Genomic DNA, 997,721 nt, shown 5'->3' with positions numbered 1-997,721 from the left:
CGTGAAAAGTATTGTGTATGACAACTTGGTTAAAATCATCAATGAACTTAAAGATCTTATCTGTCACTTTTGCAGCTGTTTGGCAGTATCCAGATAGAATTGAGTAAGTTTGCTGGTGTGGTATATGTCCTGTAACGCAGCTGCATGGGACACTGTAACAACACTTTGTGTCTTATGTTCATATAAACATTTTGGCTTGTGTTGATTCGAGGAATCACCATCATCATCTCCCCTCCTAATATTTTTATTTTCATTTATTTATTATTCTTTTACAAATTAAATTATTACATTTAAATATGAATAAATTACTTCATTTGAACAGTTGTTGAGAAAAGTTGTGTTTCCTCAAAACAGACTGTTTTGACCCAGAACTTCTGCCAAAACCAATTACTGTAAAATACTGGAATTGTGTTTCACAAAATAGAAATACAAAAGTTTCTCCCTTTTGTAGTTCTTTTGGAGGGGGGGGGGGGGGGGGGGGGGGGGGTTAGAATTAAACATAACTAAAAAGCAAAAAGATGTGAATAACCTCAACACCTATAAACATGACAATTTCCCAGTTGAATTGTACAGGGTGATTAAATTAAAGTTAAACTTTCAAAATGCTGTTGAAATAACACCACAGGTCAGAATGACGTTAGATTGCAACAGAATATTATCGGGGAAGGGGGAAAAGTATGGCAGAAGAAAAAAAAATAGTGTGAAAATTGATCAATAGATGGTGCTGTATGTGTCAGAACACGTAGATGAAAATACCTGTCGTGCACATGACCCATTGAAGTTGGTACAAACGTGCCAGATACACTTGTTTTCCTCCTTTCGCATCTGCGACGTTAACTATGAATGTCTCAATGCAGGATCGCGCTCTGCTTGCAAAGCTATATTACAAGAATGATGACTGTGCACACATCCTCTGCGGAAGTTCTGGAAAAAGGGTTTAAAAAAAGGTGTTGGTCCGATGACTGAAGTGGGTCTGGAGAAAATGATAAATGATTCGAAAAGACAGGTTCTTTTGGTGTGCAACCTGGTAGAGGGAGGAAAGGATTTGACGTCAGTGGAAGCAGTGGCCACAGCAATGCAGGAGAAGATGAGAGGTGGTGTGCAAATGTTCAGTGCATGGAGAATTGCCCGAAAATTGGACATACCATGAGTAAGGTGCATAAAATCCTGCAAAACATCCGTCTTTGCCATCCATTCAAAATTACCCATGTGCACGAATTGCTTCCTGTTGACCTGCCAGCAAGAGAGACCTTTGCTTTAGAATTTCTTACTCGCATGGAAGTGGACGACGATTGTCCATAGAAGATTTTTTAGACAGACGAAGCCCACTTCCATCTGACAGGATATGTCAATACACAGAATTGTCGAATATGGGAAATGGAAAATCCATACGCAAACCAACCAGTATCACTTCATCCTGAAAAGGTCACTGTGTGGTGCAGGTTTATGGCATCATTTATCATAGGGCCATATTTTTTCGAAGAGACTCATGCTTCTGGTCCTGTTACCCGTACCATCACTGATAGGCGCTATGAGTGTCTTTTGCAGAACCACCTCATTCCAGCTCTCCAACAGTGTGGATGAGATCATTTTTATGCAAGATGGAGCACCTCCACACATTGCAAATCCAGTTAAGCAGCTGCTGAAGCGCCGTTTCAGAAATGCTAGAATTATCAGCTGCCATTTCCCTACAGCCTGGCCATCCCGGTCACCTGATCTTAATCTGTGTGACTTCTGGCTGTGGGGCTATCTGAAAAATGTTGTGTTTAGTGTTCCAATTGCAAACTGCCTTGAAGGCATGCATTGTGCAACACATTCTCAACGTGACCCCAGAAACACTTTCATCAGTTGTGGAACATGCTGTTTCTCAATTTCAACGTGTTGCAGAAAATGGTGGACACCATATTGAACACGTTTTGCGCCAGTCACATGGAAATTAATAATCCGATTGGATTTTGATTGATGCTTTTTATGTGGTATTTGGAGGAACAATTAAAAACCAATGTGAGCGATGCTTTTTATACTGTTTTTGGCCTCAGGACAATTAAAAACTGATTTTTCCCATCTGACGTGATATGCCATTTCCATGGTGCATGGTCCTACGTAACTGATAGTATCACACCTGTACACTCATGCACACTGAGTAGTACAGTTTGTTTAATGACAATATTCCTTTGGAATTTGATGTCATTCTGACCAGCAGGTTTTAAAGTTTAAATTTGATTATAATCACCCTGTATATTGACTATGCTATTGGGCACCCTTCTAGCCTGTAAGCTTACTGTAAGTCATTGGACCAGTGACGTGTTTTATATGATTGAAAGTGTGTACATCACTGCAGTTTGTAAGAAGTATAAACAGACTGGTGCATAAAATTTCAGATCTATATTACTGAACATATTTTATGCTGAAATGTAACAATACTCCATGAGACCAGACAAATTCTTGTTCGAAATTGGCTTGAATTTTAGAAGCAGTTAACCAAGAAGGCTATTTATTGTAGTATCAGATACCTTGTCTCCAATATTTGAAAATCTCTTGATATAATTCTGCACTTCTTTAAGTACTGTAGGTTCTAACTGAATAATTAACCATATATGTTACGCAACAGAGTATTTTTCTGGAAGGTGAGTCATAAACACAGAAAATTACAATTATCAGACATTCACTAGAAAGAGTAATAAGACTGCTGCTTTTCACATCTTACGTAATTGATTTAAGTTTTATAACCACCATGCCTTTACGAAATATGTTTATTTTGCAAAAATGTGTCTTTGATTTTGTACTTAACCCAAAACTTATTATGTTCTTCTTACATAAATCCTGAAAATGAAGCTATTCTAATGTCATTATTTGAGTTCCCTTTTTTTTATCTTGTACATGAAGATTTGTTACTCATTTTTGTCAAACTGCTGTTAAGTTTGGAACATTCCATGGATCATTTTGCGTGATAGATTGTAATGATGTGGAATGAGTCATACATCCACATCACGAATTAATTTGTATGTATGGTCGGTCACCTTCTGAACATTTCTTCTTCTCCTTCTTTTAGAAAAAGAAAAAAAGATAAATAGATGTGATATCAATCATCTTTTGCACGTTACGATAATAGGAATTCTTCTATAGAATAGGAGATATCAACTTTCTCAGTTTGTTATCAAATTTTACTTAGCGGTCTGTCAGACATTTTATATCACTGGGTAAATGATCAAAAATTTTTGTTGCAGCACCCTTTTTGTGCTACAGACAACGTTAATTTGGAGTAATGAATGTCATTTTTCCTTCTGGTATTGTAATTATTTATGTCATTGTTTCTCTTGAACTGTAGTGTATTATTTACAACAAACTTCGTAAGGGAATAAATATGCTGTGAAGCAGTAGTCAGAATGCCCAACCCTATAAACAGATGTCTAAAAGATGATTGTGGGTGTGCACCACATATTATTCTCACAGCACAACTTTGCACAATGAACACTTTCTTTCTTAAAGGTGAGTTATCCCAGAAAATTATTCCATATGATATTACTGAATGAAAATACACATAATATGTCAACTTACTGGTTTGTCCCTCCCCAAGATTTGCACTGATTCTAAGTGCAAATGTGGCTGAACTGTGTTGTCTGCTTGTATTTCAGACATGTGCTGGTGTCTTTAAGTTTATCAAAGTCTGCCTGTATTTGTGTGAGGAATGGGTGCCTTGAGTTCTGATTTGTTTCTTTTGTTTCACTGCATCCTGCTCATTCCTGGGGAGAAAACTGAACCTCCATGCAAAGAGCTGTGGATCCAGTATCTTCTTAAGCAGAAGCCTTTTTATAAAGTAATTCTTATCTGATCAATTTTTATAGAGGGCTTTTGCTATTTTTGTTTTCTCCTCATGTTTGTTGGTTTGTAGTCCATGTTCATAAGATGTTCGGCAAATTTTTTGTGTCATCTGTCTTTTTATAGTGCCCTCCAATACTCTATATACTGCATGTTAAAACTACTTCTTGTCAGCTCATCTTAATTGTCTTGAAGTTTTGGCATGTAAGCTGGTAAATACTAAATGTGTTTTATAGCCATTATGGGGAAAGAAATGTGCATCTCATGGCAGGTTACTCACATAATTTTGAGAACCCATCTTCAGAGGAAATTCTAAGAGGATATTACTTCTCCCTTCCATACAGGATATAATCAGATAAAAATGTAATGTGACAAATAGGTATGATATAAAACATGCTGAGACCAGATACGTGCTGTGATAATTCTACAGTTGATCTGTTAAATATAAATGTACATCTGTATGAGGCACTTAATACTCCAGTCCGGTGTCATTGCCATTTTGGTGTAAACACATATGACTCAACAAAGTTAGAGGTATGAAGAAACTGGTACCTTTCATTCCACTGTAACATACGTATTGCAAGCTTTGTAGCCATGTGTCATTTATACAGTAAAAATAAAGTCTTTCTCTCCACATAGGTCCAGCACTCTTGTAAAATTATGTCATTAAGCCAGGTTCAAGTTGAGTAAGTTCTTGATTCGTTGAGGGCAGTTAGTCATAACTAATTAATGGAATGGAACAGGTATGTGATTGATAGACACAAGCATAGGACTTGTTAAGACCCTACACCTACATACATACTCTACAAGGCACCGTATGATTTGACAGTTTATGAGTTATAAACCTTATTTATGTTACACTTATCTCAGTTAACATGATAACTTTGTAAATTGTGTTTATTATTCAGCTCTTGTGACACATCATTTCTGTTATCTCTCTAGTAATTGTAATTTTCTACATATAAAGCTTATTTTAACTTCACATATTGACATGTAAAAACTGTATTAGGGCATCTAATTCTATACACAATGTGTTTTTAAACCATTTTTTAAATTATCTGGTTCTGAGTAGTGAATTGTTCTCTGATGTAGTTGTATCTCAAACTGATGAGATCAATAAAAATACATTAATAGAAATGGAAAATGTTGAACCGTGAACACTGTGATCAAAAATTACCAAACTGATAATCCAGTATCTCCGTGCCTGCAGGATATGTTGTGTAAAATTTCACCCTTATATGACCTAACTTTCAGTACTGAAAAAAGTCATACTGGCAGACAAAGAATGATGTGAGTACGTGATAACGGTTACTAGGTGTTTCTAACATTAATGCAACTTCTTATGTGAAGATTGTAGCAAAATATGCCGACAGGATGTGTGTGGCCAGCTTATTGCAATCTTTTGGACTTTGAGAAAATTTGAATCATTGGCATGAGGGACATGGGACCTTCATACTGACAGATCATACAGTTTGGTTGGCTGTAGTAAATTGGCTACAGAAAGATGATGAGTGTCACAGAAAGAGTAGGCACTGGTCCCTCTAGAACAGGGCTTTACAGACAGTGTGTTCTGCAAGCAGACAGCAAATGCAGGGTCTGCAAGCAGCAAGTACTGTACCCTCAATCTCCATCATCACAGCACAATGGGAAACCATGTGGAGACTTGAGAGGGGACACTGGATGTGCCTCCAGCTAATTAATTTTGCAGCAAAAAAAAAAATAAAATAAAGAAGGAAAAAACCATTTAAGTCACTGTAAATGACATTACACTGCCATAACCTGCTCACATAAACTAAAAAGTCAGTACTAAACAATATTACAATATTATGAAAAGGATAGATTGCTACTCACTATATAGCGGAGTGGCTGAGTTGCAGATAGGCGCAACAGAAAGACTGCTAAACACACACAATTTTGGCCAGATGGCCTTCTTCTGAAACAGACTACATATATAGACACACACACACAATGAGAGAGAGAGAGAGAGATATTCATGCAAAAACAGCTCACATACACATGACCACTGTCTCTGGCTGCCAAGGCTAGACTGTAAGGAACTGGGTGGTGGGAGTAAGGAGGAGGCTGAGAGAGGGAGGAATAGCAGGGTATTGGTGGGGTATGGTAAAGTGCTGCTTGTAGGACCATACAGGAGCAAGGTGGAGAGAGGGTAGGGCAGCTAGGTGCAATCAGGAGGTGGGGGAGGATGGCAGAAGTGAGAAGTAAAAAGTCTGTGGGTGCACTTGTGGTATAGAAGGCTGTGTAGTGCTGGAGTGGCAACAGGTAATGAGATAGGTGGGTGAAGGACAATGACTAATGAAGGTTGAGGCCAGGAGGGTTGTGGAAACGTAGAATATATCACAGGGAGAGTTCCCATGTGTTCAATTCAGAAAAGCTAGTGTTGGTATAAAGGATGCAGAAGGAACATGCTGTGAAAAAATCATTAAAATGAAGAACATTGTGTTGGGTGGCATGCTCAACAACTGGGTCGTCCAGCTGTTTCTGGACCACAGTTTGTCAGTGACATTCATGTGGACAGATAGCTTATTGGCTGTCATGTATATTTAAAATGAAACACAGTGGCTGCAGCTTAGCCAGTCAATCATATGACTGATTTCATGAGTAACCCTGCCTTCGATAGGTAGGTCATGCTTGTGCCCACACTGAAATGGTGGTGGTGGTAGGATGTATGGGACAGGCATTGCATCTAGGTCTGTTACAGGGATATGAGCAATGAGGCAAGGGGTTGGGAGCAGGCATTGTGTGGAGATGGACGAGGATATTGTGTAGCTTCGCTGGACGGCGGAATACCAAATTGGGAAGGGGGGAGGATAGTGGGTAGGACATTCCAAATTTCAGAGAGGTAGTCGAAACCCTGGTGGAGAATGTGATTCAGTTGTTGCAGTCCTGGGTGTTACTGAATCACAAGGGGAATGCTCCTCTGTGACCAGATGGAAGGACTTAGGGAGGTGGTGGGTGACTGGAGAGAGAAAGCACAGGAGATCTAATTCTATATAAAGTTGGGAAGCTAATTACAGCCTGTGAAGACATTAGTGAGACACTTGGTATATTTTGAGAGGGATTGCTCATCACTAAAGATGCAACAGCCACCAGTGGCTAGGCTGTATGGAAGTGAATTCTTGGTAATAAATGGGTGGCAGCCATCAAAGTGGAGGTATTACTGGTAGTTGGTAGGTTTGATATGGACAGAGGTACTGATGTAGCCAATGTCGAGGAAGGTGGCTTGTTGGATTGAGGAGGACTAGGAGAAGCGAATGAGGCAGAAGGTGTAGAGGTTCCGCAGGAATGTGGATAGGGTGTCTTCCCTCTCAATCCAGAGCGTGAGGATGTCATCAATGAAACTGAACCAAATGAGGTGTTTGGGATTGTGGGGTGGTTAGGAAAGATTCCTCTAGATAGCTCATGGATAGGTTGGCATAGAATGGTGCCATGGGGTTGCCCATTGCTGTACCCCAGATTTGTTTGTAGGTGATGTCTTCAAAGGAGAAGTAATTGTGGTGAGCATGTAATTGTCCATTGTGACCAGGAAGGAGGCTGTTCATTTCGAATCCATCAGGCACTGGGATACCTAGTGTTCAATAATGGCTAGGCCATGAACATTAGGGAAGTTAGTGCAAAGGGAGGTGAGGTGGCATCAATAGTGATGAGCAAGGGACCATATGGTAAAGGAACAGGAACTGTGGAGAGTTGGTGGAGGATGTGGTTGGTATCTTTTATATAGTAGGGTAAGTTGGAGCTAATAGGCTGATGGTGTTGGTCTACGAGAACAGAGAATCTCTCAGTGAGCACACAGTAACCAGTCACAATGGGGCACTCTGCATGGTTTCATTCATGAACAGAGAGGGGGGCGAGAGAGAGAGAGAGAGCCCCGGGAGAGATTCTAGGATGTGCCTAAGACTTGAGGAGAGATTGGAGATCCTGCTGGATTTCTGGAATGGAGACACTGTTGCAGGGTTTGGAGGTTGGCGAATCTGACAGCTGGAAGAGTCCTTCTGCCACTTAATCCTTGTAGTTCAAAACAACCATGGTGGAGACTTTGTCAGCAGGTAAAATAACAAGGTTGGGATCAGTTTTAGGTGGTCGATTGCAGTTCTTTCTGCAGATGTAAAATTAGGTTGCATGTTGAGGGATTTGGGGAATGTTGGTGAGGCAAGATTTGAGGTTAACAAATTCTTGAACGTTAATAGGGGGTGATGTGGGGGCACTGGGGATGGATCACAGTTGGAAGGAAAAGCGAACTGAGTCAGGCAGGGTTCAGTCTTAGGTTAAGACTGATTGGCGAAAAAGTGTTTCCACTATAGGGACAGGAAGAAGGAGAGAAGGCCTTTAACAATTTTGGAGTGGGGCGAAAGGTAAGGCTTTCAGAAAAGACTGATACTTGTGTTGGGCTAATGGTTTTGGAGTGTACAGGATGGCAGCCAGTCAAGGAATATTTTAGAGAATTGGTTTAAGAAATTTATTTCAAAGGCCCAGTGGAATCTTGACAAGTTTTCTCCAAGAGTAATTCACGCCGTGTCTACGTGACACAAGTCGCTTATCTTACAAAACCGAGGCAGTTCTGTCCAGTTATAGCTGCTGACAGGAGACGCCCTGGGCCCTCTGCTGAAACTGCTAGCGAATTAACTCCATTGATTTTTGCCAATAGCATGCGCGGGATACCGATCACGTGTGTGGACGGCGGAGCGTCCTGCAGTGCAGAACACACATGCTTCTCTCTCTTGTAATCCAGACCTCGAGCAGAACAGACGACTTTTTGGAAGGCAGAGCCTCTGCCTCTGCTTTTCACGGCCGTCCACCAACGTAAGTTAACATGAGCAGCTTCCCCTTCCGCTCCCCATTTTAATTAGTTGTTCGACCTCGTAGACTGGCCTAAACCCGCTAACTTCCGACCCTAGGCGCGCCTTTTGTATTCCGTATATTGAAATATATCTTCTTTATTGTACTTAATTCCCTGTTTTGTCATTTAACGGCAGCCCTGGATGACCACTATCAAATCCTGACCGCTCGACCTGCTGCACACTGCCGCCACGAGGCATATTTAACAACCTTCTTATTCCTCCGTGCCATTTTATACATTAAATTTTCTCTCCCCATCCCCATATCACGTACTCTTTTACATTTGGTGTCAGGAGTGGGATGTAACAATTATATGCCCCCTTCCCGGCATGAGCTCTTTTACAATTGGTGACCAGAAGCGGGACGTTAGCGTCCGCATAACTTTACATTGGTTGCAGAAGTCCCTAACTGTACAGGAGGGAAGACTCTTGACTGTGTTTCGAGTCTGTTTAGATTCTGGACTATGTATGGTGGTGGGAGGAAGTTTTTGAGGGTAGGGTAAATGTAGTATGTCTGTTGGGCAGGATTTGTCAGCTAAGAGGGGATGTGGTGGAGGTCTGGAGGGTGGAATAGGTGGGAGTGGAAGTGAACAGAGTGGAGAGTTTTTTGAGGTGGCGTTGTGCACGGTGCCCCTGTTCCTGGAGGGCAAGAGTTTCAGTATGCGAGATGAAATCCAGGATTTTGCGATTACACAGCAGGGGAGTTGTACAGATAGAGAACAGGTACTGGAAGGGGGTTTGGGCCTAATCGACATGGTTTTGTGGGACAATGTTGGTGAAGGTTAAGGACTGGCAGAATATGAACAAATGGACATCATTGAGAAAGGTGGGGCTGCAGCTGGAGATGGGTAATTTGATGGTAAGGCCATCTGGGGTTATTCAATGAGCCAAAAAACAATGCAAGAATAATATGTGGGTCAGGGTTCTGGCTAGGGATAAGAAAAATTTTCTTTATTGATGTATGCGGAAGGAACAAGGATCCACGGTTGAGGATTAAAACGCTCAAAAATACATAACTAACGTAGAAATATGTGCAAAAAATTCTCAAAAATACACCAAAAGAAATGTGGGAAAAATCACAAAGATGATGGAGTGGATGAAGTATGGGCAAAGAAGATGAAACCTGAGGGAGGTCTGAAATCGTCGTGAAAACACAATGAGATCAAAGATAAAAATAAATAATAAGATTGCCATGTTGGTTGCAGGCCTGCGAGCGGATATGTATGTAAAAATGGGACAGCAGATGTGTGTAGATCAGGTGATATTAGTATGTGTGAACTGGAACAAGAGAGGAGAAAGAGAGTGGGTATTGGAGAGGAGTTGGTAGGAAGAGGCATAAGTTCATGTGACACAGGAAGGTATGGAAAATATATGAGTGATGCAGGAGAGTGATCAGCTTAAAGTTCGAGGGTTAATAATATCTACAGGAGTAATGTGGTACATGAGATGCTGCACCAACAATCAGCATGGTCTTGTAATCATGTGTTGGATGTGGACAAGACAGTTGATAGACTGTGGCTCATAAGTAAGAGGGTGCAGTGTGGTTTGGAAAGCAACCTGTAGAACCCAGGAAATAAGAGAGAGAAAAGGATGGACACTGAGTATAGTAGCATTAAAAAATAGTAACAAAGGAAAACAGTCATACCAAGAAGTCCCATGCATACAGCCTAACCACCTGTGGCTGTCACATCTGTAGTGACATTCAGTCCCCCTCAAAATATATCAAGGGTCTCACAGAGGCCTTCAAAGAGCTTAATTACCCTCTCAACCTTGTACAGAAAGAGATCTCCCATGCCTTATCTCCCCAGTCACCCACCATCTCCCTAAGTCCCATCATCTGACCACAGAGGAGCAGTCCACCCAGGACTGGTGCAACTGAATCGCGTTCTTCGCCAGGATTTCGACTACCTCTCTGAAATGAGGACTGTCCTACCCATTATCCTTCCCAACCCCCTCCCCCCCCCCCCCCCCCCCATGGTTGTATTCTGCCACCAAGCGAACTTACACTATATCCTTGTTCATCCTTACACAACCCCTTCTCCCAACCTCTTGCCTCATGGCTCATATCCCTATAATAGACCTAGATGCAAGACCTGTCCCATACACCCTCCCACTACCATCCTACTCCAGTCTAGTCACAAGCATCATATATCCCATCAAAGGCAGGTCTATCTGTGAAACCAGTCATGTAACCTACAAGCTAAGCTGCAACCACTATGCTTCATTCTATGTGGGTATGGCAACCAAAAAGCTATTTGTCCGCATGAATGGCCACCGATAAACTGTGGCCATGAAACAACAGGACCATCCAGTTGCTGTGCACGCTGCCCAACACAACGTTCTTCATTTTTATGACTGTTTCACAGCCTGTTCTAGTCTGGTCCTTCCTACCAAACCCAGCTTTTCTGAATCGTGCAGACGGTAATTCAGCCTGTGATGTATCCCACATTCCTGTAACCCTCTTGGCCTCAACTTTCATTAGTCATTGTCCTTCATCCAACGTTCCCATTACCCGTTGCCAGTCCAGCACTACATACCTTTCCACTCCAAAAATGCACCTACAGCCTTTTTACTTCTTTTCTGCTCCTCCACCCCCCACCCCGTGCACTGTGTCTAACCTCCTGACTGCACCCAGCTTCCCTACCCTCTCCCCACCTCGTCCCTATATACTCCTACAAGCTGCATTTTACCATACCTCTCGACTGCTACGGTCGCAGGTTCGAATCCTGCCTCGGGCATGGATGTGTGTGATGTCCTTAGGTTAGTTAGGTTTAAGTAGTTCTAAGTTCTAGGGGACTGATGACCACAGATGTTAAGTCCCATAGTGCTCAGAACCATTTGACCATTTACCATACCTCACCCCTACTGTGCTATCCCCTCCCCTCCTCTTCCTTATCCCACCACCCAGACTGCTTCTCCCAGCATGTGCAGTTGCCTGCAGTCTGGCCTTGGCAGCCAGAGATAGTGGTCATTTTCATGTGAGCTGCATTTGTGTGTGTGTGTGCGTGTGTGTGTGTGTGTGTGTGTGTGTGTGTGTGTGTGTGTGTGTTTGCACGCGTTTCCTCTGTTTCAGAAGAAGCCCTTCTGGCCTAAAGCTTATGTGTTTAGTAGTCTTTTCGTTGTGCCTGTCTGCGACTCAATATATCCGCAATGTGGTAAGTAGCAATCTATCCTTTTCATATTATTGTCACAAATGTAATACTTTCACATTATTTGATTATTAAGTAGATAGGTATTTCTCATTTTCTTAATCAGGCATTACACTTGTAATGATTTTTATCAACCCTTGCACAATCGATCTTTGAGCTCTTTTTCCCATTTACAAGAGCATGGAAGTACCTTCGTATATGGAACTTTCTAGAAGTGTTTAATGCCTTGTGGCACACTAAACATTTCGTAAACCCACCTTTTTTGTAAAAATGTGAGAGTCCTCCTACTGCAAATTGTAGCGTGAAGACATTGTCAGTGTCACACATCTCTGGCTCGCCCTTCCTCCTATTTTACAGCACTGCATTTCACAATTTGGAGTTAGTCAGACGTCAGCTTGTACCAGGCTGCAGCTTGTGCCAGGCTGTCCTCTCACATTTTTATTCCTATTTAAATGATGTTTTGCATACATCTTGCCCACCACCGTCGTTTTCTCTTTCGATTTAGGTGATATATGCTTTCCTTGATCAATTTGTTGTCGCATTTAACTGCATAAGTTGTCAGGGGCAACAGTGCACCATATTTCAGTTCAGTTCTGATGCAGGGGAAACCTGTCGTTACCCGAGTTTACAATACTTTCTGTATCTTATTGCCTTCGGCTGTCGGGAAGACAGCCTTCCCTCAGAGCAGGCACAATAGTGGTGATTCAGAAACAGTTTTCTGTTCCAGCGGGAGTTGTTGTGTTGGCAGAAGAGCCAACACCGTGTTACTAGAGGAGGCCGAAATGCACGCGGCTGATTTAAAGGCTACCACCTAGCAAATGTGGTGTCTGGTGGTGACACCACAGGAGTAAACATAAGTATGGCCCAGCCAACCTAACCAAGGGTTCTGGTAGGACAAAAGGAAAAGAGTTTGCTAGAAGAGCGACCTCAGTGTCCTGTTCACGTAATTCAGAATATAAAGCTACAGAATATGGAGAGGTGGAAACCTCTTGAGTTCTTAACCTGCTACAGGGGGTCTGGGTGACCACTTGCTGAAACTTCTGTTTCGTCTGGTTCCTGGACAACATTCCAAAATGCTGATATATTGTCGCAGCTGACCCTGAGAAAATTTCCACTTGGTGTTCCATAGGAAAAACAATCTAAAAATACCTAAATTCATAGAAAACACAGAATACTTGCCTTGCTGTGAGAATGTAGTTATGGTCCTTTCCAAGCTGCATAAGCACATTTCAGATTGGCTTTCTGGTATGTTGATAGGAGACAGTGGGCTCGATTCTGGTCACCTCATTGCAGGAACAGTTAGGTCTTCTCGGGGACTGGCGCTTCAAAGTGCACCGATCGGAGTCACGAATGGTTGAAGGGAAGCGAGGAATGTTTTTCTGAATGGACAGATTGCTGGAGACTCCGCGCAGCGTGCTACTCTCGGGACCACTGTGACTTCGGTCTTATGCCAAGTCACCGAAGTTTGATTTAGCAGTTCGTGGGACTTAGATAAATTTCTCATGATTGCATATCAGAAGATGGCTGCATCCCACAACCACAACACCCTGCCTTACACCAGCCAGCACTAACGCTCGCAGCAGCAAAGCATACAGATTCATTGCAGCCATGGTAAGCCCGCACTGCAATGCAATTGATCGATCACAAGAATTTCAGCTGTTTGAGGGGAGAGCGTTTCATGTCTATTATATAACTTAAGCCAATCACTTACTGTAATCTATGCTTCATGGAACTTTTTATGTACTGCTTTCTTTTTCTGACACGTAAAACTCGGGGGAAAACTTAGCACCACACATGTATCACCTTTGAAATAATGAGTAATTTCTTTGAGATCGTGGTGACATATCCTTCTTCTTATTTCCATAGTGATGTCATGTATTCAAGAGAAACTCTGGTTGAATTAAACTGCTAGGTCTGACAGTAATGGAATGTTTCTAGTGTCCAGCAATACGCTGGTGGCGACTCCAATTTGTCTTCCTGAATAATTTGGCTCAAATGGCTCTGAGCACTATGAGACTTATGGGACTTAACTTCTGAGGCCATCAGCCCCCTACAACTTAGAACTACTTAAAGCTAACTAACCTAAGGACATCACACACATCCATGCCCGAGGCAGGATTCGAATCTGCGACCGTAGCGGTCGCAAGGTTCCAGACTGTAGCGCCTAGAACCGCTCGGCCACCTCGGCCGGCCTGAATAATTTGGTCTTTTGTCAAGTCAATGTCTAAAATAATATTTGTTATACATTATTCTTGGATTTACAAATGTATACTGTTAGCACATCAAATTTTATGATTCAAGGGTTTATACTACCATACAATTAAACTGCCAATGCCCTCCAACCATAAACACTTAAGTGCAGCCCCATAATGAAATCGGCATTTAAGTTAACGTTTCCTGGAAGCGTCGCAGTTATTTTGATAGTCATTCTTATTGTTTTATGGTTATATGTTACCCCGTTCTGACCTGCAATGGTAGTACTGGTAACTGAATTTATTTGCCTACCCACGGAGGTTTGTAGCAAGTTGCCAGCTGTATTTCTGAATAACCCCACTTATATTTCTGAATACACCCCACTTCTGGCATATTTGGCGTCCCTGCCATTCCTTTCCTATCGCGGTAAGAGATGCGAACTTATTTTCTTTGATTAGCGGCCAGCTAAATTTCTTTTCCACAGAATAGTGAACTGAAGTACACAACTGATCAGCTATAGTGCACTGATTTAAATTTCCTTGCAACTTGTGGATCTTGTCCACAGGTACATTACTTGTTGCTTGTATGATTTTGTGTGCTACTAGTAAACAGGACAAGAGTGTATTCAGCACACGGAACGTCATAGTGCCAGGCGAGTTGAATGTGTGGTGTTAATGAGAATTAGGAGCCAATACGAGGCGGGTGGAAGAAAGGGATGCAGTATCGTTGGTGCATGCAGAGGCAGAAGGGGCCATTGAGGAAAGCGAAATGCATTTGGAAATGAAAATTTCAGGGGGAAGAGAATGAATCAATACAAGATACCCTATTGGATACACCAGCAGAGCAATTAGCCCCAGCAGACGTAAATCAGCAGGAAATGGCTGATGAGACTGACAGACCGCAAAGAATGCGACAGCGCAAGTCCATCAGCCAGCAAAGGTGCCCACACCGGTGGTAGGTGCAACGTTTGGCTTAGAGAAAATAATGAGTATGCTATACAATCACTCATGGATAGAGCTGAAGAAAGAGAGGGAAAGAAGGAAGAGGGGGAAAAGGCGATTAAGAAAATGGAGGAGAAATACAAGGCCATAGCCAGGGTCGGATTATCAGTTAGGCAGCGTAGGCAACTTCCTGTTCTTTTATATGACATCGTCATATTTCAGTAAATTTCAGAACGCATTTCAAATTATTATCGAATAACAACAAATTTTATAGTGGTGAGCTTAACCAGAGGATGGCACGTCAAGAGCAGCTTTTTTAATGCAATGTGCTTCAGAAACTCTGCATTGTGAGTGCACACTTACTGGTACAGGTATTAATTTATTCTATGGCCACGTCACTTTCATAAGGTTGGCGGAATTAGTTCATATAACAAAGAGCATTGGGGGAGTCCCCAATTCGTTGGATTCATATTTTGTGTCAGAAACAAAAGTTTCAAAACGCGTTCAGCACGCTGCAACTGTGATTTGCAAGTTTTGCGAGTGTCAATTAGATTTCAAAAGTTTTACTGTAGCTTGTGTTTACAGACTTATGAATTAGGATAAGAGCGCTAGGTTTTTATAAGGACTGCAAGTGTTTCGAGAAAATTGGGCCCGCGGTTAGAACTGCCGTAGAGGGAAGGTGATAAGCACCAGTCCAGACACATGCATGGCGCATTTATTTTTAGCCAGGAGGGAAGAAATAGACTGTCCAAGGGACATTGTGGAGCCAAAATTGAGCTCGCAATGGGTCAGGATGCATTGGATCTTCTCCACCTACGAAAAATTAATAGTAGTAGCAAGTTGTTTTGAGCAGGGAGTATTTGCCAAAGCGAAACGTATAGAGCTCGAGGGGAGCGGAATTTTAATCAGTGGAATCAAGTGTAACATAATAGTACTAACCTTCCATCTGCCAGCATCAATTCCAGGAGACAAGCAATTGAATGTTACACAGCCACAGCTGTACTGGCCAGAAGCAACTGAAGAGTTTTGCGAAGGCAGAATCTGACCTTGTTAAATCAAACTCGGGAGTCAGGCCTGTTGAGATTCGTAAACCAGTCATTTCAGAGCAAGAGGGGCGCATGTCAGCCAAGCAGCTTGTGCAGCATGTCGCTCAATATAGGGAAAAGCAACGACAAGTAACGATTGTTTTCAGCACCTCTGTGCCGAGTGCCATCGCAGCCTTAACCTTGTTGTGTATTGTTTTCATTCTGATCAGGCAGAGACCCAATTCCAAGAGGGAAGACGGGTAGGTAAGGGGTTGAGCGAGCATTAAATGGAGTGGTCATCCAGTAAGGAATATTTACGTTGTGTCTCATGTCACGTGTTTTAAGACGCCTAGACCACATCTAAGTTTTCTCATAGAAGTTGTAAATACTTCATATTTACGTGCTGACCCAAACAAGTTTAAGATTAGAGGTCGACGCCGGGACCGGGTCTTTCTGAAGGGGAGAATAATGTAGCGGCACCACCATTTAAGATGGGAAAAGGTTAGCTTCGGTACAATATTTCGGGGTGCAAAAGTTACAGCCAGGTGTGGTCCTGTTAACAGTAAGTTACGCTACCAGGGGCCGCGAAGTAGAATGGAGGCCACAGGGCCGTAGACCGGCTGAAAAGAGTAAACGCAACGGTGTGCGTGGACCAATTACAGGCAGAAGGGGCCCACTGGCCTACCTAGGTGTTATGAGTACATGACTCGGAGCGGCGCATTAGCAAAGCACAGACGCACAGCCGCATATAAATAGGCACCGGTTCACTAACAAGGCATTCAAGTGTGACAGCTCTCCTGGACGGTGGGGCGTGTCACACCACCGGTTACACGCAGCGGCAGATAAGGCATTAATGTTCCAGTCCCCGGTGGGTCACTGGCTTGACCCTCTGAGGCCAACGCAGCACAGCCAGCCAGCGGCGGGCCGTGCCACGGTTCGCTACTGTGAGCAGTCTTGTTGGCTCCCAGCACACGCTGCAGGCATCTCGAGGCGAGGGCCGCAGATTCAGACGCCTGATCACGACCGCCTGTTGGCGCCGCGACCTTAGCGACGCCAGCAAAGAAGCACACAGCAGGACGCCCTGCGAGCGGCTCTGAGTTAACAGGGACGGAGACTGCTGAGTCGACTGCATACGTATCGTGACCCCGCCACAACTCCGCAGCTGTACAAGGCCGACACACAGCAGGGTGTTGCATGGGTTGCTGAGGCAGCCATTCCATGCCAAGCCGTTTCACAGTCAGCGAAGTTGTGTCCTCAGCATTGTGGGACCCAGTGACGCAGACCGAGAGGAACGAGGCTCTGTAGCTGGAAATAATAAATCACTTGGGAAATTTGGACGAGTTTTAATGTGGCCCATCCTGACAGTTTCCATCCTCGTCCAAACATTCCCTCTACAATATACATGTGTGTGTGTGTATGTGTGTGTGTGTGCGCTATACAAATGATAGTAACTTGACTGCTACAATATTTTAACACAATCGCACTCTAAACATTTCATAAGCTTTGCTTGTACATTTTTTTGTGCAATTGATTGATTGCTGTCTATAATCCTAGTTTATTGTTTATCGGAATCAGTTTTGTTTTTGTAACTTAATTCTGGAACTGTGGTACAGGTAATGTTTAGGTGGAATGGATGTTGGCAGTATCACTGAAGCAGTCTTTTTATGTTTATACTTCTCATCACAACATCTTCAAGAAAGAGTTAATGATGAATTTGTAATTGCATGAATGAGTAATTTTTGCAGTGTCACAACGATTTATCAATCTCTATTCTTTCCCTTTTTGAATATTCTTCTCGTTTTTTTGGTTGCCAGGTTCAGGAAAATTGTTTGAGAAAGGTCTCATCATATTTCTTGGTAAATTGGCAATTCAGAAACAATGTCTGCTGTTTTTGCGAGAGTAAACACGAGTGCGGTCCGGCCAGAGTAATCTTGGGCTCTGGTAGGACAAAAGTGTCTGTTGGACGGGTGCCTCGGCGTCCTGTTCACACAATACAGAACTTATAGCTCCGTAACATGGAGAGCCGGAATCCTCTTGCGTTCCTAACCTGCCACAGGGGTCTAGGCGACCATTTTCCGAAACTACGATTTCGTCCTGTCCTGGACAGCCCTCCAAAATGCTGATATGTTGTCACTGCTGCGCCCGAGAAAATTTCGGCTTCAGTTTCCCTGGGAAGAACAGACCAAATATACCTAAATTCACAGAATGTCAAAATACTTGCCTTGACATGAGATCGTGATTTTGCACCTTACCCTGGTGCAAAAGCACATTTCTCATTGTCTTTCTCGTAGCTAAATTGTTGATGCCTCGATTCCAGTCCCTTCATTGGAGTGACTTTAGGTTTTTTCTGTTATTGTCCAAACAAAGTGTGCCGAACGGAGATACAGAGGCTTGAAGGGAAGCGAGGGGTATTTTTCTGACCGTACAAACTCCTGAAGACTACACTCCGGGCGGTACTCTCAGGACCACTGCGACGATAATAAGCATATTTGGACTTCGGCCTTATGCTAGGTCACTGTAGTTTGATATAGCAGTTTACAGGACTTCGATAAATTTCTCAAGATTGTTTGTGAGAAGATGACTGCATCCTGCAGCCACGGCCACATCATCTTGCCCTTTGCCAGTCAGCACTAGTGCTCGAAGAGGAAAAGCGTATGCTGACATCCCACAGATTCATTGCAGACACTGTGGCGAAACGAGCGCTGTATCATTTGAGAGATACAGAGGCGAGCGAGTGTGCCGGGACTTGGTCACAGTTCGCTGCCAATACCGCCACGTCATCATAACGCGCCTGTTTGTAGCATGCAAGTATTGCACCATAAAATGAAATTAAAAATTAAAGCTGCTTTTCCAAAATTTGTCAAAAATGCTTCAGTATGTTAATGTTTAAATTGTTAAACCTCAGAGTGATCCGATGAATATCTTTCTCTCAATACATTGTTTTAAGAAAAAAAAGAAGCGGTGCTAAATAATAAAGCTAGAAAACTAAAAATTTGTCGGAATGGGCAAATGTATGTCAAAATTACTGTTACAAGTCTCAACTTGACTGGAATAATATTTTAGTCAGAATCTACGTTTTTTACGAAAAATAAGTGGCGCTAAGTAATAAAGCTAGAACGCCAAATATTCGTGTGAAGCCTCGGTTCGATATAAAAACCTCAACTATGAGACCCCATTAAGCTACCTCTCATAGTTTTCAAGTAATTTACGGAAAACTAGATCTGGAACAAAAACGTCCTTATTCGTAGTAGATTGAGTATCATATATATTAGTGATAGAAATTTTTGATTACAGTACCTGATGAAATCCATTAAATAATAGAGCTACAACAAGTTTCAAGACTTTGATGTAAATAACAATGAATACAAGGTCTCTTAAAGTTGTAGTTCAGAGGTCATGTTCGACTGTTAGTTCCGTTCTAAAACTTCTAGATGGCTAAGTTTAAATGCAGGCGAGCTAAATCGTTTTCTGTGATTATAGCCAACTAGGTTCGATTCATACAAAAATTACCGCGCGACCGCTACGGTCGCAGGTTCGAATCCTGCCTCGGGCATGGATGTGTGTGATGTTCAAAAATGGCTCTGAGCACTATGGGACTTAACTTCTGAGGTCGTCAGTCCCCTAGAACTTAGAAATACTTAAACCTAACTAACCTTAGGACATCACACACATCCATGCCCGAGGCAGGACTCGAACCTGCGACCGTAGCGGTCGCGCGGTTCCAGACTGTAGCGCCTAGAACCGCTCGGCCACTCCGGCCGGCTGTGTGATGTCCTTAGGTTAGTTAGGTTTAAGTAGTTCTAAGTTCTAGAGGACTGATGATCTCAGATGATAAGTCCCATAGTACTCACAGCCATTTTGAACCATACAAAAATTATAAAGATTCTAAATTAATACACAACAGTGTTACAAACTGATGTGTGTCCGAGAAAGCGGCCATTTAGATGCTGCTACCTGGGGATAGAGCGGATGACTGCAGGTGTTTCCTTCGGCCGTCCGCTGCGTCCGGCTTCGCTTCACTTCGCACCTGTCTACGATAGGGTTCCGGTCAAACGCCGGCTTATGCGTTACCTTGGGTGACGTCACAGCTGTGCTGCGGCTGAACGTAAGTTTTTGGCGCAAGTAGGAAGTGAACTCGCGAGGATTGTAGAGCATCCTGGATCACCTATATATTCGCGGAAGTAACTGTCTCTGTGCCGCCCGTAATGATACTAAAACCGCGTGGCAAGTGGTGACATTATTTTCCACTTATGTGGCGAGCAATTAACTTATGTTACTAGAGGTTTCAGGTGCGACTGAGCCAGCCGGCCCACTCTCACCTCAGTGTGGGTGGCGGACTGTGTCGAGGTCTCAAGGCGAAGGCTGCATGGGGGACACGGGCTCCTGCCAAATCCCATGCACTTTGCTAATAGATTCAGTGTGCTATCTCATGCTTGCGGGGGTGGGGGGGGGGGGGGGGGGGGAGGCTGAGCTGGATCAGAATGCGTCTTCTGCCAAGGTAGTGGCCGCTCCTTCAGCAAGGTCCAGACAAGCACATGGGGGTAGGGGCTTGTTAGTGATTGGGAGCTCCAATGTTAGGCGGGTCATGGAGCCCCTCAGGAACATAGCGGCTAGGGCTGGGAAGAAGTCCAACGTTCACTCGATGTGCTTGCCAGGGGGCCTTGTCCGGGAAGTGGAAGAGGCTCTTCCAGTGGTTATCGAGTGTGCGGGGTGCAGCCAGTTGCAGATTGTTGCATATGTCGGCACCCACGATGCCTGTCTTCGGGGTTCCGAGGAAATCCTTGGATCCTTCCGACTGCTAGCTAAATTGGTGAAGGCGGCCTCCATCTCTCGAGGACTGGAAGCCAAGCTGACGATCTGCAGCATCGTACCTAGGGTGGACCGGGGTCCTCTGGTTTGGAGTCGAACGGAGAATCTAAACCAGAGGCCATGTCTACTCTGTGACGAAAATGGTTGTAGATTCCTCGACCTACACTATGTGGTGGAAGGTTGTAGGACGGCCCTCGATAGAACAGGTGTGTACTACACACAGGAAGCTGCTACATGGGTAGTACAGTACGTGTGGAGTGCAAATAAGGGTTTTTTAGATTAGGTTCCTCCCCACGGGAAACAAACTGTTGGTCTGAAAAATTAACAGTTCATGACACTCATGTGGGTGTGCCAACTGTAAAAATTGTTTGTACGCCTAAACAGGTCATTCCAAAGGATCTAAATATGCTAAACCGCATGTTAGTAAATTGCCACAGTGTCTGTAGCACGATCCCAGAGTTAGTCTCCGAAATAAACAGTAGCAATGCCAATATTGTATTAGGTACCGAAAGCGGGTTGAAACCAGACATAAATAGCAGTGAAATTTTGAACTCGGATTGGACAATGTTTAGGAACGATAGGACTGATGCTATGAGAGGTAGTGTGTTCATTGCAGTTAAAATCTGTTTAAACACAGTTGAGATCGGACAGTGAAATAGACTGGACAAAGCTGTCAATCAGACAAGGATTGACCATTTTATTAGGATGTTTTTATAGACCACCAGCGTCCGCAACAACCGTCGCAGAACGTTTCAGGGAAAGTCTTGAGTACATAGGAAATAAATATCCAAATTATCCGTTAGTTATAGGTGGAGACCTTAATCTGGCATCCCTTAACTGGGAAAATTACACGTTTATCACAGGGGACAGAAGCAAAGACTCGTTGAAGTTATTCTAGGAGCGCTCTCAACATACAATCTTGAGCAATTGGTTAGAAAACCAACTCGAGATGGGAACATATTAGATATCTTGGCGACAAACAGACCTGAGTTTTTTGAGGAAGTTAACCTAGAAGAAGGTATTGGCGACCATAACGTCGTTGTGGCTTCTATGTCAGTGGAAGGTGCAAAAAAACCAAAGAAACAGCGTAGTTTGGAAGGTAGGAGACGAGATACTGGCAGAAATAAAGCTGTGAGTACCGGGCGTGAGTCGTGCTTCGGTAGCTCAGATGGTAGAGCACTTGCCCGCGAAAGGCAAAGGTCCCGAGTTCGAGTCTCGGTCGGGCACACAGTTTTAATCTGCCAGGAAGTTTCAAACAGCTTAGAGTTTTCTTGTTTGGGAAAACAAATAAAAGTGTCATTAATGAATATCTTCATAGTCAGCTCCAAGCACTCAACGCGGACACAAAGATATTGAGCATCTTTGGTCAGAATTTAAAGTTATTGTCCACCAGGTGTTAGAGAAGTATATGCCCAGCAAAAATATAGGGGAGGGAAAGGATCCACTTTGTTACAACAAGCATATTAGGAAGTTGCTGAGAAAACAGAGAATTTTGCACAGTCGTTTTAAACTTAGTCACTGCCCCGCTGACAAACAGAAATTATGCGATATGAAAGCAGCTGTCAAAAGGTCAATGAGAGATTCTTTTAACGAATTTGAAAGCAATATTTTATCTGCAGATTCTAAAAATAACCTCAAAAAATTTTGGTCGTACGTAAAATCTACGAACGCAACAAATAATTCAATACCTTCCCTTGCTGACAGTACGGGTAATGTAACGGAAGATGATAAACAGAAGGCCGAAATTTTAAACCTAGCTTTCAAAAACTTGTTTATGGTAGAATACTGCAGCACCATTCCACCTTTCAATTATCGAACAAACGCAAGGATGGCTGACATAGTGTTTAGTGTATCTGGGATTGGAAAACAGTTAAGATCCTTAGACGCCAGGAAGGCATTTTGCCAGACGGTATCCCAGTAAGATTATATGTTGACTATCCTACAAACACAGCACCATTCTTATCCATCATCTACCAGAGATCATTGGAACAGCGGAAAGTTCTATGGGACTGGAAGAAGGGCCAGGTCATAGCAATCTATAAAAAGGGTAGAAAATCGGATGCACATAATTACCGGCCAATTTCATTGAAATCGATTTGTTGTAGAATAATGGAAGATATTTTGTGTTCAAACATAATGACCTTTCAAGACTCTGCGAAGCTCATCTGCAGAAACCAGCTCTGTTTTAGGAAATAGTGGTCATGCGAGACACAGCAGGCCCTCTTTGTGTATGATATACAACAGGGTCTAGATACCGGCTCCCAGGTTGATGCTATATTTCTCGATTTTCGAAAGGCTTTCGACTCAGATCCGCACTTTCGCTTGCTCCAAAAAGTGCGCGCTTACGGTCCATCCGATCACATATGCGGTTGAATAGAAAGTTTTCTAACAGACAGAGAGCAGTATGTCGTCCTGAATCGGGTGATTTCAACAGAAACAAGCGTAACTTCAGGTGTGCCCCAGGGCAGCGTAATAGGGCCACTGCTTTTTACGATTTACATAAACGATCTGGTTGATGGTATTGACAGCGGCATTAGACTGTTTGCTGATGATGCTGCAGTCTACAGGAAAGTAGTATCACACGAAAGTTGTGAACGAATCAATGAGGATTTGCAGAAAATACATGCGTGGTGTAATGACTGGCAGTTATCTCTCAATACTTCGTATAACAAGACGAAAATCCCCATTAATGTACGAGTACAAAATAAATGCCCAGTCTTTGGAAGCGGTAACATCCGTCAAGTATCTGGGTGTGACTATTCGAAATGATCTCAAATGGCATGATCAGATTACACAAGTAACGGGCAAGGCGAACTCTAGATTGTGGTTTATTGGTAGAATCCTGAAGCGATGCAGTCCTTCAGCAAAGGAAATTGCTTACAATACGTTAGTTCGTCCAGTATTAGAGTATTGTTCGTCTGTATGAGACCCTTACCAATTGGGTCTGATTCAAGTGATTGAGAAGGTCCAAAGAAGAGTGGCAAGATTCGTGACTCATAGAAAGTTTGAATTGGGACACACTTGCAGATAGACGACGCGCTAAACGGAAGGGGCTGCTCACAAAATTCCGAAATCCGATCTTCGCCGAGGATATAGAACATACATTATTACCACCAACTTTCGAACCGCGCAATGATCACCATACAAAGATAAGGGAAATTAGTGCTCGTACTGGGGCGTTCAGACAATCTTTTTTCCTCCGAACGATCCGCGAGCGGAACAGAGGGGGGGGGGGATATGAATTTGGCGCAAATTGCGCCCTCCGCCACACACCGCTTGGTGGCTAGCGGAGTATATATGTAGATGTAGGTAAGGTCGAAAGACCATTTACCGAAGAGATCGCATCTGAACTGCTAATAGTGCTGTTTATGATAGAGACATTATAATTATAATAATAATAATAATAATTATTATTATTATTATTATTATTACTATGAGGAATATTACTATGATGTGCGTGCGAAAGTTTATCAAATATATCTATCAATTAGAACTCGAAATTTTCATTTATAATCGTAGTTACTGATCCCACTGAGTAAATAGAGAGTAGAAACAGTTCTTTCAGTGGGCAAGACAAGAATGTGGACTTGCGGAGTGGAAACTATGGTCAGTATTTTCTCCATAGCTTTCTGGCTGACCACAAAAATAGTTTTCAGGCTCTCCTAGAAGACGGCGAACAATATTTCTTATTATTACGCCTCCGCCCCACAACACGTTAAATCCATACTCCACTGTGATCGATCGATGACAGGAGTTTCAGCTGTTCGAGGAGGAAGGATTTCATGCCTATATTTAAGCTTCAGCTAATTTTTTACTGTAACTTGCACTTCACACAATTGTTTCTATACTTCTTTCTTTTCCTGTCATATTACACTTGGGGAAACTTAGCTCCACACTGTTATCACCTTTGAAATGATAAATAACTTCTTTGGGATCATGCTGATGTGATTATTCCCTTCTTCTTATTTCCATAATGATGCTGTGTGTTCAGGAGAAACTATGGTTGGACTAAATTGCTAGGTCTGACAGTAATAGAAAATTAATATAGCGAGTATTGTCCAGAAATATGTCGGTGGCCCTAGTGTGCCTTTCTGAATAATTTGGTCTTTGGTTTGCCTTATATTGCAAATGTCTAAAAAATATGCTTGTTATACATGGTGGGGCAAATAAAAGTGCCCTGGAGTTCCAAGGTACAAAGAAACACAGTAGGGGAAAGGAAATACAATACCGGTACTAGTCTGACTATGGCAGATGTTAAAACTGACCACCATTCATCTCTTGACACTTTTGGGCCCTGGTCAGCAAGTTGCTGATGGTAGATAGAAGCTGGACTGCTGCAATCTCACCTGAAACGTTCTGCTGCAGTTCTTGAAGACAGTGAGAGTTGTTGGTAGTCGTTACAGGCAGAGTGTCACCACCAATCACTTGGAACTGGCCTGAAATCTCGAACTGGCTTCCATAGTTTACCACCAAAACCTCGCCACACTATAGACAACAGTCTGGTATAGAGCCAGTGTCAATTGTGACAGTGTGAAGTTTAGTGAACAACATCTTCTGTTCATGGCAATTAGATCAGCACCAACATGTCTGTAGACGCCCTTGTCAAGGGCCACAGGGAGCAGTGATTCCTCAAGTCTTGGAATCATGGTGTGGGGAGCGATTGGATATGACAGTAAGACTAAAGTGGTAGTTGTTGAAGGGAGACTGACAGCTCGATAATAGGTGACAAAATGGTAAATCGTGTTATCACACTTCATATTCGAGCAGAATAATGCAGGGTACATACTACAGTTCACACCACAGACACTTTGTGGAGCAATGTATGGAGTCTTGACTGGGCTGTCCAGTTCAGTGATTTGTCACCCATAGAGCATGTGTATTAATGGGCATATCTATAATTTCATACCAGCCTTCAGCCATAAATCTTCATGGACTGACACAGCATATATTTCAAGCATGTCAAGAAATTCCTCAAGATTACATTTGTATGCTGTTTGCTTCCATACCACAGTGAATACAAGTGTGTTTGTGGGTATCACGACTCATATTGATGTTGATAATGGATACTAGTCTCTCATGGAATGAAAGCCTAATAATTTAATACTTGTTGTATGATGAATGTTTATTGTTGTAGTCGCTTCACGCCCATGCACCAGGAGAAATGGCGTAAATCCTGTGGTGTCTTGTTTGCAGTGTTGTAGGCAAACTTCACGAAAGGTAGTCACTCATTCCAGTTGCTCTACTCAACATTGACGAACATTGATAATATGTCGGCCAAGGTCTTATTAAGGCGTTCAGTAAGCCCATTAGTTTGCGGATGGTAGGCAGTTGTCATGTGATAAGTAATGTTGCATCGACGGTTAATCTCTGTCACAAGTTTCGATTGAAAAACTTTCCCTCGATCCGCAGTTAACGACCTCGGGGCACCATGTTTTAATACAATGTCTTCCACGATGAATTTGGCTACCTCGAATCCTTCGGCTGTTTTCACGGCTTTTGTAATGGCATAGCGTGTCAGATAATCAGTGCAAACAATAATCCATCTATTGCCACTAGCAGACGTTGGAAATCGCCCGAGGAGGTCAATCCCAACACGCTGGACAGGCGTTTCGGGTGGTGGAATTGGTATGGGTCGGCCAGGTGGTTTCTGAGGAACTGCCTTCCTACTCTGTCACTCTCGACATTGCGATACATAGTGATGGATACTCCAAAATACACCTGGCCAGAAAAATCTCTTGCGGATCCTATCATATGTCTTAACAAATCCTAAATGTCCAGCTTCAGGTTAGTCATGGAATTTCTGTAGAACATCTAAGCGCATATGTTTAGGAATCACTGGTAGCCACCTCTTTCCAAACGAGTCAAAGTTTCTCTTGCAAATAATCCATTAACTACCTTAAAACTGTCCTTTCACATCCTGTGACCGATTTAAGACAAGCATAATTTGATACATCTTGGCATCCTTCTTCTGCTCAGCAGAGAGATCCTGGAGTGCAGCGAGACAGTCACTACCTTCATCAAAGTCTTGATGGTCTTGCACAGTGTTTCTTCAGAGACAATCAGCACCTTGGTGTTTTCTTCCACTTCTGTACACTATGGTAATGTCATACTCTTGAAGACGTAGTGCCCACCTGGCGAGTCGTCCTGTTGCATCCTTAAGACCTGTCAACCAACAAAGTGAATGATGGTCTGTAACAACTGTGAATGGCCTTCCATAGAGTTCAAATGGCTCCAAGCACTATGGGACTTAACATCTGAGGTCATCAGTCTCCCAGACTTAGAACTACTTAAACCTAACCAACCTAAGGACATCACACACATCCATGCCCGAGGCAGGATTCGAACCTGTGACCATAGCAGCCGCGTGGTTCCGGACTGAAGCGCCTAGAACCGCTAGACCACAGAGGCCGGCGCCTTTCATAGAGAAAGTGTCGAAATTTGCACATGGCCCAGATCACATCAAGACATTTCTTTCTGTAGTTGAGTAGTTTCTCTTGGCTTTTATGAGTGTCCTAGAAGCATAGGCTATATAACCTTCTCTTTTCCATCCGGAATTTGCATCAGAACAGCACCGATCCCATACTCACTGGTATCTGTGTGTAGTTATGTAGGTGCTCTCTCATCATACACACCAAGTACAGGGTCAGTCGTCAGAGCTTTTCACAGCACACCGAAAGAATCTGGTTGAGCACCACCCCAGATAAATTTAGCATTGGTTTTTAACAACTCTTGGAGTGGCCAGGCTTTGATACAAAAATCTTTGATAAAAAACGGTAATAAGAACACAATCCGAGGAAGCTTGTCACATCTCTAATACTTTTCGGAATAGGATTAGATCAGATTAGTTTTTCGTTCCATATATCCGTTCTGAGGAGATCCTCGTTAATGTGGAACATCTCAATGTTTTTAAGCTGAAATAACAATATAAATAGTATGAATATATACAATACATCATTTGTTTCTATTAAAAAATTCGTCAGTGGAGTAGAAGGCGTTGGCCACTAGTAAGTCTTTCAGGCTCCTTTTAAACTGATCTTTATTTGTAACTAAATTTTTTATGTTTGCTGGCAAATTCTTGAAGATGAGTGTTCCTGAGTAGTGGACCCCTTTTTGAACTAAAGTAAGTGCTTTTAAGTTGGCTCTGAGCACTATGCGACTCAACTGCTGAGGTCATTAGTCGCCTAGAACTTAGAACTAATTAAACCTAACTAACCTAAGGACAGCACACAACACCCAGCCATCACGAGGCAGAGAAAATCCCTGACCCCGCCGGGAATCGAACCCGGGAACCCGGGCGTGGGAAGCGAGAACGCTACCGCACGACCACGAGATGCGGGCTGCTTTTAAGTCCTTGTGCAGATCATTTTTGTTCCTGTATTGTATGTATGAACTGAGCTGTTTGTTGTAAAAAGAGATGTATTATTTGGGACAAATTTCATTAAGGAGTAAATACACTGAGAGGCAGTAGTTAGTATACCCAGTTCTTTGAAGAGGTTTCTACAGGACGTCCGTGAATTTACTCCACAAATTATACATATTACACGCTTTTGGACTCTGAAAACTTCTGTTTGACTTGAAGAGTTACGCCAAAATATTACATCATGTGATATTATGGAATGAAAGTAGGCAAAGTATGCAAGCTTTTTCATTTTTATGTCGCCTATTTCAGCTAACACTCGAATTGCAAATACAGATGTGTTTCTGCAGTTCTGTGGCGTGCTCCTCCCAACTGAATTTGTTATCAAGTTGTAATCCCAGGAATTTAAGACTGTCAACCTCTTCTATCTGCTCTTCTTCATACTTTATGCATATGCTGGGTGGAAACCTCTTACAGGTTCTGAATTGCATATAGTGAGTCTTTTCGAAGTTTAATGTCAGTGAGTTGGCTTTAAACCATTTATTAATATCCATGAAAATATCATTAGCAGATCTTTCTAGAACTACACTCGACATACTATTTATTGCAATACTTGTGTCATCTGCAAACAAAACGAACTCTGCTTCTGGCAGTGTAACTGATGAGAGATCATTAATGTACACAAGAAAAAGCAACGGCCCTAAGATGGATCCTTGTGGGACACCACATGTACTTTCTTTCCATTCTGATGATGAATGATGACTTAATCCACTAGTCTCTTGCACTGACACCCTTTGTTTCCTGTTAGCGAAGTATGACTTGAACCATTTTGCAGCACTGCTCGTGGCACCATAGAATTCTAATTTATTTAAAAGTATGTTGTGGTTCACACAGTCAAATGCCTTTAACAAAGCACAGAAAATACCTGCTGCTTGTAATTTGTTATTTAATGAATTAAGTACATTTTCACTGTAGGTGTAAATAGCCTTCTCGATATCAGAACCCTTCAGAAATCCAAACTGTGTTCTTGATAATATGTTATTTGTGGTCAGATGGTTGAGAAGCTACCTGTACATTATTTTTTCTAAAATTTTTGAGAATGCTGGCAAAAGTGAAATCGTTCTGTAGTTTGATGGTATCTCTTTATCCCCTTTCTTGAATAGAGGCTTAACATCTGAATATTTTAGCCAGTCAGGAAATGTCCCAGTTATAATTGACTGGTTACACAAGTAACTTAGTGTTGTACTAAACTCACAAGAACATGCCTTAATTAACTTTGTTGATATTTCATCATAACCACTAGAATACTTTGTTTGTAAAGATTTTATTATGGAAGTTATTTATTTTGGTGAAGTGAGTGACATATTCATGTACCTGAAGCTATCTGTAAAGGCTAGTTTCAGATATTCAAGGGCATTATTTACTGATCCTGACAATCCCATTCTTTCAGTAACGGATATAAAGTACTTGTTAAATAGATTTGCCACACAATGCCTATCGGTTTGATTGTTAAGATTTACCAAAGCATTCAGGTTTTAGCATTCAGGTCTTTGTTACAAAACTTGTTGATTTCACTTTAACAGTAAATCCTAAACTGTTATAGATATGACCAATATTGTAGTTTTATTGGGATCACCATGAAAATTTATGAAGGATGGTAGATTAAAATTACTGTGGCTTCATTGCCTGAAGTAGTACAGAATTAAATAGTTTTCATAAATGTTTCCCTTTATGGCTGATCTTAGGTCCGCCGTATTTAACATTGATAACTCTCCCTGGCCACAAACAGCTTCTATGGGTCTTCAGGTTTTCGCGGCGCAAAGACTGCTCCATTAAATTTCGGGAATGCAGCCGCATAAATTCTGCTTCTTCTTCTAATATTTCGGCTGCATATCTTTCAGCCATCTTCAGAGAGAGCCGTACGACTGACGCTCCAGCGCTCGCTCCATCCTTTTAAACTCGCGGACCGCGCCACTGCGCGCGCGCCTTCTGTGGCCGCATGCGCAGTGGCGCGGTCCGCGAGTTTAAAAGGATGGAGCGAGCGCTGGAGCGTCAGTCGTACGGCTCTCTCTGAAGATGGCTGAAAGATATGCAGCCGAAATATTAGAAGAAGAAGCAGAATTTATGCGGCTGCATTCCCGAAATTTAATGGAGCAGCTTCTATGGGGTTTCCCTATGACATAGGTTCCATCTGTCTCACTTGCACACAACAGTGCCTAGGCCTCATTCACCACAATAGACGCCTGTGAATTTCCCCATCTCGTGGTGAATCTGTGCTCCTTGTGGCACACGGTCCTGGATGACAGGGTTCATTTCACAATTCCTGAAGACTGTCTCTTTTGACCATATACTTAAATAAGAGCGAAATGCTCATTAACTCACAGGACACACTTTCACATCTTCCAATTGGCCCTAATATAGACTTTGACACCTCTGCTGCATCTTGTTGTCACATTGATGTTCAGGTCTCTGAATTGCTTCAATCCTTTCCTCTGAACTGTAGGAAAATTGCACAGGCCATGGAAGCTGATTCCGATCTGAGCATTTTGCTGAGATACATTCGCACATTTTGTCCTTGCTCATTGCCAGAACTACACTTGTTATAGTAGAAAATGTAAAATACACTGTGCAAAGTATCATCAAGTTGATGCACTTAACCAAAGGTGTATATCACGAGTGATAGTCAGATGTTCAGTTTTGCAAAATGTCTTATGCCCTTTCTGAGGACTCAATAATGACACATTTTCCATGAACATTGATTGTGTGGAACCCAGCTCATTCTGTTCGTTCTTGAGACCCATGTGGCAGATACACCATGGCAGTACTGCTCTATTGATTTTAGATCAACAAAATGAACCTAAAGACAGTTGGATGTTGTCATGCAGAAGACATCACAGTAACTGTGTGTGTGTGTGTGTGTGTGTGTGTGTGTGTGTGTGTGTGTGTGTGTGTGTGAGAGAGAGAGAGAGAGAGAGAGAGAGAGAGAGAGAGAGAGAGAGGGAGATCGTGTTTGTTCAGGATGTTTGTGCAGCATGCTGTTTAAGTTTGGACATAGAACTCTGAGACTTCCAGAGGATTGAAAGGTTAATAACCAGCCAAGTATGTAAACATCATGCACTTGAGAGATGTAGTACTGTTAATCATTTGAAATTGTGTGAACTATACCACACTGTTACAATTGCATACATCATGGTTAGAGTTGAGGCATTCTTTGGCTTTGTAAGGTACAGAAGAAGTGGACAGAAGACTTAGATTTTTTGGGAACATTAACAAGCTGTTATATCACTAGCACCAGTATTCCTCCCAAATGTGTGTGGCGCTCTGGTTCCTAGCTGTTGTGGATTTGGATCTGTAGCAGAAATGAGAATGGCAGTGATTTAGGATCTTTAGCAGACATGGGAATGGTGGACACAACTTAAACTGCTGTTTGATTATTGTTGGTGTTAAATACTGTTCAGAGATGTCATATCATGAGCAAAATATGGGATATTTATGTGAGATTTATGATTTGATGAGTTCCTAGCAAATAGCATGTTGTTCTTAAGAGTGGGTAAACTGACTCTGTTTGTTTAAAATCCTGTATGGAGTAACATTTCGTCTACAACACTATCAAATTTCCACCACACACCAAGGCATACCTACAGCAAAAACTGGCATGTGTGATGAACATGTGAAATTATTGTTTTTTTTCCTAGCTACAGATTTTCACACTCCTTCTGCTAAGCTATAAGCCTTAGAAAAATGACTTCATATGCTCGTAAGCCTTTATGCAGCACATATGGAGTATACTGCTTATCGCAGAAGCTGTGAGTCACCAGCACTTGCAGGTCATGGCAATCCATATGAACAGTGGTGGCTGCTGTGTAAGACAACAAGAGCATGAGAATACCCTAACTTTTGACAGCTTGTGGATTTATTGGTTATTTTTCTTTGAATGCTGTTAAACATGACATAGGTGCAGTAATCTGAAATATACTGCACTTAAATCTACTGCTCTATGCTACAGTGCTACTCCTGTACACTCCATGAAACTTAGCATCAGGGTCATGAGCACATCTTCAGTTTTGCATGTTTTAAGGAGTTTTTGCACCTGTGCAGCTGACATGATGTAATTGCCTTGTGGGTAAAATAAATATAGATACAACGGACAATGTGCACGGCTTGTGGCATGCACTAGCCCCTACCACTCAAGTTTACATTAATGCCACTAGGAGGTTTCACATTGCAGCAGATGTTTCTACATCTATATCTAGATACATACTACATCTACATATACATACATACTCTGCAATCCACCATACGGTGCATGGCAGAGGGTACTTCGTACCACAACTATCATCTTCTCTCCCTGTTCCACTCCCAAACAGAACGAGGGAAATATGAATGCCTATATGCCTCTGTACAAGCCCTAATCTCTCTTATCTTATCTTTGTGGTCTTTCCATGAATGTAAGTTGGCGTCAGTAAAATTGTACTGCAGTCAGCCTCAAATGCTGGTTCCCTAAATTTCCTCAGTAGCGATTCACGAAAAGAATGCCTCCTTTCCTCTAGAGACTCCCACCCAAATTTGTGAAGCATTTCCGTAACACTCGCATGTTGATCAAACCCACCAGTAACAAATCTAGCAGCCCGCCTCTGAATTGCTTCTATGTCCTCCCTCAATCCGACCTGATAGGGATACCAAACGCTCGAGCAGTACTCAAGAATAGGTTGTATTTGTGTTTTATAAGCGGTCTCCTTTACAGATGAAGCACATCTTCCCAAATTCTACCAATGAACCAAAGACGACTATCCACCTTCCCCACAACTGCCATTACATGCTTGTCCCACTTCATATCACTCTGCAATGTTACGCCCAAATATTTAAACGACGTGACTGTGTCAAGCCCTACACTACTAATGGAGTATTCAAACATTATGAGATTCTTTTTCCTATTCATCTGCATTAATTTACATTTATCTATATTTAGAGTTAGCTGCCATTCTTTACACCAATCACAAATCCTGTCCAAGTCATCTTGTATCCTCCTACAGTCACTCAACGACGACACCTTCCGGTACACCACAGCATCATCAGCAAACAGCTGCACATTGCTATCCACCCTATCCAAAAGATCATTTATGTAGTAGAAAACAACAGCGGACCTACCACATTTCCCTGGGGCACTCCAGATGAAACCCTCACCTCCGATGAACACTCACCATCAAGGACAACGTACTGGGTTCTATTACTTAAGAAGTCTTCGAGCCACTCACATACTGGGAACCAATCCCATATGCTCGTACCTTAGTTAGGAGTCTGCTGTGGGGCACTGAGTCAAACACTTTCTGGAAGTCAAGGAATATGGCATCCATCTGATACCCTTCATCCATGGTTCACAAGATATAATGTGAAAAAAGGGCGAGTTGCGTTTTGCAGGAGCAACGCTTTCTAAAGCCGTGCTGATGCATGGACAGCAACTTCTCTGTCTCAAGGAAATTCATTATATTCGAACTGAGAATATGTTCAAGAATCCTGCAACAGACCGATGTTAAGGATATTGGTCTGTAATTTTGAGGATCCATCCTTCTACCCTTCTTATATACAGGTGTCACCTGTACTTTTTTCCAGTCGCTCGGGACTTTACGTTGGGCAAGAGATTCGCGATAAATGCAAGCTAAGTAAGGAGCCAATGCAGTAGAGTACTCTCTGTAAAACTGAATTGGAATCCCATCAGGACCTGGTGATTTATTTATTTTCAACCCATTCAGCTGCTTCACAACCCCAGGGATGTCTAACACTATGACCTCCATACGGGAATCTGTACGAGACTCAAACAGCGGTATGTTTGTATGATCCTCCAGTGTGAAAGATTTCTCAAATGCTAAATTTAAAATTTCAGCTTTCGTTTTGCTGTCTTCCATTGCCAGGCCAGACTGATCAGTGAGTCACTGGATGGAAGCCTTCGACCCGCTTACCGATTTTACGTGAGATCAGAATTTCCTTGGGTTTTGAGCAAGATCTTTTGCTAAGGTATGACAGTGGTAGTGGTCGAATGCTTTGCGCATCGGTCTTTTTACAGCAGCATGAATCTCTACTAACTTTTACCTGTCCTCATTCTCCCGATCTTTCTTGTAACACGAGTGTAACTGCCTTTGCTTCCTGAGAATTTTCCGAATTGTGCTGTTAAACCACGGTGGGTTTTTCCATCCGTAGACCCACTTTTTCGGCACATACTTGTCCAATGTGTGATTTACAATGTGTTTAAAATTTGCCCATAATTCTTCCACGTCCATCATACCAGAAGTAAATGAAGTCAATTCATTTACTAAGTGGGATGCTAACAACTGCTTATCTGCTCTTTCTAGTAAGAATACTCTCTTAGCCTTCTTGACCAACTTTTAACTTTCGTAACCATAGTCATAATGACAACATCATGATCACTAATCCCTGTCTCAACACTGACACCGTCGATGAGGTCTGGTCTGTTCGTGGCTACCATATCTAAAATATTTCCATTACGCGTTGGCTGTTGACTTAGCTGCTCAAGACAGTTTTCGGATAATGTGTTCAAAAGTAATTCACACGACGGCTTGTCTGTACCACCTGTAATGAATCCATAGACATCCCAGTCTATATTAGGTAGGTTGAAGTCGCCTCCGACTAATATAGCATGATCCGGGTACTTCTGCGATACAGAATGTAGACTCCGTTTCAATGATTCTAGAACTGCCACGGTGGAACCAGGTGGCCAGTAATAACGCCCCACAATTAACTTTATTTCCCATAGCACTGTTAAACGTGTCCAGATAACTTTATTCCTGTTTGCTCAGCATAAATCTCATTAGTTGGTAGCACACTCCTTAGATACGCCAATTTGTTCACTATAATATAGTAAAATTAGATAGTATGTCAGTATAGTTATGTTACAGTTATACTGACAGAAAAAAATATATTTTGGGTTTCTGGATGAGTTACAGTATATTACATTCTGGATTTTATCATACAGCAATCCTTTTGTTTTTGTAACAGGAGCACACCCCAGTTTAATGGGTTTCTTTTACCTATAGCCAAGTGGCCACATTGATAGACATTATTACTACTTGAATTTAATCATTTCCATAAATTGCAGGTTTTTTTTAATCTATAGTGAAGTGATGATGTTGAAAGTAATTATTACTACTAGAATTTAATCATTCCCATAAATGGCAGTTTATGTCTAACATTGTTTGTTTACTGTGTGGGTGGCAGTATGAAAACAAAACAATGAATTGGCTTTTGTGTGCTATGTCAACACAAATTCTGTTGAATCTATTTTAAGTGCTAACAGAAAACTTTATTACCAGGGGTAGTTAGCCACAAAGGAAATAAGCCCTCCCATGGCAGATCTGTTGATTAAGAAAGTAACAAATTAAAAATAAGTGTTAATACAAGCAAACATTTAACGAAGTAGTGTACAATAAGCATAAGTGTTTCTGGGGCTGCAAGGTAAGAAATGAACTGTATTGTTTCTCAATGTTTTTCAGCCCAGATGTTAATTTGTGGACATGTGCTAGGGATCTCATACACATGTCCAAAAAAATAGAAAAGCACAAAAAGTCTCACTTACCCAAAAATGTCAAAATTGAACTCTCAGTGTTTTGTAAAGGAACATCAGTACTCAACTTCACAGCATATACAAAGTCTGCAAGGAGGATAAGTGGATAAAATTATGTGGGGTATTTGAGTTAGATTTAGATAATCATGGTGAAGGGAAGATTCAGAAAACACGTGAGTGTTTTGTGTTCTTGTAAATTTAGAAAATGCTATTGATGGCTCAATGAAGGAACACTTAGAAAATGCTTAGAAAATGCAGCTGTCTTTGTAGGTACATTCAAAGCAGTTCAGAATGAGCTTTTGGATTGTATTCTAATTGTATGCTGTAGTGGCACCACTGTTTAGGATGGGGAGAGTTAGTTTTGTGCCATATTCTGAGCACAAGTTACAGCCAGGTGTGGGCCGGATTACAGTGAGTTATGCATACCACCGGTTGCAAAGTAGAATGAAGGCCACAGGGACGTTGAACCACTGAAAAGCGTAAATGCAGCGGTTCGCATGGGGCAAGCTACAGGCAGAAGAGGACCACTGGTGCAACCGGGGTGTGATGAGTACATGACTCGGAGTGGCGTGTAGGCAAAACAGAGGTGCACAACCGAGTGTAAATAGGTGACATTTTCTAATGAGATTCATTCAAGTGTGGCAGCTCTCCTGGACGGTGGGGCGTGTCACACCACCAGCTTCACACAGCAGCAAACGGAGCACCAGCGTTCCAGTCCCAGGCGGGTCACTAGTTTGACCCTCTGAGGCAGATGTGGGATCCGCAGCCAGCCAGCGGTGGGCCACTCCCCGGCTCGCTAGTGTGGGAAATTGTCTCAGCTCCCGACACACGCTGGAGACAACCTGAGGCAAGGGCCACAGATTCGGACGCAGGATCGTTGATGCTTGTTGCCGCCGCGATCTCAGCTATGGCAACGAGGAAGAAGCAGCAGTGGTGCCAGCATACAGCTCCCTGCGGTGCAGCACAGAGGCAACGAGGATGGTGGCCACTGAGTCAGCTGCTGGCGTGGCCATCCTGACATCATTGGAACTTAGTGGGCTGGCCGAGACCGGCATGACACAAAATTGCATTACATGGGCCACTGGGGTGCTTCCTCAGCATTGTGGGGCCATGTGATGCATACCAAGAGGAACGAGGGAGCAGTAGCTAAAAACAATAAATCAGTTGGAAAGTTCTCACTGAGTTTTAATATGACACCTCCTGGCATCACCCACAACATTTGGTGTCAGAATAGCGGACGTCGTCTGTCCAGTATGACATTCGAGCCCACTGCCTGCATTATGGTCACAAGATGTGGTGAGTTTTGACCAGTTTTCTTTTGAGTATTCAACATTTTCTTGCCTTTTTTTGTTTTTTCGAGTATGGCTCCTGGTAAGCCACACTTTAGATGTGTTGCGTGGGCACAGTATTTTTTGTCAGAGTAAGTGTTAGTATGTTTAGGGAGTAACATTGTTTTCATGGCTTTTAATTACTTTTGTATTGGTTTGAGTATGATGTTTTATTTATCTTCTCCTAAAACGTAAGATGAGGTACTGAGTGTGATGATACGGAGCTGTGAGAAGTCAGGTTGTTCTTGTACTCAAATGGTTTGTTTTGGGTCTAACTGGGAACGAAAGCAACACAATGGCAGAGTCAAGGACACGAGGTGTGTCGGAACCAGAAGCAGTATGGATTTTGATGGAAAAGATACACAATTGACAGCAGACAATACACAGTTAAGAAATGAATTAACATCTACAAGTGAGTGGGAAATCGCATCTGATCAGTCATTGTTGCCTAGGGTGCAGGAGATTGATCCAGCTACCATGAGTTTGATTATTCCATTTTCTGGCAAGGCATCTGAGGATGTGCATTCGTTTGTGGAGGACTTGGAAATTTCAGCTGTGATGAATGGTTGGTCTGATGAGCAGTTGTTACATGTAGCCAAGGTTAGGTTAACAAGTGAAGCAAAGACATATGTAAGGTTTTCTGAGGAAGGCAGGACAGTTTAAGCAATTGAAGGAGAGGGTTTTACAAAGGTACAAGAAACAGAATAGCGCTTGGTACTTTAGAGAGAGGTTAAGTACAGTGACAAAGAGACAGGAGGAGACGGTGGAGAAATTTGCGGACAGGATAAGGGAAATTAATGAGTATACTTACAAGTTAGCTCAGAGCGATGGAGCGAATAGTGTTCTGTTGCAGGAGGCCGAGCAAAGGGCACTTGATGTATTTTTGAGAGGGTTACCAGCGTATGTGTCGTGGAATGTGCGTGTAGGGACTTCGAAAGATTTGTATTCAGCCATTCAACTGGCAATTCAATGTGAGGAAATAGACGTGGCAACAGGGGTATGCGAGAGGCAAACAGTGTTTACAGCGGGTATAAAATTTTATAAGTGTGGTCGTATGGGACATGTGCAGAGGCAATATACCCAATCACTGAGGAGTAGAGGAAGGGGTGGAAATCAGCAGCATGGAGGATGGAGAAGTGGAGATAGGAGAGGTGGGCAATCGTTACACGGCAGAGGGGGCCCAAGACCCAGCTAAGGGAGCTCCAGTTTAATTTAAATGCTATGAATACCTATGCAAAGTTGGAATGTTCAGTGGTAGGATCCATAGAAATTAAAAAGTTTAAGATTTTGTTGGACGCAGAGGCACAGGTGTCAGTGGGTACTAAGAATATAATGGGACAAAGGAAGTTAGACCCAACATGTTATAGGTTGCATAGAGTGGGGGATAAGGAGGTCACACCTTTGGGGTTGGTGACAGTTGACTTCCGAATAGAGAAAATCTTATTTGATGCATACATGGAGGTAGTACCATCGGTAAGCGAGGGCTATGACATGATCCTAGGAGTAGATTTCTTGCATCAACAACATGCCAAAATTGACCTTGGACAATGAATTGTGGAACTTGGTGGAATGTTATTTCAGCTAGGGGAAACTGTTGTCAATGCAGAGCTGTCATGAGAGCTGTCAAGACGTATTTGGTCTTTAAATACGTCTGCTTGTGTCTGTATATGTGTGGATGGATATGTGTGTGTGTGCGAGTGTATACCCGTCCTTTTTTCCTTTTTTCCCCCCTAAGGTAAGTCTTTCCGCTCCCGGGATCGGAATGACTCCTTACCCTCTCCCTTAAAACCCACATCCTTTCGTCTTTCCCTCTCCTTCCCTCTTTCCTGATGAGGCAACAGTTTGTTGCGAAAGCTTGAATTTTGTGTGTATGTTTGTGTTTGTTTGTGTGTCTGTCGACCTGCCAGCACTTTCATTTGGTAAGTCACATCATCTTTGTTTTTAGATATATTTTTCCTACGTGGAATGTTTCCCTTTATTATATATGTATATATATCATTGGGTTTGCATAGATTAATTAGGAATTATATTTTCGTACAGGTATTTTCGAGTATTGTGAGCCTACTAGGGGCAGCACTCTTTTTGAAGAGAGAGGAAGGGTGATGGTGATCACTGTCCTCAGGTCACTGAAAAGGGAAGTGCAGCGTCTGACATATGTGGAGTGTTGTTGGAGGAGAAATCAAACGCAATTCTGGAGAAATAAATGCATTGGAGTAAATTTTGCAGCAAAGCCGTAATAAATATGTGTTGAACGATGTCAGAGTCATACGATTTCCTGTTTAAATTTTTATTTATCAAGTTTGCTGGGTCAGGAAATTCGTGTTTATTGCACCAGTTCATATAATGTAAATTTAAGGATGAAAGTAGTCACACAGTCAGTGTTGTTCTGGATCAAAAATAGTGAATGTCAGAGGAAAATCGGTGAAGTTACAAATATGGGACACATGCACAGTGCAGTTACTTTTGGCTAGGGAGAAAAGAATAGACTGTCCAAGGGACATCGTGGAGCCAAAATTGAGCCTGCAATGGGTCGGAATGGATTGGATCGTCTCCACCTACGAGAATTTAGTAGTAGTAGCAACTTGTTTTGAGCGGGGAGTATTTGCAGAAGTGAAACATATAGAGCTCAAGGGAAGCATAATTTTAATCAATGGAACTAAGTAAAAATAATAGGACCAACCTTCTACCTATCAGCGTCAATTTCAGGAGTCATGCAATTGAATGTTATGCAGCCACAGCTGTCCTGGCCAGAAGTCACTTTAGAGGTTTTGCCAGAGCAGAATATGACCTTGTTAAGTCAAACTCTGGAGCCAGATCTGTTGAGATCCATAAACCAGTTCATTTTAGAGCAAGAGGGGTGCATATCAGCTGAACAGCTTGTTCAACATGTCGCTCAGTATTGGGAAAGGCAACGGCAAATAACGATCATTTTATGCACCTCTGTGCCAAGCATTATCGCAGCCTTAATTTTGTTATGTGTTGTTTTCTTTCTCATCAGGTGGAGAGCTAATTCCAAGAGGGAACCAAGGGTAGTCCAAGTCCCAGTGGATTGGATACCAAGGGCATGAGATGAGTAGGTAAGAGGTTGATTGAGCAGTGGTTGTCCAGTAAGGAATTTTTACATTTTGTTTATGTCATGGTTTTAAGGGGCACTAGACCACATTTAAGTTTCCTAGTAGTAAGGAAATATGCCATAGGTGCTGACCCAGACAAGTTAAGAGCTAGTTAAGGGTCAACCCGGGGACCAGGTCTTTCCGAAGAGGGGAATAATGTCGTGGCACCACCGTTTGGGATAGGGAAAGTTAGTTTTGTGTGATATTCTGAGCACAAGATACAGCCAGGTGCAGGCTGGATTGCAGAGAGTTATGCATACGAAGTCGAATGGAGGCCACAGGGTCATCGAACCACTGATAAGCACAAACACAGTGGTTCGCATGGTGCAAGCTACAGGCAGAAGGGGACCACTGGCACAACTGGGGTGTGGTGAGTACGTGACTCGGAGCGGCTTGTTAGCAAAACAGAGGTGCACAGCCGAGTACAAATAGGTGCCATTTTCTGAGAAGATTCATTCAAGTGTTGCAGCTCTCTTGGATGGTGGGGCATGTCACACCTCCAGCTTCACACAGCAGCAGATGGAGTGCCAGCGTTCCAGTCCCCGGCAGGTCACTGGTTCGACCCTCTGAGGCCGATCCGGGGTCTGCAGCCAGCCAGCCAGTGGCGGGCCACTCTATGGCTTGCTACCGTAGGCAATCGTCTCGGCTCCCGACACATGCCAGAGACATCCCGAGGCGAGGGCCACAGATTCGGATGCCGGATCACCGATGCTTGTTGCCGCCGCGATCTCAGCTACGCCAGTGAAGAAGAAGCAGCAGCAGGGCCGGCAAAGCAGCGCAGTGACAACGAGGATGGTGGCCACTGAGTTGGCTGTTGGCACGGCCATCCTGACATCATCGGAACTCAGCGGGCTGACCAACACCGGCACAACACAGCATTGCATTACACGGGCCGCTGAGGTTCTTCCTTAGCTTTGCGGGGACCTAAGATGCAGACCAAGAAGAATGAGGGCATTCTAACTAAAAAACAATAAATCACTTGGAAAGTTCTCGCCAAGTTTTAATATGGCACCTCCTGTCTCCATGCACTACAATGCAGAGGAATAATAATTCAAGATATCTTAAGTGTACATTACTTGATGAAACAACAGATGTACCTACCATGAAACATGTGGTGTCACCGCCAGACTCCACACTTGCTAGGTGGTAGCTTAAATCGGCCGCGGTCCATTTAGTACATGTCGGACCCGCGTGTCGCCATTGTGTGATCGCAGACTGAGTGCCACCACAAGGCAGGTCTCCAGATACGGACTAGCACTCGCCCCAGTTGTACGACGACTTTGCTAACGACTACACTGACGAAGCCTTCTCTCATTTGCCGAGAGACAGTTAGAATAGCCTTCAGCTAAGTCCATGGCTACGACCTAGCAAGGCGCCATTAACCGTATCTGAAGATAGTCTTATTTGTATTATCAAGAGCGATGTACCACAAGGATCGAATAAAGATAAGTATTCGAGGAGCTGCATACTTTTCTTGCTACCATTCACTACTTATCCTGTTCCAGAATTCACGCCCGTCTGCGTTAGATAGCGTGCATTTCGGCCTCCTATATCTACAAGGTGTTGGCACATTTGCCAACACATCATTGGCGGCGAGGGAAACGTGTTCTTTCTAATTGCTTACATTTCCTTGTGTCATGGCTTCGCCAGATGTACTGTCCGAATTTTATCGCTTGCAGAATCAGCAGACGCAGGCGTTATTGGATGCCCTTGGACAGCTTGTCCAGGGTCAACATGGCATTCAAACCGATGCGGCAGCCGCCGCTTCGCCGCTACCGCAGCCACAACATGCAGTTGCACCGCCTTTTAGGCACTACGATCCAGTGCACGAATCAGTGACTGAGTGGTCACGCCAGTTTGGATTCCATCTCGCCGCCTACAGAATTCAAGGTAATGAGCGGCAGCCGTTTTTGCTTTCGTGTGTAGGTGTGTCCACCTACCGTGTGATAGTGAAATTGTTTCCCCGACGCGACGTAGCAACTCTGTCATACGAAGAAATTTTGTCGGCATTGCACGCCTATTTCAAAGAAACAGTTAATGTAGTTGCAAAAAGGTATACTTTCTTTCGTACAAAACGTACGGCCGGTCAAACTAATAGGTAGTGGGTTGCAACTTTGCAAGGCCTTACTAGGGATTGTGCGTTTGAATGTGACTGTGGCCTTCCTTATTCAGATACTATGGTATGCGATGCAATTCAATTCAATTCAATTCAATTTTTATTATCACATAACATGCCTTATACAATCAAAGATTGTGACATAGGTGACTTGTCAGTTTTTACACTATATATAACAATACTAAAAATAGACAATAAACTAATAATATACATGGTGTAACATCTTCAAAGAGGTATTTTAATTACAATTATAATGCATTGTTACCATTCATGAAATCTTCTACACTATAGTAACATTTATCTTTCAGATATTTTTCCAGGTCTCTTTTGGTGCCTTTTATATTTGGGTCATCCATATCTTTCCATATTTTATTTACAAATTTCATGCCCATATAGTATGGGGTTTTTTCATATGATTTTAAACGGTGGGTAGGTAACATGTAGCTCGTTTTATGTCTTGTATCATATTGATGCAAGAAGAAGTTGCCCTCAAAAAGTTGTGGGTTTCTTTTCGTGAAAGTGAGAGTTTCATAGATGTATATGCTTGGAATGCTCATTAGATCCAGTTTTACAAATAAAGGTTTGCAGTGTTGCTTTGGTTTTGCTCCCACCATTGCTCCGATGATTCTTTTTTGTAGTCTAAAAGCTCTAAGTAAATTTGTTTTTTCAGACCCCCAGAAAATTATACTATACCTAATGACTGCAACAAAATATGCATTATATACAGTTTTTCTTACAGCTAAATCAGTAATACTATACAAGATATTCATAATATATACAAGGCTATTCAGTCGACCCAGTATGTTATCCACATGGCGACTCCATAACAGGTTTTTATTGACTAACACGCCAAGGAATTTGACACAGTCTGCAGTCTCTAATTTTTTGTCCATATACCTTATTTCACTTATAGACTGTGCAGATTGTTTTGTGGTAAAATGAACAATTTCTGTTTTCGTAAAATTTAATGTCAAGTTATTGTTTTTGACCCATGCCTCCACTTCCCCAAGTGTTTGCTCAATATGACGAATTAGGTCTACCTCATTTTTACAACAGACTACAGCTGTTGAGTCATCTGCATAGAGGATAGTATCAGACTGGACCTGACATGGCATATCATTAATATAATATAGAAAAAGCAGTGGCCCTAATATTGAGCCTTGTGGAACACCTAATTGAGTGTTTTTCCAGCCAGAGAGAAATTTCTTGCCGTTGATGTTAATAAGTACTCTTTGTTTTCTGTTTGCCAAGTATGATGACATCCAGCTAAGAGATTTGCCTTGAAAACCATAGCGTGCCAATTTTTGGAGAAGCAGGTCATGATTTACTGTGTCGAAGGCTTTGGACAGGTCACAAAAGATGCCTGACACACACATTCTATCATCAAGACATCTGCTGACTTTTGTGACTAATTCATTTATTGCATGGATTGTGCTGCGGCCTTTTCTGAAACCATATTGATTGCCTAAGATAATGCTGTTAGATGAATTGTGATTTTCAATCTGATCACATGCAGCTCTTTCAAATATTTTTGAGAAAATTGGTAACAGTGAGATTGGCCTATAGTTGCCCAATTCATCTTGTTTGCCTTTTTTGTGTATGGGCCGAACTTCTGCATATTTTAATCGATCTGGGAAACATCCCTCATCAAATGATTGGTTGATTATGAAAGAGAGTGGATATGCAATACTGTGACGGACTATTTTTATTATTTCAGTGGGGACCTCATCCCACCCCACAGATTTTGAATTTTTTAGGGACATTATGATTTTGATGACATCTGAGATGGAAACATGAGAAAACTTAAAACATGTGCAATTGCTATCTGTCATATTGGGCTTTGTATTTGGTGGTGAACAGTCACCAAATTTGTTACAATTTATGAAAAAGTCATTGAATGATTCACAAATGGCACTGGGTTCTGTAACAGCTCTACCATTAATCACTATTTTAGAAGGGCATTTTCTCTCTGCCTCACTGCCAACTTCACTTCTTATAACAGACCAAGCAACTTTTGATTTGTTTTTTGCATTTGTAATGAAGTCGTTATTTGCAGTACGTTTTGTTAGTTTAACTATTTTGTCAAATGTTTTTTTGTATGTGCTTACATACTTAAGAAATTGAGGGCTTCGATTTACTTTTGCCTCCATATGCAGTTTCCTCTTAGTAGCACTAGACACTCTAATTCCTTTTGTTACCCAGGATCTACTTTTTTGGGACCTGGTCCTCACTGTTACAAAAGGGAAGCATTCATTGAATACACCCAAGAATTCAGTTAAAAAGTTATTGTAATTGTCACTTGTGGAAGTGTGTTTGCTGACTGTCCACTTGGTTTGGCTTAGTTTTTTGCAAAATACTTCCACATTTTCTTGACTGAAATTCCTACATCTTTTTGTTGTGCAGACTGAATTTTGCTTCGGTAGTGATACAAATAGTGCTTTATGGTCTGATACTCCTAAATCTAGAAGAAATTTTTCTTTTACATAATAATTATAACTACTTACAATATTGTCAATACATGTTGCAGAGCTTGCTGTAATTCTTGTATACTGATCGAAATTGAGATTTAGCCCATTTGTGGCTACCAGGTTCTTTAAGTGTGAAGAAAATTTGTCATCAGTCCTTACATCTATGTTGAAGTCAGCACATATAACCACTTTCTTGTACAGTTTCTCACATTTTAATTTATGTAGCAATGTATCAAACTTATCTAAGAATACAGAGCTTATATGGTACCCAGGGGTGCGATATATGCTGATAATTAGTGTGTTATACTCTTTAAGTTCTATACAACAACTTTCAAATGTGCCTTCTTCATTCAGATGGCTAAAATTCTGTCTGATATCATAGTCTACCGTGGAATGAACTAATATGCAAGAGCCTCCATACCCATTGGTCCTACAAAAGCTGGTAGCCAGTTTATAACCTGTGAGTTTATTTAGGAGACTGATATTTTCAGATTTTAGCCAATGTTCATTAAGGCATATTACTTTCACAGATTGTTTCACACTTTCTAGCAAAATTTCTATATCATAAAGCTTCCTGATCATTCCTTCAGACAGACCTCTTATGTTCAAGTGCATAACGAAATTACTACTGCATATATTATTAGGTAGAGGGTCTTTAAAACTAATTTGACTATAAAGTAACGGAACGTCCACCTGAGTGTTGACTACTTGTTCTGGATTCGTTGTATTGGGCCAAATTTGGATAGAACTGGCCCCCTTCATCAGTTTTCCTGTGTGTGAGCATCTGGATGATGAGTAGGTACAGTTTTCTTGACGATAATTTCAGTCTTTGCTGTATGTTCTGAGGCTGGTTCTGGCACCTTCTCATCTTCTGGACGTGATGTTCCTGTTTGAGCTGGCGCTGTGGCTGCGATTTTGAAATTGTTTTCTCGTTTATCCATTTCCTTGGTCGAAACTGGTTGCGCAGCAATTGGTTTTCTTGCAACGTCGTCGTCTTTTTGTATTAATTTCGCTAGCATTTTGCCAACGTATGACTTGCCAGCGTTATTATAATGTAGTCCATGTTTCGTAAACAAATCTCTTGCATCTGGAAGATCAAGAAATGTTACATTTTGTTGGGACTTGCATATTTTGTAAAATTGTCTGTTTACTTTTGCAAGCTCCAGATTTACGATGGAATTGTCTTGCAGGTCGTATCTGTGAGGCAAACTAGTAACTATGATGTTCGGAACTTTCAGATCAAGTAATGTAGTTTTTAAACACTGGGTCGCATGTTTACTCTCATTTCTGTATACATCATTACTTCCACCCATGATTATGACGGCATCAGTCTTAGACAGCTCATTAAGTGAGTTGCTGCTCTTAATTATCTCAGTCAAAGGTGCACTGGGTTTCGTCATACCTGTTGCCGTGAATAACGTACTGTACTCATTTATTTTTTCGGCAATTTTCTTGGCGTGGCTATCACCAAGTACAACAACTCGTCGTTTGAGGTTTACTGGTTTATTTTTCGTATTAGATGTTTTCTTGGCTGCGCACTCGATTGGAAGTTTCGTCACTGATTTTTGTTCGTCATTGTTCTTTGTCTTATCACAGTCTTCGTCTAGTGTTGCGAATTTATTTGCTAGCGGTATCGCCGGAACTGTACTCACTGTCTGTTTGTTTGTTTTTTTCGGCAAACGCCACGTTTTTTGCGCAGAACGACGGTTAACAACACTGTCTTGTGCTATACGATGATCTCGCTCTATCTCTTTGTATTTCGTTTCCAGTTCTTGATATTTCTGCCGAAGTTCTTCATATTTCGTATTTATAGTCATTAAATCCTCTGTAAGCACACTTATTATTTTTTCTTTTGATTTTATCGTGTCCATTGCCTCGTTTTTCGTGACACTCACAACGCACTGACGGCATGTCCAGTCATGTTCGTCTTTTATATATTTTAGATTCACTTTAACACATTTGTCGTGATACCACGACCTGCACCGGATGCATAGTATACCTCTCTTTACCTTTTTTACGCAGATTTTACACACGTCACTATCACTTTTTAAGGAAACTGAGACATCGTTACAGAACAAAGTTTCATTCGGCGCCATCTTGTGTACAATTGCACAGAACGTTTCTGATGTTCGCATACGGGAACAGATTTTGAAACTAGTTAAGCCCTCCCTTCAACAAGTGATAGACATATTGGATAGACAAGACACACTTGACTGTGCTCAGGAATCTTTTGCAACTTCGCCAGCCGTGTGTAACATTAACCGGCCCGCCGGGCGCGCTGCGCGACCCGCTCAACTGCCCTCGCGCACGTCACCACAGCTGCCGCCACACGCTAAACCAGGTGTGCCGCGCCCGCCTACAAATGCAGTGAAATCATGCCCACGGTGTGCTACTCGACATTCGCGTGACAATTGCCCATCACGCCAAGCTATTTGCTTTTTCTGTAATAAGAAAGGACATGTTCAAAGTGTTTGCCAGAAAAAGCTCAGATCAGACAATCATAATCATTCCAGGCCTTTTGCTTCGCGCCGGAATCGAACCAAGAACTCTCAGGCCCGTGGACCTTCGCCCATGGACATTCATATAGTTAATTCCACTTCGTCCGGCGCCACTGTCTCTACCTGTGACTGTGTTCGTCCCACAAAAAGTGTACGTCGACGTCGCCGGAAATCGCGTCAATTAGCAAGTGATTCTGTACCAGTGTCTGTTCAAATTGCACAAAACAGTCGCTCTTGTCGTCAGCAGGACAATAAACTTTTTGTAGATTTGGACTTTAATGGCAAGGTCATACCATTCCAGCTCAATACGGGAGCTGCAGTTTCATTGCTCAATCACGACACGTACAAACAACTGGGCAAACCACCGTTGCATGCCGCAAATGTTCAGTTAAAAAGTTATTCAGGACAGCAGATCCCTGTGTTAGGACAGTGCACTCTTCTTGCAACATACAAGGGACAAACAAAACTTGTGTCATTTTACGTTCTTCGTTCTTCTACTGCAGTGAACTTGTTTGGTTTAGATTTATTTCAATTGTTTAACATGTCTATAGTAAATCAGGTCCTATCAGTGAATCGGACTGTGCCTTCAGACAGTGTTTCTCGGCTATGTGAAGAATTTGCAGACATTTTTGCACCGGGCTTAGGTTGTGCTAAAAACTATGAAGCACATTTGGAACTGAAAGTCAACGCGCAACCGAAATTTTTCAGAGTGCGCAATGTTCTCCACGCATTGCGTGATGAGGTCGCAAGAACATTAAATGATTTAGCATCACAAGGTGTGAGTGAATGTGTGCAATGCCTCTTCCATTTCAGCTCCGCTTCATCGCTTACGCCGTACAGGTGTTCCGTTCGTCTGGACGACGGAATGCGAACGCGCCTTTCGCCAGTTGAAATCGGCGTTGCTTTCTAATACTTGCCTTACGCCATTCGATCCCCAGAAACCCCTTTTGTTGATGGCAGATGCATCGGAATTCGGGATCGGTGCTGTGCTTGCGCACAAAGTTGGCTCGCATGATCGCCCTATTGCCTTTGCGTCCAAATTGCTCTCGCCTGTGCAAAGAAATTATTCCCAGATAGAGAAAGAAGCTTTGGCTCTCGTGTTTGGTGTTACTAAGTTTCATGATTTCTTGTATGGTCGTCACTTTACCATAATCACAGACCACAAACCTTTGACGTCGCTTTTCCATCCGAACAAGCCTGTGCCTCCGCGTACAGCGCAGAAATTCATTCGCTGGTCTATTTTCCTCTCGCAGTACCGCTACGATATCTTGTATCAGTCCACTGCTAAGCACGGAAACGCCGATGCATTGTCCCGTTTGCCTGTTGCTGAGGATAAAGCATTCGATTCTTCCGAACTTGCTTGCATGTTCATTGATGCGGAAACCGATGAAGTGGTCGAATCGTTTCCTATTGATTTTCGTCGTGTAGCTACAGCCACAGCTGCTGACCCTGTCCTTGCTACGATTTTGCGTTTTGTTGCTACGCAATGGCCCTTGTCAAAGTCACGGATCGAGGATCCGTTGGCTCGCCGATTTTTTGCTCACAAGGAGAGACTTTTTGTACGACGTGGTGTTTTGTTGTTGCGTTCTGATAATGATCAGTCCAGAGTCGTGGTCCCACGTTCGTTACAGTCCTCTGTCTTACGGCTTCTTCACCAAGGACATTGGGGTATAGTGCGAACGAAACAACTTGCTCGTCAGCACTGTACTTGGTTCGGAATCGATGCTGCGATTACGAATATGTGTTCTTCTTGCATGGCGTGTGCAGAATAACAATCCGCACCACCGCAGAAAGTCTTTGCATGGCCAAAAGCCACTTCCCCTTGGCAACGCTTGCACATCGATTTTGCTGGTCCATTCTGGAATGCTCGATGGTTGGTTCTGGTAGATGCCTTCAGTAATTTTCCTTTTGTTGACCGGATGTCTTCCACGACGTCCTCTGCCACCATCCACCCGTTGTCTGCTATCTTTTGCATTGAAGGTCTTCCGCAGACTATTGTTTCCGACAATGGCCCACAATTCATGTCCGCGGAATTTCAGTCATTCTGCAAGGCCAATGGTATTCAACATCTGACATCCGCGCCGTTTTCGCCTCAGTCAAACGGTGCCGCTGAATGATTGGTCCGGACTTTCAAGTCACAGATGTTGAAGTTGAAAGAGTCGCATTCTCGGGAGGACGCCTTGTTGCTCTTTTTGTCTTCGTATCGCTCTCAGCCCCGAGATGGTCGCTCGCCGGCTGAGTTGCTCCACGGTCGTCCTCATCGAACCTTGATGTCTTTGCTGCATCCGCCGCATCAGGTTCCTGTGCAGCGGCAGACTCCTGCTTTTGCTCCAGGCAACGTTGTATTTTATCGCAACTATCGAGGTTCATGGCGTTGGCTCACAGGGCGCATTCTTCGCTGCCTCGGCCGCGCGATGTATTTGGTTTTGGGGGCCTCTGGTGACGTGCGTCGGCATCTCAATCAGCTGCGCCTCTGTCGTCGCACGGGTTCTGCCGCTCCCCGTCTGCTTTCAGCGACGGTGCCGTCCGGTCAGCGCCCTGGGGACCCATCTACTGGCTCGCCTCATCCCCAGGTGTTACCGACGATGCCTTCCATTTTGCCCCATGGCGACGCGCCGCTGCAGCCGCTGCCGCCGCCGCCTGTTCTCCCGCTGGCGCCGCCCGCATTCGACGCTTCGCTGCAGCCGCCAAGCGCCTCCCTGGGTCACACGCCGCCGATCGCTTCCCGTGACCAGCTGTCCTCCGCCATGGAACTCTTGCCCGCTCCGGACCACATGGCGTCTTCGCGCGTCGGCTACCCCGACGCAATGGAGGTCGACCCTTCGGCCCCTCCTGTCTCTTTACGCGTGCATACACCGCATGTTGACGTGCACCCTGGACTAGGTTTTCAGGCGTTTCCTAGCTCCCCTCGGACCGAATGGCCGGGTGCGGGTGGCACAGCGTCGCCTGTTGTTAGGCTCCCCACCTCATCGCATACGTCAACATGGGGTCCTCCCCACGGCGGGCGGAAGCCTTATCACACGACCGTTCGCCGATTTGCGGGGGAGGAATATGGTGTCACCACCAGACACCACACTTGCTAGGTGGTAGCTTAAATCGTCCGCGGTCCATTTAGTACATGTCGGACCCGCGTGTCGCCACTGTGTGATCGCAGACCGAGCGCCACCACAAGGCAGGTCTCCAGATACGGACTAGCACTCGCCCCAGTTGTACGACGACTTTGCTAACGACTACACTGACGAAGCCTTCTCTCATTTGCCGAGAGACAGTTAGAATAGCCTTCAGCTAAGTCCATGGCTACGACCTAGCAAGGCGCCATTAACTGTATCTGAAGATAGTCTTATTTGTATTATCAAGAGCGATGTACCACAAGGATCGAATAAAGATAAGTATTTGAGGAGCTGCATACTTTTCTTGCTACCATTCACTACTTATCCTGTTCCAGAATTCACGCCCGTCTGCGTTAGATAGCGTGCATTTCGGCCTCCTATATCTACAAGGTGTTGGCACATTTGCAACACATCAAAACAGTTGGTGATTGTGTATAGATATGAACTTCTTGGCTCTGTTGTGGAGAGATTTTGGAGCATCTTTAACCCTGACACACATGATTATGAGATGTTATTTAGGGTGATAAATTCTGAATTGCAAAAGCATGTGGATGCAAAGAAGAAGGTGGTGATCACACAGTGCTGTAAAAGTACCGCTATTATGAGTGGAGGCAAGAATTGAACAGGTATATCCTACTGCTTATTATATCCTGTGCTATGCTCATTAATTTAATCTGGTCCTGTGAAAGGCTGCATCTATAAAGAAATGTAATGGAACAATTTTTTCTAGTCCCTCTGACTTTTCAACTTTTTTCTCCAGGTCATCACATAGATCAAGAGTGCTACATTGAGTTGTCCAAGCAAGACTACCACAAATAGCAGCTAAAAGATGGTTGCTTAACATTCCGACAGTCAACACAGTTAAAGGGAAAAAGGGATGTCTGATTGAGTGTTTAGAAGAAATTACCCTCTCTGACTGGGCAGATGACAAAACCAGACAAGAAAGTTGCAGCCTCCTCTCCAATTTAAAAGATGCTGAGCTATTATTTTGGCTAGAATTTTTTCATATGATAATGTCAGATGTAGGCATATTCTTCAGGAAACTACAACAATGGAATCTTGAAGCAACAGCCACTAGAAAATATTTACTGGCATTTGAAGATATAATCAAAAGAATAAGAAATCCTGCCATTGAAAAAATTTTGTCATCTTGTGAAGAAAAAATTCTGAAGAAAAGAAAAACAGAAATGAAAGTAGCAAATGTAAAGGAAGTTTGTGATGCCATAATAAGTCATATGAATAAATATTTTCATTCATGAATCACCTCATGGCATCTAAATTATTAGATGTGAACTCACCTTCTCTAATTTCAACAAATTTTCCTGGAAGAGAACTTGACATTACTGTCAAAACTTACGTTTATTGAAGGCACAACTGAGAACAGAGCTGGAAGCAGACAACACCAGAGAAGACTTTCAATGTGCAGGTGTCGCTGTTGCAGTGCTGCAGCTCTTGCAGCTTTTACTAGACAACAACTTCGATTTCGACACATTTCCACAGTTGAGTGAACTAATCAGTAGCATTATAACAACTCCTCTTACAACAGTTGAACCTGAACCTTGTTTCTCAACAATGAAAAGGTTAAAAACCTTTCTTCACACACAATGATGGTGAGTAGGCTTTTGGCATTGGCAATGCCTGCAATTCGGAAAAAAGTTGTGAATGATACTAAAGATTTCAGTCATGGCATGATTGAGACATTTGTGTGGTTGAAAAACAGATGCATGGCTTTTCTTTGTAAGCAGGCAGTGTAAGTCATGCTGCAGTATAGTTTTCTCTATTTAACACATACCTACAGTGCAGTATAATATATATTAGTATCAACTTTTGTGTGAGCTACATGGAAGGACAGGACATTTCATAAGAAGAGATTATGCCGTTTTCCTGCTTCAGAAAGCATGAGTTGGTGAGCGATAATATCTTAGTACTATTAAAATTTGGCTGATGAAATAGAGAGTAGTGGAAGCTGACACATTATTTTGTTCTTGCATTAAACTCTAAGTAATAAAGTACAAAACAACAAAATACTACAAAAACAATTCTTTATTTCATCAGACAGTTTTTCTCCCGGTTTTATTATTTCATCCCTCCCTTGCCCCATGTAGGTGGGGGAGGAGGGACAACAGTACAACCAACCTCCTCTTCAGCCAGTAGACATCATTTTCTAACTTACACACAAGACAAAAACAAGGAGACAGATTTACAACAAGTTTAAAATTATTGTAAAAGCTGATGTTAATGGGATAATGTAAGAAATAATGCTATCTTTGTGAATAATTAAAACCTGTGATAAAAATGTGGATAGATAGCACAGTTTAAAAACAGTTGAAGTACACTAAACACTTGAAAAACACTGAACATGACGGAGGAGACACTGATTATTAAAAATGGAGCACTGAACACTTCCACTAAATATGGCTGGTGGTTCCGATGGTCATGGCAGTTCACTTTTTCAACTTGATCTGTTGTGTACATGTATGGTTTTGACCAATACTCTCATAGAAAATATCATACTTTCCTGTCATATGTATTTTCCATGTTTTTGGTGGCTACAATTTGATTTGTAAATAAGTATAGGTGTGTTTCATTCACAGATGTTATTGTTACATGTCTGGTACATGTAAGTCCTTGTGTCTGATGACTCTATGGTCATTGGCTATGTTACTGCTGGTAAAATAGCCACTGTCCATTCAAGCTGCAGAAATTTTTGTGGTGAATTGTCACATGCATATTTTTTTGGCTTCAGAGCCGCCATACAATTGTCCACTATCAAAAGGGCAAATGTGCATCTCTTGATTTTTCAATTTCCATGCAGAATGTATGTGTGAGTTATAGATTATTTTCAACTTACCTGAATTTTGACTGCCTGTCATTTGGGTTAAAGTATAAGCATGTCTTCTGCATTTTTCTTGGTTCCTGTCATTTTAACTCAGGCCATGTAGACTGTGGTTGCTGTGCCATCACAAGCGCATACCAGCATTCAATATAGGAGCTTCTATGCTCTATTTCTTGTGTACATTTCATGTCTGGTGCCTGTAGCTTGTGGTGCACCTCCACGGTTGTTCGTTACCAACCCCATACCTCCTGAGGTGACCAGTGCATGCAGAAATATATAAAGCATAAAGATCCAAACTTAGAGGAGAAGTGCCCTTATGAAGTTGTATGACATACATGCTGGCCAAACATAAATAATTCTTAAAGCAAAGGGGAATTGCTTAACTTAGACCCTCAATATGGAGGAGGAAACAAAAATCCCTTGTCCTAGGTGTTAATCTGATGTCATAGTGCCTGTATTCCAGAACATGGATTTTGATGTCATAGAGCCAGGGCCAGTATTCCAGGTTGATGGGGATGGGGCTGGCAGTTGCAGCAGCTGCACTGACAGTGATGTAGGGGAGGCAAGGGCCATTTCTCTCCCTCAGTGTTTGTTAAGTAAATATGCAAATGGGGAGATACAAACTTAGAATTAGAGGAAGCTGTATACAGTGACTATACACCTCTGAGTGAATATTAGCTTGAGGGAAACATGTTAAGTAGGGCATGCTTTGTCTAACAGACAAGCCTGGACCTGCAGGGGGAAGGAAACATCCTTCATCTCAGTGGAGAGGGTAATCTGACATCATAGTGCCAGTATTCCTGGTGTTGGTTTCTAGCATCATAGAGCCTGTGCAGTATTCCAGGTCAGCCAGCATGACAATGCACCTTCTTGGACTTCTGAATTTTTTTTATATATTGAGCAATTTGCCTTTGTTGGAAAAGTGGGGGGAATCCATGACTCATCAACAATGTCATCAATGATGTCATTGGGGACATCATTGTTGACCTTTGGTGCCAGACCTCTCCTTGCCTACCTACTGGTATAGCCCGATGTGTCACTGAATGACTCATTTCCAGTCCTCAAGTATGACTTAGCACTGATTACAGATATGTGTGGTTTGTGAGGAGCTGCTTGACAATTATTGTACCCCATTCTTTTTACTTTCTATACACAGTAGTTGTGCTGGATGGACTCCTGGGCACTTTGGAACTCATGACTGATTCTTTCAACTGATTTCGTGCAATTCTTTAAAGTCATGCTCCTCAATACCAGCAGCTTTAGAAGGGTTAAATGGTCCCTAATGGATTTATTTCTCAGGTGACATCCAATGATTAGTTTACATTTGAAGACACTGTGCTCTCCCGATTGACCCATTCGGCCATTACTGCGCTTCTACTCACAACACGGTGCTACCCACCTTCTTTTTTACTTTATGTGTACCTTTCATGACATTTAGTGGTCAATTACGCATTACATAGGTGTTTCCAGGTGCTTTTGAACAGATCATGTACCTTCAAAATTCAAACCAATGGTTAAATACTGTCAGGCTCTAATTTAAAATAGCATATTATGGTACACTTCTTTTCATTTGCTGATGGAGCATTCATTTGTACTGTTTAGCCATGTACTGCTACTTGTCAGTAGAAGTAGAAAATCATCACCATTGGAGCTACTGCCAGAGTATGCGATCTAATTGTGGGTGGCACTCGTTGAGTTATTGATGTACGACAGCATTCTTTTCATTAATTTCATAATCACTATTGTCAATAAGTACCACATCTGAGGATGAACTTATCTGATACATAAGGTATAAGTGTGTTGTCAGCAGTGATGTAAGCTATCTCTCAGTTTTTCTGTAGGCAGCAATGAGTTATATGTACAGAGGGGGTTCAAAATGGCTCTGAGCACTATGGGACTTAACTACTGTGGTTATCAGTCCCCTAGAACTTTGAACTACTTAAACCTAACTAACCTAAGGACATCACACACATCCATGCCCGAGGCAGGATTCGAACCTGCGACCGTAGCAGTCGCACGGTTCCGGACTGCGCGCCTAGAACCACTAGGCCACCGCGGCCGGCTACAGAGGGGGGCATGAACATGGTTTACTTAGAATATTCTGTGTTGTGAGGTATGTAAGTGTAGTGACTGTAAAAATAATCAATAATCATAAGTTTTTTGCACCTCATAATCAAATAAAAACTGAAAATAAAAAGTTGAGTCAAACTCAAATACTTCTGATAAAAATCTCAGTAACTGTGCTGCTGGAGGAAATATAGACTCAGCCAGTAACTAAGCAGGTTTCATGTGACTTCATGAAGAGGATAGTAGTCTTCTGCTCAGTATTTCCAATTTTAGAAATTACATTGAAAAACTTGAGTTCATGCTTTCCCTAAAGTGTAATATGTTACTGAATCCATGACAACCTGACATCATGGTGCGGGAAGCCATTGGAAATTGCATATACTATCCTTCACTCAGCAACAGGTTCTAATAAAACACAGTGATGTATTTATCCTACAGGTTTTGTGTGAGCATGAACATAATGTAGTTTCCACATGAATCGATTTGAAAATCTATGTTGAGCTTGTGGGAGTGGTTCAAAAGTTCAAAATATGGAAAATGTTGTCCATGCAAAAATTTTAATGGCAGGAAAATAACACAAATGGTGGGAAAACATAAACTCCAGGAATGTAAAACCAGGTTTTACTATAATTATACTGTTGACTGTTTATGTTTATGGCACTGTATTAAAAATGCATTGTAGAAAGCAATAAGACAAAATGATCATCAGATAACAATTTCCTCAAAATTTCTAAACTTAGGAAAATTTTTTGCCCTTACTACAATGGAACCCTGTGGTGTACACTCAATGAAACAACATCTTCAGAATGGGAAATAATTATTTTAAATGTACAGCAGGGATTAATATTTTGACAGATTTTGTTCTTCTTATACATCAATAATGTACTGTTGTTGTTGTGGTCTTCAGTCCTGAGACTGGTTTGATGCAGCTCTTCGTGCTACTCTATCCTGTGCAAGCTTCTTCATCTCCCAATACCTACTGCAACCTACATCCTTCTGAATGTGATTAGTGTATTCATCTCTTGGTCTCCCTCTATGATTTTTACCCTCCACACTGCCCTCCAATACTAAATTGGTGATCTCTTGATGCATCAGAATGTGTCCTACCAACCGATCCCTTCTTCTAGTCAAGTTGTGCCACGAACTCCTCTTCTCCCCAATTCTATTCAATATCTCCTCATTAGTTACGTGATCTACCCATCTAATCTTCAGCATTCTTCTGTAGCACCACATTTCAAAAGCTTCTATTCTCTTCTTGTCCAAACTATTTATCGTCCATGTTTCACTTCCATACATGGCTACACTCCATACAAATACTTTCAGAAACGACTTCCTAACACATAAATCTATACTCAATGTTAACAAATTTCTCTTCTTCAGAGACGCTTCCCTTGCTATTACCAGTCTACATTTTATATCCTCTCTACTTTGACCATCATCAGTTATTTTGCTCCCCAAATAGCAAAATTCATTTACTACTTTAAGTGTCTCATTTCCTAATCTAATTCCCTTGGCATCACCTGACTTAATTTGACTACATTCCATTATCCTCGTTTTGCTTTTGTTGATGTTCATCTTATAGCCTCCTTTCAAGACACTGTCTATTCCGTTCAACTGCTCTTCCAAGTCCTTTGCTGTCTCTGACAGAATTACAATGTCATCGGCGAACAGCAAAGTTTTTATTTCTTCTCCATGAATTTTAATACCTACTCCAAATTTTTCTTTTGTTTCCTTTACTGCTTGCTCAATATACAGATTGAATAACATCGGGGAGAGGCTAAAACCCTGTCTCAACCCCTTCCCAACGACTGCTTCCCTTTCATGTCCCTCGACTCTTATAACTGCCATCTGGTTTCTGTATAAATTGTAAATAGTCTTTCGCTCCCTGTATTTTACCCCTGACACCTTCAGAATTTGAAAGAGAGTATTCCAGTCAACATTGTCAAAAGCTTTCTTTAAGTCTACAAATGCTAGAAACGTCAGTTTGCCTTTCCTTAACTTATCTTCTAAGATAAGTCGTAGGGTCAGTATTGCATCACATGTTCCTATATTTCTATGAAATCCGAACTGAATCTCCCCGAGGTCAGCGTCTACCAATTTTTCCATTCATCTGCAAAGAATTCGTGTTAGTATTTTGCAGCTGTGGCTTATTAAACTGATAGTTTGATAATTTTCACATCTGTCAACACCTGCTTTCTTTGGGATTGGAATTATTATACTCTTCTGGAAGTCTGAGGGTATTTCGCCATCTTGCTCACCAGGTGGTAGAGTTTTGTCAGGACTGGCTCTCCCAAGGCTGTCAGTAGTTCTAGTGGAATGTTGTCTACTCCCGGGGCCTTGTTTTCACTTAGGTCTTTCAGTGCTCTGTCAAACTCTTCACACAGTATCATATCTCCCATTTCACCTTCATCTACATCCTCTTCCATTTCCATAATATTGTCCTCAAGTACATAGCCTTTGTATAGACCCTCTATATACTCTTTCCACCTCTCTGATTTCCCTTCTTTGCTTAGAACTGGGTTTCCATCTGAGACCTTGATATTCATTCAAGTGGTTCTCTTTTCTCCAAAGGTCCCTTTAATTTTCCTGTAGGCAGTATCTATCTTACCCCTGGTGAGATAGGCCACTACATCCTTACATTTGTCCTCTAGCCATCCCTGCTTAGCCATTTTGCACTTACTGTCGATCTCATTTTTGAGATGTTTCTATTCCTTTTTGCCTGCTTCATTTACTGCATTTTTATATTTTCTCCTTTCATCAATTACATTCAATATTGCTTCTGTTACCCAAGGATTTCTACTAGCCCTCGTCTTTTTGCCTACTTGATTCTCTGCTGCCTTCATTACTTCATCCCTCAAAGCTACCCATTCTTCTTCTACTGTATTTCTTTCCCCCATTCCTGTCAATTCTTCCCTTATGCTCTCCCAGAAACTCTGTACAACCTCCGGTTTAGTCAGTTTATCTAGGTCCCATCTCCTTAAATTCCTACCTTTTTGCAGTTTCTTCAGTTTTAATCTACAGTTCATAACCAATAGATTGTGGTCAGAGTCTACATCTGCTCCTGGAAATGTCTTACAATTTAAAACCTGGTTCCTAAATCTCTGTCTTACCATTATATAATCTATCTGACACCTTCTAGTATCTCCAGGCTTCTTCCACGTATACAACCTTCTTTCATGATTCTTGAACCAAGTGTTAGCTATGATTAAGTTATGCTCTGTGCAAAATTCTACCAGGCGGCTTCCTCTTTCATTTCTTACCCCCAATCCATATTCACTTACTATGTTTCCTTATCTTCCTTTTCCTACTGTCAAATTCCAGTCACCCATGACTATTAAATTTTCCATCTCCCTTCACTATCTGAATAATTTCTTTTATTTCATCATACATTTTATCAAGTTCTTCATCATCTGCAGAGCTAGTTGGCATATAAACTTCTACTACTGTAGTAGGTGTGGGCTTCATGTCTATCTTGGCCACAATAATGCGTTCACTATGTTGTTTGAAGTAGCTTACCTGCACTCCTATTTTTTTATTCATTACTAAACCTACTCCTGCATTACCCCTATTCGATTTTGTATTTATAACCCTGTATTCACCTGACCAAAATTCTTGTTCCTCCTGCCACCAAACTTCACTAATTCCCACTATATCTAACTTTAACCTATCCATTTCCCTTTTTAAATTTTCTAACCTACCTGCCAGATTAAGGGATCTGACATTCCACCCTCCGATCCATAGAATACCAGGTTTCTTTCTCCTGATAACGATGTCCTCTTGAGTAGTCCCCAGAGATCCGAGTGGGGGACTATTTTACCTCCAGAATATTTTACCCAAGAGGACGCCATCATCATTTAACCATACAGTAAAGCTGCATGCCCTCAAGAAAAATTACAGCTGTAGTTTCCCCTTGCTTTCAGCCGTTCGCAGTACCAGCACAGCATGGCCGTTTTGGTTAGTGTTACAAGGACAGATCAGTCAATTATCCAGACTGTTGCCCCTGCAACTTCTGAAAAGGCTGCTGTCCATTTTCAGGAACAAAACTTTTGTCTGGCCTCTCTACAGATACCCCTCCGTTGTGGATGCACCTACGGTAAGGCTATGTGTATTGCTGAGGCACACAAGCCTTCCCGCCAACAGCAAGGTCCATGGTTCATGGGGGGGCAATAATGTACTATCATGTATCAAAGAAGAAATATAGTTTCCCTTACTCCCTTACTCATGATGCCAGTACCCTGCCTGACAAAAAATGTGAAGTACTAAGAAGATATGGTTGGATGTCAATGTAACTTTGTACACATAATGCCATTGGTGGTTACATTAATGATTAGAGCTGCAATTCTGTGACAGGTAGAATGGATACCAGAGTGCATAGTGTTGTTTGTGTTCAGTGTCATTAGTCGGCTATGTGTTGGCATCAGATGTTGAACAATCATTACAAAGAACATGGGAGATGATTTAGATTTACATGAGACAGTGTTATGAGCACCTGACAAGAGACTGAAAGGGGCCCCATTGTGGATCCCCATTTGCCAGCTGGTAGTATTATGCAGTATCCGGGTTTGTGGAGCATTTGGATTGACTTCTTGCAACATTTTGTGGTATCTTGCGATACTGGTTGAAGACTGGCAGCAGCTGGACTAGGGAATTACCATCCTATGCACAGGCAGCCATTAACACCAAAAATGGATATGTTCCAAATGATGTCAAGACAAAGAATCATGGAGTGCTGATGAATGGCATTGCATTGTGTTTAGTTATGAACCATGGCTCTGCACTACCCTGGCTCACCATTGTTGGCAAGTATGATAGCAAATTGGAAGGAGGTCTCATTCTTCTAATATTTTGGAGAGGCTCAGAAGTATTAACATGGTATCATGATGTGGAAAGCCATTTGAAATGGTATACACTATCCTTCACTCAGCAACAGTGTCCAATAAAACACAGTTAGGTATTTAACCATAAAAACTTTTGAACATTTCTTAAGTGATGTAAAGAAGTACTAGGTGATAAAATTGACTTCAAACACAAACTGATATCATAATCAACATAGAAGTAACTAATTAAGTAGTTAATAATTTACTGAAAACTGAATTTAATTATTAGAAAGATATGTTATGAAATGTTCTGGTGAGTGAGTGCATTCATCTGTTGCCTCATAGTTGAATAACATCTTTACTCTTTCTGGGTTTCATCTCCTTTACTGATATTTTGATCTTTCTGGATAAAAATAAATCATCTTGTGCAAAACCTTGTGATTATTTGAACTCTGTCACTTCTTTTTTAGTCAGAAGCTATGGTGCAATTCTTTCCAATGGTCTGATACCTTTCAGTTTCATATAACAAATATGGCCCACTAATTAATCTATAAAGTCTGTGAAGAATATTCCATTTGGAGTCTGCTTCATGGATGCCCATTCTCTTCTTCATTGTGAGAATTGACTCAATTTCTTTGTCAAGAGCTACAAGCAGTTCATGTAGAGTATAATATATTTCTACTAGAAAGGTTAACTCTATTCTGAATAGAAAAAATACAAGGAAAATTTATATGAAAATCATTTTATGTCTTCTATTACAGTGAGTAAACTACAGTTCATTTGAAACTGATTTTTATTGTGAGACATAGGTACCATTAAGAAGTGAAAGTGTTGAGAAGTCAGTGTTAGTATTTGAAGACCCTTCAAAAGACACACATACATTGTACTGTTATCTACTTTACGGAATGTTCTTTTGCTTACAGTGCTCTAGAAGAAAATTACATTAACAACAGGGAGTGAAACTATGCTAAATGAGTTAACTCTTTTTCCTTGAGATACATGAAAAATAAGATAGTTTCAAGTGTAAAAAAGGAATCGACATAAGTTATTTATGTGCTTAATTTGAGCTTCTTATCCAGCTGGACAGTAAGGAATACAGTGTTTTATTTAGTAATGTGTATAGCTATTAAAACATATTTATGGTATGAGCAGATCATGTTTATTTGGTTTAAATGCATGATATGACTGTTTGTGAGGTTAAGATTTAAGATGCATATTATAAACCAGTTATAGGCTTGTGCAGTAACCATCTGTGCTGTGTGTGTACAATTTCATACCTGCATATTACTGTCTAGTGCCATCAGCAAATAATACTTTATACTCATTGTGAGGTCATTTGTGTTGATAAACAGCAATAGTAAATCCAGTACCAAATTTTGTGGAGTTTTGTGTTTATCCATTTCTCATTCTGAGATTGGTTTTATGCACATGATACAACCTTTCAATGTGTGTCTTTACTTTTGTCATCATCACTTTTTGAAGCCAAACTGTTACTTTAGTGTTATGTTAATCCTGTGAAGTGTTTTTTTAACTACTTTTTTGTTATTTTTGAGCAGGGCATCACAATCAGCAAAATAGAGTCTTGTAGTATTGGGGATCAATCCTTAGTCTCTATCTTTTATAGTTCTCCGACTTTCTTTGTTGACTGCTTTGCATATTGATAGAATAAACTGAAATTTTTGCAGTAGTATTGATAGAAGAGATATTTCCAACTATGAAGCCAGTCTCATAAACCTCAATCTTCTTTTCAGTATTTCAGTGGCTATAATAGATTGTTGAGTTTCCAGGCAATGAACGTGACTGAAATGATCGCTTACATTACCTGATACAGATGATTTCTCAAAATATTGAAAAGCATAAAAGAATAGTAATCTTGCCACCTTCAGAGTTTCAAAATATTTGCACTTATTCTCAGACATCTTCTTTAGAGCTTTAAGAGTTTATTTATTTATTTATTTATTTATTGATCATCCATTTTATCACGTACAATGATATAGGACTTGTCATAGGTTAACACAAAAAACTTTCATAATAGTGTCTGTATACAACTCATGCAGATAATTAAGTACATAAACAAAAGCAAATCTTATAGATTCATACAGATAACCCAATACATAAACCAAACAAATTCTAAGTTTACATTATATCCACCGTCCCAAGACTGTGTTTAACTTACATCATGGATGTCCTCAAATTCATAAAATTTACGTACTCATTAACACTGTAAAAGATTCCATTTATAAGTATTTTCTTAAGCTCATTTTTAAAAATGTTCAGCTTTGGTATCTTTTTAACTTATAAGGGAAGGGCACTAATAAGAATTTTAGGATGATGTACACACATCAAGAAAAGTTTTGCTTCACCACCATTGTGAGAGTTGACCATCGCTTGTTTTTTGTTATTTGATTTCTCAAGTCTTGGATGAAATTTCAATACATGTACTTCTACTTTCTTTATTTTCTGGATATTTTTGTCACTTCTCAAGTTTTATTTTCAGGCTTGCTTCATCTATCTATGGCTTTCAAGATCTCTTTGTTTTGTTGCTAAGTTTTCAGATTTTTAGATCTGATGTTTACACATCAGTTTTACTTCCCACCCTATTATGTCATGACACATTCACCTCAAACTAGACTCCTAGGTGATTTGCCAAGTTAATCACTGATTTGTCTCTCTGTTCATTATTGATGACAACTGAAATATAAAACTGTTTTCTGTTATAACGTCAAGTTTAACACATATATTTCAGAATGACACAACACATATAAGTCACAGAGTAATTTGACAAGCAAGACATGTGTACACGTTAGCATTCGAATGAGCACTCAGTCTCAGTCTAGTGGCCGCTGCTCGGCTGGCCACTTAGGTGGCGCAGCTGCTGCATGGCTGGCAAACAGCGCCGCACGTAGAGGACACGCGTAATTGCGCGGCGGAGCTTTGAATGATCGGTGAGTCACAACACTTTTCTCCCCTTTGAAATTGTTGCACTGGTCTTGATGGAGGTGTCCTGGAGATGGCTAACGTCCATAGGCGTTGTTTGAGTCGCCGTAAAGTCTCGAGGAGGACGCTTCCCGTACGGACGGAAGTGTCCCCGATGATAACGTGTCGAGATGACAGGAGACGTAGGGGTTGAATCTGCTGGGGCCCCATGCACCAATCTGCCCATTGCGGTAAGTCCAGTTGATATGACAGGAGACATGGGCAATGTGTCGGCGTCCGTTGGAGGAGGAGGCGAGTAGATTTGCTCTGACAGAGGATGGTCATCCGGTTCCTGCATGGGCACGTCTCCTGGTGGCGTCTGTTCTAGTGCTGGCATCGCGATGACGGTGAGAGGGCTGCGTTGTGAGTATTGAGAGATGCCAAGATCCCGAGCGTCAGGTAGAGCCAAAGGTGGTGTAGCGGCATTCGGAACAGGCGTTGCTGGCACACGAGGCCGACGCTGGTCCGAATGACGCACTGCAACACCCGTGTCCGTCTGGATTTCATACAGGCGTCTGCCACGGTGTCTTAAGATGTGGCCCGGGCTCCATTTTGGCCGCCTGCCATATCCCCCTACCCAGACGAGGTCGTCGGCAGTGAACTGGCCAAGTGAAGGCACCAGCGGCCGTGAGGTGGAAGGCCGCAGAAGATGAAGTAGCGTGCGGGGCTGTCGGCCATGTAAGACCTCTGCCGGGCTGTGGTCGCCCATGGGGGTGAAACGGTAAGACACCAGAAACTGGAGAAGCGCATCATCAGCAGCAGAAGAAGTCAGAAGTTTCCGCATCTGAGCCTTAAATGTGTGGACCAGTCGTTCAGCCTCACCGTTGGACTGTGGATGGAACGGCGGGGCCGTGACATGCATAACGCCGTGACGAGCACAAAAATCCACAAATTCGGAAGAGGCAAATTGCAGACCATTATCAGTAACAAGAGTAGAGGGGAGGCCTTCTGAAGAAAAAAATGCAGGCAAGAGCACTGGTGGTTGCCGCGGTGGTAGGCGACGTGCAACGGAGAATGAAAGGAAAGTTAGAGTAGGCGTCAATTATGAGGAGCCAATAAGTACCTAAAAAAGGTCCCGCAAAGTCAGCATGAATGCGCTCCCAGGGCTTCTCAGGCGAAGGCCACGGTGACAAAGATGACTTCGGGGCAGCGGCCTGTGACGCACAAGGGCCGCAGGCAGCGCCCATGTGTGCTATTTCAGAGTCGATGCCAGGCCAGTACACATGACGGCGCGCCAGAGATTTTGTGCAAGACACACCCCAGTGCCCTTGGTGAAGGAGGCGCAAGACCGAAGCACGCAAAGACGCAGGTACCACAACACGCGGCGAAGCACTGTCAGTGGAGAGGAGGATAACACCACCCCTAGCCGTGAGGCGGTAGCGCAAAGTGTAGTAGTTCCGCAACGGATCAGAAGTCTTAGCGGATGGGCGATCTGGCCAACCCTTCTGAATACAGCGTAAAACCTGGGAGAGGGTAGGGTCAGAACCCGCAGCAGCTGCCAACCTGTCCCCAGCGATGGGGAACCCGTCCACAACCCGCTGCTCGGCAACATCCAGGTGGAAACACAGAAGTTCGTCCCTATTGAATGCCTGATCAGGACCCATGGGAAGGCGAGACAGAGCATCAGCATTTGCATCTTGAGCCATTGGCCAGAAATGAATCTCATAATTGAAACGAGACAAGTAAAGAGCCCAACGCTGGAGGCGGTGTGCAGCCTTGTCGGAAAGTGACTTTGATGGATGAAACAAGGAAACAAGTGGTTTGTGATCCGTAACAAGTAGAAATTTTGAGCCATAGAGAAAAACACCAAACTTATGAAGAGCATAAATAATGGCCAAAGCTTCTTTCTCAATTTGAGAATACTTTTGTTGAGCATCTGTGAGCGTTTTGGAGGCATAAGCAATGGGTTGTTCCGAACCATCAGAAAAACGGTGCGCAAGGACTGCACCGACCCCGTATTGAGAGGCGTCTGTGGCAAGAACAAGATGTTGGCCAGGTCGATAAGTAGCCAGGCACGGGGCCTGTTTCAGCATAGTCTTCAATTTCTGGAAAGCCGCATTGCATGACGCGGACCAGTGAAAAGGCATGTTTTTATGCAACAGGCGATGCAACGGCTGAGCCACCGAAGCCACAGACGGTAAAAACTTGTGATAGTATGCTATTTTCCCCAAGAAGGCCTGCAGCTCCTTAAAAGATGTAGGGCGAGGAAGGGCATTGATCGCAGCAACAGTTTGCTGAAGTGGACGAATACCATCCCGAGAGAGTTGAAACCCCAAGTACGTGATAGATGCCTGAAAAAATTGTGATTTCTGAAGATTACATACACTTACGACCGGCAGTCTGTAAGACATGAAAAAGTGTGCAGAGATTTTGAAGATGTTCTTCAGTGGTGGAGCCAGTGACAACAATGTCGTCCATGTAATTAATACACCCAGGGACTGGGAGCAATAATTTTTCCAAGAATCGCTGAAAGAGAGCAGGGGCGCTAGCAACCCTGAATGGCAAGCGTTGGTATTGATAGAGACCGAAAGGCGTGTTAAGGACCAGAAACTGCCGGAAAGCAGCGTCGAGAGGAAGTTGATGATAAGCTTCTAACAGGTCAATTTTAGAAAAATACTGGCCTCCAACAAGTTTAGTGTACAGTTCTTCAGACGGGGCATAGGGTAAGCGTCGATGAGGCTTTGAGCATTTACAGTGGCTTTGAAACTGCCACAGTGACGAATATCACCATTTGGCTTAGCAACGACAATGACAGGAGAGGACCACTCACTGGAAGTGACAGGAAGCAAGACCCCTGAAGTAGTGAGACGATCCAACTCCCGTTTTACCTAATCACGAAGGGCCACAGGAATGGGCCGAGCCCGACAAGGAATCCAGTTGAGCATAAGGAATAGCATCAGAGACAATATTGACAGAGTCATCTATGGAGAACCCAAAAACGTGAAAGGCATCGAAACCAAAAAGATTTTCTGCGTTGCTCTGGTCGACCACAAATATGGGAACAGTGCGAACGACGGATTTGTAAGATACCTCATCATTAAACTGTCCCAAGAGAGAAATCTTCTGTTTATTGTACGTCTGCAATTGCCCAGTGACAGGTGACAGGAGTGGAGAACCTAACTGAAGATACGTCTGAGAGTTAATTATAGTGGCAGCAGAACCGGCATCCACTTGCATGCGAACATCTCAACCAAGGATTTGGACAGTGAGGAATAACTTCCCTGAAAGGGAAGAAGTGCAATTAACAGACAACACAGAATCAGAATCAGTGTCATGTTCATGAACATCATGTATGCGGTTGGATTTGCAAACGGAAGACACACGACCTTTCTTTTTGCAATTGTGTCACACAGCCCAACGTTGGGGACAATCCTCGCGTGAATGTTCGTAAAACACCGCGGACATGAAGGAAGTTGCCGGGGGTTTTGCTGCAGTTTCTTAGCGGGTTGTTTACGGCTAGGCCGAGGCTGCGCGTGGGAGCGCACTGCGGCCACGTCGGCCGGCGGGGACGCGCCGCACGCGTCGTCATCAGCGCACAGAAGTTGTATTTCCCCGACATCACCCCACACCTCTATTTGCGCCCCAGCGGCGCGAAAATTTCAAAAGACTGCGCAATGGAGAGAACTTCATCTAGAGTCGGATTCGCCAACTGAAGGGCACGTTGCCGAACTTCTTTGTCGGGCGCCGACCGGATAATAGCATCCCGTACCACGGAATCGACATAGGATTCTTTGTGAACTTCAGTAACAAATTGACACTTTCGACTGAGGCCGTGAAGTTCAGCAGCCGAAGTGCGATAGGATTGATGTGGCTGTTTTTGACAATGATAAAAGGCAACACGAGAGGCTACCACATGCGTTTGCTTTTGAAAATAGACAGACAGAAGTGAGCACATTTCAGCAAAGGACAAAGACACAAGATCCTTCAAAGGAGCCAATTTCGACAACAACCGATACATTTGAGGTGAAATCCAGGAAAGGAACAGAGACTTACATGGTTGTTTGTCCGTGACATGAAATGCCAAGAAGTGCTGTCGAAGACGTTTTTCATAATCAGACCAGTCTTCTGCCGTCTCGTCATAAGGAGGAAAAGGAGGTATGCCAATGACGAGAAACGCCCCGCATTTGACGCCGTGACGAAATCGCGAATCGCCGCTGTTAGAAGCGTTTGCTGTTCAAGGAGATTTTGCAATAGTTGCTCAACAGTAGCCATGGAACCCTGTGGGTCAACGGTGAAAAGGAAAAATCCACTACCTCGTCGCCAATTGTTATAATGTGAAGTTTAACACATATATTTCAGAACAACACAACACATATAAGTCACAGAGTAATTTGACAAGCAACACATGTGTACACGTTAGCATTCGAATGAGCACTCAGTCCCAGTCTAGCGGCCGCTGCTCGGCTGGCCACTTAGGTGGCGCAGCTGCTGCATGGCTGGCAAACAGCGCCGCACGTAGAGGACACGCGTAATTGCGCGGCGGCGCTTTGAATGATCGGCGAGTCACAACACCCCATTTTCTGTATTTACTGTATTGCTTCAAATTAAGAAAATTGTTTTATGTATCTACTGTATTGCTTCAAATTAAGAATTGCCTTTGCTGCCACAGATTCTGATGTATTTCTTAACGCATTCCAAAAACATGATTTTGCTGCATTTATTATTTTTTCAATGAACTGCTTACATTTCTCATGAATGGCAATTTCATTCTCAAATAAATTTTCACCCCATGATCATATTTTTAAACAGCTCTTACCTTTCGTATATTGCTGCACCACAAATAAGTACAGATGAGGATTTGGAGGAATTCTTATAAATTTTGTGCAGCTATGGCCGGAAGATAGTACTTAAGACACTGATTGGCACATCAGATGGCAGGCTCGTGTAACGTTGATATTTTCCAAATGATTTTGTGAGGCAGGTTTACAACACCGTTCAGGGACGGGAAGCCACAGCCTGATGGGCACTATATACAAGGGTGAAGTAATCAGGACAGCACAGACCACTGACATGCTGTCAAGAACTCATATGTTGCAATTACAACAGCACCTAGTGACCTGTGTCTAGTGACTGAAGCGGACTGAGGAAAGCTGACATTGTAATTATTAAAGAGCACTCCACTTGTCCCCTCTAGAGAAACTACATCAGAGGTGTAGGGAAAATACATATAAATAAGCAAGTCTAGAGGCTCAAATCAGGCAGTCATGTCACCATTCTGTCCATGTCTAGAAGTGAAGAGAATGACGACTGTTTAAGTTGCAGGCCAATCATGATGACCTTTTGGTGATGGATGTCGGTGGGCAACTGGCCTGCTGCAACCACCTCCAATCTCCGCTGCAGGGACACGTCATAGCTATGGCAGGGCATGCCACACCTTGGAGCTGCACCAGTGTGGGAGTGAGAGGGCTACTGGCTTCCACTCCCTGGGTGACATTGTCTGGCAGACTACAAGCTGCCCTCTGAAGGGGCAGGGCTGGGGTGTGAATTCACAGCCTCCTCCATTGCAGAGCTGCACTGCAGTCACTGACTGAGCTGCCCTGGGTGGATAGTCAGAGCTGCTAAGGCTCACTATGACAAGAGTGGTTGGCTGTGTCCCTTCGGCACTTTCCATGGCATCCATGAGTCACACTTGAGGGAGCAGTCAGCCGTGTTCTGGGCTACAAGTGCAGCTAACACACATGGTGGCAAGTTAGCCATGGTGGGAACAGGAGCACTACACTGGCAAGACTGGGCAACCAGATGTTGACACTGCTGATTCTTGGATTGGCACTGGCGCTGACCCACACGTAGCAATGACACCATGTTCAGCAGAAGGCCCACTATGTACCTTTGATGTAATAAAGTCAATGACACATGTGCCAGTGTTTCTCTGCATTCTTCAGTGTGAGTGACCCCTCTCTCCCAAATCATACCTCTTTGTCATTCTGGCATATTACAACGCCCTGAGCTCAAGGTGTTGTAACAATTTGGTGTCAGGAAGTGGTTGTTTCACTTTCCAATGCAATATGTTGTGTCAAAAAGTGTCAGTCCATGTCCAGCACTATGTTTTGGTGAGTGGTGAGTTAGGCAATGTCACTTGACATAGGTTAGCTGGTTAAATCTGGCTCAATGTGGTGCAATGAGTCAGTTTATTTATATTATTTTTGATGTTGCTCTCATTGTCGGGGTTAGTTGTCTGAGCTAGGGTATATGATCATTACAGTTACTTCTGTGAAGCCACAGCAACCTGTGGACTTATCTTTGTTTGGAGGTAATGGTGGATGTGATAATTTAGTGCCAGTAAGGTGTTCATTTTGCAGTTTGTCTGGGCCTGAGTTCCGTGTACCAGAGCTGTAGCGGATGTTTGTTCTATACGTAGACAAACTGGTCATCTGTCTAGAAGTTGGTTTAAATGGGAGATTGTGTTTTGTCTTTAAGAAAAAAATCTGTTGAATTAAGGTGGAAGTAGAGTACGAAAAATGGTGGAAACATACTGCTTTGACTCGGCAAGTGAAAACGTTAACAGAGCAATGTAGTTTCTGTGACTTTCCCAGTAGTTCAGTGTCATCCCTGCACAGACCACCTACAGTACACCTGATTCCACAAGTTAACAGAGCAGTTTGAGAGCATGAAGGTGAGAAATTTCAAACTTGATCATGAGTTAGAGAGGCTTCTTCAGAGAGTGACGATCAGAGTCACGGGAAAGAAAGTCTGGATTGAGGGTGCCTTCTGTTCAGTATGACATGGCAGTGGTCACACTGATTAATCTCTTTTTGCGCAAGGCAGCACATGACATGGCAGTTTTCATTAAGGATGTTAGGGACACTGTGGAAGCATATGGGTGATCAGATGAAGTAGCCCTGGCTGTTGCTAATATGTGTTTGGGGGTGGGGGGTCGCGAAAGCATATGTTGTTGATCATAAAGCACATACATTCCAGGAGTGTGCCACTGGATTGTGCAGAGGTACCAAAAGAAGAACAGTGATTATTTTTTGCAGGGAAATTAAGTACATTGTCGAACAGCACAACGAGTCTGTGGAACTATTCTCAGATAGAATCCATAAGCTAAATGGAAAGACATATGTACAGACCCAGAATGCAGAAGCTAATAGGGTGCTGTTGCAGGAGGGAGAAAATGGAGCAGTGGATGTTTTCTTCCATGGTATACCTGTCAAAATGCCATGGAGGGTATGGATGGAGAACCCAGAGGACTTAGAATCAGCTCTTAGGATTGCAACACTTATAGAGGAGGTGGATGTGGGCACAAAGCAGTGTGTGGACCAACAGGTGTTGGCTTCTGAAGTCCAGTGTTATAAATGTGGTCAGGAGGGGCGGGTAAGGAAGCAGTGTAAGCAACCAGAGTGCTACGCATGTGGCATAGTGGGACACCGAGCATTTGAGTGGTGAGCTAGAAAGGATGGAAAGCACCAGCAAGGGATGCAGCTGTTAACCACAAATGGGATTGCTTCAACTGTCAGAAGCCAGTCCTGATAGAATGTAACATGGCACAAATTAGGGCATAGATGAAGTGTAGCTTAGTGGGCTTTGTGGGTGGCAGAAAACGGAAATTTTTGGTGAACACAGGTGTGAATGTGTCTGTTATCAATCTGAACCTCATGGGAAAGAGGAGACTGGGTTCACCACGGTATAGGTTACGTGGGGTTGGTGATAACAGGGTAGAATCATTGGGTATGACAGTCCTGGAATTTTTAGTCAGGAAAACTAAGTTCAGCAAAGGCACAGAAGTGTTGTGATGCATAGGCAAAGGTTATTCAGTGATTCTTGGGCTAGACTCTCTTGACAAACATCAGGTTAAGATTGATGTTTTGCAATGCATAGTGGTACTCAGTGGGACTTTGTTTCAAGTGGGGGAAGCAGTCACAATGGAGACAATGGCGCAAGGTGCACCTGTCATGGGTATGAGACCAACTAAACTGCATACCTTTTCAGTAAAGATCCGTCAGCAGGGTAAAATATCAGCAGGTATGGGAAAGAGAGTGTGGGTTTCAATGGATACTGATTTGTCAAGGGAAATATTATACACTATGTGATCAAAATTATCACAACATCACCAAAAATACACATTTTTCATATTAGGTGCATTGTGCTGCCACCTACTGCCAGATACTCCATATCAGTGACCTCAGTAGTCATTAGACATCATGAGAGAGCAGAATGGGGCACTCTGCGAAACTCACGGACTTTGAATGTGGTCAGGTGATTGGGTGTCACTTATGCCATACGTCTATACTCAAGATTTCCACACTCCTAAACATCACTGGTCCACTGTTTCTGATGTGATAGTGAAGTGGAAACATGAAGGGACACATACAGCACAAAAGCGTATAGCCGACCTCGTCTGTTGTTTGACAGAGACCGCCAACAGTTGAAGAGGATCATAATGTGTAATAGACAGACATTTATCCAGACCATCACACAGGAATTCCAAACTGCATCAGGATCCACTGCAAGTACTACGACAGTTAGACTGGAGGTGAGAAAACTTGGATTTCATGGTTGAGCGGCTGCTCATAAGCCAAACATCACGGTGGTAAATGCCAAACAATGCCTCATTTGGTGTAAGGAGCGTCAACATTGGACGATTGAACAATGGAAAAACATTGTGTGGAATGATGAATCATGGTACACAATGTGGCAATACCATGGCAGGGTGTGGGTATGGCGAATTCCCAGTGAATGTCATCTGCCAATGTGTGTAGTGCCAACAGTAAAGTTCAGAGGCAGTGGTGTTATGGTGTGGTCGTGTGTTTCATTGAGGGGATTGCATCCCTTGTTGTTTTGCATGGCACTATCACAGCACAGGCCTACATTGATGTTTTAAGCATCTTCTTGCTTCCCTCTGTTGAAGAGCAATTTGGGGATGGCGATTGCATCTTTCAAGATTGAGCACCCATTCATAATGCGTGGCCTGTGGCAGAGTGGTTACATGACAATAACATCCCTGAAATGGTCTGGCCTGACCTGAATCCTATAGAATACCTTTGGGATGTTTTGGAATGCCAAATTTGTATCAGGCCTCACTGACCGATATTGATACCCCTTCTCAGTGCAGCACTCTGTGAAGAATGGGCTGCCACTCACCAAGAAACCTTCCAGCACCTGATAGAATGTAAGCCCATGAGAATGGAAGCTGTCATCAAGGCTAAAGGTAGGCCAACACCATATTGAATTCCAGCATTATCGATGGAGGACGCCACGAACTTGTAAGTCATTTTCAGCTGGTGTCCGGATACTTTTGATCACATTGTGTATGTTACTGAATCGCTCATAAGCAATCAAGAATTGGATAGTTCACATTGTTTCATTCACAACAGTTTAGTGCATGTGAGTGACATTAGTGGGGAACAGATGATTCCGCTTAGTATGGATAACTTTGGTGAAGGGGAGATGACTCTGTCAAAGGGTGCAATAATAGCCACTCTGGAAGTCTTGGAAGATGAGGATTTTGATAGGTAGAGCCTAGAGGAAAGTCACAAGCAAACTGTCAATTTGGAAGTGTTACGAGGGAAAGTAGGTCATTTGAAGTGCAGTGATCGAATGGCTATGGAGAACTTGTTGTTGAAGTTTAGGAAGCCGTACCATATAGCAAAGCAGCTGCAATGATTGATAGAAGAATTTATTGAAAAACAACTATGGGATGGGATCATAGAACTGAGTGATAGTCCCTGGAGCATCAATATTGTCGTCATTCCAAAGAAATTGGTGGATGGTACATGGAAACACAGATTTTGCTATGACTACAAATATCTAAATGCACAAAGCATTTTGGATGCTTATCCAATTGCAAACACCACAGAAACTTTGAATAATCTGGGTCAGTGTCTGTTTTCTACAACTATAGATCTCAGGAGTGGGTATCATCAATTGGAGGTGGTGCCTGAAGTTAGGCTGAAAACAGTGTTTACCATTCCAGCAGGACATTTTCATTACAAACACATGCCATTTGCATTACATAATGCACCAGAATTTTTTCAGTGATTGCTAGATGGGGCATTGAGAGAAGTAAAGCCAAAAACTTGTTTAGTCTCTCTCAATGAGATAACTGTCTATTCAAAGAAATTACTGGAGCATGTGAGACGTTTGGAGGATGTCTTTAGTAGCCTACAATTGGCAGGTCTTGTTAAGTGTGGGAAAGTGCCATTTTGCACAAAATAAGGTAAGCTGTTTGGAGCCGTAATTTGTGATCTGTTCAGGTGTCCAAGTACAGAATAATACGGGGACATGTGAAGTGAGTTTGTTTCTGGGCAAAGTAAATGGGACAAGTTGTGGGAAGGAGCTTCTGCCAGCCTGAACATACTTTCAGAGAGTGGGTACTCATTGGTTACAGTCTGTATTCACGCCAGAAAATGTATTGTTGAATTGCTATGAAGGAGGCAGACCAATAGGGCTGAGAAAACTTGAACTTCGGGAAAGTGGAATGATCATTAATGGCATGACTTGTGAAGTGGTTGGAAAGGATTTTCATGTTCCAGCTACACTTACAGGCTAAATTGTTATGACATTGTCATGGAATTTGTCGTATTTGCCAGAAGGATCTCTGAGGCTATTACCCATTCAAAATTTAACTGACACCCTCAATCCATAGTTTTTGCAGTCCTTGGGCATATTAATAGAGTACCAGCAAGGAGGAATTTCAATTGAGAAAATGTGGCAGCATGTACACTATTTCCAGTAAGAACAGGAGCACAAAATATTAGTGGTGAGCATATCAGCCACCAGTTGTGGCACGTTTCTAGAAGGTTTTTGCATACTGTATTTCTGGGTAAGACACAAGAGAACACAGGCTACAGACATGCCACCACACCAATTACCAGTAGAATGGTTGACGGTCATTGGTCGCGGAAGCAATAAGTTTTAATAGCTTAATTAGAGTATAAGGGTATGACAAGGGGTAGACGGTAGTAATAAAGTGTGATCAGAAGTCCTGAATGGTGAATTCAGGAGATTGTTCTCAATATGTAAATCATTAGAGTTAAGGTAGTTGAGTGGGAGCACCATGAATCTTCTTGGAAGGGAGGAGGTATGCAGTGTCACAAATAAGTACAGGCATGGATCTTGGGGAATTCTTGTAAATTTTCCACAGCTGTGGCTAGAAGGTAGTAGTCAAGGGACCGATTGGCACATAAGATGGCAGGCGCAGGTAATGTTGATATTTTCCAAATCATTCTGTGAGGCACGTTTATGACACTGCTTGCAGATGGGAAGTCACGGCCTGGCAGGCACTATATACAAGAGTGAAGTAATCAGGGCAGCACAGGGCAATGACATGCTGTGAGGAACCCTTATGTTGTAGTTACAAAAGCACCTAGTAACCTTCGTGTCAGGGCCAAAGTGGACTGAGGAAAGCTGGCATTGTAATTATTAAAGAGCACTCCACTTGTCCCCTCCAGAGGAACTATGTCAGAGGTGTGGAGAAAAGATGTATAAATAAGCAAACCCAGAGGCTCAAATCAGGCAGTCATGTCGCCATTCTGTCCATGTCTAGAAATGGTGAGAATCACAGTTGTTTCAGTTGCAGGCCAACCATGACAACCTTTTGGTGATGGACGTCGGTGGCCAACTGGCTCACTGAAGCTACCTCCAACCTCCGCTGCTTGGATGCTCATAGCTGTGGCGGGGCACGCTGCATCTTGGAGCTGCACTGGCACGGGTAATGACAGGGCTACTGGCTTCCACTCTCTGGGTGACATAATCTAGTGCACTGCAAGCTGTTGTCTGCAGGTGTGGGGCCGGGGCATGAACCCGTGGCCTCCCAGATGCAGAACTGTCTGTGGTCACAGACTGAGCTGCTCTGGGTGGATGGTTGGAGCTCCTAAGGTTCGCCATGACAACGGCAGTCAGCTGTGTCCAGCAGAAGGCCCACTGTATACCTTTGATGTAATAAAATCAGTGACACACTTACCTGCATTTCTCTGCATGCTTCGCCATGAGTCACCCTTCTCTCCCAAGTCTGTGAGGTTCTGACATACTACAAACTCTGAGCTCGGGGGGAGGAGGGGTTGTAACAATATTCTACAATTTACCCCCCCCCCCCCCCCCCCCCTTGACAGCCAGATCTTGAACAGAGTTTTCTTGTGACTTGAGTTTTTATTCGATTTTGAACAATTTCAATTTTTTTTAAAGGTAAATCACACTAATGTCTGGGGTGCGACGTGTAGACAACCTCCAAGATGGTGTACCCCAGGCAACGGACTGCTAAGGCAGGATGGTGAAAAGTCTACACTACCGGCAGCCACACTAGATCACTCTCTCATGGCTACTCAAGACAACAGCACAAGAAAATAAACTATAACAAAGGCTCTTCTCAGAGCCAGACAAAGAGTACGAAGAATTTTGGACAAAGTATTAGTATTTTACAAACCAATGTAGAAGGACTGACAAAAGACAAATGTGACTACTTGAGCAAATTGGCCACAGACCAAAGCACTGATATCATAGCCCTCCAGGAACCTCATCTAGACGAAGACAATATAACAAAGAGAGAGGTTGCACGTTACAAAATAATAGGATACTTGCCATCATCTACACATGGCTCTATCATGTACGCCAAAAACAGTGTTTCTGATATTAAAGGAGTCTGCTGCCAGGTGATCAGTGATACAGAAGTGATAACTCTGGAGCTGAGTAGCTTAACTGTCATCTCAGTCTACAAACCACCAAACATCCAGTGGCCCACCCCAGTCTTGCCATCTGCATCCCAGCCGTGCATATATCTGGGTGATTTGAACAGCCACCAAACAACCTGGGGTTATACAAACAGTGACATAAGTGCAGAAAAATTAGTGGAATGGACAGAAGGAGAGAAACTCTATCCCAGCTATGATGCCAAAGAACTGAAAACCTTTTGCTCCGGTAGGTGGCACACTGACACTAATTCTGACCTGTGTTTCCTCTCCACTGATGAAAACACGCTACCCTTGAGTCATGCAAGGAAAGTTCTAAAGGTCTTCCTAAGAAACCAACACTGCCCAACAATAATCAAAACTGGGCTGGAGATACCCATAATAAATTCCTTTAACAAGCCAAGATGGAATTTCAAGAAAGCTAACTGGGATCAGTATGCACGAGAAGTTGACAGCAACCTATGCTGGGTAGCCCCAAAAGCAGAAAACTACAACAGATTTGTGGGAATCATAACTGGTGCAGCCAAACATAATATAACGCAAGGGCTCAGGAAACAATACATCCCTTGCTGGGATGACACAATAGAAAACTTGTACACAGAATACCAACAAACTGAGATCCCTGATACAGGTAAATGAAGCAAGAAAGCAGAAATGGATGGACCTGACATCTAGTTTAAATTTCACTCATTCAAGCAGAAAGGCATGGGGATTATTAAGAAAACTTGTCACTGCAAACAACGTCTGTAATCAGTAACCGAAGAGTACGCCATCAGAACTGGCACTATACGAGTACATAAAATCAAGAACTGAGAAGCTCTTTGTAAACACAACCACGAAAGAAAAAGTAAAGAATGAACTGAATGAAGTCAATAGGCACCTCCATGATACAACCACACTACATCTACATATACATACATACTCTGCAATCCACCATACGGTGCATGGCGGAGGGTACCTCGTACCACAACTAGCATCTTCTCTCCCTGTTCCACTCCCAAACAGAACGAGGGAAAAATGACTGCCTATATGCCTCTGTACAAGCCCTAATCTCTCTTATCTTATTTTTGTGGTCTTTCCATGAAATATAAGTTGTCAGCAGTAAAACTGTACTGCAGTCAGCCTCAAATGCTGGTTCTCTAAATTTCCTCAGTAGCGATTCACGAAAAGAATGCCTCCTTTCCTCTAGAGACTCCCACCCAAGTTCCTGAAGCATTTCCGTAACACTCGCATGATGATCAAACCTACCAGTAACAAATCTAGCAGCCTGCCTCTGAATTGCTTCTACGTCCTCCCTCAATCCGACCTGATAGGGTTCCCAAACGCTCGAGCAGTACTCAAGAATAGGTCGTATTAGTGTTTTATAAGCGGTCCCTTTTGCAGATGAACCACATCTTCCCAAAATTCTACCAATGAACGAAAGACGACTATCCACCTTCCCCACAACTGCCATTACATGCTTGTCCCACTTCATATCACTCTGCAATGTTATGCCCAAATATTAAATCGACGTGACTGTGTCAAGCACTACACTACTAATGGAGTATCCAAACATTACGGGATTCTTTTTCCTATTCATCTGCATTAATTTACATTTATCTATATTTAGAGTTAGCTGCCATTCTTTATACCAATCACAAATCCTGTTCAAGTCATCTTGTATCCTCCTACAGTCACTCAACGACGACACCTTCCCATACAACACAGCGTCATTAGCAAACAGCCGCACATTGCTATCCACCCTATCCAAAAGATCATTTATGTAGATAGAAAACAACAATGGACCTACCACATTTCCCTGGGGCCCTCCAGATGATACCCTCACCTCCGATGAACACTCACCATCGAGGACAACGTACTGGGTTCTATTACTTTAGAAGTCTTTGAGCCACTCACATATTTGTGAACCAATCCCATATGCTCGTACCTTAGTTAGGAGTCTGCAATGTGGCACGGAGTCAAATGCTTTCTGGAAGTCAAGGAATATGGCATCCGCCTGATACCCTCCATCCATGGTTTGCAAGATATCATGTGAAAAAAGGGCGAGTTGTGTTTCGCAGGAGCGATGCTTTCTAAAACCGTGCTGATGCATGGACAGCAACTTCTCTATCTCAAGGAAATTCATTATATTCGAACTGAGAATATGTTTGAGAATCCTGCAACAAACCGATGTTAAGGATATTGGTCTGTAATTTTGAGGATCCATCCTTCTACCCTTCTTATATACAGGTGTCACCTGCGCTTTTTTCCAGTCGCTCGGGACTTTACGTTGGGCAAGAGATTCGCGACAAATGCAAGATAAGTAAGGAGCCAATGCAGTAGAGTACTCTCTGTAAAACCAAATTGGAATCCCATCAGAACCTGGCGATTTATTTATTTTCAACCTATTCAGCTGCATCACAACCCCAGGGATGTCTATCACTATGTCCTCCATACGGGAATCTGTACGAGTCTCAAACAGCGGTATGTTTGTATGATCCTCCTGTGTGAAAGATTTCTCAAATACTAAATTTAAAATTTCAGCTTTCGTTTTGCTGTCTTCCATTGCCAGTCCAGTGAGTGACTGGATGGAATCCTTAATCCCACTTACCGATTTTACGTAAGACCAGAATTTCCTTGGGTTTTCAGCAAGATCTTTTGCTAAGGTATGACGGTGGTAGTGGTTGTATGCTTCGCACATCGCTCTTTTTACAGCAGCACGAATCTCTACTAACTTTTGCCTGTCCTCATTCTCCCAATCTTTCTTGTACCGTGAGTGCAACTGTCTTTGCTTCCTGAGCATTCTCCGAATTGCGCTGTTAAACCACGGTGGGTCTTTTCCATCCGTAACCCACTTTTACGGCACATACTTCTCCAATGCGTGATTTACAATGTGTTTAAAATTTTCCCATAATTCTTCCACGTCCATCGTACCGGAAATGAAATTGATTCATTTACTAAGTGGGATGCTAACAACTGCTTATCTGCTCTTTCTAGTAAGAATACTCTCCTAGCCTTCTTGACCAACATTTTAACTTCTACATCTACATCTATCTACATTTATACTCCGCAAGCCACCCAACAGTGTGTGGCGGAGGGCACTTTACGTGCCACTGTCATTACCTCCCTTTTCTGTTCCAGTCGCGTATGGTTTGGGGGAAGAACAACTGTCTGAAAGACTCCGTGCACGCTCTAATCTCTCTAATTTTACATTCGTGATCTCCTCGGGAGGTATAAGTAGGGGGAAGCAATATATTCAATACCTCATCCACAAACGCACCCTCTCGAAACCTGGACAGCAAGCTACACCGCGATGCAGAGCGCCTCTCTTGCAGAGTCTGCCACTTGAGTTTATTAAACATCTCCGTAACGCTATCACGGTTACCAAATAACCCTGTGACGAAACGCGCCGCTCTTCTTTGGATCTTCTCTATCTCCTCTGTCAGACCGATCTGGTACGGATCCCACACTGATGAGCAATACTCAAGTATAGGTCAAACGAGTGTTTTGTAAGCCACCTCCTTTGTTGATGGACTACATTTTCTAAGCACTCTCCCAATGAATCTCAACCTGGTACCCGCCTTACCAACAATTAATTTTATATGATCATTCCACTTCAAATCGTTGTGCACGCATACTCCCAGATATTTTACAGAAGTAACTGTTACCAGTGTTTGTTCTGCTATCATATAATCATACAATAAACTTTCGTAACCATTGTCATAATGACAACATCATGATCACTAATCCCTGTCTCAACACTGACACCGTCAATGAGGTCTGGTCTGTTCGTGGCTACCAGATCTAAAATATTTCCATTACACGTTGGTTGTCGATTTTGCTGCTCAAGACAGTCTATCAGACCCATTTTCTGAAATAGATATAAATGAGGCCATCAAAACATTGAAAATGAGTAAAACCGCAAGGCTGGATGGCATATTTCCTGAATTAATAAAAAACATAGGAAAACATGGAAGAACTTGGCTGAAGAAGTTCTGAAATGATATACTCAAGACCAGAAGGGTGCCTCAACACTGCTGAGCATATGCTTCAAACTACTGGAACAACTCATCCATAGCAGAATACAAGAAATAATAAACAACATAACCCCAACATATCAGGCTGGGTTCGGAAGCAAGCGGAGCTGCTGTGAGCAGGTCCTAGCCTTGAAATCCTATATTGAGGCTGGATTCCAAAAGAAAATAAAGAAATCAGTGGCCTTTGTTGATCTGTCAGCAGTATATGACACTGTGTGGCTAGATGGACTCCTGCTGAAGTTAAAAAAACATGTCCCAAGTAAGAAACTGACGACACTTGTGGGAAATATGTTAACCAACCACTACTTCAAGGTTAGCATTGCACAAAAACAGAGAAAGTCATTTACCTTGAAAAACTGGCTCCCCCAAGGGTCTGTCCTAGCACCCCTACTTTTCAATCTGTACACCTGTGACATGCCAAACACTGCTAGCGCAAAGTTTTGCTATGCCGACGACTTTGCCATAGCCGTACAAACCAGCACACTTGAGGAAGGAGAAGCTATATTATCTAGAGACTTAGAAATTCTCAAGACATACCAAAAAGCATGGAGACTCCATCCAAATGCAGCAAAGACAGAAGTCTGCGCATTCCATCTAAACAACATAATTGCAAACCAGCAGTTGAATCTCATCTTCTGCCAACAAAAAGTTAGAAATAATTTCCAGTCTAAATACCTTGGTGTCACACTAGATCGGTCTCTGATGTATAAAAAACACTTGGAAAAGCCAATCCAAAAACTAAAGACCCGAAACAGCATCGTAAAGGAACTAGCTGGTAGAGCATGGGGTGCCGACGCATCGACTCTACGTACTACAGTACTTACACTGGTGTACCCAGTTGCCGAATACTGTGCTCCGGTGTGGCAACATAGTGCCCACATGAGGAAGCTGGATGTACACCTGAACAAGTCAATCAGGATTATTACGGACACATTAAAATCCACCCCGATCCCCTGGCTGCACACCATCACCAACATCCCACCACCTGAATTACGATGCCAAGAAGCAGTCGATTGAGAATGGAGGAAACTACATCACCCTGACTACCCACAAGACCTCCCAATTCATACGGTCTTAAACAACCCTCCCACAGAGGTGGAATGCTGCAACAATAGCACATCAAGGTATCCAAGACCCAACTGCCAGCCTACCAGGATTTTGTCTGCAGAGAAGGAAGTGGACAAGGCTGAACAGAATAAGAACTGGCCACGCCAGGTGCATAGCTATGATGCACAAGTGGGGACTCCGAGATTCTCCAGCCTGTGTTGTGGGCCCCAACAACAAATTGTTCAACATATTGTTAGAGACTGTCCTCAGAGGAAGTATCCTGGACCATATAGTGACTTTATTAATGCTACTCCATCTGCTCTTAGTTGGCTTCAATCTTTAGATATTGAATTATGATTAAATGTATCTGCCTTTTTTAACTTGCAATTATATCAGTCAAAGTAGTCAGTAATATTAAGTTAGTAATTTTCACAATTTAAAAATTTGTATACAATTTGTGCCAAAAAGTAAAACTAAAGTACATGTAAATACTTAACTAGATATACATGTAAAATTAAACTTTATGTACTTGTCAATGTTTGCTGTTATTGCCATATGATAAATAAATTAAATAAACACTAATTTTTCTGCTACCTATTGCCATCACTTAGAATTATGTGCATCTGTATCCTTCTGCACTTATTGTACTAGATAGACAGGAATAAAACCATGTGTTTGTCAGAATTCTAAAAGTCAAGACCTTCATTTAATTTTTCTTATTCTCTACCTTTGCCCTCAGCAAATATTGCATTCTAATCTCCTAACTTTATAATACTTTTCCTGGCTACCATCTTTTGACATAAGGACAGAAGCAACTGGTAAGTACGTCATAAATTTGTATTTCTCCATATTGTATAAACCTTGATAAAACAATATGTCTTATATCTGATGTAATTAACATGTTCTTTGTAATATTTTGAATTTTGAAACCCTTTGTAGTCTGGAACCAACTTTTTCTGGTATACAATCAATTGTTCTTTTTGTCACATTATAATTTTCCCTGACATATATAACAATTACATACAAATTTTCCTTGGCTTTTATTTTTCTCTGGCAGTGAGTAATAAATGCCTGTATGGAGACAAAATAAAATGCTGTAGTTTTTTCCTTTTTTGTTTCCAATGTGGACAATGAAATGCAGAGCAAGATCTGTGATTTTGATGCACAGGCAGTAAACGCTTCATGCAGTGCTGGACCAGAGATATTAAACACTAATGGTGGAATCTTTGAAGGAATTGTACAGAGTAAAAGAATTCTAAGAACAGAGGTGTAGATGTGGAGGTAGGGCTGGGTGGAGGGGGGTGGTCCAACTCTCCACCTCAGAACCATGAAGTTCCTTTTTTGCCAAGAGACGAGAAGTGATATTATTTCCATAAGTTGCATTGTTAGGCTAAGCTTTGGCTCTGCATAGACATACACACTGAAGAACCAAAGAAACTGGTACGCCTGCCTAATATCGTGTAGGGGCATCAGATTGTCCTGCTTGAATTGCCCAAGTCTGTTGGAATGCACAATGGACATGAATGGATGAAGGTGATCAGACAGGATGCTTACATACATGTCACCTGTCACAGTTGTATCTAGACATATCAGTGGTCCCATATCACTCCAACTGCACACGCTGTGATGAAGCAAGCTGGGATATTTTTACTTCTCCTCTTGTTTTGCCACCTACCTACTTAAATTCATTTTTTCAGTTTTAATTAATTACCATTAACATACATGAATATAATCTGTATTTCCATAAAAGAGAAAGGTTGGCCCTTAGTCTTAAAGAATATGACACCAGATCTAATTTTGTGCTTAGTTTTATGTATGTAATTAATTTTACAATTTATTTTGACCATTCCTAGTTAGTATGATTTGTTATAGAGTGAAATCAGTAATTGTTTCATAACTTAAATTTTATTGTTGACTTACAAACAAATATAACTTCTGTAATAATTGTAAACATTTGGAAGACGAAATGCTAGTATTCTTAAAGTATCTATTTGGCTCTATTCGAGAACATGTTAGCAAAGCCAGCCCTTAATTAATTTCAAAGTAATTAACAGTTTTGTCAAAAGTATTATTTATGTAATTATATATGTTAATTTCATGATTTAAACAAATAATTCACCCTAAACTTTGTAGTAGAAGAAACTGCTAAAAAGAACCAATTTTTGTTATATATTCAGTTAATTTAATGAGTTAAGTTTTAATTCTAATTTCTGTAAATTTAACTTCAAACAATGTATAGTTTCTGCCACTATTATTGTGACGATACATAAGGGTCCAATTTTTGGTCATGAGGCAGTCAGTCCATGGCCGAGCTTCAGATGAGGAACCTGTGTTGGTTAGAACGACAACAATGCAACAACTTAACAGTGAAATAAGTATTACACCAATAGGCCATGTGTTAATGCAATGATAGTGTCTGTTCCATGCGTACCTGATTATTCCGAAAAAACTGTGAATTATGTGGTTATGCTTTTACTGCTCGTGGATATTCAACAGGAAACTATTGTAGCAGTATGCGGATGTTCGCCATCTACATCTACATCTACATTTATACTCCGTAAGCCACCCAACGGTGTGTGGCGGAGGGCTAAGTATTAATGAGGCTTATGGGAAGTTAGAACAATAGTGGAGTGGCCATATATAACTGTGTATTGTCAGGGGATTGTGAAAAGTGAAAGTAAAAGACTGTGAAATGCAATTGTGCATGTGTCGGCTACATCATTTATAGTGTACATCCACACCCTATTTTTTCAGACAGTACATCGACACCGCAGATCCAAAGATGGTGACATATCTTAACAAAACCAATTATTGAAATAAATGCTTTATTAGCAGTCTTCGCTTTTTGAAGTTTTTCTTCTGCAGACTGCCCCCATTGTGGCACAATAAAAGTAATATACCTTAAAGAGATGATGTGGACATTTCTGAGGTGGAACAGACCAATGAAAATTAAGAAACATAAATGACACAAAACAGAATTAGTAGTGGTTCAACACAGAAACACCTATGCACACAGAATGCAAAAAATAGTTTCGTAACAACAAAACTATATATCACATATGTAATATGTAAACCGAGGCAACTTACACAGATTCTTTCTGTTTTATCACGTAAGATATGACTATGTTTATAAAATAATTCATTTAGTCTCTTATTGTTATGAATCATCAAAATGTCATTAACATGACTGGAATCAATATAGTGATGCTTCTCTTATACAACTAAGCCTCTCTTGCTAAAATTTCTTTCACTTTCAGTGTTACGCGTGGAAATGTGTAGGACTTCTTTCACAACTTTTGGGAGCACTCAGGCACTAGTCTTCCACCAATAAAACATGTTCTTGAAGTCATGATCTGGGACACCTATGCTCAAATATCTCTGAAGTTCGTCTTTACATTTATAAGTTGATGGATGTCAGCTCCAGACTTTCTTTACACATGACGGGATGCAATGATCTTTCTCTTCTTCCACCATTATGCTATCTAACTTCCGATAAACTGTTTGATAAATATGTTCTTTCTTTTATTCACTCAGGACTAGGAGTCCTTGAAAAATAGGTTAAAAGTGAAGCCATGTAGTGAGGATTCTGTAGTTCATTAATTACTTTGTATTTTAGGAAGGTTTCTACATGTGTATACAGCAATTTTAGCGTTGCATTGTCAACTCCACTTCAGCCTGAATCTAGTAAACTTAACACTCAACGGCGTTTCAATGCAGGCTCAGTTTTGTTTCATGTTGCAGGTCATTGCAGTTTCTTTAAAACACTCAAGGGATTTAATTACTGGAATTCATTAAATCAGTCCAAAAAAAGGTATTATTTTTGTCTCATTTTTATCCAGCAGCAATTTCTCCACGTGGTTTTTATGCAAGAGAAATGAATTCAGAATCACATCATGCTATTCCATCTAGTTTCAACACTTCGATGTAATGTTTTTTTCCAATTTAGTCACCAAACCAGTTCATTTCATATAGTCCACCATTCTATGAACTGTCTGGATAGAGTTATGAATGTCAGGAAGCTCTTCTGTAAGAAAATTTTTATCCAATGTGTGCCTTAATGCTGCGTTAATGCAGTACACTGCAGATGGCAGACATTCGTGATGTTGAAGAGTTTACGTTTGGGCCTTGATCCATAGCAAATGTGAGATCCAATACCCACATTACCATGCACTTGTCCCTGACTGCCTTTCTATCACTCTTAAAAACTGTTGTGGATGTGTTGAAACTTCGATATTTTTTTGCATTAATGACTTAATGACAGTGGCACGTAAAGTGCCCTCCGCCACACACCGTTGGGTGGCTTGCGGAGTATAAATGTAGATGTAGATGTGGTGCTTCTCTTGTATATGAGGGACACTTTGCATCTCTGTCTTTGGCACTGAATGTATCACACAGAACTACAAGTATTCCTTTCAGCTACTATCTGAAATTAAAAATAACATTAATAAACATTTGTTCTGTCGAATGCAGCTCCTAACATTATCACCTCTTTAAAATAATGAAGCAAATTTTTCGAAACTACAGAGCAAGAAACACGCAAAGAAGAAAATATTATGATGATTATGCACAGAACTGTGCTAAGTTGAAAATTGTTGGGCAGTTCCTTTGGTAAATATGAAACACTATTTAAATTGTTCAATGAAATAAAAAGAACTCTTTTTCCAAATCTGTTCTCAAATATTACTTTACATTTCATATTCCGTTTTGACATTTTTTAACTGTGACATGTGGCAACATTCTCAAACTTTCATCCGAAATTCAGCTTCTAGCTGTGGATCTGATGTAGCTTGACATAAATAGAACAATGAGGAAAAGAAATTCATCAGATATTACAATTTGAACATGCCACTGTTCAGGAACTAAAATAGGCATGAAAATAAAACTTAGGTACTCTTATTTCAAATGTTTGTAAGAGAAATCCCAGAAAACTTAATAAAATTGCCTTGGGTACCTCGTTCCTGATATGAAATGGTGCATATGCCTAACAAAATTTAATAACTGGTACCCTGAAATTATACTAGCTGAACTTACTCCAGCTTATTCCAGATCTTTCCATAAGAACAAACATCCTGTCTACGTACATTCGTAGAACAGTCTCCTGCGAAGCTTACAGGCGAGTCTGAAGGCCAAGTTGACTGGCTCTGTTTGATGATCTTGAACACTAACTTTGACATTGCACACCTGATAGTGTAACAGATACCTCATTTAATAACACACTAGGCAACGTCATCCTTACCCATAACTGCTTCACTTATCAGCACCACACCCACAAACGAATCATGGAGGGATGACAATTGGAACCAGATGAGCTCCATTCTATGCCAACCTTTTCATGGGACACATGAAGGAGGTATTTCTCAACACCATGAAGCTGTGGCTCCTAGCTTCACACAGATTTATTGACAATATCTTCACAGTAAGGATACACAGTGAATAATTTCTTGACATGTTGCAATGGCAAAGCTCCCTTCCCCAACTCAAATTCAATTGGTCCTTCTCCAAATCGAAACGCATCTTGTAGAATGTTGACATTCCTCTTGTCGAGTCTAACATTCAGACTTCCATTCATAGAAAAGCAACCCATAAGCAAAAGCACCTCCACTTTGACAGCTGCCATCTCTTTCATGACAAAAGTTTCCTTCCCTACAGCTTAGTAATTCATGGTAAATGCCCTAGACTCAATTGGTAAAAAAGTTAAAACTTGAAGGAGACAGGAGGAATGGCCAACACTTACATCCAGGAGGTGAAATTCTGAGAGAAACATTTCATGTCAAAAATACTAATCATAAACTCTGGAGCTTATATGTTTGTGATTTGAGAAGGTAAAAGGAATCGGTTGGAGAGAGCTGAAAAGTGGGCAGAGATGAAGTGACAGAGAAAGTAGGAGGTCAGAGATTGGTACGCACTGTGTCAGCTTCAGTTGAAAGGCATTGTTGAAAAGACAGTGTGAGAAATGAAGATGGACTAAAAGTGGAAGACAAATGAAAACTGGAAAGAATATTGAAGTTGAGAAACAGCAAGAAAGTGAAAGAAACGGGAAAAAATAATTAACAGAGAATTCCGCCATTGTGAAAAACAGAGTTCATAAGGCCAGGACAGTGATGGGATAAGAGAGTATGTCAGAGAACAATTTCCATCTCTGGATTTTAGGGAAATTCGCACTGGCTAGGGTACCCTAACAGCCCGTGTGGTATAGTAGTTAGTCAGGTCTCCTGAGTAACGCTTCAGAGCATGCTCAGCCACTAAGTATCCTCTCAGTGGACAGTTTTCCTATGTCCATTCATGTGTTCATCTAGTTTGGTGGTGATTATATATAATAAGCTTAGGTAATTAGTGGAGAGCATGACTGGTTTCACATGTTGCTGTGCCTTTGATTTGATGTTGCAGAATTTATCAGTGGTATGGTTAAAATAAGGGTCAGTGAGTGTGTGTACAGGGCAGATATCACAACAGGAACAATTGTAGCACTATGCTTGACTACAGAAATCTATTGCAGTCAAGACCTGGGTGGCAATGGGTGACAATGTGGTGTTTTTGACCTGTGGGAGCTGTGTCTGACTGATGCGTATATATGTGCACGAAATTTTCCAATGACTCTACAGCTGCGCTGTTGTGCTGATTGGATATAAAGCTGACAAGTCAAAGATGAAACTGTTGCCTTTCAAACAAATTCTACATGACTGTGAACACTGATCAAGAATACATAATCAATTTAGTACATCTTTCATTCAGCAGCACCCTAGAGATGAACTCGTACATCTTTGAGAATTAGTTCACTCGTGACTGGTCCTTTTGCAGCCCCTTCATTTTTATTTGTTCACCATTCCTCATTTTATTTACTTGTATAAAGCTATATGGATTTAAAAAAAGTAAAAATAGAAAACTAGAAGTACTTTGCCATAAAAGAGTGTACCCAGGATCTGCACTATAGAGGGACTCAGTTTTGCAGTGATCAGCGAAACACAAGATTTCATGATGAATGATTCCTGATACACTTGCTATTTTCTTTATGGCGTGAAAATAGGTGGGGGGAATTGGGGGGGGGGGGGGGAGGAAGGGGGGAAGGAGAAGATGTCACAGTGGGTTACACCAATGTCCTAAAGCCACAGTTTACAATAATGGATAAAAATTATACCAGAATTCTTTTAAAAATAATACTGCTCTGATGTCATTTATACCCCAGAATAAAACAAGTTTTGGAATTGTTTGGATAGATGGGGTACATAAAACTCATGTGAGATCAAAAATTTTCAAAATTGATGACTTCAGTGAACAAACCAGATTAGGCTATACTCCAGCCCAACTGCCCTTTAATCTCTTCAGTGGATTACCATTTGTGTCCCAGGAGCTGGAAAATGATGAAACTGTTTTGATCAATTAATTTGATTTAAATTTAAAATTTTGTACTTAAAACATTCATAGTATAGACACACACACACACACACACACACACACACACACACACACACACACACAAACTTAACAAACATTCTCATTGATAAGTATTATTTGTATAAGCTGAAGTGGAAATTATGGACACTCTGTTTTGTAAAATATGCTCTTTCACAAATGATCCACATGAACAGCATACTAGCATACTGCCATTCAGAATCCTCAATGAAGAGACTGCAAGTTTCAAAGTAGAAAATAATTTATGTCTTAGTAATCCCAAATTAAAAAGCAAAGAACATCAGAGCTGTTGGATGTTGTGAAACCAGAGAGAGAGAGAGAGAGAGAGAGAGAGAGAGAGAATGTCAGTGTACGCCCTTGTAATGAAGTCCTAAAGCTGCACAGTGTGTGGTGGTGTGGCACAGTAACTGAGACAATTAAGACACAGGACTTGCAACCTGAATTCCCTGTCCAGTCATCCAGATTTAGGCTTGCCTAAATTACGGAAAGTAAATCACACGCTGGCTTCCTGAAATATGCTATTGGCAATTTCTTTCTCCAGCCTATAGAACTGAGCTAATAGCATTCTGTCTGTGATCTTATGTCAGTTTAACATTAACTCTTAACTTTCCTTCCTTAGAGCTACTACTGGACTGTTCTTGTTGAGTTCAAAGTACAGTTTGCACATTTCATCCTGTTTACAGGCATGATCTCCTTTGGAAAGAAGGCTAACCATTTGCTAAGTCTGGTGATACAACAGTCCTCATTCAACAGACTGCTGATCACATGATGTTTGCAATAATTTCCAGTTCACAGAGCAATTAATTGCAAATATAACTGTGTGGGGCTGTTACTATTTAATAACCCCTTCACTACAGCACTGCATTCCACACTTTTCCAGTAAATAAGTTTTTCATTGTTGTCACTGACACATGTGCAGAAGTAAGCAAAAATGAAAGTAAGCTGACAACTTTTATGAGTCTCCTAACGTATTCGATGAATTGCTTCGAGTAACATTTGACACAAAAGGAAAATGGCAATACAATATGAATCAAACAACTTATTGAGTAGGCAAAAATTTTTATTTTAAAGTCAGCAATTCCAAAAGCTGTAAAATCAATGGCAGATTGGAGGGGGAATACTGATACATTTCAGTTAATGCATTTAGAGTAACAACATACTGAGCTGCAATTATTCAGCACCCATTTCTTTTACCATTCAATTGTTTCCACAATTATTCCGCAACAAAATATTGCCTACTGTTGAGTTTTAGTATCAGCATATGGTCCAGTATTTCAACAACATCACTGAAATATGTCTGTATTTACGTGGCTTAGTATTACAAGAAACATTTTAAAGTGGTGAATATATGAAATCTAATTTTGTTGAAATTAAATAGCTGTGAAAAATGAAATTCAATAACTTAGCAAGTTTAAAACAAAAAATATGTTAAATTACACAATGATTAGACAAAATTAATGTTTCAGTTATGTGGTTTAGAGGAATTAATAGTTAAACTAGTTACAGTGTATACAACTTGGGCCTAGGAACAAATTTTCCAAAAAATATTTATTTTTTTTATAAACCTATTATATGATGTCTGTCTCACAATTTTATTAGTTTTCATAACATTAAATATAGATTCTTAGGCGACTCATATCATTTGTTACTGAGTAAATATAAATTTTACAATCAAATACCCCAAAGTGAACAACGATCTGATTAAAATTTTGTAAATAAATACATGCATTAAAATCAGTTTCATAACTAACAACTGAAATATTGATACCAATAAAACAAATTATGAAGTGGAATTACTTTCACAACAATTTAGCATACAGACAAAACATGTACTTAATTCATGGAGTTGAAAATTCTTTCTTCACTTAATTTGAAATAGTTAATGTGCCCCTTTTTCATTGCACAAGAAGCAATAATTTTACAATTGTTCAAATACGACTGCTGATACAATTGTGATGTCAAAGTAAAACATATAGCTGCAAAATATCGTCAATGAATTACTTAATATTGCTAAACAGGAAAGTCAAAACCGTCATAATACTGAATGACGGGGAGTGGGAGCGATAGTTTTCTCATATAATGTAAAATTCTGACTGTGTTTTGTAACATTAAATGACTGAGTGCATAATGAACAACTGTGGAAAATACTATGTATGTTGTTTCCATTGTCACCAACATCATTATTATTTATACGACTCAGTTTTGAAAAATTATAATATTAACAACAAATGTGAACTCATCACTCAGAACATATACAACATCCTTGGTTTACAAATTGCACAGTGCTTATGTTCGGCTGACTAGGGAGTAAATATTTTATTACTAAAACTGTTCATGAGTTTTAATATTAAATGATACATCCAAAACAACAACTGCAACATTATAAATTAGATAATACACCAATGATAACTTGAAAATAAAATAAAATGCACACACAGCAGAATTTTGTAAGTAAATAATAACAAAAGTGGAAGCATACTAGTTTTCTGAAGCTATTTTGACTTTACCAGTATACAATAGTTAGATTTACAGACAACAAACCAGGTTTCATTTTAAAATTATTTTCTAATTATACACAAAGCGCATTTTCAGAGTGTCATAGCTTCTTAATTTTGTGCACATTTATATCTGTTTTCCTTTTTAGTACAGATTCAAACATTCACAAGATGTGTTGGTAAAAAATAAAATGTGATGCAGCTGAGTATGATATAGGTCTTCTTCCATAACATGTTGCGCAGTATCACTTCTGTTATTACTATGATTAATATTATCATTAAACAGTAACATCATTATATTAACATGGTTTTTCTCACTCTTAAAGATCACCATCCAGTCTTGAATCAGTCTTATCCAGACACAATTTCTCAATTTATTTACATTACACATTCGTATCTGATGCAGTAAGCAAGGAATTTCTTCATTTGTCACTTCTTGAATTGTGTAGTAGAATGCACTATGATAGCAGGTCTGAAAGATATAAAAATTGAAAATATATTAAAAATTCATAACAAAATATGTAAAAAGGAACATATAACACTGAAAATCAATTAGCTTCCATCTTTATTTGTACAGTCATAGAATTAAATATTGCTCTCCCACCTTCAGCCTCTTTCAAACACCAATTCAGAATTCTTGCAGTTCCAGCTTTGACTTACCAGTTACAGAATTTGTATCCTGTTTCTTGGACAGATTGTCCTGAAAAGCAATAATGGGAGCATTGGGACCATTAGTCATGATATTTGAGTTAACATTATCTTCATTTGCCAGCTTCCCTGTAGCCTGAATGCGGTTTAAATCCAAAATTTGTTCGAACTCTGTTGAATCTATGGCTTGTTGTGTTGTATTGCTTGTGCTGATCTCTAATGTATTACTTTGTTTCCTGCAAAAACAAATATTTCCATTTTGAATAAATCAATTGAATATTTTACAAAAATGGGCAAAACAAAATTTAATTTTAAGTGAAAATATAGAAAAGAACTTCTGGTCTACACAAATGATGGTACCAACACAACAAAAATAAAATAAAGAAGGATAGTTAAATATTGAACTTTGCGAACTAGAGGCCTATCTTTTGTGGAGTAGGGAAAAGAGGAGCCAGCAGAAAAGAGTGTAAAAACTATAATCAAAAAGAATAAAACTTAGAATGTGATGCAACTTAGGACTAAAAAAATTATTAATCCTTAATTTCCATCCCACCTTATTACATTGTTTCTTACTCTTTGTATATATTCGGTGTGAGTCTAACTTTTAAGAAAGAATCTTATGCTCCTTTTCTTTTCTCCTCTTTACACTTTGCTTTTGAAGGAGGAATCATTGGCTCCAAAAGTTTTACATTAAGCTATCTTTATTGTGCTTGTGCTGCAGTGACTACTTTTTATTGTGGTAGATCTTGTACAACTTTAATTGATGTTATAAATACATAAATTAAATTAAAAAAAAGGAAGTGTATTCGTACTTAGCAAACAAAAATTTAAAAACCTGTAATATTAAAATAACATAATAAAAATGTTAAATATTTTATGTCAATGACGCAACAAACTAAGGATATAATAAGTCGATGCATAAGTTTGTGGCATTTTTGTTTTGCTTGTTGGTATTCCAGTTGCTATGGGTTTATTTATTGATTGATCCTTTTTTATTTGTAGTTAACTGTTGCTATTTGAGTTGTCATTTTGTCGTTTAGAGATGGTGAGCAGAGCTGTGGACACTATAAAATGGAGTGAAGTGGAGAAATCGGAACATTTCCATCATATTCTTCTGTTTGAGTTCCATAGAGGGTGACAGAAGCAAAAGCAGCCAGAAACATTTTCACCTTCTATAGGGATAATGCCATCGGACACACCACAGCAAGAAAATGGTTCTCTCAATTTGAGGAGGATCATTTTTACATTAGCGGCTCTTCACATTCGGAAAGACTTTTGGGGTTTGATGAAGATTGTTTAAATGCATTAATCCACAGTGATCCATCTTTCAAATGATGGAGCACAGCAATCAGTTGTCCTTTTCTTTCAGGTTTTATTAGGCAAATCTAGGTTTCAGTTAGTGGCTGGCCATTATCAATGCACTATTTCATAGTATCAATGCATGTCTTAGTACATCAGTCCCCTGTTGTTCAGGCTTTTCTTTAATGAACTGTAACAAAAGCCTGAACGACAGGGGATTGACCTACTCAGATGTGCATTGATACTATGAAATAGTGCATTGTTAATGGCTAGGTACTAGCCAAAATCTAGATTTGCCTAATAAAACCTGGAAGAAAAGGATGCTGATTGCTGTGCTCTATCATTTGAAAGTCATATCACAGTCGTTGAGTGCACCCATATTCCTAATGGAAGATAACTTGACACAATGATCCATGTCAGATACTCGAGAACTGGTAAATGTGATGAATTGTGATGATTCCACTTCATGCCACATTTGCATGCAATGAAGACGGTTCAAAAATTTGGTGTTTGGTACTGTATGCTCTAAGCTAAAATCACAAAAATCAGTGGGTGGCCATATGTACATCTTCACTTGCTCATCATCAACTGGCTCGTGAACAACACTGACCATTTCTATCCTGTATCTTATTGGTTCCAAGAAATGGTGTCTTTATGCTAACATAAGGAAAAGAAAGGAATGGCTGAGCCCAAACAAAGCAGCAACTCCCAATACAAAGACCTGTGTGCAGCCTCAAAAGACAAAGTTATGCATCTGTGGGACAGATATGGTGTGGTACACTACGAATTGCTTCCCCGAGGTGTAACCATCACGGCTGATATTTATTGTCAACAACTGAATTGTCTTGCAAATGCAATCCAAGAACAACAACCAGGAAGACTGCATGAAGTGAAGCTACTCCACAATAACACCCGTCCTCATTCTGCTAGACTGACAAAAAACATGATACAATTGTTGGGTTGGGAAGTCATTCCACACCCATCTTAATTCATCTGATGTTACATACTCAGATTTTCACCTTTTCCACTCTCTATCAAACTACCTTCATGGAACTTCCTTTGTGGATGAAAATGCACTCTGAACATTGGTCGATGAGTTCTTCACTTCAAAACCACACGATTTCTACAGTCGCAGAATTGTAAAATTATCACAGCATTGGCAGACCATAGTAAATACCAAAGGAGAATATATTATTGATGACTGAAACCTCTGTTATGTGTATCTGTTATATTAAAATTTTGGAAAAATAATATGAACTTATGCACCAACCCAATATCTCCCTATATTTAGCTTATTATCAGAATGGACTCAAAACTCATAAAGTTAAGCTACAATAAACATGTGCCCAAGCAGGGCATCAACAAGCAGCAAAAATACATTAAGCAATATAGACGGCTTCATTCAGAAAATATTCTTCTTCTTGGCCTCTTCCACAATTTATTGTCCCTCTTTCCTGATATATGAAATCACTTACATGTAGAAACTGAGTAATTTATTAAATTATTCCTATCAGCATGTCTTTTCGGTGGGTAGAAAGTATTGATTATACAAGGATTCATTTTCCATCTTCTTATTGTATACAAAATAAAGTGTCTTTGAAATTTGCTACTGCAGATTGTGTTACTATGGTTGCTCTCTAGTTATTCCATGTTCTTTTACTGATGGCTTCTTTTAGTCTTATATGAAATGCTTGCAACCATGTTTGCCATCTATGAGTGTTCTATAATCCACTATCTATGATGAATTCTTGCAACAAATAATTACCTATCACAGTATTCAGTGTAATAATTTCTCAGACTAGTGATACATTGTTTAGGTTTTGCTGATTTCCTCGAGAGTGATTTTTTCTTTGTTCTCTTCTATTTTTATACTGGTTGACAAAACCAGCTATACTATTTTATTCATAAAAACTCTGCCTCCTAAATACAAATCTACCAGTGGCACTCGACTCTGAGGTATGCCAGTGCGAATCCTGGTGTTCGAATAACTTTTCATTCTTAATATTTGCCTGGCAAGGGGAGGAGAGTTGGTGATGCAAAGCTCCTGATCACCACACTTTGTGCCAATTTCCTGGATTAAATCCCAAACCCCTCCCCACTATCTCATCGAATGAGGGCATGTTACACCATTGATGATAAGTCTGTCGGATGTGAACATTAAGGCTGATAGCCCCCTCAGTGCTGTTCAAGGGAAGTATGCTATGTGCTGGTACTATTTTCACCCTCTCTCTTCTATCATCATCATGCACACACAAGAAGTGTGAAGGAAACCTGACTGGGCGCAAAGGAAGAAAAACCTTTCCTTATTATGTGAATGAACCTACCCCCGGAGTCTCTTAGACAACTGCGGTATACGAATTTACTTTTACTGCAACACATAGCACACATACCACCAGAGGGGGGGGGGCATGGGAAAGGTGTATGATGAGTACATGGAGTCTGTGGATAGCTGTAAAATGTTCACTATCCCATAGTATTTACAAGTATCCATGATATTCTATTCTTCCCCATGAATACTAACTTGAATTTCCATGAATTATTTGCTAATAATAATTTTCTGTAAGGGCAAGCACCAAATCTTTCTCTCACTTTATTGGCAATAAAATAAAACTAATTAGGAGGTGTGTGAAAAGTAATGCCTCCAAATTATTTATGTGAAACCTCTTTAAGCTTTTTAATTAAAACAAACATTATTTACAATTTTCATATTTACCCTTCATGTCCAAATATTTATTTTTCAACAGTCACCCTGGCGATGAATACATTTCTCCCAATTGAGACCACTTTGTTGATACCGTCACTGTAGAACGTTTGACTGTGTTGACAAAGCCGCAACCTCATCTGTGCTTGCACTGCTTCATCACTATCAAAGTGAAGTCCTCAAAGGCATTCTTTAAGTTTCCGAAACAGATGAAAATCCATGGGGCCAAGTATGGGCTGTATGGAGGATGACTGATTATGCTGAACCCAAGGCACTGTATTGTTGCAGATGTCACAGTGCTCATGTACAGTCTGGCATTGTCATGCTGAAGGGGAGGGTGCTCCATGAGTGGATGAACACTTCCAATATGAAACTTTATTACAGCATGCTATTCCTCACAAAATGGTATACTTACATTACACACTATGATGTTATATGCTACAATGCTGAGCAGTCTAGCAGCATAAGGCTGCAAATATGTACACATAAGGAATAAAAATGTAGAATGTCAATAATGATTATATAAAGCTTTAAGAAAAACCTGGAAGCATTACTTTTCAGCATGTCTTCATATTTTGTCTACCAGATGAAACCTTATCCATTTTCCCACAAAATGACAGATGTATAAGGAACAGAAAATCTATCTCCTCTGCATATTTGTTGATGCTCTCAGATTTCAGAAGTAGTTGACCAGATTTGTAACCAGAGTCATTATATTCAACACAGCCATGGAATAAAACTACAACTACCAATTTGTCCCAAACAATGGGTAATAGGGAAATACAGGCAGGATTTTTTATTTTGTTATCACACATAGTGTCTACACTGAAAACCAATACAATCTTCCAACATGTTTGAAACAAAAAGTACGAAGGTGCCACACTCATGCTACTTATGGATGCTGTAATCCTATTGCTGACAACACTTAACTCTGAACATATAAGTCTGTCAAATGAAACAAGAAAGATGAGAAAATCTGAAGGAAAAATGCAAAATATGAAAGTAAAAAAACCATAACAGCTTGGCGCTAATTTGTAAATTGCAAATTTCATTTAAAAGAAAAAGGAAGGGAAAAAAAGGGGGGGACGGGGGAGCGGGGCCTGACACTGCTCATGAACACGACTTAAAAAAGCTCTACAGAGTGCTGGATACCAAGGATGAAAAATTCTAAAATGGCATTAAAATGTTTTGAGATAGAACACTGGAAAAAAAAACCTAGGAAAAAATTAAAAGCAGTGATAAAAAATCTGGGACAGATAAGCTGCAATTTTTGTCTGTATTACCCATAGCAATGATTTCTCAAAGCCATTAAGTTGTTATTAGCAAAGAGTCCCAAAGGAGAAAGGATAGAGTTGAGCCATTGAGATAATTATAGATCAAGCAGTTGGTTGGACATGGATCGGGAGTAAATATTCATAGCCTGCAAAAGAAATCACATTGACCATCACCTGAAATAATATAGGGAAACCATGTAAACCCGAATATGGATGACTGGATGATTGTGTTAAAAAAAGAATGCCACTTTGGAACATACAGTGTGTCCCAGAAGGCACTTTACCACTTCAACTTCATGTGACTCTGTCAGTCAGTAACCTAGAGAAAAAGTAAAGTCTGTCTGACACATCACCTCAAAAAGTTTTCTGTGTTAAGTAATGAATGAATATTTTGCCTTTCCAAGTGAAAAGAGCAACAAAACTGAACAAAAATTTCTTCTTTGTCACTGAAATGTGGTACGAGCACCATAAATGAATCGAAGGATGATATATGCACAGGAAAAGGCATTATATGTGGCTTGGCTTACTGAAACTAAGCCAAACACCCAAGTTTGAAGTTTGTTCGTAACACATACAAAGAAAACCTGTGAATCCCTTGTACAACAGTGCACTGGGTACTCTGTAAGTGTACAGATTTCAGGAAATCAAACCAGATGAATAACACAACAATGCTTATACATGACGTTACTAATTTGAAAGCAAGAATAATTTAAGCTACTGAGACAGTTGACACTGACACATTAGAAAGGGTTAGGACCGAGTTGGAACACTGAATAGATACTGTGTGTGCCTCAAGGGGGAGAGCATGTAGAACTTGATTAAGGAAGCAGAATAAAACTTTCCAAGTTCGTACAACAGAAAAACTTTACATTTTTCTCTAATTTAATTACAAGTTGAGTTAATATGATACTGAAGTCGTAAAGGGAGTTCAGGACTAAGGAAGAACCTAAGAATGGATAACCTGACTAGACTTGTATGACAACTCTGCATTAAAATAAGAAGCATTTTAACAAGAAATAAAAGAGGCTAGTGCCAGAAAGAAATTCCATACACTGATTCGATAACATGGAGATCATAATGTATGAGGCATAGGCAGGAACAAAACTGAAAAACATAGTAACCATCAGTGTTACTATCTATCTGCACAGTTACTCCAAAAAATTTATACGAACTGATTCGATCCATTTGTATCTCATGAATAAACAGCTATTCACGGTTTTATATTGATCTATTTCCTATACTTATCAATTTTCAATGTCTAGTCTCTGTGTTTACTTTCCCATTATTCATTTCCTGAACTCCTTAACATTTCCTCTATTTCCCTGTAACAATATCCCACTCCTGACTTGACCACAGACCTTTGCTTCATCTACCTAAATTAATTTAGGAAAGCATACCTACACCTTGCCCAAACTCAGTCTCATGTCCTGTCCCTGAAATGGTACTGAACTAATGGAATCTCCCAAAAGCTTGATGATACGAATTTCCTTTTCTGGATGTCGTCCTTCCTTATACAAAGACCTCCAAGGCTTCTGGTTCTGGTCCTGTCCATCGCTACTGCCTACAAACCAATTCCTGCAGAAACTGATTTCCTGGACACAGGCATCATATGACTACTTCGCAGTTTGTGTCACCTTATCCTCCCACTCCAATGACAGCTTTTCTCTGAATTACACAGGTCGCAAATGTCCCTCCAACAGATTCTTCAGCCACACAATCCCTCTGGCTTCTATCTCTATCAATATTTAGCTTACACCTACCTTGTCCCCTTTTTATCTCGGTCTCATTTCCTAAAACCCCCCACACCCAATCAACTTTGTATACCTTAATATTTGTTTCCAGCCACCTCACTATGGTTTAGTTTATAGACATATGAGCTCTTGGTTTCTGATTCATGTTGTTCTCTCAGTGATGTTTCCATCTAGCCTATCCTCTACTTTGTCCTAGGCCCATCACCTGCAACAGACTACTGCCTCTAACAGTACCAGGGCAATCTCTTGCAGATACTGTATTCACATCCCCTCTGTTGCTGTCCCTCCCATTCCCAGTACCTGCCCTACATTTCCATTTGGCCCTCCCTACTGCACATCCATCTCGCCCACTCACCCCAATGGGGCTACAGCTTAAAAAGCTGTGCATATATGTAGGCTCCTGTGCGCACTGAGGGGCACACGTTTTTAAGCTGAGGGTCCACATAACAGTTTTCATTTATGTACTATCTCCAACTCAAAATATCCACCCATTTATTGCTATGCCACAAAATTTAGTAAGGCAGATGTATAAAACTGTATCCTCTTTGTTATCTGTTTCAAACAGTAGTTTGAGTCTGTTGAGAGTAAGGATGGAATGTGCTGGCACATTTCTACACACAAGATGTCCACTCACTACCAAAACCTCTAAAGTGATTCACAAAAAACAACAGGCATTCATACAGCTGGAATCAGTACGACAAAAGTGGTGTATTGAGGTAGGGAGGACATCAATGTGCAGGTCAGTCACTACTGGCAAGGTGGCAGTATTTGCTGAAGTATTTATGATACATCCAGTGTATTATTAAAGATACATCCATAAACACACAGCAATCAAATCAATTTCAGTTTGCAAATACCAGCTGCGATGAATAGCTGACAATGTTTACTATTGCTGAATACAATATAGAGATGTAGAACATCAACGAAATGTTAACACAGCTTAGCTATGAGTTAAGTTAGGCTTTTGTGCCTGCCATTCAATGCCTCTACTATAAAATGAGTGGTTATCTTTACTGTTTCCACTGTTTGTATTCCGCCCAATTCCATAGCACATACACAGTCTTGTCACATTAATGTGACTACCACCTATGTTCAACAGCAACATGCAATAACCAGTTGCAGGTGGCAGCACTAGCAGTGGAGGGTACATAAAGAATGTTGGGGGACACAGAAAACAGTACAGCCCTTGTCAAAATGTAGAACGGGAGCAATTCATCTGACACTAAAAATGGCATTATCACTAGAGTTTAGGACAACCATGGAAGCATTTCAGAAGCAACTAAGTTTGTAAACTGTTCATGTGCCATCATGGTTAAAATATACCATGCATGACAAAATGGTGCTATCCAAAACGGGCACTGAAGCAACTGTGATGCACCACGGGACATAAATGATGAGGATGATCAACAGCTGCAGAGATGAATGCAGGTAGACAGACATGCGACAACTGAGCAACTGACCACCCTGATGAACCAAGGGGCTACCACCAGTGCCTCCTCAATGACTGCTCAGCAAACATTGTTGCATAAGAGCTTCCACAACAGGCGGCTGGTTCATGCACCCATGCTAACTTCTGTTAGATGGCAACAAAGGCTGGAATTTGCATACCAATACCGCAACTGGACATCCGCTGAGTGGCGACAGGTGGACTTTTTGGATGAATCATGTTTTATGCTACATCTTACGAATGGGTATTGGCATCTATGGCATGAAGTGTCTGAAAACACCCTGTGACAATCATCAGAATGGTCCAGGCTGGAAGGCATTCCCTGAGTGATCTTGCCATTCTGGAAGGCACAATGGATCAATGCAAGTATGCATCTACCATTGGGCATCATGTCCGCCCCTACATTCAGATTGTCATTCTTCGGCATGATGGCATCCAGCAACAGGGCGATGCAATGCGTCACACAGCTTGCAGTTTACATGCGTGGCTCACGGAACACGATGATGAGTTCACCGAACTCCCCTGGCCACAAAACTCCCTGGATTTAAATCCTATCAAGAAAGCATAGGGCCACATCAATCAAGCTGTTTGCACCATGGATCCTCAACCAAGAAGCTTATCGCAGCCGGCCACAGCACTGGAGTCTGCATGGCTCCACATCCCTGTCAGTACCTTCCAGAACCCCACTGATTCTCTTCCTGCATATCTTCCAGTGGTTCACATCGCAAAGTGTGGTTATTCAGGCTTTTAACAGGGGTCACATCAATTGCAACAGAACAGTGTATATTCCAATATCATATAAATAACACCACAGAAATGAATTACTCATAGCAAATAATGTTGAAATTATCTTGATACTAACACAGAAGCATACCTCCATTTTGAACATAGTGCCTGTTTTAACTCCACAGGTGAATTCAATAATTTAAGCCCACATAAACATGGAAAAGGCAAAAGAAAATAACATATAACATCAGGTGAGAAAAACATGAAAATAAAACCAGAAAACTTCATGGGGAAACTATGACCGTGCACAGTAAAATGTGGGTAAGAATAAATTGGAGAAAGTAATGCTAGGAAAAGAAACCCAAAAGACTACAAACTGCAACAAATTAAAAAACTGTGCACATAGTCTAAAAGGGTTCAGAAAAAGTTTTAATAATTGATAATTTAATGATAAAAAGGAACTATATTGCTGGGTTACACAATTAATGTTTTCCCAGGAATAAGCACTATTTAACTGACTAACCATTTACAAATGTACTTATATGAATGCATTGTGTTTATTCTTTTGGACATGTCTGGATAGGTGGTGTCTGGTGGGAATGTGGGTCAGCCATGAGGCATGCCAAGATGTTCTACGCAGTTGCAATAACACTGTGCCCCGGATGGTGCAGCGGTTAACGCACCTGCCTAGTAAGCAGGAGACACCGGATTCGAATCCTGGTTCAGTCACATTTTCACTCATTGCTGCTGATTCTGCGTAATGTACCGATGCAGCTGACATCAGTAATCCCTTCTCCTTCCTTTCCTTTCCTTTCTCCCCCCCCCCCCCCCCCCAACCTTCAATCTACATAAAAATGTACTTACTGTATAGGGAAAAAGCTCGGCACCTCGTCTTCATGGGAAGAACTTAGGTCTGATGACAAAAATATCAGAGAAAATTTCAAGTACTCATGAAATAGTTTTGCACAAAAATGACAGTGAAAAAGAGATTATCATTAATTTGATTTTAACTGCTGTACTCCAAAAAGTGAGCCTAGTATCTTACCACTACACCACCTTACTAGGAATACAAGGTGAGAAACTCATGACAACTTTAAGCTCTGAGTTACTTCTATGAGATATGCTTAGATGGTGTGCTAGGTAGCACACTGTCCATGAAAGGCAGGAACATAGATTTGACTCTTGGTCCAGAATACAGTTTTAATGGGTGAGCCATAATCAGTGAATAATATACACCATCTAGAGTAAGAGAAAACATCCTTAATATTAATCTCTGTTATTTTATTGAGCTCAATATCTCACTCATTATGGAGAGATGCTGAATAAGTGTTTAAAACCAACAAATGGAAAATCACAGTCATAGTGGAATTTGTATTGGCCATTATGTCAGTTTAAAATGAGTAAGAATGTGTGCACATTTAATATTAATTCATATCACTGATTAACACAATGAGCTCCTTTAGTCCCACCATGAAGGAGTCTTCTGGGATATGGAATTATGTTAAACAGCTACTGGTAGAAACAGCCACTCTAGGCTACTTCTATACAATTACTACAACAAATTAAGATCAGTGCTAACCTACTAAAAATGATGATTTTGGGTATTACCTCATATATATAAAAATGGCTACTTTGTAAATGCATACTGCTCTTCCTTCCCTTTCTCTCCATAATGACTTGACACTGACAATTTTTAAGACCTAATCTTCCTTCTTTTTTCAAACTGGCGTTAACACGAGCGAAAATGACATATCAGCATAACAGTAGCATGTTGTCAGTTGTAATGACTGTCAGGTTTTCTGCTAGTATTTGTAGAAAAAATCTGCACATTATATCTGCCTACCAAGCATTCTAACAGTGGGTCAGATCACTCCTGCACCGAATGTAAGAGGAGGACCTGTATGGTAACTAGATAGATTATCATAATTTAATTATGAGACAGTATCAGAAATATTCACAGGAAGTTAATCAAAATGAGAGATCACAGGATAAATGTAATTTGTTGTGCAAATATTTCTTGTGAATATGGGGAAATACAGCAACCTGATGTGTCATCAGTTTAATAAGTTGATAGAGACTTATAGAAGAATAGAGAGGCATGTCCTTTGTGAAGCTGACCACTGATCCTTTGAAATCTGCATGTGAATTATCTAAGGCATTGCAGATCTCGCCTCTATTCCCCACTCAACATTTAGTTAAAGGGTTCATATACACTGCTCAAAAAAATGTTTTGTCCCACCATCACAAATTGCATAGATTTCTTTTCAGTCTCTTTCTCAAAACTCTTTTCACATAGTAAATTGTTATATACACTGTAAATCTGCATTTTCAGTGCAGTGCTTCCCATCATGACTGATACAATGAGACTTGAGTACACTGTTTGGTCTGTCAGCATTCCTTGAAGGACCATTTCAAGCATAGCCATGGGTACATTGTGATTTTGTAACAAGAAATTTCATCAGTACTGGACATTACCTACCTAACTGGTGAACATTATACTGATTAAATTCAAACACTCAATTACTACTGTGAGACACAGCACACTGAAGCTCTGCCTCATGATAAACACTTAAAGTGAACACCACCAGCTGATGACAGCTACCTATAAGTTATGGGTCAAAGGTACCCAAGCACAATGCAACAGAATTGTGGGCTGCCTTTTGGAGGCAACAGGGAGAGCTGTATTAAACCAAAGGGTACATAATCATCTCCACATGATCAATTTGGCCCATTGTAAACAACAGTCCACATTCTGGACTCTTTGATGCATAAAGGTGGGGAAGGGAACACCTGAAATGGAACCTGGATCAATAATGTAAGTGTCTCTTCACCGATTAGTGCAGGATTTGTCTAACACCTGATGATTATCAAATATGGATATACTGTCCAGCATTAAAACTAATTTTGCAGTCAGGTCCACAGGACTGCACAATGCTCTACTATGGGCATCATTCGGACGCAGTATTTGAGTGGGGGGGGGGGGGGGGGGGGGCGGTGGCGGCAGAGTCAGTACATCATTCTCCCAGGTGCTGCAGACTTCTTTACAAACATTAGAGCCACTACTTCTCATTCAAGTAGCTCCTCCGTTGGCATCACAAGTCTGAGTGGACTCCATTTCAACTCTCTCACTAATCACAAATCCCTAGCAGTATTAGGGATTGAACCAGGGTCATCTGCAAGACAGTCAGATTCAGTGACCATTAAGCATCAGAGATGGACATTGTCCAGCACAATAGTCAACGATTTGGTGATGAGGTCATCATTAAAGATGGTAACACATGGGCACAGTATGCTCACCACAACGTGGCCATGACTTGGAGAGAGGTCCCATTCTTGCAATGTTTTAGAGAGGCACAGTGGTGTTCAATTCTGTGGGGAGCAGTTATATATGACTTCGGTTCACAGCTGGTAGTTGTTGAGGGAACTCTGGTGGTACAACAGCACATCACTTGACATCCTAGATCCTCATGAGTTCTCTCTTGTGTGACAGTATCATAGTGCCATTATTCAACAGGACAGTGCTGTGTGACATTTGTGACACCCTTCCCAACAAAATTAGTGCAAGCACCCAGGCCAGAGGTGGTGCAACGTAATACTGATAAGTGGGGTCACACTGCCAAGTTCTTTCCAAGTTTGACTCAATTTTGTAATAATTAAAATAACATCACATACCTTCTCAATCTGTGAAGTTTCATTTCATTTTCTACTCCCCCCAACCCCCCCCCCCCCCCCCCCCCCACCCTTTTCACTATTTTGTCAGACAGGGTATATGAAATAGCAGATGCCATGAGCATCTCTTTCTTATGAGTTTGGTAAATTTCACACAGAAAAGTAACTATGAACAAGCTTTATTGAAGACAAATGTCACTTTTGCGGAATGCTGACCAAAAGGAAACAAAAGACTTAATCTCTCAAGGATATGTGGTCCATTCTAGGGTACCAACTGATTCTGCATGACAATTTTTTATTGTGTATAAGACATAGGCGCACCATTTCACACAATTACTGAATCAGCTGTTAAAGTAACGAATGGCTCTGCATACAAAAGATAAGAGTTGAATTCATGTTTCAAAATGGTGATTATTACTGTTTGCCAGATCAGGACTCAAAGCCGGAATCTCACCTTTCATGGGCAGTGCTCTTACTGACTGAGCTATCTGGGTATAACTCACAAACAACCCTGACAGTTTTACTTCTTCCAGTATTACTCTCCCATTTTGATAATTTCACAAAAGCTTTCCTGCAAATCTTGCTGGACTAGCACTCCTTGAAGAAAGGAAAGTCTTAGACACAGCCTAAGGAGTTTTTTCAGAATGAATGTTTCCGTGCTAGAGTGTGTGCTCTTTTCACACTTCCTGGCAGATTAAAACTGTGAGCCATGATGGAACCTCATCTTTCCATGAGCTACAATATTTTGAATGAGCTATCCAGGCACGATTCACAACCCACTCTCATAGCTTCACATTTGCAGCACCTCTTTCCTAATTAACAAACCTTACAGAAATGACACTGTGAGTCATGTTTCCATACCTCAGTCAGTAAGAGTACTGCTTATGAAACACAGGGCTCAAGGTTTGAGTTCCAGTATATGACACTGTTTTAAACTATCAGGAAGTTTCAAAACAGTCATCTGAATGATTATCATTTTCTGGGGTGGAAAAGGTATTATTATTATTATTATTATTATTATTATTATTATTATTATTATTATTGATTACCTCACAAAGAGTAAACCAAAACTTACTAATGCTACTAAAAACTTCTATACTGTCTAAATAAAAAAGAGGTAAGAAGAGTTATGGATTTCAAAAGAAAATAAGTGCTCAACAATGGGAAATTTGAGGGATGTGTTGGCGCAACAACACAGTTCATAAGATTTGCCACCATCAGATGTGCACCTACTATCATATCTAAATAAATGTTTGACTGCAGAGTGCAATATACAGATTACAGTAGTTGCAGATGAGTATTTTTATAAATCACACTTGAAGGGTGGAATTTGCCCACCCGAAAGATGTTTTAACTGCATTGACTTTAAAGGGAAGTATAAACCAGAATAAATGCATTTTTATCAAAAAATAAATATTTCAATGCAACGTGAGAAATTCTCTAACTGGGCTTACAACACTATTTCACACACACAAAACTTTTTGACACAAAGGCATTCTAGGCAAATGTTCATCGTGAATTGTGCAAATATGAATAGGAAGAAATCCTGTTTCAAATGCCCTCCCATAGTAGTAATCCCCATATGTTGGATATGTTGACATTCAGCCTATTTCTCAAAAAAGCAGCAAATGGAAATCACCATTATAAAATTTAAATTTATATTTAGTTTTTTATGTGTACTCTATCCTACCTCCCCCCCCCCCTTTTTGCCATTTTAAGCTCACACCAGTCAGTTCCTCTTTCAAAGAGCATAAGTGATTAAACTATGTCTTAAAATAATAGCTCAACTCTTACCTTCGATTGGTAGTATTATTTTCTAATTTTTATGATCTCACAAATCTGTTTTAATTATGTTCCAATGGCAGTTACATATCAGGGCAGAGTATGTTGTATGTTTAATGGGAGTTCACTAGTGGAGGAGGAGGAGATTAGTGTTTAACGTCCCGTCGACAACGAGGTCATTAGAGACGGAGCGCAAGCTCGGGTTAGGGAAGGACGCGGAAGGAAATCGGCCATGCCCTTTCAAAGGAACCATCCCGGCATTTGCCTGAAAGGATTTAGGGAAATCACGGAAAACCTAAATCAGGATGGCCGGAGACGGGATTGAACCGTCGTCCTCCCGAATGCGAGTAGTTCACTAGTGATGACTTAGCTTATTAAATACTTTAAAAGCCACATCCTTCAGGATAGAAGAGCCTATAAGATGAAGTGACTCATTAAACTCAAGCAGAAGCAACCAGTTTTTGGAATCAACATGCATTATGCAACAATGTTGTGTTTTTTAAAATATTCCAGTATGTAGATAGGAACTTATGTTAATGAATACCTGGCATATTTTTCTCTAGAGTGTAATTCTGCCAAGAAGTACCAAAAACAATTCTCTGGAACTCAAGGGAAAGCGAAAATTCACATTTTACTTCCAATTCTATCCAGGTCTCCACTGTGTAGCAAAAGCTGAAATATCTTCAAGTTAAAGTCTGAAAATGTCTTACCAATTCCACCGGTTTTCATACATTCAGAATACTATATTTACCCGCGGCTTCAGAAGAAAAGGGTTTTAAATACTACCAGCACTGATGTCTAGGCAGTGAAATACTTGAACTATATTTTAAAGGATGGTCCCCACATGAGGCAGACATTTTTCTCTATACAGTGACAACAATACTATGAAAGTACGAAACTCAGGCAGGAATACTACCATTTCTGCATTATGCAACTTACTGTGGAGCCACTTAAAGAAAAAGGACACACTGTGTCAGTATTTTTTTGGGACCATAATTTTTTCCATCTATACGAATATGAAAACAGCATGCTGTACCACAATTTGGGTTCTAAATTAATTGTAGTTGCTCCACACATGGTATGACTTTTCATGGTTCACAGGAAAGCAATAGTCTATTATCTCCAGTAAGATAATAGTTGGTGAAGTGCTCTGTGGAGTAACTGACCTTTCCTGCTCTCTCTCTCTCTCTCTCTCTCTCTCTCTCTCTCTCTCTCTCTCTCTCTCTCTAGGACAGAGTCTATGCCAGAAACTACAGTAAAATCAGAGGAGAGGAGGGTGAGGAGTTATGTGTTTCATCTGCCTTGTACTGGAAGTTTTCATGTATGTATGTACAAACTGTGTATTTCAAACACAACTCTGGAAACAATACATGATTCATATTCATTTGAATGGCTACACCAACCCATCAAATACAGGTCACATTGGGGTAATTGTTTAACACCTGGACCAACTTCAGATCTTGGAAGCAAATGATTCCTCTATTAAATAGTGCAAACAGGTTTGTTTAGGTAACAAAGTTTGCATTTCCTCCCAATCTCATAAAGATTTAAAAGCAACTTAGAATAGCCTTTCCATTTTAAGAAAAATATAGTGTCCTCTTGATCAAAATGTCAAAGATCCAGTTTTCAAACAATGATCTATAAACCATTTGCATGTAGTTTTTGCTGGAGGTGAGGCACATTCTAGGATGTGTAACACTCCATACTGTTACCATAACAATTGAAGTAAATAATGGAAGAGTAAAGGAAACCACTTTACATATAGCTGAGACATCAAACACACACACACACACACACACACACACACACACACACAAAAAACCACACACACAGTGCCAACTAATTACATAGTCCCGATAATGCGGCACGACTGTACTAAGGGGGTAGTTAACTCTGAAGACGATACTGGTCAAAAGCTCAATGACATTTTCAACCTTTATCTACAGTCCTGTAGACTACTCAGAGCTTCAACTATATGGTAAGTGGTTGCCTTTACCATTATTTGTAGCCTACGTAAAACTTTGCAATATCATATGACACAATAGATGTGTGGTTTCAATGGTTAAATTAAAATGGTACATATTGTCAGAAAACATCAGAACATATTTTGAAATATGCTCCAGAGAAATATTTCTTATAGTGATCTTCCTCTACTACTTTCACCATACACATAAGAATATGTTTGCCACTTTACAGGAAAGAAAGACAATTAGGTTTTAATGTCACATAAATGACAAGGTCAACTGAGGAAGAGAACAGTCCTTAATTTGCTAACAAGGAGGCAGCAAATTGTCTGTTGCCTTTTCTTAACATTTGCCTCACGCACTTTATGGAAATCACAGAAAAGATAAATCTAGATGGCTAGACCAGGATGTCAGCCAAACTCCTACTGTATGCAAGTCCAAGATCTTACCAACTTCACTCAATAACGATTTGCCTTTTTGTAACTGAGTAGTAAATATGAGTATATGAGGCAGATCATGGATGATGTAGGCAGTGGAAGTTATGCTGAATGGAGAGCTGTCAATTAATAAGAATCAAATCAATCTCGCAGTTGATGGCTGTAAACAGTAAATACTGCACAATTTAACTATGCTACTAGTAGTGGTTCCCTAAATAACTTAAAGCAAATGCCTGGTTGGATCTTATGAAATGGAAACATCCAATTTCTTTCCCCTTTCTAAGCTTTTGCCCCTTCACAAATGACCTCGCCACTGATGGTACATAAGCTTAATCTTCCTTCTTCCTTTTATGCTACTTCTACCCTTAACACTAAAAACTAAAGTTTTTTTTTCCTTTTTCATGTTATTTCGCAATTCAATTTTGGCTTCAAACTGCAGTGTTCACACCACAATGTGTGTTCTGCAACATGTATGCCTTTATTACTTCTAGTGGTGTTTTGACTTCAGATGTTTTCTTATACTGGGAATTTCGTGTTTCAGGGATGTGTTTTTCTTGATATATATTTTACATGTTACTATTGTGTCAAACACACACACACACACACACACACACACACACACACACACACACAAATATCAACCGTTTTTACTTTGTTTGTGACAAATATTTTGTTGCACAGCACACAAATTTCATAAAAGCAATCACTTTGCAATTCTTCTACACTCTCATTACCTCACTTCCTCTCACCCCCTTCTCTGTCTTTTACACAGCCTGAAAGGAAGATTGTGAGGTCATTAGAGATGGAGCACAAGCTTGGATTTGATACAGACATGGTACGAGATCAGCTGTGCCTTTTCCAAAAGACGCATCTCAGCATTCACCACAACTGATTTAGGGAAGTCTAGTGTCAGGTTGACAAGGGAAGACCACAATAAACAATAACTTTCTGTGTGTGTGTGTGTGTGTGTGCAAAACCACTGTTATGATTAGGGTTGCTGATTAAAAGTATTGGAAATGTGTTACTCAGTTTTTACATTAACTTTCAGTGATGTTTAGATCAGAAAATGCTGAGACTATACATGATGACTCACCACAACACACAAGTTTTAAGACTAGCCATATGCAGTGTAATGGTGCTTATATGTTACAGGGATTAGAGTGAGTGACCAAACCCTGCAGTGTTATATAGTGCCTGTAATGTAAATAGACCAATATGCATACTGCTTCTAGTTGTATTTTCCAGATTACTCATGTGTGTACTGCTTGGGCAGCCTGACTGACTTTTTAAACAATTTTGGACTATTTCTTGCTGTAATATGAACTCTCTCTCTCTCTCTCTCTCTCTCTCTCTCTCTCTCTCTCTCACACACACACACACACACACACACACACACACACACACACACACACACACACAATTATTAGTTTTACTCCACTGATCTGAGCAGCAGATGCCTTTTATCCAGTTTGGTTTCAATGGTTAGCTATCAGGCTTATTTAAAACTAATTATTGTTTGGTGTGACTATGTCTGTAATGGGTTTTATTCCACTACGGAATAGACTGAATGGAGAGGTTATGACAGTGAATGAATGTTGCCAAAGACATGTCCGTCAAGACTGGATACCAAACGTAACAGGAATTAGCCATTCTTAAGTATCAAACAAATGCATTTAAAATTACTTCTTAAATAACTTCATCCATCTAATCAGTAAAATTAACTGGAGGTGATTGCTTCAATTGATATCATTGTGAAACCAATCTCAGGTGTGTTCACTTTAAAACTGTTAACACCTTTTCATCAGGTGCTAAGCAACTAAGATTAATTTGCAGAAGAGGCACAGGGAATGTATTGATTATAATATTTCAGGGAGAAAAGATGCCATTTAATTATGCTGTTTCTAAGTGTTTGCTCCCCTTTTAATACAATTTATTGGAAAAAATAGGAATTCATCTTAATTAATAGGTTCAAATACAGCAGCATATTTTAATATTTGAAACCATTTATGAAACTATGCACTACAGATACATGTGAATTTCAAAAATATGGCTGCATCATTTGAGAAAGAGTATTGGGGGGGGGGGGGGGGTAGATGGAAAAGCCAGATAGATAGAGAGAGACGCGGCAAGAGTTCGGTGATTATGTGGGCAATCATACAGTGGTATTCCAGGGGCCCCCTGGTTACTCTCAAAGGTCACATAACTGCCATGGATTATGTGACCATTTTGGCTGAGCAGGTCTATAACCAACGGAAATTCTTGACATATAATGCTACCACTGTATGCCATAAACAGGTGTAAAATGGGACTAAAGAACATTAATTTTTATGTCATGCTGTACTGCATGGTTTTTATGACATCTCACATGTTACAGTTCTCTGCTCAGAATAAGTTATGAATCATAACCTTCACGCCGACTCATGTGACAGACATACATTTCACTTGTGTAACACACTTCCCACACGGGAGCAGAATGTTTCATGGTCCACAAAGTTGCTTACAAAATAAATAAACATGAGGGTTGGGCAACACTGCTTGAACATAAATGCGGATGCTAGCCAAGCCTGCACGTTGTGCTGCTATATTTGCCCATGAATGGCATCTCTACAGTGTCTTCAATATGACACAAGCATCAATAATGGTCAGAACAGTGTTCTGTGTAGTTGTGAGCGCATTATGTTGGATCTAAGTGAACACAAATGTGGGCAAATTGTTGGTGCTCATATAGTGGGTTCTTCTACAACCAATGGAGCTGACATGTTTGGACTTTCAAGAGGCACCATATCAAAGATTTATATCACATACAGGGAAAGCAGAAAAACACCATCCACCAAGTCGCAATGTGGACGAAAGTATGTGTTCAGTGATTGTGATAGATGGTCACTGAACAGGATTGTGATGAAAAAGAAGAGGACAACAGCTGCAAAAGTTACTGCAGAACTCGCAGACCACGTCAGCACCAAAACAACATGAAGGGAGCCCCATAAGCATGGAATTGACGAGCCAGCTAGAATTTCAAAACCATTCATCAGTGGTGCAAACACTCGTAAGAGGAAAATGCGGCGCCAAAGCCAATAAATCCTTGACTATGGACAGTGGTCGTGCGAGTTCTGTTTCACACTGTTTCAAGCTCCTGGCCATGCATCTGTCCAAAGAATGAAACATGGCAAGAGTAAAGTGATGACTTCGGCAATCACATAGCGGTATTCCACGGGCCCCACGGTTACTCTCGTGGGTCACGTTACTGCCATAGATTATGTGACTATTTTGGTTGAGCAGGTCTATCCCATGGTACAATGTTTGTTCCCCAATAGTGATGCTGCGCTCCAAGATGACAGAGCCCCTTTCCATACAGCTCACATTGACAAAAACTGATTTTGTGAACATGAGGATGAATTCTCTCATCTCTCCTGGACACCACAGTCACCAGATCTCAATACTGTTGAGCCTCTGTGGTATCCACAGAGAAGGGTGTGTGACCACTGTCCACCTCCATTATTACCTGAACTTGCCACTGTTTTTCAGGAAGAATGGTACAAAATTGTCTTGAAAACTGTATGTGAGCTATATTTATCCATTCTGAGCTGATTGGAAGCTGTTTTGAATGCCAATGCATTTCGTACTATGTATTAAGCATGGTAATATGTTTTGTTTTTGGTGTTTCCCCTGTAAATAAATAAATGAAAGTATTATGAGAGAGCTACAAAAGATTCTCAGCCTAGTAGAAAAACGGCACTGATATCAACACAATTTTGTTTCTGCTATACTCACACATATTTCCCAATCATGTAACTTGTGTGTCAAATTGATCTGCTGAATAGATTTTTTGTACGGATTTGTGAAATAATTATGATGGTGTTTTTTATTCAAACAAATGAACTAGAATACCAATGCAGCATAAACTTTCTTGTTTTGGATGTTTGCTCAACAATCCATATTCTTACAAAGTTGGTGAATATTTACAGTTAGCTACTTCATTTCAACAGTTTAGAAATGGGCAGCTCAGTTCAAAGTGGCTGAACTTACTGTGAAGATAGTTCACATGAAGGACCTCCACTAACTAATGCCAGAGACAAAAACATTGAGAAAGTGTGTAATGTGGTATTACACCATTGGTGAATAAGAATATTTCTCATTCAAATAAATGAACTAGAATACCAATCCAGCATAAAGATCCTTGTTTTGGATGGTTTATCAACAGTTTGAGCTAACACCACAGGCATATTGGAAAGAGTACAGCACATTTTACAGGCAGAATTAAGAAAAAGAGCCCATTGCGTAAAGTGGCTGCCTCATTTGTTGAATGATGACTGAAAGTGAAAATAAAAATCCTATTTGTCAGCAATGGTTGAACCTTTTAAATCTGTTTATCTCTGCAGTTACAATCATAATAATCTTGAAGAAAACACACCTAAATAAAATTACCACTGCAGCTGCAATACTGCTGCCTACTTCAATGTTTTTGTGCCTCTTGTTACATTGAAAAATAACTTTGGTCCAGTAATTCACACCATAGACAAACCAGAAATTGGAGCATAGGTTGATAGCAGTGCATCTGCATCATAAAAGGCAGTCTATATCAACTGCTGGAAGGTGTGACCATTGTTTTCTTGGATGTAAAATGGATTCTTCTTATTGATTATAATTCTTTTAATCTCCAAAAAAATAATGTGAACTTCTGTGCTGGCAACTGTTGATTAACAACAGAGTACAATCTGGAATGAAAATTTGTAACAAGTTAATACTGCACATTAACAGGAACTCAAAAAAGAAGTAACTACCTTTCACAGACAGCACTCTAGGAGCTGCAGCTCGGAGCATCAGACTAAAATCTTCAGTGTGCCAATAGTTACTTTCTACAGGTTCCAAACTCCCATAGGCTATCCCAGAATTCTGCAGTGCTAGCATCAGGAGGAGAGAGGATTAAATGGCGAGTTTGACTTAAAAGCTGGTATCTGAATGAGTTCCAGTCTGAAATGTAGTTTTAATTTGTTACAAATGTTCAATCGAGACATGTATCAGCACCAATGTGTTATAAATGTAGGATAGATCAAAAAATGTATATATATACTTCGAAATTTTTCATTTTGAGAGTAGTGAAGGCGTGATCTGTTTTACTTGCTAAAAAAGGTTCAACAGCTTAGATTGCAAAAATATTTCTTGATGTAAGACAACTGAGTTCGACAGATTTTGCTGTCATTTTCAGGACTTAAAAATCTCTTTGTTGTAAAACGTGTTTATTTGACGCTGAACCTCATGGCAAGTTGTCAAGTGGATAATGGGCTGATTGTTATCCACTTGACAACTTGCCACGATGTTCAACATAAAATGCACATATTTTACAACAAAAAGATTTTTAACACCTGAACATGACAGTAAAGTATGTTGAAACCTGTTGTCTTGAATAAAGAAATATTTTTATGTGATCTATGCTGTTGAATGTTTTTATATGCACTGTGATAGTGAAAACCTTATATATTATCATCAGTACTATAGTGACTCAATGTTAAACAATTACAATAATAGTTCAAACTGCAAACCAACTGCCTCAAACACTTCTGAGCATGATGCTGCATACTCAAGGTCACGTCTTCCAAAGCAGCAACAGGAATTGCTTGACAAGCCATTTTAATTTCATTGCGCAGTTCTGCTAGTGTGCGTGGCTTCCTGCTGTATACTACGTTCTTAAGGGTACCAGACAAGTAAAAATCAAGTGAGGTCAAATAAAGGCGAACATGCAGCGTGCTCCATGGCACCCTTTCATCCAATCCAATCAGAGTATGATGATGCAATAGCTCCATACTGAACAGTCATATACCACTGCTTGCTCAACGAAAGATCAGTACCCGAAGACTGGAAAGTTGCACAGGTCACACGTATATTCAAGAAAGGCAACAGGGGTAATCAGCTGAATAAGGCCCTTATCATTAATGTCGACATGGAGCAGGATTTTGGAACACATATTGCAAATGAACATTATAAATTACCTCAAAGAGATTGGTTTATTGACACACAGTCAACATGGGAGTTGGAAAATATTGTTCTTGTGAAACACAACTAGCTCTTTAGTCACAAGTAGTGTTGAGTGCTATTGACAAGGGATTTCAAATTGATTTTGTATTTCTAGATTTCCAGAAGGCTTTCGACATTGTACCTCAACAAGCGGAATGCAATCAAATTACGTACTTACGGAATATTGTATCAGTTACATGACTGGATTCGCGATTTCCTGTCAGGGAGGTCAAAGTTTGTTGTAATTGATGGAAAGTCATCGAGTAAAACAGAAGCGATTTCTGGCGTTCCCCGATGCTGTCGTTTACTGCCTAGTAAAGTCATCAGAAGACCAAAACAAATTGCAAAATGATTTAGACAAGATATCTGTATGGTGCAAAAATTAGCAACTGTCCCTAAATAATGAAAAGAGGGAGGTCATCCACACGAGTGTTAAAAGGAATCCGATAAACTTCGGTTACATGATAAATTAATCAAACCTAAAGGCCATAAATTCAACTAAATACCTAAGAATTACAATTACACACAACTAAAACTGGAAAGTGCACATATAAAATGTTGTGGGGAAGGCGAACCAAAGACTGTGTTTTATTTGAAGATGCAAAGGATCTACTAAAGAGATTGCCTACACTATGCTTGTCCGTCCGCTTCTGGAGCACTGCAGTGCGGTGTGGGATCCTTAGTAGATGGAGTTAACAGAGTACATCGAGAAAATTCACAAAAGGACAGCACATTTTGTATAGTCGAGAAATAGTGGAGAGAGTGTCGTGGAGATGATACAGAATTTGGTGTGGACACCATTAACACAAAGGCGTTTCTTGTTGCGGCGGAACTGTCTCACAGAATTTAAATCGCCAACTTTCTCCTTCGAACGTGAAAATATTTTGTTGATACTGACCTACATAGTGAGAAATGATCATCATAACAAAATAAGGGAAATCAGTTCTTGCAAGGAAATATATAGATGTTCATTTTTCCCACACTCTGTTTGAGAGTGGAATAATAGAGAATTATTGTGAAGGTGGTTAAATGAACCCTCTGCCAGGCACTTACGTGTTATTTGCAGAGTATCCCTGTAGCTGTTGCACTGATATCCAGATAGGTGCACAGATGCCTATGCAAGCATGACGGGGCACCATCTTATTAAAAGAAAAAAGGTTCATCATCAAAGAAAGGACAAATGCACGGTAAAATTAACGCGTCCAGCATCTCTCGCCAGTAATTTTACCTTTTAAAAAGAAATTTCCAGTCAGTCCCCTCGACGATAACCTGCACCAGACATTACGTCCCAGAACACTGACCACTCGATCGACAAACGTACGGATTTTAGGGAGCCCAGTACACACAGTTATGCCTGTTTACCGTGCCATTTAATTTAAACTGTGATTCATCAAACTACACCACACTGAAAACAAAATTAGCGTCACGTTCCATATGCACTAGGAACCGTTCACTCAACTGACTTGTTTTGTTCTCAGTCGCCCTCATTCAATGTAACAACTGCGGAATGTAAACTTTCTGCTTCTTCACTTTGTGGAAAATATGACTTCTGCTCACACTATTTATGCCTGTTTCACGTGCACATTGTTGTGTTGATCTCTGTGGGGAGTATGTGAATGCATCCAACACCTGAGCAGAAGACTCTTCACCTGCTGCTGTGAGTGGCCGGCATGATCTTCACTGATGCATATTCGTGATTGTTCCTGCAGTTTGGAACATACCGTGAAGGTGAGTGATGCTTAAGCGTGTTAGTGGTTCAGTTCCAAATTCCTGCCCCCAATGTCACTGCACTTCACTGATGTTCTCCAAGTTCCAATACCATTTGAGAAAATATTTTCACTGCTCAAATGTCAGTCACGTTTGCACCACGGCTTCAGTTTGTACACTGACATCGGCGTATCGCAACCCTATTGCCATCTTTTGTTCGACCACTGTACTACATGTTCAACCTGTACCCACTGTGACTTCGAAGTGTACGATTAGTACAGCCAGTTTTAAAGTGTATACATTTTCTTGAACTACCTTGTAGTTACATCGAAAAAAATTTGGCTACATACCAAAAAATTTATTTACATGAAAAAAAAAAAGAAAGAAGAAGAAGAACAGCAACCAGTTGCAAATATTAATTAAATTGTTATTTGAAAATCCACCGTGATCAGTTATGACTTCAAAATTCCATCATTACATAGTTGAATTATATTGCAGTCTATTAATTGTGTGATGTCTGAACATGACCATGAAACACAACAGAAAGGTGATAAAACCTAACAAAATTAGTTGCGAACTTTTTAAGACTTCTATTTACCTATTAGCTATGTGCAATATACATGTAAAAACTGTCTGAAATTTTGAAATAATACTAGGTAAATCTCAAATGAATTTTTGAACCAGGCTGCTCCTTTTGAAGTTAATTTTTTTTTTATATATAAGACATGTATTTTTGGGGCACTGCTCTTAGAAAAAGTGTTGTAGTCAATACATGACAAATTGTGCACATGGTGCAGCTGTTGACTGGAGGCTCAGATGCAGGGAATAAACTTTGAGAATACATTACTAACATCCAAACAATAAAAACACCCCTCCACATCTAACACTGAAATTTGGCAGTACAATTTACAGTGGTGCTTCATTTCAAGTCATGAAATATTACCACTCACTGACAACGTGTGTGCAGGGTGGGGGGGAGAGGGGGAGTCAGTTCAAACATACTCATCTCATAGCAACTGCATGATAAAGCAGAACACAAAATGGAGTGAAGTGTTGCAGGTGAGTCAGAGCCAACAAAGACATAATTCTTCGGCTTTTGAAATGTAAATAGTAATTAATTTATGAATAAACCTCCATAATGAAAAACAATAAGTTAAAATCTTTAACAGAAAGGTTAATTCTAGTCCCTCATGTATGTTGAAGCTACAGCTATCAAGTTATTTCACTGTAATTCTGGATTAAACATAATTAAAATATAATTGGAACAACTGGGACTAAGTCTTCTCAGTTATTCAAAGAAAACTATCTGAAAGCATAATTGGAACAACTGGGACTAAGTCTTCTCAGTTATTCAAAGAAAACTATCTGAAAGCTATAGGCTGGTTACTGAAACACATCAGTTACATAGTACAGGATTGTCCATTAAGAAGCAGGTATTTCAGTCAACTGTGGAACCTTCTGCCAAAATGATTCAGTAAAAATAAATTCTGAGTAAGTACTGCTCAAGAAAATGAATAAAATATTACCCTCAACTACTTCTGGGTGGGCTTGACAGCCTTGATAAATTTGAAAGGAAGACTGTTCCACCAGGCTGTATTTTAAAACTGTGCTTTATTGATTATTACTATTCTTTGAGCGTGGCTCATTCTCAGTTGCATTTACAACATAAATCATGGTCTCCAAATAGCAGTCACACACCATGCATAGTTGTGCATAGCACAATCATTAAAGTGCATGATCTTGCAATGTATAGCCACAAAAAACACCTACCAATAGCAAGAGACTTCCATTTGATGAGGATGATATATCCACATCTGTTATATAAGCACTTGAAAATGAACCAAGCTCTAAACTAGTATTGCTTAAAATGTACAATTTTTAAGTACAGCCCAGTGGAATGATGTCTTTCTTTAAATATTAGACTACTTTTCCTAACTAACAAATGACAACAAATAACAACAACAATAACAATTATAATTATTATAATCACAATAATAATAATAGTACACCATACCACTCAAGCTGTAATATTCTACTTGCATAACTTGAAATATCAGAACCAGCATTATCCCACCACCACTTAATACAGCTATGAATTGACATATATTAATACGGGACACGAAGTGTTTGCCCACAGTTTAAACAGTAAACATATCAGATGCCCTTCCTGTGTTATTAGGTGCCTTTCTCTTGCAGTTCTTTAGCTTTTTTAATTTCATTTTTTTTCCTATCAGTAAAGTCAGCCCAAGCAAAAACTGCTCATATTGTGTTTCATATGATCACAACTGTCAACAGGAGTGTTCTTTTGGTTCTCAAACAAAATTACGTCTAAATTGTAATTTTATGTTCCTAAGTGGTACAACTGCCTCAAATGTTTGTTGAGCAAACATATTTATACACTATGCTAAGAAAAGGAAAGTCACTACTCACCATATAGTGGAGATGATGAGTTGCAGATAGCCACAACAAAAAGACCGTCACAAATAAAGCTTTAGGCCAGAAAGGCCTTCATAAAAATTACACACGCACACACACACAACTGCAGTCTCGGGCAACTGAAGCCACACTACAAGCAGCAGCACCAGTACATGATGGGAGTGGTGACTGGGTGGGGGTAAGGAGGAGGATGGGGTGGGGAGGGAGAAGGATAGTAGGGTAGCGGTGACAGACAGTGAAGTGCTGCTGGGGGAGGGGGGTGGCGCACAGGGGTGAGGTGGAGAGATTGTAGGGTAACTATAAGTGCAGCCGGGAGGTTAGACAGAGGACAGGGGAGCAGTGAGGACGGGGGTGGGGGATGGGGTGGGGTGGGGGGGGGGGGGGGGGGGAGTAATGGAAAGAGAGAGAAATAAAAAGACTGGGTGTGATAGTGGAATAAGGGCTGTGTAGTGCTGGAATGGAAACAGGGAAGGGGCTGACTGAGTGAGGACAATGACTAATGAAGGTTGAGGCCAGGAGGGTTACGGGAACATAGGACATATTGCAGGGAAAGTTTCCACCAGCGCACTTCAGAAAAACTGGTGTTTGGCACCGTGCTCAGCAACAGGGTGGTCCACTTGTTTCTTGGTGACAGTTTGTTGGTGGCCATTCATGTTGACAGACAACTTGTTGGTTGTCATGCCCACATAGAATGCAGCACAGTGGTGACAGCTTAACTTGTAGATCACATGACTGGTTTCACAGGTAGCCCTGCCATTGATGGTATAGGTGATGTTTGTGACTGGACTGGAGTGATGGTGGTGGTGGTGGTGGTGGGAGGATGTATGGGACAGGTATTGCATCTCCACTATATGGTGATTAGTAACTTTCCTTTTCATAATATTTTTAAATTCCATCCTATATTTTCCATTGTTTGATTCATATTTATAGACTATAACAGCAAAATACAAAGAATAGTGTTTCTATAAGAAACCAAATATGGCCACTGAGCTGTGCTGTACTGTCTTCACTGTGCCATCGCATAGCTGTATCATGCCATCTTCACAGTCCTATGATGCTACTGTGATGAGTTGCTTGGCACAGAGGCCATATTCAGTCACAACTGGAAATACTTTTCATTTTTGTGTTTTGCTGCCACTGTCAATAAATAATCTTTAACTGAATATTTCACTATGCTAATAAGATTCCTTTATTGAATAGGCACATAAATTACTTTTAATTTTTAGAATGGGAACCCGAACTACTTTCTTCACTGACAACGGAAGTCAAATGAAATGTGTGGGGGACACTTTCACCCTCAAAAACACCACAGACTCTGTGTGGTGAAGGAAGTACAAACTACATGTAAAGTTGGGACAATTTATAAAATCAATAAAACTGAAGTTCTATCATGTACAAAAATCTAACCTGATTATAAACTGATATGTTAAGATCCTGCAAGTTTGTGTATATAATTTATGGAAGGTGAGCAATAAATTATCCAGTATTTATTCTGCAAAACCTCAATTCCTCAGATCAGTTACAGATGAAGGACACATGATGTCTTGTGCACAAATATTGTTTTAATATTTTGAGTTTCATGTAATTTGGTTTTACATCATATGGCACAAATGTACGCTAAATTAAATATAAATGGTATGGATACATAAACATATCGAAGTCAACTGTAAGTTTAATTCTTCACATGAAAGGAAAGAATTTCACTGGTAATCAGAATTGTGCAGAATAGGTACACAGTTTGTGGGCTACATAGTGTAACTGTGTTCTAGAGGTATTTAACTGTAAAGAAAGCTGCAAATTTTCAAAAATAGTGGTAGGTGTTAGCAAGTACAGATAATATTCGCTATGACGATTTTTGACACTAATGTAGTTAAAATGTACTGCAACATGGAAGTCTCTCTCTCTCTCTCTCTCTCTCTCTCTCTCTCTCTCTCCCTCTCCCCCCCCCCCTCACCCCCCCCCCCCCCCCCCCCCCCCCACACACACACACACACACACACACACAGACACAGAGAGAGAGAGAGAGAGAATGTTGCTGGCTGAAGGATGCAGAGGGGGAAAAACAAAACCAATGAAGTGCTGTTCACAATAAAATTCCAGTAACACCTTGATTGCATTTCCAAAATTTATGGTAGAAATCACATATGGAGGTGAACCTTTGTACATGGGAGCATCAGTGATCGTCACAGGAAACTAGAAATAATGGGAATCTATGATCCCCCCCCCCCCCCCAATAAGCTGTACAAACAGGACTGTAGTCTTATAAATGTCCCATACTCACACATTATCTACACTGCCAAAATCCAGTTCCCTGTACTCAGTGCCATTTCGATGCCCATTGCTGTTCTGCAACTGAGTTACAGGCTCAAGATTAGTGTTATTACTATTTACATGGTTGCCACTTATTTCTGCTGTTTTCACATTACTATTCTCAGTTAACAATTGTTCACTAGTAGCAGTTTTCCCATTTTCTACAACACTGCTGGGAACCACATCTGTACCCTTTTCCGTCTCCATAGACTCCTTATTCCCCACATCCATGTGACCATCTCCACTAGGCACAATTTTTCTCTCTTCTGTAGGACTGACATCCTTTCCATCTTCATCACCACCACTTTCACCTTCAAGCTGGCCCTGTAGTAAGAAGAAAATCTAAATTAGAAAACAGAATTGTTTTGAAGAAATATGTAAAACACCAATTGTTCTTAATTTATAGTGATGAACAATTTAAATGTCTCCAGTTGTAAGAATGATTAAAAAAAACTTTTACTAATTTCACCCCAGTGAAAACTTAACTTTGTGTTCTGATTTACGGCAGGTCTTGTCATGGGGGAAGCCTTGTCAGAGGGCCCACCGTATGAGTGTCTAGGGAAGTGATTCCAGTGGTGGTTTCCCGTTGCCTTCCACTGATGATGATGAAATGATAATGAGGACAACACAACACCCAGTCCTTGGGCGGAGAAAATCTCCGACCCAGCCGGGAATCGAACCCAGGCCCCTTGGCATGACTGACCACTGCACTGACCACTCAGCTATCAGGGCGGACACCCCAGTGAGAATAAGGTCAATAACTGGCTGTTATAGCTTAAAAGAACCTTTCCAGAATTTGTATACAATGATTTCTGGAACACACACGTTAGGACAGCTGGGATTCAACTCTTCATAATAAATTTTAATGGTGAATTTCTGCTATAGTATAGTGTAAATAATCATTTTAAACAACTTGAAAATCTGGAACAGGAATAACATGTGTGTCTCATACATCAGCCCTCTCTTCCCGTGTGACAGCCAATTTGCTATTTCTATGAACTATACATATAACCACAGATTTGAGTTTATTAATACATGGAGAATAAACTGTATTATGCCACTTAGTGTTTACAAGCAGAGTGATTCTCTTAGAAACTTGTTTTTTAACTTTTACTTCACGAGTTTACACTTAATTCTATTTTTGTTACTACACTGAAATGCACATTTCCCACTCTGTTGAATACTGCTGACTTTTACAGCATACTTTCTACATACACAACTAAGCTACTGGAAGAACTTGGTGTCTCAATCATGCTGAAGCCAGGAATGGGAACAGAAAATATCACAGAAGATGTAGACTTAGAAGGCGAAATATTGTATGACAGTGATTTTGTCATATGTGTAACCAGTGCAAAGTATGTGGCGCATAGTAACACTGATACCTGCACTGACTATATTACACATTTTCAACGATAAAACAAACTAAGCTTCAGAAAGAAGTCCAAGAAAATCATTGTGCCATTTTGGACTAATGTGGCAGTAGCATGTACTCATAGAGCTGTGCAAGAACTCAAACTGAAATCTTACAAAGTAACAGTAGTGCATCAACTGACCAATTGAGATATTGTTGCTAGATATCAGTACTGCAACTAACTATTGCATGCTGTACAAGATGGAGAGATCGATCCAGAAAGGCTGCCCCCCCCCCCCCCCCCCTCCAATGAAGTACAGATGCATTTATTAGGATACACAAACTTGCAGCACAATCGAGTAGAGGGGTTGGGATTTGCATGGCTGCATGCCTGAAATTTAATAGGTTAGAACAATCAATGTTGAACTATTGTAAATCATTATCAGTTACGTTGAGGACCTCTGCACGATGTGAAAACAGGAGTGTGAGTGCAATTAGTCCAACACAAATTACTGGACTTATTATACAGCAAAATCTTTCAGAAAATTAACAATTAACAATTAACAAAAACATCTACTTTTATGCAGGATTTTTTTTTTTTTTTTTTTTTTTTTTTTTTTTTTGGTGGTTTTAGGGCGCACAACTTCAATGGTCATTAGCACCCTGACTACTCTAAGAATGCACTGCGGGGCACAAGTTGACCACAACAACTAAAAGGGAAAACACGATAAAAGACAGACTGACAGGCATAGGATTAAAAAACAGCATCATCAAATGTCCTTAGCGAGGTTTGTCAAATTGATAAAACGAAGAACACGAGCAGCTGCTCGTGGGTCATCCGCTAAAATGGCATCGAAAGTATTTGGCAGGTTAAGATCGAGGCGCAGTGTGTTAAGATCTGGACAGGACATTAAAATGTGTCTAACCGTCAGCAAGTGCCCACGTGGGCAGAACGGCGCCGGCGCAGCCGTCAGCAGATGGCGATGGCTGAACCGGCAGTGTCCAATTCTTAACCGGGCTAAAACGACCTCCTCCCGCCGAGAAGGGTGTGAGGAGGACGTCCAAGCCACGGGAAGAGGTTTTAAGGCCCGAAGCTTGTTGTCGGTAAGTGCAGCCCAATCGGCATGCCACAGCGATAAGATGCGCCGACAAATGACCCTGCTAAAATCGGACGAAGGGACACAACAAGAAGCTGTCCGAGGCTGGAGGACCGCAGCCTTGGCCGCGGCATCTGCAGCTTCATTCCCAGGGATACCGACATGGCCAGGAACCCACATAAAGCTAACTGGAGAACCGACGTCCACAAGCTGCTGAAGAGAGCGTTGGATCCGGTGTACGAAAGGGTGAACCGGGTACGGATCACTGAGGCTCTGGATGGCGCTCAGGGAATCTGAGCAGATGACATAAGCAGAATGTCGGTGGCGGCAGATGTAAAGAACAGCCTGGTAGAGGGCAAAGAGCTCAGCTGTGAAGACCGAACAATGGCCATGGAGCCGGTATTTGAAACTTTGTGCCTCGACAATAAAGGAACACCCGACCCCGTCATTGGTCTTAGAGCCATCTGTATAAATGAAAGTCATGTTGATGAACTTCGAACGAAGTTCCAAAAAACGGGAGTGGTAGACCGAACCGGGGGTGACCTCTTTTGGGAGCGAGCTGAGGTCAAGGTGAACGCGGACCTGAGCCTGGAGCCAAGGTGGCGTGCGGCTCTCGCCCACTCGAAAGGTTGCAGGGAGTGAAAAATTAAGGCGTTGAAGGAGGCGACGAAAGCGAACTCCAGGGGGTAGCAGGGCAGAGACATACAACCCGTATTGACGGTCAAGAGAGTCGTCAAAAAAGGAACGATAAGACGGATGGTCGGGCATTGACAGTAGCCGACAGGCATACCGACAAAGCAGTATATCGCGCCGGTAGGTGAGTGGCAATTCGCCAGCGTCAGCATGAAGACTCTCTACGGGACTGGTATAAAATGCTCCGATCGCAAGTCGTAAACCCCGATGTTGTATGGAGTTGAGGCGGCGTAAGATGGATGGCCGTGCAGAGGAGTATATGAAGCTCCCATAATCCAGCTTGGAGCGGACGATCGACCGATATAGACGAAGTAGGACGGTTCGATCCGCTCCCCACGACATACCACTGAGAACACGGAGGACATTTAAAGAACGGGTACAACGGGCGGCCAAATATGACACATGTGGAGACCAGCTAAGTTTCCTGTCAAATGTAAGGCCTAAAAATTTGGTTGTCTCCACGATTGGGAGAGCAACGGGACCGAGTCGTAAGGACGGTGGGAGAAACTCTTTGTAGCGCCAGAAGTTAATACAGACCGTCTTCTCGGCAGAAAAACGGAAGCCATTGGCGACACTCCAGGAGTAAAGACGGTCAAGAGAACGCTGAAGACAGCGCTCCAGGACACGTGTACACTGCGCGCTGCAATAGATGGTAAAATCGTCCACGAAAAGGGAGCCTGATACATCAGCTGGGAGGCAATCCATTATTGGATTGATCGCGATGGCGAAGAGAGCGACGCTCAAAACTGAGCCCTGTGGCACCCCATTCTCCTGGCGAAAGGTGTCGGACAGGACAGAACCCACACGTACCCTGAACTGTCGATCCATTAAAAAGGAACGAATAAAAAGAGGGAGGCGACCGCGAAGGCCCCATGTATGCATGGTGCGGAGAATGCCCGCCCTCCAACAGGTGTCGTAAGCCTTCTCCAAATCAAAGAACACAGCCGCGGTCGGGCGCTTCCGCAAGAAGTTATTCATAATGAAGGTTGACAAGGTAACCAGATGGTCAACAGCAGAGCGGCGCCTACGAAATCCACATTGTACATTGGTAAGTAGGCGTCGAGACTCGAGCAGCCAAACCAATTGAGAGTTAACCATTCGCTCCATCACTTTACAGACACAGCTGGTAAGCGAGATAGGTCGATAACTGGAAGGCAAGTGCTTGTCCTTCCCCGGCTTAGGAATCGGGACAACAATAGACTCGCGCCAGCATGCGGGAACATGTCCCTCAATCCAGATGCGATTGTATGTACGAAGAAGAAAACCTTTACCCGCAGGAGAAAGATTCTTCAGCATCTGAATATGAATAGAATCTGGCCCTGGAGCGGAGGACCGTGATCGGCCAAGTGCGTTTTCGAGTTCCCGCATGGTGAATGGGGCATTATAACTTTCACAATTCGAGGAGCGGAAGTTAGGTGGCCTAGCCTCCTCTGCCTGTTTGCGGGGGAGGAAGGCAGGGTGGTAATGAGCGGAGCTCGAAACCTCTGCGAAAAAGCGGCCGAAGGCATTGGAGACAGCCTCAGGGGCCACAAGGACGTCATTCGCGACCTTCAAGCCAGAAACTGGTGAGTGCACCTTAGTGCCAGATAGCCGGCGCAGGCTACCCCAGACAACAGAAGAAGGAGTAAAACTGTTGAAGGTGCTTGTGAAAGCAGCCCAGCTGGCTTTCTTGCTTTCTTTGATAATACGACGACACTGAGCACGTAATCGTTTATAATTGATACAATTCGCCACTGTAGGGTGGCGTTTAAATGTGCGTAAAGCACGTCGACGAGCACGTAAAGCGTCTCTACATGCTGCGGTCCACCAGGGGACCGGTACGCGACGTGGGGAAGAAGGAGGGTGAGGGATGCAATATTCAGCAGCAGCGAGAATGACTTCCGTGAGGTGTGCGACCTGACGATCGCAGCTTGTAAAGGTTTGATCCTGAAAGGTCGCCCTGGAAGAGAAGAGCCCCCAGTCTGCCTTGGAGATGGTCCAATTAGAGAAGCACGGAGAGGGGGTATGCTGCAGGAGATGGATAACACACGGGAAGTGGTCGCTCGAATATGTATCAGAAAGTGCATACCACTCAAACCGGCGTGCAAGTTGGGGAGTACATATAGAGAGGTCTAAATGGGAATAGGTGTGAGATGTGTCCGAAAGAAAAGTAGGGGCGCCAGTATTGAGGCAGACAAGATCGAGCTGGTTGAAAAGGTCTGCTAACAAGGAGCCCCTCGGGCAGGATGCTGGAGAGCCCCAAAGGGGATGGTGGGCATTGAAGTCTCCAGTTAACAAAAATGGTGCAGGTAGCTGAGCAATAAGTTGCATCACGTCTGCCCTGGTAACGGCAGATGACGATGGAGTGTAAACGGTACAAAAGGAAAACGTACAAGTGGGGAGAGTAATGCGGATGGCAACTGCCTGCAGGCCGGTGTGCAACGTGATGGGATCGTAGTAAATATCATCCCGGACCAGCAACATAACCCCTCCATGAGCTGGGATACCTACCACAGGGGGTAGGTCAAAACGCACAGAGGTGTAGTGTGCCAAGGCAATTTGATCGCATGGGCGTAGCTTCGTTTCCTGGAGGGCTACGACGAGCGGACGGTGCAAGCGGAGCAGCAACTTCAAGTCCTCTCGGTTGGAGCGAATGCTGCGAATATTCCAGTGAATAAGTGCCATCGTAAGAAAAGGAAGATGAGAGAAGTGGTCACCTCGAAGGCCGCTTAGGGCCTGGCTTCGAGCGAGCACTGCCGCCGCTATCAGTAGGCGGACAGTCATCGTCCATTGGGTCTATAGGGTCATCGGCCATCTCGGGAGGATGGCCGGGAGGGGGAGCTTCCTCCGCCGGTGAACGGCCAGATGTACAGCTACCAGCGGTGCGGCCAGGCGAAACGGATGACGGCCTGGGGCGGCAACCGCTGGGTGGCGCAGGAGAAGAAATGCGCCGTGGCGGAGAAGGAGAACTGTGCTTCCTATGCGCCTTTTTGGAAGGACGTTGAGTGGAAGTACCGGTCGAAGGCTGGGAGGTCGAGGTACGGAGGAAGTCTGCACGGGATGGTTCCTTCTTGAAGGCCCGTGCATCTGACTTCGATGTCTTCGTCTTAACAGAAGCTGAGGAAGAGGCTGGTGTCTGTGGGGTGATGGGAGGAAGAGGAGACGTCGACCGCGCGATCTTAGCACTGGCTGAACGGACGACCGTGGTGCTGAAGGTCAGATCGCATGTCTGGGTTGCTACCTCCCGGGTAGTCCGAGGAGAGGCGAGGACAGTACTGTATTTCCCCGCTGGGAGCAGCGTGGGCTTCCTACTAGCCAATAGCTTGCGAGCAGCCGAGGTGGACACTTTCTCTTTGACCCGAATTTCTTGGATACAGCGTTCTTCCTTATAGACAGGACAGTCGCGGGAGGATGCGGCATGGTCACCCTGACAGTTCACACAACGAGGAGACGGAGGTGGACAGTCACCCTCATGGGCATCCCTGCCACAAGTGACACATTTAGCCGCATTGGAACAAGACTGTCGAGTGTGATTGAAACGCTGACACTGGTAGCAGCGCGTAGGTGTCGGGACATAGGGGCGAACAGAAATAACCTCGTAGCCCGCCTTGATGCGCGATGGCAGCTTAACACTATCGAAGGTCAAGAAAAGTGTCCGGGTCGGTACAAGGTCATTGTTGACCTTTTTCATGACCCTATGGACAGCCGTCACGCCCTGCTCAGCGAGGAAAGATTGAAGCTCCTCGTCAGTCAATCCGTCGAGGGAGCTAGTATAGACTACACCACGAGACGAATTCAAAGTTCGGTGGGCCTCCACCCGGACAGGGAACGTGTACAGGAGGGTGGCCCGAAGCAGTTTTTGTGCCTGAAAGGCACTCTCAGTTTCTAGTAATAAGGTGCCGTTACGCAACCCGGTACAAGATTTGACAGATCCGACTATGGCATCTACGCCCTTCTGAATAACGAAAGGGTTGACAGAGGAAAAATCCTTTCCGTCCTCAGATCGAGACACTACGAGGAACTGTGGGGCAGGCGGTAGTACTTTTGTCACTGGTGGCTGGTCACGTTTCCGTTTTTGGGTCGAAGTCGAGAGAGATGGAGTAGAATCCATTGCGGAGGAATCCCCCATGATTGCCAGCGTCTCCGATGGCGCGCTCCTTCCTTGTGGGGACCCTCTCAGAGGGCACTCCCGCCTTAGGTGAATGTTTACACCTCAGGTCACACCTCCCAAGAAACAGACGGAGGGACCAATCGGCATGGTCAGAAGGTATCAGCTCAGGCAATCACCCCTCCCCGGGCCTGGCCTTTACCAGGGGGTACGCGCGTGCCTTACATGTCTACCCAGGGCGGGGACTTACGCGTTACCCCGTCACCGGCTACGCGTGCGAACGCGTGGGTCGGCCTTCAGGCACGCACAGGGAGGAAGGAAGAAGAGGAAAAAGAAGAGAGAGAGGGAGAAAGAGGACAGACTGTCTCAAACGCCGAGGCGGAGACCAGAGAAGGCAAGGAGAAGAAGGCAATGAGAAGGCAAGGAGAAAAAGGCAATGAGAAGGCAAGGAGAAAAAGGCAATGAGAAGGCAAGGAGAAAAAGGCAATGAGAAGGCAAGGAGAAAAAGGCAATGAGAAGGCATGGAGAAGTCAAGGGAAAGAGTAAGGAAGACAGTGAGGTGGAGAAGAGCAAAGAAAGGAACCAACAAAAGGAAGGAAGAAACGAGAAGTGAAAAACCAAAAAGACCACGATTATAGGTCGTGGAACCGTCCGTCTCCGGACGCAGGCGCTAACTACCCCCGTGAGGGGGATGGACTCCTTTTAGTCGCCTCTTACGACAGGCAGGAATACCGCGGGCCTATTCTAATCCCCGGACCCGCAGGGGGGACTTTTATGCAGGAAAATGCAAGCTCTCACACCATTGATACATCTATGATAAAAGATTTGTTCGGAATGTAATGTCACAAAGTCCCGATTGCCTTCACTTTGGATATGCTTTTTCTGGCCTTCTTGCAGATGGTGACTGCCAGTTGTGCCATTTGGAGTTCTGTATCTTTGTATCAGTGTCATATTCAAAAACGTACAACTTATCTCCCACTACAACACTTTCCAAAATTTCAACACAATTCCAGAAGTTCTTCACAAATGAGTACTCGGCTGGACTTGTGGCTAATGGTCAAAATTTTTGGTAACAGTTTTGCACACAAATACTTCATTTGCAGTTGTTTGGTTACAGTCTCCTGGACAATGATTTTGCATATACCCAGAGTCTGAGCTATCAGAGGAACAGGTATTCTACAGTCAGTGTTCAAAAGTTCATGCACACACATCATGCTGTCTTCAGCTTTCCATGTTGAAGAGTGTCCAGAGAGAGTTTCATCATGAACGTCATCCTGGACTTCCATGCTGTAGTGACGTAGTGACTCGTCGTGACTTTCAGAAAGCTCTGAGGAAAATGAGGTGGGTTATGTTGGGAGCTAACAAATACTTTCAACTAGCCATGGCAGATACACTTCAGTTCCCTAACAGCAGCATTAGAATAGAATTGGTGACAATGCTTTCCAGACAAACACTGTGGTATTATGAGGTGTTTTTGATGATAGGATAATCCACTCTTCATTTCCCATATCTAAATTCATGTGATTTCTACCTCTGACTTATGTTAAATGGAAAGATGTAGGTAAACAATCCTCATACACTTGAAGAGTTAGAAGACAGTAGTTGGCTTGTGTTTTCAAAAATTCTGATAGCCGAAATTTAACAAATGCTTGATAATGTATTCTTAAGGGTCAAATTGCTCTTGCTGCTCAGATACACAATTCTGGGTATCTGTTGCAAATAAAGGTAAACTTGATTTGGTCACATTCCGTATTAGTTTACGCTCAACTTGGGAAGATGTGCCAAGCAGCTATGCTTCCCGAGGGAGATACCAGTACACATCCTGTGTAAACTGCAGGTGTGCACCAGTCTCATACATGAAACATTCTGTATGTTGTGGATGAACTTGACTGCAAAACTGGAGACACTAGCAGTTTTAAGTTAGGTAAGTATAAAACTTTGAGCTTACATTGTTCAAAAATGCACAAGGATGGAGATGTAGTCGCACGCGTTAGCAATAATGTTCAGTACGAAAAACATAATTTGGCAGTGCAGTTAGCAGAGAAGATGGTCTTTGAGTCAGCAGCACTAAGAATAAAGCCAAGGAAGAACAGCTTAATATGGTGATGCATTTTTCATTCAACTGCAGTTTACTTGATAAATGCTCAACATGTAAGAAGACAGATTACACTAAATGTTAACACAGTCTCTTCAAGAAATAATCCACACTACTTTAGGTAATCTGACAAGTTAATTGTGCTACAACTGAATCCATGTGAATTCATCATAAACACACACAACAGCTGACTCCCAGACATGTATTCACCATTTCCACACAAATTTAAACAAGGAGGAATTAGGGCTTAGAACCGCTGAAAGCCACCTCTCTGATCCCAGAACTTTATCTGTACTACATGGTGACTTAATTATAAAAGAAAATTTTATTATTTTTATGAAATATTAAACCACAGTTTTAATCATCTGAGTGGGTAAAAAGACAATCTCAAGAATATTAAATTAATGCAGTAAATTAACAAATTAAAGGGAGATATGAAAGACCAAACTGCTGGATTTCCAAAGAAAATGCAAAGCCTAGAAAAAAGCATACAGGGAACCTTTAATGGAACTCACAGTACAGTGTTATGCTGATGTGATAAGTGAATCAGTAATGTTAGTAAAAACTCATGGTGTGTAGTAGACAAGAAATGTGGGAAGTGAGAGTATAAAGGCTACATACAGTATGTGAGAAATTCACAGAAGAAATTAATACAGAATTATGATTCAGGATCGGTAGCGAACTTGATCAAAGCTTCAGGAGTGTTGCTAGTGACATCCTGAAGTTATTTTGAAGCTGAAAATACAAATGTCCAGCGGCTGGTTTGACATATTATCTAATTTATTTAAAGAACTCAGAACTGAAAAAATATCACTAAACCATTACCACATTCAGGAAGCACTTCACATGGCCACGGGATTTTTCATATCCTGTTAAGTATCTCCACAATATCAACAGGGTATAAAAAGAAAGCAACCAGAGACTTACAGAAATCCAACTCAGTGTCACTGACCTCAAAACTTGGTAGTGGACTTGAAAGAGTAATTCTTGATCAAATGGATTTTTTTCTTTCGTAAATGTAACCTGCTAAACATTTTGCAAAACGAATTCAGGAAATAATGCAGGAGAAATGACTCTGACTTTCAAACAAACTACTTATTATTCGCACAGTCACAAACTCTAAAATAACAAACAAAACAAAAAAACATAACGCGTGTCTTCTACATGAATATTTAAAAAAAAACTACCCTCCTTTCTCTGGTGCATTGTCTCATTAGCACAAAAAGCATTAAATCTTAAATCCCTTATGTAAATCACATAATAATACTACAATTTTTTCAGTACGTATTGTACAAGATGGGTAAAGTAAACAAAATCAGTGGAATGTCTATAAATTTGACCAGTTCTTTTCATCCTGTGAATCATTCAACACCATTACACAAATTCAAAACCTTATGTATAAGAGAAGTAACACTTGAAAATCCATGATGGAATAATGACAATATTACGAGAAGAATCGATTGCTACTCACCATACAGTGGAGATGTTGAGTCGCAGACAAGCGGGGGAGGAGGTGGCGGGGTGGGGGTGGTGGGTGGGGGGGGGGGTGGGGGGTGGGGGGAAAGGTGAGCTTTTGGACAAATTTATAAGTAGACAAAACACACACACACACACACACACACACACACTTCGTAAGTGTGTGTGTGTTGTGCTTGCATGAATGTGTGTGTGTTGTCTATTTTAGAAGAAGGTCTTTAGGTTGAAAGCTCACTCATTCGGCAGTCTTTCTGTTGTGCCTGTCTGTGACCCAACATCTCCACTATATGGTGAGTAGCAATCTATCCTTTTCATAATATTGTCAGAAGTAACACCGGATTTCTTACATTCTTAGAAGTGAGAAAAAGAAAATGTGACCTTCATACAAAACAAAAGGTTTAATATCTAATATTAACCACTTATTTACCAAAATATAATGCAGATACAGAAAAGCACATTCATTTAAAACTATTTGTATCATAAGAAATTACATTAGGGAACTAATGTGTGCTAATACCAATCACCCACTCAACATCACAGAATGATGGAAACAAGGAAACTACGCTTAGTTTTGTATGAGAGGCACAGTATTCACCTTCTGTTCTGAATACAAGTATGTAAAAATATCAATGTAAGCATCTGTGGTTAGAAGATAGAACAGGTCACACTCATCTAAAAGAAGGGTAGCAGAAGTGGTTCACAGAACTACAGTCCTCTCTCTGTGACATCCATCTGTTGTAGCATTTTAGAACATATTCACATGTCAAACACATTCTGGTATCTTGAGCAGAATGATATTGTCTATGCTAACCAGCACAGATTCCAAAAACACTGGCTGTGCAAAACTAACTCATACACAAATATATATACAGGTCTTGTTAAGATTTCAAAGTAGTTCAAAGACTGGTGATTTGTTTTCGGTGTCCAGAAATATATAGCTGTGCACTTTACACAGTACAGAAAAGTAGTATATTTGACTACAACATCAGTAAGTCACAATTTGAATCTCTCAACTATTAAACACCTGGGCATAAAAATTTGCGGTAACATGTAATTGAATGATCACATAGCCTCAATTGTAGGTAAAGCAGGAGGTAGACTTTGGTTCACTGGTAGGCTACTGGGAAAATACAGTCAGCCCACAAAGGGGCTTCCTTACAAAACTCACATGGAATATATCCTAAAATAATGTTCAAGTGTTTGAACAAGTAGGACGAATGGATGATACTGAACACATACAAAAGTAGGGCCGCACAAATGATCACAGGTTTGATTGGCTCACAGGAAACATCCATAGAAATGCTATAAAACCTTTATTGGCAGATACTTGAAGATAGATATCTATTATCCTGAGAAGGGTTACTTAAATAGTTTCAAAATCCAGTATTATGTGAAGAATCTTTGGGCTCAACCATTATGTTTTTCTTTCTTTGTGGGCTTAGCCCTGCTGACAAAGCTACAGCTCAGGTTCAACAAAAACATGAGGAAGAACTAGCAAGGCTTTTATATGGAATGAGTTTGGAACATTATATTAAATTTAAATCACAAATGGTGGACCAGGATTTGAACCCAGCTCCTTTAAAATATGAGCCAATTACTTTATCACTGGGCCACTTCAATCAAAAGGGTGGATGGATGGATGGATGGACGGATGAAAAGAAATAAGGAAGGAAGGAAGATTAGTTTATAACATAAAAGTGGGAAAGTACTGCTGAACTGGGAAATAATGAGAAAGGAAATACACTTTCATTCAGAGATTTAAATCTTGATGGCTGGACATGGACTCGAGCCCAAACCTTTGCCTCACTCAAATAGCACGTGTAATGTGAAATAATAAGAGTGAAACTATACCAACTGTAGAAGCCTTGCAATCAAACTGAACACAGAGCTACAACAGTGTTATTAATTTGAAATTCCAGGTTATTTAAAAATTGAAGAAGGGACTCTGAGGTTTGCCTCATTGAGGTCATTAAATACGGTGCATTACATAACTGCAGTCTGTTTGCCAAGATTTACTTAGTGGCATGCATCACAATACAATTCATAACCTCAAAAACATTAATTACTCACCTTAACAGGAGTGCTTGTGGGTGTTGCACCTTTCCCTCTAGTGCGTGACATGATTGCTTCCACACGTTTGCGACGGGCAATGCGCTCCTCTTCTTCCTTCTTTAGTCGTTCATCCATCTCTTTACGCAACCTGTGGAAAAAATGGAAGGAATAAATTACAGACAAATTTCTGTAGAAAAAAACTTTTCCCCCTAATTTTTAACAGCACAAACCTTTCTGCTTCCTCTCGGGCTTTTCTCTCTGCTTCTTCTTTTTCTGCTTTGGCCTTCATTTCCTCCTCCCTTTTCTTTCTTTCTTCCCTCTCCCGTCTTTCATTTTCCTTGAAAATAAAATATTTATGCATAAATGTGCATCAAGATATTCTTATCCTTTTAATATCATACGAACTGTCACTACATAGCTAAGCTACAGACCTATCAAACTGTGAATGACAATGAAATTGGGAAAGCACATAACTTGATGACAAGTTTACCCCAAGAATATTAAGAATACATTTATCTAAGATCTTAATGAGGTAACATTTTTCACAATGGTGTTAGAAATCAAACTTAATAACTAAAAATTATTCATATAATACACATCATGGCTATACTACACTGGAACAGAAAAGTATACTTAATGATAAGAATGAACTACTATTTATTTCCTTGTGAGAAACTTTTCCTAGGGGACACAAGAATACACTATCACCATTTTATACACAATCATATAGAATTTAAAATCACTGTTCGGTTCCTGCTTCAAGACTTGGAAGGTTCTCAGCATTGTGCAAGTCTTCTGATGTGAACTATTCAGCTGCTCAAGTGGAATCATCTAAGAATACACATCATTACAAAAAACCTAGAATTGTCCAGAGGTACAACATGATTTAAATCTGCCATGATCAATTACATGGTTTTAAAACATATTTCAAAAAATATATATTACTGAATATTCAATTATTAAACACATATTCACAGGTAGAAAACAATTTTTTAAAGATTTGTTATCTATTTTTGACACTGAACTAATTTGTACTCATGGTGCCATATCAACAATAACATTATCCTCAGAACTACCTGGATAGCTAGCAAGAGTCTTTGCTCCTCAGCTTTTCGTGCTTCCTCCACAAGGCGCAGCTGTTCCTCTTCAAAGCGACGCTGTTCTTCTTCTTCTAACCGTATACGTTCCTCCTCTTTCCGACGCTCTTCTTCCTGTTCTCATGTCAAATTTTTAATTAGATTATAGAAAAATTAATAATAACAGTGATTATGATAAAGAGCAATGGTATGTTATACACACTACCAGAGAAAATAATGTTCCTCAAACATGCACATTTTTTCCATAAAACAGACTCTACAGGATTCAAGTTATTAAATGATTTAAAATAAATGAATGATATCATGTGATTCACAATTTTTCCTCCATGTGTACAAAAGCTTGTCAAAGTAACAGATATGAATCAAAAACACACATTGCTTTATATGTGTAAATAAACTGAGTTCTGTCTTTGTAATAATTTTACGAAAATCTGATTCTTTCCCAGCCAGTCCACAGTGACTTAATATTGCTTAAGTTGTGTAATTAATGTTCACAGAACAGATGTTAAAGTTCTTTCAAGTCCAGATGAACAACTCTACCTGTATGTATTGTTCTGCTGCCAATTTATCTGATAATGGAAAAAATGCTTTTGCTGTGGGATGCATATGGTCACATGAAATACCTCCTGGATATGACATCAACATCATGCATAATGACTGTCTGCAAATAGACGAATTTCTGGGCAAAGAAATTGCTATATCACTAACTATATCACATGATATGAAAGCTATTTAATACCTGACATCAGCACACCATCAGTGCAGTAATGCAATTTGAGGAAGTAAGTCTTATAAACTCTGTCTTTCTTCTGAGAGTGCTTGGGTATTATAGCATAAGAATTATTTTATGCACTTTAATCTGTACTCTTTTAAACATCTGTCATAAGCTTTCTAATTAATGTTCAACTGAAATTATTTATCATTTTTTACTTTTTTCACATCACTGGGAGTCATCTCTCATAGAATCTATACAAGTAGCATTAGCATATCAGTTCTACTGCAAATCTATATTATGTATTTTTGCTTTTCAACATGTTCCACATCCTCAAAGATCTCCTCACTATGGGTACATAATACAAGCAGTGAATTTAATTTAACATTATGCTTCTTAAGATGGATCAGTATCAACAAGTCCTGGAAGGAATGACAGAACAGCATAAAATACCACTGGAGGAACACAAGGTTGGTTGGGCAACACTGGCATGATATCCTACAGGAGGACATCCAACAACTCTATCAATCAATACTAAGCCAAATAACTGTTTGCATGAAGGCCAGAGATGGACCAACATCTTATTCACTTGCTCAATTTGTAAAGTCCTTTCTCTTGAACAAATCATCCAATTTTTCTGAAATTGTAATTATTTGTTTACATGTACATCACACCTACCAATTTTTATCTCATTCGGATAACTTCTTCATGGTGTGTCTTTTTTGTCTTAGAGTGTATTACTGTATTTTAGTTTATTGTAAATTTTAGCCCCACATATTCTGGTGTTTTAGGGTACAGCCTTAAATGCTGTGTTGGAAATTTAAAAATCTCTCTTAGGCAAGTGCTTTAGTTGCACTAGATATGGGAAATTTCAAGTGTATGTTGATTTTTATGTAAGAAATGTTTTAATGTTTTGCAATACTCATTTGTAATTATTTTCATTTACAATCTGGGAGCCTCGTGACACTTGCTGAATTCTCCCACAAGATTATGCTATAACAAATAATTGACAAAGTAACACCCAATCTTCTTTCCAGTGCCACGTTTGTGGCAACTGACAAAATACATCTTAGAAATGTAAAGCTACTCAAATTATTTCTAAACAGTCTGTGTGTTTCACCCAATTTAACTTTTTGTCTAGTTTTTGGGTCTAAGAACTTTACATGGTTTGCTTCTGTAATCTACTGATAGTTGCCAGTTATTTTTATGTCTCTCCATTCCAATGGTTTAGTCTCAAACTGCATCACCTGGATTTTAGTTACATTTAGTTTTAGTCCATTTTGATGGAAGCACAATTCAAATTTTTCTACAGTATCTTTCACATTTTCTGGAATTTTTCAAGAATCTCATTTTCAACTAGAACTGATGTATCATCCACAAAATAAGAGTCAATAAACAACAATAATAACACATTTACATAAAATAGGAGCAGATAGGGAGGCAATATTGAAACTTCTCCTGTACCTCAGGAAACTCTTTTTTCCAAACAGATAAGTAATTGCTTGAATCTGACATTACAATTACTCTGTTGCTATCTTTTAAGTATGAACTGAACTATTGTAAAGCACTGTCCCTCCTTTCACCAACACATCACTAATTTATGAAGAAGTAAGAAGCGATTCACTGAACTAATGATTATGTCAGATGGTAGACTATTCCTGTCACCTATTTACCACTGTATAACAGGAAGCATATCTTTTGAGTAAACTCACTGCTGGCATGGACAGCACTTTTTCTTCTTGGAAACCAAACCAGTTTCTAAAAATTATGTCAGTTATGTAAGACATTTTTTTAATTTATTTTGTTTTCAAATATGAGAGAAGACCGACAGAAGAGAAACACAGCAGTAATTCCTCATGTCTTTTATTGTTCCCTTTTTGGGTAATTGTTTACCCCTGTGTTTTTCAAAACGTGAGAAAGATCACTGCTCAAACAATGGTTTTTAATAATTGGCGTTAGTCAGCCAGTCACTCCGGCAGTAGCAGCCGACTGAGACAGACACAACAACAAGGAAGTAACCACTTTTGTAACATTTACGAGTTCCTAACCAGGAGTGAATTTTATTATATCATCCGTGTGCTTTAATAGTTTAGTTTCTTGAGTTTCTGCGTGTAAATTTAATATCTAATAGCCACTGTTCTCGCATTTTCGTTTGCGTTGGAAAGTAAACCGATTTTGTGACATATTACAAGTTCCTAAACAGGGGCGAATTATTTAGTTTCACCTGAGTGCTTCGGTAGTTAAGTTTTTGAATATCTGCGTATTATTAGACACAGTTCCTACGTTTTCATCAGGGTGTACCGTAGAGTTGTGCAGCATGTGCCGATAGTCCGTTTATCTGCATAGTTTAGTTTTCCACGGTCTTTAGTATGGACAGGGACTGCGACTGTTGTGTGCGGATGCGAGCTGGGTTGGTGACACTTTGTTCTCAGCTCCAGGCTGTATTGGCTTTGGTTAAACAGCTTGAGGCTGCAGTGGATGGGCACCACTGTTGTGGGGATCCAATGGACGTCCAGACGTGAGTCCACCAATCAGTTCTCGCCAGTGGCCAACCAAGTTACTGCTCGCACTGAGGCTGATCCCTCACCTGTGGTCGAGTGGGAGGTCGCCCCAGGACAAAGCAGGCGGCAAAAGACTTTCCAGACGGCTGCACGAAAGGCCTCCCCGGTTTGTCTGACAAAGAAGTTCGAGATGCTGTATGTGGCTGACATTGTCGCTGAGCCAGATACTGTCCCCTGTCCTGTTTCAGAGGAAACCACTCAGCCTGCAAGATCCGGGCAATCACAGAGGGTGGGATTATTGGTAGTTGGGACCTACAACGTTAGGCGGATTATGGGGCCCCTTAGGGACTTGGCTGACAAGGGTACGAAAACCAATGTGCACTCTGTGTGCATACCAGGTGGAGTCATTCCAGATGTGGAAAGGGTTCTCCCGGATGCCATGAAGAGCACAGGGTGCAGCCAACTGCAGGTGGTTGCTCATGTCGGTACCAATGATGTATGTCACTTTTGGAGCAAAAGAGATTCTTTCTGGTTTCGAGCAGCTAACAGAAGTGGCAAATGCTGCCAGTCTTGCTTGCAAGATGAAAGCAGAGCTGACCATTTGCAGAATAATAAACAGGACCGATTGCAGACCTCTGGTACAGAGCCGAGTGGAGAGTCTGAATCAGAGGCTCAGATGGTTCTGCGACCGTGTAGGCTGCAGATTCCTCGACTTGCGCCAAAGGATGGTTGGGTTTCAGGTTCTGCTGAATAGGACAGGTGTCCACTATATGCAGGAGGTGGCTACACAGGTAGCAGGGACTGTGTAGAGTAGACTGGGCAGTTTTTTAGGTCAGAGGGTCTCAGGAAAACAGATGGACTTCAGTCACAAAGGGTGCAGGCCGAACACAGGAAGAACGAAGATACAGGAACCATTGGTATAACAGTTGTAAATTGTCGTAGCTGTGTTGGGAAAGTACCAGAGCTCCAAGCACTAATAGAAAGCACTGATGCTCAAATTGTTATAGGCACTGAAAGCTGGCTAAAGCTGGATATAAGCTCAGCCGAAATTTTTGTGAAGAACCTAACGGTGTTCCGAAAGGATACGCTAAACACAGTTGGCGATGGCGTGTTTGTTGCTGTCAGAAGTAGTTTAACTCGTCAAAATTGAAGTAGATACTTCCTGTGAGATACTATGGGTAGAGGTCATTGTTGGCAACAGGAATAAAATAATAATTGGATCCTTTTACCGAGCTCCCAATGCAGATGATACGGTTGCTGAAAGGTTGAAAGAAAATTTGAGTTTGATTTAAAACACGTACCTCACTCATACGATAATAGTTGGTGGTGACTTTAATTTACCCTCGATACGTTGGCGAAACTACATGTTCAATTCCAGAGGTATGCATAAAATATCATCCGAAACTGTGCTAAACGCATTCGCTGAAAATTATTTTGAGCAGTTAGTTCATGAACCCACACGAATAGTAAACAGTTGGGAAAACACCCTTGACCTCTTAGCAACAAATAATACTGAGTTAATAACGAGCATCAAAACCGATTCAGGAATTAGTGAACACAGGGTTGTCATAGCGAGATTGAATATTGTAATCCCCAAATCCTCGAAAAATAAGCGAAAAATATACTTATTCAAAAAAGCAGATAAAAATTCACTTCATGCTTTCCTGAGAGACAATTTCCTTTCATTCAAAATTAATAATATAAGCATAGACCAGATGTGGCTTGAATTCAAAGAAATAGTATCAGCAGCAATTGAGAGATTTATACCAAATAAATTAAATGATGGAGCTGATCCTCCTTGGTACACAAAACAGGTTAGAACACTGTTGCAGAAACAATGAAACAAACATGCCAAATTTAAACAGACACGAAATCACCAAGATTGGCGATCTTTTACAGAAGCTCGAAATTAAGTGCGGACTTCAATGAGAGATGCTTATAACAGTTTCCACAATGAAACTTTGTCTCGAAACCTGGCAGAAAATCCAAAGAAAAAAAATGGCTCTGAGCACTATGGGACTTAACATCTGAGGTCATCAGTCCCCTAGAACTTAGAACTACTTAAACCTAACTAACCTAAGGACATCACACACATCCATGCCCGAGGCAGGATTTGAACCTGCGACCGTAGCAGTTGCACGGTTCCGGACTGCGCGCCTAGAACCGCTAGACCACCGCGGCCGGCAAATCCAAAGAGATGCTGGTCGTATGTGAAGTATGTTAGCAGCAAGAAACAATCAATGCCTTCTCTGCGCGATAGCAATGGAGATCCTATCGAAGACAGTGCTGCCGAAGCAGAGTTACTGAACACAGCCCTTCAAAATGCCTTCACAAAAGAAGACGAAGTAAATATTCCAGAATTCGAATCAAGAACAGCTGCTAACATGAGTAAATATCCTTGGAGTAGTGAACCAAATCAAATCACTTAATAAAATCAAGTGTTCTGGTCCAGACTGTATACCAATTAGGTTCCTTTCAGAGTATGCTGATGCATTAGCTCCATACGTAACAATCATATACAACTGTTCACTTGACGAAAGATCCGTACCCAAAGACTGGAAAGTTGCACAGGTCACACCAATATTCAAGAAAGGTAGCAGGAGTAATCCACTAAATTACAGGCCCATTTTGTTAACGTCGATAAGCAGCAGGATTTTGGAACATATATTGTGTTCATTATGAATTATGAATTACCTCGACGAAAACGGTCTACTGACACACAGTCAACATGGGTTTAGAAAACATCATTCCTGTGAAACATAACTAGCTCTGTATTCACACGAAGTGTGGAGTGCTATTGACAAGCGATTTCAGATCAATTCTGTATTTCTGGATTTCCGGAAGGCTTTTGACACGATACCACACAAGCAGCTCGTTGTGAAATTACGTGCTTGAAGCAGCTCGTTGTGAAATTGCGAGCTTATGGAATATCGTCTCAGTTATGTAACTGGATTTGTGATTTCCTGTCAGAGAGGTCACAGTTCGTAGTAACTGATGGAAAGTCATCGAATCGAGTAAAACAGAAGTGATTTCTGGCATTCCCCAAGGTAGTGTTATAGGCCCTTTGCTGTTCCTTAGCTATATAAACGATTAGGGAGACAATCTGAGCAGCCGTCTTCGGTTGTTTGCAGAGACGCTGTCATTCATCAACTAATAAAGTCATCAGAAGATCAAAACAAACTGCAAAACGATTTAGAAAAGATAATTGAATGGTGTGAAAAGTGGCAGTTGGCCCTAAATAATGAAAAGTGTGAGGTCATCCATAAGAGTGTTAAAAGGAACTTGTTAAACTTTGGTTACACGATAAATCAGTGTAATCTATAAGCCGTAAATTCAACTAAATACCTAGGTATTACAGTTACAAACAACTTAAATTGAAATGAACACATAGAAAATGTTGTGGAGAAGGCTAACCAAAGACTGTGTTTTATTGGCAGGACACTTAGAAAATGTAACAGACCCACTAAGTAGACTGCCTACACTACACTTGTCTATCCTCTTTTAGAATACTGCTGCGCGGTGTGGGATCCTTACCAGATAGGACTGATGGAGTACATCAAAAAAGTTCAAAGAAAGGCAGCACGTTTTGTATTAACGCGAAATATGGGAGAGAGAGTCACAGAAATGATACAGGATTTGTGCTGGAAATCATTAAATGAAAGGTGTTTTGCGTTGCAATGGAATCTTCTCATGAAATCCCAATTACCAACTTTCTCCTCCGAATGCGAAAATATTTTGTTGACACCAACCTATATAGGGAGGAACGACCATCATGATAAAATAAGGGAAATCAGGGCTCGTTCGGAAAGATATAAGTGTTTATTCTTTCCACGCACTGTACGAGATTGGAACAATAGAGAATTGTGAAGGTGGTTTGATGAACCCTCTGCCAGGCACTTAAATGTGATTTGCAGAGTATCTATGTAGATGTAGATCAGGGCTTAACAACTGGCCGGTTTTGAGCGCGAGTACTCGCGTCTGCTCAGGCACGTGCTCGCGAGCAGGTGCAAGGTCGCGGAGTAGGGAGGGAGGGGCGGGAGGGGAAATGCGCGTGCACGTTTGAATAGGGCCGCAGCGTGCCTATTGAATTCGCGCCGACCGTGTAACGTTTAAAGTACTACGATCAGCTCTAACAGCCACTTCGCTGGTTAAGAATCATGTCAAGTCGCCGTTGTGTAACCCCAACCATGCTTTCGCAGTTCAACCACCATTGAGAGGAATTGTATCTGTTTACAGAAAAAGATGGTGTTGCAAAATGTTTAGCATGTCACAAAACGCTGAATTCTTTTAGGAAATTTAATTTGCAGCGACATTATATGTCGTACCACACGAAAGACTACGGAAGTGGAAAATGTGATGGTCCAGATCGTGCACAGGAAGTTATTAAACTTAAAAGGAAGCTATCCAAAGAAGATCTGGACGATTAAGAAAAATCAACTGAGGTAGCTCTCAGGGTGAGTTACAAAATTGCTTTGCTCTTAGCAAAATCCCTGCGCCCCTTCACTGATGGCGATTTAATAAAAGAATGTTTGGTAGTTGCAGCGGAACATTTGTGTCCATCTCAAGTGGAACAGTTTCAGATTGTGTCATTATCTAACATGACCATTATGCGTCACATACAGGACATGGCAGACGACGTCCAGAGCCAGCTTGCAAATATCTGTAAAGATTTTATGGTGTATTCTCTAGCTCTGGACGAAAGTGTTGATATCACTGGAACAGCGCAGCTTGCCATATTTATTAGAGGTGTTAATAGAGGTCTTCAGGTGAGGGAGGGGCTCCTCGATGTAGTAGCCATGAAGAACACTACAACCAGAGGTGATATTTTAAGTAGTGTTGAAGAAAGTGTTGAAAATATAGGGTTGTTGTGGAATTCTTTAGTTTCAGTGCCTATAGACGGTGCACCAGCGATGACAGGGAAAAAAATGAGGTTTCGTTGCGCTGTTGAAGGAGAAAATGCAAAAACTGACCATGCCGAATGAAATAAGGGGCGTGCACTGTGTGATCCACCAGGAAAACGTATGTGCAAAGAGTATCACTCTAAAAAATGTGATGAGTGTTGTTGTTCGTACAACCAATTACATAAGGAAGCATGGGCTGCAACACAGGCAATTTAAAAGCTTTCTTGAGGATGTAGAACGCCAATATGGTAGCCTGCCTTATTACAGTGAGGTCCGCGGGCTTAGTTGTGGCGAATTATTAAATCGATTTTTTTGCCTATTAGATGAGATAAATATGTTCATGGAAATAAATAACATGTGTGTTCCTGAATTGAAAGAGCCTTCATGGAAATGTGATCTCGCGTTCTTAGCAGATTTAACTAGCCATCTGAATGCTTTGAACATTTCACTACAAGGTAAAGATCTGCTAATTACTCATTTCATAGATCGAATACGAGCTTTCAAAATGAAATTGATACTTTGGGTGAGTCAGCTGGAAACAGGAAATCTAGCTCATTTTCCTAAATTATCATCCATGCAAGATGTTCACAAAGACTGTGAACGTTATTCACATAGTTTAGTTGCCCTTAAGGAAGAATTTGATCAACGCTTTCAAGATCTGACAGCACTAGACAGTGATTTTGATCTGTTCTCCTCTCCATATTCAGCGAATATTGAAGAGATTCGTCCTGAGCTGCAACTAGAAATTATTGACCTGCAGTGTGACAGAGAATACAGAGACAAATTTCAGAACAAGAAAAACATTTTGGAATTCTACAGACACTTCCCCTCAGGATAGATTTCCTCGTTTGCACAAACTGGCGGCTACAATAATATCAATGTTCGGTTCCACGTATGTTTGTGAACAACTGTTCTCTGCAATGAAATGTAACAAGACGCGCCTGAGAAACGCATTGTCTGATCGAAATTTGAACTGCACGCTGCACCTACAATGCACAAGAACAATTACTCCAAACATAGACGCAATTGTAAAGGGCAAAAAGTACAAGATAATCGAGAATCCCACACTTCAGTGACACCTTTTATTGTGTAACAGTTCACAAATTAATACGAATGTAGAGGCATACACTAAGCTGATAAAATTATGTGGCATGTGTACATTCTCCTTTATTTGTTTCATTTGTCGCAGTAATAATTCGTGAGTGATATCCCTGCAGGTGGCCGCGGATTTATATTGGCGGGCAGCTGTTGTGTGCCCCACATGACTCTCCCCACTCTCCGCTCTGGTCCGGTAGTGGGGGTGGCGTGCTCATGCTGCTCCGTGCTCGTGCCTTGCTGCTCACAGCTTGCTCCGCGAGCATGTATGTTGTGAAGCCCTGATATAGATGTAGAATAATAGTGGCTGTGAAGTGATATCATAAACACCCTCAATTACACATCTGCGTATTCCATCCAACAAAGATGTGTTTCTGTTTTTTAAAGACAATATTTTATTTTCCACATAATTTTAGGCTATAGTCGCAAATTTTTAAAAAGCTGTGTTTTGGTTGTTTTACAAGCACATGAAATTTGCCTTGTCACAATAGACTGTCGGATCTACATCTGATCTAATCACAGTTACAAAGAATTCTGAATTTCAAACAGGGTTTACTATTATATCATTTTTTATTATAATTTTCAAAGTCTCTTGGTTTTTGATTGTGGTTCCTAATTCCAAGTGAACAACAGACCACAAACGCTTTTTTCTTATTTCTATGATAGAGGATGAATGTATTACTTACCTGTACAACTTTTCTGAATACAGCTTTATACAGTTTGACATACATAACAAAATTATGGTTTCTATTACATTTTAGCTCATTGTAGAGCTGTCTCTTTTTAGCACCAGAGATTTTTATTCCTGGCATAACATATTTAAGTTTATTATTTACTTTCTTTTGCTAGGTTCTAGGAGGAGAGGATTCACTGAATACATATATAAAACAATCTAATGACTTGTCAAAATTTCTGTTGCTTGAGCTGCAGTGGTCTACTTGCCAGCTTACACTATTAAGTTTGCTGCAGTAAAAATTCATATTACTTTAACTGACATTTATTTTTTATGCATTTCTTGAGGCTTTGGTTCATCTGATAGGGGAGCTCAATAAATAGAGCTGAATGTCTGGAGATACTTAGGTCTAAGCAGTACTTATTTGCATTTTTAAACTGTTAGTCTGTAACATTATCATCAATGCAGGTTACTGATCTGCTGTTCTCTAATAACTTCAGGAAAGTTGAACTTCTCAGATTTCTGAGTAAGTCAAAAAATTTTGTGGTGTAACTGCTTTAAACTACAATATTTATGTTAAAATCTGCTGTGATCACAGATGTTTTCTTATTTTATTTCTGAATTATTTCCACAAGCAGACATTGGAGTTGAGTTAAGGACACTTTTATTACAGCAGTTGCAGGAATTCTAGTGACTGCTAGAGTCATTGTATTCTGATCACTTAAATACACAGAGCAACTCTTAAATGCACTTTCTTCTTTTCAGTAATTAAAATCACTTCTCACTTCATAACTTTCTGAGGCATCCACAAGCATGCAGGAACCTCCATGAGACTTATTTCTATTATCAAATCTGCATGCTACCTTAAAACTATTAGTAATATTTAACACCTATATAGAATTTTCTGTTAATCAGTGTACATATAAGCAAACTGTTCTGATGTTTATGCATTCTGAAAGAATAATTTTAAGTTAATCAATTTTAGTCATTGATATTCTGAAGCATCACTAGAGCATTTTTGTTGTTGACTACGATTTGAAGTATGCCCTTTCTTTGGCATTCATGCCTTTTATTATCACTTTGCACCTTGGATTTATCACCGCTATAAGAATGTATCTGTTTCTCTTGCTTTTAATGATTTTGCACACGTGTACAAAGATGCTACTGAAATTTATGGAGCATAACCTATTGAAGTGTGTGTCATATTTTTGCAGGCATTTATAATTTAAATACTTATTTGGGTCAATGACTACTGCTCCAAGCATGTCACCTGCATTCCTTAATACTATTAATATTGTCATTGTTCCCTAACCTGCTATTTACTCTGTTAACATATGATTTATCTATCTTCTGTGAACAATACCATTAATTACTAGCCTGGAGGTTGTGTACACAGTTTTTAGTGACCTCATTTTACTCTGTTTAACTTTGCATGAAGAGTTTGTGCCCAAGTTAATTAAAACAGTTCTGTAGCTTTCAGCTTTGTTTCCATTTCTGTTCATGTTACTCTTCATGTGTGTTTAAAACATTTGTTTCGCTGATCAGATTCTAGGATGAACATCAATCTGGCATAAGAACATTTATTAACATGAAGTCATCTGTCATCAGGATATCACTTTTGTCACTCCCATTCTTTGTACCATTTTCACACTTGTCCTTTTTGTTACAGGTGACCATTTTTGTTTTTTATTTATCAAAGGTTTCCCACTGAAGAAGTTCTCTGTATTATTTCCAATTACATTGTGTGCACACAAATGTTTTTCACTTTGTTCTATAATTGGCTGTTTTTATTTTATTTTTTTTTTACACATAAAAGGCATTTTCTTTGACTAATCAGTTTTACATTCACTTGCTTTAGTGTTAAAATTTCCATTTTCAGCATTTCAATGTCACTTCGAAGCAATTTAATATTTTCTTCTTTGGACTTCACTGTACTTTGGAGTTAACAAAATAGATGGAGAATCATGTTTTATGAGTTTTAAATTTACTTTTGCACACTTTTCATGTAGCCAGCAATTACACTTTACACACAAGATACAGTTCACTCAAAAGAAAGAAAAAAGTCAAGATACCATAAGTACAACTTAGTTTTAATATTTAGCACATTAAATTGAAAAATGGAAAGTTTACCAATCTTTGCCTCTCAAGCTCTGCTTCCCTCTCTGCTTGTTCCCGAGCTAGACGTCTCCTCTCAGCCAGTGCTGCCTTCGCTTCTTCTTCTGTAGTTATTCGCGTTTTGGCTATCATGGAAGCTGGTCGAAGCAAAAATAATTAGCGAACAACAATCCAACACTTCAGGATACTTCATTATCTTACACTATACATACCTGTCATCTCCGCTTCAGTTTCAGACACCTGAGCAGTGGAAGTTTCTATGCCCTTAACTTCTTGCATTTCTTCACCAGTAACTACTTGTCCTGCCTCAAGTGCATCTGATTTAATATCGCCTGTAATTTGGGGGGCAGATTTTTCTTCTTTCAGTTCTAATGGCTTTTTATTTCCTTCATTCAATTCAGTTACTTCTTTCTTTATCTCACTTGATTCAACTGACTTCTTTATCTCCTCCTGCTGATCACTGGGCTCTACTAGTTCCTTTGGAGATGGCCCCTCTTTTAAATCACTGAGTTCAGATATATCTTTTTCAGTCTCCTTTGATTCAACTGGTTCTTTTACAATTTCATTTGTCTTTTCTGGAAATTCTCCGGGTTCTGTTGTAGGTACAACTGCTACTACATCTGACCCTGTGCTCTCAGTGCCTTCAGCCTTACTGTTTTCTTTTGAAATCATTTTATCCTTCTCTGCCTCCGAAACTTCCTGTCCTTGTGGTAGTAATGGTGTACCTTCAGAGCCTGGAGACTGTAGAGGAGTACCCTTGGGAGTTATTTTTGGTGATGCCTGGAATTAAATACATATTAAATTTTGATTTTTTAGACCTATGACAAGTGTAACTTAACCTATATCACTATGTAAAGTATGCAGTTATTGTGAATACCTTTGATACCTTTGTTATCTTTTCAGTAGGTTTCTTTGGTAAGTTTTCTGGTTTTGTTGGTTTCTTCGTACCATGAACTCTTGGTATTGGAGGCTTAGATACTTCCTTCTCACCACCTGGGCTCTGCAGCTTTGAAGATTTTTGTTCTCCAGAAGCACCTACACAATAGTTTTCAATAAACACAATTTTTCAAAACAAATAACTTTCAAATTTTTGTAAAAAATATTACCCAATAAACATATAAAAATTTCTTGGTGGCAGATATATTTCTTCCAGTTGGCATTAATGCTGTAAAAACATTGTTAGTCTAGATTTCTACTTCATGTATAGATAAAGAAAGAAAATATAACAAGTAATAAAAAAAATCAGAGTCACTTAACCATTAACTACATTAGTCACTCTGTTGTTATCACAGAAAACAGAACAACAACAATTTCTAATCTGTAGCAATATATGTGCTTGAAAGTAGTATGTTAAACACTTTCGAACTATAATACATAGAGTGGAAAGTGGGCAAAATTGAACTGCAAAGCCCTTTAAATAAATTTGGATTTAAAAGAAATTATCAAAGTGTTCTAAAGTAAACATAATAGAAGAAGATGCAAAAGAGAATGGGAATTTGGTCTTGCATATTGTGGTAGGTACATTCTTTTCATCATGTTTCATTTTGGTTTGATATGGTACTACATTTCCTCTACCCTGCACCAACCTCATCTCCATATTCATACTGCATGCAACTGCCTCAACGTTTTGTGTTATATATTCCAACCTGTAACCTGAAGCCATCTACTGATCCCCCTCTTACTAAATTAACTAACACTGGGTATGTTGGGCAACATTCTACCACTGTATTAAATCTTTCTTTCCATGGGTTGTAACATTCTTTTAGAGCATTGCATGTAAAATGCTTCCATGAACATCTGCTTTTCAAGTTTACCCACAGTACATGTTTTACTATTTTACTTACATGTGCTGTAAAATTGTAATTTATGTTCTTTCCTCAATTTCAGATTGGCTTTCGATACACTCTTGTTTCCATCAGATTTTTTAAGTTAAAAATAAGATTTTGTGCTAATCTGACATTTATGTTTTCTTTACTTCCTTAGAAACAAAACTATATTTTAAACAGTCTTCATATGATGAACTGTTTAATTTACACTTTTTTGAGAATAAAGATATACTTTGAATTGTGGCCTTCTTTGAAGGCCATATCTAGCAAATTGGAAAGTTTGCCAATCTCTGGAGAAATTAAATTTTTATTAAGAAACGAGGATGAGGATGATGATGATTTTTATAATAGTGGATAATGATATGATATTAAGACACGAATGACATATAGAAGGCTGTATTCATGGAGCACATAAAGAAACGCCTGACAATATATAATGATTCGGCTAAACACTGTTCCAATGTTTTAATTTCCAATAGCATACTATAGAACCATAGAAGAAATGATTTGTGTAGGAACTGAATTTCACTTTTGCATGATACTGTATAACACAAGTACAAATTCGTCTCTAAGAAACTACTCTTGTTAAGACACACAGAAGCAGCAAAATTGTGTATCACATGATTAGTACGAACTGTGTTTAACCGAATATCAACTAATGGCCTTTGCACATTTGTGAGTTATTCAGTACTTAATGAATAAATGTAAATCAAAAATTTAAACATCCATTTTGAACACTGTGATCAAGAGGGACATTAAAGTATTTATCACAGTGATTGCTGAGCTCCTGAATATAAATGCTCTAATATATGTATTAATTAAAATAACACTGAAGGCCTGTATATCTCACAGGTAGTATCTGCACATTTGTCAGACCTTACAACTACAGCAGTTATAGAATGCCAACACAAAAAGAATGAGCTGTACCATGCTTCTGTGCTGGCTCATGGCTGACACCAGTAACTGCAATACTGAAGGGACGAGGACGGCGTGGGGCAGTTGATGGACGTGTCCGCAGGCTTGTCCCTGATCCTACGCTGTTTACGCTATGTTGGCTCAGGGCACTCACTGGTCTTGATGGAGTTACTTCACCAGAACGCAGTCCTACAGTATGTGCAAGCAGCATGTCAGCAAAGTACACATGAATAAACAACTATTTCTTACCACTGGCACAGGAAAACATGGTAAAAATAAAATAAAATGAAATTGTGAAACAGTGCATGCAAGCTGCATTGCAAAGAATTTATTACAGAACACCAATTTGTCAGACTTCACTTCCCTGCACATCAGGCCTGTAAAAAAATAAAATAATACAAAACCAGAGAAAAGGACATCCCGCAATTCTGAGAAACTGTTCAGGGTCCACTTATTATTTATCCTTTTAACAGTGAATTATTTACTGACTACTGATAAAACTCAGTATACATAACAAAAGTCTCTCTGCATCTGGAAATACTGCACAGTTCATTGTAAAGTAGCTTTTCATTAATGAGCAGTTTTTGCAAGATTCACTCAAGAAGTAGAATACAATAAATTAGAATGCTGGAAGATACTTATAATTTTTCACTGTGTGCTGTGCAGTACTTAATTAAAATTAAATCGATTGGTAAATCACTATAAATGCAAAGTGATTACATTTGACAAGCCAGCTTGCAGGAAGAGTTGCCTTGTTAAATAACTACAACTGAAATGTAAGGGACATTGAGGCTCCTAGGGGTTACACAAGGGACTTAATTAGATAAAGTTTTAACAAGAAACCCATGTCCAAAAAATACTGTTTGGATATAAGATAAGTTGGAAGAATAAAGTTTTAATAAGAAACTCATGTCCAAAAATACTGTTTGGATGTGAAATAAGTTGGAAGATCAGAGTGTTTTCAAATCTCCTGCTTCACGGTTTGCACACAAACTGTGAACATGGGTCCACCATCTGTCTCTATTGTAATTATGACATCACATATCATTTTTGTCTGGTTAAAAAAACGGATGTGAGAAACTTGTATGTTCACAACTTGGAGGTTTGACTGTGGTGCTTCATGGGTATGCCACAATGTCAATTTTGATTTGGACGTCTTTTGTCATACAGAAGAGAATTTGAAAACGACAGCTACTAAAAATATTGCCCATTCCATGGGCTAATGTAGAGTATACATGTCAGAGCCCATCGTCTCCACTGAAACTGATCCAATGTTCAAACTTATTTTATATTCAAATGGTAAACTTTTGGAAATGAGTTCCTCGTTGAAACTTCATTTACTAAGTTCCCTCTACAAACCCTAGATGCATGTATACTTCAAAGTTTATAATGTTAATAGCACTTTAAAGGTTGAAGAAATAAATGGTCTGATTAAACCAGATATAGTCAATGTTATCACTTTTTGCAATTGAGCTATTTATTTTTATGTAATCGACAGTAAGTAACAGATTTCTGAGGGCAATTTTATTATTCTATTTGTTTGCAGTTCTTGTGACAACATGTGCAGGAACATAAAAATAGTAGCCTATGTTAGTTTGCCACTATAAATTTCAGTACAATGCGCATCTCATAAACACGTCATTTGAAAATGTAATGTGTATGTGTGTTAGGAACAAAAGGTTAATGATTTCAATTGTAAGAGACAGTAGGCATGTTTCCCTCCTCTGTTCAATTTGTGGCCTTGATTAACTGGGGCAGACTGTTCCACTATGGGCTGTGGATGGCCCTGGTTAACTCCCAGAACACAGCAACATGCAGAGGCCTACAGCAATGGTAAGTTGCTAAAGAAATACAGCACCAACTGTACACTGATAAATGGAATGCTAATCAAATTCTGATATGTCTGGCATACCCTGGATGTACAGAGCTGTCGAAGAAAATGGATGACCAGTATTGATATAGCATCAACAGTATTTTTCCAACAGCTGGGTTTCACAGCACCAGAAGTTCTCATGTGTAAATCAGTAACGAGTCTGAATTGAATCTTACATATTTGTGTCAAGAAATAAAGATACTTCAGATGGGTTGGAAAACATCACACAGAAATATTTTGAACAATCTTGTAGTAAAGCACCCACCTGTGGAGAAAAGGTTCATGAATGGACTTCAATCTTTACCAGTCTGCAGGACAAATGGGTCATTATCCTCCACAACTACTTGGGTTTGCAACAAACTATCCCATGAATCATTCTTTTTCCTTCTGCTAATACACTTTACACTGGTGAGTTTTACTGCACTCACTATGATGCTTTCAGTTCAAACAAACTGCAGCCTTAGCAGTACACAGTATATGAGACATAAAGAGCAACTTTTGTCACTAAGCGAGTTGGCACTGTCTGTGACAGATGGAGAACAGCATTCTTTCTGTTCACATCAGCAAACAGAAGTAGTGATGGAAGCAACCACGTGAAAATAATCAATTCAGTCAGTTGTCATTTCAAACATTATTTATTCGTTCTTTTCGAGTGATATTAGTCTGTGAAAACAACCAAATGAAAACTCTACACAGACTGATGTAGTTTTGCACATTCACTGAGTTATTCATTCAATCTTTTCAAGTGAAATGAGTCTGTGTAGTGTTTTTGTCCATGGAAGAACATATTCATTTGTTTATTCAACTGAAAACACACTTTAGTGTTTTAGTTGACTGAGCTATCAATTCACTCTTGTAAGTGAACACAGTCTGTAAAACAAAGGCAGTGGTATACCCAGAGGGTAGCTCTACCCTGGGAGTAGGTGAAAACATCTCACGGAGTATGCCAGAATTACAATAAGCATTGTATGTATTTATTTAATTGTGTACTGAACAGACTAATTTTCTTTTCATCATTTAAAACTGATAATATATTGCTGTAGATTAAGTTGTTCCAGATGCAATTAACAAATAACTAATGAAGCTGATAGATGTATCACTGGTTGGGCAGAAAGTCAAGCATAAAAGTTGCCTTAGTGGTATATGAGGAAGAAGACGATGTGATGATGTCCATTAATTAAAAACAGTTTGAATCTTAGTTTCCTCAGATCACATGTGCACCATACATGCTTCACTTCAGCCTCCTTCTGCCACAAGAAGCACAGCCGGTACGGGGAGATGGCCAGCTATAGCAGGGGGCAGGCCTCCACACGGCGCCACTGGTTGGGCCAACTTCTCGCACAGCTGCGCTCCTGGAGGCAGCAGGGGACTGACGTGGAGTGCTTGCTACGTGGCAGGCCCTAAAGGCACTACCTGGACTTTGGAGACAAAAAGGTTGAAAAAACATGTAAGTAAAATCACTCCAGCCCAGTGACTGAGTGAAAACATTCATACAACAGACCTAACTGTCAGACTTTTGTCAGTCAGTTGTCTCATATTAAGCGACACCACTCAAAACTGGAGACTGTGCGATAAACATTCACACAGCTGAAATGGACACAGAGACTAGCTTTATTTGACTGGATGGAAAAGCAACTAATTGGTCAATCAGTTGTTAAAACTGATTGGCTGTCCCACCACTAGACAGAAGTGCCATTAATGTTTGACATCATGTCCCTACTACTGAGAATTATGTGATGGCTATATATCAGGAACTGATGAATAAGCCATGATTAGGCGAGTATCGGGGTCATCTGATCTGACAGGTCTTCATTTCTTTATCTGGAGGGACATGAAAAATGCTGATTATGAAAGAGCTAATTACGAAACAACCATTGAATCAGCAGTGTGTTTCAGAGCAAGGATTGATGTCATTTCTGGCACCATTCAGAACACACAGGAAGTCTGCAAACATACATTACAGCAATGATCTTGTATTTACTACATGCACTGAAGATGGGTAATGCAATTTCAACAACCTCTAGTAAATTCCAACAGTGTTTGTATCATTTTACACGACTTTCCCAGAACATGTCCACAGGTATTCCCTAGCATGAAAACTCAATGTTATTGACCAGGTATTCTCATTTCAGATATGTCTATGTCTGTAGTGTTATTTACCTCTTGAATTTGCAAAATCATGCCCATAGGGATTCCCTAGAGTGACAGGTCATTGTTGTGGACCAGGTACTCTCATTTCAAATATGCTTGTTGTGTTATTCACCTCCTGAATTTGTAAGTTTAATTTCATGAAAAAATAAAACACGTGTAAAAAAATCTGTTTAGTTAATGAAGTGTGGCTATCCTTACAAAGAAATTGGATTTTCCTCTGAAATGATAATACAAACTGTAAGTCAGTTAAATTAGTCACAAATGGGTATCTGTATTTTAATCAGGTAACCCCAGAAAGATTTTGGGTTTTACATTAGCAGTTCAATTTAGTGCCACAAACAAAATATACAGTAAGTGAAATATTGGTATGATACTGAGCGCTTTTTTTTCCTTCAAAACAAGAAAGCAATTTTGAGAAGTTAGAAGCAGCACAGCAAGAAGCATCAGTTATACTAGAACAAAATAATACTTTTTACTCACCACCACCGAAAGTAGAGAATAATCTTTCAGAACCATCATTAGAAACGGAATAAATTTCTGTGTTCTACATTAAAAAGTAAACAGTGCCTTGAACACAAAAAACACAAAAATGTAAATTTTTATGCATATGTTATAGAAATAAACACATTCCTCATCTACTAAAAGATAAAATAATGATTGTCAAGGAAACAGGCTTATGATTAGTTAGCCCTGAAAAGTTACCTTAATGACCACATTTTCAAATGCGTCAAATGATGCCTCCAGTTTGACAGATACTTACAAATTGTGCTGCAGACAGTAGTGTGCCAAAAGCTGAGTTATTTATCAAGTAGCAGAAAAAATACTACAAAACATGCACTAAGTACCAGTTAGAACAACAAACGCATGCCAGGAAGAGGTAGCTTATTCTACTTCCAAGCAGCAGTTAAAAAACAACATGCCAACAGCAATTTATCTTGGTTAATTTCAGCATTTTACAGCCATACTTACATTTCACTTCCACCTCATTAAATGCAAGCAACAGATCATACACATTTACAATGTTAAAAGTACAAAGCTGAGACAAAAATAGGCAACATGCAAAATATAACCATACCCAACATAAAGTCAACAAGAAGTGAACATTTTCACACCCTGGGAACATTTTCACAAGTATTTTAATACTGACATGTTTCCAAAATATTTACTTCACACGCTTATACAACACAATGAAACTTTGAAACAAAAACTCAAATTATGCAAAAAAGTATGAAATAGCTATTGCATACATCCTAAGCACTTGACAACCCAAGTGATAACAGAAACAGAGAATAGGAAATGTCATTAATGCTGAACATACCCAACACAAAGGGATTAAGCAAAGTTATTCATCTCCTTAGCATCTTTTACATTGCCCCCTTGGCTCTATTCCAAAAAATGATAATGTTCTATATGTTTTGACAGTGGTGTTCACTATATTTTTGCCTGCTATTGTGCGAATGACAGCAGTTACATACAATTTCCTTTTACAAGCCACATTCTGATAAAAAGAAGTGCCATCACTAACTCGTCATTAAATTTTGGTGTTTTGTTGCAAAAATATTTGTGTGTGAAAAAGTAACATAAACACTATTTCTTTTTTGTGTGAACCACTTCTTTGTGCTTAATATTCATGTTTCAGCAGAATTGCCTTTAATCTCTAGTACAATAAATTCAACAGAATACAGGACATGCCTTACAGTTTTGTTGAGAAATTTATCATTTCTGCAACAGTATTATGACTTCACAGTATCAGTTCTTTCATTTCAATAGTTTACTAAGTGATAGTAATGCTAGAATTTCATTGCGTACAACAGTACATCCATGAAACAAGCGTTTCCATATGACACCAGCTTGACTAATATGAAGGGATGCAAAAGTGATAAAAGAATGTAATGCATAATTTATCATCATATCACACTCTTCCCCCTACACTCATACTGGGTGTCTGTATGTCTGTAAACAAAACTTCTGTTTTAACATGACTGTCGGTCTACATAAGTAAAACATGTTTTAAATTTTTGTTGTCAAGATATTGGTGTGTATTGTTCTGAACGTGCTACAACAACAATTCCGTCTTAGGGTCTGCAGAAAATGAGAAACAACATATTATTGGTAGAAACATGGTACCTAACTAGATTACAAATTAGTGGCCCCTAATAACCTACAGTGACCCATATATAATTTTATTTTTCTCGCAACAGGCAAATAATCATTCTGACAGTATCAGTACTGGGAGTTTCTTACTGCAAACATGAGATTTATGCATATTTCTATCTAGCATGTAGCCACAGTATCTATTTTTAGCATGCTTTATGTAATTAGCATTAAATTTATACACCAAAACAGTTAGTAGTGTACTAATACACTAAATGTCAATTCTAAAGTAACAAGAAAACGAACTAAGGAAAGCCAAAACTGCAGTCAAAAGCAGCTACAATACCACAATACTATTCTGTTATGCACCATGAGCATTTCTAGCAAGATTACTTTCAGGTGCAGATGGTATGTTCTAGGTTAACTATTCATCAACATATGCGGCTTTGTTGTAAGGTTTGATAAAAGCTTACATGAAAATTATCAGCTATTATCAGCTGCTTAAAAGAAGCCTGTCTAGCAATCCATTACAAATAGCTTATAATGCAGGCAATCAAATAATTAAAAAAACAATTTTGCACTTTTGAAACGGAGAGACAACCCTGCTTTTTTAAAACATATCTAGTGTTTTCACATACACCCCACAAAACAATACACTCACAGAGCACCAACACACTATTCTAGAAATGCACGGAACACTATCCTCAACATAGAAGCATTACTTTCACTGTTAGAGTTCAGCTGTAAGCTGCACTTCTGCACTACAGTTATCATGCTAACACAAAAATATTATAAACTGGGATCAAGGTTCGAAATTATTTATTTCTATTTTTTCAATAAATTGAAGGCAACTGGCTGAAAAAGCATTACTTTATATTATATCATCAATACTGTAAATAAAATTAAATGACAGCCAATTTCTGAATGTAGAATGTTATATGAGGAACAATAGTAGTAACTGTGCTACCAATCTAAACCCTAAAAATTGGTCACTTGCGACATCATCTTTAAATAATTACACTATGATAAGAATATAAATGTGCATGAATTTGCTTGACTTCCAAAACATTTTAATAGCATATGCACAAATACTTTTTTGCAATATTCTGTAACATTTTAGTTCCAGTTACTCTAAGTCCTGGGGATTTTGGTTTAATAGCTACTCAACAGGGAGAACTCATTTTATAGTTTCAAATCAAATGAATATTAATATTTTCACAAACCACTAGCATGACCACATCATCTTCAGACTTTGCTGTACGTGACACATGATATTGTGTAAATTGTTGGTAGAATATTTCCATAAACAGGTATCACTTTTGCTGGAGCCATCTGTGTATATCAGTTTGAATGATTGTTTTCTTTCATGTTTCAATTTTCAGATGAAGAATGGCCTTTCTCATTAATGATGCTCATTCCAGAATATGAGATTAATAAGGATGGAAAATCAATAACAGACAGTAATTATGTCTATGAGGATGAATCAGGGCAGACATAATTGTCTTCTAGTGATTAAGTTGTGGTCAGAAACAATACTGGTGTGTGTGTGTGTGTGTGTGTGTGTGTGTGTGTGTGTGTGTGTGTGTGTTTTAGCGGGTGCGCGCGCACGTACGCACCTGCACCCGCACCCGTTTGCGGGTGCAGGTGCATACGTGCACGTGCGCCTGCACACACACACACACACACACACACACACACACACACACACACACACACACACACAGCCATGAGTGTGTGCACTTGCATACCACTAAATATGTCTGTATTACACTGCCTGACGAAAACTTTAAAAGCTGAGAGGGTATGTGATGTTATTTCAGTGATTACAAAATCATATCAAATTTACAAAGGGAGTAGCACCCATCTTAACAGTATGACATTGCATCCCCTCTGGTCTGGATGCATGCACTGATTCAGTTAGGAAGGATGACATAAAACCAGAGTATTCTCTCCTGATACAAGCTGGTACAAAATTGTTTAACTGGTGCTTGAAATTCTGGATAAGGATTCTGGGGCAGAGTTGAGTTACACATATGTTCTATTGGGGGAAGATCTAGAGATCTTGATGACCATGGGAGTACCTCAACACACAAAGACAGTTCATAGACCCATGTGAAATGTGTGTAGGAGCACTGATCTTTTGAAAAATGGCATCACAATACCAGCATATGAGAGGTAACACATGAAGATGCAGGATGCCCTTGATGTAATGTTAAGGCGGCACAGTTCCCTCAGTCACTACAAACTGTGATCTGTAGTCATACCTGATGCTCTCCACACCAGACACCAGCAGTAATATCCCTGAGCCTCTCCAAAACATTGTAAGAATGGAACCTCCACAGATTGCAGCCATACTTGCTGATGATGCTCTCCTGGGTAATGCAGACCTGTAATTCACTGCTGAACATGATATGATGCAATTCATCAGCAGTCCATACATCACAATCACATTACCACTCCAAACACAGTTGTTTTTGTGTTGTGGTGTTAATGGTAGCCAATGAACGGGTGGTAATTCCCCAGTCCGGCTGCTGCAAGTCTGCAACCAAAGGCGCGGTATGATGCAGATTGTTGCAATGAGTCCATTACTTGTTCACGAGTGACTGGGGCAGATGTGAAGGAGTTACAAGTGCTTGGTACATAATACAGAGATCCTCCCTTGTGGTGGTCAGAGGCTGTCAACTGGAACCTTTATAACTAGTGCACCTGTTCTCACAATCCCATATAATCCAACATTAGACCACTGTCATATCCGAAGGCCCCACAAATCTGGATACTGCACAACTTTACCAGTTGGGCAAATAGAGACCCAGAATGAGGCCCCTTTCCAACTGCATCAGCTGCTGATAATGCTGCCTCACATGAGTATGTGGCATCTCCATATCATTTACAGAGATCATTCAACATCTGACACTGTTCACGCCCCTTATATAGTCTACAAGATCTGATAACTACACTAAATTCAAACTACACTAATGCACTCTGGTGGTCAGTCTATGTGTCACAGATAATTGTAGCTCAGTCATTTACATTCCAACTGATGGGTGTGTATGTATCCGAAGCTACACGTGCGTCCAACTATGTCAGACAGTGTCTTTTTTTTTTAACAATAACGGTCCTTAACATTTCCTTCAGAATACTACCAAAAGTACCCTTAAACCTGCTGATATCATCAAGTGGATTTACGTCTTCCAGGAAGTCTTCAATGTAATCACAAATCTAGGCCAACTCTGTAAGGTCATCTGTTGTTCATTAAATAACAGTGTAGAACTTTACTGAATGTGTTCTGCACATCAAGGAACACAACATCAGTGTGTCATTGTCTACAGTTCTCTGGACTTTACAAACAAATAGGGTGAGCTGTGTTTCGCAATTTCTCTGTGAACAGAACCCATGTCTTTTAAGGAAATATTTTTTTGCAATAAGGTCACAAGCTTAAAGTGCGTTCCATAATCCTACAACAAATTGACTTCGGAGATCTCTTTCTACTATTCATTAGTGTTTTCCCCAATTTTTAGTTGTGATGTCCCCTGTACTTGAATTTTATTTTTATTTAACTTCACAGCCATACACGCTGGCCAGTGTGGCCGTGCGGTTCTAGGCACTTCAGTCTGGAACCGCGTGACCGCTACGGTCGCAGGTTCGAATTCTGCCTCGGGCATGGATGTGTGTGATGTCCTTAGGTTAGTTAGGTTTAAGTAGTTCTAAGTTCTAGGGGACTGATGACCTCAGATGTTAAGTCCCATAGTGCTCAGAGCCATTTGAACCAGCCACACACCCTACCAGTCGCCGCAGTCATCGGGTACGTAAGAGAGTGAAGTCATTTGTGCCACCTGTTTGTGAGGTGTGTAAACTTTATTTTGCATGTGAGTGAATTTTAACTGTTTCCACCTCACATTTTCTGGTATGGAAAGTCAGGAGCAGTCCATTACTTGCCTAAACCAAAATGGGAAACTGCCTAAAAACCACACTTGTGCTAGCCTGTGCACTAGCCACAGTCAATCTGCTGAACAGATTTGATCCTGATCTGGCTCACCTTCCTGTCTTGTACGGTATTGTATTGCACGTTATGCTATACAAACAGGTCAGACTGGCGTCAGAGGTATACTCCTACAATTGTGTGTAGCTGTCCCATGACGAAAACTGAGTGGCATACAGCTTTTTTCAATTGCTGCTCCAATAATACACAGTAAACTATGCTAGAGGGTGAGCAAGTTCCACTCTAGAGTGATTTTAGTTCATCTTCTACTCCACAATTACTTTCCAAAACTTATGGCATTTCAGTGTTCATGTGAACATTTAAAATGAGAAGCTTATTAGAATCTTATGCAGTGAAACCATTTCAGAAGACCTAATTCAGTATTTGTTTTCTCTTTGTCACCTTTAATTTCAGTGCCATTATGGCCATTTGGTGACTGAATAGCTGATTTTGATCCAGTTGCTGACTTCACATAAAATTAAAACTTATTAGGATTTTTTCGTCAAATCGATTGGCAAAATTTTAGTTTGAAATTCCAGAATGCTCCTTGTACTGACTTTGGTTTCATTTAGATTTTGTTTGTAAAACAGGGTTTGACTTTGCTTAAATCTGTGATTAATATCTCTCTGATTTTATAGCAACTTTCTAACATGGCTATTGAATCCAATTGTCTTTCCATCCCCCACAACTCTGCCTGGCACATACATGTTTCATTGATTTCATTAGGGGTCCACATCTTTGTCTACAGAGATAAATACTCAGTGTACACTGCTCAGACACTCCTTACAATACCAGTAGTCATTGACAGTATAACAGCCTTATATTTGAACGTGTGACTGCTTTCAATAGCAAATGCATACTGCCACCACCTATACCTGTAAAATTCTTGACTGGTCTGACAACTGTGGTATTATATTCCAGTCTCACATTTTCTGTCATCCAGTACCATGTCAACCCCTTTCTACAATTTGAAAAAAGAAGAAAGTGTTATATAGACTTCATAAGGTTGATGAGCACGCCCAATTTTTTCATCTGCTATAAACTAATATTTTATCTGCTGTGTTACCTTTTGAGGCTGCATACAAGTTTTCACTCAGAATGGTGGATTTATTAACTGGGTGAATTCTAACATTATCAGCACAAATAACTGAATGTTCTGTATTTTTGTGATGTTTCACTCATAAACTATGGAATTTATTTACAATGTCAGTCTTCAAGCATGGTCTCTAAAAGAGGACCATTTCCTGAATAGTCAATAGAGTGAAGTCATTATATTGGTTAGCCTCTAAGGATTTTAGATATCAACACTATTTTTATACATAAGCTAAGTTTGAAATGAGGATATCACTACAAATTTTATTACAACTCACACACACACACACACACACACACACACACACACACTGCATATTAGAATACATAAGTTTCAGTATGCCGCATATTGCAGCTCTCAAATATTGAAGAAAAGACATTTTAACACTTAAGCTGCTGCTCATTTACTAGCTGACTAGTTTAGGGCTTTGCCCATTTTCACAAGACCCCTATTACAGAGAACACAATTTGTTATGGGTGGATGTGGATAAAAAGGTATCAGTGATAAAATGGTTCACTTTGTATTTACGATATGGCTGGTGCGCACAGTTCTATTTATGTCATCACACTTAAATCAGTATGTATACGATAGCATGCACTACCAATATGTAGGGAAATTCCGCATGTAAAAACAGGATTTTTCTGTGGTGCATACCTCAAATTCTATTGATGATAGAAAGGCAGTGTCAAGTGTTTTTGATAGCCCTTGGGCTAGGGACCATTTGTATACACAACAGAAGGATCATCTTACTGTAACTATCGCACAATACAAGGTCAAAGTTCAAATATTACACACTTCCTCCAGCTTGGGCAAATGGAACAAATCAGTTGGTTATTTCTGCATTAAATGTGGTCTATAGTGAGCTTTGAGGGGTTTGGGCTTATGGAGGCACCATTTAGTTCATGGGGAGTTCCTGAGAAAAACTGAAAAAAAAATTTCACAATTTTTCACAATTTTTTCACTGTCAGCAGGAGATATCTACATAACTAACTGCAACAAATTGCTCAAATTTTAACAGTATATTCTCTAGGCATTTATTTGGAAGTGTTATCTTCCCAGTTTCAAAAATCTTGGTGCCCCACTTTTCAGTCAGAGTCTTTTAAACAGGAGCATTTTCACCTTTCCGTGCTCAATATGAGCATTTTCCCACTGTCTGTATCTCATATCTGTTAAAAAACATTCACAGATCTAGTTACAGCTTACAGTATTACGTTAATGTATTTGCATAATACATATTGCTCTTAATTGCGTTATCTTCATTATCCAGCATGATGTGATCCACATGACAACAATATTGTATACATAATGGAACATTTGATCTTAGTGAATTACACTTTGTGTCACACTGGCTTATTTATCATAGGTGTTGTCATATTTGTTACAGATGTTGATGCAAAAAATTTTGTTATAAGGTTTTATATAATCTATGATATATCCAACTTATTTCATAATATCACTAACTAAGTTCCATGTAGACACAGTGTTCCATCACATGACAGTTGTACAATAACATTCCACTTCCTTTTCAAAAGTATTTAAGAGGAAACATATTGTTTCGCTAATATTTCAGTGGGATCCACATACAATAGTATTGTTGTGCCCTTATAATTTTCAGTGTATAGTTTGTAGTATTGATTTGGTGATTAATGCAGGATGGAGTGCCTTTAATATGCTGATTAAGGTGCTATAGAAATTTTTTATGAATTTTTTGCTGCACAATTCTGTTTGCTCATTTAGCATTTGTTGTGTGTGCTTAGTAGTAAGAATGTACATTTGCATTTCTTTTAAAATGTCCATTAATTGACCTCTGAAGACATTATGTTAAACAGTGAGAGTTGTTTTGATATTTTCAGCATAGCATTCATTCCCTCTGAGGTGTGTGCCGAAAGCTGAAATGTTATTTTTGCTCCAGTTTGCGTGTTCCCTATATCTCATTTTAAATGATCTGCCTGTCTGTCCAATGTAGGGTTTACGACCTTTTGTAAATGCCAGAGTGGTTATATCATCGTGTTTTATCTATTTTATGAGTGATGTTGGCTCTTAATGCAATGACATAAATAGAACTGATCACACCAACCATATCCTAGATACAAATTATATAAGTTACTACACAATGTGATCAAAAGTATCCGGACACCCCAGAAACATACATTTTTCATATTAGGTGCACTGCGCTGCCACCTACTGCCAGGTACTCCATATCAGCAACCTCAGTAGTCATTAGACATCGTGAGAGAGCAGAATGGGGCGCTCCGCAGAACTTGCGGACTTCGAACGTGGTCAGGTGATCGGTTGTTACATGTCTCATACGTCTGTACGCAAGATTTTCACACTCCTAAACATCCCTAGGTCCACTGTTTCCGATGCGATAATGAAGTGGAAACGTGAAGGGACACGGGCAGCACAAAAGCATACAGGCCAACCACATCTGTTGACTGACAGAGACTGCCGACACTTGAAGAGAGTCGTAATGTGCAAAAGGCAGTCTTCTATCCAGACCATCACGCCGGAATTCCAGACTGCACCAGGATCCACTGCAAGTACTATGACAGTTAGGTTGGAGGTGAGAAAACTTGGATTTCATGGTCGAATGGCTGCTCATAAGCCACACATCACACCAGTAAATACCAAATGATGCCTTGCTTGGTGTAAGGAGTATAAACATTGGACAACTGAACAGTGGAAAAACACTGTGTGGAGCAATGAATCATGGTACATATTGTGGCAATCTGATGGCAGGGTGTGGGTATGGCGAATGCCCGGTGAACGTCATCTGCTACCACGTGTAGTGCCAACAGTAAAATTCAGTTCTTGGACACATGTCATTCTGTAGGGCTTCATCCCTATATAGTGTAAAATATGTTGACAAGACATTCACTTGTTGCAACAATTTATGTGTCCAACTTCTTCGGACTTGGAACCATTTGTGCTCAAATATCCATACTCACAGCAGGTGTATGCAGATATGGGGATCAATCCTGTTTTGCATTTTCAACTGACTTTGTAGTATGTTACTTGTCACCAAACCCTGTATACTGCTCTTTGCTCGTATGAAAATGATAGGAAACATCTTTGAAAAAATGTCCCATGTTTCTTTAAACTGGGTGTCAATGAGCAGGCGGGCGCCAATGGGCAGTCTAGTACTCAGGGCCGGTTTTTCATGTGCCACCCTGTACTACTACTACTACTACTACTACTATTATTATTATTATTATTTACTGGTCTGTGTTGTTATTACCAATGACCTTAAGATTTATGAAAATCTGGCTCAAATTATTCTTTAAATTCTATTTTTGTTATTATTATTATTATTATTATTATTATTATTGTTGTTGTTGTTGTTGTTTATATTATTATAATAATTATTATAATTATTTAAGTAAACTGTAATTCAAAGATTTATGTACATGTAAAACCCTGAACTGATGTAACAGAGGGCCGAAATAAATAAAATATTATTGAAATATTTTATTTCTGATAAAGTGTAAATGAAAATACTTAACAAGGAGATATTGGAACCAATATTAGCTTCAATGAAACTGAAAAGGATTTCAGAAAATGTGAGAAACCGAGGTATGAAAAATGATAATAGCATCTGGAAAATGACAGTGCTACTTCTTAATATGCATCTGGTCTGTATAACAACTTGACTCATATACATAAAAAAATGGTGGCTCGTGCATCACAGGGTCAAGAACAACATTATTTGTTTGCAACAAATGTTGGTTATGTTTGTAACAAATGTTGGATCCCTGTAACTTCATAATGCATTTGAAAACGGTACTAGTATGATCAACCTCTCAGGCACCACTTATAATTCCTGGTAACTGCACATAAACTCTCCCATGGCTAAGAAGTCAATAGAAAAGTCAATAATGCTAGTTTTGGCATGAATATTACAAAGAAAAATAATGTCGAACCGTGCTCCCAGTATTTCTCATACCTGCTGCTTGTTGGCGCAACCTTTCTGCCCGTGTTGTACGGGGAGGAGGCACGGGAGGTGCATTTCCACATAAGTGTGACATGCTTCGTGCAGCATCCATGCGCCGTAGCTGACTGTCTGCTCCTACTGCTGCCAGATGGCCTGTGCTACGTGACATGCTTTGGGAGGACCCCAATGCCAGGCGCTGTCGTGGGGCAGGTGTAGGAACAGCCACCTGGCGCCGAGGGAATCGAGGCTGAGACAGCACATCCAGACGAGACATCGACAGCGCCCTACCTGGCGAGCGGCTCGGTGCCCGCCGACTGCTGGAGCTGGGTGTTGTATCACGAGGTGATGGTATCGTTGGCATGAGATCTGTCTTGCGTCGATTAACTCGTACAATGGTCTGCGCTGCATTCTGCTGCTGTCCATCTGCTTCTTCACCTGTGTCAATAGTTCTCATTAGCAACAGTGGTGTGAGATGATGCAATCCTAATCAATTAATTACATATATATTTAAATATTACACCCAGTTTCCCATTATTCACTAGGCACACTTAAATAACAATTCGGAGTTTATCAGCCCACTGCTCAAGATTGACCAATCCCATAATGCAGATATAAATGTGCTTCATGGTAATAAATGTGTTTCATATCAAAATAAGTTACATGATATAACATTACTTCAATTTTACACTCCCCTGTGTTTCGTTTTGTAATAAGGGCAATTTCATCTATCCAACTAAGTAACTGTACTTGCTTTCCTCCATTTTTTGTGATATTGATAACGCAACATTGCTGCAAAATAAATGAATAACACAAATATTTCACAAAACTGAGATATGAAGGTGCTATTTTAATTATGAATGTGTATACATCAAAAGTATATGTTATGGCATTATATGGTTGTGACTATTGTCATATTAATGTTTCTTTTACTGGTAACGATAATTCATTTATACTAATTAAAAATACTGTATTTCTTGTTGTTGATATATGAGAGTTATTACAGATCAAAAGTTGGTGCATGCCACATAGCAAGTTAGCAAAGCCAAAACATTAACCATTCATATAAATTACACACATAAACAAGCAAGATAATTTAGTCATACATCACACTACGCAGGCGTACAAAAAACTGAAAGAAGCGCATAATTCTTCATCAGATGGTATAGTAAAGTTCAAAAAGTTGTTTCCAAAACAAGCTAAAACTTAATTAACACTGGCAGAAAAGAATCATTCACAAAACAACCTATCTACAACAAGAAAAGTGGAGTACAGTCAGATTCTTAAGCAGGTCAATCATTAATCTCATTCCATATTTCTTTTACATGCCATAAAGTTTCTTACACAAGTTAAAAAAAGAAAGAAACGGGGTGAATAAGAAAGACACAAACTATGTCAGCATAAAAGAAATGTAAAATAATTACTTCCAAGCAACAAAACGTAAAGCTCACAACAGGGATTTAAATGTAATTATATTTTGTGGTACATGCCTACTGACTGAACTTATTTTACAGATCATGCAAATTGAATTATTAGGTGGCAGATTTCTGCCTTGCAGGAATAAAACTAGAGGAGTGAGCATCTCTGCACATCTCAACTCACCACCAGCGGAGCCGCTGAAAATACTGGCAATATTAGAGGAGGGTGTTTGGGGGGCACTTGAAAAGCTACTTCCATCTTTTTTCACTGACAAAGTAGAGTCTAAATCAAGTTTTTTCTGGGGAGGAGCCCCTAAATCAGAGCTATAAACACCAGAAATGCTTTGGGCACGATGAGTGGCAGTACCCACAGGTTGAGGAGATTCATTCCAGTGGAAAACTTCGTACATTGAAGTGGACATTTTCATATCTGAAAAAAAGGGTTGAAGATTGGTCCATATTAATAACCATTTTTGTCATTTACAGAGCGGATGATCTGATTTCTGCAACACTGAGTAATGTTCTGAAGTCACAGCAGTAAGATATTCTTGAAAATAGCAATATACCAATGACTACTGAATTCACCAGAATGTAGGTGCTCTGATAGTCTTGATTTAAACGTCTGTAACAGAAAAAGGTTTTTAAGTTAGGTAACTGTAAATCAGAGCACCACTATATTAAGTGTTTTGAATGCACCTTGGTGAAAATAAACCACCCCATACCTTTATCATTCAAATATCAATATATAAATGACCTCAAAATTTCTTTGAGAGTGCTGCACAAGAAATTATGATCACATATACTCTGTCCTTGTCATAAAATGCATGTGTTGAGGCTTACGAAATACTTACACTACAATAAAATGTAGAAGGAGAAATGAGTCATATAACTGACACAGGAGGCAATAACAATGCTGGTAAAATATGCTGTCAATTTATGTAGTTTTGATACGATTTTGCCAAGAATTTCTAAGTTGAATGTAACAGTCAGCATACAGAGTGAGAACAAATGGGTAAGACTATAACAGAACTTCCAGCAACAACAAGAATCAACATCTCGTGACCCACACATAAATATCCTATCTGATGTTATTTTACTACCATGGAGGCAGTGTTTGACGAAGTAGGATACGCCTACTCCCCATTTCATTTATTCATGCTTGCTCATCTCATCATCTCTTGATATCTCATATACACCTCTAAGACAATGCACTTGAAAGAGATAATGCCTGATCTATAATTACATGTTACTACTCTTTTTTGACTAATTGGTCTGCTTAATACAGAATCTCAAATAACTCATTTTTCCACTAAATAAGACACTGTTAACATGTATTTTGTGAAAAATCAAACACAGGGGGGGGGGGGGGGGGGGGGGGGCGGCCGCAGGGGTGAATAGGAGAGTAATGACCTCAGCTGTTTGGTCTCCTTAAACACTTACTCAGTGTCACCATTTGCAAAATGCAACTCTTTGATATCAGCCAGCATCTGTGGTGTAGACTTACACATGCAGCACCTCCAGGATGGAGCACATAAGGGCTCTCTTTGCACACTGTCGTCCATCTCTTGGTTCACTTGAGGATTGAAGAAAGATACACTCCGCACTCCGTCTTCAGGCCACGAGTGGCCTACTGGGACTATCCGACCGCCGTGTCATCCTCTGTGGAGGATGCGGATAGGAGGGGCGTGGGGTCAGCACACCGCTCTCCCAGTCATAAGATGGTATTCTTGACCAAAGCCGCTACTATTCGGTCGAGTAGCTCCTCAATTGGCATCACGAGGCTGAGTGCACCCCGAAAAATGGCAGCAGCGCATGGCGGCCTGGATGGTCACCCATCCAAGTGCCGACCACGCCAGACAGCACTTAACTTCGGTGATCTCAGGGGAACCGGTGTTACCACTGCGGCAAGGCCATTGCCAGAAGGAAGATACACAGCCAAAATAATTGAAAGAGTTGTAATTTGCATGGTTACATGGCCTAAATTTAATAAATTATCCAATATGCTTGTTCAAAACATGCATATACTCTTTTCCCATTTTTCTCACTTCTCTGAAAGCTTGAGGTCCATCACCCGTTATTTGTGTGTGTGGATTTGGCAGTGCTACTTATAGCAGGAAGTTGCCCTTTTATCTATTTTCATTTGGTTTGAAGTTTTAGTACAATGTTTGTAAGCAGTCTACATTGTCAAGAAGAATAACATCTCCACAAACACCTTGTAGTAATATTTTCTTATGCTTATCTCAGTTTTATTACATTCTTCGACACTGCCTTATCCCAAGTGATCAACACTACTTACATCTTCTGACTTAGGTCTGACGACTTCACAGAAAACATAATGCTCTATAACCAGCGTTTCCTAGTAGCTGCTACTTGCATTTAATTACTATATTTACAAATTACTTCTGAAAACTGAAAATAATTCAGTTTCTTTCATCTTAAAGTTTTATATGGGTCTATATATACACATGCTAAAATTGTTCTTTTCATTACTTTTTTTTGGCAGTTTTAACTACTGCAGAAATTTTTAAGAAATTTCACACTTCATACTGGAACAGTTGCTCCTTAACTTGCACCAGAACATGCAAACATGAATGGTGATATAAGCACAAACAAACTGAAAAATAATTCTTGAAATGCTTGTCATAACAATCACAACAAATGTAAAGACAATAATTTAGGCATGTAGGATGGACATTAGGAATACAGCTCATGTTTTTCCTTATGCAGTTGTTTCTACCTTATATGACTCAGAAAGACTCAACTCTACACAATAGCATGAACAGTAAGTGGAACACATTCAGAGTAGTGGCTCATTGAATTTTTTTTTAAAGTACGTTATGACACAGGATTTTTTCCCTTATTCTACTGGTATCACAGCATCTTAACTGGATTTTTTAAATGTAGCATTATATCTGCAACAGGAACATGGCTTCAAAAATGTCTGCCTTCACTTGGCACACAAATATTTTGTTGTTTAACTGTTTCTTGCTCAGATCTGTACTTACATGCACAAATCTACTGCATAATCAGCTTGCATGAACATTACATACAAACTCTTCCACTAGAAGCAGTGACAGCATAATAATAGTTATCTATCTTTTACATGTGATCACCACAATAGAAAATGGTTTATTCATTTATACAGCTTGTCAATTTATTGAAAGATGAAATGAATGTATGAACACAGTTTGTTAACTGCAACATGTGCAACTGACCTTCACCTGGCTTTCGGTCTAGGCCACTGGCAGATGTTGCTCTCTTCTTGCCAGTTCCATCTAATTCTCGCTCAGATGAACGTCGAGTGAGTGGAGTAGCCGTGAACATCATTACATTACTTGTTGAAGTTGCCCTGTTCATTGAAAAAGGTAAAAGTCACAACAAGATAATACAGTAGTGTTACTCATACAGTTTTATTATGACAGCCCATTCAGGCCAAAAGATAATGTTTTATACCATATCGTACCACATATTAAGGTGAGCCTGCATTCCAAACAGCATTCAGTAAACATTAAACTAGCTTAACTGCTATTTTTGCCTATGTTCTTAAATCTGCTGACAGTTTGTGGCCAACTCAGTCATGGTTTTATGTAAGAATCCACAAAATTAAAGCCCACATGGAGTGTTTAAGTTTGTCATGATTATTTTGTGATACTTATGTGACAAATGCTAATTTTGCTTGCACCACTTGAGAATGACCAGGCCAAAACTAGTTATGAAAAAAATTAAATTACAACTGGTTTTATCACAAACAAAAAAGTGAGGAGAGAGAGAATCCACCCCCCACCACCACACACATAGACTAACTGAAAGTAGATTCCAGTTAGTTTCCTTTATGAGTTTAACTAGGTAATGGATTACTTCAAACACTCAACATAAAAAATAAAAAATAAAGGTGTTAAATACACATTCTATTATCACATAGGAAAGTCTTGGCTGGGATGTAAATAATAACTGAGGTCACAGAGCACTAGCTACCTTTTAAATGAAGTGCTGAATGCCAGGCAAGCACATAAAAACTACCCATGAACGTTGACTTTTTTTGTTGAATAGAGTGGTGAGAGTGAGAGAATGAGAGAATGGAGATAAGTAAGGGGCAAACAGAAAGAAAGGGAGGGGATGCAAATTGGCTGAAGGAAGAGTGAATAAAATAAATAATACAAGAAATGATATTATGATTCCTGCTGTGATGGAGGAAGTAGAAATATGGTTAGTTTCTTATCACAGTCAACACGTCAACGTAATTGTAGCAGCAATATCTATTATGTTTCAATTAGTCAACAACTTTCACATTTTGCAGTAATGAGGAAAAATATCAAACAGAATATGAACGCACCTTTTATGTTATTTTACATTTTCCTAACCATTCCAAATCTAATGATCGACAAAATAATGTATATGTCCAACCAAAGATGTACATGAACTTATATCCCATAGTATAATATAACCAAGAAACAGCACTATTACAATTTACTACCTATGATTCGCTTTTGCCTAGTAGTTGGGTCTTTATCAAAGAAACCTCATTGTTTAATATGTGCAATGTTCAGCAACTGACCACCCAGATGAACCAAGGGGGCTACCAACAGTGTCTTCTCAATGACTGTTCAGCAAATGCTGCTGTGTACAGGCTTCTGCAGGAGGTGCCCAGTTCATGCATCCATGCTGGCTGCTGTTCATCAGTGACAAAGGCTGGAATTTCCAAGACAATTGGACATCCACTGAGTGGTGACAGGTGGCCTTTTCAGATGAACCATGTCTTACGCTCCATCGGAAAGATGGCCATTGGTGTGTACGGCATGGAACGTCTGAAAGCAAACACCCTGCAACAATTATCGGAATGTTCCAAGCCAGAGGATGGAATGTTATGGTCTTGGGAAGTTTTTCGTGGCATTCCGTGAGTGATATCATCATTCTGGAAGGCATAATGGATCAACACAAGTATCCATGTAGCCTTGGGGACCATTTTCATCTCTGCATGCAACTGGTTTGGCCACCAAACTCCCCTGATTTAAACTCAATTGAGAATCTGTGGGTCCACCTCGATCGGGCTGTACACATCACGGATCCTCGACTGAGTAACCTAGCACAGCTGGCTATGGCACTGGAGTCAGCATAGCACCACATCCCTGTTGGTACCTTCCAGAATCTCACCGACTGTCTTCCTGCATGTCTTGCAGTGATCTGCACTGCGAGAGGTTGACAGGTGATCACATTAATGTGACTGGACAGTGTATGTACATAGACAGTTAGTGCCACTTCATTTCTGGAGGTTTCTCCACATCTAAATATTAATATTTCTGCTAACAACTAACAAGGGAACCTCCCCATCGCACCCCCCCTCAGATTTAGTTATAAGTTGGCACAGTGGATAGGCCTTGAAAAACTGAACACATATCAATCGAGAAAACAAGAAGAAGTTGTATGGAACTATGAAAAAAATTAGTAAAATATATAAACTGAGTAGTCCATGTGCAAGACAGGCAACATCAAGGAGAATGTAAGCTCAGGAGCGCCGTGGTCCCGTGGTTAGAGTGAGTAACTGCGGTACGAGAGGTCCTTGGTTCAAGTCTTCCCTCAACTGAAAATTTTACTTTCTTTATTTTCGCAAAGATATGATCTGTCCGTTCGTTCATTGACGTCTCTGTTCACTGCAATAAGTTTAGTGCCTGTGTTTTGCGACCGCACTGCAAAACCGTGCGATTAGTAGACGAAAGGACGTGCCTCTCCAGTGGAAACCGAAAACATTTGATCGCAAGGTCATAGGTCAACCGATTCCTCCACAGGAAAACACGTCTGACATATCCTATACGACACTGGTGACGGCATGTGCGTCACATGACAGGAATATGTTGTCGACCCACCTAACTTGTACACTTAGCGAATGGGTAAAAAGATTCTTCTACCTTGCCCGATTTAGGTTTTCTTGTGGATGTGGTAATCACTCCCAAAAAAGTGATGAAAACATAAGAGTTTGACACAAACTGAAAATAAAAAACTAAATTTTTCACTCGAGGGAAGACTTGAACCTAGGATCACTTGTTCAGTAGCTGCTCTCGCTAACCACGGGACCACGGCGCTCCTACACGTTCGTTCGCCTTGATGTTGCATATCTTCGCATGGACTACTCAGTTTGTATATTTTACTAATTTTTTCATAGTTCCACACAACTTCTTTCTGTTTTCTCGATTGATCTGTGTTCAGTTTTTCAAGGCCTATCCACTGTGCCAACTTATAACTAAATCTGAGGGGGGTGCGATGGGGATTTTCCCTTGTAAGAACATGCAAGTATCACAGATGCTGAAGACACTCAAATTACAGGTCTGTGACTTTCACAACTGTCCATGAACCATGTGGAACCATGGAATGTCATGTTGCAATGAAACATCTGCAGGCTACAATTAATATCGTTTTGATTTAATTATAACACAAATATGATTTTTTATGTTTCAGTATAATGCACTGTAACAGGAAGCAGCAGAAATGGTGGCTGGAGGGGCAACTCTCCCACTAGAGTTCTCACCTTACTCCTAAGTCATCAAAGATAACATGAATGATATGCAGAATTGCAACATTAACCATGTTAAAGGCAGAAACTTCATAGTTGTTACTTTTTATGATGCTATCTGGATTATATCTGTAGCATAAATGATGCTGTGGCAACAGAGTGTGCTTGAAATCATGGACCAAGATGGACTAAGCCAAAAGCTTATCAATGGCACTTAGAAAAGGGAAGACTAGGTACGGGAGGACTGGTCTATACCTCACAGCTGCCACTTTTGCTGCTCCGTATTCTATGACAGCATTTTGTTCCATCACGTAGTAATCCAAGAAGACACTTTTCATCCCAATAGAGGGTCAAGCATACTCTCCTCACATAAAATTATAATTCCTCAGTAGTAGACACAGGTTTTGTTACCAATGAACCTTATAAGAAAGACATCACCTTCTTGTTCCACACAATACAGAAGCTGTTCACACTAATCAACACATGATTCTTTCAATTTGGAGGTTACCTGCCAGGAAACCCACCTGGCACACACACTGTAAAATTGGAAAAAAATCATGCACAATGTTGTATGCTGAATCATGACTAACATTTACAGTCACTACAATGTTATCTAATGTCAATAAGCAGTTTACCAACAGAATGACTTGTTAGCAACTTCATGTGCCTGACCTGTATGAGAAGTATCGACCAGTAATATCGCAACACGTATGAACTTGCAACTCCATTTGTAGACTCTCTGCTGTGAAAAACATGTATCACTACACTGGAGATCCAGGCAGCAATGAATTTCAATAGATTTAACTCTCTTACTGCCTAGAACTAAACAGCTGGATGCTTTTGATCTGTGGTGTAAATTGCTAGTAGGGTAGCTATCTTTAAATAGTTTCTCTGCTGGGGTATATGCATCTGCACAATACTGCCCTCTTGGGCACATACAGCATACTCTTAGAAACATGCATACCAACTAAAGGATATAGATATCATTTTTCACTTTTTAATATACATTTACAGATTTAGCTTGACACTCCCTTTTACACAAGACATTCCATCCTGTATTTTACATTAATGTAATGATAACATATGAAAACTTCTTTTCATTTTAGTATGACATTCTTCATTACAGTTTCTAGAGGTGCTAAGGACTGCTGCCATGTTAACAGAGTGGACTAGGGCAACCAGAGGCTATCATCTGGGCTAAGTTGAGAGGTGGTGCCCTTACTTTCACAATGTCCCACGAGAAACTATAAACATTGATTGCCAATTCAAGCATGGATTCATCAAACAATACTAGATGATAAACACAAGCAGGTCCTACCTGGATCATTTAAATGGTCTCGCTTGTGGAGAAAAATGGAGATAAGATAGAAGAATTTGTGCATACAATGAGATAGATTAATGTGTATGTATACAATCTTAGAAGCAATGATTACACTGTGAGTGTCCATGGGGCGAAACAATGTGCCCTAGCTTCATTTCTCAGGTGGTGAATTGCCAGCAGAATGTTCATGTAAGGTCAAGGCTAAGGTTCCAAAAAACATTACAAAAGCAGTGTGTACAGCTTCTGTATTGGAAGAAACTGACCCAACTCTCCATTAGAGCACTGCATCCACATGACAAAACGATGTGAGTAGCGCTTGTTGCCCATTGCATGTGTTGCAGAAGCATGTGCCCAGCAGTTTCCTAACACGGTTTCATTTGGCATCATGCAGTGCTCATTCACTGAATGAGGGGCAACAGGCACATGGCCCTGTCATGTGGAAAAGGAAACATGGACTCCATATAGCTTAGTCACAACATAGTGGCACTAATGAGCCTGTCAAGCAACAGAACGCGTTTAGAATTAGAATTTCTCTTTAGATGCCAGCTTTCCATTTTACTATGCCGAAAGTGAATGCTTTATACCTGAGGTTCATCAAGTATTACCACAGTGACTCAGTATGATTATGTGCAACTGAACATAAAGAGATAATCGAATACTGAATGTTACTGAAGGTCATGGAATTAGCTGTGGAAGTCTACATTTGTGTCAATGAATGTTGATGAAACAATGTTTGCATTCTGTCTGCAGCTAAAACCACACAGACATTAAGACATATTTTGAGCAGAGCAAGTGAAAAAGATTAATTATGGCAAGTGTAACAACTGATTATAAATGCCTATTCTGTTTATAATAAACAAAATAGTTACAATCCAGCTACACTGTAGGTTCTTGCGAGTAAATTGAGTAAATGAACTAATAGGACTCATTCCAGTTAATACTATCAACTGGAATGAACACAGAGAGGAAGAAGGCACAAGGTGCTGTGGTTAGCAGAGATGGGCCTTATTTGATTAAATTTCTATCTGGATAATTATTCAAATAAGAAAATCATTCAAACAAATTTATTCATGAATAAATTATTTGTAACTTACATAATGAATAATGTAAAATGCCACTGTATTTTCTGCATTTACTTCTTCTGTAGATATCTATAACCAGTGTTGGTTCCTTTGGCTCAGTGGAGTTTCTATTTGATAAATAACTTGTTAATGGTTTGTACAGAAATATACCTCAGTGGGTCATGTTTTCTTTTGAGAAAATTTCAAGAGACAATTGAAGACTTTTTTCAGCTTTCTGCACTTACTGCAGCAATGTCTTACACATAATTTAGAGACAAATAGTTAACCTGCATGGCTGCTCATGACCCAGGGAGGATTACAACAAGCTACAGAAATGTCGAAGAAATCAGATCAGGAGTTTCAAATGATCTTATGTAGTAAAAAGAAATTTTTATTTTGAACGTGATGTGGGAAGAGAAGCTAAGGTGGAACTACAGTGGATTATTTGCTAAGGACTACAGCGGAATAGATGGCATCTCAATTTTTGCTGAAGATAGTGGTGATTCGTATTGCTCTCCTGAAATAAAGACAATGTCAGGATACGTCATGTACCAATATCCTTTATACATAATAGATGTGTAGAACATATTTTCTTTAGTATGTCATGAGGGTGAATCTTCGAAAGTAATATAAATTTTTTGATGAGATGTTTGGAAAAAAAGAGTTCTTCTGAAAACTAATTTAAAAGCAGCAGAAAGTAAATTTTCTTAATACATGACAAAACATTAGAGCAATAAATATAATTCAATTTCAAATTTATCTATTGTTTGTAACGTTTTCTATTCACAGATAAGAAATAAATGTTTTATTCATGTAAATGAATAATATTCTGAGTAAATATTTTTATTTGTTATTTGCAAATAATGAATAATCTGTATTCACCACTTTGTCATTTGAATAAAAGTTGCCCAACTCTGATTAGAGAAGCATATTGCACATGCGCACACTGCAGATTCGCAACCTATTTGCAAGTGAGTGCAAGCACGTCATATCTTCGTGGCTGAGGACAAACCCAAGACATTAGCATGACCACTGACAAGCACCCACATGTTTGTGTTATTAGGTGAGGAAGCATCAGCCATTTTCAGTAACTTCTGCCAACATTCATGAGGTGCATCTACATCCATTTCATACTGCTTTGCAACGTTACGCCCAGATATTTAAGCAACCTGGCTGTGTCAAGCAGGACACTAGTAATACTGTATCTGAACATTACAGGTTTGTTCTTCCTACTCATCTGCATTAACTTACATTTTTCCACATTTAGAGCTAGCTGCCATTCATCACACCATTCACAATTTTGTCTAAATTGTCTTGTATCTTCCTACAGTCTCACAACTTCGACCGCTTACCATACACCACAGCAGATTGCTGCCCACACTGTCCACCAAATTATTTATGTATATAGAGGACAACAGTGGTCCTATCACACATCTGTGGGGCACTCTTAACAATACCTTTGTCTCCGATAAACGCTCACTGTCGAGGGCAACATAGTGGGTTCTATTACTTAAGAAGTCTTCAAGCCACTCGCAAATCTGTGAACTTATTCCATATGCCCATACCTTCATTAAAAGCCTGCAATGGGACACCATGTCAAATGCTTTCCAGAAATCTAGAAATATGGAATCTGGTTGGTGCCTTTCATCAATAGTTCACAGTATATCGTGTGAGAAAAGGGCAAGCTGAGTTTTGCACGAGTGATGTTTTCTAAAACCATACTGATCCGTGGACATATGCTTTTCAGTATCAAGAAAGTTTAATATATTAAAACTGAGAATATGTTCAAGGATTCTGTAGCAAACTGAAGTTAGGGACATTGGTCTGAAATATTGTGGATCCATTCTCTTGCTGTTCTATATAATACTGGAGTAACCTGCACTGTTTTCCAGTCACTTGGGACTCTGTGATGTCAGAGATTCATGATACATGCAGGCTACATAAGGGGCTAATGCCATAGAGTACTCTTTGTAAAACCAAATTGGGATTCCATCCGGACCTGGGGCCCTATTCTGTATCGTTCATACCGATCGGTGTAGTAGGTTAGTCTCAGCAGTGGCGTCATTTTTGGTTCTTTATCCAAATATCCTATTCAGTAAGCTTCTGAGTCCTGTTACCGAATGATGCTCCCACTGAATTTACGACAGTTGTACCGAGAGGTTTTGGATTTTGGTTTGGCCCTGTCGATCGGTGAGCTGTGGTTTATGTACACCTATAATTTGTTACTTTAAACATATTTAGCGGTTTTAGCTTTGGATTTAGTGACTGTGTTACTAAACAATCACCATAGGACACATCCGGTTGGAAAGTGAGTTCATAATAGACTAATTTCCTTTGTTAGAAATATGGTTAGGTTAGGTTGTTACTGTGAATGATTACATCCAAAAAAAGAACGTTTTTGGTCAATATTCTCTCAAAATACGTGTTATTTTTATGCAAATAAGAGTTTAAAGATCATTAAATATAAAGACATCGGCTCTGCTTACGTATATTACATGAGTGTGAACTGACGTTACTAGTGACTTTGTGTACTGGTTTAGTTAGTAATTATCGAAACATGTTTACAACTTTCAAGTAACAATGGAAAGCAATTATGTGAAGCCTGATATTGGAAACCTTACAAACTATCACGCATTTATGACTTGTGCAGCACCATTTGGCAATGATATCAGCCTACGTTCCTCTCCACAATAGTATAAGAATTGAGCATTATGTTCCTGTTGTTTGGTGTGGCCAAGTGGTTAGCACGCGGGAATGCGATACGAAAGGACATGGGTTCACACATGGGTGGGTACATAAGTTGTTTTTTTCCTTTTTCTCTTCATATATGCAACACGTTCTGAAACATTGTTATTCGTGTAAGTTAAGATTTTTCTGCAGTATTCGTTATTACTTACATGTAAGAGCGCACTTCCTCAGTAATGATTTCACAATTTCTGTGTGTTTAAAAAATGAAATATGAAATTGCTGGAAATGAAATCGCTGTGAGTGAAACAACCGACAGTGACCTTTATATTTTTTCTTGTCAGAAATAATTCACCATTTTTTTCCGAATATGTAGCAGTTTCTGAGTATGTGGTTAAACAGGAATCTAAGAGCACAACTTAAATTACTGGGAATGTAACGAGCAGCAGTCATCTTCATAATCTTTCTCGTCACAAGTAAAATCTGCGATTGAATCCTCAAAAACAGTAGACAGAAATGAAAGATCTCCATCGTAATATTTTTAGACTGTAGCACCATATACGAAACATTTTCATTCATGAGATGCATGTTATAAACTACGATGAACTGCAGGAGCTCTCGAAAATGTGTTTTTTCAGTTTTGTTTTTAAGGCCCAAATCATTGACATATCATATAGGGAAGTGGGCTACTTAATCATTTGGATCTTTAGGATCGAGTTATAACCACATTCTGTTTATCTTCTTATTCTTTGAAACTGTCAGAATCAATTTTTCGGGTGTTCTTGTAGATATATTAGTACAATGTGGTGCTACACACTATTCCTAACTCATTTTACAAAATGTAAAATCCAAAACATGATGTCAGTGTGAATGAGAATAAGATGACATAATGCGGCATTTACGACAATCTGCAGAATACAGTCAAATATGCTATCGTTATTATGCATGCATGGAAACATGCGGTCAGGGAAACTGTAAAAATTTCTATGCATTTCAGCTGAGAATGATGGAAATGGATATACCTCACCTGATACTGTTAAGGAGGAGGCAAGAGCGATGAAGGCGGGCATGTCAGCTCTATGGAATGCAGCGTCATGCATTATGGCAACATAAACGCAATTTTTGGTACTTCGAAGAATAGTGCGCCTGTGTTGTCTGCTAGCCGCTTTGTGTTCATGGCACTGTGCAAGCTGCAGTGCGCATGTATGGATCTGCGGCTGCTTGGTATTGATTGGCTTGCACGAAGCGATCCGACAACAGCACTTCAGTTCTCTAGACCCAAACGGTATCGCGTCTGAAATGCATACTAAATAATACAGGGGCTCTAATTAGAGTACTAGACCATTTGGTGCTCTCGAGTACCGAAATGATCAGCACAATGGCGGAAAGATACAGAATAGGCACCCTGGTGACTTATTTTCATCTGTGCTCTCTCTTGCACACTACCGCTGCACGCTATCCATGTGGACAGGCCACGTGCTTGCAGGGCTCTACTCTCCAGCACAAAGGAATGAAAATGGAAATTTCATGCTGCATATGCAAATGAACAGAGCATGCATGAATAGAAGCATTTGTGCATGTGTGATGCAGATGAATGATTTGGCTATCGGACGTGTCATGCTGGGAGTAGATCCTCTTAGTGAACATGAAAAGGAATGGTTTGCAAGCAATAGGGCAACATGAAACGAAAATAGAGACACCCTAGCTAGTGGATGGCACTTCCAATAAACACAACTATTGGGGACCAATACATGGATAGAGTGGCAAAAATATGCCTTACCAGAAGGATGGAGGGTGAGGCAAGTTTCTATTGAGCATGGGGTCAAGTTTTGGTGTTCTACTGTGAAATGCATGAGCCTGAGAAGTTAGGCTTGCTGTGATGATAGTTGCAATCGATTTGTAGCAGCACAGCTAAAATAACAGGTTCTGCGCATGTACATTTTGAAATAGATGAAGTAATTTTCTCATGGGACTGGAAATATTGCCCAAGAGAGGCAATGCCACTGTTAGGATGAATTTCATGATGACGGGATGGATTTCATGATGACATACTGAAATTGAATTTGAAGTAATTGGATGGGTGACAATTTCAGTAAGGCCACGCAGCTGAAGAACCCACACCATCACAAGATGCACACAAGGAGCACAGTATCTTCAGACTGAAACTCATGACACCATTCCATAAGGTGCAAGAAGGATACTCTGCCAGTAGACATGCAGTTTTTAGTGGAGTCACAACCAGATAATGGCGGTGTGGATAAAATTCAGTTTCCTAAACCAGAATTTGGCCCTTAACAGGGAAGGAGAGAATGGTCACTTGGTTCCAATCGGTATAAACAACTTTAGTAGCGAGAGACTGAAGCTACTTGCCAAGGCACCTAAGAAATTACAGGCTGCAAAATTCACACTGACCCAAAAAAAGTGTGACTTTGGATTAAACATACTCAAGTATCTGTGACAAACTGTCAGCAATGACAAGATTCATCTGGCTGCAAGAGTAGAAGAGAGAACGTACAAATTCCTTGCGCTGACATCAGTTAAGGAATTGCAGTCATTCCTACTGTTAGCACGCAACAACACAATGGCATTAGTCTCATTCATTTGATCCAATATGTGCATAACTCTTATGTAAAAGACACTGTCACCAGGTTATCAGAAGGTGAATCTTCTCTTCCACTGAGGTAACAATCCTACATATCATGGAAATTGCTGTATATATTCACCATCAGAAACTTTTCATGATTCAGCCTCCTCCCACTTAGATAACTTTACCCATCACTCTGGGCTTCAAAAAACGATAGCACCACAGTACAGTCTTATCAGGAATGAACTTGCACCTGCATCATCCTGATGCAGCTTTCGTATAAATAATACATGTATTACACACTTTTATTGTTACTTGTATCTCAATCACCTGAAAATTTTAGAGAAATGATTTTTTTCTTCTGGGGAGGGAGTGTAACAGCTCAAAACCTGACTGGTCATTGAAATACTCTAATGCCAGACGGCACACTTGGTTTGGAGTTCAAAGCAAATGTGAGCATCTAGTTGTTTCACCACCTCTGCAAAGCTGCAATAAGGCTACCTGGAGATGTGGCAGCAAAACTGTCAATGATCGTAGGTCAGCAGAACTGCTGGCAATGCATGCCAGTCAACAGCCAGTCTTTACCTCATCTAGCCCACAAGATGAGTGGCTGACATTACAGACAGCGCACTTGCATTTACTATTTTGCTAAACAGCAAAACAATTTTAACTAGGAGGCCAATAAATACTATCACCTCTGGCAGCAGAGGAAATTAGGATGGCAGGATTAAGTCATCAGCTCCAGTCGCTAGCCTGGCCTCACCTGAAGAAATGTCAACTGCCACACTGCTGATAAACTTGTCATCTCTGCCACCAGATAGATTGAGCAGCAATCTGCGATTATTTGCTGATGGCGCTATAGCATATGGGAAAGTATTGTCATTAGAGTGATTGCAGAAGGAAATTGGATGACTTAGACAGAATTTCTGTTTGGTGAGATGAATGGCAACTTGCTTTAAGTGTAGAAAAATGTAAGTAAATGCAAATAAGTAAGAAAAGATATCCTGTAATGTTCAAATAGAGTATCAGTTGTGTGCTGCCTGACACAGTCATGAAGATTAAATACCTGGACATAATGTTGCAAAGCGATATGAAATGGTACGAACAAGTCAGGACAGTAATAGGGAAGGTGAATGGTAGACTTTGGTTTATTAGAAGGACTTTAGGAAAGTATAGCTCATTTATAAAGGAGACCACATATATAACGCTATTGTGTCTCATTCTTGAGAACTGCACAAGTGTTCGGGATCTCCACCAGGTAGAATTACAGGAAGAAATCAAAGTAATTCAGAGTTACGCTGTTATGTTTGTTATCAGTAAATCTGATCAACACATGATTACTTCAGGGATGCTTCATGAACTCCAGCTGGAACTCCTGGAGGGATGTTGTTTTTGTGAATCACTACTGAGAAAATTTAGAGAACTGGCATTTACAGCTGAATGCAGAATGACTATCGCCACCAACATGCATTTTGCGTATGGGCCATGAAGATGAGTTAGAGAAATCACACTTTTATGGAGGCGTATAGGCAGTCACTTTTCCCTAACTCCATTTATGAATGGAGCGGGAAGGAAATGACAAGTAGTGGTATAAGGTATCCTTTGCCATGCACCATATGGTGGTTTGCTATGTATGTACAGGTAGATGTAGATCTAGATGTAGAATCCCTTCATTGCCACCTCAATAGGTCCATTACCGTCATTTCCCAGTATTGGGGCTTTTCATATGGAGACTTTTAGTCCACACTATCATTTGGCACTCATATAATAAAGTTCTTGGGAATTTACTCAGTGCCTGGTTACTTAATTGTTTTGCTACTGCCTATCCTGTCTAAAAATTAGTCACCTACTCCTCCGTGGATGCAACCCAAGATCCATCAGCAATCGGATCCTACATTCATATAGTCCCAGCAATGTAGTCATCCTGATTTCAATCTGTCTCATGCTGGATCTGCAAAAGTACTCAATTTCTGCCATCAGTCTATACCAATACGGATCATGATTCATTGAAGCGGGTCATCTTTATTAGCCTGCAGCAATATGTGTAATGATTAATCAAAAAAGGCAATCTTTAATTGTTATTTGATCTTTCAATGGCTGTGCTGCTGTGCATGCCCTGTGAGGTAGTAGTGTCTGTGTGCCCTACAGAAAGAAAGTGATTCTGGTTTTTGCTGTCCAGCACAGAATAGGTAGATTATTTATTGCACTGTTGACTGCCTTCTACTGTTACACCAACAACACATAGATGTCCACAGAGTTTGACACTGGCATCTTGTGACAAACCAAATTCTCACACACACACCAGCAACCCATAAATCAAATGTTCATGGGTGTAATGTGTGCTTACAGAGATATAGCCCTCATTTTCAAGTTGGATATGAACTCTTGCTCACAGAAGTATAACATTAGTCTGTTCCAGAATATTTTAACTTATTCTGTAATGACATGTAATGAGTTTTCTTATGTCTAATTAGCTCCTGTGTCTGAGATAGCATGGATTTCAGAACCAAATGCTATGGGAAAGCCAGTCTGGTCTTTTCATTCACAAGACCCAGAAGGCTATACAAGGATCAGACAAAATAATGGAAACATAGCAAGAAATGTGTGCCTGAACATTAATGAAGCAATGCAGGTTGCACTGCAGTATTTGATCACAAACTGCACCTGTGCAATGTTATCAATACATTACAAGTGTGAATCATGGTCAGAACAGAGTTCTATATAGTTGTGAGTGTATTATGTGAGTGATAAACAAATTTGAAAATGGGCAAGTTGTTGGTGCTCATATGGAGGGTGCATCCATAATTGAGGGAGTCAAAGTATTTGGTATTTCAAGAGGCACCATATCACAGACTTACATCACATACAGGGAAAATGGAAAAACATCACCTGCTAAGTCACAACATGGACACAACTGTGTGTCGTGTGATAGTGATCGGTGGTCATTGAAGAGAATTGTGATAAAAAAGAAGAGGACAACAGCTGCAAACGTCACTACAGACCTGAATAACGCATTCATGAACCCTGTTGGCAACAAAACAACACAATGGGAGCTCCATAACAAGGGATTCACAGGACAAGCTAGAATTCCAAAATGGCACATCAGTGATGCAAATGCCTGTAGCTAGAAAATGTGGTGCCACAGACATAAAGCCTGGACTATGGAGCAATGGAAGGCAGTTAATTGGTCAGATGAATCTCAATGCACACTGTTTCCATCTTCTATGCGAGTTTACATTCCAAGAGTGAAAAATGGCGCGGGGGGGTTTAAATGATGATGTGGACTGCCATATTGTGGTATTTCATGGGCCCCATGGGTACTCTGCAAGGGTGTATTACTACTATTTTGGCTGAACAGGTCCATCTCACAGTTCATATTTGTCCCCTAATGGTGATGCTCTTTTCCAAGACAACAGGGCCCCTGTTCATACAACCTGCATACTACAGGGCTGGTTTTATGAGCATGAGGATCAACTGTCACAGCTCCCCTGGCCACCACAGCCACCAGATCTTAACATTATTGAGCCTTTGTGGTCCACTTTGGAAAGTAGGGCACGTGATCGCTATCCACCTCTATCACCATTACCTGAACTTGCCACTGTTTTGCAGAAAGAATGGTGTAAGATCTCCTTGAAAATAACACACGACTGGAAGCTGTTTGAATGCCAACTGTTTTCTTAAACTGTATTAGGCATGTTAATGTGCTGTGTTTTTGGTGTTTCCATATTTTTGTCCAACCCCATATTTATAGTTCCATAATATCCATTACTCAATACAGTAGGCACTAATGGCATATGTATTTAGATATAAGAACCCCCTAAACAAATGGCTGAACCACGTAAAGGCCAATGACAGAGTGTAACTCACTTGAGGAGTCCTGGGATGGTGTAGCTTCTGCTTACAGGACTTCACTGCACCTCATCAGTAATGAATATTTGTTTAGAATTTGTATCAGGTATGATTAACTGATGAAATTCAAAATGTTCAAAGAGAACACAAAACAGAATGTTCATACAAATATATGGGCACCATTAACAATATTATAATGTAATCTGAAACTACATTTCTTGTTTCATTTTGTAAATTCACTATGTCAAACAAAAAGTACTTCAAAAGAAAAGGAAAAGAGCGAAGGGAAGCCCAAGGGTATGCTAAATAGAAACTGAACACATGAGGGTGGACATCAGATGTGAAAAGAGAACTTAAAAGTACAAAAGATGTAGTATGATGAAAAGAGAATGGAAGATCATGTGCTTTATTACTAGGGCAGAGAAGTAACTGTGATGATAATGATGATGAAAATGAAATGATTGTCATGCAAACAGTAAATTAAATAACATATTTTAAATGCTATTCTCATTAAAATTACCAACGAAATATCCAATACTTTACATTCATTGTGTATCACTGACATCAACCAATAACCTGTTTTAATTTTCCTCAATAATTATGGAACCTAATACTATGTGTTAGACACTCGGAACATATTGAATACCTGAAAATGTAAAATCATTGTAAATGTACACTATCTTAAGCAACTACGTAGATTATTGTACTGTTTCCCCAGCATAGCTTACCTCCTTGTACCCCAAAATGAACCACCGGTGTCGGCTGGTTCCAACATTCGTGGTGTTGAACTACCAAAAGCAAATACTGCAGAACTTCGTTCATTTTTCCTCTTCGAGTCTATGCGAGCTTCACGTTCCTGAAAAGGAAAGTAAACTTATTGATTAGGAAACCATAAATTTAACCAGAGGGGATACAGTTACATTATCAAATAGAAGCTAGTTCCCATAATTTGTATCATTTCAGGCAGGGGGGTTACCTTCATAGTCTCAGATGTTATTGAATTTAGCATATGTTAAAATTCAGGAGTAAGTAAGAAACATATAATTTTTTTTTTTTTCGTTTTCTCCAAAAAAAAAAAAATCCTGCCCCGAGATACAGGCCTCCAAAGATGACACTGCGAACACCATTTTGAAGATGCGAATTTCAGAAAAATTCTTCTCTGTAACAGTTCTAGATATTTTGTTAGAGTATATTTATTTGAAAGATAATTGCTTTATGATTACAATGGTACCCTCCGTTTGGACCTATCTGACAAAGTTCTTTTACTGTCGCCTTTTGAAATTTTTTCAAAAATGCCAATCCAGAGAAGTTAGATTTTTTTTCTGTTGATTAGTACCATGTAGTACAATATTCTCTGTAAAGCAGAGCTTCCACTTGTAAGTTGGACAGGTTTTATTTTTAAACATATTTTTTTTTATCTTTCAAGGGTAATGTAAGTCTTCGTTGAAGTTGTTTCTTACTAATTTCTTTGTTACAATGTTTATTTCTATTGTCTTTGTTGCAGTTCTTTCTTATCACTTTCTTTGCTGCAGTTATTTCTTTTCACTTTCACTGCTGCAGGTATTTCTTGCACTTTGTTGTAGTTTCTTGTCAGTTTCTTTGTTGTGGTTTCTGTATTGTAGTTGTTCAGTGCTAATTTGTTTACTGAAGAGGCTTCTAAGAAATCTGAGACCATCCAGTGAGTTCTGTGTTTTTATGAGGAATTTGCCAGTTGACACAGTTCCAACGTGTTTTGTGAAAAGGACTGTTTGAAATGTCTTCTGACTGGGACCACAGGAGAGTGAAGTGTGCTGACTATTTGCATATCCATAAAAGAGTGATATATAAGACAAACAAAAAAACAGACTTTGTTCAGGTTGGGAATAAGTGTTCTCATTTGACGACTCTGTTTCAAAGTGAAGATGTTTCTAGTGACGACTTTTTGTGTTCTAAATGTTTTGACAGAATAACAACAGTGATAGTATCTGAACAAGGTGAAGCCTCCCATGGTGCAGATGATGCAGATTTTGCATCAGTAGAGGAAGAATTAAATACCCTGAATCAGTCAACTACAGAGGTAGGTGTTAGTCCTGTTAAGAAACTGTGGTCAGTGAAGTTGAGTCATAAGCTCTAAGCATCAAGAAAGCACAGAGAAATTACTAAAGCTATGGATGAATACACTACAGCAAAACTGACCACACTCTTCAAAGTAGAAATTCCATCTTCAGAAGAAAATAAACCAAAGCAATTGTGCATCCTACAGTGAAAAGGTGCAAGTTTTAACTATTATTCCAGAGACATTTTCAAAGGAAACAATTTTCAACCATGTTCCATCAGTATCAAAGTATATGGTAGACAAATCAAGAAATGTAAGGTCTGTAAAAGGAGTCTTTGGAAGACCACATTCCTATTAGGGTCATCCTGTAGAAGCAGCTCAAGTTCAAATAGTGCAGTCATTTTATCTGGAGGATAAATGGGACTGTTCTCACCAGAGCACCAACACAAAAGACACTATAACTGTAAGAGTTGAAGGTCAAAAAGTTGTGAAAGTGAAGAGGTACACGACTTGCAGTATTAAAGAAACTTTAGCAATTTGTAAGAGCAACTATACTACTTCACATATTGGAAGATCAAAATTTTATGCGCTACGACCTAAGTGGATAATTCCACACCCATCTAGAGACGTCTGTTTACATGTGTACTGCGCGAATTTTGAACTGTGTGTGGTAACCTCGAAGAACTCATTGGAGCATGTGACACCTTGGTTTGGAGTGTGAGGTCATTAAGAGTCTGTGACATAAAGCATGATACTCATTTACTTCAAGAATGTGGTGACTGCCCTGGAATGGGAGGACTGTCTTTACAGACACTTGGCCTGGAAGATGTAGCAAATAGCTCTGCAGAAATTACATATGTGACAGGGGAGGAAAATAAACTAATTAAGAAAACTGTTGCCTTCGACAGTTTCACTGATGAACTTGGCAAATGGTCATTGAAAGCAGTAACACGCCAGCATCTGAAGAAATTGCATCAAAAACACATTGCAGAAGTGAATGGATGTGTACAGGCTGAACAACTATGTTTAGTGCTTCACTGTGATTTTGCTGAGTACTGGTCTGTAATTCTCCCACAAGGAGTACAAGGTTATCATTGGAGGATTGACCAGGTTTCAATTTTTACAGGAATGACATATTTTCAAAACAAGACCACAAGGGTTGCAGTTATAAGTGATGACACAAGACATGACTCAGCACATGCTTTGCCAGCAATGCACAAAATTCCTCATCTGAAAACAGGGGCAGTCATTTTAAAAATCGTTACCAGCTGTCTGAATTAAGTCGCTTGTGCCAACTGACTGGGTATACAGTGCTACTGGTCACAGGAAGGAGCCTTGTGATGGTGTAGGAGCCATGCTGAAGCACCATGCTGCAAAACAATCTTTTCAGACCAAATACAGATGTGATTCAGAATGCTAAGGATTTTAAGAGAGTCGTGAAATCTTACACATCCGCAGGCCTCATTCTTTTGTCCAAAGAGGAAATCGAAGAATTCCATGAGCAGAAAAAAGGAGAATGGTCCAAACAAACTACTCCTGTGAAAGGAATTCAGGAGACACATTTTTGGACTGAAAGTGATGGGCGAACTCATATTGCACACACTTTAAAGAGCAAGAAAGAAGAAATTTCGTTCGTTTGGCCAACACTTCAGAAAAAGCAGGATAATATTCAGATTCACAACCAGAGAAGGGGGATGTCTGAGGCGTGTGTGTATGACTGTGACTGGTGGATTGCAGAGATTATAGACACCAGTTATGAGTTAAACGAAATTGTAGTGAACTTTATACTACCACATGGACCAACAGCTGGATATCAGTTTCCAGCTGAAGGACAGCAACAACGCTATCAGTGCTCACTTCCTGTTCACAATGTTTTGAAGACTGTAAGTTCTCCAGTTCATATTGATTGAACAAGAAGGCATCACTCGATATCAAAGGAAGACACTGAAGCAGTGGAACACATTTTTAATTCATTGACTGGCTAATTTCAGCACTAAATAGAGTGCACAGAAGTTGCATAAATTGAAACCTTTAAGTCTTTCGACCTTTCACATACATTTTGGAACCATTTAAAATGCTTGAAAAATGAGCCTCTTACTCATCTTTCAAAACTAAAATAGGCTGGGTTTTGATTTTTATGAGCCTGTTATGTGATGATGTGGTAACAAAACAGGTTTTATGTATAGCAAAAATTTCAATTGTTTATAAAACCTGTTCAATCTAAAAGTGGAAGCTTTCCTTTTCAGGGAATATATAACTATATGGTACTAATTAACAGAAAAAAATCAAAATTTTGTGGATTGGCATTTTTGAAAAAATATATATATATATATATATTTTTTCCATAAATTCCAAAAATGTTCAGAACACTATAGTACAAGAACTTTGACAGATAAGTCCAAATGGAGGATTTCTTTGTAATCATAAAGCAATTATCTTTCAAATAAAAAAACCAACTAAATGTCCAGAACTGTTCCAGAGATACAGCATTTTAAATTTTTTTTCCAAAATTTGCATCTTCTAAGTGGTATGCACAGTGTATTTTTGGAGGGCTGAATCTTGGAGCAGAAAGTTTTTTGGAGAAAACAAAAAAATACGTGTTCCTTACTTAGTCCTTCATTTTAACATATGCTAAATTCAATAACATCTGAGACTATGAAGGTAAGATTTTTTCCTGGGCTGCCTGAATTGATATGAACTATGCCAGTAATAGTTGAGAAAAATTCAGGAGTGAAGCATGAATAGACTTTGTTCTATCACTTGTATATATATATATATATATAAAAAAACAAAGATGAGGTGACTTACCGAACAAAAGCGCTGGCAGGTCGATAGACACACAAACAAACACAAACATACACACAAAATTCAAGCTTTCGCAACAAACTGTTGCCTCATCAGGAAAGAGGGAAGGAGAGGGGAAGACGAAAGGTAAGTCTTTCCGCTCCCGGGATTGGAATGACTCCCTTAAAACCCACTTCCTTTCGTCTTCCCCTCTCCTTCCCTCTTTCCTGATGAGGCAACAGTTTGTTGCGAAAGCTTGAATTTTGTGTGTATGTTTGTGTGTCTATCTACCTGCCAGCGCTTTTGTTCGGTAAGTCACCTCATCTTTGTTTTTATATATAATTTTTCCCACGTGGGATGTTTCCTTCCATTATATATATATATATATATATATATATATATATATATATATATATATATATATATATACTTTTGTAGTGGATGAGTGCATGGGACAAATTTAAGATTGAAAGAAATTACAGGAGTAGAACAATGAGATGGGGAATGGGTAGTGGGAAGTTAGCCCATGGAAGTCAGGTGATATGACAGATACAACAGGCATGATATATATATATATATATATATATATATATATATATGCTACCAGTGTTAAAGACTGCGATGGAGCTCCGTATGCCACGGCAAACTGGCTGACACTGACGGCGGCGGTGCACAAATGCTGCGCAGCTAGCGCCATTCGACGGCCAACACCGCGGTTCCTGGTGTGTCCGCTGTGCCGTGCGTGTGATCATTGCTTGTACAGCCCTCTCGCAGTGTCCGGAGCAAGTATGGTGGGTCTGACACACCGGTGTCAATGTGTTCTTTTTTCCATTTCCAGGAGTGTATATATATATATATTTTTCGTGTGTGTATATATATATATATATATATATATATATATATATATATATATATATATATATATACAAGTGATAGAACAAAGTCTATTCATGCTTCACTCCCGAATTTTTCTCAACTATTACTGGCATAGTCCATATCAATTCAGGCAGCCCAGGAAAAATATATATATATATATATATATATATATATACACTCCTGGAAATGGAAAAAAGAACACATTGACACCGGTGTGTCAGACCCACCATACTTGCTCCGGACACTGCGAGAGGGCTGTACAAGCAATGATCACACGCACGGCACAGCGGACACACCAGGAACCGCGGTGTTGGCCGTCGAATGGCGCTAGCTGCGCAGCATTTGTGCACCGCCGCGGTCAGTGTCAGCCAGTTTGCCGTGGCATACGGAGCTCCATCGCAGCCTTTAACACTGGTAGCATGCCGCGACACCGTGGACGTGAACCGTATGTGCAGTTGACGGACTTTGAGCGAGGGCGTATAGTGGGCATGCGGGAGGCCGGGTGGACGTACCGCCGAATTGCTCAACACGTGGGGCGTGAGGTCTCCACAGTACATCGATGTTGTCGCCAGTGGTCGGCGGAAGGTGCACGTGCCCGTCGACCTGGGACCGGACCGCAGCGACGCACGGATGCACGCCAAGACCGTAGGATCCTACGCAGTGCCGTAGGGGACCGCACCGCCACTTCCCAGCAAATTAGGGATACTGTTGCTCCTGGGGTATCGGCGAGGACCATTCGCAACTGTCTCCATGAAGCTGGGCTACGGTCCCGCACACCGTTAGGCCGTCTTCCGCTCACGCCCCAACATTGTGCAGCCCGCCTCCAGTGGTGTCGCGACAGGCGTGAATGGAGGGACGAATGGAGACGTGTCGTCTTCAGCGATGAGAGTCGCTTCTGCCTTGGTGCCAATGATGGTCGTATGCGTGTTTGGCGCCGTGCAGGTGAGCGCCACAATCAGGACTGCATACGACCGAGGCACACAGGGCCAACACCCGGCATCATGGTGTGGGGAGCGATCTCCTACACTGGCCGTACACCACTGGTGATCGTCGAGGGGACACTGAATTGTGCACGGTACATCCAAACCGTCATCGAACCCATCGTTCTACCATTCCTAGACCGGCAAGGGAACTTGCTGTTCCAACAGGACAATGCACGTCCGCATGTATCCCGTGCCACCCAACGTGCTCTAGAAGGTGTAAGTCAACTACCCTGGCCAGCAAGATCTCCGGATCTGTCCCCCATTGAGCATGTTTGGGACTGGATGAAGTGTCGTCTCACGCGGTCTGCACGCCCAGCACGAACGCTGGTCCAACTGAGGTGCCAGGTGCAAATGGCATGGCAAGCCGTTCCACAGGACTACATCCAGCATCTCTACGATCGTCTCCATGTGAGAATAGCAGCCTGCATTGCTGCGAAAGGTGGATATACACTGTACTAGTGCCGACATTGTACATGCTCTGTTGCCTGTGTCTATGTGCCTGTGGTTCTGTCAGTGTGATCATGTGATGTATCTGACCCCAGGAATGTGTCAATAAAGTTTCCCCTTCCTGGGACAATGAATTCACGGTGTTCTTATTTCAATTTCCAGGAGTGTATATATCATGCCAGTTGTATTTGTCATATCACCTGACTTCCATGGGCTAACGTCCCACTACCCATTCCCCATCTCATTGTTCTACTCCTGTAATTTCTTTCAATCTAAAATTTGTCCCATGCACTCATCCACTACAAGTGAAACCCGTCATGTTATTTATCAATTGATGTGTGTTCACTGCGTGACTTTTAACATTGGAAAGACCACAATTAAGCTGACTCGATGCATGAATCAACACAGCCGCTGCTGAGCATACTACACCGAAAAGGCCATTTGGATCATTCCACCCTCCACAAGAATTCCAGAACTTCAGAGACAGAAAATATTCTCCAACATATCAAATCATCCCAGCACCATCATCGATTTGATCACTGTTAGCGAAACCCCTCATTTGCTTACATAGTAGAATTGCATTACTTACTCAATTACTTGCCCTCTTTCTTTTATTGTCTCCTATCTCTCAACCTCCCCCACCCCCCTCCCCAAATCATCCTCTCTTTTACCAATTATTTATATTTCTCCATCACCTCGTTTCATCCTTTAATCCATCTTCATTCCATTCCTTCTTTCATCTCTGAAATGAATCTGATACGGTACTTACTGATATACCATCTTTGGCCTCCTACTATTTCTCTGGCAACTTTTCCTTCACCTTTGCCTCTCTCCATCTTCATAGGATCTGAGTGACCTGCCAATCCTCTCCCTTTTCCCAACCTTTGAATAGCCAATACCACTTTCCTTCCCTGAAGAAGGAGTGTATAACTTAGGGTTATTATCCTGTTTCTGTTCTTTTTCTCTATTTTATCTGGGTTTATCAGCAGTGTTAGGAACAGTGCCCTCTGAAGTCACAGTCTTTTATATAAAGCCAGACCACCAGCTGGCTGATGCAGAGGCTAAGTCTAAGTAGTACACTTAGGTTTGATTGTATAAACATCCCCGACTGGGGTTCAATTTTGACCTTAGATTAGAAACTGATTTCTATTCAGGATCCTGCTGTATTGTTTAACACTAGACCTCGATCCACTGATGGGTGGTCCAGTGTTGATCTAAGTTAACATGAAACACACTTGGCGTGTTTTCTATAGGCTGTTCGCAGCCATCCCCATTCCTGTGTGCCAAGACAGTCTCCGATGCTATAGGCAGATGCATTGGCCGCCACAACCAATAGATGACCAGGAGAGAGTGGCGTGAGGCAATGGGCAGATTTCAGCACATTTTTTCAATTGGTTAAAAGCTACTTGCACACAGAGGTCTAGTAATAGGGCACACCTCTTTTACACAACTGACTGTGGTTTGGGCTATGTGGGATAAGAAATTGGGACAGTAATTTCTTTTGCCCATAAACACCTGCAATTCAGGTAAGCTTGTCAGGCTTGGTACGGAGTCTATTGTTGTGAAATTCTGATTAGTGGGCTTGATTTCCTCTTTGGTGAGCCAGTACCCCAAATATTCCATGTCCCAAAGGGTCATAAGAATGTGGAGTGCCCCATGTACTAGATTTCACCAGCTCAATAACCCCAGCAGCCTGGAGTTGATTTAGTTCCTGCTTCACAGCAGCATGTAAGGTAACTGGAAATGGTCTAGCGCAGTAAAAACGATGTGTGGCGCCCCATAACATGAGTCTGTTGAAATCTTCATAAATTAACAAGATATTACACACTTGAGCTTGAAGCAGATGGTGTGTATGTGAAGTGTCGTGCCATAATCAAGCAGGATTTCAGGACTTCCATGGAATTATGGAAATCTGGCAGTGGGAGTAGACTAATACAAAAGCCTGATTAGCTAATTATTTAATGTCCCACATTAATCAATCAAACTGTGTATCTATAAATGACCAAAAATTATGTTGGCATAAACAGAAAAATGCCAGTATCAACCAAAGTGTGTAATTTAGTAATTTCATATGTTTTCTTACCATCAAATACAGTGCGTCATAGTAGGAATGGTCAATATTCAGGGATATGACAGGAGCAATAATTCGAAGCAAAAATGTTTAGTAAACACGGCTTCAAATTTGCATACCCTAAGAGCTATGAGTACTACTTCAACTTTGATACTGGAAACAAATCTCTTCTACTGCAAAATCTTTACTTTCCATATTTTGAGGGGTGGTAGTATGGATCAAAAGAAGAAAGAAAAATTTCCAGTTAATATGGGTTCTAAAATGCATACCTTAAGAGCTGTGAGCTATGGGAATTTTTTTCTTGCAGTCCATACTACCTCCTCCCAAAATATGGAAAGCACAGAGATTTGTTCCATGGTATTGAAGACAATGAAGTGCTCATAGCTCTTAACATATGAATTTTAGAGCCCATGTTTACTAGACTTTTTTGCTTCAGTTGATCATTCCTGTCACATACCTGAATACTGACCATTCCTCCTGGGACAACCTGTACACAGACTACTGAAACGAGGTTGCTAGAGAATTTACGATGGAGAAGTTTCCATAAGATTTCATTCCTGATTTAGGATTTAGCTGACTGTAACTTGGTCAAAGAAGAGGTAAAAAGGTGATGAAGTATTCTAGGTCTCCACTGAGACAGGAACAGAAATAAACAATTCTTCACTATACAAAGCAACCAAGTAACCACTGACACAGAACCTCTCAAGTGTGAGGTTTCAAAAGTTCAAGATGTTTACAGCATTCGATGCCCCACATATTGTCTACCATGCAACCACAATATTGGCTGCTAATGGCAACAGGTGGCTGGACTGGAGGCATCCAATGGCGAGTATAGAATGATGCTATAGGGCATAGTTGTGCTGCTTTGCCGATAAGTAACTCACAACAGTGCTAATGCTGTTGATACAAAGCACAGGAATAGCATTATATCTACAACAACGATTGCCAAAGTTGACATTTCATCAGAAAAGAAGCCACAGAATTTCACAGAATGAGAAAAAGGTGGCAGATGAAATATCAGCAGTTCTTCAAGATGAGTTCGTGGAATGTACGGTGTTGTATATGCTTGACTGTGCATACAATGTACATGAAGAGTACAATAACGTCGAATTTTGCTAAATATGTAAAAGTGATACTAAAACAGGTGTTGAGCTATGTAGTTCATCATCCTTGTTGGACAGGGAGCGACAAATCCCATCTCCAGTGAAAAGGACAATCACTGTACAAGGAGTGGGGCTCAACATAATTACGTACATGGACGATCAGCCTCAGTATAAAAAGAAAAAAAAATATATATATATAAACAGATTTTGAATAAGTCTAAAGCAATACAACCGCATAGTGCATAAGAAAAACTACAGACATTCAAGTAAGGACAAGGACCACTTGTTACAAAAACTGGTGTTTGTCTGTTTCAAGCATGCCTGATACAATTTACAGGACACACATGACAGTGACCTATTACATTACATGCATAAAATTGTGCAATTTAAATTACAGTGATTTCAAGGGAAGCAGTGGATGGTTGCATAATTTCAAATAGTGTTACAGTATTTCAAAACTTAAGATAATGAAATTTCTTACAAAGCATCAACTTGACGATGCATAGCAAACTGCGGGATCGGCCCGAAAATTTGTAGAGGAGATAAACAAACTTATCCCATTGTTCAGTAAGGAATTTGTTTTCAACTCTGACCAACTGGGATATGAATAAAAAATGCACATGAAAGGAACCCTAAAAAATAGAGGTACCAACATCAATGCATTAATGCATTCACGTACAATTATGCAGACTGTTAACCTGGATGGAAAGTTTTTTATTGTGGTGCGAGAAGTTGTGGTTGCTCTATTCCCTATGAATTTTTCTCATGTGCCATACAATTCTTTTTGATGCGAGTGATCTTGCAAGGTCAGTAGGGAATATTTACATCAGAGCAAGCAAGAATGGGAAAATGGTTGTAAGTGAACTTCAGCTATGGTGTGAGCACTGCTTTTGGCCAACAGATGGTCAAAATAACTTGCTTTTTCTTGACTCCTAGTTTGTGTATAATCATCATAATCCTTTAGCACAAACCAGATGTCCTGAAAAGTGTATCACATTGTAATTCATATCACCTGGAACCACTGAACAAATTCAGCCTCAGGATGTTTGTTTTCTCCATGCCTATAAAATATATTACTGCACTATCTGCAGCTACACCTTAAAGGATAGCCAGTTTCACAGTAAGCTCCACGATAGACTGTTTCGCATTTGTCGGCTGCATGCCATCACATTCCATCAGTTTTCATCACCCCGTTACACCAGTCTGATTCTATAAATATTCTTTAAGAGTGGATACCTAGCTGAATGTCCTGAATGGTGTGTAACACCCAAGGAGTTCAATTTCGATCTCAATGATATGAAACTTTCTGATCACTGTGGCGCATCATTTTTCATTTGGTGTTCATGGTGCTAGATAACAGTTTGTTTTGAACATTTCTTGAATGTCAACAATGTCCATTTTGTGAAGTGTAATACATACATCCCATGGAAGGTTGATCTCTGTACCTCCCAACACTCATTTTCTGACACCCTTCTGATGCACATGGTGAGTCTTTACAGCTAATATTTTTCCTATCGTAATTGTAAACACAACACTTTCAAATGAGCCTTACTAAAGATGGAACTTGCGACCTCGCACCCAAGGGGATCCTTGTGAGTTAGTGAGCCACTGCTGCATTCATCATTCTCTCGTGGCATAGAGATGACCAAGACAGATAATTTAGAATGTAAAAAATGAGGTTAGTTGTCGCTCTTCTGAGAAACCACCTTTCTGGACACAAAAACTTAAAATTTATTAACTCAATGTCACATCTTACATGAGAATCATTCATAATATTGAATCTATATAAGAAAATGTCAAGTGAATTTAGCACAATAGTTCTGCACCATTCCAGAAAGTAAATCAACAATCACAGAGTTACCACACACATTCTATGATGTTGCCAAGAATCAATTACACTTGTGGCAGGATGGGTAAGTTTCAAAAGACAATCTGTCTCCCAATTGAGGAGCACCACTTTCATTTCAATGATGAAACGCAGGCAGCAGCCGCCTTGACTGAGTACTGAAATACCACAAGAATATGACAATGAGTTTCAGTCCCATTTAGGTAACTATGAGGCCATGCTGCAAAATAATACATCTGAATTTTTTATTCTGTTCTTGATATCAGTTGGGATATTAGTTTTCATGCATATTACTTGGTTGACTTTCCTGCTTCGCTGTGACAAGCTGTAACCCTCTGCTGCTAGAGGCCTCCAAACTGTAGCATGTAACACGGTGATGTGCAACCTAACTATGTTAGTGCGTGTGCTGTAATCAAGTTTGGAATTTGAAGTGTTTGTCCACACATGGAGCACCCTCTCCTTCAGTATGACAATGCCTGACCACATGCAAGTGCTGCGGCACCTGCAACAATCCGACATCTTGGGTTCACTCCCATTGATAATCCTCTATACAGTCCCAACTAGGCTCCATCTGACTTTCACCTGTTTCCAAAACTTAAAGAACTTCACTTTGATAATGATCAAGTGGTGCAAGCAGAAGTGGTGATGGTACTCCATCCACAAAGTCAAACATTATACAGTGATGGTATCAACAAGCTGATTGCTTGTTGGGAGAAATTTATTCATTGCCAGGGTGACTATGTTAAGAAATAAATCTGTAGAAATGAAGAATAAAGATGCAGAATGTTAATACTGTTTGTATTATTTAAAAAGCTGTATGAATTTTCACATAAAAAATTGGAGGCATTACTTTTCAGCACACCCTTGTACGAGTTGGAGCTAAAGGGTAATTACAAATAATATTCATATGCACTCACTGCAACATGAACACCATAAATTTAAGAGCAGAAGAAATTATTCTGGTTTTGGCAGCTGCCATAATCTTTTAATCTTAAGTGAACTGTAAACTGAAAACTTTATTCTTTCACCAGATGGTATTCACTTTTTTCCTTCTTCTTCTTCTTCTTCTAGCATTGCTTAATATAACATAAACATTATATATACAAATATATATTGTTCTTTTAAATATTATACACGTAAAACAGTTTTACCTTGCACAACACAGTAAACAGAGGAACACAAATCACAAGAGAAAAACACAGGACTGATTGCAAAACACACACTTCTGCAGATAGATTTCATGAGCGATGAATGAAGAATAATAAAATTTCAAATCAAGCAAGTGAAATGTGCCAGAAACCTAGCACAATAACTGAAAAATTGGGCTTAACAGTTGAGGGAGGGAGGGGGGGGGGGGGGGGGGGAACCATAATGCCTGCACGGCAAGTTACATCGGACACCTGCTAAAATGAAAAGAGAAACAGCTGTCATTAGAACATGTAAAACAGAACTCAAAATGCTGACAGTGATGTCTAAAATATGTAATCCTTAAGCAAAACTATAGCAATTACAAAGTTACAACATAACCACCACTGATGCTGTGTCAATAAACCACCCAGGACTTTACAGTATTGTATGAATAAAATTTCTTGTTATTTGTGAAGAACATAAAAAAAAATGAACTGACAAGAAAGAGTAAGAGTTTCTAGTTATTTGAAAATTTTGCTTTTAAGATATTAAATTTTCCAAGTAGACTTTGGAAGCCATCATTATTTAAGACTTCATCAGTCACAAACTGCCACCAGAGACATTTTCAAACCATCATTCTATTGAATCTTCATTTGTGAGATCAAAAATGGTGTTTTCTGAAGAAAACTGGATCTGTTCTCTGTCACAGTTTATTTGCTAATCTCTATTTTGTTTATTGTTTAGAAAAGGGTAGTATTAATACTTATAGGAAATGCACTTAGGGCCTTACACTTACTGCAAAAATTCTTGGGATGAGTTCTATCTAGTCAGTCCATGGATTTCAATACTTTGGTCAAGATACACTCAAAACTGGAGCCAGAAATTTAATGAATCCTATCCTCAAAACTGATATCTTATAGCATTTGGCTCATTATATTCACTGCACCTGTATCTATGTGTTTACCAGGTGTACAAGTATGAAATATAGACTTTTTATCTTAAAAAAAGTCAAATTCAGAACAATGATAACTAGGGCTTTATTCAAAGTATGCTCCATTATTTGTTACACATTTTTACCATCTTACAAGCTATTTGTGAATACCACACTAGTAAAAATTTTCCCCTTTGCTGCAAACCATTCATCGAGCCAATTTTTGACACCTTCGTACAAACCAAAGTTCTGCTCAGCAAGTGTGTGACCCATTAATGCAAACAAGTAGTAATCAGAAGGAGCCAAGTCTGGTGAGTAAGCTGCATGGGGTAGAACTTCCCAGCCGAGTCCTTCCAATGAATCAGGAACCAGTTTTGTCATATGTGAAGGAGCACTGTCATGCAGAAAAATGAATTCTTGTAGCCTCTTTCAGTACTGTGGCCTTTTTGCAAGTAGTGAACAGTTCAAACAGGTCAACCGTTGCTAACATTTAGTATTAACTGCTTCCCCAGGTTTTAAAAGTTCATAATAGATCACATTCCTCTGGTCCCACCAAACATAGAGCATTGTCTTTCTGCCAAAGCAATTCAGTCTTTTGGTCGATGTGGATGGTGTGCCTGGGTCCACCCAAGATTTTTTGCACTTGGGATTTTCAAAATAAATCCACTTTTCATCCCCTGTAACAATATATGATGCAAAAATGACTTCCTTTTGTACTGAGTGAGCAAAATATCATATGTGTTTTTGTGCTTTTCTATTTGCCTGTCATTCAAATCATGTGGTACCCATCTACTGGTCTTCTGAATCTTTCCCATCTCTCATAGCTGATTGGAAATAGCTTATTGACTAACAATTCCAATTGGTCGGTGAGTTGTTTCTGTGTTTGTAAATCATCTTCATTCAGCTATGCTTCCAATTCCACATCTTTGTTTTCTTTCTGTTTTCCATGTTCCGCATTTGCAACATCAAAGTCACCATTTTTGAAACGCTGAAACCATCGTTCACACATATCTTGCGCTGGAGCATGTTCACCATAAGCTTCTTGAAGTAATCGGTATGATTCAGCAGCAGTTTTCTTCAAATGAAAACAAAAAATTAATGCTGTCCACGAATGCTCTTTGTTCACTATAAATTTTGATATATTGAACACAACAGCACAACATTATGCACACACTTTTCCAATTTATCACTTGTGCATGTCTGTCACTTGCTGATGACATAACAAAATGGATAGCACAAACTGTGTTGGTGCAACATCTGTTGTCTGAAATCCACATTTCATACTTGTACACCTGGTACTCTTCGTCGTTATTCTTTCAACCATCTTTAAAAATCTACAGCACAGTAATGGTCCGGGACTTGAATCCTATAATGTCACATTTTTTGTTTCATTTTTAATGTTCTTTCAGGTCTTTTTTACTTTATTTTTGTTCATAATACATACGTTTAGATTTTTTGATGACACACTGAAGAAGTAGACAGTACTGTATGTAACACAGGTTCTGTTCTTCAATAAAGTAAACTAAAAGGCAGTGCATAACTGTATCATGCTGGCTGGGAAAATTATAACCAACCCTTCCTGTAGGACTTTAATATTTTAACACAGTAAAACTGAAGAGCTGATTTATATTGGGAAAAGTTTTAAAATCTGCAATATATGACTGAGTTTAGCAAAATGGAACTGCTCTGGCAGTTTAATGTACTAATTTGGTTACATAGCGAAGTAATATGGAAATCAATTAAGAACAAAAGTAATATAAAGGTTTCAAATGCACCAATACATAGTTGCTTGCAGTCACATTCAGATAATAGATCTTTATTAAGTAAATCATAAAATTAGATCTTCATTAAGTAAACCATAAAAATACAGAACACTTAGCAGCTTTTATGAGCCTGTGTGAGGAATAGTGAGACTATAGCAGAAAGCTGTTTAATAGAAAGGGATTCCTAATGAGAACAACTTATTTAGGAGATGTGGCAAAAGATAAACTGTTTACAAGTAATCTAAAATTAAATACATATGACAACAATCTATTCATCAAGTAACAGCATAGATTCCTTCAGTTGGGGGAGAAACGGGTTAGAAAAAAGAAGACTAATCATGAAATAAGTCACAATGGGATCAAGAATATCAGCAAGAAGGGGAGACAGCAAATCTCGATGAGAGGAATTATCAGCACAATACTGATAAAAAACACCATACCACTGAGCATGCAATGAAAGACAAGAGCATTGATATTGCACCCCATTTCACTGTGGTTCCAACTTGGACAAGTACATGCACTAAACTACGTCAATACAATCATACTGGCTCAGCCATTTGTGACAGCAGTTGTTCACTGATGTTTATTTTGAAATAATTCTAGAAATTGACAACAGAAGGCAGCACCAGTCAAGGGATGCATAGTGAGACGTCCGTACATTGTTCTCATACACAATTAGTCCATTTTTCGAGCGATAGATGGCTCACGCCCTGATTAATTAGCTTGCAGTGGTGCTGGTCTGTACTGGTGAGAAGCAATACATACACAGTTCTTTTGGAAAGAAAACGGATAACACAGGAACTAATCAAAAAACTACAGGACTTGATGATACCCCAAATACTTAAACATTTGGTGTTGAACCAATGTAAACTGTCTCTGCAACTGGATCAGAGTATGAACCCGTCAAAGAAGTGGAAATTATCACTGAAAGTTGGACCAGATCAAGACCAAACTTCTAAGAGAATAAAGAGAACAGCAGAGGCAAAAGAATAGCTTTCTAAGAACAAATGGAGTGACTTAGAAGGTCTTGAATCTCGAAGAAAAGACTGTCTTGGCATGAAGGGGGTAAACAGATACCTCCCATTTCCAAGAAAGGAAATTAGAGAACAAGGCAGCAGTCTGATATTCTCACTTACCAGAATAAGCAAATCTAGAAAAAGCTGAGCCACGAAGCGGGACCAATAGTACTGGAGACATAGTTTTTGTGGTGTCACCGCCAGACACCACACTTGCTAGGTGGTAGCCTTTAAATCGGCCGCGGTCCATTAGTATACGACGGACCCGCGTGTCGCCACTGTCAGTGATTGCAGACCGAGCGCCGCCACACGGCAGGTCGAGAGAGACATCCTAGCACTCGCCCCAGTTGTACAGCCGACATTCATAGCAATGGTTCACTGACAAATACGCTCTCATTTGCCGAGACGATAGTTAGCATAGCCTTCAGCTACATCATTTGCTACGACCTAGCAAGGCGCCATTACCAGTGTATATTGAAATGGAACTTATGTACAGTCAAGAGAGTTGTACACCGATTGTGGATTAAAGTTGAGTATTACATCCACTACGTACTTTATTTGCTACTATACATTCCCTTAACTGTTCCAAACCTCACGCCAGTCTGCGTGTAATTAAACGCGTGCATTTCGGCCTCCTCTAGCAACACGGTGTTGGCTCTTCTGCCAACACTTCAGTTTTTAGGGTGGAGATAATCCAATAAGGATATCCACTTGTTAACATCACCTCACAGCAGGAGGAACTAGTTCAAATGGCTCTCTTGGAAAAGACAACAAGTCAAGGTGCCAAATTCAGGAGAGAGTGCTGGAAAAAAGGTGCTCCCCTCTGTCTGTGAGAAGATGGGGACAGTACATTGGTTGAAGGGGATGGGGCCTTTGTAGGAGGAGGTGAATCTGCTAGTTAAGACAGCAGTGGAACTTTTCAAGACCACAAAGATATCAATTTGTATACATAAAAAATTTACTAAAGATTGTATTGTATTGTATCTTAACCAGGGACCTAGAAACGACAGAGAGGCTCTGTCCCCGCCGCAGCCACAGTGGTCCACAACCCCACGACGACTACCGCAGTCCACTTCAGCCCTCCGCCGCCCCACACTGAACTCCGGGTTACTGTGCGGTTTGGCCCCCGGTGGACCCCCCAGGGATCGTCTCACACCAGACGAGTGTAACCTCTATGTTTGCATGGTAGAGTAATGGTGGTGTACGCATACGTGGAGAACTTGTTTGTGCAGCAATTGCCAACATAGTGTAACTGAGGCGAAATAAGGGGAACCAGCCCGCATTTGCTGAGGCAGATGGAAAACTGCCTAAAAACATCCACAGACTGGCCAGTTCACTGGACCTCGACACAAATCCACCGGGCGGATTCGTGCCGGGGACCAGGCGCTCCTTCCTGCTCAGAAAGCCGTGCGTTAGACCGCACGGCCAACCGGGCGAGCTACAAAGGATACTACTCCAAAGACTCTGTTTGAAAAAGTATCGGTTCAGAATTAGAATGTCTCAACAGGCAACTGGAGGATAATTAACTGGAGAGTTGCATCTGATGGCCAAACCCTCGTGGCGGAAGTTGGTGAGATATCACTGAAGGCAATGCTAAAATGGGACCTAAAACTGTACTTAAGAGTTCTCTCAGGTTACTGTCAGCGTGAATATGGATATAAGAAGCAACAACAGTGGCACGCTGGTAACTGCAAGTGTTTCGGATAAACCTACAGTACAGTAAGGGGGCAACTGCCACCTTGAGTCATCTTCCCGGAAGGTAGGAGGTGGACATGACTCTGATCCAAGAACTCTTGTTTATATGAAGGCGGTGTATGGCATGAGAGGAACTGGACATAAGCTGACTTATGCTAGGAATGTAAAAACTCTCATAACATGTTAAAAATTGATTGTGACTCATGTTGGTGGTGAACTCTTTGTTCCAAGGACTTGGTGGTCATCAGGATGAAATAGTGTCAGAAAGGCATCTCAAGGGAATTTGTATTGTCCTCAGCTTACCTGCCTTATGAAGACAACAGCACTCCTTACTCCCAGGAAGTGAGGAGACTGGTAAACACGAGCTTGCAGTTGACTAAACAACTGCTGGTTGGCTGTGATGCCAATGTCAAAAACCTGGTGTGGGGAAGCAGCGAAACCATCACCTACTTTAATATCTACTGGAGATCAATGTACAGACATTGAATAATGATAAGAAACCTACCTTCAAGAATAAAAGAAGGTAAGAAGTACCTGGCTTAACTTCTGGGCTCATCTTAATGTGTAGTAACATCAAACAATGGCATGTGGTGATAGAGCCATCCTTATCTGACCACATGTATAGCGCGTTTAAGGTTGAAATGGGTATTAAACAGTCCGTGGTCTATAGGATTTGTTGGAAAACAGACCAGGACTCGTATAGGAAAGAGTGAAAGTCAAGTTTAAGTGAAGTTAAAATTTCGATAAGAAATCCAGCAGACTTACAGGAAATGGCAGGTAAACTAATGGAAGGGAGAGGTACTTTGTTTCACTTTCTATAATAAAAGGTAAGATTACCTGTCAGTTTAATTGTTGCACACAAAATCCTTGGCCTTTAAACCATACAGTGACAGACTCAAACTCATTTATTTTACAATGATTCCTGGTCCTAACAATAAATGGCATATTGGAAGCGAAATACCACCAACCCATCTCCCCGCAACACACCTCTGCTATTAAAAGCCTCCAGTCCAGCAATGGTTTTCACAGTGTCACTAGGATAGCACACAATTACAGCAGTCACCCAACCACTACCAAGTTGGGCTGTATGTTTCTGCTCCAGTGTAAAGTTGAGAACACATCCGCAAAACATGGATGGCCCTTGCTGAAAAACTTGCGCTCCAACATTACTACTAGTGGTAACATCTATATTATCAATAGCCTTATAGACCATCAGGCGAGAACACTAAATATCCTCCTATAGCGTGGAATCTCTGTTTGCTGTCCAGTGCGTCAGTTATGGTGCAGCTGTGCATGCAATAACACTGGACAACAGGGACACGAGTCAGTCATATTTCACCTCCAATGTGCCATTTGTTGTTAGGACCAGTCTGTTGCAGGACTGTCATCATGACTTTTTACTTAGAAAATTGTCCAATCATGAAGAAGTGCACAAATAGGAATGTACCTTCGTGGAACCACAATATTAAATTGCAAAGAAAGCAGGTAAGAAGACAGTTCAACTTTGAAAGAAGGAAAGGACAATGGGTAAAATATTGGGAGGCGCTTGCAAAATATAATCTTGTTGTTAGGGAAGCAGAACAATAATCCTGGATGGTATTCTGTGAGAAGGTGGAAGATACAACTATTAGGACCAGACTTCACAAAACCCTCACAACAAACAATAACAAACCTGGGAGGCACACTAAGGAGGACAGTGGGATGCAAAGACAGTGCATGAGACACTGGATGTGAACCCCAAGAAACACATCGCTCAGTGTACTCTGGCAGATGATGCAGAGTAAGATTCAGTCCCTCTCAGGTACTGGTTTCAGTTAACCAATGGGAGAACTGGGAATCTTGCAAAAAATGATTTAACTTCAAGAAAATCCAGTGAGTGATATGAAAGTTTCAACCATTCAAGTCACCAGGCCCAAATGGAATTCTTCCAATCTGCTGTAACTAGCAGGAGAGGGACTCTGGGCAGACAGTTCAGTCATTTCTAATGCTTTGAGGACAGTGAAGGTTGTTTTCATTCTAAAGGCAAAGAGCACTGATCATACCAAGGCTAAGGATATGAGACGAATCAGTCTCTTTTAAAGACATTAAAAAAACTGGTTAATGTACGTTAGGGAAGAGAGGTTAACTGTAGTTCCTCTACATGAAGACCAACATGCATATCAACCAGGCAAAACATGCAAAACAGCACCTCAAAAACTCGTTAGGAAGGTAGAACAAGCTAAACACTTTCATGAAATTGCTCTCTGCTTCTTGCTCGGTGTTGAGGGGACTTGCAGCAATACGACCTTCAAATCCATGGTTACAGCTACTGGAGAATTAGGATACTATATGTAGGTGGATTAATATCATCCTGAGCAGATGAAAGGTAAAAGCCACCATGAAGGATGTCTGTTGTGGAACCTAGAGGTGAATGAACTCACTGGAGGCTACTTTTGCAAAGGCTTCACAGACAATGTAGTCATATTAACACTTGAGAAATATGCAAGTGCTACTAGAACATTGCCACTGCGCACTCTAAACACTGTATTGAACTAGCATAAGAAACAAGATCTAAGTGTCAGTCCCTGGGAAACTATTGTAGTACCATTCATGAGGAAGTATATCCAGGACATGGATTGGAAGCTTAAGTCCTTCCAGGTAAGTTCTACCAAAGAGTGGGTAAAGAAGTATCTATGGTGAACACTGAATGTGAAACTAACATGGACCCCTCAAATAAAGAATTTATATATTCCAAGGCAAAGTGCTATGTGTGCCTCAGGAAAAAACAGAGGTCTTAGTCTCAAGAGCATGTACTGGATATACGAGGTGCATTCAAGTTCCAAGGCCTCCGATTTTTTTTTCTCCGGACTGGAAAGAGATAGAAACATGCGCATTGTTTTAAAATGAGGCCGCGTTCATTGTCAATACGTCCCAGAGATCGCAGCACCATACGACAGATGGAATTTTACCGCCAGCGGCGAGAATGAGAACTGTTTTAAATACTTAAAATGGCGACGTTTTCCTTACTTGAACAGCGTGCAATCATTCGTTTTCTGAATTTGCGTGGTGTGAAACCAATTGAAATTCATCGACAGTTGAAGGAGACATGTGGTGATGGAGTTATGGATGTGTCGAAAGTGCGTTCGTGGGTGCGACAGTTTAATGAAGGCAGAACATCGTGTGACAACAAACCGAAACAATCTCTGGCTCGCACAAGCCGGTCTGACGACATGATCGAGAAAGTGGAGAGAATTGTTTTGGGGGATCGCCGAATGACTATTGAACAGATCACCTCAAGAGTTGGCATTTCTGTGGGTTCTGTGCACACAATCCTGCATGACGACCTGAAAATGCGAAAAGTGTCATCCAGGTGGGTGCCACGAATGCTGACGGATGACCACATGGCTGCCCGTGTGGCACGTTGCCAAGCAATGTTGACGCGCAACGACAGCATGAATGGGACTTTCTTTTCGTCGGTTGTGACAATGGATGAGACGTGGATGCCATTTTTCACTCTAGAAACAAAGCGCCAGTCAGCTCAATGGAAGCACACAGATTCACCGCCACCAAAAAAATTTCGGGTAACCGCCAGTGCTGAAAAAATGATGGTGTCCATGTTTTGGGACAGCGAGGGTGTAATCCTTACCCATTGCGTTCCAAAGGGCACTACGGTAACAGGTGCACCCTACAAAAATGTTTTAAAGAACAAATTCCTTCCTGCACTGCAACAAAAACGTCCGGGAAGGGCTGCGCATGTGCTGTTTCACCAAGACAACGCACCCGCACATCGAGCTAACGTTACGCAACAGTTTCTTCGTGATAACAACTTTTAAGTGATTCCTCATGCTCCCTACTCACCTGACCCGGCTCCTAGTGACTTTTGGCTTTTTCCAACAATGAAAGACACTCTCCGTGGCCACACAGTCACCAGCTGTGCTGCTATTGCCTCAGCAATTTTCCAGTGGTCAAAACAGACTCCTAAAGGAGCCTTCGCCGCTGCCATGGAATCATGGCGTCAGCGTTGTGAAAAATGTGTACGTCTGAAGAGCGATTACGTCGAGAAGTAACGCCAGTTTCATCGATTTCGGGTGAGTAGTTAATTAGAAAAAAAATCGGAGGCCTTAGAACTTGAATGCACCTCGTACATCTCTGTAATAAGTCCTACAGTAACTTTTGGGGCTAGTGTATCGTGAATTAAAATAGAACAGAAGGTAGCTGCTAAGGAGCTCAAGAAGGTGCAAAGATTGGCCTGCTGAGCCATGACAGACAGAATTTACAGCACACCCATTGCAGAGATGGAGATCATGTCGGACATGCTCTCATTATGCATCTGAATTACAACGGAGGCAGCAGTAAGGACATACAGATTACAAACAAACAAAAATTAGAGATCTGTAGGATATCCAGAATCCATCAGTACTATCATAAATGTGGTAAATATAAGGATGGCTGGGAAAATGCTGGCTGGCAAAAAACTTCCAGCTGCCTCGACAAACCTTTCAGTATAACAATAGGCAGCAGGGAGCATTAGATGAATGAACCACAATACTATTTAGGTGACAGTCTGGTTTACTGATGGGTCAAAAACATTTGAAGGTGCTGGGGCCAGGGTGTACGGGGCACAGCCTAGATTAGAGAACGCAGTCTCTCTAGGGAAGCTGGCTATGATATTCCAGGTGGAGATATCCACTATCAGTGTGTGTGGAGGAGAATCTATGTAGGTGCTACAAAAATCATAACATCTACATTCATTCAGACAGCCAAGCACCTCTAAAATCTCTGTAAGTCCCTGCAACGAGATCAGAGATTGTCACAGAATGCCATGAATCCCCTGTGAGGCTAGAGGAAAGCAACAGGGTAAACCTGCTGTGGGTTCTTGGAAGCTCAGGTATTACTGGTAATGACCAAGTTGATAGGCTAGCCAGGACAGGGTCAATGACACTTTTAGTTAGACTGGAACCTGTCCTAACTATAATTAAGGTGATGATAAAATCTAAACTATGTAGCTGGATCAGAAGGCGACACTTAGAACTTTGGACTGAGACTCAAAAACAAAAACATGGCAAGCTAGTAATGCCAAGTCCACGTTTAAAGAGAAGCTCTGCAGCTGTGAGGTTGAGCAGGAGACAGACTAAATTCATGATAAGTTAAATGACTGGCCATGGCAACTCAAAAAACTGTACACAATGGGGACAGAGAAAGAAGCCTTAAAGTGTAGATTACTTGATGTGGGGCATGAAACAATCACATTTACTCTTCCAACACAAAACACTGGAGGGTCAAAGACACAAAATATCTGGTTCAGTAATTCCTGAAGAGTTTGTGTCTGGCTGGCTTTACTGGAATGACAGGGAGAGAGAACACATGATAAACTTCGTTTTGGTGAAGGCAACAGGGCTAAGACCACTGTTGTTTTTTCTCTCTTCTTACACGAAATAAAATGAAAATATATGAAATTTCACCTAATTGTTACCAACTAGTGTAAACACAGAAACAGTTATCATGCCTGGCATGGAGGTCATGGCATCCAACTTCTGAGTATAAGAGATGTCTTGATGGTTAGTTTGTATTAAATAGTGGATGTGTTACAAGGAGCACTAGTTACTGCATTTCTCTACTAAGCTAACTGAGTAATGTCACCAAAGAAAAAAATATAAGGAAAATTGAAGGAGGAGATTCGGCTCCATACTAACAAGATACTTAAACAACAGAAACATCAGCTGCAGCCATAGTGCTTGGGATCAAACTTATTCCCTGGTGGACCGGACAAAGCCCTAGCCACTCTACTGTTAACTTCATGTTCTAAATGAAGCTTACGGCAGCAAACAATGCAATATCACTTGAGTGAAAGCTCTGCAAAAACAATTCACTGCAGAAGTTTGTTAATGAAAATTGAATAGCTGCCAAAAGTATCTAAAATCCCATGATGTGATTATATCCCGTGATTATTTCCTGTATACCTTCTCTGCAAGTTTCTGGTGGTGTATTTGTCATTGATAACAATGTGAATTAGCAAAGACTTCTTTATGGATAATTTGAAGCAATATAAAAGTCAAACAATCAAAGTACCTGATTTTTTCGCAATATGGCTTCCCTACGGTCCCGCTCAGCTTCGTATATTTGTCGCTTGCGTTCTTCCACCTGCAGTCGTCGATCATTGTCCCGTTGCCTGAGCTCTTCAATGCGCCGTCGTCGCTCCTCCTCCTTCTGTTCACGAAACTTCTGGGCAGCAAGAGCCTGCTGCTTCAATTCCTCTAACTTCCTTTGCCGTTCTTCATTTTGGCGTTCCTTTAGCAAACGTAGCCGCTCTTCCCTGTCTCGTGTCACAGCATCCTTTCCTGCTGCCATAAAAGAGTGGAAATATATCTACAGACTGAGTCTACTACATATAAAAGAAACAGAAAAACTGAAATTTAACTTTTGTACATAGAGGATTTCATATTAACAGATAATTTTACCAAAGGCTGAACAGTTATGTCACTGAATAGGTAAAAACTGTTGTATGAAATTGAAAAGTTCTCTTGAATTCTTTACTCTCCTTTCAGTGGCAGAAAAATGATACCACTTCCTTATAAAACGGGAAAATTTAATGAGCTATGAAAAATGAAGTAACAGGCACATTTACATAATCAAATCCTACAGCGTACAAGTTTATAAAGCATCATAAAAAATTCACAATAACATTATTCACAAAAAAACTACGGTTATGTTTGGGTACTAAAAAGTCAAAATAGCAGCTTATTGTGACACTACTTCTGCATGGGATGAAGTAAACTGCTTCAGAAATCTACATCAGACCACTATTTATTTGCTAAGGTGAAATGTATTAGTGAAATCACTTCACAGTTAAAAGAACCAGTTTTGGATGGTAGGATGCAAGAACACTCTAGCTAAAATTTCAATCAGGTGAAAACAAGAATGTCATGTAACTCACTTCCAACATTAAAATAAATTCCCTTTATTGTTAAAATGTAAGAGGATTAAGTGATATTAAGTATCACATTGGCTATGTAATGAGAACTATTTCTTACTATCAAACATAATGAAATGTTAGTGTTCTCATAAATAGCAAGTCAGAGTTTCTGTGCAACAGAAATACGAGATATATTCAGGGGGCTCAACAACATCAAAACACAGAAAAATATATCGCGAAATGTAGCAAGATGAGGTTACAAAGAAAACAGCACTACGACGACGAACAGTTGTCAGACCAAATTTAACATCATGAAAGATATTAAAAAGAGGGAAGAATACTCTATCTCTATTGACTATTCGATGGATGATACGTCTGTCTCACTGTCTTTTCATGATGGCCAAAGTAAACGCAGTTTGGAAGATATGACAGGGTTTGTATTTTTCCATGCAATGCAACAGAGAAAGCAACACAAGTGTAGAGGTTGTGGAGATGTTACTAATAGAGCTTGCACTGATGGTGAGAGGCCACCAAGACTTTTCACAGGACTCAGCATTGCAATATTTCATGGTACTAATTGCAGCTACTCTTGGGAAACCAAGACAGTGAAATAATTGGAAAACCTAATAACAAAATCTGTCTACTATCTTTACAGCACTTTTACTGTGTCAATGCACATTCTGAAGTCACAGCTTCATCATTAGGAATTTATAACTTCAGGTGAACATTTTTAGGTGTGCAAATTATCTTAACTGTCTGACTAGGCAGTACACATTTCATGGTAACCCTGATGATAAAGCTGTGACTTCAAAATGAAAATTTGACAGCTTAAAAAGGCTATAAAAACAGTACTCAGATTTATTTATAAAAGTAGTCCAACTATTTTATTCTTTATCTCTTGATCAAGACTGGTATGGGAGCAAGAGTTCATGATCTATGAACTAGTATTTGATAAAAAAATTTCTCTTTCTTTTCTTTTTAAGATATGCTTTCCATCTTACCAGTTGGTAGCTTCAACTCACCTAAAACCTAGAGTAATTACAGTCATTGAGTACATTTGTAAAAGTTGTACTATCGCTCAACATAATGGAAATTTTGGGTTTTCTTGCATTTAACAATGGACATCAATACAATGTATGACATAAACAAAAAATAAACTTTGAGTACTGCAACTTTCTGCTTTCTGTTTTTTGTTAGAAGGCTCCAATTGGCAAATTTTCCCATACTTTTGGACATGTAAGGAGCAATGGTGACTGTATCAAATGTAAAAGGATAAATATAAAGCATAAGCCTGAAAAGATGACATCAGTTTACCTTTACTGCCTACAGTAGTCACACAAGCATGCACTCTGATTTATTCTTTTATCCATGCAACAGTACTGGAAATTTTGGAAGACTTAAAAATCTACACAGCTCATGTAGTCTCTTCCACTCCTCCAAGATGTAGGCAAAGTTGATGAGGATGCAACAAACAATGGTCAACTAATTTCCATAAAATATATGAAACTCGCTGAAGGCTCAACTTTCAAGTTCAAAACTTCATTAGGCTAGAAGATCGTACTGCACGACCACAAACTTTCAAATGCATGGCATAGTAAGAAATACACACTAATGAAAATAAATAAGTTATCAGGAGATCATCAAGTTCCTGATAGGTTTTACACTGAGTATACTGTTGGATAAGCTGCTGCTTCTTAGCAAAAATTTACTATGACTATTGCAAATAAAACAATCTTTGTGACTAGAAAAGAATATTGGTTAGTTCTGTTTCAAAGATATGTAAAAGAAAACATCAGTATCATCTAGGCCTTTGTGTTGCAGAATCTGAAATATTTCCTATACTTATATGAAATATAATGATGTGCCCAGGGGGGGAAAAGACACTGCACTCTCTGAAAATCGTCATGTTGTCTTGCAAATTGCAGAGACTGTAAAATATCTAGATTCTATCTACCTATCGTAAAAGGCATCTGACACTGAGTCACATCCTGGACTTTGAAAGACAAAATTATCCTGGACTTGCAAAGACAGAATTGCATGGGATATCTTTCTGAATATGTGATTGGGTGTATAAATTTCTGACAGAAGCCAGTACATAATTCTGGACAAGTAGTGTTTGTCATAAATAAATGCAGCATTAGTGATAAGATTAAGAAGTAAGATAAGACTGTCAATGTTTTCAATACATAGCCTGTCAGGTTTCATAAGCAGCACTCCCAGCTTTGTTGCTGAACACTCTATTATGAACAGTAGAGGATCAATTTTCAGAGAGTCAAGATAATTTACACAAAATATTAATCTGATGAAGTCAATTGTAATTTGCCTAGTAGATAAATGCAAGACACTGTTCTAGAAAGTGAGGAAATATTTATAATATTTGAGTGACCCATTCATCTTCCATTTTTAATGAAGATATGAAATACATCAAACATATAAAAGCAGCAGTAGAGAGGGTGAACAGAAAATCTTAACCTTAATCTACTAGCAGAAGTCTGGAAAACAGGCCCATCTGCCAAAGAAGACCACATATTATTTCAATACAACTTTATGTTGGGTTTTGTTAAACTGATATCTTCAGCAAGCTAGTCTAAAGACAGAGGTCTAGTGAGATCAGAGGTGTGATGTTGGAGTTGTAATCATGAATCAGATAGTAAAAAAGCATTCTAGAGAATGTCTAGGAACTTGCAGCCAATTCATTGGAAGACGAAGTTGTTTTCATGTATAGCTGGCGGGTAAGTTTATAGAACTCTTATCTACATTCGGTAACTATGAGAAATGGTCTCTTCTTACACAGGATCCATTTACATTACCAGACTTACAGGAGGCACAGGGAAATAAATCTGAATCATCGCAACAATATATGAGTGTAACTTGTCCTGAATACGATTCCAAAATTTCATTATTGTGCCATTCACATTATACAAAAAATTGTGTGGCAAATTTGGCATTTCAAGATAAAAGTCAAAAGTTATAGAGAAAAATGATCAGAGATAAGTACAGACAAAAACGTTACCTACTGAATAGGAATTGCAAAAGATGGCTGAGCAGACTGCTAATTATCCTGTAGTGGGTAAATTTAGGGAATTATGAAACTGCCGCAGCAGTAATGTTACTAAATGTGAACAGAAACTGAGCCACTCAGTTGCACTTCTCATTTGCAGTAATTTATGGCAATCAAAAATAATTTAAATATGTAATCAGGTTCTATGGTTAGCATATCTGGTTATTACAAGTTAACAATATTTCACCCATACGACACATCTACATTGTGGTTCTAGTACTACAGCCATTTAAAAACACACAAAAATAATCAGCAGCAAAATAGATATGGTGTCACACAAGAAAGTGCAACATCTAACAACACAAATGTTAGTATGGAAAAGAGGACCAAATTTGATGAACAGTAAAGTATAACTACCAAAGTTTTACTTCTGCAGTCTCCCAATACAAATGAAATCAACGAAAAACTGCAATGCTTCCTAAACTGAAAAATAAGTTAGTCAGTTAACATGTATTACTTAAAAAATTGCAAAATCCTCCATGACTTTTGATGTAATGAAAACATTCCTGCAGAAGCAATATGAAGAAACCGTGCATAAAATTTTGTTATCTATGAATCTTTTGTGTTCATGATAAGAGAGACTCTAGGGAACAAGAAAACTGACATGTTCTACAGCTTATAAATGAGACCTATGAAAAACTGAATGACTGCTCCCACGTGAATATTGATTCCCCTTGATAAGGGACTGCACCCACTTTTTCTTTTTGGGGCCTAGAGCCATACTTCCTTCTTCAAATCTTTGTGTATCACTGCACAGCAACAGACAGATAGAATACCAGCAGTTTGTGACAGTTTACACACAGCAACTACAAAAATCAAAAACACTTAACTTTACCTCATTTCTACGGGCTCACTGCAGTGCTTTTCCTCACCACTGCTGTATTTAGACTGTAACTGTAAATAAAATCTGGAAAAAGGGCAGCATAAGGCAGTGATGATGAACATTTTATGGATGTTTTCTGCACGTCTTATAAGGCAAATGTTCTGATATTTTTTAAATGTATTACAACATGTGTGACAAGAGCTGTTACAATGTTGTGTAATCATTATATGACATTCAATTTTTTATACAGTTATTGAATAACTTTTACATTTCTCTACCATCATGTCCTTCCATCCCTCTCATATCATTCAGACGATGATCTCAGTACACCAAAGAACAAAATTATTATTCACCCACAGAATGTGAAACTGCTTTTGCTTCTAGCATGTTAAAGAACTGTACTCCACTTCAAACCTACAAAACTGCAGATACGCTAGCATGCACAAAATAATGAGTGCCATAACATGCAAATACAATAATGTTACAATGCAATAAGACAAGCTACATGGCAGTATTCTATACAATACATTCTTCTTGGTAAATGTGCAAATGTTCAATTAATTACTAAACAAAACTTGTAAAATGCTATCCATGCTTAAGACTGCCAAACCACATCTCTATAGTTGGGGAGTAATTATTAATATTACCTTCGCTAACACTTTCATTCTGAAGTAAATCGGGCTCTTGTCCAACGTATGCAAACCAGTGAAGTGTACCAGATTGTCCTAGACAGATGACAAGAACCTTGCATGTCTCTCAACAGAATACAAACACGCTAATGACATAAATGATTTGTCCATGTTGTTATTGTATGAGACATAATTCTGAACTATCTGATACTGTCACCCACAAAATAATTCTGTAACTTCAAAATATACTAAATCAAGTAATCAAGTACATAATAGTAGTAAGAAGAAAATATGGCACGAACAAATGTCATTATAAAAGTATACTTATGTGCTGATGTGACACTAACAATACTTGTTTTCTTTTCCTTTTCCTGGTTCTTTACCCCCATAAATTTTACAATATAAGTGTGCCATATGGTGTCAAACGGCTTTAACACAGCAATATCTTTTTACATGACTACTATTCCAGTACTAAATTACACATGAAGTGATTGTAAAAGTTTTGTATTTGATCAGACTAGCAAAATCTCCATTTCTTGACATAAATACCACAACATGAAGTGACTATGCTTTGAAAAAACTATAGAAGATTTTTAACTTGCTTTTAAGCCAACTGGGTTGTGCATCCTCAGCCACTTGTGTCAATTAGAGACTTACCAAATTACATTTTACTGCAAGTAAAAACCTGAAACACATCTCCATTTAAATAATCACAAGACTCCAAATTTTATGTTGTACCACCAGGAACAGCTTTGTTACTCCAGCTATACCATAAGTAAAAATCTTCTTTTTAAGATGCTATACTCCAGAGGTAAAACAGAGAGATTTTAAATTTAAGTTGTTGCAACATCCACCCTACTCTCAAGATTTCCACCTTTCGGCTTTATCTGCACTTAATGTAAAGAAATTTGTTGCATGTAATGAACAATACAGAATTTCAACCTCAAAGGCCAGGAAAATAGATGTTAAAATAAAAATATTTTTACACAGATAAGGAATTAATATGCCTTACAGAAACTTACTCCCATTCTTTCCAATATCACTTAGTAAACAATGTGACAATAAATCCATTATGCTACCTTGATGTAGGGCATTGGCCTGTCAATCACTCAATCAGTCATCTTCTGTCTAAATCATATGTGCCTTATCAGTCTGAGTGAACCTAACTTCTGTTTTCCAAATAAGACAATGTTCTTGGTGGTATTTGGGATCAAATCTAGCTCCCTTGAGAGGCAGTCAGACATACCAATTGCCCTACCATAGAGGTAAACAAATATCACTGTAATGCATCAAATCACCAAATACTTCTTAACGTTATTCACTAAAGATGACTGCACACTCAAATTGCAGCACTTCAGAAGCATCCATGTGCTACAACAATTTCAATGTATACTGTATTGTAGTAGTAGTAGTAGTAGTAGTAGTAGAAGCAGCAGCAGCAGCAGCAGCAGCAGCAGCAGCAGCTGTAGTAGTAGTAGTAGTAGTAGCATCAGCTGCAGCAGCAGCAGCACTGCAGATGTGTGATTAATTTCGGTATTTAACATTCTTTACATTTTTTATACTTCTAGATATTGTATAATTTGTTTGATCCTTTGAATTATCATAAAATGTTATTTCAGACTAAAGGAACCACCTAATTTTTGTGTCCACCACAAACGGATCATAGAACACTCTAAACTTCTTGCTGAGTTATATGAACTGCAAAATAATCAACATACATTTATGTTACTTTTTTATCAAAGGTTCAAAATGTTGACAGTTTTTCTGTCACTAATAACAGTAATACAAGTACCAGTACTATTAGTAGTAGTGATAGTCACGGTGGTGGTGGCAGCACAAATATGAAAGATATGGCTTTGTGATTCATGAAGATATATTGGATCACTACAGCACTGTGCAAACCACACTGAGACAGTACAACATGGAAACATGTGAGATACATGGCACACCAGTACAAGACTTTCAACAGCCATGTGGACATTTGGTACACAGCATTCAAGTTGAAAGAAAACAAGATGGCACAGCAAACACATTCTGATATTATACACAGCTGATGTATCGGCAGATTGATGACATGAGGTAGACCACAAGTTTAGTGTTATTCCTTGAGTCATTCATGACAGTGAAGAAGGTTCATGAAGAGGGACAACATTTAACTGCAATATGGGTAAGGTTGACCATGCAATAAGTATCCAAAGACATTGAACCAGCACAGCAACTGCCTTGACTAGAGAACTTGCAGTAGGTTCTTGGATACAGATCTTATTCTAGACTGTACTGTCAGGTTTTTGAAAGTTGCTCTGCATACTCAGTGACTTTCCAAATGCATTACTTCACACAAAGGAAGCATGTGGTCATGTAATAGAACCCAGTACGTTGTCGTCGATGGTGAGTGTTCATCGGAGGTGAGGGTATCATCTGGAGTGCCCCAGGGAAGTGTGGTAGGTCCGCTGTTGTTTTCTATCTACATAAATGATCTTTTGGATAGGGTGGACAGCAATGTGCAGCTGTTTGCTGATGACGCTGTGGTGTACGGGAAGATGTCGTCGTTGAGTGACTCTAGGAGGATACAAGATGACTTGGACAGGATTTGTTATTGGTGTAAAGAATGGCAACTAACTCTAAATATATATAAATGTAAATTAATGCAGATGAATAGGAAAAAGAATCTCGTAATGTTTGAATACTCCATTAGTAGTGTAGCGCTTGACACAGTCACGTCGATTAAATATTTGGGCGTAACATTGCAGAGTGATATGAAGTGGGACAAGCATGTAATGGCAGTTGTGGGGAAGGCGGATAGTTGTCTTCGGTCATTGGTAGAAATTTGGGAAGATGTGGTTCATCTGTAAAGGAGACCACTTATAAAACACTAATACGACCTATTCTTGAGTACTGCTCAAGCGTTTGGGATCCCTATCAGGTCGGATAGAGGGAGGACATAGAAGCAATTCAGAGGTGGGCTGCTAGATTTGTTACTGGTAGGTCTGATTATCATGGGAGTGTTACAGAAATGCTTCAGGAACTCAGATGGGAGTCTCTAGAGGAATGGAGGTGTTCTTTTCGTGAATCGCTACTGAGGAAATTTAGAGAACCAGCATTTGAGGCTGACTGCAGTACAATTTTACTGCCGGCAATTTACATTTTGCGGAAAGACCACAAGATACAATAAGAGAGATTAGGGCTCATATGGAGGCATATAGGCAGTCATTTTTCCCTCATTCTGTTTGGGAGTGGAACAGGGTGAGAAGATGCTAGTTGTGGTACGAGGTACCCTCCGCCACACACCGTATGGTGGATTGCGGAGTATGTATGTAGATGTAGATGTAGATGAATGTGGTGATTTTACCACCATGAATGATTCCAGGAACAATGGGATAGTGTCCTGCTCACAAGTGAGTCCTAGTCTAACATTAAAAGTAGTTCTTATTATCAGTTAATTTGTTATGCCCATGTGTCACATTATGACGCTACTAATATTGTGGCAGTGATTTTGTCCTCATCTGAAGAAGCATTAAGAGCACTAAACCACTACATGTGTTTACTACGAATGCTGTAAAGGAAGTGGTCTATAGGGGTGTCCTGCAATAGTATGTGGATAACAATGATTAGGCCTGAAGGATGAGCAGCTGCAATATAAGGACTTCAAATATTGAGGCTGAAAAGTTCAGTTCTCTGACTTACATCAAATTTAAAATGCATCAGACACAATAACCAAAAGGATTGCAGCCCTAAATCCACCACCATGGACCAATGTTGATCTTCAGAGAACAATAGTGTAGCAATGGGGGTTATTTCCACAAGCCATTCAAAACTTACTCATGTGCCTTATAGGAAGCCAGTTAAGTACCCTACATTGTCATCATAGTGCATCACAAACCTTACTGATGTTCTGTATGCCATCAGTGGACACCACACGCTCTGTGTCATCTATGGCCAGTTTTCTGTTATAACCTGTACCCATACCACTGTGTCACAATATTGCTACAGCATCTTTAAGTGCACACATAACTGCCATGATCATGTTGTTACATGGATCCCTAAGATCCCTCAATGTACGTCCACATGAGTATCAGTAGCATCAGTGGTAATACTAGTAATACATGTAATTATTATTATTATTATTATTATTATTAGCCTATACTTCATTCATCATATTCAGCCTAGATCACAGTTGTTTCTTATACCCTTCACAATTTCAATAGCTTCAGAACAAGGCAATAAAAGATTCTATTAAAATAAAACACATTTTAATATGGCACTTGGCAAGTCACAGTACATTCTATTTTTCAATTGTTGGTATGGTGGTAATCAGAACGAAACAGAAAAGGGATGACAGCAAGTGAGATACCTCAAGAGGTGGGCAACAAATACGGAAATTTGTTTCCAATCTACCAATGTTGACAGTAAATCAAATGATACAGAAGCTGTCTTTTTTCCATCCTTAACAAAACTGAAATGTCATGCTTGACGATAGTGTACTGCAAGTTCTTATCTGAAAATTTGAGGCCAGTATTTGTTGCTCCCTATTCTGCCATCTTTTAACTGTTAGTTACAATGGTGAATTGTTGCTGATCTCTGTGGTAAAAGGCATTATCAGAGAACAGCAGCTTAATGTAAGAGGAACCACTGGAAACATGGCGTCCACTCATACCGTAATGTCCGCCCCTGGTAGATGAGTGGTCTGCGTGACGGGTTCGATTCCTGGCTGGGTTGGAGATTTTCTCCACTCAGGGACTAGGTGTTGTGTTATTCCTATCATCATTTCATCCCCATTAACACGTAAGTCGCTGAAGTGGCATCAACCCGAAAGAATTGCACCAGGTGAACGGTCTACTTGACGGGAGGCCCTAGCCACATGGCATTCCATTCCATAATGTAATCGAAAGGTTAGAATAATTTACTTGTGACCAATGTAATCTCCACATGTGCTCTGCTTAAGATGGCAACATTATGCATATTGCTTTGTGCTCTTATGCATTCAGATCATCTGGTAACTTCACCACTGGTGACCTGAGTAACAGATAACTTGAGCTCTAACTTGAAGGAAAATGCTGGGGATGAACAAGTTCAGAGACACAAATGTTGTTCTGCAAGGCAACAAACTATTAAGCTTCAGTCACATTGTGGGTGGCATCAGAACATATGGCTGCATGGATCTTCGTGATGTCCATGGCTGTCTTACTGGCTGAGAATTCATTAAACACAATTTGGTACTGTATGTAACAGCTTCTGCATTAAGTGTTGACTCTGAATTCTGCCTAAAGAACAACTGTGTCACATCAAATGTAGTGGGTATCTCTTAGAGATACCTTGTGAAGGCTGTGAAGTCTCAAATGGTTCTGCCCACCATGAGAAAATAAGGCTGTACCATAAATAGAACTTTTAATGGCAATACTGCTTCCAGGTGGCAACTGCATGATGACTAAAGCAGATAAGGGAAGAAATGTGAATATATCCTGTAATAATGCCTCTATAGTAATACCTTTCACATCAATACTGATACTGAAAAAGGATAAAGTTCCATGGTCCAAAGGAAAAAAAGCAGAGGATCTTTTGGCACCGAGAATTGAGTCATGTTATGCATTACAAAGTAATATAATGAATGTCTATGTTAAAGAAGAGTCCCAAACATATGGAAGACATGGTCTAGGTCTAAATACTGGGAAAAATGAAAGTCAAGAATCACAGGAAAAGCATTTTAAACATATTGTGAAAGATTCAAGAAAAATTTTAGAAATTTGCAAGATTCTCGCAGGCATAAAATCCAATCAGTATATGTTTAGAAAAGGGAAATCAATGGACAATGCTTGAAACAGTTCCATGTGTACCATTAGAGAATCAACAGAGAAGTACATCATAGGAATTTTGATCGTTATTGTTGGGGTGTTCAATAAACTGAAGTGGCCCATCTTATTCATGCAACTGAAGGAAACTGGATATCCAAGAGTTCTCTACAACTGTCTATGGTATTACTTCTGTGGCAGAAAATACAAACTTACTTGACCCAGAAAATAGTTAACAAAAGAACTGACACTTGCTGTCATCAGTCTACTATTCATGACCCAGGACAGAAGCAACGTACCTAATACAACTGCATATAGAGTAAATTCTCAATTCAAGCATGAGAAAGTGTTCTAAATGTTAGTGTAGCTTGTATCCAGAGACAGAAGATAGAAACCAGACCAGTATTAATGTAGTGTGATGTGGGAAATCAGATGGTGGTGGTGGTTAGTGTTTAACGTCCCGTCGACAACGAGGTCATTAGAGACGGAGCTCATGCTCAGGTTAGGGAAGGATTGGGAAGGAAATCGGCCATGCCCTTTCAAAGGAACCATCCCGGCATTTGCCTGAAGCGATTTAGGGAAATCACGGAAAACCTAAATCAGGATGGCTGGAGACGGGATTGAACCGCCGTCCTCCCAAATGCGAGTCCAGTGTGCTAACCACTGCGCCACCTCGCTCGGTGGGAAATCAGATCCAGGCAGGCCTGCACACTGAGCCCTTAACGTTAATCCATTGAGCGGATTCAATCCAGGACTGGCATATCTGCCCAACCTGGAAGTGGTCGTGTTAATGCGTCCAGCTACCTGAGCAGGTATGAAAGAACTAACAAAAGGTTGTCTACAAGGCTAGATTTGCTGTCCCATCTTTTCGGATGTTTCACTTGTGACAGTGCTGGAAAATATGGGAGCTACAAGAAAAGTAAGAGGTTGCATATTATTTGCAGGCAAGTTACTTCAGGTGGTAGCAGGAGATTCAACAGAAAAACTAAGACAACTGTAATCACATGCTAGGTGCTCTCCAAGAATAGTGAACAGAGAATAAACTCTAAATGGCCACATATAATATGGTTTACCTTGTGCTCTAAGAGGAACTCTGAAGAAGCAAACATTTTTAAGTAAAGATAGATCAAGAACAGCTAAAAAGATGTCATCAAGTATATGGAGTTGCTGTTAGACAAGAGAAAAGTCTTCTCTTCCCACAATACCATACAAGTGTGCAAGAAATAATTTTATGTAACAAACAATCTAGCACATATAGGATGGAAATGGTCCTGACTCACAATACACAGTATTAGAATAATCACAAGGCCATTCTGTCATGTTTGCAGGTTATGGAGCTAGTGTTTAGGCTAATATGGTGAAACCAGCACAAACCTTGTTACAAGTAAAATGAAGTGTGAATATGCAGTTTATAGGTACATATACAACTGAACCAGCTTGAGATCTCAGTGTAGCTATAGTTACATGGCCAATAGAACTGCAAATATGGAAGAAGGGCAAAGAATACTGGCCAAAGGTGGGAAAATCAATGGAAAATGTTATAAACAGTGCTTTGTGAATTGTTGGAACATCAGCATGGGTATTTTGATTGGTACTGTGGGAAGGAAAAAGATATCCAGCACTGTAAGATGAAGAAGATGCTGCTGATGCTGAGCAAGTGTTTAAGGTGACCAAACAGCTATGATCTTCAGTCTCCTATTCACCCCCAGAACAGCAGCAGTGCACTTAATCTGTTTGCGTATACAGTTAATTCTGTGTACATGTGCGAGAAAGTGTTCTACATGTTTGCATAGCATGTATCTGAGGCAGAACTTGGGAACTAGCTTGGTATTCACCAACTGGCAAATGGGAAACTGCCCTAAAAGGAGGAGAAGAAGTAAAGGCATAGCTCCTGCAAGAATGGCAGTCTCTTACTAGGAAACACAGCAACAATAAGAAGATGTGCTTAGAATTTTCTCTTGTGCACAAAGATGTGACTTTGTTTAAAATATACAACAGCCCCAAGGTAAATGATTCACTGATAACTGGACACGAACAATCTGAAAAAGATAAACCAAAAACGAGTAACATACATGAGTGAGGCTGCAAAAGAGCTCTGGCTCTTGTGGTATGAAAATGCAATAAACAACCATTAGTGGCATACCAAGATAAGAATTTCTTCGAGAGAAGAAAGGCTATGGCACAAAATTAATGAGATAACAAATGATGTTTCCTTGAAGGAACCAGAAATCTATTAGAAGGAAAGTTGGGCAGGAATGGCACAGACCTAGGCAGTCATCTAACAGCAGCTGGTGAGGATGAAATGAACCAGAGGACAAGAAGAGAAAATTGAAGAGGAAACACCTACAGGCCTGCAATAGGAATAGACAATCACCAGCACAAAGGGAACACTGAATTAGGAGTTCATGGTACATTGCGGTGCTGATTGGCTGCAACAAAGGTCTCTCATTCGGTGTCATTGAGGTGGTATCCAGGTACCTATACAAGCCTCGACAGGTCTTGTCATGGGGCATATCCTAGGAGGAGGAATTTAATGTCTCGCCACAATGAGATTAAAAATTGAGTACCCCTTCACATTGGTGAAGGATAAAGAATGAAACTGGCTCTGTCCTTCCCATAGAAACCACCCTTGCATTTAAAAACCTTACAAAAGAAGTGACCACAATAATCTTGTAAAACATAAGATGAAGGACATTATGAAATCTGTGAATGGCTGGCTGGCTGACTACTGGACTTCACTTTCGTATGCCAGGAATGGATACAATCTGCTGGTTCTAGGTAAGAGAGAAAGAGAGAAAGAGAGAAAGAGAGAGAGAGAGAGAGAGAGAGAGAGAGAGAGAGAGAGAGATATACTGCCCTTCAAGAAAGTTGTTGTGCTAAAATTATTCTTGGAACAGAGAACTTACTTAAACCCGAAGAAGAACGATCTGAAATATTTAGCGAGGAATGGAACATATATCAAGAAGATATCATAGGAGGGGAAGTGTTTATTGCAGTCTACAAAAATATTGTCTATTGAGGCTGAAATTGAGTCTCATTGTGAAGTTATCTAGCTGCAAGTAACACGTCAGGTGAATTCATGTTAATTATCAAGATATTTTTACCAGCCACCCAATTCCCCCGTGACAGTCTTACAACCACACACACAAAGTCTACCACTTAGTAGTGTGGAAATACCCCGATCATGACACATTGGTTAGAGGCAACTTCAACCTACTCAGTATAGACTGTGATGTCTATGGATTCATTCCAGGTATAGATAGGCAGGCAGTCTTGTGAAGTACTTTTGAACACATCTTCCAAAAACTGTCTTGGGCAGTTAATTCCACAATACACATGAAACCGAAATATTTTAGATCTTGTAGCTTCAAACACGCCTGACTTTATCAATGGTATCAACAAAGAGACAGGGATTAGTGATCACATCACAACAATAATGATTACTAAAATTAATAAAGCCAGCAAGAAGCCTAGGAGAGTTTTTATGCTGTAAAGAACAGATAAGCAGTTCTTAGCTTTATACTTAGACAATGAATTAGCATCACTTAGAATATGATGGATGCAGAACTATGGGTAAAGTTTAAACTGATTGTAAATCATGCCCAGGATTAGTACGCACCCAAATAAGTCGATTAATGGTGGAGAAGACCCACCAGGGCTTAATAACAAATTATGGAAGTTGCTAAGGGAGCAGAGACTGTGGCACTCTTGATTAAAAAAGAAACACAAAAAACTTGGTAGAAACTACTGAGTCTGTAAAAAGATCGATGAGCAAAACATACCATTACCACCAATGTATTTTAGCAAACGATCTACTACCTCCACATCTACATAATATATTGCAAGCCACCATATGGTGCAAGGTGGAGAGCACCCTGTACTACTCTTAGTCATTTCCTTTTCTGTTCCACTTGCAAATAGAGCAAGGTCTGTCTGTGTGCCTCCATATGAGTCCTAATCTCTCTAATTTTATCTTCATTGTCCTTACACTAAATGTATATTGGTGCCAGTAGAATCGTTCTGTAGCCAGCCTCAAATGCTGGTTCTCTAAATTTTCTCAATAGTGCTCCTCGAAAAGGATGTCGCCTTCCCTCCAGTGATTCCCATTTGATTTCCCAAAGCAGCTCCGTAATGCCCATGTGTTGTTCAAACCTACAGGTAACAAATCTAACAGTCCGCCTTTGAATTGCTTCAGGGTTTTCCTTTAATCCGATCTGGTGTGGATTCCAAACACTTGAACAGCACTCAATAATGGGTTGCGCTATTGTTCTACATGTGGTCTCCTTTGCCGATGAACCACACTTTCCTAAAATTTTCACAATAAATCAAAGTTGACCCTTCAACTTCCCTGCCACAGTCCTTACATGGTCATTCCATTTCATACTGCTTTGCAATGTTTCACATAGATATTTAATCAATGTGACTGTATCAAGAAACACACTACTAATATTGTACTCAAACATTGTGGTTTGCTTCTCCTATTCACCTGCATTAACTTGCATTTTTCTACCTTTAGAACTAGTTGTTGTTCATCACACAAACTAGAAGTTTTGTCTAAGTCATCAATTGGCAGTGTAGCACCGTGTCAAACGCTTTACAGAAATCTAGGAATACAGAATCCGCTGTCACCCTTCATCCATATTTCACAGGATCTCATGTGAGAAAACGGCAAGTTGAGCTTTGCACAAACGATGCTTTCTAAAACCACACTGATTTGTGGACAGAAACTTTTCTCTCTCAAGGAATTTTACTATATTCAAACTGAGATTATGTTCAAGAATTCTGCATCAAACCGATGTTAAAGATATTGGTCTGTGGCTTTGTGGATTCATTCTTTTATGCTTCTTATAAACACGAGTCACCTGCGCTTTTTTCGGGCAAGAGATTCACGAAAAGTGCAGGCTAAGTAAGGGGCCAGTACTGTAGAGTACTCTGTCTAAAATCAAGATGTGATTCCTTCAGGACCTGGCAACTTATTTGTTTTCATCTCTTTCAGTTGTCTCTCTAAACCAGTGGTGATTATTACTATATCCTCTATATGGAAGCCTGTGTGATGGCCAAATGATGGTATGTTTGTATGTTGGCAATTTTACATAGGATCAGAATTTTCTCAGGTTCTTGGCAAGATCTATTACTAAAGTAGTTATTGTGAACTTCGTGTATCAATCTTTTTACAGAAGCATGAATTTCTATTAACTTTTGACTGTCATCATTTACCCATTTGCTTTTAGACCACGAGTGCAATAGCATTTGCTTCCTCAGTATTTTTCGAATTTTGTTGTTAAATCATGGTGGGTCTTTTCTTTCCTTAATCCACTTACTCAGCAAATACTTCTCCAGAGTATGATTTACACTCCATTTAAACTATGCCCATAATTGCTCTACATCCATCATACTCTAACTACATGATTTCAGTGTACTGTCTAAGTGGGATTCTAACAACTGCCTATCTACTCTTACTGGCGGAAATACTCTCCTAGCCTTTTTGACTGATTTACTAACTTTAGTAATCACAGTTGCTACGATAACATGATGGTCACTAATCCCTGTACCAGGATATTCCAAAGGGTTATGACCCAGGTGGCAAAGAGATGGGAGTTGGTGCGGCATAAGGATGGATGGTAACTATGAGGTCAAAAATATTTCAACTGCATGTGGGCTTTTTTTTTCAGAAAATGTGTTCAAAAGAACCAGAGAAAATTCTGGGTATACATGAAAACACTAAGTAGGTTGAAGGCCCCTACCCACTTACTTGTTGACCAGTTTGGTGTAGCAATAGCAGAGAGCAAAAGGAAAGGCAAAGTTCTAAATATCATGTTTAAGAATTCATTCATGGAGGACAATGGAACAATCATAAAATCACTTGATGTCATACAGACATCTGTATTGATAATATAATAATAGACATCCCTGGCATACAGAAGAAACGGAAAGGATGGAAAACAAATCAGCCAAGAGGTCCAGATGGAATTCCAATACAACTTTACAGAGAGTACTCTACAGCACTGGCTCTTTAGTTAGCTCGCATTTATCAAGAATCTCTCACTCAACGCAAAGTCTCAAGCAACTGGAAAGAAGTGAAGGTGGCTTCTGTATATAAAAAGCACGAAGTACGGACCTGCGGAATTAAAGAAAAATATCTTTAACATTGGCCTGCTGCAGAATTCTTGGAACACATTCAAGGTTCAAATATAATAAATGTCTTGAGAAGTAAGAACTTATGTCCACAAATCAGCATGGATTTAGAAAGCATCAATCATGGGAATCTCAGCTTACCCTTCTCTCACACAATATCCTGCAGACCATGGATGAAGGGCAACAAGTATATTCCATGTTCCTAGATTTCTGGAAAGCATTTGACACTGTGCCCCACTGCAGACTGTTAACAAAAGTAAAAGCTTACAGCACATGTTCCTAAATATGTGAGTGGCTCGAAGACTTCTTAAGTGACAGAACCCAGAACATTGTTCTAGATGGCTGTTCAGAGACAAGGGTAATGTCTGGAGTGCTCCACGGAAATGTGAAAGGAGTGTTCTTATTCTCTATATACATATATGATCTGAAAGACGAAGGGGAGGGGGGGGGGGGGGGGAGAGTAATCTGTAGTTACTTTCTGATGAAGTTGTCATCGTTCAGTGACTGTAGGACTTTGGGTGATACAAGATGACTTGGACAATATTTCTAGTTTGTGTGATGAATGGCAGCTTGCTCTAAATATAGATAAATGTAAGTTAATAAAGATGTGTCAGAAAAATGTTCCATAATATTCCAAGACAGCATTAACAGCGTACTGCTTGACACAGTCACATCAATTACACATCTAGATGTAACATTTCAAAGTGATATGAAATAGAACGAACACCTAAGGACTGTAGTAGGGAAGGTGAATACTCGACTTTGATTTATTGGGTGAATATTAGGAAAGAGTGTTTCACCTGTAAAGAAGACTGCATATAGAATACTAGTGTGGCCTATTCTTGAATACCTGCTCACATGTTTGGGACTCCCACCACGTTGGATTAAAGAAAGACATCAAAACAATTCTTGGCATTATCTCATTAACAATTACACAGTGTGGGAGGCAGGAAAGAGGGGAGGGGGGAGAAGGAAAGGAGAAAACACATAACTCAATTTATGGCTAGTTTACTAAACATCAAAAAACTGAGTGAAGTGGCCGAGTAAGGCATGATTTCTGTGGCTCTGTATGAAAGCAATATTTTACTGATTTTCTCCTACAGATCGGGCATTAGGTGAACAGATTATGTTCTAAACAGCCAAAAGGTTGGGTGGTTGACTTGGGGGAGGGGACCAAACAACGAGGTCATCAGTCCCATCCGATTAGGCAAGGATAGGGAAGGAAGTTGGTCATGCCTTTCAAAGGAACCATCCCGGCATCTGCCTGTAGCAATTTAAGGGAATCACGGAAAACCTAAATCAGGATGGCTGGACACAGGTTTGAACCGTCGTCTTCCTGAATGTGAGTCCAGCCACCTCACTTGGTCAGCCAAAAGACAAATGCAGTGTACACTGATGTAATGGAGAGTCATCTCCTTCTAAGAATTCAATATTGCCTGGTTGTGTCTGACTCTCCAAAGTATGATAACCAGTTCGACATTTTAGTTGAAAAAAGCATGACAGTGACTGATCTGCATCACTGTCTGCTCTCACTAATAGTAGATGGTGACTATTATTCTTGCTCCACTGAATGGTGATGCCTGTTATTTTGGTTTTGGACATTTTGACAGCTTGATAAATACTTTAATCATGGCTGTGAAAGAATTTCAGAATCCCTTGGAAACAGTACGGGTATGCAAACTTTATGTAATTTAGAAGTCATGTACACTGATACTTGAACAGTGAAAATGTTACGGGTATTCTCAATGTAAATTGTTTTCATAAAGAAGGTCTAATATTTAGTAACAAGCAACCGATAGTTTCTTTGCTAAATTGAATCATCTGACGACTTTGTTTAAGTAGAATACAAAGCAGAGGATAAAATATAGCAGAACAATTTAAATTTGTCCAAAACTGGTAATAACAGTTGAATAAAAATATTATCTACACTGTTTTGTTCAAAAAAATATGAAGAAATATACAGAAGATTCTTGACAAACAAATGAGTTACTTTTGGCTATTTTAAAAGTTTAATCAATGATCTAAAAAAGTTATATCAGGTTAAAAATTTCACAGATGTGTAAAAAGCTAAGTACATGGAAACTTCTTGCGTTATTCAGCTGTGCTGTAAACTACAATCTGTAGACTCCAAATAAAATTGCAAGTATAGTGACAAGTGCATTAATACATTACTGTGATGGAATTAAAGATGCCCCCAGAAGCAGCATGGCTGTGCATTAGAATGTAAATTAGAAGTACCGTACATCGATTATTAAACTGTGTCAAGTTGTTTTCTGTGTAAGTGGCCTAGCTGATAACACAAAGATAGCTTGACAATCATTATTCATGTCAAGAATATTGACGATACTGAAAAAAAGTTTGGCTTTCTGAAAAAAAAAAAAAAAATGCAGAGCACTAAGCCTTTTTCCAAATTATCCACTACTTGTATATACCATTTACAGTAGCATTTTTGATACAGATTAATATTTTTATTTTATAGAGCTTCCACAGCTGAAGTCCATGTTGCTAAAATATATATTCTCTACTAGCTAACGGGACTTGGTAACTTTATGTGTATTTTTTTTTATACATACACTTTAATATGCTGTCTAATTAGCCCTCTCTTGGGCACTGTGTGCGCTGTCAATATCAACTCCTCGTTTGTATTACTATGACCATGACACATTCACACAGACTGCTCTACATTAAGAGAACATAAATTGTTGCCTAGGCTTTACTATGAGAGATAGGAAAATTGGTTCCAGATGGCCTGAGGTGTGAAGCAGCTATTAAAATCAAGCATGTTGTGCTTAGCAGTGTATTATGTGTATTCTACCACTGGGTGGTCAGCTATGTTCTTGGACAGTTCAGCAGTGGCCGTTCATTTTAATGGACAGTTGGTTGGTAGTCATAACCACATAATAAGCTGTGCAGAAATTGCACGAGAACTGGTATGTAACACAACTGCTTTCACAGGTGGCACTGCCTCTGACAGTATAGGATAAGACTGTGACGGAACTGGAGTATGGTGTGCTGGGAGGGTGTAACAAACAGGTCTTGTACCAGGATATTCCAAAGGTTTATGACGCAGGCGGCAAAGAGTTGGGAGCTGGTGCAGCATAAGGATGGATGGTAATTGTGCACAGACAGGGTGGGTAGCGGAATGAAATAGGATGTTCATTTCCCGGCTTCAATTACTTATAATTGTTTCCAGAATGAGATTTTCACTCTGCAGCGGAGTGTGCGCTGATATGAAACTTCCTGGCAGATTAAAAGCTCAGTTGGTAGAGCACTTGCCCGCGAAAGGCAAAGGTCCCGAGTTCGAGTCTCGGTCGGGCACACAGTTTTAATCTGCCAGGAAGTTTCGTTTACTTATAATTGTGTCTAGACATGAGGAACATTGTACGTACAAGCTTTCCCATCTCTCCTAAAGTGGTACATCGCTGCCCACCAAATCTACACAATGTCCACATCCAACTTTCTGTTACACCCATTACCAACCCCCTGCCACATGGGCCATAAACCTGTGCAAGCCTGAGGTATGAGTCCTACCCCATACAGCCAGTGGATTTGGAACAAATTCACATGACATGTTAATAAGTAGCATGCAAAAAGCCATGAAAAGGTTTTTTGTAATAAGTATTAATCCTAATGCTCACTGCAAAAATACACTACTGGCCATTAAAATTGCTACACCAAGAAGAAATGCAGATGATAAATGGGTATTCATTGGACAAATGTATCATACTAGAACTGACTTGTGATTACATTTTCACGCAATTTGGGTGCATAGATCCTGAGAAATCAGTACCCAGAACAACCACCTCTGGCTGTAATAACCGCCTGGGCATTAAGTCAAACAGAGCTTGGATGGCGTGTACAGGTACAGCTGCCCATGCAGCTTCAACACGATACCACAGTTCATCAAGAGTAGTGACTGGCGTATTGTGACGAGCCAGTTGCTCAGCCACCATTGACCAGATGTTTTCAATTGGTGAGAGCCCTGGAGAATGTGCTGGCCAGGGCAGTAGTTGAACATTTTCTGTATCCAGAAAGGCCCGTACAGGACCTGCAACGTGCGGTCATACATTATCCTGCTGAAAAGTAGGGTTTTGCAGTGATCGAATGAAGGGTAGAGCCACGGGTCGTAACACATCTGAAATGTAACGTCCGCTGTTCAAAGTGCCGTCAATGCGAACAAGAGGTGACTGAGATGTGTAACCAATGGCACCCCATACCATCATGCCGGGTGATACGCCAGTATGACAATGACGAATACTTGCTTCCAATGTGCGTTCACCGTGATGTCGCCAAACACGGATGCAACCATCATGATGCTGTAATCAGAACCTGGATTCATCCGAAAAAATGAAGTTTTGCCATTCGTGCACCCAGGTTCGTCATTGAGTACATCATCACAGGTGCTCCTGTCTGTGACGCAGCGTCAAGGGTAACTGCAGCCATGGTCTCCGAGCTGATAGCCCATGCTGCTGCAAACGTCGTCGAACTGTTCATGAAGATGGTTGTTGTCCTGCAAACGCTGACTCAGGGATCGAGACGTGGCTGCATGATCCATTACAGGCATGCGGATAAGATGCCTGTCATCTCAACTGCTAGTGATACGAAGCCGTTGGGATCCAGCACGGCGTTCCATATTACCCTCCTGAACCCACCGATTCCATATTCTGCTAACAGTCATTGGATCTCGGCCAACGTGAGCAGCAATGTCGCGATACGATAAACCGCAATCGCGATATGCTACAATCTGACCTTTATCAAAGTCGTAAATGTGATTGTACGCATTTCTCCTCCTTACAAGAGGCATCACAACATCGTTTCACCAGGCAATGCCGGTCCACTGCTGTTTGTGTATGAGAAATCGGTTGGAAACTTCCCTCATGTCAGCATGTTGTAGGTGTGAATGCTCTGAAAAGCTAATCACTTGCATATCACAGCATCTTCTTCCTGTCAGTTAAATTTCACGTCTGTAGCACGTCATCTTTGTGGTGTAGCAATTTTAATGGCCAGTAGTGTATTTTTAACTCTGAAGGTGAACATATGGTTGTTTGAGTTAGGTAGCCCACTAGGCAGTAATGAAACACACTGCTGCTGCAGTCATCAATCTGGAGACTGGCTTAATACTTCCTTCACTAGTCTTTCTTTTGCAACTATGTTTTGTAACTAGAAGGGCTGGATAAAAATATGGTATCACCAACAACGCAACACATTACCATGCCTAATATGATGTAGGAAACTGACTGAAATTCAAACCAGCTTCCAGTCATCTCGGAAAGGATAAATACAGGTCCTATGTGATTTTAAAGGGAATCTTTCACCAATCTTCCTGCAAAATAATACCATGTTCAGGTAGCGATGATGCACGCGGAAAGCAATCGTGCATCCTTCTCTTCAAAGTAGACCACAAATGTTTAGTAATATTGAGATCTAGTGACTGGTGGCCAGATGAGATTTGACAATTCACCCTCATGATCATAAAACATACCAATCCAATGTGAGCTGTGTGAATAGGGGCCCTATAATCTTTAAGCTCAGCATCGCCACAAGGGAGCAAAAATTAACCATGAGATGGACCCATCCAGCGAAAATGTCCACATAATTCTTGGCAGTAATGCAACTTTGGAGAGTATCCATGGAGCCCACAGGATACCACAATATGGTTTCATTACTAAGATGTAAGCTTGGCCAGAATTTGGAAACAGTATGAAACAAGATCTATCTGATGAAATAACTTTCTTTCATTGCTCCATAGCCCAGGTTTTCTGACTTCAGCACCACATTTTCCAGTTATGGCCATTTGAAACCCTGATGTGTGGTTTTGGAATTCCGTCTCACCCTGCGATTCCCTGCTTCTGGCATTTCCTTTGTGTTGTTTTGGTGCCGACAGGTTTCGCAAGTGCGACATTCAATTCTGCAGCTATCGTCCTCTTCTTTTTCATCACAATCCTCTTCAACAACCACCTGTCACATTGGCTCAACACACACAATTTCGTCTGCTTTGTGACTTAGTAGATGATGTTTTCCGCTTTCCCTGATGCTGTATATATCTTCGATATTATGCCTCTTAAAATGCCAAATACTTCAGCTTCCTTGTTTATGAAACCATCCACCATAGGAGCACCAGCAATTTGTTCACATTCAAATTCACTTAGCTCCAACATAATGCACTTAAATCACAAAGGACACTGTCCTGACCATGACGGACACTTGTAACCTATTGAGAAAACTGCACATGTGCCATACATGGGATACCACAGCTGTATAACAGCATAACCTGCAGGCTTGGGTAGATCTGCATTTATGCTTGCATCTGGATTTATGTTCAAGCGTGCATTTCTCATGATGTTTCCATATTTCTGTCCAGTCCTTATATATCACTACACCTATATGCATTTGAATCTGCTTACAACTTTTGGCTATTAACAAATTAATTATTCTTTGATAACTCATATTGTGTCCCATTAACTTATCCCTTCCTTTAGTTAATTAGCAGCAATCAAGTTATTTTCTTCCCAATTTGATTCAGCACTTCTTCGTTAGTTACTTGATCTATAGATCTTATCTTCAGAATTATTTTGTAGAGCTACATTTCAAAAGCTTCTATTATTTTCCTGTAATAACTGTTTCCCACCATGTCTCACTTCCGTATCACCAAAAATATAATTTCAGAAAATCTTCCATCTCAGTAGTGTTTTTCTTGCCATTCCCAGTCCACACCTTACTTATGCCAATGTCAATTATCTTGCTGCCCAGATAACAAAAGATACTTTCAGAATCTCAATTCCTAACCTAATTAACACAGTGTCTTATAACTTAATTTGTCTACACTCCATTACCCCTGTTTTACTTTCATTAATAGTCATCATTGAACCTATTTTTAAGTGCTCTTCCACGTACTTTGCCATTTGTTGCAAAGTACCTCATCATTGGTCAACATTTAAGTTTTTGTTTTTTCTCCCTGAACTTCAGTTTCACTTTCACGGTTCTGCTTGGTTTTCATTAGTGCATGTTCAATGTACATGCTGGAAAGGGTGGGGGGCAGGCTACAACCCTATCTCACTCTTCTTAATTACTGACTATTTGTCATATGCTTCAATTCTTGTAATGCAGTTTATGTACAAGATGAGTAAGTTTTCTCTCGCTGTTTCTGTTTATTTTATTTCAAAGAATGTATTCAAGTATTAAACTAATTTCCAGTAATATTCACACACAGACACTTGCCTTCTTTGGAACTGGAATGATTACATTTCCCTTAAAGTCTGTCATACCATGCACACCAGATGTAACAGATTTGACATGGTTAGTTCACACAAGGATCTTGATGATTCTGAAGGAAAGTTGTCAACTCCATGTGCTGTCAAATTCTTCTTGTAGTACTGCATCACCCATCTCATCTTTTTCCCTTTCCATAATAATGTGGCTTTCCTTTATATTGCCCTTCTATGCATTCATTTTGCCTTCCAGCATTATTGTCTTTGCTTTGGACTACACTGCTGTAATGAAATATTGTATATAGTTTCATCCAGGAAAAGAATCTACATTGTGAATTAGTTACGGCATGGCAGCAGTCTATGGGAACCTCCTCTCTTGAAACCATATGGTCAACTTTCATTCAACATGGAGCCTTGTATTTCATAAACAATGGATAATATACTCAAGCAGTCAGATTGTAAATAAATTAAAAGGTTCAGTCTGGAAATTGCTCACGGGTATTAACAAAGCTTTGCTCTACCTTATCCTTTCTCCTAGGAGTGGACACCCAGAAAGGTAGGCAGGCGAGGTTTTGAAGAGATGGAAAGGAGGAACTAGGTACTAGCAAATTCAGTTTGTTGGGGTGAGGGCTGGAGTGTGACTGGTTAGCTTAATCAATAGGGTATCACCAGAACAAGACTGTTCTAAGCTCAAATTCTGGTTCTGTACAAAGTTTTAATCTTTCAGCAAGTTCTGTAACAGTAAAGACCACACTGCAGAGAGAAAGATTCACTCAGGACCATCTTTCTTACACCAAGATGAAGAAAGAACATTAAAAAAAGTTGCTGATGCTGACTGATACTGCTTTAGATGGCTAGGTGAATAGAAAGAACATAATATAACTTAATTATTAACACAGATTCAATATTATGAAGTGCACGTACAATTGCCGGCAACTGTAGTTTTACCTATTTTATACAACAGCAAAAAAGAGTTAAGGAAAATGAAACACTTGAGTTCAGTACCATGTTGACATTAAAGTCATTAGAGAGAGACCTTTAGCTTAGTTGGAGAACAACATGAGAGGCAATCAGGTCTAACAATGTTCAAGGTAACATCTGAGCATCTACCAGGAATGATGCAAACAAACAATGGAAAAACTAATTCATAATGGCTGGATGAAATATGAACTCAACTCTACTGCTCAAGCATGAGTCCACTGTGCTAACTATCATGCCACTTTGCTCAGTAGAGATTCATGTTATCCAGTCAAATTCCAATATAGTTTCACCAAAATATAGATATTTAACTAAAGTTTTAATTTCCTTACAGACAACCTATTACTACTGTAGTGAATGTAAAGTACTACATGTATTCAGAGACGCACAAACTAAGACAACACTAAAAATATGTGCCATATGGAATAAAATTTTAAGAATAAAATATGAAACACTTAAATATGGATTCACTGTAATCAAGATGGTTGGGTAACAAAAGTAAAACATGCACAACACGTAACACACATTCAAAACTCCTATGTTTAGCAATACATCCCAATCTAGAAATTATTTCTGGCAATAACCCATATTACCAGACACATTTTATTCATAATTGTAATGTGACTTAATGCTCAGTAAAGGTAAACCTTCAATTAACAAAAACATTTAGTAGTCATGTGTATACATGTTCTCATGCAGGTCTTCCTGTACAGTACTAAATGCTGATTCTTTTTAATTCCATTGTCAATACCAGATGTAACTAATAGTCTCAGATAACAAGAATCCATGCTATTTAAAACATTCAGTTAATGCAGTGTACGATACAATAACAAAGCCTCAACCTCAAGTCTTGAACAGTGTAAGCAAGTAATAAAACGGAATTTTGAACCTTATGTATACATATTTCTTTAGTTATAAAACTTCTCTCTACAACACTTGCATACATGTACTGAGATTGAAAACATGTTCATTCTAACTCAATACAAAAGAAACTGAGGATATCATCTCACCCAGACAACAGCATGCATTCTATCAAGCTAAAGTATCTGCATTCGGTTTAAGAGTTCCACAATGTTGAAGCAAAAGTTTTCAGTAGGATAAAAATTTTACTTTTGCAGAATTTAATTATTGTTACCATCAACAAATCATAACAGCTCACAAACTGTGAGTTTGTAAAATGGTTTTCATAACATACTGTTTAACAAGACTGGTCGTCACTGAAAGTATCAGCCTGGCAGAGATCCATTATGAAATACTTTACCTCAATATTATTCACTCAAATTTCTTGTCTATTCCTTAGACTCATGGCACATTTTAATTATCACCATAAAAATGACTATCTTATTACAATTATGTTATTAACATATTTCACTCTTGGTGTTAGTTATGTCCAAAGAAAAGTGTACTATATGGGATTGCCTTATACAAGACATACTGATTTGTATTTTTACTTAAACATGTTTGAAGAATGAAGTTTGCACATAATTCACTGTACGTTTATAAGAAATAAATTTAATTTTCCAAATTACTAATTATGACACAAGCTACTTTTAAAAAAAAAATGAATACCTTTGACTGCAGGTGCGTTTCGGGAAGAGTGTCGCCCCTGCTCACCATCCACTGGTGCAGCACCAGCTGAAACAATAAAAGAACAAATTCAACATTACTCTGTTATCCAGGAAGTGGCATGTAAACATTTGAGAATATGATAATATTTTTGGGAAAGACCATACAACTTAATCCACACACCAAGTAAAACATAGACTAAAACAGACATAATAATAATGCAAAGAAATTTCAAGGACTTGTTTCTTCTACTAAGCTGTAATGCCTGCCTTACACCAATAGTCAGTTCTGACTCCACCACTAAACTGTTGACGTCATGTCACATTGTGAGTAATTCTGGACATCTGGCACAGAACATATTCCGCTTTAGATTACAGAAATTCAGGCTAGCAATAATTTATTCTAAGTGTATTGCACAGTGTAGTAGTGGTGGTGGTGGTGGTGGTGGTGGTGGTGGCAGCGTCAGCGGCAGCAGCAGGATCAGGAAAAGTTGTAATAGCAGCAGAAGCAGCTTTATTCATCTGTGGATCACTTTTACACGGCAGTGACGCTACAGTTTAAGAAGAAAAGATATAATTTATATATAAAAAACATATATGTACAAACAGGTCTAGTTTGTCATGGTTGGGACAGGTATTCCAGCCATGACCTTATATTAGGAGACATCCTGGCATTTGCCCGAAGCAATTACGGGAACCGACGGAAAGCCTAAATCAGGATGGCCAGATAAATATTAAAGGCTTCATTCTCTTGAATAAAAACTCAGTATGTTGTAAACAACACAACTTCATTCAATTAATCCCCAGTGTTCAATATTGTTTTGTTTACACATTATTGCACAGAAATTATTTAATAATGTAAAAAGCTATTGCTACACTTATTATTTCTCAACATAGATCACTGCACCTACACACTATCAGAAAGAGAAGGCTATATTTCCATGAAAAAAAAAAAATTGAAAAAGTGATACAGTAATAACTGAGAGGACTTCAAACTGGAAGCATTAGTTATTTTCCCTTATGTACTTGATACTTCCCTGAATCATTTATGACAAACTACAAGTTGCTTGCTTCTTGCTGACTGTTTCCTCAGTCACTTGTCGAAGCGTAGCAACTGCTGTCAACCCAAAGATCCCCCCTCCTCACAACCCAAAACCAGAATGGGAAAAAAAGGACTCACCAACCACAAAAAACGCTACATACGGAATCTGTTTTATTTAAGTCAAGACATAATCATCACAAACATCCAATGAGAATGTTGACAAACTGATACATCAAACTTAACAGTGAAATTTGTCCGTCAGCAAACTATAGACAACTGAGTTTAATTGGGAACTAACGGATTTATCATTCTTTGATAAATGATTCTAGAAGACTGGTGTCTTGATCTAACTTGCAAGTGGATTTGTGGTCTGTTTGAAATCTGTGGTACATGCAGCATATCAGGACTGAATGGTAAACAACAGATCATTGCTCCATCTGTAGAGGATGACAAAAGATTCATAGCTGGTAATGACACACTTCGGACAGTAGAGCAGGTGACCACCCGGTACACTAGTTGTCAACCTGATTACGTATTTCTCATAAATATCCACTGCATACTAATCACTAAAGCTTTGTTTCAACATGAGTGCTGAATGAACAACCATGTCACATGCAGGTTCATTTGTAGAAACAAATCACACCTAGTGCAAAAAGTGTCACAAGTGAGTGACTGTGAAATGAAAGAAGGTGTATGTATTTGACAATTCCTAGTTTCTATTTGATTGAAAATGACTACTAAGTTTGGTGACTTCTTGAAATTGTATGTGTATTATGTGTTGTTAATAATGTAGGATGGTGGCGGATGTTAGTATGGTTAGGTCCAGGCTTCCATAGCCTGAATTTGGACTTACGATGGTGGTAGAGAAGTGCACAGTTTCCAACTATTCCTGTACGACATGTGAATCTGGCACTGTCTTACATTTTACAAAATAGTGAAGATATATTTTAAGACCACAGGGCACGTAGCATTCCTATGGCAGGCTGGTGTGAAGAACACTATGCAGACTTTCACTATTACTGATGAATCCTGTATCTCTCCGAATCTCATTCCTGTTACGCATTTGTAGGACTTGGTATACGAGAACATGTGGTAACTCACCACTTAGCAAAACCTCTGTACTGATATCCAACACAACATCAAACACACTGTGAATGGTCATACTCTGTGACGACTACTACTGATATTGTTTTAATAACAATATCTCATCAGATTTTTGTTATGCAAAGGCGGAAAATGGATGTACCCAATATTATGCAGGTGGTCATAATTCTTGTACCAGCATTACACATGCAAATTCAAAACTGTGTAACCTCTAACACGAACTATTCTCACAGAAAAATACACGTTATGATCCAATATCAAAAAGTGAAATATACACACCCACAATAATTTTCTGGATATTGTGTAACTAAAGGCAGTGTCTCAGACATCCACATTCGAAGTAAGATTTTAAAATGTATCATCATCGTCCATATTAGTGGCACGCGTTCTGCCACCAGCTCTGGAGGTAAACTTCCGTTACTTATCTTAATTATTTAAATGGATTATTTATTTAGTGCTTACAATTAAACTAAGCACTAAATAAATAATCCATTTAAATAACTAAGATAAGTAACGGAAGTTTACCCCCAGAGTTGGTATTATATAATGGTAAGACAGAGATTTAGGAACCAGGTTTTAAATTGTAAGACATTTCCAGGTGCAGATGTGGATTCTGACCACAATCTATTGGTTATGAACTGCAGATTGAAACTGAAGAAACTGCAAAAAGGTGGGAATTTAAGGAGATGGGACCTGGATAAACTGAAAGAACCAGAGGTTGTAGAGAGTTTCAGGGAGAGCATAAGGGAACAAGTGACAGGAATGGGGGAAAGAAATACAGTAGAAGAAGAATGGGTAGCTCTGAGGGATGAAGTAGTGAAGGCAGCAGAGGATCAAGTAGGTAAAAAGACGAGGGCTGGTAGAAATCCTTGGGTAACAGAAGAAATATTGAATTTAATTGATGAAAGGAGAAAATATAAAAATGCAGTAAATGAAGCAGGCAAAAAGGAATACAAACGTCTCAAAAATGAGATCGACAGTAAGTGCAAAATGGCTAAGCAGGGATGGCTAGAGGACAAATGTAAGGATGTAGAGGCTTGTCTCACTAGGGGTAAGATAGATACTGCCTACAGGAAAATTAAAGAGACCTTTGGAGAGAAGAGAACCACTTGTATGAATATCAAGAGCTCAGATGTCAACCCAGTTCTAAGCAAAGAAGGGAAGGCAGAAAGGTGGAAGGAGTATGTAGAGGGTTTATACAAGGGCGATGTACTTGAGGACAATATTATGGAAATGGAAGAGGATGTAAATGAAGATGAAATGGGAGATAAGATACTGCGTGAAGAGTTTGACAGAGCACTGAAAGACCCGAGTCGAAACAAGGCCCCGGGAGTAGACAACATTCCATTAGAACTACTGATGGCCTTGGGAGAGCCAGTCATGACAAAACTCTACCATCTGGTGAGCAAGATGTATGAGACAGGCGAAATACCCACAGACTTCAAGAAGAATATAATAATTCCAATCCCAAAGAAAGCAGGTGTTGACAGATGTGAAAATTACCGAACTATCAGTTTAATATGTCACAGCTGCAAAATACTAACGCGAATTCTTTACAGACGAATGGAAAAATTGGTAGAAGCGGACCTCGGGGAAGATCAGTTTGGATTCCGTAGAAATGTTGGAACACGTGAGGCAATACTAACCTTACGACTTATCTTAGAAGAAAGATTAAGAAAAGGCAAACCTACGTTTCTAGCATTTGTAGACTTAGAGAAAGCTTTTCACAACGTTAACTGGAATACTCTCTTTCAAATTCTGAAGGTGGCAGGGCTAAAATACAGGGAGCGAAAGGCTATTTACAATTTGTACAGAAACCAGATGGCAGTTATAAGAGTCGAGGGGCATGAAAGGGAAGCAGTGGTTGGGAAAGGAGTGAGACAGGGTTGTAGCCTCTCCCCGATGTTACTCAATCTGTATATTGAGCAAGCAGTAAAGGAAACAAAAGACAAATTCGGAGTAGGTATTAAAATTCATGGAGAAGAAGTAAAAACTTTGAGGTTCACCGATGACATTGTAATTCTGTCAGAGACAGCAAAAGACTTGGAAGAGCAGTTGAACGGAATGGACAGTGTCTTGAAAGGAGGATATAAGATGAACATCAACAAAAGCAAAACGAGGATAATGGAACGTAGTCAAATTAAATCGGGTGATGCTGAGGGGATTAGATTAGGAAATGAGACACTTAAAGTAGTAAAGGAGGAGTTTTGCTATTTAGGGAGCAAAATAACTGATGATGGTCGAAGAAGAGAGGATATAAAATGTATAATGGCAATGGCAAGGAAATCGTTTCTGAAGAAGAGAAATTTGTTAACATCGAGTATAGATTTAAGTGTCAGGAAGTCGTTTCTGAAAGTATTTGTATGGAGTGTAGCCATGTATGGATGTGAAACATGGACGATAACCAGTTTGGACAAGAAGAGAATAGAAGCTTTCGAAATGTGGTGCTACAGAAGAATGCTGAAGATAAGGTGGGTAGATCACGTAACTAATGAGGAGGTACTGAATAGGACTGGGGAGAAGAGAAGTTTGTGGCACAACTTGACTAGAAGAAGGGATCGGTTGGTAGGACATGTTTTGAGGCATCGAGGGATCACAAATTTAGCATTGGAGGGCAGCGTGGAGGGTAAAAATCGTAGAGGGAGACCAAGAGATCAATACACTAAGCAGATTCAGAAGGATGTAGGTAGCAGTAGGTACTGGGAGATGAAGAAGCTTGCACAGGATAGAGTAGCATGGAGAGCTGCATCAAACCAGTCTCAGGACTGAAGACCACAACAACAACAACAATTAAACTAACAATTAATTTCTCCTGTATTTGATGAGGTGTAACTGATATTTAGTCCAGATCTTTTATCTATCCGCCTAAGTAATATTTATTTTGATTATACATTTTAATTAATATTGTAATCCCCTCTTTTTCTCTGTTCTACATCTTTTCCCTTTGATCACATGGTGATGGGTTTCTGACTCAAAATTAGCAAGAATTTCTATTGCAGATCCTCACAGTTGCATGGACAATTAGACTGATAAATTATTATAAACGTCGAGTTCTACGTCAATTCATTTCTTACAACAAACCACTGATGTGTCCGTATATAACTTATATCATGTTTAGTACGAGTACGTGAATATAGCTCAGTGCGTACTAAGGTATGGCCATAAAATGAACTGTAATTCGACATCGCTGCTAAATGTGCTTCTGCCTACATTCCTCAGTTTCTGTCGTCTTAGCTATGGCAAATTCTGCTGCATGTGTAGGAGGATGACATTAGAAAAAAATAAACTAAGCTTTTGAGGAAATACTGTTGGTTGGTTGGTTGCTGTATTTCTGCCACTATTGATAATCAACTCCATTATTGCCGTGTTCGAAACCCGCAGTTATGGATAAAATATATAAACTAGCTTCTTACAATTTCAAATGCACTACGACTGAAGCTGTGCCCGACTGTTCTCCCTCATACTGTCATTAATGGTATGTCTCGTACAGAATGCGGATGCGTCCGTGAAAGTAGGCACATGGGCACATACGTATACAAGAACTATTGTAGCGAACGTAAGCTCAAATCACAGTTGAATCAGCTTTTGTTTGTTACAGCTGAAACTGTACACTCAAATACACACAACAATAAATTACCCCGCCAGCACGGTACATTTCAGCATTTCCAGAGCGGCAGAGTCGAGAACCGCATGCTGTCAAGCAACAATCAAGTAACCGCTGCAGTCGAAAGCGCAATAAACATTTTTGTAGCACCGTGGACATGGATTCACGGAAAATATAGAGGTTGCATATTTCTGATTTATCAGAAGCCATCGTATTTCACTAATAAAAAGATGCCCGACGAGAGCTGGGGCGGTATTCTGAGCCACAAAATGAGACAAATGCACGTGTTTCTGAAGAACTAAACAATATTTGTAACACAAAACCCAACACATGCGTACTGGGAAATTTATGAAACCGGAGAGTCGCACATTTTGCATCCGTTAACGGTTAACTGCAAGAATGTCACGCTATGAAGCCACGTGCAGAGCTGCAAGTCCTCGACGCCGGCCGCTTTAGCTTTACCGCAGGACGAGTCTCGAGTCGGAGCGTTCGGGAGCGGTTCGTTGCGTCCGCTTTTTCTGTGTTACAACACGACGTCTACAGAAACCTGGCGTCGTAAATGATGGAAACAGCATGTGCTCGTCTGACTCTACCTTCGCGGCGCAGTGTGTCCCGGCAGAGCTGTGAGAACATGCCAGCCCCATGGCGGCCGACGCCGCCGACCACACACACTGCGCAAAGCGCTGCGCGCACTGCTGCACCGCACTACACCGCACCGCGACGCGACAACCGACCCACGCCATCGACCCGCTACCGTCGCGCCCAGGAAAGCTCACGGACAACGATTACTCCACGCGTTGCTATTCGTAAAACGACACACGGCTGATGGACTCAATAGCGTAAAAAATTTAATTATTGCGAATTTGGAAAACAAGAGGCGCCTGATTAGAAGAATTCTTTCAAATTGCGCATGCCAACGCTGGTGCTCCCTCTCGCCATTTTCGTCGGCGGCATGCGCGCGCATGCAATAACACACACACACAGATATATATATGCTTTAACACTAGCCCAAAAACGTACATGCGACTCATTTATTGCAATACTGGTGCGCAGCTAACTGGAACTGTGGAACTGGAGGAGGTGATTTACGGAGGCGACCGTTTAATTTTCACTGCAAATTTCTTAAGTCATTCTCTCTCTCTTTTTTTGCATAGTGCCTGGTCCACTGGATAAGGCTTCTGATAGACAGATTGTCGTCGTATCTGCCCTTAATGCAATATAACTAGCATTGCACATTCCAAGAAACTACAATCATACTTAAGAATAACTAAATACGGCATTAGTAAGGCAGTGTGCCGCTTGCATACAATTTTTTAAACTGTAACTCTCGAAGTGGCAGCGAACACTTGTTTCAGGGTATGCTGCATCAAACACTGCCCGCCGGCCACTATATCGTCGTGTGACCAGCTCCTGCTCGTTACCAACTGCGGCGAAAGTTGTGTGAGGTGGTTAGAACAGCGTGCACGCTTGACGGCCGGTGCACGACGAGACGTCGACGTAGTTTAAACTGTGCCGAATATCCACAAAGCATCTCAACTGCTTAGGAGTTCAAATTATACACATGGAAATGGATTCTGAACTGAGAATTTTTGAGACAAGGAACCACAGCCAGAAATAACATTGCGAACGGTATGGTGTCTTGAATGAGCAACGTATATCAGCCATGCGTTTGTAACCCGATTAATGTTGGTGACACTATCTCTGAAAAGTAATGCCTCCGAATTTTTTGTGTGAAATTCTTAAAAGTCTTTTTTTTATTAAAACAAACATTATTAACATTAGAAATCCTTTTTTCTTCGTGCCTACATATTTGGAGGCCTCTGCCGATAGACGGTTCCGACTTATAGCGTGTAACTTGGCAGTGTGTAACGTAACTATGCCAGTCCGTGAGAAACATCGTGCAGTAATCGGGTTTCGAACTCGAAGAGTTCGTCCACACATGGAAGACCTCTCCTTCAACATGACAATGGCAGTCCACACACGAGCGGTGCGTCAACTTCAACAATCCGACGCCTTGGGATCATTGTCATCGATCATCCTCCATACAAACCCGACTTGACCCCATCCGATTTTCATCTGTTTCCAAAACTTAAAGAATACCTTCGATGACTTCACTTTGATAGTGATGAAGCGGTGTACGCAGATGTGAGGTTGTCGCTCCGTCAACCGTCAACAAAGTCAAACATTTAACAGTGACAGTCTCAACAAACTGGTCTCTCATTGGGAGAAATGTGTTCGTCGCAAGGGTGACTGTACTGAGAAATAAATATGTAGACATGAAGAATAAAGCTGTAGAATGTTAATAACATGTCTTTTATTTAAATCTTTAAGGGTTCTCACATCAAAAATTCGTAGGCATTGCTTTTCAGCATGCCCTCGTATGTGTACTCGGTGACTGGACTCCAACCTGACTGAACTATCGTTGACTTCGAGCTACTATCCATAACCGTTTTCGATTCTCGACGCTCACTACGACCTCTGATTTTTTTATTTTTCTTCTTCAGAGCTACTGAAATCCAGGGCTCGCACTAATATTCCGTGAAATGCAAATTCTCTCGCCGACTTCCTGCTTTAGGGGAAGAGGAAGCTGACTAGATTTTAAAAAGCTGAGTGCCAGACCCCAAGAGTTATTTAAACTGAAATTTCCGTCTCTTTGTATCAGGTTTTCTGGCATTTTTCTTTCGACAGACTTCTTAATCATGCTTTCCAAGAAACTTGGCTTTTGCACCACAATACTGGTCTCTCAGTATTTTATTTCATGATTATAATTGAGGCACTGCTTGGCGACAGCTAATTCGCTTGTTTGTTTTAGTTGGGTTGTCACTAATGTTCCTCGCATCTCTTCCCGACTTTTCTGATAGTCTGCCCCATGTAAGACATACAACATTCGAATGGAATACGATACACACCAGGCCTTCGGAGAACCAGATCACAAAGAGTGCTTTTTACCTCACAAGGGCAGACCACAACGTTCGGATCACGGTTTTACTGCAGACTTTGTACACTTTTAGTAGTCCATTAGGACAACATAATGTGCAAGTAGTAAGGCGTGATACTAAGGCGATTTCTAGAAAACTGCACGAGAAGTTTTACTGTGAGTTATGTACCGGCGCGTTGCAGCCCTGAGCGCGAGATGGCGGCGGTCATGTGGTTAACATTTCAAGTACCGTAATCAGTGGATCGCTGGATCGAGTCCCGCTTTTTTAATTTATATTTTTATCAAGACTAGTCATATTATTTCAGACATAGTACATCTGAAAGGTAACATGATGAAAAGGCACGTGTATTTGCATGAACTTTTATTGAATTTCCAGTGTTATTTGGTTGTTTGCTAATTTTGAGTATCACAATACATATTTATAACTATCGGCGAGTAAACGACCAAACGCATGAAGTTCTCCTGAAAATGTATGCCTGTCGTGATTTCCGAAATTCCTTATACCTATAATCGGGTTGAGATGCCGAGAACTGCTTTACATCTGGGCGCAAGGACGAGGGGACAGGCCTCGAAAGTCCAAGTCAAACATTGATAAATAAAGGTGTAAATAACTTCATCAATACTACAATGAGTTACAAATGGTTCAAATGGCTCTGAGCACTATGGGACTCAACTGCTGAGGTCATTAGTCCCCTAGAACTTAGAACTAGTTAAACCTAACTAACCTAAGGACATCACAAACATCCATGCCCGAGGCAGGATTCGAACCTGGGACCGGAGCGGTCTTTCGGTTCCAGACTGCAGCGCCTTTAACCGCACGGCCACTTCGGCCGGCACAATGAGTTACAATGTGCCAGAATACACAGGGGTGACAAAAGTCATGGCCGGCCGAAGTGGCCGTGCGGTTAAAGGCGCTGCAGTCTGGAACCGCAAGACCGCTACGGTCGCAGGTTCGAATCCTGCCTCGGGCATGGATGTTTGTGACGTCTTTAGGTTAGTTAGGTTTAACTAGTTCTAAGTTCTAGGGGACTAATGACCTCAGCAGTTGAGTCCCATAGTGCTCAGAGCCATGGAGTAGTGATATGCACGTATACAGATGGCCGTAATAAGGCGTACACAAGGTGTAAAAGGGCAGTGCATTGGCGGGTCTCTCACTGCAGCTGACTCCTCTGAAACGGTTTCCGACGTGATTATGGCCTCAAGACGGGAATTAACAGACTCTGAATGCGGAATGTTAGTTGGAACGAGACACCATTTCGGAAATCGTTAGGGAATTTAATATTCCAAGACCCACAGCGTCAAGTGTGTGCCGAGAATACCACATTCCAGGCGTTACCTCTCAGCAAGGACAACGCAGTAGCCGACGGGCTTCACTTAACAACCGAGAGCGGCTTTTGCGTAGAGTTGTCAGTGTTAACAGACAAGCAACACTGTTTCACATAATCGTTGAAATCAATGTGGGACATACGACGAACGTATCCGTTAGGACAGTGCTGCAAAATGTGGCGTCAGTGGGCTGTGGCAGCAGATGACCTATGCGAGTGCCTTTGCTAACGGCACATCACCTGCAGTGCCTCTCCTGGGCTCGTGACCATATAGCTTGGACGTGAAGACGAGTGGAAAACCAACCGTGGCCTGGTCAGATAAGTCCCAGTTTCAGTTAGTAAGAGCTGATGGTAGGGTTCGAGCCATGGGCCCAAGATGCCAATAAGGCACTATGCAAGCTGGCGGTGGCTCCATAATGGTGTGGGCTGTGTTTACGTGGAATGGACTGTGTCCTCTGGGCTAAATAGACCGATCACTGACAGGACGTGGTTTTGTTTGGCTACTTGGAGACCATTCATGGACTTCATAAAAATTACATCGTTGTTTTGGAACATGGATGACAATGTGCCATGTCACTGGGCCACAAATGTTCGCGATTGGTTTGTAGAACATTCTGGACAATTCGAGTGAATGATTTGGCCACCCAGATCCACCGACATGAATCCTACTGAAAATATACGGGACGCAATCGAGAGGTTAGTTCGTGCACAAAATCCTGCACCGGCAAAAATTTTCGCAATTATGGACAGTATAGAGGCAACATGGCTTAATATTTCAGCAGGGGCCTTCCAACGACTTGTTGAGTCCATGCCATGTCGAGTTGCTGCACTTCGCCGAGCGAAAGGGGTCCGAGAAAATATTAGAAGATATTCCCTGACTTTCGTTACCTCAGTGTATGAAGGCAATATACGATTCATCGTCGGACGTGCTTCGGATATTACAAGTTGCAGGATGATAATTTTCATGCAGACACGGAAAACATACATTAAAACGGTATCTACTACATCGCATGAATCCAATTTTCCTTTCTTCAGAGTTTCTAAGGAAAAAGAAAGCGCGTTGACATTTAGAACAATTTCTTTCGACAATTTGGATGCAAAGGTTGCGTAACACAATATTTTCGTAAATATCGGGGCCGAAAATTGGCGATGCACGATTGAATGTATTTTAACAGCTAATTGGAAGACATTTATTGCCGCGGATAGAAACTTTCGAGACACTTGGCCGTTCAAGCCTCAGTATGCTGGTCAAGGTTCCTCACACAGAGTTTGAAGATATGTTATTCGATCGTGTGGGAGTAGATTCATCAAAGAGAACCCGTCACTTTTACCGTGAATCGCACCCTTCGACGGATGTAGGCAGTGATTAGCACACTGGACTCGCATTCGGGAGGACGACGGTTGAAATCCGCGTCTGGACATCCTGATTTGGTTTCCCATGATTTCCCTTCAGGCAAATGCCAGGATGGTTCCTTCGAAAGGGCACGGGAGATTTCCTTCCCCACCCTTCCCTAATACGAGCTTGTGCTCCGTCTCTAATGACCTCGTTGTCGACGGGACGTTAAAATCTCTTCCTCCTCGAAGTATGTAGTGAGAATAATACTGGTGGGGCAAGAACTGCATCCCTATTATAAACAACGTATGAAAACAATGGTACCAAATCACTTTGAACCCACAGTAAAATTCTTCCAATGGATTATCCAGCGCATAAATATAGAGTCGAGTTTTCTACGTTTCATATCGTTCACGGAGTACGCTTCTTTCATCTGCGATAGTGTTCTCATCTTTCCATAGTAAGACATGACAGAAGTCATGAAACTAAATACGCCACGCTCGTCTCAGATTATCATTCGAGATTTTCAACCTATCCATGTATTAAGGCTACAGAGCTTGGATTTCAACAGAGAGAAATTTATATTAAAAAACCTGGGAGGAGACCTGCTTTCTGGACTTACCATTTACTAAAAACCCGAAGAAATAAGAGCATGGGGCAGACCATCTGCATCAGTTCACCAGCGCACCTCATGATGGTCACATGGTCGCCTGCCGAAATTTACGCGTCCGTTAGACACAGATCTGGTCGTATTCCCTATCATTATTCTCACGTCATCAACGCCGGAGGCAAAGAAAGTAAATTACCACAGATCATACAACACTATTTAGACATTTTATCTTTATTTCTATTCAACTATGCGGTGTTCGTGGATACACGTAATCCAAATGCCACAACAGAACATTTTTGTGTACAAAATAATATGGAAATAAATTTCTGTAGTGCAAATTAGAGTTACGTTTTCGTAGCCCTTGTGGGATATTCTCATTAGTTGGAAGATATCCATAAAATGTATGTTGAATTCTTACACCATCTCTACTTTGCGTATGTTTATAGAGAATACAACATACTTAACAATGTCTATACAAAAATTAACGTATACATGAAGATGTCTGTGAATTAACCTCAACTTATAACACTACCCCAAACTCACTCAATGTAACGTTTAGCTTGACAAAGATGACGGTTACAACTTTCCTAGACTAATGAACAATCCTGTGCAAATGCGGAAATGGTTTATCAACAGCAAATACAAAAGGCAAGGGAGTTTTGTTTACGTCTGAACTTTGTGTAGCTTCAAGAACATTCATGTTATAGAGAGATACACTAGTCAACTTCTAGCCAAATTTCGCCGACAATACTTCTTTAAACTTTTTGGTAATTTATTTTGGAAATATTCATTTAAGTTCCACACAGCTGAACCAAATCTGGTGTGATGGTGCTCATATACATCATCATACCAATTCCGTCATTACAGAAGAAACGGCACACCATTAAGGGCTCCTACATTAAGCGGTAAAAGTGGTTCTGTCGGAACCAGAAAGATATCACATCGGTATTACAAATTCCATTCATTTATAAACATTGCCACTGCACCAAGTAATACGCACAGCAGCATACAGGGGACACGCAAAATAATGTGAATAGTGGTAATAATGGGATTGTTGTGTTTGACGAACAACAACGCAGGTAAAGCACGTGTCGTGCTTGACTGTCCGTGTTCAGTGCGGATTAGGCATCAGTGCAGATTGTTTATGAGTAGTGCACACTTCGTATTTGCATTTAGAGGCCAAGGTCAACGTGCAATGAAAGACCAAACAGAGTTCCAAAGAGGGTAGATTGTGGGGGCTCGATTAGCTCGAGTATCAGTAACCAAGTCAGCCAACTTATTAAATGTTTCAAGAGCAACTGTTTCAACAGTCATGACACCCTACACAAAACATGGATACGTAAAAGTAATAGTGGGCGCAAATCACAACTAAATGAAAGAGACTGTCGTACGCTAACACGAATTATGTCAAAACAACACAAAACTACGGCGGCTAAAGTGAGCGCTAGATCGAAGCCCTTAGTGACGACAACCTACGCAAAGAAGCGTGAAACATTTTGTCAGGGGCATAAATCCTGGATGGCTTATCAGTGGAGACACGTCATATGGTCCGACGAGTCAACTTTTTTGTTATTTCCAATATGTGACCGGGTTTAAGTCTGGAGAACGCCAAAAGAAGCCTACAATCCTGATTGCTTGATTCCAACGGTTAAGCATGGAGGTGGAAGTGTAATGGTGTGGGCAGCCATATCGTGGTATTCTGCTGGTCCCATCATTACTCTCAAAGGCCGTGTTACAGTCAACGATTATGTGAGCATTTTAGATGATCAGGTGCACTCCATGATTCAAACGTTGTTCCCCAACAATGATGCCATATTTCAGGACGATAGTGCACCCACTCAGACAGACAGTACAACTGCGGTATGAGGAGCATGCAACTGAACTGCAGCGTGTTCCCTGGCCAGCACATTCCCCGGACTTGAACATTATCGATCCCTTGCGGGTGGTATTAGAGCGTCGACTCCGGAGCAGATTTCCGCCACCCTCGTCATTACAGGAGTTAGAAGAGGTTCTGATCGAAGAGTGGCATAACATTCCACTGGAGACTATACAATCATTCTATGCCAGTATTCCAAAAAGAATCGCAGCTGTATTACGTGCAAATGGGGGTCCAACCCCTTATTAATAAACCATTCCCAAGTAAGTACAGGTGTTCACGTTATTTTGCGTATCCCCCGTCTTTTCAAATGGCAGTTATACACAAACCCCACAATAAACTAAAATTATAAACGAGCACACCTAACTAGAAAGTTTCATAAGAAAAAGAAGCCACGTTATAAAATAGGTGGCAAACTTGTCTGTGTGTTTCAAATCTCCTTTGTACAAGCAGCAACTTGAGGCGCAAATGCAGATAGATAAAGACAGATTTTTCTTGTTACCTCTAAGAAAATACTCTTAGCAGTCGAAGTGTCAAAACGAAAGAACATAAATTAGCATTATTATAGAAGGTCAACTGCAGCATAATTTTCCAATACATCTTCTTCCTACGGATACTAAACATACTATATATATCAATCTCCCCAGGCACTATCGCGACACGCTATGCATCTCGGTTATCTTGTGGTCAACAGTATACCAACAGCAAGGCTACTACGGAACACCAAATTCCTCTTCAAGTAATACAAAAGTATTATCGCCGCAAGGCAAGAAACAACTAATGCAGGAGCATTGACGAAACATTAAATCACTGTTTACAAGTTTTGATGAGTCAGATCACTGACATTAAGTAATCTGACATCAATAAATGTGTTCTTGGTATATTAACAAAACTTACATAAATTTCACTAATTATTTCCAATGCATAGCTGCATTGCTACGTCCAGAGACATAATGCAGTCTTCATTTTTCTTTAATATTTTATCAGTTTTTTTCCCAAATATTCTAGTGAAATTGCGAATTCATGCTTGATTCGCAAAGTTCATAGAAAAAATAGCACATAGACAATTCGTGGAGCGGGACTGTAAATAGGACGTACCCAAAAAACTTTTTGTACGACTCCAGAGGCACACATACAGCTGCATTTACCTCAGCTACCTCCATCATGCCACATGCTGACAATGGTGGTTTAAGGATTGTATGAAATGTGTCACTAAAAACCAGCACCTATTTTTTCATGGACTCGATGCTTTACAGTTTTTGCGAGTATCGACAGAAATTTTCGTCCATAAGTCTTAATGGCAAGACCCACTTGACGACCGAGTTCGATGGGCGAGAGGTGAAAGCGTTTTATTTGAAATTTGTGGTCACGGGTCCAAGTCGCCACCTCGGCTTTGACGAAACTTTTTTTCTTTATATAGAATGTAATTTTTTCACAAACTAATCAGCATGTCCACATTATAAACGATTTTGCGAGGTTTAATGTGGAAGGAAAAAGCACTGTTTTTTTTATCGCATTTCGATTTAATTAACAACAAATATTTATTTCGAAAGTACACATTATAATAAATTTGTTTATCATAATTACGCTAAACTACATTCTTCCATCACATTAGCATAACACTTGCTTATACGTTCGGTGCTCCGCAAGCATTTGTGTCCCTTTTGCTGTAAAAACAGCACAAACACTAGGCTGAATCAAGGGCAGATAAAAGCGGCGTGGCGAGGGGGCAGGGGCGCAGCGATGCCCCCCCCCCCCCCCCCAGTTAAAACTAAATTAAAATCAAATGGTAATTTTTGTAATCTGTCACAAAGTTAAGCACGCGAATTTAGAGTCTTGCTCAGTGCATTTAGTCATTTATTCCCCAAGCCACCTTAATTTGTGTCCCCGAGAGAATGTGCTACCTGTACCAGTGACTTGTGCTCCCCATCCAGTTCGGATTGTGGGCGCCAAATATTAGCAGGGCTTCTCGACCTGCCACAGCAGCACGCGCTTCGCGTTTCGCTTAGGACACTATCTACTTTACGCCCATTGTTGTCATTGCTACTAGTGTTGGACTGCTAGCCCAGAAATCAAGAGCATATCCGTACAGTTTGGGCGCCTTCGCGTGACGCCACCAAGAAGTGCTTCTCTGCACCGCCCGAGCCTTAATACAGCGCGGCACTGTGGAAGACGCAAACAAAACACTTCTGCCGAGCTATGCAGTTGAGTGTTTGCAGTTTTGCACTCCACAATTTTTTCCTACAGTTTCATCTTTGATGTTGATTCTTTCTTCTCTTTTTTTTTTGTCAGCCGCAACAGCAGGAACATCTTTCTCGACACTCAAACTCATAAAGAACTGATTGAGAGACCGTTGTGAACAAAACCGCTTAACAGGGCTTGCATGTCCATAGAGACATCACTATTAACAAAGAAAAAATGGACGGAAAGAACAGAAGAGATATGTTTTCTTCACTACAGATAATATTTAATATAATGACATTTGTTCCTCTGTGTTGAAAAAAGATTGAGTAATTAGCATTCACATACTTGGATTATAATTTCATTAAAAAAAACTTAAAAACGTGAGAATCAGATGCTAATATGCATGAAGCATGCCAAATATATACTGTATGTGTAGAGAACTAAAATGAAAAATATAAACACGACTGATTTTGTAAAAAGATCTTTTCCAGGTTTTAATCACTCAGTGTATCAAAGAACACAATATTATATTTAACACTACAGCTTTATGTACCAACAAGTAAGCTCTGAGCTACTGTAACGATGTAATATTATTCTCACTGTTTACACTGTACTTCTTTTGAGGTATTAGTCTCAAGTACATTGTTCTGATACCGTAATTAATACGGGTATTGCATTTTTATTCCCACTAAATTTGTTTAAAAACGAGTAACACTCTGAATTGTATTGAACATAAGAATTAGAAAAAGTATTTTGTGTGTGTGTGTGTGTGTGTGTGTGTGTGTGTGTGTGTGTGTGTGTGTGAACAACTGGCAAAAAAGTAACTGTCAACAAATTAAGAAATGTATATAAGTATTCTGTCTAATTTCAGTTTATTTGATTTTAATTTGCTTATCAACTTTGTGTTAACACAAAGCTTATGAGCTTGTTGCTGTGGTTCAAATGGCTCTGAGCACTATGGGACTTAACTTCTGAGGTCATCAGACCCATAGAACTTAGAACTACTTAAACCTAACTAACCTAAGGACATCACACACATCCATACCCGAGGCAGGATTCGAATCTGCGACCGTAGCGGTCGCGCGGTTCGACCTTGTTGCTGTGTGTTAACAATTGCATAAAAGAAGTTACTCAGTAAAAGGTTGTGAATGTTACACATTTCAAGAATTTTAAAACTTTTGTCTAAAATAAAACACATTTTTGCAATTGTTTGATATTTTTAACTATCAAAACAGCTTAAAACAATGGTTTTCGAAGGTTTTTTCTTTAACTTTCTGGGGTAGGACCCCTGGGTCTTCTTTCTCTTCTAGGCAACTGCCCCCATCCACAAAACGTTAATCCACCCCTGGGCTGAATGAATGAATAAATGAAACTAACCGCAGTGGTACTTCATCAACAGACCTTTACAGTTCCTTCAAACGTCCTTGCAACCTCGCTAGAACAGCTTCGAAATAAAGTCAACCTCCGTCGCCTTTAACAGCCCTCCTCACACGGAGTATGTATCAGTGTAGAGCAAACACAGCGAAATGGAACACTGCCAATTTTATTTCGTTCGTTAGTTTATTTGTTTCCACAGCATTCGAGATGCTATTTGCGCCTGTCAGTGTGATTCTGACAAAGGAGAAAGGTTCCTCACTTTAATGAACTCCAGTAAGATTGCCAGAATTGGAGGTGCTACGTTCCGCCGACTTCGAGGTCATAAGAGACGGAATTGGAGGTGCACGTCATTTCTTGGTATTACGTACACCGACCTTACTTCACTACATTCCGTGTTGTAGCAGCAGTCTCTCTATTGGTGGGGGAGGGGATAATTTTCGCGACGCAAATTATACGCCACACCTCTCTGAACCACGCAAAGATAGTAGAGCGATGAGGACAGTTTTCCGAGCACAGAATATCTTCTTTGACTCTGTCAATGCTCGAGAAAAATTGTACCGCAAAACCACTCACCGGCCTCCTTTCATCCATAGATGTTGCTTGATGCAACTTGTTAACAGAAGCGCCAAAAATCATAACAAGAGCGTGAGTTCCTGGCTGTAGTGTATATATGGACAGGTATGCACGTCACGAATACCGATTTGTTACTTTTCCACACGTAGCATTACACTCTAAACTTCCCCAGCATCCATTTTGAAGAGAACGAGAATGAGCCTCGAAGAATAACACCTTCAAGTCGTGTAACGTGATAAAACAAAGAGGTATTCTTCTATCTCTGAATACTCATGGCACGGCACATACAGCTTCGTGCAGTCTCCAGCGCGAATATCAACTGAAACAGCTGATCTGCACATATCATGTAGGCCCGTTTCTATGACACATGTTCGTGGCTCTCGTCAGAGTACCATACAACGCGAGTCAATATCTCTAGAAAAATCAGAATACACTACTCCGCATGAATTCTGTTCTGTGATGATAGGAAACACAAATGTGCCTATCTCTTTGTCAGTGATATTCACGTCTGCGAGCAGTTGGTTTGTTATTGAGGGCCCGATTGTAACAGAATTGACTGGAATGCATCGACCATCAGTGTCCGTGGTTGGCTTTCGGTCTAATTCGTGGAGACATTTGAGTTAAATGAGGCGTCGTACAATACGCAGACCGTGGAAAGAAACATTCCTAGCAACTTTGACCTATTCAACACACCTTCGATGATGCATATTACCACTCTATATCGTTCATAGCAATGGCTGCGGGATATTTACGCTGGTTTTACTCAGCTATCAAAAGATAAAATTTCTTTCCACCAGAGAGAACTAAACCCAGTTCAACTGCAACGAAGAATTTATATTCAGAAATGTTAGGCATGAAGACCTTCCGTCTTTCCAATCACACTGAAGAAAAATTCTTATTTTTCCAGAGAGATTATTTGGAAGAAGAGTTTTCTTTCATTTTGAAATCATTAAGCTAGAATTACAGCTTGTATCATAATTAATGGCGCACTATAAGCAAAAAAGTCCAGTAAATATGGGCTCTAAAATGCATACCTTAAGAGCTAAGGGCCACTTGTTCAGTTGCGAATTTTGATAAATTAGAGTCGTCTGTAAGAAATACAGGATGTATCATAATTAATGGCGTCAGCGCATACATTTGAAAGTACATGATACTAAAAGCAAAAAATTCTAGTGAACAAGGGCTCTAAAATGCATACCTGGGCAAGGGCATAAAATGCATAAATCTCCTCTACTGCAAACTCTTTGCTATCCATATTGTGAGAGGTGGTAGTACGGTCCAAAACAAGAAGAAAATTCCGGTAAACATGGGCTCTAAAGTGCATACCTTGGGAACTATGAGCATTTGCTCATTTTCGCTACTGTGAAACAACTCTTCTTCTGAACAAGTTCGCAAAGCTCTTAAGGTACACATTTTAGAGTTCATATTTACTAGACTTTTTTACTTCTAAATACGTGTACTTCCAGCAGTATACGTTTATGCCATTAATTATGACACACCATGTACACAACGAGTGATTCTAGCTTAATGACTTCAAGATGAAACAACAGACTTTCTTCAAAACGATCGATACTCCTCCAATTCCTGCGTCAAATATCGCAACTTCAGAATCAGTTCTCTCTCTCTCTCTCTCTCTCTCTCTCTCTCTCTCTCTCACACACACACACACACACACACACACACACACATACACGCCATTACGAACGAAGGAGGGTCATATAATGCGTAGGCTGGTCTACTCTTTACCTTATGACACACTCGTCTCTCGTGGGCATACTAGCGATCAGACGGCGAAAAGTTCCATTAGAATTGGTTGCTCAATCTTCGCGTAGAGCTCTAATGATAAGAAGTATCGACGAGGCACACGAAGTCTGGTAAAATTCGACATTCTAAAATATCTCAAAAAATATAATCAGATTCTAAGTCCGTAATATTAATAAAAGAAACAGAGATGATACCGAGAAGAACAGCATTTCGTCACGGGATTATTTACTACATTAAAGAGCCAAACACACTGGTACGCCTGCCTAAAATCGTGTACGGCCCCCGCGAGCATGCAAAAGTGCCGCAACACGACGTGGCATGGACTCGACTAATGTCTGGAGTAGTGCTGGAGGAAACTGACACTATGTATCCTGCAGGGCTGTCCATAAATCAGTAAGAGTACGAGGGTGTGGGAATTTCTTCTGAACAGCACGTTGCACGGCATCCCAGATATGCTCAATAATGTTCATGTCTGGGGAGTTTGGTGACAAGGGAAGTGTTTCAACTAACAAGAGCTTTCCTGGAGCCGCTCTGTAGCAATTCTGGATGTGTGGGGTGTCGCACTGTCCTGCTGCAATTGCCCAAGTCCGTCGGAAAGCACAATGGACATGAATGGATGCAGGTGATCAGACAGGAATCTTACGTACGTGTCATCTGTCAGAGTCGTACCTAGACGTATCTGGGCTCTAGTATCACTCCAACTGCGCACGACCCACACCATTACAGAGCCTCCACCAGCTTGAACAGTCCCCTGCTGATACCCAGAATCAATGGATTCATGAGGTCGTCTCCCACCCGTACAAGTCCATCCGCTCGACACAATTTGAAACGAGACTCGTCCGGCCAGGCAACATGTTTCCAGTCATCAACAGTCCAATGTCAGTGTTGACGGGGCTAGGCAAGGCATACAGCTTTGTGTCGTGCAGTCATCAAGGGTACATGAGTGGGCCTTCGGTTCCGAAAGCCCCCACCGATGATGTGTCGTTGAATGGTTCGCACACTGACACTTGTCGATGGCCCAGCACTGAAATCTGCAGCAATTAGAGGAAGGGTTGCACTTCTGTCACGCTGAACGATTCTCTTCAGTCGTCGTTGGTCCCGTTCTTGCAGGATCTTCTCCCGGCCGCAGCGATGTCGGAGATTTGATGTTTTATGGGAGTCCTGATATTCACGGTACACTCGTGAAATGGTCGTACACGAAAATTCCCATTTCATCGCTACCTCGGACATGCTGTGTCCCATCGCTCGTGCGCCGACTATAACACCACGTTCAAATGCACTTAAATCTCCAAAACCTGCCACTGTAGCAGCAGTAACCGATCTAACAACTGCGCCAGACACTTGTCTTATATAGGCGTTGCCGACTGCAGAGCCGTATTCTGTCTGTTTACATATCTCTGTAGTTGAATACACAGGCCTATATCAGTTTCATTGGCGCTTCAGTGTATAATACAAATACACTACTGGCCATTAAAATTGCTTCACCACGAAAATGACGTGCTACAGACGCGAAATTTAACCGATAGGAAGAAGATGCTGTGATATGCAAATGATTAGCTTTTCAGAGCATTCACACAAGGTTGGCGCCGGTGGCGACACCTACAACGTGCTGACATGAGGAAAGTTTCCAACCGATTTCTCATACACAAACAGCTGTTGACCGGCGTTTCCTGGTGAAACGTTGTTGTGATGCCTCGTGTAAGGAGGGGAAATGCGTACCATCACGTTTCCGACTTTGATAAAGGTCGGATTGTAGCGTATCGCGATTGCGGTTTATCGTATCGCGACATTGCTGCTCGCGTTGGTCGAGATATCCCTGAGTCAACAGATGGGGACGTTTGCAAGACAACAACCATCTGCACGAACAGTTCGACGACGTTTGCAGCAGCATGGACTATCAGCTCGGAGACCATGGCTGCGGTTACCCTTGACGCTGCATCACAGAGCCGGCCGGGGTGGCCGAGCGGTTCTAGGCGCTACAGTCTGGAACCGCGCGACCGCTACGGTCGCAAGTTCGAATCCTGCCTCAGGCATGGATGTGTGTGATGTCCTTAGGTTAGTTAGGTTTAAGTAGTTCTAAGTTCTAGGCGACTGATGAACTTAGAAGTTAAGTCCCATAGTGCTCAGAGCCATTTGAACCATTTGAACCTGCATCACAGACAGCTTTCTCGTTCTTCAGACCTCAATCCCCTAGACTTTTGGTTATGGGGACATTTGAAGGAATTGGTCTACGGGACGCCAATCAACAGGGTCGCGTCTTCAATGCGTGCCAGAGTGTACAAAAATCACCGTGTGTACTCCAAAGCATGCATCACTCTTTACGCCGCAGGGCAGAGGGATGCACTGTCATGAATGGACGCCACGTTGAACACCTACTGTAAACACGTGTTTATCGCAGAAGGTATGCATTTCCGGATCCATGTTCACTGGACTTATCTCAGAATGTATGCATTTCGGACTTACTTTTCGTTTTTCGATGAGTACTAGCACCTCTCAAAGAATTTGACACAGTTTTCTAGAACACCCCGCGTAATTTGGTATGCCGAAAGGCAAAGGCAAGGGGGTACTTCAATTCGTCACTTACGCGTTTGGATGGCAGCCGTGTAAGAACACGCAGATGCCATCGTCAAGTGGATCACAAGCTGGTAAGCAAGAGCCGATGCATCATTACAGCTACCATCCTGAAGGAAGAGACCCGGTACAGTAGTAGATCTTCGGTAGCCCAGAAGACTAAGGAGCTTGGCCTGCCACTGGGATAAAGAGGCATGTAGTGCTACCACCATTCCTTCTACTGCTTTCAATTAGATAGCAAGCCTTACAACAAAGTCGCTTAAAAGTCATATAGCTGGTCTGCGAAGGATATCGCTTGAAATGTTGCAGGGCTCTTTGGCGATCCTGAACGGCTACTGCAATGTCTTTGGCCCACCATGGCACTGGCTGGCGATGGAAGGAGACTTGTAGAAAGGGAAACAGCAGTTCCAGTAGCTTGGGTGATCGTATCTGTCACATCTTTCACCTCTTCTATGCAATCTGGCAGAGGTGGCGAAGGTAATAGCTCAGACAAAAAAACTGCCAGATGGCTCTTCAAAGCACGCAACGTGGTCATCGGTCTATCTGGCGGTGGCAGGGAAGTGATAGGATTACCGAAAAGTGGTCACTGTAATAAAGGTCATCATGTAGTGACCAATGTAGCACAACCACTGGAATGTGGAAAGAGATTGTTAGGTCGACTGATGAAAAGGTGCCATGACAAGGGCACGAGTACCATCACTGAGGAGACATACGTCATGATCGGTAAAAAGCTGGTCAATTAGAAGGGCCCTATTAGATGAAGTTCTACTCACCGACATGGTGGGGTATGTAAACACTGCAAACGGTGATCACCGCGGTCGTCTGCACTCGCACCGTTATTGCTTCCAACGTGGTATGAACGGGAATCCACTCCTTGATGACATCTGTGCGAACCAGTGTACAGATCCCTGCAGATGCCCTCCTGGGGCCAGCACATCTCTGACACTGCACAATCAGTGAAGATCATTTCATGAAGAACAGCGAAAACTGCAGAAGAGGAGGAATGAAGTGTCGTAGTTCCAGTACGTGACAGTAATATCCATTACAATTCCACTGAATGATTATGCATTCAAGATGAAGTATGAACGGGCCCCAGGATCACTGCCTGTCACCAACGGTGATGAAACCACATCAATGAGCATTTGGTCAGAATCAGCTGCCTCCAGGGTCACTTGGCCCGATTCTTCTTCTTTGCAGTCTTTCATGTCCAGGATTCTTATGGGAGTCTACGTGCGATGACAGTGGGGATGGATGAAGAGAGGACAGCCTCGGGACCCACAGGCTGCCGCTTCTTCAGCCATTGGTTGACACTGGGCTCTGATCTGTGGGTTTCTGTGGAGAGTAGTCCCAATGCGAGCCAGTGTCACTTGTAGGTGCCAGAGGAGGAAGCTGCTTTTCCGGCCGGGTTTGGGAACTGTTTGCCGAAGATGATGCCACAGGAACTACAAGAGGGGGGCAGTGAGACAATTAGGTTAGAAAAACTGATATAGTGGGGATGATGGCTGTGATTTTCACGTAACTGGTCATCGTATCAATAAACTGCAGTATACGTTCATTTCTTTTCGTGCCTCAGTATACGACAGGTGGTAAATAGATTTATATTAGTGTTTTTATCCTGAAGACGGGGCAAACCAGTGAACGTGGAGGATGGTGTTCTGTGCAGCTGTCACACAAAGGTGATTGTTGACAAGGACTATCTTCATGGAGCGATCGTCCGTAATTGCCGAATTTTTGGTCTGCTATGCAGTGGGATGAGTTATGACCAAAACGTGACAATCGGAAGCACCTTATGGGTGGTGGGACGTAATGATACATGTCACACCTGTGCACCGTAACTTCCCTTCAAAGGCTAAGGTTAAAGGCGCCTGTACCAGTTCGATTATCATTGGGACATTTCTGAATCCATCAGGCAAAATGTAAGCCTCACTGCTCGAGATTAGCCAACAGATCCTCACCTGTTTTGAGGCCTAAGGTCTCTGTGGATCATATTCAAAGTTGTGTGTAGGAAAATGGTCACTGGTATCTCACCGACACGATCACATGCCCCAAGAGCTGTAGATTGTGCAGCACAGCACGCTTTAATTCATAGTGATCCAGTGTGCATTTCAAAGACTCACCTTCTCCCAATTTATCTTCAATATACGGTACAAAAAAATCACGGCTTCGTTGCAGTAAAAGTATTACCACCAGTTCGAGTACGTATTAAGTGTTTGATAAATTGTTTCGCTCCCAGATGCCTTGCTTATCGCGCTTCCCATGGGGTATCCCGAGTAGGGAAAGCAGTAAGGTTATAAGAGTCCACAGTGACATGTCTAGACCTGAAACGGCCTGATCGGAATGGCCCCTATTTTGGTGTAATTTGATACGATTCTCGCCCAAAACGTCCACCCCGATGTCAACTCCGATGAAGGGTTCTCCCCACAGGCGCGACATAACAGCAACAAAGGCTATCTAGCACGACGGCCGTTGCCGTTAAGTCCTGATGCTCCAGCAAGAAGGGCATCTACTACTTGGCATGCGTGGGGAGCTAGCAGCTCAGGTATCAACAGTGTGATCGCTGTGTTATCGGGTGGCTCAACCGAAAGGGTGCATGAGAACTCCATCGTGTCAGATTGGCTACTGCTTTGGCTTTCAGGTGCAGATGAGTCTATCTAGGTATTGTGCGCAGAAGATACCACTGCATGCAGTAGCCGCCGCTTAAGGTGTTTTTCCATAGTCGGTCCACACTAGAAAATAAATTTGGAAATCGAAGGTCAAACCCAGAAGGGGACTAAAAATTACTTCAGCCAAAATATGATGTTAAGTAAAAAAATGAATATCCCGAGAAAGGAAAGCAGAACCTAGGGAACAGCTGGGTTGGCATCAAAGGCTGCCATCATGAGAAACAGAGGAAGAGAAGGAAGGACAGTCAAAGATGAGAGATTTCAGCACAGGAATGGAAGTAGGTGCTGCAACAGCTTGGGGCCTCGTGCTCGCTACACAGGTAACCAAAAAAAGAGTCGAGAGCCCCTGATGGACATGGATGAAGGAGACGGAGACTGCTGGTGATATGGAACGTTTTTACAATGCACAAGGGCTTTCTAAGAAACACGTCCTTTCGTAACGAAGATTTTTTCCTCATCATTAAGAATTAAGCGCTACGTCGATTGCTTTAGATGAACAGAAACGAATGGGTACGTCTTGATGGAAATCGTGGATGTAATAATAACTACAGATTACAGTACACAATCTTTTTCGCGCTGGTCGTTTTCATTCACTAATTTCTTTTCCATTTAAGGCACAACCTGACTCTCAAGAACATTTAGTACTTAAATTGTGATAATAAACCCATAACATTCGTGTCCATTTCAAAAACGACATTTCCAAAAGAGGTGATAATAGAAGTCAAAAGGAAGTCACGCCAGGTTCCACGACAAAAAGAACAGAGAACATCTTCGTTTCTTTCACGACTAGCAAACAAAGAGCAATAAACTACTGCTTTTTTACCATATTTAAGGAAGGACCTATGGGTAAATATCAACGAACTTCGAACTTTTTATGATTATGTGCAAATATTGTTTAAGGTGTTCGAACCATAGAGTAGCGTTATTTTCTAAGTGTATGTTGTTTTCATCTACAACCAGTGAACAGTTGTGAATCGCAGTCGGGTGAAGCCTGACGTGGTCTAATTCAGGTATAGTGAAGTGAACGGCTTTAGCATCAAGGTTTTCAGAAACAACTGAGACCAGTCGCCTTTTATGATTGTTCAGTATTCATTAGGCCTATAGGTAACATATTCATCACAGTCGCCGTGTTCCACATCCAGACTACGGGATTATTGTGATTGCTCAGTTTTCGTTATACGCAACACATACATCACAGTCGCAGTGTTCCACATCCCTAACGAATATTTTTGTAGCCCCAACATCGTCGTAAACGAATCAACGAACTTCGAACTTTTTATGATTTTTTCCTGAATGTTACGTATTGTTTTCAGCGAGTTAACTCTATAACAGTGTAAATTTCGGTTTACCTCTTTGAGTTAAAAATTTTTATAAGTAAACGCTGAGAATATATTATCGTGGGCTGTAGGAAAAATTATGGTACTTACAAATAACTACTACTACTACTACTACTGCTACTATAATAACAACAACAATAATAATACCCTGAAGTAAAGGTGATTGTAATTCGTTTTACTCGCCTGTTTTCGGTCTGTGCCACTTACCAGGGAGCAGTATTGTATGGTCTGGCTGGGTTTAATTTTCACTCCGTTGACGAACTGATTACGGAAAAAGGGGCGCCAGTAACTGAAGTGCTGATGGCTTGCGTGTGCGAAGGTTATTCCATATCATTCTCAGTACTGGACATGATGACTTCAGACTCACTGTCCCATTGAAGACTCATTTCAGTATTCATGCCAGTTACAAATAGAAGCCTCAACCACGAACCATGGACCTCGCCGTTGGTGGGGAAGCTTGCGTGCCTCAGCGACACACACAACCGTAACCTAATTGACTGATCTGGATTTGTAACATCAGTCAAAACGGCTTTGTTGTGCTGGTCGTGCGAAGAGCTGAAAGCGGAGGAAACTACAGCTGTCATTTTTGCCGAGGGCGTGCAGCTCTACCGTATGGTTAAATGAAGATGGCACTCTCTTGGATAAAATATTCCGGAGATAAAATAGTTCCCCATTCGGAGCTCCAGGCGGGGACTACTCAGGAGGGCGTCATCCGAAGAAACAAAACTGGCGTTCTACGGATCGGAGCGTGGAATGTTAGATCCCTTAATCGGGCAGGTAAGTTCGAAAATGGAAATGGATAGGGGGAATTAGTGAAGTACGGTGGCAGGTGGAACAAGACTTCTGTTCAGGTGAATACATGATTATAAATATAAAATCAAATAATGGTAATGAAGGAGTAGGTTTAATAATGAATAAGAAAACAGGAATGCGAGTAAGCTACTACGAACAGCATAGAGAACGCATTATTGTTGCCACGATAGACACGAAGCCCATACCCGCCCTAGTAATACAAGTTCATATGCCAACCTGTTCCGCTGATGATGAAGAAATTGAAGAAATGTATGATGAGATATAAGAAATCATTTAGATAGTTAAGGCAGATGAAAATTTAATAGTGATGGGTGACCGGAATTCGATAGTAGGAAAAGGAAGAGAAGGAAAAATGGTAGGTGAATATGGGCTCGGGGGGAAAAATGAAAGAAGAAGCCGCCTGGTAGAATGTCGAACGCAGCACAGTTTAATTATCACTAACACCTGGTTTAACAATCATCAAAGAAGATCGCACACATGGAAGAGACCTGGAGACACCGGGAGATTTCAGGCTGATTATATAATGGTAAGACAGAGATTTCAGACCAGATCTTAAACTGTAAGACATTTCCGGGGGCAGATGTGGACTCTGATCACAAGTTATTGGTTATGAGCTGTAGATTAAAACTGAAGATATTGAAAAAAGGTAGGAAATTAAGGAGATGGAACCTGGATAAGGTGAAAGAACCAGATGTTGTTGAGAATTTCAGAGGGAGCATTAGGCAACGTTTGAAAAGAACAGGGGAAAAGAACACAGAAGAAGATGAATGGATAGTTTTGAGAGATGAAATGATGAAGGAGCAGAGGATCAGCTATGTAAAACGTCAAGGTTAAGTAAAATTCTTCGAGAACACAGAAGATATTCAACTTAATTGATGAACGGAGGAAATATAAAAATGCAGTAAATGAAGCAGGCGAAAGGAATGCAAACGTGTAAAAAATGAGATTCACAGGAAATGCAAAATGGCTCAGCAGGAATGGCTAGAGGACAAGTATGCACAACCTAAGAAAAGATAGATGCTGCCTATAGGAAAAATCTAGAGAGACTTTGAAGAAAAGAGAAGCAGCTGTCTGAACATCAAGAGCTCATATGGAAAACATGTCCTAAGCAAAGAAGGGAAAGCTGAAAGGTGGGAGCAGTATATAGAGGGTCTATACAATGGAGATGAACTTGTGGGCAATATTACAGAAACAGAGGAAGACGTAAATGAAGAAGCGATGGGAGACATCATACTGCGAGAAGAATTTGATAGAACACAAAAAGACCTAATTCGAAACAACGTCCTGGGCATACACAGCGTTATGTCAGAACTACTGAAAAGCCTTGGGAGAGCCAGCAATACAAAACTCTTCCATCTGGTGTGCAAGATGTATGAGAAGGTGAAATACCGTCAGACTTCAAGAAGAGTATACTAATTCCAATTCCAAAGAAAGTAATTGCTGACAAGTGTGAATATTACCGAACAATCAGTTTCATGGTTGCAATATACTAACACGAATTATTTACAGAAAAATCGAAGAACTGGTAGAAGCCGCCCTCGGGGAAGATTCGTTTGGATTCCAGAGAAATGTATTAACATGCGAAGCCATACTGACGGCATGACTTACTTTAGAAGATAGGCTAAGGAAAGGCAAACCTGTGTTTATAGTGTTTGTAGCCTTATGGGCAGCTTTTGACAATGTTGACTCGAATACCCTCTTTGAAATTCTGCAGGGGTAAAACGCAGAGAGCTAAAAGATATTTACAACTTGCACAGAAACCAGACAGCAGTTATAACAGTCGAGGAACGCGAAAGAGAAGCAGTGGCTGAGAAGGGTGTGAGACAGGGTTGTAACATATTACCAGTGTTAGGGTTGTAACCTATTACCGATGTTATTCAATCTTTACACTGAGCAAGAAATAAAGGAAACCAGAGCAAAAAAATTTGAAGTGGGAATTAAAGTCCAGGGAGAAGAAATAAGGACTTTGAAGGTTGCCGATGATATTGAATTCGGCCAGAGAAAGCAAAGGACTTCGAAGAGCAGTTGAACGGAAAGGACAGTGTCTTGAAAGGAGGTTATAAGATGAACATCAACAAAATCAAAACAGGGATAACGCAATGAAGTCTAATTAAAACAAGTGATGCTGAATGAATTACATTCGGAAACAAGACACTTAAAGTAATAGATGACTTTTGCCATTTGGGCAGCAAAATAAATAATGATGGTCGAAGTGGAGAAGATATAAAATGTAGACTGGCACTGACAAGAACAGCGTTTCTGAATAAGAGAAATTTGTTAATATCGAATTAGATTGAAGCGCGAGGAACTCTTTTATTTAAGTATTTGTATGGAGTGTAGCTATGTATGGAAGTGAAACATGAACGATAAACAGTTTAGACAAAAAAAAAAAAAAAAAAAAAAACCAGAAGCTTTTAAAATGTGGTGCTACAGAACAATGCTGAAGATTAGATGTGAAGCTCACGTGACTAATGAGGAAGTACTGAATAGAATTGTGGTTCAAATGGCTCTGAGCACTATGGGACTTAACATCTGAGGTCATCAGTCCCCTAGAACGTAGAACTACTTAAACCTAACTAACCTAAGGGCACCGCACACATCCATGCCCGAGGCAGGATTCGAACCTGCGACCGTAGCGGTCGCGCGGTTCCAGACTGAGGCGCCTAGAACTGCTCGGCCACAGCGGGCGGCCTAGAATTTGGGAAAAACGAAAATTGTGGCACAACCTGGCTAAGAGGAAGGGTAAGTTGATAGGACACATTCTGAGACAAGACGAGATCACCAATTTAGTACTGGAGGGAAGTGTGTCTGTGTGGGGGGGGGGGGGGGGGGCGGGGGGGGGGTTAAAATCGTAGAGGGAGACCAACAGATGAATACAGTAAGCAGACTCAGAAGGATGTAACTTGTACTAGTTATTCGAAGATGAAGAGTCTTGCACAGGATACAGTACCATGAAGAGCTGCATCAGACTAGTTTTAGGACTGAAGACCACAACAACAAACAGACGATATTAGCGACAGTAAACATATGATAAATACACCATATACACTGACGGAAAAAAAGCCAACACCAAGAAGGAGTTTTGCGACATAAACGAAAGTTGGTAGGCGTGTTTCTACATCTGAAAGATGATACATATAACAATTTCACGCCTATGGCATAAGAGTGGCGCTAATATGGCCACTATGAGGATGCAAATAAAGTTTGCTATAAATATTCGCTGTAACGGTCGTGAGCGTTTGTTACCTTTGGCGTTACCTTGGACGTGGTGAGTTGATGTTAATCAAGAATGCATTTAAGGCGACAAAGTCGTCATTATCAACACCTCACTGAGTTTGAAAGAGGTCGTGTAATACAGCTACGAGGAGCTGGATGTTCCTTGTAGAAAGACTCGGCAGGAATGTAGCCACTGTACATGATTGCTAGCAGCAGTGGTCACGGGAATGTACGGAGGAAAGAGACCGGGTTCCGGGCGGCCACGTGGCATTACCGAGAGGGAAGTGCATTGTGTTCGATGTATGGCTCTGGAGCAACGTACTGCACCTGCAGCAGTAATCAGAGCAGCAGTAGCCACCACAGCGACACAACGAACTGTTTGTCACAGATCGCCTGCTTCAAGGATAGCTCCGAGCCAGTTGCCCTGGGGCGCCGTACCACCGCCATTTGCAACTTCTGTGATGTCAAGCGAGAGCTCACGGGAGAACAGGGTGGAGATCTGTTGTGTTTTCTGATGAAAGCTGGTTCTGTCTCGGTACCAGTGATGGTGGTGTGTTGGTTAGGAGGCCAGTTGAGGGCCTGCATCTAACCCGTCAGTGTGCTAGACACACTGGACCTACATCTGGAGTTGGGGTCTGGGGTGCGATTTAGTTATGAGAGCAAGAGAACTCTCGTAGTTATCCCACGTACCCTGCCTACAAATCTGTAGGTCTGTCTGGTCAATCGACCTGTCGTGCTGCCATTCATCATGTACATCATTACAGAGGGTGTTTTCCAACAGGATAACGTTAGCCCACATACCACTGTTGTAACCCAACATGCTCTATAGAGTGCCGACATGTTGCTTTCGCCTGCTCCACCAGCAGATCTGTCTTCAATCGAGTACATATGGTACATCATCGGACGACAACTCCAGCGTCATTCACAACCAGCATTAACAGTCCCCCTACTGAGCGACCTAGTGCATCAGGCATGGAACTTCATTCCACAAACTGACGTCCGGCACCTGCACAAGACAATGCAGGCACGTTTGTATGCTTGCACTCAACGTTTTGGCGGTTACACCTGTTACTAACGTACCAGCATATCACGTTTACAAATGTATCTCGCACTTACAATAACCTGTGATCTTTCAATGTTAATTACTTAAATGTGTTACCTAGAGAAACATATTCCCGAAATTTCATTCCTCTACATTGAATATTTTTTGCTTTTGAGATTTATTTCCGTCAGTGTATAATGCTCGGAAAGCTAACGTTTATCACCAACATTAAAAAAACTTTAGGTACAATCAACAAGGATGTTGGAGTCACTGCAAAACAATACCCATTAACTAACAGCTGTTGGCACGCGCGCGACATCCTGGTCAAATTTAGCGGACTGCAACGGACTCGCACGAAAGCACCCAAATGCGACACAGTGCTGCCAGGAGACGCACAATATTGTCAGCGATCAGACATAAGTCCAAGTTACTGTTATTTTGAACTCTTATTATCGGTTCCGGCATTTACAGACGTTGATGAACTGCCGTAACGACATAGTGCAACGTGTGGGTTACGACTACTTCACTTGTTTCGTGACAACGCGGGTGAAGCTTACGCACCGCAGCTTCACATATCACGTCTAAATGTCCTCTACAGTCAACCGTCATTCGACCACTACCTCTATCTGCAAAAATATAAATCTCAGCATACGCAACGACACCTTCTCATCGGCCGGCCGCGGTGGTCTAGCGGTTCTAGGCGCTCAGTCCGGAACCGCGCGACCGCTACGGTCGCAGGTTCGAATCCTGCTTCGGGCATGGATGTGTGTGATGTCCATAGGTTAGTTAGGTTTAAGTAGTTCTAAGTTCTAGGGGATTTATGACCACAGAGGTTGAGTCCCATAGTGCTCAGAGCCATTTGAACCATTTGAACACCTTCTCATCCCGCCAAATTGCCGCTATACCACGGAAAACTGGGCAAGGCCGTATCGGATGTTAACATGTTTCCAGATTGCAAGTAACACGCCGGCATTTGGCAGTAGTGGTTAAGGAAACCACATAAATAACGCTGGTCTGATGGGATTTTAATCCTGTAGTTCATTTTCACAAGTGCGGTGTATAGACCACCGACCTACTTCGCTCGGTTAAATGACAAGTGTCACAAATCATATTCTAACTCTCGTTCTTCCATCCGGAACAACCCAACATCCGTATCTGATTACATTTACCGGATATTCCGAAATAATTCCATGAGAATGATACGTGGTGCCCCCGAAAATTATCAAGATAACACGGTACATCTTGCTAATTAAAAGCAGTTGTCGGTTTCAACTACATGTTATGAAGCAAGCTATTATACATAGCATGGGATGGATCAAACCAGTAGAATATTTCGAGAGTCTGTCACAAACATCGGTTCTCTGAAGCTGCCCATTAGCTTTACGCGAGTATACCATTATTTTGCATCCCACAATTGTCCCGTTAACTTCCCCAGCACTTCCGTAGCCCTCTTGCACTTAACTGATCTGGTCTGTTACATCATTAACAGCATACTCGTGGCTGCAGTTATTTGTGGATGACACTCCTCTGATCGACTTCGTATACGTGGTATACTTGCTGCTTGGAAGCGAATCCACAGCCGTGAAATTACACTGACCGAGGAGGCGTAGTGATTAAACATTATTTCCCTACATAATCTAAAGTTAATGCTAATGGTTCCTTTTAAAGGGCACATTTTCTCTCTTTATTTTTCGTGAAATTACATTCTGGGACACCACAATAGCATTTTCTATATAGTTATGACGGGCAAGCTTATACATTTAAAGTGGTTATCCATGGCGTCAATGTCAACAAATCGCACTACTGAGGCACTGCACCACATTTCCTATCGTCGAAATGAACACAAATACATACTATCGACCACTCCTGTAGATCCAGTAGTTGACGACTGCTCCACTCATCTCACGTGTCTAGAAGAAATGATATTTTTCGATTAATAACAAAAACAGGGTCAACATCGGTCGCTGATGTAGCAATCTTCATTTCTATTGCAAATTGATTTCAGTCACTGCGAGAACATCATTAGTGCTAGTATGAAAGCCCTGTGGACCCACAAATACAAGCAGTAAAGTTGCAATATCTGCACATATCAATGAAGGGGTACTTGTCAGACGTAACATAAAAATGCAATGCAGTGTAGCTCGTATTTATGAGTCCACAGGGCTTTAACACTAGCGCTGATAATGGTCACGCAGTGATTGAAATCGATTTGCAACATAAATAATGATTTCTACTTCAACGACCAATGCTGACCCTCCTCTATACTGATGTGGTGGTCATGCTGCACGCAATTCCTGATGGAGTCCTCTTAAAAAAAACTCAAGTGCTACTTCTCCAGTGATTGCAGTTAATTTAACTTACGTATCCACAGTAAAACAAACCAACTGTGTGCTCAAAAATATTAATCGAATTTGTGTTAAACAAAGGATAATGAATTAGCTACACTTGTATGAATAACATTCGCACCAATTACTCGAAGAAATACACCAAGCAGTCACTTTTTGGATAGCTGTATTTATGCCAAGATGCGTTTCGGGCTTTCATCTATCTTCAGTTGGAGTAATAAATCGGTGAAAGCCCGAAACGAGTCTAGCATAAAAAAAGCACTCCAAAAAGCGGATGTCTGGGATATTTCTTCAAGTAACAGAGTCCACCACAACCATTAAGATGGACAAATTGACATTCGTGTCAACAAGCACAGTAAGAAGTTAAAGTTCTTCAGCGTCTTTTATCTGACAAAAGGCTGTTTGAATAAATTATTCTGAGGGAAAGATAATTACAAAAAACCGTGCGGCGAGTGGGCGATCCCGTGTATTCAAATGTAACTCATTTATGGAACAGCCGTGCTAGGAGGTCCTCACGCGAGTAATTTAGCGGTAGCGCAGTTGCGTGTCGTTTGGCGACGATCAGCAATATGAAGGCCTGCATTTACATTTAGTGGATGAAGTGGCGGCAGCGCTGGCCAGGTCTGTCTCTCAGCAGCTGCCGCGAACTCACATCCATCGCCTCTCCCAGAAAACATTCTTGAGGCGTGAATGGCTTCTCTATTACAGCAGTCGGCCTCCGTCGGTAGATATATAACTCACAGCTCAACAGAGCCGCAATATAACATTATCTTGACTATAATCCGAACCAACGATGTTAATACTCGCTACACGAGCTTTTATTCGCGCTGAATAGTGAAGTATCATTTCAGCAGTCTTATCCGTGTTAACTGACTATTAGCGGAATCTGAAACAATGATTCCACCGATAAATAACTGCTGGTTCCGCGAAGAACTAATGTTGTTCGACTTACTCTCTGTGAGATTTGAAAACAGAAGACATTTCCGTGCGTGATCTACTGCAATGGATGGAGTAAGCACTTTACGGAACGTCTGATGACCCCTGTCGCGAATGCATCAGTGTCTTTATCGTATTTATGTCGATTCTATCACGCCTTGTTACGGAGACCTCTTGTGCTGTTTACAGGCTTTCACACCGCATTTCACTACTCCCTTTTAATACGAGACCATAATACACAACATTACTGAAAATATGACATCAGTAACAGTTTTTCCCTTAACAAGAATCAACTTCAACCCGTTACAGCAGTGGGTATAGGTATTACTGCTTTCCAGTTTGAGAATCTAAATAGTTTAGTCGCCAACCCGAATCTTTATAATGCAACATTCCTTTCTGGAAGTGCCTATCGTATCCCACCTCACCAACCCATAAAAGTTAATATTTTCTAGAAGTCCCCGAAAGAAGGAATGATGCTTAAAATATTGCCAATATCTATATGGAGCACGAGGTGGGTTGAAAAATCGGCTTGAGCACGACCTGGCAGTTGCTTCTACGAAAGAACTATCATGGCTTGCGCCCGGAGGGCTGTATGCGAACCTTAGAAGTTCAAATCTTGTTCTGCACCATGCACTTTTTCAGTCTCTTGGCACTCGGTCAAAATCAGTGCAAACACGGTGGCCTTAGAGAACTAAAAACATCCCGACATGTCTAACACTCTGTAAGGAAGCGTGGAGCTAATTTTTATCAGCGTTAACTATAGATTGATGTCGACAAAATGTGAGATTTCCGACTATCCACTAATAAAATTATAAGCACGCATCAATAGTAGTACAACGCTGCAGAACAACGACATTTCACTTTTAAGCAAGCAAGAAAAGAAGACAGGTAAGATTTAATGACCCATCTAGCATCACTTAAAAAGACCCTCTTTGAGGACACGAAATCGTAGTTTTAGAAGGAAGGTTAGAGCTGAACCCCCGTCGACAAAGACGTCATTAGAGACAGAGCACAAAATCTTATTGGGAAGGAGGTACCCAGGAGTTCACCTCAAATGTTTTAGGAAACCAAAAGAAACTAAAATATGGATGGCACGATAGGGGTTGAAAGCAAAGTCTATTACGCCACCTGATTTCGTGATGCCAACTGGAATCTAAAATGCTCCTTTCCCATCATTTCACAAGGAACTTGCAAGAGGAGTCACGCAAGGTGGAAAGATTATCGGAAAATCATGATTTTCTTCAATCTTCATTTCCTTAATCAGCAACAAGCACTATTCAACAATGCAAGAAATTACTATATAATAAGTTATCCAGTTCCATACTGAATACTAAAACTCGTGGGCAGCGCGGAAGTCCTACCCCGATTTTTTTTTGGCAAGGTTCTACGACATGGAAGACATTGCCATCATCCGACTTGTCGACAGGCCACGATCTGGGAAGGGGGGGAGTGGCCGCGCAGTTAGAGGCGCCACGAAACGGATCGCGCGGCCTCTCCTACCGAAGGTTCGAGTCCTCCCTTGGGCATGGGTGTGTGTTGTGTGTTGTTCTTAGCATAATTTCGTTTAAATAGTGTCTAAGTCTAGGGACCGATGACCTCAGCAGTTTGGTCCCTTAGGAATTCACACAGATTTGAACATCTGAACACATTCTAAGTTGATTTCTCAACGAATCATGAGTTGATTTTCCAATGCGTGCATAGTGTACGTTATGTCTCTGCCAAGGGAATCCCAATCGCATCTAGAAATACTAAAACTTTCTCGCTAACATAAGGGGACGGGGCTACACGAGCTCATGCGAATGAACCCGAACGGGTGACCAATCGCTGTTTATGTGGTTGACTAGGTGTGCGAATGACCAGCGTTGTTATAATTATTAGCGAAATTCATAGATTCAGACTAAAAAGAGTAAAATAAACGACTAACAGGGTATAACAAGGAAGAAAGATTAAATACAGTATTCTCTGTGTATCCAAGAAAATGAAATTCTGACAAAGTTTTTGCCAGAAGGCTACACTACTAAGGTTAGTTGTACAGTCCTTGGTTATCAGCAGCTTAAATTCTATTCTCGGAATGGCGCGGAAAACGCATTGTACGAACACCTAATAACGCCTAACTGGAGAATAAACGCGGTATAACTGGACCGGTGAATCTGGCAGAGTTACGGAAGTTAACCGGAGAATAAGTTTTGACAATGGCAGAAGTAGTTACAGAATTAGTGATGACAAATTGTTTGTTAGAACGAGGAAGGAGAAGGGAGAGGATTTACACACAAATTATATGGAAGAATATGACGATTCCAAATTTATATAAAAATTTCGTACTACTACTATTCGATCTCATGCTTGAGAAACTGGAGCGTCTGAATAAAATGTGAAACTATTTCCTAACATAAAACTTTTTGCTTGTAGTAGGCCTAATAGGTGTTTGATATTGGTACTTCGTGAATTACATTCTATCGTGTTATTTATGTAAATGAGGTACATAAAACTGACCATTTGTGCCAAAACAGTCTCGCTTATTTGCCTTCCCCCCCCCCCCCCCCCCCCAATTGCTGGAATAGTTGGAAGACCTATTTAGTTTTATCTAGCAGACAATGACAAAACAGACTTAATCAAATCGAGAAACACATCACTCTTGGTTACTACTCGCATTAACAGCTTTTTTCAGTATTAGTCAAAGACATTTTGATTTTTCATGTAGCAAAATGTTTGACGAACTTTGATGAGATTTTTTTTTAAGGGGGAGGTTGGATGTCAAACCAGCCGACTGGGAGCAAGAGAGGCACCACAGGACATTTTAATTTCCACTGTCCTGAACAACCGGCCGGAGTGGCCGAGCGGTTCTAGGCGCTACAGTCTGGAACCGCACGACCGCTACGGTCGCAGGTTCGAATCCTGCCTCGGGCATGGATGTGTGTCATGTCCTTAGGTTAGTTAGGTTTAAGTAGTTCTAAGTTCTAGGGGACTGATGACCTCAGCAGTTAAGTCCCATAGTGCTCAGAGCCATTTGAACCATTTGTCCTGAACATACGTTTGATGTCTTCCATTTCAAAATAGTCACATGTGAATTCCACAGAGCGAAGTACACTGACATACGATGGAAGAATGCTGCGCGAAAAAGCGTGGCACTGCACTTTGGCACACTTAAGACCAAATAAAATGACTTACATTTCCTCGAACATATATGTTTTATAAATCAAACTCCTCAGAAAGATGTGCACTAAAAAGTGAACATATTTTTGAAAATTCGATTTTTTTAATTTTAGCTTGTCAATGAAGTGATTAACGCCCGTGCAGATTACTATCGGCTGTCTGTTGTTATGAATGACTGTGAAATGTAACTAACAGTAAAATCCGGTGCTGGCCATGGACTACGTCTCTGGAGTAACGTCGATGGGGATGTCAAACTTACAGCCCCATCTAACGGACGGTTGGTCATCATAGTGTCACACGTCGTCACTTCAAGCACGTTGTCGCGTGTCTTGAAATGTAGTCCCCTACACTGGCTCACAGTATCAGGAGTCGAATCCCTTAGCACTGTGCCCCTTGTAGCCTAAATTCTGGCGTTGAAAGTATTTTCTGCTACAGGATTATAACCCTCGGATCGGGCTCCACTGCAGCTTCTAGCATTAGTGACCTTGGGTATTGACGAGAGCTGGTGACAAACTAAACTGTGGAAGTTTGATGATGACTGGATCCGCAGCCTTCCTGAAATTTTTAAATGAAATCATTTCGCTTTAGGCTGTTAAAAAAACAGCCTAAAGCGGGATGAGTTCATTTAAAAATTAAACTGTGTCTTAGTTTGAGAAATCAGAGTCGTTTTCAGGTCAGCCTTTCTGGAAGTCCTAGGTGTAAAGCGTTACATTCGTGTGTATGCTGTGCAGCTGGTAGCAGGCACGAAAAATGCTTGTTTTATTAAGTTCCTGTCTTCGAAAGGACAACCTTCAGTTTCAGTCACTCATGAAGACACGAATTATAAGCGACCTTTTACGCGAAAATATTTACAGGCAAACTTTTTATCAGGGCTCCAACAACACATGCGTCCTTGCCCCACAATCATTTCGATGTCCACCAAATGCATCCTGTGATCCTTTCAGGGCTCAGAAGTAAAACGTTACATTTATATCACCATGAACAAGAAAGCTGCCATCGAGGAAAAAGACCATTAACAAGTTACTCAATTGAATTTCTCACCATGTACTCATACTATGTGTATTTTCTCCTGGCAATAACATACTGACTGGTTGCCTTTATGATAGCCAAAAACGATATACATGTGTGGCTTATACCTGATCGAAAATGGCAGGAAAAATTACTGTGTTAGTTATTTAACCCCCAGAGATACTTTTTACTGTGATATTAGACATTCGAACTTAATACAAAGAGAAACATAACTAAAAGTAGAGATTTCACATACGTATATAATAACTTACTGACCTTGCATAAAAAGGGTTTATACATTGCGTACACCTTGTCATATACATACTTATAAACGAGTAAGCTGATCAAGCTAAAATTAATCTATCTAATCTTTACGCCCCCTCCCCCCCCCCCCCCCCCCCCCCCCCCACACACACCTGCATGCGCACGTCTTCGTTTGGTTAAGGAAAGGACCACGACGATACCACTGGCGTTCTATACCGTCCTTCGCGCTTCCTACTTGTGTCTCTATCTTACTCTTATGGCGTGCGATTTATAGTGGAGGCGGCACAAATGTCACAGTCACTTCGTCTTTATTTGCTCTGGGAAAACGTCACCTTTCTCCCATTGATGTTCCCGTAACATCGCACTCTCTCAGAACGCACCCAACAAACCTGTCTGCGAAGTCATCTCTCTTCATAGTAATTGCCCTAGATATGTAAACGATGTGGAAATACTGAGACGTCGTTCTGTATTTTCTTGCGCCCATCCAACGACGATACGTCCCAGAAGACAACACTGCAGTCGGCTATCAATATGTTGGAGCAGCTGACGCTGTCTGACAAGTCGTTCGTGGATGAGAACATCAGGTGTCCTATCACGCTCCCTCGGTTCACAAGCAATGCTACTTTCGTTTCTGTTATACATTCGCCAGCTAGTACAATATACTGGGTTTCATAACTCACGGATTCTTCGAGCCAATCAAATATTTATGAAGAACACCGTGACACTGTGTCCAATGTTGTAATACTGTCCAACTCTTTTACAATTTGTTATGTATTTTCCAATTCAGGATTATTATGTTCACATTAATTAGTACCTCTAGTAGTGAAAAACTGTTGTGACATAACTGATTTATAACTGGTCCATTAACCGATTTTCATATTACTTAAAACAGAGGTAACAGGAATGAGGCAAATATAAATTCTTCACCAATGATGAAGTCTGGGGATGAGTGTCTTGCTACAATAATTAACAGAGTCCATATTTTCATATGTTGTAATTCATCTGACGGGCTTCGCAACGCCGATGAATAGCACACGTTTGACAGAGATGTATAGCTGAAAGTGAAAAGTGCACCTGAACTGCAAAGTGTGGAGTAACATATATACGAAATACACGAGCAGATAATACTAATCCCTACACATACCCTTTCTCGTTTTCAAATATAGTTATAATTTCATTCCTTTTCATTCGTAGGAACCAGTATTGCGTATTTTATAATATACGTCACGGTTAGTAAGTTCTGTCATACGCAATCGTATTTATTATACCGGAAGAGATTTGCAGCTTGCAAATGATCTTCAGTATAAAACGAACGAAAACTTATAACTGAATAAGTGCAATAAAATCGAGGTATAGATCAAATGTCTTTTATTTAAAAAAAAAAAAAATCTTGCGAACTACGGTCGAGGGATAGTAATATATCATTTCAGTGTGGACTAATCCACATAAGACACTGAAAATATATATTTTTGTCCCTTATAGTTTTTTCGGTGTTCATCATACAAATTTTAACCTAGCGCATCATATCATTTGCACTGATATCACAATCACGTAGACATCGCGCTATCCACTGTTCTATGGTGGCACATCTAGCCACGGTTGTTCTTTGTTCTTTATTGTAGTGAGAAATTGTATATACTAATTGATCATCATGATATAGTCTTATACTTGAGCTTTATTTCACCCAGCTTAGTCTTAGAACACCATGTCACGTTATTATATATAGCCGGCCGAAGTGGCCGTGCGGTTAAAGGCGCTGCAGTCTGGAACCGCAAGACCGCTACGGTCGCAGGTTCGAATCCTGCCTCGGGCATGGATGTTTGTGATGTCCTTAGGTTAGTTAGGTTTAACTAGTTCTAAGTTCTCGGGGACTAATGACCTCAGCAGTTGAGTCCCATAGTGCTCAGAGCCATTTGAACCATTTTATTATATATACCGTATGTTGTATTACGCAATATTGTTAGAATACTGTATGACTCCTTTATTTATTATGTGAACGCTATATTGCAGCACATATATCGCGATACTTCTCATTGTCGGTAAGTTTTCTTGTGTAAGCTGCGCTATATACATTCTAGACCTAGACTTCTTCCGGGTTCGATTCCCGGCGGGGTCAGGGATTTTCTCTGCCTCGTGACGACTGGGTGTTGTGTGCTGTCCTTAGGTTAGTTAGGTTTAAGTAGTTCTAAGTTCTAGGGGACTGATGACCATAGCTGTTAAGTCCCATAGTGCTCAGAGCCATTTGAACCAACCTAGACTTCAAGCTACAAAAATTTCTTTATGGTTGTCCTGTAATATCTGAACGGAATCTAAGCTCTGTCACTTGGCATTACACTTGTGCCATTATACTGCAAGTTGTTATATGCAGGATGTCCATAATTAAATTTCCATGTTCAAAATGCCATAGAAAGAGAACTACTGCTCAGTATTATGTCAAATTTGAATAGCATATTATTGACACAGGGGGCGACGTCATGCAACAAAAAAGTAACGAAAATTTGAACAATCCATTGCTCTGTACGCGTCAAAACTCTTTTACAAGAACGGTGACTATGCGCCAGTAGCCCTAAAGAAGTTAAGAAAACTCAAAGGGATGAAAAAAAGGCACTGGTCCGATGTCTGCTAAAGGTCTGGGGAAAATGATTACAAAAGTGGAAACAACAGGTTCTTTTGAAGTGAAATGTGGCTGAGGGAGGACAGCAGTTGATCCAACGTCTGTCGAAAATGTGGCCACAGGACTGCAGCAGGGGTCGAGCAGTGTGTGCAAACATGCATTGCAAGGGGAATTGCCCAAACGTTGGGCACGTCTGCGTGCACGGAGCATAAACTCCTATGAAACATCCTGTATTGCTACCCATACAAAATCACCTATGTTCATGAGTTGCTTCCTCCGGACCTGCCAGCAAGACAAATGTTCGCTCTGGAATTTCTTGCTCGCATGGAAGTGGACAATGGAATGGCCACGGGGCATTCTGTGAACAGACGAAGCCCATTTCCATCTTCAAAAACATGTCAATATACAGAACTGTCAATAAACAGAACTGCAGAATATGGGCAAAGGAAAATCCGCACACACATTAAACTGTACTACTTCATTCTGCAAAGGTGACTGTGTTGTGCGGGTTCACAGCATCGGCATAGGACCATATTTTTTCGAGATGAGTTGAGTTCTTCGGGTCCTGTTACGGAACATGCTGTTTCTCGATTTCAACCTGTGGCGGAAAACGGTGGTCAGCATATTGAACGTGTCTTGCGGCAGCCTCACAACAATTAGAAATCGATGTCATTTTGCGTTTTATGCAGTTTTTGGCCTTACCCGCTTGGTCTCGGGCGTCTTGTCACGGTCCGCATGGCTCCCCCGTCGGAGGTTCGAGTCCTCCATCGGGCATGGGTCCTTGTGTGTCGTCCTTAGAGTAAGTTAGTTTACGTTAGGATAAGTAGTGTGTAAGCTTAGGGACCGATGACCTCAGCAGTTTGGTCCCATAAGCCCTACCACAAATTTTCAAAAATTTTTTTTGCGCTCAGAACAACTAAAAACAAGAGTTTTTCCATCCGCTGTGGTACGACATTGCCGTGGTGGATGGGCTTATCTAATTAACAGTACCACAACTGTGGACAGCCGAACTTATGCAGTCGTGCATATTGAACAGTACGGATGGTGTAATGCGCAACTCAAACCATAGCCGACGTAATGTGATTCACCTATCTACCGCATCTACAACAAGACGCATACAGCGCCACCTACTGGCCAAATTTTTGTTAATTTTTTTTGTTCCATCACATTTCGCCCTGTGCCAATAATACGTATGCTATGCAAATTTGACCTCATTCTGAGCAGTGTTTATCATTCTATAGCGTTTTGAAACTGGAACTTTAACTATCGACGCCCTGTACATTTATGCATCACTTAATCTGGTCTTATAAGAGATGCTTACCGTGCTCAACATAGACCTCGAGCACCATGGTACATTAGTACCTAGAATTTGTACTGGTCTATTCTGGATCTGTGAAACCATTATGTGTACATGGCATCAAGAATGTAATATTTATTGTCTTGTTTTTTACCCTCATATAGTAAGATATGTACGTCTTCGTTGTTTCTGTTGCCATTACTTAAACCTGGAGCGACATACTGCTGTTTATTCCATGGCGATGTTTCACATTGCACTTCCAATATCACTAATTTAACTTGTGTATACAGCAGAATGCATCAGTACCTGAATATAACGTTGTACTACGTATTTTCATCAAAGGAAGAGTTTTCGTTGTTTTAAGGCAATTATAGAGATAACATTTTAATGTATTTGTAGTTACCATAGACTTGGAGCGCTATGTGATGTACTAATGTACACTACATTTGGTTAAAATACTACGTGTTCTTTTGATTGTATTTCATTTGAATTACTGAATGTCTTTGCTATTTGTCCCCTTTATTCCTTACATCTTTTAAAATTCAGTAAAACAATCTTGATCGCAGCAAATGTTTATTTTGGTTGGAAACCGGTTTCGGTCCTTATTTTAGACCATCTTCATGCAGTAGGCACCATGACGGCGGCTGGTGGCTTGCGGCTGTGGACGGAGCAGGATCCGTAAGAACACAGACGTCAACCAATACCATGGATTAAAATAATCATTCTTTACCAGGATAACTAAAAAAGGCAAGTACGAAAATGCTTTTAAATACATTTTTCTGCCACTTAATACCTTAATTAAACCGCCGTAATGTCAGCAAGTGTTCTGTCTTGCTGTCAGCACGCGCGTACGAAATGGACGACCTCCGACGCAAATGAAGCGTCCCGACAAGGGAATTCTACGAACCGAGTCGGCACTGACCATCCTTTTACGAACAGCGCCGTGCGGATATTAAGAGTGTTGAAGCTGTATTTATGTTATGGTGCATTGTGCCTACATTCGTGGGAGCACAGTGGCATCAAGTCAGTGGCGTAAGCATTTCATTTTGGAAGCATATTTTCTCAAAACGGCGGAGTAAAGCAAATGTTACAAATACTTGAAATATGAAATCATCCCTTGGTCTACACTGACAACTACCATTGCGTTTCATTAGCAAAAAATACATTTTCAAATTAAGCTATGAAGCCCTCCCGACTAAGTGAACACCTTGAAAAACTGCATTCTGACAAAATGGATAGGTATATTTAATTTCTTCAGGTTTTAAAACATAAGTGTGAGAAACGCAGCACTGGTGGTAAGTTACTTGAACAAGCTATTCTCACTGTTCATTTGCATATTTGCTTTCAATATTGTCAATAACAATTTCAAATGTGGGGAATCAAATACTTACCATCTGGGGACCATTTGTATCACACACAGATGCAGAAACTGTTAGAACTATGTTGGAGCCAACTAACTAACTAGCATGTGACAGTTCATTTGAATAATGAGACAGTGTTGAGAAGAATCGTAAAAATGACCTTTGATGTGGAAAATATCAAAATTCACGAAAATATGTCTAGTATTATGAATTGTAAAATTTAGTTTAAAAAAGTAAATTTTGAAACACTGAAGTAATTGTGAATGGGTGAAACGGAGAGGGGACGCTGGCCATGCGCTGAGTTGAAAAAGGTTAAGAACCACTGCTGTTGACTACGGAGTGAAAGCACACTGTGGGGACTGATATTTTTGGCGTGTCATAAATGGTAGCTTTCTTCCGTACTTCTAGCACGTAATACAGTGCCGGAAAGAAATTAGTACACCCTTCCAGAGGTTTCCAGTTCAATAAAAATTTATTGTTGCACCGGTACATATGGAGTACATGAAATGATCACATTTACAGATCAATAGCTCAAGCGGTACTAACGTACCAGGGTCGACCTATGTTGAAACACCCATATTAGTAAGAGGTGTAGCCTCCACAGGCGGCAATACAGGCACTGATTCTGGCATCCAGTCGATAGTATTGATGGCGAATACTGTCTTGGGATACGTTATGCCACGTCTGCTCGAACTGTTCACGTAGTTCTGTAAGAGCTGTTGGTTGGCGAGTCGCCCGCGACACTTCTCGTCCCATCATATCCCAACATGTGCTCGACTGGAGACAAATCCGGAGATCGTGCTGGTCAGCAAAGTTGCTGCACGTCTTGCAGATCACGTTGAGTTTCACAGGCAGTGTGTGGGCGAGCATTATCCCTTTGGAACAACACATGGCCTTCCTGTGGCAAGAACGGCAAAAGAATGAGTCTAATAACATTCTGCACCACTGGACTCGCATTCGGGAGGACGACGGTTCAATCCCGCGGCCGGCCACCCTGATTTAGGTTTACCGTGATTTCCCTAAATCACTCCAGGCAAATGCCAGGATGGTTCCTCTGAAAGGGCACGGCCGACTTCCTTCCCTAATCCGATGAGACCGATGACCTCGCTGTCTGGTCTCATTCCCCAAACAACCCAACCCCCAACATTCTGCACGTACCGAGGGCAGTTTAGCGTCCCCTACACAGACACCAAAGGCGAATGAGGGTTGTACCTTATCGCACTCCAGACCATGAGGCTTGGAGCAGGGACAGTGAGTCTTGCATGAATGCACTCTACGAGACAGTGCTCACCATGTCTACGTCGTACGTGAAAACGACCAGCACTTGCATGCAGGCAGAATCTACTTCCATTGCTGAAGAACACGCCGAGCCACTCCATCTTCCAAGTGATCCGATCCTCTCGCGGCACCAGGAGAGTAGTGCGCGTCGATGCTGTAGCGTCAGTGGAAGATGAGCTAGACGTGTGCGTGCCCATAGTCCCACTGCTAGTAACCGGTTCGCAACACTTCATGTTGAGACGTCTGTGCTCTCAAGCCCTCTTATCTGTGCTGTAGTGGTAGCTGTACAACCTGTCACTGCTGCCCTTACAATACAATGACCCTAGCGGGCGTCTGTGGTGCGTGGACGTCCAGATTCTCGTTTACGGGTGCGATGTTCGCGTGACCACTGAAGGCAGAATCGCGTTGCACAACTGACGCAGCACGTTCAACTTGTGTGGCATTTCTCCGAAAGGACCATCCCCCCCCCCCCCCCCCCACTTGGAAGGCTACAATTCGACCCCTTTGAAACACACTCAGCTGAAAGAAGCACGAGTGTGTCTCCATATCATGGCTGCCTCCTTGCTTCACACGTTTGCACCACAATAAGCCTTCTGGCTGTGAGTATTACCTAGTAAAGGTTAGACACAGATGGCGTTCTGGTAGCTATGCCACGACGCTACCTGCTGGCGGACGACGTTGAAACCATCCCCCAGGTGAAGTACGCCGTCATCAAAAGCGACTTCGTCTCTCCAGGTGCACCTTTTTTTCCGACAGTCTAATTCCCTGTGGCTCAACGGCCTGATGTAGGTCTTTCAATTGGATGCCACTTCGGCGGCTAGTGTGTCGCTGAGCTAACCCAGTAACCCTACTGGGGAAGGGGACCAAAGTTTAACATGAAATCAGAACCACGTGCCATTACTGATGAATCTTCACGCCACTGAGAGGTGAAGGATAAGTTAAACTTTGACAGAGAAATTTCCGTTTTTCGACCGGGATTCGATACCGCGACCTCTTAGTTTCCAGTCAAGCGCTTCACCATTAGATCACCAGGCCCAACACTGAGCACAAGGAGAAAATGACGTATATAAAAAAAATACGAATGACTGGCTTCGAAGACTGAATGTATGTATATGTAATGCATGCCTCTTACCACTACCCTGCCCGGTTAGCCGCGACTGTTAACGCCATTGCATCCGGGACGGGGAGGTATGCCGGCCCCGAATCGAATCAGCGAGGCGGATTAACGACGAGTGGTCGGTATACCGGAAGCCTGGACGAGGTTTTTAGGCGTTTTCTCACATCCCACTATGTGTATACCGAGCTGGTTCCCACTTCCGATTCAAATATACGTTACGTCGACATTTAGAACACTTTCTCACACTTGAACACAGAATTTAATCCATAAGCAGACAGCGTACACTGATTCTGTTCTGAGGGGTGAATAGGAGACTGAAGACCTTCGTTGCTTGGTGTTCTTAAACACTTACTCAGCACCAGTATGTAACAACTGCACCACTAGCAGACGCAGATACGGACTTTTTTTATTTATTTATTGATTTATTTTCTTCGTTACAATGACCTGCTGTCTAGTTTACAACAGCAGGTTGTGGAAGTGATTTACAAATATAAAATGTTGTCCACCACCAAATACACCAAAAACAAAACAAATTGATTAGCACGTAACCTACTTCAAAAATTTTAACATAAAATTTAAAGAAATATAATAAACTTTAGTTACCGTACATTACCAATATATACTCCTGAAAACTGGTGGCGGTCTCGGAATGACTCGAGTCTCAGTACTACTAAAGCTAAACTACAAACTACACCGATGAGCCATACGATTTATGGCCAACTGTTTCATAGCGTGTTGTTCCACTTTAAAACACAGTCCACAGAGATTTTGCTTGGCATGGATTCTAGAAGTCCTTGAGAAGAGTCTAGAAGCACGAAATACCAGATGTCCGCGCATATTTCAAGCAATTCAAGCAAATTACGGCATGGTGGTTTGCGGGTACGCAGCTGGCTCCCGATATGTGTTCCAGTGGGTACAGATCAGGCACATTTGCTGGCCAAGATGTCAATGTCAATTCACTATAACGCCCCTCAAACCACTGTAGCACGATTCTGCTGGAAGACATCATACTCGTAGGGGGAGACTTCAAGCATGAAGTGTTGCAAGTGGTCCTCAATACTGTTCACGCGGTTCACTGCTATCATGATGCCTTCCATTATCACCACAGATCCCATGAAAACCAAATTCAATGTACCCCACAGCATAATTCTGCCCACACTGGCCTGCATCTGTGGAGCGGTGCATGTTTTGCGCAGTTCAATACTGTCATGATGCCTTCCATTACCACAACAGATCCCATGGAGGCCCAACTCAATGTACCCCGTAGCATAATTATGACCTCACTGGCTGCATCTGTGATGCGGAGCACGTTTCGTGTAGTCATTCGTCTGGATGACGGCGTTTAAAGACCCACCCATGGACCTGGCGTAACAAGAAATGCGATTCACTGGACTGGTGGCTCGTTTCTCTTGATCCATGGTGAAAACTCATTGATGCTGTGCCCACTGTAATCGTAACTGACAGTGTCGTTAGGTCAGCACAGGAACACATAGGGGTCTTGTGATGCGGAACTCTATGTTCAAGAATGGCCTCCGAACGGTGTGCTCCGATACACTTGTGTCTGCACCAGCATTGTACTCTGTCGTCAGATCTGCCACTGATCGCTGCCTGTCCTGGATAGCACATTGGGGATCCTCCGTTTTGTGATGAGACATGGTCGTCGAATACCATACATCTACATCTACATTGATACTCCGCAAGCCACCCAACGGTGTGTGGCGGAGGGCACTTTACGTGCCACTGTCATTACCTCCCTTTCCTGTTCCAGTCGCGTATGGTTCGCGGGAAGAACGACTGTCTGAAAGCCTCCGTGCGCGCTCTAATCTCTCTAATTTTACATTCGTGATCTCCTCGGGAAGTATAAGTAGGGGGAAGCAATATATTCGATACCTCATCCAGAAACGCACCCTCTCGAAACCTGGACAGCAAGCTACACCGCGATGCAGAGCGCCTCTCTTGCAGAGTCTGCCACTTGAGTTTATTAAACATCTCCGTAACGCTATCACGGTTACCAAATAACCCAGTGACGAAACGCGCCGCTCTTCTTTGGATCTTCTCTATCTCCTCCGTCAACCCGACCTGGTACGGATCCCACACTGATGAGCAATACTCAAGTATAGGTCGATACGGCCTACTCGTTATTTCACCATCCTTCAACCACTTCCCATAGGTGCCACGACAGTAGTACCTCATCAGGCGATCAGTTTCGCCGTTTCAAAGATTCTCGTTTCCAGCCGCAACGCCACAACAATGTCCCCTTTGACGAAACCACGTATATCAGTGGATTTCTGCATTTGCGGCCCGTATCTTCGATATAACGACTGCCCATTCGTCTCTCTTCAGCTTACATTCTTTCCTTACCGCATCACGTGCTCAGAACACCACCAGGAGGCATCCAACCTTACGGTGGGCAGTGGTCATAATGTTTCGGCTCATCAATGTATTCCTAAACGACCATATCAGACCCGCATTATCAAATGTGACTAGATAATACTCAGGACTATTAAAATCCATTGGGTCTGGTACTACTCTACGCACACTATACTACCATTGAAATACTAATTTCTATTACTAAATTTACATAAAAATATAATTGAGCGTGATACTTCCAGGTTTTTGCATTGATAGAATACATCCGGATTACAGGGTTCACAGTAAATACATGTATTAAGTTATCTTCCACACATTTCAGGATTATAAGGTGAGTGTTCTTCACTGTAGTCTTCGTTCTTCTGTACTGTAGGGCTTGCATGTTTTAGAAGGCCTGCAGCCGCAGCTGCGGATGGAGACTACCTCCTTAGTGATACCCAAAGGAAGCGTCGTCAGCTGGGATCTACAAGTTCTCAGGGCCGACGACACAGCGGAATCTGCATTCCTGTGTGTGTGTTTCTTGTGGTGACAGTGCAATGACCGGAACTATCCGGAATTTCTCCCACACGTTCCACACTGCCAAACCCGTTGGGTGAGGTCCCGAAAGTGTCATTTTGCACAAAAAAATGTCTTGCCTCGTTTCGTGCAGTCCAGTTTTCATGGTACCTCCTGAACCCTATCATGGTTTGCTACCTTATCAACTTTATACCACATTCCTTTATCGTAAACTACACTGTTCATATCGTTATTGGTCCCTGTTCCGCCAACATCATAAGTGCGGCACCGTAAGACTGCATGTTGCGGGGTGCGTTGGAAGACCACAGTCACACACCGCAGCAACGGACTGCTCGAGCAACAGAGAACTTAAAATTCTGAAGGTCGTCATGTTTATTGTCACTTTAGCAATTGATTCAGATATCACAGTGGCAGCCACGTTCTTTTTGTCAAAAACTGTAATGGTAATTGCCCAGAATGCATACGACATTGTACTGAACAGAAGACTGTCTTTTCTAGTGGCATAAATGAGAAAACTGGTAGGAACTAGACACTAAGTTGCAGCATCTTCTGCCATAAACCCACCTATGTGGAACGACTCTGATGTGACACTCTGGACTTCTAAAGTATATAGGAAAAATAATTAGTGATGGCCTGAGAACTCTTCACGGTAGTTCCACGCAGCTGCTTAGTAATATAATAATAAGAGTAATAAAACACAAAATGTATTTGTAATAAAATACAATAGGTCACTATTTCAATTGAAATAATTGTTCATTATTAGAAAGTGGAAATTTTGAACTGCATTCTCCCGTACTTTTTTCATCTGTAGATCTAATTTTTGTGGCACATTTATAGAAACTAGGTTCCTTCGCTGTCTTGTATGACTGTGTTACCCGAAGTAGAATGTATTTCTGCAGTAAGTTTCTTATAAAACAACCATCACGTTGGAAATAAGCCTGCACCTGGTGGCAGTATTCTGTTGCGTAAACTGTGTGCCTCGTGCGGCAAGTCGTGTCTGCAAGCATACCATCCGCCAATGACATCACACGGTTTAAGGTCAGATACCTGCACAGTCTCGCTTTGAGTCCAGTCACTTTATTCATAAGCCATGCATAGGTGTCAATAGGCTATTCGTGATCGCGTCACTGCACTTGTGGAGGAATGGAGTTTTACGGCGTAGGAGGCCTGGGGCACGGAATGGCGTTGTTCAGCGCACTACTCACGCTGGATAAGACGATATCGAGATACAGTACTGGATAATCCAGTAGGCGTGACGAACATCGACTCTTACGATTATCGTTTGCCGATGACAATAACAATTGTGATAGGCATACCGTAATATTTTTCCGATGAAACAGTGGTTTACCCTCAACGAATGACGGCCCAGTGCGTGTATATGAGGTACAAGCTGTCCATTTCGGCGGAACACTCGTACGTTCCCCAGTCATCTCGCAATGCCCTTGATCTGTGACAGTTTGGGGTTGGGTGTGTTGAAGTTATCACCAAGTGCGTAATTCATTAACGATATCTAACCCTATATCAGTGAATTACTGTGTCATCAGTTACACCGCGAGAAAACTCAAGAATCACATGACGATAATCCGTTAAATACACTCAGACCTGATTTCCATGAGCAGTGGTGTATATCCTCTAATGTGAATGGTTCCTGTGTAACATGATACATTTACATCATATCTACATGGATATTCTGCGAATCACATTTAAATGCCTGGCAGAGGGTTCATCCCACCTTAACAATGATTTTCTATTCCAATCTCGTACAGCGCGCGGAAAAAACTAACGCCTATATGTTTCGGGGCGAGTTCTTATTTCCTTTATTTTATTATGGTAATCGTTTCTCCCTATGCAGGTCACGGTCAACAAAATATTTTCGCATTCGGAGTGGAAATCTGGTGATTGAAATTTCGTGAGAAAATTCCGCCGCAACGAAAAACGCCTTTGTTTGAATTATATCCACCCCAAATCCTGTATCATTTCAGCGACACTCTCTCCCCTATTTCGCTGTATCCTACCTGGTAAGGATCACACACCGCCCAGCAATATTTTAAAAGAGGACGGACACGCATAGTGTAGGCAGTCTCTTTAGTCGATCTACCACATTTTCTAAGTTAGCCTTCCTCACAACATTTTCTGTGTGTTCCTTCCAATTTAAGATGTTCGTAATTGTAATTCCTAGACGTTTAGTTCAATTTACAGCCTTTATATTTGACTGATTTATCGTATAACCGAAGTTTAAGATTCCTTTTAGCACTTTCCGTTATTTGAGGTCAATTGCCAATTTCCGCGCCATGCAGATATCTTTTCTAAATCGTTTTCAATTTGTTTTGATCTTCTGATGACTTAACTAGTCGATAAACGACAGCGTCATCTGTAAACAACCAAAGACGACTGCTCAAAATGTCTCCTAAATCGTTTATATAGATCACGAACAGTAAAGGGTCTATAACACAACCTTGAGGAACGCCAGAAATCACTTCTGTTTTACTCGATGACTTTCCGTCAATTACTACGAACTGTGACTTCCCTCTGACAGAAAATCACGAATCCAGTCGCATAACTGAGATGATATTCCATAAGCACGCAATTTTACTACAAGCCTTTTGAGTGGTACAGTGTCAAAAGCCTCCTGGAAATCTAGAAATACGGAATCAATTTAAAATCCATTGTCAATAGCACTCAACACTTCGTGTGTCTAAAGAGCTAGTTGTGTTTCACAAGAACCATGTTTTCCAAATCCGTGTTGACTGTGTGTCGACAGACCTTTCCCTTCGAGTTAAGTCATAATGTTCGAACACAATATATGTTCCAAAATCTTGCTGCATATCGACGTTAATGATATGGGCCTGTAATTTAGTGGATTACTCCTACTACCTTTCTTGAATATTGGTGTGATCTGTTCAACTTTCCAGTCTTTGGGTACGGATCTTTCATTGAGCGAACGGTTATATTGTTAAATATGGAGCTATTGTATCAGCATACTCTGAAACGAACCTAACTGGTATACAGTCTGAACCGGAAAACTTACTTTTGTTAAGTGATCTAAGTTCCTTCAAAACTCCGAGGATATCTATTTCTATATTACTGAAGTTGGCAGCTCTTCTTGATTCGAATTCTGCAATATTGACTTTGTCTTCTTTAGTGAAGGAATTTCGGAAGGCTGTGTTTAGTAATTCAGCTTTGACAGCACTGTCGTCGTTTTCCATCGCTATCGTGTAGAGAAGGCATTGACAGTGTCTTGCCGCTAGCATACTTCGCATACGACCAGAATCTCTTTGGATTTTCTGTCAGGTTTCGAAACAAAGTTTCGTTGTGGAAATTATTATAAGAATCTCGCATTGAAGTCCGCGCTAAATTTCGAGCACGTGTAAAAGATCACCAATCTTGGAGATTTTGCGTCCGTTTAAATTTGGCATGTTGTTTTCCATTGTTTCTGCAACAGTGTTCTGATCCGTTTTGTGTACCACGGAAGATCAGCAGGCAGTTCAGATTTCAGTTCCGGTTATTTTTGTGAGGCAACTGTGCAGTCTACCAACTGATCTAACGGCGACTGCGCGTAAATTCAGTCACGACAACTATTAACCAAGTATAAGACAGCGAAATAAAATTTATTCTTTCTTGAGCAATAAACTGGTCGCCGATTCTACATCTATATACATACTTTGGAAGCCACCATACGGTGCATAGAGAGTGCCTTGTACCACTGATAGTCATTCCCTTTCCTTATCCACTCATTAATGGAGTGGGGGGAAAACCAGTGTGAATACAACACCTTAGAGATGTAATTTCTTTTATCTGGTCTTCCCAGTCCTTACGCCAGATGGACGTTAGTGGCAGAAGAATCGTTCAGCAGGCAGTCGCATATGTCGGTTCTTTAAATTTTCTCAACAGTGATTCGCGAAAAGAACGTCGTCTTCCCTCCAGGGATTCCCATTTGAGTTCACGCATAATTTTCGTAATAATTGTTTGTTGATCAAACCTACTGGTAAAAAAATTTTGCAGCACGCCTCTGAATTGCTTCGATGTCTTCCTTTAATTCGACCTACCGGGGATTCCAAACATTCTAGGAGTAATCAAGAATGGGTCGCATAAGTGTCCTGTACGTGGTCTCTACAGATGAGTACATTTTCCTACAATTCTCCCGATAAACCGAAGTCGATCATTCGCTTTCCCTCCTAGCGACTTTAATGCTCCTTCTACTTCATATCACTTGGCAACATTACGCCAAGATATTTAATCTAAGTGACTGTGTGAAGCAGCACACCACTAATATTCTATTCAAACATTACAGTATAATTTTTCCTACTCGTCTGCATCAGATTACATTTTTCTACATTCACAGCAAGCTGTCATTCATCACAGAAAATAAAAATTCTGTCTAAGTCACCTTGTAGTCTCCTACAGCCACTCAACGGTCCCATATACTACAATGTCATCAGGCAACAGTCGCAGATTGCTGTTCACCATGTTTGTCAGATTGTATATGTATACAGAGAACATAAGCGATCTTATCACACGTCCCCGAGACAATCCTGACAATAAACTTGTCTCTGACGAACACTCACCATCTTTCTTATAGGACTAAAATGTTCCACTGAAGGTAAGTGAAAATACGCTCGTAAGTAGTCAAACATAGCTACTTCGCTTTAAGTGAACTAGTCACCAAGCCTGTGGGTGTGAATATGGGGCGCGAGACCTACGATAATTTGGAGCACTATTATGTGGTACTCAACGACAGAGATCTCATCCCTTTAAAGGATACAGAGGCCAAAATCCAGTTAATCCTTTTGAGTAAGGCTGTAAGGAAGAGGCACAACGCTGAGACACACTTACAAAGTGTATTCGAAACTATTCAGACAACCATCTGAAATGAAATCAGCGTATACTAAAGCACCCGCCTCTTATGGAGACCTTCAAAACGGAACTGGTCTTTACTTTGTCTTCATTAAAATCCTTCACTCTTCTATGGATCAACTGGAGAAACTGAGGAAAAGCAGCCCTTACTTATGACAGAGATCCTATGTGGACAATTCACGATTTATCTAATATACGACAGAATTCCTCGGACGAGAGGGAAATGACCCCACTAAACTTTCTAACATGCATGAAGTTGCCCGATTTGTCGATGTATCGACGCGGACTGTCCAACGCGTCTGCACACGATGGTGTACCACTCGCAGCCAAGTAGCGTAACAACACTGCTTGTAAAAGAAATCCTAACAGACAGGGACCAGAGACGACGTCACGTATTGTCAATAAAACTCGATTTCAAACCTAACAGGAACTGCTGCCGTCACTGAACGCAGGTCAGTCTCAACCAGTTTCACAGCGAAGGGAACTGCATGCTACTGACATTTGAAGTGGGGTATCTCGCAAAAGGTCATTGCTCACAGCGGTTCATAAACGTGCACGTCTTCAGTGGATCAAACAACAGAGAACTGGACAGTAGCTGACTGAAAGTGTAATGCGGTCCAAAGAGTTGCGATTTTCAAACGATACATACCGGATAGTGCACAGCCGGCCTAGTGAAGAATTTAACCCAAAGGGCGCGGAAGGTGGAGTTCAGACCAGAGATAGTCTTGTGATGTTCTGAAGTGTTTTCGTACGATGACCTGAGCCCACTCATTCATGTTATCCTGAAAATGGATCTGGATGTTTATTTCAATAATCTTCGTGACCAAGTGTCGCACTTTCTTCCACCTCTTCTTGGTGAGTATTCTGTGGAAACTACCGCCTTCAATGACGACAACAACCGTTTTTACAGCGCAGCACGCATACTTTCTTGGTTTGAGTAACACACACGCGCCCGATCCCACTTCGATGGGTCCACTAAATTATCCGATCTTAACACAACAGAACACGGCTGGGGCTATTTCGAACAGCAAATGAAACGCCAATCAACATTCCCGCAATTTGATAGCTCCACGAGACGTAGTCATCGATGAGTAGCTTCAGATGGATATAACTTGTCCGAAGAGTGTATTCTCCTCCTCCTCGAACTGAGGCCGTTCTCAAGGTCAGGGGCGGTGTTACACGGCATTAACATGACGTCTCCTCAGAGTGACTATTTTTTGGTCCTGTGTGCTGATTTTCTGGTTTTGAAAGCTGCGTCACATAGTAATTTTATTATAAATTCAGGACAGCTTAAATCCTCTAGACTGCACAAGTGGTCAGCATCTCCAGAAACCATTATGTCTGTCAGCTACGCAAAAAAGCAACTTTTGTCCTCGCGTGATGGTATGTTGTGGCTGTGTTTTACATGATCCTACACCGTAGATAAAATTTGGCGATCGCTACGGTCAGAACAATGTAAAAAACTGAGTTTCTTTGCCGTGGAAATGGAGAAGCACTCCTACGCTCAGACTGAACACATCTCCCAGACTAGCTTGCAAGGAAGATCCTGATCCTACGAATCATACAGTATGGAGAAATATTTTGTTCAGCCTGGCACGAGAAGTTTCCAATTTGTTAGCAATAAAAGAGCCTGGTAGATGTAGAAAATGGCAGAACGTAAAGTAAACAATTGCAAATATATTTAATGTATTTCATAACGGCTGTAGTCGCGTCAGTGCCTATTACTTTGCACAGACATGCACATCCATAGGAACTTAGCATCGTACTTCAGAATAACACAGGCACTGCAATATCGTAATGTAAACAATGTCGAGAGATCAAAGTAATGTGCTGGTGCGTTTTATTTTGTTATAAACTGACTGGAGCCAACGGCCTTGTCGCTGTGGTAACAGCGGTTCCCGTCAGATCAGCGAAGTTAAAGCGCTCTCGGGCTGGGTTAGTACTTGGATGGGTGACCGCCGATCGCTGTTGACAAGCGAGATGCACTCAGCCCTTGTGAGGCAAACTGAGGAGCTACTTGATTGAGAACTAGCGGCTCCGGTCTCGGGAAAGTGGTATGCTGACCTCATGTCCCTCCATATCCGCATCCGGTGACGCCCGTGAGCTGAGGATGACACGGCGGCCGGTCGGTACGATTGCGCCTTCATCGCCTGTTCGGAAGGAGTTTAGTTTTTTTAGTTAATAAGCTGACTGGAATAAACACTTGGAATAATCACAAAACACACCAACCCCTCCACACTTCACTGTTGGATTTACATATGATGACAGCCGTTCAGTACAGACTACAGAAATGTGTGATTTACGAGGAAATGCTCGACCACTGTACCCCATTCTTTTTAAGCACCTACGCACGGTCCTTCACGCTTCCAATTCACGATCACATAACACACAGTCGAAAGCGAATGTAACATACATCGCAACTTCGGTAATAGCGCGCTTATGTGGCTAAAGAAATTCAAGATTTTTAGGGCTCACATTCGATCCTACTAGTTCTATCAAAATGGAAACAAATTCAGATATCAATGTGTCATTCATCACTGAAGGGCAAACTAAGGTGATCTGCAGCATTCTGCGCTGTCTCCTGGTTTTATCTCTGCAAACGAAATACACTCCTGGAAATGGAAAAAAGAACACATTGACACCGGTGTGTCAGACCCACCATACTTGCTCCGGACACTGCGAGAGGGCTGTACAAGCAATGATCACACGCACGGCACAGCGGACACACCAGGAACCGCGGTGTTGGCCGTCGAATGGCGCTAGCTGCGCAGCATTTGTGCACCGCCGCCGTCAGTGTCAGCCAGTTTGCCGTGGCATACGGAGCTCCATCGCAGTCTTTAACACTGGTAGCATGCCGCGACAGCGTGGACGTGAACCGTATGTGCAGTTGACGGACTTTGAGCGAGGGCGTATAGTGGGCATGCGGGAGGCCGGGTGGACGTACCGCCGAATTGCTCAACACGTGGGGCGTGAGGTCTCCACAGTACATCGATGTTGTCGCCAGTGGTCTGCGGAAGGTGCACGTGCCCGTCGACCTGGGACCGGACCGCAGCGACGCACGGATGCACGCCAAGACCGTAGGATCCTACGCAGTGCCGTAGGGGACCGCACCGCCACTTCCCAGCAAATTAGGGACACTGTTGCTCCTGGGGTATCGGCGAGGACCATTCGCAACCGTCTCCATGAAGCTGGGCTACGGTCCCGCACACCGTTAGGCCGTCTTCCGCTCACGCCCCAACATCGTGCAGCCCGCCTCCAGTGGTGTCGCGACAGGCGTGAATGGAGGGACGAATGGAGACGTGTCGTCTTCAGCGATGAGAGTCGCTTCTGCCTTGGTGCCAATGATGGTCGTATGCGTCTTTGGCGCCGTGCAGGTGAGCGCCACAATCAGGACTGCATACGACCGAGGCACACAGGGCCAACACCCGGCATCATGGTGTGGGGAGCGATCTCCTACACTGGCCGTATACCATTGGTGATCGTCGAGGGGACACTGAATAGTGCACGGTACATCCAAACCCTCATCGAACCCATCGTTCTACCATTCCTAGACCGGCAAGGGAACTTGCTGTTCCAACAGGACAATGCACGTCCGCATGTATCCCGTGCCACCCAACGTGCTCTAGAAGGTGTAAGTCAACTACCCTGGCCAGCAAGATCTCCGGATCTGTCCCCCATTGAGCATGTTTGGGACTGGATGAAGCGTCGTCTCACGCGGTCTGCACGTCCAGCACGAACGCTGGTCCAACTGAGGCGCCAGGTGGAAATGGCATGGCAAGCCGTTCCACAGGACTACATCCAGCATCTCTACGATCGTCTCCATGGGAGAATAGCAGCCTGCATTGCTGCGAAAGGTGGATATACACTGTACTAGTGCCGACATTGTGCATGCTCTGTTGCCTGTGTCTATGTGCCTGTGGTTCTGTCAGTGTGATCATGTGATGTATCTGACCCCAGGAATGTGTCAATAAAGTTTCCCCTTCCTGGGACAATGAATTCACGGTGTTCTTATTTCAATTTCCAGGAGTGTAGATTTATGTTCAGATATTAATAACAACATTCACCGAGCCCTCGAATCACATAATTGTGAGTGCAATGGACCTAGGGTACAGACAGGAAGCTGTAAGGAGAGAATTTTTTCAGGATAATACGGTTGCTAGTGGTCGTGTTCAAGTAGTTTAACCTGCCTAGTCTCCCGCGTCTGTCGTTTCGTGTATGAATATCTTGAAGTATCCACTGGCTTCGTTAGGATTCGCCTCCGAATGGCGCAAAGGAAAGAAAATTCAGCTCGTTATGAAATTTTCTTGTTCTATTTCAATAGTATACTTCCAACTTCAACTTCCCAAATACGCGTATTGCTCGCGGTTCATACCCAGAACATATTGCATATATCACATCTTACCTACCAGGTAAAGGACCATTCGTCATATACGGCTCAACAAGAGCAACACCCAAGTTCTGTGAGTTGCTACAGAAAAACTCCTATCTATATGTGTTCACAAAATTTTCGACTACCGTACGCTTCACTTTTGTGTTAACGAATTTATTTTCGTAAGCAATTAAATAAAAAAAAGTTTACCCGTGACTAAATCAATTAATTTAAATGGAAATGATCAAATAAATGAAGCATGAGGACACAAAAGGGATTTTGATATCACAAATTAAAATTGAATTTTGCAAATAAATTAGCTATATAAAGATTCAGCTACTACGCAAGGCAATTGCTTCCCTGAAGTATATGAAGTTAATGACACGTCTGAATGAGTGATCAAATATAAACGAGAAGTTCAGAAGTCCTTAATTAAAAAAGTATGCTACGGAGAGTACTAATTTGTTTTCTACAAAAAACTTCAAAAATTTTATCTCATAAATTTCTAACTCCTGTTTCCTACCCGAGCAAGCAGTTCCTCTTCGTCGATAGAAAACTACACGAATTCACCCTAATTTTGATCTAAGGACGACAAATTACCGCTATATGATGGGCGAGGGACGTTTTAACGCCGCCTAATGATGCAATTCTTGGGCATTCTGTGACAGCAACGAGGAATCTACATACGTATTGACACAACACAAGAATGAGGACTAGATTGTTGCTTCTCTTGTGCACTTAAGTTTCCCTATACTTGGCGAGAATGAGTATCTCTGTCGGTGGAGAGTAACCAAGATTTACAACTAAGCAGTAAACACACAATTCATTATGTGGAAAACTAGCATCAAAAACTAATTTCTGGCCGATGTTTTCTGAATACAAAAGCTGTCACTTGTCTTTGGGCGTCGTTATCTTAGCATCGGTCTCGTGATTTTCCACGATTACATTACTTTTTCAATATTGCATAATATCATCAATAATTTCCAAGAATTTTTGAACGGTTCTTCTTCAGTCATAATTGAATGTTCTGAAGTGCAATTTATTGTCCATAAGTCGTTAAAATAAAAATGTGTGTGTGTGTGTGTGTGTGTGTGTGTGTGTGTTTGTGTGTGTGTGTGTGTGTGTGTGTGAGAGAGAGAGAGAGAGAGAGAGAGAGAGAGAGAGATCATATTGGCCCAACAGTACACATGCTCCAGTGACCGACAGTGTTATGTGAAGCTTAGTCACAGTACAGTCGTCATACGCTATGTGATCAGAAGTATCCGGACACCCCCAAAAAGATGCGTTTTTCATATTAGGTGCATTGTGCTGCCACCTACTGCCAGGTACTCCATATCAGCGACCTCAGTAGTCATTAGACTTCGTAAGAGAGCAGAATGGGGGCCCGCGGAGCTCACGGACTTCATGTGGTCAGGTGATCAGGTGTCACTTGCGTCATACGCTTGTACGCGAGATTTCCACACTCCTAAACATCCCTAGCTCCACTGTTTCTGATGTGATCTGGAAACGTGGAGGAACACGTACAGCACAAAAGCGTACAGGCCGATCTTGTCTGTTGAGTGACAGAGACCGCCGACAGTTGAAGAGGGCCGTAATGTGTAATAGGCAGACATCTATCCAGACCATCACACAGGAATTCCAAACTGCATCAGGATCCACTGCAAGTACTATGACAGTAAGGCGGGAGTTGAGGAAACTTGGATTTCATGGTCGAGCTCATAAGCCACACATCATGCCGATAAACGTCAAACGACGCCTCGCTTGGTGTAAGGAGCGCGAACATTGGACGACTGAACAGTGGAAAAACGTTGTGTGGAGTGACGAATCACGGTACACAACGTGGCGATCCGATGCCAGGGTGTGCGTATGGCGAATGTCCGGTAAACGTCATCTGCCAGCATGTGTAGTGCCAACGGTAAAATTCGGAGGCGGTGGTGTTATGGTGTGGTCTTGTTTTTCATGGAGGAGGCTTGCACCCCTTATTGTTTTGCGTGGCACTATAAACAGCACAGGCCTACATTGATGTGTAAAGCACCTTCTTACACCCCACTGTTGAAGAGCAATTCGGGGTCGGCAACTGCATCTTTCAACACGATCGAGCACCAGTTCATAATGTACTGACTGTGGCGGAGTGGTTACACGAGAATAACATCCCTGTAATAGACTGGCCTGTACAGAATCCTGACCTGAATCCTATAGAACACCTTTGGGATGTTTTGGAATGCCGACTTCGTGCCAGGCCTCACTAACCGACATCGATACCTCTCCTCAGTGCAGCACTCTGTGAAGAATATGCTGCCATTCCCCAAGGAACCTTTCAGCACCTGATTGAACGTATCCCTCCGAGAGTGGAAGCTGTCGACAAGGCTAAGAGTGGGCCAACACCATACTGAATTCCATCATTACCGATGGAGAGCGCTACGAACTTTTAAGTCATTTTCGGCCAGGTGTCCGGATACTTTTCATCATATAGTGTACAAAGTGGAAGCGTGATAGCAAACAGTAAAATCGTCAACGTGTAAGAGCACCGTATTAACATGTGCGCGAGTTCGAACGGAATATTATGATCGTTCTATGGAAAATGTGTTCGTTATACCGTGACATGGCGGCTTGTACAGAGCATGTTGCTATGTCTGTGGACAGTAGAGGGTCGTGTACGCAGAGCTGAGCAGCTGCTGGACAACGTAATACAGAGTGCGTTCCATTAGTAATGCGACAAATTTTTTCTGGCCCTACGGTACACCACAGTGTGTTGTAACCGGCTGAGCTAAGTGGAGGGGGGGCGTTAGCTTCAAAACGCTCTTTGTTTCATTCGGCTGCGAGCTGCCGGAGAGTCAGGATGTGCGTTTCCGTCAACCCTGTTTTGAGTTCATGTAACACGGCACAATGGATTATTCTGTAGAGCAACGGTACGCTATCAAATTTTGCGCTAAACTTGAGAAGTCCGCCACCGAAACGTTTCCATTATTTCAGCATGCCTTTGGGACTGATTGTTTGTCTAAATCACAAGTTTTCCAATGGCACAAATGGCTCTGAGCACTATGGGACTCAACTGCTGAGGTCATTAGTCCCCTAGAACTTAGAACTAGTTAAACCTAACTAACCTAAGGACATCACAAACATCCATGCCCGAGGCAGGATTCGAACCTGCGACCGTAGCGGTCTTGCGGTTCCAGACTGCAGCGCCTTTAACCGTACGGCCACTTCGGTCGGCTCCAATAGCACAAGTCGTTCATGAGGGGGCCGAGAGGAGATCACCGACGAACCATCAACCGCATGAGTCGACGAAAATGTGATGCGTGTGCGCGATTGTTTGAACTCTGACAGACGGCTGAGCCTTCAATTGATAGCACAAACTCTAAATATGTCGAAAACAACCGTTTTCCGCATTGTGACCGAAGATTTGAACACGAGAAAGGTGTGTGCCAAACTCGTCCCAAAAGTGTTGACCGACGAACACAAGCACATGTGAGTGCTTCGGTGCCGACAAATGTTGGAAATGCGTGAAAATGATCCTCATTTTTTAAACTCAGTTATCACTGGTGATGAATCGTGGATTTTTGAGTACGACCCTGAGACAAAAAGGCAGAGTTCAGAGTGGCACACCCCATCGTCGCCCTGTCCCAAGAAGGCACGCATGAGCAAGTCCAGGATCAAAACCATGCTCATTGGCTTCTTTGACGTCAGAGGCATTGTCCACCACGAATTCGTATCTACCGGGACTACAGTGAACTCAGCTTTCTACTTGGAAGTGCTCAAAAGACTGAAAAGGAGGGTCTCGCGCTGCCGAAGCGACATCAAGGACACGTGAAAAGTTCACTACGACAACGCGCCGTCACAGCGCCTTCATTGTCAACGACTTCCTGGCCAGGACCAAGACCCCATTGGTTCCCAAGCCTCCCTACAGTCCTGACCTGGCTCCTGCTGACTTTTTGTTTCGTTTCCTCGGTTAAAAAGAGTCATGAAAGGAAAGCATTGGGACGCGATTGAAATCATCCAAGCACATGTTACATCAGCTCTAAAGGACATTCCGGAGAAGGCATTCCATTATGCCTCCCAGGCATGGAAACACCGCCTCTAGAAGTGTATCGACGCAAGAGGGTGCTATTTTGAAAAATTTTGATTATTTGTACGAATATATTCAACAAATGATTTTTTAAGATTTTGGTCGCATTACTTATGGAACGCACCTTGTACACTGATCAGCCAGAACACTATGACCACCTAGCTAACAGCCGGTATGTCCACCTTTGGCACGGATAACAGCGGTGACGCGTCGTGGCATGGAAGCAACGAGGCCCTGGTAGGTCGCTGGAGGGAGTTGGCACACACATCTACACACACAAGTCAACTAATTCCAGTAATATGAAGATGGTATCTGTATGAAGATGGTATCTGTTCTAGTGTTCGATCGCGCTCAGGTCTGGCGAGTTGGTGGCTGGGGAGGATGGGGAAGCACATCAGCTGGAAATCGCCACTGTGTTTCTCGAACAACAGAATCACACTCCTGGTCTTTGCAATGGCGCATTATGTCGTTGAACCAGTGTTTTATACTCCTTGGCCGTTAGGATACCTTGCACGAGCTCCACTGGACCCATGGATACCCACGTGAATATTCTCCAGAGGATAACGTAGCCGCCGCCAGCTTGTCTCCGCCCCAAGTACAGATGTCACGTAGCTGTTCCCCTGGACAACGACGGATTCGGATGGCGTGATGAAGAAGGTATCGGGATTCATAAGACTATGAAACGCTATGCCACACCATCAACATCCAGTGCCGATGGTCACGTGCCCATTTCAGTCGTAGTTGCCGATGATGTTAACATTGGCACATGCATGAGTCGTCGACTGCGGAGGCCCATCGTTAGGATCGTTCAGTGCACTGTGTGTTCAGATACACGTTTACTCCACCCAGCTATAAAGTCTGATGTTAGTTCCGCCACAGTACGCCGCCTGCCCTGTTTCACCAGTCTGTCCAGCCTACGTGGTCCGGCATCTGTAATGAGAGGTGGCCGTCCAACCCCACGACTTCTAGACGTGGTTTCACCTTCGTTTCGCTACGTGTTGAAGACACTCGCCATAGTACTCCTCGTACACCCAACAAGTCGTGCAGTTTCCGAAGTACTCGTGCCGAGCCTCCGGACTATTATAATCTGCCCTCGCTCAGATAAATCGCGCGCCTTCCACGTTCTACATAAGTACAGCAGTCAATGATACCACATGCACCGTGGGTGTGTCGGACTAGCAGCCATTCTTCGTCAGGTAACGCTGCTATCAGCTGGGCGGGTTTTTATCGATAGTACACACAATGTTCTGGCTAATCAGTGTATTATGACAGCAGAAAATGACTGCCTTCTTACCTGCATGACAGTACGGAAAGTACAGTTCGTTCGTAGTGCAGCACGCTTGAGTGTTTTAACTGATGCCTATTTCAGTGTCGAAACTTGGGTGTCACCTGCTGTTAGCTGGAACAGTAGCACGCTTGTAATTACCAATCTCTAATGAACTCGTCTTGACGGTATATTAAATCTATCTTCTTTCATTTCCTTGTCATTTCGTTGACGGGCATTATCCAGAAATCACAAAAGCCTCACATTGAAAAATATAGTGTAGTGGTACTGAGATATACTTCAAGCTGTCCTACAGTTATAGCCACATACGTGTTAGACGCTTGGTGGTCGCAAACTCGTAGCCGCCGCGTTGAGCGGCATAACAGACAAACATACAGTAGATTTTGATGCTTTAGAGCGCCATTGGCATACGACGAGTGACCTCGACTCTCACGACTAAAACAAATCTGTCCCGCAGTTGCTGCCTCATACAGGTTTCTGAGCCCGAGGTACTGCACCTCCTTCAGGCAATCACATATCAGCTTTTGAAAGAAGGAAGTTTAGAGGTTAACGTCCTGCCGACAGCACAAGCTAAAATGGGGAAGGAAATTGGCCACCGCCGCATTTGTCTGGAGACTATTTGGGAAAATCGCAGAAAACCTTAATCTGTATAGGCGGAGGAGGATCTAAACCGTCGCGTCGTCCTCCCGAATGCCAGTCCGTGTGCCACCTACGTCACCTGGCTCGGTCCAGATTTCGATAAGACATGGTTCAGTCATTTGTAAAGGGTAATGTGCCATCATTCTTCGATGAACGACGGGTACCACTGTTTTCCTAGCCTGAACGTTTATCTGAATAGTGGTCCATAGGACATATATGAGTTCTGGTTGTCGGGCACCTGCTCGTCACAGTTCTCCCAGAAATCATTACTGATACTTTGTGGAGTGGCATACATACAATCTGAGAGGAGATTACCCACTAGAACCATACCAAGCTCTGACAGCATATGGGGGATTCGAGACAAATTCAATTACTACATTCCGATATCACGTGCCGTTCTGTAATCCTAAAATGGTTCAAATGGCTCTACGCACTATGGGACTTAACATCTGAGGTCATCAGTCCCCTAGACTTAGAACTACTTAAACCTAACTAACCTAAGGACAACACACACATCCATGCCCGAAACAGGATTCGAACCTGCGACCGTAGCGGTCGTGCGGTTCCAGACCGAAGCACCAAGAACCGCTCGGCCACACCGGGCGGCCTGTAATCCTACTTACGTATTTATGTATTCTAGTCTACTTAATGTTTGGTATGAAGTTTATTTCGGTCGCAAGTATCCTTCTTAGTGCCGCAAATATCATAATTACATACAGGGTGACACAGAAGTCCGTTAACATTTAAAATACACTAATTCGTGAAATAATTTCGACAGAGTGGTAAAACTCGACACATAAGCTTGAAATGACTTGAAGTTTCAATGAAACCAAAAACGGCCGGCCGCTATGGCGGAGCAGTTCTAGGCGCTTCAGTACGGAACCGCGATGCTGCTACGGTCACAGGTTCGAATCCTGCCTCGGGCATGGATGTGTGTGATGTCCTTACGTTGGTTAGGTTTAAGTAGTTCTAAGTCTAGGGGACTGATGACGTCAGATGTTAAGTCCCATAGTGCTTAGAGCCATTTAAAACCAAAAACGAGTCCAAAAACCGACCAACACATGGCGCTAGACAGCAACGCGTCAGTGATGGTGCATGAGGGTGCAAGGTACACCCGATATGTTACAAAGTCGCATCCTCTCTAGCATGACTGATGAACACCTGCTAGAAGGTATGACTTTTATGCAGGATGGCGCTCCACCCCATATTACAACACGTGTGAAAGATCTGCGCACATCGTTTGGTGAGGATTGCGTACTGAGTCGCCTCTGCACTTTCGTCGTGCTTGGCCTCCCAGGTCCCCAGACCTCAATCCGCACCGAGCGAGGTGGCGCTGGTTAGCACAATAAGACTCGCGTTCGGGAGGACGACGGTTAAGACCCGCGCCCGGCCATCCTGATTTTGGTTTTCCGTGATTTCCCTAAATCGCTTCAGGCAAAAGCCGGGATGGTATCTTTGAAGGGGCACGGCCGACTTCTTTCCCCATCCTTCCCTAATCCGATGGAACCGATGACCGTTTGGTGCCTTCCCCCAAACCAACCAATCAACCAACCAACGTCCATGCGCGTAATTATTGGTTGTGGGTTTGCCTGAAATCACAAGTCAATCGTGATCGTCCTATCTCATTAGGGACGCTAAAAGACAACATCGGACGGCAATTTGTCATTATACCTATTGATAAATACTGTGCACAACACTGTACCTAGACTACAGGTATTGTCGACGAATGAAGGCCAACATGCTGATCATTTGTTATAAAGAAAATCGTCTCAGCTACAAATCAACTGTTATGCTAATTATTGATTTTGTATCTTACGACTCACCGTCTGTTGGTCACTCTGTGTAATTTTTTGGTTTCAATAAAACCCCACGTTATTTCAAGCGTGTGTGTCAATTTTTACCCCTCTACTTACATTATTCCGTGAAGTATTGAATTTTCAAATGTTAGCGGATTTTTGGGTCACCCTGTATAAACACAATGAATGAAACAGGAAATGCGCTGCGATGGGAGGAAGGGCCGAAAACTATGATTTAAAGTCCTGTCAATCTTCATTTATTTATTGTGCCTTTGTCCTGCATCGGCGCAGGGTCGGCATGGTTATTAAAGGATTAGGCATGTTTAATTAAAGGGGCGACCGGGTGTCTTTCCTGTCGCCACCCCATTAACCCCCAGGAGGAACATGTGCACAATACTGTCTGGGTGTAGTGTTATTCATGTAAAAGTGAGCAAATTTTTCGAAATGTTTGCGAATCGCGTAACTGAGGCGCAAGTCCGGTATTCACTAAGCGAGAGACCGTCTAAAAATCACATCCAAGCTGGGCGGTACACCAACCCTTGCCGATAATCCGACGGGCGTATTGGCTGTGTCCTTTTCAAAGTATGTATCCCGGAACTGGTCTTTAAGAAATTAAGGGAAACCGTGGAAAACCTAAATCGGGATGGTCACAAGAGGATCTGTGACCATGCTCGCTTTTGAGGGAAGCACCGTGATAATTGCGAATATTGTTCAAAAAAATCGCGATATTTTCCCTGTACAGTAAAAGGGACTTCAAATATTCAAATGGCTCTAAGCACTATTAAGCACTATGGGATTTAACATCTGAGGTCATCAGTCCCCCAGGCTTAGAACTGCTTAAACCTAACTAACCCAAGGACATCACACACATCCATCCCCATTCGAACGTTCGACAGTAGCAGCCGCGTGGTTCCGGACTGAAGCGCCTAGAACCTCTCGGTCACAGGGGCAGGCGCAAAAGGGACTTCAAAGAAACGGTATATACACTGAATAATAGGGACAAATCGCCTACTTCAACATTACACATCAAATACTATACAATTACTTTGAACGCAGTAGAATTATATTATATGAACGTGAACGATACACATGTTGAGCATCAAAAGTGTTTCAAAAACTACTGTAACGATCTAGGTACAACATTAATAATTTTTCGCGAAATTTCAACGCGATCGTAGACTTGGCTATTATTACAAAGGAATTAGTTGCAGTGTGGTACATAGTGACAGAAAGGCGTATTTGGCTGTGTATTTTTTGCAGCCAGCTGTGGCTGAAGTGGCTAAAACATAGCACGCTGCGGTAGCACAACGCACTTTGGTCGGTTATAAATAAATGAAGATGAGTGATGCAATGAAAACGTCCACTACAAAAACGGATAGAAGTATGATAAACATGAAGAGCCTTAGTAGGCATTATAATAAACGACATGCACTGGAATGCAGTCACCAATCACGATACTTTTTACGTTTATTAGATGGTCATGCAAACCGAATTTGTCTAAAAAAAAAATACCATAGGTTTATTCATATTAAGATGGTATTGGCTGAGGATTGCGAATGTCTTATTTACGACAGAAGCAGACAGTATGTTTAATTCTGCAAATTACTTAACGTTTTAGCGTTGTCTTATCTCAGCGCCTCACTTTTCTCTTCCCTACAAAATGTTGACCGGCATGTGTGAATACTGAATATAATGTTCGAAATGAAATTAATGTTCATTTGTCAAGTTCATCGGCGAGGTTAATAAATGATTCAGTCACGAAGAAATGGTTGTCTGACAGTTGATCAACCAATATTTAAGGACGGGCGCAAACCTTAGCTGCTGGAACGAATGTCCCCTTGCAGAAGGGCACTCCGCCGCTGAAGGTAATTGGACTAAATATGGTGACGCGATGGGTGACGTCACCACCGCGGCAACTCCATTCAGGAAATTGCGACACGCGTGACCCTCCACACCCAGGCAGCAAGCGTTGCGGCTCGCGGAGTCCGGCTGTACACATTCCTCACTCAATGCAACACGCTCAGGTGCTTCAAGGCGATCTTGCATGCATATAACACAAAAGCTGTTAACATCAACGTACTGAGGAAAAAATGTTCAATATCACTAAATATTGAGGAGTAAGGGTATATTGCATATTCTTTAAAATATGCCTGTTCAACGAAAACTGCAATAAAATAAAAAAAATTATTTTCACCGTTACGTATTTTTATTTTTTTTTATTTTTATTTTTTTTTTACCATCCATGCCGAAGTTCTGAAGCAAATGCTATTAACTCTGTGTATCCATGTTGCTGCTATTACTATCTCAAACTGCAGCAGAAAAGTAACCGTTCCACGCTAGAAACGCTTCTTCACTGGTCGATTCTCAAGCAAATTGCCTGCAAGAGAACTGTGCGCCACGACACTACACTTCGTTTTTAGCTGAATACCGAAATAAGAATCAAGCTCGACTGCTTACGAGGAACATGTTGTTTAAACTGAAATTCGCGCTAATAAAAGTTACATCGCTTCCCTATTTCCAAACAAATTATTTTATTGCGATTTCGAACAAAATATCTTGACAGTTACTTTATATGTACTACCTATATATTTACAACGTCATGTACAAATCCAGACTGACAACCTGTCTTCTTTTATTGCCGTGCATTGCTAACTATCAATGAAATCGCGAAAACGAATGGTGTTATGGACCGTTTTTCCAAGCTTATTTGCCGGCCACTGTGGCCGAGCGGTTCTAGGCGCTTCAGTCCGGAATCGCGCTGCTGCTACGGTCGCAGGTTCGAATCCTGCCTCGGCCATGGATGTGTGTGATGTCCTTGGGTTAGTTAGGTTTAAGTAGTTTTATGTCTAGGGGACTGATGACCTCAGATGTTAAGTACCATAGTGCTTAGAGCCATTTGAACCACTTAAATCAAACTTATTTACAAATAAATTACACCACTTCTCACTGTGTCTTCCTCTTAATAAGTCGATGTTTCTACAACGGACAATACCATTAATTTTCCTTAGTTCTTAGATCTGGCTTAGAGGTTATGTGACAAAATACAAGATCAAAGGTTTCACGTTCAGTCCTTGGCGGCCTCAGGTCTTTTTTCCTATTGTTACTCAAATCTCTTTCACCTGTGGCAGCTCATTATGCCGTACGTGAAGAATGCCAAGCTGTACCGCGGTTCGGTACGTTCAACCGTTAGTTTCCCTGTGTGATAGTTCACAATTCGGAAGAAAGCAAGGATATATCATCTTCAATAGGACCATGTCAAGTAAAGCAATTTTGCAATCAACCCAACCTACGGATTGAGGACAGTTTTAACGTAGATAAAAATTTCTCTCCCTAGTATGTCGTTTAAGACGAAACACGAGGAAAAATTAACATAAGAATTTAAGATATGGATCAAATTTGGTGTCCAGACCGCAGCAATGCCATTAACCGTTATGGAACTGCAGGATGTTCCACATGAAACCGGTACGCCTCACGCCCGAGATTCGAGTAAGAATTAACTAACTAAAAAAGAATACATAATTATAATTTTAAAAACATGCAGTTACCTGTTTATAAGAGAGGCTGGAAGTGGTGGCCATGGGCATCCAGACATCGCTGAGAGGAAATTTGACTAGAGATGATCAACCAGAACGTGAGCGTACCGGTTTTATGTGGAACACCCTGATTTTCACATATCTGTTCATAGCCAGTATGTAATTTATCTGGAATTCGTTGAATTCATTGAATGAAAAAAAGGTTCACTTCTCGGGAACATGGAAGACGATTTAAGACACTTAAGCCATAAGCTATATTTCTCTGTATGATCTGAAGTTTTTCCAAAGCTTTTTTGAGTTTCTAAAAAATACCGGTATTTTTTATTTTTTCCAAATTTGGGACAGCTCATTCTGTCATACTGCCCGCTAAAACGATAGAGTTCCGAATGCAACCTTCATGTCTGTTCGATAGTAACTGAATACTCTTGAACCTGCACCTCACCAAAAGCTAATTTTTCGCAGTCCTATTTGATGAGTTGCCGTTACATTTGAGTTTGCCGCTTTCAATGTAAAAAAAAGAAAAGACATCCATCTGCTCATTTCTTCTGACGCCACATTATTCTACAAAAACAATTTTCGGACTACGAACTGAGCTGTCATGAGCATCACACTCACGATGAATTTGTTCGTGTAATATGACAGGGGGAGGCACGTAAGGAAAGTCAGATTGTTTGCCTGGAGTCTGTGATATGCTTTATCGACATGCTAGACGTAACACTGTCACGGGCAGCACATCAGTGTGAGATGTTTTACGCATATCAACACAGCACGAAGAATTTTTTCTGCAGATTTCCACGTGACGAGCCTCTTTACGTGTCGTAGTAGAGCCTCTTGTTCTGATTCTCCGTTTAAGCTGTGCCGCTTAAAGTGATACTTATGTTTCCGTTTGATTCCCGTTCAGAAAACAAACGGTTTACTGCTGTACCAAGCTCTCTGTTTCATCCTAGTCGCGAGTGAGTAGCAATGGGTTTGAACCTTGATTAACAGGAGCGAAAAAAACCTACAATAAAGCTAAAACTGGATGAAACTGTTATGATCAAAACTCTCCTTTGAAACATGCCCACGGGTGGCAACAGGATACCTCTACAGAGTATGTATATACTAAAATGGCAGCGGCGGAGAATCTACGCCGCTATTGCCATGACTATTATTTACACAAATTCACTAATAACTTGTATGGAGTGGCATGTCTGGAATATCTGAAAGATAGAACTTGTAAAGAGAGCAATACGGAGTAGGCAGATAATATTTACGTGACGCAAATAGCTTCATCACGAGACAAATGTTTCAACTTTAAATAACACAGGAGATTGCAAGATGAACAGAAGGACCAGAAATAATAGCAGGGATAAATAAATTGATTACGACTGGTTCTGTAGTATAACGGAAACAAAATTAGAAAAAGTAAATTTCAACATAAATACAGAAATTGAATTGCGAGTAATGGTGATCTGATTTATGGATGATACTCCCAACATTTCTTAGAAACAGTAGATATAACAATTACTTAATGCAATGCATCAATTGCTGTTTAATAGACAGCCGGACTTGAACTTAATAAATAAAGGGAAGAACGGTTTGTAGAAGTATATGACCTTCAGAAACAAAATGTTGTTCTCAACGTTATATTCAACAAACTCAAGCGGTGGAAACAGAAAAATATTATTTCGTAGTCCTTTAACACAACACATTAATAAGGCGTCATAAACAGATTAGTATGCGTGCGGTCAAAGAAAATGCTACTAGGGAGAAAACAAACATCCTTCTACTGAAAACGGACCTGGCAAATCAAAGTTAAAATTTTGGGTTTGCAATCGGAATGAACAGGATTTAAATTCCTGCCTGGCCGCCTTGGTCCAGATTTCCGTGATTTGCTTAACAGTTTCATGCGATGGTTCCATCTGTAAGGTCCCGACCGATAGCCCGCCCAAACGTTGTCCCATTTAAACTTCCCCATCATCTTCGCTGACATAGATATCGATGGAACGGTAAAACACTGAGTAAGTTGCGAACTACTTTGGAATAGTTTTATTCAAAACTATTCGCAGAATGAAGGCAGAGTAGGATTTAATAATTCGTCGACGACGAGGTCATTACAAAAAAAAGCACAAGTTCTGGCTTAACAAGGACAGAACAGGATACCACACTTACTTGTTCCAAAGGAACCGTTCCAGCAGTCGTCTTAATTTATTAGGTAAACCAGCGAAAACCTAATAATGGAAGACCGAATGAGTATTTGAACCCTGCCCCTCCAGAATGCGATCACTGCGCCACAGCGCTCGGTTGGTGGACCTCGTGTCAGGAGTCCTTAAACGTAACTCTTTAGGTAGTTGACTGCTATGGGTCCATGCAGTGAGACACTCCACTAGAAAAAACCGCCTTATGGGACAAGCATTACAGAGAAAGGAAAATACGATCCAATAAGAACTATGTAGTAAATACATCATAATGAATGGAGTAGCACAGCGTAGGCGAAATTGAAGATTTGCACATAACTAACGGTAAACGTCAGTACCAAAGCAATAAAATCGTCATGAGATCAGTTTTATTGCCTGCAATTCGCTCGTGAAGGTTATATAACTTACACCAATGACGTTTCAGTGATTAAAGACTAGAGGTCAATTGAAAAGACTGTGTTTAAAATCTCCAAAAATGTTTCATTTTTCGTTTTTAACGGAGTTTAGTTATCTTCTACGTGAAAACGTATGACTGATAAACTTCTACATGAAACCCACATATGGACCGTGAGATGTGATGTCCAGGAGAATGTTTGGAAGTCTAAATACAAGATCGTCGATGAAACTGGTCTAAACCACACATCTCTACAAACGTGAAACTCTATATATATTAAACAAATCTCGTTATTCATTCTCTTATTTCACACTATTTCTCCAAGACTGCTTACGTTACTGCAAAATCTGCTTCACAATGCATTTAGAAGTACCATTACTGACACGATCTTAGGCCAAACATAGTGAAGGCAAACGCTGTAAAATTAAGAAGAAGGCACAGACCACGTATCAGTAAAGTAAGCTGGACAGAGTACGCGCGTCACATGCAAACAGTACAAAGTCTTGCTGAGTTGCAGCAACTGCCGAGGAGAGCAAGGTAAACAGCAATGAGGCACAAGTATTTTCTACACGACTCGACATACTCAGCGTTGCTTTTGCCGCAATACTAAACTGGTTGTGTGCCGAGAAGTCAACTGCTGAACTGGAATAACAGTAGCACTGAAAAAAAATTTCACACACATTTGATTTCGTGTGTGTGTGTGTGAGAGAGAGAGAGAGAGAGAGAGAGAGAGAGAGAGAGAGAGAGAGAGAGAGGGGGGGGGGGGGGGGGGGGGGGAGAGAGAGAGAGAGAGAGAGAGAGGGGGGGGGAGAGAGAGAGAGAGATGGTGGAAGTTAGTCCGAAATATAGTTTCTAAAATGTTCTTCTTTACTTTTATTTGTGTTATCGTTTTCTATAGTAACTATCACTTAAAGAAGCTTCGTTAAGCGATACAGACGAGCCAGCCATATGTTCCACTTTTATTAGTCTATCTATGAGTTCCACGATACAGTTGTGTTAAATATTTTGGACAAAAGCACGAAGTAATGCCAAAGGCTGATACGCTGGACCGAAACTCTGACAAGCTGCACTTTGCAGAGAAACAGAATGACACAGATTTCGAAGGTTTTTAAAGAGGGTATGATCTCACAGATTATATTTATAGACAATCACCGTTCGCTACAATCTAATTAAGAAAGGACAAAAATGGGTGCAAAGGAAGAAGCCATTTCGTATTAAAGCGAGGAGAAGCTGACACTCGACTCATACTATTCACTTGCATCACACACACACACACACTTACACTATTCCAGTATGTAGCAGCTTTCCGTAGCACACTCTTCATTTACCGCTAGGAGTTAATAGAGTGATGTTCACGGACACAAACTTAACACTATCTTCTCGGAACGAACTTCTGTATAATCGTCACAAGAGGCTTCAGCTGGACCATCAAGTCAGTAAAATGAATCAAGTGCCAATCGACCCAACATGACACAGCGTGGACACGGCTTTGATTCGAAATGAAACCGCAAAACTCAAGCATGAGCGCACACAATGTTGTCAAAGTACACGGTTAGCACCTAACATCGGTTAGTCACAGATGACAGCACACGACAGATATTTCAGTGCGGTTACGTAAGGCAGCCGTACCTTTGCCGGCATGGTCCAGAAAGGTGACCCTACGGCGGCGAGAAGAATCGTCCAGATTCTCCCTGGACAATGAGCTGATGAGGATACCCCGCAGCTCCGCGAGAGCTCGTCGCTCGTCACACATCTCCAGCCGACGACTGGTGTGCGAGAGCTTTCCCTCGTTATCTCTCTCTCTCTCTCTCTCTCTCTCTCTCTCTCTCTCTCTCTCCCTACCACCAGGCGTGCTGCCCAGGAATTCAACCTATATGGGCACGGCGGGGAAGAGGAGGGGGCTCTTTGGATCACCTTCAGAAACACGTCACACTTCCCTACGTGCTCGATAATACTAAGCGAACGACCTTGTTAGCGAGACCACGTGACCCGCCGCTGAACGAGTGGCGCACACGGAAGGCGGCAGCGGCGGCGCACGCCCACAAAAATCACGCGTCCCACCTACTGGCGAATTTCACCTCCAGGAATCCGCTTTCGCTTGTCGACACTCTTGAAAAAGCTACTGCACACGATGCGATAAGAAAACACAACAAACTCGCGTAGATGCGCAACGGTGTCTCCGGCACAACTGTTGCAAAAATTGACGTAGAAGGCAGCGTTTTAATTCCCAACACCCAAACGAAACACTCCTTTAAAAACAAACAATGTACTCTCAAGTAGTTTACGGGATGAAACCTAGTTTCAACATCAAGTAATCGTTTTACTTTTCAGCATTTGCTAAAAGTACGAATGTGTCACTTCACTGTGATGAGTGCAGAAATTTCAAATGTGTCAAACTTTAATCTACGGACAATGCTCGCAATCAGCGAATGATTTATTTTTTTTAGCATTATACTGCATAAAAAAATAAGAAAAATTTTCAAGGAGTTAGTAGGCTTATCATTCAAGATAATCTATGAAACTTGTTTAATGTTATTTCAGAGTAATACATTGCGCACTAATGAGGGATTTAATAAGAGATGGCTAATGTGTTGAAGAGAACGATTCTGTAGCCGCACTGAATATTCAAATGGCTCTGAGCACTATGGGACTTAACGTCTGAGGTCATCAGTCCCCTAGAACTTCGAACTACTTAAACCTAACTAACCTAAGGACATCGCACACATCCATGCCCAGAGCAGGATTCGAACCTGCGACCGTAGCGGTCGCGCGGTTCCAGACTGTAGCGCCTAGAACCGCCCGGCCACCCAGGCTGGCCGCACTGAATACAACAGTTCGGCGTGTTACGTGACTTGGATGACGTCAGACCCTGTTCTGGTCTTTGACGCGACGGACGCACGCAGGATGGGCAAGGCGCGCATTTAATCGTGGCCAAATCGTGTATCCGACGCACAGGACACTATCTCCAAGGTAGGGATGGCGGCTATCGCCGAAGCAACGACCGGTTTTCGGTTATATCTTCTTTTTTTTCAACGCCAGTTTAACCAGACTGTTGAAATCGATCAAATAACCGGTTTCTGAAATGAAATAACTGATTTTAGGTATTTAATTCCTATTGTTTCCAGTATTAGACGTAGAAATCGAACAAAGACAAAAATTTTCACTTCTTCAGTTACACGATACATAGAATCAAAATATTAAACAGGCAAATAAAACAAAACTTCGTCCGTCTATCATTCGCTACTTTTCTCGAAAAGTGGTAAGAGGTTGACTACCACAAAAAAACACCAGTGTTCTCCTATTTACTGTAATTTTTTGAAACTCTGCTCAAACATCACATTGTAATTGGGGATCATACCGCCATTTAGACATTACGAATAGTAAGTGATAAAAGGCGAAAACTGAGGTTGAGGTTGAGGGCTAAAAGCAGATAAAGGTATGTTGTGTAGACACAGGCAGCAGTCTATCTGCTTTCCATTTTCATTGCAAGTTTGTTGTGGCTCCTCCCGTTTTTAAGGTTTTAAAGCAAATGGAGTATTTTACATCACTTATACCACACTTCGTGAAATACTTCCATGCTAGGGTTGATGACATTCTGTGATACAGCTGTAATACGACAATGAGAAACTAGCATATACTCTAGCGGTAATTTTGTTTGCGGGCCACTGCGTAGATTTATGATGAAAAATCGAAGACGAACGTTAGGTATACGAATATCTGAACAAATTACACAATTTAAGTAGCAAACGCCACGAGCCGGCGTACTGTAACGCCTAAAGGCGAGAGCGGACGGCCGGACCGCAAACCGCTAACAATGCGAGCCGCGCTCAAAGGCGCCGCCGCGCCACAGGTGCTCGCGGCGGCCAGGCCAGTCCCCCGCAAGTATCAACATTCTTATAGTAGTTCCTGAGAGTAGCCCGTGCGTACAGATACAAGAGAGCAGGGAACTTCAATTTACACATGTAGAGAAGGGAGAAATGCGTATAGCAACTGACAGTCGAATCCAAACATATACGGACAGAAAAACACAACAGGGGACTTTAATGTATAACATATATAGAAGGAGAATTTATGTACATTTGTATAAATTTTGATAATGATAATTTCGTGTGGCTAAATGTCCTGGTGCAACTCTTTCAATTAGACATCACTTCGACGACTTGCGTCTCCCTGTCCAGTTACCCACCTGGGACAAGGTGAGATACACCTGAACGTGGAATCCGAAACATGTTTCGTTTCTGGCGAACCTCCACCATAATCGAGAGGTGTTTGCAAGGTTAAAAAGCACAGACGGAAGTCCGTGGTCCGACCAGGATTCTATTCCGCGACTTTTCAGATGTCAGGCACTCGCTAGACCGCCAGGTACGACTCGAACTGTGCTCACGCTTCGCTGCTGTAATGATTTGGGCGGCGGCTGTACCGGTAGATCGCAACGCCATCGTTTTCACAGCGGCGGCTGAATTTAATTCAAAATAGTTCAGCCAGTTTCCACGAAATATTTATAAATTATATACACCTTCCACGTGAATCAATCGATCGGTCAAAACCTGAGAACATCCCTACAGTAGTTTCTGTGATTAGCTTGCAATCTACGTCCAAGCAGGGATATATAACTTACACTAGCGAACGCAGCAATGCTTCGCAATTACTAAATATGATGGATATAGTATATTCGTGCTAATCTCCTTCTCCCCCTCTAATTATTCCTGTCCTCCACCCCCTCCCCCTATTTTGTCCATCTCTTCCTCCTCTCCTCTATCTCTGTCCACCACCTTACCCCACTCCCTGTACATCTCTTATCTCACACTCTCTTATCAACCTCCTCCTCCCTCATATCTCTGTCCATATCTTCGTCCCCTTCTTTATATCCATTTCCTCCCCCCTTCCCACTGACCTCATTTATTGTTATTGCAAACGGAATCTTGATTCGGAATAGAAGTCAAAATGAGTGGGGAAACCGGTTCGTATCATTAAGGATTGTAGCTGTAGTTATTGTATCGCATGGGTTTCATTTATGAACCGATAGGATTATAAAGTTAGCCACAAACACAACTTTCCTCCTTTCTGTTAAAAATGACAGCGAAAAGGAAAACAAAACCGCACATTTTTCCAGCACAGCTTAGCATATGCCTTCTCGCAGCCGGATCAACAAAAAATGGTTCAAATGGCTCTGAGCACTATGGGACTTCTGAGGTCATCAGTGCCGTAGAACCGAGAACTACTTAAACCTAACTAACCTAAGGAAATCACACACATCCATGCCCGAGGCAGGATTCGAGCCTGCGACCGTAGCGGTCGCGCGGTTCCAGACTGTAGCGCCTAGAACCGCTCGGCCACCTCGGGCGGCCCGGATTAACAGAAAGTGTTTATTGTATAACATGTACATATCTATAATAATTTTGGCTGTGCGTTGTCAGTCTGTTCGTCGAGAAGGGATTCATCCAACGGAATCTTTCCTTTAATTTGTGTGAATTGAAGCAAAACAATTTCAGTAAGTTCATGAATTTATTGAAATTAAATAAATCGAAATTCATTGTTCCGGAGTCATAATGGATCGCGCTTGAGAAACTTACTCGATTTGCTTCCGAACGCTGTGTACGCTCTTCGCCAGTCTCACTAATTCTCATGTAGTTGGCTTGCGTTGCGCGCACACCCACAGATATTTCGACGCCTCACTGATGGCACTTATTTCTAGAGAAATAAGCAACGAACTGAAATCAATTGAACGTTTGCAGCACACCAAATTACAACGAACTGACATCAATTCAGTTTTTGCAACACACTAAAAGATACGATAACCGCCAATAGCACACTGAAATATCGCTTTCAATTGTATTCTTTTTCGCAAAATATCAATATTCAACGCAGAATTTGTTGTTGGAAAAACATGTGACAACAGAACTGAGCTGAACGTCACTGTTTTTAATGAAAACACGTGACAGCGGAACCGTCAAACCGGCCGTCACATTTCTTTCATTGAGCTTTGCATACAAAAATACCATCAAAATTTCCGACTTTCCTGGTATTTTCCAAAAATTTTCGTTCATTCAAACCTTGTCCTAACAATTACGAACGCACACACACACAAAATCAAGTGACAATCTTTCATACATACATACTGGGCAAAATAAAAAAGTATCACTTTTTCGTAACCCCGGAATTGTCTCCCATTCCAACGTATAGATCTGACATACCCTCGGGCTTGGCGACGCTTCAGACATCAAGGTGTCGACACATGCGAAAAAAAGGCCACACCTCAGGAGTTTATGTGACGTGTAAGGTGGGTTACTGATTTCACATTGGCACAAAATTTCACCGCAGTTATGCCCAACGCCGTCGTGGACGTGTCACATGTTGGAATGTCGTCACATTCTCCCTTACCCACTTTTCACCCCTTCCTTGGACGCCTCTGCGATAGAAGTCAGAACCGTGACACCTAGCGTCAACATCGCGTGCTTTTCTTATGAGTGGCAGAGGAAAACATTTCACACATATTGCTGCTCAGAATCGACACGAAAAGCTGAAGGAGGTGGCTTAAAGGGTGTCACTGAAACCACGCCTTCCCTTGGGGCATTGATTCCCACACATTCCGCGGTTGAAAACGAAAGTCTGTAGTGCGATGGGCAACAAGATGATGTTCTGGACAAGTTTCAACACTGCTGACACCCTCCTGACCATTCAACCCTTCTATAAGGACATCGTGGGAGTGCAACCACATTAAACGTTACCTGCCCCCTTTCGAGTGTAGTGCCACCGCAATTTTTCCTTTGATAGACCGCGTGGAACGACTAGGAACCGGTCAAAACCATTCGACGAAATCTGAACGTGATCTGAACCCGCAAAGGATGTTTATGCCCTTTCATCCCTCCCGCTTCGCGCCCTCCTGTGGCATCATCACGTAGGAGAGCAACATTGACATGACATCAATAAAACGGATAATTGTCCCTCTAAAAGCACCCCCCCCCCCCCCTCCTTCGCCAACACCCTCGGCGCCACCCATCCACCTAAGCTGGCACGTTAAAAATGTACCCATCAGAGACTTTGACACCCATTCAGCTGAGTGGTGCCTCACGGCTGCTCTAGCACCTGAGGACAGGCAACCCTGACATCTCTTTCCAAAACTCGTCAGTAAGAAACAAAAATACAGAGACAGTAATATTTTAAGATGTACTTAATTGACGTTTGTGCATCGGACCGTGAGCTATGTAAAGTTGGCCACTTATCTCAGCGACAGAGGGGAAAATAGTTTGGTCATTGCGGGGCTAGGGGATGTGAGGGCGGAAGGAATGTTATATTGTTCGTCTTCCACTACAGATAAGTCACGGGCACGCGCGAGTCCTACCGGTCAGCTGCTATGGTATACATTTTGACACTAATGTAACGTGGATTAGTGAATGCGCATTACAAAAACGGTCATCTTCAAATGCGATTCATGTTCGTAAACATTTATGACTGTGTTTAATGTTGCATACTGCATTTAAATATAAGTACAATTGCTGTTATTAATCAATTAATCATCCGCTCACACAGACAACACCTTGTTTGGTAGTTACAGTGTCACAATTTTGGGGTTGGTAAAGGAGACAGTAATTTCAAACAGAGAACAGTCCAAACCTATGACTCCGTTACTTTTGCTACATCTGCAGCTGCACCGTACTCCGCAAGCCACCTAACGGTGTGTGGCCGGCGTACTTCTGGTACCACTAACTGATCTCCCATTCCCTGTTCCACTCGCGAATGGCGCGTGTGAAGAATGATTGTCTAGCTAGTGTATGTGGCGCTTATAGTATACTAATTTATATATGTTACCTATAAATAATAAGATCGTTACGTATGCGGCCAGAGGTGTCGCAACACACCGTGATTATTGCCTCTTGAGCGAAAAAGTTTGACGTCCACTGATCTAAAAGGTGCAAAACCGCTGGGGAAAATAAAAAAGAAATGTAAATGACAATATTACCCGTTGACTATCGTGGACAGTAACAGCGGATAAAAGGGTCTCTCGTCACGCCGGACAACCTTCAAGCAGTCATTTACTGTCTCAGCAATGTTGTACTAATTCTTATGCCATGTGTTTGTTGCACTGATCACTTTTCCCCATTTTCTGTAATAACGCAATATTTCAAAGCAACGCAAATTTTACGAATGAAAATTACTTATTCTTTAAAAGGGTTTATTTAAAACGAAAAATTTTAGTATTCCTGCTATGGCTAATTGATATTTCGGTTTTTTATCCGGTTATTAGTTGAAATAAAAACACCTGTTGTAACTGAGACCAAAGAAATACCGAATAATATGGGTTATTCAGAACCAAAATATCGATATCGGTTTTAACCTATCGATTTTTCCCACCCCTACTCCGAAGTCATGTAGGCACTCGGATTTCCCTGTGTCACCATGTCAAGGGTTCACAATCGCTGGGGAAAATAAAAAAAATAGTAAATGACAAGGTTACCCGTTGACAATCGTGGACAGTAACAGCGGATAAACGGGTCACTCGACACGCCCAACAACAACCTTTAAGCGGCCATACTATCCAGAATCACTCGCCGCTATGGTATAGAAAAATTGTTCAAATGTGTGTGAAATCTTATGGGACTTAACTGCTAAGGTCATCAGTCCCTAAGCTTACACACTACCTAACCTAAATTATCCTAAGGACAAAAACACCCATGACCGAGGGAGGACTCGAACCTCCGCCGGGACCAGCCGCACAGTCTATGACTGCAGCGCCTAAGACCGCTAGGCTAATCCAGCGCGGCGCTATGGTGTACAAAAGTCAACGCTCCACACATACACCACAACACAGAGCACATAGATCAGCTTGTGAGATGAAACCCGCAAGTGGACGTTCGAAAGCACGTATATAAAATGTTTCTTTAAGTTTCTTGGGATGTTGACTGTAAGTTTCGAGTTTGGCACATTGACAACAGTTAAAGGATCGCAAAAAAATCTGGTATTTTTCAATTTTTTGCTCATAGCTTAGAAATGAGATTTCCGTTGTCCAGAAACGTTATAACGCGATATGCTCCACAATTCTGCAACAGAATGATGTCAGCTATATAGGACTATAATGAGCATATGTCCGATGACCCTTATTCAAAACAAGAATCACCTACCATTTATTTCCCAATGGCTTGGTATCTTTCTGTGTTACAATGATTTATCATTGACTGCTGCTAGAAGGGGAGCAGTTGTTAAACATAATCTCAGTAGAAGTTCACAAAGCTATCTCATCAGGTCCAGCCACTGTGAGCAATTTTAGTTGTTCAACGATTACTTATCGCTTTCGGCGTTCGTGTTATGAGAGAGAACTGAGCATACTACCGTCTTATACAGCGAAACATTTTAGAAGTCCTAAGTCACCAACTATTCCGGCCTTCTCTTTCTCGTATTCCATTTCAGTGCCTGTGGAGTTGTTATGGGGATGTTTCTCATCCGTTACTAACTTTGAGGAAGATTAACCCTCTTTGGGAGTGTAGGTCATATCGGTTTGACAAAATTTTACTCTAGAATTCGTTAACGCTCTTGCTTTTCTCTCCATACGCTCATTTTGACTTCGTTAAGCTTTTAATTGTCAACGAGGCTTTGACTCCGCTCAAAGCTGCAATGACGCTCTTTGCTTTCGTCGCCACTTTCTAACACGGCTAATGAACCACGGTGAACCCATTTCTCACAGCCTTACTCAGCACATACTTATCTAACAAATACTGTAGAGTGCTTTGCAGTTCTATCCATTTGTGCTCCACATTTCCCCCCCAGAGCTGAATATTTGATGTTAACTACTCAGATACTCAGCAATTTGCATCCTGTAACTCTTTCTAGGCAAACAATATTTTCCTGCCTTTCTTAACATTCTTTGTAACACTTGCAGCCATTGATACTACCGTCAGCACTTCGTGGTCTTGCGGTTAGCGTTGATGACTCTAGATCATGGGACCCCGGGTTCGATTCCCAACCGGGTCGGAGATTTTCTCCGCTGGGAACTGTGTGTGTGTGTGTGTGTGTGTGTGTGTGTGTGTGTGTGTTTATCATTGACGCGGAAGTGGTGGAAAAAAAATCCGTCGAGCGCCAGGTGATCGAAAACTCGGAAGGGGACTAACTGATTCGAACACTTTGACTCTGTTACTTACTTGTAGGTCTAAGATGTGGCCTTCAGGAGTTAGTTCTCTATTTATCTGCTCGAAGTAATTTTGAGACCAAGCATTCAGAAAAATATCACACGAATCCCCATCTCTGGCCCCAGTTTAATTCCAAGACTAACCCATTAATCGATTCTGTAGTTGGCAAGTTGAAGTCTTCCCCCTGCCCCCTACATCCCGATAAGGAAACCATCGCCGTATTCTCCAACTTCTCTCTTGGCCGAGCTGCCACTACAGCTCCTAATGCTGGTAGCTTATAAAAGCATCCGATTACCATGTCTAGCCCACATTTGATGCTTAACTTCATACAAATTATTTCACATTCGGAATCTGTAATAGACTTACTAAATGCTCCAGAACTCTTAACGGCAATAGATACACCGTTATCATTGGCGTCGAGCCTATCCTTGCGATATATATTCCAATCTGAAATTAGAATTTCGCTGTTAATCACGTCCAGTTTCAGATAACTTCCTGTTGTTAGAACTATGTGGGCATTATTATCTTTAATAAACGATACTACTTCTGGGACTTTACAACGGATGCTCCTTTAGTTTACTAATACCACATAAACATTTTCTCTTTCCGGTCTTCAAGGACGAAAGTTCTCATGGAGTAATGTGGCTGATATATCTTCCATATCGGCAGAAATTCATCATTAACACTACTGAATGGTTTCTCTAATTTTTTTAAAGAGAGAACAGCTTTGTATCATTCGTAATGCAGTGCGGTACTTAACTTCGTCATTGATGACTGATGAGAACACCTGCAAATGGATTCTAGATTCTAAAGTCCATCACAGATACCGAATAATGTTTAAATCAGCTAATAAGGACCAGGTGGAAATACGCAGAAGTTCATCTTCCTCTTCCAACAAATCACATTCGAGCAGAACTAACAGTGAATTAGCTCAGAGGCATTTTGGATGACAAGGTTCTCGTTTCAATAAGAGCTGTATGTTAGCATCCATTTCATCTCCTAAAATGTCTATATGGCTCTCCGTCTTTGCTCGTCCTTCGAGAATAGCAATCGAATACGTAGAATAAACGCCTCTTGGGATGAACGCCATATATAAACCTGACTTGCTGATGCATACGCGTAAAGTATGACATGCCGGACTATTATTCTCTTTCAATCATCATTGCTGCATGCTGCCTTTTTATGGCTTCATTTCCATCATACAAGCGCTTTATCGACGCTGATCAGAAGTGGCGGTTGACAGCTGCAGGTGTGAGCTCACGTGGACTGTGTTCCAACAGGATTTTTGGGTGGTATTGATCTTGATAAACCTAATACACTATCCAACTTACACCAATTACAGGCCCTACTATTCTCGGCGCGGGAAAGACTGTCGGGATGAGCAATGAGCGTCAGGAGGCATACTGACAGCATCACAAAGTTGCTCTATCGGATTCTGGATGTGTAATCGAACTAGCCAGTCGGCTCACTAAACTGTTTGTTGTTAATATACTCTTCTACGAGACGTAGAGTACGTGGCCGACAGCTGTAGTTTTGTAGGATGCAACCATAACCCACTGCGAGTATGAAGGACGAGATGTCACGTCGACAGAGTAGCGCTTACATAGTGCCGCGTGGAAAGAGGGTCCACCCTACACACAGGGCCGCATCGTTCTTCCCTTTTACATATTGTAATGGGCCATAGCGGTATTCACATTATCGTCAACTCAAGTCACGTTTGGTGTCATTTTGCAAGACAAACAAAGTCTCATTAGTGAAGAAGAGGGATCTAAACTTACATCTGCAATCAAGAGTACACTCTAAATGCTCCCTTTGTGGTTAGTGGTGACTGGCAAGCAAGTGGCTGGTCGCCTCGCGTACATTGCACTTTCGTGAAGCCTTCTTAAGCACGGTGCTCAACCTACCGGTGACCTCAGCCGGTTTAGACCGTAACTGCGGTCACATTCTTTCGAGTGCATATAACCAAATGTGTGTCATATCATTTTGCCTCTTTGTTGACCCTTCTCGGATGTGCAACATATAACTAGAAATCGTTGCTATAGTCTATGAAAAATTAAAGGGTGAATATTTAACCACTTCGCCACTTCCGCGTTAGTTTAATCCACTCTGTCAGTGATGTTTCCTTGCAGTTCGTCTGTAAAATAGTTCCTCGACGACATTCGACTTCGTTGGCTATCCCAGCTGGGTTCTGTCTCACAGGAACAGCAGTCTGCTGCATATAGATAACGCAAACGTATTGCAGCACCATTAAATTGCATGTGCAAGTTTTGTGAAGCGCTAATACGGTAACACAATGCACATATTTCACACCAACTATTTTATTTTGCATCAGCTTATAGCTGTTTATTGGTTTTTCCTTAATTTACGGAAACCAAACCGTGTTTTGGCAAACGATATAAAATATACACAACGTATTCCGGTTCAGAGCGTGATATAACGGAATTGGGGACCAAATTAGATGACTTGGGCTTATTACAAATTATCCCCGATCTATCGTGGAAGAAATGCGGCTTTCGGATGAGAGATTTATTATTCACTACCGACCACGCTCAAGTAGATGCGCTATGAGCTCTATTGTTTGTAACTCTTTTGGCTCAAGCCGCACTGTTTACCGATTTCTTCACTATCTAGGAAGTCACTTCGATTAAAGTCTTACCAGATTCCCTTTAAAGTCACCACGTGGGGTAAACTCTATCGACATTATTTAATTTGGCCTACTCCGCCTCTCCCCTTATTTTGTACCTCCAGGTATTCCTTCATTCTTTGAGCTCTTCTCTAATGGTGGCCGGAAGAAGGATGTGCATGACGAAAAAAAGGCGTCGACATGCTGATGGAGGTCTCATTGTATTCAATGAGGTACGGTCACTGGTAGGCGTAAAATGGTTGACGGGTTAGCTTCAGGTGTTCATCGATGTCACCTGCAAAAGCTATACGTAAAATATGTTCCAAGCGATGTAAGAGTGCCGAAATTTTCTAGGAAATAACTCGAAAGTGAGAGCTTTGCAACAGAGATGAGTTGCTTACTGTTTCTTGTAAAGGCATTGTCACATGCAGATGTAAGGGCAGTGGAATTTATAGTCATGTGCATCCGTTCACATAATACAATTTTTGCGACGACTGAAGAAGTTCACGTATCGACTTTCATCCCTCGTACTCCGCTTAAGTTTAGGCACTGACTGTGCCAAATGAACTAGTTCACGAGCAAATCATAGATCAATGCAGCTTTCATGACAAGGCACAGATTGTTTATCAAACGTAATTTTTAACATTTTTAAAAAATTTCCCATGATGCCTTCTTGTTGTCACAACATTCATTTCAGAAATATTCCTACAGAGCCCCAACGTCCATAACCTTTCTATAAATCAGTCAATATACTTATACGCAGAAAAAATCCCAACGGAGGACCTAGACGTAGCGAGAAAGTACGTTCGTGAAAGGAGACTCAAACGCCACTAAAAAGGAGGTTTTCTGCCTTCACCTAAATAATAACATAGTTTGAAAATGCTACACTCATAATGAAACACCAAAGCACCTTGATAGAATTCTCTCTTTCAGAGCGCGTCTAACAAAAACAGCCAGAAAATTACAAAAAAGAAAGATCATTCAAAAACTAGGTGGCACAACCTGGGACCATCGGCATCCACCCTATGTTCTGCTCTTAGTCTTGTCATCTCAAGTGCCGAATATTGTGTCTCATTTTGGCTAAACATCCCATATGCACAAAACACAGATGTCCAACTGAATAACGCCATTAGAATAATCGCTGAAGTTATCACCTCAACACCTACAGACTAGCTGCCGGTATTAAGTCAATTCCACTCCCTCAACAATGATGCCTATATACTCTCACAAACGAGTAAAAAAAGATCATTCATAACAGAAATCTACCAATCTATCAGGACGTCGATGATGCAAACCATAACCGACTCTGCTCTAGACGACAGCCAACAATAACAGCAAATGTCGTTGTGGAAGATAAGTTCAATTTTTCTAACGCATGGACTCACTAGATAACAAAATAATAATATTAGTATTTGACTTGCTACCCAAAACAGGGTCAATGCTGAATAGAATTAGAACCCAACACGGCAGATGTGCATATTTTTTACACAAATGAGGTAAGCAGCCATCCCCATTTCATGATTACGGAGAACCACAGATCATCGTACCCTCACTATCATACGATGGCAAACCAAGAGACTTCCTTCTGGCGACTCAAAATTCGATATATTAGATAAATGCTTTAGATGTAGACTTCATATCGTAAATATAATGCTCTACACTACGCATTTTTCTTCAATGTGTCAAAAAGCTATAAGATACATAAATAAATAAGACACGAAAAACATTCACATAGAAGACTGACAACTTCTACCATTTCCAAAGTATTAGGTTTTTTTTCAGTGCAAGCTGTCCTCTATGCAATGAGGTGGAAGGCATTATCTTAATTATTATCTGCTAGCAAGAGTGTGGGTCTGTCACCCGCACCGGAATGAAACGACTGTAATTGTTGCATTATAAGAAAGTCTTTATGCTGTGCGACACATGTCGCGAAAGGGAGACACACACACACACACACACACACACACACACACACACACACACACACACACAGAGAGAGAGAGAGAGAGAGAGAGAGAGAGAGAGAGAGAGAGAGAGAGAAAGGAGCCACTTTCTACACCTGTCCAGCATATTTTTCTGAAGTAAGAATGTAGGAAGTGAGATTTTATTATACAGTGTTAAAACATTGACTCCGTCCTCGACGTATCAGTCAAAAGAAGAATTTATTTTATTAATAAACAATCACGCGATAAATATTTTTTAGCTGTCTCTTTGTTAATAGGTACTATAAACATGACTTGAGACTAAAAATGATCAGTAAGTATTTATGTTAACCTATATATAGGATTAATGACGGCGCATGCGGTTTCGCTCAACATCTGATTAGAATCATAGGAAATATCAGATACATATGTGACTTGTTAATGGAGTCCAAGGCAGATCGTGCTAAGAGAAAACAGATTTTGTGTCTGCTTGCGTCTCCTCTTTCTCATTTCATGAGAAAAGGTTGAAGTAAGCGTTCAGTTTGTGTGTGTCAACGAGCCGGCCGGAGTGCCCGATCGGTTATAGGCGCTACAGTCTGGAACCGCGCGACCGCTCCGGTCGCAGGTTCGAATCCTGCTTCGGGCATGGATGTGTGTGATGTCCTTAGGTTAGTTAGGTTTAAGTAGTTCTAAGTTCTAGGGGACTGATGACTACAGCAGTTAAGTCCCAAAGTGCTCAGAGCCATTTGTGTGTCAACGAATTGCTTTCCAGACTTTCGTCTGCTTTTAAGACCAATTTTTAGTCCTTAGGAAGCTTTCCCATAATGAATCTTTCACTCTGTGGCGGAGTGTGCGCTGTTTTTTACACTTCTGGGAAAATTAAAACTGTCTGGCGGACCGAGAATCGAAGCCAGAATCACGCCTTTCGCGGGACACGCTCGTACGGACTGGGTTATCCAGGCGCGACTCTCGAACCACCATAAGTTTTACTTCCGCTGGTAACTATTTGCTACTTTGTAAACTTCACTGAAGTTCTACTGCACATCTTGCAGGACCAGCACTACTGGAAGAAAGGACATTGCGGAAAACGTTCTGTGTTCCGGACCGGCTCACAGTTCTAATCTGCCAACTTTTCCATAGCTTCTGTACGTTAATCTTGCCATTTTCTCTCAATGTAATTTATCCACTCGGTGTTATTCCGCTATTAGGAGACAAAAAGTTACGGGTTGTCCTATTCTACAGCCTAGTATACCTAGCTTTTGTTTCGCTCGCTTCCATGAGAATAGTTATAAATAGAAATGGTGAGGCTAGCAGCGCAAAGACGAATGAGGCTGATAGTGTATTTAGAAAACTATTAATCACGTCGTTGTGAATGCGACAAGAAAAACTCACTTGGTGTCCCATTTCCTGTCGTACTCTATCAGTAAAATAATTCCATACAACTGCCAATGGTTCAATATTTCTAATCTTTATTTCTATATATATGATTTTCCCATACTTACTTTTTTGCAGAGTTGCGGCGGTGTGCCTAGAAGACTTTGCTACTGATGACAATGCAGCTGATCAGATTTACTGTTGTGGCAATCCGAAAAAGAATCTTTCGTTTTTATTGTTCAGAATGAAGTGATAAGTGTAAGTCACTTTAAGTCATGATGGAAAAACCAAAATTCAGCTGTTTATTGATTCTCTGTGAAGTTAACAATGGACGCAGTATCACCGACGATTTGGGGTTCGGTTAAAGATGAGAGCAAGTGTTTATGTATGGCCGAATAAAAATGTGTTTCACGACGCAACAAAACAGCTGCTACGCGCATGTCTAACAAGAAATTTAATTCTTGATAGAATAAAAAATTGTGTGTGCGTGTAAAACTCATTTCTGATCAACTGTACTGCAGCTGCCTTTCAGTGATGTTTCCCAATGGTTTGCCAGTACTCACCTGTAAAACGGAAAACGTATCATTAGAAAGCTGTCATAAACATTTAAAACTTCTATGTTATTCTAATATATGAGAAAATATACGTGTAATATGTAACTAATACAACACTTACTACGGAACGTCATGGCAGAGGACACGGACAACAATAGTTATCAGTCGACTGTCCCCTGATTCTGTGCAATAACACATAATCGTCTTCAGTAAGATATTGTGACACGCTCAGGTCCCTTCAGCTTAAAACGAAAAAGTTCACAACCTTAAAAATTGTTCTTCAACTATACTGGTGTGGACGATATCACAATTAATATATTTGTATTTAAATTTGGCTCTTACGCTAGATAATATCCGAAACAGAGATTGTTTGTGTTACGACTGCTTTAATATAAACAGGAACTGTGTCATAATACGTCAGATTATAGTTCGTGCAGGTTATTTTTGGCGACTAACACTCAAAACGTTGGTTTGCAAGAGAATGTTTCGAATAAATTTCACTTTAAAACATGTGTACTTACATCATTACATGAGTTTTTAGCCATGAAGACATCTGTAATACCTAGGAATGGGAATTTAGATCTGTATAATTATGATTTGAATCGCGAATGTTTTAATTGGACGCCCCATTTGATACGATATTAAAATAGCTATGAGCTGAGCAACTCGTGAAACATATTACAGTTCCCGATCTTCACACTTACTAGTGACACAAGAATTTGACAACTACAACGCCCGACAAAAAAGTGAAGCACCCAGAAGACATGGCTGAATGTCAATGTAGCTTCGTATGCGTACACAACATTGAAATCCAGTGGTCAGCAAGAGCCCCAAATCTGTCCCCGACAGGATATGTGTGGGACCAGATTGGACGTCAATTTCGTCCCAGTGTCAGGACGCATGATATAAAGGACCAGTGACAACAGTTGTCGACCTGATTGCCTACGGAGAGGATATAATGACTTTATGACACTTTTCCCAATCGTTCATGGCCAGAAGGGGGAGCACAGTCATACTGATAAGTGGTCTCATACTGCCAAGTTCTATCTAAATTCGACTGGCTTTTCTAATCACATACCCTCTCAACCCACGAAGTCTTATTTCGTCTCCTTACCCCCCCCCCCCTCTTCTGCGCGCTTCACTATTTTTTGTTAGGCGGCGTTTTTTAATTAAGTACAGCTCCGAGCGTCTAAGTAATGGAATTTGGGGCATGTGGGGGCTTAGGTATAGAGGGGGAGGAACTTGCGTGAATCACCAGTGGCAAGATCTGTTACAATTCAGTGATCACTACATGCCACGAAAAAACTTTCTAAATCCGCCAGCATATGCACCCCTACTTTTCTGTACTTGTCATTTTCGCGTTGTATTATTCCATGGCTACAGTAACAAGCACACAAGCAGCAGTGAGCTACTTTCTACGATCATACTTGATATTAATGACTGCCCAACAGTCATACAGTTAATGAATAGGACACAGCTCACGGCACACAATATACGAGAAGTTCCAAACACGGAATTCACCGAAAAAATATAACAATCACCTTTGGCGTGACCAAGGAAGACACAGAAGAAATGCTAATAATTGATCGCTGGACTGTCCAGAAATTCTTAACAAGTATCGGCCATAAAACTATCCCGAACATGATCAAAGAGACTAACGTTATTTAGAGCGCACAATTAATCAACTGTAAGTGTCACTTTTCCTTTTTCTCTCTGCTTTCTGGTTCTGAACTGAAAGAATTTGGAAATGTTGAGATAAATAGTGTGTTTGTCACGTCTACTATTACAATAACGTAGAGCAACAGTAGCAGCTGTGTCGCTATTTTCAACGCTGTGATTCGCTTGTATTGTCATGGATCAAGCATTCTGTCCGAGACAACGAATGATTTTCTGCTCCATCTCCGATATCACGCAACATAATTCCTTGAAAAAGCCGTCTGAACCTCATAATGAACGTGTTGCGACAAATTAAGATCTGTGCCAAATCAAGATACCAATCAGAATCTACTGCTTATTGTGAGTAGTTGCCTTATCCAATTTCGCCAGGTTCAGTACTAGCGATAATCCTGAGAGACGGGTTCGATTCTGGGTCTGACTGATTTTCTTTTGTGATAACATTTTTATTGCACAGCAGGTTCAGCATTTCTGAACGAATTTCACTCACATAATTTCATATAATCGTATTTCATTATTTCATCCCCAAGAGTAAATGATTTTAATGCCAACTGAATTTTAGCTTTAATAAATCATCTTTTTTACCTCGGTTAGTTTATTACTACCAACATCGACAAAATATAAACGAGCTTTCTCGTGTTACTACGGAAAAATTTACCGTGGCGTGCTAGTGCGAGGCTTTTTTCGGCCTCGAACTGTATCCTTACGCTGTGACTTGTGACAAGTTTCATCAAAATCAGTTAGAGGTTGTAGTCTTGACAACGGGATCCGTTTGAGCGCACATGCGTATGTATTCGTTCCTTCCACTTCAAAAACCATTTCTATATGACGTTTTCCTTATGCTGTACGGGGAAAAGGTGCTCTGTCGTTTTTGCCTTCTGATGGAGCAGTATGTTAAAAATCTAACAGCAAATTCCCATGTTTAGCACTTCTTAAAAACCGCGCAATTAATCTGGAAATGTTCCAACAAATTAAGAAAATAACAAAACGTGACTTAATTAGGACAACTGCAGAATAAAGGTACACAAGGGTCTAAAAGTTGCAGCCCTACATATCAAACACATACATTCCTTCAAAACAAATTGACTAGCTGGATAAAGTACCGATAACTGTCCTGCGCAATCTGTCCAGCCACACTCCGAGATGAACATACGCTACTGCTATAACGAATCACACAGCTGGGGTCTTCGATAACCTAAGGTGGCCTGAAATGTTTTCGCGGATTAGATATCCGGGTTCGAAGGTGCCCTCTCTACTAATCATCTCTTCGCAGTAGAGGCACAGCCGTGGAACAAATCGGGGAGAAATATAAGGTCATACAACATTTTCCTGAGGAATATCCTCCAGTCTCAATCTCTGGACCATTCTTCTGCTGTCTAGGTGTAAGAAGCCCCACCCTGAGGGACATTCTAGAAGGAATTGAGAGGAGGGAGTGACTTGATCTTGTGCAGTCGCAGCACTGGTACACGCGAACCAACCTCAATACTGTGACAAATAAAACTTCAATCATGCCACTAAAATGTACAAATCAGTCGAGGTGGTGCAGTAGTAAAACCCCACGGAACTATTATTCTGAAGAAGTGATATTCAAATGACATCCCATCCAACATGATTTACATTTTGTAAATACGAAAACTGGTCGTGACCGATTGCACGCCCCATCTCTGTCTAACAGAGCTTGATTTCCAGCTCTTACGACTACGATATCGATGGGACGTTAAATTTTATTTTTCCTCCCTTTATTTACAAAAACAGGGCAACGGCCTTGCCGCAGTGGTTACACCGGTTCCCGTGAGATCACCGAAGTTAGGCGCTGTCGGGCGTGGTCGGCACTTGGATGGGTGACCATCCAGGCTGCCATGCGCTGTTGCCATTTTTCGGGGTGCACTCAGCCTCGTGATGCCAATTGAGGAGCTACTCGACCGAATAGTAGCGGCTTCGGTCAAGAATACCATCATAACGACCAGGAGAGCGGTGTGCTGACCACACGCCCCTCCTCTCCGCGTCCTCCACTGAGGATGACGCGGCGGTCGGGTGGTCCCGATGGGTCACTTGTGGCATGTAGGCGGAGTGTTTTTTTTTATTTACAAAAACAAATATTCAGCAACCTATCTCATGAGTACACACATAAAAATAACGTAAGTTAATAGGTACGTACAGGTTCATATTGAGGAAAAATATAACATCTCAATTCACATCAATACCCCGTAACACAGAGCCAGTGTGCCCACGTTCTGCGTCAATAATCTTCGTCCGCCTATTGTGAAAACCAGTCATACAGCTATCTTAACTTTAGCGCACTGTTGTGCAAAACTTAAGGACAAAAATAACTGTCGCATGGTATCATTTGGACCATACAAAGAAAGAACTGACACAGTATAATACAAAGGTAACTGAAAGAAATACGCATTGAGACGAACAGAAATGGCACTTTTAATCAAAGACAATAATTGCACTGAAGTCACAGTGGTTTATGATGGTCCCCTGGGCATTGTAAAGGGCGGGGGATGGTTTTGAATAGAATGTGTAATCACCACAGACAGAAGTGCAAGCTCTGCAACGTGCTCCAATGCTGACCACAACGTTGGGAAGGAGTTCTTGTTGCAGGACGTTCCATTCCTCCAACAGCGGTGCTGACAACTGCTGGATGGTCGTTGGTGCATGTGGAGCTGGATGGTCGTTGGTGCATGTGGCTATGCTGCAATATGTCTCCCCAAAGCATCCCACCAGTGCTCGATGAGATTTAAATCGGGGGAACCGACACGCAAGTCCATTCGCAGACCATCATCTCGCTCAAAGAGCTCCTCCATCTGCGCTGTTCGATGATGTCGCGCACTATCATCCATAAAAACTGGCCAGGTACGAGTAGGACTCGCGCATTGAAGGTTCCGTGCAAACGTCATGATGTATATAGACAGTTCATCCATTCCGGGAATCAAGAATCTCGACAACTTTTGCCTATTGTCAACACTGATACTGGCAAGATATAGGTCCCAGATATTCCAAGATTTCCGAGAACGTTTTAATTTCAATATTATAACTTCGAAAAAGTCATGCAGGAGGTAGGTGACCATTATAATAATAATCCGCAGCTCTCCATGCAGGCTGACTAGGTCACAATAGTAGAAGTCGTGTTTCTCTGTTTAAGAGGGTTAATCTCGCCTTTTTCTAAGTGCAAATTCATTCAGTCTTTAGCGCAACAGTTGCTCACTGAACAGCCAGCTACGTATCTCTTTAACGCATCAGCGTCCGTTGGTGACACATCAGGCGGGTAGCAAGTCGCATATCTAGAATTTTCTGCTTTTATAGTTCACTTCTTCAGTTAGTTTTGCCAGGATGGGTAGGATGTGTGCATGCCGTGTGCGGATGCAGGAGGAGCTGGCCACAGCTCACGAACAGCTGTAGGTGCTGTTGGCTACGGACAGTCACCTTCGGGCTGCTGGCGGAGAACCTGATGCGTCGCATAGGACACCTCAAGTGTCACTTGTTTTGCCCATGGGCTCTGCTTCCGAGGCACCCCCTAGTGCACACAGCGCGGTGGATCCGCCCTCACAGCAGGGTGAGTGGCGGGTGGTAACGCGTTAGCGACGCTCGAGTCGGAGGGCCAATGTGGAGGCTGGCCGCCTGGCCTCGCCCATTCATCTTATGAGTGGACAGGTGGCTACTCCTTCAGCAGGGTCCGAGCACGCACACGGGGGGAGAGGTTTACTGGTTATTGCGAGCTCCAATGTTAGGCGCATTATGGGGCCACTTAGGCAGATAGCGTTCAGGGCTGGAAAAAAGCTAGTGTTCACTCGGTATGTCTGCCGGAGGGCCTCATCGGGGATGTGGAGGGGGCCTTGCCGGTAGCTATCTAGCGTGCAGGGCGCAGTCGTCTGCAAGCTGTGGCTCACGTTGGCACCAACGTCGCCTGTCGCATGGGTTGTGAGGCGATCCTCAGTTCGTACAGGCGGCTGGCGGAGGTGGTGAAGACTGCTGGCCTCGACTGCGGGGTGCAAGCAGAGCTCGCAATTTGCAGTATCGTCCCCAGAGTTGTCTCTGAGCACTATGGGACTTAACTTCTGAGGTCATCAGTGCCCTAGAACTTAGAACTAATTAAACCTAACTAACCTAAGGACATCACACACGTCCATGCCCGAGGCAGGATTCGAACCTGCGACCGTAGCGGTCGCTCAGTTCCAGACTGTAGCGCCTAGAACCGCTCGGCCACTCCGGCCGGCTTCCGCAGTTGGTCGGGGTCCTTTTTTGGAAGCGAATAGAGGGTCTCAACTTCGTCGATTCTGTGACGGTCTTGGCTGCAGATTTCTCGACCTGCGTTATCGTTTGGGGATTTGCAGGACTCCCCTTGACAGATCAGGGGTGCACTACACAAAGGAAGCAGCTACTCGGGTAGCTGAATACTTGTGGAGTGCACAAGAGGGTTTCTTTTAGGTTAGGCGGTAGTTTAAGGTGCTCAGATGAACACTCGCCAGTCAATTCACAGCAAGTCAAACGGCGTTCAGAATAAAGACACTTCGACTGTCACAATTTTATCAGTAAACTGTTGAAGTATTCGTAATAAAGTTCCCGAATTTACTGCCCTCCAGGAAATTTATCGCGCTCAAATTATTCTTGGGACTGAGAGCTCGCTGAAACCCGAAGTGGAAAGCTCTGAGATATTTAGCGAGTCGTGGAACGTATGTCGGAAAGACAGATTAGGGGCCACAGGACGGAGAGCTTTCACTGCAGTTGACAAAAATATTGTCGCTATGGAGGTCGAAATTGAGTGTGACCGAGAAGTCGTCTGGTCGCGTATAACAGGTGTAGGTGAAACTAAGTTAACTGTTGGATGTTTTTTTCGGTCACCCGATTTCGCTGTGGCATTTCTAGAGTCATCCAAAGAAAGTCTACGGTCAACAGCGCGTAAATACTCAAATCATGCAACACTACACTCATGCTCATAAATTAAGGATAATGCTGCTACATGGTGAAACGACGCTCTGGTGGGCGGTTTGCGGGTTTAAATCACCTCGGGGTACGACCATGCGGTGCATTTGGTCTGCGGTCGTCGCACGGTGGCGCTGGCAGCAGTCCATATACGCAGAGGGGTGTTGGTGCACGTCAGAGTACGGTGCAGTGAGTAACTTTGCAGACTTTTTCAGACGTGCTAATGGTGACTGTGTGTTGAAAATGGCTCAAAGAACACACACTGATGACGTTATGAGGGATAAAATACTTGGGCGACTGGAGACTCGTCAAACACAGCAGGTCGTAGCACGGGCCCTCCGTGTGTCACAAAGTGTGATCTCAAGATTATGGCAACGATTCCAGCAGACAGGAAACGTGTCCAGGCGCTACAGTGCGGGAGGTTCACAGTGTACAACACCACAAGAAGACCGATATCTCACCATCAGTGCACCCATACGGCCACGGAGTACTGCAGGTAGCCTTGCCTCGGGACCTTACCTCAGCCATTGCAACAGTTGTCTCCAGACACACAGCCTACAGACGACTGAACAGACATGGTTTATTCGCCCGGACACCAGCAATGTGCATTCCACTGACCCCTGGTCACACGAGAGCCCGTAAAGCCTGGTGTCAAGAACACAGTACTTGGTCATTGGAACAGTGGTCCCAGGTTACGTTCACGGACGAGTTCAGGTATAGTCTGAACAGTCATTCTCGACGAGTTTTCACCTGGCGTGAACCAGGAACCAGATACCAACCCCTTAATGTCCTTGAAAGGGACCTGCATGGAGGTCGTGGTTTGCTGGTGTGGGGTGGGATTATGACTGGTGCACGTACACCCCTGCATGTCTTTGACAGAGGAACTGTAACAGATCAGGTGTATCTGGACGTCATTTTGCACCAGTATGTCCGCCTTTTCTGGGGTGAAGTGGGTCCCAACTTCCTCCTGATGGATGATAACGCACGGCCCCACCGAGTTGCCATCGTGGAGGAGTTCCTTGAAACACAAGATATCAGGCGAATGGAGTGGCCTGCCTCTTCTCCAGACCTTAACTCCATCGAACACGTCTGCGATGCTCTCGGTCGACGTATCGCTGCATGTCTTCAAGCCCCTACGACACTTCAGGAGCTTCGACAGGCACTGGTGCAAGAGTGGGAGCCTATACCCCAGCAGCTGCTCGACCACCTGATCCAGAGTATGCCAACCCGTTGTGAAGCCTGTGTACGTGTGCATGGTGATCATATCCCATACTGATGTCGGGGTACATGCGCAGGAAACAGTGGCGTTTTGTAGCACATGTGTTTCGGGACGGTTTTCTCAACTTATCACCAATACTGTGGACTTATAGATCTGTGTCGCGTGTGTTCCCTACGTGCCAATGCTATTAGCGCCAGTTTTGTGTAATGCCACGTTGTGTGGCAGCACATTCTGCAATTATCCTTACTTTATGAGCATGAGTGTAGTTGGGGTCGATTTTAACCTACAGAGTATAGACTGGGGTGTCTATGAATTCATTGCGGGGGGTACAGACAGTCATACGAAATAATTTTGAACACGTTTTCTGAAAATTGTCTTAAGCAGCTAGCTCGGCAGCCCACATGAAATGGTAATATCTTAGACTTTGTAGCCACAAATAGGCCGGTACTTATCGACAATGTCAGCATAGAAATGGGGATTAGTGATCATGATGTCTCTATAGCAACAGTGGTCCCAAGTTACGTTCACGGACGAGTTCAGGTATAGTCTGGACAGTCATTCTCGATTCAAACATTATGAATCACCTCGAAGGGAACGATCTATTGATACGTAATCAGTATGGTTTCAGAAAACATCGTTCTTGTGCAACGCAGCTAGCTCTTTATTCGCACGAAGTAATGGCCGCTATCGACAGGGGATCTCAGGTTGATTCCGTATTTCTGGATTTCCGGAAAGCTTTTGACCCCGTTCCTCACAAGCGACTTCTAATCAAGCTGCGGGCCTATGGGGTATCGTCTCAGTTGTGCGACTGGATTCGTGATTTCCTGTCAGGAAGGTCGCAGTTCGTAGTAATAGACGGCATATCATCGAGTAAAACTGAAGTGATATCAGGTGTTCCCCAGGGAAGCGTCCTGGGACCTCTGCTGTTCCTGATCTATATAAATGACCTGGGCGACAATCTGAGCAGTTCTCATAGGTTGTTCGCAGATGATGCTGTAATTTACCGTCTAGTAAGGTCATCTGAAGACCAGTATCAGTTGCAAAGCGATTTAGAAAAGATTGCTATATGGTATGGCAGGTGGCAGTTGACGCTAAATAACGAAAAGTGTGAGGTGATCCACATGAGTTCCAAAAGAAATCCGTTGGAATTCGATTATTCGATAAATAGTACAATTATCAAGGCTGTCAATTCAACTATGTACCTGGGTGTTCCGGCCGGTGTGACCGAGCGGTTCTAGGCGCTTGAGTCTGGAACCGCGCAACCGCTACGGTCGCAGGTTCGAATCCTGCCTCGGGCATGGATGTGCGTGAGTCCTTAGGTTAGTTTGGTTTAAGTAGGTCTAAGTTCTAGGGGACTGATGACCTCAGATGTTAAGTCCCATAGTGCTCAGAGCCACTTGAACCATTTTTGAACCTGGGTGTTAAAATCACGAACAACTTCAGTTGGAAAGACCACATAGATAATATTGTGGGGAAGGCGAGCCAAAGGTTGCGTTTCATTGGCAGGACACTTAGAAGATGCAACAAGTCCACTAAAGAGACAGCTTACACTACACTCGTTCGTCCTCTGTTAGAATATTGCTGCGCGGTGTGGGATCCTTACCAGGTGGGATTGACGGAGGACATCGAGAGGGTGCAAAAAAGGGCAGCTCGTTTTGTACTATCACGTAATAGGGGAGAGAGTGTGACAGATATGATACGCGAGTTGGGATGGAAGTCATTAAAGCAAAGACGTTTTTCGTCGCGGCGAGATCTATTTACGAAATTTCAGTCACCAACTTTCTCTTCCGAATGCGAAAATATTTTGTTGAGCCCAACCTACATAGGTAGGAATGATTATCAAGATAAAATAAGAGAAATCAGAGCTCGAACAGAAAGGTTTAGGTGTTCGTTTTTCCCGCGCGCTGTTCGGGAGTGGAATGGTAGAGAGATAGTACGATTGTGGTTCGATGAACCCTCTGCCAAGCGCTTAAATGTGAATTGCAGAGTAGTCATGTAGATGTAGATGATTACGAAAGTTAATAATTCAGTCAAGAAGGCTAGAAGAGTGTTTCTACTAAATACAGGAGATAAGCAGTTATTAGTATCTCACTTAGACAGTGAATTGACATCACTTAGTACCAATAAGATGGATGTAGAGGAATTATGGGCAAAGTTTAAGCAGACTGTAAATCGTGGTATGGAGAGTTACGTGCCTAGTAAGTGGATAAAGGATGGAGGAGACCGACCATGGTTTAATAACGAAATTCGTAAGATACTGAGGAAGCAGAGGCTGTTGCACTCTAGGTTCAAAATGGGACGCAGAAACGACGACAAGTGAAGGTTAGTAGAGATTCGCGCGTTTGTGAAAAGATTTATGCGCGAAGCATACAACTACCACCGTCACACCTTAGCAAAAGATCTGGCAGAGAACCCGAGAAAATTCTGGTCGTATGTAAAATCGCTAAGCGGGTCTAAGGCTTCCATTCAGTCCCTTGTAGACCAGTCTGGTGTGGTAGTTGCAGACGGCAAAACGAAAGCCGAAGTTCGTGAAATTGTTCACGCAGGAGAACATACCGTCATTTGACCATCGGACAGATCCCCGTATGGACGACAGAGAAATAAGCATACGTAGTGCAGAGAAGCAACGTAAAGGTCTCAAAACAAATAAATCACCAGGTCCGGACGGAATCCTAGTTCGATTTACCGATGAGTACTACGGCACTGGCCCCTTACCTAGCTTGCATTTATCGTGGTTCTCTTGCGCAGCACAAAGTCCCAAGCGATTGGAAAAAAGCGCAGGTGACTCCAGTACATAAGGAAGGTAAAAGAACGGGCCCGCAAAATTACAGACCAATATACCTAACGTCTGTTTGCTACAGAATCCTTGCACACATTCTCAGTACGAATATAATAAACTTCCTTGAGGCTAAGCAGCTTATGTCCACGAATCTGCATGGTTTTAGAAAGCATCGCTCGCGCGAAACTCAGCTTGCCCTTGTCTCACATGATATACTGAGACCAACGGATGAAAAGCAACAGGTAGATTCCATATTCGTAGATTTCCGGAAAGCATCTGATACGGTGTCCCACTGCAGGCTGTTAACGAAGGCACGAGGATATGGAAAAAGTTCACAGTTATGCGGGTGGCTCGAAGACTTCTTAAATAATAGAACCCGGTATATTGTCCTGGATGACAAGTGTTCATCAGAGGCAAGGGTACCGCCAGGAGTGCCCCAGGAAAGTGTGACAGGGCTACTGTTTTCTCTATACAGGGTGTTCCAAAAAGGTACGGCCAAACTTTCAGGAAACATTCCTCACACACAAAGAAATAAAATATGTTATGTGGACATGTGTCCAGAAACGCTTTCCTTCCATGTTAGAGCTCATTTTATTGCTTCTCTTCAAATCACATTAATCATGGAATGGAAACACACAGCAACAGAACGTACCAGTGTGACTTCAAACACTTTGTTACAGGAAATGTTCAAAATGTCCTCGGTTAGCGAGGATACATGCATCCACCCTCCGTCGCATGGAATCCCTGATGCGCTGATGCAGCCCTGGAGAATGGCGTATTGTATCACAGCCGTCCACAATACGACCACGAAGAGTCTCTACATTTGGTACCTGGGTTGCGTAGACAAGAGATTTCAAATGCCCCCATAAATGAAAGGCAAGAGGGTTGAGGTCAGGAGAGCGTGGAGGCCATGGAATTGGTCCACCTCTACCAATCCATCGGTCACCGAATCTGTTGTTGAGAAGCGTACGAACATTTCGACTGAAATGTGCAGGAGCTCCATCGTGCATGAACCACATGTTGTGTCGTACTTGTAAAGGCACATGTTCTAGCAGCACAGGTAGAGTATCCCGTATGAAATCATGGCGGTGAATCGAGGAAGTACAGTACATACTGACAAACTAAAATGAGCTCTAACATGGAAATTAAGCGTTTCCGGACACATGTCCACATAACATCTTTTCTTTATTTGTGTGTGAGGAATGTTTCCTGAAAGTTTGGCCGTACCTTTTCGTAACACCCTGTATACATAAATGATTTGGCGGACAGGGTGGGCAGCTACCTGTGGTTGTTTGCTGCTGATGACGTGGTGTACAGTAGTTGTCGAAGTTGAGTGACTGTAGGAAGATACTAGATGACTTAGACAAAATTGCCAGTTGCTGTGATGAATAGCAGCTAGCCCTAAATGTGGAAAAATATAAGTTATCCGGACGAGTAGGAAGATCAAACCTATAATGTTCGGATACAGTATTCTAGTGTCCTGCTTGACACAGTCGTTTAAATATCCGGATGTAACGTTAAAAAGCGACATGAGGTGGAACGAGCACGTGAAAACTATGTCGACTTCGGTTTATTGGGAGAATTTTCGGGAAGAGTGATTCAAATGTAAAGAAGACAGCATATAAGACGCTGGTGCGACCTATTCTCGAGTACTACTCATGTGTTGGGGATCCGTAACAGATCGGACTGAAGGAAGACATCAAGGCAGTTCAGAGGAGAGCTGTTGGGTTTGTTAGCGGTAGGTTCGAATAACATGTAAGTGTTACGGAGATGCTTCGGGAACTCAAATGGGAATCCCTGGAGGGAAGGCGGCATTCTTTTCGGGAAATACTATTGCGAAAATTTAGGGAACCAGCATTTGAATCTGGCTGCTGAACTGTTCTGCTCCCACCAACATACATCGCGCTTAAGGGCCACGAAGATAAGATATGAGAAATTACGGCCCATATGGAGGTGTACAGACAGTCGTTTTGGAACAAGAGGGGCAGTGACTAGTAGTGGTACAGGGTACCCTCCGCCACGAACCTTACGGTGGCTTGCGGAGTATCTCTGTGTATATAGATGTAGATATGAGCCATACACGAGTGTGCGGTAGCGCGATGATATGCAGAAAGCAGCTTGCGGTCCCGCGGCGGGCCATATTCTTCGTTATCCGCGCACTCACTGTTACACAGCGCAAAAACTGAGCATGCCTGACACAGAGCGTGGTGTCGATTCACACGTCTGTTGCCTTTGTGTGCAATGAAAAGGAGCGGTGCGCACTTTCCATGGAAGGTTGAACGCGACCGAGTAAGAAAAGTAACTGTCTAGAAGAGAATACTTTCACAGCGGATGGCACCACACCGAAAAGCTAGTGCAAAAGGAGAAAAGTAATCATTCTATGCATAGCTGCAAAGCTAAGACGTCATAATTTTCGTTCTTAAGGCATTAGATTTTTTTTCTTCTTTGTACAGTCAATGTAACACATAGGACATTACTCCTTATAATTCTCCTCCTGCCACGATTTCTTTCATGGGCTTACTGGTAATTTTCTGTAAACGGTTCATAAAAGCTGTGTCCTCGAACATAAAGTACTTCAGCAAAGCAACATTTTCCTTGAAATAGTTTACGCTTTGGTACTTAATTAGTATTTTAGACTAATGAGTTTGCATCGATAAAGAAGGAAGACTGGTAGGACAATTAGAACAAAAATATAGAGTAGGTGTCCCGAAGTGTGTGTGTGTGTGTGTGTGTGTGTGAGAGAGAGAGAGAGAGAGAGAGAGAGAGAGAGAGAGAGAGAGAGAGAGAGAGAGAACTGTATCAGTTTCACAGCCATGCAGTATTCTTCCAAAAACAATTGATTGAAAATCAATCAACTGCAATTAAGACTGAAATTCATACATCTCGCTTCCACTGGGATCAAACTTGTTGAGAGTGATAAGGAACTCATTAAATAATGTTGTTATTGTTCTATTTCACAAGACAGCGAAAACATAAAGCAAACTACAGACGAATCATATTATTAATATTTGCTACCATTCCTCCTTAGCTGCTACTTAAAAAGTGCTCAAATGTGTGTGAATTCCTAAGAGGCCAAATTGCTGAAGTCATCGGTCCCTAGACTTACGCATTACTTAAAGTAACATATGCTAAGAATAACATAAACACCCACGCCCGCAGGAGGACTCGAACTTCCGGGGGGAGGGGCCGCCCAATCCGTGACATGGCGCCTAAGACCGCGCGGCCACTCCACGCGGCTTCCTACTTAAATGATGACATATATCATGTAGATAAGAACAAATCCGTCTTCTGAAACTGAAACAAAATAAAACTGCCGTTGTAAAAAGTAGAATTTTTCTTATCTGCTTGATAAACAAAAAAAAAATGTAAATGTAAAACTTCCTGGCAGATTAAAACTGTGTGCCCGACCGAGACTCGAACTCGGGACCTTTGCCTTTCACGGGCAAGTGCTCTACCATCTGAGCTACCGAAGCACGACTCACGCCCGGTCCTCACAGCTTTACTTCTGCCAGTATCTCGTCTCCTACCTCAGATGGTAGAGCACTTACCCGCGAAAGGCAAAGGTCCCGAGTTCGAGTCTCGGTCGGGCACACAGTTTTAATCTGCCAGGAAGTTTCATATCAGCGCACACTCCGCTGCAGAGTGAAAATCTCATTCTGGAAACATCCCCCAGGCTGTGGCTAAGCCATGTCTCCACAGTATCCTTTCTTTCAGGAGTTCTAGTTCTGCAAGGTTCGCAGGAGAGCTTCTGTAAAGTTTGGAAGGTAGGAGACGAGATACTGGCAGAAGTAAAGCTGTGAGGACCGGGCGTGAGTCGTGCTTCGGTAGCTCAGATGGTAGAGCACTTGCCCGCGAAAGGCAAAGTTCCCGAGTTCGAGTCTCGGTCGGGCACACAGTTTTAATCTTCCAGGAAGTTTCATATCAGCGCACACTCCGCTGCAGAGTAAAAATCTCATTCTGGAATGTAAATGTAGTATGGCATTTTTGGCTGGGATAACACACAAGGTAGATTCAGCTGTCTGCCGGAACAGGTGTACTTACTTTGTGCACTTTGGGCCTTTCCTTGCAAATATAAGAGAAATGTGTCGTATCTGTAGTGATGGATTGTTGGTGAGTGTAATGGATGCGTATCTAGTGTTTGCGTTGTTGGTTGACGATGCTGAGAGAGGGGAGAGGGTGAAACTCGGCGCAGGCACATAGCGAGCTTCTCTCGTTAGCAGAAGCGGGCCGCGAAGCTCAACGTCCTCATCCGACGGACGGACCACCATCAACAGTGCCACATGCCCTCACTACATGACAAATATTTCAAAGATGTTTGGCATTTAATCTAGGGCATTGGCGCAAATATTGGTAACCAATAACTTCACGCCACCACTTCTTATTCCTCTGACGGCCAAATACCCGCAGTGAAAATCTCATTCGCCACCAGGATTCGAATCGACTTACGTCCGTGTGTTAGCAACCTCGGCTTCGGAGGTGGGTATAAACATAATCGTAGACGAATCCGTATCCACCAAACACACAGAAGGAAAAACTAATGCGTTTTAACCAAGCAAAGGAACAAACTGGATTTAGAAGAGGATAATTTGCAAGTCGCTAACGAAGCTACAAAACGGAGCAATAAGTGAGAATCTAGTTTTTGAAAAAAAAAAAAGCTGTTAATTCAGTTTCTATAAAATATGAACTAAAATCACTTCAGTAACTAGAAATTAATTTAAAATATTTCTTTATACCGAAGAATATATACGACAATGATACAGCTTGCATTAAGACTTCATCAGGAAAGCGAAAAATTCAGTACCGTAAGAGGAGTTAGGCATTGAGATTGTCTATCAGGAAAACTATTCTCAACCGCCACAGAACTAGCTTTTAGATACTTGAACTGCGAAACCGAAGAATGTATACGTGTTAATGGAACACATCTGAATAACTACGTTATGCTGGTGATGATGTACTAGACAGATAAATATCAACCACTAATGGAAGAACCTAATAGAGCTACTCCGAAAGAAGGCATGCACATTAGTTACAGCAAAACTAAAACAATGTTAATCAACACAGCGAAAATAAATGCTACAAATTAACAATGAAGTATTGCATCCAGCTAATACACTTTTGTATTTATGGTAGTTGAAGACAATAGACAGTTAATTAAACAAACACAAGAATAAAACTGGCCTAGGGACCTTTTGGTAAGCTACAGGCAAAGAGTTCGAAACGAAGCTTCAAAGGTATGTGAAATAGGAAGTTTATCATCAGTGTACATCGCCAGCTTTAACTTATGACAGTGAGATATGAAATTATACAGCTAAATCCGTTCTAAAACTGAGAGGCTGTCAACATGAAACTGACAGATGCAAACTGTGAGTCATTAGAAGCACCAATCAAACAAATGGACCGTCGAGCAGAATACTAAGTTTTAATGAATTTCCTCCATAAATACATTACTATGTCAGTTATCGAATGCATTGGAAGTTATTTTTAAAGCTATATTTACTTTAAGGTGCATTAATGGCAAAAATTTTATGCTCGTGACAAACTTCATCACATCCATTCTGTGCTGTGGAGAAGATACACTATGTGCACAAAACGGACTCTCATTTGTGATTTTTCACAACGTAAATTTCCTATTACACAGAAGACGAGTGATTTTTCATATGTGATCCGAAAAAGTGTTTCAAGTGCGGCTATACCGACTTACCAGTAGATACCCTCTGTACATCAGAAATCTCTTCGGATGAACGTCATGATAATTTCTTTAAGGACCACAATTCCGTCCACGTCAACTGTGCTAATGATTTCTGTGTCGTTTGGGCACTAGACCCCGGTAGAAAACCATACCCAAGAACAAATGAAAGTATTTTAAAACTGTGTACTAATTCCTGACTGTAGTCAATTTGTTACTGATATTTTCAACACTACGGGCCATCCAATAACGACGATTAAAACGGACGATGACAGCTACTCCACAGTACACAGACAAGCAATGCAACGTCAATATGGTAAAATAAGTGATTACAGTGGGATAAAATAATACTGCCAATGGGATGGGGGTTGTTCGCGAGCATGTAAACGGTGTCAAAAAGGCTATTAGAAATTTCGTGGCGTGCGACACGAAAATTTAGGTACTGCTAATCAAGATGAGTCTGATACATACGCCCTTCTAATCCTAAACATGCCTACACTAAAAATCTTGTTCCATTTCCACGAAGGTATTTCATTTTCTGCTCATTGCGAATGCTTTTTCAATGGTCAATAAAGAATGTAAACTTTCGTAAGCCTTTTCCAAACCCTGCACTTTGCCCAATGACTAAGTCAACATACGGGAAGTGTCGTACACTTGCCACAAGAGACGTGAAAACAATAAAAAATTAGTGTATTAAAACTCTCGAGACAAAATCAAAACGAAACAAGTTTTGTAGCGTAATGCTCACTAATAAGACACAAAAAGTGTCATGTTTTCATTCAGAGACAGAATAAGAACTTGATTAGTTTTACATAGATAGTTTAAGTAATCTCAGATTCAAGATTATGTGCAAAGGTTTTCGTTCTTTCCGTTTAAAAGAATATATTCCAAAATGCAGTATGATGGCAAATAGACAGGTAAGCGAATGAATGATAGGGTCAAGATTTCTAAACAGCAAAGTAAATGAGCTAGAGTCTCTGGCCGGTGTCAGACGACAAGCATCCATCAAACAGTTTCAAAAAGAGACAATGGATGTTTGCCATCCGAAACTGATCGTCAAGAAATAGTAATCTGGGAGTGAGACCGTATACTACGCACTATATTCTGCCTACTTGCTCGGTGCCAACATGGCAAATATTACTGATGTAACGGTTGGCACAATCTCCCATAATATCTGTGTTACGAACACGTGGGGACCAGCTGCATGGCTGATACCTTCAAAGAAAGAGGAGCCGGTGATGAGGAAGATGCTAGAGCGGCCGGCGACGGCGTTGGCGTTGTCGGCGCTCATGGCGGCGCGGCCTGCCAGACTGACTGACTGAGCTCCGCGCGCCGCCCACACACTGTGACGTTTGCTAACAGACTCGTTTCACGCCCCACGGATCGGCTCGTCGCCGTTTTTCGACTTCAGTGGTCACCAGACAATCAGAACTACATGGGACACAAAGGCACGTCCTACGACGGATTTCACAATGCTTCAAGGTTCATAGCAGAGTTATAGAGCGCATCGGTATTAGGTCACGACCGTCTCGGCCAGAATCTTATATGCGACGCAGATGGTAAATTTCGTCCGCTGAGTTACGAATATCAGCTATGGCTCACTATAAATAATAGCAGGTCTACAACATCTTTATGACAATGATATAGAAATTATACTAGTAATACACTGAAAATCAATAGCTCATAACATACATACATACAGAATATAAGTACGCTTTATAAGGATAGGGTATGATAAAGTTATTATAGTTCAGTGGCCCCGTATCATCTGATCTCAACATCGTTATTTACCCTTAGATGAGAAATGAATCCCGTCTGCGAATCGGATAATGTTTTTCTGTATGTTTTCGTATATAAACCGTGTGTTGCATTTATGAGGAGGAGATGGGGTGCCCGCCCGGAATCTGCCTTGAGAGCTTTGGGAAACTATCTACGAACCAATTTTAGCCTGTTACCAAGGGTCGTTAATTTGGCTCGCTTACTCCATCCAGATATACCCCGCAAACTCGCGCCCTACGTTTCACGCTATGCGTTTAGGCAACATTGTTGTTTTTTTGTTGTGGTCTTCAGTCCAGAGACTGGTTTGATGCAGCTCTCCATGCTACTCTATCCTGTGCAAGGTTCTTCATCTCCCAGTACCTACTGCAACCTACATCCCTCTGAATCTGTTTAGTGTATTCCTCTCTTGGTCTCCCTCTATGATTTTTACCCTCCACGCTGCCCTCCAATACTAAATTGGTGATCCCTTGATGCCTCAGAATATGCACTACTAACCGATGCCTTCTTCTAGTCAAGTTTTAACGTTGTTAAATTCAGGCTCATACGTGTGAAGACTCGGCAACCGTGTGTGGCATGCTAAAATACATTGGAAAATGTCACACGTACGCAATGGCGTTCTGGCCCGACAGATACATAATAGGACTTGCAGCGTCGAAAAGTCGCTGCTCAATATTTTCTTGTGAACAACTGAAATGGAAACAGCTGGCGTGGTGCAGAGACAGTGCTCCTGTTGCCATGGGGAACGTACAGTTCGGTGTGTGAGGCGAGTGGCATGCCGTCACACATTGTAATGGCAGGTGGCATGACAGCTGAGCGCTGGATGGCCAAGACGTGCGATATCTGTGCATTTGTTCCTGGACACTTCCGGGTGCCTGGCACATATGACATTCCGTATTCGAGGCAGTGCAGGCAGCACTGGGCTTTTCCCGTGTCACTGTGTCAAGGGCATACCGTGAGTACCTTAGAATATAACTGCAGCTGCCGCTGCGAATCAAGTATCGTGGGAAACAATGTACTGAAGTAATGAAGGAGTTGTCTATCACGTACTGTAATAACGTATTTCAAGCCATAGTGCGGCATATTACTCTCCAATGAAATTCTGTACAGCAACAGCAATTATGTAGCCACCCCATCCACAACAGCCAGCTCCTCGCCATGAGGTACATGAACGCTCAACGTGTTTACCATTGCTCTCCGCTCGACACAGATTAACATGTGTACACCAATGGACGCTCGTGTCATGGGAAAAAAATCACTCTAGACTGGTGACTTGTAGGGTGTAAGAAGAACACAGGCATATTTAAGCTTTAAATAAAATGCTGTTTACAGAAACATTTAATCATCTTGTATTAGCAACCCCCACTTCTTTTCAATGATTTACTGATATTACACGACATCATTTCCAAACATATTACATAGTTCTTACAAGAAATTTTGACCTTACTTTGAATTTACAAAATTCTTAACAGGGCCTTCAAATCGTAAGAAACGAGGAAATTTGGACAGTTAAATGTTTTTATGTGAGCGATTTTACTAGAAAATAAACAGATTCTACAGAATTCTTTATTGATTATTACCTTCGACTTCTTCTCTATTGGAAAAACGTAAACACTCCTACACTTCCATGATGTAAATATTTCTAACATATTATTACAACTACCGTTTTTAGACGTTTTATGAAAGTAAAAAAAAAATTTGGGTCATGATCTGAGTTAGTTCAGTATGTTTCTCCTTTTTTTGCTATCCGTCATCGAAAATTCGATGTAGTTGCCGATGACACGCGATTACGGCCATCTGGTATGGAGGCTAGCGGAAGGCCTACACAAGCGACTCATTCGAATCCGCGGCGATCTAGGATGTAGATTTCTTGATCTGCGCTATCAAGTAAAGTATTTTACGGCTTCGCTTAATAGGTCAGGAAGCTCCTGGGGCAGGAGAAAACGTGTGGTGTGTACCTCAGGAAGCGCTCTGTACACCGAACAATCAGTTAAGTGTAATACACTACGGAGCCAGTAGCGGTTACTTGTAGTTTTTATGGACGGAAATACGTATCACTGCTGGCCAGGAAAAGCAAATATAATATTAGTAAGCTGCGGAAGTGTTCAGAATAAGATCCTAGAATTATTGCAACTCATCAAAGACAATAACGCCCACGTAATACTTACAACAGGAAGTTGTAAGAAGCCAGAAATAAATAACAGTGAACTATTAAATTCTGAATGGAATATATGGGAGTACTGGTCAGATAAGCTGAGTATCAAAAGTGGCGGCGTATTTACTACTGCAGAAACGCCGCAATGTCGAACGCGATAAATACAGAAACAGAGTGCGAGATAATCTGCGAGATATTTTGCGAGAAAGGGGTGCCCAGAATAGTAATCGGATATTACTATTGTCTAAAAAAATCAAAGTGGCGGAACGCTTCAGAGAAAGACTAGAAAATATCCGCCATGTGTAAACTGAGATACGCACATGTTAGAATATCTCTAAAGCAAAACTTATTTTAAGAGATATCTCTTGAGCAGTTGACCAGGATACCCATTGCGAGATAAACGGTGATCTTCTGACAACAAACGGGTCCAAGTTTTAGATTCAGGAAACAAGAGATAGGAATCAGGGGCCAGAAGGCTACTGCCACATTATTCGTCATTGGTGTTGAACGAAAAGTTAAAGAAGAGTAGATAAATATTTCTGTTTAATCAGTTCGAGAAGAAAATAATTATATACTACCTGAGCAGTCAGGATCAAACATCCAGTTCTGGCGAAGATAGGTAACCCACGCCAGGAGATGAACCGTTTGGGTGGAAAATACATCTGAAACTCGGAACACTTTCAAATCTCCCTCTACACAGCTCACAAACGGCGAAGACAATAAGCTCGGACCTGTGCGCTCGTCGTCGGGTTCCCTTCAAATGTGACGAACTTCGTTCTCTTCAATGACGAGAGTGCGGCGCGTCCGTGGAGCACAACAGTCACCTTCCTAGTTGCAAACATACCAGTTTTTCGCAGCCATCGTTGTGGTCGGACGAAAATGAAATGTGATGTCATAATTAGAACAGGAACTGACGACAGCGTCCTCTTCCCAGTTTGTATGCGTACCCTGAAGCGGGAGATATGAAACTGATCCGATCTTAAAGTTATTTTATATCTGCACGGTACTTTTCTGGAGACTAGTTTCCTATCAAAACTCTACTAAGACTCTGATGTGCTACTAAATCTACTAAGTCCACTCTACAACCGCTTGAAGCATGTAATAGGAATTGTGAAACGTCCTGTATTGTTACTAGGGACAAGCAACCTATTACCCACACACGATTAATGTCGTATCTTTTACGAAATAAGGTCACGAGCGAAATTTTAACAACGCCACCAATAAAGGGATATCAGGTCGCTTAAGTATCAACAGTATTAACGACAATGATGTACAAAGACCGTGTGTCAGCGTTGCTGCTTATACAGAGCCCTGCAGTCATTAATACAATCAACTGCTTGGGGTATCGGACAACAAATGGTTCAAATGGCTCTGAGCACTATGGGACATAACATCTGAGGTCATCAGTCCCCTAGAACTTAGAACTACTTGAACCTAACTAACCTAAGGACATCACACACATCCATGCCCGAGGGAGGATTCGAACCTGCGACCGTAGCGGTCGCGCGGTTCCAGACTGAAGCGCCTAGAACCGTTCTGCCACACCGGCCGGCTATCAGACAACAGAACAGATTTCATAACTAAAATACCACAACCAGAAAGTTATCATATTATGGATGAAGGGGGAACTATGGTAACAGACGAAAGGAAATTTTCAACTTTCCCAATAAGAGTGTTATCCACCACAGGGCGAAAACGTAGGAATGCGTTCCTTACACAGACTTCCTCCAAGATGTGTGGGGGCACATCAAAGTCTTATGAAATAACAGGAAGCATGCCAACATAGGGGAAGACATTGAGCAGATAATAGTGGAAAGTGCCCTACACGACTTTTGTACCCTTTTGGAAAGTATCACAGAAAGTTATTCGTCCCAACGTTTTTCTTTGATTTAACCACGTGTGGTTCAGACTGCACCACTATCGTCCACAACGCACTGAGACAACCATGTGAGACTATGGCAGAGAGTAGGTGACCGAACACATCACTGTTGGCTGCCCACTGCGGTATCATACGACAACCAATTTACTTAGTGCTTTGTCGACAACTACCTGCCAATATGAAGACGCTACTTGCAACAAATGATGTGTACAATTTTTTAGCGACTGGATAAATTACGATCTAATTAAATTAAAATGTTTGTTCCTTAATCTAAGAATCAACTCGATTAGAATTTGAATGTATTATGTGTCTGTTATTTATTAAATCAAGTTTTGCTCATTATAATTTGTATCGGAGGCAGGCTGAGTCGATAAGTTTAGGGGCCGTACGGTACACAAAATTCTCCTTGCTTTTTTCCCCAATTGGGTTTGTCAAGAGTGCAATGTACATTATACCAATTGCCTCTAGGTCTCAGACGCTAAAGGCAACTGAAAGAAATACGCAATGAGACGAACAGGAATGACACTTTTATTGAAAGACAATAATTACACTGAAGTCGCCCGGGCTTAGAAAAGGCGGTACATGGTTCTTACTACCGAGTGTGATCACCAAGGACGACAGTGCATGCTCTGTAACGTGCTTCACTCTGGCCACGAGGTTGGTAAGCAGGTCTTGACGTAGGACGCTATATTCCTCCATCAATGCGGTTGAAACTGCTGGAGGGTCGTTGGCTTACGTGGACGTGCTGCAATACGACTCTCCAACGCATCCCACACGCCTCGGTGGGATTTAAGTTGTGGGAACTGGCAGGCGAGTCCATTCGCCGAACATCATCTCGTTACAAGAGCTCCTCCAACCGCGCTGTTAGATGCGGTCGCGCACTGTCATCCATTAAAATCAACTCATGGCCGAATGCCCTCCTGAAAGACGCACATGGGGAAGGAGTACAATGTTACAATAAAGTTGACCGGTGAGTGCGCAGAGTTCACAGATTTGGGGGTCATGGCTCTGAGCACTATGCGACTTAACTTCTGAGGTCATCAGTCGCCTAGAACTTAGAACTAATTAAACCTAACTAACCAAGGACATAACACACATCCATGCCCGAGGCAGGATTCGAACCTGCGACCGTAGCGGTCGCTCAGTTCCAGACTGTAGCGCCTAGAACCGCACGGCCACTCCGGCGGGCCGATTTGGGGGTAGTACGCCCGTATAACATTATACCTCCCTACCCTAACACCAGGACCACCAACACTATCATGTCCGACAATGTTGCTGGGTGTATTAGGTGTTCCCACTTGTCGCCATAGAAGGGTACGTAATACACGTCGTTTCTGTTCATCTCACTGCTTATTGATTAAGTTTTCTTCCTTACTATATTGCAGCAGTTCTTTCTAATCGGTGATTCATCGAGCTATGTTACTTTGTAGTGACAGATCATGCGAAAGTCAATTTCGTCCTTACGTTTTGCACACTAGTGTACTTGTAACAACGACTTCCACGAAATTCGCGAACTGGCACCTCAGATCGTTCTCGCCATATTCTTTACCGTTAAGGTTTTTTGTGATTTCATCGAGTTTGCGAGCAATATAATGCCACAGGACATATTTTTTTGAAAATATGCACAGAAAACTGGTTTTCTCGTTTAAACGTCAGCGACGAACGCAATTTTTCTTATACTGAAGACAGCAGCACTCCTGTTTCTGCATAAAATCCTGAATGTGATATTTCCAAGAAATCTTTTGATTATCTACAGTCCTATGAAAGTAAAACGATTGACTTTATCGATTATTTGTTCATAAACTTTCTACGCTTTATACAAGAAAACATTTTTACCTACGTTTCATGATTTTTTTATTATACGCCACAAGTTTCAAGTCCATTTTATCTCGTTATTAGTAACACTAGAAAGTGGTTCAAATGGTTCAAATTGCTCTGAGCACTATGGGACTTAACATCTGAGGTCATCAGTCCCCTAGAACTTAGAACTACTTAAACCTAACTAACCTAAGGACATCACACACATCCATGCCCGAGGCAGGATTCGAGACTGCGACCGTAGCGGTCGCGCGGTTCCAGACTGAAGCGCCTAGAACCGCTCGGCCACCACGGCCGGCACTAAAAAGTGGCCTTGTAAAAAAAAGTTGTGAGGTATAGGGAAAATCCTGTGTTTCCTTTTGTTGCAACAACAGTGTTCCACCAAGAAATCACAGTCAACTCAGTTAAAATGATTCTACTTTTTCCTCAGATGCTGCTCGTCGATCGCTGTGTGCACTGTGTTCTCCATTTTAGAAGATAAAATGACGAAATATAAAAAAAATTTGGAACTTTCTGTTGCAGACAACCACACAAACACAAACGTGCGGCCGTGGCCTGTGTGGAAACAGTTTCCCACAGACTGATTTAGTTAAGATGGTGGGATCGTTTCCAGCCATCGGCCCTCACTGCCTACGGGCTAACAGGAAATGTAATCAAACACGCTTCAAATATTTTATCTTAGTCACAATGGCGTGCCTGATAGGAACAGCCGCGCTGAGTGGCCGTGCGGTTTGAGGCGCTATGTCACGGATTGCGCGGTCACTCCCGCCGGAGGTTCGAGTCCTCCCTCGAACATGGGTGTGTGTGTGTGTGTGTGTTGTTCTTAGCGTAAGTTAGTTAAATAGTATGTAAATATAGGGACCGACTTTGGTCCCTTAGGAATTCACACACATTTGAACATTTGATAGGCAAAGAAGTGGATCGCTCTTTCTAAACAGGCAAACCAGCTTTGTCAGGAGCTCTTGTTGATCCATTTCAAGTTTTCAACATGTACTCAGTAGTATATTAAAAGTGTTCTGGGAGACTGCTTCATCATTAAAACTTTGTGTCAATTGCTTCAGCACTTCACAGCTTACTGAAGGCACAAGCAGTCTTCCGCTCTATTATTTTCTGAGAGGAGTATGTCTCAAAAAGTAAATCTACATATATTATCAGCAAGCCACTATACAGAGCATGATGTAGGGTACTACGTACCACCCTTTGACCCATTCAGTTCGAGTGTGGACAACGGAAAAATACCAGACTGTATGCCTCTGTATGCGAATACTTCAGTCTCATAGTCCCTAGGCGAGATATGCAATAAAGGTAAAAACAATAAATAAATAAATAAATAAATATTACAGCATTTCTGTTATACAATCGTATATGATCTACCGATATGTTACGACGCTAGCAACATGTTTCTGTGTTTCTACAATGTCTGTTATGAGGCCTACGACTCCAAATACTAAAGCAGTACTCCAGAGTTGGCAACAATAGCTTCTTTTACAGAAACGCTACACTTGCTCAAACCCTATCAGGAAATCTAAGCCTTTCACTGACTTCCGTACTACTACTACTACTACTACTACATGTTCGTTCTATTTCATATAGCTTAGTGACAGAATCCAAAAGTTTACCACTAATCTTGCGATCGTTGAATCTGGTTCTATCTCTTCGACATGATCTTACATATAGCAATATATCGTACTCCAAGTCCGCAAACAACTACAAATTGTGTCGCTCACACTATCTGATTATTCGTTGATGAATTCGAACATTAGCCAATATATACATTTTCATATATCACGATATATGTTACTACAGTTTCAGTTAAACTTTCACTGTCTACCACTACATACTGCGTTATGTCGGCAGCAAATTCTTTGATTCAGTTACACATTTCTGAAGACACTATGAATGATCCTCTCTTGATAATCAGTAGACAATGAGGTGCCGCTTCGAATTATTTTCGGACGTCTAAGAAGACAGAAGTTACCCGTTCTAATATTTCACCTTCACCTCTGTAGCCTTGAGTTTCATCACCAGACTGATTTACGAAAGACTGGATTTAAGGATCGGGTCAGTTCATTGACGTAAAGAAGTACAGAACTTACTAGGATTATCCCAAAGACCATTCAACAAGTTCTGACTATGGAAATTGCAGTAGATTTCACGCAAAAAATTTGTTACGAATGCAAAAGTTGCCATTAAGCTCTCTTTTTATCAATTTCCTTACATTCTCTTTGGCAGCGGAAATGTGACAACCTGTGCTTTCGCTAAATTCTAAAATAACGCCGTAAAAACCAAGGTGGCTCTTTGCCGCATATTTTTACCTTAGCAGTAACATATTTGTCTAGAGCATGATTTGCGAAGTGTTTGAGGTCTGACCACAACTCCTCCACGTTCATTAGATTTGAACTAAATGTTCATAATTAATCCTTTATGTAACATGTTAGTCGCTGTTTATTGGCTTTAGCTCGCACTTATACAGCATATCTTTGATGATATCGAGGAAAATATTAGTTCTGTTTGTAGACAGAAAGCCTAAAGTATTGACCTCTCTCGTGAACTGTCGAACTAAATGTTCCGAGGCAGTCATCTGATAACGTGCTCCTTGTTACTTTGCAAGACTTCTTGTCTTTACTGCCGGTGTTATATGCGCAGTTTATCCAGTCAATAGTACGCAGATTAAAATCACTACTACTACAAACGGGTATTTCCGTGCTGTTGATTTTAGGGTATCTTCGAAAGATTGTGATCAATGTGTCTCGATACGGTACCTAGAGAAACAGCAGCATAGGCCCAACCAGGAATTTTGGGAGAGGATTTTCCCTTATTCTTTGTGCACAAACGAGGGAAATTATTTTGAATATCCCGAGGCAACACATAATCGACCAATTAACCGGAAAGTACAAGATATGTTTACTGCAACTTAGGTCTAGTTTTTGCGGAAACATCTCGTTTCGAATTACTGGATGCAAGGAGCGGGAAAAATATACTCCCATATCTCCTTAATATATACTTTATGTGGCAAGTGGTCAAACTATACACAGTTTCTCGACAGTGTAGAAGAAAAGAGCCAACAAAAAAATGGCTCTGAGCACTATGGGACTTAACATCTTAGGTCATCAGTCCCCTAGAACTAAGAACTACTTGAACCTAACTAACCTAAGGACATCACACACATCCATGCCCGAGGCAGGATTCGAACCTGCGACCGTAGCAGTCGCGCGGTTCCAGACTGAAGCGCCTAGAACCGCTCCGCTAACGTGGCCGAAAGAACCAACATTTTTAAAATGACGGAAGTGGTGATAGTGGTAGTGGTGGTGGTAATAGTAATGTTGTTATTGCTAGTATCATTAGTTCATAGCCAGTTCGTCATTCCGAATGGCCTTAGATAGAGGGATGGACAAAAATATGGAAACAACAAAACCACAAAACATTAGCATGATTAATACGGTGTAGGAAAACCGCTTGCATTCAATACAACTTCCAGTCAGCTCAGAATGGATAAATAAAACTACTGTATGGTTTTCAAGTGAATCTTACGTCATTCCTCCTATAAAATAGTGTCAAGTTCAAATAACGATGATGGAGGTGGATAGCGATCACGCACCCTTCCTCCCAAAGTAGACCGCAAAGGCTAGATAACACAAGAGATCTAGTGACGGTGGTGGCCAGGTGAGAGGCGAGAATTCATCCTCATGCTCACAAAACTAGCCCTGGATGACGCGAGCAGTATGAACAGGGGCCTGTACTTTGGAACACGGCACCACTATTCGGGAACAAACACTGTACCGTGAGATGGACCTGATCAGGCAAAATGGTCACAATCCTTGGCAGTAACACGACCTTGAAGAGGCCGAACGCCAGCCATGTTTCATTCTTGGCATGACAACTCTGCCAGAAGGTGGAAACAATGTGAAACAAGACTCATTCGACCAAATGACATTCTTCCATTGGTTCACAGTGCAGTTTATATGGGTTCTGCACCACGGTTGCCTGTTACGGGCGTCTGTAATACTGAGGAGTGGTTTTGGACTTCCAGCTCGCCCTGCAATTCGCTGCTCATGGAGCTCCCTTCGTGTTGTTTTTGTTTGACTTTACTTCTAGTCACAATCCTCTTCAATGACCGTCTGTCACGATCCCTCAACACACACTTTTGTCCGCGCCGCGGCTTGGCGGATGACTTTTTCCCGCTTTCGCTCTATGCGATTTAAATCTTCGATAGGTGCCTCTCGAAACACCAAACACTTCGGCTACATTGGTCGGAAGCACCCACCATACGACCACAACGATTTGCTCAAGTTCGAATTCACTTAGCGGCGGCATAATACACTCACAACTACATAGAATACTGTTCTGACCACGACTGACGCCTTCAACGTATTTCGAACATTTCACAGGTGTCGTTCGTGGTCAACTGCAACAGCATAACCTGCAGACTTGGCTAGCATCTGCATTTATGTTCAAGCATACATTTCTCGCGGTGTTTCTATATGTTTGTCTGACACCCTGTACGTGCTGATAATCCTTCAATTTATATTATCCCTAACTGTATCTTTGATTTATAATATAATAATTACCATCATTACTGCATTAGATCCTGGTGCAAGAAGATATGTATATGTCAAATTATGCTCTAATTCACGAGGGTCTGGAGGCCCTAATATAATCAGATTAAATAAATAAATCCAACAGTGTGTTTCTTATTTTGAGAGCATTTATCAAAATTATTCTACTCTAAGAACTTAACAGACTACATATTTTAATTTCTTTACGCTGCTCATAGTATCATCTTCAAAGGAGGCAAACATTGCTGCATTGGTTGTTTAATTTTACTGCTTTTATCATCTTTCGGCGAGGTTAAGAATGGAAGGAAAACTAGGGTTCGTCGATGATGAGGTCGTTAAAGACGAAACACAAACTTTTTTCAATGAGACCTTCCTTGCATATGCTTTAAACGATTTATGGAACCAAGGACAATATATATTTGGGGGATGAGCAGGGATATGAAGCCAGTTCATCCCTAACGTAAGTTCAGTTTGCTAGCCACTGTTTCATCTCGCTCTGGCATCACTCAGGAGAAGCGAGATGGATTGCTACTACAAGAAACACATTAATATTTGTTTCGACATACTTCGCCTTTCTCCTTGGAAGCGCAAAGTGTTTCCTAATTTTATGATCACAAACTTATCTCTTCATACTTCACAATACCTAGCAGTAGCATTTACGGCATTAATGCCAAATGAATGGATTTGCTCTTACCTACAGTGTCTTCATAACTTTTAATAGTATCACAACGCAAAATCACACGGGATATCCGTTCGAATCAAACAGAGCTCGAAACTAAAATGGGCGATCAAAAAGTTTTCATTTGAGGACGTTGCTGCTGAGTATTTGCAACGTAGCGCGACTCCATGCGGATATGCAAGCGTCGACGTGTAGGCAATGGATTAGTGTGGCATTTCCCACGAGCGTGCGGTAAATGTGGATTCAAATGGTTCAAATGGCTCTGAGCACTATGGGACTTAACATCTTAGGTCATCAGTCGCCTAGAACTAAGAACTACTTGAACCTAACTAACCTAAGGACATCACACACATCCATGCCCGAGGCAGGATTCGAACCTGCGACCGTAGCAGTCTCGCGGTTCCGAACTGCAGCGCCTAGAACCGCACGACCACCGCGGCCGGCGGTAAATGTGGAAACAAGAACTATGGCGATGTTATTACCAAATGCGCCCAAACAGGTTCAACGTGCTGTAATTCTTTTCTTGGCTGCCGAAGGACAAACACCGGTAGACATCCATCGAAGAATTTGAATGGGGCAGCTTGTCTGTCATAAACCGCCGTTGTGGAACGGTGCACCAAGTTCCGTGCTGGTCGCGGTTCGACACAAGCGCACGTCTCCATATCGCAAATGTCGTAAAGCAGAAGTTACGTCAACTCAAGTGGGAGATAACCGCCCTAGAGTCACGTCTTCGGTCCCATAAAAAGGCCTTGAAGGGTCGACGATTCCCGTAGGACGAGGAAGTGCAGCAGGCAGTTACGGAATTCTTCACGCAGCAGAACACGGCGTTTTGCCAGTCGGGTTTCTTCAACCTGCTGCGTCGATGGGATGATTGCCTTCATGCTCGCGGCGATTTTGCCTAGTTGGCATACCGATTCTGAAGTGCAAGGCCTTAGAACGGAAACTTTCTGATCGCCCCTTACACCACAGGTAGGGCGAAGTAACTGTACACAGTATTTAACTCGTTTGCAATACAACGAAACTTATTGAACATCTTACATGTTCTGAGAATAAACACCGTGCGACTTTGACTTTTAGATAGTTTATAATTCGTATTTGTAATTTAACGAACAAAACTATTTACAAATTACGTATGGCACGGACAATTTAAGGAAAGGACACCATCTATAATTATTGCCTAAGGATTACGAAGCTTTATGAATATAAGCGACCATTCCACGAATTTGTACTTTCAAATTTCGTATTTCTTTTGCACAGCTGCTAAAGAAGTGTTCTTCGACTGCAGTTTGATGAATCGCTATAAATTCTATTCTGACGTGCTTTTTCCGAAAGTCCGAGATCATAATTTTTGTTAGCACAGTTGAAGAGAAACTATCACACAAACTTATTACATATTACCCAAGTCAGCACAAATAATAGAACTTTTGAGTGATGAGAGAATTTATGCAACAAACAAGATTGATGGAAAGGTTTCGCACACTGCCTATGAAATAAGCAATGCATGGTATTTTCAATACTGTGGGAATGGCCTTCCCAGAAGACAGTGGTCCTCTAAATCGAGAACTGTTTTCAGTTGTGGTACTCTCCATTACAAACATTCACAAAATATTTTTCGTAATTTTTATGGTTTAAAATTCCGTGAGCATGATAAATAATTTTTTTCTTCGCGCGCTTATTCAGGTTACCGTGAACACGAATCAGGATGTTTATTTCAACGTTCTCGATGAAAATACGTCGCCCCTTCCTCTACATCGTCATGATAAGCGTGTTGTCGACACTCTCCCCTTTAAAGATGACAACAGCTGTGTGAACAGGGCTGTACGCGTACAACCCTCTTGTGATGAACATTCAAGCGTAAAATCCTTGCGATCCATCGCACCCTCACGTTAAGCTAAGTGTGCGTGCAACTACTATTTATAGTACACACAATCCCTTAATAATGAAAATAGACGTAGAAAAATGCAGAAATATGTGCGCTTACTAGTGAAAGAGCATTTTCATCAAATTACCGTAAATGACAATTGTTGAATGAACACATTTTAACAAGTAAGCTAGCGTGATAAAATATCAGGAATATAAACATTATACCGGACGTCTAGTGTGGGCTGTAATTATCATAGGGCAGCGAAACTTAGTGGATGTGCCAGCGCGTTAATGCGGAACCTATTTACGCTGGAAAACAATTTAGTTCCAATCGCTACCACCAGGGAGGTGCAAATCTGGCGCTTTACACGGATTGTATAGCGGCATGACAACCACGCTGTCATCTGACAAGTCATACAGTGAGTAAACAATATGGCAATCGATAAGAGAGACCGTGCGCTGTTAGTGAAACACTCTTATGCGAACGATGGTATTTAGGTATTTACAGTGCTGCATTGAGAGAATGTCACCGACTGTAAGGTCTGAGAAGAGCCCCGATGTCGTTAAATGGATTAAAGAAGATGATAATGAAATTACAAAACACGGATGAGCCTGGTGTTGCACATGACGTTACTGTTTCTGTAACTGCCCATGCAGCACGTGCCCCGGATAGTGCTACTGCTCATGCAGTGTCACGGAATTGTCCATTCCATGACCAATAGTACAGAAAGTTTACTGATCTATTTTACACTAGTACCCGTACACGAACCTGACGGCGTACCTGAAACCTCACCGTTCTGAATCTGCTCTTCGTTTTCTGGCACGGATCCAAGTTGATGACATGTGACCAGGCAATATTCTGTGGAGTGACAAGGTACATTCTACACTACAGGGTGCAGTGAATACACAGAGCTGCTGAATTTGGGTACTGTTAACCCACGTGTTGAGCACGAAGAGCCATTACACTCGCCGAATGCGACTGCGTGGTGTGGATTCGCAAGCACCTTTGTCCTCGGTCCGTTCTTCAAAAAATGGCTCTGAGCACAATGGGACTTAACATCTGAGTCCCCTAGAACTTAGGACTACTTAAACCTAACTAACCTAACGACATCACACACATCCATGCCCGAGGTAAGATTCGGACCTGCGACCGCAGCGGTCGCGCGGTTCCAGACTAGAACCCCTCGGCCACACCGGCCGGCGGTCCGCTCTTCTTTGAAGAGAATACACACAGAGGGTCTGTCAGGTGTATCCTGACGTCCGCACGTTATTGAGACCTCTTTGTACAGCCTGTGATTCCTGCTTCGGAAGATCGCTACTGTGTGAAAACGACGGCTTTCATGCAAAATGGGGCAACACCTAATGTCGCTCGTCCAGTGAAAGATCTGCTTGTAACCTTCCAAGAACGTGTTATCTCCAGAGGTTTTCCAAATGCATGGCCTACAAGATCACCTAATCTGAATCCATGTGACTTTTAGCTCTGGGTATATCTGAAAGAACATGTTTACCATGGACACGTTCGGTCTCTGCCGGACCTGGAGGCTGGTATACAGGTACAGGAACACGTCGCTCAGATTCCATCGAAACAGCTGGGAGCAACAGTTGATCACGTCGTTTTACGGATGCAACATCTCGACGACGTCTCCGGTGATCATGTTGAACAAATTGTGTTCGCGGCTCTCAATAACTAAGTCATCATTATGCCTTTCTCACTTGTTCGACTTTTTCTGTCGACGTCCTGTTCCTAATCCATTACATATGGAAAGATATCTATGCGTCTTTCTTGCATTCACAGGGCCAGATTTGCAATTGTTGGTCAAAATTGGAACTAATTTTTTCGCAGCTTAAATCTGTTCCGAATAACGTATTAAAATATCTAGTAAGTTTAGCTGCCACAGGATAATTACAGGTCACACTGGACCTCTGCCAGTGGCTGCACTTTAATTACATCACATGTCATGCAAAAAAGCTCTCGAAAAAACAATAATTTTTGGTAACAATCTTCTGCAAAAATTGGCACTTTCTCTATGAACACTGGCATAAAGCGACTGGTAAGCGAAATCTAAATATTCCACATGTGAAGAAAACTCACACTACAACACTAATAACGTCTACGAAATCAGCTGATGGGCCGAAGCTAATAGAGAGATTGCATTTGAAAACACGGGCTGACAAAGCGCTTTTCATCGAGACAGAGAATTTCAACAGAGGAAACGGGAAGTCGGCAGGATGGAAACGCTCAAATGAAGCGTAGTACAGTCGGTGGCGAAACAAAGAGGTACATACTTTCCCCGAGAACTGGCGCAGAAGGGGGTAACGCAGACCATCAGACCACTGATAGCTAGTTTGCCAGAAGCTGTCACTGAGTCGGCCATTAAAACAAGGAAAACACATTCATATTTCGGTATACTACTGACTGCGAAAGTAGCAACACCCAGACGAATGGCTCACATAAATCCACACTTGGAGCAAATGCGAAATAGTGTGCGAGGATAAGTGATTAGATGGGAAAAATACGGCGTACACTTATGACCAGCAGCGTCCTTTCTTGTGTTATCGGAAAGGCTAGTACTATACCAAACGCACATGAGGATCATCAGATCTGTTAATCGCGGATTTTGATTACTCTTAAACATGTTGTAGAGGGACATGTCCTGAGTACTTGCCCAGTGACTTTTCATGTTACGGCCTCCAGTTTCCGAGAAAATCAATGTTGACGTCTTATGTGTAAATTATATACGAGCAATGCCAAATGTGTTGCGACCGAGCGAGCATAGGGGACAGACTAAGGTTAACAACTACCGCACTGGCGTTACGGGTTAAAACCCTGCCTGTGTACCTTTTCGTTTTTTTTAATTACATCGTACAGAATATCATTAGATAGTATATACCATGCAAAATTATTCAATAATAGTATTTTTCACCGTAGTAACTTCATCAATAAACGAATCATTACAGCATACCTACCTCAAATATGTATTCCGTTTGTGGTTTGTTTTTAAAATTACAAATATTTCGACCGCTCCAAAGAGTTATGAACGATGGACAAAGTATTAACAGCTGCGTAAGGATTCCAGACACAGACGAAAGTACTCGGCCCTAATTTCGACCTCGATTATTTAATTAATATCGACCAAATAAGCTGCCAGTACCCATCGACGACAACAGATCCCCTGCCGTATAAAGAGCGAAAACAGATTTAAACACGATTAGTCATTCTTTCACAGCAAAGTATTGTAACTGCGTATTCAAAGATAGTCCCGTACGTTTTCTTATGTATGCAAGAACCATCCGGTAAATTTGGTTGGATTGTTCAAAAAAAGAGTTGACGACTTAAGTACTAAATTTAAAAAAAAATGTAGTTGTGACCTGCATGAAATACGTGAAGTTCACGAAACTGCTGCATGAAGAGTTTTAGAATCTGTCATTCTTCCGTACGTGGGGCAAGAGAAAGTTCTTGACATTACTGATTCTTGGGGAGGGCAGACTGATCAGACAGCTTCTGATCAAATTTTTAAAGATGAAAGATAAGCGTGCGCCTGCACCGTAAAAAATATCCCCCCCCTCTCCTCCCGCACTTTACCAACCCAGCGATGTTTATATTTTTACAGGCGGGGTAAAATTTTCACGGAAACTATTCAAAATGCTCGTGTCTTGCTAAAGTCTAATAGAGAAATCTCTGAGGGAAGATTCCATAAAAACACATTCTTTAGTTCTGCATCAATTTAATGCACCAGCTTTCAGAGAAATGATGAAATACGAGTGGTTCGCACTGAAATTGATCGAAGAAAGAACAATATCTTTGAATTTTACTGAACTGTGTTTTTTGGTTTCGCTTCTGAAAAATCCATGTGCCTGCAAGGCAGCTGCTTTCATTACATGTGCTTGGTGCTCTACAAATTTGTGTTTCGATTGCTTCTGCAACAAATACCAACGGCATACAGTTCTAGCACAGCAAACGATGTACGCAATGGCCAGTAGAACGATTCTGTAATCTATTCTGCAACAAACGGAATGCACATCTAAAGAAAGTTTGCTACATTAATTTATTGATTTATTAATGAAATTACATAGGCGAAAATGAATAATTTTACATATATTACTTCATGAAATTAATGATATTCCGTATGATGAAATTGAAAAACATATATATATATATATATATATATATATATATATATATATATATAATATGGGCAGGATTTGAACCAGTACCACCAGCGTGGTAGCCCTGAACCTTAGCCCCTGCCCTACGCTTGCTTGGTCGTACCACATTTAACGTTATTGATATAGGAGGTACGCATAAAAATAGCCGTCGCCTGAAAAGTCGAGGGGCAGTTACAAAAGACATGTCCCTCTGCAACATACCTAAGATTCATCAAAATCCGCAATTAACAGGTCTAATGATCCCCTTGTTTGGCAGTGATGGAACGTGAATGCGTAAATGTTAAAGCGAGAGACTGTACTGCGAGTCGACATCAAAGAGCACAATATGCGAATTCGGCTGGTACAAGACATGTTGCTAAGGTTGTGACACGTGGCTCAGAGATGCCAGCAGTGACAAGTAAGTACTGGTCCACACAATGTAATCACTGCACGTGACAGTCGCCATTTTGTCCATATGACCATAGACGACCTTACAACTTCCTCCAGTGTTGGTTTGACGCTAGAGAACTGTAACGTGAATAGGAGTGTCGATGGTTCGCCGCCGTCTGCGGCTGGAATGGTGGTACGGATGCCCTTGAGTTCATTGTTCAAAAACTAACGACGTCTAAAATTGCCATACGCATGTAGTCGCGTCGTCTGGAAGCTGAACAGCAAAATTCTGTGTTTTTGGGCGAAGCGCGCTACCAACTTGTCCTACAATAATGGCAGCATACGTGTTCCGTAATCTGAACAGCAACCGCTGCATTAGGAAGGCTTTAGCGCCAGAGATATTGTTATCCTTTAGGATATTCAAATTGGCATATTTCAGCAGGGCAACTTTCGGCAACATATCGCGAGCAATGTGCAGGCTTTCCTTGAAGGGCAACGGACAACAGTTTTGCTATAACGCAAACTTGGTTGACATAGCGTCTGTCGAATGTCGGCAGTTTTATCATGTTTCTCCAGAAATCGTAATGAATGTTTTCTGGATTCACATGCAGATCTCGTAGAGGGAGATTTCCAGGGAACATATCCATGGTCTCTTTGAATGATCTAATTGTAACTCCTGCGAGCTTCACACTATACTGAATTCTCAGGGTCAGAGATCATGAACAGGTTAAAAATTTCAATAGTCTTGATCGCAATAAAAAATAAAATTATAATTTGCTAATTACCGGTTTCGGTGGACTAACAACCGTCCTCAGATCATATTCACTAATGAATCAGTACCTATGTGCAATATTGGCCACAACACCAAAGTGTAACACAACGGCCGGCCGTGGTGGCCAAGCGGTTAAAGGCGCTACAGTCTGGAACCGCGCGGCCGCTACGTCGCGGGTTCGAATCCTGCCTCGGGCATGGATGTGTGTGATGTCCTTAGGTTAGTTACGTTTAAGTAGTTCTAAGTTCTAGGGGACTGATGACCTTAGAAGTTAAGTCCCATAGTGCTGAGAGCCATTTGAACCATTTTTTGTAACACAACGTTATACTTAGTAACGACGGTGCTGTGGCCATATAGGTACAGATTCTTTAGAAAGCATACTCAGAGTACTGTTGTTAGTCAACCGAAACCGATATTCAGCAAGTAGTAATTTCACCTTTTATTGTGATCAAGATTATTAAAATACACTATTTAACAAATAGTATAGATAACTGTATCTTTTCACTCGACGATGTCAGGTTTGCAGATTGTGCAGAAGTCTGTAATCTTAATCATATGTGTACTGCTATGAACCTAATCTGTTTTACAAAGACTTTTTGGACATAACTATGACGATAAATTTGCGTTCTAGCTGAAAAACTGGTGGCAAAGCCGACTGTGTGAAATAATTAAAGTCTATACTTTCATGAAAGTCATCAATCACAATAAACCAAGTTACGCACAAACCTTCCCCTAGATGAGACGAATACGAGGGATGTCCAGAAAGTAAGTTCCGATCGGTCGCGAAATGGAAACCACTGGGAAAATCCAGTAAAGCTTTGCACAGATGTGTTGGACAGTGTCTCTAGTACGCCCGTCGATCGTGTCGCATCGCTCTTTTCAGTTTTGAGTGAACAGTGAGCACGTACAGATGCGTAGGGAATAGCGTCTGCCGCCAAGTATGATGACCTGGTTAGAGATTTCGCCTGTGTCATGCAGCCCACATAACACAACTGTAGAGCAGTTCCTTCTTCATGCCAATTCTCGGCCGCACACTGCAGGGGCAATGAAGACGCCCCTGCAGCTTTTCCGATGAGAAGTGTTTGATCACTCACAACACAGTCCGTAATTGGCTCCCCCTGAGTCTCCTCTCTGCTCACAAGAACCGCTGGCTATGAAGACAAAAATTTTCCACAGACAAAGAGCTGCAGACCAGTGCAGATGATTGGCCGAAAGCACAGGCGGCTGCTTTCGATGACAAAGATGTTGGAAAGTTGATACAACACTACGACAACACTCGAAGTTGGTGCGGCGACTATGTAAAAAAAGTAGGTGCAAGGTGTTCCACACTGTTGCAAATAAAACGTTTCTGATTTTCACTGTGGTTTCTATTTCGCGACCGATCGTAACTTACTTTCTGGACAACCCTCGTGTCTGTCACTGGAGAATTATTCACCCAAGTACAAAAAAATGGTTCAAATGGCTCTGAGCACTATGGGACTTAACATCTATGATCATCAATCCCCTAGAACTTAGAACTACTTAAACCTAACTAACCTAAGGACAGCACACAACACCCAGTCATCACGCACCCAAGTACAGTCCCACACGAATATACAATACAAGGTGTCTTTTCTAAGAGTCGTCAGGTGCATTTTATCTGGCGTTTCGGCACATATTTGCAATTTACCTTGCACAGCGCTTATTTGCTGCATTTATGTCTTGAAGATGGCAGCGTGTGCTCCGGACAAAAGATCGGCGATCGTCGACGACGTCACCGACTGCATTACCGTACGTTATTTGAACATTTGCAAACAAATACTGCTCATCACGTCTTTCATGCAACGCCCAGTGTCGTCGGAAAGCGTCGGTCTGTCCCTCTTTACATTTATTAAAACGGAATTTTACGTGCCCATTCGGTAGAGCGGTCCCAGATTAGTTTAGTGTGGTATTCGTACACGTATTAACAGGATCAGTAAAACACGTAGAATAACCAGTACATCAGCAGCGACAGCACCGCTTTGGCCCTGGCCCACGCTGGCTGCTACCGTTAAACAGCAGCTGGAGTACTGGTTATTCTTCGCGTTTTACTGTCCCTGTTAATACATACGGATAAAACAAATGTCGCATTAGACTAATTTGAGACTGCTCTATCGAATGAGCACGTAAAACTCCACTTTAAAAATAATTTTGTTACTAGAAACAAAACCATGCTTCCCGTCAGATGAAAGACGTGATGAGCACTATTTGTCTGGACTGAATTCAGCTACACGTGGCAATAATGAAATTTCAAGTATCTGCCTTAACGCCAGAGAAACTGCGGCTGACGACTCTTAGAAGAGACACACGGTATATATAAGATCAGTATTGCTTTCTCCAAAGCGGAAAATATACGGTCAGGCGGATTAGGATGCGAATTTCATCCCGGCGATCTCTCTATTGCCCCTCAAAAGGTTTCTATCAATAGCCACGTCGTTAATTTGTACAGATGATATGTGACTGTGATCTCATCGTAAGTGGACAACCACATCTCATCAAGGCTGGCTGGCTGATTTGCGGGAGGGGACCAAACAGCCACGTCATCGGTCCCATGGCTTTAGGGAAGGATCGGGAAGGAAATCGGCCGTGCCCTTTCAAAGGAACCATCCCGGCATTTGCCTGAGGCAACTTAGGACAATAACGGAAAACCTAAATCAGGATGGTCGGATGCGGGTTTGAACCTTCGTCATCACGAATGCTAGTACAGTGTGCTAACCACTGCGCCACCTCGCTAGGTACTCATAAAGGCAGAGCTGACTTCATCCTCACGGAAACGCTGCATACGATATAATGAACCTAATTATTCCGATAAGTTCACGGTATGGGACAACAGTATCATTGTTGCCGTACAAAACGAAGAAGGAAGCTTACAGTCTAACGTACCGCCTGCGACGACGTCCATTACAAATGATGCATTAACGAGGATGGGGCAGGAAACTGGCCGCCGTCTTTATATAGGAACCGCCCAAGAATCCGCCTGAAGTGACTCAAAAGCACCGGAGGAAACGTGACCAAACGAGCGTTTTAACCCCAGTTCTCGCGAATCTGAGTTTAGCGCACTTAGATCAATTATATATAAAATCAATTGTTCAGTTCAGAAATCACAGCATTTCTGGGAAAAAAATCAACAAAAACACTTGCATATAGTTAGAAAACTAGCCTGCCCGCAGTAGGATATCGCCGTCAGACATGCTACAGCGCAGGCGCAGCAGTGTGTTAAGAATGTTCGGCGACGCCCATCCGAATAGCGTCCTCCAAAGCTTCCTGTGATAAATGCAACCCAATGCCGTGACAACCCCTTGCTACGGAGAAAGAGCAGCGACGATGTGCAGCATACGATTCGGTATTATTGCGGCTGACAACTACTACATGTTGAGAGGCACGCGGCATGTAGATACCCAGGTCAGGCCTCGGTCACCAAAAGGCCGACAGGATATCCGGAGAACGGAACGCGAACGTGACCGCTTTACAATCGCTTCCGTGTCGAAGCCAAAAATGAACTCAATAACTTACCTAGCCGCAAAAATCGCAGGGACATACATTTGCCGTCGTGTTTGGGCACGGGAAACAGTAGCTTTAAACAATACCATCTTAAGTTTCCCTGCTACAACAGGTCGAGTTAACAATTCGTCATTCTTCAGAAAACTGCTGTAATGACTTATTCTAAAACTCGCGAAACTCATAAAAAGCAGAAGGGATGTAATACTTCAAAAAAGCTAAAGTAGGAAACGCTGAGGGCTGTTCAACAGATCAGTTACGGCACTTGCTTATTTCTATGTGGTTTAGAGCTAATGCAAACCTGACACAACTAGTAATGGAAATACAGCGTACAACGCTTAACCGAAAGAAACAGAGAACCACGACAAAAATAATGAAATTGAGAAAAATTAATGATAAAACATAATAAAAACAAGAAAAAAGCAAATCAACAAAACTCACATTACCAGTTATCACTCTGTCCTAAGAAATGGACGCCGGCCGCGGTGGTCTCGCGGCTCTAGGCGCTGAGTCCGGAACCGCGCGACTGCTACGGTCGCAGGTTCGAATCCTGCCTCGGGCATGGATGTGTGTGATGTCCTTAGGTTAGTTAGGTTTAAGTAGTTCTTAGTTCTAGGGGACTGATGACCACAGATGTTAAGTCCCATAGTGCTCAGAGCCATTAAGAAATGGACACAATGGCATAGAAAGAAAATTCAGCATCTAATAACCACAAATACCGGGATGAATAGCCACATTATTAGGAACATGTGTGCAGAGAAGAAAATCAAGTTATAAAGAGGGGCAAAAGCGGTTTACCTGTGAAGTATGAAAGCACAGACAATCGCTCATTACAGTCGACAATTCTGACTAGCACGCATTAACATCTGAATTTAATGTGTTGGTTGCAGGAAAACAGTCTGCAGTAAAATACTAAACAAAGCCAATGAATGAAAGAAATATTTTGTATAAATTGAGAAATTGTATCATACTAGGCTCGAATCGAGATTTCTTGAGCTTCGGGAGCAGTCGTCTTAACTATCAGGCTACCTGAGCACGCCTCCAAGCCTGACTCAAACTTTCATAGTTACTGATGTTTCTACCTTCGATTTGTGGCTCCTTGTTACAGTTGCTGTCACAGCGTGTTTAGGCAGCACTGAATGAGACGCACGTCACAGGACAAAACATAAGACACGAGAAACTTTATTGTATATGTATGCAACCAGCTCACTCACTACAATAGAAAGTTTTAAGATGACGCTTGCTTTGTTTCTATCGAAATTGTAACTTTTAGTACTTGACTGGTGATGCTAGAGAACATGGAGGGTTTACAGAGGGTCTTACGTAAAGCAATTTCTTATTATTTTAAATCTTGGAATACAGTGCCGTTCTGTAGGAAAGAAGGATTTCACGTTCTGCCGAAGTCATTACTGACGGAGTGTCAGTTCAGATGGACGTCGATGGAGGAGATGGACGTCGATGGAGGCGGAAACCAGTTAAGGCATTCTTTAAGCAAGCATATTAGTATTCGTGGCGAATAATTTAGGGAAAGTGTGAAGTGTCTAAGGATGGTTGATCAGGTTTAGGAACCTTGGGACTGCTAAACGTCTGGTGTATTAGCCACCACAGCGAAAATAAATGACGGTGCTCCTTTAAGACAGTAAGGTTTTCTTCAGTAGCGGTACTGATTTCCATCTGCGAAACGCCGGCCGCGGTGGTCTAGCGGTTCTAGGCGCTCAGTCCGAAGCCACGCGACTGCTACGGTCGCAGGTTCGAATCCTGCCTCGGGCATGGATGTGTGTGATGTTCTTAGGTTAGTTAGGTTTAAGTAGTTCTAAGTTCTAGGGGACTGATGACCATAGATGTTAAGTCCCATAGTGCTCAGAGCCATCTGCGAAACACTAAAACTGTTAGCGAGTACGCTCATGTAGACAAAATAAATAAGCCTACGATATATTATAAATTACTGCATACGTTAAAGACACCGCTATTCAACTTCACACCTGCGTGCTCAAAATGAAATTAAAGATTATGACAACTCGAGATCAAATGGTTTAACCAGAAATTTAATTTTCTGCGTTTCTTTGACAATGCTTCAAGTACATTTGGTATTTTCACAAACCCCTTCTCCGGGCGTCAGGTTGTGTCATGTCGTTTAAAAATTACAACTATAAATTTGCCGTCTCGTAGAATTCCTAAACTCTTTTTTTCTTTCCTTTTATGTTTTCATTACATGAGTAGTAAGAGACAGGATTTTTTAAAAAAGATCTACAATGAAGAAATTGTTGAGGCAGGAACGAGAATAACAGCACAAATGACTACAGCCTGTGGGGCCACTAATATAAAGAACGAAACAAAAATCTTGACTCATGCTTTGCGCGCTGCTAGTGTAGGCAAAGGTTGGTGCCTGACACATTGTACTGGCGTGGAATTCAGGTGGCTGGTAGTGGCACGCAAAGAACCCGCAGAAGGAGAAGAAACTGCGGACACAATGCGCGCCGCTGGCGGCAGCGACGGGAGCTGGCCGAGGTCCGTTATCCGTTGCCGGCCGCCAGCGCCGCACTCAAGGACCACGGTACACCGTGCGCTGGCTAACAAAAATTGTGCACAAGTAACTGACTCCCCTTACAGCAGCGGTACACGGGTACTCTCATCAGATACGTTGATTCTGCGGGCCGTAATCGCCAGGAGTCTTGTTCAAATTCCTAGTCAGCCATTCTGATGACTCTTTTTCTTTAATTTTCTTCAAGCACTCCTATGTGAGTGTCAGTACAGTATAGTACAACACAGGCATATTGGGCGGCGGGGAAGGGGCAATTTTTTCTCCATCACTGTTGAAACTGTTAGCTGTCTAACGCCTTTATCGACAACCGGAAACTTAACTCAAGTTTGCATACAATACATGTGATTTTAACTATATCAGGATTCACGCAACATACAACCTTTCCCTGTGTGTGTGTGTGTGTGTGTGTGTGTGTGTGTGTAGACGCGAACTACATGTGATCGTCTCTTTAAAGAGTAACAACTCAAGTCGCACAACGTGATTTCACAGCACGTTGAATAAAATGAGTGTGAGTGAAAAATATCGATCTTAAAATTTTCACTACATCATACTGCAACTACATGGCGGAAACAATCACAGCATTCGTGTGTTCTGTGAGTCTTCATCAGATTATGCATACAAACAACTGTCTCCGTCTCTAACGACATCGTCGTCAGCGAGATAGTGAACCTTCACCTGCCTACCTTCCAAGAAATTGTTACATTAGATTTTACCATAGATCAGTCTATCAGTCTTACTATTTAAAAAACAAGGACACACTTCAGTTTCAGCCGGCCGAGCAGTTCTAGGCGCTACAGTCTGAAACCGCGCGACCGCTACGGTCGAAGGTTAAAATCCTGCCTCGGGCATGGATGTGTGTGATGTCCTTAGGTTAGTTAGGTTTAAGTAGTTATAAGTTCTAGGTGGCCGATGACCTCAGAAGTTAAGTCCCACAGTGCTCAGAGCCATTTGAACCATTTTTGAACTTCAGTTTCAAAGCTAGATACTTCAAGTTTTCACGAAACTGATTCTCATTTCAGGTACCATCGGAAAACGTAGTAAAATACAAATGTGACTTCCCGGTATCCTGGTTCCCTGGTGAGGACCACGTATAGATTTTTACACTGCCACGTTCCATCTCCAGCTACAGCACTGTGAGTATTGTGAAACAACGGCTGCAGCAAGACACATAAGAATACTGCGTGACATTTCTGATAAGTAACAACTGCAGGTTCTTTACCAAACACACACAAAGGACAGTATAGTGAAAACTTTCGGCTTTGTTTCTCATACCCACCGAAACTACACCTTCTGAGAATAAAGCACCGACTCAGAGCGTAATCACTTCGCTTAACGATAGCAGTATGCCGTATAGTGACAACGTTATTTGCTAGTACAAAGAAGTTATCTCTTGCGACCTGGAGAACAAGCGCTAACTGTTCCTTGTGTAGCTAGTGTTAGGTTAATGTGCCCTTCGCTAAACAGTTTGCTTCCTTTCCCGTCCAACAAAGATTTCCCCTATTTTTGCACCAGTAAGGAAAACTATTGCAAAAGAGAAGCTAAAATTTATACAGAGAGAGATCGGTATCCAATATACGAAAAAAGTCCTCTAACCACGTCGAAAAGTATTCGAGCAGTCAAAATGCATATCGAGACGCCGTTACAGAACAGCAGACGGATGCTGTGACAATTTCCTGTTGTGCAACTGTGCGCCGTCACACGCCAGCAGGAGGAGAAATCTTGACAGGCAGTGCCGCGTGAAGGAGGTACCGGCGAAAAGTTGCCTGCAAACCAGCCTGCAGGGGGCGGAGCTAGCCAAGGCCGGTGACCAGCGTTCCCGCACCAGACTTCATTGCATTCGGATGAGTATCTTCGCTGTCCTGTAGGCCAGCCGACTCACCATTTATTCCCTCAAACTGAAGCCCTGTCATTAAAAAGTTGGAGGTTCTCCCCCTTCCGCTGTGAGCAGTAATGTACTTCTGGTCTTCGTTTTCACTTTAGAAGCAGCAGTCAAGGACGATTCCTCTCACTGGAAACATCAGGGAATAGCCGAATAAGGAGATTTAGCGGAACAAAGACTTGGCGGGAGACTGCAAAGTAAGTCTGCAATACTGCCAGCAGGTAGCCCCGATTATTGACGTTATTGGATGGCTTCATGAAGTGAAAATACGAGTGCAGTGATTACTTTTCCAAATTAGCGTCAGCTCAGTGTTTAGCTAGACCAGAATAAAATTTACACGTCTCTAAATCTAAAAGAGTCATTTAGATACACCAATTGAACTCATTTGCAACTATAAAATTATACCAGTCTAAAACCATTTCTATCTACGGAAACTCGTTATAACTTCGAACTCTGGATACTCATTATACGCTTGTACCTTTGTTCTTTCCCCAATCTGGGATCATCACTGGCGTATAAGCGCAGTGACAACTATCCTAAAAAGATTATTTAGAAACTGTTTTTCAATCTCCACCACCAAAAATGTGCCTTAATCGCATCACGCTGTTTAGGTTTCCATTTTTCAAAGGACGACATGCATACCGAAACTGTTTTGGGTTACCGAGAGCGGTGGCGCAGTGGTAAGGATTCGGGAGGACGGCAGATTAAATTTCCCTCCGGTCATCCAGATTTAGGCTTCCCCACATTATTTAAGGGAAGAACCTAGAACGTTCCTTTAGAAAGAACACAGCGAAGTTACTCCCATATATTTCTCCAATCCGAGTTTGAACTGGATCCCGAATTACCTCGTCGTCAACGGGGCGTTAAATCTTCCTCCCTTTGTTGTAGGTTACCACAGTATCAACGTAAGAAGTAAATTATAGTAAAAATGCAAACAAAAATCTCCCAGCGTCCGCCAGGCGCTACGGACAAAGCCGGTCTGTGGTTCCCGTTAAGCGGCGACGACTCACCGCGCAATAATGTCACTACAACGCCCCGGTCCGAGAACCCTGCTGGCGGGCAGCTGACACACAGCACCAATAACCTTGCTTTCTGTACGCAGTTTTCTGGAATAATGAACCATGAGAACATGACAGTTACAAAAGCTCTTGGCAGCCAGTTCGTCGAGGCTATACAAAGCTTTATATCCATATCTCAACTACACCAAACTATTAACACGAAATATTTAGTTACTAAAAACAGACAATTTTTTTATACTCACTACCGGAGTATGATCTGCTTATCGTAATCTCCAAATTTCATCTAGCGACAGCGTAACAAAAAAGAGGGAACGGAACTATGAATGCTGTGTGTGTGTGTGTGTGTGTGTGTGTGTGTACTAACAAATAAAGCAATAGTGAATAGCTTTAGCATCGCCTACTGATGCAAATTAAATTTGAAAAGTCTCGTATTCATGCAAAGGTTCCTGCCTCTAGTTGTTTCTCTCTCTGTTAGCGCACAAGCTAAGCTGCATAAGGATGCAATACGGATTCGGTCGGTGACCCACTGACGAAAGCATTTCGATACAGGTATTACACCGTTCAACCATGGATTGAACGCTGTTCTTTCTGAAAAACATAAAATGTTTCAAGCACAGTGTAATCCTATTCTATTACACTTGTTTCTGGTAAAACCGTTGGACTACTGCTGCTCACATCGATTGTGTATAATATGCAGCTCTGAAAGAAAAAAAACTTTCATTGATACGTTTGCACAATTAACTCCACAGAGAATAAGTCTTTGTAATCTTTCCCCTTGTCTATCTTTAAATACGCATTTTTCAAAGTGAGAAAACGTATGGGGAAAAAGGGTACGAGTCTGGAAAAGCGCTAATAAACGAATCATTTGCTGTTGGGAGGTTAGAAGGACGTAGCTTAAATTCCCTGGTACATATCTGGGATGGTAAATCATTGACATAGGGATACTTGATCGGTGTCAACACTACAATATCGCAAATATCAATGGATAAAGAGAGAGAGATACGATCGTTGAGGTAAACTATTGAAGAATTTTCTGATTTCACTGTGCAACATAACGTCAGTGTTATTATTATTATTATTATTATTATTGAGTACAATGTTAGTTGTCGTTCAATGGATAACTCGAATAAAATTACGCATAGTCCCGCTTTTTAAAAGCAAATATTAAGCTGTGGAAACATCGAAGAACCCAACCATCAGTCGATTAGTACGCTGCCGCTTCTATTTAAGCGTAACTATGTTTCTCTTTTCATCTTTGTTCTCTTTTCTTAACTTCTCAGGACAGTTCGTTTGCCTGCATGAAAAACCTCTGCATAGATATTTGAGATGTTTGATGTTGTCTTATCATACCACTGGCTTGTTAAGTTTTAAACAGTTCCTCTAGATCTGTTCTTTTTCCGATTGTTCCCGAATTTTTCGTCGAAAAAGAAAAAAAAAAATAAACACCTCCGCAAGATGACTAGACGTTTACCGTGGTAGGAATCCAGAATCTGATTTTATGCGGTTCCTTTTATTGCTTCTATTACTGGTGCACTATCGCAAAATACTCCCAAGCATCCGGCATCCCTGTCGAAAGCTAAGGTATAGCAACCATACACTCACACCTTTCCAAATACATATCACGCATGACATACTTAAACTCGTGTGCTATGAAAGTTGACATGTATAGTACTTTTTGCCAAACAGATAAGATATTAATATTCTCTTTTCTTTATTTTGACTGATGCCAATCATCGCTCGAAACTCCATATTTTCCCGTGACAGAAGATAATGACATTTGGTCAACACAGTCATGTTCAGTTCACACAAACATTCTTAAATTATTATATGAATCTTGTTTCTATGTTAGAGGTGTTGGCAAAGACTGGATTTACTGGTTTCATTTCTTTCGCGCACGCGCATAGAAAAAGTCAATTATTATACTACCTCTAACTGCACAATTTTTATAGAATTATATCTGCCAAGGTTACTTGTTCGTTCTGTGAAACACGACTGCTGTTAGTATTGCGAACACTACTGTGCATCTCGGCGACAGTTAGCACTTTCAGTGTCACGCACTACGCATCTGAGCTAAAAAGGAAGTTAAATTACCGCTAATACGGTCATATGCGCATTTGCCAGTCTGCTAAGTTTGTCATTCGTAGCTGGGCATACAAGAAGCGCTTTAGCGTTCGTAACTGCTATGTAAGCATTTACATCCTTGTAAAATAAGTAGATTTTAAATGAGAAATATAACTGTACTAACTGCGTACAGTCACGAGGGTAAAAGAGAAATCCCGAGACGTTTTCACAGCTTAGGAAAACAAAAACTCCTAAATGTACAAATAATAATCGAAGAAGCAATAAACGTCATCCTTCTGCTTTATGGAATTGGCTTCGTCTATAATGCAAGTTTAAACTTTGTTCGTTTTTTTACCGTTACTGATACGTGAAAAGCGCGTAATTATGTGTAACAATTACGTACATATGTATACGCAATAAATCTTACAAGCAGTAATGAAACCGTCACCCGGAGAGCCGCGACGATAAATTGCACAAAGGAGCAGACGACGCACGAAGGTTCGTTATCGCGTGTTAGTCAACAGAGAGAATGTTGGCGCACACTCACAGAGCCAGACGTTACCCTGGGGCGCCGAGTGCAGCACGCGCACGCTGAAGTCGAGCCCCGCCAAGTCCTGTTGCAGACGGCCACTGTCCATGGCGAGCGCCCTCTCTGGCAGGAGGAACAGGTGGTCTATGCCCTCCTGCGGGCCCGGCTTGCGCCTCGCAGCCGCCTTCAGCATGGCGCGAGGGCACTCATTATCGCAGACTGGCCGCTCGCCGCTGCAGCCAGCTCACGGCGGCGTCCAGCCCGGAACCTAGCTCACCGACGCCAGCCGACAGCTACCGACAACAGCCGAACAGGCAGCGCTACTTTTCGAATACAGTGAGAGGTACAGAACGCTGATCCTGCATTCGGTCTCGATGCGGAGCACAATTTCTCTCCAGCGCGCGTCAACGTATAGCACTTGATCCACGTAACGATGACTCACAATTAAATAATAGGATTTGGAGGCGGCTCCGACTGGGACACTAAAGTAAATTAATTAATTGGGTTCATCTAAAAGATTTGAGACGAGATCTGTACTGTTGGCAACAACAAAAATCTAGATCGTGTACAGCTGCGCAATAAATAAATTTAATTCTAAAAATTTGCGAGGGGAAGTCTTGAAATGTTAACTATCACCCTGAAAAATAAAATTACTTTTTTTTTTGTTAGCTTTCCTGGTATACACTGAAATATCCTCGAGACAGCACGGCAACCCGTCACTAGGGGAGCCAAAGCAAAATGGTGAAGACCATCAGCACTTTGCAACTAAAACTTTGTAACTGCCCTTCTTGCATAATTCAGAATAAAGAAGTCTAGATCTTTTTTCTCATTGCAGTCTTACAAGAAGAAACCCCATATAATTCAGAAATGGTGGGTGAAAATCACTCAGTCATTCCTTCAGTCTAGATGAACGGCGCGAATACTGAAACACTTTCAGATTACTACGAGTAGTAGTGTAACACGGAAGGTACAGATATTTAAGACAGAGGTGTGGTACTGGCTTCTCTACATGCTTTGAGATGCAGCTAAGATTTTTTGAAAAGTTGGTGGAAGAAACATAATGAGGATATTTTAAACTTATTGACATGGGAGACCTCAACTTGGACAAATCCAACTCTGATTTTAAGTTTGGCCATCGTGCTCACGTTCTTCCTCGTTTCACACATTCTCTTCGGGATAACTCGTGAACACGTTCTTGAATACAGTTGCCGTCTCTAAAATTTTGTTATCTTCATTCATATTCCAGTGACGTTGGTATCAACATTAATCTCACCGCCAAGGAAATTCGCAACAGAATCTCTTCTAACGTACGCATAAAAGAGCGTGCAACACCATCCCAATACTGACATTAAAATAATAGTATAACTGCGAAGGAGGAAGCAATTTAGTGGGCGGTTTGATATCCGGAAACAGCCCGCGCTGAAAAGGTACCAAACGCCAGAAATATGCTCACTCTGTCCTTTGCCCCTTTCCAGGCAGAAAACAAAAGGAAATACGACTTCATAAGAAGACTCTTTCATTTAAATATTCTCGATAGCATATACGTATTTGGAGGAGTGTTCTGTTGGCTTTCTGCTTTGAAAATTGAACGTAAACTTCACACATTTCGTTGCCAAAGAGAAAAAAAGGAGTAACAATGTGATGAGGAATAATTTGCTCAGACAATAAAAAACCTGTCACTGGTACGACTGAATAAAAACGCATTAGAGGGAAAATTCGTCAACTTGGAGGTAATGAAACAATTATTTAAATCTTCAACTAAATCCTTCAAGTTCTTGAGTCATAAGAAACAATGCTCAGAATATTATTTTCTTCGTCTAAAACAGTACGATGAGACACATTGCGTATCCCTGAAATGCTAGTTGCGTTAGTTAGCGCTAGTTGCGTTAGTTAGCGAAAATGGGATAGCGTTGCAAGGGATAAATTCGCAGTATCCAATATTGCCAGACGTTCTACTAAAGCAGCCACCGTTCGAAGATACGGAAACCAGAGTCCAGGTGGTTTAAATTAGAGTCGCTTAACGTTGCAAAGTGTTCATTGCAAGGCATTTCACGCCAGTGAGTTGTGGGTCGGAGAAAAAGAAAGGAGGTCAATCCCGCTCAGTGGTTTTTGCAAAAGCTAGTAACTATAGACATCTCGTGTGTAGTCTATTAATTTTTGGCCTTGTTAGAACTTCCTTATTCACAAAGAACAAATTGTGATAGAATACAAGGTGATTGGAAATGTATGCATTTTGCTAAAAGTACTTTCCAGTAAGTTATCTCGTGCATGTCGGAGAGAGAATATATCGTCGAAGATTTTACAACACATTTTCATTCAATAGTGGTGTTAGTGACAAGCACTGACAAACATATCGCAAAATTCATTACGCCAGTGACAGAACAGGGGAGTGGCAGGAGCAAACGTAACTGCAGGAACAGTCGTAACGTTCGCCAATTGTTGAAGATACAGCAGAACATGTATGTCACATTTCACGCTACGCCATGCGCCACCTTGAGATAAGCAATGTATACCCTTAAACAAGTCAGCATTATGCAACGTGTCGAGTAAGTACTATCGCTGTAAATTATGCACAATAGTAAAACTTACCGAGAACGAAATCTTAAAAAAGGGTTTCTCGTAAGCCCCGGAAAATCACCATTTCCATTGCGTCCGTAAATTGCATATAACTACTTTAAGCATCTTAAATGCAAACTTTCTTAAATCTGATGCCATAAATTTCTTAAAGACGAAAGTTAATACTATACAGCACTATGCAATGGTCGTATCAGCTCATGCAGGTACAAAAGTAACAGTCCAATGCAGATTGCGATTTTACAGAGGATTATATGACAAATCAAAGTGAAAACAGTTTTGGAATACAAAAGGCGAACGAGGGACGTGAAAATCAGCTTTAGAAAGTCTCCCACAGAGGCAGCGATTTACCGCCATCCAAAGCACTACAAGAAAGTTCGCCGTAACCGTCAGTAATTACTGCAGAGCCAACAAGCCAACACATTACGGTACAGTGACCGCGTTCTGCTCTACTTTTTGGGACGTTTTCATTAATTTCGCGATAGAAAGACCGAGTCATAAGCTTTAATGAGTGCCGTCCGCAGCAGCACCCATGCTGCACAATATACGTTCATTAAGATAAGCACGGTGCGCAGGCGCCGAAGAACAGCACCGACCGTGTCATTAACGTCAAATAAAGACGTTCAGAGCAGGTGCTAGGTACACGGCACAGCAACGCGTATAACACTACATCCTCTTCATACTGTCAACGTTTAATGTCCTCGCCATTGGACGCGAAGCGTTTATGCCGGGCCTCGAAGCTTTTCTTGGTGTGATAAGTGTTAAAATGGCTTTCTCGATACAATTACGACATAAATAATATCATAATAATGTTGTTACCTAGTCGTAGTCGCAACATTTGTATTTAAATATACGACCATATACCAAAATAAATATCTCCTTACGAAAAGTAGCCCCACAAGCAGATATGATTCTAGGGTAAGACATCAATTCCCTGTCCATTTCTATGATTCAGCATGGATTGAATTATGCTCAAATACCGACCTGAGTAATATATTGATCAGTTACAGAATTGAACGAGTACCCTGAGTTAAACACGTCACATTTTCAAATGGCGCTTCGTAATTAGTATATTGTGTAAAGATACATGATTTCTTACACTTATATGACCACAGAACAAAGTGATCTAACAGCTTACTACTAAAGTAGACTTTTTCTTGAGACTCCAATATTTTTATTGTTACGTTAATTCCATCACTTCAGCGTATGTAAAGTAATTCATCAGTTACTATGATATATGTCCTTCAATTAGCACAACATTTCAATGAAACTGCAAAATTTGTTGAGCTTATAACTTTTAATTTCTGAAAATCTAAGTAAGGTTACTGTAGCACATCTTGTACCATATGAAATGTCGGATTTCACAACAGTAACACCACATTAAAATATAACGTGAAGATGAGGAACTGCTAATGATATAAAAGGCTGGGGTACCATTTCACCCCGTACTGTTTCATATAATCTCATAATTAAACCTTACCCCGGCCACAAAATGCAAGTAGTGGTTCAAAAATCTTAGGTGAGTGTCGCAAAACTGAGTTAGTAGGGAACCAAATAGGACAGTCAAATCTGAAAGAGAGCGCCTTGCACTATTAAACTTGCGTTAGTATTGCCATGGGTTTTGGTGAGGCACTGTAACTTCAGTGCCGTTAAATATTTTATGCGGCTTAAACTGAAAGTTAGTCCTTTTACACAATTCATGCAGCAGAGTTTTATAAGCAGTAACCGTCATACTCTGCCAGTACTAACAGCACATTACTTAACCCTTTCCTGCCCGAGCAGACTTAAAAGACCATTCACTCTCTAGAGTCACAAAACAGCATGTAGTTGAATTCACGCAATCAAATCCTGTCTGAACGTTTGTGCACCTCTGTAGGAAACTCTTTGGCTGTGGTAGTCCAGTATCTGTGTCCACAGACGACACAAAACGACAGACTGTCGTACCACTGTGTTATTCATTTCGCCATAAGAAAGTACGGGTCCTGCTGACATGAAAGGACAGTATTGTGTGTTTTGATGTTTATAATCGGATTTCGTATTGTTTTAGTTCATTTAAACTGATATTAACAATGCAATAAGTTAATAGCCCGATCGGATACGATGAATATGTCCTGACGGGACTCAGCATTCCCACTTGTGTACCGTACATAAATTAAAATAAATGTGCGTACTACAATGCACTACTGTTACAATTACTTTGGTAATATTCTCCACAAATATTAGATTCTTTGGTACAGTTTTCGTAGTCTGTTCAGGAAAGGATTAAAATATACTGCTCTTCTACAAGAGGGAAGTGTCTATTTCAGATATTGTAGGACCTCTTGAGCATATGGTCATTGTACACATTGATGGCAATTATAGCATAATATCTACATAATATTTAGGCAAACTGCAATATCAAAACGGAGCACAAACAATGTACATGGCAATAAAGAAACTGTGCTTGAGAATTCAGTATGGCGTGAAGCTTCACAATTCTATATCCAACATGTGTTGCGAAATTTTAAGTCAGGGAGGCAGTGGTACGCGTTGTTCACCGAAGAAAGCTTGCACAGTCCTCGCCACATGTGGCCGCGCAATAAAAAGTCGTGTACAGTTTCCTGGCGGAGCACATTATCTCTGGCTCTAAAACTTCGATGTCGTAGCAGTTGCTGTTCAGATTGCCAACAATACGTACGGGTCTATTCGATGATCGTAACCACTGACGCCTCAAACATCACAAGCTTACTTTTTCCAACTTAGCACTTCAGTGGTGGCAATCACTCACTCACTCACAGCAACCTGAACCGTTGAGGTTGTAGTTTCTGGAAAATGAAAATCGTTACACTGGCCACCAGTGCCATCTTAGACAGCGCCAAACTGTAGACGCAGAGAGATCCGCTCCCTTAGTAGAATTACTGTGTTGTGGAAGAAGCTGTCCATTCTTTTACAATCTTACCGTCATGTGCAAAAGATAGTAATGATTTTGTTCTGTTCTTACATTATGTGTATCAGTACCTGCCCGTTACTGTGTATAGCTCCTTGGTATCAGCTGAGTTCACAGAGACATCAAAGCCGTAGCGTCACGCCTGGCCGGGGCGAAAACTCATGACATGACAAACCCCATGGCCGTTCGCTCACTGACTGGCAAAAGTGAGAGTGCTGATGCGGCTGTATGACTATCTCTCATACAACGCTTATCACTAATTCCTGGTACACCGTGCCCAGTTCTTCGCATCCTCCCAGCCTCGCTTTATTCACGCTATTCCTTTGAGCTGTCGGAATTTTCACAAACATTAGTCTATTTTCGTAATTTGCAACTACCATGTGTTGAGACACTGTGGAGGAGCCTGCTTGAAGGCAAATGCATCACACATTATGAAGTGGGCTGAAGGACATGAATGTAGATGTAACGTTGCGTTTCAGTTTCCCTTGTGTTGCCACATGCCATCTAATATTACTGAGACAGCCGAAGTATGTCCTTTATAATCTGTTAAGATTCGGACTCAACTGACAGTCACAGTGCCGTTATCGATAGATGTTCGCGTGATCACAGTTCGTAGTAATAGACGGAAAGTCATCGAGTAAAACAGAAGTAATATCCGGTGTTCCTCAAGGAAGTGTTATAGGCCCTCTATTGTTCCTGATCAATATTAACACCATAGGAGAAAATCTGAGTAGCCCTCTTACATTATTTGCAGATGATTCTGTCATTTACACCTTGTAAAGTCATCAGATGACCAAAATGAATTGCAAAATGATTTAGATAGGATATCTGTGTGGTACGAAAAGTAGCAATTGACCCTGAATAAATAAAAGCGTCAAGTTATTCATATGAGTACTAAAAGAAATCCGCTAAATTTCGATTACGCGATAAGTCATACAAATCTGAAGGCTGTAAATTCAATTAAATACTTAGGGATTACAATTAAAAGTAACCTAAATTGGAACGATCACATAGATAATGTTATGGGTAGAGCAAACCAAAGACTGCGATTCATTGGCAGAACACTTCGAAGGTGCAACAGGTCTACTACAGAGACTGCATACACCACACTTGTCCGCCCTATTCTGGAGTATTGCTGTGCAGTGTGGGATCCGCATCAGATGGGACTGACGGATGACATCGGAAAAGTACAAAGAAGGGCGGCTCGTTTTGTATTACCGCGGAATAGGGGAGATAGTGTCACAGACATGATATGTGAATTGGAGTGACAATCATTAAAACAAAGGCGTTTTTCGTTACGATGGGATCTTCTCATGAAATTTCAATCACCAGTTTTCGCCTCTGATTGCGAAAAAATTCTGTTGGCACCCACCTACATAGGGAGAAATGATCATAACGATAAAATAAGAGGGCTCGCACAGAAAAATTTAAGTGCTCGTTTTTCTTGCGCCCCGTTCGAGAGAGGAACGGTACGGCGACAGATTGAAGGTGGTTCGCTGAACCCTCTGCCAGGCACGTAATTGTGAATAGCAGGGTAATCACGTAGATGTATATGTAGATGTACATCATAGTTGCAGTTCTAAGGGATGTGAACAGCGTCAGAAGTTGAGTGATCACTGAGAAGGCACGCAGACCCCGAGCAGTTCCATGATACAGCGTTACCAGCAACTTGCCGAGTTTGAAAGGAGCTTCATTATGGGTCTCCGCTTGGTCAGCTCGTCGAATCGTACGATTTCCAGATTTGTGGAGGATCCGGATGGACCCTGGCCTGGTTTTGGACTTCATGGATCGTGAAGGTTCCAGGCGACCACATCTGACCACTACAAGGAAGAATCGTCACAAATCCGGTAACAAATACTTGATTCCCCGCAACATTCTGTGTCATCTCGTACCACTGGTCGGTGACTAACAGCAGCCGGGCCAAGCAATTACTGTCCCCTGCGTAGGCTGCCGTTCGCGTCTTAACACAAACGGCTGCGTTTGGAAAGGTGTGGTGGCCGTGAAGCACGCAGTGCTGACGAGCTGTGTCGCATCGTGTTCAGAAATGACTCGGGGTTCTGCACTATCACGGACGACACGACCATTATCGGCGAGTATGTCGGTGACCTAGAGAGAGATCCCATTCTTCCAATGATTTGGAGAGGCACCGCGGTGTTACTCCAAGCGTCATAGTTTGGGACGGCATTGGGTATGACTGCAGGTCACGGCTCTAAGTGATTGAGGGAACTGCGTCGCCACAACGGTACGTTATATACATCTTGCCTCATGTCTCACTTTTTGTGACAATGTCGTGGTGTCATTTTTCAACAGGACAATACACGTTCACACGTGGCATGTGTCTCTATGAACTGTTTGCGACATGTTGAGATACTCCCATAACCCTACAAGATCCCAGATCTGTTTCCAATACAGCTGCTGTGGGATATAAAGGACCAGTAAAAATCTGTATACCAGCTTGTCCCAGGAGAAGATTCAACGACTTTATAACACCCTTTCCCATCCGAATCAGTGTATGCATACAGACCAGAGAGGTGCAACGTCATAATGATAAGTGGGCTCATGCTGCCAGGTTCTTTGTAAATTTGACTCGATTTTATAATCACTGAAATAACAACCTCTCAATCCGTGATGTTTTATTTCATTTCCTCCTTCCCTTTTGAATGCTTCAACTTTTTTTTGTCAGACAGTGTATTATTAACCCTTTAGGTGGCAAAATGTTTTTTTTTCCAGCATAACACTGAAATACTTCATAGTATGTATTCTTTGGGAATAATAATAAATGCAACCGCTCAAATGGTTCTGAGCACTATGGGACTTAACTGCTGAGGCCATTAGTTCCCTAGAACTTACAACTACTTAAACCTAACTAACCTAAGGACATCACACACATCCATGCCCGAGGCAGGATTCGAACCTGCGACCGTAGCGTTCGCGCGGTTCCAGACTGTAGCGCCTAGAACCGCTCGGCCACCCCGGCCGGCAATACAACCGCTAAATTTATTGTTTATTTGTATGTCCACCATGAAGTATGGCATTGTAAAAATTGACAGTAATGAATCAGGAGGAAAAAAATATACATAGCAGTTCCAGTGGTATATACAGGGTGAATCACCTAAAACGTGCACCGCAAATATTGCAGAAATGGAAGGTGCTACGGATGTGCAGTTTTCACAGAATAGATTGGTAGTCAGGGGCTCGTATTGTTAGTCAATCAACAGATTATACACACATCAAAAAAAGTTTTGCGTCACCCCGGTTCCCAGAACTCCTGAATATAGGCGTTGACTGTGGATACTGCATCACAGACACACTCTCTTTGACTGTTCAGAGATGTCACTAAACCCGCCCAAAGACGTAAACAACCATGCATCAGCAGCGCCTATTAGACGGAGGGGGTCCGACAGCCGATCAGTTCCAGTGATTCCGCCAGGATGGTGGTACACGGCTCGTGTTATCTGTAGTTCAACCATGCCTAGACAGTCAATAACGCGGTTCGATCGCGTCCGCATTGTTACTTTGTGCCAGGAACGGATTTCAAGAAGGAAGATAGAGACAGGAACTGTCGATGATATGCCTCGCTCAGTCCGCCTAAGGGCTACTACTGCAGTGGATGACCGCTACCTACGGTTTATGGCTCGGAGGAACCCCGACAGCAACGCCACCATGTTGAATAATGGTCGTGTTACGACTCAAACTGTGCGCAATAGGCTGCATGAGGCGCAACTTAACTCCCGACGTCCATGGCGAGGTCCATCTTTGCAACCACGACACCATGCAGCGCTGTACAGATGGGCCCAACAACATGCCGAATGGATCGCTCAGGATTGGCATCACCGATGAGTGTCGCATATGCCTTCAAGCAGACAATCGTCGGAGACGTGTCTGGAAGCAACTCGGCCAGGCTGAACGCATTAGACACACTGTCCAGCGAGTGCTGATGTTTTGGGGTGGCATTATATGGGGCCGACGTACGCCGCTGGTGGTCTTGGAAGGCGCCGTAACGGCTGTACGATACATGAATGCCATCCTCCGACCGATAGTGCAACCATATCGGCAGCATATTGGCGAGGTATTCGTCTTCATGGACGACAATTCGCGTCCCCATCGTGCACATCTTGTGAATGACTTCCTTCAGGTTAACGACATCAAATGTTCAAATGGTTCAAATGGCTCTGAGCACTATGGGACTTAACAGCTGAGGTCATCAGTCGCCTAGAACTTAGAACTACTTAAACCTAACTAACTTAAGGACATCACACACATCCATGTCCGAGGCAGGATTCGAACCTGCGACCGCAGCGGTCGCGCGGCTCCAGACTGTAGCGCCTAGAACCGCTCGTCCACACCGGCCGGCGTTAACGACATAGCTCGACTACATTGGTCAGCATGTTCTCCAGACACTAACCCTCTCGAACATGCCTGGGATAGATCGAAAAGGGCTGTTTATGGACGACGTGATCCACCAACTACTTTGAGGGATCTACGCCGAATCGCCGTTGATGAGTGGGACAATCTGGACCAACAGTGCCTTAATGAACTTGTGGATAGTATGCCACGACGAACACAGGCATGCATCAATGCAAGAGGACGTGCTTCTGTATATTAGAGGTACCGGCGTGTACAGCAATCTGGATCACCACCTCTGAAGGTCTCGCTGTATGGTGGTACAACATGCAATGTGTGGTTTTCATGGTCAATAAAAAGGGCGGAAATGATGTTTATGTCGATCTCTATTCCAATTTTCTGTACAGGTTCTGGAACTCTCGGAACCGAGGTGATGCAAAACTTTCTTTCATGTGTGTAATAATACTTAGAAAGCGTATTTTTTATGCAAACTTACGCTTTTTTTAACAAACTAAAAGTAGGGTAAATTAGAATGGCAGCGGTGTTTGTTGCACGATCCCAGTACGAGTCGTTTACGAAATATAGTATTCTTTTACAAATCCCTCATCGACACTTGTACAATACCTGTAGTAGCACATGTTAAAGAACAACACAAGCGCATACGCTAGTTATGTGGATTCTGACTAGTAACGATACATTTGACCATCACAAATTGTGTTAAGATGACCATCAGTAGCGGCAATACACATCCGGGCTGGTATGGAATGACTCTGCACACGTGGTAGCATTTCGACGGAGATGTCCGAGAAAACTGCAGTAACACGTCGTTCCATATCATCTGGTGTAGTTGTTATGTCCCTGTAGACAGCGTCTTTCAGCTTTGCGTACAGAAAAAAGTCTACTGGCGCTAAATCTGGGGAACGGGACGGCCAAGGTATGTGTCTTCTGAGTACGATCCAACGTCTTGGAAACAATTCGCGAAGAGAAGCTGTACTTCGTGCACTATGGACTGGACAGCCATCATGTTGGTACCACGGGTTCCTCCTAGTCTGCAGAGGAACGTCGTCCAATATCTGTGTAAGATGGTCTATTAGGAGACTACCATATCCGTCCGCGTTCAGTGGTCCGTGGGCCTAGGAGCTACTGGTTCACTCCATGGACGCTGACGTTTCGCCAGACGAAGCCAAGAGGGATTGTCAACAGATCAATAGTGCAGACGAAGCCAAGAGGGATTGTCAACAGATCAATAGTGCATGTTTCGGCGGTTTACCTGGCCATGATTAGTAAATGTGGCTTCATCATTAAACAACATACTTGATACATCTGGAGTATCCTACCTTAATATCCATGCACAGAAGTTAACACGATTTTCATAATCGTTTCCATGCTTCTCTTAATGGGGGGAGATGTGATAGGGACTGAACCTACGTCGATGGAGAATGCATAGGACACTTGTCCGACTCATGCCACCTTATCATGCTATTGCGAGGGAGCTAGTATTAATTTCCTCCTCTTCTATCGTCACTTGTTTCCTTATGTTACGACGTCTAGACGTTACACTGACATAGACACGTAACTGGTTGACGAGGTTGATAAACAATTTGCCTAGATGGTTGACGTCTATTGGGATATCTTACCGCACACACAGTACAAGAACGAACAGCATTCTTCCTACAATCTCCATATACCATGAGCATGTCGGCTTCTTCTGTATCGGTAAATCCCATCGTCCACTCATGGCCTACTGGTTGGACTGTCACACACTTAACTGACTAGCAAGTCGCAATGCCCTCGAGGAACACACAAGCACACTGTAAGCCAACATAACATCGTACCTCGCAACTACGCAGGTTGACTGGCACGAACAAGTGTCGGTGTGCAAACTTTTCAAAACACGAAATCTCGGAAACGACTCGCACTATAAGCCTGCAGCATACACTACTGACATTCTAATTTACCCTACTTTTAGTTTGTTGATGTCAATAGGTATTCTGAGTATTCTGATATGAACTATCCATGATCTTTGGTGACCCGTTACAAACTTCCGTTCACTCCCTCCCCTCCCCCTCCCAATTTATCTTTGTATGTGTACTGCACTGAAAATATTCTAACAAGTGCGCAAATGTCTACAGTATACACGGTATGTCTTGTTTGGGAACAAACGTGTTCCATTCATAGATAGCATTTCCTGCTGACAACAACAACGTCTACTTTAATCTTCGTCCTCAAACTCACATTCAGTACTGCTGCTCTGCGCTAAACTGGTGCAATAATCAAAATATTTCTTAAATTGGATTTCATGCCATATACCATTTTATAAGACCCAAAAGTACGAACTGATGAAGCACCTCTGTATGACTGCAAACTCTTTCAAAAGATCGACACGGTAGCTAATGTTTTACGTTGTCAGTCTCGTAGTGAAGTTTCGATGTTAGTTTATTATGAGGTTCGAAAATGCTAATGATCTGAAAATGTTACGTGGGAATGTGGAGAAGTGAAACGTGACATACAAACAATGCCACAACCAAGCAACATAGCATGTGACGAATGGAGAACTGGAGGCTCGACCACTAAGGAACATGAGGGCACATACGCAATACGTCACTACCAAAGTAACACGCCGATAGAGACTCTACGAAAAAAAAGAAAGCACCGCAAAGGAATTATCCGAACGGGACGCAAATCGGAAGATGTGACGAACATGTACACACAAACAATTCATTGCAATTTCAGAAGAATTGGATGATTTATTAAGAGAAAGAGTTTCACAAATTGAGCAAGTGAATAACGCGCTGGTCCATCCCCGGCCCTTATGCAAGTAGCTACTCGGCTTGGCATTTATTGATAGAGCTGTTAGATGTCCTCCTGAAGGATATCGTACCAAATTCTGTCGAATTGGCGAGTTACTGGTACATCTTCAAAATCCCGAGCTGGTAGTAGGGCCCTGCCCATTATGCTTCAAACATTCTTAATAGGAGAGAGATACGGCAAACTGTCTGGCTAAGGCAGGGTTTGGCAAACATGAAGACAAGCAGCAGAAATTCTCACCATGTGCGGGCAAGCATTATCTTGTTAAAATGTGAGCCCAGAATGGCTTGCCATGAAGGACAACAAAACGGAGCGTAGAATATCGTCGACGTACCGCTGTGCTGTAAGGGTGCCGCGGATGACAATCAAAGCGATCCTGCTATGAAATGAAATGCACTCCAGACCATCACTCCTAGTAGTCGGGCCGTATGGTGCACGACATTCATGTTGGTCTCTCAACCTATGTCCGCTGCGTCTCCAGACACGTCTTCGCTGGTCCTCGGGGCTCAGTTCGAAGCGGGACACATCATCACTGAAGACAATTTTACTTCAGTCAATGTGCCCCACACCACTGCACAAGGGTTCGTTGGCGTACAGAGGTCAATGGCAGTCGGCGCAAGATGCGCTCCGAGGTCAGCCGCCTTTCTGCGAGCCGTTTATTAATGGTCTTTATGGTCGCTGAGGCACCCGTTGCACGTCAGACCGATGACTGAAGACGGGGCTCTGAGTGGCCCTCTGACGATTGCTCAGTCCTCACATTCTGTCGGCTCCCTAGGTCGACCGCTTCATTCTTGACACTGTGTTCGGTCATTGTTCACACGTTCCTGCCAACGTCGTCGAATAGTGGCGTCGCTCCTATTCAAATGTTGAGTGATTCGTGGATTACTCCGACCGGCTTCTTTGAGCGCCCAACTACATGTCCTCTCTCAAATGCTGACGTCTGCGTATATTGTTCACGCGCCTGTATGCAAAACACAGTTACTATCCAAATAAGTACACGGAATGAAATTCGCGAAGACATTATGCCCTCGTATCGACATGTCCCCTCTTTACTATACTGCCAGCTGCGCGTTGAAACTGTGCTGAAGCGTCACACATTCATCCGTCGACCGCCCGAGTTTACAATTTTGCAAAATATGGCTCTAACCACTGTGGGACTTAACATCTGAGGTCATCAGTCCCCTAGACGTAGAACTACTAAAACCTAACCAACCTAAGGACATCACACACATCCATGCCCGAGGCAGGATTCGAGCCTGCGACCGTAGCCGCCGCGTCGTTCCGGACTGAAGCGCCTAGAACCGATCGACCACAGCGGCCGGCTACAATTTTGCATTTTCCTTCGATACCCGTATGAAAATCAATTTGTGCAATATCTTTGTGCTGCTCCGTCTGTTTTCCTTTTTTCCATAGAGTGAAAATTCTCATTTTGATATACAGAGGAGACATACTGTCCAAGATTCCAGTCACAGATTCCAGAAATGATGTACGCGACAACTGCAGAAAACAACCTCTATGTTAATTTATCCAATAGCACTGTTGTTGGTAGGAACCGTTTTTAAGTGCTTTGTACGCCTTTTTAATATCTGGAGATAAACAGAGGCATGAAACGTGTAGCTAATTAACAAATGCGAGAAACTCAGATGGACTCATTTCATGACTGATTGCAGAACATTTACACAGCCTTCAAACAGTCTTTACGCTCAATAATATCAGTTCCCTTAAGGTTTAATACGATTATACACCGATAAACGAAAAAATTACAATAACCTGCTCAACAGCTTATAGGTTCACCTTTCGAACGAAATACAGTACCAATTCTACGTGGCATGTGTGCGCCCAGGTCACGCAGTACCCACGGGCCGGTGGTTTGTGGCCACGAAGGTGATGTCCGATAGTGTCCTGGATGTATTACATCGGCTTCAGATCATGCGACGAATTTTGTGATACTCTCCTCAAGCCCATGTAGCACAACGGTGGCCTTGTGACAAGGACAGTTACCCTGTTGGAAGATGCCATCGCTGTCGGAGAAGATCTCAAGCATGAAGGGATGCAGTTGGTTTTCAGTACACCACCGGTCACATACAAGCCCAGGTGAAAGTCCCCCATAGCATAATACTGTGCCCATCGGCCTGCGTCCGTAGTGCGGTGGATGTTTCGACCAAACATTTGCCTGAATGACGGCGAATCCAGACACGGCAATCGACCTGGTATAACAAGAAATGTGATTCATCCGAAACATTTCCACTGCTGCATAGTCAGAACCGGATGACTCAGTGCCCACTACAATGTCACAATTGCAGATATTGTTGGGTCAGCATGGAAACACGTAGGGGGCATCCGCTGCGGTGCCCCATGTTCAACAATATACGCTGAGCCGTTTGTCCCGAAACACTTTTACCTGCACCAGAATTTTACTTTGTCGTGAGATCTTCCACAGATCGCCACATATCTTGCTTTACAGCGGGCAAGCCCTCAGACCTCCACTTCTATGATGAGGCGTGGACGTCCAGTATCTTGTCGCATATTATGGTTTCACCGCCCTTTAATCACTTTCCATGCATTCTCACGACAGTATCATGCGAACAGCCGTCCAACTTCGCTAGTTCGTAGTTGCTCGTTTCCAGGCGCTGAGCCATAATAATCTGCCCTTTGTCAACGTCGCTTACGTCAGTGAATTTCCCCATTTACGGCCTGCATCGTCATCGTCACTAGAATGATTCCCCATTCATCTCTGTTCCGCACATATATATACTTTCCTTGCCACTTCACGTTCCCGCAACGCCAGCAGGCGGCAATCAATCTCTCAGTGGCCAGTGGTTGGGTTGGGTTGATTTGAGAGGAAAAAACCAAACAGCGTGGTCATCGGTCTCATCGGGTTAGAGAAGGAAGTCGGACGTGCATGGTCAAAGGAACCACCCCGGCATTTGCCTGAAGCGATTTAGGGAAATCACGGAAAACCTAAATCAGGATGGTCGGACGCGGGATTGAACCGTCGTCCTCCAGAAAGCGAGTCCAGTGTGCTAACCACTGCGCCACCTCGCTCGGTGACCAGTGGTCGCAATGTTTTCGTTCATCAGTGCATGACGCCGTCACGCTTATTGTGCTACTCCATTTGCTAATGGCATAACTCGTCGCTACTGTTCTCAGGTACTCCTCTTGAGAGACCAGACAGAATGGCTAGTAATACGTGCTACTGCGAGTATTACACGATCCCAGAACGGCTTATAGAGCAAGAGATGGAGCTGCATTCCGAGGGCTGTAGAAGAAGTGTTAATGGACACTTTGTAACCTAAATAAACAGCAAGAAAAAAATTTGAAAATGTTGTGTGCCAATACGTAGTACTGATCTTCAAGAAAAGAAATTTCACATTGACATAACACAAAAGTAAAATGCAACAAAAGAATCTAAAAATTTCTTAATAAGGACAAGAGTGCTAAGTAGTGAACAGCGCGTTTGAAACATTAACACAAAACGTGACAGAACTGCACTGTTTTATGCCAGGTTTGTTAAAGAGATGGCGTACTGCCATTATATAAGGTATAATGTGAAATTAGAAATCAAATGAAAACTGGAAACGTTTTCCCAAGAAATTCTCTAAATCAGGTACATTTCTTGATTCGTCTGCGCTTGTTTTTCGAAATAATAAAACCTGCTCTGATGAATATCAATCAATATGAAGAAAAAAATGTTCAAATGTGTGCGAATTCCTAAGGGACCAAACTGCTGAGGTAATCGGTCAATAGACTTACACACTACTTAAACTAACTTACGCTAAGGACACCACACACGCCCATGCCCGAGGGAGGACTCGAACCTCCGGCGAGAGGGGCCGCGCGATTCATGACACGGCGCCTCTAACTGCGCGGCCACTCCGCGCTGTTTCAATCTGAAGCACCCACGTCTTACGAAAAGAACTAGCGAACACGGAAATGCAACGCAATTGCTAAATACGGGAACTGGATATATACCCTAATTTCCTTCTCCCCCCTTTCTCTGTTCATCATTTCCTCCTCCCTCCCACTTCACCTCTCTTGCCCATCTGCTCTTCCTCCTTCTCTCATGCAATCTCCTCCTCCTCCCACCTCTCTCTGCTCATCTCCTCTTGCCCCCTCTCTCTGTCCACATCCCCCCTCCTCCTCCCTATGTCCGGTTCTCTCCCCCCCCCCTCCCAATTCTGTACATCTCCTCTTCCACAGTTTCACTGATCTTGAGCCCTGTTTATTGCTGTTGCCGACGAAACCTTCAATGGGAATTGAAGTCGCTCAAAATAAATGAATAAAATAGTTGGGATTATTGGTATACGGGATATTAGAGACCTGCCTTGCTGCTAAATCTGTGAGGAAAATAGCTTCAATGACAATATTTCGCATAGTTCTAATCTGTAAACGGGTAGGATTACCAGGTTTCGAATAACTTGGATTCCGTAGTAGTATATTAATCATAAGCAAATACGCCATAAACCAAAACCAACTGGACTATCTAGAAGGCTTTGCACAAACAGGCCTACAACTTTCGTGTTCTCTGTTAAAATCGACAGCGAGCAACAAAACGAAACCACGCATTTTCACATCACAGTAAATCACAGCAGTTTCTTTCTCGCGCCATTTTTAACAGCAAACCTGTAAATTGTTGTTTAGAGAGAAACATGTGCATACGACCGATTATTAGCGTACAGTGTAAAAATCTGAATTAAATATATACGAGGGCAGTTCAATAAGTAATGCAACACATTTTTTTTCTGAAACAGGGGTTGTTTTATTCAGCATTGAAATACACCAGGTTATTCCCCAATCTTTTAGCTACACAACACTATTTTTCAACGTAATCTCCATTCAATGCTGCGGCCTTACGCCACCTTGAAATGAGGGCCTGTATGCCTGCACGGTACCATTCCACTGGTCGATGTCGGAGCCAACATCGTACTGCATCAATAACTTCATCATCATCCGCGTAGTGCCTCCCACGGATTGCGTCCTTCATTGGGCCAAATATATGGAAATCCGACGGTGCGAGATCGGGGCTGTAGGGTGCATGAGGAAGAACAGTCCACTGAAGTTTTGTGAGCTCCTCTCGGGTGCGAAGACTTGTGTGAGGTCTTGCGTTGTCATGAAGAAGGAGAAGTTCGTTAAGATTTTTATGCCTACGAACACGCTGAAGTCGTTTCTTCAATTTCTGAAGAGTAGCACAATACATTTCAGAGTTGATCGTTTGACCAAGGGGAGGACATCGAACAGAATAACCCCTTCAGCGTCCCAGAAGACTGTAACCATGACTTTACCGGCTGAGGGTATGGCTTTAAACTTTTTCTTGGTAGGGGAGTGGGTGTGGCGCCACTCCATTGATTGCCGTTTTGTTTCAGGATCGAAGTGATGAACCCATGTTTCATCGCCTGTAACAATCTTTGACAAGAAATTGTCACCCTCAGCCACATGACGAGCAAGCAATTCCGCACAGATGGTTCTCCTTTGCTCTTTATGGTGTTCGGTTAGACAACGAGGGACCCAGCGGGAACAAACCTTTGAATATCCCAACTGGTGAACAACTGTGACAGCACTACCAACAGAGATGTCAAGTTGAGCACTGAGTTGTTTGATGGTGATCCGTCGATCATCTCGAACGAGTGTATTCGCACGCTCCGCCATTGCAGGAGTCACAGCTGTGCACGGCCGGCCCGCACGCGGGAGATCAGACAGTCTTGCCTGACCTTGCGGCGATGATGACACACGCTTTGCCCAACGACTCACCGTGCTTTTGTCCACTGCCAGATCACCGTAGACATTCTGCAAGCGCCTAGGAATATCTGAGATGCCCTGGTTTTCCGCCAAAAGAAACTCGATCACTGCCCGTTGTTTGCAACGCACATCCGTTACAGACGCCATTTTAACAGCTCCGTACAGCGCTGCCACCTGTCCGAAGTCAATGAAACTATACGAGACGAAGCGGGAATGTTTGAAAATATTCCACAAGAAATTTCCGGTTTTTTCAACCAAAATTGGCCGAGAAAAAAAATGTGTTGCATTACTTATTGAACTGCCCTCGTATATTTCCTTTTTGTAGTAAATCGGTCAAGAACTTTTGGAGATTTTTAGTAACAACGTTTCCCTTTACATAGTGTATATATACATATATATATTTAAAATATAAAGCTTATATCCTTCCGAAGGTTTATTAGCGTATCTGAAGTAAATTAGTTAAAAAGTTTTCGAGATCTTTGCTATCAAGGTTTCGTCTCTCTTTATTACATTTATATATCAATATATTACAAAAGTGTGTAACATATCTCTATCCGAATGTTTATTAGATTATTGCGTAAAAATTTCAAGTAAATTGGTCAAGAACTTTTCGGGGATTTTGGTAACAACGTTTAATTTTTATATATTATACATATATTTATATACCATTTATATTAAAAATATGTAGCTTATGTCCGTCCGAACGTTTGTTAGAGTACTGTGTAAAAATATGAACTAAATCAGTGACGAACTTTTCGAGATTTTTGGTAACAACTTTAAACATCGATTTGTCTTTGCATAGTAGTAATGATATTAAATATATATTTATACACCATATGTGTTCAAAAATATGCAGCCCATGTCCGTCCGAAGGTTTATTAGAGTATAGTGTGAAAATCTGAAGTAAATCAGGCAAGAAATTTATGTGTGTGTGTGTGTCTTGTGGACTTCGTCAGAAGACTGGTATGATGCAGCACTGAATGTTGGTCTACCCTGCGCAACCCTCTTCATCTCTGCATAACAAGCACAACAAACATCCATTTGAAGCTGCTTACTGTATGCAAGCCTTGGTATCATTCTAGAATCCCCCCTCCAAAACTTCCTTTCATTCCCAGAATGAATTTTCACTCTGGAGCGGAATGTGAACTGAAAACTTCCTGGCTGAATAAAAACTATGCGCGGGACTACGAATCGAGCCTGGGACCTTAGCCTTTCAGCGCACACATCACTGAATCGTGACACTTTATTCTGGAAACAATCCCCCAGACTGTGTCTAAGTCATGTCTCCGCAACATCCTTTCTTCCAGGAAACGCTAGTCCCACAAGGTATGCATATGAACTCTTGTGAAGTTCTGACGATAGTAGAAGAGGTACTTCCGGGAGTAAAGCTGTGAGTGCGGGACGTGAGTCGTGCCTGGATAACTCAGTCGGTAAAGCGCTTGTCCGCGAAAGGCGAAGGTCCCAAGTTCGAACCACGGTCAATCACGCAATTTTAATCTGTCAGGAAGTTTCACTATTTTCCACTGCCAAAGCAATAATTCCTTGATGACTCCGGAAGTTTTTTATCAACTGATCTCTCCTCTTAGTCAACCTGTGTCATAAATTTCTTTGCTCCCCAATTCGATTCAGTACCTCCTCATTTTTTATTCGATGTACCCACCTAATCTTTAGCATTCTCCTGTATTACCACATTTCTAAAGCTTCTGTTCTCTACGTGTCTGAACTGCCTATCGATCATGTTTCACTTCCATACAAGACTGTGCTCCAGAGAAACAACTGAAAAGACTTTCTACCATTTAAATTTATATTTATTGTAAAGATAGTCCTCCTTTTCAGAATTTTTTCTTGCTATTGTCAATCTGCATTTTATATCTCCCCTATTTCGGAAATCATAAGTTATTTTGATGCCCAAATAGAAACCTCATCCACTACTTTCAGTCTAATTTAATAAAAAAAAATGTTCAAATGTGTGCGAAATCTTATGGGACTCACCTGCTAAGGTCATCAGTCCCTAAGCTTACACACTACTTAACCTAAATTATCCTAAGGACACACACACACACACACACACACACACACACACACACACCCATGCCCGAGGGAGGACTCGAACCTCCGCCGGTACCAGCCGCACAGTCCATGACTGCAGCGCCCCACACCGCTCGGCTAATCCCGCGCGGCGCTAATTTAATACCCTAAGCATTAATTCGACTATATTCATTTGCTCTTGTTTCACTTTTATTGAAGTTCACCTTGTAATCTCTTCTTAAGATACTATCTGTTCCATTCAACTTGGGTTCCAAGTCCTTAACTGACTTTCACAGAATTACAATCTCACTGACATACTGCAAAGTTTTGTTTTCTTCCTCCTGACCTTAAATTCCCTTTCCAAATTTCTCCTTGCTTTCCTTCACAGTCTCCTCAGTGAACAGATTGAATAACATCGGGGATAGACTACAACCGTATCTCACTTTCTCACTTACTGTTTCTCTTTCGTGTTCTTCGACTCTCTGTAACTGCAGTCTGGTTTCAGTTCTCTGTCAAATTGTTCTCGCAGATCATCTCTCTCATCTCATATTAGCCAATTTCTTTTTCTCTTTCTGTAGCATTTCCTCCAAGTTCATTATCCTTGCATATATTACTTCCACGTTTCAGCTTTCTCTTCTTTCCTTAGTATTGGCTTGCTGTTTGAGCTCTTGATATTCACACAGTTGATTTTCTTTTCTCCAAAGGTCTGCAATTCTCGCTTAGGCGGCATCTATCTTTCCTCTAGTTATGCATGCTTCTACAGCCTTGCATTGGTCGTCTAGACATTTCTCCTTACCCATTTTGCAGTTTCTGTCAATCTCATTCCTTAAACGTGTATGTTTCCTTTCGCCTGTTTCATCTGCTATATTTTTATATTTTCTCCTTTTGTCAATTAAATTCAATATCTGCTCAGTTACCGGGAAAGTTCTCCTAGGCCCTGTCTGTTTATCTATGAGATCCTCCGCTGCCTTCCCTATTTCATCTCTCCCATTCGACTTCTGCTGTATTCTTTTTCTGTGTTTCAGTCCAACATTGCCCAATACTCCCTCTGAAACTCTCACCAACCTCTGGTTAGTTCAATTTATCCTCGTCCAATCTCTTTTTGAGATTTCTTCAGTTTTAGTCTGCAGTTCATAGCCAACAAACTACGGTCAGAGTCCACATCTGTCCTTGGAAACGTCTTACAGTTTAAAATCTGGTTTCGACATCTAGGTGGCTAATCATTATATAATGAATCTGAAAACTTCCAGTGTCCCAAGGTCTCTTCCATGCATACAACCTTTTTTCATGATTCTTAAACCAATTGTACAGATGATTTATTGGTCTGTGAAAAATTCTACAAGGTGGTTTCCTCTTTCATTCTTTTCGTCAGTCTATTTCTCGTGCTATTTTTACTTCTCTTCCTTCACTTACTATCGAATTCCAGTCGCCCATAATGATTAAATTTTCATCTTCTTTCGCTATCTGCACAATTTCCTTTAAATCATCACACATTCTTTCAATCTCTTCACCCTCTGTGGAGCTAGTTCGCCTATAAATTTGTACTACTTTTGTAGGTGCTGGGTTCGTGTCTATTTTGGCTACGATTGTGTGTTCACTATGCCCTTGATAGTAGCCTAGTCACATTCCAGTACGTCATTAAGTCCTCTTCATCCGGCCACCTTCCTTCAATAATACCCACTATATACGTCAACCTACCCATTTCCCTTTTTTAATCTCCAATATTTCACGTGGCTATGGTATCTAACATCCCCAGAAGAAGAAAAAAAAAGAGACACCACGAAGAAATTATCCAAATGGGGCGGAAATCGACAGATGTGATATACATGTACAAACAAACAAATGATTACAACTTCAGAAAAATTAGAAGATTTGTTAAAAAGAAAGAGCTTTATAAATTGTGCACGTCAATAACGAACTGGTCCGATTTCGGCCCTTATGCAAGCAGTTATTGGCTTAGCATTGACTGACAAAGTTACTGGATGTCATCCTGAGAGATATAGTGCCAAATTATGTCCAACTGCCGAGATCGTCAAACCCCAAGCTGGTTGGAGGGCCATGCTCATAATGCTCCACACGATATTAAGTGGGGAAGATCAGGTGACCTAGCTGGCAAGCACGAAGACAAACAGTAGAAACTCTCGCCGTATACTGAAATGTAAGCCCTTAATGGCTCGCCATGAAGGGTAACAAAACGGTGCGTAGAATATCGTCGACGTACCGCTGTGGTGTAAGTGTGCCGCGGATGACAACCAAACGGGTCCCGCTATGAAAGGAAATGGTACCAAGGACCATCAGTCCTAGTTGTCGGGCAGTATGGCGGACGAAAAGTCACGTTCATATCCCACCACCATCCGGGGCGTATCCAGACACGTCTTCGGCCTGTAATCTCATTGACTGGAGTAGAATAGTCTTCAGTGTTGAGTCCCGCTTCGAACTGAGCTCCGACGACCAACGAAGACACCACGGGCAGTGGCAGCGGTACGTCGACGATACCCTACGCATTTCAGCAACATAATGCCCGCCCGCGACAGTTTCTACGTTTTTCGTCGTGCTTGTCAAACTCTACCGTTGGCCAGCAAAATCGCCAGATTTCTCCCTAATCGAGAAAGCTTGGTGCATTACGGGCATGACTCTCCAACCAGCTTGGGAGTTTGACGATCTCACGCGCCAAGTGGACAGAATTTGCCTCAACAAGATAGTGCATTGCCACACTGTGATTATTTGTTCGCCACTTTTGGATGAAACCTTTCCGGACAGATGGATAGGTAAGGCGGTCCAACATCCTGACTACCTCTTTTACCAGACATAAGGCCTCGTTTTTATTTCTTTTGCTGCGTTTATTTTAAAGATAAAGCGTTCAGCCGACCAGTTCCTGAGGTGCAAACTCATACGGCACGAATAAGAGATACTGCTGTAGCTGTAGTCGGGCAGATGTTGGCGAATACATGGAAAGAAATTGCGTATCGTCTAAACGTTCTGTGGGCCACAAACTAAATACATATCGAAATTTAGTCACGAAAATTTTTTGAGTTATGCTACCATTTGCAATAAACAGCAAAGCTGTATCGAGCGTAGTTCCCTAAATGAGGGAAAGCGTTTATGTTTACACTCTATATATATATGATTCTAGAACCTAGAATGCTATTTCACTGTTTATTTTAAATATTTTCCAGTGACTGTCTACGGTCGTATGAGATGGAAACACATCAACAAGATTAAAAAAAAAAAGGTACTTCGCTAAATTATAGAAGTTCCACTGTTCATATTAAAAACTATGTACAAAAGGAGCCATAACGTGAGCGAAGTTTGCGTGGGAGAGGTGTCAAGCAACTAAGTGCCGCATGGCCCACTCAGTGCGACCCCGTGGCGCTTCTGGGTCACAGAAAGCACACCGCAATGCACGGCGCATTCCACTAGCAACTGGCTTCAGTAGTGCTATTGCAACAGTCGCTGTCTTACCCACACCAGCTCGCAGAACCAACTCATCCTGCGTCGGGTCACAGTCTTCCTTAGCCACGTCACACTTCTGCTTATTACGCTTCATTTCATTACTTTCATTGTCGCGGGAGTATCTTCTCTGGTAGTACGCAGATTTAGACCGGTGTCTACGTTCGTCATATTACTGAGGACAACCAATATAAGCTATACTTCTGTTGTGTTTGTAAAATATTTGTTCGTCACTTGCATGTTAGTAATTCGTTTGGTTTTTGGTATCATCATTTAGCAGAATGTATCATGTAACTTCCATCCCTAGATCATCCGAATCAGTCACTTAAACGTGTCACAGACCACTCTATCTAATATTGCTACTTATTGCGTTCAGTTTCCTTTACGTAAACTGTGCAGCCAATGAAAACAAGTTAGCACTGCGTATAATTACAGCTTTCAGGCTTAAATTTAATGAATCTAGGAACAATACCGAATCATCAAACGCCTTTGTTAGCAGGGTCAACTAGATGTTCTGTATGGTTGTCTGTAGGCATGGATTTTAAACGCTGTTGATTTGTAAAGCATCGTGAGATTCATACTACAAAAGGCATTTCAAAGATCAAAGTTATTTCCTCCTGATTCTCACAGTTTTGTGTCCAATACAGTGATTGGTTTGGAAATGAGCCCGCATCTCGTGGTCGTGCGGTGGCGTTCTCGCTTCCCACGCCCGGGTTCCCGGGTTCGATTCCCGGCGGGGTCAGGGATTTTCTCTGCCTCGTGATGGCTGGGTGTTATGTGCTGTCCTTAGGTTAGTTAGGTTTAAGTAGTTCTAAGTTCTAGGGGACTGATGACCATAGCTGTTAAGTCCCATAGTGCTCAGAGCCATTTGAACCATTTTTTTTTTTTTTTTTTTTGGAAATGAACTGTGAGAATTTATGGTTACTAAAAATGACTGAAGCGGTTTCACCAACGTAATATGGCCACATACTCTGAAATAATATTGCGAAACTTTGCAGTGACAGAGTGAAACTCAGCAGTTTTTGTTTACAGATCAAAGTGAGTATATGTGAAGTGTAACTTTAAAGACATGTTACATTCCAGTCTCCCATAGCACGGCGGGAACGTTTCCATTACATATTTACTGTTTTACGCTTCGAAGGAGGTCTTAAGAGAAGCTTAAAATAAAATTCTACGAAAACTGCTCATCATCTCTCATATTTTTATTAATGGTTTAATACTTGAATAGTTCGTGTATCTGCGGACCAACGGAGACCACCACGTTGCTTTATTGAAGGGGCAGAAGTTTTTATGTATATTCAGAATTATTCCTCAGTGTCATCCAGGTTCTTCAAAATGGTTCAAATGGCTCTGAGCACTATGGGACTTAACTTCTGAGGTCATCAGTCCCCTAGAACTTAGAACTACTTAAACCTAACTAACCTAAGGACATCACAGACATCCATGCCCGAGGCAGGATTCGAACCTGCGACCGTAGCGGTCGCGCGGTTCCAGACTGTAGCGCCTAGAACCGCTCGGCCACGCCGGCCGGCCCAGGTTCTTCACAAAATTGTTGTAATGCGCGGTTTCATGTGATGGGCAAGAAGTAGAACGCTGGATTGTCTTAGCGTTTCGTTAAGAACGCTGTCTGTTCCATGCTGAAGTGATGGGCCATTCTTTTTTGCTTGGACTGAGATGCCTTCGGCATTGCTGTTCGACAGTCAGAATAAGCAACAGAATTTGGTGTAACCGTGTTGTAAGCCAAATAATATGCCAATGAGTTTAGATAATCGGAATTCACTCAGTTAATGAATGATTTGTATGTATATACACAGATAGAGCTGCTTTTTATATTTTACTCTCCGGACCGGTACCGAGCAACATGCCCAACCGAAGCGATCCTACAGAAGATACACAATACGTAATACTATATGTTATGGGCAGTTTTCGTAATTTTACATTACGTTGCTCAGTACTTATGTATAATTTATTACTGTGCTCTCACGGAATTTCTGTAGCCTTTTTTGAAATTTTATTTTAATATAAACTGGTGTTCCGCACGTTCTCGTTGTGTTACAAATGAGGTAGCGTGTTTTACGTTACCAGCGATGTGTTTTGACGTCAAAGACAGTGGTATAGCAGGTGTTTGCTGGGTTGGGTTGGGTTGTTTTGGGGAAGGAGACCAGACAGCGAGGTCATCGGTCTCATCGGATTAGGGAAGGATGGGGAAGGAAGTCGGCCGTGCCCTTTCAAAGGAACCATCCCGGCATTTGCCTGGAGCGATTTAGGGAAATCACGGAAAACCTAAATCAGGATGGCCGGACGCGGGATTGAACCGTCGTCCTCCCGAATGCGAGTCTAGTGTCTAACCACTGCGCCACCTCGCTCAGTGCAGGTTCTTGCGATTGTTTTCTATGGCTTAGGTGTTTTGTGTATTGGTTTTATTATTTCGTTGGTTCAATTATTAATAGTAAAATATAATTAGTATAAAAGTAAATAGAATAAAACATATTTAGTATAAATTTTGTGTAGTTTATGCGGTTATTTCATCTCTTGACGAATCGGATTCAGGTCACAGAGCACAATAACAGCACAAACATGTCATTGACTAAAACAACCTACAATATTTTCTCAATCTTGAGTTTATAAACTGCAATGCAATAACTGTGAAAAAATATATATCGGACAAACAGGGAGAAGTTCTGAAACGAGATTCCGTGAATACACGAATAATAACGAAAATAATTCGTCGGTGGTCAGTACACATCTCAGAGAACAAAATCATGAAGTGACAGACATATCACAGTGCCTCCCAATTTTACACACAGCTGATAAAAGCAGATGTCTCAACGTCTTCGAAGAAATAGAAATCTTTGTCCCACATGAAAAAAGAATCGAATAATATTCTAAGAGTAGAAACTAGAATTTTATCAGAAATTCACAAACGTCCTTCTACGTGAAGAACGCGTCAAGAAATGAAGTAACTTCGTAAACTACACACATCAGAATTTATACTTATTATATTTTATGCAGGAGTCTTGTCCATGTATATTTAAACATGTCAACCATCAATTTCGTAATGTCAGTAGAACGTCGTGAGTACAAACCAACTCTCTTAAATTTGTCATAATGGAATAGGACAGAAAATCGGTAATACTGGTATGAAGTACCCTTCGCCGGTACTGTACAGTGGCTTGTGAGGTACACATCGACATACAATCTATTCTGCCTGACACTGTTTTGTGTTGCGTTATGTTTCTTATGCGTAGGCTGCGTAGGTAACTGGAACCGAAGGAAACAAATTGGGAATATACAGGGTGGTCAGAAACAGTCTGAAAAGCTTGTAAGGGTGTTACAGAGTACGCTGTGCAGAGAAATAATTGTTAAGGAAAAAATTCGATACGTTGTGCCGTCTGCGAATTAATTAGGATTGAAGTTAGCCAATCAGGCCGTTGCGCGCGTAAATTAAAGCGCCCGCCACAGATGGTGTCGCCAAACTTGTTCTTCGTTTCGTTTCCTAGAACCAAACGATACAGCGATACATTAATCGGACATCGGACGATAGTAACGAGCGGCCCGAGACAAAACTGAGCAATCTCGTGTGCTATTATCTACGCCATGAGAAAAAATGACACAAAATGTATCTGGCAGGCCGCTTGAATTTGCGCGCGCAACGGCCTGATTGGCTAATTTTAATGCAACGTATCGAAATTTTTCCAGCAATTATTTTTCAGTACATCCTACCCTGCAACACCTATACAATCTTTTCAGACTGTTTCTGACCACCATGTAACGGGCCGCCTTAAGGTACGTTCACATGGGCCATAAAAACTGAATATTGCCACTACTGTTCAGAACGTTTGCACCAATACTTTTCCAGGGCAAAACTTCTTCCAAGGGCCAAACTACTGCCATAAAATGGACAAATACGTGCTAGTAGACGTGAACGTGGCTCCACTATTTTACATCACACAAGGAATAAAATCAGAAACAACAACAAAAATCGGGCAATGTGGGTGCTTTCTTGAGCAAGTGGAACGCTTCACAAGAGTTAACTAGTGAACTGATGCTGGATGTAGCCCGTCCCAGAATTTCACCAGAATGTCAAAATACTATTTCGAATATCATGTACAAGAAAATGGTTCAAGAAGCGCTAAAACCGATACAAAAGAGAGTGTATACCTGTTACAACACTTTTTAGCAGCTGGTGATTCGTACAGAAGTTTAATGTACAGCCTTACAAGAAGAGCATACAGAAATCGGAATGCGTATTTTTTTTTTTTTTTAGACTATGGCACGTTAAGTTCACAATTCAAGCATCAATGTTTCAAAGCATTTCCAGGCAACTGTCAAACACTCTCGGGAAAATCGACTTTGAAGTTTTACGACTGTCCTTAATACCCGAAAGGATGGGCGTTTTTCTGAAGAGGCTTGTGGTCCTGTGGTATAATGCTTGCCTGCCACGTGGGTGGCCTGCTTTCGATTACCAACAGTGATAGACCCAGAGTCGATTTGTGCTGCTAGTTGTACGTATCACAGTTTCGAGCCCGTACATCGTTAATGGCAGGATGCATGTATCACAAACCTTCATTTTTAAATTGGTAGGTATAGTCGGTTTACAGAGTACGTAACCAAGTTTCCCAAATGACGTCAAGATGAGGCCAATTTGCCAGGTGAGCTATGCTCTCTGGTTATCTTTTCAAAGATAGATTTTTTGCCCCAGATAAATGTATTCATTCATTACTTCCAGAAGATATTTTCAGTGGAGGGTGTAACATTGACGGGGCTCATGACCTTCGTTTACTGAAGTTACTTCTGAGGCCTACAGCTCGCGCAGCTCTGAGTTCTCGGACCAACTTTTTGTGTTAGTTTGGGTCACTGTGATATTTTGCCCCACCCCTGTCCTCATCCCCATAGAGCAGGTTGACATATCAGTGCGAGATTCCGAGCCTCTAGCTCTACTTGTCAGGTGTGTGCTTGTTTTGAAGTTCGACATTTTCGTACAGGGAAGGTTTGCACCATATCTTCTCATGCTGTTTCAATGTAGGGCGAAAGAGGTGAGGTTGTACAAGAATTAAATAGATATTTGGATGGATAAGGGTTTTAAGGCATGTTACACGCAATAGGTGGGGGTGAGGAAGGACAAGTGCTCGATTAGGGCAAGATCACTACTCCCTGAGATGATTCTGCTCCCACCGGTTTATGAAAGGGAACAACCTACTATCACAACCATCACCTTACACCTGGATAATTCTGACATGAATCTCACGTTGCTAAGAAACTATTTGTAATGGTGCATTACTGCGTGCCAATTTTTTCGACCTTGAATTGTATCCTTTGTTGTAACAAGTTGCGTCAAATCCGCTCAGCTCCTAAAAGAGTGTCTCCACTCCTTCCAATCTCTGTAAGCGTAGACCAGTTGAGGTGTAAATTCAAAGAAGTTGTATCTACGCCAATTGAGATATATAGCAAATATATTAATAAGGGATAGTACTTATTCCCCATGGCACACAAAACAGGTCAGAACACTGTTGCACAAGCAATGAAAAAAAGATGCTAAATTTAAAGAACACAAAACTTACAAGATTGGAAAAGTTTTACAGAAGCTCGAAATTTAGGGCGAACTTCAATGCGAGATGCTTTTAATAGTTTCCACTATGAAACTCTTTCTAGAAAACTGGTGGGAAACCTAAACAGATTTTGCTCGTATGTAACGTAAACCAGCAGCAACACGCAATCAATACCTTCACGGCGCGATAATGATGATGATGATGATGATGATACTGCTGAGAGTGCCACTAATGCAGAGGTACTAAATATAGTTTTCCGAAATTCCTTCACCAAAGAAGATGAAGTAAATATTCCAGAACTCGAATCAAGAACATCTGAAAAATTAGTAACTTAGAAGTAGATATCCTCCGTGTACCGAAGCAGCTAAAATCACTTAATAAAAGCAAGGCCACCGGTGCAGACTGTATACCAATCAGGTTCCTTTCAGAGTATGCTGATACAATAATTCGATTCTTGGCAATCATATACAATCACTCGTTCGTCCAAAGATCCGTACGTAAAGACTGGGGAGTTGTACAAGTCACGCCAACACCCCAGAAAGGAAATAGGAATAATCTGCTGAATTACAGACAAATATCACTAACGTCAATTTGCACTGGGATTTTGGAACATCTACTGTGTTCCAATATTATAGACTGCCAAGAAGAAAATGATTCATCGACACCCAGCCAACCCGGATTCAGAAAATATCGTTTTTGTGAAACTCATCTAGCTCTTTATTCTCACGAAGTAATCAGTGCTATCTGCACAGGATGCTTTTCACACTGTTTCTCACAAGCGACCTCTAATCAAATTGCGTGCCTATGGTGTATCTCTCAGATGTGCGACTAGATTCGTGATTTTCTGTTAGAATGGCCACCGTAGTATTTGATGGAAAAGTCATCGAGTAAAACAGAAGTAATACCTGGCGTTTCCCAAGGAAATGTTACAGGCCATTTGCTGTTCCTGATCTACATAAACCATTTAGGAGAGAATCTGAGCAGCCCTCTTGGATTGTTTGCAGATTATGCTGTTCAAATGGTTCTGAGCACTATGGGACTTAACTGCTGAGGTCATCAGTCCCCTAGAACTTAGAACTACTTAAACCTAACTAACCTAAGGACATCACACACATCCATGCCCGAGGCCGGATTCGAACCTGCGACCGCAGCGGTCGCGCGGTTCCAGACCGAAGCGCCTAGAACCGCTCGGCCACTCCGGCCGGCGATTATGCTGTCATTTACTGTTTTATAAAGTCATCAGATGATCAAAACCAATCAAAAAAATTATTCAGACAAGATATCTGTATGGCGCGAAAAGTGGCAACTGACTCAAAATAATCGGAAGTGTGAAATCATCCACATGAGTACTAAAAGGAACCCGCTAAAATTTGGTTACCTGATAAAAGAAACAAATCTAAAGGTTGTAAATTAACTAAATACTTACGGATTACTATTATGAGTAACGTAAATCGGAACAATCACATCGATAATGTTGTGGAGAAAGCAAATCGATGAAAAACTGTAATACTTCTACTATAGAGGCTGCTTACACTCGCTTGTCTGGCTGCTTCTGGAGTACTGCGATGCGTTATGGGCTCCGCAGCAGATAGGATTGACGGAGAACATCGGAAAGGTTCAAAGAAGGGCAGCTCGCTTTGTACTGTCACGAAATCGGGGAGATTGTGATATTATATGCGAATTGGTGTGGCAATCATAAAAAAGGGCGTTTTTGGTTGCGGCACGAACTTCTCATGAAATTTCGATCACATTTTTCCCTTAGAATGTGAAAATACTTTGTTGGAGCCCACCTACAGACATAAGGAGAAATAATCGTCATAACAAAACAAAGAGAAATCAGAGTTCGCATGGAAAGAATTAAGTGTAAGTTTTTCCAATGCGTTATTCGAGGATGGAACGGTAGACAAATAGCTTCAAGGTGGTTCGCTAAACCCACTGCCAGGCACTTAGTTTTGAATTGCAGAGTAATCATGTAGCAGTAAATCTAGACGAACGTAGTGGCAGTGGGCGAGCCGTTTACTGCAGATTGTTGTTGGGCTCCGTCAGAAAGTTAAATCGACGAATGTACTGCGCAGACTCAGTTTAAATATCACGTAGAAATGTTTCGAGCAAAAGAAGGATGCAATCGGAGGTGTGCGTTCCAAATGAATCTTATTTCGTAGGCGTCAACCACGAACGGAGAGTATCTTTTAAAAAAAAAATTGCAAACAGGTCTAGTTTCCTTCGCGAAAAATCTCTTACACGATATTTTCCGCAAGAACACATCTGTAGTGCTCGACCACTGTCACTGACATCACTGATATTGATGAAACTTGGCACAGCGTATGGATTCAGTTCAAGGTCGGAAAAAAGTCGCGTAATGATATCTCATGACAAAAAGGTCCTTAGTACTTCAAGTAATCTATTCTGTTTCTTTAATGTCATATTGTGGCACATACTGCAAGAGGATAGTCTTTTTCGTTTACTTTATACTGTCACTGAAGAGGTATCAAAAACGTCTGCACACAGAGATACAAAAAAAGGAGTTTTAATGAAGCACAGTGTGTTCTTACACAAAGATGGTACCCTACAATTGTACAGCTCATAACTCCATTTAATTGCAGCCCATAATTATATCTAAGAATTTCAAAACAGATATTCTGATACAGCAGCCTTCGATCGACCTTGATTCTAGGCTATGTTTAGGGAATCGAATCTGTTTTCTAGAGCAAAGCGTCTAAGAACTAGGCGCTAAAGCACGAAATGATTCTGGAAGCACACATCTACAACAAATGGCTTAAAAACCTGATCTACAACTATCACAAATGTCTGATGAGCGCACGTGGTAATATACGTTATCGCATTTATACTCAAAATATGAAACGTATTTTTTTTATTATTATCGAATAAGCGTCACCACACTGAAAACTTAATGTCAACACAGTCTTATTTAGATTTATTGGTCAGTATTTTAATACAAAGAGGACTTTCTACTCGAGGCACAATAAACATAACGTCATCTTCTGATAAAGAAATACATACAACAAAATTTAAACTTTACTGCAAATATAAAATAAGAACAATGACAGCGATACTTTTCTTGTACTTTTAAAGCAAACTACTACAAATTTTGGGAATGTCGACAAAAAATTAAAACGGGGATGTCGAGAAGTGCGTAACTCGTGTAAGGGTGACGGCTATAGTGAAGTAGGACTTATTTCTTTTCTCGTTTCACACAGCTGTACTATGTCCCATGGCTTCCTAAAAGCAAAAAGCTACCTTTAAATTAAAAAAAAATTGATGTCAAACAGAGTTAATTCTGGTGGCAGTATTTTACGTATTACATTTTTGCACTGATTCTCCAAAACTGTAGTGGGAGATAGGTAGGAAACGAAATTGGCAGTAATTTTGTCGACGAAACAAGACTGCCAGCAGTGTATTGATGGGGAACATGGCGCAATTTCCACTTAATTGAAGACTGAATTATGTGATACGTGTGTCGTCACAATTCAAGGTGACATCCATTTGATCTTGAAGAGTGGAAATGTTAGTGTTGATTGCCTATATGTAGCGGTAGGTTCAACAAACTTTGAGCTTGACATATCTGTTATGAACAGATGAATGTGGTAAATTTGAAAACTGGTGGGAATTTTTAAACAAAATTGCATTTTACTTCGACAAGCACAACACACACACACACACACACACACACACACGTAACGCACCCTCTCTTCCAATCAAAACCTAGTATTTTACTCACCATTAAAATGAAAGATCCAATAACAATGTAGTCCCAACTGAGCTGTGCTCCGAAGTATCTGAACGCCTTGAATTATTTATTAAAACATACTCCACACAAAATATTATCTGAATTATGTAAAATTACGAAAATGTTGTCAATTATGTTTTCTCTTATGACTTCAAAAAACCAATATACAACGTACTGTCCATAAGTAGTTAAAAAAAACTTTTGAATTGAAACTAACGAATTAGTAATATGCAGTTGTTAAATGACATATACTCTTAATACTATTCCGCAAAACTTCAAAATGTGAAATAAAATCAACTAAACTTCAAAATGTGAAATACAATCAACTACTGATTTAAGCTCCTGTTAGTTGTCTTCGCCAACACATGGCTGCACGGCTAAAATATTCTAAGGTCGATAAGCGTACCATATACTAAGACACAACAGTGCCCTAATTAATTATTTTCCACACCAACAACGCTTGTCCAGGGTTACAGTATTCTTTCTAAGTCCACAAAGATGCATCAAATAAATAAAAAATAAAAATAAAAATAAAAAGAAGAAGAAGAAGTAGTAGTAGTAGTTTGCGTTAAATTGGTGTCAAAAACATGATTGCGAAGGTAATGGGCGAAGGCGGAGTCTAGCGTATCGTGGGACATTATTCTATTTGTAAACAAAAAAAATGGTTCAAATGGCTCTGAGCACTATGGGACTTAACTTCTGAGGTCATCAGTCCCGTAGAACTTAGAACTACTTAAACGTAACTAACCTAAGGACATCACACACATTCATGCCCGTGGCATGATTCGAACCTGCGACCGTAGCGGGTGCGCGGTTCCAGACTGTAGCGCCTAGAACCGCTCGGCCACTCCGGCCGGCATTTGTAAACAAACCAGCCATTTGCGCTAACAAAATTTAATGACTAGAGACCGGATAATATACATGTGCATGTTGCATATACATTTGCATATTTGGTTCCTTTTCACCTTTATCGCATATTTTAACTAAAAACTAGTGACGATGCATATTTTCGCGCTATGTTCACAATATTTTAAAAATTTCGACTGGCGGTCTCCAGCTCGATATAGTTTTGATGTCTCACAGATTGACCGCGACCTAGAACTGCGTGCAATCGCTAACCGAGAGGCCACTGCCTATCGAAATCATTACAGAAGAGGAATAGGGACAGGCAGACAGAGTCAATGCTCCTGCGTCCACGCCGCCAGTTAATCCCCTCCGCTGTCATACCGTACGCGTCGGCAACAATTAAATTAAACTACGCAAGATATTAGTCGCAATTCCATTGTTTCAGTTTAGCTTCCTATTTACTTGTACACAGTTGAATGTGTTTACGACGTGTAGTGTGTAGCGTGTTGTGCACCCTGCCGCCCGAAAAGAGGAGCGTCGTTTCGTGGTTACCTGAACATCCTGGAACATTTACATATGGCGGAACTGTTTTATGTTGCCGAGTTTGCAAGAAAAACGTTTCGTACAAAAAAAAAAGTTTCAAACAGACTAGCATGTCAAGACAAGTCTTCATATCGCAGGGTTGGTGAAGAAAGGACCACATCACCAACTTCTAACAGCAAGTTGCAGTAGCAGGGATTTGTCCAAAGGTAACCAAAAAAGTCGGTTCAACATGGATATATGTGAAGCATTCATTGCAAGCAATATTCCTCTTCACAAACTTACAAACCCTATCCTCAAAGGCTTCCTGCGCAAATATTGCTTAAATCAAAAATATACCAGATGAATCGATATGCGTAAAAATTACATACTGACAATTTACGTAAATATTCCGGAAGAAATAAGCGATGAACTCAAGGACAGCATTATCTGGATTTCAGTTGACGAAGCTGAAGACACTTGTGGCCATTACATTGCAAATTTAACTGTTAGTGCTTTAAAAGAAGAGCCTTCTTCTTCCTATTTAGCTGCCTGCAAATAAGTTGAAGAAGTAAATCATTCTACGATCGTCAGATTTGTGAATGAGGGTATTAGAAAAGCATGGAGACGCACTGGTTGTTATTTCGGTTGTTTAATCATTCTAAGAGTAACGAAACTTCAATGCAAGATGATATATCTACTCCAACAGATATCCGATGCAATAAATGTGAAGTTCAAAGCATACTAAAATAATTGTTTGTGACATACTGTGACATAGTTTCCAAATGTCTGTCAGTTCTATTGAAGTACAGTGATGGCGTGTGTGTGTGTGTGTGTGTGTGTGTGTGTGTGTGTGTGTGTGTGTGTGTGTGTGTGTGTGTTTTACTCCCTCACACCACTGACCAATGTTCCATTACAAATAGTCTTCCACAACCTGCGCATGCATATACATCCCATACTGACTTGTGAAATTTAATTTGCTTAAGACAAATAGATGGTTATCCATTCACTCGCAACTGGCTCATGTGGCACAGAAACTCCCCTCCTGACTTCGAAATATAATTTTCTTATTAAGAAACTACCCATTCATCCAGTGGAACAATAGAATCAGATGTGTGTAACATATGTCTCCAAACATATATCGGAGCTATTTATAAGTGCTGTGATTTCATGTAGGATACTCCCACTCCCCATTAACAAATATTCCATTAAAGCTACTGTTTTCACACCATATACAACCCATATTAATTTTTGGAATGTACTTCTGTCTTCCTAGCATTGAATATATTTAGACAGAATCAAACTCGAACAGCGCATTTCCATAGTTAGACAGCAGATCTTAAAAAACCATGTTTCTTTTTGCATAGGAATATGTAGACTTTTCTGCCAGACGTTAGATAGTCGCACGCATTCTGTTACAAAAATCTCATGTTTTATCCGAATCCATAAGCTACCTAGAAGTCATCTACAGAAGGCCACTGCAGTAGAACAGGCTGATGGTCCGTTTCAACGTCAACAATTTCTGATTAAGATGGACTTCTGACAGTCTCGCTGCATCCATATCAATTCCTCTTAGTAGGTATCCTGCTCTTGACTGTGGAAAAGGGTATAATGTCTCTAGAGTGCACAGACTTCCCCTACTGCAGTACTTACATATGACGTCATTCTCCGTCCAACATGTAGTGCATAAATTAAGAAACCAGGCACTTTCTACCGCCAATTACAATTGTATCCGGAGTGTAATTCTTTTTACTAAAGTAACATGACGCATGACCGTAGGCAGCACTCAGATCTTATTTTTTTCATCTTTTTCTCCGAACGGCGCTATTGTCTGTTACTTCTACGTTCCGACACTAAGGTGTTAAAATCACAGTATAATCACAGCTATCACATTACAAGCAGATTTAAGAGTCACTGATGAAAAAAATCATTTTAACGATAATACTTTATTCTTCACAACGTGTATTAACAATATATACAGATATACAATAAAACAATACTGTCTATTGCAACATCTTTTATTTCGTCAAAAATGCTCCTATTGTCGCTAAAACAGATATCTGGCACACAGCACACGAGGAAAGGATACGTCCACATTTAACACAAGCAACAATATTTCTTCCTGGAAGCAGATTTTGCGCAGGCGACCATTGTCAGAAGTTGTCACAGCCACATGGTGTTCTGATGGTGGTTTCAGAAGATTTAACGGAAGTTTAATATTAGCTGCATCCTTTGCATTAATTTTTGCATCTGTATTCTGACAGATATAATCCACAAAATCCTTACCCCTCACAAGAATCAAAGCAAGCACTTGGTACATCACACAGTATGTTCAACAGATGAGTTGTTCGTTTCATCCCAATATTTCAACCCTCCACCACATTGGAAATACACAGTTTCACCTCTGTCACTGGTATAAAAGAATCCAGCTTCACTTCGTTTGTCAGGACGTTGCTTAACAGCTAAAGGCCAACTTTTGAAAGACGCCAGCCTCAAATCCTATGCTCTGTATTTAGGGTGAGCTAACCTAATCTACTGCACATCACATGTTGAACTGCAGGGCAATGCTGATTCAGGAGACGAATGTGAGAGTATCTCCATTCTGCTTAGGTTACAAGTATTGGACAACAGAAACAATTCGACCCACCAAAGGTACCCTGTCACAGATATACCTCCCGAACACCCTCATACATCCACTACATTACACAGCGACCTGCTTTCAAAGCTCCCTTTATATGTGGCCTACTCTCAGGTTCGAAGATGCCTACATTTCCGCCCACATCACCATGACTTCACTTCTGGTCACGTATTCCAAATATTCTTGCACATGTGGTACAATTGTAAATGCCTAGCGCAAATGCACTATTTCTCTGTATGTGTATGTGTACATCACTTCTGGTCAAGTATTCTAAATTTACTTGTAAATGAGGTGCAACTGTAAACATCTAGCACAAATTCGACATTTTTCTGTATGTGTGTGTATCGGTTTCTCACAGGGGCCCGCACGATACACAGTAAGTCCAGAATAGGATTCAAAGGTGGTTCCACCAGAGGATATGACTGGGACAGAGCTCAAATGTGGACCCACCATGCTTTAAGCCCGGGATAGGGTTCAAAAATGGGTCCAACCCGCGCTATGGCCGGGACAGTTTTCGAAACTGAGTTCACCCGCAATACATCTGGGGCAGTGACTAAAGGTTGATTTACAAGTGACAGGTCAGGGGTAGGTTTCAAAGGTGAATCCAAGCACGATATGCCCACGGCGGTATCTAAAGGTGGATTCACCAGCAGTATATTCGGTGGAAGATATGCCGACCTCCTTGGGAAACTGACCCATACATACAGAAAAATAGTGCATTTGCGCTGATTCTTTACAGTTGTTCTATACAGACAAGCAAATCTGTAATACGTGACCAGAAGTGATGTCATGATCACGTGAGCAGAAGTATTGGTATCTTGGATCTTCAGAGTACGCTAATACAAAGGGAGCATTGCATGCAGGTCGCTCTGTAAAGTAGTGGATGTCTGAAGGTGTTGGGAAGGTATATCTGGGAGCGTGTATCTGTGGTGGGTCAAACTATTTCTTTTGTAAAATACTTGTAACCTGTGCAGAATTGAGATACTCTCATATTCTTCTCCTGAATCAGCATCGCTATACAGTTCAGTGTGTGATATGCGGGAGACTCCATTATCCCACCTTAAATATAGAACATACAAGGCGAGGCAGGCATCTTTCAAAGGTTGGCCTTTAGTTGTTACGCAATGCCCTGATAAACCAAGTAAGCTGGATTCTTTTATGCTGGTGAGAGAGATGAAATGGTGTGTTTCCACTGTGGTGGAGGGTTGAAATATTGGGAAGAAATGAACAACACTGTGTGGTTTTCCAAGTCCTTGTTTGTGATTGTTGTGAAGGGTAAGGATTTTGTGGATAATATCTGTCAGAGCCGGATGGTGTGGCCGAGCGGTTCTAGGCGCTTCAGTCTGGAACCACGCGACCGCTACAGTCGCATGTTCGAATCCTGCCTCGGGCGTGGATGTGTGAGATGTCCTTAGGTTAGTTAGGTTTAAGTAGTTCTACGTTCTAGGGGACTGATGACCTCAGATGTTAAGTCCCACAGTTCTCAGAGCCATTTGAACCATATCTGTCAGAATACAGATGCAATAATTACTGCAAAGCATATAGTTAATATTAGACCTACATCAAATCTTCTGAAACCAACATCAGAACACCATATGACAGTGACACCTTCCGACAATTCCCGGCTGTGTGAAATGAGTTTCCAGGAAGAAATCGGAGTATTATTCTTTCCTTGCAGACATATTGCTGCTTGCATTAAATGTAAACCTACCCATTCCATGTGTGCTGCGTGTCAGAGACCTGCTTCACATGTAGGAAGTGCAATTTTGGTGAAAACAATGATCTTGCAAGAGATGTATTTTTTCTACATTGTTAATACATACTGTGAAGAATAAAGCATTATCGTTAAAATCCATTCTTTCTTGTCCCCCCCCCCCCCCCCCACCGTATCAATCACACTTAGGTCTGCTTAACAACTTCTGGGCTGCACTGAAGAATAGTGATTTTTTAGAAAAAAGCATTACACAGCGGATTAAATCGGAATTGAGGTAGGAAATGCTTGGCTTCCTAATTTATGCACTGTATGCAGGACGCAAGGTCGATGCCGTGTCAGTACTTTAATAGGGGAAACTCTATGCACTCTACAAGCATTATGCCGCTTCCCACAGTCAAGAGCAGGTGGCATACTAGGAGAAACTGGTATGGATGGAACGGGAATACAATAAATCCGTCTAAAGAAGAATTGGTTGTCATTGAAGTGAGCCATTAGCCTGTATTGTTGCAACGTGGTTTCTAGAGATGACTACTAGCTCAAGGGGTCGAATAAAACGCGCGATTTCTTTTTAACAGAATGTACATGTGCGACTACCTAACGTCTGACAGAAAAGTCTACATATTTTTCCACTAAAATCAACAAGGCTTTTAAGCTCTGATTTCTAACTATGGAACTGAACTTCTCGAATTTGATCCTGTCTAAATGTATTAAATGCTAGCAATGCGGAAATACATTTCAAAAATCAATATGGGATGTATATGGTAAAACAGTAGTTTTAATGGAACATCTGTTAATGATGGGAGGGAGTACCCCACACAACATCACTGTAGTTATATAGCCCTGACAGACGTCTGGAAACTACACTTACAGAGAAAAAGTCGCAACACCAAAGAATAATTAAGATAGAGTAACGAAATTTTGGGAATACATTTGCCTAGGTAACAATTTTAAGTTATTAGCATCATAGGTTAATGTAAGCATGAGAATGATTAATGTAAGAGATTATGAATGAACTTTACCCTTCTTTTTCTGGTGTTGTTTGTAATCGTCTCTGTCTCTTCATTCAGATAATGTAAGAGATTAATGTAAGCGCGAAAAAAGCCATTGAAAATGTGAAATGCTGGTATATTAATAACCAGTGTAACCATCAGAAGGTTGAATGCAAGCATGTAAATGTGCACGCATTGTGTTGTACAGGTGCCGGATGTCAGTTTGGGGGATTGAGTTCCATTCCTCTTGCACTCGATCGGTCAAGATAAGAACGGTTAAAGCTGTTTATGGATAATGCTGGAGTTGTTGTCCAATGATGTTCCATATGTGCTCAATTGTAGACAGATCTGGTGATCGAGCAAACCAAGGCAACATGTCGACACTTTGTGGAGCATGTTGGGTTACAACAGTGGTATATGGGCGAGCGTTATCCCGTTGGAAAACACACCCTGGTGTGGCATTCATGAATGGTGGCACGATCGGTCGAATAACCATGATGTACAATTTTGAAGTCAGAGTGTTTACGATAACCATGAAAGTGCACATGGTGTCATATGAAATCGTACCCCAGACCATAGCTCCAGATGCAGTGTGTAGCACGCAGATATGTTGATTACAGGCCCTCAATTGGCCTCCTCCAAACCAACACATGGCCACCACTGGCACTGAGGCAGAACCAACTATCACCAGAAAACACAACACCCTGCCCTCCAGTGAGCTCTCGCTTGACACAAGTGAAGTCGCAGATGGAGGTGGTTTGTGATCAGTGGAATGCACGCTACAGGGCTACTTGCTCTGACCTATCCTTGAAGTAACCAATTTGTAACAGTTCGTCGTGTCACTGTTGTGCCGTCTGCTGCTCAAATTCGTTTTGCAGGTGCAGCACGATGTCCAAGGCCATAAGCCAAACACTCCGTAGCGCCACATGATCGTCTGGATCCCTGTTTTCTTGTGACAGAACATTCTCATGACCATACAAACATGTACAGAGGCTACATTCCTGCCAAGTCTCTCTGCAGTATCGAAGAAGGAACATCCAGCTTCTCGTAGCCCTATTACACGACCCTGTTCCAAACTGCAGGTGGTGTTGCTGCAGGTGGTAGGAGAATGACCAATAGCAGCACAGTGGGGGAGGGAGCGGTATGACGTCTTTTTTGGGTCACAAATTACTATAATAAAAATAAGTTATGACTTTAAGCTGAAAGCTTTGGCCACCTGGGTAAACGTGAACCAAGGCCGCCATCTTGCCCATAAATTATCGTAATTATCATGAAAGTTATTGCCCATTAATTATGTCCTAAGTAAACAAAACGTGCACCCAAGTTAACAGTCTGTTTACATAAGAGTCGTGAAGAGTTTGTTTACATAAGAGTCATTAAATTAGGCTAGTGCAACTGGCTGATTTGTCTACACAAGAGAAGAATGCCCTCACAGCGCTAGAATCCATCTTCGCCCATTACTTGGGAATTGTATAATAAGTAACCAAAAGCTATTTTCAGGTCCCAACACATGCACCCTAATAAACAAGCAAGTAAGCGTCTTGGGGACCGTCCATTAATTACGTGGAGTTTTCTTTTTAAATTTGGGCCCTCTCCCCTGTTCGTGCGATGTGGTGGGAGCCCCCCTTCCCCCCACCGTCATATCTTCTGTGGAGACGTTCAATTTTTTGAGGTCTCCCAAGGTTTTCTTTACACTCTTGGTTTTCACTGTATTAGGTGTCACTACGTTCGAAATCTTCTTGGTAAGTATGTTTTCATTCATCCTATGTATTTGTCTCTAGAACTTTATCCTTCTTTTCCTGGTGTTGTTTGTAATCGTCTCCGTCTGTTCATTCAGTCCTATTGAGTGCCGCTTTATCCAGATCCCCTCTTTTCGAACCGGACCGTAGATCTTCCTCCTCAATATTTTCCTCTCTTGTTTTTCCATCTTCTTCATTTTTGTTCCTCCCCTGATAACCTTTGTTTCTAAGGCATACAAGGCCTCTGTACTATACTATCTTGATTTGGCATTGATGGAAATACTTCTTTTGTTGTAATGGTTCCATGTAAGTCTGTATGCTTTTTGTAGTTTTATCATCATTTCTTAATTGGACGTGGAATTCAGTCTTGTTTTCTGGATAATCTCCTCCAAGTATTTGAAACTTCTGTCATCTTCATATACCTTGTTACCAGTGGATAGGTGTGTCTGGATTCTGTGTCCATGTAAGACGGCTTTTCTTATGAGATTTTTAGTTCTGGTTTGGCTGACATTTCGTGTAGTGACTCTAGAGCTTCTTTGGCTTCTTTTCTGTTTTTTCTTTTTATGATGACCACGTCATCAGCAAAGGACAGAGATTTTATGGCTCTGAGCACTATGGGACTTAGCATCTATGGTCATCAGTCCCCTAGAACTTAGAACTACTTAAACCTAACTAACCTAAGGACATCACACACATCCATGCCCGAGGCAGGATTCGAACCTGCGACCGTAGCGGTCACGCGGTTCCAGACTGAAGTGCCTAGAAACGCACGGTCACACCGGCCGGCGACAGAGATTTTATGTTGGCGGTTATATCCTTGAGTCTCTCCATATTTACCCCATTGACTCCTTTGTTCCATGTTCTTATTACTTTCTCTAAAATCGAGGTGAATAGAATGTGTGACAGGTAATCTCCCTGATTCACCCCTGTGTTGATTTAGAATGGTTCTGAGATCCCTCCTCTGAATTTCACTTCGGATGTTGTATTTGTTAATGTTTCCTGGATTAGCTTTGTAGTCTTCTTATTCATCTTCATTTCTCACAGCGCGTTGAAGAGTGTTTTTCTATTTTTGAAGTCGTAGGCCTTCTTGAAGTCTACGAATGTTATTGTGGTGTTGCTGGACTTTCTCATTGTTAATATTGTTCTCAGGCAACACATCTGTTCACTGTATGAATTTTATTTTCTGAACACTCCTTGGTATTCTCCTGTCTGTGGATCTGAGGCTCAGGCCAATTTAACAGGGCTTTGGTCAGAATTTTGCATTTCACAGGCAGTAGTGCAATTCTTCTGTAGTTATTAGGGTCTGTTCTGTCTACTTTCTTGTGGAGGGCATATACAAGATCTGACTTCCATTCTTCTGGTACTCTTTCTGGTTCCGAAATGTTTTCGATGATTCTGAGTATCTGGATGTAACGTTTCCGTGGTCTAATTTCCAGATATCCGAAATTAAAGATTTAATTAATTTCACGATCACCTCGTGTGTTGAGGGATTTGGAATCGAGGTTAGGTTCTGGCTTCTCGAACTGTAGATTCTGCGTCAGTTTATCACATTTTAGTAGTGTGTCGAAGTACGTGCTAATACTTCGCAGTTCTCTTTCGAGTTTGTCTCCAGTGTTCCGTTTTGTCATTTGAAGCGTGAGCTCGATGGTTGATAACCTGTCATATTTTCTCTGACTGTTCTGTAAACATTTCTGTGTTATTTTTGTTGAAGCCCTCTCCTATCTCTCTCCCTACCTGTTGTTTTCGTAACCTCCTTTCTCTTCGAATTTTTTTCGAAGAGATCTTCTGTATCCTATTGAATTCTTCCCATTTTTCAGATGTTCTATGAATGTTTACATTTTTTCCAGCCTTGTATTCCGTTTTCTATGACTCTGTCGCATGTCATATTAAACCGACGTTGTTTTTTTTGTCTCGGTGGTTGCCCCAATCGTTACTGTCAATTTCCTTAATGTTCTCTGTTATTTCTTTCTAGTTTAGTTATAGGTACTATGACTCTGTTCTGAAAGTTCTTTTGGTTCTCTTGACTTGTCTGTTCGGTATAAATTACACTTTGATTTGAAGTAGGTGATGACCGGATTCGAAAAATCGTTTCCTTGTTCTTATATTCATAATTTATCTGCCTGATCTCCTGGAATCTGCTGATCAGGTCTATTACCAAGTCTTACTGACGGGGGCTCACGATAGAGGATTCTTTCACATTATATATGAAATCATCTGGTTACATTATTCCCTTACCCACTGTAAAATACACTAAAAGTACAAGCTAATTCGGCTACAAATTATGCAGAGAACATGATAGGTATTCCAGTGTAGCACGAATCTTTCAAAGATTTCTACCGTTTTTCACCACTACTGATGCTGGTATTTGTAACACTCGACTTTGTACCAACACAAGCATTAAATGTGGAAGATTGCCTTAAATTTTTGCTCCGGAAGAACATCTGAAAACTTATTTCAGTATTTGGACTTTAATTCTGCTGTAGTCACTTTCAGCTTACGTGTCTGCACAAAAACACTTCTGCCGCTACTACCTTAACAAGCGAACAGGTTTCTTTAAATTCTGGAACATATTCTGTGATAGGGTTTTGCTAAGCTAACCGTGAGCTTCGCTTCGAGTATACAAAGCAATGAAGATCAGTATTTACCTTCCGTCAACGATGAGGTCACTAGAGACAAAACACAAGCTCGGACTCGGGAAGTACAGAGGACGTATCCTTTCAAAAGAATCACACCAGTATTCTCCTTTGCAAATTTAATGCCCGCATCTCGTGGTCGTGCGGTAGCGTTCTCGCTTCCTACGCCCGGGTTCCCGGGTTCGATTCCCGGCGGGGTCAGGGATTTTCTCTGCCTCGTGATGGCTGGGTGTTGTGTGCTGTCCTTAGGTTAGTTAGGTTTAAGTAGTTCTAAGTTCTAGGGGACTGATGACCATCGATGTTAAGTCCCATAGTGCTCAGAGCCATTTGAACCATTTTTGCAAATTTAATGAAATCAAGGAAAACCACAATCTGGATGGCTGGGCGGGATCTTGAACAGCCGTCCTCAAGAATACGCGTTCAGTGACTCAACACTGCACCACCTCACTCGGTGCCAGAATGCACATATACCGACTCGGGACGTAGTGAAGCTACGAACTATCTATGTTATAACCAACGTCGACAAGTAGGGTCTTTGAAAAATGGTTCAAATGGCTCTGAGCACTATGGGACTTAACTTCTGAGGTCATCAGTCCCCTAGAACTTAGAACCACTTAAACCTAACTAACCTAAGAACATCACCCACAACCATGCCCGAGGCAGGATTCGAACCTGCGACCGTAGCGGTCGCGAGGTTCCAGACTGTAGCGCCTAGAACCTCTTGGCCACCCCGGCCGGCTTGGGTCTTTGGCATACCCAGAAAACTCGTCAATGTATATCACACATCCATAAAATATCACAGATAATAAGTTACTCGTGACATTTTCACAGTAACACGCAACATAATAAAAGGCATATTAAACGTGTAATTAAGGCAACTAAGGTATTTAAAACATAATGATAAAGTATTTCGACTGAAGTGCTTCCGTAAAGGAAATCGCGTGCAAGACGCTAATGTGGTAAATTCTGCAGTACTGTTTGAGTGTTTAGAGTTCTGATCAAGTAGACATGACAACAGGGATCGAGCTAATTCAGAAACGGGCCTCTATGATCGTAGCAGGTCAATATAGTCCGTATGACAGTGTAAAAGAAATTCTCGGGGAATTTAAATGGAAATATCTGGAATAAAGGTGATGTAGTTTTCGTGAAATACTGTTGGGTAAATTTACCGAAAGTGTTTTCGAGGAAGAGATTGTGTGACAATCATGCTGCCGCCAGCATACTGTATATAGCACGAGGACCATGAGAATAAGTCAAAAGAGCTTAGGACACGAATAGAGACAAGTAGACCGTCCCTTTCTCCCTTGCTTAATACGCGAATGGGATAGGACAGAAAATCGCTATTATTTATACGGAGTACCCTCTCTGTCAAGTAATGTACTTTAGTTTGCGGAAACCACATTAAGAATACAAACATTTCATATTAATAGTGATACTTAATGAGGTATGGAAATGAGCGTTTGGCGTCATTGGCCGGGAGGCCCCTCGCGGGGCAGGTCCGGCCGCCATATCGCAGGTCTTATTACAGTCGGCGCCACATTGGGCGACCTGCACGCCGGATGGGGATGAAATGATGATGAACACAACACAACACCCAGTCCCTGAGCGGAGAAAATCTCCGACCCAGCCGGGAATCGAACCCGGGCCCAGAGGACGGCAATCCGTCACGCTGACCACTCAGCTACTGGGGCGGACACTTAATGAGGTACATCCCATGTTAAGAGTGCTACAAATGTTCGGTAGACTTGAACTTGGTTTGAGGTATACAGCTACATTTTTGAAGGCCAAGATTTAAAAATGTACGTGGTAAACTACAGCAAATAAAAATGTGATGTATATTTTGACTTAAGTGCCTCAGCAGACTCACTCATATAAAATAGTCTGAAATGCTTCTTTTTATTTCTTCACTATGACCTAATCCAAGAAGCTAAGATAATGTACGAAACTGTATTCTCTTCACCAAGCATACTGAACAACAACATTCAGTACAACAGGGTTTCGACGACTTGTCATAAACGAACTGTCCTGTTTGTACCCTCTTTTTTGTGTCATTGCTCAGAAGAAGTATGCTGCCAGAGACGATTCGAATGGCGTTTCTTTAACACATTACGTCCGAATACACGGCGAAGGACCTACATGAAAAGTAAGCAGGAGAAACACTTCGTTCAGGAAGTCACGGACTGTCTAGAGCCACAGACCTGAACACGGACTAGGCAAAATTAACAACCAAAAGAAATCTCAATATGTAAGGGAACGAAAGCGCACAGTAAGAGAGCACCAAATTTTCCTAAATGTTCGTCAGCAGTATATCGAGGCCCGTGTTGCAAGCGGCAGCGTGAGTCTGAAGCGCGTAAATAACCTTCAGTTCTGGAGCCATTCCAAAGCCGGCCGGAATGCAAAACGCGCGACGCCGGCGTGCTCCGCCGTACCCGCCGACTCCTCTCCCACAAATGAGTTTTTTCGCTCCTTTCTTCCGTCACCAGTAGCTATAGCGCACTTGTTTTGCAAACTACAGAGATTTTCTAAACAGAATCAGCTACAATGAGCATTCGGATAAATTCCAGCGATCGATGCAGTGCACTGGCTCCGTTTATCTTGTCTTTTTTCCTTGGTTTTCTTAGGTCTCTTAAGGAGATTAAAAACACACACACACACACACACACACACACACACACACACACACACACACACACAAACACACACAGGCGCGCGCGTGTCTGCGCGCGCTCACACCTTCAAACACAGGATGAGAATAAGGGCATTGTTTCCAACAGGCTGAAGGAAATGACGTGCAGTCTGTGAATAGCATCGACTCGCGCCGCAACAGCGCGACCTCTCCAGTCACAGGCTCCTTGCTTCCACTCATTAATGAAACGGGATTATTTTTCTCCACTAATTTTATGAAGCCTCGTTATGGAGGGAATCATGTTCATTTGACAGCAAAAAAATGATTGAGGCTGAGATCTGAGTTACCCAGCGATATAAAGAATTTAATAATCCTACGTAATGAACATTAAATTCAAACACAAACTGAAATCATATCTGCCTGAAAACACATTCTGCTTCACAGAAGAATTAGAGTGAGAGATTAAACACAGTTACGTGTAAATCATTGGTTTTTTGTCAATGTCATAGCGAGAGATTGCAGTTCTGATTCACGGAATATGCCAATAACTAAACCAAACCCCCCAAAACTCACAAGATAGCCTGCACACCTGATTTCTGCACTTCGATCTCCAGCAACGAGACATGATCTGATGAGATGGAATCAAAGACAAAACAACGACATGGAAATTCTTGGAGTGCAAAGGTCCTGCCTTAGTAGTTCATTGGTTTAGTCGACAGGGTAGATAAGGTCGTGCGACAGCAGTATTTGTTACGATTTCCACGTTTTTATGTTACCGCGTTAATTTTTTTATCTGTAAAAACTATTAAATACACACAGTGAAGTGATCGCATTTCACACAATGATATTTTTGACTCTCAAAAGGTTACAGCACGTGATTTGTTCATCTCTTAACCTGTCGTCTTAAGGGTTTCTATTTCAACGGCAATTTACATCTTTGGAGAAAGGAGTTTATGAGATGGGGCAATAAATCGCCAATTTCCTGCTATCGCCTTCCAAGCAACTAGTGTGACACTCCAAATGACACACGGGCTTCTTGGCAATGGATCCGGTCGCACTCGCACACCAAGCTCATTCTGTTCAGCAAAGAGCCATGCACGATAGCAGACGTGTGTATCAAGGACTTATCTTGTTGGAAACAATTACCCGCTCACGACACAGTTGCAGCGCTGTTGGGATCATTACATTATTAATAATAAGTGCACACGTCATCAGACCCTTTATCCTGAGAAACATTCGAAATGCTCGGAAAGAAAGAAGAGAGAAGGAAGGAAGAATATTAGTGTTTAACGTCACGTCGAACGAGGTCATTAGAGACAGAATACGAGCTTGGATTACGGAAGGATGAGGAAGGAAATCGGCGGTGCCACTTTCAGATAATTGCCTTAATTGATTTAGGGAAATCAAAGAAAATAAAATCTAGAGCGCCGAATGGGGATTTGAACCGTCTTCCTCTCGTCGGAAAAGTAGTAGTATACTGGTACAGACACAAAGCGACTCCGAGACGGCTCGTGGATGTATTTGGGTTCGAAATAGACTGCTTGGGGCCTTGTATACTTCCAACGGGCACAGTTTATGAGTAAAATAATTATTCACCAGGTAATATTAAAGTTTCGCCTGTTAGGATTGGTATCGTCCTCGGCAAATACTAGTCCGTAGGGCTGCTGTTCGTCAGTGAACTCCCGTTAGGAACCACTCTCCGTTCTGATGCTTGGTCTTCCAAAGCCAGGGCCGAATATTACTCCAACTGGGAAAGTTCAATAGTTTGTTTCAACTGCATTTATTTTTTCAAATGGATTTTGCCGTGCTGTATTCTGCAGTCCAATTGTGACGTTACTTTCATTCTGTTAGGGAATTCAGTTATAAATTAAAATTTAAAAGACCTGCATCCCGATTTTCTGTGTGTCCTTGAGAAAAGAGTGAGACGAAAATTACATATCATCCTTCGGACTGTACAGAAGTAATTATGGATCAAGTTAATTTTAATGCATCACCTTTCAAACGGTAGTTATTGGTCATCATCAAGACGGCGGTAACAGTCGGTTTGAAGGACGCCAAGAGAGTAGGTGGTGGTTAGGACCAGCCATATAATGGCAACCTAAAAGCTCTGGAGCGTTCTCTCAGACTTCCATTGTAAGACAGACCTAGATTTCGGTAGGGACGGCCGTTTAGGACAGCAATAGAGAACAACACATACCCTGACATTCTGCTGTTTTTTCTGGGGACCAATTTTTAAATAGAATCCAATAAGGTCACCCAGCTTCACTTTTGTCAGTGGTCCGTAGCTGGTGATCTAGTGGCTGACGTCGTTGCCTATAGATGTCGGGGCTCCGCGTTCGATTCACGACCGGGTCGGAGACTTTTGTCGCTGTGGAACTGGGTGTCTGTGGTGTCCTTGTAATTTCATCTTATTTTCATCGAAGCGCAATTCGCCGAAGAGGCGCCACATACACAGACTTTCACCAGGCGACCGAGGCCAACAATGTCATACGATCACTTCACTTCCGTCGGTGTCTTGGAGTAGCCAGCACGTGGCGTCCGCGAAGTCAGGTTCCATCACAAAGGAAGTCGTTTTAGGTGCCATGTTTGCGAAATTCTGGGGATAAGGCCACACGCACTTTGAGGAATAGTGAAATGAAAGCCTTTGAAAATCTAGTATTTCGTTTACCATTCGTAAGGCGTAAATGATCTGCGTGATAAACCCAATCGGAAGACAACGGCCGGTCACCGTCTGCGTAAGACGGAGAGATAACAAGCCGTTAATGCTCCACTGTTGGTCCTCATTGCCAGTATTTCTCTGTCGCTAGTTTCAGCCTTAGAGTGGCTTCCTCGACAACATTTTTAACTTTGAATTTAAACTAATGCTTGATCACATGTGAAACCTGATACTGAATACTAGTGCACACTTTCCTCCACATCATAGTGTTAAATATTCGTCTTCCTGTTTGTATATTTTCAATTAGAGTCAAATTTGGGCTCCTTCCATCTTTATGTTGTGGTGAGCCCGCACTGTTCACCTACATCCCCATGAAAAGCTTTGATTAATCGACGTTCACAATGACTGCGTCATTCACACCTATAAGTAGGATCGAGTCAGATGCTTCCAAGGCCACACGCTACGGCATCGCCTTTTTTGGGTTCCACATGACAAAGAAAGTGAAGTGCAGCGAGGTGTACCGCCCCATTATGTCCTGAGCCTGTGTAGTAGCATCCTAGAGTACGGTTTGCTCCAAGTCCGTTTACACGATTCATCATCGCGACGTGTGCTCAACACATATGTCACACATCAAAAAAAGTTTTGCATCATACCGGTTATAAACGTTGACTGTGAATATTGTATCGCATACACAGTCCCGTTAATATTCAGAGATGTCACTAAACTCGCCCAAAGATGTAAACAACCATGCATTAGACGGAGGGGGGTCCGACAGCCGATCGGTTCCAATCAATCCAGCAGGAAGGAATCTACACGGCTCTTGTTATCTGTAGTTGAACCATGCCTAGGTTCGATCGCGTCCGCGTTGTTACTTTGTGCCAGGAAGGGCTCTCAACAAGGGAAGTGTCCGGGAGTCTCGGAGTGAACCAAAGCGATGTTGTTCGGACACGTAGGAGATACAGAGAGACAGGAACTGTCGATGACATGCATCGCTCAGGCCGCCCAAGGGCTACTACTGCAGTGGATGACCGCTACCTACGGATTATGGCTCTGAGGAACCGTGACAGCAACGCCACCATGTTCAATAATGCTTCTCGTGCTGCCACAGGACGTCGTGTTACTACTCAAACGGTGCGCAATAGACTGCATGATGCGCAATTTCACTCCCGACGTCCATGGCGAGTTCCACCTTTGCAACCAAGAAATCATGCAGCGCGGTACAGATGGGCCCAACAACATGCCGAATGGACCGCTCAGGAATGGCATCACCTTTTCTTCACCGATGAGTGTCGCATATACCTTCAAACCAGATAATCGTCGGAGGCGTGTTTGGAGGCAATCCGGTCAGGCTGAACGCCTTACACCGGCACTCAACGCTGACAAATTCCTTTTCTACAAAATAGCATGCATGCAGTTACAGTCAGTCTTTTGAAGATCAAGCATAGTTCACGAATAAAGTGGCTAGTGATTCAAAGTGAGGTGGTACAGGTATCTTACAGTAAATCATGTAGTGTCAACAGTCGCCACAAAATCACTAATGCACTTACGGCCACAGTTCACTGTGTTCGCGTGCGCGAAAGCAGCTGAATAGGGTAATCACATGAATGTCAAATATGACATGTCACGTATTTTACAATATGACCAATTCAGAATGATCTTCAGTTCAGATTAGGAAACACCACAAGAAAATTTCGCTTTTTCGTTTCTCCACTATTTTTCACATGGACGTGCTTCGCGACATTTCCTGCCCTGCTTTTGTTAAAATATCATTGTTACCAATATATATAATAAAACACAACCAAGTAAGAATAATAGCAACTTCATTGGACCGTCCGTATGTTATTAATATAACGAGCTAAAAAATTTTGGATTACGGTATTAAATAAAGGAATACTGAAAAATATAAAATTGATCCTCCAGTAATATTTATTTGAAAATGTAGCCTAAAAATCAATGTACAAGCCACTGGAAAAAGATTAACTGACACTGTGAGATCAAGACAACCGTTCGTCAGTGACAATAAGTAAAAATTGGAAGACTAAGAAGTAAAGAGACAGATTCATCAACAGATTTGATCGCCTGAAGTTTAGAGAACGCTGATGACCTCGCTGCTTAATACATTAAAACATTTATCACACTGGAACCGCAGGGACTGCGCGCGTGGAGCGTATAAAGGTAAGAGACGCCTCTGAATGCCAAACGGCAAAGCTCGAAAAGTATCCAGATAAATGTAGTCGAACAAACCCACAGGGCAAAGCAACAGGCAAAATAAATTTACCATTCGTAAACGTTCCTATGACGCATTTATAAAAGGAGGGTAGCAATATTAGGATTTAACGTCCTGTCCACAAGTCTACTATCTGATCAAAATTATCCGTACACCTATTAGTGGACATTAATAAAGAATGTGTCCAACGTTCGCCTTTATGAGGCTTGAACTCTGTTCACGACACTTTCAATGAGGTGTCTGAATGTTTGTGGAGGAATGGTAGCCCATTCTCCCGCAAGAACCGAAACCAGAGAAGGTAGTAATGTCTGGAGCGTAATCGACGCTCTGACTCGTCTCAAATATGTTCCACTGGGTTCAGGTCATGACTCTGGGCACGCCAGTCCATCCGAGAATGTTAGTGTGCACAAACCATTGCCTCACATATACTACTTTATGAAAGGGTGCATTGTAAAGCTGATACAAGCAATTATCGTCTCCGAACTGTTCATCTACTGTATGGAGTACACAATGCTGCAAAATGAGTTCATATCCTTCCGCTTTTAGCGTTCTCTTAAGCGCAATGAAGGCACAGTAACCCAACCATGAAAATCATCCCCATATCGATACCCCAAACACGTAAATCACCCCTGTATCGCAACACCGCCTCCTCCGTACATCACTGTAAGCACTACACATAATGGCAGGTAACATTTTCCAGTCATTTGCCAAATCCAAACGCTTCCATCGGATAGCCACAGGGTATAGCGTGAGTCATAACTCCAAATCATTCGTTTCCAGTTACCCACTGACCAGGTGCTTCGCTCTTTACACCACCTCAGGCGGCGCTTATCGTTGACTACAGAAATGTGTGGGTTATGGGCAGCTGCTCTACCAATGTATCCCATTCTTTTCAACTCCCTACGCACAGTCATTATGCTAGGTGGACTGCTGGTAGCACTTTGTAAATGACGAGTGATTCCTTCCTCTGATTTCACGCGATATTTTACAACCACCTTCCGCAATGCTCGAACGTCCCTGCCCTTCAACACATGAAATTTGCCTGGTCTTGGTGTAGCCGTGGCTGTTCCTTCGCGCTTCCACTTCACAATCACAGCATACACAGTCGACCTGAGCAGCTTTAAAAGAGTTGAAATGTCCAAGATGGATTTGTTACTCAGGTGACATTCAACAAATCCATGTACGAAGTCAATGAGCTCTCCTGACTGACCCATCTGCTGTTGCTGCTGCTCTGCTGAAGACAAAATACTCCTCGCCTTCTTTTATAGCGGTGGCTCCGCCTCTCGTGACATCTAGTGGTCAATTCTACATCACACAGGCGTGGTCGGATACTTTCATCAGATGGTGTACGACATTATAGGTGCACCACAAGGTCAGATTGGATATGTATGGGGAAGTAACAGGCTTTGTCCTTTGACAAGAACCATCCAGCCGTTCGCTTTAATTGATTTAGGGGAACTACAACAAAACTTTAACCTGGATGGCTGAACAGAGATATGAATACTGTCTGGATGGCTGAACGGAGATATGAATACGGCTTTTCCCGAAAGCGATTGCAGTGCTTTAACCGCTGCGTCATCTCACTGGATGTGACGTGTTTAAAAGTCGAAAGAAAAAGTCACGTCGACTCGAACACAGAAATAACTCGAAAAAAAGTTTATGGAGAAAAAATGAAGGTAAGTTACAATGATCTCTCACTTACTTTGTTTTTCTATTTCCTTCCTTTCCCGATTATTGCTAACTTTAGGACATAAGCCTATTCTGAGGAAGATTATCTTCACATCTCTGAGGTGTGAGATGGTTGGTTGATTTGGGGGAGGGGACCAAACAGTGAGGTCGTAGGTCCCATCAGATTAGGAAAGGACGCGGAAGAAAGTCGGCCGTGCCCTTTCAATCGAACCATCCCGGTATTTGCCTAAGGCGGTTTAGGGAAATCACGGGAAACCTAAATCTCGATGGCCGGCCGCGGGTTTGAAGCGTCGTCCTCCCGAATGCGAGTCCAGTAGGTGTGAAACTTCTGATAAAAACGCGCGCACAAACCTGCTCTAGCCTTTAAAATGTGTAACAGTGTCGTGATTCTATGTTCAGGAAGACTGAAAAGGAAACGTCAACATACACGGATTTATCGGGCTAATAAGGGAAGTACCTCAGCCCGAATGGCTACAACCAAACACAAGTGATTTCAAAATACGTACATGGCAGTGTTCTACTATCCTTCAATAGAGCAGTATGCACATTCGTCAGGGGATATATGTCATAATTTTCGGTGTACTTGCACTGCAGTATTCCATTATCGAAAGCCACTGTGATCATATTATCCAGATCTTTGCCACGAGCTGCTCCATTCCGATATGTTTTAATCACCTGACTGAAACTCCACATTTGCACTTCGATGACGAATAAGAGAAGAACATACGATAACTCAGCAACGTCTATTTTGGGAAATATCACTCAGTAAGTACCGCAGGTGTTAACTTCAATCAAATAGTTAACAAGTTAGCACATACAATTCCATTTATGATTCCTGCGAATGTATTTCTGCCGTCTTTAGACTCGATAGCTTTGAAACATCGATTTTATACGAATGCAGTTCTTTTGCAGACTTTCTAGCATTACAGGAAAGACACATCTCGGGATTTTAACATTACTTTTATTCTTCTTTAGCTGTTCGATCGAGGGTACTTCCATTCTAAAGTCTAAAATCATATTTTTCTCTCGGTCACTCATCAATTCACCCAATCTTCAGCTGTAACTGACGTGTAGTAGATACGATACTGGACGACGAACACAAAAATTGTCTGCGTATAATGTAGTGGACTCCCTACTGCATAGGCGAAAATCGTCATATCTAAAACGCTGGCTTGAGAGAACACATTTTCTTGTTAAAAAAATATCTGTCAGAACATCAGCGACTCGATAATTACACATAGGAATAAAAGTTTTGCATCACTCCTATATGTCGAGCAGATGTATTGTTACCGTGACTCTTCCTGTGTCCAGTCCGCCGCTCGTGGTCTCGCGGTAGCGTTCTCGCTTCCCGAGCCCGGGGTCCCGGGTTCGATTCCCGGCGGGGTAAGGGATTTTCACCTGCCTCGAGATGACTGGGTGTTTGTGTTGTCCTCATCATTTCATCATCATCCAGGACATTGGCGAAATTGGACTGAGCAAAGATTGGATAATTGTACGGGCGCTGATAACCACGCAGTTGAGCGCCCCACAAACCAAACATCATCATCATCTCTTCCTGTGTCCATCTGAAGGTCATCCCTGACGTTTTATGTGAATTTACACACAGATACCATGAGCGCTACCTACGGGAGGAACGCCGCACCCGAATGGATTGTATCATTTCACTTGAAAGCATTACAGACGTCTGTGGCACAGTAGAGTGAACATCCATCATGATATGAAGGCCAGTCGCGACCAATGATCGGACCTGCATCATCACGTTACGCGAGGTTGTTCGACGTTTGGACCGGAGTCAAAGTGATGTCGGACACGGAATCGGTTCCGATTCGCAGGCTGTGTTGAGGAGTTACATGGCACAGGCTGTCCACATTAGACAGGTGCACAGGATGATCGACATCTAAGACTTCTGCGTCAAAGGAATCGTGGGATGACGGCTCAAGAACTGAATCGAGCACCACGCCGTACATCAAAACACCACGGACTCCATTAAAGATGAGCAACAAATAAATGCAGATCTGACGTCCCAGTATTAGCGTCGGGTGTCGTTTACGGACAAAATTTGGTTCTGTTTGTACCCTGATACGCGCTTACAAGGCGTCTGGAAACACGCCGGTAATACTGAATGCCTCCAACACTGTGTCCCACATGTGCAATAAGGTGATGGTGGTGGTGTTTTGGGGAAGCATTACAAGGGGGCCATCGTACACTTTCGTGATTGCCCAGAGCAATCTCACTGTTATACGGTAGAGGGACTAGATTCTGCAACCAATAGTGGGACCGTATTGGGAACATTTTGATGGTAATTTCACATTGATCGATGATAACACGAGTCATCGTCGTGCTATTGTCGTGAACACCTTCCTTCAGCATGCCAGTATTACCATAATGGAATGACCTGCCTGTTCCCAGGTATGAACCCAACAGAACATGTGTGGGATAGCTTGAAACAAACTGTTTTTGGATGTCGACAAGCACCATGTAAGCTGAGCAACTTACGCAGAATCGCCATTGTAGTGTGAATCCATATGGACTAGGTCCGAATTGATCGATTGTATGCCACGACGGAATGCAAGCCTGCATCCGAGCAAGAGGACGCCCCACCACGTATTGACGTTGGTCAGGAGTGATATGAACACCCCTACACCCCGCGTCCCTCGCCCACCCTCCGGGAAACGGACGATTTTGTCGTCACTTTTTTTTCCTTCATTTGGTGATCTGGACGCATTGCAAATGCAAGATATACGCATGTCTTATAGAAAATTGAAAACATGCGCAGAAAAACGGGCTAACCTTCAAATGCAAAAACTTAAGAGATAAGTGTTGCCATCTTTTTCTGGGTAAGGGAACTATGAAAATTAAGATTGGTTAACCCCTAAATATACTAATGTGATATTAAGAGGTGATACCAAGGTCAATTTTCATAGTTCCCGTACCCAGCAACAGATAGCAACACTTATCTCTAAGCTTTTACACTTGAGGGATAGCCCGTTTTTCTGCTAATGTCCTCAATTCTTGTTTCTTGTGCCATGAATTTCAAAGTAAAGGGATGATGCAAAACCTTTGTTGATGTGTGTATGGTACTGGGAGATGAAGGACTATATAAAGATAAGTAGACGTCTCTGGAAGCGCCATATCTGAATGTGTTCGAGGATACATTGTCTCTAAACTACTTTGGAAACATTCTCAATATAAAAAACAACAGTAAGGCGTCGCCTGTGTAGGAAGTCCACGTAACCAATGGCGGAAAAATATTTCGTTTAGCAACACTGAAAATGGTAAGGAGCGATATGGATTCGAGAACCGAGCAACCGCTTCACGGGTTTTCACTGGAGCTACTGAGGGAAAAATTATGATAATTACTCGGGCAGATTTGGGGTAAAGAATGAAGCGGCTATACTTGTGCTGTCTCATTTACCAGCACCACCATTTGGTTTGTTTCGGAGGCGGTCCGATTGTAATATCTACTAGCTGCCGTTACTAATGAGAGCCAGATTCAGTCCACTGCATTGTCAGAGCATTTACCTGGCCTCTGGAGATACCATTTTCATTAGCGTTCCCATTTACATTTATAATTACATTGCCTTGTCAGAATTCCCGGCAAAGACAGTAAAGCGTGTCCACGAAATTCTGTCATATCTTCGTTTGTCACAGAAATTTTGGTCTTCACGTCTATGTACGCCTGCACAAGCAACCAATATACTATGACGGAACATTACGCAGTCAACATTAGCCCCATTTAATACTGCATGATGCCAGAAACTGCCACATGACTTCACGGTATACATCATAATAGAGAATAATGATGCTCATGAAGCCATGTATTACCAGAATTGTCAATTATAAGTAAGTTGCAGCATGAAGGATTGGCCTGATGATTGCAGATGACACTATAGATCTTTTCGGACTTGTGTGCTCAAGGGCGAAGTCTAAGCAATGCATGTGTCACCTATTTAGTGAAAGAATTGTGAAGAGATGACATCATGCATATTAGTGCTGATATTACTTGCCGTTTTTCCGCAAAATTTGTGCTTATTGCAAGAGTATTTTCCCGCGAGGAACCGGATTCCGAAGATGTCAGGTTGGCGAACTAAGTGAAGTTTTTTTAGACTGATCACATACTGATACCTCTCTACCAACAGCCAGACGGAGGGGGAGAGGAAGAGGGAGAAGGACAAGGACAAGGAAAGAGGGCAGAGAGAGAGAGAGAGAGAGAGAGAGAGAGAGAGAGAGAGAGAGAGAGAGAGAGAGAGAATTGAAAACAATAGGGTCAGAGCAGCGAGGTACAGTGTTTCCATGCTATATACAGCAAGTGAAAAAAATCTCGTGACTGTACTTTTGATGACTAATTGTTTTCGTCTTACAGATGGAAGGCAGGAAAATAACGATTTAACGTTCCGTCGATGATAAGGCCATCAGATACAGGACACACGCTCGGATTGGGGAAGGAAATCAGTTCTGTCTTCTACAAAGAAACTTTAAGCAATTAGTGAAGCCATGGCAGATTTAAGTCTGGATGGTTACACGAGGATTTGAACCGCTGTTGTCTATTAAACACATATGGATAGAAGGAGCAAAAATGCATAAAGGGAATAAAGGATCTATTAAGAAGACAGTCGGAAACTCTAGGGTAAGCTCAATGCTGAAGAACAACACACGAACTTAGGTAAATCGCTGAACTTATTAAATGGCAGAGAGAGACGTGAAATAACAAACTTTCTGATGAAAACTTAACCTGAAAATACACGCATGTACGAACGAAGCGTTCGAGAGAGATGCTGGAACACATCGGCGCTCAGCTCACCACCGGCAAGTGACATACCACCGCTATCACTGCTGTGACCGAGTACTACGGCACTACACTTGTTTTGAACAGCCTTCGAGTTGCGATCTGGTTAGTTTTGTGAGACGAACTGTATTTCATTTCCTGGTAATATGCCGTTGTACAAACTGGGGTGAAGAATATCTCTGTTGCAGTCTTGAACTGCTCTTCGGTCCTGTCTTTTATCGCCAGGTCATTTCAAAGTAGTGTTTCCATCCCAATTGTCTTATAAGAATAAGACACCAATTCCATATAACTGTTCTGAACAATTTTACAGTTGCGAATTAGTTAGTTTTGTGGGACCAATTGTATCTCATTTCCTGGTAGTGTGCCGCTGTACTGCACCTTGTACATGCGTCTGTTAACACTATGTTCATTAAAAGACAACATATGTTACACGGAAGGAAGTCTTTTGTCATGCTAAGACTGATTTATGATATTCAGAGCATACAAAACGCGCTCGTGAAAAGTGAGATTACTCTCGAATACAGAATTCTTTCACGTCTGAAACTGGAGATGACTGTAAGAAAATTACAAAAACTAATCGTGCCCTCCCAAAAACCCCTGGCTTCACCTATTATTTCTTTCCGAGTCCTCATTCGACACAATCATTCCTCTTCTCCTATCGTCACGCCATCTGATCACTTAACGGTCGAATGGCACACTTCAGTAAAGCAGGAATTCTCCCCGAGGTTAGACTGTGGTTGCAACAAAAAGAGGCCCTGCGCAGTGACAAAACTGCAAAATCAGAGACTTACGTTACGGGCAGAATGAATTTTAAAGGTTGAAGGCAAACACGGGCAATGCTGATGAAATTCAGTTTCCGAATCATCAGCATCGGCAGGCATTCTTCGACATCTTTAAATCTACCTATCACGAAGATTTCTGTTAAACTCGTGTAGCCTCAGTGCAGCCGCTGGCCTTACAAGAAAAGCTGACTGGTGCAGAGAAACACGTATTGATCGGGACATGAAGCGTAGACCCGCAACGAAATAACACGCCAGGTACATGCAGTAACATTACGACAGCGTGCAGCATGGTAAAACGTACCTCAGCACTTAAAATGACGTTCAAGCGAGAAAAATCAGTTGTCATAACAATGACCCAATTATATCACAGCCAGTTCGCTTCGCATTAATAAACGTTGAAGTAACGAAATACACGCGCAAAACATTGTTCTCTACGTTGTCTACCTGTTGCAATGCTGACCTGCCGATAGCCTGTGAAAAAGGGCCCTAAATGAATTTCCGACGCAAAAGATCTCACAGTTTTGCGAAAGCCCTCGTAAAGCACTAAAACACATTTCATTCATTAATTAACTTTTGATATGAATTCCCTTACTCCTTGTTAATAAAATAAACCGACTGCCAGCAACAGTACGGTTCTCTGGTATATTTCCCCATCAATAATGTCAAACAGTAGTTGTGTACAAAAATACCTTTCGGGCAACTAGCGCAATAAACGACGGGTGAGGAGTATTTTATTGCTGTGCTGTGTTTCTTAGAAGTAGACTTTACAAATACTAAACGGTGTTATCTGAATATTACCGCAATGCAGTAAATTTCCCACAGCCGTAAGAATTATAAGTAACAGCTCAATATACCTCTGTCAGCTATAATACATTTTCAATTGTGCGACAGCCTTTCTTAAAGATGACACAAGTTAATTCGTTTTAGGCTATTTTATTCGCGATGTCCCTTGCTAGCATGTTCGTGCAGTTGAATTTCGTCTGACCTCATTTTCGAATCTTTCTGCATGTCGCACGGCTACACGTCTGCCGAGTTGCTGCCGGAAAAATGTCGTTGTTCATTCCGTTCCTAAACAACATTACTTTGAAATCCGGCCAACAACGAGACGTACGAAAGCACAACGTTTTCGTACACACACTGCGCAGATAAATAAAAAGCACACTACTGTACCACTCCCTATACTGCAAAATAGCTGTAAGCAAACTGCGAATGCTAAAAAGCCTTCTAAGTCAAGAGACTTCGTTAACTGCGGTGCAAAAGCAGAAACAGAGATGCTCTCGTCTCTCCCGTGCGATATACAAATTCGCTCGAAGGCTGGAATGAAAGCTGGGAATGCGGCGGGTTTCGCGTGTCTTTACCTTTAAGGATTGTTGTGATAGGTTGAGGGTCCGCCGAATTGATCCGCCTACAGCACCACATGGTAGGAAAAGTAGAGGAGGGCAGGGCTGGGCTGAGCTGAGCTGCCGCGCGAGCTGGCGGCCTACGTCTGGCGTCTGGCGCTCGGCGCAGCGCCGCACAGTCAATACGCGACGTCGAAGCCACAGTCTGCGACTGCGCGCCGCCACCTGCCGCATCTCACGTCTTGCCCCTCACGTCTCGTATGTACAAATCCCACAAATAAGTACGAGGGAAGCACTTTTCGGAGAAAACGCTGAGATTTAGTATATAAGTACAGCCATCTATTAGAAAACTGGAATCTCACTGACTGGAGCGGAACCGTCTTCAATGATTATTCCCGTTTCGAACTGAGCCCCGATGACGGCGAAGACGTGTCTGGAGACGCCCCGGACAGCGGTGGAACACCCAGCTGACTTTCACCCGCCATACGGTCCGACAACCAGGATCATGCCTGGGGTGCCATTTCATTTCGTAGCAGTATCCCTTTTATTATCATCCTTGTCATCCGCGGCACCCTTACAGCATAGCAGAACGTCGACTGTATTCTACGCTCCGTTTTGTTGCCCTTCGTGGCAAGCCATCCTGGGCTTACATTTCAGCAAGATAATGGCCGTCCGCACATGGCTTCATGCTTGCCGAACCCTATCATGGACAGCAAGGTCGCCTGATCTCTCACCAAATTCGAACGTTTTGAGCATTATGGGCAGGTCCCTTCGACCAGATCGGAATTTTGACGATGTAACGCGCCAATTGGACAGAATTTGGCACGATATTCGTCCGGAGGGCATCCAACGACTCTATCAATCAATGCCAAGCCAAATAACTGCTTGCATACGGGCAGAGGTGGCCCAATGTGTTATTGACTTGCTCAATTTGTGAAACTCTTCCTCTTGAGTAAATCGTCAAATTTTTCTGAAACTTTAATCATTTGTTTGTCTGTACATGTACGTCACAGCTACCCATTTCCGTCCCCTTCGGATAATCCCTTCGTGGGGTTTCTTTTCTTGTATTAGGGTATACAATATACTGACTTCAGATTATGACTAACATTTCTATAGTAATCCAAATTTTCAAGAAACGCGACTTAATGTTCTTTATAATGATAAATTGAGACGCGATGAGAATATTAACATGCCTTATATGTATGTATGTATTAAACCGGGGACCTAGAAACCCCGGAGAGACTTCGTCCCGCTGTAGCACTCAGTGGTTCACACCCCAAAATGGTCCACATCAGTCCGCCCACCCCACCGCCGCCCCACACTGAACCCAGGGTTACTGTGCGGTCCGGCCCCCAGTGGACCCCCCACCCCGCCTCCGGGAACGTCTCATACCAGACGAGCGTAAGCCCAAATGTAAATGTTTGGTAGAGTAATTATGGTGTACGCGTATGTGGAAACGGTGTTTGCGCAGCAATCACCGACACAGTGTAACTGAGACGGAATAAGGGGAACCAACCCGCATTCACCGAGGTAGATGGAAAACCGCCTTAAAAACCATCCATAGGCTGGCCGGCACACTGGACCTCGACACTAATCCGCCGGGCGGATTCGTGCCGGGGACCGGCACGCCTTCCCGATCGGGAAGCAGCACGTTAAACCACGTGGCCAGCCCGGCGGGCAAAACGCCTTTATCAGTCCTCACAAACGCTCAACTACAGTCTTGGTATATGTATGTGGTTTTCAATAAATTTTCTGACTGAATTAGGATCAAGCCTGAGCTGTAAACCTCTGAATGACTTCTGTAGTCCCTTCACTTCATGAAAGCAGGCCACGCTTTCCCTTGATTGTCAGAACTGAACTCGTTCATTCTTTTCATCACAGAACCATCTATATTTGCCTCTATTACAACAGCTCTCATCTGAAAACTGTTAGGGTGTTTCCGTAAGTACCACCCAAAATGCCGAATTGGTGAAGCCAGATATCGACGTGAGATTCCGGATGCGTGTAAAGCACGTCCATCATCATCTTCAGCACATAATGAAATACGTATTTTTGCACCACTTTTTAGGATCATGTGTGAATTATGATTAATAACTTCACTATTTTTACTACAGAGATATTATGACATTGTCATCAGATTGTGTACGTTCATACAATCTTCTCTGTTGCTTTGAGTTCTATTTTGAGCATCTAACTCTTTATTTCCGAAGACAAGATATCTCTTCATTTTTATTTTGTCCATAATGAGAGCAGTAGTGTGCCATTATCGGTACCTGAAAGAAAAAACGTTTTTCTTGATTTTTTGCGGAATGGGGGATGGGGGTTGAGGAATGATGTCGAGGTACTGCACGGAACCTACTGCAAAAGGAAATTTCTCATTCTGTGTATGTTTCTTTCCATTTACATTGATAGCAGCTGCTCGTGACTATGGGTTTAAGGAGACTAAACATCTAAGGTCGTCAGTCTCCTATTTATCCCCAGGACGGAATCAGTGTATCCCATCTGTCTGCTTCTAGAGTAAATTGTTTGAGAAGTATGAGAAAGTTTTCTAAATATTTGCGGAGCGTGTATCTGAGGCGGAATGAGGCTATCAGTCTGGTTTCCATCAAGTGGGATGTGGGAAACCGCCTGAAAACCAAGCCCAGACTGACCGACACATTGGCCCTCGTCGTTAATCTGCCGGACGTTTTGAATTGGAGCCGGCGCTTTCCCGTCCTAGAAGTAGTGCACGTCTATCTGAGTGAGTTTTAGGTTTGATATATGATTACGTGTCTTTTTCTCTTCTGTTTTTACTCTATATGAGTGAGGAACTGCATCCTTTGACACACTTATTGCTTTTGTTGCATTGTCTCAATTCCTACTAAATGAATGGTGTTGAAAATCTCTGTGTAGCTCTGCATTTAGCACTTTTTTGTGTAGTGGTTAGAGTGACATCACAAGGGAGAAATAGTAAATTTTCCTACCGTAGCTTTTCTGAAAATTTTAAATCATTCCTCTTGTCAATGCTTATGCACAGAAATAGGTAATGCATACAGCATTTCTCTTTAATGTCCAGTTTTTAGTTACGTGTATTATCTAGTGAATAAGTAAATACATCTTGCTTCTTGCTAATCCTTCAGTTATCTGAAACATGGGGAGAATTAAGTTATTATAAAATTTTCTCCTCTTGTTGAGTTACATGTACAGTAGCTAGTTCATCACACACTAGTATTCCTGTAACATCAATAAGCCCGCAACCTCTGTACATGTTTTGTAACAGTTCTGTGAATTTTCTTATTTCAGAAAGATCATTTCCTTGTAGTTTCTTAGAATCATATATACCATTACTTTCACTCAGAAGTTAACATGTTGCTGTGGTCTTCCACATAAAATCTATCCCGTTCAAACCTCATTATCAGTTAATAACTACTTCAACCTAAATATAGTCTTTTAACATTTAAAGAATACAAATAGTGAACATTCAGGATTGATGTTGTTTTTCATTGCATCAAATAATCAATGATACTTCACATGCCTAACGATAGTTAAAGCCGCTATTTAATTTTTCAATGGAAGACTCTTCCATGACTGTTTTATGTACTCTAGGATGTATCCTCAACCAAGAAGCCGAAAAAAGAAACATCACTAGCACACAAATTCAGTGAACTATTAGACGATAGAATAATGAGGAATAATACAGTGAAACAAAAGAAGTCACAGAAAGGAAGGAAAGGAGATTAGGCTTCAATGTCCCAATGATGGGGAAGTCACTAGAGATGGAGCCCAAGCTCAGATTAAGGAAGGACGGGAAAAGAAATTGTTTTTGCCCTTTACAAATGAATTTACACAGACCACCTCTGAATAGCTGGAGGGGGATTTAAAGTGTCGTCCTCCCACCTGGAAGCCTAGGGTTTTATCCTGCACCACCTTATCTGATGATTGAAGAACAATTAATCAATGGAAACCAAAGGAAATTGAGAAATACCCTCATGAAGAAATACATGGGCTCCTCATAAATTCAATTTCATTAGGTATCCTGATAAGCCCTTAAACCCATTTGAAACCCAAACTAAGGTTGACTTAAAAACAGTAACTTCCTGTTAAATGACATACTGAAAAATGACAAATAAATGAAGTTCAAAACTCAAAATACACACATATGTGATTCTGCAGTCTAATGGCTAATACTCAAGGAAGAAATGGCACAATATGTGAAACTAAACCTTAAACAATCTCAGGTGAGGCAATGAATCACATATTCACTCCAACAGATCGCAACTTGAATAATTAGACATTCGTATCTTCTATACAAATATTACTGCAAAACAACCAAAACATGTCATTAGAATATAAATTAAGAATAATACATTTGGTAGTCTACTTTATTGGACCACCAATTGAACAACAAGTGACAGAGAGAAAAATAGTATATTAGAATATATGAAACAAATAATATCTAAATAGTATTATGGTTGCACACAGGGACCAAAGTAACTACCAAATGCAGCATAGAGAGACTACATAAATATATAGCTTCGGTTTATAGATAACAATGGATAACAAGCGCCAACATTAAAGATTTTCAGTGAAACAATAGCAAAAACTGTCGAATTTCGAACCTAATACGTTAAATAAGCTTCGGAAATAATGTGAACAGGAACTCATGGGATCGTATGGCATGAATGTGGAGTATGGTTAAAGAGTAAGGTAAACACGTTATTTTCTCAATGAATATACGTTTAGAGTGACGGGAAATATCCAGATGTGAGGTTTTGGTTACGAAAGAAAGTAATAGCACAAAATGACAGCATTTTAAGGATGAGAAAGACTGATTATTTAGGATGGGCAGCACTACCATATCCTTGTGACGATATACGGAAACCATTGATGTGCATAAAGCCGTAATGAAAATACGGTAACCTGGACTACAATTTTAAACCAGTACATTTATCTCACGTACAGCTTTTTGAATAATTCTTAAGTAATTGATACATCACATTACAATTATCGGTTCAACAAGACGACCCAGAGGACGATCAGACGTCCCCGCCGTACATGAAAGTTAACTAGGGTCAAGAGCTGATGTAGATGCAGACGAAATAGGCATGAAAGGAATTATCATTGTTTTCATTTCATTCTGCGTGCGCGCGCATGTGGAAAGGGAAGCCCTTGCCCCATTTGGTGAAAAATAGCTAGTCTAAATCAGGAAGGTCGCACGAAGGACGGATGCAGCGTTCTCCAGAATAAGAACTTGCCGTCCTTCTTGCTAACACAATACACTCGAAAAGATGTATGAACACGAACAGCTGCAAGCAACCGAGCCTGTATCACTGCAGCGTAGCAGAATGACGTGTTGGTAATCCCCTTTAGCCATCACTGAAAGCAGGCTTCGTGGTTTTTATATAGCAACAGTCTGCTGCAAGCAAATTACATTTCCGTCTCGGCAGATATAATGTACGATGTTTGCTCAACACCTTAGATTACGCTGCATTACGACCTGCTGAAAATTGTGGCACTTCAATAAGGGACAAGAATTATTACCACGACGTACACTACTTAACCAGAAGATTATGGCCGGCCGCGGTGGTCTAGCGGTTCTAGGCGCTCAGTCCGGAACCGCGCGACTGCTACGGTCGCAGGTTCGAAGCCTGCCTCGGGCATGGATGTGTGTGATGTCCTTAGGCTAGTTAGGTTTAAGTAATTCTAAGTTCTAGGGGACTGATGACCATAGATGTTAAGTCCCATAGTGCTCAGAGCCAGAAAATTATGCTACCCTTCTATCACGCAATGAACTTGAATTGAGTCAAGCAACGTGATACCAGAGGTATATAACAAATGCAGGGATTAAAAAGAAATTATTCGGTCGACTCCATGAGCACGGAATGAGGAAATATAGCGATATACGCGGTAGTTATAAATGTCAGATTGTTACCACAATGCAACAGAAAACGGGTATCACAGAAACTGTGAGAATTATCAAATATTCACGTCCTGAAAAGGTTAGGAACACCCCGAACCTGACAAATGGCGATGAAAACGGTTAGCAGACGACTGAACGTTGGAAGTTCATGGCTCATCCATGAATGTAGATGTATTAGGATTGTCGCCCATTTTGTTAATCATAATTGGTGACTATCTGTGACACCACACGGGAAGGTGTCTCTGAGCACTATGCAAAAAGGGTTTCGCAGCAGAAGATGCACATGTTTGCTCTTACTGACCTAACATTGTCAGTTGAGACTGCAGTGCACAAGGGACGGTGAACAATGGAAATGAGCTGCCTACTCAGATGAATCACACGTCCTCTTACATTACGTCCATGTCGTCTTCTAGTCGTAACCGATCGACAAATCCTCTACGAAAACTACACGTGAAGAAAGCAGTGCTCCAGGAGCGACATTTATCTGTGTCTAAGCTGGATCTGTGAACGTTGTAGAACGTATTACGAAGGCTGTGGACTACGTCAGTCAAACTGTTGGTCACGTGTACCCATTTTCCGACAAAAAAAAAAAAAAAGAATTACCTGTCGACAAAGAAAGAGGACAAAAAAGATTTATTGCTGCCCTATTCTGCCTTCTCCTTTATAGAATTTCTCAGGAGAACCAACTGATCTACACACATTTACATGTGTGTTAAGTTTTGCATGAATCTGAAAAAAAAAAATTTCAGTGTTTAAAATGTTGGACTTCTTCGACTTCCTCAGGACAGTTTCATTTTGGATTTGTTACGGAGATATTAGAATATCAGTTCTATACATATTGTATTTTTCTTTTTGTGTTATGTTACACATCCTCCAAAATTTCCTCCCAATAATCTAAGAAAGGAACGTAGTACTTAACTTGATTAACTAAAGCGTCAGCGTAGGTCTCACAAGGAGAAGGAGGAGTTAAGTGTTTAACGTCGCGTCGACAACGAGGTCATTAGAAACGGAGCACAAGCTCGGATAAGTGAAGGATGGGGAAGGAAAGTGGTCATGCTCTTTCGAAGGAACAATCCTGGCATTCACCTTGGGTGATTTAGGTAAATATCACGGAAAACTTAAATCGGGATGGCCGGACGCGAGTCTGAACCGTCGTCCTCCCAAATGACAGTCCAGTGTGCTAACCACTCCGCTACCCCGCTCAGTAGGTCCCATACACCACGACCATGTAGTCTTCAGCAATTGTGTGATGTAAGCACGAAGGCTTCCTGCCACCTTTATCCCACTTTGTACCAAGGATTTAACGGAGGAGTGCTGAAAAGTAATGCATCGGAATTTTTTAGATGAAAACTTCTAAAGATTTTTAAGTAAGGCAAAAATCATTAACATTCTACACCTTTATTCTTCATGCCTACATATTTATTTCTCAATATAGTCACCCCGGCAACCAACGCATTTCTTTCAACGAGAGACCAGTTTGTTCATACCGTCACAGTTGAATGTTAGACTTCGTTGACGAAGCCGCAACTTCACCTCTGCTTGCACCGATTCATCATTATCAAAGTGAAGTTCCCGAAGGTGATCTTTAAGTTTTGAAAACAGATGAAAATCGGACTGGGCCAAGTCGTGTTTGCATGCTGAGTGATCGATGACAGTGAGGCCAAGGCGTCGGATTGTTACAGATGTCGCAGCACTCATGTGTGACCTGGCACTGTCATGTTGAAGCAGGGGATGCTGCATGTGTGGACGAACTCTTAGAATTCGAAACTCGATTACAGCACACGCATCGACATAGTTACATTACACACCGCCATGTTGCAAGCTACAATTCAGAGTCCTCTAGCGGCAGAGGACTGCAAATATGAAGACATGAAGAATGAAGATGTAGAATGTTAATAATGTTTGTTTTATTTAAAAAAGAATTAAGAGTTTTCACATGTAAAGTGCGGAACCATTATTTTTCAGCAGATCCTCGTAGACTCTATATCGCAACGAACTACGACTGTTTTACATGAGAAAGAGAGGCCAAAGAGCAATTTGCAGGTTAGTCAAACTGTTTTGGTTATCTGTGTACGTAAACAGCGTGCTTGGAATGACGAAAGATCAATAGCAACAATAAATGAACTTCAGATTTGTGATTTAATCTTTGTCAGAGTTTCTGAATTAACAACCACTTCAATATGCCTCTTTTTGATTAAAGAATAAAATTCCATTTCAAGAAAGAACACACACAAAATATATCTACGCGACGATAAAGATGATGCAATAACGCGAAAGTAATTATCTTATATAATAATAAGCCAGTTGTCAGTTAAAAATTCTCATTATATTATTCTTTTTATCAATTGCAAATTCTTATTACAGTTTTCAAAAAATTAAATTTATTTCATAAATGGTAACATGGTATGGAAGAGCCAAGTATAAAATACAAACATGAAGATATATCTGAACATAATACAACATTGTTAGCAAATTACGCAGCATCTTTACACATGTGAAAAGACTGCCATATATCGTGCAACCCCTGACGGTGGAGGCTCGAAGGAATGCGCAGGCCCGTGGTGTTGCTTTCTGCGCAAATCCCACAGGACGCGTCATCCAACAGCGCGTAACAACTTGTCCTGCCTCAACCGCAATTTCGTGTTTTCGTCAGCGAACTGCTATTTTTGACAAACAGGAAACAGCCACTGGTGTCACAAGAGTAGGAAAAGAAATTTGTCTTTATGAATGGAGAACGCCATAAACAAAGAAATAATGCTGTTTTAAAAATCCGTAAGTTGGGTCGTCAGGTGTGGGCAGTTAGATATTTACAAATTGTGATCAATGCATAAAGACCACCTACGTAATGCTTTTAGGTTCATCTTTCACGAATGCGTAGCAGCAAACCAACATCCAAATGCTGCAATACCGCTTCGGTAATAGTCTTACGGCGTAACCTAAATACTTTACGCTGAATGTACCCCTTAATGTTGACATGTAAGTTGAAGGACATTATTCCACCGAACTCTATTTTAAATTACTTTACCTTGCACTACTAGTTACGGACATAGCCCATTTTCAAGTACATCTACAGCAACATATGTGGATACATTATCCCCATCTCATCATAAAATCGCGTGCCGTGTGTATTTATGCACAGCATGGCCGTCGACGTTGATCATTTAAAATCTAAGGTTTATGACATGATAGTGGTTGCGAGGACAATGTCTTCCTGGTGTTACTGATTAGATGCAGCGTTTTAATAGCGTGATAAAGCTATTGTTCTCGCTACCACTGTCATGTCGTGCACCTTATATTTCACGTGGTGTACAAACACGCCCGGCACGCGATTATTTGACGAGGCGAGGTTAATGTATCCACATCTGCTGCTATAGATCCACTTGAAAACGGGCCGTGTCCGAAAATAGTAGTGTACGATAAAGTAACTTAAAATACAGGCAGGTGGAATAATGTCGTTCTTCAAATTTATCGAGGCTGTAGTGCCAACCCAGAAGAAAATGATAGATATACTGTTCCCTGAAGTCTCGTAAATGCTTAATTCTATTGACATTCGCCGATCGCGTGCTATATTCCTGGAGCCACTCAAACAAACAAGTGCCCGATAACAACGCACTTTTTCATTGGGAAATATATCATTGTTGTTTGGGATAGAAGTGGACACTGTCGAACTGCACTGTGTCAGTAATGGCATCGGAATTCCAGGAACGAATCGCTGACTTCTCTAAGGGCACCAAATGCAAAAGTGCTGGTCAAATGACACGAAGAACCTGCGCAGCAAACGCTATGCACAATCTACCTTTGACATCAAACCTGCACAAGGTCATCCACGCGAAGGAATGAAAACGTGACCCGATTATACCTCCATTTGTTATGTGGACAATACATGGACCCATCATCAGGTATTCTAAAATTGGTCATTGATTTTATATTTTTTAACAATATTAATGTACAAAATTGGAGACATTATTCATAATTTACTTGTCCTATTACAAAGCTATTACAAATGTGTCAATAAATAAATAAATCCAAAATACTTCTCGAACAACTCCTAACAAAGAAAAATTAAATAAAACAAAATATGGAGTAAATGGAAACAAAAGAACAATAATATAAAATAATCAACAATAATATAATAAACCACCCAGCAAACCGGTACATCAACACCATTCAATAACCATCGAACTGTCAAGCCGTATGTTAGTTGTCCGCACTGATGAACCAGCAGGAGATGCAGACAATTCTTTGAGTGTCCGTCAGAGTGTACCAGTTGTCAAAAGAGGCACTTGCTTCGACCGTTTGCTCATACTTCAGTTCTGACCTTCATAAAACATCGATACACTATTTCGTTTCCCAATTATGCTAAAACGTTCATTAACAAGTCCTGTCATTTGGCGCTACGGGGTCGCACGATGATTCTTCGCGGTAGTCACGAGTTCAAGTGGGTGAGTTTACAGATTGAGGAGTTGGTCACAATTAACTAGTTCTTTTTTTTTGCTTTTGCGCGCTCTGGTACCATTAGTGGAAACTGCACAATAAAATTCTACCGACTAAACACTCAAAACGATTCGGTTTCACTCTAAAATATTTACTGGGATGGAAGACAAAAGCTAGACACATCTTTCAGTACAGTAGTTTTTCTTTAAATGCTTCACTACACGCATTCCAGGTATCTGGCATAAACATTAAGTAATTAAGGCCCAATGGTATTAACAACTGACGTGACTTCACTTAAAGTAACTTTATGAGCTAGTTGAATGGCGTTGATGAGAGGAACACACATATGAGGTTCCATCACATCAAAAATAAAGTATATAATAAAAATGGAAAATGGAGCAAGTAGCCAGTAATTTGATACACATGTTCCTAACAGTACGCTAGATGTTCACTATGTGGCAGCATCGTACAGATGCACGAAATCAGGTACATGGGCAGTCAATGGCCGTCCAGTAAGTAACTTGAACTAGAGAGGAACAGAGTTATATTATATGGTTTTCTAGATATACATGTTGTGAAACCGACCGAAATTCAACACAATAAAGGTACTACATGGTGAGGCACGCCTGAAACGGCAGAAAACCTGCGAGTAGAGTCCGCAGTTCGCAAATGGTGTGACGTCCGGGGCCGATGCTCCTCGTCCGTGTCAGGCAAACTGTATTGAGAGTCCAAAGAACACCGGAGGCGTTGGAGCCATCGCGATGGATAACCGATGCGTAAGACTGGATGACACTGCAGCAACTGTAAACGTTAGTTATGGTCCAGCACATAACGCTGTGCATGATATACTTCAGTTGTACAACGTGTTTGCAAGATAGGTTCCGCGCAGTTGATCCTGAATTGATTCAGTGGCGTGCTGACGCATGTGACCAACTGCGTTGTGTTGAACAAGGCGATGCATACCTTGCTAGAATCGTCATCGGAGGCACAAACTGGATCCACTACCATCGACCATAAAAGAAGAGAAGGACTAAGGGATGGCGACATTCCTCATGGTACGAACCAAAGGAGTTCCGAAAGGCTACACGGACTCTCTTTTTGAACGAGTAACACCATCTCGGAGATTTATAAGTCGTAAAGGACCACTATTACTGCTGCTTTGTACTCAGACGTCCTAAGGAAATTATCTTCGGCCTACAATCAAATCGAAACAACGTGGATTGTTGGCTGTTGGTGCTCTGTTGCAAAATGACAACGCACGATCCGTGCTACAGTTATATATTATACACGTCATGTCTGAATACCTTCCGCATTCACCACACTCATCAGAACGTTCCCCAAGCTATTATCATGTGTTCGAGCCACCCAGAGAAGCGTTCCGCTCTGATGAAGTAGTACACCGTACGGTGCTATGTTGCCTGCACAGGTCTCCAAACGAATTTTCTGCATGGATTCACGCTGGCGACCTTGAGTTGGGTGTGGAGGAGATTATGTAGAAATGTGATGTGATACTCTTTATGCGGTCTGTACACTAAAAATAATATTTTTTTTAAATTTAGTTGCAACGAGAACCGGGCTAACAGTCGAAATAAATTATTTGAACCACTATAATCTTTGCACTAGCTGTCGTAACTTGGATTCAAATACCCTTTTATATTATAATCCAAGTGAACAGTAAGTGCAGCAGAGTACATTCAAAAAATTGTCATATGACTCACACAATTCAAATTTAATTGGCTTTTGAATACTCAGTCATTGGGGACGGCTGAAGATACAATTAATAAATTAACACTTTCATTGTAAAACAAACAACAGATAGGAACTTCTCCCAACGCAAGCGATCATTCCGGTACTTAACATATACACAAAATATGGCATATATGAAACTGGTTCATAAAAATCACAGAAGTGTTGTTTAGTTTTCAAGTAAATTGTCTTAACAAACGTGTTTGTTTACAGAAAGCCACTAAAACAAGAAATTAGTCTCATGTTTCACACCGGTATGCACTCTTTTTATCGGACCATTTTCTCCACATTATTCTCTCACTTTTTTTTAATATTTCGTACATCTCCTACTCCTTTTCAATACATCATGTTTGGAAACATATATGCGGTGTATAGGCCCTTTTAATTCTGCGCTGTAACTGTAAAACTTGAAAGATAACGAAGGATACATGATACTGCAATGATCTTAATAATATAGACCAGGTACAACAAAAATGATTCGGATTACAGATCTATCATGTCCCCGCCAGAAGACAAAATCGATAAAGCGCCATCGAATGATTTAAGGTATAGAGACAGCTTTGATATCCAAGCTCCTATTGGACAGCAAGCTGTTCGCTTACTTATATGAGCACTCTGTAACGCGCCACGCCATATTACTATGTTTTTCTGTGTTCTTTGGATGCGTTTTGGACAGCTCATACTAAACATAGGGCAACTTTGTGACTCATGACTGGATTTGATTAAGCTCGCAACGTGGACAGCTAAGACACTCGTTCCTTCGCCGCGCGGGATTAGCCGAGCAGTCTGGGGCGCTGCAGTCATGGACTGTACGGCTGGTCCCGGCGGAGGTTCGAGTCCTCCCTCGGGCATAGGGGTTTGTGTTTGTCCGTAGGATAATTTAGGTTAAGTAGTGTGTGAGCTCAGGGACTGATGACCTTAGCAGTTAAGTCCCATAAGGTTTCACACACATCTGAACACACTCGTTCCTTCTATCTGAAATCGTCCGGGACCTACACCCGATCGCAGCTTCACTGCGCCCAACACCACCTTTATCAGACATAAATGAAAGCACTGGCCTTTATTTACCAGTTATAGAGTTTCATTTGTACCTCCACGGTACGAAGTTCCACTTGATAACGGATCGTTGATATTCCTGCTCGGTTTGGTCCAAGCTCCCAGAGAAAACTGCTCAGCGTTTGCAGTGCTGAGTGTCGTTTCTAAGTAACTAACGGTTAAGTTGTGATCAACATAAACGTTGGTTTGTACACCTCACCGCTTTACTTGGAACGACCTTACTGATGATAGGATGGCCATGTCTTCTTCCGAATTTTAAACTGCTATGGGGAAACCAACAATTTAACGTGGACTCATAACCAGGGTGCACCTTGACAGTTTTGGAACGACTAGGGCCTAAAGTTTGACCTTTTATATTTGTGTGGCCATACTGTTCGTAGCTGCTTTACAATTCGTGAAGGTATTTTATATTTGTGGTTTGACACTCATCCGCTTAGCCACCGAACCACTCTCTTGGTAATTATGGTTCAAATGGTTCTGAGCACTATGGGACTTAACTGCTGTGGTCATCAGTCCCCTAGAACTTAGAACTACTTAACCTAACTAACTTAAGGACATCACACACACATCCATGCCCGAGGCAGGATTCGAACCTGCGACCGTAGCGGTCACGCGGTTCCAGACTGTAGCGCCTAGAACCGCACGGCCACTCCGGCCGGCTTGGTAATATGGCATTTATCACTTCTCAACATGCCAATGCAGATCTACTATTACCCTCAACCACGAGAGCAGGCCAATGTGGCGGTTGGTGGTAGATGCTCTTTCGAGCTTTATAGCCCGAATGACAAAGACTATGGTGGGCATTACGGAAGGAAGTTAGGGTTTAACTGCCTGTCGACGACGAGATCATAGGAGACTGAGCACTAACTCAGGCTGGGGAAGCAAATCGGCCGTGTCCTTTTCAAAGAAACGAACACCACACTTGCTTTAAGTGATTTAGCGTAAACCTGGAAAATCTAAATGTGGATGGTCGGATGGGGATCTGAACTGCGGAGTGCTTGCCAGTGTTGCACCGCTGCGCCAACTCGCTAGGTGTGTGCACTATGATCCGGTCCCAATACAGTATCTTCGGTATAGAATATAGAGTATGGGCGGAGCACCACACAGAGTTAGTGTCTGGCAATGGCCTGCAATTCACCTCGTCTGAGTTCCAACAGCTTTTATTCAAAAAGACACAGAGCAAACACATTATTACTAGCTATCTGATTATCACTTAATTATATCCTCTTGTGAGACAACCGAGATACGTCCAAGTCACAATTTTAACTGATAAAATTATTTAAGATGTTACTTTTTCAGCAGTATTATTCGACAGAACAAAATTATCAATTTCGTCTAAATAAATTTTCCCTAAAACCAGTTTGGAAAAAGAAAGTATGGTAGGCCCCACCATCGATAAGGTATGAGGGTTTTTTGAGAGTGACAGCGGCTGCCTTGTATGAGAGACATTAAAATTATTTTTGAATGTGTTATGAAAGTTAACTTTATTTCCATATATAATCTTGCCTACCGTATTCTTCAAATAATTTGTGAGACCCTTTATTTTTAACTAATAAAATACCAAACTGACACAAACTGATTACCGCTTTCATTTGTTTTGGCGTATCAACGTGACCTAATCATGCCTACTTGTGTCAGCTCGCAGGTATAACGCTGGTGGAGCTACTGACATTTCGTATAACGGAGAAACTGACCTAAGACCTTAAGCAGTAAACGATATAAGAGTATGGCATATAACGCTTCCAGTTTACCAGAAACAGCACACAAAGGGACAGGCAAGGAAATTTTCCTAAAACAAACTTTTAGGGGATGGAAGTCCTTGAAGTAAGGCGTCACATCAATGTTCTGCATCACACACAGCTGATACCAGAAAAGGCCAACACACACTTGTAGGTAAGCAACAGGAAGCGTAGCGATCTGTTTCTACAACAATCAACTATATTAAGTCGTCATTTAAAGTAATTTTTTAAACAGTAAATGTATCATGGTGCAGGAAGTTTCTGTAATAGCGCCGTGGTTTCACGAAAAATTCTACCGCCTGAAAATTACATTTTACATGTGGTTTGCAGAACTAAAGTAGCACAGTGTTGTTAGGAAAGAGAATAATATGTTTAATCAATTACGTGATAGTACAGAACGAGCTCAGGAGGAAGGTTGACACATTAAAACAATTGGTGCGGTAAGTGGGGTGAAGAGGGGCAACACTATTATCTCTTACATTAAGTGGGGACTACGCGAGAAACTTCTGTAAGGCATCAATGCAGTTTAGCAATCACGGAAGAGGATGATGATGATGATGATGATGATGATGATGATGATTAGTGGTTTATGACGCTAAACGATGACATCATTAGCGCCCTTGCTTGAAACAAATACAGACGGACAGAAGTGGACGAGTCGTTAGAGCGTACTCTGTGAGGAAGAAAGTTTTTGACTGTCTTATGAAAGAGAAGAGGCACAAGTAAAGAAGATTAGCCCTCAGTGTCCCGTTGAAGTTGATGTCATTCGACACGGAGCACAATCTCGCTCTGGTGAAGGAGTGGGAATTACCTTTAATGCCACACTCAGCAAATCATAGGAAGTGATCTTGAGAAATCAAAAAAAAAAAGTTCAAGCGGTGTCGCCAGATGGGGATTTGGAAGCAGCTCTTTTCGCATAAGATTGCAATGCCATACAGCTAAAAGTTGCTCGGTGGGAAGACTGCTGTGGGGAGAAAAATGAAGGTGGCAGTGACAGGTTGACGTTTTGAATCGTCCGTCAGGTTCGGCAAGGCGGGGACTGCAGATTCACAACACTAAGGCTATAACCTTTCCAAGGTGTTGGAAACGCTAATCTTGCAAAGACCGGTGGAAAAGAATGCCCCGCTCCAGATTCCATAATAAGCAAGCTTTGGGGCAGGGAAGAGTTACACTTATCAAATAGTAATCAACCATCCAAGATGGTTATGAAAGAAGTCAGATTACAAGAGCTGTTTTCGTAGACTTTACAGCAATATACGAAACTATGAAACATTATTTATTATTAGAACGAGTTAAATCATCACAAAAGACTATTTATGGATACGCACTATCAGGAATATTCAGAACCGAAGTCTCCGTGGAATTCCATAGCCAAATAAGCAGATGAAGGAAGCAGAAAAATGGCTTACCAGAAGAGAGTGTACTTGAGCCTAGTTTGTTTAACATCTATAAAAATGACACCTTTCTACCTGAAGGAATCTTAAGTTTCATGTACATTGACGACAGGCTTGTTACTGCCCGAGGCAAGAAATATGAAACAAAGGTGGAAAATTTGTTGATAACTCAATAAATCCTCTTTAAAATCTATAAAAATGACACCTTTCTACCTGAAGGAATCTTAAGTTTCATGTACATTGACGACAGCCTTGTTACTGCCCGAGGCAAGAAATATGAAACAAAGGTGGAAAATTTGTTGATAACTCAATAAATCCTGCGAACCAGGAGAGCTTCTGTAAAGTTTGGAAGGTAGGAGACGAGGTACTGGCAGAAGTAAAGCTGTGAGTACCGGACGTGAGTCGTGCTTCGGTAGCTCAGTTGGTAGAGCACTTGCCCGCGAAAGGCAAAGGTCCCGAGTTCGAGTCTCGGTCGGGCACACAGTTTTAATCTGCCAGGAAGTTTTTTACGTATACCCCTTCATTACGATCATATTTCAAGACGGCAGCGGCATTTTGCAAGACAATGCACCATGTCACAAGGCCGGAAGTGTGATGGAGTGGTTCGAGGAACACAGTGGCGAGTTCCAATTGATGTGCTGCCCCCAACTCGCCAGATCTGAACCTGATCGAACACATCTGGGATGTGACTGGACGTGGCGTCAGAGCAAATCGCCTCCCTCCCCGGAATTTACGGCAATTAGGTGACTTATGTGTGTAGATGCTGTGCCAACTCCTCCAGCAACCAATCACGGCCTCACTGCTTCCGTGCTACGACGCGTCGCCTCTGTTATCCGTACCAAAGGTGGACAGACGGCTATTAGGTAGGTGGTCATAATGTACTGGCTGATCAGCGTAAGGAGTCCACATCTTACGCCACAATGGGAGTAATTATAATAATTGTGCAGGAAGTTGCCACAGCAATTTCTCTAATCAAGAAAGGAAAAGCAACAAGCTCCGAAAATATTCATGCTGATGTGCCAAACAGATAAATTGTTCCATATTTTACAGTGTTATTAAATGGTAGAAGGGTTCCTCACACGTGAAAAAGTTCTCTTGTAATATTAACAAAAGAGGACACTTAACATGATACCGCACCTGCAAAGCTAGATCGATCAATTTACTTTAGGCGAAGTCCGGGAAAAAATTCTGTCAAACAGATTACACAGTCACAGAAAATTTTACGAAGTTAATGAATGCTAATTCGAAGTTAAAAGAATGTAAGACCATAGATGATGTGACTAAATACGCCATGGCTGTTATTGACGATGTACAAGCAAAATATGTGGTTGGGATCGTGACAGACATAGCCACAGCATACAAGTTACGATGGCCTGCTAAGTTTGCACGACTTCTGGAAATCGCCATTTATCCTTCTACTGTGCTTTTATGTAAAACTGTCAAAGACTGCAGTGAGTGGCACAATAACGAAGACAACATTGTAAAAATAATTCCGAAAGGCTGTCCATAGGGGATAGTGTGTGGAAATACTTGAAATACCGCAATCGAATCGCAGTTAAAGATCATACAAGAGAGCCTACTTACTGCATATGCTGATGACATCACGTGATTGTATCCCATGACTCCAGAGAAGATTTGGAGAGTAGTCAGTGATGTACTTCAATAACTGAAACATCATGTTCACAGAAAGAGCTTAAAGTAGACGCAAATAAAACAACATATATTCTCCTTAAAGACAATCTGAAAAGATATTCCACTGTAAAACACGAGAACGATGGCTGTGCTCGAAAAAGTGTGACAGACAGACATTTGGGGTCCTTCTAGACTAGAAACCGAAAGTCTTCGCACGTATTAGGGCAACCTGAGACCCACAAGAGTTATACAGAAAACTGTAACATTACTTACAAAGGAGTATTAGTTACCAAATTCTGTGTTTAAATGTACCACTATGATATTTTTATGGCAATGATCAGATCCCCAGCATGTGTATGGAATTAAAAACTACGAAATGAACATATCGCAGCCATATAGCGTCGCAGCCAGAGAGAAACAATACTCAGACTGGCAGACGCTTTTAGTAAAAAACCTGTCTAAGTACGCCTGGCATTTGCCCTATCGACATAAAAGTATGGTGTCCGAGAGCTTGTCATCTTCTGCACAAGTACAAGACTTTATAGACCTGACACATCACTGGGAAGACAACGCTAAAGGATTGGGTGACTGCTAAATAACGACGTAACTGGGATGCGAGAAGCGGAACACGACGAATCATCCGTCAGGAACTGCAAATAAACTACACAAACCACTTAAAAAGAGATGATATTGTGTTTCGAGAGGATATGAGCTACACCCTATGTATGTATGTATGTAGAATTAACAAGATCAGGATAGAAACGAGCAATATTGATTAATGGGCAAGCCTGAACATCACCATTTTAATGCGACATATGGACTGAATTTAGAAGAAAGGTTGTCCATACTATACTGCTCAGCAAAATTTAAGGATGAGATAGATAAAGTAGCAGAACTGAGCGGAAACGTGGGAGTGTCTCCCACTCGTGCATACAACGTTGGACGGCACATGCCGTGAGGTCAGCGTGGCTATAGGACCAAATGGGGTTGGCCCTGCAATACAAGGCAGTTGAAAGAACGGGACAAAGACAGTGTGTGTCCATCAACGAGCAGTTATAGCGTAATGTGGTGGTGTTCTTCGTTGCAACATGGACCGGCCACAACATTTGGATGACTTCACACGGGGAAGAATCGTCGGGAAACTGGAAGAAGATTGAGTTGTCACAAGCATAGCCCGGAGTTTGGTGTTGCTCACAGCATTGTTCCACGAACATGAGCGCCTCGGACCATAGGCCCTGGTCGACCATGGTCAACTACAGCAACAGGTTACCGCTACAATGTATAACAGACACGGTGTCCACGTCAAATAGAGGGTGTAATTGCAAAGACATTTAACAGGACTGCAAGCACGCAATCTGACGCTGAACAGTGGCACGATGACTGCGTGGGGATGAGCACAATGTCCGACGACGAGTACGTTGCGTTCCACTCACACCTACACATCGGCGGCACCGTTTACGATGATGCCAAGAGCACAGGGACTGGACCTACGAGAACTGCTCTTTTCAGATGAGAGCAGATGCAGTCTGAGTAGTGAGTCTGGAAGTGCCCTCATGTGGCGAGAAATGGGAACATGTAACGCATTCAGGAACGTTGTCGAACATGATCGATTTGATAGTCCAAGTGTTATGGTGCGCAGAGGCATAATGCTGCATGGGCGTAACGATCTCCAAATTTTAAACATGGTACACTCACCGGTCAACGTAATTGTGACATTGTACTCCTTCCACATGCATATCTTTTCAAGCGTGCATTCGGCCCTGACTTCAGTTTTATGGATGACAATGAGCGACTGCATCGAAATGCGCAATTGGAGGAACTCTTGGAAGAAGAGGATATTGGACTGGCGTGTACATTCCTCCACTTTAACCCATCGAGCGAGTGCAGGATACGTTGGGGAGAGGTACTGCAACACGTCCACATGCACAAATGACCATCCAGCAGTTGCCAGCTCCGTTGATGGAGGGATGGGACAAGAACTCCTTACCGACCTCGTGGCCAGCGTGGGAGCCCGTTGCAGAGCATGCGCTGCTGTCCGTAGTGATCATGATCACACACCCCATTAAGAACCATTCCTTGCATTCTGTAATGTCTAGGGGACCATAATAAATCGCGGTGACTTCAATGTAATTATTGTCTTTCAATAAATGTGTCATTTCTGTTCGACTCATTGCGTATTTCTTTCAGTTACCTTCTGTACTACACTGTAGCAATTCTTTCTGTATATGGTCTAAGTTTCATCGAGCTATGTTACTTGGCAGTTGTATCATGCGAAAGTTACTTTCGTCCTTACGTTTTGCACACCAGTGTATAAAAACGCCAGTAAAAGTCGCAGCAGCTAGTAGGTATGTAAGCTGGGGCCGACCGCTAGAGCCTGAACTACCAAACTGACCCACTTACCGCATTAACAATGATACAGCTGATGTTTGCCGCCGGGACTCCGCTACTCGTGTTGCGCAATCTTAAAGTGCACTTCCCTCTTATCGTGCCCCTCTTCCCTCTAATAGTTAACAGCCCGCGGCGGTGCGACCATATTAAGCTCTCACAGTGCCTACAACATATTCTTTGGCTCTGAGAGCTATGGGACTTAACGTCTGAGGTCATCAGTCCCCTAGAGCTTAGAACTACTTAAACCTAACTAACCTAAGAACATCACACACATCCATGCCCGAGGCAGGATTCGAACCTGCGACCGTAGCGGTCGCGCGGTTCCAGACTGTAGCGCCTAGAACCGCTCTGCCACCCCGGCCGGCAACATATTCTTTCCGGAGGAAATGTAGTTGCAGATTGATACTCTAGCGAATAACGTTTACGCAGTTAAATTAGGTGTCGTGTTTTCCCTGGTCAATTCAAGACAAAAGTCTCCAGACGAATCCAGTGAGGATGCGGTGTTGTATGCTGTCACTGCGTTACTGTGAGACTTACGAGGCACTCTGAATGTGTCGGGCCGTCGATAAGTTACTACGAAAATTGTCCTGATGACATGGTAGTCGTCTTACACTCAGAGAATGAAAACGGATTTGTGACGGAAATACTTCTAGTGGACTGGATAATATAACACAGACCAGACACATTCAACAACAGCATCATTCTAGTAATGCAGTCTGTAGTTGTAGTGAATAATCATATATTGGCATCTTTAAACAGTGTAGTACAGACTTTCAGCGCTGGAGCGTGAGTAGCTCAAGGGATAGCGGACCGTATTTACTATGTTACACGACGCATCTACTTTACGTTACATAGCTTTAAACTAACATTTAGTTTCATGTTGTTAAGTGGTGGTTTATTTGGAAATATTACGATAGGTATAATAAAGAAATTCAACAGTTGGTAATAATTTTATGAACTCCCTGTTTTAATTTTTGTTACAATTATAAATCATACAAGACACCTTGCATTACATAATACGACTTCATGTTTAGTTTTTAACAGATGTAATAAATAGCAAATTATTCTAGGCAGCTGTCAGTGAGACAAGGCGCACCTTTTTACATGCTGTCTACGGTCCACCCCAATGGACATTAGATAAAGAAATTGTAGCCATAAAAGAAAATAACAAAGCAGTTACATCTGAATCTCAACACCTGGTTAGTTACCACCACGCAAATTCACAATTCGAATTCGAGAAAGACTTTTCTTAAGACAATTGAAGTATTCACACTGCCATCACAACAAACTAGACCATACACGTGAGGTGCAGGAATGTGTCTTCGTGAAAACATGGGTAATGCCTGAAAAAGCCACAAAGAAGAGTTGACCACCCGGAAGTCACCCAACCGAATCCGTTCTCATGTCACTAGGAGCGAAACTGATCTCAGCAGAAGGAGTTTCAAAGTGCAGCCAGTGTTTTGTGAAGCAACCACAACCCGCTGGTTCTACAATTGTATAAAATTTGTAGCCTTTAAGTTTTGGTAGTTAATCTGTGTCTATTTGTGCTATACGTCGTTTGACCCCGAGAAGAAAAGTAGGAGAAATACACAGTAAAAAAAGAACAAAGGGCGACTCGCGAAGAGTCGGGTGCAAATAAATTTTACCATATTTGTCAAATTATCGGAAATGTGGCTGGGTAAAGTTTTCCCAAGCGCGATGTAAATACATGTATGGCAGTATACAGCTATTCCGCGGACCTGTTTGCATAGCAAACTGTCGCGACACAATCTGCCATCTACTTCGAGTCACGTGCCAATCTAAGACACTTAGAACACGCACAGGAATGCTGACATTTAGTAAAAAATAGCATATAGAATTAATACAATGTATGTCTTTCGGACTTCATGTGCTGTAATAAAACTGTTCCTAGATATTTAACATACAGCCTAAAGAAACACCGGTATCGCAAGAAGCTGTCGACCTCAATCCGAAAGAAAGTCTAAAACAGCAATTTACAAAGCATCTACTTCAGACAGATTATACATATGAAAGACAACAATACAAAATACGAGAGAAGTGGGTTGGAAATTCACAATACTCTGTGGAACGATGAACGGCTCTCTCTAGTGAACTTCAGCCTACGTAGAAACGGTAAACGTCTTTTTCATTTAATATTTACTTTAAATGTCTGTGGCGACCCGCGATCACTTTCAATGAAGCTGCCATGTATTGAGCAAAAAAGATAAGAGAACGTTTACAGAATACAGTGCCAATCAAAACAATTTCTTCTCATGTTGACATGTAAAACGAACAGCCACCGTCAACTTTGGGGTCAAACGTACAATGGCCTAATAGCCTTTGAGATCCATCACGCAACGGATCAGAAGTTATGTGGAACGGCACGCCAATCTGAATGCTGTGCTCTAACTGTTCAGGGGAGTGTAATTTCCTGGTCGCTCCCTATGTGTGTGTGTGTGTGTGTGTGTGTGTGTGTGTGTGTGGTTGGAAGGGGGGGAGAGGGCGCTTGCGTGTGCGTTCTTGTATGAGATGCTTCTAAGAAAACACGTTGTGAACTCTACTGGAGCACAAATACTCTACCCAAAGATCCACAAATTACTTTTGTACGTAATGATTTCGTTAAAAGATTGAAACACTCGTCCTCTACGAACTGTACTGAACTGTATAAAGAAGCTTTGCTGTCTGAAGCAAGCACTGAAATGGAACCATGCGACAGTCAATATAACTCCACATCTTTTCGTGCACAGCACTCTGAGTAAGAAATCTGGATGTCTTCACGTTTTTATATGGAAAGAAAAGTCGAGTAAACTTCGCCTTGAAACGACTAGTAGGAAACTCGTCGAAATGTTACGACACCCTGACTTCGGCTGATAACCCGAGAAGATTCCATCACTGAAATACGACGAGAAACCTTGCATTCCCATATTCATAGTAGGATTTTGATGATAATCCGGCATGCTCAGGGATCTGGCAATGCCGGATTCGCTAGATTATCAAGGTCATTTTTAAAATCTGTGTTAGAAAAAGGGATATAAGCAAAACCAATAGTTTTAACGGACAAAACCAAGCAACTGTTATATATTAAACACAACAGGAGAGTTTACATGATCAAAAACCTAAAAGTAGCTTTTCTGTAAAAACAAAAATGAGTTACATGTAGCATACTGTACTGCTCTGTTAAATCAGCTTAAGGCTTAAAGTTTTAGAAAAGTTAAAATACATAAATAATTTTTCGTATGCAATTCACGAAATAAAATAAAAACAACTGATTTGAAAATATCAAGAACACGCTATTTTTAATAAAAATTATTACCAAGAATTTTGTGCAGTTTTATTGGAATCACTGTCTTTAAAAATAGCACAGATATCTGACGTTGCAAGGGGGTGGAATGTGTCGGAGTGGTATGTAACACTGATGGTTCAGCTGAAATTTTCTTCTCAGCCCTCTGGAACATTTCTGAAATGCTAACCTGTTTCTTGGACTACCCTCCTTTTTTTTTTTTTTTTTTTTTTTTTTTTGACAAAAATTATTTGGCGTGTGGTGCAGATTCATAACTTCAGAAGCGTTGTATTGTTAGCTAGTCTCCGCGAATTTCACAAAAGTGTTTAAGGCTTCTGAAGCCTCCACGAGATGTGAGTTGTAGTCGTTTCTTCTTCGTCACACTCATTCACTGGTGCCTCCCGTGGGCTGAAAGCAGTTTGTAATATCAAATCATTTGTCAGCTCTTCTTCGGCAGCTAAATTTCTGTCAATGTCCATCCATTCGTCAACTTCTTCCACTGGAAACGAGTTCAGTTCAAACGTGAATCCAGAATTTATCGCTCGTACAATTTCAGAGCGATCAAATGTCGATTCATCATAATTTACTTCGCTTTCCATCTCACCTTCTTCAATCAGTTTAGGCCAGTTTTCTCCAGGCGCTGTCATTTCTGTTGTACTTTTCACGGAGGTACAACCAATTGTAGGTGTGAAAATAGCTTCTTTGATGTTGAAATTGTGTCAGAAACCTTTAATGCTGCAATCTGAGCTTAGCAGCTGTCAGTGGAGCAGCAGGATGAGCTGAGTTAGAGACAGGACTGTGTTCTGACTGCTTGATGGTAATGAGAACATGTTGTCGCAGCTCCGCCAACCATGAACAAAATGTAAGCCCAGTGCCAAATGGAGCTTTCTCCTGCAACAAGAAGTAGAAAAGACAGTACAAGCAGTTACGGTGATGTTTCTTATCAGGAAATCATATTATAGGTCAGCTGTAAACCTATCATAACTTTCAAACTGTAACAGGGCTTGGACTTTGTAACTAGCAGGCGTTATACGCCTTTGGAAACCTATGTAGTGTTTATGTTACAAAGAGCCGGTGTTTTCTTTGGTGTGCAACGTAGTTGTTTTATCACCTTAAAGGTACCATAGTTTATCAGAGGGAAACTTGCAGGGAGAATGTCTGTCATGTGCTGGAGATTTCTTACATTGGAACATTAACAGCGTCGTATTCGACACAATTAAAAGGTCAGAAACTGCACAGCTCACACATTATAGCAGGTTTAAGTGCAGAACCATGCAGCCCTTGTGTTTTTATGTTCCATGATCATTTCTCTCTTTCTGGTACCTTCTTGGTATGGACACCAAACACTGGAACAATGCTTCAGAATTGTTAGCGCAAGTGCTTTACATAAAATGTTTCAAACTCCTTTTCCAAGTCAGTGACAGGAGTTTCTGGGGTACTGCAAACCTTGTGTGTACATCTGCTTGACAGTTGTTTGTGTGGAAGTGACTGTGTTCTGTTCAAAGAGCCTTTGTCTATTTCTCATGAAATGTAGCAGTTCCATGCATTTTCCAACGATGACGATCGTTTTATAGGACTGATGCGAGCGAGCATAGCATAATTTCCAAACTGTAATTTGATGTGATGGGTGGGCACTGTAGACCTCCAGAAAGCTATATAGTGCAGGTATTGCAAAGAATCTATGTTATTTCTTTCGTGCAAAAGGTAGTAGCTTTATCATCTTAAAGTTTCTCGATACAGTGAGTGACGTATAAAACTTATGGTGTGAATGTATGTGAGGTGTTGGAAATATATTTCCACAAGAGTAATACATCGGTAAACCGCACTTATTTAACATTATAGCATGTTTAAGTGCAGAACCCTGTAGCCTTAGGAATACCAATACCTTTTCGGTAGGGACTCCAGATTCTAATTTATATAAAGTGTTTCAAACTCCATCCATATGGAGTTGCATCATGCAAAAACTACACATTTTCTTCTTCTTCTTCTTGACCGTCATTTATATCACCACAACATAGTCAAATGTTTTGGGCTCATATTTTTTATACACCAATAAAGAGTGCTAATTTCCTCAGTACGGATGCATCTACAGCTATCATAGGTACTTGGATGGGGCCGTGACTAAGATTGGTATGGAACAGTCTTCGCTGAATGGCACTTACGATACTGGAATGAGAATGCTGGTCTGTATCACTGGCGCCGGTTGATTGTGGCGATGTGGAACATGTGTTATGCTCTTTCTAAAGCAGAATATTGGAGTGCATTGATCACCTCTTACAGCTTATAAATGTTGCAATGTCTTCCACATTTGTTGCAATGTCTTCCACATTTTGTCAGTAAAAACATCGGCTTTGTCTTTTTTTTTCCTACCACCCTGTGTGTATTGTGGTAGCAGCGAGAAAGAGAGATGTTTGGGTGACAGACATGAATGCACCCTCAGAGACGCTGATCTCCTTCGGACTGCAGTACCTCTACATAGTTTGGGAACGCACTGCAATGCAAAAGCAAAATGCTCGTCCTTCTTCCAGCTCCCACATGATGTGAAGTTTTCCTAATTTTCCCAATAAGTAACACCATTGTAACGGCTTGTACTTTTTTCTACTACATTGTGTTTCAGGAGAAAGCTTCATTTGATACTGGCCTTACACACTGTACACGGTTGGCAGAGCTACGACATGTTCCCATTTTCACCAAGAGATCAGAACACAGTCCTTGTCGCATTAACTTAGCTCACCTTGTTTATCCACTGGGTTCTGAAGGTGGTAGATATTGCGCTCTCTGACTTACACTCAGTTCTGACTTAAACTGGAACGATCACATGGATAAAGATGCAGGGAGGATGGGGCAGAGACTGAGGAACAGTTAAGAGATGCAGAGAGACTGTCTAAAATCACGCTGGAGTTATATAGCATGGCGCCCATGGCAGATAAGTTTGAAAAAGGTGACTCGTTTTGAGATATGAGAGTGCTATGAATATGATTACCAGTGGTTGTAATCATTAAAAGACACCTCCACAGTATCCAGCGCAGATGTGTGGTTTAATGGAGAGACTTGATTCCAAATCGCAAACAGCATTCCTACCAGAAAGCGTAACACTATAGACCTGAAACAACCGCACTTCCTAAGTGATCCCTCACATAGCACACCATCTACTGTGGAGGCCGGTAATCTGTTTATTGCGCGCTCGCGCGTTTTCACATTTAACCGGCAGTCGTTTGTGACGAAACAGTTTCTTAACTGTCCTACAGAGCGCGTTTTTGCTAGTGGATATCGATCAGCTGATTATTTTCGTGCTGAAAATTTTAACACAATTATACAGTCGGTTAATTCTTTCGAAAAGTGAGTTGCTTTTGAAATTTATGAATCCAGTTGAAAATAAGTATACATGTGTTCCATTCTCAGACGTAGTTGCTGCACGAGTTCTGCATATAACACCACGGTTTTGCCAGAGGTGTCTGAACTGTCTGTGTGTTTAGCGACAGTATCTGCACCATTCACAATTTTTCGTCTGAGTTGAAATATTACAAGCACATGAATTTCTTCTTTTTTTGTAAAAAAAAGGCCTGTGTCCTGTGCAATGGTGTTCTCTCATCAGCAGGAACGAATGTCTTGCCTTTCTGATTTTTCCTCATCTTCTACCACCTCCTACCTGTCCCAGGTTCAATTTTCCTTGACCCTTCTCGCTACCAATGGCACTACCACAACACCTTGCCCATCATTTTTATTAAAGTACAAAGTTCCTGATCATGCGAATCATGTATTCCATTCTACCACACCATCACAGGGCTAGTTGCTTACAGAAACATCCCTGTGACACTGATGATTCATCCGCCCTGTCATGATGCTGCCGACATCATGAATTGGCAAGCAATGGGCTTGTATAGGGGGGGGAAAGACACACTTGTAATAATATTTGTAGCCACTATAGCGCAATCATCTGACTAACTGAGCTACATTATAATGACAGGGTTATGAAGTAAGAAGTAACACACGATTTGCGATAGTAGATATTTTATTTATACTTCAGTAATGGTACATAGGAGCCATTACATCAACAACAAAAAACCACTAGTTCAATTTTTTTTACAGTATTTTTCGAATAACTGTTTCTTTTTAACACTCTTAGTTGCATCACCACACATCAGTCACTGTCTGCTACTGTTTCTATGCCAATATTCACGTGCTTCAATCCACTAAAAGTGAAATTATATGTGGAAGTGAATAGTAGTAGTGCACGAGGAGCTACTGTTATCTTCACATCCAGACTGTCCTTGGACCATCGCTGGAATGTCTCGCTGTTCAAAGGATGGTACATATCTTGGAGTCCAGTATCCAACATCACTACGTTGTTTGAAACTTGGTACACTTCTGTGAGTTGGGGACAGGTTGGGTGTCTTCATCATCGCAAACTGATGAGTGGTATAAGCAATAACAGGTCCTTGTCCTGCTCCAGCATGTCAAACATGTCCTCACGTGACAGAGGTCTTTTCAACCTCTGCTGGTCCCAAGAAGTTGAAGTTCTCTCTGTCAGTACCCACCAACAGGAGGCAAGGAAAAAAATCCCGAAGAGGGAAGAGTAGGTTTAGGAAGCCACGTTGTTGCGAGACCGAATCCCGGACAGGACCAGAATTTCTCACCAAATATACCATTCCTAGTATCCACCAACAGAATGCAATTAAAAAATCCAGGAGTGGGAGGTGTAGGGTTTGAAAACTGGGTGTTGTGAGATCGAATCCCGGTCATCTCCAAAATATTCTGCCAAATATACTAGTCCTAGTATCCACCAATAGGATGCAAGGGAAAAAATCCGGAAGGAAGGAAAGTAGGGATTGGAAACGGCGGTTGTGGGATCGAATCCCAGACAACCCCCACACGAAAGGATATAGACTTAATTAATCAGTCAAACAGTTTGATAGCGTGTGAGAGTGGGAGGGCTCTTCGAATAACACAGGTCTCCCCTCAATTGAGCTACTTCCCACCAATTTTTTTCGATCAATTTAATTAATTAGTCAATTAATTTGATATCAAAAGAGACACAGTGTTTCCCAGAGGGAGGAAGGCTGCGGATTTCCCAGAGGGGAGGGTGACAAAGAAAAGAGCAGCATAAATCCCATTCAAAAGGGCCCGAAATTCTAAAAGTGCATTTGTATTGGTGGGGAGGGAAAACGAGGGGGATAGGTGAGGATTTCCCAGATGGGGAGGGGTAATTAATAGATCAATTTAATTAACTCGTCAATAAATTTAATATCAAAGCTGTACTTCTGTGGACAAGGGGATTTTCAAGAGGGGAGGGGGATGGGGTGGAGGGGGTGCGGTTTCCCAGAAAGACAGATTATCCTCAACGGTTCATAAACCACTTCGCAGAACATTAGGTTAAGGTCATAAATCAATCAACTGTCACAATGTAATTAATTTGCATATCAATTTTATATCAAAAATGCACCAGAACATACACTGCCCTACTACTAAGGAAGTGATGCAGTATTTCAATTACCTGAGACATCCGATCAAGACGATGAGGCCAAAACGCATTCTACAGCTTGCTACTGCCGATCTATTGTGTGATCTAGGTAGAACTAGGCAAAATTACAAGAACTCTGCTCACTTGCCAACTACACTTTGCATCTGGTCTCTCATCCTGCCCATGGATGTGGGTGGATGGAAACACTTTAGCAACCAGTGAACTCTGCATGCGGAAAGCATAAACCATTTTGAAAGTTGTAATTTTTCGTCAGTAAACTTATTTAATACCTGTGGGCTCGCCGAACCGCCCCCCCCCCCTCCCCCCTCCTTAGGCATCCAAGTTAGAAAAAAAGGCTTGGGCGTCCTGAGGTTAAGTCCCATAGTGCTCAGAGCCATTTGAACCATTTTTACAATCAGTTTCAACTTTGCCGATAATTCCTCTACGTTCATCACACTGGATCTAAATTATGCCCATTCATTGTAGGAGTCTAAGAATTTCTTATCTGCTCTTTCAAAAAATGGTTCAAATGGCTCTGAGCACTATGGGACTTAACAGCTGTGGTCATCAGTCCCCTAGAACTTAGAACTACTTAAACCTAACTAACCTAAGGACATCACACACATCCATGCCCGAGGCAGGATTCGAACCTGCGACCGTAGCAGTCGCGCGGTTCCGGACTGCGCGCCTAGAACCGCGAGACCACCGCGGCCGGCTCTGCTCTTTCCAGCATAAAAACCCTCGTAGGCTTATTGATGGATTTAGCAGCATTAGCAATCATCGCCGCTATGCTGACATCATGATCACTAATCCTTGTCTCTATACTGACACCATCAATAAGGCTACGCATATTTGTAGCTACAAGTCTAAAATATTTACATTTCGTGTGGTTTGCCGATCTATCTGTTCAAGACAGTTTTCGGAAAATGTGTTTAGAACTACTTCAAAAGACTGTCTGTCCGTACCACTTGCAATGAATCCACAGACGTCTCAATCTACACTCGGTAGGTTAATGATGCCTCCAAGTAAGACTGTGTGTTCGGAGCACTTCTGTGATACTGAGTGTCTTATTCTCTTTGAATGATTCTACAACTGGTACAGCCAAATCGAGTGGACGGTAAACACATCCGACGATTAACTGGGGATCACCTTGGCCGTTTACTGTCGTCGAAATAACTTCGTATGAGACTCGATTTCGACCCCGATAGACAATGCTTCTGTGGACTCCCCCGCCTATGGCGTCTACGCTGTCTTTTAGATATATGTTCCATGCCTCGTTAAATATTTCAGACCTTTCAGCTTCGAGATTCGTACAACTGTCGGTTTCGAGCAGAATTTGAGCTCGACAGCCTTCCTGGAGGGCTGTACATACAGGAACTTTGTTACGAAAGGTTAAGCAAATAATTTTAAATTTCTGACATTCAAAGTTTCTTTATATTGTACGCCATCTGAATTCGCTCCTGCATATCGGCTAGCGAGCAGACAGCACTCAGTCACTCTGTGCCTTTAGACACGGAATATTGTGATTTATCACAAATTCTTCTACCCACTTTTACAAACAACCTAATACAGTTACATGCCTTTCAGCATAAAACGAAAACAAATCCTATGAAGAATTACGCGGGTGTGTAAGGAAAAAAAAAGTAGTTTACGTTGCTTCAAAATTTCATATTGAGTGATAACAATTCTGTCGCGGTTTCCTCTGCGGGGAGAGGGATAAGGAAGTACGGCCGAATAGTTGGGTTTGGCATGACGACAGATAACTGACAGCAACGTTTTGTTTGCTTTTGCTTCTACACCAAGTACAAGAAATTACTGACAAAACGTTCAACCTTACAGCAAACAACACTGTCAAATAGTAGGCTAATTACAACGTTTGAAATATCTGAAGTCTGCACATTAGCACCAGAACAACGAACAAAGCGTCTCCCTCAGTGGTACAGTTTCCTTCTAATGACTGTGAATTTTTCACTAGTTATTTTGAAAACTTCACATACTTGGCTAAATGGTTCAAATGGCTCTGAGCACTATGGGACTTAACATCTATGGTCATCAGTCCCCTAGAACTTAGAACTACTTAAACCTAACTAACCTAAGGACAACACACAACACCCAGCCATCACGAGGCAGAGAAAATCCCTGACCCCGCCGGGAATCGAACCCGGGAACCCGGGCGCGGGAAGCCAGACTTCACATACTTCAGAACAAAAAATCTCATTAAGGTTTTCGGCTGTGGATATTGTAGAAACCTCTGATCATATATCAAATCAGTTATTGCTACCAATAACTTTATGAAATATTTATTTTTTCCAAATACTGGGTTCGAAGTAGTAACCTTCAGCTCGGAAGGTTAACATTATTGTTGTTATTATTGTTAAGAACATCGCAATGGACACAGGGACTTGTGCACTGTGGTAAAAGACAATATTATGTATATATTTAATCCTGATTTTTATTTTCCGAAACAATGGCAATAAGGCACGATATTACGTGCAGCTAACTTCCTAATCAAAAACAGCAACCATCCACTACAGTTAAATCTACTTCTTCCGAACAGACTCGTTAGCGGTTGCGAAGAAGAGAGATTCATATTCAGAAGGAGTATATATTTTATGTGTGTCTTCCAATTTGCTGTTTACAGCACGAAATCAGCAGTTTCTTGCTTTGATTCCTCTCTTGGAATTGTGTTACGTCACAGATAGATACTGGAAAAAAAGTATGACGTGTGCTGGAGATTCAATTATGGCAAGAAATTGCGTAATTTTCACACAGCTATGATCTCGTTATGTCAGGTGATAGCTCCGTGAGCTGTATTTGTCTTTCACAACAGTAAGGCAATCTTCAGTGTCTATTATTACATTCTAATAACAACAGTTATTATTATTATTATTATGTAAACGTTCTGCACGCCTGAGCCGCGGGGGATTAGCGGAGCGGTCTGAGGGGCTGGTCCCGGCGGAGGTTCGAGTCCTCCTTCGGGCATGGGTGTGTGTGTTTGTCCTTAGGATAATTTAGGTTAAGTAGTGTGTAAGCTTAGGGACTGATGACCTTGGCAGTTAAGTCGCATATGATTTCACACACATTTGAACTTTTTTTTTTTTTTTTTTTTTTTTTTTTTTTTTTTTTTTTTCCACGCCTGATCTAGAAATCAATAACAGATCAGCCAGAAATAATTTTAAATGCTGAATCAACCCTCAATGAACGCTCATAAAAAAGACACACACACACGAAATAAATAAAAGCTTCCTTTCCCACATTTAATTACATTCATGAGAATTTTAGCAACAAAAATTGGCCTAGTAATGGGAGAAATGCCACATTTAGTCGTACGTCAGATGCAAACAAAATTACTTAATATTAACGTCGCGAAATTGGATAAAATTTTGTTACATCAAGTTTCCCTCGCAACACGAGCTACATTATTTCCACTTTGTACAACATGGGTGTAGTTGACCTACTGAAATGTTTCAGAACATTTTGTTTCTGTTCTCCACTGTCATAATCTGTAATCGCACCTTTGTGGTGCTCTCCAGGAAACGGCATCTGCTAATCAGCTGACAAGCTGTCAGCTAGGTTGTACTTATTATATCCTAGAGAATTTCGATTACATCTTTTATGTATGCCGGGATTTAAGCAAACTTATCTCCTCTTGAGAGAAAATAGTATATGATCCATCCACAAATTAGTTTTTTTAATTTAAACGTTCCAGTTAAAGGCTGTGGCTGAGAAGGATGTTACGTATTTGAAACCACCTCAAAAGTGCGTCCCCAAGATCCGAATACACCGAGAATTATACGCAGACGTCTGAAAGATTCTACGCACTACCCTTAGCATCTTCGTTTTCTATGAAGAACACATAACAAACTGAAAAATCGAAAGGATGAGTACTGGAAAAAATCTATTAAAAAAGCATTAGATTGTTAACAAGGAAGCCTTCACAGCTTAATAATAGCGAATATACTAAACAGAAGGTAGTATTTTAACGTTTGAAATTTATAGTTTCTATCCTGTAAACTAGACAGATATTGCAATTTGAACGAAATACTGATTGTTTATTACAAACAAACGATTTTTATCAGCAATGTAAAATAAGGGCGTGAGTTACTGCGGTTTCGTTACGTGAATATTTTTCTATGCAAGACTCGTCCACTTGTAAGCTGACACTGCCGGATTTCTTACCGAAGGTGTATGTTTATGTTGAGATAAAACATTACAGCAACAGTTTCGGTAAGATTCTCGTCAATAATGATACTGTAAATGAAGTCCCTTAGCTGAGTTATAGGCACCAACAGAGTAGCGCACAACCTTCGGTTCATGAAACAACAACTGACTTCACAAAAACTAAAATTCTTTTACTCACCAATGTTCCGAGTAACTACTGAAAACCAGAGATTCTCAGTCCACTCCATACCGGAGCCTACGTATGACTGGCGCACGTACCTGTAACAGAAGGGGAACATTTATCAACGCAGCGTCCAGTGACGATAATCAGATTCACTTATCACCGAAGGTCCAACAGGCAGCACTAACTGAGAACACGGCGTTGCTGCAGCCTTTCACATCGAGCGCAACCCATTCCTTCACGAGCACACATGCATACACCATTCTCGCAGGAAAACAGCAAATTAAGAGCAAAAATATTAATCTATATTTGTATGCCCATCCGTTTTGTCTGTCAAAGCTTCTCACCAACATTAATGGCGCAGAAGTTGAGCTGACATAATTGTATTACAGCAGTAGCGTTTTCCGCTTCACGCAACTGTATATAAAGTAACTGTATCAACTGAATTTTCATGTACTGTTTGAAATAAAACGTATATTTTCAAATAGCTCAAATAGCTCTGAGCACTATGGGACTCAACTGCTGTGGTCATCAGTCCCCTACAACTTAGAACTACTTAAACCTAACTAACCTAAGGACATCACACACATCCATGCCCGAGGCAGGATTCGAACCTGCGACCGAAGCAGTCGCACGGTTCCGGACTGCGCGCCTAGAACCGCGAGACCACCGCGGCCGGCTATATTTTCAGATATGTACACTTTTTAGATGTTCCTGAAGAGAGACAAATTGGCGTTTTCCGTAAAAGCGCGATTTTGTCCTAAGGTTCTGGTGAGAGCTTTCGCTTGAACTTAGTTCTCAGCTGCTGAGGAATGGATACTTCCATGGAATTTAAAGATCGTCAGTAGTATTGCTGTCGAATGATAATAACAATAACGCTCCCACCAACCAACCTCCCATCCCCCTCTTTCCCTTTCAGGGCCTCCCCCCCCCCCCCCCCCCCCGCGCAAAATGAATAAATCAAAACACAATTGCTGATCCTTGTCCACTGATTTTACTATCTCTGAGGCAGTATTGATCAAAATAGTCGACACTTTCTTTCTTTCCTGCAGATATAGGTCAGTCATCTCATTTTGCTAGCACAGATAAATTGAATTTTCATATATTGTTCTAAAAACAATACAGTTTTTGCAAAACAATATTTTGTCATTAAAAGGAGAATCACATGCTGTCATTCCCTGCAGCAGGCAATATTATAATTTAACATCGCAAGCTTACTTCCAGTACGCCACAGAATACATAAAATTGACATTTAGATTTGCATTGTTTTTCGCTGTCACGTTCCTATAAAGTTATTAGTTGTGTATGAAAACCCCTTTATGGAGGTGTGTAACTGCTCTGCGACGTGTCCCAGCGGTACAAAGCTAATGCAGCTCCTAAGCGGAATTTATCAGCTTCGTTCAAATTTTTCTGTTAAATCTAAATGGAACTAAAAGTATACGCAGTGAATGTAACTTTATTATAACCAAATTAAACGTTCGCCGATGATGCCGTTATCTACAGGTAAGTATCGTCGTGGAACGATCGTAAAGAAATGCACAAAAACTTGGGCCAAATTTCCACATGGTGTAATGAACACCAGGTCTCTTTAATGTAAATAAATGTAAGGTGATGGCTAAAACGAAGACAAAGAAGACGATAGTATCCGATTACAAGATTAGCGACGAACATCGCAAGCACGTCAAATCGTGTAATAATTTATTAAGGGCAATATTATGAAGCGATATGAAATGGGACGATCGCGTAAAATCAGTATCAGCGAAGACGAAGGCTTAGATTCGTTGCAATGGTTCTGAGAAGGTGCAATGTATCTGTAAAGCATCTGCACAGTACGACCACTTTTCGAATATAATAACTAACCACCACGAGCAATTATGCAGAGTTCAATATGACAATGGCTTAAGACCCTAACGGAGAGGTAAATGTCTACATCCATAAGTAGCTGTCATGAAGCATGCACAGCTAATAAAGGAACACCGTACTGGATTAGTAATCCAATATTTCCGTCGTTAAGTTATAAAGTTTGTACGCCATCAGCAATAACAGTTTATATATGTCTTGACATGAAATCGAAGTGGCGTTTCATATGTTCCTCACGCATTCACCGCTTATTGTTCTTGACTGCTGTCACTGTCATATATGCAATCATTCCTCGATTTTTACCCACAACGAATACAAGCTCCTATTGTTCCTGGCAGCTTCACAGTACATTGGTTGCGTGGTGAGACTGCCCTGTTCTGTAACTTCAATTCTTTCTTAACTTAACTGTCAGTGTAGGTATTTTTCCGATGTTAAGTATCACCCTACAAATCTAGAGATTTGTATTCAATCTACAGTATGTCCTTAGATTTTTTTCCGGTGCGTACTACTTCTTTCAACCACGTAAATCTTCGTGTGTGTAGAAAAATGTGCAATAAAGTTAAAATTGTAGACCCAACTGTAAATGTCTGGGAAAGGCGGTCCTACATCTACACAGGATGTAACAAAACGGTACGGCCAAACTTTCAGGAAACATTCCTCCAAGGTAGACGAAGTAAACGTGTTATAAGGACAAGGGCCTGCACCCGCTGTATATGGCACGGATATAGCAGGTCCTCATGTGGCACTCTCCAGATAGTCATGTGCGCAACATTACCTGTTGAAGTTAATTGTCCTTCGCCGACACTACGGTTGTCGTCAACTGCACAAATAAGTTCCTCCTCTAATTGAGGTGTCCTTGTCCTTCTAGGTCTCCCCTAGTCACGACGCGGCGGCTTAAATGTCCCATGCTCCCACGTCCTCGTGTCGGGGCGCCGTTGTTCTCAAAATTTCTCCCGATACAAATGTCGAGCGCGACGGTCATTTTCATCTGCTAATCCGCACAGCAAAAGGGCATCAGCCAATTCCGCATTTGAGTACACTTTCATTGCACTGTATCGGAAACCAAGTCCGTGATGAGCACTCAACAATTTATGCCACGTGCTTGATGCTAGTAGAGCAATGAAGGTAGTCGCATGTCAACACAAGCAAAGAAGTGAGTCACATTTCAACATTACCTTCGTTCAATTGGAGCAACAAACACTGGCGGTGAACCTAAGAATTACTAACCAAACGTACCAAAGGGTTCTTTTAAACACATCATGTAACAAAATGTTTCCGTGTGTTTACTGTAATTCATGTGATTATGAAGAGAAGAGAATGACCTCTAGCGTAGCAACAGTGTGTCTCCGAACCCAAGCCCACAGAACACATTTTATTCCACTGTGTGTTAGAAATATCTCCTGAAAATTTGACCAAACATTTTTCTTGCATCCTGTATATACTCGTATACTCCGCAAGTCACCTACAGGAGGTTCGCAGGGTGGAAACGGCATCGACTTTCAAATGGCTAATGGAACACCTTTGGGGAGTGACTGCTGTACTTTTTAGTCGTTAATAACATGTGTCATTAATCTCGTGCGTTTCTGAAAATTCTTTCACAAGTTTCGTCCATGTCAGTAGTAGCGCACCTATGGCATACCGTGCGTTTTCATTACCAGTTTTTCCCTAAGAATGTGCTGTATTCATTTAGATGTCTTAATCATCAACTACACTGCACATATTTATTCTGTAATCACCCATTAACGTATCATGAATTTCTTAACAGTTTCTCGTGTGATAACGTTAATAGTCTGGACGGAGTACGCTCCAACTAATGGAACTACGTTTAACTGTCCGAAACTGTCTAAAGAAGTATCTTCAATGTTCGTGCAATGTGATTTGGTGTTCATCAGCATAACTGTCGAATGAATACTTTTAATAACACCACGAAATTCCTGTTTCTCCATCAACTCATCCTAATCACTTCAAACGCCTATCGCTAACAACTAAATGTAACACCTACTAAAAAATTTCAAGGAAAACGTTGTCAGAATCATACTGGGACAGTTTAAGGAAATTTCCTGCTCTTTCACGGAAATTTACGACGCTTATCAACCTTCTCTCGTGCTGTGCTATGCTATGCACTTAAATGTTCTATTTATCTCGTTATTTTTAAACTTTCCATGCAGAATATGTCGTGCTCATGGTGACTGCCAATGTCGGCAAATTTACCAGCACTCGACCTGGCAGCCGCATATCATCATTAAAGTTCATTTGTTTTCCTGAAGAAGAAGAATAGTATTTCAGAGGGCAGCTCTCTCTGCAAGCAGAAATATTTTATTTCTTTTTTTTATTTTCGTTATACGAGGGTTGGAACTTAAATAGTGGCAACTATTAATTCACAACCGATACAAAAGAGTTACATGTTTGCAACCATCACCGTCCTTCAAAGTAGTCACCAGCGTTGTGTAGAACCAGTTGCCAGCCACGTGGAAGGCGTAGTATACCGTTAACAGAGCCTGTTCTGTTGGTGGTGCGAATGGAGCGGTCTACTGCCTGTCGAATCTCTGGAACAGTTCTAAAGCGAATTCCACGAAGTAGTTCCTTCATCTTCGGAATCAAATCAAAGTCACAAAGACTTAAGCCCGGAGGGTATGGTGGGTGGTACAGTACTTCCCAAGCCCATCGACCACACAGACCAGCCGCAGCTTGCGCTGAATGCACCCGCGCATTGTGCAAAATGGTGGGTGGGTTGTGCAGAAAGTGTCGCCGTTTCTTTCGCAAAGCTGGTCGCAGGTGATGCTCCAGAAACGAACAGTAATACTGCGCACTGACGGTCTGCCGTGGAGGAACGTAATGTGTTAGGATAACACCATCACAGTCGTACATGAGAATTACCATAACTTTAGATAGCTCCATTCGCCCCATCAAAAGAACAGTCTCTGCTAACTGTATACTACGCCATCCACGTCGTTGGCAACGGGTTCTACGCAACGCTGGTGACTACTTTGAAGGGCCGGCCGGGATGGCGGAGCGGTTCTAGGCGCTACAATCTGGAACTGCGCGACCACTACGGTCGCAGATTCGAATCCTGCCTCGGGCATGGATGTGTGTGGTGTCCTTAGGTTAGTTAGGTTTAAGTAGTCCTAAGTTCTAGGGGACTGATGACCTTAGAAGTTAACTCCCATAGTGCTCAGAGCCATTTTGAACTACTTTGAAGGACAGTAACAGGTGCAAACATGTAACTCTTTTGTATCGGTTGTGAATAAATAGTTGCCACTATTCAAGTTCCAACCTTCGTATCCTTTAGATGAAGAGTCGTTGGATTAAAATTTCTAAATTAACATGCCATACTAAAGTCAGATAAAATCTCAAGTTTTCGATGGTATCATCCATCATCACTTGTTCAGAGTTCAGTAACTGATTGGCTAGCTTATGTCACAGAGGGGGGAATGCTGAAGGAGCACCCTCTTGCCCTCGCAGAACACAATCGCTTTCAGCACCACCAATCGTATCGGGTGGTAAAGTATATGATGTGAGCAGTGTTACAACACAGTCTAATTTCAGCGGTTTCCCTAATCACGAAAGTCCCACTGGTTTGAACCGTGGGCTTAGATCCTTGCATATTCAGACATAACCTCGTGTTTATTCATGAATCTGAACTCAGTCACAGCAGATTTTTTGAAATTTCGGTAATTGAGGTGACGGTTTTTAGCACAGCAATTGGCTGTGACGTATAGAGTGACCCACATATCTGTTGCCACACTGGCATGGAATATTACAAATTTCTGGGACACTTCCACATTCTCTCTAACAGTTCGCAACATCTTTCACTTGAGTAGCCGGAGAACTGTTTAAGATTCTATCTATGTTACTCATTGCCGCACCTTGCTGTGTGTATTAGGGTGTTTAACACAGTTTTCCTCTGCGGCCGATGATGAAAGATATGCCGACGAACATACAAGTTTGCATGTGCAGGCTTTCGATATACAGAATTAAAGTACCGTCTGTCTGGTTCCCGTTCAACCAACACATCTAACAAAGGAAACCTTCCATCCTTCTCCATGTCTGGTATAAATCTGCTGTTCATATGGTCGATGAACTGCTGCTGTGTCCCCTTAACATGGGGCCGAATTAAAAATGTATCATATGTATAACAGACCAAGCTCAACGGACGAAGTGGGCGGATGCCTGTTCAATGCCCAATCTTTGAAATCTCCATGAAAAAATTAGTACTGTCTGTTGACAGTGTAGGCCGGCCGGTGTGACCGAGCGGTTCTAGGCGCTTCAGTCTGGAACTGCGCGACCGCTACGGTCGCAGGTTCGAATCCTGTCTTGGGCATGGATGTGTGTGATGTCCTTAGGTTAGTTAGGTTTAAGTAGTTCTAAGTTCTAGGAGACTGATGACCTTAGATGTTAAGTCCCATAGTGCTCAGAGCCATTTGAACCATTCTTTTTGTTGACAGTGGAGAATCCATCGTTGTTCTGTAAGCCATCTATTCCCACAGTACAAAAAAAAACCTTTGTTGTCAAGGTTGATCGAAACAACAGGGACGAATTGACACACCAATAACTTTAAGGTTTCGTCCAGAAGCAACTTCATGAACAGAGAAATCACAATGAGGTTCACATGACTTCACCTAGACCCATCTCCAACTCATTTATAGTTTCTACAAACATTTCAGAGTTCTTAATGCGATATTCACAGTGGCCGACGATAGGCGCCGGTTTGGCCACTCTGTATGAGGAAGATCCGACCTCAATAACGATTACTCTCAATGTAACTTCTTTTGGCAAACCCTATGACTCGGAGGGTCTAGTTGTTTCTTGCTTTCAAGTACGCGAAATAAGCCATAATTCTTTAGTATCTCGCCTATCTTCTCGCTGACCGCCAACGCTGGTTCGCTGCAGGCGACACAGGACTGCGAGCGCAAACTTGGACGCAGAGGGTGTCATCTCCGCACTCCCCCATCTCCGTACATGCTGACGACGTAAGCTAACCAAGTAAATACTGTCTTCTGAGCATGCATCTAATCTACATCAATACTCCGTAAGCCACCTGACGGTGTTTGGCTTCCGGCACCACAAATGATTCCCTCTTCCTCGTTTCATTCGCAAATGGCGCGTGGGAAGAATGATTGTCGGTAAACTTCTGTAATTGCTAACTTCTCGAATCTTCTCGTTGTGGTCATTTCGCGAGACGTATGTGGGAGAAAGTAATATGTTGTCCGACTATTCACGGAATTTCTGTAGTAAACTCTCTGTTATGCACGAAGCCTATATTGTTGCGTCAGCTCCTGGAGCTGAGCAGTCATGTAACGCTCTCGCGCAGACTACGCGATCCAATGACAAAAGGTGACGCTCTCATATTTTCTCCATCTCATCAATTAATCCTATTTGGTAACAACACTCAATATCCGGTCACAAGTGTTTTGTAAGCCAATTCTTGTGTGGATGAGATAAAGTTCCTTCAGATTTTTCCTATGAATCGCAGTCTTGCATCTCCTTTTCCTACTATTTGTTTTATGTGGTCATTTCACTAAAACTGGCTCCAGATCGTTACTCCTAGATATTTTACGGTAGATACCGTTTTCAACAACCTGTCATCAATAGTTTAGTTGTATAGTAGTTGATTTCTCCACCTATGTATGGAAAATATGTTACATTTATTTGCATTCAAGGTCAACTGCCAATCCTTGCACTATTCATCAATCCTCTTCACGTCGTCCTGCTTTGCTACGTTCTTATAGAGGAAAAGTGTGTACCTCGCCAGTTTCACGACAGACTGGCTGACCCTGACAACGATGGAGGCTATCGTAGAAAGCCTGATATTTTGTCCTAATTTGACGTGGCAAGTTATCCTTGAACTTTTTATTAAATTTCACTTTACAGACTCCTCTCTCCTATTTTTCCCTAGCCACATACATTTACAGAACATGGCTCTCAACGACCTAGATAGCTGTAGGCTTTGTTTAATTTCAAACAAAAGAATCCTTTGCTCTCCATGAAGTGAATCCTGTAGCATCGCGGACATAATGTTACTCAGTAAAGACAGTCAACCAGCTGACAGTTCCAAAATGATATCGACGTTTACGTGTATTTTCGTCCTAGTTCTCGTTTTATGTAGCATTTGATTTAATTCGCAATTAACACCACCAATGTCTACCATACAGAGGTGAAGGTCCAGTCCATATCACTGTCACACAAAATGACGAAAAAAAAACCGTAAATAAATTACTTACTTTGTTATCAAATCAAAAGCAACGCGCTCAAAGAGGCGGTTTGTACCCCCTGAGAAGACAGGTGACGTTTGTAAAGAATTAATCAATATCTAGGTCATATAACATTTTATTTAAATTGATTACTGCTTTCGGCTTTGCGGCCATCAGCAGATTCAAAAATTTACCAGTGTCTCGTAAGCATGTAGTCAGTACATGTACATGTCTTTCACAATCCCATCCAAAAAGAAGTGTTACTGATTAAACAATTAGGCAACGGACACAGTTCATGACACACTGATCGCCAATTACGAGGGCGTGCTGAAAAGTAATATTTCCGAATTTTTTATGTGACAACTCTTATTAAAAAATAAAATACATTTAATTAATATTCTACAGCTTTATTCTTCACCGAGTGGGATAGCGCAGTGGTTAGCACATTGGACTCGCATTCGGGAGGACGGCGGGTCAAACCCGCGTCCGGCCATCCTGATTTAGGTTTCCGTAATTTTCTTAAATCGCTTAAGACAAATGCCGGGATGGTTCCTCTGAAAGGCCACGGCCAATTTCCTTCTCCTTCCTTCCCTAATTCGAGCTTGAGCTCCGTCTCTAATGACCCCGCTGTCGACGAGACGTTAAACAATATTTGCAGCCCTCTGCCGCTAGAGGGCTACGAATCGTAGCGTGTAGCATGGCGGTGTGTACCGTATCTGCCGGCCGGAGTGACCGAGCGGTTCTAGGAGCTACAGTCTGGAACCGCGCGACCGCTACGGCTGCAGGATGTTAATAACGTTTGTTTTACTTAAAAATCTAGACAAAAAGAAAAGAAAGACATTATCTGCCAGTGGGCAGTGATTTAAATCAGTGGAAAAAGTTGAAAATTTGTGCCGAATCGGGATTCGCACCGAGGCCTCCTGCTTACCAAGTAAATGCGCTGACTACTACGCCATACGGACACAGTGGTCATCACAACTGCAAAATACCCTAGCACGCCCTCCGTCAGACTCAAATTCTCAACTTGTCCACACACTACTTAACGTCGCGCCTCTTGCCCATTATCCTCATGACTCGCCACGTTTCGGTGATTAAAGTAATAATTCGAGCTTGGTGTTGATCTGCACTGAAGGGATCATTGGCTGTCCTCACCTTAATTATACAGGCTGCTCAGTGTCGAATACTCCGAGAAGTGGTAGTACTCATCTAAACAACAAAAATAAGTCCAATACACATGGGTCAAGAAACACATACTTTCCGGAATAAACAAGTGTTTATAGGAAGGGCTGCGTGACGCATGGTTGCTGATATTAGCACAGTCTTTGCATTGGTGCTCCGTGAAATGTGTCGGCAGGGTGTATGATGTCTTACTCACAGTACTCCACCTACCATTAGGTGATCTGCAGTCAGTTGTGTGGTTCGAGTCATGTTGTAGGTTACATTAGTTTTCGTCGTGTTTGTGCGCCTTGTTGTACGTTACTGTCGACCCTAGGCACGTATCATGGTGTTTTACCTTCTTCCAAACACGGATTCACTTATATGTTGCCGGCCGCGGTGGTCTAGTGGTTCTAGGCGCGCAGTCCGGAACCGCGGAGCTGCTACGGTCGCAGGTTCGAATACTGCCTCGGGCATGGATGTGTGTGATGTCCTTAGGTTAGTTAGGTTTAATTAGTTCTAAGTTCTAGGGGACTTATGACCACAGCAGTTGAGTCCCATAGTTCTCAGAGCCATTTTTGAACTTATATGTTTACTGTTACTACGCTGTTTGTACTACCAATGGTGTAGTACGTTTACATTCTCTCTCTTCCACCACTTGTTAGAAATAGAAGCCCACTACTCGACAAGTGAAACGGCGCATACGATATTCTGCTATGGTTTAACAAATGGACGTAGTCTGCGAGCCCGTGCCCTCTATACTAAATAATATCCACAGCGCAGAGTGTCCTCTGATAAGCTGTTTGGCAGACTTTTCCATAACATGGAGGAGCGTGCGCTTCGTTCGGTGAAAGAAATCCCTGCGACGATTAGCAGCAGCAGCAACAGGCGCGTCTCGCTCTCTTGGCTGGGAGGTACTTCATGAACAGTTGCTGTACCCGTATCATCTGCAGCGCGTTCACGCCCTGAGGCCACAAAGTCATCACGGCAGACAACGGTTCTTCTGCCAATGGCTGTCGCGGAAGTGTGCCGCAGATCCACTGTTGACATCCAAGATTTTATTTGCCGATGAGACAGGGTTCACAAGAGATGCTGTTTTCAAGCAATTAAGGACAGAGGGCAGCAACAGCGATTCTCAATCAACGTATGGGCAGGCATACTTGGTGATACATTAATAAGGGGCTTTGCTACCACAAAGATTAAACTGGAGCACGTTATCTCAACTTTCTCCTTAATGTATTTACTACCTTGCTGGAGGCTGTGCCATTGCAGCAATGCATACAAATGTCGTTCATGCATGATGCACCAGCATACTTTCGTGTGCACGAACATCTGACGCAAACATTTCAGGGCCGCTTGATTGGTCGAATGATTTTTTGGGGGGGGGGGGGGGGGGGCAACACCTGGGCCTGGTCGTTCCCAGACCTCAATCCCCTTTACATCTGGTTATGGGGACACGTGAAGGAATTAGTCTATGCCACGCCAATCAACGATGTGCCGACACTACAGGGTCGCATCTTCGATGCGTGCCAGTAGGTACAAAAACAAAATGGCTCTAAGCACTATGGGACTTAACATCTGAGGTCATCAGTCCCCTAGACATAGAACCAATTAAACCTAACTAACCTAAGGACATCACACACATCCATGCCCAAGGCAGGATTCGAACCTGCGACCGTAGTAGCAGCGCGGTTCCGGACTGAAACGCCTAGAACCGCTCGTCCAAAGCGGCCGGCGTACAATAACAACGGGCTACACTTCAAAATGTGCGTCATTAATTATGGAAGAGGGGTGCATTGTCATCAATGGACACTATGTTGAACACCTTTATTGCAGAAAGTATGCATTTCCGGACCCATGTTTATTGGACATATTTTCCTTGTTTTGAAGAGTACTACCACCTCTCAAAGTATTCGACACTTTTTTTGAACACGCGGTATCTGCGGTGTTCTCTCTTTTGGACACGTCCAAAAGAACAGACACCACATATATACTTACTTCAAAAAGCTTTAAAAATTTTCACATAAAAAATTCAGACGCATTACTTTTCAGCACACCCTTGTATAGTACATAAAAACTAAACTCAGCCCGAACAAGTCTCGGGAGGCCCAACGGTAACGACAGACCACCATGTCATCCTTAGCCAAGAAGCGCAATGGATGTGGATATGGAAGGACAAGTGGTCAGCAGACCGCTCTCCAGCCAATTTTCATTACCGAAGCCGCTACTTTTCGATCAAGTAGCTCCTCAATTGGCATCACGAGGGCTGAGTGTACCCCGCTTGCCAACAGTGTTCGGCAGGCCCGGACAGTCATCCATCCACGTGCTAAACAATCCCGATAGTGCTTAACTTTGGTGATTTGATAGGAACCAGTGGTACCGCTGCAGCAAGGTCATTGGCATATATTAAACAGATTTTGGGGGGAAAGGCAGACGTGACAGGAATAACGCCTATGGTACATAAGAGATGGTCACGTAGGGGAGTGTAAGACAGGTACGCGTAGTGGTTTTCATTCCGCACATACCAGTGTTAACTGCACCGGAAACACCTAAAAACCATGAGTGTACAGCAAACCGTCAAAATTACCCGGAACACGCAAAAAAAAAGTAGAGTCTTCAAGACTGTTCGAAGCAATAAAAAAAAGATGTTACTGACGTTTCAAGCACAGAAACTTGTGCTCACGCTAAATTGTGGTAACACCTTGAGAGCAAATGGCTCTGAGCACTATGGGACTTAACTGCTTAGGTCATCAGTAACACCTTGAGAGGTCCCTGTTTCGAATTTCGCTTACTGGCCACAGCACCTCGTGCTGTGCTGATGCAAGCCATACTTACTTTGTACACAGGGGATGAGCCTTAACCACTGCGCCACCTAGGTCCCGTAATTCCAAATACAGAGCCATCAAGGCATGGGAAACACTAAGGCTCACCTGTTTTTAGGGGTAGCTGCGTGAAGAACATTATGCCGTTTCGTGTATACGTCACAAGGTGATAGCGCGCCTCTGGATGACAACATGAGATTTGTGTAGGGGCTGATAAACACCAATCGACATTACTAGCACAGGGGATTGTAAAAGTAACTTTATAAAAGGCATGTGCGTGCTGCTGATGTCACTCTTCCACTATCGAAATATATCAGAAAATATTATTTACTCCGTGACTTTAGCACAAATGAAGTTATGTGAAACTTAAAGCACCCCGGAACACGTTCGACAATATTTTTGGGTGGATTACGTGTTCTCACCTCTCGCCATAACAGCGTATGTCCAGCATTGTCCAACATGATCGTTTTGGTGATCCAGGTGTTATGGTGTGGGGAGGAATAATGTTGTATGGGAATACGGACCTTCAAATCTGAACATACCCTCACCAGCCAACATTATCATGACATTGTACTCCTTCGCCATTTGCTTCCTTTTCAGTGGTGCATTCGGCCCAGGCTTCATTTTTGTAATTGATAACAATGCGCTGCTGCATCGAAATGAACAGGTGGAGCAGCTCTTGCAACGAGAGGATTTTAAATCCCATTGAGCACACGTGGAATGTTCTGAGGAGACGTATTCTAGCACGTCCACATACATAAACAACTATCCAGCTGTTTCAAGCGCGCTACTGGACGAATGGAACGACCTACCACAAGAACTCCTTACCAATCTATTGGCTAGCATGGGAGCACTTTGCAGAGCATGCATTGCCGTCCATGATTATCATACATGCTATTAAAAGCCATCTCCCGTCTTCTGTAATGTCCATGGTACCACCATAAATCGCAGTGACTTCAATGCAGTTATTGTCTTAGTATGAAAGTCCCATTTCTGTTCGCCTCGCTGCGTATTTCTTCCAGTTAACTTCTGCACTATACTGCATCAGTTCTTTCTATGTATGATCTAAGTTTCATCGAACTAAGTTAGTTGTCAGTGACACATCATGCGAAAGTTACTTTCCGCCCCTTAAGCACAATTATGTATATGAAACAAATTGATAGAGTTGAAATTGATCTCTGAACTTCCATGGGGAGCTGAGTGAGAACCACATTTAAGAGACATACGTTCCATCTGAGTATTTAAAGATACAGAACAACATTCCACCTATGGATGCCTTTTATTTCTACGTAAGGAGGAGGAGGTAAGCACCTACTACATCTTAGGGTGATATGAGTTTGTAGGAGAGGGGAAAAAACAACTACAGAGCACTAGTCCCTACCACCGCAACTTACCTGATATAGTTGCTGTGTTAATGTTGTGGGCGCTTTGCACCTTTTACAGTTTAACTTCCTATTATCGGTAATATTCCTAAGGGTGAAGCACATGCTCATTTTTAGCCCGAGTAAAGGAATCAGCTCGTCTTGTTCACGTAGTCACTTCAGTATTCTCCATTACTGTTCTACTAAACCCCTTATAAACCGGCTGAACTATCACTTGAAACCGACTCTGACTAAGAATCATTGTGCTATCTCGCTCGGTAAGTGATGTTTTATTATGGCCTCCAATGAGCAGACAACAGAAGACCAAATCGTCTAGAAACAAGAGTTTACTATCAGAAAGTGAAAAAGACGATAATTATCACAGCAACAACGAAAGCAGCTAACAATACACCGCTAAATTACTTACATCTACATGAATACTCCGCAATTCACACTCAGGTGCCTGGCAGATGGTTCATCAAACGACTTTCACATTATTCCTCTACTAGTCCACTCTCTTAACAGCGCACGGTAAAAATGAACACTTAAATCTTTCCGTACGAGCTCTGATTTCTCTTCTTTTATTACAACGAACATTTCTCCCCAAGGAGGTGGGTGTCAATAAAATATTTTCGCATTCGGAGGAGAACGTTGGAGATTGAAATTTAGTGTAACGATCTCGCCGCAACAAAAAACGCCTTGTTTTCATTATTACTATCTCAACTCGCATATCATATCCGTGATTCTTTCTCCCCTGTTTCGCGATAATACAAAACGAGCTGCCCTTCTTTGAATTTTTTCGATTTTCTCCGTCAGTCCCATCTGGTAGGGATCCCATACTGCACAGCAGTATTCAGCAGAGGATGGACAAGCCTAGTGTAGACAGTCTCTCTAAGAGATCTGTTACATCTTCTAAGTGTTCTGCCAATAAAATGCAATCTTAGGTTTGCCTTCCCCACATTATCTATGTTATCGTTCCAATTTAAGCTGTTCCTAACTGAAATTCCTACGTAACTAACAGGACCCTTTTGGTATTCATGTGGATGACCTCATGCTTTTCATTATTTAGGATCAATTACCACTTTTAGCACAATATGGATATATTGTCTAAATCATTTTGCAATTAGTTTTGAGATTCTGATGACTTACTACACAGTAAATGACAGCATCACCTGCAAACAATCTAAGATGGCGGTTGAGACTGTCTCTTAAATCGTTTATATAGATTAGGAACAGCAGAAGGCCTATTACACTACCTTGGGAAACGCCATATATAGCTTCTGTTTTACTCGATGACTTTTCCATCAGATACTACGAACTGTGAGCTTTCCGAGAGGAAATCACGAATCCAGTCGCATAAAAAGGCGACATTCAAGAGCCTACTTGATTATAAGCCGCTTGTGAGGTACGGCATCAAAATCCATTTGGAAATCTACAAATCCGGAATTAATTTGAGGTCCTCTGTCGATAGCGCTCACTACTTAGTGAGAATAAAGATTTAGTTGTGTTTCACAAGAACGATATTTTCTGCATTTGTGCTGATTGTGTGTCAACGGATCGTTTTCCTCGAGATAATACATAATATTTGAACACAATATTTGTTCCACGATCCTACTGCAAATCGACATCTGTGAAATGCGTCTATAATTCATCGGATTATTCCTACTTCCTTTCTTGAGTATTGGTGTGAACTGTGCAACTTACCAGTGTTTTGGTACGGATCTTTCATCGGACGAGAGGATGTACGGGGAATCGCAAAATAATGTGAACACCTGTACTTACTTGGGAATGGTTTATTAATAAGGAGTTGGGCCCCATTTACTCGTAATACAGCTGCGATTCTTCTTGCAATACTGACATATTACGATTGTATAGTCTCCAGTGGAATGTTATGCCACTCTTCGATCAGAACCTCTTCTACCTCCTTTAGTGACGAGGGAGGCGGAAATCTGCTCCAGAGTATGCGCTCCAATATCGCTCACAATGGTTCGATAATGTTCAAGCCCGGGGACTGTGCTGGCCAGGGAACATGCTGCAGTTCAGTTGCATGCTCCTAACACCAAGACTGTACTGTCCTGGCTGTGTGAATGGGTGCATTATCGTCCTAAAATATGGCACCATTGTTGGGGAACATCACTTGTATCATAGGGGGCACCTGATCACCTAAAATGTTCACATAATCGTTGACTGTAACAAGGCCTTTGAGAGTAATGATGGGACCAGCAGAATACCATAATTGACTGCCCACACCATCACACTTCCACCTCCATGCTTTAACAGTTCGAATCAAGCAATCAGGGATGTAGGCTTCTCCAGACGTAAACCCGGCCAGGTGTTGGAAATAACAAAAACGTTGACTCGTCGGACCATATGACGTGTTTCCACGGATAAGCCGTCCAGCATTTCTGCTCCTTACACCATGTTTTACGCTTCTTTTCGTTGGTTTTCGTCATTAATTGTTTCGGTTTAGCAGCTCGTACGTGAATATTCGCTTTATGAAGTTCTCGGCGGACAGTGTCGATAGATACGGGTTCCCAAAATGGCTATTGAGCTCTGCAGTCACTTTAGCGGCCGTATTTTTGTGTTATTCTGACAGAATTCGTGTTAGCATACGACAATCTCTTTGATTTAGTTGTGATTTTCGCCCACTGTTGCGTTTACACGGTGATGTCTTTCCATGCTTTGTGCAGGCTGTCACGACTGTGGAAACAGTTGCTCTTGAAACATTCAATAAGTTGGCTGTCTTGGTTACTGATGCTCCCGCTAATCGGGCCCCCACAATCTGCTCCCTTTGGAAGCCCGTTAGGTCTTTCATTGTACGTCGACCTCGGCCTCTGAATGCAAATACGAAGTGTGCATATTCGTAAACAACCTGCACTGATGCCCAGTCCGTACTGAACACGCAGTCCCACGCGACACTTGCCTTACCTGCATTGTTGACCGTCAAACACAACCATCCCATTACTAGCACTGTTCACATTATTTTGCCTATCCCCTATATGTGCTTGTTAAGTACGGAGCTATTATATCAGCATACTCTGAAAGGAATCTAAATGGTATAAAATATACAAGCATAAGTCATAATGGCCAGGGTAATCGCATATCCTGACCAACTGATATAATTGCTCGAACGGTCAGCTGTTGAATTTCGAAATGCAGCATGCATAGGATGTAATTCACCTCTTTCTCCTATGTTTTCCCTGTCCGCAGAGAAGACTAGAATGGACTACAAAATTCGATACTTACGTGCTGAAGAGACCCTCTGTTCCCCTCCGAAGAACAACATGGGAGATATCTGGCAGCTTCGCCAAGCACAAACTTAACTTAGTCGGACAATACTTGCAATATCATAGGGGACTTCGGTAATATACATATTATTGTGACAAGCCAAAAACCTTTTACTGAATGCTGGAATACACTTCAAAGTGACACAGCTGCACCACTCTACTTTTTTGCACACTGTGAGTAAACAACAGTCGGAACGTTCTATCACCGTTCAGTTCGTTAACGACAGAAACGCGCTCATTGGTCACGAAGCCATTCGAGAACCGCTGCGTGAACGTTCTCATCGTCGGAAAATCTGCGATTGGTGCGATTCAGTTCCTCGACTGCCTGGACATTGTCGTTAGTGGTCGATGTTGTTGGCTTTCCTTCCTGATCAGCACCATCCACGTCTGTAGGGCGTTGGTCAAATTCTTTGCACTATTTCTCTACGGCTGGACGCGACACTGCATTTGACCTATATACCGCCAGAATTTCAAGGTGAATTTGGGTGTAATTTAGATGTTTTGCTACATAGAATTGCATTACAACTCTGGAGTTTTTTTCAGTTGCTGTGCCATTTCACTCCCCCACTATGATGCACCACTTATCTGTACCGCAGCAGAACTTCGTAGTAAACGCGGAACACAGTCTCTTGTGACAATGCGCCACTCTTACTGTGCAGTGCTCTTAACGTGGGACGACATATGTAACTTACTTTTTGAAGTTCTCTCGTGTCATCATCATGCAGCCCACCTCCTGAAGCAATCACGACTGATTTCAAGAAAGGACCAGTTCCGTATTCGTCTGAGTGACTATAGCAACCACACAAAATCCTATTCAGGATATTTGGGCCGCGACTGCAACCGCACTGTCCTCATTATCGGTCGTGCGAGTCTTCCCACTCAGTACGAATACAGATACATAAGTCATTGACCAATTCATACAGCATAACAGGTGTTTACATATGGGTCCTAAAACTATTAAAATACTACACTGAATGAAAAGTCCAAAAGTCCGCTGTATTTAAGTCGGTTAGTGACACACACAACCGGTTTTGCAACTTTTAAGTTGCATCTTCCGATGTATATAATGCTATGTCACACGGTATAGGGAGTAACATTTGGCGTGACTAGGAAAAGTTCTCAGCATTCTTCAATTGATTAAAGCCATCATAAATGATAAATGTCAAGCCTGTGTTAAAATCCTGAATTTTCATCACTTTAACGATTAAAATATGTTCCTGTGGGTCTACGTGAAGCATGAGACGATGTCCCTTGTAAATGTTATTCAGGAAAATATTGGGTCCGGAAGCTGATACGCTTATGTGTGTGCGTGTGTCATAAACATAATAGTAATGTAGCACCTGACAACACAAAGCTACGAAGTGTCACGTGTATTGCCGGAGCGTGTGCAGTTGCTGCCGTCCGGTACTGACACAGTTAACGCTCTGGCAACACCTCATAACTTCTGCTGTCAGCTTCTACGATTACTATTATGTTCGTGACAAACACACATAAGCTTGTCGGCTTCCGGACCCAATATTCTCCTGGATAACATTTACGAGGGGCATCGTTTGTTGCTTGACACAGGCTCATAGGAACATAGCTTAGTCGTTAAAGTGATGATCAACTAAAGAAGGCTGAGAACTTTGCCTAGCCACGCCAACTGTTACTCTGCGACATTCTGTAAGAACTCTCCATACCATACGAAAATGGCTCTGAGCACTGCGGGACTTAACATCTGAGGTCATCAGTCCCCTAGACTTAGAACTACTTAAACCTAACTAACCTAAGGACATCAGACACATCAATGCCCGAGGCAGGATTCGAACCTCCGACCGTAGCAGCAGCGCGGTTCCGGACTGAAGCGCCTAGAACCGCTCGACCACAGGGGGCGGCCATACCACATGACATAGCGTTATATACACCAAAAGACGCAAGCGGTTGTGGGGGTCTCTAATCGACTTAATAAATACAGCTACATCCGACGACTGGACGTTTCATTAAGTTTTATATTTCAATAGTTTTAACCCCTATATGTAAACACCTGTTATGCTGTATGAATTACTCCATCACTTATGTATAATTACTGTAGCTGTGGCTGGCCTAGGTTTAAAATTATCTGTACGAATACAGAAACAGTGAGTTACATGATAAGAACTCAGGTTTTCTCGAGAAAATGTGTTACATGATAGTTGTGTGGTTTACACATGGCAGTGCGAAAGCTTTATGCAAGACTAACAAAAAAATTTCTTCATATATTTGTTGAAAACCCAGTTACTGGAAAGCCAAGAACAGAAGCATAATACTGACTCACCTGTCAATCATGACGAGGAGGCCTAAATGATAGATATCAAGATAAATGAAAGTGGAATAAAGAAATCAACTAATACATTGTCAACAGAGAAAAGGCTACTAGCCTTGTTCATATTCCTGTACGATTCTCTAAAATAATCCGGAATAACTCACTCTGCTTCAATTAGTAGTTTATCGTAACTCCCTGGAGCAATGAAGCATTCCAAGCGATTGGAATGACGCAGTTCACTTCAGTTTACAATGGTGTCAGACGGATGTGCTTAACTACAGACATATATTGCTGATGTCTCTCTGTTTTAAAATTAATGAAAAGCGTTTTATGCTCACATATTGGGAGCTTTTTGGAGTACGAAAGAAGGCAGTAAAAATGCCGTGTTCGTTGATTACCGAAACGAATTCCAAGCAGCTACGCAAACTCGCCTAGTGAACAAAATAAAAGATTATGGAATACTGTACGAGCTTTGTGATTGGAGTCAGGACTTCCTGGCTATCAGAACGTAATGCGCCGTTCTTAACGGGGCAAAAACAGTAGAGATAAAGATAACTTCCAGTGTACTGCGGTAAAGCGTTACAGAGGGTGTCCGAAAGTTCACGTCACATACTTCTAGGACTAGTAGAGGGGGGGGGGGGGGATGAGTACTTAATAGTTTGAAGAGGAACCCATGTCCGGAAACGTACCGTTTCCGTGCTACAGCCGTTTGAAACCATGTTAACTAGGCAGGTATGGAACGGGACAGTCATGGTGGGGGATGGTTACATCGGATCAGGTGCCGCCACTTGACATCTATCCTATCACTCTGACCCAGTTACAGCCTCATTCATGTGTCTATGAGTGTTAGAGAAAAATGGTTGACTACACGTTTGCAGAATGCATTTACATGGTACTTCTCAATGGCGACGCTCACGATAATGGAAGAGCTGCTTGTCGCCTTTATCATGATTGGTTGATTGGTTGGTTGGTTGGCTGATTAGGGGGAGGGGACCAAACAGCGAGGTCATCGGCCCCATTGGACTAGGGCAGGGTGGGGAAGGAAGTCGGCCATACCCTTTGAAAGTAGCCATCCCGCCATTTGTCTGAAGCGATTTAGAGAAATCACGGAAAACCTAAATCAGGATGCCCGGACGCGGGTTTGAGTCGTCGTCCTCCCGAAAGCGTGTCCAGTGTGATAACCACTGCCCCACTTCGCTCGGTGCATTTATCAAGACCGTTCTCCACAACGACCGACTTCATCGCATACCCTTTTCGCCATAATTACGCAACAGCTTCGAAAAAGGGTACCTTCACCGACAGTAGACGTGATTGGTGTTCAAAGGAGATGCCGCACACCCAAATTGTAAGAGGCAGTACTGCATCACGTTGAAGAGAACCCGTCAACGAGTACACGAGCAATTTCTTCAGCTATCAATGAGTGGAACTGTTAAACAAGAGATGCACTGGGTCACGCCTCATCAACTACTTGTAACATCGTTTCAAATGGTTGTAGCTCGGAAAAGGTACGTTTCCGGACTTGCGTTCCAATTCAAAATATTATCTACTCACTCCCCTCCACAAGTTCTAGAACTATGTGACGGGAATAGCCGTTACAGTTTTTATGTATATATAAATAATCTCGTGGATAATGTCGGAAGCTTCATGAGGTTTTTTTGTAAATAATACTGATATACAAAGGTCAGTTACGTTAGAAAATTGTATTAAATGCAGGTGACCCTTAACACAAATAAATGTACAGTATTGTGCGATAAGTGACGTAGAGATCTACGTCTGGATCGACCTAATGTGGAACTGTCATAAAAGCTAGCTGTTACCATGCGTCATGCTGAGATGCACTGGAAGAATCCTAAGAAAGTATCATATATCCACGAAGGAGGTAGCGTACAAAACTCTCGTTCGAGCTACTCCTGAGTACTGCTCGTCAGCCTGGGACCCCTACCAACCACCAGATAGGATAAATAAGAGGTAGGGAAGTTCTCAAGAAGGGCGGCGCCCTCCGTTACAGGTTTCGTAGTAAGCGCGAGAGTGTCACGGAGATGCTCATTAAATTCCAGGGAAGTGTGTTCCATGACAGCAGTTATGCATTAAAACGATGTTTACTTGACAAATTCCGAGAACTTGCGTTCCAGGAAGTTAGATAAAGTATTGCTTCGTCCCACATACAATTCGCGATATGACCATGACGGATACCTCAAAGAAATTCTAACTAATACAGAGGCTTACTGACATCCGTCCTGGCTGCGAATCATTCGTGAATGGAACAGGAGGGGAAGGAAATGATACTGGTACCCAAAGAAACTTCCGCAACACACCGTAATTTAGCTTCAGCATTTTAGAAATAAAAACAGAAGAAAAGACTATATGCTATTAACTCTCATGAGCATTAGAGATATTTATCTACTAGCGTTAGAAACTCTCCACCCCGATGATGACGACAAACTGACATTAACTTCTTGTAACACTGAAATCATTCGGGAGTATTCCTGGTTCTGTAGGCCTGAGGTGACTTTGAGCACACCCTCATATTAGAATTCCTCAAACCATTTCGACGCAACTGTGAAGGGAATGGGATGGGGTGGGGTACATTGTCTAGCTGAACGTACAGACCGTCTGGCGGGTGTTGCAGATGAACAAACGGAGGTTCGGTATCGTACGACACAGGCTGCTTTATCTTGCGCTGGTGAAAACGATGCCTAGCGTACGACGGACCCCATTACGTCTCATGCAAACATTAACCACACAAGAACACCTGCACCACCGGGATGAATGGTATGTATCGCCTCCTGTGATTTTCTACGTACCCTGCCCTGCAGCGTCTACCAATGTGTATTGTGATTCATAACACAGTCGAAGTTTTTCCGTCCTCCAAGGATCTACTGGCGACTTTCCTGTTCCTACGCTTTTATCTATGCCTTGTGATATGCGGAGAGGAGTGTTAAAGGAGCGGCTGGAGCGAAGGGGACGGGGGGAGGTGGGGGGCTTCCGGACCTTATAGCGAAGAGAGGCTTCTGAATTTCACATCTGCGACCAACTGTTGTTGTCCAGCACTGAAATGGCGAGTAATGTGCTGCGCTACAGCCAATCTATCTATTGTTACAATCCTCAATAGCCAAACAACCACCCCTATCAACACATTGACGCTCAAGGTAACTAACTCTGGCAGGATGGTTTCCCAAATTTTGTTACGTACGTTACATTCTTGACACAGTGGCACGCGAAGAAGCCAGTGTTCGCAGGGCCTCGGAAATTGGTGTGTGTGTGTGTGTGTGTGTGTGTGTGTGTGTGTGTGTATGAATTGGTCAAAATGGTTGGTTCAAATGGCTCTGAGCACTATGGGACTTAACATCTGAGGTCATCAGTCCCCTAGAACTGAGAACTGCTTAAACCTAACTAACCTAAGGACATCACACCCATCCATGCCCGAGTGTAGCAGTCTCGCGGTTCCGGACTGAAGCGCCTATAACCGCTCGGCCACCGTGGCCGGCGAAAATAGGTCATCTCTAATTAAATTGTTCGTGAGTGTCTATGTTTTACATGACTGCTTCTAGATGATCTACAGAAAAAGAGACCGGTCGACGTGGAACAGGGATGAGGCATTGAACTTCCATTATGGATTTCACAACCAACAATATTAAACCCAACGTCGTCAGTGGTAGACTATCATACTGGTTTAGGTTTGCCACGTTTTCTCCAAATCATTTATGGTGAAAATGGAAAGGTCGACTTTTTCCCAGTCGTCGTGTAATATGAACTTCTGCTGTGTCTAATGAGCTCACCGTCGATGGGGCGTACGAACATGAATCCTACATTTGAAGGAAAACGCTACATGACTCACACTTAACACGTGAGAGAGATCTAGGGAATTGAAGGCATAAAATAGCGCTGAAATGCGTTAGGCGGAGAGCCCGTCAACCACGGAAGACCTATGCACGTGGCTCCCCTCCTTAGCTTCAGATTTCAGTGCTTTGCAGCCAGCTCCCCCTATTTGGTAACATCCATATAGCACACACTCGTCGCTAACGGCGTCGTGTTAGGTACTACGGCCCAATATGGAGAGCTCGATCAGTACAGTGATTGTCGTCGGTGACTAGTTCTGGTCTGAGAGACAGAAAATCATTTTTAACTTTAGCGTACCTTGGTATTAAATTTGTAATGCAATTGCGTCAGGGAATCTGTTTTCTTGTTATACTATTCGAAGTCGTTCTGTGGTAATATAACGGGGTAGAATGAAATCCACTACAGAAATTTTACCTACATTTAATAGAAAACAACTATCTAAATACGTCTCGCTCTTTCTGTTGCAACAAATCTCATAAATGCTTAAATTTCTAGTTCCAAATGATTGGAGAAAACATAACAAACAGTTCTGTTATAGAACAGACAGAAAATCCGGTGAACTCACGGCGGAAGTAAAATTTAAAAACAATTCCACTGACGAGGTAAACACAAATGTCCCAAAGGTCACATAATATAAGCACACCTCGCTCTCTAGGAAATATGAAATCCCAAGATGTAAGTCAGCCATTCGTCTACACAAATTTCAAACACTACAAAAATTGCATCCTGGAAACGTTGATGAGACCACGAAACTAACACGTGATGATTTCCCAAGAAAAGTATCAACAACACGTAACGTAGATTCAACTAAACGAAATGTCGCAAACATGACGAATTTTCGATAATTTTTCCCGAGTTGCGTGGCAAATGGCAGGATTGTAAACCTTCCGCTAAACAAGATCCAATCTATATAGACAAAACTAAAATAACGAATCAAAAATATAAATGTAAATGCAACATAAACTCTTAGTAGCTCTGTTATCCCGAAAATGAAGACAGACGTCCAACAATTACAGCTACTCCCTCCTTACTACTACTCCGGAAGAGATAGCGGGGAGGGGGGGGGGGGGGGGGGAGGCCCTTGATACCGTTAAGAGTTTGATTAAGTAATATATACTTTATATTCCACAAGTAAAAATGCTTGCAGGAAATAAATGTCAGATGGATGTTCCGTATCTAACGCATTTACTATGAATCGGTGTGGGGAGGGAGGGGGAGGGAGGGAGGGGGAGAGGGGGAGAGAGAGGGGGAGGGGGAGAGAGAGAGAGAGGGGGGGGGGGAAATTTCAACAAAGTCTGTTACAACACTCTGTCTACAGACCACATACCTGAGGTATTTGTGTACTATTGAAACCAATGCATTTCTCCATCTTATTTATTTTACTTCTTCCCTGACAAATGTCCTTTGATCTGACTATAGGCCAAGTAGAAGTGTTGAACAGTCACCCACTGAACAATGAGGTATGTGACACCTATTGAAACCTGCTAACAGATATGACAGACAGTCAGGTGGTGAGCAAGACAAGGTGATGGGCCGGAGCACTGTATACCAGTCGCAATCAGAAGTCTAGCACTCAGCGATTAGAGTGGGATAATGACGCTGTAGCACTACAGCTCACCACAAAGGTCGCTCGTTTGTAACAGAAATCATTAAGTTAAAAAATCTCGAATGCACTTGGATGTGCAACTTTACTGGATATTAAAACAGTTCCTAATCCCAACCCTAATATTTCCTGACCACAATTATCTTAACAACGATGTATGGTTAGTTTTAACACTGTTCTGCTCAACAACTGTAGGTCATTATGGTGGCTTGTGAAACTTCATTATTTCTCCCTCAGATTATTGTTTAAACACCACCATTGGCAGCGATACAGTAAAGTTTCAAGTGCAATGTTTGATCAGCGACACGAGAACTGAAATGAAACTGCAAACTCTGAGAGGAAAATGATGATTGAATTTCTGCTAGTACTCAAAAATGATTGGGCAGTGTCCCTCTTACCTTGCATAAACAACCCTTGGCACCAACTTGGGAAAGAGAAGTGAATGGGGCGAATTGTGTGCACTACTATATGCCTGGGTGCTTCAGCTATTACATGTAGTTCACTACCTACTATATTACACACAACATTGGCTGTGGTAAACTATCTAACAATGAGAACGATCGCTTCCTATGTACCAGTATTACAAAAAAATGTCATGCTAAAGGCTGGGCTTGACACCTTAGTCCGTTGGTTACCGAGCTTACAACTACGGCAATCAGGGTTTAATTATATGTTTAAGGTAATCAATTAATCCCCAAAAACAGACAAATTAAATTTTTATTGTTATCATGGGCCTCATCTGAAAAATTCGCACTATTACACAGGAAGGAAAGAGAGACCAATTGTGCATTGTTCTCGCTCGGACACTGAACAAATTTTCAATAAAATACGCTTGCAAACTTCGAAATGTGTATCAATACAATACCACTCAAGAAACATTAATTACATTGCTGAAAGGATCATGACAAGAGAAACACCCTTAAAAATTCATAAGCACTGGTATGTCAACACATACCATTTACACAAAATGTTATTTTCTGACTGATTGAGGTGTCACAGCAAAATAATAAACGACTTGTGATTGAGACCAAACTGGTCCACATCCCTGTCTATTTATGTAACACATCATTTTCCTAAATCAGAATTGGTTGTTCAAAGTCTTATTGTTACATCCCAACACTCTATTGAAACAGCATTACGCCTACATTACAAACAAACCTAGGACAGTAAATCATAGAAGGGGTGGAAAAAAAAAAAAAAAAAAAAAACATGTGTGTTAATTCCCACTTGTCCGAACTGTTTAGAACTTTCTACAACTCATCTCCTGCTCAAATTACAATAGCTTCTCTATATATACTGAATATAATTTCATATAATTTTGTAACTTTAATTGAGACAGTACAGAATGAAAGGATAGCGCGCGCCCTCTCTCTCTCTCTCTCTCTCTCTCTCTCTCTCTCTCTCTCTCTCTCACACACACACACACACACACACACACACACACACACACACACACAGAAAGGATTCTCATTAGTTCCATTGCAAAATTAAATACAAATTAGGCTCTCTTCTGTCATTAGAATTACATACAAATTAAGTTCTGAGACAATGTAGTGATTCAGTATGGATCATTTATTTGCTAAAAGACTGTCATCTTACACATCTTACTGTGTAAGATGACAAACAATTCTCTTAGCTAACAATTTATGCCAAACTGGTCAGAACAAGTACATAAAAAAGTAATCAAAACATGCCTGAAGCCTATCAGTTCACAATGGTGATTCTAAGTTTTAGCCTACTTTATGTGATTGTTTTTTTTTTTTTCTTCAATCTAATGTGTCTTCTGAGAAAGCCTGCATTCAGACATACAACTGTGACATATCGTGTGATGTTAGTTATCACTTCTTTGTATTAGTTACTTCAACCAATGTATACACCTATATTTCCTATGCAAAGAGCTATTGCACTTGATGTCTGGTGCTGCTACCAATGAAACAAAAACAAAAATAGATATTTAGAGGATGTTACTTTCCTTTTTCAAAAAAAAGGGGGGAGAGGGGCGGCAGATTTCAGATTAATTATTTTTTCAGTAAATATCCATACTCTGCATATTTACCTTTCAGCATTCCTGAATGAAACATAATGAAGCAAGACAGTGTCGTTATGCAATTTAAGCTAACATTTTTTACTTACAGGGAACAAGTACACCCAGATAACATTGTCCATACACTGACCACAGAAACAGTAGGTTTTCGAATAGAGAGAACACAAACACTGAGCTGCTGCTGATGGTTCTTTCAAAATACAAACAATGCAGAGATGGCAAGCAGTCATAAAAATACTTGTGCTACTACTAATAGTTATAAGTATGGAAAGGGGGCAGGAGAGGGAGAGAGAAAGGGAGGGGGGGAGGGAGAGGGAGAGGGGGGGAGAGAGGGAGAGGGGGGAGAGAGGGGGGAGGGAGAGAGAGGGGGAGAGAGAGAGAGAGAGAGAGAGAGAGAAGAATTGAAGACAGAAAAAAAACTGTCTCCCATTGAAAGCTTCTCCTCTTTACCTCGTCTTTGGTTCACAAGGGACTATTCTAGTGTGGTCAAGACCAACTGACGACTTCTTTTCGTACCTTACAGTCCATCTCTAACTACTACTGCTAGAGTAACTTTTAAATGATTACTTTATTTCAGTAGTTTGTGATCAGAAAAGTCTATTTATATATTTATACATCTGTGAACACAATGAGTGACTCGTAACTTGGAAATCATTTAAACATTACACTACAGGAATTAATGAAATCCAGATTAAAACATCACACTCTCTCAGTGTAACATGCCACATTTCAATCAGCACTTTCTAGCTCACCCATATGAGCCTCAACCACTTACCCACTCAAGAAAGTTGTGGGTTAAAGCCAACTACAAGCAGATAGATGGAAACACTTGGTTTTGCTGAAGATATTTTCTTTTGTTTTTAAGTTCTTAGAACCAAATGTTCTTCCTTAAAAGAGATGATGTAATGAGAGTATCAGCAGTAAGTATTTCAATAATGTTAACTAACAACAAGCAACATAAAGTGTACTTATAAATTTTTAAATATGAAAATTTAGTTTTCTCCTTATTACAGACTGAAACATATTCTCTGTTACAATAATTAGCGTGTGCAATCATGTTTACACGACATCCATCAATTTGTATAGCTGATCATTATAGCTAGGCTTGTGGATGATCCAACCGCAGATTTGAGCAGCATAGACCTATAATCACTTTTTTCCATCTAGCTTGCCAACACTGTGCTACTCAATATGAGGAAAATGACATTGCTCAGATGAAGAAGATTTTATTTGGACTGACAATATCAGTAAATACTTGCAGGCATTCAGAGCTGGAGCTTTTACTAAAACTGAATTCAATATCAGTTTTTTTTTCCAAAATAAAAAGGAATTCAGAAAATAGAATGATACACCACTCAAAACCCAGACAAGCAAACATAGTTTTGCAGTGCTTAAACTTCGAAGTTCCATAACTCATATGTAGTAGATAAAGGTAACGTCCAAACAGAATTACTGTTACGCACTAAGTACATCCATGTTACAGCATCTTCTACTTTATCCTTGAAGAAATACTGCTGCCAGAGAGTAAAAGAACTACCAGTATAATACTCCTAACCTACTCCCCAACAAACACCTAGATATCTGGCATTTTCGAAATCTAGAATACTCTGAGATCAGCGTATACCATCAGTACCATATGAGCAGGACTGTGCTACAGTTTATTTCATTTCAAATAAAAAACTATACACAGAACATACAAATTGATCTCCCCATTTATCAGGAAAAATAAAAGCAAATGATTATACAATCTAATGTTCCTTACAAAAGAAAGAAAGACTTGATGTCTACAGGAGATTTTAGGGGTAGTATAAAGGAGTAACAATATTAAATCTGAAAGTTACACAAATCAACAACATTTCACTGGGAGCTTGTGTGTGTATGCTTTGCTTCGTATCAGTAATGCAGGCACAAGTCCATCAACTATGTAGTGAAAGACACATCTGATGTCACGCATTTGAGAAGAACCAAAAACTACTGTCAACACTGAGTTCTCTTACAGATCTAACACATGAATGGCAAATTTTTCTCATTCAGCATTCTAAGCAAGTAATTACAACTGGTTACCTTTTGATGCACATAAAAATTCACAAACGGTTTTGAGAAATTCACATATGAAGCACACCTCACTTAATATTGCACCGATTTCCAACGAACAACATATCACTTTTTGTTTTTACTTTATTAATTTGGAGTTCCTTCACACATAATGAAATGTAAATATGAATATGAATATGATGTATGAAGTACCCAGACTACTATTAGAAACAGTTGCATTTTATGTTACTGGATTAAGAAATCCTGCTCACCTCAACATGAGTAATTTCTAAATAAATCACATTTACTTAAATTCATCTAGCAAATACATATGAAACCCGTCCACTTTAATCTTACAGCGTTTTTGCAAATAAGTAAGTAGTTTATGTCAGTACTATAAGGATAGACTGCTATTCATCATACAGAGGATACACTGAGTTGCAGACAAGCACAACAAAGCGACTGCTATACATCTGACATTTTGGCCAAAAGGTCTTTTTCTAAAGTTGAAACACACACACACACACACACACACACACACACACACACACACACACACACAAAAACCACTATCTCTGGCTTTCATTCCATCCTGAACTTTACATCAGCTTAAACAGTTTATGTGAATTATAACAGAGAGATGTTTTATTTGTGTGTGTGTGTGTGTGTGTGTGTGTGTGTGTGTGTGTGTGTGGAGCATTCTTTCACTCATTCTTGTTTGAAGCCTCTTCTCTGGATTCAGAACTAGAAAACGAATCCCTCGTAGTTTCTTTTTTCTTCATGTGCTATTTCTGGTTTTACTTCATTTCAACAATACTTGTAATCAGCCTATTCTTGTTGCTAACATTTAATCTACTTAACATGATGATGATGATGATTGTGATGATAAGGAGGAGGAGATTAGTGTTTAACACCCTGTGGACACCAAGGTCATTAGAGATGGAGCACAAGCTCAGCTTAGGGAAGGAGGAAGAAGGAAAGCGGCCATGCCCTTTCGAAGGAACCGTCCCAGCCATTTGCCTTAAGCAATTTAGGAAATAATGGAAAACCCAAATCAGGATGGCTGGAAGCAAGTCAGAACCATCGTCGTCCTGAATGCGAGTACAGTGTGCTAACCACTGTGCTACCCCACTTTGTACTTAATACGAAAACAGCCCTAAATTAACTATGACGAAGTACCATTTTACAGATGAAAGTACAAAAGATTTTAGTGCCAATGAGCACCAGGAAATACATTATAGAGATATATATATATATATATAGAGAGAGAGAGAGAGAGAGAGAGAGAGAGAGAGAGAGAGAGACAGAGGGAAACATTCCATGTGCGTTTACAAATGTCTGCTTGTGTTCTGTGTATGTGCGGATGGATGTGTGTGTGTGTGTGCGAGTGTATACCTCTCCTTTTTTCCCCCTAAGGTAAGTCTTTCCGCTCCCGGGACTGGAATGACTCCTTACCCTCTACCTTAAAACCCACATCCTTTCATCTTTCCCTCTCCTTCCCTCTTTCCTGATGAAGCAACCGTTGGTTGCGAAAGCTTGAATTTTGTGTGTATGTTTGTGTGTCTATCAACCTGCCAGCACTTTCGTTTGGTAAGTCACATCATCTTTGTTATATATATATATCAGATGACCTACATTACTTCACAAGCACTAGCCACTTCTAAAATGAAATGCTTAGCTCACCTAAAGTGTGTGAAGCATACCTTGTCACCAAGACAAAAGGTAGCTTCCAGTTACAGCAAAAATTGGATTTTTATTTCACTTATCATGGCAGGCTTCACATAATACCATATTGCATTAAGTTCCACTTTTACATAAAATGAAACATCTATTGACATCATAGTTTGCTGATGTACAATTAAAATAACCATGAGCAAAAACTGTTTGAGAAAAGCTATGACTGTTGTGTTGATATCACATGTTCCCTGTGTTGTTCCCCTTATAGCCATACGTGATCATTAGACTACAGCAGAATTATTCACCATTCATCATTTGACAACAGAATTTTCCCTCACTACCAACTATTCTTAAGAAAGCTGTTTCATCATGCAATATACAAACAGAAGAAAATTACAGTAGGTTGAAAATCAAATAAATTGAATTTTCTTCCACTAATCTTTGTTTATTACAAGTTCGTTTTTGCTTATTAGACCATTAGCAAATGTAAATATTCATTTTATACATTAAGTCACACTCATGAAGCCATCAATGGTCACACTGTGCTCATCACCTTCTATTCATAACAAATAGATAGAATGCTATGCTCCCTTCATCATACTATTAAAATTGTGTGTCTTTATCAACTGTTACATCTGCATACATGAATTACATTGAAAAAGCAGATATCACAACAGAGATGAGACAAATATATCATGAACCAGTTTAACAGATATATTTGTGTTCATAAGTTGCATTACTATATTCTAGTTTTTATTCATGGCTTAAATTCTCCGAAGAGTTGTCCTATCCCCATAGACTACCAGGCATACCCTCTTACTGCACGTTAAGTATGCTGTGTGTTATATTGTGGCCCATAGATTGCCATTTCATTACTTTGACAAACACTAGGCCATTATCTTTTTGACATGATCCATGAATAAAGATAAATAAAGAAATAAAATTATATGGTGAACCTTTTCATATCATATTTCGTATTCAATCAGATATTTGTTTCAGTACGCTAACATGTAAAATATATTATTTTTCCACTTTCCTGTAACATATGACATGGAAACCATGCAGTCTACATAGTTATAAAAATTGCTCATTCAAAACTCTTAGTGGCCAATAATGTTTCTATTGTGGGCTGCAATTGATTAAATAAATACTGACAGTTTTATTGTTTCACAATGACTAACCCTCTTGATCAGTGATAACAGCAAATTCCACTGTGTATGTTGAAAATAAAAGTTAGTAAATAGTTTCAATGAATTAGAACATCTAGCTACAGGGTTATTTAATTCAGGATAGCAATTTTATGGTGCCATTATTTTACAAAGCTCAACACTAAACTAAGAATTACACGACACTCCTTATTCTCTGCCTGCTGTCAAGATACATATGAATAACTTTCAAGTTACTTTATTTTAGTTGTGCGAATACAGACATTGTTACATTGAGGAAAAAAAATCAAAACAGATTTCAGTTCCTTGAAAGGAAATCTTGTTTTTTCAAACTGACATTTGTTTTAAAATATGTCTGAAGGGAGTTGCTGGTGCTAGTCTCTCTCTCTCTCCCTCTCAAACTTGTTTAGCTGACAGTCATCGTTGACAAAAGATGAAAGTGTGAACTTAGGATGAAGGTTGTAGTTACAGATGGATCTGTAGGATATCTCAAGATCTGTGTTAGCTGGGGAGCTCAGCTGTGAGCTGGCAAAGCCATCTGACATTTCAGATTATGCTTGGTTATAATTACTGCCCAGATTAAGTAGCAATTTAGAAGACAGAGTTTTAGTGGTGATACACAAACAATCAATAACATCAATGCCAAAAGGGGAGATGCTCCTCTTTATCCCCGCTACCTTAACAGACAGTGAAGTTCATGATGAAGACAACGTATGGGGAATACTGTTAACAGGTAAACATAGTGTTTCTGACAGAGATGCCGTCCAACACACACAGATTAATTTTTCAAAAAGTATTCACATACTTCCTTACTCCGTGCCTCCCAAAACAATGGTTGGCAGCAGAGATTTCAGGTGTACCACTTTCTACGCTAGTAAACAGACTTTTCACGGCTCTTAAGAGCAGTCACAGTATTTAGAACCAGGTGCAAAAGCAAACTCGGTATTCACTTACATAAAAAACAAACTCCGGACAGCCTGGCAATGACACCAAACTAAGTTTTACTAAATATGACGCCCAAAAAATGTACCTGTGCGTGATATGTGTAAAATATATAAATAAAATAGTATCACATGACAAATTTATTCGTGGACTATTATCTCGCCCTTGTCAATGACACACACAATATCTAAAATCACACTTTGATGCTGTCACGCACTTCACACTTCATTGCCCCTAGATGGGCAGAAACAGCACTACAACAGCTTCCGAATATTAGACTGCTTCACTGCTGTAAGATGATTCACCAGGCTCAATTCCAGTCAGATTGTCACGAGAAAACAGTGAAATATAGACAGGCTGCTAAAAAGATTTAAATGGTAGCTTTCTGCTGGAATTAAACGTCAGCTACAAGCTTTGATTTAAATCTTGGCAAGGCTGTGTATTTGGCTCAAATTATGTTCCTGGAAATTATCTTTCATAAAACACAGCACTTGATGACGGAAGGACACATATTGTCCGGGACAGCTAATTTTATGGCACGTGATGGTGACAATAACTATCGCCGCACTGGAAAATTTCCACATAAAACGAATTATGGGGTATCTATTGCATATCATGCAACCACAGTCAGCAGCATCAATTCTACAATGACTTTCCACCAGACACGGTCTATAATTCCTTGTCAGTGTCTGATTTTAAATCTTTTTTTATTTTCTCGTATCATAAAAATAACAAAATTTTGTGTTAATCCACACCTGGGAAAGACCATGACCTGTATGTAATAACATCGCAAAACTGTTGACGACTTGATATCTGGATTCGTTATCACCCAGTCGTGATTTTGTGTGGTTGCTAATTCCCATACACAAATAACAACATATGTTTACCTGGGGTTTCTGGAGATTCAACTTTCACACCCTTCCCATCCGCCATCTTAGCACCAATCACTGCATGGGCATCATTGTCGGTCGTAACATATGAGCATCAGCGGCTAGGATTACCCAAAGAATGTCTCTGGTCAAGCCGGCAGTCCACGTCAACTTAGTGTACGGTTAGGTTGTAGCAGTGGCGTGATATCGTAAAAAAAGTAGTATAAACCTAGTAATGACCGAAGTTGTGATTGTTTCTGGTGTCAGAACACCAATAGGTAAGTTCATGTGTCATATTACTGAGCTACAAAGCATGTTTAAATGAAATTCTAAGAGACAACTCATTTCTGTATTGATAGTTGTTATGATAAGAAACAGGTGAAAATAATTTTTTCCAGAAGTTTATAGATCCAGACCCAGGAAGTATTTGAAGATGTTACGATTTTCCGTACATGTTACCATTGTTCACATAGAAGTTTGGAAGCTAAACCACCATCCACGCGAATTAGCAGACTCGCTTGAAATAATGTCCCTTCGATGCGCGTAACATTTTACTGAGTTTATGGGAAATTAATCGTTTTGTGTAACCTGCAAGCGTATTATGTTGTTTGATGGAGTGGAAGGTGCATCTAATTCGTTATTACACTTTGCGTTAGAAAATTAAAACGCTGTTCTTTATTGATCCTCATATATACTCTGCAAACATTGTATTTATGCTGGAGGGTGCTTACAATTAAACCAAGTGTTTGGGTTCCGTCGTGGAATATTCGTCTATAGGGCTTGGAATAGCGATTCATTCGGGCAGTAATTTTGTAGATTTCCCTATAATTAGTGTTAGCAGATTGGTTTGTACACATTATCTAGGAAAGTTCATAATTAAATCAATTAATTTATGACTGTATTAATAAATAAATGGGACTACACGTTCAACACAAAGTAAATAATAATGTTAAGGGGGCACTAAGTGAACATGCAGCAGTACAGAGTGGTGGGGAATACAGAAGCGTCCGATTCCACCCGTCTGCTGTGATCGTTGACGTGACCAATATGGCGGAAACGAACAATGCCAACGTTTCCAATATGGCGCCTATGTCGTCATTACATACACGACAACAAACACCAAAATACATATAAAACCAGCACACAACTCTCTCTCGAAAAATATAATCGAAGTAAGGGGGAACCAGTGCGGGAATAATGGGGTTTGTGGGTGGGGACAAACTAAATATAAACACACACAGACACACACCATGATCCCAAACTACAAAACACGACGACATGAAAACACCACAAAATTCCCAAGTTCCGCTAAACTTACAATATCGTCAGGAATCGGCCACTTCCCTTCACCTACGTAGCTCAACCGCAGTTGTCGATACCACAAGACAAAAACCAACTACTCCAAGAATTATAATCACGCCACAACTATCGATACCACAAAACCAACACCTAAAACAACAAAAATTGGTATCGGACACTTCCCTTTACCTATATAGGCCAATAGCAGTTCGCGATACCAACCCACATAGCTACGACGACACATTGGAGTCGGACACTTCCCTTAACCTATATAGGTCAACAGCAATTCACAATAACAAAACACATAGCTATCACAACAAATTGCAATCGGTTACTTCCCATGACCTATGCAGCTCAAATACAGCTGACGATTCCAAAAAAAATTGACATAGAGTATTTCCCCCAAGGTACATAAATCAACCAAAAGTACCGATACCAAAACATCAACCACCAACACATGCAGTAAATAACACCGACCCAACAACACACAAAAACCCCACCAAACATCATAACACATGAACTGTAGACCCAAAAACACGACTACTTACCGTAAAAAAGTTCCGGCACTACACACTAATCCCCAACTAGCATATTCTGCTTGCATACGCCGCATTTTACTGTCTCTGTCACAAGCCCAAAAAGTTGCAGAAACTTAATGACAGACAACATGTCGTCCCCCATTTCAGCCAACAGATGCGCACTATTTAAGTTAGAAGTCATATCCATACCTAACAAAAGAAGCCACAAATTGAATTAAACGACTTACCACATGACAAACAGCAAACTAATAGCATCAAACGACACCACAATAACATAAACACAATGGAAACTTAATTCTTAACTCTAAGCCATCTGGTCATCTAAGCCATCTAGGATCAACGCCATCTGGTGCCAAGTTAAAGTAATACGGTTCTCGAGTCTGCTGCCTCCAGTGTAGTATGTGACATCTCAAAGTAGGCCCTAATGTGTTTCGAATACGCTTAACAGCAGATGCACAAGAGAGAACATTTTTCTTGTATTGCTCACTTGTATTAGCTATCCTAAGCATATTGTTAAGTACTTATACTCAGTGTGTACTTTCATTACTTATGTTAGATTGGTCTTGTAGTATTCATATCTAAGTTTTTTTTATTTCATCATTTGTGTTAATTTTGGCCACAGTTACGTGATGATGATTACTAGAAATACGTCATAAATAAAATATTTAGCAACCAAGACATTACCAAGGAATTACTACATGCCAGGAAATTTTCTTGTTACTAACACCCTCAGACAGATAAAACAATATTAGAGATTGGATCTAGGATGCAAATGTAACTGAAATGGTAGCTTATACATAAAAAAAAGCTTTTCATGACACATTTGTTGGCTTTACCAACTTGCAACAAAACTTGTCACCTGGCAACCTAACTTAGGCCTTGTGCTATGCTGCAGTTCAGTCGGGTGGTTGGTTGATTCGGGGAGGGGCCAGTGAGGTCATCGGTCCCATTGGGTTAAGGAAGGATGGAGAAGGAAATCGGCCATGCCCTTTCAAAGGAACCATCCCGGCATTTGCCTGAAGCGATTAAGGGAAATGATGGAAAACCTAAACCTGGATGACCGGACACAGGTTTGAACCATCATCCTCCCGAATGAGAGTCCAATGTGCTACCACTGCGCCAGCTCGCTTGGTCAGTCTGTTGCCAAGCCTCTTAAAAACATCTAGTAGGCTTATACAACACAGTCCTTGTAAACAATACAGTCCAAGCCATCACCCACAAGAAATAAACATGTTACAAAGAAAGTATATGACTGACATTTACAAGTCACACACACAAAGAGATCCCAGACAACATCTATGTAACATGTCATCACACTTCAAAGAATATACCAATGGCTTGTGTTATTCACTAGACCTTAATGTTGTAGACATGGAAGATACATGGAGACACTAGAAGATTTCGGACATATTAAATAATGGTAAGACAGAGATTTCAAAAACATATTTTAAACGGCAAGCCATTTTCATGGGCAGATGTGGACTTTGATTATAACTTATGACTTGTGAACAGCAGATTAAAACTGAAGAAATTGCAAAAAGTTGGTAATTAGGGAAGTGGTACATGGAGAAATTGAAAGAACCATGGCTTATTCAGTGTTTCAAAAGAAGCATTAGGCAATGATTGACTGAAACAGAGGTTAGATGACATGTGGAGTTGCAGACAAGCACAATGAAAAGACACTTACACTTATAGCTTTCAGCCAGAGCATTCTTCAGAAACACACACTCACATTCATTCATACAAGCAAGCACACCTCACACATGACTGCCTTCTCTGGCAGCTTGGATTCCATTTGTTGTTCATAACTATAATATTGAAGTATTTAGCTGAATCAACAACCTTTGAATTTGTGAGATTTGTCATGTAAATGAAATAGAACAGATTCCTCTTAGTACTCGTGTGGAGGATCTCACTCTTATTATTATTTATACTTAATTATTAGTTTTTGGTGCCACGCAGGTATGTTTTCTGAATCACTTCCCAATTGAATTTGAGCATCTGATGTCTTTACTAGATGGTAAACCATAGCATCATCCGCAAACAATCTTAAGAGGGCTGCTCAAAATCTCCTAAATTGTTTATATAGATTAGGAGCAGCAGAGGGCCTATAACATGACTTGGGAAATGCCAGACATCAGTTCCACTTCCACTTCACTTGATGATTATTCATTAGTTACTGACTATTTGTCAGTTACTACAAACTGTGACCATCCTGAGAGGAAATGACGAATCCAGTTGCACAACTGCGATGATACTCCTTAGGGACAACATTTGATGACCAGCCACTTGTGAGGGACAGTGTCAAAAGCCTTCAGGAAATCTAGAAATGTGGCATCAGTTCGATTCGAGATCCTCTGTTAGTAGCACTCATTACTTCATATGAATAAAGAACCAGTTGTGTTTCATCAGAATGGTGCTTTCCAAATCCATGCTGCCTGCCTGTTAATAGATCATTTTCTTTTTGGTGTTTCATAATGTTTGTATGCAATATATGTTCCAAAATCCTTCTGCAAATTGATGTCACTGCTGCGGATCTGTAAGTCATCAGATTGCTCCTATTTCCTTTCTTGAGTGTTGGTCTAATCTGTGCAACTTTCCAGTCTTTTACATATGGATCTTTCATCAAGTGAGTGGTTGTATGTGACTGCTAAGTATGAAGCTCAGAATGAAGCTATTATATCAGTATATTCTGAAAGGAACCAAGTAGTCGCTCTATAGTCTGGACCAGAAGACTTGCCTTTATTAAGTGATTTACGCTACTTCACTGCATGGAGAGTATTTACTTTTAAATTACTCATATTGGCAACTATTCTTGATTCAAATTCTGGGATGTATACTGCATCATATTTGGTGCAGAAATTTCAAAAAAGCATGTCTAGTATCTCCACTTTAGTGCTACTGAAGTCTGTGACATTACCATTGTTGTTGCACAGTTCAGCTTATTGAGTAGCTTGCCACTAATGTACTTAGTATGGGACCAGAATCACTTTGGATTTTCTGTCAGATTTCAAGACACAGTTTCATTGTGGAAACTATTAAAAGCAACTCACATTGAAGTCCACAATAAATTTCAAGCTTCTGTGACATTGTCAGTATTGGAGATTTTGCATTCTTTTAAATATGGTGTGCTTTCATTGTTGCTTCTGCGACAGTGTTCTGATCTGTTTTGTGTAGCATGGGGAATCTGTTCAGTTTCTTCTTAGTTTCTGTAATTTGAACCTCTCAGTTGTCATCAGTACTATTTCTTTACATTTAAGCTACATTTGGTCTAAAAAACAAATTTTATCTGCATTTTTAACTAAATATATTTTACATTTATCTTTGGTGGTTTTGGATGTTTTGGTATTCGGTCTTGCTACATTGGCCTTGTGGTAACTAGTCCCTATATCTGTCATGATGTTCCCTATTTGCTCAGGATTATTTGATGGCAAGTGGTCTAGTATGTCATTGCAACCATTTACACTTTATCCAGACTCCTTAACTAATTGTACAAAATAATTTTCAGATAGAAAATTTTGGCTAGTACAATTTTGGATGATGTTTTGTGCCTATGTACATATATTTTTGCCAACATATCAAAGGTAGACTGAAGTCACCATCAACTATAATTATATGCCAGAGGTTGAAAATACCATTAGAATTGTAAGATTCTTTTATTTAGAATGTGCCTGGTTTCAGGAACTTAAATGCCCATCTTCATGTGTTATGCTGAAAATAGCACAAGGTGGGAGATGATAAGTTTTTACACGCAGCAATACACACAAAAAATGCTGTGTAGCGGTAGACGAGTACAGGACATGGTGTATTACCAGTGAGTACAGAGCATGGAGTAGCGTACGCAAGGGACGACGCAAACAGGTTACCAGTTTCCCTCATTGGCAGCTATATCCCTAAGGTGCTGCTTCATGCACCCAACATTTGAGCTTCCAACAACCAATAATCCTACCCTCTGTGAATCCTCAGAACTTGCAGGCTGAGTAGGTTTCACTGAAACAGGGAAAACTACAGCTGGCTCAGGATATTTATCAGCTACAACTGGCACCTGAAACCTATTTGTCAGGCAAACTGGGGATACCTTTCAACTTGTCCCACAGAAAGTCTTTAACCATCCCCAACACTCTGACGCAACCTTCCCACTTCAGCACGAGTGAGGGTTGAGCCTCAGAGTGGACAGTAACCAGCTAGCCGCAGTAGTGGACCGATAGGTGGAAGCCCAATGGCAACACCCTCCGCTGCATGACTGAAGCCAGAGCCACATGTAGCTGTGAGTGAAGAGTCACCAACTTGGCTTGCATCTGAACACAGTATTCACAGCCCCTATCCACACTCAGGACACAAATACACAAAAAAATTTAAGATGAAACTACACAAGCACACAGACAAAGTTAAATAAGTAACTCAGTTCTCCTTTGAAGTTTGTATTGCAATGAACAAATAATGAATTACTCTCCCATTGATGCTTGTATGGAGGTTGCCTCATGACTGAGCTGTCTACACCTTACACTGGCGGTCTGAAACAAAACAAGACAGTAGCGGGACAGGCAGTGTAAATTCACATTACCCTGTTACCAAAACACAAGACTATTCTTCGTAAATCACTACATACAACAACTTATGCAGAAACCATGCAGCAGTGATAAGAACTGGACATAACAAGGAAGCATTAACTGAGCAGGAAGTGAGACAGGGTTATAGCCCATCCCTGCTGTTGTTCTCTCTGTACAAAGAGCAGACTTTGATGGAAACCAAGGAGAAATTTGGGAAGAGAAGTAAAGTTCAAGTGGATTTAGGGTGCCAGTAGCTATGCAGTGGTGAAGAGACTTCCTCAGCATAGACTAGTATAGGGAGCTACATATGACATATTTTGAATATCAAAACATCTTTAAGACCAAATTTTGTGGGAGCATGAAAAGATGTAGTTTTGGCCCTTTTGCTGTGTGCTCATCACATATTAGAGAATTCTTAGGCCAACTGTCATCAGCAAACATAATTTGTTGGAAGTTAATGGAATAAAAAAAAAATTCATCTTGGCCTTGTGGTCTTACAAAATCATTTGACTCAGACTCCCTGATGGCTCTTTGTAGTTGAACTGACTGACTCCTGCAAGGTGTTTCCAGCAGCCCCCATCCCCCACACTTCACCCCGCATGCACGTCATAATGTGAACAGTACTTGTTCTTACTTGCAAAAGACAGAAAGAAAACAAGAAAACGTGCACAAATGTAAATAAAAAATAAGGCCAAAATATTGTAGGTAGATATCAGCATATCATCCTTGACATGTCTTACACAATGGCCACAGTTTGTATCTTTCTTCCTATTTAATAATAGACATAAACTAGATTCGAAAATACTTTGCAAGATTATCAGTATCACATGACAATCAAGAGTGACAGTGGGTAGCCTCACAGAATACTGTAGAGATGCACTTGGTAGTATTTCAAGCAATTAAGCGTATTCAAGAATGTGACATGCTGCTCTTGGGTGTTATGAATATGTGATGCAGTGATTTTTTTGAGCAATGATAATGGAATATATACATCAGGAAATCTCTAGGAGATACTGACAACCTAATGGATGAGACCATTATTCACATAGTTCTTGGATTTGTCACTGAACACAACTTGTGGCAATATCATTCACTTACCATATAAGTCCTGAAAACTTTTCACTATTGACAAAACAATAAAAGTTAAAATAATATGTGTTAAGTAGATATTTGATTCTATAGTGATATAGTGGTTGATGTCATAGTGTGCACGAATAAATAGATTTTTCAGTGTGGTGGATTGTGATGACCTGATCCAGGGAAACTGCAGTTCAGTATCCACAATTATTATGTGATGACATCTAGCAGCTTAGAATCTGTTCTTCACAGTATCACTTCTTTGCAAAGATCATACCGCATTCTTTTGTAAGCCAAAAGTTTAATAATTCTGTAAAAGTTATCATGGTAGCTGCCACTACATTCCTCCTCAACTTAAAACCATTTACAGTACAATTATTTGACTCGTAAAGTAGTGGTTGCCTTTGTTGTAGATAATGTCATTTCAGTTTTTATGCAGTTGTGGAAACAGCGCAAAAATTAATTTGCAAATGGTGTTTATGTATGTAATTTCAGGATCACTTGGTGGTTGTTTCTCAACCCTTAGAGCTGATGAGCTGGGCACGATAGTAATTAAGGAAGCTTTGCGGAGAGCACAAATTGATCCCGCTAATACACCTGGAATATGTGAAGTCATTATGGGGCAGGTGAGCATGTATACACATAGGATGCTGCGTGTGTGTGGGTGTGTGTGTTTGTTATAGTGTAGGAATAATGAGGAATGCAGTACCATGCTATTAGTGAGGGCTATATCAACTTCTTTCAAGACAAGAAGGAATAAACACTACCTGAAGAAAGGAGTGTTCTTGTACTAAGAAATTTCAGTTTATACAAGACATGTTGCTACACCAGTGATGCATGTGTTGAACCCCATGATGATAGTGGTGGGGATGGGGGAGATATGCTAATTTAGGTCTGGTAGTAGATTAGAGAACCATCTGTAATCTGCAGAACTAAAGTATAATAATGCAAAGTGCTAGTATCCTAGCAAATATGGCTTTTTATCAGTTTAAGATTTTGCAACAAATACACCAGTTAGTGTGTCTTTCAGTAAAACATTTCTTCCATTGAATTTACTGAAATGTTTACATCACTAACATCTGTATGTTGGTTGGTAATAGCTTGAAACTGAGAGAGTAATCCACCTCTCACTTTTAAGACTCCCTTCATCAAATTCAGGGCTAGAAGGTACAGTTCAGTGTTGTGGCTCCTTAGGTTTTCCCGGCATTATTGATAAGACACAGATTAGTGTTAATGCCACATAAGAAAGCTTTGTTCAAATGAATCCTTAGTTTCAGTAATAGGTGGTTAAGTTTGCAGACAAATGATGTATATGTCGACCCACAGTGCTCTCTTGTGTGTGGCTGGAAACACTATTGTTTGTTACATCATGTTTGGTCAGTGAACAGCTGTCAAAAGAATTGTAAGTGGGAAAGCAAGTGCAACTGTATCTCATTAATATCAAGTGGTTTAGTATGTGTGTGTTCTCGTACTGCGAAATTTCGGTTTGTACAAGACATTATGCTACACCAGTGATACATGTGTTAAACCAGGAGATAAAAGGTGATTGTATAAATAGTGCTTTGGTAAAAGAATATTCAGTGCGCCAGTAGTACAGCATGACTGCAATATTCTCCACATGGCTGTAACAGACCATAAAGTTTGACAGTATAATGAAAAGGATAGGCTGCTACTCACCGTGTAGTGGAGATGTTGAGTCCACACACACACACACACACACACACACACACACACACACACCCACACCCACACACACACACACACACACACACACACACACACACACACACACACACAGATGAGATGTGTGTATGAGTTTTGCTTGTGGGAATGTGTGTGTGTTGTCTAATTCAGAAGGATGCCTTTTGGCCGAAAGCTTACTTGTTTAGCAGTATTTTTGTTGTGCGACATTTCATCTCCAATAACGGTGAGTAGCAGTCTATCCATTTGATTATATTGTCATTATTCCATCCTGGATTTTCCATTATTGAACCACAAAATTTTACCCACAGTGTGCTCAACACTGGAGCCCTGTAACATGTGGACCAGACAACATACACAAGCCAATGCTGATTGCTGGGGTATGGAATGGGTACACACTTGTTATCGTGCTAACTACCATAGTCCAGACTTCACCAGTGCCTCCATCTGAAATGCACACCTGAATACCGACGCATGCTGTGTGGCCAAGTGTAATCTTTTGGAATGAGTCCCACTTCAACTTGCTCTACAGTGATGGTTTTATACACATTAAATTCTATCATGGTGACTGCAGTTTGGCAACCTGTTTGAGCAACACCTTTCATGCGTAATGGCGTGAGGTGCCATTCAGTGTGCAACAATTATGCTCCAATTTATTCAGAGCAATATGAACAGCAACTGCTATGTCAGAGTGGTTTTAGAGTCCGTGGCACTGCCTTTCCTGTAGGCTGTATCACATGCCATACATCAGCAGCATAATTCTCATCGAATATAATATGAAATGTTCAAACCCGTTTTGGAGTATGGGTGAAACCATTGCTTCTCTGGCCTGCATGTTTGCCTGACGTGTTGCCCATGTAACATATGAAAAGCTGAACCATAAGGTGTTCCATGTGCCAATGTGGTGGATAATTGTTGAGTTGAAAATGTTAGTGGGCAACCCATGGTGCACAATACTGCTCCTAGGTTGAATTAGGCTAACTCAGCTGTGCAGAACTCCATCTGACTGTACTTTTATACCCCTATTTACTCATGGGAATGAAGTGACTGATATCAATTTCCACAAAACACTTCAAACACCTCCCGTGTACAGCTGGACACAACTGACATAAAATCCAACAAACATGTTTGGCCAGGCAGTCAGCCAGAGGGTTACTTGTCTAGGAAGGCAGAAAACAACAGTAGCAGAACACATGTAGTTTCCCAGAATGTGTTTTTAATTATGGAACATGAAGAAAGTACATCTGGAAAATTATCAACTGTCTACATACAGAAAGAACTGTATAGTATTGTAAAAATGCTAAATTCCATCAGAAGACCTAGAAATGAGACTTACTATAAAAGCCTTCACCTTCTGTTGGGCCTCAATGCTTTTGGAAGCTAACTGCCCTAGTCACTATCAGATGGTGATGGAGTTACACAGCATACCAAAATGCTGCAAATGTGATGAGATGCCCAAAGACACTCTGTATCTTGATACAGATGAACTTCAAAAATAATGGTGTCAGGTGTAACACCGATGGTACAAATATTAAGAGCTTCTAAAGTCAGCAGATTTTGTTTTTATGTTCAAACCACTGGTTCAACCAGAAATTTTTATGCTACATGCCAGACTACTGAGACATTTTAACAGCCAAGATTTTGGCGAAGCCACACTGGTGTGTAATGGCCAAGCATGATGTGGTGTTCATCTCCAACACACTATATCAGCTACACTGATAACACCCCAGTTAAGTTACAGAGTATGTGAGAGTAAAATGCAAGAATTTAAAATGCCTAATATATTCTGTAATTTGAAGGGCAAAAGGTGTGCAAGGCATTATAACATCTGTCCTATGCAGCCTTGCATGAATGGTCTAAAATTCATGCAGGAAGTTACTGCCTCTAGATAAACACTTGTAACAGTAAGTCTAGCCAGAAAGGTGGACCTATTTAGGAGACTTTGCTCTTCTATAGTCAGTTCCCAGTTATTGCAGAAAAAAGTGCATTTTAGTTGTACAACTATGCAGACAGAGACAGAAAAAACCAGGATGTGTATAACAAATTGATAATTAAATAACCTCCTAATAAAGCAAACATTCTGTGGAAAATGTAAAAGCAAAGGAAAGAATGGCCCAACGTTGATTTTGACTGACGGATCAGATGATGACTATACAGCTCAGGGTATGGAAGTTGCTGTCTCCCTAAGAGAATTAGCAAGTCCATCAGCTGTCTTCCCCACCCACAGATTGCACAAATACATTGGTTCCCATTCTTCAATGGAACATCAGTGGGTTCAGAATGAATCTGACTGTACTGAAATTTATGTCACATGGGATACACTTGTCTCAAAGAGGTGGCAACGGTACGCATCCATCACAGTCTTCATTACCAACTAGTGAGAGCAACAAAGAATGTGGAGGATGCATACCATAGGACACTTTGCTTAGGCCCAAAACTAGTTGGATACAGTATGTTGCATCACCAGGGCTGTTACGACAGAGCTAACATTAAATACAGTTGACTTTTGATATCAGATAAGACAAATACAAATAGTCCAATATTTCACAGTGTGCCAGGACTGATTTTATTCTTTTACTCATGTTGTGTAAGTTTTTAACATTCTCGTATTAGCTTTGCCTGATGATTGGTGCATGATACCTTAGAATTGGTTATGTGGATAATAATGTGATTAATATTATTCAGCATTATGTTCGAAGCTGACAAATAGCATTCAAGAAGTCTCTCTGCATACTGTGGTGTACAGATAAGTATATTTTGGTTTCCATTGTTTGAGTGATGTTACTATATTGATATACAATATTAGGCTCTAGAGTGAAACTTTTATTAAGCATATACTCCGATCCAAAGAAAAACTTCGTGACAGATTAAACCTTTATGCCAAAACACACTACAAACCTGGACCTTTCCTTTCTGCAAGCAGTGCCTATGGTCTTTCACTAGGTTCTGTAAAATTTTCTGAAGTTTTGGTATTGGAATGTTCCATTGTGATTTATTACATTGTTTGACTAGTCTTTTTACTTTACATTCGTTGATACAATTGTGGCAAGTGATATTCCTCCATTTGGCAGGAAGCAAAGAACTACACTAAGCACTTCCATCTTTCTTGTCATAGTAGTCCCTGCAATGTGGACATTCCTGATGTATTTATTTACTTCTCCATAACTTTTCCATCAACTCTTTCTCTTTTCTATTCTTCATTGGTCAGTTTTTCGTGGTATATTGTGTTGTGCAAAACAGTTTGTTAAGGCACCCAAGTTGCTAAAACTATTTCAGGTGTTCCTAGAGGTAATTACACAAATGTAGTGGCACATCAAAGGTTTTTCTCTGGTGGGTTCTTTTCCACGATGAGAATTTCCATCTCAGTCCATAACAGGAGGGGTATTATTTAAAAAATTGTATGCCACTTTCTCTACATGTGGGCTGTGTGGCCTTTTTGATACAATATTTTTGGTGTTCTTCATATTAGAAATAATAATAATTTGTCAAGCCACATCTTATTCCATCTGGTTGTCACTGGATAACGTTCACATCATACTATTACAGTTACTTGGTAAGGAACTTCTTTAAATTCTAACAAATACTCAAATGGAAATTTTGTTGGGAATGCCCTTCATCAGTAAATCACATAACTCCAAACTGTCAATTATGTTTACAGATTCATTTACCTTTCTTTGTAGTTACAGAATTTATGCTAAGAGCTAAATTATGATGGTTTTTACTATTATTTTTAGGTATAGTTGTAGTCTCTATTCAAAAGATTTTTGTTCTAGGTGCTAACTGCTGGGCAAGGTCAAAATCCGGCCCGTCAAGCAGCAATACATGCTGGATTGTCGTACACAGTTCCAGCATACTCTGTCAATATGGTGTGTGGTTCTGGAATAAGGTAGGTGATGTTTTAAAGGCAGTTCTACCATTCTCTGGCTTACATTATCTTTTCCTTCATTTCTCCTAATTTGCCATAGGGCTGTTGTTGATGGATACCTGAGTATCAGAAATGGTGATGCACAACTTGCAGTATGTGGTGGACAGGAATCAATGAGCTTAACTCCTCATGTTACTAATATGAGGAAAGGATTAAAGATGGGTGATACATCTTTGCGTGACACCCTATTGTGTGATGGTCTGACTGATGCTTTTTATAATGTACATATGGGAGAAACTGGTAAGTTTCATTTTGGTTGGTGGATGATTGGAGATAATTCTTCTGGGTTCTGGTGCTGACAGTACTGAGAAGAGTTTCTGTGTTGGTTGTAATATTTTCCAACATTAACATGTGAGGCAGTTTGCAATTAACACTCTGTGGGTGACACTTCAAACTATGATGGAAAACTAACTCATATAATTTGCTCATCCTTTGTGACAAGCTTTGACAAAATTGTAGATCAAAATTCTTTTCTTATTCCTTCTGTAGCACTGGACATCAGCTGTGAAATATTTTGTTATGGAGAATAATGGAAATTCTCTTACTATTTTTCTTCCTCTCTGCTATGTTTATTGTTTTTATTTACTATAATTCTGGAAGCAACCATGGCATCATCTCCAGCCACTTTAGCTCTGTGGTCAGTGCAATATATCACTCTGTGGATATCTCACTGTTGTACTCCAACATCCTCTGGTATGGCAATAAAAAGTTGTATAATTACTATAAATTATGGTAGTACCTGAAACGAGCTATAGTTGCTCTGAAATGATCACAAATTCATAAAACGTTCAGCACAGCTGAGTGGGAGAAAAACAGTATGAGAACAGTCTTTATTCTTCATGTCACAAAAAAATCCTTTTTTATTTTGTTTGGTGCTGTTATTAGAATTTATTGCAGATTGCATGCTGGAGATGGTGGTGGAGGGTATGAACTGGGAAGACTTCATCTTACCATACCCAAGTATTTGTTGAGCTGATTTTAGTTAAAATATTTTCAAACCCTGTTTTGCATACTGATAGAAAGCCATGTAATGAGAATAGTTGGACTGAAGTTACATGGAAGAAATTAAACTGTAGGTACTGACAAAGAAAATCAATGTTTGCTAGGGACAGAAGGTACAGAACTTCAAACAAAAGTAACAGAGGATTAAAATAGTATTTGCAATAGAGAATAAAATACACACAAAGCATAAAAATATTTATTGGAAAAGAAATTCCACAGTTCAGCTACTATGTGTATTAAGTAATGCGCACATAAATTAATTATGTGGTGGAATTTCTTTTCCTTATACAAATAAGTGATAACATGGAGAAGCCTCATTAAAAAAATATTTATTTTCATCTACAAAAAATTGCTTACGCTTTTGCATTTGAAGTTTTACATGTTGTTGTTGTTGTTTTTGTTTTCAGTCCAAAGACTAGTTTAAGCTTTCGATATTAGTCTACCTTTGCAAACATCTTCATTTCCAACTACTGTAACCTACACTCATTTGAACCTGATTACTGTATTCATCTCTTTCTCTCCTCCTACTTTTTTTGCCCCCCGTACTTCCCTCTAATATCATATTGACAGTTCTTTGATGCCTCAGAATGTGTCCTGCCTCCTCTCTTATCTCCCCAGTTCAGTACAGTACCTCCTCATTTGTTATGCAATCTATCCATCTAATCTTCAGCATTCATCTGTAGCACCACATTTTAAAAGCTTCCATTCCCTTCCTGTCTGGATTGTTGATCATCCACATTTCACTCATGTAAGAGAGACTGCACTATAGACAAGAAAACTCAGAAAATGCTTCCTAACCTTTAAATTTATATTTGATGTTAAAAGATTTCTGTTTTTCAGAAACGACTTTCTTGCTGCTGCTGCTGCTGCTGCTGCTGCTGCTGCCGCTGCCGCTGCCAGTCTGCATTTTAATATCCTCTATATTTGGCCTATCACCATTTATTTTGCTGCACAAATAACAAAACTCATCTACTACTTTTAGTGTTTTCATTTCCTGATCTGATTCTGTATGTTGGCCTGAAACTGCCAAGAGAGGTGTGCAACCATATTATTAAAATAATTAACAGGATTTTACAAAATCTGAGTAGTCACAAACAGACAGGTACTAGTTGTTTTTTCGTGCATTTATTCCAAATGACATGTTTCAGGCTCTGCCAATTTGATTTCCTGGTGTAAAAATATAACAAATAATTAGTTATATGTTTTTAAAACACCAAATGTTAACAGAAAAGTGAAAAATCAAACTAAGTGTCAGAACCAGTACATACCATTTCATAGCAAAAATAACTTTGAAAGCTTGTTCCTTACTCATACATTCATGGACTAGAGGGTGTAGCATATAATTTAAACTTGTGAAATGGGAATTTAGGTCATGAGTAGGACTGTGAAAAACCACTACTTCAGTGCACCCACACTTGCTATGTAAACCACATGGTGCAAGAGGGCACCACCTAATGTCATTACCACTGTGCAAACACCGATATGTTCACTAAAAATTAAAACAGTAACAAATAACAACTAAAAGTACATGCTGGGTGCCTGCACATAGACACATTAAAAACATGTGGCAGTAGTACAAAGTACACCAAAGCACATTACAAAATTGTTGAAAAAAATTTTGTCTTGGAAAGGCATGACTTGTCGAAGGTTACAAAAGGATTTGTTTAGATTTGCAATTACACATCTTGACTATTCATCAGACGTAAAATCTTAAGACATTTGTTCCATCCTGTGGTTTATTATTGCAGCTATCCATATGCCAAAATGTTTACTGCCCATTAAAACAGCAAAATACAACAACAAAAATACATTTAGTGCGCCTGCATGTAAGCACAATAAAAGAAGCATCACTGTAGTACATGGACACAAGATTGTACCTTTCAATATATTAAAATATTTATTTAGCTAAAAAGGATGTTGTTGTTGTTGTTGTTGTGGTGGTCTTCAGTCCTGAGACTGGTTTGATGCAGCTCTCCATGCTACTCTATCCTGTGCAAGCTTCTTCATCTCCCAGTACCTACTGCAATCTACATCCTTCTGAATCTGCTTAGTGTATTGATCTCTTGGTCTCCCTCTACGATTTTTACCCTCCACGCTGCCCTCCAATACTAAATTGGTGATCCCTTGATGCCTCAGAACATGTCCTACCCACCGATCCCGTCTTCTGGTCAAGTTGTGCCACAAACTTCTCTTCTCCCCAATCCTGTTCAATACTTCCTCATTAGTTACGTGATCTACCCATCTAATCTTCAGCATTCTTCTGTAGCACCACATTTCGAATGCTTCTATTCTCTTCTTGTCCAAACTATTTATCGTCCATGTTTCACTTCCATACATGGCTACACTCCATACAAATACTTTCAGAAATGACTTCCTGACACTTAAATCTATACTCGATGTTAACAAATTTCTCTTCTTCAGAAACGCTTTCCTTGCCATTGCCAGTCTACATTTTATATCCTCTCTACTTCGACCATCATCAGTTATTTTGCTCCCCAAATAGCAAAACTCCTTTGCTACTTTAAGTGTCTCATTTCCTAATCTAATTCCCTCAGCATCACCCGACTTAATTCGAGTACATTCCATTATCCTCGTTTTGCTTTTGTTGATGTTCATCTTATATCATCCTTTCAAGACACTGTCCATTCCATTCAACTGCTCTTCCAAGTCCTTTGCTGTCTCTGACAGAATTACAATGTCATCGGCGAACCTCAAAGTTTTTATTTCTTCTCCATGGATTTTAATACCTACTCCGAATTTTTCTTTTGTTTCCTTTACTGCTTGCTCAATATACAGATTGAACAACATCGGGGAGAGGCTACAACCCTGTCTTACTCCCTTCCCAACCACTGCTTCCCTTTCATGTCCCTCGACTCTTAAACTGCCATCTGGTTTCTGTACAAATTGTAAATAGCCTTTTGCTCCCTGTATTTTACCTCTGCCACCTTTAGAATTTGAAAGAGAGTATTCCAGTCAACATTGTCAAAAGCTTTCTCTAAGTCTACAAATGCTAGAAACGTAGGTTTGCCTTTCCTTAATCTTTCTTCTAAGATAAGTCGTAAGGTCAGTATTGCCTCACGTGTTCCAGTGTTTCTACGGAATCCAAACTGATCTTCCCCGAGGTTGGCTTCTACTAGTTTTTCCATTCGTCTGTAAAGAATTCGTGTTAGTATTTTGCAGCTGTGACTTATTAAACTGATAGTTCGGTAATTTTTACATCTGTCAACACCTGCTTTCTTTGGGATTGGAATTATTATATTCTTCTTGAAGTCTGAGGGTATTTCGCCTGTTTCATACATCTTGCTCACCAGATGGTAGAGTTTTGTCAGGACTGGCTCTCCCAAGGCCATCAGTAGTTCCAATGGAATGTTGTCTACTCCAGGGGCCTTGTTTCGACTCAGGTCTTTCAGTGCTCTGTCAAACTCTTCACGCAGTATCGTATCTCCCATTTCATCTTCATCTACATCCTCTTCCATTTCCATAATATTGTCCTCAAGCACATCGCCCTTGTATAGACCCTCTACATACTCCTTCCACCTTTCTGCTTTCCCTTCTTTGCTTAGAACTGGGTTTCCTTCTGAGCTCTTGATATTCATACAAGTGGTTCTCTTATCTCCAAAGGTCTCTTTAATTTTCCTGTAGGCAGTATCTATCTTACCCCTAGTGAGATAAGCCTCTACATCCTTACATTTGTCCTCTATCCATCCCTGCTTAGCCATTTTGCACTTCCTGTCGATCTCATTTTTGAGAAGTTTGTATTCCTTTTTGCCTGCTTCATTTACTGCATTTTTATATTTTCTCCTTTCATCAATTAAATTCAATATTTCTTCTGCTACCCAAGGATTTCTACCAGCCCACGTCTTTTTACCTACTTGATCCTCTGCTGCCTTCACTACTTCATCCCTCAAAGCTACCCATTCTTCTTCTACCGTATTTCTTTCCCCCATTCCTGTCAATTGCTCCCTTATGCTATCCCTGAAACTCCCTACAACCTCTGGTTCTTTCAGTTTATCCAGGTCCCATCTCCTTAAATTCCCACCTTTTTGCAGTTTCTTCAGTTTTAATCTACAGGTCATAACCAATAGATTGTGGTCAGAGTCCACATCTGCCCCTGGAAATGTCTTACAATTTAAAACCTGGTTCCTAAATCTCTGTCTTACCATTATATAATCTATCTGATACCTTTTAGTATCTCCAGGGTTCTTCCATGTGTTAGCTATGATTATGTTGTGCTCTGTGCAAAATTCTACCAGGCGGCTTCCTCTTTCATTTCTTAGCCCCAATCCATATTCACCGACTATGTTTCCTTCTCTCCCTTTTCCTACACTCGAATTCCAGTCACCCATGACTATTAAATTTTCGTCTCCCTTCACTATCTGAATAATTTCTTTTATTTCATCATACATTTCTTCAATTTCTTCGTCATCTGCAGAACTAGTTGGCATATAAACTTGTACTACTGTAGTAGGTTTGGGGTTCGTATCTATCTTGGCCACAATAATGCGTTCACTATGCTGTTTGTAGTAGCTTACCCGCATTCCTATTTTCCTGTTCATTATTAAACCTACTCCTGCATTACCCCTATTTGATTTTGTGTTTATAACCCTGTAGTCACCTGACCAGAAGTCTTGTTCCTCCTGCCACCGAACTTCACTAATTCCCACTATATCTAACTTCAACCTATCCATTTCCCTTTTTAAATTTTCTAACCTACCTGCCCGATTAAGGGATCTGACATTCCACGCTCCGATCCGTAGAACGCCAGTTTTCTTTCTCCTAATAACGACATCCTCCTGAGTAGTTCCCGCCCGGAGATCCGAATGGGGACTATTTTCCCTCCGGAATATTTTACCCAAGAGGACGCCATCATCATTTAATCATACAGTAAAGCTGCATGCCCTCAGGAAAAATTATGGCTGTAGTTTCCCCTTGCTTTCAGCCGTTCGCAGTACCAGCACAGCAAGGCCGTTTTGACTATTGTTACAAGGCCAGATCAGTCAATCATCCAGACTGTTGCCCTTACAACTACTGAAAAGGCTGCTGCCCCTCTTCAGGAACCACACGTTTGTCTGGCCTCTCAACAGATACTCCTCCGTTGTGGTTGCACCTACGGTACAGCTATCTGTATCGCTGAGGCACGCAAGCCTCCCCACCAACGGCAAGGTCCATGGTTCATGGGTGGCTAAAAAGGATAATGTGTCAAAATTACACAGAAAATTTTTTCTTGATTCACTGATTAGAGTATTACAGAGGGAAGGGACTGTACATTTCAACATTTATTTTTTTTCTTTTTTGTAGAGATAAGAAGATAACATGTGCTCATTACAAAAAGACTTTGTTTGATTTACCAGGGCACTTCCTGACTAAACATCAGATATGGAAACTGAAGACTTTTCTTCTTGAACCATTGATGAACCTAATTAATGTGGCATTCACTAACCACTGTAGGGAACAAAAAATGGTAAAGGGAAAGGTGGTTGTCTATATACCCAACTTCAGAAAAGTGATTACAGAAGTTGTCATAGTTTTTATGTGCCTCTCTCAACAAATTGTCAAAAACACTAAAAAAACCATTTCCTACTGTTACTGATTTGCCCGTTGATTAGCAGTTCTGGAGCCACTTAACTCAATGCATTCCAATTCCTCCAAGATGTCCATATTGTTTCCCTTCCCCTCTGTGTGCAGAATTGTCATGCTACTTTCTAGTTCTGCTAGTGTATAGCTGCTATCTTTTAAATGGGAGCCTAACGCACTGCTTGCATACCCATGTTCTTTAAACCTCATTTTCAAGACTCGCCTGGTTTGTCCCACGTAAAAACATTCACATGATTTGCACTTTAGTTTATAAACTACTGTGGGTGTGGGTCTCACAAAACTTTTTTTTGCACAGGTTCCAGACTGTGCCCCAACAACCTGCCCAAATTGTTAACCATTTGTAATCCAACCTGAGCATTAAACTTTTTGTACAAACTTGTGGTCTTTTGTGAAAATGGTCCAAAAAACATTAAAGCAATGTGTGTTACTTTTTCCCTATATTCCATTTTGCCTGGGGCAACCTTAGCAAAAACTTTTTCACCTAGCTTCCTAATATTGGCTTCATTGTACCCATCTCAGAGACTGATCTGCACAATTGTCCCAATTTCCTTATTTATCGCATACTTGTTTAAATCAAACTTTGGTAATCTAGGGAACATAGACAGAAAAAACGACTTTTTTGGTTTCCAGGATGGCAAGAAACTATCGGGATGATAAAATCTCATGCTGTTGATTTCCAAAAAATACCTAGTTGGACCTTTGAACTAGGTATTTTTTGGATTCCAACAGCATCAGACCTTATCATCCCGATATATTCTTGCCATCCTGAAAACAAAAAAAGTCGTTTCTTCTATGTTCCAAAGGTTATGCCAAATAAGGAAATCAGGACAACTGTACAGATCAGTCTCTCAAATGCATACAATGAAGCCAATATTAGCAAACTTGGTGAAAAAGTTTTTGCTAAGGAATTTAGAGAAAAAGTAAAATACATTGTGTTAATGTTTTTTGGACCATTTTCACAAAAGAGCACAAGTTTGTAAAAAACGTTTAATGCTCAGGTTGGATTACAAATGGTTAACAATTTGGGCAGGTTGTTGGGGCACAGTCAGGAACCTGTGCAAAAATAGTTTTGTAAGACCCACACCCACAGTAGTTTATAAACTAAAGTGCAAATCATGTGAACGTTTTTACGTGGGACAAACCAGGTGAGTCTTGAAAATGAGGTTTAAAGAACATGGGTATGCAAGCAGTGCGTTAGGCTCCCATTTAAAAGATAGCAGCCATACACAAGCAGAACTAGAAAGTAGCATGACAATTCTGCACACAGAGGGGAAGGGAAACAATTTGGCATCTTGGAGGAATTGGAATGCATTGAGCCAAGTGGCTCCAGAACTGCTAATCAACGGGCAAATCAGTAATAGTAGGAAATGGTTTTTTTAGTGTTTTTCACAATTTTTTGTGAAGGCACATAAAAACTATGATAACTTCTGTAATCACTTTTCTGAAGTTGGGTATATAGACAACCACATTTCCCTTTACTATTGTTTTGCTCTGCAGTGTTTGTTTCAGGAAGAAAAGTCTTTGGTTTCCATGTTTGACGTGTAGTCAGGAAGTGCACTGGCAAATCAAACAAGTCCTTTTGTAATTATGATGTATTAGCTTTTTAATACAAAAAAGTTAAAACATTGAAATATATCCTTTTAAGATAAATAAATATTTTAATGTGTTGAAAGATAAAATCTTGTGCCCACAAACTACAGTGATGATTCTTTATTGTGCTTACATGCAGGCACACTACATGTATTTTTGTTGTTATGTTTCAGTTTCAATGGGCAATGAACGTTTTGGAATATGGATAGCCGCAATAATAAACCACAGAATGAGACAAATGTTGTAAGATTTTATGTCTAATGAATAGTCAAGAAGCGTAATTGCAAATTTAAACAAATCCTTTTTTAATCTTTGATAAGTCATGCCTTTCCAAGTCAAATCTTTTTACAATATTGTAATGTACTTTGTACTACTTCCATGTGTGTTTTAATGTGCTTATGTGCAGGCGTATAACATGAACTTTTAGTTGTTATTTATGTGCAAGCACTCTGTAGTAGCAGTTTTTTGTAGCCCTTCTCATGACAAAGGCCTTTGTACAGTCTCAGCTTAATTGTGGGTACATGGTGTATGGGCTTGTAAGCCCCTCCTTAAAAAAGAAGTCACTTTTTGAAACTTCATGGCAGATTAAAACTTTGTTTCAGATTGGGACTCAAATCTTCAACCTTTTCATCTCATGAGCATTTACTCCACTTACTGAGCGATCAGCTGACACTCTGCTGCAGAGTGAAAAATTCATTCTGGATTGTCACGTCTTACTCACCAGGCCCCATCCCTTCTACTCGTGCAACACAAATAGGTTCCTAAGTACACTGAGGCACATCGATTGTCTTGGTGTATGGTTGTATTTGCTGGCTGGTGATGTGCACATCACTGGTTCAATTCCTGGTTTTGGCAATTCTTTATTGTGTAACATTTGTGATTTCTGGAAGATTCTGGGACTTAATCATCTATGGAATACTGTAATTTGCTAAAACAATGTGTGTAAATATAACTAAGAGCACACACTCCTGAGGTTACCAATTCAGCTCTGTCTTCACTTTAATGTGCCCACAAAATGTGCTTTCATTGTGAAATGTTAGTTCTTGTTGATAACCTTACTCTCATAATGGATATTTGATTCTGTGTTGTACATGACAGTAAACCGATTTAGATTTGACTAGACTCCTTATTTTGTGACCCATTGTTAATTTTTCCTTTTAAAAGAAAAAAAGAAAGATCTCTTTCTTTCTAGCTTTGCATTCTGTCAGTTTATGTATGACTGCAATATCATATACTGTGGCTTCAGTCCATTGCTCATGTTCAGCATCTGCTAGTCTCTGTGGTTCTTTGAAAATCTTGCACCAAGGCAATTAATAATGTGATAATTTGCCACAACATGTCACAACTTCTACATGACACTGAAAGAACACTATATACATTGGCGTGCAAAAGTAACTTTCACTTGATGTGTCGCTTCCAAGTAACATAGCTTGATGAAACCTGGACCATACATAGGACGAGAGATCACCAAGGACAGCAGTGCATGCTCTGCAGTGCACTCCCACGCAGCCCACAAGGTGGGTAAGGAATTCTTGGGCTAGGACATTCCATCCCTCTACCAGTGCAGTTGACAAGTGCTAGATGGTCGTTATTGCATGTGGACATGCTGCAATACATCTCCAATGCATTTTACTTGTGTTCTGTGGGATTTAAGTTGGGGGAAACTGACAGGCAAAGCCATTTCCTGAATATCTTCTTGTCCCAAGAGCTCCTTCACCTGTGCTGTTCGATGGAGTTGCACATTCTCGCCCATGAAAATGAAGACTGGGCAGAATGCACACCTGAAAAGACACACTTGAGGAAGGAGTGCAGTGTCACAGTAATACTGAACAGTGAGTTTACTATGTCCAAAGATTTTTGAGATCAGTACACCAATACAACATTGTGCGTCCTTGTACCATAACACATGGCTCATCAAAACAATCGTGTACGACAATGCTGGATGTACTGTCATATTGCTACAGGCGGAAACTGCTCTCAGCTACATTGACGAACATGATTGTTCTGGTGGTCCAGCTGTTAAGCTGTGGGGAGGCATTATGTTGCATGGAAATACTGACCTCCAAATCTTTGAGCATGGTACAGTCACTGGTCTGTGTTGTTGCAACACTGTGCTCCTTCCCAGTGTGCATCTTTTCCAGGGTGCATGTGGCCATGACTTCAACAAAGATGGAAGTGCTCTTGTATCAAGAGGCTATTTGGCAAATGGACTGATCTGCCCATTCTCCCAACCTGAATCTCGTTAAGAATTTGTGGGATGTTTTTGAGAGACATACTGCAGCACATCCACATGCATCAATCATTGTCCAGCAGTTATCAGGAGGAGTGGAACACACTACTACATGAACTCCTTACCAACCTCATGGCAAGAATGGGAGCATGTTGCAGAGCATGCATTACCATCTGTGGTGGTCACACATGCTATTATTGTCTTCTAATAAAAGTGTAATTTCTATTCCTCTCTTTAGTTACTTACATGTTCCATAGATTATTTAAATGATTCTTTTATCGGAATGATGATGATGTTTTCTTAACTGGTTACCAGTTTGTAAGTAGAAATTCCCTTACTGAAGGAGTTGCCCAAGAGAAATGATTGTAGTTGGATTAAAACTTGCTTTGTTAGCTGTCAGAGGTTCTATGTATTGGGCAAATAATCAATAATTTTTGTTGCTGTGTACTGAACTCCTTTCTGAGCCACTTACAGCTTCAGTAATGGGTAATGTTGTAGGTATGGCAATCACTGTTCTTCTCAAATTGTGATGGGTTAATTATGATGAATTTCATTAGTGAATATATGTATTGTGACTTCGTAGTTAAAATGCTTAGGCCGGTATTACACTATCAAATTTCTTTGTCACATATCTTTGTCAAAGATATTTGATGGTGTAATAGGAACTTTGTCAAATGTTGTCCAATATTTGATCAAATCTAGGGCCTCGCTGTAGATTTGATCAAAGAAGTCGCTTGTCTTCTGTTCACTGCAATGTGACATGTTACCACATGGAGCGCTAGCATCGCTGCAGCATTCTGTCGTCTGTAGGGTTTTTATGAACATTGCCGGTAAATACAATTGGTGTGCGCCGACAACTACAAAATTAATAGGGATGTATGAAGCTGATGAGGCGCTTTACACCGTGAGGCACCCTGAATACAAAAATAGATTAAGAAGATTGGTGACCTGACCTAACCTGACCTAACCTAACCTAACCTAACCTAACCTAATATAACCTTCTCCTGTAGCAAGGAATCAGAGTGTTACAGTGAGCCTGTCTTCTGAGGATGTAACAGTTCTTAAGTGAATATTGTGCTTTGTGATATGAGGATACACCTCACTGAGCACATAAAGAAATGTATGCTCATCCATTCTTAAGTAACTGATGTACGACTTGACGTGTTCCACTGTAAGCTCACGTAACAAGTTTTGTTGAATGCTTTTATCGTGTCATCGTAAAACCCACGGCTTCACCCAGATTAGATTAGTTTTTCGTTCTACAGATCTGTGCTGAGGTGATCCTCGTGGATGTGAAACATGTCAATTTTTTTAAAATCTGAAATAACAATACTAATAGTTTGAATAAATACAATACGTCATATGTTTCTATTAAAAATTTCGTCAATGGAGTAGGAGGAGTTGGCCACTAGTAAGTCTTTCAGGCTCCTTTTAAACTGATCTTTATTTGTAAATAAACTTTTTATGTTTGCTGGCAAATTATTGAAGCTGAGTGTTCCTGAGTAGTGGACCCCTTTTTGAACTAAAGTAAGTGCTTTTAAGTCCTTGTGCAGATCATTTTTGTTCCTGGTATTGTATGTATGAACTGAGTTGTTTGTTGGAAAAAGAGATATATTATTTAGGACAAATTTCATTAAGGAGTAAATATACTGAGAGGCAGTGGTTAGTATACCCAGTTCTTTGAAGAGGTTTCTACATGACATCCGTGAATTTACTCCACAAATAATACGTATTACACGCTTTTGGACTCTGAAAACTTTTGTTTGACTTGAAGATTTGCCCCAAAATATTATACTATATGACATTATGGAATGAAAGCAGGCAAAGTATGCAAGCTTTTTCAGTTTTATGTTGCCTATGTCTGCTAACACTCGAATTGCAAATACAGATTTGTTAAGGCATTTCTGCAGTTCTGTGGTGTACTCCTCCCAACTGAATTTATTATCAAGTTGTAATCCCAGGAATTTAAGAGTGTCAACCTCGTATGTATGGTTCCTTTTCCGCATGTGCATACAATGCAATTGCGGTACATGGAACTGCTGCGGTTAATAACAAGTTGTTGTCAGCCATATTGAACTTTGACGAAAAATTTGATGACAGTGTAATACCCCTTCTAGCGCTACGTCAAAGATCTTTGTCAAATATATTAGACGGAATATTTGATCACATCTTTGATCAAATCTTTGACAAAGAAATTTGATAGTGTAATACCGGCCTTAGCTCCATGATGAGGTACGTGCCTGATGTGTGTGGATGAACACCACTTATTATTCTTACTTCTTGCTTTTGCGCAGTCAGTACTTGCTTTCTAAGTGATGAGTACCCCAGAAAATTGTTCCAGACATCATTGAGTGGAAAAAATGTACAATATGTCTGGAAATTAATTTGTTTGTTTCTAAGGTTAGCAGTTATACAAAGAGCAAAAGTAGCTTTACTTGTTTAGTGTGTGTGTGTGTGTGTGTGTGTGTGTGTGTGTGTGTGTGTGTTCAATATTTAGGGAGAGTCCATTTTCTGATAACCACTTTATAATTCTTTGGAAACAGTATTCATAATCTCGTGCTGCTTTCTTTGTCGTAGGATTTATAGCACTAAGATCGTCTGCAAAAAGTACCAATTCTGCTTGTTGAATGTTAAGTGGAAGGTCATTAACACGTCAGGAAAAGCAGGTCCAAAATTGAACCATGTGGAACTCTGTAGTTTCTCCCCGGCTGCTGAAACTTTCTACCCTATCAGCATTGTTTGAATTATTCAGCACAACTTTTTGCATTCTGTTTGTGAAGTATGATTCAGATCAGCTGTGCGTAAACCTTGAGTTTTTCTGAGAGAGTAACATATTCTACACAATCAAATGACTTGGAGAGATTGCAAAAAATACCCATTGGTGGTATTTTTTTTTAATTTAAGGCTTTTACTGTTCAATTAGCGAATGTATAAATAGAATACTCAGTCAGGCAACCATTGTGGAATCCAAAGTGTGATATGCTAAGTAAATTGTTTCTACTTCAGTGTGAGACCACTCTTGAGTACATTACTACTCTATTGAATATTTTGGAAAGTGATGTCAATAAGGAAACTGCATGATAATTGTTTAGGTCTGTCTTGTCACCTTTCTTTTGAAGAGGTTTAGCAATTGCATATTTTGACTTATCTGGAAAAATTCCCTGTTCCAGGGATACATTAAATATATCACTAAGGACCTTATTTATTATTAAGTTGGAACAACTTTTCAGACTTCTGTTCGAAATCCTATCAACATCACATGAGCATTTGTTTCTAGAACTTTTATAATTCTTATTTATGGATTCTTCCGTCAGTTCTTCATGAAATACTTCCATATTTAAGGTTAATTAATAAATACATTAAACTGTTTTTGTTGTAATGTATTGGAACAAAAATGGTTTACATGTTTTATAATTCTATAAATTTCAGTGAAGAAAGTTGGTGCTACTTCTAGTTTCTTAAAGTTTTGTGGAATGAAATTTTAATGTATTCTCTTGCTTCTACAATTGAACCATTTAATCCTATTTTTGCTGCTACAATTAGAAAGCAGTTGTTGAAAGTACGAGCTCTGTTACTTGGCAGTGACACGTCATATGAAAATTACTTTGATCCTTAAGCTTTCTGCACTAGTGTGTTTCTTTTTGCAGGTCACATTCACTAAAACTTCAACATCACTATTCTTGTGTACATACATTAGTATAAAAAATAGTTCTTTGCAGTACCACTGTACTTTTTGTAGTTCTTTGTCATTACCATTAACTACTACTATTAAAACACGACGGGATTTTTTTGAAAACAAGTTCAGTTTGTTGAGTATGAAAACAGTATTCCTTGTTACAGAAATTGTATATTAAAACCTTTTGTAAACACCTACTGACACTCAGTGTTTCAGGAAATCTCTCGATTTTTAAAAATTGACTGCTATATTTTAACAAAAAACGATGATTTTATATCAATCCATAATCACAGATGCACCATGTGATGACTAAAACAGCTCATAGCCATAGCTGGTTTGATCCACATTATTGAAACTTTAATCAGACAAATTGTATTGCTGTTTTATTTCAACTGAAAAAGTCATAAAGGCAATAAAATTAAGAAAAATTAATATTGACACACTATAAGAAGTTGTAGAATGTATCAAGGTGCCAAACCTTTGTTTCACAGTCCTGTGTTGCCTATTTTTTGTGCACAGGAAACTATACATCCAGACAACAAAACTTCTACGAACAGAAAATTTTGCAAATGGTGCCCCACTGGGAGAAATATGTGAGGGAACTTAAGTTGAAACCTAGCTGAGTGGAACTTAGTATGTGTAGATATTTGTCTGTTGTCCAATGCATTAATTATCTTGTGAAATAATTTGTGTGTGTTCCTTTTTATTCCAGCCTCATAGCTCTATAAATGTGGTTTTGAAGGACATACTCTGTTTCCTTATGACTTTTGCCATCCAAATATTTTTCTGTACACATAGTGTTTACTGTTTTGAAAGGAAGTTGGAGCTGAACTGAAGAATAAAAATAGACAAGTGGTGAGATCAGTAGTTTTTAATTCATTTCAGTTATGTGTGACAGAAACTGTTTTAAATTAGCGAAGTTTTAAGCATCGACTCCAATGGACAACTGGTGTGGTTACAATCACTAAGAAATCTGAAAACAATGGGCATTGAGATACTCAACATCATAGCTACAGATTATGGAGAATATCCTAAGTATGTCTGCTCAAGTTCTAAAAGACTTGTTTGATCTTTGTTTTATTATGGAGTGTAGGTAACAAGGCAGTTGTACCTGAAAGTGATCAACTCAATGCAGATACATTTGGCAGGCATCTGGTGTCATTAGAATCAGTTCCATTTTTAGTCTCAGTGAGCTGTCAGTTGCCACCTGGTAGTGATTCCTCGTCTTAAGCATATGGTAGCTTGTCTGCTCTGCAGTTACCTGTCATTCATAGTACTGCTCATGTTGAGTTGAGCCTAGTTTCACAAATTATCCATTGGCAGTGAAGCCATTGCAGATTCATACAAATGGTGCCGATCAAATGACACTTCTTAAGCAGCAGTAAAGACTTTTGTTGCTATTTTTGAGGCCAACTATAGTTTTACCAGATACAGAAGGATGTAGAAAGAATTATACTGTACTAGAGAGCAGCGAAAGTGGCAGCTCAGAGAAGTAGATGAGTTCTCCTACCCTTTGTCCTTCCTCAGTTTGTAAGTGCCAGCAAAAAAACCCTGGCCTGGTCAGCTTAGTCTGTGACTCTAAGCTCATATTGTTGCCATAGTGTAATTTATCTCAATGATGCTGTCCAAGTAACATCAGAAGGCACAGTGCTGTTGGCACAGCTTTGCAACTTTGTTGCTGTCAATCATTCATTTATGTATGATAATGGTCTAGGCCAAAGCAATGAATTAAAATTTTTACCAGCACTGGTACAAATTTTAATTCATTGATTTGACCTACATCATAATAGCAGGTAAAATTGAGACTCTGTATATCACAGGAATACCAAAAAGAAACAGCCATGGAGTTCAACAGCATCCGCTATGGATAAATTCGTTCATATGATTAATATTCAGTTATGTGTTCAGTATGGAAGTCCTCCACGTTTGCAAAGAGAGCAGAGTTTTTCCATGATGTGGTATTGCTGTTTTTGTTTTCAAGTTAAGATGACTGAATTCCAAGACACACAGAACCAAGTAAAAGGACTTCCATACACGGTATATGTTTTTCTTTGTGACCTTAAAGAAAATGCAAGAAGTTGAAATTTTATTGGTGCTGTAGGTTGCAACAACAAAAGTGTGTGGTGCTTCTCTACAAACCGTACAGATAATATTTGCGAAAGCCTGTGCATTGGCTGTGGCCAAGAAGTGAATTTTCAGTCTCCGAGGAAAGATATTTGTGAAAGAACTGTCACTGGTTTGGATAATTTCCAAACAGAGGTTTTCATTGTACCGTATTGAAATTTTATGACCGTGGCACATATCCTACTATGCAAAGGTTTACAGACATTTCACACAACAAGATTGCTTTCACAGGGGACTGACATTCGGTTGGAACAATTCCAAAACCTCTGGGATTCAGGTACAGAAAATGTGATGATGGAAGATGCACACTGATGATGATAGCTTTTGTGTGTGTGTGTGTGTGTGTGTGTGTGTGTGTGTGTGTGTGTGTGTGTGTCGCCAGGGCAGCTTTTCTGAGCAATATCCACATCATCAGAAAAGAAAATCCTCACTCTGTTATTCATCTCGATGAGATCTGGCTCAGGCAAAATGACACAAGGAAGCACATCTGGCGAGATTCAAATTGCAGTGGCAGTTTTTAATTGCCAGCTGGCAAAGGAAACAGACTTACTGTCTTTCATGCAGGATCTTCTGACTATGGCTTTATCAGAAGTCTGAAGCTGTTATTTACATCGCGCAAATTCAGCATTGTATTTAAAAGTTGATTGTTAGATTTATTATGTGGATTAGAAGGGGGTTGTGTGATAGTCATATAAAGAAAAAATGAGAAATTTCCTAATTCAAATATGAAGAAGGAAGAAATTGCATAGTGGCGGGAAGACAAAAGCATTTCAATTTTAGGCTGCTATATGGAAAAGGGGAAAAGGAAATATTGGGGGAAGTCAGGTTCCACAAGCACCCTTCACAATTGATTTGAATTCAACAGCTAAGCAGCAGAAATGAGCCATGATGTTATGAGGCTGCCTCCTTATCACTGCCATTACAACCAGATAGAGGCTGTAGGGGCACTTTGAAATGAAAGGTCACATCTGTAAATTGTGCATTGAGACTGAAATAAAAATGTGCAGACTACTTGAGGAAGCCATTGATGACATCACAGTGGAAGGCAGATGCCGTGCTGTAAATCTGCAAGAAGATAACTTTCTGAAAGAACACATCCAAGTAAAGTTTGCTGAAAGCATCATTGCTACAAATGACTCCTCTGAGTGACTTTTCAGAAAAGGGCAATTAAACAGCAATAAATTGCACTAAATGTTATATTTCCTGTTCCTTCCCCTCCCCAAAGCTATAGTCACCATTCACTCTCTCCAATCCCTTCCCTGTCATCTTCCCTTACCTCTCCACCACCAAAAATATATCAGTATGAAGCAAAACAGCTGCCGGACAAACACTGAGGTGGTAGAAGTTATGGGATACCTCCTGATATTGTGTTGGACCTCAATTTGCCCAGTGTAGTGCAGCAACTCGACATGGTCTCAACAAGTTTTTGGAAGTCCCCTGCAGAGATATTGAACCATGTTAAATCTATAGTCATCCGTGATTGCAAGTGTTGCCAGTGGAGGATTTTGTGCATGGACTGACCTCTTGATTATGTCCCATAAATTTTCTGTGGGATTCATTCAGGCGTATGGCTGACCAAATAGATCATCCAGAATATTCTCCAAACCAATTGCAAACAACTGTGGCCCAATGACATGTTGCATTGTCATCCATAAAAGTTGCATCCTTGTTAGGGAACATGTAGTCCATGAATGGGGGCAAATGGTCTTCAAGCAGCCGAACATAACCATTTCCAGTCAGTGATCGGTTCTGTTGGGCCAGAGGACCCAGTCCATTCCTTGTAAACACAGCCCACACTATTGTGGAGCCACCACCAGCTCGCACAGTGCCTCATTGACAGCTTGGCTCCATGGCTTTGTGAGATCAATGCAACACTTGAATGCTACCATCAGCTCATACCAACTGAAATCAGGACCTACCTGACCAGGCCACGCTTTTCCAGTCATCTAGGGTCGAACAGATACAGCCACGAGTCCAAGAGAGGTGCTGCAGGTATTGTCATGCTGTTAGCAAAGGCAGTTGCATCAGTCACGTGCTGCCTTGGCCCATTAACACCACATTTTGCAGCACAGTCTGAACGGATACATTCGTCGTATGTCCCACATTGATTTCTGCAGTATCATGCAGTGTTGCTTCTCTGTTAGCACTGAGAACTCTATGCAAATTCCCCTGCTCTCGGTCATGAAGTGAAGGCCATCAGCCACTGCATTGTCCATGGAAAGAGGTAATCAAAGTTGGTATTCCCAGCACATTCTCGACACTGTGGATATTGGAATATTGAATTCCTGAACAATTTCTGAAATTGAATGTCCCACGCATCACGCTCCAGCTGCCATTCCATGTTCAAAGCCTGTTAATTCCCATCATGTGGCCATAATCACATTGGACCCTTTTCACATGAATCGCTTGAGTACAAATGACAGCTCCGCCATTGCACTGCCCTGTTATACCTTGTGTATGCAATACTACTGCCATCTGTATATGTACATATAACTATCCCATGACTTTTGCCACCTCAGTGTCCATTGTCTGTGCTGGGATGTGTGTCGGTGTTACTTGTGGGGAACAAACGACCGGTGTTTTCTTCTTTGTACAGAGTTTAAAACTAACATACACAGCTGAGGAATGCTTAAATATTCACATAATCAAAACTGAAATAGATTGATAATTTAACAGATGGGCAGTAATAATGTATTTTGTTGTAATATGTTTTCTAAATCTCATGAGAATACATTAACGTGGAGAAGCCCCTGTTTCACTACACAATTTTCTAAACAGTTTCTTGATATATTGTTTCACAGCCATAATAAATTGTGTAAAATGACTGTCCATTTCTGGCTGTAGAATCTTAATTGCAATGCGCTATCTGCCAATTTTGGGTATTGTATAATTTTCAAGTGAGCAACTTGTAATGCAGTGTGCATACATGTACCACACAGCATTGTCTGATGGCATAGTTTGCCAGTTTGTCTCAACCCATGGGAACCGAAGGCTTCCTACTTGTGGTGTACAATGAGGCCACCAGTGGGGGAAGTGTGCAGAAAAGGTAGAGGGTAGCTTCTACAGTTGCCCTTTCAGCCACTGCTTTCGTTCCTCCCTAGTACAGTGAACATAATGTAAAGTCTTTTTTTTGCCATATTTTATGTTAATGAATCACACAGTGGTTTTATGTACTTTAAAGTCTGAACAGTATCATTTATTCTATTCTCGCCTGAATTGCATAAATATGCAACCTTGTAAGCAGTGGATCCAAGAGATGTGATCATGGCAAGAAATTCTTCATGGACCAGTGAGACACATCTAAAACATACAGAAACCTCATATTTTACACTTTTGTGGCAGGGAGGGGTGGGGGGAAGGTGTCATTACTGGTTTCTTAGGCACATGAGAGTTTGGAGAAATATTGTAGTCGATATCCCAGCTAATGTCCATTCCCCTGTGAGTTATCACTTCAATGCGAAAGCAATAGACTTTGTACATGAAATGAAGAATAACTGGAACTACTGCCACATTCCCTCTGCTGACTATTCCATTTTAGCCTGATCAGCCATCCACATTCCCCTGTTTGATTATTGTAGCTTGTTTCATATCTCCATATTGTCTTTTAATGATAGGTTTTACAGTAGGACTTGAGTAATGGACTGAATCGCATATAATTTGGCATAAGTGGATGCAAATGAGAATGAGTGTGTGATTAGGTCACATTTGAATAGGACACCTTCTGTAACATTACATTAAGGAAGCTGTAGAGTCCGATGTGATATGCTTTATTTAATTTCATGAATTCTTGGAACTGTGTTCCAATGGGACATTATTAACCCACTTGTTGTATGGAGTGTGCTGTAGTATTTCCTTATATTATGTAGACCCATATTTCCCTGACCAATCTGTTCAGCTGTCATGTTGTGTTAAATAAGTTTAGAATTTCCCCATTTATAAATCACTCATTATGTTAGTTCAGTAGCAGTGTTGCTGAAATTTTTATTGCGGTAGAGACTGTTCAAAATGCCATTCCTGCAAGTCTGTTTTATTTGATGTGATAGTGTGTAGAAGCTCTCATAAGGGGGTAGCTGAACCAAATACTAATGTTTTATATAGTTTTGTTGTTCTGTGCATTTAGTCATCTATTTTTATCCCATAGGTCATATGTGAGCTAAATTTCTGACCTTTTCTTCATGCTTTCATAATTTTCATGAACAGTAGTATTTGAACAACATGATCTTACAGATTTCCCACTGTGATAATTAAATTGCAAGCTGATTTTCAATCTGTTTCATTTTCAGGCAACTGTTAAGTATTAAAAATATCCTCATTTGTATATGAGGTACCAAAGCAGAAGTTCATGTGTAATATCCTGTGCATCTGTGGAGGAATGCATAATATTCTAGGAGATGTAACATAATTTTTAGCAAGTAAGTTAATATAAACATGTGTTACATTCTGAATCATATCAGGATTGAACTATTTGAATGTCAACAGTGGGAAACTGATATTTTATTTCTTGTCAAGTTCAAGTGGCAGGGAAACTAAACATTTAAAAATCCTGATGTTTCAGTTTTCTTCAGGTAATAACACACCCTGATGCACAATAATGTTGTCCCAGCAGAAACATGTTTGAATAAGTTACCAGTGTATTAACAGTTTAAAATAAAAGTAATCATCTGTGCAAGTCATTATTATTTTTTGTGCTAGACATACAGTGCAACTAGTGTTGTTTAATGACATTTGGACAACATGTCACAGATCCATGCAGGTGTGTAGTGAGACTCAATTTTTATGTCTTCTGTAATTGAAGTTCCACTGTTTCCTTATGGGAACACCATGATCTTGTCTGAGGCACAGAAGCCTGATTGTGTCCATTTGCCAAGGTGTAATGCTCATGTATCATCAAAACGCATGCATTGATGGATTGTGGAGGAACAATTGAAAATTATTGATGAGGCCCACTGTAGTCATATTACAAGCCTGAAATGAATAAGTACATGTATTGAAGCTACAGTAATTACTATATGACCAATTGTAAAATACTAGAACCTTTCTTGTGTGCCACGAGCAAAATCTGCGTCCATCCACAGAGATTGCAGCTTTGATATCAGGTTGAAACCAATTGACATTTGATACTAGGAATCATTTTCATTGCTGACACTATGTTTACCTCTAGTATTCATAAGTCACTTTTGGTGATTAAAAAAGCAAAAACAGCAAAATAGTGTGGATAAAAAATTGCTGAATTGTTTCTCAAGCAATATGCTGTGCAGTTTGCATTGAACATGGTGTTAAGAGCCCACAGTGATACGGAGGGACAAGCATAACTGTGTTTTGCAAGCTATAGTACTAGGACTGTTGAATGTTCCTTTGACTAGATATATGATTATGTACACTGATGACAAAAAGTGTTCACCTTTAGATGTTTCCAATACACTCAAGATTCATTGTTGCAAAAAATGCATATGGAGTACATGAAATGATCATGTTTACAGATCAATAGCACAAGCAGTTCTGCGTTATCAAGTATTGACCCATGCTGAAACACCCACGTTAGTACATGGTGTAACCTCCATGGATAGAAATGCAGATGCTGACTCTGGCATCCAGTTGATCATACGGATGGTGAATACTGTTGTGGGATACATTATGCCACGCCTGCTCAACCTGTTCACGTAAGGGTTGTGTGTCACATTATGTTCCACACGTTCTTGATTGAAGACAAGTCCAAAGTTTTGTACTGGCCAGGGAAGTTGCTACACATCTTACAGAGCACATTGTGGTTCACAGGCAATGTGTGGGCTAGCACTATCTTTTCAGAACAACACCTCACCTTCCTGTTGCAAGAACAGCAAAAGACTGGGTCAACAACAGTCCGTGCATACCAAGCACTAGTTAGCATCCCATCCAGAAACACCATAGGTAAACAAGAGGTTTAGCTTATCACACCCAGACCATAGAACCTGGTGTGGGGCAGTGTGTCTTGGACGAATTCACTCTACGAGACAGCGCTCACCAGGTCTATGTCATACATGCAAACGACCTTCACTTGCATGCAGGAAGACTCTGCTTTCATGGCTGAAGACCACGATGCACCATTCCATCTTCCAAGTGGTCCTCTGGTGGCACCATTCAAGCCGTGTACATCAATGCTGTGGGTGAGTGGAAGACGGGCTATAGGTGCAGATGCCTGTAGTCCCATAGCTAATAACTGGTTCGCGACACTTTGTGTTAACACATTTGGGCTCATCAGCCATATTATCTGTTCTGTGGTAGCTGTATGACCTACCACTGCTGACCTTACAATATGACGATCGTGGTGGGCGTCTGTGCTGTGTGGACATCCAGAAACTCACTTGTGGGTCTCAGAAAGTTCACATGATCACTGAGACCAGCATCGTTACATAACTGATGCAACATATCCAGTTTGTGTGGCAATTCTCCAAAAGGACCATCCCGCCTCAGAAGGCTCAAATTTGACCCCTTTCGAACTCGCTAAGTAGGCTGTAGGAAGCCCTAGTGTCTCCCCCTGCTTATGTCACATGTTTGCACCACGCTGAGCCCTCTGGCTTCGAGCATTCCCTGTTACAGTGTAGAAACAGATGGCACTCTGGTAGCTATGCCATTATGGTGACTGTTGGTGGATGATGATGATGATGATGATGATGATGATGATGATGATGAAACAACCATTATCAGTACATCTACTATCTCCCAGGTGTCATATGCTGTCATCAGATTTCTTCAAGTGTTCTAATTCCCCCCCCCCCCCTCCCCCCCGCCCGTGGCAGTGTGTTTTCATCATGATAGGCTCCACCTCATTATTGGAACTGTAGGTAGCTGGTATTTTCTGTGTGCTGCTTCCTAATTTGTGAAATAGCTAGGGAGGTCATATTACTTGGTCACTCAGTTATCCAGAGATCAACCCCCTGGCTTATTATTGATGAGATTAAGTGAAGGATAAGGTTTTCAGATGGAATGTTAACACATGGAACTCACTGATTGCATACACAATGTGTGGTTTTGGTGCTGGAAAGAAACATCACAGCTACATTCAATAACCAACAATCATTTACTTCAATAAGTTTCAAAAATAGAGTGAAGAAAGTGGTGCAGTTTGCAAGTATCTTCTGAAAACTTTTTATAACATACCTTAAAATATTTGTCACATAAGAATAGTGCCTGTATCTTAAAAATGTCACTTGAACATGGTTAGAAAAACTACCAGCAGTTTTTAATGTTTACATGTGACTCTCAACAGTTGCACAGAATAGACCATATGCTGATATTAAGGTTTTTGTTCACAATGGCCAGCAGAACTTCTGCACACTTCCCAGACACCTTGTGGTTATATTCTCATGTCAGTCTTGTTTTGTTGTAAAAACTAATGACTTGAGATGTTGAAACACTCATTGTTTATGGTAAATTGATGAGTATTCCTCCATGCAGTTCTTTTTTTTTTTCAAACATTCAGATAAAACATGTGGCATTTCACTTTGTGATTTGTTGAAATTTTGAAGGAAGGTGTACAGATTCTGACAACTGACTAACTATAGCAAGAGTAGACCTTTTTTCCAGGATGATTTTAGATTGGTCGATCAGAGAGAGAGAGAGAGAGAGAATGAATTTCTTTGTGTGTGTGTGTGTGTGTGTGTGTGTCATTACTTATTAGAATTTAGTCAGCATACTAGACTTTGCATATTAATTTATGTGCAGTATAATACTTACATACATCCTGTCTTCAATAATTCCCAGAATAATACAATCACATTCTCTTGTGCTATTTAGTAATATGTAAATAGCAAGTATGTCCAGATACACATACAAGTTTTGTGTACATAGCTTCTAAATGAACTTTTACTGCATTATTTCAATAGAAATCATGTCATGATGTGTGATACGTGGAGTTAACTAAGTAACCAACCAACTCCGTTACGCTTGAGCTGTATTGGATATAGGAAATTTACCCCAAATCACAAATGACAGTAAGAAGTCAATTGAAATAAGGAAGACAGTAATCTTTATTTGTAAAAAGCACATAGAATACAGTATATTTCCAAAACATTTAATGCTACTCAAGTGAGAACAATCAATAATGATTCATGTTTGAAGCTCTTCAAAGAAATTGTCTGCTGCTTTGAAGTTAACCACAGACAGGATGAGAGTGGTCTCTTGTCATTCCTTAAGCAAACACAACTTTTGGTATTGGGCAAAAGGAGACGCTTCTGAACTTCATGGGCCATTACTACATTATAGTCAGTTATGGAGTGTGATCAACACACTGTTGACTAACTGTGATCTTGGTTGAATATTATGACACGGTACGGAACTTTGCAGGCCAGTTTGAATAGACTTGAAGAGGAAATGTAATTTCAATAGAATGAGCCACTGAATATGCTTTTCATTGTTCAATAACAATTGAGAGATATGATGTTGCTGCATAGTAACATTGTTTGGCATGCATAGTAATATAATGTGGTTACACTCCCTTTGCTCTTTTGTCTCTGTAGATACATGAAAGGTAAAGTTTCTGTTGTTGTGATGACATATAACAAAATTCAAATCTACAGATAGATCATAAAGAGAGTAATCCATGCATCAGATCATATCTTGATAAAATTGTAGCTCTGTTTAATGCATGTCAACTGAAGAGAAATGAAAAATACTTTATTTCAGTAACTGGAAATTAGAAATGGCATGACTAACATCTTGTTTTTGGAATAAACTCCTTTGATATAATATCGTGTACAAAATCTGGGTATGAAATAAGTCACACAACCAATGTGTTAGCTGCAGTGTCTTACTGTTATTCCAGTATTTGTTTCCTCCTCTTGAAAGTGTGTTACACAATGCTTAAATACTATATAACACTTCCTTTCTTGTGTTATTCTGTCAGTGCTGCTATGCATGAGTGCTTTTGCACTGTGTATAAGTGATAGTGCACCAAACTCTCGTCTATCAGGAGTGAATTGATACAATTAATTTGTGTTCCTTTCTTTAGCTTAATGTGAAAACTGTAAATTTTGTAACTATAATGAAAGAAAATAGTTGAAGTAAAAATAATTTGTTGTTTTAGCAGGTTTCATATAGGCATTCTTATGTTTCAGCGGAAAGAATTGCTGACAAAGAGGGAATTACTCGTGAGCAACAAGATGAGTTTGCCCTTCAGTCTCAGCATCGTTATGCAAAATCTCAGCAAGAAGGACACTTTGATAAGGAAATTGTACCAGTTCCTGTACCACAGAGAGATGGAACTACGTTAGTATCAACTGACGAACATCCCAGGAAGGATCTGAAAATTGAAAATTTGCAAAGGCTGAAACCAACTTTCCGAAAGGTAGTGAAATTTTTGAGACCTGTTTTTACATAGATATTAATCTGTTATGATAATGACAGTGAGAGAAACTGCATTATTGATCTCTTACGAAATCATGAGTTTGTTATCTTTTATAAAATGAACATTAGTTGTGCAATATTGAAGAAGGAGGCAATGTATTAACCTCTTGAAAGAGAGAAAAAATGGCTGCTTTGGGTATGGGTGTTCATTGCTTTGATTCAAGTCTTGGATGATTCGCTATCTTAGACACTCTCTGACTTCCCTAAATCATCAGACAAACAACTAATATACTGCAGCATGAGACTTGGTTTCTCCAGTGCAAAGAAGCAAATTCGAAAACAAGGTGCCTCCAATAGACTCAGCCAGTTGTCAAGTTTTCAGATTCCTTCCAGTTTTGCGAAAGACAATAATCCAGTATTTTTGGAATGCTATTATCAGTTAGGGAAACAATGATAGTATTATTAGAGGATGTTTACTGGGGGTGAAAACAAGAGGGAAAAATACTTATGGGGCTATGCAATAGTATTTTTGTTGGGGTTAGTGTACATCCTTTTCCAAAGACATAGAACAGCAAATGTGCACCAAAAGTTTTGGATACTGAAACGACATTAACTGGTTTATTACATGCTTAGAGAAATATTTAAGAACCAATTATTAGGCTGCATGGCACATCTGGGTATCTGCATGTGGGTACAGATTCATACCTTAATGCAGTCATGAATACAAATGAAAGAAAAGTGCATGAATGTGTTGGGGGAAGGGGGGGGCATTGTATATAAATCAGTCACATATAAACAAATGAAATTAGAACTGGAACAACACACTGAAAATCCCTGGAGCTAGAGATCAGTGGTCTCAGTAGATTACTAAGAATATTTCACTTTAAATACACTGCACTAGCCATTTAAACTGCAACACCAGGAAGGATAGCAAATAGTGAAATTTTCCTTATTGTACATGTACAGTATAGTAGGAAGAATATAAGATTAAATTTATAGATGATTTGAGCACTTACAGGGTGACTTATTTAGTACACTGAGCTGCCATCTCTGCCAGCAACATTAGCTCTAACCCTACTGGGCATGGAGTCAGATTGTTCTTGTTGGTGAGTGGTGGTATGCCAGCCTTTGGCAATCTATGCCCATATGTTTTCAGCGGATAAGAGGCATAGAGAATGTGCCAGCCAAGGAAACAAACATGCTCTATGTTGAGGTAGAGCAGGGCATCACAGGCAGTATGTGGTTATGCATTATCTTGTTGAAAGATATCACAGACATTGAAGATAGAACACAGCCAATGGCCTTAACATGTTGGTAATGTAGCACCTGCTGTCCTAATTACCTGCTACACTAACCAGAGGTGAGCGTATTATGTACCCAATACCACCCCATACCATTACACTTCATGACTGACATCTGTGGTGATGACAATGACAGATGCAATCTGCTAATGTTTGTTTTCTTGGTGCACCACTGTGGGCTCGCTCACATCTGCTACAATATCAAGGGAAGCCACAGCAATTGTCACCATGTTGAGAGTTCATGATACTCCAGACTTCATTGCACTGTCCATGTGGATATTTGTCTTGCTGCAAAGAAATCAATTTCCTGACTCATAGTGTGTAATGTGGCTGAATGATCCTACACTGTGAAGAAACAATGTCTGTTTTCTTGGGTGTTAGTTGTGGGGCCACCAGTTCCATCATGGCATTGAGTATAATCCTCCTAAACCCATTGATTCCATATTTATGAGTCGTGCAATCCCGACCAACATAAGTAGAAATATCATGGACCGAAGCACTGTAGCCTCGATAGGCCTATCATGTGACCACTTGTATAGATATGTTAAACCTTACAGAATTTAAGTTAGCCTCCTACCTCTGTAGACAAAACATGGAGAAAGGAGTAGTTGCCACATTTGTTAAAAACAGTTTTAAATTTAAGAATATTGACATTAATAAATTTTGCTTAGAGCAGCACTTAGAAGCATGTGCAACAGAGATAGAATTTCATAATAGGTCCTTTATAATAGTAGCCATATACAGAGCACCTTCAGGAAATTTCAACCAGATTTATTATCTCATCTAAAATTAAAAAACAAAGAACTAGTGGTTGCTGGTGATTTTAAACACTGTCAGTGAACAGTTACTGAAATCAGTTACATTGTCATTCAATTTAATTTCTACTGTCATATCTTACTAATAGAAAACAAAGGGTGTCATTACGTAACAATTCAGCAGTAGGCAATCAGACATCATCTGACTGGGAAGAAATTACATGTGGTGGTCCCATACTAGGTCCACCACTGTTTCTTGTGTGTTATAATTATCTGTCATCTGTCACATTACCAGATGCCAAGTTTGTCTTATTTGCAGATGATACAAACATTGCAATAAATAGTAAATCAAATATAAATTTAGAAAGGTCAGCTAATCAAATTTTTACTGACATTAGTAAGTGTTCATAGCCAATTCACTGTCATTAAACTTTGAAAAGACCCACTATATGCAGTTCAGAACTTCCAAGAGATTTCCTTCTGGTGCGCGTATAAAATATGACGACATGGAAATAGGAGAAGTTGAGAGCGTAAAATTCTTGGGATTGCAACTTGATAATAAATTCAGTTGGGAGCAACATACTAATTAACTGTTAAAGTGCCTAAACAAGCCTGTGTTTGCAATGTGAATGATGTCAGACATAGGTGATGCAAATATAAAAAAACTGGCATATTTTGCTTATTTTCACTCCATTATGCCATATGGTATCATATTTTGAGGTAACTCCACAAACAGAGAAAAAAATTTTAGAGTACAGAAGTGTATAATAAGAGTAATGAGTAGTGTAAATCCGAGAACATCATGTCGAAACCTATTCAAAGAATTGGGCATATTAACCACAGCTTCTCAGTATATTTATTCCGAAATTTGCTGTAAATAATACATCTCTCTTTCCAACTAACTGCTTAGTACACAGTATCAATACTAGGAATAAGAACAATATACATAAAGATTTAAAATCACTTACTCTTTCCCAGAAAGGAGTCCAGTATTCATCAATGCATATTTTCAATAAGTTACCAGAAACCATTAAGAGTTTAGTTTCAGACAGGGCACAGTTTAAACATAATTTGAAAGAATTTTTGGTGGCCAACTCCTTCTGTTCCATCCATGAGTTTCTCAACAAGTGCAGTAGACCATTTTAATGAAAATTTATTATACTTTAATTTTTGACAATACTTGGTTGTAACAGCCAAGTAACTACCTACTGTGTGAATGATGGATGTATGGAAAGCAGATGTAAGTCTTAAGTCTGGAAATAGTGGAAGTTTAATTTTAAATCGTGTTCATAATCTGACTGTTCTTAACTGAGGATCACCGAAATGAATAATTTAATTTTTGACAATACTTGGTTGTAATAGCCAAGAAACTAGCTAATGTCTGAATGATAAATTTAATGAAAGCAGATGTAAGTATTAAAACTGTAAATATTAGAAGTTTAAATTTAACTCATGTACATAATTTTACTGTTTATTGACTGAGGATCATTAAAATTAATGAAACTCAAGTTTTTCTAATTACATGTTTGTAATGTGTTTATCTGACATGTTCCACACCCAGGAGGATTCCCTCTTTTATGGGTCTATGGAATGAATGATTAATCTAATCTAATCTAGACTGCACTCCTGCCACTGTCTAATTACAACACATGCTGGTAGATGTTTCTTATATGAGGAGGCATAACATGATCTTCTCACAGACAGACAGCATTCAAATATGGTTTATGATTGAGAAGCCCATTTCTTAATCTTTCATTACATACAGAATGTAGATGGCAGTTACCAAGTGTGCGTGTGGGAGGGGAAGAGACACACAGTTGCCCTGAAATAATGCTAATCTTTGCATATCCAAGTATTTAATATACTTTATCCCTATTTGACATTTGTTGGATGTTGTCTTCAAATTGTTGCACTTTGAATGGCCATCAGTGTACAATAAAGAAGGAAATGCTGCTTTGCTGGCCATTTTGAGTAAAAGAAAGGCAGATGTGAAATTGCCATGAGTGACATATGAAATACTCTGGCTTATTGCTGTAGAGAGGAAGGACTGCTTTTCACGTCCATGACATTTAGTAATTTCAGCACGACCCTTGGTTCATGCCAAATAGGGAGCATCTCAGCAACCTCTGGAAGTGTTGGCTGGGTACAGGTCTGGTGAAACCATGGTTCTCAAACTGACAACTGACAAGCACTGCGAGTTCTTTATAAACATAAGCTCTGGGCACGTTGTGTCATAGGAAATGGGGCTCCGGGATGAACAACCCAGGTGACAAGAATAGCACAAACCCCTATCAAAATAAAAAGGGACTCAGCTGCAGGGTGTACCCCGTGCTGATGTGGTTGGATAACTGCTGAGGCAAACTTGTCATTAGTCAATCTCTAGGGCACTGCCACGCCTTGGTTATATTAGATTCATCTGTATAACATGGGGACAGTCAAGATCAATCATTATTTGCCCAACTGCTCATGGGAGAACAATAGTTCCAAATTCTTCAAATAAAAACATTCCCAATGGGACTGTAGCACCATCTGGGACCAACACCACTGACTCAGTCAAGAAGCCTTTTGGTAGGTTACCAAGAACTCGCACTAATAAAATATTATTAATGTTCTAGGGAAGTTCTGATAGAATATAAATACTTCTGGATTAAAGGAGACACTGGAGAGCAGAAACATTGATTTGTATGTAATTTTACACAGAAAGAAAGAAAAGTCGCTAGAATGTGGAGTAACCCTTTTACTAGCTAGAGTTAAAAACACACACACACACACACACACACACACACACACACACACATAATGCCCCTTTATGGTGCCGGCTGGACTACAGTGCTGGTGATGCGTTTTGGCAGGTGGACTTGGTTATGGGGTTAGTGTCAGGCGGGGTGGGTAGAGGTAGGTGGGAGGCAGAGAGAGGGATTGGAGGTGGGTGGCTTTCAGCTTGGAGGGTGACAGCTGGTATGCTGGCTAGGAATGTAGGATGGAGAGGTGGCGAGTACACAGGCACGGTCATTGGAGCTGGTGGGGAATGATGCACACTAAAGGTGATGTGGGGACATGAATTGGGAGGGGATAACAGGATGGAGAAAGGGGAAACTCTTGTATGGAGGGTGCATTGGCAGTAAGTTACTGGTAATTGAAGCCAGGGAAATTACAGGAGCAGAGGAGATGTTGTAAGGATAACTTCTATCTGCATGGTTCAGAGAAGCTGTTAGTAGAGGGAAGGAAGCAGGTGGCCCAGGTTGTGAAGCAACCATTGAAGTTGTGCATGTTGTGCCACTCAGTGGTCAACTTTGTTCTTGGTGACAGTTTGACAGTGGTCATTACTCCTGGTGAACAGCTGGTTGATAGTCATACCAACACAAAAAGCTATGCTGTGTTTGCAGCAGAGTTCATATAGGACATCGCTGCTTTCAAAGGGGGCCTGGCCTATGATGGGGTAGGATAAGCCTGTGACAGGACTGGAGGATGAGGTGTAATCATGAACAAAATGAGATTTTTTTTTTATGCCACTCAGTACAACTTTGGAGTCTGTGACTGTTGCTGTTCATGTGAAGATACCACTTGAATTTACCATCTTTAATGTGTGTTCCACTCGATGATGAAGTGCCTAAGAATGCATTGTCTGCACTGTTTCCTCAGCCCACCCCACCATTTCTTATATTGGATGACTTCAATGCCTGTAACCCTTTATGGGGTGAAACTGGCCATGGCAAAGCTGTCGAAAACTTGCTCGCAGAGCTCGATTGTTGCCTCTTGAATGCTGGTGTTCACACACACTTCAGTGTGGTGTGTGGGTCTTACTTGGCCAATGACCTTTCCATTTGCAGCCAGTGTATTTGCCCGGTCATGCACTGTAGAGTCCATGGTGACCTGTGCGACAGTGATCATTTTCCAATCGTTTTGACCCTTCCTCGGCTTCACTTACCTGGGTGTCTACCCAGATCGGCTCTCTGCAAAGCTGACTGGGATGCTTTCACCACTGCCATCGCCGTTCTCACTACACCACATGGAGGTACCGATGTGGTTGTCCAGAGTACAACTGCAGCCATTCTATCAGCAGCTGACTCAGTGGTCCCCTCTTCCTTGGGATCACCCCCATCAGAAGACAGTACCTTGGTGGACCCATGAAATCGCTGTGGTGATTAGAGACCCCAGATGGGCTCTCCAGCACCATAAACAACGTGAATTAATGGAGCACTCATTGCCATTAAATGGTTCCGTGCCCAGGTCTGCCACCTCATAAAATTACAGAAACAAGAATACTGGGAGGGGTATGTTGCTACAATTGAACCATGTATGCCTTCTTTGCAGGTGTTCCTTGTATCTGTGTGAGTGGTGATGTCTGCACTGCTGCTGACAATGTTGCTGAAAATTTTGCTTTTCATTATGCTCGAGCATCTTCATATGAAAATTATCAACCTGCAGTTTGTGTCCTCAGAGAGAAGAGCAACTTCCTTTACAGTTTACTACATGTCACCGGTAACCTTATAATGCTCCATTCAGTGAGGGGGTATTCCTCAGTGCCCTAGCCCATTGCCCTGACGTGGCACCCACCTCAGTGTTGGTGCGCCACGCGGCTGACAGTGGCCCATATCTTTGTGAGCTGTCCTTCTTTGGCTGCCCTGCGATGGACTCTTCAGTTACTGGACTCGTTGCCATTAATTTTAGCTGACAGCACCTCATCGGCTAATTTAGTTTTACGTTTTATACGTGACGGTGGGTTTTATCATTCTATATAAGTTTTAGCACATGTCCTTTGTTCCTTCGTGTTCTGCACTCTAATGCTTTTAGGGTGGATGTTTTAATGTGTCACAGAGTGGCTGGCTTTTCCCTTTTATTCTCATGGTCGACCAGCCACATTCATCTGTTCTCTTGTTTTTACCCCTTCTACCTGTTTCTTGCTTCCCTCTGTGGTTTCCGTTTCCTGTTTTGACCATACTAGTGTTGGTTGTCCTTCTGTCGTTCTTCTGGTTCTTCCTTCCTCCTGTTATTGTGCTGTATGTCTCCTTTCTTTTCTTCTTTCCCTTGAGAATTATTTTACCGGGAACAAAGGACCGATGATCTCGCAATTTGGTCTCTTCCCCCTCCCCATATTTTAAACTAGCCAACCAACCGACCTGCCGTGGCTCCAGGGCCAGACTGCATCCACTGCCAAATGCTCAAACACTTATCAGTGGATTGCCAACATCAGATCCTTGCAGTTTTCAACCCTATCTGGAGTGAGGATGAGTTTACTTCTCAGTGGCGTGAAAGCATGATCATCCTAATTCTGAAACCAGGTAAAGTGCCCCTTGAGATGGACATCTCTTGCCCAATTAGCCTAACTGATGTTTTCTGCAAGTTGCTCGAATGCATGGTGAGCCAACAGCTGTGTTGATAAGTTGAGTCTCATGGTCTTTTGGGTCCGTCCCGGACTAGTTTTCGCCAAGGCTGTTCTACTGCTGACAATTTGGTCTACCTGGAGTCAGCTGCTCAGTCAGCTTTTGCCTGGCATCAACATCTTATTGCTGTGTTCTTCAGCTTGTGTAGAGCTTATGACACCACATAAGCCCACCAATTTTTGTCCAGAACTTCATACCTCATCATACTTACCGGGTTCAAGTTGGTGCTTCCTACACTACTCCCCATATACTAGAGGATGGGGTCCCAGAGTGCTATGTATTGAGTGTGCCCCTTTTTCTGGTGGCTGTCTATGGTCTAGCTGCAGCTGGGGGATGCACAGTGAAACTCTCCCTGTGTGCTGACTGTTTGCATCTACTATTACTCCTCATATGTGGGTTTTGCTGAGAATGCTGACTGAGGGTGTCATACGAAGGATGCAGACCTGGACTCTCACTGACGGCTTCCAGTTTTCTGTCACTGAGGCATGTGTTGTGCACTGCTGTTGCTGCCATACTGTCTATCCCCAACCAGAACTCTACTGCAATGAACAAATGCTCAATGTTTTGGAGGCTTATCATTTTTTGGTCTTTGATGCCCAATTGATATGGCTTTCCCATCTTCGCCAACTTAAGTGAACTTGCTGGTCACACCTTAATACTCTTCACTGTCTTTATAACACCAGTTGGGGGTGCAGACCGCTCTACACTTCTGCAGCTCTACAAAGCTCTGACCCTGTTGCGTCTTGATTATGGGAGTTTGGCATGTGTCTCAGCATTGCCAATGCTGGACCCAATACACCATTCTAGGGTCCAGCTTGCAACAGGTGCATTTCGGACCAGCTCTGTGAACAGCCTACTTGTGCAGGCTGGGACCCCTCCCCTACATATCAGGCACCAACAGCTGCTGCTCAATATGCAGTAAACATTTGCTGCTCCCCAGAGAATCCGAACTACCATGTATTTTGTCCTGGTAGGAAGATCTACCTCCCACAATAGGGGCCAAGGTCTGGAGTCATGATCGCAGTTCTCTTACAGTCTGTGCTGTGAGTGCCATCTTTCCCCACTATTGCCCTTGTCAGGCAGAAATTGTGTGTGTACCCCATCCTTGGATATGCCTCAATCTCTCCTTCTGACCAAAAGGTTCAATACATGCTGTGGTTTTTCACCCTCTGGTCCTGGATGTCCTTAATGCATTCCCGGGCTCAGACATGGTCTACACTGATGGCTCTACTGTCGACAGATGAACCACTTTTGCCTACACACATGCAAGATGCAGTGATTGGCAGTGATTCTTTGAATAGTCTTCAGGCTGTCGACCAGTGCTACTCTCAACACCCATTGGTTCTGAGTAGCCAGGATCTCCTGTATGGCCTCTACCATGCTGGAAGGTTGGTAATCTTTGTATAGACCCCTGGTCACTTTGGAATCCCAGGGAACAAACATGCTGACAATTTGGCCAGCAGGATGCTGACTTTTGAGATGGGGTACTCTAACCGGATCTTCGATTGACTCTACACCTACAGTTGTTGGAGACTTGGAAGGTGTATTGGTATATCATGGTTTCCTTCCCTTCGTGTTTCTTGCAGGGAATCTACTGTCCTCTGTCGGCTTTGCATTGGCCACACTTGGCTGACCCATGGCCATATCCTGTCATGTGAAGATCCACCCCACTCTTGGTGTGGTGCCTGTCTGTAGTGGATGATACCAAAGCAGCATATTTGGTTTTACATTTTACCGATGAAAGTGGTTTTTACTCTCTGGTGATGGTTGACATACTCATCATTGTTCTCTTTCCTGAGATTTGATCTTGTCTGTGTAGCTAGTTCTCTTGTGATAATGGAGGATGTGGAAGCACTGGTCAAATGCAGAGGGTGTGTCTCCGATCATATAAAATGTCTTGGTGTCCTCCAGCTGCTTTCTGGGCTGGGCAACTCTCCAACCTTCACCCTTAAACAGATACAATTGAGTCCATTGAGGTTTGCTTTCTGTGTCCTTCCTCTCTAGGGACTACTCTTGGTTTGACATACCATACAAAGTATTAAGGGACCAATGATCTCATCGTTTGGTCCCTTAGGCACATCAATCCATCCATCCAACATCTCTGATCTTGTGTGCCAATAAAACAAGATAACTTAAATGAGGATACCTTCACAGCATTTCTGTATAAGCTTTTGACAATGAAACGGGTAATAAGAAGCCTGAAATCCTATAAAGATTTGGCATAAAGAACAGAGACTGACAAATACAGTCTAAAATATATACAAAAATAAAATGACGAAAAATGAAAGCGAAAAATCTATAAAGATTGAAGCTCGTATTAAGGCAGGATTGCATCTTCTTTCCTCTGTTGTTTAACTTTAATGTTGAAGAGATAATGAAGGTGGTGAATGAATTTTTTTAAAACATAAATGTACATACAAGGGCGAAAGAACAAGATAATCTAGACATTAATTTCTCCTTGTTAATGGTGGTTGAGCTCCATGGCTGTGGGTTGAATTACTTGAAGGAATACTTTTTTTGTTATATTTCTCTAGTAAACCAGTGTAGTGTTTGCAAATGACATAACTCATTTGGCAAAACGTTAAGGAAATTGAGATTATCTGAGTGGAAACAAGCTACTTAGAACAGAATGTGGGGAGAAAAAATTATGGATCCATTTGCCTCGTTTTGCACATTATTTTTTGATTCTTGGCCAACTTTTTTTAAAAAAGAAATTCACTCATCATTTACGGGCCCCATGCAAGGAGCTAAAGTTGCTCTATCCAAAATGAGGAGTGTTCATGACAGAAGTTCTGCTGTCTGCAAATCTTACCTGAAATCAGAAATTAAACAGTTTTCTTAATTTATAGGATATTGCACATAGAGTAATAGCACAGCTTTGTGAAACTTGACAAAATAATAAAATGGGCCAGACATTTGAAATGAAGATGTTTTTGTTTTGTGTTTTTGGTCACATTTTTTTTGGAATAACTAAAGAATAAATTAAAATAAAATATTAGCCTATTGCTACTTGTAGAGACGCCTGAGGAGCAATTCAGACAAATTTTGGAAAGATTTCTTTATTAGTGTGCGCGCAATCGATTCTGTCAGCTTGAAATACACAAAGTGAAGGAACTCTACTGGGTAGATAGTGAGATCATAGAAGCAGCTTCTCTGTAAAAGGCAGCATAGCTTCAAAAAAATCCACTGGCATTAAACACAGCTTGCATTATTCATACACTATATCTTGTAAACAGATTAATAGGTAAATTTAATCTTCATAGATTTCCAAAAAGCATTCAACACTGTAGCTGAATGACCAACCTGTAGGCTTTCTATCTAAAGGTGCAGAAGTTTGATTCAGTGTTAAGTTGTAGCAGAAGCACTACATACACTTAACATGGCAAGTTTTGCTGATTATCACTTAGTTAACTGGTCAACCCGTATCCTTTGTGTGTAAAAGGGCAGAGGTTTGAATCCGTGTTAAGTTGTAACAGACTTTTTGTTTTTTTCCTTGCTGTAAGAAAAACAACTCTCTATTCTGATGTGCAATTAATTTTCCTCTGTAGATGTGACAGTTTTTAGGCTGTAAATCAGTAAGGGTCACTTGTGGTGACATTGTGGCAGAACTGGCATCAATATCTGTCATTAATCCACCCATGTGGGATGATTCTGACTCCTGCAAAAAATATAACAGCAGTAATATTAATAATAAATTAATTACATAATTAAGTCCATCTCAGCCTGGCAGTAGGACAAAGATTATCAGAAGCTGATTATTCAGACTACACAACAGTAGCAGCAATAAAACAGGTTTTCTAATGTTATATTACTGAATTTTGGCAAGAGGAGGCTTCACATGGCATCCCACTGATTTTCATAGATTGAGAATGACTCAAAAGTAACTCTTGTATAAGGGATTAGGTCAATAGGCCTATTTTTAAAAATTGGTGCATACATGTAATTGTAACTCATATCGTGTCGTATTACTGTTCGGGTAGCCTCTTCCTGAACTTTGGCTTGGCAATGAATGTCATACAAGCATTGAAGACATATATGCCTTTGGATCTTGCATAATGAATAAGACACACTTTGGTGCATGAACTTTTCTTTTACTTAATAGTTGCTGGGGGGGGGGGGGGGGGAGAAAAAAACAACAACAACAACAACTTGGATTATGTTCATGAAAATATGTCTGTGTGTGTTACAGGTAAGACTATGCTTGAATGATAATATGAAACAGTATGTGTTAGGATTATCTGTAACTGCATATTGTATTATCCCTAACTGTATTATTATATTACTGTGTAATTGTGTTAAGTAATCTTTGGTTTTATTAAGCACTTTTAATTATCCATATGAAAAAAAAGAAGACTGCAAGGATTTAAAATTGTGATGCCCACGTCAGTAAATACTCAGGCAATTCTAATTCATTCTTCAGTCTCAGTTGCACATTTTTTAATTGTGTGCCATGTTCCAATGTCTGTGGATCATGCAAGTAGTTAAGTCAGCAGCCCTTCTTGTCTGTTCAGAACCTCATATAAGAGTACTGTGACATGAGGTTCTGACACAAAAAAGACAGGTTGCTGATGCAACTGCTTAGATCTGAAGATAATCCAGACACATCCAAACATGCACATATAATTAAAAATGTGCAACTGAAACTAAAGAATAAGTGAGAATTGTTTAAATGTCAATATAGTTGCTGATTCTCTCAGGTTGAATATGTCGACTACAGACTGAACAATTAGTCTAACTGCTGCACAAAAGTCCACTTGAAAGTGGTATAACACTCGCATGTGATGATTCTTGTGTTCAGTTTTTAACTAATATCTTAGTAACCAAAACTCTGCATGAACACAAACTGCTAAACATCATTGAAAGGTCAAGGGGAACATCGTTTTGGAGTAATTTATCACATTAGACGTAATTCCTGCATGTGGTGGCAGTATTCATCTGTATTCACTGGCAATGTTAACAGATTATGTTTGTCATCGCACCGTGCATTCTACAACATACAATGGCAGTAAACAATTTGTGGCCAGAGGCCAGAACAACTTCGCTTTCAATCCAGCCACATTACCTGAGCCTTGCGTCATCATCCACAGGATATTCATGACCATGTCATCACTGTTGTTGAGGAAAGGAATTTGGTGGTGTCAGAAGCTGGAACACCTCACGGTGTTCTTGATCACATTATGCAGCAAAACATAGAACTATGTGATACTGGAGAATCCAGTAGGCATGTAGGAACAGGACACTGCCATGTAACGATGCCAGTCTGAGATATTGAAGTTGCTAACATATCACAGCACTATCCTTTTTTAAATGTGATGTCCATGAATGATCATACCACTGAGTTTCTTGGGTCAGTTGACCCAGCTTGACTCCACTTTCAGGATGCTAGATTACAAAGCAAACATGCATGTATCAAAGAGAGGCAACAGTGATAATCGACTCTAGTGATTACCATTTGCTGAGGAAAGTACATATTGTGACAAGGAGACTGCAATATTTTCTGACTGCCAGTATTTTCCAGATCAAATGATGGTCAAGTGTGATGTCCATTTTTATCCAAATATAAATACAAGTTACCTTGTTGTGACTTCATATCTAAGGCTGTTTGAAGCTAGACTTGGGATAATGCACAGGATAGTTATTCAATTTTATGCTGCCAGTATACTCTTATCATGGGTAATATTAAGATCCCATCAGCATGAAAACTGTATTCTGAAGGATCATTGTTGAATACATGTTAGCTATGTTGCAGGAGGGGTTTGCAGAATGGGAGAAGATTTCTCTTTCTCCTACTGCACCAGACTTCAGCTCCCTTTGAAAACGTATGGCCGGAGCTAAAATGGACCACGTGCCAAAAATTTGAATTGTTTGTTATGTTATGCAAAGCCTTTGTTGCAGAGAAAGCAGTCACATTACAGAATTTACAGCACTGCTCATATAAGTACAGGACTTGTAATTAAGAGAGTTATATTATGGACAATCAGCATGAAGCACACAACCTCTGGAAGAACACAAGAAAATCTGTGCCATATAATTCCTAGTATTTGAGACATGGAAAGGGCACTTAAGACCATGAGATGTCACACATGGAAACCAACAATACATACATGAGTATTGGAGCTCTTAGTATAATGACTTCATAGTTAGGTGGTGTAATCGACAGTCGGATGATCAACTGCATCATGGCAGGTGGTAGAATGTGAGAGATTTATTACACACCTCGTGGACTCCCTTTCTAGCAGGATCCACGTAGTTGTGACTGTAGGAGGCTTTTGGACTGAATATAAAGCAGTAGAGGAACTACATGTGGTGCCATTTTGAGGGCTGAAATCCTCTTATTAAGAACTGTAAACAGTCTGTTCTTTTAATTTCTGATTTTTTTGTTGGTTAAATGAATTGACACAGCAAAATAAAAAATAACTGTTGAAAGTGGGATTTGATCTCAAACTTGCCATTATGCAGTTACTCATCAAATAGTCAACTACAACACCAAACTACGAAGGCACTATACTAAGTGCCCCAATATTCAGTTTTTTTCCCCCCCTGTGCTTGGCTATACCACATGACTTCAGTGTCTTTTCCATGTCTGAAGTCCTAGGAATGACATGAAGCTTTTTTCTTGTGTTCTATTTTTAGAGGATGCATGCTTCATGCTGTGTGTCAATAAGGTGTGGCTCCATCAGTTACACTCTTTGTTACAAGTACCCCATCGTTTTACAAGCAGTATTGTGCACTATGTAATTTGATCAGCTTAGCATAGGGAGCAATTGCAATTTCAGCCATTGCCACTTCTTGTGCTATCAGGTGTTAAAGTGAGAGCCAGAATGTGGATATTTCATATAGAGCTATGGCAACATATTTTCTGTGACTCCAAAGGTATTGTGTTAGTAAGTTTGCTCCATGAATTTCAAAGAATTAATTTTGCATACTACTGTGGTTTCCACTATGTTTGAGCTGCGTACTAATTTGATCAACACAACAGACTAACAGTATGTGTGTTGCTGCTCAAAGCTTATGCTAAACTCTACAGCACAGCAATTAATGCAACAAACTTTAGCTGATAGGTATTGAACAGGTTTTCAGCGTCGGCCCTATAGCCCAGACCCATCACCTTGTGACTTTCATGTACTCAGGCCACTCAAGAAAACTCTAGATGGAGAGCATTTTATAAAAAGTGAAGACATGCAACAGTTCCAACTGGAAGTGGCTTGACACACTTAGTCATACAATAAAATAAACAAGAAAGGTGTAAAATTGCATTACTCTGTAGTAAACGTGTTTTAGATAAGATGGATGTGAACGTCAAAAACCAAACCAATGATATTACTAATTTGCAGAACAAAATGCGAATGTTGTTGCAAAAGGTGTCCAAAATATATATATATATATATATCTCCCCAATGGACAGAATAGATATTAGACAAGTTGATGAAAAAACCTTATCAGAAAGTCGCACACTAATTTTTTAAACCTTAGCTCTTCTTTAGATATTAATTCTCTCTCTCTCTCTCTCTCTCTCTCTCTCTCTCTCTCTCTCTCTCTGTCTAACTCTGTCTTTCTCTTCTCATTATTGTAGTATCTTAAACAGAAATGACTATAAAAATGTACTAATTTCTAATTAGAATAATGTAATTAATTGGTATGGTATATTGTTCTTATTACAGAATGGTACTATCACAGCTGGAAATGCATCAGGTTTAAATGATGGTGCTGCAGCATTAGTACTGATGTCCAACAAACTTGCTTTGGAGAAAGGTATCAAGCCTATGGCTAAAATCATTGGGTGGTCGCAAGGTGGTCTTGACCCACAGTATATGGGTATGGGTCCTGTACCAGCTATAACTGCACTGGTAAGTAGTGCAGTGCATTGAGGTTTTACCTATTCTTATCTGTAGAATATGTGATCAGTTAGATGTTATTTTCCAATTGTGCTCTCCCTCTCCCTCCCTCCTTTCTTACCTAACACATTCATTATGCTGCAGCTTGCTATGCCTCCAATGTCTAACATGTGAATCTGTCAGTATTTCCGTGTTATAGTACAGGGTATTGTTTGCTGTGAACGTGGGATAATTGTTGTGTTGAATGGGTGTATGTTTGGTTATTTTAAGTTTGTCATTGCTGTGTCTGGATATTCAGTAGAGATAAAGTGATGGTTTGCTTGAAAACCAAATTACTTTTCTCTCTGCTTGACATTGTTCAGCCATCCTTTCGCAAATGAAAAATAAAGTTGCATGTTAATGTTCACAAGCACCCTGTTATTAATTGCTGTTAATTTTAAGGTGGAATCCCCCCCTCCTTACCCCAGGGGCTCCTGGTTATTTTGTTAGTCTGTGCATGGCGCACTTGGGCCCCTGAGCTATTGCAGCCTGTTCTTCCTTCCCTAGCTTCATTTCCTTCATCCTGCCCCTCCCTCCCTATCGTCACTCCATCCCCGTTGCCCCCTTCTCCTCCTCCTCCTCCTCTCCTGGTGTTCTGATTTATTTTGACCTGGTTATCCACCTGGTTCCCTGTATTCCTTGCAATTTTGTTCCTCTTGCCTGTTCTCTTTCATCCTTTTTGGCATTTTGGTGCACCCTTGGTATTTGATCTCCACTTCTAAATTTTCTGTATTTAGTGCGAGCCATTTGGGGAAGAACCCTCTCTCTAGTGTCTGAGGTGTGGTGCAGGCAGTCTGTGTGGTGAGGCTGTTATGTACCCATCTGGTTGAGCCCCCTGGCAACACAGGGATCACGTTACTGATACCTGAGCTGTTCCCTCCCCATGGATGCCAAGGAGTGTTTGCTTGTCTTACTGGAGCATTGGAACTCCCAGCAACAGCCGCCGTGCTAGGTGGTCCTTGCTGTGGGTGGGTGGCACACATGGAGAGCCCCTGATCGGAGTGGGTGGTATCAGGGCAAATGCTTGGCACATGAAGTGTATCAAGCTGCAAAAATCTGACCATTCTCGAACGGCCGTCTCTTCAAATGGTGAAGGATCATTGAATGCTGCTTCACTTGACCAAGCAGCCTTCCATTCCCTGGCTACACTGTGGGAGGAGGGCCAGGCTCACCATTTGGGGATGAAACACTTTACCCACTACCTTGTCTTTACTAGGATGGATGAGTACACATTCACTGCCTCAAAGCCATTGTTTTTTGTGGAGAGGATAGAGGACAAGTTTAGTGAAGTGGAGTCTCTCAATAACACGCAGTCAGGCTCCCTGTTGATCAAAGCTTCTACTGCCACCCAATCTGCAGTTCTTCATGCTTGTGATTATCTTGGCAATCTCCCAGTGTATATTACTACTCACCAATCTCTGGGTATGGCCCAGGCAGTGATTTTTCATAGTTACCTCATCCTCCAAACTTACGAGGGACTCCAGGATTAATCTGGAGCGATGCGGCATTTATTTTGTTTGATGTGTGCAGAAGGGTCATACAGACAACTGCACCAATACCAGCACCTTCATTCTGGCCTTAGAGGGGATTCCCTGCCAGAGGAGATCAAGGTTATGTACTACAGATGTGATGTGAAACCTTACGTCCCACCACCCATGAGGTGCTTTCGGTGCTTGCGTTTTGGGCATATGTCTTACTGTATGGGGAACCCTTTGTATGGTGACGATGGACACGCACTCTATGAGGGTAGCCCCTGTGTTCCACCACCTGTGTGTGTCAGTTGTGACCGCCACTCCCTCGCTCGCCAGATTGCCTAGCTTAGGCTTGTCAAAAATATGAAACACTCCATCTGGTGTCACTTTCTTCAACTTTTGCCTCTGTTACATCCTTCCTCACTCCTACCTCTTCCTTACCTCACCCCCATCCCCCTCTCCCATCCCCCTCCTTTGCAGTTCCCATGACTTTCCCTCCAGTAGCCACTCCCTCACTCCAGCCAAAGAAGTGCCCCCTCTTCTTTGGCACCTGCCAGTGATGCCCCCCCCCCCTCCCCCCCGACCCTCTCTGCGGCATGTCTCAGGCTTGAAGCCTACTACCACTACAAACAGCACTATCTGTGCTCCCCAAGGTTCCCGACTCTCTTATAGTTCCGGGTCATGCAGAGCCCTATACTCCTTCTGTTCACTGCCCGTCTCCACCTCGGAAAGAGATGAAGTAGTAGTCCCACGACAAGACCCCCGCAGTGCCCCTGGAGGTGTCATCTCTCTCATCGCAATCTGAGTCTGACCTCTTATTCATGAATGTCACCCCATCCTTCTCAGTGACAACCACTGACCGAATGACATGACCTCCTCCTCAGTTTCTTTATGTCTAACTTGGACTCAGACCACACAATAATACAGTGGAATTGCAACAGAGTCTATCATCACCTACCAGAAATACAGAGTCTTGTTTCCTTGTATTCTGCATTCTGTCTTGTTCTTCAAGAAATGCACTTCCATGATGACCACTTTCCAATGTTTCATGGTTATCTGGCGCTCTGTTGGATTCATGCCGGCTCCGGGATAGCATCTGGAGGGGTCTGCACTTCAGATTCGCCTTTGTACCAATGTGGAAGCAATATTGGTTAGTGTGTAAATGACTCCGGCAATCACAGTTTGCAATGTCTACCTCCCTCCAGGTAGGCTACTTCCTTATGTTGAACTGTCTACCTCAGTACAACAACTCCCGCCCCCGTTTCTGTTCCTCAGGGACTTCAATGCACACAACCCTCTGTAGGGGAATGCCACTTCAATGGGTAGGGTCCTCGTAAGTGAACAACGTATTACAGAAGTTGACTTGTGTGTCCTCAATGACAGTTCCCCTATCCACTTCAGTGGCACTCATGACACCTTCACTGCTATCGATCTCACTACCTCTTCCCATGCTCTCTTGGCTTCCCTGCATTGGTCACCCCATGATGATATTTGTGACAGTGACCATTTTCCAGTAATTCTGTTGTTCACCTGCCACTACCAGGCAGACAGACCCTCATGGTGGGCATTCTGCAAGGCCAGTTGGCCTTTATGTATGTCTGCTGTTCACTTCAAATTGTATTGATGCTGTCATGCAGGGTGTCTCGGCCACTATTCTTAAGGTGCTGGCAGTGCTGTCCCCTTATCCACAGGTCCCCCTCATCATTGACCAGTACTGTGTTGTGGACCAAGGCTGTTAACAGTTGCTGTCCAGGATCGCTGACGGGCACAGCAGTGATTTAAACTACACCCTTCACAGCCCAACCTCCTCACTTTTAAGTGTCTCCATGCTATGGCTCGTTACCGTATTAAGCAGAGTAAAAAGGAATACTGGGAGCACTGTTTCCTCACTGGGGGACGTATGCCTCTTCCTCACAGGTTTGGTCCAAGCTCTGTAGCCTTCTGAGCCATCAGCGACATTCAACTGCCCAGGGTTTTATCCTCCAAGGTGCTCTGTGCACTGATCCACTGGTCCTTGCAGAACACTTTGTGACACAGTTTGCGACAGTATCATCCTCTTCCTATTCCACTACCTTTCTTCAGCAGAAATGGAGAGTTGAACAGACCCCCCCCCCTCCCCCGCCCTCTTTCAGCCGCCACCATCTTGGATCTTATAATCAACCCTTAACTAAATGGGAAATCTTACAGGCTCTTACATCTTCACATGACATGGCCCACGTCCGTATTCCATCCACAACCAAATGATCCTACACTTGGACGTTACCCAGAGGCAACATTTACTCATGATCTTCAACTGCATTTGGCCCACAGGTGCTTTCCCTTCACAATGATGAGGCAGTATAGTTATCCCCATCCTTAACCATTGGAAGAACCCAACATCTCTTGACAACTATTGCCTGATTAGCCTGACAAACTTAAAGTGCTTTGAGAGGATGGGTAGCTTCCGATTATGTTGGGTACTTGAATTGGGGGCCTTATGTCAGCGTATTAATGTGGCTTTTGGGAAAATTGATCTCCAACTGACCATTAACTCAAATTGTAAACAACAATCTGACAGGCTTTTACTAACTGCTGGCACCTTGTCACAGTCTTCTTTGACCTACATAAGGCATATGACATGGCTTGACGCCATCACATTTTAGGTACCCTCCATGACTGGGGCTTTTGTGACCCCCCTTCTGATTTTTTTTATCTGTGAGTTTTTATCCTGCCGGCTCTTCAGAGTTTGAGTTGGCACTTAACTCAGCCCCCCCAGGGGGTCCACAACTCTTTTGTGGATACGTGCGTAGCGAGCACGGGACCCCGAGCTAATGTGGCCCTCCTTCCTTTCCGGGCTGCATACCTTCCCTTTCCGCATCCTTCCCCATCCCCCATCTTCGCCCCCCCTCCCCCCCGGCTTTTTCCTTCCCTTTCTCCCCCTCTGGGAGTATGGTTTGTGCCTACGTCCGGAGACGAACGCTCGAATCTGTTACAAATTCTTTGCTTTCTCCGCCTGCAAGTCTTCATCCTTCCTCTGTCCTTCTCTTTTCCTTACCTCTTCTCTTTGCCCTTTTCTCCACTGCGGCGTTTGAGACCCCTCTTCTTTCCTTTCCCTTTCTCTTTTTTCCTCCCTGTGCGTGTCTGAAGGCCGACCCACGCATTTCCATGCGTAGCTGGTGATGGGGTAACGCGTAATTCCCCGCCCCGGGTAGACAGGTAGGACACCTACGTACCCCCTGGTAACGGCCAGGCCCAGGGAGGGGTGATTACCCGAGCTGATACCTTCCGAAAGTGCCGATTGGTCCCTCCGTCCGTTTGTCGGGAGGTGTGACCTGAGGTGTGAACAATCACCTAAGGCGGGAGTGCCCTCAGAGAGGGCCCCCACAAGGGAGGAGCACGCCATCGGAGACGCCGGTAATCGTGGGGGATTCTTCCGCAATGGTTTCCTCACCTTCCACTATGTCTGCTCACAAGCGTAAGTTCACTGAGTCTCAGCCACAGACAGTTCTTCCATCGTTGCCACAGTTCCTTGTTGTTTCTCGGTCTGACGAAGGTCACGACTTCTCCACGGTCATCCCTTTCATTATTCAGAAAGGTGTCGACGCAATTGCAGGTCCTGTAAAGTCTTGTTCCAGATTACAGAATGGCACCTTGTTGTTAGAAACAGTCAGTGCCCTCCAGGCACAAAAATTGCTGTGTGCTTCACTGCTCCGCACCTTCCCTGTACGGGTTGAACCGCACCGCACTTTAAATTCCTCGCGTGGAGTCATTTATACACGCTCCCTCGATGGATTGTCTGACGAAGAAATTCAGCACTACCTGTCTGACCAGGGCGTAACGGCTGTTCATAGAGTTATGAAAAGGGTTGACACGAACATCATTCCAACCCGCACTGTCTTCTTGACATTTGACAAAGTTCAACTCCCATCGAAAATCAAAGCAGGCTATGAGATAATTTCCGTTTGCCCTTACGTCCCAAACCCTACATGTCGCTATCAGTGTCAGCGGTTCAATCACACCAGCCAGTCCTGTTCCAATCCAGCCAACTGTGTTACATGTGACAAGGATGCCCATGAGGGTGCTTGTCCACCTCCATCCCCTCGCTGCATCAACTGTATGGGTGACCATGCTGCTTCCTCTCGAGATTGCCCCATTTTTAAAGACGAAAAGCTCATCCAGGAAATCAGATGAAGGAAAAAGTGGTTACCTTTGCTGCTCGAAAATTATTCGCCAGTCGACAGCCCACCGTGCCTCAGACAGGAAAATACAGCACTGTCCTTGCTTCTCCTCAGCCAACAAAGGAGGCGGCCACGCAGACTTGCGACCTCACCTTTAGTACCACGGTCGTCAGATCGGCCAGCGCAAAGATCGCCCGTTCAACCTCGCCACTTTCGCCTGCCCGCTCTATGGCTCACCCTTCATCAGGTTCTGCTAAATCTCGAGCCCAAAAGTCAGACACCAAGACTTCCAAAGAAGAGCATACTCGTGAAGATTTTTTACGTACTCCAACTTCACAACCATCGGTTCCTCCTTCATCTAAACATCATATTTCCAAGAAGGCTAATAAGAAACGCAGTTCATCTCCTTCTCCGCCAAGGCGTGTCCCATCTACAGCACCACCTGGCGGAAATCGCCCTCGGCCGTCTTCTGTGTCGCCAAGGCGCACAGCTGGCGGCCGATCAACCGGCTGATCGCTGGTGGCAGGAGCTGCTCCTGAACAACCTATGGATCAGGATCTTCTGCCTTCGGCTGAATGCCATTCCATGCTGTCGGTCGCAAGCTCTGAGCAGTCGTTGAGTTGACAGCAACCTTGGTCACATTTCTCCATTTTCTGTTCACCCTACGTCCATTATCCACTGGAATATCCGCGACATTCGAGCCAATTGGGATGAATTGTCGATCCTCATACGATCCTACTCGCCGGTCATCTTCTGTCTTCAGGAAACAAAGCTGCATCCCCATGGCCGCTTTGTTCTCCCCCATTTTCAGTCCGTCTGATTTGATCTCCCCTCTGTTGAAGGCACTCCAGCCCATGGAGGACTCATAATTCTTCTCCATGATACTCTCCATTATCACCCAATCCACTTAAACACTTCCTTCCAAGCTGTCGCTGTCCGTCTTTCCCTTTCTGGATGTACCTTTTCTCTTTGTACTGTATACATTCCATCGTCCACACCAATGGCACGAGCTTATCTCCTTCATCTTCTTGGTCAGCTTCCACCCCCCTATTTGCTGATTGTGGACTTCAATGCCCACCACCCACTTTGGGGATCTCCACATCCTTGTCCACGTGGCTCACTATTGCTAGACGTGTTCCATCAAGCGGATCTAGTTTGCCTCAACACTGGGGTTCCTACATTTTTGTCTGCCTCCACGACAAATTTCTCTCATTTGGACCTTTCGGTCGGTACCGTTCCGCTAGCTCGGCGCTTCGAATGGTTCGCCCTTGATGATACACACTCGAGCGACCACTTTCCATGTGTCCTTAGACTGCAGCCTCAACTGCCATATATGCGCCCGCGACGCTGGAAGTTTGCCCAAGCCAATTGGACACTTTTTTCGTCTCTAGCGACATTCGATGACCGTCACTTTCCTAGCGTCGACGATGAGTTCACACATCTTACCGACGTTATTCTTCCAGCTGTGGAATGTTCAATACCACGCACCTCCGAATTGTCCCGGCGCCCCCCAGTTCCTTGGTGGAATGAGGCATGCCGTGACGCAATACGTGAGCGGCGACATGCTCTTCGCGTTTTCCGCCACCATCCTACTTTGGCCAACTGTATCCGCTATAAGCAGTTCCGTGCGCGATGCCGTCGCGTCATCCGCGATAGCAAGAAGACAAGCTGGAAATTCTTTACTAGCTCATTTAACAACTTCACTCCCTCCTCGGAAGTTTGGAGTCGAATTCGACGGTTATCTGGCGCGCCTAGTTTCTCCCCGGTCTCTGGGCTCACTGTCGCGCGTGATACGTTAGTGGACCCCGTCGCAATTTCTAACTCCTTGGGTAAACACTTTGCTGCGATTTCGAGCTCTTCAAATTATCCACCAGCGTTTCTCCCGAAGAAACATGCAGCGGAAGTGAAACCTCTTGCTTTCTTCTCTCAAAATCGCGAAAGCTATAATACTGTTTTCTCCATGCGGGAACTCCAACATGCACTCTATTCTTCTCGCTCCTCCGCCCCAGGACTGGATGGTATCCACATCCAAATGTTGCTGCATTTATCAACCCATAGTCTGCGTTACCTCCTTCGCATTTATAATCGAATTTGGACCGACAGTACTTTTCCCAGACGATGGCGGGAAGCTATCGTCCTTCCTGTTCCGAAATCTGGAAAGGACAAACATCTCCCCTCTAGCTATCGCCCCATTTCTCTCACGAGTAGTGTATGTAAGGTTTTGGAGCATATGGTGAATTGCCGTTTAGCTTGGCAGCTGGAGTCCCGCAGTCTTTTAACACCTGCCCAATGCGGTTTCCGAAAGCATCGTTCTGCACTTGCACTTACATCATGAACAATTTTCTCCGGAAACGCCAAACAGTAGCAATATTTTTTGATCTGGAGAGAGCATACGATACCTGTTGGAGGACAGGCATCCTCCGCACACTGTTCTCTTGGGGCTTTCGAGGTCGGCTGCCCCTTTTTCTTCGCGAATTTATGGCAGAGCGCACATTTCGAGTGCGGGTGAACACTACTCTCTCCCGTACTTTCTCCCAAGAAAACGGGGTACCCCAGGGCTCCGTGCTGAGTGTTGTACTGTTTGCCATTGCCATAAATGCAATTATGAATTGTTTCCTTCCTGATGTCTCGGGCTCCCTCTTTGTGGACGATTTTGCGATCTACTACAGCTCTCAACGGACCAGCCTTCTTGAACAACATCTTCAAGGCTGTCTCGATCGCCTCTACTCTTGGAGCATCGAAACCGGCTTCCGTTTTTCTCCCAGTAAGACCGTTTGTGTTGATTTGGCAATGTAAGGAGTTTCTTCCACCCTCCTTACATCTAGGACCTGTCAACCTTCCGTTATCGGACGTCGCTAAATTCTTGGGTCTTATGTTTGACAGAAAACTGTGCTGGTCCTCCCACGTTTCCTATCTTTCGGCTCGCTGTCTGCGATATCTCAACACTCTCCGTGTCCTGAATGGTACCTCCTGGGGAGCGGACTGAGTGGTCCTTCTCCGCCTCTATCGTGCCTTAGTGCGCTCGAAATTGGACAATGGAAGCATAGTTTACTCCTCTGCTCGGCCGTCTATTCTTCGTCGTCTCGACTTTAGCCACCACCATGGATTACATTTAGTGTCTGGAGCTTTTTACACCAGCCCTGTGGAAAGCCTTTATGCTGAGACTGCTGAACCTCCGCTGTCCAATCGGCAAGCAGTCCTTCTGAGTCGTTACGCTAGCCATCTGTCTTCCATGCCTGCTAATCCAGCCCATGACATTTCTTTCGACGCCTCCTTTGATGTAGGGTACGCAGGCCGCCCTTCCTCCCTACTACCACCAGGAGTTCGCTTCGGTCAACTTCTCAATTCTCTTTCCTTTCGCTTTCCTAAATCCTTCTTGACAACTTGGGGTACAGCACCGCCTTGGCTCCGTCCCCGGATCTGCCTGCTCCGTGACCTTTGTCAATTTCCCAAGGATGGTACCTCTTCACTTGTTTATCGTCGGGCATTTGCTGCTCTATGTGCACAAATGAAAGAAGCCACATTTATTTACACTGATGGCTCGAAAACATCATTAGGTGTAGGGAGTGCCTATATTGTTGGTGACACCCCAAATCAATTTCGGCTTCCCGACCAGTGTTCGGTTTATACTGCGGAGCTTTACGCTGTTCTCCAGGCTGTCCACTACATCCGCCGCCATCAGTGGATACAGTATATTATCTGCTCAGATTCTCTCAGCTCTCTCCTCAGTCTCCAAGCTCTTTACCCTGTTCACCCTCTGGTCCACCGGATTCAGGACTGTCTGTGCTTGCTCCACCTGGAGGGCATCATGGTGGCGTTCCTCTGGCTCCCAGGACACGTTGGTATCTGTGGAAATGAGGCGGCCGATATAGCGGCCAAGACTGCAGTCTCTCTTCTTCGGCCAGCTGTTCAATCGATTCCCTTCACCGATCTACGGAGCGTTTTATGTCATCGAGTTGTTCTTTTATGGCACGCCCATTGGTCGACACTTCCCCATAATAAATTGCGGGACGTGAAAGCTCTTCCTTGTGCTTGGACCTCTTCCTCCCGAACGCATCGTCGGGAGGAGGTAATTTTAACTAGACTCCGGATAGGGCACTGTCTTTTTAGCCATCGACATCTTTTATGCGGTGATCCTCCCCCACTCTGTCCCCACTGCTCTCAGCTGTGTACGGTAAGACACCTTTTAATTGAGTGCCCCTATTTTACTCCGTTACGCGCCCGTCTACAGCTGTCGCCTGATATATCGTCCATTTTAGCAGATGACATGCGCTCGGCCGATCGCGTTCTCGAGTTTTGTGCCAGTGAAATTACGACAGTCATTTGAAGCTTTTTTTGGGGACGACCAACCCCTTTCTGTAGTGGATTTTTAAGCCTTCCTTCTGCTTTTAGTTTCTCCAATTTTTTTGAGTTTCGTTCCCATTTCTGCTGGTTTCCATTTTCGGTTTTTACTGTTTCCTAAGCCATGGACCGGGCGCTAATGACCATAGCAGTTTTGCGCCCTAAAACCAAAACAAAACAAAACTTAACTCAGCACCCCTTGGATTCAGGACAACGGTGTTTTACAGGGTTCTGTGTTAAGTGTCACACTCTTCCTCATAGATATCAATGGGCTTGTAACCTCTGTTGGGCCTGTGGTTACCCTGGCATTGTATGTCAACAATTTTTGCATCCGGTGCAGCTCTCACTTGGTAGCATCTGCGTAGTACCAGCTCCAAGGTGCCTTCCGACAGGCCTCTGCATGGGTTGCCTCCCATGGCTTCCAGATTTTTTCCCCCCAAACATGGGTAATACATTTTTATCAGTGACCCACAGTACACCCTGATCCAGAACTTTATTTAGGTGACCAGCTCCTTGGTGTTCTTGGACCTTGTTTTTGATAAAAAGCTGATGTGGCTACACCTTATTCACCACCTGAAGACTATGTGCATGCGGAAGCTAAATGCTCTCTGCCTCCTGGTCCACACTGCTGGGGGAGCAGACCTTGCTACTCTTCTGCATCTTTACTGTGCTTTGGTCTGGTCCAGACTAGACTATGGTTGTCAAGTATAGGCCTCAGTGGCTCCTTCCAATCTGAAAATACTTGACCCTGTTCACCACTGTGGGGTGCATCTGGCTATTGGTGCCTTTCGCACTAATCCCGTTGACAATCTCCTTGCAGAAGCGGGGTTCTTCTTTCTACAAATACGACGGAGCCAATTCTTGGTTTCTTATGCAATTACCATTCGCAGATTTCCTGACCATCCCATATACCCAGACCTCTTTGCAAACGAGGGATGTCTTCCTCCTGTTAACTGTCCTCAGGTGGGATTGCCAGTTGGAATGCATCTCACTTCCTCTTCCCCTCTGTTGGGATATCCATCTCCACTCACTGGAATGCGCCCTGTCTATTTCCTCCTCGCCCCTCCATCCCGGGTGGTGCCTAGACCATGTATTAGGACCAACCTAGTCCAGGGTGCTGAGGTCTCTGTCACCACTATGGTTTTCCAGCATCTTGTACATTCCATCCTTGCAGAGTTCCAGGCTGCCACCATCTTCTACACTGATGGTTCTAAGACGACAGATAAGGTGGCATACTCTTTCACGTCTCCTACTAGCTTAGAACACCATTTATTGCTGGGATCCTCTAGTTTGTTCACAGAAGAGCTACCAGCCATCAACAGGGCCTCCATTTTGTTTCTCAGGTCTCCCTCCACAGTGTTTTATAATGTACCGACTCTGTGAGCAGCCTTGAGGCTATCGACTGATGCTACGCTCGTCACCCTTGGGTCTCTGCTATCCATGACCCTTTCTCTGTGCTTGGCTGTGCCGCCCGCTCAGTTGTCTTTCTCTGGGTCACAAGTCGTATGGGCATCCCAGGGAATGTACTGGCTGACCGTTCAGCCAGAGTAGTAGATACTTACCACCTGTTCCCTTTCATGATTCCAGCTCCGGATATGCAGATCTGAGTGAAATCTCACGTTGCCCAAATCTGGAATGACACCTGGTGCACTACTGCTCTCAGTAATAAACTTCACACAATCAAGGAGTCTACTGCGGTTTGGCACTCTTTCTTCTGCTCCTCTGGGAGTCCACTGTCATCCACTGTCTTATGCTGTCAACACATTAGTCATACCAGACTCACTCATTGTTTCCTCTTGCATAACGAATTACGCCCACAGTTTGGTTGTGGAGGCAGACTGACGGTATCCCATATATTAGTGGAATGTCCCCTTATTTTGGTCCCTCATACTAAGTACAGTCTTCCAGATTACATAAATTTAATTTTAGCAGACTGTTCATGGATGGTAGATCTGGTCCTCTGTTTCCTCTGTGAAAGTGGTTTTTATTTTCAGATATAAGTTTTTTGCTTTACTCCTGGAGCAGGGGCAGGGTGGTTGTGGTGGGGCCTCTCTTCACGTTTTATTGATCTGGGACCCATGACCACTCCCTCTTGTAAAGACCGCTCTTTCATCCCGCCGTTTTCCCAGTTTTTAGAGTTGGGGGTACCCTTTTATACCTTCTAATGTGTGTGTTTTAACTTCCTTGTTTTATAGTTTGACTCCTCTGACTGGATCCGTCCACTTTTAGTGGACCCTCTCTCTTCTGTGTGGAGCTTTGGAATCACGGGACTGATGACCTCGCCATTTAGTCCCATAACCTCCTTCAGTTAATCAGTCAAGGTGGAAGGTGTAGTTCTTGCATGCCACATAACGTAGAGCCCTTCTCCATACTTTTGTGATGATCTAAACAGAAAATATTATCTCAGTAATATTAGCTTAATGATACTGGAAAGTCGTAAAAAGAATACTAACAATATAGGGAGTGAAGGTGACCACTCATCTTGTAGATGAGGTGTTGAGTGACAAATACACACTAGTTAGATTTATATTGTAACTAAGCTTTTGGACAATGTCCTTCCTTGGAACTAACAGACAGCAAGCACAGCTTAAATGTTTAACTTAAATCTTGTTATTTAGGTTGCATGTCATGCAGAAACATTTTTCCCCTACAGTAAGTGAGGTTGCACTCGTGATGTGAGATATTTCTTATTGGTGTAGACATTTACTACACTTTTACTGTGTGAAAGGTCTGTATCATTTCTTCTTGGTAGCTGGTGTGCTGACTGCATAGGTTTCAAAACTTTTTTTAATGTGATAGATGTTACATAATAGTTTCCTCTCTGCTGTGGAAAATTGTAACAGAGCCTTTTAATTAAACTCCTTTCTCTAGTAATTGAGAAATTACGTTAGGTGACTCAGCAGTAAAATGCTGAACACATGAAGAAGGTTTTTGCTTTACATCCCAGAAATGCAATCAAAATGAAATACAAGTTTTCTTCAGTTTCTTTAACTAGATGACTACCACGTTGTTCTCTTTCAGTGCTACAGTTTATTACTCTTGCAAGTTTTGACCAGTGTCAACTAATAATCTACTGCTGATCATTTATCTGTTAAAATGCACAACATAAAATTCTTCATAGTTACATGTGTCAGCACTGAGGGATCTACGTTTTCGTGGGTTGGAACTTCAAATAATGTGTAATAGTGTAGTTTGCCCTGTCTTCATTTTATCATTGTACACTTGTTCTCTATCTCTTTACATCTTTCTAATGTCTTGTCATTTCCATTCAGATGTGTTGTACAACAATGTGGAGTATGGCCACTCAATTAAACACTCTCCCATCAGTCGCTTAAAATGCTCTCACTGTTGCTTATAAGTTGCACCATAGTTTATATTCCATGATAAACTGTAAGTGTACAGTTTGCATCATGTTCTGCACGCTGTTGCAGCTTGTAAGCAACTGTAACAGCATTTAAGACATTCATTGTAGAGTGTTTAATCACCAGGGTAATCTGGTTATTGGATCAAAGGAAGGCAGGGGTGGAAATACTTAATCAGCCAATAGCATCCAACATCTTTGCAACACGAAGCCATCAAAAGAATGGATATAAACCACTAATTGAATTATACATTCATCACAACTAATGTTTCACATCCTAATTTGCTAATTTCACCAACTTGGAACCAAACTGTCAGTTTTCAACTTAACCTAGACCTCAGGGAACATTACAAGTCAGTCTTACATGATAGTATGTATTCTAGAAAATAATATGAATGCAAATAATTTTCAATGTTATGTTCTATTTATATTTGCACACATATGGTGTCAAAAGAGTACATCATCATTGCATCAAGAGACAGAGCCAACAACTAGTATCAATAGGTTCAATCCATCTAGCAGGGGCATAGGCGTATCCTATATGACCATTCTTATTAAAACATTGTGATACCGAACTAATCTTTGGATGTGCATTTTCAGCTTTTCAAGGCATAATGAATAATCAAATTTTGAGCATGTAGCTGTGTAAATTCCGCTTCCACTGATATTTTGGCTGTGTATCTCCCAGACCACCTGGGAGTGAGCCAAGAGACTCTTGATAAATGGCAAATATACCAGTGGGAGAGGTGGAATTTGCATGGTTGTAAGCCCAAAATTTACTAAATCAGCCATCTGATGATCCAACATTACAATCCCCCATATCTTATACTGAACTGTCCCTTCTATCTACCCCAGGCTTTTCCAGCACTAACCCATAAGGCAAGGGCACCCACCAGCTCATCAGAAGGCAGGTGCGGCTGCAGACTCTCGGCCATGTAGTACGATCTAGTATGTCTCGTCATGTCTGCTTGAGTGCCCACTTGTAAGCTGTGTTTGCCCTGACCTGCCTAGCCCGCTGCTGCCACCGAGTGCGCACTAGACCTGGAACAGCCTGTTGGCTATATTTACCCTTTGTCTGCTCCTCTCCTAGTTTTATAGGTAGTATTTTCCAATTTTACATTCCTTGGCAATTATTTAATACAGGGTGTCACTCCTAAGACTCATCAGGCGCATTTTCTCTGCTGTTTCAGCAGATATTTGCCATTTAATTTTTGCATTGTGTATCTGTAGTCAGCCCAAAGAAATAGTGCTCATCACCTCTTTCAAGTAACTCCTGGTGAAGATAGAAAACATCAGTTTGTTTCCTGTTACAAACAAAATTATTTTAAAATCAGAATTTTATGTGCCCATTTGACAGTGTGTCCCAGATTAGTGTAGTGCGATATTTATTTTGTTGTTATATATTAACAGGGACAGTAAAACTCGAAGAGTAACTAGTACTCCTGCAGTGACAGCACTGCCCTGGCATGCACTGACTGCTACTGCCAAGCATGCTGCAGTACTGAGTAGATGCTTGATTTCTGTTTATTCTTTGTGTTTTACTGTTTGTGTTAACACATACTGATAAAACAAATATCAGACTAGATTAACCTGGGACCACTCTGTCAAATGGGCACATAAAATTCGGATTTAAAAATCATTTTGCTTGTAAGTCGAACTAGCAAACACTTTCCGCCAAAATTGGGCTTCACATAAACATTTTCATTTGGGCTGGCTCCAGTTACATAGCACAGAAACAAAATTGCAAATATCTGTTGAAACACCAGAGAAAATGTGCCAGTTGACTCTTAGGAGAGACACCCTGTATAGATAATGGCATTTCTTTTAGCTTTAGTAATTCTGGTGCTGTGTGAAGTCCACAGTATTATTGTGCTGTTACTGTGTCTCTGTATTTTTGTCTCAGTATTGGTTTGTCAGATGTTGTTTATTTGTTTGAAGTTCCTGTAGTAAATTACTAATGGAGAACACTGTGTTGTGAAAAGGGGACTGCTTTTGTCTAAAGTGTTGTTTTATTCTTCATTCTAGTTAGAGAAGGTACACTGGGGCATATCTGATGTAGATCTGTTTGAGATAAATGAAGCCTTTGCTTGCCAAGCCATAGCAGTATTGAAGCAGTTGGGTCTTAATCCAGCAAAAGTTAATGTTAGTGGTGGTGCAATAGCCCTAGGGCATCCACTGGGGGCTTCTGGTATGTACTTGCTTTCAAGATGTTCTATTTGTAAATGCTTCTACTCAACCTCTTCTACTTAATTGCATGAGTATGAGCCATTGTGTCAGCGGTGGCATGTTATTTTGTAAAACTGGCTTTAAAATTTAATATTGTCTTCTTCCATTAATTTGAGTCACAATATGGAGCTGATTTGAGTTTGTCATTAGCAGATAACGACTATGGCTCCAATTTCAAGAATGTTTTATACACCTGCTTGCCAACAAGTGACAACCATATTATTAACTATGTGCAAAATCAGCGTCATTACTAGAACAATATTTTGAATCGTTGAAGGTAGTAATTTGTCAGCACAGATTCTAATGAATCATTATAACACATGGTTGATCCAATTTGCACACATTTGTCACTTGCATATTAGAGATATGGCTCATACAGTGCAGATTTTAAGTGCTATAATGAAGGCAGCATGTGTATTGATGACACATGGGCAAATCCTTACCTTATTTTTGTCAAGTAGATAATATTTGGAATAGACAGGGAGTACAGAGGTGTAGTTGAAGTAGACCAATCAAAACATTCTTTAGAGAAAAATGTAATGTTGGTAATGGAATGTATAACTCATAAAAGCTAAATCATTTATAACTATAATACAAACCAATCCATCATTATTGTAGTCCCTTAGCTTGATAATGCCCTAACATAACCTCATTCATTTACCTTGCATTAGATATCCACTATCTGAAGAAATCTGCTATAATTGGTTTAATTGTGATGATATACATTTCAGGAGCACGGATAATAGTGACTTTACTTCATGCTCTTCAAAGGACCAGAGGCAGGCGAGGTGTTGCCGCTCTCTGTATTGGAGGTGGAATGGGTATTGCTATTGGCATTGAAATGTGCTGAGATTATGGCAGATTTCGCAATAATCAAGAGAAGGATGTGTTTTGTAGGTAAGTAAAATTATGTGGTACCATCAAAACAATCAATTTTTGGAAGTATTCATTTTTTCATCAACACAGGTATTAAATTTATTTGTAGGCTCCTAACAGCTTGCGAGAGTTACTGAATGTGCCATTTCATTTAAGGAAAACAAATACAGCATTTGCTACTGCCAGGCACAGCAGCAGACAGCCCTCCCTCTCATTCACACAAGCACAATCCTCCTCCCCTTCTTATACATCCACACACAATGATGATTATTTTTATAATAAGCAGAACTAATATACCATTCAACAATATGAAAAGTAATACACATGCAGTTGTTCAGAGTAACTGGTAGCGACAAAATAAAATAAAATCATAAGGACGGCTGTAGGTGTGTTTTTTATTTTTTGTCATGTTTAATAGTGTCTCATCATTGCATTCTTAATGCATTGCAAATCATACATATGTAAAAAGGCAAGCTCTGAGCTAATAAAATGATCAGTGAACAGTAGGATTTGTAAGTGCAATTGGAAATGCAAACAGAGTCGATTGACATGGCCGTCTGTACAGTAAACACTGGAGACGATATCAACAATCTCATTAACAGTAACATCTGACTAAAATTAACACTTGTTTGTAGATACAATTTTGGACTGCTTGAGTATAACAGCAGAAAGAAAATACAAAATTTAATGTGTAGATGGTGTCATTATGTCAAACATGTTGCTTGATGTAAAGTACACTATAACCCCACTTTTATGTTCCCGGAATTATTGTTTTCCTGCCGTTTATGACATTTTTTTATCATTCCTGTCAAATTTTCTATGTCTACAATGTTAATTTGCACCCAATTTTGCCTCAACGTATTTATAATTTTCCAGCGATTTACACGATACGAAAAAATATTCATGGAGGAAACAAACTGACACTGGCATGATGTTGACTGTCCAGTAGTGTTTACAAGTATTACGTGGTTGAATTTCTTGACACCAGGGCACTCTACTCAGAAGATTTGATCTAGTAAACATGTAAAAGTTGAAACAACTCATGCCATTATCTCCCGCTAATGCCAAGCTCTACTTCGAGTGATGGCTGATGGGAGTAACTAGGTTCATTTGAATGAAGATATCATGACCAATCACAACCATTTCCACACTGTCTTTACCGTGCAAATGCAGTTTTGTGATTGTTGTGATCATCGTGACACCTTTGTCAAACCATATTTAGCGTGTTTCGGCCTTTGGCCACTTGTAGCGCTAGTTAACACAGTCATTCACAGTGCATTGCTCAAATGTTTTTAGTTGAAACACAATTCCGGTTACGTTTTTTTTTCTCATGCTGAGTAAAATGTGTTTCAAGAATTTATTCTCGTTGTCAAGTGCAGTATTTTCGTATGTATTTTTTGTGATGTTACACAAACAGTGAGAGGTGTGTGTGTGTGTGTGTGTGTGTGTGTGTGTGTGTGAGGGGGAGGGGGTTGTGTGAGGGGGGGGGGGGGGGTTCTGCATAACTAAGGAGGTGTAGTGCCTGATAACATCAAAAAGACGACTACAGTGCATGAGAGGCAGAATAACACATATTCAAACAGCACACAATCATGTTTGGGAGGATGAAAGTGCAATCCCTGTCCAGCCATCCAAAATAGGTTTTTCGTACTTTTCCTAAATCACTCAAGGCAAATGCTGGTATGTTTCCTTTTGGAAAGTGCATGGCCAATTTCCTTCCCCATCTTTTTGTAGTCCAAGTTTGTGCTCCGTCTCTAATGACTGCACAGTCGACAGAATGTTAAACTCGTAGTCCTCCTTCCTTCTCCCTTCAATGACCATCCACCCCCATCATCCTTACCTGAATGTGTGACTATTTGTAGGAAGAATGGTATAAGGTTGCCTTGGAAACACTACAGAACCTTTGTTTATCCAGTTTGAAATGCTTGGAGACTGTTTTAAATGATCTAGAAATTGACGCTGAGCAGTTCCGTAGTGTGAGCATCCTTCAAAAACTAAAAGTTGTCAACAAAATGGTACCACCTGCTGTAGAAACTAAGTCTAAAATGAATATAACATCAAATGGGCAGTTTTCCCCACCAATCTGCAGTGCTATTGGTGTACAGATTTAACATGATAAAACTGAATAGTAGCTTTGTCATCAGTTTGTGTTGCTAATGATCAACCAGTCACACTTGCGTGAGTACTTATTTTACACTTTCCCCCATCAGTCTATCAATGTTTTAACTGCAAAGTTTAGTGCAGACAGTTGAAATCATTCTACCTACCCTTTGGTTGAATAGCATGTGGAAGTCAGTGTGAATGAATAAAAAGAGAGTGACATTTTTGGAATTTCTGCTTTTAGAATTTTTCGCTTTTAACAGTTGAATCTCATTGATCTCAGGGCGTTTTAGTGAAGGCTCTAATAAACGCATTATTGTGTGTCCCAAATGCAAGAAACAAGGACATTATTCGAGCTTCACAGCTTGTCGGTGTATCTATTATTGAAAAAAATCTTCAGCTTCTTTCAGTTCCCAATATTAAAAATCTAAAAATTTTTTATATTGTAATCTCATCAATTACGTATAAAGTAGCGGAGTTCATCTAAGTAAAATTAACTCATACATTTTATAATTGTGTGACTATTAATGTTTTTATGTTTGTTTCAGGATTTTATAACACCATTCCTTTTCGACAATAAGGTTTGTGGCATACGTATTTTAGAAAATTGGTAGTATATTCTATATATGTGCACAGTTTTTATGGATCGTGGTTCTTGAATAGCATTTATTGGTTATGTTGGCCTCTTATGTACCAAATTTTATTTATGACAGTGTCAAAATACAAGAAATTAGCTTTAATTTTTTTTCTACAGTCTTTGACTTATACTGGATAAGTGAGAGGAATTGTGTAGACTGTATGTGGCAGAAAGGTTTTGTGTATAAAACCCTGTGCTTTGTCTATGCAGTATGCATTCATGTGTACTTTGTTTTTGGGGGTAATATTTTTATAGGTGTATGAATTATATTTATTTGAAGTGAAAACTAATGATTCATGAGACAATTGATCTTATGAAAATTGGCTGTAATAATGAAAATCCTTAAAGGTGAATAAATAATTCAGTGTAATGTAAAATTTATGATTTATTTTTGCACATGTCTGACACCACTGGTCCCACCAGTTATTGAAATATATTGCTTGATTTGAAGATCATACTTTACCTTTTTTTCCCAAAGAATTCTATCCAATCATTCGTTTATCGTACTTCATAGCTTTTATCATGAAGGGAAGAGTCAACCAGGATACACATATACACATTATCTTACAAGGGGAGGCCACGATGTTGGGATCATATATTTACTTCAAACTTTGTATGCCTTTAGTAGGCCATTGAAACAACATAATGTGCAAATAGTAAGGTGCACTCCTCTGGCAATTACAAGAAAATCACAAGAAAAGTTTTACGTGTCTATGTATGTCTAGGTACTCAGCTTTTCAAGAATTTGAGATATTTTGACGTTTCATTTGTGCTAATGTTCCCAGAACAACAAATAGCTTTCCTGGTGGGGTTCTTCCAATACCATGAAAAGATCTAAGATATGAGCCTTGAGAATCCAGTCATGAAAGCAGTAAAACACTTCATTTTCAACAGTCAAGCAATGTTAACTTCTAGTGTGTATTCCAAGCACAACACAGTACATCTCATAATGAAACACACAAATCTCTATTAGAAATGTGATGCCCATCAGAAAAATTAAAAAAAAAAAAAAAACAGAATTTCTTCTACATAGTCAAAGCTCAAATTAATATGAGCTTTCCAATGATCTGGTTCACTGTTGTATGACAAACGGAAATTGCAACACCATGAGCAAATAATTATAAATGAATGAGGTATAATCCACATATCAACAAAGAAAGGTTTGAATGTAACGATAAATCCAGTCACATTTCAGGACCAAAATCAATATTTGATGTTATCAATCCTGTGGTAAGAGCTACATTTAATGTCTTTGAATCAGGCAGACTATGATTGTATTACCAAGGTATGGTATGCAAGATATCTTTTGTTAAAGCTAAACATTCAGCTGTATTGACTGCTGGGCTAGTATCATCATCATGATACTGACACAATACAAAACACTCACAGTGTGTGATATATCAGGTGAGTGGCAGGCCAAGGAAGAAATGATATCTATTATGCATTTTAAATGTCTTCGATATTTCTAGCAACATGTTGAAAATTGCCTGATTGAGACACAGTGCAATGAATGAGGTGAAGGAAGGGTAACACATCAGGTTGTACATATTCCCTGGTATTGCAGTTGATCTTGAGAGTACTCACACTTTGAAATGGCTGACTTTGTTTATGATATCTGTTGCTTATTTAGACCATCACCCAAGTCTTTCTGTTCAGTGAAAAACAGAAATGAAATTAATCACAGTGTGAACACACTCAAAATGTTTAGTAGGGTATGCAGTGGATAGTTACATTCTCTACAAAATCTACATCTGCATCTACATACATACTCTGCGAACCACTGTATGGTGTATAGTAGAGCATACCTTTTGTCACTATTGGTCAGTCCCTTTATTCCACTTGCAAATGAAGCAAGGGGAAAACACCTGTCTGTATATTTCCATACTCGCCCTAATTTCTCTTATCCCACCCGTGATTCTTACATGAAATATATATCGGTAGCAGTAGAAATGTTCTGCAGTCAGCCGCAAATGCTGGTCCTCTAAATTTTCTCAACAGTGTTTTAAGAAAAGAATGTCCTCTTCCCTCCAGGGATTTCCTTTTGAGTTCTCAAAGGATCCCCATAATGCATGCATGTTGATCAGACCTGCTAGCAGCATGCCTCTGAATGACTTTGATGTGTATGCAATGGGTATCCCAAACACTCAAGCAGAACTCAAGAATGGATCACAGTAGCTGTTCTGTTTGTGGTTTCCTTTTATAAGTGAATTGCACGTTACAAAAATTTTCCCAGTAAACCAAAGCAGACCATTCGGCTTCCCTACTACCAACCTTACATGCTTGTTCCAATTCGTATCACTTTGGTATGTTACACCTAGATATTTGTCATGACTGTCAAGCAGCACACCACCAATACTAATAGGTTCGTGCATAATTTTTGTAGTGTTCTTGTCTTGTATGTTGGTATTCCAGTTGCTGTGAGTTTATTTATCGATGGTTATTTTTTATTTTTAGTTCACTGTCGCTATTTGTGTATACATATAAGTCACTTTGTGATCTAGAGATAGTTGATAGAGCTTTAGATGCTAGAAAATGGATTGCCAGGTGGTGAAGTCAGACCATTTCAAACATTCTTCTATTTCAGTAGAGGGGTGACAGCTGCAGAGGCAGCCAGAAATATTTGCGCTGTGTATGGGGATAAAGCCATTTGACAGAGCACAACAAGAAAGTGGTTTTTGTTTTAAGGAGGGCTGTTTTGACATTAGTGATATTAGTTTACTCAAGATCTTGCAACTCCGATGAACTGTGACCATTCCTCCATTGTCCAGCATTTACATACAATGGGGAAAGTTGAAAAAATGGGTGTTTTGGTACTACATGTTCTAAGCCAAAATCACAAAAATCAGTGGGTGGTTAATATGTGCATCTCTGCATGCTCATCATCAATTGGCTCCTGAACAACACCGACCATTTCTATCCTGTATCATTACTGGTGATGAGAAATGGTGTCCTTATGCTAACACAAGGAAAAGAAAGGAATGGCTGACCAAACAAAGCAGCAACCCGCTGTACTTAGGCCTATGCAAATCCACAAAAGGTAATGTTATGTATCTGTTGGAACTGTGACATTGTGGTGTACTAAGAATTGCTTCACCAAGGTGTAACCATCACTGCTGACATTTATTTTCAACAACTGAGATGTCTTATAGATGCAGTCAAAGAACAATGACCAGAAAGACTGCGTGAAGTGATGCTACTCTATGACAATGGCTGCCTGCATTCTTCTCAACTGACAAAAAAACGCTATACAGGAGTTGGGTTGGGAAATCATTCTGCATCCACCTTACTCATCTAATCTTGCTCCCTCAAATTGTCACCTTTTCTGCGCTCTATCAAACAACCTTCAAGGGACTTCCTCTTGGGATGAAAATGCTCCGAACATGGCTCTATCAATTCTTAGCCTCAAAACTACACGATTTCTACAGTTGCGGAATCGAAAAGTTACCCCAACATTGGCAGACTGTTGTAAATAGTGAAGGAGACTATATTATTGATGACTAGTCTCTTCTATGCGTATTTGATGTGTTCATTAAACGTATGGAAAAATTCTATGAACTTGTACACCAACCCAATATATTTGAATACTGAAGGATTGTTTTTCCTATTCATCTCCATTAACTTACAGATTGCTGCTCACCCTGTCACTCAAATCATTTATGTATGTAGTGAAGAAGAGAGGCCCTACCACACTTCACTTGGGAACTGATGATATCCTTGTCTCTGATGAACTCTAACCACCAGGATAACCTACTAGGTTCTGTTACTTAAGACGACTTTGAGTCACACTCATACTCGTGAACCTAATCCATTGGTTCAGACCATTGTTGACAATCTGCAGTGGGGCACTGTGTCAAACACCTCCCACTAAGCTAGGGATGTAGTCTGCCTGTTGCCCGTCAGCCATGGTTTGTGGCATATCATGTGAGAAAAGGGTAAAATGAGATTCGCATGAGTGATGCTTTCTAAATCTGTTCTGATTTGTGAATAGAAGTTTTTTTGCTCAATGAAATTTATTATACTCAAACTTAGAATGTGCTCAGGAATTTTGCAGCAAATTGATGTTTAAGGATTGTGATCTGTAATTTTTCAGTTTGCCCTTTTGCCCTTCGTTTACACAAGAGTCGCCTGCGATTTTTTCCAGCCACTTGTGTCTTTGTGCTGGGTGAAGCTTGGCAAGCTGCCAAGGTAAAGTGCCATTTGCAAAGAGTACCCTCTGTAAAAACTGAATTCGGATTCTATTTGGATAGGGCGACTCAGTAGTTTTTAACTATCTCAGTTGCTTCTTGACACCAGGGATGCCTATTTCTATGTCCTCCATACAGGAATCTCTGTGGCACTCAAATGATTGACTGTGTGTCTGTATGATCCTCCTGTTTGAATGCTTTTGTAAATCCAAAATGTAAAACTTCATCTTTCCTTTTGCTGTCTTCTATTGCCAAACCAGACTGGTTGAAGAATGATTGGATAGAAGCTTTCGACCCACTTGGTGATTTTACATGGGACTGTAACTATCTTTCGTCAGCCTATACTATCAGAAGTTTTTGAATGCGTTCCACGTTGATCTTTTTACAGACACTTTTAATTTCTGCCAGCTTTTACCTGTCAACATTTCCATGTCCTTTTTTGAACTGAGACTGCAACAGTAACTGCTCCTCAGCATTTTCAGAGTTTTGTTATTAAACTACAGTGAGCCTTTCTGGTCCTTAATCAATGTACTCAGCACATACTTTTCCAGAGCGTAATTTACAATCCATGTAAACATTGCTCGTAATTCCCCTTTGTCCATAATATTTGAACTAAATGATGTCCATTCATTGTGTAAGTAGAATGCTAACAACAGTGTATCTTTTCTTTCCAGCATAAAAACTCTCCAAGCCTTCTTGATGGATTTAACAACTTGGCACTGTGGTGATAACATGATCACTAATCCCATATTTCAATAACAGTCTTAAAATGTTATCACAAGAACAGAGATTCAAATAAAGCTGAAGCTTCAGTGAAGGGGGGAAGAAAGTGCAAGCTCAAAATGAGGACATCTATATGGAAAGCATTCAGTAACTGTTAAAGAAAATACTGTGTGCCAAATTCTTTAAAAAAGAAGAAATGCTAAAATGCTCCTACATAAAATGTCTGTAGGAAAAATTGTCTATCCAGTCACTCATTGATCATATTTCAGAACTGAAGATAATGTTGAAATACATACAAAATGGTCTCACTGAAGAAAACTACACTAAAAATTCCTCCTTGCACTCAGATATAAAGCTATAGAACTGGAAAGTAACTACTCTCCTTCAAGTGAAGGAAGGCTATTGGAACTGAGGGGTACCTCTCACAGTCTTACACAAGAACTGCCCCCACCACCCTCTTTTCAAGCAGTAGTTTTTGTCATTAGTCTTTGGAGCAAAGGACCATTCTGTATGATAGGAGATGCACATCATTCCAGTTTTTTAAGATGATCACAGGAACAGATGAGCAAAAGTATAGGAAAAAAGATATCTTAGGGATTTGAATTTCCATTGACAATCGGCTCATTAGAAACTGAGCACAAACTTCGACTCAACAATGATATAGTAGGTAACAGCCCTCAGACATTTGGAAGGAACCATTCCAGCATCCGCCTGAAGTGTTTCAGGTAACTGTTGAAAATCGAGAAAAGGTAGAACAAATGGGAATTTGGACATTACCCTGTCTGAATTTAAGTGTCTCAACCATTGCACTACTTGATTCTGTCACAATTATGAACCTATATCACATTGGATTTTTGTAAAGCTGTTATGTGCTCTTGTATGGAGATTTCTTAGAGATAATCAGTGTGTCTGTAGAGACCAACATTGACCACACAAGCACAGGTCATGTGAAACTCAGCTCATAATGTATCGTTACAGAATCTACAAAACCAGAATCATAGCACTTAACTTTCAGAAAGCCATTCATGCAGTTCCGTACAGTCACTTGCTACACAGAACACATGTAAAATCTTGTAACATCTTTTATCTTTGCTATCAAGGAACGAAGATATATTGATGGCAGAGACATGTACGTCATAGATTTAATGGCGACATCACGAGCAGTGGTAACTATGCTACATGATCTCTGACCACACAAAGCAGTCATCTGGGAACTACCAAAATGAAAATACAACCAACCACAGAGTGGATGGAAATCAGTTTCTCTTGGGGCAGTTGCATGAAGCAGATCATTGATAGCTACACTATTCCACCACCTTCTCACTGCCACTGCTGATGGATTCTGATTATAATTTTATGTCCCAGATTAGTATTCCCAGCAGACACTAAAAATTTGCCCAAATTCTTCCTTGGCAGCGCCCAGGAGCTGAACCACCTGTATTAATCAGCTGCTAGGGGGAAATAGTGAGCAAGTTGTGGCAGACACGGAAGCTATTGCAGCATGGGGGAACGACTGAGCGCCCAAGTCTGCAAGCGAAGCATAATGACAACATGGAAGCCAAGAGATACCGTCATACTAGAGGCACAGAAGCGTGTCATAAGGAGACCTTGGTACAACACAATAATAAGTATTCAGGTGCCAAACCAACAGAAAAAAGCTTCTGAAAAGTGAAGTTGTGAAAGTATGAAGTCACTAGGAGACCTGACAGTGAGAGAGAACCAGGACACATGATGTGATTCTTCTGTTTCTCCCGGCATACTTCTTGCTCGAGCAGTCAACGGGTGTACTGCCGGACCATAGTGTCCAACGAGCACAATATCTCGGTGAACAGACATGTCGCCATCGTCTGGTGTGCTGACGAACTGAGTTCCTGAGGACGGGTGGCTGTCTTAAATCTCCTCCCATCGCAAGGCATTCTCTCCGTGCTCCACGCCCGTGCTTCAGCGGTCGGTGAGACGCTGGCGTCATTGTCTGTGGTGGCGTCGATTTAATTGCCTCGGCCGCCCTAGTCACTCGTTCCTTTCCTTTGCTGAGCGTCTTTTTAATTAGACTCAAAGCTGGTTCCCATGCCCTGCTGAGGTTGTAGCTGCAATCTCGGTTGATGAGTCTGTCCCTGGTATGAATTTTGATAGCGTCTCTGACAACGCTGTCCCAGTATTTAGATGTCTGTGCCAAGACCCTGGTATGTTGGTAGTCCATTTCGTGATTTTCAGACAAACAGTGCTCTGCAACCGCCGACTTGTTGGGGTATCCAAGTCAAATGTGCCTGACAGGATTGATACCTGGACCATAATGGTCACAGCTATTCTGCCATTACAGTTAACCACATCTTGACAGTGCAGTGAGGCAGGTCAGTGTCGGACTTGAGAGGGTATTGTGAATACTGACAAGACACACACTTTGATAGTACCAGGTGAGAGCATCAGAGGGTGGGCTATACTACACGTGGCCTGCACCTGAATGGGATTGGGGTGGTTGGTGAAGCCTGTAAGTGACATTACAGTAGAAGTAGATGACAATGGGTCACCCAAGGCTAAGTTCAGTGAAGACATGTAGTAATGCAAAACTTTTTAGTATGGAATCAGGTAAGAGGTATTCCTGTTTGATGAAGGTTCCTTTAGTGCTGGAAGTTAGTTCAGTAAGTGGGGAATGCCGATCAGAAGGCACAGTAACCTTATTTCATCAAAATATTAGTCATTAAAGGTAAAATAGATGAACTGATAATAGATGTTGACACTTACATTATTTGTATCTGAGAACATCATTTACATAACGAAGAAATAAGAGGGCTGTTTTGAAGGGGTACATCTTTCCTGATTTCTCTGCAAGGACTTTGTTGCAGAAGAGAGGATTTATTTTGTGTGGGGATTCCAATATAAACTTTCTGACAGATTCTCCAGAGAAAATAATTTCTTTTTGCAAATGACACAAGTGTTACCGTCAAAGATATGGATGCAATATAAATGGTGTTGCTAATAGGGTAGTCAGTAACATTTGCACGTGGCTTTAAGAGAACAGATTAACGCTTAACTGGAACACAACACAATACAATGCATACAGCTTCCGACACGTAACTCTTATAAAAAATGAAATTTTATTTTGTGAAGATAATCAGTCAGTGAAGTCAACCATTTTAAATTCTTAGACCTTAGGGTAGGTGAAAGGCTGTCTTGGAAGTTTCACGTTCAAGATCTTACCGAGAAACTGAATGCTGCGATCTTCGCTATAAGAATACACTCCCCCCATTTCTGACACTGAAGCATTAGGGCTTGTTTATTTTGCATACTTTCATTCTATTACCCCATATGGTGTTATATTGTTGGGCAACTCTGTGCACTCACCAGGAATATTTTTAGCCCAGAAAAGGGCCACCAGATTGATATGCAGTGTAAATTTGTGAACTTACATTATCAGCATTTTGTAAACTACAGACTGACTTGTTCTATGACCAAGCAGCTTTGGCTTGCATGGTCCCATGGAACCTGATAAATGAAAGAATAGAACCACTGGAAATGTGCTACTACAGGAGAACATTGAAGATTAGGTGGGTAGATTGAGTAACTAATGGAGAGGTACTGAATCAAATTGGGAAGAAAAGAAATTTGTGCCAAAACTTGAATAAAGGAGGGATTTATTGATATGAAAAATACTGAGGCATCAAGGAATGGTCAATTTGGTAATGTTGTGGAGAAAGAGAGAGAGAGAGGGGGGGGGGGGGGGAGCAACACTGCAGAGAGAGACTAAATCTTGACTACAGGAGGCAGGTTCAAGTAGATGAAGTTTGCAGTGGTTATGCAAAGATGAAGAGATTTGTGCAGGAGAGTGGAGAGGTGCATGAAACCAGTCTTTGAATTGAAGATCACAATGGCAACAACAACAGACCAGAGGATAACACTACATATATTCCCTTATGAAATTTGTCATCAGCAATCAATCATCGTTTGAAAACAACAGTAGCATTCATATATGACTTACACTATCCAGCACCCAGTGTTAGTATGATACAGAAAGGATTGAGGTATTGGAGCATAAAGATCTTTGACCACGTGCCCAGGGATGTAAAAAAATTAACAGATGATAAAATTAACTTGAAACACAAAACTACTTCAATTTCTCTGTGTGTAGTAATAGCCATATGTTTTTGCTGAGAAAGTTTGCTAAAATTTTGAAACTGGCATGTTTGACATCACAGAGTTCTAACCCTCTTATCCCATAATTTGCTAGTTCACGTGAGAATACTAGATGAAAGGGAGTCGACAAATCTACAGAAATCCCAATGTTTGTTTCCTTTATCCCAATGTTTGTTTCCTGTATCCACCGGAAAAAGTTGTTACTGCTGTTATTACCTGTCAACCTTTTGTGACATCTGTACTGTGAATTATTTAATACCTTATGTTCATGGAAAATAAGGTTCTGTTCAAACAATAATTTATGATATGTTTACATCAATAAAATTGACCTGTAATTGTTTGTTAATGGTTGTTCCCATTTTATAAAATAGTCCTATCTCACAAGGGAACCTCCCCATCACACCCCCCTCAGATTTAGTTATAAGTTGGAACAGTGGATAGGCCTTGAAAAACTGAACACAGATCAATCGAGAAAACAGGAAGAAGTTGTGTGGAACTACGAAAAAATAAGCAAAATGTACAAACTGAGTAGTACTTGCGCCATAGGCGACAACATGGACGACGGAAGTTCAGGAGCGCCGTGGTTAGCGTGAGCAGCTGCGAAACCAGAGGTCCTTGGTTCAAGTCCTCCCTCGAGTGAAAAATTTACTTTCTTTATTTTCGCAAAGTTATGATCTGTCCGTTCGTTCATTGACGTCTCTGTTCACTGTAATAAGTTTAGTGTGTGTGTTTTGCGACCGCACCGCAAAACCGTGCGATTAGTAGACGAAAGGACGTGCCTCTCCAATGGGAACCGAAAACATTTGATGGCAAGGTCATAGGTCAACCGATTCCTCCACAGGAAAACACGTCTGATATATTCTATACGATACTGGTGACGGCATGTGCGTCATATGACAGTAATATGTTGTCGACCCACCAAACTTGTACACTTGGTGAATGGGTAAAAAGATTCTTCTACCTTGCCCGATTTAGGTTTTCTTGTGGATGTGATTATCACTCCCAAAAAAGTGATCGCATCCGACGGACAGATATAATTGTCTGGAAACAAAAAATCAAAATTTTCACTCGAGGGAAGACTTGAACCAAGGTCCTCTCGTTTCACTGCTGCACACACTAACCACAGGACCACGGCGCTCCTACCCTCACACTTTCCTTGATATTGCTTATCTCACATGGACTACTCAGTTTGTGTATTTTGCTTATTTTTTTCATAGTTCTACATAACTTCTTCCTGTTTTCTCGATTGATCTGTGTTCAGTTTTTCAAGGCCTATCCACTCTGCCAACTTATAACTAAATCTGAGGGGGGTGCGATGGGGAGGTTCCCTTGTCAATGATGTTAAAAGATCAGGAAAAGTCCCTTGGTCAACTGATCTGTTTATTAATTGTGTTAAATGTACTTAGGAATTCATTTATGCAGTCTTTAAGTAATCTACATGATTCATCATAACAACCACTGGCTATTTGAAATCATGTTAGGAATTCATTTATGCAGTGTTTAAGCAATCTACATGATTCATCAGAACAACCACTGACTATTTGAAATCATGTTCCATAAAACTTCTCAGGAAAAGGGGAATTTCCATTTTAGTTGAGTTTATTAGTAGTGTTAAACTATCCATTTTCCCTGCGTGGCTTACAAAATTGTTCTATTAAAGAATCATATATTGTCTTTGGCTCACTCGCCAAATTTGTAGAATTGTATGACTGATGTCTAGATACCCTTTCTATGCTTTTAAATTCTTTAGGGATGCTCTTTGTGTTTCTCTTCGGGGTTTTTACTTTATTAGGAATACTGCAGTGAGATGTGCATGACAAAAATATAGATCTTTCATATCTTATATAATTTGATAATTTTTGAAGGAATTTTAAATGTCTTTTTTCCTCTTAGTATTTTTGCCACTGGACTGATTAAAACTGTTGCTAAATATTTTGTGGAAATGTCCGTGCTTTTCATTAGTATCATCTGCTTTGTGTTCCATCCCGCACTCTCAATGTGCAAGGACCTCCTCAAGATTATTTTGGTCAAATTTTGTTTATATAATATTCAATTGTTCTGACCACTAATTATTTCATATTTTAATTTGTAACATGGTCAGTGGATGTTTGTCAGCCGTTTCATTGTTGTTCATGACAAGTTTATGCAAATAAGGTTATAACACTATAAAATGTCAGAGTACACAAGACAGTTTGTTCCAGCTTAAGAGTCACATCTCATATGATTTGAGAGTTTGTCCAGAAGCTCTTCTAAACGATAGAATAATTCATCCACGTTACTGTTTGGTGATCTATACAAGCCAACTATATATTATTAAGCTGTTCTTGCCTTGCTTTATTTTCACTGCTGCTGGTTAAATGGCTGTCATTGCAGTAAGTTCATCTTCCCAATCAAGTTTTTCACACTGATGTTATTTTTAGCATAAACACCCACACCCATACTCATGTTTGTCTTTCTGCAACATACACTGACAATTTTATAATTATTTAGCTAATGAATCTCTTCAGTCTTGTGTCCAAGTTCACTCACAATATATAAGTGTGGTTACACTCTTCCAAAAATTCAGCTACATGTTTGGCTTTATTAGTAAGGCAATGTGTATTTTGGAGCAATATTTTAAGTTTTTGTCTTCTATGGTGGTGTTAGCAGATGTTTAGTCTTCATATGTGTGTGCTTAAGACAGCTTTACTCTAAAAAGGGACTTAAAGTTCACTGACAAATGAACTGTCTTCATACATTTGGTTATTCAGTTTGATCTTGCCTTTTAATTATTGTTGCCTTGTTTTTCACATGAAAAACGCTTACCCCACAGTTCAAATGCAGCCTGTCTGGTTTGCAGACTTTTATCTAATTTTTCTGCATCTAGAACATTTTTCATAATCTGAACATAATATTCCAATTCTCGCATATGTTTTTTTCGTGTATCTCTCTTAACACATAAGTTTTAAATTAAACCATATCAATGTGGAATGGTAGCAACAATATTATTTTTCAATTTGTTTCACTTTACAAAATTTGTTGGCCTACAATACAAACATCAGCCTCATTACTTTCCACATTATTTGTAACAATTATACACCTGAAAAAAATCACTATTGTACAACATTTTGCCTTCTAAGTCTACATCGTCTATGATTTTATTTATTCTCACTCGTGGCCTCACCATATCCATTAAGGTTGCATTTATACACAATCAGTATCTAATACACATTTCTTTTGATTTCTTTTGACACACTGGGGATACAAAGCTGCTTTAAGATATGGCTTTGAGCTGTGGTGCATGCAGTGTAGTGTAGTGGTTAGCACCGCTGGCTGGCATGGTGCGGGATGCCAGTTCAAACCCAACTGCCAGAAACTGTATGTTATTTAGTATTTGACATTTCTGGAAGGTTCCTGAAATACCTTACACTTGTCATGTTTGTGTGATCGGGAACATTTGATGTTTGCATAAACTCCAGCATTCTGGAATATTCTGTGTTTGTATAATTAACTGCACACTCTGTCCAGGAACTCAGTTCCCATCTAGCTGCACATTGTTGTCACTAATGAATGTGATTCTGGGTGTTTTACTTCGTCAGTGACCCGTCCTTAGGATTTGGACTTATTATGACTTCACCTCGACATTTTTAGAGGAGACACTGGCTATTTGAAAACATCTACAGGGTGTTACAAAAAGGTACAGCCAAACTTTCAGGAAACATTCCTCACACACAAATAAAGAAAAGATGTTATGTGGACAATTGTCCAGAAACGCTTAATTTCCATGTTAGAGCTCATTTTAGTTTCGTCAGTATGTACTGTACTTCCTCGATTCACCGCCAGTTGGCCCAATTGAAGGAAGGTAATGTTGACTTAGGTGCTTGTGTTGACATGCGACTAATTGCTCTACAGTACTAGCATCAAGCACATCAGTATGTAGCATCAACAGGTTAGTGTTCATCACGAACGTGGTTTTGCAGTCAGTGCAATGTTTACAAATGCGGAGTTGGCAGATGCCCATTTGATGTATGGATTAGCACAACGCAATGGCCATGGCGCGGTACGTTTGTATCGAGACAGATTTCCAGAATGAAGGTGTCCCAACAGGACGATATTCGAAGCAATTGATCGGCATCTTAGGGAGGACAGAACATTCCAGCCTATGACTCGCGACTGGGGAAGACCTAGAACGATGAGGACACCTGCAATGGATGAGGCAATTCTTCGTGCAGTTGACGATAACCCTAATGTCAGCATCAGAGAAGTTGCTGCTGCAAGGTAACATTGACCGCATCACTGTATGGAGAGTGCTACGGGAGAACCAGTCGTTTCCGTACCATGTACAGCGTGTGCAGGCACTATCAGCAGCTGATTGGCCTCCACAGGTACACTTCTGCGAATGGTTCATCCAACAATGTGTCAATCCTCATTTCACTGCAAATGTTCTCTTTACGGATGAGGCTTCGTTCCAACGTGATCAAATTGTAAATTTTGACAATCAACATGTGTGGGCTGACGAGAATCCGCACGCAATTGTGCAATCACGTCATCAACACAGATTTTCTGTGAACATTTGGGCAGGCATTGTTGGTGATGTCTTGATTGGGCCCCATGTTCTTCCACCTACGCTCAATGGAGCACGTTATCATGATTTCATACTGGATACTCTACTTGTGCTGCTAGAACATGTGCCTTTACAAGTACGACACAACATGTGGTTCATGCACGATGGAGCTCCTGCACATTTCAGTTGAAGTGTTCGTATGCTTCTCAACAACAGATTCAGTGACCGATGGATTGGTAGAGGCGGACCAATTCCATGGCCTCCACGCTCTCCTGACCTCAACCCTCTTGACTTTCATTTATGGGGGCATTTGAAAGCTCTTGTCTACGCAACCCCAGTACCAAATGTAGAGACTCTTCGTGCTCGTATTGTGGACGGCTGTGATACAATACGCCATTCTCCAGGGCTGCATCAGCGTATCAGGGATTCCATGCGACGGAGGGTGGATGCATGTATCCTCGCTAACGGAGGACATTTTGAACATTTCCTGTAACAAAGTGTTTGAAGTCACACTGGTACGTTCTGTTGCTGTGTGTTTCCATTCCATGATTAATGTGATTTGAAGAGAAGCAATAAAATGAGCTCTAACATGGAAGGAAAGCGTTTCTGGACACATGTCCACATAACATATTTTATTTCTTTGTGTGTGAGGAATGTTTCCTGAAAGTTTGGCCGTACCTTTTCGTAACACCCTGTATATCACTTTGACTCTAATTAGGCAACGTAAAAGCCGATGCCTAAATGGTTAAAAACCAATATACAAGCAGTACATCATTCCTAAGATCTGCATATTAAAGAGGCATATGGATTCCAAAACAGCAGTAAGTCAGTTGAACATCAGGCATCCAACACTATTTTCCAGAAGCGCAGGTCATGACCTGATGAAATGGCTGAAAGGATTCAACCAAGTTGTCAAATACAACAGACGGGGTGACGTGATATATTTGGCAAATGTATACTTTTAACTTAAATGGCACAGACAAGCAATGGTTTGAGAACAACAAAGAGAAGCTCAATATGTGTGACAAGCTCCAGGCCACACTGGGAAAAAACATTTGGTGACAATCAAGGAAAAAGTCCACTCACCAGAAGCAGAGGGGCCAATGTCATAGCAAAATGACACAGTCATACACATAGAATGTTTTGACCCTTTGCAACCCTTTGTGAATCTGAATACATCAAAAGCCAACAAAATCACACATTTGACAAAAGGAGTTGCAGAAGGTGTACCAAGCTTTTCTGCTGAGGGATGTAACAATGAAAAACTTAGTCATCAAGTTGTGCCAGTATATCGAGCAAATGCAACAGAAAAGAATCTGATAAAAGAGTATTATTTATTGCTGAATGTGGTCCCCGTGGCAGTGGGGGAACACCACCATGAGATTGCCCTCTCATATGCCAAATAGCAGGAGAAGAGATACGGCAGTATATGGCAGCAAGAAATTTTGGATGGAGTACACAAGAGATAATGGCCATGAACAACCTCTTTTGTCAGGAGCTGATAGAGACTGTTGAGGAAGTGGTGTATCAGTTTGCACCAGTCAAATGCACCACAAAGAGTGGACTTGGCCAACTCAGACTTTCTATTCTACCAAGTAAAATGCCCACAGACCAACAGGCATCTTGTTGATGAAGGACAACACATCAGTTGATTTTCACCGTGGACATCCTAGACATGATGTTTGTTACTGCAGAGAAAGAAGACGAGTGTCTGACTTATATTATGCTGAAAGACATCAACCATCACTCCAGTCCTATTCACACCAGTCAACTGCAGACCATTATAGTCGATTTGTGGGCCTGAGCTCATCACCTTACTCTGGACAAGGTTGCTCCCACAGCCATTCCCCATCGACATACAGAGGTACCAGCCACTTACCTAGCTGCTCAATTCAGAAAATCTAAGGAGGGTGACCATTTACCGAGGTGAGGCTGCCGCAAATGAAAATCCTCCATGGATGACAGCTACCAAGACGACAGCAATTCTCATTGATGGCCAACCAGTCTGGGCACTAATTGACACGGTGACTTTTTTTTCTGTAATGTCAAATTCTGATCATTGCCAGCACAAAGAGACTGTGTTCTATGATACAAAAGCAATTGTGCTAAATGTTGCAAGTGGGATATACAAGATCTGTTCAAAAAATTCTATAACTTTGTCCACAAAATTTTTCTGCATGTACCTTTCACCTTACTATTCCTTTGGAATACTCTCCTCCACAATTAATACACTGCTCTCATTGCTGTTTCCATTTCCAAAAGCAGTCTTTGCACACCTATCTGCAAATTTTCTTTCATCTATTGTTGCAAATATTCATCTTTCCAACAGTGTTTTCCACTTTGGAAATAAAAATAGACTGCAGGGCTGGGTCTGGAGAGTACAGAGGATGAGGCAACAAAGTGATTTTGTTTTTTGTGCAATAGTTACGAACCAACAAGGATGAATGTTTGAGTGTGTTATGATGCAAGAGCTGTGAATTGTCTCGCCACATTTCAGGCCATTTCCTCCTCACATTTTCTTGCAGGCATCGCAACACATCCTAATAGTACCATTGATTAACAGTTTGTCCCTGTGTCTTCAGTTCATGATGAACTAATCCTTCAAAGCCAAAGAAAACTATTAGCATGGCTTTGACATGTGACCTGACCTGACAAGCTATTTTTGGTCTTGAAGAACCTTTTCCAACCCACTGTGAAGATTGAACCTAGGTCTCAGCGTCATAGCCATAGACCCACATCTTGACACCAGCTATGATTCTCTTAAGGAACATCTCATTCTCATTTGCGCGATCTAAAAGCTTTTCACTGATTGCGAGGCAAAGGTATTTCTGGTCTCGACTCATGAGCCATGGGACGTACTTGATGGTAACATGATGCATTGCAAGATGCTGTATCAAGATTTCATCACATGATCCAACTGAAACGTTACATTCTTCTGCATCCTCTTGAGAAGTCTGGCTTCAATTGTCATGCACAATTTCGTTGACGTTCCTGACATGAGTGTCATTGGTAGATGTCAAAGGGCGTCCTGAACAAGGGTGATCTTTAACGTCTGCCCAATCATTTTTAAACTCTGTGAACCATTCATAACACCAAGTACAGCTTAATCACTCATCACTGTAGGCTTTCTGCATCATATGGTGTCTCTATAAAGGTTTTCTCAAGTGTCACACAAACTTTAATGCAGACATGTTGCTCCTCTGACTGTGCAACACAATGTCCACTCTATACAGCACTGAACAATAACTAACAGGCATATAAAAATGAAACATCCGGCAGTTACACATTAAACACAGGCATCTGCAGGAATACCTGCAACACTTACATCGATTAGAAGTAGGTTTATATTATGTAAATTTGTATGTCTGTTATTATGAAGTGGTTATTCTTTGTTAGTTAAGGTCATTGATTTGTGACAGAAAATTTAAAGTTTGTATTGTATATATGGAAAAAGATAAATGATCGTTTAAAGTAATGAAATTTTATAATATGTGTAAGTTTATAAGGTAAATAATGTGTATTGGATACTGGTTCATGCTTAGGGCACTTGTATTGTAAAATGTAAAAGATGTAGTGAAGTCCCTCCACAATGGAAGTGGTGTGGCGCAATGTAAAAGATGGTTTTGGTGGTCAAACTGGGCGGCTCCTTGGTGTGAACAGTATGCAGTCAGTGGCTGGTCGTCGCACGGTACATATCGACGGTGCCAAGAGAGGCAGTTGGAAGCCGTTTTGCAAGGAAATTTGCCTCGAATGAGGATTTGGCTGTTGCTTGGTACTCTCGACAATAAGGAATGGCTCTAAAAATCTGTTGCCAAGAAGAATAAAAGAGCAATCAAACAACAAGAGCTGTGAGTATGGTTAGCCACCACGTCGCTTGCCACCATAACTTTGCCACTGCTCCACCAACTTCATGCGCACAGATATGTATCAGAGCGTGGACCAGTTAATTTGTGAGAGTGATTTTAATAATAATACAAATGCTATAAATCAGTGTTTGGAACCGTATCTTTTATCCTGATCATGAACCTATGCAGGATACCCTCCTAAGTGTTTATTAAACTTAGTATCCTGTTTCAAATGCACTATTATTGTTTACTGATGTTTGTCAGATGTGCAAGGATTAGTAAAAGTGAAGCCATTTAGAATTTTACTAAGTACTCTCACCGAGCGAGGTGGCGCAGTGGTTAGCACACTGGACTCGCATTCAGGAGGACGACGGTTCAATCCCACGTCCGGCCATCCTGATTTAGGTTTTCCGTGATTTCCCTAAATCGCTCCAGGCAAATGCCGGGATGGTTCCTTCGAAAGGGCATGGCCGATATCCTTCCCCATCCTTCCCTAATCCGATGAGACCGATGACCTTTGCTGTCTGGTCTCCTCCCCCAAACAACCCAACCATAAAGTACTCTCAGCTTATTGTGAAGTATTGTTTTGAAAAATTCAGTGCCAGACTGTGTAAATGTTACTGTGTAAAATACCTGCTTCACATGTGATGAAAAAAGGCAAATAAGTTGTACTCATTTGAAACTTAATTTAGCTTTGACTACTATCATGAACGAATTTTTGAAGTTAATTGAGCTCAGTGTTGCATAATTTTCCTTAAAAAGTAAAAATATATACTATTCCAAGTGAAGTGAAGAGTTAATTTTGTTTGAATTAGTCTTTGCTACTGAAGTAATCTTAGAGCTTGACTAGTGACACCATACTAGTTTATAGGTCCACATCATATTCTTCACATATTAAAAAGATAAATGGACTATTATTACTACTAAGGAAATCTGATATATTTCTATAAATGGGAGTATAAACAGTGAGATTGTGGTATTATTTATTTTAATTGTGGTATTTGTCAGTTAAGTCAGAAGCCCATCCTGCCCAATTTTAGTTCCACACTTCTTGCAGAAACATTTCAGTACTGATCCAAGTAAGAATATTGAGTGTAGCTCTTATTAGTGTGAGTTTGGTACCATTTTGCTTTCTGTGATTACTGGCATGTACATTACTGGTGACTACTACTACAGACAGTTCAGAGTGCCCTGTGTCAGTTTGTATTCTATGTGCTATTCAAAGGGAAATTTAGTGAAACTAACTTCAGTAATTAATATTAAATTTTCTTAAACATATATTTTCAAATTAATGTGCCTAATTGGGCTGGCAACTGTTCGATTTTTCATTCGTATATGAATTTTACTACTTTCATTAAACCTAAAGTTAAAGTGTGTTTAGTTTTTCTGTTAATTGCACTCTATTCAAAATTATAGTCCTATACCTTCATCCATTAGACACACGCGTGGTCAAAACTCAAAATCCTTCCAGAGGATAACATTAGCTTATGTCACAGCAGGTTAGTGTTATATGCCAATTGCATTTCACTCCAACACACCATTGGTGAGAAATTGCAAATGTTCTGAACAGATCTCATATGTCTAGCTGGTAGGAACATGTACTGCAAGAATAACTGTCAGTGACGGAACACAGCCCTTCTGATTTGTCATTTTAACAGAATGTAGTCATGATTGTATTCTCAGGTGGGATGTCTTGTGGGCATACAGGCAATCATAGACTGTGGAAGATCAGAGCTCCAGACTGACAAAGCTATTTCAACAAGCACACATAACAAAGATTGCTCTGAGTGGTTGTCTGTCATTGAAGGCGACGTTATTCTGCCATCAAGGAGACCAGTCCCAGTCATCAGCTGAGATGCATATTTAAACTGTGAATCTTGTGTCAATTGCAGAATGCTTCAGGCTCACAAAAGAAATCTACATGCCAGCAATGATCGTAAGCATTGTAGGTGTTGAAGAAGATATTTGGATCTCTAATTGTCACAATCACAAACGAGTCCAGGAAAGGCATCTTAATAAAGAATCATGCTCCGCTACCTCTATAAACAATGCAGGTGAGGAAGCTACTGCAAACAGGATCTGGACTGACTGAGGAGCAACACCAACAAGTAATAGCCATTCTGCATCAGTTTTTGGATGCTACCTGGAGTGGAGAAAAGACAGACCAAGTAGCCTACAATAAAACATCATATCAACAGTGGGAATGATCCACCAATCAGCTAGCACTCATGTAGTGTGTCACTAGCCGAGGAAGTCGAGAAGATGCTGCAGAATGATACCATTGAACCTTCAGAGTGTCCTTGGTCCTCTCCGATGGTCCTTGCAAAGAAAAAGAACAGCACATGGCATTCCTGCATAAACTACTGATGACTGAATAAAATCACAAAGAAAGGTGTCTCTCCATTGCTTCACATTAATCACACACTGGACCGTGTAAAGAAGCAAAGAATTTCTCAACTATGGACATTTGAACAGGCTTCTGGCAAATCAAGGCCGGCCAAGAAAAGACTGCCTTCATAACTTCTGATGGTCTCTCTGAATTCAAAGTTAAGCTGTTTGGCTTATGTAATACTCCAGCCACCTTTGAGCTTACAGTGGACAACCTACATTGTTGCCTTAAACGGGTGATGTGTCTTTCCTATCTGGATGACATTTTTGTTTTTGCAGACAAATCTGAAGAACATCTAAGCCAAATGACGACAGTGTTGAAATGTATTTAGAATTTAGATCTCAGGCTGAATCCAAAAAATTACCTTTCACCACCCAAGAAATGAAAATCTTTGGGCACATAGTAAATGGTGATGGAGTCTGTCACGAGCCAGAGAAAATAAGAGCAGTCACAGGTATTCTGACTCCTCAGCACATTCATGATGTGAAAAATTTTCTCAAAATGTGCTTTTACAACCATTGCAAGGACTACTTACTGCACAGTTTTACTTGGCCTCTGACCTGAGGATGCTGGGAGCGGAAGCTTGTGATTGGCTTGTAGTACATTGGATGCAGAGACAAGCCCTGCCTCCTTTTTCCAGTCCACAGCTCGTGGTCTAGTGGTTAGCATTGCTACCTATGGATCACAGTGTCCTGGATTCAATTCCTGACTGGACCAGGGCTTGTCTTTGCGTGGGGACTGGGTTTTTGTGTTGCCCTCATCATCTCATTATCTTTCAGGAAAACGGCAAGACTAGGCAGTGAAAGATTTGGGAATTTGTATGGGCACAAACAACCGCATTGTTGAGTACCCCCACAAACCAAATATCATCATCATCATCATCATCATCATCATCATCATCATCATCATCATCCTTTTTCCAGAACAGTGAGCTTTTAGTGTATTAAAGAAATGAACATGTAATGGCTTAATGCATTGCAGAAGTGACACGAAAATTTTGGCGAATCACTATAAGGACCAGGTATAGCCTCTTCATTCATGTTTGTAAATAAGGTTAACAATCACTACACACAACAACACACACAGATTGACACTATATTCACCATGGCCACTTACTGTTGAGGCGCACCATACTGTCACCTAGGTAAGGTTGGCAATGAACATGAACATAAACATTCCAGACCAGTGCAAGTCAATCAACTTCTACTAATCACAGAGGAGCCAAGTAGAAGTGTGCAATGAGTACTGCAGGGAACCACCAAATTTTCTTGGAATAAGATGCAAGAAAGATATGTCCTTGTCCTTAAGGATGTGCTAACATCTCCAGTTCTAGCATTGTATGACAAAAAAGCTTAGACTGAATTTCACACTAACACTAGTGGTTTTGGCATAGGGGTAGTTCTAGTAAAAATTCAAGAAGGTTCAGGATATGTGGTAGGCTTTGTTTCCAGAGTACTCTCCAAGTCGGAGAAGAACTACTATACAACCCAAAGAAAAAATGCCTTGCAACACTTGGGCCATCAACAAGCTCTGATCATATTTATTTGGCAAACCATTCAGTGCTGTGAGATGACTATTCTCTGCACTGGCTGACTAGCCTGAAGGATCTGCTGGGTTGACTTGTGAATGGGACACAATGGTATATGAAAATGGTCACAAACACAAGTACGCTGACTGCCTTTCATGCAAACCTTTGGCAGAACACAGCAGTGTGGATGAAATCTTGGGCATTGTTGCATTAAATGTTACTGCTGAATAGAGATAAGATCCATCATTGATGAAAACCATAGAAGCCTTGGAGAAAGAGAAACCAACCAAAGGAGGATTTCAATCAATAAACAGAACATTATATAAGAGGAACTATGATCTGATGGGTGGAAATGGTTGCTCATCATCCCAATTCATCTACGGCCAGTGCTCCTGAAGTATTTCCACAAAGCTCCAGTATCAAGGCACTTGGTATTCATGAAGAGACGAGACTAAATCAGATACCACTGACCAAGTCTTTACCAATCTATTGGACACTATGTGAGCCACTGTAAATAATGCCACTGATGGAAGCACATGCTGCAATTACCTATGCAGCATCTGATACCAATTCTGCCTGCAGCACTGCCATTTCACTGAATTGGAATTGAGCTCTTCAGGTGGTTCCCAAAGTCAACAAGTAAGAATTGATGGATAATAGTCTGCAGTGACTGCCTCATCTGCTACACTGCCACTGAAGCTGTAATGACTGCCAAAGCTCTGGAAAGTGGCAAATTCTCTTGTAGGGGACACCGTTTTGATGCATGGATCACCCCCTGTGATGATCTCAGAGTGTGGAAATCTTATCCAGTCAACACTGTATCAAAGATAATCTCACCTTGAGACATCACTCACAGGATGACAACTGCCTAACATCCACAGACTAATGGCCTCACAGAACACTTTAAGAAGACGTTGGCAGATATTCTCTCAATGTACATTGATGTCAAACAGAAAGATTGGGATACAACACTGCCTGTTGTGACATTCATATGTAACACAGTGAAGCAAGGCACTACAGGTTTCAAATCATGATTTATTTTCTGTTCCATGACTGTGAGGCCTATATGATAATTGATACATTGTTCCCATTTCAATTGCATGACTCTCAGTATGACTACAGGAAACACGTCATCACCAGCACCAAAGAAGCAAGGTAGCTAGCTTGCACATGGACACTGGATGCCCAGGAGGAACACCAAGAGCTTGTAATAGCAAGCACCAGCCAATGAGAGATAGCCCGGGAAACTTGATATGGATTTTTACACCTGTGCAGAAAGTGGGACTACCAAAAAAGTTACTAAAGGGCTACCTTGGGACATATCACATCTATGTTGGAAGTCACAAATGAAATCAAGAATTATGACCCTTCATCAAGAAGACAAAAGTGCAAAGACATCATCTATGTCCTCTGTATAAAGCTGTACTACTGTTCAGAGTCACAAATCGGCAATGAGAGGTTCTATGAAAGTGCAGACCCATGTGATGGTTGGGAAGCTTTGACAGGAAGGGCTACCTTTTATGCTTCTCAAAGTCAGGGGGATGTAGCAACATGACTAGAACATGAGGATCCACCAGTGCCACCATACTGTGGACCATTGATTATTTCTAAATGTGGGGTGCTGTAACTGACTCCAATGAGAACTTCCGAAACAGTGGGTTGCTGTTTCTGCAGGTATAGATGCAATACTGCAAGCTGAGATGCGTGCAGTGTAACATAGGATAAGCATCACTGGCAAGCATGCTGTGAGTCACCACTTCAAATCTGATATACAGGGCTATTACAAATGATTGAAGCAATTTCATAAATTCACTGTAGCTCCATTCATTGACATATGGTCACGACACACAACAGATACGTAGAAAAACTCATAAAGTTTTGTTCGGCTGAAGCCGCACTTCAGGTTTCTGCCACCAGAGCGCTTGAGAGCGCAGTGAGACAAAATGGCGACAGGAGCCGAGAAAGCGTATGTCGTGCTTGAAATGCACTCACATCAGTTAGTCATAACAGTGCAACGACACTTCAGGACGAAGTTCAACAAAGATCCACCAACTGCTAACTCCATTCGGTGATGGTATGCGCAGTTTAAAGCTTCTGGATGCCTCTGTAAGGGGAAATCAACGGGTCGGCCTGCAGTGAGTGAAGAAACAGTTGAACGAGTGCGGGCAAGTTTCACGCGTAGCCCGCGGAAGTCGACGAATAAAGCAAGCCGGGAGCTAAACGTACCACAGCCAATGGTTTGGAAAATCTTACGGAAAAGGCTAAAGCAGAAGCCTTACCATTTACAATTGCTACAAGCTCTGACACCCGATGACAAAGTCAAACGCTTTGAACTTTCGGCGCGGTTGCAACAGCTCATGGAAGAGGATGCGTTTAGTGCGAAACTTGTTTTCAGTGATGAAGCAACATTTTTTTCTTAATGGTGAAGTGAACGGACACAATGTGCGAATCTGGGCGGTAGAGAATCCTCACGCATTTGTGCAGCAAATTCGCAGTTCACGAAAAGTTAACGTGTTTTGTGCAATCTCACGGTTTAAAGTTTACGGCCCCTTTTTCTTCTGCGAAAAAAACGTTACAGGACACGTGTATCTGGACATGCTGGAAAATTGGCTCATGTCACAACTGGAGACCGACTGCGCCAACTTCATCTTTCAACAGGATGGTGCGCCACCGCACTTCCATCATGATGTTCAGCATTTCTTAAACAGGAGATTGGAAAACCGATGGATCATGATCAGCAATTCATGTCATGGCCTCCACGCTCTCCCGACTTAACCCCATGCGATTTCTTTCTGTGGGCTTATGTGAAAGATTCAGTGTTTAAACCTCCTCTACCAAGATACGTGCCAGAACTGCGAGCTCGCATCAACGATGATTTCGAACTCATTGATGGGGACATGCTGCGCCGAGTGTGGGAGGAACTTGATTATCGGCTTGATGTCTGCTGAATCACTAAAGGGGCACATATCGAACATTTGTGAATGCCTAAAAAAACTTTTTGAGTTTTTGTATGTGTGTGCAAAGCATTGTGAAAATATCTCAAATAATAAAATTATTATAGAGCTGTGAAATCGCTTCAATCATTTGTAATAACCCTGTACATGGTATAGGTACATAGTATTTATAATTTCTGGAAGGTTCTTGAAATATCTTATGTTTGTATATTGTGGAATATTTGATGTTTGTATAAATACCTGCACGGTCTGTCCAGGCCCCACATGAACACTGTTTTCACACCAGAACAGTTGCCATAATTGGTAAATCACTTGTGATAATTTAATGAATGTCTGGCCTGTCTCTGCATGCCATTTCAGCTGTGGATCCAAATTAATTCACCCATGTCTGACAGAGTGAGACTCATTTATTTTTTACTCAGATTAGAAAGGAAAAGCATGCAGTCTCAGTTTTGCTTTTATTTAATATTAATTTGTTTTTGTGTAGCCACCTTGTAGACTTATCAACCATTGTGTTTTCCATTCACCTCATCTATATTGGAATCATCATTACAAGGGTTGACCACCAGAGATCTCACAGAGCTTATGTTGGACAGACTAGCCCTGAAGTGATAGAACAAAGAAGAGAGTTTAGTGTTCCTTAAGTAGATGCATAATTTCTCTTTCATGCGATGTTCTATGACTCTATGACTGTAGATATTATGGGAACGGGAGATACTAGCCTGTAACTGTCAATATTGTTTTTATCTCCATTTTTAAGAATTGGGAAGACTGTGTATTTTGAGATATCAGGGAATTTTCTGGTTTGAAACATGCAGTTTGTAAAGCAAGCCAGAGGAGTCACTAAAATATCAATGATGTGGTTTAGGATGAAGTCTGAGAAGCCATATATAGCTATTCTGTGTGAGTTACCTAGTTTAGATACAACTTGGTACTCAATCTGGCAATTAACATGAGTCAACCTGGAAGTAACATGTATCAGACCAGCTATATTGTCTACACTATCTCCAGAATTTAATTTCATCTGTTTCTGGGGTTGCAGGTTTCTCATGACTTGCACAGTTTATAAACTCTTTGCTACTTGTGTTTCCTCCCTGCCTTTTTATGTTGTTCTGTATATCTGTTTCAGAAGAGGATTGCCAGCTTTTGTCATGGTGTACAAGTAAAAAAAAAAAAAATTAAAAAAATAAAAAAAAATCTCTAAGTTGCTTCAGATATGGAATGAACCAGTGTAGTTTCTTCTGTTTGGTGCACAATCAGTTTTGACTCTTTCAGTTATTTGAGCACAACATCCATTTACTAAGTTACTGTATCAACAAAAACAGTACTGTCATAGTTATTCTAGCATATGTCTTGTCTTGTTGGATGTTCATTAGTACAATACAAATTGGAAGCACTGACTGCAGTTTGCATCTTACACATAATGTCAATATTAATGTCTGGAATAAACAAAAGCTTAAAGTTGCCATATTTCATCTCCAGGTAATTAGTGAGATTCTCAACATGTTCAGTAAACTCAGTAACATCAGAGTATGAGTTATGTTAGAAAGAGACATGTATTAACTTAATACTTGAAAATTATACCACTGCAATTTCAAAAACTTCCTCCTGAGAAAACATATTAACATTTTGTGTGTCGTAGCTAATGTTAAACACTTTATTTACAAAGATAGCTACTCCTCCTTGGCTAACTTTAGTCCTAAAGGAAGTACTTACTAGCACATATCCTTCAGGAAAGTACAAGGCAGATTCAGTGTGGGTTAGCCTATGTTACTTTGTACAGAAGGTATGACAGGGGTTTGTACTTAAGAATACATTTATCTGTTAATTTTGTTTCTGACTGACTGCACATAGAAAGTGGAAGATTATAAACTTACTGTTACCAGTTAACAGTTGGAGAGGCATAGAACTGTTAGGCTCTTTGCATTTATTATAGTCACTAACTCCCTACTCAATTGGTTTTAATACCTGATTTCACCTAGTTATACCATTTTTCCAAATTCTAGTAGGCACAGTAGGTCTGCTACTCACCTTCAGATTAGTTGTACTCATCCTTGCGTGCATTGGTCTTTTGAAGTACATCTGGCCTACACATAAAAGGACTGACTAGTTGGGAGCTGCTGGTGTTTCAAAAAGTCTCTCATTCCTCACTTGGTTCTTCTACTAGAGGTTCTTGGTTCTTGTCCTTGAGGGGCGTGGCATGTGTAATTTTCCGTTGTTTCTTTAGTTTCATATAAACGATTTTCAAGACCTTTGCAGTTTTGAAGTCCTACTCCAGTCTGCAATATTTTTAGGCTTAACTTTATGATATTTATATTAATCACAACTGTTTTGAGTCTTGATGAAGGATCTTTGTGAGAAGGCTTCATTTACATTCTCTGACAGCAACTTTACAATACACCATCATAATCAATTTACAATGTTTGATGCTGATGCTGAATTGTGCTATCCTGGATTCAAGTGTAGGATATCGTTGGTTGAAAGTGCTAATATCCTTCATTTTTTGGCTCCTTTGCAAACCAAAGTATGTGATTCATTGTTTTAAATTTATTACATTATATTGTTGACAATGAGGTATATTTGTCCTGGTAAATATTGAAAATTTTTGATCAATTGTAACAAACTACTAGGAAACAAGCACAGTTAAACTGGAGATTTGAACTGGGCCATGAAACTTTGTCAGATGGCTCTGTTGACTGAATATCTCGCACAACAATAAAATGTGTGAATTCAAGGCTCAGTCAAACACAAAGTTTTAATCATAATTTTTATTCAGCAGCATATGAGCGCACATTTCTACAAAATAGGGTTGATGCCTACCATGGGAAATAAACTTTATAAAAAACAAAAAAAATAAAAGAATAATATTCACAAGAACATTAGACAGGTGTCACAATGATAGACTTATATACTACTGCTGAAGAGCAAGTCTACAAATCTTGCTAACCTCTCTATCATCTAATTAAAAATTTATTAATTTGAAGAATAAAATTCAATTTCTGTTCACTCTGCTCTACTAGTGATATTCTTTGGATTTCTAAGCAAACCATATAATTATTTGAGATCAAATACAAATTTTGTAATGACCTATTACAGTAATAATGTATGTAATGGCACTTTTGTTTATTGTTTGACTTTGTTCACAATAATAAATTATTGAAGTCTCCAGATGATAATTATTCTTTGAAAAAAGAATCTGTTAAGTCACACACACTCCTAATATATATTTTCAAATCTTTTGTTAGAAGCATAGTTTCTCAGTTTTTATTTTGACAAAACAACCAATTCTTCAGTGTACTTTAGTTTTACTTTATTTATTACCAGAAAAATTTTGCATATAGTTGTTTTATAGATGATTAATTTGGATATAACAATTTTTTTGTATGATGGAACAAGTCATTCATTTTATGTAAAGCACACAAAGAACATTTATTATTAAATCACCATGCAGTTTTGCAATTTAAATCTGAAGCACAATTTTTGAAAATAAGTCCAATTCCAGGAAAAAAGGAAATGCTCACTTATATTGAACAATTCTCCCAGGATTTGACAGTATTGTACAGACACTTCATACCATGTTAGGTAGCATGGTGAGTAAAATAAACTAACCTAACCTGCTACATAATTCATATGAAGTTAATGAGTTGTTTGCAGTATCAAAACAATGGTGGTGTATAATCCTGAAACAAATATAGAAAATTATTAAAATGTTTAGTTCTTTTGAAATATGTATGCACTGTTACAAATAAAGAAATCATAATGTGGTTTACATTTAAATTTTACAATTATGTAACAAAGGAAGGAAAAATCTTCTTCTGTGAACATTTTGGTATTTTCCAGTATTAATTGAATGAGATCATCATTACAAAAGACTCAAAGTTTTTTTCTTAAGTTAATAATCCATTTTAATAGCATTTAGTTCATACACTGAACAGAAAAAAAGATCATAACATCAAGGAGGAGTTGTGTGGCATAAAAAGAAGTTGGTAGGCATGTTACTACATCTGAAAGATGATGTCTATTAAAATTTTGTGCCACTCACCATAAGAGCAGCATTAATAGTACCACTATGATGATGCAAATCAGGTTTGCTTTAAGTACATGCTGTAAGAGTTGTGAGAATGAGTTATCTTTGAGGCTGGACATGATGAGTTGATGTTTATCAAGGGTGCCTTTAAGGTGACAAAGACACTCTTATCAACAACTCACTGATTTTGAAGGAGATCATGTAATGTTGAGGAGCTGTATGTTCCTTCTGCAATATTGCAGAAAGACTTGGCAGGAACGTAGCCACTGTACAAGATTGCTGGCAGCAGTGGTCCCAAGGCTGTCCAGTCACAAGAGTACTGGGTTCCATCATGTTTGGCATATGGCTTGGTGCAACATACTGCATCTGCAGCAGCAATTTGAGCAGCAGTTGGCACCACAGTGACAGAATGATCTGTTACAAACCTCAAGGACAGCTCAGAGCCAGGTGCCCTGTAGAATGCATTCCATCGACTCCAAACTATCACCATTTGCGACTTCAGAGGTGTCGAGCAAGAGCTCATTGGAGGGAAGGGCGGAGGTATGTTGTGCTTTCTGATAAAAGCTGGTTCTGTCACGGTATCAGTGACGGCCATGTGTTGGTTAGGAGGAGGCCAGTTGACTGCAACCAATCTGTCTGCATGCTGGACACACTGGACCTACACCTGAAGTTATGGTCTGGGGTGCAATTTCGTATGACATCAGGAGCAGTCTTGTGGTTATCCCATGCACCCTGACTGCAACACCATATACTAGTCTGGTTATTTGACCTGTCATGCTGCCATTCATGAACAACATTCCATAGGATGTTTTCCAACAGGATAATGGTCACCCACATATCAGTGTTGTAACCCAATGTGCTCTACAGTGTGTTGACATGTTGCCTTGGCCTGCTCGATTACCTGATCTGTCTCCAGTTGAGCACATATGGGGTGTCATTGGGCGACAGCTCCAGTGTCATCCACAACCAGCATTAACTGTCCCTGCATTGACTGACCAAGTGCAATGTTCATGGAACTCCAGCCCACAAACTGATATCCGGAACTTGTATTACACAATGCGTGCACATTTGTATGCTTGCATTCAACATTCTGGTGGTTAAACATGTTATTAATGTACCAGAATTTCACATTTACAATGACTTACCTCACTCTTACATTAACATGAAACCTTGCAATGCTAATCGCAGGAAGGGTATTTGGTCACCGACTGTCGCTAACATAGCCAAATCCCTTATAACAATTCTGACCCCATAGAGAAACAGAAAAAGGTGAAGAAGAAGAAATTACAACAGAATGATATAATATACTCTTACCACACTACATATCTGCCCATAACCTTCCTAATCTCTCAGATTTCCATACCTTCCTCTGAAAGCACCAAACAAAACAGCATGGAGATAGTATTTCTGGCTTCACTAGACTCTAAATCCAAATAATTAAGTGAGTGATTTATATTTACTCATTGTCTCATTCATCTACACATTTTTTCTTTCAAGTGTTTATTAATATTACATATAGTGTTCACTGTAGAGCCTCTTGTAGACAGCTGTTTAAACAGTTGGACGTACTGACAACAGACTTTTAATGCATTTACTCCCTTATGAGATGTGTTGACAACACTCACAGTTCAAAAACCTACAGTAACATTTATACACATAATACTAGAATGAGACATAACTGATATATACCCATCACTTGGCCTGAGTGTGGCATAAAAAAGAGTAAGGTATTGAGCCATAACAATCTTCAACCACCTACACAGTGATGTAAATAATGTAATAGATAATACAATTAACTTGAAACATAAACTGAAGTCATATGTGCCTGACAGTTCCTCCTGCCCCGTAGATGAATTTCTGAATGTGTACTGATATGATGTGTGATTTCTTTTTTTTTTTTTTTTTTTTTTTTTTTTTTTTTTTTAAAGAAAGAGGGAGGGATAGATGGGTGGGTCAGGGGGTGGGGGGTGAGTGGGTGGATGCATCAAACATAGTTAAGTATAAATCCCTATGCATAAAAAAGTGGCTTTAAGACCATAACATAAATGGTCAGTGTGTTGCCATATTTTTCACTGAGAAAGTGCATTATAATTGAAGAACCGACTTGTCTCAAATATAGGAAGACACCCAACTATGATACATGTAACATGAAAATAACTAAACTAAGCTAACCTGAACTAGTAACACATGCCAGTTAGGAATCATTCAAACTCATTTTGTACAAACAAAATTGTTTACACTGAAATCTGAAACTGGAAACAGTGATTATTAATCAGACTGAAAAATAATCACGAAAAGTATATTTGTAATGACTGAGAATGAAACATCTACAGCAGATGTAAAAGAATTATGGTAGATATCAGTTAAGTGATGAGACCATTATGGGAAGAAAGAAAAATAACACAACTTAAAAGTATAATGGTTGTCTTACCTTCTTCTTATTTTGTGCAACCTTAACATATTTCAATACAAATTGCTATACCCATTCCACCTCCTATACAGATAGCTGCAACACCTCGTTTGCCTCCTGTCCTTTGCAAGGCATAAATCAATGTTGCTATTATCCGAGCTCCTGAAATGTGAAGACATCAATAGAAAATACATCATAATCAGTTCCTTTGAAATAATGAGGCTAAAAATGCAAGTATGGTGACAATGTCAGTGTAAATAAACTATTACCATATTTAAGTTGTGTTAGTGCATAAAAACACTGCAAAAATTCTGCAGACATTATTTTCTTATTGGTAGGATAGGTGGTGTGACATTAAAGTATACCATGTTGTTGTTGTTGTTGTTGTTGTGGTCTTCAGTCCTGAGACTGGTTTGATGCAGCTCTCCATGCTACTCTATCCTGTGCAAGCTTTTTCATCTCCCAGTACCTACTGCAACCTACATCCTTCTGAATCTGCTTAGTGTATTCATCTCTTGGTCTCCCTCTACGATTTTTACCCTCCATGCTGCCCTCCAATACTAAATTGGTGATCCCTTGATGCCTCAGAACATGTCCTGCCAACCGATCCCTTCTTCTGGTCAAGTTGTGCCACAAAATTCTCTTCTCCCCAATCCTATTCAATACTTCCTCATTAGTTATGTGATCTACCCATCTAATCTTCAGCATTCTTCTGTAGCACCACATTTCGAAAGCTTCTATTCTCTTCTTGTCCAAACTATTTATCGTCCATGTTTCACTTCCATACATGGCTACACTCCATACGAATACTTTCAGAAATGACTTCCTGACACTTAAATCAATACTGGATGTTAACAAATTTCTCTTCTTCAGAAACGCTTTCCTTGCCATTGCCAGCCTACATTTTATATCCTCTCTACTTCGACCATCATCAGTTATTTTGCTCCCCAAATAGCAAAACTCCTTTACTACTTTAAGTGCCTCATTTCCTAATCTAATTCCCTCAGCATCACCCGACTTAATTAGACTACATTCCATTATCCTTGTTTTGCTTTTGTTGATGTTCATCTTATATCCTCCTTTCAAGACACTGTCCATTCCATTCAACTGCTCTTCCAAGTCCTTTGCTGTCTCTGACAGAATTACAATGTCATCGGCGAACCTCAAAGTTTTTATTTCTTCTCCATGAATTTTAATACCTACTCCTAATTTTTCTTTTGTTTCCTTTACTGCTTGCTCAATATACAGATTGAACAACATCGGGGAGAGGCTACAACCCTGTCTTAGTCCCTTCCCAACCACTGCTTCCCTTTCATGTCCCTCGACTCTTATAACTGCCATCTGGTTTCTGTACAAATTGTAAATAGCCTTTCGCTCCCTGTATTTTACCCCTGCCACCTTTAGAATTTGAAAGAGAGTATTCCAGTCAACATTGTCAAAAGCTTTCTCTAAGTCTACAAATGCTAGAAACGTAGGTTTGCCTTTCCTTAATCTTTCTTCTAAGATAAGTCGTAAGGTCAGTATTGCCTCACGTGTTCCAGTGTTTCTATGGAATCCAAACTGATCTTCCCCGAGGTTGGCTTCTACTAGTTTTTCCATTCGTCTGTAAAGAATTCGTGTTAGTATTTTGCAGCTGTGACTTATTAAGCTGATAGTTCGGTAATTTTCACATCTGTCAACACCTGCTTTCTTTGGGATTGGAATTATTATATTCTTCTTGAAGTCTGAGGGTATTTCGCCTGTTTCATACATCTTGCTCACCAGATGGTAGAGTTTTGTCAGGACTGGCTCTCCCACGGCCGTCAGTAGTTCCAATGGAATATTGTCTACTCCGGGGGCCTTGTTTCGACTCAGGTCTTTCAGTGCTTTGTCAAACTCTTCACGCAGTATCATATCTCCCATTTCATCTTCATCTACATCCTCTTCCATTTCCATAATATTGTCCTCAAGTACATCGCCCTTGTATAGACCCTCTATATACTCCTTCCACCTTTCTGCTTTCCCTTCTTTGCTTAGAACTGGGTTTCCATCTGAGCTCTTGATATTCATACAAGTCGTTCTCTTATCTCCAAAGGTCTCTTTAATTTTCCTGTAGGCGGTATCTATCTTACCCCTAGTGAGATAGGCCTCTACATCCTTACATTTGTCCTCTAGCCATCCCTGCTTAGCCATTTTGCACTTCCTGTCGATCTCATTTTTGAGACGTTTGTATTCCTTTTTGCCTGTTTCACTTACTGCATTTTTATATTTTCTCCTTTCATCAATTAAATTCAGTATTTCTTCTGTTACCCAAGGATTTCTACTAGCCCTCGTCTTTTTACCTACTTGATCCTCTGCTGCCTTCACTATTTCATCCCTCAAAGCTGCCCATTCTTCTTCTACTGTATTTATTTCCCCCATTCCTGTCAATTGCTCCCTTATGCTCTCCCTGAATCTCTGTACAACCTCTGGTTCTTTTAGTTTATCCAGGTCCCATCTCCTTAAATTCCCACCTTTTTGAATTGTTTTCATTGTTGGCCATCATACTTTCAATCATCACAGTTTTTTCATCAGACTGTTTTAACAAAACACTCAACAGTGGCATTAAATTATTAGCTATTTTACAATGTTTCTAAAAGCTTCTTTTTCTTGATAATTAAAATATCTATTGATTCATAACTAAGGTGTCTTGCACATCCATGCTAAAACTTCCTAACAGATTAGAAGTGTGTAACAGACTGAGACTCAAACCGAGACTCTTGCCTTTTGTGACTCTTGCTGTTACTGACTGAGATATTTCAGCAAGATTCTTGAACTGCCTCCACAGCTTCAATTTTGCCAGTACCATACCTCTCTTCTACTTTCCGAAGTTCACACAAGATCTCCTGTGTATCAGTGTTTTACACTAGCACACACATAATTACAACATGTAAGAACCAAACTTGAAATATCCTGCAGCCTAAGGATAAACCATTTCTCCCTAATATCATTTCTCTCAGATCAGTAAGTCCAGTAAAGTGTGCAGAAGTGCATCTGTGAACTTTGGAATGTAGAACTGAGGTACTGGCAGTTGTGTGGCTAAGTAGTTTAGCAGCTGGTGTGGAGCTTTAACTGACCACCACCACCACCACCACCACCACCACCATCACCCACACAAAAACATCAAATATTTTTTTATGGGCAAAGGAATACTTTGATACAACTGGTTAAGTAAGCAAAATATAATGTTAACTATTTTGTAAACAGTTTTTATGAGTAGAAACACATAAGTAAAATGAATTTTTAAAGTAACACAGTTGAATTGATTGTTAATGAAGCAGTACACAACCAAAGAGTTTCATAGTGACAGGTAACTTAAACATGTTGCTTAGAATCTCTTCTAACTTTTGCTGCTGCAAATTTTGAAACTGCATCACCAAAATTGGTATCTTTAGCTACACTATTTTTGAAACCACAAAACTGCCAAACTAGAGTGTCATACTTGACTCATAGTGGACCAAAGATAATTCTTCACTAGTTTGAGTTTTGGAAAACTTCTCTCGCAGGTTGCCACCAAAGCAGACAAAGTTAAGAGAAATATTAACACCAAAGTGAGGTTTGACCAGATTTGGAAACTGCATCTGTAACCATGAAGTGTAAGAATCATAAAAATGTCTTTGGAACTTTGGCAGCTTGCAGAAATCGTATTAGATATGGAATTTCTACAAGGGTATCATCTTCAGAAATCTCATCACAATTATTAATTAAACATTCACTTCTGAGGTTGCTGATCTCTAAAACAGCAAGTCCATCTCATATACAGTCCATGGTTTCACACTGTATAACAATTTACCAAATTGTAAAATTAATTTAGTAATTGACAAGCTTTGTTAACAATGCCTGCTGTACAAAAAAATATATGTCAAAGGAAGATCACTGACATCACTGTCTCAAGTGTGGTATGAGAATAATTGAGAATGATTTTTGTTTACATGCTATCTCTATGGTAAAGTATGTGTCTGCATGCAATAGGGTCTGCCCAGTCCACAAGCTCTCTAATTGTCCAACCCTCCCATAAGTGTCAGAGGAAAAAAATCACAACTTGTGCTGGACTGGGTCTGGGACTCAGACCTAGATCCTTGTGGCCAATTCTCTTACCAACTAAGTGATCCAAAAACTACTAATAACCTGCCTTCACAACTTATGTTCCACCAGTACCCAGAAGCATAGCTAGAGGGGTACTAGGGATGCATAAGTTATGAAAGAAGGTTACGAGTTGTTCTTGGATCACTCAATTGCTAAGAGAATTTGCCATAAAGGTCTAGGTCTGAGTCCCAGTCCAGCACACATTTTTAATATGTCAAGAAGTTTCATAAAAATACATACTCTTCTTGCAGACAAAAGTGTCATTCTAGCACATCCACACTGTTTACACATGTGAAATAAAAATGTGATGAGCTCTATAAATGGTACTATTTAACACTAATACCTATTATGTGTTCATAAGTGCAATGTATACAATAAGTGAGCATGGTTTATATCTTAAATTGTACTGACAATTAGACTGTGTGTCAAAAAGCAAATATGGATATGAATAGATTAACTTAACAGTACAGTTCAAGGTGATGCACAAAGCCACAGCACACCACTAGATTAGTTTGAAAGTTTCGTTATCATCGTGTGATACATTGGCTTATCTTCATACAGTGTAAGGAGTGTATTTTCAGTAGACAAATTCAACAAAATTAAATAATGACAGATACATACCAGAAGACCCCAGAGGATGTCCCAGAGCTACTCCACCACCATTGACATTAACTTTTGTTGGGCTCAGACCCAACTGCTTCATTACTGCTATGGCCTGGCAAGCATAGGCTTCATTTATCTCAAACAGGTCTACATCAGATATTTTCCACTGTACCTTTTCCATCTATAATAATGATTAAAATCAAATTATAAGACAAGAGATGAAATAGTAGAAAGAAACATACATTGCATGTAAGGTATGTAGAAGTGAAACTGAAATACAATACCAACCTCGATATGATAAACAAAATCCTTGCCAGAAGACAGATTATTGAATGAAAAATCAATTTAAACGAAGTGAACTATTTTAATAATAATAATAATAAAATGCAAAAACTCCAGAAAAAATGATTTTCTGTTCACTTAATTTCACAACCATGTCGTATTTTAGAAATGACAGACTGCAAAGTAATGCCAAGTTTGTAATTTCACCACTACCCACCACATATTTCATTTTATCTAAATGAACTTCCAATGATCTTATAGCGTAAACTACATATGTACATATCCCTCATATGACATTGTATCCTATGGAATTAACTAATTATGTTTTCTACCACTGTATAATATGAGGGTATGCTGAAAAGTTATGCCTCTAAATTTTTAATGTAGAAACTCTTAAAGTTTTTTTAAGTAAAACAAATGTTATTAACATTCTACATCATTATTCTTCATGTTTAAATATTTATTTCTCAACATAGTCACCACAGTGATGAACACATTCCACCCCAGGAGAGACTTTTTTGATAGAGCCACAACTTCTTCTCCTCTGCTCGCACGGCTTTGTCACTATCAAAATGAAGCCCTTGAAGGCGTTCTTTAAGTTTTGGAGGCAGAAGAAAATCAGACTAGGCCAACTTGGGACTCTATGGAGGATGTTTCATGACAATGAAAACAATAAAGCAAGGCACTGGATTACTGCCGATGTCACAGCACTCGTGTCTGATCTGACATTGTCATGCTGAAGGAGAGGGTGTTCCATATGTGCACAAACTCTTCAAATTCAAAACTCAATTAACACATGATGTTTCTCACACATCAACTTAGTTATATTACACACTGCCGTGTCACACACTACAATTTGGAGCATTCTAGTGGCAGAGGGCTGCAAATACGCTGACACGAAGACTAAAGGTATAGAATGTTAATAACCTCAGTTTTATGTAAAAAAACTTTGAGAGTTTTCACATTAAAAAAATTGGAGGAATTACTTTATGTTTAATAATGAGTTATCTGCATTTGAAGCTGACAGTTTTTCCTCCTTCATACCACTTGCCCCATGTAGGTGGAGGATGGGCTGTCAGTGGACAAAACAGCCTAACCCTTCAGCTAAAGGGTTTAAAATATACATCAGGAAAAACAATATAATTATATGGTGAAATAGTTACATCGGTTTTTTTTTAAATGTAAAAAGATGAATTTCATGGATGGCATTATATAAAACTAAACTTGATTTTCTTCATTTGGAATTAAAAGCAAAAAAAGCTAAAAGGTGAAATTAAAATAAAACAAAGCTATCTAAAACACAATGCAGACAGGTGATGAGAAAAAGTGGTACTGCATCTTTGCTAAAGTTGAAGAATTTGCATTGTAAAAAAAAATATTTAGGGAGAGGAAACAGCAGGTGTTCTGTAGGGTGTGGGTGGAGGAATAGGCATCTGTTGGGTTGTAACTATACAGATGAGGGAAGGTATTGGAGTGGCTGGTGGGAAAACAGAGAGGGGTTAAGAGGTTGGGGTGTGAACAGGTCTGTAATATGAAGAGGAAAGAGAGAGGGGATGATGAAAAGGGAACAGGGAACCCTGATATAGGGTAAGAATGGTAGTGAATAGTTACAGTTGCTAGAACAGGTAAATTTCAGGGCTGCTTTCATTGTGGGGAAGAGGGAGTAGGTACAATTTTTATTAGAGAAGATATGGAATGTGTGCGTTGGTGTGGAACTGGGAGAATGTGCCAATATAGGTGCAGCAGCATACCAGGATTGAAAAATACAGAGGAAAAAATGTGGCTGTTGGAGTTTAGTTTCCAGATAGTGTAAGATGTATGGAAGCATTTGATGTCACTGAGGAAAGCTGGGAATTGAATGAGATGGTGAAGGATCCATGTGCAAGAATGTAAATGGATGTGGAAGGCAAAACAGAGTGTCCGGCAATTAAGAATTTGGAGCAACTGACAGAACTTTAGTAGAGTGGATATCCATGCAATACTGGCATAGGAGAAAATAGCTAGGATCAAGGATCTGTCAGTGTGAAAAACAGTGGAGGGTAGCAATCCCCATACTTGGCCAGTTAGTAGCTTTAGCAATTTTAGTCTAGTGTGGACTTTCTATTGGAGAGTTAGCAGGTAGGCTTTTCATGTTAGTTCCTGGGTAAGTGTTAGTCTGACATTTTATTGTGTTGGCTAATAGAATAGGATGGTCGTACATGGTTAGGCAAAAGCCATGTGAGCTGCAGATCGCTTGTCCTATAATTATTGCCTGGAGTTCGGAAGGATCAACATCGATGAACTATTGGTTACACCAAAGACTAATTAAGGTGGAGTTCAAGAGACCATTGGAATTTCTGGGTTGTAGGATAGAGTGCTAGGAAAGTGGTGTCATCACCATATTGAAGAAGGTGAAAGAGGTGGATTTGTTTTGGGCATATTGACAATGTACAGGCTATTTATGGGAGGAGAGAGGTCAGAACATGAGGCATGCCTGCAATCAGACAGAAGGTATGGGAACTGGTATTGCTGTACTGACAAAGGATGGGTGGTTAGTTAGAAAGGTGGCAATGAAATGGAGAGCTAATTGGAAGCACATATGCCTGGAACTTGAAAGGGAGGCCAGAATACCATACACAGTATTATTGAAGTAAGAAAGTTCTGGCAGAATGTAAATAAAGGAGACCATTCACCAAATAGCAGAAGGGTTGAGACATCAACAGGCACAGTTTGGCAGGTGGACAAGGGTGAGGTGGGGTTGTGTAAGGTGGTGTGGGCAGAGAGAGAAAGAAGCGGGAAGTAAGAAAGGGGTTGGGGATGGGTAGCTAGTGGCTCAGAGGGAGGTGACAGTGTGGTGGCTAGGAATATGGGAGATACAAGTTACAGGTGCTTGGACTAAGCATGAGATACATGGGTACCAGAGATGGTGAATTGTAGTGTACAGCAAGATGACATAGAAGCATGAATTGGGAAGAGGTGCTACAACAGAGAAAGGAGAAACCATTGAATATAGGATGGGTAGACAGTGGGTTACTGGAGATCGAGGTCAGGAGGGTGATGGGAGCGAAGGACGTGTTGTAAGGATAACTCTCATCTATGTACTTCAGAAAATCTAGTGCTGGATGGCAGGATCAAGGTGGCATGTGTAGTAAAGCTGCCATTAAACTTGAGTATAATGTGATCTGCAGTGCATTATGCCACTGGGTGGTCAACTTTGTTCTTGGCCACAGTTTGACTGGGGCCATTCTTTTTGGTAGACAGCTGGTTGGTTGTCACACCAACAAAAAAAAGCTGTGCAGTGTTTGCAGCAGCATTGGTACATGACATGGTTGCTTTCTCAGATGACCTTGCCGCTGATGCAGTATGATACAATATTGCAGTGCCTGTGTTATTCACATGAATGACACAAGGTTCCTTCAGATATGCAATGTGTGTCCAAAAAAACATGCACTGTTGGTGACTACACCCATTATCAAATGCATGAAATGAATTCACAGTTGTGAATATGGACAACCATCAGCTGTATAATGGAATGGTGATAATGAAAATGTGTTCCAGACTGAGACTCAGTTTGCCTTTTCATTAGACTATCTGAGCACAACTAACAGCCAGACCCAAACTTTCATGTCACAACCTATCCTCATACATGCATTATTTATATTCTCATACTAGGATACATTTTACCTGAAAATTGCTTGCGGGTGTCAGTAGATAAATACAATATCGCAGTGCCTGAAATATTCAGACATACGATGCAATGTTCTTTCAGACATGCATGCTCAGTAGATAAATACAATACCGCAGTGCCTGAAATATTCAGACATACGATGCAATGTTCTTTCAGACATGCATGCAGACATGTGGTTGATGAGTTATGGATATTTGGGTCTGGCTGTGAGTCATGCTCAGAGAGCCTAACGGTAAGGTAACTGCTTACAGTAAGTGGGAATTCGTGGTTTGAGTGCCAGCCTGGCACAAATTTTCATTGTTGTCACTCCATTAAACAGCTGATTGTTGTCCATATTCACAACTGCAGATATATTTCATGTATTTCATTAATGGCTGTAGTCACCACAGTGCATGTTCCTTCAGACACATATGCATGTCCAAAGGAACATTACATCATACTTCTGAACAACTCGTGCTGAAATACTCTATGTATCTGCCGGCACCAGGGAAGAGACTTTCAATTAAAATGTCTCGCCTGTATGAGAATATTCATAATGGATATATGAGTACAGGTTGCAGACACATGGTTGATGACATATGGAAGTCTGAGTCTAGCTGTGAGTCACATTCAGATAGCCTAATGGTGTAGCGACTGCTCAGGATAAGCAGGAAATCCAGGTTTGAGTCCCAGCCCAGCACAAGTTTTCATTATCGTCGTTCCATTATACAGCTGATGGTTGTCCATATCTGCAACTGTGAATACATTTCGTATATTGCCTGTGATGTAATAGGGTAAGCCTGTGATAGGACTGGAGTAGGAAATGCTGGGTGAGTGAATCGGGCAGGTCTTGCATCTGGGTCTTCCACAGGGATATGATCCCTGTCCTAGGGGGCTGGAAGTGAGAATGGCATAGGAATGGACCAGGATGTTGCAAAGGTTGTGTGGACAATGGAATATCACTTTAGGAGTGGTAAAAATTTTGGATGTCCCTCATTTCTGGGCATGCTAATAGGTAATCATAGTCCTGGTGAAGGATATAGTTCAGTTGCTCCAGTTCAGAGTGATACTAGGTGACAATGGAGAGTGCTCCTTTGTAGCAGATCCTTGGGAGTGGTGGGATGGTTAGGGGTTTGTGAGCATATAGCATGGGAAATCTGTTTGCAGATTAGGTTTGAGAATAGTGACTGTCTGTGAAGGCCACCATGAGACCTTCAACATACTGGGCAAGGGAGTTCTCATAACTGCAGATATGCCATCAAAATGTGGCCATGCTGTATGAGAGTGATTGTTTGGTCAGGAAGGGGTGGCAGCTGTCAAAATGCAGGTACTCTTGATGGTAGTGGGATTACCAGGAAGTTGGTACACTGGGTTGAAGAGGATCCGATGAAGCTGATGGGAGAGAAAGTGTTGAGATGTGGAGGAATGAGGATAGGGTGTCTTGACCCTAAGTTGAGATCATTAAGACTTCATTAATGAACCTGAACCAGATAAGGGGTCTGGGATTTGGGAGGCTAAGAATGTTTCCTCCAGATGGCCTAGAAACAAACTGGATTAGGAGGGTGCCATGTGGGTTTCCATGACTGTGCTGCACATTTGTTTATATATGTTCCCTTTAAAGGAGAAGTAGTTGTATGTGAGGATACAGTTGGTAAGGTGTACAAGGAATGAGGTAGTGGCTTTGGACTTGGAAGGATGTTGGGAGAGATAGTGTTTCATAGTGGCAAGACCATGCTCATGGGGGATGTTGGGTGTACAGGGAGGTGGCATGAGTGGTGACAAGTAGGGCTCCAGGTAGCAAAGGGGTGAAGATGGTCGAAAGTTGGTGAACAATGTTGTTAGTACCCTTGATGTGAGAGACTAGGATTCAAGTAGTTTGTTGGAGGTGTTGGTTGACACGAGTGGAAATTCTTTCCATGGAAGCACAAAAACCACAGACAATGTGGTGTCCAGGATTGTTGGGTTTTGTGAATTTTGGGGAGCATGTAGAAGGTGGGTGTATGGGGCATTGTTGGGGTGAGAAGGGAGATGAACTCAGGAGAAATTCTGGGGTGGGCCTAAGGATTTCAGTAGGGACTGAAGACTATATTGAAATTCTGGACTGGGATCATTATGGCAAAGCTTGTAGGTAGAGAACTCAGACAGTTGAGAGAAGTATGCTGTCAGGTAGTCACTGTGGTCCATCACAACAATGTTGGAGCTTCTGTCCACAGGTAGAATGATTAAATTAGGGCATGTTTGGAGGTTTTGAATGGTTGTCCTTTCTGTTGAGAAGTTTGTGTTCTTGGGAATGGACCTGGGGAATGATGGCGAGGCCAAGTTGGAGGTAGGAAATTCCTAGAAGGGGAGCAGAGGTTGGTTTGGTGGGTGGGGGATCATGGTTGAATGCTGATATGAACTTTGAAGGGTCCAGGTTCAGTGTTGGTATTAGGTTGCCTTTTGTTGGAGGGATTGGTAGTAAAGAAGTGTTTCCACTGTAGTGGTTGGGATAAGGAGAGTAGGTCTTTTATGAGTGCAGCATTAAGAACTTGGGTGTGGGGCTGAAGATGAGGCATTTAGATAGGACTGAACTTTTGTAGGACTGAGAACTTTGGTTGCAAGGTTAACAACAGTGTTTTGGGTTTGTTTGGGTTCTGGATTTCAGGGAGTATTAGGAGGGAGTCTTGGAGTATACGGTAAAATGAAAACATCAGCCAGGCAGGGTCTGGATGCTATTAGAGTTGGTTAGGAGGTTTTCTGAGAGTAGGATGCATGTTGATGGACAGCAGTGCTTCAAGACAGAAGTAGGATGTCAACAGGTTGGATAATTTATGGACTTGTATGTAGCTAGGATTCCACAGTGTATCTTGCAGAGGCAAAAGAGGTAGTTCTGAGATACCCGTAGGAGATGTGTTTCTACAGTACCAGGTTTTGTGAGTTATGGGGAGGCAGAACGTGCACAGGTGAAGGTCATTGTGAAAGAAGGGATGGGATCCAGAAAAGGGAATTTTTGTGACTATGCCATTGGGGGGGGGGGGGGGGGGGGGGAAGGAGGGTTCCATGGCTTAGGCAGCATTTAAGAAATATGATTTGGAGCTGGGTTTTAGCTAGGGATAGGGATACTTTTCGTAACTGATGCAGACAGATGGAGTAGGGGTCCATTTGGGATGGAGTGTTGCTGGAAAATGTGAAATAGATGAATGCAAGTGTTAGGTGGCTGTAAATGTAACTGGCTAACAGGGCATTTATTTGGGGAGTTCAAAGGCTGGAAGAAATTTTGCTTATGGCAGTAGGATGGTTCTGTAATGTGAGGGTATTTCTTCATGCAGAAAAGAAAGGAAAGATGTAAAATTCATAAAGGCGTAATGGCTGAGGAGAGGTGGTTTGATTTGGAGATGAAATGTAATGGTTTTGTTGCTAGGAAAGTGTTTTAACTGTGATGTGGTTGATGGGTGGTTTGTAGGATAGCATGAGGTGCCAGCAAAACTGCTGCAACCAGTGTTATAGGGTGTCTCAAAAGTCTAGCATGACCACACTGGAAGGAGTTGTTAATCTATGTGTGTAACAAAGGCAAGAAGGAACATGTAGTGAAAGATGTGGATGGATGATATGGGAGAGACAAAATAGAAGCAAATTATAAGATAGTAATGAAGGATGAATGACTCAAGGTTTAGGGTGGAAGAAGTCACTAGGCAGTATAAATATAATAAAGAAAGTTTTGGCAGAATGTAAATAATTTAGGAGAAAGGAGACCATTCACCTCTGTGTGCGCCTGTCAACAACTTGGTGCTTCTGCTATTTGGTGAGTGGTCCCCTTGACTCTTAAATTATGCACAGTATTTTAATGTCCAGCAGTTTGCATAGATAAAGATTTTGGCCATTGTTGCAAGTGTCCTTTACCATGGTAATCTATGATACAACTTGCAACAGTGGCTGAAATTCCAGTCAGTATAACATGGTAATGTGATTGCATATCTATTGAAGTTTTATTGAAACAATAGTGCTTTCCAGGTAGTTTGGATAATGTTGAAAAATGGTAGATGCAGTTGAAATTCTGGAAGGTATTTATTTGGTGATTATGATGTAACCAGAATGGTATATTAATGAACATAAATGCTTGTAAATGCTCATCAAGTGGGGGCTGGAAACATGCTTCTGAAATATCAATCTTGAAGAAACAATGAGCACTGGTGATAAGGGGAAACAATGCAGTTTATGTAGAATGATGATGGAGATAACTTACTGACTAAATGTAATATGTCATAGAATTCATATAGCTACTAATCAGTTGAGTTTGACTAGTATTCGACTTCGCAATGACATACAAGACAGGCAGTGCTTTGACTCCTTGTGGGTCAACATAACTGCAAACAGTGATATGTACTCTAAAGTTCAGAGCACAGGTCAAACCCTGCTTCAGTAGGAAAGGGAATGCCCTGCAGATTTCTTTGAGTCCTTGAAAGAGAATAACTTCTGATACAATGCTCTTTGAATATGCAATGGAAAAGTAAAAGGTGTTGAATGAAATCCACATTAAGATATATGGAATATGATTTGTGATCATGCACTGAACAGATGGAAGGAGTAGAGATAGGGGAAAGAGTGGGAGAGAGTGCTGTTACACTGAATCATAAGCCCAAATTAATTATTTATCATTAGAACAAAAGTGATAATGTGTATGTGACTTACAAGTGATGTAATAGCTGGTACTGGTCCCATGCCCATGTACTGTGGGTCAAGACCACCTTGTGACCATCCTACAATCTTCGCCAATGGTTTTAAGCCTCTTTTTGAGGCAAGCTCTTTGGTCATCAAGACTAATGCTGCAGCTCCATCATTTATACCAGTAGCATTACCAACTGTGACAGTTCCACCCTGTAGTAAATGCAGAAAGTAATACAATGTAACAGCTTAAATTTGTTGACAATTGATTAGTTGTTATCAGTGGTATTATTACTTAGCATTTGTTCTAATAAACAAACTAATAGAAATCACAAGATGTTGTACATGTTTGAACATAAACTCTGTCCATAGACTCTGGTGGGTCCATCAGTGCCAGTCAACTGCTGTGTCATCCTCTGCCAATGATGGATGCAGTATCAAGGGCTGTGGGGTCAGCATCCCGCTCTCCCAGCTGTTGCAGTTTTTGTGACCTGGGACTTATACTACTCACTCAAGTAGCTCCTCAGTTGACATCACAAAGCTCAGTAAACCCTGTTATAGTCCTCCCACCAATGAAAAATCCTTGTAGTATTAGGAATCAGACCCGGGCCCTCTGCATGGCAGTCAGCTGCGCTGGCCACTCAGCTAAGGGGGCTGACATTATGCATGTTTGAATAATATAAATTAAAACACTATGATTTTGAATAGTAGCATTGTAAAGCTTTAGATCGAAATCCTGTCTCTATGAGTAACATGAATATCTTCCTGTGTTATATACAATCTGTATACATCTATCTTCCAATTAAGAGGGTTCTATAAATGATGAAATAGTGTGAGAGCATCAGTTCAAAAAGTACCTATATGAAATGTATATAAATACTTAAATGTTCATTAATAATTAAATCTGGTTACATTTTGGCCAAATTTCTTATTCTGAAGAAAAATCAGTTATCCTCTCCTAGACATATGTAGTCAGTGACTTGCAAATATGTTGTACAGTTTTGGTCATGTATAGTTGTGTATGCTCTCCATTCTGATTCTATCAACAATTTCTGAGGTTTGTTAGTGTTTAAACACCTCTAAAATTTAGATATTGCAAAATTAATTTTATATTCTTACTGTTATGGGCAATTTAACATTGATATATCCTCAATGACTCAAAAAATTCCCAACAGCCAGCCACAAAAAATTATAAATAAAAGCTAATTATGTTATAATCTTGTGTGGATTTCCATGTGAGTACAAAGTATTTACACAACATAGATGTTAATGGAATAAGTAAATTTTAAGCTAGAGAGATTCAATAGCAGTGCTACCTTTCGAAATGCTGGTTTCAGTTTCTGCAAGTCCTCAATCTTCAGATCATTCCTAGGATGTTCATCAATTGATACTAATTTTTTCTCATTTGAACTTTCAATAGGAACTGGTACCATTTCCTTATCAAAATATCCTCCCTGCTGAGCTTTGGCAACTCGACGCTGAGATTCGAGAGCTAATTCATCTTGCTGTTCACGAGTAATTCCTTCTTTGTCAGCAATTCTTTCCACTGTAATGCACAAATACTAATGTAGAACATGATAGGAAAGTAATAGTGCATTTATTTTGTTAGACCTTTCTCACACTGAACAGTATTGTTTTACGTATACTTGAATAAGTTTCTTACAGATGTCATCATTAAAGTCATGGTAAGGTTTCCACTCAGCAGAGCATGACTCACAGTAACTCATACACTATACCAGGGCGCTCATTTATAACAGTACTTCCAGAAATAAGTGCACACACAAACATCTATATGTAGAAACTTTCTACTTCACAGAAAATATTTGCAGAACTAAAAGATACTGCAAATGCAAGTATTAAGAAGAGTAAAGGTAACCACCCACCATATATATGAGGCACAGAGCATTTGAAAGGCACATAAACAAACTGAAATTGTTGATGAGCTTTCAGAAAATGCCCTTCTTTGGAGCTAACTAATACAAAACATGCATGTCAAAGAATACTGATATATAAAGATACTATCACATGCAAAAATGTATATATTTTGCTGGATGTTACCTTAATCACTGTATTTGTGGCACATAATATCAACAATGGTTCAAATGGTTCAAATGGCTCTGAGCACTATGGGACTTAACATCTGTGGCCATCAGTCCCCTAGAACTTAGAACTACTTAAACCTAACTAACCTAAGGACACACACACATCCATGCCCGAGGCAGGATTCGAACCTGCGACCGTAGCAGTCGCGCGGCTCCGGACTGAGCGCCTAGAACTGCTAGACCACCACGGCCGGCAATATCAACAATGAAATGGCCTCTCGAAGCAGCAGCAAGTGGTGACTTGATCTAGTGGAAAACCTCAGTATAGGCATCAAAATTAATGTCTGGCCCCTTTGCCAGCCTTGAATTATGGGCTATTGGTGAAACAGTTGTCTAGGGCCACTGCCAGCCTCGAAGCATATGCTGTTGGTTCTTACAGCCCACCTGACATGTGGTGGGACAGCACTGCACTGAAGCTATAGGAAGAAGCGTCCACTACGTTAAGTTCTCCTAGCACTGACTATAGCTCTTTTTTTGGAATGAGGTGCAGGAACTGCTTAGCAACCCTCAGCTGTGTTCCTGACAAATGTTCACCAACCTTTCTCAGGATGTGACCCAATTGATTAACTTTGGGTTGGGGAAAGGCAGAGAGGGGGAGGGGGAGGGGGGGGATAAAAGGTCTCTGGGATACAGTGGGTGGAGCTGAGAGAGGCAAACCAACAGTGGTGCACCCATTGACAATGCTGGACACAGAAGAGGCACCGTGTCATCTTTTTGTATGAGCCCCAGATCTGTGCACAGCATCACTGTGGAAATTTCCATGTGTGACATGTTTAGAGGCTTCAAGGAGAATGAACATTGCGAGGTTGAATGTGTCAACAGGATATGGGCCCAGCAGCTAATTTTATGGTGTGGCATTCCTTGGGGTGCACGACACAATCATTTCTCATTCACACAGTCAGTAATTTGGACAGCAGCCATTACATTGCTGATGTGTTAATAGTGATGGTTGTATCCTGCTTCTGAGGTCTCCATGGTATTGCTTTTCAACAATATAATGTAAGATATCATGTTGCTCATGCTGTTCTGAACTATCTCAATATAGAGGGTGTTTGACTGTTGCGTTGGCCAGCACGTTCTCCATGTCCCTTGTTCATTGAAAACATCCAGTCACAAATTTCTGAGTGAGTGGCATGACACCATTCTCCAGCCACTCTATTGATGAACTCTGGCACAGAGTTGAAGTAGGAAGAGTGATTAACCAGTATGTGCCATCCAAGCTCAGCTGGACGTGATGCCCTGCCAGGTTAGAGCCATCACTGTTGTCAGACATGGCAGCTCTGTGTTCTAAATACTGTAATTGTGTATCCCCAAACCATGTACAAATTTAATAATTTACCTTCTTATGACACAATATATGCAAACTGCATAAAACTTTGTTACATGCTATTCTTCCTATCATTGCAATTTGAATGATCAGCATTTTAATTTGCTGTCCACATAATTGTATTTTCCTTTCTGTAAGTGTCCATTTTGCACTCACAGTGTGTTCATAATAAACAACTGATTTCACTCTCCCTTACCCTATAAATACTAGGTGCACAAGCATATAATGTCGGAAATCAACTTAAGACTACATGGAATGTAGTGAAACAAGAGACATTACAACCAGCCACAGAACATCACTATTGGACTGAATGGAAGGACTATAAATGATGAGTCACATGTAGCAAATATATCTCATAGTTATTTCTTACATATAGTGGACTGTATAGGAACAATCAGCTCGAAAGAAAAATCACAGCAATATGTTGAAAAAGCGACATTCATAAAATTCAGTCATATGAATGTATCCTGTTGAAATCAAGAAAATTATATATTCTCTCAAAAATAAAAACTTGTCTGGTTTTGACTGTGTTTCCAATAGAGTACAAAAGATTTGCTCCCATATAAGAAGCCCTATCACATCTGAAATACGTAATGCATTATTAACTTAAGACATTTCTCCAGCGAGACTGAAATATGATGTTGTAAAACCCCTCCCTGAGAAAAGTGATAGGACAGATGTCAATAACTACCAACCTCATATATGTTTGACATTGTGTCAACAGCTGGGACCATCTGAATTGTTATATTATTCTGAAATATCAGGTACACTAAGATTGCCTGTAAATCTTTTTATTGATTACCAGTTTCAACAGATCTGTGCTGTCATCATCAAATCTTGATCTTTACAGACTTGCAAGTAACATTGTGATGTTGCATGTAACAGGTAGCAAACATAAAATACCACAATTATAAAACATATATCACATTGTGCGGATGTCCTAGTGTTTCCACTGAGTTGTTATTGTGGTGTTAAGTGTATGAATGCACTGGGACATCAGCACAGTGTGGTGGGACTGATGGTGTAGCCAACCAATGGGTAATATCATATCATATATCTTCTGACAGGGAGGAAATCATGTGTCCCCAGGGCTCAGTCTTAGGTCCACTATTCTTCCTCACATATGTAAATGATTTTCTGTCTCATATACAACAACCGGAATTAGTTCTTTTCACAGATGACATTAATATTGTAATCAATCCAAGCATATGAACAGGAACAGAAGCAATTATAAACAATGTTCTCCAAAGCAATATTGACTTATTTTCTGCAAATGGTCTCACCCTCAATTTAGAAGATACAACATATTAACTTCTGCACATCTATGGCTACCACACCGATGATAAGTGTAACACATGGTGAGGAAATAATAAATAGGATGGAAACTTCAAAATTCTTAAGTGCCCATACTGATGAGAATTTAAACTGGAAAACGCACATTTTGGAACTCATAAAACAACTTTGTTCATCCACATTTGCATGCAAATGTTGGAGAGAAACAAATCAGTAAGTTGACATAATGTCATATGAAATAATGTTCTGGGGTAACTCATCTTTAAGAAAGAAAGTCTTCCTTACTCCAATACTTTCTGTGACAATAATATGTTGTGCTTACCCACTACCATTTTGTAGAAATCTGTTTAAGGAGTTGGACATTCTGATTACTGCTTCACAGTATATTTATTCCATCATTAAATTTGTTGTAAATAATCCAGTTCAAAAGGAGCAAAAATGTACATAATTATGATACCAGAAGGAAAAACGACATTCATTACTCCACAGTAATGTTGTCTTTAGCCCAAAAAGGGTGCATAATGCAGCAACTAAAATTTTTAATACCTTATCCAGTGATATAAAAGTCTGACAGGCAGCAAAGTAAAATTTGAAAATAAACTGGAAAAGTTTCTCCTTGACAACTCCTTCTATTCCATAGAATAATTTCTGTTATTGAAATGTGTAAATAGTCATATTTACAAATGAATTTGCTATGTGAATCTAAAATGATTTGTTCCAAGTCTTTCCAATTTATCATGCAAATGATCCTTGAAACATGAAACTAACTACCTAACTGAATGACATTCTGAAATGAAAGCTGAAGCTATTCTCTGTGATCTACATCTAGTACCCTTCAGAATCCCCTCAGATGTATTATTTTCCAAAATTTCACTTACCAGTTTCTCCCATGTGTATATCATAAAATGCATCTGTGAGACCATCACATAATATGGTGTCACGTAAGGATGTATCTCCCACCTTCAGTCCTTTTCTCATATTGACTACATGAGGTGTCTGGCTCATTGATTCCTGTCCACCACACACTGCTAATTGTGCATCACCATTTCTTATGCTCAGGTATCCGTCAACAACAGCTCTGTAACAAAATTGTACAAATGAATGAAAAAGGAATGTATATCAGTGAAAAATACTAGTGGTTAATAAATGTCATCTACCTTATTCCAGAACCACACATCATATTGACAGTGGTTGCTGGGACAGTATATGGTAATCCTGCACGGAGTGCTGCTTGGCGAGCAGGATTCTGACCTTGCCCAGCTGCCAGAACCTTGACATACAGGTTTAAAATTAGTGAGGTACTAGACCAATCACACATCAAAAACATTTTCTTGTAGCATTGTGAACTATCAAGTCATGATTTATCATTGTGAATACAGAGAAACGTAGCTTCCTGCACTGGAAAAAATATTATAATGCTGCACTGCAGTATAAATTCTAACAGACTCTTGCTCTATAGTCATACAGTATTTACTAAACTTAAAGAAGAACATTTTTGTCTGAAAATCATATGCATCAGATGTCTCTTCTGAGAGTGGTCAGGTGCATTTTCTCTGGTGTTTAGGTACTTATTTGCAATTCCCTTCCTGCAGTGTGTAGACAGTGTCAGTGCAAACAAATACTACTCATCATATGTTTTATAGGATATCCATCTCAAGGGAAAATGTCAATCATTTTTTGATATGCACAAAACGTATTTTAAAAGTTGAATTTCATGTGTCCATTCTGTAGAATGATCACACAGTAGTCAAGTACTACATTCAGTTCAGTGAAACATGATAACAGCGACAGAGAAGCATGAATAATAACCAGTATTCGAGGAATAACTGAGTTGTGGTGTTGCATGGTGATGACAGACATGGCACTGCATGAGATGGTATATGAAATGGGGCAAGTCATGAAGGGAGACATGGTGAAAAAATGTTTATTCATTTCTCTGTGTATGGTGTTGTTATTCACTGGATTAGGGACCAATTTAAAGCTAAAACACCAATACAACCTAGTAGAGTATCACTTTCATTATATTTTTTCAAAGTGGCCAGATGTTCCAGTTTCCACATACCTAACACATTAATATCTCCATTCATTGTTGTAGTACTGGTTATTTTCTGTGTTGATAAAAATCAACTAATAAACAGATATCGAACAGAATATCACAATATATGAAACTGGCACTGCTCAATTGAACGGGTTCATAAAATTCAGTTTAAGAGCCTATTGTTTGTAAAGAGAAACAACCCAATGTTTCTCATTAACTCTGAGTGTCACATGATGATTAATATTTGTTTGAGCTGACTCCATGTAGACATTGCAAAAAAAAATGAAATTTGAAATATCTGCTGAAACACCAAACATCTCAGTAGAGTTAGGAAAGCATTAGATATGCACTACCGTTTATCGCAACATCAGGGATGTTAACGTGCAAATACATGTATGGCATGCATATGTGCAGACATTACCTGTTATCTGACACAGAAGTACTTAGTTGCTGTCTCTGACAAAAATATTAAAGTTCTTTCAGTTTTTTATAGAGTTCTGCCTCCCCTGTTACTATTATGTTTGTTTTTTATATTTTATTGTGCTTTCTTTAACTAGACCATTATGTATGTATGGAAGCACAGGTGAAGTACTTGTCAAAATGGTCCACAGTACAATGAAGTTACACTTTTCAAAGAATCATACAATAAATATCCATGGATATATGCTCACCTGTCCCATAACTACTTCACAGACACCTGGTATTTTATCAGGCTCAATTTCAGCTCTGCGCAGAGCTTCTTTAATTACAACAGTGCCCAATTCATCTGCTCTCAGGGATGATAGGGATCCACCAAAGGCACCTGTTAGTTTGAAATAAAATTAAAGAAATTTTACTATGCTGCAAGGAGTAACTGGTAATGAACACATTATTCACATTTGCAATCAATCATTGATATGAAATTCTGCTTTTATTGTAGTGGCTAGAATGTATCATAAGCACAATGAATGAACTGTAATCATAATAAATGTAATAATTACCAGATTTACTGAGTTAATGTGGGTTACTTTGTTTTGCACAATAGAGCAACTACTTCATGTATGTTATGAGATAGGATCTTTTCTTGATGTACATCAAATTTGTCTCTGACTGTTCATCAACTGCTTTTAAACCACTTGACTGAAATGTCATGATTAGGGGACATGTATTTTCAAATTAGCATGTACTTGTTTCTACAGTTTACCTCTTTGCATAGGTTTTGCCATAAAAACAGTTTTAGTGAAATGTTTATCTGTAGGCCTTCTGTTATGTGGGAAATGTTAGTAAGTAAACAAAGAATAGAAATGTGACCCTTTTCAAAGGGTTCAGTTAATAGTGTGAACAAACCTGGTGGAAAAGAGTGTCAGCAGCTAGAAATGTTAAGTTTAAATATCTATAGAAATAAGCACAGTTCCAAGAAATGAGCTATTAATAGTAATGTCCAGCCTAGAAATGTTCATATCAAGCTACAACAGTGGATTAGTTCCGTTTTCTATACATCAAATCAAACAAGAATAAGAAGAAATGTGACTCCAAGAAGCAACTCACTTATAATCATATTAATGTGAAAGGTCAGACCTGCTGGTCTAGCAATTAAGCACTTCACTGGAAACTGAAAGGTTAGGAGGTTGAAACCTGGTCAGGCCATGGATTTTTCAACCTGCCTTTAACCTAACTTTCCCCTCTCAATGATGTGAAGTTCCACCAGGAATGACACGTGATACAGATCCCATGTTAAACTGTAGGTCTCATTTCCCAGGCAGGATTACTAGGGTAGGTGAGAAACACCTGCACCAAGCCACTGAGCCACATGAAATTATTACTATTATTAATAATGAAACCATTAGAACTATGAAGTCTGAATGATCATAGTGAATTTCAAGCAGAGTTTACTCTCTCTCTCTCTCTCTCTGTTCATGTATGTGTATGTGTGTGGGGAGGGGGGGGGGGGGGTGTTTGTGGAGAAGAGAGTCATGTCTCAGTATACAATAAATTACTTATGTCTGTTTAGCAACTCATTTTATGTTGCAGAGAAGAGCTATGAAAGGCAGACTACATAAATCCGTATTTAAGCAAATTTCTGCAGTCTGACTAACATTTTATTCCTGCGGATCACTATGGATGAAAAGGATCAAAACTAAATCTTATCTCATATAAACTCTCCATGCCTTTGGCCAGGGTGATTTCAACCACCTTCTCCTAACATACCATAAAATAGTTACTGAAATGTTCCCATCCTATCAACTATAGCTTACCCTACCTCTTCCATTCCAAGCAAAGGCTCCAAACCATCCTTTCCGTGCATACCTGCAATCCTACCCATCTCTCAACACCTACATACTGTCTCTTGACCATTCTCAGTAATCACTCCACACTGATTTTTCAAATCACCTCCTCTTCAGCCTCATGTGCCTCTGAAGCCCTTACCCAGATAATATTACCAGTACTGAAAATCATAACTGTCATCCCATCAAACTTCAGACCACCATTTTTACTCTCATCAATGAATTTTCATGTATTTTAATATTTTTATTCAAAGACTGAAGGTTTTCATTTAAATATTACATTATAACCTGTTATCAATAATTTTAACACAGGCTGTATTCCTTCATATGCAAATTATTACTATCAACAACAATTTTTTTCTACGCATCATCAACTAACTGTACAGTATACATCAAAGACTGAAGAGTGGAAATACAGCCATCTCTAGCCCAGTCCCTGTTGAGGGAATGTAAATAATAGATAAATAACAAGAATGAAAAGTCCTGGTACAGCCAATATTGTTTTGTAACTCTCTGTGGTGAGAGAAGACACTAATCAGTGCAGTGGGAGTCATTCTCATGTACAGGCAACTATTCATGAGAAGGAGGGTGCAGCAGACCTATACCTGATCACTGTAATGCAAGGAATACAGGTCAGGGTGAAGCCCCTACCATTGCATATCCACTGGACTTCATTGCTAAGCACTGCAGAGCCAATCCCATCTACATCCTTCATCCTGGTGCATGCTGCAGCCACAGCTAAGGAAGGTACATACCACAGATTTGGTTGCAATCATATCACTACATGAACAGGCACTCAAGGGAAAGAAATCTTGCTGCAGGAGGTTGAACAACAGAAGTTTCCAATTGCCAGCAACTAAGGAGTTTGCCTGTCAATCTGCTACAGAATGTGCAGGCGTCAAATCAGAGCATTTGTAGAGGGAGCAAAGGATAGCATCATCTATCCCAACTTGAACTGCCAGCAACTATGCCCTGTGATGGCGCAGCATGCAGCATATAGGGATCCACAGATGATACTGGGGCACTATTTCCAAACTGCTACAGCTACAAGCAGTGAATACACCATCAGTAGCAGAAGAGTGGGAGAGCTTGTGTGCACCAAGAAGGCAATCTAGTGATGATGACGACACCCATGCTGCAGTTGCAGAACTGGTTAAGTGCTTGTACTGATGACCAATGCAGTTGGTGAGACAGCTAAAGCACCATTTCCACCCCAGCCATGGTTTTAACAGAGGTTTCCCTCCATGGCTGTAAGACAAAATTCACCTGCCCCACCTCAGTTCACAAATAAAGTCATCCTAGCATAAACCAAGTTATGTTGAAATGTCAAAAAGTCTTATGTACAATATACACCTCTCTAGTGTAGTGTTGCTGGTTTGTAAGCTGGAGGCTACAGATTCAAGTACTGACTTGAACATGGTAATAGATTTTAAGTGTTTCATTGGTGTGTCTCTTCAGCGTAGCCATGAAATTAAGTGGGATTAGCTTCTTTGGCTAAGGAGCTGGAAGATTTACAATTTAGTGAGAAGTGTGCTGTATCTCAAAGAACAAGCATAAGTTAGCTGTCTTGTTATGGCCACTTGCAGCAGGTATGGTATGAAGTTTGTACATTATGCATAGTATTGTTTTTTAGTTACAACTTTGTGGAAGTAAACAGTCAATAGTTTACAATTAGCTCTACCATAAGTTTAGTATTATCAATTTCTCTCCTAGTTTTTGTTTTAGGAAGATCTAAGTTTGAGTGTAGTTTACAGCAGTGGATAATAGTTAGGGATTGTTAGTGTTGTGGGATCTTGATTCAGGTGTTGCGGAATCTTGATTAAAGTGTTGTTTGCTGCCCATATACAGCTGGAAGTTGCATTGGCAGTTGTTGACAGGCTTTGTATGCCTGCTGCAAACAGCATTTGTGGTGCTGTGGTAGGATAGTCTCATGAGCAATGTAGCTTGCCAGTTACTCCTGCTGCCCAAGTGGTTCATAGAGTCCTAAATCTAGCATCAAGAAACCACTTGATAGTGACTGGTGGGTCATACCCAGAGCTAGAGCTGTATGTAGCTAAAAGATGGTCGAAAGACTAGCTCCAACCATATAAAAATAGCTTTGAACTATTACCATTCCCTGATAAGGTGACACAGCATCTGTACCCTAATTACCTTGATTGAAATGTGGCCCCTTTGTTGAGACTTGAGTAGCTACAGGGAAAAGAAAGGGCTGCTAGTCGCAGACACTTTGGGAAGGGAACACATCAAATGGGCACTGAGTGTGTTTCCCAAGAAGTGGATGAGACCATCCCATATGCAATGAACAAGGCTGGAAGCAGTCAGTGAGGTAAACAATGCCTGTCACCTATGATATGGAATCATTCTTGGTCCTTTTCAGAGACTGGCAGAGATGGTAAACACAACTAGCCTCACTCAAAGAGTATCAGTGCACACCTGGAACATGCATCAAAAGACATAGAAGACTCCCCAGAAGGTGAGAAGTTTATAGCAACAGGTAGAAACATTTGGTCTAGGGAAGCCCAAAATAAATCCAAATGTAAATTCATTTGGACAAAAGAATCTGAAGTTGGTGAACTTAGATTAATAAAGGGACTTTTCTACTACCCATTAGATTCTGAGATAACATGTATTCAGTTGGATAAAAATATTCCAACCATGTGGTAGTAGTTTGAGGTGTCTGGTACATTCTGAAATATTAAAATCCGCATCTAAAAATACATTCACAAATGAAGTTGTTATCATTGTACCTATGTCTGAGGGCCACACATTAGCACAAATTAGAGACGGTAAAATAAGCACTCTCGGTATTGCAAAACAATGAAGACCACTTGATTCAAACAAGACACCAGAACCTGACAGAATTCCTAGCACATTTGCAACTGTTTGCTAATACACTGTATAACAAAAAAAGTGAAACACCCAAAAGTTATGGTTGGATGCCAGTTTAACTCTATACATGAACACACCATCAGCAGGTATGTAAAAGATTAGAACTGAAACTCTCTGTGAAAGGTAGAACAATCACCAGAATGCATTAGTGTTCTTTGTGTGTAGTGTTGTTACCAGGCATGGTATGTTGTATAAGGGGCATGAACAGTGTCAGGTGTAGGCTGAAAACAGTGAAGAACATGGAGATGCTGTGTACTCATGTGAGACAGTCTTATCACCCCCTGATAGCGTTTGAAATGGGAATCATTTTGCATCTCCGTTTGGCCAACTGGTTGAATAATGCAATATTCAAATTTGTGGAACACTCACAGGTGACAGTGGCCCAATGTTAGACTACACGGGAACATGAGGGGAGGCATACTAGTCATTAAGTTTCTGGTTGGCATGTTTGACCACCACAAAGGAGGATTGTCACATTGTGCACCAAGCACATCGTAACCCATTCTCATTTGTGCTTGCCATCTGAGAACAAGCAATGCACTGCTTGCAACATTCTGTGTCACCTAATACCACTGGTTAGAGACTAGCAGCAGCTGGACTACATAATTAGCATCCCATGCATAGTATCCCACTAACACTGCAATATAAATGGTTGTGTTTTGAGTGGAACTGTGACTGGGAAGCAAAGGTTTTCTCAATTGAAACACTTGTAAATTACTATGTTGTACCTTGGAACAAATTTTCTCCTTTGTAAAAACTTTAATTTTCTAGAGTAATTTTTGTAATTTCAGAAAAAGCCAGCAGCACATAAAAAGTGAATAGCATCATTTAAGAATGGAATAAGAAAATAAATTAATCTGCTATTGCAGGGCTGGCAAGAGGCAAAAGTCTGCAAAGCATACCTAGGAACAACACTTTCCCCTACTTCTCATGCATCTGAAGTCATTATTTTCGTGTCGTAACTGATGTTAACATTATTATGCCAATCAACTAACAAATGTACAGGAGGACAGCAATCAGTTGCAGAAGCCATAATTTATTGCAGATCTAGATTTCAACTATAAAACAATCATCATTGGTGCTTTACCAGATGAGTCATATCGCCATAACTATGTCAGAACATATACATGTGACAATTGGCACTAGCATTTATATGGCATTTAGTTAAAGTCAACTAACACTTGCCATGAGGTTTATACAATGTCATTGAGAAAATATTTATCATGAGTCAATCAATTCACTAACAATTTTCAGTGTCTGTAAACGAGCTAACAAAAAATCACCACGGAAGCAAGTCAGAATTAACCGAATAAGTTTGTGAGATGCTGAGCTTCGCTTACCCCATGCATGGTGATCAACATGTCAACCAATGTGATGCACCAAATGAGGTCGCACAGTGGTTAGCATACTGAACTCTGACTCTGGAACATGATGGCTCAATTCCTCATCTGGTCATCCTGATTTAAGTTTTCTATGGCTTGATCGAGGCAAATGTTGGAGTTACACTCACCACCTAATGATGGTGTCAAGAATCCTCCATTGTGAATATCTGAAAGCCCATACACACATCTGGGAGCCTGTATGAGAGCAGTTCCATTGCCACCTCAGTGGTGCTACTGGTGGCAATGGGCAGAGCTATTTTTTGTTGCTTCTGTACTGGAGGGGTTCTGGGCTGTGGCAGTGGACAACAGTCGAATAGTACATGGCCAAAATACTGATCAGAGCTTCCTGTGTAGACACCATCTTTATCTATGATGAAGTCTTCTCAGGTTATCAGCTGAGTCAAGGCATCAATGTGTGGCAATGTTTCGACAAGTTTCCGATGAATCACCTTCAGCACCCTGGTGCGCAGAGCACAAGACATATGCAGCAAGGAATATGTTCCAGCATTTGAGGGAACCCTTTGCAAGAACAGTGACTTGGAGACACAGATAAGATTTGCTCTCCAGCCACACAGTAGAAAGAAGGAAGAAGACATAAAGCATCTGGTGTTTCTTCCATGTGCTGGGCGACCCATGGCCAAGACTGCAATGATATTGAAGAAGAGCATCACTGAATCCATTTTCTGCTCATTGACTAAAATCAAAAATATCCTTGGCTCAATGAAAGACAATCTATAACTATGGATACCTGGAGTCTACAGCATCAGTTGCAAATATGGTGAGCAATATATTGGCCAGATGCAACAGTGTATTTCATACTGCCCCTCAGAACATGTGTGAAGCATTCACCTCAGCCAAATGAACAAATTTGCAGTGGCAGAGCACAGCCTCAACAAAGGTCATATTTTTTACTTTGAACAGACAGAGGTGTTGCATGAGATGAATGAGTTCTGAGACTTGATCATTAAAGAGGCAGTAGCGATATGGGCCCACGATGATCTTGTCAATTGGAATAGGGGTGAGCTCTGCACGGAATGTAGTGCTGGGTAGAATATGTCAAAAGTGCTCTGATGTGAAAGCGACAAAGGCTGCCAATGGAAGAGACAGGCAGCATTAAGAGAAAATGGCAGGACCCTCCAACATGCCAGGAGTTCTCCCCATGATTGTCTACAATCCCCCACAGTACCATCCATGACATCCCTTCTGGAGATGCATGATTGGCCCTGCCCCTGCAGACTAGGCAGAGGAGCCTGCAGTCAAGTGTCTATAATGATACAAACTTGACATGAACCTGACACTTCACCTTAAGATAACAAGTAGGAAACTTGTTGAAATGTTGCTGCCGAATGACACCTTGATTTGGCTAATAACCCAAGAAGACTTCATCTTCAAAAGTTACTGTGGAAGGCTGCATACCCATATACCATCTTTATTGACTTGCACTTTTTGTGGCCTCACCAGCCACTCAGCCTCTGTACTGGAATGCAGGTACACTGGAGCAGCAGTGAAGTGTTTTACTTCATTTCTGTGTAAGAAGGATTTGAATTGCAAGCACATGAATTGGAAGCTATTATCAGAAACAATGGTCTGTGAGGTTCCCTTGACGGCATATGTAGTCATCAATGCTGTGACTGTCACTCTCACTGTGGTACAAGTTATATGGAAAATTAGAAAATGTGTACAATGCTAAGAATGACATGAATCTGAGGAATGCCCCCATATAATCAATATAGATCTGTACTCACAGGTTCTCTGATGTAGGCTGTGGTTTGTGGAAGCAGAGTTTGGTTGTACACACAGGAGCAGACTTTGCAGGCTGCCCATTTTATGACTCCATTGATACCCAATCAGTATGTGCGGCACTTGACAAATATTTTTCGTCCATTACATGGGATGTCTGTCACCAGTAAGATGTCATGCAGTAGACTAGCATCAGTGGTGCTCGAGAAGAGGATGTGAAGCACCTAATAGGGTGCCGGTAGGTAGATGGTCAGGGAACCGTCAAGCTTATCTGAGGACCCTTTGGAATAGAGGTTCTCCAGAGGTGGTGAAAGAGACTTTATGTGGCATAATTGAAAATTCTGGCAGTGTTTGCTATAAACTGTGATCAAGTTGAAAATAAAAAGCTTATTGTATATGAAAGTCAACAGCAGAGATACTCCAAAGACACAAAAAGGCATCAGCATTTCAATGATACACGAGAGGCCAGTAGTAAATGCAGCATAATAAACACTAAGACAGAGTACCCGACACTGGAGCTTTCATGAAGTTTCCTCAGGAAGATAGGTGGGCATGATGACAAGTAAGATTAATAGTTCATGACTGAAGACCCACAAAGTTTTGTACAATAAAAAAGGACTGGATTTTCTGGGCACCACGATTTATTGACAGCATCCTTTTCCTATCTGTGTACAGTTCACTTGTGATGGCATCATGATTTTGTATATGTAACCCACCTGTTACTCTGCTCCATCTGGGTACTTAAGTGGAAGTATAGTGTCAGTTTCATGTTACAATACATCTGTCACTAGCAGATGACACCTGAAGTGTGTAAAAGTAACAAATCATGTAGGAAGATTTGAGGTGTGCTTTCAGAGTGATAAATTCCTTCCAACATAAAGGGGTCCATTCAGATTAAGTGCCTTTCTCCTTTAGTTGGTTCTGAGGATGATAAATCGGGACCACCTTTGGGGTGAATTTCCTATAATAATTAACATTTCCCAGAAAGAACTAAAGTTCTTCATATTAGTGGAGAGTGGTAGGCAATCAGTGGCATTGACATCCTGCTGGGAAGGTTTTAAAACCGTCTTTCTGGAAATATGGCTTAAATATTCAGTGGTAGACTGAAAATGCATTTGAGACAATGTTGTTGCAGAATGTTTCTAAATAATGCTCTCTCTGAAACAATAATGACATCTAATTGGCACTTTGATGAATGCCTCTGTTTATTGCAAAGTTGCTAGCTGCACTGAAGTAGAGGAAGTTGCATCAGAAAGGACCAAAATACATCGACCCTTAGATAGTATTGCCATCAGTTCTACAAGCTGGTAAATATGATGTGCGTGTCCACTTTTCACATGCTACATGTGAAACGTCAACCACGACCTGCAACAAATGATGATGCCCAAGTAGGTGTTTTGGCTGTTATCGCGGCTAATCCGCATATCAGTAGCAGACAAATTGCGCGAAAATCGGGAATCTCAAAAACGTCGGTGTTGAGAATGCTACATCAACATCGATTGCACCCGTACCATATTTCTATGCACCAGGAATTGTATGGCGACGACTTTGAACGTCGTGTACAGTTCTGCCACTGGGCACAAGAGAAATAACGGGACGATGACAGATTTTTTGCACGCTTTCTATTTAGCGACGAAGCGTCATTCACCAACAGCGGTAACGTAAACCGGAATAATATGCACTATTGGGCAACGGAAAATCCACGATGGCTGCGACAAGTGGAACATCAGCGACCTTGCTGGATTAATGTATGGTGCGGCATTATGGGAGGAAGGATAATTCGGCCCCCATTTTATCGATGACAATCTAAATGATGCAATGTATGCTGATTTCCTACGTAATGTTCTACCGCTGTTACTGCAAGATGTTTCACTGCATGACAGAATGGCGATGCACTTCCAACATGATGGATGTCCAGCACATAGCTCGCGTGTGATTGAAGCGGTATTGAGTAGCATATTTCATGACTGGTGGATTGGTCGTCGAAGCACGCACGTTCACCAGATCTGACGTCCCCGGATATCTCTCTGTGAGGAAAGTTGAAGGATATTTGCTATCGTGATCCACCGACAACGCCTGACAACATGCGTCAGCGCATTGTCAATGCATGTGCGAACATTACAGGAAATCACGCTGTAACAGCATGCGTTCTGAGAAATGATAAGTTCACAAAGGTACATGTATCACATTGGAACAACCGAAATAAAATGTTCAAACGTACCTACGTTCTGTTTTTTAATTTAAAAAACCTACCTATTAGCAACTGTTCGTCTAAAATCGTGAGCCATATGTTTGTGACTATTACAGCTCCATCTGTCACAAAGCGAAAAAAGTGGTCCAACTACAACATTCATATTTCCTTACGTACTACACGAACATGTAATGAAAAATGGGGGTTCCAGTTTTAAAAAACGCAGTTGATATCCGTTTGACCTATGGCAGCGCCATCTAACGAGCCAACCATAGCGCCATCTGGTTTCCCCCTTCAAGCTAGACAAGTTTCGTTCTTTGTAGTTTTTTCGTTTGACGCTTATTTCGTGAGATATTTGGCCTGGTCACGTTCAATGGACCACACTGTACATGCAAGGAACTTGGTTCTCAAATGACTGGAAAAGGTGGAGCCACTGATTGGCAGAAGTAAGTCTTATCACACGATGGGCTAGCATTTGATCAAATTCCTGCCCTAAATCTTGCTGGAGAGAAACGAAATCAATCTTTCCATACAGGTGTTAGGTAGAGTTGACAATTTTATAGTGATGTGTACAGCATAAATATCCTTACAATCCAAACCAAGTTCAACAAACAATGTTTACTGTGGGTATTGTGTGGCTAACAATATGGCACCGGAGATCAAATTGACAGAATCACATATCTAAAAGCCGAAATGGAGAAAGCATGAAAACTGATGCACCTGAAACTATGAGAAACACATGTACAAATGAAGTTTATTTGAAGTTGATTAATATGTCATTTCGAAGGAAAGACTGATGCCTGCGGCAATCAGGCATTGAAATAATTCAATCGTGGAAGTTGAAAATTTGTGCTGGACAAGGACTTGAACCGATCTCCTGCTTAATGCGAGTGGTTGCCTTAACCTCCTTGTCCATGTGGACATGCTTCCAGTCTGATGCAAATTATCAACTTGTCACACTCTAGTAGCGTTCACTTTGCATTGACCTACTTGCTTGCAATGAGTCCTGTGTTCCCACAAGAGGCTCGGACCCTGTTGTGCACCTGCGCTGAAGTTATGAAGACAGGCATGCCCTCAGACACACTATATACAGTGTGTTTGACAACTCGTGTTAAAACACTTGTATAGGTTGTAGCGGGGACTTAGTAGATCAAGTTTTACAGAGGAACCTACATCCAGAAACGTCATATAACAACAGTACTGAGCGTCAAAGTTATAGGTGCTGGCGCCTGTGAATGTATGTATACACGAAGGGTGATTCCGTGATGATGGCAAACACATCGAGAATGCTTACGCATTGTATCAGGTAGGGGTGTATTGTATGTTAACTGGGGACCTAGAAACGACGGAGAGGCTCCGTCCCCGCCGCAGCCGCAGTGGTCCACAACCCCACGACGACTACCGCAGTCCACTTCACCCCTCCGCTGCCCCACACCGAACCCAGGGTGCCGGCCGGTGTGGCCGTGCGGTTCTAGGTGCTACAGTCTGGAACCGTGTGACCGCTACGGTCGCATGTTCGAATCCTGCCTCGGGCATGGATGTGTGTGATGCCCTTAGGTTAGTTAGGTTTAAGTAGTTCTAAGTTCTAGGGGACTGATGACCACAGCAGTTAAGTCCCATAGTGCTCAGAGCCATTTGAACCCAGGGTTATTGTGCGGTGCGGCCCCCGGTGGCCCCCCAGGGAACGTCTCACACCAGACGAGTGTAGCCCCTATGTTTGCGTGGTAGAGTAGTGGTGGTGTACGCGTACGTGGAGAGCTTGTTTGTGCAGCAATCGCCGACATAGTATAACTGAGGCAGAATAAGGGGAACCAGCCCGCATTCGCCGAGGCAGATGGAAAACCGCCTAAAAACCATCCACAGACTGGCCGGTTCAGCGGACCTCGACACACATCCGCCGGGCGGATTCGTGCCGGGGACCAGGCGCTCCTTCCCGCCCGGAAAGCCGTGCGTCAGACAGCACGGCCAACCGGGCGGGCCAGGTAGAGGTGACTCATGTCCATCGATAGAACGAATAGTAGTGAGACACGTCCTTTGAGTTCGCGTTCAATGCCGAATTAGATGTTACAGATATGCTTACTGATACTGGAGAAACGAAAGTGGCTGGGAACGCAAACGAAAGCAATCTAATTGTAGTCTTTTCCAACGCATAAGCGCATGAGTACACTGCGAAGCCGAGTTTTGGCAACGGCATCCCGCCATTCCATAATTGAGAAATAACGCACATGGGAACGGCTTGTCCACCCCCTCACTGCAGCGATGATATCATAGAGAGAGAGGTCCGTCAGGCATAAAATATTCAGCTTCCAAATAGGGCGAGAAAGATGTACCCGCTGCGGGACATGATTAAGAGTCATTGAAGCAGCATAGTGGTAGGTGAAGCTGGCAGGAATAACTTCAGTTTTATATATATAGACTGAACCAGCAAGTGAAAATTTGTACCAAGACTGGAAATCGAACCTATTCTCGTGCTTACTAGGCACGTGCGCTAGCCACTAAGCCACCTTGGCACAGCGGTTCGCACAACTGCACGGATTACCCTAGCATGCGTCCCTTCTCGATCGAAATTCTCACTGCTACACCTGTCTATCTTAAATTCCTGGGGTGCTATTCCAGAACATGGAGAGCCTCGGCAAGTCTGTCGGTGTGCGAGGGGGAATTTAAAGTAGACTGGAGCGGCAGTGAGGATTTGGTCGAGGAAGGAGGCATAGCAGCGTAAACCGTGCAATTGTGCGAACCACTGTGCCAAGGTGGCTTATTGGCTAATCCACCTGCCTGGTGAGCAGGAGACCCGGGTTCGAATCCTAGTGTTGGTTTTTCACTTTAGGAATTTCACTTTACACTCCGGTCTATATACATAAAATCATATCTGTGTGAGACCACTAATGCCTCTGAAATTGTGTCATTTCATTTGTATGACTTCAATTAACAAAAGTTGACTATAAAGGGAAGCAGACAAATAAAAAAGATCCAGCCGACTACTAGAAGTAGCAGTGAAATACGAAAACCGCACTAATATGGGACATCTGCAGATCCAAGCATCCTGCAGATTCGACGACGTCACCATATCATTAAGTTCACGACAATGGTTACAACTGGGAGTCTTATCCACAGGACGTAAGACCCAGTTAAAATTTTCCCCCATCAAAATTTTCCCCGGATTTTGACGACGTAAATAAATGACATCTTGCTTACAAAAACGCGCACGGTCATATGTGCGACCAGATCCAGATGGAGCATAAAAAAAATTAAGGTTGAATCATAAAAACCTGACCATCGTGTAGCGTTTCAAAGTCCGTCAACGGAGTAACGTGCCTGTAAAGTACGGCCACACCAGCAAAACTTTCCAATGCAACATTAAAAAACAGAGTACGCAGGGAGACAAAACAAACACATCAAATAACACCTCCTGCAAACACATGACATCAGCTTGGGAATCATAAATAAACTGTTGTAATGCAGCAAACCGTAATGGAGAGAGTGTCCTATTAACATTCATGCTAGGAAACGTATACGCCCGCATTAATTAACACATGTAAGGCATGTAGGGAGAGCTGGTAAAGAATTCACACATCACCTCCCACTCTCCATAACACCAACAAATTGCGGAGAAGGTACAGGATTTGAATCCTCCCCACCGGAAGGTGCAGATTCCATGCTTTGTTTTTTTTTTTCGGCGCGATGCTGCACGCCCAGGCTGAAAACGTTCCATACCACTACACGACAACACAGCTTCTTGGCGCAGTAGGGTAGGGGGCTCATCAGCGTCCTTTGCAGGCGTGGTGGAGGGTGAGGCGTCCCCATTCCACTCGACGGAATGCGAGAAACACAGCCGAGAGCCACGATCATCATCAGCAGATAAAGAAGAGACAGCGTCTGAAGTTTTCTAATACGTCTGACTTCCTGGAAATAAATCCGTAGTAACCTGCTACTCCATCGTATCAAAATACGGAGGGGGTATTACTGCACTACAACACTGTAAAGGTAGAACAGCAGCCTATGCCCCGTTAAATCATCGGAATCCACTGGTGGAGGAGCGGACGTAGATGCAACATTCATTTCAACATCAACAAAACCAGCTTCGTCATCCCCGGCAGAACAAGAACCGCAAATAAAGTCAGTTTTCAAAGCATCATCATTGGAAGTAGCACACTGCACCGTCACCTTCTCGCAGAGGCGAGACTGGGGAGGAGTGACTTCAAAATCTTCACCATCCTGAGTCCGCCGGCTTTTAAATTGTGCTACCGCTGCCGACGCCTTGTCGGCAGCAGGGGCCGCATCTGAAAGTGCCGGTAACGGTGGAAAGTCGCGTGGAATGGGGGCGTAATGTCTCCCCAACGGCCTCTAAGGCTGGAAAAGTACTGACAGCAGATTGCGAGACACTAATTGACCCATCAACGGACGACGTCCTTCACATGACGACTTCAAAACGGTAACACGACGCCCACAACTGGATCTGAGATGACCAGTTTCATTACAAAGGAAGCAATGTCCTTCCTGTCCTGCAAACGTAACATGAATACGATAACCACAAACATTCAGGTGTGAAGGAATATTCATTTGCACGCACATTTCTATGGTTCGGACACCACTGTAACACGGCAAGCGATGTTGTGCAGACCAACGCTTCCGCCATTTATACCAAAGGATTCGAAAAACGAAGCAACGCCGCCTTCAGAAATGAATCATCCACTTCAGGTGGAAGATAGTGAACTCTAACAGGAATATACTCGATCGCCGCATTTACAAGAAGGACAGGACTAACGGAACCATCACGATATGTAAACATTACTTAAGATCAACCCGAGACAGAAGCTGATGAACTTGGAAGGGATCCTTGAACTTCACAAAAACTAAGCAGATGTAACTCGAATTGTGTACACCAAATATTCGTGAATTTCTAAAGAGCCTCTCTGAACCTGACGCGTATTCTTGTCAAAATTGAAACGAACGGCACCCCGACGAGGAATATTCATGAGAGACTTGACGGGCATCATAGGGCGGGCAAAGAATGCCTGAGATAAACCAACAATAAACTGCGCTAGGCAAGAACGATCTGACATTGGCCGATACACACACAAAACTGAGTACACACAAGTTCGACACATGCAGCACTGCGGTACGGGTGGGAGTAAGATCAACTTGCTAGCCCAACGCGCAAGACGGAACGTGGTCTTGGCCATCCGGCCATGCTTCCCATCAGACAGTGCCACAACTTGCCACACGCTAGTAGCGCCCTATGTCCATTCACCTACCTGCTCGCAGCGAGTCCTGTATTCCTGCAAGAGGCTCGGTTCAAAATGGTTCAAATGGCTCTGAGCACTATGGGACTTACTTCTGAGGTCATCAGTCCCCTCGAACTTAGAACTACTTAAACCTAACTAACCTAAGGACATCACACACATCCATGCCCGCGGCAGAATTCGAACCTGCGACCGTAACGGTCGCGCGGTTCCAGACTGTAGCGCCTTGAACCGCTCGGCCGGCAAGAGGCTCGACCCTGTTGTGCATCCATACTAAAGTTATCAAATCATTTCCGGGTTCTAGGTCTTCTAGACCCGGTCCGGCACAAATTTTCAACTCTCACAACCGAATTATTCTGATGTCCGATTGTAGCCAGCTTTGGTATTTCCTTCAAAATTTGATATTTACTGCTGCTGTATCAACCAAAAATGTGGTGTCTTACGTCGGACCTGTCCGATAGAACAGACACCCCCGCTCCTCCATTAGCGATAGATGTTACTGACGGAAAAAAATCGCAGCACCAAGAAGGAGTTAGTAAATGTGTTTCCACATCTGAAAGATGATGTCTTTTCAAATTTCGCAGTAGTTGCATAAGAGTGGCGCTAGTAGCGTAACTATGAGGATGAAAATCAGGTTTGCTTTAAATACACGCTGTAACGGGCGTGAACGTTAGTTATCTTTGAGACTGGACATAGTGAATTTATGTTAGTTACGAATGCCTTGAAGGCGTCAAAGACGCCATCATCAGCACGCCACTGAATTTGAAAGGGGTTGCGTAATAGGGCTACGAGAAGCTGGATATTCCTTCTACAATAGTGCAAAAAGACTTGGCAGGGATATAGCCACTGTACATGATTACTGGCAGTGGTGGTTACGAGAATATACAGTCGCAAGATGACCAGGCTCAAGTCGAGCACGTGGCTTTGCCGAGAGGGAAGACCATGGTGTTCGGCGTATGACTCTGGTGCATTGTACTGCATCTGCAGCAGCAATGTGAGCAGCAGTTGGCACCACAGTGGCACAGCGCACTATTACAAATCGGTTACTTCAAGGACAGCTCGGGGCCAGACGTCCTGTAGCGTGCATTCCACTGACCTCAACCACCGCCATTTGCGACTTCAGTGGTGTCAAGCGAGAGCTGATGGGAGGGCAGGGTGGAGCTCTGTTGTGTTTTCTGATGAAAGCTGGATCTGCCTCTGTGTCAGTGATAGCCGTATGTTGATTAGAAGAATGCCAGTTGAGGGCCTGCAACCAACCTGTCTGCCTGCTAGACACACTGACCTATACCTGGAGTTATTGTATGGGGTGCAATTTCATATGAAGTTGGAGCACTGTCGTGGTTATCCCAGGCACCATAACTGCAAATTTGTACGTGAGTCTGGTGATTCGTCTTGTTGCGCTGCCATTCATGAAAGGCATTCCAGAGAGTGTTTCCCAACAGGATAACGTTCGCCTACATACCGCTGTTGTAACCCAACATTCTCTACAGAGTGTCGACATTTGCCTTGGCCCACTTGATCATCAGATCTGTCTCCAATTGAGCGCATATGGGACATCATCGGACAATAACTCCAGCGTCAACCTCAAACAATATTAACTGTCCCTGTATTGACGAACGCAATGCAACAGGCATTGAACTCCAGCCTACATTCAGCACCTGTACAACACAATGCATGCGCGTTTGCGTGCTTGTATTCAACATTTTGGCAGTTACATCGGTTATTAATGTACCAGCACTTCACATTTGCAAGGAGTTATCTCTCACTTACATTAACTTATGATTTTGCAGTGTTAATCACTTAAATATGTTGCCTAGACACATGTATTCCTGAAATTCTATTATTCTAAATTAATTATTTTTTGATGTAGCGATTCTTTGTGTTAGTACACACGCACACACACACACACACACACACACACACACACACACACACACATATATATATATATATATATATATATATATATATATATATATATATATATATATATATGAGAGAGAGAGAAACACTTCTGCGTCTCACTAGTACTTCTCGTGTTTCTATTCGGTGCTCAGGCACATCGCTAACAAGCTCCACCGCTACAATCGTCCACAGACAGAGCACAAAGCAACAGCTGCGGCGCTGCTATCATGGACTATTTTACGTCTGGGAATGACGTGACCCTCGAGAGCCCGTAGATATTCCTCCGCCACGGTATACTTGAACCATGGCGGACGCTTCAGCGGCCAGCTACAGTCGTAGCTTTGCTGCAGGCCACTCGCGCCGGTCGCCTAAGGCGTCCCATCAGTTGGAGCTGCATCGCTGCGTTATGTCACTCAGAAACCATCCGCACTCTGTCTGGAGACAGTGCTATGGTGTAGTTGCGCAGTGCTGATTAAGTCACAGTCTACGTCACGACCTGACTCACGATTCAGATCACGACAAACTGCTGGTGTTTCTATGTTCATATTGACCAAGGACGATCATTTCTGTTATCATTTTCTTATGTGGAACTTTACATTTCAGTGGTGAGACTGCAATAAATATTAATCGTGAAACTAACTGTGGAGGAACCATCAATCATTGTGTGCAACACAGACTACTGTCCAACCTACAAACATAAAACAAAGGCATCTGACTTCAAGGACCGTCTGTATTCTGTGAGGAAGGGGTTTTATGAGGTGGGTAATAAAACTGTCAATATTTACTATCTTTCCCAAGAGAGGCCGAAAAAGATCCAAACGTCATCATCGGTTATTGAGACAAAGTCAGACCAGTTTCCTTTTATTGTCCTGTTTATCTCTGTTCTTATATTTTCAATGGGGCTGAGGTCTGGTGCATAACGAGACTGGCTGAGAAGAGAAATCGCGTTCTGCTTTGCACGATCGCTGACAGATGTATTGGAAACTACAGATTAATTACCCGGGATATACACTATCTGATCAAAAGTATCTAGACTCTTATTAGTGGACGTTAGTATCGGATGATTATCCTTTGCCTTTATGATGGCTTGTCCTCTGCTGGAGACATTTTTAATGAGATGTCTGAATATCTGTTGAGGATTGCAAGACCATTCTTTCTCAACAGCCCAAACCAAAGACGGGAGTTGTGTTGGACGCTGGGGTATGGAGTGAAGTCGACATTCTAACTCATCGCAAAGGCGCTCCACTGATTCAGGACTTTGGACAGGCTAATCCATTTCAGGAGTGTTATTGTCCACAGACCATTGTCTCACAGATGCTGCTTTATGACAGGGTGCATTGTCATTCTGATAGAATAAGTCATAGTCTCCAAACTGTTCTGCTGCTGCATGAAATACACAATGCTGTAAAATATGTTCGTCTCCTTGCGCATTGAGCGTTTTCTTAAGTGCAATAAGAGAACCACAGCCTAACCACGAAAAACACCCGTATACTGTAACAACACCACCTCCTCCATTCTTCATAGTTGCACTACACGTGATGGCAGGTATCGTTCTCCAGCCATTTGCCAAACCCATACCCTTCCTTCCCACTGCCACAGGGTATAACGTGATTCATCACTCCAAATCGCTCTTTTCCAGTCATCCACTGAAAATGATGTTCTTTGCACCACCTCAAGTGTTACAGAAATGTGTGGCTTATGGGTAGCTGCTTGACCATTGTACCCCATTCTTTTTAACTTCCTATGCACAGTCATTGTGCCAGTTGGACTCATTCGGGAGGACGACGGTTCAATCCCGCGTCCGGCAATCCTGATTTAGGTTTTCCGTGATTTCCCTAAATCGCTCCAGGCAAATGTCGGGATGGTTCCTTTGAAAGGGCACCCGCCGACTTCCTTCCCCGTCCTTCCCTAATCCGATGAGACCGATGACCTCGTTGTTTGGTCTCTTCCCCTAAACAATCCAATCCAATCCAGTTGGACTGCTGGTATCTCATCGGACCTCACGAATGATTCCTTCCTTTTTCTTTTGCTATCACCCTCTGCAGCGCTCAACAGTCCCTGTCTGCCATTACATAAGGTCTGCCTGGTCCTCATTTAGCCATGATTGTTCCTCTGCGTTTCCGCCTCACAATCATAGTGCCTAGATACTTCTAATCAGACAGTGTACTTGTAGCGCACTGATGGGATTACTGATAATATGGTTATACTGGGCACCATTAAGTCGACAATCTATCGCACAAAGGGACCGATGACCTCACTGTTTGGTGCGCTCCCCCAAATCAACCAACCACCTGTCGCACAAAGCATTGTAAGCTTATAGGAGCTTAGTCAACTGCCACAAACATAAAGGCACAGAGAGATGACTCATGGACATATTTAGGATCGAAATTAAAACCTTCTGACTTATGCATTTGTACTGTACCATCATTCACTGAGGAAATACTAATTCACTGGAAAATATGACGTTCTGCCAGTCACAAGCAATATTGTCTGTCATAAACGGTAATAGGTAGAGTTGACAGCCATCATGGTATCTCTCCTTGATGACTGCAGGCTTGCCTTGTAGTCCGGCCTTCTAAAACCGACGCCGAACCATGCCCACTGCAATGGGGAACGTAGTATGCTTCAACTAAACAAGTTCCTCGTAATACTATGAAGGCCCAAGGGTTTCATACCGGCCGCCGTGTGACCCCCTGCCTCATAGCGACATGTGGATGCAGTATGGAGGGGCATACTGACAGAAAACAGCCCTCCTGCCCGTGTTGCAGACTTTCCAGACAGTGGGCCGCCACTACTTGGTCAAGTAGCTCCTTAGTTGGCATCATGAGGCTAAGTGCACCCTGTACCATGAAGGAAAACTCCTTGGCAGTACTGGGAATCGATCTCGAGTCCTCCATATTGCACCTATCTATGCTGAATACTCAGCTGCGGAAGTGGACGTGTTTCAACTGCACCACATTCAAAAATGATTTTTCTATGATGTATTGACAAGTTCGTTATCTTGCACTGCAGTTGTTACACGATAAAATACAGCTCCTATACGCCTACAGGTTTCACCAGCATCTCAGCATTGTGTTATCGACTGTCGCACAGTCCACTCAGGAACTCCAGATTGTATCCCAGCCTCTGAAACGGTAGAATTAAAAAAAAAAAAAGTTCAAATAGCTCTAAGCACTATGGGACTTAACATCTGAGGTCATCAGTCCCATTGACTTAGAACTACTTAAACCTAACTTACCTAAGGACATCACACACATCCATGCCCGAGCCAGGATACGAAACTGCGACCGTAGCAGCAGCGCGGTTCGGAACTGGAGCGCCTAGAAGCGCTCGGCCACAGCGGCCGGCTCCGTAAAATTCCCCTCTTTCCATCTTTCATGAGAGCAGTGACGTGGTAACGAATAAACAGTCGACGATGGTGCATGGTTCAAGAATAGTGTGGCTAGACTCAAAGTGGAGTGGTTCAGGAATCTGACCCTAAACGTGTACTGTTATTGGCTACTATAGATTGAATAGCGCACCTGCACATATAGCTTGCCTTGTTAGACTGGTAGTCTACACAGCAGGGCACTGAGATTTTGCGAGATGAAGTTCAATGCGGCAGTCTATTTTATAAGATACTAACTCCACGATGACTTTCTTCTTCAGGTAAGATGATCTTACAAGGAAATTAAGTAGCTTATTCTCTCTGAACGTGTCCATAAGGAACCCGTCGTGGAATCAGAACGTAAGAGTGCAATGCACAACTTTCTAAGTCAGGTAATGGAGAGTTATTTCAACTGCAATGTTTTCCTGTGGCATTTTGTTACATTTAATTTTTGTTATTATTATGATTCAGCTGCATGGAATTATCAAGAAGAGTTGTTAGGCCAGCAACAACTATTCTTCACTGACGGAAACAAATCACAACACCGAAAAATAGTTTATGTAGAGTACGAAATTTTGGGAATATATTTGTACAGGTAACATATCTAAGTGATTATCATTGCAACAATAAAAATGGTTCAAACGGCTCTGAGCACTATGGGACTTAACTTCTGAGGTCATCAGTCCCCTCGAACTTAGAACTACACTACTGGCCATTAAAATTGCTACACGAAGATGACGTGCTACAGACGCGAAATTTAACCGACAGGAAGAAGATGCTGTGATATGCAAATGATTAACTTTTCAGAGCATTCACACAAGGTTGGCGCCGGTGGCGACACCTACAATGTGCTGACATGAGTAAAGTTTTCAACCGATTTCTCATACACAAATAGCAGTTGACCGGCGTTGCCTGGTGAAACGTTGTTGTCATGCCTCGTGTAAGGAGGAGAAATGCGTACCATCACGTTTCCGGCTTTGATAAAGGTCAAATTGTAGCCTATCGCGATTGCGGTTTATCTTATCGCGACATTGCTGCTCGCGTTGGTCGAGATCCAATGACTGTTAGCAGAATATGGAATCGGTGGGTTCAGGAGGATAATACGGAACGCCATGCTGGATCCCAACGGCCTCGTATCACTAGCAGTCGAGATGACAGGCATCTTATCCGCATGGCTGTAACAGATCGTGCAGCCACGTCTCGATTCCTGGGTCAACAGATGGGGACGTTTGCAAGACAACAACCATCTGCACGAACAGTTCGACGATATTTGCAGCAGCATGGGCTATCAGCTCGGAGACCATGGCTGCAGTTACCCTTGACGCTTCATCACAGACAGTAGCGCCTGCGATGGTGTACTCAACGACGAACCTGGGTGCACGAATGGCAAAACGTCATTTTTTCGGAGGTATCCAGGGTTGTTTACAGCATCATGATGGTCGCATCCGTGTTTGGCGACATCGTGGTGAACGCACATTGGAAGCGTGTATTCGTCATCGCCATACCCGGCGTGATGGTATGGGATGCCACCTCTTGTTCGCATTGACGGCACTTTGAACAGTGGATGTGTTACAACCCGTGGTTCTATCCTTCATTAGATCCCTGCGAAACCCTACATTTGAGCAGGATAATGCACGACGGCATGTTGCAGGTCCTGTACGGGCCTTTGTGGATACAGAAAATGTTCGACTGCTGACCTGGCCAGCATATTCTCCAGACCTCTCACCAATTGAAAACGTCTGGTCAATGGTGGCCGAGCAACTGGCTCATTACATTACGCCAATCACTACTCTTGATGAACTGTGGTATCGTGTTGAAGCTGCATGGGCAGCTGTACCTGTACACGCCATCCAAGCTCTGTTTGAGTCAATGCCCGGGCGTATCAAGGCCGTTATTGTGGCCAGCGGTGGTTGATCCGGTACTGATTTCTCAGGATCCATGCACCCAAATTGCGTGAAAATGTAATCACATGTCAGTTCTAGTATAATATATTTGTCCAATGAATACCTGTTTATCATCTGCATTAAATCTACAACCTAGATGTGAAACCATAACCTATGTGTAAAAAAAGACAAATCATGTAATATTTCAGGACACCCCCTGAAGATGCCGTGTAAAAAAGGCGAAACGTGTCTGGGAGCATAAATAAAAATAAAAATTTGGTTGTGCAGCATGCAAAACGCATTTTCTTTGAAACAACTGCAATTTAAATGTTGTGTTTATTTGCTACGTGCTGTAACTATAGAGGATAACACCGCATTTCATTGTTGCATTTCATTCGCGTGATTGCTGTACGTGACGTCAACTTCGGCTGCGATTACCGACGGACATTTTTCGTGCTGTTAAAGTGTGCAACGAATTTGACACGCACACGATGACGCGGCGGAACTGTCGCGTGCTGCGGCAGACAACGGCCATATGGCCAGGTTTGTTGCAGCGGTAACATAAGGTGTTGCGCTGCGGGCAGTCACTATTGTTAAAACACTATAGACGCGACAGATACTGATGTTAACGTCGAGATGCAAGGGCTTGTATTGTTTTCAGATGATGCTGAAATGCAATAACCGTTAGATTTACGATACGGCGAAGATTTTTCCGATTCCGATAATGTCGGTTGATCATGGGATGTAGTGCTGTGAATTCCATGTCATGACGCTGACGAAGTCGTCATTCTATCATTCGAAATGTCTTTATGCGCGGCAGGGGATAGGTCACACACAGGGGTTGAACAAAAATTAGGATACACGTCGAGAAATGCATGCCTTGAACACAAATGCAGTTGCTCTGTTGTTCTTGGCCACGAACGGCACCTGTGCAGTGTCCTCAAATACATTGCAAGCATCAATCGTGGTCAGAACAGTTCAAAAAAAAAAAAAAAAAAAAAAAAGGTGTGAAATCTTATGGGACTTAACTGCTAACGGGTTCCCGGGTTCGATTCCCGGCGGGGTCAGGGATTTTCTCTGCCTCGTGATGGCTGGGTGTTGTGTGCTGTCCTTAGGTTAGTTAGGTTTACGTAGTTCTAAGTTCTAGGGGACTTATGACCACAGCAGTTGAGTCCCATAGTGCTCAGAGCCATTTGAACCATTTAACTGCTAAGGTCATCAGTCCCTAAGCTTACACACTACTTAACCTAAATTATCCTAAGGACAAACACATACACCCATGCCCGAGGGAGGACTCGGACCTCCGTCGGGACGAGCTGCACAGTCCATGACTGCAGCGCCTAAGACCGCTCGGCTAATCCCGCGCGGCCGGTCAGAACAGTGTTCTGTGTAGTTGTGTGTGCATTATATAAGAGCAAAGACAATTCGAACGTGGGCAAGTTGTCGGTGCACGTAAGGTGGATGCTTCCGTAACCAAGGAAGCACAAGTGTTTGGTGTTTCAAGAGGCACCGTATCAAAGATTTATACTGCATGCAGGGCAAGCGGAAAAACATCATCTACGAAGTCGCAATGCGGACGAAAGCGAGCGTTGAGTGATGGTCACGAAAAATAAGAGAAAAACCTGCAAAAGTCAATGCAAAACTGAATGTCACACTAGCGAACCAACCGTGTCAGCACCAAAACAACGGGTAGGGTGCTGCAGGGAACTGCATGGCGAGCTGGAATCCAAAACCACTCATCAGTGATGCAAACGCACGTAACAGGAAAACGTGGTGCCGAAGCCGTAAAATCTGCACTATAGAGCAATAAAAGAAAAGCATTTGGTCGGATGAGTCTTGTTTCACAACACTTCCAAATTATGGCCGAATCTGTGTCCCAAGAGTGAAACATGGCGGGGTATGTCGTGGAGGCAATACGAATTTCAGCTTTTCACCGAAGGTGACCCTGCATTCAGCTGCACCACGAACATTTGTTATGTCTCCTGCAAAGGCATACACTGGATCGCATAGAATAATTAATGCAAAATTTAGCCTTCTCATAGGCCAAGCGCTCTGAGATCAACCAGGAAAGTCTTTAATTTCCTTATTTGACGGGAAATACAAATTAATTTTGTATTTGCTTTAATGTACATATCATTCGTTTTTCCTCCGTGTGATCTCTTCCCAACTCTTCAAATTTAATTGTTTGTGGTTTACCTTAAGAGGTATGCCACCGTATAGTAATTAAAAATTGCTGATGTGACGTTAGGGCCACAGCATAATGAGTGCCCACACCACTTTAGTAGAATTTCTTTATAAATTGCAAACGTATACAGAAAAAACTACTTCGTAATTTCATTTACTTACGCACACTGCTGCCTCGCACAATGGACTCGCATTCGGGAGGATGACGGTTCTATCCCGTGTCCGGCAATCCTGATTTAGGTTTTCCGTGATTTCCCTAAATCTCTCCAGGCAAATGCTGGGATGGTTCCTTCGAAAGGGCACGGCCGACTCCCTTTCCTAATCCGATGAGACCGATGACCTCGCTGTCTGGTCTCCTCCCCCAAAACAACCCAACCCCATGCTGCCTCTTTAGCCGTCCGTAACTGGGGAAGTGTTGCCCGTGTATGATTTTGAGCACGAACTGAGTTCCCGATTATGTCCCGTGAATGTTCGATCGGATTCATGGAGAACCTTTCAAAATACGGTACCTCGTAAATGACTCTCACTAGAACCCTGCAAAAAACACCACTAACATCCTAATTTACTCTACTTTTTGTCTATTAATGTCAACAGGCATTGCTCCATTTAAAAAAGTATGTGTTTGAACCAAAAATACACTTTCTAAGTATTATTACAATCTGTTTATTGGCTAACAATACGAGCCCCTGAATACCAATTCATTCTGTGAAAATCGCAAGTTTTAGGTAAGTCACCTTGTATAGTATCAGACCCAGTGCTCCCACTAGAAGAAAATGGTTCAAATGGCTCTGAGCACTATGGGACTTAACATCTGAGGTCATCAGTCCCCTAGAACTTAGAACTACTTAAACCTAACTAACCTAAGGACACCATACACATCCATGCCCGAGGCGGGATTCGAACCTGCGACCGTAGCAGTCGCGCGGTTCCGGACTGCAGCGCCTAGAACTCTCACTAGAAGAGATGATTTTTAGTGTTGGATCGTGAATCTGGGACGTTTCTGAATTTTATTATTTTCATAATAGAAAAAATCGATCTACACATAAGTATTGAGTTATAATAGCTGTCCTTTAATAGAATAGAATTTTTTAAATCAATTGTCTCTAATTGAAATTCCAAAGGTTAAGCGTTTGATGCAACTGATACCAGAATGCTAATTAACTTCATTTCATTTTCCATGCTACGCATGAAAGCTTGAAAACTAGTCTCGAATTTTGCACTATGTCTTCTACATCTACATGTAGGCTACATGGATACACTGCGAATCAAGCTTAAGTTCCCGGCAGAGGGTTCATCGAACCACCTTCACAGTAATTCTCTATTATTCCACTCTCGAACAGCGCCAGAAAAAAAAACGATCATCTATATCTTTACGTGCGATCTCTGATTTCCTTATTTTATTTATTATGATGATCGTTTCTTCCTATGTACGTCAGCGTCAAAAAATATTTTCGCGTTCGGATCAGAAAGCTGGTGATTTTTGTTTTGATGATGTTCACCCAAAGTTCCGTATCATGTGCGTGACACTTTCTCCCTTTTTTCTCGATAATATAAAACGTGCTGCCCTTCCTTGAACTTTCTCGATGTACTGCGTTAATCCGCTCTGGTAAGGATCCCACACCGCACAGCATTACTCCAAAAGAGGACGGACAAACATAGTGTGTGCATTTTCTAAATGTTCTGCCAATAAAACACAGCTTTTGGTTCACCTCCTGCCCAACATTTTCTATGTGTTCTTTCCAATTTAAGCTGTTCGTAATTGTAATTCCTAGATATTTAGCTGAATTTACGGCCTTTAAATTTGATTGATTTATTGCGTAACCGATGCTTAACTGATTCCTTTCAGCACTCATGTGGATGACCTCGCACTTTTTATTATTTAGGATCACTGCCAATTTTCGCACCATACACATATCTTGTCTAATTCATTTTGCAGTTTGTTTCGATTTCCTGATGACTTCACTAGGCGGTAAAGGACAGCGTCATCTGCAAACAAGCTAACACTGCTACTTAGATTGTCTTCTAAATCGTTTATGTAGATAAAGAACAGCAGAGGGCCTATAACAATACCTTGGGGAACGCCAGAAATCACTTCTGTTTTAATCGATGAGTTTTCGTCACTAACTATGGGCTGTGACCTCTCTGACAGGAAATCACGTATCCAGTCGCATAACTGAGATGATATTCATACGCACGCAATATTGTTACAAGCCGCTCCTGAGGGACGGTGTCGAAAGCCCTCTGGAAATCTAGAAATACGGAATCAACTGGGAATCCCCTGTCGATAGCACTCAACACTTCGTGTGAGTAAAGAGCTAGTTGTGTTTCACAAGAACGACGTTTTCTTAATCCCTGTTGACTGTGTAACAAGAGATCGTACTATGCGAGGTGCTTCATGATATTCAAATACAATATATGTTACAAAATCCCGCTGCATATCGACGTTAATGACATAGGCCTACAATTTAGCGAATTACTCCTACCGCCTTTCTTCAATATTGGTGTGACCCGTGCAACTTTCCATTCTTTGGGTATGGATATTTCGTCGAGCGAGCGATTTTATATGATTGTTAAGTATGGAGTTATTGCAACAGCATACTCTGAAAGAAACCTAATTAGTATACAGTCCGGACCCGAAGATGTGCATTTATTAAGTGATTTAAGATGCTATTCCGATGATACCTATTTCTAAGTTACTCATGTTGGCCGCTGATCTCGATTCGAATTTTGGAATATTTACTTCATCTTCTTTGATTAAGGAATGTCGGAAGGCTGTGTTTAGTAACTCTGCTGTGTGAGCATTGTCATCGATAGCATTTCCATTGCTATCGCCCAGAGAAGGTATTGATTGTGTCTTGCCGCTAGCATACTTTACATACGACCAGAATCTCCTTGGATTTTCTGCCAGGTTTCGAGACAAGGTTTCGTTATGGACACTACTATAAGTATCTCGCATTGAAGTCCGCGCTAAATTTCGAGCTTCTGTAAGAGATCGCCAATCTCGAGGATTTTGTGTTGGTTTAAATTTCGCGTGCTTTTTTCGTTGATTCTGCAACAGTCTGTTGACATGTTTTGTGTACCATGGGGGATCAGATCCGTTGTTTGTGAATTTATTTGGTATAAATCTATCAATTGCTTTCGATACTATTTCTTTGAATTCAAGCCACATCTGGTCCATACTTACTTTGTTAGTTTGGAAGTAGTGGAGATTGTCTCTCAGAAAGGCCTCAAGCGAATTTTTCCCTCCTTTTTGAATATATATATTTTTCGTTTATTTTTAGAGGATTTGGTAGTTGCGGTACTCAGTCTTGCTACGACAACCCTATGTTCACCAAACCCACGTATCCGTTTTGATGTTCGTTATTAGCTCGGGATAATTTGTTGCTAAGAGGTCAAGTGTGTTTTCACAACCGTTTTCAAGTGGGCTCATTAACTAATTGCTCGAAATAATTTTCAGAGAATGCGTTTAACACAATTTCGGATAATGTTTTATGCGTACCTCCGGATATAAATATGTAGTTTCGCCAACATATCGAGGGTAAATTGAAGTCACCACCGACTACAATTGTATGAGTAGGGTATGTGTTTGAAATTGGACTCAAGTTTTCTTTGAACCGTTAGGAGGTCGGTAAAAGGATCCAATTACTATTATATTCCGGTTGCCAAGAATGACCTCTACCCACACTAACTCACAGGAACTATATACTTCAATTTTGCTACAAGATAAACTACTTCTAATAGCAGCCGGCCAGTGTGGCCGAGCAGTTCTAGGCGCTTCAGTCTGGAACCGCGCGACCGCTACGTCGCAGGTTCGAATCCTGCCTCGGGCATGGATGTGTGTGCTGTCCTTAGGTTAGTTAGGATTAAGTAGTTCTAAGTTCTAGGGGACTGATGACCTCAGATGTTAAGTCCCATAGTGCTCAGAGCCATTTGAACCGTTTTTGAACTTCTAATAGCAACAAAGACGCCACCGAAAACTGAATTTAGCCTATCCTTTCTGAACACCGTTAGGTCTTTCGCAAAACTTTCCGCTGAACTCATTTCCGGCTTTGGCCAGCTTTCTGTGTCTATAACGCTTTGAGCATCAGTACTTTCTATTAGTGCTTGGAGCTCTGGTACTTTCCCAACACAGCTACGACAGTATACAACTGTTACACCGATGGTTCCTAGATCTACGTTCTTCCTGTGTTCGACCTGCACCCTTTGAGACTAAAGCCCTTTTTGTGACCGTGCGGGGTAGCCACGCGGTCTGAGACGCCTTTTCACGGCCCGTGCGGCTGCCCCCGTCGGAGGTTCGAGTCCTCCCTCGGGCATGGGTGTGTGTGTTGTCCATAGCGTGAGTTAGTTTAAGTTAGATTAAGTAGCGTGTAGGCTCAGGACTGATGACCTCAGCAGTTTGGTCCCATAAGACCTTACCACAAATTTCCAGTTTTCCCTCTTTGTGTTCCCTCGAGACCCTCTAACCTAAAGAACTGCCCAATCCACGCCACACAGCCCCCACTACTCGAGTAGCCGCCTTTTGCGTCTCATGGACTACTGACTTCTTTAGCGGGACCCGAAACCCCACCACTCTATGGCTCAAGTCGAGGAATCTGCAGTCTACGCGGTGTCAGAACCGACTGATTCTCTGATTCAGACCCTCCACTCGGCGCTGCACCAGAGGTCCGCAAACGGTCCTCTCGACTACGCTGCAAATGGTGAGCACTGCTTTCATCTCGAAAGCAAGACTGGTAGCCTTTATCATTTCTGTTAGCCCCCTGAAACCAGAGAGAATCTCTACCGATCCAAAGCTACACATATCATAGGTACCAACGTGAGCTACCACCTGCAGTTCGCTGCACCCTGTGCTCTTCATGGCATCTGGAAGGACCCGTTCCACGTCTGGAATGACTCCGTCCGGTATGCACATGTAGTGCGCACTGGCTTTCTTCACCCCTTAACAGCCCAAAGGTCCCAAAACACGCCTAACTTTGGAGCGCCCAACTACCAATGATCCCACTCTCTGTGACTGCCCAGACCTTGCAGGCTGAAAGGTTTCCTCTTAAACAAGCCAAACAACAGCATCTGGTTGAGGGACAGGAACAGTGTCAGCCATAGACAGCACTTGGAACCTGTTGGTAAGAGTGATCGGGGAGGCCTCTGGAAAGTCTTTCGCAACTTGCCACGCCCTAGGCGTACTCGTGGGTCGTTGGTAAACAACGAAAGCCGTTCTAGTAACGGTCGTGATTTCGTCCTGAATATTATTGATTTTATGTTTCGATATTTCGGCTCTAAAAGGTATATCATTGACTGACTGCCGGGTGAATCACATCAACATGATCAAGCAAAGAAGAATGGGCAGAGTGAATCCCACTAAAGGGAAACATACGAATTCGAATTTCAACTAAGGACGCAATTGAAACTCATAGTTGTGTAAAACTGGAGAATTATTCTGTAATTCAAGCGAGAATTATGTGCGTGTCTAACTTTGTAGAACCTGATACGCGTATTTGTCTACTAGAGTATCTTGTATCATAAAGATTATCGTAGCAAAACAGCTCCTAAAATGTTTATAAACGTTAGCAACAGTTTCCAAGGGAAGTTCATAACTCATTAAATTGGAAGAGTGACTTTACTTCTCTGACGTAAAGTAACGATCGTAAAGTAACAATCGGGAGGACTGGAGCTCTCCACCGTTTAGCCAAAGAACATCGAGGAAATTAAGTATCGTGTCAGTGAATTAACGTGTGAATTGCAAAAACTAAAGCTTGATACAGAAGACACTCGTTCAACACAAATGGTGCGTAGGTATTTTGCCGCTCTCGCCGAACATCTCATCGTGGTGCGTTCTGGAAATTCCGACCTGCGATTTCCTTCTGGGACTCGGGGGTAAATTGAAGTTATGAAAAAAATGTTTTTGTCTGTTTAAAACCTGCAACCTTACTCTTTCCTTCATTCATTTTCAAAGAGTTCGCTTTGTAACGTTTGGAACAAGCCGATGCCTATTAGCCCGTTGTTTCTGGATGGTGCAGCCTTCAGAAGAAAAAAGGGGCACACTGCTACTTCTCTGACGCATAAAATTAATGTACACTGGTGTGTGAAACATGTTGTTGTTGTAGTTGTTGTTGTTGTGGTCTTCAGTCCTGAGACTGGTTTGATGCAGCTCTCCATGCTACTCTATCCTGTGAAAGCTTCTTCATCTCCTAGTACTTACTGCAGCCTACATCCTTCTGAATCTGCTTAGTGTATTCATCTCTTGGTCTCCCTCTACGATTTTTACCCTCCACGCTGCCCTCCAGTACTGAATTGGTGATCCCTTGATACCTCAGAACATGTCCTACCAAACGATCCCTTCTTCTAATCAAGTTGTGCCACAAACTCCTCTTCTCCCCAATTCTATTCAATACCTCCTCATTAGTTATGTGATCTAACCATCTAATCTTCAGCATTCTTCTGTAGCACCGCATTTCGAAAGCTTCTATTCTATTCTTGTCGAAACTATTTATCGTCCATGTTTCACTTCCATACATCGCTACACTCCATACAAATACTTTCAGAATCGACTTCCTGACGCTTAAGTCTATAATCGATGTTAACAAATTTCTCTTCTTCAGAAACGCTTTCCTTGCCATTGCCAGTCTACATTTTATATCCTCTCTACTTCGACCGTCATCAGTTATTTTGTCCCCAAACAGCAAAACTCCTTTACTACTTTAAGTGTCTCATTTCCTAATCTAATTCCCTCAGCATCACCCGACTTAATTCGACTACATTCCATTATCCTTGTTTTGCTTTTGTTGATGTTCGTCTTATACCCTCCTTTCAAGACATTGTCCATTCCGTTCAACTGCTCTTCCAAGTCCTTTGCTGTCTCTGACAGAATTACAATGTCGTCGGCGAACCTCAAAGTTTTTATTTCTTCTCCATGGATTTTAATACCTACTTCGAATTTTTCTTTTGTTTCCTTTACTGCTTGCTCAATATACAGATTGAACAGCATCGGGGAGAGGCTACAACCCTGTCTCACTCCCTTCCCAACCACTGCTTCCCTTTCATGTCCCTCGACTCTTATAACTGCCATCTGGTTTCTGTACAAATTGTAAATAGCCTTTCGCTCCCTGTATTTTACCCCTGCCACCCTCAGAATTTGAAAGAGAGTATTCCAGTCAACATTGTCAAAAGCTGTGTGAAACATAAGGCCGAAAATAGCTTTTGCATAATGTGCCACTGGGAAGTAAAATAGCTCGATGAAACTTGGACCCTACATAGCTTAGTGCAGAAGGTAACTCAAGGAAATACGCAATGAGACGAACAGAAATGACACTTTTATTCAAAGACAATAATTTCGCTGAAGTCACCGCTATTCATGATGATCCCCTAGGCTCTTCAAAAGACGGGACATGGTTCTTACTACCGTGTGTGATCACCACGGACGGCAGTGCATGCTCTGCAAGGTGCTTCCATGTTGGCCACAGGTTTTGTATGGAATTCTTGTGGTAAGGCGTTCCATTCCTCCATCAGCGCGGTTAACAACTGACTGATTGTCTTTGGCCGTACATGTGGACGCGGTGCAATACTTCTCACCAATGCATCCAACACGTGTTCCATAGGACTGAAGTCGAGGGAACGCGCAGGCCATTCCGTACGCTTAATACCCTCTCGTCCCAAGAACTCCTACACCTTCGTTGTTCGATGCGGTCCTCAAAAATGAATTCAGGGCCGAACCCATCCTTTATAAGACGCACATGGGGAAGGATACTCAGCAGCGGCCAACGGCCTTGCCGCAGTGGCAACACCGGTTTACAAAATTGTTCCATTTTCCCGCAAGACATCAAAAAGCTCTTCCATGCATGTCTCACCACGAGCTATTTCACGTGGAATGGCAATTTCTACGAACAGATGGAAGGCATCGCCAGTGGTGGCCAGTGGTGGCCAACTTCTTCGTGGAACAATTCGAAGCACACGCACTGGACTTGGCGACTTCCAATCCTAAGGTGTGGTACAGGTACGTCGATGATACTTTCGTGGTATGGAGCCATGGTGAAGAACAGCTCGGTGACTTCCTAAGACACTTGAACAGCCTCCATGCTAACATAACATTTACCATGGAGTTAGAAAAGGACAAGAAACTGTCATTTCTAGATGTGCTGGTCACAAGGGACGGCGAAAACCTGGGGCACAGCGTGTATCGAAAATCGACGCACACGGACCGATACCTGTTACAAACTATCAAACCACCAACCGAGCCAGAAAAGAGGCATGATTAATACGCTCGCAATGAGAGCAGGACGAATATGTGAGCCGCAGCGCCTCAGACGAGAAATGCAACACCTGGAAAGTATTCTGAGGAGCAATAGGTACTCCACAAATGATATTACAAGTGTAACGAAGCCAAACACTCGGCGAAATAAGGAAACAGAAAAAGAAATGTCGGGTACGGCCTTTCTGCCATACATTCCCAGAGTGACGGACAGAATCGGCCGTATACTGCGCAAACATGGCGTAAATACGATTTTCAAACCGACAAGGAAGATCAAAGAGTGTCTTAGATCGGCGAAGGAGAAAAGGGACCCACTTCCAATGTCGGGAATATACAGTAGCCGGACGAAGTGGCCGAGAGGTTCTAGGCGCTACAGTCTGGAACCGCGCGACCGCTACGGTCGCAGGTTCGAATCCTGCCTCGGGTATGGATGTGCGTGATGTCCATACGTTAGTTAGGTTTACGTAGTTCTAAGTTCTAGGGGACTGATGACCTCGGATGTTAAGTCCCATAGTGCTCAGAGCCATTTGAACCATTTTGAATATACCGTATACCATGCACATGCGGAAAAGTTTATGTTGGAATGACTGGACGATCAGTTAACACCAGGATCAAAGAGCATAATCGACGTTGCAGGTTGGGGCAGGTGGAGAAATTGGCCGTGGCAGAGGACGCACTGAGTGAGACCGACCACGTAATAAAATTCGCCGACACGGAAGTTCCGGCTGTAGAGAAGCACTATCACACGCGCTTGTTCAGAGAAGCTGTAGAAATACAAAAACACGCGAACAGTTTCAACAAGAAAGAGGAAAGCCTTAATGTAAACGGATTCTGACTTCCCGTACTGCAGCGAACGACCGTCGCAGGTAGCAAGAGGAGAACCGCACCGGAAATGACCGCAGAGAAGCCCTCAGACGTTGGCGCGCCAGGTACATAAATATAGTCTGCGGCCGCGAGCTCGGCTCCAGTTCAATGGAGGATGATGCTTTGACAATGCCAGCCACTCGTGCTGGCGAAACGTCAGTAAAATCATTAGATGAACGTCGGCCGAAGAACCCGAGACAGAAGCCAATAGGCAGTTTGTCAACACAGGTTTCGCCAGGTTTCCAAAGTTAACCGTTGTCGGGCTTGGCTAGCCGTTGAATGGGTGACCGTCTGGGTCTTTCGAGCGCCGTTGGCAACCGAGACGCACTCAGCCCTTGTGAAGCCAATTGAGGAGCTACTTAATTGAGAAGAAGCAGCTCCGGTCACGAGAACTGACAACGGCCGGGAGAGCGGTGCGTTGACCACACGCCCGTCCATACCTGTGCCCGTCGCCTACTGGCTGAGAATGACAAGGGGGATTTTAGTTATTTTTTAGACGATTAAATATAGTATTGACAAGATTTTTTCGATTCCGACGCTTTTAAATTTCGATAGATTGTTTTCCACTAGATACATAAGCATGTTGTACCTCGGAACATGTTTTCGAGAGTAGAAAAATCTTAATTTTCTGGAGTAATTTTTGTAATTCCAGAGAAAGGCTGTAGTCCTTAAAGAGTAAAAGCCATCATTTAAAAATGGAATATGAAAATATATTAAACTTCCGTTACTGGGCTGACAAGAGGCGGAAGTCCGTGAAGTGTACCAATGTACAACAGTCTCCCTACCAACCACCCACTGCCAGTGACGTCATTCGGATGGGATATGAGGGGGAATGGGATCACCAGATTGCTTTCCAGACTGTTATCTGTTTTACGAACTTTGAAGCCGGTACTTCTCACTCAAGTAGCTTCTCAGAACCGGAGTCCTTCGTATAGCATTCAGACACGCTGACCACTTAACTACGGAGGCGGACTTATTATTGTATAACCGTACAACAAAATGCTCAGTGGCGAAGTGCTAGACTACAGACAAAGATTTCAGGTTCAATCACTGGTCAGTCCCATGATTTTCATTTGTCACTTATCACTTCCTCCATACCTCGTAATGTTTCTTTACGTGAAATATGTCGAGCTATCCAGTGGGTCGGAGTCAACGTTAAACTGTAGTCCCCATATAACCGGTTGGGTAAGTCTGTTCAAATATCAGAGGAAGCCAACGACATAATTCCTTCAATAGGGCTGCAGAGCTGTGCCGAAGCGAAGCTGCCCTCTGGCAGAACTTCCAAAGCTGCCTCCCCCCTCCCCCGAAGCAAAAACTATATTTCTGCAGTTTTATATGCACACATATAGGAAATTCTGTAATTTGTAAGGTAAGGTAGGTTTAATAAGGAACCATTACTGAAAAATATGATTTAAAAGAACTACACATACAAAAAACATCGCACATAACAAAATATATGCGTCATTGTAGTAAATAAATAACGAATTGTACAAACTTTCTAAAAGAATGAAAAGTAAAACAAATCCTCTGACTTATCGTTTGTGGCAGGTACTGCACATTGATATTATCGTGATGCCCAATAAATAACAGATTTTATTTGCTCTAATTAAATTATTAACAGTGTATGAATCGTTAATAGGAAATAAAAGAAAAACGGTTTTAATTAAGTGTTGAGAACGCATTTCTTTACAAGAATTGTTGTCTTATTATAATTTTACTCTACATTTCCTTACTTTGAGCGCAGCACACTCACTGGTAATATAATTGACAAATTTAGCAGCTTCGTCGTATACTGTCGTCATGATGGCTGAACTTGTCTGCTACACCTATACTCAACCTTAAATAGCTTTTTGTATCATCTTTAATTAGCTTTATCGTAAATATACCCAATATACCAAAACTGTTTTGATGTTTGGATAAACATCTGTAGCCCACACTTGGAAAAAGAGTTCAAAATGCCCAACTGGCAATCTGTGTCAGTCTTCTTCATCTGCTATTTCTACTGGTATTTGAAAGCAGCTATTTCGTTAACTAGCTCTGCTTTAGCAATATTTATGTTATATTTGGCACCAATATCTGCTGAATATTTTACAAAATAGGATACAGAGCTCTCGTTTAACGCTTTTCTGACAGGAAATTAAAGTGAGATGAAATAATGTTCTACATGTGATATCTGTTTCCCATTTCACGTGTTATTCTACCAAATATATTGAAGCAGTGTAGCTTAAACAGTTCCACTCCTGTACTCTGTTGGCAGAAATCGGCAAAAATAGAAAGCCTTCAGTTAAACATCAAATTATTTGCTTCAAGACCCGGTGGCCAACCTTTCAAAATCCATAATACTGTAGCGAAGTAGCAGCAAAGACGCCATTGTCGAACATTGAGCTAGCTGTGTAGGCAGCAGCTGTATGAACCAAGCACACTCTAGGGATGGCAGTTATTTATGAAGTGGCTCAAGTGGCTCTGAGCACTATGGGACTTAACTTCTGAGGTCATCAGTCCCCTAGAACGTAGAACTACTTAAACCTAACTAACCTAAGGACATCACACACATCCATGCCCGAGGCAGGCTTCGAACCTGCGACCGTAGCGGTCTCGCCGTTCCAGACTGTAGCGCCTAGAACCGCTCGACCACAGCGGCCGGCTATTTCTGAAACAAACGATTTTCGGTTACACCGGTTCTTTTTGTCTCCAGTTTAACTTGACTGTTAAAACCGTTAAAAATCATCGCATTTTGAAATAATCGATTTTCTGTTTTTTGATTGGTATTACTTCCAATAATAAACGTAGACTTGGAACAAAGATTGAAAAATTCTGATGGAGGAATACGAGATCACGATCAATATGGGGTTGAGGTTCGGCAGAAATCGGTCTCATTGTCTGCAAGATAGATTGTGAAGGCGAAGGAGGAGGGCCCGGGGACAGCGAGGGTGGAAGGTCACAAGTTGATGACTTCCCTGCATCGTCAGTTTTGGATGGTATTAATTTTTCACCCTGAAGAAACCACAAAATTAAGGGCTCAGTTATTAACCCGAATTTATAGCACGTCAATAAAATTATAGGTATATCAGACAAATTTTCCAAGGAGCATTGTGGATGTTTTCTCCTTACGTGGTGTGGTAAGTTTGTTCTACCTCCTCCAGTTTTTAATCTTTTAAAGGAAATGGAGCATTGTACTTCATTGCTACCGTACTTGGTGAAATACTTCTAAACTAGGGATGGCACCACTTTGCAGTACAACTGATGTCCGAGGACCACAGCGAGAAACTACACTATAGACCAGCTGAGGGCAAGTCTCGCACACAGCACGTCCCCGCGTAGCATCTAACAGGCAACCCTTCTTGCAGCGGTGTACCGTAGGTCTCTAGAAGAGCGTAGCATTCCAAAGGATTGGAAAAGGGCACAGGTCATCCCCGTTTTCAAGAAGGGACGTCGAAGAGATGTGCAGAACTACCTCTAACGTCTATCAGTTGTAGAATTTTGGAACACGTATTATGTTCGAGTATAATGACTTTTCTGGAGACTAGAAATCTATTCTGTAGGAATCAACATGGGTTTCGAAAAAGACGATCGTGTGAAACCCAGCTCTCGCTATTCGTCCACGAGACTCAGAGGGTCACAGACACGGGTTCCCAGGTAGATGCCGTGTTTCTTGATTTCCGCAAGGCTTTCGATACAGTTCCCCACAGTCGTTTAATGAACAAAGAAAGAGCATGTGGACTATGAGACCAATTGTCTGATTGGATTGAAGAGTTCCTAGATAACAGAACGCAGCATGTCATTCTCAAAGGAGAGAAGTCTTCCGAAGTAAGAGTGATTTCAGGTGTGCCGCAGGTGAGTGTTGTAGGACCGTTGCTATTCACAATATTCATAAATGACCTTGTGGACAACATCGAAAGTTCACTGAGGCTTTTTGCGGATGATGCTGTATTATATCGAGAGGTTGTAACAATGGAAAATTGTACTGAAATGCAGGAAGATCTGCAACGAATCGACGCATGGTGCAGGGAATGGCAATTGAATCTCAATGTAGACAAGTGTAATGTGCTGCGAATACATAGAAAGAAAGATCCTTTATCATTTAGCTACAATATAGCAGGTCAGCAATTGGAAGCAGCTAATTCCATAAATAATTTGGGAGTAGGCATTAGGAGTGATTTAAAATGGAATGACCACAGCCGCCCGGTGTGGCCGAGCGGTTCTATTCGCTTCAGTCTGGAACCGCGCGACCGCTACGGTCGCAGGTTCGAACCCTGCCTCGGGGATGGATGTGTGTGATGTCCTTAGGTTAGTTAGGTTTAAGTAGTTCTAAGTTCTAGGGGACTGATGACCTCAGATGTTAAGTCCCATAGCGCTCAGAGCCATTTTGGAATGACCACACAAAATTCATCGTCGGTAAAGCAGATGCCAGACTGAGATTCATTGGAAGAATCCCAAGGAAATGCAATCCGAAAACAAAGGAAGTAGGTTACAGTACACTTGTTCGCCCACTGCTTGAATACTACTCACCAGTGTGGGATCCGTACCATGACAGGGTTGATAGAAGAGATCGAGAGGATCCAACGGAGAGCAGCGCGCTTCGATACAGGATCATTTAGTAATCGCGAAAGCGTTACGGAGATAAACTCCAGTGGAAGACTCTGCAGGAGGCACGCTCAGTAGCTCGGTTCGGGCTTTTGTTGAAGTTTCGAGAATATACCTTCACCGATGAGTCAAGCGGTATATTACTCCCTCCTGCGTATATCTCGCGAAGAGACCATGAGGATAAAATCAGAGAGATTAGAGTCCACACAGAGGCATACCGACAATCTTTCTTTCCACGAACAATACGAGACTGGAACACAAGAGAGAACCGATAGAGGTACTCAAGGTACCCTCCGTCACACACCGTCAGGTGGCTTGCGGAGTATGGATGTAGATGTAGATGTAGAAATGGCAACAGGTACGTTATTGTCTCTGCAATACTGTACTCATCCTAATGCCACGTATTTGTTGCTAGTTTCTAACTGTAGGCATTGTGCTGATAGCTTTTTCCAATTTCCGTTATCAATATTTCAAAGCAATGGAAATTTTAAGAATAAACATTACTCGCTTTTTTATATAATATTTTACCCAAGAACCGAATTTTACCTCTGCTGCTCTGGAAAAATGAGAAGCGGCTTTTTACTCGGTTGCCGGCCGGAGTGGCCGAGCGGTTCTGGGCGTTACAGTCTGGAACCGCGAGACCGCTACGGTCGCAGGTTCGAATCCTGTTTCGCGCATTGATGTGTGTGATGTCCTTAGTTTAGTTAGGTTTAAGTAGTTCTAAGTTCTAGGGGACTGACAACCTCAGCAGTGAAGTCCCATAGTGCTCAGAGCCATTTGATTTTTGTTTTTTACCCAGTTACTTTTAAAACAAGGAAAAGAAAAACTGTTCTGACTGTGATCAAACAAATACCGGTTATTCGGAACTAAAATACCGGTTTCGGTTTTAGCCGATCGGTTTTTCCCGTTCCTAGCGCAGTTTTAAGGCATAACCCAAGTTACACATGTTCGGTAGTAGTCAGGTCTTTATGTGCTACTTGGACGAACTGATACTGTGAAAATAGCGTGCGTTTTCAAATAGGAATACGTGGGCGGAAGAATCCATGTGCCTACGAAAACAGTGTTCGTATAAACGTTGCCATTGTTAGCAAAATATCGCAAAAGCAGCGCCGCGTCGTATTACCTATTGGTGTTCTGACTGCAGAAACAATGACGACCTCCGCCATGGTGCGCTGTGTGGCTTGTTACAGCTGCGGCGTGCGGCGCGGACTGCGAGCTCCGCTGCAGATGCCGGCTCTTCTTTACGCGAGTCAAGGCCGCACAGCGAGGCGATAACAAGCAGATCGCGATGACGTCAGGTCCCCACCCCCCGCAGACGGCGACCCTGTCACGTGCGAGTGAAGCCACTAGCGCCGACTGGCCCCACCCATGTTTGCTGCCTCGTAAGTGGCAGTTCGCCGGCCACTTCACTTAACGCCGCCACGTGATACGCCCCGCCAGCTTTTCATCAGAGGACCGACCGTTGCGTCAGCCTCATCCCACCTCGAGACCTAGCCACGTGGAAAGCGGTATCTAACTGACAGGTCAAAGACCAATTCGCCTAACATCGTGTTAGGGACCGCCAGTTTTTCACCATTATTGCGCCTGTTGCATCATTTCTGCCCCGCTAGTAGACACGTAGCCACAGGCGTTGTATTGACCGGTCTGAACCGATTCGTCGAGGGTCAAATGTCAGCAGCAACAACCCGTGTTAAGGGAATCCACTTGCCTAATACCGAACTAAAATCGGTGGGTTAGCAAACTGTTAATCATTTTTTTGTTTTTAATTTTTGTGAAAACTCTCATTTAATCAAATAAACTTTTATTCCTTTAAACTGAAGCTCATGAAAGCAGACATGTCGTCCTAGATGGGTATAATTAAAGTGCAGCCACTCGTGGGCTGTAGTTATCGCGTGGCAGTGAAACTTGGTAGATATTCTCACGCGTTTATTCGTAATCGATTTACTCTGGAAAAGAATTGGTTCCAATTTTGGGACCGAGCGAGGTGGCGCAGTGGTTAGACACTGGACTCGCATTCGGGAGGACGACGGTTCAATCCCGCGTCCGGCCATCCTGATTTAGGTTTTCCGTGATTTCCCTAAATCATTCCAGGAAAATGCCGGGATGGTTCCTCTGAAAGGGCACGGCCGACTTCCTTCCCCATCCTTCCCTAATCCGATGAGACCGATGACCACGCTGTCTGGTCTCCTTCCCCAAACCAACCAACCAACCAACCAATTTTGGGCACCAGGTGCAAAACTGGCGCTGCGAATGCTGTATGGTGTATAGAAATGGCTCTATATGTAATGGATTGGGAACGAGACGTGAGTAGAAAAAGTCAAACAAGTGGAAAAGCCGTAATGTTGATTTTATTATTAACCGCCACTAATTTGTTCAATATAAGCAATGGAGACGTCGACGATATGTACAGCGCCAGATTGGCACCTGGTGGCCAAAATTGGAACAATTTTTTTTTTTTTTTTTTTTTTTTTTGCGTAAATTGGTTCCGCCTTAGCGCATTAGCCGGCCGGGATGGTCGAGCGGTTCTAGGCGCTGCAGTCTGGAACCGCGAGACCGCTACGGTCGCAGGTTCGAATCCTGCCTCGGGCATGGATGTGTGTTATGTCCTTAGGTTAGTTAGGTTTAAGTAGTTCTAAGTTCTAGGAGACTGATGACCTCAGAAGTTAAGTCCCATACTGCTCAGAGCCATTTTTAACGCATTAGAATATCTACCAAGTTTTGCAACCATGCAATAATTACAGCCTACACTGGACCTCTGTGAGCAGATGCACTCTCATTATAACCACCTGGTATAAAGTCAGACGGACTGCTTATGACAAGGTAAATTAAAGATTGTTAAAGTTCCGAAAGTTTTCAGTTTAACACCGCACTAAAGCCTACGAAAAAAAAATCGTTCTTATGGTGCGTCACAACAGATGTGCGACTGAACTGGTGAATTCTCAACTGGCAGAAAGCACTAAATTTACTAGACGTCCCTACCACTGTACCCTTCAGAGGGCCGTACAGTGTGTGGTGGGAGGTATTAACCGCCACTAATTTGTTCAATACAGGCAATGGAGACGTCGACGATATGTACAGCGCCAGATTGGCACCTGGTGGCCAAAATTGGAACTATTTTTTTTAGCGTAAATCGGTTCCGCATTAACGCATTAGAATATTTACCAAGTTTTGCTACCATGCAATAATTACAGCCTACACTGGACCTCTGAGAGCAGCTGCACTCTCATTATAACCACCTGGTATAAAGCCAGATGGACTGCTTGTGACTAGGTCAATTAAAGATTGTTAAAGTTCCGAAAGTTTTCAGTTTAATACCGCACTAAAGCCTACAAAAACAAAACAAAAAATGGTTCATATGGTGCATCACGACAGATGTGCGACTGAACTGGTTAATTCTCAACTGGCAGAAAGCACTAAATTAACTAGACGTCCCTACATCTGCACCCCGCAGAGGGCCTTACTGTGTGTGGTGGGAGGTATTTTGTGGACCACTGTCACATTCCCCTTTCTTGTTCCGGTCGCGAGTGATGTGAGGGAAGAATATATGCGTGATTAACATGAACGTGAACTCGGATGCTGTTCAGGTATATTTTCTGAATTGGCTGTTATGGCTAGTTACAGAGAAAAAAAATGTAACAACGGTTTACTTCGTTTATTACGCTAATTACCTTTGCTTCTGTAAAAATATGTTCATTACGTTGAAAAAGTGTGTAACGTGCGATCACCAGAACGTGTAACGCAGAACACGGGGTAATGCCACAGTCCTCCGAAAAGTACTGTGATGTGGTTGACGCCTCTGCGGGAACAGCGCAGCATGGCGTTATTTTGCCACACTTCCATTATATTCAGTGAACCCATACGCGAAGTGCTTATCGATCAGCTCTTCATCACTAAACCTAGTCACGTTACTCTGTATCTCTGTTAACGTACAGCCAACACTGCTGGAAAAATAAACCCTTGACAGAAAATAACAGTACCGAATACAAGTTCGGGGGCGAACAATAAAGCGTTAATCGCTGCTGTCGTCAAGAAATGCCGTGAGTGAATAGAACAAGTTTGTTTCCACAAATCTTAAGGCTGTAAATTCAACTAAATACTTAGGAATTACAATTACAAATAACCTAAATTGGAGCGATCACATAGATAATGTTGTGGATAGAGTAAACCAACGACTGCGATTCATTGGCAGAACACTTAGAAGGAGAACAGGTCTACTAAAGAGACTGCTTACACCACGCTTGTCCGCCCTGTTCTGGCGTATTGTTGCGCGGGTTGGGATCCGCATCAGGTGGGACTGACGGATGACATCGGAAAAGTTCAAAGAAGAGCGGCTCGTTTTGTACTACCGCGAAATAGGGGAGATAGTGCCACAGACATGATACGTGAATTGGAGTGGCAATCATTAAACAAAGGCGTTTTTCGTTCCGACGGGATCTTCTCATGAGATGTCAATCATCAGTTTTCTCCTCCGATTGCGAAAACGTTCTGTTGGCACCCGCGTACATAGGGAAAAATGATCATCACGATAAAATAAGGGAAGAAAAGGCTCGCACAGAAAAATTTAAGTGCTCGTTTTTCCCGCGCGCCGTTCTTCAGTGGAACGGCAGAGAGACAGCATGAAGGTGGTTCATTGAACCCTCTGCCAGGCACTTTATTGTGAATAGCACAGTAATCACGTAGATGTAACTGTAGATGAACATTCAGGGCGTACTGTCGATATTTGCACTGTTTAGTAGACACTTTAAGTGCTAGATAAACTGATGTAAAAATCAAGGGAAATAAATTACTCTCTTATGAGCCACTGGAGACCACGGGTCTCTGATACCAAAATTGTTGGATACGAGTAATCTCCCTGAACAACTTCGGAAATTTTGTCGGTGGAGTTGGGGTTCATCCTGTGGATAATTTTACCTTAACAATCTTTTCGCAACGTAAGTGTGGGAGGAAGCAATATGTTGGTTGAATCTTCTGGGAACGTGCATACTCGAAACTTCAACAGCAAGCCACATCTAGAGGCACGGAGCCGGTCTTGTCACGTCTGCCACTGCAGTTGAATGGACCAAACGAACCTGTTATGAACCGTGCTGCTCTTCTTTGGAACTTCAATATTTCCCCTAACAGTCCTATATGTAAGGGTCCTAGACAAAGCAACAGTATTCAAGCGTCGGTGGAACGAGAGTTTTGCGAACTACCTTCTTCGTGGGAGGATTACACTTCCTGCAAATTCTTCTAATGAATCTCAGTCTGTCATCTGGTTTTCATAAAAATAATCCGACACGTAGCCATTCAAAGACAAGCAGGTAATTTTGTGTGTGCTCCAGAGAAATGTTCAAAATGGTTCAAATGGCTCTGAGCACTATGGGACTTAGCATCTGAGGTCATCAGTCCTCTAGAACTTAGAACTACTTAAACCTAACTAGCCTAAGGACATCACACACATCCATGCCCGAGGCAGGATTCGAACCTGCGACGTAGCGGTCGCGCGGTTCCAGACTGTAGCGCCTAGAACCGCTCGGCCACCCAGACCGGCCCAGAGAAATGTGATAAAACTATAACTGTTCAAGTGGGTACATACACTGACGGAAACAAAAATGCAATACCCTCTAGGATTGTGTTCAGTGGCACCGAGGTGTAATACGTGCATACTGATGGGTTATACTGCTAGTGATCCATTTGTCACGGTCATTGGCGATCTGATGGTGCACCTTCCTGTGCAGCCTCTGTTTTGACTCTAAAGGCAGTAAATCTGCTGAATTTAGAGGTTAACAGTGTTTGCAACATTCATTATAGGGTACAACATGCCACACCAACGAGTATGTACTCCCGTTGAATAGCTTCAGCCATCGAATGGGGTCACATTGTGGGCCTGCAGGAAGGTAGATGGACGTATCGACGGATTGCTGCATCTTCCTGCATCTACATATGAAGGGCTTATTTCAATAGTGGTACAAGTCTATTACCTCCACTTTTCTGTCTATAATGCTTCTTACATTAATGGTCCAAACAAACAGAAAGAAACGTTCATCTCTAGCAAGAAGCCATATGCTTGAATATTTCTTGTATCTCAACTGCAGATTTTTTAGCGCTCGTTTAACTTTAGGACTCTGTATCTCAGAATGAACAAAAATGGACTTGTACCACTATTGAAATAAGCCCTTCATATGTATTTTGCAAGCCACTGTAGGGTGCATGGCGGAGTGTGCGTTCTACCACCACTAGCCATTTCCTTTCCTGTTCCACTTGCAAATAGAGAGAAGGAAACACGACTGCCTATGTGCCTCCGTATGTGTCCTAATTTCTCCTATGTTATCTTCGTGGTACTTACGCGAAATGCATGTCGCCGGCAGTAGAACCGTTCGACAGGCAGCTTCAAATGCCGGTTCTCTCAATTTTTTCAACAAAAAAATGGTTCAAATGGTTCTGAGCACCATGCGACTCAACTTATGAGGTCATCAGTCGCCTAGAACTTAGAACTAATTAAACCTAACTAACCTAAGTACTTCACAAACATCCATGCCCGAGGCAGGATTCGAACCTGCGACCGTAGCGGTCGCTCGGTTCCAGACTGTAGCGCCCAGAACCGCACGGCCACTCCGGCCGGCATTTTTTCAACAGTGTTCCTCGACAAGAACTTCGTTTTCCCTCCACGGAGAGTGTAGCTCATGCATAAAGGAGACCGCGTGATGCGTGGTAGAGGGTACCTTGTACAGCTACTAGTCATTTCCTTTTTGTTCCACTTGCACCCCCCCCCCCCCCCTCCCTCGTCGGAGGTTCGAGTCCTTCTTCGGGCATGGGTATGTGTTGTCCTTAGCGTAAATTAGTTTAAGTTGGATTAAGTAGTGCGTAAGCCTTGGGAGCGAAGACCTCAGCAGTTTGGTCCCATAGTCCTTACCACAAATTTCCTTTTTTTTTCCACTCACAAACAGAGTGAGGGAAGAAGGCCTACATGCCTCCGTAAGAGCCCTAATTTCTCCTATCTTGTCTTTCTGATCTTTAGGCGAAATTTACCTTGACGGCAGCAGGATCGTTTTGCAGTCAGTCGCAAATGCTGATTACCTAAATTTTCCCAATAGTGCTTAGCAAAGAGAATATCTTCTTCTTTTCAGGGACTCCCTCTACTGTTCACCTAGCATTTCTGTAATAATCACGTGTGGATCGTACTTACCGGTAACAAATATATCAGAACGCCTCTGAATTCTTTCTACGACTTCCTTTAATCCGACTTGGGGGACTCGGGTCACAATCGTGTTCTATAAGCGCTCTCCTTTATGGATGAGATACACTTTACTAGCGCTCTCCCAATGAAACGAAGTCAACAATTCGTCTTACCTACTATCGACGTTATGCGCTAAGTTCATTTCATATCTCTTTGCAGCCGGCCGCGGTGGTCTAGCGGTTCTAGGCGCGCAGTCCGGAACCGCGCGACTGCTACGGTCGCAGGTTCGAATCCTGCCTCGGGCATGGCTGTGTGTGATGTCCTTAGGTTAGTTAGGTTTAAGTAGTTCTAAGTTCTAGGGGACTGATGACCACAGTAGTTAAGTCCCATAGTGCTCAGAGCCATTTGAACCATTTTTTCATTTCATATCTCTTTGCAGCGTTACGCCCAGATACTTAATGGAAGTTACTGTGCCAAGAAGCACATCATTAATACTGTATTCGAACATTGCTGGATTGTTTTTCTTAATCGATTGTATTAACCCACATTTTTACACATTCAGAGCAAGCTGGTTTTCATCACACTAGACATAAGTTCTATCTTATGGGCCAGCCGGAGTGGCCATGCGGTTGTAGGCGCTACAGTCTGGAGCCGAGCGACCGCTACGGTCGCAGGTTCGAATCCTGCCTCGGGCATGGATGTGTGTGATGTCCTTAGGTTAGTTAGGTTTGATTAGTTCTAAGTTCCAGGCGACTGATGATCTCAGAAGTTAAGTCGCATAGTGCTCAGAGCCATTTGAGCCATTTTCTGTCTTATGTTATCGTTTAGCCTCCTCAACGACGTAACTTTCCCGTACATTACAGCGTCATCAGCAAACAGCCGCAGTCAGATGGTTTATGTGCTATCATACCCAAAAGTTTCCGAATGACCTGAACTGCGTTTCGCCTGATTTCCATGCAGCCCACATAACGCATCGGTCTTGCAGGTCCTCTGATGTCTTTGCAGTACAAAAAAAATTGCTATCACTTGTAGTTCGGTGTGCATATGCTAGGGCAAGAAATGAACACATGAATATTTTTGTGCTGGACCAGGATTAGAACCTATGTATGTGCCTTTCATGGATACTCAGAGGAGTCTGCAATCTTGGGGAAAACAACGAAATGATCGAACTATATCGTTCTGTGTGTGTCAGATACCACGAAAGAGGAAATCCGAATTCGAATCCTAGCCCAGCACCACATTTTTCAGCGTCTCAAGTTCAAATAAAATAAGAGCCCTGTGACCTTAAATGACCATTGACTCATTAAATGAGATAAAGTTTCTAGTGTAAGGAAGCTCACTGGCAACAGAATTTCTGGTTGCTGCGACTTCCGCCTCTGCTATGGCCCAACCTAAACCGGCGCTGAATCAGTTGGTAGTGAAAAAATATTATGTTTACAATGCGGATTCTGAAGTATGGTGCAACCTGATGTTCTTAAGTAGAGGTGAAGGAAATACGTTCGTGTGGGTTTAAAATACACGCTGAAAGTGGGAATAGAATTCGTACCTCGCAACTAAGAACCTAGGATCAACCCAGCAGACCACTGAAGCCCAAAGGTGCTACCTTTCTCACTGGGTCTTAACGCATGATGCGTTTAGCTTACAAATTAGACATGGTGAAAAAAAATTCAGTCCTCCATTTGGAGGTTAATTATCAGCAGGCTTCTGACACGGATATTAGCCGGCCGCGGTGGGCGAGCGGTTCTAGGCGCTTCAGTCCGGAACCGCGCGACTGCTACGGTCGCAGGTTCGAATCCTGCCTCGGGCATGGATGTGTGTGATGTCCTTAGGTTAGTTAGGTTTAAGTAGTTCTAAGTTCTGGGGGACTGATGACCACAGATGTTAAGTCCCATAGTGCTCAGAGCCATTTGAACCATTTTTTGAACTGACACGGATATTATGCCAGCCTTATGTGAGAGGAATGTAAAGACGCTTTTAGCCATCATAACCTCGATCCGAAGCCACTTTCAAATTTTCACTGTTTCAAGAAACTTCTTAGTTCCAGAAACAGCGTTGCAGCGTATGAAGTTACCAAATACTTCGATTATTACTGCCATTTTCACTATTAATTTCTTCATTCTATTGCTGCTACACGTGTGCTTGAAAGAAGCATTTAACACTTCTTGGCCTTTTTAGAAGCAGTTGCCCAAAACAGTCAAGTATTTAGTTCGCAGCAAATGGTTGTGGCGTTTTGTTGCAAGTGGACTGTAAAAGTAGTGATCGAGTTCTTCCTAGTCTAGGGGATACTTTTCAAGTTAATACCGGACATCTTCAATTATTCGTAGATTACATTAAAACTAAATTCACTGGCGAAGACGATACTTCATAATAGCAACTGCGTTGCATTACTTCATTTACTTGCGCTTAGCAACGACGCTCGCAAAATGATAAGACTGTGGGTAAAGCCCACGTTCAAGGCCAGAGGATCTTAATGTCTTCTGTTAAATGTCGTGATCATTCTCTCCAGATGACTTGGTCGACGTCAGCTATTTGAAGTAGAACAAGGAAGAAAATATTGCAGAACATCGGCTGCTTTCGGCTGCAATAAACTAGTTCTGCGTGGTCCCAGTTCATAATTTCGCTGAGTTACTCTAACTGTAGTATCCACTTGAACAACGTAGAGAAATGTTTCAGCGTTCCAGAACTCACATCCGACTCAGAGGCCTTACACTTAGTTGTCAACCAGAAATTCTAGCTCTGTGGAACACCAGTTTCCGTAAACTGATGCAGCGAAAACTGTTTAGCAACGTTCTTTCTCATCAGAAAATTTGCAGTTGACTTATTGGGCCCTATAACTATACTGTAACAGTAGTTTCCTGAGCAAGAAATGCATACGAATTGCAGAATTTAGTAGTACCGTGGCTTCCGTTTCTGTATATTCCTGGCTCTACATAATTTCAGGCCGCAGGCACTGCAGCTTCATACTTGCCCTGCTAACTTCATTATTCGTTCCACTTGATTTTGTAATCACTGACATAAAAGTCACATGACCTCCCAACATGAGAGGTTTCACTTCGTTCCGCCTTTCCTTCTGGGAGACTAATGTTCTGCTCCACATGATTTTTCCCTTACAAGCAGCGAAATGCGGGACATTGCTGCCAGTAATCGCTTCACAAACCGCTATTTAGTGCTGTTAAGAAGATTTCTTTTAACGTCGTCATAGGCGAAGGAAATTTGTTTAACCTTAGGACATCTTAAGGAGCAACGTTCACAAATTTACCGAATAAGAAAAGCTTACTGTCCAGGTGAGAAAAGGTTTAAAAACAAAGTTTGCGTACTCTGAGCCAGGTCGATCTTCCCGTATGATAGCACTGTATTAAATTCTGCCTAAGAAGTATCAGAAGTTGCGTTCAGGTAGCAGTGGAAATCATTAGTTGTAAACGAGATTAACTTGTAAGGGGTATGGTACTGCTAAAAATACAAAATGATTGACAACCGAAGGATAAGCATCATATTAATTTGTGTTCTCTTTATTTATACGCAGAGTGAACATCAGTACCGACAAAAGCACAAAGGATATATTTTCGTTTAATGCCAAGGAAAAATCACAATACATGAAGTGAAAAAGTGTTGTAAGACCAGCGACGTGGGAATAAAGTCAAGCGTTTGAATCCACTACATCGTCAGTTACATACTTCTGAATACTTTAAAATTATGAATACTTAATAATTCTCGTAGTCCTTCTAAGCTAATAACACTTACCACAAACAAAAATTCATGGAAGTGTCAGGATTCGAACCCCCAAACTGCAAATTAAAAACGCGCAGCATTAACCTCTACACCATTCTACCAACCGCGCATCATTGAGTTACGACATGTTGGTTGGTGCACTTTAGTTATGAGAGTTGATACGAAGTGTGCATCATTTTAATTACTTTGGCTCAAAAATTTGTGTTGTTGACAAGTCACGATGCCTTGGAGAACTGTAATATCGGCAGAAGCTACAATACGGCAGAATAAAAACAATGAAAAAAACAAGTAATTTTGTGTTAAGGTTACTGGATTCTCTGTTAAGAGAAGAAGATTTATTTATTGATTTTCAATGCCGCCTACGTCAGATGTCTCCGACCAGGTGAACGTGGCGCGTATACTGCTGATGATTAATTTCTCTTTGATGTTTACTGTTGTGTCCAATAAAATAACGACAATGATATTGAAATATGCTCTACACTAATTAAAATGAAATTAATGTCAGCATGAGATCCTTATGACGAAAGTCTATTTTACTAAAACATAAAGTATCTGTAACAAGAGTGTGCCTATATCAGCACAAATTAGTAAGATATCACTCATTCTGGACTTAAAAATGGTCTGTGTTAGCTTACTTCCCTGTCTCACAATGAAGTATTATGGAACTGTGGCATTTCATAAATAAATTAAATAAAGTTTCCTCGTTGATTTTCGATCTGACTGCTCATAGGCCTGTCACGAAATGGCTAAAAATGAACCCTTCAGCGAGACTGGAAGCTGGAACCAAAGCAGCCCCCAGTTCTCAGGCAAACAAGTTGCCTCACTGCTAGTGGAATACTGCAGTCTTATATATTCCCTTATTGCTCCATTCGTGGCTAGGTCATATAAGCTCGCAACGTAGAAGACGAGATGAACTGCCGTTTCCACGTCGAATGACTTCCGTGGACTCAAAACCATAAATTGATAACTTTATTTCACATCTTACGTGAAAATTACTTAGATTATTTAATGGAAATGATACGAATGTATCAAGTGAATTCTGTGGGTTAATTTTATGTAAGCCAGGAAGTAACTCGTCGGTCACTGAGTTGCCAATAATAACCTCCGCTGTTCCCAACATTCAGTTACACTTCTAGCAGGAAGAATACCAGCCTTGAGAGGTCTAGGAAGTGAGTACAGTTCACGTCTCAAAGACGGTGGCGGCCGAGCGCCGAAGTACACAAGGTATATGTAAATGAGCCTTATTGGCGTTTTTATAAATGGGTTTAGGGACTAGGGCGTCGTCATTAATAATACTCAGATGCGCCGACTGCAAACTAAACAGCACCAAAATTATTTGTGTTTTCCTGTCATAAGTGTACTGAAACTAAAAATCTCATCAGAAGACATCTTTCACGTTTTTACAACATCTCAAGTAGTTATACTGTAAATGTTATGAGTAGATACAGATCTCTTTTGTAACAACAGATCTGGGAAATATTTTTCTTCAGCTCGATGTCAGTGGCACTATCCATGAAAGACAGGCACACAAATGAAGAGACAACAACACAGCATCGATTGCAAATTGGAACATCGGCAGAGAGATCTCGCAAGCTACGAATAACATGAAGTTCCGAATCAGGAAAGGTGTGCAGGAAACTGTAAGAAATGATAGACAATGCAGCTCAAAATTCCGTTGAAAATTAAGCTAACGAAGGTATGTAGCATAACTTCGATTCTAGCTTCTGCTAACGCAAAAGGAGAACAAACAGTTGTGATCAGAAACTGGAACAAAGAACACAAAACGCTGACAGTAATGTCTAGAATAAGTCATCCTTGAGTAAAACTGCCATTCGGTCCATAAATACTAAAATAAAGGTACGTATCATCTATTCGTTATGGTTAAAATGTATCGGCTACTGATGCTTTCTCAATAAAAGCGAAAAGCGGCTACATTGAAAAGCTTTTCAACGTGCAGTATGCTTAAAACAGAGGGAGAACCTGAAATACCAACGGGTTCACCAAGATGAATGTGGTACTGAGATTCTACGCATCGCTTGCGCAGAGTGTTATTAATTTAGCCCCTAAAGTTTTAATATTAACGACGGCTCTAGGCTACCACAACACTCATACGTTATTATAGAGTTCTACGGTGACGGCACAGATGGGCAGATTGTTCTAGAATTTACAGAGACTATCGATATGCTGCTGAACCAGAGCGCTGAATTGCCACTACATCAGATTATATGCCATACTTAATTTCTACCTATGACAGAATTGCTCAATCCACAATAGCATCAGCACCATTAACCCTTCACCCTGCACACAACACAGTCCTAGTGTATGTCAGTTAATCACGACAGAATGCTCTATGCTCGCTTCCTACTGTCAGCGACTTAATTTCTGTCGCAGGACTGTCACCCCATAACCGGGGCAATAAACAAGTGTTACGGTCTACCACACAATCGTTCACGCCCACTCCCTCCCCCACCCGTCACACCCATTTTAGATGTCTCATAACTGACACCGAACGTTGACAAGCTTCTTATCAGCCTTTCTAACTGGCCATCGTGCCGTTGCTCTGAAGAGAAATTCTTGAAATAAATACGAATATTCTGTACGGCGATCATCCAATGTTCCAGGTCCATTATCCGAAAATTGTGAAAATAAGCGAAAAAGGAGTTCAAATGGTTCAAATGACTCTGAGCACTATGGGACTCCTCAGGTCATCAGTCCCCTAGAACTTAGAACTAGTTAAACCTAACTAACCTAAGAACATCACACACAGCCATGCCCGAGGCAGGATTCAAACCTGCGATCGTAGCGGTCGCGCGGTTCCAGACTGTAGCGCCTAGAACCGCTCGGCCACTCGGGCCGGCTGAAAAAGGAGTCCCTATGAATTTAATAAGTGAAATTGGTTATATTCTATCAGTCATTTGACGTTTATGTAAAACTACCTTTTTGACCTACACAGCACTCCTTATAAAATTAAGTGTTTTGTAGGAATTTGTTGCTTAAATTCGTTGCGGTCTTTATCCGTCAAAGTAGAGGAAGAGGAAAAATTCTAACTAAGCGGGATTTGGGTCGGCCGGCCGCGGGATTGAACCCTCGTCCAGCGGGATTTGAGCCTACGGTTACAGTTTTAGTATCTCTCTGCTACTGAGAAATCCAGAAGGTTAAAATTCTCTCATTGGTGTAGTACAGACTAGTGCAGAGAGAAGCAATTTAATTATTTATCTTATGTTTAGTTTAACGTATTACAACGCATCACCAGGAGCGCATGCCTACAAAAAACTGTTACATAAACATAAATTACCTTAATCCAACTTAATGTAGATCTGTTTTGTTCACTGTTCGGTGCTGGAGTGGCTATTGGAGTATTTGGGGGCGGGGGGGGGGGGGGGGGGGGGGGAGGGTGTGCCAGTGGGTGGCCGGAAATCAACGTCCAGTGGTGCCTTTTACTGAAGTATAGCTGTGTGTCGTTGTGCCTGACAACATAGCTGTGTAGGAAACAGATAGTTTTGCAGCAGTTATTGTGGTGCGGTATCATGCGATATTGCTTTTTGTGTGATAAACAGTCAAGTGTTCCTTTACAGCAGCTCTTCGGCAAAAAAGTCCATTATCTTCCAGTCTCCTTCTCACAGTTCATACATTGCCAGTAAACTCAGAATTCTCTCCTAGTTGACGGCAGCTCAGGAATGGATTGCTGCATATGTTGTCGAACAGAAATTAGTCGTCTCTATCATTGGACATACTGACTGTGTGTGTTGTGTGTGTGTGTTTATGTTTGTGTGTCAGTTTTGTGTTTACAAGAGAAGCAAAAAAAAAAAAAAAAAAAAAAAAAAAGCTTCAGGTATCGTGTGCGGAGTATTAAAAGCGACAGCAAGTTTTAAAATTAATTTTTACTCAACTCTTTCCAGCATGTTGCATTGCTTGCGCTCTTCGAGGGAGTATTACGTCTGTACATTTAGCATGCACAGAGCGCTCTTGAGGTCGTCACTCGCGACAAGAGCAGCGGTAAACACTGGCCAATGTGTTTATGTTGGCTGTCCGACGTCCACCGCGGTAGACTCTCACATCAGACAAACAGAAAGACATTATCGTGGCTCTGTATGTAGCGTGCTGACATCATTACCTGCACGTTCTTCGAGTAGCCAAAGTGATATTCTATTCGCATTTGCGAAGAAGCAAGTGGAACCAAATCACATCATTAGTCGTCAGTAAATTAATCGTTGATACTGTCCACTCTCTTTTGACCCTAAGAAAAAGTGGAACTTCTCACATAATAAGATGAGGTAATACCAAAATCTGTGCCGGCCGGGGTGGCCGAGCGGTTCTAGGTGCTACAGTCTGGAACCGCGCGACCGCTACGGTCGCAGGTTCGAATCCTGCCTCGGGCATGGATGTGTGTGATGTCCTTAGGTTAGTTAGGTTTAAGTAGTTCTAAGTTCTAGGGGACTCATGACCTCAGAAGTTAAGTCCCATAGTGCTCAGAGCCATTTGCACCATTTTGAACAAAAATCTGTGCAATACACAGAAAGAACTAAGGAGCTTTTCTGCGCATGATGGTACTCCACAAGGAAATACTTTTTCTGAGAGGCATGTAATTTGTTTATTCATCTCAAATCATGGCATTTGTTTTAATATGAAGTGAGAAAATAAACGTTTTAGCATTCTGAAGCGTAATCTGACACCAGATCCATATCATTGTCCGTATCGGAAGTGTCACAAAAATTGACAGTCTCTTCCCTTTCATGCATTACTGCATCTCACAGATTCTTACTGATGGACTTACGGACACCAAGTTACTAATTACGGTCATGGGAACATTTAGGAAAGGAGAGTAGCCCCTATAGCAGTGAAGACCTTTGTGTATGTCTGCATTCAGCAATGTCTGCCAGCTGCCACGACACTTTACAGAACTGACGCGGCGGGGAGCACCAGTATCAGAGTATTCCAGACATCTTTCAGTAAATCGTCAGGAGATAGACTGAAAGTCAAATTAACGTCGCTTTCCAAGTAATATTCAACCCATAATGGAGTATTATTTAAGGTAGTAGCATGTTCCAGCAATTACACTTTGGTAACTCTCATATGAATGTACTGATGGCCGAAAGGACCGCCGGCCGAAGTGGCCGTGCGGTTAAAGGCGCTGCAGTCTGGAACCGCAAGACCGCTACGGTCGCAGGTTCGAATCCTGCCTCGGGCATGGATGTTTGTGATGTCCTTAGGTTAGTTAGGTTTAACTAGTTCTAAGTTCTAGGGGACTAATGACCTCAGCAGTTGAGTCCCATAGTGCTCAGAGCCATTTGAACCATTTTGAACCGAAAGGACCGGTTAGTGAGTGAAACTATGAAGCATTAATTAAGATAAAACTGCAAGAACTCGAGGCGTTCTGCAAATGGAAATTCTCATTCAAAAGACGCTTTTCGCTTTTCTTGGCAAATCATCAGCAGCAATTATATTGTAACGATTTCCAGTAGATGATAGTAACAAACCTTATGATCAGAATGGTATGGGCGCTATTATAGGTCGCTTAGGAAATGAAACGAATAATGTTTGAGATTCCATCAGAATGATAAACTTACAGATATCCTATATGCGATTGAAAGAAACTAGGGAATGGGGTGAACTCGAACGCGTGACTTTATGTTTAGAGAGCGCGAAACTTACCACATTTCTTTTTTTTTCTTTTTAATTGTCCAGCCTCCTGCCTCCCCCTCGGCCCGTCCGTATGCCCGCAAATATTCAGCCTTCACGGCCCGGCTTGATTGCCTTTAATGTTCTTCTCTGGAACTGTAAAATAATAGGTAAAATAATCTTCAGTCTCGAAATTGAAAATGAATGCATAAAGAAATAAATCTCCTTTTATTAACAGAGAATCCAGCATCCTTCAGACAAAACCATTTGTTTTTCTTTCATCGTTTTTATTCTTATGTTGTGGCTTCTGCCGAAATTAGAGTTCTCCTGAGGCATAGTAACTCATCAACAACACAAATTTTTGAGCCAAATTAATTAAAATGATGCACACTTCGTATCAACTCTCTTAACTGAAGTGTATCAACCGAAAGTTACCTCTTCCTTATGGTAAAGTGTGAAGTAAAGAATTTTATTTCGAACTCCTTTTTATATTACGGTGCTCTTCCGTTATATGTTATATATACTCAGCTATACTCGCATTTTTGGTCGTACTTGCAAAATGTGCGAACTGACTTTCAGCATGAGCAAGAGTCACATGAGTAGCTTTGCTATCACTGTGTCGAAGTTTTATGACACTTGCCTTAGGAGATATTAATTTCTCACACTAACCTACACACGGCATCTACGAAACAAGCAGATCTAATAAAACCTAGCAAAAAACCTACTGTGTCACTTTCAATTGGCTTATGTTCTTCATAACTCCATTCATGGTATTCAAAGTCAGATAGACAGCCTGTACTTCAATCGAAAACGCATTGCACCTCTTTCACACGGCACATAATTTCTTTTGCATGTAAAAGTTGTGACAACACAGACCATATCATTCTATTTCGTAACTCAAACAAGCGCGGTTGGTAGAATGGTGTAGTGGTCAATGCTGCACGTTTTTAATTTGTAGGTTGGGGGTTCGAATCCTGTCACTTCCATGAATTGTTGTACGTTGTAAGAGTTATGCCTGCCATTGGCCTAGCCGCAGATCACCGAAGTTATGCTATGTCGGGATGGGCTAGCACTTGGATGGGTCACCATCTGGTCTGTCGAGCGCTGTTGGCAAGCGGGGTGCACTCAGTGACACCTGAGGGCTGAGGATGACACGGCGGCCGGTCGGTACCGTTGGGACTTCCACGGCCTGTTCGTACGGAGTCTACTCTAAGAGATATACCAACGGCCATCCCATGTTGAGTGATGACGGACTGATCTGTAACGCCGGCACGGTAGCTCAGCATGTTCGCTCCCTCTGTAATAAAAATGTTGAGTTAACGGATGAACTTGAACAAGCGTCGTGGGACGTCCGCCCCGAACAAATACAATGAACACTAACGAACAAAATGAGATTAAAAAAATCCTATCACTTCCTTAAATTTTTGTACGTGGTAAGAGTTATTAGCACAGGAGGGTTGGGTTGGGGGTTGTTTGGAGGAGGAGACCAGACAGTGAGGTCATCGGTCTCATCGGATTAGGGAAGGATGGGGAAGGAAGTCGGCCGTGCCCTTTCAAAGGAACCATCCCGACGCTTGCCTGGAGGTATTTAGGGAAATCACTGAAAACCTAAATCAGGATGGCAGGACGCGGGATTCAACCGTCGTCCTCCCGAATGCGGGTACAGTGTGCTAGCCACTGCGTCACTTCGCTCGGTAGTGCAGGAGGACAACGAGAATTATTAAGCATTCATAATTCTAAGTAATTATTAAGTATTCATAATTCTAAGTATTCAGTAGTCTATAACTGACGATGTAGTGGACTCCAAACCCTCGACTTTATTCCCACGCCGCCGGTCTTACAACACTTTTTCACTTCATGTATTGTGATTTCGGCTTGACATTAAACGAAAATGGATATCTCCTTTGTGCTTTTGAGGTACTGGTGTCCACTCTGCATGTAAATAAAGAGAACACAAATTAATATGATGCTTAGCCTTCGGGTATCAATCGTTTTGCATTTGTAGCAGTACCATACCCTTAGAAGTTAATCTTGGTTACAACTAATGATTTCCACTGCTACAGGAACACAACATCTGCCACCTCTTAGCCGTGCAGGGTAGCCGTGCGGTCTAAGGGCACCTTGCCACGGTTCGCACGGCTCCCCCCCTCCGAAGTTCGAGTCATCCCTTTGGCATGGCTGAGTAAGTTATTTTAAGTTGGGTTAAGTAGTGTGTAAGCCGATGACCTCAGCAGTTTGGTCCCATAGAACTTATCATAAATTTCCAATTGCTACCTCTTAGGCAGACTATAATGCAGTGCTATCAGACGAGAAGATCGACCTGGCTCAGACTACACAGACTTTGTTTTTAAATCTTTTCATACCTGGACAATAAGCTCTTCTTATTCGGTAAATTTGTGTTGGTGCTGAAGATGTCTTAAGATTAAACTAATTTCCTTCGCCTATGGTAACCTTAAAAGAAATCTTCTTAACAGCACTAAACAGCGGTTTGTGAAGCGATTACTGGCCGCATTTTACCTCATTTCGCTGGCTGGAAGGGAAAAAGATACTGAATAGAAAATTAATCTCCCAGAAGGTAAGGCGGAACGAAATGAAACCTCTCATGTTGAGAGGTCATGTGACTTTTATGTCAGTGATCACCAAATCAAGTGAAACGAATAACGAAGTGGGCAGGACGAGCACACTGTTGGCGTCAGTATGACGTTCCTGTACCTGGGGCCTGAAATTATGCAGAGCCAGTTTAAGTGAGGAATATACAGAACTGGAAGCCAGGGCACTATTAAAGTCTGCAATTTTTATGCATTTCTTGCTCGCGAAATTTCTGTTGCAGTGTAGTCATAGAGCCCAATAAGTCAATTGCGTATTTTCGGGTGAGAAAGAACAGTGGCAAACAGTCTTTGCTACATCACTTTACGGAAACTGGTTTCACAGAGCTAGAATTTCTGGTAGACGACTAAGAGTAAGGCCTCTGAGTCGTATGTGAGTTTTGCAAGGTTGACATATTTTTCTACATTGTTCAAGTGGATACTGTAGTTAGTGTAACTCAGCGAAATTATGAACTGGGACCAGGTAGAACGAGTTTATTGCAACCGAAAGCGGCTGATGTTCTACAATATTTTCTTCCTTGTTCTACTTGAAATAGGTGACGTCGACCAAGTCATCTGGAGAGAATGATCGTGACATCGAACGTCGCCTTTACCGACAGTATCATTTTACAAGCGTCGTTGCCAAGCGCGAGTAAATGAAGTAATGCAACTCTTTTAATGTAACCTATGAATAATTGAAGATGTCCAGTATTAACATGAAACGTATTTCCTAGACTGGGAAAGAACTCGATCACTGCTTGTTACGGTCCACTTGCAAAAGAACGCAAGAACCATTTGCTGCGAACTAAATATTTGACTGTTTTGGGCAACTGCTTCTAAAAAAGGCCAAGAAGAGTTAAATGCTTCCTTCAAGTACACATGTAGCAGCAACAGAATGAAGAAATTAGTAGCGAAAATGGCAGTAATAATCGAAGTATTTGGTAACTTCATACTCTGCAACGCTGTTTCTCGAGCTAAGAAATTTCTTGAAATATCCCTAGGTATTTCCAATATTGTGGACTGATTGCCTTAAAGAACAGTACTCTCTAGTGATCTCTCGTCATGTTTGGTTTGTGGGGCGCTCAATTGCGCGGTCATCAGCGGCCGTACGAAGTCCCAATTTTTACACAGTCCAATCTAGCCATTGTCACCAATGATGAGGATGACGAAATGATGAGGACAACACGAACACCAAGTCCCCGGGTAGAGAAAATCTCCAACCGGCCAGGAATCGAACCCGTGACTTCGTGATCCAGAGGCAGCAATGCTAGCCACTCGACCACGAGCTGCGGACGTGATCTCTCATGGGATCCATTTTGTATATTCAAACGGCTACACTGAAAAGAGATTAGATGAAGTTATCTGGGCTGCATGCAAATCAGACTAATCGCAATTGAGTTCGTTCGGATACTTTTCTGTATGATAGTTCATAGGCAACAAGACTGCTCCTATCACACTGAACTTACTGCATACCTGACGACATCCCTCTCCCTGGTGAAAATTCGCCGTCCAGGAGAACGTACTGGGTTCTGTTATTTAACATATCTTCGAACCACCCATATATCTGCGAACCCAATCCCTATCTCGGACTTTCGTTAACAGTTTACAGTTGAGTATCTTGTCATACATTCTATTCAACATGGTTTGTGATTACGAAGGGGTCGATAAAGCAAATTAAGTGTGTGGTACATACCTCCAGACTATTTGTAACCACTATGGTTCTCTGTAGGAGTGAAACATTCCTTTTGCCTGCTCCTCCGTCCTTCCGTGCCTTCGTGCGAAATCACACTCGCGGCCTCTGAAGGAAGTCACGCACACTCAGTTATGAGCGGGGGCGAGAGAAATTACGCTATGTACTGCTCCGCGTATTTGATCCGAAACGGTTTTTGGTAGGTCCACATCAGTTGTCCGCCAGGCTAAACATGTTAAATCAGTATAATTAAGGGTCACCAGTCGTTATAATGAACGAGTTCGAGGTAGATTGGGCGTAACATCAAGGTCACTAAAAAGGACATCCAGTGTCAGGTTACACATTTGGGTGACTTATAATCAATGTCACTCCCCATTCCCCTCCCCCAGGGCATCACCGGCAATTGACCAAGGTCGGCCAGGGGAAGGCATACACATCTTAGGCAAGTGGCTTGGTTGTAGTCAAGGTCATCCAGGGGAACGCCCCACACACGTTAGGCAAGTGGACTACTTATACTACTTATATTGAGGGTCACAACGTAACTCGATACTGGTCACATGACATAACATTAGTGAAGAAATCCCTGGACCAATGGGAGAACGCAGTCCGACTGCGCCAACTGCCTGATAGGCGAAACATGTTTGTTTCGTCTTTCGTACAGAGTTCGACTGCTGGTAGAGTTGTGGCAATCGTATTGCAGCATTTGCATTCGAAACTAAGTAGTGCGAGGTAACTGAGGAGTTCGAGATCAAACTGGGCAGTAACATTGCAGCTGTAATTTCCCTAAACCAGTCCTCTGAAAAATGTGACAATGTATATCGAGCACTATTTAATATTTATTGAATAGAGCAATAAATTAAAAAAAATATATAATGTTACAATTACGTTAATGAATCTATCTCTAAGGAAAAATAACAGGTTTTTACATATAAGCATATTTGGTATGCTGTTTCTGTGACTCTTTAAAATACAAATAAGGAACACAACTTAAACAGCCACAAAAACCTAAGTTTTTTAAATTTGAGATTCGTTTTGGAGGCTTTGCATCACAATCAGATGGCAGTTTTTGTGTTTATCTCAGGTGCTTTGCTCCCGGGAAACCAATGATGTCGAAATGTCTGCAGTCCTGAGCATCTTCATTGTGTACTTTCCTCGACAGCACTGCTTTGCATATTCACTGTTCACAAACTTAACGTAAAATGAATGCCAGGCAAAACTGACTCGAGGACTTATCTTAGAAGCCCGACTAAAGAAAGGCAAACTTACAGTTATAGAATTTGTACATATAGAGAAAACTTTTCGCAATGTTGTCTGCAATACACTCTTTGAAATTCTGAAGGCAGCTGAGATAAAATACAGGTAGCGAAAGGTAATCTGCAACTTGTACAGAACCAGACTGGAGTTATAAGAATTGAAGAACACAAGGGGAAGCATTGGTGGAGAAGGGGGTGAGAGAAGGTTGTAGCCTATCCGCAATGTTATTCAATCTGTGCACTGAGCGAGAAATAAAGGAAACCACGGAAAAATTTGGGAAGGGAATTAAAGTTCAGAGAGAGTAAAGAAAAACTTTGGTTTTTGCCGATGACACTGTAATTCTACCAGTCACGGCAAGAACGTGGAAGAAAAGTTTAACATAACGGATAATGCCTTAAAAGGAGGATATAAGATGGATATAAAAAAGTAAAAGGAGTGTGGTGGAATATAATAGGCCTAAGTCAGGCGATGGTAAGGGAATGAGATTAAGAAATGAGACACTGAAAGTGGTAGTTGTGTTCTGCTATTTGGGTAGTACATAACTGAAAATTACCGAAATAGTGAAAATACAAAATACAGAGTGGTAATAGCAACAGAAGCATTTCTGGAAAAGAAACCCTGCCTAACACGAAATGTAAATTTAAATGTTAGAAAGTATTTTCTTGAGTGTAGCCTTGTAATGAAGTAAGAGTTGGACGACAAACAGTTCATACAAGCAGGGAATACAAGGTTTTGAAATATGGTGCTATAAAAGAATGCCGAAGGTTAGATGCGTAGATGGAATAACTAATGAGAAGATACTGACACAAATTGAGGAGAAAAGAATTTTATGCTGCAAGTTGACTAACAGAAGCAATTGGTTGATAGGACACATTCTGAGGCATCAAGGAATATTCAGTTTGCCAATGAAAGGACTGTGGGGAGGGGATGAAAACTGTAGAGGGAGGCGAAGGGTTGAGTGCAGTAAGCAGATTCAGATGGATGTGGATTATGGTTGCTATGCAAGACGCTTGCACAGGATAGGCTATCTTGGAGAGCTACATCAAACCACTCTTCAGACCATAACAACAACAAATAAAATTGTTCCTATAAAAGTATTTGAAAATAAAAGAAAGGAAAGATCCACTATTTTATGCACATTTGGTTGTGTAACTTATTAGGAAAATACCGAACAAAAATTGGCTATTAAGTTCTCCGTGAAATATGTTTTCATTCCTACGGTAAAGGGCTAGTTTTCGAGACGCCAACATCATATACAGACGCTTTCACATGTGCTTGAATTGCGACTGAAAACTTTTTGAAACACAACAATTTATTTACCTCGCCTGCATCATATATATGTGAAATAATTCTGTAAACCGTTTTTGATTAAAAGAAGAGTTTTAGAAACATTTGCTCGACCATACCAATCATGAAAAAATTGCAATACCCTTTACATGGGAACGATGTTAATAACTTCCAAACTAGAGTTCAACATGAAAATGATAAACCCTCAATTTTTTGGAGCTACTTGTGTTGGCTAAAGGCGATTATATTGAATTTTTAGAATTAACTGCGATTTCTTTTATCGAAGCACCGTCTCGTGAAGTATCTTTCCGCGCTGCAGAACTATCCATAATGCAAGATGGTTTATGTAAGCTATTTATTACTTGAAAATTATTATGATCCACGATATATCTTAGTTATCGCCACAAGAAGAGAATGTAATTGGTGATATTTGTGTTTTATGTATCACTGTGTTTGTTGAAGCATGATTCCATGCTCCTCGTGAAGACCAAGCAGCTTATTTTAATTTTAGTATTATATCAAATGTCTATAGACATCAGGTTGTCGACAGTGATATCTCTTACGTGGGCTTACAAATAATATGAAATAATTTATGAAGCCTGTTTATTGTTCTTTTACTTTTGGACAATTTTGATCCTAAAATGTCGTCTGAATATAAAAATAATTGCATCATGAAGGAGAACCGTCCAACAAAAATTTTAGTAGGATTCAAGTCTTTTTCATGATCATCAAGGGACAGGCAGTATAACTTTTTTTAAATGGTGGAAACCGTAAATTCATTTACATTGATGACTAATGCAACTGACATATTTCTGATGGTGCGACATTCCCTAACGGCAGTTTATACAGTAATATAGAACAAGGAACTATTTGTTTGACCAATACTGCATCATTTCCTAGCAGCAATCTCCCAGTACCATACTGTTTCATCAATGACGACGCAATTGCAGTGAAAACGTGTTTCATCATACCGCATCCTTCTAGAGGTGAGTCAACGGCTAGTCGCATTTCCATTTACCGCCTCTCTACAGCTCGTAGAACTGTCGAATACAGCTTGAGCTGTAGATTTAGAGCATTTCGGAAGCTGATATTCTTGAACACAGACACGTATCGGTCACAGAATTGGCATTATTGGTACTTGAAAATTTTTTGCTGGCAGAATATAAGTCTGTGTATTTGGATAACGGAATGAGTGATTCTAATGCCGTCAGCCGAGATCTTCTACCTGGTTTGTAGTGATGAAGGCAGCCTACAAAAATCGCCATTTTCATTTAAACGAAGGAAAATAAAAAACGCCACAGTTTCGCAGAAAGACGTGAGATACGAGCTAAATATTATTTCATAATTACCGAAGGTAAGTTGACATGGCTGTACAGACACTTCGCGATGTGAATGGAGAAACACAAGAACAAAAATAGGAACTTTGCCGAAGAGTTTATGATGCGTTTCCCAAGCAATATCGATGCTGATGATATATATGACAGGAAAACTGTCAAACTTTCATATATGAAATTTTCGATGTATCTAAGTGACCGTGTTCGACAATGTTTGTGGATGCGTTACGTATTCTCATCTGCCGCCAAATGAGGTACGTCCAGAATCACTATTCAGATTGAATCTTCACTCGTTCGAGAAGAAACACGCAACCCCACTGCTGATTGGTCCAGTCCCTAAGCTCTGCACCACTACAAACGCCGCCGTCGGTACCGGTCGTCGGACGTGCCTTTGCAGTCCTGTCAAATCCGGTTGCAATTACATCCGCTGTTTGACGTGGGTCACTTCTGCCACGTTGCCCAATGCAGATGTTATCTCCTGGCGTAGCTGATCGTGGTAGACGTCCTCCTCTCTTTCCCGCAGCTGTGCCTATGGTTCAAAACGCTCCCCATGCAAGTGAAACAATGCTGTGAACAATACCAAACTCCTTGGCTACAGATACATCTATACTCGGCAATCGCCGGCCGTTGTGGCCGAGCGGTCCTAGGCGCTTCAGTCTGGAACCGCGCGACCGCTACGGTCGCAGGTTCGAATCGTGCCTCGGGCATTGATGTGTGTGATGTCCTTAGGTTAGTTAGGTTTAAGTAGTTCTAAGTTCTAGGGGACTGATGACTTCAGATGTTAAGTCCCATAGTGCTCAGAGCCATTTGAATCATACTCGGCAATCATCTTTCGGTGTGTGGCGCATGGTACTTTCTGCACTACCGTCACTTGTCCTTTCCCTGTTCCGGCTGCGTATGGTTCCCGGGAAGAACGATTGCTGATAAGCCTCTGTGTCGGCTCTATTCACTTTACTTTTATTTTAATGGTATTTCCGCAAGATATTTGTAGGAGGAAGCAATATATTGCTTGGCTGTTCTAGGAAAACACATTCTCAAAATTTTAACAATTGACCATAGCGTGATGCAGAACCTCTCTTGCAGTGTCTACCACTGGTGTGACTGAGCATCTCCGTGACGCTTTCGAGCTTACTAAATGAACCTATAATAAAACGTGCGTTCTTCTTTGGATCTTCTTTATTTCCTCTATCAACCCCATCTGGCGCGGATCCCAGACCGACGAGCAATAGTCAAGTATTGGTCGAACAAGTGTTTTTGAAGCTACTTCGTTCGTTGCTGGTCTACATTTCCAATGAATCTCAGTCTGGCACCTGCCTTATCCGCGATTAATTTTACGTGGTCGTTCCACCTCAAATCGACACATGCTCTTAGATTTTTTATAGACGTACTTGCTTCCAGTGATGGTTCTGCAATCGTGAACTCATACAAAAAATGGTCTTTCTGTCTATGTATTCGCAATACGTGCACCAAGTGTCGATCCTCTGCAGGACTTCCTGCATTTCGCTACAATTGTATAGCGTTGCGATTTCCATGTATACAACAGCGCAGTCCGTGAAAAGCCTCATGGAACTTCCGAGGTTATCTACTACGTCATATATATATATATATATATATATATATATATATATATATATATATATATATATATATATTCGGATAAATATATAGTGGTATATAAATAGTGGTCCTAAAACACTTTTGGGGCACCCACGAAGTTACTTTACGTCTGAAGACTTCTCCAGGTTCAGAATGGCAAACCGTGTTCTGCTTGTTATAAACTCTTCAGTCCAATCACACATCACACAGTTGCTTTGATATTCCGTACGATCGTATTTGGTTCATTAGGCGGCAGTGGGGAACAGTATCGAACACCCTGCAAAAGTCAAGGAACACGGCATCTACCTGGGCGCCTTTAATCTTCTGCTTTCTGGGTCTCGTGTACGAACAGAGCGAGCTAGGTTTCATGCGACGTTGTTTTCAGAACCCGTGTAGATTCCTTCAGAGGAAATTTTCGGTCTACAAAAATAACATAATGCGTGAGCATAAAACATGTTACAAAATTCTACAAGAGACCGACGTCAGAGATATGGGCCTATAGTTCTGTGCGTCTGTTGGGCGACCCTTCTTGAAAGTGGGAATAACATGTGCTTTTTTTTTCAATCATTATGAACGCTTCGCTCCTCCAGAGACGTAAGGTACACTGCTGCTGGAAGAGAGGTAAGTTATTTCTCACACTCTGTGTAGAATCGAACTGTTATCCCGTCTGGTTCAGAGTCCTTTCATCTTTCTTCTTCCCAATGGTTCTTCCCCGTTTGTAGTCATCCATATGTTGCTTCCAGGCCATATTGTAATGAAGAACACCACTATAGTGCAGTCTGACTGATCCTGTTCGACACAAAATTTCTTTTCCCTTTCCGTCAACCACCTCCTGTTGCGGGGCCAGCACCATTTGGCGGTACGGTCAAGTTGACACCCCGCCATGTGACGTCCAGCTTTCTGTACACTACTGGGAGTCCTCTGGCAACATTCACCCGCACATTCATTTGCTTCCACCGACTTGGTAATATGTTACGTTACTTTATCTATCTCGTCCTTAAGTTTTGCAGAGCAGTGTAAATGTACTGATGGTGAAGCAGTTTTTTCAGATACAGCATACAGAATTAAAAAAAAACTGTAGTTAAGCAGATGTGATGTTTACTGGTGGAAGAAGAAGAAAACCAAAATAGTTACGACATTCTGGTGCACGTGCTCGTTCCTGTTTTCCAATTCATACGCACAACTTACGCATATCCTCAGGTAACCTGCAAACTTTTAGAGCAAAATTACAAAAATACATTTTGCACTAGTGTGTCTGATTAGAGCAGATGATGAAAGTTCGTACTGCACTATACCATTAAAGTATTTATACACTAGCGGAATACTAGACGTTGCCTGGGTAGGTATTTATTCCAATCTTGTACTGGTCCATCTCCTCCCCCCCCCCCTTTCTCTCTACACTGACCGGCCAAAACATGATGACTGCTGCCCACAGCGACGTTGGATGCCGCATAGTGGCCTTGCGGGCATGTGACGCGGTAATAAAAGTATGTAAGTGGAGTGGACACGGATGGGAGATCACGTTAACAAATATATTGGCTGAAAATGGGGAAATCCGCTGAGATGAGCGACCTGATAAAGGGCGGATTATTATTACGCAGAGTATGTAAACAAGTATCTCGAAAACGGCGAAGCTGGTCGAATGTTCACGTGCTACTGTCGTGAGCATCTGCGGAAAGAGGTAGAAGGACAGTGAAACTACCACTAGGCGCTAAATGGTTGGACGTCCATGATTCTTCACAGAATGTGGGGTTCGGAGGTTTGTCTGCTCTGTAAAGTGGGATAAATGGTGATCTGTGGCGTCCCTGCCGAAGGAGAACAATGCTGGTGCACGCACAATTATTTTAGAGCACACCAGTCATCTTACATTCTTGAACCTGGAGCTCCGAAGTAGAGCACTCCTACGTGTTTACATGTTAACCCAACGACATCATCAATTACGATTGCAGTGGGCACGGGGCCGTCGTTATTGGGTTGTTGAGCAATGGAAATATGTCGGCTCCTCGGGTGAATTACATTTTTGCTACGCTAGGTTGGTGGTCGTCTCCACAAACGCCGTCATCGAGGTGAACGGCGGCTTGAAACGTGCAGCGCACCACGGACGCGCTGTTATGTGTTATGCTACGGGAGACATTCTCTTGCGCCTGCATGGGACCTGTGGTAGTAATAGAAGACACTCTGACAGCTGCGAACCATCTGCATCCCTTCATGCTTGATACCTTACCCGACGGCGATGTCATCTTTCAGCAATACAGGGCTATTACAAATGACTGAAGCGATTTCATAAATTCACTGTAGCTCCATTCATTGACATATGGTCACGACACACAACAGATACGTAGAAAAACTCATAAAGTTTTGTTCGGCTGAAGCCGCACTTCAGGTTTCTGCCGCCAGAACGCTCGAGAGCGCAGTGAGACAAAATGGCGACAGGAGCCGAGAAAGCGTATGTCGTGCTTGAAATGCACTCACATCAGTTACTCATAACAGTGCAACGACACTTCAGGACGAAGTTCAACAAAGATCCACCAACTGCTAACTCCATTCGGCGATGGTATGCGCAGTTTAAAGCTTCTGGATGCCTCTGCAAGGGGAAATCAACTGGTCGGCCTGCAGTGAGCAAAGAAACGGTTGAACGCGTGCGGGCAAGTTTCACGCGTAGCCCGCGGAAGTCGACGAATAAAGCAAGCAGGGAGCTAAACGTACCACAGCCGACGGTTTGGAAAATCTTACGGAAAAGGCTAAAGCAGAAGCTTTACCGTTTACAATTGCTACAAGCCCTGACACCCGATGACAAAGTCAAACGCTTTGAATTTTCGGCGCGGTTGCAACAGCTCATGGAAGAGGATGCGTTTAGTGCGAAACTTGTTTTCAGTGATGAAGCAACATTTTTTCTTAATGGTGAAGTGAACAGACACAATGTGCGAATCTGGGTGGTAGAGAATCCTCACGCATTCGTGCAGCAAATTCGCAATTCACCAAAAGTTAACGTGTTTTGTGCAATCTCACGGTTCAAAGTTTACAGCCCCTTTTTCTTCTGCGAAAAAAACGTTACAGGACACGTATATCTGGACATGCTGGAAAATTGCCTCATGCCACAACTGGAGACCGACAGCGCCGACTTCATCTTTCAACAGGATGGTGCTCCACCGCACTTACATCATGATGTTCGGCATTTCTTAAACAGGAGATTGGAAAAGCGATGGATCGGTCGTGGTGGAGATCATGATCAGCAATTCATGTCATGGCCTCCACGCTCTCCCGACTTAACCCCATGCGATTTCTTTCTGTGGGGTTATGTGAAAGATTCAGTGTTTAAACCTCCTCTACCAAGAAATGTGCCAGAACTGCGAGCTCGCATCAACGATGCTTTCGAACTCATTGATGGGGGCATGCTGCGCCGAGTGTGGGAGGAACTTGATTATCGGCTTGATGTCTGCCGAATCACTAAAGGGGCACATATCGAACATTTGTGAATGCCTAAAAAAACTTTTTGAGTTTTTGTATGTGTGTGCAAAACATTGTGAAAATATCTCAAATAATAAAGTTATTGTAGAGCTGTGAAATCGCTTCAGTCATTTGTAATAACCCTGTATAATTGTCCGTGTCTCGGAGCCAGAACTGTGCTACAGTGGTTTGAGAATCAGTATAGTGAACTCACGTTGATGTCTAGGCGGCCAAATTTGCCTGATGTAAATCCTATGGAACCTGCCTGGGTCGCTGTAGGGCGCCATTACTGCGTACGCAGCTGGCGCTATATGGCGAGCCGGGTCGTTGGCTCGAGATGGTGAAGTTTGGACAGAATTGTCATTCTTGCAGTTCCTAAGGGGGACGAAATATATTACATGGCTTCTTGGTTCGTCCTTGCTGGTGGATACCTGTAGACAAGTAAACACATTCTGTTGCGGGATTAGTAAAACGTAATCCCTCAGCAGGTCAGGCCAACGCGTGGTTGGCCTGTGGTGTGGCTGTTGGCCCAGTTGTCGTATGAACCGGTTGCGGGAGTGGCCGGCTTTCTCGTAGAACCTCCTGGCGGTGGCGCGGATCCTATCTCAGGGCGGCAGGATCCCCGTGTCCTCCTGGAGCTGGCGCGTCGAATAGCGTCTCGGAAGATGCGTGGCAGCCTTCAGGGCTCGTTTCTGTATCCCCTGCAGAGTCACGGTGTCAAACCTCTACATAAACAATCTCCCAACCACACACAACACAACGATGGCAATCTACGCGGATGACTCAGCCATCCTCGCGCAAGATTGGAAACCATCAAACATTACGTCACGCTTACAGACTGCACTCAGAGTGGCTGAGTCTTGGTTGGAGAAATGGCTTGTTAGAGTAAACGTCGACAAGTGCGAAGCCGTTCAGTTCACTAGAAGACCGAAGCAACTGCACAAACACCGATACTGCACACCAATAACTCTACATGCACGCCCAATACGTTTCCGCGAGAAAGTCAAATACCTCGGTGTCTGGCTAGACCGGAAATTACTCTGGGGGGACCACATACAACACATGACCAAACGAGCTAGCGCGAGGCTCAAACAGCTCTACCCTATGCTCAACAGGCGTAGCACATTGAACAGAAGGGTGTCGAGGTTCGTGTACATGACACTTATTCGACCCCTGATGACGTACGCAGCTCCTGTCTGGGGATACGCTGCGCCTACACGCCTGCGCCGTCTGCAGCTCATACAAAACAAAGTACTCAAAATCATAAGCAATGCTCCACGATAAACACGCATCGCGGACCTTCACCGGGAATACCGACTTGAGACTCTCAAGGAGGTAATCCACAAACTCACCACAAGACTATACAGAAACTCTAGACATTCGCAGAACCCGTTTATTCTGAATCTGGGGAACTACGACTACAACCATAGATGGAAACATAAAAGACCAAAAGACATACTTGTAAGGACCTAACATCTATGGCCAAGCACACGCAAACACAACGGTACAGGTGAGCCTCTGTTAATCAGACGCCATTACTGGATATCCAGCTGGAACACACTGCCGAATAACTGGCATCACGCAGGAAAGCCGTACCGTACACTGTATGCAGACAAGCTCCACACAGTGAGATGATCTATGCCCTATCTCCCACTACTATATAACAATCTTGATTGTTCCAGGAATGTAGCGGCTGCAGCAACTGGGATACATCGCCATCGCTTGCCACGGTAATGATGCATGATACCCATACTAACAAATCCAAACTTGCATGCACTATCGCAGCTAATAAGCGACTACTGCTCTTACTACCCATCCCACTGTCGCAGAGGTTTCTTTCCCACGGCACGAGCCTTGGCACTTTTTTCCCTCTGCTCTTCAAATCGCTACCCTCACTCGCGTTTCGTCCACTATCTATCACCTGATGGGCCATGTTAATGCGTAGCCTTACCCAGACGCACGGATAACATCACAGCCCAGCATCCTGTGATCCACTTACTAGATAACTAACATGTTGACGGAGGTGACAGTAGAACTTTTGGTCTGGTCTTACTAGACAACTAGCATAATGACGGAGGTGACAGTAGAACTTTTGGTCTGGTCACCACGTTGGTGCGGGCGTGGATGGGCCCCATCTCTCTTTAATGTGGGATCCCTGATACGCAGAAACAGTGATGTATTTCGTTCCAAAGACGGACAAACAAGCTATTGAGCAGGTGGTTGTTATGTTTTGGCTAATCAGTGTATATTAGGTTCTCCTTCTCCTCGTCCTCCTCCTCTCTGTCCATCAGCTTCTCCCTCAAGTCTCTGTCCCTCTATCCTCCCCTCTCTGAGTCCATCGCCTCCTCCCGTTACAAGTTCACCTCCTCCTCCCCCCCTCCCCCTCTAACTGCCCATCCCCAGTTTTTCCCTTTCTCTGTCCATCTGCTCCTCATGTCTTTCTCTGTATATCTCCAGCTCTTCCCTTTCTCTGTCCATCTGCTCCTCATGTCTTTCTCTGTATATCTCCAGCTCTTCCCATTTTCTGTCCATCTGCTCCCCATCTCTTTTCTGTATATCTCCAGCTCTTCCCTTTCTCTGTCCATCTGCTCCTCATCCCTCTCTCTGTTCATCTCTTCCTCTTCCCTTTCTCTGTCCGTTTCCTCCTTCCCTCTCTCTGTCCATATTATCCTTCCCTCACTTCTCTCTCCATCAACACGTTATCATCCCGACCACGATAAGAAGTTAGCAGTTTTCACCCCCCATAGTATTTTTTTCCAAATAGTAAGTAATATGTGTACCAAGTTTGGTGGAAATCGATCCAGCACTTTAGGAAGAGCTTTTTACCTGCGGCTTTGCCCGGCTTCGCACATGTCACATATATTTCACCTGTATTTCATGTATTTCACACATAGTTGAACACATTTTTCAATGTGTCTCTAGCGAATTTCGCCCTGCAGTTTCCTTTCCACGCAGCTCAATGTTTATGACATCATATCTCCTGAGCTATGTTTCGGACAATGATACAATTTTGCAGGTGCAGTCAGTGGTGTATGTGATTACCGTGTGCAAAATTTGTGGCGAATACAGTTAGTATTAAGGAACTAATAAATTAAAACGTCATGCATGATGCGGCGCCGGCCGGAGTGACCTAGCGATTCTAGGCGCTTCAGTCTGGAACCGCGCGACCGCTACGACCGCAGGTTCGAATCGTGCCACGGGCATGGATGTGTGTGATGTCCTTAGGTTAGTTTGGTTTAAGTAGTTCTAAGTTCTATGGGACTGATGACCTCAGAAGTTAAGTCCCATAGTGCTCAGAGTCACTTGAACCGTGATGCGCCAGTTGTTCGCGCACTCAATGTTTGTGACGTTATATTACCTCCTGAACCGTGCGTCGTACAACAATATATTTTTGCAGGTAAATTCAGTGGTATATGTGAATACAAAATCTGTTGCGAATAGAAGTAGTGGCAAAGAAGTAATAAATTAAAACGTCATGCCTAATGCTGCAGTTTTACTAAATGAACAACGAAAATGTAGTAAGCGATAATCTGTTTTCCTGTCATCATGGGGGATGCCAACGACAGTAAGTCTCGTAAAGGTTTGAAATTTTGTCTAAAGTTCGTTGCAAGTCGCAAAGTCCTCTCATTCTCAAATACTGAATGAATACGTTCTGGCTACTTGCGCGACAAGAGCTACGCATCTTTTCCAGCCCCACTCCCACCCCTTCGAGAGCTAGTTGGTTAGTAAGTGATATGTGCATCAAGTTTGGTTGAAATCAGTCCATTAGTTTAGGTGGAGATCTGGAACATGCGTATATACATACATTTTTATAATATGTATGGATTACACAAACAGTATATTTATTTACTTTATCCATTACAGGGAGAAACTGAATGGACTGCCACAAAATATGTATATATGTATCTACAAGAGAGAGAGTCTTAAAGGACCAGAGTAAAAGGTAAAGTAAGATTTATTTTTAACTGTTTTTGAAGAAATCGACATAGGTGGCGATCTTGCAGCTTTACTAAATTTACGAAATTTATTCGCAACTGTGGAATCCTTACATTAGCTGCTTCAGGTATGCAGATATCAGCTGTTGGTGTGAAAATTTCTGCCAGGCAAGGACTCGAAACCGGATTTCCCACTTGTTGCAAGCAGTCGCCTTAACCACTTCGGCTATCTTTGCGCGTTTCCAGCAATGCTCCGAACTTCCATATGCCATACTGTCTACGACCCCGCTCGCAACTTAACACAGAGTTGGCAAAGCCGGAAGATCGTTACTATTGTCTGTTTCTTCAGACATAGCTAAAAATAAGTATTACAAGCAAAGTGTCGATCGTAATATTATCATTGAATACAGAATGAGATTTTCGCTCTGCAGCGGAGTGTGCGCTGACATGAAACTTCCTGGCAGATTAAAACTGTGTGCCGGAGCGAGACTCGAACACGGGACCTTTGCCTTCCGCGAGCAAGTGCTCTACCAACATTGAATACGTTTGTCTCCTTGAAACACTGTAGCGGGAATCTAAGTAAGTCGCAAGCGATGGGGTGGTGCACAATGACATACGGAAGTTTGGGTCCGTAGTGGAACTGTGCTCATCCGAAGTGGCTAAGGCGACTGTTCGCAACAAGTGAGAAATCTGGGATCGAATACTAGTCTGGCACAAATTTTCATGTGTCAGCAACAGGTAATATCTTCAAACGTAACGCAGTTGATGTCAGGAAGATTCCGCAACTGCGAATACATTTCATATAAAATAAGATGTCGATGAATTGAAAATATTACGTTAGCCGTAAAAAGGAAGGAATAAACTACATTTTCACATTTTTGAAAGTGTAGGTTAAGTCCTTCTTACTAGTGTCATTGAGATTATTTTTACCTCACTCATTCTTCATCGTGTCTCCAACAGCAGGTCGATTTGATGTGTGGGCCGGCCGGTGTGGCCGTGCGTTTCTAGGCGCTTCAGTCTGGAACCGCGTGACTGCTACGGTCGCAGGTTCGAGTCCTGCCTCGGGCATGGATGTGTGTGATGTCCTTAGGTTAGTTAGATTTAAGTTGTTCTAAGTTCTAGGGGACTAATGACCACAGATGTTAAGTCCCATAGTGCTAAGAGCCATTTGAACATTTTTTTGATGTGTGGAACACATGTGTAGTATGCAACTAATTTTTCGGAATTGTTAAAATTATTATTATTAAAGAGCAAGGTATGTGATGACGTGAGCAACAATGATTATTTGATATTCAGTCGGTATTAATGTTACTCCTCAGTGTCAAATTAGGAATTACAATCGAAGATTTTCAGGGGAATTTGTGAGGAGGTGCAGACAATTTTAGAGAGCTTATTCGGTGACGAGGGCGCCGTATTGCACGAAGGAAGGAAGAAAGATTTAGAGTCCGTCGACCGCGCAGTCATTGGAGACGAAGCACAAGCTCGGATACCGAAAGGATGGCGAAGGAAGTCGGCCGTGCTTTTTTCAAAGGAACCATTCCAGTATTTGCCTGGAGCGATTTAGAGAAATCGAGGAAAACCTAAATCAGCATGGCTGGAAGCGGATGTGAACAGTGGTCCTCCCGAATGCGAGTCCAGTGTGCTAATAACTGCACCATCTCCTTCGGTCGTATTGAAAGACGACAATGCTCTAATTTTCACTATCAACACTACTCAAGTGTCATAAGGGGAACCGGCAGAGTCAGCTCAGCTGCTCTGCGCTGTGCAGTACTCGACTTTGTCACTATCTAGCGGCCATTCAGTTAATCTAAAAGTGATCTACTGCAGTACAAATAACCTTGTTGTAAATATGTCCTTACTTTGATAACCATCCGCAAATTCGCACTCAGCGTGTTCAAATGTCATTTCGTGTGGGTTATCTGACACATGTGGTTTTCTTTATCTGGAACTCTTACATGTTTACTATTCTAGATAATCTCACTATCGCATTATGTGAACCACGCTGCGTATTGCATCATTTCGGTCCTTGTTTGCTTACCAGTGTTGCCGCCTCATGCTGTGTGGGTAGTCCACGTTCAGGCAGCCTAGACGCTAATAGTCTCACTTGTCAGTCACGTGTAACCTACCGTTATCGATTTCCGATGGGATTTTACAGAACAAGTTAATCAGACATGTGATCTGTGTACCGTTAAAAACAGCGTACAACTCTTTGATGGAGGACGATATCCTTTTTCCCGTCATTTGCATGAAGTTTACTATTAGCTGCGCAACATTCACTCGAAGAATTTGCTGTTGAAGAATTAAGTTGTGCGCACAGACTTGCGAAGATGTAAGTAAAACTGTGTGCCAGGGAGCCCTCGAGTGTTAGTTTAACCGTGTAATTGTAAAGGATTTCGTTAATCGGTTTCATTAGCATCTTTCCTTCTCGAGGCAAGAAGTAGATGAAACTGTCCAGCGAGGATGATTGTGGTCACAGAGTCTAGCGAGCACATTTATGCTATCAGTGACGACAGAGAGAATGAAGCTCTGAGCTGACACACAGCTAAGTATTCTCAAATTGCCGTCAGATCATCGTCTTCAGCCGGTGAAGGGATCAACATGAATAAATGTCCTACGTTGTTCACTGTGGGGCACATGTTTCTGTTATTGTCATTACTATAATACCCTGCCGCTTTGAGGCCCTAAGTAATGTGTGTCGCTCGTACGTTAGTTTTAATAACATAAAGATTTTCTTTTACCTATTTAGGCTAATCCGTAACCGACAATAGTGAAAGAAAATGAAGAAAAATTAGAAAGAACGCCTATTAGGTCAATTAATTTGCACTTTAAGGTGTGGAAGGAGCCGACGATATTGTGGTGTGAAGGTGATCTGTCGGAAAAAGCTTCAGCAGTCTACTAGAAGAAATAGGATTGCGAGTGTACAGGTCATTTATTAATTGCACTGCAGGAGTAAGATTTCACATTGATATATTAAAAGGTGCAAAGTCTTCAAACGCCATAGGCTGGCTGGATAAGGCAAGCAACCCCATCCATTCACCGCGAAGACTACAGAACTAGTGGCGTAACAGGAACTCAGCCCTGTTCTGCTCTCGTATGATCCAAGCGCGTGAACTCCGAGCGAATCAATGGCCACTATTGTAACAATTCGATCGATCGCCACAGAAAGTGGCTGGGCATTGGCTAGAACATTTTATCGTATACAAGAGTGAGGGGACGTTCATAACACCCCAACTGGCTCACTTCGTGAGGGACCGCGAGACATAATGAAGAGGTATGAGGAACGAACAACAGATCATGTTATGAATACACCTATCGTAAGAAACTGTACCAACTGAAAAGTGTTGTAATCTCATTGGCCGCTGTAATAGAACACAGAGGAATTACCCTCGAATCACCGCAGCAAAACTCACATTACATTCATTAATTATTATTAAAGTGTAATTCAGATTTTGTTTACAATAATAGGAGACAATCCCTCAAAACTTAGCTATCACCAGTGAGTCAAAACTTCATTATAGTATTAATTTTTGAAGAGTAATTGAGTAACGTGACAGAGACGAATCACTTTGACATCGGCTTCGCGCCGAATCACCCTCTATCAAAGCGGCTTGTGCTATTCAGTCCCTCTCAAGTTACACGCAGTGCAGTACAGTAGTTAAGGGGAGGCGGAATAGTAAAGTTGCTTGGATTTCATTGCGTCCAAAATCATGATTCTGCGAGCAAGACAGAGAGTAGTTCGTCTTACGAAGTGTAATTTCAATTGCGGAATACTAACATTACTTTCTATCATGTTAGTTCGTGTGCAAGGATTATACACGGTCCATTCAGGTTAATGTGACCACCACCTATGTCAACATGCAATAACCTCTCACAGATGGATGATGGCACTACCAGCAGTTAAGGGTATACAGGGTTTTACAAAAAGGTACGGCCAAACTTTCAGGAAACATTCCTCACACACAAAGAAAGAAAATATGTTATGTGGACATGTGTCCGGAAACGCTTACTTTCCATGTGAGAGCTCATTTTATTACTTCTCTTCAAATCACATTAATCATGGAATGGAAACACGCAGCAACAGAACGTACCAGCGTGACTTCAAACACTTTGTTACAGGAAATGTTCAAAATGTCCTCCGTTAGTGAGGATACATGCATCCACCCTCCGTCGCACGGAATCCCTGATGCGCTGATGCAGCCCTGGAGAATGGCGTATTGTATCACAGCCGTCCACAATACGAGCACGAAGAGTCTCTACATTTGGTACCGGGGTTGCGTAGACAAGAGCTTTCAAATGCCCCATAAATGAAAGTCAAGAGGGTTGAGGTCAGGAGAGCGTGGAGGCCATGGAATTGGTCCGCCTCTACCAATCCATCGGTCACCGAATCTGTTGTTGAGAAGCGTACGAATACTTCGACTGAAATGTGCAGGAGCTCCATCGTGCATGAACCACATGTTGTGTCGTACTTGTAAAGGCACATGTTCTAGCAGCACAGGTAGAGTATCCCGTATGAAATCATGATAACGTGCTCCATTGAGCGTAGGTGGAAGAACATGGGGCCCAATCAAGACATCGCCAACAATGCCTGCCCAAATGTTCACAGAAAATCTGTGTTGATGACGTGATTGCACAATTGCGTGCGGATTCTCGTCAGCCCACACATGTTGATTGTCAAAATTTACAATTTGATCACGTTGGAATGAAGCCTCATCCGTAAAGAGAACATTTGCACTGAAATGAGGATTGACACCTTGTTGAATGAACCATTCGCAGAAGTGTACCCGTGGAGGCCAATCAGCTGCTGATAGTGCCTGCACACGCTGGTACGGAAACAACTGGTTCTCCCGTAGCACTCTCCATACAGTGACGTGGTCAACGTTACCTTGTACAGCAGCAACTTCTCTGACACTGACATTAGGGTTATCGTCAACTGCACGAAGAATTTCCTCGTCCATTGCAAGTGTCCTCGTCGTTCTAGGTCTTCCCCAGTCGCGAGTCATAGGCTGGAATTTTCCGTGTTCCCTAAGACGCCGACCAATTGCTTCGAATATCTTCCTGTCGGGACACCTTCGTTCTGGAAATCTGTCTCGATACATACGTACCGCGCCATGGCCATTGCCCCGTGTTAATCCATACATCAAATGGGCATCTGCCAACTCCGCATTTGTAAACATTGCACTGACTGCAAAACCACGTTCGTGATGAACACTAACCTGTTGATGCTACGTACTGATGTGCTTGATGCTAGTACTGTAGAGCAATGAGTCGCATGTCAACACAAGCACCGAAGTCAACATTACCTTCCTTCAATTGGGCCAACTGGCGGTGAATCGAGGAAGAACAGTACATACTGACGAAACTAAAATGAGCTCTAACATGGAAATTAAGCGTTTCCGGACACATGTCCACATAACATCTTTTCTTTATTTGTGTGTGAGGAATGTTTCCTGAAAGTTTGGCCGTACCTTTTTGTAACACCCTGTATAAAGCGTGTCGAGGAGGGACCGGGGGGACGCGGAAAACGGTGCAGTCATTGTTATAACGCCTAAACGGAGCGATTTATCTGACGTCCGGAAGGGAATGATCATTGGATTTCAGGCCAAGAGTGGAAGCATTTCCGAAACCGCTAAGTCTGTAAACTGTTCGCGTGCCAGCGTGATTAAAGTATACCGTGCGTGACAAAATGGTGCTGTCCAAAACTGGCGCCGAGGCAACTGTGGTCCAAGACGGGCCATGGATGACAGGGATGAGCGACGTCTGAAGAGATGTGTACGGGCGAATAGACGTGTTGAGTAACTGACCACCCAGATGAACCAAGGGGATACCAAAACTGTCTCCTCAACGACCGTTCAGCGAACGTTGTTGCGTATGGGCCTCCGCAGCTGGCACCTGGTCCGTGCACCAGTACTGACTGCTGGTCATCGGCGACGAAGGCTCGAATTTGCACGCCAGTACCCCAACTGGGTGCCCACTGAGTGGCGACAGGTGGCCTTTTCAGACGAATCACGTTTTATGTTCCATCGGATAGATGTCCATTGGTGTGTATAGTGTGAAACGTCTGAAATCAGACACATCCTGCAACCATTTTTGGAAGGGTTCACGCCGTAGAAGGGAGCGTTATGGTCTGGGGAATGTTTTTGTGGCATTTCCTTGGGTGATCTCGTCAATGTGGAAGGCACACTGGATCAACTCAAGTATGCATCTATCCTTGAGGACCATGCCCGCCGCTACATGCAGTTTGTTTTTCCTCAGCAGGAGGGCATATACCAGCAGTAGAATGTATCGTGTCACACAGCTCGCAGTGTATGTGCGTGGCTCGAAGAGCAGCAGGATGAGTTTACCGTTCTCCCCTGGCCATCAAACCCTGTCGAGGGTCTGTGGACCACCTCGATCGGGCTGCTCGCACCACATATTCTCAAACGACAAACCTAGTGCAACTGGCCGCGGCACTGGGATCGCCATGGCTCCAAACCCCTGTCGGTATCTTCCAGAATGTCATTGACTCTTTTCTTGCTCGTCCACACTGCAAAAGATGGACACATTAATGTGATTACATCAAGTATTTGTGAGTAAAAAGAGTGATTAATGACTTAACGTGGTACTCTTGTAGGCAAACGTTTTTTACCAGACAGTTTCTGTGATCAGTTTTCGGCTTTATCTGGTGAAATGTTAAAAATAAAAAGTCGATGGCATCCAAACAAACTTCTTGATTTTAATTTCAGTGGCAGTGAGCGTTAGTCAGTTTGTGAGTAGTTCCGTTACAGCCTCACACTAACAGCAGCGGACTCGCGATCTACGTTCTACCTCTGTGCTGGGAAGAGAACATCAAAATGTCCACCAAATTGGTGGTTAGCAAAACAGGTCCTTTTCATAAATTTTGCATTCTGAGACATATGATGCCCATGCGCTTTCAAATATGTTGGAACATGGAATCTCCGGAACTGACACTGCTTGCTCACAATTAAACTCACCCACACTACTGGAGCACGCACTTTCTTGTACATCCCTGCCCATAAAAACTTAAGATTTAGACTCTATCGCCTGTACATAATCATAACTGATTTCCACTGAAGAGATTCCACTGTTTCTAATTCAGTACCATTACTAAAAACGCCTGATACAGGGGTCACTTCCTGCTCACAAGTAACCTCTAAAATAAATTCAGACTGCTCCCTTAAATTGCCATCTGAGCTTGCCACTTCAATTATCACTACAGATTTTGAGTCATCACTGCCAGCCACAATCTCTTCCTCTAATTCAACCAAAGCCTCTCACAGGTCAACATTCCCAGCATTACACTTTTGCCTATTTGAGTGCATTTCCCCCTTCAACCCAAGACCCACTCACTGTAACAGTGCCTGGTGGTAACTACTGTTCTACCTTCTCTGAATTTGAAGTTAAATCCCCAGATTTAGAGTTTACATCTCCAGTTTTATCTTTGAAACCACTCCTTAATTCATCTGTCCGAACTTCCACTTCAGTTCCCTCAAAATTTTAATCGATATTGCTTTGTCAGCTTCCTCTCTGGTTGAATTTAATTAGATTTATTCTTGTTTACTGTTTCACTCTGGTCGCCCAATTCGGTCAAGGCGGTTAGCCTTTCCACATTACACACCAAAGACCGGGGTTTCCCGATCACGCGGCTGCAGCCTCCATTTGCCTGAACTTCGGCCTAAAATTCTCATACTCACAGCGTCCGCTTCAAAAGGTGCCGCCACCTACTGATAACACAGCACAGCGCTTGTGGCTGCCGAGCTCTACCTGGCTCAGTCGGCAGCCTCGCCAGCTGCCAAACACTCGGCAGTTCGGCTAGTGGCGTCACAACCGAATGCGCGGGCATGGCCGCATCTGATTTTCAAAGTTTCTCGTCACCACTAATGAGATGTACAGTCTCAATACCCCAGCTTGTCACTCCATACAACACTGGCGTACCAACAAAAAATTTACTTCATGTCTTTAACAACAAAAATTCAGTGGCAGCTGTTATGTAAGAGCACCTGCACACCCTAACTTTTGACACCTTGCGGATTGATAGGTTCTTTTTCTTTGAATGCTGTTAAACGTAACATAGATGCTGCAATCTGAAAGACACGGCACTTAAATCTCCGTTCCGCATTTTTGTGTAAGTGGGATTCTTCGTGCTTTTTTATTTTTTGTTCGTATGGACATACACTTCTTGTGTAGAAGTCATGCATTCTCCGGTATACTCTCGTGAGTTTCTGCAACAGAAACCTCAGTGCCTCCTTTTCTAGCCCCATTAGTTCTATGATATCGCCGAGGTGCTTGAAGTGTCTGACCCTGTTGAGTTGCCCGTATTTAGTGTTCAGTTTCTGAAAGTTATATTGAGTACAAAGGAACTCAGTTTCTTCAAAAGAGATTTGTAGGCCAGTTTTTTCAGCACATTCATTGAGGACTTCAGTCTGTTTGATTTCTGTGATTTCAGCGTCCACCAGACTGCTAAATCGTCTGCAAAAACTAAGTTAACGTTATTAAATTCATCTTTAGTCCGTCCCAGTTGAGTAGGCTTTTTAATCCTTTTTCCCATTCCCTAATGACTTTATCTAGGGTGCGACCGAAGAAAAGTAGTGACAGTCCAACTCCTTGGTGAACACCGCTTTTAATTACAAAGAGCTCTGATATTTCTCCCATATACATTCCTTTCGACATTGTGTCTGTGAGTGTTTGCTTGATGATGCTTACTGTTTTTGGCTATAGTTCCTGCCGTTCTAAGATTTCAAACAGAGACTGTCGGTCAATCAAGTGATGTTGACGAAAGTGCAGATGATTGGGCTGTTTTGACTTTCCTTACACTTCACTACTGTTGTTAGGTTGGAGATTTGTTCTGCACATGAATGCTTGTGTTATTTGAATTAAACATGATGGGGATGTTTTCTAGGTGGCTTGAAGGAGAGAGGTCCCTCTGTAGTTATTTATGTCTGTCCTGTCATCTTTCTTTTTGAGTGGGCGAATGAGTGCACACCTCCAATCTGATTATTCTATTCTGAGTATTATTTACGCCACATCTTGAGTTCATTTTTCTTGGAGAAACTTTGTCTCAATGTAGTACAGTTGCTGTGGCTTGCTCTGTTCTGACCTTGAATGAAACAAGTTGTTGCTATCGAAACGGAAAATCTTATTAACACATATTCCATGCGAAAGGGATACAAATAAACTATCTTTAGGATAATGTTTAGGGTAGGAGAAGTTGCCGTACCTGCTTTTTTGTGTCAAGTCTTGCTCTAAAGTTCAGTTTTGATTGTGTGTAATCAGGATAGCAGAGGTGGTGGGTTCCGATCCGACCAATCCTTTCTATTCACATAAATAATAGTTGACACTGGGTGATATTTGTTTCTTGGTAGCGTCATGTCAGCTGACTGGCAGAAGAGTTGCAAACAGCACGAACGATCTGAGCTGGATCGTTGTAACAAGCTTGGAGGCACATTCGAAGAAAGCAAAGGTGTTGTCACAAGTGCTTCGTTTGTGCTGCGAAATTGTATATTAAAAGTGCTGTGAATCAAATGATCAAATTGACGGGTTAAAGACACATTTATAGAGAACTTGAAGTAATTTCATGACGGATCTGTAACCACAGGAGCTTAATTTTTGATTTTTCACTTTTGTTTATTATGTTTGCCAGACAGATTGTACTCACCAACACATATTAAAACACAGGAGTTTAGAATCATTAATTTACTAGAATCTGTGCTGACGGAAAATATCTCAACACCAAAAAATAATAAATGTAGAGTAATGAAATTTGGGGAATACACTTGTCTAGGTAACATATTTAAGTGATTTGTAAATGTGAAATGCTTGTACATTAATAATCCGTGTAACTGCCAAAACATTGAATACAAGCATGCAAACGCACATACACTGTGCTGTACAGGTGTCGGATGTGGGATGGAGTTCAATACCTGTTGCATTTGGTCGGTCAGTATAGGGACGGTTAATGCTGTTTGTGGATGATGCTGGAGTTCTCGTCCGATTTTATCACATATGTGCTCGACTGGAGACTTATCTGGCGATTTACCAGGCCAAGGCAATATGTCGACATTCTGTAGAGCGTGTTGGGTTACAACAGGGGCATGTGGGCGAGCGTTATACCGTCGGAAAACACCCCCTGGAATGCTGTTCATGAATGGCAGCACAACAGATCGAATCGCCAGACTTACGTACACACTTGCAGTCAGGATGCATAGGATAACCACGAGACTGCTCCTGGCGTCATACAAAATCGCACCTCAGACTATTCCAGTGTTTCTAGCATGCTGACAGGTTGGTTGTAGGCGCTCAACTGGCCTCTTTATAAACAGCACACTGCCGTCATTGGGACTGAGGCAGATCCAGCTTTCATCATAAAACACTACAGATCTCCACCCATCAGCTCACGCTTGACATTCTGAAGTCGCAAATGGTTATGGTTTGGGGTCAGTGGAATGCACGCTTCAGGACGTCTGTCTCAAAGCTGTCCTCAAAGTAACCGATTTTTAACAGTTCGTTGTGTCATTGAGGTGCCAACTGCTGCACAGATTGCAACTGCAGATGCAGTACGATGCGCCACAGCCATACGCCCGACATGGTGAACTTCGTTGTCGGTCTTCTTGCGACCGAACTATCTCGTGACCACCGCTGCCAGCAATAATCTACAGAGGCTACATTCCTGCCACTTCTTATTACAGTATTTCAGCTTCTCATGGACTTATTACAAGATCTCAGTGGGGTGTTGATAGTGGCGTCTTTGTCGCCTTTAAGATTTTCTAGACTAACATCAGCACCTTCATAATGACGCTACTAGCGCCACTCATATGAGACAGGCGCGAAATTTGAAAAGAAATCATCTTTCAGATGTAGAAACACGCCTACCAACTTTCATTTATATCGCACAACACGTTCTTTTTTCCGTCAGGCTTTTTGTTTTTTATGTTTTATTCACAGATACGTACTGAATTTTTGGTACACGAAGGGATACAAATATTTAAGTATGTTTGGGATAACATTTAGAGTACGAGCAGTAGCGGCTCGTAGGTATACATTCTGAGTGTTCACAAATTTTTAAATTTAGACAAATATGAGAGTGCAAAATTAATAACATTTGCTATATGGCAGTTATGCTTATCAACATATTTATACAACTTCATCCACTGTTAGTAGTAGTAGTAATAATAATAATAATAATAATAATATGCATAACTTGTCTGAGAAAGGAAGTATTGTTTTGTGGAATTTTGTTCAAAAAGCACTATGGGACTTAACCTTCTGAGGTCATCAGTCCCGCCGGCCGCTGTGGCCGTGCGGTTCTAGGCGCTACAGTCTGGAACCGCGTGACCGCTACGGTCGCAGGTTCGAATCCTGCCCCGGGCATGAATGTGTGTGATGTTCTTAGCTTAGTTAGGTTTAAGTAGTTCTAAGTTCTAGGGGACTGATGACCACAGATGTTAAGTCCCATAGTGCTCAGAGCCTGATGAACCATTTTTTTTCATCATTCCCCTAGAACTTAGAACTACTTAAACATAAATAACCTAAGGACATCACACACATCCATGCCCAAGGCAAGTTTCGAACCTGCGACCGTAGCGGTCGCGTGGATCCAGACTGTAGCGCCTAGAACCGCTCGGCCACGCATGCCGGCGAAATTTTGTTGTTTTGTACTCAATCAAGTGCAGTTTGTGGAAATAACGAAATAATGTTAAGGCTTTCGCTACTCTCCGTTTCGCATTTTTGTGTAAGTGGGATTTTTCGTGCTTTTTTATTTTTTTGTTCAAATGTAAAATATCCCTAATTCATGAATTAGTGAACGAATTAACTTCAGGGCTGAAAATCAGGCAGTCTTACGTTACACGCACATAACAACTTAGTCTCATTATACTCTTCTTTGTTAAATGTTCGCTTGTAGTCTCACTTATTTGATTTCGACACTTTGTCAGACAACGGATCTGATCTGGAATTCCCTAGTTTCTTTGCAGTTAACTTTTGCTGGTAATTTTCTTTTCTGTTAGCGATTAATACAAGTTCAACAGAGTTCGTATTGACACTCCACATGAAAGCTGATTCTTGCACAGTAGACAACCAACTCCAAACACAAACTGTCGTTTGCGGAAATTATTAAATTAAAGTAGTACTATCTGCCAACAAGATCACTTGAATAAAAATTAGGTGCTGAGAGCCATAAGGACCAAAAGCACACCGTCTTTGAGCCCGCAAAACTTATTACACCGTATCTCACTCAGAATCCCACAAAGTAGGTTTTTCTATCAGTGAAACTATAACATATACTGATGTTCGATCTAATTTTTCTATACAGTGAGTAAATTCGTATATCTATAGAGTGTGCCATCACCTAGCGGAATTTGTGCCACGCGAATGTTTTAACTCAGTCAATGTGAAATGTCAGATATCTTTATTGCACAAAAATATTCGAGGACTGAGAAATAAAATAAATGAATTAACCATCTGTATAGATGAATTAGAGTCTTCAAACCCAGATGACATAATCTGCCTCTCTGAGCATCGTGTGACCACTGGTATAGAACTTTTACGTGTTACAGGGCTTAGGTTAGCATCTCACTTTTGTAGATCAGAAATGGAGAAAGGAGGAGTTGCCACATTCATCAGAAACTGTCATAAATTTAAGAACATAGACATTCATAAATTTTGCCTAGAACAGCATATGGAAGCATGTGCAACAGAATTAGAATTTCACAAAAAATCCTTCATAATATTAAGTGTATACCGAGCACCTGCAGGTAATTTTAATCTGTTTGTAAACCACTTTGAAGCTGTACTGGCCCATTTAACATCCAAAAACAAAGAAATAGTGGTTGCTGGTGATTTCAATGTAGATTTCCTTAAAGACTCTCCCAATAAGAACTTATTTGAGTTAGTAACACTATCATTCAACTTAATGCCCACTGTAAAGTTCCCCACTAGGATAGCCACTTGCTCACAAACAGCCATTGATAATATCTTTATAGAAAAGGCCAATGAACAAAATTATATTACAAAACCAATAGTCAATGGCCTCTCAGACCATGACATGCAGTTCCTTCTGTTAAATGTTAATACTGAACAGGATATAAAATCTGTTAAATCTGAGCTCAAGAGGGTAATCAGTAAGCCAAAAATCGATTATTTTAGGACACTCCTCAGAGACATTCACTGGACTGATGTTTACAGTGCTCATGGCATGAATGAAAAATATAACACTTTTGCTAATAAAGTGCTTACCTTATTCGAACACTGCTTTCCCCCAAAACTTACCAAGGTTAGAGCAAAGTCTACAAAGGAGCCATGGATTACTCGAGGAATAGGGGTATCTTGTAAAACAAAAAGAAAACTGTATCTGTCAATCCAAAACATTTCCAATGTTGATGCTATAGCACATTATAAGAAATACTGCAAAATACTAAAGACTGTAATACGGATGTCAAAGCAAATATATTACAAGGAAAACATAGTCATATCAGATAACAAAATAAAGACAATATGGGATATAGTGAAGGAGGAGACCAGTAGAACCAGACATGAAGAGGAACAAATAGCATTAAGAGTAAATGATACATTGGTGACAGATGTGTATAGTGTTGCAGAAATTTTTAACAAACATTTTATAACTGTTACTGATAAGATGGGGTTGTCAGGTTTGGTAGATGCTGCTATGGAATACCTCAGACCAGACATTTCAAATAACTTCCATAATATGAATTTGACCCTCACTACCCCAACAGAAATAATGTCCATCATAAAATCTTTAAAATCAAAAACATCTAGTGGGTATGATGAAATATCAACAAAGTTAATTAAAGAATGTGATACTGAGCTAAGTAACATATTAAGCTATCTGTGTAACCAGTCGTTTATCAGTGGAATATTTCCTGAATGGCTGAAATACGCTGAAGTTAAGCCACTGTTTAAGAAGGGAGATAAAGAAATAGCATCAAATTTCTGTCCAATTTCACTGTTGCCAGCATTCTCAAATATTTTCGAAAAAGTAATGTACAGTCGGCTTTATAACCATCTTATCTCAAATAACATACTGTCAAAGTCACAGTTTGGATTTCGAAAAGGTTCTGATATTGAGAAGGCTATCTACACTTACAGTGAAAATGTGATTAATTCATTAGACAAAAAATTGCAGACAACTGGTATATTTTGTGATCTGTCAAAGGCATTTGACTGTGTAAATAACAATATCTTTTTAAGTAAATTAGAATATTATAGTGTAACTTGAAATGCTGCAAAATGGTTCAAATCTTATATCTCTGGCAGGAAACAAAGGGTGTTATTAGGAAAGGGACATGTATCAAGCTATCAGGCATCATCCAACTGGGAACGAATTACATGTGGGTTCCCACAAGGTTCCATTTTGGGACCCTTACTTTTCCTTGTGTATATCAATGACCTTTCATCAGTAACATTACTAGATGCCAAGTTCGTTTTGTTTGCCGATGATACAAACATTGCAATAAATAGCAAATCAAGTGTAGTCTTAGAAAGATCAGCCAATAAAAAATTTGTGGACATTAATCACTGGTTCCTCGCCAATTCTTTGTCACTAAACTTTGTAAAAACACACTACATGCAGTTCAGAACTCGTAAGGGGTGTCCCACGAGTATATTCCTAACATAAGATGACAAGGAGATAGAAGAAGTCGACAGTGTTAAATTCTTGGGATTACAGCTTGATAATAAATTCAACTGGGAGGAGCACACCACAGAACTGCTGAAGTGTCTTAACAAATCTCTATTTGCAATGCGACTTGTGTCGGACATAGGGGATATAAAAACGAAAAAGCTGGCATACTATGCTTACTTTCATTCCCTAATGTCATATGGGATTATTTTTTGGGGCAATTCATCAAGCCAAGTTAAAGTTTTCCGGGCACAAAACCCTGCAGTAAGAGTGGTGTGAACTCAAGAACATCTTGCAGAAGCCTGTTTAGGGAACTAGGGATACTAACCACTTCTTCCCAATATATTTATTCCTTAATGAAATTTGTCATTAAAAATATATCACTTTTTCAAACCAACAGCTCAATTCATGGAATCAATACTAGAAATAAGAACAATCTTCACAAGGATTTTAAGTCACTTAGTCTTGTACAAAAAGGTGTGCATCATTCAGGAACACACATTTTCAATAACTGGCCAGCAGCCATAAAAAGCTTAACAACCAATGAAATTCAGTTTAAGAGAAGCCTAAAGGATTTATTGGTGGCCATCTCCTTCTACTCCATTGATGAATTTCTCAGTAAAACCAACTGATTTGTATATAAGTACAATATAAATTCCGCGCAATTTCAGTGCAGTAATGTGTTCATTGAAAATTTGTGTGTGTGTGTGTGTGTGTGTGTGTGTGTGTGTGTGTGTGTGTGTGTGTGTGTAAGTACAATCTAACTTCTGCACCATTTCAGTGCAGTAATGTGTTCATTGTAAATAAGTATTATAGTAGTTCTATTACATGTTTATTACCTTATAAATAAATAAAAAACTTTTTTATTTTAAATTCAGTGCATTAATATTTGTAAAATGACTCTTTCATATAGTGTTCATTAAAAAATGACGATCATTCCACTTGGGACCTGTGGAATGGTACATTAGCTTATTTGTTTGAGTTGTAAATATTTGTCATGTATTGTTGTTTTTCTGACATGTTCCACATCCTGGAGGACCTCCTCACTACAGGTCAATTGGAATTAAAGTAAATCTAATCTAATCTAATAAGTCCAAGGTCTATATCCCTTGGATAAATCTGCTGCAGGTGCTACCATCTGGTGGCATTGACATAAATTTGTAGTTGCATGGTAAGGACTTGCAGCGCACGCCGTGAACCGAGCGCATTGTTTATCAAATCCGTCTTTGGCCCGTAAGGCAATTACTTCACGCCAGTTGTGCATGCACAGAAGCTGCGTAAAACGTGCACAAAAATGGTTCAAATGGCTCTGAGCACTATGGGACTTACCTTCTAAGGTCATCAGTCCCCTAGAACTTAGAACCACTTAAACCTAACTAACCTAAGGACATCACACACATCCATGCCCGAGGCAGGATTCGAACCTGCGACCGTAGCGGTCGCGCGGTTCCAGACTGTAGCGCCTAGAACTGCTCGGCCACCCCGGCCGGCAAAACGTGCACAAATGAAGGTGTGCTCGCGACCCTGACGCCAAGTTTCAGCGAATCTAGAAGAGGAATGTAGCACAGCGTGGTATATTTAGTGCAGTGTATTTCAGATTACCGCGTCTACATTAGTTTTAACAGCGTTCAAAGAAAAATATCCGGTACATCCGCAAGGTTTCAAAAGTTAGGGTGTTCACGTGCTCTTACACAACAGCCGCCACTGCTGGCGACGTCAAATCTGGCGACATAGCGGGCCAATTAATACGGCCACCCCTGCCGACCCACCAACCAGTATAAACACAGTCTAATACCTCCTGTGCTTCAATAGCATAATGCGCTGGGCAATCTTGTTGAAACCACTTACGTTGTCGAACGTCCAGGGCAACATCCTGCAGTAGTACCAGTAATTGCTGTCCCAAAAACGTTCGATATTTGCGTCAATACAACGTACCGTCAATAAAATAAACACTAGTGAGTTTGTTCCCCATCATGCTACATTGTACATTAACCGACCAAGAACGTTGATGCTCAACGTGCCACAGGAGGATTGTCTACTCTCCAGTAATGCATATTATGCCGGTTAATGTTACGAAGAATTGTGAATGTAGACTCATCGGAAAATAATACCTCGACATAGAAGGTGTGAGTCGTTTGCATTGTTGATGTGCCTATTCACAAAGCACTACCCGGTTATTGTTGGTACCATGAAGTTCTTGATACAGTGACACGTGGTATTAATGACACTTATGTCAATGCAATATTGTGACAATACTTACTACAGACATACCGCAATAGCGGTGTAATTGCTGGGTGCCTGTCCATGGATTCTGATGCACTGCCACTAGTACAGATATTTCATTAGCTTTTGATGTAACACGTTTGCTTCGTTTCCTTTTGTCGGTCTGTGCGCTGCCAACAGACATAAAGACGTTCACAACATTGTAAAAGAACGACGAGAGCGAGCTTTCTCTGGAAAATGCTCGGCATACAAGGCAACAGCAGACCCAACGTTTCTCCCACATTCAACGTAAATCAGGATAATTCAATTTTTTTCTTCTGAGGTTGCAATATTCATCGACAACGTGCACATCTGTTTTCCAAACGATAGGTAAGTGTGCAGACAATAAACACTGTGCAAGTATTGTAACGTTTAAAGCCTCTATCTGTTCTACACCTGCACGATACGTGAATGCGAACTGCCTTTAATGATTCATCGTAGTCCGCTAAGCGGCCACTGTGGCACATCGTGTAGTCCTCTGTTCGATATGTAGGAGGGATACAACGTTGCAAATGGAGTTTCCAACTAGAAGTTGTGAAATACAGATCTGTCCTACCCTCGCAGCGTGGAGGTGGGGTCACACGTGCCATGGAATAGATTGAAACAGGAAAGAGGTGCTAAGACCAGGATATCATTCTCAAAAACACAGAAAATGTCAATATTAAAAAACAAGATTTGCCAAATTATATCAACAATTGTTTCATAATTGCAACAACTTCATTAATCTCCAAAATTTACAAATCAAGAAAAACCTGAATTTCCAAAAGCTGCTTGTAGCATGGGAATATATCCAACAGATGAACATGAAGTGTTCAAAGTAATAAAAAGCTTGAAACCTAAAATGTCAGCAGGAGTAGACCAGGTGCCTGTTTATATCATAACAATGACAGCTGCACAATTTGCAAGGCCCTTGGCATACATAACCAACTTATCATTTAGTGAAGGAGTGTTTCCAGAAAGGATGAAAATGTCAAAAGAGAAACCATTATTCAAAAACGGCGACAAGCATAAGGTAGAAAACTATGGGTCAATATTCCTCTGTCCATCATTTTCCAAAATAATAGAAAAATCAATGAAGCACAGAGTTAACAAACAACTAAATGACCATAAGTTACTAAATAGAAATGAGCATGGCTTCCAGGCAGGTAAAAATACTGAAAATGCACTAATGTGCTACACTGAACAAATAATCAAAAATCTAGAATAAGACAACAGTGTAGCAGGAATAAATTTAGATCTCTCCAAAGCATCTTGCACTGTCAATCATGGCATTCTTATAGAAAAACTGGAGGCATTACATATTCATGGGACAGGGAAAAAGTGGTCTGAATCATACCTACAAAAGAGAACAAAGATTGCAGGACTGATGCCAGAGTACTCCAACCACAAAATAAAATTAGTTGTTGTTGTTGTTGTGGTCTTCAGTCCTGAGACTGGTTTGATGCAGCTCTCCATACAGTAAAGCTGCATGCCCTCGGGAAAAATTACAGCTGTAGTTTCCCCTTGCTCTCAGCCATTCGCAGTACCAGCACAGCAAAGCCGTTTTGGTTATTGTTACAAGGCCAGATCAGTCAATCATCCAGACTGTTGCCCTTGCAACTACTGAAAAGGCTGCTGCCCCTCTTCAGGAACCACACGTTTGTCTGGCCTCTCAACAGATACCCCTCCGTTGTGGTTGCACCTACGGTACGGCTATCTGTATCGCTGGGGCACGCAAGCCTCCCCACCAACGGCAAGGTCCATGGTTCATGGGGGGGGGGGGGGATAAATTTAGTATGTGATGCAAAAAAAAAGTGGCAATAAGAGTGCCGCAAGGCGGTATCCTAGGTCCCTTATTGTTCCTTGTCTGCATAAATGACTTTCACACCTCAGATGGAGCAGCAAAAGCCATACTAATCACAGATGACACTAGTGTGATAATAGGTGCACCAAAGCAAATGCTGCAAACAACCATTGATCAAGTAATAAAGAATAAAATGCAAACCAGTTGACATTAAATGCAAATGAAGCAAATTATATGCACTTTCGGAAAGTGTGTCAAAATGTAAATCTTGATGTGTTGTTGGGTGACAAGGCCATAGACAGAGTGGCATCAACAAAATTGCTGGGGGATTCATATAGATAAAAATCTTAATTTTAATGATCATGCAATGAAACTTGTGCAGAAACTTAACTCATGATATTAAATGCAAATGAAGCAAATTATATGCACTTTCGGAAAGTGTGTCAAAATGTAAATCTTGATGTGTTGTTGGGTGACAAGGCCATAGACAGAGTGGCATCAACAAAATTGCTGGGGGATTCATATAGATAAAAATCTTAATTTTAATGATCATGCAATGAAACTTGTGCAGAAACTTAACTCAGCTTGTCTTACTCTTAGAATTATTGCAAATGTTTGTACCACAGAGGGTGCCAGGATGGCATATTTTGGCTATTTTCAGTCTCTTGCAACATACGGAATAATATTTTGGGGTTCCACCACTTGCCTTCTAAAACTGATCTTTCTGTTACAGAAGAGGGCTATCTGGATAATAACACACAGTCATCCAAAGACACAATGCAAACCCTTATTCAACAAGCTTAAAGTTCTAACAATACCTTCCCTTATATATATACAAATGTGTTTTATATGTTAGGGCTCACATTGCGTAGTTTCAGACAAATGTCGACTTGTATAACTACAATACTCGAAATAGCACAGCACTCCATACTCAGCCAACAAAAAGAACACACACTCAAAGGCATGTGAGCCATATGGGTACAAAACTCTACAACATACTGCCAGCCAACATCAGAAAGTTGGAAGATGAAAACAGATTTAAAGTAGAATTTAAAGAATTTCTACTTGAACAATTTTTTGGTCGGTAAATGACTATTTAGGCCAATAAATAATTCTGATAATGTGTATATTATGGTAAGACATTACATTTTCACCATAAAAATAATATAAATTTTACAGGTATCATAATCATTAGTCTCTTAATTAGTGGCTGGAGTGAATGACTTAACAAATTAGGGGCTGGAATGAATGACCTAGTGAGAAATCAACTGTCTCTTAATAAATTTTTGAATTTAACTTTTAATTCAAAAGGTTTTCATCCCCTAAAGTTTCTGTCAATTTTTTAAATCTGATTGACAGCTGTTGAGTGTGGTAAAATCTTTACTGAATTATTGTAGTGAATATAAGGGATTCCTGTTTATTGATGACAAAAGTAAAGCCTTAGGGCAAACAGACTATGCAGTTACAATACTGTTAGTATACATGTATAAAAAGTTGTATTACTGCGTCAGTTACAATACTGTTAGTATATATGTACAAAAGGTTGTATTACTGTGTCTTCTGTGACCTAGTATTATTCTTTGTACATTTTTTGTACAATTTTGTATGTATTATTCTTTGTACTATGTAATGTAAAATTTTGTATGTGCCTTTTGTGCAGATTGTTTCCCGTAAATTTACATATACTTTTGGACAACATCTGCACAATATTTATTGTCTACAGATGTATAAATAAATGAAATAAATAAATGGTCAGTGAGCAGCATGTGGTAAGTTACGATTGTGTACGCATTTCTATTTCCCCAATTACAGTGTCTTCCATGCCGAAACGAAGAAAATTCTTCAAACAAAACGTATGTAGACTTCACTGTAGAAAAGTAATGTGCAACGAAGAATGGGGGTTCCCATTGAAGATTTCAAAGTTGTTCCTGTCATTCTCGCACGGTTTGGGGTGGGGGGTCGAGTGTGGTATCGCTGGATATCCCTCTTGGGGGACAAACAAATTGAAATTATAACTTTTTTTGATCCAGCGTGTAGTTTCCTAGATATTTCGATGTCTTCAGTTAAATGCACACCACATATACAGGGAATTTAAAAAATACGTTTACAAACTTTTGGGACAGGTTCCTTACACCAAAACAAGAAAAAAGTTCCCTTTAAATATATGTCCATAAATTCTTCGTTTTCGCGTTATTAATGAATGTATATGTTCAACAACTTTCTGGGTACAGCCCAATAACTCCATTTACCTATTCACCTGTCTGATGCATTGTATCCTAGATGGCTTTGTATTGCCAGGGAGACTTGTTTACATTTGTCTGTCTTCAACATGTCCATTATGGACACGTATTACAAGAAATGAGTTAACCAAAAGTTCTCAGTTCAAACATTGCAGGATATTCATTTTGTGAACAGGCACATGTAATTTTTATGTACAACCACGTGAATGGTAATGGACACAAGGACGCAAGGCTTTATCAGACGGCGTTTCCAGACCGAAGAAAGCCGAGTCGTCCTACATTTGGTGCTGTTTATCGTCGCGTTATCGAGACAGGATCTGTAGCACCACAGACTATGGACCACATGCTGCTCATATGCCTGGCCAGGAAGGACACTTTTAATGTTTGTTGAAGAAGAGCAAGGTATCAGCACAAGACAAGTGGTCCTGGAATGTGGTACATCTACAAGTTCACCATGGAGGATACTTCACGAGCAACTTATGTTCCGCATCATCTTCAGCATGTGCAGGGTCTAACGCCTGTCAGTCACCCACCATGAGAGAACTGCAATGAGACGAGGCAACGTTTTGAAGAGATGAGTAAACAAATTTCCACAACCAACACATATAGGCTGTTCACAATCCTCGTGCTACAGTACAGGCTAGGCTTCAGCTACAGTTTAAGGTTAATGTGTGGGCTGGAATTGTAGGTGACTTTCTGGTAGGGCCATATGCTGTCCCATCATGTCTTACAAGTGCTGTGTATGGAACTTTATTCAGAACCTCCTCCAATACCTACTAGAGAATATGTCCCTGCAAACAAGAAGAACATGTGGTTTATGCTATTGGAGCTGCAGCACATTTCAGCCTTAGCATTCGAGGTTCACTGACCAGTATCTACTATGCAAATGGATAGGTAGAGGAGGACCAATTATGTGGCCTGCAAATTCTCCAGAATCTCAGTCTTTTGGATTATTATTTCTGGGGGCACCTACGCAGCAGACCATCTAGATGCAGAAACTCTTCATCAACATGTGCTGGATGCCTGCAAAACCATTTGAAACCATCAGGGAATATTTGAAAAGGTGCGACAGCGCATGATTTGATGAGTGCTTATGCGTTTATGAGCAAGAAGAGAACATTTCGGGCATCTATTATGAGGTTATGTATTGATGAACTCCAGTCACCAAAATTTTGTACTTTCATTTATAATTCGAAAACGAAGGATTTTTAGACATATGTTTATATGAACTTTTTCCTTGATTTCGTGTAAGGAGCCTGTCCACAAAGTTTCTAAAAGTATCACCTTATAGTGGATGTGGTATAGCATTGTACACAGTGGTTCCATATTCGAATCTAACTAAAGCTTGCTGATGCTGTGTTTATTTACATAATGGCAAATGGAATGGGCGACAGGAAGCAAGGTTGTATCAGGAGACCTATCCCACCGACAACAACCACAGCATTCAATGTTTGCAACACTGCCTGAGGCAGGGTCGTTTCAGGAAGCGGGAAATCATGAAGCACGTACCCGAAATGTTCGGACACCAGACTTGGAGGAGAATGTGATTAACACTGTGGAAGACGACCACCATGTCAGTACCAGGCAGTTGCCCCTCCAGTGCAGGGTAAGCTAGACGACCGTTTGGAACATTCTCTACGACTATTGTTACTACCTTCATTACATACAGCGTCTACAGGGCTTACTAGCGACAGACTTCCCTCATTGGGAGCAGTTTTGTCACTGGTTTCTTCAGCAGGCAACCGCAATTCCGGGATTTGTGTCATCCATCCTATTCACAGGCCAACTTTACATGGAGTGGTATCTTCAACTTTCGTAACAGTTATCTGTGGAGTAGTATGCAGAACCCCCATGGTACAGTGACAGCGAATCATCAGCATCAGTGCATCCAAAATGTTTGGGCCGGGATAATTGGCGACCTTATTTTGGGACCAGTCTTCCTTCAAAAAATGGTTCAAATGGCTCTAAGCACTATGGGACTTAACATCTGAGGTCATCAATCCCCTAGACTTAGAACTACTTAAACCTAACTAACCTAAGGACATCACACACATCCATTCCCGAGGCGGGATTGGCACCTGCGGCCGCAGCAGTAACGCGGTCCCGGACTTAACCGCCTAGAAACGCTCGACCACAGCAGTCGACAGTCTTCCTTCCATGTCAAATAATAGGCCTGAACTATTGGCCTTTCTTGTGGGTGACTTTGCTTCCCCTGGGGTGGATTAAGTGCCTGTGACGATTCGATGGGTTGCATGATTGCTACATGATGGTGCTCCAGCTCATTTTGCTGTTAACGTTCGGACACATCTCAGTTGTGTCTTCCCTGATTGATGGATCGTACAAGGGGGGCGCAGTTGCCGGCCGGTGTGGCCGTGCGGTTAAAGGCGCTTCAGTCTGGAACTGCGTGACCGCTACGGTCGCAGGTTCGACTCCTGCCTCGGGCACGGATGTGTGTGATGTCCTTAGGTTAGTTAGGTTTAATTAGTTCTAAGTTCTAGGCAACTGATGACCTCAGAAGTTAAGTCGCATAGTGCTCAGAGCCATTTGAACCATTTTTTTGGGGCGCAGTTGCAAGGCCTGCTCGTGCACCATGCCTCAACCTGTGCGATTTCTGGTTATGGGGCCATCTCAGAAGTATCGCGTATGCAGAGCCCATTCCAGATGTTGAGACCCTGGAACAGCTTATTCACGCTGACTTTGACACTATTCGTATGCAGCCTGACCAATATGAACATGTGAGACAGAAGATGCTATGGCACGTACACATATGCGTTGAGGCACATGGAAATCATTTGCATCACATACTGTAATTGTGGCTGCTTAGTACAGCGTGTATTATACCGCAGTGTCTGTAACAATGTATGATTGAATAAATGGTGTCTAGCATGGAAACCATGGACTTCCAGACATAAGCTCATGGTTAGTTTTCTGGAAGTTACTCTAGGCGCCATATGAAGGGTAGCCAAATGATGACAATTAGTAAAGGTCTGCTCAAGTTATTGATGATCTTTTGATGTCAACAAGAGCTACAGAACGATTCACAGACTCCAGGTCTGAATACCAATTGCTGAGAAAAATCTTCATTGCATTCTAATTCAACGACCAACAGCTAAAACCAAGGAATAATGATTTATACGAAGTCTCAGATGTTTTGTTCATGGATGTAGAAGTGAGACATCAAAACAATTTATTATACCAATGAAAGCTCTGCACTAACTAAAATGGGGGCTATTAATACTGTGACCATGCTACTAAGAGAACATAGTTTTCTTAGAGAAAAGTAACAGTAAGCTTGACTAAAGTCTGAATGTGTCGTTGAACTAACAACAAAGCCCAGAGCTTTGCATTTATGATAATATGTCAAACAATTTCGTTTCATTTAATCTTCTTGCAATACACTGAAAGCGTAACGCCAATTTAGATTGCGGATGTGACTGATGTGATAGATTGCATTTTACAGGGCGACCACTTGCGTGGTCAGAATACGAATGCCTTCTGCTAGCTGCTCAGTAGCAGAAGCCAGTGCTTCTTTCTTGATGCTCGCTCTGGGGCCATTGCACGCGCCCGTTTACGAAATGCACTATTCGGGTCCTCCAGCCGAAATAATGCAGTCAATAGCATTGCCAACATTAAATTCTAAGCATGCCCTCATAGCTTCAGCTTTTTCTGCCGACAGTTGAAGGGGGACAGCTTTGTCTGTGGCCAAAATTATTTTCATATTTTCTGCTAAACTCTTAAACCAAAGTATGTGTAAGGACAGTGCCGGTAGCAAATCTGGTGCCGCTAGCAAACAAAGTTCATGCACAAGATGACAGGGCGACTTGTTAGCCAAGCCTTCTTCGGCCATTATATTCCAATTAAAATTACTTTGTGATCGGCGTTTCAGTGAGCCCAGTGGTAGGGGCTGAGTGTCAGTCAACGGCAGATGTTTCTTGGACTCCATGTGCTCGCTTTGTTGCCTGCTCCGCTGGAATAAACCTTTCCAGGTGATGTGCACGCGCCTGCAAGATTTGGGAGGAGCCAGGAGGGACTGCCCTCAGTGGGGTGACGGAAAGGAGCGCCAAATACGCAGTGATTTTCGCATTGCGCCACTATAAGAACATTTTTATGCAAAGCAGGCAAAAGTATATCTGCTACTGAAGTTAGTCTTTCGTAAAGTTTTAGTTTCTGTACAAGAATGTAAAAAGAAAAATTTCATATTCGTAACAATATTTATTACACTATCATAAATATCGAGGAATAGCCGAAATGGTGGCAGAGTGCGCTGTAAGTGTCAAAATATGCGCACAAAAACATGCACGGCACAAGGCTGTTCTTTAGTTTGCATCCGAGATGCCCAACATGACTGTCTAGATTAGATCAGATTAGATTTACTTTCATTCCAATTGATCTGTAGTGAGGAGGTCCTCCAGGATGTGGAACATGTCAGAAAAACAACAATACATGACAAATATTTACAACTCAAACAAATAAGCTAATGTACCATTCCACAGGTCCCAAGTGGAATGATCGTCATTTTTTAATGAACACTATATGAAAGAGTCATTTTACAAATATTAATGCACTGAATTTAAAATAAAAAAGTTTTTTATTTATTTATAGGGTAATAAACATGTAATAGAACTACTATAATACTTATTTACAATGAACACATTACTGCACTGAAATTGCACAGAAGTTATATTGTACTTATATACAAATCAGTTGGTTTTACTGAGAAATTCATCAATGGAGTAGAAGGAGTTGGCCACCAATAAATCCTTTAGGCTTCTCTTAAACTGAATTTCATTGGTTGTTAAGCTTTTTATGGCTGCTGGCCAGTTATTGAAAATGTGTGTTCCTGAATGATGCACACCTTTTTGTACAAGACTAAGTGACTTAAAATCCTTGTGAAGATTGTTCTTATTTCTAGTATTGATTCCATGAATTGAGCTGTTGGTTTGAAAAAGTGATATATTTTTAATGACAAATTTCATTAAGGAATAAATATATTGGGAAGAAGTGGTTAGTATCCCTAGTTCCCTAAACAGGCTTCTGCAAGATGTTCTTGAGTTCACACCACTCTTACTGCAGGGTTTTGTGCCCGGAAAACTTTAACTTGGCTTGATGAATTGCCCCAAAAAATAATCCCATATGACATTAGGGAATGAAAGTAAGCATAGTATGCCAGCTTTTTCGTTTTTATATCCCCTATGTCCGACACAAGTCGCATTGCAAATAGAGATTTGTTAAGACACTTCAGCAGTTCTGTGGTGTGCTCCTCCCAGTTGAATTTATTATCAAGCTGTAATCCCAAGAATTTAACACTGTCGACTTCTTCTATCTCCTTGTCATCTTATGTTAGGAATATACTCGTGGGACACCCCTTACAAGTTCTGAACTGCATGTAGTGTGTTTTTACAAAGTTTAGTGACAAAGAATTGGCGAGGAACCAGTGATTAATGTCCACAAATTTTTTATTGGCTGATCTTTCTAAGACTACACTTGATTTGCTATTTATTGCAATGTTTGTATCATCGGCAAACAAAACGAACTTGGCATCTAGTAATGTTACTGATGAAAGGTCATTGATATACACAGGAAAAGTAAGGGTCCCAAAATGGAACCTTGTGGGAACCCACATGTAATTCGTTCCCAGTTGGATGATGCCTGATAGCTTGATACATGTCCCTTTCCTAATAACACCCTTTGTTTCCTGCCAGAGATATAAGATTTGAACCAATTTGCAGCATTTCAAGTTACACTATAATATTCTAATTTACTTAAAAAGATATTGTTATTTACACAGTCAAATGCCTTTGACAGATCACAAAATATACCAGTTGTCTGCAATTTTTTGTCTAATGAATTAATCACATTTTCACTGTAAGTGTAGATAGCCTTCTCAATATCAGAACCTTTTCGAAATCCAAACTGTGACTTTGACAGTATGTTATTTGAGATAAGATGGTTATAAAGCCGACTGTACATTACTTTTTCGAAAATATTTGAGAATGCTGGCAACAGTGAAATTGGACAGAAATTTGATGCTATTTCTTTATCTCCCTTCTTAAACAGTGGTTTAACTTCAGCATTTCAACCGTTCAGGAAATATTCCACTCATAAATGACTGGTTACACAGATAGCTTAATATGATACTTAACTCAGAATCACATTCTTTAATTAACTTTGTTGATATTTCATCATACCCTCTAGATGTTTTTTTATGGATATTTTTTCTGCTGGGGTAGTGAGGATCAAATTCATATTATGGAAGTTATTTGAAATGTCTGGTCTGAGGTATTGCATACCAGCATCTACAGAACCTGACAACCCCATCTTTTCAGTAATAGTTATAAAATGTAATGTGCTATAGCATCAACATTGTAACTGTTACGGATTGAGAGATACATGAAGGATAGTGCGCCGCTGGTAAAGCTCTTTTACAGGGATGGTCGCTGTGCACAAGTAGCCATGCTGAAGTTCCGAACGCTCAAAGGGTATGAAAAATGCATTGCTTCAGTGTCTGCTAAGGGTTTTGAGGAAATGATTACAAAATCCGAAAAGACAGGTTCCTTTGAAATGCATTGTGGCAGAGAGAGGAAAGCAGTTGATATGACTTTTTTGGCAGATAGAATATTCTATATTCTGTGAACGTGGTCTGTGGTGCTTAAATAGAGAGCTCCTAAATACTCGACCATGTTAGAAACAACAATAAAAAATGATCAACATGCACGAAATTTAATGTTAAGTGTGTTAAGTAGTGCTTTCCCTATACTGTTCAGTTAACATATTGACCAACATTTGAATTCAGCACTCAGAAACCAAGGTAATTTAAGTTTATGTTTCTCTTTTCTGTATGTGATCTTTAAGACATCTCAAAAGTCTACACCAGAAACATCTACATGTGAATATGATAATATGATGGTAGTCCTACTCTGTATATTGCAAATGTTTGTTTATCTGAAATACTTGTATTAACAGTAGCGATGTGTGTGTATTATAATTCAACCAACTACTCTCATCCACGTCTCAACATGCATCATGCATTTTAAAATTACAGCAGTTTTGAAGTGCTCATAAATAATGATTTTAAGGGAAAGTCTGTGCTGTGTGTCAATGAGAATTCGTTACACAGCTAGAATAATAAATATTTGAAATAATAAACTACTTCTGTAGACAGACCTGCAAGTTTGCTAGAATATGATTATTTGTTCGAGGGACTATAAACCATAAGGTGTAGTTTGAAGTTAAAAAAAAGAAATAGAAATTTTAGGATTTTTAAAATAATTTTACGTTGTTCAAATTCATAATTTGGTTCATATTTAATAACAGGAACACTAATTTTCATGGAATTATAATAATTTCTCCTTCTTTAGGAAGTGTATCTTTTATTTCAACACCAGCATCATTTTTATCAAACCGACGTAACATTTCATCTCCAGAACTTGAACTATGTGTAAAAACTACAAATAAGTTTCCTTCAAACATAATTTCTTTATAATCTTTAAGAAATCCACCAAGCATTGCTAATGGATAAAGTAATTCTTTTTTTTTACTATTTATTTTTCCTGTATTAAGTACATGTAATTTTAAACTTATTTTGTCAGTAAGAGATGAAAATAGATGTAGTAAAACTGTTGACAAAATAAAAGGATGTTCAATTTTAGATAATAAATTATCTCCTTGTTTTATTGTTATAAAGTCAAACCATTTAGTTACATATTAATCAATTATTTTTTGTTTGATGTTCTCTCATAAGTTGCATAATCTGTACCAGAATTTCCAATAATACAAAAATTCATGAATAATTGTGCATGATTTGGATGAAGCTAACCATCACCAATATTTATTTCAATTCCTGGATCTTTGTTAGTAACATTTAAATTACTTTTAGTTTTTCATTAAGAGGAATTGAACAAAACTGATAACTTTCAAGTTTATTCATTATTGATTTAACAGTAACTTATTTATTAAAGAAAATATTAAATCAGATATTTCTAGAATAACCATTACAGTAGCCTCATTAAAGTCAATGAAATTATTATTATCCTGAGTTATAGTAACTCATAAATCTTGAATTGTATTAAAAATACAAACATTTTTATGGTAATTTGGTTTATGAATTATTGGCCACCAAATTCTTCATTGTGTTTAATTGAAGCAATAATATTAGTTTCTTTACGAATGTTTTATATACATTCCATCAGCACGACTAAAATTTATATTTATTAATTAAAAAAATATATTAGGATGAATTTTATCTACAGCATTTTCACCAACTTAAACAATTAGATTATTAAAACCAAGTAAATTTGCAATAATACCTTCTATATGCATATATAATTTTATTCAGTAACAATTCTGATGAAAATTTCATCTGCTTCAATGTGTATATTAGGTTTTTTGAATGTATAAATTATTTAAACTATTTTGACCTACAGGAATTTCTATCGTTTCTCGATGACAATAAAGTCTATTATTTTTAGTTGTATTTTGGTGTTCAAAAGTTGAATAAATATCAAATAATGAAACATTAGTACATTTATCATTTATTGGAACATTTAATCGTTTTTTAAGTATAGAGGATTTATCACTAAGTTGGAATAATCTACTCATTTAATACTGAAAATTTATTAATAAATAAAAAAATAATTAATTAATGAAAAATTATTAATAAGTGAAAATAATATTAATAAATGGAAAAAATTATTAATAAATGAACAAAATTAATAGTAAATGAACAAAACAGACTGGGAACCTGGGAACCTAAAGTAAGAATTCCAGAAAATAAGTTAAAATACAAATGTGGTAAACTTTTACGAAATTCTATAAGATGTGCAATAATTGGGCTAAGTGCATGTGGAAAAACAACATTAACGATTGATAATTAAATTTTAGCTACAGGATGGTTAAATTGGGATAAAATTAAACAGTTGTGTGTTTATTCAAAAAGTTACAACAACCGAAATATTAAGAATTTAAAAAAACAATGTAAAAAAATTGAAGATAAAATTGTTAGTTTTATTGATAATATTGAAGATATTATTCCATTAGAGGTATGTGACGATAATTCAGTTGTTGTATTTGAAGATTTTATTTTAGAAAATCAAGATATTGTTAGAGATTATTTTATTAGAGGTAGGCACAAAGATATAGATTGCTATTAATTAGTTCAATCTTATTCAAAAATACCAAAACACTTAGTTGGAGACAATTTAAATTTATAAAATATTATTAGACAATTTCATACAAATTTAAGTCATATTTATCATGAATTTATTGGTGGACATTTTAAGATTGCTAATTTTAAAGAGACATGTAGTAAATGTTGGAATGATAAATTTGGTGTTTTAACAATAGATATGTCTAGACAACAAGATGAAGGTAAATTTAGGAATAAAATACAACATTTCTTAACATGATAAAGATAAAAATAAATATAAACATAAACATAATTAATGATTTATCTTCATTAATAAATTTTTGCAAAGTATGATGAAAAAGTTGTTAAACAAGCTAAACAAAATACAAAGAAAGCTGAAGAATTAAAAGAGCAATTTAAACTTAGGAAAAAGCAACCAAGAACAGAAAATAAGAAATATAAAAAGGAAAATCAACTTGTTATTGATGCTATTGAAAAAGTTAAAAAAGGTATTGAGGTTTAGGTGATAATGTTTTAAAAGCAATAGTAGAAAATAGAGAAGTTGAAAAACAAATTATTAAAATATCATCATATAGAAGTTTTTGAAGATTTAACACCAATTAAAAAATTAACAGATTGGTCTGATGATATTCCAGGAAAATATGATTATGCATTAATTGAATCAGAAATTTAAGATACATTTAATAAATACCAAGAACAATAATAAAGTCAAAAGAAAAATGAAACTAAAAAAATATATGTTAGTAAAAGGTTGTTAATGTATATAAATCATAGTAAAGATAAAATATTTGGTTCAAAACCTGTCTGTATGTTTAAATATGTTGGAGATTTACCTATAGTACAATAAAGGTACAAATGGATTAATGAGACATTTAACTGAAAAACAAAATTCCTATAGAAGATTTAAATCAAAAGTATAATGGTGAAGATTTATCGAGTAATGCAGATATATTATTTAATTCAGAAGCATTATATTCTGATAATAATCCAAATAAAATTAGTTCAAGTACAGGTAATAATTATTATATTTAATAAAACCAAACGTTGATGAATTTTTTTCCAAATTTAACAAGACAAAATGTAGATGATACAGATATTAGTTCTCCGGAAAAACGAAAAATAAGTGAAGGTTTAGTAAAAAAATTTACAGATAAATCAATTGAATATGTTTGGTTAAATGATTTTGACAATCAATTGATAGATTAGCAGTTATTCATGGTGAAGAACTAGCTGGAAATAAAAATTATCATAATGAAAAAGTTAGTATTGCACAATGTTAACAAATAAATATAGCGATTTTGCAATTAATAATTCAAAAGGAATTCCATACTTAACTAAATTTTTAAATAATCTGCCACATACATTTTGGAAACGTGATAAATAAGCGAAAGGATTAGTTAATACTTTAATTAACAAACTACCTTTTGAAATCCCATTTTCAGATTATAAATTTTGTGGTCCAGGTACAAAATTAGAAGAAATATTAGCAAAAGGTGATAAAGGTAGAAATCCATTAAATGAACCTTGCAAAAAGCATGATATTGCTTATAGAGATAATAAAGATTTAGAAAAAAGACATATAGCTGATAAAGAAGTTCACGTCTGTGCAGAGGAAAGATTGTATACAAATGATGTTTCATTTGGTGCCAAAGTTATGGCAACAGCAGTTAGAGGAATAATGTATGGAAAAAGAAAATTAGGTATGGGCATAGCCAAACCTGCTTCAGCTGGCCTGGAATTAATTTTAATAAGTTTGGGGATAATAAAAAACTTTATAAATTTTTAAATTATATAAATAATCTTTATATATTTTTAACTAAAAAAAATCTTTATAGATTCTAATCTGTATAAAAATCTTTATAAAATATTTCAATATATAAATGAATAACTTAACAATTGAATATACTTTGCTACCTACTGGCAAAACTAAACCAAAATCAATTATATTAATGCTAAATAATGAACAAATAAATGCAATTGAACCATTTTTAACTTAACTACAAAAACGAAAGAAAGACAAAAACTGGTGGAAATTTATTATCACATTAAGTATTCCTGTAGTTAAGATTTTATCCAATATTTAGCCAAACAGAAAGTTGGTAAAGGATTATTTGTTGTATTGCCATACATTGCAACAATTGGTTCATTATCTGCTCAATCTGCAGCAATTACAAATGCAGTATTAGACAAAAAGAAAAATGGTACAGAATTAGATGATAATAGACTTAATTTGGAGATTCAAAAAAGTTGCTAATGAAATATAGAAACAAAAAAATTTCAAAAAACAATAGATAAATATCCTAATGTATTAGGTAATTCTCATATAGAAAAACTTACTAAACAACTAAAAATTTTCGTGGAGTATACCTGTTTGATGAATTATTAAATAAATGAGTAAAAATGGGATGCGGTATAGGAAATTTAGAACATCTGATAATCATGGTACTCATTAGATTTGTTATTATAAAAATAATGATAAAATAAGTTCTTGATTGATTTGGTGGTAATATATCAAAACAATTAGTTAACTATTGAGGAAAAATGAACTATACTGCAATGCAGAAAGAATACAAAATTTTGATGAATTAATATTTGGTCATTTATGTTTATACGTTTTAAAATTGCTATGTGAGAATTACAATTTTAAGGATATTTTAGATTTAATAAATGAACATATTTGCAAATAAGATACATATAACTGTACCAACTGAACAAGTACTTATTACATACACATGAAAAAATGGGAAAAAAGGAAAAGTGGAAAATATTATTAAACAACTCCATTCATCAATAGATCCAAAAATAGCTAATGCATTTAAACAATTTCAAAAGGTATTTGCTGCTATTTTTCAAATAACTAATAGTTATATTGGTTTTAAAAATTGAAGACAATTAAAGTAAATGGTCCAACTGATGGAAAAGATGAATTTTAAAAACATTATTTTGATAATGAACTATCAAATTTTGTTTCAAAACCAGAATACACATGCATTTTAACGCAATTTAATAACAATGTTAATAACTAAGATTATGACAACATTCTGTTAGATTTAAAGCAAAGAAACAGTATTATCGGTGGTATATTGGAAAATAATAATAAAGTAGTAAGTGAAATGAAAAGTAATATCCATAATGCATTAGCAATAATTAAATCTTAGAAAGTAAATTTTTAACATTAGAAACAAAAAATTCATAAAGGCTTACATAAGAGAGAAGGTGAAGAAGAAATAGCAGAAATAAGGTTAATTTTAATGTTATTAAATTTTTTAATATATATAATTTTTGTATATAAAAAGGAAAATCATAGTTCATATTTAGTTCTTAATGGCAATCATATTTAATGCTTAATGTATAAAATATTTATAGAAACACGTAACCCACATAGAATAATAACAAAAAATCGAAGACAGAGAATTGCAGGTATTTGTACAATTTGCAAACCTAAAAAAGGCAAATTAATTAAAAAAATGTTTTAATTGATGAAGGTCTAAATTAAATTCATGAAGAAATAATTAATGAACTATGTAAATTAATTAGAAAGAATTTTAATAGAAGAAATGTGTTTCTTTTAATATAGATGATTTCTGACAAGCTGATTTAGTTGAAATGGGTTCAGGAAATTTAAAGGGAATTTCAAAAATAAATAAAAGTTATAGTTATTTATTAACAATTATTGCTGTTTTTCAAAATATGCATTTATTGTTTCTATTAAATAAGAACAGATGAAAATATAGTTGATGCTATTAAAAAAATTTTATATTTAGAAAGGCAAACCCTTTACAAATAGATAATGGTAAAGAATTTTGTGGCAAAGAATTTAAAGGATAAATGAAAATTTATAACATTAATCACTATTCGATTTTTTCAGAATTAAAAGCATTTGTTGTTGATTGATTTAAAAGAACACTTAAAGAGGAAATGGGGAAGAAATTTGCCGTACAAGGAAATTATAAATGTTTAAATTTAGTTAAAATTATAATTGATTAAACAATAATACAAAACATTCTATAATAAAAATGAAATCAGTAGGTTTTATTGAAAAGAATTAAAAACAAGTAACATTATATCTAATGAAATAGCTAAATTTAAAAATTTTATAAAGTTAGACTTAGTAAACTTAACACTGTTTTTGAGAAATGTTATACAGTTAATTGGCGAACAGAAATATTTGACATTGAGGTTGTTGTTTATTCTAATCTAATTACATAGAAATTAGAAGATATGAAAAGCAATTTTATGACAGAAAACTAGAGAAATAAAATATATAGTTGTATACTTAGTTGAAAATGTTTTAAGAAAAAAGGTAATCGAGTTTATGTTAAATGGTTACGTTTTGATAATTCACATGTCACTAGGATGAATAAAGATAAAGTCGTTGTACACTAAAATCTGCTTCAGCTGACGCTAATTTTATAATGAATTAGCCTACTATCTAGTTTAACAATCAACTAGTTTTTAAACAATTAGTTTATTAAAAGAATTAGTTTACTAATTATTTTAACAATCAATTTGCTTTTAAATAAGTATCAATTATTTCCATCAAGTTTTGAACGTGAAAATGTTTTACTCTGTTAGTTGTTGTATCCGAAAACTTTTGTTTTTTAATTGTTGTTTGTAAACAGTTTCCATTTATATAGAAAATATTATATAACAAACTTTGAAATATATATAGAAATAGTTTTATAAATATTTTGTAGAAATAATTTTTTTACATTTTTTATAATTTATTATGACCTCATGGTAATGTATCTATTTTATTTTCCAATACATATATTTGATTATCATATTTTCTTACTTGAATTGCATAAATTACAAGTTTTTCACTTGTAATTAAATTATTTTTTGTATTGATTTATACTGTTAAACAAACAAACTTTATAATCATGTAAACTTAATTTCTTTTTATCAACTCATTTCACAATTCCTTTAGATTTTTTCTAAAATATCACCGATTTTATAAGCGTACATTTTTTCTCTTAAACCACGCTTTGTTCTCCAAATACTTTTCCATTATATTCATTTTTCATTATACTATTTTGTTCATTAGTGGAATATTATATATATTATTTGGTAGATAATCACTTGCATCAAAATAATCAATCATAGATCTTATACCTTCATAGAAATCTTTAGTTTTAATATTATTAATATGACTATCTGTATATTAATAATATAATAGATATTTTCTCCATATTTAGGTTCCATAACTTTATAGTGAAACTTATACATTGATTCTTTAGATAAATCGAGTATACTAAATCCAACATAAATTGGTTTATCAAATGTGATTTTAGGTATATACATATGAATAGCTGCAAGATTTTCATTAAATATTGTTTTGGATTTAAAGTTAGTTTAGCTAATATAATAATATATTTCACTATAATATATTTTAGGTTCTAATTAACTATTTGAAACTAATTTTGTATCTTGTCTATCTCTTATATTCTCTTTTTCAAAATCATTTGTAACTTTAGTTTAAAAGTGTGTGTTCAAATCTATTTTCTTGTATACCCAATAATTTTGTTTAAAATTTATAGTGTTATTTGGTTTTGTAAGTTGCAACCCTGACATAAATATTGTTTAAGATTTTTATAATGTACTACATAATTACGATTTTTTCTCAGAAGTAGTTATTAATTTACTGGATCCATTTTTGATCCAGGAGGTAATGGCAAATATGTAATTTTTTGGATTTTCTTAATCTACTTCATATATAAATTCATCTTCACAATTGTTTGAGATTTAATTTATTTTTGTACATATAATATTATTAAGTTCATCGCATTTTAATCTACCATAAGGTAAAAATAATTCATAGCATTTGCATCTAAATATACTATATAATTTTATAATTATTTGTTATAAAAATCTTTTAAATTATTATTATTTGCTTTTACATATATCTTACAACATTGTGCAATACCTCCTCTTTATCAATTTTCAACCTTTAAAACCATATCATATCCATATATTAATTTAAGGTTTTGTTCAGTAATATTTAACATTGCATCCTAAGATAAACCTGGAGCTGTCTATTACCGAGAAGGATCTAGATTATATGGTTTTATACATGTTTTTCCAAAATGTTCAAAAACATCAGCTAATTATAATACATCAGTGTTAAAGTACAAATTAAGAATTTCACCAAGATTTTTTGTATTGAATTTTCCGGAAACTAATTTTTGCATGTTCACAATCTTCATCAGTTATGTTACAACCTTCTAATTTACTATAAAATATTTCTTTTGTTCATAATTGTTTTTCTCCAAATTTTTCCGTGAATCCATATAATCATATGGATAAACACCTTTTCTAATTACTAAATATAATAATTCTCTACAAAAATAATCCTTAATATGTTTATTTAATTTTTCTTCAAATTTTATGAAAGTTTATCAAGTTAAGAAGCCATAAATCTAAATGTATCAAAAAATTGCATTTTTAAATTTCATGTATGTTTACCATAACCATTATATTTACTTTAATGTTTGCTGTTAAGTCTATTTCTTTATTATTGTAACCAAGTTCTTTTAAAGAAACATGAGAAGCATAACCAAATAATTTATGTAAATTAAGTAAATAAATTGGTCAAAATCAGGTTGTTTTAGATTTGTGCTCTAATTATTCCATAATGGAGCGAAACATTTTCCAGTTAGATGATCATGACGATAGATCTGTTAATTATTTTTTGTATAATAATATTTGTTTAATGTACAACATTTAGTATTATTATGTTTTATTCAAATGTAAGTGGTTTCATTTCTTCAATTTCAGAATAAAGTTTTCTAATTTCTTCACTTCTTCTTTTATACATTCGGTAAATTTTGTATGGCAATTTGGCCCTCTATAAATAACAGGGTCTTTATAATTTTCATATATGTATTTTATATAATAACAAAATCCACTTGGTTCATGTTTTTGATACTGCATTGTAATTTGTTTTTCTTGATTTGGTTCACAATTATCCATATTTAAAATAAACCTTCAAAATCAGCATAAATAAAAAATTGAACTCCTTGTGTATATTGATAATTTTTAAAATTCTTCTTCACTTGGCATTTCAACTTTTAATGGTTTTTTAGTTAATCAATTTGGTGTAAGTTTATCTAACTATTCTTTACTAATAATATGTAGTAAAATGTAAAATTTGATCCAAATCTACAAAATTGTTTATATATCAATATTGTGAATCATAATCTTTCTTAAAATTAATTAGATTTACATGCTTTTCTCTGTCGAATTTTGTAATTTTTTAATGGGTACACTTTATATTTTCCATCATCATCTTCAAATAAATGAACAATTATAAATACATTAATTATAGTTACTATATTTGTAATATGAAAAATTAATACAGAAAATTAAACATTTACAAATTTCTTTATCAAGAGCAAGATGAACAACTTCATATTTTGTTACTCTTCTAGCATTTTTATCTGCATGATTCAGAGCTGCTTTTGCAGTTCATAAAAGGCATTTTTCACCATTATTTTTTTACTTAATATACCTTTTTTATTTTTTATTTTGTCTGGTAAATCAATATAAATTGATCCTTTTAGTGGAATATATTTTTTAATTGCTAGTTTCAAACCAATATTTCTATTTAATGCCCATCTGATTCTTGTGCTTGAACATTAGAAATTTTTTCTAAAATATCTCATTTACCTTGTTTAAATTTTTTACTAAAACTTTATCTCTTAAAATAATATAGTTTCTGGTTAATTGTCCAATTCTTAAACTTTTTCATTAATTTCATTTGTTTATAGTTTATATTATCAATTTAATTTAATTTTATCTTTAAACCCTTATGTACTTTCAAATATTCTTTAACAATAAAAAATTAATATTTTTACTGCAGTTAACAAATGATTACGATTAAGTAGATTTATACTATTTCCAAATTTATAGCTTGAAATCTGTTTTCAAATGCTTTTTCAACTAACTAATCTTTAATTATATTTCTATATCTTGGTTTCATTTCTGAAATATATTTGTAGAAAATCTAAATATTTCCTATTGGTTTATCTTCTTTAGTAAGGCAATCACAATAAATATTACAATATGGTACGTTTTTCCAAAAGTTATCACTTACTTCAGCGACAGCTGTAACAGTCTTAGAACTGCCTGTACATATATAAGTTTTAACAATATTTGTATAGTTTCTACTTACTTTAGTTGAATAATTTTTATAATTTTCGTTTGCTTCAGCGACAGCTGTAGCAGTCTTATAACTGCGTTCAGGTGTATTAATACCAAAAATAATTGGAATGATTTCTAACAATAAAGTGACGATTTTTAATAGGAAATCTAATTAAATCAAGTTTTCGTAAATTTTTAATATCATCGTAAATTATTTTTTTCTACAACTTTCACAAGGAGCTTTAACTTTACATTTTTGTAGTTGTAGTTCAGTAGCAATGTATGTTTCCATTATGCTGTTGTACTTAAAACACAAAAATTCAATAGATCCCAAAAAAATATTTTTTAACAAACCAATAATTATTAAATAAGTGGATAAGGATTTATATTTAAAACATATTTAATCAAAAAGAGAATTTGTTTATTATTTAGTTTATCAATCAATTAGTTTTTTAAACAAATAGTTTTTATAAGTATTAGTTTACTATTTAGTTTAACAATCAATTAGATAACGAATCAAGTAGTTTTTGAAAAATTAGTTTTTAAAAGAATTTGATCATTGTTTTAGTTTAACATTAATTAGTTTTGATAATTTATTTTTTTAATCATAGGGTATTTTTATATAATAAATAATAAATCATAAATTTAAATATCTCTTATTCTTAATACAATATGTAATTCACTTCTTACATTTATTATCATGTTTATCTTCATGTGAAGGATTTGCATAATAACAATTTAAATCTTTAATTTCTTGACAACTTTTACTATTTTTTGTAGATGTGGATGTTTCTTCACTTACAACTACCACATTATTCATTGTAGATGTAAATTTTTCTCCATTATTCATTGTTACTAACTTTTTTTCATGTTCTTCTCTTGGATTTCGGCTTAAATGTTCCTTAAAATATCATTTCGCAAGACTTTTCCACATACACAAGAAATTCGATTTTATTGTAATTTTTACATTATATTTATTTTTACATGGTGTACATATAGTTCTATAACAAACTTATGTACATTTTTGTAAAGTAACATATTGAATTCAGTTCTCTGTATCATAATATTTACGAAATTTAGATTTAACAGAAGATTGTTATTGAACTTTATCCATTTATATATAAAAATTTATTTGATTCGTGAAAAAGTAAATGGTTCTAATTATTTAAAATATCTTAGTTTTAGTTTTAAATAATTTTTATAAATTATGTAATAAATAATCATCATAATATGATTCTTCATATTGGTCACCAAACATAGCATTAATATCAACTATTTTATTTTTCCTTGTTCTTTTTTTTAATAGTAGTTCTTTAAAGTGGACAATTTTCTTTTTGCCTAACTATTCATCAAAACATTTTTATGAAAAATATTATTGCAATTTGATTTAATAAATTATTATTATTTTCATCACTTAAATAAGTAGGACAATCAGTATCTTTTTCAGATTGCTGAATTAGTTTTTTAAGTTTTTTGGTTTAGTTTGTATTTCGTTTAAGTACTCCACTTGTAAGAAGTAATTTTTACTTGATTTATAAAAAAACAATAATTTTCGGTGAATCATATAGCTATAAGTTCGAAATTACATTTTTTAAAATTATATTGAGTACAAAGTACGATTTTATTTTTGTAAAACTAATAAATATTTTTTCTGTACAAAAGTAAATTTCTTTAATCAAGAAGCTCAATAATTTAAGTACTTCTAAAGAAATTAAAAAATAAATGAGCTAGAGATAAATGTTTTATATAATATTACGAACAGTGAATATTTATAACCCAGATATGTAGAACAACTTTGTCTAGAACTCAATGATTATTTTAAAATTATCCTACCAAATAGATTTTCTGATAAATTGATGATTTTGACTTTGAAATAATTAAAAAAGGACAAATGAGATTGAAATATAAAGAATGAAGAAACTTAAAAATATAAAATGAATTTCATGATATAGAATTAACAATGTATAATGTTTAAAATAATGTACTTTAGTTTTAACTAATATAATTTATTATCTTACAATCACATTGTAAAATTTTTAAAATAATGTGCTATTTTTCACTAATACATTTTACTTAATTTACTTACCTTCACAATGTGATTTTTTAAAATAATTTACTTTTGTTAACTAATAAATTTTAATTAATTTACTTATCTTCACAATGTGATTTTTTAAAATATTGTCGTTTTTTAACTAATACATTTTCATTAATTTACTTTTATTCATAATCTTTTCTTTAAAAAATAACTTACTTTTTTCAGTAATCCATGTTATTGTGTTAATATTGTGTTGTAAATAAAGTTAGAAATCAATTAGTCATTATAGTTTGTTGTTCTATTGTTAAAAATAGCTATTTAGTTAGTGTTTTAAAATCGGTTTCATTAATTAAATATATTGATTTTATTGCTGATTTTTAAAAATCTTTTGTGTTATTTATAAAACACAATATTTAGTTTAAAATTCAGTTAGTGAGCCAGAACATACAAAATATAACTACTGCAACAGTTTGTGTTGACACATCTACACCCACACGCCCTCAAGTCCTCTTATGTGTGCTGGGGTAGCTGTATAATCTGCCACTGCTGCCCTTACGATACAGTGATCCTGCATGAATGTCCAGAACCTCATCTATGGGTGTGATAATTTTCACATGACCACTGGTACCAGAATCATTACACAACTAAATATGCAGTTTGTGTGGCAATTCTTCAAAAGGACTAACCCACCACTCGGAATGCAACAATTTGTCCCCTTTCAAACACACTCACTTGGCTGTAGGAAGCACGAGTGTCTGCTTGCTTTACGTGTTTTCACCACACTGACCCATCTGATTGAGAGCATTCCCTGTTAAGGGGTAGACGCAGATGGTGCTCTTGTAGCTATGACACTGTACTATCTGTTGGCACATGATGCTGAAAGTATTATCAAGTACATCTACTGAAATTAAATGATCGTATGGCATTGCTCGCCAGGAGGACTCATCTGGGGAAGCTGGGTCACTGAGTGCGAGTCTTATTGCAGTAAACTGCACATTGGGTGACTCGTGTGCCGGTGATGAGAATGAAATGATGATGAGGACAATACAACTCCCAGTCCACGAGTGGAGAAAATCTCCAACCCAGCTGGGAATCGAACCTAGGCTTGCTGTGTGGGACTCAAGCACGTTACTTTCCAGCTAAGCAGCAAGACTAAGTACATCTATTAACTCATTGGTGGTATATGCCATCATTAGGCCAAAATCGATGTCGTCTTTCCAGGTGAACTAATTTGTTTCCAGCAGTCTGTAAACAATAGAAATTTCGAATTTTCAATTTATTAAGTAGCAGCCTACAGCTGTCTGTTGTTTGAGGACAATGCATTATTCTGATCATAGCTTTCTGCATCTACCAGATTTCAGTTGCATCACTCGACTGACCCCAATATTTAGATACCATCGTAGGTCATTGTGCCACTAAAATATGATAAATAAACCATTCACAAAACATTATCTGCTACTAGTCGTTTAATATTTTGGATGAGAAATATGGCTGAACTTAGACTGCTACTTATGATAGCAATGTGGTCTTTCCTCTGTAAACATTTACAAAGAATTTTGTGTTTTGAACTAAATTTATGTCCAATGCTTGTAATTGTGAGGACACCTTTTCTCTTCTTCTGGTATTGTTCCTGAACAGTACTGCTATAGTTATCTTGTCACAGAGAGTTAGCCTGAGGACCAGTCCCAGAGCATTTCACAACATAAGCGACTTACCATTTGTCATGTGGAGCTCCCTCCCTCCCCCTTTTCATCATCTATATTTACATCGACATTCCACGTTGCACCTTATGGCACGTGGCGGAATGTAGCCCATACCACTAATAGTAATTTCCTTTCCTGTTTCACTCGCAAATAGAACGAGCACAAAACGATGCTTCCCTATCAGTCCTAATTTCTTGTATCTTTTTCTCATGGTCCTTAAATGGAATGTATGTTGGAGGCAGCAGAATCGTTCTGTAGTCAGCTTCAAATGCCGCTTCTCTGAATTTTTTCAATAGTGTAGCTTGTAAAGAATATTTCCTTCCCTCCAGGGAGTTCCATTTGAGTTCCCAAAGCATCTCCATAATATTTGCATGTTGTTGAAACTTACTAGTCAAAAATCTAGCAGCCCACGTCTGAATTACTTCAATATCTCCCTTTAATGCGACCTGGTGTGGATCCCAAATGCTAGAGTGGTACAGATGAATAGGTCGCTCTAGGGTCCTATATGCAGTCTCCTTTCCAGGTGAACCAAATTTTCCTAGAATTCTCCCAATAAACCGAAGTCAACCATTCGACTTTCCCACCACAATCCTCTCATGCTCGTTCCATTTCATATCACTATGCAACATTACACCAAGATATTTAAATGTCGTGACTGTGTCAAGCAAGACACTACTAATGCTGTTCCACAATATTAGTGGTTTGTTTTTCCTACTCATCAGCATTAAATTACGTTTTTCTTCATTTAGAGCTAGCTGCCATTCATCACGCCAACTAGAAATTCTGTCTAAGTCATCTCGTATTCTCCTACAATCACTCAACTTCGATAGCTTACTGCACACCACAGCATCATCAGGAAACAGCCTGCAATGGGGCACTGTGTCAAGCGCTTTCCAGAAATTTAGAAATATGGAATCTGCCTGTTACCCTTCATTTGTAGTTCACAGTTTATCATGTAAGGAAAAGCTAAGCTGAGTGTCACACGAGCGATGCTTTCTAAAACCGTTCTGATTCGTGGACTCAAGCTTCTAGATCTCCAGAAAAGTTATCATATTCCAACTGAGAATACGTTCATGGATTCTGTAGCAAACCAATGGTCGGGATATTAGGCACGAATTTCTACTAAACTTTGTTTGTCGTCATTTGCACGTTCAGTTTTGAACCTGGATGCAACAGCCTCTGCTTCCTGAGCATTTTTAGAATATCATTATTAAACCATGGTGGGTCGTTCTCATCCTTATTCCACTTTCTCCAGGCCACTATTTACATTCTGCTTAAACTTTGCCCATAATTCGTCTACGTCCATCTTACGGGAACTAAGTAATGTCTGCTCCTGTCTAAGTGAGATGCTAACAACTGCTTATCTGCTCTTTCTATCAGAAACACTCTCCTAGCCTGCTTAATTTATTTAATAACTTTCGTAACCATAGTTGCTATAATGACGTCATGATCGCTAATCTTCTTTTCTGTACTGAAGTTGACGATGTGGCCTGGTGTTTTTGTAGCTACAAGGTCTAAAACATTTGGAAGTGGGCTGCCAAAATAGATTACAAAAGTACTTCGCATGACTGTCTGACTGTTCCCCTTGGGATGAATTCATGGACACCTCGGTCTATATTAGGTAGGCTAAGGCCGCCTCCAATTAGTAATGCGTGATCTGTGTAATTACTTGCTACTGACTGTAGACATTATTTGAAAGACTCTAGAACTGGCTGATAAAAGCATTCAACATTTGGCTTTGTTTCACCTAGACCTGTTATACACGACCAGGTAATTTCAGTGTCACACTCTACTTTGGCCTCTACAGAAACAATATTTTTCTCAACTGCAAGGAAGATTACCGTTCTACGGCCTCTAATTTGTCTTTGCAATATATGTTCCATGACTCGTTAAATATCTCAGAGCTTTCCACTTCAAGTTTCAGCTAGCTCTATGTCCTGAGAATCATTTGAGTGCCACAACTTTCCAGGGGGGCAGTAAATTCGGGAACTATGTTGCAAATAATTCGAAAGTTTAATAGTAAAATTTTGACAGTCGAAGTACCTTTACTATAAATGCGGTCTGACTTCCCTTGCTGCACATCGACTGGTGATTGTTCATCAGTGTACCTCAAACTACCGCCTAGCCTAAAAGACCCCCATGAGCATTCCACAAGCACTCTCCTGCCCAAGTAGCTGCTTCCATTCTATAGTGCACCCCTGACCTATTAAGGGGAGTCCTACAAATCCCGAACTGATTACGCAAGCCTAAAAATCTGCAGCAAAGACCGTCACAGAGTCGACGAATCCTTTGGCTGAGTTCCTCCAATCGACTCCAACCCAAAATATCTCAACCAACTCTGGGAACAATGCTGCAAACTGTGAGCTCTGCTTGTACCCCACACATGATGCCAGCAGTCTTCACCACTTCTGCAAGCCGCCTGTATGAACTGAGGATGGCCTCAGAACCCATGCAACAGGCGTCCTTCATACCGAGGTGAACCACAACTTGCAGACGACTGCACCCTGCACGCTCGATAGCTGCAGGCAAGGCCGACTCCACATCTCGTATGAGGCCCCTGGTGGACATACTGAATGCACATTGTCTTTCTTTCCAGCCCGGAATGCTAGCTGCCTGATATAGATCTACAGAGCAGCAAGTTAAGTGTTTATTTTTTCCTGTCTTTTCGTCATAGTATACGAGGTGCATTCAAGTTCCGATTTTTTTTCTACGGACTGGAAAGAGATAGAAACGTGCGCATTGTTTTAAAATGAGGCTGCGTTCATTGTCAATACGTCCCAGAGTTGGCAGCACCGTATGGCAGATGGAATTTTACCGCCAGCGGCGAGAATGAGAACTGTTTTAAATACTTAAAATGGCGACGTTTTCCTTACTTGAACAGCGTGCAATCATTCGTTTTCTGAATTTGCGTGGTGTGAAACCAATTGAAATTCATCGACAGTTGAAGGAGACATGTGGTGATGGAGTTATGGATGTGTCGAAAGTGCGTTCGTGGGTGCGACAGTTTAATGAAGGCAGAACATCGTGTGACAACAAACCGAAACAACCTCGGGCTCGCACAAGCCGGTCTGACGACATGATCGAGAAAGTGGAGAGAATTGTTTTGGGGGATCGCCGAATGACTGTTGAACAGATCGCCTCCAGAGTTGGTATTTCTGTGGGTTCTGTGCACTCAATCCTGCATGACGACCTGAAAATGAGAAAAGTGTCATCCAGGTGGGTGCCACGAATGCTGACGGACGACCACATGGCTGCCCGTGTGGCATGTTGCCAAGCAATGTTGACGCACAACGACAGCATGAATGGGACTTTCCTTTCGTCGGTTGTGACAATGGATGAGACGTGGATGCCATTTTTCAATACAGAAACAAAGCGTCAGTCAGCTCAATGGAAGCACACAGATTCACCGCCACCAAAAAATTTCGGGTAACCGCCAGTGCTGAAAAAATGATGGTGTCCATGTTCTGGGACAGCGAGGGCTAATCCTTACCCATTGCGTTCCAAAGGGCACTGCGGTAACAGGTGCATCCTACGAAAATGTTTTGAAGAACAAATTCCTTCCTGCACTGCAACAAAAACGTCCGGGAAGGGCTGCGCATGTGCTGTTTCACCAAGACAACGCACCCGCACATCAAGCTAACGTTACGCAACAGTTTCTTCGTGATAACAACTTTGAAGTGATTCCTCATGCTCCCTACTCACCTGACCTGGCTCCTAGTGACTTTTGGCTTTTTCCAACAATGAAAGACACTCTCCGTGGCCACACATTCACCAGCCGTGCTGCTATTGCCTCGGCGATTATTCAGTGGTCAAAACAGACTCCTAAAGAAGTCTTCACCGCTGCCATGGAATCATGGCGTCAACGTTGTGAAAAATGTGTACGTCTGCAGGGCGATTACGTCGAGAAGTAACGCCAGTTTCATCGATTTCGAGTGAGTAGTTAATCAGAAAAAAATCGGAGGCCTTAGAACTTGAATGGACCTCGTATTTATTAAATTTGGTGTGTGTTTCCATTTACGAGGTGTAAGCTCGCATTTCGTAACTGTATATGCGGGCAGTGTCTACCATAGATTTCATTTCTTCTGAACAGCCACCTACATAGCTCATTGCAACATCAGCATCCATTAGTGACATATCACGAGGGTAACAAGTTGCATATCTAGGATTCTGTGTGCTTTTACAGTTTACCCCTTGAATTAGTCTTGTTAGAATGAGTAGGACGTGTGCATGCTGTGTGTGAACACAGGAGTACGTGGCCACAGTTCCCGAACAGCTGAATGTGCTTTTGTCTATGGTCAGTCACCTTCACTCTGCTGTCTCTTGGTGCAGCGATGACAGAGAATCTGGCACATCGCATGTGACATCACAGGTGTCGCTTGTTTCACACACAGGCTGATGCATCTTTTAGTGTACCCCACGAACTGGATCCACCTTCACAGCAGAGTGAATGGCAGGTCCCGAGGCAGAAGGCCAATGTGAAGACTGATCTTCTGGCCTCACCCATTCACCCTGTGACTAGGGAGGTGGCTGCTCCTTCAGCAGGGTCCGAGCAGGCATACGGGGGGAGGGGTGTACTAGTTGTTGGGAGCTCCAATGTTAGGAATGTTATGGAGTCCCTTAGGCAGATGGAGTTCAGGACTGGAAAGAAAGCCAGTGTGCACTCGGTATGTCTGCTGAGGGGCCTCATCCCAGATGTGGAGGTGGTCTTCCCTGTGGCTATCGAGTTTGTTGGATCCAGTTGTTTGCATGTTGTGGCTCATGTAAGCACCAACAACGACTGTCACATGAGTTCTGAGACAATCCTCGGTTCATACAGGTGGCTGACAGAGGTGGTGAAGACTGCTGGCCTCACCTGCAGGTTGCAAGCAGAGCTCGCAATTTGCAGCTTCAGCCCCAGAGTTGATAAGGGTCCTTTGGCATGGAGATGAGTGGAGGGTCTCAACAAAAGGCTTTGTCAGCTCTGTTATGGTCTTGGCTGAAGATTCCTAGATCTGCATTATCGTGTGTTGATTTGTAGGACTCCCTTTGATAGGTCAGGGGTGCACTACACAAAGGAAGGAGCTACTCGGGTAGCAGAGTACTTGTGGTGTGCACATCAAGCTTTGTTAGAAATGGAGCATAGAGTCACCATTGCTCAATGGCCAGGCCTCGCGCTTTGGATTAGAAGGGAAAACCGCTACTGATCCAGAAACGAGGATGTATATGGCTAACGCAAATACTGCCAAAATTAAGCACTCACTCTCATTTATGATCAGCTGCTAGCCGAGAGGAGATCCACACCAGTCTATGCCCCTAGATGAAACAGACCTAGAAAAGCAGTTGATGGTGTGGATACTATCTTGGAAAGCGATTGTAAGATGAACACCAACAAAAGTAAAACAAGAGTAATGCAGTGTAGTCGCATTAAATAAGACAATGCTCAGGGAATTAGATTATGAATAAAAGTATGGTAGTCGATGAGTTTTGCTATTTGAACAGCAAAATAACTGATGATGGCTCAAGTAGGAGGTCATAAAATGCAGAACTGGCAATAGCAAGGAAAGTGTTAATGAAAAACAGAAGTTTGTTAATATCCAATACAAATTTAAGTATTAGGAGGTCTTTTCTTCAGGTTTGCTTTTGTAGTTTAGTAGTGAAATGTGGATGATAAACAATTCAGATAAGAAGAGAATAGAACTTTTTAAAATATTGTGTCAGTGTCCTCAGCTCTTGTGGTCACCAAAGCCATTTCCCAGTATCCTGGTGAAGGGAGCTTTATACAGCCATGAGATGATGATCTAGTCTTTCTGAACTTGTTTTAAACGGATTGTGGTTGGGGCCTACTAGGTAGTTTTAAGGGCCACTGACCTATGATGGTTCGTATTTTCCAACACCTCTTGGGAAGACTGTTTATAAAATCCCTGGAGGGAGCATGTCTTTGTTGAAGAGTGCTATTATCAGGAGGAAGTACCTCAGAGGCTGACTGTCTGTATTGCTTGAATGCTGGACCAATTTGAAGGACCTGCTTGGAGCTTAGGAAATCGAGAAGGTGCAAAGAGTCCTCTTGGATCTAAGAGGTAAGCCGTGTGCCCTCTGTAGTGAGGTGATATTTCGAAATAAATTTATAAAGTCGGTAGTCAGTGATCCTTAGTGATCAGTCTAGTTGTTTTTTGAATATCGAAAGCCTACAAGAATCCGAAAGAGTGTTACAATACACCAGCATGGAATTCTGATACACTCATTTCCAATTTTATGGGCAAGTTTTGTCATTTAGTGAGTGTGCATATGTTCATTAGGTATAAGGCTCAAATCAGATTATGGCACCAACTACCTAGCTGTACAGTGATGTTTAGTGAAGAAGCAGATGTGGTAAGGCTTAATTGATGCCAGTGGATTACATTTATTTCTTTGAAAACTTCAAGGTTGATGTTTTTGTATCACTTCTTCCTGTTGATTTTGAATTTTTTTCAGTTTGTGTTTTGGTGGCAATGTTAGAGGAAGTTGCTAGAGATAGATGGAACACCTGCATGAACTGTTTACAGTGTACATTTTACAGCCTAGTGACTGTATCTCGAAATCTTTCCAGAAGTTGTTAAACTGCAAGAGAACATTTGTTAGTGGTATAGGAGTAACGAAAAATTTAAGTTCATCTCGCAGGTCAAAACGAGGCTGGCGAACATATTTAGATGGATTTGATAAGCGTAGCAGTGCAGAGAATCCAGATGCTCCAATAAATGTTTCTGAGTAAATCTGCAAAGTAATAGGGCACGTAATTTGTCTTACACTCTACACTATGGTAAGTGTAAGTGGATTCTGACTTGTGATAGAAGTGAGTCTTCACCCGATGCCATGTAAGCATCGAGGGCATAAATCAATTGGAAACTTTTTAGTAATAATGTAGATAGAAGTAAAATTAGTCACAATAAATCTATCACACAAAGTGAAAGAAAAACTGTTGATGATCACATGCAAATTAATAACATATTTGATGAATATTATACAATCCTAACACAAAAGTAAATTAAAATTTAAATATTGCAAATATTGATATAAAAAGCTCTAGAATGAAAACACCAAATTTCTATATTAAGTGACTATAACAGAAAAAAGAAATACAATCTTAAGCCAAGAAATAAGGTATATGTAATTCTAATGATATGTTAGTAAACAAGGTTCACGCAAAATAAACTCCCCTGTAATTGAATTCATCAATCTATCATTTAGTTGAAGATTACTGTATCCCGATGAAACATAAAACAATCAATAGGAAAACCAATTAACTAAAAGGGTGATACACAACACATATGCACAGAGCAATCTCACTATTAACTAGCTTGTCTGAAAAGTTGTAAAGTCATGTATGAAATGTTACTTGACTTTCTGAATAAAATAAAATGCTTGCTGATGCTCAAAATTTACAATAAAATTAATATGCTGAACCACATATTTGTCTTCTTGAAACAAGTCTCTGATACTACAGACCAAGATAACTTAAACTTTCTCTGCCTCATGATGACTGGGTGTTGTGTGATGTCCTTAGGTTAGTTAGGTTTAAGTAGTTCTAAGTTCTAGGGGACTGATGACCATAGATGTTAAGTCCCATAGTGCTCAGAGCCATTTCAACCATAACTTAAACTGTGGGCTGTTTCTGGGCCTCTGTAAAGCTTTTGATCTGATTATTTATGATCTGTTGATTAGGAAATCATATATTTATGGTATCTGTGGAATAACGTACAGCTGGTTTAACTCATCTACATCTACATACATACTCCACAAGCCTTTACACTGTGGGCCGCAAAGTGTACACTGTAACACTTCTAGTTGTCCTTCTCTGTTCCACTCGCAGATAGAGTGAGGAAGAAACAACTGTCCATATGCTTGTGTATGACCCCTAATTTCTCATATCTTATCTTCATTGTACTTTCGCGAAATGTATGTTGCAAGAGTAGGATCATTCGGCAGTCAGCTTCAAATGCCGCTTCTTTATGTTTCCTCAACAGCGTCTCCTGAAAATAATGTCGCCAGCCCCCCCATGGATTCTCATTTGAGTTCACAAAGCACCTCTGTAACACTTATGTGTGGTTTGAACCTACAAGTAACAAATCTAGCAGCTAGTCTCTGAATTGCTTCGATATATTCCTTTAATTCAACCTGGTAAAGATCGCAAACACTCAAGCAGCAGTCAAGAATAGGTCGCAGTAGCGTACTACATACAATCTCCTTTACGGATGAACTGCACTTTTCAATAAATTCTTCCAATAAACCAAAGTCGACTATTCACCTTCCCTACCACAATACTCACACGCTTGTTCCATTTCATACTACTTTGTAATGTTACACCTAGAAATTTAAACATTGTGGCTGTGTCAAACAGGTCACTACCAAGGCTGTATCCAAACATTATTGGTTTGTTTTTCCTATTCATCTGCATTAACTCACATTTTTCTACATTTAGAGCCAGCTGCCATTCATCACACCAACTAGGATTTTTGTCTAAGTCATCATTTATCATCCTTTGGTCATTCATCTTAGGCACCTTCCTGAACACCACAGTATCAGTAGCAAACAACTGCAGATTGCTGCTCATTCAGTCTACCAGATCGTTTTTGTATATAAAAAATAATAGTCACCCTGTCACACTTCCCTGAGACACTTCTGACGACCCTCTTGTATCTGATGAACTTGTGTCTTGATAACAGACAACAGATGGAATAAATATATCATGAAAAGAAAAATTACTTTCGAGGATACAGAAAAGTTAGTTATGGAGTATCTCAAAGCTCTGTGTTATGCTCTCTGATATGTTTTTACTTTTTTAAATGGTTTACTCTACTAATTGTCACAAGCAGAGTCAGTATTATCTAGAGATGATACTAGCCTTTTTATTAAAAATCTCAGTAGGCGACCTTTGTGACAACAGAAGAAACAAAAAGAAGGTTTAGAGACAAGACCATGGTGGCAAATGAGAAAAAAACAGAACTGATTTTGATGTTTAGAGACTTAACGACAAAATTAGGGGAGCCATAGCAGTGACGAAGCATATCAGACAAAGTGTCTGCGAGTATGGGTACATGATCATGTAAGATTTAAAAAATACACTAAACTGCTGATCAAATAGTTGGGCAAATACTAAGGTACATAAACTGTAATGGTGTAACATTCTATTATGGGGAAATGCCAAGCTTTATGAAACAAACACTTTAAATTCATAAATGAGCAATAAAAATAATGAATTTGTAAAGAAATATTTTTCAAGAATTGAAAGTTATGACTCTTACAGGATTGTGTTTGTATTGCATTGCTCTCTGCTTCTTGTGTGCAACAAGTAAAGCATACTGATGTTTATGACTAAAGAAGTCGAAGGCAGGTACATATTAGACACTTGCGATTATCTTCCAAATGGCTCATATGTGGGTCAGTGTTCACTGGAATATCTGCAAATGGCTTGTATGCAGATGACTGTTCACAGGAATGTTTTCATTCGATCATTATACACTCTCACTTGTATTAGCTTTACCTGTTCATTGTAATACGCCTTGTATTAGAGCCCTGCATGCAGGTGGCCTATCCATGTGGTCTACAAGTACCTGTAGTCTGTGGCTGAGAACATGAATGCATTTTGCAAACGCTGGAGGAAAGTGTTGAATATGACCAATGCATCCTCAACTAATACAACAAGCAAGTGAGAGTTTGGCTGTGGCCACATGGACATCAGGCTTCCACACTCACCTGCACAGAGGCTGCAAATACTCAGTGTTCACATGCTTAGTGCACTTTGCTTACCACCTGAGTTGGGCCACATTTATTCAAATCAACACTGATGAATATAGATTAAAAATTATTATTCGTTATTTGTGAATAAAAATGAAAATATTTATTCTAAGTATTATTTATTTACACAAATAAAAGTATTTATTTGTCATCTATTAATAACAAAGTAATGAACAATAGATGAATCTGAAATCCAACATTTATTGCTCAAATTCTTTGTCATTTGTTAAACAAATGCACTTTTTGTTGCTTTTTAATTAGTTTTCAAGACAACTCTTTATCTTTAAATATTTCATCGGAATGTTGATTTGATTTGCGAGAATTTGCCATTCTAACACACTAAAGAAGATACGTTCTACACTGTAAAAGCCATATGGATGCTTCATATCTTTTGAAATGGTCTTTATATCAGGATAACGATACAGGACTTCCAAATCACAATTATCTTCAGCCAAAACTAAGAAATCATCAGTTCTGCCATAGTTATGAATTCACATTAACTTCACCTCCCGAACCATGTTTAAGATTAAATTTTTCTTTTACGATATAACCGGATTTGAAACTCGTGATCCGATTTCGTTGACACTTCTTTGGCTACTATATGTCTGTAGCTTGTTGAAAGCCTTCCTACGTCCCTTGATCACAGACAACGAAGCAGGAGGACTATTTGTTTTTAAATCATACATAAGACAGTGCTGCAATAATTGCAGTTGGTGTAGTTTGATTGAAAAAGTCTTCCAATCCTCTCTTGACACTTTCTCATTAAAAAAAGTTAGCAATTCGCTGCAATGTTCTGAATTTTCTTGTGTACCCAAACACAGTGCCTTTTCTGGGATTTTTTATCTAAAATCTCTATGTAACTGCAACATACATATCGCATCGAAACCTATTCTATCTTCTAACAGAAAGCTTATTCATAGTTAATCGTTAAATATTTTCGAATGACTTTAATTTTTCATCAGCATTCCATAAACGTTTTAGGAGACATTAAATGAAATGTCTGGTGATGTTGGTCGAGAGCAGTCACTGAGTTCTTGCCTGGTTCGCTCATTTTGTAGCACTACAAACACTAACATATTGCTTTATTATCTCAAGGAGACAACCATACCCGATAATGTTAGCAATCTAAGGAAGGTGTTGAAGACTGATAATTTTTGTCAGCTGCATTTTTATCATTGGTTTCTTGCTTAGAGAACTTGCACATATTAGCTGGGGGAGGAGTGGAGAACTGGTAGGTGCAGAAATGGTTGAATGGGACTGCATCGGTAGTGTAATTGTTAAGGACGTCCACTTATAAGTACAGGTATTTTTATTTTTCATTTCTTAAGCTGCAAACTAAATAAAACTCTGCTCAACCGAGAGGTTGGTTTGAGCACTGCAGTGCTTTACCAGGCATGATAGTGTAACCTTGACTTACTCCCACCTCTGACCAGATTTATATAGCCAGTTACAGAGAAGCCTACATTTCAGCATGTATTCCAAAACAAGGTGCAACTTGACGTGGCATTTTTGTCATTGTTATAGGCAAAAGCAACGATGAATAGCCTGGAACATAATCCACCGAGCCACTGACACACCTTCATGTCCAAACCATCAATTCGTTATTTATCAAACAGGAACTGCACTGAGCCAAGGGAAGAAGTACTAGTTGTATAATTATGTACAAGAAGTAAACAAAGAAAATATGGTGACGTTATATGTTACTCATTATTTATGTTATAAATAATTGATTGGTTAGTTAATTTGTTTGAATGATTTGCTTATTCGAATAATTCAAATCAAATGTTCAAATGTTTGTGGAATCTTATGGGACTTAACTGCTAAGGTCATGAGTCACTAAGCTTACACACTACTTCACCTAAATTATCCTAAGAACAAACACTCACACCCATCCCTGTGGGCGGACTCGAATCTCCGTGAGGACCAGCCGCACAGTTACATGACTGCAGCGCCTAAGACTACTTGGCTAATCCCGCGCAGCCTCGAATAATTATCCATTATTGGAATAATGCACATCTCTGGTTAGATTAGATTAGATTAGATTCAGTTTTCGTTCTGTAGACCCAAAAAATGAGATGATTTTCGTGAGTGTGGAACATGTAAGAAAGTATGACATAAAAACATAAAACATTTGAATATAATATTTACTACCCTGACCATTTGTCAGGAGATAGAAAATAAGCTAATACAATGCTGCAAACTGGGACAGCTAATATTTACAGAAGTAACATACTGTCAGAATGAAATACTGTTATCCACTATTAATGAATTTATCATACACAAAATACCTAATCTTGACTGTTGTGACGAAATGTTGTCAAAACTGAAATCTAACAGATATTTTTACTTAAGCTGACTTAACAGCCTCTGTTAAGATATTCATCTGTGAAGTAGAAGGAGTTTCCTATCAAAAAGTCTTTCAAACTCTGTTTAAACCGTGCTTTATCTGAAATCAAATTTTTAATGGTTGCTGATAATTTATTAAAAATGTGTGTTCCTGAATATTTGACCCCTTTTTGGACCACAGTAAGTGATTTTAGGCCTTTATGTAGATTCTAGTAACTCCTAGTATTGATAATGTGTACTGAGCTATTGGTTGGGAATAGAGATGTATTAGTTGCAACAAATTCCATTGAGGAATAAATATACTGAGAACTAGTGGTTAGAATACAAAGTTCCTTGAACAGGTTTCTACAAGATGTTCTTGAATTTACACCACAAATGATTCTTATCACACACTTTTGCACCCTAAAAACTTTTGCTCAGTTTGATGAGTTGCCCCGGAATATGATCCCATACGACATAATAGAATAAGTAAGCAAAGTATGCAAGTTTTTTTATATTTATATCTCCTACATCTAACATCGTTCTCACGGCAAATACAGACTTGTTTAGGCACTTAAGAAATTCTGTGGTATACCGTTCCCAACTGAATTTATTACCAAGTTCTAATCCCAGAAATTTAACACTGTCAACCATTTGAATCTGCATGTCTTCATATGTTATACTTGTGCTGGAAGAAAATCTCTTACAGGTTCTGAACTGCATATAGTGGGTCTTCTCAAAGTTTAATGACAAAGAATTGGCTTCAAGCCACTTATTAATGTCAGTGAAAATTTGATTAGCAGCTATTTCTAAATCTGTGCTTGACTTGCTTCTTATTGGAATGTTTGTATCGTCTGCAAACAAAACAAACTTAGCATCTGGCAATATAACACATGAGAAGTCATTAATATACACAAGAAAAAGCAATTGACCAAAAATAGAACCTTGAGGAACACCACATGCAATTAATTCCCAGTCAGATGAAGACTGACTGCTTACTGCACAGGTATTTCGCAACAACACCCTTTGTTTCCTGTTAGATAGATAAGACTCAAACCATTTCGCAACATTGCCAGTGACACCATAATACTCTAATTTACTTAGGAGAATGCTATGGCTCACACAGTCAAAGGCTTTTGACAGGTTACAGAAAATGCCAGTAGCCTGTAATTTATTATCAAAGGAATTAAGTACATTCTCAGCGTAAGTGTAAATAGCTTTCTCTACATCAGAACCCCTCAGAAATCCAAACTGTGACTTCGACAATATATCATTTGCAGTCAGATGCTTAAGGAGACGCTTGAATACAACCTTTTCAAATATTTTAGAGAAAGTTGGCGAAAAATTAAATTTCTCGATTGTTTGATGGTATCTCTTTATCCCCTTCAGTATATTTTAGCCAATCTGGAAATGTTCCACTGATAAGAGACTGATTAAACAAATAACTTGAGATAGAACTTAACTCGCATGAGCACTCTTTGATTAACTTTGTTGGTATGTCATCATATTCACTGGAATACTTAGATTTTAAGGATTTTATGATGGATGAGTGTCATTCCCATTTTACTGAAGTTATTTTTAAAGACTGGTCTTAGATACTCCATTTCACTGTTCACCAAACCAGATAACCCCAATCTGTCAGTAACAGAAATGAAGTTTTAAGAGGTTTGCAACACTAGCTGTACTTGTTACCAAAGTTTCATTAGTCTGTTCCTCTTTCTTTTTGGCCCCACCTGCCTCTGTCTTCACAATATCCAATACAGTTTTTATTTTGTTACCTGATGTAATTATCTTTTTCTCATAATAGAGCTGCTTCGATTTCTGGATTACTTGCTTCAATATTTTGCAGTATGCTTTGTAATGCATTACAATTCTAAGCTCAGAGCTGTTCCTAGAGAGTAGATAGAGTCTCCTTTTTGTCTCAAGTGATATTTTTATTCCTTTTGTATCCACAGTTTCTACTCTACAATTCGTTTCCTGTCCCTTTGCAGTCATTGCAGTTAATTTTATCAACTGTAATAAGCCCTGTTAGTTTATTTGCTCGATTTACTCATGAGAGCCTACAGTGTAGTTGGATTGAAAGTTTCTGTTAATTATAAATAAATAAACGATTATAATCAGTTGTCATATCTGCCAACATAAATTGATTTCATCTATTCTGTTCAAAATATCTCTCATTGTCAGTGCGACTTTAGCTGGAGAATGAATGTGAGCATTATCTCATATTTCATTCATTCAATTTCGGACCTCAACCGCTAAATCAATGACCTTTAATAATTTTCAGTATTCGAGTATCACTTTAAGTTTCATTATACATGCTCATACTTACTCACTGTCGTAATACTTGATGACGCTCAGGTCAGTTTCTCCATAGGAAACTTTGAAATTAACAGTTGTTGTTGTGGTCTTCAGTCCTGAGACTAGTTTGATGCAGCTCTCCATGCTACTCTATCCTGTGCAAGCTTCTTCATCTCCCAGTACCTACTGCAACCTAAATAATTCGCGTTAGTACTTTGCAGCTGTGACTTATTAAATTGATAGTTCGGTAATTTTCACATCTGTCAACACCTGCTTTCTTTGGGATTGGAATTATTATATTCTTCTTGAAGTCTGAGGGTATTTCGCCTGTCTCGTATATCTTGCTCACCAGATGGTAGAGTTTTGTCAGGACTGGCTCTCCCAAGGCCGTCAGTAGTTCTAATGGAATGTTGTCTACTCCCAGGGCCTTGTTTCGACTTAGGTCTTTCAGTGCTCTGTCAACTAAAATAATCTTCAGTACGTTGCCTGCAGAAAGAAAGAACAACATCGGGTTTCTTTCAGACAGAGTTGAAGAAGCTGCTCCCAAGAACTTAGTATACTGTACCCTATGAACTGACTTCTGGTGATGTGCTATATTTATTGAAGGAATTAGATGTACTGTGTTTTTTCGAAGTTTAGAGCAAGCCCATTTGCAGAAAACCAATTAATGACTTTTCGAAAGACCTTATTTGTATCATTTTCACTTGGAGTTTCTTTTACTGGATTAATAATGATGCTTCTATCATCAGCAAGCAGTGTCAGTTCAGCTTCCTGTCTCAGATAGGACGGGAGGTCGTTCACATATATCAAGAACAGAAGGGGACCCATGATTGACCCTGTGGAACACCTAATGTAATTTCACCCCAGTTAGATGAAGTGGTAAACTTATTTAAATCACTTGTCCCATATAAGGAAACCTTTTGCTTCTCGTTCTGTAGGTATAGCTTAAACCACTCATATGCTATTCCATTTATATCATAGAATTATAATTTACTTAACTTAATGCCATGGTTCACACAATCAAATGCTTTGGATAAGTCACAGAAAATTCCTATTGGTGACATTTTACTATTTAAAGACTCTATTATTTGGACAGTGAAATTGCATATCGCTGTCTCAGTGGAACAGCATTTTTGAAATCCGAACTGTGATTTACTAAGTATCCCATTACTCTTGAGATGGCTAACCACTCTTGAGTACGTTACTTTCTCGAAGATTTTTGAAAGTGCTGTAAGCAAGGATACTGGCCGCTAATTATTGACATCTGTGGTGTCCCCCTTTTTGTAGAGAGGTCTGACAATGGCATTTTTAACCTTGCGTTGGTGATGCATTACATATGTGACTCAGAACATCATCTGTAATTGCTCCACATTGCACCTCTATGAGGACTATGTGTCTTTCTTGTACCAATGTTAAAATAAAAATAACATTAGAAATCAATTAATAGAACAGTAGAAACAGCAAAGAAAAATATTTCATTTCTGATCAGAGTATAATGCTCTATGGGTATCCTTCTTATTGTTGTTCTGTGTTGCTATCTACGTACACACGTTGATATGACAAAGAGTAGCGATTTCTAGGTAGCGATGACTGTTGTTGTCCTGTGTGTTAGAATACTTTGGTTATCAAGGATGTTTGTTGTCAGAAGTAGTGTGCGCGATGTTTGAATATCTTGGAAAGAATGTGACAAAAAGTACGTAACAGCAATAAGTGTCGTTCGCAGTTAAGTAAGATTTCATTTAGTAGTGTTTCGAAGTCTTTTGACGTTGATGTTTGACGATGTATACAATTTATTTGTGTCAATTGTATTAGTTTCTGTATATGTAGGAGACTGTCTGCTATTACGGGAAGAAGATATATACGCTTTTCATTCGTGACTCAGAAGCTGTTGTGTGAATCCTCATTGTTGTCCTTTTGGTGAGGTAGAAGTGTCGCGTGGTAACTTAATATCTACTCAAAATATTTTGCATTTATTTGTTTTTACACCTTATTTGAATATCTTTTCGTGTGTCATATGACGTGTGTGGTCCTGTTTTTTTTTTTTTTTTGTCGTCCTTTTAACTTCAGTACCGCCTTGTATAGAAATAATGATATAATTTTGTGTGTCCTGTACCGTACGATGCACAGACCGAATCAACTCAGAAGATAGTTCGAAGATTGTTTGATGCAGCTTTCCATGCTAGTTTGTTGTGTGCAAGTCTCTCATCTTCTTTCTCTCATTTTCAAAAAAAACTTGGAGCTCTTTCACGCTAACTATCTAGCCAGCACTCAAGAGATTAGTCATAGGTAACAGTGCTAACAGTCTGTATTCCATAGCTCAGTCTTTGCACCACGATAAAATTTTTGTCAGCCTTATTCACTTTATGTGCAGGATTATTTTGCTTTACTTAAGAACACTTTCTCACAAATTTTTAAGGTCATTCTATTTCATCTACTGCGAATGCATTTAAAAACAGTAGGGCTCCCTCAACATGTTTTAGGTATACAATTTTGTCAAGTAATTACATTCATTTTGTTTAACTCACTGCAGATCATTCCTGTAGTGAATGTGTTGAATTTTTCACTGCTACAGTATATTTTGGAGTTTACATGTGAAATTGAATATCAGTCTAATTTATGCTGACACCTGAAGCTTCCAGATCTTATTCATGTGAATCAGAATCTTTCATTTATTTCTCCTGTTTATAACTTACTTTGACTACAGCTAGGATGGAATGCTGTGAATGTGATAACCTCATCATATTGTCAGTTGGAAACATTTGTTCGTTGCAGGCATTGTTTTCTGAGAGTTTAAGTTAGACTGCAGATCAGTCGTAAATTATGCTGTATAAAAATTCTTTTTCTGTTAATTTCTATTGGTTTCAAAAATTGTTATGAATAGTACCCATTTTGTGTTTTTCTGTTTTTGTTTTTTTTTTCCCGTAGTAGTTCAGTTTGCACATTGCAGATTTCCTCCACTGCTTGATGATGGGACACTTTGTCCTCCCGTCTTTTGTATTTGATTTGGCTTTTTGCAGAGATATGGGATTTAAAGTAGGGTAACATGTTTTAAATCCCTATGAAAATGAACAAAAAGTAGGGGGAAGATAGATTTTTCCTCTCTCTTTGAGGGATATATATGTATATATATATATATTCCTTTTCATATGGATTTAAAACATGTTACCCTACTTTATATCCCTGGTCCAGTTATTCACATTGAATGTAGTCTCAGATTAACAGTGTGAAAGCCACATATAGCCATTTTTGCAGTTGTTGTGAGGTAGTTTGCTGTTGACGTATTCTGATAATTTGAATTTCTCACTCTCATTTTTCTGTAAACCAGATCCAAGACTTCACTGTAGAATCTTATAGCTGTGGAACAGTTAATTATGGCAGTATAAAACTATCAGACTTAGCAGTTGCTTAAGTTAGAGTAAACCATTTGGAAGTCTGATAATTGCTATCACAACTCTATTCTTGAAACTTTGTTAGTAGTTTGCTTATCAGTCTGCTTAAATACAGTACATTTGCTAATGTGTTGCTCATTTTGTTGGACAAATGTTGTTTAATCCTTATAATAGTATAGAATCGGCACAGCAAGACTGGTCGATGTGGAGTACTGATAGAACGACACAAGAGAGCCAGTGCTTAGACATTGCCATGACCACACCTTAAATGAAGTTGCCATAGTTACTGATGTATCTATATGGACTGTCCAACGTGTCTTTAAGGATTGGTGCACCACGTGAAAGCACGTAACACTGCGTAAGGACACTTTTTTTAAAGGTGCCTAACTGCCATGGAATGGAGACAAGTATCACAGTTTGCAAATGATGATTGATTTCAAATCCAACAGGAATTGCTGCTGTCAGTGAATGCAGGTTGCTTTCTACCAGTATCTGAGCAAACATTACTAAGGGAATTGCTTGCAATGGACATTTTTCATTTGGGTGCCTTGCAATAGGTTGTTACTCACAGCAGCATATGAAGCTGTGGGATTACGGAGGTGTCCGATTCCACCCGTCTGCTTTGATGCATGATATCATCAGTATGGTGGAAATGGCTATTCTAAGCGTCTCCAATATGGTGCCTATGATGTCACTACATGCACACGGCAACAAACACCAAAATACGTATAAATAAGACAATAACATCTTCCTCCTAAAATACAATCAAACTACTGGGACAACTGTGGGAAATTGGGGTTTTTTGGGAGGAGACAAGCTAAATATAACAGTAAAACAAAACACACCATGATCCCAAAACACACAAAAAGACAAACAAAAAATAATTACAAAATCTATAGGAATCTGACACTTCCCTTGACCTATATAGGTCAACCGCAGCTGACGATGCCAAAACACCAACGCCTACAGCAAAAACTACGGAAATTGGAATCAGACATTTCTCTTGACCACTGCTGAGGATACCAAAACACCAATACCTACATATAAAACTTCGAAAATTGGAATCGGTCATTTTCTTTGACCTTTACAGGTCAACCACAACTATTGATACGAAAAAACCAACACCTACAACTATGAAAAACAAAACCAAAACCACAACACCTCAAAAATTCAAAAGTCAAACAGCCCTATGTAAATTAAAAGACATTCAATACACAATAAATGCACAGAACATTACAACAAACAGTTCCAAAAAAACAATTACTATCACCAACAGACACAAGACGACATCTACAAACACAACCAACGCAAACTCCGCGCCATAATGACGTCATACACAACACCCTTATGTCACGTGTCAAAGCAGACGGGTGGAATCGGACGCTTCCGTTGAACTGAAGCTGCATTCCTTTAATATACTAAACAACACAGAAACTGGACAGGGGATAAATGGAGAGACGTAGTGTATTGGACGGTCCGTGATTTTCTCTGTTTACAAACAATACAAGGCTTTTAGTGTGCAGGCAGCCCAATTAGGCCTTTAACCTGCAGCATGTGGAGAGTGTATTTTAAGCTGGAGGTGATTTCTGTGATGTTTTGGGGTGTTCTTTGTACAATGATTTGGGCTCACTCATTCACATTACCATACCCAACAACCCGGATATTTATTTCAACGTTCTTTGCGACTTAGTGTTGTCCTTTCTTCTACATTTTCATGATCAGTATGCTGTGGACACTTTTGTCATCTAAGTTCACAACTGTGATCACAGGGCTGCACATGTACATTTCTGGTTTGACTAACACTGGCTCATTAAATCATTTGATTTAATGCCATAGAAAATGTATGAGACTGTTTGGACCTGTGGGGTGAAACGTAGTAGTCAGCATCACCACAGTTTGATAGCTCTGTGGGATCCATCAAGTATGGCATACCGGAAGAAACTTGTGGGCTCTATTTTCACTGGACTTAGGCCATTGGCAAGGCTAGGGGTGGGGTTACTTGGTAATGTTGTAAAGTCTTCTGGAATTGACTAATTTTTTGTCCATTGTGCATATTACTAAATATTTATTTTGTTGCTACAGCCACCTACACTTTTCCGTAAACTCGCATTTGGACCTTAGTGTCCGATGTTGTATACTTTTGTTTTACAGATTGTTTTCTGTTCTAACAAATCTTGCAATTAATTTTATATAGATTTTAATTTAAACAATTGAATGGTTTAGGATTCTAATTTTCCATTTCCGAATTGCTGCTTTTTATCATTTTAATGTTCCAGAGCTGGAATAATGGGACCACTTTACTAGAAACTGACACATATTATTAAAAGTCCATGTTAATTGTAAACTGTACTGTTCACCAGAAATGTGTCCCATTTTATGTTTCAGGCAAAGCAATGTTCTGGTTGAAGTATGTAGCCTTAAGGTTTAACAAAAAAGTACATCTGTAGGCGATGCATAACTTAAAGTGCTGTGTTTTAAGTGGAATGTGTCTATTCCTGCAGTCTACATAATACTATGGTAAGCTCATTGGAATTGTATTCAGGAGGCATGGGATTCATGGGAAATGAGGAAATGGATGGGGTACAAAATGGGAAGAGGGTTATGGAAGATTCTGCTGGATTTAAACAAATAACTGCATCAAGAGGGAAGAAGGGGATAGAGCACTAGGAGGGGAGGACACAGGGTAGAAGAAACAAGTAAGAGGTAGGGATATGTTTCAAGGAGGATGCTAGAATGCAGAAGAAGAGCAGAAATGTGAGTGTGAGCTTGGAGTGTAGGTAGAAGAGTACAGTGTGTGATGAGAACAGGGAAAAGGCAACAGGCGATGAACAGGGATTAAGGCAGACTGGTACCAGAGGAGCTGTGGAAATGAGTGCAATTTTGCAAAGGAGGTGGGAGCTCCTAACCTGTACAGTTAATAGAAGAGTGGGTGTTGATGATGAGACTTCTGTACTTAGTAGATTTGAGGCAGTCCTGGCTTGGCAGCAGCTCCTACATTTAGTAAATGTAATTTTACATTCTGATTGCAGATTGTTTTGTACTCATTCTGATTCACTGCTGCTGGGATTTATAAAAAATATTAGTGAACCTCTGTAGCATTTTCTTTTTACTATAAAATCAATGGGCATCTATTATTCGAATGTTTGTCCCTTGTACAGATTAATGGGTAGTAGTCTAGATTGGGGCCAGTGCTGTACTTACATGTTTTGTGCAGCAATGTTGTCCGTGCTCGCCATGAAGTATGCTGAGAATGAAAGAAGGTGTGTCAACTGTTGATTCTATGCAGGCGATACGAGAACAATGAACAAACAGTGTTCCATAGAAAGAGACAAAGGAATATCCTGGCTTCACCAACTTGCATCCAGATTGTCAGTTTACAACCTAACCTAGACTTTGTACGATACTACATATCACACTGTCACCATAACCTTTATTCAAAGTAAATATTAAAACAATGTCAAATTTTCAAATGAACTTAGAGAATGATTTCAATTTCATCACTAGAAATGTGTGGCTTCTTTCTTTGCCTCTTACTGGTTTTATGAAACTGTCATCCCACTAACAACTCAAAACTGATGTGTTGCTGACTTGTGAGCAGTCGGGAGACACTTCCATGTCTTATGCTGCACCTGATCTCAACTTAAGTTGGTTATTTGAATGCATTCAACACATCTACAGAGCTATTTTTGCTGTTGCTGTGACTGCCAACATTGAAGAGTGAAGATTTAATGTTGATTAGAGTATGAATTATGTTGGAGGTAATTGGCCAAACAGTTAATTTCATTCTTTTGGAAAAAGGGGCAGGGGTCGAGGAGGGAGGTGGATTGCAATGTTACATAGTGTTTTGATCAACTTACTGCACATAGAATAACAGTGGTTTACTTACAGAACCACAGTGCTCAAGTTACAGTATACAGTCATAAATAGTCTGTTACTTGATGTAAAGAAAAACTTAACATACTCAGAACAAATACATTACAAGTTACATTTCATAACATGTAACAAGGGACATAAATGAACCAAGGGTTGTAGTTCATAGTTATGATACTCCTTGGTTTCTGATTAAATGTCAAAAGTCAGGTGAACACTCCACTAAGGAGCTTTTTTTGTATGTTCTGCAGCTAAAATGGGGTACTTGAATCACACATCACTGGGGATAAATTGTTACAGAGAGAGGGAGGGGGGGGGGAGGAGGGAGTGTCCTGTTGCTGTTCCCTGCCCCCCACTGACCACCTCACCTGTAAACATGGTTTATTGAGCATAACACCACCTGCTTTTTCAGCAGAGACTGAACATAGGTCATAGACAGAAGATAAGCAATCAAGAGCTCCCTTTCATTAGTCAGCACTTGGCATCCTCCTGTGGACTCTCCCATGCCACTACTCTTCTGGTGGCATCCCTGTTGCTGTGGTGGGGGTATTAAAATTGGAAGCCAAATTGCTGCATTTTCTGCATGTAGAAAATCTAGGCACTGTAACATACACATTTCAGTGTCAGATTGTGTTCTGTTGCATTGCATCAGTTTTTGTGTGTGAGAATACACAGTCTATCAGAAGATTATCACTCAGTACATTTAACGTGTTTGTAGTAGCAATATTATATTCTGGGGTATTCAAGTTTGCTGCAGAAGGCAAAATCAAAGCTATGGAGCAGGTCAATGTGTTGTAGGCCAGTTACTGTCTTTGATAGTTAATGTATTCTATAACAGATTGACATTCCAATGGGATATATATCAATTCCTCAAAGCCAGTAAGAATGGTCAAAAAGTACATCAATAAATCTTTTCCATTCTGGTGCTGTTTTCTCCATACACTTACAGATGAATAGCTGTCAAACAGTATCTTCCACTGCCTAGTTTCATGTAGTGATTTGTAATGGCTGCTCGAGCACCTGTTCTGATGTTAGTGTGAGAACCTGTGGCTGTGTCTTTAAAAATTAATTTGTAATTCACATTTAGGTATTTGAAATATGAGAGGCCTTATTGATTTAAAAAGTCTGAAATAGTAGTTGTGTCTGGAAAAATATGCTCTTTGACAATGCTGTATACTACAGTTTCTGTTCTGTTCAGTGAGGTACTGCCTGGAAAAAGTGTTTGTGAGAACCTCTTTTGATGCAGCCTTCTTCCCGATTTATAATCTGTCAATTTCAAGAACTCCCTTTCCTTAGTGTTTAATGTTAGTGGAAACAACAATGTTGAAAAGTAGACAGGTATAAGCTTTTGTAAAATAATAAAATTGTTTTAGAAAGAAGAGTTGCACGTACTTGTTTAATATAATATCTGAAATGGCAGATATTGAGCTAAGTGATGGTGAAACTGAAACTCAACCAAAATTGGTCAACAGATGAAAGGCAATTGGGCCTGATGATGTATTTCTAAAATTTTCTGTGTGTGCAAAATAACACTCTCACTCCCTGTTAGCAGTAGTTGACAATAGATCACTGGAATAATGAAGTGTTCCAAGTGATTGGAAAAATTTGTAGGCAATTATCATTTTCTAGAAGGATAGTCAGGCAGGTGCACATAACTACAGGCCCGTATCCTTGATATCAGTCTTTTATAGAATTATGCAACGTGTTTTATACGACTTTTTGTAAATTGAATATCATTGTTTGAATCAATATGGATTCTTCAAATGATCATGTGAAGCTCTGCTTACTTGGTTTGTACATGAGATTCAGAAGGCAGTTTATAATGGTATGTAGGTCATTGTCATGTTTCTTGACTTCTGGGAAGTATTCAGTATAGTTTTGCTCTGCCTTTTGGTGAATAAAATAAGACTTCCATACTGGACAAGATTTTTGATCAGGTTTAGGACTTTATAACAGGTAGAACTCAACACCATGTTGTTAATAGAGTGAAACAAACTTGACAACATCCTCCATACAGTCCCAATCTCTCTGCTTTCAACTTCCCTATTTTTGTAGCCCTGAGGAAAGGCGTTTGTGATCATTAATTTACTTCTCACAATGACATGCACGCCTCAATACAACCATGGTTCTAAAGGCAAATACAAACACTTTTCTATGAAAGCATTGATAGCCTTGTCTCACATTTGGATAAATACATTAAAGTTATGGTGACTACTTTTGAAATAATGAACAGTTTACTTACTTTTTTTCCATCTGTCTCATTTTTATTTGGCTGTCATTTATTATTTAAGTACATCACATTTTAATTGATTTTGTATAGTCAGTCTCTCTCTCTCTCTCTCTCTCTCTCTCTCTCTCTCTCTCTCTCTCTCTCTCTCTCTCACACACACACACACACACACACACACACAAACAACAATAATTTGTATGCAGTAATGAGAAACTGAGCACAGGATAATTTTAATAAAGACTTAACAATGACTTTTGGCCATTTTAATCACATTTATTTTTGAGTTTTCAAATGTGGGTGCTGACAAGCTACTTACTGCAGTACATAAATTAGTTTATTTTTCACGTACTTCCAACATTTTAATTGGCTGTGGGGAAAGGACCCAAGAAAGTCCATTGTTTCCATTTTGTTAATCTACTGCACAGCCCTTTTTAATAGAAATTTAATTTTGTCTGTGAAATGCTTCACTCTCTTCAGAAATAGTTGAAATTGTTACTCAATTTGTGTAGTGTAACTAAGTATTGTTTTGTTGAAACATGTTGCAATATGTTGGCTTCCTTAGATACGTGTGTGAATATAAACAGAATGTCAGCTATTTATGTTTTTTTTACAATACTGGAAAACCTTCGGTCAAATGCAAGCAATGTTATTATTGAAGAACCTCACTATGTAGCGGGCACATTGATTGGTAGAGAAGCAAATAAATAAGAACTGGGACACACTAACTCAGCTCAAGAGTTTTTATTTTAGGAATACTCTGTTGATGATATCAGACAGAAATGGCTTGTCTTGAGTGGTGAAACAATGCTTACCTGTGGCTGGGACGAAGAAGAAGTAAGATGTTTATCATGGAGTAAGATCAGAATTAACAAAGTATGTTGTAGGCAGATTTAATGGTCAAGTGTCTGTACACAGGAAAGGACAGAAATTACGAGGTGCATTCAAGTTCTAAGGCCTCCGATTTTTTTTTTCTCCGGACTGGAAAGAGATAGAAACATGCGCATTGTTTTAAAATGAGGCCGCATTCATTGTCAATACGTCCCAGAGATGGCAGCACCGTATGGCAGATGGAATTTTACCGCCAGCGGCGAGAATGAGAACTGTTTTAAATACTTAAAATGGCGACATTTTCCTTACTTGAACAGCGTGCAATCATTCGTTTTCTGAATTTGCGTGGTGTGAAACCAATTGAAATTCATCGACAGTTGAAGGAGACATGTGGTGATGGAGTTATGGATGTGTCGAAAGTGCGTTCATGGGTGCGACAGTTTAATGAAGGCAGAACATCGTGTGACAACAAACCGAAACAACCTCGGGCTCGCACAAGCCGGTCTGACGACATGATCGAGAAAGTGGAGAGAATTGTTTTGGGGGATCGCCAAATGACCGTTGAACAGATCGCCTCCAGAGTTGGCATTTCTGTGGGTTCTGTGCACACAATCCTGCATGACAACCTGAAAATGTGAAAAGTGTCATCCAGGTGGGTGCCACGAATGCTGACAGATGACCACATGGCTGCCCGTGTGGCATGTTGCCAAGCAATGTTGACGCGCAACGACAGCATGAATGGGACTTTCTTTTCGTCGGTTGTGACAATGGATGAGACGTGGATGCCATTTTTCAATCCAGAAACAAAGCGCCAGTCAGCTCAATGGAAGCACACAGATTCACCGCCACCAAAAAAATTTCGGGTAATCGCCAGTGCTGAAAAAATGATGGTGTCCATGTTCTGGGACAGCGAGGGCGTAATCCTTACCCATTGCGTTCCAAAGGGCACTACGGTAACAGGTGCATCCTACGAAAATGTTTTGAAGAACAAATTCCTTCCTGCACTGCAACAAAAACGTCCGGGAAGGGCTGCGCGTGTGCTGTTTCACCAAGACAACGCACACGCACATCGAGCTAACGTTACGCAACAGTTTCTTTGTGATAACAACTTTGAAGTGATTCCTCATGCTCCCTACTCACCTGACCTGGCTCCTAGTGACTTTGGCTTTTTCCAACAATGAAAGACACTCTCCGTGGCCACACATTCACCAGCCGTGCTGCTATTGCCTCAGCAATTTTCCAGTGGTCAAAACAGACTCCTAAAGAAGCCTTCGCCGCTGCCATGGAATCATGGTGTCAGCGTTGTGAAAAATGTGTACGTCTGCAGGGCGATTACGTCGAGAAGTAACGCCAGTTTCATCGATTTCGGGTGAGTAGTTAATCAGAAAAAAAATCGGAGGCCTTAGAACTTGAATGCACCTCGTAACATACAAACATGACTCTTTCCCCATTCCAACCTGTGCTTCATGCCTGATGACTATAATCTTCCTTCCTTTAAAATTACCTAATTTACACCATGTGAATTGCCTATTTTTGATAGGTGTCTTATTTGAATTATGACCGAATGGTCTCCCAAATCAGCCATGTCATTTACAACATTATTATATTGTACGAGACTACTAACACTGTCAGGAGATATACAGTGGATGTACAAAAATATGGAAGTACCAAAAACATAACATATTACCATTCGTAATAAGGTGCAGGAAACCTCTTAGCATTCAAAACAATTTCCAGTCTCCTCAGAATGCATAAATACAGGTCCTGTGTGGTTTTCGAGGCACTCTTATACCATCATTCCTCCAAAATAGTGGCAACTTCAGGTAATGATGATGGAGATGGTCAGTGGTTGCACACTTTTTTTTCCAAAGTAGACTGCAAAGGTTTAATAATATTCAGATCCGGTGACTGTTGTGGCGAGGGGAGATGATAGTTCATCCTCATGCTTGCAAAACCAGTCCTGGAAAATGCTGTCATCTTGAAACACAGCGTCAGGTTTGGTGAACATTGTACCATGGAATGGACTTGATCAGCCAAAATGGCCACATAATCCTTGGCAGTAATGTGACCTTGCAGAGTAACCATAGGGTCCATAGAATACACAATATGGTTTTCCAAATCATCACTGAAGGCCACAGATGCTCTTGGCCAGAAATTGGAAACAGTGTGAGTAAGACTCATATGACGAAATGACTTTTTTCCATTGCTCCATAGTCGTGGTTTTATGGCTTTCACGCCACATTTTCCTATTTGCAGCCATTTGCATCATTGATGACTGGTTTTGGAATTGCAGCTCGCTCTGCAGATTCCTGCTTATGGAACTCCTTTCATGTTCGTTTGGTGCTGACGGGGTTCACGAGTGTGATATTCAGTTTTCCAGTGACTTTTGCAGCTGTCACACCCTTAGTTTTCATCACCATTCTCTTCAATCACCATATGTCACGATCGCTCAAAACACACTTTCATCCCCATTGTGATGTATCGGATGATGTTTTCTGCTTTCACTGTATGTGGTTTATATATTCAGTACTGTGCCTTTTGAAATACCAAGCACTTTGGCTACAATGATTATGGAAACACCCACCATACGAAAACCAACAGTTTGCCCATGTTCGACTTCACTTGACGCTGACATAATGCTCTCACAGCTACATAGAACACTCTTCTGACCATGACTAACACGTGCAATGTATTGAGCACTTCACACATGTGCCATTTGTGATTAAATACATCATGGTGTTTCCATATTTTTGTCCAACCCCTATATGTTTCAGTAGATATCCTTCAGTACAGGAGGGCTATTGGGTTTTCAAGACAGGTACTCCTTTACATGTTTCAGCACTCTTGTGTATCTTACTGCCAAAAATATTGGAAACATCCCTATAGGTTGCCTATTTTCAGAATTCTGAAACTGATAAATATTTTTGGTACGTTCTGTATTTACAGTGTCATAGGCTCAATATAGTACTACACTCATATGCCTCAAATGTTATTTTTCTTCATTCACCTAAATTTCAGCATTTTCTCCCTCAGTATTTTTTTCTTTGTCTTCTCATGACAATTTTGTCTGATAAGCATCCTATAGCAAAATAACTATCTGCCTTGCATTTTCTAGAGTAATATTCATAATGTCCTCATGTCCTTGAGCTAAAAAGCCTTAAAATAGCACCAGATGGGGATCATTATTTTATGGGTAAATTTAATGAAATGGAATGACTTGTATGGGAGAAAGTATATGTAGGACACTGGCAGTGGCAATAATTCTTGGTTTGTTAACTGTTCCATGTAATAAGGATCCTGGTACTGTTGTATGGATTGAAAGGATATTTAAAGATCCTTATAAAATCCCTTCAGTTTCAAGATGAGCAAAGTTTCAAAATGAGACCACATTTTACACTAATACTGAGCAAGTGGAGCAGCAGTTGAGACATTGAAATTTGGGAGGGATGGGGTTCAGATTTGGTTCACACATTTAGATTTAAGTTTTCCATGATTTCACTAAAGTGCATGTGACAAATGCAGGGATGTTTTGGGACCGATTTCCTTCCCCTCTTCGAGCTCCTACTCTGTCTCAAGTGTCCTCGTCATTGATGGAATCCCTGATCTTTCTGTCTACATTATTGTGCAATGTTATTAAGAATATCTGCTGTCAGAGGATGCTTGTATCATCAAAGTAAACGCAGTAATTTGGCATGTTGTGAGACTGCGATATCATCAGACCTGATGCATGTCATCAAGTGCAGGATAATATGTCTAATAAGAGCACACTTCTTTGCAGCCAGATTTTGAGTGTGCAACTTGTGTTGTGCAGCAGCTAGACCTTTCAGATACTGCCCAGTCAAGGGTGAATCATCAGTACTATAATTTGGAGGAAACAAGTACTGTCTGAATCAACTGTTATGGGCAACAATTTGTTGTTGATAGGACACAGTTAATTATCCCACATTATAGTAGTAGAGAGATGAGGCACAATGCAGCAAGTAACTCACCAGTTCAGTGTTGGTCAACAGTCTGAGAGCAAACATCCCATCCAGAAGCATTTTCTCAGACAAAAGAGACTGCTCAAGACCAGTACATCTGCATAGACAAAACTAACATGAACCAAGGAATATTCTTTTTCATGACAGTCATCAGACACATGATAAATTTAAGAGTAACAGCAAACTTTGGGCTAAGATAAACAATATTCATCACTCCAATTTACCTGTTCTAACACCAGTAGAAAAAATGTGGCCTGTCCTTGTCTGGAACTTAAAAGAATGTGATCAACATCATAAGCACCATTGTGTGAAATTATTTTTTTGTGTGCATTCCACCAGTTCTGGTGGAATGAGTAATAACCTGTGAGTTCCTACACCTACCACCCACAACGGACATGCATTGGTTACTATATGTACCACCCACAGCAGACTTCCAGCGGACTTAAGTTGGGCCACAACAGCAAGCGTAGTGAGCACTGACATTCAAGCAACGTGCCCCAATTGTCTGAGGTGGCTACCAGGGGCAGCTTGGTCATCAACTGCTGTCACCAGGGACAGTCTGGTCACTGACCGCCATTATCAAATCTTCTGTGCGGATGCAACACTACGCAAGCTACACCTGCTGCAGATAATGTAGCTGTATAAGGGCTTGCAAGGGCCTCTGGGTCCTCAATTGTTACGTGTGTTAGAGATATGTAAACCGCTTTCATTGTATTCATGTTGATTTCATTCTTTGACCCAATAGATGGTATCTCTTTTATGGCCGTGTGTTTCCTTGTGTTCCTAGGTAGAACACAAGTGGCAATGTTGATACAGAGTTTCATGTGTTTTGGATTCTGTGTTTTTTCTGCCATTTGACTCTTCCATGGAGGCTTTACTCCAGTCACTTCTGCAACAACAGCAGGTGCATACAGCTGTGTTGTAACCTTTGTTGGCTATGTTGACCCAGGCTCAACTGCCAGTTGTTCACCCGTACCTGTAGCTCCCCTATGAAGAAACTGCGGAAGACTGATGCTTATGAGAAATTGCTTTACTAACATTTTGTGACATTCTGGGTGGTTGATATGGAGGTCTCTAAGGCTCTTTTCTTATTGTGGGTACATGCTTGTATGTAACACTTATTGTGCCAATTGGCTTCTCTGCAAGAACCTGCATTACTTTCATTTGACAATATGTGTAGTTTGCTGCCCTCCTAGCACTACAAGTGTATGCATTGGGGATGCTGAATTCTGCCAGTGCCACAAATAGCTGCAGCACTGCTATCGAGCTTGGAAGGCTGAGATCCATGGCCTCAGTCGTAAGTGTCAGTTCGTCACAGTGAAGTCGTAGAGTCTTATGCAGACACCGTAGTCAGATAAACAATCACTTGTTCAGCCCCAGATAAGAAGGTGTGTCAACATGCCCTTCAGTTTGAGGACTCTACGTTAGAAGAGGTTTTGAATATTGCACAATCGTTTGAGGCCTCCCTTGCCATGAGCCACCAAATAAAGTTTTGGAATAATGTCATCATTGTTGACAGCATGCAGCCCTGGTGTATGGAGTCTAGCACACTGGGGGAAGATGAAGTAGCTGCAGTACAAACAAGCCAACCAGGTTGATGTGGAAAGCAGATCATAAGCAGTGGATGCCGCTTTCTTCGTGTCCCTCTCCTTTCATACAGCATGACAAAAGGTAACATAGCAATGGTATGTTGTCAATCTCTACCCCACCAGCAGTCATGGCAGGAATCAATAGATGTCAATATTTGTTCTGTTTCATTGTTCTGTTCACCATTGTCTGCAGGCCAGAACAAACTTTTCGTTGAAATGTGGATAATGGATAAGCCATTAATCCTACAAGTCAGCATGGAGGCTACCATGTCCCTATTCAGCTAATAGATCACTAATGGATCGCTTCCCCATCACCAGTCCCCTTGTTATCTCTGCTGTTGTGGTGGATCCAGTGCTCTGGTAGATTGTACACGATACAATATGGGTGGCCCAAACAGCCGCTGGGCTACGCATTGGATCCCCGTCAGAATTTGTATGTGTTGCGCCAGGCAAGGATCCCCAATGTTGGCACGCATTGAGTGTTGGTTGGTGAGCTGTAACAAACATCAGATTCCTGTTCTTGGCCAGTCCACAGCCGACACAGTTTACAAGTCAGTTGACCGTTTCATTATGTACTTGGTAGTTAATGATGTGAGTACTGAAAATTTGTTTGAGTTAGATGCAGTTGCTGCTTTTGGTTTTTCTATTGTGGATGAAGTGCATTTGGTGTCAGACCAAGTGCCTTATTGTGAATTCCTTGTGTTCTGAGTTTTTAGATCTCACTTTACATTGAGCAAACTATTTCATTATACCCTCAAACACACCTCCCGCCCTATCTTTTACTGGGTGCAGCCAGTTTCCAGTAGCTTTACGCAACAAGGTTGACAGAGCTGGATTGTTTGATGTCATTGAGAGGAGACATTAAAATTGTTGCTCGTGGTTACTATACCTCCTGGAATGTATCAGTATTAACGGCTAATGTTTCCAGTCACTAGTGCACCTGCCATCTTTCAAATATTTTTGGAACAGATTACGAAGGTTGTCCCTCAGTACATTAACTGTCTTGATGATATCATCATGACAGATGCTACCTCAGAGGGCCACCTACACAACCTCTGTTTTTCATTTACTGTTCTACAGGCTGTAGGCCTCAAATGTAATCTCACTAAGTCTCACTTTTTCCAGACTTCCATTATTTATTTGGGTCATGAAATTTCCCAGCAGGGCCTGTGCCCCAAGGAACAACATGTCGCCACTATTACGGCCTTTCCCCATCTGTCTGATCTGTGGGAACTTCAGGCATTCATTGGCAAAGTGGCATTCTGCCACAAGTTTCTCTTCCCAGAGCTGCTACTATCTCTCACCCCTTGTATCTGTTGCTTCAGAAAAGTGCTCTTTTTGTTTGGTCTGCAGCCTGGGAGTGTGCTTTTGTGCAGCTTAAGGATAGTCTTTGCTCTATGTCGGGGCCGGCCAGAAATTCTGCACGTGTGCGGTGCTCCTGCACATGTGCAACTTCCGGGTCACAGTGTGCACGCCACAGCCGTCAGCGTTCATGTAGTGCATGTTTCTACGCACAGATGTCGCTTTATCCACTTGCTGGGATACACTGTACCGGCGCATTCTAGTGCTCTTTCCACAGCTTGCAATGGGAAGGTATTTTGCGTATTAAACATTTAAAATACTATCACAGTTTACTCATTGAGACATATACTTTTATGTTAACAGTTTAACCCAGTAAGACATGTAATACAATTAACAACCGTGGGCTTTTATTAAGAAAGCTTGACTGATGGCAGGTAAATACGGAAATGTTTTTGAGCTAGTATTTAAGAAAGAGGGCACTTAGCGACTTCCAACAAACCTTATTCACGATTTCAAATAACATTAAACTAATGCAAGGTTTCCTATAACTAATTCTCGGCGCCCTCAGTTACACTCACATAATTTCTGTCTCACTGACCTCTGAACAGAATGAAAACCGCAGACCTCTCGATGATCACCTGTTATTTCAATACCATTATTGCTATATCTTCCATCAGTTCCGTCTGAAATCTGCATAATAATTGACAGTTAGATGAATGTTATGTTTTATCGACTTCAGCTGAGCGTAGCCCTTCACACATTTCAGAAAAACCCTAAATGTATGCATTGAAACAGTCGGTTTAATGACCAATTTTCCTCTTGCTTGTACCACGTAAAAAGGGAAGTGGAGCCACCGCCGTTCATTTAGGACACATGTCTAATAACAGATGTCACTGTCGCTCCCTGTCTCACATGTGCAGCACTTCCGCATGTCTGCACACTGTGCAGCACTTCCGCATGTCTGCACACTGTGCAGCGTTTGGCCGGCCTTGCTCTATGCCGTGTCTTGTAACATATCCACCCTTGGACCAGGAGTAATTCCTTTGTTTTCAACTGAATACGGAGACAAGCAACACAGTGGATCGCTTCCCCAACACCTGTCCCCTTGTTATCTCTGCTGTTGTGGTGGATCCAGTGCTCTGGCAGATTGTACGTGATACAATATGGGTGGCCCAAACAGCCGCTGGGCCAGGCATTGGATCCCCGTCAGAATTTGTATGTGTTGTGCCATCACCTCTCCCTCTTGGATGGTGTTATTCTCTTGCTGACAGAAGTATTTACTCCCTGCGCTGTGGATCCAGCTGCTCTGTGGTGGGTGATACTCCACGTATAATATCGAGGTCACTGGGAGATCTCTTTCACAAAATTGTTAGTGCACTGCCATGCATTTTGACGGGTTATTGATCAGGAGGTGGAACACTTTGGCATCACCTGCTGCAAATGTTCAGGTCAGCAGGTGGTGCCGCACAATTTTTTGCCGCGGTTGGTCCCTACCCAGCCTTGGGAAAGAGTGCACTTCGATTTCACTGGTCTTTTCTTTAGTCACTTTCTGGTTATTGGCAATTGACGTTTTTTCTCATTTTCCTTATGTTGTTTGTTGTTCATCTGCGACAGATGTAACTGTCAAGGCCCTGTCAGAGATATTCTCCACAGAAGGCTTGCCTTGCTCCCCAGTTTTGTACAGTGGTCCTCAGTTTGTGATCCATTCTACAAGGACTTCTGAGGCCCATGGGCAGCGGGGGTGCCCTCGTCCCAGTCACTCTCATCCGTACATTCTGGTTTGGGCAGATTCATAACTTTTAGTGCATTTGGCTGCCACTCCCGGCACCACTACAAATGCCGTGGATCTCTCTTCAACTGTAGCATCATGGATGGCGATGCATGGGCATTCCCCCCCACCCCCCCTCCCCCCCCTCCCAAGGAAAGAGTTGTCTAGTATCCCCCTGGTTACTACACCTACCACCCAGAGTGAATGTAAGTCGGGCCACTACAGCAAGCTGTTGTCCACAAGTGGTGGAAGGAATTAGCTGTGTACATAATTAAGTGTATTTGGGAAAGCTTCCATCTCACCTTAATAAGGCAGCTAGCAAAGTGGCTAACATACTGGGTACCAGGTTCAGATTCATTGGGAGAGTGCTTAGAAAATGTAGTCCATCAACAAAGGAGGTGGCTTCCAAAACACTCGTTCGACCTATACTTGAGTATTGCTCATCAGTGTGGGATCCGTACCAGATCGGTTTGACGGAGGAGATAGAGAAGATCCAAAGAAGAGCGGCGCGTTTCGTCACAGGGTTATTTGGTAACCATGATAGCGTTACGGAGATGTTTAATAAACTCAAGTGGCAGACTCTGCAAGAGAGGCGCTCTGCATCGCAGTGTAGCTTGCTCGCCAGGTTTCGAGAGGGTGCGTTTCTGGATGAGGTATCGAATATATTGCTTCCCCCTACTTATACCTCCCAAGGAGATCACGAATGTAAAATTAGAGAGATTAGAGCGCGCACGGAGGCTTTCAGACAGTCGTTCTTCCCGCGAACCATACGCGACTGGAACAGGAAAGGGAGGTAATGACAGTGGCACGTAAAGTGCCCTCCGCCACACACCGTTGGGTGGCTTGCGGAGTATAAATGTAGATGTAGATGTAGATTCTTAGTTACAAGGAATGGGGACTGAAATTCCCCTCTTGCTGTAATCATTTAATTTTTTCATGTGATCACCAAGATACTATTATCAGCAATTTCTTCTCCTATCCTTTGTGATATAGTGTGCTGTCAAAAACACAAGTTCTCAAATTAACGTATGAGGTCATGCACATATCCAGGGTATTATATACAAGGTGTGTGAGAAAAGTAATGAGGCTGACAGCACTCTGAGTAATCTGGCAATCCTGTGTTGTTCTACTTGTGTAGACCAATGTGTTCATCCCTTTCAGATGCTCAGTCTGAGTTTCAGCTCCATACAGCCATTACATGATTTTTTTAGAGTGCCATAAGTGAAGTACATTTTATGTAACTGGAACAGCGGAATTTAGAGCAATGTTATGCCAAGTAGTTTTGTGTTAAACTTGGGAAATCCCCAAGTGTGATCTTTGAAAAGTTGAAACAGGCATATGGGGAACATTGCTTGTCAAGAGCACAAGTTTTTCATGGCACAAAAATGTGTTTGGAAGGCCAAGTACACATTGAAGGTGAACCTTGCTCAGGGAGATCTTAAACTTCAAAAACCAAGAAAAACATTGAATGCGTGTATGTGCTTATGAGATCAGATTGACTTTTAACAATAAGGATCATGGATGACCTGTTAAATGTAAACACTTTCACTGTACATCAGATTTTGACTGGTTTTGCACATACGAAAGGTTTGTTCCAAAATGGCACTGAAAAATGCCAAAAATAAGCAGAAGGACAATTGAAGAAATGTGTGCATTGATCTTCTTGAGAGGACTGCCAGTGATCATGAATGGTTGAGCCACTTGATCACAGGTGATGAATCCTGAATTTTTGTGTACAGTCCTGGGACAAAGCAGCAAAGTGAGGAGTGGCACACTGAGACAACTCCTCAGACAGGAAAAAACTTGAATGAGCAAATCAAAGATCAAAACAGTGCTTTTTTGACTGTAGGGGTTTTAAATAGTCTTTGAAAGGTTCAGCAAAAGGGTGAATCAAGCGAGCCTGGACATTGCAGACAAGTGGATGCTGCGTCATGACAGAGCACCGTGTCACACAGCCACTTCCATCACCGAATTTTTGACTTCAAAAGGCATTCCAGTTGTTCCACAGCTCCCTGTTCATGTGATCTAATTCCTTTTGACTTTAACTTTCGCTGAAATTGAAAAATGTCTCCACAGGATGACTCTGGAGAATGTTCAAATGAAATGTGACCATCATATTGAAGGTCGTACCAGTTGAAGCCTTTCAGCACTGGTGCCAAGACTGGGAACAAAAACTCTGCTGGTGTGTAGTTTCAGAAGGGAACTACCTTGAAGAGGAAAATATTATTGTTTGAAAAAAATAAAAACTTTGGAAGATGAAAAATCGGTCTCATTAATTTTGTCACACACCCCTTATGCTTGAGGAGCAATAAGTCCCTCATTTTATCCCCTAATCCAATACTAGTTCTATATTTCAACATGAAGGAAAATATCTCAGTGTTTTTATGTAGAATCATAAGGGTCTTAACCCTAGGACGCCTAAGGGGGGGGGGGGGGTGTTCGTTGAACCCACCACTTTTTTATGTCCCCTGCTTTTGCCCAAGTAACTTTCATACTACATATTCCATTTGAGTTATTGTTTGTTGGCTATTTTGTGAAATGTTAGTGTCAATATATTTTATAGAAAATTCCTGCTTTGAAAGAAAAAATAAATAAACTTATTCTGGGTCCAACAACCCCCCCACCCCCTTTAGGCTTCCATGCTATAGAAAATTTCCCTTAGTAAGATTTCATATTTCTCATTTCTACATCAATGCAAGTTAGTTTCTTGTTGGTATTCTTGATATTCACAACAATCGGTTTACTTTCAGAGGAAGTGATTGTTGATGTCTGTCAGCTGTTATTTATCTTGTAAACTTGCAGTGAGTTAGTGCAGTTCCCTACTGTTCACACCCAGACTTAGAAATGACTAAAAGAATACATGACTTGTCTTTAGAAAGAGTTGTGAATGAAATTTTAGATGAAGATTCTGACTCGGGGAGTGAAAGTGAATATGAGGATGGTGTTATGTGGAGTATGATTCAGATTGGAAAGTGATGTGGATGTTAGAGAAGATGAAGATAGCGCAGCTTCAGGCAGTGACCATCAGGATTTTATTGTGGCCAAGCCTGGAAGAAGGTACATAACTACACAGCCTAGAATTCCTCGGAGGCCTGTTGCTAATATAGTAAGAGAGCAGGCAGGAGTAACTTTAGCTGGTGTTTGCCATTCACCTGGAGAAGCCTTGAAGTTACTTCTTACGCCTGACATCGTGGATGTTATAGTATAACATTCAAGTGAAGAGGCAGTTAGGCGAAATGTTACTTTGACTAATGAGAAAGAATTGTATGCCTTTATGCCGGCCGAAGTGGCCGTGCGGTTAAAGGCGCTGCAGTCTGGAACCGCAAGACCGCTACGGTCGCAGGTTCGAATCCTGCCTCGGGCATGGCTGTTTGTGATGTCCTTAGGTTAGTTAGGTTTAACTAGTTCTAAGTTCTAGGGGACTAATGACCTCAGCAGTTGAGTCCCATAGTGCTCAGAGCCATTTTTTTGTATGCCTTTATGGGAATCCTGATACTTATGGGGGCAAATAAGGACAATTCTGTCAGTGTACACAATCTTTGGTCAGACCTAGTGGGTCAGCCAGTTTACAAGGGTATTATGGCAAGAGAACGTTTCAAGGAACTTACTGCAATCATAAGGTTTGATGACAAAAGTACCCGCCAGCTAAGAAGGGAAGCAGACAAGTTCACAGCAATCTGTGATGTTTTCAACAAATTGAATGATAGGTTTCCACTACCATATAAACCAGGGGTCCACCTCACCATTGATGAGATGCTCAGCTTGTTTAGAGGGCACTGCCCCTGCAAAGTATTTATGAAGGATAAACCGGGCAAGTATGGCATCCTTATACTCATGATGTGTGATACAGCTGACAGGTGCGTCTTGAATATAGAACCCAATGCAGGTAATTTTCAGAATTTGTCAAAAGAAGAACGGGGTTCAGCAGCTGCCGTCAAACGTCTGGTAGCACCTGTGAAAAATACTGGTCGAAATATTACTACAGGCCGATACTACACATCGGTGGATTTGGTGGAAGAGTTATACCAAGACTACAAAGTTACTACAGTAGGAACTCTCCAGTCAAACAGGAAGCATATTCCAGACATAATGAAGAACATGTCAAATCAAGAGCTATGTTCATCAATATTCTTGTTCACAGACCCCTCAACAGGTAGGCCTCCAGTAACTTTGGTGTTCTACATAGCAAAAACTAAACCAAGTAAAAACTTAGTGGTGATGTCAACAATGCACCAAGATAAAGGCACTGTTGGAGGAGAGAAGAATAAAACCGAGATAAATGCGTATTATAATTCCACTAAAGGTGGAATTGATACCATTGATCAAGTGGCGCATATGTACACCTGTAAGAGGGGCACAAAGAGATGGCCTCTATCTGTATTTTACTCTCTCATCGACGTTTGTGCCATCAACGCAACCACCATATTCATCCAGCAACATCCAAGATGGAATGAAAAGAAACACAACAAACGAAAACTTTATCTTCTGCAAGCTGGGATGGAACTAGTGAAATTGCAGGTAGAAGAAAGAAGTGTCAATGCAAGAGTGCTACCTAACCAAATTGTTCAATCAGTGGCGAATATTCTACAAAAGAAAATCAAAGAAGTGACAACAGAAGCACGTCAGCCTCCTGCAGGGAAAGGTCAGTGCCATATTTGAGCAAGAGAAGCTAAAACAAAGAAGCAGAAGTACAACAATCTAAGTAAACCAAGACAGTATTGTGGACAGTGTCATAAACATGTGTGTAACACACAATCAGAAAAAATTGTGAGGTGTGTCTCTTGCCTTGAAGTTGAGGACTCAGAGTAGTCTATTGTATATGAACACATCTGTATTTTGTATTGTAATATGTCAATTTTTTATTCACTCAATCCAATATTTATAACAATTAACAACATTTATAAACCGATGCCTTGGTTAAAATACATAAACCATTTTGAAAGTTGTAATTTTTCTTCAGTAAACTTATTTAATACCTGTGGGCTCGCCGAACCCCCCCCCCCCCCCTTTAGGCATCCAAGTTAGAAAAAAAGGCTTGGGTATACTAGGGTTAAGAAGACACTTTTATGAACTGAAATTCTTGAGGTGGGGAATTCTTCTACATATCCATTTCTGAACAGAGTAAATTTAAATTCTTTGCTGTTGCATGTGTAGATATGTTGTGTGTCAATAAGCTGGTCTCAATGTGAAGACAGTTAAGGGGATGTAGGTGCCATATTTGTTAACAACATCTATACTTCTCAAATTTTCCTTCATCAGCACTGTGTTTCTTGGTACATGCTTATTTCTGACACACAGTGCATGTTTTTCTAGTTAGTATGCCTAATGGCTGAGATATTCTCACCAACTCATTATGTCAATTCCCCTGCCATGTTTTATTCCTTTTTCTAGGCACTGAAATACTCCGCACTTCAGTAGTTTTTATAGTGTTTCACTTACTACATACATAAAGAAAAACCTCACTGTGCATGCTCAGTGACTGCCTAGTATCAATCTCAAATTTCAGGGATCTCTTTACTTGTTTACAATATGGGTTCTGCAGATTTTAACACTTCATAACTCATCTCACGTTAGGCAATTTTATAGCAATCTTTACTACTTGGAAAACATCTTACAGGCATGTATTTCGAGTTTCATCAGACTTCTGGTACTGTAGAGAGGAAAAGGGTGAATTGGGCTCCACAGATGGTGACTTTCGATGCTTCGCCATCTTCATATAATCTTTCCTCTCTCAAATATTCATTAGATTTTAAGTCAGAAATCTTCAGTTAGATAATTTTCAACAAGAATGTGGAGGTTAACTAGATGCTTCGCCATCTTCCTATAATCTTTCCTCTCTCAAATATTCATTAGATTTTAAGTCAGAAATCTTCAGTGAGATAATTTTCAACAAGAATGTGGAGGTTAACACAGTGAAGTTCAGTTTTTAATTTCCCTTTATAATATTCATTAGTTAACCAAGAAAAACACAAATGACACTCTGTTCATTGCCTGGTGCCTTGCAGGGAACTATAGATGTGTGGCAATTATTCTGTCATTGTTATTCTTGCATTTTATGTATGTATTACAAAGAAATATATTTCCTGTGTAAATATGTTCTATGAATTTTAAAGACAGTCTGTCACATGATGTTTTGGGCTTTTCGTTGCTGCTTTCTGTTCAGACAGTTGGAGGAAGTGGGAAGGGGGATGTTTACCTAATACAGGGTGTGGCTTTTCATAAAAGGAACCTTGTCAGTATTATCATTCTAAATCTGTTTAATGTTCTAAACTATGTAACATTGAATGAGTAACTCTGTTTGTTATTCCATAAATTGAGTGAATTTTGGATACAGAAATCAAACCGATGAAGGATTGCTTATTGCTGTGAAAGATCGGAGTTAATAAAATGCCTTGCCATACTTGTGTGCCTTATAGAGGACTGACTACATGTGTCATGCAAGTGTGTTGAACTGAACACAAATGTTGCACTTGCCTTTTGCAACCTATTAACTCTGCTTTTGCCAAGCACTACATCAACTGTACATTCAATGAAACATGAGATAAAACAATTTTTGCCACATAACCATTATTTTGGGACTTCCTATTTTGGGTCTTCATTATTAAAGACTCAGTAGGGGTACGCATTGTGGATAACCTTATTAGCCATGATATGAGAGCTCTACCTCAGAAGAGTAACAATCCTCCATGCAAAGGGCCATGCTACACAAGCTACGAGAAGATCCTGACACGGTGCTCCTTCCAACAGATAAGGGAAACACCACTGTGCTGTTGCTCTGTGAGATCTGTGACCAGAAGATGTATAGCTCGTTGAGTGAACCAATGTACCAGAAGATTGATAAAGACCCTAAGGGAGTGTAGAATGTATAACGTTGTCATTGTTGAATTCTTCGTCCCTTCCAGAAGAAGTTGCAAAAAGATTGAGACCTCATAGCTCTGTTCCACTAAGGTTGTATGGGCTTCCAAAGATTCACAAAGATCTTCAATTACATTCTGCTGTGAGCAATATAGGGTCTCTGAGTTATGACTTAGACATTTTGTATGTTTACTGATACTTCATGTGGTGAAGTGTTCAAAACTCCAGTCACTTTATTAACAGACTGAAGTAACTTCAACTCACTGAGTCTGACTTATTAGTTAGCTAAGATGTCGTCTCTCTTCACTAGGGCCCCTCACATGGTGTCATTGTAACTCATCAGCAGTAAATTCAAAGCTGATATAACAGCACTATTTCATCATGCCCTTTCTTCAGCCTACTTTGTATTTATCAGTGAGTGTTTTGCACAAATTGCTGTTGTTTCCATGGGCAGTCCTCTCACCACTCTAGTAGCAAACATTTTTGTGGAAAACTTTGAGGAGAGGGGCTAGATTTGATATAACTTAAAACTAAAAGTCTTCTGGCAATATTTAGATGATAATTTTGTAGTAAGGTCCCATGGTGAAGAAGAAATGTCAAGCTTTCTGTAGCACCTGAATTCAGTCCACGAGGACTGCCTGCCATTTCTGGATGTCTTGGTCAGTCGGAAAGTGGATGGATCATTGGGGCATTCTGTTTACCATAGGTCCACACGTACAGACATGTATTTGCAGGCATCTTGTCACCACCACTTGTCACAAACTATAGGTATCCTTTGAATGTTGGTGCGCTGGGCCACGTTTTGTCTGATGGAGGCAGCCTAGCAAAGGCTATCTTAGCAGTAATCCAAGCACTTTCAAATTGAAACTGAATAGTTTCTTCGCGGGTCACTTCTTCTATTCTGTTGATGAGTTCCTTGAAAAATTAAGCTGATTCTTACTGTATTGTTGACTGTATTTACTTAAACTTATGGAGTGACTTTTTTCGGGTTCATTAACATTTATTTTTTATCTGTTATTACTTTTATGTTGTAATTTCATGTACTGACACATTCCATAACCTCAGGGATTTGCTCCTCAATTTGGTCCTACAGAACTTGATGTGTAAATAAAAAAAGAAAGAAAAATAAAAAAGGAGCTGGCACACCTACACTCTTTGTTAAAAAATAATGGATATGCTACAAACCAGACCAACACAGCTTTTAAGGATGAAGAAATCTGATAATTCAAAATCAAGATCAAGGGAAGAAGGAGCAGTTCAAGCCCAGGGGTTTCCTCCCATATCCCTCCAGTATTTCATCTAAATCAGGCAGAATCGTAAGGAAATATCATGTCAAAGTAATCTTCTGCCCACCTACAAATACTTGAGCTCTTCTCAGTTTGGCAAAGGATGATCTGGTTTGTGGAATGATGGATTCTACTCAATACCTTGCCAAGTGACAAAGCCTACATTTATTGAACATGATCGCCAAACTCGCCTTTTGCAGCCCAGTAAGTCAGCCATAACTGAGTATCGTATTTCCATGGGACATTCCATGGGTTATTCAGCCAGAGAAATCTTGGCCACGATGCTATCCTTCTGGGGTTCAATTGTTAAGTCGGAGGAGTAGGAGGAAATACGTTTGTTGGAAGATCCGATTAATCATGATGGTGGCTTTCAACTGGATAAGGCATGGAACCTGGTGAGTCCTTCAGAAAGAAAATATTTTATGATTAATGGCACATAGAAGGATAGTTACTTTTATTAATTTGCCATCTGAATTTTAGCTCTGTGAACCCACATGTTGACGGAGAGCGCGCATGTAGTATCACCATTACACATGTGCCTGTGCACTATAGATGAAGATATATTCGAAGAGGACATGAAACTTGCCAGAATTCACTTGTTCAGCAGCTGCCTTCGTACATGAATTTCTGCACCTGATTTTGGAAAAGAGTTAGCGATGAGAACTAGCAATCTCCATTGCGAAATACTCACCTGAAGATGACTGAATGGTTGTCAGCCGAAATGCCGTTGCAAGAAGTTGATATCATCCCGCTGCAATCCCAAAACTTCATGGAATATATATGGAGCTGCCCAAGCCACTTGGTGGTGTGGTTAGTCTTGTTATTATGATGATGACATGTGCAGCATGGTGTGCTAATTAATAGTCCAACATTCCCCCAGGGGCCTCACCATTCTTCAGTGAGTATGTGCTTGGCTACTACGGGGCCCCAGCCTTTGCAACACTACTTCCTCTTTTTGTGCTGCAAACCCATGCTTCGACTTTCTTTTACCTTCTTTGACTTTTTGTAGGATGGCCCTTTTGGTGCAGACCGTGCCTGGACTTGGTTCACAATTTTGGTCTTGATTTCTAGTTTCACTCCAATCATTATCTTCATCTTCCATTAATGACTATATGGCCCCCATTACTGGTTTTAGCCTGCCATCTTTTCAAAATTTTACAGAAATGCGTGTCATGCAGGCAAGCTCTTCCACTGTTGTATATGCTACGCCTCTGTGCCCTTCCACCCTGGCACTGCACACTCCCCATGTTTGCCATGGTGTATGTGCCCATCGTGACTGGGGCACGGGGACTCCTGGCAATGGCCAGGTACCCATTGCTGTGGCTGGTTGGCACCTGTGGGGAGAGTCCCCATTCGAAGTGAGTGGCACCATGGTGGATAGTTCACATACAAAGCGACTTAAACTTTCTCTCACTGGTAGTCACATGGCCCAGCAGTTTCTTCAAATGAAAAGGCCTCATATGATGCAACAAAGTATGATCCCCTTGTTTTCCCTTCCCTGGCCACGCCGTGGGAGGAACACAAGACTAGATGACAAGTAATAAAATCCTCCCCCAATACAGGACCAATGGGGATACCATTTGGGCCACAAAACCTGTATTTTTCATGGAATACATTGAAGACAAATACGAGGAAGTTGAAGCCATCTCGAAGCTGAAGAGCAGTTCTCTCCTGATTAAAACATTATCTCCTGCCCAGTCACAGGTGCTTCTCTCTTGTGAAAAGTTGGCTGACATTACCATGACTGTCACTCCCCACAAGAGTCTCAATATGGTCCAGGGTGTCATCTTTCTCCATGATCTTCTTTTGCAATCTGACAATGAGCTGCAGGCCAACTTAGAGCAACAGAGGGTGCACTCCATCCATCGTGTCCATAGGGGACCAAGGGAAAATAGAGGTACTACCGGGGTCTTCATCGTAGCTGTCAAGGGTGATACGTTGCCTGATGAGGTCAAGGTGATGGTCTACCGGAGTGACATGAAACCCTATGTTCCTTGTGTGAGATTATTTCAGGTGTATGAAGTTCAGAAATATGTCTTCCTGTTGCACCGCTACCCCTTTGTGTAGGGAATGTGGATGTTTGCTGCATGCGAACATTCTGTGTGCCCCTCCCCCCAGCTGTGTAAACTGCAGCGAGTTCTACTCTCCCTGCCCACAAGATTGGTCCAATTTTAAGCATTAGAAGAAAATCCAGGACTGTAAGACCCTTGACAAGCTCACATATCCAGAGGCCAGAAAAAAGTATGAGCATATTAATCCCTTGAAAATGACACAATCTGCAACATTGTTGCCTTCTCTGTTGACAGTGTTGTTTGGTATTGTTGTCCTTATATGACAACAATTTTTTGCTGAGTGTCATCTACTGGGTACCGTATGAAATGTGCTGTCACGGGCTCTCACCCGTGACTTTCAGTTTTCACCCTCAAGACTCGTGTCATGCACTTCTGTTGCCATCGTACTGCCCACACACATGCAGAGCTTTGTCTGGACAATCAATTAATTTTTGTAGTTGAGACACTGCTTTTTGGGACTGGTCTTTGGTTCCTGGCTGACATGGCTTCCTCACCTTCGCTAACTTAAGTGAAAGTGCTGGTGACACCTCAGTACCCTTCACTGCCTCAGTAACACTAGCTTGGGTGCATATTGCTCTACCATTTTGAGGCTCTATGAAGCCCTGATTCTGTCCCATCTTGATTATGAGACTTTTGCATATGGTTCAGCGTCACCCTTAGCATTGTGGATAGGTAATCTCATTCATCATTGTTCAGTACGACTTGGACAGGACTCTTCTGAACTAGTCCTATGAAGAGCCTGCTAGTCAAGGCTGGAATCCTGCAATTACCTACAGGCAGGCTGCTGAATTATGCTATACACATTTGTAGCTTCCCTGAACGTCCCAACTACTGTGTCCTTTTCCGTGGGATGGAGCTCCACCTCCCACAACCGTGACACAGAACTGGGTTTACAATTGCTGCATGCCTCCAGTGTCTGTTTGGAACTGCAACTTGCTCCACTATCGCATCTGGTCAGGGAGACATCGCATCTGCCCTCATGGCTTGTGTCTTGACCTCGGATTTGTCTCGAAGTACCCTTTGATACAAAAGATTTCGTTGACCCCACAATTTTTCACCACCTGTTCTTGGCTATCCTTGAGAAGTATTAGGGTTTAGAAGTGTTATCCACTGATGGCTAACAGTCATTGGACAAACAGGCTTTGCATACACACATGCACGGTGCAGTGAACTCCACTCCTTGTCAAACAGCTGCAGTGCCTTAACAGCTGTATTGATGGCCATTAAACTTAACTTTTGCCATGTTCGTTCTTGCACTGGCAATAGTATCTTAATCTGCAGTGATTCCCTTAGAAGCCTTGAGGCTATAGACCAGTGCTACTGTCCTCATCCACTGGTTATGGCTATCCAGGATCACCGACCTCCATCAAATTGGACAGCCAGTAATTTTCATTTGGACCTCTGGTCATGTTGGGATTTCAGGAAATGAATGAGCTGATCGATTGGCCAAGCTGACCATGAGGATGCCAATTCTGGAAGAGGAGTCCCAGATCTGGACCTTCTGTCATTTGGACGCCATCGATTGCTGGAAGTCTGGAACTCAGAATGGTGTGCCCTGATCTCCCAAAACAAACTGACAGCAAGCATGTGACAGTCTTCACTGCATGATTCTCAGAGGGAACCCACCATCCTCTGTCAACTGTGCACTGGCCACACTTGGCTGACTCAGGGTTACGTTCTCTGATGTGAAGATCCCTCTCACTGCTGATGCAGAGCCCACCTTACGGTGGCCCAGTTACTCATGGACTGCCCTAATTTGACTGCTTAGAGGCAGCATCTTAATCTTCCTGACACGCTACCTCCGGTGCTAGCAAACAATGCCAAAGTGGCTGATCTGGTGCTATGTTTTGCTCGTGAACGTGGTTTCTATTGAACCCTGTAAGGTAGGGCTATTTGGCCTCATTGACTGACTGAGGGGTTGGTGAGCCACCCCTCTTTTCCCCCCCTCCTCCTCCTCCTCCTCCTCCTCCTCCTCCTCCACCTCCTCCTCCTCACCCCCCCCCCCCCCTCCCCCGGGGTCCCAAGTTGACCCTTGCTCGGTAGCCCAGCATGGCCTCTACCCTTCCCACCTTTTTATTCTCTGTGTTCTTTTTCATTTCTTTGTTTTAATGCCTTGTATTGACTGATCTTTTGATTACTTGTCGGTGCTATTCTTTTTTCTGGGCTTTTATCTCTGTTTTTTTTTTTTTTATTGTGTTAGTTACACTTGGGATTTACAGGATTTGCCTTTTGCTTCCTTGCTTTGACGGGTTTGCCACTTACCGGATGGAGGGACTGATGATCTTGCAGTTTAGTTGTTTTCATTCCAAACCAATCAATAGTGCAACCTGGAAAGCCCATTTCAATCTTCACCAACTCACCTGCTGAGAAGTGGCATGTGCTCAGTTGGAGTACAGTGCTCACAAATAAACAATGACGAGCTACAACCCCAAAATGTTACTGCATAATCTTCGTCATTTTGCGCTACGACTGTTGAGAATATGGTTATGTAGTCTACTGATACGTGCTTCTATATTCTGTAATCTCTCCTTTTTTGTTGTGACTGGATATTTTTGGTGTATGTGGTTTACTCTCCCTCCCATATGAGTAAAACAAATAGACCTATAAGTGAAATGTATAGATTGTGACTTTGATTTCTGCTGTTCTAATTGCATTTATTTCTTTCAGGTGTTTTGTGCATTCATGGAATATTCATAATGGGACCATCCTTTTAAACATGTGCGACAAACGAAAGGTACAGTGGAATAATTCAACAGTGACAGTGAGGTGTATTGAACAGTTTTGAGTACAAAACACAATAAAAATAAAAGAATGGTTATGTAGCTTCTTCACTGTTACTGAAATTCTGTTTTTATTTATTGTTGGTTGTGTTAAATATTCCATAGAAACTAAAATGAACAGATTTATGACTCTTAATGATGATCACAACAGAAATAAGTCAGTGTTATTGTACTAACTGATCATGTCCTCACATGGCTCACTTACTGCATAAATGCCAGACTGTACTCCAAGAATATAATTCAGTCTCATTTGTATAGACCATATTCAGTATAATTACCTCTGAAGTGAAAACAAAGATATCTCAAGTCATTACTGATAGTATGAAAGTCTTGATGTAGGCTACTGTTATATTTTTAGACATGATCAAATTACCACGTAGAGTACAGTTGTCCAATGTGAGGAGATGTTTAACTAACCTCACCAACAAGTGGTGTCTTGCTTGCCCATGTAATTGCTACGCCAACATTACCACTATTTAGTTTACAGCATTGGCAAATTCTTGCCAAATGAAATGTGAGATCTAATGGTCAAAAATGCAAAGTGCTATAATGTGCAACAGTAAATAGATTATTACTGGAAATCTTTCCTTCTAGTATCATTTAAGTGGTTGTCTTGTTGCTGGTGTTACCATAATTTTGTAGGACTTTCTTATTGGTTATTATGAAACTGATGATGACCTCTGTCAGTCACCAAGTAGGCAGTGTTTTCTTCCACCATTCGAAGTGTTTAAAAGCATTTTGACAGGACTTATTTCTACAGATTGCACTGCTTGTCTGTGACCTAACAGTCTTTGGATTAACACGATTTTGTTTACATCATTAGTACAGAGCACAATGTTATTCTTTTTGTATTTACATTATATGATTATTAATGGAGGCAGACTCCATTTGTCTCTCTGTGAAGTGAGAGATGTTGCCAGTGAATGAATATTTTGACAAAAAATACTTGTGATTCATATTTCCTTAAGACATTTCTTGGATTACACAGCTCCTGATGTTTGTTTGTGGTATCTGAAGGGCATTCCACCAACATGTGCCAAGGTGTGTATCTGTACTTGTTGCTCATGAGCAATTATGTGCTGGTTTGTGTAAACATACCTGGTTCATGTGTTTTTGCTAAGGTAATTTGGCTGGCTGAATGCCAGATAAGTTTAAGAAGCTGCATTTCTTTGCTCCATTATAGTGAAACCCATGTGAGCAAAAATGTTTTCCTGATTGGAGATTAGATAGTTTTTCTTGTATTTACCGGTCTTGTTGCTGAGCAACAAATGTGCTGTCAGCAGGATGATAAAATAGTTTATCTTCATATAAAATGTATCTAAAACAGATTCTTCAAAATGTTTTATAAAAATGTGTGCTGTACAATAGACTAAAAAATGACAGATTCGTAACTATGTTGTCATCAGTGACAATTAACAGACAATGTAAATGTGTTGAATCACAATTTGTTTAAATTTAATCATCGCTGAAGGTTATAGATGCTATTTCTCCTTATGATAATTGTGTGCTATACTATCTTTGTGGTTATGATACACTAGTGTAGCATTTTTGGGTAATGTACAAAAATGTAGAGAAATTTCCCACATCTTATCAGCTTGCTGCTATATCTTTCAGGCAGTCTTGGCTACTGAATAGACTGATTAATATTTATGTGCATTATATTAGCAAATTGTTGCTCTCGTACAAAGTTGCAAAATTATTGTGCTCTGACGAACATTAGGTATGGTTGAATGAGGTTATCATGGGGCGGATTTCATGAAAGTTCAATTTTTTTTTTTAAACACATATTGGAAGTACGCTGCAGCAGAACAGAATTAACAGCTTAACATAGGGTGTTTCAAAATAATTAATCTGATTTAACAAGCGTATATTTTTTTACACGCATGCACCTACATCTGTAGGGTACTTTTTACAGTTAAGTTTAGGATACAAGTTTTCATTTATGTTTTAGGAGTGTTCGAGATACCCTCCACCACTCACATGACAAACACCCAAATGATAGACAAACTCGTCCAATTCTTTTGGGAGTGAGTATGCTAGGCCATGTTGCAGTTCAACAAAATTGTTGGAGGGGGAGCCACATAGATGGAGTATTTCACAAGCCTCCACAAAATGGGGTCACATACCTGAGATCAGGTGACCTGAAAGGCCAATGATACAATGTGAAATCCATATGCTCCTTATATCCAATTCATCTTTGAAGCAACTCATTATTATGAAATGCTGTTGCCAGTTTGGTGGTGGTCTGTCCCTGTTGAAAAATTCATCCGAAAATGCAATTTGATGCTGTTTTATTGCCATTTAGTGTTGGCACACTTTGGACAATGAATGATTAAGGTAGGGATATAGTTGCACTGGTGAATTGCACCCCCCTCCCGCCCCACATGAACCGGTAACTTCACAAATTATGCCAAGGTAAACTTCTAGATTCAATGTGTAAGTTAATATTTACAAGTTTCTCTTCATTCATGTGGAAGATAGTCTTGTGAAATTGGATGAATCTTTTCGAAACACCAAGTGTACTGTTCTGCCTTCTCTGGTTCTATTGTGCATAAAAATTACATTTATCCTCCTGTATGTTTTTTGTAAACCTTTGTCAAGTAATGTCACAGAATAGATCTTATTGATATTCCCTTTGTTTGCAAGGGACATGCTTTCATACAGAAAATATTACCCGATTTGCATTCTTAGAATAGATTATGATAATAACATCTTTAAAGTGCTGCCTACCTGTACTAAATAGCAAACTGGGTCACTTATGCACTACACAAGGAACGCTTAATTGGCAGCACCTCTTATCTGTAAAGTATTAGCATTGTACTATGATGAGTAGTTTAACAATTCAAAATGAGTGTAAGAAAATGAATACTAACAACATTTTTGCTTCATATCACGGAATGAAGCATGAAAAACTAGAGAAAATTTACAAATGTATTTGGTGCCTGATATTTTGAAATTTTGTAAAATTTATGTATCAGGATAGAGTTTGGGTATACAAAAATACAAGGCTATATGCAAATGTTCTAAAGAGAAGAAAAGTGCCTCCAAATCTGGCTCATGAGACACAAATGGTACAGGAAATGACAAGGAAGTAACAGTGTACTGTAGCTAGGCATGCCAAATGAGGGGACATTACCTAAGGAAATTCAACTACTCAGTTATTTTCTCATAATGCAAGCCACAAAATACTCTTGAAGGTAAGCATACTTTGTACATTATGTTTACATGTCATAGTTGTCATCATCAACATTATTTGAGCTAGTAGTGCTGAGGAAGACTGTGCGTAGCTGAGGCAAATGTCCAGGCAACCTTGGAGTCACCCAATCACTGTCCACTGGGGCCTATCCTGCCAAAGAGCCTCATTGGCTGCTCCACTTAAGACAATTATGCAATTGGACTAGGAAAATGAGAGGTCAACTCACACCAGCTGTGATTGATAAAGAGAAGAATGCAAATTTTATGACTGTAGTTTTAGATGCAGAAGCCCACAGTCAATTGCTCCAAGAGACGTGTGCTGCTACATATTCTGACAATGAAATGTCACAAGAAGAATCACACACACGTTACTTCACTGATGTACCTGGAATGATGGCTGCCACATCTCACAGTATACGTGCAGTCTGGCACAGGGCACAATTGCAGCAAAGCTCTACTTCTGCATGCAGTTATAGTAGACACTTTTCCCACAAGAGCTGATTGAATGGGGGACTGGATCTTGCAAAAGGGTTAACATGGGCAGAGGATTGAGGGGGGGGGGAGGGGGGGGGGGGGGAGAAAACTGCTCTCTTAAGAAATTGCACCTTGAAGCCCGACCCATCTGGCACCAACAAAAGCTCACCATAATCTGCCACCGCCAACAGAAAGATACACAGTTCTGGCTGCGCAGTTGTCATGCTCACTGCTCATGAGCATGCGTGCTAGTAACATGTTTACTCCACTTGCTGGCATTGCATGATGATTAAGATATGCTAGCAGCACCCAAAAGACAACATATTCCACTGCCCATGGTGATGAAGTACAGAGATCAAATAACCTACGGGAATGCAGCCAGCTGAGGTCATCAGCAATAGCAAATATTTTGACAGGTGCACACCCTGTCATTTTCAAGGCAAAACTGCAAAAATTAAGTGATGTGCAAGGCAATCTAAAACCTCAGCGTGCAGAGAAATTAAGAAAACTCTCTCTCTCTCTCTCTCTCTCTCTCTCTCTCTCTCTCTCTAGCACACAACATTAATTAACAGTTGTCGATGACGGCTCCCGACTGCATTCCTGCAAGATGTTTAAACACTATATATGTTGGGAGAAACTCTAACAAGTAAAAAGGTGATAATCAAACACTCTACTGACTATTCAGACACCAATGTGTAGAAGAGTTCAGTGAGCAAGGCAGGGGGAAAAAAAAATCAACGTTAAGGCTGAAGCTGACTCCAGGAAGGTGATAAAAGAGGCATCAGTACTTAAGTTGTCTTTTTACACAAGTGCCTCACAACAGGAGAAGCATTTGAAGGTAGTAATAAAGAGACTGCTGTTCATCATCCCCCTTGACTACATAAAAGAACAGCTTGAGAATATGGATTTTCCCACCCGGGCCATGGAGTGCATGAAATCACCCCACACCAGCCAGTATACACCACTTACACTGGTCATTGCCATGAACACAATGGAGAACAGGAACATCTACCAACTTATGAGACTTGCTGCAGTGAAAATCACCAGAGGGCCAGGAGAGGGCCTGTAAGGTGTTTTCGTTGCCAGTGCCTCAACCACATCGCCAGAAACTACTCTGTGCCAGCTGTCTGCATTAAATGTGCTGAAAACCACCTTACCAAAGAGGGCTGACTCAGACTCGTGAAAAACCCACCAGCAAATACTGCAATGCTGCTGCGTCCAGCTACTGAACAACAATGAAAAAGAGCCACAAGGTGCCTTGATGTCTTCTATGCTGCCTGTGTCTCTTCTGGAGGGATGCAATCCCAAATGACAGAGCCCGAGTCTGCAACTGTCACTCAAGGGATGAGCAGTGAAATGCAGACCACTTCAATTACTGCATCATCACTGGCTATGCCTGCTGCAACATGGTGTCTGAGCAAACACCCAAGACATCTATCTATGGGAGCACTACCATGTATGTACATAGAAGCAAACCCCAGGCAGAACACTTACTGAAAAGTCTCTGCCATCAGAAGCAAATGTAGCAAGTATCCGAAACTGCATGTTGCCTCAACTGCCGAGACACACTGGACAGTGTGCCTCCCGCATAGATGCACCACACCACATTGCTCAACTCACCAGGCTGTTGTAACAACTGGAAAAACTTTACTCCAATGTCTTCTACTTGGTAGACCCCTTCCCGTAGCAGATATGTGTTGCAGTTCAGAGGGCTCCACCAGCATCCACCACTATGCCTTCTGCTTCCCAGTATGTCACACATTAATGGACTTACTGTGATTCTGTGGAACACCAATGGTCTCCACAGTGAAGCTGGTGAATCCTCCAGTTTCTCTAAGATGAATCATTTGGCATCTGCCTGGTGTGTGAAACTCGCCTTAAACCAAGTGTCTCTGTGTGTGCACCAAATTACACATGCTATCGAATGGTTAGACTAATGGGTGGTGTCATGGCAGTCGACATATACCATTCCATCACCACTATCAAATTACTGCACATGCCTTAACAACCCTGGAGGCAATTACAGTTGTTGGCCACATCAATGGTATGCATTTTTTCCATTGTGGTGTAAATGTTGCACAGAAGAACCCTTTATCCTGCTGACGTTACAACTCTCCTGTTGCACTGTAGCAATGGGCAAGAGATTTCAGTGAGAAATGGGCTATGTAAAAGTCCCTAAACACCAGTGCCAGTGGATGCCACCTGGTAGTGTTGTTGAGCACCATGATGCCATCACTGTGGGGCCATACAAGCCTACTACCTACTTCTACAACAGAGGCCAGCCCTACATGCTGGACCTAGTCATCATGAGGGGCACTGGAAAACAGATCTCTGCATCCATGGGAAATGCAGTCCTCAGATCACCTGTGTGTGGTGTTTGGCTCTGATTCTGTCACTGCATGGCCACACAGTTGTGGAAACAGGTATAGAGGTTCCAACTACCTCTTCCAAACCACAGCTGCAGAAGTGACAAGAGCTGCAGTTTGTGAGGATGCAGTCGCTGAGGAGATCCTTGCAACATTTCATCGCAACAATGTTACAAGCTGATCAGGTAGTGCCACTCTTTTACACCAGCACACAATGCAAATGCAACTACTCGTACAACAAACTGCTGCACAACTTCACTGCTATCATGAAAAAGTACTGTGTCTTTGGCGAGTGACAGTGCACTAGGCAGCCACACATCAAATGACTCTTCAACAGATTCCACCGTGATATTAAAGCTACAGTGAAAGAGTACTGCAACTGAGAATGGGCCAACAAATTTGGCATGCTTTGTGTAAGGCAATGAATCTGCTTGGCGAACTATGAAGATGTTCCTGCTGCATTCTTAATGGATTCCAATACTTCGGAATGGTCACTCTATCAGAAGTATGTCTGATGAAAAGGTGACTGTGTTGCCAGACAGCTTTGCTGTTAATTTCAACCCAGCTGAAGCTTCTGTGGACCTTGAACTCATCCATACAGTAACAACTAATCTCTTGTTGATAGGGAAGATGGACACAAGAATCAACTGGTAACACCAGATGAGGATGAAGATTCTCTTTGCCAGGCCAGGAAGGTTTGTGGACCTGATGGAGTCACCTTCTCCTTATGCAGCTCTGGTAGATTGCTGCCATACACCTGGTGTCTGTCTTTAACCAGATTTTACGTACTGCTCACTTACAGCTGCCAAGAAACATGCTGCGATAATGGTAGTTCCTAATCTGGGCAGTAACTTCCAGGTGATTGGTAGTTACTGGCCCATCAGCTTCCTCCCAGTCCCCTCGAAAATCTTGCACAGGATTCACTTATGTAGACTATTGCAACATATTAAAGGAGAGATCTTAAAACCAAGAGAACATTCAACTGAGCAACAACTCCTTAGAGGCCCTTGATGCTCTGGAATATAAATATTTTGGAGCAGAGTTCTTGGACACCTCCAAGGCATTCAACAGCATGTTGCCCCAGTGCCCTCCTTTACAAACTCCTTGTGCAGAGGGTGTCAGTGCCACATGTCCACCTCTTCCAAAGCTACATGGCCAACTGGACAACCCATGTGTGGGCCCACGGCTTAGTCTCCGCAGCATGATGTGTCTATGCAGGTGTATCTCAAAGCTTGGTCCTTCGAGACCCTATACATGGCAGAAGCTGATTGCATACAGCTCGCACTGTATGCTGGTGACACAGTGTTCTTGCTCAGAATGTCTTCACACCATATGCAGTGTCACCTCCCAACATGCCTGTGATTACATTACTGTCTGGATTGTCAAGCAGCAGCTTAGGCTCAGTGTTGTCAAGTTGTAGTGTAGTGCCTGACAATCACGCATTGTTCTATGCCCCTGAACGTGGTGCCAGTCTACATGAGGAGCAACACTGTTCCTTAGAGCGACACACCGCGTTTTCCTGGTGTCACGCTTGACAAACATCTGATGTGGCACCAGCACATCACAGACTTGCACCATAAAGGTATCAAATTCCTCATTGCCTTGTACCTGGTGATGAACAACAGTTATACCCTACCATTGCACCTTGCCAGTACTTTGTACAAGTCTGCTGTGCTCCATGCTAGAGTATGCAGTGGTGGTCTGGGATAATGAAGGTTAAACTCACATTAAGAAGCTCCAGTGAGCCCAGAACAAGATGCTGTGCTTGGCACTGCGCACCGCACATGAATTCCCATGGGATGTAGTGCACTAGATGGTTGGTGTCCCATGACTGAAAGAATACTTTGAGCACATTGCCTGCAACTTTTACATGAAGACATCGGTATCTATGAACAGGAAAAAATGGCTGAAAAATCCAGTGTCCAGCGTCCAACAGATGGCCATACCTTCTAAATGGTTGAGGTAGTGATCATTTGTGTGTTACAAGTTACTCTGTGGCAGCAGGCTCAGATATCATGTCCAGTTGGGTGTATGTTGGTCCTGAATGTGTGTTTGGCTTTCTGTTTACTGCAGAAACACTACATAAGGCAAGAGGAAAATACATCATTTCATTTGAGCTGTGTCATTAGACTAATGTGAATAGGATGAATTGGTACTGTAAATTACACCATTTTGCTAATCAGTTCCCCATTCCCCCCCCCACACACACACACACTGCACCACACCAAAAAAAAAAAAACTCTTCTGACTAAATAGCTTTCCTTACAAATCTAAAGTTCATAAATAAAATAATAATGGACCATAGACTAAGTCAATAGAGCAATAGAGGAGTTTCATAACTTTGTTCCTTGGAAAATAATACATTTTTCTTTCTGAGGATAATCTAAAGGGTGCTCTGCTACATGCCATTATTTTCTATGAGTAAGCAGCTGTGTTCATATTAATGTAAATGTGAAGTCAAAGCACCTGTTTCATGCTTGTCATAGTGGAGCAATGGAAACTGTGATTGATTAAAACAACCATAATGATGAGCTTTGAAAGAGCAGTTTTCTAACAGTAAATATGATGTGTTTTGCATATTCACTCAAGATAGCCCATCAGTATTCACTTTCTCTTGAGATGCTTCATGAGTCATTAAAACTTGACTATTTGTTTCAGGCTTGAAAAATTCCCACCTTTACCAATAACCTCCACAAAATGACTTAGAACTTGAAACCTATGTTGTTTTCTACAGAAGTTTATGAAACATAGGAAAAAGAGAATTTTATTTTGTAGTAATTATGTTTTACCTAGAACCTTCAGTACTTATTTTAAATAGCCATGTTTCAGATTCCAAATAAATCCTAGTAATAACGTGTAAATGGTTGGTATTTCAGTGATAAGAGTGAAATTTTGACGCAGAATTGGTTTTCCTTATGACCAAACCCTCCCCCCCCTTTCTCCTGCCCCACTCTCTCCCAGTTCATTTATACAGATTCGCTTCTACAAATGTCATCAGTTGAGGTAACAGTACAGTGCTGCCACTGTGGTTGATATCCGCCGGCTCAAATTCCAGTCTGATCACCTGACTCTAGGTTTTTTGTGATGTGCAGGAATAAGTCTATACGAGTCTCATGATGGTTTTATTCATTGAGTGCCACAGTTTATTCTCTACTTTTTCTCATCAAATCTGTCTTTGCTTTTAATGAATCTTCAGTTAGGTGTCAGGTAATACTAATTTAAGAAAGAAAGGAAGAAGTGAAAAAGTTAAATTAATGGAATATATGGCTCTGATAACTGTCCTTACTGTAAAATCTAGAAACACTTTTCTGCCAATGAGCAGATCCTGTAGTGTCCTCACCAGTGGACCCTTGTCCACAACTACAGTAGCGTACTGGAAGCAAAACGAAAGTTCGTAGTTTTTATAAATTGTGAAACTGTTTACTTACACTCTATGGAAGTTTTCAATTTTATGCTAATGTGAACACTATGAAATACACTAAAATTATCATTTGTAAGTTTCCTGTATCCTGCGATATGGTGATTAGATGTTGCTGGTAAATGCCTCATTATCTAATACCTGAGCATTACTTGATTTGTTAATAAATATGACAGGCAAGGACAGTTAAATTTGTAAGGAAGACAAACCACTAATCTATAGAACAGATAACACACTCATGAAAAGCTTCCAGAATATTAAGTTTAAGTGATTCTCATTCTCTTTCAGATTTATTTTCAGTTACAGAATTGTAGTGAATATTGATTTTTTTGTGAGTGAACCTTATCTTTCAGGTGAGATGGGCCACATCCGCATTTTCTGAAGATTGTGTAGACACACACCCGACGAAAAAGACTGATGAACAATCAAGTTACAGCAAGAATAATCCAGCAGAACAGTTAAAGTTATCTGAGCAGACTGGGAATAGTAGAAATTCAACCCAAAAACTGCCACTTCGAAATAAGAAAACTGAGTTTGTCACAGTTGAAAAAAGCTTTGATCCTGTATGCGAGAAAGATTTAGCATTATCAAAGAAAAGATTGGAACCTCTCCAACAATGGTTTTATGCAATAGAAATATCATCCAAGGTAATGTTATTAATAAATAAAGTGTGAGAATTGTTGGATGATAGGTATGTATGTACACTTCATTAAATGATTTTCTGTTTGCGTACTTACATGATGCCTTTTCACATTGCATTGTATCACTTATCATTGTTTTGCTGAAACGACTTTGTTACTGTATTGCCTTGTTTTATGTTCGGGGAAATATTGTGGCACTCATTTCTGTCTGCAGTTACTGTTTGCCATCAAGATATATAATTTTTCCAAAGTTTGGCTTTCATATGTAAAACTGTAACTTTCATAATAGTGCCATATCATTCAATGTTTGGGTAACCTGATAACCTTTTGTCTGTTCAGTTTCACAGTTCCACAGTATTTCTAACTTCTATGTTTACAGTTGTTGGCACCCAATTTTGGATACTTTGCTAAACTGAAGAAGACACAGTCCCTATTGATTCCTTTGGATTTTATGTGCTTCCATAGACATGAAAACTAATACAAAAAGGTCTTTAGTGCCATCAGATGTTCAATTTAGGTTAAACTGATATGATAATAAGTTTTTATTGAGGTGGTGGTGATGGTGGTTTTTTACTCCTTGGACTATATATGGCTCACCTCACATAATAGAGCATTTCTCATGTCCATACCGCTTTCATTTATGTATAACACACATTATATTATTCTGCCAGTTTCTCTTTCACTGTCTTCCATCCATCTGGAGTTTGTTAATATTCAATTTGATTTGATTTGATTTTTTATTGATCCAGTTTTATCATATAGCACAAATTGTACAATTGATATTGGACAGGTCAAAGATAAGTTACAATAATACATAGTATTAGCAATTAAAATTAGGTACCTACTACAATTAATTTTGTTACGTATTCAGAAATTCTCTGACAGAATAGAAACAGTGCTTTATTAGAAATGCCTTTAGTTTAGCTTTAAATATTGGATGAGTAGTATTTTTTATTTCCTCTGGTGTCTTATTGTGTAGCATTACACCAATGTTAACTATGCTCCTCTGATAGGTGGTTGTTCTGTGATATTTTTGATGTATATTTGATTCCCTTCTGGTACTATAGTTGTGTACACTTTTGTTCTGTAGCAGTTTGCCTGTTTTCAGGAGATAGTCCCTAGTGAACAAGATAGTTTCATAAATGAATAAACTTGGAACATTTAGAACACCAAGCTCAGAAAAATGGGATTTTTAAGACCACAAATTATTCTTAAAGCTCTTTTTTGCATTCTAAAAACCTTTACACTGTAAGTTGAGTATCCCCAGAAAATGATTCCATATCGGATTAGTGAGTGGAACTGTGCATAGTATGCCTGCAGTACTGTTGTTTTGCTTGTTGTAGCCTTTAAAATTCTTAGGTCATAGCACATAGATGATAGTTTTCTACACAAGTTATTCATATGTGTGTCCCATTTTAAGTCTTGCTGAATCCAAAGACCCAAGAATTTTGTGACACATTTTCTAGGGGATCATTTTTTAATCGGGCTTGAATAGACATTTGATTAGTTGGAGGAATGAAATGAAAATCAACACACACACAGTTTTTTCAGTATTTATAATGAGTTTGTTTTTTGTGAACCACTCAGAAAGTATTTTCATAGAACTTTCTGCTGTGGACCGCAAAGTTTCTGGACTGGATCCAGTGAGCAATATGCTGGTGTCATCGGCAAACAGGATAGTTTTTGTGTGGACTCATATATTCAACTAAGTCGTCCACATAAATCAAAAAGAGTGGTGGACCTAAGATTGAGCCCTGTGGTACACCATATTTTATTGGTAATTCCCTAGAAAGAAAGGAGTTGTTTCTTGTTTTATTCATTTTGTTGAATTCATACTGAAGTGATACTTTCTGCCTGCAGTTTTTTAGGTATGAACACAACCAGCTATGTGCTACACCTCTTACTCCTTGTCTTTCTAATTTTTCGAGCAGAATGTTATGGTCCAGGATGTCGATGGCTTTTGATAGATCTAGAAAAATACCTGCAGCTAATTTATGTTGATCAAGGGATTTTAAAATGCAGTCTAAGAATTCGAAAATTGCTGCTGTGTAGATTTAGACTTTCTAAAACCATGTTGTTGTACTGTAAGAGGTGCATATTTATGTATGAAACTTAAAAGCCTGTCATAGAAGAGTTTTTCTAGAATTTTTGAGAAGGAACTTAACAGTGACACGGGTCGGTAGTTTGATATTTTTTCAGAAGAACCTTTTTTTAGCAGTGGTGAAACTTTTGCTATTTTAAAAATATCTGGGAATACACCAGTTTTTAAAGAGAGGTTGAAAATTTTTTACCGGGGGGTTTGCTATGTGGTGAGCGCATGCTTTTAATATGAAATCAGGTACTTCATCAAGACCACTTGACATTTTATAGCTTAATGATTTAATTTTACTTATAATTTCATTGGGGTTTGTTTCATACACATACATTGAAGCAGTTGAGATCACTGACTTGCTGGAGAAACTTGGGACTGGTCCTTGACAGTGTACTTGAATGAGGTCTTCAGCTAGTGAGGTGAAGTATTCATTGAATTTCTCCACAACTGAATTTGGGTCTGTGACTTTTGAGCCTTCTAGTGTTAATGATATATTATTTTTCTTTGGCACTGAACTACAAGTTTCTTTCTTTATAACTCTCCACGTGGATCTCATTTTGTTAGATGAGTTTCTTATCAAAATGTCATTCCACATAATTTTTGCCTCTTTGACTACTCTACCATAGATTCTTTTGTAGGCTTTTGAATAATCTGTGAATTCTTGGGTTACTCTATATTTCTTACAAGAGTACTGCAGAAATCTGTTTCTCTCACTGGAAATGTTTATGCCTTCAGTTACCCATTGCTTATTATTGTTAGGTTTTACTGTTTTTACTACTTTTGGAAATGCTACATTAAAATAGTGAAGAAAGATGCTCTGAAAACTCATGTACATGCTATCAACATTGTTCTGAGTGGCGATGCTTTCTCAGTTTTCCTTCGCCAGTAATAGATTAAAAATTCTAATGTTATCCTCAGAAAAGGTTCTTTTTTCAACTACTTTTCCGGAACTGCTACTACTTGTTGGCATTTCTATACACAGCAGCTGTTTCTCATGATCATTATAACCCATGCTCAGTACTCTGCTTGTGAATCTGTAAGTTGTTTCTGAGATGAATATTTGGTCAATAATGGAATTTGTGCATTCTGTTAATCTTGTTGGACAGTGTATTGTGGGGATCATATTGAATGTGTTGGTCATATTTATCAAAGCATCTCTGCTGCTGCTGTCTTTTAAAAAATCAACATTGAAATCCCCACAAAGCACTATCTTCATATTTAGTGTACTGATCCTGTTCAGCAGAACCTCTAGTTTATTCATGAAGACTGACAGGTTTCCACTTGGTGCTCTATATATGTTAATAACTATGAAATTAAGCTCTGGCAGTTTGGTAATGGAAAGTTCAAAGTCTTTTTCAATTGAGTCAATATAACTTTTACTGACATCACAGAACTTTACTTGTTCTTTCACAAAGATAGCAAGCCACCATGTTTGGAAAACTCTCGGCTAAAATTACTTGCTAATGTATATCCTGAGATTGAGGTTAATTTTACTTTGTCATTTCGTAGCCAATGTTCAGTAATGCAAATTACGTCTATGTGCAGTGCATACTGGAGTAGTGCTTGCAACATGGAAATTTTATTTGTGAGTGGCTGAACATTATGGTGTAGTATAGCAAAATCTGGGTACTTAGTAACTTTAGTTGAAACGGTTTCTGATTCTTTATCTAATGGCATTTCTAATACAGCACTTACCCTAAAAAATTTTCTGTATCTTTCTTGTGTGTGGGGTCTGTTCGCTGGTGGCAATCAGCAGGTGAGTTAGCTTCTGGAGCTTGTATAAGTTTTGCTTCATCCACATCTGTCCTCTTCGGTTTAAACCATTTCGTAATTTTCGTGTGGCTTACGACTTGATTGATTGTTTCTTGCCTAATCGGTGTAAACCACTTGGTAATTTGCGTCTGGCCGATGGCACAGCTTGGAACTCATCTAAAGCACTTCTTAATCTCCGTTTTTCTGTCACTTACACTTTTTTCTTCTCCCTTCTTTGAAATGCGAGTACATACTTTTTCAGCTAGTAATTTCTTTCCTGGCGTATTTAAATGAAGTCCATGGACTGTATGGAACCTTCGCTCCAATCTGTTTATGTCTACAATATCGACATTCTTAAAGTTAGTGCATATTTCAGTGATACACTCGTTTGCAACATTAATTTCACGGTTCACACACGACCAGGGTGGTAAATCATGACGATGCGGGATGTTCACAATGAGTACATTTGTGTGGGTTAAATTATTTAAACATTTCCTCATTTCTGTAATCACCTTGTGTGTCTCGTTTCTATAGACGTTGTTTGATCCTCCTATTAACACGGCGAAATCGTCTTTATTCAAACTAGCTACGTCAGTTGATGTTGTTAGGTCCGTTATTTCACTCAGTGGAGCCCTTGGCTTTATGAAACCAGATGCCTTGAAACTACATGTTCTCATCAACATTACGGAAATTTCATGGCCGTGACTATCACCTAACACACAGATTGTTTTGTGTTTCACACTTTTTGTAACTGGAGGATTTAAGATTCTTCTTCTCACCTGACTAGTGTTGTTTTTTTTCCGCACATAAATGTTCTTCAGTTTGCAGTTTCGCTGGAGATACATTTTTTAACGTAGTTTCCTTTGTTGCATTGAAGTCTGTGGTAGTGTAGGTGTGCGCACTTATTTTTGGAGTTTTTAGAATATCTCCTGACGCAGTGTTTTCACTGTTTGACCTACTTACAACTAGCAACGGTTTGCCTACTTTGTTTTCCAACTTTTCAACCCTTTCCGACGTGTTCACTAAATCCACGGCAGAAAGCACTTGAAAAGAGTTTTTTTGCACTAAATTTTCACTGTCTTTCACGTCTTTTACCTTCTGAGTACAACTTCCTTGAGTCATTCTCTTCCATTTTCCCGAGACCGAGTCTTCTTTCTTCATTTGCGTCTCACGTTTTTCAGATTGTAGTTTACTTATTTCCACCTTTTGAGCGTCTATTGTAAACTGTAGACGGGATATCCGTTCGTTAAGCTTCTGTATTTCAGTCTTACAACTTGCACACGTTTTCCTTTTACTACCAAAATTTACATTTTTTTGTGGAGGCACATTGTACACTTTCAACTTGGCCGCCATCTTTGCGGTTCATCAACTTACTAAATGACTTCATGCCCAAACAAACTGCTCATCTTTATGAGATGTATGTCCTCCATTAGTGTAACTTTTAAATTAACCCAGACTTATAAGCACTACTAGAAAATGCCTTATGAAGATTTTATAGGCCACTTGCTTTATGGGTAAATTATAGTTCCTTCTGCCAATGAACCTGTATGGGTTCTGTCTTTCTGAAAACTGGTTTTGTGTGTCATTACTCAAGATGTATCCTTCTAGATATTTAACCATTGTTGCTGTTTCCAATTAGAGATTACCAAATATGTAATCAAATTGTAATGAGTGTTTTTTTAGTTATGGACAATGTATTACGTATGTTTTATGTATTGTGAAAGCAAACTAGGTGAAGTTCGTGGTCAGTGCCAATACCGTGCTATGCTATGCAATGATAAATGTATACTACTGGCCATTAAAATAGTAACACCATGAAGATGGCATACAGCAATCATCAAATTGGCATGAAGTGTACTAAATGTGAGGATATTTACAAAGCAGATTTATTTATATACCTTGATGGTCCAGCCCCTAGATGACCAAATGGACTGTATGGATTAGGATGCAAATGATTTGCATTTGAACATAACTGTACAGTGTAGGCCGGAGAAATGCCATCAATATTATGTATATAAGGAAAGAAGACTTAGCTAGTTTATCATTCAGAAATCACACTTCATTGTTGTTCATTTGTTAAAAGATTGTGGTATGTCTTGTTTGAGAAACGTCTTCAAATACATGTCGGAATTCAGTAGTAGCAAGATTGTGGCCTTTCAAGACTGCAGTTTGCAATGTTGCTTCTCAGGTTGATGGGGTCTTGTGAATGCCGTACATATACAGGTTTGGTGGGCTCCAAAGTTTCATTCTTGATACCATGCAGGATCACAGTAGCACCATGAGACTGTCCTCTGAGAGGACACTCAGCTGTGCAGGATTGTTCAGTCATATCACATACCTTGAGTCACAGAATGAACTTGTTTGCAGCAAGACACTTATCCACGTGGACAGTGTGTTATCTGAAGCACCATGGACTGTTAGCAATACGATCACTGTTGCGCCTTCCCTTGATGTGGTAGCAGAGAGAAGTGCACAGACAGTACTTTGTCCAAGGACAAAGCTGAACACAGAAGTGCCACTATGTAATCCTTTCAGACTAGTTCTGGTTGTGCTTACAGCATTACAGTGGTCGAATTTGTGTGTGGAGTCTCAGAGGAAAACAAACACTGCCCCATTGTTTTTATCATCATATGGACCCAGCACCCAGAGTGATAGTATGGAGTGCCATTTGGACACAACACAGTTCACATAGCTGATAATTTGGACAGAATATTGTCCACACTGTCCTGACCTACCTCGATACTGAGTGTATTCAACTCTTGCCCTGCCCTGCATGTTCTGCAGACCTCCCACTCATTGGAAACTTCTAGTTTTGGGTTGCCAGGAGACTGACATGCCACCACTCTCTGACTGCTATGAGTGATGAACTCTTACATAGTGTTGAAGCAGCATCATGTACCCGTATCTGTCATCTCAGATCATTTCGACTTCATGCCCAGCTGGGTTAGAACAGTTTGTTTGTTAGAGAGGTGACAGCTCTGTGTACCAAAGTGTGCACCATGTATATCCCCAAATCACCTACAAATTTAATAGTGTATTCTTTTTACTATACTGAATACACACAATAAATAAAATTTCTGTATGTTTTCTCTCTTCCCTGGAGTTGCAGTTTTAATGGCTAGCAGTGTAGTTATTGACTGCAGAATTTTTCAGACATGCTTCTTTTATACAATATGTCATACTTATTAAATAAAGCTTTTTCCTAAGGTCTTTCTGTGGTCACTTTTATGTTGTTAACTTTTTGCAGCAAGTTTATTTTGTGCAGATGCTCATTGATCAAGCTGATTGTCAAAATTTTGTACATGTTTCAATTTGAGAGTTAATACACAAATTTAGAACACAGTATCAAACACACGTATTTGCTATTTCTTAGAAAACATAGCACGGTCATGTTTAAGTTTGTTTGTCTAAATGTGAAAGTCGGCGAAATAAATTTTTAGAACAATCATAATACATTTGCAGAAGAACCGAATATTGCTGCTCCTTGGGCCAGACGGTTGTGGCAAGACGGCAGCTGTGAAGGTTTTAGCAAAAGAAAAACAGATGGAAATAGTGGAATGGTCAGAACCAGACTTCATTCCAGGAGTAGATGGTAAAATTCTCTCTAGCTCTTTCTTTCTGTCTCTCACAAGTATTCTAAATGATATTTAGGGCATGTATAACATCATATTTCATCATTCGGGGGCCTTTTTTTTCTACAGTTTCTTACAAGGTGAAGAATACTGTGCTAATTAAAGTAAACATTTAGACTATAGTAGTAAGTCTCATTTTATCTTGTTCAATCATAGACTTTTGGAAAAATTATGTTGTTTCTTGTCTAGGATATACTCCACAGTTTGATGTGAATAACTTAAAGACCTTTCTTTGTCGTGCTGGAAGATATTCGAACTCAAAAAAATTGATTGTTGTTGAAGACCTTCCCCTTTCTGTGCTTAGTGCAAAGGGCGACTTAACTACTGTGATTCAGTAAGTAATATTTTCAACATACATATTAGCTTCAGTTTGGGTTTATGAAAATACACTGCTGGAAAAAAATGCAACGTCCACAAGAAGGACAAGGTCAGTTTATTGACAAGTGATGTGACAGGTAGATGGTTGTTGCGGGAGTATATAACAAATTCAGACCAAATGAAACTTGCATGTCACAATATGGAGTGCCCAAACACTTGCATCAGTAAGCAGTGTACACCCCCTATGGTGACAATGCAGGTGTGTATTCTTGCATGTAAATGATCATAAAGGTCCCCAGGTCTTTCAGTGCTCTGTCACATCCTTCTTGCAGTATCATATCTCCCATCTCATCTTTATCTACATTATCTTCCATTTCTATTATATTGTTTTCAAGTTCATCTCCCTTGTACAGACCCACTCTATACCCCCTTTCACCCCTCAGATTTCCCTTCTTTGTTTCGTTCAGGTTTTCCATCATAACTCATGATATTCATACAGCTGCTTCTTTTTTCTCAAAAGGTCTCTTTTATTTCACTGTAGGCAGTATCTATCTTTCCCCTAGTGAAATATGCTTCTAAAACCTTACATTTGACCTCTAACCATTCCAAATTTGTTCAGTTTTAATCTACAGTTCATAACCAATTAATTGTTGTCAAAGTCCACATCCGCCCTTGGAAATGTCTTATAATTTAAAATCTGGTTCTGAAATACAGAGTGGCGCACATAAAACCGGCCTGAACCGGAATGCGAACACGCATGAGTAGCATTACTAGCTTGTCAGTTTCTGTGCCACCTTCCAACAGCAGTAGCATGTGAGTACTTCATACGGAAAGTAGTCGTTATAAACTGTGTACTTCATTGTCATGCCTTACTCCATTGAAGAACGTGTGTTCATTGTTGAAGAATATGTGCGGTCTGAATCCTTTAAAGTTGTTCATGACACTTTTCATGAAAAGTTTTCAGAAAGTAATATTCCTGCAAAATCAACTATTCAGGATCTAGTGAGAATGTGCTGTTCGACAGGCAGTGTTGTCAATTCAAAGAGAAATAAGGCACAGACTGTACATACACCTGAAGTTGTGGCAGACATGACAGCACACTTTGAAAGAAGTCCCTACCAGTCAAAATGACAATTATCACAGCAATGTGGAATATCTCACAGGTCATGTCAACGCATCCTTCATGGCTTAAAGATGAAACCTTACTGTATGAGTGGCGTTCAGCTAATAAAAGAAGTGGATAAGGGTAAGCGTACACATTATTGTAATTGCTGGGAAATGTTGTTGTCAGACATCTTGATCCGTTCCTCCTTTTTTCGATGGATGAAGCTTGGTTTCATCTGTCGGGTTACGTTAATTCACAAAACACAAGACACTGGGCTACAGAAAATCCCCATGAAATACTGCAAAAGCTATTACACGATTTAAAAATAGGTGTATGGTGTACTGTATCTGGTAACAGAATTATCAGGCCATTGTTCTTCAACAAAACTGCCAGCACACATATTTACTTGCAACTCTACAATGAATTTTCGGCTCTGTTAACTCCAAACGGAAAATGTTGTGCATATTTCCAGCAAGATGGGGCAACTTCTCAAATGTCGGATTTGTCCTTAGCTCGTATACATACTGATTTTACAGAAGAGAGGGCCATTAGTAAGTGCTTGTGTCCACCCCACTCTCCTGACTTGTCACTATGTGACTTTTACCTCTGGGGATTTCTAAAGCCTAGAGTCTATCACAACAATCCCAGAGCACTTGACACATTAAAAAATAACATATGTGAAGAAATTTCGAACATTCCTCAAAGAGTACTGTTTTCCTTAACATGCTTCGATGTGCACAATTTTGCTTGGATGTTGGCAGAGAACATTTTGAACACAGACTTTAAATTCCTTATTAAACTAATAAAAGTAAATCTGTTACTTAAACTGTTAGTTACATAGTTATTAATGAAACTGTACAATAAAAATGTAAGAAAGCGATAATGTACATTGATTTTCTTCATTCATATTCCTTTCAGCGCAGGGGCTGGCTTTATGTGCGGCACTCTGTATCTGTCTTACCATTATGTAATCAGTTTGAAACCTTCCGATGTAGATCAAGCATAGATGATCAGTACTCAGCACTTTGCTGCTTTGGTATCCTATAAGATAATTTCCTAGAGAAGTCGGTCTTAAAGTAAAGTTTAGTTTTTCTCATTATAAAATTCACATGGGTTGTCAGCATTGTATTTCTCTAACTGGTCTGGTTGACATTTATGAATTATATACCTAACACTCTTAACTTCATACTAATTTTCTCTCATTTTACAACTTTTGATTAACAAAAAAAAAAAAAAAAAAAACAAAAAGAACAATGCCATATTTCATTGGTTTGTGCCTCATTCCTGTTGTTGACGTGTGTAATCCAATAGATGATTAAATGTGGAAAGTTATTTTGTTAATCTTGTATTTGTGTATACTGTATTTGCAGAGCTAGGTTGAGACTCATTACTGATACATTTTTCTATCAGTGTTAACATGATGACCTTCCTGTTTATGATTTTAAATAGTTTCAACTTAAGTTTAGAACAATATAGGGAAAACACACAGATGTATATGTCATCTTATTATTCTTCTTTCCAGCAATTATTCAACCACAGGAAAATGCCCACTTGTTATAATAATTTCACATACAGATCGATACTCGGTATTTAATGCCGAGGCTCAGAAGTTATTGGATATGGATGTAATAGTGTGAGTAAGCTAGAGTCTATATAAAAATTAAATAATGATACTAGTTACATAAAAAACAAATATATATTAGGGAATGCTGAGTGCTGGGAAACAAACGATATACGTCCCAGACACTGAAACAGTTTTCATGTATAATGTCAAATTAGCTATTTTCTTTATATGTTTTAGTCTGTAACCATGCTTGTTGTAATTTTATAGTTCTGTAATGCTTAATACTAGTGACATAATCTTCTTTTACTGGCACTTAAAAATGAATTTTTTTTTCATGATTGTGTTTCGTGGCTGAATCTACACCCATCAAAAAAAGTTAAGCAGGTAATTGGTTCTCAATAATGAAAAAAGATAGATGTCTTATACTGTATCTTTCGATAATACAGACTATTATGTAAAGGAAAGCTATGCTATATGTTCTCTTTGAACAGATTATGAAATGAAAAAGGAACATTATTTAAAAAAAAAAAAAAAAAAAAAAAAAAAAAAGGTTAGTGTCCCACAGCATCAAAAAACATAAAATGGTTTAGGCCCTCCACAACGGTGTCAGTGTTGAGACAGGGATTAGTGATCATGATGTTGTCATTACAACTTTGGGTATGAAAGTTAAAAAGTTGGTCAAGAAGGCTAGGAGAGTATTCTTACTAGAAAGAGCAGATAAGCAGTTGTTAGCATGCCACATAGTAAATGAATCGACTTCATTTACTTCCGGTATGATGTACGTGGAAGAATTGTGGGCAAATTTTAAACACATTGTAAATCACGCATTGGACAAGTATGTGCCGAAAAAGTGGGTTACGGGCGGAAAAGATCCACCGTGGTTTAACAGCGCAATTCGGAGAATGCTCAGGAAGCAAAGACAGTTGCACTCGCGGTACGAGAAAGGTCGGGAGAATGAGGACAGCCAAAAGTTAGTAGAGATTCGTGCTGCTGTAAAAAGAGTGATGCGTGAAGCATACAACCACTACCACCATCATACCTTAGCAAAAGATCTTGCTGAAAGCCCAACGAAATTCTGGTCTTACATAAAATCGATAAGCTGGTCGAAGGCTTCCATCCAGTCACTCACTGATCAGTCTGACCTGCCAACGGAAGACAACAAAATGAAAGCTGCAATTTTAAATTTAGCATTTGAGAAATCTTTCACGCAGGAGGATCGTACAAACATACCACCATTTGAGTCTTGTACAGATTCCCGTATGGAGGACATAGTGATAGACATCCCTGGGGTTGTGAAGCAGCTGAATGGGTTGAAAACAAATAATCGCCAGGTCCTGATGGGATTCCAATTTGGTTTTACAGAGTGTGCTCTACTGCATTGGCTCCTTACTTAGCTTGCATTTATCGCGAATCTCTTGCCCAATGTAAAGTCCCAAGCGACTGGAAAAAAGCGCAGGTGACGCCCGTATATAACAAGGGTAGAAGGACGGATCCTCAAAATTACAGACCAATATCCTTAACATAGGTTTGTTGCAGGATTTTCGAACATATTCTCAGTTTGAATATAATGAATTTCCTTGAGAAGGAGAAGTTGCTGTCGATGCATCAGCACAGCCTTAGAAAGCATCGCTCCTGCGAAACGCAACTCGCCCTTTTTCACTTGATATCTTGCGAACCATGGATGAAGGGTATCAGATGGATGCTATATTCCTTGACTTCCGGAAAGCGTTTCACTCGGTGCCCCACTGCAGACTCCTAACTAAGGCATGAGCATATGGGATTGGTTCCCAAATATGTGAGTGGCTCGAACACTTCTTAAGTAATAGAACCCAGTACGTTGTCCTTGATGGTGAGTGTTAATCAGAGGTGAGGGTATCATCTGGAGTGCCCCAGGGAAGTGTGGTAGGTCCACTGTTGTTTTCTATCTACATAAATGATCTTTTGGATAGGGTGGATAGCAATGTGCGGCTGATTGCCGATGATGCTGTGGTGTACGGGAAGGTGTTGTTGTTGAGTGACTGTAGGAGGATACAAGATGACTTGGACAGGATTTGTGATTGGTGTAAAGAATGGCAGCTAACTCTAAATATAGATAAATGTAAATTAATGCAGATGAATAGGAAAAAGAATCCTGTAATGTTTGAATACTCCATTAGTAGTGTACCGCATGACACAGTCACGTCGATTAAATATTTGGGCGTAACATTGCAGAGCGATATGAAGTGGCATAAGCATGTAATGGCAGTTGTGGGGAAGGCAGATAGTAGTCTTCAGTTCATTGGTAGAATTTTGGGAAGATGTGGTTCATCTGTAAAGGAGACCGCTTATAAAACACTAATACAACCTATTCTTGAGTGCTGCTTGAGCATTTGGGATCCCTATCAGGTCGGATTGAGGGAGGACATAGAAGCAATTTAGAGGCAGGCTGCTAGATTTGTTACTGGTAGGGTTGATCATCACGCAAGTGTTACGGAAATGCTTCAGGAACTCGGGTGGGAGTCTGTAGAGGAAAGGAGGCGTTCTTTTCGTGAATCGCTACTGAGAAAATTTAGAGAACCAGCATTTGAGGCTGACTGCAGTACAATTTTACTGCTGCCAACTTACATTTCGCGGAAAGACCACAGAGATAAGATAAGAGAGATTAGGGCTCGTACAGAGGCATACAGGCAGTCATTTTCCCCTCGTTCTGTTTGGGAGTGGAACAGGGAGAGATACGAGGTACCCTCCGCCATGCACCGTATGGTGGATTGCGGAGTATGGATGTAGATGTAGATGTAGAACCCTCAGGCACTCTTGAGTGTGACGGGACATGTTCAGTGCCAACTCATTGCAGGCCTCGTGAGACATATTGTCCCACTCCTCAATGACAGCATTCCTGAGTGCTTCAGTCGTTAATGGAGGGTGCTTCTGTAGAAATCTCTTTTGAGCAAACTCCACACATGCTCTATACAATTCATATCCAGTGAGCATGTTGGCCAATCCATTCTTCAGATCCCATATCTTGTCAGTGCAGCTCGTGGTCTAGTGACTAGCGTTGCTACCTCTGGATCACAGGGTCCCGGGTTCGATTCCTGGCTGAGTTGGGGATTTTCTCTGCCCGAGGACTGGGTGTTTGTGCTGCCCTCATAATTTCATCAAAATTGGACTTTGTAAAAATTGGGACTTTGTATGGGTTCTGATGACTGTGCAGTTGAGCGCCCCACAAACCAAACATCATCATCACTGCGAGCAAGATGAGGTGGAGCATTGTTATCCTGTAGAGTGAATCCTTCCCGTACAGTCTCTGCAAAACCGCTGACTATTGGTCAGAAAATGTTGTTTTCATATACTGCACCAGTCATGTTGCCTTCAATTGGAACGAGTAGTGCATGGCAGCTATACATGATTCCTGCCCAGAATACGATTGAGCCACCGGATTGTCGGTGACACTCCACAGTCATTGAGGGATGATTGCGTTCCCCTGTTTGCCTCCATATCCGAACAGAGTGGTCGTGAGGTTGCAAGCCTATCTGCACTTCATCTGTGAACAGTGTTTTGGTTCATTGATCTCATGTCCAACGTTCATGTGCTCCAGTCCATCTTGCATGAGCACCTCTGTGATGTGGATGGAGTTATGGGGTCCTGAGTGGTCTTTGGATGTACAACCCCCATCATGAAGTCTGTTGCACACAGTTTGGGTACTTACGGTAACACCTGTGGCTTCTCGAAGCTCATGGCGCAGATTAATCACTGTCTTTGTAGGGTGTCTCCATGCCGATATCATTACATACTAGCCCTGAGCTGCTGTAGTTTGGCGTGGATGGCCTTCGTGATGTCAGTCTCCTATTGAATGTGTTTGCTGGAACTTTTTCCACAGTCTGGAGACAACACTTTGATTAGTATGAACAATATTCGCAGTGTCAAATTGTCTCATATTTTGTCCCATCAGTGTGATTATTTTGATATGGTCTGCCATGGAGAGCCTGTTCAGAGGCATTGTGCTGCACTACTAGGCACACGGACAACTGTGTATTCTCAAGAACTCAGTTTTGGTGTACTGCGTTTGTTTACAAGTCATGATTGCACGGCCCCTGATGAGGCAGAGTGGCAATGATGAACGTGTTTGCATTATGAACACAACCACCTTCCTACATAAACACAAAAGGAACGTCCATTGGTGGGTACTTTGGAAATATGCTTAACTTTTTTTTTTATGAGTGTAGGTCTGATAGCTTTACAAAACTTCGTGTCAGTTAAAGCAGGAAAGCTCTAGAGTGTATTTAACTTTTTTTGTTGTTAAGAAAGGTGTGTATTATTTGGTTTTTCTCTTAGTTTTGTCAGTGGGTTGATGCGGAGACAGTTTTACAGAATAATATATTTCTATAATCATCAAGGAGCCATCTGTGGTATTATTACCCCTAATACCATTTTTTAAGTGACACTATAATCAATGTTTGACTGTACCAACCTTTCTCTACTAGCATATGTGTGAATTTCCTATTAACTGCCATACTGTGACATTGAGGATTCACTTGCCAGATGCTTGCTGCCCTGTGAGGCAACTTCAATTTGTTCTGCTTGCTGAAATAACAATGTAATACAGTCAAACCGCAATAGACCAAGAAAACGATATTGTTAGAGCACGGTTGGTGTTATATTGAGGTTTTGTTAATAGTGACTACTACAGTACCGTACCTTAAAAATCAGTACATACAGTGCTGTAGTACTTTTCTGATAACATTAAAAAATAATGAAATAAATTTTTTCTCTCCATTTGTGAATAGAGTATCTTACTCCTGTGTATGGAAGAATTCATTTATTTTCTTTTGTTTATTTTTTCTTAATGAATCTCTTGTAAATGTTGTGTTTATGTCCTGTAACGCAATCAATTGTTCCACTGAAATACTGGGGATTGAAGATGGTACTTGCTGAATAGTTTTCAAGTGACCTGTTAGCTCTGTCAGAGGAGGAGGACTCACATTTACCACATCGATGTTATTGTCAGAATCTTCAGCATGCGAACTACCCTTTAACTCTTCAATGATAGATTTCTCAGTGTATGCTTCAGACACCTTGTCATCCACTGACACGTATTCAGCTACTGATATGTGTATAGTTTTACCAGTTACTGGTGAATGCATCACAAGATCACACTGAAAATCATTCTGCATTTTTTCATTCAACATGGCGTCCTCACCAATGTCTTCACTTTTGGAAATCCTAGATTTTTTCTGGCAGTTCACACTCCTATTTGGCTCTACACTGTCCCAGGAACTAACAGTCATGTTATAAGCCTGCTTCACAGTGAAACTCTAGGGATTGTCCACCTTTCTGTCAGTGTTTGCGATCACATTTTGAACTAGACATGAACAGTATATTGCCTTGAAGTTCTCTGTTATCCCCATATCTAGTGACTGAAGGATCAAAGTACAGTTTGGGGGGAAGTAGCATAGTTCTATATTCTTCAGTGCTGGCATGTTGTTATGCACACTAAAATTATCCACCAGCAATGCAATTTTCGTATTTTTCCTTGCCATCTCTTTACCAAGCGAAAGCAGCCACTCACTAAAGAGAGCAGACATCATCCGTGTTCTTCGGGTTTGCCATGTAAGTGACTAATAAAAAAAAAATCACATTTAGAATAATGAAAAAATACAAAATTAATCTGATAGAGTGCTGTACAGTATGTACTCAAAAGATTACAGCCGAAAGTACTGAATCAAATTATAAACCAAAGGAAGCTAAAATAAAATTTATGTATTCTTACCTGGAAAGCTTCTTTAAAAAATGTAAGCATTGGGGATTTGTTGGTTGTCTGACCACCAGTGGTGTCAAGTTGTGTGTCCCTGACACGTTGCTGCAGAGAAGAACCATTAGGCACACTTTAGATTGCTTCTACCCTTTACATGTTTCTCCTCTGAAGGCTATCATCTTCTCTGACGTCAGCTGGTAAAACCATCTTGACTCCTCTACATTGTATGTGTTTTCAGGATTTTGTTTTTCCACCAGTTTACACATGGTGCTTTTTCATCAACATTCTGCATCATATAAAGGGGCAAATTTTCCTTCACCTGAAATCACTTCGAAGATGATCCCATATCCCTCTGTAAATCTCCGCAGCTATCCATTACCTGTCTTAAAATTAGAACTACCAATCATTTCATTAAAGCATCACAGTGTAGTATTGTCTACATCATCAGCATTACTTTTCACTGACCTTTTAATATAGTTGAATGTGGACTCAGAATGACAGTGTCACTTCACATTTTTCATCTGTGCAAGTTATTGACGGAGGTGACAGAAGTGACGAGTGAAAAAAATTTTTTTGTATCAAATGGGGATTGCACTATAGACCTACGTATTTTTAGTCTGTTACTTAATCCTTTCAGACCTGATTTTTTTTCTGGTAGAAGGAAAATTTTTCTTTGTGTGGTAATTGTCTCAGGAATACTTTTTCCTGCCTCATTGTGTAAAAATGAGAATGATCTACACTAAGTTCCAATCATTTGGCCTTAACCACTGTTCTAGCATAGAGTTTCTGTAGGGGCTGTGAAGGAGGGCCAAGCAATAAGTTATTTGGCGTGTACCGTGGAGAAACTGATAGGAACATTGTCTATTATGGGTGACCAAATAGAGTTCCCTATTTCTTGTTGCTGCGTTTCAATGTTACTAATGATTAGTTGTACGTATTTCATCAGTATTTGTTGTTTTGAGACATATCTTAGTATCACAGTCAGAATATGATATGGGTTTCTTAATGAATTTCGGAAACCTGTGTTCCAAATATTGTCATTCATTTTGTCAGCTTCCATTTTAATGCTATTTTGTTTCTTACCTAATTATATTCTATGACTTGGCCAGGGTTCTGATCATGTGAATCTTGCCTTTTGCCCTGTGTGCAATTTGTATCTGTGTCTGTCTGTTTTAGGATTTAATAAAATTCATTGGTCTGTCCTTAGTTTTGCATTCCAAGCGGGCTCTGTCCTCTGGGGAGTAGAATGAATTAGTTTCTGAAGCCCACTGTGGGTCCAGGTTTCAATGAGCTCACATTTAAAATGGAGCTATGATTCTACATAATCCATGTCCTATGCCCTGTTTTAGAGCAAAGACAGTCCCAAAAAGTTGTCTCTCAAAATGAGGAGCTTATTGCCATTTCGTATGGTAACACTTCATCTTACATCTGTTCAGCACTAGTGGTTGCATGAGAATTGTGGACAGCTGGAGATGGAGCTGTCTCTTATATAAAGGGTGTCCACAGTTAAAGCTCCAGTTTCAAAACACTGTACAAAGAGAACCACTGCACAGATAATGTCAAAATTGAACAGCATAGCCGGCCGGGTGGGCTGAGCGGTTCTAGGCGCTACAGTCTGGAACTGCGCGACCACTACGGTCGCAGGCTTGAATCCTTACTTGGGCATGGGTGTGTGATGTCCTTAGGTTATTTAGGTTTAAGTAGTTCTACGTTCTAGGCAACTGATGACCTCAGAAGTTAAGTCCCATGGTGCTCAGAGCCATTTGAACCATTTTTGAACAGCATATTATTGACGTAGGAGAAACATTGGGGGGGGGGGGGGGATGACACTGTATGTATCAGAATATGCACACCAACAGATATGCGGCACACAGCTGTTCCTCAGTTCAGACCGAGATGCCCAACATGACTCTCTTTATGAAGGTTCGCTCGCTGCTGGTAAAGCACTTTTACAAGAATGGTGATTGTTTGCCAGTAGTCCTGCAGAAGTTCCTGAAATTCGAGGTTATGAAAAAAGACATTGGTCCAATGTCTGATAAGGGTCTGGAAAAAATGATTACAGAATTCGAAAAGACAGGTTCTTTTGAAGTGCGATGTGGTAGAGGGAAGGAGGTAGATGATCTGACAGCTGCTGAAGATGTGGTCACAGCGTTGCAGGATGGGTCGAGCAGTGGTGTGCAAATATGCAGTGTACAGGGAATTGCCCAAACATTGGACATACTTGCAAGCACGGAGCACAAACCCTATGAAACATCCTGCATTGCTGTCCGTACAAAATAACCCATGTTGAGGAGTTGCTTCCTGCTGACCTGCCAGCAAGAAAACGTTTGCTCTGGAATTTCTGCTCGCATGGAAGTGGGCAGTGAATAGCCATGGAAGATTCCATATGCAAATAAAGCCCATTTCCACTTCCAAGGATATGTCAATGTGCAGAATATGGGCAGCAGAAAAATTCACACACATATCAACTGGTGTCACTTTGTTCTGCAAAAAGTGACTGTGTGGTGTGGGCTGACAGCATTGTTTATCATAGGGTCATATTTTTATATTTTTTCAAGCTCAGTTCTGTGGGTCTGTAACCTACAGTTGTCACACTTTGTCCTTCTTCCAGTTTCCCGGTGTAAAAGAGGAAGTGCAGAACAATAAAAAAATCCAACAATTGTGTTGACAGATGAAACCAAACAGGACCCATCTGTTGAGGTAATGGAGTATGAAGTCTGTTGGAGAAACCAGTGAGTCCCTCCTCTGAACCCTCAGCTACCATGTACCCACAACCATAGCAGCAAGAAAAGTCAGCTATAGAAAAACTTCACTGATAAAATGGATTCCTTACTACAGTCAAACCTGAATGGATTCAGGATTCATGTGGAGGAACTGAGAGTTCTGCCATAAGGCCAACTCGTATGCCTGCGTGTGCAAGAGACTCATTTTCAACCATCTTATTGCATAGCTCCCCCATTCATACCTCCTTTTGGGGCCTAATTCAAGTAATGTAAGTAATGTGATGTTGAGATCGGTGACCCCCTACCAATGGGGTTGAACTGTTGAGATCTGTGACCACCTGCCCATGGGGTTCAGCTATTGAGAACCTCATTTCTTCAGAAGTATTACGTCTTCTGAACACAGGACAGAGCAGAGCGCGCACACTTCAGCACTGCTACAGGGCTATTCTCTGCTGTAGGTCTCACAAATATGCTCTTCTGCCCTCGCCAGTACTGTTCAGTAGGAGGTGGTTGGCGATCTTCAATCCAGAGCTCTTAATGCTCAGAGTTACACTGCTGAGGTACTGCAATCACATGTACAACTTTTCAAAGGTATAGTTGCCTCAGACAACTACTTTACAAACGATGACTCACATTGATCTGCTGCTGTTGATGAATTTGTTGCAAAAGATGATGTGCATCTGTGGACAGGCTAGAAATGTTTCTGAATATGAATCCTTTAGATCATAGATGGGGTACTACAAGGAGACAAACTACAACCCACCAGCCATCATCCAGGACTCTTCCTTACAAACATTGAACAGTCTTTCTTAGGAATGACATTGGCTGTCCATAGAGGTCTGGAATCATTTCATAGAGTACGTGCCACTTAGTTATGAAGTGTGCATTGCAATTAGAGATTAACGGTTTATTGCTGTGGAAGAGATTGTGTGGTTTTAACTTTTTGTAAGTTGTGTACTCTGGGAAGTTTTGTATACTAAATATCTTGTGCTTGTAAATTATTTTGTTTGCAAGGCTTTTGACATCCTGCTCAAGAGTAATGTTCTTTTATGCTGATTATGTTTAATATGTATTATGGGACTTTAGATCTTAATGAATATGATTTCTGTCTTCAATCCTCTGTATTTTTTGTGGTTCATGAACAACCTTCCTTGAAAATTGTGCCTAGGTTCTTGTGTTCATAGATAAGTTTTTGGGACCATAGCTGGAGATGCCCAGTCTGCATTTTCATGGAAATAGCTGACAACTGCAGATGTATTAAAAATTGTTGTTAAAGGATCAATACTCTTTTTCTTTAATTATAAAATACATATGATCCTCGGTAATTTTTGGTACTAGTTAATTTCAAGACAAATAACTTGTAAGGTTTTTTTCAGTCATGTCAGTGATGAGCTAGAAGTAATTACTTGAAATTGATCAACTTACAGATTCAAAAGAATTACAGATGCATCTATAAAAAAGGCTCTGAATAGAGTAATAGGACTGAAAGGCTTACCATGTGAAAAGTATGCTTCTATTGTGTCTCACATAACAGAAATGTCTTGTGGAAATATTCGGAAAGCAATTTCTGAGCTCAAATTCTATGTACCTGGTGAGTGCACTTTTGTTGTGATTGTAACTATAAAAGTCTGTTGTTTACATGCTTGTAATGACATTGCTCACAGTGTTAATTAATTTTTTATTAAAATAATGAATAGCAAATAATGATATTCTTTATTTCATATAGAGTCAAAATTTGTTGCACCACGCAAAGGTCTGTGGAAATTTGAGAAACATTTGGGAAGAAAACCAAGTGACAGAAATGCTGATTTAGAGCTTAAAGAAGATTCAGGAATATTTCATGCTGTGGCTAGAGTACTGTATGCGAAACGTGAGTATTTTATGCAAAAAGTCTTCTAGGTGATTATGAATATTGCAGTGTACTTGGTTGATGATATCATTTAAATAATGATTAAAAACTGTGCATCAAAAACAAATCATTAGTGCATACTTTGATGAATTACTTCACCTTCTGTAAACCCCCAAAGACTTCCTCTATTGTCCATGAAACACACTGCTCCTGGACACTAATCCTGTAAGACTGTTGTCAGCCTTTCTGCCAAAACTTGAACCCTTGCAGAAGCTCCAGTACTTTCTGAAGGCCTCAACTGTAGCCCGAAACCTAAGGTCACATATGTTGGACTGGTAAAGGACTTTGTTTCCTTCACTTGTTTTCTGTAGTGGAAACATTTTTTGTCATGCACCCCACTGACAACAGCCAACCAAAACCCCACGTAGAACCTTGTTTAAAACTGTTCAAATTCCTTCCAACCACGATCCTCCTCCCCCTTTCCAGCCAGTCTAATCTGTCAAGAATTCCTTACTTTCAACTTGGCTTCACCTTCTTTCCCTGAATGCCTTCCCAGTGAGTATGTCACTCCTATGGAACATGCAACTATTCACAACCTGAAAACCAATCCAGACCTTATCATCCTTTCCATGGTCAAAGGCTCCATCGCTGTGGTTATGAACTGTAGTGACTTTGTTGCTGAGGGTTATCGCTAACTTTCCAACACTTCTGCATACAAACCTTATGACCAAGAACCTATCCCAGAAGTCCAATATCAGTTATAGCAGCTCCCCAAGGCTTTAGGTCCCTACAAAAACCTGACATCTGAAACCATTTCCCTCTTCACACCAGTGCCCTCCTTCCTGCCTCCCCCTACCCCAGATTCCCCCAGTTGCACTCTACCTTTCACCTACTCCCAAATTCTACAAATCCAACCCCATAGGTGCCCCTACTTGTCATCCTATTGTGGTTGCTTACTGTTCTCCCACAGAACAAACCTCTGCCTTTGTTGACAAACACTTCCAAGCAGTTGTCCATAACCTTTTGGTAACTATGGATGCATGGAACACTACCTTGCCCAGTGTGTTCCTGATACCACCTACTTTCAAATCATCCTGGTCATCCACATCCTGATCCACAATTATTTCACTTTTGAAGGCCAAATCTATAAACAAATCCATGGTACTGCCATGGGTACTCACATGACAGCATCCTGTGCTAAGTTATTTATGGACTATCTGGAGGAATCCTTGCTATTTAGTAAGCACCTAAAACCCCTTGTCTGGTTCATATTCATTGATAACATTTTTGTGATTTGTACTCGTGGCAGGAGCAGCCTTTGTTTTTTCCTCAATAACCTGAACAGCTACTCACAAATCTGCTTCACTTTGTCCTTCCCCACTCAACAAGCCACCTTTCTAAATGTCAGTCTCCACATATAAGATGGCTCCGTAAATACATGTGTTCGTATCAGGCACACCAGCAAAAAATACCTGTACAGCTGTCACCTGTCCACGTCAAAAGGTCTCTTACTTACAGCATCACCATTTGTGGGCACCACATCTGCTGTGGAAAGCAGGAGTGTCGAAATATGCGGATAACTTTACCAGAGCCTTTACTGACAGACAATATCCCATCCAGCTCATCCATAAATAGATCTCCCATGTCATCTCCTTCTCTGATATAAGTAAACATGTTAATCGCTTGCCAACCAGTACTCGTCTGATCATCTATTATTGCTTAGTCTTGAAAAGCTCAACCACACCTTTCACCAGGGCTTCGTCTGCCTCATGTAATGCTGTGAGATGAGAGATTGCCTACCCGAAACCCTCCCAAATCACCCAAAGTAGTGTTCTGCTGCTCATCCAACCTACAGAATATCCTTATTCATCCCTATTCCTATTCTACTTCCAACCCTGCATTTCACGGGTCATTCCCTTGTGGACAACCCAGGTGCAAGACCTGCCCATACACCTGGCCACCACATTCTTCAGCAGTCCAATTACAGGTATGTCCAACCCACACCTGCCCACCACCTCCTTCAGCAGTCCAATTACAGGTATCTTCTACCCAATAAAAGGCAGGCCCACATGTAAAAGCAGAGATGTTATGTAGCAACTAGGTTGCAGTTACTGTGCAGCATCTGTGGTGTGCGTGACAGTTAACTGTCTACTTGTATGAATGACCACCACCGAACTGTGGCACACCATTAACTTGACCATCCACTTATTGAACGTGCTGTGCCCCACAACACAAATGACTTCAACGGCTGCATGACTATGTGTACGTATTGGACACTCCCTTGCAGCATGACTTTCTCTGAAGTACTCAGGTGGGAATTCTCTCCAGCATATCATGCAGTTTCATAATCTCCCTGATGTAAGCCTCCATTAACTTGTTTCCTACTGCCTCACCTTAACCTCTGCCTCTCTGCCCCCCCACCCCTCTGCCCCCCCCCACCCCTCTGCCCACCCCACTCTGCAACGTCCATTTGAAAACATTGAATAGCAAAAAAAAGACAAGAGACACTATTAAAACATGTAAACACACCCCTGAAAAGAAAAGACAAGGTAGAATTAAGGCACCGGCAAAACAAAAAAGTCCATAACAAGAAAAAAACTGTGGCAGCTAGCAACTTTGGGTGTGAAACGTGTTGGTATTTGTTCAGCTCGTCACCAGTCTTTCGTCCAGCCTTGTCGCCAATCTTGTTGTGTCTAGGAATACTGCATACTCAGTTCGCTAGACAAACAATCAAGCAAGTCATATTAATGAGCTTTATTACAACTAATCAAATACAATACTTAACTTTGACAATTACACAGGTGAGTCACAAGCAAAGGGCGACACACGAAATAACCAGTCTTTGCAGTGACTACTGATCTCTAACTGAAAAAAGTCTGTCCTGAACTGCTATCAAAGTTGCTATGGTTGACACTGCTATCCAAGTGGGACACCACCAGTCAGGACTAGCACTCATGTCCAATTCACATAGGGGCCCCTGCTGTTGCGTTGTCCTGGAAGGGGGTCGGTCAGCGTGCGATTGGCTGACTTCTTCTCACAACCTTTTCTTCTCTTTTGTTCCCGACTGGCGTGCCGGCTCTTGACTTTATGCCGTAACAAATCCAAACCTCCATATGTCATGATAATAACATTGGCCTGAATTCTTTGTCCTCATTCTCCATGGTACGGAAATCCAAATAATGTTGTAAGTATTAGCTGATGAATTTAGTGGACTATGATAAAAGATGTAGACAATGTGACATGGAGGTTTGGGTCAATATGGACAGTGTGCGTGGATAGCCAAAGTAGTTAACGTGATGCATGCATTAAGCAGGAAATCTGGTATCAAATCCTGGTCCGGCACAAATTTTCACATGTCGCTATTGGGTAATAGATCTACACCTAATACAGTAGATATCAAGGTCTTCGCAGTCAGGGAATTAATTTAGAAATATACTTGTAAGCTGAATTACCATGTTAAGTTCTAATTTATTTGCCTGTCCACTGCTTAAAACCTACCCAATTTGGTGAGTGATAGTCTTTACTCATCCATCATTTGTATTTAGTCCAGAAGTTTCCAGCATTGTATTAATTTCATGATGAAAAGTTCAGTTACTGCTTGCACTGTTTCAAAAAAATAGTTTCATTTAAGTGAGCAGAGCTGATGTTGCGTTATTATCAAAAGTCAGTTGTTTGATAAGCGGTTAGCAATTATTTCCTATTGTTCCCTTTAATAAACTAGAAAAAATTTATCAATTTACCACTATTGCTAAAATAAGAAAATTTATTTTTGTTCATACAAACTCTAAAATTAGTATATAAAATAAGCACTGGTATTAAATTTCAGTGTATCAGAAAGATAATTCATGGAAGTATGCTATTATTAATCCATTAAGTTATTAGTCCTTTCCTGTACAACTTTCTTCCTCTGTACTTTTTTAAATTGAACCAAAAGTGTATGAAGAAGCTTCACTTTTGGAAGCTCTCAACGTAAACGCCACATCATGATGACAGACTCATCTCCAGGATTCTAAGAAATTTGAAAATTTCTTTATCATTGAAGATTGAATTAGACAATGTATTACTCAGTTTGATAACACAGCGTAAGTGAAGAAATGTCCATGTGAAATTTTATTTAAAATAAAGATGATAAATAAACTAGATATCCTGATTTGCACAGAACAGTTGTCAGTGCACGCATAAGTGAAGTACTTCACTAAACAAATTGTTTCTGGAAACTATTCTTTGATAAATTTTGCAGTATGGCTACTACATTAAAACTTGCTATTTTGAATCTCTTATTTATGTACCTTTAATAGGTAAATCAATAATGTTAGTGGCAGGTGACATGAAAAAATCTCAGAGTCAAATTCAATTATTTAAACTACACTCCTGGAAATGGAAAAAAGAACACATTGACACTGGTGTGTCAGACCCACCATACTTGCTCCGGACACTGCGAGAGGGCTGTACAAGCAATGATCACACGCACGGCACAGCGGACACACCAGGAACCGCGGTGTTGGCCGTTGAATGGCGCTAGCTGCGCAGCATTTGTGCACCGCCGCCATCAGTGTCAGCCAGTTTGCCGTGGCATACAGAGCTCCATCGCAGTCTTTAACACTGGTAGCATGCCGCGACAACGTGGACGTGAACCGTATGTGCAGTTGACGGACTTTGAGCGAGGGCGTATAGTGGGCATGCGGGAGGCCGGGTGGACGTACCGCCGAATTGCTCAACACGTGGGGCGTGAGGTCTCCACAGTACATCGATGTTGTCGCCAGTGGTCGGCAGAAGGTGCACGTGCCCGTCGACCTGGGACCGGACCGCAGCGACGCACGGATGCACGCCAAGACTGTAGGATCCTACGCAGTGCCGTAGGGGACCGCACCGCCACTTCCCAGCAAATTAGGGACACTGTTGCTCCTGGGGTATCGGCAAGGACCATTCGCAACCGTCTCCATGAAGCTGGGCTACGGTCCCGCACACCGTTAGGCCGTCTTCCGCTCACGCCCCAACATCGTGCAGCCCGCCTCCAGTGGTGTCGCGACAGGCGTGAATGGAGGGACGAATGGAGACGTGTCGTCTTCAGCGATGAGAGTCGCTTCTGCCTTGGTGCCAATGATGGTCGTATGCGTGTTTGGCGCCGTGCAGGTGAGCGCCACAATCAGGACTGCATACGACCGAGGCACACAGGGCCAACACCCGGCATCATGGTGTGGGGAGCGATCTCCTACACTGGCTGTACACCACTGGTGATCGTCGAGGGGACACTGAATAGTGCACGGTACATCCAAACCGTCATCGAACCCATCGTTCTACCATTCCTAGACCGGCAAGGGAACTTGCTGTTCCAACAGGACAATGCACGTCCGCATGTATCCCGTGCCACCCAACGTGCTCTAGAAGGTGTAAGTCAACTACCCTGGCCAGCAAGATCTCCGGATCTGTCCCCCATTGAGCATGTTTGGGACTGGATGAAGCGTCATCTCACGCGGTCTGCACGTCCAGCACGAACGCTGGTCCAACTGAGTCGCCAGGTGGAAATGGCATGGCAAGCCGTTCCACAGGACTACATCCAGCATCTCTACGATCGTCTCCATGGGAGAATAGCAGCCTGCATTGTTGCGAAAGGTGGATATACACTGTACTAGTGCCGACATTGTGCATGCTCTGTTGCCTGTGTCTATGTGCCTGTGGTTCTGTCAGTGTGATCATGTGATGTATCTGACCCCAGGAATGTGTCAATAAAGTTTCCCATTCCTGGGACAATGAATTCACGGTGTTCTTATTTCAATTTCCAGGAGTGTATATTAAATTGTTATTAAACCTATCTTCATTAAGTTTTCCACCAACATATCCATCGCAAATAAATATCTAGTGTAGCCCACCTCCTCTTAATCATAAGCTGCACGTTGACCTAATATAAAAAAGACCACCACTTAAATATTATTCTCATACTCAACTGCATACTCCTCACACATTAAGGTGGCCTGTATTGTGTTGACCTTTGGTACTGGAGGCATCTGCATCGTTTGATTAACAGATGCTTGAAAGTACTGCCAGTAACTTAATGTTCAAGTCATTTGCCAATGATCTGACCTGACTGTAGATGTATAGGGGCCTCATGTTTTCATCGTAAGAGTATGCTGACAGTTCAGCAAACTTTCTTCTTTGAAACGGGTGTTATACGGTATTAGTTAAATTTAAACAAATTCAAAAGCTATTTGTTATAAAATGTGTACTGTATGTTGCAGCCATTGATGTGACAGTACTTTGGTCAAACATTTACAATTTCATTTCTCTGCTTGCAAATGCATGTGATGCACCACTTAATTCTTATCTTGTCTGTTTTAAAGGTGCAATTGATTCAGTTCTATTAGGCCATTGCTTTGGCATTTTAGCTATACAGTTCCTAATTAATGAGGCCAGTTCTTTCCCCCGTCGTGGCAGGGATTGTGGTTTCACACATCTACATCTACATCTACATACATACATACTCCGCAATCCACCATACGGTGCATGGCGGAGGGTACCTCATACCACAACTAGCATCTTCACTCCCTGTTCCACCCCCAAACAGAACGAGGGAAAAATGACTGCCTATATGCCTCTGTACAAGCCCTAACCTCTCTTATCTTATCTTTGTGGTCTTTCCGCGAAATGTAAGGTGGCGGCAGTAAAATGCTGGTTCTCTAAATTTCCTCAGTAGCGATTCACGAAAAGAACACCTCCTTTCCTCCAGAGACTCCCACCCGAGTTCCTGAAGCATTTCCGTAACACTCGTGTTAAGGAAATCTAGCAGCCTGCCTCTGAATTGCTTCTATGTCCTCCCTCAATCCGACCTGATAGGGATCCCAAACGCTCCAGCAGTACTCGAGAATAGGTCGTATTAGCGTTTTATAAGCAGTCTCCTTTACAGATGAACCACATCTTCCCAAAATTCTACCAATAAACCGAAGACGATTATCCGCCTTCCCCACAACTGCCATTACGTGCTTGTCCCACATCATATCGCTCTGCAATGTTATGCCCAAATATTTAATCGGCGTGACTGTGTCAAGCGCTACACTACTAATGGAGTATTCAAACATTATGAGATTCTTTTTCCTATTCATCTGCATTAATTTACATTTATCTATATTTAGAGTTAGCTGCTATTCTTTACACCAATCACAAATCCTGTCCAAGTCATCTTGTATCCTCCTACAGTCACTCAACGACGACACCTTCCTGTACACCACAGCATCATCAGCAAACAGCCACACATTGCTATCCACCCTATCCAAAAGATCATTTATGTAGATAGAAAACAACAGTGGACCTACCACACTTCCCTGGGGCACTCCAGATGATACCCTCACCTCCGCCTCCGATGAACACTCACCATCGAGGACACCATACTGGGTTCTATTACTTGAGAAGTATGTTCGTAGAAAAACAAGACATTCTTAATACTTTCCACACCTAGTTTTCTGTTGTCTATGCAGATATCTTTTTTTCTGGGAGAACCTTTGGTCATGTGCTTCTTCCTGCCACTGTACTTTCATGTATGCATGTCTTACATCCTCTGTCAGTACTATCAGTTCACTGTTATCTGTAAGTCATTTCTTGCAGCAGTGTAATAGCTTTTGATCTGAGTCTATCTAATATAACTCTTCTGATGGCTCATTGAGTATGAGGATGAACGGATTAATAAACATGCTGTTGAATCCTTTTGGATGCCCATTCATTGTCAATCGCAAAGTCATTCTTATCTAAAATTGGCTGTCAGATATTTTACAGTCAAATAAATTGGACTTTGAGTACTGCATTGGTTAGTCCTTAAATTCTTAACCTATTTTACTGTGATGTACCCTGTGGTACACTTGTTCACTGCAGTGCACAGCCATTAATGTCACTTATTTGCCATTTTTAAACAGTCCTGAGGTTGCAAATGCATGCAGCCCACTCTAGTGGAGGCTCTCTACTGGTCCTGTGCCCTGCATGCATCTGCAGCCTTGGGACTGATTGCAAATGCCAAAGAAGTGACCATTATCAGCTGTCCATTGCAGTGGACATGTGCACCACAGAAAAGAATTCTAGTTTGATCTAAGTAGCACTCAGATTAAACAGAAACGTATTGTTATTTGAGCAGGTGTAATTCCTTTAGTCCACATTGAAAATTAGTCATCAGGTCAAGGTTGATGAGGATCTGCATTACCACAGTTCTGTCAAAGATTTTTTAAAATAAAATGGGAAAGATATAAGCCTGATACGACAAGATTGGGAGACAGTTTGCAAACAGTCCTGGGTAGCTGCGTACATTATGGGAGTGTCATGTAAGCATGGATTCTTTTGTTGCACTAGTTGGGTGTTGACCTGTTGGCAGTAGATGTCAACAGTTATTTACATCCCAAGTCCTGAATAGCATATCCTGTGCCTGAACAGATATTTTTTTGATGAGCCGTGTGATTTTTAAGTTATATTCTTCCTTTTTTATGTTGACACAAAGGAACCATTTTCCTTGGTAACTTCTGACACAAGGGGCCAGTGTGCTGCACTAGTATTAGTATTAGTCGCAGGAAAGGGGAATTGTGTTAAAAATTCAGTAAAGGCGCAGTTGGGCGATGAAGTCTGGGGCCGCTGGCAGTGTGTGGTAATAGTCAGCAGCCAGTAGGCCAGGCAGGGTAAACATAGCGTGGAGCTGCAGCGGCATATTGCACGTATGATTTGTTTGGAGTGGAGCAACAGCGAGGCAGGGAACTGCAGTGTTGCTTTAAGTTATTACGATGTATGAGGCGAGGCAGTAGGCCAGAGCCGGGAGTGGTGATGTGTAACTGGCTGACGTATGGGAATTTACCCCTGCCGTAGTTTCTGTCTCTCTCTGACTCTACGTCAGAAGTGAGGGGAAAAGCAGTATAAATAGTCAGATACTTTTAGCTTGAGGGCATGTGCCAGGTCAGTCGAGAGTGGGTCGGGCCTGTGCTGGTCTACACTTATAGGGAGCAGTCTGGTAGTAATGTTGTAAATATTCTGTGTAAACCTGTACTTTGTTTCTATGTACTTGTTCGGGCTGTATTCTGCCTCTGGGAACACAGCACAGGGGCGCGGCGGAATGGCAGCCGGGTACTTGGAGATTGCATGGTCTGTCTGAAGGAGGGCAGTCTGCAGCAGGTCCAGGACGGGCCACGTTCTCTTGCCACCTGGTGTACCGGGGTCCAAGCGAGGCGTACGCTGCAGGAGACGCAGCAGCACTGAAACAGCATTAGGGACGGCATCGAGTGTTGCCATATGGCAAGCACCACTAGCAACAAGTTGTGGCACGGGGTCCAGAAGGGTGCGGATTCGAGTCTGGTCCTGTCCTGGGAGCAGCAGCGGGCAGCGGCCGAGGGCCACTGGTGACCAGTACAACCACCTTTGTCCCATGGGCAGACAGAGCAGGCCAAATGGTGTGTAGGGCGGCGGGGACTGGGGACTGTAACAGTCTCCGGAATTGCGGGCAGTAGAGCGGCACAAGTCGGGCGAGCGTGGCTGACTTCCATCGTCGGGCGGCCTTGATGACCGCAACAGCAGTGTCGGCAGTCCAGGAGTGCTGAGACAGCCAGACTTGCGGTACACTGCGTGGGTGGTGTGCCTATATTACGCTTCTGTAAACTAGCTGAATAAAGGAATACTTCCGAATACTGCTGTATCACTCTGCATTGCCTCTTGACGCTATTGAACTTGCTCGGCCTCCTGACGAGAAATGGCACGGTGGGCCCCTGGCTTCAGCTCGGCCATCTGGAGTCCAAGGTTCGACCATCGATGGGCCGCAACAAATGGTATCCAAGAGCTAACTCTTGATATGCAAGTAACTATTGACAAATGATTATCTACTGATTTTTGTGGCTGTCAAACTGTACAAGATCCATACACTGCATTTTTGAATTTGGTCACCAAGTGCAGGTGTTGCACAGTAGCAGGTTATTACAGTCCACCTAATCTGCTGATTCTGAGTTTAACTGGCATAGATCATGGTGGATGAAAATGTTCAGAAAGACTTTCCCAAAACCCTATGGTATTTTGGAATACGGTGAATTGCTCACATTATATAGCTCTCTCTGAAGTAATTGGGCCAATTTCTTGTTTTCCCTGTGAAGTGGATTTCTCTCTATAGAAATTTTTAGGTTCTTGGATTCCTTTTACACCCTTATTAAACTCAAAAATAAGACAATCATGGAACTGTTCTTGCTTTTCCACTTCACATGTTGCCTGCTTTAGCTCATAAAGAGCTCCACCTTTCTTTAGATCTACTGAAGTAACAACTGCTAACAAGTATAATACTTAAAATAATGAATGGTAGATGAGAAAATGTAAACAATGTCTTTAAAAATGGGATATTCTCATAATGAACAAGGTCATTAGAAGCCTAGCAATTACAACTGCCCCTATCTTTACCTGTGTGTACTGCTGTTAGTACTGTACACCTGATCTCTTCTCTCACTTCCCTCCTCCATCTCATTCCCTCCTTATCTCAGGTTATTCATACAATGGTAATACTAGAAGCAATGTGCTTACAGTGGTTCTGGAATATCTTTAACTCATTGTACAGCCAGAAGTATGGTATATGTATACATACAGGGTGTTCCACAATTCGTATTACAGGCTTTTAGGGGTTGCTGAGGGGACTTAGTAGGTGAAGTTTTGATAAGGAACTCTTGTCCAAAAATATACCAGTAGGATATGAAATAAGTTAGAACAACAGATCACTTTCATATCTCCTGATTCTTGGTATGCACACACACACTATAAAGAGGGTGCCATGGTCAGTAACGGTTGTAATTATGTCAACATGTACAATTTTTGTCCAACTAAAACAACAGATGCGAGAAACTGGTACATCAACAGCTAGGATGATTGACTGGTGTTCCGTAGACACACCGCACTCTCAACTTTGATAGGACATTCTTCGTCCTTTAGGAGAGGGCATGATGACAAGTACTTGAAACAGTGTCCATTCCCTGGGCTCCTGTAAGGCACATAGTTTGGAATCCACTTTCTCCACTGTGTGTGTACCATGAAGTGGAAGATTCGAAAGTGATCACGTCTTTAAGCTTATTTTACATTCAAATGGTATGTTTTCAAACATGGATTCCTTATCGAAACTTCATCTACTGAGTCCCCTCCACAAACCCTAGTAGCCTGTAATATAAAACTGTGTAACACTCTTTATACTTCATGAACTGTTTCCCGAGAACTTCTGTGTGATGCATCATGCAGTTCAGCTCTAAGCGTGAACAGAGATGATGAGCACAAATCTTGTATTCAGTTCTCTGCTGTAAAACCAACCAAAGAGGCTTGGTCACATATAAGTTAAATGACTGAATGTATAGTATATGATGTGTGTGGTTACGACAAATACTCTTGTTCATAATTTATGCATTGTGCTTAACAAGAATACCAATGGACTTACCATGTAACCACATTATGTAAAAGCAGCTGCGTTGCTTAACTGCCACATAGAGATGCTGATTGAGTTTTGCTGTCACTTATCTCTCAGTAGCTTTGTGGTTCTTTCTGGCAATCCTCTACAGTGTTCAGCAATCCCGGTAGTTTAAAATTAATTGTCTTTTGTCTGCAATTAACTTATAATGTCTTGCCATGTTCAAGTATGCCACCATTGAATGGTGTTCCACCCTTCACTTGTGTTACAACCCGATCTGGGGCCACGTTGTTATTAGGAAGTTGAGCAAATAGCAGGGGTGAGTGATCTTGTAGAGCTCCCAGATGCTAGTGAAACATCATTCAATTTATGATTGTTTATTGATGAGAGTTTTACAGTCACCCCGTCTTCTTCCTGCTACTGCCTAGCAGTGACCATGCTGAGCCCGTGCTGCTCGGTAGTGAGAGGTCACACATCTGCGCCTGGCAAGGAATTTGCTGTGGAAGCCATCAGAGCTCAGCGCTCTGTGTGTGAAGCTGCGCTAGGCTCAGCCCCAGGAATCTGCATGCCCTGGATGTCAGTTATTGAGATGATGTGTAGGCGGAAGACCCAGCAGCAACACGAAGGACAACCCAGGTGGCAGTCCCAACATACAGCTAGTAGGGTGGTACTTGTACTGCCCCAGCAGCAGTGACACAGGTGCCCAGCACCTTAAGTTGAACAGCTCGCAGAAGGACAGATCGATTTTTCCTGCATGGAAGACCAGCCCGGCCCCCATCCTCAGTCATGACCATTGTGACAGGCAGGGCAGTGGTTTGCAGTTTGCAGATCAGAAGTATTCTCCATAGCTGGATGGCTATAGATTTGCAGCCACGGACTCCCAAGTTGGCAGCAGCTTGTAAACACTTGCTGAATTCATCAGAGAGTCCTGCAACTTAATAAAGCTAGTCTTCCATCAGTATCTATAATGCAGATGGATGGGCCTAACTCTCAGAATGAGCTTGAGAAGGGTGGAGTTTCTATAGCGCGCCCACACACACACACACACACACACACACACACACACACACACACACACTGGTGACCGAATGTGCTCTCTTTTTCTGAGCCTGTCAATGCTCTCAGCTGCTGTAATGTTAATTTCAGGGTTTCAGAATGTTCCTTTATGTGAAGTTCACATCCTAAAAGGTATGCTTATGGTACCTCTAAGTGAAGTTACTGCATTGAGCCTTGTTACAGTAGCATGTTTGATCTGTTCTGCACTGTTGTCGAACTGCTGAATGGGGTATTCTTGGCTTCACTGTCACATAGTCTAATGAAATCCCACAGCTTGTTAGTACTTCCACACATGTTGACACAGTTACTGCACAATTGGGTAACCAATGGATGTGCCCCACGTAGCTGTCTCCATTGGTTCTTAACAAAATTTTATTCCTGAATTTAGTTACTATTCTACTGGGCAACACATGTAACACACACAATAATACATAGTTTAATACAACTTACTGTACTCGTACAATCTATCAACAATGAAAGTTAAGCCTCGCTGTTATGCTAACAAATATGCAGTACATTATGTAGTAAATTAACTTCCTTTATTGAAATAGTATATGATATTTGCCACTTATGAATGATCGATGTAACCAACCCAAAAATATTGAAATGTTTGCCCATTGTTTTGATATCTGTGTACTTTTATGAATGAGACTTTGAGGTTGACGATATTAAGTTTATTTTTCTTATTTGCAGGTGAAACCATTGGTGTTGCACAGGACAATAAAGTGAAGCATGGCTCTGAACTTCAGGGAGAACTTGAACACAAGCCTGTAGAAATATGTGACAAATACTTTCAGTTTCGCAGACAGTTTGTTAATTTAATGTTTTGCAATTATGCAAAAATATTTCACAGCATACATGATATTGCTAATGCCGCTGATTACATGAGCGAATCTGATATATTGTCATCATTGTGGTGGGTGAGTGAAAATGTATTTTTATGGATTTTATTTGTGACAATTTCATGAGTAATACAAGCATCCATTAGCTACTAGACATGGTAAATTCTTTGGAGTTCACTGATTAGAACTATCTGGAAACTCTTTTTTGGTTAAAATAATTTTTGATATTGGTCCACATCATTGTAACTACTAAAACAGCTAAATTGCTGACAGTTTGACAGACTTGCTGTGGTCATCTTCAGGGTGGTACACTGCTGTGTACTGATGAATGTCTTCCTTTATGTACTGTCATTTTCGGCTATCTGGTGGCTATCAACGTCACATATCTTGGATGTCACTGGACAGTTTGAAGAGAATTTTATGGAGGAGTGGCTGTATGGTCCATGGTGTGGGTTCCTGTTGTCACGTCCTAGTTCATGAACCACGGGCAACGTATGAGTGGCCAAGTAAGTGGTCCTGACAGTCAGGATACCAGTTACTTTGGAATAAGGCTGGGCATCTCGGACGTATTCTGAGTCGTGGTCAACTTTTGTGCTCAGACGGCAAAGACTACCAAATCCACCGGTTAGTCCCTCAACCGTTAGGGGTGAAACCCAATGGGACCCGGGGCAAGTAAGGCTAGCAACCTGCTTCCTTGGTACTTTAAATATGATTCTGGCAACAATCAGAGCAATATGCCTCGGACTGTTGGAGGTGACGGAGTCCCACCTCTAATTGACAAACCAGGGACTCCTAAGATACGACTCGGCAAATGAATGGTAACAAAATGGGGAGCTATTAATATCAATGGGGGCTACTCTGGGGAGAAGGTAGAGTTGGCAGAGGCTGCAAGTAAGATGGGGTTGGACGTTTTAGCTGTTAGTGACATTCGGGTAAGGGGTGAGAAAGAAGAGGTAGTGGGAGAATACAAGGTTTACCTGTCAGGAGTCAAAGCAGGAATAGCACAATGGGATGTAGGGCTTTACATCAGGAAGGAAATGGAATCCAGCATAGTTGCAATAAGGTACGTAAACGAACGACTGATGTGGATAGATTTGACAGTGTCTAACAAGAAAATTAGGATTATGTCAGTATATTCACATTGTGAAGGGACAGATCAAGATAAGATGGATAGTTTTTATGACGCACTCAGTGACGTAGTTGTTAGAGTAAAGGACAAGGACAGTGTTTTGCTCATGGGTGATTTTAATGCCAGGATTGGAAATTGAACAGAAGGGTATGAAAAGGTTATGGGTAAATTTGGAGAGGATATGGAGGCCAACAGGAATGGGAAACAGCTCTTGGATTTCTGTGCCAGTATGGGCTTAGCAATCACAAGTTCCTTTTTTAAACATAAGAACATTCACCAGTATACTTGGGAAGGCAGGGGAACCAGATCTGTCATTGACTATATAATAACAGATCAGGAATTTAGGAAGGCTGTGAGGGACACACGTGTATTCAGGGGATTCTTTAATGACACTGATCACTATTTAATCTGCAGTGAAATTGTTATTGTGAGGCCGAAAGTGCAGCAGGTCAGGTCCATATGTAGGAGGATAAGAGTGGAGAAACTTCAGGATAAGGAAGTACATAACAGTGATCTCAGAAAGGTACCAGTTAGTTGAACGTAGTCAATTACAGTCATTGGAAAAGGAATGGACAAGGTACAGGGACACAGTACTAGAAGTGGCTAAAGAATGTCTTGGAACAGTAGTGTGTAAAGGTAGGATGAAGCAAACAGCTTGGTGGAATGACACAGTCAAGGCAGCCTGTAAAAGGAAAAAGAAGGCGTATCAAAAATGGCTACATACTAGAACTCTGGTAGACAGAGAAAGTTATGTTGAAGAAAGAAACAAAGCCAAACAGATAATTGCAGCATCCAAGAAGAAATCTTGGGAAGACTTTGGAAACAGGTTGGAGACTTTGGGTCAAGCTGCTGGAAAACCATTGAGGAGTGTAATTAGCAGTCTTCGAAAGGGAGGTAAGAAGGAAATGACAAGTATTATGGACAGGTCAGGAAAACTGCTGGTGAATCCTGTTGATACCTTGGGCAGATGGAGGGAATATTTTGAAGAGTTGCTCAATGTAGGTGAAAATACGATCAGTAATGTTTCAGATTTCGATGTACAATGGGATGGGAATGATGATGGAAATAGGATCACATTTGAGGAAGTGGAGAAAATGGTCAATATATTGCAGTGAAATAAAGCGGCTGGGGTGGGTGAAATTAAGTCGGAACTCATCAAATACAGTGGAATGTCAGGCCTTAAATGGCTACACAGGATACTTGAAATGGCGTAGGAGTCGGGACAGGTTCCATCAGACTGGACGAAACCAGTAATCACACCAATCTTTAAACATGGAAACAGAAAAGATTGTAACAACTACAAAGGTATCTCTTTAATCAGCGTTGTGGGCAAAATCTTCTCAGGTATTGTTGAAAGGAAAGTGCGAGTATTAGTTGAGGACAAACTGGATGAAAATCAGTGTGGGTTTAGGCCTCTTAGAGGTTGTCAGGACCAGATCTTTAGCTTACGGCAAATAATGGAAAAGTGTTATGAGTGGAACAGGGAATTGTATCTAGGCTTTATAGATCTAGAAAAGGCATATGACCGGGTTCCTAGAAGGAAGTTATTGTCTGTTCTACGAGATTATGGAATAGGAGGCAAACTTTTGCAAGCAATTAAAGGTCTTTACATAGATAGTCAGGCAGCAGTTAGAGTTGACGGTAAATTGAGTTCATGGTTCAGAGTAGTCTCAGGCGTAAGACAAGGCTGCAACCTGTCTCCACTGTTGTTCATATTATTTATGGATCATATGTTGAAAACAATCAACTGGCTGGGTGAGATTAAGATATGTGAACACAAAATAAGCAGTCTCGCATATGCGGATGACTTAGTTGTGATGGCAGATTCGACTGAAAGTTTGCAAAGTAATATTTCAGAGCTAGATCAGAAATGTAAGGACTATGGTATGAAGATCAACATCTCTAAAATGAAAGTAATGGCAGTGGGAAAGAGATATAAATGGATTGAGTGCCAAATAGGAGGAACAAAGTTAGAACAGGTGGGCGGTTTCAAGTACTTAGGATGCATATTCTCACAGGATGGCAACATAGTGAAAGAACTGGAAGTGAGGTGTAGCAAAGCTAATGCAGTGAGCGCTCGGCTATGATCTACTCTCTTCTGCAAGAAGGAAGTCAGTACCAAGACTAAGTTATCTGTGCACCGTTCAATCTTTCGACAAACTTTGTTGTATGGGAGCGAAAGCTGGGTGGATTCATGTTACCTTATCAATAAGGTTGAGGTTACGGATATGAAAGTAGCTAGGATGTTATTGCCTGTGCTAACCTGGACAACTCTAGTAGTTAATTGGTAGAATGTAGCATGTCGGCTGTCTGTTGCCTATGCCATTCTGGTAAGTGATTGGTGGGCATCTCTTATTGGTAATTGTAAGACAACAGCAAACAGGTAGCTTGTATCCAGGGGATATTGTTTTTCTGCAGCAAGACATTAAGGCTGCTCAGCAGTCCTCTCATGGCCACCATCTCCCTGTCAAACCCGGGTCAGGTGGTGAAGCCAGCTGGTGAACACACGGTCCGTCAGGCTGAAATAACCAGCAGCCAGGCCAAATGTAACTTTTAGCCATTGTCCCTGTCATGTTGTTAGGGCACTTAATTATTTCAATAGTCTCTCTTATTTTCTGTTGCTGCTACCACGGCTACCGAGCAAGCATGTGAGGTTCTTGAAAATGGATAGGATGGTCACATTTCTAGTGATGTTTTGCCTCAACTGACTTTTTTTATGTCCCAGTTGTATGTAATTATCATGCTCCAAAAAGTCAGCACTAATGGGTCTCCCAGTTTCACCAATGTAGACTTCGCTGCACTCACACGCGCGCGCGCACACACACACACACACACACACACACACACGCACGCACGCACCTATACACCTCTCCACATGTTGTCAAGGTTGTTTAGACTACGCTGCAAAAGTTTCAAGGGGAAGGCCTTGCACACCCTCCATACGCTCCCAACCTCTCCCCATGTGGTTTCCATTTTTGGAGTCCTGAAGAAAGGCATTCATGACCATAGATTTGCTTCGACAAAGAGGTGCATACCTGGGAATGATCGTGGTTTTGTAGGTAAACGAAAACATTTTTCCGGGAAGGCATTGATAATCTTGTCTCAGTGGGATAAATTTATAACATTTATGGTTATAACTTTCAAAATAAATATTTTAATTACTTTTTCCATCTGTTTCATTTTCATTCGGCTGCATGCAATAAATCTAGTTGTGTTAAACACAGGCCTTGGAACTATAACATAATTATCTAAAAAATTGTGTGCAGTGGTACACCTGATTAAAAATGTTAACTATATTTTTCCAATTTGGTAACATGAATATATTTATAGTTTTCAAACTCCTTCCATTGAAACATGACGGTTTTATCCAGAAGACACTTAAAAACAAACTAGCCTTCTTCACAGTGTGTTACCTGATTATATACCATTCTAAAAGAATTGGCAGATCATTACACACACCTTGATACGGAGATATGATTACCCCAGCCACTTTGAAAAGACAAACTTGTCATGTTTAAGAAGCTCCTAATGGACCATTGTTACCTGTCAAGTTCTGTAGTCCATTTCGTGGCAGTCATGACCTTTTCCTTTCATCAATGGCCCACGTGTGGGAATATTTTTGAGGATGTGTTTGATTCATTCCAAAAGATACTTTTCAACATTGGAAAATACAATTGTCCACTTCTCTTACTGTTTCTGTGTCATTCAAAACACTGAAACCTTACTGACTCTTTGTCTGTCATGATCTTTTAGGTGGTGGACTCGGGCAAACCAAATTGCTATAGAATCTCATTTGGATTCCTCACCTTCAAACATATGAAAGCACTTAATTTTTTACATCTTCAGCACCCAAAGTATTTATGCTATGCAGAGATAGAATATGCATGTTTCTGTGTCAGACCTTTCAGATATGATGAAGGCCTTATGATTGGAATGCTAAAACTTGCCCCAATACCTTTTCTCCATGCCCTTTGCAGACAATGTGCTGCCATATCTGAGGTGACAACAGGCCTCAATTAGAGTGTAGAATGAGCTTCGTGCTCCCATACTCCCAAGAATACTTGCAAACTGCACCATACTGAACACCACTCATTCACCCACCCATCTTAAGTCTTGTAGACCTGTGTTGGAATGTGGTGTCCTATGGAAGTGTCAACCCTCTCTTCTGAAGCGATTGTGGTGACATGCTACAGTGCATGCATGCTCACCACCTGGCTGCTTCAGTGGACAACAACAGCAGACGACACGAATCAGCCTCAAGAAAAGCAGACTGAAGTGGTGCAACCTCTCTCCACCATGCACTGCCTAAAGGCAGCCTCAGGATTTTTCTGAACAGGAACATGTGACGGAAAGAGCTCCATGATGACCACTTTCTGCGTCAATGCCAAACGACTGACATGCTCATTCCAAACGAGTTAATGTTACATAGCCGCCCTACACCTTGTGCCAAAGAAAGGTGGTGTGTGATACTGTGTGGGTACTTTCAGGCACTTAACTTCAGAACAGTGCCATATTGTTGTTGTTGTTGTTGTTGTTGTTGTTGTTGTTATCCCCTTCTGCTTTTGCACAATTATATCAATGATTTGTGTGGCGCAGCCATTTTCAGTGAAGTGGAATGTATAAAAGCGTGTACACAGATACCGGTTGCCACTGAAGACATAGAGAAGAAGGCTTCATTACACCGTTTGGCCTCTTTGAGAGTGCCTTAGTGGCCATTTAGCCTCCATACACTGCCCAGACATGTACATGTTTCCTTGACAATGTTCTACGTAGTATGTCGGGGTGTTTCATCTACTTGAACGTTTTTTTTCACACAATCTTGTGGAGCACTGCCGGGCGCCTCCAGGAGGTATTCTCTTGCTTCCAGGAGGCTGGTATCATTATCAACTTGGAGAAGTGTGTTTTTGATGTTCTGGAGATCAACTTCCTGGGCCACAGGCTATTGTCTGCATGCTCTCACCACCTTGACAAGAAGGTCTCGACTGGGTCCGAGCCCCCAAATCCCATTACATGCAATGAACTCTGCAGGTTCCTTGGGATGGTGGATTTTTCCAGGCACCACCTAAAGGAGGCTGTGAGCATCAAGCGTCACTCATGGCCGCACTCTAAGGCGACCACGAAAAACAGCAGTGGGACCATTCACTTGATGGCACAAATGTTGAGCAGTTTTGAACAAACCAAGCACGATCTCTTGCAAGCTACTCTTCTAGCGCATACCCACCTAACGGCTTCACTCGCAATTGTCGCTGACACCAGTCAGTCTGCCATAGGTGCAGTTCTGCAACTATGCGTTGAAGGGACTTAGTAACGCTTGGCATTTTTTCAGTGAAACTTATGGAGCTGCAACAGCATTGGGCCACATGTGATCATGAGCTCCTCGCTGTTTATGAAACAAGTAGGTATTTCTGCCCCTCAGTGGAGGGTTGCCGTTGAACGATATTTACTGACCACTGCTCCTTGACCATGGGTTTCTGGCACAAAGAGGGCATGCAGATCTTGCCATGCCAATTCCAGCAGCAGGCGTATATTGCGCATCTCACCACTGATGTCTGGAATATAGCTAGAATGGACAACAGTCACCCTTCATTACCGACTTTACACCCTTACCACTCTCCCCGCCCTGCCCCGCTCCGCCCTTCGGAGCACATCTGTCGTACCTTCCCCCAGATTTCTGCAAAGCAGCCTTCAAACATTTGCATGGCGTAGCCTACCGTGATGTCCATGGGACTGCTGCAGTTGTGCAGGGTAGTTTTGTCTGTCGCAGAATCCAGCACTACTGCAACAATAGGGCTTGCGCTTACATCACATGCCAGTGCTCTAAAGTAGGCAGGCGTGTACATGCCCCAATGCCCTCCTTCCACCTGGTGGACCAATCCTTCTCCCTTATACAGGGTGTTTCCATAAGAGCGTGAGAAACTTTAACAGGACATAGAGGCTGCTCCACTGTACAATTTAAGGTAGGAAACCCATGGTTCGAGAAGCCAGCTTAACGAGGTAATAGGAATAAAATCACATTCATGTGTAATTCTTTATTTACATTAGTTGCAGTTAAGTGCAGATGCCATCATTGACTCAATGTACATACCATTTGTACTGTATCTTACAAAATGTTCAGAAAGTGACAGCCATCAGCCTCAATGGTGGCATGACATTGGCGAACAAGATTCTGATGTACCCTGATAAATACCCCTGATGTGCCCCCCAGGGGGCTCATGGTCCTTTCATAAGTACATGCATGGCTAGCACGGGGCCCCGAGGTATTGCAGCCTTTCTTCTTTCCCGGATTACATTTCCTTTCCCCTCCCCTACTTTCCTGTACTTGCTCCTTCCCCTACTTTCCTGTACTTGCTCCTTCCCCTACTTTCCTGTACTTGCTCCTTCCCCTCTGCCCTCTCCTCTCCCTCTCTTAGTGTCCTTGTTTGTGTTGGCCCCGCTATCCTCCTGGTTATGTTGGCTTTGCGATTTGGTTTTTGTTGAGTAATTACCTCATCCTTTTTGGCATTCTCTGGTTTCTTTCTGGGTTTGACCTCCATTACTAAATTTCTATTCCGTAGTGTGAGCCATTTGGGGAGTAGCACCTTATCTAGTGTCCCCAGCGTGTGCCCTCCTAGTTCCTTCCGTCTTTTCCTTCATATCATCGTCTGATGCTCGGATACATAGCCAGTACAGTAGCCAGCCCGTGTGGTGGGGTCGCTATGTACCCTTTTGGTTGAGCCCCCTGAAATTACAGGGACCACACTTCTGGTACCTGAGCTGTGACCTCCTCATGTAAGCCTAGGAGTGGTTGCTTGTCATCCTGGAGCATCGGAACTCCCAGCAATGGCCATCGTGCCAGACGGCCCTTGCTGTGGCTGGGTGCCCCCCGTGGGGAGAGCACCTGATTGGAATGGGTGGTATCAGGGTGGATGCTATGCAAATGAAACACGTATGGGTCCAGAACTCTGGCCGTTCTTCTACGGCCGTCTCTTTGAATGTAAATGATTCTTTTAGTGCTGCTTCTTCTTCCCCTTTGGCCTTCCCTTCCATGGCTATCCCCTGGGAGGAGGGTCAGGCTCGTTGGCTCAAGGCGAAACCTTTCCCCCACGATCTGGTTTGCACCAGGACTGATGGGGATGCTTTCACCAATACCAAACCTTTATTTATTGTGGAACACATTCAAGACAAGTTTGGTAAAGTGGATTCTCTGAGCAAGATGTGGTCGGGTTCGTTGTTGGTCAGAACTGCTTCAGCTGCCCAGTCTGTGGCCCTTTGTGCCTGTGACCATCTTGGCACAATTCATGTGTCCATCACCCCCTCCCCCTCCCCCACCACTCTTTGAATATGGTTCAAGGTGTAATTTTTCACAGGGACCTCATCCTTCAAACCGATGAAGAACTTAGGGACAATCTAGGACAGCGGGGTGTTCACGTTGTTTGTCATGTTCAGAAGGGCCTGAAGGACAATCGCACTGATACTAGTGTCTTTATCCTGGCCTTTGAAGGGGATACCCTCCCTGAGAAGGTCAAGATCATGGTTTATTGATGTGGCACGAATCCATACATCCCATCACCTATGAGATGTTTTAAGTGCTTGCGTTTTGGACACATGTCTTCCCGCTGTTTGCAGACCCCTATCTGTGGTGACTGTGGACATCCACTCCATGAGGGGAGTTCCTGTGTTCCCCCTCCTGTGTGTGTTAGTTGTCATGGCAATCATTCTCCACATTCACCGGATTGCCCGACTTATAAGTAGGAAAAGAAAATACAGGAGTATAAGTCCTTTGATTGTCTAACCTACACTGAGTCTCGAAAAAGTATACATGTCTTCATCCTGTGTCAATGACATCTAGCTATGCTTTAGTTACATCTTCACCCCTTCCTCCCCCTTCCTTACCCCAGTCTCGAACCCCTCTCCTCCCCCCCCCCCCCCCCTCTCCTGCTGTTCCCACACCCTCACCTCTGGGCGCCGCTCCCTCTCCCCATCCAGAGAAGTGTTCCCGGCACCTTCCAGGCCAAAGGTCTGCTGACACACAACGACCACGGAACCACAGTCTGTGGTCCCCCAGGTCACCTACTCTTTTTCTGTTACAGATCTTGCTGCAGCTGGCTCCTTTTTGCAGCATAGCCCTCCTCAATCTCAAACAGAAAAGAAGAAGAAACATAAGTCCCGGGACAAGGGGCCTCTGATGTCGCCAGTGGTCCCGTCCCAACCTAGCTCTGACCTGCTCTTCATGGGTGTCACCCCCTCCTTGTCCTTGACAGATGGTGACCCAGCAGCATGACTGGCTTTAGCCTGATCACCTCCCACTTGAATCATCATTCTGTGGTTATCCAATGGAAATGTAATGGATATTACCGTCACCTTCTGGAGTTGAAATCCGTTATTTCATTTTACTCTGCAGCTTGTGTGGTTCTACAGGAATCTCGTTTTACTGATGATCACTCACTGACCCTCCGTGGGTTCCAAGCGTTCTGTTGAAATCGGGTCAGCTCCCAGCGGGCCTCTGGTGGCATTTGTACGTTGGTCCGTATGGACGTTGTTAGCATGTGGATTCCTCTTCAAACTACATTGGAAGCGGTTGCTGTTAGGGTCCATCTGGACTCTGGGGTCACAGTTTGCAATCTTTATATCCCTCCTGACAGGACTCTTACACCTGTCTTTCCAACGCCCCTGTATACTGCACAGGTTTTTTTTTTCTCCCTCTTTGTCGGGTTGTATTGATGATGTCCTACGTGACATGTCTGATGCGATTGTTCGCACTGCTAGCCTTGCTATCCCATGCTCATCTGGACCATTTCACTGCTGGCAAGTCTCGCGGTGGAGTACAGCCATTGCCATTGCCATTGCCATTGCCATTGCCATCTGTGATTGCCATCGAGATTTGCAACACCTTAACAGGCACCCATCCTCTGCCAATTTTATTACCTTTAAACACCTTTGCACCAAAGCCCGTTACTTAATCAAACGGAGCAAACGGGTGTGTTGGGAACGCTTTGTTTCTTCCCTTGGTTCTACTGTCCCTATGTCATGGGTATGGGTTACACTTCGCTCTTTTTAAGGTTGCCATCGGCAGTCTCCCCTCTTGGGCCTTGCTCTTCCGGATGGCCTTTGCACGGACCCTTTGATTCTCATGGGACATTTTGTGACCCATTTCGCAACAGCATCAGCATCAGCCTGCTATCCGGCTGCTTTCCTTCACCAGAAACAGCGGGCCGAAGCTTCCGCCTTATGTTTTACTCCTTGTCTGTCGGAATCTTACAACGAACATTTTACTGAATGGGAACTTCTTTTCACACTTTCTTCTTCTCATGATACAGCCCCTGGCCCAGACTCCATTCATAACCAATTGCTTCAACATCTCAGTGCTCCACAACGACATCTTATTCTCTGTGTGCTTAACCGTATTTGGCTCCAGGGTGACTTCCCTTCTCAATGGAGGGATAGCATCATGGTTCCCATCCGTAAACCTGGTAAGAACCCCCTGTTTGTCTAAAGCTGTTGACCAATTAGTGTGGAAAACATTGTTTGCAAGTTACTTGAACGGATGGTTGCCCATTGGCTCAATTGGGTCCTTGAATCTGGGGGTTTATTGTCCCCTTACCGGTGTGGCTTCCGAGAAGGACGGTCTCCGATCGATCATTTACTTCGGTTGGAATCCGCAGTTCGGCAGGCTTTTTCCCAGCGCCGCCATTTGGTTGCAGTATTTTTTGACCTTTGCAAGGCCTATGACACAGTTTGGCGCCATCGTATCTCACTTACACTTCATGGGTGGTGTCTTCAGGTCCCAATCCAGATTTTTATCTGCCAGTTCCAGTTCCATCGGTTGTTCAGGGTTCAGGGTGGTACAATTTTTAGTTCTCCACAGACCCAGAAGAATGGCATCCCACAGGGTTCCGTATTGAGTGTACTTCTTTTCCTCATTACTGGACTTGTGGCCTCCGTTGGTCCTTTGGTCACCCCTGCTGTATATGTGGATGATTTCTACATTTGGGTTGGTTCCTCTTCGATGGCCTCTGCAAAGCGGTAGCTCCAGGGTGCTATTTGGTGTGCCTCTGCATGGACGCTCTCACACGGATTTCAATTCTCTCCTTTGAAACTGTGGGTGGTCCACTTCTGTCACCATACTACGGTCCACCCCGATCCAGAGCTCTAGGTTGATGCACATCGATTACCTGTGGTCCCACAGTTTCATTTCCTGGGTCTTCTTTTTAACAACAAGCCCACTTGGCTGCCTCATATCAGACTTCTGAAGATAGGATGTTTCTGTAAACTCTGTGTCCTTCGCTTTCTTGCTGACACCTCTTGGGGTGCGGATCATTCCACTCTTGTCTGCTTTTATCGGGTTTTAGTGCTGTCTCACTTGGACTATGGTTGTCAAGTTTATGGTTAGGCTGCTCCTTCCACACTGCACCTCTTGTATCCAGTCCACCATCGTGGTATCCATTTGGCCACCAGTTCCTTCCCTACTAGCCCTGATGATAGTCTCCTGGTTGAAGCTGGGATCTCCCATGCTCCCCCTCCCCCCTTTCTGTTCGGCAGTCCCAGCTTCTGGTTTCTTATGCAATCGCTGTTCATTCCTCTCCCAGTCATCCTTCCTATTATATCCTGTTCCCAGACCAAGGCCGTCATCCACATGATTCCCGCCCTCGGACAAGTTTACCGGCTGGGCTCCGCCTTGCGTCTCTTCACTGTGATTTTCAGGTTCCTTCTTTGTCCTGTCTCCCACGTTCCCTCCCCAACACCCCCCCCCCCCCTCCCCCCTCCTTGGTTAGTTCCTCGGCCCCGGATTCGGATGGACCTCCGCCGAGGTCTGAAAGATTCCGTTCCCCTGATGGTGTTCCATTGTTTTTCCCGCCAAATTTTATGGGAGTTTCAGGATGCTGGTTTTTTTTTACACCGATGGTCTAAATCTGCTGATCGTGTAGTATATGCCTTCATATCCTCTGTTGGCATGGAAAATCATCTCCCGCCAACTGCATGTGGGGTGTTTACTGCAGAATTGATGGCAGTTTCCCAGGCCCTTACTTTTATTAAACAGTCCCAACTCAATTGCTTTTTGTTATGTACAGACTCAATAAGTGGCTTTCAGGCTATTGACCGGTGTTTTTCCTGCCATCCTTTGGTCTCGGCCATCTGTGACAGTCCTGCTGATCTTCACCATGCTGCTTGTTCCGTTGACTTCCTTTGGGTCCCAGGCCATGTGGGTATCCTAGGTAATGAGCTTGCTGATCGTGTGGCTGGAGGAGCAGTCACTAACCCCCCTTTTCTGCAACCCCCTCCTGTAGCAGATTTACGGCTTCATATCAAATCCCACTTTGCACAATCATGGGCCAACTCTCGAGAGGCTACCTCCCTGTCTAATAAACTTTGTGCGATTAAGGTGACACCTGTCCTGTGGCGTTCTTCCTTCAGCCTCTCCTGAAAGGACTCGACCACACTGTGTCATCTCCGCGTAGGCTATACCAGGCTGACCCATGGTTTTCTTTTGCTTAATGAGCCACCCCCACTTTATAGTAGTGGAGCCTTATAGTCAGTAGCCCACATTTTGGTGGAATGCACCCTTCTTTTGGCTCTGCGTAGTAAGTACAGACTTCCCTGCACTTTACCTTTAATATTGGCAGACGATTCCCGGATGGTTGAACTGGTTCTCAGTTTCCTCCGTGAAAGTGGTTTTTATTTTCAGTTCTAAGGTTTTTAATCTTCTTCTGGAATAGGGGCAGGGCAGTGAGGGTTGGGGTGTCTCCCATTGTAAGCTGTGTTTGGGGATTGATGCCTCCCGTTCCTGGCCAAGATCCTCTTTTTCTCTCCCTTTTACTCTGTTTTTATCGCATTTTAGTTTTGGTTAGTCTCCTTTTACAATATGCACTTTTACATTCTAGGGGTTGAATGCTTTTGAATATCAGGTGGTCTTGCCTGTACTGCATCAGAGGTGGGATATTTCCTGCCTCTAGCATAGCCTTGGGGTTGCCCACTTGCTGACTTCTCTCCTTTTGTTTTCACCATTGACAACACGGCTGCACTTTTACATTTTATCGTTATACTCTTCTGAGACGTAACTCTGTCCGAATGGACCATCTTTGAAACAAGGGACTGCTGACCTTGTTATTTGGTCTCTTCAACCCCGACCAACCCACCCCTGGTGTATTTTGAATCATACCACAGGCAGCTAAAATTCTGGCAACTAATTCAATCTCCGTATCGACTTGGGTCTCATACACAAGTGACTTTATGTACCCCAATATGAAATAATTAAGGGGATTCAGTGAACAGCCAAGTGTGTGTTCTCCAACAACTGGGGTAGAAATACTTGCATGAACTTCACTAGTACAGGTGGCCACTCAGATGGCCAGGTAGAAGATATGACCCAGTGAGAATGTCCCAGATATTCACAACAAACCATACTTGGTGGTGTGACTCTGTTATAGCGTAAGGGTTTCCCTCATCCCACACATGGCTATTGGTGCTGTTTGAAAGACCATCATGGTCAAATAAGGGCTTGTCAATGAACAGCACAATTTGGAGCACTGACACAATGCGACTCTTGGTGCAAAGTCAGTCACAACCATTGCATGGACTCATTGAGAGTGACATGGCTGTAATTGTTGTCCCTGGAGTACTAGCAACATGCTAGTATGTGCAGCGCCCATTTCGCATGCAATACGACCAGTACTTGTAGTGGGGGTCTTCTGCAGCCCGTTCCAGCACATCCTCTTCTAAAGTGGGTGTCGTTTCTTCTTTCCAATGAACTAGTCTCTCGCATTCATCGAGCAAGAGAAATAAATGCTCATCATTACAGATGATGCCTGTTAGAAAATTGTTCCCTGTACAGCCTTTCAGCAGTGAGAGCATTGCAATGTACTTCCACATACACAAGATGCTTGTCAGTGAGTTCAGCGAAACTGTGCAGGTACTGCTCCATTATATTGTACTGTATGTCTCTGAATAGCAATGAATGATGAATGTATATGTCATTGATCCGTACCACATTCTGTCATGGGACAATGTAAATACAACACAACAGAGCGACCTTGGGGGCAACTAAAGTAAACAAAACCTGCATCATGACTTCCTTGTAATCAGACTCATCATCCTTGTTTCTTGCAGGAAATAAAGAATGTACATGTAAATTAACAGCACAGTACATGTAAACTTCTATGCATGTTAGTTGTGAATAAGATGGAAAACAGTAATGCTAGACAATGCGGTAGACATGTTTACTTCCATATCTCCATATCCGACCTCGGGTTTCCTACCTCAAATTGTTCAGTGGAGCATTCTCTGTGTCCTGTTAAATTTTTGCACACTCTTACGGGAACGCCCTGTTTGTATGAATATTGTAGGCCCCTGCTGTCATCCAAAGGCCCGGTATCTTCTTACTATCATCGATAGGTTCACCTGGTGGCCTGAAGCAGTACCTCTGTCTGACACAACTGCAGGCAAAGTGGGGAAAGCCTTTATACACACATGGGTATCACGTTTCTGGTGCCCTGGCCACATCACCACTAACAGCGGGTGGCAGTTCACATCTTGTTTATTTAAGACTCTCGCTGCAACTTGCAGCAAGCTCATACATTTCACGACAAGCTACCACCCTGCTGCTAATGGCATGGTGGAGTGATTACACAAATCTCTAAAAGTTGTCGTCACATGCCACTCCGCATCTTGGTCTACCGCTCTGTGTACTAGGGTACCATAGGGACACATGTGCAAGGTTAGGATGTAAGGAAGTTCCCACAGGATCATGGAAAGATAAATGGAAGTGTAACAGTTTCTGTCCAGGACCTAACTATATTGTGCCAGGGTCTCCCACACAGCCAGGTTTGGCACTCCCTTAACATGATCCGAACAAACCGTACCAGAAATGGGGGCTGCTGTATACAGCTGGGGTTTTGTCAATAGCCCCGAATAAGACTGTAGAGCAACAGAGTAGACCATGGACTACATCATCCAACAGTGCTCCAAGAGAAGATACTCTAGGAAATGGACAGATGTCCAGGAAATTACAGCTGACACTGTTAACTGGATATCTATTTTTGATGTAAAATAAAAGCTGATTGAGATGCTTCCATCTAAAACTATGTACAGTGTGAAATGGCAAAATATGTTTGAGATGCATTCTTTGAAATTGATATGCATTTTTAGCCCCGAGAGTGAAAGCTCTGGAAAATGTTTTATTTCAATGGTTACTCCAAGCTGCAGCTGTGTCATTTTCTCAAAGTGGGCCATTAATTCAAACAATGGCTCTAGAAATTGCAAACAAGATGCAGTAATCATCTGTGTGTTCATGTTTAATTGGTTTAATCAACATGGCAGGCTGTTTACTGAAAGTCTGTGGGAAGGCCAAATCTGTACATGATGATGATGATGATGATGATGATGATGATGATGATACTGCGTGGCAAAATAATGTTATAAAATGCTCCATGGTACAGTATGAAGAACATGTCATGTTTAATGCACCCAATTTGCCTATGCTTCAAATTTCTGGCTGACAATTCTTCTAATGTACAATTGCCATGGTGGTAAGTGACAGTACTCACTTGCACCAATGCTGACAGGATGGAGAAACTGAAATTGTGTGTCATAGGTAAAGCTGCATTTCTATAATACAACCAATGAACATCAGCCCTTGGCTCAAGGAATAATAAAAGTGACAAAACAAGTTTCTCCAGCTGCATTGTTCAGTTAACGTACAACACATTACTGCTTCAGATTCTGCAAAACCACTGAATTTCCTGCAGCAGCAAGTTTTATTTCAGTTGTGTGGGATGCTGTGGAATCTCAAGTCATCAAAACTGCTTTCAGAAGGGTGTCATTTTTATGTGAGTTTATTGGTCTTGTGAAATTGTTGCGGAAATGTTTTTCTAGTTTCAGTATGTGTACAGTCTCTTATTGTAGCTGGCTATGTGCGCATAAATCAATTAAAAATCCATTTGGCAAAATATTGGTAATTAGTCACCAACAGTTGTCTGCTATCAAGGAACAAAGGCCAACTAAAGTTTTCAAATAGCAAGAAAAACCAATTGAAAGTTGAATAGGGTACCCCATCACATAATACAGTTACACAAGATATTTACAAAATACGTGTGGTGGGGTTCAAAATAACCATCATCTCTCAAAACTCTACAAGCCTACTTCCTAAGCGATAGTTGTTGTAGAAATGCTACTTGGGTGGAACAGAGTTCGAGTTGATAAATTGCTTTCTGTTTTAAATGCAGTGAAACAACATTGTTCATTGAAACTTTTGTTTGTTATTTATTATATGGTGGATGATACTAAACATTTTTCTAACCTCACCATCTCACTCAGTGTGAAGGAATGCATATGCGGTTTTTCTAGCAAGATAATGTAAAGTGTAAGGAAAAAGCTGAATCTGTTCCTCTTTCATATTTGCACCCTATTTTCTTGTATATAATAAAATGAAACTCCTGCAGTCATCATTATGATGTTATTTTATTATATTACAACCAGTTTAAGACTCAATACACCACCTTCAGCCTGTACGCATAAACAGCAATGATAGTATCATCAACTTACCAACTTTACGAATACAAAAGACAGATTCAAAATGAAATAAGTATTAAAGACAATACTATATAAGTGAACTTACAGTAATTGTTTGATAAAAACCAACAGATGCATCAACTGTCAAATACCTATAATATAATTATATATAGTATACCATAGTGAATTTCTGTTCTATATGTTGTAGAAATGTATTATTTATTAATAAAATCATTAATTAAATATTCCATGATTAAAAAATTGGTCAGTTAGATGACGCACTAAACTGCAAAATCCTAACGTAACCTATCGATCTACAAAAATAACTGTTGAAAATTGTAGGCGCGTGGAAGAAACTACACAACATGAAAAATAAGTAAACCAAAGAAATTTGCACCTATGTCCAAGTAGTCCTTCCAAAAAGATGGCATCAGCAATATCTAAGTGCCAATATAAGTAAAGCTATCAAAATGACAGTATAAAAATATCTATAGGTCATGTTGAAGTTATAAATTGCTGAAGTGAGGTGTCATATGCATAAAATGAATGCCCAAGAAAATTTCAAAAGACCAAATGTAGAAAGCCACCTATGTCATATCATACACAGAAGATACAAATCCCAAGGTGGTCATCCTCACAAACTAATACCACAGTTTTTGGTGTAGTATGATGTAAATGGTCTGGGTATGCTTTCTAGTGGGTATATTTAGTACAGGGTAACCACCTTAACATTCATCTGTCCATCCCCTAATTAGTCTTACAGCCTTAATGCCTGTGACATTTGCTGACATTATATTATACAAGTGGTTGTTTTACGCAGTTACACCTTTTTGTGACATTACTGAGTAGTATATATTGGGTCCATACATGTATTCCATGTTTTGTTTTATGGCATAAGTATTATCTTCACATATCCAGGCCATATTTGAGAGAGGATGTAGGGAGAGGTCTTTTTTGTGATTGTTGATTGCTTTGTTTGGATAGGATTAGTGGGTTACAGACACATTATTTGGTATAATATGATTTTTTGTTGGTATCAAATTTTTCATTAGAATGTTGGATACAGTAGACTTACAGGAAGCTTTTAACAGTGTTGACTGGAATACTCTCTTTCAAATTCTACTGGTTGCAGGGGTAAAATACAGGGAGCAAAAGGCTATTTGCAATTTGTACAGAAACCAGATGCCAGTTGTAAGAGTAAAAGAGCACGAAAGGGAAGCAGTGGTTGAGATGTTATTCATTCTGTATATTGAGCAAGCAGTAAAGGAAACAAAAGAAAAATTTGGAGTAAGAATTACAGGGAGAAGAAATAAAAACTTTGAGGTTTGCCAATGACATTGTAATTCTGTCAGAGGCAACAAAGGACTTAGAAGAGCAGTTGACCAGAATAGACTGTGTTTTGAAAGGAAGATATAAGATGAACATCAACAAAAGCAAAACAAGGATAATGGAATGTAGTCAAATTAAATCAGATGATGCTGAGGGAATTAGATAAGAATATGAGATGCTTAAAGTAGTAGATGAGTCTTGCTATTTGGGCAGCAAAATAACTGATAATTGTCAAAGTAGAGAGGACATAAAATGTAGACCGGTAATTGGGAGAGAAGCATTTATCAAGTAGAGAAATTTGTTAACATCAAGTATAGATTGAAATGTCAGGAAGTCCTTCCTGAAAGTATTTTTATGGAAATGAAACATGGATGATAAACAGTTTAGAACAAGAAGAGAATAGAAGCTTTTGAAATGTGGTTCTACAGAAGAATGCTGAAGATTAGATGGGTATATCACGTAACTAATGAGGTGGTACTGAATAGAATTGAGGAGAATAGAAATTTGTGTTACAACCTGGCTAGAAGAAGGGACTGGTTGGTGGTACACATTCTGGGGCGTCAGAGGATCACCAATTTAGTACTGAAGGGAAGTGTGGGGGTAAAACTCATAAAGGAAGACCAAGAGATGAATACATTAAGCAGATTCAGAAGGATGTAGGTTGCAGTAGTTACTTGGAAGTGATGAGGCTTGCACAAGATAGAGTATCATGGAGAGCTGCAGCAAGCCAATTTTTGAACTGAAGACCATAGCAGCAGCAGCAGCAGCAACAACAACATATGATGTATGGATACTATGTGTTATGTGGATGTATATTATTAGTTAATGACATTTGTATGAGTTAGACAGTAGTTCTCATTTGATATTTGTTTTATGACACTAAACGATATATGGATACATTCAAACATGAATGTTGTTCAAACTGACTAACATCTTGTTGGGGTTTTTATATATTCAGTATATGTTATGACACTGGTGGTTTTCTATGTTTGGTCATATGATACATTCTGGACACTCACTTTATCCATATGAAATATGTGTGCTCCTCTACAGTTTGCACCTCAGCATTTTATAACTTTGACATTATATATAAATATATTTATAGTGTCAATATATCTAAAAACAAAGATGATGTGACTTACCAAATGAAAGTGCTGGCAGGTCGACAGACACACAAACGAACGCAAACACACACACAAAATTCAAGCTTTCGCAACAAACTGTTGCCTCATCAGGAAAGAGGGAAGGAGAGGGAAAGACGAAAGGATGTGGCTTTTAAGGGAGAGGGTAAGGAGTCATTCCAATCCCGGGAACGGAAAGACTTACCTTAGGGGGAAAAAAGGACGGGAATACACTCGCACACACACACACACACACATCCATCCACACGTGTGGATGGATATGTGTGTGTGTGCGAGTGTATTCCCGTCCTTTTTTCCCCCTAAGGTAAGTCTTTCCGTTCCCGGGATTGGAATGACTCCTTACCCTCTCCCTTAAAAGCCACATCCTTTCGTCTTTCCCTCTCCTTCCCTCTTTCCTGATGAGGCAACAGTTTGTTGCGAAAGCTTGAATTTTGTGTGTATGTTTGTGTTCGTTTGTGAGTCTGTCGACCTGCCAGCACTTTCATTTGGTAAGTCACATCATCTTTGTTTTTAGATATATTTTTCCTACATGGAATGTTTCCCTCTATTATAACCGTATTTATAGTGTCAGTTTGATAGCTTCACCTGTATTGATGCTTAGACACTGCTGATGCTGTCCTTATGTGTGTGTGTGCGAGTGTATTCCCGTCCTTTTTTCCCCCTAAGGTAAGTCTTTCCGTTCCCGGGATTGGAATGACTCCTTACCCTCTCCCTTAAAAGCCACATCCTTTCGTCTTTCCCTCTCCTTCCCTCTTTCCTGATGAGGCAACAGTTTGTTGCGAAAGCTTGAATTTTGTGTGTATGTTTGTGTTCGTTTGTGAGTCTGTCGACCTGCCAGCACTTTCATTTGGTAAGTCACATCATCTTTGTTTTTAGATATATTTTTCCTACATGGAATGTTTCCCTCTATTATAACCGTATTTATAGTGTCAGTTTGATAGCTTCACCTGTATTGATGCTTAGACACTGCTGATGCTGTCCTTTTTCAAGGACTAATTGCACATAGATGCATATTTATTTGGTTTACTTATTCCTGGTGGCGTGTAGTTTCTTTCATACATCTGCCATTTTTTAGTAGAGATTGGTAAGTTACTTCAGGATTTTACAGTTCAATGTATGATCTATCCGGTCAATTTTTAATTATAGAATATTTAATTAATGATTTTATTTTAAATAATACATTTGTACAATGTATAGAGTGAAAATTCGTTATGGCACACTATATATAATTCTATTTTAGGTACATGAAAATTGATATATCTGCTGGTAAATTCACTACCACAGTAGTGTCCTTGATTCTTATTCTGTTTTTAATCTCTCTCTGTATTTGCATATTTGGTAAGTTGAGGTGCTATAATTATCGCTTACAGATATAGGCCTGACGATGGCGTATTGAGTCACTGAAACTGGTTGTAATTTGTACAAAAATAACATCATAACGACTGCTGCACGTGTTTCATTTTATTACATAAGTGAACGCGAAAGTCCTACAGACCATCAGTCACAACAATGGACGGACCAGATCTTTTTTTTTTTGTGTTGATTTATGTGTCATGTGAATTATTATGCTGATAATAAGTGCAGAGTATTAGACAAAATTTTCACTTATATTTACTGAGTTACTCAATTGTAGACAAGAATAGGTTAGGTATCTGATAATTAGTTATAAAATATACATCATTCAGTTTTCTTGATTTAGTCATTTACTGTTTATTTCAGGAGAAACCTGTTTCGGAAGATGCTGGCTTTGTGTTGGCTGTTGGAGGAGTAATGACCTCATGTCACAATGTTGTAAAGAAATGGCAACCGTTAAAAGGTGAAGCTGGTCTGTCTGCAAAAAACATAATTTCATTGCCTGTGTAAGTTACATGAGATTTTTTTAACCTCTTTTATAATTTGTAATAAATTGTTTTGTAGTGCAGTTAAGTATCACTTCTTTCTTTTGTTGTGGTGAAGCTTGACTACAGTAGTTCATGAATTATCATTTGGCCTTTGGTAGAGATACTTGTAATCTTTTTCATTAATATGGAAATGAAATTATTATTTTCCTCCCCACCACCCTCATCCAAGACAATGGAATTGTCTTACTTGTGATTATTAAATGGATAGTAGTCTATAAAGTCTTCTGTAATTATTTATTGTATGATTTTGTTTTCTGATATCCATATCATCAAGAATCTCATCACTGTCTAATCTACACTTATCACTTGACACAAGCAGGGCTGCCAACTTGTGTTGATCCTGTTATCTGAGCAGGTTTTATGATACGTTTTAACAAGGATGTCTTGAGAATATGGGAGGAAGCAGCCTGTGTGTCTCTGTCCTGTGCAAAATTAGCTCGGGAATTTTCATGGAGCAAAAACACTCCCTTGGACAGCTTCCAGAGATACTTTCTCTTGGCAGCCTCCTGTAACCTCATCAGGAGATTTAGGTAGTATGCTCCTGTAATGGTTTGCTCCTTCTCGGCATAACATTTTAGCACCACACTATGGTGTTCCTTCTCCTCCCCTTCCCCCCCCCCCCCCCCCCCCCCCATCTTTTCCAAAAGAAAAAAGCCCTCAGCATCACGTTGCCTGAGGATTACCCTGACACAGCTGCACCGTTTTTGTTGCTGCCTTAGTTTGGTGGGTGTTTTGAATGAGTGTGACTGGAACAAAGAGAGAAGTGACATCTGTTACTTTCAAAATGTTGTCCAAGATTTTGAAAAATGATCGATGACTGATTTTTCACTTTTTCCACTGTCACCTTGACTGCAACACACTAATCTTCAGTCACCAGGACCTCCACTTCTCTGGTGACCCCTGGTTCTTTACAGAGAGATGGTCTTCCACTTTATTAAATATCATTCAGACTTGTTTGATCACCCTATAAGCATCTGCATCACCTAGAAACTGTATCATATAATGGTATATATATATTTTTTGTTGTAAGCTTCCACCTACTCGGCATCACTGTTTTAGTGTTCCCTTCAGATGCAGAACTATCACATGATATTTCAGTTTCTCAATGGGCTGCACCATTTTCTTTCAGCTCCTCTAGTGGCATGCTACAGCATTGTGGCACAAGGATTTCACTGTGTACAAGAACTGCAGACATGTACCTGAAAAAAAAATTAATTAGACAATTTTATTTTTTTGATGTGATAATTAAATCTCCATGACTACCCTTCGTCATTTCATAATCCAAAACTTCCAAGTAAAATTACATTCTGCCAGCAGAATGTATAAATAGAGAGACCATACAAAAAGCTCTGAGGAAATCGAAGTAAATAAAACAATTAAATCAATGCTCTTGAAATAACTATAAACACAAATAAAAACAATGTGCAAATCCTATTTACAAAGATTACATTACTGCCATGAGATAATTCTCTATTGCTAGCATGCTCTTCCACTACTAGGAACTAATTCCTTGATGAACTTTGCAGTGGCTACCACCTGAACCCACTCAATTTATAAGAGTGACCAATTGTGATAATAAAACTGACAGTAAAGAAAATTGAATGGTGTTCAGTGAGATAGCTATGTGAATGTGAAGTTGCACATTAACTCAACTATAGAGTAGCTATGATTTTATTCTTAGGTGTTATTTTCTCATAACTGTGATATATATTTGAGAATAAAATTCAGTCATCAGTTTGCCATGTCCCGAGAGGGAGTGAGATTGACACGAATTGGATTTAGGGGTCTTACCTCGATCGATCTTCTTGAAGAGTAGAAGTAGGCGTGGGTAGCTTCTGCAACTCCAACAGCTAGAAGGAGCAAGCTAATGCTAAGGTGCAGGATACGGAACTCAGTGAGTAGTGATTACTGCTGCAGGGTAGAATTTATAAGATTACTTATAGTTTGATAACTGAGAATCCCTACTGGCACTATCTTGCACTACTTTCTGTCAGTTGAATCTCTTACTCTGGAATCTATCTCCCTGGTTGCTGCGGAGCCGAGGCTAGTGAATCGTACTAAGTTCCCACTTCTGCCGTGGAACGACACGGAGCTTGCGTCGTTACACTCAGCAGATCTCGACTGACAATAGGGTCCTCCTGGCCCATTATTTATACTACCTTCATGCGTCACATAAAGCTTCTAGCATGTTCTATACCTCCTCCCTGCAGACTGACCATGTACTTGGTGTATTTCCATCATCATGTGATGTGAGAAAGCTACTGTGATCCCTGTTATGCATTCGGCTACAGCGTCCAGCTAGTCACATAACGCTATTTGTCTCTTGGCACTGCTTCGTCGCGCTGGCCCATATCGTCGACAAATACTGTCGCAATGCTTCCGTACTGGAGTGTACGCCTAGCTGCATCTCCCACTGAATAAGTCCTAATACATTTAATTTGTACTTGTCGCTGATTGAAATTCTCAACACCTCCCTCCTCCAGGGGAAATTTTATAAGCTCTGTCCTCGGAGGTTATAAAATTTCTGTTTTCTCTCTTTCAGTGCCAGCAGAACATTTCTCTATTATTTATTAGTTCTAGACATTTCTACGATATATACGTCCTTCAAAATACATGGTGTCTTTTAACACACAAAATTCATATTACAACATTGGAAATTAGAATTTGTCTTTTACTTTCATCACTCTTTACATAATACATGAATTACTCTTTTTAAATACATATCAATTAAATTTTTCTTCATACTGTTTTTGTGGATTTTTCTTTTTCATAGTACCTTTTATTTCTACAATCAACATTATCTTTTATCTGTTCGCATTCTTGGGGATTCCACCATGGGGGTGGGAGCCCTTGACATTATGGACTCTACACAGAGTACGCGAAAGAACTTGCCCCCCTTCTAACAGCCGTGTACCGCAAGTCTCTAGAGGAACGGAGGGTTCCAAATGATTGGAAAAGAGCACAGATAGTCCCAGTCTTCAAGAAGGGTCGTCGAGCAGATGCGCAAAACTATAGACCTATATCTCTTACGTCGATCTCTTGTAGAATTTTAGAACATGTTTTTTGCTCGCGTATCATGTCATTTCTGGAAACCCAGAATCTACTATGTAGGAATCAACATGGATTCCGGAAACAGCGATCGTGTGAGACCCAACTCGCCTTATTTGTTCATGAGACCCAGAAAATATTAGATACAGGCTCCCAGGTAGATGCTATTTTTCTTGACTTCCGGAAGGCGTTCGATACAGTTCCGCACTGTTGCCTGATAAACAAAGTAAGAGCCTACGGAATATCAGACCATCTGTGTGGCTGGATTGAAGAGTTTTTAGCAAACAGAACACAGCATGTTGTTATCAATGGAGAGACGTCTACAGACGTTAAAGTAACCTCTGGCGTGCCACAGGGGAGTGTTATGGGACCATTGCTTTTCACAATATATATAAATGACTTAGTAGATAGTGTCGGAAGTTCCATGCGGCTTTTCGCGGATGATGCTGTAGTATACAGAGAAGTTGCTGCATTAGAAAATTGTAGCGAAATACAGGAAGATCTGCAGCGGATAGGCACTTGGTGCAGGGAGTGGCAACTGACCCTTAACATAGACAAATGTAATGTATTGCGAATACATAGAAAGAAGGATCCTTTATTGTATGATTATATGATAGCGGAACAAACACTGGTAGCAGTTACTTCTGTAAAATATCTGGGAGTATGCGTACGGAACGATTTGAAGTGGAATGATCATATAAAATTAATTGTTGGTAAGGCGGGTACCAGGTTGAGATTCATTGGGAGAGTGCTTAGAAAATGTAGTCCATCAACAAAGGAGGTGGCTTACAAAACACTCGTTCAACCTATACTTGAGTATTGCTCATCAGTGTGGGATCCGTACCAGGTCGGGTTGACGGAGGAGATAGAAAAGATCCAAAGAAGAGCGGCGCGTTTCGTCACCGGGTTATTTGGTAACCGTGATAGCGTTACGGAGATGTTTAATAAACTCAAGTGGCAGACTCTGCAAGAGAGGCGCTCTGCATCGCGGTGTAGCTTGCTGTCCAGGTTTCGAGAGGGTGCGTTTCTGGATGAGGTATCGAATATATTGCTTCCCCCTACTTATACCTCCCGAGGAGATCACGAATGTAAAATTAGAGAGATTCGAGCGCGCACGGAGGCTTTCAGACAGTCGTTCTTCCCGCGAACCATACGCGACTGGAACAGGAAAGGGAGGTAATGACAGTGGCACGTAAAGTACCCTCCGCCACACACCGTTGGGTGGCTTGCGGAGTATCGATGTAGATGTAGATGTAGGTTGGTGACTGTCTTCTCTCTCCTTGCTTTAGGTGAGTCTATGAAACTAATAGTGGTTAATTCATCTTCTGCATCCGGTTCAAGTTTTGATGCACGTGTGTTCTTATATTTTATAACCTCCTGTTTTGGGCTCATACTATTAACAGTGTTCGTTATGCAAATATTTGCACAATACCTTCCACTCAGTGTGCACAGCTGTTGCCTACACTTATGACAGCGCTTACAGTATATGCATAAACAACAGGTAATACGAATTATAACAAGTGTTACAGGTCCTGTATACCCCCACAGGGAATACGTACTCATTGACCATCCTCGAAAGGTGGTTCGCTGTTGAGACTCAATTTCATCCTGCAGCTCGTCTATCTTATGTCCGGCTGCTTTTGACTCGTCTAAGTGACGTACCATATGCTCTAATGGTAACATTACTGGTATGTCTGATATTTTCTGCTTCTCCTCGTCTACTATACAACAATCAACATATATACTTGAAGGGGGGACTATATCCCTTTCACTAGTATTGGTACGAATTATTCTTTCTGACTGTAATGTTATCTGTGCACCATAGCCCTTACATTTACTCTTAAAACATAACTTTCCAGTTCCTTTGATTATAAGATCTGAGGGTGGCGAGTCATTACATAGGATCATCAACCCTTCTTCGTTTGTGACTACGAATAACCATTCGTTTCCCCGTATCTGCGTCCAGATACTTTCGTTCAATATGATATATTTTTGATTGCAATCTTTCGCTATCTTGTTGAAGGGTTGAAGCAGTCTGGCTCCACACCTCTCATGGTTGCAAGTCGACATTAATACAAAGTTATGCTTACATATCTGGTGCTTTTTGGTTATTGTCTTACATATTAGTTGGTCTCCTCCCGTTTGTGCGTACTGTCTTTTTGCTTCGTCGATCACGAGAAACTCTTTCTCTGGGGTGATTTATATAAATAACCTCTTACTATTATCATGTACTGCAGGTAAAGACTATATTTTATATAGAGAGTACTCACTGCTATCCGCTAGTGGAACATTAAAGACGTAACTTAAAGTATTGCCGGCTAAGAATACATCTAGGTCTATTACGCATAATAACTGATACCCATGGTCTTCAGTGAGTTTGATTGGAAACTTCTTGTCTCTTAATTCATTTTTAATTAGCCCTAAATATTTTACTACTTGAATGGGATTTATCAAGTGTGGTTCCAACAAACCTTTCTGGGCATTTCCTATTGCCGATATAAACAGATCGTATTCCCTTTCTAATTCATTAAATATGGTTGTCAACTGCACCAATTGTTCCATAATTGTTACCAAATTCAACGCTACTGTATTTTCCTATACGTGCTATTCTTGAACTCTTCTATATTTTTGCTCAATTTATGTATTCCATTCTAGATAATCTCTTTGTTTTTAGTTATCGCATTTATGGTTTGATTAAACCCCATAATTGATGCCCTTACTATGGTAACTTGTTCTTTGGATAGCCTTCACAATTCTCTCTGTTGTTCCTCGAGAACATCTATCTTGGCCCTGAAAAATGATATGTCCTCGTCTAATGTGCCAAATAACACTTTACGTGTTTCACCTCTGAAATTCATAATACCTCTTTTCATATGTTTTGATTCATGTCAGGCTAATTGATCTATTACCTTCCTTACCACCTCTATCTTCCCGCTATGTCAGGTTATGGTTTGGTTTGCATGCTCACATTCTACTGTACTCAGTCTCGCCTTTTGTAATTTCGTTATGCAATTTGCCACTGCCCTGGTGAGTGCCTGATTCGTGCTTTCAAATTTAGCATGCCATGCCTTTAGGTTGAAGTAACTCACTATTCTCCATGTCGTGCCGTAAAGGTGTACAGTTCCTTGATTGTAGTAGTAGATACCAGGTGTTGAATGGAATTTCTGCACCCGCACTTCCTTTGTAAGTATCTCGTCTTCCGTTACTTCGGCCACTGCGATGCTTCCGATTATCAATACTCTCCACATTATGTGTGCAGCCATCATCTGTAATTAAAAGAATTCTTTTAGTCTGTTGGCATGTACTTTTATGCACTTCTTCTCGTTTATTCTTATTACCTCATTTGGTGCTTTTACATCTATGACAGTGAATGGTCCTCTCCATTGACTATCGAGTTTCCTTGACGCTTTTGTCAAATAAGAGTACTTGATTGTGCTTTCTGAATACTTTTTGGTTTTGTGTCTTATCGTATTGTTCTTTGCTTTATTCTTTGCGTCGCTGTGTGTTAACCCTGGCCTCTTGATGCAATGCCTGCATCCTTTGCCACACTTCTGTTGCATAGTCAACGTAATTATACACTACATTTTCGGTTTTTTTCTGCAGTATTCCCGGAATGTTGCATTTTCTTCCAAAAAAAATTCAAACTGTGAGTATCCCATTCTACTGTGTGCTAACGTGTTGAATACAAAGGTCACAAATGGGTAGCTAAGTATCCCAATCTGCCCGATCCTTAGCTGTGAAATTTCTTAGTATTTCTGTTAGCGTATGAGGTGTACGTCCTAGAGCCCGATTCGTTTGAGGGTGGTAGCTTGTTGTTTGTACTCTCTCAGTCTTTAACAGTTTGCATACCCTTTTCATTGTCTCACTTAAAAAGTTACGTCCCATGTCGCTTAATAAGGATGTTGGTATACCAAATTTCAAAATTACACTTTCCACTAATTTGCATCTTGCCGTTCTATTGGTTCTGCTAAGACAAACTTCATTAGGGAATCTTGAAATGCCAGGATGTATCGGTTTCCTGAATTTGATTGTGTCATTGGCCCTACTATGTCAGTGGCACAATTCTCGAAAATAAACTCTGGCGTCGGAGTTATTTCCAACGGTTGTTTAGTCTTTGCTTGTGTAATTTTATTTTTCTGATAACTTTTGCAGGAACATATGAATTTTTCAATATCGGCCTTCATTCCAGGCCACCTGCAGTATTGTTTCACTCATTCATATGTTCAACCCATTCCTTGATGTCCCCCTACTGGTGACTCGTGCATTTGTTTTAAGATATTTAATTTTTCTTCTTGGCTTAAAGTGATCTCCATGTCACTCGGTGGCAGTGCAGATTGTGCTGTTTCTTCTATGCCTTGGGTGTCCTGTAACGTCTCTCTGGTCGTAATGTGTGCTTCTCCCGGGCTTTCGTCTTCTCTCTCTGTCTTTCCTTCTCGTACACTCCTAATTTGTGATAATGCGTCTGCCACCTTATTGTGTTTTCCCTCTTTGTACAATATTTGGTAATCATATTCTTCTAGTTTTAATCAGAACTTCATTAATCTGAACTTCATTAATCTGGATGATGGGTCTGATACACTGCCTAGCCATACAAGAGGCTTATGGTCAGTCACAATTTTAAATTGTCTACCAAATACATATGGCCTGAAATACTTTACAGCCCATACAATCGCAAGTAATTCTCTTTCTACTGTGCTGTAATTCTGTTCTGCTTTATTTAGCATTTATGAGATGAAAGCTACTGGTAGGTCCTTCCCTATTTGTCCTTGACTTATACAAGCTACAACTGTATGATTGCTGGCGTCCGTAGTTATTATAAACTCTTTATCAAAATCCGGGTACTGTAATATCAGTGGGCGAATCAATTTCTCTTTTAACTGCTGGAATGCCTCCTCTTGGCTGGATCCCCACTTGAATGGAATTTCTTTCTTTAATAGATCATGTAGTGGTTTTGCCATTTTACTAAAATTCTTTATAAAACATCTGTAATACCCAATGAGTCCCAAAAAAGATTTTAACTGCTTTGTTGTTTTGGGTTGCTGACAATTCTTTATGGCTTTTATCTTTGTAGGATCTGGTTGTAGTCCAGATTCGGTTAGGACGTGCCCCAGAAAAGTTACCTCATTTCTTAGGAATTCACATTTGTTGACTTGGAACTTCAAATTTCCTTGTCTTAGCTGCTCAAATACTTTTTCTAGGTGTGCATTATGTTCTTCTAACAAGGCACCCACCACTACTATATCATCAAGATAGATGAAAACTTGGTTGCCTTGTACTCCACTGAGTAACGTATTCATTAACCTCTGGAATGTTGATGGCGCGGTTTTTAGTCCCGTGGCCATTTTATTGTATTCATAATGGCCTCTGGGTGTGCTAAAGGTGGTTTTCTCTCGATCTTCTTCATCTATCAGCACTTGATAGTATCCTTTCGCTAGATCTAGCGTGGAAAAATAGTTTGTTTTCCCAAGCTGTCTAGTATTTCGTCAATTCTGGGAAGGGGGTAGACCACATTTAACGAAATTTCATTCAATTTCCTATAATCTCTTACAATTCGCCATTTCTGCCAACCACTGGCATCTGGCTTCTTAGGCAATACTAGTATTGGAAAATTCCAAGAACTAGTACTAGGGGATATTATTCCATCAGCTAACATTCTGTTTATTTCTTTTTGTAATGCTTCTTGCTGCGCCTGCGGTATTCTGTACAGTCTTTTGGTTTATCACCATTCCTTTTGCTTCCAATATTAATGGTATCTTATCTTTAACTACTGTCGTATGAGTTAACACATCTCCCGGTAAGTAAAATACATCCTTATAAGCCACACACATCCATTCGAGAGCCTGCTCTTCCTCACTTTTTAAATGTGTTGTTCGCATGTTTTCCCTTAACATGCTGAGCCTTGACTGAGTTACGTTTTTTGTTCTTGCGGATGCTTGTCTAATTCTATAACTACTCGGAGGTGGCATTTCCCCTGCAGACACATCCGGCATCTCTAAGTTTATCTCTTCTTCGCCAGTGTTTACCACACTGGTAATACAAGTTCCCTCATGGACCGTTACTATGGCTTCGGAGATAATCATGCCCTGCCGTACTCCCTATTGCGGAATTATTGCTTCCTTGACCACTTACTTTTGATGCTCGCACTTTTATGATTTATTCTTCTCTGGCACCGATCGTGATTTTGTTTGCTGCTAGCCCCTGCAGGCTTCATTCCTCGTATTTTGAATATGGTACTGGTTGCCCCTTTCTGGCTGTTAGTACCCATTTTTCTCGGGTAAACCTATGTTCTTCCAGATTAAAACTGTGTGCCGGACCGAGACTCGAACTCGGGACCTTTGCCTTTCGCAGGCAAGTGCTCTACCAACTGAGCTACCCAAGCACGACTCACACCCTGTCCTCACAGCTTTATGTCTGCCAGTATCTTGCCTCCTACGGGGCGTGAGTCATGCTTGGGTAGCTCAGTTGGTAGAGCACTTGCCCGCGAAAGGCAAAGGTCCCGAGTTAAAGTCTCAGTCCGACACACAGTTTTAATCTGCCAGGAAGTTTCATATCAGTGCACACTCCGCTGCAGAGTGAAAATCTCATTCTATGTTCTTCCATTTTTTCTTTCCCCTTTTGTCTTTTGATCCCTAAATCTCCAGCTGGTTTCTGCTGACTATCTACCTTCCATTGTAGTTCTTCCATCTGCTTGTTGGCAGCATCTAATTCATTCTCTACGCAATACACTTTCGTTTTCAAGTGACGGTTTTCCTCTTTTATTCTAGCATTTTCCCGTTTTGTATCCTCACACTTCTTGTGTTCCATATCTAATTGTACTTTCAACATGTGACATTTTTTCCAATGCAGTCTACTGCACATATTATGCCTGTTGCAATGTAATGGGACTGCTGCATTACGTTCGCGGTTCATTTCCCGGCTGTTGCCCAATGACTTTCGTTACAATCGCTGGCGTAATGCCCTGTACGATGGCATGTGAAGCAAGTTACCAGTTTCACTCTATTACATGGAGGAGAATGTCCAGTTAGGTTACATTTCAAGGACCTTACAGGCAATGGACAATTTCCACGTGACCCATTCCTGTGGAATTTGCTAACATCTATTCTTTCTATTGGTAACCTAGCTCTCATTGGTAGCGATTGATCATGTTTTATTTGACTAAATTTACGTACTTGTACGCGGCATTCTCCCGCTACGTGTCCCAGTTTTCGACAGTTGTAACATCCTTTCTTCCCTGTCTGATTCGTATACCCTGTATGCTGGTATTTTGCCTTCTCGGATTGAATTGCGCTTTCCTCAGTTGATGCCAAATCTACTGCTTCAGACAGCATTATTTTCTCTCTCTGAGCCCGTACTATCGTTTTTATCCCATCATGAAATAAACCTTGTATAAAGACTGCTCCACCCAATTTCCTGATTGAGGCACAACTGCCTGGAATTTCTGCAGCCGTAATTACTCTTCACATGGCCTTGCTGAAATAGAATTGCGTGGAGTCTACCCGGGCTCCCCATTGAACCACACTCTCATCTTTATTTTGGCGGCTATTAAATGTTTTGCATGCAAAATAGTGTAGTGTCCGTTTGTTAGCACACTTTTCGGTGAGGATCTCTTTCACTTCTTGCCAGGTTTCAGTATGGTCCCTTACAATAAGCTTATTACGGACTGATCCTGTTATTTGTCCTATAATGTACTTAACGAATAGTCTCTTAGAATTAGGTTCTACCAGTTCGTAGGCATTACCACAATTATCTAAAAATTCTGGGAGTTGTTCTCGGTCTCCGTCAAACTTCCATGGTACTAACTTAGTTGCTTCACTATAGCTCAAGTATAATAGATCACCATCACTGTTGATTGTTGTTTCGGCGGGTGCAGTCATTTACACTAACATCTTATTTTATTATGCTGCATGCTGTGTTGTTCTGAACCTGTGGCTGTGCTGATGCCATGCTGGTGGTTTGCGAGCCTCCTTCTCGTGTCGACTGTTGCTGTCTGGAATGGTGAGCCTCTCACCCACAGTTGTAGTCGATGTTGCCTCGGGAACAGTGGGCCTCTGCCCACGGTCGCTGTCGCTGATACCTCGGGAACGGTGGGCCTCTGCCCACGGCTGCTGCTGCTGTCACGTCTCAAACTGTGGACCTGCTGGCCCATGTCTGTAACCGCTCTCCGTCCCAAGCCTCTCACTCTTCATTACTCCTTTCCCTTGCACCTATTCCTGTACCCTGAGTTTCTATGTCCCTTTAGATGAGCACCTAGTTATACCCCACACTTGGCACTAAATTTTCTTCTGCCCCTGTTGTGTCTCGAGAGGGAGTGAGATTGACACGAATTGGATTCAGGAGTCTTACCTCGATAGATCTTCTCGAAGAGTAGAAGTAGGTGCAGGCAGCTTCTGCAACTCCAACAGCTAGAAGGAGCAAGCTAATGCTAAGGTGCAGGATACGGAACTCGATGAGGAGTGATTATTGCTGCAGGGTAGAATTCATAAGAGCCCTTATAGTTTGATAACTGAGAATCACTACTGGCACTATCTTGCACTACTTTCTGTCAGTTGAATCTCTTACTCTGGTATCTATCTCCCTGGTTGATGCAGAACCAAGGCTAGCAAATCGTACTAAGTTCCCACTTCTGCCGTAGAACGACACAGAGCTTGCGTCGTTATACTCAGCAGATCTTGATTGACTATAGGGTCCTCCTGACGCCCTATTTATACTACCTTCGTGCATCACGGAAAGCTTCTAGAATGTTCTATGCCTCCTCCCTGGAGGCTGACCACATACTTCATATATTTCCATTGTCATGTGATGTGAGAAAGCTACTTTGATCCCTGTTATGCATTCGGCTACAGCGTCCAGATAGTCATGTAATGCTATTTGTCTCCTGGCACCGCTTCGTTGGCACTGGCCCGTATCATTGACAGATACTGTCACAATGCTTCTGTACCGGAGTGTACACCTAGCTGCCTCTCATGTTGAATAAGTCCTAATACATTTAATTTGTACTTGTCGCTGATTGAGATTCGCAACAAGTTGCACAGGGAAAGGAAGTTGCTAATGACTGAATTTTGTTCTGAAATGTAGATTATCTTCCACTTTTTCATGTTACAAAGTCAACACATCATGAGTTTTCAGAAAATAAGCTATAGCAAGTGTTCCTGAAAATATTCCTCTAATTTTACTGGAGTAGAAGCTGGTCAGGTTGATTTCAAGGTTGTAGGATCTGCATCACCCACCTCATTACTAAGGCTTATGACACAACTGCTCGTGAGAAAAGCCACTACAGCATATTGCAACACCTTGCATGGCATGTTGAGGAAACTAGAAGAATGTTGCTAGATTGCTACTGTTATGTCAGTTTACCCTTTTTTGAAGAAGTTAGTTTGAACCTGCTTACACAGACTAGAGTAAGACTGTGTCTCCACCAGTTGTTGATTTCTCCCAGTGACTGCACAGATAAGACCTTGAAACTGCTGGTCAGTCACCTCTTTGATTTTAGAAATGGTTCAGTCCCCCTCCCCACTCAATGATGATAGTAATGATGGAAATAACCAAATGAAAACAATGGATTCAGTCAGTTCTAGTTTTAAGTATCACTCACGTTATTATTAGCAACAGGAAAATTTTACAAAAATTGTAAAATGAAATTGGCATTTTTTAGTGAAATAACATGAAATCAGCAGTTTTGTGAAATATTACAAAATTTGGCGTTTTTCTGTATAAAAGAAATTTATAAATGGGTAGATGACAGTTTGTTAAATTTTGTAACTGACAGTTATTGAATATTGAAATTTGTTTTTGACTTCGTTTTTTCCCCAAGGCAAAGGTTTGTGTATAATCATAAAATGACAGTTAATTTCCCATGTAACAAAGTGCGGTGTTGATGTGAAACAAAAATATCCCACTTCTGCCTCACCTCATTCCAGTAACCGTTTTAATCATTGACATCACATTTCCTGAAACTTTTGCACAGCAAACAGTACGAAATACGATGTGTTTTGTAGAGATCTTTAATCCTGTGCATCAGTTATGCTCTATGCTGTCATAATACGCAAGTATAAATAAGAAAACTGCCAATTCGGCACTTTAGTTTTGGTTGTAAACATCACAGTATTTACGTATAGCAGACAGAAGAATGTAAATCGTGCTACGTGAATAGTACATCTGATCATTTCTTATGGAATTGCATTCATTGGTTTTCCCAACTTTTAATCAACCCATCACCTTACAACATAAGCTAGTCCTTAGGCTATGCAGCAGATCAGGCTGTCACCTCAAACTTTATTCGGAAAATAGTAAAACTAATACTGATATGGTTTCCTATCAGAAACACCTTTGCATTTCATCATGTGCCCTGTTCTGTGATTTGTTGGTAGAAGGAAACCTAGAAGGCGCCACTGGAACTGGCAAAGAGTTACACCAAAATTGGATATAAAATAAAATTATTTTTCCTGTCCCGTATTATTACTCATTCATTTTATTTAGAGTGGAAAAGTCGACACAGTCCATTGTAGTTTCACATATTTACTGAGTTATTCATTCTTTCTCTTCCAGTGAAACCAGTTTGTAGTTCTGTCAATTGAATTATGAGTTTGTTTTTTCAACTGACTCCTTTCTTCATTGTTTTATTTGACTGCACCCACCAGCTTGACAATTCTCAAACATGGCTGTCGTGCACCACTCAGTATTCTGATGCACAACTGAATTAAAAGTCACATAAGTTGTGATCCAAATTACAGATTTAAATGCTGCTAGAACCAATCAGTTTTAAATTGAACAAAGCACATATTACGGATATGTTCTGCCATAAATTATTCTCCTATTCTACTTATTAGCTTATGTAACATTGTCATTTGGAAATGAGAGTGGTCAGTGAAGTACCATATCACTGCCATGTCTCACACTGAACTCTTGTGCTAAAAGAGCTGTCTCTGACCACCATATGGCCGTCCAGGTGTAAGTTTTCTGTGGTTTTCTTGAATCAATCAAGGCAAATGCCGGAGAGAATTTGATGACCAGTATTATATGTGAAAGCTTAGCTTTTATTGCTGAAAAATATCATAGTAGTCGTATTTCACAAAGCAAGAATACATATTGTCGCACCATATTCTTCCGAATTTGAAGTCCACTGCCAGGCCACTCAGAGCGCTACTACAGACTCTGTTTCCATATTGTAGCATGGGCATCGCACTGAAGATAATTTGGCATTCTGTGTTCACAAACTACCATACTTTATTTGGTGGATTTCGTGTTTATACTTTCATAATACCAAAATATGCACTGAACACATTGCCACACATGAAAGATCTTTCCAAAAAATTTTTGGCTGGCAGTTCCTCTAAGTTCTATGCCAGTGTAGGAAACCTTTTTAGGACCAAAGGATTGATAAATTTTAGAGCTCCAAACAAATGTATATTGTCACCTAACACAGAAAAAAATGCACTTTCACCTGGGGTGTAGTGAATTATCACCCAGAAAATAGTGTACTTTCACCCAAAAAAAGTGTACTTATAACTGGGAAATCCCAGAAAAATCTGGGATTTTTTTTCATGTCCACATATACACCCTGTCAGAAATGTAATGGCTGCATTACAAATTACTGGGTATACTAACCAGAAGTCGTAGTTTTGTGTGCCCAGTAACACTCCATACCATAATACCAGGTGCTGGCCTGTATCACAATGATCAGTGCAGTCTGGCAATGTTAGTTCTTCTCGAAGCCTCTGTAAATGGGTTGTCCGTCATGATGCTACACAGAAAACTGGGCCTTGTGTGGAAAGGTTTGGTGCCACTCCTGTGTTCAATATCATCTTTGGGTGCCCCGAAGTTGGCGCACCCATATTCTGCCAGATCAAGGGAAGTCGCAATGATGGTTGCTATGCTGACAATCCGTTGTGCTCCAGATTTGATCACACACTCTCATCTTGTTACAAATGAGCCCATTTTCTGATTTGAGGTATGTGATGTGATGGTATGATCCTGCATGTCTGAGTGCACAATGTGTGGTTCTCCCATGTACTAGTAACACACATCCACTGAGAAAATGCATGTCACTGAGTGTGGTGGTCCTGAACCCATTGATTCCATATTTGCAGGACAGTCCTGAGATTCTGACTAGTGCAAGCAGCTTTATGATATAACAATAAACCACAATCTTTATGATCCTTCTGCTGTCAAATTATGACCTTTTGATATCGAAGTATGTAAGACAGTTCATGCCATTTTGACATTTGTTGCATGCCACCCTTCAGGTGTAGCAATTTCAATGACCAGCACTGGGTTTGTAACATTGCTCTCTCAAAGAACAAATCTTGTGCCATGTTGTTACACCAACTTGGTTTATAAAAAAGTTATTGTTTGTTTGAAGCTTGTTGTGGTCTTCGGATTTTTCATAGAATGCAGGCTTTCACGGCCAGTATTTGCATTATTGCTGATATTTGTTTTAAGGGATTTAGGTCATGGTCCGAGGCACAATTCTCCACCTAACATTCATCTTCCAGTGCTCTAGACATCAACAGAGGCTTTAAAAGCTTAAGAAAAATTAGTCACTATCAAGCTCAGCAAACTGAACTGTTTACATATATATCCACACAACTGCCATTCGCAACATCATCAGATCCCTGCCTAAGAGTGCGGAGTTGTGCCAATGTAATGGAGCTTATAGTGGGGAGGATCTGGTACTACTTGTTTCGTTTAGCACTAAGGTCCACAATTTGTCCAATTTCAATCCTTCTTCTTTTCTGGTAAAATTGTTTCTGTGCATTAGAATTTCTATGACCACTGTGTACGTCTTAGTGTTGTAAAGATTAAATGTTGCTAACACCATAGTGTCAGAGAAATGAATTCGGTGGTTCCTTGGTCCCAGTGCATGATATGCTACTGCTGATATATCCATCTTGCCCAGGCAACAGTTGCTTTCATGTTCCTTAGGGTGGGTGTTAATGTTCTTTTTGTGGTTCCTATGTACACTTGACTGCAAGTGCAAGGGATTTTATATACCGCTGCTGTGGCAAGTGGCAGACGTAGGTCCTTTACAGTGTTCAAATATTCTTGCACCCTTCCTGTTGGTTTAAGGTGTGTGAATATTTGGATGCTGCAGTGTACCTACAGCTGCCATGTGCCACAGTGTAGTATTTAAAACCCCATGCACTTTTGGTCAAATGTACATAGGAGCCACAAAAAGAACATTAACACCCACCCTAAGGAACACGAAAGCAACTGTTGCCTGGGCAAGATGTATAAATCAGCAGTAGCATATCGTGCAGTGGGACCAGAGAACCACCAAATTCTTTTCTCTGACACCAAGGTGTTAGCAACATTTGGTGCTTACTACACTAAGATGTACAGGGAGTCCATAGAAATTCAGAGGCAAGGAAACAATTTTAACAGGAAAGGATGAGGATTGATATTAGGTAATTTGTGGGTTTCAATGCTAAGTACGACAAACAGCACCAATTCTTCCACACTGTAAGCTCCACAGCATACGTTGACATAACCTCGCAATCTTAGGCAATGGTCTGCTGACGTCACAAACGGACTGTTGTGTGAATTCATATAAACAGTTTGGATTGTTAAGCTTGTATGAGACTGTAACTGCTTTATGAATTGTTAGTCTTTTTAGATGTGTTGCTGGTAATCACTTCAGTTCTGTACTTAGTATTATCAGCAAGCTGGGGTACATCATGTGTTCTGATATTATATGGAACCCCATAGTTACTGTAAGGATTTGTATAAAATACATTTAGTGCCACTGACCTTTCATCTCATAATGGAGGGAAAATCATATTACTGTAATAAGAGTAAGAGTTTCTCCACCATAACAACCTTGAGCAATGTTGTACCCATCTCTGCTTCATGTATGCATGATAAGAAATATGTAGATCATGTAGTATCTTGTTGGACAGTATGCAGATAAACATAACAGATGGTGACACAGAACATCATTTACTGTGTTTAGTCCCAGTCTACATGAACTACCTGTCCATTATTCTTCCATAAATTTATTTGCTTGAGAGTGATAGGTGTTCAGCAGAAAAGTGTTTTTTTTTTTTTTTATCTCTGTTTCTGCAAATGGTACTACAAATGTAGGTACTACAAATGTAAAGTCTTAATCCTACAGTAAAATGTTCTCCCCATTATGTCTGACTACATTCGAAGCCACTAGTTAGACATGCCTTTTATGGTGCAGTATTGGGTTTAATCAACTATTTTCTCATTGTAGAATCATTAGAAAAAGTATATTCCAATGTGTAGAATATACAGTCCATTTACTGGAATTGCTATGAGTTGTCAAGTGGTCATTTGAATGTGGCCTTAATTTTTTGGTACATGTTGCCTAATGTTGAACACTTAGTAGTTATCCTAATATGTAAACTCTATTCATTGAAAGCAACATCTATCAGTCATGTATTATAATTGTGCAATAACAAGTGTCATTCTTTCATGAGAAGCTTCAACTACCCCTTTCTTACTTGCAGTGGAGAGTCTATCTTGTGCATGTTGTAATATGCAAAGTGGCAAATGAAAGTCTCAATTTGTCCTAAAAATTTATCAGTGGTTTATCGTTTCACATAGGTTTAAAGGATTTTATCTAATTACATCACTAAAGAGCTTTGGTATCTTAAAATGGTTTACTGGATACATACGAGGGCTATCCACAAAGTACATTACGTTTTGGAATTAAAAATAAATAAAGTATTGGAAATTTTTTTAATTATATACAGATGAAAACCACACTTAAATATTACTTTTCTACATAGTTGCCATTTAAATTAAGGCACTTATCGTAGCGATGGACGAGCTTGGAAATTCCTTCATCGTAAAATTCGGCCACCTGCGTCTTCAACCACGTGGTTACCTCTTCTTGAAGCTGTGCGTTGTCATCAAAACGCTGCATAGCCAACCACTTCTTCATTGCTGGGAATAAGTGGAAGTCGCTCGGTGCCACGTCGGGACTGTACGGCGGATGAGGAAACAACTCCCACTTAAAAGATTCGAGAACTTCACGAGTGGCATTTGCCATGTGGGCCCGGGCGTTGTCGTGAATCAGCAAGATCTTTGAGTCCAACTTTCCCCTGCGCTTGTTTTGTATTGCTCTTCTGAGGTTGTGCAGAGTTTGGCAATACCTTTGAGAGTTTATTGTAGTGCCTCTTTCCAGGAAATCCACAACAATCACACCTTTTCTGTCCCAAAAGAGGTAACCACGTGGTTAAAGGCGCAGGCGGCAGAATTTTACGACGAAGGAGTTTCCAAGCTCGTCCATCGCTACAATAAGTGCCTTAATTTAAGTGGCAACTATGTAGAAAAGTAATATTTAAGTGTGGCTTTCATCTTTATATAATAAAAAAATTTTCCAATAATTTATTTATTTTTAATTCCAAAATGTAATGTAATTTGTGGATAGCCCTCGTATTATTTATAGACATGTTGCCTATAATATATTAGCCTGGTTTTCTTTCTAGATTTGTATCACTGCAAATGTATGTCACAGTTTTGACTGTCACTGTAAATGAATGAAAGTGCATATAGATGGTAGGTGACGAAAACCTCATAGCTCTATTTTGTTAAATTTTGCAGGCAAAGTAAAAACAGTTTACTAAAAAAAATATAAAGTGATACAGAAAGTTGCTACATTTGTAACTGTCTAGTAGAAACCTAGTTATTGACAAATTAGAGAAATCCATGCACTTTCAAATCTCTCTTTGATTATAGAATTGCTGGTTACTGGAATATGAAACTTCGCAGACAAATGGAGTTAAGAGGTTTCCATTGCCTACCATCAATGTGCTGAAAGAGGAAACTGCATTAGTTTTGCAAACAAATTTTTTCTCTCATTGTGTTTATCTGTTGCAATGATTCTGTTTGCAACCGGGCAATATGATGACTGTGACATACTTTATATAGTCTGACAAGGAGACCATCAGAGTTTTTAATCACGAACTTTGATGAGTCTTAGGTATGTCCTAGAGGGACCTGTTCTGGGTACCTGGCTAACAGCTTTTCGTGTGACAGCTCTGGTTACTCAGGAAATTGATGCTGAAGTTTTAAATGTACCTCCTGTACCTGTAACTTCAGTAATGTTTCAAGCAAGTGATCATAGTGCAGCATTAAAGTTTATGACCACCATGCTGGTGACGTGGCTTCAAATCCTGCCTGTGTACTTTATTTATTTATTTATTTATATATTCATTCAATTTTTTTTTATTAATTTTATTTCATCATGCAGATTGTCATTAAATGGTATTTTTCATCCAAAGTTATTATAAAGTAGTCATTTTCACCATAATAGTTTCGTTAATAAATCAGTCATTACAGCAGACATTCTTTGAATGTGTGTTCTGTTTGTTATAGAATAGAGTACAGAGTTGTCTTACTCACTATTGCTTTCATCGCTTGCTGTGCTAGAACAGAATTCTGGATGGTATTTGTCACAGAAGCAACTTGCAGGCACATGGATTTTTCAGAAGCAATACTAGAAGACACAGTTTGTTTAAACTAAAAAATAGTACCTCTCCGATCAGCTGTGATGCAAACCATGCCTATCTGACCATTCCTATGAAAGCAGGTGCACTAAATTGATGCAGAATTTAAGAACATATTTGTATTCTATGATGCTTTAGTAAGTCAGGAGCATTTTGAATTTCTTTCTTTTTTCCCTTTTTTTTGTGAAAATTTTAATCTGTCTGTAAAAATAAACATCACAGTGTTGACAAAGTGGAGTACATTTGGGTGGGATAATATTTATGGTACAGGTGCATACGTACAATTCATCTATAAAAATTTGATCACAAACTGTCTGATCACTCTGCACTCTCCACATGTCAATGATGTAAGGAAATTTCTCATGTCACATGTACGGAAGAATGACGGATGTTAAAAACTCTTCATGGAAAGCTCTTTCATGAACTTCCCTGATTTGTTACAGGTCACAATAACTGTTTTAGTTAATTTTTGAGTCAACTAGTCAACTCATTTTTTAACAATCTGAATAAATTTTCCTGGTGGTTCTTGCCTACATAAGAAAATGTAAGGAAATTTATTTCCTGATGCAGTTATATTATACTGTGAAGGGATCATTAATTTTGTTCAAATCAGTGTTCACTTCATGTTCCACAAGGTATCTATTGTATGTGAATTGCTACTAGCAACTGATATTATCAGTATTAATTACGTAAGAAAGATCAAAATTAGGGGTTAGTACTTTCGTCTGTATCTGGAATCCTTCCATGGTTGCTAATACATTGTCCATCATTGAGATATCTTTGGAGCTTTCTAAATATATGGAGTTTTACTAGGAATCGCAAATGGAACACACATTTGAAGAAAGTGTGCTGTAATTATTGATTTATTAATGAAATTACTACAGTGAAAATGACCAATTTTTAATAAATTTTAATGACGTACCATTAAATGATACTCTGTATGATGATGAAATTGAAATAAATAAATTAATAAGTAAAGGGTTTGAATCCTTACTGACAATGTGGTAGTCATGAGCCTTAGCCCATGAACTGCACTCGCTTGTTGGGAACATAATTAACATTATTGATATAAGATGTTCACTTGAAACTTTAACATGGATTTTCTCGGAAACTGGGGGTCTAGAGTGGCCTTGTGATTAATTGAATGTTGAACTATAAGCTTGTTTTCTTACATTATTTCTCGGAAAGTAATTATCATATGTAGTAAAAAAATCCATTGATTTTCGCATAGAAATAAAGTTTCTCTTAATATTTTTTGTGATCATTTGTACTTTTTTCAGGCTTTGGAATATAAGGAAAACTCAACTCTTGTTTGCAAATCTGTCTGAGGTGATACTGTGTACTGAAATTATCCCCTACATGATGAAATTTTTTCAGTATTGTTCTATGAAAGGTAAGTTTACAGTTAAAGATAATGTGTGTGTGTGTGTGTGTGTGTGTGTGTGTGTGTGTGTGTGTAAAAAATGTTATTAGATAGTAACATAATGATGATTTTTACCCGCACACCCACCTTCTACATGCTCTCCAAAATCCACAAACCCGACAATCATGGACATGCCATTGTAGCTGGCTCTTGTGTTCCCACTGAAGTAATTTCGCTACTATTGACCAACACATCTAACCAATTGCGTGAAACCTAGCCTCCCACATAAAAAATACTAACCACTTCCTTCACCGACTTTCCATCATCCTCACCCTTTTACCTCCTGGATCCCTACATGTCACTGTTGATGCGCTCTACACTAACATCCCTAGTGCCCATGGCGTGCCGCTATCAAACACTACCTCTCCTGACGTCCTGTAGATTCCAAACCTACCACCTCATTCCTTATATACCCCATAACTACTCCTTTGACAGGAAGGTTTAGAAATGAGCCTACAGCACCGCAATGGACACTCACATGGCACCCTCATTGCAAACCTGTTTATGGACTATCTAGAGGAGACCTTCCTGTTCTCCCAAAACTCCTAACCTGTAGTCTGGTTTCCTTCACAACCTCAACACCTGTTCTCCCATCCACTTCACCTTGTCCTCCCCAACCCAATGCACCACCTTCCTGGGTGTTGACCTCCACCTCTCTGATGACTCCATCCATAACTCTGTCCACATTAAACCCACTATAGTCCATGACAGCATTGATGGCCTTCGGGCCAGGGATGCACAGTAGGCAGCTGCGCAGCTAGGCAATGAGCACTCAGTCAGTTTCCTCATTCCGTACTGTATGAACTCCTGTCATATTTGAGTGATATGTCACATTTTACAAATGCAAATTTCAATTGAAAGATTTCTGTGGTATTCTGTGTGTTTTATCATAATGATTGAAACACCTGGAAGGTGGCAAATGTTTCACCAACAGCCAAGGCACCTTATTTTTGAGATGTACTGATTCTTTGTACGTGATGCAGTTTTCAGATGATCATTTCATGAGGTATATGTGGGGAAAGTAATATGTTGTCCGACTCTTCCCAGAAAATGCCATCTCGAAGTTTCAGTAATAAAGCTCTCCTTGTAGTGTCCTCTCTTGTAGTGTCTGCTGCTGAAGTTTGTTGGACTCTCTGTAATATTCTTGCACTGACTAAATGATCCCGTGATGAAATGTGTTGCTATCTGCTGCATCTTCTGTTGTGTTGGCAGAAGAGCCAACACCGTGTTACTAGTAGAGGCCGAAATACATGCGTTTTAGCTCGTGCAGGCTGGCGTGAGGAGGGAAGGACTATACTGACGCGAGGTCTGGAACATGACAAGGAATTAGAATTCAGAAAGCGGGCGTAATTAGTTTGATACTTAACTTTAATCCATTAATGATGAATGTCGCTCTTGACGGTACGTGATTCACAATATTATCTGTCCAGAATACATTCGTAGTAACTGAATATGGCGCCTTGCTAGGTTGTAGCAAATGACGTAGCTGAAGGCTATGCTAAACTGTCGTCTCTGCAAATGAGAGCGTATGTAGACAGTGACCCATCGCTAGCAAACTCGGCTGTACCACTGGGGCGAGTGCTAGGGAATCTCTGTAGACTAGACCTACCATGTGGCAGCACTCGGTCTGCAATCACTGATAGTGACGACACGCGGGTCCGACGTATACTAACGAACCGCGACCGATTTAAAGGCTACCACCTAGCAAGTGTGGTGTCTGGCGGTGACACCACATCTTCTTATCTCTTCTAGCAGTATTACCTGGCAAAGGTCCCAGATTGATGAACAATGCCCAAGAATTAGACAAACAAGTGCCTTGTAATCCACTTCTGTAGTCAATGAATTAAATTTCCTTAAGATTCTTCCTACAAATCTGTGTGGCATTTGCTTTTATTATTTGTTTTATGTATTCATTCCACTTAAGGTCCTAGATATTTTACGGTAATTACTGTTTCCAGCAATTTCTCATCAATAATGTAGTTGTATAGAAGTGGATTTCTTTTCCTGTATATGTGCAATATCGTACATTTATTTACATTCAGGATCAACTGCCAGTCCCTGCACCATTTATCAAACCTCTGTAGGTCCTGCAAATCATTACTGTTTTTTGGCATTGCTACCTTCTCACAGACAACTGCATTATCTGTGAACAGCCTTAAAGAGTGGTCAGTGCAACAGAATGTCAATCCTAAGGGCCCAGGTTTGATTCACGGCTGCGTCGGAGATTTTCTCCGCTCAGGGACTGGGTGTTGTGTTGTCCTAATCATCATTGTTTCATCCCCATCGACGCGCAAGTCGCTGAAGTGGCATCAAATCGAAAGATTTGCACCTGGCGAACGATCTACACCGTCAGATGGCCCTAGTCACACGACATCATCATTATCATCAGCCTTAAAGAGCTTCTGACGCATTGTACTCTATGATTTACATATGTTGTGAACAGCAATGGTACCATCAAACTTTGTTGGGGTACTTGCAAAGTTACCCTTACATCTGTTGATTTTGTTCCTTTAAGAGCAACATGTTGAGTTCTGTCTACAAGTAAGTCTTGAATCCAGTCGCAAATCTGGAGCAGACTTGGTAAGCTCGAATCTTTCCTTCTTCTTCTTCTTCTTCTTTCTTCTTCTTCTTCTTCTTCTTCTTTCATAACTGTATTAAATGCCTTCCTGAAGTCAAGGAACAGGGCATCAACCTGAGTGCTGATGTCTACTGTGCCATGGTTTTGATGGATGAATAGAGCAGTCTGAGTTTTGCAGGATCTCCATTTGCTGACTCCATGCTGATTTTTATAGAGGTGATTTTTGTTCTCCAGAATGCCACAGTGCCTGAGCATAACACATGATGTCAACAATATTAGCCTGTAATTATGCCAGACTATTTTGTAGTTAGGCAACATTAGATTAGATTTTATGTTTTTAGCTGTAAAGAAATTTCGAAAAATTCTTTAAAATTTTTTGAAAATGAATGAAAATTCTTCAAGGCCACTTTAGGTGTATACAGATTTCTTTATTGTGCAGCACAACCGGTTTCACAGTTTGTAGGTGCGTCTTTAGTTTGATAATCACTTTTCACTTCATAAGGCTAGAGAGAGTGTATGACATCCCAACGTTCAAGTTGTAAACCAATTCATGAGTTCGTGTTAGTACTTCTCAATGATCTATTCTACCTTGTGACTGTCACAGCTGCCCATTGTAATGGATACAGTACAAGATGGACTCTCAATAGCCTGGTAGAAGAACCCGTCACCTGATGACCAAATTAAACTTTCATAGCTCAGTTACCACAGTCTTAGCACAGTTTTATTATTGATCTATATTAACTATGGCTTTATCTACCTGGCAGAGACTTTGTATGTGCTTACTGCACTCCTGTTTTAATAGGACTAAATTTAATGAGGAGTCAGCTTATTAGGCAATGAGTCTGTTATAACACTGCTTTGGTACTTGTTGGAGCATGAGTTTTGACTCTCTTGACGTTCATCAGACAGTGTATAAGTTTCACGTTCAGCCATTTCATGATCATGCAGTTAATTAGTTTACAACTTGAACATTGGCACATTGTAAATTCTCTGTAGTGTTATGAAGTGAAAAGCAATTATTATCTGAAGATGCTCCTATAATAGTGTGGAACCAAGTGTGTTGCCTAATAAAGGACTCTGTATACAGCTAAAGTGTCCTTAAAGAATTTTCATTCATTTTCAAATTTTTAAAGAGTTTCAAGATTATTTTGGAGAATTTTTGGAAATTTCTTCACAGTAACAGTCTATAAATTGTCCATGTGTCGCGCAACCCTTCTTGAAGACAGGAATGACATGCACACACACCCACACAAAGAATTGCCATTAGAAAACCTAAATCTTGGAGCAGATCAGGAGAATGCCCGAAACTTTCAAATTGGTGCACACTCTGGTGCAGATTGAAAATTCATTCTGGAATCAATCGCCTAGGCTCTGGTGAAGTCGTGTCTCCACAAGATCCATCCTTCCAGTAGTGCAGTCTTGCATGGTATGCAGGGCAACTTCTGTGAAGTTTGGAAAGTAGGAAATAATGTACTGGTGGAAGTAAAGCTGTGATAGCAGGTTGAGTCTTGCTTGGATAGCTCGATAGGTGGAGCACTTACCTGCGAAAGACAAAGGCCACAGGTTTAACTCTCTATCTGGCACACAGCTTAAATTTGCCAAGGAGTTTGAAATATGAACACACTGTGGTGCAGAGTGAAAAATCCATTCTGGAAACAATTTCCCTTAATTTTTAGCCGTACTCGTCTCAACCTATTGTACTAAGAACGCTCAATACTAAGATATTGAGCATCCAAGACAAATCCTATCATGATACTTACTTCATTATTAAAAACAAGTACAAGTTACTACAGATATCTATTTTGCTAGTCCACGTCATGTGACACGTCATAAGTAGTGTAAAAATCACATAATTTGATTGACACACTGTGGAAATTTATGTACTTACATGCACACATAACAAATATATTCATATTTGACCTAGAAACAGATATAATTACATCACTGTCATAACATTGTTAACATGGATCTGTTGCATAGTTTTCTAAGATCTTGGCATGGAAAATGTGTTTAACTAAGCCTTTGACGTTGCAAGGAAGCCTGGTACTGGAAGGAGAATAATGTCTATTCCGTTTCAGTATTTTAGTGTGGAAGGATAATAAGCTCAGAAAAAGAATATTTGGTTTGTCAATTCAAGGAAGTTTTAATAAAATATTAACTGAATTTTCCATCAGTGCTTGTCAGAATGTGACAGCAATATCAAAAATGAAATCCTGTCATGATCTGTAAAATATTATTTCTGCATAACCTAAAAATTCAATACTTTAATGTGTAAATACTGTCTCATTGTATGTATTTCTGTATCCATATAATTAATAACTCCATATCATTAATAACTGTGCAAGGCTCATTTCACACTAGAAATGCTGATACTTGCATGTACCTAGGATTGCAGCTGGACCATTAACAACTGTGTATCTTTCCCTTTGATTATCCCGTGTCAGCAATTTGTTGTTACTACTACTGTACCTATTCTTTGAAGTGCTGGAAATTTTATAATGGATCGACAAAAATAAAATAGCTTTCCACAATTTATCATTTATAATTTTAAAAAGTCTACATTTGTTGGTTGCCTTTACTGGCTACCATCACATAATGAGCACAAATATTATTATTTTTATGTACATTTGTTGCAGACAGTTTTCTTACATGTAGGACACTTTACAAATGATTTGTTTCCTTCAGTTAGACTTGACAATGCAATTTGTTCGCTTTTCTTGCCTCTCAAGAACGTCTTTGGCTGTGACAGGGGTTGCTGCATACTTCTCAGCAAGCTCCTCCACCTGCTGCAGTATGAAATCACTGTGCTTCAACTTTTTCTCATTTAAAGCATTGTACAATACCCAGGCATTTATCCCAGCCAAATTCAGCAAGTTTTAAAATGTGTGAACAGGCCCATGTCTGGAGGGTGCTTTGATGGAATATTTGTGAGTTGTTTGGTCGACCATGTCCCCTCCATATTTAGAGCTGTTAGAAAACATAACTGTATCTGGCTTCTTTTTCAAACCATCTTCAATTTTAATGTAAGGATGCATAGTGCTGAGAATCAGGACATTTTTGTTGCTCTTTCCCTGGTAAATGGTCAGTGTGGTAGCATTCTTCTTCAACAAACTGTGCTGTATAATACTTCTTTTGCCTTCTTGATACAGACTGGAATTTTCCTGCAAGATCGATTTATGATGCTTACTAGACTTGTAGCATTTGCCGAGAGAGAGCCAAGTAGGTGAAAAAATTGTCACATGGGACATTTCTTCCTTTATTGAGTTAAGGTTGCATCAACTTTTTCAGAACATTATCGCCAAGATGCTAATCACTCGACCTAGTGTCATCCATTCCTAGATAAGGGAAAGCATTCACAATATATTTGGAGTCTTTATCTACTGCTGTCCAATGCTTTTGCCCATATTTGTCTGGTTTTGAGGCCATGAACTGTGTGAATCTGCAGTGGAACTTTGAAGGAAACCGACGTTTGTCGATTGTTATATATGGATTCGGTAAGTAGCTACATTGTGTGTTCACAATGAAGTCTTGGCATATTTCTGATACCACAGCAAACTTATCTTCTTCAGTTGTTCTGATATTATGGATCAAATGTCAAATCTGAGATAACGCATAATCTCTCTGGATCTGTCAAAAGCCATTGTTGACTTCACAAAATTAATTCCCAACTTCATTGACCACAATGTGTCTAGTTCAAAGCTCTTCACTTCTGTAGCACCATGGATGTACAATACAGCTACAAAAGCTTTCAGTTCTTCAGTGAACCCATTACAATGTGTCTCAGAATTTTGTCATCAGGCAATGAGATAGAATGGAGTATTGTGATTGTTAACCAAACTCAATGTACCATTAAGCATGAAGCTACATGAAAACTGCGATTGTTATAGAGGCTGCAGCAGAGGGGTCAGAACTGACCCATCCACGGTTCTAGGTGAATCTTCATATTCCCTTTTTAATGTTTACCACAAATTTAAAATTGAGTATAACCGGTAATTACCTTATTTCATAAAAAGTCACAGAATTTCAGCACTGAAGGCAATAATGCAAAAGAGCGACAAACAAAAGAATTAAGAAGTGCTGTGGTTCTAGTATTAATCTTTGGTTGCAAAATTCAGTTGTCACCTTGTAAGCTGACAGACCTGTGAACAGTCATTCACAAATTGAAAAATAATTTGAAGTATTTGTTAAATGAACGCCATACATCATCATAGGAGTGGATTTCCAGATTTATATAGTCTGTTGTCGTTGTCAGAATCACCATCATCATCAGCATCTGCAACAGCATGAACATCAGACTAGCTGTTCTTTAGTTTTCATGTTTCATTTTGTAGATCAGGAAACTTACATCACTCAGTAATCGATAATTACCTAGCAAGAGATTGCAATCAAATATGCTGACTTACACAGAACTGTACAGACTTAAATCTGGGTGCTAACTGACCAGATGAGCAAACTGATTAACAGTTAACATAGTAATTGTGTTACTATGTTGGGTGACAGAGAAAAATGGGGATTTTGAGACAACCAATAAAAATAGAAAAAAATCATCTAAAAATTTGTAGTAATTGAACCACTTAAACTTGTCTTTTAAGAGACAGTAATGAAAATTTTCAGTGTTTGAGAATTATGTTCTGTAGATGGCATCTTCCTGTGTGTATACATTCTTCCAATCAGCTCTTGAGTTCCTCATTGAGTGCTGAAATATTGCAGCTGGGATACCATGAGTTTCATCTTGAATTCTTTGTTTCAATTCATCCAGTGTTCTTGGCTGAGTCACATAGACCCGATTCTTAAGGTAGCCCACAAGAAAAAATCACAACTAGACAATTTTAATAATCTTGTGGGCCAGATAATGCCAACAAATCTTGAAATTACATGGTTACCGGACCATTCCCACACAGCTGAAATTCAATACCTTGCAGTGTGCAATGTCACACCGTCTCGTTGAAATCAAGTTATGTGAAGCTGTGGAATATTTTTCACTGTAGGTTCATCAAAAAGTTGCAACATCTGATCTTACCAAACCAAAGTGACCGTCACTGTGATCCACTCATTATTTTCGAAAAAGTAAGGTCTGATGACTTCGTGTGATGAAACTACTCTCCATACTGTTACCTTACTGACTTGTAAAGAGCATTCATGAACTTCATTAGGGTTGCTGTCTGCCCACTAACTGTAGTTCTGCTTATTCACGTAACCTGTGAAATGAAAATGGCCCTCATCTGACATCCAGAATTATTGTACTGCTGCCAATGTACATTTTGCGTAAGAATCAAGAAGCTTCCTTACTTATCTTGCATTTATTTCAAGTGACTGGAAAAAAGCACAGGTGACCCCTGTATGTAAGAAGGGTAAAAGAACAGACCTTCACAATTACAGACCAATAGCTTTACCGTCAGTTTGCTGCAGAATTCTTGAACATATTATAAGATAAAATATAGTAAATTTCCTTGAGAGGGAAAAGCTTCTGTCCAATAACCAGCACAGTTTTAGAATGCATTGCTCATGTAAAACTCAGCTTACCATCTCCTTACATGATGACCTATGAACTGTGGACAAAGGGTAACAGGCAGATTCCATATTCCTAGATTTCCAGAAAGCATTTGATGCACTGCCCCATTGCAGACTGTGAACGAAGGTTTTAGCTAATGGAATAGGTTGTAGGAAAAACAGTGATGTAATGTTTGAATACAACGTTAGCAGTGTACTGCATGACACAGTCATTTCAATTAAATATCCAGGTATAACATTGTACTGAGCGTGTAAGGAGGGTAGTGGGAAAGGTGAATGGTCGACTTCAGTTTATTGGGGGAATTTTAGGAGAGTGTGGTCAGTATGTAAACAAGATCGTGTATAGGACACTACTTTGCCTCATTCTAGAGCACTGCTCGATTGTTTGGGATCCCCACGAGGCTGGATTAAAAGACTACATCGAAACAATTCAAAGGCAGACTGCCTTGGTACGTTCAATCAACATGTGAGTATCAGAAAGATGCTTCATGAACTCAAGTGGGAATCCCTTGAGGGAAGATGATGTTCTTTTCATGGAAAACTATTGAGAAAATTTAGAGACCCGGCATTTGAAACTGACTGCAGAATTAGTCTACTGCCACCAACATACTTTTACATAAGGACAACAAAGATCAGAAAAATTAGGGCTCATACAGAGGCATATAGATAACCGTTTTTCTCTCACTCTTTTTGCTAGTGGAAAAGGAAAGGAAGTGACCAGTAACACTACAAGATGCCTGCCGCCCACCATACTTATTATGGTGGCTTGTGGTGTATGTATGTAGATGTAGATGTAGATGTAGATTTAGATGTAGATGTAGGAGGAGCTCCACAGCTTGTCCAAAAATACATTGTCTTTATTTATGTTTGTCATAATTTCTGACAGAATGCTAATCACAACAGTGAATCATTTTTGGTCAGTTGTTTCATGATCTCCAGTTTGTACGGATGCAATTTTAAATCAAAATGGAGAATTCGGCAAATGCTATCTTGGGGCATTCCACTCGTAGCTACTTGCTTACAAACTGAATATTGTGGGCTCTGTAAGACTGAAACACATACAACTTTGATGTTGTGTGCAGTGCAAGCACTTCTTGGTCATCCTATCAGTTTCTTTTTTCTCTTCACAATTTTTAATCAAAGCTTTTTTTGCATTTCCAAGAGAACTCGACTGTGACACACAAGTTGGAAAAATGTCGGGAGTCCCTCTACGCACTTTTCATGGTATCATTGTTTTTGTAAAACATTTTATGGCAAAAGTGTATTCTTGACCATTCCACAAATTGATGATTCTGAATGGTGAGATTGTTTACAGCTCAAGGTCCCTGTGCACCAGTGCTGCCAACTGTATATGGCTGCCACCATGGCCGTTTTTCTACATCATCCTACATGTGTAATCATTGAAGGCTCATCTCTGGCTGCCTTGGAAATAATACTGATTGAGACAAAACATTTTGTACTCGTGGATTGGTAGCTATGGACTACCTGTGGCCCGGTGCACGACATCCGTCTGTATGCAACAGACATTACTACACGTTAAAATATAAACCTGTTACAGTTTAGATATTAACATAAAAGATAGTAAAAGTAGATAATACATGAACACATTAGATAGAGAAGTTTTTTGATTAACAGTTAGTGCGATCTCCTTAAAGGGTATAAACTGTGGTTTTATTTTATGGGGCAGATTTTTAACTAGGAAAATTTCACATTTATGGAAACAGAAAAATTAAGACTATGTTGTTGATGATACTGTGGCAACTCCTTTCCTTGCCTCCATGGTAGCAGCAGATGACGGGCTCATAGACTGGAAACCAGCCCTCCAGCACACTCGGTGGTCACTTCCACCAGAGGGAGAACTTAGATGGCCACACTTTCTGGATGCTAGGCACACTGAACTGTTGCTCCACCAGTCTCTTGTTTCACTCCGACAAGGCAACATCCACGGTCGTGCTCTTAGCAGCTTGCCCGCGCAATGTCATGTGGCCCGCATTGCCATCTGCCGCATTTTGCTGGGGTGTGCGTGAACTGCAGAATTATTATGCCACACTCATCATAGTCATTGTCCTGTCGCGGTCCATTCAATAAGAGGAGTGCTACCACGTTTTTTCCACACTGCCTTCCAGAGCTGCATCTTCTCGAGGTGATGCTACTGACTACAGGAGTACAAAGCCCAATTCTGGATGCCTGGTCCCCCAATTGGAATACTGTGTGCAGTGCAGTGCAAATAGTGCTGTGAAGTGCAGTGCACACCGAGACTACCAGGCTGATTTATTACTATGCTATCCGTGACCATTTTGGCACCTCTTTTCCGCCAAGCACACCATTGAAGCGGTCTTCCCATGCCACTGTATGGTGCTGAGCAAAGATTGTGAGCCACTCGTGGTCCTCCCAGTCCAGACCCTCCTCGATTAAGAGGTATTAGATAATTTCACATTTACTGTAGTCGTTAGCTTTTGGGTTAATATGTTAAACCAACCAGCGGCTCTTCCAGCACACCCCATCATGATTAGTTTTTTTAACTAGCACACTGCTTAGGAATGTGTGCCCCTCAGGTGTGTGGAAAGGTACATAAACAGTCCCTTCAACACAATGGGATGGCAACCTGTTTTTGAGCACCTTTCAGAACCAGTTTCATAAGGTATCATTTTGTGATAACTTATCGGCTCGTAAGATGAATATTGATATGTCCTGTGAGAGTGTGAAAGCAAATTCCTTGGTCACTTCATGTGGTAAAGCTCAACAGTGTTGATAACGTGAGCCTTAGGCAAGTTTATCAGTGTAGGCATAAAATCCTAATCTTTCTGCAGCACTGAGACCATCATTGATCTGACGGGACACCATCCAGCGATTTGGGTATAGAATACACTGGGGAAGCCATAGGTCACATAACTTTTTATATGCTTGGCACCTTTCTGTGAATTGTGCACACTATGATATTAGTAAATGACTTCTGGATGTTCAGTGTAAAGCAATTTGAATTGCAGCAGTATATGTTCATTCATGATGTCTTTGTTTTTATTTTATTTTATTATTTTTTTTTTCAGTGCCAAAATGTAGCCATGGATTCTACACACATGATCACCATCATTTGTAAGTAATCTTATCAAATGTGTGAAAAATTGTTCGTCCAGTTAGTGTTCGTTGTGTGCTGCTGTATTTTTAAAGAAAGTCTCTTTTTAAAAGTAAGTATTGTGAAAAGGATAGATTGCTATTCACCGTATAGTGGAGCTGTTGAGTTGCAGACAGGCACAACAAAAAGACTGCTAAACAGGTAAGCTTTCAGCCAAAATGTCTTCTTCTGAATTAGACAATGTACACACATACATTCACACAAATGCAACTCACAAACATATCACCACTGTCTCTGGATGCCAAGGTCAAAGTGGTCATGTGTGTGAGTTGTGTTTGCATGAATGCCTGTGTGTATGTTGTCTAATTTAAGACGAGGCTTTGGCTGAAAGCTTACTTGTTTAGCAGTCTTTTTGCTGTGCCTGTCTGGAAGTCATCTCCATCATATGGCGAGTAGCAATCTATCCTTTTCATAATATTGTCATTATTCCAACCTGGATTTTCCATGGTTCATTTTCTTTTTTTAAAAGATGATTTGTAGACCTGCAGCTGATGTATCATTTGTGTGTTTTCTGCTATAGTTTGTGATGATGTTCACCTTCTTTATTTCTTCGTTGATCGTCCTCGGTGTCAATGTACTGGCTGAAACAATATGGGGTGGAAGTGCAGTACTGTCTACTGTAAATGATGTAGCCAACAGGTGCACATTTGCATTTCTCAGTTGCTTATTTTCATTTTTCACAACCCCCCATATACACATTTATATGGCCAGTGCACTATTGTTTAACTTTCGATAAGCCTCATCAATAGGTTGCAGGCAAACATCCACATACTGCTACCATAGTTTACTACTGAACATCTATGAGCAGTAAAAACCTAACCAGAAAGTTCACAGTTCTTGAAAAATAGAAAGGTACTGGACTGACTGTCTCTTGACCAGAATCCGTGCCCTTATATATCCTCACAATAATAGGTACTGGACTTACACATTGTTTGAAGTTAAATTTACAGAAATTACAATTAAAACTCAACTCATTAAATTAACTGAATACACCGAAAATTGGTTCTTTTTAACAGTTTCTCCTACTGCAAGGATTAACCCGAATTATTTGTTTAAATCATGAAATTAACATGTATAGTTATGCAAACAATACTTTTGATGAAACTTTTAATTTCTTTGGAATTAATTAAGGGCTGGCTTTGCTAACATTTTCGAATAGAGCCAAATAGATCCTTTAAGAATACAATAAGTTGTGCCACCAAATGTTTATAATTAGTACAGAATTTATATTTGTTTATACATCAACAATAGAATTTAAGTTATGAAACAATTACTGATTTCGCCCTGCAGTGAAATATACTAACTAGGAATAGTCAAAATAAATTAGAAAATCAATTACATACATAAAACTAAGCACAAAATTAGATCTGGTGTTATATTCTTCAAAAGTGAGAGCCAACCTTTCTCTTTTATGCAAATGCAGATTATACTCACGTATGTTAATGGTAAGTAGTTAAAATTGAAAAAACGAATTTAAGTGGGGAGATGGCAGAACAAGAGGAGAAATAAAAATATCCCAGCTTGCTTCATCACGAGTTCTAATTACCATTGCCTTTAAATGACATTAATGTATTTTCTTTGTGAGCTTTACTATATGCATTCTTGTAGCAATGTCTCTTAGGCTACGGCCACAGTGTACGTGCCTCGCTTGACGCCTAATATGTCGTGACTCGCCACGTGAATCACTTTGCTAAACTTAGGAGACCAACTGCACTGAGCACTAGGAGACAAAGCTAGTCGCTTCCGTGTCAGTAGATGAAAAGTCATGTTGGTTTGCTGGGATGCCACATTGTGGCTTCAAAGATTATAATACCTGAATGAGATTTTCACTCTGCAGCGGAGTGTGCACTGATATGAAATTTCCTGGGCGGTTAAAACTGTGTGCCGGACTGAGACTCAAACTCCGGACCTTTGCGAGCACTTGCCCACAAAAGGCAAAGGTCCCGAGTTCGAGTCTCGGTCCGGCACACAGTTTTAATCTGCCAGGAAGTTTCATATCAGTGCACACTCCGCTGCAGAGTGAAAATCTCATTCTGGAAACATCCCCCAGACTGTCGCTAAGCCATGTCTCCGCAATATCTTTTCTTCAGGAGTGCTAGTTCTGCAAGGTTTGCAGGAGAGCTTCTGTGATAGATTTTGTCGGTAACATTCTATTAGTGGCCTAACTGTAGCAGTATGTAGAGTTATTTGTATGCTGCAAAATTATATCAATTGTGTATAACATATTTTTCATTCATTTTTAGTGTTCTACAAATGGAGCAATGGAAGAATGAGTATGAATTGCAACATACTCACAAGAGTGTTCAGAGGATGGACAGTGCAGGTCACAAAATACAGAATGCAAGAAATTTTTCTCTGGTAACCAATACAGAAGCAGAAAGGAAACAGTTGGAAGAACCAGAGGCAGAGGAAGATGAAGTCATAATTGAAGAAGTTCATTCAGACTGAGTTGCAGCATTTCAGTGGCTCCTTCCTTTCATTTCAGTGGCTCGCTCCTTTTAGTGCAGAACTGTATTACTAAGTATGAAAGAAGTGTAATAATGTAAAATGCTCAATAAAGGTAGCATAGTCACACGTACAGGAACCACTAATATATTCCATGGTTAACTGATAAACTGCATCATGTTGTGGAGACGGATCGTTAAAACAAATGCTATTAAATTCTCAACATTGAAACAACTCTATATATGACATCTGAATCAAGAATAAGCTACAGTTCAGTCTCAGATTAGAACTAGTATTTGCTATTAAAAAACCTGAATCAGCATGTACTTTCTATTCGTATGTTATTTTTCATCATTTTGATGCTATCGTTACATAAAAATTATTTTTACTTCTGTCTGCCCACAATTAAAAGAGGCAGGCTGAGCATTGCACAGGTGTCTATCTAGTATTCCTCTTTATTTTTATTCAAGTTGATCAGTATAACTTATGTTTCCATTTAAAAATCATGATATTAACATTGTCAGTCTATCTTGGTGTATGTGATATGATCTTGCTGTCCGTCTGTCGTGATATGTGTATATGATATGTAAAGTAGGATTTTTGACATCCAGTTTATATTCTGTTCATTAAACAATATACTTTATTTATTTAAAAACTGGCCTTTCATTACGCAGAGCTCTTAAAAATATGCCGATATAACCTACAGAAAATAATTTGTAGTTTTTTGTTTTAAACAGAGACTGCAGTTATGAAGTGTGTATCTTGTAAAACTAATTATATATTACACCTTACAGCATATATCTGAATTTGTTTATGTACAGTATTACCAATATTTTCATCATAGATAACAATGGTAATCTTTACTAAGAAGACACAAAACTAACAGAAAAATATATCGTGTAGAATTATGTTGAAATGTCGCCAAAACTGGCAATGATTTGCAATGGTTACTCTAAACTGCTTAAACATACAAACTTCCAAAAAGTTGTGTGTGTGTGTGTGTGTGTGTGTGTGTGTGTGTGTGTGTGTGTGTGTGTGTGTGTCATGTTCTTGTTTATGTGCCTTTCTGTGACTCAAAACCTCTACTTTTCAGTGATTTGCTACTTTTACTCCTTGAATTATGTGCATTCCAGCAAGACTTTCCACACCTGACCTATTTTTATCCCAATGGATTAAACAGTACTTAATGGAAATTCATGGTCTTTGAATTAAGTCTTCAGTTGTAGTCATGGCTCAAGAGTATGGCACAGTGGTTAAGAAATAAAAAATAAAAAAAAATAAAACTGAACCCTGATTTCTGACATACTATGGAACACTATTATCAGGGTTGCCACAAGTTCTGGAAATGAGGGAATTTCAAACATGTCAAGGAAATCAGGGAAATTTGAAGGGGAAAAAAAAACTGGAAAAATCTTGTTTTTTCATCTTTACGATGAGTTGCTGCCTATCCTCATTAGTGTTGAGTCTCAGAGTATTCGTGCAAGTTATCTGTTGCATGGATTGATCATGACAGCTTAGGTTAGATTAGATTAAGTTTTTGTTCCATAGACCCAAAAAATGATATGATTCTCATGTGTGTGGAACATGTCGCAAAGTATAACATAAAAAACATAAAACATTTGAATATAGTACTTACTACCTTATCATTTGTCAGGAGATTGTCAAAATAGGTGAATACATTACAGTAAACTGGAACTGCTAATACTTACAGAATTAGTACAATTAATGAAACATTGTTATGCACTTTTAATACCCTTATCATACACAAAATATTCAACCTTGACTGCTGTGACTAAGTGTTGTCAACACTGAAATCTAACAGACATTTTTACTTAAGCTGGTCTAACAGTCCCTGTTAAGATATTCATCTATAGAGTAGGAGGAGTTGTCTATCCAAAAATCTTTCAAACTCTGTTTAAACTGTTCTTTATCTGAAACCAAGTTTTTAATGGTTGCTGGCAGTTTATTGAAAACATGTGTTCCTGAATATTGAATCTCTTTTTGGACCAAGACAAGTGATTTTAGGTCTTCATGTAGATTGTTCCTATTCCTGGTATCAGTACTATGTATTGAACTATTGGTTGGAAACAGAGATACAGTATATTACTTGCAACAAATTTCATTAAGGAATAAATGTTCTGATAAGCAGTGGTTAGAATACAAAGTTCGTTGAACTGGTTTCTACATGATGGTCTTGAATTTACACCACAAACAATTCTTGTTACATGCTTTTTCATGCAAAAACTTTTGCTCGGTTTGTTTAGTTACTGCAGAATATGATCCCATATGAAATAATAGAATGAAAGTAAGCAAAGTATGCAAGTTTTTTTATACCTCCTACACCTGACATCATTCTCACTGCAAATACAGACTTTTTTAGGCACTTCAGCAATTCTGTGGTATGCTGTTCCCAACTGAATTCACTATAGAGTTGTAATGCCAGAAATTTAATGCTGTAAACTGTCTACCTCTTCGATCTGCATGTCTTCATATGCTATACAAATGCTGGAAAGATATTTCTTACCGGTTCTGAACTGCATGTTGTTGGTCTTTTCAAACTTTAATGGCAGTGAATTAGCTTTAAACCATTTATTAATGTCGGTGAAAATTTAATTGTCAGCTATTTCTAAATCTGTACTTGACTTGCTACTTATTTCAGTGTTTGTATCATCTGCAAACAAAACAAACTTAGCCTTTAATTTATTATCTAATGAATTAAGTACATTCTCACTGTAAGTGTAAATGGCTTTCTCTATATCAGAACCATTAAGAAATCCAAACTGTGACGTGGACAATGTATTATTTGCAGTCAGATGCTTAAGGAGACACTTGAACACAACTTTTCCAAATATTTTTGAAAAAGCCGGCAAAAGTGAAATTGGTCAGTAGTTTCGTGGTATCTCTTTATCCCCCTTTCTTGTAGAAAGGCTTAACTTCAGCATATTTTAGCCAGTCTGGAAATGTTCCGCTGATAAGAGACTGAGTGCACAAATAACTTAAGATAAACAACTGGCATGAGCACTCTTTGATTAACTTTGTTGATGTGTTATCATAGCCACAAGAATACTTAGATTTTAAGGATTTTATGATGGATACTACTTGTTTGGCAGACATGAGTGTAGTTTCCATTTTACTGAAGTTCTTTTGAAGGACTGGTCTCAGATACTCCATTGCACTGTTCACTGAATGTGATAATCCCAAGCTGTCAGTAATAGAAATAAAGTACTTGTTTAAGAGGTTTGCAACACTACATGCACTTGTTACCAATGTCTCATTTATTTTTAGAGCTATCTGTCCCTCTTCTCTTTTGGCTCCACCTGTCTCAGACTTCACTATATCCCATACAGTTCTTTTTATTATTGTTATTATTTTTTTTATTTTGTTGCCTGCTGTGATTATCTTTTTTTCATAATAAAGTTACTTCAATTTCTGGGTTACTTGCTTCAATACTTTGCAGTATTCTTTGTAATGTATTACAAAGCTAACATCAGAGCTGTTCCTAGATAGTAGATACAGTCCCCTTCTCATCCCACATGATATCCTTATTCCTTGTGTAGTCCATGGTGTTATTTTTTGACTTCTGTGTGATTTGTTTTGTTACGTTTAGGGGAAAACAGTTTTCAAAAGTAGAACTAACTTTATTAATGAATGCTTTGTATTTTCCATTTCGCTCCGCAGTATTGTAAACATCTTTGCAGTTAATGTCTTTGAACAATTTTCTGATTTCTCAGTTTTTAACTGATTTATTACCATCCTATACTCACATTTAATAGATTGTTTTACCCTGACAAGTTCCAACATTTAACACAAGATGCTGTATGTCATGATCATATAGCCCATTTACTATTGGTTTTGTGGTATGACTTTTTTTCCCTAGGTTTTTCTACAAAGATATTATCAATAGTAATCTCAGAGCATTTACATGTCCTGGTTGCAAAGTTCACAGTAGGAACTAAATTGAATGACAATGTTACTGCTTGCAAAAATTTTTCACTGACAGAGCTTTTCAGTAAATCCTCGTTAAAATCACCAGCAACACTATTTCCTCGTTTTTTACTGTGAGATGGGACAATAGAGCTTCCAGGTTAAAATTTCCCGAAGGTGATCTTTATGTACTTACTGTTATAAAGGACTTATTATGAAATACTACTTCTGTTGCACAAGCTTCTAAGTGCAGCTGTGAGCAAAATTTATTGAAAACAACACAGTTTCTGACAAATGTGGCACCTCCTCCTTTCTCCATATTTTCTGTACAGAAGTAAGAAGCTAACTTGAATTCGGTGACATTTAACATATGTTTACCAGAGGCTGTCTGCATGAATTGTGTATATTAAAATTTGCTTTATGGCTGTCTGTTTTATCAATGTGAATGTCATTTTCAGCCTGTCTTTAAACATCTTTTCTTTCTGCCCTCCCTACCCCCAAAAAACTGCTGTTCTGTCGCGTGTAACAACTGGTACTTTACCACATGTGATTGTGCCCCCATTAAGTTATTTGCTATTAGCCCAGACAGTTTTCCCTTCCCTTCGTGTTGAGGTGAAGGCCATGCCTAGTATAGTCCCACCTACTGATAGTCAACAGGAACCACACTGATATGGGATCCCATACCTGATCCAAGCAGCCTTTCAGCCTCTAAATTAACTCGCCTGAAAGGAGAGTTTAAATGAGGCCAATCATGATGCCTCATGACAGACAAAAGCCCACACCAGTATGTCTCATTGCTGAAGCTACCTTTACCAGGTCACTCTAAACTGAATAATTAGGGTTCCTCTCTGTGTTGTTGCCCGCCCCACCCACCATTACCACGGTGTCTTAAAAAAAAAAAAAGCTTGTGGTGTGGTAATCTGACCCTAGTTCATCCTGTAACAGTTGGCCAACACCTCTACCTAACAACAAAAATTTTTTCTTCTTCACAACTTTTTCTGACTTCTTACTTCTCAAACACTGTGAAAGTTTATTGTGTCCTGTCTATTCCTACATCTGCCTGTGTCTCATCAATTTCCAACTGTAACAACAGATCAAATCTGTTTTCCACATTCACAACAACACTTTCTGAGAAGTCCTATTCCTGCTTCTTCTATGACCTGTTGTCACTTCCTACCTCTTTTTTCCCTTTTCCCCTCTTAACCAATCTCGTTTCATCAACATGGTGTCTGTGACATGTGAATAGCTGGTCACATGAGTAGACTTCCATGACAGGCCAAAACAGCTGGCCATTTCTGTGGGTATCTAATGGATCGGGCTTGCCAATCTGAAGCCCATCGTTTCCCACTAATGTACAGGCCTTGCACGTCAGATCTAGTCTCACAGATCTGCCTGAAAACCAAGTCTGTTTGTGTGTGGCAATGCGGCTGATTTTTGTGGTTTATCCATGAAACCATGACTCTGGTGCTCTTCGGCAGGCCAGAGGCTGTGGGCGGTGGATTTCAGGAATTGTGACTGTCTCACCGTAAGTACATTGTACAGTGTGGCATTTTATAGACATTTTATTTATTCCTTTACATTTTGGCACTTTGAAAGTTGTTTATATATTAGAAAGTATGGGTGAAAAGAAGAAGAAAATTGCGGCTGTCACAGTCAGTCTGTACACTATGCTCTTGTGTATTTCTTGAAAGAAAAACCGCACAAAACCTGTAAAATAAGACATAACACAGTAGGTAATACCTGACAATAACAAACATAGTATAACCAACGTTTTATTGGTGGTCACCTACTGTGTTTGTTTACACAACTCCTCCCCGCTTTATACACTTCTTTCAAAGGGCCTGCTTTTTTCTGAAATCAGTGAAGGTATTACAAATATGTCCTGCGACTCCAACAAAATGCGTATTTTTGTCACCAAGTGTGTGGTTTTTTTTTAATTGAAATAAAATTACGTCAGTGATTTTAACGAAACATATATACCATCTGGCTTGCTTTTTCCGCAAACAGTTCATTAGGAAAGATGTGGATTTTAGTACTGAAGATTTTTGCTCACACGTTTAGAAATACAGAAGTCCTTACATTTTTTGTCAACTTACGTTTTTACTTACCTTTGAGATCTCAAAATTTGTCAGGAAAAAAATGGTAAAACTTGTCTGGAAATCATGGACATATCAGGGAATTTCACTCAGGGCAACTTGTGACAACTATATGAAAGTTTTGTCTACTGGATGCGGGGAAACAGCACCATGGGTAGAATGGAGTCTGTGGAGAACTGTAGCTTGTTCTGCCACCAGGGATATGTACGAAATAAATTAAATGTGCTAAAATGAAAGTAATGGATCAGTGGGTATGAAATCCATGAAGATACAATGACCTGGAATTATATGAGTGCTAACCATTCAGACTGTTTGTACTAACCAGGAAATCTGGGTTTGAATCCCAATCTGGCACAAGTTACCAAGTGTCACCACTTGTTCGTTACATTGCACATTTGTTGATTTTTCTCTGCATTAATCCATTCATTTCATTTCAGTACCCTTAGTTCATTTCATGGTGGTTGATTGTTGATCTCTATTCAAATGAAGTGAGGTTCAAATCTCTTTGCGCCCATTTTTATTCATGGTATCTTTTCTTTCCTTTGTTAAGTTCAGAGAAATGCCAGATGTTTTCATCCAGTGATTACCTGCTTTGCTTTTGTCCATCTTTGTTTGTAATGGCCATAATGTTCACAATGTGTTAAACTCATAACTTCGTTACTTCTTTCAGTACTCAGGACTGAATCTCACTTGCAAAAATGACATGTTTGAAAGTATCACTGTATGAAGAAGCAAAACATCAATTTGGTGTATCACCAATATTGAATTTGAGAAAAGTGGCAATGTATTCAATTTAGGAAATGGTGAACTGAAGTTTCTTTGGTGTGAAAGACATAAAAGATTGCTTTCACCCCTTTGTGTGTGTCAACAATAGCGACATGTTTTTGTTTGATACAGTGACTGGACAAGTGCCACTTGTAAGACAAAAGTATAACTCCTTGGTTTTGGCAATGTTCTTTATATGGAACCCAGCATATGCATTGTTTATGTTGTGGTTTTCAGTCCAAAGACTGGTTTGATGCAGCTCTCCAAGCTATTGTATCCCGTGTAAGCATGATCATCTCTGAACAACTACTGCAACTTACATCATGATCTACCCATCTAATCTTCCATACAAGACTGCACTCCAGGCAAATACTATCTATATTGCAACCAGTCTACATGTTATATCCCCTCTAACTGAACCATCATCAGTTATTTTACTATCCAAATAGCAAAACTCATCTGCTACTTCTAGTGTCTCGTTTCCTAATATAATTCCCTCAGCATCGCTTGATTTAATTTGACTATGTTGAATTGCCCATATTTCAATGTTATTGGGGTTCATCTTATATCCTCCTTTGTAGTGTCTGTCCATTCCGTTCAAATGCTCTTACAAGTCCGTTGCTGTCTCTAAAAAAATTAGAACCAACTTCAAAGTTTTTATTTCTTCTCCCTTTACTTTAATTCCTTCTCCAGATTGTTGTGTGGTTTCCTGTACTTCCTGCTCAGTGTACAAATTGGAAAACATCATGGATAGGCTACAACCCTGTTTCATTACCTTCTCAACAACTACTGCCTTTTCATACCCCGCGGCTCTTGTAACTGCTGTCTGGTTTTAGTAAAAGTTGGAAATAGCCTTTCAGTCCCTGTATTTTAGCCCTGCTACTATCAGAATTACAAAGAGAGTACTGCAGTCAACATTGTCAAAAGCTTTCCGTAAGTCTACAAATGCCATAACCATGGATTTCCCTGTCCTTAACCTATCCTCTAAAGTAAATCGAAGAGTCAGTATTGCCTTGCATTTTCGTATTCTTCTCCAGAATACAGATTGAGCTCGTAGGGGTCAGCTTCTAACAGTTTTTCCATTCTTCTGTAAGAAATTCGTGTTAGTATTTTGCAACCACGACTTATTAAACTTTATAGTTCAGTAGTACTCACTCCTGTCAGCACCTGATTTCTTTGGAGTTGGAATTATTATGTTGTTCTTGTAGTCTGAGGGTATTTCACCTGTCGCATACATCTTGAACACCAGATGGAAGAGTTTTGTCATGGCTGGCTCTTCCAAGACTATCAGTAGTTCTGACGGAATGCTGTGTACTCATGGGGCTTCGTTTTGCCTTAAGTCTTCCAGTGCTCTGTCACATTCTTCTCACAGTATCATATCTTGCTTCTCAACTTCATCTGCATCATCTTCTCTTTCTATAATACTGTCTTCAAGTTTACCTCCCTTGTACAGACCCACTCTATACTCCTTTCGCCTTTCTCTTCTTTGTTTAGTACTGGTTTTCCTTGATATTCATACAACTGCTTCTCTTTTCTCTAAAGGTCTCTTTTATTTCCCTTTAGGCAATATCTGTCTTTCCTCTGGGTAAATATGCTTCTAAATCCTTACATTGACCTCTAGCCATTCCTGCTTGGTCATTTTGTACTTCTTGTCAATCTCATTTTTGGGCATTTGTATTCCCTTCTGCCCACTTCAGTCGCTGCCTTTATGTTTTCTCCTTTCATTAGTTAAATTCAATGTCGCATGTGTTAGCGAAGGATTTCTGCTAGGCCTAGTCCTTTTACCTATTTGATCATCTACTGCCTTCACTATTTCCATCTCTTTAAGCTACCCATTCATCTTCATTCCTTTTGCCTGCCCTAGTCACCCATTGCTTAATGCTTCCTCAGAAACTCTCAACAACCTCTGGTTCTTTCAGCTTACCCAGGTCCCATCTCCGTAACTGCCCTCCTTTTTTTGCAATTTCTTCAGTTTTAATGTACAGTTCATAAACAATAAACTTTGACCAGAGTCCACATCTGCCTCTGGAAATGTTCTACAGTTTAAAATCTGGTTCCAAAATATCTCTCACACCATTATATAATCAACCTGAAACCTTCTGGTGACTCCAGGCCCCTTCCATGTATACAACCTTCTTCAATGATTCGAGAATGAAATTTTTACTCTGCAACGGAGTGTGCACTGGTATGAAACTTCCTGGCAGATCAAAACTGTGTGCTGGACCAAGACTCGAACTCGGGACCTTTGCCTTTCGTGGGCAGGTGCTTTACCAACTGAGCTACCCAAGCACAACTCACAACTCGTCCTCACAATTCTAATTCTGCCAGTACCTCATCTCATACCTTCCAAACTTCACAGAAGCTCTCCTGCCTTTCAGAATTTCATTCTGGAAACATCCCCCAGGCTGTGGCAAAGCCATGTCTGCATAATATCCTTTCTTCCAGGAGGACTAGTTCTGTAAGGTTCGCAGGAGAGCTTCTGTGACGTTTGGAAGGTAGGAGACGAGGTACTGGCAGAATTAAGAGTTGTGAAGACGGGTTGTGAGTCGTGCTTGGGTAGCTCAGTTGGTAGTGCACTTGCCCGCGATAGGCAAAGGTCCCAATTTGAGTCTCAGTCCGGCACACAGTTTTGATCTGCGAGGAAGTTTCTTTAATGATTCTTAAACCAAATGTTAGTGATGATTAAATTATGCTCTGTGCAAAATTCTACCAGGCACCTTCATCTTTCATTCCTTTCACTCAGTCCATATTCACCTACTATTTTTCCTTCTCTTCCTTTTCCTGCTATGGAATTCCAGTCCTCCATCACAATCAAATTTTTGTCTCCCTTAACTATATGAATAATTTCTTTTATCTTGTCATATATTTCTTCGATCTCTTCATCATCCACAAAGCTAGTTGGCATATAAACATGTACTACTGTGGTGGGTGTGAACTTTGGCTACAATAATGTGTTGACTATGCTGTTTGCAGCAGCGTATCCTCATTCCTATTTTCTTATTTACTATTAGACCCACTCCTGTATTACCCCTACTTGATTTCATATTTATAACCCTGTACTCACCTGTCCAGCAGTCCTGTTCGTCTTGCCGCTGAACTTCGCTAATCTCCACTATATCTAACTGCAACCTATCCCTTTCCTTTCTTAAATTTTGTAACCTACCTGCCCAATCAAGAGATATGACATTCCAATCTTCTCAACCGGTAGAGTTCCAATTGTGTTCTTCCTGACGAAATCCTTCTGCGTAGTCCCCGACAGGAGATCCGCATGTAGGACTATCTTACCTCTGGAAAATTTTAGTAAATAGGATGCCATCATCATTTAACCACACAGTAGAGCTGCATGCCATCAGAAAAAATGCTGACTGTAATTTCCCCTTGCTTTCAGCCATTCGCTGTACGAGCCTAGCAAGGGCATTTTGGTACATGTTTATCTTGCCTTTCAGCAGATGCCTCTCCATTGTGGTTGCACTTACGGTACAGCTAGCTGTGTGTGTAGACACACACAAGCCACCCCACCATGACAAGGTCTATGTTTCATTGGGGGAGGGATAGGGGAGGGGGCAAGTAATGTATGAATCCCAATTTGTTTCAAAAAGGTAGTGACGTCCCATCTTCTTAGACTTACTCCAGCTTTTTCTTCCAGAACACAATCTGTTTGGAAACTGCAGTGACTATCTCTTGAATATGTTTGGGAATTTTTGCTTTCCACAGCTATAGTTTGTAGTTTTAGCTGACCTAGTTGGACTGTTAATAGGAAGCTACTGCTGGGCTCTTTAGCTTCTGTTCACAGCTACTGTCCTCCAGAAACTGATTGGTACAGACACTGCAAACAGATAGAACCTGTTAACAAGGGTGGGCTTCGGGCAACTGGTCACCTATCTAAAAGCCTCAGTGCTATTAACAACCACCTTTTAAGGAGGGGTAAAGAACATCTAACTAGACAAGCATACATTTCCTTTCGTGTGGTATCAAAGATTCGGTGCTGGCGTGGTGATAATCTGAGATTGATTATCATGCCATGATGCAATAGTTCAGTTATATGTACATTCCACGGATCATAATTGTGATACCCTGCTGTGATGTGGAATGAGTCACTTTAATGATTTAGTACAATTGCCATTGATAATTATATCAACTAGCTGACCATTCACATGATTGTCTTAATCTACTTTGCTACTTTTATCACCTTTACCTCCACTTAACTATGCCAAGCAGATATGATTTCACTTTATGCTTGAAGTTAATTTTATCTTTTAAATTCTGTACGTCCTGGAATAAGTGCTCAGATTTTTATGGCTGAATGTCTCGCTATTTTCAGTGCCACATGCAGACTGAATGAATGATGGTGTAAATCATTTCTCCTTTTAGTTTATCATGCAAGAGTGTTACCGTTTTTGAATTTTGCTTGATTGTTGTCAACAAACTTTGTGAGTGACTAAATATGGTGTGACCTGGAACCCCGGGTGAGGGGACACTTACTGGACGTCTGGTAAGTCCCCCCTGACCCGGGGTTCTGGGTGACTTTTCTGAACTGTACTCCTTTCCCTAAACCTCTCCAGTCCTTTTCCTTCATCCCTCTTCTTCCTGCTTCAACTCTTCTACCAGAAGAAGAATGCACGGGCTCTGAAAGCTTGTAAAAGTTAAACCTTTGTGTGTGTGTGTGTGTGTGTGTGTGTGTGTGTGTGTGTGTGTGAAGTTTTAGTGTGGAACCTCATGTTAGCCTAATTACACATTTCGGAACACAAAACACTTTTTTTCTCAATGATGAGTTAGTGAAGAATATGGTACTACTGACATCAGTCAGTGAAAATATGAAAAACTGACTTTGATATTTTCATCTCCAAAATCTGTTACCTTTAGTGCAAAGTTGCAGATAAGATAATCTGTAATATGTGACTTCCAGTTCAAATTCTTATCCATATAAACACATAAGGATTTAGAATATTTTGTTCATTTATTGATTTAATCTCATGCATTATTTCTAATGGTGTGCTCATGTCTTGTGCAGTACAGAGTTGCATGTGTTGTTTCATCTGAGTTCAGTGACAGTCCGTTTGCAGATAAGTACTGAATAATTTTCATGGATTTTTTTTTATGTTTTCAAGTGGTTAATTTTTCCATTAGGGCTGATTATAACACTTACTTCATCAGCAAGAGAGCCATTTATGCTTCTTGGATATATGACAGCAGATCATTTATTTATAAGAAGAACAAGAGAAGACTCCATACCAATTCCTGTGGTATATTTGCAGTCATTATTTCTCATTGTAAAGATGCTGTCTGTTTTATGAGCTCCTTGATTGTCTTAATGCAACTCTCTTCACCCTTTTAGTTGTGATGGAAGCCAGTCCTCAGTATGTTTAATATAGCACATCTTCCAGCTGGGTGGCATTGAATTTGTAATTCATTTGGTTATTCTTTGTAACATGGATGTCGTGTTTATGGTACACAAAAGGTCCTACACAAAGACTGTTTTTTGTTTTCCCATTGTCTCTGATAACCATGCTAGAAATCCTCTGGTGGTGCTATTGTTCTGCTTAATCAATGCCACTTTTTATGTGGCGAAAAGTTTCATTAGTTTCAATTTTTGAGTAATGAAAACACTTGTTAAGTATGTATGCGAGTTTTAGTTGACTGTTTAATAATGACGGTCAGTGTGGAAGAACCAGAAGATGTTTTACATAATTCAATTTTGAATTGAATTTTATTTATGTTTCTGACTATATTGGCATAATACCAATTTAATAAAGTCTCAGGTCAGCACTATAGTTTGTGATGTTATGCAGTACCTGTTCTATTAAGGTGCCTCCTATGATCTTTAAAGATCAATAACTGAGTTGCTTTGCACTGCTATAGGCAAATTCATAAAGGATATATCCTGTTGGTTCTACACATAAAACACAACATGGAAAGAATGAAATAGCATTATAGAGTATAAATAAATCTATTTATTAAATTTACATAGCTTCTCTAGCAACAAAATCTTGCCAGGTTTTTCAGTTACATTATGGTACACACACATCTAAACATAGCTGACCATGTTTGTAGATTAAACATGCTGTGTAATAACCATAAAATGGAAAGAAATGTTCAAATTTTTAGTGTTCATTTTTTTTATAAAGTGAGAGAGAAAGAAAAGGACCAATATAGCTGTTAGAGATTTGGAAGTATTGAAATCTTCTTTTGGAAAAGAAATTCATTTCTGGTTCTCTGTCTCAGAAGACTGAGTTTATTTGTATTAAGTAGAACAGCTGTCTGTTTATTCCCTGTATTATCTTCCATTTATGTCTTGGCAGGTGTGGTTGCACCAATCCTTGAACAGCTGACAACCTGTGGAAGAAAATATAGTTTGAGATGGGCACTCTTCAACGTACATACTAATGCTTATTCTAGAATTGTGTGGTTTTTCGTAATGAGCTTTGCTTTTATTTTCTGCCCTTTTTCCTGCAGGGAAAAAAATTCAACCGCATAAACATCAAGGTCAGTTTATCACAAGTGATGTGGCAAGTAGTTTATCGTTTTAGGAATATGTGATAAAAAATTCAGACCAGATGAAACACGCCACATTAAAGGATGCACAAAAAGTCACAGCAATACAAAGTTCAATACAGGTGAGTTTGCTTGCATGCAAACAATCATAAAGGTGCTGCGTGGCATCCTGCGAGAGAATGTCCCAAGCATCTTGCACCTTATGTTGCAATTTGACAATGGATCTTGCAGATCCTTGACAATGAGTACGTTCGTGCTTCATCATGACCCACAGGTATTCAGTTGCCGAGAGATACGGTGACCTCACTGGCCAGGGCAGTTGTTGTACATCATGAAGACCATGTTGCATCACAGCATCTGTGTGTGGATATGCATTGTCCTGCTAAAAAAGCACATCACCTTCCTGTCGAATAAATGGCAACAGCAATGGGATAATAGCCTGAGCAATGTAATGGGCGCTGGTTACTTTAACCTACAGAAACACCAAATGCAACCACAAGTTGTAACTGTTACCCCCCCCCCCCTCCACCAGTCCATGAATCCTAGAATTCGACCTATGTGTTGTGGGTGAATGCACTCTGGAACAGACAGCTTACCAGGTCTACACCGTCCACGTGTATGTCCATCACTCACTGACAGAGAGAACCTGCTCTCATCGCTGAAGACAAGAGGTTGCTACTCCACTCTATAGTCAACTCTTTCACGACATCAGAGAAGCCATGATTGGTGGTGTCTTGGTGTTGGTGATTAGCTGGTCTGAGGCATTTGTGATCGTAATCCTGTTGCAAGCGGACAGTTCCCAATGGTCCCAAATAACACAAGAAGTGCTACGTATGCCCGTATTTTGTCCCTGGATGATCTGTCAACCATCACGCTCACACAATGTGTTAATATTGATGTGCGTCTGTACTATGCCAACATCCAGAACCTCTTCTACAGATGCGGGCATGTTTCACAGACCACTGTTGAAACTAGCGGTACACAACCAATAGGTTGTGCTCAACATGTGAAGCCAACTGTCAACATGTCCCCCCAGCATCTGGCAGATCCACATTGTGGCACGATTCAAATGGCTGAAGCTGTTCAACAGGAGTACATACTTGGTGGGACAGGGTTGTACCGCAGAATGAGTGTTGCTAACATTGCTCAATTCTAAACTCTGCACAGTTATTGCTTGCAGAATCGAAACAGAGGGCGCACAGACAGGCCTCCTCAGCTATTTCTGATTACCAAAGTCCATAAAAAATGAATCTCTAACACTAAAACTCCTCAATATGCTCATATTATACCCTGGTGCCACTGAAACAGTATTTGAGTTTGATGCCTTTTTTCCAGCAGTGAATACTGCATGAACAAAAAATGGCACACAGCAGTCATAGTTGCACTTACATAATTTAATTATATGTTTGTATGTTCCACAAGTATTTTATTTATTTCGTGACACATTTCAGCCACTGGCCATCTTCGAATGAACATGGAATAGATTGATACAAACTAGCTCTTCTGATGACATACTTTGTTGTCATTCTGTAATTTTGAAGTAGGGTGGTGGCTGAAATATGTCAGAAAACTAATAAAATATTCATGGTCCAGAGAACCACATATACTGCGGTGACAAAAGCCAGGGGATAGCTTAATCCACATATACAGATGGTGGTAGTATTGCATATACAAGGTATAAAAGGGCAATGAATTGGGAGAACTGTAATTTGTACTCACCTCATTCATGTGAAAAGGTTTCTGATGTGGTTATGGCAACACAGTGAGGATTAACAGACTTTGAATGTGGAGTGGTACATGGAGCTAGATGCATGAGACATTCCATTGTGGAAATCGTTGGGGAATTCAGTATTCTCATATTCACAGTGTCAAGAGAGTGCTGAGAATACCACATTTCAGGCATCACCTCTTATCACGGACAATGCTGTGGCCAATGGCCTTTACTCAACAACCGAGAGCAGTGGCATTTGTCTAGAGTTGTCATTGCTAACAGACAAGCAACACTGCGTGAAATAAGCATGGAAATTAATGTGGGAGGTATGATGAACGTATCTGTTATGACAGTGTGGTAAAATTTGATGTTAATTGGCTATGGCAGCAGATGACTGATACGAGTGCCTTTGCTAACAGGACAACATTACCTGCAGGGCTTTTCCTGGGCTCATGAATATATCGGTTGGACCCAAGCCCACTGGAAAACTGTGCTCTGGTCAGATTAGTCCCAGTTTCAATTGGTAAGAACTGATCACCCAACGTTAATCCCATTGAACATTTGTGGGACATAATCGAGAGGTCAGTTTGTGTATGAAATCCTGCACCAGTGACTCGTGAAGTCCGTGCCATGTCAAGTTGCTGCATACGCTGGGCAAAAGGAGGCCCAGTATGATATTAGGATTTATCCAATGACTTTTGTCACTTCAGTGTAATTAAATTACACACATCTTCCTGGTGTACTTTCATAGAAATATTTGTATATGAAATGTTTACAGTGAAGGTAAACCTCTCATTCTATAACAGAAAGTAAAATAAAAACAAGACATATGGGAAAAAAAGAAAGTAAATTGTTTGTTGTTTCAAAAGTAATTGACATAACTGTTAATACATTCATCCCACTCAGAGACAAGATAGTCATTGCCTTCATGGAATAATGTTTATAGTTACCTACATAATTGTGACTTATCCAGGAGTGCACCTCTTCATCTGAAACAAATCAATGGCCACAAATGTCTTACATATTTTTGGAGCCCTGAAGAAAGACATTGATAATCATCAATGTTCTGCGGGTGAGTAGGTGCGCGCATGCCTAAGTTGCTGTAGGCAACTGCAAACATTTTCCTGTGAAGACATTGACCATTTTGTCTCCCATTGGGATCAATGTGTTAACATTTATGGCGATTACTTTTGAAATAATAAACAGTTTATGTACTTTTTCCCATTTGTCTCATTTCCATTTGACTGCCCCTTATAACTTTCTGTTAAGAGAGAGTTATGTCAGAATGATTCTGTAAATTAAAGACAAGATGAGAACATTTTTAATACAGTAAATTATTTTGTTGGGTAGAGTAGGATGGCATATTTAATGTCTCAAATTTGTGTAGAGTATATGCACTAATGTTTATGAAAACAGAGAAGAATACATATGGCTGACACAAACAGGAATTACAGAACTGTTCATGATCCTCAACTTTGTAAATGCAGTACTGTGTGAATGTCCTGCCTGCCACAATCAGATTGTCTGAAAGACATAGGCAGGGAACAAAAATTCACCATAAACAATATGTGGTTCAGATACTGTAAGTTCGTTTTTCCCAGTTGGATAACTGGTTAGGGACAAGCAAGCTACCAAAGTTAAATCTAATTTAAACACTTTCTCGAGACCACTGAACCACACAAGATTATCATTATCATTATACCAGAGAAAACGGAAGAGACCACGAGGTAGCAAACATAACCTATGGTCGCTGTGTTATTAGTTTTTGGAGCTAATATTCACCATACAACATACAACTCTATCTTGTTAGAGCCACAATGCAAAACTCTGCGCCGCGCGGGGTAGCTGTGCGTTCTGAGGCGTCCTGTCACGGTTCGTGCAGCTACCCCCCGTCGGAGGTTCAAGTCCTCCCTCGGGCATGGGTGTGTATGTTGTCCTTAGCATAAGTTAGTTTAAGTCAGATTAAGTAGTGTGTAAGCTTAGGGACCGATGATCTCAGCAGTTTGGTCCCATAAGATCTTACCACAAATTACCCAAAACGTTGCTATCCAGTGAGGATTATTTTGCATGGCCAGTGCACTGTTGTTGAAGGAGTATGCAAAATGGCGCAGGGAAGGAAGAATTTAAGTGTCTCAATTGTACGGAACCGTGACATGCATGGCGATCATGGACTTTACATGGAATTGCATCTCCATCTCTCCTTAGCACTGGTCCAAAATTTTCCTTGTATGTCAGCTGCCAGTTTTCGGTGGCTTCTCATCACCATTAAGGGGGAAATTTATAAGCAGAGCACTAATTACCGACATAGAGCATCTTCCCAAGAGGTGACACAGCTAGCATTTCCACTACGCGTTTAAGACCTAATGGTTATATTTTTTTTCCTTCCTAAAACAAAAATAGTCTAGTGGCAAAGCGTGAGCTTTGTGATACAGAGAGCATGGGATAAAATCACGTTCAGTCCACAACTTTTTCACTATAATTTTTAACTGAGCATTCACTTCTCACAGATGTTGGAGTGGTCACGACAGACATGTTGTTCGGATTCCACATTAAACTGCAGATGTCCTTTTTCTGATTAGGTAACTGGAGAAGGTTTAGCACCTGCAGTGGTGTCCTGCAAGAGGCCTACTGGGTACACCAGAGTAGTGGGACAAGCTATGTTCTGGTGCATTTTGTTAGTGTGAGTTGCCTACATCATGTGCAGATATGCACTCAGGGGCAAACCTATTGTTCTCTTTTGATTAACAGGTACTTAACCTATTGTTCTCCTTGATTGACAGGTCCTTAACCTATTGTTCTGTGAAGTGGTTTTCCATGTCACTGCACTTAACCTATTGCTCCCAACCCCTCACACACCCCTCCCCTCTCAGGAAACCTCCCCTCGCTGCTACAGGTACACTTTCAGGTCTGAGTTATTGGAATACCCCCTGTCACTACTATCAGTTTGACTGACTGCTTAATTAAATTGATCAATTAATTAACCTCTCTGGTGGGAAAGCGCCGCACCACCCTCCCACACCCCTCTGGCGGGAAATTCAAATTCCTTCAGGACAATGCAACATACCAAGACTACCTCCACTAACCTAATAAAATCATGGGAAGATAAGTCACTTGCGCTACCTCCACTAACCTAAGTCATCCGACCGTCACCTTCTCCTAGGAACTGGCGCCAAGTTTGAATTTTGGCAGTAAGGAAAGGTCACTTGGGCTATCTCTACTTACCTAAGAAAATGGCAGTGGGTTACCCCCACTAAACTAGGTCACCCGGCTGCCACCTCTTCATAGGGATAGGTGGGGAGAGTACTCGACATGCACTTGACATATGTCTGTATTATTTTGCATGCACTATTTTATTTAAACAATTACAGGCACCACCACCATCCAGTGTGGTCGACATGGGGTCCAGACTCCAACTGACCTAGTACACAGTACTGCCAACAGACAGTGCTGTCATCCCTCCAGTGATGTAACCTAAGGAGGTGGTCTGAAGGGGGAAAATGGCGCGAAAATGACTCAGCCTGCGCTAGGCTGCTGGAGAGAGTAAGGAAAGAGTGTACTTTATTTATTTTGAAACAATGTATTTAGGGATGAAGTATATTTATCTCACTGACACAAAACACATGCTCTGACATGCTTGGGGTCACATCACACAGCCCAAAGGCCTGTAAATTACTCCTAAATAACGCTCTGGAGACACGCAAACAACTCCTAAATTACCCAAATAATTTCAGTACAGACATACAAACTCCTAAATAATGCAGTACACAGATATGCAGACACGAAATCAACTCGTAAACTGTCCAAATAGCGCATAGCACAGCTGACAGACCTGCTCGCAAAATAATGCAACAGACACCGCCCACCACACCCTGTCCACTGGACCTCAGACACTCCCAGAAGTCAAGATGCACCGACAGCCCCTGCGAAGTGGCGCAGTTGCCAGCTGCCAAGCCATGCACAGGTGTCCATTTGAATCTCGCAAGCATTAGATGGTGACATACCTTTCATACTTGGTACTTGAGAAATTCTTCTCGAAATAATGTGTTCACCTCAGCACCACTGCTGATGCAACTGGACGGTAGTGAAGACCTATTTGCGAGCCATAAATCTCATGTCGCTGCTGACGGCATGTGAAAGTTTACCATTCCTGGCGTGATGATCCATAGCTACAGTGCAGGTCCAGTGGGAGCACCATTTGCAATTGTTTTCTGCAGATGAGACTTTCAGTGGTAAAATTATTTTGCACAGATCGCTACATTGCACTGACAGCTAAACCCACAAAAGTTGCCTATGGATCGTCAAATACATACAAGACTCACAAGAATATTGGAAGCCAGGAACATATTTACCAGTGTAACTACAATTAAATATTACGATTGCTGCTACTGTCTGACACCGATCGATGTACAGGTACTGTCTCCTCTTGACGGCTGTGGTTCTGGAACTAATCTCAGTATCTATAGCGAACATAATTTTCCATGTAAAAAATCTCTCTCATACCCTCGCAGTTATCAATGTGCTGAATGTATACGTCCCTCACAATAGGACACACACTCATCTTCTCCATTCATGCCACAACATAAGCCACAGTAACTTTACAGTGCAATATATACACATTTTACACAAACAGTGAGTTATCATTTATATCTGTACAGCACCCAAAAAAATTATGGTATGCATACACTGACACTGGCTATATGTCTCGATTCTCCTCAGTCCTAGGAAATTATCTGACAAAGTCCTACAATCAGCGCTTCTGGAAAGTGCTGTATCCAGCCAAGATTCTCTCAAACAAGTGTTATGAAGGACAGGCATCAGACACTGTGTGTGATAATGAATACCGCACCCACAGGCGTAATACTTGAAAAGACATCACTGATGCTGGTTGGTGTACTGTAATCATCATCACTATCGATAGAACAACAAGGAAAACTGTGAATTCGTTCTTCCTCACGCTCCTTATGCGGCACCCTGTCCTTCATGTGTTACCCTTCCTGCTTTCAACATACACAAACGTTCTCACCGCTATGTATAGACTCCTATATCTCAGCACAAAGGACGTCTTGTGAATTAATGGGGGATTATGATTGGCTCTTATCGAATTTACCCACCGAATTACTGATGCCAATGGTGTGGAAGCAGAGTCCGCCTTTTATTTTTCTTTCCAGAGACGAGACTTGCAGTGGCAAAAACTAGTTTACACTGATCGCCATATTGCACCAACAACTAAACCTCGCAAGGTGCCCTACATATTGTCAAATACGGAAGGACTTTTACTCAGTTACACTGCTCTCCTACTGAGGACAGGAGCTTGAATATTAGAGCCTGAAACCGATCTCCAACCCAGCAATATATCGCCGCATACCTTGTCGATGTAGTAAACATACAATTCATATCCTATGCCATACAAAAATCCCCCCTTTTACATCATTTGTACATATACCGAGAAGACAGACAGCACCACAGTTATACTCGCGACACAAGATATCTCCTTGCGAGGTTTGCGGTATCCACTCCCAACGGGTTACGAGAGAGCCGTCAGCGGGCTGAAGTCACTCTCAGAAATGTTCTACAAATTCGAGCTCTTTCCCCCTCGACACAAACATGTTACTGTTTATGGTCCGGACCTGTTCCCTGCTTGCTTTTTTCTACACCCATCCCCAGACTCTGGGATTACAAGAACAAATATATTTTCACATGATTTGGACACAGCAGTATCCTACCAATCGCTCGCACAACATAATTTCAAAGATGCAGACTGGGAATTATTTCTCAACAAACCACAAACTTTAGCTAGGTGGAGCGTGCTCTAGAGCATTGAGTAACTAGAAACTTATCCCGTCTGCGAAGACCTTTATGTGAGAACACGAAACAAATAGTGGAAATAGACATTTCCACTCATGAATACCATTGTCGGCGATGTAACAGATTCCAAATCATCCCTATAATTTACAAAGTCAACTAAGGTGTTTCTCATATCTAGAGAAGCAGCAAACGTGTTATGTTACAGGAGGGATGACAGCACCCTCTGGTGGCAGTACTGTGTACTAGGTTAGTTTGACTCTAGATCTCGTGGTGGGTATGGCTCATGAGATAAACATTTCTGATTTCCGGGCTGCTTCAACCTGTTTAAATACAATCAGGGAATTGTACGGAAAAGGAAATTTTACTTTAGACGTGAAGAGGAGAAGTCAATAATAGGCAATACTACAGAAAAACTCGTAGCTGACGTGAAGGCAAAGCTTCTTGTTAATTATCCCCAAAAACGCTGCATATAAAGCCAGAAAGTGAGGTTTCATGCAAGAACTGCATGCCTACTGCACTTTTATCGTTTCAAGCGAAAGAAGTTGTCACTTGTGGAGTGGATGAATGCTATGACACATTCCTACACAACATTGCCACTGGTAAGTGTTAGTCGATTACTGTTTCCGCAGTGTTATATTTGTCTTCAGGAACCTCAAGGCAAATTAGGACCAAAAATTTAAAAAAAAAGGACTGTTTACTTGCACAAAATCCTATAAATAACATGGCAATACCTGGAAAAATGGGAGAGAATAATTATCTATATTACATCCGAAATGTCGTCCAAGTTGCAGAAAATACATTGACAGAAAAAAAACGCAACACCAAAAACTGTATAGTAATGAAATTTGGGGAATACAATCGTATAGGTAACATATTTAAGTGATTAACACAGGTTAAGATAAGCGAGAGATAAGCCATTGGAAATGTGAAATGCTCGTACATTAATAACCGGTGCAACCTCCAAAAAGTTGAACACAAGCATGCAAACGCACATGCATTGTGTTGTATAGGTGCTGGATGTGGGTCGGAGTTCAATGCCTGTTGAACTTGGTTGGCATTACCGAGAGGGAAGACCATCGTATTGGACATATGGCTCTGCCACATCGTACTGCACCTGCAATAGTAATCTGAGCACCAGTTGACACCACAGTGACACAACGGGACTGTTACAAATCGATTACTTTCAGGACAGCTTCGAGACTGACGTCCTGTAACGTGCATTCCACTGATCCCAAACCACCGCCATTTGCGACTTCAGTGGTATGAAGTGAGAGCTGATGGGTGGAGGTCTATTGTGTTTTCTGATGAAAGCTGGATCTGCCTAAGTCGCAGTGACGGCCGTGTTGGTTAGAATGAGGCCAGTTGAGGGCCTACAACCAACCTGTCAGCATGCTAGAAACACTGGACCTGCACCTGAAGTTACGGTCTGAGATGCGATTTTGTACGTCAGCAGGAGCACTTTCGTGGTTATCCCATGCATCCTGACTGCAAGTCTGTACATAAGTCTGGCGATTCGATCTGTTGTGCTGCCATTCATGAACAGCATTCCAGGGGGTGTTTTCCGGCGGTATAACGATGGCCCACATATCCCTGTTGTAATCCAACACGCTCTACAGTGTGTCGACATGTTGCCTTGGCCTTCTCGATCACCAGATATGTCTCCAATCGAGCACATATGTGATATCATTGGACGACAACTCAAGCGTTATCCACAAATAGAATTAACCGTCGCTGTAAAACCACGTCCAATCTCAAAGGTAACTAACGCTCACAACCGGTACAGCGTGAATTTGTAGCAAACCTGATTTGCATCCTCATAGTGGCATTACTAGCACCGCTCTTATGCAACTGTGGCGAAACTTGAATAGACATCATATTTTGGATGAAGAAACGTGCCTACCAGGTTTCGTTTATGTCACACAACTCCTTTTTGATATTGCGATTTTTCCCTCAGTGTAATTTATTGATTTTGCTGGACGCTTGCCCTGGACGTAACGCCTCACACTTTAGGAGGACGACGAAAAGACAGTTAATATAATTTGGATTCCACCTGTTCCTAATATGGTAGTTTCTCAATAAATAAATTTTCCGGCAGTTTAAAGCATTAATCAAAAAAATGTCGGACAATACAATTTCCGATAGCCTTTTGTCATTTCAGGTTTATCAATGGAACAGTATTGTTAAAAGTTCAGTCACAGCCACTGATCTACGGTATTTCCGAAGCGGAGCAAAAACTTGATAGTGGCACCCCCGCCGGCCGGAGAGGCCGTGCGGTTCTAGGCGCTACAGTCTGGAGCCGAGCGACCGCTACGGTCGCAGGTTCGAATTCTGCTTCGGGCATGGATGTGTGTGATGTCCTTAGGTTAGTTAGGCTTAATTAGTTCTAAGTTCTAGGTGACTGATGACCTCAGAAGTTAACTCGCATAGTGCTCAGAGCCATTTTTTTTGGCATCCCCCTCCTCCCCCCCCCCCCCCCCCCCCCACAAACCCACTAGCTTTTGATATAGGAGACCAAAAATAAAAACAAAAGCGATTTTTCAAAAAAATATGTTCATTTTGTTGCAAACATCTTTCTGAAGAGTTTGGTATATAAAAAATACATGTTCGAGGAAATATAAGACATGTTATTTGGTCTTGAGTGTGCCAAAGTGCAGTGCCATGCCTCTTCACACAGCATTCTTTTATCGCACGTCACTGTATTGTGCTCTGCGTAATTCAAACGTGACTGTTTTGTAGTGGAATCCATCAAACTTATATTCAGGACAGTGGAAATTAAAATGTCCTGTCGTGCCTCTCCTGCTCCCAGTCGGCTTGTTTGGCGTCCTACCCCCCCCCCCCCTTAAAAAACTCTCAATTAATACTGTGTGGGATTATTTGTGACTGGAAAAATAAGAACTCATCAGAAAATTTGCACTCTTTCTTGCCTATTAGCTAATAACTTCCTCTTTCGTGTGACATAAAATTAAATATAGGAAACTTGAAACCAGTAAAGACAAGCAAGACACTACATGTTTCTTCAATCCTTAGGTCCTGGCATTTTTTCTCTCTAATCTTGCTACAGCTTTACATGGCGTGCTTTCCTTTCCGCGAAAGAATCTATTACCTTATCCAAGTTCGTCAAACGTTTTGCTGCATAAAAATCGAAATGTTGCCTAATACAGAAAAAAGCTGTTAATACGAATGGTGTTAATACGAATGGTACTCAGCCTGGCGTGGTTTCTCGATTTGATTACGTCTATTTTGTCATTGCCTTTAATGTCGTAACAATTGTAACGCCCCAAATAAGAGAAACTATTTTGGCACAAATGGTCATTTTCATGAGTCACATTTACATAAATAGCACGATAGAATATAATTCACAAAGTACCATTATCAAATACCTAGTAGGCCTACTACGAGCAAAAGGTTTTATGTTAGGAAATAGTTTCATATTTCATTCACATGCTCCAGTTTCTCTAGCATGAGATCGAAAAGTAATACTTAGAAATTTTTATATAAATTTCGAATCGTCATATCCTTCCATATGATTTGTGTGATGTTCCCGTCTCTTCTCTTTCCTCGTTCTAACAAACAATCTTGTTATCGTTAATTCTGTATTCCTGCCATTGTGAACGCTTTATCCCCTGTTAACTTCACTAATCCTACCAGATCCATCGGTTCAGTTATGCCGCGTTTATTCTCCGGTTAGGCGTTATTATGTGTTCGTACAACGCGTTTTCCGCGCTATTTCGAGCAAAGAGCTTCAAGCGGCTGCTAACCAGGGGACTGTACAACTGGCCTTTAGTAATGTAGCGATCTGGCAAAGTTTTCTGTCAGTTTCATTTACTTTCATACAAGTATTCTTACTTGTATTTGTTGTATTCTTACTTGTTATTTCTGTTAGTAGCTTATTTCCACTCTGGTAGTCTGAATCTACGGATTTCGATAGTAATTATAACAATGCTGATCATTTGCTCAACCAGTCAACCACATAAACAAACAGCGATTGGTATTCACACGTTCGGCTCAGCTCCTATAGCGAAATCCCCTTTTGTCTGCGGGTTTCCCCTGGCAGAGGCATCATTTACACTATGCACGCATTCAAAAGTCAACCTATGATTCGTTCAGAAATCAATTTAGAATGTCTTCAAAAGCCAACTGGGATGCGTTTCAAAATCATATGAATAATCGTTAGACCAACGTGCGCTGGATGCTAAGCGCTTTTTCAAACAAGTTTTTTTCTTCAAGAATATGAATATGGCGCCCCCTGAAATTGCCGCCCGGGGCAGATACCCTGCCCCTTCCCCCCCAATCCCCCCTACATCCGGGCCTGTTCAATCATTTGTCAGTTTTCATCACCATATTTTACGAATTTGATCAAGTATGCCCGAAACGCAGCACAATAGACAGAACAACAGCCACGACCATTTCTTACTACATCCCAGTTCTCTCTCAATAAAACAAGTGCACATTGCAAACTGCCTGAATGCATTATTTTTTCTTTTATCAGGTGTGCCTGGTCTAAGGGAAATGTTTGTTTTTGTCATTCAGTAGGCACTTCGCATTCAAAAATTATCGTAAGAACTGTGCTACAGGAATTGTTACAAAATATTTCATGTCAACAAATTACAGTCCCGATTGATGAAAGTTATGTGCAGTGTAACATCATACACTCCCTTGGTTTGCTATCTTCTGCTACTCAACTGTGTAAAAACTACATCTGCAACAATTCAGCTGCTGATATGAACTACAAGTTATCAAAAAAATTATTTAGGACATTTTTGTTATGGTTTACATGCCTAAAACTCGCGTGTGTGCACTTTGGACATCTTTCTACGTTCTCTCGTCACAGCTGCTAGGAAGGCTGTACAAACCGCTGTTATAAGCATTTCTTCCTGCCGCAAAAATTAGTAACTTATACAGTTTTTTATAAAAAGAATAGTTGCAGTCCGCCTTAGCAGCTAAAATTTTGACAGAGCAGTTCTTTTGGTGTATTCCTCCCGAGTGAACAATTTCAGGGTAGGTTCCGACATGTCGGATTTTACCATTCTCTGGTCAGTTGTCAATTAGTTGCATAACTTCATAGCAGCTCGATGTTGAAAGGTAGGTAGTGTGATCACTTGCATAGTCACTTTGTTTTTTATGTGATAGCTTAAAAAGACCTCCAACATACATACCATGACCACCCAAGGACATAAATCAACCTATATCAACAAATTGGAAATTTGGATGCGACAGTGGAAGATAAAACCGACAATGGGCAAGACCTAAGATACCGACACCTGACCAAAAGCGATTGCTCAAAGATAAGACATGGGCCAAATGTGAAATTAAAGGCTCGTAACTCGAAATACACTCTCTGATAAGAAGTATCCATACACCTATTAGTGGACATTAACATGGGACGTGTCCACACTTCGCCTTGATGATGGTTTGAACTCTGCGGGCACACTTTCAAGGAGATGTCTTGATGTCTTTGGAGGAATGTCAGAACATTCTTCCTCAAAAGCCAACACCAGGGAAGGTAATCATCTTGGACCCTGGGGCCTGAAGAGTAGACTTTCTGATTCATCCCAAATGTGTGCTATTACGTTCAGGTTGGGTATGTGTGTGACCAGTCCATTTCAGGAATGTTCTTGTCCACAAAACATTACCTCACAAATGCTGCTTTATGACAGGGTTCGTTTTCACGTTGATAAAATTAATCGTCTCCATACTTTTTTTACTGTATGTAGCGCATAGTGTTTTTAAAATGTGCCCATACCCTTATGGGTTTATCATTAAGTTCAATAAGAAGACCAAACACTAACCACCAAAAAAACACCCCCATACCATAACACGACTTTCTCCATACTTTGCTGTTGACTACACACATGATGGCAGATAATGTTCTCCATCCATTTGTCGAACCCAGACCCGGTTTGCCACAGTGTATAACATGATTGATCACTCCAAATCACTCATTTCCAGTCATCCACTGTCCAGTAGCATCGCTCTTTACACCAGCTCAAGTGTCGCTTAGAAATGACACCAAAAATGTGACATATAGCTGCTCCACCACTGTACCCCATTCCTATTTAACTCTGCACACACAGTCATTTTACTATCTGGATTGCTGGTGACGCTTTGGAATTCTAAGTGATTCCTTCTGCTGATTTCGTGCGACTTTTCACAACCACCCTCCACAATGCTCAATGACCACTGTTTATCAGTAGGTGAGGTTTGCTTGGTCTTGGTTTAGCTGTGATGGTTCCTCCACATTTCCACTTCACGATTACATCATCAGCAGTCGACCCGGGCAGTTTTATAAGGGTTGAAATATCCCTGATGGATTGGTTACTAAGATGATACCACATCTGATGTCACTAAGCTCTCCTGTTCGACCCAGTCCATACAGAATACTGTGGCCGGTGGTTGCGCAGACTGCAGGGCATGCATGGACGGCGGTAGTGGTGGGGGCTGCCGGCAGGCGCTGTTGAGGAAATGCTGAGCGCTCGAGGGGAAATGCCATTCTAAACGGAAGCCTACACTTACATTTTTTGTAAATGTTAATCGGGGCTCCCCCACGGCCATATTTGCATGGTGACCATTCAAAAAGATCTGTCGCCTTTGCTTTGGTTACTATCTAAAAATAATTCCATCGAAAATGCAGCGATTTATTCTCGCCTGTCTTGTTAACCATTTGTAACTTTCAGAGAAATGTCACAACTGGCGAATTTTGAGTAAAACCTACAGATTTCTTTCGTTGCCATGTCAAAATTTGCTTCTTTTGCCAAAATACAGCGGAGCTTACACAATCTCACTTCATTAATACGTTGTGCAGACACAATTGGGAACGAATTCTGAAACAGTGATTTATTAAGTTTATTGAGTGACGAACTAACGAAAAGTAAGATCACTACCTTATGAAAAAGCACAGCCGTACTAAAACGTGCAATGTCTTCACTTATATTGTCTCAAAATCCATAGCATTTCTCGTTTCACCAGCTATTAATGGCCCATAGAAATTACATTATTTTATCGAAAAAGTTTGTAGAATAACACGGTAGATAATGAAGTTTCACATAATAACCATACAGAAAAATATTCTCCTTCGTGTGTGCTATCATTTGCTAAAATTTCATTTCGATATCTCAAACCATTTATGAAATATGAGGACTGTAGTGGATATTTCACTCTGTTTTGTCGCTGGCGCGGCGCGCTCGCAAATGTGTGTGTTACGTCAGATCAATTTTCTCGAGACTGGTGACAGATAGAGACCTCCACCCAATCATAAAGAAAAATTCAATATGCTACGCCGGCCGAAGTGGCCGCGCGGTTCTGGCGCTGCAGTCTGGAACCGCGAGACCGCTACGGTCGCAGGTTCGAATCCTGCCTCGGGCATGGATGTGTGTGATGTCCTTAGGTTAGTTAGGTTTAAGTAGTTCTAAGTTCTAGGGGACTAATGACCTCAGCAGTTGAGTCCCATAGTGCTCAGAGCCATCAATATGCTACCCAACTTTTGTACGCAGCAACAGATGATGAAATATGCACCGAACGGCAAGTCATAGCGACCCCTATTTTTCATTGCAAACTATTTCGAATTTCACGCAGTGTCTCACTTCCATGTAAATATCAGAAATACTATAACCATTAACGAAATGATGGGCCAACATAATGACCCTGACATATAAAGCTACAAAATAAAGCAAAAATAAATTTTTTTACTGCATTGTTTCTGTGAATTCGTTTGAAAAAGTTTGCAGGACGTGCGCCTCGATTCTGTCATTGCTGATAGGTCCAAAGGAAGCCTCCCCTTCTGAACAAACGAATGAACTCGTCCAGCGCTCTAGACGAAAATTGGTCACTGCACAATGGCCACCATATCTAGTGCGGACTCTGCTGCTTTTCTGCACTGAAGAGGCAAAGAAACTAGTACACCTGCCTAATATCTTGTACCCCCCCCCCCCCCCCCCCCCCCGCACGAGCACACAGAAGTGCCACAACATGACGTGGTATGGACTCGACTAATGTCTGAAGTAATGCTGGAGGGAATTGATACCATGAATCCTGCAGGGCTGTCCGTAAATCCGTAAGGGTACCTGGGGGTATATCTCTCTTCTGAGAGCGCCGGCCGGTGTGACCGAGCGGTTCTAGGCGCTTCAGTCTGGAACCGCGCGACCGCTACGGTCGCAGGTTCGAATCCTGCCTCGGGCATGGATGTGTGTGATGTCCTTAGGTTAGTTAGGTTTAGGTAGTTCTAAGTTCTAGGGGACTGATGACCTCAGATGTTGAGTCCCATAGTGCTCAGAGCCGTTAGAACCATTTTTTCTCTTCTGAACAGCACTTTGCAAGGCTCCCAAATATGCTCAATAATGTTCATGCCTGGGGAGTTTGGTGGCCAGCGGACGTGTTTAAACTCAGAAGAGTGTTCTCGGAACCACTCTGTAGCAATTCTAGACTTGTGGGGTGTCGCATTGTCCTGCTGGAATTGCCCAAGTCCGTCGGAAGGCACAATGGACATGAATGGATGCAGTTTACCAAACAGGATGCTTACGTACGTGTCACCTGTCAGAGTCGTGTCTAGACGTATCAGGGGTCCCATATCACTCCAACTCCACACGCCGTACACCATTACAAAGCCTCCACCAGCAAGAACAGTCCCCTGCTGACATGTAGGGTCCATGCATTCATGAGGTTGTCTCCATACCCGTACACGTCCATCCTCTCGACACAATTTGAAACGAGACTCGTCTGACTGGTGACAAGTTTACAGTCATGAATAGTCCAATGTCGGTGATGGCGGGCCCAGGCGAGGCGTCAAGCTTTGTGTCGTGCAGTCATCGAGGGTACACGAGTGGGCCTTCGGCTCCGAAAGCCCATATCGATGATGTTTCGTTGAATGCTTCGCGCGCTGACACTTGTTGATAGCCCGGCATTGAAATTTGCAGCAATTTGCGAAAGGGTTGCACTTCTGTCACGTTGAACGATTCTCTTCAGTTGTCGTTGGTCCCGTACTTGCAGGCTCTTTTTCCGGCTGCAGCGATGTCGGAGGTTTGATGTTTTACCGTATTCCTGATATTCACGGTATACTCGTGAAATGGTCGTACGGGAAAATCCCCACTTCATCGCTACCTCGGAGATGCCGTGTCCCATCGCTCGTGCGCCGACTATGACTCCACGTTCAAACTCACTTAAATATTGATAAGCTGTCATTGTAGCAGCGGTAACTGATCTAACAACTGCGCCAGACACTCGTCTTATATAGGGCGTTGCCGAGCGCAGCTCCATATTTTGCCTGTTTACATATCTGTGCGTTTGAATACGCACGCCTGTACCAGTTTCTTTGGCGCTTCAGTGCATTTATAACACAATATTCTCCGCCTTCTTTTATACTGTCGAGTTCGCTTTTCGTGACATCTAGTTGTCACTTCCGCATTACGTAGGTGTGTCTGGATACTGTTGATCAGATAGTGTACAGCAAAATACCTCTATACATTGACCGAACCTTAAACTAGATGAGGTATGTAAGTGAGACACTAAGCAAAACATATACAAGAACTGATAATGATGTTCCAAGGCAGATTTTGAGGGTGCCAATGGAAAAACGTTCTACGCACGTAAGATATTCCTCAGTCTCGTACCAGAATACACTACTGAACCACTCGCCTCCATGATCAGAACCACCAAAGAACGACGAATACTCCTTTCCGTCATCAGAAATCCCGCACAGTACATCAGAGTTGATTAACCTACTGCCGGCCTGAGTGGCCGTGCAGTTCTAGGCGACCGCTACGGTCGCAGGTTCGAGTCCTGCCTCGGGCATGGATGTGTGTGATGTCCTTAGGTTAGTTAGGTTTAAGTAGTTCTAAGTTCTAGGGGACTGATGACCTCAGCAGTTAAGTCCCACAGTGCTCAGAACCATTTGATTAACCTACTACAACAGTAACATCAACAAGTACAAGTACTTTAATTTGAATTTACTATGTATATGTGCCTATTGAACTTAAAAGTTTGTTAACTCCAAAGTTCCAAGGATGGCTGGATGTTTATAATTTCATTATTCTTATCGTTTTCTCTTTCGCAATCTTTCATTTAGCAGTTCCGCTTGTACATCCTCCATTCTTTTTATGACTGTTGATTTGTTTTTTATGGCAGTGGATAAGAGACTACGCGAGAAAATATTTAAAAAAAAGTCTTATTACAGTGATAGCTTTACTCTGCTGTTACATTGATTTTAATCGCTTACTACGATGCCATGCAGTTCTGTGTAGTGCGGTGTATGGAAGGTCCTAATGCTGTTAACATCGAGTATAGATTTAAGTGTCAGGAAGTCGTTTCTGAAAGTATTTGTATGGAGTGTAGCCATGTATGGAAGTGAAACATGGACGATAAATAGTTTGGACAAGAAGAGAATAGAAGCTTTCGAAATGTGGTGCTACAGAAGAATGCTGAAGATTAGATGGGTAGATCACATAACTAATGCGGACGTATTGAAGAGAATTGGGGAGAAGAGGAGTTTGTGGCACAACTTAACAAGAAGGAGGGACCGGTTGGTAGGACATGTTCTGAGGCATCAAGGGATCACAAATTTAGCATTGGAGGGCAGCGTGGAGGGTAAAAATCGTAGAGGGAGACCAAGAGATGAATACACTAAGCAGATTCAGAAGGATGTAGCTTGCAGTAAGTACTGGGAGATGAAGAAGCTTGCACAGGATAGGGTAGCATGGAGAGCTGCATCAAACCAGTCTCAGGACTAAAGACCACAACAGCTATGCTGTAATAGGGATGCTGAAATTTTTTTTTAGTGTTTACGGACGTTTGCGATCTCTGCATCCAGATAAGAATTTTGCAGTAGATGCTAATAGTCACAATAGTATCTTTTGACTTAATATTTGTTGTGCGAACACTTAATGGTATTTGGTATGCATGCTAGTGGAATGGTAATCCATTGTTGTATGTAGTGATAAAAGCTAAACAATAAACTTGTATTGTAACCAGTTAATTTCACTACACAGACTATGAGGCGGCACCCGTTTTACCTTGTAGCTTTCTTTCATTGGATTAAATGTGCATTACAGCTTGGGTATGAATAACACTTTACACAAATACTCGTCCTTTAAGCCTTGCAATTTAGTTGTGGTACCTGCACGACATATCTGCCAGAGGCAATGGCATGATAACTTGACTTGATTGCTGAGAATCCCAGACACTGAGTCTCAGTGCACTGATTGACTAGACTAGATCTTGACATGTTGAACGACTAGCAGCAGCTAAAAACATGCGATATTCTTAAACTAAATGCTTTGTTTCTGTACTGGAAAAAATCTTAGTACCTCGTCTGCTTTAAGGATAAAATGCAGAAATGAAATATTATGTAATAATTTGACATTATGCAAGTATCCCTTAGTTCATAGTGCTCACACTGGGCAACTTCATTGGGTCACATTTGCCATGTACGTACCTAGCGCGTGTGGAAGAGAACAGAGGTGCAGCAACAGGCGGTGATGAGGCGGTGGTCGCGGCACGACTTGGCGTGAAGGAAGCTGCAGTCGGCGAACTGGCACTGGTACGGCAGCGGCTCCCCTGTACAACACACAACACCTCCTCATTTACAGACCCATTCTCATTAATCTGTCTTATAACCCACTTTTCCAAATGAGTCCCTACAAACTGCAAAGTCTTGAGCAACTGTAACTGAAAATGGCTCCCGGAACAGAATTCTGGCTCTAGCAAAGCTGCGACATCTCTCTCTCTCTCTCTCTCTCTCTCTCTCTCTCTCTCTCTCTCTCTCTCTCTCTCTCTTTTCTCTTTTCCACTAGTAGTAGTACGACATGCCTAGCACATTGTGATTATTAAGAATTCTAATTCAAGCTCTCAGCTCCATACACTGCATACAAATCACAGCTCTATGTGATATCCATAATATTACAAATGTGGTTATTTCTTTAATACTTCACTGTGTATATAAGAGGATAATTCAGGAGCCAACGACCGTCTGGCTTTAATAAATTCAAGAAAAAACATTTTAATAAAAAAGGTCACAAAATTCAAACTTACTATATTTACAAAATTGTTAAGGCTTTCGTGGTCAGTTGTTGACAAACTGCTTATTTGCTTCTGTCTCGGGTTCTTCGGCCGACGTTCGTCTGATGATTTTACTGACGTTTCACCAGCACGAGTGGCTGGCATTGTCAAAGCTTCACCCTCCATTGCCGGTGGTGAACTGGAGCCGAGCTCGCGGCCGCAGACTATATGTACCTGGCGCGCCAACGTCCGAGGGTTTCTCCGCGGTCATTTCCGGTGCGGTTCTCCTCTTGCTGCCTGCGACGGTCGTTCGCTGCAGTACGGGAAGTCAGGATCCGTTTACTTTAAGGCTTTCTTCTTTCTTGTTGAAGCTGTTCCCGTGTTTGTGTATTTCTACAGTTTCTCTAAACAAGCGGGTGTGGTAGTGCTTCTCTACAGCCAGAACTTCCGTGTCGGAGAATTTTATTACATGGTCGGTCTCACTCAGCGCGTGCTCTGCCACGACCGATTTCTCCACCTGCCCCAACCTGCAATGTCGCTTATGTTCTTTGATCCTGGTGTTGATTGATCTTCCAGTCATTCCGACAAAAACTTTTCCGCATGTGCATGGTAAGCGGTACATTCCCGACATTGCAAGTGGGTCTCTTTTATCCTTTGCCGATCTAAGACATTCTTTGGTCTTCCTTGTCGGTTTGAAAATTGTCTTTACGCCGTGTTTGTGGAATATACGGCCGTTTCTGTCCGTCACTCTGGGAATCTATGGCAGAAAGGCCGTACCCGACATTTCTTTTCCTGATTTCTTACTTCACCGAGTGTTTGGCTCTGTTACACTTCTAATATAATTTGTGGAGTACCCATTGCTCCTCAGAACACTTTCCAGATGTTGAATTTCGCGTTTGAGGTGTTGCGGCTCACATATTCGTCCTGCTCGCGTTACGAGCGTATGAATCATGGCTCTTCTCTGGCTCGGGTGGTCATTTGATAGTTTGTGCAGGTATCGGTCCGTGTATGTCGGTTTTCGGTACACGCTATGTCCCAGGTTTTCGTCGTCCCTTGTGACCAGCACGTCTAGAAATGGTAGTTTTGTGTCCTTTTCTACTACCATGGTAAATTTTATGTTGGTGTGGACGCTGTTCAAGTGTCTTAGGAAGTCACCGAGCTGTTCTTCATCATGGCTCCACACAACGAAAGTATCATCGACGTACCTGTACCACACCTTAGGTTTACAAGTCGCCGAGTCCAGTGCCTGTGCTTCGAAATGTTCCATGAAGAAGTTAGCCACCACTGGACTAAGAGGACTACCCATGGCAACTATATTTACATAATCCCCACTTTCATCCAAGCATTCGTTGTATTTGTCCACCAGCCTTAGAAATCCCTTCTCATAGTTGTCTGCTTCTGGTCGAGTAAGCAAGCTGTTCACTGTATTCAGTGCCTCGGCATCTCTTCTAAAATGTTTCCCATCCAGGAACTCTTTGAATTTCCTGAAGAGGTGAAAATCACTAAGAGAAAGGGTCAGGCTGTTGATAGGAGATGAAAAATTTCCTGCCCTAATTGATCCGGCACGCCTCCGGTTGTAGCAGCAGCAGCGAGAGAGCAAGCGTTGTCGTGAAGAACCACTATACTGCGAGAAAGCTTTTCACATCTACGATCTTCGACTGTCCGCCGGAGTTCTCTTAGGATGTCAAAATGTCGATTGCATCGATCGTAGTGCCTTTTGCCATCAAATCCACTGAGAGAACACGCCTGCGATTTCAAAAAATCGTCACCATGAATTTTCATTCTTGTTGACAGATTTTGTCTGAATTTTTGCCGTTTCAACGATTGAGGAGGAATGATACCACTCGAGTGGTTGGCGCTTGCTCTTGGGGGTGAAGTGAGTTACCCGGATCCCGTCTACAGTTACAATGTGATTAAGAAAAGTATTTCCATCTTCGTGATACCGCGTCAAAAATGTCAGTGCTGCAACCATTCTCTGTGTTTTTTGTCGGCCACTCAGTTGCTGGGGGAACCTACAGAGCAAAAATTTTGCTGTGGCTAAGGTGTTCGGATACAAATTTTACCAAGTAAATAACGAGAAATATTTAGGGAAGAATATACGGCTATCTTGCACGATTTAGTTCCTTACTTGATTCTTGTCCTCAGCTCGTGGTCTCGCGGTAACGTTCTCGCTTCTCGAGTACGGGTCCCGGGTTCGATTCCCGGCGGGGTCAGGGATTTTCACCTGCCTCGTGATGACTGGGTGTTATTGTGTCGTCCTCCTCATCATCATTCATCCCCATTACGGTCGGAGGAAAGCAATGGCAAACCACCTCCACTAGGACCTTGCGTAGTATGGCGGTGTAGGTCTCCTGCATCGTTCCCCTACGCTCTGTCAAGGAGTATGGGACTTCATCATCATCACTTGATTCTTAAGATTATCTGTGGCGACTGGTGCACGTTGGGGTCGAGTTCCGCCGTGCACATTTCTTCACATCACTTTCTCACATTTATTTCGTTCCTTAATATATCACCATATACTTCCTTCACTTGACAGTAAGTTTTCGCAGATTTCAACTTTCAGACGTTCAAAAATTGCGTAACATTATAACAAGACGTTAGGAAAATCATTTATCCTGGGACAGAAACCTGATATCAGTTTACGCTGTGCGAATGCACAATATGTCGTTATTTCCTTGATTACCTTCGTAACCGAGTTCAGTATAAATGGAACTCCCAGACTCATGTAGTGTAACGTGTAGAGCACTGGTTGGCAGAACAGGAGTGCCGCATCCAGATTGAGTCAATCCACTTCATTAACAAGTGCTAGTCTGGTTCACCAGCCAGTCCCCACATACTAGCTTTGAACACACACACACACACACACACACACACACACACAACAGAGTTTAAACGTCCACAACCAAACAGTACATACAACATTCCATTATTTGGCGTCATAAGGAACATCAGGTCACAAAAACCAATTCAGCAGCCACAACGATCAAAACATCATCTTTGGTGTCTGAACAGCGCTTGTGCTTCTATTGTAGTTTCTGACCGGTCTCACAAACCTTTATCAATACCGAAAGGGAAGCAATTTGCACAGATACCATCTTGTCCATTATTAAAAATGAACTATACCAAACTTATATCCTGTTCAACTTTTTACAATAAACCCTAAGATTTATTTTTACAGTCCAACTAATCAGCTAAGCTCTTTGTCAGTAGGGTATTGGTACTCGTTGAAAATCCACCCTTCTCATTGGTATTTTCAGGAGTATAAATTGGTTTCCCATGAAGAATGTGGGGAATAGTTGGTCGATCCAGACAGATCCCCGTATATTTGGACAACCCAAATACATCTGGAGCACTGCAGATTCCCTAGAGGTTACCCAATAATGTGTATTTTGCTCCAGAGTCATCTAGCCTATCAACACATAACACACGTTGATGTTGGGGGCTTTCTTTTTAAAGAGGTTTGTGCTATCCATGTGATATCGGCGCTTGAAACAAGACTTCCGCTCTTCGAGACACAAAACGTTCGATCGTCATGAACAGTGGTAGTCACTGAGGCCTCAGCCGTTGGATGCTCACATTTTACAGTAGCGGTGAACTGGCGACACTGATAAGCCCCAGCTCGAGAACCCTGGGTTTGCCCTGCCAATACCTAGCCATTGCTAACTGAGCCCCCTAAGCGAAAACCCTTAGAGACACTGTTATCTATGGTTTGTGATACCCTTCGTTTGGCTTCTCTGCTCAGTCACGTCTTGCAGGAGAGACCCTGCCAGTACTCACCAACAGTAAAGCCTCCGACTTAGGGTGGCTACAATAAAGCGAAGTTACCTGATAGGACTGAGACAGATGCACTTACCAAGCAATGCAGGGGAAACTCCTGTTTCAGAGCACAGTAAAACTACTTCGTTTCATTTAAGTGACAAGGAGGAGGTTTCCCTGGATGAATCGTTGCGTTCATCGATAGCAGTCTTATCGGTCTCACTTGCAGCCACTATTCCTCTAAATGATACTTCATCCTATGGTTCAGTGATCCACAGTGGTTCCTGACCAATAAGGGCATTCTTAGATAATGCGTTCGTGAGTTCATTTCCTGAATTCCCTTTTACTTTAGCATGTAGAAGAATGGATACGCTTCTACTTTTACAATTAGGAAATACATGTTTCGAAATTCTCTGCTATATTCTCTGAGTATATTGTTTTAAAAAAACCTTGGGTTGAGAAGGGCAGGTTTGCTAGCCCCACTAAATCCAAAATTTTCAGTCGTTTCTTATGAAATGGGGAGGGTGGAGAGAGGGCAGAAATACTCCATTCACTGTTGAAGACCATGATACCGTTCACACCAAATGTCGCTATGTTATGTGTGAATTTCAAATGGTTCATTACACCTGAATTTGTTAATGAAAATTATCTCCGTGATGAGTGTGCTACCTTATGTTAACCTGTAGCAGTAGGGGCAGGTAACGAGCTGAATCCATGGCCCCCTATGAGAAGTCGCTGCTATATGCCAAGTGACGCTTCATCAGTTACGATACACCTGCCGGATTAGGTTTTAAGAGCACCTAATTCCTTCATAATGCATTGAGTCTACGTATAAGTTGGGGCTAAAAAGTTTGACAACACTGTTATTTCACATTACTTTCCCATAATACCGTAAAAGTAACTGGAGATGCAAATAGAATACGCTTTCATTAAACATCTACATTACTGGCCATTGAACTTGCTACACCTAGAAGAAATGCAGATGATAAAGGGGTATTCATTGGACAAATATATTATACGAGAACTGACATGTGATTACATTTTCACGCAATTTGGGTGCATAGATCCTGAGAAATCAGTACCCAGAACAACCACCTCTGGCCGTAATAACGGGCTTGATACGCCTGGGCATTGAGTCAAACAGAGCTTGGATGGGGTGTACAGGTACAGCTGCCCATGCAGCTTCAACACGATACCACAGTTCATCAAGAGTAGTGACTGGCGTATTGTGACGAGCCAGTTGGTCGGCCACCATTGACCAGACCTTTTCAATTGGTGAGAGATCTGGAGAATATGCTGGCCAGGCAGCAGTCGAACATTTTCTGTATCCAGAAAGGCCCGTGCAGGACTTGCAACATGCGGTCGTGCATTATCCTGCTGAAATGCAGGGTTTCGCAGGGATCGAATGAAGGGTAGAGACACGGGTCGTAACACATCTGAAATGTAACGTCCACTGTTCAAAGTGCCGTCAATGCGAACAAGAGGTGACCGAGACGTGTAACCAATGGCACACCATACCATGACGCCGGGTGATACGCCAGTATGGCGATGACGAATACACGCTTCCAATGTGCGTTCACCGCAATGTCTCCAAACACGGATGCTGCCATCATGATGCTGTAAACAGAACCTGGATACCTCCGAAAAAATGACGTTTTGCCATTCGTGCACCCAGGTTCGACGTTGAGTACACCATCGCAGGCGCTCCGGTCTGTGATGCAGCGTCAAGGGTAACCGCAGCCATGGTGTCCGAGCTGCTAGTCGATGCTGCTACAAACGTCGTCGAACTGTTCGTGCAGATGGTTGTTGTCTTGCAAACGTCCCCATCTGTTGACTCAGGGATCGAGACGTGGCTGCACGATCCGTTACAGCCATGCGGATGACTGTCATCTCGACTGCTAGTGATACGAGGCCATTGGGATCCAGCACGGCGTTCCGTATTACCCTCCTGAACCCACCGATTCTATATTCTGCTAACAGTCATTGGATCTCGACCAACACGAGCAGCAATGTCGCGATACGATAAACCGCAATCGCGATAGGCTACAATCCGACCTTTATCAAAGTCGGAAACGTGATGTTACGCTTTTCTCCTCCTTACACGAGGCATCACAACGTTTCACCAGGCAACGCCGGTCAACTGCTGTTTGTGTATGAGAAATCGGTTGGAAACTTTCCTCATGTCAGCACGTTGTAGGTGTCGCCACCGGCGCCAACCTTGTGTGAATGCTCTGAAAAGCTGATCATTTGCATATTACAGCATCTTCTTCCTGTCGGTTAAATTTCGTGTCTGTAGCACGTCATCTTCGTGGTGTAGCAATTTTAATGCCCAGTCGTGTATTTCCCCCAATGATCTTTTCCAACTTTTTATAAAAGTGGCAGAAACTGCCAGCGATGGCGTTCTTTGGTATCAGTCGGAAAACTGATGTCGTATTTCGTTAGATATTTAAATAAATGTAATGTAGACAGTTTGGCTACTACCACCGTCATGGCTGCCTATCTTATGTGGCTCAAACACATCTCATACAGTTTGGTGATAGTTTGTAGAAAAGACGTATGTGAACATGCGTTTAGATTAAATCTGCACAGTTTCCAGTTGCGTTGTTTCTCTACAGCATTTTGCAGGTGAATCACTTCTTCAACGAGACTGCACGCAGTATTTGTCTCACCATCGTTTCAATATTTGCAGCACTGTTTAACGAACACTTCAAGAATACGCAGGTGTTTGTGTGTCCCCCAGCGTCATCTGCCCTCACTCTTATGAAACACATATTGTAAGCTATTGAGTTTGATGTGCGGGCTTTAAATGGCAGGGTTGAACGACGGCTGGGGAGATGTGTACGGACGAATAGACGTGTAGCTGTTGAGTAGATGACCACCCAGATGAATGAAGCAAGAGGCTACCAACAGTGTCTCCTCAACGACCGTTCAGCGAGCGCCGGCCGCTGTGGCCGAGCGGTACTAGCAGCTTCAGTCCGGAACCGCGCTGCTGCTACGGTCGCTGCTGCCTCGGGCATAGATGCGTGTGATGTCCTTAGATTAGTTAGGTTTAAGTAGTTCTAAGTCTAGGGGACTGATGACCTCAGATGCTAAGTCCCATAGTGCTTAGAGCCATTTGAACCACTCAGCGAGCGTTGCTGCGAATGGGCCTGCACAACATGCGCCTTGTTCATACAACCGCGCTGACTGCTGTTCATCGGCGACGAGGACTGGACTTTGCACGCCAGTACCACAAGTGGACGTCCACTGAGTCGTAAATGTTGTAAGTTGCATCCCCACTTAGGCTTAAGATTTTAAATAGTTAATGAGCATTATTTGTTTATGGCAAGCTGTATGTATGCTAAAAAGTACCGTGCAGTTCGCAACCTGCGTTTAACTAACGTTCCTCTACCTGCCTAACTAGCTGAGAGAATCGATTCTCATGCCTCTGGAAGCCTAAGACATATCACCTTCAATTGAAATACGGCTAGTAAATCACTGTAGTGTACAAAATGGCTCTGAGCACTATGGGACTCAACATCTTAGGTCATAAGTCCCCTAGAACTTATAACTACTTAAACCTAACTAACCTAAGGACATCACACACACCCATGCCCGAGGCAGGATTCGAACCTGCGACCGTAGCAGTACCGCGGTTCCGGACTGCAGCGCCAGAACCGCACGGCCACCGCGGCCGGCTGTAGTGTACAACTCAACCATTAGGTTAATGAATGTTTTCCTTTTTTCTACATCTACATCTACGTGGATAGTCTGCAAATCTCATTTAAGTGCCTGGCAGAGAGTTCATCGAACCACCTTCAGCCGGCCGAAGTGGCCGAGCGGTTCTAGGCGCTACAGCCTGGAACCGCGCGACCGCTACGGTCGCAGGTTCGAATCCTGCCTCGGGCATGGATGTGTGTGATGTCCTTAGGTTAGTTAGGTTTAAGTAGTTCTAAGTTCTAGGGGACTGCCGCGCGGGATTAGCCGAGCGGTCTAGGGCGCTGCAGTCATGGACTGTGCGGCTTCTCCCGGCGGAGGTTCGAGTCCTCCCTCGGGCATGGGTGTGTGTGTTTGTCCTTAGGATAATTTAGGTTAAGTAGTGTGTAAGCTTAGGGACTGATGACCTTAGCAGTTAAGTCCCATAAGATTTCACAGACATTTGAACATTTCTAGGGGACTGATGACCTCAGAAGTTAAGTCCCATAGTGCTCAGAGCCATTTGAACCATTTTTTTAACCACCTTTACAATTCTCAATTATTCCAATTTCGTATAGCGCGCGGAAAGAATGAACACCTGTATCTTTCCGTACGAGCTGTGATTTCCCTTATTTTATCTTGGTGATCGTTCCTCCCTATGTATGTCGGTGTCAACAAAATATTTTCGTATTCGGAGGAGAAAGTTGGTGATTGGAATTTCGTGAGAAGATTCCGTCGCAACGAAAAACGCCTTTCTTTTAATGATGTCCAGCCCAAATCCTGTATCATTTCTGTGACACTCTCTCCCATATTTCACGATAATACAAAACGTGCTGCCTTTCTTTGAACTTTTTCGACGTACTCCGTAAGTCATATCTGGTAAGGATCGCACACCGCGCAGCAGTATTCTAAAAGAGAACGGACAAGCGTAGTATAGGCAGTCTCCTTAGTAGGTCTGGTACATTTTCTAAGTGTCCTGCCAATAAAACGCAGTCTTTGGTTAGCCTTCCCCACAAGATTTTCTATGTGTTCCTTCTAATTTAAGTTGTTCGTTATTGTAATACCTAGGTATTTCGTTGAATTTATGGTTTTTATTTTAGACTGATTTATCGTGTAACCGAAGTTTAACGAGTTCCTTTTAGCACTCATGCGGATGACCTCACACTTTGTTATTTAAGGTCAACTGCCACTTTTCGCACCATTCCGATATTTCTTCTAAATCATTTTGCAGTTTGTTTTGATCTTCTGATGACTTCATTAGTCGATAAACGACAGCGTCATCTGCAAACAACCGAAGACGGCTGCTCAGATGTCTCCAAAATCGTTTATATAGATAAGGAGCAGCAAACGGCCTGTAACACTACCTTGGGGAACGCCAGAAATCACTTCTGTTTTACTCGATGAGTTTCCGTCAATTACTACGAACTGTGACCTCTCTGAAAGGAAATCACAAATCCAGTCATATAACTGAGACGATATTCCATAAGCACGCATTGTCTACTAAATGTGTGAGACAGAGTAGCCTGCTGAACATTGTGGGTAATTCTGATCCTTAGCGGTAGGTATCAGTGGGAGCCAAACATTTAATGTGATGATGCCTGTTGTTTGAGAAACAGGACTTAGTGCTGCAATTCCTCAGATAATCAAGTTACTGTCAACCTGTTGTTAGTGTCCGTAACTGTTTGAATAAACTGTTCAGAAAGAGTTTTGCGCCAGTTGCATATCTGCAGTCATGTCTTGGCCTATATTCTAGGGGAGAAGAGAGTGGAACAAAACGCCTTATAAAAGAAAGAAGAACATTCATTTTGTGAAAGTCAGTAAATAACCAAAATCAAGGCAGTCTGAAAGTGCGTATTTTTGCAGATATGTGAAGTCGAAATTTACTGCTGAAAGGAGGATATAAGATGAACATCGACAAAAGCAGAGCGAGGATAATGGAATGTAGTCGAATTAAATCGGGTGATGCTGAGGGAATTAGATTAGGAAATGAGACACTTAATGTAGTAAATGAGTTTTGCTATTAGGGAACAAAATAACTGATGATGGTCGAAGTAGAGAGGATATAAAAAGTAGACTGGCAATGGGAAGGAAAGCGTTTCTGAAGAAGAGAAATTTGTTAACATCGAGAATAGATTTAAATGTCAGGAAGTCGTTTGCATTGAGTGTAGCCAAGTATGGAAGTGAAACGTGGACGATAAATAGTTTAGACAAGAAGAGAATAGAAGCTTTCGAAATGTGGTGCTACAGAAGAATGCTGAAGATTAGATGGGTAGATCATGTAACTCATGAGGAGGTATTGAATAGAATTGGGGAGAAGAGAAATTTGTGGCACAAGTTGACTAGAAGAAGGGATCGGTTGATAGGACATATTCTGAGGCATCAAGGGAGCACCAATTTAGTATTGGAGGGCAGCGTGGAGGGTAAAAATCGTGGAGATAGACCAAGAGATGAATACACTAAGCAGATTCAGAAGGATGTAGGCTGCAGTAGGTACTGGGAGATGAAGAAGCTTGCACAGGATAGAGTAGCATTGACGGCTGCATCAAACCAGTCTCTGGACTGAAGACCATAACAATAACAACAACAACAACATTCAGAACCATGTTGCCCCACCCCCACACTGTAACATGCTTGATTCCTCCTCGGTACGCTGCTCAGTCCTTCCCGGCTGTTCGTCAGTGACGCTGCTGAGATCATCCAGTACGCAAGGACTGTTTCTGCGATGACGCACAGCAAGTTTCCACCCATACCAAGCATACTTAATCAGTGTTTATGTTAGGAGATACCGCACGCCGTTCCATTCGTGTTGTATACCAAGCAAGAGGTAGACAGCGAATACCGCGAGAGGTCGCCACCACACACACACACACACACACACACACACACAACACGCCTGGCACCACTCAGCGCCGTCCAGCAGCCTCCAGATGGCGCTCACAAACCCGGACCTAGTCCTGCTTCCATGTCCCTTCCCTCAGTGTATCGTATACATCTGCCGATAGTGTGGTCAGCCACCCTGGGGAGCTCTGTCAATCACGGACTACATTGCTTCCTACTCATACTGGCGGACATGCAAATCCTTTTGCCGATAGGCACGAAACACCGTGCGCCATAGACACTCAGTTCCGAACCAGCAGTTAGTTCAGTTCAGTGCCTGCAGCCAGCTCGATTACAATATCCTAAAGTCTACATTTCTGATTTGGCAGTCGCTAATTACAGAGAATTAGGATATTAACAGAGTGTCTGCAATATTACTATATCATAGACTGCCAAGAGAGTGAAAAGTTATTTAGATATCACTGTATAAGGTTTAGGTCACCAAGTGTCGTACATCACACTGTTACAAAGTTAAATACTATTTTCTAACATACTCTTAATAGATGTTAGTGTTTATTTCTTATCGAGTTGCCACATTTCTGTTAGAGCCACACTGTGAAACAAGTATTTAATTAAGAGGCGTACAGTCAGCCACACCGGCCGTATGGCCGAGCGGTTCTAGGCGCTTCAGTCCGGATCCGCGCTGCTGCTACGGTCGCAGGTTCGAATCCACGAACAATACGAGACTGGAATAGAAGGGAGAACCGATAGAAGTACTCAAAGTACCCTCCGCCACACACCGTCAGGTGGCTTGCGGAGTATGGATGTAGATGTAGATTTGATGTCCTTAGGTTAGTTAGGTTTAAGTAGTTCTAAGTCTATGGGACTGATGACCTCAGATGTTAAGTTCCATACTGCTTAAAGCCATTTGAATCAGCCACCACTAAGGAACTACAACAGAGAAACACTTTTCTGCTACAGTGCATGTTTGGGCTAAATGAATAATAGTATTCAGTTACTACAATCACAACAACTAGGTTGATTCCTGCCACTTGGAGGAACGTGTACACGAAATGTGTGCTGTGTGCTCGTGGACCATCGTCTTGAAAGATGAGCCTTTCGCCAAAATGCTTAACTGTGGATCTGCAAAATACGTTAGAGCATCCTGTCACCTTACTGCATGGCGCTTAAATTACCCTGTCAACTGAGGAGAGGCGTTAGATGTCCGTACATGGTACTGGCTCAAAACATGACCCCCAGTTCCCTGCTAAACACGGGGGACTGCATGTCTGAGATATGCACGGAAAACTGGCTGCCTCCACATCCTTCTCCGATCATCAGGGGTCAGAAAATTCCTGCACTCAACGATGAAGAGAGCCCGATATCACGGTTTCAGGTCCATTCCACGTGTTCCCTAGCCCACTTTCTTGCCGCACCACACTGCTAGTGGCTTCCTGATATTCGCAATGACGGTAGCATATTGTCTAGGTTGACACAACCCTCTCAGTTGCCACCAAAAAGGTAGCTCGTAGCTCTGTTGCACCGCAGGTGTCCACTACGAGACAGTTCATCAGTATTTTGTGCCTCAGGATAGCAGGTGAATGTTCAAAACACGTCGCTGGCCAGAAACTTTGATTGTTAACTACCCTTATTGCTATAAAAAGACAATGCACGTTTTTGAAATAACCATTGGAGGCATGTTGACAGTCTGAACAGTATACACAAGCCTCATTTCTATACTCAGTGCACTGTACCGAAGAACAATGAGTGTTGGTTTACTTTAGCCTCTGTTACACAGGTGACTGTACGTAGCGGTTTCCTGTGGTCAAAAGAGTATCGAGAAAGACGTTTCTGGTATAAAAAAACCACGAACTATGCAAGTCGTGAGGTTGGCGTAAAACTATTTTTTGACGGTTTAGATGTCTGCATGATGTACAAGCATCAAAATGGCACGTAGTTATTGTTACAAAAACAGAAGCACCCAGAAAACATGGGCAGATGCCACTGTAACTCTGTAGACGTGAACATCATCGGTGGGTATGTAAATGATTAGTGCTGCAATTCACTTTGACGGGAAAAACGGTCACCAGAGTGCGTTAATGTTGTTCATTTTTAGTTTAACCGTCATTATAGGTCATGTAAGGGACCTGAGCATCAGACGTTGAGTGGTTACTGTGAATGACACGGAGATGCCACACGCTCCTGTCAGACAGGTTGATGAACACCTGACAGAGTCTGAAGTGGGCCTCATTGGGAGTCTTCATTTGGCCAGTTGGTCGAATTGTGCGATATCCATTTGAGTGGTTTTTTTTTCAGACATGTCCGGAAGAACAGACGCCACACACATAAATTTACGCGACTTGGCGGCAATTAAAGATCATTCAATGCAGATGCAATCTTCGTCCAACCTCGTGTAGGAATCGGCGTGAGACTGCAAGCAATGAGGGTATACTTCTGTGGACAACAAGATCCCCACGTCTGTCCCCGATAGAACTTGTGTGGGAGTTCTCGGATATGAATTCCATCCCAGTGCCAGTATCCAGGATATAAAGGAACAGTTGCTTGCTTCAGGAGATGATACAACAGCTTTACGACACCCTTCCCAACCGAATCAGTGCAAGTATCCAGGCCAGAGGGGGTCCAATGCCATACCGATAAGTGCCCTCATACTGCCAACTTCTTCGTAAATTTGAATTTGACTCAACGTTGTAATCACTAAAATGACATCACATACCCTCTGTACCGTCCCCAGTAGAAATATTACAAAAACTTGAAAGTGGTATTTGAAAAAACATTTAATATTGGATTATGCGTGAACATTAACCGCTCAGGCGATGTGTAATTTTCTCTCATGTGTATTATTATTATTATTTTTATTATTTCTTTCCTTTCTCAGACGTTATGTCTGGTTAAAAATGGAAAGTGACGCGGACCTTGATCAAGCGTGACTTCCTTTTAACCGTACGGTATATGTTACATTGCATTTAGGAACTCTCAGGTAATTGAACATGTATCAATAATTACAGATTTCTGTAGTTGTACATATACATTTGGATGTACCTGTATTGCGTTGAAGCCGGCCGAAGTGGCCGTGCGGTTAAAGGCGCTGCAGTCTAGAACCGCAAGACCGCTACGGTCGCAGGTTCGAATCCTGCCTCGGGCATGGATGTTTGTGATGTCCTTAGGTTAGTTAGGTTTAACTAGTTCTAAGTTCTAGGGGACTAATGACCTCAGCAGTTGAGTCCCATAGTGCTCAGAGCCATTTGAACCATTTTATTGCGTTGATGTACTGGTGGATATTGTGTGGTATGACTCCTGTAGTTGATAGTGTAGTTGGTATAATGTCAAATTTATCCTGATGCCACATGTCCTTGACTTCCTCAGTCAGTTGGATGTATTTTTCATTTTTTTCTCCTGTTTTCTTCTGTATATGTGTTGCATTGGGTATAGAAATTTCGATTAGTTGTGTTAATTTCTTCTTTTTATTGGTGAGTATGATGTCAGGTTTGTTATGTGTTGTTGTTTTATCTGCTACAATGGTTCTGTTCCAGTATAATTTGTATTCATCATTCTCCAGTACATTTTGTGGTGCATACTTGTATGTGGGAACGTGTTGTTTTATTAGTTTATATTGTATGGCAAGTTGTTGGTGTATTATTTTTGCTACATTGTAATGTCTTCTGGTGTATTATGTATTTCCTAGTATTGTACATCCGCTTGTAATGTGATCTACTGTTTCTATTTGTTGTTTGCAAAGTCTGCATTTATCTGTTGTGGTATTGGGATCTTTAATAATATGCTTGCTGTAATATCTGGTGTTTATTGTTTGATCCTGTATTGCAATCATGAATCCTTCCGTCTCACTCTATATATTGCCTTTTCTTAGCCATGTGTTGGATGCGTCTTGGTCGATGTGTGGCTGTGTTAGATGATACGGGTGCTTGCCATGTATTGTTTTCTTTTTCCAATTTACTTTCATCGTATCTGTTGATGTTATGTGATCTAGAGGATTGTAGAAGAGGTTATGAAATTGCAATGGTGTAGCCGATGTATTTATATAAGTGATTGCTTTGTGTATTTTGCTAGTTTCTGCTCGTTCTACAAAGAATTTTCTTAAATTGTCTACCTGTCCATAATGTAGGTTTTTTATGTCGATAAATCCCCTTCCTCCTTCCTTTCTGCTTAATGTGACTCTTTCTGTTGCTGAATGTATGTGATGTATTCTATATTTGTGGCATTGTGATCGTGTAAGTGTATTGAGTGCGTCTAGGTCTGTGTTACTCCATTTCACTACTCCAAATGAGTAGGTCAATATTGGTATAGCATAAGTATTTATAGCTTTTGTCTTGTTTCTTGCTGTCAGTTCTGTTTTCAGTGTTTTTGTTAATCTCTGTCTATATTTTTCTTTTAGTTCTTCTTTAATATTTGTATTATCTATTCCTATTTATTGTCTGTATCCTAGATATTTATAGGCATCTGTTTTTTCCATCGCTTCTATGCAGTCGCTGTGGTTATCCAATATGTAATCTTCTTGTTTAGTGTGTTTTTCCTTGACTATGCTATTTTTCTTACATTTGTCTGTTCCAAAAGCCATATTTATATCATTGCTGAATACTTCTGTTATCTTTAGTAATTCGTTGAGTTGTTGATTTGTTGCTGCCAGTAGTTTTAGATCATCCATGTATAGCAAATGTGTGATTTTGTGTTGGTATATTCCAGTAATATTGTATCCATAATTTGTACACTCCTGGAAATGGAAAAAAGAACACATTGACACCGGTGTGTCAGACCCACCATACTTGCTCCGGACACTGCGAGAGGGCTGTACAAGCAATGATCACACGCACGGCACAGCGGACACACCAGGATCCGCGGTGTTGGCCGTCGAATGGCGCTAGCTGCGCAGCATTTGTGCACCGCCGCCGTCAGTGTCAGCCAGTTTGCCGTGGCATACGGAGCTCCATCGCAGTCTTTAACACTGGTAGCATGCCGCGACAGCGTGGACGTGAACCGTATGTGCAGTTGACTTACTTTGAGCGAGGGCGTATAGTGGGCATGCGGGAGGCCGGGTGGACGTACCGCCGAATTGCTCAACACGTGGGGCGTGAGGTCTCCACAGTACATCGATGTTGTCGCCAGTGGTCGGCGGAAGGTGCACGTGCCCGTCGACCTGGGACCGGACCGCAGCGACGCACGGATGCACGCCAAGACCGTAGGATCCTACGCAGTGCCGTAGGGGACCGCACCGCCACTTCCCAGCAAATTAGGGACACTGTTGCTCCTGGGGTATCGGCGAGGACCATTCGCAACCGTCTCCATGAAGCTGGGCTACGGTCCCGCACACCGTTAGGCCGTCTTCCGCTCACGCCCCAACATCGTGCAGCCCGTCTCCAGTGGTGTCGCGACAGGCGTGAATGGAGGGACGAATGGAGACGTGTCGTCTTCAGCGATGAGAGTCGCTTCTGCCTTGGTGCCAATGATGGTCGTATGCGTGTTTGGCGCCGTGCAGGTGAGCGCCACAATCAGGACTGCATACGACCGAGGCACACAGGGCCAACACCCGGCATCATGGTGTGGGGAGCGATCTCCTACACTGGCCGTACACCACTGGTGATCGTCGAGGGGACACTGAATAGTGCACGGTACATCCAAACCGTCATCGAACCCATCGTTCTACCATTCCTAGACCGGCAAGGGAACTTGCTGTTCCAACAGGACAATGCACGTCCGCATGTATCCCGTGCCACCCAACGTGCTCTAGAAGGTGTAAGTCAACTACCCTGGCCAGCAAGATCTCCGGATCTGTCCCCCATTGAGCATGTTTGGGACTGGATGAAGCGTCGTCTCACGCGGTCTGCACGTCCAGCACGAACGCTGGTCCAACTGAGGCGCCAGGTGGAAATGGCATGGCAAGCCGTTCCACAGGACTACATCCAGCATCTCTATGATCGTCTCCATGGGAGAATAGCAGCCTGCATTGCTGCGAAAGGTGGATATACACTGTACTAGTGCCGACATTGTGCATGCTCTGTTGCCTGTGTCTATGTGCCCGTGGTTCTGTCAGTGTGATCATGTGATGTATCTGACCCCAGGAATGTGTCAATAAAGTTTCCCCTTCCTGGGACAATGAATTCACGGTGTTCTTATTTCAATTTCCAGGAGTGTATTATTTAGCATGTTGGATAGTGGGTTCAGAGCAAGGCAGAACCAGAAAGGACTTAATGAGTCTCCTTGGTATATTCCACGCTTAATCTGTATTGGCTGTGATGTGATATTATTTGAATTTGTTTGGATATTAAGTGTGGTTTTCCAATTTTTCATTACTATGTTTAGGAACTGTGTCAATTTAGGATCTGCTTTGTACATTTCCAATATTTGTAGTCACCATGAGTGGGGTACACTATCAAAAGCTTTTTGGTAATTAATGTATGCGCAGTGTAGCGACCTTTTTTTAGTTTTGGCTTGATATGTCACCTCTGCATCTATTATCAGTTGCTCTTTACATCCTCGTGCTCCTTTGCAGCAGCCTTTCTGTTCTTCATTTATAATTTTGTTCTGTGTTGTATGTGCCATTAATTTCTGTGTAATGACTGAAGTTAATATTTTGTATATTGTTGGTAGGCATGTTATGGGGCGATATTTAGCTGGGTTTGCTGTGTCTGCTTGATATTTAGGTTTCAGATAAGATATTCCTGGTGTAAGTGTACCAGGGACTGTGTATGGGTCTGCAATGTAACTGTTAAATAATTTAGTTAGATGTGAATGTGTTGAGGTGAACTTCTTTAGCCAGAAATTTGCTATTTTATCTTTTCCAGGGGCTTTCCAATTGTGCGTAGAATTAATTGCTCGGATGACTTCATGTTGCAAAATTATCACTTCAGGCATTTGTGGTATCATCTTGTATGTGTCTGTTTCTGCTTGTATCCATCGCGCATGTCTGTTATGTTGTACCGGGTTTGACCATATGTTGCTCCAGAAGTGTTCCTTGTCTGTTATGTTTGGTGGATTGTCTATTTTAATGTGTGTGTTATCTATCGTCTGGTAAAATTTATTTTGGTTTGTGTTGAATGTTTGGTTTTGTTTCCTTCTATTTTCACTTTTTTTGTATCTTCTAAGTCGTTTGGCCAATGCTTGTAATATTTGCTTCTTGTCATCTAATTGCTCTATCGCTTCTTTTTGTGAGATTTTACCTAACCTTTTTCGTTTTTTGTCTGATATTTCATTTCTTATAAATTGTGTTAGCTGTCCGATGTCTTTTCTCAGTTTTTCTATTCTGATCTGTAGCCTGAGTTGCCATGCTGGTTTTGTGGGTTTCTTACGTGTGTTGGTTGGTTCTGATCTCTGCCAAGTGTGTATATTTAGTGTTGTGAGTGCTCCTATACAAACCAGTAGTTGTAACTCTTCCATAGTTGTATTTTCTTTTATTTTGTTGTGCAGGATTGTGTTGATAGTTGTTATTGTTGTTTCGACTTGTGGGTTATTTGTTGGTCTATGCAAGAATTGTCTATGTATTCTATATATGGTCTATGTATTCTATATATGTCAGCTGAAATTTTTCTTCTATATCTAACATGTGTGTCGCTTCGTGTTCTATTTGTGCTTGTTCTGGTGGCTGTCTTAAGATTTCGTTTTCCTCTGATTGTTTAATTGATGCGTGTTGTTCTTTGTTTGTTTGCTCTGGAATGTTTGAGTCCATTACTGTATTTTCTTCTCCTTCTGGTTGCACATTATTTTGTTCCAGTATTCGTTATACTTGTTGTTTGATGTTTTCTAATTCTTACTGGGGTATCCTGTTATTTTTGATTATTACACGGATCTGATCAGCTAGTCGTTGTTCTGTTAAAAATTTTAATTCTGGGTATGTGGTAATAAATATTGCGTATACTTGTGATCTGTATCCAGTTGTGTTGGTTCCTAAGTTTGTTGCTTGGTAATAACAGAACATGAGCTGTAGGTTAACTTCATCTGACCATCTCATCCTCTGTCTTTGTTTTCCTTCTAGAGTGGTTGCAGAAAGCATATCCTGCAAAACACCTCTATTTAGTTTTAAATCATTTTCCGTGTGGTTAGCAGTGTCGTTACCATTGTGGACGGGCATAGGGTTCAAGCGTCGTCCCCGAACATGACAGCACTTGTCCGAGGCTTCATTAGTTCTGTCCTGAACCAACTAATCACATTAAAATGGGTGTTAGCCCTATTAGTGGTTTGTTCTTTTCGTCGCCTTTTACGACTGGCAGAACATACCGGAGACCTATTCTTTTCCCGGTCCTCCACGGGGTTTATTATTATTATTATTATTCTCCTAAGCAAAGAAGGGAAAGGAGAAAGGTGGAAGGAGTATGCAGAGAGTCTATACAAGGGCGATGTTCTTGAGGACAATATTATAAAAATGGAAGAGAACGTAGATGAAGATGAGATAGGAGATATGATACAGCGTGAAGACTTTGACAGAGCACTGGAAGACCTAAGTCGAAACAAGGCCCCGGGAGTAGACAACATTCCATTAGAGCTACTGACAGCCTTGGGAGAGCTAGGCCCAACAAAAATCTACCATCTAGTGACCAAGATGTGTGAGACAGGCGAAATACCCTCAGACTTCAAGAAGAATATAATAATTCCAATCCCAAAGAAAGCAGGTGTTGACAGATGTGAAAATTACCGAACTATCAGTTTAATAAGACACGGCTGCAAAATACTAACACGAATTCTTTACAGACGAATGGAAAAACTGGTAGAAGCCGACCTCGGGGAAGATCAGTCTGGATTCCGTAGAAATGTGGGAACACGTGAGGCAACACTGACCCTACGACTTATCTTAGAAAATAGATTAAGGAAAAGCAAACCTACGTTTCTAGCATTTGTAGACTTAGAGAAAGCTTTTGACAATGTTGACCGGAATACTCTCTTTCAAATTCTAAAGGTGGCAGGGGTAAAATACAGGGAGCGAAAGGCTATTTACAATTTATACAGAAACCAGATGGCAGTTATAAGAGTTGAGGGACATGAAAGGGAAGCAGTGGTTGGGAACGGAGTGAGACAGGGTTGTAGCCTCTCCCCGATGTTATTCAATCTGTATATTGAGCAAGCAGTGAAGGAAACAAAAGAAAAATTCGGAGTAGGAATTAAAATCCATGGAGAAGAAATAAAAACTTTGAGGTTCGCCGGCGACTGTGTAATTCTGTCAGAGACAGCAAAGGACCTGGAAGAGCAGCTGAATGGAATGGACAGGGTCTTGAAAGGAGTATATAAGATGAGCATCAACAAAAGCAAAACGAGGATAATGGAATGTAGTCAAATTAAATCGGGTGATGCTGGGGGAAGTAGATTAGGAAATGAGAGGCTTAAAGTAGTAAAGGAGTTTTGCTATTTGGGGAGCAAAATAACTGATGATGGTCGAAGTAGAGAGGATATAAAATGTAGACTGGCAATTGGAAGGAAAGCGTTTCTGAAGAAGAGAAATTTATTAACATCGAGTATAGATTTAAGTGTCAGGAAGTCGTTTCTGAAAGTATTTGTAAGGAAGTGAAACGTGGACGATAAATAGTTTAGACAAAAAGCGAATAGAAGCTTTCGAAATGTGGTGCTACAGAAGAATGCTGAAGATTAGATGGGTACATCACATAACTAATGAGGAGGTATTGAATAGAATTGGAGAGAAGAGAAATGTGTGGCACAACCTGACTAGGAGAAGGGATCGGTTGGTGGGGCATATTCTGAGGCATCAAGGGATCACCAATTTAGTATTGGAGGGCAGCGTGGAGGGTAAAAATCGTAGAGGGAGACCAAGAGATGAATATACTAAACAGATTCAGAAGGATTTAGGTTGCAGTAGGTATTGAATGAAGAAGCTTGCACAGGATAGAGTAGCATGGAGAGCTGCATCAAACCAGTCTCAGGACTGAAGACCACAACAACAACATTATTATTATCATATAAAATTCTGTGTGTGGTATCAATAGTAACGATGCCACATAGTTTCAAAGGTTGGCTCCACTACGAGAGACACCGACGACAGCGCCCTCTAGCCGGTGCTGTCGAGGTCTACGAGCATGGCGACTGCTTCAGCCATTTCATCAGGTGCAGCCAGCCAGGACACGTCGCTTCAGCTTCGCACTTGAGTCCACGGTATGTATTCTTATTGCTTGAGTAAAGGTGATTTAAATTCATCCAGCAGTACCGACGTGTTTTACCTTTTCCTGATCCAACCCACGCGCCGCCTTCCAGGTGGATCATTTTCTAGTGCAAAGAATAAAAAAGATGCACTCTGACAATAATGGACCATGTAGATGGAAAAGAAACCACCTTTTTTCATATTTTATCCGTTATCACTCTCTCTCGTCTTCGATTCGAGTAGTCGGACATCTTGGCGAGTGCTGTTGAATGTAAGCATTATTATACTTGTAATCAAATAATATATTAGTTTCATGCTATTATCAACTTTTACTTGTAAGAGGTAAGCCCTATCTCATGTCCGCTTCCTTTGAATATCAGTAATTCAAGTTATTTTCAGCGCAACAATTGCAGCCGCCGTTGCAGCCACAGCCGCCATTACGTGGCAATTTTAATTTATGTAATTAGCGGAAACGGATTATTCGCACGCTTCAATTATAATACATATTTTTTCCACAGCCGCCAGCCGCTGCAACGGAAGACATAACTTTAAGATTTTTATTTTCAGTTTAACAGCCGAGCCTCAGAGCCACGACTCACGCTACAATGCATCACGAAAGAAAACGGTAAGAAACTATTCTCTCGCGCGTGTGTGGGCAAACGCAAATAATAATCAGAGATCTCATATTTGGTCAAAAACGTTTAGCCGAGGCAAGAACCTTAAAAAGTTTATTTCAGTTTTCAACTTATATGTAGCGTGCTTACAATTATTAACGTGATTAATGATTTTGCTAAGGAATAACTTTCATTGAACAAACCGCCTTACAAAAAGCAATTTAATTCAAATCAAAGAAAAAATCAAAATTAAACTAATAACCAGATTAACAATTAATTTTGAGAAAAGCCCACCACGTAATAACGACATTCATATAAAAAGAACGAGAAAAATATATTATATTATCATAAATCACGCGAGACCTCTCAACCTGTGAAGTTTTATTACGTTTCCTTCTCCCTTTCTGGGCGCTTCATTTCCGTTTCACTGATTACAGCTCAGTAGTAATATCCTTGTCCGACGGCTGCTAGTCTTCGACCAGTGGTGCAAGACGACGCAGAAGGGATTCCATTACTTGTTCACGGAGGGCAGGTGCAGATGTGAAGGGATTACAATGTGTTCTAGAGCGGTTCTAGGCACTTCAGTCCGGAACCACGCGGCTGCTACGTCGCAGGTTCGAATCCTGCCACGGGCCTGGATGTGTGTGCTGTCCTTAGGTTAGTTAGGTTTACGTAGTTAATCTAGGGGCTGACGACCTCAGATGTTAAGTCCCATAGTGCTTAGAGCCATTTGAGCCATTTTTACAATGTGTTCGGCGCACTACACGGCGCTGCTCCCTTCTGGTGGTAAGACGTGTTCGACGGGAACCTTCATGAGTATCCCTGCCACCCTTGAATATCTCGTCTATGTTAAAGTTATTTGAACTTCTTTAAAGTTGTACATATTTTCAGTTATATAGGTATGTGGAAGGAATCATCGTGGCAGCCGACCGAACTGTTTTAGGGTAGCACAGGTCACTGACGACTTTTCCCAAACGGAAAATGACAAAGAACCCCTCGAATGCGAGGTCGCAAAAGGCCAATGATGTTTACAGCATTCGACGCCTCACGTGTACTCTACGATACAAACACAATGTTGGCTGCTAATGGCAACAGGAGACGAGACTGGAGGTATCCAGTGGTGAGCACAGCTTGAGGCTGTGGAGCGATATTGAACTGCTTAGTCGACGAGTAATTCACAAGAGTGCTACACTGCTATTGGTGTTGATACAAAGCAGAGGAATGGCAGCGACAAAAGAGGCAAACATTGCTTTATATCTACAACAACAGTTGCCGAAGTTGACATTTCGTCAGAAAGGAACCCAAGGAATTTTGAAAAGGGAGAAAGAAGTGGCAGATGAAATATTAGCGTTTCTGCAAAATGAGTCAGTGGAATGTGTGGTGTCGTATACCCTCGACTATTCTGTCTCTATTGAAACGTAGTAACGGTAAATCGTCGTCCATGGAGCGGGTACTGAACATAATTACGTACACGGAATATCGTCCGTAGCATAGTACAGAAAAAATCATGAACAGATTTCGAATAAGTCCGTGTCAATGTGACCTTGTAGTGCACAAGAAAAACTACCGATATTCAAGGGAGGACAAGGCGCACTTGTTACAAAAACTGTTGTTTGGGCGTTTCAAGGATACTCGATACAATTTACAGGTTGTGCAAGGTGGTGACCTGCTATGTTATGCACATAAAATGGCGCGCGACATAGATTACAGTGATTTCAAGGGAAACAGTGGATGGTTTCATAACTTCAAACAGCGCTACAGAATTGCACGACGTAAGATAACGAAAGTTCAAACAAAGCGTCAAACTGACGATGCACAGCAAACTGCGGAAACAGAACAAAATTTGTGGATGAGGTAAACAAGTTTCTCCTAACGTCCCGTAAGGAATTTGTTTTCAACTCCGACTAATCGGGATCTGAAGAGAAAATGCATGTGAAAGAAACTCTAGAAATTAGAGATACCAAGTGAGTTGCATCAAAATCAACTAACATCAATGCCTTAACGAATTCGTATACAATTATGCCGACTGTTAATCTGGATGGTAAATTGGCTGGAAAGTTGTTTATTGTGCTGCGAGAAGCTGGAGGTGCTCTGTCCCCCTACGATTCTTTCTCGTGTGCGTGATCTCGCAAGGGAAGAAGAGAATATTTACAATCGCACCAAAAAGTATTGGCAACGTGCGTATTTATCGTTTCTGGTTACAAACGTCGCACCTTCCGGTACACAGCACATGTACGTGCTACCTCACATACCAGACATTACAATTCTGCCCACAGTGCCTACAATTAACAAAGAAATGCAGCGTTAAGGGCAAACATGTATCTCCTCTGCACACTAAAAGTACTGGCACAGAGCGTGGCTTCTCGGTATATTGCTGGGTTTTCAGGTACCGGAACGCCATCTGCTGACGCAGTAGACACTGCGTGTTGTTGACGGCCCAGTCGCTAGTATGATGCTGTATTGCGCGGTAGTGGTCAGCATGGGGCCGAAGAAGAACGAACATTCAGTGTCGTTGCGTGAGAGAGTGGTATTGCTCCATTCACAAGGGAGAAGCTATCGACAAATCGGAGAAGAGGTGTCTGTTACCTACACCACGGTACGAGCCATCATTCATCAATATAAAGAGACTGGAACAACAGTGAATATTGTCGTCCTGGACGTCCAAAAATGCGTACAACACGAGAGCGTCGCCGTATCATCGCACTTGCTCGGAAGGAACCTGCTACAAGTGCAACAACTATTGCTGAGGTTGTTCAGACAACGTCCGACAAGACGGTTAGTGCTCAAACTATACGAAATGTGTTTAATGAGGCTGACATGCATGGACGTTCTCCCAGGAAAAAGCCATACATACCGGAAATTAACCTGCAGAAAAGCCTGCAGTTTGCCAAAGACTACATCAGCAAGCCGATGGAGTTTTGGAACACTGTGATATTTAGAGACGAATCGAAGTTCAATGTGTTCGGATTTGATGCAAGAAAAAAAGTTTGACGCCGTGGGGGCGGTATCATGGTCTGGGGCTGTCCGGCGTTGGAAATCTAGCTGTAATTCCACGGTTCAGTGGATCATATAAGATACATCGACGTGTTGCGAGGTAATTTACACACTAATGCACAGACATTGGGCCTTACTGGGGTGTTTCATTTCCAGCAAGACAACGACCCAAAACATACCGCCATGAAAAACCGGGAGTGGTTACTGTACAATGCCTCCAGTAGGGTTCTAACACCACCTCAGAGCCCTGAGTTGAACCCCTTTGAGAACCTGTGGGCTCATCTTAACACACAAGTCAGAAAAAGACGTCTGTCCGGTAAAAACGACTTGGAGAAAGTGCTCCCGGAGGAATGGTCGAAAATTACCCCTGATATCACCCGGAATTTAATGCAAAGCATTCCTAGGTGTTTACGTGCTGTTATAGATGCTAAAGGGATCCACACTAGCTATTAGAAGGTAATCATCAATGAAGAAAACGAACGAACACACTGTCCGATTCATACGCGTGTGCCAATACTTTTTTGGATGCAGAAGGGCGATGTTTATTTTCATAGCACTGTATGTTACTTCACGGACAGGTAACCTATGTAATGTAAGGTGGCACGTGTCTGGGTTCTGTTGTGAAATATATGTTTTGTTTAACCTACAACCACTAAAATGTAACTGTGTCAATACTTTTTGGTGCGACTGTACGTCACAGTAAGCAAGAGGAGGAAAATGGGTGTAAGACAACCACAACTGTGGTATGAGCACTGCTTTTGGCCAATAGCTGGTCAAAATAACTTGCTGTTGTTTGATTCTTGATCTGCGAATAAAAATCATGCTCCTTTAGAGCAAACTGTCCCTCGTGAAAAGTGAGTGACATTGCAGTTCATACCACCTGGAACCACTGGACAAATTCAGCCTCTGGATGTTTGTTTTTTTCCGTGCCTATAAAATATGTTATCGCACTGTCTGTAGCTACGCCTATTTCGCGATAAGCTCCACGACAGACTGTTTTACATTCAGTTACATGCCATCACATTCCATCAGTTCTCATCAGCCCTCTACACCAATATGATTCTATGTTCATTCTTTGAGAGTGGAAACCTGGTTGAACGGCCTGCACGGTTTGCAATTCCTAAGGAGTTCGCCTTTGATCTTCATGGTACGAAGCGCGATGCAACTGAATGGTTTATTTTGAACATTTCTTGAATACCGACGACGTCCACTTTGTGAAGTGTAATACGTACCTCCCATAGAAGGTTGATCGCGGTACCTCTTGGACACTCATTTTCTGTCGCCCTGATGCACACGACGAGTCACTAGCAGCTACCACTTTTCCTGTCATAATTGTTATCACATCACCTAGAAATGACGAAGAGACTCCGTCCCCGCCGCAGCCGCAGTGGTCCACAACCCCACGACGACCACCGCAGTCCACTTCACCCCTCCGCCGCCCCACACCGAACCTAGGGTTATTGTGCAGTTTGGCCTCCGGTGGACCATCCTCCCCCCCCACCCCCCCCCACCCCCCAGGGAACGTCTCACACCAGACGAGTGTAACCCTTATGTATGCGTGGTAGAGTAATGGTGGTGTACGCGTACTTGGAGAACTTGTTTGCGCAGCAACCGCCGACATAGTGTAGCTGAGGCGGAATAAGGGCAACCATCCCGCATTCGCCGAGGCAGATGGAAAACCGCCTAAAAACCATCCACAGACTGGCCCGCTCACCGGACCTCTACACAAGTCCACCGGGCAGATTCGTGCCGGGGACCAGGCGCTCCTTCCCACTCCGGAAAGCCGTGCGTTAGACCGCTCGGTAACCGGGCGGGCAAATGATCCTTACTGAAGATTGAAGTTGCGTCCTCGCACTCAAGAGGTTGCTTGTGAGCGCTGCGGGCCGTGGCACACTCGAGAGAAGAGAGGGAGTGCTTACCGAGCGGCGCGCTGCAGCAGCAGGCGTCGTGCAGCAGCTTCTCGCTGCAGTAGCTGTACACGGAGGAGTCGCACAGCGGGCACCGCCGCCTGCCCTCCGCGCCGACAGGGCCTGAAACCAACATGCCAGCAACATTACCTCCAGCTCCGTACCAGATAACAACTATAGTCTCACAAAATTGAAATTTGGTATAGATAAAGAATTTTCAACCAGTCTAAGGCCAATACCAATCTTTCGACATGAAGATGATCAGTATCGTCATGATCACAGATCGACAACTAAAGGGCTTATTTCAATAGTGGTACAAGTCCATTACCTCCACTTTTCTGCCTATAATGCTTCTGAAATTAATGATCCAAACAAACGGAAAGAAAAGTTCATCTCTAGCAAGAAGCCATATGCTTGAATATTTCTGGTATCTCAGCTGCAGATTTTTCAGTGCTCATTTAACTTTAGGACTCTGTATCTCAAAGTCAACAAAAATGGACTTGTACCACTATTGAAATAAGCCCTGCAATTGTTCTAAAGCGCGTTCATTTCAAAATAAGTCTTTATCACTGTGAGTATCCGCATGTTGCAATCCACATCCCTGAATCTCTAAGAGATAAACGGTTCAAATGGCTCTGAGCACTATGTTACTTAACATCGGAGGTCATCAGTCCCCTAGACTTAGAACTACTTAAACCTAACTAACCTAAGGACATCACACACATCCAAGCCCGAGGCAGGATTCGAACATGCGACCGTAGAAGTCGCGCGGTTCCGGACTGAAGCGCCTAGAACCTCTCGGCCACCGCGGCCGGCTCTAAGAGATACAGCTCGCATGTTAACTTCGGATGGTCGACGATCACTACGGAGGTTTTGGTGGCATAGTGTTCAAGCTGTCAATTTGACTAAATACGTAGGAATTACAACTATCAGCAACTTTAATTGGAAAGGCCACATAGATAACATTGAGGGGAAGGCGAAACAAAGACTGTGCTTTGTTGGTAGAACACTTAAAAGATGCGACAAACCCACTAAAAAGACAGCCTACATTACACTTCTCCGTCCTCTGCTGGAATATTGCTGCGTGGTGTGGGATCCTCACCAGGTAGGATTAACGGAAGATATCGAAAAAGTGCAAAGAAGGGCAGCTCGTTTCGTGTTATCGCCCAATAGGGGTGAGAGTGTCACTGGTATGATACGCGAGTTGGGGTGGCAGTCACTGAAACAAAGGCGGTTTTCTTTGCGGCGAGATCTATTTACGAAATTTCAGTCAACAACTTTCTCTTCCGAATGCAAAAATATTTTGCTGACACCCACCTACGTAGGGAGAAATGATCATCATAATAAAATAAGAGAAATCAGAGCTCGAACGGAAAGATTTAGGTGTTCCTTTTTCCCACGCGCCATTCAAGAGTGGAATGGTAGGGAAGTAGTATCATAATGGTTCGATGAACCCTCTGCCAGGCACTTAAGTGTGAATTGCAGAGTAACAATGTAGATGTAGAAGTAGAAGTTAATCGTGAGTCTGTCCAATGCAAAGTCCCAAGCTACTGTAAAAATGCGCAGGTGACTTCTATGAATAAGAAGAGCAACAGAACGGACCCGAAAAATTACAGACCAATGTATGTAATATTGGTTTGTTGCAGAATCCTTGAACGTATTTTCAATTAGAATATAATTTTCTTGAGACCGAGAAGCTCAAGTCCACAAATCTGTTCGGTTTTAGAAAGCATCGCTCGTGTGAAACACAGCTTGTCTTTTCTCACTTGATATACTGCGAACTATGGATGAAGGGCAATAGGCAGATTCCATATTTCTAGATTTATGGAAAGCGTTGCAGGTTGTTAACGAAGGCACGAGCATGTGGAATAGTTTCACAGATATGTGAATGGCGTGAAGACTTCTTAAGTAATAGAACCCAGTATGTTGTCTTCGACGGCGAGTGTTCATCAGAGACTAAGGTGTTGTCGGGAGTGCCCCAGCGACGTGTGATCGCTGTTACGTTCTATATACTTCAATGATTTGGCGGACGGGTTGGGCAGTGATCAGCGATTGTTTCCTGATAATGCTGTGCTGTAGGGTAAGGTGTCGAAGTTGAGTGACTGTAGGAGGAGACAAGATGATTTAGATAAGATCTCTGGTTGGTATGACGAATGGCAGCTAGATCTAAATGTAGAAAAATATAAGCTTATGCTGATGAGTAGGAAAACAAACACGTAGTATTCATATACAGCATTAACAGTGTCCTGCTTGACACAGTCACGTCGTTTAAATGCAATAAGCTATATGAAATGGAACGAGCATCTGAGGAATGTGGTAGGAAAGGCGAATGGTCGGCTTCGGTTTATTGGGAGAATTCTAGTAAAGTGTGATTCTTCTGTAAAGGAGACCGCATATAAAACGCTGGTGCGACCTTTCTTGCGTATTGTTCGAGTGTTTGGGATGCGTACCAGGTCGCATTAAAGGAATACATCGAAACATTTCAAAGGCGGGCTGCTAGATTTGTTACTGGTAGATTTCAACAACACACAAGTGTTACGGAGATGCTTCGAGAACTCAAATGGGAATACCTGGAGGGAAGGCGACGTTCTTTACTAGGAGCATTATTGAGAAAATTTAGAGAATTGGCATCTGAAGCTGACTGCCGAACCATCCTGTTAACTCCAACGTGCATTGCGCGTAAGGGCCACGAAGATAAGATACGAGAAATTAGGGCTCATACGGAGGCATATGGCAGTCGTTTTTCCCTCGTTCTATTTGCGAGTGGAACGGGAAAGGAGATGACTAGTAGTGGTACGGGTACCCTCCGCCACGCGCCGTTAAGGTGGACTGCGCAGTTTCGATGTAGGTATAGTTGGTGTGTCTGTTTCACCACTGCTCTTTTTTTTTCCAGGAGTCTAGTCCGCTTGCAGTCGTGTCAGGTGTTGGATGTAGATCGTTGCGGATTGTACACAGATGGAAACAGAATTAAAGGGTCACCTTTTCGAAACACCGTAGCTGTCTCCCTCTGCGACACATAAGTTTGAAATTTGGTCAAAGCTGCCAACGACCTTCCCCTGCAGTGGTGTGAAAGTAGCACATATGAGATATAGGCCATCGAATTGCACCACTATACTGCCCAACGCCACAATAGACGTGCCCAAGTTGGAGAGGTCGTCACAACCCCTATTGGCTACAACGTCGACTACGCTCAAGATCCTAGAGTCTAGCATCACAACTTCCTCTGGTTTCGGCTCTTGAGGAAGAATGGGTTATTTCTTCGCAGACATTCATACACGTCACCGGAGGTGTCCCCATCAGAGTGCAAGCCATTTTGAAGGAGAAATGTGGACACACCATGTATTAATGCAACCAACAGGTGTCCGGATACTTTTGAACAGAAAGTGTACTATAGGAGTGAGCTGTTGTATCTGCTCACATGGACCGACTGAGCTTGCTTGGTACGAGATGAAACTGTTGGCAGGAACGCTGCTCACACACTGGAGTACTACAGGAGGGCCGCCGTCCAAGACTTGAACAGCAACTTACCATCACGCTGTGGACAGCGTGCCAAGAAACGTCCAAGCATAAAACAATGTATGGGACTGAATTGGATGTTACCTAGCGGCAGATTTTGGTTTCCAAAAATCTGCATGTGTGAACAGGCTGCCTCTATATTTGTTGTTGCCATATAATTTTGTTTTTATTTCACAGTAAAGTTATTTTTATAATTTTTATAAGGCTTATTCTTTCATTGCGTGCTTCCTTTGTATTAACACTCACATACGTTAGCAAATATGCAGCTGATTCAAAACTATTTTCAACTGCTTATTTTTCCAAGGTGTTAAATCATCTGCATCTGCATGTACATGGATACTTTGCAAATCACATTTAAGTGCCTGGCAGAGGGTTCACCGAACCACCTTCACAATTCTCTATTATTCCAATTTCGTATAGCGCGCGGAAAGAATGAACACCTATATCTTTCCGTACGAGCTCTGATTTCCGTTATATTATCTTGGTAATAGTTCCTCCCTATGTAAGTCGGTGTCAACAAAATATTTTCGCGCTCGGAGGAGAAAGTTAGTGATTGGAATTTCGTGAGAAGATTCCGTCGCATCGAAAAACTCCTTTCTTTTAATGATTTCCATCCCAAATCCTGTATCATTTCTGTGACACTCTCTCCCACATTTCGCGATAATACAAAACGTTCTGTCTTCTTTGAACTTTTTCGATGTACTCCGTCAGTCCTGTCTGGTAAGGATCCCACATCGCGCAGCAGTATTCTAAAAGAGGACGGACAAGCGTAGTGTAGGCAGTCTCCTTAGTAGGTCTGTTACATTTTCTAAGTGTCTTGCCAATAAAACGCAGTCTTTAGTTAGCCTTCCCCACAACATTTTCTATGTGTTCCTTCCAATTTAAGTTGTTCGTTATTGTAATACATAGGTATTAAGTTGAATTTACGGCTTTTAGATTAGATTGATTTGTAGTGTAACCGAAGTTTAACAAGTTCCTTTTAGCACTCATGCGGATGACCTCACACTTTGTTATTTAAGGTCAACTGCCACTTTTCGCACCATTCCGATATTTCTTCTAAATCATTTTGCAGTTTGTTTTGATCTTCTGATGACTTTATTAGTTGATAAACGACAGCGTCATCTGCAAACAACCGAAGGCGGCTGCTCAGATTGTCTCCCAAATCGTTGATATAGATGAGGAACAGCAAAGTGCCTATAACACTACCTTGGGGAACGCCAGAAATCACTTCTGTTTTTACTCGATGACTTTCCATCAGTTACTACGAACTGTGACCTCTCTGACGGGAAATTACAAATCCAGTCACATAACTGAGACGATATTCCATAAGCACGCAATTTCACTACGAGCCGCTTGTGTGGTACAGTGTCAAAAGCCTTCCGGAAGTCCATAAATGCGGAATCGATCTGAAATCCCTTGTCAATAGCACTCAGCACTAAATGTGAATAAAGAGCTAGTTGTGTTTCACAAGAGCGATGTTTTCTAAACCAATGTTGGCTGTGTGTCAATAGACCGTTTTCTTCGAGGTAATTCATAATGTTCGAACACAATATATGTTATAAAATCCTGCTGCGTATCGACGTTAACGATATGGGCCTGTAATTTAGTATATTACTCCTACTACCTTTCTTGAATATCGGTGTGATCTGTGCAATTTTCCAGTCTTTGGGTACGGATCTTTCGTCGAGCGAACGGTTGTATATGAATGTTAAGTATGGAGCTAATGCATCAGCATACTCCGAAAGGAACCAAATTGCTCCACAGTCTGGACAAGAAGACTTACTTTTATGAAGTGATTTAAGTTGCTTCACTACTCCGAGGATATTTACTTCTACGTTACTGATGTTGGCAGCTGTTCTCGATTCGAATTCTGGAATATTTACCTCGTCTTCGTTTGCGAAGGCATTTCGGAAGGCTGTGTTTAGTAACTCTGCGTTGGCAGCACTGTCTTCGATAGTATCTCCATTGCTATCGCGCAGAGAAGGCATTGATTGTTTCTTGCCGTTGACATACTTCACATCCGACCACAATCTCTTTGTATTTTCTGCCAGGTTTCGAGACAAAGTTTTGTTGTTGAAACTGTTACATTGAAGTCCGCGCTAAATTTCGAGCTTCTGTAAAAGATCTCCAATCTTGGGTATTTTGCGTCTGTTTAAATTCGGCATGTTTGTTTCGTTGCTACTGCAACAGTGTTCTAACCCGTTTTGCGTACCAAGGAGGATCAGCTCCGTCGTTTGTTGATTTATTTGGTATAAATCTCTCAACTGCTGCCGATACTATTTCTCTGAATTTAAGCCACATCTAGTCTACACCTATATTATTAATTTGGAATGAGTGGAGATTATCTCTCGGGAAGGCGTCAAGTGAATTTTTATCTGCTTTTTTGAATAGGTATATTTTTCGCTTATTTTTCGAGGATTTGGGAATTACAATATTCAATCCCGCTACGACAACCCTGTGTTGACTTGTCCCTGAAATCGGTTTTGATGCTCGTTAATAACTCACGATTATTTGTTGCTAAGAAATAACTGCTCGAAATAATTTTCATAGAATGCGTTTAGCACAATTTCGGATGATATTTTATGTCTACCTCCGGAATTAAACATGTATTTTCGCCAACATAGCGAGGGTAAATTAAAGTCACCACCAACTTTTATCAAACTGAACAAACGAAGAAAAATAATGAAAAAATCACAGTTCGTGATTTCCTTTTCTGAGTTCGTGACTCGACGTCTGTTTAAAAACCGCTGGTAGCAATATTCCGATTTTTACGAAACGCCACTCCAGGACTGCGCCTTAGTGCTGTTCCGAGCGTCCCCTTCTGCTGCCTACGAGGCAGTATGAGGAGCGATCTACGATCATGGAACGTCTGATCAGTATGTCACCACTCCCTCCAGCCATTATTGCCAGTAAGTGAATCTTGATGGACCTGCTGCTTCTTCATTCAAACAGCTCTTCATCTGGCCTCCCAAGACTGAGACCTCTCTACGTCTGAAAAAATGTGTGAAGTATCGGAAATCGAACCCGGGTTATTCCACGCTGACGGCAGAGGCGCTAACAATTCGGCTCCGGAGGCAATCAACCCGACTTTTATTTAGATGTAAATCAGTTCGAACACGTCGAAAATTCCGTACGAACATTTCCAACCTTTAATTGACGTTCTGCACATTTAAGTGTTATGCAAAGTCATAGTATGAAGGCTTTCACGACCGGATGACATATCTTCTGGTAAACCTTGCGGGATGTAAGGTCGTGGTCCATGAAACTCTTCAGCTCCTAACGTTTCGTCCAGTGCTTCGCTGGACATCTTCAGAGGGGTGTTTCTCCTCCGGTGAGTCTTGCCGACTCGTGAGTCTGGACGAAACGTTAGGAGCTGAAGAGTTTCATGGACCACGACCTTACATCCCGCAAGGTTTACCAGAAGTTATGCAAAGTCATTTTACTTCTACCAAGGAAAACGAAAATTTTCCCGGTGCATAAGAGCGGTAGGCCACCCACAGCGCGGATCCTGCGGCTTGCAGCTTATCTGATGTGTGCGGACTGTTATGACATTCTTTTAGTAGATAATTTTCCAAGGTGTCTTGTAAGCAGACTGAACTAGCCAGATGCCTCGCATGATATACAATTGCGGAGGATGTTCTCTGAAACCTTGACAAGCAAGAAACCTGTGTGAGCTGTTGCATCAACCTACTTAGATGAGCTACTTCGTGCATCACAATCGGCAAAATTTTCCAGTGTAAAAATACTATACACCTTTCGCAGTTTTTAACTAACTTGAAGAGCCACCGACAAATAACTACAAAATACTTCAGAATTTCTAGGGGCGTAGACGTTTCTACCAGCTTTCTTGGCAGCCGTACCCCTCAGAAGAAACTTTCATTAAATACATCACGTTCTACAAGGAGAGGTTAAAACTTGGTGCCAGCAAATATCGTACTTCTTTCGACCATCACGAAGCGAGACGTCAAGCTTAACGGTCTTTCAGTGGATCACCATCAGTAGTGGGCGCTCGTCTACCGAGAGACATTTAAGAGAAATCCATGATGAAATTCAGGACAGGGATGGACGTTGTGCTCTTCACCACATCAGAGGAAAAATTACTGGTTGAATACAATGCGAAACTAAAAATGACCATCGTAGAAGTGATCTGCGAAGACAGTACTTTATTCGCCAGGGAGTGCAATAGTTACGAATTAATGTTAATCTGAATAAGTGATATTTCTCGTAGTGATCGTCGGTGAACGCTTTCTGTTGCCTCCGATGCATTTTGCTTACCTTTTTTTAAGATCGTCATTATTTCACAAATCATTCAGGAAACTCGAAAATGGGTATTTTCAGTGAAAGGGGTAAGTGAAACTTCATACCTTGATTTGTTGCATTCGTATAGCTTAACGTGTGCTACTCCGTTCCCCGTGCTCGTCTAATGGAGACCGTCGGAGCAGAATTTCATTTGCTCACCTTTCCGTCAAGGCAACAATGGAGCACGAGTACCGTACGATTGGCATCAGGACATCGCAGACTGAAGTTAGGTATAAATCTTCTAACGAACAGAGAATTTCTTTGACTGCCGGTTGCAGAAGACGCACAGAAAACGGTAAGTCGCTGTAATGTCCTACTCAGTAGTGAAGACAGAGATAAGTGAAAATGGGCTTTGATAGGTCAGTCGTTTGGTCATACCCATTTGAAATTTCGGAATGGGTTTTCGGAATGGTGAAATTCATAGGAGAGTACATCTATTGAACTCAACTAGTTCATTTCAGAATCGCATCTTTATGAAAACGAACTGCCCACAGTATTGTGACAAAATCACCTATTACATTCTATCATACTGATGATTCTCCAAATGAAGTGATCGTAAAGAATAAAGGCATGGGAAATAATACCATATGAATTTTGAAAATCCATGTAGAAATTATGGATGAATCATTTCAGACGTCCCTGTAACCTTTCAGTCCAATAATTGGTGTCGAACGTGAAAAATGGGGTGGGAATATCACCAACAAAAGAACAGTATACAGGGTGATCAGAAACAGGCTGAAAAGCTTGTGAGGGTGTTGCAGGGGAGGATGTGCTAAGAAATAATTTTTAAGAAAAAATTCGATACGTTGCATCGTTTCCTAGTTATTTAACATTGAAGTTAGCCGATCGAGTCGTCGTGTGCGCAAATTCAAGCAGCCTGCCAGAAGCGGTGTCGCCAAACGTGTTCTTCGTTTGGTTTCCTCAAACCGAACAAACATACTTTGGCTCACCTAGCTTAAATTTATCACTTTCAAAAAGCGCACATTTTAATGGTAAGAACACTTCATAAGTGGTAACTCACGGACCCATAGAAGTGCGAGCATTACCACATTTCAGCGCTTTCAAGTGCTTGAATTTGCTCGTGGAACTACCTGATCGAATAAGTTAAACGGTAAATAACTCGAAAACCAGACGTACGTACACCCTAAAGAGATGGCCACAACAAATAAACTTGTCAGTTCCAACGTGGATAAAAAAACTCCCCTGTGTAGCCATTATTCACAATGTCACATTGAAAAAACCAGAAGAACGGTGAAGAAGACAGCACTCAGCAATAAGAAAAACGTCAGGGATATTAGACGTAGATCGACACAGAGACAGAGAAAGATCAGGAAAATACTTTGAGGAAGAGCACAAATCCTCAGGAAAGAGCAGACACCGCTAATAGAACAGTAGGAGCTGTAACGTGAATATCGCAAGAGAAAGAGTGTAAACGCATCACACAGTTTCGCAGAACTCCCAAAGTTAACCGAGTGAGATGGCACACTGGTAAATGTCTGAACTCGTATTCGAGAGAAGTCCGTCCAGCTATCCATATTTAGGTTTTCCGTGCTTTCCCTAACTCAAATGGTTTAAATTGCTCTGAGCACTATGGGACTTAACATCTGAGGTCATCAGTCCCCTAGACTCAGAACTACTTAAACCTAACTAACCTAAGGACATCACACACATCCATGCCCGAGGCAGGATTCGAACCTGCGACCGTAGCGTTCGCGCGGTTCCGGACTGAAGCGCCTAGAACCGCTCGGCTACAACGGCCGGCTTCCCTAAATCACTTAAGGTGATTTCCTGGATGGTTCATTTCAAGGTATATGGTGCCGATTTCTTCTCCGGTCAATGCTTGTGCTCCGTTTCTAATGACCTCGTGGTCGACATGATGGTAATTCCAAACCTTTCTTTCTTCTTCCTTCCTTCGATCCTTCCTTCCTTCCTTCCATCCTTCCCAGAGACACTAACACAAACACCACTAAGATTTCCAAACAATTCGATACTAAACGAAAATAAGAATGAGATAATGTGGGAAAAACGATCTTAGAGGGGGCGGACACTGAACACAGAACAGAGATGAATAACAATACCCTTTACATGGAGAAAAGGTAACGCAAACTCACGTGTAGAAAGAAGGGAACTAGAAGAATGACACGAACAAAAGAGAAGAAGAATAAGGAGCAATCAGATTCGTCACTTACGCTGGAGTCGTTACAGGACAGCTAACTATGAGAAGAAATGGGGAATGGACAGCTTGCAACGAGACCGGCAGTAGACTCTGCTCATAAGAAAGAGAAATTCTTGAACATAAAAAGAAGAAACTATTAAAGTTCACAAGTGTAGTTATAAAGAAGAACAGACCTCGAACAGGAAAAGAAAATAGAAGAAAGAGGACTGCACGAGCCATATGTAAACGTGAGAGTGTGTCCACAGACCGCAGGTGATCAAAATGTTCAAATGTGTGCGAAATCTTATGGGACTTAACTGCTAAGGTTATCAGTCCCTAAGCTTACACACTACTTAACCTAAATTATCCTAAGGACAAACACACACACCCATGCCCGAGGGAGGACTCGAACCTCCGCCAGGACCAGCCGCACAGCCCATGACTATAGGTGTTGTGTACATAGTTCCACGTATTCAGCGCGTACACAACTTTCCCACTAGAGCGCGCCCCGCTAAGCACAACAGCGCAGGCGTAGCGCTCGTCCGTCTCCACACTACGAGATGGCGCTGTCTTAGAGACAGACCAAATTCTGCTTCCGCCGATCCGTGTATTAATATGTAATGCAGCCAATGAGATTGCTGCTAACGTAGAACCTTTTCTCCTCGCGGATCACACTCGCGCAGTGATACCTGAACGTGCGAGGTATTATAACAAGTGTACAGACCTCCGATTACTCAGTCTGCATTTGTCTGCACCAGTCTGTACCAGTCTACACTAGTCTGTACCAGTCTATAATCAAGTTTCAGTCTGCACCTAATAAGAGTGCCATATTCCTGTACATAGCAACGAAGATAAATGTATAGGCACTTTTGTCAAGTATCAGAGATATGTGAGAATAAGATTAACGTACCAAGACCAAAGGAACTTCAGATTGTCAATTGTAAACAGCATCCAGAATCAAGTTATGTAATGTCTATGCTTTTTATTATTTTAATAAATGTGTGTGAAAATTAATCAAGTTCTGTTTAAAGTTGGTCACCGTCAATCTGCTACTCTAAGCGTGCAAGTGGCATTTCTATCGTCTGACCTAACGGCAGAAGATAAACACGCCACGATAGGACCACGAGACATATTGCTGACACTCGCCTACTTCGTTAGAGCGACAAGTCAAATAATCTGATGGTGTGTGTACCGAAGGTCTTACAGTACGCACACCACAGCAGGTGATCAGGTCGACGGCAGACCGCAAAGTAATATATTTTTTTCCTTTGTTGAATTTCAATGATCCATCCAGGGCGGGCTGGCAGCAGCATAGGCGCCGCTCTTCAGCCTAAATTAAACTATGCACCTCATTATCACTATGAAAGCAGCAAAAAACTGTCAACATGATGGGCTCACCCGGCAGAAGGCCCTGTGCCAGAACACAAGGACGAAACCCTCAATTGAGATTCTGCTCAGCTAGGTTAAACACATGCAGGATTCGCAGTGGAGTCAAAATGATTTGTGTAGATGAATATTTGTACGCAGTATCGGTCGCGGTTTCTTTGCTACAGCAGGCATTCCGTGGAATACCAAACGACATACAGAAACCACAGCGAGATAAAATATTGCTTGGTGGCTCTGCGCGCACGTCACGCGGTACCGTGTGGTTATAATTAAAGTGCAACGATTCACAGAGGTCCAGTGTGCCCTATCATTGTTGTGTGGCAGTGAAACTTGGATGATATTCTAATGCGTTAATGCGTTTACGCTGGAAAAAAAATTGGTTCCAATTTGGCCATCAGATGCAAATCTAGCACTTTGAATGGAATAAAGACGTATGGAATGTTTCCATATTATGTAAAGGATTAGGAACGGGGCATGGGCAGAAAAGGTCAAACAAGTAAGAAAGGTATCCTGTTGATTCTACTATTAACCGCCCCTTGCACAGTTTATTCAATATGAGCATCAAAGACGTCGAGAAGATGCTATACAGCGCCAGATTCGCACTGGTAGCCAAAGTTAGAAGTAATTTTTTCGCAGTAACACATTGGCTTATATACCAAGCTTCGCTGGTATACGATGATTATAACCCAAACTGGATCTCCGTAAGTAGCTGCAATTCATCTACAACCACCCAGTATATAATAGCGTTCAAGCTGATGTCTTGACACCGAATTCGCCTGATCTGGACCCGGTGGAACACATCTGGGACGCTATCGAGCGCCATCTCCGCGCCCACTAGACCCTCTGCCCGTAGTAATTTACGAGATGAAACTGTTGGCAGGAACGCTACATCTGGAAACCTATCAAGGACCTGTCGAATCCTTGCCACGCAGAGTCACTGCTGCATTGAGTTCCAAAGGTGGTTCATTCTGTTAAACAGGTGGTCATATTTTTTTCGTTCATCATTGCATATGGGTAGGAAGTAATAGAAGACTATGGTAATGAATGCAGTACTCACACAGCTGTTTTGGCAAGCGATGACGAAGGCCGAAATGATAGAAAACGGGCTCGGAATAGCTTATGGGATGGACTGAATTCGAACCATCAACATTTACACCTCATCATGGAACCAAATGAGCGAAAATCGAATTATATTATACAGAATCGGACGACGTAGTCAACATGTTGGGGAAAAACTGACAGGAGGGGATCTCAACATTGTATTATCACCTAGAGATCAAACAACTAATTACAATAAAGTACTAGATTATCCCATATGGACCTACATTTAGAGAGTATATGGAATGTAAGCCAGCACAGCAGGACCAGAGTATACCTTTGTAACAGACAAGTAAGCAGGATATATAGGATATAAGAAGCTGGTAAACCAAGGGAAGAACTGATAAGATGCCTCTAAAGCTTCTCAGACCGCAACACTTACCATTTTAAAGTCAATCCGTAATGCGAACAAGTCTACAGGGGGCGGAGATATCGGAAACAATGAACAGCAGTTTTAAAATAAATGAGGAAACAGCATCAGAAGCATGTGTATCTCACTCTGAACACAATTAAAAATCAAATGAATAGCCACTGAAAATTTGCCAAATGGTGGTTACAATGCGCGAACCATATAATTTGAAGCATATGATCAACGTGAAAGTTGAAGTGTGGCAAAACATAACGATCTAATTCAGATCACTGAGAAATATGTATAGCATAATAATGTACTCCAATATTCTAACAATACAAAGAAAATGAAAGCTGAATTCTTAAAAGTGGGGAGGAAGTTTTTTCTACGCGAGAGAGAAAGCAAATTTTATATGCACCAAAGAAACCACATCCACCTTCTATCTGTTCAAAGAAATTAGTAATGCAAAGAAGAAATCCGTTACGAACTAGATACTAAGGACAGGATAACAATTCAAATACAAGAGGATGTACTGCAAACCATTCTAAATACGGAGTTTGACTGAAAAGTAATGCATCTACCTTCGTAATTCTTCAACAGTTGGTAGCACTGGTATGCGGCAGGTACTGGCTTGTTCCGTAGCCTCTTCAGCTCCAGCTGGCGGGAAGCCTTAGCACTGAATGATTGTGTTGTTACAGGGTACAGTATGGAACGCTGCGCAGACGGTTGGTCAATGCGATTTAAGCAACGTGCAGTCATTGAATTCTTGACAGCAGAAGGTGTCATCCCAAAGGAGACTCTTCAGAGAATGAAAGCAGTTTATGGTGATTGTGTTGATGTGAGTACTGTGCGTCGTTGGGCTAGTAGGTTTAAAGATGTTGAGGCGGGAACATCTGACCTGCGTGACGAACAAAGAGTTCGACTTCCTGTGACAGCAACTACCTAGTTTCACAAGCAAAATGTTGACAGATTGATTCAGGACGATCGTCGTATCACTCAGAGAGAAAATGCAAGCACAATCGGCATTTCACATGAACGTGTGGGTTACATTATTGCTTTGCTTGGCTATCGGAAGATCTGTCCGCCCCTGGTAGCTGAGTGGTCAGCGCGAAGGAATTTCATACCTAACGGTCTGGGTTCGATACCAGGCTGGGTTGGAGATTTTCTCCGCTCAGGGACTGGGTGTTGTGTTGTCCTTATCATCATCATTTCATCCCCATCGACACGCAGGTCGCCGAAGTGGCGTCAACTCGAAAGGCTTGCATCAGGCGAACGGTCTACCCGACAGGGGGCCCTAGCCACACAGCATTTCCATTTCATCAGAAGATCTGTGCTCAATCAGTACCCCGGATGCTGACTCCTGAAATGACAGCACACAGACTTGAAATTTGCCAGGAACTGCTATCGCGTCACGAGAATGAAGGTGACGCCTTTCTCCATGCAATTGTGACAGGAGATGATGAAGACATTGACAGAAGTGTGAGACTGTGGTTGTGGAATCAGAGCGTTGACTGCTTCCGTGACGGCTTCAGAAAACTTGTTCATCGTTGGCAGACATGTATCCAGTTGGCTGGTGATTGTGTGGAAAAGTGAATATTGGTAATTAAAGATCTCATTCTAAAGATTATTTCTGCGTTTGATTTGTTAAAATATTCCCATCCAAACACAATTAACGAAGGTGGAGGCATTACTTACTTATCAAACTCATACGCAAGAGAATGGAATGACGAACAGGAAGATGAGAAGTTGCTGAATACGTACATACAAACTTAAGCGAAGAATAAAACGTCACACTGATGGAACCAGTAACAGAACAAGAGACTTTAGGCACAATCAATAAAACATTCAAAAAGAAGTTTCTTGCCCCTGATACCCTATCTACAGAATCCTGTATAATGCATTCTGAGAATCTGGAATCGCCACTGATAATATGTGAAACGAGATGTTTCATATGGTCTCAGTCCCACAAAAATTGGAAGAAGGGATAGTAGTGATGACCCCAAAAGTAAAATCAGGAAAATTCAAATGGCTCTGAGCACTATGGGACTTAACATCCGTGGTCATCAGTCCCCTAGAACTTAGAACTACTTAAATCTAACTAACCTAAGGACATCACACACATCGATGCCCGAGGCAGGATTCGAACCTGCGACCGTAGCGGTCACGCGGTTCCAGATTGTAGCGCCTAGAACCGCACGGCCGCACCGGCCGGCAAAATCAGGAAAGATACTGAAAAATATTGAAGAGTATAGATCAACAACTTTGCTGAATTATCACTTCAGGTTACTTATATATCACTACAGGTTATCGTATAGTACCACGTAGACTGAAAACAATTGCCGTTAAATCTTTTGGCACATACCAAACTTGAGTAGGCACTGCACTTACCACAATAAGAAACATAAGCGACGGCTTAGTAGTCTCAAACGCAGCAAGAATAAAGTATGACAATATTTGACAGGTCTTCGATTATTACAACCACTAACACTTAAACAGAACATTAAAAATAATGGGAACGTGTGACATTCCTTAATAAAAGCCACGTGACGACATAAAGTGTGATATCTGTTACATTAATCAATGGTACCAAAAGCAGGCCAATAACAAGAAGTAGATCCCTACGACGAGGGCACCCCTCGTGTGCAATCTTCTGAAGCTGCGCAGTCAAACTCTTGACTGTCTGCGATCCTCCAGGAATCCAGTGGGGTAAATTTGCACGATGAATTACTGGCAATAGGGTCTTACGCCTATGACGTACCTATTATGATCGGCAAAGTTAATTACACAGAAAAGATCAAAGAACTGATAATTTGTTATTTAAAAGCTTCAAACGCAAATTTAAAACCTCAGATATCCAACCTCATGAATGTCGGTCAAGACGCAAAACCCATTATCAACGGAATTCAGTGCTGCGAAAAAATGCAAATATTAGGGATTTGAATTCAACAAGATTCCGCTAAAAGCTATCGCCAAAAGCTAGGAAAACTAGGAGCAATAAGAGTTTGACTGAAAAGCTACTCAGAGAAAGAACTGAAAACGCTACAGAGGGCAAAGTACAAACAATGTCGCACTGTCTAAAATGCGGTACTTGACAAACGTTTTCCTAGCACCAACTTTAATATTGTGAAAAATGGAAGCAACTTTAAAATGATTCGCGCAGAGATGTGAATATTTCAGATTCGACATAGGTCGTTTCAAATGGTTATGAAAAAGGGTTGTAAGATTATTAGGCTTCAGGGCGAAATTCATGGCCATTTTGCTTCGCAATAAGCTCTTTCATTGCAAAATGGGTAAACCAAGTCTCACTAAATACGTAATAAGCGAACTCCAACTACGAACTAGAGATGCTCCTGCTAGCGTCGGCTACCTTAGCAGCAAATTTCAACACTTCTGGACTGTGTCTGTTAACAGAATATGCATGTGATACCCAAAGAATTGCGAGGTGAAAGCCACTACAAAATCTAAAACGATCACAGACGTGTAAATTGGAAAAGAGTGGAAAAATTGCACAATCCACAAATCCAATCCAAACGCGTGTTTACTATAAGTTAAGTAGTTCACCGGAAAATCACTACTAGCAACAGTCTTCACAAGTACGCCTATGTCTTATCTCCGCGTAACCCTGGCTATAGTTTCGAATACACAGTAGACCAAAGGCCTGTAAGTAGTGAAAAATGAAGTGTGTCGGTGAACTAAGGGAAGTGTGCCTATCATAACTAGAAAAATAGTGAATAAATGTACCCAAGAGGGTACATTACTCCCAGACAAGACATTTATTCCAAAAATGAAATGCAGTGCTTGCCATTTGCTACTAGCCAATTAGACGTACTCATCAGGGGAAAAAAAAAGAAATAACCACAGAGGATTATTGGGAGTATTTAATAACAGAGGAAAATAACTTAGTCCACCTCTGAGGTACAAAAACCATTACAGGTTCAACTCCAACTTACTGCAGTTAGATAAGACTATATTTCACGGTAGAATGAGGCCCATATACAAAGACTTTAAACAGACAAGATGAGAAATGTTTCTTCACAAAAATATTACAATAAAGAAATATGTTCATATATTTATCAAAATTCACTTCATTAATGAACTCGAAATAAATATTTGAAAAAACAGAAATGATTTTCCCTTATGTTAACACGATGCTGGCAAAACACGGCAGCATAACCAAGAATACTGTTATTTCCATTAAGAGCGCTTCTTTTTATCGTCAGTAGTTACGGCATAGAGCTGCAAAAGAAGACGCACTTGGTGAGTGCAAAGTTGAGCTAGAGGGGGAGGATGGAGGCCAACCTTCCAGTTTGTGGATAGTAAATGTTCAAAATGTTCAAATGTGTGTGAAATCCTATGGGACTGCTAAGGTCATCAGTCCCTAAGCTTACACACTACTTAATCTAAATTATCCTAAGGACGAACACACACACCCATGCCCGAGGGAGGACTCGAACCTCCGCCGGGACCAGCCGCACAGTCCATGACTGCAGGGCCTGAGACCGCTCGGCTAATCCCGCGCGGCTTATCGCATTTCACAGGCTTTTTTCTTCCCTTAGGTTAACTGAGAATTGTGATGGCAGGAAGAGTATTTGACAACAAAAATGAAAACTAAATAGGTGCGAAATCATCAAATCAAGCTAACCACTGGGCAACAGTAGGACGAATAGGAAGTTTCGACGCAGTCATCATACTGTTGGTCAAATTCTAGTGATAAATGTATCCCCAACGTCAAGAATCGAACTGGCTACCATTGTAAGGACTCTAGGATACCTCTGGATCCTCGCCTTTGGAGGTGGAAAAATGTTAGCCTCCAGGAGCTATTATCGTTATAACGTTATTAGTTACTAAAAAAATAATGTTTTTATACGCTAAGGCATATAGCAAAATTTTTAATTTTTATCGCTAACATTAAGCACAGCTCAAGTGTGGAAGATGCTCTGCAGAAGATATCTTGTCCTTCACTTCTCGTGATGTCAACGATAACGTACGATGCCGCAACACTTGTTTGCTGTCAAGACACAGTCACTCAACGGTGTGTTCCACAACTCTTTGTTTTGTTTAATGTTAATCTGAAGAATTTCAGAGCCCTAAACGCTCTCCAAAGACGATGACGAATTGTCAAGGGCGAAGCTGCTTCCGCCATCAGCCCCTTATATTGTTCACTCAGGATGTTACAAACGGAAGGCCTCCGTGGCTCGTTAGAGCTGACTGCGAGTGACCGTGGGACTGGAGGCACGCAAATCGCGCAACCATCTACAGGCAGCTACATTAATAACAGTCATTACAACAAAAGTTTATCGCTCAGGAGTTTTATCTCGCGCGTAACCTCTAAATGTAATACCGCTGCTGAAACAACCTTACCGCTGACCACCAGCAAGGCTGTTGCAAAATCCACACTGCGAGTTTAATGAGTGTTAAGATTAATGTTGAAAAAGGAAAACAACTGGAGGTTAATTGAAGCTGTGAACGAGTAACCACTTGCCACCTTGCCGAGGTCGCAAAATCGTAATACACAATGTTGCATCGACGAAGGAGGCTTGAGAATGTCCCGACAGTGAAAGGAAATTCGTCCGCAGGAATTAATGAAGCAAAGTAAAAAATGGTTCAAATGGCTCTGAGCACTATGGGACTTAACATCTGAGGTCATCAGTCCCCTAGAACTTAGAACTACTTAAACCCAACTAACCTAAGGACATCACATACATCCATGCCCGAGGCAGGATTCGAACCTGCGACCGTAGCGGTCGCGCGGTTCCAGACTGAAGCGCCTAGATCCGCTCGGCCAAAGCGGCCGGCTAAGCAAAGTAAGAGACTGGCGTCCGTCCACCGACATTCTGGTCATTAGAGGCCGAGTATCAGCTCGTATGAAGGGTAGTCAGCAAGTCTTAACTAACACACCGAAAAAATAAAGTTATATAATTAATTTTTTTTTAGTTTCCAGGTAAATTTGAGCAGTTCAATACTCCGTTGACCATAAGAATAAATGGTTCAAATGGCTCTGAGCACTATGGGACTTAACAGCTATGGTCATCAGTCCCCTAGAACTTAGAACTACTTAAACCTAACTAACCTAAGGACAGCACACAACACCCAGCCATCACGAGGCAGAGAAAATCCCTGACCCCGCCGGGAATCGAACCCGGGAACCCGGGCGTGGGAAGCGAGAACGCTACCGCACGACCACGAGATGCGGGCCCTTAAGAATAAACCCGATGTAAACAGTACAATATGTGTTCTTCCACGTTTGCTGGAACCTCATTGGATTTCATTTCACATGGAGCAGAAGCCAATCTGTCTCGAGTACATTCAAGTACGATAATGAGGATATGTTTTATGCTGTGCGTTACGAGTACGCCGACTCAGCGATAATGCGGGACTACAGCTTTACCGGCGCATTTAACTTGGATAGCATTGGCCAGCCACCTAGTCCAACTAACATGCAGTGATGGCAACAGTTGCAGTAAAGACGTAAAAAGAGGCGAGTAGAGAACAATACAGCCTCGAATGTCATTTAATTTTGGAACAGAAGGAAATAATGGTAAAACTAAGGCGATACGCTTCTTAGGTGATCTGAAGGAAAACATGCTCTCGATCTTAGCTGACATAGTATTATAATTAAAAACGAGAGTGATGAAAATTACTGACTTTGACAAGGGTAATTTTTCTGCATGAGCTATGTGCGGTGTAAAAGCGCACTGTTGAGATTTCACCATGTAGTTAAATATTGAAGCCACCAAAGGTATTACTCTCAGTCGTCTGGCAATCTCTGAACTTCTTCCATATCGGACTTTGAGGAAAGCGGTACATTTCAGTACTGCTAAGCTGACAACGAGGCGATCAACAACAGAATCTCAAGCCACCAAAAAGACCATTTTTCCTCCTCTTCCTCTTTTATGGGGAGCTGTTCTGCATTTCACCATCGTTCGGTAGTGACGTGTCACAAAGCTTCCTGCATTAGTTCCAGTAAGTTTGGCAGCATAAATGTCTTGTTATTTCTCGCTAAAATCCCTTAACTTGGCTCCAGACCAATTCCACTGGATTCAGATAGCAGTGGTACGGTGACAACTGTAAAAATGCAGCCGGCCGGAGTGGCCGAGCGGTTCTAGGCGCTACAGTCTGGAACCGCGCGACCGCTACGGTCGCAGGTTCGAATACTGCCTCGGGCATGGATGTGTGTGATGTCCTTAGGTTAGTTAGGTTTAAGTAGTTCTAAGTTCTAGAGGACTGATGACCACAGCAGTTAAGTCCAATAGTTCTCTGAGCCATTTGAACCATTTGTAAAAATGCAGCATTTGTACAGTGTGCTCCACGCCGTGAAAATTATTTTTCGTCCTTCTACGACGCTTATCACACTGGCTCGTGTGAGACCACATCTGTCCTATAAAACAGTGGGCATATTCACACGAAGAGTAATTCATTTTTCATTTTTCTCCAAAAAATTTAAATGTGTAATGTTTTCTTAACTTCAAAAACTGTTACAGTCTTTTGTGATATATATAGATAATGAAGAGTTCTGGGAGAATCTGATATGTAATTAGAAACCAGAAGACGTGCATTGTGATTAAGTATGAGTTAATTAGCACGTATTGATAAATTTCATATTTAAATGATTTGGGTATTCAAACGGAACAAAATATCTGTTGATCGCCACGGATTTCGAACCAGTGCCCACCAACCAGCTCAATTATCAAACAACGACGTTACCGATTGCGCCACGATTACAAATATAGTTGCGTTTCTTCCATTTAGCACATCGTTTCTCAACAAACGTCAAAGCTCATTTTTCTCTGTAATGTTATCAAAATATTAAGAACAACTTGTTTCTAGCCATTAACGGTGTTCCGCGCGCCTGTTTCACTACGAAGCAGGAAGCAGTGTCATCCATTTTCGCGGTACGTATGAACAGTGAGACAGAGCACAAGTAGCGGGTAAACAGACTGTGACTGTACACGATTTTTTAAATAAAAATTACGTAGCTGAAGTATGATTAAGAAAAATTTTGATGGCTGTTAATATATTAGAATGTCTTAAAGTTTCATTTACGGTGACATAGTACTAAAATATCTAATACATAAGTTGGACCTACTTCCAAGAGCGGAACAACACCAGTGTACGAGAGCTACGGCTGCTGACCAGTCATCGCGTTTGTGTTTGTTTACATCAGATTTATTCTTATGATGAACGGAGTATATTACACAATCAAATGTCCGTTCCATAGTACCGTAGCACGCCGATAAAGGAGCAAACAAACACAAAAAAAAAACAAAAAAACAATGGGACAACCCATTGATAATGTGTAGCTTCGTGCAGGAATTGGTTTGCTGTATTTGACAGTGAACAACGCTGCAACAATCCATGCTGTGTTGATGAAAGTGTAGAGCAACAATACACGATCTTACGACACAGTGTTTAACTGGCACAAGCGCCTCCAGAGTGGTCAAGTCTGAATGGCGAAGAACGAAGTGGCAGACTACATCTGAGTGAAGAAGCAAGAAGCGCAACAGAAGTGGAGACCCTGGTGCTCGAAGACCGGCGTGTCACAATCGATGCGATAGTGGAAAAAGTGAAAATTAGTCACGCATTAGTTTGCATTATCTTACATGTAGTGCAGAACGAAAATGCTCGCAGCATATCGGTGGGTTCTTTGAATGTTAAAGTATCATTTGATGCAGAAAGTTTACAACATATATATACAGGGTGTTTCAAAAATGACCGGTATATTTGAAACGACAATAAAAACTAAACGAGCAGCGATAGAAATACACCGTTTGTTGCAATATGCTTGGGACTACAGTATATTTTCAGGCGGACAAACTTTCGAAATTACAGTAGTTACAATTTTCAACAACAGATGGCGCTGCAAGTGATGTGAAAGATATAGAAGACAACGGAGTCTGTGGGTGCGCCATTCTGTACGTCGTGTTTCTGCTGTAAGCGTGTGCTGGTCACAACGTGCAAGTGTGCTGTAGACAACATGGTTTATTCCTTAGAACAGAGGATTTTTCTGGTGTTGGAATTCCACCGCCTAGAACACAGTGTTGTTGCAACAAGACGAAGTTTTCAACGGAGGTTTAAGGTAACCAAAGGACCGAAAAGCGATACAATAAAGGATCTGTTTGAAAAATTTCAATGGACTGGGAACGTGACGGATGAACGTGCTGGAAAGGTAGGGCGACTGCGTATGGCAACCACAGAGGGCAACGCGCAGCTAGTGCAGCAGGTGATCCAACAGCGGCCTCGGGTTTCCGTTCGCCGTGTTGCAGCTGCGGTCCAAATGACGCCAACGTCCACGTATCGTCTCATGCGCCAGAGTTTACACCTCTATCCATACAAAATTATTCAAACGCGGCAACCCCTCAGCGCCACTACCATTGCTGCACGAGAGACATTCGCTAACGATATAGTGCACAGGATTGATGACGGCGATATGCATGTGGGCAGCATTTGGTTTACTGACGAAGCTTATTTTTACCTGGGCGGCTTCGTCAATAAACAGAACTGGTGCATATGGGGAACCGAAACGCCCCATGTTGCAGTCCCATCGTCCCTGCATCCTCAAAAAGCACTGGTCTGGGCCGCCATTTCTTCCAAAGGAATCATTGGCCCATTTTTCAGATCGGAAACGATTACTGCATCACGCTATCTGGACATTCTTCGTGAATTTGTGGCGGTACAAACTGCCTTAGACGACACTGCGAACACCTCGTGGTTTATGAAAGATGGTGCCCGGCCACATCGCACGGCCGGCGTCTTTAATTTCCTGAATGAATATTTCGATGATCGTGTGATTGCTTTGGGCTATCCGAAACATACAGGAGGTGGCGTGGATTGGCCTCCCTATTCGCTAGACATGAACCCCTGTGACTTCTTTCTGTGGGGACACTTGAAAGACCAGGTGTACCGCCAGAACCCAGAAACAATTGAACAGCTGAAGCAGTACATCTGATCTGCATGTGAAGCCATTCCGCCAGACACGTTGTCAAAGGTTTCGGGTAATTTCATTCAGAGACTACGCCATATTATTGCTACGCATGGTGGATATGTGGAAAATATCGTACTATAGAGTTTCCCAGACCGCAGCGCCATCTGTTGTTGAAGATTGTAACTACTGTAATTTCGAAAGTTTGTCTGCCTGAAAATGTACTGTTGTCCCAAGCATATTGCAACAAACGGTGTATTTCTATCGCTGCTCGTTTAGTTTTTATTGCCGTTTCAAATATACCGGTCATTTTTGAAACACCCTGTATATATGCCTGGTGTGCATCTGCACTGCAGATACCATCGGCCGCCTCAGCTTAATTGCATATATATGTCCGAAAGAACAGATACCATTTTTGATCCAGCAACCATTATGAATTAAGACACAAAGGAATTAACGGGAATCGGCGAAATGCCGCGAGTAATGATGAAAATGGGCAAGTGACACTACATTAGTACTGTGCGGATAAGTTGAGAATTTGGGTGTGACGGGAGGCGTGCTAGGGTAGCCCGTGCAGTTTCAATGATCACTGTGCCGGGACGGCTTAGTGGTCAGAACAACTGCCTAGTCAGCAGGAGACCCGGGTTCGAATCCCGGTCCGGCACAAATTCTCAACTTTCCCCATTGATTTCAATCAGTGCCCAATCGTAGCCAATGTATTTAATTCTTTCGTGTCTTAAATTTACAAGACTCTTCATTTGAAGAATAGCTGACACGTTGTTCACGTAATGTTAACCATAAGACATTTAATACGCTGGTGGCCCATCTAAGACTTAAGACGATCATTGACTGCGAACTGGATGAGCGTTCCTCTACTCAGCCGTAAGTAGACCACCTATTGCTGTGGCGTAGCAAAGCTCTAGGGCGGGTGGATACTCTGGCGTTGCTCATTCGTCGGTGCGACATGTTTCTGTAGTTTCTTTGCGAGGTGCCAATCTTGCTTTGGCACACCGCCATTGGGACGATCTCACATTACACGAAACTATGTACACGATAAAGGTTCACACCCGCTGAGTTCTACGACCAAGGCCGTACCGAGGGGGTGACCAAGTGCGCAGGCATAGAAGGGGAGTTAAAACTGCCAAAAAAGAAAAGAAAAGCAAGTTTCGGTTGCTATGATCTGCCGTGTAAATGTGTCTGATTAACACTACTACAGAGTGGTCGTGCTTATAGACAGCTATACTCTGTTCACCTGCGCTGCATCCTCGTATAAAAAATGTGTGGCTGTATTGATCAAGCATCAGGTGTCTTAAGACGACTGAAAGTAGAGATTACTTAAGTATTAGGTATTTGTTGCTAATTTACCGCGAGCGAAATTCTGATAAATGCTAAAGGATCGAGCGTCTTAAGTTTCTTTGTTAGTCACTATGCTAAATGTGTAGCTCACGTAGTTCTTGTGTCGATTCTCACTGGACAGGCGGCTTCGCTGTGCTTCATTTTTATTAAACCTGCTTACAAAATGTAACTACAGGAAACCAAAGAAAAATCTGGAGAAGAAATTAAAGTTCAGGGAGACGAAATAAAAACATAGAGGTTGGCAGATGACATTGTAATTCTGTCAGAGAAAGCAAAGGACTTTGAAGAGCAATTGAATGGAATGTACAGTGTCTTGAAAGGAGGATATAAGATTGATATAAACAAGAGAAAAACAAGGATAATGGAGTGTAGTAGAATTAAATCAGGTGATTCTGAGGGAATTAGATTAAGAAACGAGACACTTAAAGTGGGAGATGAGTTTTGCTATTTAGACAGCAAAATAACTGATGATGGCCGAAGTAGAGAGGATATAAAATGTAGACTGGCAACGGCAAGAAAATCGTTTCTGAAAAAGATAACTTTGTTAACATCGAATATAGATGTAAGTGTTGTAAACTTTCTATAAAATTGTTTATATGCAAGATAACTGAATATACTGATTTCAAAATCTTTCTCCTCACGTAACGTGCACTTTAGGTATCATGTTCAGTTGCTGAGCAAAACTTGCTGTTGGTTGGCTCTGCGTTGTGCATGTGGACAGTGTCGTGAAATACAACTCTTAACTTCATGAAACGCAAAATTTCAAATAAAGAAAACGAATCTAATTAAATATCAAAATAAACTAATTGTGTGCCTATTGAAAACTATGTAACTAAAACTCAGTTCCGAAGTACATTGTGAACGTCGCTTGATATGAAGTACTACGTTTGGCTTGGGATATCCACAAAAATAAATTACTACACTGCTCGCAAGAAAATAACTGTTGAAGTAATCGATGCTGTTTACTGAAAATTAATCTGCTAGCAAGCACGACATCTGACAATTCCGACTATATACTGTTTGCTCAAGAATGCAGGGTGAGATCTGCCCTGAAATAAAAGTGACTTACCTCTTGGTCAATATGCTTTTTCGTGTCTGATGTATTGACATTCTCGAAAGCAATCAGCAGATGCATCAGCTAAAGGAAAATAAACTACTCACTACTAATTTCTTTCTTTTTGCTTTTCAGAAGCAATTTGTGACTTCATGTGGCGTAATGTGCAATGCACACTTGGCAAAATATTCACGACTTTACTATGAATCATGGAGGTGGGCGCAACCCCTCCCGCCGGAGGTTCGAGTCCTCCCTCGGGCATAAGTGTGTGTGTTGTTCTTGGCATAAGTTAGTTTAAGTTCTGTGTGAATCTAGGGACCGATGACCTCAGCAGTTTGATCCCTTAGAAATTCACACACATTTGAACATGGAGGTGGCTTTTACTTTAAGGAAAATCGTTCTTGAGAAATCAAACTCTGATTATTGACAGAAAGGCTGCACAACATAAGAAGACTCTTAACAATTACAAAATTCTCTCATTACAAATAAAATACAAACATTTCAACCAAATGAGTTATTTGTGGCATAATGAAAAACAAAGAGATCAAATTAACAATAATCATGAAAGTTATTAGTTATTTTAGGAACAAAGATTTCCTTCAATTAATAGCTATGACAAACATTTCGCCGGCCGGAGTGGCCGAGCGGTTCTAGGCGCTACAGTCTGGAACTGCGCGACCGCTACGGTCGCAGGTTCGAATCCTGCCTCGGGCATGGATGTGTGTGATGTCCTTAGGTTAGTTAGGTTTAAGTAGTTCTAAGTTCTAGCGCACTGGTGACCTCAGAAGTTAAGTCCCATAGTGCTCAGAGCCATATGAACCATTTTTGAACAAACATTTCATTTTTGCGCGTGCCTTTGTTACCTTTAAAATTCCTCCAAAAATCTTCTCCATCAACATGCTGTTGTTGTGGTCTTCAGTCCTGAGACTGGTTTGATGCAGCTCTCCATGCTACTCTATCCTGTGCAAGCTTCTTCATCTCCCAGTACCTGCTGCAACCTACATCCTTCTGAATCTGCTTGGTGTATTCATCTCTTGGTCTCCCTCTGCGATTTTTACCCTCCACGCTGCCATCCAATGCTAAATTTGTGATCCCTTGATGCCTCATAATATGTCCTACCAACCGGTCCCTTCTTCTAGTCAAGTTGTGCCACAAACTTCTCTTCTCCCCAATCCTCTTCAACACCTCCTCATTAGTTATGTGATATACCCATCTAATCTTCAGCATTCTTCTGTACCACCACATTTCGAAAGCTTCTATTCTCTTCTTGTCTAAACTATTTATCGTCCATGTTTCACTTCCATACATGGCTAGACTCCATACAAATACTTTCAGAAACGACTTCCTGACACTTAAATCTATACTCGATGTTAACAAATTTCTCTTCTTCCGAAACGCTTTCCTTGCCATTGCCAGTCTACATTTTATTTCCTATCTACTTCGACCATCATCAGTTATTTTGCTCCCCAAATAGCAAAACTCCCTTACTACTTTAAGCCTCTCATTTCCTAATCTACTTCCCCCAGCATCACCCGATTTAATTCGACTACATTCCATTATCCTCATTTTGCTTTTGTTGACGTTCCATCTTATATCCTCCTTTCAAGACACTATCCATTCCATTCAACTGCTCTTCCAAGTCCTTTGCTGTCTCTGACAGAATTACAATGTCATCGGCGAACCTCAAAGTTTTTATTTCTTCTCCATGGATTTTAATACCTACTCCGAATTTTTCTTTTGTTTCCTTCACTGCTTGCTCAATATACAGATTGAATAACATCGGGGAGAGGCTACAACCCTGTCTCACTCCGTTCCCAACCACCGCTTCCCTTTCATGTCCCTCAACTCATAACTGCCATCTGGTTTCTGTACAAATTGTAAATAGCCTTTCGCTCCTGGTATTTTACCCCTGCCACCTTCAGAATTTGAAAGAGAGTATTCCAGTCAACATTGTCAAAAGCTTTCTCTAAGTCTACAAGTGCTAGAAACGTAGATTTCCCTTTCCTTAATCTAGCTCCTAAGATAAGTCGTAGGGTCAGTATTGCCTCACGTATTGCCTCCATCAACATAAAGAACAAGAAAGTATTATAAATGAGTTTTCATCTCCATAATAAAGTATTCTAGATAGATTCTGGCAGATTTGCAAATAATAGATCTCATTCTCTGAAAAACTCCATTGCTCGTTACTAAGCCTCCAATAAGAATGCTCCAGCGCTGCACAACTGACACGTTAGCTATCAACTACATATAAAACTAAACACAGAGTCAGGGATCTTACTCACAACTCACGCCATGCGGTCATTCATCTTTGTGCCAGTGCAGCAAAGGAGAATTATTTAAAACAGCAGAAAACATATGAGAACCTTATAGTGTAAGGAAGTCATTTCGGGAGGTATTTGTCTGAAGTGTAGCTGGTTCAAATGGCTCTGAGCACTATGGGACTTAACATCTGTGGTCATCAGTCCCCTAGAACTTAGAACTACTTAAACCTAACTAGCCTAAGGACATCACACACATCCATGCCCGCGGCAGGATTCGAACCTGCGACCGTAGCAGTCGCGCGGTTCCGGACTGAGCGCCTTAACCGCGAGACCACCGTAGCCGGCGAAGTGTAGCCATGTATGGGTGTGAAATATGGACATGAATAAATAGAGGTTTTTGAAATTTGGTGCTACATAAGAATGCTGAACATAAGATCGGTGGATAGCGTAACTAATGTGGAGTACTGAATTAAATTGGGGAGACAAGAAATTTTTGGCACATGTTGACTAAAAGAAGGGATTGGTTCGTAGGACACATTCTGAGACATCAATGGATCGCTAATTTAGTATTAGAGAGAAGTATGGGAGGTGAAAATCGTAGAGAGAGAGCAAGGGATGAATACAGTAAGCAGGTTCAGAAGGCTGTAGGTCGCAGTAGTTATTCGAAGATGAAGAGGCTTGCACAGAAGGAGGGGATTAGTGTTTAACGTCCAGTCGACGACGAGGTCATTAGAGACGGAGCACAGGCTTGGGTTAGGGAAGGATGGAGGACAGTGGCCTTTCGAAGGAACCATCCCGGCATTTGCCTTAAGCGATTTAGCGTTTAGGGAGATCATGGAAAAATTAAAATCAGGATGGCCGCACACGAGTTTGACCGTCGTCCTCCCAAAGGCGAGTCCAGTGTGCTAACCACTGCGCTATCCCCGTCCGTGGCTTGCACTGGATAGAGTAGCATGGAGAGCTGCAACAAAACAGGTCTGAATACCACCACTACCACCACAACAACAACAACAACTTACAAAACGATAAAATTTGTTAAATATACTTAGAAACAATTTCAGAAAGGTCTTTTTTTTTGGGGAGGGGGCAACTTTGGCAGTTCTGCCAGAAACGCAGAATCTCCTCGATACGTTTCTACCCGCGACTGCTCAATCAAATGCGGCAGCGGAAATGTTGCACCTGTTTCAGGAGTCCTTTCCAGATCACTTGTTTAGCTGCTTGATCAGCATGCACGAATACTGTTTGTTTTACTATGACCCCGAGAAAAGGTTAGAAAGTAAGCATTGGAAACATGTGTATTCACTACCACCGAAAAAGAAGACCATATCACATCGGACAAGGTGATGTCGAGTACTTCTTTAGACTCCCACGGTGTGGTGGTAACAGATTATGCTTGTACGAGGCAAACTGTGTTAGGAGCATATCACCCAAACCTCCTCTTGAGGTTATGGTAGGCTGTCAAGACGAAGTGTCACGGTAAACTGTCCAAGAAAGCGTTTCTGCTTCATGACATGGCCGCAGCTCATTCTGCACAAGACACAGTTATGCGAAACTGCCGCTCTTTTGGGCTATCAACTTTTGCGCATTCTTCCGTATTCGCTTGAAAACTGGTAACTTCTTCGCCATTCCTTGGATGAAGAAATCATTGCATGGCAGGCATTTTAGGAGTGAGGAAAAGCTGATTTTCGAGATGAAACGTTTCCTGAACAGCCAAAATGCAGACTTCTTCAAGCAAGGTTCCCGCCCTGTCTTCATCGTTAGGAAGATGTCACATGAGCGAATATACAGGGTGCTCAGAAATAGTTTGAAAAGTTTGTAAGGGTGTTACAGGATAGACTGTGCTCAGAAATAATTTTTAAGAAAAATATCGATACGTTGCGTCGTTTCCGAGTTAATTATCATTGAAGTTAGCCAATAAGGCCTCTGCGTGCACAATTTCAAGTGGCTCACCGGGTAGAGTTTGGGTCAGTTTTTCTCATAGCGTAGATGATATCGCACGTGACTACACAGCCTTTGGGTCGTGTTCGATCCTTACTACCGTCCTGTGTCCAATTTTTATATTGCTCCCTTGTTCGGTTTCAGGAAATGAAACGAAGAACACGTTTGGCATCACCGTTCATGGTGGGCCACTTGAATTTGCGCACGCAACGCGTGATTGCCTAACTTCAATGCTAATGAACTCGGGAAAGGCGCAAGAAATTGATTTTTTCTTAACAATTATTTATCAGCACAACCTGCCCTGCAAAACCCTTGCAAGCTTATCAGACTGTTTCTGATCACCCAGTGTAGAGAAGGATTAACGCCGTCATCAAGTTTCATGGTGGCAATTTGATTGTTTCGAGGTAATAATTTAACTTTATAATTACCGTTGTTAGGAGAATGACAGGAGAAGACCTCCAATTTGGCCTCACAGACGTAATCAACCAGACATTCACAGGAGCTGATTTAGGGAAATTTCAGCAGACCTGTATCACGTGTTTGAACGGGAATTCCAAGCGATCTCTTCTCGAATAGGAATCCACTCTCTTAACCACTCCATAACATCGTCAGATTTCACCCGCATTAGGCCGCCGTGATTAGAAACGATGACAAACCAGACTCTGTATAAATACCTCGGCTTCAATCTTCAAGCTCTCTGCAATATATTATGGTACGATGGTGGAGGACGTTGTTTGACTACAATTTATTTATCAGATTCAGGCCTGGTGTTTAAATAAGAGAATTACTAAACGGTAAAACACTTGTTTAGGTCGCCAAAATAATTTTATTTTATCATCAGATGACGCGTTTCGGGAGAACCGTATCATCAGATCTGTGACATGAAATTGCGACTTGTTGTTTTAATAAGAGAATTACTAAACGGTAAAACACTTGTTTAGGTCGCCAAAATAATTTTATTTTATCATCAGATGACACGTTTCAGGAGAACCGTATCATCAGATCTGTGACATGAAGCCGGCCGCGGTGGTCTAGCGGTTCTAGGCGCGCAGTCCGGAACCGCGCGACTGCTACGGTCGCAGGTTCGAATCCTGCCTCGGGCATGGATGTGTGTGATGTCCTTAGGTTAGTTAGGTTTAAGTAGTTCTAAGTTCTAGGGGACTGATGACCACAGTAGTTAAGTCCCATAGTGCTCAGAGCCATTTAAACCATTTTTGTGACATGAAACTTAGGATATAAAACAGGGTGTTGAAAGCAGCCCCTTTCAATAATATAGCAACAAGGGAGAAAGTAAGTACCAAAATCAGTACATAATATCTTGTCACTTAACGCTCCATAACACCAGCAGAACCCAACTGACATTAGCAATTCGACACTGCAAAAGGAAAACAATTTTACCAGTAGGTGAGTGTTAGCAACAGTTATGCCTATGGCATTACTGCATCTATCAGGCAATCTTGTATTTTAATAACCGTTTAAATTTTGTGTCGAATTGTTTGTGCTCTCTGTAGATTAGTTCAGACATTCTTTGCACAACAGTTTTTAGCATGGATAGGGACTGCAACTGCTGTGTTCGGATGCAGGCTGAGTTGGCATCCCTTCGCTCCCAGCTTCCTGCAGTGTTGGTTTCGGTCACACAGCTTGAGGCTGTTGCCAATGGGCATCACTGTGGGGGTCCGGATGGGGGTTTGTCGGGGACGGCCAGCTCGTCCCACGCATCCCCCGATCGGACTACGACTGTGGCTGCCCGGGATACTGCCCACATTGAGGCTGATCCCTCACATGTGGTAGAGTGGGAGGTCGTCTCGAGGTGTGGCAGGGGGCGAAAGACATTCCGGAGGGCTGAACGGAAAGCCTCTCCAGTTTGTCTGACGAACCGGTTTCAGGCTCTGTCTCAGGCTGATACTGATCTTCGGCCGGACATGTCTGCATGTCCTGTTCCAGAGGTTGCCCCTCAGTCTGCAAGATCCGGGCGGTCGCAGAGGGTGGGCTTACTGGTAGTTGCGAACTCCAACGTCAGGCGCGAAATGGGGCCCGTTAGGGATATGGCAGCAAGAGAGGGGAAGAAAACCAATGTGCACTCCGTGTGCATACCGGGGGGAGTCATTCCAGATGTGGAAAGGGTCCTTCCGGATGCCATGAAGGGTACAGGGCGCACCCATCTGCAGGTGGTCGCTCATGTCGGCACCAATGATGTGTGTCGCTATGGATCGGAGGAAATCCTCTCTGGCTTCCGGCGGCTATCTGATTTGGTGAAGACTGCCAATCTCGCTAGCGGGATGAAAGCAGAGCTCACCATCTGCATCATCGTCGACAGGACTGACTGCGGACCTTTGGTACAGAGCCGAGTGGAGGGTCTGAATCAGAGGCTGAGATGGTTCTGCGACCGTGTGGGCTGCAGATTCCTCGACTTGCGCCATAGGGTGGTGGGGTTTCGGGTTCCGCTGGATAGGTCAGGAGTCCACTACACGCAGCAAGCGGCTACACGGGTAGCAGGGGTTGTGTGGCGTGGACTGGGCGGTTTTTTAGGTTAGATGGCCTCGGGCAAGTACAGAAAGGGCAACGGCCTCAAAGGGTGCGGGGCAAAGTCAGGACATGCGGGGACCAAGCAGCAATCGGTATTGTTATTGTAAACTGTCGAAGCTGCATTGGTAAAGTACCGGAACTTCAAGCGCTGATAGAAAGCACCGAAGCTGTAATCGTAATAGGTACAGAAAGCTGGCTGAAGCCAGAGATAAATTCTGCCGAAATTTTTACAAAGGCAGAGACGGTATTTAGAAAGGATAGATTGCATGCAACCGGTGGTGGCGTGTTTGTCGCTGTTAGTAGTAGTTTATCCTGTAGTGAGGTAGAAGTGGATAGTTCCTGTGAATTATTATGGGTGGAGGTTACACTCAACAACCGAGCTAGGTTAATAGTTAGCTCCTTTTACCGACCTCCCGACTCAGCAGCATTAGTGGCAGAACAACTGAGAGAAAATTTGGAATACGTTTCACATAAATTTTCTCAGCATGTTATAGTCTTATGTGGAGATTTCAATTTACCAGATATAGACTGGGACACTCAGATGTTTAGGACGGGTGGTAGGGACAGAGCATCGAGTGACATTATACTGAGTGCACTATCCGAAAATTACCTCGAGCAATTAAACAGAGAACTGACTCGTGGAGATAACATCTTGGACCTACTGATAACAAACAGACCCTAACTTTTAGACTCTGTAAGTGTAGAACAGGGAATCAGTGATCATAAGGCCGTTGCAGCATCCCTGAATATGGAAGTTAATAGGAATATAAAAAAGGGAGGAAGGTTTATCTGTTTAGCAAGAGTAATAGAAGGCAGATTTCAGACTACCTAACAGATCACAACGAAACTTTCTGTTCCGACACTGACAATGTTGAGTGTTTATGGAAAAAGTTCAAGGCAATCGTAAAATGCGTTTTAGACAGGTACGTGCCGAGTAAAACTGTGAGGGACGGGAAAAACCCACCGTGGTTCAACAACGAAGTTAGGAAACTACTGAGAAAGCAAAGAGAGCTTCACTCCAAGTTTAAACGCAGCCAAAACCTCTCAGACAAACAGAAGTTAAACGATGTCAAAGTTAGCGTAAGGAGGGCTATGTGTGAAGCGTTCAGTGAACTCGAAAGTAAAATTCTATGTACCGACTTGACAGAAAATCCTAGGAAGTTCTGGTCTTACGTTAAATCAGTAAGTGGCTCGAAACAGCATATCCAGACACTCCGGGATAAAGATGGCATTGAAACAGAGGGTGACATGCGTAAAGCTGAAATACTAAACACCTTTTTCCAAAGCTGTTTCACAGAGGAAGACCGCACGGCAGTTCCTTCTTTAAATCCTAGCACAAACGAAAAAAATGACTGACATCGAAATAAGTGTCCAAGGAATAGAAAAGCAACTGGAATCACTCAACAGAGGAAAGTCCACTGGACCTGACGGGATGCCAATTCGATTCTACACAGAGTACGCAAAAGAACTTGCCCCTCCCCCCCCCCCCCCCCTTCTAACAGCCGTGTACCGCAAGTCTCTAGAGGAACGGAAGGTTCCAAATGATTGGAAAATAGCACAGGTAGTCCCAGTCTTCAAGAAGGGTCGTCGAGCAGATGCACAAAACTATAGACTTATATCTCTGACGTCGATCTGTTGTAGAATTTTAGAACATGTTTTTTGCTCGCGTATCATGTCGTTTTTGGAAACCCAGAATCTACTCTGTAGGAATCAACATGGATTCCGGAAACAGCGATCGTGTGAGACCCAACTCGCTTTATTTGTTCATGAGACCCAGAAAATATTAGACACAGGCTCCCAGGTAGATGCTGTTTTCCTTGACTTCCGGAAGGCGTTCGATACAGTTCCGCACTGTCGCCTGATAAACAAAGTAAGAGCCTACGGAATATCAGACCAGCTGTGTGGCTGGATTGAAGAGTTTTTAGCAAACAGAACATAGCATGTTGTTATCAATGGAGAGACGTCTACAGACGTTAAGGTAACCTCTGGCGTGCCACAGGGGAGTGTTATGGGACCATTGCTTTTCACAGTATATATAAATGACCTAGTAGATAGTGTCGGAAGTTCCATGCGGCTTTTCGCGGATGATGCTGTAGTATACAGAGAAGTTGCAGCATTAGAAAATTGTAGCGAAATGCAGGAAGATCTGCAGCAGATAGGCACTTGGTGCAGGGAGTGGCAACTGACCCTTAACAAAGATAAATGTAATGTATTGCGAATACATAGAAAGAAGGATGCTTTATTGTATGATTATATGATAGCGGAACAAACACTGGTAGCAGTTACTTCTGTAAAATATTTGGGAGTATGCGTGCGGAACGATTTGAAGTGGAATGATCACATAAAATTAATTGTTGGTAAGGCGGGTACCAGGTTGAGATTCATTGGGAGAGTCCTTAGAAAATGTAGTCCATCAACAAAGGAGGTGGCTTACAAAACACTCGTTCGACCTATACTTGAGTATTGCTCATCAGTGTGGGATCCGTACCAGATCGGGTTGACGGAGGAGATAGAGAAGATCCAAAGAAGAGCGGCGCGTTTCGTCACAGGGTTATTTGGTAACCGTGATAGCGTTACGGAGATGTTTAGCAAACTCAAGTGGCAGACTCTGCAAGAGAGGCGCTCTGCATCGCGGTGTAGCTTGCTCGCCAGATTTAGAGAGGGTGCGTTTCTGGATGAGGTATCGAATATATTGCTTCCCCCTACTTATACCTCCCGAGGAGATCACGAATGTAAAACTGGAGAGATTCGAGCGCGCACGGAAGCTTTCAGACAGTCGTTCTTCCCGCGAACCATACGCGACTGGAACAGAAAAGGGAGGTAATGACAGTGGCACGTAAAGTGCCCTCCGCCACACACCGTTGGGTGGCTTGCGGAGTATAAATGTAGATGTAGATGTAGAATCGTTATATGACAAATGCTTTTAAAAACTAGCTATGTTATATAGATTCTACATATAAGAAAAAATTGTTGACATAGGTATCTAATGTGCACCAACAAGGCCGTAGCTACAGCACTTCAAAGCTTCTGAAATTGGAACATAGAAAAGCGATTCATATCGAAATAGCTCAGTGTATCATTTTCAATCAAAATATTAAAAGAATAGTACTTGACAAAATAAAAATTATAAATACATCAATTAATATTTAAAAATATGGAAGGAAAAAGAATAAAATTTTTAAAAAATTTGTTGCCGTAATTGCTACTGAGTGCGTGTAACTCTCTTAGCATTTTATTGCTCATTTTATTCAATTTATAGTTTAGGATGGGGCTATTTTTGACGATCGGTGTAATCGGCTTAACAAGTTTATGTAGCGTAATTGCAGTGATTAATTACCTTAATGTTACATGTGTAATCCGCTGTTAGGCTATAAACGTAAGTGGTTCATCTTAATTGAAATAATGTTCCTGATTTCTTCCATCCATATTTCTATAGTGTTTGTCATCTGTTTATAATTTTAATTTTTCCGGGTGCTACTGTTTTTAAATAGTTTTAAAAGGAAAAAAGCATTGAGTGTTTTCATATGGGTCTCTTCCGGCAGCTTGAAGCGCTGCAGCCACGACCGTCTTGTAGCACAGGTGTAATGACTGATGATGTCGACGTGCAAGTGTAACTTGCTACTGCTCAGTGGTTCCTCCAAGTCATAATATATGTTCCTGACTCCGTTCCTTCGACATTTTTAAATTACTATTGCTCTCTTTATAATTTTTATTTTTCCTTGTAGTATTTTTAAATATTTTGGTTGTAGTTTAAGCGCTGAGCTATTTCGGTATGTGCCGCTTTTCTATGTTCGAACTCCAGAAGTTTTGGAGGGCTGCAGCTATGGCCTTGTTGGTAAAAATTTTACCTCTAGATCAGTAATTTTTCTTATATTCGAAATCTACACTGCAGCGCCAAAGAAACTGGTATAGGCATGCTTATTCAAATACAGAGATACGTAAACAGACAGAATACGGCGCTGCGCTCGGTAACACCTCCATAAGACAACAAGTGCCTGGCACAGTCCTTAGATCGGTTACTGCTGCTGCAATGGTAGGTTATCATGATTTAGGTGAGCTTGAACATGATGTTGTAGTCGGCGCACGAGTGATTGGACACAGCATCTCCGAGGTAGTGATTAAGTGGGGATTTTCCCGTACGACCATTTCACGAGTGTACTGTGAATATCAGGAATCCAGTAAAACATTAAATCTCTGACATCGCTGCGGCTGGAAAAAGATCCTGCAAGAACAGGACCAACGACCACTGAAGATAATCATTCAACGTGACAGAAGTGCAGCCCTTCCGCAAATTGCTCGAGATTTCAAAGCTGGGCCATCAATAAGTGTCAGCGTGTGAACCATTCAACGAAACATCATCGATATGGGCTTTCGGAACCGAAGGCCCACTCGTGTACACTTGATGACTGCAGGACACTAAGCTTTACGCCCCGCCTGGGCCAGTCAACACCGACATTGGACTGTTGATGACTGGAAAAAGGTTCCATGCTCGGACGAGTCTCGTTTCAAATTGCATCGAGCGGATGGACGTGTACGGATATGGAGACAACCTCAGGAATCCATGAACCCTGCATGTCAGCAGGGGACTGTTCAAGCTGGTGGAGGCTCTGTAATTGTGTGGGGCGTGTGGAGTTGGAGTGATATGGGACCCCTGATACGTCTAGATACGACTCTTGACAGGTGACACGTACGTAAGTATCCTGTCTGACACCTGCGTCCATTAATGTCCACTGTACATTCCGACGGACGCGGGCAATTCCAACAGGACAATTCGACACCCCACACGTCCAGAATTGCTACAGAGTGGCTCCAGGAACACTCTTCTGAGTTTAAACACTTCCGCTGGTCTCGAAACTCCCTAGACGTGAACATTATTGAGCTTATCTGGGATGCCTTGCAACGTGCTGTTGAGAAGAGATCTCCACCGCCTCGTACTCTTACGGATTTATGGACAGCCCTGCAGGATTGATGGTGTTAGTTCCCTCCAGCACTAGTTCAGACGTTAGTCGAGCCCATGCCATGTCGTGCTGCGGCACTTGCGCGTGCTCGGTTGGCCCTACACGATATTAGGCAGGTGTACCAGTTTCTGTGGCTCTTCAGTGTAAATAATATATGGAATTTTTAATAATCATTTTTTAACATAACGGGTATACCTGATGCCCTAGGCATTACTTTCACTAACGTCACCTACAGCTGAAATTGTTTTCTTTGTATAACATCGAACTGCCTATGTCAGTTGGGGACTAATAGTATTACAGAGTAGTAAGTGACAAGATACTGTGTGTTGATTTTAGTAGATATATTCTCCGGTGTTATCATGTTGTTGAAATGTACTCCTCTTAGTATCCTGTCTTATACCTTATGTGGCCATGGCACTCTGCTGCGTAGGGCACTAGACATCAGTCCTGGAGGTCCCGCGGTCAAATCCAGATAGGTGTGGTGGTGTGGAGATTTTTTTCTCGTGCCAGGTCCACTCAGTCTGCTATCAAATGAATACCGGGGATCTTTCCCGAGGTAATAGGCTGAGCTCGCCACCCGCCTCCTAGTACTGCGGCTGTACTCTTTCCACAGCCACGGCCTTTTCGAAGGTACCATCCCGGCATTTGCTTTCAGCGTTTTAGGTAAACTGTGGAAAGCATGTCTGGATGATGACACCGGTCTCAGAAAACCATTTCTCCTGTGCCTCTCAGCATATCTAGTCTACTCTAGTGATAGAATGAAAGGGTACCAGAGATGATGAGCACTCATAGAGAACAGGTACAGTCAGGATATTTACACTGTTTATACTTCATCACTTGTGACCCATCAGTTTAGCTGACAGCGCTAATGCGCTGCTTCCTGGAATCGGATAGGCGCGCCGGCCCCGCATCGAATCTGCCCGGCGGATTAACGACGAGGCCAGCCTGGACGTGGTTTTTAGGCGGTTTTCCACACACCCCTAGGTGAATACTGGGCTGGTCCCCATTTCCCGCCTCAGTTATACGATTCATCCTTTTTTACAAACTCAGCCCAGGGTCCTTACATCTACGCATGCTCCATATCCTGTCTGAACGCAACTTCAACCTACTCCCTCTCCCGGCAAATGAGATCCTCCCCGGTATTAATGAGATCCACCCCGATATTTATCCTTCCTATAGACTACAGCTCTTTCCCATCAGTCCCACTCCACATCAGGGCTGCCCTCTCCGTTTCCCTCTCCATCACTCCCAATCCCATTCCTCTTGATACCAATTCCCAACCCGCGCCGGCCGCGGTGGTCTAGCGGTTCTAGGCGCTCAGTCCGGAACCGCGCGACTGCTATGGTCGCAGGTTCGAATCCTGCCTCGGGCATGGATGTGTGTGATGTCCTTAGGTTAGTTGGGTTTAAGTAGTTCTAAGTTCTAGGAGACTGATGACCTCAGAAGTTAAGTCCCATAGTGCTCAGAGCCATTTTTAATCCATGTTGTGTGTGTATTTTATCATGATAGCAGCAAAGAAATGCCTTTAAAATATTAAACTGTTTAACTCTGCACTGGCAGACACCTCCACATTTTCCTAAATTTGGGAAACTACTTGAGTCAGTGGATTTTTTGAGAGTGTAAATAGTATTTTCCTTCGATATCTGTGGCTGACATCTATATCTTTGGCTGGTATCCATATGTTTGGCTGACAAGTTTCATGCCTGAGGATGGAAAGCCACTAGGAGGAAAAGACAGCCTTACCCTGAAAGAAATTGGTTCTCCTCAGTTATTTCATGGGAGAGCTATCAGGAAAAACACAAACAATTTCGAGGCAATGAGGCGTGCTGTGTGGGATAATTTTTTTCCACAAAATATCCGCTGCATAATGCACCAATGCATAATCTGTGTCCGAAAGTCGATTGGTGGAAGTACAACAGAAGAAATGAGACATATTCACATTACCAGAATCTGTTATGAATACAATAAAGCCCACATTCAGGTTTCTTGCAAACCAGGATTAACTGAGGAAGTGTCTTAATGGGAAGACACAGAATGCAATTGAAAGCCTCAATAGCTTAATTTGGATTAGATGCTCAAAGAGGACATTCTGTGGACTTGAATCACTCGAAATAGGTGTCTGCGATGCAGTTTTCTGTTTTAATGACGGAAATAATGACAGAATTGAAGTGCTGAAGAGACTTTGTATAGATCCAGGTGTGTTTACAACGAAAGCGTTTTACACCATCGATGAGAGCAGCGTCAAAAAAGCTGACTGATCACTGTCTTACCTACATGTATAGACTAGCCGAATTCGAAGGAGAAGGAGGGAGAAGAGAAATCTGGAGGATGAGAAGTATCGGTATGGAGGATTTTAAAATTGAGGTAAGTTTATTACATGTAGAAGTATGAGAAGAAATCTTTCAAACCCATTTTCTCGGTTTTACATTTTTTGTATTGTTAGCAGCCTTTCCTCAAGAAGCATAGCGCTAAAGCTATATAATTTTCAGGATCTGTTTGAAACATGTTTCTGTTTCACTGAAACTAAAAAATACAAGATCCTCCGCTGAAATTCTCATTTTTATAGAACTGTATGTAGAAAAAGAAGCTTAATTGCGGATGTGCAAAATTCAAAACTCTGTCAATAATACGATTTGAACCAAAAATTAACGGCTATAGTTCAGTGATCTTGTAACCGTCTTCGGATACTACAAGAACATTTTCAAATTCATTGCATGATTAGAATGTGAGTTGCGGATATTTATAAAAAAAGTCAATAAATAAATTAAAAATTCAAATTTCTGGCAAAATAGTAATACTGCTTGTTTTATTATATTATTCTGTTAAAATAAAGCTCTTTTTCTTTACACGCTCAAAATTTTGGCTCTGGATATTAATAACTATGGCTGTAATGATTTTTAAATAGATGTTTATAGTTCCGGTTGTTTCCCTCCTTACGTGAAAATGCAGTGCTTTTTCGCAGAAGAATGTCACGCTTGTGCAATGTGTTTTTAAAACGTATATATTTTTGGTTTTTAGCTTTTGGTTATTTGATTCTAACTAAAAAAGGAACAAACAGTATTAATGATTTTTATGCAGACGTCAATAAAATTCATCCTTTTTTATCCTTTTTAAACCATCTGTAAACATTGCACGTTTAATTATGTTTGGTTGGTTGGTAGGTCGATTGGGGGAAGGGACCAAACAGCGAAGTCATCGGTCCCATCGGATTAGGGAAGGACGGAAAAGGAAGTCGGCCATGTCATTTCAAAGGAACCATCACGGCATTTGCCCGTAGCGATTTAGGAATATCACGGTAAACTTAAATCAGGATGGCCGGACGCAGGCTTGAACCGTCGTCCTCCAGAATCTGAATCCAGTATGCTAACCACTGACCACATCCCTGGGTAATTATGTTTGTTTTTCGTCTTTTTTATTTTAAAAAAGAATAAGCTTTTGACTGAAGAGCTGAATGTTGCACCGCTGACGGTCCACCCTGCCCATATGGGGCGAGGGGAATGAAAGGAAATGACGAAAGAAAAAAAACATTAGGGTAAAATGATAATCAATACAACTACACGTGACACTATTTTAATGACACTGTCAAATGCAGTTATAATGTTTATCATTAGGAACTCTTTCAAACACCTTCGAATCATATCGTAACTCTTGATAACGTAGAGTTATAATGTTTATCGTTAGGAATGCTTTGAAGCACCTTCGAATCATATCGTAAATTCTGTTACAGTGTTTATCATTAGGAATTCTTTCAAACCTCTTCGAATCATATCGTGAATCTGGATAAGACTATGCACATTGTTTCCAGTTCTTCAAGCATATCAGCGGGCGTGCTGTACATTTCACTTTTGAGATGATCACAGAGAGAAAAATCCAAAGGATTGCGGTCAGGTGGTCTCGGAGGGCACTGTGCAGGTTCTGCTCGGGCTGTCCATGTTGGAGGATACTACCGCGTTAGATGCAGTCTCGCGTCAGCAGCAAAATGTGCCGATGCCCCATCACGCATTTACCATATTCCCCAGACAAGGGCCGTGGCTAAAACTGAAACCCATTCATATGAAGATTTAATCGAAAAGTTAGCATTTTAAACCCATTATTTTGGGCTAACTGGTGGAATATTTCAAATCAAGTCAGTGGCGGCCCCTAACTACAAATTTGCAAATGCACTCCTGGAAAATGAAAAAAGAACACCTTGACGTAAGTGACTAAGGCATGCTATAATTGCCGGCCACTGTGACCTAGTGGTTCTAGGTGCTTCAGTCCGGAACCGAGCTGCTGCTACGGTCGCAGGTTCGAATTCTGCTTCGGGCATGGATGTGTGTGATGACCTTAGGTTAGTTAGGTTTAAGTAGTTCTAAGTCTAGGGCACTGATGAACTCAGATTTTAAGTCCTACAGTGCTTAGAGCCATTTGAACCATGCTATACTTGCATAGGATACTACAAGAGAGCAGCTAAGGTGATGATAAAATATGCAGCACTGTGAAAAAACCAGGAAGTGCGTTATCAGCCGTGTAGTGTAGTAAGCTTTGGCATCAATTGTTCACCTCCAGAGCTCATAGCAGCTAGTTTGCTGTGGTATATGTGGTATAAACCACTTCTAACAAACACCGAACAACGCGCTCCAGTACGCGGCCGCCAAATACATCGCTGGACGCACTTCTCTGGGCGGCCCGCTGCTTCCATCGCTGGCCGTCTTCACACGCACGCTCCCTTACGTGGCCGAGAAATACATCGCTGGCCGCACTTCTCCGGGCGGCTCGCGGCTACCATCGCTGGCCGCTTTCGCGCGCGCGTTTGTCAACACACAGCAATTGGCTACGCCAGGAAACATTGCGATTGGTTTTCCCTGGAAAACAGCGACCCCAGCCTACGGCTCCATTAACTAGCAATCCTTATATAAGCCCGGCCGCCGCCGCCAACGACAGTTCTCATCGGGAAGTGCATTACGCCGTGTTCCAGATGCTTGTGGATGACTCGCCGCACCACTCGAGGTTACCTGGATGCTCGGTGGAAATCTGGCGACTTCACTTGGAGATACTGAACTTCACTGGACTTGGGAATAATTACGGGACGTGCACACCACTATGTACGTTTGGACATTGGTATAACCAAACTTTAATTATGCATTACTTCTGAGTGTGAGCCTGGGTAGACGCTTTGCTAACATAATTGTTAAAAAGTGATTTGTGATTTAATAAACCAGACTGACGAGGTTATTGCGTTATTCCTGGTTATAACAGTATACAGAGTCCCATGTGAGTCTGCAACATCGCTACCATGCCGTGACAATGTAGGCGTGAACGATTTTTGCAATTGGTGGAGTTTGAGTGAGGTTTTATAGTAGGTTTGTTGCAAGCTGGCCGGCCTGTGTGACCGAGCGGTTCTAGGCGCTTCAGTCCGTAACCGCGCGACCGCTACGGCTGCAGGTTCGAATCCTGCCTCGGGCATGGATGTGTGTGATGTCCTTAGATTCGTTAGATTTAAGTAGTACTAAGTTCTAGGGAACTGATCACCTCAGATGTTAAGTCTCATAGTGCTGAGAGCTATTTGAACCATTTGATCTACCTCACGGACACAGTGAGCAGCAGTCTGCGACTGTTTGTTGATGACGTTGTAGTCTCCGGGACAGTGTCGTTGTCGAGTGACTGCAGGACGACACAGGATGTGTGTGTGTATGTGTGTATTGAACCGGGGAGCTAGAAACGACGGAGAGGCTTCGTCCCGCCGTAGCCCTCAGTGGTTCACAACCCCACAACAGGCCACAGCAGTCCACCCACCCCACCGCCGCCCCACACCGAACCCAGGGCGGTTCGGCCCCCAGTGGCCCTCCCGGGAACGTCTTATACCAGACGAGTGTACCCCAAATGGTTGCGTGGTAGAATAACTATGGTGTACGCGTACGCGGAGGCAGTGTTTGCGCAGCAATCGCCGATATAGTGTAACTGAGGCGGAATAAGGGGAACCAGCCCGCATTCGCCGGTGGAGATGGAAAACCGCCTTAAAAACCATCCACAGACTGGCCGGCACACCAGACCTCGACACTAATACGCTCGGGAAGTAGCGCGTTAGATCGCGCGGCTAGCCGGCCGGGCTACACATGATGACTTAGATGGATCTTCCATTTGGTGTGATGAATGGTAGCTTGCTCTAAATACAGAAAAATGTGAGTTAACGCAGATGAGTAGGAAAAACACTCCTGTAATGTTCGAATAGTGTATTAGTTGTATCACGTCGATTAAATATCTAGGCGCAACAGTGCAGTGCGATATGAATGGAACAAGTGCGTAATGTCGGTAGCAGAGCAGGCTAATTATCGACTTCGGTTTATTGGGAGAATTCTAGGAAAATGTAGCTGATCTATAAAGGAGACCATGAGTAGAGCATTAGTGCAACCCACGCAACCCACTATTTGAGTACTGCTTCAGTGTTTGGGTTTCCTCCCACTGCCCCCCCCCCCCCCTCTACCAAGCCTCAAAGGTCGAATTAAAGCAAGATATTGAAACAATTCAGAGGCGTGCTGCTAGACTTCTTATCGGTAGATTCTATCAAATCGTGAGTATTTCGGGGATGCTTCGTGAACTCAAATGGGAATCCCTGGAGGGGAGACGAATTCCTTTTCGTGAAACACTAATGAGAAAATTTAGAGAACCAGCATTTCCCGGCCGGTGTGGCCGAGCGGCTCTAGGTGCTCCAGTCTGGAACCGCGCTACCGCTACGGTCGCAGGTTCGAATCCTGCCTCGGGCATGGATGTGTGTGATGTCCTTAGGTTAGTTAGGTTTGAGTAGTTCTAAGTTCTAGGGGACTGATGACCTCAGATGTTGAGTCCCATAGTGCTCAGACCCATTTGAACCATTTTGAACCAGCATTTCCGGCTGGCTACAGAAAGATTCTACCACTGCCAAAGTACATGTTATGTAAGGACATGTCCGAAAGAACAGATACCATCTTAGTGTATATATATATATATATATATATACACTCCTGGAAATGGAAAAAAGAACACATTGACACCGGTGTGTCAGACCCACCATACTTGCTCCGGACACTGCGAGAGGGCTGTACAAGCAATGATCACACGCACGGCACAGCGGACACACCAGGAACCGCGGTGTTGGCCGTCGAATGGCGCTAGCTGCGCAGCATTTGTGCACCGCCGCCGTCAGTGTCAGCCAGTTTGCCGTGGCATACGGAGCTCCATCGCAGTCTTTAACACTGGTAGCATGCCGCGACAGCGTGGACGTGAACCGTATGTGCAGTTGACGGACTTTGAGCGAGGGCGTATAGTGGGCATGCGGGAGGCCGGGTGGACGTACCCCCGAATTGCTCAACACGTGGGGCGTGAGGTCTCCACAGTACATCGATGTTGTCGCCAGTGGTCGGCGGAAGGTGCACGTGCCCGTCGACCTGGGACCGGACCGCAGCGACGCACGGATGGATGCACGCCAAGACCGTAGGATCCTACGCAGTGCCGTAGGGGACCGCACCGCCACTTCCCAGCAAATTAGGGACACTGTTGCTCCTGGGGTATCGGCGAGGACCATTCGCAACCGTCTCCATGAAGCTGGGCTACGGTCCCGCACACCGTTAGGCCGTCTTCCGCTCACGCCCCAACATCGTGCAGCCCACCTCCAGTGGTGTCGCGACAGGCGTGAATGGAGGGACGAATGGAGACGTGTCGTCTTCAGCGATGAGAGTCGCTTCTGCCTTGGTGCCAATGATGGTCGTATTCGTGTTTGGCGCCGTGCAGGTGAGCGCCACAATCAGGACTGCATACGATCGAGGCAGACAGGGCCAACACCCGGCATCATGGTGTGGGGAGCGATCTCCTACACTGGCCGTACACCACTGGTGATCGTCGAGGGAACACTGAATAGTGCACGGTACATCCAAACCGTCATCGAACCCATCGTTCTACCATTCCTAGACCGGCAAGGGAACTTGCTGTTCCAACAGGACAATGCACGTCCGCATGTATCCCGTGCCACCCAACGTGCTCTAGAAGGTGTAAGTCAACTACCCTGGCCAGCAAGATCTCCGGATCTGTCCCCCATTGAGCATGTTTGGGACTGGATGAAGCGGCGTCTCACGCGGTCTGCACGTCCAGCAGGAACGCTGGTCCAACTGAGGCGCCAGGTGGAAATGGCATGGCAAGCCGTTCCACAGGACTACATCCAGCATCTCTACGATCGTCTCCATGGGAGAATATCAGCCTGCATTGCTGCGAAAGGTGGATATACACTGTACTAGTGCCGACATTGTGCATGCTCTGTTGCCTGTGTCTATGTGCCTGTGGTTCTGTCAGTGTGATCATGTGATGTATCTGACCCCAGGAATGTGTCAATAAAGTTTCCCCTTCCTGGGACAATGAATTCACGGTGTTCTTATTTCAATTTCCAGGAGTGTATATATATATATATATAGTTAAGGCTCACCGGCCACTTGACCATCTTCTTCTTCTGTGCGGATGCACAAAAAGTGCCCGAACTCTTACGGGAATCGGCAACGCGCCGCGAGAAATGAGTATAATGGGCGGGGGCACTTCGAATGTAGTGCGGGACAATACGTTGTCGCGGGAGGCATGACAGAGATAAGTCCCTGCAGTGGCACTATCCTCTGTGTCCTCGGTGGCTCAGATGGATAGCCAGCACGGTAGCTCAGCGTGCTCGGTCAGAGGGTTAGAAACCCTCTGCAATAAAAAAACTGAGTGAACAGATCAACGAAGAACCTGAATGGGTGTCATCGGACGTCCGCCCCGAACAAATTCAACGAGCAATATAGAACAAAATGAGGTCAAAAAAAAAAGATGGATAGAGCGTCTGCCATGTAAGCAGGAGATCCCGGGTTCGAGTTCCGGTCGGGGTACACATTTTCATCTGGCCCCGTTGACGTATGTCAACGCCTGTAAGCAGCTAATGGGTGTCATTTCATTGTAATTTCAAAGTAATGTAAATTCACACAAAAATATTTAGTAGTTAAATCTAGCCGAAAGCATCTTTGTACAGAAAAAGGAGGAAAAGATACAATATTGAGATTCCATATTTTTTACTGTTACTTCGGTGATCTGTCATTGGAATCCTTCAAAAATGTTTGATGTCTAGGGATACTCATCCAAAAAGATTTAAGTACACTGGTGTCAAAAATTAAAGCAACAAACCGCTGTTCCTCCGTCCTGTATGAACGATATAATCATACAAACTGTCAACAGTTGTCCGTACGATCGTGTTCTGCACGGAAGACGACACTCCGGTCAACGGACAACCACGCCAACGATGCCGGCTGTGCACCTATCAAACGGGGCAGTTTTTGCCGGGTAGTCCCACATCCACAATCACTGTGTACAGAGTCACAGACGGTGCAGTACGGTACAGAGAAAACGCCTACCAGTCTCTCTCCGGTGGAGGGCCAAAGGAAGGATGGAAGCAGGACATTCGCAAACTGATGTGTCGCGATGGCTTAATGTGAATCGTTCTGTTGCTTTTCGGATGTGGCTACAGTTTATAGAGACCGAAACTGTATCCCAAAGATCAGGGCGGCCCGACCACGTGTGACATCAGAAAGAAAGGACCGTTATTTGGCTGTAAGCTCACGACGGTACCGACTTAGTGCTGCCCGGCAAGCGGCATCTGACCTCGCAGCATCCATTGGACGTATCGTATCGAGGCAAACGGTAAGAAGGTTTTGGTAGAGTGGCTTTATTGTCGGAGACATGCCGTATGTGTAGCTCTGACGCGTCTTCACAGAAGGGAACGTCTAGAGTGGAGTCGTCAACATGCTACCTGGACGGTCGAATACTAGGCCGATTTTCTTTTGACAGATGAGTCCCGGTTTGCTCTCGAGAGTGATTATCGACGGAGTCGTATTTGGAGTGAACGCAGAACACGATTTCGTGACGCAAACATTGCGGAAAGAGGCAGATATCGAGGATGATCCCTAATGGTGTGGGCTGGGATTATGTTGACCATTGGAACATCTCTTCAAGAAATTGTACAGTTAAGTAATCAAGGTTTAACTGCTGTCAGGCACTGTGGCGTTTTAACTGCTGTCAGCTACTGTTACGAGATCTTGGGACCTCATGTGCAGTTGTTGCGAGGTGCTGTGGGCACAGATTCCGTACTGATGGACGATAATGCTCGACCTCATAGAGCACAGGGGGCTGATGATTTCTTGGAAACTGAAGATATTGCACACATGGCGTGACCTGTTCGCTCTGTCGATTTGAATTCCGTGGAGCATGTCTGGGATGCACTAGGGAGACGGGTTACATCACGCCAGCGTCCACGAACTATTCTCCAAGACTTGCGAGCAGCTCTACAGGAAGAATGGGCGTTATTGCCTCAACATGAGACTGATGACATCATTCTCAGCATGCCCCGTCGTTGTCAGGCCTGTACTGCTGCCAGAGGTGGTCACACCCCATAAAAATGGTTCAAATGGCTCTGAGCACTATGGGACTCAACTGCTGAGGTCATTAGTCCCCTAGAACTTAGAACTAGTTAAACCGAACTAACCTAAGGACATCACAAACATCCATGCCCGAGGCAGGATTCGAACCTGCGACCGTAGCGGTCTTGCGGTTCCAGACTGCAGCGCCTTTAACCGCACGGCCACTTCGGCCGGCTCACACCCCATACTGAGCACATTAACCAGTTGTCGGAATGTGTGTGCAAATCCGTTAAGTTGAAAAAAAAAACGAAGCACGTTTTTGTCTACAGGTATGCATGTAGCAGTTGTTTGCGTTCTGTATTCTTTAGATTGTTTCTACTTAAAGTATCACCTGTTTATAGTGTTTTGTGGCAAAATAAACGCAAACTTGCAAAATTTTTTATTGTTGCTTTAATTTTGGACACCAGTGTAGATACTAGAGACTAGACTGGTATTTACTGGAACAATCCTATGGAAGGAAAATCATCCGCGGAGGTCGGTGACAAAACATTCGTCCTAAGTATTCATGAGCATTGTTCGCCAGTCTCGGAGACTTGCTAAGACGAATTATTGGAAAGCCTAGAGAAGAGATGAGTAAGCGTTACAAGTCAGGTAGGTCAGCGCGAGAGCCTTGCAGAAATGCTTAACAAACCCCTGTGGGAGTCTCTACTAGACTGCATCACGCAGCTGTTGAATCTCAAAATTGAGAGAGGGGAGCTCCGGTATCAGACAAAACCTATAAATTCCTCACACATACATTTCACATAGCAATAAAAGTAGAGAAATCGAGCTTATTCGAAGTGAAATCGACAATCCTCCTTCCCCTGCGTCATCTGAGAGTGGACACACCGTTCGGTGAATAACGAAATAATAATGTATATGAACCCAATGGTAGCTCTGAAAGTTAAAAATGCTTTTCGAAAATAACTAACAAATCTGCTAATTTCATAAGTGAAAATGTTGTTTATGCACGTGTCGTATTTGCAGCACTACTTGTCTGAGATGTAGTATTTGTACTTGTGAGTATACTTTCGTGAGACCTAGGACGCTATACATACTTATATTCCACTTAGATCGGATTATTTTGTCGAATATATACATGTGCCACCGAGAAATCTACGACGCCTAATACAAAACAGATATTACTACTATTAACTACTCCGAAATATTACCAAAAAAGTAACGGAAATTTAATAAAACAAAATTCTATCTTTCCTCGATTGTATTTGAACCAAAAGGTAGGGATGTGTTATGTATCCACAATTTGAGTCAGAAGATCGGAATTATGTGGCTGAAGAGGCCTCCAGAATGACTGATGGAATCTGTACAAGCGATGATTAGCCTAAGTAAAACACATGCATGCGTGTACCCTTGTACCCAAGTGTCTGCTTCATGTCACTGGTTAATTCCTGCCCTACTTTTCAGTGGCCTCCTTCCTTTTTCTGGACTTACCCGTGTCTTCAAGGGGTCGGTATTCTAGTTTCGATTTAGCAATGTTAACTGGTGGAGGATGAACGGATGTCCTTCCCGTTGCCACGCCTTCCCCCGGTCTGTGAACCCCATCTGTTTGCAGCCTAGCATTATCCCCTGTGAAAGTGTGAGAAAGTTTTCAAAATGTTTGTGAATCATATATCTGAGGCGGGACGTGGGTAGCAGCCCGCTATCCACCTAGTCGGATGTGAAAATCTGCCTAAAAACCACACCGACGCTGGCGGTAGACAGACCCTCGTCAGTCATCCTTAATTCGAGCTTGTGCTGGGTCCCTAATAATGTCTTTGACGACTGGACGTAAAATACTAATCTTCCTTCCTTTCAAGCGGGTTTTACTTTTCAATAATGAGGTTTCAAAAATGAGTAGTCAAGGCTTTCGCAGATGAGACGGAACCTCTGGTTGATGCCTCCCAAGTGGATCGAGCACATGAGTTTTGATAGGAAGTAGGGTTAGGGTTTAATGTTCTGTTGGCAATGATGCCATTAGAGACTGAGCACAAGCTCAGATATAGGAAAGGAAATCGGCTTTGCTCTTTTGAAAGGCGCTGTCCTGGAATTCCCCTTCAGCGATTTAGGAAAACCACAAAAAAATCAAAATCTGGATGGTCAGATGGGGATTTGAACAGCGTTCTCCTGCATATGAGTCCAGTGTTCCAAACAGTGTACCGCTTCGCACGGTGGGCGACTGCCACCTATACCCGGGATAGTTGTCACCCATCTCGCATGTCACACCCTTGTAGATTTTCCAAGTGCAAACTATTTATTGCAAAGTGTTTGACAGGAGCGAAGACAAGATTCCCTAGAAATCATACAATGGATTTTTGTTCGAATTTTCGTACCCAAACGAAGGGTGGGAAATGGAGAAATTGGATATCGAACTGAGGAGGGTGAGGTCTAGTTTCGTAAAACAGTATTTGATTGCTTGAAAGTAATAAGGGTGGTTGAAAAGAAAATTACACAATGGATTTTTGCCCGAATTTTCGTAACCAATGAGTGGGAAATGGACAAATCTGATGTCAAGCTGACCAGCGTGAAGTCTAGTTTTGCAGAAAAGGGTTTAATTTGCTGAAAGTAATCAGGGTAATCAAGAAAAACTTAATTTTTGTGTGGAGGAAAATTGAAATATTTTGCAAAGAAGTGCTGCTAGCTATGTAAACGAAGTGTCAAAAAGTTCACTTCTTCAAAGCTTAACTATGTTGCGCATAAAAAGTTACATTGGTGTGATATTTAACTATGAAAAAATGGCTATAATGATATTTTCAAAAAAAGGGGGGTTCATGTCTTGTGAAATGATTTGTGTAAAAGTAAGATATAAAACACATTAGAGAAACGTTTGACTCGCGTTTGAATGATGCTCGAAATCCTGCAAAAAACATGAGACTGCACAGTCTACACAACCCACCAAACAAATGTCTTCCACTACTCTTTAAAATTCTAAGATGGTGGTTAATCTGTTTTATTTCTCATTTTTAGACAAATCATTTGTGTGTATGTTTATATACAAAGTACACTCTAACTTCTGCACCATTTAAGTGCAGTAATATGTTCGTTGTAAATAAGTATTGTAGTACAATTGAAAGAAAATCAGCCGTCGGTCACTATTTTTAACAAATTAACCTGGATTCGACGCTGCTAGGAGTGTCTTCCTCAGAATTTAAATCAAGAGTCCGTTTTGCAACCTGCACCACGCAAGTAACGAGCAGCCCTTAGTGGCCCGCCATCACAGTTTTCTTTATCTTTAGTATTTTTGTGACTAATGCCCATTTGGCATACTTATTATTTTATGAATGACATATAAGTACTGCCAGTCTTTCACGACATTTCCGTACTTATACTCTATCATACGTTTTTAGTCAAAATTCTGTGACCATGTTGTAGAATATAGACCATTATTTGATTTAAATTCTGAGGAAGACACTTCTAGCAGTGTCGAAACCAGGTTAATTTGTTAAAAATAGTGACCGAGGGCTCATTTTCTTTCAATTGTAACTATTCACGGTCTCTGAACGTGCAGCCAGGTACAAGATTTTGAGTATTGTAGTAGTTCTATTATATGATCATTACCTTATAAATAAAAAAAACATTTTTTTAAGTTTTAAACTCAGTGCGTTAACACGATCTTGGTAAATGAGTGTTGTAAAATGATCCTGTCATAAAGTGTTCATTAAAAAAAGAGGTACACTAGCTTATTTGATTTAGTTGTAAATATTTGTCATGCATTATTGTTTTCTGACATGTTCTACATCCTGCAGGATCTCATCACTACGGATCAATTGGAATGAAAGTAAATCTAATCTAAACAAAAGATTTGAGCGGTTTTTCTTTCAACATATTTCTTTAAATATTTCTGTTTCTAAGTGACGCTTTCATAAGAGCACCATCTTCTGAGTAACACTGGGGCTCTCGACAGTTACAAAATAACTAGCGAATGAGCATTATCGTGCTGAAAGGTGGCCACATTTGGAACAGGAGAGAACTGTCGTGCTGGCTCAGTTGCTCTATCAGCGTCCGACAATGCCTCATCCCTGTTTTTCAGGCGAATTGGCGAGGCCAGGTGATCAGCTTTCACAATGGCCCTTTGCCTCGAAGGGCCATCGCCCTCAAGTGCGCGGGTCGCTGGAAGGCACTTAGCGCCCACGGAAAACAGAACCTGCCCCACCGGAGGTTCCGCGTGGGATGCACCGGTTTCTCTGTAACTGATACATCCCGAAACAGGAGTTCCAATGCGGCTGGCTGCCATCTACATTTCAGTGTCTGCATCCTCACACAGCAACCATGTACCGTGTCAGACTGTATCAGATGCATAATTCTGTCAAATCCATGAGTTAGAGAATGGTCAGTAATAGTCGCTTAGCATTTCCATCCAATACATCCTGAGCTGTTCTTGTACATTCGTTCTCATAAGGGAACTGATCGTTGTTGTTCGTTTCTGCAGCTCACTCTCATTCCGTTGCTTCCTCTTCTCCGCCAACCATTTCGTTTATGGAGTATGTTGAATTTTCCATATTATGTTGAATTACGACACAACAGTTTATCGGTGAGGAAGCGCATGTAGTTTTTTAAGATGGTCTACTTGCGGAGTTCAGTTAGCTGTCCGCCAAGCTAGGTTTACGCTTTTACGCATTCCCTAAAATATTTCTGACGAAGCTTGAACTTCATTTTTTATTTTTATTTTATTTATTTTTTTCTTTTTTCAGTTGCTGCCCAGCACAGGCACTGCATACTTCATGGCTAAGCGTACTGTTGGATTGTAAGGACGAAAATTTCAAGAAAAGAATAAAGAAAAGTAGAGCCTAGTATTTGAGACTGGAGACCATTCTAATAACTGCAACTGTTCCCAATAGTTACGCTGCCACCACACATCCTGACACGTATTGTATTGGATATAACATGGAAGCCCAAAGTGCGAAAATGGCGAGATAGCTTACACTTTCTGCTTTCCGCTTGTAAATTCTCTCTCTCTCTCTCTCTCTCTCTCACACACACACACACACACACACACACACACACACACACACACACACTGGCATCTATAGCATTCACTACTGGGTAAAGGCCTCTTCTAGATATTTATATCCATTACGGTCTTCAATAGCATGTATCATTCCTCCTCCTACATACTTTCTATATGGCTCCCATTAGGTCGTATCTCGATCTTTTAACAGCTCTGGAGCCGAGTAAAGGACTTCCTTGGTCCATCTATAACCCATTCGTCTGTCTACATGTTTCGCATGCACTCATTTCACGTTCTTCCCTTCAGTTTGTTCAATAATGTATATGTTTGATTTCGTGCCTCCACTGGTAATCTTAGACAAAGAGCACTCCAATATACATTCACTGTGTACTAACACTAACACAGGAGAGTCAGTGTCACTTTCGTGCTACGTTTTTAATAACGTCATCTTTACGTGAATGGTACACTATGGCATTTTTCCCAACAGGCCTTGAGAAAGAAACAGTGAATTAGCAATTAAAAAAATATCGGATGCAATTTAAAAAAGACGTACTGGTGTTCGGACCTTCGCAATGAACGAAGTTGCAAGCATGCCAGTTGCGCTGGCTAATGTCACCTTGATAGCTAAACGACATTTGCTTGAAACATGATTTATTTTCCTTCTCTACAAAAAGTTATTTGGGGTGATCAACATAAATGAGACACCCTAAAGTATTGTATACAGAGTGTCCCAGGAGGAATGATCATATTTAGGGATGTGACGAACACGATCAATCGAAGCAAGAAATTCTAGTAAAGATGTGATCTGAAATGCATACCTTAAGAATTATGGACACTTCTTCATCGACGATACTACGAAACAAATCTCTTGTAGCCAATAAAATTCTTCTGGGCTGTTGTCCGCATTGTCAGCTCAGCACAGCCCTGAGGAAGGCCACTTGCAATTGTGGCCGAAACATCGGAATATTTTATATACTGACAGTGCGGTCAACAACCCAGAAGAATATTATTGACAATGGCAACGGCCGGAGAAGTCTACGCTTACAAATTTCTCCTACTGCAAGCTCTTCGCTTTACGTATTTTGAGATGTGGTAGCCTGGACGAAACAAGAAAAAACGTCCAGTAAACATGGACTCGAAAGTGCATACTTTAAGCGCTATGGGCAGTTGCTCTTCTTCGCTATTGTGAAACTTAATTCTACTGAACATGTGCTCATATCTCTTAAGGTATACATTTTAGAGCCCATATTTACTAGACAATTCTTTGAGACAAGTGTAGATGGTGTTAGGACAGCAACCAGCCACAAATTTACTTTCAGTTCCTTTATTCAAAGGGTACCGTTACCGGTTTCGAATCGTTGTGATTCATCCTCAGACGGTTTACATGCTTTCTTTATGACATGTGGTGTGTTTTTTACAGATTAATTGTCCTAAAATATAAATAATACATAATTATAAACACGCCACACACAGATGGTTGCGTTACAGATTTTCGTTGCGTGTGACTTACGTGAAATTGGACGAATTTTATGAAAACAAACACTCGAAACCGACGTTTCACGTAAGTCACATGCAACGAAAATCCATAACGCAACCATCTGTGTGTGGCGTGTTTAAAATTATGTATTATTTATATTTTAGGAAATTAATCTGTAAAAAACACACCACATGTCATAAAGAAAGCATGTAAACCGTCTGAGGATGAATCACAACGATTCGAAACCGGTAACGGTACCCTTTGAATAAAGGAACTGAAAGTAAATTTGTGGCTGGTTGCTGTCCCAACATCATCAACATTTGTCTTCAAACAACAGCCACGGTCTCCATCATGTCATCATATGACAAAATTGCAGACAATTTTTTATTTTTACCTTTCTGTACATACTATCTCCTCACAGAATATGGAAAACAAAGAGCTTGCAGTAGAAGAGATTTGTTTCACAGTATGGAAGATGAAGAAGTTCTGATGGCTCTTAAGGTATGAATTTTAGAGCCCATGTTTTCTGGACTTTTTTGCTTCCAATTATCGTTCGTGTCATATCCCGGAAAATTGACCATGCCTCCTGGGACACCCTGTAGAGGCTTTTAAAACAAAAACTATTAAAACCCCGAGAATTGCGTACCCAAGAATACGAGGAAGCAAATGTCATAGAACTACTATGAGAGACAAAGAAATCATATACACGGATCAGGGAACAAATGAGTGAACCCAGCCGACTGAGGGCAAGGTGGAACCATTAGTTATTTTTTTCAAGCTAATGGTCCTACCTTTCCACCAACTGGCTAAATTCACTGGTTTTACGTCCGACGAAACCAAAAGCCTGACACACGCAATACGACGTTAGCCAGTAAAGAAAAGTGATGTTGGCAGTGTGCACTTACCGGAGGCTGCTGCGGCGAGGTGTGCGCCCACCGCGAGCGCCAGGAGCAGCAGCAGCAGCAGCGGCAGCGGCGCGGTCACGGCCATGGTTGGGCAGCCTCTGGCTCGCGCGGTCACTGCTCCTCGCGGCCAGCCGCCAGCACCCAGCCCCACCACGCGCCCGCAAAAACCGACGCTCCCGCGTATAGCGGGACTTTCGGGAAACCGACAGCAACAATTACCCCACGCTCCTACTCTGAAACCGGAACCTCCGGATCGTCGACATCAGAAATGTGGCTTCCACTTCGAGAACACTACTGCACTGTCGTACGAACAGAGAGCTTCGCAATCAACAGAGAAAAGTGTCAACGAGGAACTGAGCGAGAGAGAAAGGCAGAAAGATTTTGAGTAATGTCTTAGGCTAAGTCCAAGAAAATGATG

General features: G+C 41.2%; 5 protein-coding genes and 1 pseudogene across 24 annotated transcripts; 3 read left to right on the top strand and 3 right to left on the bottom strand.

The window, feature by feature from the left end:
- Positions 1-89,189: 89,189 nt before the first annotated feature.
- LOC124555758 (ensconsin-like) lies at positions 89,190-499,928 on the bottom strand. Of its 20 annotated transcripts, none has more exons than XM_047129790.1 (18): positions 499,858-499,928; positions 235,792-235,857; positions 214,134-214,211; positions 208,759-209,030; positions 184,761-184,888; positions 169,243-169,376; positions 166,212-166,457; positions 164,625-165,047; positions 149,504-149,680; positions 147,628-147,785; positions 146,963-147,530; positions 146,766-146,887; positions 134,733-134,867; positions 133,887-133,993; positions 133,675-133,804; positions 120,777-121,129; positions 91,303-91,526; positions 89,190-91,114 (listed from the first exon to the last, which is right to left on the bottom strand). In XM_047129790.1, exons 1-18 carry the CDS (start codon positions 499,901-499,903, stop codon positions 91,101-91,103), a joined length of 3,381 nt encoding a protein of 1,126 aa, XP_046985746.1. In that variant the 5' UTR covers positions 499,904-499,928; the 3' UTR covers positions 89,190-91,100. The 20 variants fall into 20 exon arrangements, with proteins under 20 accessions (XP_046985746.1, XP_046985745.1, XP_046985736.1 ...); XM_047129789.1 differs by lacking the exon at positions 499,858-499,928 and adding an exon at positions 433,355-433,430; XM_047129780.1 differs by lacking the exon at positions 499,858-499,928 and adding an exon at positions 373,008-373,217.
- Positions 328,555-328,672, top strand: LOC124557515 (annotated as a pseudogene).
- A 54-nt stretch (positions 499,929-499,982) lies between the features above and the next one.
- Positions 499,983-573,329, top strand: LOC124556561 (acetyl-CoA acetyltransferase, cytosolic-like). Its single transcript, XM_047130517.1, has 9 exons — positions 499,983-500,117; positions 507,800-507,930; positions 512,779-512,891; positions 512,971-513,170; positions 538,240-538,469; positions 553,570-553,755; positions 569,139-569,301; positions 570,071-570,236; positions 572,864-573,329. The coding sequence occupies exons 1-8, from the start codon at positions 500,075-500,077 to the stop codon at positions 570,187-570,189; spliced, it is 1,185 nt and encodes a 394-aa protein (XP_046986473.1). The 5' UTR covers positions 499,983-500,074; the 3' UTR covers positions 570,190-570,236; positions 572,864-573,329.
- Positions 573,330-600,002: 26,673 nt separating this feature from the next.
- Positions 600,003-663,712, bottom strand: LOC124556560 (acetyl-CoA acetyltransferase, cytosolic-like). Its single transcript, XM_047130516.1, has 9 exons — positions 663,581-663,712; positions 624,394-624,524; positions 622,842-622,954; positions 622,563-622,762; positions 618,279-618,508; positions 616,990-617,175; positions 608,412-608,574; positions 603,708-603,848; positions 600,003-600,929 (listed from the first exon to the last, which is right to left on the bottom strand). Exons 1-8 carry the CDS (start codon positions 663,621-663,623, stop codon positions 603,730-603,732), a joined length of 1,185 nt encoding a protein of 394 aa, XP_046986472.1. The 5' UTR covers positions 663,624-663,712; the 3' UTR covers positions 600,003-600,929; positions 603,708-603,729.
- A 95,820-nt stretch (positions 663,713-759,532) lies between these two features.
- On the top strand, positions 759,533-884,721 carry LOC124555234 (cell cycle checkpoint protein RAD17). The gene is made up of 13 exons (XM_047129093.1): positions 759,533-759,551; positions 784,241-784,307; positions 794,160-794,453; positions 801,754-801,883; positions 802,113-802,257; positions 804,869-804,979; positions 814,792-814,955; positions 815,091-815,234; positions 828,346-828,572; positions 849,297-849,436; positions 870,279-870,391; positions 881,558-881,603; positions 883,887-884,721. Exons 2-13 carry the CDS (start codon positions 784,290-784,292, stop codon positions 884,089-884,091), a joined length of 1,737 nt encoding a protein of 578 aa, XP_046985049.1. The 5' UTR covers positions 759,533-759,551; positions 784,241-784,289; the 3' UTR covers positions 884,092-884,721.
- A 12,108-nt stretch (positions 884,722-896,829) lies between these two features.
- Positions 896,830-997,388, bottom strand: LOC124556604. The gene is made up of 4 exons (XM_047130571.1): positions 997,304-997,388; positions 942,753-942,863; positions 916,304-916,425; positions 896,830-897,206 (listed from the first exon to the last, which is right to left on the bottom strand). Exons 1-3 carry the CDS (start codon positions 997,386-997,388, stop codon positions 916,304-916,306), a joined length of 318 nt encoding a protein of 105 aa, XP_046986527.1. The 3' UTR covers positions 896,830-897,206.
- Between the last annotated feature and the right edge of the window lie 333 nt (positions 997,389-997,721).

This window comes from Schistocerca americana, chromosome X, assembly GCF_021461395.2.
Source record: "Schistocerca americana isolate TAMUIC-IGC-003095 chromosome X, iqSchAmer2.1, whole genome shotgun sequence".
In the NCBI taxonomy this organism is placed as follows: Eukaryota; Metazoa; Arthropoda; class Insecta; order Orthoptera; family Acrididae; genus Schistocerca; species Schistocerca americana.
The sequence above is the reverse complement of the archived record's forward strand: the minus strand, read 5'-3'. Positions and strand labels throughout refer to the sequence as shown.

What these genes read in the sequence shown, in the direction of transcription:
- LOC124555758 (XM_047129780.1), bottom strand. Translation starts at nt 373,182, where the DNA reads ATGCTGAAGGCGGCTGCGAGGCGCAAGCCGGGCCCGCAGGAGGGCATA. An exon ending in AAACGCACCTGCAGTCAAAG is followed by an intron (nt 214,212 to 235,791) that starts GTATTCATTTTT and finishes TCATCTGTCTAG; the next exon opens with GACAATCTGGTACACTTCAC. An exon ending in AGACCGAAAGCCAGGTGAAG is followed by an intron (nt 166,458 to 169,242) that starts GTCAGTTGCACA and finishes CCTTTTTTTCAG; the next exon opens with ATATGAAAATGTCCACTTCA.
- LOC124556561 (XM_047130517.1), top strand. Translation starts at nt 500,075, where the DNA reads ATGACCGAAGTTGTGATTGTTTCTGGTGTCAGAACACCAATAG. An exon ending in TGGTGTCAGAACACCAATAG is followed by an intron (nt 500,118 to 507,799) that starts GTAAGTTCATGT and finishes ATGTAATTTCAG; the next exon opens with GATCACTTGGTGGTTGTTTC. An exon ending in GTGTGTGGTTCTGGAATAAG is followed by an intron (nt 512,892 to 512,970) that starts GTAGGTGATGTT and finishes AATTTGCCATAG; the next exon opens with GGCTGTTGTTGATGGATACC.
- LOC124556560 (XM_047130516.1), bottom strand. Translation starts at nt 663,623, where the DNA reads ATGGCGGAGGTCGTCATTGTTTCTGCAGTCAGAACACCAATAG. An exon ending in GTGAAGTAGTTATGGGACAG is followed by an intron (nt 622,955 to 624,393) that starts GTGAGCATATAT and finishes CTGTATGTCAAG; the next exon opens with GTTCTGGCAGCTGGGCAAGG. An exon ending in TACCAGCTATTACATCACTT is followed by an intron (nt 608,575 to 616,989) that starts GTAAGTCACATA and finishes TCATTATTATAG; the next exon opens with ATGGAAAAGGTACAGTGGAA.
- LOC124555234 (XM_047129093.1), top strand. An exon ending in CAATAGAAATATCATCCAAG is followed by an intron (nt 794,454 to 801,753) that starts GTAATGTTATTA and finishes ATACATTTGCAG; the next exon opens with AAGAACCGAATATTGCTGCT. An exon ending in TATTGTCATCATTGTGGTGG is followed by an intron (nt 828,573 to 849,296) that starts GTGAGTGAAAAT and finishes TGTTTATTTCAG; the next exon opens with GAGAAACCTGTTTCGGAAGA.
- LOC124556604 (XM_047130571.1), bottom strand. Translation starts at nt 997,388, where the DNA reads ATGGCCGTGACCGCGCCGCTGCCGCTGCTGCTGCTGCTGCTCCTGGCG. An exon ending in CCTCGCCGCAGCAGCCTCCG is followed by an intron (nt 942,864 to 997,303) that starts GTAAGTGCACAC and finishes TGTTGGTTTCAG; the next exon opens with GCCCTGTCGGCGCGGAGGGC. An exon ending in CTGCTGCAGCGCGCCGCTCG is followed by an intron (nt 916,426 to 942,752) that starts GTAAGCACTCCC and finishes TGTGTTGTACAG; the next exon opens with GGGAGCCGCTGCCGTACCAG.